Source organism: Nycticebus coucang, chromosome 9 (assembly GCF_027406575.1).
Source record: "Nycticebus coucang isolate mNycCou1 chromosome 9, mNycCou1.pri, whole genome shotgun sequence".
NCBI classification, from domain to species: Eukaryota; Metazoa; Chordata; class Mammalia; order Primates; family Lorisidae; genus Nycticebus; species Nycticebus coucang.
In genome coordinates, this window is record NC_069788.1 from 65,954,968 (window position 1) to 67,108,400 (window position 1,153,433).

Genomic DNA, 1,153,433 nt, shown 5'->3' on the forward strand with positions numbered 1-1,153,433 from the left:
TCACTTTTTGGTTAATTGGTTGGGAAGGACTTTCACCTGTGAGAGAGGTTTGGGCACATTCTCTGAGCCTGCATATCACTTGTTTTCCATTCAACTCTCGTAACAACTATGGTTGTCAAACATTGGAAAGAGATACTTCTAACGATTTGAAATTCAAACCACATCTATTTAGTGTTGAAGCAAATCAGCAGACATCAGTTAAGTTTTTTCTCTTTATTCCCAAGTAATAATGGTGACCTCTACTATCAGATTACTCAGGTATAAGATGACCCAGGAACAAAGATTACAGCACTGAAATTTTTGTTAGTTTGATTTTTCTTGGGAGAATGTTAAGGACTGAGGAATGCATATTGTTCTCAGAAAAAAAGAGAAAGATCTTAATTACATTGAGAGTTTACCTATCCGAGACCATCTGTTGATGTTAATATATTATGTTGTGATAATGGCAAATATTTTCACTACTAATGATGATAGAATATTGTTGAAATTGGCTAATCCTCAACCCAGTGTCAGCTTGTGAGCCAAATTAGTTACTGCCTATTCCTGGTGCTTCTGTACCTGAGAGCTCAGCTCTGCCCCCAGCCCTGTTTCCTCTGGCTGGCTGGCTACCATCTCAGCCTACGTGCATTCCAGGACAAAGCAATGCCTTACAGCCATCCACTCAACTTCTTTTGGGTGAGCTATACCTGGCAAGGGTGCTAAGGGTTCACGTCTGGGAAAGTCTAGGGCAGAGTGATAGGAGGACAGACTCTTCTCTGTTTTAGCTTGGAGACTGCGTTCCCGGCGTTAGGGAGAAATACCAGGGTGATCCAAGGGGTTTTAAAAAGGAAGAAAAGGTTGTTCACACACTTGGAGAAAGGCAGCCTGAGAATGGTTCTAATTTGAGATTTTTAAATATCAACTTAAATAGAAAATATATTTATTGAGAGCCCACCACATCCTGGGCAAATGTCGTACATGAAGAATCATTAATTGGAAGACAATGCCTAGCCGTTCTGTCTCTGCTAAGAATGGAACAAAGGCAAATGGATTCAGATGGCAGAATAAGAGTTTCAAATTAGCTGTAATGAAGAATTTTCTACATTGCATAATGAGAGCTGTTAAATGCTGGGATGAGGAGCCAGGAGGGTGCCCGGCGCTGGCTTGCACAAATCAGTTCCGGGTGGATTGAGACTGGCAGTTTACAGCAGTCACTTGCTCAAGTAAAGCTGGGATAGACATGGGATTGTGGGGGTTTTCTCTCTGTTATTTTGACCTATACCTTTTACAAATACTGCTGAGAAATCTCTCCGAAATGTTAAAAACAGCCTACTCAGAGAAAAGAGAAGTGAATATCTGAACTCTAAATGAAAAACACCCAGAGGTTTAAGTAAACATTTTCAAATGTTAGGAAAAGAGTTGTTACTACTGGGTGGTACCTGTGGCACAAGGAATAGGGCGCTGGCCCCATAAACCAGGGGTGGTGGGTTCAAGCCCAGCCCTGGCCAGAATAGCAAAAAAAAAAAAAAAAAAGAAAGAAAAAGAAAAAAGTGTTACAAGGAAAGGAATATGACAACAAAGTATTTCTATGGAATTCTTCAAATTGATTAGAAAAACATTAATGACCCGATAGAGATAGATAACTGGACAAAAGCAATCATAAAAGTAATTTTTTTTTTTTTTTTGAGACAGAGTCTCAAACTGTCACCCTGGGTAGAATGCTGTGGCATCATAGCTCACAGCAACCTCAAACTCTGGGCTCAAGTGATCCTCTTGCCTCAGTTTTTCATTTTTAGTAGAGATGGTGGGGGGAGGGTCTCACTCTTGCTCAGGCTGGTCTTGAACTCGTGAGCTCAAGTAATCCACCCACCTTGGCCTCCCAGAGTGCTAGGATTATAGGTGTGAGCCACTGAGCCTGGCCCATAAAAAGAGATTTATATCTGTCCAACAAATGAGTGAAAACAAAATTTGACCCAATTACTTATAAAACAAAACCAAATTCAGGCAACTTACTAATTTTGGGGTTAAGAAAGCAACTAAATTTTTTAAAAATAATTTTTATTGCTAGTGAGCATCACTGTGACTTTTTATATTGAGATGGGTGCCAGCTGCCTCATCACCCCCATCAGATGGGTGCCTGCGGCCTCACACCACCACCCCCAGGTAGGAGGAAGGGGAAACAGAGGTAAATGAAATGATGCCAAGTACCATCACTCTTAGATTGGGCCAGAACAGAACGCGATAAGAACTAATGAGCCAAGTACTGTGACGGTGAGGGTTAACAAGCTAAGTGCTGTGACAAATTGTTTTATATATTCACCAATTGCCAGATCTGCTTAATGTGTTGCCAGATCTACGTTATATGACCGTTACCTATCTGCTAATCCGCTAAATTGCAAGGTTTGCCTCTATGAAAAGGGTCATCGTGACCCCGTGCTCCCTTTTTGCTGCTTTTGCCAACTATTTTTTTTTTACTTCTAATTGCTAACTTTCAGCCCGCTTGTTTGGCCCTTTCCCAACTTTCAGACTAGAAAACCCCCAACTTCAGACCCCTCAATGCTCTCTCACTTAGTCTGCATCAGACTTTGCTGAGACAGCCCAATGTTAGTAAAAGACTCCTTTTTGAAATTCTAATTTGAGTCAGTGGTCCTTATCTTGTCGTCCCATAACAATATGTAAAGCTACTTAAAAACATTTGTAGGCCAGGTGCAATAGATAACAGTTACAATCCTAGCACTTTGGGAGGCCAAGGCAGAAGGATAAAGAGGCCAGGTGTTCAAGACCTGTCTAGACTTCTTAGTAAAGTATCTCAAGAATGGAAGAAAAAGTACCCAATGTACTCAGCCCTACTATGAAACTAATTTAGGGCTTTCACATGAAAGCTATAACCCAGTTACAGCCTAAGAATAGGGGGAAGGGGGAAAAGGAGGGGAGTGAGGGGGGAGGATGGGTAGAGGGAGGGGGATTGGTGGGATTACACCTGCCGTGTATCTTACAAGGGTATATGTGAAACTTAGTAAATGTGGAATGTAAATGTCTTAGCACAGTAACTAAGAAAATGCCAGGAAGGCTATGTTAACCAGTGTGATAAAAATGTGTCAAATGGTCTATGAAGCTAGAGTATGATGCCCCATGATCATATCAATGTACACAGGTATGATTTAACAATAATAATAAAAAAGACTTGTCTAGACAACACAGTGGGATCCCCAAATATACAATTTTTGTTTTAAATGGCTGGGCATGGTGGCATGCACTTGTAGTACCAGCTACTTGATTCAAAGGGCAGAGGCAAAAAGATTGACTAAGCCTAAGAGTTGGAAGCTTCAGTGAGCTATGATGGCACCACTGTATTCCAGCCTGGGCAACAGAGCAGGACTATCTCTACAAAAAGAGAGAGAGAGAGAGAGAGAGAGAAAAACAGTAACAAAAAACACATTTACAAAAATTATTTACTATTTTTAAATGTTTAAATAACAAATAATTCCATTTTTATTTTTGTAAATCCTTAAAAATTCTAAATCTCAAAATATAATAGTTTTGCTCAAAAATGTTCATTTTATTATCTACAATCACAAGTAAAAGAAGTTCAACATTATACACAACCACAACAAAATTGAAGTAAACCAAATGTCCTTTTATAAGTGAATTATTTCTTTTCTTTTTTTTTTTGAGACTGAGTCTCACTATGTCACCCTCAAGAGAGTTTCATGGTGTCACAGCTCACAGCAACCTCAAACTCTTGGGCTTAAGTGATTCTCTTGCCTCAGCCTCCCAACTAGCTGGGACTATAGGCAGCCGATACAACCCCTGGCTATTTTTTTGTTGCACTTGTCATTGTTGTTTTTTAGCAGGCCCTGGCAGGGTTCAAACCTGCCAACCTCGGTGTATGTGGTCGGCACCCTAACCACTGTGCTACAGGTGCTGAGCCTATAAGTGAATTATTTCATAAATGTGCTATAGGAACTCAAAATATTGGACAATAATTAAAATTATATTTAAGTTCTACAGCCTGGAAAAGGTTATATTCAATATTTAAGTGAAAAAAGTAGAACATGACTTATGCTATTGCCTGGCTCTGTGGTTAGTAAGAGACTCAGTTTCTCATCTGTAAAATGGGAAGTCTCTATCAAGTTACTTTGATCATTAAATGAGCTCCTCTCCTCTCCTCTCCCCTCACCTTCCTTCCTCCCTTTCCTAATCTCTTTTCCTCCCTCTCTCCCTCCATTATTTCCTTCCTCCCTCCCTTCCTTCCTGTTTCTTTTAGTTTTGTTTATAATACTTTCCAAAGGTGAAAGAACTAGACTGCCACTAAAGTTCAGATAAAAATTACAAACAAACGGCTGGGCTCCTATAGCTCAAGTGGCTAAGGCGCCAGCCACATACACCAGAGCTGGTGGGTTCCAATCCAGCCTGGGCCTGCCAAACAATGACAACTACAACCAAAACTTAGCCGGGTGTTGTGGCGGGCACCTGTAGTCCCAGCTACTTGGGAGGCTGAGGCAAGAGAATCGCTTCAGCCCTGGAGTTGGAGGTTGCTGTGAGCTGTGATGCTACAGCACTCTACCCAGGGGGACAGCTTGAGGCCCTGTCTCAAAAAAAAAAAAAAAATTACAAACAAACAAGGCTAAATAATAGCAGTGTAAACGGGAGGGAGGACAGCCACCCCTCACTCCCCATGCTGCGCCTCCTTATCTGGAACATGCCAGGACACAGCTGAGCCTAAAAGAGTCCAGTGTTTATAAAGCTGTCTGTTCTCTCTTACGCTCTTTACGTTGTTTTCTCTAGCAAGTAAAGAACTGCAAAGACAAATTTTCCACAAAAAGCTAACCTTTTATATAACCAAAAGCCTGATTCATTTTGCTTTACTTGAGGAACACCCAAATGTATTTTTTGGGGGGAGGGAGGTACAGAGTGTCACTATGTCACCCTCAGTAGAGAGCCCTGGTGTCATAACTTACAGCAAACCTCCAACTCCTGGGCATAAGCGATTCTCTTGCCTCAGCCTCGCAAGTAGCTGGGATTATAGGCGCCTGCCCAAACGCCCAGCTATTTTTGGTTGCACTTGTCATAGTTGTTTAGCTGGCCCGGGCCGGGGTTCGAACCCTCCGGCTTCGGTGTATGGCACCACTGAGCTACGGGCGCCAAGCCCCGAATGGATTTTTAATTTTTACATTCTCAAAATACTCCTGTCCCTCTCTATCCTCGAGTAAGTGGTAGTTTTAGTTGTTGTTTTCTAAGTACACATATTTCTCTTAAAGAAAAAAAAAGAAAAAGTACAGTAAAGGGGAAAACTTCTGCAAGTAATTCTTTCCCCAGGGACATCAATGTCTACAAGTAGGGAGGATAACGATGCATGTGCATTCTGTTTGCACATACCCCCATTAGAGGAGAGAAAATGGCAAGTCGTTATAGAAAAAAAAAAAAAAAAAGCAATTCTCGCTGAATTCTAATGGTCCGGTCGGTAATTCACGGACAACCGCAAATGGGGCTTGGGATAAATATCCTCAAATAACCTTCCATGACTTTATACACATCTCATAACCAGAAATTATTCAGAACCTTCCCCACCCCGTTGCTTCCTTCCTCTCGAGCTCTTTTGAAAGTTGTTTGATTAACAGCCATGACATACCAGCCCCACCGCCGGCCGCTGGCTCCCGGCGCCTACACAGAAAGCGGCTCTCGACCCGACGGCGGCGGTCCGCTCCCCTCCCCCAGGTGGGTTCGGAAGGTGGGACACGCGCCCGCAGGGGACGCCCGGCCGCGCGCAGCACAGCCCCACCTCTTCCCGCGGCCGGGGGAGGCTGGCTCCGAACTTGGACTTACCAGGAAACGGCTCAAGAAGCTTGGACAGGCTCACCTTTGTGTCCTTGAACTTAATCTAAATGCTGTCTTCTCTTGGCCAGCACTGTCTTGGAATGCTTATTAGATAATAGGAGAAAATGAAGAGGAAAGAGTATTTTAGTCTTTGCTGTGGCCATGGAAAACAGATCATGCTGAGATTCAAAAAATAGATGATGTGCCCCACCCAAGGCACAAAATGTCAGGCGGGAGACTGGAGCTTTAGTTTCTGGAGAAGCTGAAAGGAAAGAGCTTTTTTTGCCTTAGAGAAGAGTTTCTCAACCTGGGCATACTCTTGGGTAGTCTAATTCTCTGTTGTGAGCTGCTGTCCTGGGATATTGTAGCTGAATATACTTTTATTTACAAAATATTCATTACACAATTTTAGAGAATATTTGCAAAATATTTCGTACATGTTTGTCACCTCTTTGTAAAGTTTTGTAATGGCTATTTTATAAATAAAGGTACATTTACTTACAATTTCCTATTTTCCCTGTGTAGGTTGACTTTTGAGATACCCTTAATACAGAGGATGTCAAAAAAATGTGTACACATTTTAAGAAAGGAAAAAAACTATTAAAATTGTAATACTCGGGCGGCGCCTGTGGCTCAGCGGGTAGGGCGCCGGTCCCATATGCCGGAGGTGGCGGGTTCAAACCCAGCCCCGGCCAAATAAAAAAAAAAAAAAAAAAAATTGTAATACTCGGGCGGCTCCTGTGGCTCAGTGGGTAGGGTGCCGTCCCCACATACTGAGGATGGCCAGTTCGAACACAGCCCCAGCCAAACTGCAATGAAAAATAGCCGGGTGTTGTGGCAGACTCCCGTAGTCCCAGCTACTCAGGAGGCTGAGGCAAGAGAATTGCCTAAGCCCAGGAGTTGGAGGTTGCTGTGAGCTGTGAGGGCACTTTACAGAGGGCAATAAAGTGAGACTCTATCTCCAAAAAAAAAAATTGTAATACTCAATATATACCAGTAACATTTATTGTCTATTGTATCTTGTATCTCTTGTTATTGCAGAAGTAAAACGTAAGACTTGAATATTACAATTTTAGGCTTGGCGCCTGTGGCTCAAACAGCTAAGGCTCCAGCCACATACACCTGAGCTGGCAGGTTCGAATCCAGCCTGGGCCTGCCAAACAACAATGACGGCTGCAACCAAAAAATAGCCGGACGTTGTGGCGGGCACCTGTAGTCCCAGCTACTTGGGAAGTGGAGGCAGGAGACTCGCTTGAGCCCAGGAGTTGGAGGTTGCTGTGAGCTGTGATGCGACAGCACTCTACCCAGGGTGACAGCTTGAGGCTCTGTCTCAAAAAAAAAAAAAAGAAAGAAAGAATATTACAATTTTAATATAGTTTTTTTTAAAGATGTGTATACTTTTTGGGGGGAGGCACCCTGTGTATGTGCAAGTAAACTATGTGTTGTTTATCTGGAATTTAATTGGGCACTTTGTATTTTTATTTGTTAAATCAACAACCCTACCTGGGGGGCAAAATCACTCCCAGTTGAAAACCACCGCCTTGAAGATACCAGGAACTGGGAGGACTGTCTTGGAGCTTGGGGGATTGTAATCCCTGATTGATTGTGTGTTTTTTTTTTTTTGATTTTTTTTTTTGATTGTGTGTTTACTGTGATCACTCCAAAAGCCTAGGATTGGGGTGGTTGGGCCTCCAAGCTCCTCTCTCCTGCACTCTTCTCGCCACCCCTCCCCTAAGGCACATCTGCAGAGAAGGACTCCTTTCTGGGGAAACTGAATGGGGCAGCAGAAGCCACCTTAACACACTGATATTTGGGGTTCTGCAAAAGCAAAGGAAGGTGGGGCTCTCTGGTTGATCATCCCAACAGGAGGCCTGCCACCCCTCACTAAGGGGTCAGATGCAGGCCCACTTCCCACCAGCTTTTTTTGATACTTCTCTCTTAGATAAGAATGGATCTTGCCAATTTGCCCAGTTTTAGAGGATGAATCATCATTAGCCTGGGCCGCTTATAAGAATAATGTTCTCTTTGGGGCAGACAAACAGCTCAGCATAGGTTAGGGAAAGTTTGTTAGGGGGCTTCTGGAAAGGCGTTTGTTTTCCTGATAAAAGGTTCAGAAATAGCCAGCACTGTCTTTCCCACTCTTTGTTCTTTTTTTCTTGCTGTGAATACAAATGTGAATATAGATACTGGAAACTTGGCAAAGATCTTACAATCCTGAGAAAAAAGCCAGAAGAACTACAGAGCTACCAGCCCTAACCAGTACCCTGGTATCAAATCTGCCTGTCATCATCTTTCTTGTGATATGAGAAAAATAAATCCCTTTTTATTTATTTAAGTTTTTTTGTAACTTATATCTGAAAGCATTCCTAACTGATATAAAGACTAAAGTAAGTAAGTCAGGGCACAGAAAAACAAAAAACCTGCAACCCACTCAAATCTGTTTAAGTGTCCTCAGAAAAATTTAGCATTGATTAACCAATCCTCCCAAAGAAAATATTTTTATTCGTTTCTTATGTATTTGTCCAGTATTTCTTTTTTTTTTTTTGAGACAGAGCCTCAAGCTGTCGCCATGGCATCACAGCTCACAGCAGCCTCCAACTCCTGGGCTCAAGTGAGTCTCCTGCCTCCACCTCCCAAGTAGCTGAGACTACAGACGCCTGCCACAATGCCTGCCCATTTTTTTTTTTTTTGGTTGCAGCCATCATTGTTGTTTGGCGGGCTCAGCTGGATTGGAAACCCCTAGCTCAGGTGTATGTGGCTGGCGCCCTCACCGCTTGAGCCACGGGCACTGAGCCTCCAGTGTTTTTTAATACAAATGAAGTCAAATACAATATATATTCATATTCTCCCCTTTTTACACTAAAGGTAGCATACTATATACATTCAATTAAATATTACACTCTATATGTATGTCCAACATTCTGCATTTTGCTTTCATAACTAACCGATATAGCCTATAGATCACTCCACACCAGCATGGGGCTCTTGCCCATTCCTTTGTACAGCTGCCATGGTTGGGTGTGCCTTCATTTATTCAGCCAGCACTTCTCTGCTCAAGGCTGTTGATAATCTTTAAGTTTTAGAAATTACACCACATTGAATAAACTTGCACTTTGTTCGTTCACACTTGTGTCGGAGATTGTGTAGGATATACTCTCAGAAGAGGGATTGCTGGAGCAAAGGAAACATATGTCTATATTTTTGGCAGCTGATGCCAGATTACCCTCCATAAGCGGTTGAATAATTTTGCAACCAAAAAATATGGGAGTGCCTATTTCTCAGCCTTCCCAACAAAATGTGATGTCAAATGTTTAGAGGTTTGTGGTTCTTTTTGTTTTTTAACCGGTGCAATAGGTGAGAAATGGCATCTTGGTACAGTTTATACTTATATATTCTTTGTTATGAGTGAAGTTGTTCATATTCTCATATGCTAAAGGGTAGTTTATAGTTCTTTCTTCCATGAACTCTCCATCTAATTTGCTCTTTGTTTTTATCTTGATTTCTAGAACCACTTTAAAAGGAAATTAGCCCTTGGTGATATAATTTTCAAATATTTTCCTACTCTGTCTTTTGGTTGTGCTTTTGCTATGTTTGCCATGTAAAAGTTTTTATTTTACGTAGTTACCAATTTTTTTTGGTGACTTCTGAATTCTGAATCATAATTCAGAAGTCATCAAAGAAATACCTAATTAGAAGTGCCTTCTCTGTTCCTTAGTTGAAAGAGAATCACCCTGTTTTCTCCTAATAGATATTCATATATTATGCAGTTTAAGTACTTAAATTTAACTTCTTGACACATTTCGAATCTACCTAGATGCATGATATAGACATCCGACTCTATCTTATTCCAAATGGCTGCCCAGTTGCCTTAGTACCTTTTACTAGAAAGTTCATTTTTATTCCATTGACTGAAGTTCCTACCTTTGTCATAAATTAGATTTCTCTGTAAGGTAGAATCTATTTCTGAGATTTCTATTCTGCTCCATGGATTTGTCTGTCTTTTCATGCATAATACCATATTGTTTTTATTTTCAAGGCTTTATGTATGTATTAATACCTGATGGGACCTGTTCCCTCCCAATGTGTTTCCTCTTAGAATTTCTCTGGCTTTTCTTGCCAGTTTATTTTCCCATATAGGGGCGGTGCCTGTGGCTCAAAGGAGTAGGGCACTAGTCCATTATGCCGGAGGTGGCGGGTTCAAGCCCAGCCCCAGCCAAAACTGCAAAAAATAAACAAATAAAAATAAATTGTTAAAATATATATATATAATATTTTCCCGTATAAATATCAAAATCAGCTTGAATACTCCCCCCAAAAAATTGTTGTTTATTGAAATAGCATTAAAAATAAATTATGTTGGGGCTCAGCACCTGTAGCTCAAGTGGGTAAGATGCCAGCCACATATGCCAGAGCTGGCGCGTTCGAATCCAGCCTGGACCTGCCAAACAACAATGACAACTACAACCAAAAAGTAGCCAGGCGTTGTGGTGGGTGTCTGTAGTCCTACCCTGTTTCCCCGAAAATAAGACAGTGTCTTATTTTAAGGTGTGCTCCCAAAGATGCGCTAGGTCTTATTTTCAGGGGACGTCTTATCGTTCCTGTAAGTAGGTCTTATTTTCGGAGGATATCTTATTTTTGGGAAAACAGGGTAGCTACTTGGGAAACTGAGGCAAGAGAATCACTTGAGTCCAGGAGTTGGAGATTGCTGTGAGCTGTGATGCCATGGCACTCTACCCAGGGTGACAGCTTGAGGCTCTGTCTCAAAAAAAAAAAAAAGAAATTATGTTGGCTGAAATAAGAAATTCAGTGATGAGGTGGGAAAATCATCAAAGAAATATTTCAGAAAAAAATAGACAAAGAGAAAATTTAAGAGAGAAAAAAGATATCTAATTATCTAAACTCAGGAGGTCAAAAAAATCAATGAATTCCACAAAGTGAACATAATGGAGGAAAGGAAATTATTAAGTAAATCATTTTTAATTTACTTATTTATGTATTTATTTATTTATTTGAGACAGATTCTCACTTTATCACCCTCAATAGAGTGCTATGGCATCATAGCTCACAGCCACCTCAAACTCTTGGGCTCAAGTGATCTCTTGCTTCAGCCTCCCAAGTAGCTGGGACTACAGGTGCCCACCATACCGCCCAGCTATTTTTAGAGATGGGGCCTCACTCTGGCTCAGGCTGGTCTGAAAATCATGAGCTCAGGTTGATCCACCTCCCTCAGCCTCCCAGAGTGTTAGGATTACAGGTGTGAGCCACTGCACCCAGCCAGAAATCATTCTTTAAATGTTAGGCTTGAGCCTCCTGACTAAAAGAAGGGTCCAGTATATTCCCACACAATATATTACTATAAATGCATTTCTTTCTCTCCTACCCCAACTGTCTCCCCAGGAATAATTTCAAAAAACCAGAGATAAGGATCATAACACCTTCCAGAGAAAATAATAGGTCAAGATAAATGAATGAGAATTATAGTGGCATTAACCTTCTCAATAGCTCTACAGCATTTTCTAAGAATCTCTAAGAACAATACCAGATTCTTGAGCAATGTCTTACCATTCTGAGGGTAATTATTTTCAACATAATTATATGCACAGGCAAATTGCTATTCGAGGATGAGAACCAAATAAAGACATTTAAAGATGTTTCAAACATTTCAAGACTCAGAAAAGTGTGTATCCTAGGCACACACCTTTCTGAGGAGGATACTGTACTAAAGGAGGTATTATCAAAACTACCTCATCAAAATGAAGTAAACCAAGGCATAGCAAAGTTTAGGTTAGTCATGGGCTATAGCCAGCTTTAGCGGGCCATAGGGTTCTTAGGCCTAGCTGCCATTAAAATTTCCTGGGGAAACTTACTGACCACATGCCCATATCCTTTCACTTCTTCACCCTCCCTTTCCCCAGATGCTATCTTAATTTCTCTGGGGTAGGGCCCAGGTATTAGTATTTCTTCAGAGTTTCCCAGGTAATTCTGTTGTGCAGCAAAGATGAAAAATACTGAATTATGAAGAAAAGTCTCTATACAGACTTTTAGTCTGCATGGGTGGAGCAATCATTTGCTGCTTTTATTCTGTTTTTCAGCCAGATCTGCAGGTCAGAACTTTAACCTACAAGTGATTTCCATGTATGATACAGAGCCTTTGTGTATTAGTTTCAAGCTTTAAATGATTAAGACTCAAAGAGGAAGTAAGTTTTTAGACTTTTTCAATGTGTTCAAAGGGGAAAATAAAAAGATATAATGATAGGGGCTGTTGCAAATTTCTAAACTCTACAAGAAAGTATGGATGTCTTTAATGTTACTCCTTAAAAGAAACAGCATATATAAATAAACCACACCCTTCCATTGGTAAACAGGGTGCCACAATTAATTTCTTGGTAGAAAGAGTCTGCCCCCAATTAAACGTAAGTGTACAAGTCATAGATCTAGATAACTGGGATTAACTATTAATACTTTTTCCATGGTGAGGTGAACACTAAGACTTTCTCTGCCTTCCCTCACTCCACTCAGGTATCAATGTCTTTGGTACCAATAAGGTATTGGCTTTTGGAACATAATTTTTACTTGGATAACTGCTCCAAGGGCTAGAGTCTGGCTCAGTTTTTTGTTCATTTTGTTCTGCAAATCAGCAGGTGTTGGTCCAGGGCCACCACAGCCTTGCCTCTTGTGAACAGTTTAGACATTCTAAAAGTGATAGGATGAATGATGTTTTGGAGGTCCTGAAGGAACACAGTCATCCCAGGATGGGCTTCTAGAAGAGCCTCTCCATCTACCCAGGCACCAGCAACCCTCTGGTTGAAACCAAGTAGAAGAAATTAAAGAAGACTTTAATTTCTTTTTGAATTAACCTAAGGAATTTGGACATTAGACTTCAATTCACTGGGGTACAAATATTTGATTAATTCCTTTGAACTTTAACATAAAAATCCTGGACTTCAACTTCTTTGGGATTTTAACCTTTTTTCAAATATATGTATTTATTACATTTTTTACTTACAGTTCTAGAGACCATAGTGTACAGGAAGGGAGGAGAGGCCCCTAACTAGGTGGGAGGTGGGAGGACAATAAAGACAATATATGATTTATTAAAACACGAGTACCCATGGCTGTTCCCCCACTTGGAAATCACTGCTTACATCAATTTCAAATTTATCATGCTGTAATGTCAACTGATTACTTTTTCTGCTGTTCCCACTAGAAATTGAGAGAGTTTAGTCTCCTTTGCTGTAGTTTAAAAATATTTTTAAATTTCCTGTTGATCTTTCTTTTGGTTGACTAAGAGGCTCAGACTCCCCAGCATATTATCGTGTTTTATATATAACCTTTCAATCACCCTCTCGTTCTCTGGGAACATTCTCCAAGTTCTTCTTGTTTCTCATTATGGTTGTCTGTAGCTGCCTAAAAAGCCACTCCAAACATAGCAACAATCATTTATTAGTATTGTTTCTCACAGGCGAGGGGATTGACTGGACTCAGCAAGCTGGCTTCATCTTGAGGGTCTCCTAAGTGGTTGCAGTCAGACAGGGGCTGGGGTTGGAGTTGCCATGAAGATATTCTTATTTGTGTGTCTGCTGGTTGATGTTGGCCATCAATTAGGACCTCAGCTGGGGCTATAAGCCAGAACACCCATAAGTGACCTCTCCCTAGGATCTAGGTTGAGTTTTAAGAGTGAGCCTCTCAAGAAAGACAAAGAGTCAGGCCAAGGCTTGCACATCTTTATTTATTTATTTACTTATTTATTTATTTATTTATTTATTTTTGTAGAGACAGAGTGTCACTGTACTGCCCTCGGTAGAGTGCTGTGGCATCACACGGCTCACAGCAACCTCCAGCTCTTGGGCTTATGCGATTCTCTTGCCTCAGCCTCCCGAGCAGCTGGGACTACAGGCGCCCACCACAACGCCCGGCTAAGCTTAGACATCTTTTATGATGTAGCCCTGGTGATCATGAAGTATCATTTTATCTTTTGCATTTATTTGTTAGAAACAAATCACCAGGCCATATTCAAGGGAAGGGGAATTAGACTCCACCTCTTGATGAGAAGATTGACAAAAATATTGCGATCATGTGTTAAGCATGACATATCTCTTTAGTGGGGGAACCCAAAGTCCTTTCAGGGTATAGGAAGCAAGTGGGGCTGGTGAGAATGGGCTAACGTCACAACTCAAGGGATCTTTCAGAGATCTTAGGGTTCCTTGTGGCCATGGCCAGAGAAAAGGCAAGAAGAAAACCATAGATACTAGCAACAAGTCCAGATCAGGGAGGGTCAGTGCAAGTTGCTGTAGTAAAGAGGTGACCCCAAAGGGATCCCAGACCTTAGGGTAGAGGCTGCTTAATGTGAAGATGAGCTTTACATGGCAGAGAGAAGGAGCTTAGAAGAGTAGCAGTCAAAATCTAAGAGTACTCTGAGCCACCCCTGCTAATAGTTCTCTACATCTGCTATCACTTGTTATTATCTTTCTTTTTTTTTTTTTGCAGTTTTTGGCCAGGGCTGGGTTTGAACCCGCCACCTCCGGCATATGGTTACAGTTTGGCCGGGGCCAGGCTCAAACCTGCCACCCTTGGTATATGGGGCCAGCACCCTACTCACTGATCCACAGGCGCCGCCTCACCTCCGGCATATGGGACTGGCGCCCTACTCCTTGAGCCACAGACGCCACCCTTATCTGTCTTTCTTAAAAATTTTAATCATCTGGGTGGCACCTGTGGCTCAAAGGAGTAGGGCACTGGCCCCATATACCGGAGGTGGTGGGTTCAAACCCACCCCTGGCCAAAAACTGCAAAAAAATAAAAAAAATTATAATCATCCAAGTGGCTGTGAAGTATTATCTTACTATGCTTTTGATTTGCATTTCCTGAGGTTCTCAGCATCTTGTCATGAGCTTATTGGCCATTTATGTATCTTCTTTGGAAAAATGTCAGTTCACAGTTGTATATCTTCTTTGGGAAAATGACAGTTCATATCTTTTACCCATTTTTAGTTGGGTCATGTCTTTATTATAGAGTTCTTTAAGAATTCTTTATGAATTCATATATTATAGTGAGAAGTCCTTTATCCGATATATAATTTACAAATATTTTTTCCCATTCTATGAGTTGTCTTTTCACTTTACTGATAATATCCCTTGAAACATATAAGTTTTTAATTTTGGTGAAATTTAATTTATCTATTCTTTCTTTTGTTTTTCATGCTTTTGGTGTCATATCTGACAATCTGTTGCCAAATCCAAGATCATATGTTTTCTTCTAAGAATTTTACCATTTTGCTCTTACATTTGTATCTTTGACCCATTTTGAGTTAGTTGTTTGTATATGGTGTGAGATAGGGGTCCAACTTCATTCTTTTGCATGTGGCTAACTTGTTATCCCTGCCCCATTTGTTGAGAAGACAACTCTTTCTCCCATTGAATTATCTTGGCACCCTTCTCAAAAATGAATTGATCATAGCAATATACATTTATTTATGGACTTTCAATTCTGTTTATTGATTTATCTGCCTCTCCTCATACCAGAAGCACACTGTCTCGATTGCTGTTTCTGCTTAAATGTCATTAGAATATTTCAACAAATGCCTTTTGATTTTGGAGGTATTAAAATGTGAAAAAGGAGGATCAGTGTTTATTGTAACCTAATCCAGAGATGTTAAGGTTTTAGGATTGATTTAATGTGTTGTTTTGGGGGAAAGCTTTCTCCATCGCCATAGACTAGGTTAGATCCTTAGCTCTGGGCCCCATTTCACCCAGGAAAGCATAGCATTTGTGACTCTGCCTCTCAAGGTTCTCAAAGTGTGCCTCCCAGGCCAGCAGCATCACCATCACCTGGGAACTTAAAAATGCAAATTCTCTGACCCTACCAAAGACCTACTGCATAAGCCAGAGGGACCCACCTACTGTGTCTTGTCAAGCCCTCTGAGTGATTCTGATGCACACTGAGGTTTGAGAACCCCTTGACCGTCAAGAAATTTCGCCTGTGAGGGCAGGAAGCATATATGTCTGCCCACATTGTGTTGCTAGCACTGGGGATGGTGCCTGGCATGGAGTAACAATAAACCTGGACTAAGTAAATAAATGAGGTGATATGAATTGCCCAAGGACACAAAGGACAGTGAGTGACAGAGCAGGACTAAGTTACCTCTTTCTGTCTTGGTTGCCTGGTTTATGGTGTGATGTTAGTAGGAATATCCTAATTCGTTCAATAAACACTTGTCGAGGAATTACTGTGTGTAACTTTTTAAAAAATTGTCCAATTACTCTAGCTTTGGAAATAATATGTGAGGCATCAATAGATAGTTTTTTAGGATAATTAGAAGCACTTAGGGTCCAAAAAGAATTGGGGAAAGTTGGACATTATTAAACACCAGGGGGAGCCCTGTTAAGAAGAAAGCAGGCCATGTTGTAGAGCAGCCAACCCAGCATGAGAGCAGGAGAATAAATTTATTCTTGTTTGTTCAACAGTAGGTTTGTTCAGTGGGTCACTCCTATAATCCCAGCATTCTGGGAGGCTGAGGTGGGTGAATTGGTTGAGCTCAGGAGTTTAAGACCAGCCTGAGCAACAGCAGGACCCCGTCTCTACTAAAAATAGAAAAACCAGCCCGTTGTAATGCCAGGCGCCTGTAGTCCTAGCTACTTGGGAAGCTGAGGCAAGATCACTTGAGCCTGAGTGACCGAGGTTGCTGTGAGCTATGACGCCACAAAATTCTACCCTGGGCAACAGAGTGAGACTCTGTCTCAAAAAAAAAAAAAAAAAAAAAGCATTGAAAGAGTAAATTTAGGCTTGGCACCTGTGTACAGTGGTTTCGGTGCCGGCCACGTACACCCAGGCTGGCAGGTTTGAACCCAGCCCGGGCCTGCTAAACAACGACAAGTGCAACCAAAAAATAGCTGGGCATTGTGGCGGGCACCTCTAGTCCCAGATGCTCGGGAACTGAGGCAAAAGAATTGCTTAAGCCCAAGAGTTTGAAGTTGCTATGCGCTGTGATGCTACAGCACCCTACCGAGGGTGACATGGTGAGACTCTGTCTCAAATAAATGTAGTCAGACAAAGGTGCTTACGCACTGAGTTTCTATTGGATTTTATTGTCTGAGCATTCTCGCCGTGTAGGCATAATAAAATGACTTAAGACAGCAAACCCATGTATAGAAAAACACCAATATTCTAATTTAATGAAATAATAAAATTCAGTTAATCACAAAATGAATGCAGCTAGGTGGGGCTATTTATATGACTTGCCTCATATGGAGTTCTCATGAGAGTGAGATGCCGCTCATGCCTCTCGTCAAGTTCTGATGAGAAAAGGTGAAAGATTAACTAAACAAACATGTTGTCCTCCCAGAATTTTGACCCGTTAGGTGGATTTCAAGGATGTCTATTTTGATAATTATTAAAACATAGGTGCTTTTTTAAAGTAAATCTTTGAGAGTATTTAAAATGCATTCTAAGCAATGCTAAGCACAGCAGTAGGAAACCACTCCCGTAAATTTTATCAGGTTGCTTTGGGGAGTCAGAGGTTATCGGGGGAGGAAACTGTGGAATGTGGAAGGCAGAACAGAATGTTTATGGCCAACTTCTGCACCTCAGAGTCTCATTGCTAAGGATAACCTTGCCGAGTCACCCAACTTTAATTTTACAATACTTTTTTAGTAGAAATTCACACTGTATGCTGCTGTATCAAAAGTGCATCTAATTCTGGTAAAGTTTCAGCATTTCATGGATGTTCAACAAACAGCAAATGAATGAATGGAATCAACCACAAATTTCCCCTTGAAACCTCCCAAGACTTTTAACAGTGCTTAGAAGGAAGAACTTACAGGTGTTTTGTGTGAATTGGCTGCTGCTAAAACAAAACAGATAATAAAAAGAGAAGGCAAATACATATAAAATGGTAAAACAAAGACTTTCAAATCAGAGTCCCTATCCCAGTCAGTAATTCTGGAACTATTCAACCATTCAACAGGACAAACATTTTTTTTCTCTAGGATGAATTATTCCCCTGAAATTTACAGCTGTAAGCTTTCGACTTAAACTGAGACTGAACAAATGAAGGGATTTACTAGTCATGTGACTTTGGTCAAGTTACTTGGCCCGTCCCTGCCTCAGTTTCTGGATTTCAGAATGGGGATAGTAACTAATATCATTTACCTTGAAGGCCACACATGTGCAGAGCTCTGCAAAGCTCCAGCAAGCATTCCCTGTCCAGTAAGTATTTGCTACCATGTACAATTCTTTTCTTGGATGCTCATGTTCACAATCCCTTATCTGTAATTCCCAAATTTCCAAAAACTCTGAAAACTGCAAACTTGGGGGGAAGATTTGGTCTGAATTGACAAGAGGTTGAAGTGAATGTTTTCTGGGTCCCATTTTGTATAAATATATTTTTTCTGGAGAAATATTAAATGTATTATCCTTCCAAAATCCAAAAAATTCAGAATTCCAAGCCACTCTGGCCCCAGAGATTTCAAATAAGTAATTTGGAGCCTATTTTTACATGCTGCTAAAACAATTTAGAGAAAAACAAACAAACTTTGGGTTCACAGATAAACTGGTTATTTACTTGGTGGCTGTAGGCAAGCTTCTTAACTTCTCTAAAGACTCAAGAGATTGGTCCGTAATTCCTATTACTTCACAGGGTGTGCATTTCCTCCAATCCCTGCAACCCCATTTACAAAGGTATCTTTTTCTTTACCCCTTCATTCATCCTTACTAAAAACACCTTTTTTTTTTGAGATACGGTCTTTCCATTGTCAGAGCTAAAGTGCAATGGTATTTTCAAAACTCACTGAAACCTCAAATTCCTGGGCTCAAGCAATCCTCCTGCCATAGCCTCCTGAGTAGCTGGGACTATAGGTGCACACCATTATACCTGGCTAATTTTAAAAAAGGTTATTTTTAGAATTGGAGTCTCACTATGTTGCCCAGCTGCTGGGCTTGAACTTCTGGCCTCAAGCAATCCTGTTCATTGAAGACATTTGGTTTTTTTTTTTGTTTGGTTTTGTTTTTTTGAGACAGAGTCTCACTTTGTTGCCCTTGATAGAGTGCTGTGGAATCATTGTTCACAGCAACCTCGAACTCTTGGGCTCAAGAAATCTCTTGCCTCAGCCTCCTTGGTAGCTGGGACTACAGGTGCTCACCACAGCACCCGGCTATTTTTTAGAGATGGGAGTCTTGCTCTTGCTTAGGCTGGTCTCCAACTTCTGAGTTCAGGTGATCCACCTGCCTTGACTTCCCAGAGTGCTAGGATTACAAGGGTGACCCACTGCACCTGGCCCATTGAAGACATTTGGGAGCTCTAAAAAATAATGATGCCCAGGTTCCACCCCCAGAGATTCTGATCTACTTGGTCCAGAATACGATTTGTCTGGAGTGTGATGGGGCATCAGGATTTTGAAAAACTTCCTGAGTGATTTTTGGTGATCCAGTTTTTCTCTAAATGTGTAGTATCTTTTTCTCCTTATATCTAGATTTTCTGGAATTTTTATCAAGAATTGTATTATCTGAGCATTAATAATACATTGTATTGTATCTGAATAATGTATTATTCAGACAATATCATTTGAATGCTTATCTGACTTTTTACTGAAATTTTCAGGAAAAGATTTAATTTTTGAAGCTCCTTAAATAGATTGGGCGTATTTTAGTGACAACTGAAAATACAACTCACAGCCATTGAATTGATTACCTCCTGGGGTATTTTCCCTGTTACCAAGAATCATTATTATCAGATGAATTATTACCGTGGCACTGAATAGGAACGGAGAGAACTATGGAGTGCAGAAAATGTAGGTACTGGGCGGCGCCTGTGGCTCAGTGAGTAGGGCGCCAGCCCCATATGCCGAGGGTGGTGGGTTCAAACCCAGCCCCGGCCAAACTGCAACAAAAAATAGCCGGGCGTTATGGCGGGTGCCTGTAGTCCCAGCTGCTTGGGAGGCTGAGGCAAGAGAATCGCGTAAGCCCAAGAGTTAGAGGTTGCTGTGAGCCCTGTGACGCCACGGCACTCTACCGAGGGCGGTACAGTGAGACTCTGTCTCTACAAAAAAAAAAAAAAAAAGAAAAAAGAAAATGTAGGTACTAGTGACTTAAAAGATTTTAAATCTGTGAGGTTGGCACATATCCCATACATGAAATATTTTCACATACTACTATATATTTCATATTTGAGGACTGTTTTTGCTATTTTTCACTAGCAACCAAATAGTTTATCAATATCCATGCCTTTCTACCACTTGACTATAGAACCCACTTCTATACCCTAGAAGGGATGAGGCAAAGCTGCTTCTCACAGCTGAGCTGTGACTGAACGGTGGAGACAGAGCTTCCTGTGCACGTCTCATCCTGTGACTTTGCTTTGCATCCACTGTGGCACTCAGAAGGGCCCTGGGCCCTTGCATTGCCCCCACCTTGGAGGGCTCCCTATTTCCTGAGAGATTCCTCCAAGCTCTTTTTTTTTTTTTGGTTTGTTTGTTTTTTTTTGGCTGGGGCTGGGTTTGAACCCACCACCTCCAGTATATGGGTCCAGTGCCCTACTCCTTGAGCCACAGGCGCTGCCCTCCTCCAAACTCTTATCTGGACTTACCTTATCTTTACCAGTCCCTTCTCCTGCCCAGCCTGGCCATGCCGACCCCACCAGGCTGCTCGCTGCTCCTCAAGGCCTGTCCTGGCCCCTGCATCTTTACTGGTCTTCCTGGGCAATTGCAATACTTTTCAGGATTAAGTATTTTCTCCTCTGTAAGCTTTAGGAAGTAGAATCCCTCTTTGTTACCATGCTGTCAGGGTAGTTTAGCTTCTCTGGACTAGTCATGACAGCAGTGAAAGAGAATGTTCCCCTGAGTCTGGGGACAGGGAAGGAACAAGTCTGGGCTCCTTAGCACACAGCTGAAGGGAGCTCTGGTTTAGCAGACATCTCTGGGGCCTAATCATGATCCTCCAGAACTAGTTGGCTGGGCCACCCACACTTACTGCTCCCTAGATGAGATAAGAAAATGAGGGTAAGCTAACCCAGAGAGGCAACAAGATGCTTCCTTTACTCCAAAGCCTTGCTGGGGGCACTGACCAGGGCAGCACCCTCAATCTCAGCACCCAGCCACCTGGGGTCCCAAACCACGTGGATGCTCCTCCCCAAGTTAAACAACCTGCACTTGACTTAGATATGCAAAGGACAACAACAGGAGACTTTGCTTTTCCTCATCTACGTTTCACAGTGCTTTTAGTCGTTATCTCATTGCATCTTCAAAATGAAGGGCTCCATCAGGCTGTTGCATCCTCATCTTGCGGAGATTATGGAGTCCCAGTTCAGACTAGGAATTCAGCTCAGGCAGGTCTGTCAGAGTCTTGGTTCTGGCACTCCCTCAGGTGGGATAAATTCCTTTGTCTTTTGAACTTCAGTTTCCTTATCAGTAGTACCCCAGAGGTGATAATATCCACCTCACAGGTTCTTTGGGAAGATGAAATGTTGAGGACAGTGCCTGGCACACAGTAAGTGTCTGATTAATGTATTTATTGCCACCGGATGAAGAACCCAAGGCACAAAGTGACAAGTCACTCACTGTGCAGCCAGCCTGTGCCTGTGCTGGCTGGGGGTCTTTTCAAGCCTGCCTTTGTTGCTCCCGAGAAGACAAGCAGGGTACTGGGTTCACCTGCTACTCCTCTGACCTCCCAGGTGCACTGGCTTCTCTTCTCCTCTACATCAATAAGGACACTCAGTGATTGTAGTTTGGGGGCAACAGGCAGGGCCAATGTTAACTATCTTCATCTAAAACAACAAGCATCTTTAAAAAAATGGCCGAGTCAATGTTGCCAGTCCGTTTTCAGAAAGCATACATTCTCCCCCCAAACAGATGAATGGGTGTGTCAAAATGCTAAATCAGGGACCATTAGGAACCTCTGTGGCCATTTGTCAGGACCAAAAGTACTTTTTTTAATTTTCTTTTGAGACAGTCTCACTCTGTGGCCCTGAGTAGAGTGCCATGGTGTCATACTTCACAGCAAGCTCAAACTCGTGTTATTGTTGTGTGGAAACAAGCCATGACACGATTTTTCTGGTTGTGGAGCTTCGTACTGGTAGAAGCAGTCTAACTTTGGAAAATCACTGATGCTGCACATGCTAAGGTTGCTGACATAGAGACGCACTCATGGGTGGGGAAGTGGGGTTAAATTGTGTGGACACAGGTGACACATTCGCACACACCTAGTGGTTCATATTAATACCTTTTTGGGAGAAATAAACATCAAAGCCTAGTCCCTCTGTGATCCAAAAAGAATGTACCCAGGTTTGTTTAGGGGAGCCCTAGTTTATATTGATATATGTGTCAGCACGTTGAGCTTTCTCAGCACAGAAGCATTATTTATTTAGTTAGTTAGTTAGCTAGTCAGTTAGTTATTATTTTTTATGAGACAGAGTCTCAGTCACCCTTGGTAGAGTGCTCTGGCCTCATACCTCACAGCAACCTCTAACTTTTGGGCTCATACAATCTTCTTGCCCCAACTTCCTGAGTAGCTGGGACTATAGGCTCCCACCACAATGCCCTGGCTAGTTTTTTCTATTTTTAGTAGAGACAGGGTCTCACTCTTGCTCACTTGGTCTTGAACTCCTGAGCTCAAGCAATCCGCCTGCCTTGGCCTCCCAGAGTGCTGGGGTTACAGGCGTGAGCCAGTAACCTATTTGTTTATTTTTTATTAAAATAAATAAAATAAAAAATAAAAGCCTATTTGTTTATTTTTTATTAAAACATAATTCAGAGTATTAGATAGGGCCTTTTGGGAACTCCTGACTGATTCAGGACATTGGTGAATTACAGGGTTGAAATAAACATGGGTTTCTTGAGTGAGAATTCATCTTGCCTCTTGTTTACAGGACCTAATTATAAAAAATTATAGCAGAAAATTATTTTACATATAAGGTTCCTTTCTAAAAACCTGTCATAAAACTGGTAAAAAACCATAATATTCACAGAATGACCACTGCAGATTTTGACAAGGAAAGCCATTTAGATGACCAGACCTGACTTCTGCTGTTGAGACAGGTCCTTTGAAGTGAGTCCTCCCTCTTTCTTCTCTCTCTCTCTTTCCCTTGACTTTATTTCTATCTGTGACCTTTCTGCCCACTAGACCAGGAGGCCTCAAAGTCTCCAAATTGTTGCTTTCTTTTAAAAATGAAATGCAGGGCGGTGCCTGTGGCTCAAAAGAGTAGGGCGCCAGCCCCATATACCGGAGGTGGCAGATTCAAACCTGGACCTGGCCAAAAACTGCAAAAAAAAATAAAAATAAAATGCAATTTGTATTTGAGAGGCAGCATGGTGCAGTGGTAAGAACACAAAAACTGAACCCAGACATGTTGGTTCAAAGTCTGGTCCTGACACTTACTAGTTCTGTAACTGTGGCAATACATTTAATTGGTTTTTGTCTGTGTGTTTGTGTGTGTGCGCGTCTGCGAGATGCAGGCTTTAAATTCTAAGCTGTAATGAAGTGGAAGTCCCCAAAGTAAGAAGTGGCTAAAGGGTTGTCATTCTAGATTCTGAAATCTTTCTTCCTGTGTCTCATTCCTCAATCTGCTGTCCCCAGAAACACCACAACCACCTGCTCACTTCATTCTGGAACCTAACTCCTACCCTGAAAATCACCTTCTTTCCCACCTGGTGACAGAGCTGGAGGACAAGAGCAGCCGGAGATGGCCACTTACTGGCTCTTTCTCTGGGCCCCACCCTGATCCCTGTTGGTTCTTAAAAGCATGAGGTAATCTAAACCCTGAAATATACCCCCACTCCAGAACAGTTTTTAAAAGATGATTGAAAAAAACCCTTTCTGTAATATCTATTAGTTCTTGTAATTATTTCTCTCCTTTCAGACGTCATACTCTCAGCTGACTCATTCAACCAACCAACCAGCCAGCCAACCAACCAACCAGTGTTCTTGAACTCCAGGCATCCTGCCGGGAGTCCATTCCCATTTAGAGTTGCAAGTGATATATTAGTAGTAAGCGCTGGTGACCAGGGGTCCTGGAGGAGGGACAGCCAGTCCAGCTTGAGGGGAAAAGAGAGGAGTAGGGAAGAATGCTGTCATGAAAGGCTTTCTAAAAGAGGTCACTTTGAGCTGAGTCCTAAGGTCAAGCGAGACTTTGCCCTATGAGAAGCTGAGGTGTGCAAGAAAGGCCTTCCAGGTGGAAGACAAAGCAACTGGATTGGGAGAGCATGGATACCTAGAGCTGCAGAGCCTGAGTTCAAATCTTGGTTCTAGTCCTTCTTTGCAATATTAGTTTAGGAGTGGCAGACAGAATAAGGCTCTCCAAAGATGTTGCCATCCTAATCTCCATATTCCATGACTATGTTACCTGATTTGGTAAACAGATTTTGAAGATGTGATTAAGTTAAGGATCTTGAGAAGGGGAGACTATCCCAGATTATCTGAGTGAGCTTAATGTAATCACAGTGGTCCTTGCAAGAGAAGGCAGGAGGTCAGAAAAGAGAAGGAGACTCATGACGGAAATGTCCGTCCAGTGATCTGGCCATGAGCAAGAAATGCAGACAGCATCAAGAAGGTGGGAGAAGCGAGAAAATAGACTTGCCCCTAGAGCTTCCAGAAGCAACACAGCCCTGCAGATGTCTTGATTTTAGTCCTGTGAATCTGATAGCAGACTTCTAGTCTTCAGAACAGCAAGGTAACACATTTGTGTTGTTTTAAACCACCAGGTTGGTGGTAATGAGTCACAGCAATAGTAAACTCACGCATGGGTAAGTTATTTAATACCTAGTGCCTATTACCACATCTGTACAATGAGACTATAATAAATACCATTTCCATCCTAGTGCTGTTCAGAGAGGTAAGTTAACACAAAAGGAAGTGCTTAGAATAGTGCCCTACATGTGGGAAGTACCAAATTATCACATCATGCTAGAAATGTGTCTTTTTACTCCATATGGAGTAATGCTACAGGAGCATTTTAAGCAAGAATATGAAATGGCTACACATCTATAGTGAACTCAGTTTTGACAAAGGGGTCAAGGACATGGACAGTCCCTTCCCACATGGTGCTGGGAAAACTGGAGATCCATACGCAGAAGAATGAAAGGAGAACACTGTCTTTCACCATATTAAAAAATCAGATCAAGGCTTGGCACCTGTGGCTCAAGCAGCTAAGGTGCCAGCCACATACACCAGAGCTGGCAGGTTCCAATCCAGCCGGGCCCGCCAAACAACAATGACGGCTGCAACCAAAGCATAGCTGGGCGTTGTGGTGGGCACCTGTAGTCCCAGCTACTTGGGAGGCAGAGGCAGGAGAATCGCTTGAGCCCAAGAGTTGGAGGTTGCTGTGAGCTGTGATGCCATGGCACTCTACCCAGGGCGAGAGCTTGAGGCTCTGTCTCAAAAAAAAGGAAAAAAATCACATCAAAAAGGATTACAAACTTAAATCTAAGACTTGGCATTATAAAACTATTCGAAGAAAACTTTGGAAAAATGCTCTAGGACATTGGTCTAGGCAATGATTTCTTGAGTAATAACTCAAAAGCACAGGCAGCCAAAGCACAATTGAACCAATGGGATCACATCAAGATAAAAAGCTTCTGCATAGCAAAGGAAACAATAAACGAAGTGAAGAGATAGACCACAGAATAGGAGAAAATATTTGCAAACTATTCATCTGCAAGGGATTACTAACTAAAATGTATATGGAAGTCAGTAGCTCCATAGGGGGGAAAAATCAAGTAATCCAATTTAAAAATGGGCAGAAGATCTGAATAGATATTCCTCAAAAGAAGACACACAAATAGCCAAAAGGTAAATGAAAAAATGCTCAGCATCATTAGTCACCAGGGAAATGCAAATCAAAACTACAAGGAGATATTATTACATCCCAGTTAAAATGGTTTTTATCGAATAGACAGGCAACAAGGAACTTCTGCCATGACCCAAGGCAGTGGCAAAGCGGAGAGCTAAGGGAGCTCTCCTGACCGCTGTGCCCCATTACCCCAATTTTATCTGTAAATGCCCTTTTTGTCGTCAGTACTGTTAGCTGCCCCAACCCAGAATTTGTTCCCCTCTTCTTCCTCCCTAACAGAACCATCATTTTGGTCATGTATCACCCTCCTACATTCCTCCTTGGGGCAGAGACTCGATCCTATTTGATTGAAAGGTAATCCTATTCCCTCTGCCAGTTTATGGTTCCAGAATGGGCAGGAAACACAATCTAGCTAACGAAACATAATAAGTCTGGGAGGGCTCTTAGTGAAAGGTCCCTCTCTCATTGAGGAGCCACTGGAAGGTGGGCCTTTGTTATGTCTGAATGTGATGCCTGGAGCTGCTGCAGCCATCTTGCTTCTGGCCTTAGGACAGAACAAAACAAGATGGCAGAGCCCAGAGATGGAAGGAACCCCTATCCTGATGACATTTCTGAACCACTGGTCAAGTGGTTCGAGCCTTTTCCACAACTGGAATTAAGGCAGTTTTTTATAACTAACAGACAAAAGTAGCCTAACACACAATCTGAAATGGTTTTATTTGTTCATGTGTTTATTATTGTCTCTTCTGCTAAGATTGTAAACTTCTTGACTATAAAGATACTATGCCTGTAATTTCTCAGTACCTGGGCTGTGCTTGGCATATCATAGCTGCACAGTAATATTTTTTATTTGAGTTTTCTGACAGGCCTATTGGGATATGGAACGGTGGGAGAGAGGGGGGAGTCCAAGATGATCTGCCGGCTTGGGGCCCTAGTGACCAATCAGGTTGATGGAAAAAAAACGGAGGTAAAACAGCCAAAACTTATGACTCCACTGGTCATTTTTATGGTGACCCTTTTGACTTCTCTCTTCATTGAGTCCCTGGCTGTTACCATGAACCATTTGTGAAAACAGTGAATGAGGAAAAAAATGTGTGGATGCCCTAAACCAAGGCTAAGCAACAGGGATTTGGGCACTTAAAATTCATCAACCCATCTATTCCTTAGTTTTTAACCATGGGCCTCTTCTGTACCCAGCACTTTTTTTAAAGGATCGTGCTAATTACTCTTATTTTATTTGTTTGTTTATTTATTTATTTTTGGTTGTAGTTGTCATTGTTGTTTGGCAGGCCCAGGCTGGGTTCAGACCTGCCAGCCCTGGTATATGTGGCCGGCGCCCTAGCCACTGAGCTACAGGTGCAGAGCCTGTACCCAGCATTTTGTAAAATCACTCCCCACATAGGAGCAGTTCTTCTTGTCAAACAATAATAGGATTCTGCTGTTAAAGGTGCCTTGGGAGAGGAAGCTGAGTTACACCTCCAGGTATTACAAGAGGTCTGAAAGGCCCTTGCTTCACAATTTACATAAAATCCATTTGTATTGCTAAATACGTATAAACTCCTCCTTCAATTAGCCCCCTCCCCTACCAACCCAAACCTTCCAGAGCAGCTGTCACTTGAGTTTTGAGATTCTGGGGCTCCTAAAAGGCTGGCACAGGCCCAGAGGACCTCCCCAGGCTGTGAGGGCCCAGTGGTCTGGCCATAACCAGTCCCTCTATCGCAGGCATTGTTTTCAGGCCTTGGAGGTTGCTCTTTATTTTTAAGCTTATGTCTATTCTCTCTGCTCTCCTGATTTTCAGGAGAAAGTCTTCCTCTTCTCTTTCCTTGGTGACAGACTGAGCTGTGCATTAGACTCCCACCCACCCCTGCTTCTGTAGACTAAATGCTTGGCAGGCAGACACAGCTCACTTTCAGAGGTGTCACCTCTGCCTGCTTGACAACCTGACGTTCTCTGCCCCAGGACTACAAGAGCACAGCCAGTCTGGAAATCAATTTGCTCTTTGTTGTTCCTTTCCTCTTAAAGTTTTAAACAAAGAAAACAGAGAGATGCTAAGGGTTAAAAGACAGTGCAGAGTAAAAAGCCTGCTCTCGGATATTGTTTGACTCACCCTTTTATGGAAGGGAGGGATAGTTTCTCTGGCTTTATTGAGATATAATTGACAAGTAAAAACTGTATATGTTAGAGGCAGCCAGCGTGATGATTTGAGTGAGGCACTCTGATGTACATGCACATTGTGAAATGATGACCACCATCAAGTTAATTAACACATCTGTCACTTCACCCAGCTACCATTAGGGGTTTTTTGTGTGTAATGAAAATACTTAAGATCTATTCCCTCAGAAAATTCCAAATATACGACACAATGTTATTAACCCTAGTTCCCTGGCTATGCGCTAGATCAGCAAAACTTATCCCTCTTATAATTGAAAGTGCGAATCCTTGACCAACATCTCTCCTTTCTCCCACCCTCAGTCCTTGGCAGCCTGTCGCACTCTGTGTTGGTGTGAACTTGACTTCTCACACATGTGAGATCATGTAATGTTTGTCTTTCTGTGCCTGGCTTATGTCATTTAGCATAATGGCTTCCAGGTTCATCCATGTTGTTACAAATGACAGGATGATTGAATAATATTCCATCACATATGTCCCATTTTCTTTATTCATTCATACCTTGATGGACTCTCAGGTAGATCCCCTATCTTGGCTAATGTGAATAATGCTGTAATGAACAAGGGAATGGAGGTATCTCTTCAACATACTATTACATTTCCTCGGATGTATATCCATAAGTGGGATTTCTGGACCATACAGTAGTTCTACTTTTATTTTTGAGGCACCAACTTATACTTGATAAAGGTGGAGGAGCCAGGGGAAGGGCTCTCCGTTGTTATGAGAGGTAGGCTGGGAGGCCCTGCAGCCACTGATTGACAGGGTCCTCCAGAAGGGGACGGCTGCACAGTCCTGGGAAAGGAAGTGCGCGCGATTTGAAGCTCCCTTTGGTGCTCAGTGTACCCCAAACCATTGCATTTTTAGAGACAACACGAGGCCGAGGGCGTTGGCTTTGAAGCGGTTGGCGGGTGCTCGAATGCTGTGTATCTTTAGTTAAGGCCACTGCCGCGTGGGCTGGGTCGGTCACGTGCTTGTTATTTCCACTTGCTCCCCACCCGGTCCACGCTGCGCCTCTGTTTGCCCTGTGGCCCAGGAGACGCACCGCTAGGGACAGTTCATCAAGGCTCCTTTGCCGGGTGGCTCCTGGGTGCTTACTGCGGATGGAGACACCTGCAGGGGACAGAAGGGTAACACGTTCCGGGGACTGGCTGGGGAACAGTCCCTCCCCCGCGCCCTAGCGGTCAGGGGCTCCCGGAACACGCGCCCTCTTTCTGCCCCTGCGGTCCCAGCGTTAACAGCTCCCAGTGTTGCGTTTTCTGGTATCTCCCCGCCCCTGGTAGCTTCCTTTAATTCTGCCTGCGCTTCTGTAAATAGTCTCCTCATTACATTTTTTTCAGTTGAACACTTTGAAGCGTGCCATCTGTTTCCTGCCAGGCTCTGGCTGACACCCTCACTAACCCTTCTTTTCATTGAGGCTTAAAATAAGTTGGCGATGCCTGCGTACCCAGATTGAGTAGCCAACACCTGCAGCTTGCGGGCTGAGCTGGCAAATGAGACCATCTTTCCAAGGTCCTCACTGTTCATTACTATGAATATGGTCCTTATCTATTCATCACTTTGTTGATGAATTATTCACCTAACCTGAGTTTGTGCTTTGAAGTGAAGTAGGGATAGCGCAAATTTAGGAAGCTCTGGGATAGAGTGCTATAGCGATTGCTTAACATTCTTGTGCTTCATTTTTCCTCATCCTTAAAATGGACGTAATATGTGGATCATTACAAAAGTTTTGAGATACACAAAAATCAGGAAATGTAAAATCTACATGGCTGGAAACAGATGAAGCCCTCCAGCAACACCAATAAGCCAAGCATGATGAAATTTGTATGGGTGAATCAGAAAGGACGCTGTTGACTCTGTTTCTTGGGAGTGAAATAATGGACCATACCATCATTTCTGTCTCAAAACTTTTGTAGTGACCTATGTAATAGCACTACCTTATCTAATAGGGTTTTCATGAGTGTTAACTAAATTTAAGTGTGTAAGGCACATAGCATAGGGCATGGCACATAATAAATCCTCAATAAGTGGTAGACATTATTATTTTACGAGACAGACTCTCACTTTGTTGCCCTCAGTAGAGTGCCATGGTGTCATAGCTCACGTCAACCTCAGATTCTCTTGCCTCGGCCTCCCAAGTAGCTGGGACTACAGGCACCCACCACAACATTTGGCTACTTTTTTTTTTGTATTTTTTGGCTTGGGTGGGGTTTGAACCAACCACCTCCAGTATATGGGGCCGGCGCCCTACTCCTTTGAGCCACAGGCACCACCCACATCTGGCTACTTTTAGAGATGAAGTGTTGCTCTGGCTCAGGCTGGTCTCAAACCTGTGACCACAGGCAATCCACCTGCCTCAGCCTCCCAAATGCTGGAATTACAGGTGTGAGCCACTGTGTTTATTATTATTTTATTGGAGGAAGGATTTTACTTGGAAGTAAATGAAAAGGTTTGAAATCTAGCTCTACCATTAAATACCCAGATGACCTTGTAATGGACAGAGAGTATGGGGGTGGGGGACAGTGAGCGAGGCAACTACAGAGGTGCTGCTAATTACCTGAAGGGTCCAGCCCAGGAGCCAGGAGGTCCCTGGTAGCTCAGCTTGGTGGGACCAGAGACTCAATGAAAGCCCAAGTCTGTCTTGTGAGGTTTGCATTTACATTTCTTCTATAGTGGCCCTCTCTTTCTGGGAGCCAATGTGTCAGATGCTGCTTGGTGAGTAGATCCTGCTCCTCCCTCCCCAGAGTGGCCCTTTGTAGCTTGGTATTTCTGCACAAAGGCACAGAAAGAAGGTTGCTGCTACGGTGTCTTACTCTAGACACCAACCATCCATCTGTAATGTGCCTTGGCCTCCTTGTACTTCAGGGACAGCCTGCTGGATCAGCCCCTCTGTGTCTTTCTGACTTTTCACAGCACAGCTCAGGACCACAGGATGCCCTGAGCCCATCTGAGCCTGGCCTGATGCAAATGCTACTACTGACAATGGACCAAAGGCTATTTACCAGGCTGTCCAAGCATCTGTCTGCTCAGGGCCAGTGTGCAGGCATTAGAGGGACCCATACAATAGATATATACAAACAATAGAAAAGTTGAGCACTAGAGGGACTGTAACAAACTGGTCAACATATGGAGTTGGGTAACATAAGGAAGTAGGCCTTCTGTACTGATACGTACATGTGGTGCATGTCAGGTCTATGAAAATTATGTCAACTTAAGCAGGTGGTCAATGTAGGAAGATGGTCAACTATGGAGGTTCTGCTGTATTTTTCTTCATCTCTCGATTCTCTTCCCTTCTGCTTCTGCCTCCTTTTTTCTGGCCGACATACTGTTCTGTGACTTTCTCTTGATTGGCATGGAGCAATGGGATGTTTCTGCACGCCTATTTCGATATTTTTAGAAGCTGACTGACTGACCCCTTCCTCCTTCTAGAATGGTTTGTTTTTGTTTTTGTCAGTTGACAGAGACACCTGCAAGGCACTGTGTGTCCTCTGCCTGGCCTGCTCATCAAATGCCATTTCAGACAGGCAGCTGTGGGCTCTGGAGGGCCCCGAGCACAGGCAGCCTTATCCTGCAGCCCTGATTGGCTAACAGGGGACACCTACTCTTACTTTACCCAGCCCTCCCCTCTCAGAACAGAGAAGGACGTCAGAGGTGTAGAATAGTGGGCTGACTTATTGAATAAGGGCATGCAGAGATTCTCCACCTAAAACTCATCCACCCGATTTCCTCTTTCACTTAGAGACAATTCTGTCCAGTCCCATTGTTCAAGCCCACTTGGGTACCACCTGTGAATTATCCGGGTGCAGAGCAGACGGAAGCCTCTTCCATGTCTACGTGTTCTCTGAGTCACCTCTGCCTGAGATGACATTTTTAATGATTCTTTTGTTTGCAAATGTCAATACTGAGTTTGAAATGTTTACTCTTAAAATAATAAAAATAATTAATAAAAAAGAAAAACATGTCAGTCTTCAAGAGGGCACTTACTATTAACAGTCTCATGCTCTCCAGGCTGATCTCGCTACGTAGGTGATAGTGAATTCGTTTTACATGAAAAGGCTTCCATTATTCTCAAGGAAAAAAAAAAATCAAAGATCCCGAATAACAACTTCGGTTCAGGTTGTTTTTTTTTTTTCTAACGGATGACACCATTTTGTTATTGTTGTTACAGAGATTTATAGGATAATGTGGTACATCATCAAGATTTTTGGAAGGCAAGTCTCAAAATATCCTACTGTGGTTTCAGTTGCAGACTGACCGTGACCCACTCTTTGGAGACAGGGAATTTTTCTTGACGGTGTTCTTCCCCCTGTGTGCTATGAATGATCATTTTAATGAACTCTAAGTCCTGAGTCATATCTTAATGAGAACTCACTTGCTGAATAGGAAAAAGGAAGCTACAGATCAGAGCTGGGAAAAGGTACTTAAAAGTTTTTATTATTAAAACATTCATTTTCCAAGTGTACTTGGAAGAGGATTGTGAGTTCTTCCTCTCATTGTTGGGTTGTAACATTATAGTCTCATGAGTATTTCTTGAAAATGTTTTATGATAGAAAATCGTAGATAATAATATGAAACTCCACTTATCCACTGACCAATTTTAACAATTCTCAGTATTCTGCCAGTTATAGATAAAGCAAATCCCAAAATATATAAATGCTTTTAAATACATCAGTGTGTGCCTCTAACAGATAAGGACTTCAGTTAAAAGAAATACTACACACAATTGTACCTCCAACATTAACAATAACTTATAATCTCATCTAACACAGATCATAGTCAATTTACTCCAGTTATCTCCAGAATGCCTTTTTATCAGTTGGTGTGTTTGAACCAGGATTTAACAAGCTCTACACATTGTGCATGGTCAATATGCTTCTTGTGTCTCTCTCCCTCCCTCTCTCTCTTGTGGACTGAAAGTATCTTTTGTTATTATGAAAAATGTCAAACTTACACAAATATTGTAAGTGTGTGGTGGGCAAGTGCCCATCACTCAGTTTCAAGAATTATTGATATATAGTGTGTGTGGGCACCAAGTGCCCATCACTCAGTTTCAAGAATTATTGATATATAGATGATCTTGTTTCATCTGTACCTCCTTCCCCACCTCTAATCCTACCCCTAATAGGTTATTTTAAAACAAGATTCAGCCTTTCTGTAGTTTCAAGGTAAATACTCCTGTATATATTTTTAAGAGATAAGGAATTAGACGACCACACCATCTTTGTCATGACTCCTTAACAGCATCTAGCATCCAATAGGTGTTGTTATAATTTCTCTGATTTTTTATAATGTCTTTTTAAATTTTTAATTATTATTATTATTATTTTTGAGACAGAGTCTCACTTATTAACCTTCAGTAGAGTGCCGTGGCATCACAGCCCACAGCAACCTCCAGCTCTTGGGTTTAGGTGATTCTCTTGCCTCAGCCTTCCGAGTAGCTGGGACTACAGGCACCCGCCACAATGCCTGGCTATTTTTTTGTTGCAGTTTGGCTGGGGCTGGGTTTGAACCTGCCACCCTTGATATATGGGGCCAGCACCCTACCCACTGAGCCACAGGTGCCACCCTATAATGTCTTTTTATGGTTGGTTCCTTGCAATCAGGATTCAAACTGGGTCCAATGTGTCATTTGGTTGATGTGTAGTATGCGCTGAATTATGTCCCTGCCAAATTCATAGGATGAAGCTGTAACCCCCAATGTGACTATATTTGGAGATAGGGCTTTTTAGGGGGTAATTAAGATTAAAATGAGGTCGTAAGCATGTGGTCCTAATCCAACAGCATTGGTAGCTTTATATGAAGAGGACGAGAGGGAAAGACCTTACTCTTTCCAGGACCATATTCCAAGGCCATGTGAACACACAGTGAGCAGGTGGATACCTGCAAGCAGGAAGAGGCCTCACCCGAACTTGACGGCGCTGGCTCCCTGATCCCAGACTTCCAGCCTCCAGGCCTGTGAGAAATAAATTTCTGTGTGTTTAAGCCACCCTTTTTGTGGTATATTGTTACGGTAGCTGCGCTAATATGTAGGTCACTAAGAGTTTTGAGACAGACTGTGTTATGGTCCATTATTTTCCTTCCAAGAAGCACAGTCAGCAGTGTCCTTTCTGATTCACCTGTGCAAGTTTCAACTTGTTCAGTTTATTGGTGTTGCTGGTGTTTCCATGTGTGCAGATTCTGTTTCTTGATTTTTGTGTATCTCAAAACTTTCATAATGACCCAGTATGCTTCTTATGTCTCTTACATTTATTTTCCCTCTATCACGCCCTTTTTATGCCATTCGTTTGTCAAAGAAATTGGACCATTTGTCCTGTAGAAATGTCCACATCCAGGTTTGGCTGGTTGTGTTCCCCTGGTGTCATTTTATTTCCTGTGAATAGGTAGACAGACCTTGGATCTTGGGTAGATTAGGTTCATTTTGGCAAGACTTCTTTAAAGGCAGGTTGGTGTGCATTCCTGTTGTATCATACCAGGAAAATATAATGTCTGATTTAGTGATTTAAGTTGACATGTTGGTACTAGGTGTCAGCCTGATTTGTCTGTAATGAGAACTCCTGTCTAGCTATCACCTAATGGTTTTCACAGTCATTGATATTCATTGCCTAGCTCCATTAATTCAATAGGGATTTGAAAATGATGATTTCCTAATTCTGTCATTTCTTCTTTTATTAGCTACGATCCTTCTATAAAAAAGGAATTTCCCATACCAGCTACTCAGAGTTACTCTGAAACACAACTGATGAAGGAAAGGCAGAATAAGATTGTTTGCTGGGCAGTGCCTGTGGCTCAAGGAGCAGGGCGCTGGCCCCATATACAGGGGGTGGTGGGTTCAAGCCTGGCCCCAGCCAAAAACTGAAAAAAAAAAGATTGTTTCCTTTGTCTACTAGCCTGTCAGGAGTTGGTGACCTTGCAACTTGCATAAGTGAACACTGATTTGTTTATTAATTGTCATTATGAGAGCTACTGGATTTTTTTTTTTTTTTTTTTTTGTAGAGACAGAGTCTCACTTTATGGCCCTCGGTAGAGTGCCGTGGCCTCACACAGCTCACAGCAACCTCCAACTCCTGGGCTTAAGCGATTCTCTTGCCTCAGCCTCCCGAGTAGCTGGGACTACAGGCGCCCGCCACAACGCCCGGCTATTTTTATTTTTTGTTGCAGTTTGGCCGGGGCTGGGTTTGAACCCGCCACCCTCGGCATATGGGGCCGGCGCCTTACCGACTGAGCCACAGGCGCCGCCCTAGCTACTGGATTTTTTATATATGATATGTTCCAATCTATTATAAATCTAATACAAACATCTTTTTGATGTCATATTGACCAGACCATGGCCAGAGGGAGTGCTTTCAGGTTAGTCTCTCTGTCCTTCTGCATGACTCCAGGCGTTTTTGTCGTTACTGCTTACAGGTATAATAACATGTTCCAGCCTTATCTTAACAATTCATGCTCAAAATCATGAATCACTTGTTTCTCCAAGGTTCCCTGGTTTCTTTTAGTAAGAAATGGTATTTAAAAACCACATCTGGTGCTAGGGATGCTTGTTGCCACTGAATTGTCACTGCTTCTAGGTCTGATGAGTAGTGTTGAGGAATTGAAAATATCTTCAATAGTGAATGAGGATGTAAATAGCGCTTAGAAACTCAAGTGAATTGCTCAAAGAATTTTAAAGAGATCCTTTTTTTTTTTCTTTTTTTTGTAGAGACAGAGTCTCACTGTACCGCCCTCGGGTAGAGTGCCGTGGCCTCACACAGCTCACAGCAACCTCCAACTCTTGGGCTTACGCGATTCTCTTGCCTCAGCCTCCCAAGCAGCTGGGACTACAGGCGCCCGCCACAACGCCCGGCTATTTTTTGTTGTTGTTGCAGTTTGGCCGGGGCCGGGTTTGAACCCACCACCCTCGGTATATGGGGCCGGCGCCCTACTCACTGAGCCACAGGCGCCGCCCAAGATCCTTTTTTTGATTAAGAAAAAAACCAATAATTGAGAAAACAGTATTAGCAGAAAATAAGTGTTAGAAAAATCAAACATCAACTTGGACAGATAAATATTGTAAAAAATGATGACAAAGATATGGAATTAAGTATTTATTTTGCTAAACATTGAATTCCTTTTCATGTTATTGTATTCTTTCAAATAATGGTGGCTTATTCAATAAATAACAAAATATTATTTAAGTGTTTATACTTTTTTTTTTGTAGAGACAGAGTCTCACTGTACCGCCCTTGGTAGAGTGCCGTGGCGTCACACAGCTCACAGCAACCTCTAACTCTTGGGCTTACGTGATTCTCTTGCCTCAGCCTCCCGAGCAGCTGGGACTACAGGTGCCTGCCACAGCGCCCGGCTATTTTTTTGTTGCAGTTTGGCCGGGCCTGGGTTCAAACCCGCCACCCTCGGCATATGGGGCCGGCGCCCTACTCACTGAGCCACAGGCGCCGCCGTGTTTATACTTAATAGTAAAGGCTCAGTATAGACAGCTGACTGAATGAATAATACTCAAAGATCAGGTTAGAATTTTTTGTCAAGCCCTGTGTTCTGACTCAGGGTTCAGAAACGTGGTTAACTCTGGTGGAGCATGACATACCAAACCATCACAGCTGGTTTATTTGACCAGTAGCCCTTGTTCCAATTTTCTACTCACTCATTACCCTTCTGACCATCATTTGCATTCCCTTACAGATTGCTTTATAGGGATAAGAATGCATTGACCAACAGACCAAAATATTTCAATTTGTGAAGCAATTGCATTTCTTGTGGCAAAATGATACAGAGGCATTTTGATTTATACATCTGTTTTTGTGACGTGGGCCAATGTTAGTCAATACTCTGAATCTGATTGACTGGAAAAACTTAATTTCTGGAACTTCTCAGGTCAAACTCTGGTCTGACAACCCCAAAGATTTCTCCAGGATGGGACGCCCTGCCCACAAAGCCACGCTACCTCTATTTTTGAGGTAGTCCATTATTTTTGTCCTTTTGGGAGTGGTATGGCCATCATCTACAACATTGGATGGAGCGTTAGCCTCATTTTCTTTGTTTCTAATCTCTTTGACCTTAACTATGTGTGTTCAATGTCCCTGCATTCTCCAACTTCACTCGTCAATGTCTCTGCCTCAGTCTTCACACTGCTTTCCTCAGTCTGGAGTCATCTGCTGCCACCTGCAACATGCTCTCTAACATAATCATCTCCCAGTCACTTCCCTGACCGCAAATCGATCATCACCTTCCGGGGGGAACTTCCCCAACACTAAAACTAGCTGATACCCTTCTGTTTTATGTCCTCATGGTGTGCTGTACCTTTCTTTCCCACCACCTATTACTGTTGGTAATTAAACATTTATTTGTGTGATAGTTAGATTAGAGTTGAGTGATAGGGACTATCTCTGTGTGTGTACCTTCATATCTTCTGTGCTTGTTATAGGACCCGGCATGACAGTAGATACCAATCACCAATGTTGGTAACTAAATGAATGGCTGGCATCTGCTTTAGAGGGACCAGTGAATGCAGCACACTAGGAAACCAACCACAGAGGCCCTTACGATGGGTGAACTCTAGGTTACTCAGACTCTCCCTTCCTCTACCAGCAGCTCAGCACCCCTCAAAACTGGGCCAAGGCCAGAAGTTCATAAGTGTCCTTTGATCCACCAGTCAGCTTATCCATGGGGCATAGCATTTTGTCCTGGGTTACTCTTGTGCTGTAGGCTGGTATCAAGTATGTTCTTGAGGTACCTCTGCTCACACCATCCTCTCCTACTTCTGCCATATTGGCCCCGATTTCTGATAAAGTTCCCTCCCCAAATCCAGTTTTCTTCCTGACAAGTACCCTGCCCCAAATGCCAGCCAACTTAATGCTCTGCCCAGCATCCACTGTCTGCCCCTCTGGGGGACTGAGCCACTGCCACGTGATCCGGATTTTAGCCTGCAACTTACTTGCTGCATGATCTTGAACATACTGCATCAGCTCTCAGAGCCTTAGTTTCCCTGATTAAAACACAGTGTAGGGCTTACAGGATCTTTCTCTACTACCTTGCCAGGGGGTTTGAGGAACTAAATAGATAATCCAGACAGTAGCACTTCTTCTCTGATAAAAGAGGACTTGTCCGGTCTAGAGTTGGGGAAAGCATTCCCAAAGAGGTGACTTCTGAGGTGAGAGCTGAAGGACAAATAGGAGATACTTAGAAGATATAAGGTGGCCGTGATGATAAGGTAATTCATTTCAACAGGTACTTCATGGAACAGTTTCTGCTTCTAGTATTGGGTTATTGGGGAATTTGGAGAAAGCAAAAAGGCACAGTATGTTCCTGCTTCATGCTGCTGACATCTGCTCTCTGAGGCCCCGTATACACACACGTGGTTGAGTAGTTCTCAAGCGTGAGTGATTCTGCCTTGCAAAAGGAAGAAATCTGGAACATTTGAGGGTTGTCATATCCTGGGGGTGGGGTGGGGAGAATTCCATTGGCATCTAGTGGGTAGAGACCAAGGATGCTGTTACACATCCTATAATACACAGGACAGCCCTGATGACAAATGGTAAAGCAATTAGCTAAAAACACAACACTGAACATCAGAGGCCAAAATGAGGGCTATGGACATTTCCACTCCTTAAGAATCCTACTCAATTTCAAGATTCATCTCAAGGATTATCTCACCTTTGAAGCTGTCCCCCAGAGCTGAATATGGACCTCAAAGGCAGGCACACCTGGGTTCACATCCAGCTGCATGGTCAGTTGGCTGGGTGACCTTGGATAAGTCCCTTTGCCTCTCTGAACCTCTGATTTATCACCCATGAAAGAGAGTTAATAGCACACATACCACAGAGTGTCAGGTGGTGATCACACACGTAAACCACAGCATCTGGCATGCAGTACACATCTAAGAAAGGGGAATTCTTTCCTTTGTGTGTCCACAGGGGCTTTGCTTATAAGCTGTTGGGTAATTTGGCTAACTTCACTCTGTACCAGGGAGGTCTGTCTACTTTTACCATGTACAATCATTGCTGCAAGTGCTTAATGTATTTTCATCCATTTAGTTCTCATAACAGCTAAGGGCTGAACATTTGTGTCCTTCACCCCTAAAAATATTTATATGTTGAAACCTTAACCCCCAATGTGATAGTATTTGGAGATGGTACTTTTGAGAGGTAATTAGGTGTAGATGAAGTCATGACAGTGGAGCCCCCATAATATAGGATTAGTGTCCAGGTAAGAAAAGGAAGAGACACCGGAACTAGCCAGCATGCATGCGCACACACACAGTCTTTCTCTCTCTTTCTCTCCCCGAATGGAAGAAATCAGCAAGAAGGAGACCAACTGCAAACCAGGAAGCGAGCCCTCACCAGACACTAACCCTGCCAGCACCTTGATCTTGGATTTCTAGTCTCCAGAACTGTGAGAAATTAATGTTTGTCTTTTTATGGCACCCAGTCTATGGTATTTTATTATAGTAGCATGGACTAAGACAACCGCCTCATGAAATAGAAACAATTTTCACATCCTTTTTATAAATATGAAAACTGAAGGCAAGAGAGATCGCTGTTCCCTGATGTCTAGTTAAGAGGCAGGCAGGGTTATCGACATGACTCATCCTTTCTTTCAATAGCCTTTGGAGCATTTATTACTATTCCTCAAGGACTTTGTTAAGGACTGTCATTTCATTACAATCAAATGAAACTCTTCTTGCCTTGTCAGGGAAACATGTAAATAAACCAGTGATCACAGGATACAGTCACATAGAGGGCGGTGGGGTATCAGAGGAGGGAGATGGAGATAGGAGGAGGAGAGGGGCCAGAATCTCAGCTCTGTCACTTACTGACATTTCAGGCTTATGCAAACTGTTTAACCTCTCCAAGCTGTGGTTTCCTTATCTGAAAAAAGGAGCTAACACTGGCAATTATCTGAAAAAAGGAGATAACACCCCAACTTGTAAGGTTTGAATTGAATAGTGTATGTGGCAGGGACTCTGTAAATTGACAGAGTGAGAGCCCTGTGGCCTTGTGGAGCTGTCAGGGCTTCCTGGAAGAGTGGGTTTTGGTTGGAGAGGAGGAAGGGTTGCTCTAAGCTGTGATGAAGCACTTGGGTAGAGGGTTGTGGTTCTTCAAGATTCAATTGCTGAAGAGTAGTCCTGAGTAGAATTTGCCTGTTACCAATGGGCATAGTCTAGTATGGCCTCAGCTGGCCACATTTCTCTCTGTCCAGCAGCTGTGGTGACCAGGAGGCCTTCTTAAATGGTTGAATGATAGGGAAGAAGATAACGAATGATTGGCTATAGGAAAGACCAAAGGATTTCAGGTTTCTGTAGCACCTGTGGGGCTGGCAGCTTGGCCCCCACCCTCATTGGGGCACACGTTGCCCTTGATGCCTGGCTGTCTGAGTCTAGGCCCCTGTAGAGGGCCCTGAAGGAACCTGAGTGGATCCAGGTTTCCCACCAAGGAGGGATGAGGTAGGCTGGCTGCCCACAGTGGGATCTTCCCAGCTTATACTTCAGCAGGGTGTCTGGGCTTTTGCAGAGCTGTGAATTAGCTGTCTGACTCTGAGCCAGTGGTTAGACATCTCTTAACTTTCTTTTCTTATCTGTGAGCTGGGATGGCATTACCTATTTTGAATGTTTGTCTTGTGGCCTGGAGATAACCTACATACAGGACCTAACACAAAGCCTAATCCATGGTTGTTATTCCATAAAACTGTAGCAATTGCTGCTAAAGATTTGAGGAATCCTGAGTAAGGATTACTCCAAGCTATGAGACTGTTGAAAAAAAAAAGTCACACTTAAGTTTGGCCCACTTTTTCATTCAGCAGCAATTTTATTTAAAAAAATATTAAGGTATAATAAACATAATAGAAAAGTGCAATATTGTAAGTACACACCTTGTTGTACTTTTACAGAATTATCTGGGTTGGTGGCTTCCACCTGTAGTCCCATTTACTCAAGGATTCCATGAACTTAGGAGTTCAAGAGAAGCCTGGTAATACGTGGAGAAGCTATCTCCTAAAACAGAGAGAAAAAAACTTCTACAAAGTGAACACCCCGTGTATGACCAATACAAAGATCAAGAAATCAACCAGTACCCCAGAAGATGGCCTTGGAATCACCCCTCAGTCACTCACCACCCCCAGCACATTATTCTAATGTGTCACCATACATTAGTTTCTGATAAATGAATCATATAGTATGATATATTCCTTTTGTGTCTGACTTTCACTCCTCATTATGTTTGTGAGTCCTGTAGTTCATTCATTCTCATTGAGTATTCCGTTGAGTAAATAAACTGAAGTTTACTTATCCCTTTTAATTGCAAACTCTTAAAAACTATTTTTAATGCAAGGGTATATCTAGGAAATTTCCTTAACCAGCTATTCAGCCTTTATATACTTGTACACGCAAAAAAGTTAATTTCTTGCCATGGGACCTTGTTAATCTCAGCAAGAAATAGTTCCAAGAAACTAGGGAGCGCTGGTGAGCCCGTTCGCTCATTGTCTTGCCAAAGAGTGAATTCGAAGCCTCCTTGAGGTTAAGAAATACAGCTCTTCTTAAATAGACATACTCTTATCTGACAATGTGAATGTTCTTTTCTTTGCATTCTTATTATTATTGTTTAATATTTCAATGCAGCAATCGTCTGATTTCTTTTCTGAATGTATTTATTGTTCGTTCTTTACAAGGTTTTTGTTTCTAGTTCTTAGCCTAAACATTGTTATTGTTATTAAATTGTAAGCCTTTTTAATTCTGTGAAGGCAAAAGTGGAAACCTAATACACACGTTTATGTAAAAAAAAAATAATAAAACTTAAATGTCTTATCACAGCAAAAAAAAAAAAAAAAAAAAAGGAAAGAAAGAAATACAGGCGGCGCCTGTGGCTCAGTGAGTAGGGCGCCGGCCCCATATGCCGAGGGTGGCGGGTTCAAACCCAGCCCCGGCCAAACTGCAACAAAAAAATAGCCGGGTGTTGTGGCGGGCGCCTGTAGTCCCAGCTGCTCGGGAGGCTGAGGCAAGAGAATCGCGTAAGCCCAAGAGTTAGAGGTTGCTGTGAGCCGTGTGAGGCCACGGCACTCTACCGAGGGCGGTACAGTGAGACTCTGTCTCTACAAAAAAAAAAAAAAAAAAAAAGAAATACAGCTCTGGACTGAAAAATCAAGTTGCTCCGGAACAGATCCAAAGGGCATTTTAGTGTCCTTTGAAAAACTTTCCCCCTCTATTTCCATCTACAATCGCTTGTTTCCACCTGTGCACCACATCAGAGAGAAGGACATTTCCAACTGTAGATTCTTTTTTTTAAGGGCTTCAAATCTGCCCCACTTCTTGTGGAACTATGGTTATATTGAAAATGTTTGCTTATTTGCTTAAAACTCTGGTTATATTGAAAAAGTTTGCTTATCTGCTTACATTCTAGTGAATGACATTGCTTTGATATTAGCCATTCTAGCTTCTCTCAAGTATTTTGTTTATTTATTGAAATCCCTAGGATAATAGCAGGTCAGAGGTTGGGCAGCCAGCTGTGAATTATTTGAGCTGAGCATCTGGAACTACTTCTCAGATATTTTGGCAACAAGGAAATCCCCACTGTATTTTGCCCCAAGCACTTTTACACTTCTTTAAAAAAAAAAAAAAAGTCTGGAGTTAGAAAGGAATTTAATCTCTAAACCCTTAATTACAGTACTTTAAACTTTACTCATTCAAATGGTGTTTATAAAAAGATACTTTGTTCCAAGAAACCTGTAAGACATTAAAAATCCTACAGGCTCTCCTTTCCCTTGCCAGAAATAGAAAAAGAGAGGCTGCCAAGAATAAATGAAGCTTTACAACCACTTTGTAAAACTATTTGGCATTATTTCTCAAAATCAAACATTCTTGTAACCTATGACCCAGCATTCCAATCCTGGTATATACCCAATAGAAATCCACACACAGGTACAAAAAGATACATACGGGAATGTTCACACCAGCACAATTTGTAAGAACCCTAAATGGTAAACAAACTCAAATATCCATGAATAGTGGGACAAATGAATAAACTATGGCATAGTCATATAATGGAATATTACATAGCAATCCAATAATTAACTATAACTGTTAATGAAACCCTGAGTGGCCAGGCGCAGTGGCTCATGCCTGTATTCCCAGCACTTTGAGGCCACTGCAGGTAGATTGCTTGAGCTCAGGAGTTCAAGACCAGCCTGAGCCAGAGTGAGACCTGGTCTCTAAAAAGAGTGGGGCTCCTGCCATCTCAGTTACTTGGGAAGCTGAGACAAGAGAATCGATTAAGCCCAAGAGTTTGAGGTTGCTTTAAGATATGACACCAGGGCACTCTACTAAGGGCAACAAAGTGAAACTCTGTCTCCATAAATAAATAAATAAAACCCTGGGTGAATCTCCAAAACAATGCTGAATAGAGGAAGTCATATGAAACAATACAAATCATTCCATTTATATGAATTCAAAAAAACTAATCTTTGTTATTAGAAGCGAGAATGGTGGTTACCTTTGGGAGAAGGGAGGTGAGAGTAATAGAGGCTGTGGGTAGTGTTCCATTTCTTGACCTAGGAGGTGGTTATGTAGATCAGTGAACCTGATAATCAACTTTTGATTAGTGCACTTTTTTTTTTTTTTTTGAGACCGAGTCTCATTATGTCACCTTTGGTAGAGTGCCATAGCGTCACAGTTCACAGCAACCTCAAACTCTTGGGCTTAAGCAGTTCTTTTGCCTCAGCCTCCCAAGTAGCTGGGACTACAGGTACCTGTCACGATGCCCGGCTACTTTCTTTTTCTTTCTTTCTTTCTTTTTTTTTTTTTTTTGCAGTTTAGGCCAGGTCCAGGCTTGAACCTGCCACCCCTGGTATATGGGGCCAGCAGCGCCCTACTCCTTGAGCCACAGTTGCCGCCCCTGTTTATTTTCTCGTTGCAGTTGTAATTGTTGTTTAGCTGGCCTGGGCCAGGTTCAAACCTGCCACCCTCAGTGTATGTGGCTGGCACCCTCACCACTGTGCTACGGGTGCCGAGCCAATGAACAAGTTTTTAAAAGTAAAAAACAAATGCATTCTAAACCTCATGTGTTTTAATATTCTAGAAGAACCATCTAACTCTGAGAAAAATACTTATATATTCCGTTTCCCCAATCATACCCCGTTTAGTTCATCTAATTAGCAGGTAGCCTTCATTATAAAGTACACAACTGGGTGCTTTAATCATTTGGAAGATCCAAAAGGAACATCAGTGTAACAGTTTAGTTAGAACAAAAATAGTAAGTTATCAATTAGTCTCTTGATGATAGCGTGGATAAAGATTTTTATGTCTCTTTTTACAGATAAATTATGGTTTTCTTATAATTCATTACACGTACTTCTCTATTACTAGAAAAGAAAAAAATAAAAGTTGACTTTAATCTTCCAGATAATCAACAAAAAAAAAAAGAAAGAAAGAAAGAAAAGAAACAAAGAAAAAGAATTTACCTTTAGATAGCTCATTTCTTTTCTAGTTCTGTGTAGTTTTCTGAATCTTGACACAATCTTGACATGGGATTGGAACTAAAATATATGTATAGAAAATGTCCAAGTCTTCAGATGTTAAGATATATTATGTGCATTTCATCTGCATATGGATGAGTTACGTGCTCCTGCATGTAACTATTGGTGAGTTCTTAAAGGATGAAAAACAACCACTCAGGTTTTCCTTCAAAGCTGAGGAAAACTGGGGTTTTGGTCAGCTCATGAATATTAATGAAGTTGGCATAGTATGCAGGACAGTTATATTTGGATAGTTAGGTCTTCACTAAGTGGTTATGGTAATAAGTGCTTCTTTTACTCTTAGAGAAAAAACGTGGTTACTGGATTTTGGAGCCAGCATTCAAGAAGTGTTCTGCTTCACCAGAAAACCCATGCGCACATAGGTGTTATAAAGAAGGAGCAATAGTTAGAGGGTGTCAGAGGAAAGAAAAGTAAAGGCAGTTTTCTGTCTTCCAGATCAGCATCTGAACCAATCTGTACTTCCATCATAGACCACTTACTTGTGGGTGCATCTTAAAAATATCTACTGAGTTGGTGACTTTTTCAGTTTCTCTTTTGCCCTATGGCACAGGCTTGGATTTCTAGAATGGTCCAGCATAGTACCTGGCGGGTATTTACTGTACATGGCACGGATGGATACAAGACAATGCATAGTGGTTTATAAAACTAAATGGGATCTTGGACACCCACTAGCACAATCCTCCTTTTTCAGAGAAGGAGCCTGCAGGCCAGAGCAGTGGATAGTAACTGGCCAAAGAGATGGAGCAAGTCTGCAGGCTCTCCATCTTGCCTGGTTCTCTCTCCACACCTCTGCCTGGGACAGAACGGCTAATGTCTGCTACCCCACACAGTGGAACTTTGAATAGGGAAGATGATCCAAGAATCAGGTCTTCTCCCTGCTCCAGGCACAGTGCACAGCACACAGTAGGTTCTCAGTTAACACTTAGATGATGAATGTCTCTGGGCGTAAGCAGTACATTCCCCCTGGCTGAGGCTGCAGCCCAGGGTTTCTCAGTTCTTGTCATCCTCTGCCCACTCCTACATGGTGTCACTGCCTTTAACAGCCTCTCCCTTTGCTCTCACCCTTCCATTCCAGGGCTCTGTTTCCAAAGCTTGGCTTTCAAGTGGCTGTTTCAGATGTTGCCATAAATGGTCCTACACCCTGTTGAGAGTTCTAAATAGGTTCTTTGATTACCATGTGACTTTGTACCAGCTCCCTTCTAGTGAATTTTTTCCCCTCCCCTTAGGATTGGACAGATCCTGGGGTGCCTGAAAGGCTACTCAGGACAGGGTTCTAGTTAGACCTTCAACTAATTGAATGAGGCCCTTCTCCATCAGGGAAGGTAACATGCTGGATTCAACTTAGAGATTCAGATGTCAATCTCATGAAATACTAGTCTATTATTCAAACACCCAGACTAATGTTTGACCAAAGATCTGGGTACCGTGTGGCCCAGTCAAGATGACACATGAAATTAACCATCACATTCTCCCAGTTTGAAGTCATGTTCTGAGGTTTAATTTGTATGCAGTTTTAATGCACAGTCTTATGAGTTCTTCCAATTTATTTTAAACACACACAAATCACATATATATTCATAAAAATATGGAATTATTTGCATGTGGTTTTAAAATCAATGTAAAAGTAATCATATTTTTATTTTGGTTGACATTATCTTTCTGAAACTAATGCATATTGATAACTGTAGTTTATTTCTTAACTCTAGAATAGTATTGGTTTAAACATATCATCTTATTCATTCTATTAATGAACATTTAGGGTGTTTCCGATTTCTATCACAATTTAGCAGTAACCATCCTTGTATATGTCTTCTCATACTATTGTGCTAGAAATTCTCTGTGAAATCTCTGGATTTCTAAAAGTTTCATCTCAAAGACTACGTACACATTCAGTTTAAGTATATATCACCAAATTGCTTCCACAATGGCTGTGACAATTCATACTCCCACCAGTAATGTAAGAGAATTCCCATTTGATCACATCCTCATCAGTTCCTGATATTTTTAGATATGTTAATTTTTGTTAATGTGGTGGATAAGAAATAGAATCTTATCCTGGTTTAATTTGCATTGCTCTAGTTACTAGTGAGATAGGTTCACTGGTTTCCTATTCCATGGCTTATCTATTTATTTCTTGTACTTGCTTTTCTATTGGACTGTTTGTCTTTTTAAAATTTAATTTAATTTATTATTATTATTATTTTTTAAGACAGAGCCTCAAGCTGTTGCCCTGGGTAGAGTGCTGTGGCATCACAGCTCACAGCAACCTCCAACTCCTGAGCTCAAGTGATTCTCCTGCCTCCGCCTCCCAAGTAGCTGGGACTACAGGCACCCACTGCAACACCCAGCTACTTTTTGTTGCAGTCATCATTGTTGTTTGGCGGGCCTGGGCTGGATTCGAACCTGCAAGGTCAGGTGGCTGGCGCCTTAGCCACTTGAGCCACAGGTGCTGAGCCTAATTTAATTAGTTTATTTTTTGAGACAGGGTCTTGGTCTATCACCCAGGCTGGAGTACAATGACATCATTGCTCACTGTAGCCTTGAACTCCTGGGCTCAAGCAATCCTCCTGCCTCAGCCTCCTGAGTAGCTGGGATTACAGGTGCATGCCCCCAAGCTCAGGTAATTTTATGTACGTATGTATGCATTTAGAGACAGTGACTTGTTATATTGCCCAGGCTGGTTTTAAACTCCTGGCCTTAAGTGATGCTCTTGCCTCAGCCTCCTAAAGTACTGGGATTGCAGATGGCAAGCTACCATGCCTGTTTTTTCCTTTATTCTTTTTGTCTTAATTATAGTATCTTTTTCATGTGGTATGTTATTTCTTTCTGTGTGTCTGTGTATATGTGTCTAATTTAAGAAATCGTTTCTACAACCATAGGTATTCTCCTGTATTATTTTCTAAAAATTTCAAAAATTTTGTGCTTTAAGTATGAGGAGGGATCCAATCTTATTTCATTTACGTAACAAATTGCCCCAAAATGTAGTAGCTTAGAACCACAAACATTTATTATCTGACACTTTCTGCAGGTCAGGAATCTGGGAACCCCTTACCTGGGCAGCTCTGGCTTAGCACTCATGCTGTCAGGTAGACTGCAGTCATTCTGCTACAGACTGTATGTTCGTGCCCCTCCAAATTCATCTGCTGAATCCCTAATCACTCTGTGTGATGGTATTAGTAGGTGGTGTGTTGGGGAGGTAATTAGGTTTATTTTTTTTCCCTTTTATTAAGTCATGTATACATAGATCATGAATACATTTATGCCTTTGTGGGATTCAATGTGTTGAATTTTTGTACAAATTGGAGTGCTTATGTCTAACTAATTAACATAGCTTTCACTTCATTTACTTAATCAATGTGTTAAGACATTTGTGTTCTATGCTTGGTAGATTTGACTTGTAGGTAATTAGGTTTAGATGAGGTCACAAGAGTGGAGTGCTGATGATAGGATTAGTGTCCTTATGAGAAGAGGGAGAGATCTCTCTCTGCCAGGTGAGGACACAGCACTCAGAAAAACAGGCCCTCACCAGAGACAGATCCATCTTGGACTTTCCAGCCTCTAGAACTGTGAGAAATAAATGTCTATGGCTTAAAGCACCCAGTTTGTTGTATTTTGCTATAGCAGCCTGTGTACATCAGAAGGCCCTGCGGAAATATCTGCTTCCAAGATGGTGTACTTCTGTGGCTGTTGGAGGATCACTGCAGTTCCTTGCTGTGGGGGTTCCACAGGCTGCCTGAGAATCCTCACGACACTCTCCCAGAGTGAGTGATCCATGAGAGACAGAGGGAAAGTGTGAGCACACAGGAAGCTGCAATGCCTCTTCTGACAGTTTCTAAAGCCACTGGCTGTCTCTTCTGCTTCGTTTTGTTCATTAGTGAGTCACTAAGTTTAGCTCAAACTCAGTGGGAAGTGAATTATACTCTGTATCTTGAAGGGAGAAGCGTCAAAGAATATGGCAGTTAAAATCCACCGTAGGTGTAAAATGTCATTTGTCCCATGTCCACTTGCTTTTTTTTTTTTTTTTGGAGACAGAGTTTTACTGTGTTGCCCCTGCTAGAGTGCCGTAGTGTCACAGAGCACAGCAACCTCAAACTCTTGGGCTCAAGTGATCTTCTTGCCTCAGCCTCCGCAGTAGCTGGGGTTATAGGTGCGTGCCACAACGCTGGGCTAGTTTTTCTATTTTTAGTAGAGATGGGGTTTTGCTCTTGCTCAGGCTGGTCTTGAACTCCTGAGCTCAAGCAATCCACCCACTTCAGCTTCCCAGAGTGTTAGGATTACAGGTGTGAGCCACCATGCCCAGTCCCAGCATTTCTTTTTTCAACAACTTTTTCTATTTCCCCTAAAAACTCTGCACATCATTTGCCTCGCTCATTCTCAGGGTCAATATCATTTCTGTTGCTGTCATAAATGAGAATATTTTCTTGACTATATTTTCTAACTGATATAAAGAATACTATTGGTTTTTATATGTTGATTTAGTATACAGAAACCTTGCCAAACCTTCTAATAATTTGCCTGAAGATTCCCTTGAGTCTCTCAGATTTTAAGTAGTTAATTTGCAAATAATGACCACATTATCTTTGCCTGAGAATTCTCTTAGATTTCAAGTAGTTTACCTGCAAATAATGACTATATTATCTTTTCTCCCTGATTGTTTTGCCTCTGTTTTCCTTTTTTTCACTGTGAACAACATCTGATACAATGTTGGGTAGCAGGAATGATAATCAGCATCCTGACTTCAATAGGAATGTGTTTGGAGTTTTACCAGGTATTGTAACGTGATTATAGGACCAAAATATCTTTATTAAATAAAGTTCCTGCCTATTCTAAATTTTCTGAAAGTTTTATTTTTTTAAGTAAATGAATGTTGAATTTTATTGTCAACATTTTTCTACATTTGTTGAGATGATCACATGCTTTTCTTCCCTTTAATATTTTCTTTTTTTCTTTTTTTTGAGACAGAGTCTCAAGCTATCGCCCTGGGTAGAGTGCTGTGGCATCACAGCTCACAGCAACCTCCAACTTCTAGGCTCAAGCGATTCTCCTGCCTCCGCCTCCCAAGTAGCTGGGACTACAGGCACCCACCACAATGCCCGGTTATTTTTTGGTTGCAGCCATCATTGTTGTTTGGCGGGCCTGGGCTGGATTCGAACCTGCAAGGTCAGGTGTATGTGGCTGGCGCCTTAGCTGCTTGAGCCACAGGCACCGAGCCCCTTTTAATATTTTCATATTTTAAGATAACTTGGTACATTTTTCTAATATTGACCCATAGATATTTTTACAGACTAAACCATACTGAGTTATGATTATTTTTGTATACTGGTGAATTAGATTTTTTTGCTAGGCTTTTAAAGAATTCCTACATTTATATTCATAGATAATATCAAGTTATAATTTTATTTTGTTCCTTTAAAAAATATAGCCTTTTCTATCTACATTAACATAAAAAAATGAGTACCTTTTCCTTTTTTCTACTATTTGCAGGTACTTACCTAAGAGAGAATTATCTATTTCTTGAATATTTCATTAAATTTGCCTCTAAAGTTGTCTGGACCTATTTCCTTCCTTGAGGGGAGATATTTGATTAACCATTCAATTACTTGAATAGTTCTTTCAGTTTCTTTTGGGGTCAATTTTATAATTTCTATAAAGTTTTCCATTTCATGAAAAATTTTAAAATTATAGGCAAAGATTTGTTCATAATAATTTTCTTTGCTTTTTTAAATAATTTTCATCTCAGATATTGCTTTTTGCCTTTCTTCTCTTTCTAAAATAGACAAAGAGATGTGTCTATTTTATTAGTTTCAATTAATAGCCTTTTGCTTTTATTGATAACTTTCATATTCTTGGTTTTAGATTCTATTATTTATGCTTTTATATTTATTTCTCCTTTTGTCTAAATTTTTTTCCTAGATTCTATATCATTTTCTCTTTCTGAATCATTAAGTCAAATGCTTACTTCATTAAATTTCAAATTTCTTTGGTTATCTAAGAAATGCATTTAAGCTCTCTATTTCCCCTGGGTACAATTTTAGTTGTACTTCATATGTTTTTATATGCATGCTTTCATTGCATTTTATTTCTAAATATTTTTTCGTTTCATTATGGTTTCTTTTCTAATCCAGAAATGACTTAGAATGATATATTTTTAATTGTCAAAATGATGGGGTGGGAGAATACATTTCTATTGTTGGTTTCTATTTTCAGTTCATTGTGGTGAAAGAACATGACTTAATGACATCATTCCTTTGGAATTTGTCGTGATTTCTTTTGTGGCTTAAGAAATGGTCAAGTGTGTCCATGTTCTGGGTAGGTTTATCAAGAATTTTTATTCTTTGTTGGGTAAAGATTCTCTCTAAATATCTATTATTGTTTCTAAATAGAATGGATTGGTTTCATAATAAATAAATCCTTTTATTGTTTGAAAAAGAGTCTGCCTTTCAGGGATCTAGTCTTACCAGAAGGATTCCAGAAGCAGAACCCGTTTAAATAATATCCTGAGAAACCAAGGGAATTAGTAGTTTGGGGTGTGTGTGCATGTGTTTGTGAGTTTATGTGAGAGAGAGAAAGAGAGAGAGAGACAGAGAGCATGAGAGAGACTCCCATGAAGTGCTCTTACCTCGGTGACTATGCTTCTCACAGGCTGTGCTGCTATCATCTGTTTGGCTGATGCACAAGGCTGTGAGCTCCTTCAGGGACAGCTCAAGGATGGAGTCTTTAACTCTGTATTCTCAGTGAGTGTCTCAGGGACTGAAACAGCAGGCAGTGAAGGAACAGAAGTTGGGTGTAGGGCTGCTGGTCAGCTGGTACCCACCTACCAGGTCTGACTATGCTGCTCGTTGCAATGTGCAGCCAATCCAAGCCTTGCACCGATCCCCCAGGCCTGATCATGATCCAGCAACTAAAATATTTATGCTTGGTCTAGCAAGGAGCCTCTAGGACTCTGCTCCAGGGATATTAGTGTTTGTTCTGATTCCTAGATGCCCATGGCATACCAACAGTTAAATATTTTTACTGTCATCTCTGGTTGAATGAATGAAAGAATGGCCTTGGTTTCTTTCTGCACCCCTTGTAATGAATTGTATGGCATGTTCTTTCTGCCATTATTCTCCCAGCCCACACTTTGGCCTTGAGTTTTCTCTACCTGCAAATAAACCCTGAGTCTCTCAGCCCTTTGAGTGGCTCTCTTTAGGAGATTATAATTACAAAACCATGGCATACATGTGGTGACATTGCGTAGATACTTGTTCAACTGGTTGATTTTGGATTCTGTGTGTTGCTTCCATCAATAGATAGGTGAGACTTGTTTAGAATGGAGCATTCGTTGTTTTGTTTGTCTACTCTTTAAACCAGAAACTGAGGGAGTGGAATAGTGCTTTTAATTTGAATCACAGAGGCCATGTCATTCCCCTCTCTAAATTGCAAATTAAAATTTTAAATAGTATTTACTTTCTGCCAGACTGTTACAGAGGTTATTTTTCTGGTGTGCTAAATCTAGGTGCGTAAGCAGCAGGTTAATATTTGGGATGCTAAACAGTTTTCCTATGTACTTATTGATCTGCTTAGAAAGAATATACTTGCTCTCTATTTATAGAGCAATTATATGATCTGTCCCTACACACCTTACCAGCCTGACTGAGGCAGCAGAAAGTTACACTGAACTGTATTACTCTAGGGAAACTGGGTGCATGCAGAGGGCAAGCACCCTGAGACTGTCCCACACCAAGAAGAAATGTTTTTTGCGCACAAGCTTCTGTGATGCCCAAACTCCTACACATTGACTTCAAACCTGAGCATCTATGCTTCTTTTGGCCTGAGGAGTAACATAGATAAGAAACTTGTTTGACTACAACCTAGTTGAGTCAACTATTATTTTTGTTATTTCAGAGGACTAGTTTCTAGGTAGACACATTTAGGACCTTCCCTTGAAGAGTTCATCTAGGAAGAGTTATAACTGACATGGAGGAAATTCCTAAGCATGTGACCAGAACTGTCAGTTCATTTACATATTTAATTGGTTTTTTTCTTCATTGTGAATGTAAGAAAAAATGGAAAACACAATTGCTATGGAAATGTAGACAGTATTACTTTATCCTTCATGGGCTATTTCTTCTTAATATTATATACTATGCACATCAATGTGAATGGACTTGATGCCACTGAATCGTACATTCAAGAATGGTTAAAATAATAACTTTTATGTTTATGTATATGTTACCACTATAGGAATACAAAAAAATAGTTTTGTAATAATATTATATATACAATACTGTTTGGCCTTTTAAATCTAATATTGTGGGCTTGGCGCCTGTAGCACAGTGGTTAGGATGAGAACCACATACACGTAGGCTGGTGGGTTCGAACCCAGCTGGTGCCAGCTAAACAACAGAAAAACTGCAACAGAAAAAATAGCTGGGCATTGTGGTGGGCGCCTGTAGTCCCAGCTACTTGGGAGGCTGAGGCAAGAGAATCCCTTAAGCCCAAGAATTTGAGGTTGCTGTGAGCTGTGATGCCACAGTACTCTACTGAGGGTGAGATAGTGAAACTCTGTCTCAAAAGAAAAAAGTAAATAAATCTAACATTGTGCTGTAAGTATTTTGTCAAGAAAATGTTTTAAATGTGTAATCCTAGCACTCTGGGAGGATGAAGTGAGTAGATTGCTTGAGCTCAGGAGTTCAAGACCAGCCTGAGAAAGAGTAAGACCCAATCTCTACTAAAAATGGAAAAACTAGGCAGGCACTGGGGCAGGTACCTTTAGTCCCAGCTACTGGGGAGGCTGAGGCAAGAGGATTGCTCAAGCCCAAGACTTTGAGGTTGCTGTGAGCTATGACTCCATGGCACTCTACCCAGGGTGATAAAATGAGACTCTGTCCCCACCCCACCACCCCGCAAAGAAAGAAAATGTTTTAATGCCTATGTGGCTAATTTATTCATTCGGTATTTATTGTGTATCAATGAGGTATCAAGTACTGTTTTAGGCACTGGGATAGAGCAATAAATGAACCAATAGTATTCCTTGTCCCAGAGGGCTTATATTCCAGCCAGGGAAGAAAACTTAAAGAAGATTGTGGATGGAATTAAATAGGGTGGTGTGGGAGAGCAACCATGGGGGTTTTGGAAGGATTGCTACCTTCAATAGGGTGGGAAAGATGTGACGTGGGGCTTGAGTTCAAATGACCTCGAGTGAGCCAGCCAGGAGAATGAAGGGCTAAGGGAAGACCATTCTTAGAAAGGGGAGCAGAAAGTGCAAATGTCCTGAGGCAGGAAAAAACCAAGCAAGACTGAGGAACCAAGCTGGTGAGAGTGACTAATGCAGAAGGGCCGTCAGGTGGAGAGCGATTGGCATCAGATTTTTCCTGACCTGGAGGCAGCTCTAGAGACCTCCTCAGGGAGTTAGTCGACTTTTACTGGGAAAGATTTGTGTTATGTAATGTAAGTTCAAGGGCAGCATGCTCAGTGGCTACATACTATGATTTTGGAGTCAGGTAGTTTAGGCTAAATGCTTGCCTTCATGAACTCAGGTAGGTTACTTAACTTTTTTATCTATCCATTTCTTATTTGCAATAATGGGGATACTTTTACTTACCTGAAAGAGCTAGATGTAAGTGCTTAGCTTAGTGCCTCATGTATAAAGAGCACTCAGTAAGTGACAGCTGTTATTAACACAAAAAGCAAAGAGTTGAAAGTATAATGATGAATGGGCTCTTTTAAAAACTCCACTAATAGGTGGCTCCTGTGGCTCAGTGAGTAGGGCCCTGGCCCCATATACCGAGGGTGGCGGGTTCAAACCCAGCCCTGGCCAAATTGCAAAAATAAATAAATAAAAACTCCACTAATGAAAACAGGTTCAGGAATAAATCTTAGTGCTATGAATTTTGGGATGATTTGGCAGAACCGCTCCAGGTTCTTCATTAGTTGTAGCTATTCGGGTTTTTCAACTTGGCAAAGTTACAATTCTGCAAAGAGTCGAAATATTCCATCGAACAGGTATTAAGATTTATGAGGGTATTTCGTATTTATGGAGACGTCCCTAAAGATAACCAAAGCCTGTTTCTACTATATGCCAAAGTTATGAAAAACAAATCTAACAAGACAGTAAAACTTTCTCTTTTATATTTCATTAAAATATTAATGTATTTCCAATATTGTGGAAGCAAATAAACCAAATTATTTACAGCGGCTATGTAAGGATGGGGAGATTAAGGCTTATTTTCTGAAGTGTCTGTAAATTTGTACAAGTGACTTTTATAGTACAAAATATTTTAAATTATCAAACTTAATTCATAAGAGGAGAAATGCCCATTTTCTCATCATCTTAGGCATAAGAATAAAAAATAAATCTTTTCTGTTTTTATTTCTAAAACAAGGTTTAAAATGTTCTAAACATTGGAATTGCGAGACAATTATTTTAAATTACATTCAAATAGGCCAAAAATTTTCACCCAAAAGCAAATAGTAGAGGTTGGCAGCTACATTGTGGAACGGGGGGGAAAGAACATTTTACATTTATTTTCAGAACTGTTTAAAAATGTCACATTGTATTGGGTGGGACTCAGGGTCCAGAGTTTAAGAGAGTTTCGCATGAACGATGTGAAGAATTATCCACAGATGATTCAGAGGGTACCACGTGCACAAGCACTGTGTACGCAAACGTGTGTATCTCAGAAATTCAGAACACATCTGTGGTCAGAGGAACCCTCCCATGCCCAGGATGGATAAAACAAGAACTGCCACTCAGCTTTTACACTCACCCCAAGCTGGGAAGTCACCCCAACTTTTCTTTACTCTCCTCCCACATCTAGTTAGCTGCCAGGCCTAGGAGATTTCATCTCCTTGTTATCTGGTGTGGTGCCCTGCTTTATCTCCTGTATCTATGCCTGCCTCTTCTGCCCCATAGCCGCTGATTTTGCTCAGTCCTCCTTCCTTCCCTCTGGAACCACTGCAGTGGTTTCTCCATGAGGCGTGGGCTCAAGGCCCCTTACGGAGGCTGAATGATGGTTCTAACATGCCAACCTGATTATTCAGTCTCCCCATCACGTCCTGGCCTCCATGTAGACCCTTCCACCTTGAGTTAGCTTATTGGTAGCTTTCCTCTGTCTAGAATATTCTGCAGTCTTTCTTCTGGCAAGTCTTTCCAAACCTAGGTCCAGCTCGCTTCTCTCTCTCAGTGCGTGTGTTCACAAGCTTCCCTTCTAGATCCCAAGGTCCTCCTCTTCTGAATTAGCTCATGAAGATGCAGCATTGTGGGTACATCATACTGTATTGCCATAGCCAATACATGTCGTCAGCCAGCAGGCTACCCAGCATCAGCGACCTGAGGGCAGTAAGGCCCTGTCTTCCTTGGTCTCACACCTTCAGTCCCTACCAGGGGTCCTCAAACTGCGGCCCGCAGGCCTCATGCCATGGTGTGATTGTATTTGTTCTCGTTTTGTTTTTTTACTTCAAAATAAGATATGTGCAGTGTGCATAGGAATTTGTTCATAGTTTTTTTTTTAAAAACTATAGTCTGGCCCTCCAATGGTCTGAGGGACAGTGAACTGGCCCCCTGTTTAAAAAGTTTGAGGACCCCTGGAACCATACTGGTATATGGCACAGTTCTGACAACTAAGTAAATAGTAATTCATAACAATACATGGTTGTTAGAAGAATGTACAAGCATTCATTTAAGAAATGTGTGTTGAGTGTCTAGTAGGTGCCAGGTACAATTTCAGACACTGGGGATTCAGAACAGAATGAGGCATACAAGACTTCTGGTCTCAGTGAGTCTGTAGTCAGTTAAGCCAAATGGATAATAAATAAAGAGAAGGGCGGGCCCAGTGGCTCACACCTGTAATCCTAGCACTTGGGGAGGGTGGCTTGCTTGAGCTTAAGAGTTTGAGACCAGAGGGACTTTACCTAACAAATGCAATCAGTGTAACCTGGCTCATTGTACCCTCAATGAATCCCCAATAATTAAAAAAAAAAAAAAAAAGAGTTTGAGACCAGCCTGAGCAAGAGTGAGATCCCATCTCTACTAAAAATGAAAAACCAAGGCAAGAGGATCACTTGAATCCAAGAGTTTGAGGTTGCTGTGAGGTATGATGCCCTGGTACTCTACCAAGGGCAACAAAGTGAGACTCTGTCTCAATACATAAATAAATAATGACATAATATAATGTGAGATAGTGGCAGGAGTTATAAAGAAAAATAAAGCTGGATAAAGAGAAGAAACATGATAGAGGTGACATGATGTTTTGGATAGGATGTCCAGGACAGACAGTCTGAACAAAGGCCTAAGTGAGCAGTGGGCCCTGTGGACTTGTGTGTGTGTATGTGTGTGTGTGGTGGGCAGTGCCAGACAAATAGCAAGTGCAAAGGCCCTGGGGCAAGAACAAACTCAGTCTGTACAGTGCACAGCAAGGAGGCCAAGATGCCTGGAATGCAGCGCACCGGGCCATACCTGGTAGGGCATGAGATCCAAGGAACTGGGTGTTGGGTCAGGCAGAGCCTTGAGGAATCCTTAGGACTTTGGAGTTTATTCTAAGTGTGATGAGAAGTCAATAGTAGGTATTAAAACTCATGAGTCATGATCTGACTTATCTTTTCAAGGATCACTTTGGCTGCTGAGCAGATATCATAGATTATGAGGGACATGATCAGAAGCAGGTAGACTAGTAAGGACGATGGCCCAAAGAGTGATGCTACTGACTTGGACATCCCTATCTCAGCCGGGAGAAGTGGTCAGATTTTGGATGCATTTTGCATCATAGCAGAGAAAATTTGCTGATAGTTTGTCTGCTATGGAGCAGATGAAGAGGAGAGCAGTGTGGCCACCCAGTGTGCTGGTGATTTTCTTTGTCAACGAAGGAGGAATGGTTTAGGAGTAAAGTTGGAAAGGAAGCGTTCTGTTCTAAACCTGTGAGTCTGAGTTGCTGCCAGTACTTAGTTTTGTCTTCTATGAAATGGGGGTAATGTTTATTTTACAGATTCTGTAATGAGAATCCTTTTCGTATATGGATAGAAGGTCTATTTTTATTCACACTAAAGCTAGTAGTAGTTTTTTTTTTTTTCAAAGAACACAAACGGATGGCACCTGTGGCTCAACAGAGTAGGGTGCTGGCCCCATATGCGGGAGGTGGTGGGTTCAAACCCAGCCCCGGCCAAAAAACAACAACAAAAAAGAACACAAACAAAACTCCATCTTACTATCTATTGGCTGAACTTTTTCTTTTTTTTTTTTCTTTTTATTTTTTTTGTAGAGACAGAGTCTCACTGTACCGCCCTCGGGTAGAGGGCTGTGGCATCACACGGCTCACAGCAACCTCTAACTCTTGGGCTTACGCGATTCTCCTGCCTCAGCCTCCCGGGCAGCTGGGACTACAGGCACCTGCTGCAACGCCTGGCTATTTTTTTGTTGCAGTTTGGCCGGGGCTGGGTTTGAACCCGCCACCCTCAGCATATGGGGCCGGCGCCATACTCACTGAGCCACAGGGGCCGCCCCTGGCTGAACTTTTTCAATTGTCCTTTGCACCAAGAAATGATATTGGTAATAGATGCACTGTCCACACTTACATATTTTACATTTATATACAGCTATGTATCCAGCATTATTTTCAGGGCTTTGTAAATATTAGTACATTTACCCTTTGTGGTACATACTGCTATTATTCCCCCATTTTACAGATGAAACTGTGCCACAGAGAAGTGATTTGGGCAAGGGCCCATAGCTAGTAAGTGGCAGAGCCAGGGGTCAACCCTAGGGCTTCTGACTCTGCTCCCACCACTGAAGCTGGACCGCACAACCTCTGCTCCATGTGACATGCGATGGGCTCAGTGTGAGCATGCCTGGTGTCTGACACCAGTGCCTGAACTCTTGCCCCTGTGGGCGTTCCTGCTTGGGTTCCTACAAAACCTCTGCTCAAAAGAAGCCTGCCAGCTCTGATGGAAACGCCCCCCTTTGTCTCCCTGCCCTCTCGAGGCCACTGCTAGCCACCCAAGCACTCAACTCTTTTGTGCCTTTCTTCTAATGCCCTGAGGTCAGCCTCCTCCCAGCATTGCCACACACAAGCTTTTTTGGTATCCTGCTCTCTCCACTCCCTCCTCACTGCCAGTGTTAACAAGTTGTTTTAAGCTTGCAAGCATCGTTTTCCATTCATGTGTTGAAGAAGACCATGTGTCACAGTCACAGAGCTGAGTGCTGAATGACCGATGAATATGACCTGACTGACCCCAGACCTCACCAGAGATCTTAAGCTAGAGAACAGGTTCGATGCTTTTCAATTTAGGGTGTTCCCCCTTCTGTCACCAATTGGGTGCAAAGCGGGCATTCAACGAAGAGCCATTCTTTTATTTAGCAAATGTTTATTGAGCGCCTACTACATACATACAAGGCAGGCAGTGTGATAGGTGCCTAGAATATGGCCATTTACCAGACAGATGCATAGTCCCCACAACTCCGGAGGAAACAGGCCAGCTTCGGCCTGTCCCATTCCCCTACCCCAAGCTTCTCCGCGAGGACCTGGGAAGGGAGCAGTGGGGTAAAGGTGGGGGCAAGCTGGACAGAGTGAAGGTTTCGGGAAGCGGCGGCGACAGGCGCTGGAGCAAGAGGCGGGCGTGGCATCTGGCCAGGGAGACATATCCGTCTCCAACGCCAGACACGAGACGCACGTGCCACGGTCGCTTTGGAGACCCTTGCCCGCCGCTGCCATCTACGCAACAATGTCTAAGCAGGAGGGGGCCTACGGTGTCGGGGAGCAGAGCCTGCGGAGACTAGACTTGTCGCGAGGACGGCGGCTGAACTGTGCGTGCGCGGCCGGAGGGGTGGCACACGATCCGAGCAAGCTCGTTTAGGAGACCAGAGAACTCCACGGCCCAGAGCCCGGACTCTGAAGCCTGGGTTCCAATCCTGTGCATGTTGCTTACTTATGTCACCTTGCACAAGTCCCTTAGCCTCCCTGGGGCTTATTTACATCATCACTGACAAAATGGGTTTTCAATAACCTTAGGATTGGTGTGAGGACTAAAAGGGAGAATGCCTGGAAGGGTGTTAGTATGGTACTTATCACGTGGGGAACGCTCCCGGAGCGGAGGTTGCGAGTGCCCGCTAGTCACACCTTGCCGGGTTCCCCGGTCTCCCCTGGGCCCGGGCGTCCGCGGCTCTCTTCCAAGGGACAGGAGACGAACGCATTAGGGCGCGCCTAGCCTTGATAGATTTATTTGCTTGCTTGGGGCGGGGTTTGGAGCGAAGCGAGGAGGAGAAAGAGATAGTGAGGGCAAAGAAAGGGAAGAAACGGAGGGGCAGGAGGAGAGCGAGGCGGTGCTAGGGAGGAGTCCGCCGGGCTCCTGGGCCCCAGCGCAGCGCGCACCGGGAGCTGGCGGCGTGGGCGGGGGCGGCGCGCGGCGGCCAATGGCGCGCGGCGCTGCGGCGAGGGCGGTGCAGGAACACTGGCCGCTGACAGCCAAACTCACCAACTCCGCCCTGGTCCCCGCGGGATCACGGAGCCCGAGCCGGCCTGGGGCGGAGGCAGCCCGAGCCGCGCTGCTGGCGAACATGGCAGCAGAATGAGAGGGCTGGCGCCGGGTCGTGGCCGCCGCTACCGCGCTGCCGCTCGGGATCCGCATCCTTAGCCCGCCTCCTGCTGGCCGCGGGATTATTTCATTCCGAGCGGAGGGCGGGGGAGAAAGGGCACTCCGCAGCTCAGCGGGTCGGTGCTCTGGGAAGGGTGTAGAAGAGGTTCGTCTTAGCGACTCGCTGGCTGCGGAAACGACGCAGGAGAGAGTCTGTCCCGGGCTGTGGCCGTGTGGACGCGGGGATGAGCTGGCCATGGAGCGGCCTTGGCCGGGCGCACACAGCCGGCCGGCGATGCGGCGGGAGCGCCGCCTGAGCCGGGACTCGGCGGGACTTCCGGGCCTCCGGCGCCCAAGGGGGGTCCTTGCCGTCGCCTCCAGGAAGGACGGGAGCCCCGCGTGGCGGACACTGCAGCAGGCACCGTACTGAGGTGGCCCAAGCTTGCTCTGCCCGCAGCTCGGCGCACTCTCGGCACCCGGGCGCCTTGCCCGGTGCACCGCGGCTGGGGCACCGCGGCTAGGTAGGCTGCAGCGGCGGGGTGCAGGACTGGCTGGAGGGGTGTGTGTGCGGGTGTTGAACTGGAAATCGGAGAAGCAGCAGAATCGGGCGGACCTGAGCAGCCATGCTTCCCGGGGTGGGCGTGTTCGGCACCAGCCTCACGGCCCGTGTCATCATTCCCCTGCTGAAAGACGAGGGCTTCGCGGTGAAGGCGCTGTGGGGCCGCACGCCGGAAGAAGCGGAGGAGCTGGCCAAGGAGATGAGCGTCCCCTTTTACACTAGCCGCATTGACGAGGTGCTTTTGCATCAGGACGTGGATTTAGTGTGCATCAACCTGCCGCCGCCCCTAACCAGGCAGATCGCTGTCAAAACCCTGGGTGAGCGGCCCCTTCCACCTCTCCCCTTTCGCCTTCTCTCCATTCCTTTACCCGCTGCCCTTCTCTCTTCGCATCCCAGAATCTTACAGATTCCTTGCCTCGGGGATCTGAGATCCCTGTTCGCACTCAGAGCACCCCCCTCCCACGTCCCTGGCCTTCCCCACCTCTGCGAGTTCCCTCCCTGCTCCTCGCACCACCTGGATGCGCTTGCCCACGTGTGTGCTTGGAGGAGGCGTGCGTACCAGGGATGGGAACCGGGTGGATCAGATCCCCGATACTGAGACTAGGTTTCTCTTCAGGGAGAGGAAACTTGGTCCCCAGCTGTGTGTCTAGTGCCGAAGTGTGTGCTGGCGTCTGGTAGAGGCAAACGCGCGCCCAGAAACGCCGGAATAAAGGGCCGCACACGTGTCTCTAGTTTTCCTAGGGAAATAAATGTACCTGCAGTTCAGCAGCTGTGGCACCCTGCTCGGGCGGTTCGTTTCTTTCTGCTGTGTGTTAGTTTAGTGTGAGATTAGAGACGTGCGCATTTCGTCTGCGCTGGAGGCAGGGCTGACTGACGGCAGTGGATGGATAGGGGAGGCGCATTAGAACGTTTTCAGAGGCGTCACAAGGTAGTAAAGTCTGATTTAGTAAAACCAGAGGGATTTTAACTTTTGAGTGCAGCCTTCCTGGAACTGTCTTCTGCACCGATTTGGAGTCGTAGAACTTAAATATTTAGGGGATGGGCGCAGTAGTTCCAGAGGTATGGATGCTTTGTGTCAGCAAAGGCTTTGCTTAATTCCTTCAGGAATAGTTCGGGAAGGCATGGTGTTGACAAGCAGGCTGGGGATGTTCGCCCCTCACCATCCAGTACCTCCATCCACCCAAGGCCCAGGCAGTCTCAATCTCTGAGAACAGAGTATCAGCGTCTATGCCGTCACTTAGGGGAAACAGAAGTGCATGATTCCCCCATGCCTAAAACAGTCCCAGGAAGGTTGCTCACCCTTTACTATTGGAAGAGAATTAATAACTCACCCTTGAAGTTTCTATTGGTGAGGAAAGAGGCAAACCTTATGACAAGATGCCACCTTAGAACAGAGTTACTAGGGAAGAACTAGGAACAGGGTCAGCATCCAGGAAACAACTAATTTATGTAGTCTTGGAAAGAACGTTTATCTTTTTTATTTGTTTGGAAGAACATTTTATTTAAAAAATAGGTATAAATTTGGGGTAGGTGAAATGTCCATGCATTTTAATTCTGCCTTCAAAGACCTATGAACAGAATGTAGAATACTTTCTCTATAGCAAACCATTTTACTCAAGGCCATTTGGCTCCGGACTCAGATGGGACACCTGATAGACTTCTGATAGAATTCCTGAGGAGACTGCCCAGCTTTGTCAGTTTTAACATTACTATTATTAAGCCTTTGTAGCCTTGAATTATTTAGCCTCGAATTAAATGCTGTTGAGTCTGGCCAATTTTTCCTTTCTATTTGATGGAACATACATGCTGGGTAGTTAATTTTCTTGTTTACATTAGATCTATGCATATCAAATGGATTATAACCATCTTAGGTATAATTCTATTAGGGCAACTTGTATAAAACCAGTCTCTGTTGGGCTCCAGCTATACCAGAGGGCTTAGTACTGATCAGAAAGACTGTGTTGTGAGATTGCTTCTCCCCACTATGATGTCTTAGTTCTGCAGCTCAAACCCACAAAGCAAACCTAGAGCAAGAGAGTGGTGATTAGAGGAACAAGGATGGTCTTGTTTTCTCACCCTCTCTGGTACTTTGGCCATGAAAATATTTGAAGACTGTGCTTTCAAAGACGTGACACAAATTATACATATCTGCATGATGCTTCTGTTCTTATTTTTCATTAATGAGACTCATGTATCCTCCCCCAAACCAAGCATAAGAATATAGTAGACTTAGTTTAATAACCATAACCAAGGAATAGGGTTCTGTTTATATTTTCATGCAGGTCTTAGGCTTTTTTTTTTTTTTAACTCTATTTGCAGGTCACATAAGGTAGTCTGTGATTATGGAAAATCTGGAGGCACTGGGTTTAGATGCGGCTGGACTTTGGTCTCATTTTAGACTTCATCTTCCCTGGAAAATCCCTGGAGCAGACTCCCCTTGGTTGTGAATGCAAATACACAGTGGGTTGGTTGTATTGGTTTGTTTGGCACTCACAGTAGGAGGTTCAACACACACGACACAGGAAGTGAAAAACCCCAAACAGTTATCAGACTGGTCTGCCTGTCAGGGGGGGTTATAGATACTAGTGTTTGCCTGGAATTGAAACTAGCCACTCTGGCTAGTCCTGGTGAATGTCCTCTTTTTTTCTTTCTTTGTGAGATAAGAGTTTCACTCTGTCACCCTGGCTAGAGTGCAGTGACATCATCACAGCTTACCGCAACCTCAGACTCTTGGGCTCAAGTGATCTGCCTGCCTCAGCCTTGCAAGTAGCTGGGACTACGGGGGTCCATCATGATACCTGGCTAATTTTTCTATTTTTAGCAGAGATGAGGTCTCACTTTTACTCAGGCTAGTCTCGAACTCCTGAGTGTAAATGGTCTTTCCACCTCGACCTCCCAGAGTGCTTGGTAAATGTCCTTTTAACAAAGTCCTGGGTTCTGAAATGCTTAATCGGTGATAGCAATGGGTCTGTGGCCCTGGATCCATACCCTTAAACTTATCACAGGCTGTCAAGGTGAGGGGCTGTATTAGGGACCAAGAAAAAGGAAACTTTGAATCAACTGAATCACACACATTCTCCCTTAATTTTTAAAAAGTCCTACCTTAATTAACGAGGCATTCCTCTGTTGTAGAGACAATTCTTTTTTTTTTTTTAAGTCAAGAGTCTCATTCTGTTGCCCTGGGTAGAGTGCTGTGCGTCCTAACTCACAGCAACCTCAAACTCTTGGGCTTAAGTGATCCTCTTTTTATTTTTATTTTTTTTTTGAGACAGAGTTTCATTATGTCACCCTTGGTAGAGTGCCGTGACATCATAGCTCATAGCAACCTCAAACTCTTAGGCTTAAGTGATTCTCCTACCTCAGCCACAATAGGTAGGACCGCCACAATGCCCAAGTATTTTTTCTTGCAGTTGTCGTTGTTGTTTAGTTGGCCCAGGCCAGGTTCGAACCTGCCAGCCTTGGTGTATGTGGCTGGCACCATAACCACTGTGCTACGGTTGCTGAGCCTCAAGTGATCCTCTTGCCTCAGCCTCCCAAGTAGCTGGGACTACAGGCACCCACCACGACACCTGGCTAGTTTTTCTATTTTTTTTTTGCAGTTTTTGTCCACGGCTGGGTTTGAACTCGCCACCCCCTGCATATGGGGCCGGCACCCTACTCCTTTGAGCCACAGGTGCCGTCCAAGTTTTTCTATTTTAAATAGAGACTGGGTCTTGCTCTTGCTCAGACTGGTCTTAAATTCCTGAGTTCAAGCAATCCACCCACCTCAACCTCCCATAGTGGTAGATTACAGGCATGAGCCACCACGCCCGGCTGTTGTAGTGAAATTTCTACCATGTATAATTTCTGCACTGTCCAAATCTGCCTCTTATTAAGTACTTACTGTGTACCGGGTAGTGTGTAGGTGCTCTGTGTGAAACATTTCATTTCCTGACTAAAATAATCCTGCTAAGATATTAGTTTCATTTTACAAATGAGGCAATTGAGATTCAGAGACCTGAGTCAAATTGCTCTAGGATGTACTGCTAGAGATTTGAACCCACTGCTCTACCTCCTCCAGAGTCATTTCTTCCTCTTCTACCCCCTAACCTTCTCTGTCCCACTTCCTCCTCGCAGACGATGGCAGCCCAAGTGAGGTGGTTGAAGTTTCCTTTATTCTTCTTATCCCAGCCCTGGAATCAGTTCCCACAGCTGGTTGATGGCATCTCCTAAACTCCTCTGTTTCTGTTCTGCCTTCCGCATCATCACTTCCTCCAGAAGAGTCAGGGCCCCATCCAGTTTCTGAATCATGTTCCAGTTCCCTGCACCACCCCTCCCCTCCATCCGCCTTTCACACTGCTGCCATGTATGCTGGAGCACTGCAGACCTGGCTGTGTTTCTATTTCCTCTTTTAAAAAGCTTCCTAAATACTTCCATGGCCAAAGCTCCAACTTCCAGGTCTGACAAGCCAGAGGTGGCCTGGGATACACCAGCCCAGTGCATGTCCTGCTGGCCCTTCTAGAACCCCCACAAGCTTCAGCTGATCCGCACCACTGGTATTTCCTTCAGTGGACCCTTGGCTCATATGTAGCCCCCTGCCCTTCTTCCCTCTGATCATGATCCTTCAAGACTCAGCCCAGGTGTTACGGGCTCAAACCCCTCCCCCATACCCTTCTGTGTTCTTAGCACTGAGTGCTCCCATCTTTTCTAGCACCAATTTTAATGCATTTCTTTAAAATTTAAATTTTATTTTGATAGGTTGTATATTCACATAGTACAAATGTCAAATGCTGTAAAAGTTCACAGTGAAGGGCAAAAGTCCCCCAGTCCCTCTCCTCCAGCTGAGGTGCTCCCGTTCCAGATTTTTCTAGGTTGCTGGCCTAGCGTGGTGGCTCATGCCTGTAATCCAGCAATCTGGGTGGTTGAGACAGGTGGATTGCTTGCGCTTACCAGTTTGAGACCAGCCTGAGCAAGAGCAAGACCCCGTCTCTAATAATAGCTGGTTATTGTGGTGGGTGCCTGTAGTCCCAGCTACTTGGGAGGCTGAGGCAAGAGGATTGCCTGAGCACAAGAATGAGGTTGCCGTGAGCCCTGATGCCACCACACTCTACTGAGGGCAACAAAGTAAGACTCTGTCCCCCCCCCCACAAATTTTTTTTTCTAGGTATATACTGGCAAGTGTGCGTATGAGAATATTTATTTATTTATTTATTTCGAGACATATGTTGCCCTCGGTAGAGTGCTGTGGCATTACAGCTCACAGCAACCTTAAACTCTTGGGCTTAAGGGATTCTCTTGCCTTAGTCTCCCAAGTAGCTGGGACTACAGGCACCCACCACAATGCCCAGCTATTTTTTTGTTGTTGTCACTGTTGTTTATCAGGCCCAGTGCATGCGGCTGGTGCCCTAACGACAGAGCCACGGGCACCGAGCCGTGTATGAGAACTTTTAAAACTTTCTTATACAACAGGTAGTTTCTCATTCACATTGTGATGTACCTTACTTTTGTCATTCAACAATATTATCTTCAAAATTTACACATGTTAAAATTTTAATATCTTGAAAATGTATTATGTATTGAATTTATAAATATTTACATATACAGAATATACATATGCACATTTTTATATACACATATCTCATTTATAGCTAGACATACACATTTATATACCATAGGTATGATATGTAATATATGATATATATAGCGTACATATACAGAGGGTGCCAAAAAATGTATACACAATTTAAGAAAGAAAAAAACTATTAAAATTATAATCCTTAGTATTTACAGATAACAAAGGATGAATACAAGGCATGTTTGAGCACCTTGTAATCACAGAAGTCAAATGTGACTTGAGTATTACAATTTTAATCCAGGTTTTTTCTTTCTTAAAATGTGTGTACATTATTGGGGCACCCTCTGTATTTTATATATATATACACACATATGAAACTCTGAATATGAAATTATGAATTGTTCCTGTTTTTGGCTGCAGAGTATTTTATTGTATGAATAAATCAACATTTATTTTTTTTTTATTTTTTTTTTTTTTAATTTGGCCAGGGCTGGGTTTGAACCCGCCACCTCCGGCATGTGGGACCGGCGCCCTACCCGCTGAGCCACAGGCGCCGCCCTAAATCAACATTTATTTAACCAATTCCCTATTACTCAGCACGTAGGTTGTTTCCAGTCTTGTGCTTATATAAACATGTAGTGAGTAATCTTATGCCTATGTCATTTTGCACACATGCCAGTCTGACTGTAGGATAAATGTGTGACCTGCTGGTCAGAGACTGTGGATATAGGCCAGGCAAGAATGGTCTCCTTCACTGTGAACTTTTACAGCATTTGACATTTGTACCATGTGAATATATAACCTATCAAAATAAAATAAAAGACTCCTTTGGCTCCTTTGATTTAACAGAGGTATTACCAAATTAACTGGCACCCAAAATGACGCTGCATTTTGTTCATTTCCTTGTGTGGCTTTCTCAGCAAGTCCCTTGACTGTAGATATAGGCTAGGCAAGAATGGTCTTCACCTTTGTGTCCAGAGTAGTTTGGGGCTCAGGGCCAGCACAGCCCTCAAGCCAGCCTCGGGGGACGGTCAAAATGTGTTCAATTTGTCCTTTTGCAGCAGTCCCCTCTGCCTAGACTAATGCAGTAAGCTGCCCCACTGTCTGTCGGGGTGCAGTCTTGTTTCTTATTCAGTCTGCTCTCCTTTCACTAGGGAAAGTGACTGTGTGTATATCTCACTGTGTCAGGCCCAGCTTTTGGTGGCTCCATGGTACTTGAAATTACAACCAACCTCCTTACCATGACTTACTTGGCCTGAAGAGGCCCTGCCCTGTCCATGTCGCCCCCTCTCACATGGCTGCACACTCTCCTAGACCCACTACCCTCCAGCCATTTGGCCTCCTTTCTCTTCCTAGAACACACCAACCTCTTTCCTGACCCTGGGGCTTTGCACTGTTCTTCCCTTTGCCCAGAAATTTCTCCCCTTGCTTCTTGGAATGCTGAATTGCTAGCCTCATTCTCACTGTCAAGTTTTAGCTCAAATGTTATTTTGGGAGAGAGACCTGGAAACTCTCCTCCTTGTCTTCCTCCTGCTTCAATACTGTCTCTATCATCCTCTTTCTCTTCCGTAGCACTCTTCACTGTTTGTGTTGGTCTCTTTCATTTGCCTGTTTTTTTTTTCTTTTTTTTTTGAGACAGGGTCTCTGTTGTCTAGTATGGAGTGCAGTGGTGTCAGTCTAGCCCACAGCAACCTCAAACTCTTGGGCTCAAGTGATTATCCTGCCTCAGCCTCCTGAGCAGCTGGGACTACAGGTTCTTGCCAAGATGCCCAGCTAATTTTTCTGTTTTTGTAGAGATGGGATCTTGCTCTTGCTCAGGCTAATCTGAAACTTCTGAGCTCAAGTGATCCTTCCACCTTGGCCTCCCAGAGTGCTAGGATTACAGCTGTGAGCTACTGCGCCTGGCCTGTTAGGTGGTTTTCTTATGTGCAGTTTGCCTCCATGCCTAAAATGTGAGTTGAGGGTAGGGCCCTTGTCTGCTTTGCTCACCAGGATAGCCTTCCCCAGACAATGCCATGCACCTACTCAGTTAGTAGATACACTGTCTTTGTTGAATGCCAAATGAATGCATTCTCATGGAATGCATGTATAGCTTGGGGGAAGGCACAGGTTATAAAATGCATGTATAGCTTGGGGGAAGGCACAGGTTATAAAAAGGTATGTCGATTAACACCTATCATTTTTATCCTGTGTGCGGTAGAACAAAAAACTTTAACGTGCAGTTAAATCACCTGGACATTTCATAAAAAAAAAAAAAAAGAAAAAGAAAAAAACAGATTCCAGGGTGGGACCCGAAATTCAGAATTCTGTCCAGCTCTCGGACTGTCTGGATGCTGGAACAGCCAGATACTAAAAATGAGATGGCTCTCTGCCTTTGGGAACAGAAGATGGCTCCTGCTGGGAATAATTAACCTGGCAGGGGAACAGCGCTAAAATACCTGTTGCCCCATGTGGAATGTGATGACATCTGTTCTTGTGATCCTTGTCCTGGTATTTGGGAGATGGCAGTGGGTAGACTCTCTTGGTGAACCCTCTCTATTGGGAATGGAAAGCTCCTTTGGGGTGGTGAGTCAGGCTGTAGGGTTTCTTTGAGCTTTGATCTTGCTGCACATTGATCTTGTCCCAACTCGTTTGGCATCATTAGCTGAGGACCTGGAGCAATCTGCCCTTTTCTGTCCTACTTCACAGTGTGAATAGTTGCTTCATATCGAGAAGGGCCACTGGAGCAAAGGTGGGGGAGCAAGGAGGAAATGGGGTTGAGACAGAACTTTGCTGACCATCATTGCCACACCAGCAGAGATAACAGCTGAAAACAATGCAGATGGTGCACTTGGACTTGATATAGTAACCATTCTAAAATCCGAGCAAACCCAGCATTTCCAATTCTTCCTTGAGATCTTTGCTGGATCTGTTCTTATCTGCGTGCTGTGTGGAAAAGGTGATTGTGTTTTTCTCTCTGGGTTCTTACCCTTAGCACAGAGTTAAATGATTTTTGGTTTATGGATTTATTGTAGATTTGAGGAAGCCCTTGGGCATTATGTAAATGAAAGAAATTACTCTGTTTACTGTTAGGAAAAGTCAAGCATCACCAATCTCATTTCATCTAGCTGAAATTAGTTGCAACTGACTGATTATTTTCTTGACCTCTGGCCTTGAAAACGTACAATTCTGCAGAAGTTTAAATTGGAATGAAGAGACACTACATGAAGAAGTTGGACGTTTTGATACCTGAAATCAGAGGAAGAGCATAACAACCGTAAGTGGAAGTCAATAGCATGTTTCAAGGGTCTCTCTAGGAAAGAAACCCACAGGCCATTAGTATATATTTTGATTCAGGGCAAGCATGATGCTGGCAAATAGCATCATTATATAGGATAGTGTGTTTCATAAAATTCACCAGTAATAGGAAAGATCGACAGGTTACCATGGTGTGGCTTTGGGAGAAGCCCAAAGAAGAAAACCTTCCAGTTTTCTTACCACTAAGATGGAGCTAATGATATCATATAGGGTTGTTAACTCAGCTGAGTGGGAGTTTATAAACACTTATCCTGTTTTATCCTCAGTTATTTGCATTGGCTTAATAAACATCAGTTAATTGTTTTTACTTCTCCCTAACATGATCATTTCTTTAGCATAATCCAAATGGTGCTTTTCTTTTCTTTCTTTTTGAGACGGAGTCTCACCGTGTTTCAGACTGGTCTCAACCTCCTGAGCCCACCTGCCTCGGCTTCCTAGAGTGCTAGGATTATAGGCATGAGCCCCTGCACCCGGCCTCAAATGCTGCTTTTCAAGATTTTTTTTTTTTATATTTTCTGAAGAGATGATTCTTTCCTGCTAGAGTTAGAGAATACATTGAAAAACATTTTTTAAAGGGATTGCATGTAAGCCAAGCTTCAGATGTCATGTTTGCTGTGAATCGGGAACTTGCATCACAAATATGTACTCACTAGGAGGTATTGATACTGTTGCCAAAAACTCACCAACTCACCTATAAAAATTTAGTATCCCCTGGGTCAGATCAAGTCAGCACCTGAGTGTTTGGCTACTTACCTCTCCTGTAAAATGGAACAGATCAGAAATAAAGGTCAAAAACTTAAAAAAAAAAAAATTTAGTATCCCCTGTGATAAGGGTGTATAGCTGTAGCAGGGGCTCACTGAGTACTGGGGAACCATAAACTCCTATAACCTTTTATTCTGTTGCTCTCCATGTGTCTGCTCCCTTATCTGTCCTTCTTTGTGTTGGCTGCCTCTGAAAAATTATTGTCCACATGCAGTTCCCAGATAAAACATTACAGGTTTAGCCACTTGAGAGGTGTGCCCCTGTCCCCACCCCCACTTGTCCCAGCTTAAGCCAGATGCTTTCTCCTGGCTCAGTCTTTTCTGAGGTTACCCACAGTGTGGGGGACACATCCCAGAAGGCTGCCAGGACCACTGTCCTGGAAGGCGAGGGGGTGGAGAGATTGCTGAGAGTGGTCATTCCCAGCTTGGCTGTACTCCAAAAATGCACTGATTCTAGGAACACAGACTTGATTGAGGTTATTTTATTTATTTATTTTTTACAAATATAGACATTTATAGGTTCTTTATCCACTTAATGAAATACACATTTGGCATTTCATGGCTATGACCATAGCAGAACAGTGGAAAACAGCGCTGATCCAATCATCCCAACCTTGTTGTTATTAAATTTAGGATGTATATATTTTTAAAGCATATGCTGGGAAAGTAGATACACATGATTGGTTGCATGGAATTTTAGGGGTTCCCTGTAGGTTTGTAAACCTTTACTGAGAGCCTCCTGTGTACTCTTCTGTGGGCCCAGAGAACTGTGGTGAGGCACAGGCCCTTTGTGCTCAAGTGATAGCTCAGGGCCTTGAAGGAGTCAGGAGTCAGTAAAAAGCTTGAGGCTAGGAGGAAGATTTTTGCCTCTGGATTACCTTTATACCAGAAACTGCAGCCTCTCCTCTTCCCCTGGGTCTCCAGTCTTCTGGTCTGCCTTACACAGTCTGGACTTGCCAACCTCCACAATTGTGTGAGCCAATTTCTTAAAATAAATCTCTATATATACACGCCCATCCTATTGGCTCTATTTGTCTGGAGAACCCTGACTAATACAGATTTTGCCTGGATCAAGGCCACCTGCCCAAGCAAGCTGGGTGAGTTAGTTCAGCTGCTGGTTGGTGGTGGGGCACAGTCAGTCTCTGAACACTCATCCTCAGAGCAGGGAGATCTTGAAGGCAAATGTTGTTTTTGGTTCACATTCAGGCCAAGGAGAATGTTGGGGAGAAGACTCATCCCCGAGAACCACACCAGCTCTTCTCCCTAACCAGAGCGTACTTGGTTTTCAGCCTCTAGATCAGTGTTTTCCAACCTTTTTTTTTATCTCATGGCACCCTTGAACTTATAGTTAAACTTCTGTGGCACACTTAAATTATGTTGATCAAAAGAGTGGGAAAAAAAGAATGTACTTTGCTTTGAACTTCCTTCAAAAATAATTTAATTAAAGATCCTTCAGATTTTCAAGGCACACATGAGATCCTCTCACAGCACTGCAGTTGAAAATCACTGCTCTAGGGTTTAGGCAAGTCTGAGATGCATTGGGGTTAGAATTTCATAGAGACTTTCTGATGCCACACTGTAGAACATTAAAAAATACAGAAGAAATAACTTTACATTGCAATGATGTGAATTTTTTAAACTTTCCAGTTTCTTTTTTTTTTTAATTTTTTATTATTTTATTTTATTTTTTTTTTAGAGACAGTTTTATTTTGTTGCCCTCGGTAGAGTGCTGTGGCGTCATAGCTCACAGCAACCTCCAGCTCTCGGGCTTAGGCGATTCTCTTTGACTCAGCTTCCCGAGTAGCTGGGACTATAGGCACCCACCACAACGCCCGGCTATTTTTTTGCTGCAGTTTGGCCAGGGCCAGTGCCCTACTCAATGAGCCACAGGTGCCACCCCCAGTTTCTAATTATAATAGCCTTTTTTTTAGGGTATTCAATACTCTTTTAGTAACATAAAACCCTTACACTGAAACTATACATTTTTAAAGCCCTAAGTTAAGTTGGTTTACACCTTTAACGTTGCTTTTTTTTAAAAACAGCTTTATTGAATATCTTTATATACCATAAAATACACCCAATATAAGTGATTCAATGAATTTTAGTAAATTTATGTAGTTGTGCAAGTATCCACCACAAAACATTTTAGAACATTTCCAGCACCTTAAATATCTTTAAGCTCATTGTTCCTACTCTCAACCTTGTCCCTAGGCAACCATTGATCTACCTTCTGTCTATGTTGGCTTTTCTAGAACTTTTATATAAATGGGATCCTAAAGTCTGTAGTCCCTGGGATCTTTCACTTAGCATAATGTTTTTGATATTCATCCCATGTTGCATGTATCAAAAGCTCCTTTGTTTTGACTGTTGAGTAATACTCATTCTATTGTCCCATTTTGTTTATCCATTTACTTTCTGATGGACATGTGTATTGTTTCTAGTTTTATGAGCTATTAAGAATAATGCCACTATGAACATCCACTTACAAGTCTTTTGTAGATTTGTGTTTTCTGTTCTCTTAGATATCTAGGGCTGAAATTTCTAAGTTGTATGGCACACCCATATTTAACTTTTTAAGTTGCACCATTTTATATTTCAATCAGCAACGTAAGAGAGTTCTGATTTCTCCACATTATCACCAACACTTGGTATTGTCAGTCTTTTTGATAGTAGCCCTTATGGTTGGTATGCAGTGGTATCTCTTTATGACTTGGATTTGTACAGATATTTCCCTATCGATTAATGATATTGAGCATCTTTTCATGAGTTTATTATCTAGTCATCTCATATACCTTCTTTAGTGAAATATCTATTCAGATCTCTTGTCCATTTTTAAATTGAGTTGTTTGTCTTCTTATTATCTAGTTGTAAGAACTGGTTTTGTTTTCTTATTTTGTGGAAGGTAGCAGGCTTAGGCTTTAGTTGGGGAAGGGGTAGAGTTTTTTTTTTTTTTAAGTTTTTGTATATTTCCTTTTATTTTTGCTTTTGGAACTACTACAATTGAACTAATTCTCCAGCACAAGTAAAATTAGCTTTGCCAAATATTCATCAAAGTGGTTCATTATGTAGAACAGCAAGACTTCCAGATCGGAGACGCTGATGCCGGCGGCTTCGTGTTGCCTGGGCCGGTGATAAAGCACTGGACCTTCTGCCAGAGGCACTTCCAATGTGAAGATTGTCTGTGGTGTCCCGGCGTCTCTTCCAGCCACCTATTCTGCAAGTGTCTGGAGAGAGTTTTTCTCTTTTTCTATTTATTTTTACTTAGTAAATGCCTTTTGAATGCCTGTAGCACTGTGTTAGCTGCGGTGAGAAATATCCCATAGAGTAATGCAGTGAGGTATGTGATTAAGTGCAGAGTGAATGGTGCACTGCAGAGCCAGAAGGGTTTGCTCAAGGCGATTGAGAAACCCCCTCCAAAAGTCATTATTGGATTAAGAGTCAGCCACGTGGGCAGTTTCCCAGTGCCAGGCTACAAAGGGCACTACAACAAAGGGACAAAGTGGAGAAAATGTTTTAACAGAATCCCTCTCATAAAAACATGCCATGTGTGTGAGGGGGACACTTCCAGCATGGAGGGGACCTGGAAGGGGCTTCCTCTACTAGTTGGTGAATCATTGCTTTTAGTTTACCGCTGGGCATTTGCTTTGCCAAGTGAGGAGCTTGAACTCGAGGCCAGAGAGAACATGAGGGGGGCCAGTGAGGAAGGCCACACTTGTCCCTGGCACCCTTCACCTTGGGCAGCTGTGAGTCCCTGAGAAGGTGGCTCTGCAGGTAACAGGTGCTGCCTGAGAGCTGGGAGGGCCTGGGAAGAACTTCTGGAGGAGGTGGATGTTCAACTGGCCTAGAAGAGAGAGGGTGGGATTTAAGTGCTCAAAGAGAAAGATGTGAAAGGCTCTATGATATAGTGTCCTCCTCAAGAAAACACTGGTTCTGTAGCAGGACCCTGAGGTCAACTGTGTTGCCTGCAGTTGACTGCCTAGGGCACAGTTAGAGTGGTTTGAGAATGTCCAAAATGCTAAACATATTTTTCTTCATCCTCAGTGAGTGTCACTTGCATCTTTCTCTCCCTTGAGATCCGAAATGGTGACAGTGACAAATGACAGAGCTCTGGGATCTGTCAAGGGAAACAGCTTGCAGGCGTGTGGGGAAGAACTGCGCTGAGAGGAGCCCCAGTGGCTGCCTTCAAGGGTGTGGGAGAGCTGCAAACGCCGATTCAGTAAGAAACTCTGTCAAAACAAAAGCACTGTGTGCGATGCAGGCAGGGGCATTTTCCGGGGGAGAGCAGAGAGAGGGTGCTGTGTGCCATGTTCAGCCCTGGTCCTGTGCCTCTGTGGATGGTGGTGGTGGCTTGTGTCCCCTGTTAGAGCATCGGGACTCTTACAGTGCCAGGTCAGGGCCCTGCAGCTATGATTTATTGGACCAGCAGGGATGCAATCATCTCCTTGGAGAAGGACATTTGTGTATGACACGTGGACATGCCTCTCAACATTAAAAGGCAGGAGTTGGTAGTGATAATGACTGTGAGGCTCTCTCAGAGCCGTCTGTTATCATGGGAGTTAGTTTTAGGAAGAGGGCGCAGTGGTGGGAGGAATAGTGAATTCTTGACATCCAGAAGTCAGCCCATGGAGCCTATCAAGGTTACTGCTCTGGCTAGGCTTTCAAAAGATCCCCAGATATGACAACGTTGCGTATTTTCATTTTAAAAGGAAAAGTTCCTTGTTCAATTTGGTGTCATTCTGTTAAAAGTAATGCGCCTGAAGGCTTTTTTTCATCAGTGGAAAAACGCAACCAGTTAATAAAAGGCTTGTCTCATCCAACTTCAGGAAACCAAGGGATGACAGAGACAGGTGTGTGGGCGTCACACTGTCTGGGGATGAATCCTGGCCTGGCCATGCTGTGTGGCTGTGGGCCTTACATTTCTGGGCCTCAGTTTCTTCATCTGTAAAACAGGGACAACAAAAGTACCTAACTCAGAATGGCTTTGTTTAAAGTAAGTGCCCAATAAACATGAGAATCCTGCTTAAATCAGAGCTTATTATGGTGAGCTACTGTCCATTCACTTTTCCTTTAAACAAACGTCATTGATCACCAGATATTAATGCACACAGACATCATCTAGATATGTGCTATGCAGGACAGTAGCTATTACATCAGTTAAAACTAAATAAAATGAGAAATTCAGTTTCTCAGTTGTCCTAGCCACCTTTCAAGGGTTTGCAGGCCACACGTGGCCGGTAGGTGGGTGTCATAATGGACCATGCAGCAAAGAACGTTTCCATCATTGCAGAAAATTCTATTGTACGGCACTGACGGATACAGCTATGAGCAAAGCTGTCATTTATGTGTGATCTAAACATGGGTTTTGGGGAAACCCAAACTCTGGGGTACGTTTTATTTCCCTTTGGTAATAGGATGATCAAGAGTCTATTTTCATTGGGTTATTGGTGTCTCAGAACTAGTTTTGGGCACCACCTTGTTGATTTATTAGCATGGACTCTATTATTAATAAGGTGGAGATGTGCTGTGCAACGTTTCGTAAATTCTCCGTTACATGTAGGGAGTGAGCAACCAGAGCAAGGATAGTGGCCTTCCCTTCTCCACCCACCTTCCCTGGGGAAGAATTCTGGCTTCAGAGTAAGGCTGCTTTCTCCCCTGTTGTCAGCATGCTGTGTGGATCCTGGGGAGGGGTGGTTTCTGATTTATTCCTCCTCTCTCCACTGCCCCCGCCCCATCCTTCCCTTGTCTGAGGGGAAAGGCTGAATACTAAAGCCTGAAGGCTTGAAGAACAGATACTTCCTATTTTGCTAATTATTGTTGCTTTTTCCCCCTTCCAGTCTCATTAATGTTGTGAAAGCCACTTCCGTTTCTGTGGGCATTCCTGGGGGAGCGGGAACTGCTAACTTACAGCTTGCTGAGCTGGAGCTGGAGCTCCGAGGGAGTGGGAAGTGTGTGTGTGCGTGTGTGTGCGTGTGTGTGTGTGTGTGTGTGTGTGTGTGTGAGACACAGGCTGCTGCTCGCCTCCCACAGAGCGGCTCTTGACTGCAGTGGAGGGCACAGTCAGGATGGTAGAGTACTTGTTATTTAAATGTGTCCTGGAAGCTCTTCTCATCTCCCACATGAAGATGAATAATCAGAAGTGGGTGGTGGAAAAGGAGATTCATTCCCTGGCTCTGTCTCTTCCCTTTTGCCACAGAGCTGGGACATCAGAGGAAGAAAAAGCAGGAGGAAGAAATATCAGGGGGAATAAATGCCATGAGGTTCTGTTCGTCCCAGCTGGGCTCCCTCCAGCACCCCCATGAGGGACGTCTTTGCCCCCCACGATGCTGCTCTCAGAGTGGCAGGTTCCGAGCCCCTGGGGATGCAGGCTGTCTGACTTACTATGCACGGCAGTTCACAGCCAGCGCAGGAGGGCACAGAGGAGGCTGGCTTTCCCCAAGAGGCCCGCGGGTCCCACAATGCTGCGTTTGTCTGTGTGACTGAGCTTTAGCCACTCTTTCTTGCCTGACTGCAGCAGGCCTCGTCTGTACCCTGCCTGCATGGGGGATTCCAGGAGGGAGATGCTCTTCCCCTTCCCAGCCCCCAGCACCCAGCCCCAGTCAGGATTATACTGACAGATGTGCTCCGTCAGGTGCTGGGGAGGCAGAGGGAACACCTGTCTGTCTGTACATCTCACAGGAGTTCCCAGCTTGAGTATTTATCATCTTTCAAACTAATCCAGCATTTAGGTTCCCCACTCATTATTATTTTTTAACAATAATAATAATATTATTTTATATAATAATATAATATAATTTTATATAATAATATATTACATATAATATATTATATAAATAATATAATATAAAATATAATATATTATATAATATATTATATAAATAATATATTATAATATAAAATATAATATATAATATATAATTTTATATAATATAATATATATTATATTTTATATTATAATATACAATGTATAATATAATAATTATTATATATTATATAAAATTATATTATTATATATTACTATATATAATATATAATAATATAATATAATAATAATTTTTTTTTTTTTTTTTGGCCAGGGCCAACAGCATATGGGGCCGGCACCATACTCCTTTGAGCCACAGGTGCCACCCCTTTAGTAATTATTTTTTTATTTTTATTATTTAATATTAAAAAAATTGTTCCTTTTTTTAAAGAAAATTTTGATATGCTTTTTTTTGAGAAGGGGGGTCTTACTTTGTCACCAGGCTGGAGTGCAGTAGTGTGATCATAGCTCACTGCAACCTAGAACTCCTGGGCTCAAGTGATCCTGCCCTAACCTCCCGAGCAGCCAGGCCTATGGGAATGCACCCCCCACCTTCCACTTGTTTAAGGCAATATTCTGGGTTATAGGGGCTTAGAAGACGTCAAAGACATACGAGAGATGGCCTCCACTCTAATAATCTATCCAGACCCTCTCCATTGCTTTTGAGAAGATAAGAGAAACTAACATCCTATGGTGTGCTCACCACATCCCAGGACTGGAGTCAGGCGCAGTGCACGGGTTACGCATTTACCTCTCACTGCCAACCCCCAAGGTGGGCATTTAAGCATCACCATCTCTCAAGTGGGAAATGCAACTGTAGAGACATTAAATATTACATGTCCCTGATTCTATGACACATGCTCTTTTCACATTTGAATATCTCAAATATACATGGATTTGTCTAAAGGGATTTTCTTTCTTGGTAGTAAGTAAAATAAAGTAGATCTTTATAGTAGTGTCTTAGGGTCTGTGAAATATAGTTTTTTGTTGGATTCACCTACCTAAGAAGTAGAATGAGAATTTGAATTAGGTTTGCCTAACTCTAAACTTGCGTGTTCTCTAGTAAAGCATGCTGCAAAATCAGTGGTTTCTATGAACAAAGGCCATATAATTTTCATTGACCAAATATAAAAAGGGGTAAAGTTCCAACATGGATTCCGTAACTGAAGAGATAGTAGGCGGCAAGTGTTGGCCATCAGGCATTGTGACAATAATAAACATAAGCAGGCCTGCACATGGGGACTTCCCAGAATTGCATGTATCCAATAGGATGTTGAAACATTGAGAACATATTATTTAATGATCTTCGCTTCTCTGCTGATTAGAATTCATTTTTTTTTTTTTGAGACAGTTTTACTATGTTACCCTCGGTGGAGTGCTGTGGCATCACAGCTCACAGCAACCTCAAACTCTTGGGCTTAAGTGATTCTCCTGCCTCAGCCTCCTGAGTAGGTGGGACTACAGGTGCCCACCCCAATGCCCCAACTATTTTTTTTTTTGTTATTGTTGTTGTAGTTGTCATTGTTTTCTGCAGGCCCAGGCTGAGTTTGAACCTGCCAGCCTCGGTGTATGTGGCCAATGTCCTAACCACTGAGCTATGGGACCTGAGCCATAGAATTCATTTTTAAAGAGGCCAAAATAAATGGCAAACTGTTGTGTGGATAAATAGAAAAGGAGAGTGTGGTGTATTCCTCCATAGGTTCTGGTGTGCTCTGGGCTGAATGTGGTGTTTTTACCAGGAGAGATTTGTCAGGGATGTGACCAGTGGCCTCTTTACTGTCCTGGAGGCAGGATAGGAGACAGGAATTCTGGGAAGTCCCCATGTGCAGGCCCATGTATGTTTATTATTGTCACAATGCCTGATGGCTGACACTTGCAGATAAGAAGCGAGGTCTGTTGAATTGCACGGCTGACCTGGATTCAGAAAGCAGCAGCAAGGCTCCAGAGGAGCCGGAAGCCGATTCTGCCACCTCGTTTTGCACACCACAGACTTGATCTGCTTGGCTCCCACACGCTTAAACAAATTTGGTCCCGTGCTGGACTTGACAAATCATTTTCCTGAGTAGCTGATGTGAAAAGCAGAGAAGTGGAAGGAAGATTGGCTGGGGAATTTGGTATCTCAGGTGGGAAATCATGTGGAATATCAGAAAGAGAGCAGCCCTGGCAACTGGAACACCCCAAACAGGCCTTGAAGGACCTCGTCTCCTAACACTCGAGGGAAACGGCGTCTCAGAGGAGTTGAGCGGCTTGTCGGCATTCTCATAGCTGATTGTTGACGGCTGAGTCAGGACCAAACCCAGGTCTCTGGAGAGCATGCCTCTTACCTTAATCAGATCATTTAATCGCTAGGGATCTGTGTTTTTCCAACAGTGAGGAACATGAGAAGGTTGACTTCTAGGAAGCCCTCCTAGGGAAATAACCTAAAATAATAATGATGAAAACACCTACATGCCTGATGGGGTTCAGTGATGCCTTATTTATAATTACTAAAATGCTAGAAACAAACAAATGTTCCACCACAGGGGATCAGTTAAGTAAATATAGTAAATATCATTGAAGAAATATTAACTCGCCATTGAAGTTATGTATAGGAAAATAATAGCAATGTGGAAAATTTTCTTATGATATAGGTAAAGAAAAGGGACACAGAATTTGTTTATTTTGATGATAGCTTTAATTAACACTCCCCCCCCAAATTAAAGTCTGGTAGTTAATAAGTCCAAATCCTAAGGATGATCATTATAAAGTTGTGGGATTATGTCTTTTTTTTCTTTCTTTTCTCCATTTTCAGTATTTAAAAATATGGTCATGATGGAAAAAATAAATGTATTTTTCAGAAAGAGGAGACAGTATCATGGGAAACTGGTTTGGTTGGAGTGACTCTCTGGGCCTTACGTTCTGTGACCCTGTAGACCCGGCTGGCTATTCCCAGGAACATGCACGTTTATGGTGGCACAAAAGTTAGTCCAACTTCGGCTAAAGGGAAGAGGCAATCTTTCAGGAAGTGGTAGAATAAAGGGGTAGAGCAGTGTTTCTCAACCTTTTTTATCTCATGGCACACTTGAGCCTACAGTTAAACTTTCACGACACACTTAAATTATGTTGATGCTTACTATGCTTTGAATATTATTTCAGAAATAATTTGATTAATGATTTTTTTTTTTTTTTTTTGAGACAGAGTCTTTAGCTCTTGCCCTCGGCGGAGTGCTGTGGTGTTACAGCTCACAGCAACCTCCAGCTCTTGGGCTTAAGTGATTCTCTTGCCTCAGCTTTCCAAGTAGCTGGGACTACAGGCACCTGCCACAACGCCTGGCTATTATTTGGTTGTAGTTGTCGTTGTTTGGTAGGACCAGGCTGGATTTAAACCCGTCACCTCCAGTGTATGTGTCTGCACCTTAGCCACTGAGTTACAGGCACCAAGCCAATAAATGATTTTAAAATTTTTGTGGCACGCCAGTGTGCCTCAGTACATCACTTGCAAATCACTGGTCTGGAGGCGCTGCTGTTGTTTAAGAAAATAATTGGGGCTTGGTGCCTGTGGCTCAAGCGGCTAAGGCGCCAGCCACATACACCTGAGCTGGCAGGTTCGAATCCAATCTGTCCAAACAACAATGATGGCTGCAACCAAAAAATGGCCGGGCACTGTAGTGGGTGCCTGGAGTCCCAGCTACTTGGGAGGCGGAGGCAGGAGAATTGCTTGAGCCTAGGAGTTGGAGGTTGCTGTGAGCTGTGATGCCATATCACTCTACCCAGGGCAACAGCTTTAGGCTCTGTCTCAAAAAAAAAGAAGAAAAGAAAATAATTGGACATGATTCTGCATTTGGGGAGAAGCCATAGGCTCTTGGCTGTGGGGTAATTTATTTGTATTTCTAACTTTGTGTGGCCCAAACCCAAATATAGATGGAAATAGCTGGTATGGTCCCATCATTGTCTCTGCCTCCTGAATTTGCCTCTGGGTGGGAAGTAAAGCTCTTGTTTGCTTCAGTCTTCCAAAGAAATAGAGGAATGGTGCCATTGAAACATTGCCCATTTTTTATTTCCCCTTTTGTTTGCAGGAAGGTTTCTTTTTAGTCAACCTGTGTGGATAAATATAAATGCTTAGCAGTTTCAGAATCCTGGTTCTGGGAAAATTTATCCCATCTGCTTGAACCTGTCTATGGAATCTCCAAAAGGAGATTAGCTGGGGAGCCTGGACAGGCAGGGGTTTGTCACGACACCACACTAAGTAGATGTGTGACCTTGGACAAGTGACCTCACCTTGCTAGACTTTGGTTTCCACAGGCTCCAGAGTGGGTTTTTAAGAGTCCCTTCTCATTCCCACCTTGTAAGTCTAGTCTAATAACTCACTTTACAAAATGATTTAGTTTGGTAAATATTTTAAGTGCTGTTTTATTACCATTGCTGAAAGATGGTTGATTAGTGTGGTGGCCTCCGCTGCTGCTTTTTTTTCATCAGTTATACAAATGTACACACAGAGCTCTCCTCAATACCAGAAAGCATTCTTCCCTTTATCTGCGAGGGAGGAGAGGCCATCTGGGCAAAGTCACGTAGCTAGTGTGGGTTGGTGGGAAGGCTGCCTGACAGTATGTGTGTTAACGTGCGTGCACGTGCGTCTGTGTTGTGCCCTTGATTCCCCCCCCCCCTTTAATGGCACTGCTAAGAACACATTTGCCTAGTAGTTGCTACTGCTAACTGTCAAACTATCAGTTCGGTAGGGTTTGGTATTTCTGGGCACAAATTTATCAGCACAGTGGGGCTCACTGATCCCACAGGTGTCTCATTAGGCAGAACCTGGTTCTGGGAAATCAGAACCGAAGAAGTAGTTTTGGCAAAGAAATAGTGCAGTGGCAGCAGCAGGTCAAGGGGATATCCAGTCCAAGAAACTCCAGGGTAGAAGTTGTACTATGGATGGTTTAGAGGAGGCCACCCTGTCTCACTTGAATCCCAGGCGATGCAGCCACTTTTCACGGGTGGGCCGGCCACACACGGCCCCCTCAGCATGGAGTCTTCCTTCCTCAAAGGCAGAGGATGTGATGTTGATCATCTCTGTGGATGGAAGGGCTGTTTTTGCTAATGGTAACCCTGACAGAGGAATTAGTGGAGCTTACCAGCCCCATATAAAAATAAAACCCAGACAGGGTCCTGAAAGGAAAAGAGATTTGTTTATTTCCCTTATCTTTTCTCCTTGTTATCTCCTAATTCAGATTAAAACTCCATGCCATATGGCAACACAAAGACGGCACTATATCATCTTGTACCTTCCAGAGAAGTTACATAACCACAGAATCACAGGATCAGCAGACAACGAAGGAGCCAATGGAGGCCTGTCTGTGCCCATGTGGGACATTTTTGGGTCACCTTCAATTGGGAGGAGTGCACATCCTTCCCAGCACTAATTTTATACTTGATTTTGGTGTTTGACAGTCCTTATAAATGAGAAGGGTTCCTAAGATCCATCCCACACTGAGTAGTTCCTTTTATTTATAGACGATCCTGTCAGCTCTCTACACAGGAGATACTTGGTGTGATGACAGTGTCCTGTGCCAGCGGGTGTTGGATGACCCAGGTTTCCTTATAATTTGCTGATAGTGCACACGGATCTTTTCTCTCTTTCCTTAAACCATTTTTAGGGGGACAGAAAACTTTGATAGATTTCTTATTGCTGATGCTACCTCCCTTTGTGACCTTACACAGGTCCCTTCACTTCTCTGGCCTCAATTCCTCTTATAAAACAAGGGGCTCATTTCTGTGGGTTCTCAAGCTTTGGTGCCTATTAGGAATACCTGAGAAGGTTCCAAACACCCTGGTGTCCAGGCTGCCCCCAGACCAGTTACACCAGAGTCTGGGGGTAGGAACTAGGCCTTGGTAATTTTAAAGCTCCTGAGGCTAAAAACCACTTGTTTGTGACAGTGCTTCTTGAACTGTAATGTGCATATGAGCCACCTGAGCATATTGTTAAAATGCAAATTGTGATTTTGCAGGTCTGGGGTTGGGCCTGAGATCTGCATTTCTGACAAGCTTCCACGGGATGTGATTCTGCTAGTTGAAAGACCATGCTTTGAATGACAAGGCTTAGAAAATAAGCTTTAGATGATCGATTAATCATAGTATAAGAAAATTATGTCTGCAAAAATAAGGCACAAGCCATATACAGGAATGAGCACAGAAGAAGGAGCCATTTCTGGCAGAGGAAATCAGAGCTGGCTGCACAGAGGAGGTGGCATTTGAGAGAGAGCCTTGAATGATGAGTATGGTATTAGTTGAGGAAACGCCTTTTTCTTCAGAGAAACAGAGTCAAACAGACAAGAGAGAGAGAGGGTGAGGGGGAGAGAGAGAGACAGACAGCACATAAGCTCTGCAGGGCACAGCTGGCCAGCATGGCAGCCCATGAAAGGGCTGATGTTGTAGTTCAAGACCAAAGGCAGTCTGCTGGCAGAATTCTTCTTCTTCAGAGGAGATCAGTCTTTTCCTCTGAAGGCCGTCAACTGATTGGATGAGACCCACCACACTACGTGGAATAATCTGCTTTACACAGTTATCTACTGACTTAAACGTTAATCTTATCTAAAAAAATACTTTCACAGGAGCATTTAGAAAAACATTTGATCAAACATCTGGCACCCTGGCCTGCCAAGTTGACCCATAAAGTTGACCATCACAATGAGGAAAAGTATTCTTTTGACTTCTGTGAACTGAAGAACTCTAGGTAGAGAGGGAAGAACTTGGGGTCCAAGGGAACAAGAATGATTTCCGGATGCTTCATCATCTTGGGTGTTGATGTACTGACAGGTCCTCGTTGTGCTGTGAGGTAGGAGAGCTGAGGATCTGTCTGTCCACCACCCTTTTTCCCTTGCCCATGCTGTGGGCAGTGACTGGCTCTGTGCCCAGAGGAAGGGGATTCATAGGGAAACATGCACAGAATGGTCTGGAGGGAAACCCATGTTTGGTGCCGTGGAGCAGACACTATGGCTCATTTTCTCATGATTAGAGTCATCTGGAAAAGGGGGAAGAACTGAGTGGGGACAGAATTACCCGGATATCTGCAGATAAGCAGCATGTTGTGGGTCAGAGTCACTTTTGCTGATCCAGACCCACAGGAAGATCCAAGAGATATACGTGTGTAACTATATAACCAGGAAAACGTACATGTGAAGATCTGACAATTAAGTTTACAAACTTGCTTAGATGGCAGGACTGTCCAAACAGTACAGGTGAGGTTTCATAGCCATGGTGTATCAGTGACTCACAGCTGTGTTTGTGTGGACATGTGGCAGTGTCCTGCTCAGTGGTGTTCATTATCGTGTGTTTTAGTGTGCTGTCGTGAGAATGTCAGAGCTTGAATCAGAGCAATGACATTTGTAAATTTCTTGTTAAACTTGGCAAGAATGGAAGTGAAATCGGGGATATGTTAGCCCAAGTTTATGGGAAATAATGCCGTGAAGAAAACGGCAGTGTACAAATGGACTAAACATTTTTCTGAGGGCAAAGAGTATCCCTGATGAAAACATTGCAAAAATTAATCAGATTTTGTGTCAGAATTATTGGTGGGCTGTGAGATGCATAGTAGACCAAGTAAACATTGATAGAGAAACAGGAAACGCTTAACCGAAATCTTGGCCAACAACTTACAGCTCTTGCGTCATGGCAATGCACCAGCTCACCCAGCACTGGACGTGAGGATGTTTTTAGCCAGTAAATCAATAACTGTATTAGACTACCCTTCCTACTCACCTGATCTGGCCCCCTCAATGACTTTTTTCTTTACCAGAAGATAAAGAAAATACTGAAGGGAAGACATTTTGATGACATTCAGAACTCCAAGGGTAATGTGAGGACAGCTTTGATGGCCATTCCAGAAAAAAGAGTTCCAAAATTGCTTTGAAGGATGGACTAGGAATTGGCATTGGTGCATAGCTTCGGATGGGGAGCACTTTGAAGGTGACCATAGTGACATTTAGCAATGAGTATGTAGCACTTTTTCTAGGAGGGGTTTGAGAATGTAATTGCCCAATCCTCTATATAGGTAGCTAAACTGTGCATATATACATATACATGAATAAAGCTGAGCATACGATTTAGGACTCGGTGTTTACCCTTGCTTCATCAGCAAGGGTGGTATGCCATGGTACTTTCTGTTTTCCTCCATTTCGTTAAAAACAAGGAGAAAAGCTCTCTAGGACCTGCTGAACCAGTTTCACAGTGCTTCGTGGTGGCTACCTGCAGGTAAAATAGAGACCACTCCTTCACGGAGTGGGAAAAGCTGGCAGAGTTTTTGTGTTACAGGATTGCACCATCTGGCAGAAGTTGTGACAATGGAAATGGTCTGTTCTGGACTGTGCAGCTCGGAAGCTCAGGCCACACGTGACTACTGAGCTCATGAAATGTGGCTAGTGCCAGTGAGGTCCTGGATTTTAAATTTCGTTTCATTTTAATTGTGGCTCCTGTGTCCTGACAGTGGACACAGGCTCCTGTATCCCAGCACAGATCTGGGGGCTGTCCTGCCTCTGCCCCAACTAGCTAATGTGCAAGGATCCCCACCCTTTCCAAGTGCTGGGTCTGTAAGCTGGGGTGCCAGACTCAGTTACTATCTCACCTCCACAGGGGCTGTGGCCCCACCTTTCTGCACTGGGGTGCTGGGTCATCTGGACCTCCCAGGCTTCATGCTTACAGCAGGATGTGTAGTTAATTTAAGTGCCCTGGGCTGGTGTTACAGATAAGGATACTTTGCATTTTTAAACCCTCCTTAAGAAAACTTCTCCTTCTTCCTTCTCAGTTGCTTAATTGCTCACCTGTACGGCTTGACAGTTTGAAAGGAGAACTGCTGGCTGCCTAGTGAAACCTTAGCAGCTTATCTTCTTGGGCTTGCTGTGAGCTCTGAGATGGCTTTTGCAGCCTGACAGGAAAGACGCTTTGTTTTCACCAGTTGCTTTCTTCTTAAGGAGAGGAAACCTCTTGCCCAAGGTGTGGAATGGCCCAAATGACAATAACAGTGGGAATTTGGTTGCCTAGCTTAACCATCAGCCTGGGTTTTGTTTCTGTTATATGTTATTTATAAAGCCAGTGACTCAGTTTGAGGTTTGGCAGATGGGATTTGTTTAAATTCTAGCAGTTTGTCCATGCACAGTGTCCATGCCTATTTTCCTAGCACTCTGGAAGACCAGGGAGGAAGGATCCTTTGAGCTCAGGAGTTTGAGACCAGCCTGAGGAAGAGGGAAACTCTGTCTCTACTAAAAACAGAAAAAAAAATTGCCAGGTGTTGTGGCCAGCTCCTGTAGTCCCAGCTACTCAGGAGGTTGGGGCAGGTGCATTGCTTGAACCTAGAAGTTTGAGGTTGCTGTGAGCTGTGCTGCCACCATGGCACTCTAGCCTATGGGGGTGGGGTGAGGTGGTGGCTGCTTCTTTACGTTTAATAAAGTTCTAGTAATGACAGTCAACCTTGACTGAAGTGGAGCATATGGCAGAGAGCACCTCCTGGCTTATTTGACTTCTCAGAAAGCTGCTGCTTCTCCCAGCTGCTCAGAGTTGGCCAGACTGAAGGTGAACTGGGGGTGAGGCTCACACCTGTTGATTTGTGATGAGCCCAGAGGTGATCTCAGATGTTCTGACAATTCCTTTTGGCTCTTATGGGAGGGGTAAAAATAGGGACAGAAATTCTAGGCAGAACTGTAATTCATGACCTTCAGAGACTGGGAACAAAATTATCCAGCCCCCTGATTGGAATTAAGTGGTCCAAGATTGCTAGGAGCATTTATCTTGTTGACTTTATATTTTCTCTGTCTGTAGATAATGAGGGGAGTTATAAAATTTAGGGCAGTGATAACATGGGAGATGACCTGTGCCAGATCCCCATACATAAACAGAAACCCTTTTGTTTCCTTTTAAGGACAGGATTTGCCACGTACCTGGCATCTGACTTAATTCTTCCCACTATGGCCTGAGAAAGTGATTGGCTTTATTTAGAGATGGAGAAATTGAGAGTTTAAGCATCTTGCCCAATGTCACATAGCTAGGAACTGGCAGAGTGAGAACTTGAACCTGTTCTGGCTGTTAAACGGTTGTGCTGTCTTTCAACTTGAGGCCTGAGCAGCTGAAGGTCCCTGTTGTGCCAGGGTGTTGGTGACTCATCACGCCGTTCTTGGTACACTTTGCACATGTGGCGTCCTTGGTGCCCATCATCGCGAGATACAAAGGTGAGAATGTTGGCCCTCTGTATTTAGGCTGTCTTGGGGGAAAGCTGAGCCTGGCTGATGTGTTTTCTGGGAACAGCAGAGTCTGGGGTGAGGTGGAGTAATGCAGAAGGAACCTTCTTTTTTTCTGAAGTCACAGGGAGGGAGTGCATGGCGAGGGAGACTGTGAATCTCAGTTCACACCAGACTAAGAGGGAAAAACAGTAACACATGGCTCACAAATTCAGCTGGCAGGAAATACCCTCCAAAGGAGATGAGGGCAGTGTGGGGGCAGAGTGATACCGCCCTGCTCCAGAGGGTGGACAGTAGGAGGTGACAGTGGATATAAAAATAGGAGGAGGCTGGCTTTTCAGGCTCAGCAGATGGAGGCTGCGGTGACAGTGAAGAAGCTGCACTGGAGGAACCCCAGCTGTGGAAGCTGACTCGGGGCCCGTGGCACATTTCAGATGGCATCAGAGCAAGGGTCTGCACAGGGCTGGGCATGTGGAGGGCAGACACTTCCTGTCCCCTCTGAACCAGTGTCCATATTCTCCCCAGCTGCTCCAACTCAGTGACGTGACAGATAGCCTGGTGTGCCAAGGGCCACTCTTGATCAGGAAAGCCACCATGTACATCATTCTCTGCCAGCGGCTGTATGGGAAGGAGACTCAAGACATGGGGCGTTGCGCTTCCTGCTTCTAAGGAGTCATGGTGGGAGATTAAATGGCCAGTACACACACTCACAACCCAACCATCTGATGAAGGTGTGTGATAGACTGTCTTGTGCTGCTATGTAGTATAACAGAATGCCACAAACTGGGAGATTTACAAAGAATAGGGATTTGTTTCCTCATAGTTCTGGAGTCTGAGAAGTCCAGAATCAAGGCCTCAGCATCTGGTGTCTGGTGAGCGCCTGCTTGCTGCGTCCTCACATGTAGAAGAGAGTGGGCTCGCTCCCACGAGCCATTTTTATAGCAGCATTAATCCATCATGAAGGTGGAGCCCTCCTGACATAGACCCCTCCCATTACGCCTCACCTCCTGACATGGTTGCATTGGAGATTAAGTTTCCAGCACATGAATTTTGGAGGAGACACAAAACAATCCAACCATAGCAAGATAGGACCAAATCTCCGCATTCCTTCTCCAGATCCCTTTCTTCTTTCTGTCCACTTGCCTTTGAAAAGTGAACACTGGTTTAATCTGTTGATTACCATCATGGCTGTCCATCGGACTTTTCTCATGGTTCCATGGTTACTTCTTACGAGAAATCATGCCAAAAACACTCCATCTCCCTCACTTCTTTTGCCCCAGAGGAAATGGAGTCATTTAGCTGACTGCCTTAATGATGATGCTTATGACAATACTGCCCTTATAGAGCTCTTTCACATAATTTCATTTTTATCCTCACAACAACCCTAAAATGCAGGTGTTAGTACCGTTTTGTAGAAGGAGAAAATGGGGCTCATAGAGTCTAGTTCACTTGTGGAAAATCACACAGCTAATAAAGGAAGGGTCTGGGACTGAATTGAAGGTCAGTCTGACTCTTCTACCATGTGAAGTTGCCGGACGGGTTCAGTGGAGAGTGTTATTGATCACAGCTTTATTTCAAAGGTGTTTGGAAATGGTTTATAAGATGATGTATTAACACAAAGAGAGTTTTAAAAATATGGATGAGGAAAATAGGACCAAGGGAACTAGGAAACAATAAATTACTTTCAGATTTTAATTGTCCTGAGTTCAAACAGCCTGTTGGATGAGCTGGGACTTCTAGGCCTGTAGCCTGGGATAAGCTGATGGGAAGGAGTGAAATGATCCCTTCAAGCTACCGACTGCAGTCATTGCCCTGGAAACCTCTGCTGTTGCATGGATAGAAAATGCTTCTTGGTTTCAGCTGAAGCCCGTCACTGGAGTAGGCCAAGTGAATGATTAAGATGCTCATAACCAAGCCTGTGAAAGCCCCCAAGTTCATTTTTCTTGCAAGCACAGGCCTGTGGCTGCTTCCAAAGAACATTAGTCACAGAGTCCACTGTAGAACTACGTTGAAGGTATCCTTTTTTTTTTTTTGGAGACAGATTCTTGCTTTGTCACCCTGGGTAGAGTGCGTGGTGTCACAGCTCAACAGCTCACAGCGACCTCAAACTCTTGGGCTCAAGCAATTCTCTTGCCTCAGCCTTCTGAGTAGCTGGGACCACAGGTGCCCACCACAATGCCAGGCTATTTTTAGAGACAGGGTCTTGCTCTTGCTCAGGCTGGTCTTGAGTTTGTGAGCTCAAGCAATCTACCCACCTTGCCCTCCCAGAGTGCTGGGCTACAGTTGTGAGCTGCTTCAGAGTGCTGGGCTACAGGTGTGAGCCGCCTCAGAGCACTGGGCTGCAGGTGTGAGCCGCCTCAGAGTGCTGGGCTACAGGTGTGAGCCGCCTCAGAGCACGGGGCTGCAGGTGTGAGCCGCCTCAGAGTGCTGGGCTACAGGTGTGAGCCGCCTCAGAGCACTGGGCTGCAGGTGTGAGCCGCCTCAGAGTGCTGGGCTACAGGTGTGAGCCGCCTCAGAGCACGGGGCTGCAGGTGTGAGCCGCCTCAGAGTGCTGGGCTACAGGTGTGAGCCGCCTCAGAGTGCTGGGCTACAGGTGTGAGCCGCCTCAGAGTGCTGGGATACAGGTGTGAGCCGCCTCAGAGTGCTGGGATACAGGTGTGAGCCACCGGGCCTGGCCTGTTGAAGGTGTCTTGCTTAGTCTGGATCACTTGCAACTACAGGAATTTGTTACAGATGGTCACAAGATCTTGGAGGGAGATAACCTGACCTCTATCTATAATCAGTAATGCTTCTGGCATGGGAGAAGAAGTACCGAGTTGGGGGGGGCATTATCCATACTGGACTCCACTCCCATTCCATCATTCCCTAGGTGTGTGACTTTTTCCCTGGATCCATGTTTTTCAAAGTGTATCTGAGGACCACTTCGTGAGGACCCTGGGGTTGGGTAGGTGGGGTAGGATGGAGACTCATGGGCCCTGTCCCAGAATATCAGCTGCCACTGGTGGTTGGGGGAGCTGTTCCTCGATCTGTTCTCTACTCATGGGAGGCAGAATTTATCATCATCTCCCATGGTTACTGAGCACCTGCTATCTGTAGGGCACAGTTTTTTTTTTTTTTTTTTTTTAGGGCACAGTTTTGGATGTTGGACTTTTTAGACATTTCTCCATTATAGATTCTGGAAAAGTACAGAAACTCCAGGCCATACCTCCAATCCCTGGCAGGGGCCCACTTGCTTTTGGTAAGGTCTGACTCAGGATCCACAGGAGGGGGTAAACTCCCCTTGCCATCTTTTCCCACTGGCTGTGTTGGGTAGATGTGGATTTGCTCTCTGCGTCGTGGTGGGCTGTAGGCGGCATTGCCCATTTGCTTCCTGTTTGTGAGAGAAAAGACTCATCTTTGGTTTTCCCAGGTGGACCACTGAAGTCATTTGTTAGTCATGGGGACAGGCAGGAGTGGGGCCATCCCACCCACCCCATGTGTCATCAGATGGATCACTGTGCTACCTGGCTTCTCTGCTCAGGTGCTCCTGAGTGGGGGAGGAACGTAGCAAAAAGTCACCTGCAGGGACACAGTCTCTTTGAGGTCTCTTGTTCTTATTTGGAAATTCATGTGAACTCTCTAGTCTACTCAGTAATTTCTCTGTGATTGTCTGAATAGGAAAGCTTTCATTACCAGGAGGCTGCCAGACCTCCTACCCACTAAGACATATTTGCGCAGGGACAGGGGAGCAGGGTACAGGTAGCCCAGTCTATGAGGTGTGGTTCTGGGAGACTGTACAGCAGGATCTGGCGTCTGCTCAGGCTCAAGCATCTGTAGTAAGACAGCAGTTGAGGTCGGTCTGCGTGTTTATTCAGATTCCTGCTTTAATCTAGAAAGGATTAGAAGTGACTGCAATGAATTGTTTAAAAATTATATTTATGGGCCAAAGAAAGTGGATTAAACCTGCATCTGTAGTTTTCATAACATCATCCATGAAAAAATTATAAAACCTGAAGCATTCGATAAGAAGCATCACTTCTGTTTGAGATCTTGCTGTAAGGTAAGATGGTTGCATGTGGAGGCTCTCCTCTGAGAGCCCTGGCTTCTTTGGGCAGAATGAGGAGGGAGTCCCTGGTGTGCACCAAACTTGCCCAGCAATGTTGTCAGAGTAAGCAGTGGCCTGGAGGAGGGGATCTACTACCCTTCCACCCTGTCTATCTGAGAATACTCTCCAGGGCAGGTGGATGCTAAACTCTAACCGACTGGGAATTTAGCAGAGGGTGCTGTGGGTAATTAGCTGCCCTTCCTGATAGCTGATTTCCAGTGCGTAGGTGTTTGAACAACTAAGTGCAGGCAGGTTACCGGGCAATTTGACCTTCTCTGTGCTGTGGCTCTTTGTGTGGGTGTCTGTGTTTGATTTGGCTGAGACATTTCTTCCTCTTCTTAATGAGCTTCTTTGGTTCGCACAGAATGTCAGGTGAGTTGTACTTGCAGTTTCAGGGTCTCAAACGATCAATTTTCTTGAGGTATCCTGGCATTTTCTCTTTAGAATAACACGTGTTTATGTCCTAGGTATTGCTCCAACTCAGTTCAAGCCAGTGACAAGGTTCTGTGAGCCCTGGCTTGGCTTCCTTCTCAGGAAACAAAACCCCTGCTAGGCGTCTGGAATTACCAAGGTGATTTTGTGATAGGGACTCCTGAAAGAACTAAGCCTGAGTGTAAAACTCAGTTCGGATAGGGTCAGACAGAAACCTGACCCAGCCCGCACTGTCTGGGTATAGCACTCACTGCCAGGCTCTTGGGATCTTTCAGGAGGTGTGTCGTCCTGCAGGGACGGGAGCCAGGGCATGTGCCTGTATGTCTGTGAAGAGCCCTAGTGTGACAGGCACACGTGCAGAGAGATTTAGATTAAGGGACTTCGGATGACTAAACCCTAAAGCAGGGGTCCTCAAACTACGGGCCACATGAGGCGGTGTGATTGTATTTGTTCTTGTTTTGTTTTTTTACTTCAAAATAAGATATGTGCAGTGTGCATAGGAATTTGTTCATAGTTTTTTTTTTTTTAAACTATAGTCCGGCCCTCCAATGGTCTGAAGGACAGTGAACTGGCCCCCTGTTTAAAAAGTTTGAGGACCCCTGCAAAGCCTAGCAAGAGCCACAGTATCAGATGCCAGAGAATCTCATCCAAATGGCTCTGCAATCTATTTGGGGTTTTGATATCACAGCAAGCAGAACTTTGCTGTGAGTGACAGGCAGAGGGTGAAGCCAAGCCTCTACCCAGGTCTCCTGGTATTTGAAGACTCTGCCCCCCAAATTCTTGCTCTGGTGTCCCTTGTGGGGCCGTCTCTCTCAATCATGCAGCCTATAGGAGGACTGGGAAGTATTCACATCTGTCCCCGGCTGCCAGCTGTCATCCCTGAAGCCCAGGCGGTCTGTGGGAAGGTGGAAAAGGCAGCAGTGGGCTTGCAGAGTGGAGAGTGGGAAGTGTCAGCTCCGTGGGTGGTGGGTGAGCGTGGGAATGTGTGTGCTCGGTGGGAGCGGAGCTGTTGCTCATTCTGAGGAGTTGGTGGGTAGCGTGGAAATGTGTCTTCACTTGGTTTTTTGGTTTCCTGGTTTCTTTTTCGTTTTTTAAAATAGACGTATTCACTGAAGGGCCAGGAAGTAGGATTTGGGGGTGTGCCAGTGAGTAAGAAGTCCCATTAATGTCCCGTATCTTTTGCTCTTCAGTCTAACAAGGGTGCAATGATGGTGTCATACATGTGCCTTCCGCAGGATTGTTTATTGATGTTGCTGATTTTAGCCGATTTCTTTTAGCAGCTTGGTAGAGTTGTATTTCGTTTTCAGGAGTTGCTGTAATAGTACCATGGACTGGTACCATGGACTGGGGTGGCTTAAACAACAGAAATTCATTCTCTTCAAAAGGTTGGGGATTTCAAGGTGCGGGCTAGGCTGGCTCCTTTTGATGGAAAGGCTCCTCCGTGCCTCTCCCTGGCTCCTGGCAGTCTCGAGGCTCCTTGGCTTTAGAAGCATCACCTCATCTCTGCTTTCCTGTTCAATGGGGTTCTCCCGGTGTGTGTGTGTCCATATCTAAATTTCTTCTTTTTATAAGAACATCAGTCATATTAGATCAGGGTCCACGTTCATGACGTCATCTTAACAAATTACATGTGCAAAATCTCTGTTTCCAAATAAGGTCACATTCACAGGTTAGTACTGCATTAGGGGAGATGCATTTCAACCCATGACAGAGGCAAGAGGGGTTTTGTGCTGTCCTTATGGGAGAGAGCATGGGAGCATACATGATGGGGACTGACGGCCTTGACAGCTGCCACTTACTAGCTGGGTGTCCTTGGGCAAGTTGCCTGGCTTCGTTCCATATCAGTAAATGGGCACATTTTTAAAAATATGGTTGACAGGGTCAAGTAAGTTAGTATGTATAAAGTTCTTTAAAGAATATCTGGTGTATGGTAGGTCTCACCAAACCAAGTTGCTTCTGTTGTTACTGCTGCTACCTCTACTATTTCACTAGTGTGGTTGGAGTATTACTGAGGGCGCTTTAAAAAGGGTAAATTGAAAGGAGCAAAGATGTCACTGCCTGAATGTCTAGATTTCTGTATCTTCAAATGACTAAGGCATTATCCCCTCTAGGAGGTCTGCTAGTATCCGTTGTGTTTTCAATACTGAAAAATATTATCTTTGAAACTACATTTATTCATTTCGTAAACATTGATTCAAGCTTCACTGTGCACAAAACATTTTGCTAGGTGCTGAGGTGGACACAAAAATGGCTATGATAGTATCTCTGGGTTTTAAGGAGCTTGCAGCCTAGAGAGAGAGAGACACAGCAAGTGAGGCAAAGACAGGAGGTAACAGGAGTTCTGTAAGGTGCTGTGCCTGGGTCCACCTGGGGGCAGGATGTCATCTTCAAAATGGTAACCTGATGAGATGGCAACAGTCCCTTATGCTCAGTTCTGAATTCAAAAATTACAACAAAACAAACCTCTGAAGATTGAATTTTTCTTCACTAGATTTGCTGCAAACTCCATGGCTTACAAAACCCAGGCGGAAGCGATGTGAAGTGATTTATTGTTCTTATTTCCCCCCCACATCCTGTGGACATTCACAAAGTTCTCTGCAGAAAAAACACCAGGGATGATACATAACATCTAATAAGTGCACCACCAGGTTACCTTCAAAAATCTGGGAAATTCTGACCCACATCTGGCCCCAGAAGTTTTTGGAAAAGGAAGGGTGGGCCTGTACAAAGAGATGTTTTACAGCCGAGGAAGGCTGAGGTATAGAAGAGTTGGGTGGTGTGCCCCATGTTGCAAAGCTTTGAGGTGGTGGGATCTGCTCAGTGTGGGGGTCCAGGCCTGGGCCTCATTGTTGTGGGACCCTGAGGTGGAGCCTGTGGGCTGGGGAAGAGCTGAGGACAGACATCTTAGCCGCCACCCTGCCTGTAGGGGCCCTGCCATCCCCTGTCTTTGGACTCCTTTCCTCTGGAATGTTTCCTCAACTTTTGTTTGTCATAATGAAGGAAGAAGTTAGCTCTGTACATTTGAGGAAGCCAATCCTAATTGTTATTGTTAAGCCTGTTTTGCTTGCAAGTCACAGAAACCAGCTTGAGGAGTAGGTACGAAGAGGACAGGGAGGGTGAGATCTCATATGGGGTGCTCTGGTCTGAAAGCTTGTGGACCCCAACATTCATATGTCGAAGCCTAACTCCCAAGTGATGGTTTTAGGAGGTGGGGCGTTTGGAAAGTGACAAGGTCTTCAGAGTGGAGCCCTCATGAGTGGGATTAGGGCCTCAGGAGCTGCCTGGCCCTTCCCATCAAGCCAGGATGCGGCAGCAAGGCTGTAAGGAGTGGAGAGGGCAGGTGCCCTCATCAGATACCAAATCTGCCGTCTCCTTGGGCTCGGACTTCCTAGTTTCAGAACTATGAGAAAGAAATGTCTGCTGTTCATAAGCTACCGAGCTGATGGTATTGTGTCACAGCTGCCTGAATGGACTGAGACACAGGGGTGTCTCAGGGAGCCCCACACAGAGTTGTGGCTCTGCCTCAGGAAGCATCAGGATGAGGGACGCAGGGAAGTTTCCCCCTTTGCCTCCCTTCCGAGCTTCTCTCTTGGACCATTTGCTTTTTCTGCTTTGCTGTCCACATGTTAGAAAATTGCCACTACCCTCCAAACCTGACTGTATCTCCCCAACTTGAGGTAGTGCTGGGCTGAGCTGGGGTCTCTTAAATCTGACCCAGATTCCCCTGTGTCTACGTGTGTGATTGGGAAATTGTGGTGATGGATGGGGCCTTGTTCAAGAAAATTTGATATGGAGCAGGTATTAGCGTGGTGGGAGCCCTCACTTTAGCAGCGGGTGTGATTAGCTCAGTGTCCAGTGCGTCCGTGGGTGAATGCACCGCTGGCCTCGGTTCTCTTTGCTCAGTCTGACATTTCTGTTCCTGCTGCTGATTAGCATCTCTGCTCCCCTGAGATCACAGTGCAGCCTGTTTGCCTGGGGCCAGGGCGGGCTGTTTGGCCTTTGGCTGCCCTGGCACCCAGGCTGCTGGCTTTAGACAGATGGGCCCCTTACACTACCCCATGGCCACCTGCTTGACAGTTACTTGGAGGGCTTTGCTGATGATATCTCAAGGTGCCTCCAGGGAACCCTGTGTTCCCCACAACCTCTTCTCCATTGTGGCTGAACTGTTGGTCACTCCTCTCTGACCTCACCAGGCGCTGCCTGTCCAGCCAGGACACTCCCTGGGTTCAGGCCTCAGAGTTACTTGAATCGTCCCTCCTCCCACGAGGTTTGTGGGTCATGGCTGAAGGCCTTAGGTAAGAGCCTGGTGACTGTCAAAGCCCTTCCCAAGAAGACTTACTCTGGGAGAAGGGTTTTCAAGCCAGACTTACTCTGGGCAAGTCATTCAGCCTCCCCGTGGCTCCTTCTCCTCATCTGTATCTTGGGGGGATGAAGCAGATGTTCTTTCAAGCCCCTCCTGGTCACTGGGAGCTCTGGCAGGGGTTGCCAAGGATGTAGGAAGAATGAACATCTCAGCACCACCTCAAACTGGGCCAGCCTGTAGTGAGAGGCCCCACTAACGTCAAGGTGTAGTAGGAAACCTTACAAGGACAATCGCAAGGCAGCTGGACTCTGTCATTCACAAGCCTTGCCTGAGTCTGGGTTTATTCATCGTGCAGGCCTGAGATTGCTGTCCTTGGAAGGGCCCGCTTGCCAGGTTGACGCTTGCCTGGTGTCTAGGAACTTGTCTGGTAAACAGTTTTCTACGCCAATATACAACTTTCCCTAAATGATAAGAGGGGCTCACAATGCCGAAACTGTTTGTGCAGACAGTATGATTTATATTGAACACTTGCTTTCCATCTGGGAGTCTGGAATTTTGGTACAAGACAGGGAAAGGCTGCCTGTATCAATAGTTCTGTGATAAATACCCTGGGCTGTGGGTTTCTAATAAGCTTCCCTAGTAGACAGCACTCACATCTGTGGTCCTAGTTATTTGCTGGGAATGGGAATTAGGCCCAGCCTTTGTGACTCCAGTAGGGGAGGACTCTTGGTAGCCCATGCCAGGTTTCCTCGGGACTTCACCCCATATACCTTTTCACTTGGTTGATTGTGCTTAATCCTCTTTCACTATAATAAATCTTAGCTCAGGGTACAACTATATGCTGAGTCCTGTGAGTCCTTCTACCAAATTGCCTCTTAAAAACAAACCAGGGGGGTGATCTTGGAGATCCCTGACACATTTATGGACTTTGAAAGTGACTAAGAGCAAGTAAAGATATGCATGTAAAGATAACCCTCACCCCTGAGCAATTCCCCAGTGCTAATTCATGGTACAGAGGATTGAGGAGCTTCAGCTGCTTAGTTAATATTTGTGGTTGTTGGCCAGGGACAATGGCTTATACCTGTCATCCCAGGACTTCAGGAGGCTGAGGCAGGAAGATTACTTGAGGCCAGGAGCTTGAGACCAGCCTGGGCAACATAGTGAGTACCCTGTTTCAAAAAAAAAAATTAAAAAATCAGCTGAGTAGGATGGCATATGCTTATTGTCCCAGCTATACTGGAGGCCAAAGTGGGAGGATTGCTTGAGCCCTGGAGTTTGAGGTTACATTGTGCTATGATCGTATCACTATACTCCACCCTGGCTGGAAGAGCAAGAACCTATTGGATCCTATTACTAATGTTCCCACCAGCCCCACATAGAATCCAAATATTGTGTTCTCCATTGAGAGACCAGAACATTCATGGTCCAGATGTTAAAAAATTAGCAGTTATCCAGGCGTTGTGGCGGGTGCCTGTAGTCCCAGCTACTCGGGGAGGCTGAGGCAAGAGAATCGCCAAAGCCCAAGAGCTGGAGATTGCTGTGAGCTGTGATGCCACAAAGTGAGACTGTCTCTGGAAAAAAAAAAAAAAAAAATCAGAGAAATCTTGGCCCATTTTGACAGAATTTGGCTGGTGTGCCTTCTTACCTGGGCAATTCAGGCAGCATGCTTTGGGAAGAGTGGTAGCAGGATTCTTTAATTCAATGACGGTTATAGTGCCAAGTCAGGAAAGCCAGTTAGTCTTATGTCAGTTAGGAAAAATTACTGCAGAAGTAAAGATCATTTTAAAGGAAATGCAAGGTCTTAACCTTAGCGTCCTTAGACTATTTCTGTGAACTTTGACTAGAAACCCCATAACTTTTCCTGAATGCTTTAGGTATTCATAGAGTTCTGTTCTGGGAAAATAGGAGTTTTGCACCCTTAGTGCTAAGAACTGTGAGTCTGTAAGTAGAGGTGAGTGTGAACCGTCATGCTTGGATGTCACTGCCTTCAAGGACCATCAGAACCCAAATTACAGCGTTTTGCTCTCTAAACAACCCTTTCTTCTGCTTACCATTTGGCCTGGGTTACCTGGGTAGCTATGTGTTGGTTCTCTGAGGGCAGAAGGAGTTACCCCACCACCCTTGGTATTCTGGCATTTATAATAAAATTAGCCCCTGCTTGAGAACAATTTTTGATTCTGTCTCTGGAGCCAGAGCCAGAAGTTGGCGGTTTTAAGAGCAGAACATCCTAGGAGGTACAGCCAGATCTCTACTCACCAGGTTGCTATGCTACAAGCATAACCCTCAGAGGCTGTTTTGAGCATGTTTGTAAATTCTGTGAGTTTAGTGGTACGAGACCCTGGTTTGACCTGTATGCAACTTAAGCACGTTTTCCTTTATTCTTAGAACCGAGGCAGCGTGTTGACCTGCATGGGAGCCACTGCAAATAGCACTCAGGGAGTAGCAGATACCGTGCAGCTCTTGGCATTTATGAGGAAGGCTGAGTGTTGCTGTGATATTTGGAAGCTTCCATTTTCTTCTCAAATTGTTCACAAGATCCCTGTTTGGTGGAAGACCGATAAGAGCATGCATATTCGGGGTGGAGGTAGGGTGGGAGGAGGGGGTGGGTGAGGATGCTGAGGGTCACATTTTCCTTGAGGCTAAAACCAGAAGAGGAAACCTTTGCCAGGCACTTTTCTTGAGCACTTCCTTTGTGCAGAGAACTCTATGAGCCCGTGCCTTGTGGGGCTGGGGATAGGGAATTGGGAGAAGAGGTTCTGCTCTCCTTCCAGAGCTTCCCTCTGGGCTGTGCGAGGGGCAGCACCGCAGCCCCTACTGTCACCTGCAAGGAGGTATGGGTGCTTGCAAAGCAAAAGGGTAAATGAACGCGCATGTTAGCTCCCTGTATAGAATGGCGGTCACCAAAGTTGTGTATGGGAGAAGTTGCCAAGAATGAGGTTTTTGCAGGAGCTGTGGAAGCCCAGACGTTTACTCAGCATCATGCTGTTCCCTGCAGGGTCGGCTTGCTCCCCTCCTTTCTTCCTGCCTCCATCCAGGGGACCGTGACCCCGCCCACCCCCATCACCCAAGTACACACCAAAGACTTGGAAGCCCTTCTGGATGTCCTCCTCCTTCCAGATCCTCCCCATCGCCCCAGATTTTACTCCCTCCATTCCCTCCTGCTGCTGATGCTGATTCAGTCCAGGCCCCGGCATCATCTTTCTTGATTTTTTATTTGGGAAATAATTTCAAGCTTATAGAAAAGTTGTAAGAATAAACAGCACAAAGAACACCCACCTCCACTTTTATCCAGATTTATGTTTGTTGACACTTTATCCACTTTATCAACACTCACACACACACACATCACACTTACACGCATACACCTCCCCCACCGTTTTTTCTTGAACAATTTGACGGTAGGTTGCATATATCACAGCTCTGAAGAGCTGTCTTAAATACTTCAGTGTGAATGTCCTGATAACGGGATGTTCTCTTACATAACTGCAGCAGTCAGCCTTAGTGGTTTTAGTGCTGATACAATGCTTTTATCTCACCTACCATCCATAGTTCAATTTTGCTTGTTGACCCAAATGTCCTGTATAGTATTTTCCGCTCTAACCAAGATCTGGTCTAGGGCAGGCATTGAGTTTCTCTCGATCTCGCTTTTTAACATTAAAAAAAATCTATCTTTTTTGGGTGGCGCTTGTGGCTCAGTCGGTGGGGCGCCGGCCCCATATACCGAGGGTGACAGGTTCAAGCCGGCCCTGGCTGAACTGTAATCAAAAAAATAGCCAGGCATTGTGGCGGGCGCCTGTAGTCCCAGCTACTCGGGAGGCTGAGGCAGGAGAATCGCTGAAGCCCAGGAGTTGGAGGTTGCTGTGAGCCGTGTGACGCCACGGCACTCTACCGAGGGCCATAAAGTGAGACTCTGTCTCTACAAAAAAAAAAAAAAAAAAAAATCTTTTTAATTGATAAATAATATGTATTTATCATGTACAATGTGTTTTAAAATATGTATGCATTGGGCAGCGCCTGTGGCTCAGCGGGTAGGGCGCCAGCCCCATATATACTGAGGGTTGCGGGTTCAAACCCGGCCCCGGCCAAACTGCAGCAAAAAATAGCTGGGCGTTCTGGTGGGCACCTGTGGTCCCTGCTATTCGGGAGGCTGAGGCAGGAGAATCGCCTAAGCCCAAGAGCTGGAGGTTGCTGTGAGCTGTGACGCCATGGCACTCTACGGAGGGAAATAAAGTGAGACTCAAAAAAAAAAGTATGCATTGTGGAATGGCCAAATCAAACTAATTAACATATGCATTGCATCACACAGCTGTCACTTTTTTTGTGGTGAGGACTCTTAAAATCTACTCTTGAGCAGTTTTCAAGAATATAATACATGTTCATGAAATACTGTAGTCTCTTTAGCCTACTTTAATCTGGAATATTTTCAAGTCCTTTTTTTGGTCTTTTATGACATTGACATTTTGAAATAATGCAGTTCTATTTTTGAAAAATATTTTAATAGTATGTGCCTTATTTTGGGTTTACCCGTATTTCCTCATAGGTAAATTCTGGTTACGCATTCTCAGCAGGAATGCTCCCTGGGTCCTGATGGCAGGTTACACAGTGCCCTCCTGCCCAGCATTGGTGCTGTCCATTTTGATCACCTGTTCAAGGCACTGCCCAAGTTTTACTGTGTGTATTTCTATGTTTGTTGCTGCAGCTAGTAAGCAGTCTGTGGGGAGACTATTGGCTCAGACATTTCTCCCTAGACTTGGTGTCCAGGGATGGTGCTTGCCTCACCCAGGCTTTATTAGGATGGCTGCACAATGGGGGGTTTCTAACTCCAGCCTTACCATCATCTTTCAACTTTCAATTTGACTAGTTTAACAGCCTCCTAATGGGTTTCCCTGCCTGTGCTTTGCTCATTTACCCCAGGCCTGTTTAGATGTCCTGATTCTGTTATCTCCATCAGTAAATGCTCCTGGTGGTCACTCTCGAGTAAAGTTCATGCCTTTCTTAGCCCTCTTTGCTCCTCATCTTTTTCTCCTACCCTCAAACATGTGCTGTATTGTACCTCTGTTCCCTTTAGTTTCTTGATCAAGATGCCTTTTCCCTGAGGACGTTGATTGGAAAACTCCTGTGTGTGCTTTAAAACCCTGCTAGGTTTCACCTCAGGAAAGTACCCTTTAGTACCCTTCCTCTTCTCCTCCAAGACTCAGATATAAGAAGCTTCTGTCCTCTGAGCCCCTCCAATGACGTGTGGCTGCCTTTGTCACAGAACACTGACATTCCCTTCCCCCAACACCCCCCAAACCCAAAGAGGTAGTTCCTCAGCAGTGACTAGGTCTTATTTATTTTTGGAATCGTGGACTGGAGCTCAATGTCTGCCACAGAGTAAGCACATCTAGAGTTTGTGTTGTAACAGTGAATTTATTTATTTAATTATTTTATTTCGTTTTTTATTTTTGAGACAGAGTCTTACTGTGTCATCCTCCGTAGAGTGCTGTGGCATCACAGCTCACAGCAACCTCTAACTCTTGGGCTTAAGGGATTCTCTTGCCTCAGCCTCTGGAGTAGCTGGGACTACAGGTGTCAGCCACAGTGCCCGGCTATTTTTTGTTGCAGTTGCCACTGCTGTTTTAGCTGGCTGGGGCTGGGTTCGAACCTGCCACCCTTGGTATATGGGGCTGGTGCCCTACCCACTGACCCACAGGCGCCGCCTGCAATGGTGAATTGATGAGATAGAGTAAGAGCGTTTCTTAAAAATACTGGACCAGAGGATTTTCTTTCAAAGAGCATTTTATAAAGCCAGTGTTTCATAAAACACATTTTTGGAAATCCCTGGATCTCTGAGATATTTTCTGTTATGAATTAAATTATGAACCTCCTCAAAAGAAAGAAAAGATCTGCTGGAATCTTAACCTCTAGTATCTCTGAATATCTTATTTGGAAATAGGGTCATCAAGTTAAAATGAGTTCACTAGCATCATCCCTAATCTAGTATGACTAGTGTTCTTATAAAAAGGAGAAATTTGGCCACAGGTGCCTACAACGGGAGATGGTCACTTGAACATGAAGACGGAGACCTGGCTGATGCTTCTACAAACTGAGGAATACCAAAGTTTGCCAGGAAACTCCCAGGGGTTAGGAGAGAGGCATGGGACAGATTCTGTCTCCCAGCTCTCAGAAGGAACCAGCTCTCCTCACACGTTAATCCTGACTTCCAGCCTCCAGAGCTGGGAGACAATAAATCTGTTGTCTGAGCCACCAGTTTGAAGACCTTCGTCATTGGGCCCTGGCATGCTAATAGGCCTCCCAACTAGAATCTTTTGTGATCTTTTCTAATGATGGCAAAATTATGGATTTAATTTACTTTAACATCTGGTAGAGCACATAGCTTCCAAAAGCAACCCCTTAAGATTAGCCATTTGGTGTCAATGATCTTTGACACTTAAAGTCAGATGGGTCCAGAATTTAGGAGGACCCCTCTACTTTGGGCATCTAGAAAGTAGGCAAAGAAGTGTCTGGTGAAGATAGAGAATGGGTTGCTGCCCATTGATAAAAGGAGAAAAGGCTCAAATATGTGCTTCTTGCCTCTAAAATCCCTTTCGGCAGGACAGATTAGTGGGATCCCATCCATCTTTACTCTTTTGGGGGGCTTCCCTTGCTGTTGCTGGCTGCCACCCTCTTACACGTGTTTGCAACAGTAAATTCGGCCTGCACATGTGATTCACCACCAGTGACAGGGGTGTTTGCTGATACTGCTGGATAAAGTCACTCTGGGATTAATGGGTGGCCACAGCAGACCTGGTTTGACTCCTGGCTGTTGCTCAGACTCTTCTGGCTTTACCTTGTTCTGTGCCTGTCCCCACTGCCCCTCAGGCTTTTTCTGGGCTCAGTAGCTTTTTCCGAAGGCTCATCTTTTCCATGCTGTAGCTTAGAGACCAGATGGTATAATTAATCACCCCTCTGGTCCCCAGGGCTCTAACAAATACAGCCCTGTGTTTTAATGCTTTGCCCTCATTCTCCAGGGGCAGCCTGGGGAGTGCGGCTTCTTAGGATTCAATTTTAGGAGTTGCCAATGAATAGACCTGTGTTTGGAGATTTTAAAGATGACTTTAAATAAGTTCCATTTTATGATGTGGCTGTTTCAGAAGGCTGTTCCCTGTCATAACAGTCACCAGAGCCACAGCTTTGTTCATTTTCAGTTCTTGGCCTCCTCATTATGCTAAGAAGTGGAAAGAATGGTAGGTCCAGGCTGCAGCATGGCGGCTTTGAGATCTCCCCACCCTCTGCTAGTATTGTTTCATCCCTGCCACACCACTTTGCTCCTTTTGAGGTTGAACACATAGATATTCTCCAGCCCTTCCTCGCCACCAACATACTTCTTCTAATCAAGGCTGCCGCACTGAGCTGGCTCCATGGAGTGATGCTCTATTAAGAGTTCAGACCTGCACTGGGGTGCACAGCCTGTGAGGCTTAGGGCAGCCACGGGTTGGACATCTAGACCCTGCAATCTGCAGGACAGGCCTGTGTCACACATGGCCTGAGGCTGTTGCTCTCTTGAAGGTCAGACCTCGGTTTTATTGTTCGTGCATCCTCTAAGCTGCAGCATTGCAATTTCTCATTCTAGGGTAGACCTCCCTATTCTGTGGGAATAAGGGGAAATGTTGCCTTTCTTTTGAAAGCAAGCAGAGATGCCAGACCCAGCTGCCTTTCCCTCCTGGTTCTTTGGCCATAGGAATCTTCTCTCCACTTGAGAACCGTGGCTCTGAGAGGGAAGAAGCCAGGCGTTGCCAAAGTACAAGATCTGATTGACTTTGGCCCTGGAAAATGTGAAACAAAAGCTTGTTTCTCCAAATAGTTTTAACTCTATGGCTATTCTATGTGTTCTAATAGGGAAAAGGTAGGGTTGGATCTTGGTCTCTTTAGATTAAGGGCTCAGTAGAAGTACAGAGCCTTATTGCTGTGATCAACAGCAGAGGATGGCCATGGGGACTCTCTATAATTCGTTTAGATACATATTATTTCCTTGATATTCAAATGTGAATATGAGGAGGGGTGATCAGCGAACATCAGGAAATCTGGCCCCTTATGAAGATGGGAGTTGCTGAACACCTGCAAGCTTGGAAGGCTGCCAGCTGCCCCTGCCACCTTCTTCCTCACTGTTCACACTTGGTGTCTGCAGCCAGTGACTGCGCTCTCTCCCTTTGCCATGTTTAGTCCCCTCCAGTGTGTGCAGAAGCTGGCGTGTCACTGTGTTACTGATGATCAATGTGGTGTTATTAGCATAGACTGGTATTTGTATTATCAATCAAGTTCCTTTTAGAAGGGGACTCACTTAGTAATTAGAAGGGGTTGATTTTTACAGTGGAGCTGAAAAGATTAAAAGATACCTACTTTTTATTTCTATTCTTTTAATTGTTAAAGGTAGATATATTTATTCTGTACAACAGAAACATGTATAGGCCATACCTTGGAGATGTTGCGGGTTCAGTTCCAGACCCCTAATAAAGCAAATATTGCAATAAAGCAAATCACACAATTTTTTTAGTCTCCCAGTACATATAGAAGTTATGTTTAAACTGTACTATAATATAGTTTAGGAAGTGTGAAATGGCATTGTGTCTAAAAAAAGTACATACTTTCTTTTTTTTTTTTTTTCACTTTCAACTTGTTTCTCTGCCTTTTTTTTTTTTATTAAATCATAACTGTATACAATGATATGATTATGGGGCATCATACACTCACTTCATAAACCATTTGACACATTTTTATCACAGTGGTTAACATAGCCTTTCCGGCATTATCTCAGTTACTGTGCCAAAACATTTACATTCTACATTTACCAAGTTTCGCAAATACCCCTGTAATATGCACCACAGGTGTGATCCCTACATACTTTCATTAAAACATACTTTATTGCTAAAAAATGCTAATGGTCTGAGGCTTCAGCAAGTCTTAATTGTTCTTTTTTTTGCTGGTGGAAGTCTTGTTATGATGTTGATGGTAGCTGACTGATCAGGATGGTGGTTGCTGAAGGCTGAGGTAGCTGTGGCGATTTCTTAAAATAAGACATAAATGAAGTTTGCCCCATTGCTTGATTCTTCATTTCATGAAAGATTTCTCTGTAGCATGTGATGCTGTTTGATAGCATTTTACCCACAGTAAAGTTGGAGTAAATCCTTTCAAACATGGCCACTGTTTTATCAACTAAATTTGTGTAATATTCTAAATCCTTTGTTGCCATTTCAGCAGGGTTCACAGCATCTTTACCAGGAGTAGATTCTATCTCAAGAAACCAAGTTCTTTGCTCATCCTTAGGAAGCAACTTCTCATTTTTATTTAAGTTTTATCATGAGATTTCAGCTGTGTGGTCACATCTTCAGGTCACATTTGAATTCTTGTTCTCTTGCTATTTCTACTTCTTCAGTTACTTCCTTCCCTGAAGTCTTGAAATCCTCAAAGCTACTCGTGAGGGTTGGAGTCAACTCCCCAAACTCCTGTAAATGTTGATATTTTGACCTTCTCCCAGGAATCCTGAATGTTCTATGGCATCCAAAGAGGCGAATCCTTTCCAGAAGGTTTTCAATTTACTTTGCCAAGATCCATTAAAGGTACCACTATCCGTGGCAGCTATCACCTTCTGAAATGTATTTCTTAAATAGTTAAGACTGGAAAGTTGAAATGACTCCTTGGTGTATGTGCTGCAGAATGGATGTTGCATTAATTGGCATGAAAACAACATTAATTTTGTACATCTCCATTAGAGTTCTTGGGTGACCAGGTACATTGTCAGTGAGCAGTAATATTTTCAAAGGAATTTTCTTGTCTGAGTAGTAGGTCTCAATAGTGGGCTTAAAATATTCAGTAAACCACAGATGTGCTGTCATGCAGGCTTTTTTTATTTATAGAGCACAGACAGAGTAGATTAGGCATAATTATTAAGGGCCCTGAGACTTTTGGAATGGTAAATGAGCATTGGCTTCAACTTAAATCATTGGCCAGCTGTAATTGGCCCCTAACAAGGAAGTCAACCTAATCCTTTGAAGCTTTGAAGCCAGGCATTGATTTCTCCTTTCTAGCTATGAAAGTCCTAGGTGGCATCTTCTATCTCTTTCAATAGAAGGCTATTTTGTCTACTCTGAAAATCCGTTGTTTAGTGTAGCCAGTTTCAGCGATGATCTTAGGTAGAGCTTGTGGATAACTGGCTGTAGCGTCTATGTCAGCACTTGCTCTTTCACCTTGCTCTTTATTGTTCCAGAAAGAGCTTTCTTATCATGCATGTGTTTATTGAAGAAGCACTTTTAATTTCCTTCAAGAGCTTTTCCTTTGCATTTACAACTTGGCTAACTGTTTGGCACAAGAGGCCTAACTCTCAACCTATCTCAGCTTTCAACACGATTTCTTCTTCTTCTTCTTCTTCTTCCTCTTCCAGAGTTTCACTGTATCACCCTTGGTAGAGTGCTGTGGCATCATAGCTCACAGCAACCTCCAACTCTTAGGCTCAAGTGATTCTCTTGTTTTAGCCTCCTGAGTAGCTGGGGCTACAGGCGCCTGCTATGATGTCCAGCTATTATTAGAAATGGGGGTCTCGCTCTGGCTCAGGCTGGTCTTGAACTTGTGAGCTCAAGCAGTCCTCCTGCCTTGGCCTCCCAGTGTGCTAGGCGTGAGCCATCGTGCCCGGCCTCAACATGACATCTTCACTAAGCTTAATTATGTCTAGCTTTTGATTTTAAGTGAGAGAGATTTGACTCTTCTTTTCACTTGAATACTGAGATGCCATTGTGGGGTTATTAATTGGCCTAATTTCAATATTGTTTTGTCTCAGAGAGTGAGGACACCACGGGTCACATTTTCCTTGAGGCTAAAACCAGAAAAGGAAACCTTTGCCAGCCGCTTTTGTTGAGCACTTCCTTTGTGTGAGAACTCAATGAGCCCTGTGCCTTATGGGGCTGGGGATAGAGATTTGGGAAAAGAGGCTCTATTCTCCTTCCAGAGCTTCCCTCTGGGTGTGCGAGGGGCAGCACCACAGCCCCTACTGTCACCTGCAAGGAGGTATGGGTGTTGCAAAGCAAAAGGGTAAATGAACGCGCATGTACGGATGGCTGTCACCAAAGTCAGGTATGGCCAACTAGAGAAGTTGCAAGAATGAGGTTTTTGCAGGAACTATGGAAGCCTAGGCCCTTATTTGGCATCATATAAAGGACAGGGAGAGAGATGAGAGAATGGCTGGTGGGTGGAGCAGTCAGAACACACCGACATTTATCTATTAAGTTCCTTGTCTCTCATGCACATGGTTTATGGTACCCTGAACGATTACAATGGTAACATCAGAGATCGCTGATCATGGATCACCATAAGAGGTATCAAAATAGGCTTGGTGCCCGTAGCTCAGTGGTTAGGGTGCAGCCACATACACCGGAGCTGGTGGGTTCGAACCCGGTCCGGGCCTGCTAAACAACAATGACAACTACAACAAAAAAAATAGTCGGGCGTTGTGGCATGTTCTTATAGTCCCAGCTACTTGGGAGGCTGAGGCAAGAGAATCTCTTAAGCCCAAGAGTTTGTGGTTGCTGTGAGCTGTGATGCCATGCACTCTATGGAGGATGATAAATTGAGACTCTGTCTCTATAAAAAAAAAAAAAAAGGTATAAAAATAATAAAAGAGTCTGAAATATTGTGAGAATTATCAAAATATGATATGGAGACATGAAGCGAGCACGTGTTGTTGGAAAAATGGTCCAGATAGACTTGCTTGACACAGGGTTGCCATGAAACTTTAATTTGTAAAAAACGCAGTATCCGTCAAGACTAATAAAGGAAAGCAAAAATAAATCAGTGAAGGCCTGTATACATTGTAGCTTGGCTAAGTCAAGCTAATTCACATACACGTTAACTTCACACATAGTAATGCTCACTGTTGTCGTTTTCTTATAATGTTTATGAGAACAAAAATCAATTCCCTTCCAGGCTACTGGCTGTCTGGGGTTTGCTTGTTCTTCTTGTGCCTGTGTGGGTTTTCTCTGGGCTCCTCGGTTTGCTCCCATATCCCAAAGCTCTGCACGTTAGGTCAGTGGGCATGTCTCCATGGTCCCCGTGTTAGTGACACTGGGTAGTCTCAGAGTCCCCTGTGATGGGATGGCGTCCTGTTCAGGCCTAGTGCCTCCCTGGTGCCCTGACCTAACAGGACATGCTCCAGCCACCCATGACCCTGAACTGTAATAAGCAGGTAAATAATTATCTCACTTGTTGTTATTAATCTTTCTTAAATGTCTGTGGAGCTCACACTTACTTCAATCTTTAACATTCGAAGTGTTTTTGGGTCCTGATTTAAAAGTATGCTGATGTTTTTGTGGCCAGAGATTTGCCGTGGGAACTTCACTCTCACATCGATGACCCTGTGGGGAAACTGGTTGCCTTATAGGTTTTTCACTCAAAGTCATGGTTTCTGAGAACTTATCGATGAAGTGAGAACTTACTGTACTTATTTTTTTGTGATGAGAACACTTAAAATTGTATCAATTCTCAAGAACAAATACATTTTTTGCACAGAGTGTGAAATTGGATGGAACTTTGATTCTCTTTGCTCCTTTTCTGTTGGATAAGTGTTTATCTGCGTGAAGGATCAGTTATTTGGCCACATTTCATTTGGTAGGCATCTGTTGTTTGCAGTGATTTTTGGATTTGTTGTTTTGTAGGGGTCTTTACATACCAAATCCCACCCATTTGGAAACAAGAAAAGTCGAAGTCCATAGATCAGCGGTGAGTGGCAGTGTGGGTGTAGGAGGATGAAGAAGAGGGTCCATGCTGACCTGATGGGCCTTTGAAGCTGGAGAGGGCTCTCAGGATCCATAAAGAAACTTGGGCTCCACTGTGGTCCAAGTGCTACTCAGCCTCCGTAGGAGGGCTGGGGAAGTAGAACTTAGTGTTAAATGTGCATATACTGTGGAATTACATCAGTCGTAGCAGATACGGATTGTGGGATGAGTTCTTCACAATTACCTGACTACTTTTAGGTTAGCAGATGATGTAATCAATGTAACAGGCCAAACCCTATTCTTACCCTGTCCATCTGAATACGCAGATAACTGCAGCAGTTTCTGTCTGTCTATGGGAAGGAACAGTTGGGAAGAGAAGAGTCGCAGGTCATGAGAATGTGTTCAAAGCAGGACAGACACACACCGCAATGCTGGCAAAGCTGGAGGCTTACAAGATAACAACATAAGCATTTACTTTAAAGTAAAGCATTTAAAAGGCTCTGTATTTCTTGAAATGAACTAGGGATGTTTGGGTAATAACCAAAGTACTGTTTACATTGAAAGCTGTTCCCTGATTTAATAGGAAACATATCTGGTTTTAATTTCTGAAAACATTTGTTAGCAAAATTGCTTCCAGGAGATCAAGCCAGTCTTGGAATGAGAGGAAGTCTGAACTCTTAGTTTTCTAGAGATGAGGAGTGTGCCCAAGGGCACAGCTCTGGGGAGCTGTCTTATGGATTGGTTACAATCCGGGAGGTATGCACAGTCACAAAGAATTCATGTTAATCCTTAAACAGAAACACCTGGAAATGTACGGGCACCCTGGGCAGCCTGGAGTAATAGAACTGGCCTAGCTTATATTTCCCATAACAATTATTAGTGATTTTCAGTGCCTGGTGATCTTAATTGCAGCATGGGTGACTGTATAGGCTAATCAGTTAAGATCTCAGGTTCTGAGACTGGAGAGATCTGGATTCAAATTCTGCCTCCTCTGCTGACTTGCTGTTATGCGGTGGTTTTCAGTCTTGACTGCATGTCAGAATTACCCCAGGAGTTCTTCTGGATGCCCACGCTATATTCTAGAGCAAGGGCATAACAATTTCTGGGGGTGGAACACCAGCATTAATATTTTTAAAGTGCCCCCCCCATCATGGATAAATACACTAAAAACCACTGTTCAAGTAAGACTGTGGAGAAGTTTCATAGCTCGGTAGTTGTATTTTGTCATCTGGAAAGTGAGGATAATATTCTGTAACATATAAGTTTCCTATGAAGATTAAAAGAGATAATACAAGCATGGTGCTTAGTCCATGGACATTTTACTACCAGGGGTACTAGTTGCTCACGTAATGACAGCATGCACCAGGAGCTCAGACTGTCTACACACAAAGAAAACTTCTGAAATGCAAATGTGGTATTTCCCACATCTGGGAGGAAGGCACAGGAGGGAAGTCCTTGCATTTATTTGAGAAAGAGCAGACAGGTGGATTCTAAGCCTGCAGTGGGGCTGCAGAGAACGCAGATGGGAGACACTGAGTAGCAGAGCCCTTCAGGTCAGGCCTTCCCAGGGCGGCTCACAGGCACCTGCAGGTACACCCAGATCCGTCTGAAGTTATGGAAGACATGATCGTCTTTCAATTTTCAACTGTTTATTCTCAGATCCTCCCTTTTCTCGGCCTAAGCATTGTGATAAGTGCTTAAAAATGATCTTACTACAGTGTTTGACAAGGGGCATTCTTGAGAAAATCAAATATGAGGAAAGGTTGGGGAATGACTCTTTCTAATCTTCTACCTGACGTGTCTGGAACAGTTCATTCCCAAGTACACTGGGTGTAGGGATGAGTGTTTTTGGAAATGAAAAGCAAATTGGCTTTCATTTCTGTGATTCCAGTCTCATTTGCTGATATGAAACCATATCTACTAATAGGATGTTAATCTCTGTGTATATTACCTTTATACACATTGATTATAAAACGCATTGTGTTTGGGTAGCAATTCTGCTCTCAGAACATTACTAGCTGACAGCTTTATGTTAGTACCAGCTCCAACACAGAGTCACTTGTTCAGGGAGTTTTACTGACATCATGTAGGGCTTGGATATTTGCCACTGGACTTGGACATGGAGTTCAGACCTCAGAAGGTCTGGGTTAGAATCCTAGGTCCGTATGTGGCTACTAAGCCTCTGTTTCTTTACCTGTAAGATGGTAACAGTGGTGCTCATTTTTCAGGGTATTGGGTGAGGAAGATTAGAAAATAATATAAATAATATATATGTCAGGTCCATTATAAGTGTTCAGTAGCGTAGATTAATATATATTCATATATTACTAGTTGAGAGACTCGTCATCCATGTTTTTAAATTTAAATTTTTTTCCATTCATTTTTGAGAAGGTGTAATTTTACATTTATAGTTGGCAATGAATTTTCTCTGAACCTTGGGAACTGGTCTCCAGGGGTTATAAGCTAAAGCAGCTCTACGAGTGATTGCTAGTGCTTTTCTTTGTAAAGAGAGTAATTGCATCCTTCTCTCCTCCGTGTTTTTGTTGCCTCCCTGCCTTCCATGTTGACATGAACTTTTCTTCCTGCTCGTTCTTAGGTCAATATTATGTATACATTTTTTTAAAATTCTAAGTTTTAACGGGATAGTCACAACTATGGGTGAGGGTGAGTGTTCAGTGCTGGGTTCATCAATATTAAATCTACAAAATCACACTTGAAATGGAAGTGGAGGCTCAAATCAGTGCATGCCCTTTGCTACCCCTCCCTGGGTTCTCTGTGTGTAGCCTACTGGCCCTTTAATCATATCACATGGTCATTTGGCATTGACATGTCTCATCTGCTAAGTGAATAAATGAAATGCCATGTTGAGAAGTGCCCATCGAGCGCTCGGCCTATGATTTGATTTTCTCTGTCTCCATGTACTATTTATAATATGTGTATGTTTTTTCTTCCTTCTTCCCCTCCGCTCACCTGCTCCTTGAGGATCTTCTCTGTAACTGCAGCGCCCAGCACAGCACAGCTGTGATTGATGTTTGTTGAATGAAGGATGAGTAAGGACATCTTTTCTTATACAGCCCCAAGTGCACCAGCAGTGCGTTTCCATCTGGTGCACAGCAGCGTGCTGGCCGGACATAGCAGTGACTGCCAAAGGTCAGGGTTAGTATTTTGGCCCATGGCATTGCTGTTCATCCACACACACTCATCTGTTACGCGATCTTTGGAAGGTTGGTTTGTCTTTTTTTTTTTTTTTTTTGTGGTTTTTGGCCAGGGCTAGGTTTGAACCCGCCACCTTCGGCATATAGGACTGGCGCCCTACTCCTTGAGCCACAGGCACCGCCTGGTTTGTCTTTTTATTTTTATTTATTTTATTTATTTTTAAAATTTATTATTAAATCATAGATGTATACATTAATGCAATCATGGGGCACCACACACTGGTTTTATAGACCATTTGACATATTTCCATCACACTGGTTAACATAGCCTTCCTGGCATTTTCTTAGTTATTGTGTTACCGATTGAGAGATATTTGGATTAAAAAGGTACCTGTCCTTTCAAAACCATCACAGCTACTCTGCCATCATGGTAGCCCCCAGTCACAAGAAATATTAAGACTATTTACATTTAGCTTAAGCAAAAGAAAATAAGTTGAAAAATCCAGTTCTTCAGTCACAGTAGCCACATTTCGAGTTTCAGTGGTTACCTGTGTCTGGTGGCTTTTGTGTTAGAGCAGAGAGAGAACAATTCCCAGCTTGCAGAACGTCCTGTTGGATGAGGGTAGATGTGAAAAGACTTCAGAGTGACTTTTAAAGTGGAGCGGGCCCCTCTTTAGCCTGTCTCCTGCATTTGCTATAATTAGAGGAAGGAAATTTTCAAAGATAAAATCTTCCTTGAGGCTTGTCTTGTCATCCAGGGAACTTGCTGATGGAGTAGGGAGAAGGGAAAAGCAGCAGAAATTCAGCACCAATTCAGGGCTTTGAGGTTGGCTGGCTTCATCACTGCCTCGTCAAGACCCACTGAGTTTGGGATGCCTACTCTCTTCTCTCGTACCCTGCTCTTGACAACAACCATGTCCTCGGAATGTGATTTTGGAGGTAAAGTAAGTACAACTTGTCCACAGGGTGTCCAGGCCCTGTTCTTCTAGGGCCACTGAGGCTGATGCCATTGGAGCCCTGGCCCCTGACAAAGCTGTGAATTGGAGTTTTGCACAAATACAATTCCTTTGACTGCATGTCGTACAAAATGATTTTGCTTCGTATTTCTCAGACTATCCAAGCCTTTTGCAGGAGTAATCGGAGAGCCCACCAGTGTTTCCCTGATTTATAAATGGAGGAAAATAAAGCCACAGAATGATTAAGTATGTGCCCAGCAATTCAGTATCTGTCGAAGTTAAAACCACACCACCCTTCACTCTTGAAAATCTACTTCTGGGGACTTATTTAGCTAGATTAGCACAGCTGTTTATTACCGCATTAGTTATAATACTGAATAACTGGAAACACCCTATTTGTCTAGGGCAGGTGTCCTCAAACTTTTTAAACAGGGGGCCAATTCACTGTCCCTCAGACCGTTGGAGGGCCGGACTATAGTTTAAAAAAAAACAACTATGAACAAATTCCTATGCACACTGCACATATCTTATTTTGAAGTAGAAAACAAAACAGGAACAAATACAATTCACACCGCTTCATGTGGTCCACGGGCCGCAGTTTGAGGACGCCTGGTCTGGGGGTTGTGGACTAAGAGGTAAGATAAACTGTATTGTATTAATACATCGCAGCACTAGTCTATAAAACCATAATTTCAATTTGCCTGTGCTGTTATAGAAAGATCTCCAAGATAATTGAAAAATTAAGATTTCAAATTAAATGTATAGCATTCTCCATTTGGGTTAATTATTTTTAAAAGATAGCTCTTCCAAGAGAATACATGAGAAACTGCTCACAACTATTTTATTTGGGGGAATGGATAAGGACTGGCAATGGAAAGACTTTTCATTTTATTTTCTGCTGTAGTGTTAGATTTTTTTAAAAAAGAACATATACATGTTTTACTTCTGTTTTAAAATTAAATTTTATTTATGTACTGTCAAAATGTAATTTTTGAAAACTTGTTTTAGTTGTATATTTTTAGCACAGGTGGTTTCCATGTGCTAAAAATATACACGTGGTTTCCATGCCCTGGTCACTTGGACATACTTGTATGTCCTTCTAGGCATAGTCCACGCATGTACAAAAAAAGTTTCTTAAATTTAGTTTCTAATTATGTGTGTAAACATGAGTGCATGCTAAAATCCCCTCTGTGACTGCCATGCCTTGCCTACCCCCTCCATTCCTGTATTTATAATATTCAATTTTTAAAAAGAAAGCCAGCTGGGGAAGAAACCCAACTTTTTCAAGTCTATTAGTCATAGGCAGAGGCAAAGGTTCAGAGTGCCCGGCTAGTTCGTTACTTAGGACCTGCACTTTGTCCACAGGAGATGCAATGAGACTCTGTTACAAAAAGTCATTGTACAGTTTGGACGGAGTCTAGGTCCTGGGGAAGGCACGCAGTGGGCTTGCAGCAGTAGCTGTTTATCAGGCAGTATAGGATTAACTCAACAATTTAACAACCTGCTTGCTCTTACTGGAGTAGGCCCACCTAGAGAGGTGGTGTTCAAGACTGCTGTGAGCTTTGTTTCTTTGGAGCTTACGGTGTAGTAGAGGAAAACACATAACTGATTGTTTAGTTGCAATTATAATAAGAGAAAAAAACAAGAGCATATACCATGAGTCTGAAGAATTTGTTAGCAAAGGGGGTCTTGTTTGAGAGGAGAATATGAGTAGGAATGAGAGGAGAGTATGAATAGGAAATTACCTTGGAGAAGCAAACAATATTCCAGGCAGAGGGAACAGTAGGTGCCAAGGCTGCACAGGGTAAGTTTCTTATGATGCAAGCCGGGGGTTTATAACACCCATACCACAATTATCATTCTACAGATGGAAGACATATTCTTCAAGGGTTTTCTGTTCCTCAGTGTTTGAGTTCACTTGCTTTTTCTTTCTTTATTAGCACTCTGCTCCCAGGTAAGCAGAGATGGCAGTTACTACCCCCTTCTGTGAGGATGTGAAGGGTGGGGTGGTCATGAATGTAGCACAACATGTGTTTGGAGGTGCCCAGAAAGAGAAAGCTCTAGAAAGCTTTTAGGTTGCCCTTGGGGTGTTTGGTTTGAGATGTGTGCCCTTCAGTAGATGTGAATTTGTGTGTTGACCTTGCTGCTACAAGTGCCTGTTGAAGTGAGTCAGATGCCAGTTTAGCACGTAGCAAATTTCTTAGGTTTCTGGCTTTCAAGTCACATTTTTCCACAGTGTTTTTGTTTCTTCTGCTATGTTCTAGCCTCTGATGTACTGTTCTGAGATCCCCCTATGCATCTCTTTACCCCATCTGTAAGTAATTCCCTCCCTAATCCATCTGCCTGGCTGATTCCTACTGGTCTTTTAAGATTTGTCTTGAAAATCCACTTTTCTGGATGTCTACTCCTCTTCCTACTTCCACTCCAGAAATTGGATGCTTGACTCCTGTGTTCCCATGGTGCCCTGCCCTTGACTCCTGTGTTCCCATGGTGCCCTGCCCTTGACTCCTGTGTTCCCATGGTGCCCTGCCCTTGACTCCTGTGTTCCCATGGTGCCCTGCCCTTGACTCCTGTGTTCCCATGGTGCCCTGCACTTGACTCCTGTGTCCCATGGTAACCTGCACTTGACTCCTGTGTTCCCATGGTACCCTGCACTTGACTCTTGTGTCCCATGGTACCCTGCACTTGACAGCTGTGTTCCCATGGTGCTCTGCACTTGATTACTGTGTTCCCATTATGGCCTACCCTTGAGTTCTGTGTTCCCATGATGTTCTTCACTTGACTTTTGTATTCCCATGGTACCCTGCACTTGCCTTCTGTGTTCCCATGGTGCCCTACACTTGATTCCTGTGTTGCCATGGTGCTCTGCTCTTAACCCTGTGGCTGCTGTAACACTGTCTGTGACTCTGATGCTGTCACAGGTCTTGATGTTTCTCAGTATTATGGTTATTTCCTCTTGGTATTTAGGAGCTTGGTGCATGACATACAAGAAAACTCTAAAAAAGGTTTGGTGAGGCTGGGCACGGTGGCTCACGCCTTAATCCTACAACTCTGGGAGGATGAGGCTGGTGGATTGCCTGAGATCACAGGTTCGTAAGCCAGAGCGAGACTTTGTCTCTAAAAATAGCCGGACATTGTGGTGGGTGCCTATAGTCCCAGCTACTCAGGAGGCTGAGGCAAGAGAATCACTTGAGTCCAAGAGTTTGAGGTTGCTGTGAGCTATGACAACATGGCACTCTGCCAAGGGTGACAGAGTGAAACTCTGTCTCCAAAAAAAAAAAAGAAAAGGTTTATTGAATCAATAGTCTGCAAATAAGTGGAATAGGTGATATATGTGGGCTGGAGGAACTCATAAAGCCTTAATGGAGGAGTCTGTTCTCTAGATGATCTTTGTGGGTTGGGGAGAGTAGAGAAGAAACCAGAGGCATTCTGGGTGAAGGGGATGAAACTGCACTAAAGAGAGAGAGAAAGGGTGTGACGAGGAATGGTGGGATAAAAGGGCAGAAAATTGAAAATTCCCTGCAAGCCTTTCTCATATGGAAACTTTCCTTGACCTTAACCCTGTGGTCTTTAGCTGGGGAATATTTTGTCCTTCAAGGAGCACTGGTCAATGTCTAGAGACATGTTTGTTGTCCCAGTAGGGGAGCTGCCAGCATCTAGTGAGTAGAATCCAGGGATGCTACTAAACTTCCTACAATGAACAGGACAGTCAGCCCCCTACAACAAAAAGTGACTCAACACAAAATGTCATTCATGCTGCCACTGACACACCCTAAGTCAATGGTTCTCAACCCACAGGAACTGTATTAAAGGGTTGGGGCATTAGGAAGGCTGAGAACCATTGCCCTAAGTTAAGAGGACCGTGGGATAGCCATACATTGATTATTTAGCTGAGGGCTGCATGAGTAAATGTCAGATGTTTCTAATCAACTTGTATATCTAAACCAGTGACACTTTTTTATAAAAGTGGAGAGGAAGTGGGATTGTGGGCAAGTTACTGCTTTATTTATTGATGGTCCTGCCTTCTCTTGCTACATTGATGCAGGTTTGGTGGGACATGGGGTGTAGGAAGGGAAGACACCAAGGAGGCAGAGCACGCCGGGAGGAGGCTGCCATGTCCTCTGTGCTGCCCACTACTGCCAGATGTGTCCCGTGACAGGCCGGAAACCGTGTGCAGGGTGTTCTGATAAGAGGAGAGTGAGGGGAATGGATGGGTTGTTTTCTTTTTTGACCCTACCTTAAAGTTTAGCAGAAATGTCACCATTGGTTGACATGGCAATAGAATATCATTTAACCAGGGAGAAATCTAGTGACCAGTTATGTGGCAGTGGCTGTCTTCCGTTTCTCGACTTACTCATGCTGTTGCACCTGTATCTTATTGTTTTGATATTTGGCTGCTTGAGGGGAGGGGTTCAGAAGCCACCTGGTGTGCAAGGTGGGCCAGGCTGGGGCTGAGTCCGTTGAGGAGCATGAGGAGCCCTTCCTCCCTGAGCTACTTTAAGAGAACAGAGAGAGGATGCTGCTGGGGAAATAGCCTTAGTCTTGGTTATTTTGCCTATTGAGGGTGGAGAGAGTTGCTTTCTTTATGAAATATGCCACTAGAAGCACAGGCTCTGAACAATCAACTGTTCGTGCCAAGCTTTGGGTTTTGAAGGAAGGTGAAAGGAAGGAGGGACTTTGGAGAAAGGAATTTAATTATAGGTTCTTAACTGGTGATGTTTCACACTTGGTGGCAACCTGGGAGCTAAATGTAAATGGCCATTCAAGGTCCTGGGATCTTTCTCATCATGAATGAAAAGCTTAGTTCTTAAAACAAAATTTGCACAATGCTATTTAGAGCAGGGCCATACAGAGAAGAAAGCAGGTGCAGTTTTTTAGTTAGAAAAGTGCCACCAAGCTCTCTAGCTAATGGGCATTTGGCCCTATTGGCAAATAGCGTATGGGAATTATCTGGAGGGAAAGCTTTTTCAGTAGAGGGTTGGGATACAGGGAGTCTGAAGATGGGCTGGGGCAGGGCTACTCCCCACTGGGTTATGATTTAGAGGTGTGGCAGCCAGGAAGAAAGCAGGAGAGGGGATGGTACATGTGACCTTAAAAAAAGAGCCCAGAGAAAATCAAAGAATGAACATGCCGTGTGAAAGTGAGGCTAGTCAAGACAGGATAGGACCCTCATCTTCCTTTGGGGTGAGGCAAGAATACGAGTGGCAGAGTGGAAAGAATTAGAGGTCTGGCATTGAGTCTTGACTCTGACTAGGTGGCCTTGGAATAATTGCTCATTGTTTCTGAGCCTCAGATGCCTCAGATGCAAAATGGGAAATAATAATAATCCTTACTTGCCTAGAGTGGTGAAGGATGGAAACCATGACCTAGGCAGCCAGCAGACTGTGGCAGAGCAGGTGTTGCTGTCTTGATCACCACCGTCACTGCCCTGAGGCCCAGAGATTTCAGGGTCCCCTCTCCAACTCACTTGTCTGTGCAGGACATAGCATAGTGATTCCAAATTGCTCTGATTTTGTCCCAGCCCCAAACTTCTTAGCTGAGACAGATGTCTTTTCCTTTTTCTCTAGGCCTCAGTTTCCTGAAGTGCAAATAAGGCTGTGAATATTAAATGAAGTGAAGCACAGACAAGATTTTAGTGCAATGACTGGAAGATAGAAAGGGCAAAGTGAGGGTTACATGAAAAGCTTGAGATAGAGGGTCCTTAGGGATTTGAAGGAAGGTGAAAGGAAGGAGGGACGTTGGAGGAAGGAAATGGTGTCTTGACGGGAGGGAGTCCTGTTTGAAGAAGCAGAAGGGAGGAGCAGTGGGGTGTGGTATTGAGCCCAAAAAGAGGAGGAAGAAGAGATGGGGCAAACATTGTCCAGACTTATAAGCGCCCTTGGTTTCCATTCTGGGGGTTGTGCTGGGGGCTGTGAGGAACGCCTTCCCTGCCTGCTGCTCCTCTAACCCTGCAGTAGGAGGGCTCCAAGAGCTTCTTAAATTTCCTTTCATTACTGGGTCCTCCCTCTTGTACACAAGCTGCCCATCTCCCTTGGAGCCCTGTCCTAGGAGCAGTGGGAATATGGCTAAGCAGTGTGGCCAGTCCCTTCCCCGTGTTTATTATCGATGGTCAGTATCCCATGCTGTGTGTGGCTTTGGCTTCCTCAAGGTACGGTAGCTGGATTTCAAAAGCAAGCATTCTCAGGGCACAAGCTGTGGGGAAGCTGTAATCCCCTTTTATAACCAACCTTGGAAGCCACATTGTGCCACTTTCAGTGCATATTTTGTCATTAAGCCAATCACAGAGACCCACCCAAATTCAAGAGGAGGAACTTAGATTCCACCTTTTCATCAGGAAGAGGCAAGGTTCTAGAAGAATATGTGAGACGAGAAGTAGTACGATGATTTGTGGAGAATGTAATCTGCCGCCCCAATGTATATGTATAATACCATAATCATACGTGTTACATAGATATCTTTATATAGTGTTCAGTCATACAGGTATATAAAACCGTGATACACTCCTATCCCTTTAAGAAAGATGCCTTTTGCTAACCCACCCAGTTGATTTCCTAATGCGTTGTTGTGTTGTGCCCTGGTCTGGTTCATCCAGATAGTCCTGGGCAAAGAGCTGCTTCCCAGAGTCCCCATGTCTGGCCCCTGCCCAGAAGCCCAGGGCACCTGACTGTGTTTCTGGCCAAGCTTTATTACTTCAGCAGTTCCTTCTGCATGACTTCTGCATGATCAGAAAGTCCTAGTCCTTGGCCAGCAGGAAGCCCACACCTTGCTGCCTGAGGGGACCATGGAGCTCACCCCTCAGAGTCTCTGAAATCTTCCTACGGTCTTTGCATTAAATAGGCAGTTCATGAAACAGCAACAAGCTGGCTGAATGTCCTGGTTGATAACGTGTTGATAGAATATTGATGCAATTCACAAGTACAGCCACCATGTTGGGGCCACACGGCCCTTTGACAGAGCCAGTGCCTGCCACATACGGGACCTGCTCCAACCCACGGCCCTTCTTGTTTCCCTGCACAGGTGAGGCGGTGACTAGAAGGCGCCCTGAGATCAGCCGGGGCCTCTTGGCCCACAGGAGGGTACTCCCAGTTTCCACACTTTCATGGAACTGATGGGTGTCTCCCCCTGTTCATTTCTGCTGGGGTCTTTCCTCCTTGTGTTGTTTGCGAGCCCCCTGGGAAAACGCCTTTGTACACCTATGACCCGGGCTCACATTCTTAGGGTCTTTTGTGAGTTTCTAGCAAGCTAGTTCACGGGTTCAGGGACTTTGGTACCAATGAAGATACTTATTCCTGCTTTTCATGTGGTCAAGAAAATGTGTGTCCCACACGGTACTTTTTACCTGGGTCAGAGGAAAGGCAGGCAGAAGCTAGACCGACATCTTTCGATACTTAGTGGACCTTATTGTTGGAATTACTGCATGATCAGAAAGTCCTCTGCTCCTCGTGGGGGACCATGGAGAGGGACACTTAAATTTCCCTGGACTTTATGATTTAAAACCTTGAGCCGTTTTTTCCTGTTATCATTCTGAAGCCGTCTTTAATGTGCCAGGTGTAAAAGGTAGTGGAAATGAAAAGCCAGCACTGTCCCCACTGGGGGCCTGAGATCAGAAGGTGGTGGGAAAATGGAAATGTCAAGTGTGCGTTTCCACTGCTAGCCACGAAGGCCTCAGGAGGCTTCTCCTCCCCTCTTGGCTCACACGCCCTCCCCACTTCCTCCCTAGTCCCCCAGCTTTCACACTGCACAGTGACGAGTGTCACTCTGGGCTGACTAAGGCTCACATCTTGTCAAAAGCAGGGGAAGTTCAGTGTGGCACAGAAAGGACCCAGCCTTCTAAAGGCACTGCAGAGAGACTGCAAGCGAGTTGGCTTTCCTTTGCTAACACTAAGAAGAAAAGGAGCTCAGAATTCAAACATGGTTGATAGAAAAGGAAGCTTGTTTCCATCTGGACTTTTCTGTCTCTGGTGCCTGGGATGCTCAATCCCGTGCGGCTTTGAACATGGCTGGTGCTGATGTAGTTGGGTCACTGTCAGGCCTTTGTGCTCTGCCGGGCTAGAAGGTGTTTGAAAAGGAAGCAGTCAATACCTTTCCACCAGGGCTTGTCATTTTTTCTCTTTTGGTAGAGTTTCATAATTCCATACCATGCTTGGTGGCCTCAGTGTCATGAGTCTCAGTCTGGTATTTTGGGGCTTACTAAAGATCCCTTATAGACTGGAAAGGTCCCTATCAGGGCACCAGGAATTCTCTTGTGTGCAAGTCCAAGGAAGCCCCAGGCATAGCAGGTAGTGGGATAAACCTTTCTTTACTATCACATGGGGTAGTTATATTTGTGAAATGAAATCCGAAAGACATCAGAAATGTTTACTACAAACAGTCCTTTTTTTTGAGACAGAGTCTCATTATGTCACCCTGGGTAGAGTGCCGTGGCGTCACGATTCACAGCAACCTCAAACTCTTGGGCTTAAGCAATTCTCTTGCCTCAGCCTCCCAAGTAGCTGGGACTACAGGCGCCGGCTACAATGCCCGTTTATTTTTTGGTTGCAGTTGTCATTGTTGTTTGGCAGGCCCGGGCTGGGTTTGAACCCACTAGCTCTGGTTTATGTGGCTGGCACCCTAACCACTGAGCTACAGGCGCCGAGCCCAAACAGTCCTTTTTTATCATTGCGTTTTTTAACTCTTCACAGTTCTCTCACATTTACTGTCCTACTTGAAAGCCAACTGGATTTTTGTCAATTTGGATTTTTTTCACAGCTATTGCATTTTCTGAAGGTCAAGTCCTCTGCATGCTGAGGTGTACAAAATATACCTGGCTTTTGGTTTGGGCAATACTTTGTGTGACCTTGTAGAGTGTGATTTCAAAATGACTACATCAAACTGGAAAAACTCAGTGTATGGTGACCTTCTGCCTCTTCAGTTTTGTCCTAGGAGTTCATATAACTCACAAAAAAATGATTTGTTATGCTTTTGCTCATCAGAACCACCATGAGAAAATAATATTATATTCCTTTATAGAGGAGAAAACTGAGGCCCCAGTAAGTTAAGTAACCTGCTCTAAGACATAGATGGTAAGAGAAAGAGCTGAGACTCAAGTCCTACCTTTCTGGCACCAGGGCAATGTTCTTTCCCCAGTGGACACTGCCAGCCATTCCCAGAACAAGAGAAAGCTGGGGAGAACTTGAGACATTTGGCAAAGGGCTCCATGTCCCCTGCCCTCGCTTGGTTCCTAGGCCCCATTCTGCTTGCCCATGCTAGGTCTTCCCTGCTCAGAGATTGCCTTATCCATAGAGCAGACCTCTGCTCTGGGTCCTCGGGGATTGTTTCTGTTCCCCCCTCACCTGCCAAACACCAGTGGGGGAGTCATTCACCTTCTCAGGGGGGCACAGGCAACTCCCCAGGCATTTAAAGGGCAGGCAATGGATCTGGGATTCTCGACAGGGTTAGGGAGGGTGAAGGAGAGGTCACAGTCATTTTACCAGGAACAGGGCAGGTCTGTTTCTCACTCCTGATCAAACTTCCACTTCACTAATTCCAACCCCCTTGTGACCCAGATGACATAGTGAGGGCCAGAATAGGATAAATCCAGGACTATGTATGAAACACCGAGCTCCATCTATGGCAATTTCTGTTGCTTCCTGGCAGGCTGTGCCTGTGGCCTGTCTTAGAGCATGAGTGGCCATTTGGGCCCAGAACTCCCTCTTAGGAGGCTGAATCACGCCAGGTGGGAAGGGAGAGACTAGAGACCGAATCTTCACATCGTCAGCTGGCTCCCTTCTAAACTTTGTGATGTTTGCATCCCGTGTCCTGCAGACTTTGAGGTGGAGCCACTTAGTGGGCGGCAGAACCCACGTTGGGGGTGGGTTGTCTCTAACCTGAGCCTGCTGTTGTGTGAGCAGAACAATCTAGACTCAACCTCCTTCTGGAAAGAACTGGTGAAAGTGGCTATCATCTTAATTTTAATTTCCATCCCAGACACATGGAGACTATTTTTAGTTGGCTTTCTGATGAGATTTGAGAGGGTGCCAGAGGTCAGGCCTTGAGTATTTGTCAGGAAGAAGCATGGGGTGGAGACCTCGAAGCTTTCAGATCTAATGAAGACTACCAATTCTCTTTCATCTCTTTGAGCAACCTGCTAGGGACTTTAATGAGCTCACAATCTTCAGATGGGTTTTATGAGCCATTTCCTGCTCTTCTGAATCCTGTCTGTTTTAGCTCGGGCCTAGGTAGTGGCCAAGAGCATGGCCCCTGGAGCCAGACTGCCTGGATTTAAGTCCCAGCTCTCCTTCTTGCTAGTTCTGTGATCTTGGACAAATGTCTTGATCTTTCTGACCTTAGTTTTCTCATCTGTAAAATGGCGACAGTGATAGCCAGGGCAGTGGTTTGTGGTGAGAATTAAATATGTTTGTATGTATAAAGCCTAAAGAACGCTGCTTGGCATATGCTAAGTGCAATAAAAGTTTTAGAGCTGCTACAGTTATTACTGTTATTACTATTATAATCGCCATATGCTTGTACTCTCAGGGTGGTTCTCTAGATGGGATGTGTAATTGCAGAACATTTTTTCAAAAACCTTTGTAAAATTTCAAAACGATGGAAAAATATAAAAGGAAGACACGTTAAAGAACATTTCTGTCAAGAATGACCACTCTTAGTATTTTCTTGTATACATTTTTATAAGAATATATATTTTTAAGTGATTATACTGCTTTTCCAATTTTCTCATTAACAGTGTGTGCATATTCCACATGGTAGGGCTTGTTCTTTGACGCCTGATCTTAATACTTTCACGATAGACCATCATTTGGGTGATGTAAGTATTTAAATCTTTCTCTTGTTCAAATCCATATATAGCCAGTGTGTACTTGGTGGGGTGTTAGATTTGCATGGACGCCCCTTGACTATGGCTTCTCTGTGTAGAGAGGATTTGAGATGGCGTCAGTGTCATCATTGTCATCATCTGTGTCTTTCTTACGTTTTAAGAGAGCACACCCAAGATCAGTAGATCAAAGGCAGCTGGGGCAGCCTCCAACCCAGTGTAGAGGCAGAACTGGTCACTGAATCTTAGCTCATCACATTGTCACTATAATTATGTAAGGAAAGGGTGAATGACCACCTAACTGGGGATGTTCCTGCCTTGGGTTGGAGGTAGGTCTTAAAGAACCTCTAAAGAAGGACCCATCTCAGTTACTTTAAGAAGCTTCTTCAAGTGTGGCAGCGTAATTTGGTGGGAAGAGCATGCGTCCTGGACCGCAGGGGGCCCAGCCCCAGCTCTGCTACTTACTTGCTGAGTGACTTCAGCCCAGTGACCTGGACACCCTCTGGACCCTTCTCCTCCTCTGTATGGTAACGTGGGCCTGACCACATTCTCAGGACGACGTGTGGCACTTATGGAGTGCCGCTTGCTGGTGCTTTCTGCATAGCAGGTGTTCAATGACCAGGCCAACTGCATTTCTCAGGAGTGTCTGTGTCAGTTGAACTGTGTATGAGTTTCAGTTGTTGTTGGGAATCCGGTCTCCACAGAATGCTGGGCTGAGGGGTTCTGGTTTTCTGTGTTGCTCTCTGTGTGCCAGGTACGATGTCAGTCACCATTACAGATGCTCCTTGCATAGGATAGGGCTAGCATCCCAAAAAACCCATCCTAGAGTCAAAAACTCATGAAGTCAAGCCACTGTAAGTTTATATTCTCAAATATAAACTTGGCTGGGGTTTCATTCCATTATCTTCTTTTGGAAGTGAAATATTTTCTTTTTTTTTTTTTTTTTGAGACAGAGTCTATGTCGCCCTCAGTACAGTGCCGTGGCGTCACAGCTCATAGCAACTTCAAACTCTTGGGCTTAAGTGATTCTTTTGCCTACAGGTGCCCACCAATTTTTTTGTTGCAGTTGTTGTTGTTTAGCTGTCCTGGGCCGGGTTCAAACCCACCAGCCTCAGTGCATGTGGCCAGCGCCGTAACCACTAGGCTATAGGCGCCGAGCCTGAAACAGTTTCAAAGGCTTTCACTTGGTTGGTTTTCAAAAAAAATTTGTAAACTAGCTGCAAAGGGGGTTTCCCTGGCACCCTAAGACACTCAGCACTTTGTAAGGACCACATTTATTCCCAGGTGCACTCTTCTACCTGGTGAATGTGTATTTAAAACTAATTAGAGAAATAGCCAATTCAAGCTAGCTGGATTTAAAACTGTTCCTCAGGTGAACTCTCTAGTGACAACCCTTCACACAGAGCCTACCCTGCTATCCCCAAATCCCAGAATTCTCAAACCAGGCCAAGGCCTTCCCACCAGGGCACCTCCCAGTTCACTAAGAGAAAATTTCTTGCTGAGAATCCTGCCTTCTTGTTCCCTGCAGCGTTCAGGAAAGCTTTTGTTTAAACAAAGGAACCAGCTCACTGGTATCTGGGTGAACACAGGCTTCCTACCCAGATAGACATGATCTGAACCCAAAAGGGGCTTGAGTTTCCTTTTTTTCTTTCTTCCTATTCTTCCTCTCATTCACCTGAAATAGCTAGCGACTTGCTTGAAAAAGTGTAGACACACAGATATCTTCACTTTGGGGCAAGTGTCTGCTTCTATCCTGCCAAGGCATTATTTAAAATAACTAAGGAGTAAGTGGGGCAGTGGGAGGATACAGGAGGGGCTTATTGGGTGGGGGCTGGGATTGGAGCTGAGGAGGCGATGGAGACTGTCTGTAGCATCTTGGGGGCAACAGCAGCACTTGTACACCTCAGTGCAAGTGATTGGGCTCCAAGCCCCTCTGTCCCCCACCAGTCTGTGCATCTGCAGTCAGGTTCTGTCCTGAGAGTCCAGCCTAGGCAGCATGTTCCGTGCGCCTCTGGCTCTCCTGTCACAAATTGTCCAACCGAGCTTTTTGTAGTTTTCTTTTTTGTCTGTTTGTTTTGTTTTTTTATCACCAGAACCTAAGGATTGAAGGATTGAAGGATTGAATGACAGCCTTAATTGGAAAAGGGCATGATGAGAGGAAAGGAGAAACATCTGTGTTTGTTAACGTGTGTTAGTGCGTTCTATGTGCGTGTGTTTTTGTGCCTGTGTGTGTGTGAGTGTAAAAAGGTGAAAAAGGGGAAGAGACCCAAGCAGTCCCTTGTTGTGGGAAAGCACCTATTGATTTATTTTTCCCCTTCTCTGAATATTTATCAACAAAGGAATGACAGCTCATGATTTCCGATTGTGCCCATTGGTGTTTCCCAGAGGAAGAAACCAGCCAGTGCTTTATCCATCACAGGTGGCTGTATCTGTTTGATTGACAGCCAGGGGCTGGGGAAGGCTATGCTTACCCAGCAAACCCCTTCGACCCTCCCTGGTGACAGTCCTTAGACAGAATAAGCTTCCCTCTGATAGTCTGAGCAGTCTCTCCTGTGATGTGCTTCCTAGTCAGGCCTCAGAACATAATAGATGCTCAAAAATGCTGATTGAATTACAGAATTTTTTTTCACCTGCCTCTCAGAAGGCTAATAGAGCTGGCAGCAGTGGGGGTGGAGAGAACATCTGGTGGGTGGCATATGCCTTTGTGCAGTTGTCAAATACAGAGGTAGTGGAGAAAGATCGATTGGGGGGGGGGTCTGCAAATACAGGTAGATAGACAGCCTCCTACTGAAAGGATCATTTTTAAAGTTTTTCCTTTAATCAGGTTTTTATGTACCTGTGACAACACCAGTAGGGAAAAAAAGCTTCAAAAATGACTCATCAGAGGGATGTGCCACCCTTTCTTTAGTTATTCAAAATACAAATGTTTTATCTATCCATTATTGAATACTCACTGTGTGCTAGGCAGTGGGTTAAAAATTTCATATAATTTTCTTATTTTTAGACATTTTGGTCATTTCTAGTTTTTTTTATATTAAAAATAGTGCTGAGATGAGTATCTTTGCATATAATTTTTTTGTCTGATTTATGACATCCTGTTTAGAGTGGATTCCTCCAAGCACAATTAACTGGGCATGGAATTTTTTAAAACTCCTTTGAAACACATTGCAGACTTGCTTTCATGCCGTGTTACACTCCCACATGAAGGGGGAGTGTGCCTCCTTCCGCTCAAAGACTCAGAAAAATCAGGCCTTTGTTGAAGCAGAGGCGTCTGCCTGCTACGAAACAAGGAGTCCTGTTAATTTAAGATAAATACCTAGCAAAGTTTATTCCAGAGGCTTAGGAAAAAAGACAGCAGCAGCTCTTGACTAGATTTCCATCAAATGCAAATTCAAAGCATTGCATTAGAAGGGGAAAGCATGCGCCTTTTTTCCCAGGGACTTCAGATGTTTTCAGGTGGGCCCTGGGGTCCATCTTGGTTTGTGGCAGTTTTTATCTTTCTGCTTTGCTGTTCCACTCTTAATTCTCTTAGAGCTCACAAAGCCACAAAAGCCGCTTGAAGTTCTGTGTCAACTATATTCAAAGCCCTGGGAGGGTTGATAGCAGGAGGATGACAAGATCTAGTCCCCTGTTCCAGAGGCCAGCACTGGCTCTGGTCTGGCAGGTGGCTGGAGTAGAAGGCAGGGCTCAGGCAGCCACTGCCACAGGCCCAGAGAGAGAGGATGGCGGTCTCTGTGGAGCGTGAGAGGTGGCCCCTTTGGCAATATGTGTTATAGGGAGATCTGTGTCATTTGCTTTCACTTTGTCCCTTGGGAGGAGAGCTCTGACCTTCAGAGGCCTTCGGTATCCTTCCCTCCCCCAGGGAAGAGCAGGAATTTCTAAAGCAGTCTCTTCTCTTTTGGGCTTCTTGACTTTCAGGTCTCAATCATAGTTTTTAACAATCCTTGCATCCATATCCTTTTGGAAAGATGTTCACCTCTCAGATTGGCAGGAATCTTTCTTCCCAAGTTCTTTTGTCGACAGGAAATGCAGCAGAAGTACAGTACGGCAACCTGGGCTTGAACAAGGACCATCTGCTGATTTTCTTCCATGCCAAGCCTTCTGCTGGGTGGCGGCTTCAGAAAACACACAAAGCCAGGAACCACGTGCTGGGGCTCCCCTGGCGCGGTCCAACCAGGAAATGTGGAGGAACAATTGGCAGGCTGCATTTCAAATGTCTGTCAGCTCCAGCACCTGTTCAACTTCCTTCTAGGGCTTTGCATGATTAATGAAAAGGGAGGAGAAACATTTTCCAGTGGGACAGGAAGGCCAGTGCTCGGGAGACCTGAGCTTTCATTCCCGCTCTGCCATTGGCCGGCGGCATGTCTACAAGTGTTCATCCTTGCTGGGGCCTCTTCTCCATCTTTCGCATGAGTCCTAGGAGGTTGCATTTCTAAGGTGCCTGTCAGCTTGTACATCTTACAGTTCTAAGCTAAGAGCATAAATAAGAAATAAGGAGCAGAGGTGACAGATGAAATCAGTACTCTGGGCTGCAAGAGATTCCCTTAAGTGGTGACTCAGGTTCAAATTCAGAGCAAGCTTCTGGGGGCCGCTTTTTAGACCTCCACGTTGATTATTTTCACAGGCTGTATGACTTGATTCATTCGGTCAAATAAAAGTGAGCAAACTGAAGGTGGGGATAAGAAAATAAAACTTCTTTCATACAAGGAGAATTATCCCTGGTGGCTATATGTTCTACAAAAGGACTTCGTTTGACCAGTCATGTATTAATCAGATCATGTGTGGGTTGGATTTTGCATCTCAGGAGAGTAATTAATGAGAGTAAGGACAGTTTCCCACCCAAAAGATAGCTGTGTTCCCTCTAGTTCTGGCCTTCTTCTTCTTCTTTTTTTGTCCTTTCTCCATCCTGTTATGATTTATAGTGCTACCTGTCACCTGCAGTGGCTTTGGTGTAAGGTTTTACTGAGGAGGTGAATGGCTGGCTTCCAGAAATGACAAGCTTAGTCCAGGTCTGGGGCTGGAGCCAGGTCAGGTAAGCCTGATACCTTTTTCTCTTCTTCCCTGCTAGTGGACATGTTCTTCCCAAGTACAGGAAGAGAGACCCAAGGCGTTCACTTTTAGAAAGTCCCTTCCTGCCCTCAGTTTTTTGTTTTTGTTTTCTCACTAGGACTGTTGCACATTGTGAAGTTAGTCTGTGCATTGATGCAAGCGGCCCATGTTTTCCAGACTGCGTTCTGATTCAAACAGGAGTATGTGCGCTCTTACCCTAAGGGGGTGGGTTAGAAACTGTGAGCTTAATCTTTTCCCAGCAGGTCCTGGATCCAGACATGCATTATTATTGTTCTCGTGACGATGTGGCAACCGAAACTATTATCCATGCTGTGGTTGAAGGAACCAGTGTTCCAGCCATTCTTTTTCTGCTACACTGATGAGAAGCTGTCCCCAGGCTCAGGGTTTTGTTGCTGTTTGGAGCCTGACATTGCCCTTGCCTGACAGGCTGTGTGTTGCAGTAAGACGCCTCTGTGCTCAAGTATGTCGTCTGTACCAGCAGTACTGCTGGGTAAATGGCACAAGCACTTTTTAGGTTAATTCTCTGGTTTTGCCCTTGGAGGCAAATTAAACAGATTCAGCTATTGCCCATTTCTTTTGCAAAATAATTCTAGACTCAGCCATTGAAAGTAGGCAAAAAAAGAAGTATGCAAGCCTGGGGTATTGGAGTCCTCTGGAGTACGGAGTAACCAGTGTAGGCTGCTCCTGGTACACCTTAGCATGGGTGCTGTGTGGAGCAGCTGCCTGTCTGATTTCATCTGCTTCTGTGGCCGAGTGATAATTCTGACTGGGAGGTGAGGTGAGGATGATGGGATAGTATGAGAAGCTTCTGGAAGTGTCTGAGCCAGCATCTGCCTTGGGTGTCATTCACTCTCTCAGCAAAGCCTGACCACCCTTTTATCCTATATGTGCTTCTCAAGTCTGCCCACTTCCGTCTGTCACGTCTCCATCACCCCAGTGCCCAGGGCTGCCAAGTCATGCCCCGAGGAGGCACGTACAGTCTTCAGCCCAGAGCCTGCCACGTAGTGAGTGCTCGACAGGGATAAATAAACATTTTTACTGTGACTAATTAAAGAAAGTGTGGTGTATCTATATGTGTATGAGAGACCCTTTCCTCATGAAAACCTCTTAGAAACTTACCACCACCAGGGGCGGCGCCTGTGGCTCAAGGAGTAGGGCGCTGGTCCCATATGCCGGAGGTGGCAGGTTCAAACCTAGCCCTGGCCAAAAAAAAAAAAGAAACTTACCACTACCCTTAAGATAAAAGTTAAACTTTCCACCAAGGCCTACAGAGTGACCCCCTACCCACGTCTCCCTGCTCACCCAGTGACAATGTCCCTTTCTTGACAACACACCAGCCCTACTGACTTTCTTCCATTGCCTGGACCCACCAAGCCTTCCTCCCTGAGTGGCTAGCTTCTTCTCATAGTTTTAGGTTTAGCTTAAATATCACCTCTGAGAGGCCTTCCCTGACTGCTCTGTCTAACGTAAGTTCCCTCTTATTATTTATTCTCTGTTGCAAACTCCATCTGTTTCCTCATTTCCTTTCCATGACCTGAAGTGATGTCTTTCTCTTTATTTACTTGTTTACTGGGTGGCCTCCTCAACTAGACCATAAATCCCATGTGGGTTAGGACCCGCTCTGTCTGTTACCACTGTGTTCCAGGACATGCTCAATGTTTGTTGAATGGTTGACTAGAAAACCAGACGCTGACTGTCGTAACCATATAGATACTATTGGTGATGGTCAAGTAGATGGGTGGCTATCACGTGCCAAATACTAGGTGCTTTGTGTTGATGATCTCAGAGTACCATGTCCATAGCCAGGACAGAATTCCTCTGATGAGGAAGTGGACATCGAAGAGGTCAGTTTACCCAGCGAGTGAATCTAGACTTGTAGAATGTCTGCTCTTAGTGGTACTCTGTGGAAGTTAATCCAGATATCCCTCTGATCCAGGATGCAGACAGATACCTCACCTTGAGGAAAGATGAGAAGTGGGAAGGCTTCTAAAACCTGCAGCTTCCTCAGGGTTGGCTGGTGCCCAGCAGCATCCGTTTTTTGAGAACTTTGGTTTGTGTTCTGAGCTTGAGTGGTCCAGACAAGGTAGATGGGGGAGGTAGGTGACTTAAGGGCTCCTCATTCATTTCCATAAAGATAACGCCCTGCCCAGAGGGGACGTTGGGGTTGGAGGGTGCTCAGGGCATGGAAAAGCAGGTATACTGGATGGCAAAGGTCATGTGTTCCATAGTCAGGCGTGTTCTAGAACTGTCTTGTGAGGAGACCTATGTACTCAAGTTCTGGAAAGGGTGGAAGAGAAGAGGGAGTGGCTTTAAGAGGACGTGAGAAGATTGGGTGTTTGGGTCTTGTCTGTGAGGAATACTTTAAGTGTTCTCACCACAAAGGGCAATAGTTCCAGGAGGAATGTGAATACAGCAGTGAAAGGTGACGAGGGGATCCTGCCAGCAGAGAGCTGGGCTTGCGTCCTGCCATGGGCAGTTCTGGGACATCATGGTTGATGTGCTTTCTCTTTAGCACCTACATCTATTCCCCGCTTGGATGCTGAAGCTGCTGATCCCTGGCAGGAAGAGCAGGCCTTGGGCTTACAATGGCCTTCACCTTGAGTCACAGTCTCTTTTGACTAACACCATATTAATGGAAGCTGAGGCCTCCCCTGCCACCACCCAAGAAAATCTCATTTAGCATATAAGTTACACTATGCTGCATAACCTATCCTTTCACTTAGACTGAATATCCTGGTTCCTGCTATAGACTGAGGGTAACCCCTTTAAGTTCAGGCCTAGAACTGTATTTAGTAAGGATTTCCTACCTGCCAGGCACTGTGCTAATGTTCTTTCCATAGTAAGCTTATGATATTAAGTACTATTTATTGGTGTCCATTTCATAGAAGGGGCTGTGGAGGCACAGAGAGACTGTGTGAGGGGCTCAGGTGGCCATGCCAGGAATTGAGCCCAAGCAGAGTGGCTCTTGGACTTGCTCTCACCAACTATGTGCTATGCTCCGTGTTCTACCAGAGATAGCTGCATTCGCCTGGGCTACCAAATGCATCATGCTCCCTAACTGAGATAAGCAGCTTGGGCCCCCTGGCCTGTTAAGCCTCAGCTGGCTAGTTTAGTTGAGTTGGCTGGATATGTGGTGGGGCTGGCCAAGTCGTCTTACCTCTTATAGCACTCACAAAACTGCATCATGAGCCCGGCGTTCCATCCAGTGTGACTGTACTGCCATTTCGAGTCATTTCCAAATATGCACATCTTTCTTTTCTCCCCTCCCAGGTGGTAAGATGCAAGAAGCGGGGCCCCGGATTGTTTTTCTCATTTCCCTACGGCATCTAGCTTGTCCCTGGGTACTTAGGGAGTGGTTTAATGTCACTTAGCCTGACTTGGGGATAGGGTAGTCTCCACTGAAGTGGCAGCCTTCCAATGGTAGATAAAAACCTGCATCAGACTGGTATGAACAAGTCCTTATCTCTTCTTAGAACAAATGTGGTTTGCTTTGGCAACTGGAAAACAGAACACATCTTCTGCAGAATCCAGAAACTGCTTTTTGGGAGAGATTGAGGGGCTTGGCCGTCTTCCGCACTTCATACTGGCCTCTTTCTATCAGACGTCTTTGTGTTATAATTCCTGAGGTTACTGCTGTTCCCATTAATCTGTGCTAGGGACAGAACCAAACTCAGCTCTGAGATTGAACCTACTTTGCTTGGTAGAGCCTCGGATCTTACCTGCCAGGTTGTTTTGCCTTTCTGTGGGTGGCTTTGCACACAAGCTTATTTGAGGAAGCAGCACAGGCTGTCCAATGGTCTGAGGGATGGTACCTGCAGCCTTGGAGAGAAGGGTCAGTGTGTGCTTCAGAGCAGTGGTTCCCCATTTTGGTGAAGAGATGCTCATTGGTTTCAGCCCGACTCACCCTTGGCTCAACTGAGGTAAGAAGAGTACGGAGCTAAACTCCAACAAGGTGGGAGATCCCTGCCCTTCCAGAGCCCCGTGCCACTGTGGGGCCCATACATCAGACAGGATTTTGTTGGTTTTTGTGGATCAGACCCTTCTTTTGATTCTCCCTTGGATGAGGAATGCATGCTTATTACTTGTCACAATGTGCGCAGATTCTGGCTATGCTAATGTGCTGAACAGTGACAGGCTGAACAGCCCCTTTCAGGTGGGTGGCTTACCCTCCATGGGGCCTGTACCCAGGTAGATTTTTCAGATTGACTGCTTGCCTCCACTCTCTCCTCCTGCTACCCAGGAGAGTGTGGTAGGGTCAGGGCACTGTGGGCAAAAGCTCCTGCAAATTGTGTGTCTAGTAACACTGAATAAAAGAGGGTGAACATCAGGTACAAGTGGAACCTAAGTCTAGGGCGCGCACATTCTAGGGGCCATGTTGGTAAAGGCTAGCTCAATGGCAGTTCCCAGAGCACGGGCCATCAGCCTGGGCAAAACTTCATTCCCCATTCAGATTTCTTGAGGCTTCTCATGTATACAGCATGTGGTGCTGGAACCACTCGAAGGACTGTGAACGGTGCTGAGCAAACACAATCATGCTTATTGTCATAGCAACCCTGTCATGGTCCTCTGAAGCAGACAGAATCCTGAAGAGGTTCTCAGAGGAGCCCCCTCCACTCCTTCACTGAGGTTGGTCATCATGGCATTCATGCTTCACGTGATGGAGAAGGGCCCAGTGCTCAGGGATTCCTGAGTTGTGTATGCCCAGGAGGGAAGGCAAGTGAGGGGAGCAGAAGGCAGACGTGTTCTCACTGATTTCTGTAGCCCATGCCAACCCACTCACCTAAGGGGCCACACCTCTGGAGTGAGACTGACAAGGGGGGAAGGGGGATGGATGTTAAACGTATTTGGAATATTTTATAACTAATATCATCAATTAGAAGTGGCATTGGCTTTGCCACTGTACTGGCTGAGTGTCAGTTCTGCTAAAGTAACTGTGTCTGTATCAGCTGCTGGGGCTGCCATAGCAAAGTACCACCCGCGGGGCAGCTCAAACAGCAGGAATTTACCTTCTCATAGTTTTGGAGGCTGGAAGTTCAAGATCAAGGTGTCAGCAGAGTTGTTTGCCTCTGAGGCCTCTCCCTTTGACTTGTAGTTGGCCGTCTTCTCCCGTGTCCTCACGTGGTCATCCCTCTGTGTGTGGCTTTGGCCTCATCTCCTCTTGTCCTGAGGACACTGATCAGATTGGATTGGTGCCCACTGCAGTGACCTCATCTTTACCTAACTACCCCTGTAAAGAACCTGCCTCCAAATATCGTCTCATTCTGTGGTACCAGGGGTGGGGAAGCTTGGCCTTCAACATGTGAATTTGGGGGGACACAGTTCGGCCCATAATGCTCGCTACGTGTTTAGTGTAGTGTGATCATTGTGGCTGATCGTGAAGTTCTTTGGGTCTGGAACTGCTCTCAGCACTCTGTGGATTGTCTTCTTCAGTCCCTGCCACAGTCCTACACGGCCACTCTTACTTCCCTCATCTTACAGATGAGGAAGCTAAGGGACAAGAAGTGGAGTAATCTGACTCTGACAGCTGGAAAGCCGCAGAGCTGCAGGTTGAACTGGCCTGAGGCCCACGCTGTGAGCTTCTCTGTGCAGTTTGCACGGGGAAGGCTTTACCCGAGTTTCTCACTGGAAGTGCTGTCGGGGAGCAGGTTGCACGAGGGGATACCCCGCCTCATGGGAGTGAAGGAAATACCGAGGTGCTTTTTCACACTGTGCCATCACAGGCTGGTGTGATAAGCCTTCGTCTGTGGGGCCAGCTGTACTGGAAGGGGTCCTTCTGGTGATATTCTGAGGTTGCATCTGAACAAAAGAGGCTGCAAGTCACAACTGGATGGAAATGGACAGCTGGTGTGTTGTTGGCCCTCCCTGGACAGCGAAGGAGGCAGGCCAAGGAGCCACCTCTGGATTCAGCCAGTGCTTGGAAGCTGTTGTCTTCACAGCTGCTATCCCCCCTTGCCTGGAGCCTTCCTTCTGCCCCTCGTCCTTCCTTCTGGCAATTTCAGCAGTCCTACGAAACAATGACAGCATACTTCCGGGTCTGTACACATGCTGGCTCTTCCTAGGAAGAGAGCTGAGGCTCTACCACACTAATTGGGACTTCCTTGTTACTTTGAGAGCGTTCCTCCCACCGCCATGAGGTTAAACTCTCTTTTGCTGTGTAATTATGTGGCCCTCCCTTACTGAGGCAGAGGGCGAGGGGTGAGGTGTGGGGAGAGGTAAGGGTTTAGTTCTCAATGTCAATGTTGGGAGTCAGGTCCCTCTCTCCTACCTGCCTTTTTTCTCTTCTCTTTTTTCTTCTTCCATCTAAACTGATGACACCTACCTTGGTCATCCCCTGGAGTCCCATGACATTGATCCTGAGCTTTCAAACATTCTCCACTTTTCTCCTTCCAGCATTGATTAATGCCCCCTTTTTTTCAATTTTCATTGTTGTCAGGATTTACCAACTTCTAGGTAGAGTTCCTTCCTAAAAAGGTCAGATGAGCCCATCCGCACTCTGGAGCAAGGCAGTTACATGGCTAGAGCCAGGGCTCTGGGCCCCCAGCACCTGGATCCCAGAGTGCCTTGCTGCCTTTATCTGAAATCAAGGCATCTTTGCAGAGAGCCAAGGAAAACATTTTCAGATCCCTTGGGGGTTGGGGCTTTATTTCCCTATGTTAATTGCTTTTCTGATGACATTTACCTTAGTGCCTTGCAGGCTCATCCTGCCTTCAAAATCCTGCTAGTCTTAAGATAGCTAAAAATCTGTTTCATTTCAGAAATGCAGTGGATCCCATCTCATTTCAGTTTCTTCAAATACTGGAATCCTCTGTATTAAAGAAAATATGTGATATTTTCCATGTAAATTATTTCTACCTATAAATCTAGTCATTTTCTACTTATATATGTGCAGAAAGAGGTAACTGAAATTATAGTCACTGAACCTAATGAAGGTTACTTGATGGGTCATAGGATTTGGAGGCTAGCTTGATTTTCTTCTTCAGATTTGTCTACGTTACTTAATTAAAAAAAAAACAAAAAAAACATGTATCATTTCTCTAAAAACAACAGAGTCCAGGGCGGTGCCTGTGGCTCAAGGAGTAGGGTGCCGGTCCCATATGTGGGAGGTGGCGGGTTCAAACCCAGCCCCGGCCAAAAATTGCAAAAAAAAACAAAACAGAGTCCATCTAAGATAAATGAAAACGGAAGTAAACAAATATATCAGCCCAACTATTTCCTTGACAAAGCCATGTTAACCAGGTGAGCACCGAGTCATGAAATCTTGGAGGGTAGAGGGCCCAAGGACTGTGCCGGGCATCAGATTATCTCCTGTTTATTAAATCTTTTGTTTACTTGTGGCTAGATTTTATTTCGACCCACTGCCCTACTTTGCTTCAGGTCCTGAATTGTTTACTTGAGCTCCTTTAAATGGCTGCTTTTTTCTCCCTGCCAGGCAGGTCACATGGGGAGGTCCTCATGAGCAAATAGAAATTTTTACTAGAGTAGCAGTCACCAGTAGAAAAATTACTTTCTCCTCACAATTAATTTTTTCTTTAAAGCAAAATGTGCCCTTCATCAAACTTCCACTTGAAACCACAGGGAGGAACAAGGGGAAGCTTTTGCCTCCCTGCCCAAGATAAGGTGCTTGCTATATTGTGCAGAAAATTTAATTAGGCAAAGCAAGACAATTGGAACTGGGTCTTGCCCTAAGGAGAAAAGGAAGTTAACCTCTGCCTGCCATAGTCTAGTCCAAGGTCACATTCAATTTGTTTTGATCAAGCAGCTATTTCCTGAGCTGGAGAGTGAATGTGTCACAGTTCATAAACACTCCCCATGTGGAAGACTAATGCTGCTTTGACAGGGCTCTCGGCCACTCTTCTGCAGCGTTCAGTAAGGCAGACTGCATTTCTCACATACCTTTGCTAGATTATAGTTTTTCTGGGAGCAAAGCCAAGTGCTCCCACCTTTGGAGCACTGACCCAAGAAGAGATATTTTGTGAACTTCTGCTCTTTGGTTGGGCAATCTCTGAGAGCTTGTTGGGTAAGTATGAGGAGGAGGGTGGTTGAGATGGAGTCACCCTATTTATTTTATCACCATCTACATTAAACAAAGGGTTTGTGTTTGCAGTTCTCTTCTGATGAAACCCGGTGACTCAGGAAAATCTATCTGATGGAGTTTCTCAATAGCTGATCTGCTGAGTCCTGTTTCAGCTTAATTTTCCCCCAAGTTTGCTACATAGAACCTCAGAACTGGGCAGAAGGTGGTATAATGACACAAAAACTCCATCTCTGCTTTGAAGAAGGGTTTGATTCTATGACAAGCCCTTCGAACTTGGCCATCTTAGACAGTTTTTTTAGCCATTGAACAAGGTGTGTCAAAGTCATTCCAATGAGACATGACAGAGGGCTTTGTTGTTAATGATCCTTTATTCCAAGTGCCTGTACCAGTCTGATCAAGGAGTGCTGCCCTGTGTCCAGCCTGGGAATAGGCAGCTTATGGAGGGAAGTGGAGACAAAAGAAGATCAGGAAAATGTAGTCTCTGTGGCCCAGGAGCTAGTAGGGATGCAAGATTCTTTATCAGTAAGAGAGGCAGGAAGAGCCAGAGGCTGGTTCTCTAGCATGAGAGCCAAGTGGTACGGCCACCTATTTTTTTTTTTTTTTTGGTAGAGACAGAGTCTCACTGTACCGCCCTTGGTAGAGTGCCGTGGCGTCACACAGCTCACAGCAACCTCTAACTCCTGGGCTTACGCGATTCTCTTGCCTCAGCCTCCTGAGTAGCTGGGACTACAGGTGCCCACCACAACGCCCGGCTATTTTTTTTTTGTTGCAGTTTGGCCGGGGCTGGGTTTGAACCCGCCACCCTCAGCATATGGGGCCGGCGCCCTACTCACTGAGCCACAGGCGCCGCCCTACGGCCACCTATTTTAAAGGTGTCTTCCTTTCTTCTCTTCAACAAATAATATCCTAAGCACACAATTTCAGCGCCTGTAACTGAGATCCAAAATAACAATTTTATTTATTTATTTATTTTTTTTTTTGCGGTTTTTGGCCAGGGGTGGGTTTGAACCTACCACCTCCAGCATATGGGGCCGGCGCCCTACCCCTTTGAGCCACAGGCGCTGCCCCCAAAATAACAATTTTATTGATACATAGCAGCCCCTTAGTAATCAGTCTGATAGCTCCATGGTGTCTGGGATCCATGCCCCTCTCTTGTCCCACCATCCCTAGCATGTTATCTTTGCTGACATAGCCTAATATGGCCTCACCAAATTCATACAGGAAAAGGGGAAATTGAGTGTTGCCCCATGGGAAATTTACATGGGCACTTCCACTCATATCTCATTGGCCAGAACTTAGTCACATTGCCACACTTAATTGCAAGGGAGACTGGGAAATATAATTTGTTTGTTTGTTTTATTTTGAGACAGAGTCTCAAGCCATCGCCCTAGGTAGAGTGGCGTGGCGTCAGAGCTCACAGCAACCTCAAACTCTTGGGCTCAAGATATTCTCTTGCCTCAGCCTCCAAAGTAGCTGGGACTAGAGCCACCCACCACAACTCCTGGCTATTTTTTGGTTGTAGTTGTCATTGTTTGGTGGGCCCAAGCTGGATTGAAACCTTCCAGCTCCAGTGTATGTGGCTGGCATCCTAGCTGCTTGAGCTACAGGGGCCGAGTCGAAATATAGTTTTTATTCTTGGCAACTATGGCCCCAGCTGAAAGTTAGTGGTTTTGTTGCTGGAGAAGGAGGCAATGACAGAGGGGAGGGGAAGGACAGACAGGGGTCTTTGTAGTCACTACCACACTGTGTAATAAGTGCGACCATGAGGGTAAACACAGGCGGCCAACTAGAGCAGTCTCCTGCCGTCAGACATTTTAAAGGACCACCGTATTAGGCCCAGTGGGTTGAGAGTCCATTTTCTTTAACTTCAATTTCCCCTTCATCAGGGAAACTGAATTTGGAAGTTGAAATTCAGTGAGCTAGTCTACATGTTTGTGCTAAACGACAGGGAAGGAGATGAATTTAAAGTAAGTAGGATCCCTTCCTCCTTCCCTTCCTCGGTTCCACCCCCTTCTTTCCCTTCTCCTTTCCTCTCCTTCCCCCCCCCCCTTCCTTCTCTCACTCTTCTTCTCACTCATTTTTTTCTGTCTTCCCTTGCCATCCTTTTAGTCTAGGATTAAGGAGTTCTAGCACAAATGAAGGCACCCTTTCTGAAGCCTTGATGCCCTGTCCGTGGCTCTGGCTTTGTACGAGACGTCCTTCAGAGGGTTTCAGGGCAGGGGCTGGGGGAGGATCGGTGGTACAGAGAGCTCTTATGTAATGTGGTAAACAAATAGCAAACGGGCGTTTCATTTTCCATTAGCCAGAGAGGCATTTTATTTCCACTAGAAACGGGAGCAGACGTGAAAGCAATTAGTGTTAGTGGGTTTACAGTGACGTCCCTGGGGCCAGATGTCTGTACTTTACGGCTCCTTGTTCAGAGAACATTGGTGAGTTCTTTCCACCCCCTGCCCATCCCCACCTCCTGCCAAAAGGACCCAAAATATCACAGTTGGCAGAAGAACATAATATTCCCTGAATAGCAGAGGCAGGAGGCTTGTTCTTTGGAGATAGAGAATGTCGCCTTAGAAATTGTAGGAGGGGGGGCCAGGAACAACAGGAAGAAAAAAATCCTTGCCCATAGTTGCAGGTTCCTGGCTCTGGAACCCTTCAGGCCGCTGTGAGTTTGGGCTAGTTGAAGGTATATATTAGGAATGGTGAACTCAACTCCACTTTCTGTGCTGCTTCGTTCTCTGTGTATTCAACCCTCTCCTGTCCTATCCCAATACCCCACAGAGTAGGAAAGGCAGAAGGAGAAACAGAAGCCCTGAATATCCTTCCCTCCACCTCTAGGCTGGAATATGTGAACCTGAGTTTCACTCCATCTCAAGCTTCACCATAATTATTGTTACCACCATGACCACCAAAGCTCTGGCATTTGCCACTTAAATACTTTCTAATGGAGATATTCTTTTCCTGTGTAACCTCACCTTTTCTTTTAAAGTCTTGTATGGCATGGTTTTTTTTTTTTTTTTTTGCTGGTTGTCTTTCAGTCTGGGCTGTTTAGTTCAGGAGCCCCTAGCCATAAGTTGGCTGTGAACACAAGCCAGTCCAAATGGAGATGTGCTGTAAGAATAAAATATACAAAAAAGAATTTCAAAGACTTCATTTGAAAGACAACTGACTGTAAAATATCTCAAAATGTCTATACCGATTACACGTTAATAAAAATTTTCATAGATTGGGTTAAAGAAAATAAATTGTTAAAATTAATTCCACTGTTTTTTTTCCCTTTAACTAAGATATTAGAAGATTTAGAATTACACATGTGGCTTGTATTTGAATTACACATTGTAGCTTGCATTATAATTCTATCGGGACAGTACTGGTCTATGATACATTTTAAAATATTGTAGAGCCTGAGGCAAATTAAATTCCAGTAATTTTGAAGAATGTAATATTAGTGATTTTCCAATAAAAAGATAATGTAGCTTAGAAAAATAAAATATTGTAGAGCTTTACTTTTTAAAGTTATTGACAATATTAAAAAGCAGTTTTAAAAACCTTCTAAATTGAAAAGTCCTTGAAAGAAGAGGCTCTCCAAACATTGTAAGAGGAAAGTTGGATAACCAACAAAAGAGGTTTCCGAGCACTTAAGGTAGAATCTAGAAACTTAATTACTTTCAGAGACCAGGTAATAATGTAAAGTGATATAGGCTTGAGGATAGACAATAGGGAATGGTGGGGCTTGTGGTGCACTGGAGACAGGTGCCCTATGTAGATGCATTTAAATTCGAAATGTTTAAACATTGGGTGCTCCATAACTAATGGTGGAGTTTGGCCCAAAGGACTCTAGCATTCTACTGTTGGGACCTATAACACCTTAACAACAAACTGTTTTACACTGGTAGATCCCATGAAAATTACCCATTGCAGACAACTGAAACTAGGCTTTGTAAATTGGAATATCCTTTTTACATTTTGAAATGACATTATTTTAAATTTCATACCCAAGTCCTCATGCAAGCTACACTGCATTCTACATGTTATTTTACTAAGAATATGACTAATAGTTAACTCACACTGAGTTCCTATTCCTGGGAGACACTGGGATAATGTTGGTTCAGTTAGTTCCTGTAACAGTTCTTTGAGGTTGATGGTATCTTTGAGGCTCAGAGAATTTAAGCCTCTCATTTGGCTGTAGCAAGAAAGCGGCAGAACTGAGGATCAAACTTTCATATTTTGGATGCCACGGTAATAATCTAAAGGATTTATAAAGCTTCGTCATACTCATTGTCTCGTTTGAGCTTTACAAGAATCTTATGAAAGGCAGGAAGCTTGGGCAAGTCCCTCAGTCTTGCTGGCTGGCCGGCTGTAATTTCCCTCAATTCTAAAAAGGAGCTGGACTAGATGACCATGTGATGAAGCCATGACTTTGTGACTTCCTAGTACAAGAAAAGGTTGAGCTTGGATCAGACTTTACCCTAGGGACCCCTTAAATGGTTCCCCTTCTTAGAACATTTTGCAAAGTCTTTTCCAGTAATTTTGTCTGTGCATTAAAATGACAGTCAATATTTTAGACCTCACAGAAATTTATTCTGGGCTTCCATTAAGTTAGACTTTGATTGTAAACTATTGTTTGTCCTTTTTTAACTTTTAAAATATGGAAACATTCAAGCATTTTGCTGGTTATATTTCATCTTTATCTTCCCCCCTTTTTACCTGCAGAAAATGTTTTGTATTCACAGAGTTGTACAACCATTTGCCACAATCAATTTTAGAAAATTTCATCACCCCCCAAAGAAATGATACATCTATTATCGTTACTGTCTTAACATCCCTCTACTGTAACCCTAGACAACCACTCATTTTTCTCTTTTTATAGATTTCCCTATTCTGGAGATTTTACATAAATGAAATGATCCAATCATTGGTCTTTTGTGAGACTTTCCTCACATCATAATATTTTTTCCAAGATCCACGTTAGAGGATCTATCAGTTATTTATTCCTTTTTATGGCCAAATATATTCCATGGTATGAATATATTGTCATGCATTCCCTAACAGTCAACCACAGACCACATGACCTTGTGACAGTAGTCCTGTAAGATTAATGTAATTTTTCTGTGCCTTTTCTATGTTTACATATGCTTAGATACGTAAATACTTACCTTTGTGTCACAGTTGCCCACAGGATTCAGTATAATCACATACTGTACAAGTTTGTAGCCTGGGAGCAAGAGTCTGTATCATACTGCCTCAGTGTGAGGTAGGCTGTGTGACCAGGTTTGTGTAAGTACACTCCATGATGTTCGCACAATAACAAAATCCCTAATGACACATTTCTCAAAACACATCCCCATCAGTAGACCATGCCTGACTGTACCACATTTTTTTTCTCTATCAGTTGATTGACATTTGGGTTGTTTCCACCTTTTGGCTATGGTGAATAGTGATGCCATGAATAGTTATGTACAAGTATTGGTTTGAATATGTGTTTTTAATTCTTTTGGATAAATACCTAAGAGTGGAATTGCTGGGTAGTATGGTTATACTATGACTAACGTTTTAGGGAACTGCCGGAATGTTTTCCAAAGTTGCTATACCATTGTACATTTGCTTTTTTTTTGAGACAGAGTCTCACTTATTAACCCTTGGTAGAGTGCTGTGGCATCACAGCTTACAGCAACCTCCAAATCCTTGGGCTTAGGTGATTCTCTTGCCTCAGCCTCCCGAGTAGCTGGGACTACAGGCACCTGCCACAACGCCCAGCTATTTTTTTGTTGCAGTTTGGCCGGGGCTGGGTTTGAACCCACCAACTTCGGTATATGGGGCCGGTGCCCTACCCACTGAGCCACAGGCGCCGCCCACCACTGTACATTTCTACCAGCAGTGTTTGAGGTTTCCTGTTACTCTACATCTGTGCCAACATTTGTTATTTTCTTCTGTCTTTTTTATTATAGACATCTTAGTGGGTGTGAAGTGGTAACTCATTGTGGTTTTGACTTACTCTTCCCTAGTGACTAATGATGTTGAGCATCTTTTCATGTGCTTATTGGCCATTTATGTATCTTCTTTGAAGAAATGTCTGTCAGGTCCTTAGCCCATTTTTTTATTTGAGTTGTCTTCTTATTATTGAATTGTAAGTTATTTGTGTATTATAGCTTCCTTCTTAGATGTGTGACTTACAAATATTTCTTCCTATTCTGTGGGTTGTTTTGCACATGCTCGCTGCATGTTCTTTAAAGTACACATTTTTTATTTTGGTGGTTTGATTTACATATACCAGAGGGTGCCCAAAAAATGTGTGTACATTTTAAGGAAGGAAAAAATTGTATTAAAATTGTAGTACTCTGGCTGGCACTTGTGGCTCAGTGAGTAGGGTGCTGGCCCCATATACCGAGGGTGGCGGGTTCAAACCCAGCCCCGGCCAAACTGCAACAAATACAGCCGGGTGTTATGGTGGGCACCTGTAGTCCCAGCTATCTGGGAGCCTGAGGCAAGAGAATCACCTAAGCCCAAGAGTTGGAGGTTGCTGTGAGCTGTGATGCCATAGCACTCTACTGAGGGCAACAAAGTGAAACTCTGTCCCCCCAAAAAAAAACATCAAAATTGTAATACTCAATATATATTGATAACATTTGTTATCTTTTTTTTTTTTTCTTTTTGAGACAGAGTCTCACTATGTACCTTCGGTAGGTTGCTGTTGCATCATAGCTCACAGCAACCTCAAACTCCCAGGCTTAAGCGATTCTCTTGCCTCAGCCTCCCGGTAGCTGGGACTACAGGCGCCTGCTACAACACCTGGCTATCTTCTGTTGCAGTTTGGCCAGGGCTGGGTTTGAACCCGCCACCCTCAGTATATGGGGCCAGCACGCAACTCGCTGAGCCACAGACGCTGCTCAGAGTATTATCACAATTTTGTTGCAGTTGGCCCCGGCCAGGTTGAACCTGCCAGCCTTCGTGTATGTGGCTGGTGCTGTAACCACTGTGCTACGGGCGCTAAGCCAACATTTGCTATCTTGTGTACTGTACATTTGTCTCTTATAATTGCATATGACTTGTGTATTACAATTTTAATAACAGTTTTTGCCTTTCTTAAATTGTGTATGTATATTTTTGGTACCTTCCAAGATACCTTCACTTGTCTTTTAGTATCCTATCTAAGAAGGCTTTGCCTAATCCATGGTCATGAAGTTTTACTCCAGTGTTTTCTTCTAAGAATTTTATATTTTAATTTTTACACATTTAAGCCTTTGATCCATCTTGAGTTAATTTTTGCATATGGTATGAGGTAAGCCTCCAAATTCATTCTTTTGCATGTGAATATCCAATTGTCTCAGCACCACTTGTTGAAAAGATTATTCTTGGGCAGCGCCTGTGGCTCAATGGAGTAGGGCTTCATATGATGAAGGCAGCAGGTTCAAACCCAGCCCTGGCCAAAAACCGAAAAGACTATTCTTTTCTCATGGAATTGTCTTAGTATCCCTTTTTGTTTTGGTACCCTTATTGAAAATAAATTGGCTATAAGAGTGAGGGCTTATCTCTGGACTCTATTCTATTTGTTCATCCTTACACCATTACCACATTATCTTGACTCTTTGAGCTGTGTAGTACGTTTTGAGCTCATGAAATGAAGTCTTCCCATATTGTTCTCTTTCAAGGTTATTTTTGCTATTCTGGGTCCCTTACATTCCATATGAATTTCAGGACCAGCTTATCCATTTCTACGTAGAAAGCTCCTTGGATAGTGATAGACATTGCATTGAATCTGTAGATCAGTTTGGGGAGTATTACTGTGTGATCCTTGGACACCAGATATCATTCCAATCATCATCTTTAATTTTTTTCAAAAATATTTTTTTTCAGTTTTCATAGTGCAGATTTTATACTTCTTAAACTTATTTCTAAGCATTTTATTCTTTTTGATGCTCTTGTAAATGGGTTTGTTTTCCTAATTTAATTTTTAGATCGTTCATTTTTCTGTATAATTTTAAAGTAAATAGTGTCTTATTATCCATAAATACTTAAGATGATATTCTACCTTTAAATATCAGACCTAGCATCTCTAACTGATAAGGACTGGCTCCTTCCTTTTATTTTGTTTTCTTTTTTTTCTTTTTGGTAGCTACCTTGCCACTGTTGGATCAATAACAATTAACAAGAGTTTTCTGCGCTCACCAACTACACAGTACACATTCACATTTCTTTGATTGTCTCTAAAACACTTTCTCATAGTTGGCCATCTGGACTCAGGATCCAAACAAGCTCGCACCGTATACCTGGCAATTATATCTTTCAAGTCTCCTCCATTTTCTAACATCTACTCTTTTCTCTTTTTCATGCTTTGAGGGTTTAAATTTATATTATTCAACCACAGTGAATCTGTAACCTCATATAGGCTAACTTCTACAGTCAGACAATCCTCATTAACTGGACCTTGGCTTCTGTCTCCTGCAGTGAGGCCACCCTGGTCTATGCAAGTGCACGATGCTGTTGATGGGTCTCCAAGCGCCTGTCCTAGAGAGATAATCCTCACTGAGAATGTTGGACAGAATACCATTGTTTCCCATCCCCTCCCCCCTACATGAGCAGCAATGACTAATTGTTATGAAGAGTGATGGAGAGGGCTCTTGCTCAGCTCACTTTGTTCAATAGTATGGAGAACCAGACTCCCTGCATCCCGTAGAAGAGCTTCTCATTCAGGGCCTCCTGTGCGCCCACTTCTTATCCCTGCCTTCCAGTCACTAGATATGGTCTTCTTTAAGGTTTCCTCCTTCCCTACCTAGTGTTTATTTAGAAGTAAAATATGTGTACAAGTCTGCAGTTAGGGTTAAAGCAGGACTTAAAAGTGAAAAAAAATCTTAGGAGTTTTTTACATGGGGTATGCCTCCCACTTCTATGTTTTTTCCCTAGGCACCACTTTTTTTCTGACAAAATGTGTGCACTTTTGATCACTATCTGGTTTAGATTACTCCTGAATTATATTACTCCTGGGAGGAGGGGAACATCAAAAATCTCTCTTTATCCAGGATTGCCCGGCACCAACCAGCTCATCAGTACAGGAGCTGCCTTGGAACTGGAATCAGATTTTTCTTGGGGCTTCTGCCAACTCTTTAAGTTGCTGGACTTTGGGGAAAAGGGGAAGGTGATGGGGAGAATCTTAGGGCGTTGGCTATTTCCCAACTAATGAATACTTACTTTAATGTTTTTACCACTACCAATGTGACTGCTACATGTGCTGGCTGTGCATGTTTTAGTGTGTTAGCTTGTTCTGTGCCATTCTAGAGGTTTCACCACCCGTGAAGTGTCTCTGCAGACTCTCCCTTTAAAACATAAAATCAGTATCTCAGAGTTTCACAGGTTAAAACTCAGTTTCACAGTGAGTGTGTAAATAACCACGTGGGGATTCTTAGGGGAAAGACTGCACTGGCCTCCCCCAAATGGAGCACTCATAAAGACATCAGGCTATCCTCTCCTTTCTCTCTCCTTTATTGAGACAATTTATATTCAATGAAGTGCACCTGTTTTATGGCGTGATGAGTTTTGATAAATAGTGTCTATACAGGGTGGCCATAAAGTGTGTGTGCAATTTAAATAGACAACTATTTTAAATTGCACATGAACTTTATGGCCACCCTATATATCTGTGCAACATCACCCCAATTTTCAGAGATGAAGTATTTCCATCATGCCAGAATATTTCCTGAGTGACCCTGAAGTCCATTCTCCACCCTTCCAGTCCCAGCCGAAGTAACACTGATGTGCTTTGTGTTGGGATCACTCACCTCCGCCTATTTTACTATTTCACGTAGAGTCCTATAGTGTGTATCCTTTTGCAGCTGGCTTCTTTTCACTCAGCAGAGAGACTTCTCCACATTCTTGCATGTCTCAGTTTAATATTTTTTTTCTTGAGACAGAGCCTCAAGCTGTCACCCTGGGTAGAGTGCTGTGGCATCACAGCTGACAGCAACCTCCAACTCCTGGGCTTAAGCGATTCTCTTGCCTCCACCCCCCAAATAGCTGGAACTACAGGTGCCCACTACAATGCCTGGCTATTTTTTGGTTGCACCTGTCATTGTTTGGCAGGCCCGGGCTGGATTCAAACTCGCCAGCTCAGGTGTATGTGGCTGGCGCCTTAGCTGCTTGAGCCACAGGTGCCAAGCTGTCTCAGTTTAATTTTTTATGGCTGCGTACTATTCCATTTTATGGATGTACCGTGATTCGTTCATCCATTCAGCTGCTGTGGAATGCGTTGTTGCCCCTTTCTGGCTGTTGTAAGTACGAGTGCTATAAGCATTCGTGTTTGCGTCTGCTGTGTAAGCATGTGTCTGTTCTCTTTGGCCAATATCTAGGGGTGGAATTTGCTGGGCTTTAGGGCAGATCCATGTTTTACTTTATTAAGAATCTTCCTATTTTCCAGTCCTTCCCCTTTTTGATGCTCAGTGTTATTGGAACTAGCTCGTGATTTGTGCTAGAAGAAATAACAAGAATGAATAGAATCACTTGAGGTCTGCCGCATCGTCCTCAGTAAGAAGCCTTACAGAACAGCCCCAAGTCCCTGAATGTTCCTTCCTGGCTCCTGTCCTGGGGTACTGTTCCCACGGCAGCCACTGGCTAGCCTGAGCTCTGACCTTTAGGAAAGAGAAGTCACCATTTACTGAGGAGCCCAGGAGGCTGACCAGGCCTCAGTGAGGTGCTGATTGCTCAGCAGAGCTGTCTTCTGTTCCCAAGCTGCTGGGATCTGAAATTAATTCCTTTCTGAGTCTAGAGAAGCCCGTCAATCAAAACTGGACATCAAACATGAGCTCCCTGGACACTGCATTTGTGCACTGCCATGGACATTCTGGGTTAAATATGCAAAATGGGTGTTTCAGGGCAGAGGGGTAAATTTGGGGGGGAAATAATTTTTTACTGAGGCAAATTTATGTGAAAATGAGCAGACAGTAATGTGTAATGAGCAGACTGTAAGTGTGTAATTCAATGAGCTTTGATATATATATATCAAAATTGGGAACGTTTTGGGCTCAGCGCCAGTAGCACAGTGGTAACAGTGCCAGCCACATGCATCATAGCTGGTGGGTTCGAACCTGGCCCAGTCAGCTAAACAACAATGCCAACTGCAACCAAAAACTTGCTGGGCATTGTGGCAGGTGCCTGTAGTCCCAGCTATTTGGGAGGTTCAGGCAAGAGAATCGCTTAAGCCCAAGGGTTTGAGGTTGCTGTGAGCTGTGATGCCACGGCAGTCTACTGAGGACAACATAGGGAGACTTTGTCTCAAAAAAATTTGGAACATTTTAAAGGGCTAGACTTGGAAGGGAGGTTCCACCTGATGTTGTTTGTGTAAGGCCAGGCTTTTCTTTGATCCCCACCCCACCCAACCCAGGCTTTTTGCTAAGCAAGTCTCAGAACAGATCCAAATCAGGTGTCTGTTAAGGTCATTAACATGGCAATAATTGCCTAAGGTGAGCACGGCATGTACATACTGGATCTTATTTAATCCTCTGAATACCCCTGCAAGGTAAGTCTCATTTACATTTTGCAGATGAGTAAACTGAGGCCCAGGGCAGTAATCGACATAGTACAGAATGCAGCACAACTCATCACAGCTCGTCGCTGGCCGGGGCCCCAGCATTTGCACTTCCCAGAAGGCAGCTTTTCAGACTTGCTTCTGAAATATCTGTTAGGGACAGAGAAAAGGGAATACATACTTTGGGAGACACAGGGAGTATCTGGGGACATGGCCTGTGGTCAGAAAATTTTTTTTTAAGTTAATGCAAGATTTGTTTCAGTTCCAAATGTTCTTGTGTTTATATTCATATGAAGTATGTGTCATTTAAAAATGTTTGCCTCCCCTCCAATCATCAAGTAAAAGGACATTCCAGGGGGATGCCACGTGGGCCACATGTCAGTCTTGACAAACCCACTGCAGGACACCATCACCTTCTCATAATTCCTAACACTGAATTGGTATTTGGCCAAATTAGGTCCTGTTCCCTGCTCTGCTGTCCTGTTTTGTGTTGGCTTTTAATGTAGAACAGATGGAGGCAAATGTTTGCTCTGCCAGGTAGTAACAGGGCCCTCAGGCCTCTCCTGCGGTTCAGCCTCTGGGTTTTATGATGTGAGGCCAGGTTCCCTCCCTTTCAGGATATGGCAGTGGCTGCTGCAGAGATGATATAGGGCCTGGAAGTAAAGAGGAAGTGAGAAGAAAGATGCAGATAATTTCTCACAGCAGATGGCAGGCCAGGTGGAGAGGCCAGGCCTCACCGTGGGTCTGCTCCTGCTGTCTCAGTGAAGTTTCTGGGTGCCCCTGTCTTCTCCCTGCCCCTTCCCACTTTCTCCACCACTTGGGCTCAATGTGGTTGCAAAGGTGTTGTCTTCAAGAAAGTCACCGTGCACCAGTGATTACCACCACTCTAGAAGCCCTGCCTCCCTCCTGGGAGGTAAATATCCCTTCCTCTGACATGAAATGTCCCCAGATGTATGAATTTCCTCTTGCTGCTATGTCAGATTGTCATAGGTATAGTGGTTTAAAACAATATAGATTGTTCTTGGAATAGTTCTGGAGGTGAGATTCTAAACTCATTGTGCTGGCAGGGCTGCATTGCTTCTGAAAGCTTCAGAGGAGAATGCATACCAGTGCCTTTTGCAGCTTCTAGAAGTTGCCTCTATATCTTGGCTTATGACTCCTTTCTCAAATCACTCTAACCTCTTGCTTCCATGGCACATCTCCTGTTATCCATTCTGATCTTCCGCTTCTTTTTTATAAGGAGCATTGTGATTGCATTGGACCCACCAGAATCATCTCCCCATCCTTAGCTTAACTGCACCTGAGAAGTCCCTAATGCCATGATACAAGGGGACATTTGCAGATTCTGGGGATTAAGGTATTGACAATAGCCTGCCATACCAAGCGACTCAGAGACTTTGGCACCCACTTCTGGGAAAAGGCCACCTGTCCTGTGGGTGATGGTGCTGTGGGTACAGCTCTCCCTCTCAGTGTGCCGTTCACTTTGAGAGGTGCATTGGAAAACAAGTGAGACCTCAAACCTGAGTTCAAATCTTGACCCAGTTGCTAGCTCTCTGAGTGGGCACAGGAAAAGTGTACTGTTGGTGAGCCTCCATTTCTTCATCCATGAAATGGAAGTTGTAAACTGCGGGGAAGATCAAAGATAACGCCCCAAGCACTGTAGCCGGCAACAGTTAGGCACTGGATAAATGCTGGCTGTAATTGTCTGGAGGCTTTTTAGTGCACTGCACAGAAGCAGAACTGATATTACTACTCCTCAGCTCAGTTTTCATGTGTGCTGGTGGCTTTGTGGGTACTTACATGATTATTAAAGATGAACAAATGAAACATATCCATGCTGTTCCCCAGGGTCCCAAATTCTAAACCCCACTGCTGCAAGTTTGGAAAGGGCTGGTGATAATGATATATGAGGATAACCTTCCTGCATCCCCTTCTGCTTGCCTCCTCCTCAACCTGGCTCAGATGCCCCTGAGCTGGACTAGGAATTGCCCCTGTGACTCTGAACCGGGGCTGGCACAGCCTGGGTGCAACCCCCAGAGAAAGTCCTCCACTTCCCTTGCTCGTGGCTGGAAACTAACCATGGTAGGGGATGGAGGGGGCTGTGGCATTTATGCCAAGGAGGTTTCTTCAGGGAAACAAAGGCCAGGGAATGCATGAGGCCTCTGGGCTTCTCCCCTCCCATGGAAGGGGGGTGACCTTTAGGAGCGAGTACTGGCAGCCCAGCCCTTACGCAAGGTATCTGTATTGGCCATCAGGATACGACTGCCCACGTTTCACTGATGAGGAAGCTAGAGCCCCAAGAGATTAACTCCCTTATCTGCACTCACACAGCTAGGAAGGGGCAGGCTGGCTTCTGTCTTACCTCTAAGCCGACTAGCAGTGACTTTGCAATATCCGAATTTCTGGCTAGTTTGTGAATCTCTATTGTATTATAACAGAGGAAAAACAAGATTGCCCTATCAGAGGCAAGGCAATGATATATGAGTTTTATCGGGTGGTTTATAGGCTCTTTATCATAGACCCAGCGCCTCTTGGGAAGGGGCTGTGCCAAAGGCCACGGCTGTCACGCTGATGGATGTGCCACTCCTTGTTTAATTTGGCCTGAGTTTCCCTCCTGAAATTTAGGCTCCCACTTCCCATGAAAAGGACATTTATTTTCCTTTTTCAATACAAATTCTAATTTTATCTGCTTGTTTTTGAATCAGTAATGTAGTCACCTGGTTCAAAATTCAAAGCATACAAAAGCAGATGGGCTGAAGAGCCTGTCCCATCCCTTTCCCTGTGCCGTCCATTCTCCTGCCCGGAGGCAACCATGCTACCAGTTGTCAGTGTTCCCTTCCAGAAATATTTTATATAAATACAAGCAAATATTCTTTACTCTTTTCTTTCTATACAAGTGATCGTGCACGTTGTTCTACATCTTGCCCTTTTTGTTTAACTCTCCATATTATACAGAAAGAACTTATTTTTTCATGTGAAATACTAGTTTTATATAAAATCATGGAAAAGATAAAAAATTCATGACATGATCAGTCAGCTAGCTAGCCAAATAATCTATAAATTATTTCTTTAAGAAATTGGCCAAGGAAAATGATGTCCTGTTTTGCAGAATCCAAATCAATTGAATAGATAACAATAGCCCTACCAAAACAAAGTTGGTTTTTATCAATTACAAAAAAAAAAAAAATTTCTTTTTGAAAGTGCAAGCAGTGGTTGGTATTATTGCAAATGAATGCTTTGGTGTCACCAGACTCAAGACATGAGGGAAGGAGGAGACTTTGTTCCTGGGGGACCCCTCTGGGGGACCCCGCTGCGCCCTGTGGGAGCTCCAGCTCCCTGCTCCTGTTACCAGGCCTCTTTGGACTGGTCTGTGGGTGTCTGTACAAGCATGGAGAGCTGGGGGCATGACCACAGAAAGCCTCTGTCCTGTCTTCTCTTCTTTTTTCTTCTCTGGACATCTCCCTTACTTCTTTGCTTCTGTCCATAAATCTCATCTGCTTCCCTTCCTCTACCCCAATACGAAGTGACAAGAGTCAGTTGTCTGAGAAGAACCAGGTGCAAAACACACCAGAGGAAGCAAGGAGAAGTAGGCTGCACACGTGGTCAGCCATGTCATTGTGCCCATCAGAGTGGTCCCTGGTCTAACAGACTTCAGAACCTCAAATAGTTCTCCCATATGCCATGGTCGGGCCTGTTCACCAACTATCTACTAAAAGTTTATCAACCATTTGAAAGAATCTAACTCCACAAGAGCATCACAGCCCTCGTTAGAATTGATTGAACACTCAGTGTGTTCCAGACCCTGGGCTAAGCTTTCACGATGGTTCTCACCACTCCAGTGAAATCCATACTCTTTTTTATTACCATTTTACAGTTGAGGAAACTGAGGATTTGAGAGATTAAGTTACTTGTCCAAAGGCGTGGTAGAGCTTTGAGGTCAGACTAAGCCCTTGGCCTGGCTCCCCTACCTGTATCCTTTGTCAGATTTCTCTACTGAAGCCACGTGGGCACCACCAGGTTGTTCCAGCCAAAGTTACTGAAATTTAAGTCCATTTCTCATCTTTTGCCTTCAAAGAAACAAAAAGATCTGAAGTTCACCATCCTTGGTGAAATAACCCATTATAGCCTTGAAACCTTAATTAAAAGTATCCTATGAACTTTTCCTCCTCGGAGTTTCTTTCCTCCTTCCCTTCTTGGGTTAACTTTAAGCAATGAAGGTTTATTGAAGATGGTCATCATGCAGCTCACGTGCGCTGCCTCCTGTATTCTTTTTGAGGTAGATACCATTCTTCTTCCTGTTTTATACCAACCAAACAGAAATGGAAGCCCAGAACATTTGGGGGAACTTGCTTGATGTTAGAGAGTTCACAAGTGTTTGGAGATTTCAATATTATACAGAAGACTAGGACTAAGAATTTATGTTGTATGGTAAAGAATAAGAATTCATGCTATATGGTAAATGCTCAGAAAGTCATAACTGGCTTAGGCAGCTGGCGTTAGAAGAGAGATACCCGAAGCTTGGGGTCCTTGGGGAAGATGGACATGAGACTTAAGTTGGGCCTTGGAGCAGGGTGGCCCACAGGGATTGGAGAGCCACAGAGCAAATGAGGAAGGGTGGGAATGTACACAGGGAGGCTGAACCTTTGAACTTGAGGACAGAGCAGAGGAAACAGTGTCCTTTTGGAGAGGTAAATCACCGTCCATATGGGAAAGTCTCAAAGACTGAGATGGGCAGTGCCAAAGATAAAGTTTCTAAAACGTTGGGATGTGCGCATGTGTGTGAGAATATTTGGAATAGAGTAATAGTATGATAGATTGCAAAGGGTGTTACGGGTTTTTTAAAGGCACAGTATTGACGCAGTATGAACCTTTAGAAAATTGCCTGCATATTGGCAGCTGGCAAAAGCACCTCTGTTTGATTTTAGAATGACTATTTGCATGCCCAGGTGCTGAGACTCTTCCTGGGTAGTTAGACACCTCTTACCGCTGCTCACTTGACTTCTAGGAGTGTGTGATGTGGGGTGGGTAGCATGCACCCCCCCAACATGTTTTTGAGTCCTTTCACATCCTCACTTTCTTTGAACTGTAGCTTTCATATCTGCTGGCAGTTCTAGAAGACCTCGGAATTCTAGAAGGTAGGAGCGTGCCCTTTTCCCTTCAGGCTGTGTGTGTGCAGGGCCCGCTGATGGGATTGGAGGCAGCCCTGACATAGCAGCAGAGTCCCTCTGGCCCTCCCAGTCCTTCTCTGTTCCCACGTGCCCTAAATAAATGCAAATTGGCTGTTTAGTTCCAAGGTGTTTTACAGAGACTGTAAATCATGGGATATTGTATTTGGAGGGACCCTGGAACATCTAGTCTAAACACCATCTGCCCTCTTTTCTCCAATGTTCCTGTTACTATAAAAAGCAATGGTCACATAATTTGGGCATTCCTCCACGTTCTTGAGGGCTCACAGGATTCACATAAACATTAATGGCTCAGAGAAGTACTAGATGAAAGAAGGCTTTTCCTTATGGAGTTGGTCCTTGAACTTCAGTTCTTCGTGTGTGTGTCTGTATTACTGGGTGCTTAAAACTGCTTTGAAATCATCAAAACAGAAACACAGAAGTGTACCTAGGAGGTGAGCGTGTCATTGGCACGTCTAGTCTTCTATCCTGGGACTGTGAGAAATGAGATAGAGGCTGGTAATGAGGATGGAACATAGAATTGAAACTTTAAAAACATTTTTAATAAGCGTGTTCCAAACTTCTTGACCCTAGATTCCATTTTTTATGGGTGGCACAACAATAAACAGCCTGTAGGGCCAGTGTTCCTCAGCAACCCTTCAGGACAGCTGCCATAGTCCCATTTCCTTGCCCATCCTCTCACTTTGCAGGTGAGGAAGTGGAACCCAAGGCCACACAGATAGTGAGTTGGGACTGGGCTATGCCTTATGCCCACACATGCTGGTCACTCAATCTCTAAAATTAAAAGTGTAGGGGCGAGCCACCAGGCTGAGCTGCTGAACGAGGGGGAGGGGGAACAGAGCTTTGTGGGAAGCTGATGCTCACTGCGGCAGTAGATGGCAGCTGACATCTCTCTCCCCATCTGCCCCAGTGAGCGGCACTTCTGCTGACTCTGGCTGGCGGGGACAGCCCCATGGCGGAGTTGGGTGAGATTCTTCTGCAGTCAGGCCAGGTGGTGGCTTCAGCATGGCTGCTTCACAGTGGGGTGTGTTCTGAGGAGGGGGCCTGACAGATAGGGGGTTCCCTGGGAAATTCAACATCGTGATCCTAAGGGGCCAGGAATATAAGGGGAATAGAGGACTACGGATACTCAGGCGGTTGTTTGAAAAAATGAGGGTAATTGCCCAAACTCACTGGCCTGAGGCAACTGATAAATGGTTATTTGAGGGGAAAAGGAAAAGAAAGGAAATCTAAAAGAGAAGTGAGTGGCACCAACCTGAGTGCTTTTTCTGTGGAGTGGAGAGAGGACAGGGAGGGGGGCAGTAATTAGTGGGTTTACATAAATTGGCGTTTACTGTCATTCTATTGTATAAGTGCATTAACTTTCATGGAGTACGTTCTTTAGGCTTTAAGCCCTTGAAGAAGGGCTTTGTATTAATTACTGTGTATTTCTTATACCTTACTTACACTATATTTAATATTTCTATTTATTCTCCAAATAGAAATTTACTTGCATACAAAAGACACCCGTTGTTCAATGAGCTGATAGAACAATTGGGCCATTTCTACTCCCAAAACCCTTGATGACTGGCTCATCTTGATGCATCGAGAAAGCAGAAAAATGATTCTATGATTTCCTTCCCTTGCAAGTCACAAATGCAGGAGGAGAGCTCTCTTTAAACCCCACATTGCTCTTTTCCCATCACTGGCCCCAGCTGGAACAGCAACCATTCCTCGCGGTATATAGGCTGGTCTTTAAGGGACATTCCCACACCATCATTCCTTGGCAATTTTTTTTTTAATTAAATCATAGCTGTGTACATTGATATAATCATGGGGCATCATTCACTAGCTTCACAGACCGTTTACCAAGTTTCACATATACCCTTGTAAGATGCGCTGCTGGTGTAATCCCACCAATTCCCCCCCCTCTACCCACCTCCCCCCTCCCTCCCTTCCCTTTCCCCCTTCCCCCTATTCTTAGGTTGTAACTCGGTTATAACTTTCATGTGAAAACCCTAAATTAGTTTCATAGTAGAGCTGAGTACATTGGGTACTTTTTCTTCCATTCTTGAGATACTTTACTAAGAAGAATATGTTCCAGCTCCATCCATGGAAACACAAAAGAGGTAAAGTTAAACACAAAAGAGGTAAAGTCTCCATCTTTCTTTAAGGCTGCATAATATTCCATGGTGTACATATACCACAATTTATTAATCCATTCGTGAATCGATGGGCACTTGGGCTTCTTCCATGACTTAGCAATTATGAATTGGGCTGCAATAAACATTCTGGTACAAATATCTTTGTTATTATGTGATTTTTGGTCTTCTGGGTATATGCCCAGTAGAGGGATTACAGGATTGAATGGCAGATCTATTTTTAGATCTCTAAGTGTTCTCCATATCTCTCTCCAAAAGGAATGTATTAATTTGCATTCCCACCAGCAGTGCAAAAGTGTTCCCTTTTCTCCACATCCGCGCCAACATCTCTGGTCTTGGGATTTTGTGATATAGGCTAGTCTCACTGGAGTTAGATAGTTTTGATTTGCATTCAAAGTAGTTTTGATTTGCATTTCTCTGATGCTTAAAGACGATGAGCATTTTTTCATATGTCTGAAGGCCGCATGCCTGTCTTCTTCAGAGAAGTTTCTCTTCAAATCCCTTGCCCAGCCTGCGATGGGATCCCTTGTTCTATTCTTGCTAATGCATTTGAGTTCTCTATGGATTCTGGTTATTAAACCTTTGTTGGAGATGTAACCTGCAAATATATTCTCCCATTCTGAGGGCTGTTTGCTTGCTTTACTTACTGTGTTCTTGGCTGTGCAGAAGCTTTTAGTTTGATCAAGTCCCAGTAGTGTATTTTTGAAGCTGCTTCAATTGCCCGGGGGGGTCCTCCTCATAAAATACTCGCCCAGACCGATTTCTTCAAGGGTTTTCCCTGCACTCTCCTCTAGTATTTTTATAGTTTCAAGTCTTAAGTTTAAATCTTTGATCCAGTGAGAGTCTATCTTAGTTAATGGTGAAAGGTGTGGGTCGAGTTTCAGTCTTCTGCAGGTTGCCAGCCAGTTCACCCAGCACCATTTGTTAGATAGGGAATCTTTTCCCCACTGAATGTTTTTAATTGGCTTGTCAAAGATTAAATAACGGTAAGTAGCTGGATTCATCTCTTGGTTCTCTATTCTGTTCCAGACATCTACTTCTCTGTTTTTGTGCCAATACCATGCTGTTTTGATCACTATCGATTTGTAGTATAGTCTGAGGTCTGGTAGCGTAATTCCTCCTGCTTTGTTTCTATTTCTGAGTAATGTCTTGGCTATTCAAGGTTTTTGTGATTCCATATAAAATGAAGTATTGTTTTTTTCAAGATCTTTAAAGTATGACAGTGGAGCTTTAATAGGAATTGCATTGAAATTATATATTCCTCTGGGTAGTATGGACATTTTAACAATGTTGATTCTTCCCAGCCATGAGCATGTTATGTTTTTCCCTTTGTTAATATTTTCAGCTATTTCTTTTCTTAGAGTTTCATAGTTCTCTTTATAGATATCTTTCACATCCTTTGTTAGATAAATTCCCAAATATTTCATCTTCTTTGGCACTACTGTGAATGGGATAGAGTCCTTAACTGTTTTTTCAACTTGCCTATTGTTGGTATATATAAAGGCTACCGATTTATGAATGTTGATTTTGTAACCTGAGACACTGCTGTATTCCTTGATCACTTCTAAGAGTTTTGTAGTAGAGTCCCTAGTATTTTCCAGATATACAATCATATCATCCGCGAAGAGCGAAAGTTTGGTCTCTTCTGACCCTTTATGGATACCCTTGATCGCCTTTTCTTCCCTAATTGCGGTGGCTAAAACTTCCATTACAATGTTAAAAAGCAATGGAGACAATGGGCAGCCTTGTCTGGTTCCTGATCTGAGTGGAAATGATTCCAATTTAACTCCATTCAATATGATATTGGCTGTGCGTTTGCTGTAGATGGTCTCTATCAGTTTAGGAAATGTCCCTTCTGTACCGATTTTCTTAAGTGTTCTGATCATGAAGGGATGCTGGATATTATCAAAAGCTTTTTCTGCATTGATTGAGAGAATCATATGGTCTTTGTTTTTTAATTTGTTTATGTGCTGGATTACATTTATAGATTTACATATATTAAACCAGCCTTGAGACCCTGGGATAAAACCGACTTTGTCATGATGTATAATTTGTTTGATGTGTTGCTGGATTCTGTTTGTTAGGATCTTGTTGAATATTTTTGCATCTATATTCATTAGTGATATTGGTCTGTAATTTTCTTTTCTTGTTGGGTCTTTTCCTGGTTTGGGGATCAAGGTGATGTTTGTTTCATAGAACGTGTTAGGTAGTCTTCCTTCTTTTTCTACCTTTTGGAACAGGTTGAGTAATATAGGTACTAATTCCTCTTTAAAGGTTTGGTAGAATTCTGACGTGAAACCATCTGGTCCCGGGCTTTTCTTTTTAGGGAGGTATTGTATGGTTGATGCTATTTCCGAACTTGATATGGGTCTGTTCAACATTTCCACTTGATTCTGGCTAAGTCTTGGAAGGTGACATGCTTCCAAGTATCAGTCAATTTCTTTAAGATTTTCATATTTCTGAGAATAGAGTTTCTTGTAATATTCATTAAGGATTTTTTGGATTTCTGAGGAGTCTGTTGTTATTTCGTCTTTGTTGTTTCTGATTGATGAGATTAGAGATTTTACTCTTTTTTCCTGATTAGGTTGGCCAAAGGTTTATCTATTTTATTGACCTTTTTGAAAAACCAGCTTTTTGATTTATTGATCTGTTGTATTATTGTTTTGTTTTCAATTTCATTTAATTCTGCTGTAATTTTGGTTATTTCTTTTCTTCTACTGGGTTTGGGGTTGGAATGTTCTTCCTTTTCCAGTTGCTTGAGATGTCCCATTAAGTTAACTTCCTCTCTTTCCGTTCTCTTGAGGAAGGCTTGCAGTGCTATAAATTTCCCTCTTAGAACTGCCTTTGCGGTGTCCCAGAGGTTCTGATAGTTCGTGTCTTCATTGTTGTTTTGTTCCAAGAAATTGGCGATTTCTTTCGTTTTTTTTTTTTTTTTTTTGTAGAGACAGAGTTTCACTTTATGGCCCTTGGTGGAGTGCCGTGGCATCACACAGCTCACAGCAACCTCCAGCTCCTGGGCTTAAGCGATTCTCTTGCCTCAGCCTCCCGAGTAGCTGGGACTACAGGTGCCCGCCACAGCACCCGGCTATTTTTTTGTTGCAGTTTGGCCAGGGCTGGGTTTGAACCTGCCACCCTCGGCATATGGGGCCGGCGCCCTACTCACTGAGCCATAGGCGCCGCCCGGCGATTTCTTTCTTAATCTCATCTCTGACCCAGCTATCATTCAGCATTAAGGTTATTTAACTTCCATGTTTTTGTATGAGTATGCAGATTCCTGTTGTTACTCAGCTCAAGTTTTATTCCATGGTGGTCCGAGAAGATGCAAGGAATAATTTCTATTCCTTTAAATTTACTGAGGTTATACTTGTGACCTAAGATGTGATCGATTTTGGAGTAAGTTCCATGGGCTGATGAGAAGTATGTGTATTCAGTTTTGGGGGGATGAAATGTTCTGTAGATGTCTGCTAAATCCAAATGTTGGATGGTTAGGTTTAAATCTAAGATTTCTTTGCTCAGCTTCTTGTTGGAGGATCGATCCAACACTGCCAAAGGAGTGTTGAAATCTCCGACTATTATGGAGCTGGAGGAAATCAAGTTGCTCGTGTCTGTTAGAGTTTCTCTTATAAATTGAGGTGCATTCTGATTGGGTGCATAGATATTAATAATTGAGATCTTATCATATTGAGTATTACCCTTAACAAATATGAAGTGACCATTCTTATCCTTCCTTACTTTTGTTGGTTTAAAGCCTATTGTATCTGCAAATAAAATTGCAATACCTGCTTTTTTCTGATCACCATTTGCCTGAAATATGGATGACCATCCTTTCACCCTGAGTCTGTATTTGTCTTTTAAGTTAAGATGTGACTCTTGTATGCAACAAATATCTGGCCTGAGCTTTTGTATCCAGTCAGCTAACCTATGCCTCTTTAGAGGACAGTTTAAGCCGTTCACATTAATGGAGAATATTGATAAGTCTGGTGAAGTTTTGGGTATTGAGTTTTTCAAAAGTCCAGTGGGCATTTTTAATCCTTTTACCAGCGTGGAAATTGGAGTTTGATCTGAAGTTTCTGAGTGAGTTTACTTTTGTGGTGTAGGATTGGGTTGGTCATTATGGAGGATAGGTCTGAGAATATCCTGAAGAGCTGGTTTGGTTATGGCAAATTTCTTCAACATATGAATGTCATTAAGGTATTTAATTTCTCCATCATAAATCAAACTCAGTTTAGCTGGATACAAGATCTGGGGTTGAAAGTTATTTTGCTTTAGGAGGTTAAAAGTTGGTGACCACCCTCTTCTGGCTTGAAAAGTTTCAGCGGAGAGATCTGCAGTCATTCTAATATTCTTCCCTTTGAAGGTAATGGTTTTCTTTCTCCTGGCAGCTTTGAGGATTTTCTCCTTCATATTAACTTTAGTGAAGTTAATTATGATATGCCTGGGGGATGTCTTATTGGGGTTGAGTCGTGCTGGGGTTCTGAAGCTGTCCGCTATCTGAATTTCAGAATCTCTAGGCATGTCTGGAAAATTCTCTTTCATAATTTCATGCAGAAGGGCCTCTGTGCCCAGTGGCCACTTCATCTGTTTCTGGAACTCCAATGATTCGGATATTCGCCTTCTTCGAATTATCCCAGAGCTCTTGGAGAGAATGATCCATTTTTGCTCTCCATTTCTCTTCCTCTTTGAGAGTTTGGGAGCGTTCAAAGGCTTTATCTTCGATGTGAGAAATCCTTTCTTCTGCTTGCTCCATTCTGTTGCTGAGGGATTCTACTGTATTTTTCATATCTTTGAGGGTTGCAAATTCTTGCTTCAGTGTGTCTGAGTCTTTGGTGGTTTTGTCTTTAAATTCGTTAAATTCTTTAGACAACTTTAGAATTTCTCCTCGAATTCCTAATTCCACTTTGTTAATCTTGTCTGCAATCCAAATTCTGAATTCGATTTCTGACATCTCAGCCAGTTGTTTATAAATAGGATCTTCAATTACATCTGCCATATCTTTCCTTGTGGGGGGTTGATCTATTCTGGTTATTCATGTTACCAGAGTTTTTCCACTGATTCCGCCCCATGGTTGTTTTACTCCCTTTGATTTTTTTCCCCAGGCTTTGTTGAGGGCCTGTACAGTGTTGTGGCCTGAGAAACTGGGGCCCTGTCTGGTATGGTGGGGCTAAGTGGTTCTGTCTTGTTTTCAGTTGGTTTCTATTCCACCCTAGTGAAACAGATACTCTGGATTGAAGTCTCAGCTGTGGAGAAATATCAGCAATTAAGTCACCCCACCCCCACTGGCAAACAATTGGAAAAGAAAAATAAAACCTTCCTACCACCATGTACCCAGGGCACCACCTGATTTGTCCTCAGGTGATTGGTTCAGTTCAAAAAGTCCAAATCAATTGTCTCAGTCTGCACCTGTCTCGGGTGAGAGAGTTTAAGAGGTCTCTGGGAACTGGATCACAGGGGTCTGGTGACTACTCTGGTGTGGCTTGCTCCAGTGCTGTGTGAAGTCAGGAGAAGCCACCCAGCCAATAGATCAGTCTGGGAAGGTTGCTGCCTCCTTCCCCACATTGCACCCCTGTCACACCCAGTCACTGATAGCCCTGCAGTTGGCTGACCCAGTTGCCTGTAGTGAATCGGTACTCCAGGAGTTTGCACCTGCCTGAATCACAAGGAAGTCTGCCAGGCCGCTGCGCTCTGCCTCTCTCTAGCAGGAGGAGGTGAGGCCTAACAACCTCGGGTGCTTGATGAAGGTTGGGGGGTTTTCACTCAGGTCCCGTCTCGCCCCTGATTAATGTTACTGACAGAACAGAACAGAACAGCTCTGTGGTTCCCCTGCAGAAGAGAAGCTGAATTGAGTTCCAAATCAGCTTGTCTTTGCTCTTGTATTGTCTATAGACTGACGATCCCCTGAGGGCCAGGTGCGTCTTAGGTTTAGTAAAGCAGACCTCTGGGTCAGCCCCGCCCTGGGAGTTTCCCCAGTTTGCAAGTTGGAGTTGCCTCAGGCAAATCCTATACTCAGAGTCTCTGGTTGCCCAGGGAGACAGGGGGTGTGGCTTCAGAATATTCGGTAGTGAGCCATATTGCTAGCAAAAGAGGGCTGCTGTTTTATGGCTCAGGCAACCGCTGCTCCGGTGTAGCTCCCTTCTGGCCAACCGTTCTCTCTCTACTCCCGTACCCCAGAGTCTGCACCGACTGGCTGCAGCCCAGCACTGTCTACACCCCTCCAGCAATCGCCCAAGAGTCTGGACCCCTGGGGGACAGGCCTCCAGACCTTGGAGCGAGAGCAGAGGGGAGCGCTGGGAGCCTGGGGTCGCGGGCAGAGAACACACACAGCTTTACACAGTTTTATGCCTGGCCGTATTGTCACCAAAAGACGGCTGTCGCACTGTGCCTCAGGGAACTGCCACTCCCGTGAGGTCCCCTCTCCACCGACCTGGACTGGCCTCCAGACCTCAGGGTGAGTGAAGGGGAGCGCTGGGAGCTTAGAATTCCAGGTAGAGACTATATACAGTTTATACAGTTTTATGCCTGGCAGGAGGACGCCGTGGCACCTTAGTAGGGGAGGAAGGTCCAGTTTTTAGAGGGCCTCTCCCATGGAGTGTAGTGGGAGGACCTTTGAACTCTGCCCGGTTGTTTGTGGGGCACTCTGAGCCGTTCTCATGGGGGAGGGGACTCCCGTCCGCTTGGTGATGGATTTTGTACCTTTTGTTTGTATCCTTGTGGTCGCAGCTTGCCTCAGCGGGGTTGACGTGCGTTCTTCAACCTTTTCTCTTAGTGCAGCTCAAATCCACCAGGTTACTTGCTGAATTTTTGTCCTTTGACTCTCCTACTGGACGGGAGCCTCTGTAGAAAGCTGGCTTCAGTCAGCCATCTTGTCTCCTCCCTCCTTGGCAATTTTGAATGACAGTTCCGTGAACAGTTTCACATAGCTTCCAATGGCACTTTTAGGTTGCTGACATTGTCTTGCTGCTTATGAGAACTAGAGCCTTGCGGGAGCAGGTGGAATCTCTCCTGCTGTCCTATCTTGAGATATCCACAAAGACAGGCGCACGTTGGAGATTAGACTGTCCACCTCACAACTGAGACAGACACACACCTCCTCTGCCCTCCCTTGGCATCAGGTGGCAGTGGTTGCTAAGCAACCAGGTTATCTGCATTCTTCTGGCCACACAGCAGATATGGAAGACAGGTCTGTAACTCCTATTTGGAGGGTCCAACTGTGCGATACCCCAGAGGTATAGAACTTTAATTTTGTTGCTGCTACCAGCTCTGACCCTCCTCTGTGACCTGAGGGCCTCTTTATTTTGGAGATGTGGGTCTGCCATGTGAGACTGGAAAGGACAGTCTAAATTGATGAAATGATTTTAGATCTAAGGTTCAATAAAACTAAACCTTAACCTTTTAGGCAAAGAAGTCTCCTATCTTGATATTCATTTGTATGTAAAAACCCTTTAAGGGGCAGTTGATTATTTTGCTTTGCATTAGGGAGCTCAGAAAATTATATTTATTCTCAAGGTCAAGAAGGTTCTGTGCTCATCTCTGATTCTCAGTGGGAACCATGAGTTCAAAAGTCAGTGTTGTCCCTGTAATTACTCTAAAAGCGCCATTGTGGATCTATAAGGGCTAGGTTCTCGTGGCCAGGTTCAGTCTTTTATTGTAAATTGTTAATAAAAGTACTAAAATGTCTCCACCGCAGGCCACGTATCATGCTGCAGGGAAACCAAAGTATTGACTAGTGTAAGATGGCTCCTGCCTTTTAAAGAACTTATAATTATTGTTGGGAATGGGGGTGGGATAGACATTGTAGCACAGAGGTTCCCAGACATTCTCCATTCAGGGAACCCTTAGCATCCCAGAGATTTTTTTTCACAGTGCCCCTAGGTCAAAAGAAAGACTTAGCAAGTCCCTCTAAGAAGTTATTAGGTCCAAATAACTTAATAAATATTTGTGTCCTAACAGGTTAGCAAGTGCTTGAAAAAAAAAAAAACTCAGAAATTAAGAGTAAAAATATTTTTATTTCCTTCTTAAATATTATCACAATGACCCACAATGATGTTAAAAGATAATCTTTGGGATACTAATATTTTAAAGGGTTTGTTTGAATATTCAGCTAGTCATTCATTGGGCAGCTCCAGACCACATGGGATTCAGCACTCCATGCCCTAGGGATATGACGATGTTGACAGAAGCAAGTTAAAGAAAGTATTTGATTGGTTAAAGTGGAAGGTTACAGTTATAGGTTAGTTAGTGATTTCTGATTTCTGATAGGTTGGGTGTAAGTTTCATTTTACTGTTTACATTGAATGGGGTTTTGATTTGTGTACATAGGGACCCAAGGTCCTGTGGCTATGGTAGCTACCTTAGCCTAATAGCTTTCCAATTAATTATTTTAACAATAGGATATATGTGTCTGTTAGGCACTGCACAAATTCTCAAACTTGGTATCAAATGAAATGCTGCCTACTTTGATTTTTGGGGTATGTTTATTTTAATCGCAGCTGCTGCTAAAAACTCAGCTTCACAGAGACAGGCTGTCACTGAAAGGATGTAGTGGAACCCAGTCTTGAAACTGTGAACCTCCTCCAGTGAGCTACAGTGTCCAGTGGATGTAGAGTACCAGGATGTTTTCCCTCAAAGATTTAAAATACCCTGCAGTGAACGTGTGAGTTCCCTTGGGGACCCCTGGACACCTTGGGTGTTGAGCTGTTAGTCAGGGAACCATGGTTCCTAAGCGCAGAAACTAGTCGTGGGAAATACAAGATCAGGCAGAGACCTGGGGGGCTTGCTCTCCTTTCTTCTCCTGTAGTCCATCATAAGTGTTGGGATTAAATGAATGTTTACATGAAAATGCATCATCACAACCTGATTCCTTTGCAGTCACATCTGACCATCTACCAATTGCATTTAATATTGCAATGAATATTACCTAATTATGGTAACATGTTACCTGATTATGGCCTGATTATGTGGGGTTGGATTGTGGCTCAGCCTCATTCTAGGGTGTGAATTTGAGCCTTCACTCTTGAGGGTTCGACTTCATCGTATGCATCAGGAAGGACAATAACCTCCTCAGGTTATTGGGAGGATTCAGTAAAATCATTCACGCAGAGCACTTTGCAGGGTGGTAGTAAATGCCTCAGTCAGTAAGTGTGAGTTGTTTTATTATTCTTACTCCAAGGTGGATTTGGAGTGTCATTGTGATTGGGCATGACAAGCCTGTCTCAGAGGTGGTGCTGGGGAGAGGAGTGCAAGGACGAGGGAAGGGGACTCTGCAAACCACCCTGGGCCTCCATCCTTATTCTGTGTCTCTGGCACTTTCAGGGCATCTGCCATGTCTAAGACATTACCTACTAACCCTAGTTACAGGGTAGCTGGTGATTTCTAAGAGGTTGGGTGTAAGTTTCATTTACACCCAGTCTGACGTGTGACTGACTGTCTCAGAGTCACAAACCAGACTTGTCCCAGTGCTATACCCTGATAGATCCCTTTCCTGGGATCAGTGAGAATCCTTTCCATATGGAAGACTCCTCAGGATGTGCAAGGAAAGAATTTTAGCCCACTGAGACTCTTTTCCCAAAGCCAGGAGCCTTTATCACCTGCATCCTGGCCTGTATTGCCTGTATCCTTTTTAAGGGCCTTACGGTATTGAATGGAAGAGAAAGTGCTGGAACTTAACCCTTCGCCCATATCCTCATTTGGTAAAGTGGAGACTGCTGCCACCTGACATTGCCAAGCAGGCCATGGGCTTTCTGGCTTCTGAATGAGTGTTGCTGGGGCTGGCCCAGACCCAGGTATGCCCAGTTTTCTGGGAGCTCCTGTCAACTAGGTTTCTGCCTTTAAAAACAGTTAGCATTGTTTGCATCTTGTTGCAAAAGAAAACAAAGCACCAGGACTTCCCTAGTCAGCATCTGGGGCAGTATGACTGGTCTCCACCCCAGCGAGCAGTTTGTCAGCCTTAGCATTGGATGGCTGGGCTTGCTAAAATCCTCCTCTCATTTGGCTCAGGCTGTTGGCATCTGGTCCTGGGGTGAAACACTAAGCACCGTCCCTTGGAGAGAGGAGGTTGCAGGATGGAAGAAATCTGCTAGCTTCTGTGCTGCAGGAGGGAGGCTGGGTTTTCTGGAGTCAAGTGCTTTGTAGACACCTTTCCCACTCCCACCCCTTAATCTTACCTCCTTGGGCATTTCTGAGTTCTGAGCTCTGTTGACAGGATGCAGTTTCCCAGTGACCCTGGGCCCAGTGAGGATGGTAGCACAGACCTACCGAAATATCAGCTGCAACTCAGGCTTTGTAATTCAGAAAGAGGGGTTTTAACCTGCAGCCTCTCATAGCTCGCTGAGCTTTAATTATTTAGGTGCCCGGCTCAGTGCTCAGGCGACCTCTGCCCTGCATTTATCTCTCGTGCTGCCCCAGACAGCTCATAATGCCAACAGAAGTCTGCCAGGGTGCGTGTGGCCTAGAGAGCACTTGTCATCTGTGAAGGTGGTCCTGTCGGCACCACATCAGGATGCGCACCGAAGCAGAATTAGGGTCACAGCTCTGCATTTGGTTCTTCCTCGTGAGAGCATCTAGTTTTCAGCCCACTGCACCTGTGCTGCTGCAGCTCCGTTTCTCAGTTTTATTTGCTACTGCATCTTGGCAATGACTTTGTTCTTACAGTAGGCTGATTTCCTTTTCGGCATTACTCAGTTCATATTCTCAGCAGTCTTACAAAGCTGGCAGGCCAGATAGGCCCATTTCATAGATGGTGTTTCTGTACACGGAATCAAGGTAGACCTAGAATCCACATAGATTTGGGGTCGGTACGTTCCTTGCCCCGTGCTGTCATGCGTTGACCTCTCTGCCTCCGACTTGGTTTGAATTCTTGCCCCTGTCTGATCTATGTGGTTACTATTTGGTTCCGCTACTGATTGCAGCAGCCATGTCTGAGCACTTGTCATGGGTGAGGCCTGTGCCTCGATGTTCCTTCATCCTCAAAGCAGGGATCATTATTCCAATTTTATAGATAAGGGGACAGAGCTGCCTTGGCATAGAATGGCTAGCATCACACAGTTCGCAAATGTTGGAGTCACAACTTCAATCCATTTCCCCCGACCTCCAGTTCACTCCTCTTACTGATACATCATGCTGGATCTCAGGCTGCTTTATTAATCTGTGCTCTGTGGTTCCTCTATACCCAAATCGATTGTTTTCAGAAAGGAGTCCAGCAAACTTGGAAACCTGTTGGACTCAAGAGTCATCGTCACTGCTAACAACAGAAACTATCTGTCTGATTTTAGCACAGTGGAACATTTTGAAAGGACATTAGCTCCTCACAGAAGTGTCTGAGAGGCTGGGGAAGTAGGCTTGGAAAACAAGAAGAACAAAGAAAGTTTTGCTTGGAGCTAGAGCAACGGTCCAGATCACAACCGGGAACCCACCTGGCATGGACAGACTCGGTTGCTTGTGACGGTGCTGGCTCCCGTGATAGGCACTGTCATCTCCTCACTGCCACCACAGCCCTAGAAACGACATACTGCTACCCCACTGCCAGCATGGATCTTCCCTCCCCCATCCTGGTGTGCCAGGCCCTGGTGGTATTCCTGGTTGACAAACCTGGGTGAGTGCCCATGCCTTGCTGCAAAGTCTGCTGGTTTGGCTTCCACACTGGGAAGTAGCTTGCTTCCCACCGAGACTCTTGAGTGCAGAATTTCACAGCATGGCAAGGAGGTTCAAAAGCGGGCTGTCTCCTCCCCCCGCAATTACACATCTCATAAAACACCCAATTATTGCACAGTAGTTACTTGTCAATTTCTGGCATCACCAGCTCCCACCCATCCCCAGATGTTGGCCCAGACCAAGTGGAGATGCTATAGGTGAAAGTGCTCTCACCACTTGGAGCTGTTTGCCTCCTGGCTAGTGGTGGTGATGGTGGGGTGTTCATTGGCTGTGGTTTGGTCACAGCAGCAGCAGACAGGGTTCTCAGGGCTGATTGTTTCCTTCTGCTTCTGGCCGAAGTATAAGGATATGCAGTTTCTTCTGAGGAAACATGGAGCATTGGGCTATTTTCTTTTCTTGGGCAGGTTTTGGCCACACCAAGGTGTGCATTCCTGGACTACACAAAGTGGTATCGGCATGGCCCTGTGGTGGCTCCCCTGGCCCTGTGGTGGCTCTCCTGGCACCCTTCTTTCATTTATGGAGGGGAGCATGTGGCAAGTCCATTGCTGCCTGGTGCCTTTGGCCAAGGGAGTGGCCACCCATGCACTGGAGGCGGGGGGCGTTGCAGGGCTTCTTTTATGCAACTCTGGGGGCCCTGCCAGCAACCATCACAGAGATTGGTTTCCCTAGCCCCTCTCCTTCCCGATCATAATCTTTCAGTTGTCCTGGCTGGTTCACTGCTATGGGTGTGGAGCAGCCCAGGGGATGTCTAGAAGGACGGCCACAGTGCTGTCCTGTGCCGAGCCTCTGGCTCTTCTTGCTTTCCAGCTCTTCTCCTTTTGCCCTCACTCCATTGCCAACCCAAGTCACCTCTCTCTTTCTCTCTTTTTTTGTTGCAGTTGTTGTTTTAGCTGGCCCAGACCGGGTTCGAACCCGCCAGCCTCAGTACATATGGCCAGTGCCCTACCCACTGAGCTACAGGCGCTGCCCTATTCACTTCTCAACACAATTCTGGAGCCTAGGGGTGGGGCCCGAAGGGGTTGGTGTTTGCTTTTATTCATGCACCTGGTAGCTGTAAGGCCCAGTCATTTGGTCCTGCTCATTCCGCTCATAGCCATTCTCTTGATGGAGAGTGGAAAACATTGTGCTTTGGGATCACAGAACTGAAACTGCAGCCTGGACCCGCCACATATCTCTGATTTCGAGCAATTATAATCTCTAAGCCTCAGTTCCCCATTCTCTACGAATGGGATGATGGAGCCAGGGTGGTGCCTAGTGAGGCCATGGGACGCCCGGCTGCCAGGTGAAGACATCCCACTGGAGTGCCTCTGTCCTTCCTTGTGCTGTTTGCTGCCCCCAGAGACTGAGGCCCCCACCCTGCCCTGCACCTGTTCCTGTGACTCCTGCCTATAGAGAGCCCAGAGCTGGGGACAGTCTTCTTGGCAACAAGGAGACTAATCGTAGTTTTAAAAAGCTCTGGAGTACCTCACTGAGTCTATCTTTCTGATAGAGTAAAAGCTGAAAGAACACAGAAACAAAGGTTCCGAGGAATGTAGACACCTGTCTAAGGCACTTCATACTGGGCGAACATGTGGACACCTCTCTGTGGGGGTTTCTAGACTCCCAGGCAGGCAAAGCAAATGAGTAGGCAGCATTCAAAGAGGACCTTCCCCGCTAGTGTTATTCCTGTGATGAGTTCTACTGCAAAAAGAGGATCCTCGGGTGGATCTAATATAGTCACAGGAGCTCTTTAAAGGCAGAAAGTTCTCTGTCTCTAGCTGGTAATAAAAGAGGAACTCAGAGAAACTCCCAAGTGTGAGAAGGATTCACCTTCCACAGGCTATCGCTGGCTTGCTGATGGCAGGGCTCCTGGCAAGAATGTGGGCTTCTTTCGAAGCTAGGCAGCAAGGAGGTAGGGACCTCAGTCCTACAGCTGAGAGGAGACAAACTAGGCCTCTGCCCTGAATGAGCCTGGAAGCAGATTCTTCCCCAGAGCAGCGTCAGGAAACCCTCATCAGGAAACCCAACTGAGCCCACCTGGACTTGCGATCGAGCGAACTGAAAGATAGTAAATGGGTATTGTGTTCAGCTGACTTTGTGGTGGTTTGGTACAGAAGCAATACAGAACTAATATGGTGCAGCAGGGTAATGGGGACAGGCGAGGCCTGTGTATCCTGGAGACACATGTACATCTAACCATGGAAGCCACCAGATAGCTACCGCAGATTGTTGCTGAGCAGGAGGTGCTGGAGAACAAACCCAATATTTCTGGAACTTGCCATTTTTAAAGAAAGATGAGACCAAAAGCTTACACTGAAATATGCTGGTTTTCAAAAAAAAACCAGGTCCTTGTGATCCCCTCACTAAAGTGTAATGCCCCTTGAATGGGGAGCATCTGCCTTTATTTGTATTTTTTTACTGTTGCCTGGTTTAAAGTCTGTTGTCTTTCATAATGTCCTATGTACACACAGGGAAGAGAACATTTCTCTTGAAAGCACTGACTTCATCAACAAGGAGGAACTTAGGACTTCTGGGGACCCATATGGGGTTCTGGTTGACGATGGGAGACTCTGACCCTTTGGGATGGGTGATGGGGATTCACTAACGAAGAGAAAATGTAGAGTTCTTTACTTTTCAACAGCCAAACTGACCGCCACTCTACACCTGCATCCTGCTAGGTGGGGAAGGAATGGAGTCGGAGTCCAGTGATCTCACTCAGCCCTATCTTTTTGTTTTCTAATAGGTAGCTTAGTCTCTTGCACGACTCTGGTGGCCCAATGGCTCAGCGTTCTGGCTTTTGCCCTCCTTCACTCCAGAAGGTGGCTACTTCTAGGAGGAAAGTGTGGCTTAGCTGACTCTGGGGCTTTCCTTGGATCTGGTGGTGGCCTCAGAATCCTGGCTTGTCCATGTGTGGAATGGGGGTACCGACTCTTAGAGTGGCTGCTCACAGAATAGTAACCATTGAGGCACAGTGGATGTCACTTGGCTATTTAGTACCAACATAGCAGGACTCAACTGCTGGAGCTCATAGTCCTGGCTGTCCCTGACCACAGTCACCACTACATCCGACCCCAGGCCTCTGTTCTCCCAAGGACCCCTCACCACCTTCCCACCCCCTAACGCTCCCACTGTATGGCCACATGGGAAGCTGGTCCCAGTCTGGAATGCCTCTGGCTCCTGCATACCTGCCTGCTGTTTCTTAACCTCCACCCTCTCCCCTTTTGGCCTCTCCTGGGATGGAAGTAACAAGTTTTCTTTTCTCTCCTGGGGAATGCCAAGGCTGGAGGCACTCACTAAATGACTTCCTGACATCATACCTTCATGCTCAACTTCAGCCTCAAATACACGTATAAGCCATAGTGATGGAGCCATGTGGATTTACTAATAAAGAAGCTGATACTGGAAAGTGTTTCGGGAGCAAATCCCTGTTACAGATGTGACGGGCTCAATCACTAGGGATCCTAAAGCACATGAAGCAATCAGAGAAAATTCAAGTACTGATGGGCTCCTGTGCAAAGGGAAGGCTCGGACAACAGGACTCAGTTGTGGGGAAGGTCGACAAAAAGGCTGCTGGGATAGGGGCTGGCCTTATGGGTGGGTGATGCAGGAAAGCACTTGAACATCTAATTTAGTCAAGACCAAGTCTCATCACTATCAGCCACGCTGACTTTCTTTCTTTGGCTGTGACCTGCTTTCAGAGCCCACTGGTGGCACCAGGGGCCTTGACAAAGGAGCTGAATTTGGATCACCCTGACCCATTTCCACCTCAAGTTTGAAATTAGGATGGAAACTTAATCAAGGTGCTCTGGGACTTCAGATGTCACCCAGCAGAGCATTGGGCCCCCCTGACCTGGTTTCTGATGCTCAGTACAGTCAGATACATGATTCTCCTTGGAGCCCTCCTTTTGTTGTGTGCTGCACAGGTGTGTGCGTTGGCACAAGTCACCAGCAAGAATGGGTCTGTGTATCTCTGGGTTACATGGGTGCAAAGAATAACCTAGCCAGCTTTAAGACCCAAGGGGGGCCAGAAAGCAGGATGAGTGCACAAGTTAGGACTAGGCTGGCTCTGAAGCCAGATGTGAAGTTTCAGATGTGAACTCTACAACTCACTGAGTCATGGAACCATGGGCAAGTTGCTTACCCTCTCAGAGGCTCAGTTTCCAAATCTGTAAGATGAATATTAGTACCTGCCTCATAGAGATGTATGGACTCAAACATGCATGTAAATCACTCACCCTCTTCTGGCCGAAAGTCAGGGGTTAATAAATGTCTGTGGTTGCTAGTTTGAATTATGCCATTATTATTATGAACAGATCAGACTAGTCTTGAGTTGGGAAGTTGTATTTATGTCAAGCAGTCTCATGGAGATTGATGATCAGGGATGTAATCTCTCCAAAGGGGCTCACTTATTAATTTATATGCAGGTAGGCCAGAAGGCAGAGAGAAACTTAGATAAGTCACCCTGACAGTACTGCTACTTCTCTTGCACTTTCTGAACTGAAAAAAAAAAAAAAAAATGTGTGTGTGTGTGTTGAGGGAGTAGAGTGGAGATTAGCTGAAAGAAAAATAAGGAAAGAAATAGAGATGGACTAAATGGAATATTGCAGTAAGTGACAAGTGATTAAATGTCACATGTCCCAGGGTGCAGGAATGGAGCAATCATATGCAGCCCTGTCTGTTCATATATTTAGTTCTGTTGACACCAGAGATTTGTCTTTGATCTGCCTTTCCCCGACCCCTGCCATCCTTACTCTAAAGTCCAGTTCTGCCTAATCATTTTTGCAATGTAGATGCTTTTAAGAGTCTAATGAACCTCTTCCTCAGAAAATTGTACATCAGGATATATACACATAATTTTTTTGTCAATATTGCACTTTTAGCATTTTCTCAGATCCCAGATTAAAACACTCTTGTCTTAGATGATTTCTTAAACCCTGTGTAAATGTCTGAATGATGAATAGGCAAACTCCTATGCATATTTCAGAATTGGGCTCACATGTCCCCAGTCCAGCATAGCTTTCTTCTATGTCCAGACCCAGCTGGGTCTTCTTCATGCTTTTGTTGTTCTTCCCTCTTCCAGATGTGTACCCCAATGATTACTCATTCCTGATTGGTCTCCTCTGCTAGGCTGTGAGCTCTTGTTCATCTCTCCTTATTTATTTCTGGTCCCAGTGCCTAGCACAGAAGTGTTGAAGGAACAGAGTATAAGTAAAGGTAATGAGTTCCTGCTTGAAATGCAAAGAAAGCCTTCACTACCTTCTGCCAATAGACGAAAAAATAGGAAGCTGTATCCTGACAATCTGCTGGGACAGCTGCAGGCCAGCCTGTAGGACCAGAAGATAAGGGGCCGTCAACACAAGTGGAATGATTGGGTGGAACCAGTGGGAAAGTAGCACTGGCCTCAAAGATTTCTACGATGATTAGATAAGGGAGGTGTAATTGGAAATGTGCTGGCAGGGAGGGATGCTTTGAAGTTCCAGGCTGATTATGTTAGGGAATGGCCCTGTGGTCTTTTGGGTGGCTGGATGGCCATCATCCTCTAGGTACCCAGGATAACTTCCTTGACCAAGGAGGGCACCAGCTCTGTGAGACAGCAGAGAGCATCTGTCTTTGCCCAGAGGTGTGAATGGGAAGCACTTGCCCAGCCAGGCTTCTGGGAGGCATCATGTGGATTGAGTACTGGCCCCCCACAAGAGCCCTGTCTCTGCCAATGGTAAAGACATATGACTGCAGACTCAGCCACAGCTTGGAGACTCTGAGCTTGGCGGGTAGGGAGTGGCAGGGCAGGGAGTGGCCTCCTGAAGTTGGCTTGAGGAGGATTGGAAACCCCTTCCCTATAGAATGAAAGGCTTGTGAGGACCATATTTTGGCTTAGTTGCAGAGAACACATGCAGCAGGCTTTGGAGGAAGCCAATTTTCCATTTCCCCATGACGGATCTCAGGAGGGCAGTAAAGTTCCTTCTGAAATTAGTTAACTTAAAAGCTCTTGACAAAGAATAGGCACACTGCCTTGCATGTAGCACTTTCACTCTCCCCTTTCCAGCTGTTTCCCACAGATCTCATTTTGCCCCCAGCTTCAGTTTCTAGGCATAGATAGGAAGATCTACTATTCCAGGGACAGGTAGCTTAACTTTATTTGCTGCTAAGGGGTTCTTGTCTTAAAAAATTAAATTGGTTCAGGGGCAGCGCCTGTGGCTCAGAGAAGTAGGGCGCTGGCCCCATATGCTGGAGGTGGCGGGTTCAAGCCCAGCCCCGGCCAAAAACTGCAAAAAAAAAAAATTAAATTGGTTCAAGCGTGGAACAATCCAAGATGGCAGCCGAGTAACAGCTTCCCTGCAGCAGGGCACTGTGAGTCTGGGGAGATAAGACTCCAGGCATCTTTGGCTGGTTGGATCTGCCTATAATCATCCCTTTGAGGATACAGGGAGTCAGCAAGGGACTTTTGGACCCCAAGAGGAGGACAAAAACAGTGGAAAACTGGCAAGTGGTTGCGTGTGTTCAATTGACCTAATCCCACTGGCACCATAATGTACAAGCAGCAGTGAGACTGCAAACCGGAAAGGCCTTACCTGTGAACTGTTTCGGTGTTTTTGGACTTGACACTCAGTTGAACTGCCTTGGGGAGAGCTTGAGCAGGAGTGCGGAGAACTTTGGGCATTGTCTAGGGCCCCAGACTGAGCCGCTGAGCCAGATGGAGCTAATAGTATTCAGCTATGGGCCACAGGGAGCCATTGTGAGAGAACTGCCCAGGCGCCACCTGGATCTCCATAAGAGCTGCGCTTTGACCCCTGACTCGCAACCCATGCCCGCTGGGCCTCTGCATGCCCTGACCAGGAACTGCGGGAGCCGTGCAACCCTGCATCCTCCCTCCTGTACCCTCCCTGCCTGCACACCGGCCCACTCGTCTGGCCAGGGACTCTGGTAGCTGCGTGCCCTCCGGAGCCTTCCCTGCCTCTGCGCAGAGCCCTTCTCCTGGCCAGAGACTGCTGGAGCCTTGGGCTCTCTGTGCCAAAGTCACTGGGTGCCAGGCAATCCCAGAACCGTGCGCACCACCTCCCGCCCAGTTGCTGGATCCGGGTGTGTCACACTCCGGAGCTGCTTCCACAACCAGAACTCCCTGGCTGGGGCAGCCCCAGAGGAACTACACAGGGTCACTCCCTACAAAGATCCAGCAACAATAGAGTGATCCTGCTGGGGTCTAATCTTGGAGAGAAACCTCCCCAACTCTGAGGACAGCCAGAGGCAACAGTGAAAAACAGTCATGAGGCGAAATCAACAGAAAAACTCTGGCAATATGAATAATCAGAGTAGATCAACTCCCCCAAGAATCAATGGGGTAGACACAGCACAAGAGCCCATGTACAAACAAATAGCTCAGATGTAAGAAATCGAATTCAGAATCTGGATTGCAAATAAGATCGAATTAGAATTGCAAGCAGTAACCCAAAAGATATCTCAAGAATTCAACGACCAAATGACTAAAGATTTTGACACATTGAGACAAGAAGTTGCAGCCCTCAAAGATCTGAGAAACACATTAGAATCCCTTAGTAACAGAATGGAGCAAGCAGAAGAAAGGATTTCTGACATTGAAGACAAAGCTTTCGAACACTCCCAAACTCTCAAAGGGGAAGAGAAATGGAGAGCAAAAACAGATCACTGTCTCAGAGAGCTCTGGGATAATTCGAACAAAACCAATATTTGTTTTATAGGGTTCCCTGAAAGCAATGAAGTGGCTTCACAAGGCATAGAGTCTCTTCTCCATGAGATTATGAAGGAGAACTTTTCAGACATGCCAAGAGACTCCGAAATTCAGATAGCAGACAGTTTCAGAACTCCAGCACGACTCAACCCAAATAAGACATTCCCCCAGACACATCATAATCAATTTCACTAAAGTTAATATGAAGGAGAAAATTCTGAAAGCAGCCAGACGAAAGAAAACCATCACCTACAAGTGCAAGAATATTAGAATAACTGCAGATCTCTCTGCTGAAACCTTTCAAGCTAGAAGAGGATGGTCATCGACTTTTAATCTCCTAAAACAAAATAACTTTCAACCCAGGATCCTGTACCCAGCTAAACTGAGTTTCATTGATGATGGAGAAATTAAATACTTCAATGACATTCACATGTTGAAGAAATTTGCCATAACTAAACCAGCTGTCCAGGATATTCTCAGACCTATCCTCCATAAAGAACAGCGTAATCCTCCACCACAAAAGTAAACCCACCCAGAACATTTTGATCAAATTCCAACTTCCACAGTCACAAAAGGATTAAAAATGTCCACCAGACTCTTGAAAGGCTTATTAATATTCTCAATTAATGTGAATGGTTTAAATTGTCCTTAAAGAGGCACAGGTTGGCTGACTGGATACAAAACCTCAAGCCAGATATCTGCTGCATACAAGAATCGCATCTTACATTAAAAGACAAATATTGACTCCAGGTGAAGGGATGGACATCTATACTCCAGGCAAATGGAAAACAGAAAAAAGCAAGCATTGCATTCCTATTCGCAGATGCAATAGGCTTTAAACCAACCAAAATAAGGAAGGATAAGGATGGACACTTCATATTTGTTAAAGGTAATACTCAATATGATGAGATTTCAATTATTAATATTTATGCACCCAACCAGAATGCACCTCAATTGATAAGAGAAACTCTTAACAGACATGAGCAACTTGATTTCCTCCAGTTTCATAGTAGTTGGAGATTTTTTTTTTTTTTATTGTTGGGGATTCATTGAGGGTACAATAAGGTAGTTGGAGATTTTAACACCCCTTTAGCAGTGCTGGATAGATCCTCCAAAAAGACGCTAAGCAAAGAAATTTTAGATTTAAACTTAACCATTCAACATCTGAACTTAACACACATCTACAGAACATTTCATCCAAAAAAAAAAAAAAAAAACTGAATACACATTCTTCTCATCAGCCCACAGAACATACTCCAAAATTGACCACATCCTAGGCCACAAGTCTAACCTCAGCAAATTTAAAAAAATAGAAATTATTCTTTGCATCTTCTCAGATCATCATGGAATAAAAGTTGAACTCAATAACAACAGGAACCTACACACCCATACAAAAACATGCGAGCTAAACAACCTTATGATGAAGGATAGATGGGTTATAGATGAGATTAAGAAGGAAATCACCAAATTTTTGGAACAAAACAACAATCGAGCACGAATTACCAGAACCTCAGGGATACTGCAAAGTCAGTCCTAAGAGGGGAATTTATAGCACTGCAAGCCTTTCTCAAGAAAACTGAAAGAGAGGAAGTTAATAACTTAATGGGCCATCTCAAAGCAACTGGAGAAGGAAGAACACTCCAACCCCAAACCCAGAAGCAGAAGAAAAGAAATAACCAAAATTAGAGCAGAATTAAATGAAATTGAAAACAAAAGAATTATACAACAGAGCAATAAATTCAAAAGTTGTTGTTTTGAAAAGATCAATAAAATAGATAAACCTTTGGCCAACCTAACCAGGAAAAAAAGAGTAAAATCTCTAATTTCATCAATCAGAAATGGTAACGATGAAATAACAACAGATCCCTCAGAAATTCAAAAAATCCTTAACGAATACTACAAGAAACTCTACTCTCACAAATATGAAAATCTGAAAGAAATCAACCAATACCTGGAAGTACGCCTACCAAGACTTAGCCAGAAGGAAGTGGAAATGTTCAACAGGCCTATATCAAGTTCTGAAATAGCATCAACTATACAAAATCTCCCTAAAAAGAAAAGCCCAGGACCAGATGCTTTATGTCAGAATTCTACCAAACCTTTAAAGAAGAACTAGTACCTATATTACTAAACCTCTTCGAAAATATAGAAAAAGAAGGAATATTACCCAACACATTCTACAAAGCAAACATCACCTTGATCCCCAAACCAGGGAAAGACCCAACAAGAAAAGAAAATTATAGACCAATATCACTAATGAATATTGATGCTAAAATACTCAATAAGATCCTAACAAACAGAATCCAACAACACATCAAAAAAATTATACACCAGGACCAAGTGGGATTTATCCCAGGGTCTCAAGGCTGGTTCAATATACATAAATCTATAAATGTAATTCAGCACATAAACAAACTAAAAAATAAGGACCATATGATTCTTTCAATTGATGCAGAAAAAGCTTTTGATAACATCCAGCATCCCTTCATGATCAGAACACTTAAGAAAATTGGTATAGAAGGGACATTTCTTAATCCGATAGAGGCCATCTACAGCAAACCCACAGCCAATATCGTATTGAATGGAGTTAAACTGAAATCATTTCCACTCAGATCAGGAACCAGGCAAGGTTGCCCATTGTCTCCATTGCTCTTTAACATTGTAATGGAAGTTTTAGCCATTGTAATTAGGGAAGAAAAGGCGATCAAGGGTATTCACATAGGGTCAGAAGAGATCAAACTTTCACTGTTCGCAGATGATATGATCGTATATCTGGAAAACACTAGGGATTCTACTACAAAACTTTCAGAAGTGATCAAGGAATATAGCAATGTCTCAGGCTACAAAATCAACACCCATAAATCTGTAGCCTTTATATATACCAACAATAACCAAGCTGAAAAAACAGTCAAGGACTCTATTCCTTTCACAGTAGTGCCAAAGAAGATGAAATGCTTGGGAGTATACCTAACAAAGGATGTGAAAGATCTCTACCAAGAGAACTATGAAACTTTAAGAAAAGAAATAGCTGAAGATGCTAACAAATGGAAAAACATACCATGCTCATGGCTGGGAAGAATCAACATTGTTAAAATGTCTATACTACCCAAAGCAATATATAATTTTAATGCAATTCCTATTAAAGCTCCATTGTCATCTTTTAAAGATCTTGAAAAAATAATACTTCATTTTATATGGAATCAGAAAAAACCTCAAATAGCCAAAACATTACTGTGCAATAAAAAACAAAGCAGGAGGAATCACGCTACCAGACCTGAGACTATATTATAAATCAATAGTGATCAAAACAGTGTAGTACTGGCACAAAAACAGAGAAGTAGATGTCTGGAACAGAATAGAGAACCAAAAGATGAATCCAGCTACTTACCGTTATTTGATCTTTGACAAGCCAATTAAAAACATTCAGTGGGGAAAAGATTCCCTATTTAACAAATGGTGCTGGGTGAACTGGCTGGCAACCTGCAGAAGATTCAAGCAGGACCCACGCCTTTCACCATTAACTAAGATAGACTCTCACTGGATAAAAGAATTAAACTTAAGACATGAAACTATAAACATACTTGAAGAAAGTGCAGGGAAAACTCTTTAAGGAGTCAGCCTGGGTGAATATTTTATGAGGAGGACTCCCCAGGCAATTGAAGCAGTATCAAAAATACACTACTGGGACCTGATCAAACTAAAAAGCTTCTGCACAGCCAAGATCATAGTGAGTAAAGCAAGCAGACAGCCCTCAGAATGGGAGAAAGTATTTGCAGGTTATACCTCCGATAAAGGTCTAATAACCAGAATCCACAGAGAACTCAAACATGTTAGCAAGAAAAGAAATGTGATCCCATCTCAGGGTGGGCAAGGGACTTGAAGAGAAACTTCTCTAAAGAAGACAGATGCACGATCTACAAACACATGAAAAAAAGATCATCATCCTTAATCATCAGAGAAATTCAAATCAAAACTACTTTGAGATATCACCTAACCCCAGTAAGAGTAGCTCACATAACAAAATCCCCAAACCAGAGATGTTGGTGTGGATGTGGAGAAAAGGGTACACTCCTAAACTGTTGGTGGGAATGCACACTAATACGTTCCTTCCAGAAGGATGTTTGGAGAATACTTAGAGACCTAAAAATAGACCTGCCATTCAATCCTATAATTCCTTTACTAGGTTTATACCCAGAAGACCAAAAATCACAATATAACAAATACATCTATACCAGAATGTTTATTGCAGCCCAACTCACAATTGCTAAGTCATGGAAGAAGCCCAAGTGCCCATTGACCCACAAATGGACTAGTAAATTGTGGTACATGTATACCACGGAATATTATGCAGCCTTAAAGAAAGATGGAGATTTTACCTCTTTCATGTTTACATGGATGGAGCTGGAACATATTCTTCTTAGCTAAGTATCTCAGGAATGGAAGAAAAAGTATCCAATGTACTCAGCCCTACTATGAAGATAAATTATAGCTTTCACATGAAGGCTATAATCCAACCATAGCACAAGACTATGAGCAAAGGGCCAAGGAAGGGTAAGGGAGTAGGGAGGTTAGGGTGGAAGGAGGGCAATGGGTGGGGCCACACCTAAGGTGCATTTAGAATGGGTACAGGCAAAACTTACTAAAGGCAGAATACAAATGTCTACATACAATAACTAAGAAAATGCCATGAAGGCTACGTTGAACAGTTTGATGAGAATGTCTCAGATTGTATATTGAACCAGCACATTGTACCCCTTGATTACACTAATGTACACAGCTATGATTTAACAATTAAAAAAAAATTGGTTCAAGCCTAAAGGACCTTGAAAGCCCAAGATTTAGCTCTTTGTCCTCATGCAAAGGGGCGTGTGATCTATGCGAAGGTTGGTTCTGAAGACTTCCCCAGAAGACCAGGGCTAGTCCCCATGTGTTCTCTGCTAACTTCCACCCTCACTGTTATCACATTGACAAATGTGGCGACATTCCAACACATACCCTTCTGGGGGCAGGCAAAGAGCTGCTGGTAAGTGAGCTGAGTGTGGACGTGGAGACATGGCACAATGGCTCCCAGTCCCTGCCCACCACCCTGCATAGCCCCAAGTGCCCGGAAATCTCCTGCTCCCCCACCATCACTGCAAGCACCACAGGGCTCTGCCAAAACTCTCCCACCTCTTGGGGAACATTTGGGGCTTGGCAAAACACGTTTTCTCAGGCACTTCTTTTTTCCCTTCATTTTCCATTTTGCACTGCTTGTTTATCTGAGTGAAATGGAGGCCATATGTTTCAAGTTCCTTTGCTTAATTCTCTGCAGCATTATTTTCTCTCAGATTGTTTGACGTACCAATGGTTTTGATCTCTTGCCTGAAAAGGAGGGCACCACATTTTGCTCCAGCAGGACGTAAACCTGAAACCTAAAAAACACACATTTGGTGTGGTGCTGTGAAAGGTGTGTGGACTGAAGGTGGTATGGACAGCTCTCCTGTCCTCTCAGTAAAGTTCTCCAGCCGGGAGTGAGAAAGTACAGCCTGTCTCCTCTGTCTGTGCAGAGGAGACCAGGTGGGACTTTTCCTCTACTGGCTGAGGAAAGCCTCTGTAGGTTTCTCTGTTAGGACTTGGCCACGGCCTCTGCCTTTTCCTGGACCCCTCATTTTCCCTGGGAACATCCTTTCCTTCATATCAAAGAAACATTATCTGCACATGTTTGGGGAGGGGTGCAAGGATGCCCTACTTACTATTCCCTACACTAGATGAAGAGAGAGGACTTTTTTCTAAAGAGCTTGTTTCAGTGCTTTCTCTGGGGGTGGTGAGAAAGGCACCATACTGAGACAGCTGACCACGATGAAGACAGCAGAGGCCTTTGGAATTTGCTGGAAAGCCAGGCCCAAGGTCCAGGAAGGTTGGAGTAGCAGGTGTCTGCATACTTTATTTAGGAGGAATCCCAGCACATACAGAGTGGCATCTGACACACTCAGGCTGGTGACATGTGTCAGTCATACATTCAGACAATGCAAGTTCCCCTTACATTGCCTGTGGTCGGGGATGAGGGGGATGCTCTGTGCCACGACAATGCCCCACCCACCCACCCTCCGCCCACAAAGCCAGTGTCTGATAGTCATGGTTTGAAGTCTGCACTTAGAATTGTGTTCCTTTGGGCTAATACTTGTTGCAATACTTTTAAGAGGGCAGATTTGAGTGGGAGGAAATCTGAGAAAAGCAATCTGAGGAACTTGGGGGTTCCAGAGAGAGAGGGCAGCTTAGGGAAGATAGTCCAGAGCAGAGAGACAACAAACGCTTTCTCTTTTCACAAACATTGTTTGGGAAGGGTCTGCTGACTCTGCATTTTAGGTTCCTTTTAAAATTGGAAGCATCATCTTATTTTTAATGATATATCCTTATCTTACAATTTATAATAGAGGTGCTAAGACCTTAGAACCCGAGGGAGTCCATGCATGGGCTTCAGAATGTGGTGGGTTTTTGTGTGTCCATTTGAATTATGTGTTCTGGAGAGAGAGTCCACAGCTTTCACCATGAATCAAAGAGAGGTCTGGAGCAATTGGAGCAAGACCCAGCGATGCAGCCAGGTCTTTTGAGGTACATTATGTATTTGTTTTTTCAAAGAGAGAGTTGAGATCATAGTATGTTTATGAATGGAGGCCTTTTCATTTCACATTGCATCATAATTACTTTGCTTGCCATGGAAAAGTCTTTATAAACATCAATTTTCTATGGCTGCACAATATTCTATTATGTGGCTGTAATACAGTTTACATATCCAGTCTTCTGTTTGGCGTTTGCATTGTTCTCCACTTTTTGCTTTAATAAATAATGCAGTGAGAACCATCTTTGGGCAAGCAGCTGTGCTTGCATTTAAAATTATTTCTTTATGATAAATTCCTAGAAGTCTCTTTTGACTTCTAAAGATACTGTGTGTTAAGATGTTGCCAAGACCCATTTGTAAAGCATGGATGTTGCAGAAGACTGGGAAGAGAGGTGGGGGCAGGGAACAACACTGACCGGGGTCCTCCTGCACCCAGGGTATGCTGCCAGGTGCTGTGGGCATGAGGGATACTTAAGAAATTAGAAGACAACAGTCTTTATTCAGGAGGCCCCTACTGTATAATGTGGAACCACAACATACAGAAATAGCCTAAGGAAAGAGAGGCCTCTATCTCAGAACCCTAGGGAAACCATGCGCAAATTTCAGGCTGGAGTGGAATTGTGTGTCTGTTCATATTGCATTTTCTGGAGCTTTTATCAGAATCTTTTCTTCTGTAGTGCTGCAAAGAATTATCCATTCCATGATTGAGGTGTGTGTTGAGAGGGTGTGAATTGTTTTTTGCTACTTATATTTTTCCTTTTATTGTTTTATAGTTTTTGTGATAGCAAAAAATAAGGTAAACTTTTTTAAAGTGCCCTTAATATGACTGAGAAGGCTATACTAAGGAGATGGCAGTCAGAGGTCTTGGTTTGGGGGACTTTGACGTAGGATGTAACCGGAGCCTATACTCAACAGGTGTGAGGCAGATTTTGGCAGCATGTGTCACCTGTCCCTGCAGTGACCTACCAATCCGTTTACATATAAATCTGTTCCTGGCATCATGAACCCAATATCTATAAGATCATATTGTCAGAACATTGTGTTATGCAGGTGTGTGGCAGTTTTGGTGATACAAACCAATTGTTGCCTCATCCCTCTGCAAGAGGCCCAGTCCTCATCTAATTACTAAGAGTTAAAAGAGCTTCTTACTGCTATTTGCCGTCATGAGGGAGCCAGCCCAGCTTTGCCAATACGGAAAGGGCAGGGTGTGCTGTGGGCCTCCTATGAGGGCCCAGAAGTAGATGTGTACGTGGGAATCAACAGCCATTTTTCTTTTCTTCAATCTGCGCTAACCACTTCTGTCCTTTGGCTAGTAGTTCTTCCAGTGGAAAATGAGAGAGCCATGTCTGTGCACTCGTCCCCAGACTACATTTACAATTGTTAGACTTCCACAAAACCCTAGCTTAGCTCAGTGTGTTGTTACAGTTCCCAGATATTGTCATTGAGTGCCCATAGCCAAGACAAGTGGAACGCAGGGGTGTCTCATCACCCCGTTTCCCTTGGGGTCTCTCCCACGTCTATGGCTAGAGTGCCCAAGTGTCTTTTAGAGGGTCTGTGTGTTAGCATGACTCGACCACAGAGACTTGCCCCACTTGCCTTGACTAGGAGCTCCTCATGTTTTCCAGCCTAGCATCTGTTTTATCTGGCTTGCTAACAAATCTGTGTAATTCTTTTTTTTCCTTCCAGTTGGCTGTTTCTACGGATCCAGCTGAGTTGTTTTTCTTCCTCTCTGACTCTTGGCTCCTATGGATTAAATCCCTGTCTCATTCCCTGTCACTCTCCTTTCCTTTGATCCTTTGTTTTTTCCAGACCCAGAACCACTTAGTCTCCTAAAGGGCTCAGAGAGGCATCTTGGCCTCCCTGTAATTTATACAGCCATTATAGTCATCACATAAAACTAATTCTTCTGTGGCCTGAACTCCATTGGCCAAAAGCTACATACCCTCCTGAGGCAGATAGGGGTGGGAGGAAATAGGCATTGCCCGCCCCTCAGTTGAAGGCACTATCTGCTCTTTGTGGGAAGAAAAGAACATTAAACACATCTGTGATCACTGCCAGCTCTAATGCAGATTGCAAAATAAACAAGTAAGATACCACTCAAAGTACAATCCTGGAGGGGTGGGGAAGTGAGGGAGAAGACTGACAGCCAAGAGCTTAGACCTTCAAAGGGTATCATTAAGAAATTCTTCCGCACACTTAATCAGACTGGCCTTGGCTGGGGTTTCAGCTTAGGTATTCTGATTTTGTTTAGGTACAAGATACTACTTTCCTCTCTATATATGATATTTTTAATAATACATTTTTAATAAAAATAATACTTACAAAATGAAAGATATAAAATATTTTTTATATAAGGCAATTGTAACAAAATACATTTCACAGGTAAAAAGATATTGTATACTTTAATAGAACCATCTTCTATTTTATATTTAAGTAATATAAAAGCAAATCTATTTCTATACAAAGGTTATAGATTTATATAAAATAGGAAGTGAAACATCTTATACTTTCTTGACAAGTATTTTAAAATATTTGTAAAATATAGGTTAAATATCTTAAATCTTACTGTTTAAATCAATGCCAGTGGTTTAATATTAAACTAAGTATTCAACTTAAATATTTAAAGTAATTTTGAAATATACAGAATATAAATTAAAAGGTGTAGAAAATACTGTAACTTTAGCTTAAGAACAGATTAGAGGTATCCCCAGGCGTGGCTTCCGGGGGCCACAGCGCCCCCTGCCGCCCGCCCGCTGCGCGCCACCCGCTGACCGCTGTCCTTCCTCCCTCCCAGGCATCGGCAAGAACGTCATCTGCGACCGCACCGCCACGCCCCTGGACGCCTTCCGCATGATGTCGGCCGCCCACTACTACCCCAAGCTCATGAGCATCATGGGCAACGTGCTGCGCTTCCTGCCGGCCTTCGTGCGTATGAAGCAGCTGATCCAGGAGGGCTACGTGGGCGAGCTGCTGGTCTGCGAGGTGCAGGTGCACAGCGGCAGCCTGCTGGGCAAGAAGTACAACTGGAGCTGCGATGACCTGATGGGCGGCGGCGGCCTGCACTCCGTGGGCACCTACATCATCGATCTGCTCACCTTCCTCACCGGCCAGAAGGCCGTCAAGGTCCACGGGCTGCTCAAGACCTTCGTCAAGCAGACCGATCACATCAAGGGCATCCGCCAGATCACCAGCGACGACTTCTGCACCTTCCAGATGGTGCTGGAGGGCGGGGTGTGCTGCACCGTCACCCTCAACTTCAACGTGCCCGGTGAGTTCAAGCAGGACGTGACCGTGGTGGGCTCGGCCGGGCGCCTGCTGGCTGTGGGCACCGACCTGTACGGCCAGCGCAACAGTGCCCCGGAGCAGGAGCTGCTGGTGCAGGACTGCACGCCCGTGAGCAACTCCCTGCTGCCCGAGAAGGCCTTCAGCGACATCCCCTCGCCCTACCTGCGCGGCACCATCAAGATGATGCAGGCGGTGCGCCAGGCCTTCCAGGACCAGGACGACCGGCGCACGTGGGACGGGCGGCCGCTCACCATGGCCGCCACCTTCGACGACTGCCTGTACGCCCTGTGCGTGGTGGACACCATCAAGAGGTCCAGCCAGACGGGCGAGTGGCAGAACATCTCTGTCATGACCGAGGAGCCCGAGCTGAGCCCCGCCTACCTGATCAGCGAGGCCCTGCGCCGGAGCAGGATGTCCCTCTACTGTTAGCGTGGCCTGGGGACCTACAGGACTTAGGTCTTCCTTGGGGGGCAGGGGAGGGGGGGCATGAAAGCAAAAGACGTAGGGGAGAGGGTGGTCACGGGGGTGGGGAAGGTGGAGGAGCAGCGTGAATAAATGGCATCTGGGAAGGCAAATCAGACTGTTGGTGGGCTGAGCTCCTAGCCTGGGAGTGTTCAGGAGGGCCTGCCTGTTCCCCAGATCATCCCTGCTGGGTGTCTGCATAAAGAGGGAGGAGCTTTAGCTGCCTCTTGTGCCCTTTACTGTGAGAAGCAAGGAGGGGTTGCTTCCCTCCCTACCTCAGCCACCCCACGTACCTTGGCTTGCTTTGCAGGCCAAGTGGTCCTCAAGGTCAGGGGGCTATATTACATGGCAAGGTCAGTGGGAGCCAGGCTCCCTGGACGCCCACTACTGGCAGAAGAAGGCACATCTTCACAGGTCCACATAAGCCTGTTGGTCTGGGGAGGGGCTAGGGAGGGCAGGTAAGAAAGTTCAAATTCCAGGAAGCCACTTTTTATTCTGCTTAAAAGTGTCTGAAGGAAAAAGTACTTAGCAGCAAAGTGTAGGGCTTTTGATTGGTTGGTCTTCCTCATAGGAAGCGCTGAGGGTGTGCCTTCTTGGTCCAGTGCCCCCATAGTAGAGACAGGGAGGTAGGAATAGAGCAGAAAACAGGGCTGCCTGGTAGCCATGGGCAGAGAGCACCTGCAGCCTCGTAACAGATGAGGCGGAGAATAAAACATCCTTTTGAGCTTGTCAACAACTTAAAAAACTGCAAGGAATCACCTTAGAACACTGTTTGCGGTGAAAGTGGAGTTGAGTGTAAAGGGATTCTTTATTGATATGTTGGGATGGCCCTGTCACGTGGCTGTCCAGGCAGCACCAGAAAAACAGCACAAAGTATGAGTTTGACCATAAGTTCAATTGCTGCCCACGAGGACTGGGGACAGCTGTGTGCCTCAGTGTTGCAATGGGAGTTCCCAAACAGAAGAGAAAGTGAGCCTGGTCCAGGAGGTGTTTTGGGCCTCAGCACCCATTGCTCCTACCAAGTGGGGAGGGGCTTTTATCACCCAGCTTTGTGGATTTAAAAGGGAAACCTTTAGTTCCACTCAGATAGAATCCCCCTCCCTTTTTTTTTTTTTTTTGAGACAGACTCTCAGTATGTCACCCTCGGTAGACTGCCATGGCATCCCAGCTCACAGCAACCTCAACCTCTTGGGCTAAGCGATTCTCTTGCCTCAACCTCCCAAGTGGCTGGGACTGCAGGTGCCTGCCACAATGCCCAGCTATTTGTTGTTGTTGTTGTTGCAGGTGTCATTGTTGTTTAGCAGGCCTGGGCTGGGTTCAAACCCACCAGCCCTGGCATATGTGACCGACACCCTAACCACCGAGCTACAGGGGCCGAGCTAATCCTCTTTACTTAAAAAAAAAGTTAAGCTCCTTTTCCTTAGTGTTGGCCTTTGCTTTCGGGATTCTGACACCGAAACATTTTTACATAGGTATTAAAACAAAAGGATAAGACATGGAACATCATTTTTTCAGTGTTTTTTAAAATGGGGGTTGAGAGCCCTCTGAGGGCTCTGAGTTGAAAAGCCCATCCTTCTTCTCCTGGGGCTTGGGCTTGGTCTCCTGTCTTTCTTGTCTTTGCATGTTCTGCTTCATTAGAGGAGGTGAACTGCAGGAGGAAACAGCCACACACACACACACATTTGTGAGGGCTTGCTATCAACAAATGTCACTAAAATTCTTAAAAATTCAGATCTGGTCTTGAAAGAAAGACCAAGTGAAGTACATTTTGAAAAGCAGGAATCATCTTTTTGCTATCTTTTCTTAATCTTTCACCCCACATAAGACATTTGCTGAGACTGGATATGGAAACCATTCTGTAAGTCTTCATAGCTTTTGACACAGGCTTGCAGAAGTCAAACAGGTGTCCTTGGCATGCAACTGAGCTTTAGGCCCCTTTTCAGATAAGTGGCAGTACAACTAGAAGGGAACTTAAGAGGTCTGTAGTCTACCCTCAGCCTCTGAGCAGACAAAATCTGAGAACTTACAGTCCAATCAGTCGCATGCTCCATGTTCCACCCCAGGGTCAATATACTTCAAAGCCCAGTTACTCATAAGTGCAACTGTGGGTGTGTTCAGACACCAGAGAAATGTTGATCATTAGTACAGAGGAGTAAGGATTGCTTTTCCTAGAAAGAATCACCCTACTTCCCAGGCCTTATTGCAACACTGTGGGGTTGGTTAGCTGAAACTCTCAGCATTCCAGCTTTTGCATCTATCAGTTCAAAACTGGAAATTTGCTGGAATGGAAACTTCCCAATAATCTTTTAAGCAGAGACTCATGTGGTAAACTGTTTTGGTTCTTGTTCTCCTAAATTGCCCTCTGGGAAAGTAGTTTTTGTGGAAAGGGAGTTCTTACCTAGGATCCACAAATATCTGGGAGTGCCCTGGGCTTATTTGGAAAGTTTGTAATCTATCAGTGAAGGAGTCTATGACCACTGTCAGCCTAAGACTTCTCCCCTCAATGGGAGAATTTCGCTGTAGGTACCTTAGCTCCACTTTGGCTCCACCTTACCCTACCTGGTAGCAACACCACGGTGTCAGGTGTATCTGGATGCACTAGGGGCAGTCTTGGCCAACTCCAAGACTTGTCCACTATGTGCAGAACATTTGAACTACATTATCTCATTCAAATTCATTAAAAACCCTATAGTATTAGGTATTGTTACTCCCTTTTTACATATGAGAAAATGGAGGCTCTAAAAGGAAAAAAATAACTTGCCCATAGCCACAGAGCTGTTAGCTAGAAATGGCATCACTTGAATCCAAAACATTTCTTCTCTTGCAAACCTCTCTGCCTCCCAAGAAGAAATATTTGTGCACCTGCTGTTCTTACCAGGCAGGAGAGCTACCTTACTTATCCAATTCTGTAGGGGTCTGTTCTTCCACCGGGGAAGCAACTGTGACAATAGCTGACTGTGCCCTGCAGCTCCACTCAGCTGCTCTCAACACCCTCCTGTTGAGCAGAATGCAACATTTTGATGTTCTGCCAGGGGTTAGCTATAGAGCTGCAAATAGAAGTGGTGAAGTTCCCATTCCAAAATGGAAACATCAGTCAGCTTCTTTTAAAATTGACTTCCTAAGTTGATTTTGATTGTAGGTGGTGCGGCAAATCTCAGAGCTGGGAATTTTCAAAGCATTGCTAGCCAACTATTACAAATGGCCTTGGATTTTGCTCTCAGAGGTCTGAGCCCAACATAGGAAAATGTCTTTTCTCAGGGAGTAGGGCTTTTAAAATTCATTCGTTTGTGATTCAGATTTGAGCTGTGCATTTATACCTCGACACTCTCCTACTCTTTTCATCTTCTTTCTTGGCCACAGCTATTGAATTTGACCTGTGATCATAAGTTGGGTTTCTGCCCTGATCTCTTATACTTTGGAGGGTAAGGGGGGAAATCAGCTTTGCAATGGTATTCTGGAGAGCAAATAAATCCAGTTGCTTCTGAAGGGGCTTCAGAGCCCACTATACATAGGCCCTTCATTTTACATAACAGAGCGATGGCCAAGGTCACCTGTGTATTTAATGGTAGAGCCAGGATGAGAAGCCCAGTTTTCTGCCTCGTAAGTCTCATCCTGCCTCACACAGCTCCTTCAGAACTCTCAGATGGGGAAAGGAAGCTCAGAGTTGAGATGACTTGTCTGAGGTCCCATGGCTAGTTGGGGGAGAAGTTGGAATTGTAACTCAAACCTGCACTGGCCTGGGTTCCCTGAGCATTTGCAGATAAATTTGTTTTTTAATAAACTCAGTCGTGTCTTGAATGTACTCAGAAAACTAGCTGTTTTAAATTTCCCATTGTGGCTATAGTGTGAACAATTATCCCTAATTTGTGTTTTTGTGGCAAGGATGAGGGGCATACATTCAGATTTTAACCTTTAGGGTTTCCTGAGACCTGCCCTAATAATATTGCCCCCCACACCAGATACAAATTTAGCACTGACTAGCCTAGGGTGTCTGCTCCACCACCCCCTGCTTTCTTTGGCCATTAAAGCCTTGGAGTTTACAGGGCAGAGACCATGGCATTGAGAAGCTTGTTTTTAAAAAACAATCAACTATCAGAGCCACAATTTCAATTCCCTTTTGGGGAGAGGGTGGAGGACCTTGAAAGGAAAGTGGTGCACAACTGCAGTGTGGTTTCATGCCTCCCACCTCTGACTTCTTCCCCACCCTAGGCAGAGAGAGGGCAGGTGGAGTATGCTCTGAGTTTCAGGGGACAACACATGCTTCGGGGGGCTTCCGGGCCCTCTCAAAGGAGGAGTCAAGGTCTCCTGTGCTGCTTTAAATGGTTAGGTAGTCCCACTGGACTCTGGAGGTGAATCTGGCATTGCAGCTGAGTGGCCACATCAGAAGAGCAAGGCAGTGGCTCTCTGGCCTTCTCCTCTCCCATCCTACAGCCCCTATTTGCTCTAGCCCTTGAGGGAGGCCCCTGAAGCCTTTGGCTCTCATTCTGGCTCCTAACATGTTGCGCTTCTGAATACATTCGTGAATCTGTTGTGCTCCTTTCTGTTTACACCAGCAGTGAATAGAGTAATAACAAGAACATGTCATATGCAATGGCTTGATGCTTACTGCACCAATCAAAGCTTGCCTGGGCAGGTGTAAGGAGGGACTGCATAGCCATGGAGTCATGATGTCGCCATCATTCTCCTTCCCCCTCCCCTGTCTAGCTCTCTGCTGTCCTCTGCAGCTGCCACAAGGGCTAAGTGGTTGAATGAGCCTCTTGGTTTCTCTTTATAAACATGATAACTTATTTGTGATTCTGAGTCTAAACCCAAATGGAGAGAGAAAAATTCATGACCTGACCACCTCCTTTGCCCCTTTCCTCCTCTTTTCAGGCATCCAAACATGTTTAGTATTCTGCCCTGTGCCTTGCCCAGGGGAGGGAGAAGTTTCTAGCAATTAGGGCTTTTTGTTTGTTGCCTGGTGCTTTTTCATTTTTTTGTTGTTGTTGTAACCAAAATTGCATTTGTTTGGTTGTCATTGTCGAGTAGATATTTATTGTGTTTTATGAATATCAGTATATATGTACGTATATGTATAAAACCAAACTTATATATAAAAAGTCAAGGCATGTATACTAGATATTTTAAAGAGTTATTTATCAAGGGAAAAAGATGTGTGTTATAAAGTAAACAGAGTCTATATTTTATATATAATGTAGATAGTAAAACATAGCTTATAAATTATAGGTTTTGGTTTTCTTTTTTTATTATTAAAGCAAAAAAGGCAAAAAAAAAAAAATGAACGCAACTGTTCTTAGTGTTTTAAAGGCCAAACTACTGTGGGAGTTGGGAGGTGGCCCCCCAGCTGGGCCTCAGCGGTCAGTGTCTACTGTCCCAGGCTCTGGAGCTGGTGCCCACTGTCTCCTCTGCAATGCTCGGGGCTGGTGGTAAACGTCACCCAGCCAGCTGGCATGTGGCCCTCCAACATGGCTTCTGGCTGTTCTCTACAACTTGCATCAATGGGATAAAGGAATGGAAATGATAAATAAAAGTGTAAAAGAAAATAACAATTTTGACTCTGCCTGTTTTCCACACCCAGATGCTCACAATTATGGTCCCTAATGGATGCATTCAAGGTAGGGTTTGTGTATGTGTGCATGTGCAAGCATGCAGCCACTCAGTGAGGGGCAGCCGTTCCTGCGTCAGCATCCATGAAGCTGAATGTTTGAAAGGTCTGTAAACTATTGAAATGGAAGTATTGGGCAGTGCCTGTGGCTCAAAGGAGTAGGGCACCGGCCCCATATACCGGAGGTGGTGGGTTCAAACCCAGCCCCAGCCAAAAACTAAAAAAATAAAATAAAATACCTTGTTCATTCAAGTTCTGGCTTCCCTTTGAATCCTATCTCTGAGTCTGTGTCTGCTGGGTAAATTTCTAAGAGACAACTTGAACATTGCTGTGGCCCCACCACAGTTCTGCAAGACGAACTTTACCATATCTAACCTGGGTGTGGGACTTCTCCTAAAATGTCATCTTACTTATAGGAACACCTTTCTCTCCTAATTATATGACGATTCTGATCATTTTAGAGCAAGCCAAACTCTTTCCCTTTAGCCATGAGTGAAAAATGAAAGATTAAATAAGTTTTAGGAGCCCTCTTTGGGCAATTACAGATGAATTCATTCCCGGTCATAGATGGGGCCCAATCCTAGACTAACAGTCCAGAATATGTGTGTATGACCCATTGACACTGACCCTGTCATCGTTGGCCATTGTTGGCCCCCTGGGGAGGAGGCACCCTGAGAAGGCCTCAGTGGCTACAGCCGATGTGTACAAAACCCACAGGTCAGCCTCAGCGTTCAACTCCCCCAAGTCACTAACTCCCTCGTAGATAAAACTAATAGGTCAAAGTCAGACCAGGCTGTTTGAGGCTTCTTTGGGAACGGTGAATCACTCCAAATTCCTCAGAAGGTAAGGCCCAGCAGGCACAGGAGCTAGAGGAGACTCCAGGGAGGGAGCAAGACCAGGGTCCTTGTTGTCTTTCTTGGCCTCCTAAAGCCACCTGCCTATGACATGGGAGCTAACCAATGAGGCTGACTCTTCCATGTTCAAGGCCAAGGGATCTGGACTGGACAGGCAGGTGTCCATCATTAAGCAGAAGACAGAGCTCCCTTCTGCTAGGGAGAAGCAGCTGTGTATCGAACTGGCTTAAAAGCAGGGGTCCTCAAACTGCGGCCCACAGGCCACATGAGGCGGTGTGATTGTATTTGTTCCCGTTTTGTTTTATTACTTCAAAATAAGATATGTGCAGTGTGCATAGGAATTTGTTCATAGTTTTTTTTTTAAACTATAGTCCGGCCCTCCAACGGTCTGAGGGACAGTGAACTGGCCCCCTGTTTAAAAAGTTTGAGGATGCCTGCTTTAAAGTGATAAAACTATACATCTCACTGGGGAAGCAGGAGGGAGGAAAGGAGGGGGGAAAAAAGAGAAAAGAGCTGGTGGTGATAGAACAGCAAGGGGAGGAGAGGGCAGTGGCAAAAGTGGTAGTTTCTGCCAAGGATAAAACAGATAAAGGGAAAAGAATGGTCAGAAGGCTAGAGTGCTGGGCGTTAAAGGTACGGGAGGTCATGACAATAAGCAAATGTTGCATGAAATATCCTTTGATCACCTAGTATATCCTGTACCCACAGGTCTCTTTACCCTTGCATGGGGGAACCAAGTCAGCGGCATCTTTCCCTTCTGATGCTGATCTTGCCCCTTCCCGGCCTGCTGTAATGCCCACCATGCCTCTGTGTCCTCTCCTCTGCCTTTCGTCCTTCATCTAGGTCAGGGGACCCTGACCTGCAGTATGAATTTGGAGGGTGGGGGTCTCTGACTTTAGATGGGGAAAAAATGCATCCTGATTTTCACTAACTCTAAGTGAACTTTAGCTATTCTGCAATTATGAAAAATCACTACTGTATTAGTAATATCCATGACTTTATCACCAATAGAAATCACATATTTTCCGATCTCATAATTGAATTTTGCAGATATCTTGAAATGGCAATACTAAAATGAAACTAATATATACACAAATACATGCCCACATGAAAGAAAAACATAAGTATATTCTAGTGAGGGGGAGGGAGGAGGAGGGTAGAGGAGAAGGGGAGGAGGGACGGGGTGTTGGTGAGCTCTCACTAATGTGTACAAGGAAAGGGAACGCAGCACACCCCCTGGGTGAAGGGCTCAACTACAACTTGAACTTTACCTTGGAAACAAAAACAATGCAACCAAAACATTTGTACCCTCGTAATAATCTGAAATTTTTAAAAAAGGAGATAAGAAATATATATATATAAATAATAAAGGGCACACCCAGTATTCTCAACATACACACATACAAAAATTTTAATACATGAAATCTGGAAGGCACATTCAAGCCATAGCAGTAAAACATGCCACAAAAAAGAACTCTTGAGCATGGCAGAAATAGTTTTAGCTTGATCCTTCTTCCCAAATATAAAAATTTTCCCGTGTTCATTGAATATGATTTGAATAATGACACAATTAATTTAAAATAGATACCTTGGCATCCAAAGACCTCTCTGGGTATCCAAATCTTTGAAGGACATTCTTGCTCCAAAACTGTGTTTCCCAAACACAGCTAGCTATGTGTCAGACTCTAAAGGACCATCCTTATACAAGCAGGTTCTGGGGGCACTAATCACACCATCTGAAGACGTTTTCAGGCAGATACGGCGAGACAATTTTTAAATGCAAACACCATGGGTATCTATTAAAACCCCAAAACTGTACAAAAAAAGTATACAGTGAAAAGTTAACACCCCTTCCGTAAGAGATCCTTATTCCCATTTCCAGAGGTAACGGCCAGTGGCGTGTTCCCTTCCTGCAGCTGAGACTGTACCCGCTGCTCTCCAGATTGCTCTCTTTCTCCTAGAAAAGATTTAACATATTTTCACATCAACACATAAGAGCAACTTCATTCTTTTCAGTGCTTTTATTGAAAGAAATCTGTATTAAAAATTCTAATTAAAAGTTTTTGACGTTCTGGTGACAGTGGTGATGGTTGCATAATCATGTGAAATGTACTGAATGCCACTGAATGAGGTTAAAACTGTAAACTTTGCATTATGTATATTTTGCTACAGTTAAAAAACTTGTAAAAATTTTCCAGGTCATTGAGCTGCAGTGCCAGCTCCTGCCCCTGGCCTGCTTACCAGGTCATCTTAAGGCAACATTTATTCCATTTTGCCTTTTTTTAGCCATCATCTTGAGCCCTGGAGAACCTAATAGCAAAAAGACAAGCTGTGTTTCTTTAGGGACACAATTCTCTCCTTTCCCTGGTGGCTGTGAATGCAGAGTCGTAGTGGCACGAAAGGGCTCTTTGCTGAGCCTGTTAGAAGTCATCAGAGGGCAGCTGCTATTCTGTTATTACCACTGACAGCCCCAGTACTCCAGGAGGACAGAATCCCTTTCAGCTCTGGAATGCCTTTCATCCTCAGTGTTGAAAGCTTTGCAGAAATTAGGCCAGAGCTTGTGAAGCAATTCAAGCCTGGGCACAAACAGCCCCTAAAGTCTGCGGTGGCAGAAGTCTGCGTGGGAACCGACTCTCCTCATACCTGTTACAGCCTCCTTGTACTTTCTTTAACTGGCATTTGCACATCCTTGACCCAGATAAAGAACTTGGAAAAAGCCTTTCAGAAGCGATGTGTTCAGATAAGTTAAATCCCCTGAAATCCAGCACCATGTGGTGTATGTGTACCCACTGACTCAAGCGGTGCAGATCTGAGGGAACAAGAGCTGGCCCAGAGGACAGCACTGTAAAACCTTCAGTCCCCAGACAGGAGGCACTGAGCTACACGCTCACCAAGGGGGCTTTAGCGACCCGGACAAGTTACTGTGGTGCCCAAATTTTTGCCTCTGCCTGTTAAAATCCTGTCTCCACACTTCCCACATTCAAGTAGCGTGGCCCCTAGTGTAGAGTCCTGTGGGAGATCCAGGATTTTCCCAGTGTTTGGTATCTCACCGCCCACACCAACAATTCCGTATTTCATGACATTTTCGTAGTTTGGATGAATATGGCTCTGACCTTATGGCACAAGTTCCTTTGCGAGTCTTTTCCTCCCTCCTACCTGGTAGCCACTATCCTAAGAGCTTCTCGGGAACTTCCTATGGTGCACCCCCCACTCCAGCCCCTGCTTTGCCTGCACTGTGCGCTCAGGAGCCATACGCCATTGTCCCCCCTGTGTGCTGTCACACATCATTCCTTTGAGCCAGAGTGGCCTGGCCTGGTCCATGTCTGGTTCATCTTCAGGAAATGGAGTTGGAGGAGTGATGAGAACTGGCTATATTGACACCTGGGGGCTGCCACTCTCCATGTGTCTTTCTTTTCCAGCTGCGTTTCCTCTGAGATCGGACTGTGCCCAGACTTCATGCTGTGGCCTAAGTCCTGGCAAGTACCCTATAGGGTAAGGTCAAGGTGTCAGGGACAGGCCCTGGAGAGGTAGAAATAGACCCCAAGTCTAGCGAGCTGGTTTCCCTGCGATTAAAGGTCTTGCTTCCAGCTGCTGACTTGCCATGGCAGCCTCATAGGCCACTGACAGCCTCCTGGGGGTGGTTTTCCAAAAAAGTAACTACTGTAGTTCTAGAGAGAGTTTCCAGAGACTGCACTCAGGGGAGAAAATAAATATAACCAACTTTCAATTCTGGTTTTTATTTATGTTCTGGGTTGCTGGCTGGCAACTTTTCCCTATACCTAGACCCCTGAGAGTTGGCACACACTCTATAATCAGAGTTATATACCCTATAATCTTTTCTGTTTGTGTTCTTAATCAGAACTATGGTCTTCCCCACTTGTGCACCCCCAAGTCCACCGTTGGGGATACAACAGCCTTTAAGGCCGAGGACTGGACAAGTGTAATTTGAAAAGTTACCTCTAGGTCAGCGTTTCTCAAAGTGTGGTCCCAGCTCGGCAGTACCAGCGCACCTGAGGGAGCTTTTATAAATCTTCAGTTCCACCCCACACCTACGGAACCCAAAAGCTGGAGTTGGGCCCAGCAAGCCCTCCAGGTGAGTCTAATGTACCACACTGTGGGCGTGGCTCCAGGGGAGGTTTGTTTGTTCTGCACTTGACCCCAATAAGATTCACTATACTAGGACAGTGGCTGTCAGTCCTGGCTGCATCTTATAATCACTTGGGGAGCTTTTACTAGTTTTTGTGGATACCGCAGTGCCACATCTACAGGTGCTAATTAATTTATCCGCGGGGGGTGCGCTCACAGCCCTTCAGGTGATGCTAATTTTCAGCCAGGCAGTTAGGAGCCACTCACAATGTTCTCCTTAAAGATTCTGGCAGCCTTGCAAGGAACCACCTGTTTATTTCCCACCTCCTCTGCCCCAGCTGGTAAGTAATTTATTTTTTAATCATGGACATCAGGATCACTCATCAGCTAGCGAGACAAAAAGATGTAGGACAGAGCATAGTGAGGGAAGGGAGAATTGGATTTCTAACCCCTACCGCTTACTACTGGCTATAGGACTTTGGGGAAATTAAATCATCTCTAATCTTTCTAGGTTTCCGTGGCCTCTTGTGTAAAATAGGAAGTATATTAATAACTAGTAGATAGTCTCTTATGGTCTTTTCCAGCAGAAAAAGAAATCTTTGATTCTAAGAGCTTTTTAAAAGGTCTGAACTTGTCTTCAGCATAGAATTGCTAATATTGATTTTTCTACCTCCAGGATGGGCAAAAAATATTGTGAGCTGGTCAAGTTTGTGCTGCTTTTGTTATTTACAGATACGAGTTGGGCCTAAAAGAAGTTGGCGGTCAGGCAAACAGATAAACAGATACCAACAATTAAGCTATCACGTGGCTTGTATTCTTGGCCCATGCCCTAAAATGTTCCAGTGGGCACTCAGCAGTCGTTCCCAGGAGGGGGACTTCCAGGCTCTATCTGGCTCCCCCATGTTCATGGGTATCTTTGACATTTCACTCCCACCCTTTCTTCTCACTCTTTCGCTTCATTTTTTTTTTTCTGGCCCTGCAACACTGTATAGTCACAGCCTGTGATTAATCTATATGGAGCTTGTCCAACCAACTCTGCTAATGTGAAGACTTCTATGAAAAACAAGAGTGTTCCAGGAAGGAGAAGGTGAATAGGTGAAACATTTCCTGATTCAGCTGCTTAACTTTAGTTTTGTTTTGTATATTCACTTTCTTATTCCCTGAAAACAAAATAGTTCAGTATTCCTTTCCTTTCTACCCCCACCCCCAACATGCAGTAATGGAATTAGGAGGCCGAAAGAAGATGGTGAGTTGTTTAAATTGATATTGTATCCACAATACCATGTAAATAGCCAAATAAATTTGTAATGTCTAGGAATCCCTTCAGAGAGAAAACGAAACACTATACATGGAACCCAGGAATTTGAGAAGAGAACACAGCCCAGCTTTCCGAGCTGTGGTCCGGGTCACCGTGGAGGGAGCAGAATGTGTTTGTTCCACATGCTGGTGTCCCATTTTCATTTCTTCTGCCCAGTCCCGACTCCATTTCTATAATCAGAGAACATCTCTTCTCTGAAGGAGATGTGTGGGAAAGGGCTTCAACAGCCCTTGGGCCATACAAGTTCTAAGACTCTCTAGTTCCTTCCCTGCTTGAATTTGGGAAACTACAGTGCATCTGGCTTTTATCTAGAAGGGATGTGGTATGTCCTGATGAAGATGTGCACCTTTAATTTTTTTTTTTAACATATTTTCCCCTTGCAGCTAGTGAGACTTTTCCATATTGTGGATCTCAGGTCTGCTGTCTCATTGTGTCATGTGGAAGTTTTCCAGAATGTAGAGAAGGCCTAGACATACAGATGCCACACACTAATTCTTTAAGCTTCCACAGCTATCATGACTAAGGGGATTTTTGTGTACTGCTTAATTTTTTGGTTGGGCCTCGGTACCTGTGGCTCAAGCAGCTAAGGCGCCAGTCACATACCCCTGAGCTGGCGGGTTCGAATCCAGCCCAGGCCTGCCAAACAATAATGACGGCTGCAACCAAAAAATAGCCAGTAGTTGTGGCGGGTGCCTGTAGTCCCAGCTACTTGGGAGGTTGAGGCAAGAGAATTGCTTAAGCCCAGGAGTTGGAGGTTGCTGTGAGCTGTGACGCCACAGCACTCTACCTAGGATGACAGCTTGAGGCTCTGTCTCAAAAAAAAAGAAAAAATTTTTTTGGTTGAGTCTTTGCTTCTTCCCCCCCCCAAATTGAGTAGATACTTTAAATTGTAAATTGTTAAACCCTAATAAGACAAAGTAGCCTTTAAACAACTTCTCCATTCTATTGGCTTCATAATATGTGCATTTAGGCTGTTTCCACATTTTGGCAAATATAAACTGAGCTGCAATAAATAGTCTGGTACAAGTGTCCCTGTGGTAAAAGGATTTGTTTTCCTCTGGGAAGATGCCCAGCAATAGGACTGCAGGATCAAATGGGAGGTCTAGCTTGAGTGCTTTGAGGTTTCTCCATACTTCCTTCCAGAAAGGTTGTACTAGTTTGCAGTCCCACCAGCAGTGTAAAAGTGTTCCCTTCTCTCCACATCCACGCCAGCATCTGCAGTTTTGAGACTTTGTGATGTGGGCCATTCTCACTGGGGTTAGATGGTATCTCAGGGTGGTTTTGATTTGCATTTCTCTAATAATGAGGGATGCTGACATTTTTTCATATGTTTGTCAGCCATTCGTCTGTCTTCTTTAGAGAAGGTTCGATTCATCTCTTTTGCCTGGTAATCTAAGGGGTTGATGGCTCTTTTTATGTTTATTAATTTGAGTTCTCTGTAGATACTAGTTATCAAGCTTTTGTCTGAATCAAAATATGCAAATATCCTTTCCCAATGTGTAGGTTGTCTGTTTGCTTTGGTTGTGGTCACCTTAGCTGTATAGAAGCTTTGCAGTTTCATTAAGTCCCATTTGTTTATTTTTGCTGTTGTTGGAATTGCTACAGAAGTCTTCCTTATAAAGTCCTTCCCCAGGCCGATAGCTTACCGTGTTTTCCCCACACTTTCTGTGAGGATATTTATTATTTTTTGCCTTAGATTTGGATCTTTTATCCATCTTGAATCAATTTTTGTGAGTGGAGAAAGGTGTGGGTCCAGTTTCAGTCTTTTACATGTGGATATCCAGTTCTCCCAGCACCATTTATTGAATAGGGAGTCTTTTCCCCAGTGCAGGTTCTTGTTTGGTTTATCAAAGATTAGGTGGCTGTAAGATGTTTGTTTCATCTCCTGGTTTTCTATTCGGTTCCAAATGTTGATGTCCCTATTTTTGTACCAATACCAAGCTGCTTTCATCACTATGGCATTGTGGTACAGCCTAAAGTCTGGTAGGCTGATGCCCACAGCTTTGTTTTTATTACTAAGAATTGCCTTGGCTATATGGTGTTCTTTCTGGTTCCATACAAAATGAAGAATTATTTTTTCAAAGTCTTGAAAGTATGATGTTGGTATTTTAATAGGGATAGCATTGAATCTGTAGATTGCTTTGGGAAGTATAGACATTTTAACAGTGTTGATTCTTCCCAGCCATGAGTATGGTATGTTCTTCCACTTGTTAATATCTTCTGCTATTTCTTTTCTTAGGGGTTCGTAGTTTTCTTTATAAAGATTTTTCACCTCTTTTGTGAGGTGTATTCCCAGGTATTTCATTTTCTTTGAAGCTACTGAGAAGGATATTGTGCCCTTGATTAGCTTCTCATCTTGGCTGTTATTGGCATATACAAAGGCTTCTGATTTGTGGACATTGATTTTATATCCTGAGATGTTACTGTATTTTTTGATCACTTCCAGGAATCTTGTGGTTGAGTCTTTGGGGTTCTCTATAATTATAAGATCATTTCATTGGCAAAGAGGGAGAGTTTCACTTCCTTTGCCCCCATTTGGATGCCCTAAATAGTAACTTTTGATGCCAAAGCTGGAATGAGGCCAAGGGCTCATCTTTCAGTTGAAAATCAGGTATTGATTTTTATGATGAGTGAATAGGAATAAATGAATGTTGGAAGCCTGGTTTATTACATGAACCTTAGCATCCTTTGGTGTATCAAATGTACATGCAAAAGGTGAATCAGTGATAGGTAAGAGCAGGGTTTTTAAAAATGCATTGCTTATTGCACCTGTTGAGTTTCATGGTTTTTTCTTATACTCATTGCAATGATTGAACACAAGGCCAAGAAGCAAAGAGGATCCCGTTCCGTGAGAGCTGTCAAGATTGTCCCTCTTCAATTCCTCCCCTTCTCCCACCCCTCCCTCCTCTCTGCCACATTCTCTTCTTCATAGTATTTTAATCCTGACAACCAGGAGAGCTGTTGGAGGACTCAGAGGAGCAGCTCCTTCATGTTTTAATAATCATGCTGGGTTTCACTTCCCCTGTGAAAGGAAAATATCCAACATCCTACAGACTTTTGCATCTGTGTTAGAAATTCTACTGCAGTGTCTCAGCAATCCTGTGGCCAAGGACCAGCTACAAATTACTAGAAAAATGGAATTAGAAAGACAAACAAAATACAAGCCCCTCGTTTTTATTATTGGATTCAATAGACATAAAATTACTCTGTCAAATTGCTAGAAAAGTGTCTGAATTCTCAATTTCTGTACTTACCTTGCAAAACAGTAACTCAAAGCAGTTCATGGACCAGCACCAGTTAGTAGACCACACTTGAAACAGCACTGCTACAGAAGAGTATCCTGTTTCTGCCTTACAGTGTTGTGGTTTGAAAGAGAAGGTCAGGGGCGGTGCCTGTGGCTCAGTGAGTAGGGCCTATACCTAGGGTGGCGGGTTCAACAAAAAAAAAATAGCCGAGCCTTGTGGCGGGCGCCTGTAGTCCCAGCTACTCCGGAGGCTGAGGCAGGAGAATTGCCTAAGCCCAAGAGCAGGAGGTTGCTGTGAGCTGTGATGCCACAGCATTCTACCGAGGGCGACAAAACAAGATTATCTCTAAAAAGAAAGAAAGAAAAGAAAAACGAAAGAGAACATCAAAACATAAGTCCTCCACCTCACCCCAACATCTGAAGAAGCTAACAACTCTCTTTGCAACAGAAAGCAGGCTGCTCCTGTACACACACACTCGCGCACACAAAGCGTTGTCCAGTAACACCACCACTGTGTAGGCAGGTAACAAGGTTAGTGGTTAATTAAGTACGTGGACTCTGGATCTACCATTTAAAAGTTGTGAAGTGTGGATGGTAGTAATAATACCAAATTCTTAGGGTTGCTAAGCCAAGGAAATGGCGCAGTATGCGTACAGTTCTAAGACCAGGAGGCGCTCAGTACATTTAACTGTTAATTCTTTTGGCGTAGTGGAGTATACCCGGTCCTGTTGCTTTGCTCAGCATTTCCTTCTGCAAGATGAAGATGGATCTGCGGTTTACTCGGCAAGCCAGGGCCAGTCTTCTCTTTCCCAGCATTTGGAAATGGCTATTGTCTGTTGCAGAAGGCAGAATCCCAAGTCCCCTTAGGAATGAAGTTTCCCTTCGCTCTGGGTGTGATGAATATCCCAAGCATGGCTGCTGCTGCCCTCTGCTGCTGCCATTGAGAATTACACGGAGTGAGCTGCAGCCGCCAAGGTTAACCTCACAGGGAGGAAACTTACCCGTACAGGTGGAGTATCCCTTAGCCAAGTTGCTTGTGACCAGACGTGTTCCAGATTTTGGATATTTTTATGATTTTGGAATATTTTCATATACAAAATGAGATATCTCGGGGATGGAACCTAAGTTTAAACGTGGAATTCTTGTATGTTTCATATACACACTGTCATATACGTAGCCTGAAGGTAATTTTACACGTATTTTAAATAATTCTGTGCATGAAACAAAATTTTGACTGAAGTTTGACTGCAACCCATCCCATGAATTCAATTTTCCACTTGTGATGTCATGTTAGTGCTCAAAATTTTTTCAGATTTCAAATTTTCAGCTAGGGATGCTCATCCTGTATGTACTTTCTTCAGGATTTGATCGAACATTCTAGAATTTGTCTTCCACCGTGCCTTTAACATCATAGTGCTGCATTGTTACGACCTATAACTGCGTCTGGACATTGCCATCCAACGTTGTACTAGGTCGCCTCAAGCTTAGTTTGGAGGCCACGGGACATGGCCAGTTCTCAAACCTGCTCCTCACTGGTTCTCTCATTTTGCTTGTCTGTGCCTGTATAGCTTAGAGATTTCAGTCCCAAGTCATGGCTGTGGCCTCTCTTTTTTCATATTCCCTTAGCCCCTCAAACCAATTCCTCCCTCTTTCCCTCTGTAAGAGCTTTTAGCATCTCCAGAGAGGCTCTCCTGACTCCACATCTCCCCCTTTACAGGTCTTTGAGGCTGGTCGTTGTAAAGTTTCTCCCTGCTTTGAGTCACCTCTCCTCTGCTTGTACTTGGTCCAAGCTCCTTTGCCCTCCAGCAAATGGATCCTGCCTGCTCCCAACCTTGTCTCTCTCCACACCCACAGAGCTGCCAGGCAAACTCCCATTCTGCACACAGCCATTGTCAGATCCTGCCTCTGAGGCTTAGTGAGTGCTTTTTCTTTTGTTGAAAATACCCTATTTTCTATAAAAATACTTCATAGCTTAGCTCAAATGCTATTTCTAGTTATAGTGCTTTCTCTAACCAGTCCAGGAAGCAGGTTGCCCTTATCAAACTCATTGTTACTTGGGTAGCTTTCTTCTTACAGATTTTTCTACTACCATATGATCTGGCAATCCTCCTGCTGGTATATATTCAAAAGGAAATGCGATCAGTATTTCAATGAGATATCTGTACCCCCATGTTTATTGCAGGATTATTCACAATACCCAAGATATGGAATCAACTTAAGTGTCCATCATATATATATGTGTGTGTATATCTGTGCATATTATATGATACAGCTTTTAAAAAGAAGGAAACTCTGCCATTGTAGCCACATGTATAAACCCAGAGGCCATTATGTTAACTGAAATAAGCCCGGCAGCAGAAAGACAAATACTACAATGATCTCATTTATGTGTAAAATCTAAAAAGGTTAAGCTAATAAGAGAAGTGAAAAGTAGAACGGTGAGCCCAATTGCCCATCGATCCATGAATGGATTAATAAACTGTGGTATATGTACACCATGGAATATTATGCAGCCTTAAAGAAAGTTGGAGACTTTACCTCTTTCATGTTTACATGGACGGAGCTAGAACATATTCTTCTTAGTAAAGTATCTCCAGAATGGAAGAAAAAGTATCCAATGTACTCAGTCCTACTATGAAACTAATTTATGGCTTTCATATGAAAGCTATAACCCAGTTATAACCTAAGAATAGGGGAAGGGGGAAAGGAAGGGAGGAAGGGTGATTGGTGGGATTACACCTGCGGTGCATCTTACAAGGGTATATGTGAAACTTAGTAAATGTAGAATGTAAATTTCTTAACATAATAACTAAGAAAATCCCAGGAAGGCTATGTTAACCAGTGTGATGAAAATGTGTCAAACGGTCTATAAAACCAGTGTAAGGTGCCCCATGATTGCATTAATGTACACAGCTATGATTTAATAATAATAATATAAAAAGAGTAGAATGGTGGTTACCAGGGGCCAGTGGGGGTGAGGTGCTAGAAGTATTAGTCAAAGGGTACAAATTTTTATTTAGACAGGAGGAATACATTCAAGAGAGATATTGTACATGGTGGTGACTATAGTTAATAACGGTGCATTATACTCTAGGTTTTATGGCACAGATTTAAAAACTTAAATGAAATAGAAATACTCCTTGAAAGACCTAAACTACCCAAGATTTCAAGAAGAAACAGATATCCCGAATGGCCCTCTAGTACTGAAATTGCATATGTAATTTGAAACCATCTCACAAAGAATACTCTAGAGTCAGGTGGCTTCACTGGGGATATTGTACCAAACATTCAAAGAAGATTCAATACTAATTCTACACGAACTGTTCCACGAAATAGAAGAAGAGGGAACACCTGGCAGCAATCGACTTTCTACCGGTTCCATAGGCCTTCTCTCCTTTCCCGCAGCTCCTTGACTAGGAGTTCCCATGTGTATGTACATCCCAGAAGGCAAGTCCAAGCTTGGGCAAACAGCCACCCGCCTACCCACCCCTCAGGCAAAAGAGTGAGCTGACCAATAGCTTTGAAAATGGGAAACTCACCTGGTGCCAGTTCTATTCTCCCAAAGGTCAACCCCCCAGAAGAACCCACCTGCTTTTGGTTGCACTATAACACCTTCAAGTAGTTGCTTGCTTTTTGTAGTTTGTCCTGATTTTATAATCATTATCTTAGGGAGTTACCCCTCTTTTGCATCATGGAATCACGGACAGTGAGATGATCTTGTCATCACCTTGTTTATTCTGTTCCCAAGACTACACACAACAGATTTGAGTTCTGCCTCTCAAGGTAAACCCCTTGCTTGCGAGAGGCACATATTTTCCTGGCCCTTTCTGAGATCTGCAGCTCTGGCTCCTGCTCTCTCTCTGCTTTCTCCTGCATGTGCCCTGCTTGATCACCACTGCTTCTGGAGACTTCTTCACCTACTTGTTTTCTAGTCCCACTGAAAATAGAGTTTGCATTTTTACCTTGCTCACTTTACCTGCTATCTTGATACTAGAACTATCAAAAATTCATACAAAATATGAGATAAGGGCCAGGCCCAGTGGCTCACGCCTGTACTCCTAGCACTCCAGGAGGGCAAGGTTGGTGGATTGCCTGAGCTCAGGAGTTCAAAACTAGCCTGAGCAAGAGTGAGACCTTGTCTCTAAAAAAACAAACAAAAATAGCTGGGTATTATGGTATCTACTCCCTCTAACAGGAACAGGAAATTTCTAGGTATAGTTATCCATATTGAAAAAGGGCCATGAAAACACCAAATGTTACATATTCAAAATAGGGATTTTTTTTAGAGGAAAAACCTACAAGCAGAAAGCTGTGGCATGCATGCAACCCTGCTACCTCATTATCCCACAGCTTAGGCAAGACATAAAGGGTCCACATGCCTTGTGAATACTGCTCCAATGAAAAAAGCTGATCTCTGCGCCCTTCATAATTTATATATCCATAGTCATGAGGTGGTTCTGCCTATTTGATTGAGTTAACACAGATATCCTGAGAGAGTTCAAAGGACAAAATGAAGGAGGAAATGAACCTTTAGGATCATCTAGATTTATCTCTTTTCAGATGTTTTGGAGATGTGGTTTGATCCGTGAATTATCTATGTTTATACATTCACCAATCATGCTGTTATAGTTTTTAGTGGCTACTTAACATGAAGACAGTTGCTTCATAGCGGTCACCTTGCTGGGTCTCCATTTCCTTATCTCTAAAAGAAGAAGAGCAAGAGGTTGAGGGCAATATATTTGACAATTAGTATTTTGCCACAATAATTTGACAGAGGAAAGATGCGATGCCACGTCCAAAGGTGTGCTGCTGTTCTATGCCTTGAAGCTTAACTCTCTGCATCAATTTAATGGGATTGTCCGACCTTCAAGTCCTTTCCAACCTTGAGATTCGGTTCTACCACTAGAACAGTGCAATTATTTTCGTAATTTAGTGAAAAGTTTGACCACCAGAGGGCAGTAAGAGTCCAAAGCAAAAAGCAATGCCAGTTGCGAAGAAGTGTACCTGTGATTTCAATAAAATCCCACAAAAATTTGATTTCTTATCTACTCCACTCTATAATCTGTGTGGTGCTAGGAGTCCAGTGCTAATAATGTTCTCTAATATCTCACAGCTGTCAAATACATGACTAAGAAAGAAAGAATGGCCACCCAATCCTGTTTTGGAATATCCCTTTCATTTGTTCAGCAAGCTCTATCAAACACTTACTATGTGCCAGGCATAGCTCTATGAACTCAGGACACAACAGCTAACAAATGAAAGGTCACTATCCTCATGGAAGGGACGTTCTGCTGTGAGGATAGAGCCAATAAAAACTAAAATAAATGAGGCAATTATGTGGTGTGTTAGAAAGTGATATATCAATCTGTGTATGGGGGGTTGGGTTTAAGGTACAGGCTGGTAATTTTAGGTAGGAAGGTGAGAGTGGGCCTAAGGAAGGGACATTTGATCAAGAGTGCAGTGGGGGCATGGGCCATGAGGCTATTCAGAGAAAGCCATGTTGTAGGCAGAGGGAACAGCATGAGAAGATTCAAAGACAGGGCTGTCCCTCGCAGTAGATGAAGTGGAAGTAAGAGAAGGCAGATTCCAAAGGCCATTGTGAGGAATTCAGAAATGGGGAACCATTTTGTGTAGGATTTTGTGCAGAGAAGGGACAGTTATCTCCAAAGAGTTACTCTAACCGCAGAGTTGAGTAACCTCAAAAAGGCTTATCTTCTATGGAAATTTACAAATATTCTATTTATCAGCTCATCAAAAAGCAGAGTGAAGGGCAGTTAAAGGCAGCCATATTGTGGCCACCATTTAACCCAACAGCATTGTGAAAATTGCTTATATAAATTGGAGTCACTTTGTCATACTCAACTAAATTAGAATCTAGAGACAGGGATAAAGGAAAGCACTTAGGGGACAAAGTGCCTTCCCCAGGATTATAAATATATAGTAAGACAGCTGCCAAGACAACCTGTAAGACTGAGACCAATTTTACCAGGTAGCTGCTGAGATGAACTGCTATGAAGAGAAGTTTTACCTACCACTGTCACTCACCAGAGTTTGCCAGATCCCCAAAACTCTGACAGTGCCAATGAGTTTTCTTTCAAAACGGTATGTCACATTTATTTGCCTAATAAAACCTCCAACCTTCTCTTTCTTCTTTGGACAGAATGAAGACCACCCGGTCTGTATATATGCCTTCAGTTGCAAAAATTACATTTTCCCAAATAAAATACTTGGTTTAGGGATACACCTCTATGTTTTTATTTGACCCTGACATACTTGGTGTCTGAAGTGGAACCTGAAGCAGATTCACCTTGGAGAGATCAGTGGCCCCTGGAACTAACCAGGGGACCCATATTTGGCCCCCCCTTGAGGCTTGTACTTCCTCAGATTGCCTTTTTCCCTCCCCGGTGAGTCTCTCTTGGATCAAACTTCCATTTTTCTTTTGGTCAAGTTCTTCAGTTTTATTTGGGATTCGTGTAAGAGAGGGTTTTCTCTCTCCTGATTGAGTATAAGGGCTCCTGTTCAAGAGGAATTTTTCTCTTTCCATCTATGGGGGATTTTTTCCCCCTCTGGTTGAGGAAGACTTGTCATTTTTCCTGGTAAGTGTGTAATTTGTCTTTTGGTTCAATTGCATACTTGGATTTTTATTTCAGCTTTCATGTATTTGTCATTAAATGGAATCACCTAGATAAGTTTGCTTATGATACAGGCTCTTGAACTTCAAAGACATGCCAAGGTAGTTCCCCCTTCTGGGGCTCCGACTGGTGACATGTTCAAACATTATGGGGATCATTTGAACAGTTTTTTTTCTTTTTTTTTTTGAGACAGAGTCTCACTATGTTGCCCTTGGTAGAGTGCTGTAGCATCACAGCTCACAGCAACCTCAAACTTTTGGGCTTAAGCAATTCTCTTGCCTCAGCCTCCCAAGCTGAGACTACAGGTGCCCGCCACAAAGCTCAGCTATTTTTTTTTTGTTGTTGCAGTTGTCATTGTTGTTTTAGCTGGCCTGGGCTGGGTTCAAACCCGCCAGCCCTAGTGCATGTGGCGCCCTAACCACTGAGAAAAGGCATTGAACCCAATTGGTTTTTCTTTAACTAAAAGACCGTGGCTATAAAATCATACAGTCCAAACAGGATGCATATATCAATTGGCATCTGAAGGCTCCAAAATACATTTAGGGCTCAAAGATTGTGTTGCTGTGAAATACTGTCCCAAAGCCAGCTGAAACTCTACCCCCTCAAGAGCCTTGCCCTTCCTTTCTTGTATCTCCTCTTTACCCTTCTTTAAACTAAAAGCTTTTTTTCCCTCCAGACTCCTTGGCTATTCTGGGATATTGAGTAACTAAGTAAAGACAACTGAAAAACAGCACGCACAAAAAAAGAAAAAATCATTTTGACAGTTGTGCTGTTTCTTAAAAGCAAAAGATGAAATTCCCATGTATTAATAAAAGATACCTCCCTATACTAAAAGGGAAAGGAACAATCATATCTTCAAGGATGAGGATTGAGACAAATAGAATACTTTGGAGACATTGTTAGAATAATTTTTATCTCACATAATTTATTCACAGTTTCACAGTAAACTGTTTTTTGTCTAGTCTAGTAGTGTTATATTAAGGACAACAATTTAACTTTTAGGCTTTTCTTTGACAGGAAAATAACTAAAAATAATGATGAGTTCTGTTTAATACTAGCTCAGTTTTAATAAGAAATTCAGGTACAATTGTTAATAAATAAATTTGGTAAACATAAATAGAAGAAATGTTTACAAACTTTTCATATAGTTTACAATCTTCAAGTTATGTTACATTATATTCATAAAATATCTGAGTCATTTCCAAATAAAATACTAAAATAGTAATTGCCATTTAAGTATTTAAGAAGCCAAAGGTTTTATTTACCTTTGGCTTCTTAAATTTTACAAAAGACAAAAGATATTTGGGTCTATTAATAAAATGTCCTGTTTCATATTAAAAATGATTTTTAAATGTTTTTTGAGATTATAAAATAGGAAATGTGAATATATTAATAACAGTTCAAAATTAGTTTGTGGGTTTTTGCTAAAAATTTCAAGTTCTAATTAATACATATTATTCTGTATACAGAATACTTTTTGTATGAAAAAAATTTTGTGATCTCAATAAGAAGGAAACAAAGGTAAAAATTCATCTTAAGGTAAAACGATTGCTATTTCAATACAAAAAAGAGAAAATGTAAGACAAAGGTTGGGGGTTTAAGAAAATGATGGAAGGTCTAAGCAAGTAGTGGTAAGTTTACGAAGGATGTGTCTCAGAAGGGGAATTTTGTGTGTGATCAGCTTGTCTGGGATTGGAAGAGGATTGTTTATAAGCTTTTCTAAAAATTAAATGTTGCTGTCTCGGAAGTATCGATGTAGGACCAAGGTTTTGTTCTGTATGTTTGAAACAACAAGGTTTTCTTAGAATATTGATCTATTTTTTCAGTTTAAAAAAAAATGAAAAATTACAAGAGGGTTTAATTTTACTTCTGCAATTTTTTTTTTTTTTTTTGCAACCATCCTATGAACTACAGCTGTTTCCTGTGTTTTAGTTTCTACCTACTTTCAGGTTGGAAGTGCTATCTTCTACACTTTCAATGCTCACTTCATTCCTCTGGGTAGAATCTTCATCTTAAAGCTTTTTAGATTCATATTTATCTCAAGGGTGTAGCTTTTTATGCAACTCAGTCTGTGTGATTTACAGGTCATGGTCATGTATCACTGTCTTCTGTTCTTCCTCCGTTTCTCCTTTAAAAAGCTGTATATTTTGCCTAACTGTGAGGGTAACACTAGTTTTACCTTCTGCTGTCACTCATTAGTCAAATCTTGCCCACTCTCCAAAACTTTGCTAGTGCCAATGACTTTTCTTTCAAAGCAATACATAACATTTCTATTACTAATAAAACCTCCAACTTTTTCTTTGTATTTTGGACATACTGGAGACCACCCAGTATCTGTGTATGCTATGAATTGTAATTGTTTTTTCCCAGATAAAATGGTTTAGAGATTTGTCTCTGTATTTTTACTTAACTCTGATGCAACCAATCTACATGTTCTTACTGTGCCACATTCTTGGCACTGTGCCAAGGATATTATATACTTTCTCATTTAACTCTTCTAACACCTCTTTGGTATCACTGCTGCCGTTAGCTGTATAGTTTGTAAAAGTTAGTGTCTGGCCCAAGGTTTAGCTGAAGTATTACATATGGAATTCATGGAAGCTAACTTGAAGAACTTCGCTTGCTAATGTGAACACGGCCCAGGCAAGGTTTTGTATAAATGTACTGGGAAACTAAAGATAGTAGTTTGGAGGGGTTAGGAAAGGCATAAATGTTTGTGAGTTCAACTATCACACATTTCTTCATTTTAAAGTTCTGTCCAATCTTTACACCTCAAATTGTAACTGGACTGACTTCTGTATCATCAATTGTCCTAAGTTTCCTTTTTAGAGCTTGCTGTCTTTGTGGTCTGACTGGTAAAGATTTAGGCTTTTAAACAGACAGCACCCATCATTGAATCATCTTTTTTTCTAGGGGATTTCTCTGAGAAATCTTCTGGTGGTTGAAAAACCTACTAGAGTAGTGCTACTCAGCTGGGGTTGGGGACCAGTGAGGAAATGTTATAGGTTTTCACAGCCATTTAAAAATAACTTTGTGTCTATGAAACCTAATAATACCAAATTGCCCCTTGCATTTAGTGTATCCTTTATTTTTCACTTCCTTTTTCCTCTTAATTTTTATAGTATTTTACGTTGAGAGACTGCATATACAAAGATAATGGGTGGGCCATATATAAAAATAGAATTCCAACCTGCAAAGAACTGCCAAGAAAACCAGGCAGGTCTTCTCCATTATACCCAACCTGGGAAGCCAGCCTGCTGTAACACAGGCTTGCAGAAAGCTAGATTGCTGTCTCTATTAACAACCCAGGAAGCTGAACAGTAACTTCTGTAACAATCGGCCTCAAATGGCCAGGACTTGATTAATCACTGACAGCTTCCCAGACTTTGGCCTTTGATTTAGGACCATCCAGACAAAGGCAAATCAAATACACCCTCCTAACCACTCCTCTATGAAGAATGAACTCTTGACCTTTTTTCTTTTGCCCAAATTCTTTTCTGTGACACCTGGTAAGTCATGCCTACAAACAAAATCTCACTAAAAGGTTTTTATTAACCAGACCCGATTCTCGTATAGCTTCACATGAGCTATAGAAGACAGCTTTTTCTTAACTCAGACATTCCTTTTCAATGACTCCAGGTCTTCACATAAAGCTTCATTCTTTCAACCAATTGTCAACTAAAGAATCCCCAGAATCCACCTATGACTTACAAACTTCCGCTTCTAGATGTCCTGTCTTCAACCAAACCAACGGATACCTTCCATGAATTGATTTATGATTTTACTTGTAATTCGTGTCTCTATGAATGTATAAAACCAAACTCTTGGAGTGTATTTTCTCAAGACTTCTTGAGAACTTGTCCCCATGGTAGGTCACACACATCCTGCTTAAAATAAAATTCTTTAAGAGTTTGGCACCCAGCTCCGTGGCTCACACCTGGTAATCTTAGCACTCTGGAAGACAGAGAAAAGCGGACTGCTTGAGTTCAAGAGTTGGAGACCAGCCTGAGCAAGAGGAGACTCATCTCTACCAAACACAGAAAAACTAGCCAGGCGTTGAGGCGGGCGCCTGTAGTCCCAGCTACTGGGGAGGCTGAGGCAAGTGGACAGCGTGAGTCCAGGAGTTGGAGGACACCCCGGCACTCTACCTAGGGTGAACGTGTGAGACTCTGTTCTACAAAAAAAAAAAATTAGAGTTTGGATTTTTTCGTTGGCCCTGGACGCACAGCTGGAGCTCCCCCCCCCCCCCCGCTCCTCCGCCTGCCTCTGAGGGGCTGCTCCCCTGCTATAGCAATCTCCGAATGAAGAGCCTTTGCTTTTCCCTTTGGATGGCCTTCATTTATTTCCATATACCACAGGGGCTTGGGGGAAAGCAAAACCCGGCCGTCCACCAGAGGTAGCTGGAAAAGCACCGCCCCGGGCCTTGGAGGTCCCTCTAAGCAAGAATCTCAAGAGCCAAAGAAAGTAGAACACCCAGGCCCGCAGCGCCAGAACTGCGGGGATTCGTGATTGACGTGGTCTGGACCAGGAGCGGGTTGCGGTGGGGGGAACAAGTGGGCGGGAGGGGCATGGACGACTCCGCGTCGGACGCGGGGACCAGGCAACAGGCGCTGCGCTCCCTTACTTCCGGTTCGCTGCGCCCAGGGCTTTTGAGCTGCGGGTGGGGTGGGGGTGGGGTGGGGTGAGCGGAGTTTCTACGCACGCGCTCTGCGCACGGGCTCGTTCGCCTTACAGTGACGTCACGTCCGGCGGCTCCGGCAGCGGCGGCGGGGTCGTGTATCTGGGGCCGGCGGGCGAGCGCTGGTGTCCCGCGGCTTCTCTCCGGTCTGGAGGAGCCGCCCTTGCGCTCTGGGCCCCTGGCCCTGGCGGCCCCCACGGTCCCCGCCTGCCAGCCAGTCGGTCAGCGCACCGGGCCCGGTTTTCTCTGCCTCCCCCGGACCGCTTAGTCTCGACCCGGGTGTGTTTCCACTACTAGAGGTGAACAAACACAATAAAGAGAAGGGGACCTGGGGCCTTGGACCAGGATGTTTATACTTTTCCCAAGTGGACGTTCACGGGCAGCAGATAGTATTTACAATTATTTCCTGCAGGAAGACGCCTTTGTCATAATGGTGCAATCTAAGAATGAGTGTCTTTAGACAAAAAGGACCTTATCTCTGTGCAATTGTTTGGATGCTTTTGAAGAGATTCCCAAATTATTTTGCGTTTATTGCTTAAATTTTTTTTTAAACATCTGGTCCTGAAAGGTCAGCGCCATTAAATCTTTTTCTAAACAAATCCTAATCTTTCCTGTGAGTGTATCGGTTCAGAGAGTTATCTTTTCAGTAAGGAAGAGAAACCCTCCCCTGGTCATTGGGGAAATCTTGGGATTTTTTAATACCTGAGAATGTACTTTCTTTTGCACTAACGCTGAGCATTTGGATGAGGCAGTGCCATACTTCTGGAAAACGGATTACGTTTTTTCTGTTCTTGAAATGCCAACTAAATTCCATCTTTTCTTGATGATTTCCCATCGGTAGTATGAAGGTTATTGTGAGAGGATCCCAGACCACTGAGCTTTTAGAATTCTCATGTCAAATTTTAAATCGTTTTTCTGTCTTCAACTCTATGTTGTCCCTATCAACTGGCTATATTCCTTACCCTCTCCTGTTTATAATTGAATACCATTTTATCTGTTGTGGGTTTTGAATTTTGATAACTACATTTGACATAATTGGGTTTAAAAGTAAAAGAAAAAATTTAGGGACTTACGGCTTTTTACTTTTATATACCTTAAATTTTCATTTTACAGAATGCCACTTTTAGGAAACAAAGTTTTTGAAAAGCCTCTTCGGAAGAAAAAAGAAAAGTATCTGGAATCCTACCTAAAGACAATCATCGCTAACATTTTGGAATATAGTTTTAATTTTTTAATGGAAAATATTTGTAAAAACAAAAATGGAATCATAATGTGTACTGTTTAGTAACCCCTTTTGTATGATATCTTTTTGCATTGCTTCCCATTTCTCTATTTTTTCTTTGCACATTTATAATGACTACAGAATATTTCATTGTGCCAGGCACCCTCATGGAGAAAAGTAGAAACCCTAATTTATTAATCTTATGCCATCTATTTGAACCACTCAGAGGACTTAGGACTTATATGATGGCGTTTGACCAAGATGCATAAATGAAGGGGTTCTAGAATTGTATAAAAGGAGAGATTGAGTATTGAGTCTTATAAGGGCAGTTTAGCAGGCATATCAGATTTATTGGAAAAGTGAAGAAAATCATTGAAAATGTTTCTAATTCTTCATTCTTTGTTTCTAGGTTCACTTTCCACCCTCCCTCTTTCTCTCTCCCTCTTCCCTCCAAGAATGAAACATGACTGAGGACTCTCAGAGAAACTTTCGTTCAGTATATTATGAGAAAGTGGGATTTCGTGGAGTGGAAGAAAAGAAATCGTTAGAAATTCTCCTAAAAGATGATCGCCTGGGTGAGTTTTGTAAGTTTAATTAACATCATTGCTGCTTCCTCATCTTGGATGTTTGGAGTAAATATTACCTTAATAGACATCCAGAGTTATTTGTTACTTGCCATATTTTTTAGGGATATGATGACAGTAGAGTTGTATATATAGTATTTTGAGACAAGTTACAGATTTTCAAATTTATATTTCATTAAGAATCATAAGGTTTTTTTATTAAGTCATATACACATAGATCATGAATACATTTATGTATATGTGGGGTACAGTGTGTTGATTTTTTATACAATCTGATGTGCTTACATGAAACCAATCAACATAGCTTAAGAGTCATAAGTTTTTGAAAAGCCTCTTAAGAAGTCAGTAATATTTTTTCTTTTACTAAACCCATATATATTTTTCTCTGTTTCCAGATGTGTCATTATAGCTTCTGAGTAAACTTGCAATATCTCTGGTCGTGTTTTTCTTTATGGAAGTACTAAGACTGCATTGTACGTTGATATTTAGTTCATTTTAAGCTTATTTAAGTTTATTTTAAGTAATAGTAACATCTGTTGTTGACCAAAGTAAAATAAACCAAACCATAGTTTAAAATACTACTTTATTTGCATAGAGTTCTTTTAACGTTTCAAAAAATATTTCCCACCTGATCTTTGATCCTCACTATATAGTCTATACTTTAGTACGTCTGATATGCCTGGTATTCTCTTTTGATAAGCAGAAGAATTGAGGGCCAGGGAACTGAGTGTAATTTATTGGAAAATGTGGTGATTTCAGGGCTAACTGTGCTACTTCCTAGTTATTTTTACTTGATTAAGTCACTTAACTACTTTGAGGTTCAGTTTCTGCGTCTTTTGAACAATAAGTATCCAACAGGCTTGCAATGTGAATTAAATGAAATAAATTAGTAACTACTGCTAATGTTATAGGGAATGTAGTAACATGCGTAATCCATAGTCTATGCTGTAAAATGTTAACTGTTTTAAAATAACTTAGATGGTAATAGACCTGGGCTAGAAATCATATTAGTATTGTCTTTCCTAAGTTTGCTGATCATTAAGATAGACTTCTTCTGAAGAAATTCTTGTCTATATTTACAGTTTTAAAAAATGAAATGCACTGTTATGTACTATAATCAGCATGAAAAGCTTCTAACTGTTTTTTTCTTCCTCCAGATACTGAGAAACTTTGTACCTTTAGTCAAAGGTTCCCTCTCCCGTCCATGTACCGTGCATTGGTGTGGAAGGTGCTTTTAGGTAGGAGATCCAGGAGTTCAAAGATATATCTTCAAAAATATTGAATAAAGGGGATGGGCATGATGGCTCACGCCTGTAATCCCTAACACTCTGGGAGGCCAAGACAGAAGGATTGCCTGAGCTCAGAAGTTGGAGACCAGCCTGAGCCAGAGCAAGACCCTATCTCTAAAAATAGCCTGGCATTGTGGCAGGCACCTGTAGTCCCAGCTACTTGGGAGGCTGAGGCAAGAGGATTGCTTGAACCCAAGAGTTTGAGGTTGCTGTGAGCTATGACGCCTCGGCAAAATGAGACTCTGTCTTTAAAAAAAGAAAAAAAAAATTGAATAAGAGGATCATTTGTCGTCTTATTAGTCAGAAAAAAAGAGGATTTACTTAGGCCGTTTACTGAATATTGGGTCTTATTTACATTTTGAGCAGACTTAATTTCTGCTCATTATAAAATTCTTTAAGAAGGTGACTTCATTAGCAGTGTATTAAGCATTAACTCTAGGGGAGTTAGTATATTCATGATAGAGGAGAAAATAACATGTTACTCACTGAAGATGTGGGAAGAGCATTGGATTGGGACATGTGGGAAGAGGATTGGATTGGGAGATGTGGGAAAAACATTGGATTGGGAGAAAGCAGAACAGGTATAAGCTTTGCTGTCAGCTGCGTAACCTAGTGCCTCTCTAATGCTCATATTTCTTTTGCATCTATAAGATGAGACTATTGAGCTAAATTACTTCTTGGTTTTAGCTCTAAATTTGTAAGATTTTGTGATTCTCATCTGTAGAGGTATAACTTCTTAATGAGTGATGTTAGAGTATGAAGGGAATTGGAACAGTTTCACTCCCTGGAAGTGTGAATGAATAAATTCCAGTGGTGAAATTGTGGACCTCATTTTCTGAATGAGGAGGAAAACTGATCTTGCTTAGTTTCTGTAGAGGAAAAAGGGAATCAGATGCTGCATTTAACTGTCAGCATCTCTTTTGAGTCCAAGATTTCCCCCTCACCCCCATCATTGCTGAACCTAGTGAAGCACATAATGGCTATCTATTATCACCCTCTTTTACGTTCTTAAAATTTTTTTTAAGTTAGCTGTAGAATAGTGATGAGGATTGTGAACTAGCTATGGGCTGTGTGCCAAGCCTCTACGAGGAATTACTGCTATTTATTGGCCGTTCTTGTATGCCTCTCACTAGGCTGAGAAGTTTACATTAACTGTATAGAGTAATCCTAGAATTCTGTCCCTGCCGTGAGGTAGGTGTCTAATACGCTTATTTTATAAGTGGGGAAAAAGACTTTGTGAGGCTGAATAACTTGTGTAAGGCCCTATAGGCTGTACCAGGCAGAGCTAAGGATTTGAGCATAAGTTGTAGAGCTCATTTGAAGATAGGGTAGGTTGTGGACCTCATTTTCTTTCTGAAATGTGGTATGTTTTTAGGAATAGAGAATTACGCATTCCTGAACCTGGTTGTGTGGAATGGAGGCTGTATTAGAAAGCACTGCATGATGATCTTTTTGTTGTGTGTTGTGGCGTCCTTCATGCACTCATAATCTAGAGAAGTATTGACAATCATTTTGGTTTTTCCCAGGGAATTCTTAAATCTTTTTTTTTTTTTTTTTTTTTTTTATTGTTGGGGATTCATTGAGGGTACAATAAGCCAGGTTACACTGATTGCAATTGTTAGGTAAAGTCCCTCTTGCAATCATGTCTTGCCCCCATAAAGTGTGACACACACCAAGGGGAATTCTTAAATCTTAACTATTTTCAGTGGGCATCAAAGTAAGTGCCTTCCCGGGAATCGTCCACAGTGTCCATATCTGCTGGGAAGTACTGTGTCTTACCAACAACTACAGTGGATTAGCGGATGATGGACAGTTGTGCTTTGTGGCACTTCTGAGTGCTGAGGCCTATCTGACTTTATTTTTCTTGCCCTTCTTTTCACATAAGTGAGGTAGTTATAAGGCACTGGAAATTTATAGCTGACGATGGAGGTGACAGCCTGCCTCTTTTTCGCCCAGGCTTTTGGTTGCTCACGGATACCTGCTTCCTGATACCATTTAAGGTGAATATCAGGAAGGGACTTTTTAAGACCTGCTCTTATAATAGGTTTAATGTTTACCGCAGGAAGCTGAATGCTGCTTGTAGTAGTATGATGAAAGTTCGATCACAGCTGTTTAATTTGTATTAGCCCAGATGTAGAAGACACTTTAGTGTGTTCCCTTGGCTCTTCTGGAAGCTTGGCACACAGCCCATAGCTATGGTGAGTAAAGATTTATGTCTAGGAAAAGAACATATAAGCAAGATTGATTCTGGCATCATGTTAGCTAGAGACTTTTGATCTGCTCCCCAGGGTGTTCTTTAGAATATTGGATGGATTTACACCTAAGAGGGATTCATAGTCAAATATACTAGCTTAACGCTTCACCTCGTGTAGTGTGCGCCATGCACTCTTCTGAGTGTTCTGTGTGTCTTGATTTGTTCACTCATCACAACAGCTGTCCAAGGTTAGGGATCATTATTCCCATTTTTCAGATGGGCAGGCTAAGACATAGGGAGCTCAAGTAAGCAGCTGACGGTCACTTAGCCTGTTAATTGCAGAAGCTGGAATTAAAACCTAGGACCTTTGTTTCAGAGTCTATACATCTGTACAGCCTCATTAAACGTAATAAGGCTGGAATAAATAAAGTAAAATGTTTTTCTTTATTGCCTTGAAAATTCATTGTCACCATTTCCCAAGTCTCTTTTACCGTAGGATCCTTTTCTCATGAACACTTTTGGGGTAAGTGAAATGTTCATCTTTCCCATTTTCTGCCTCTGTTATATGAGGGAGTAAATTAGTTATATTAGTTATATTATTACCTGGAGGGACTAATACATTTGTGGGAATTCTGGTATTATCAGGTTTGAGACTAGAACCCAGGTTTACTGATGCCTGCCCAGTGGTCTTTCCACTATGTTTTCTGAAAGCTACTTGTTTATATAAAAGATGTGACACCATATTTAAATGGACTAATGAGCTTAAAATGTCATAGAAATGTCAGGTACAGGGAGTGATTTCATCCATGAAGATTTGGTACGTTTTTGGCCGTAAGGTTAGGATACTTTGTGAATATGTTGGGGAAGAGAAGCCTTTAGTGAACTTACGGTGCTTCTGAGATGTAGGGGCCAACTGCAGAGACCAGAGAGAAGCCTTTAGGAGCTAACCGTGGCCAGAGGCTGACAGCCATAAATTGACACAGTTACTATCTTGAATGTATGTGGCATTCAAGGATTTTTGTGATGCCACTTCATTTCTCTTTAATATCAATGATACGTCATTATTCAAATATAGACATTTAAGATCACTTTATAGGAAGAATTTGTAAAAGAAGCTCCATATGGTAATTCAGTATTTGTGTGAATTCTAATCTAATTGTGTGGGTGTTTCTCACAGGATTTCCTTTAGTAGAGGAGGGATCGATGTCTGAGTTGTTTCACCCTTATTCCCCTGATACTCTGTGTAGGGATCCTGCCTCCTCACCATGAATCCCATGCCAAGGTGATGATGTATCGCAAGGACCAGTACTCGGATGTGCTGCGTGCTCTGAAAGTCATTCGCTTTGTCAGCGATGCCACACCCCAGGTTGAAGTCTATCTCCGGATGTATCAGCTGGAGGCTGGAAAGTTACCTCGAAGTCCCTCTTTTCCGCTGGTTGGTGTTCGCCTTTGCTTGACACTTAGCTCAACTCTTGACTGTACCATCTCGGCAGCTTTTGATTGCATCATGTTTTACCGTAGAAACTCTCAGTGGCTTTCCATTTGTAATAGGGTAAAAGCAGTGCATCTTTACCTGGCGTCCATGGCTCTGCACATTCTTTTTCTCCCAACTTATTTGTAATTCATACATAAAAATTGGGTATATTTACGGGTTGTATTGTGATGTTTTGATCTATGTATACGTTATAGACTAAGTCAGTAATGAACATATGCATCACCTCACTAGCTTATGTTTTTATGGTAAGAACATCAAATATCCTTCACTTTACCAACTCTAAAATATACAATACAACCTTATTTTAAAAATGGAGTTACCTTACTTTTAGTTTGCCTTTGCTTGATCATTTCAGAGGGGAGTCACCTTTGCATCCCCTTAACCTTCACATGCAGTACCTTTAAGCAACGATACTGTTGGGATGTTGTGTTTTTCATGTTTATTTTGGATACTGCTTTGTTCTGAGAATTATTAAGGTAACAATATTCATTTGAAAAATCTAACTGCTACAACTTCGTTTTTACTCCTTGAAAATATTGTGACTTTATTTTGAATTTTATTTTCTCTTCTTTTTCTATCTCCAAAGGTGGAAACTTAGATGATTAGTTTTAGATCTCCCATCTTTTCATTCAGTGTGCATTCAGTGCTATACATTTCCTTGTGAGCTCTCCTTTCTAAAAGAAATTTTAAATGTCTTCTTTGACCCATAGGTTATTTAGAAGCGCGTTGCTTAATCCCTAGACATTCTGGATTTTCTCAGTTATCTTTTGATTTCTAGTTTAATGCCACTGTGGTCCAAGAGCACTCATTATATGATTTCCATTCCTTTAAACTTGATATTTAAAAAAAATCTATTATAGAGATGGGGTCTTGCTATGTTGTGAGAGCAGGCTGATCTCAAACTCAGGGTCTCAAGTGATCCTCCTGCCTTAGCCTCCGAAAGGGCCCTGCACATTCTGACCCAATCTATCTTATTTTTTGTTTATAAGAAGTACATTTTAAAAATTTTATTTATTTATTTTAGAGACAGATTCTTTCTTTGTTGCCCTGGATACAGTGCCCTGGTGTCATAGCTCATAGCAGCCTCAGGCTTAAGAAGTCCCCTTGGTCTCAGCCTCCCAAGTAGCTGGAACTACAGGTGTCCACCACAATGCCTGGATACTTTTTCTAGTTTTAGTAGATATGGGGTCACCTTACCCTCCCAAAGTGCTAAGATTATGGGCGTGAGCCACCATGCTCTGGTAGTACATTTTATTTTGAAGTAATTTTAAACTTCCAGAAAAGTTGTAAGAATACTACCAAGAATCCCCACATATCCTTTACCCACATTCCCCAGTTGTTAACATTTTATGACATCTGCTTTGTCACTTTTTCTACACATACTTTTTCTAAACCATTTGAGAATAAGATGCCCCATTATCTCTGATCCCTTCAGGGTATACTCCCTAAAAGAAGGACGCCCCTGTGGGTAACCAAAGAGCAGTCAGCAGAGCCAGGAAGTTACACTGATACAATATTAACATCTAACTTGTAGACTACATTCAAATTTGATCGGTTCAGTAATGCTCTTTATCACAAATAAGTAATCAAAGTTCCAGCTGAGGATTTGATCCTGGATTAGGTAGCATATTGAGTTGTCATATTAACTTTAGTTTCCCCTAGTCTGGGACCATTCATCAAGAAAAAGGTTTTTCTTATCTTTCATGCTGTTGACATTTTTGAGGGGTATTATTTTGTAGAAAGTCTCTCTTAATTTAGGTCTTTCTGGTGCTTCTGCATGATAGCATCCAAGTTATGGATAGTTAGCATCCAAGTTAGGGATACCACATAGGTGATGCTGTGTTCTTAACATATCACGTCAGGAGGCACATAGCGTGGGTTTGTCCCATAAGAGGTAATGTTCACTTTGATCACTTGGTGAGGGTGGTGCCGGGTGGGGTTTTCCACTGGAAAGTTATTATTTTTCTCTTTGTAATTATTTCCCTTTGTGGGAGCATACTTTAAAACTGCTGTGTAAATACTCTATTCCTTAGTAAGCTTTCATTAAAAATAGAAAAAGTAGTCAGGCATCGTGGTGGGCACCTTAAGTCCCAGCTACTTGGGAGGCTGAGGTGTTTTACCATTTGATGATTTCTAAAAAGTTTTGTTCTAAAATAATCTTGGATATGGAAAAATGTTGCAGGGCTGGGTGTGGTGGCTCATACCTATAATCCCAGCACTTTTAGAGTCTGTGGTGGGAGGATCACTTAAGGCCAGGAGTTTGAGACCAGACTGGGCAACATAGCAAGACCCTGTCTCTACAAAAAAATAGAAGAATTAGCCAGGTGCAGGTATGTGCCTGAAGTTCCAGAGAGTTTGAGGCAGGGAGATGCTTGAGGCAGCAGTAAGGTATGATTGTGCCACTGAACTTCAAGAAAAAAAAAATTTGTAAAAACAGTAAAGTGTTTCTATATACCTTCACCCATGATCCTCAAATGTTACATCTTACATAATCATAGTATAATGATTAAAACCAGAAAATTAGCATTGATACAATATTGGGAACTAATCTTTAGACCTCAGAGGAATTTCGCTGACATCTCACTGATGCCTTTCTTCTGATGGGGACCTAATCTCAGCTCACACATTACATTTAGTTGCCACGTCTGAGTCTTCTTTAATCTGGAACAGTTCCCCAGTCCTTCTTTGTCTTCATGACCTTTATACTTTGGAGGAGTGCCGGCCAGTAGAGTTTCTCAATTTGAGTTTATCTGATACTTCCTTATTGATTAAAATCTGGTCATACATTATTGGCCAGAGTAACACAGACGTATGATACTCTATTACTGTTGCTGCTAACTTTGATCACTTGGTTAAGATGGGGTCTGCTGGGTGTCTCCACTGTAACATTACTATTTTCCCTTTCGTGATTAATAAGTAACTTATTGGGAGGTACTTTGAGGTTTGTAAATATTCATGCACTAATGATTCTTACCTGAAATAATTTTTTACTGTGACGGTTGCCCAGCGGTGATTTTCTAACTTCTTCATTCCTTCTGAATTTGTTAGTTGGCATTCTTCTCTAAGGAAGAGTTTTCTCTCTCCTTCCTTTACTGATGTATATCAGTTTGAGTTTATGGATTCCTTTTTTATTCAGTGGACTATAATTCATTACTACCATTATTTCTTTTGATATCCAGATTGTCTCAGATTTGGCTAGTGGGAGCCCCTTCCAACAGATTCCTGTGTGTTTTTGACAAGTTCTATCATTTTGAATGTTTCCTAACTTTCTAGCACCACAGGATGGTCCAGGTTTTCCCTGCACTTTCTATACTGCAGCCCTGGAATCAGCCATTTCTTTTTGGATTGAAAGGTGGTATTCAGAACCCAGAACTGGGTACTGGATATGTTCATCGTTCATGGGCTGTCATTGCCTCTAGTTCCTCTTGATAGACAGAGCTAGGAAATATGTGTATGTATACATACACATCAGTCTTTTTTTTCTTTTTTTTTTTTGAGACAGTCTTGCGCTATGCCCTGGTAGAGTGCCGTGGCATCATCATAGCTCACAGCAACCTCAACCTCTTGGACTCAAATGATCCCCTTGCTTCAACCACCTGAGTAGCTGGGACTATAGGTACCTGCCATGACAAGCTGGCTAGTTTTTCTGTTTTTCAGTAGAGATAGGGTCTCAGTCTTGCTGAGGCTGGTCTTGAATTCCTGAGCTCAAGCAATCCATCCACCTTGGCCTCACAGAGTGCTAGGATTATAGGCATGAGCCCCGACTCCCAGCCCACACCTTTGAATTTTTATATCTCTGTTTATCTCTTGTTCTGCTACCTGAGTTCACACTAATACCTCCAGTTTCAATCCAATATCTGGAGTTCATTCTAGCCTATGCCCTTTCCACATTTATAATTCCTTTCTCTCACAGTTACACATTTGAAAAGGCTCCCATTATCCTGAGTACATTCAATTCTTTGCTTATTTATCTGAGTGTAACAAGCACTGCCAGCCAGTGCTGGCCCTGGCCTGCATGCCTACTTGAGCTCCTTGTGGTCTCAGGCCAGTGTTCAACCCTGACCACTCTTCATCCTCAACCTCCCTTGACCTTAACTTGCTCCTTGGTCTCAATCTGCTTTTTTTAGCAAACTCCTCACTCTAACTAGTAACTACTTGGCCTACTTACTGCTTATAATGGGAAGAAAGGAGAAAGGAGAGAAGGTTAGGCAAAGGAATGATTATGCCTCTTAGACTTTGGATATTTTATTGTAGTTCCCCCTAGACGTTTTTAAAAAGGTATTTGTTTGGCTAAAACAATGAATTGTTCAGACATGGATTCGCTTGCAAGCGTTGTTATTCTACAAGATTATTTCATTGCAGATTTAGCATTAACATATTCTTTTGAATTTTTTTGGAGTTAATGATGTGATACTCATGGATGGTAGAGAGATCTTAAAAATAGTAAAGGCCATCTACTTTTCTTAAGTTTATCGAGAGAGGACGTCCCTAAAAAATAATTGGAATAATTTAAACAATCTCCTTTAAATTTCACTTATTCATTCAGTGGGAATAATGTAGGAGTGTATGGCACACCTTTGGGTGCAGGACATAGCTACAAGAGGGACTGTACCTCTTGAGCCACAGGCACCGAGCCCCACACAAGTTTTGAAGGACATAAGTATTCACACCATAGCACCTACTCAGGCTCATTTTTTTTTTTTAATCTATTGATAAGTATGTGGCAGTGCTCAGCCCAGGGTCAGGTCCTTTCCCCTTGGTCTGTCAGTGGCCCAGAGCATCAGTAGTAGCCATGTCCAGGAGCAGTGAGTGCCGTGCCCAGTCTGTGCAGGAGTCCAGATAGACTTTCCTTCCCTCCCCCTTCCTGTGTTTCTACTTTCTGTCTTCCTCTGACACATTAATAAAATGCTTAGAGAAATCTACTTTCTATGATTCTAACTCTTTTGTTCTTAACATTTTATAAAATATATTAATAAGTTGAAAGAAGGCCTAAGAATGAAATACTTTTATTAAAATAGGAATTTGACTTAACTTGAGACTTTTTAGGGGAATCAAGAGTTCTTAAGTTTCTTTTTGACATTAATATCTTTCGGCTGACTGAATAAAATGGAGACTTTATATCCATTGTATTAACCTGGATGGATGTGGAACACATTATTCTTAGTAAAGCATCACAAGAATGGAGAAATAAGAATCCTATGTACCCAATTCTGATATGAGGACAATTAAGGTCCTAGTACACAGTGGGGGTAGGGGATGGAGAGAGCTGAGAAAGGGAAGGAGGGAGGAAGTGGGGGGGTCAAGGGATGAGGTGCACCTTTTGGGGGTGGGACACAAAGTATAAGAGGGTCCTTATCTAACAAAAGCAATCACTGTAACCTAGTTCTGTGTACCCTCAATGAATCCCTAACAATAAAAATAAATTAAATAAATAAATAAATAAATAAAAATCTTTTGGCTGTTAAATCCTAGATGAAAATGTAAAGTTTGTGTGTGTGATAATGGTGTTTGAAAACAAAGTAGATTGTCAAATAAGGTTCCAATTTTTCTTTCTTTTTTTTTTTTTTGTAGAGACAGAGTCTCACTGTACCACCCTTGGGTAGAGTGCCATGGTGTCACACAGCTCACAGCAACCTCTAACTCTTGGGCTTACGCAATTCTCTTGCCTCAGCCTCCCAAGCGGCTGGGACTACAGGCGCCCGCCACAACCCCCGGCTATTTTTTTTTGTTGTTGCAGTTTGGCCGGGGCTGGGTTTGAACCCGCCACCCTCAGCATATGGGGCCGGCGCCCTACTCACTGAGCCACAGGCGCTGCCCATAAGGTTCCAATTTTTATAAGATTTTTCTGTTGAAATTTATTTGAGGGTTTACTTTCACATTCTTAGTACTGACACAAGGCTTGAGAAATGCCATTCTTTTGATTCCTAAAATTCTGATTCTATGAGCGTTTTAACTTTTCAAGTGCTTAACAACAGAACAGCATTCTAAAGGTATGCATGAATGCTTTGAAATTTGGAGTCCTTTAGTATTTGCAAATTTTGGTACTGACAGATGTTTCCAATTACTGTTTATGCTGTTTATCACGCCCTTTTGAAAGAAATTCTCATCTAACACTGAGGATATTTTTGGTAGAGAGGGTCAGAGCCTTTACTTATGCTTTATGTCAGCTCTGTGATAGGCTGTGTGTTAGAAGTTGGAGAATTGCTGCGTGGTCAGCCTGAGACAAGGTCATTCCTAGGCAACACCAATTCTGGTTACTCATATCTCCCCCTTTAGTGATGGACTCTGCTTTTTGATCCCACTTTGATTTATTAATACAGGCTTTGAAAAATTTAGGGGCAAGTTTTCATTTTTTATTGAAGAAATTTATATTCTTCTTTTCTACTACGTTCCTCTTGAGATTTATTATTAATCTTCCAGGAGCCAGAAGATGAAGTATTTCTTGCCATTGCTAAAGCCATGGAAGAGATGGTGGAAGATTGTGTCGACTGTTACTGGATCACCCGATGCTTTGTGAACCAATTAAATACCAAGTACCGGGATTCTTTACCCCAACTGGTAAGGGATACGTTTTTTTTGTTGTTGTTGTTGGCTACAGGGCTGTGAGCAAAGGTATTGGGAACCTTCAGGGAATACTCTTTGCCTCCTGGTGCTGCTCTGATGAGGAGCTCTGCAAATGTTTTCTTTAAAAAACCAGATAATAAATATTTCCAGCTTGATGAGCCACTCAACTCAACTACTCAACTTTACTGTTATAGCACAAAAGCAACCATTAGTGACCAAGACAGTGTCACCCAGTCTGTAGTAGAGGATAGAGACATGTTTCTTTTTTTTTTAAAGCCTGGAACATTGATCTCTTATTAAAACAGGCATTCTGTAAGAAAAAAGGAGCACATGGGTTGAGGGAGGCAGCCACTGTCTCTGCCATACCCTGGCTTGGAAAACCAGAGAGCTGAATGGCACTTGCTTCATAGCATAATCCAGTCTTCCTTTCCCATTCTCTTTTCCGCCCATTTCCCCCCTTATCTCATTTATAAAAATGAATCTTTTTTCTTTTTTTTTTATTAATATTAAATCATAGCTGTGCACATTAATGCGATCATGGGGCACCATACACTGGTTTTATAAACAGTTTGACACATTTTCATCACACTGGTTAACATAGCCTTCCTGGCATTTTCTTAGTTACTGTGTTAAGACATTTATATTCTACATTTACTAAGTTTCACATGTACACTTGTAAGATGCACCACAGGTATAATGCCACCTATCACCCTCCCTCTGCCCATCCTTCCCCCTCCCACCCTCCCTCTCCCCATTCCCCATATTCTTAGGTTATAACTGGGTTATAGCTTTCATATGAAAGCCATAAATTAGTTTCATAGTAGGGCTGAGTACATTGGATACTTTTTCTTCTATTCTTGAGATATTTTACTAAGAAGAATATGTTCCAGCTCCATCCATGTAAACATGAAAGAGGTAAAGTCTCCATCTTTCTTTAAGGCTGCATAATATTCCATGGTGTACATATACCACAGTTTATTAAACCATTCGTGGATCGATGGGCACTTGGGCTTTTCCATGACTTAGCAATTATGAATTGGGCTGCAATAAATATTCTGGTGCAAATATCTTTGTTGTAAAGTGATTTTTTGTCTTCTGGGTATATACCTGGAAGAGGAATTATAGGATTGAATGGCAGGTCTCTTTGAATCTTTTTTCTTAAATTATTGAGTTGTTTCTTTTGGAAATTTTATTGAAGGTGGTAACTGTGGTGTGGTGTGTGGGTTAGAGGAGACAGCGATGGGCACTTAGCACTGAGGACCACTGCTCTGACTGGTCGTTGATTATTTACAGAGCAATGGGTGAGACCCTTCAGCTTCACAGGAGATTCCTGAGAATAGTTCTTATTTATTTAAAGTAAATGCAATTTGATTTTAGGATTTTGAAATTTAATACATTTAGTTTATTTCAATAAAAATGATTTAAGCATGGAAACATGAAGCATAATTTTAGTTGCCTGATTAAATCAGGAGGCCTCGATTTTACCATGATTTAATTAGTTTTCTTATTTAATATTGGAGTAAATCAGTAGCATTCTGATAGTTTATGCCATGTTTGAAAAATTTATTATTTTTGGAAATATAAGTAATAGTCATCTATTACTTATACATCTAATACATTCTCAAAAGAAATTAAGCAATCAAGGTAAATTTGTGTTTCCCTAGATTTGTACCAGTGCCCCCCAATCCTCCCAACCCCCTCTTCCTAAGAAGCAAACATTTTTATCAGCTTGGTGTGTATTCTTCTTGGCTGTACGTACATGTACATATAAAATGATTTTTTAAAAATACAAATGGTGTTATACTGTACACATGGCCATATAGTTCTGTTTTTTTTTTTGTAGAGACAGAGTCTCACTTTACTGCCCTCAGTAGAGTGCCGTGGCATCACATGGCTCACAGCAACCTCCAGCTCTTGGGCTTACATGATTCTCTTGCCTCAGCCTCCCGAGTAGCTGGGACTACAGGCGCTGCCATGACGCCCGGCTATTTTTTTGTTGCAGTTTGGCCGGGGCTGGGTTTGAACCCACCACCCTCGGCATGTGGGGCCGGCGCCCTACACCCTGAGCCACAGGCGCCGCCCCTGTGTTTTTGTTTTTAACGTAATGTCTTGGAGAACTGTCCAGGTCAGTACAGATGCATCATTAGTTTGCAGTCCAGACTGCCTATTCACACCACCTGGGAGCTTTTAAAAATTACCATAACATTTTCTTCTCCCAGACCAATTAAATCAGAATATCTGAGGGTGGGGCCCTGGAATTCTAATATTTGAAAAGCTACAGGCAATTCTGAAGCATAGGTTGAGAGTCACTCATTTAGAACCACTTTCTTTTTAACATTCAGAGTATTTCCTTGTTATGAATTTGCTATATGTAAATATAACAGGTCCATACGAACACTCACATGCCCTTGTACTTGTTCCTTGTATATATGTGTACTTTTTTAGGGTTGGTACTTTTAAACATGTGAAAGAGACATGTTTAAAATCTATTTACTTATTTTGACATTTAAAATTTAAACTGCCAGGTTGCTTATCCAAAGGCCATATCAATTTATGCTTCCACCAGATGATAGAAATTGCTGTTTCCCACCATCACCAATACTTGATACTATCAGTCTCTTAAATTTTTGTTCATCTGATAGTTGAAATAGTATCTCATTTTAGTTTACATATCCTCAATTTCTAGTGAAATGGAACAAATAATAGAGATGTGCATGTCTGTGTTGTTTTCTTGGCTTTTTTCTTTGTTAAAAGTTACTGATACACACTCACATGTTCATATCCATGGGGCATTGGTTCCAGGATCCCCAGTGATGTCAAAATTCAGTGATGCTTGGATCTTTTCTGTAAAATGGTATAGTATTTGCATATAACCTATGCACCTTTTCCCATATATTGTAAATGAGGGGAGTCCAACCTTTCTTCTTTTCTGCCACATGTTGGAAGAATAAGAGTTGTCTTGGGCCACACAGTAAATATATAAACCCTGATGAAAGCTGATACAGTGGGTACTTTTCATGATATCTGACACCACAGGGAAAAAAAACACAAAATGAGCATGTGGCCCACAGGCCACAGGTTGGACACCCTGCTTTAAATCCTCTCTGGATTACATATAATACCTGATATAGTATAAATGCTGTGTAAATAGCTGTCCTACTGTATTGCTTAGAGAATGACAAGAAAGAAAACTCTTGTTCATTACAGATGCAAACTTCCATTTTTTTTTTCCAGAATGTTTTTGATCCATAGTTGGTTGAATCCATGGATGTGGAACTCATGGATGTGAAGGGCTGACCGTACTCTGAAGATTTATCCTTATCTGTTATGTATGTTGAACATACTTTCTCCCTGTTGTAGATACAATGGAATTTGTCAACAGTTTTCTTCTGTCTTTTTCTGTATCTTAGCCCTTTCTAACCCCAAGTTTTTAAAAAACATTTTTTTTCTCTCCTAACTTTTAAAAATTTAGCTGTTTAAATTGTGAGGGATTTATCTCTGTGGGTGGTATCGGACACAGGTTGGATTCTATCTATTCCTTTACACATATCTGCGACACCACAGCTTTGCCAGCTCACCACCGTCCTTCCTCTTCCTCTTTCCTCCTCTGGTGAATGTGTCATTGAAAATTTACTTCATGTCAAGCAGGGCCGAGTTTCTTTTATTAGTGAGCTGCTTCATTTAAGCATGTTATCTTAGTTTTTATAGGTTAAACTGAAGCACAGAGAAGTAAAGTCCAAGGTCACTGAGTAAGCAGTAGAACTACCACTTACATTATGTTTTTAGTTCTTTTTTTTTTTTTTTTCCACAGATTCAATTGCACTTTTATCATATGCTGGATTTCCCACATATATTCAGAGCTATTGATCTGTCTTTTTTTCCATTGATCTATTTGTCTATCCCTGAGCCAATGTCATATAATTTGTTTAATAATAGCTGTCTAGTATACTTTGATGGCTGATGGGAAAAAATGTGCTTCCATTGTTATTTTTTTTCAAAAGTGCCTTGGCTATTCTTATACTTTCTTTTTAGAAATGAATTTTGGAACTTACAGAAATAAGTATCATTATGGTACTTAATGGCCCTTAAACCTTAATTTCTTCATCTTTAAAAAGGGGGGTTAGTTTAGTATGTACATTATAGAGCCTAGCACACAGTTTTACTGTATTTTGCTATATATAATGTGCTCTTATGTATAATATGCACCCATGTTTTGGCCCAAACTTTCAGGAAAATGCCCCTTGAGAAAGTGGCCAGCTCTTAGTTGGGAGAGACATGTCTGGCAAGGGCTAATGCTCCCTGGTAAATGTTCAGATCACACTGCCCACAGCTGCCCATTCTGTGAAGGCAGAGGCATCCTATTTTTTCCCTCAAAAATTTGGGCAAAGAAGTACACATTATACATGGCAAAATGTGGTAAATGGTTATTAAGTTTTCAAAAAGGTTTGTAGAATAAATAACTAAATTTTCTTTGTAGTGGTATTAAATTTAGATATCAAGTAATTTGCCTTTTGAACTTTTCTCTTTAGTTAAACTGTGTTTGGTCTATCTTAAATTTTTTTATTATTGTTGTGTAGTAGAGCTCTTCTTCCTCACTTCTTGTTAAAGTAGAATTTCTATAATCTTGTCTGTCATCTTTTGTATTTTGTGGTTTGACCAAATACAATACTTTGTTATCATAAAGTGTAAGTGGCTTTATAGTTCTAGGGAAATGTGCATATGATAGGCGGTGATAGGCTTCAGAGGAAGATAAGGATCCCTCTGAGTGATGATGTATTATATATACTGTGATATTCTGATTCCAGAACTGCATGATAGCTTCTTCACTTACTGGCTTTTCAAATTTCTCCTATTTGATAAGGCCTCTCATTGCCAGGGAGAATAGAGGCCAGCTTCAGTGTGTGGCATGTAAGACTTCTGTGGTCCCTGTGGCCTTCCAGATCCTTGAGTGTGGCCTTTTCTCTGAGTCCAGATTTTACAGAGCAAATCCATTTATTGAAAGGATTTGTCAACCCTTTTGAATTTGGTTGAGGGATGCAACTTGGAGATGTGGTGGGCCACATGTAGCCTTGAGGCCGCAGGTCCTCCACCCTGAGCTTTTATTGATATTGCCACAGTTTTTCAAAACTATTGTCAAGAGAGGTTTTTAAAGTAAGCACTATTAGCAGCATCTTCCTAAACTGAGCGTCAGTTCTCAAGGTGGTTAAGTCTCTTTTTTTTGGTCAGGTTTTGCCTTTCTCATCTGTTGATGAGCTGTGCTTTATTTTCTTCCCAAGTAAGAATTTGGGGTGATGGAAATACTGAAAATAACCTGTACATGTTTAGCAGTGAAATGGAATTGTGATTATAATAAATCACATCTACCATTTGCTGAGTATGAAAAATGTTAGGCAATGTAAATATTATCTCCTTCTGTTAAAAAACATGTATACTCATATATTTGAGTTCACTGCCTTTCTTAGATTAAGCAGTAACATACAATGCACGTTTTTTCCCACTTTGCTGCTTTTAGCTGGTATACACTGGAGATCATGTCACAGTCGTATATAGAGATGTCCCCCCCCTTTTTTTTTTTTTGAGACAGAGTCTTAAGCTATCGCCCTGGGTAATATAGAGATGTTCCCCCCCCCTTTTTTTTTTTTGAGACAGAGTCTTAAGCTATCGCCCTGGGTAGAGTGCTGTGGCGTCACTGCTCACAGCAACCTCAAACTCTTGGGCTTAAGCGATCCTCTTGCCTCAGCCTCCCAAGTATCTGGGACCACAGGCGTCCAACACAACGCCTGGCTGTTTTTGATTATAGTTGTCATTGTTGTCTGGCGGGCCCGGGCTGGATTCCAACCTGCAAGCTCTGGTGTATGTGGCTGGTGCTTTAGCGGCTTGAGCTACAGGCGCCGAGCCAAGATGTCCCTTAATTCGTTTTCAAGGCTTCACACTCCTCTAGTGTATATGTTCTTACAGTTTTCTTAGAGCAGTATCCATTGTACATATAGTTTGTTCGCCCTGTCCTCTATTGTTGGCTGTTGGGGTGTTTCCAATCTTCAGTTATTATATGTGGTGTTACAGATGAAAGCTTTGTGCATACATCTTTTCATATGTTTGTCAGAGTATTTGGGAGGGGATGGATTTCCTAGAAATCGATTGGCTGGGTTGAATAGTCAATGCATGTGTTATTTTGGTATAGATATTGCCAAAATTTCTTTCACACTTTTTTGCGTCCTTCTGCCCAACAGATGTCTCTATAGCCTCACCAATGCAGTATATTGTTAGTCTTTGGGATTTTTGCCATTCAGATAGATAGAAAATGGTACCTCAGTGTAGTTTTCATTTATTTATTTTACTATAAGCATATGACAAGGTTTAACATCTTTTCATACGGGTAAGATCCACGTGTTATTTTTTCTTCTATAGGATTCTTTGCTTTTTTCTTTGCTGTTTTTAGAACTGAATATTTAGGAATATTAGCCCTTTAAGGTTGTTTATTATCCAGGGGAAATGCCCACAATTTTTTGAGTACAAAAAGCAAAATACTGGCTGAGTACGGTGGCTCTTCTGGAGGCCAAGGTGGGTGGATTGTTTGAGCTCAGGAGTTTGAGACCAGCCTGAGCAAGAGTGTGACTCCATCTCTACTAAAAATAGAAAAACTAATTGGATGTGGCGCGCAGGCCTGTAGTCCCAGCTACTGGGGAGGCTGAGGGCAAGAGGATTGCTTAAACCTAAGAGTTTGAGGTTTCTGTGAGCTATGACACCATGGCACTCTACCCAGGGCGACAGAATGAGATTCTTTTTCAAAGAAAAGAAAAGAAAAAGAAAAATACCTAAATTGTGCATTCATTATGAGTCCAACTAATAGCAGACAGAAAAGTGTGTTTTTATGTATGAAGGAAAACAGATGGATGCTATACAAACTAAGTATTACTGGTAATTGTCATTGGGTAGTATGATTGTAAGTGACCTTTGTATCTTCTTTATTCTCTGTATTTTTAAGATTTTTTATAATAGCATATTATAAACTAGGAAAAGATATTTAGAAAAAATGAATAAGACACTGGCAAAAATATTTACATTGAGTGATAAGATGTTGATTAATATATTTCAGAACTTCCTATTAATTTGTGATGTGCACTTACTCAGCAGTTGCACATTGAATGCTTACTATGCCAAGTAATGTTTTAGCTACTGGAAAATTAGCAGGGAACAAAATAGATAATGATCCCTGCCCTCAAAGTATTTGTAGTCTGTAAAGGCAAAAGACAATAAATAGTTCTAAAATGTTCACTTATTTATATGTCGTCTATTATTTGTATTGACATGTGGATGAAATTTTCTTTGCTGTGACATGTTACATAAATGTATGTTTGTGTGTTTAGCCATGTCACTTTGTGGAAAAGTGCATATATTTTATTGATAGAACCAACCATAAGAATAGGGTTCAAGAGGTGAAAGGACAGGAACTTTTGGGGAGCTTGTACTTTGGAGAAACACTCTTGGTTCTTGAGACGCTCTAAGAGCTGTTGAGTAGTATAAGGAAGTTCCATAAACAGAAAAAATTTAGAGATCCCCTGAAAAAGACCGGGGAAAATTGGACCAGGATTAATATGTGGAGCCTTCTTTGCCTGGCTAACTCCTGCCCACTCTTCAAAGGCCGGTTCAAGTATTACCTCCACTGAGAAAGTATCTGTGGCTCCTGAAGCCCAGGTTTGGCACGCTGCATGTGGTGCTCAGTGCAGGGCGGTGTGTGTGTGGTCAGTGACTGGTCAGCCCTTCTTCATCTTTTGTCTCATTCCTCTTAATGCCCTCTCTTCACGCTAATCCCACTCTATTTCTTTGGTGTTAACCTTCCCCTTTCCCCTTTACATATAATCTATGCTTTACCAATCAGTAACATATGGGCCTTTCTTAGCTCCTTAGAACAATTGAATTTTGCTTTGGACTTTTGCCTTCGGCTGTTGAATCTGGTTAGTGAAGTTATTAGCATGACCAGCCATTCCATTTTTTTTTAATTAAATTATCGCTGTGCACATTAATGCGATGATGGGGTACCATACACTGGTTTTATAGACCATTTGACACATTTTCATCACACTGATTAACATAGCCTTCCTGGCATTTTCTTAGTTATTGTGTTAAGACATTTACATTCTACATTTACTAAGTTTCACAAGTACCCTTGTAAGATGCACCACAGGTGTAATCCTACCCATCACCCTTCCTCCGCCTACCTCCCCCCTCCCTTCCCTCCCTTTCCCCCTGCCCCCTATTCTTGGGTTATAACTGGGTTATAGCTTTCATGTGAAAGCCATAGATTAGTTTCATAGTAGGGCTGAGTACATTGGATACTTTTTCTTCCATTCTTGAGATACTTTACTAAGAAGAATATGTTCCAGCTCCATGCATGTGAACATGAAAGAGGTAAAGTCTCCATCTTTCTTTAAGGCTGCATAGTATTCCATGGTGTACATATACCACAGTTTATTAATCCATTCGTGGATCGATGGGCACTTGGGCTTTTTCCATGACTTAGCAATTGTGAATTGGGCTGCAATAAACATTCTGATACAAATACCTTTATTATAATGTTATTTTTGGTCTTCTGGGTACATACCTAGTAGAGGAATTATAGGATTGAATGGCAGATCTATTTTTAGATCTCTAAGTGTTCTACAAACATTTTTCCAAAAGGCAGCCATTCCATTTTGCCTGAAACTGTCCTGGGAAACCCCTCAGTCCAGGACAGTTTGCTACTGTAGTTAGTACTGACCTGGGAAACTGCTGTCTCACACGTGACCTGGATGATTCTGAAGTTTTGTTTTCCAGCACTTCCTTGCATTCAGCTTGTTAATATTTTTCATCATAGGCTGTGGTATCAGGTGATGTTATGTCATAGAAAATGAGTAATCTCTCTTCCTGTTTAATCTTTAGCCAAAAGCTTTTGAACAATACTTGAATCTGGAAGATAGCAGACTGCTGAGTCATCTGAAGACGTGTTCTGCAGTGTCTAAACTTCCTTATGATCTCTGGTTCAAGAGGTGCTTTGCAGGATGTTTACCTGAATCCAGTTTACAGAGGCAAGTATTTCTCTGGAAGACACTGAAGGTGTGGGATTAGGGAAGAATCCTGGCCTTTGATTTGAGCATACCTCAGAATGTAAATTTATTTATTTTTTTGTTTGTTTTGAGACAGAGTCTCATTATATCGCCCTCGGTAGAGTGCTGTGGTGTCACAGCTCACAGCAACCTCAAACTCTTAGGCTTAAGAGATTCTCTTGTCTTAGCCTCCCAAGTAACTGGGTCTATAGGTGCTTGCTGCAACTCCAGGCTAATTTTTTTTGTTGTCATTGTCTTTGTTGTTTAGCAGGCCCGGGCTGGGTTCGAACCCACCAGCCCCGTTGCATGTGGCCAGTGCCCTAACCACTGAGCTATAGGTGCCGAGTCTATAAATTGCTTTAGGAACAGTATAGTAATTTGAAGCTAAATTCTCCAGTATCTACCATAATAAGACATGATCCTGCTTATTATTGAATATACAATTAGAAAAATCAAAGGCCTTCAGAATGTTACCTGATGTACATAATTACATCTCAGACAATTACCAGGAGTCTATATAAGCATAATTTCTTCTTTCCCAGAATGTGGTGGATCCTAATCGGGTAGAAATCTTGGTATTTCTTAGTTTCACTGTGATATCTTTAAAGGATCCAAAGGTAGTCAAAGATTGGAGATTTAAACTTATCTCTTCCAGTCCCAGAGTCAGACAGTGTTGTGGGTACTTCTGAGTCCTGGCCTCACTGCTTAAAAATTTTACGATATAGTTGAAAATAAAAGGCAATACACAGAAAACATTATAAGATAATGCATAACTAACTGTATAGAGTATAATACCAACTTTTAAGAGTTATAGGAATTATCAGAATAATTAGTTTAGGATGGTTGCAAAACAATAACTGGCTCCTTAAGCCCTCAGATAATTTAAGGAATCTGTCTTCAGAATCACCTGCAGTGAAATTGAATTGATATCATTTCATATGCTGCTTTTGTTACTGTCCCTGAGTATGCCATGATTAAATTAGCATTATAGCATATTAGTAAATTACAAACTCTGGTTTAGCTCAGGACTTTCTTTTTCTTACCCCAGAATATCAGGTTTGCACCACAAAGGAATGTGCATTTGTAGATCACTAACAGAGCAGCAGTTTTTAGTGAACTTTCCTTTTTCTTTCTAAAGCTAATTGTGTTTAGATTTCAAAGGGCTTCTCTGTTTGGTTGTTTTTCATGATTATTTCACAGTGGTTGTTCTTTGAAGCTTATACATAAAATAGCAGCAATTTCATTTTCTTTTGTAATTTGAGATGTCTAGGTAAACATGTATTTCAAGCTCATGTAATTTGATTGTACCTCCTTATTTTTTAGGGTTTGGGATAAAGTTGTAAGTGGATCCTGTAAGATCCTAGTTTTTGTAGCTGTAGAAATTTTGTTAACCTTTAAAATAAAAGTAATGGCTTTGAACAGCGCAGAGAAGATAACAAAGTTTCTGGAAAATGTAAGTGTGCTTTGCTTTAATTTGATTTTAAACTAGATATGAAATAATTTTAGCAAGTTAGATTTTCCTATTGCATTAAATTATTTAGAGAAAGAATAGAGTGCATTTTGTACATTATAAGAAACATTTTTCTTTGGAAAAAATTGGCTTAAAGTTGGCTTGTAGATTATTGTTTGGGGGGTGATGGTCTGAGAGCTTTGCATTAGTATGCCCACTTAGGACCAGAGTCTCACCCTCCGTGTGACTCCCAGCAAGCATGTCAGGAAGAGGAAGAGGTGACATCTGTCACTTTAGGATGAGTAATTTTTGTTAATGCACAAGGAATCCTGATGTTTTGGGGGATTTTGTAAGTTCTTTTCTATCTTTGGTGTAATCCTAGTTGGATTTGTTAATGTGCTTAAGTGTTAACTTAGTGTGTGTTGAAAAAAATTAACTTTTCCCTCCCTATGTATCATAGAATACCTTCTACTGGGCAAGAAGTAGAATTAAAAAGACTTAGGCATGAATAATTTTCACAGAATCTCAAATCTATTCTTTTTTTTTTTTCAACAGTCAGTATTAACATTTGAACAGTAGCACAGTAAATTATAAATGCTAAATGAGTGTGTGTTGAATAAATGAATCATCATCATCATCATAATAATTAGTGGCTAACAGTGCTGGGTATTAAGTATTTTTCATGGATTATCTCCTGCTATCCTGTTTACAGCTCTATAAAGTTCGGCTGTCACTTCCTCCATTTTAGAGATGGGGACCTGAGACCCAGTAGCTGAAGTAACCTGCTCAGGGACACACAATTAGTGAGTGGCTAGTGGAGGATTTGAACCCGGGCATCCTGACATCAGAGAGCCCTTCTGAGTTCTCAAACTCCCATGGAAATAAGTTTTATGCCACAGTAAATGAGGGAACGTACTTCAGTTGTAAACACTGAAATTTCACCAAGACTGATTTGCTTGTCCACAGATTCCTCAGGACAGCTCGGATGCGATTGTGAGCAAGGCCATTGACTTGTGGCACAAACACTGTGGGACCCCAGTCCATTCATCCTGAATGCTCCCAGCAGCTGTGAACGACCACCTGCCAGGCCCACCCTGAGCATTTTGGTTTTGGGCATGTGATGTACTAAACCGATTGAAAACAGCCGTTTTGCTTTGGTGCTCAAAGTGTAATTTTTCTTCCAGTAAAGTTATTTAATTGAAATACTTGGTATTGCTGTGTTGTAGAGCATCTTTTGGCTACACAGAAGTAAAAAGTTGGCTCGGTGCCCATAGCTCAGTAGTTAGGGTGCTGGTCACATGCACCGAGTCTAGCGGGTTTGAACCCAGCCCAGGCCTCCTAACCAACAATGACAACAACAACAACAACAAAATAGCTGGGTGTTGTGGTGGGCACCTGTAGTCCCAGCTACTTGGGAGACAGAGGCAAGAGAATCGCTTAAGTCCAAGAGTGGGTTTGCTATGAGCTGTGACGCAATGGCACTTTACGAAGGGTGACATAATAACACTCTGTCTAAGAAAAAAAAAGAAACGCAGAGTTTATCTCTGAATGGCATCCTTTTTTTGGAGAAAAGGTCTTGCTCTGTTGGCTGGCATGGAGCACAGTGACATCCTCCTAGCTTGCTGCAGCCTCAAACTCCTGGGCTGAGCAGTCCTTCCACTCAGCGTTTCTAGTAGAGGGGACTAGAGGTGCGCACCACTGTGCCTGGCTAGATTTTTCTATTTTTTTATAGCGATCGTGTGTCCTATGTTGTTCAGACTGGTCTCAAACTCCTGGCCTCAAGGAATCTTCTTGACTCAGCCTCCCTAAGTGCTAGGTGTGAATCACTGTGCTCCGCCCTGAAAATTGCACTCAGTTTTTATAGCAGTTGAGTCAAGGTGGGTGGGTGAATTAACAAACAGTGCATAACTAATTCTGCCCTGCTTCTCTCTAATTGGCACCAAGCTAGTTACTTTAAGGTCTATTTCTGGAACACAAAGAGCAGCTTCTTTTGTTGACACCTCAGATCTGGCATTTGTTGGTGCCGTACTTGTTTAAATCTAAGCTGACTGCTTTCTGAGACTTTATCTTGCAAAATAGGCTTTTAAAAAGTCCTTATATATTTTTTTCTCTTTGTGCTAGTTGGAATGAAACCATTATTTCATAGAGTGTTCCTAAACTTGCCAACTAAGGGAGAGTACTTGTTTGATATTTTGCTGTATTCATACTTTTTCTGATGGGTCATTAAAATGTTGGGTGGACTTGAGGGAGCATTCCGCCACACACAGAAAGACTGGGGAGAATGGCGGATGAAGGTTAATAGCCAATGACCTCTGGGCCACATTGTGCCACATAATGGTCACTCTTTATTGGACAGTGGCCAGCCTTGAGAGTGCAAATGAAAAGGGGCCCTTTGTTTCGGACCGGTTTAGCCTATAGACCTATAAGAGCCTGAATGGTAACTTGGATTCTCCACCCTCTAAAAGAGGAGGGAGATGATGAAATTACAGAGTTATAATCCTGAGAATTCATTCCTTCCCAAATGTATAAAATACCTATTGAGAAAGAGTTCAGAGAAAATGGAGTTGTTGAAACCAACTGCTACTTCTGAACACTGTCATATCCAATAGTATTTAATGTCACCCTCAGAGTGCTGTAGCATCGCAGCTCACAGCAACCTCAAACTCTTGGTCTTAAGTGATTCTCTTGCCTCAGCCTCCCGAGTAGCTGGGACTACAGGCGCCCGCCACAGTACATTTTTTGGTTGCAGTTGTCATTGTTTAGCAGGCTGAGGTGAGGCTTGAACCTGCCACTTTTGGTGTATGTGGCTGGTGCTCTACTCACTGAGTTACAGGCACTGAGCCAGTATTTAATTTTTTAAAACAAAAATACGCTCTGAAGAAAAACCTCATAAAGCAAAGCTGCTACCTACAGTTAATACTTTAAAAAACGACATACTGCCAACCATCTTATTTAGTGATTGCCTCTGTCCCTGAGGAACTTTCATCTGGTTCTGGAGATACAAGAAAAAACACATGCCAAGGAATTCCTGCCCCAAGTGCCACCTATTTAGTGATCTGAGGGATATGTAGAATTGACAGAGAAGTCATAAAACATAAAATAATTTTACTTCTATTTAGTTTCTGAGCCACATACCATTTGTACAAAATTTTAGTAGAATAGAGATGATAAAATCAAGTGACATTAAGTAAACCCCAACTCCAGAGAAGGGGAAGAAAATGAATTAGCAGGTTGGCCGGAAGAGGATTGTTTCAAGGTCTGTGCTGCTGCTAATTCATGCCTCTATGCTGAGAGGAGACAGCTATGTGGGAGAGCAAGCGTGGAAGGCTGGAGCCAGGCAGGGAGCCCTGGGGCTTTGGGGGAGGAGGAAGGCTCAGGGGACAGAAGTTCCTCTTACTTATTCCTCCATTTTGGCTGCGGTCCAACGGATCTGAAATAGAAAACTACTGCTAAGGGATCTAAAAATAAGTATTCTGCAAGTATATTCTGTCAAACCCACTTTGGTAAAATCTTCCTGGCTTTAGGGTGTGGGGTGGGGATTTAAGGGAGTCTACAAAGAGTTTTCCTAGTTAGAAACCTAATCAGCAGAAGCATTCTTTTAAGGTCCACTGTGACGGTAGTGAGAGAGGGTGCAGTTTCATTTTTGCATCATGCCCATATTCTCTTTCTTCAAAACATTTTGTCAGGATATTGCAGAATTTTTCTTCTATGTTGAAACCTGGGGTTCTTATCATAAAACTGTTGAGGCTAAAATGTGGGATTCTCCCTCTCGGAAAACTGGAATTTAACATGATGACATTTAGTTTCTTCTTCCCTTCTGGAGAGTCTTCTTAAGCATGGATGGGAGAAGCTCTGAATCCTCTTGACTAGTAGATGCTACGTACTACAAGGAAGTTTGAGTGTGTGTGTCTGTGGTGTGTGTGTGGCAGGTGGGGGGACTTTTGCCTGATGATGTGGAAATCTGATGACAGATTTTAGGTACACAGGCTTGTGTGTGTCAAGGCCATTGCAGGAAATGAGGTCAGGATTCATAACAACAAAGCACTTTTTTTTGTTAATGGAACATTTGCCTGAAAATCGTGGGGGCAACAATTGTCACATGATGAAAGAGCTCTGAAGGGCTCCTTTTCTGTGGCTCTGGGTGTGAGATGTACCTGCCCTGTCTTGAATTAAGTCATCTGTCATCACCTCCCCACTGTGACTCTAGGGTTTGTTTGTTTTCTCTCTGAAGGGGAAGAAGCTGGGGGGAAGTCAGTTGGGATGAGGAGGGTAAACGTAGAGCTTAGATGCCCAGGACCAGATTCTAAGACCAGGCTCTTTACGGTGTCTGCCCAAGCTCTAAGGCTATAGGAGGCGGAGTGGTGGCCGAGTTCTCCAGCCAACGCAGCCTTTTAGGAGCCACATGGGGTTGGGGAGGAGGGGGTGTGGGCACATGTGGCATCTGGCTCTGAGTTTGGCATCTGAGTGCTCACAGAGGGCAAGTGGCTTCTGTCTTCAGCTGGGTGTTTTGGGTTTGGAAGGCCAGAGGGTGCTTTCCTCTGTCCTTGACTGAGAAAGAAGGGAGTGTGGGAAGTTTTATATCTGGAGTTAGTGGCATTCTCTCTGGTGGCTGAAACAAAGACCCATTTCTCCTGGAGACTCTGTCCCAGATGAAACTGCTTGTGCTGCTTGTGGCTCTTGGCGCAGCTGTAGCTCCTGAAGTGGGCCGTTGCTTATCCAGAGCTGGCGGCAGTTTGAGTGGGAGGGAGGGCTGGGTGAAGGAAGACGGGCACCAGGAACAGAGGGTGGCAGTTATTTTCCTGGAGGACCACGTGGGGGCTGACCTTTGACTACTTTCCTGACCGGCTCCCTTTTCATTTTGGTCCCTCTTTCAGCCTGGTCTTGCCTTGTGCAGCTTGAAAAGTAAGAGGGCAGTTGCTGGATGAGATGAGTTCCCCCTACTGCTGGTTTTATTCCATGGCAAGCACAGGGGAAGTTGCAGAATGTAATAGAAGGACATGGAAGAATCCTTCAAGAAGCTTGTCCTGACTGAACAGAACCCCAAATAGCATATCCTCACAAGCACTTGATGTTTAGACCTCAAAATCATAGCTAGTATTTAGTTTCGCAGTTTGCCAAGGACTTACCCCACACGTGTTGGGGACAGCCAGGGCTCACGCTAACCTCGGGCCCTCCTGGGTGGTCCTTTCTTAGTCTTCTTCATCATCCATCTTTCCATCACAACAAGCAGCGGCCTGGTACTTGCTGGTAATTTTAGCATCTGTCTCTTCCTGCCTGTATGAAAAGCTAAGAGGCTTTGTGAAAGAGGCAGCAAGGAGGGGGAGAAGCTTTGGATGATTCCACACCTCAGGAGGCTGTGCTCCGCACCCCAGCAAGCCTGTGTCCCACTGTCCTCTCATCAGCTTCTGTTCCTTTATTCTTTTGTTTTCATTCAATCGTGAAATACATATGAATACACTCTGAACCGTGAGCTAGATACTGAGCTTAATTGCTGCATGGGAAGTACATTATCTGCCCTCTTAGAACTTAAAATCATGCAGAGAAGACAAATATTAGACAAGGACGTGTTTTGTTATAGAAAGTCTTTAAGAAACTCTCTCAACTCCTGAGCTACCACACAAGGGTGAAGGTGACTTGAGCTCCAGGGGAAGGTCAGAATTACTCGTGTGTTTCCTTGTCCCCTTCCCTTATTAATAGAGGAGGTTACAGGGATGGCCTGGGATGGGTCAGGGGCACAAGCCGCACTAGTTCTGTGACCCAGTCTGATCAGCCTGTGTCTCAGTTTCCCCGTCGTCAGACAGCGATCCCATCAGCTGTGCTTGTGAGCATCAGGTGAGTCCTGTGAGAGTACTTTTAAAGAAGCATGAACTCTGGGATGTTGAATGTTTTTAATAGCATCATTTGCAGGAGTGTGGCTGGGCATTGCTTCTATAGGAGTCTGCGCTGTGCTTTTGAATGAAGTTTGTTAACTTCTGAGCGGAGTGCGTTTTCCTTCCCCTGAGCTTCTGTAACGTGTCAGGCACTACTCATTTAGCAATAATTGTTCCAAAGTCTCTTGTTTTGTTGTCTTGAACTTTTATTAAACTTTCCCTGTGGTTTCTCTCTAAGACCCATGCTTCTTGAGGCCAGGGACTATGTCCTGTTCCCTTTAGCCCAAGATACCTGGAGATTCAGTGTCTGGAGAGGGTCTGCTCTCTGGTTCAAAGGTGGTACCTTCTTGCTGTGTCTTGGTGGTGGCAGGGATACACTTTGGCCTCTTCAGCTCCTTAAAGGCCTGAATCCCACTCACGAGGGTCCCACCCCCATGATCTTCTCCCTTCCCAAAGACTCCACCTCCTAATACATCACCTAGGATTTCAACATACAAATGTTGAGGGAAGTTAGCAAAAGCTTTGGATTTGAATGATCTGTTTATGCCCCAGGTTTATGCGAGCTGCTTGAGGGGAGAGATCATGACTTGCTCTTCTTTTCTATCCATCACATCTTCCAGCCCACGTGGGCTCTCCCTGAATGTTTGCTGAGTATGTGAATGCCTGGCTTAGTGTTGGTTAAGGCTCCTCTCATGACGATACAGTTGTTCTGGGGCTAGCTTGCTTGCTTTATTATAGGATGAAGGAGGGGCCGAGAACCTGAAGAGGGAGAGGTTGGAGTCTGGGATGGGACTGAAGAAATCCTGGGCCCTCTCACCCTTTTATCCTTCATCTACTCTGGGTGTGGGCTGCGTTCTTCCCTTCCTCTGGCACAGTGGTTCTCAGCCTTCCTAATGCCGCGGCCCTTTAATACAGTTCCTGTGGGTTGCAACCCACAGGTTGAGAACTGCTGCTCTGGCAGAAGATGCCTTACCCTAAGAATCTACGTTATAGGTTCAGCCTCTGAAGAAAGAGTCTCTTGTCCCCAATTCCTAGATCTGTTGTCAAGAGGTCCAGTTGGGCCTGGTGCTGCCCAGGAACCAACCACTGAGGCCTAGGTGGTAGAGAGATCACACGATACACATGTGGCTACAGGGAGCTTCTCTGTGTCTGTGGCTGGGTAGGCTGTGTCCAGCGAGGGGCATTGTGAACTGGACAGCCACTCTCAGTGGCTCTCCACTCCCCTTAGCAGATCTGTTGAGCAGATATGTGCCCTGCAGAGGTGCTGGGGGGACAAGTAGCCTTCTGCCTCCACTATGTCTCAGGGGCTTTTCTTGCACCACATCTTTCTGGTTTCTGCCACCCAGTTGATACAGAAACAGCCAGCTTTATCAGATGGAGGTAGGCGGAGGGAATATCCCACTGACAATGTCGGAGAACGGCCTCACATGGCCAGGTGTTTCCTTTGTGAACATTCATACCAAGTCTAATTTATTCCAAAGATCTACGGGAAGTCAACTTTGCCCAGCTCTTTCTCCTCCAGCTGAGCCTAGTGGGAGGCTTGGCTGGCAGCATCTGTGGTTATTTGCCTTTGGTTGCTCAGGAGGGTGTGTGGTTCTACCAGGGCGTCCAGTATCTGGGTCTCTAGACCAGGCTAGGTGCTGGTCAAGCCAGGTGGTAGTGGTGCAAACTTGAATAAAGCCAATTAGGGAGGCAGCTGCTAGGGCTGACTGATTTCTAGATTATATGGAAGGCTTGACTAGATCTGAGGAATGTTGGAGCCGGAGGGGAGCGTGCTGATCATCCGGTGCACAGATACGGGAGATTCCAGGCGGTCAGGTGGGTTAGACAAGGTCAGAGGAGCTAAGTAGACTCTGGAGTCCAGACATCTAAGTTGCCCGGCTAGAGTATATTTCACCAAGTTGCTCCCTTGCCCTGAAACGCTGCGCCTGTCCTTCTCTGAGTCTTAGAATCCCTTCTTCTGGGCAAAAAATTTCAGAGAGGCGGTGTCTGCGTGGACTCAATGCTTTCTGGCTGGGCAACCTGTCCCACTGTCCAAGGGGTGGGGATGAGAGTGATAGTTCCCACCTTACAGCTGGGAGGATTGAGTCCAGGAAGACAACCACGTCCTCAGACCAGTACCTGCACAGAGCAAGATCACAGTAAAAGTTGGGTATTATTATTATTATTATTCCACAAGTGTTTCAACATGCTTTCTCTTCAGAGAGCGGCGCCGGGACGTTGTCTCACTGAAGAATGAAAGTCCTGGAGAAGATTGCTTCCTGGGGAGGTTTTCAGGGGATAGGAACCCATGGCAGGTTCTTTAACGTGCTACTCAGGCACTACTCATTTAGCAATAATTGAGGAGCAGGGCTTCTCAGACTTGCACCTGCACAGGGGTCCCCGGGGGACCTTGGGAAGCTGCAGATCTGTCTGCAGGGCTGGGTGGGGACTGGGATTCTGCACTGCTCACAAGCTCCCTGCTGCTGCTGCTGCTGGTCCTCAGGGACCACAGTTTGAGTATCAAGGCCCTAAGGTATGTAGATTTCACCTCACGGGTGGTTTAACCTTGATTGCAAAAGAAATAAGCCACAGAGAATGCCACCTGCCTGTGCATTTTCTCAATTTCTAAGATATTGCTAAAAGTTTATAAAATTCTTCATCAGACTTCAAATATCTTAGTACTGAGATGTAGATGTTCTGTACAAATTGTTCTCTCCTCCTGCAAGGAAGTGATTTCACTATAACCTTATCACAAATCAGTTCATTACCAAGGATGGCTTTGTGCAGCTCACCAACCACCTTATGGTCACCTACTCATTACCCCTCCTCTCCTTCTTCCTTACTAACCATACCTCAATTTTATTTAAGGTAGGTTTGTGTTAATATAACTTTATTCCCCAGGCTCTCTTGCTGAAAAGGATGGCCAAAATGATAGAAATCAAAGTCCCTAGGTGGGACTTCCAGAAAAGGCTTTTAAAGAGAATTTACTCAGTTGGTAGGTAATCTTTCTTCTTCTTGCCTGAAATACAAACATAATGGCTGGAACTTAAGCAACAATCTTGGAACATGAGGCAATGTCAAGGATGAAAGCCACATGATAAGGATTGTGGGGCAGAAAAACAGAGCTGCTACATAAACTCTTTCCTACTTAACTCCAGATTTCCTTTCCATAAAAAAAAAAAAGCCCAATTTGTTTTAGCCATTGTTGTATGAATTTCCGATTATGTGAAAGCTGCTGAACCTAACACTGATAGCACCAGTGCTGATGCAGTTTAGCAGGGCAGCCCCAGGTTTAAATCTGTATCTAAAACTGTCATCTTTCCAACCACCTTTTGTGGGGACTCACTAGCATCGTAGGGTTGAGGGAATTGGATGGGGAGTCAGAATCCCAGCGTTCTTGCCCCACCTCTGCTATTTCCTAGTTGCATTACTGTTCTTTTCAGGCCTCAGGAATGAGGGGTGAAAATGGCTAGCACAGTGCCAGAGTACAAAATGCATTCTGCTGGTGTTGGGGGGAGTCTCAGGATAATGGTGGCCAGTGCAGATGGGGCAGGAAGGGGACGTGCTCAGTGAAGCTCGGGCACTGACAGTGACACGCCTTGCATTGCCAACCTTGGGGTGCTGAGAGCAGGAGAGCACCGCCGCCCCCATTGTGGACAGGTGGGGTTGGACTTAGTGCCTCTTTTAGCATTATGAATGTGGTTTTGTTTGAAGGGAAGTGGGGAGGCACAAAAAACTTTGAATTGGGCCTTGAGAAACCTGCCTGTGTCACCCTCCCTGAGCCCTTGAGCTCAGCGCTGAGGCCTGGGAGGTAGCCCAGGTGACATCTCCATTCCCCTCAGGGCTTCGGTACTGAAATCCACTGTCTCTATCCCTCTGCTTGCTCTGAGTCAGCGGGATGTACCTAGTGATCGACAATGTTCTTTCATTGGCTGGAGCTTATAGCAAGCAGCTTGAAACCACAGCAGAACCAGCCACAGCTCTCCGGTACAAATCAGAGATCATTTTTTGCTTCTGATTTCTCTTAATCGACCTAATAATCCAAAGCCATCATCGGTTATACTTGGCACCTGAACAGTCTCCACTCATGCACAGTTAGCTGGCTCCTGGAGGGCAAAAACTGTCTTTACAGTGAACTGAAACTATCAAGACACCTGCTTAGCTCTTGGCACAGACCTTCCGAAAGTGCAGCTCAGTAGGAGTCTCCTGGGTCTGGCCCAGTGGGTCTCCATTTTCTTCCCTCCTGCTGAATGGTCTGAGACATGCCTTCCTTTCCTCACTGTGGCCCGTTTTTAAATGTTCAAATTGGGCATGCTTGAAATAAGGCCTGTCTAGGTCCACTGTACACAGAGGCAATTTTTGTTACCCGTGTATTGTCTTATAAAAGGCAACTGGCCATGTGTGTTCTTTCTGGTCTTCTTATTTTTAAAAAATAATTTTGGGGCTAGGTATAGTGGCTCATGCCCATAATTTCAGTACTTTGGGAGGCCTAGGCAGGAGGATTGCGTCAGGTCAGGAGTTTGAGATTAGTGTGGGAAAAGGCAAGACCCCCCCATCTCTACAAAAAAATAAAAAATTGGCAGGACATGGTAGTACACACTTGTAGTTCCAGCTATGGGCTGAGGCAGGAGGATTGCTTGAGCTCAGGAGTTCAAGGCTGAAGTGAACTATTAAATATGATTGGACCACAGCATTCTAGCCTAGGTGACAGAGCGAGACCCTGTCTCTAAAAAAATGTAAAAAAATTGTAACTCAGTTTTAAATGGAAAAGAAATATGTGCCTGGGGGGTGATGGGAGGAGGCAACCAGAATAAAAAGGTCTGCAAAACTGGTGACTCTTCTCCATGTCCCAGCCCCAAGTTCACTTCCTTAGCACCAAGTCATGAGCCTAAAAGTGAGTGTGTTCTTGAATGTAGTTTTCTTAGAAGAAAGAAGGGGTTTGTCCTGCCTGCTTTGGGGCTGTTATCACCAGGTCAGTGAGAAAGAATTGAGGAAAACCCAGGAAAGTTCACAGCACAAGGGGCCTCTTGTTTGAGCAATGGGCTGAGGGCATGGGCAGGCTGGCTGAGGTGACAGCTCCCATTGTAATGGTGGCTTGGGAGAGTGTCTCCACCACCCCAACAAGGCAGCATACAGTTGTACAAGGCCAGCCTCTTGCTCGATGGCATTCTTGCCTCTTTGGCCCCAGGGCCTTGTAGAGCCTGCACACTGAGGCTCTGTGAGGCCTCTGAGGTGTGTTGTCACGCCTGCTGCCCCAGTCAGCAGGGCTGGCAGTCCCTCCAGCATGTAGGGACTGGCCGAGGGGTGGCTGAGTGACACCAAAGCCTCTACCCTAATTTCATCCATGGGGGGGACTTCCTGAGATAAGTTCAACTGATGTGTGAATTACTTTGACCTGTATAGCCGAGGAGACTGGCTTGCCCTCTTCTGGATGGGGGCTGTAAAGTCACGGGCCTCATAAAGATGCAACCCCTCCTGGGGCCCAGAGACCCCACTGTCCAAGGTGTCAGTGACCACTCCAGGCTGGCGATTAAGGAACAGATCACACCGTGTCCTTCCCTTCCACCATTTCTGTCTCTTGTTATTTTATTAAAGGTACCATAGCAACAGTATTAAACACAGGAAATGCTGTGTCTCAGAGATCACATGAGATGCAAAGTCTTACCTGTCACGGATGGGAAGAGAAACGGGGTCTGGAATTCCACTTCAGGGGAGATATGTCTTGTTGGATGTATCTGGAAGAGGAACTAGGCCATTCTGCTTTCATGGTTTACTCTTCCTGTCTCCTGTAAACAAATTCACTAGTTCATTTAACAAGGACCCTTTGCCTTAATCTGGGGTCTTGCCCCATGGAAACATTAGGTGATGAGGGCTTCCTATTATGAACTATGGAGAAGATGATGAAGCACAACACTCCTTTTTCCCAGAAACAGCTTCTAGGAAAGGGTCTGGGCATTCACACATAGCAAAGCGAGTGAAGGGTTCTGTGCCATCAGGCAGCATGCTGCTCTCTTCCTGCCTTTGCAACAGCTCTGGGCAGGCCCCATGCTGCCTAGCTGCACTGTTCAACATTATTTCCCTTGCCGGAAGTCATAAATACTCTCTGTCCATGGTTGTGAGAGGTCCCCACTGGTGGGAGACTCAGCCCAACCATAGCCAGGTCATGTGCAGGGAGCAAGGAGCTGGAAGGCAATGGGCACTCTTTCTTGGTCCATGGTCCTTGAGGTTGGAAAATGACATCATCACCTAAGATGGGCAACTGGGATAACTGGATGGATGCTGAGAAAGTATGAGTTCGAGAAAGTAGAGCCAGAACAGTGTGTGTATCATGCTAGGAGGGAGGGTGAGAGGGTTGTGTCACACAGGTCTGGGTTTAAAAGCCGCTTCACTGCTCACCATCTTTATGTCTTTGCCCAAGTTGTTGTTTGGGGGCTTAAGTTTGCTCAGCAGTAACCAAGGTGGTGTAAGAGTAAGTAAAACAATGTGTGAAGACGGCGGAGCACAGTGTCTGGTATACAGGGAGTGTTAAAGGCATGGGAGCGGCTGGTGGTGCTATCCACAGAATCAAGTGCCCAAATGGCCTGAGATAGACCTCAAGGAGGGTGCCACTTTCAGGTGCCAGAAGAGACAAGCATTTGTTTAGACTTTGTTTTTTGTATGTGTGAGTTCTCTGGCTCATTAGAGTTCCAAGGTCACCCAAGGCCTCTCTTGGACTCCTTTCAGGAAAGGGTAGGTGCTCTCTGAGGGTGTCACCGCGGCGTGGCCACATCAACAGTGCCTCTTTCAGGGCTCTTGGACCACACCTACCAGAAGGGCCTGCTGTGGGACCCTTGAGTGGGAAGATGTAGCAAGGGATGGGGAGTGGAGCCAGGAAATGTCACCGTGGACACCACATTGCAGGGTGGGGGCTGCTGCAGACACCAAGCAGGAGATTGGGTGAACACATCTGGGAATGACTGTGGCAGCGGGCTGGGTGACTGAGGCTATGACTTTATCACCCAGGCAGGAGATGAGGCCTTAATTCAGGAGCAGCGACACTGCACAGGGTGGACTGGCTTCTAGAACTAACTGGTAAGTGTTCACAGTCAGCTGGAAGTGGAAAGAAGGTGACTTCTTCTGAATAATGAAGGTACCATTATTCACTGAAAAAGGAGTAAGAGAGGAGGGGTGGGATTGGGATGCTGGGGTAGAGGCTTAAAACTACAAAAACAACAGTCTTGGGGTGTGCTGAATTTGAGGTGTTGTGGGACAGGGATGTCAAGCAAAGGGGCTGCCACTGGTAAGGCCTAACTATACGTCAGACACTGTTCTAAGCACTTTACACGTATTGTTTTATTTAATCTGTGTAACAGCTTTAGAAAACAGGTGCCATTATTCTCATTTTAAGAAGAGAAAGATGAGTGTGGCCCAATGAGATTCAGTAACTTGCCCAACATTATACAGCTAGGAAGGGGTAGGGTCAGAATTTGCTCTTAATGTCCAGGCTACGCTGCTGCTCTGTGACATTAGGAAACTAGGGCAGATCTGAGCTGTAGCCGCAGACAGGGAGTCATGTGAAGCCACACCTATGACCTGTGGAGAATGGGCCAGTGTTTCTGGCATCAAACTTGTCCTTTGGGTTAATAATCAGGTTGTAGTAACTACAGGAGGAAAAGACTCTCAAACCTGTGCTGTAGGGGCAATATGCTGTGTTTTTGGAATCACTGACCAAGGCCAAGGCTCATAAGCCCCTCCAGGGTGCTTTGCCAAGGGTGCTTTGCCAAGGGGCAAGGGAGGGCAGAAGGATGTCAGATAATCTGATTGACAGCATCTTCAGGATGAGGCCCCACAAAAGCACATAGGAGGGCAGGTCCCAGTACCAACCAGCTCTCCAGGAGGCCACCCATGGCAGGGAGGGCTGGCAGGCTGGCACCGCAGACTTACAGGTGACCTGAAGGAGAGGAAGTGAAATAATGCACTTTCTTACTCTTTGCTAAGGACTAAGTTTAGTGCTTTAAAAATTCTGATATCCCTAAATCATGGACAGCTGATGTTCTGATCTCAAGGATGTTAGAGAACATCTAACTTAATGCCTTTCTTCTTATCAGATGAGAGCACCAAGGCCCAGAGAAACTAAGTGACATGGCTCAACTTGCCCGGTTAGGTATAGTGGCAGAGTTGCCACTTCTATGTCATAGGATGGTGCAAACAGATGTGAGGATGGACACCCCAGGCTGCTGCTTCCTACCGAGAATGTGTGGCCATAACCATTGTTTCCTTGGGAAAGGGCTGCCTCATAGCAGGAAGACAGCCAGTTTCCTCCCCTCATGCCAAGCAGAGCCTGGGGATCTATCAAAGCTCTTTTCTTCTCTTTTCACTGCCCTGAAACATCGCAGTCAAGGTCTGGATATAAGACTTCCCAAATGTCAGAGAGCTCTGGAAGGTGAGGAGAGGGAGACACTCTTGGACTAGAAACTAAAACCCTTTTTGTAAACCTTTTGCCCCTGTTGTGATAGCCACTGCTGCTCTGGGGACGGACACTCTGATGCAAAACGCTGCAGGATGCTGAAGGCCTCTGCCATTCCTCGGCAAAGAAAGGTGCAGCGCATGGGCACTCAAAGACTCCAGGGAAGGGAAAACGGCTCCATTTGTTTTCGCTGACCCTTCCCACGGCTCAGGCCTCATCCAGACCTACTGAGTCAGCACTTTAACAAGATCCCCAGGTGATTCCTATGCCAGGTGCAATTGGAGCAGCCCTGGGCTAGGTTCTGCTTTCCCAGAGCCTTCCTACATTACTGGACAAGGATATGTTATCCAGGAAACTCACCCATCTAAAATGTAGACAGAAAGCAATGAAGTCCCTCTGGTTCCCTCAGACCCCCAGAGAGACAAATCAGTAACCCAGAAGGGGATACAGTAAGCTCTTTTCTTTATAGGACACTCAGGCTTCTCAAGAAAGGAGATAAAGTATTTAAAAAGCAAAGTACCGGCTTGGCACCTGTAGTTCAGTGGCTAGGGCGCCAGCCACATACGCCAGAACTGGCGGGTGCCAACCCAGCCTGGGCCTGCCAAAAACAACAATGACAACTGCAACCAAAAGATGGCTGGGCATTGTGGCGGGCACCTGTAGTCCCAGCTACTTGGGAGGCAAGAGAATTCCTTAAGCCCAAGAGTTGGAGGTTGCTGTGAGCTGTGACGCCATGGCACTCTAGCCAGGGGGACATAGTAAGACTCTGTCTCAAAAAAAAAAAAAAGCAAAGTACCTTTTGCTTATAGACCCCCCAAGGCATTGATGCTATAAGACTGTCTGATATTTGGTATTACTGAGATGGCCCTGAGTGATTTGAAAAAATTTATATTCATTATTCCCAGATTCTTAAAGGGCAGTTGGGCAATACATTGTAGATATGCTTACAAAAGTGTTAAGAAAAAGAGTCCTGGCATAGAAAGGTCTTCTAGAAAGTTAATTTCTATGCCACCACACGTATTTCTTTCCCCCTATGTTAACCAGATACATGAGGCAATCCTCTGTCTCCACTGACTCACACTACCCATTTGCGGATGGGCTGACCTATCTCTTTTCTCCAGCCCCCCTTCTCCAGCCAAAGTATTTTCAGAGGTTCCTGCAGTTGATTGATAAAACACACAGGAGTCAAAGATTTTTTTAGACTTTTTTTTTTTTTTGGTTTGTTTTTAAAGAAACTGCATACATCATCAGAGACAAACAATAATTTAAATACCATGCAGTTTCTGTATGTACAAACCCTAGGCCACAGAGATCCAGTTTTGTCTGTATTCTCTATTTACAGTCTTCCTCATACAGCCGTCATCTGGGAGAGCAGGGGAGAGACAGGCACCACACTCACTCCTATACAGAGACAAACTATGTACAGACACCGGGAAGCGACTGGAAAATGCAACCGGTCTGGGGATTAACAGACAAATGGGGAGAAAAGTCATTTAAGGTGACCTTGACCCACTGGCTATGCACAGGGAGAGCCTGAAATTCCATTCATTGAAGGAACACACCACGATTTTCATTCGGCAAATATACATACATGTTCATAAGCAGGAGAAAAATAAACTCGGAGCTTTTCATCACATTTACCGTCACATTGTTTGGTTTCTCTAATCAGACATAAAGGCTAAAGTTTTAAAAGTTTTACAGGCCTTTGAGGGCCTTCAGAGATGAATATGTCAGCATTTTGAAAAAGCAAGTAGGCCTGGCCATCTCTTTCACCAGTGATAAGGACAGGGTACAGGGATGGGGAGGTGTCTAATTTTGAGAGGGAAACACTTGATTTGAGACATTTCACATTTTTCTTCTCACTGTAATGCAAAGGACAAAATGCTCAACTGAGAATTAATACACATGAAATAAACTGACTTAAAAACTGTGGCTTTTCCAGAAAAGGGATGCATTTTAAGCTCATTTTTTCCCCCCTAATTAATATCATTGTCATCTTGGCAAGTATCACAAATTACTTCGGCTGTCATAATGATGTGGCAGAAAAGAAAAATGTGGATAGATCTCTAGAAAGACCTAAAGGTTTTAAGAAAGGAGAAAGACAACAGAGGCCCCTCCAACAGGCCACTGAGGTTGCCGAGCTTGGGTAGAGCCACTGAAAATGGGCTTGAAGTAGCCCATCCCAAAGCCGGGAGACTCTCAGTGGCATGGGAGGTGCACCTCTTACTCTGAGCAAGTGACTTCTGGAAAAGGGTGCCCTGCAGGAAGAGCAATGGACATCGCGTTCAATTTCTTCCATGCACAAGTCGAGTGCGACAGTGGTGCATGCTGGGCAGAAACCCTGGGCTGCTGGCTGGCTGGGGTGGGATACCATTTGTGCCTCTATTCCTAGGGAATATGAGGGCTCAAGAACCCTCCTCAAGGCCAGCAGAGAAGCTGTGGGACTTCGTGGGAGGAGTCCAGTCAACAGAGTGAGTTCCCTTAGGACTCACTCCTGGCCAGGGGGATGCCAGGGCATCGACTGAGCCCGCAGCCCACCCCGTTGCAGTTAGAGGAAGCGCAGACTCCGAGTCTGGCTGGGCGGGCACATCTGCCAGAACACGTGCCTGCCCGTCTGCTGTAGAGAAATTCGACGAAAGAGCCTTCCATCTTTCGTCATACCTTTTGCACATTCAAACGTCAGTAAGCCTTTTGGGAAGACTGTGTTTACAGCCACACTAAAACCCCAACCATATTTTCCCTGAACAATTCCTCTCCCCTGGCAGCAACTATTCTGATTCCACAAAGAAAGAAAAGATCTAGGAAGGCGTCCTCCTTGCGCTGGGCAGAGGCGCGCTGGCTCCAGGTGGTGAGAGGGAGCTGCAGCTGGATGCGCTGCCCAAAGAGCTCCCCTTGGTCTCACCAGCAGCTGTCTGGCCCCTGGGTTAGTGCTGGCCATGGGTGCCATTAAGGCCTATGAAAAATCCCATGGCCTCATGGATGGACGTGCATCCTGAGAGTGACTTGCTCCCAAGTGGCTCATGGTGGGGGTGGGTTCACTCTTTTGGGGAAGGCCAGGATGGCATCTTTTTAAATTCTGGGTATGTGTGGTGGGGGAGAGAGCCATCCCCTAGATATTCCCTAGCCATCCTGGGCTGGCTGTGGAGCCTATCGGAGGCTCAGCAGGGCTCTGTGACGTTGAGCCTGCCAGCGCTGTTGTGGGAAACAGAAGCTGCAGTGGGCCTTGTGGGGATGCTTGGTAGTAGGGTTTAGGGTTTGCACACCCTGCCCTCGCTGTCCTTTTCAACAGGGAAGACAGTTGGAGACACATCTCCACTCACCCTCACCAGCATCGTGAGAAAGAGGAAGGATTCCCTATGGATGAACTGGAGTGGAGAGGTACACCCAGGGCAGGCACGTGCTGGGCCAATTCTGGCCCATGCTGAACTCTGGGCTCTTCCATAGAAACTCTTGGGTGCAAAGAAAAGAGAACAGAAGGCCATCGAGTGGTTCTGGAATTCTAGTCCCTTGGGGGCTGGGGAGCTAGACTTACAGGAATGGGTTCTGGCCTGCATGCACTGGTCTTATACTCAGAAGCCATCAACTCCCAAGCCATACAATCATTGGGCCTGGTGCACACAGAAAATGTGAAGAACATCAGCTAAGCAGTTACTGACCCCTGCCTTTATGCCCTCAACAGGGCCCTCCTGCTCAGACTTAGAAACACCATGGGAGTACCTGAGCAATGGCTCTTTGTGTGCACCAGTCACCCGTAACATTTGGCTCTCTGAGCAGAGATGGGTTTATGAATTTGAACTTGATAAGATGATATCCTTCCCCTTCTAAAGCAGAGCTTGCTTCCTGGAAAGCAGCTCAGCTCAGCCTGGGAGTACAATATGGGCACTCAGTGCCAGCCTTCCCCACCTACAGCACACATGCTCCAAGACCCAGACCCTCCACCCCATTAGAAAAGGGCTCTTCCCTTTGCCCACTGAGTGGATGCTGGCAGAAGAGAGGAAGGGTCAAGAGCAGCTGAGAGAGACCCCTTTCCTCACGGTACCACCCTCTGCTGGGGCCCCCAAACCAGATGCTACATCTGGAGTCAGTACGTTGGGCCAAGTCTAGAAAGCCAACCAGATCATTAGCTTTCTTTGCACAGTACCCCCTCTCCCAGGAAACCCACCCCCTCTGCTTTCTTTGGACTCAGGTGAGAGACACTTGTGAGGAAGAGGTTCTCGGTGCCTGCTGGGCCTGGCCGAAGAGGACGAGGACCACTCCACTGGCTGGGAGGTCTTCAGTCAGGGCCTCGCTGCAGGTGCCCTTGGCCCTGCCAGGAGTAGGACACATTTTGGTGTCAAAAGTGGGGCCAGCAGCTCTGATCGCTGAGCGGCCATCTTCGTGTTTTCACACACAGAATCTTGATTGTGTTTCCTTATATTTTTCTTCCTCTTCTTTTAAAAAAAGGCAGTTCAGAAGATTTACATCATAATGGGGAAGTGAATAAATACCAGCACTTATGGTCCTTATAAATTTATGTTTTGAAGACAGCATAGCACTCAAGAGGAATTCAACTGTTAAGGTCGGTGAAACCTAGGGAAACAAGTAATTAAATCATGACTGAGGGGCTGCCAAAGGTGTGGGATTGGGCAGTCCAATCCTGTCATCCCCAGAGTCCTTGTTCCTGACCCCCCACCAAAGGCACATCCCCACAGTAGCTCCCCCAAATCCACCTCTGCTTTTGGCACAGTTTCATCCAGAGATCCTAGGGGTCAAACCAGGTGGTCCTGGTGGCCTCCAGCATGTGCCATCAACCTGGATTCAGCAGCCAGGTGCAGAACCCAGTCTGATATCTCTGAATCCAGGCTCTGCATACCCGGTGAGCCCTGATTCTCTAACAGCTCACCAAAGGAGAAAGTCCTGCGAATGAAGTCAATGGCTCTGTTGCTAACTAGCCATGGGACCTTCTACCAGTCCTTTCATCTTTCTGTGCCTCTAGTTTCCCCAAATATCATTACACAAGACCGTGAGGGAGAATGGCACAGAATAATAGAAGTGTGCCCACTTGGGAAGTTCCATGTGGATTTGGTATTTTGCCCAGGTTTGGTCTCGCTGATAGTTGTAACTTGGTAACAATCTTCTCTCGTTGGGTTAAGTTTTCATAAAAACCCACATTGACATTGTTGGTAGTATGGCCCTTTTCAGACCTTTCGTTTCAATGAATTAGAAACCAGGCTTGCCTACGGCTGCTCTGAGTCTGGGCTTTCGTGCTCTTTGCCGTCATTTGTCACTTCAGTAACCTGAAGTGGGACGTCGTGGTGACCTGTCTTTTGTCTTCTCCCCCATGGTACCCACAGCACACAGAGCAGGTTTGTTTGGAGATAAATACTGTAATTTGAGGAGAGGGAAAGGAAAAAGAGAAAAACCTTTGATACCAACCTTGTTAAGTGTCTACTCAATTCATGAACTTCCATTTCAGTGCTTTTAAATTCATTGAGCTCTTTTCGGATGGCAGCCTGGATTAAAGAGCACCCCATAAAGATGCATAAGAGAAAGGCAGAAAGCAGCTCCCTTTTTGCTTCATTTCTAATAGGATTTTTTTTTTCTTCAACAAAACCAGACAAATTTAAAATGGATTCTTTCATTGGAGGAAGAAAAAAAAAAATCACCGTGCTGTGTGTGTGTGAACTAAGATTCCCTATTCCCTAAATCTAAATTCCAAATGATGAGAGGATCTTGCCCAAAGTGTCTTTTTCTTGCTCTTTCCAGAGCTGCGCCATGGGGCATCCACAGTGAGGGCACACCCCCCCCCCCCCCACACCAGGGGACTTGCCCAGCACACCTTCATTTTTCAGCCTCTCACCTTTCTGAGGGACATAGGCTAAGCTCAGCACAGGCACAGATACTTCTAGAAAGGGTGGATCAAATTGCACAACCAAATTAAAGGGACAACAGCCAGCTCCACCGCCTTCCTCTTTGCCTTTGTTTTTTTACAACCTCACTGACTTTGTCATGGGATAGTTCACCATCTGGGATATGTTTTGAATAACCTCACATATTCTGACATCCATCCTTACAAAAGGGCCTACAGATGTGTCTGTGCGGAGGGGAGGGGCAGGTCAGGGTAATTGGACAGCAAAAGGAGGGGGTGAGGACACGGGGAGGAGGAGGGCCCTGCAGAGAGGAAAGCCAGGGCTAGAGACAGCCTCACTCTTTCCTTCCTCGGGGGCAGAAACTGCAAGGACACGCCCTTTTGCAAGGCTCCATCTACATCGGAGATTTCCTTTGCTGGGAAAATAAAGACTCCAGGAAGTTAAGGATAGAAAAGTGTTCAGGTAGGATCAGAGTGGCTCTGCCCAGAAAAGGAAGTCCCCCTGGGGTTTAAGTGCCTGGTTATCTGCCATGGGGTTGCGGGGTACCACTTCCTGTTCTCCTGTCTCCAACAGCTACCAAGGAGATGGATATGTTTTCCACCTAAGAGCCACACAGAACTTTACCATGCAAGCAGAGAGACCCTGTACTTTCCTTGCACATCTGTTAACACCCTCATCCTTGCAAGCACACTGCAGTGAAAGTGTGAACAAAAGAGAATGCGAGCCCAGGCCTCTTGCTCCCTTTATGTTTTGAAACTTTTGAAGTGTTTGAAACACTTCCAGTGGGCTGGGTTTGTCCACCTGCTTTCTGTATGGCCGTGCCAGGTCCCAGAGTTGCTCCCCATGAATTCCTATACAGGAAAGCTATGAATTCTGTGTTGACAAAGGAGGGCACAGACTTCTACGTGTCGTGAGCTATAAAGTGACCCATCAGAGAAGGGGCCGTTTCTGGGGGCGTCTACCTGCCTCTGCTCATGTCAGCCCACCCAAGTGCAGCAGCGTCCCTACACCCTTGCTTCCTGCAATTCTTTGATCCAGGCTGGGTGATAATTCAGCCAGTCTGGGCTGGAGATGACCTCCTGCTACGTCATGTACAAAGATACCACTGGCTCCCAAATGGACTGGGTGAAGGCAGGAGCCTCTAGGAGGAGGTCCTGGTGCATCCGTGGTCCTGCTGTCATGTATGCATTAGACATGATCATTATTCTAGGCTGGACTTGCATAAAGGCCCTGAGCCCTCCAGTTTCTCCTGGTGACCAGACAGAGCTTCATTCTGAAACACGGTCTCATAGATAAGGATGACTTCTCCTTTGCATCATGGCATTTCTTAGAAAACAAACTCAAGGTCAGATTATTATTATTCTGCTTTCTCAATGGATGAGGGTCTAGTGCAGTGAGACAGCTATGTGATGTCTGTGGGATTTGTGCCCTTTTCTCTCACTAGGTTACAAGAAAGGCCAATACAGCTACATTGTCTTCTTTGGATTCCATGAATCCCCTGCTGGGTGCCAACGACAGTGTGCCCTACACAAAGGCACAAGTGATAAGCTTGGAGCCCTCCAACTGTGTGTGGCTATTCTGGTGCCGCTCTGTTCCCTGGGCACAACCTCCATGGCTGCTCATCTTCCTTCCAGTAACAGGATGACCCACCCTGTGCCTTCTCGGGTTCAGTGGCCTCTCTGTATAATGCTGGACTCCATCACGGGGACTAAGTTCTAAGGAGTTGCTGCTGGTCGCCTCGTGAGTGCCCCAGTGGCAGGCCACACGAGGAACCCCAGGGGGGCATGCTCCCCCCCAACACTTACTTTGTCAGCAGCGGTGAGGCGGGTCCAGGGCTTGTCGGCCCTGCGGTCATAGTCCTGAGCATCAGCCACCTCCACGTAGTCACTGAAGCGAATGAGGATCTTCCTTTCCCGAAGTTCTTCCACTGTGGGTCTCTGACTGAGCTACAGGGAGAGAAAGAGATAGATCCAGTCAGCCGGAGGGGTCTGGATCACTCAATTCTGTCAGTGAATTTGTGGGTGTGCATGATAAGGTCCAGAGGAGGGCCTGATGCATCACATAGCACCTGAGGGGCAGGGCTCGGGGGGACCCAGGGCTCCTGACTCCTGGAACTGGGACCTTTCCAGGACTCTAAGAGAGAGCGTGGTTACCTCTTGCGCTTCCCCAGGCCTATGCAGATGGATGGCCAGGCTCCTCCTTCACAGCATGGCTGTGTCTCAGTCTTTACCAGAAGCTTCTCCTTCTGTGTGGCTGGAGGTGCCTGCTGTGGATTTTTCCCTGTCTTGTTCCTACCAGGTGCTGGGAATGTTACAGGATGATTTTGTTCGATTCTGTCCACATCTGTGTACCACATTTCATGCTCTGCACGATGGGTTGGTAACAATTTTTTTTGTGTGTGTTTTAGACCCAAAAAAGTACATGTACAAACAGCAGGCAGATACTAGGGTATGCAGGGATGGGACTATATGATTTATGAGGTCAGGGTGAATGCTGCTGATGGCCTCCTTGAGAAGTTCAAGGAAAGGTCAGTCAACAAACACAGAGCTGAGTAAGGACAGACCAAGGCCATATGGGGTGGCAGCCAAGGAAGACTCAGAATTGGCCCTTTGGATGGCTCTGTGGTCAAGGACTGCAGGAATGAGGGGCTAAACAAGCTGAAGGAGGGGTTTGTATTTATTTTTCCGTCTCTGGATATTGCCTGGGAGCACCCTGCCTTGGTGTTTAATAACATAAGCCTGGCATTTCTATTATCTCTCCCTGTCACCAGGTTTATTTCTCCTGGAGCAACACAGTTGCTTTCTTTAGGGTGCTGTCAATTCATGTTCAACCAATGTTATGTAAAAGCAATTTCCCTCCAAGCCCTAGACTAGGTTTAATTTTATTACCAGAAGATATAGTCAGAATCTCACCATTCAGGCCTATAAGACAAACACACACAAGTGGGTCCAAACCACCCTGCCAGGTAGCTAGAATGTCTCAACTTGCTATCATACTGGCAGAGCATAATTAGAGGATTGTTGGGTAGTATCAGTGTGGTCACGGGTACCGTTAGGGCGGCCCTGGACAGGACCAAGGCAGGCCTGCAGCTCCCTCTTGGCCAAAGGTTGGAAGATCTGGGGATCAGAAGCTTGGAGGGCTGTAGTACCTAGACCACATGTAGCTCCCCCTTGACATGGTTCCAGTCTATCCTGAAGCAGCCTTGGTTTTCCCAGAGCAGGACACTGTGGCATTACTGCAAGCCTAGTGCAGGAAGCCACAGGGTTCCAAGGCTATGTAGCTGGGGTTGTTGCAAACAAAAATGGTGGTCGCCCTGACTCCAAAGCTTGTTCTCCAAAATGTGAGTGCAAGGAGATTTTGTACTATAATTAAAATACACACAACACTTAATGTTCACCATATTTGCACCAGAGGAACAGATTCCCACACTCCTCTCCAGCTTGTATTCCTCAGGACTAGCAGAGTTTACCTCTCGGTACTGAACAGACAGTATTATTTTCTGAGTGCACTATGGTGTCGAGGAAGGTTGTTATGCTCTGATTTTCAAATTTCTTTTCCTAGAAATCATGAACGGGATTTTACTAATCTACTAATTTACTAATTTTACTGTCTATGTCAGTGTCTGGAGTGAACAGACATAGTCAACTAAATGTAAGCTCTGCTGGTCAGGGACTGTTTTGCATGCCTGATCCCTGGTGGGGTCTCTAAATCAAGAAGGCACTGTGCCCGAGTGCTCAGAGGAATGAGTAAGGACAGAACAGGCTGCTGCCTCTGCTTTCTGAGGTGGTATGTGGACCCCAACACTGACAAATAGCCCCCAGAACCCTCCTCTGTGATCCTAAGCCTGTCCCCATGACCACATGGGGCTCAGATGCCCCTTTGGCCTGGGGCCGGCTATAGTCCTGAGGGTGCCCAGAACCTGAGGTCCCTCTTGGATGCTACAAAACTAATCTTTGTGGCCAAAGTCCATTTCTCAAGTTGATGAGGGCTAGAAGATGGGGTGGCAGCATTTGTATCAGTCTATGACAGCAATATCATGTGCAGACAAACACTCCAGAAAAAGAGTAAATTCATCAAGACCCAAATTCTATTAATATAACCTGAGCCCAAGTAGATTTCTTTCCTTTCTTCTTCCTTTCTTCCCATGCATGTATCCATCCATCCATCCAACCATTTAGCTTACTAGCATTTTTTTAGAGGGGGAGGCAGGCATGTTTTTCAAAGACAAAGCATATAATTTTTAGATTAGTCTCCATTTGGCTGAAGAAAATAACTGGTGTGTTGCTATCCGCCTCAGCTACTATGTTTTATTTTTCATTATTCTCACTTGTGCATTAAAATTAAATAGAACTTTATTGAGGAAATCCTTGGGTTTGAGTTGAGGGCAAGTAACTGAAAAGCAGCCACTGTCCCTGGCATCTGGTCTTGGTGTGATAAAGGCTCCAGAAGAAAATAAGTTGCGTGGGGCCAGGAAGTGATGTGGATTTCCTACTTGCCACAGGCGCAGCATCTCTGCCAACGAAACAGAGGCTTTTGTTTTGTTGCTCCCTTAGACGCAGTTATCCCTTTGCTCAAGCTCATTATTTTTAATTCCCCAAGCCAGTCCCAGGAGACAGCAAATGCCAAAATTCCCAGGCCATTTCCCTGGGAGAGGAAAGGAGAGGTGCCAAGGGAAAAGAGGCAATTATCTTATCTGTAGACCTGCAAAAATTAGGGGTAACTCTCTCTAGTGTTACCCACCTAGGAAGAATGGTGTGGGAACAGATTATGCAAATTATGCCATCGGTCAAGTATTTCTGCGCGAAATCATATGAACCTTTTTAAGAAATAAGAATTAAATAAATGTCTACTTATTTTTTATGACTATCTTTTAGCAAGCAATCTTAAATTAAAATTCTGGAGAATTTTGGGGTCCAAGAAAACAGTCTGAAGAACTTGATGAAAATCTGATTTAAATATTTTTCTGAATGTCTGGACCTCTCTGTATCAGAAAGTTGGGGTTATTACCAGAGTCTTCTTTTTTCCTAATTAAAAAAAATGGTTTTGTAGACAGAGTCTTAGCTATGTTACCCAGGCTGGGCAGTGCCATCATTACAGCTCAGAGCAACCTCAAACTCCTGGGCTCAAGTGATCCTCCTACCTTAGCCTGTTGAGTACCTGGGACTACTAGTGCGCACCCTTTGTCTTTTTCAAATCAGTCACTTCAAGGTCACAAGTAGAACAAACAAATGCACCTCCCTTGGCCCTCTCATTACTCAGTTTGGGCAAAAATATACTTTGCCTCCAAAAACTAAGTGGTCTTGAGGATGTCAAAGGTCAGACTCTGCCCGGGATGAGAGAAACTGGCTGGTGAGGTCACTCATCAATCCTGGTCCCCACCAGGGTGCAAGCCAGTCACCTGACCCATCCAGGTACTTGTTTATCTGACTCCTTTTAATTGGGTTGGCATTTGGCTTGTCACCAGGTGTTTGGGACACTCTTAGGGAGAGAAAGTTAAGAAATACAAATCATCACCTTAATAATTCATACAATATTTCAGAATCTCTAAATCTCTTCCTTTGTGTAATATTTCTAGGGAGCAAAATACATTAATAAACCTTTTTAAAATTAATTTTAATGGATCTCTTAACTGCCTCTAACATTTGAGTATCTTTGAAGACGGTCACTGTAGGAGGCTGATTAAAAACACTTTGACTTAGTCAGACAGGAGATAGTATTATATCTTGTGTGTCATCAATTAATTAAACTTTTCAACATCATCCAAGAATAGCCTCAATTATGACTTTATTATGACAGAGGCCACTCAAGTAGAACGAGATGCATGTGGGTCTACAGTACATTGCTGAACCATCCATTTTGGGGGTTAAAAATTATACAAAAATTCTAGTTTTATGACTTGATGTGCTTTTCAAACATTTTCATTACATTCATCAGTACTTTGGGCTCTTAGTGCAGCACTTCAAATTGGATTTAGCATAATCAAGTCAAACAGTTCTTAATTAATGAAGAAAGAACAGTATCAGGGAAGCAAGAAAAATCCACACTTGCTCAGGGGCACAGGAAAGAACTGTGTTACACTTGAACTACTGATTTTGACAATGAATTTCTTATTGCTTAACAGTAGTAGTGAAGTTTTTTTTTTTTTTTTTTTCGAGACAGAGTCTCACTATGTCCCCCTGGGTAGAGTGCCGTAGCATCACAGCTCACAGCAACCTCAAGCTCTTGGGCTTAAGTGATTCTCTTGCTTTAGCCTCCCAAGTAGCCTGAACTAGAGGTTCCAGCCACAATGCCTAGCTATTTTTTGGTTGGAGTTGTCATTGTTGTTTGGCAGGCCCGGGCTGGATTTGAACCTGTCAGCTCCCTGTGTGTGTGGCTGGTGCCCTAGCTGCTGAGCTACAGGCACCAAGATTTTTTCTTTCTTTCTTTTTTTTTTCTTTTAATGTTCAGTGTAATGGAAAATATAATGTAATGACCATCAAGTTCTTTGGGGTAGATGAGCATCATAAAGTCAAGCAACATTGACTATCACCAACCAGACTGAGAGTCATGAAGCTGGGCTGAGCACCAGCCCTTGGAGAGGTTCTGCAGAGCAAGATAGATGTGCCCTCTGACATATAAGATGTGGTACCCCAGGGCCAGATACCTGTGAGGCCACTGAGGCCAGCAGAGGGCAAGGGAGTGGTGGGGAGCCCACCCCTGCTGCTCAGCCCTTGTGTGGAGAACCATCTCACCTTTCGGGTTAGCCTTCTCTTGATCTCTCTTTTCTCCTCTTGTTCTTCTTGTTCGTTCCGGGCTGAAAGACATAATTAAGATGCTTTTGATTTCAGAAATTGGTTTTACACACAGGTGCATCCTCTGAACCCTAGCAAGTCCAGCACCTCAGTTTGAAAAAGGGAAGACAGAATTCCTGTCCCCTTCCCCAGACACCCTTCTGCATGTGGGGATTCTTTCTAAGCTCCCTGCAGTGTTTCAGGTTGCTGGTGAGCAGGCTGAATTTTTTATTTTGTTTTCTTTTTTTTTTTCTGTTAACAATTTTTTAATTAAATTATAACTGTGTACATTAATGCATTCATAGGGTACGATGTGCTGATTTTATATACAATTTGGAATGCTTATATCAAAGTGGTTAACATAGCCTTCACCTCACTTACTTGTGTTAAGACATTTATACTCTACTCTTAATAGATGTGACATGTACCCCTGCAATATGCACCATAGTGTCACGTGGGGTTTTGAGTCCCCAGGCAGAACTGCTGGGCTGAGAAAGGTGGCCACAAGGCAAGGAGGTGGGTTTTAAGAGAGAAAGGGGTCCAGGTTTTCTTTGGACAAGATTTGGGGCTCACTCACTCCCCATTGAGCCTCCCAGACACTGAAGGGGTCTCACTATGATGTGACCCTCATGTCTAGTGCGCCATGGGGTAGAACATAAGACTGGCTTCCACCTACTGCTGCAAGAACCAAGTGAGGCAGGGCCTCGACACTGGATGCCAACCTTGACGCTGGACACGCTAAGAGGAATTACAAAACGCTCACCTTTCACAAGCCCTGAATCCATTAATTCTTTGAATCTTCCAAGAAGTCCACAGAACATGTGTGAGTGGGGGGGTACAATTGTCTGCATTTTGTCTTTTAAGGAGTGTCTTAGGAGAGAAGACTTCAGAGCCTAAATGTTCTTGGCTTAGTATGTGGGTGATTTACTCATCAGATTGCTAAAGAGCCGTAGGGAAGAGGGTCTGGGGAAGGGAACAGAGATTTGAAGGGCAGAGAATTTGGGCTTATCTCTCCCTTTAATCTAACTGCATGACTCTGGGTAGATCATTTCCTTTCCAGGCCTTGGAAAGATTGTTTAATATCTATGGAAATCTAGATACCAGCATAGTATTGTTGGACTTGGAAAGAAACATAGTCAACTGGTATCAAAGAAGGCCTATGATTCTTACACGCTGAATTTCAAACGGCATTAATAAAAGGAAACTGCAAGCTGGCTTTTGGCATAGGGTGCATTTAGATTACCCAGGATGCTCATTCTCTCCTTTTGAAATCACAGTTGTTAAATTATATTTCTATAATTTATTTGCTGTATTGATGTACACCATAATTCAGTCATGGTTTCTGAGTATCTCAGTGCGGGACAGGTCTTTAAAAGAAGGAAATTCTTGTGTATAGCAACGGTGTGGGGACTTCCTGACAAACTGTCTCACCTTCCCCTCTGTGCTAGCCCTGAGGGCAGCAACCACAGCCACAGCCACTAAGACTTAAGGTGACAGCACTACCCCCAGCACCAACAGTGGGAAGTAAGGTATGATCTGACTATCCTGACCGGCTGTGGGGATCTAGACCTCGTACAGAAGCAGCACAAGAGATGCCCATATTCTGGGCAGGATGGAATCACCTGCTGCTGCCCCACAGTGCCCAACACCTCCACCATGACCTCCTTGGATTCAGAAATCCTAGTTCTTTCCCTGAGTTTTCTTTAAAAATGCAAATTTCTCTTAGATAAAAATCCATTGAACTAGTCAGCCATTAATAGTTCATATGAATTAATCTATCAGAGATGACTTGGGAGGCAGAAAGCAAGACCCAGACAGCAACCTCTGTAAAAATGCCAATTTCTCTGGGATAAAACCTGTTAAGCTAGTCAGCTATGAATATTTTAATACGTATTAATCTATTAGAGACTAAACTGGGAGGTAGACAGCAAGAACTGGAAGAAGGGAGCCCTCCGTCAGTGACATTTGCAGGTGGGAGAAAGGAGGGCAGGAGAGAGAGTGGGATGTCGTATGCCTGGGAGGCAGCTAGAGGGCATTTGGTTAAAATTTACAGAAGTATAAAAAATATCAGGGCCACGAGAAGCCTTAGAGACTTCCCATCTACCACTCTTGGTTATATGAAGATATGCAAACCCAGGGGAGTTAAGTGACTAGCCACACCCTACGGCTGCCCTTTCCTGCTGTCACACTTTACTTGGGGTGGGTGCTTCTTCTCTTGACCGTGACTGGCCTCGGACTCTTGACGCTACAGGCCCCTTCTGAACCGCGAAGGTAGGCATTCTGTGACACAGCTGATAAGCAGGAAGATGGAGCCTTCATCTCCTGTGTGCATTTCTTAGGTTGTTCTGAGGGGCGGGCCACGAGCTACCACCTATGGAATCTATAACGTTAGTTCGAAGCCATTTACAAACCCAGTGTTGTGAATTCTCAGGCAGAGGTTAGGTACCAAGACAACCCTATTTGGCAACTACCAAGAGCGGACAGGAAAGGCCCACGATGTCATCATTACAGCTGCCACCATCAGAGTGTGCTCATTATGTGCTCAGATGTGCATAGGGCCTCACTGGCCACTCACAGGGTAAGGCTGGAAGCCAAACCCGGACTCTCAAAGAGCCACTGCTGAGCGGTAACTCCCAGACCAAGTGGTTCCTCAAATAATGTAAAGCCCAGAAAACAGGTTTTAGAACAAATCGCTTAAAGGTATTTTCTTGTGGAACTAGCTAATTCTTTTAGACAATCAACATAGATTAAATTTTTAAAAAAGTAAAACGGAAACTTTTAGAAGAACAGTTCCAGAATGCAGGGAAAATAAAAACCTTTGGGAATAATAACATGTTCATTTCTGAAAGGTTTTGAAACTGTGGAATGACCATCCTGTTTGACTTCAGTCAAGCCGTTCTTGAATTTGCAACTATTTGACCAGGACAAAAAGGAAGAGGGAATAGAATAAAAGAGAACCATAGAAATAATCTTTTAAAGCCCCTTTTTGGTTTCCTGAATCTAAACCCTCTGGGCTTAAAAGGCAGGAAAAATCAAGCACATTGGACAAACCCCTGATCTCTAGGGGATCTGGGCAAACCAGGGGTAGGAGAGGAAGCCTTCAGGAGCCAGAGGTGAGCTGGGGAATTTTAAGCCTCTTTCTAGAAACCTTGCCCCTGCTGAGATACCCAGTATTTTCTGAAACATAAATCATCCCACAGAGGTTTTTTTAGCTTTTTTGAGTTTAGGCCTCAGATTCAAGCCCACAAGTATAGTACAATCCTGAGTGAATTGTACATACAGATTCCTTGGAGGGCCATAGGTGCACATCGGGTATGCATGTGGGGTGAGGCAGAAGGGAGAAAGAAGCATCTGTCTACCTGAGTCCTGAGTTTAGGAGAAAAGGTTCATATTTCTATTTTTCTTTCTCTCTAGCAGTGGAAAGTTTACAACGTCTTAGGTATTAAACTGGAGCAGAAAGGGAAGCCCCAGACAGCCTAAGGTCAGGATTTCCCTGACCTTGGAAATCCTCTGAAAAAGCTCTCATTTCATTGCATGGAATATTAACTTCGGAAACTTAAGTTTAAGCTTTTCTAACTTGGTTAAATAAATAAATAAATATATATATATATACACACACACATACAAAAATTCCTAGAGACCTGGGCAATGTGTGAGGTGTACTCAAAGACTGAGGAAGGCCAATCCTGAAAATACCTTCCTCTGAGAGTAGGGGAAGTGGTGGCTGGCGGGGAGGAGGGATGAGGAAGGAGGATGTTGGTTAAGGCACGCACAAGCAGCTGGGTACCCCCGAGGGGCTGTGGCTACAGGCTGCCCACTGCAGCAGGAATCTGGCACTCACCCTCCATATATTACACATTGTCGACCAAGTCCCAAGACCACAGTGAGCACAGTAGACAGGCTAAATCATTTTAGTTAGGGTTACGTGGAAATGTCCAGCCACCCAAACTGAGGTTTCACGTGATTGAATTAGGGGTGTGTGTTTGCAACATAGCATTTCTAGAAAGCTCTGCAGTGAATACTTCTCTTTTATAGAGAGAATTTAGAAGCATGTGTGTGGGTCATAAACTAAACTAAAAATACTATTTGTTGGCTACCTTGAAACAGGTGTTGGTGAGAATGGCAGCAATGATGTGAGCAAAGTGGTGTGGGTTTTAAATGATTTAATAGCTACCATCAGACTGAGGCACACTGCTGTCCCTGAAACTCTTGATTTTTTTTAGTATTTTGTGTGATTTTTTTCCCCCTAGCATCAAATGGCTTCTCTATACATTTTTAAATATCTCTGTGTCCTGAACCAAACAAGGGGCTTATTTATTTTTCCAATCCACAGCATCAGCGACCGCCAGTTGTTCCTGAATGAGAGCCTCAGGCAGGCGTGCCACTGGCCAGTGGTGGAAATTCCCAGAGATGGACATGGAGCACTTTCACTTGGAAATACTTCCTTAGACTTTCAATTTCACATTCAAAGGGATGAGGGCTTTTATCAACAGCAGCCAGCCGCAATGCAAAGTCACGCTTTCTAGTCCCAGTTTGCAAACGGCTATTTCCCTTATTTTAGCCATCCATTTCATATTTGCAGTTTCTAAGCCAATTATGGTTGAAAGGTGACCCTAACCTCAAAATCATGATCAGTTAAGTTCTCTGGCTCTAATTTTTCAGCTTCTCTCTGACTTCACAACACTAAAGGGAAGGTCCTACTTGCAATCTGTGAGCATCCAATGAACAGAGTAGAATACAATTGGCCTTTTCTATGGGGAGGTCGTCTTGGCTGCTCTAACACACAAAGACAAAGCCTCACCGGCTAGAGAGGTTCCCAGTTTTTTCCACACAGGCACAGGTAGAAAGCTTGTGCCCCACAATTAAATAATAACAAAAGCCGCCACAAAATGCCAGCGATTGCCATGCGTTTAGCTACTTACGTTTCAAAATGTTCCTCTGTTCCAGTTCCTCTGCAGTTGGCCTCTGGCTCAGCCGCCTACGGAAAAAATCCAGGAAAAGTTTTTGGACCATATCTTATCCTCCTTGGGTCATTAATCTCGTCAGCCCTTGGCGATACATGAGGCAGAGTCAGTGGCTGGAGTCCTTGTCCCATCCTGTGTTCTGAAGGACTGACTGTGGCCACCGCCGCCTCCGCAGTTCCTCAATTTCAAGCCCAGGAAAGGCACGTGCGTCATGTCACGCTGGGCTGCACCCCCCACCCCGCATGCCCTCCTCCCTCCTCCAGCCCCTCCCCAGCCCCACTCTGCCGGTGCCCCCAGGCAAGGGGACTGCAACTTAGGCAGCACTCTTCTCTCCACAGATGCCCCTTTGTTTCCTTGTGGCCTCCTAACTTGAGGACCATGGCCTCTCCCCTTTCTTTCTCCCCCTCCTCCAGGCGATGCTCCTTGCCACTTCTGTGCAGACCCAGTGAGAACATAGAGGTCCGTGACCCCAGGGGGACTCCAGACAGCGTGTCTGTCTGCAAAGAACAATAGCTGCTCTTCTTCTCATCCCCACCCCTCACCACCAGAGCCCTGGGAGTCATGGAATGACAACTGGACAGGCCTGAAATGAAGCTCCTGTTATTGGGTGTGTCGCTGAGCAAAACAAGCACAGTGAGGGTGTGAGCCTGAGGTGGTGCAATGTGGGGAGGCAGCATCAGACAATGGGTGGCACCTAAGGACAGAAGGCACCAGAGGGCAGGATGGCATCCCAGAAGAAAAGGTCCACATGAAGTTCCAGGAAGGACCCACATGACCCCGGTGGGCCTGAGCTTGGCCAGACATATCTGTACTTTTGAAGCTCTTGGTAATTACTTAACAATCCTGCATTTTGCCCACAGTGCTGAGGTGCTTGTGAAGTGAGAACGCTGTGGAAGGAATTTTGGGTTACTCAGCATGCTCCACTGAGACCCAGGGTAGAGAGGAGAGCCCCCTAGCTGTGGAAGCTGTGGTCTCCTCCCACAATTCAGAAACCGATGTCTGTAGTTGGCAAGTTAAATTTATTTCATGGAATCGGAAGAGACACCCTAGAGGGAAAATGAAGTCCACGATGTCTCCAAATATAACTACAGTTGCCCCCTGTACCTGTGGGTTCAACTGATTGTGGATGGAAAGTATTTTTTAAAAACCCAAAATAACAAATTAAAAAATGCAATCTAACAACTATTTACATAGCATTTATGTTGTATTAGGTACTAGAAGTCACCTAGAGATGATTTTAAAGTATTCTAGAATAGATTATATGCAAATATGACCCCATTTTATGTCAGGGACTTGCGCATCCTTGAATTTTGGTATCCCAGGAGTTGGTCCTGGAATCAATCTCCCAGGATACCCAAGGGACTAGATTTAAATCCAATGCTTGCTGTCATTTGTATTTCTCTTCATTGCTCTGGGCCAGAAACCAATTGCTTCTGTGACATTCCAACGTTACCCTCATGCATCCTGCGTACTACAGGGAATGGGCTTCAGTGCCAGAAAGATACCCGCCTATAAAATCTGCACCACCCTAAAAATGTCAGAAATTGTATTTCAAGGTGTTTTTAAGTCTCCACATTTATCATTCCTTTTCTCTTCCAAGCTTCCCTGCTGTATTAAAGAAACATGCTTGGACTTCGTAGTTGGTACCTATCACAGAGCACCCACAACCCTGGGAATTCCCAAGAGTGTCTTTCTTACCCAGAATGAGTGAGTCCCTTTGGATCACAACTGAGTTTATGCTAATCAGGTTACTTAGGACAGGCTGGTCACCAGGAAGACCAACTAGGTGGAGGGCCAGAGCTTTTAGCTTGGAAGGTGGTGCGTGAGGGACTAGAAGTGAAGTTCCATGAAAACTCTTGAACTTCAAGAGTGGAGGAGCTTCCAGGTTGTTGGATATAGGGGTGCTGGGAGGGTGGGCACCCAAAGGGCACTGATGACCCTTCCCCACTCCACAGCTTGCCCTGTCCATCTCTTCATCTGTAATATCCTTATAATAAACTGGTAAACGCATTTCCCAGAGTTCTTTGAGCTGCTCTAGCAAGTTAATCAAACTTGAGGAGGCTGCCATGGAAACTCCCATTGATAGCTGGTTGGTCAGAAGTACAGATGACAACCTACTACTTAGGGTTGGTCTCTGAAGGGGGGTGCAGTTTCATGGGGCTGAGCTCTTAATCCATGAGATCTGACATCACCCAGGCAGAGTGTCAGAATCCAATCGAATTACAGGGCAGGCACCCAATTCATGTCCACTGGAGAGCCGCCCTGCTCACCACATCTGGTCATAGAAGTGTGCTGTATTGAGTGTGCGAGTAGAGAGAAAAAACCAGCTTTCTCCTTTACAATCCCATGAAGATACTTTATCGCTATTGTTAAGTGTCAGCTGGGCATTTGAAAAGTTGTAGTATCAGAGCGTCTAAATTGGACTCCATAGTCTCTGAGTCCTAACAGCATTTTCACACTGCAGGAGGAAAGTGGTGCTTGTGCAACTGAGCGAGCTGGTGTCATGGGTCTGGAATGTGGCTCACCCACTCCATTTACAATGATCTTCATAGCAGCTTTTTCTCACCTGTCAGTTTATTTGTCCTAAGAATATTTGTTTTTGTCTAAGGGATGCACAGCCTCCTTTATGGGATGGTTCTAATTCCCAGGCTTTAAATCGAGCTAGAGTTTGGTGTTTTGAGAAAACTTGTAAATTCAAGTGTAGCTTACATCTCAGAGGCCAGGATGTTGTTTTGAACTGTTATGCCAAGTGTCTGCCGAGTGCTCATCACTGGGCAGTCCACGGATTCTGTCACTAGACACGTTGCCTGGCTCTGTGCTGGCCTTTTTTTGTTTTCTTATGGGTCACGTTTGGAGGGGGCGAAACTATGAGTGACTGAACTCTCCCCAGAGAAAATTATCTTATTAACTTGGCTGCCTTAGATAGCCAAACCACACGTAATTTCCAATAAGGTCTTCTATGTTTCATTTCTTTCAGGAGGGTGTGAGAACATCAGGACTACCCAAAGCTGAAAAATACAGCTAAGGCCACCAAAGGGGTTATAACTGTTTTGATTCTGAAAATGAGATTTCATAGGAACATGATATTGTGGCATTGCAAAGACAAAGCATCAAATAGGACGGTTAGGTTAGATTTGGGTTCCAGTCCTGGGTCTGTTCTGAATCTATTTGCCTCCATCAATGTATTAGACTCTGCTAGCCTATGTTCTTTTCTCTGCAAATAGTAAATGATAATAAGCTAATGCTGATTTAATGCCTATCATATTTAGGTACAGTTCTAAGCACTGTATGTATGCTAGTTAATTTAATTGTTATCTCAAGAACTGTAACTTAATCACTGCTGAAAAGTCCCTTTTGCCATGGGAGGTCACATATTCAGAGATTTGGGGATTAGGATGTGGACATCTTTCAGGGAGGTCCATATTTTGTCTGCCATATCCACAACACTTGTCAGAAGTCACAAACTAGTGCATGGTGCACTGGTGCCTGAGTCTGACTGTCGGTTCTCCTTAGCATGCTAAGAGGTCACACTTTTTTTGAGGCTGAATGCCTTCAAGACAGAGTATATGTGGTCCAGTCAGTCCAGTCCCCAGCACTCACTCAGATAACACATGGGAACACACTCTCATCTGTCCTGTTCCCCTCTTTTCTGATCATTCCTGGCCCTTTTCCCCAGACCTCTCTCCTCCCAAGTCCCTGGAGTTTTATTTCATTCTTGTCAAAATGTGTTCTTAGAAATGTGTGCTACAGACTCAGCCACTCATTCATTCATTTGAAAGATTATGTATTAAGTGCCAGCTCTGTGCTAGGTTCTGTGTTAGGCACCTGGGGACAGCAATGAGCAAAAGCAGATTTAGTCCCTGCCCTTCTGGAACTGAGATTGGGACTAGAGGATGGTCATTAATCAACTATCATAGAAATAAGTATAAAACGTAGCCATAGTAAGAGCTTCCACAGATAGGCACCTACTTGGTGAATAGTTAAGAGATGGGTGTGGCAGACAAAGAGCGCTAAGTGCCTCTGCAAGGTCAGAAGTACAGATGACAACCTACTACTTAGGGTTGGTCTCTGAAGTGGGGTGCAGACAAAGAGATGGGCGTGGCAGACAAAGAGCGCTAAGTGCCTCTGCAAGGTCAGACGAGGCCTCAAAAAGCGCCCACTGGGTTACTGTTCTCACCCAGAGTTCCCTTAGTGGACTGGGTGACAGAGGCCAAGGTGAAGAGAATTGAGAACAGAGGTGAGGAAAATAGACTTAACAGAGCTGGCTTTGAAGGGGCTGAGACAGTTGAAGGAGACTCTTTATTTTTCAGCGGGGGAAGATGGAGCATGTTTAATGGAAAGAATCAAGATTAAGTGGTGGTGGTGGTGGGGAGAAGCCAAATACATGAGGAGAGAAAGTCTCAAGTGATGGTGCAGGAGTCCCGAGAAGGCAGCAGTGCTTGGGCTCCAAGGGACAGAGACGGCTGGCCTTATCTTCCCAGCACTTTACTCTTTTTTTTTTGTTGTTGTTGCAGTTTTGGCCAGGGTTGGGTTCGAACCTGCCACCCTTGGTATATGGGACTGGTGCCCTACTCCCTGAGCCACAGGCACCACCCTCCCAGCTCTTTACTCTTTATTGGGACTGGAGGGAAGCAGGACAGAGAGGGTTACATGTAGATTTGTAAAGTTCAGTATTAGAATTATATGGGAATTCCATCTGATGGCTTTTGCTTACTCTTTCAAGTTGTACTATATGGAAGATGACTTCTATTAGTTTAAAATATTACCTATCCTTGGGGGATTGGTCTTTGAACAGAGACAAATCCATAAACCAAAGAGGTAAAGCTCTAGCTTCAGAAATCTAGTCATCAGAATCTTAGGGGTATGCACAGAGCATCCTGCCATCTTTCCCAAGTAGAGTATTTTGGTTCATTTTATGAGCAATTCTGTGCACCCATTAAATATTGATTAATAGAAAGCTGAAGAGCAGAGCATAATGAGTTGGTTAAGTGGATGAATAATCCCAAGAATCAAAGTTAAGATGCCGCCTAAATGTATTATATCTCCTTTGCCCCACCTTGCTAGTAGAGCTTACTAATTGTGTCTGATTAAGACTAACATTAAATTAAAAAAAATTCCTGACTTGTATATGATATCTAGATGTGACCATTTAGCTAGGTGGCAAGGTCAACATTTTTGGAGTTCAACTTTTGTATAAAGTGAATTATCCCAAATTAAATGTTTAATGTACTTTCAAGTAATTTTAAATAACTTTTCTATTATATATGTGACCCTGGTTTATGAAATCTCTCTGAGTAGCAAACTGTCTCCATGCCTCAAATGATTTCTTCTTTGCCACAGACCACAGTTAAATGATTTCCCATTTACCATGAACTGAAAAATCATCGGGTTTCTGCTATATGCCATCAATTGCCACATGTGAGCTTCTATCCTCTTTCAAAACTTAAGAATAAACCTTTTTCCAGTCTGCATGATGCTATCTATACTAGCGACAGTAAGAAACAGATAAACTGGAGCTTTCCTCTTTGCATGAAAAGACTGAAAAAAAAAACCACAAAAACCCAAAATACAGGCCACTGCAGTTTTGACCTTGCAAAAAGGTCTAGCAGAGAATGTAGTCATAAGATGCTTTAAAATACACAGAGAGCGGGAGCACTGTCTTTGCATACCACAGCATCTCCCCAGAGAAGTGACAGAACCTTGTAGGTTTTGCTGCTCAGACTCCTTGAGGCCGACGAGGATTAGTTCTGCAGCCCGGAGCTAATGAGCTTTCTGCTGGCTCCAGAACACCAAGGTCACAGATTTCATTAGCATTTACAACCGCTTATTGTTCTGAGGGCACTGATTTTTATATTTGGATTTCTGAAGCTGTATTTCAGGTGAAAGAGAAGCAGAATTAACTCTGGTTTTCTGCATTTCAGCACCAGAGGGAGGGAACTTGCATTTTCAGACAGATCAAGAGAGGAAATGTAAAGGTACCATGGAGAATGAGAGAAAACAAGGTTCCCCCCTCCAAAGAAGCAGGAGATGGGGTTTTCTGTTAGGGACCTGGGGAAGGAGACGGACTAGGCAGAGATGTGTGTGGTGGGGTCAGGGGAATTCTATCCCCTCCACCTCCTTTGGAAGCTTCCCCCGAGAGACAGGGGCTTCCACGTTGGTCCTTACTACATCTCCAGTTCCTAAGGGAGACTGAAGAATATAGTAGGTGCTTGCTTAGTAACTAGCACACTTAACTCAGATCCCACCAGTTCAATGCCACACACATTCCTGGGATGTGACCACTGCTGCACTGATGACTCCAAAATCTAAAACTCCAGTCTGATGGTTTAGTTCCTGACCACCTTCTAAATGCCTCCTTGGGCTCTTAAGGCTATTAACCTTAAAGGATCCCAAGTGAATTTCCTTCCATACCTACTCTTTTCCAAGTAATTTTGAACCAACCCCCCCCCCGCGCCATGAGATTCTGGAGCCACAAGATTAGAAATCATCCTCTCTGAACTTCAGCCTTGAAGGCCAATCAACCACCAAGTCCTATGTCCAAGCCATCTCCCATTCCCATCCTGGGAAAGCAGGCCACCAGCATCTCTCTGCCAGCCTGTCCCTTCTCTAGTCTAGACAGAGTGGTCTTTCTGAAGGGCAAATTGGATCATGCTTGAAACTAAGCATGCCCTTTCAGTGCCCACAGGTTAGATTCAAAACATGAAATGTGTTGCAAGAGTGTCCATGATCTTGCCATTTGCCAGGAATCTCCCTTGCCCTGGCCTTTATACACAACCATCTCCTCTCGGTTCCTGCCAGATCGGCATGCCCTTCCTTACAGCTATAATATTCTTCCCTATCTTCCTTGTCTGGGTAACCAATAATAACCCCTGACATTGCAGCTTAAATCTTAAATATTACTTCCTCTGCTCACTAACCTCGTGGTGAACGTGCGCTATGCATGACGACATTCCCTCATCTTCTGTACCCTTATACTTCCTGTTATTGCTCGTTTTATCTGCCCCACCCCAAGGCTTACGCTCTCTGAGGCCTGTGGCCACATCTGCCTCACTCATCAGGAGGCCAGCTTTCTTGGCAATGTATCTGAGCAGGTGCATGGACCATGCCTCCCCCACACCCAGCAGAGAAGAGCCCTGTGTTTGGGGTTTAATGCTCTGCTGCCATTTCAAAATTTTCAATAATTTTTGAACAAGGAACCTCTCATTTGTTCACAAGATCAGCAGGGCCTGGTGCAGAGTCTAGCAACTGGAGATACTTAGTGTTTGTGAATGCTGCATCTTGACTTTTCCTCATATTTAGCTTTCACTCTTTTCTGGTTCTTTCCCTGGGGCAAACAAATGTGTTTTCTATTAGAAACAGAACACACTAAAACCACTCCCACTACGCAAAACTGTCCTCTTCTTCCTACCTCCTCCTCCAGCTCTCACCCGTCACCGGTCTGCTCTTGGCTGCCAGACCCCCTGCAAGGGTGGTTCAGGCTCAGTAACTCATCACAATCTGGCTTTTGTTCACACAACTTTACTGCACTGGTTCTCAGTCAGGCCGATTTTACCTCCCAGGGGACCTTTGGTAAGTCTGAAGTCATTTTTGGTAGTCACAGTTGGGCAGGTGCTGTTGGCCTCTAGGGGTAGAGACCAGGGTTGCTGCTAAACGTCGTGTAATGCACAGGATGGCCACTACCACAAAGAATCGTGCAGTTCCCAGTGTGAACAGTGCTAAGGCTGAGAAACCCTGCTCTACTGAGCCAGTTCTTGAAGAGGTCACCAATGGTTTACTTGCCTAATCCAGGGGCTTTTTTGCAGAGCCCTCATTTGACTCAACCTTTCCCCAGCATATGACACCTCTGACTGCTAGCTACCTCTTACACTGTTTTCTTTCCCAGACTTTTAGAAGTCTCATACTTTCTTCTAACATCTCTGATTTCCTGTTTCTCGCAGGCCTCAGGTATGATAAAAGCTCAGGGTGGCTTCGAGGTGGAACCATGTGTATCAGTGACCATCTTAGGGTAGTCTACTGCTTAATAGGTGTGAGACCTCAAAGGAGCTGGCATTTCTTTCTTTTTTTTTAAGTTTTTGGCCAAGGCTGGTTTGAACCCACTACCTCTGGCATATGGGGCCGCCCAAAGGAGCTGGTATTTCTCTCCAAGCTCAGCCTCTTCTTCTCTGTGCAGTCGAGCAAAAGGCCTCTCCTAGCCAGTCTTGGTTGGACTTCCTGGAATTTTGGTGCTGAGAATGGACAGAGCAGGAGGAGAGAGAAGGGAAGGACATGGCTAGATTGTCTCCCTCCTCCGCTGACAGTGGCCATTGCACTAAGAATAACGCACACACTCGCTGCACACCGCACCCTGTGACTCAGTGCAGAGTGAGCCCAACACCTCCTTTACCTTTGCTGCCTCATCCACCATAGGATATCACGAGTTAGGGGTGCTGAGGGTGCCTCTGCTGATTCTACCAGGCAGAGACGGCAGCTCCCTCTGCACAGCGCCTCGTCTTGATGATGGCCTTACTCGTCACAATGATGATACCTGTTCACACAAAGCCCTGCTCGGTAGGACTATGGGTGCCACACCGGCACACGTGTTCTTTGTACTTAGTAGAGTGGCGGGCACATAGTAGGGGCTCAATGAATAATTTTTGATGATTAACAAAATTTGATGACTGACACTCTCTGAACCCTGGAGTTGTGCCCTCGAGGACAGATTGAGAACCCTAGGCTCACACAGGGGAGTTTCTGCCACAGAAGAGAGTGCACTGGGAAGGCTGAATAGCAGTTCTGCTTTTACACCTCAGAATGATGCCCTTTTGCCTTTTCTGTCTGCAAACTAAGCAGAACAACTCTTAATATCGTGGATCTGTGCCCTCAACTCTTCCCAGGAATTGTAGTCAATAATTTGTCATTCCCTTTAAGCTATGAACAACAGCCTGGCTACAGGACACAGAATAGAAGTAGAGGGTGGGGGGTGGCAGGGATGGGCTGGATCGATGTCCCGGCCTGCCTCTACCATGAACCAGAAGGTCATGTGGGTACATGAACCACTTTAACTCTCCATGCCTGAATTTTACTGTATGACAAACGGTCATCAGGACATCCAGCCCTCCTGCTGTGTAGCATGGCTGGAAGGGCTACATGAGAATGAGATGTGAAAGTCCCTTTTAAAAATCAGTATAAAGCATGAAATACTATTTTTGCTAACTTGACAAAGGTCCCTTAGCTCAAAATAGATAAACAGGTTACGCTTAAGAGAATATTTTTGGCTTTATTCTCCGGAGGTTGTGGCCCCACTGTGAGACTCTGGGGCTAAGGTAAGATACTGTGAGGTTATAAACAGAGAAAACACCACAGTGTTGCTGGTGTTTCAGTTTTAGAGTAACGTTGGGACAGTGTATATTAGTAGACATCAAACCTGTTAAGAAACAAAACAGAAAGCCAAGAGCCTGAATGCTGAACACTTACAGTGCTATTATCAGGATCATTGGCTGGAAAACCCATATCAGCAAACAGGGAGATTTCACTTTGAAAGAGTTGTCTGTTACAGCAGAAATTGAGACAGTTAATGAAGTTGACCAAGGAACATACTCATTTCAACAAGGCTATTTTTACACGTAGCATCAATCAACACGAATGACAAAACAACGGGATGCCAAAAGCTAGGGAGTCCTGGGATAAAAAGGAAATGTCCAATATTCTACCACTTTAGAATGACTGAAGCGATTTGGCCACCGTTAGCTTAACTCATCCATCCACCCCATCTATCATCCATCCATGTGCCACATGCCAGAAACTGGTCTAGGCCTTCGATTACTGGAGCTGTGCATAAAAAACACACCAGCAAGAATGGCTGTGCATGGGTATTTAATAACGTTCTGCCATCAGATAACATATATACCATATTTTCTCTTTTGCCGCCAGCTTCTCTCCAAACTTTAAAAACTAAAATTAGCCTTTGCTTTTCTCCCATCCTTTCCAACAGGCAGCTCTACTGGGTACCTGCTGTAAAAGTTAACAGCCTCCCTAGGAGCACAAAGTATTTATTAATAACTTTCTATCAGAGTCTTCAACATGTTTAACGTGATCTGGTGAGAAGTTAAGACAGAAAACTGAAATTGAGGCAAAATTAGCACATCAGCACCACCCTTAATCACCATATTTCATCATACTAATGGGAGCAAAAAACATCCTGAAGTTAAGACTTCAAGCTCATTCTTGGTCCTCTTCGTATAGCTCTGTGTCTATTTTCCTGATCTCAGCCATTTCCCATGGTTTCTCAGTGGTTCTCAATCCTTAGCACCTTAGAATAAGAATAACCCATGTTATGCATATATATATGTATGTATATGTATATACATAGTTAGTATACACACCAATGGGTTAACCCTGTTATGCCAAAAAAAAAAAAATACCAATAGCTTAACCAATTAAATCAGAACATATGAAGGTAGAGCTTAGGCACAGATGTACTTCTTATTTTAAGCTTCTCAGGTTTTGAAGTATCCTAAGTCAGCGCTTCACCTAGTTTGGTCCCTGGGCTGGCAGATCAGCATCACCATAAAGTTATTGGGCTCCAGACCTACTGACTCAGAAACTCTGGGAGGGGGGCCCAGCAATCTGTTGTCTTATGCTCTCCAGGAGATGCAACTTCATGCTGAAGTTTGGGAACAATGGCGGTAGATGATATTGAACAACCTTGGAGAAGGCTGTTTCAGCAGGTGGATGGGGAGGAGGCAGGCAGGTGGGTTTAGAGAGTATGCTGCAGCTTAAGAAACAGCTTGTAGATCGTAAAAGGGGGTTCAGTCATTATTAGTTCTGCTGAAATAAGGGAAGTCGCTGAGCAATTAGGAAAGAAATAGCACGAGCCCAGTGTCAGCCTCTGTCTACAGGGGAAAACGTATCTTTGTTCTCCATCTTATCACAGTAAGAAGATTCGGAAGGAGAAAGGAGTCATAATTTAGATCAATGGGTTTAAAATTTGTTAAGTATTTAGTATTCATTTTTATTTCAGTTTGGTTTCACATAATTGACTAGCATTCAAGAAGTACGTATTGAGCATTTTCTGAATAAGGTGCTGGGTGGGTGGCAACTAAAAAGATGAATATGATATGCAATAAAATTGTAGAGTTAGAGTTGTGTTCTCCTCCTGCCTTGGGGAGCTAAGAGGTGGCTCTTTCTCAGCTCAGAACTTACATGTGAGAATCTCCCACATATCTATAAATTCTTCACATAAAAACCAGGTAAGTAGTCTATTGCTTTCTTGTTTCTTATGGAAAATGCAACTAATAGTAATCTGCTTTTTTGTCTACTCTGGATGTTTGTTAGAGGCTGCCTGGACCTTGGTGTTGAGAAGGATTCTGAAACCTGTCCACACATTTTTTATAATTAGTCTTGTTGTAAATAAACTCTCCTCAAGTGGTCATAAGTGAACCATTTATTTCCTGCTGAGAACTTGAGTGATGGCAAGATCATGGAAGTGAACTTGAGTGATGGGAAGATCTTCCTTTTGGATGAAAGTACTAAGATTTGCGACACTGAGCAATATTGGAGGAGGAAGGAGATGCTTGCTTTGATAGATAACTACACTAGCCCTGGACGAATGATGGATAACAGCAATCAGATTGGATTACCTTTGTACCATTTCTCCTAAGGGCAGAGAGTTAAACCCATATTGGTTGGCTCAATATGCCAACCAAAAGCACTAAGTCAAAAAAATTCTCAGATGACTTACAAATAGTATTTCTTGTGTCACAAAAACATATAACCTCCAATCTTTGCAAATTGTCCCAAATATTTCTGGGAGTCCCCACTGGATTTTTAATGTGGTCCTCAACAACCCTGCTGTTATCAAATGGTATTGGCCATTTTCCTTCTTTCCTGTCTCAGCGCTATCAGTGGTCTTCTGACAGTGCCTAATCGCTGCTGTTGCACAGTGTGAAAGCACAGGTGTCTGCAGCAGCGGAGCTGACCTCCCTCGGGAATGGTGGGCCCATGGATACATCCTCCCAACATGCCACAACTGCTCTCAGCAAAACCCAGATGTAGGATCAGGCAGGAAGCTCTGCTGTGTGTGGGCATCCCGAAAGACACCTTTCTCTTTCTTTCTTTCTTTTTTTTCTGTGTCCATAGTATTTATTTATTTTCCCTTTATTAAGTCATATACACATAGATCATGAACACATTTGTGCATTGGTAGGGTACAATGTGTTGATTTTTTTATACAATTTGGAGTGCTTACATCAAACTAATTAATATAGCTTTCACCTCATTTACTTAATTATTGTGTTAAGAAATTTATGTTCTATACTTGATAGATTTGACTTGTACCCTTGCAATATGCTCCACAGGTGTGGTCCCACCGCTTACCCACCCTTTATCAAACCTCTCCCCTCCCCTCCCTTCCCTCTCCACTTCTCTCCTTCATCCTGGGCTATAGTTGTGATCTATATTTCATAACAGACACCCTTAAAGAATATCCTCTGATGAACGTGGAACTCTGGAGCAAGGACAAAGAGTGATCCCCATGAAAAGAGGAAACTATGGGGTTCACTGCTGAGAGTGACGTCATGGGCAACATCATGGTTAGGTAGATGTGCACAACTCAGACAATTAAACACATCTTCATTCATTCACAAAATACTAGGATTCCAGATTTCCACTGCCTCTGCTTTACTAGACCTCAATAGATAACACATGTCATCCCCAATCACTCTCCAAAGGCAGGCAAGGAATGAAGAGTTAAAAATAGGCCCCATGATGTCCCTTCCATGCCCTGCTCCGACTGTGCCACCTGGATTCCTCCTGGGAGCTGCAGAACATGCTCAGTTCATGTTTTTAAAATGTCACCCCGAAAGGCCAATCTCTCATCTTGGGGCCACTGTGCTTCCCAAGGAGAGGTCTGAGCATGGAAGGCAAGGCAGAAGCCAGGAGCTAGGGGCAGGAAGCCAGCTCTTCTCCCTCCTCATTCAATGGGGCTACAGCTATTTTCCTTACAGCTACTTTACACGGGCTATTTCTGGAAACAATAACAACTCAAGTTAAAAGGAGATCTCATGCTGTTTAGAAGCTTGGGAAATTAAAAAAAAAAAAAAAAAAGAACCCTAAAAACCAACCAAACACCAATCCACAGTCTCAAATATTCAAGTGGAGGGGATTCTGGCCACACGAATTTGCTAAGTTTTTTATGTTTCTCCTTTATTAAAAATCTCATTTCCCCTACTCTTTCCTGACCCATGGCTTCTACAAATTTAAACATAAAGCTTCATTTTTAAACCAATAACTCACATCCTGAAGTTCTCACATCTGCTCAGGCTAGTATCTAACTACCAGCCCAAAGGAATTGTATGAATAAAGATATTCTCATTAATCTCTAAGTGTTTTCCTGTGGTCTTTTTTTCACAAAATACATTTTCCTGTAGATGTGATGTAACAACAAAAAGACTCCTCCCCCAAACATTTTCCCCCAGCAACATGGTGCACTTTGAGAAAGCCTAACCACCCTAGAATTACATTTTCACATTCTTTGAAAATTTGTTAATCATAATGAGCTCAGGATAGATGAAATTTTAATAATGGAATATTTATGTATCTGGAAAAGGTCTGTTTACATGAAAAAGGAAAAGAAGAAAAAGAATGAAAACAGAGAGAGTGATGTAAGTTTCAAATAAACTTTACCCTCATTATATGAAATAAATGTAAATGATTTCTCACTAATTCTTCAGCTTATCTACTCAATGGCTTCAGAGATCCCTTGAGAGTAATTACTTCTCAAATAGGAGACCCCCAAAGAGACTGAATTCCCAGCACATATCTGTCATCAGACTGTAAGAGCTCAGCCTGGGATATATTAGTTTATATTCTTCCCCCTTCCTTAGGATTTTGTTTTTTTGATGGAGTCTTACTCGGTCACCCCAACTAGAATACAGTAGAATCATCATCGCTCACAGCAACCTGAAACTCCTGAGCTCAAGTGATCCTCCTGCTTCAGCCTCCCAAGGTGAGCACCACCATACCTGGCTAACTTTTCTATTTTTTTGTTGAGGTGGGGGGTCTCACTCTGCTCAGGCTAGTATCTAACTCCCAGCTCAAAACAATGCTCTCTCCTCGGCCCCCTAGAATGCTAGGATTACAGGCGAGAGCCACCATGCCTGGCCAGGTTTTTTGTTTTATATCTTTACGTTCTAACTACATCAAATACACATAACATACATATTCTGCACATAGCTGCCACACCAGCTATGCTGAGCCCCAGCACACAGGCAGGAGGCTTCTCAACACTGAAATGTCCCAGCTGGTCGCTAGGGAAAACTTGGGCAGATTCCATTAGCAGCCCTGTGCCTGTGACTGTAAGGTGCCTCTCAGGAAGCACCAGCAAAACCAGCTCTGACGTGTAAAATAAACACCCACCTTCACCCTAGGGAAACTGATGACTGTGTAACATTCTCCTCCATCAGAGAAGCCATCTCCTCCTTCTAGGAGAGTACCAACCCCTGGCCAGTGTCCTGACCCGAGGCATTTCTCACAAGAGGTCGCTGTGAGGCCGAACGTGTCTGGCAGGCAGAATCTTAACACACAGCTGGCAGGAACACTGGCCACTCACCCTTTGCCTTCCTTTCTTGAGGAAAGCACATGTCACCTGCTAAAACACATTCCTCTCAGTCTGCACAGCCTGGCCCTGCTTATTTGTTCACCAGCTGAACTCAGCTGCTTTCAGTGATACCTGGTTGTCCCTGAAGCTGCTTTCCTAACTGCTCAGGTAATACATCAGCTTTTTAAAACTGGACCATGTCCTTAGCACAATGTGCATGCTACATGGTGTTTCACAGGCAGATGTGGGCTAATAGGTAAAGGTAAACGGAATCATTTTGATGATTAGAGGAATGAACACAAACAAAAACCCTATGTGAGGATGAATGTAATTTCCTCTTCTAATGGTGATATTTTAAATGCATGCATGTTCTAAATGAATCTGATATCAACATTGAGAGCAAAGCCACTTTCTCTAAATGCCTTTAGTTTGAGCCCTTAAATGCATCATCTCTTTCTTCTTCAAAAGGCCAGACAGTAAATACTTCAGGTTCTCTGGGTCATATAGTCTCTGCTGCAGCTACCCTGCTGTGCCATTACAGTGTGAAAGTAGCTACAAATGTATGTAACTGAATGAGTGCAACTGTGTTCCAATAAAGCTTTATTGACAAAGCTAGGTGGCAGGCTAGATTTGGCCTGAGGGTACTAGTATGTGTGACCCCGCCATAGAGGGTCACCAATGCCTGAAAATTGTCTCCTTGCAGCATCAGCCAATGGAGTGGAAGCCAATAACCGTCACAACCTACCAGATGCAATTTTCTTTTGGTTTTTCAAAGCAAAATAAAACAAGTCATTCTTTAGTCACCCTGTTGTGTAATTCTTAACCTTGATTAGGCAGATGTAACCTGCTAGGGCCTTTAAACATCAGACTGAAAACCTGAGCATGGCTAAAAGGCTGCAAAGAATAATTACAGGTCAGCAATAGTTAGTCAAAGCTTTAATCATCGTACAGTGTGAGTTAGGGACCATGGGTGGCAAAACAGGATGGAAGGCCTAAATTTTCTCCTCCTCCTCCTCCCTCACCTCATCATCATGAATAATATAAGTGAACAAGCATTGGATTTGCTTAGTTGGCATGCTATTTTGATAAGTGAACAGTGTTTTTTATACCAACTCTTTCTTCACTGTGGCTCCCAGCCTTTTGACCCTTGCTTGGGATTTTGGTCCCTATGAAGAGTAGGATTTTGGTGGCTCTGCAGTTATATCAGAGCTGCAGGAGTATGGCTGCAGTGGTGAATTCCTCTACTTACAGCAGCTAAACACATGTTTCTCTTAATATGAATTATTGCCCCATCTACTAGCTGGTCTTACAATGATCATTTATTTCCTCCAACACAGTCCTTAGTGTTAGGGCTTTGCTAATCAACTCAACATGAGGATGACTGTGGCCACACAAAAGAGATCAGAATTTCCCCCCAAATCAAGTTTATTTGTCAAAAAGGCAGTTTGAAAGATTTTATACAAAGGAAGAGTTTTAACGTTCAAAAAAATGCTCCATATAGTTTTATGAATACTTCAGTGTTATATTAAGAAATTTGTATGTAGACATCCCGTAGTACATGATGTGGATATATGATAGAATTCTTAGGTATCCTAAAAGTGACATTACACAGTGTTTTTTTTTTTTGTTGTTGTTGTTGTTGATGTTGTCTTTTGAATAAAAGGGTGTATTTTATTTTTGCCTGGGCAGAGTTCTATGCGTTTACAGGGCCCGTATGGGAACTGCCTGAGCACATCTTGGCTTCTCTGTTTGGCAACTGTGTGAGGAGAATCAGTTTTCACAGGCTGTGGCCCCAAATGGCTCTGTTGATTAAAGACTATGGAGGGAGAGGGAAACTTGACAGAGAACCTAGACATCGTGAGGACCCAGGTCAGCAGAGATATGGCAGGCTTCAGGGAGAAGCTGCCTACTCACATTCCCATGAACACAAAAGTGGTGCCACCTAACTTGAGGAGGGCAAACTGGTGGCATCACCTGAAATGGGACACTGGCCAGGCTTCTTAGGGAACAACATGCAGGTGGAAGATTCATTGGTTGAACTGAATTTGTGGAAGGAACCCTCTTTACAATGTCATTTTTATTTATTTACTTTTAAAAGAGATAGGGTCTTTCTATGTTGCTCCGGCTAGAGTGCAGTGGCTATCTACACACAGGCACAACCACAGCACACTACAGCCTCCAACACGTGGCCTCAAGTGATCCTCCTACCTCAGCCTCCCAAGTCGCTGGGATTACTGGTGGGGCACCCAGATTCCATGTCATTTTAACATATAGGAAAAGTCATTACTTGTCTTGGCATCTTTTAAGAGGGAGCTTGGGAAGTTTCAATACGAAGATGAGCAAAACAAGAAAAATCATTGCAGTCAAAGAGAGGGTTGGATTGAAGGTAGCAAACCTCTTCTCAACACACTGATAACCTGTTGGCACCCACTATTTATCTCTCTACCTGCTTCTTTTCAAAGGCACTCACGAGGCTGCCTATTTTGAACAACTATTGTTTTAATGATTCCATGGGAAGAGAACATCAAATTTTCATGATCACAGTTCCTAAAATAGAAGTGTATTCACTTATATTTCAAAGGAATTGCTTTTAGAATCAGAGGGAAAAAGAGATCTGCCAGGGTTTGTAGCTTTGGATGCTTCTCCCTGTTTATAATCTTTCTCAAAATTACTATTTAGTTAGGCATGTATGCAGCTTTTGAGGCTATTATAAAAATCTTGGCATTCCAGGAGGAGTGAAATGAGCATAATAAAGATGAATAAAATGAATTACTCCTATTAGCATTTTACATGAGATTTGAGGTATTTTGCCAGTAAACAAAGATGCATGGGGACACATGAAAAACAACTGCACTGCACATTTCTGTTGTAATCCAATTCTGCTATTTAAATATTCAGAACTGTGTGCAAGGTTTAGGAGTCACAGAAAAATCACAGTCAATCAAATCTGAAGCCATATTTGGAAGGTGAGGGAGAAAGGGGCCCATACACAGTGGAAATTCCTCTAGAGCCTGGAAATGCCAACTTTACCACTGAAACAGAGAGCTGAGAATCCTTAACAAGTCCAAATGATTAGAGCTTCACTTATCACTTGAAAGACTCAATAGAATAGGGCAACTCCAAACTAAGGTACCAGCTAAAGAATTTCCCAAAGTACTGCTCAGCTTTCAAAATGATTAATGAGACTTTGCTCAGCCGTGATGAACCACGGGCAATCTACGTGTGGAAATATCTTTGACTTGCGCATTTAATTTAATTGTTCTTCTGGCTAAGTGGGATTGAGGAGGGTAACAGTGCTCATGAAGGAACATGTCTATGTTAGAATTCAAAGATTCCTTTTTCATGGGCCATTTGATTACGGAAAATGTTTAAAGCTTTCATTCAAAACCTCTACGCCATTTCTTTTGAGAAAAATCAGCTGAGAAAATCAGCACAGATATATGACGTGTTATGCTTGCTAACAAATAACTGGCCTGTTTCCTTCACTGAAAAGTGATGTATTTCTTCCTTTCTTGGGAGAGATTAATTTTAAACACTGGCTGGAATCTGTAGATGTGGTTTGAAATTCTAGTTCAGTTAAAAATTATTATAAGAGCTGGGCTAATAGTGTAACTTCTATCAGCCTGTTTATGTGTAAAATTAAGTGTGTTAGATGCAGTGATTGTAAATGCCCATTTAAGTTATAAAATGTTCTAATTCTACTATACTTTCTAATCCTGAAGATGCAGTTATGAAGTGGGTGAAGAATCTATAAATCATAGGCAGTGACAAAAATCTCTGAATAAGCTGATCTGAAACCCCTAGATCAGATATTTGAAATAACATATTATGCACCAAATTTGCCTTTCAACCAAAGTTTAGACCATTCTTCAGATGCGTCATAAGATGATTTAACTCACAATTCATTCATTGACTCCTGGCAAGTTCACAAATGATTAAGAGATCCTTCCATGGATAAAATTATGATAGCAATGACACATCTTTCTGTCTGTTTTAGTTTATAAATGGTCAAAAGATTGTAGGAAAGAAAAAGAATATATTACAAGAGAAGTAGTCTGACAACTCAAGTTGAAGTTGTTCATGTTAACATGTAAGTTTAAGAGAAAAGAAACTCTGAATTAGAAGTTTAGATTATTCAATTTTGAAACTATTCAGAGCCCTGACTTACTCCTGTTCTTTTGGAAACATTTTAAGAGAAAACGATGGAAATAGATAAAGTCTAAAACTAATTTACACCAATAAAAGAAAATGTTCCAAAAGGACCCACACCTTCCCCACAGAACTTACCACAAACATCTCTTTCCCAGACTAAACTGGAGAACAAGAAGCATATCTTCACTTGCTACTTTAAGCCATCTGAGAGGGATTATTATTATTATTATTTTGAGACAGAGTCTCATTATGTCACCCTCAGAGGAGTGCAGTGGTGTCACAGCTCACAGCAACCTCAGACTCCTGGGCTCAAGTGATTCTCCTGCCTCAGCCTCCCAAGTATTTGGGACCACAGGTGCCCGCAGGCGCCCACCACAGCGCCTGGCTATGTTTTGGGAAATAGTTGTCATTCTTGGTCAGCAGGCCCGGGCTGGGTTCGAACCTGCCAGCTCCAGTGTATGTGGCTGGCACCCTAGCCGCTGAGCTACAGGCACCAAGCCCTAAGAGGGATAATTATTTAGTGACTTTTTAAATGATATCTGGTACAGTGTTGTGCACATAGCAGGTGCTTAATCAGTACTCCCAAATAGAATCAACTGGTTAAAGCGAAGGTTTTTTGTTTTCCTTAGTAACTTGTTAGCCTGGACAGTTCACCTTAAAGGTACATAAAACAGAGCTCAAAGTCCACTGTTCCTTTTTGGAATTTCCTAGTCGTACTTAAGGTAGTTTTTCCTTTAAACAGAAGTGTATTTATTTTGGGTCTCAGTTTTCTCTAATTGCGATCATTTTCATTTCCATGTGTCACTTTCCTAAACTCAACCTCAGGGACAAATTCATTGATTTAGTGACACTCATATACTGGTCCCCTTTGGCAATCCATGTGATAGGTTCCACTTCATGTGCCCCTAGGTTCCAACTGCTAATTGTGAGAAGTCTTTAATCGAGTCTCTTCTGGCTGTTACAATGCCTTTAGATGACTGGATGAACTATTAAATAAAGTTGACTCATGGCAATTGTAGGCTCAATGGAATTGTGGAAAAGACATGCTATGCTCATCAAATATTTCATGTGGTTTGCTATGCTTTCTAGCCTCCCTTGAAATTAGAAGTGGTAAGACTAGTTCTGGTGAATGGGTTGTGGACAGAAGTGATGTGCATGCTTCCTCTATTTGGTCTTCCCTTGCTATTGAGATTGGAGCCACGTGTTCTGAAAGTACATAATGGCTGCATGATGGGTATAGGCCACAAGATCCACACGAAGTTTAACACGAGTGACAAATAAACCTTTATTGTCTGAGGCGACTAGGATTTAGGATTTTCCTATAGAACAGTTAACATTACTTATTCTGACTAATCATGCAAGTTAAGTCTGACGTTTCTTTGTTGATTTTCTGTCTAGATGATCTGTCAAATGCTGAAAGAGTGTCGAAGGCATCAGTTGTTATGGCATTGGTGTGTCTCTCTCTTTAGCTCTAATATACTTGCTTTATACATGTAGGTGCTCCACCACTAGCTGCATCTCTATTTATAATTGTTATATTCTCTTGTTAAATGGATCTTTTATCATTATATAATGACCTTCTTTGTATCTTTTTACTGTTGTTTTTTTTTTGAAATAGATTTTATCTGATGTAAGTAGAGCTACTCGTGTTCTTTTTGGGGTTTCCATTTGGATGGAATATTTTTTCCTATCCTTTTATTTTCAGCCTATATGTGTCTTTATAGGTGAAATGAGTTTCTTGTAGGCAACATATAGTTGGGTCTCTCTCTTTTTAAATCAATTCAGCCACTCTGCTTTTTAATCAGAGAATTTAGTCCATTTGCACATTTTCAGTAATTTTCCAATGTTATTGTTAATAGGTAAAGACTTAACACTGCCATTTTGCTATTTATTTTCTGGTTGTTTCTATGGTCTTATCTTTCTTTCTTCCTTCCTGTCTTCCTTTGTAGAAAAGTAATTTTCTCTGATCATATGTTTTAATTTCTTGCTTTTAATTTTCTATTATAGGTTTTGTTTTACAGTTACTATGAGGTTTGCAAATAACATCTGATAAACAGTTATTTAAAACTGATGACAACTTAACTCTAGCATAATACAGCATTTGAATTCACAATGAGAGGCAAGGAACAAGCATTTATGATCTACTACTATTAGGAGACTTATTTTGTCTTCTAGATGACCCTGGATGGAAGGTCTATCTTATGATGTGGAAACTAAGGCTTGATAGAAGCCCAGCTAATAAACTGTAGAGAGGACTTGCAAGCTCAGGTCCAGCTCCAAAGTCCGTGACTGCATTTCCTACTAGACTATGGCTTCTTAAACTTCAGTGTACATTAAACTGTGCTTGTTAAAATGTAGATTTCTGGGCCCCTTCCTCAGATTTCTGGTTCTGGGTCCGGGGTAGGGCCTGAGAATACGCACTTCTAACAAGTTTCCAGGGGATGCTGATGCCCCAAGGAGCACACTGTGAGAATACCTGCACTGGCCATCTCTGCTCCCCACATTGTAACAGGCATGAATGTCTTCGGACACAAGCTTGAGTATCAGGGTTTTAGATCTTCCTATTTACTATGGGAAGTGTTACTGAAATGCAATACAAAGCCCAGTTAAAGCCATGATAAAAGAAAGTCTCTTTTCTTCATTCCATGCTTTATCTCTCCCTTGAGGACATTTGCACACCCAAGCTTGACCCACTGCTCTAGAACTCCACTGTCCCCAAGCTACTTACCTGACCACAGAAACCTGGGAGGGAAATTCTGTTCAATACAAAAACTAAACCAAGCTGTTTTTTTTTTTTTCTCAGCATTTGCCAGAAATAGCACAGCTCTGTATTTGGAAGGTGTGTTTTTCTTTGCCACTTATCTTCTCTAAGATCATTAGCTCAGTTTCCTCATCTACAAAATGGATTCCCAATAGCAGTCACCTTGCAGGGTTGTGTGAAGATTATTAGAGGAGGCATCCCTGGAAAAGTGCTTTATCAACAGCAAACGGCTTCAAAATCATACATATGTCAGGGACCTTCATCCTGAGAGGTTATCTTTAAGTATAGATGATTAATCCTTTTTTCATTTAGCCAAATAATCTAAGAAGCAGAGCCTTTTTTTCTGCCACCTGCATAGATTGCCAACAAACAAGAACAATCATTGCCATCATCGCTTATTAAGAGAAAAATCACTTGAGAGCAAAAAGGGGTCGGCAAGGAATAAATAGCTCAGTCTTTGAAGACTTTCCTTCATCCGCCTTTAGAGAAGTCCCTTAAATTACTACGATACCAGCCTAGAGGATTCATCTATTCCCTGTTTAGTCTGCAATTCAATATAGCTGTGCCCTTCCCACCTCCTGTACCCTAAATTTGAAATGCTGCTAGAATAATTAGTCATTTACAAAAAGCTGTGAAGTGTAAAACAAAAAAGACTTACAATCCCCAAGATCGGCCACTTCTTTTTTTTTTAAAAAAAACCTTTGCGAGTTTTAACACTGAGACGGATTCTGTTAGCACTGGGTAAAATGCAGTTCTTTGCCCACACACTTACTCCATCACTGAGAAATGCACAGGCTGCCAGGGCAGCTGCAAGTCAGCAACACAGATTGCTCAGCAGTGCTCAGCAAGTCTGCAGACTGTGTCTTGTCTCCTCCTTGCACATAAACATGCGTGCGCGCACACAGAGTCAGGGCGCAGAAGCTGCGTCCTGGCAACAGGATGTCAAGAGTTCAGTCTTTACTGCAGTTCTTAACAGCCAGAGGCTGGGGTGAGAGGGCAAGAGTTTCATGGGAGATCTTAAGATGCACAGAAAATGCTCCCCGACCTGAGCTGTTGCCATGTAGGCTTTGTGGTTCTCCAGATGAGCCGACACAGACACCCTCTTTCCATTTCTCTCCGTATCCTACTCTGTGCTACTTCCACCTTCCAAATGACGAGGATGTGGAGCAAACCTCAAGGACCAGGCCTGTGAGGAAGCGCCCCCCAAACTTCACTTGAGTCTATTTTCCTTCCTTCTTTCTTTCAAGTGGCAATTCACAGTGACATGTACCCATGGACACTAAGTAAGTCCACGTTGAATTGAATTCATAGAGCCTTTGATTGTTCTCCCTATTTTTAGAAAGTGTTTCTGCAGCAGTAGCAATTACTTAGCCTGGGGAGATAGGAGCTCATACTCAGCATTAGTCCTCAGATTCCTGGGGAGATGGCATTTGCCACTTTGGAGCTAGGTGTTGGTGTGTCACACTCATAGCCCCAATTTTCCCAAACCATAAACACTATGTAAGCTACATTTAGATGTGAGGATTACTGTATTTTATTGCCTGTGCTACAAGCATGAAAGATGGATTTCAGTTTTTTCTCTTGAGCATTGTATTATGATTTAAAGGCGTACATAATCTTCTCTACATTGTTTATAGTGATGATGGTGTAGACTACTCAGGAGCCTCAAATACAAACTTAGGATATTTTTTCTTTCTAGCATATTATTAAATTTTAAATAAGAGTGAATGGGATGATCAGACTATTATTCGACCATCTTTCCTAGTTCATTCACCACCCCCTTTGCCACCACAAAAGCAACAGCATTTTAAAAGTGATGGCAATGACAAGTAGGGAGGAGGAGTGAAAGGAGGGGGGAATTTTGGTCTAGTCTTTTTCAAAGAAGGGAACTACATCTGATCCACCCCATGGTGCTTGTTGCTGGCTGCCAGGCCTTCAAGCCTTCAGCATCACCAGGTGCTTTAACCTCAAATACTTCTGATTTGAGACTCACTGAAAGGAGTGAAGCTGTTTCAACCAACTTCTTCATCCAAATTAACGTATTCTTCAGTCATCACCTGTAGACACTCTGAAAACCCTCAGCCATGATAAAAGAAAGTCTCTTTTCTTCATTCCATGCTTTATCTCTCCCTTGAGGACATTTGCACACCCAGGCTTGACCCACTGCTCTAGAACTCCACTGTCCCCAAGCTACTTACCTGACCACAGAAACCTGGGAGGGAAATTCTGTTCAACACAAAAACTAAACCAAGCTATTTTTTTTTTTTCAAATTCCTGAACCACAGAGAGCTGGAACAAATGTTCTTTTTAAGGAATATGGCATATTGTTTTCATGATCAATCCACCCAAACGAATGTGCTTCATAACAAGATGGCAGTCGACAATGGACAGATACTATGAGGGTGGTCTCACAGATTATAATGCCGTATTTTTATTGTGCTTTTACTATGTTTACATATACAGAACCTCTGTAAGTTGACCACCCAAGGGACTGTAACAAACTGGTCAACATACAGAGGTGGCCAACATAAGAAACTATGCCTACCATACTGATATGCACATGTGGTGAACGTCCAGTCTATGAAAATTAGGTCAACTTAAGGAGGTGGTCAATGTAGGGAGGTGGTCAACTATGGAGGGTCTACTGTATTCAGATATGTGCATACTTGCCACAGTGTTACAACTGCCTGTAGTATTCAGCGCAGTCACATGCTGTATAGGTTGGTAGCCCAGGAGCAGCAGGCCATATCACACAGCCCAGGTGTGTGGTAGACTATGGTACCCAGGTTTGTGTAAGGACACTCCATGATGTTCGCACAATGACTACATGGCCTGATGATGTATTTCTCGGAACATCATTAAGCGACACATAATTGCACATTCAAAATGAATTTGGATCCTACAGACCCTAATTTTAAATTGCTACAGATACACACATGCAACTGCTCCCATGTATAACACACGGAATATTCTAGCCTCATCACCTCATCAACACACAAGCTGCACTCACACAGACTTCACAGAACACCACAAATAAGATAAACTACAGCTTCCAGGTCAAAATGGAAAACCAGGTGGCCCAGGGCTGACAGGGGAGTCCTTGGGTTAAATTCAGTTTACAGATACATTGTTTTGCCTATATGATGGTTTACAAAACTAGAATTCTCATTTTCTAAAAATCCAGTTGTTTTTTTCCAGAAGAGTAGGAAAACTGGTCCTTCGTTTTCACAAAACAACAGGAGGTTGAACTGAACAGTGATGGCCTCTTTACACGAGGAATCATCTTTTTATCTTGTCCCAGTTCCCAGCACTCCCAGTGAACAATCTCATAACTGCCCACTTCGCTTCTGTACAACATCTATTTGTCCCCACGTGCACTGGGGTCATGGTTCCTTTATGCTTCCTCAAATACTATAGGTTAAATTCGGTCTTCCCAAAATTTATATGTTGAGATCCTAACCCCTCGACATCCCAGAAGTAACCTTAGTGACCTTATTTTGGAATAATCCAGTTAAAATGATGTCATTAGGTAAGGGTCTAATTCAATATAATTGGTGTCCTTATAAAAAGGGGAGATTTGAACACAGACATCCACACACAGGGAGAACACCACGTGGAGGTGAAAGCAGAGATTGGGGTAATGCATCTACAAGCCAAGGAGTGCCAAAGATTTCCAGCAAACCACGAGAAGTTAGGGGAGAGACCTGAAACAGATTCCCCCTCCGACCCCTCAGAAGGAGCCAACCCTGCTGACATCTTGATCTCAGACTTCCAGCCTCCAGAACTGACAGATATTCAATTTCTGTGGTGTGTGCTACTCAGTTGGTGGTACTTTGTTATTATAGCCCCAGCAAAGGAATATACCAAATAGCTTAACTTAAGTCAGTATCTTCCTTTTATCATGGGGAAGAATCATGGGTGAGCAGCCTGAATCACTATGTCTAGTGTTGGGAAGGGATGTCACAAGGAGAAGTCCCCTTTGCAAACCAAGCAGCCAGGTTTCCAGGAGCATCCACAGAGAGATGCATCTGATTAGAAGTGGAGGCTCTACCTGCTCAGCTCAGGTGAATGCTTACAAAATTCTGGTGGACCATGACTATAGGGAGAAAAATGCTGATAGTTCGCCCAGGAGTGGAAGAGTGCTATTTTAAAGGTAAAGGGATATTTTAGGGCAAGGTCTGTGTTTCAGAAGGCAGATTGCCCAAATCCTTATTTACCCCCTGAGTTCTGTTTAGATTATAAACTTCTGCACATACAGTGAGACATCTTCCATTTGTTTTTTCCCCCAGGCTTTTTTCCCCATCGGATCCAAACGTTACAGAGGGTGCTGGGGAAGAGAACAGGCAGAGGATCTCACGGAAGAGGCCTGGGACAGATGATCCCCTCTTAAGCTGGCTCTGAAGAGCTGGCTGTACCTCAGGAGAGGCCCAAAGTGCTCTGGCTGTTAAACAGGTCATGTTTCAGAGCCTTGGTGCCTCCCTTTAAAAATGAGTAGCATTTACATTCACTGTTAAATAGGTCATATTTCAGAGTTTGGGTGACTTCCTTTAAAAATGACAAGCCCTGGTGACTTCCAGAACAGACTCACTTTCTATAGGATGTTTCTGAAACAGAAACATTCCTTGTTTAGGCATCAGATTTCTCATTAGTCCCCCAAAACTCCATTCCTAGTGGTCCTAAGCTCCATCCTCCAGGATGTTTCACTCCATCAATCAATCAGTGCCCCAAGCCAGAACATGGAGAAGGGCCAGGATGCACCGCCTCTTGACACAGCACCCTGACTATGAACTTTAAGTAGCGGCTCCACATCTAATGTTTTTAATGCTGATTTTATGTGGGAGTGTGTTCAATTAGATTTTGAATATATAAAATGGACCCATGTGGACTGAACATCACCCTTGGGGGATAAGGAAGTTCTCCTATTTATTTATTTATTTATATTTCAGGTTAATGTGAGGGTACAAACAACTAGGTTACAATATTTGCATTTGTTAAGTACAATGCCTCTTAACACTAGAGGGACTATGCCATATGCCCTTACAGGAAGCTCAACTATTTCACCTCACACCCCTTAGATGGTCTTGTGTACCCTTTGGTGTCCTGTGCCATCCTGGAGTCTGTATACATAAGGAGCAGAAACAATGTGCATGCTATTGACCATATTCACATCTCTAGGGCAGTGTACATTTCTCCAATGGCAGTTTCCCAGAATACTTATTTATTATAAAAAAAAACCTAGGTGATATAGTGGCAGAGATTTAGGAAAGTCTGTCAAACAGCATCTATGAGCAAAGATTTTTAGAACGATAATTTTTGCATTTTTCTGTAGAAATTCTGCTTTAATGCTGGGAGGTTCTGCAGAAATTGACATCATTTTACTTCTCCACCCCCAACTTGAGATTGTTCTTAGAGTACTGTACATTGTGGGTTTTCTTTTTCCCTTATGTTATTAAAACTGTCACATTAAAATTATGTTTTCTCTCTTCCTTACTCCATCAGGACGATAGACTCAGCTACATGCTCTTCAAAGAGCTTAAGATTTCTGTTATATTACCACTGCTTCAAATAGCCAAAGAATGCCACAGCCTCTTAGCTTCAGAAATGCAAACTCTACAACACACTTCTACATTCTTTTAGTTACTTTTTGGGATAAGCCTGTGGCTCAGTGAGTTGGGCGCCCGCCCCATATGCCGAGGGTGGTGGGTTCAGACCCAGCCCCGGACAAACTGCAACAACAACAACAAAAAAAATAGCTGGGTGTTGTGGCGGGCGCCTGTAGTCCCAGCTTCTCGGGAGGCTGAGGCAGGAGAATCGCGTAAGCCCAAGAGTTAGAGGTTGCTATGAGCTGTGATGCCACAGCACTTTACCCGAGGACGGTACAGTGAGACTCTGTCTCTACAAAAAAAAAAAAAAAAAGAAGCACACGTTTTGCACACAGTGATCAGATGACCTAGTCTAATCCCTTTGGATTATAAAATTAAGCACCAGGGCTCGGCACCTGTAGCACAGTGGTTACTGTGCCAGCCACATACACCAAGGCTGGCAGGTTTGAACCCAGCCCAGGCCAGCTAAACAATATTGACAACTGCAACAAAAAATAGGTGGGTGTTTTGGCGGGCACCTGTAGTCCCAACTACTTGGGAGGCTGAGGCAAGAAAATCGCTTAAGCCCAAGAGATTGAGGTTGCTGTGAGCTGTGATGCCACAGCACTCTACTGAGGGTGACTCAGTGAGACTCTGTCTCAAAAAGAAAAAAAATTCATATTTAAAAGATGGCAGAACCAGAGCTAGAACCCAAACTCTCTCTACTATGGACACTTTTTGGTTGTGAGATATTCTCTTTACTCTGTTCTGTCTTTGTGGTAAATGAGTGTCTGGGAGTATAAAGCTGGGCTCTCATATGGAAACTAAAGGGCATAGTCCCTAAAACTCTCTGGGCGTACACCAGTGGCTGTGTTACCTCAGAGACAACACAGAGGTGTAGATTTGGCCTATCCGCCTGATTTGCTGAACTCTGTACAACCTTTTATCAGGCTGCTAAACACTCCTGACATCCTTTCCTTTAGCACAGCCCCTGTAATCTGGCTAGAGCTGCCAAGGGTCTTACCACAAAGAAGAAAGAGTGAACAAAGACGAGGTGGATTCAGAGCAGGACTCGGGCTAGCTCAGTGCCTTGACTACGTTCAACACCGCTTTCTCTACTTGGGTCTCTTTCTCCTGAGTCTCTGTGTCTTCCCTGCCATCAGTCATAAGGAACGAGGGCTGGGAATGGACGCACACGGTGGTAAATCTTCAGTGGATTTTACAAATTCCAAGCAGTATTTAAATGTCCTCACAAAAGGAAGGGTTAAGAAAGGGTTGATTTTTCCAGGACAAGACTTCAGATTCAGAGAACTTCTTCTGGTACACGGTCTAGGTCTCTTCCCACCTCTGGGTTCTGACACAGCCGTTGCCAGTGTTCATTGTGGCAGTATGCGGATATGTATTCAGGCATGAGAGGCTGGCGGCTGTCTCTATTTTTAGGACTATGCTTTGGGACAATGATGTTCTTTTTTCACTACGTCAGTCAACACCAGGTATGAGGGCCGTACAGTTGACAAGTGGGGGTTCAGCCTCTTACATTGCTTTCTATGTCTCTCTCTCTTTTTCTCGCTTTCCTCAGAAGAGAATACCCCAGGCAGCTAGATGCATTGGCACCTCACATCTGTAGACAAGTCTTCATGTGGCCCTCACATATCTGGGGCTTGGTTTGCACTATAGTGGGAAATGGGAAGTGAAGGTGTAAAGTATGACATAGGATACCCATGCTTGGGGTTGGAGTTGAACGAAGGAAGGCTGAGTTAAGGACCTGTTCCTCCTCTTTTTCCTAATCCCCCAAAGGATAACATGCAAATGTGAACAAGCTGGGACAGGAAGCCAGAATCATACCCACCCAGCCCAGAGATAAGATCTGGTATATGTGGCCGAGGACAGAAGAATGGAGAAGATCAGGATTATTGCCTCCAAGACTCTAACGCATGCCTTCTTAAGAGGAATGAGTTTGCAGAAAAAATAGAATAAGAACAATGGGTGGAAGTTGCATGGACAGAAATTTCAGTTCAATAGAATAATGTTTAACAATCAGGTTCTCTGGGAAGGGGATGGGTACTCTAGAGAGTTGTAGCTATCACTGAGGTATCAAAAGAGATCTGGGCAACCACACTGTGGCCATGTTACTTCATTCAATGAAAGAAAGTGTGTTTGTGTAGCAGGTGGTTAGATACTTTCATACTCTGACTCTGAAGACTGCATAACACTAGGTCAAATCATCTATCAGTGTTGATTTTTTTTACACAGCTCAGACCATTACTACATCATCCTTAAGAAAGGAACAAAGTATGAGAAAGAAGCTGCCCTTAGGTAATAAATCAGGTGGGAGGGAAGACATCAGCATACTACTGGATGACGCTGCCTATGCCTATATAACTTCTTTAGATACCACTTTCTTCAGCTGTGCAAGTGAGGGAGGGTGATAATGACAACAGATAATTGAATGCTTGCTGTGGGCCACTTATATTAACACTTATATTAAGCACTTATATTAACTTAATATAAGTTAATACTTACATTAACTTAATTTCAGTTTAAAAATGCAGAAAGATAGGCAAAGAGAGCTAGTGCCTTACGGAAGGCTATTCAGCTAGTAAGCGAGAGAGTCAGGATGAGACCCCAGTAGACTTCCACGTTACATCCAAACCTTCAGCACCGTGCCTGGTAAAAAGTTAGGGCTCAAGAGGGAGTGCTCCAGAGCTGTACTGTGTGACGTGGTGCAAGGTAACTAAAGTCCTCTATGCCTGGTGTTCTCACCTGTATCTCATAGAGAGGCTCAAGGATTAAATGATTTAATGCATGTAAAATGTTCAAACAATGCTGGCCAATAGTAACTGCTCAAAGAAATGTCACCTGATAGCAAATGAACATGCCTTGGAATACACACACATGCACAGTTGTTGGATATATTAATGTAACATGAAGCTATGCCTATGTTTGTAGTATCCATAAAGGGCAACCACTCAAGAAGAGTGTGGTCATGAGGCATCACTACCAACCCCTTAACAGGATAGCAGAGTGTTCATCTGATCATTTTGTGCTTGTGATTTGTGCCCAAATCACAATTCATCTAAACATAGGTTCTCAGTTCTATTGGGTGATGACTTTTTTACAGATGGTTAATCTCCCTGGAAACCTGTCAGTTCCTCCCTGAAACTTGAGTCAAGTAAAGTTTCTAAGACTTGAATGAGTGAAGGAGAGGGAACTACAGAAGCAACCTGGGAGACAAAACGGGATGTTTTCTGTTGGCTCTTTTCACAGTAAGTGACTCCAAGAGACACCAAGGACAGAATTGTGGGTAGAGACTGAATTTTTCTACTGCAGTCTGGAGAGCCAGTGGCTTGCTGCCAAGAGGACACAGGGTGCTGCCATCCTACCTGGTGAGCTTGGTGCCGATCTGTTGCCTCAGCTCCAGCCGCTCCTCATCTGTTTGCCTGGGAAGGATGTTCTTTTCTTCTAGTTCTCGCTTGGAGGGCCTGTTGCTGAGTTTGATGGCTAAGGAGTCCTTCCTACACACCTTCATGGCCAGGGAGCCTGCAGGAGGGAAAAATGACTTAATTAAGGCTGACACATATTTGCGTGGGCTCTCCCACGGCCATTCCTGGGCCATAAGGTACAAGGCAGGAAGAAAGGCATCAAGGGCTTAACACCTCAGAGTGGTAAAGGCCACAATCTGCAGAGTCCTTGCCATTACTACATATATTCCTAGTGCTGTGGGGCAGGTGGGGAGTGCAAGCGAGTGAAGCTCTGCTCTCCAGAACATCCAGCACGCAGGCAACATCACAAAGGAGGGCAGGACCAGCTGAGGGGTGCAGGACACTGCACGGGGAGGGGGGCAGGACAGAGGCTTTAGGAACTGAGGAAGGCTTCATGAAGAGGAGGGGCTGACACCTGAAGAAGAGATGAGGTTCAGCAGGCAGCAGGCTGGTAGGGATCTGCACCTGCCAAAGCCCAGTGGTGACAGATAAGCCAGGAAATCTCAGGAGACAGAAGAGATCAACTCTGCTGGAGCTGGGGGACAGGAAGGGGAGTGAATCTGGACAGACACAGTGGGGTCTGTTTTGGGTGGGAGTGGAGGTGAGGGCTTTAAACAGGCAATATCTTGGGATTGCTTTTTCTTTTTAATATGCAGGTTTCTAAGCAGCCAGGGTAGGACTTCCTTACTTTGGGCTAAATTCATGGTTCTTAACCAGGGATGATTTTGCTCCCCAGGGGACACTTGGCAAGGCCTAAAGCATTTTTAGTTATCACAACTGAGGTGGCAGGGGGACACTGCTACTGGCATCAAGTGGGCCGGGTTAGGCATACAGCTAAATAAACATCCTCCAGGGGACAGGACAGTGACCAGCAGTGATCTGGTCTGAAATGCCAAGAGTGCCAAGGTCAAAGAAGTCTTGATATAAAACATTCAATTCTCTGGGTACAAAATGGTGAACAGAGGCTGAGTAGCTGCTCTGTTCATGCAAGGATCGCCTGCCCTATGTGGTTCCTGCCTCAAAATCACTTTGGTCATCTCAGAGCTTGCCAGAGCTCTCCCTGGGCCTCAACTTTACCTTGCTAGGTGAAGCCTGGTGAGCACAGAGCAGGCAGCAGGTCTGGGGATTCCTTGGGGATTTATTCAGTAGTGCTGGTTTTAATGAACATGGACTTTGGAATTTGACATAGCTGCAATTAAATCCTGGACGCCCCCTGCCCCCCTGTGCCCCCACCCCAGCAGTGAGGCTCTGGGCCAGCTCCTTATTTCTCCATTTTCTGCCCTTGTTTGTACAGTGGGGGTAACAGTCTCACTGGGTTGCTGTGGGATGTAGGTAAGAGATTAAAATCTCAGCCTATTGTTGGGCATACAGTATACATTTAATGCATGGTGATTATTATAGATTCACTTATTAAAAACTTGACCAATTATCAGGCTGTGCTCACATAACTAAAATTTATTTATTTTTCATGGCCAGAGTGAGAGATTTGGAACTTTGCTTTCTTTATTTCTTCTCTTGTCTCTTAGCACATTTAAAGGTCTTAAATGGGGAATTTAAATTCAGACCTTCTTAAGTTGCCAAGATATGTTTAAAAATGAATTTGTGGCATACACAATGGTTAGTATTTCTGAGTGTTTTTTAGGTGGGAGCAGATTTTTAAGCTTTTTGATCCTCTCCCCTTCCCCCCTCTTTTTGGAGTATACCTCAAGGGAAGCAAAGAAAGAGTCACCTGAAGAGGTAGGAGATGTAGCATGGTATTGCAATGTTTAGAGTTACAAGGGCATTTTGACAGCATTTACCCTCTCATATTGCTGGTATATGAAGTGAGAACCTTGGAGGCTAAGTGAGCAGCCCTATGACCCAGAGCCAGTTAATACTATACACTCAAGGTCAGTATGACCCAGGGCCAGTTAAAACTATACACTCAGGGTCAGTATGACCCAGGACCGGTTAACACCACACTCACGATCAGTATGACCCAGGGCCAGTTAACACTATACACTCAGGGTCAGTATGACCCAGGGCCAGTTAACACTATACACTCAGGGTCAGTATGACCCAGGGCCGGTTAACACCACACTCAGGGTCAGTATGACTCAGGGCTGGTTAACACCATACTCAGGGTCAGTATGACCCAGGGCCAGTTAACACTATACACTCAGGGTCAGTATGACCCAGGGCCAGTTAACACTATACACTCAGGGTCAGTATGACCCAGGGCCAGTTAACACCACACTCAGGGTCAGTATGACCCAGGACCAGTTAACACCACACTCAGGGTCACAACCCAGACAGTTGGGCCCTGGGTGCTCTCTTTTCACAATACCAAGCTGTCCTCTGCCCACAGTGAAGAGGTTGGATGAACATACTGGTATACAATGAGCTATCATCATCTTCGTCCTCTTCTTCTTCCTCCTCTTCTCTTGTGTACAGGCAAGAAGAGTCTTCGTAATCTGATTCATGAGGCACATTTTCTTTATTGTCATCACATTCAATCACAACAGTTGGCACTTGTCTTATTTCTGGAAGGCCCATGGGTCCTGCTTTTGTGACACCATCACTCGAGTGCAAACCAGAGCTGTGGTAAGAAGTGGAACAGGGGACTCGCTGCTCAGAGCTGTTTAAAGAGAAGAAGGAAAGAGGAGATTCATTTTGACTAATGTGTTATATAAATGAATAGGAACCCTTTTAAAACTCAGTTGGCCAGCCCAAAAAGACAAAGGGTATACCAGGAAATTAAAATACCATTTTTCCTCTTACAGTGAATCCTTATAGGATGGTAGAGTTTCCTGATGGTGGTAGTGGCACGGAATAGGAACTAATTCTAATTCCTTGTGAAAGGGTGGTGATGATTGCACAATGTGAATGTACTTCATGCCTCTGAACCGTAGGTTATAAAGTGGTTATGATGGTAAATTTTATGTTATGTGTGGTTACTACAGTATTTTTTTTTTTTTTTGAGACAGAGCCTCAAGCTGGTGCCGTGGCATCATAGTTTACAGCAACCTCCAACTCCTGGGCTCAAGCAATTCTCCTGTCTCCGCCTCTCAAGTAGCTGGGACCACAGGTGCTCACCACAACGCCCAGTTATTTTTTGGTTGCAGCCATCATTGTTGTTTAGCAGGCCTGGGCTGGATTTGAACCCGCCAGCTCAGGTATATGTGGCTGGCGCCTTAGCCGCTTGAGCCACAGGCGCTGAGCTACTACTACACTATTAAGAAATAAAAAATTTTAAAGCAGGGGTAAAGGATTAATTCAAAGGTGAAGCTAGAGATCCAGGAGGGAAAGATAAAAACTGAGGTTCTGGTTTTTAAAAGCTGTAAGGGTGACTGATAGGAATTGAGTGTAGGACAGAATGCTTGAAATGTCACAGGTAGAGGTGCAGAGCAAGGAAAGAGGGGGATGAATAGAAGGCTGGAGATCCATGCATGATATTGGCAGGGATGACCTAGAGAAAGTTCCCTCCCGTCGACAGTCAGATCCTCAGCAAGGACCCCCAGGTAATGCCAGTCTGGTTTTTCTTTGAGGCTGTTTTTCTAAGAAGCCACAATGATAATATTTTAATTCTATCTCTTAAGTTGAGCCAACTTCATTGAATATATTTAATTTTAAAAAAAGCTATATAAGCTCATTGCCAGAAAATTAGGAAATGCATGTCTTAAATAATAAAGAAAAGTTGTGTAAAAGATTAAAAATGGCAGTCATGGATGAATTCTTTTCTATTGAATTAAATGCAATTGTATTGTTGATAAAAAAATAAAGAAAATAGTTTTATTTATTTATTTATGAAAATAGTTACATTCCTTATAGAGTTCTCTGATGATCATATACCAATTTAGAAACCTTGTTGTGGCAGGCTATGCACAAGCTCAGAAAGAATGAGAATATGAAGCCAGAAACACACAGTTACATTTTGTAATTCTTTTTCAGATTACCTGGAATTCATATCATTTAGGTAAGGAATTTCTAAACACAGGAAACTCAGTGCATTTTACATCCCAAAGAGTCTGACGCTCACAAGGAAATGCGGCAGGAGGTTACATGATAGATCAATGAGAGTTACACTTGAACTTTTTGTCCAAGACAAATCTTACTTCTGACCATATGAATGCACGTGTCTCCTTTGAAGCTTCCAATCATGCTTTAAATTATTGCTATGTATAATTTAAATTCAGTTAACTTTCTTCCTCTCATTGTTTCCCAAGAGCTGTTTTTCTCTTTGTATTTTTCACGTAACTCTCCAGTGACACACGTGGAGAATCCACTTAACACATGAGCTATAATGATGGAGGCAATGAACTAAACTGGCTTAAAAAAAAAATCAAAAACCCTTCAATTACTGGATAAAGATTAAATCACATATTTGCAAAATGTAGCATCCATTAGCAGTGTGGGTGGGCCCATTTCCCACCTAATTTAATACAAATGTCAATGGGAACGGAACAGTGAAATACATGACAGATGGTCTCTAGGGTGACAATTATAATATCTGCCTGGAGACAGACGGATAGGGAATTTCCTGCCACCTTGAGAGGTGGCCCTTCTATCAAGCACGAGCAGGGACCACATTCCAGCAGTGAGCACATTTCCTCTTTGGGTACTGCAGGAAGTAGAAACAGAAGAGGCAAAAACAATGTAACCCCATGGCATGTGTTTTGCCCCAATTCTGCCTTTTCCTTTATAGTTTAATTAGCAATGGTTCTTATAAAGCTTGGGATATAGCAGCTAGGAGCTAGGGATAGAAAGCAACCCACAGATATTCTTATTTGGTGAGAAGACTCTTTTCAGGAAACAAAAAAAAAAGTGGGAACCCAGGAAGCATGAGTTCCTTAAGCTAGAAGGCTCCAAATTGATTCAAGAGGATTGAAAAAAAAAGAAATACTATGCAAAGGAAGATCAGCAACTTGGCCCCACTGGTAGTCTGTGATAAATAAGAGGCAGCAGTCTCTTCTTCAAAGATACATGGGGTTATACAGAGGACCACCTGCTGCTTTGGCAGGTACTAGGGACCAGTCACCGTAGTCAGCGACTGCCTGCTGGGGGTGCTATGGAAACAGCTGGAGACCTCTGGGCCCATCGGGTCATCTTCCTGAGGCGTGACTCCAAGTATCTGCTAGAATGTGCAGTTGCCTTAAGAATGAAGGTATTTTGGTGTCCTTTTGGTAAATCGACCAAAAGGGTTTGCAAACATTCTATTAATAAATATCCACTGAATGCCAACTGAATGTCAGGAAAGGTCCTGAGAAGAAGACAAATACCCACATAAACCTACCTATTTTGTAATAATGGAGAACCAGACGAGAGCAAGAAAAGAGCTGAGAAGGAGGCTGGAAAGGTTACCACGGGACCTCAGCTGGAGGAGGAGTCCAGATACAGATTTGAGGCCACAATTTGCCACTTGCTCTCCTCTTGACATTGGGCAAATCGTTTAACCTCCAAGCCTCAGCCTTCTCAACTGCCAAAGCAGATAAATCTTGTCTTTTTTCTGTTGGGCTGGAACATGTGAAATAGCCCACTGGCCTGGCCTTAAATGAAACTCTCATTTGTTCTTTATAGAAATGGCCTTCCACCTGGTTTCACAACAGGCCCACTTCCATTTTTTTCTTTTTGTATTTGAAACCCAGCTTTATTTCTTGTGCATATTGATTTTTTTATTAAATCATAACTATACATTGAAGCATTTATGGGGTACAATGTGCTGATTTTATATACATTTTGGAATGCTTACATCAAACTGGTTAACATACCCTTTACCTCACTTACTTAATTACTGTGTTAAGACATTTATACTCCAACTTAATAGATTTGACATGTACTCTTGCAATGTGCACCATAGGTGTGGTTTCATCGTTTACCCTCCCTCCATCCACCCTCCCCCTCCTCTTTTCTCTTTCATCCTGGGCTATAGTTATGTTTTATCTTACATATGAAAGTGTGGGTGATTATAAATTGGTTTTATAATAGTACTGAGTACACTGGATACTTTTTCTTCCATTCTTGAGATACTTCACTAAGAAGAATATGTTGCAGCTCCATCCATATAAAAATAGAAGAGGTAAAGTCTCCATCTTTTTTAAGGCTGCATAATATTCCGTGGTGTACATATACCACAATTTATTAATCCATTCATGGGTCAATGGGTACTTGGGATTCTTCCATGACTTGGCAATTATGAATTGAACTACAATAAAAAATCTGGTGCAAATATCTTTAATATAAAGTGATTTTTGGTCTTTTGGATATACACCTAGTAGAGGAATTGCAGGATCAAATGGCAGGTCTACTTTTAGATCCCTAAGTGTTCTCCAAACTTCTTTCCAAAAGGAGCGTATTAACTTGCATTCCCACCAGCAGTGCAGAAGTGTTCCCTTTTCTCCACATCCACACCAACATCTGTAGTTTTGGGATTTTGGCTACTCTTACAGGAGTTAGATGATATCTCAAAGTGGTGTTGATTTGCATTTCTCTGATGATTAAACATGATGAGCATTTTTTCATGTGTCTGTAGGCCATGTGCCTGTCTTCTTAAGAGAAGCTTCTGTTCAAGTCTCTTGCCCACAATGAAACCAGCCCACTTTCATTGCATTCTCCACATTACTCTCTGAGTAACTCTTTTCTTTTTTGGTTTTAATTGTTTGGGACTCATTCAGGATACAACGAATTAGGTTACACTGATTGCCTTTGTTAGGTAAAGATCCTCTTATAATTGTGTCCCGCCCCCAACAGGTGTCATATACTGTGAACCCCTATCCCCCACTCACCTCCTCTCTACCTACTCCCTTCTTCCCCTACCGTCCACTTGCATTAGATCATCTACTGCCTTGACATTAGAATTGAGTACATTGGATTCTTGCTTCTCCATTCTTGTGACAGAGTAACTCTCTAAAACTCAGATCTGGGAGCCTTATTCCTTAGAATGATAAACGCCTCTCCAACCTACAAAAGGAGTGCTCTGAGAATGACACAAATGGAAGAACAGTTCACATGTTATGAGCTATATTATTCAAGGTGAGGAAGCAAATCAACTGAAATGCAGCATCTCATTATGTGTTGCCTCTGCCCATGGAAGTGGTGGGCAGAAAAGGGAACACCCAGCAGGACACCAGTCTCAGTAATGCTGCGTCTATATACTAGAGTTGCCATGTAGAAGATTTGCTTGAAATGAAGGCCTTTATTGCAAAAGAAAGGTAAAAATCATTAGCCCCACAAGCAATAGTTAAAATATAGCATGATGTGCTTACCATGCTCTACACAATATGGTCCATATTATTACCCAGCCTCATTTCCCCTTCCTCACCTCTGTCTCCAAACAACTTACCTCTCAATCACCTGCTACTATGTATTTGATGCTCTTGGCCTGGAACATGCACCCATCCCATCCTCACCTCATTCATTCCTAGATATCTTTTAAGACTTGACCAAGGCAATGCCTTCCCTGTGTTCATGGGAGAGTCCTCAACTGTGAAAATTGTGACCATTTGTTTGCTTACTATTTTCCTCTTCCTGCTCAAGCTGTAGGCTCCTTAGAAGGCAAGAGCCATGTCTGTGTTTATATCTGGTGCAAAGTGGACACAGTAATTGTTTTTTCTTTTAGCCAAATGAAAGAAATATAAGTTGGAATGATTGCTATTTTAAATGTATTTATAAGTGGTTGCAAACCACATTCAAAGGTATTAAAGGATTGCTTTTAATTTTCAGGAAGGCACCTAGTGGTATGTGGCAGGGATGTGGTGCCCTAGACTCACCCAACACCTTTATCAACAGCTTAGATGATGACAGAGAGGCATCCTCATTGAGTATGTGGAAGAACCAAGGTAGAGAAGGAAAGGTAGGAGAGTAAAAGAGGGAACATTCACTTTACTGAAAGTGTCACCCACTATTTTAGCAACTTTCACATATAGTATCTCATTTCGCCTTCATAACAACCCTATGGGACAGGTGCTTTTATTCCCATTTTATGAAACAGGATACTGAGGCTCTGCAAGGGTAATTAGCAGGTTCATGAGGACCCATGAAAGAAAAGAATTGGGATTTGGACCTACTCTGTTATTCTGTATCTAAAAGTTGGACCATGATACTTAGTGAGATTGTATACTTTGATTAAATACAAACCCTACTAACCATACCCAGGCAAGATGGAGAAAAGAGTATGCCTTGTCAACAACATGTGTGAGAAATGGGCGTCATCACTTTATAGCTGTTTTAAATCTTCCTAACCAAGGGTAAGGAATGGTGCTCTGCTCTGCTATGAGCAGGCCACTCCTGAGCTCTGAGTGTAAAGGATTCATTGTAGACACCAGATTCAGAGCTGTCAGGGTGGTGAGGGGATCCATCTGTTTACCCATCATTGTGGCTGCTTTCCTGAGAGGCAGACCAGGGTAGTTACAACAGAGCTTAAAATATTTACTGTCTAGTTCTTTATAGAAAAGATTTTCTGAGTCTCTATCTAAGCCAAAGTTTCCTAAATCTCCATTATCCTCACACTGCCTTAATTTTTTGAGTATGCCATCTTTGAAATTCACTCACACTATTATTTGCTTTGTATTTTAAAATCAATACAGTACTTAAAAAAAACACTATTGTAACCTCATATTAAGCAAATATCTTTGCAACCACAGATTATATGGTAATTATGTTTATAACATGTTAGGATAAATACATATTTTTATAATATACATGTTAATATTGCTATACATATAATATTTAATAAAATAATAAAACTTACAATAGGTTGTTCTAAAGTTAATTTATGCACCCCCAATTATGTAGATAACATGTTTTGCTTAAATGCTGGCCTAGAGTAGGCTTTTTTCCCCGCCTCCAACATGGGCATGACCAACATTTTGGGCCATACAATTCTCTGCTTTGGGGACTGTCCTGTGCATTGTACACGTGGTGTGTTTAGCAGCACTCCTGGCCAATACCCACTAGATGCCAGTAGGACTTTTTCCAAATCTCCTTATATTGCCAGATACCCTCTGGGGTCAAAATTGCCTCAGGTTGGGGAAACACTGGCATCCACAATGGCTTTGCTATTTGCTATATTCTCAAAATTGTACCATGTGAATCCCCTTAAAAAGCACTTAGGTATTGATTATCAGGAACTTGCAGTTTTCACTGAAGGCTGGAGAATTATCCATATGCAATCATTCAAGTTCCTGACTTGCTGTTGGTGTTGGGGGCTGTACCAACATCCTGACGCTCTTGTGGCTCCACTCAATTATTTGCACCCCTGCTTTAGTTCCTGAGCCATCACCCACTTAATGCAAGAACTTCAAAGTCGCTGTTGAGAGAATCAGCTCTTCTCATTAGGTCACCCAGATCAGTGATTTATTCAGTGATACTCTAATGGCCTGAAAGTCACCACAGCTTCCCTAGTACCTGTCCAACTCTTTGAAGCAAAGCTGACTCGTGTAATACAATGTATTCCAGACCACTCACATCCAAACTCTTAGCATTAAGCAGTTAGTTTGCTTTGAATTCAAATGGACTTCATTCTACACGGTTGTGTTTATCATCCCTCTTCCCATTGGCTGACTAGCTTCTAAAACCACAGGTAAACAAAAAACATCTCATCATAACCTAGTCGGAAGCTTTGTTAATTCTTACCAGATTAATGTAGATAATGATGATGAATGTAAACATTTTTAAACACTCGCACTCTACCACATACTGGTTCACTTACGCCTCACAGCAACTCTGGAAGACAGGTACATTTTGATCCCTTCCTCCTCCAGGCCCCATTTTAGAGAGGAAAACACAAAGGCACGTAACCAAGGTCACGCAGCCAGAACGGTGCAGGGCAGTGCAGGCATTACCGAACCCAGCTAGTCAGACTACAGGACCCACTCTCTTACTGATGTCACTAGACTGCTGCCTGCACAGAAGCAGGGGCCCTGCACTGTCTCTGAAACTTACTCTTCTTCCAGAGCCTTGCTCTCCCCACCACCACCTTGCCCACCCTCTATACCGCTGTCAAACAGGTCTGATCATGTAATTCTCCCAGCTGAAAGAGCATGGAAAGGCCTCACTGTACTGGATAAACTCTCCCTCTCTGGCATGGATGACAAGGTACCTTGTGATCTGACTCCCAAACGCCTTTGCATTTTACGTCACTATTCTTCACCACATCCCCAAAGTTCCAGCCACACCAGGCCACTTGCCACAACCCAAGTACATTGTGGACTCTCACTGTTGCTCCATCTCAGAAGTCCCCTGTTTGTGTGGCCTGTGGCCATCCCTCAGGCTTTGGGGATGGCCCAAATCCCATTTCATTTCAGCAGCTTTTTCAATTTTTCCAGAAGGAATCAATCCTTTCGTCTCACCCCACAGCTCCTGTTCCCAACTCTGCTGTAGCATCTCTCACGTTACTACGTTACAATTGCGCGCATGGCTAAGCACCTGCCCCACCCCCACTGGCTGGGAGCCTCTCAAAAGCAGAGGCTGATCATTCATTATCTTCCTGCCCCAGCCTCGTCACTGTGCATGTCTTAGAACTGATGGAAAAGCCAATCAAATATCTGAAGTCTCTCAGAATCTAAATTACTTAATTCACTAAATAATAATCCCTGGCCCTTAGAGAGAGAGTCTTGCTATTGTACAAAAAGTATCCTTGTGAAAGGAGAATTAAGGTTTTTGGAAATGGTGATCTAGAGTTTTCTTTTCTAAGAAGAAAATCCAAAGAGCAAAGGTACAGAGATCTGTACAAGGAAGGCTGCAAGGGTGCCGAGTGCTGTGGACCCCGAGACTGTGTGCACACAAATGCCGTCGCACACAGAGCTTGTGGTTTTTCCACTTTTCCCATTCTGTACTCACAGGCTGTCACTCTACTTCAGTAAAGACCACCTGGCATTAGGCTGCTTTGTGAGGTGAGGCCAGTGGGCTAGATGAGCTCCACAGGGTGGCATTAAGGTTCCTGTGCAGTTTAAAATAGACAACAAAATATCGCACACGAACTTTATGACTATCCTGTATGAGGTTTATTTTTATACTAACATTCTATAATGAATTCAAACAAACACTAAAGGCCTTAAATTATTCTCCATGGGAATAAAAATGGAGCTCTGCTTCCTGTCCTCTAGGTAGTCCCAAGGAATGTAATTTTCCTGACAAACAGGGATAAACGTGTAGAAACTGCAGAGCGTTCCATGGCGTTCATGGAATGTTGGACATTCATACCATTTGGGAACATTTCCCTTCCACTACTCAAACATACCAGTGGTTTCTACAGCTCAGGGTGAAGGAACAGGTGCATCTTTTAAAACAACTGTGACAACAGACCAGTAGTGTCCTATGCAAGTGTGTTGTGAACGTTCATCATCTCATTTAATCTTCATAAGCACTTGTAGAGTTAAGAGTTATTCTGACCTTGGCTTTTATGTACAACGTCCTTATGTCTCTGAGAATATAAATGATCGCGTAGCCGTGGTCACAGCAGGGATGTGAACTAGGGTCTTCTCACTCCAAGGCCGGTGCCCTTTCCGTGAACCAACCTGCCTTTTCCCAGAGAACCAGCCTGCTACTTTCCCATGCATGTACATGCTAACTATAAATGCCATTTATACTCCAAAATTTAAAAAGCCATGGAACATGGCAATTGTCTTTATAAGAAAAAGCAAGGATAACAGACGTTCACAAAATCCAATGACTCTTTTGCTATGAAACTGGCTGAAGAGCCCCTGAGGAGGACCACTGTAGAACCCACAGGGAGGAAGTTGCATTCTAGACTTGGGCAGACAACAGTTTTTGTGTGAGTAGCAAACATCTGGGGGTGAGACGATGTGCAGAGAAAATAGGCTGGAAGTGGAAGGAGAGAATAATCACCAACTGGGCAATCCAGCCTTGGCTAATGGAGTATTACCACTAGAAAGGGGGCAGGTTGCAGGGTTGGTGGGTAGTGTAGCCACGTCAATGCCGCCTTTCCTTGAGCACAGAAAGACGTCCCCATCACTCTCCTCCTGCTACCCTGCCTCATCTTTCCTCAGTGCCCCACCCCCGGGTCACCGCATATTCCACACTTTCTGGTTTATCATCTGCTCTTCTCACTGAAAAGTAAGCTCAAGGGGACGAGGACTTGGTCATGTCCTTGCTGTCTCCCCACAGCAGAGAACAGCCTGTCTGAACAGGGACGAATGAACAGACATTTACCTAAGACAGGAGGCCTGGTATTTACAAAAGAAACACCAAAAAAGCAAGGGATTTGGAAAGCTTGGGAGTAAAAGGTTGAGTCGGGGAAAGACACACATTGAAAATGCTCTTCCTTCACCCCGTCCCCAGGACACCCTAGACACGTAAAAAGCTTTGTTCACTCCCATCGGTTCTGTCTCCATCAAGAATGATTATTTGTTTATTTTTTAAGAATGACCTAACAATCTTCTTTTAGGAAAACTCAGCCCTCTTCTTTGATGCTGCTAGATGAAGGAAGAAACATGTGGGCTGAGAACACAGTGGGACCCATCAGGTAAATGCCTCCCCCCTCCCCATTTTTCGACCATTTAAATGGCCACATGTTTGTAAGAAACCTTTAGATATTGAAAATTAAGAGACTGGCTGACCTTGCACTTTCGTTACTGGGTGAGGCTAAGGCTCAGACCTTACTTTAAATAAGTTGTAAAGAAATGAAGTCCAAGACTTCCATAAATCAGGGTCATGATAACAGTTGCTCCTTTTTTAAAGCAGCTTTACGATCTCCACTTTATTTGCATCCCATGCTATAGGCTAATGAGCAGGAAAGGACTGTGGCCCACCACGACTGGGGAATTTCTCAAACACCTTTGAAATTTTCATAGGGAATCAAGAATAGGCTATGAAATTAAAAATCACTGTCTCTTTTAAATCCTTCATCTTCCCTCAAAAATGCTTGAGAACCATTTTACCATTTCTTTTCACTTCTAAAGAAAAATGTGTAATCAAGGGATATTGCTTTCTGGTATCTGATTTTAAATGCATCAATTGTTAAAATTAAAAAAAAAAAGACATCAATCTCCTCAAAGGACAGAGAACATCTATTATCTACAAATATGACACTGAAAACGAAATTAAACTCCAATAGAAACAGCTTTTGTGGTTTAGTCCACAGAGTTATGAAGAGAGTTTTCAGAGGGGAGAGAGGCCTTTTCCTCTAGGAGACCAAAAACTGTGAGAAATTACGCTGCAAATTGCAGTGCCTGAGGCTGAAAAATAACAGAAATAACCACTGTAGCCCAAGAAAATAGTTAATCAGCTTCATTTTAAGAAAGCAGGCACACATTGTGTGGTTTATCGTGACCTCGGATTAGCCTTCTAAGATAAGAAATGCAACATTAGAGTTTTTGTTTTTCTGTTGGATTTTAGTCAGCAGGAAACTATGCTATTCTATATATAGATGAGGGTACTGAGACTTCCTGAGTAGAGGGTGGATTTTGAGTTTCTTTTTTTCCAGCAGGGGGTAATGGATTTAAATTAATTCATTCACAACCTCTGTCCTTTCAGGGACCAGTGACCTACATTTCTGAAATACTGAGATTGGGATGTGATGAACAAACCTGTAAGACCAAGAGAGCCTGACCATCAGTCCCCTGCCCCCAGCACTCTCCATTTTGGATGCAGAAACCAAACAGTGGTGGCTTTTCTCCTTGACTTTGTCCCTAGACATCAACAAATCTTCCAAGTCATGCTTGGCTGGGCGGGTAGTTCCAGAAGGGCAGGTCATGGGGTAAGCAGGACTGGTGAGTCCCAGCTGGGCCACTCACTGGCTGTGCCTCTGAGTCTCTGGGTCCTCATCAATTACGTGGAGAAACCTACTTGCTCCCCAGACAGGCAGCTGTAAGGTCAGAGGGCAACACTAGCGCTCCATGCTCCATGAACATCAACCTTGGTAGTTGCGATTTTAACTACTGATGCATTTAAATGCCAGAAATTTGTCATAAACCAATCATTATGGATATTAACCATTAATTTATTAAAATGCTTCCTTTGGCATTATTCTATTTATGAGCTAAAAAACCTTTCTGGACAATGCTTTCCAAGAAGATTAAAGAATCCATATTCACACAATAGAAAATGGCAGGGTTTTTCCTGAAGGAAACACAGGAACCCAAGAGCAGATTCCTTCTCTTTTGAAAATGCACTTTCTTTTTTATCCTCTTGAGACTTCAGAAGATATTAACAGTTTGTATGGTCTCATTTTAACTTTCCGCTAACCAATTTGCTTGCCAACCTTGCAGACGATGGGTCTTGCTCACAGTGACATTACCTTGCACTGAAACCAGATCATGCTCCATGGAATAGCACTTAAAATTGAAAACCAATATGTATGTGCAGCCACTTACAGATGATAAACATAGGCTTTAAAAATCAAAGAACTGACCTAAAAAGTCAGGGGTTGGTAATTCTGCGCTCCCAGGGGCAAGGACAAATGTCTAATCAGAATTGCATGAGATTTTGAAGAGATGATCTTAAATATAAAGATACTATTTCCCCAGAAACACATTTCATTAAAAAACACAGGCCATTTGCTATATGATAATAAAAAGCTTCATGTCATTGTCACTTCACAAGCAAGTCACACTCAGGTATTCAGACTTTCATTCTTGCTATAGCACCCATTCATGTGTTTATCATCGGGAACATCCTCATTTGTAGGTAAAACACTATAATTAAAACATGATATTAAGTAATGCAATAATTATGTTAGATTGTTAAAGCTAAAAGAAACCCTGGGGATTATCTACCCTGTTTCCCCGAAAATAAGACATCCTTCGAAAATAAGACCTACTTTCAGGAAAGATAAGACGTCCCCTGAAAATAAGACCTAGCGCATCTTTGGGAGCATACCTTAAAATAAGACACTATCTTATTTTCAGGGAAACAGGGTAGTTCAGAACCAAGAATTATTCTTTAGAATTTCCCGTGACCCCCCCTTGCTAGACTATATTTGTGTTTAAAGAAAAGTAACTGTCATCATGAAACATATTTTTTATTTCAAATTAATATGAGGGAATACATTGTTAGGCTACATTGTTTCTCACTTCCAAGGTAAAGTTCAGATTGTAGGACAGCCCCTCTCCCAGGGAAGCATGCTGAATACCCTCACATTGTACACATTAGTTGAGATCCCACCAAATGCCTTCCTTCCTCCAACCAATTGTCCCTCCGCTTCCCCTCTCCTATTCCTCCTTACCACTTCCCCTTGCTAGACTATATTTGTGTTTTATCATTCATATGAATGTGTGTTTACATACTCAAAAATTGAAAAAAATTATCTAACATACTCAAAACTAATATGAAATGTATTTTTATCCAAAGATTATAAATTGTATCATGCTCTTTGAAAGGACTAAAAATAATCACGAGATAATAGAATTTTAGAGATGAGGGGAATTTGGGGGACTACTGATTTCAATTTCTTCTGTAAAATATAAAAATTCATTTTTCAATATTCTTGGCTGGGTGTAGTGGCTCACTCCTGTAATCTAGCACTTAGGGAGGCTGAGGCAGGAGGATTACTCAAGCCCAGGAGTTAGAGGTTACAGTGAGCTATGATCTCAACACTGCAGTCCAACCTTGGCAACGTAGGGAGACCCTGTCTCTAAAAAACAAAAAAGGGACATGACAAGCAAATAAACTATTTATGTACTTAAACTTAACAATATGATTACTTTAAAAGAACGACTGAATTGTGTTACTATGTGTCTATTACAATGCCTGGCACACAGTATTTAGTAAGTGTTAAGAATTCAAGAAGATTCTGGAACCATTTGAGTCTGGTTGATCATCTGTCTGGCCTTTGTTAACACAGACATACATCTAGTATTCCATCAAAGGTAAGCTTATTCCATTTTCTATGACTTTCACATCAGCGTTAACCTCGTTTAATATATCTAACCTGGAGTTACAGGCTTGGACATGTCCTTAGCAGATGATTGGAACTGTATGTTTTTCCTTTATGGAAGTACATGAATAAAACATTTGGGACTGCTGACCTGATATCTCCAATGTCCTCTGTAATGGTTTTTAGGTTCCTCCTTATATCCTGATCACAAACTTCCATAGTTACTTTCATTTTCTATGATCTGACTTCTAAAAACCTGGAGACTACATGCCCGCTTTATTCCCTTTCTTATTAAAAATCTCATTCACTCATCTGGAGACAGTATATCACTCCTTCCTTTAAAGCTCTTAAAATGTTCTTTCATTCCCTTTGTCCTTCTTCATCTGGTTATTCTTCTCTTTTATCTTTCAATTTACATGCAGCTCTTTAGAGAAGACTACCCTGAAATCCACAAACCAGCTGACGCCACTGTTGTACACTGATCTCCTTCCCTGAACCCTCATGGGTACTGATTTTTGAAGTCCATACTCCCAGCAGATTCTAAGTGCCACTGAGGGCACCTGCCTTCTATATTTTGTTTACAGCTATATCCTTGGCACCAAGCACAGAGCCTGGTCTAGAAAAGGCACCCAGGAAAAAACTACGATGGATCTTCTGGTTGCTGAGCAAATACAGGTACCTTCCTTTCTCTTTTTAGGGCCTGTTTTCCCTCAAGGTCTACTAATTAGTGATGGTCTGCAATTTTCTCCTAGCAAATGTCAGAGCTTTCCTGATCCATCTGCTGAGGGCTTTGGGGATAGGAAAAGGTAGATAAAGAATGAATTGATTAGAAATGTATTTATTTGTTCATTTTCAAAGCCAATGGGCAGCAAATTTGTCTCAGCAGAACTAAATGGGTGGTACTTAAAATTTCCTAAACCAATATCCACTGAGTGAAAACAAAGCATCATTAAAACTATCAATTGATTATTGATATGCATGGATGATAAGAGTAACAAAATATATTAATATTTGCCTTTTTAGTTCAAACTCATATTTTAATTTTTCTTCTCACGTGAATATGCCATGGTCTACTAACACACTCCTTCCGGTCTGCCTAGGGTGTAAGCAGCACCTCATTCCCCTTCTCTCCTTTTACCTAGTTGTTCCTACTTTTCAGGTCTCAGTATAAAATTCTGACAGTTAACTTTCAGATTTAGTCCAAGGGTACTGCATATGAACCCCTGCACCTCAGCAATCTGCTATAAGACCTAAAGCTGATTATTTCCCCACCCCATTTTATCATTTGTGATGAATTTGCTTCAAGACACTTAAAAGAAGGAACGATATACTTCGACGGCTGAAGTTCATAATCAAAATTATTATACCTTGAGCTCTAGTTTCATATTACCAGACATAACAAGCAAAGACCTAATTCCGAAGGAGGAATTCTATACCTCGCTTCTAATGTCAAACAAAACAGGAACAGCCCAACAGGGGCTGCAAAAGTGTATTCACAGCTAAGGCCTGTTTCTATAATTAAGGGAGCTTATAACAAAACATCGATTGCAATAATAAAATACCCCTCAATTTTAAAGATCAGAATAACTTTTTATGAAACCCAACAAATGTTTTCAGTGTACCTCCTACATGACAGGTGCAATGACAGATTGAGGGAAGAATGGTGTCTTCATCCATTGGTGCTTCTATATCAAAATAGCTGAAACTGTATAAGGTACGAAGAACAGCAATGTATTTTCTCACAGTTCTGGAGGCTGGAAAGTTCAAGATCAAGGCACTCACAGGTTTGCCTACCTGATGAGGGCTGTATCCTTCAGAGGAGGGAAGTGTGGTTTCCTCACATGGCAGAAAGTGGATGGACAAAAGAACTTAACCCTTCTGGGTGAAACCTCTCCCATAAGGGCCATAATTGCACTTGTGAGGGAGGAAGCCTTATGGCCTAATCACCTTTCAAAGGCCCCACCTATAGATATGATCACATTGGCTATGAACTTAATGTGACACATTGGCCATTAACTTAATGTGTTCCATTAAGGGAACACATTCAAACCATAGGAAATAGGGAGACAAGGATGGTTCCTGTCCACATTTAAGAGAGAATACATACAGAGAAACCAACACTACGCAAGGGTGCAACAGCGGTATGCACGGCAGCCCCAAAGGACTGCAGAGCTCTGTGAGAATCCAAGACATGGCATTTTAATAAAGTCTTGAAGAATAAATAGAACTTTTCTCTACAAAAGAAGTTGGAGTGGGTGGTAGAGGAGAAGATGGAAGAAATCTCATTCCAAACCAAGGGAACAGTTCAAATGATCAGAATAAGGAAAATATAAAAGGACAAAGACATTGCTATAAAAGGGTAAAGGTCAACAATACTGCTTAATATATACATCATGTCTTGTAAGAATCCAACCCATGGAGAGGAAGTGGGTTAATAAGCAGTTACCATAACAGTCACTAAGAGCTCTCCACTCAGTCATTCATTCATTTTCCATTCATTCATTCACTCATTCCTACAAGCCAGGCCCTGTCCCAAGCACCTGAGAGACAACTGTAAAAAAACAGTTCTTGCCTTTATGGACTGTATGTTTTATTAAGTGAAAAGAATAATAAGCCACATGAAAGGCAAAAGACTTAAATGGTCCGATGGTAAAAAGTGCTATGAAAAGAAAGAACAAAAGGGGGATGAATATAAATAAAAGGGAAAAGCTGTCTTGGTAGGAAGGTCCCAGGGAGGGCCCGCCGAAGAGGTCATGTTTCAGTAGAAACCTGAGGCAGGGGAAGGTGGGACCCCTGAGGACATCTGAGGGAAGGGCAGTGCAGACAGAGGGAACAGCCAGTGCAAAGGCTCTCCATCAGGTGTCTAGCAAGGCCCAGGGATGCGAGAGTGGAGAGAAGGCTGCTCTGGGGCAGATGAGCAGGCAAAGCAGACAGCAGCAGGTAAAATGAGGGAGGTGGCAAGGGCCAGGCATGGCGTGTTTCTGGACCACACGAGGAGTTCGCTTTTTACTCTTGGTGAGCTGGTCAGCACAGGAGTTTTGGGGCACAGTGACTGTTAAGAGCTAAACTGTGTCCACCCCCAAACAAATGCATATGTTGAAGTCCTCACCTCCAGGACATTAGAATGTGAGTGTATTTGAAGACAGGGTCTTTAAAGGGGTGATTAAGTTACAGTGAGGTCATAAGGGTGGGCCTTACCACCACAACCAGGGCCCTCATCAGAAGAGGGGATGAGGACACGTAGGCACACGGAGAGAAGACCACGCGAGGACACGGGGAAGATGGCAGCCTACAAGCTGAGGAGAGGCCTCCGGAGAAACCAACCCTGCCCACACCTGGATCTTGGACTCTCAGCTTCTAGAACTGAGAGATAATAAATTCCTGTTGTGTCAATCACCCAGTGTGTTAGACTTTGTTGTAGCAGCCCTAGCAAATGATCTGATTTCATTAAACCCTATCTCTTTGAGCGTTTCGTTGGGGGTGGCCTGAAGGGGCAGGAGCAGATTCAGGAGACCAGGTTGGAGGCACTGCAGCAAGCTGGTGAGGACCCTGGAGGCTTAGACCAGGGGTGGCAGAAGCAGGTGGGAAGTGGGGAGTCCCAGCCACATGTGCTCTCCATGTAGATGAGACAGGGTTCGCTGACAGTCAGATGTAGGGTATGAGAGAAAAAAGGGATCAAGGGTAACCCCAGATTGTTGATGTGCGCAACCAGAAGCATGAGCTTGCCTTTAATTGAGAAGGCAAAGACTTCTTTAAAGACTGCAGTTCCTTAGGAATCTCCCTCAAATTCCTTCAGGGTCAAAACAAGGAAGGGACCACATCCCACCGTCACTTTACCAACAGGAGCCTGGAGCACAGAACTGAATTAAGATCCAAAAGGAAATTAGTGGCTGATGAGGATTTTATGCCTGGATTCCGGGACCGATGCCCACTAAATCACAGACTTACTGCTGATATTAAAAACGAACAGTGGCATAATATTTGAAATGATAAAACATCACCTTCACAAAAGGTATGACTCACCAGTGGAAAGAAATGAAGACAATCTAATTTGAGGAAAATGACCCAAACAAATAAAATTTCCTCCAAGACTAGATCAAAACCATTTGCAATATGCCTTTTAGGGGCACAGGAGAGAAATTTCGTGTGCTCACTCATTTTGCTTGGCACTTGCTACCATTTCTTGGACACCTACTGTGTCCTACTTCACAAATGACCCTAATGAGGTTGTTGGTACTATTACCATTATTATCCTCTTTCTGCAGACGAGGAATGAAAGGTTAAGTGATGTGCTCAGGGTCATGCAGCTAATGCATGGTAGGTACGCGATTCAAACTTCAGCAGTTAATCCTGGAACCCACAGTCATGGTGAGGCGGGGGCTGCCTTTAACTCAGCCACACTACCTAGGGTAGCCCTGTGACTCTACAGGGAAAGGAAGACGACCCCCTTTAACTTTGCTTCACTGGTCTCTACTTCCCCCATTGTGAAGCTCTCCCCTCAGATCTGGTGAGCCAAAGCTGTAAATGACTACCTGTTGCTGGTTAGTGCCATCAAGCAGCCTTATTCGGGGTAATGATTAAGAACTTCTCCCGGGCGGCGCCTGTGGCTCAGTCGGTAAGGCACCGGCCCCATATGCTGAGGGTGGCAGGTTCAAACCCGCCCTGGCTGAACTGCAACCAAAAAATAGCCGGGCGTTGTGGCCGGCGCCTGTAGTCCCAGCTACTTGGGAGGCTGAGGCAAGAGAATTGCTTAAGCCCAGGAGTTGGAGGTTGCTGTGAGCTGTGTGAGGCCACGGCACTCTACCGAGGGCCATAAAGTGAGACTCTGTCTCTACAAGAAAAAAAAAAGAACTTCTCCTGACATATCAGAACAGATTCAGCAGAGGGGAACAGGCACAAGATGGTGAAAGGTCCAGAAGCACTTAGGTAAAGGGCATGGCAGCTATCTTTAAGGATTTAAAAGCCTTTTACAAAAAAGGAAGGTTAGAAATAAGATTGGGAGGATGGACATACATTGTAAGAAGTAGAAATTTTAATTTGAGAAGGAACTCTGTGGCAGTCAGACCTTCTCAACAATGGAGCAGGCTATCTTGGGACGCAGTGAGGGCTTGTTCAAGTAGAGTCTGAGGGACAGATGGTCAGGAACGCTCCTGGGGTCTGGGGGCTAGATGGTCTCCCAGGCCTCTTTCAATTATTAGATGACCAGTTGTGCAAATGTATGGTCCAATGTTGGATGCTGATGCTGTGTAGTTCATTATTCAATTTTCACATCACTTACAGCGTCTTCATCAGGATGGACCATTGGTCTGGACTGATTGATGCCCCATGTTGACACTCTATAAGACAGATCTTTGGGGACAATAATGGCACAAACAGTGGGGGGTCCAAGGTCTTTGCAGGCAGAATGTCTAAGTGTTTGGCAATGTCACTCCCTTCTTGCAGGTTTTTTTTGAAATTGCCTGGAGGATAAAGAAATAACTCTTTTGTGTGAAACTTGGTTAAAACACGAATGAGATCGTGTTAACAGGCAACTGGGAGACTTTTGGGGCAGCAAAAAGCAGGGCAATATCACCTGAGAGCCAGGAGTTCCCTCCCTGCACTGACAATGGCCTGTGACTTTGTCCTGCCCTCAGAGTCTTCCAGGACTCCTGGGAGATGACAGGATGTGAAGAGAAAAATATCTCCAATATTTATTTGTTTGGGAAGAAGGCCTCTTCTGGGGGTGTGTGTGGGGGGGTGATCTTGTCAAAGTGATGCATGCATTAATTCCCTACGTCCTGGCTGGCTCATTCAGACAGCCCTTTCGTCATCTCAAGGGGGAGGTGAGGAAATGGAAGGAGGTAATGAGAATCTGGGGTGGCACAAAGCATAGGGACTGCCTTGGTTCAGCTGCCAAGACCATGCTGTGCACCCCACATCCCCTGTACTTCAACGGACCTATCTGGCATTCTAAACTCAACTGAAATATTCCACAGATACCTACAGAGATTATGAAACTTGTCTGTTAGCACCGTCAATTGAACCTTTTAATATGGCATGTTTTAAGTGGAAGCACGTTTGGCAATATCCTATTACTATAATGTCATGAATATCTTTTTCAGATTAAAGCTCACAAAAGATAGAAAAACTTACTGGGTACACATTAGGTAGGAGGGTAGGCAGAGATGTTGACTGCTACTTATCGTTGGGAAGCAGCTATGCTCTAGTAGAAAGAGCCATGGGCTTGTAGCAGAAAAACCCTGGCTTGAAGGCCAGCCCATCAACTCACTGCCCAGGGCAGTGCTTTTCAAATGTCTATGGGGAAGGAATAGTTCTTACTGTTTAGTTCTTTTAATTTTCAATCCATCACAAATTGATGCATTTGTAAAATATGATAAAAATGCATGAACAATAAAACACTTTTTAATTACAAGATTCAGTAGACATGAAGTTATTTTGTCAAAGTGCTCTAAATGTATTCTAAAGCTTGTTCTCAATTTCTGCATTTACATGGTTGCAGAGGAGAGACAAGGAGTTTGTCGGTCATCTTTGCGTAGGTGGCCTTGGAGAACTTACTCAGCCTCCCTAAGTTCCTCCATTTACTCAGTCTCCCTAGATGGTGTGAGGATTTAGATAAGATGATCACGATCACCTCGATGATGATGTGTACGAATGTGTAACAGATTAAAAGGAACTGTTCATACTTCAAATTATTGTTGCTCTAATTAATAAAAAGAGTACTTGAAAATGATGGCAAGGGGCCAAATACAATTTTGGTTGTTGGGGGATTATTTGCAGCAAGGGTAGGTGTTAGCACAAAGCAATCAAGTCAGAATCCCTAGTCACTACAACTTCTCTGTGAGTCACTAATTTCTCAAACACAGAATTCTTCACTAAAAGGCAGGGGCAGAGAAAGACACGGAGGGTCAGGAAACCACAGCCTGGAGGTCCTGCTTTTGTCTGCTTTGACTTTGGCTCCAGGGATCTGCTGGGCCCTCCAGACTGTAATTTTCCCATACACAGGACCCAGTGACCAGCAGTCACTCTGGGACAAGCATTATGGTCCCAGTCAGACACACCCCCTCTTCAGATCAAAACAAACACTTTCTCCTTACAATGCCAGGAAATTCAGTCAAGCAAAGTGCCTTGGAGCTGTATTGGGAAATCCCAGTCTCTCTGTGGGTAGGAGGCAGAGCCACGGGTTTGAGAGATTCTCCCCTGCCTGGGGGAATCAAGGCCCCTGCAGCAGGCCTGACCATGGGGGTCTTCTTTGCAGGTCTCCCAGCAGAGCTGTGGGAGGCAGATTCTGGTAAAAGAGGAGCCAGAGATGAGAGGTTCACACCATGTGGTCGGCTAACCTCCGCCAGCAAGGGCAGATGCATCTGTCCACTATTCCCAGCCCCTCTGTCTCCCTCCACCAGGCCTCATCTTTTCTTATTTTACATTTAAATTGACTTCCGACTATCATAAAGGTAATCTACACAAAATTAAAAAGTAAGCAGTGCAGAAAGACATGAAATAAAAGTATTTTCTCTCCATTTCTCCACCCCAGGGGTGAACCCTATTAATGATTACACAGACATCCTTTTACAAAATGCTCATGTTTATAGAAACACAATATGCACTAGTGTGCGTGCGTGTACATACACATATATGGACGTGCAATAGGTCTCAGAATAAGGCCATTTTGTTCAATGTCATTTTGTTATAACATTGGTAAGAAAAACAACCTCATTCCCGGCAGAAACTACTGTCTGCCTGGAGTGTGCACATTTTCCCATCTGTGTGGGTCTCCTTCAGGGACCCCAGTTTCTTCCCATAACCCAATACTGTGCATGGCGGGTGAACCAGCCCGTCTACACAGTCCCCATCTGAGTGAGTGTGGGAGGCTGGGTGTGAGATGGGAAGGTGTCCTGTCCAGGACTGAGCTGCCAGGAGAGGTTCCAGCCACCCACAAACCTGAACTATAGTAACTGCGGTAAATAAGGATCTTCTTTGTTGCTATTAATCTTTCTTAAATGAACGTAGAGTTTACGTTGATTCGAATTTTTAACATTAGAAGTGTTTTGGTCTTTGTTTATATATTTGGTGATGTTTTGGTGATGAGAAATATGCTGTGGGAACTTCACTCTTGCATGTATCCATTAGCCTATGGTCAAACTGGTTTCATTATATACATTTCATCGTACACATTGTTTTGTTAAAGTTGCAGTTTCCACTAACCCACTACTTTAAGTGAGGGCAGTTTATATATATGTATATACGTCTAGGCTACTTTTCCTGCTGATAAGTGAGATTATGCTATAGTGTGTCAATCGGCAACATTACTTTGCTCTTCCATGCTTTCTTTGACATTCAGTTTTTGGTGTGAGTTTTATTTTCCAAACTTTTTTTCCTCCAATGGAGACAGGCCCTGGTCCACATTCCACAGTCATGGTCTAAACCCCCAGCACCCTCTGCCCAGCCAGCTCTGCCCCTCCTGGCCTCCCCGAGCCCAGCATTACCTTTCCAGCCGCTGCATGGTCATGGCCAGCGTCTTGTTCAGCTCGTCTATCATCCTGCAGCCCGAGGGGTGCATGGGGAGGGAGCCGGTGGCGGAGGGGAGGTGCTGGCCGTGGCTGCCATACTGCAGCTGGTGCTGGATCTGGGAGGGCAGGACGGTGTGGTGGTGCTGGGCCACGCTCTGCTGGCCACTCTTCTGGGCTGCGTAGGACACCAGCGAGAGGTCTGGCCCCCCTACAGGCATACAGATCATGACTTTCTTTGGAGGTAGCGGAGGCGACAGTTTCACTGGCAGACAAGGCAATTTCACAGGGGCGCCAGGATCTGCGGCAGAAGGAAGGTAAAAAGGCAGATGTGAGTGGGGGTTGGGGGGAAGCATCAGAAGAAGCCCGGAATACCACGAGGCCACCTGGGGATTGTGGCCACTCAGACCCAAAGCATCAACTGAGAGACACCAGTGTGGCAAGAGCTTCTCAGAAAGCACCACCAGCCCTTGTTTTATGCTCAAAGGGCTCTCAGGAGCCCAGGGGTTCATGTTGTCTGTCTCGCGAGTGGCCCAGAGGGTGAGGCCGCAGGAAGGGTGTGTGTGATGAGCTTCTCTGCGCATAGAAACCCACAGGCCATCAAAAACACCTCTGCTGGGTTTTTGCTAGGTTTGAATGTGGTTTGTCCCCACCAATCTTCATGCTGAAATTTACCTGCCACTGTAAGGATTTTGGGAGGTGGAACTTTTGCGAGGTGGGGCCTAGAGGGAGGATCCCTCATGAACAGATGAGTGGTGGGGGAGCGAGTGATTGTCACTCTCCCAGGGATGGATCAGCTCCCAAGCCAGCAGCGTATTAAATAGAGTCTGGTGTCCTCAGTTTCTCTCTCTGCTCCCTCTCTCACATGCGATCTCTGCACAGGTCAGCTCCCCTTCCACTTGCCTCTATGAGGGTCAGCAGCCTGACCCTCACCAGAAGCCTACTGGATGCTGGAGCCATGCTTCTTGTACAGCCTGCAGAACCGTGAGCCAAATAAACCTCTCTCCTTTATAAATTACCAGCCTCGGGTGTCCTGTTATATGCCACCACGTCTACATTTTTGCCACTAACAGTGTGAACAGATCCTTTCAGCAAGCACTTCCCTCTGAGCTAGCCCCCGGTTCAAGTCCACTAACAGTGTGCCTGGTAAGTACCTCTGACACTGCCACCCTTAATTCCCTCCCCTGTCACCTGGTGGAGACCATTCCACTCTGGGAGGCTATGAGGATTAGTTGTCAGCAGCGTCTGGCTCAGGTTACAGCAATGTGCGTGCTATTCCCACGCTAAGGAGGCTCCTCCTGGGTGCTCTGGGCTGTTGGAACCTACACAGAGCTAACCCCTCGGTTCCATGACAGTGTTGTGAAAGCTCTGAGGAGATACTCCATGTTTGGGGGGTGTGGACTCAGGATTAGACCAGCTCCCAGGGCATTTCGGGTAGGGCTTTGCAGTTGCCTGTACTCCACATTCCTGGAAATCATCTAGCAGTGGAGTGGAGCTCAATTCAGCCCCAAGGGTTGCAGGCTCATTGGGAGAAACAGTCTGGAAGGGACAGCAGGAGAGGACTTGGGAGTCTCAGTGCCTCACATGGCACCCCATGACAGGGGGCACCACGTGGTTCTGACTCTTAATCTCTGAGGTCTTAGATTTTTCTCCAGTGATCTGTCTCCCCAGAATGTGGCCTTCCTCCAGTCTGCCTGCACAGCCCTGCCAAAAGTACACTCCTAGAGCACGAATCTGATCATGCTACTCCTCAGGTGAAGCTCTCCAATGGACTGACCCTCCCTGACACGTCACTCAAGGCCTTCCACAAGCTGTCTGCTGGCTGGTTCATCTCTTTCTGTCCACACTATACCTCTGTGAGGTCTGCTTTGGTTCCCCTGGTTAGAAATAACATTTCCTATGTGCCAAAGAGCCCCATAGCAGTGTCTCTCCTAAGGCACAGGTCATTTTTCTCCTGTGGGTTTTACTTACTTGGTGGCCCACAGGTTCAGGGGCTCCATCTTCAGCTAAGTCTCCTGGGAGGCCTTGGCCATTTCTCACGAATGCTGCTGTGGTCTTCCCTGGCCTCTTCCTGCTCCTCCCCTCTACAGATGACCACTGAGGACCCGGAAGGCAGCACTCCAGGCTTCCCCTTCTGCCCTCTAGACCCTGCTCTCTTCTCTCACCGTCACCCGCACACATCAGCCCTCCTGCCTGGACTGCTAAGTTATCTGAGCTGCCTGGTGTTTCCATACCCCCCAGCCTTGGCACGTTATTAATACTTTCCCTTACTTTGGAATATTCTTTTCTGTTTTGTCTTCTTGGTCAATTCCTCCTCTTCTTCAATGTCCAGCTCACAAAGACCTTCCCAGAAAGGCTTCCTTGATCACTATCATCACTCTTCCCACCCTGCACCATGGATGTGCATTATGCCAGTGTTAACAATGAGGGCAGTAATGACGATGAGTCATCACAGCAGTCAAGACTTACTAGGAGCCAAATATTATTCAATTGCTTCTCGTATTCCAACTAATTTACCCTGTCAGCAAGCCTAAGGTAGGTGCCATTATTATCTCACTTCTACGGATGATGAGGCAGAGACTATGAAGCCATGGTACTGCACTTCCTGTTTACATAACTGTCTCCTTTCCCAGAGAACAGTGACTGTGTGTAATTTGTCATCGTATCCTCAGCATCTTGTTCGGTGCCAAGCTCACATTGTAGGAGGCGCAAACCATGTTTAGAAGACGAGCCAAAGCTATAATGATCTGCTGCGGGTTGACCTCACACCTTCCCCAGAAATAGACAGCCTCTGAGGGAGATGCGAGCATAGAAAGGCTTACAACTTTAGGATCCTGCAGCTGTGGGTGTGTGGACTCTAAACTGCTGATCCTACAGCTAAGACACAGAAAAGTCTAATAATTTCAGAGGCCCTGATAAGATTGCTCCCCTAACACCAAAATGCAAATCTGTCATAACCACAAGGCTCCTGCATGCTCACCCCAAAGGCTTGTCCTGTTCCTTGTGATCCTCCATGGACATGACACAAGGTAACCACATTCAGGAACTTAACAGGCAGTGCTAGCTAATCCCAAAGTGCTGAGAGGCAGAAACTCAACACCTTCGCCAACTTCCTGTTATTGACGGGTCCACTCCTGCGGCTCTGGGAAGCTTTACCACAAACCTAGCAAAAATACAATGTGTCTAGAAGTATTAAGGGTGTTCCTTTAAACTCCCAGTCCTTCATTTGCAGGTTCTGGCTCTCTGTACAAGGCAGGGAGATGCTCATTGGCTTGGTCAGGAGAAAGGAGAACCAGGAAGGCAGAGTGGAATTCTCTGCCCATGGAGGGGCAGAGATTACATTGAATTCTGCCCGTCTTGTTAAGCGATAGCTTCCTGTGCTCAATCATTGTAGTATATGTTACTGCTTCAAAAGCAAAATCTACTTGGTTTCATTACTGGAAAATCAGTCAAGTGGGGCCCAGGAATTCTATGAAAAGCGGTGAGGAAAAAACCACCAGCTGGACCAAACTGGTGGAGATGGTCACTCACTGTTCCAGGAGAGGCAGGCTGGGGCCTCGGGGACCACCTCTCTCTGCCTGCATCTCCCTTCTGGCTGCTTCACTACACCTGGCTAAAATTAAATAATGGCAGAGAACAAAAGCAAATCATTTAAAATCACATTTGGCTCAGTGGATTTGGTGAAAAGGCTAAAATCAGGTGGAATTATCTTCTTTCTGTGAATTAGTTATCCATCCCCATCCTTCCTCAACACTGTGGATAACTGAGGACTGGCTGGGAAGCTCAGGTCTTTGTTAAGGTGGTGGTGCCTATTTTTATATTTGCATAACATCTTGATACCAGGTCATTCCAGATCTGGAGGCATGACTTGGAGCCAGCTGTGTACCATCTGTCTTTCTGAATCTCTGTCCATCCTGGTGTTTTCTTATCCCTCTCAAACTTCTGTGTTCTCTGGCCCTTTGTATGCTACACCAGCCTGGAACTTCATCTCCTCTTCAGGTGTGGAAAATGGGGTCCCAGCTCTCTAATCCATCTGCACTCTATACCAGCCATCTTCCTAAAGCACCCACTGGTCATGTTTGAGATCTACAATGGCTCCACACTGCAAGTCCAAGAGAAACTCTCAATCTCAGCTCCACCTGGCACCTGCTACCCTAACTCTGCCTGGTTCACTAGTCTGGCCTCTGGGTTTCCAACAATCACACCCATTCCCTTGTCAGGGCTTCTGTTGTACACGTGTCTCAAAATGCCTTTCCTATTCCTGATGATCAACACTCCACTTGCCCTTCACAGTACAAGTGAAGTCTCACTTTCCCCATGTAGCCATTCCTGTCTGAGCCCCTATGACCTTGCTGGTCAGTAGCCCCTTGACTTCTGCTGGCTCTCTTGGCATTAGCCTTCCCTTCCCAACTGGCCCCTGGATGGCTCCCCTATGCATGCTCAGCTGTGCCCATGGGGTGCTCACTGTAGCAAGGGGCGGGGCTCAGGACTCTGGGGCTGAGGGGTGATGATGTGGGTTCACAGCCTCGTGGTTCTCAAGCCTGGGATAGGAGTGCATCAGAATTACACTGATGCATACGCCAAATGCCCCCTCTCAGGGATTCTGGGGGAGGGGGTGTCCCAGCATTACATTCTAAAAAGCCAGGGTTAGAAACCACTCTAGGCCTCTTACTGTCTTTTTCTGCAAGGACACTGTTTTTTAGAGTCCTTTGACCATCTGCAATTTTGCCTGATGCTTGCTCAAAGTTCATATTCCTGGGCTTCACCTCTGACCTACTAAATAGGAATCTCTGCACCAAGTATTTGATTTTAAAAGGCTTCCTAGGTGCTTATCATACACAAGGAGCTGAGAATAACTGACTCAGGGGTGCTAAAATGCTTGGAGTATGACACTGCCCAAGGCTGGGATATTGCTGTACCATATCCCAGCATGCATCAGTTCCATTCAGTGTCTGGCAATGTTCATGCTGAGAGGTCATTGGATAATCTCCAGGTTCTATTTCTATGCCCCAAATGTGTAACATCAATTTGCCCTAAACCAATTTACTAAAGCCTAATTTGCCTAAAGCCTAGTCACCTAATGACTATCTTGTCTAAATTTAAAATGTGCAATTAAAGGGTATCTCTTAAACCAATTTGTCTAATGGCACTTTCAATTGAATTTTATAAAAATCATTTATCATTAAGCATTTTGCAAATGATAAGATGTCTTATATCCTTGTGGGTGGGTTTTTCTATTTTATTTGCTTTAGAGCAAGGATGTGTTAGGCAAGTTTGCTTAAACTTTTTATCAAGCCATTAGTATTTAAGCAAATGATCAGCACTTCTACAGAGTTGGTTCTGTGCGTCTAGATTCTTCTTGTTCCCTTCTTGCTGTTTTTTGATTCGCCCTATGTGTACTCTGTGTATTTATTAAACAAAGTCACATATGCCCACTACTCACTTGTATTTAGTGAGGCTACTAAATTTTTGTAGTTTGGATGACAAAGTGGGATGAGTAGATCAGGATTGTACAAAATGGCACCATTGTAAAGTAGTGTTTCATATACCTCATGGGTGCTTGGAGAGACAAATTCCTGAGCCTCACCTTCCAAATTCAGATTCAGGAGGTCTGTAGTGGGTCTGCCCATGGCCTGCTTTTGTAGATATGCTCCCAGATCACTCTGGTCTACCGGGATGGAAACTACACTAGGTGCTACAAGGTACCATAAGGCCAAGAAGCACAAAATCACTTCTAAAATTTGCCAGAGTAAAAATAGAAGAAAAATTATAAAATCACGCACTCATTCAGCTCTGTTAGCTTCAGGCCATTTCTGATGTTCAGTTTTTTAATCTGTGAAATGGGGATGACATTGCATGACATAGACAATTAAATAAGATAAAGTAATAAACTGTGTAGCACAGTGCCCAATATTCACTTACTCAGTAGACAGTATCTATAATTCTTTTTTTTTTGAGATAGAGGCTTACTCCGTTATCCTGGGGTTGAGTGATCCACTCATCTCAGCCTCCCAGCTTATTGCCGCCTCCATCCTCATTATTGAATTGTCCCTTTCAGGAAGTCCCCTGCCCGCTCAGGGCGGGTTTAAGTACCTATCCCAACTACTCTCAGAGGCCCCATGCTTCCTTTTGTCAAAGCATTTCCTATAGAGTAGGTTCAATCATTTCATTTTTCTTAACTTGTTGCTGATTTCTGCTTGATTATTTCCTCACCTGTTTTACCCACTGGCAGGTGCATAATAAGTGCTCAACACTTTTGTTTTTCCTTCAGAGCAGTGGGAAAAGTTAAAACGTAGTGACCAATTTCTGCTACACTAAGGATCTGCTAATCAAAGTGTGATCTGTGGACCAGCAGGAGTTATGTGACCTGGGAGGTGGGCAGAAACAGATTCTCAGGGCTGTGCCCAGAACTTCTGACAAGATCCCCGGAGACACTGCACAGTCAGGTCTGAGAAGAGCCCCTGAAGGAGACACCCCTCTCTGAAGAGGCTGTTCCCTCCACAGGCAAAATGACAAATGCCTAGGGCCTTCCAGGAGTAGATTCAGTCCAGTGATGCTCTTAGGGGGTTGGGCAGGAGCTGTAGGGGCTTCTGCACCAGGCTGATGGTAGAATGTCCTGGTGAAATCATCAGAACTCAGAAGACCTGGGGTTTAAGCACAGCTCCAGGACCGAGAAGCCCTGTTGTTCTGCCTAACACTCCCAGCCTTCCTGAACCTCAGTCTTCTCATCTGTAGAAAGGAAGTACTACCAACCATATGGGTCTGTCATAGGGAGTAAATATGCTACTATCTCTGCAGGCTCCATGTAAGGTGATGAGGGGCGAGAGGGCTGAATCGCCTGCCCTGGTATAAAGCTGAGTCACCTTAGAGGAAGGAACATCCTTTACAAGGTATTTTTTTCTTATTTTACCAAGTCCCCATATAGGTCAGTAGAGGGTCTGAGTATAAAATGTCCCCAAGTACAGTCCTTGACTCATCACAGGAGTTCAACAAATGTAGTTTTAATTAATTCTGAAGTGAACATCATAATACTTCACACATGGGTTGTTTTGCGGCTCTGGCAGGATCATGTGAACATGCTTTATAAATTGCAAAGCATCATTTATATCTGCAGTGTTGTTAATAGGACTCTTGCCACATTTCCAAAAACAACAACAACAAAAAAAACAACTATCTATCCTGATGCTGATGTGGGAATGTGGAAGCAAAAAAAGCAACAGAGAGTGTGTTTAATACGAAGTAAGCAGGTGAGAAAAGCGGTGTGACTGGAAAGTGAACAGGACAGCAAGGAGGCTTGCAAAGGACCATCTTGGTGGGTCTCCATGCAAGGAGGTGGGGCGGGGAAAGACAGAGGAGGAGGAGGAGGAGGAGGAGGAGGAGGACAGGCTTCTGGTTCCAATGTGTGGTCTTGCCGTTCCCTGCTCTGCATCAGTACTGAGAGCTGGCTCACGAGAACACGGAACTGGCAGTCACAAAGCCTAGATTCCACTAACTAAACTTCTTGGGACTCAGTTTCTCTGCCTCTAAAGAGCCCAGGATAAAAATGCCTCCTTTACCTTCCTAGCCCCTCTCCGAATAAAATGCTTTGCATCTATCTGATGTGTGGTATCAATCCATTATTGGAGGATTCACCACCTTTTGCATTTCTTTCTTTTTTTTTTTTTGTAGAGACAGAGTCTCACTTTACTGCCTTCAGTAGAGTGCCATGATGTCACACGGCTCGCAGCAACCTCTAGCTCTTGGGCTTCCACGATTCTCCTGCCTCAGCCTCCCGAGCAGCTGGGACTACAGGCGCCCGCCACAACGCCCGGCTATTTTTTGGTTGCAGTTCAGCCGGGGCTGGGTTTGAACCCGCCACCCTCAGTATATGAGGCCGGCGCCCTACTCACTGAGCCACAGGCGCCATCCTGTCTTGCATTTCTAATGAGGATGGTGGCTGGTCCTGCTGGGGCACACACAAAGCTCTCCGCATGCTGACTTATTTCTGCAGCCAGACTGATTGAGATGCACTATATTTATAAAGCTGTTTCTGTTGATGGAGTGAAGAAGCAAAAACAACCAGTTCCAGAGAACAAGGAAAATAAACCCAAACTGTGAATGTCACAGAGTCATAAAACCCAAGAGGGCTGTATTTCCAAACATGTCACAGTGCTGGCTTATGACTTCAGACAAGCAAATGAAAAGCCAAGATTACTTCTGAAGTTGATGCTTGCATGATAGGGCTATAGTCTACACAAAGTTAAGTGTGGGCTACATGAATACACCTCTGGCCTCTTTGCTACCACCCTAAGTGAACTTTTAAAGTAGCACCTGCTGCAGAAGCCCACTTATAACTGCGGCTGCATTTGTAGAGTTTGTCAATGAGAGCAGCACTTAGTGTCTAATGAACAAGGGCGCTGTAAGAATTTCTCACTCATTTGACACCTGGTTGCAGTACACTAGAATCTCTGATCGTTCATAGATACAGGTATTCACCTGAACACACAAAGGGGCCTGCAGAAGTATGTTTGGGACTTAAGTGGTAGTCCAGCATCACTAACCTACTAAATCAGATTCCCAGGCTCACAAGAGCTCCACCAACTCCTTCAGAACACCAGACCACCTGGGAGATGATAAGGTAGCCTGGCATTTTGCCTAGGTCAAGGGCAAAATGTACCAACTGACTCCTTGTGGTGATAGGGATGGTAGAGGGAATCAGTAGTTAACAAAAAAGGGAATTTGTGTTAAATGTCCAAGCCTAGCTGTCTCTCCCAAGCCAGGCCAACAAGTGATAATGACAGCTAACAGTGAGGAATAGGTCCTGACACCTTCCGGAATCCTAAAATTGAGGGCCATGATAGCATTCCCATCACCAGCAGCTGTTTCAGAGCTACTTTCCACAAAAAAATTTGTAAAATATCTTTAAATCTTATTTTTAACCTACAGATGATAACTTATACTATATTTATGGGGTACTATGTGACATTTTAATATATGTTATCAATGTAGAATGATTAAATCAGGCTAATTGACAAATCCATCATCTCCTGTGTATCGTTTTTGGGTGGCAAAAACATCTAACATCTACTCTTTTAGCAACTTTGAAATATGCAATGCGTTCTTAAATGTACCCCTCCCAGGACCATCTGGGAAGATGACAGGGACTTGGGAAGAACATGCCTCACTGAGACAGAGGTGCTGGGCAGTGGATGTGAGGTCATTCTCCAGCTGAGTCGCATGGCGTGTCACTTTTGCAGGACACACAATTCTGTTAGACTTGTTATATATATTTTTTTACATGTAACAACACTGTATTCATTGCCAGGAAACTGCTCTCAAAGAGTCAAAACAGTAGATGTTCCTATAAAAATGGCAATAGATCCCTGTTGAGATCAGTAACTCTTCTGTTAGAAACTATAAATCACTAGCTGGCTGTGGTGGTTCACACCTGTAATACTAACAGTCTGGGAGGCCAAGGTGGAAGGATCACTTGAAGTTCAAGACCACCCTGAGCAAGAGCCAGACCCCTTCTCTACTAATAATAGAAAAATTAGCTGGGCATTGTGCTTGGCACCTGTAGTCCTGGATACTTGGGAGTCTGAGGCAGGAGGATCACTTGAACCCAGGAGTTTAAGGTTGCTATAAGCTAGGCTGCCACCATGGCACTCTAGCGTGGGCATCAGAGTGAGACTCTGTCTCAAAAAAAAAGAAAAAGTATATATTATCTACATAAAAAGTCAGATTGTTTATTATTGCAGTAATGGCCTAGTGCTGCCACACTGTCAAGGAGACTGAGAGAGGAGAATGCCCTGCAGTTGATAACCAAAGTGTTGGACCCGAGCCTTCTGCAGAAGAGACATAAAGGAAGGTAAGAAGTCCGGAGAAGAACAGATAAAAGTACTGACCCCCGGTGCCCACGGAGGGCGGGCCATGCATGACTCCTGTGTCTTGGACAGAAGTGAGAAGGAACTGAATCAATATCAGAAAGTCACAACTGTGACTGCTCTTAGACTACTCTAGCCAGGGATAACTATGAAGTTTGAAGCAAGTAACTTTGGATCATAGAAAAGGAAATGCTACAGAGAATATATATGGAGCTATTATGAGGTAGACTATTGACGGCAAAGTTGTCAATAAGTTCAAGCTAGATCAGTAAATATTTTAAGGGAAAAACAAGGATGGCTGCGGCTCATCTCTAATCTTGCATCTTGTGGATGCATGCTATCTATTCGTCCCTGGACATCCTTCTTATATTTCTTGCATTTATCGTGGTGACAGTGTCTGGTCTAACCCTCTGTAGTTGGCGTCTATAAGAACATGCCTATTTCCCCTTGAAATCCCTAGTGCAGCCCCTGAGACCCAGGGCTGACCATGAGTTTGACCAACATGTAGCCTGTCGCATTCTAACTGCTACTCTTGTAAGGGGTTGCTTTTCCATTGAGGTTATCAGTATTCCTTTGAACACTATAGAATGCAGGAGAATCAGATTTAATCTACGGCTGAACTGAGAATTGGAGAAGCAAGCACACTGCTTTGAACTCACAGGCACAAGACCACCCAACTCCTCCTAAAGGCCTCCAGCAATGGGCTTCCCTCCCTCACAAGGCCTCCCGCTCTGCTGCTGTAGAGCAGAGCACTTGCCCAGGACTCAGCAGGGGACAAGGCAGACCAAACACCTGCCCTCATGAAACTCACCTCTGTGACATTATAAAAATAAGGATATCAATTTCATGTTGATGTTAGACATCCCCCAGTCACATTATACATCGAGCTGTGAGCCCATCGAGCTGTAAGCATTACTGTCCATCTTATCCCCCAAGAAAATCTAGGAGACATGCTTGGCTAAAATCACTGGTCACGGCTAATAGTCACCTACTTCTTCCTTCCAAGTTAAAACAGTCATGGTGGCATTTGAGGCTCTCCCCATTTTCACTGTAAACCACTTTTTGGCCCCACCTTTCTATTTTGTGTGTATGTGTGTTGAACCTCAGAGTTTCAGCCCCATCTTTCATAACTATGCTACAAAAATCCTCCACTCCTGTCCAGTGGGACTGTTTGCTATTTTCTGAATATAATAAGCCTTGTACTCATGCGCCTTTGTGTACTTGGCTTCTTGTTTAAGAACCACCACCTTCTCCAACCCTACCTGTCAAAATCTTACTCATCTTTAAGGCTTATCTTACATACACCCTCCTTAATGATGCTTTTTTTGATTCCTTCAAAAGGATTTGATCTCTTAGTATTTGAATTTCTTCAAAGCCATGTTTATACTTCTTCTTAGTAAACATTTTCTGTAGCTTATTACAGCTTGCAGTTCCTACAGTTGATGGCCTTAACAATTTTTATATATTCTGTGAGGCTGGCAGAGTACCTTGCACATAGCTGGCACTCAAAACGTAAGTGCTGAGTGAATTAAATCTCCAACCTAACAGTGCCTCGGAAAAGACAGGTGTTTTGCTATGATGATCTTTGCCCTGGCCACAGACATCAGACCAGAGAGCATCCTTTAAGAAATGTTTTAAATAAGATAGTACTTATATATATCATGAAAAGGACTGCGGATTTTGAGAAAAGAAAATCAAGAGTGGAAAAACATGGTAAAATGGGCATAAAAATGGGCATAGAAAGTAAATTGAAGTGACCCCTTTACTTACATTCTGCATTGTTTATATTTTCTATTTTATATTATTTCATGTAACTTTTGACATCTTAAAAACCTTTCTGGGACTGAGGAGAGACTTAGCCTCCTGGGGTCAGCCAACTCTTAAGGGCTCAGCCAGGAACGTGACTTTGAGATACACACTAAACCAGTCCAGATCTGGTGTGGTGGCTCACACCTGTAATCCGACCACTCTAAGAGTCTGAGGCAGGAGGATCCCTTGAGCTTAGGAGTTCAAGACAAGCCTGAGCAAGAGTGAAACCCTGTTTCTACTAAAAATAGAAAAATTAGCCAGGTATGGTTGTAGGTGTCTGTAGTCAGGAGGCTGAGGCAGAAGGATCACTTGAATGCAGAAGTTAGAGGTTGCAGTGAACTATGATGACCCCCATTGCACTCTACTCAGGGTGACAGAGTAAAACTCTGTCTCAAAACAAAACAAAACAAAACAAAACAAAACAAAAACAAAAACTAACCAGTTCCAAGTCTGAGCCAGACCTCTTCTATCTGGCCCCTACACCCCAGGATACATTATTTTTCTGCCTCAATCATCACAAGGACAGATACCAGGCACCTAGAGCCCACCCCTGTAGCTTAGGGCCTGTTGAAATTATTCCGACTAGCCAGCCCTAAAGTGTTCACTTGCTCTGTCCTGCCTTTCTGTGAAAACCCCAATAAAAGCTCTGACCTTGGCTTTCCCCTTGCTCCTGCTTTCTGCCCTCAACCCTTCTGATGTTTCCTTATGTACCCTGTGTGGTGAGCCAAGCCTCTCATCTCTAGGGCCTGCAAGTATAAAAAACCCTGGGGCAGCACTTAACTGACCATAGCATAACAAATACAGAACACCTTCTAAGTATCAGTCACCAAGAGCATGTAAACCTTAAACCTCATTAGGAGATTTCCATGTTACAACCCATTTTCCCCATTTAAAGACACACATAAAGTCCAAGTTCACAGCAGCCTAATCCTCAGTTTCTTGCACTGTCAGGAATGCTGGGAGGGAAAGCAGGGACAGAGGTAGAAGGAGCCAAATGATTCAGAGGGTTGGAAAGAAGGATACAGAGGAGGGGAAAGGGGTGGCTGGGGTACAACAGGGGAGACAGAGAATCAGAGAGCAATAAGCAATGTAATGAAATTACGTATCAGAATGTGACTGCAGAACAGGGACAGTGTCCGTGACACTAGAGAGACAGCTATAACTAGGAATGTTGGTCTTGGCTTGACAAGCACTGGATAGAGGATTCTCAATAGACACCTATATGTGTCAGGGCTGAGAAACACCACAGGGCACAGATGCCATCTGTAGGTAAAACTGACTCGTAAACACTTTGGTAATGTTGGAATTAGCAGTCAACTGGGTTCTAAGAATATAATAACTTTCATTTCAGGTTCTAAAGACAGCAGAAATAAATCCTAGGCAGGTGCGTATTATCAGAAGAATTTGTTTCTGACAAGAAGCAGTTTCCTTTCTTTGCTGAATTGCCAAATAGTGTCCAGCGGCCTACCATGTGATTTGTTCCTGCTCCTGACTCTTCCATAGACTGTCTCCTGCTAGTCTGTTTCTTGAAAGCCAACCCAACTGAACTCAGGTCCTCCTCTTCATAATCAAGTGCCTTGAGTATATCACTTATTTTTGAAAGACCAGATAATTTTTTTTGTCCTTGAGTAATGCTGTGGACTAATTGTATCTCTCCCACATTCATATGTTGAAGTCCCAGCACTTCATGTGACCATATCTGGAGTAAGAAAGTAAATAAGGTTAAATCAGATCCTGGGGGTAGGACCCTAATCTTAGGGGATTAGTGTCCTAAGAGGGAACTTCAGAGATCTCTTTCTCCCTGTTATGTGAGAACTTAGTAAGAAGGCAGCTGTTTATTAGCCAGGAAGAGAGCTCTTAACAGAAATAGAACCCTGTCAGATCCTGAGCTTGGACTTTCCAGCCTCTGTAACCATGAGAATATAAATTTCTGTTGTATAAACCTCCTAGGCAATGTTATTTTGTTACAGCAGCCTACACTGACTAATACGAGCTATAAACACACCAAAGCAGATTTTCTAACTGCTTAAATGGATTAAAACATACAAAATTAAAAAACAAAGAAAGCTGATGATTTAAAAAAAATTGGGAATAGGCATCTTGGTGGTAATGGTATGTAATTTTGGTTGTGGGAACTCTGGAGTCAAACAAAATGGGTTCATTCCTATCTCTGCCACTTACTAGCTATGTAACCATAGCCAAGTCCTTTAACTCCTCAAATTTCATGTTCAACTTCTATGAAAAGGAGGTATGAAAAGGAGGTAGATAATGGTATCTACGTCATAGTACTAAATGGTACATACTGAAAAATACTAGCTGCCATTATTATTACACAAGTGTGAACATCACACTTTTGAGTCCGGCTACCATGTAAGATGATTATCCTTCATTCAATGGGCACACATGGTGTACTTGTATGCAGAAAGCATGGCTTATTCATGCAGAGTTTAACATTTGATTTCTGGAGCCGGATGCTTGGAGATGTGATTGATGAAGACTTACAATGGGAGGAGATGGTGTCTTTTGCCTCCATCACCCTTCTCTTTCAGGGTCATCCGTCATTCTAAGAAGGATGCATTTTGAGAATCAGTTCACCTCAGATCATATTCGTTATACAACCATCTCTGACACTGCACTTGCAGAAGGGAAGAAATCTCATGTACAATAGCTCCTGACCCCGTACTTCATGCCCCTGCACAGGCTGATGTTGGAGAAGATGAAATGGAAGAGGATGATAACAGGAAAAGAAGATAGTTTGGGGGAGAAAGAGAGCTTCTCTCCAACTGGCTGACAAATAGAGGGAAATGGTAAGACAAATCGCTTCCAAGTTAATTATGATTTTCCTGATAAAATGGAAGCAAATGCCAAAGTAGAGATATTTCTGCATGTCTTTCCCTGATTGTGAACTTGGAAAAAGCTCCAGTGCAGGCTCATGTTTCCTCTAGCATTCTACCACGCCACCAACCACTGTCACTCTCCGTTAATCATGCTTGATGTCTTTCCATTGTCCCATGTTTCTTTTCAAACATGTCAACAGAACAACAGACACTGAGAACGTACTGAAACTCATAGGTCTCTGTTTAGAGTTTCGGAATTCTTAGTTTATTAATTCCTTCTGACATGGCCCAGATGTCTCTGGAGTAATTAGTAACGGAACAGGGTTAATGTAGCTGCCTCATGGTGACGCAGATTCATTATGACTGATTGCTCACTTATAAAAATTAAGCAAGTCTAATTGAATTTAAACCCAAAAGGGTAGCACTAGACTCACAGTGCGCAGACTTCTTTGTCTCTATCGTATTTAAGAGGTTCCCAGGTACAGGAATCGTAAAGATATTAGCTTTTGCATATTTTTATTCATTTGATCCAAGCTATACAGAGGTAAGGCATATAGATAACATAATTACTCTCTTGGGAAAGAATGAGGGAAGCCAGAGAGAGTAGGCAAATTTAGATAACACCTTCAGTCTTTCAGATGTAAAGAATCCTGTGGCTACCAGGCCCCCCAAGCTCTGGGGCTCATGGACAAAGCCTACGTGGCCTCCATGAATTAGAGATGCTTGTAAAGATGAATGCAGGCTCTCGTGGAGGTTCACTGTTGTCCTTTTACAATAGAGATGATGGAAAAACCTCAAGGAGTCAGTTAAGTAAACCCTGATCTACACTCAGCAGCTAATAACATCACGTCGTGGAATATTTACTAACCTGAGAATCAGTTAACAACATATTACCAACTGCAAAAAGCAGGTGATAAAACAGTATGCACAGCAATATTTGATTTTTATTAGATAAACAGATGGTTGTTATATCTTAGAAGGAGGCTGGCTTCCAGGGTTTTTTCAACTATGAATTTGAATTTGGGACACTGAACTAACATGTTATTAATGTGTTGAATGTTCCTTTTGCATAGAAATGTGCTCTTTCAAACCACAAACACCTAACTTGGATGGACATACACATTCGTGGGGCAGTTTGGCACAAACTCACACCTAAGCTGGACTCAGCACTGTGTGAAAGACAGTCTGACAGCATGGATACAACATTCACTGAACTATGAGTTTGGAAACTTAGGGTCTACCCAGGCCTCTATTCCTGAATCCCTATCAGCCCTGGAAATGCCACTTATTTTTCTTAGACCTCAGTGTTTCTATTATAATATAGGTGAATATTCTTCCCTGTGCCTACCCCTGTTAATGCTACAAAATGCTATAGAGATGGATTAGGCATTATTTATAAAAATACCAAATCATTCATCGTAAAAAGATGATATCGGGTAAGGACTATAATCAAAATTGGAGAAATAACCTGAAATCCTTTAACTTCTGATTATACCACAACCTTAAACCACAAAATGGCATCCAATTCATGTGCCAGTGTGCAGTGAAGTACCATTTCACTGAACGTCCAATTGAATAACTGTGGATACATTCCTTAAGTAACATTTCAAAATGAAAATAGAAAATCGTTTTAGGACAACACTGCTAAGCTTATTCTTCTTCTGAAAGTATTTTATCATGTGTTTGGCAGATTAATTTTGCTTTTCATTTGCTTTTGTTCTTTTTAAAAAGAACAGACAGTACTGAAATGAATTTTAATAGAAGAAAGATACTGGGCTTCAGATCAATAACTTAAAGACAAAACATTTCAAGCCTTGACAAACTTCTCAGGAAGGGACGAAGGCAGTACCTCTGCAAAACTGTCAAAGCTGAAGCTATAGGCGTCCCCAGAGTTGCCATACATAGGCGAAATGGGAAATAGTAGCTGATGTGCCTTCATTTAAAAATCATTCACTATAACATTTTATGAAAAGGTGGACAATACATAAAGAATATTCATAAATGTTTTGTAATGCATATTTTATAAATTAATATGTACCTTTCATAAATTAAGGTACCTACAATTTCCCATTTTCCCCATGTACGGTAACTTCAGGAACTAGATGGGCAAATGATCCTGAATTAGTCACGTAAACACAATGTACATATTTACACATACACACAACTGAAGGGTCCAGGCAAATGGCTGGCAGGTGTCTATCAAATGCTTCTTGACACAAAAACACAAATCCTGGTTATGACTGTCGGTACCAAGACATCCACAGAAAGACCAAGCACCCCACAGGGTGCCCTCCCCAGAGAGGTGCATTAAGGCCTGTGATAGAAAGTATAAGAAAGAAAGAAACAGTCCCTTGAAGGGAAGGTGGGGCTGCATGCCCCCGAAGACATCTCCACTCACCTGTTAAGTGGTTGGCAATCCTGGCAGTGGGTTTGGGAGGCAGGGCCGGGGGTTGCTTGAGAAGGGACAGCTGCTTCACTGGGGTCTCCTCATGGTCTCCAGAGAAAGCAGCAGGTTTTTTGGGGGGTAGTAGCAGGACTGGTTTGGCTGAAGGATCTTGGGACAGGAGGACTCCACACTCACTGGCAGAGGGACTCTCTTCAGACACTGAGGGGACAACCACATGATACACAGGAGACATTACACAAACGCAGTGCAGGTGGGGCCAGCAGGGGACACAGGACAGGGACGTGGGTTAGTGACATAGCAGAGTGCCCATGGCTTCGGGCCACCACGGACGTGTAGAGGATTACGATGAGGATGCCAGAAATCTGAGAAGCAGGTTGGATGTAGAAAGCAGGCAGAGGGAGAACGGGGGAGCCATGGGAAGAGCGAGGGAGAAAGGGAAGGACGTTATCTCAAAACCGTCAGAAACGCTACCACTTCCGACTCGGCGTTTATCATGAGACTCCTGTGGATGCTGCAAAATGAGATTCGTGGGGCACAGCAGCGAGCAATGAGAGGGCAGGTCCAGGAGATCAAGGTGAACCGGGCCTGAGTGCCTGCACCCTGGCGTGGGCCTGTTTGCCTTTTGCTATGGGGGGAGAAAGAGTGGACTCGAACAAGCAGCGCGTCTCGGTTTCATCCACTGGGTCCTCCTGTGTCCTGCCCTCGGGTCTGGGACACCAGGGACTGATAACAGCCTGAAAGGTCGACGCTGCACAGGCTGCACCCACAGGCTTGGGTGGCTGCTCCTCAGGGTGCCCAGGGCTCAGGAGTGGCCCCCAAGTCAGTACTTTGCAGTATCACGGACACCACACTGCCTCCGCCAGCTCTTAAACTCTGACAAGGCAAAGGGTGCTTTCAGTCAGCACCTTCTATTCCCTCTCTTTCCTCTTGCTCACCAGAACTACAGGTTTCTTGTTTCAATTCCCCCATTTCTCTTTGCTCTGCCTTGGGCCCAACCCTTTCTTCCCTTGCAGGGGAACCTCTGGCGGCCTCCCACGAAGAGCTGCCACACGCACCTCCTTCCCACGTGTACAGCTTTGCCCACGACAGAGTAAAACTCCATGACTTCCCTGGGATGATAGATTTCATTGTAACCATCAAATCCATCTGATTCCAATGTCAGAAGGAAGAGTTAGATTAAAAAAAAAAAAAAACTTCACTGCTTTCCTTGGAAAGCTCTGCCTGGGCCAGGAGCAGGGAGCGACAGGGACTGTGACTCAGTTGCATGCCCTCTCACCCCTCAGCACTGCTGCAGCAGGAATGCCCAGAAATGACTCCCTCCTCTCTGCCCCCGGGCTTCCCCCTTGATCTGGGAGGCAGCACTCTGTGTAGCAGGAAAGCCCTACCAAGAATTCTTATGAGCACTAACTTCCCCCTTCTCAAGGGACACTGTTATTATCAGTGTGGGAGCCACCGATAGGACAATGACTGTCGGTTAGCCAAGGTGAAGCAGGGGAATTAACTCTGAGAAACGCCATCCTTCTAGCCTTCTAGGGGACCTCCTAGGTGTATGGGTTTTGTCTATGGTGTGGCAAAAGGACGTGGCTTATGTACCGGTACTCCAGATATTCCATGAGGTTCCTTCCCCACCCTAGATTCATCTCCTGACAAACACCCCTCCTCTCCAGCTGCTGGGAGGGATGTCTTTGGCGGCCAATATGCAAACTTGAGAGAAAGAACATTGGCCTCTCAGATGACTTTGGGCCAAAGAAGGAGGTGACAGTCAGACAGCATCAAACGTCATCCATCAGCAGGATATCATTCACCCAATAAACCGTATACATTTTAAATGACAATTAAATTAATTGACCATATCCAGTAAATTGATACGATCTACTAAATTGATATAACCATTAACTGTTATATTAAAGGGTATGCCCAGGCATTTCTAACAGGCAAATTAGATAGGTACCCCATGGAAACCTAGGATTCTTCCGCTTTATCTTATTAGAGATAAGTATTAAAAACAAAACAATGACATTTTAAGTGATCAGTATTGTAAAAGCAAGCTAATCTCTTCTTGAAAGAAACTAAGGTTATACAGGAAGTTTTTAAAAACCATGGTACAGGAGGTACAAATATTCCCCGCTTTATAAACATTCAGTATGTACGAAAAACTACTATGAGATCAGTTTTGCTCAAAGTTCCAGATCCGTATGCTTAGAATAGCCCCTAAGTTCAGCCAGGTTTTGACCTAGCGCCACATTCTGTGCCCTGCTCTACAATCCTGCCGAGGGTATTACCTGGCCCGTCCATAATGTCTGAAGGCTGGAGCACCTCATACGAGCAGGGGTCCCTGGGCATTGGGACTGGCTCCATTTCGGACAAAGCAGGCAGAGACAGCTGACTGGAGCTCAGGGACTGGCCATTTTCCAAGGAGTCGTCCTCATTCGATATGGAGAGCTCCCCATCTGTCAGAAAAAGAGATTGCAGAGTTAGACAACATCTGCCTTCCAGAAAAGAGTGAGATTTACTGCCTGCTGCATCGACATGCTTCAGAACAGTCTTTATCAAGGTCAGTATCAAAAGCTGTTCTTTAGCATTTAAGACATTTTATCTTGTCTTTAGAGAGCTGTCTGTCTAACCACCAGGGCAGTATCTTCCAATGTTCTTCAGCCATTTGCCTGTTTTCTTCATCTTTCTAATCAGCATCCATCACATCTTTCATGTATTGATCTTTTTTTAAAGATAAAGGTGAATCAAAATTAAGTTTTCTTCATAATTTTTTAAAAACTTGGAAAAATTCAGCAGACCTCAGAGACTGGAAATCCAGGATTGGAAATTCCTACTTCAGGAGCAAAGGGCTTCATGTCACTCAATAAGCAGCAGTATCCTAGGAAAAGCCTCACCCCTTCTTCTTTACCTCCACCCTTGTCCAATTTCTCTAGGTGCTAAGGGTTGGGCGGGGTGAGGGGGGGGAACCTCTCATTTCCCAAGGATGTGGAAAGCACCAGAATTCTGGCTCCCAATCATGCCGTGTGCTGCAGACTTTGATCCCGTTTAAAGCTCAGCAAAACAAGGGGTAGCTAGTTAACACCACAGTGGTGGATCAAAGGCTCCTGTACAACGGCCATTTGTCACATCAAAATTCCCCCGGTGTGATTTCATCTTAGCCCACGGGAGTCTTAGGTAACTACACATTAAAGTCAAATTAATTTTTAAAGAGGACTGAAAGCTGTTCCGGTAAGATGAATAAACACCCAGATGAAAGACTAAGTTATGCCCAGTCAGAAACACAGAAACCAGCAATGTTCCACCCACAGATTTGATTTTCTATATCAATGATATTGGTATCTATCTACACACACAAACACACACACACACACACAGAGGATTTCTCTCCCCGCACGTCAATTAGAACTGGCTCAGTGAATGTATGCTCAATAGAGTAAGTTACACACCATCGGGCTTTAAAGAGCATATGATTCAAGGACATATGCTATTTGACCTGAATCTTCTGTAAATGGTAAAAATATAATGCAAACCAAAACAATCATTTGAAGCAGACAGCACTGGCATTTGAAGACTGTGTTGGCTTTTCTTTTTTTTTTTTTTGGAACTGAATAGAAGACCACGAGATGAAACTAATTCAGACTTTTTAATGCTCCAAATGGTAGCAGAAGTCATAACTAGGATCAGCAAGACGATTACTACTCATTAATAGGAAAAGTAGGCAAAGCAGACTGTAAGCCAATGCTATAAACAGCCTACACAGCTGAATGGGGAGTCATTGGGAAGGGCTAAGTGATAACGCACCACCATCCCATAATACATGGCCCTCAGTCCTCTTACCAAGCTATTGTTTAACATGTTCAAAGTGATGCTGTGGGAAGGAGTTCTGCTTAAAGTTACCAGTTGGAGGAAATAATGATGCAGCTGCCTTTCACTTTAATATGTCTCTAGGAAACCACTTTGATTCTTGATGTTCCCAGCATAATGAAAGTCCTGATTAAGATGACTAGAAGGGAAGGAGGTCTCAGTGCTATTGCCAAGTTCTGCTTTTCTGGGATGAGATGCAATCAAATGATCGCCATACACTTCAACAGTCAAAAATGCCATAGAAGCAATATTGGGGTGGGGAACAGATGCAACTGCAGTGGGATTACTCAAAACTCTCTACAAATCTTGGTTTCATGAAGGCAGCTGGCTCAGGCTGGAGGCTTTGCTAGAGACAGAGAAAAAGTGTTGCTCACTCCTCTTGGGACATATTAACACTCGAAAAATTGAGTTCCCTACTGGTCGAGTTCCCTTTGCTAAGTCACAAAGGCCCAAATCACTTAGGGGAAGAAAAAGTCTTGGGAATTCCACTGTCCTAATTGCTAACTATACATTTCCTTTGAAAAAATAAAAATGAGGGCGGCACCTGTGGCTCAGTCGGTAAGGCGCCGGCCCCATATACCGAGGGTGGCGGGTTCAAACCCGGCCCCGGCCAAACTGCAACCAAAAAGTAGCCGGGCGTTGTGGCGTGCGCCTGTAGTCCCAGCTACTCGGGAGGCTGAGGCAAGAGAATCGCTTAAGCCCAGGAGTTGGAGGTTGCTGTGAGCTGTGTGAGGCCACGGCACTCTACCGAGGGCTATAAAGTGAAACTCTGTCTCTACAAAAAAAAATAAATAAATAAAAAGAAAAAATAAAAATGAGAGAAGATATAAGACACCAGTCCTATCGCCACTCTAGCCAACAGAAACATATTTTCTCATGATCGTAATCCTATCAGGTACCAAATTTTGTGTCTTGCTTTTTTCCCTAGTATTGTAAGCAATATTGCTTTATGCTTATAGTTTTTTGTATAAAGTTGCAAAAAACTACATATAGTTTTATGCTATGATGAAAAAAATGCAGCAAGGACCATCTTCTCACATACAATTTTTTTCTGAAATTAGAATTTCTTCCCTTTAGAATAAATTCTCATACATTAAATATATATGTATTAATATTCTAATGTCTAATGGATCTTGTAAAATTGTTTTTTTAAAGGGTTTTCCAATTTACAGTTAGTAGCAATGTATACACCATATACATAGCTTTTGGTAATTTCTTCAATATTAACATTGGTAACCATTTTGTCTATATTTATCCACTATCTATACATACTTACACATATATACACACACTCATATATACATACATATATATACACCCACACATATACATATCTAGTAGAAATACAAGAAAACTATTCATAGATATAATAAATTCATTACTATCATTTATGACTAAGATGGGTAGTGACAAAAGTGAACACCATTTGGTTTGGAGTCATATAATATGGAGATAGAATGATACTGCCGCTTTTAAGTACTATTTGATAATGTTTTTAATGACATTGCTAAACACACACAAGTGCGCACACACAGTAGAAACATTATTGTAATGGTCCCTGCAGATCCATCATCAAGCTCAGGAATTAGCTGGGACTTTCTAACGCTTCATAACTGTAGGTGTGAATAATGTGAAGACTACTTAGGCTCTCCACATTCTTTCACTGTTCACTAGTACTGTGTATCAGCAACTTTGCCAGTATTTCAGAATTCACATTATTTTAAAAAGCTGTCCCCATCTCCTTACAGGAAGAATTTAACCCTCTTGATTAAAATGGATTATTTGCACTTTCATCAATTTAGCTTATCACCATCACTTGCTGTCATGAATGAGATAGCACTCACTGAGTATTGGAAATTAGTTTGATGTTCTACCTCCTAAAGTTCTCTATGATAGTAGCTTTCAAAAATGGCGCACAATGACCTCCAATCATAAGATGCTTCCCATAAGAATTAGTAAAATACCAACAGGAAGAAGGGAGAAGACAGAAGAGATGAGATGGGTTGAGGCCACAGTCCTCAAGCTTTAGCAAGCATCGCAGTCCCCCCCACAGATCACTGGCTCCTCCTGCATTTCTGACCCAGTAAGTGCAGGATGAGACCCAAGAATCTGCATGTCTAACAAGTTCTTGGGTGCTGCTGGTGCTGCCTTTTCTGCTCAGGTTCCATACCAGAAGACCTACTGGGTTGAGGATAAGGGGTGAGGGAGGCAAGAGAGTCTGCAGTGGCGACTGTGCCTTTGCCACGATGAGGTCTAGGGCAGGAGGCATCTACTGTGTGGCCAACATGCAGCAGACATGGTTGGTTTCAGTCTCTGAGAGGACGAGAAAGCAGGAGGTCACAGCATCTAACTGTGGATCATGGATATGAACTTGTTACAAAGGACAAGAACCTGGAGAGAGCAGGATGGTGAAGTGAGCCAGACAAACCTATGGAGGGAGAATCAGATAACAAAAACAGCAGCCTACTGAAGTCAGAGTAGGTGGGTACTTTGAGTTTATTTAAATAAGGAGACATAGAAAGCAATGGACCTAATAAGGAGAGCTGGACATGGAAATTGTGCCAGTCTTATTCTCCTCTTCTTGTGAGTCATAAGAAACAACGATGCAACGAGAGCCAAGTTCACCCCAGACCAGTGAGAGTGAATGAATTCATCCCACTGACAAACACCTGCTGAGAGCTTGTAACAACAACATCCATCAGGTACCAGAAACCGCCAACCCTCACAACGACCTCACCAGGCAGGTAGAGGTTTGCTAATAGCTTGTTATGATGCACGTGGAAACTACTGTCCACTTGGCTGCCTGCAGAGCGCTGGTGCTTACCCACGCCCCAGCCTTCTCCTCCTCCTGTAAGTTAGGTTCGATGCCAGATGCTAAGGAGAAAACAGACATGCTGTGGGGAAGAGAGTGACTGGGCTGCAGAAACAGACCCAGGGTGGAGTTACTGCAAGCTAGACGCTATGAGAGATGGGAAAAGTCAGGGTGAGACATTAAGCCCTGAGAAGGAGATGAAGAAAGAAGACATGTGCTCAGAATTAGCAAGAGAATATGTATTAGAGCACAACCTTGTCTTCTTGTCCTGCATACAACTGTTTTTTTTTTTTTTGCAGTTTTTGGCCGGGGCTGGGTTTGAACCTGCCACCTCCGGTACATGGGGCCGGCACCCTACTCCTTTGAGCCACAGGCACTGCCCCATAGAACTGTTTTTGATGTTTTAAAAGTATGATTCATACAAAAGTTTTCAGAGGACCGATTCAAAAGATATATTTAAGAAAAATTTTATTTAGGAATAGCATCCATCTCTATTGATGTCACCTTTGTGACTGTATTCCAAGTTTTTTTTTTAAATCATTTACTGTTTCATTATCGTTCTTTGTTTTAGGGATACTTTCTGGTTTGTCAGTGATCACATTAACTTCTGCTCAATTCAATTTTCTCAAGGTTCAAGGTTCAAGGTTAATTGAAGTTGGTTTTCATAGTTGAATGTCACCATGGAGAATGGGTGGCAGGAATTCTTTCAAGTTCTCACGGATACCTATGTTACAGCAGATTCTACTTTGAAGCAACTGTACAAAAGATGGACCTCAGGGTTCACGGCCCTTTGGATTTTAAGATTTAAGAAAATGTCAATTCTAATTCTAAAGAACAAAAAGACTGTAATATATTTAAGCTCACCACCGAATCTGATTTACTATGATATGAGTTATGGTTTATATAAAATATGTTTAAAAATGTATTTCTAGTGGGATAAGAAATTCTTATTTAATAAATAATAGTTGAATATGAGTATGAAGAATTGCTTTATATCTATATATTAAATCAAGATGGAAATAGATTTCATACAGATCAAAAAGTAAAATTAAAACTTCAAAACCAGAATAAACAAAAATAGAAAAAAATAGAAGAGTAGAAATATATTTATTCAGGTTGTGCAAGAGGGAAGCAGATGGATCGTTTTTGACTTACAAAAACTTTCTGATTTTTAACTTGCAAAATGAAATGCTGTACACCAAATAGGAGAAAAAAGCAGCACAATGCAAATGTGTGTGCTAAACATAACTAACAAAAGAACAAACTATTCCAAGTAGGAAGAGTATTTGTTAGGGTAGATAAAAATCAAGGTCCACATGCCACTTATAAAATGCACAACCTTTGTAGGGATGAGAGAAATGCAAATAAAATGACCGTGTGGGTGATGTTGATGTGTGAAAATGTGTTTGAAATAATGTCAAGTACAAAGGCCAGAATGGAGAACGATAAGCCATGTCAATTGCCATGACACACTGTGAAATATGTATGCAGGGTGGGCAAAGTTCTCAAGTGCACTCATAGAATGTAATGACCATTAACTTTTCTCGTAAAGATGCTTACCTTTATAAAAGCTGATACAAAAACAATTGCATGCTGCCATGTTAAATTAAATGGAAAAAAAAAGTGTTTTTGTGAGAAGGGATAACCCGTTCCTCATTCCTCTGGTTTCTGGGGAGAGGCCCCCTGCTAGGATATGAGCACTGGTCCCTGTGCCTCCACTGGTAAAGGCAGTCTATCCTCTCTCTTTCTCACTCTGGACCGGGGTAGATTCAGGACTCAGATTTCCCCATTTGGTGGGTTGATGTGAGGTTGAGGCTTGAGGGGAGATGAATTATCAGGGCCATCTGTGATTTTCTCTAGACCAGCTTTTACCAGGAATAAAGGTGATAGCCTATTTGGATCTCCCATTTGTTTTATAGCTCACATCATTCAGAAACTCAGAAACCAAAAGTGCTGAGAGTGGGTCCCTCAAATCTGTAATGATCAGGAGACTCAAGGGAAGAGAATGCTTTTTCCATCGTGGGTAAAAAGGAACCAAATGAGCCGTTGATAGGTGCTAGAAAGGACGGTGTTATGAACCAGGCCTTCCTGGGAAGCTTGCATGTCAGCAGCACACTTGTACTGGTGTGCGCCTCCAACTTAATCTCTGTGGCAGCTGCAATGGAAAGGAACCCCAGCCTGGAGCACAGGGAGAGAGCCATGCAGCCGTCTTGCCATCCCTGGCTTATGACAAACTGCCAAACCTCCCTTTCTGGCCCTTAAAAACAAAACTACTGTATTAGATGATGCCCTGCTTCCTTCCAGATCAAAGTACTCCAATGCATGAGTGCTGGAAGAGATTTAAAAAAAAGAAAAAAAACCCAAAGAACTTGCAAATCAGTGTGAAATAACAGATGAGCTAACACAGCAAAGCGCTTTTATATTCAGATTCTCCTTCTCTTGTCTGACTTACTCTGGGCTTATTACAGCAAGAACTAGAAAGTAAACTAATGGGTTTCTGCTTTATTGTTAACTAAATAAAGTTTTATGTTGTTACTGTAAAAAACTAGTAAGTAAAATTTCCATGTTGAGCTAGAGTCTAGATTCTGAGGTTTATCCTCTATACAAAGCCCCTGTACACGGTAGAGAGGGAGGAAGAAAAGAAACATTTGTAGAGCATCTTCAGTGCCAAGCACTTTATTGGGCATTTTATAATGACAGTAATAAATAATAACCCCTGAAACAATATAACAATATTTCAGGAACTTACTATGTGCTAGGCTGTATTAATTTTATCTATCTATCTAATCTATCCATCCAGGCTAATGAATTAGTACCTAAATTATCCTAGTTTTATAGAGAAAAGGAAACACTAGAGGTAACTCGTGTGAAGTCACATGACTAACAGGTGCTGAGCTAGCACTATGTGTGTGAGAGAGATCTCATTTAAAATGATTTATTTTCAGACTCCAGAAAGATGGCAGCCGAGTAACAGCTTCCCTGCAACTGGGAACAGCGAGTCTGGGGAGACAAGATTCCAGACATCTCTGGCTGGTGGGATCTGCCTATAATCATCCCTTTGAGGATACAGGGAGCCAGCAAGGGACTTCTGGACCCCAAGAGGAGGACAAACACGGTGGAAAACTGGTAAGTGGTTGCGTGTGTTTGATCGACCTAATCACGCAGGCAACCGTACAAGCAACAGTGAGACTGCTTACCTGTGAACTGTTTCGGTATTCTTGGACTTGGCACTCAGTTGAACTGCTTTGGGGAGAGCTTGAGAAGGAGTGTGGAGAACTTTGGGCATTGTCTGGGGCCCCAGACCGAGCCACTGAGTTAGGCGCAGGAAGCCATTGTGAAAGAACTGCCCTGGCAAGCTCCGCCCTCAGGGTCTCAGAGCAAGGATTGGGCGGGTCAAAGTAACCTACTGACCGAGCAGCCTAAAGGCGGGGACTGAACTGCCTTACAGCCTTAATCCTTAGGGGCAGAGTGAGACGGTTTTGGCACACTGGAGCCTTGGGCTGTTGCTCTGGGTAGAGTGCCGTGATGTCACAGCTCATAGCAACCTCAAACTCCTGGGCTTGGCACCGCCCAGACCTCCATAAGAGCTGTGCAGCGACCCCCAACCGGTGACCTGCACCCACCGGGCCTCCACATTCCCTGACCAGGAACTGTGGGAGCCATGCTACCCTGCGTCCTCCCTCCTGTGTCCTCACAGCTTCCACACTAGCCTGTTCATCTGGACAGGGACTCTGGTAGCTGCATGCCCTTTGAAGCCCTCCCTGCCCCTGCGCAGAGCTCTTCTCCTGGCCAGAGACTGCTGGAGCCTTGGGCTCTCTGTGCCAAAGTCACTGGGCGCCTGGCACTCCCAGAACCTCGTGCACCACCCCCAGCCCTGTTGCTGGATCCGGGTGTGTCACAAACCGGAGCTGCCTCCACAACCAGAACTCCCTAGGTAGAGCAGCCCCAGAGGAGCTACACAGGTCACTCCCTACAAAGATCCAGCAACAATAGAGTGATCTCGCTGGGGTCTAATCTTGGAGAGACACCTCCCCAACTTTGAGGACAGCCAGAGGCAACGGTGAAAAACAACCATGAGGCAAAATCAACAGAAAAACTCTGGCAATATATTCATATTATTATTATAATTATATAATTAATTCATATTATTATTATTAATATCAATTGAATATTATATTCAATATATTCATATTCATATTCATCAGAGTAGATCAACTCCCCCAAGGATCAATGAGGCAGAAACAGCACAAGACCCAATGCACAAACAAATAGCTGAGATGTCAGAAATTGAATTCAGGATCTGGATAGCAAATAAGATCGGATTAGAATTCCAAAAGTTATCTCAAGAATTCAACGGATTCAAAGACCAAATGACCAAAGATTTCGACACATTGAGACAAGAAGTTGCATCCCTCAAAGATCTGAGAAACACAGTAGAATCCCTCAGTAACAGAATGGAGCAAGCAGAAGAAAGGATTTCTGACATTGAAGACAAAGCTTTCGAATGCTCCCAAACCCTCAAAGAAGAAGAGAAATGGAGAGCAAAAACAGACCACTCTCTCAGAGAGCTCTCGGATAATTTGAAGAAAACCAATATTCGTCTTATAGGGATCCCCGAAAGTGACAAAGTGGCTTCACAAGGCACAGAGTCTCTTCTCCATGAGATATGAAGGAGAACTTTCCAGACATGCCAAGAGATTCTGAAATTCAGATAGCAGACAGTTTCAGAACTCCAGCATGACTCAACCCAAATAAGACATCCCCCAGACACATCATAATCAATTTCACTAAAGTTAATATGAAGGAGAAAATTCTGAAAGCTGCCAGACGAAAGAAAACCATTACCTACAAGGGGAAGAATATCAGAATAACTGCAGATCTCTCTGCTGAAATCTTTCAAGCTAGAAGAGGATGGTAATCGACTTTTAATCTCCTAAAACAAAGTAACTTTCAACCCAGGATCCTGTACCCAGCTAAACTGAGCTTCATTTATGACGGAGAAATTAAATACTTCAACGACATTCACATGTTGAAGAAATTTGCCACAACTAAACCATCTCTCCAGGACATTCTTAGACCTATCCTCCATAAAGACCAGCGTAATTCTCCACCACAAAAGTAAACCCACCCAAACAATTTTTGATCAAATTCCAACTTCCACAGTCACAAAAGGATTAAAAATGTCCATCTGTCTCTCGAAAGGCTTATCAATACTCTCAATTAATGTGATTGGTTTAAATTGTCCTCTAAAGAGGCATAGGTTGGCGGACTGGATACAAAAACTCAAGCCAGATATCTGCTGCATCCAAGAATCACATCTTACATTAAAAGACAGATATAGACTCAAGGTGAAAGGATGGTCATCTATATTCCAGGCAAATGGAAAGCAGAAAAAAACAGGCGTTGCAATCCTGTTCACAGACGCAATAGGCTTTAAACCAACCAAAATAATTAAGGATAAGGATGGACACTTCATATTTGTTAAAGGTAATACTCAATATGATGAGATCTCAATTATTAATATTTACACACCCAACCACAACGCACCTCAATTTATAAGAGAAACACTAACAGACATGAGCAACTTGATTTCCTCCACTTCCATAGTAGTTGGAGATTTTAACACCCCTTCAGCAGTCCTGGATAGATCTTCCAAAAAGAAGCTAAGCAAAGAAATTTTAGATTTAAACTCAACCATTCAACATCTGGACTTAACAGACATCTACAGAACATTTCATCCCAAAAAAACTGAATAGACATTCTTCTCATCAGCCCACAGAACATACTCCAAAACCAACCACATCCTAGGCCACAAATCTAACCTCAGCAAATTTAAAACAATAGAAATTATTCCTTGCATCTTCTCAGACCATCATGGAATAAAAGTTGAACTACATAACAACAGGAACCTGCATACCCATACAAAAACATGGAAGCTAAACAACCTTATGCTGAAGGATACATGGGTTACAGACGAGATTAGGAAGGAAATCACCATATTTTTGGAACAAAACAACAATCAAGACATGAATTACCAGAACCTCTGGGATACTGCAAAGGCAGTCCTAAGAGGGAAATTTATAGCACTGCAAGCCTTCCTCAAGAAAACGGAAAGAGAGGAAATCAATAACTTACTGGAACATCTCAAGCAACTGGAGAAAGAACAACACTTCAACCCCAAACGCAGCAGAAGAAAAGAAATAACCAAAATCAGAGCAGAATTAAATGAAATTGAAAACAAAAGAATCATACAACAGATCAATAAATGCAAAAGCTGGTTTTTTGAAAAGATCAATAAAACAGATAAAACTTTGGCCAACCTAACCAGGAAAAAAAGAGTAAAATCTCTAATTTCATCAATCAGAAATGGTAACGATGAAATAACAACAGACCCCTTAGAAATTCAAAAAATCCTTAACGAATACTACAAGAAACTCTACTCTCAAAAATATGAAAATCTGAAAGAAATCGACCAATACCTGGAAGCACCTACCAAGACTTAGCCAGAATGAAGTGGAAATGTTGAACAGGCCTATATCAAGTTCTGAAATAGCATGAACTATACAAATCTCCCTAAAAAGAAAAGCCCAGGACCAGATGGCTTTACGTCAGAATTCTACCAAACATTTAAAGAAGAACTATTACCTATATTACTAAACCTCTTCCAAAATATAGAAAAAGAAGGAATATTACCCAGCACATTCTACGAAGCAAACATCACCTTGATCCCCAAACCAGGGAAAGACCCAACAAGAAAAGAAAATTATAGACCAATATAACTAATGAATATAGATGCTAAAATATTCAATAAGATCCTAACAAACAGAATCCAACAACACATCAAAAAAATTATACACCATGACCAAGTGGGATTTATCCCAGGGTCTCAAGGCTGGTTCAATATACGTAAATCTATAAATGTAATTCAACACATAAACAAACTTAAAAATAAAGACCATATGATTCTTTCAATTGATGCAGAAAAAGCTTTTGATAATATCCAGCATCCCTTCATGATCAGAGCACTTAAGAAAATTGGTATAGAAGGGACATTTCTTAAACTAATAGAGGCCATCTACAGCAAACCCACAGCCAATATCGTATTGAATGGAGTTAAATTGAAATCATTTCCACTTAGATCAGGAACCAGGCAAGGTTGCCCATTGTCTCCATTGCTCTTTAACATTGTCATGGAAGTTTTAGCCATTGCAATTAGGGAAGAAAAGGCGATCAAGGGTATCCACATAGGGTCAGAAGAGATCAAACTTTCACTCTTCGCAGATGATATGATCGTCCATCTGGAAAACACTAGGGATTCTATTACAAAACTTTTAGAAGTGATCAAGGAATATAGCAATGTCTCAGGCTACAAAATCAACACCCATAAATCTGTAGCCTTTATATATACCAACAATAACCAAGCCAAACAAATAGTCAAGGACTCTATTCCTTTCACAGTAGTGCCAAAGAAGATGAAATATTTGGGAGTATACCTAACAAAGGACGTGAAAGATCTCTACAAAGAGAACTATGAAACTCTAAGAAAAGAAATAGCTGAAGATGTTAACAGATGGAAAAACATACCATGCTCATGGCTGGGAAGAATCAACATTGTTAAAATGTCCATACTGCCCAAAGCAATATATAATTTTAATGCAATTCCTATTAAAGCTCCATTGTCATACTTTAAAGATCTTGAAAAAATAATACTTCGTTTTATATGGAATCAGAAAAAACCTCAAATAGCCAAAACATTATTGAGCAATAAAAACAAAGCAGGAGGAATCACGCTACCAGACCTGAGACTGTACTATAAATCCATAGTGATCAAAACAGCATGGTACTGGCACAAAAGCAGAGAAGTAGATGTCTGGAACAGAATAGAGAACCAAGAGATGGATCCAGCTACTTACCATTATTTGATCTTTGACAAGCCAATTAAAAACATTCAGTGGGGAAAAGATTCCCTATTTAACAAATGGTGCTGGGTAAACTGGCTGGCAACCTGTAGAAGATTGAAACTGGACCCACACCTTTCACCATTAACTAAGATAGACTCTCACTGGATAAAAGATTTAAACTTAAGACATGAAACTATAAAAATACTTGAAGAAAGTGCAGGGAAAACTCTTGAAGGAATCGGCCTGGGTGAATATTTTATGAGGAGGACTCCCCAGGCAACTGAAGCAGTATCAAAAATACACTACTGGGACCTGATCAAACTAAAAAGCTTCTGCACAGCCAAGAACATAGTGAGTAAAGCAAGCAGACATCCCTCAGAACGGGAGAAAATATTTGCAGGTTATACCTCCAATAAAGGTCTAATAACCAGAATCCACAGAGAACTCAAATTTATTAGCAAGAAAAGAACACATGACCCCATTTCAGGGTGGGCAAGGAACTTATAGAGATAATTCTCTAAAGAAGACCGACGCAAAATGTACAAACACATGAAAAAAAGCTCATCATCCTTAATCATCAGAGAAATGCAAATCAAAACTACTCTGAGATATCACCTAACCCCAGTAAGAGTAGCCCACATAACAAAATTCCAAAACCAGAAATGTTGGCGTGGATGTGGAGGAAAGGGCAGACTTCTACACTGCTGGTGGGAATGCCCACTAATACGTTCCTTCTGGAAGGATGTTTGGAGAATACTTAGAGACCTAAAAATAGACCTGCCATTCGATCCTATAATTCCTTTACTAGGTTTATACCCAGAAGACCAAAAGTCACAATATAACAAAGACATCTGTACCAGAATGTTTACTGCAGCCCAATTCATAATAGCTAAGTCATGGAAGAAGCCCAAGTGCCCATCGACCCATGAATGGACCAGCAAATTGTGGTACATGTATACCATGGAATATTATGCAGCCTTAAAGAAAGATGGAGACTTTACCTCTTTCATGTTTACATGGATGGAGCTGGAACATATTCTTCTTAGCAAAGTATCTCAGGAATGGAAGAAAAATTATCCAATGTACTCAGCCCTACTATGAATCTAAACTATAACTTTCACATGAAGACTATAACCCAACTATGGCACAAGATGATGGGGAAAGGGCCAAGGAAGGGGAAGGGAGGGGGGAGGTTTTGGTGGAGGGAGGGTAAAGGGTGGGGCCACATCTATGGTGCATCTTAGAATGGGTACAGGCGTTGCACTAATGTACACAGCTATGATTTAACAATAAAAAAAAAATTTAATTCCCTAAGGATGGCAAGAAGAATACAGCAATCCTTTATAAGTAAGGCACGTAGCTGTCATAGTCAAACCTCGACTTCTGTTAACTCTTAGTCCTGGTAGCAGAGAATAATAAGCAACATCAGAAATCATGGTTACATTTATACTTCTGTTATAAAAAACACATTATTACATAAGTGAAATGTCATATGACAATTCTAGATTGAAAACATGAGGAAGCCTTAGCTACACTGAATCATTGTTGGTAAAGCAAACGGGTGGAATTTACACATGCATGCGTATAAAAATTCAAACACATTTTAATTCGCTGATGATCACCAATGGCTATAATTAAAGTGAAATAAAAAAAGTCAAGCCACTCTGTGCTGAAGCAAATAATTATCCTTGTGAAGACACGGAAGAGGAGCTTAATGCAAGCTTTTGCTAATTGTGCTTTTCCTCTGAGATGAGAGCTGCTGTTCAGCTTGCTTTGCTCCCATTTTAGCTTCCCAGATGTATCCTTTGACCAAAAAGTGCATCTCAAACTCTGCATTGAAGGTTCTTCCCAGCAAAGCATCACTCAGGCTGTAGTGGTCCTAATATTAGTGAGCCCCCCCACTTTAATGTATTAGTATATATTTTCTACCAGAATAGCAAAAAATTCACTCATTAAAGGGACATTACCATTGTTTTGTAACTCACAGAGCTTTGAACAAATTTCTGTTAATCCCAATAATCTTTTAAATCATTGCAATTGAAGCTGCTATCTGCTCCCATAGTCAGTCATATGACACACTGAGCAACAGTTAACTAAGAAATAATTTAGCTAAGGATTTCATTGATGGATTAAAAGCTTTAAGCCTAAGAAGTTGGATATAGCTTCCTGGGATTTGCCAACTTCCATTGGAGATATTTTCTTTAATTTGTCTGATTTTAGGGAGTTGATGAGACCACCATGGGACTATACTTACACTAATAATTTTACAGAATTTTAAACATACAATGAGCATAAGAAGCATTACATTTCTATTAAACATTGCCTATTTAAACAGGCATGGTGGCTCAAGCCTATAATCCTAGCACTCTGGGACGCTGAGGTAGGTGGATCACTTGAGCTCAGAAGTTCAAGACCAGCCTGAGCAAAGCAAGACCCTGTCTCTATTAAAAATAGAAAACAATACTAGCCAGGCATTATGACAGGTGCCTATAGACCCAGCTACTTGGGAGGCTGAGACAAGAAGATCGCTTGAGCCCAAGAGTTTGAGGTAAGCTATGAGGATACCATGGCACTTTATCCAGGTCACTGAGTGAGACTCCGTCTCAAAAAACAAACAAATAAACAAACATTGCCTATTTACTAAGGAGTATTACTATCCTTTGATTCTCAGGCATTTAAAAAGACTTGAAAGTCTTATTTAAAACAAACAAAAGACTGCCATAGCTCTTTGGGACATTTTCTTTTCTAGTAATAAAAAGTCATTTGGGGGGGGGGTCTGTATGCGTGTGTGCATGTTTTATGTGTGTGTGTTTAAAAGTGTCTGTGCACCACCAGGATTTATGGCCGACACTGCAGGACCAGGGAATCTATCTGTTCAGAACCCACAAATCAGAGAATCTTCCCTTTTATCTTGTGTCTCTGTCTGCAGCCAAATGTCTTTGCATTATTCTGAGCAGCAGATATGCAAGAATGATTTTGCAAGAGCCCCGAGGTTCTTTACTTTCCAATGCAGGCATCTTTGTGACTCTCAGAATGCTTTTGAATCAACTACCTTGAAAATCTGCAAAATGTATTTCATCCTCAGAATTTAACTGATTCTATGATACTCTGATTGGATGATTTCATACACGGAATGGAATGGTATGTGTTTTTGTGCTTGAAGAATCACCTTGCTTTTTTTTTTTTTTTATTGTTGCTGTTGTTCTGGATTTAATATAATTTTAATAGACTTTTGTTTCTCGTTTAGAGGTCTATACCTAAAATACTAAACAGGCCAACTGCAATGACTTTCTATCACCAAAGTGGCAAAGATATTGACCTTGAATAGCTTGTTTCAGTTGCACTTCCCTGCAGTTACTTTCTGCTGAATTTATTAGCATTTACTCCTTTGACTGCACCTGATAGCCAAGAAAGCACTGCTGGTGTGGAATCCGGGCTGCTTCCTGGACCTCGAGCCTACTGGTGACCTGACACTTCATCACATCAAATTGTACCTGTCCTCAGATGTGTTTCTTTAGTCTGTGCTAGGTATGGTTATGTCTCTCCTCACGCCAAATGCATTGGCTCTTACATTATCTATCCTGATGAACTATGATGGTTCTGACCACTATTTCCAGATAATGACTCGAGCTTCAAGATTTGCAGGTGAAAGAGGATTTACCATCTTGCTATCCCTGTGCATTTTGATATCAGAAATGTAATGAGGATAGGGGCCTTAATATAAAATGGACAGAATGTCAGTTTCTCTTCAGTGCAAGAGGATAGTCTGAATCTCACAGAATTACTTAACATTGTGCCAGGGCCTTTCATTGTTAATAGGGTAGCCCCGCTCAGGCTGAAATCCAAGATTTTAAAAAAGCCTTAATGTATAGAGCTGGGGAGAGAAGAGATAGGGGCTGGCCATTTCAACCGTTAAGCAGCTCTGCTTCTCTAGCTGGGCTGCCCAGGAAGACACCCACTAGCTAGCTACATGAGGTGTTATTCAAATTCACTAAAATTAAATAAAATTTACACTGCAGTTCTGCAGTGAGACTAAACACCTTTTACGTGCTCCACAACCATACATTGCTAGTGTACTGGGCAGCATGCCCAAAGTTCTACTGGGCAGCACTGCTCAGGGTAGTCCTAAAAATCACAACAGTAGGCCTAATATACATGCAAAATACACATCCATTTCTGGAACTGAGAGGTTAAAAGGATGCTGCTAAACTGATTTCCATCACAATGAGCAGTCAGCTCAGTGGGCTGCATTCGCTTTAGGGCTATGGTCCCCAGTCCTCAGGACACAGAGTGGCACTGGCCACAGCGGGAGGTAAGCTGAAGCTAAGTGGAGTTTCATCTATATTTACAGACACTTCCCACTGCTTACAGCCCACCTGGGCTCCGCCTCCTGTCACATCCTCCGTGGCTTTAGATTCTCAATGGAGCGTGAACCCTACTGTAAGCTGCAGCAGGGAGAGAGCTGGGTTTCACGTTTCTTATGAGAATCTAATGCCTGGTGATCTGAGGTAGAGCTGAGGTGGGGGGCCTAGTGCTGGGACCGTCTAGTTGCGGAAAACAAAGTCAGAGCTCCCCCGGATTCTGCATTATGATGAGTTGTGTAATTACTTCATTAGATATTACAATGTAATAATAATAGAAATAAAGTGCACAATACATGTAATGTGCTTGAATCATCCTGAAACTATCTTCCCCCTCCCTGCCAACTGGGTCTGTGGAAAAATTGTCTTCCATGAAACTGGTCCCTGGTGTCAAAATGGTTGGGGACTGCTGGTTTAGAGAAATTGTATGAGTGGGAAGCCTGGAGTCTTGGGACAGGGGATAAGCTTGGGAGCCCATGTGGTCGGTAGGAGCCCTGAGAGCAGCAACACAGCACTACAGAGGTGGATGGAGCCTTTGGAGAAGCCTGGGGGACTTACGGTGGAATCTCAGCTCGGCCTAGGTGAAATCAGGGGGATAAAGAGTATGTGGGAAAAGCCTGAGAGGAAATCAGAAGAGCAGCACAGGGCAGGTAGCTGGTGGAGACCAGCGCTACCGTCCACTGAACACTGAGCCTAGATAGCAATGGCCTGGGACCCCAAATTGGATTATGTCCTTTGCTCCTCCAACAACTCTATGAGAGGACGGCAAGAACGAGAATGGAGTTGAAGAGTTCATCATTTCATGGGTATTCCCAGAGACTCAAGGAGGACTGCCTGGTTGGTGAAGGACTACCTTCAATCCAGCAGGCTGGAACCAGGATAGTGACAGAGGATTAAAGGAAGGTGTGGCCTTGCTCACTGGAGCAGTCTGGACTCCTGGGGTAATGTTCAATCAGAACACAGAGTTCAGAGAGATGAAAAGATGTTCTGTGCTTTTTGCTGATAGAAAATGAGAGCACCAGGACCTTAACCTCAGGCTTGGGACTCCCCTGAGGACTGCTGTCTTACAGATATTTATGGGGGTGGGGAAGGCCGCATTCCCCATTGACTTGCCTAACTTCACAGAAGTTCTAGGCAAAATGATGGATTCAGAAAAGTTTTTCTAAGCAATGGCCAGCTTTCCTTTCTCTACTTACTAGCTTCCCAAACTTTGGCTGCCTTCTGAGGTCCGTGCAGGTCAGTGAGGGTGGAGTGACAGAGCATCAGAAGGCTGGGGCATGAGGACGAGGCTGAGATGTCCACCACACTCAAGGCACCCTTTCCCACTCTGAGTTCACGGGAGGTGTCCAGATAGACAGTTAGAAAGTTTGGAAAGTATGATTCCATGGCAGTGATTCCAACATGGATTCACACCAGGCAGCAGCACTCAGGGAGCTGGCTGTCCTTGCAATACTTATGTTTATGAAAACATTTGTCAGAATCAGGAGGGAAATACCTAGTGGTTATCTCCAAAAATTATCATCAGTGAGACATGAGGATAATTCTGAAGAGGCTTTGAGGCCTCTTTGCTCTTAGAAAAAGACACCAAGAAGATATAGGCCTCTCTCATCCTTCTGGGTACTGTGGTGTGTATATGGGATAGTGGAACTACTGCAGCCATCTAAATCCTATGAGGAGTTGTAACCTGAGGACGGCGTCCCTTAGCCACATTATATAGCTAATGAATGAGCCAATTCTGAAGCTGCCCTACCACTCGACTTTATTATGCGAGATTCATTCCTTCATTCATACAATAAATATTATGTGAGTGTTAACAAACTCTCTAAGCATTGCTAAAGGGATTTGGGATACTTTAGAGGAGAAACACACAAAGGTTGTTGGTCTTGTGGATTTTCTAAATTTGCTTATTGCTTCAGGCTTTTCAGTTAAGGTTTTTATTATCTGCAATCAGAGCATCCTTTCTTACACCCTGCTGACTGCACACTGGCTTCATAAGTAGCTGAAGAACCCATAAGTAAAAAGCATAGAAATAACAAAAAGGATACTTCTTTCATTCATTATCTCTTTCTCGTTCCTTATCTTACTTGGTGTGTCCACATCTGACACTGTGGACCTAACCTTGGCTTCTGTAATACAATGAAAGGCATGTCTAGTTTACTTCCTATTATTTCTTTAACTGCTTCTCAGTTTGGGGGGTTCTTCTTATTCCAACATCACTTTTTAAATTCTCTGTACTGTAAGTGTTGGGGTTCCTTAGGGTTTTCTACCAGGGCCACTTATTTTCATACACCATATTCAGAGATATATCATCCATCTATAAAACTTCACAGCGAGGTATCCACTGGGAATTTCAAACTATCTCCAGCCCTGATCCGTCTCTGCTTCATGTCTACATATTTAGTATTCTACTTCAGACATTTAGCTATCTCAAACTGAGTGGGGCCAAATCATCACAATCTTTTGTGCCCTAACCTCACTGCTCCAGCATTCCCAGCTCAGCGAGTGGCCCTGTGCTGACCCTGTTGCCCAAGCCGGAATCCTAAGTATCAGCCTTACCTACTTCCTTTTCTTCACTGCCCCCAAATCGGTCACAGGGCCCTCTTGCCCTCACCTCCTATAACCCTCCAATCTGTCCTGTCCTTCTCTCCACACCTACTCCCCTTATTCCCACTAACCACCATCACATCATCTGAATCTGGCAGCGGCTGGCTGGCTCATCTCTCTGACTCATGTCTCGGACTCCCCTGCAGGCAGAGTGACAGGGCTTCAGATCCTATCATGTAGGAAGCTCTCCCAGAGCTCTACGCTGCTCATGAACAGGGAAGACAGTTTTCCAGCCTGCACGATAAGCCCTGACTCCCTTTACCTTACAAACATGTTGGACACTCACTCTTTGCCTTGAGTTTATTCTTGACTTGGTACTTCTGACTGGTGCTATGCCTTTTGATTGTAACATCTCCCCCACTTACACCCTGCTGTATGCAGTCAGCAGGGTGTCAGCTGCCAACCATTCCACCTTCTTTAGGATAATTCTTATACATCCTGCAAGTTTTTTTTCAGACACCACTCCTTCCATGCTACCATCCCTAAGTCCCCAAGTGGGGGTGATTGATGCTTCCATGTGCCACCAGGAAATCCTATACTTTCTCCATCATCATTACCAGGCTGCCTAAACCCATCAGTAGAACTGTAAGTTCTATTAGCCAGGGGTACCTGGCTGTTTTTCTTAGTAATCTTGATGGCCAGAGTGATGCCTGTAACACTGCACAAATATGCAATGAATGAACAAATTTACTGGGAATGGTTACTCATTACAATAATATTAATAATAATTATTATTATTTAATTAAATCTTTTGGTTTGGGATAATGGTTTTCTGAAAGAACAGTTTAAGAGAATTTTTATCACAATTTCTCTTTATTGTTTCCATCTGTCTCAATTTGACACCTTTATATTTTTCAAAGTAGATTTTGTTCAAAAAACAAGTCTAGGTAAATCCATTCTATTAAGTACTTAGGTGCCACACAAATGATTATATGGTGCTGATGCTGAAAGCAAACACCCTTTTCACAAAGATACTCCAAGTCACACCTTGCAGAAGATGTCATTTCTATGTGAGACATCAGAAACAGCTGAAAATGTGACTAGCAACAGTGCCTGGTAACGGTTGTGAAAGGCATTTCCTGTAAACTTCAAAATTTTAAGAGGCTATGCACCTGGAATACCAGATAAACTAAGGGATTAAAGCAGGCTCGTGGGTGTATGTGAAACTTGGTAAACGGTCTGTGAAGCTAGTGAATGATGCCCCATGAATATATCAATGTACACAGCTATGATTTAATAAAAATAAATAAATAAATAAATAAAGCAGGCTTGAGCCTACATTTGTCTCCTCTAATGTAGAAGAGAGTTTTTATTTTTAAAAGATGATGACCTTTTAATTTAAATATCAGGCTTTTTCCTCTTCAATGCCAGAGAAGGAAAAATGCAACGTCTGTGTGAAGAGCTGTCCATTGCAGAAAGCTTCTGTTTGTGTTTATAATTAAAAATAACAATCTTCACAAGGTTGCACTAACCTGATTAAAGAAAAAAAAACACACTTCAATGGACTTTAGTGTTTGCTATGAAATGTTATCTTTAATTCCCAGCACACAATGAAAAAGTGAAGCTGCTCTCGACAACCCCATCAAGACACATGCCCTCCTGATCTCTTTTCCCTCCGCCCCTGGGATTATCTCCTTCCCCGGGTCTGGGTAGGGCTGCAGTGATGAGCCGCATAGACCCAGCTGTATCACTGCAGGCTGACACGTTTGGTATGAAATTGCCTAACGTGCTGGGATGCTGTCATTTCATCTGATGGTGGAGAGCGGGTCTCCCTCCCCACCCACCCCTACACACAAGGGACACATTCATGTAAATGAAATAAATCCATACGATACGGAGCAAGTGACACTGTGAGAGAATTGAGGTTTCACAGAGGAGTTCAGAGGGTGAAAATAACAGCATAACCACCGTTATCCCCAGTAGTCTATAAATACAGCAGTGTGGTTATTTGTAGAGATTATCTAATACCCCCTAATATTAACAGTAATATTTATTAAGATCCTCCAACAACCAGTGTGCAAAGCTTTTCTGTTTTCCTATAAACTTCCAACGAAGGACACATGGTCTTAGCACAGGTTTTAAGAGTTCACCCTCAGGCGGCACCTGTGGCTCAATGGAGTAGGGCGCTGGCCCCATATGCTGGAGGTGGCAGGTTCAAACCCAGCCCCAGTCAAAAACTGCAAAAAAAAAAAAAAAAAAGAGTTCACCCTCACACTCACTGCACTAGGACTAGGTGAAGCCAATCCCCCTTTTTGAGCTTTAGTTGCATCTCTATATTGGAACAATAACAGCCAGGCCAGTTGACTTTCTTGAGAAATATCATCACTATTTTACTAATGGTCAAATAGTATACAGTTGACCCTTGAACAACAAAACTTTAAACTGCATGGGTCATCTTACATATATATATATTTTTACAACCAAACACAGATCTAAAATATAGTATTCTTTGGATGCAAAACCCACACCCAGAGGGCTGACTTTTCCTATACTGAGTGACAGCTATACTACCTTTGATATATGTTTCCCCATAACACTTAACGACACTATCTGAGAGTAGGGTATCTGGCATCCATCTACATAAAAAATACACATAATGTAATACTATCTATTTAGGTCACTGGCAAAAAGTGTTGTGGATGATAAAACTGAATAAATAAGGGGAACCACTGTTCCTAGCGTTCTGGATGGTGCCAGCGCAGGTGAATAAGCCAAGTGACGTGAACATGCAGAAATAACTTCATGCTCGAATTTGTTTTTTCAATGAGCATTTGCAGGATGCCCACCTAGTCCCTGGCACTGTTGTTGACACCTGGGCTACCTCACTGAACAAACCAGACAAAGACTCTGCCCTGCTTGGCAGAGCTGACTGTCACTGAGGAGAGACAGGCGAGAAAAAACAAATGCAATGAACTTACACAGTAATTTATAAAGCACATTCGAAGGTGATAAGAGATAGAAAGGAAAGAAGAAGAAAGGAAACATGCAGGGAGGATAAAGGGCCTAGAAACTTAGAGAAGGAGGTGGCAGTTTTAAACTTGGTGGTCCTAGAGACGCCCTGACAAAGCAACACCTGAGCCAAGACTGGAAAAAAAGAGCTCATCACGTGGCTACCTGGGGGACGAGGTTTTCTAGAAGACAGTTGTGGAGTGGTATGAGGGAGAGGGAATTCCTAGGGGGTATGTAGGGAGTTAAAGCACTCATTAGGGGCTGGAGAGAAGATCATGTCTGAACTTGGAACTCCCTGAGTGAAACGGGGAGCCTCCACAGCCTCTGGGCAGGGCGTCCTGCTCTGATTTACAGAGAAGTGAGGCAGAGGCAAATGCAATACACATTTAAAAGAAACATACGGGTCGACTTAACCAACTTAGGGGCTTGTGTATTAAGTTTCGAGTGGCTTAAAGTAGCAGTAGGACCAAGTTTTAGAATTTGGGTGCCCAGGCCCCAGTTTCAGCCACTTCATAAGGGTCTCCGTGAAAATATCACCTCCCCTGAGAGGTCCTCCAGGATTGTGTTTATTGAAAATCAGACTCGCTTCCCCTTTACTTCCTTACCCTGCTAATTGGTTTTTCTCTGATGTGCCCATCACTTCTTGAAAATAATATAGCATTACTTCCTATTTGCTTGAGAAGAATGTGAACTCTAAGAGGGTGACATTTTGCCCTTTTGGTCATCACTGTAGTTCAACACCTATGTAAGTACCTGGCAAAGAGGGAGAGCCCTTGGTACCAGTTTATTGAATGAATAAATCTTCTCATATTCCAGAAGAATAGGAGAATTTTGTTTAGTTTGTTCAAATTAAGGTCTAATTTAAGCAAAAATGTAACAAGATCGAGGAATAAATAAAAGTAAGCTATCGGTCAAATTATAGATGATTTTCCACCTTAGTAAGTTTAACATGTTTACTATTTAGAGTGTTCATGGTTCATCTGAATGCTTACATTGTGTTCTTCTTAAAACTATTATAGTTGTATGGTAGAAAATTTGGAAAGTGGGAGAAAAAGAACTTCCAATTATATCTGCCTACTATCACTGCAACTAACATAATTAAAAATTTCCTCTTTGCCTATGTAGTTTTGAAAGTATGCTGCATTCTTACTCGGTCTCGATATATCTAGAGATCAAATGTTTACCTCTGATTTAAAACTTTATATAAAGTTCCTCTGGACTCTAATTATGTGATTCTCTATGTGATTCTATCTAGAAGCTAATAAAAAATATACAAGCTACTGAATGTGCTCTTCACTTGTAATACATTTTGTTAAATGAGGCATTCCTATGCTAGTTCTTATACACATTTGGGGTCATTTTTCTTAGACCCAAACTCTCATTTTACCTGACTAGAATTCACTGGCCAGTTTGAAATTTTAACCTAAGAAAAATATAAATAATTTTGAGAATTGTCAGAGTAATAAAACCTCATTAATTCTGGGCACACTCTGCTCGAACAGTTATGAATCTCAAATTCCTATAGTTTATTTTTATACTTTCTATGAACAAATGGGGCATTATTAGGCAAAATCAATAATGTAAAGAAGAATAGGAGAGAAAAATCTTACCTACCAAAGAGAACAAATTGTTTTCCACCGCATTAGCAGTATCACGCACAGACAGTGTGACCACAGCATAAACAGAAGTGTGACCTCCAGAGCTGTGGGCAGGTGGATGGGCTGACATAGTAATTACCAATCAATGCGGCAGCTGTCAGAGGCCGTACATCACTGGGGGAAATTATTTTGCTGCCGGTAACTAGCCAGAGTCATGTCTGCTAACACAAGGAGGTGGGAACGATGCAGAATTACAAGCCAGGCAATCTGGAATGATTGCTCTAAGTCTATAAAATTTATCTTTAAAATGAACAACTTAAAAAAAAAAAAGGTTAAAGTCTCTTCACTACTTTTGCTGTTTATCAGGTTGTGGCAATAACATTTTATCTGGTTGGCCCACCAGAATCTCAGAGACAGTAAGAAGAATGAAATTATAGAAAGGAGAAAAATGAATGCTGGGAAAACGATGCATTGAGAGGCTAAGAGGAAAGCGCGGTGGAGGCTAAAAAGGAAATTGAATTACACAGTGGGGGGCTGGGTTCTCAGTGGGCACTGACATCAGTGAGATCGTTCTGAAGGGGTTGGAGAACTTTGTACCTTTATCACCCTCAGACAAAAGGTGAGAGTTATGTCTACCCTTCCTAATACTCGGGCCTGTTGACAGGGTCATCTAGGGAGAGGTACATAAAGGGTTTGAAAAGCATAAAGGAAACCGAGATAAAACTGAGATTCATCACCGCATGTCAATGATTCTTGAGAATCTATAGATCCCAGCCACTGTTCTATCTTACATGTGTTATCACAGGTAATCCTCATCACAACATTATCCACATTTTAATTTTATTTTATTATTATTATTTTTCTGAGACACAGTCTCACTATGTTACCCTTGGTAGAGTGCTGTGGCGTCACAGCTCACAGCAATCTCAAACTCTTAGGCTTAAGCGATTCTCTTGCCTCAGCCTCCCAAGTAGCTGGGACTACAGGCACCTGCCACAACGTCTGGCTATTTTTTTGTTGTAGTTGTCATTGTTGTTTAGCAGGCCCTGGCTGGGTTCGAACTGGCTAGCCCCGGTGTACGTGGCCGGCACCCTAACCACTGAGCTATGGGCACCAAGCCAGTATCCACACTTTTAGATAAAGAAACAGCAGCACAGAGAAGTTAAGCAACTTGACTAAAGTTATACAGTTGGTGAGCAGAGGAACTGGGAATTGAATCCAAGTAATCTGATTCCAGGGCCCACACTCCAAACTACTGATACAATGTAATGTTACCTTGATGAGGTTAACGACTGCAGTGAGGAGGTTAACGTCCACAAAGATACACATTGCTTGTTTCTATTAGAAAATCCCACCACAAACACAAAACTATAAACCTACCATGTGCCATAGAGTTTTAATTTTAGTCCCTCTTTTCTTCGTTTCCCACCATCCAATCAGTAAACATTTTTGAGAGTCTAATCAGCATTAGACATTATCTGAGGCTTGGGGGATCTTGAAATAAGCCTCCGAGGGCCCTAGTCTCCTGTAGTTTACATGCTAATAAGGAAAGTTAGGCAACAAGCGAACAAAAAAGAGCATGAAAATAAAACGAGAGGTTGTGACAAGTGACAGGTGAGGAGCAGTCTGGTCCTTCCGCCTATGCCCATGGGTCAGCTCCGTGCCTGCCAGTAGAGAAAGAAGTGCCTGGGAACAAAGGCACATCCGTGCTCTCGGGCAGCTCCACAGGCCCTGGCCTCAGCGGGCTTCTGTGACCTTCCCTATAAAATGAATCTTTTATTCCAAAAATCTGTGACTTCTTTCATTAAGTTAAGGAGCCACTTATGTAATACTTACCTTAACCCAGGTATTAGCTGCAATGGAAATAATAATAAATGCTATGGTAAAACTGCTTTTTCTCCTTTATAAAGTATTCCTGAATTTTTACAGTGAGAGATAGAAAAGCTGCAGGAACAGAGGAGGGAGGAGAGGGACTGTTTAACCGGATCTGATCAGGCTTTCGCTGTGACGATAACATTTATTTAAGTACTTGGGTGCTTATTATAGAATATAATATCTGTAGTCAGACATTTTCCATCTCTCCTGAGGAGGGACTATGAAGAAAGGGGCTTATTACCGTGAAGCATGGAGATTTAAGGTCGAAACAAGGGAGGGTTGGAGGATTGATCAGAAGGAAAGACACCAGAGAAAAGTGACAGAATTATGGATTCTTTTCCCCTGGAAAGCTTCATCAATCAAAGAAGTTGTATTCTGCTCTGGCCTTACCAGAAGCAGACGGGTGAAGTGACTCCCCACAGGGCTGCCTTGGCCCCAGGAGGCTCTGATGATGACGGAATGTAATCTGAACAGTAAAACCTCACACCCAGTCTCCGTTATTCCTTGCCACCAAGGCAGGGCTAGAGCTATGCCACTTTCTACTTGCATGTCAGGCTAGTAATCTGTGTTTAGAGAAAAGACTTCAAAAGCACCACTGGGAAGCCCCGTGACAGGGATGGCTGAGGTGAGATGTACCGAAGGCGTAAAGGCCAACTCACTGAACAGTGGAATCTGAAAGGCGCCAGGACCCAGAAACACACCTGCCCTTTAGGGCACGAACGAGGCTTAATTCCCACAAAAACACGGTCAACTGACTGCCTGGCAGAAGGACGGGAGCACTTGGACTATCAGGATTAATCGTCAAGGTAGAGTATTATGTGATTTAATTATCTGGCCCAACAAATAACACCAGCCTTAAACAAAAGAAGGGCTGACACAGATGATTACTACTGATGACCGTAACACGATCGGAAACAACACTCCGTTATTCCACTTAAAGCCCTAACAGGGAGCGTGTGGTCCTCAGAGTGGGAGAGAGAAAAGAAAGAAAATGACAGAAGGGAGAGGAGAGAAAGCGTACTTGCAAGTTCAAAGGAAGGCAGCCAAGCTCTTAGAAAAGGAGAGAGAAGAACTGCGTAAGTTCCTACTTAGTGACAGCACTCACTGTCAAACACTTGTGGACACATTTACAGATCACCTGTATATGTGATCATGCAAATATCCTATGTGTATAGTTATATATTCTAATTTTCTCTCCTTTAATTTCTTCTGTTATGCAGAGATGTTTCCTCCCCCCACCCCTGCCTCCCTCCCAAAGAAAAGAAAACCAAAAAAAACAACCAAACCTGTTAGGGAGCTCCTACCTAGATGCTTGTGGATTTTTAACATTTGTCTTGGGAACCCTCCTGAAGGAGCCTGAGCAATTAAATCCCCTCCAGCTGTGTGTATCTCTGCACCCACAGGCCCCCAGCCAGCACCTGCGTCATTCCCAGGACTACATCATTTTTCTTAGCATCCTGTGGTCTTAATCCAGTGCTGAGAAAGAAAGAGATTTGCTTCCCTCCTTCCCTACTCTACTGATAGCTTTCGCACTGTCAGACACATTTCTCTTTTCTCTCCAGAATTGTCTGGAGTTTTAAGAGTTCAGTTTCTGATGAAGGGATGCAGAAAACTACATGCAACTCCAAGAAACACGCACAGAAGCCGCGCGGCTCTCTGACCCCCGGCGGCCAGCCCTTCTTACCCTTGTCGTAGATTTCCTTCAGGACTCCTCGCTTTATCAGCTCTTCCCGGCTTTGCCTCATTGATATTTTCCTTTCCAGGGCTACATGCAAAAGGCAAACAGAGAAGCAGATGTGAGTAGTGAACAAACCTGTTCATTAAAGAATCCTGCGTTAATACGCGCAGCCATGTCGGTGTGGGAAGCTTCTGTAAAGTATGCTTTGCTAATGTAAGTGAATGAGATGTATCAGTTAATGCCTCTTGATACTATCAAAAGTCTTTTAGTCAGATGTCATTTAATCTCCAAAATAATATGCAAATTATCTATGAGGCAGGCATTTTTATTTAATTTTATTTAGCCCTCATTTATAGTTGGGCCAACTGCGGTACAGAAAAGCTGGACGACCTGGCAGAGTCACACTGCTACTGAGTTAAAGCCTCCAGTCCTGGACCACTGCCTCTCATCTAGCCTGGACTCCACGTCATGCTAAATGTTCCTAAGCACAGTATTTCCTCACAGCTGGGACTGGGATTTCAACAATCAAGTTCATAGAGATCATGCCTCACTCAGGATTTTGTCGCTTTCCAACTATTTTGTTTTTTAACGGTATGAAAATATCTTCTGAGCACCTCTGTGGGCTGGCCTCCCAGGGTGCCAAAGTGAGACTACGTCAGAGGTGGTGGGTGACCTCCATGGGATGTCCCCAATGTCTTCCTACCTTAGGCTTCAAGCTGGAGTGGCCCAGTAAGGAAGGAACTGTTCAGTTACTGAATATGCCTGGACCGCGCCTAGCCGCTGTGCACCTGAGAGGGGCAGGCGGGGCTGGAGGAGGAAAGATGAAGCACTGGGCAGGCTGTGGACAAGTCACAGGAAGCAGAGCCCAGGAGGGGAGAGATGAGGGGCTGCTAGACCCATGGCTCAAAGGACACAGGTAAACCCCACCACAACCTTGCTATGTTGCCCAGGCTGGCCTCTAATTCTTGGCCTCATGCAATCCTCCTGTCTTGGCCTTCCAAAGTGCTGGGATTACAGGTATAAACCACCACGCATCCAGTTTAAAAATGATCCCTGAGTTGAGATTTGAAAGATGAATATATCTATCTCAGCAACGGGCAGTCAGGTAGGGGCCAAGGGAAATGTTCCAGACAGAGCAGGCTTGGCAATCAATGGCTCCTGACAGAGGAATCCTGGTGCCGTGGAAGAGGAGAAAGAAAGTTGGTGTGGCTACAGCCACCAGCACCAGTTGGAGAATGTCTGTGATGAGGCTGGAGGGGCAGGAGGCTGGGCAATGGGAAGACATGATCAGATTTGAGCATTTGAGGGATGCATGTTCACTTTAGTATACAGAGTGGATTAGAAAGAGGTCGGTTACTAGGTGATTACAGATATCTAGGCAGCAGATGATGGCAGCTAAGACTCAGATGCTGGTGGCAGAGACAAAGAATGCACCAAGACACGTGGAGGTGGCAATAGGAATGAGACCAGAAGTTAAAGGCCAGACAAGGGATACGCAGGAAAGAGAGGGGCCTGGCTTCCTGGTTTACATAACTGAACGGATGGTGCTGTCAATGACTAGGGCAGGGCGTCCAGGCTGAGAGCCAGCGTGGAGGGCAGATACCTCCAAAAGGAGGTATCAAGTGTGTGCTAGGAGATGTAGCTGGATGCTTCATAAAGCAGGAACGGGAAGTTAAATGGCACTGTGCTGTGCGGCACAGGCTGTGTTAGACACATTCACATACAAGTGCTTCTCAAACTTTTCCACGGAAACACTTGTTATAGCAAAGGAGGAATGCCCAGGGCTGCAAGTGTGTGCCTTGAAGTTGCTTGACCTAAGCACGCCATTTCTTTCTTTCTTTTTTTTTTTCTGAAATTTGAAATATATATATATTTTAAAGCTTTTTTTTTTTTTTAGGTTTCCACTTTTTGCCTTCATAAAATTTAAAAGGCTTAAAATTTAATAATAATAACAATGTTTAAGATAAGGACTAGAAACAAAAACCTCGTAAAGAACGAACGAAGACAAATACATTCAGAAAAGAAATCAGATGATAGCTGCATTGAAATATTAAGCAATAACAATAACAATAATGCAAAGAAAGTAACATTCACATTTTCAAATAAGAGGATGTCTATTATAGAATGCTTTGACTCTGAGGTTCAGTATAAAGTCATCAGTTAACTTCTTCTTCTTCTTTTCATTTCCTTAATGTATTGAGTTTTTCTTTAAATTTAAGGAGGATCTCACACAATGTATCTGCTCTAATTTAAATAAGAAACCCCATCTCAACTCCACCCCTGTCACCAGGGTCCAAGTTAAATTAACATTCTGGAAAGAGATTTTTATAGCATTGCCTATTCCTAGTACAGAACCCAGAGCCCACAGGGAGTGTGCAGCACAGATAATTTTGAGAAAGGTGAAAAGTTATGTTATTTAACTTAATCCTCACCACAGTGAAGTATTCACATTTCCTTTATATAGATGAGGTAGCTGAGGCCCAGCAAAATGAACTTCTCAGTATGGAGAACCCTCAAAGAACTCAAGCTACACCTCCCATCTGATCCTGTAATCCCATTACCTGGCATCTACGCGGAAGAAAAAAAATCTTTTTACCACAGGGACACTTGCATTAGACTGTTTATTGCAGCTCAATTTACAATTGCCAAAATGTAGAAACAGCCTAAATGCCCACCAAACCAAGAATGGATTAACAAGCTGTGGTATATGTATATCACGGAATACTATTTAGCCACTAAAAAAGATGGAGACTTTACAGTTTTTGTATTAATCTGGATGGATGTGGAACACATTATTCTTAGTAAAGCATTACAAGAATGGAGAAAGAAGAATCCTATGTATTCAATTCTGATATGAGGACAATTAAGGTCCTATACACAGTGGGGAATGGGGAGAGCTGAGAAAGGGGAGGAGGGGAGGATGGGGACAAGGGGTGTGGTGCACCTTTGGGCATGGGACACAATTATAAGAGGGCCCTTATCTAATAAAAGCAATCAATGTAACCTGGTTCTGTGTGCCCTCAATGAATCCCCAACAATAAAAACAAATAAAAAATGAACTTGCTCAAAGTCCCACAACAGTAAGTTGAGGAACAGAAAGAGATTTTAATGTCCCTCCTTTTTTTCTCCAGGACACCACACTGTGGTGAAGATTGTTATAATGTATACAAAAACTGTAAGGCTCTGAAAGTAGAGAGCAATCTGACCATTATTATAAATTACTAGGGGTCGAAAGTCATGGCAAAGTGACATAATTGCACATCACTTTCAGGAATGTTCTCCTTGTACGGTACTCTTCGCTGACCCCCTCTCATACGTAACAAGATAGGCAGGATGCCTCCCTTCCGACCTTAACTTACTTACACCAGTCCTTCCAAAGACAGAGCTAAGTTTCACGGGGGCCACAGACAAGCTCACCACTGCTCCGGGAAGTGAGATGAAGTGGCCTGGCTGGTGCAGAAGGACAATTCAACCATGCGACTTGGTTTGTGCCTGAACCACAAAACCATAAAACAAGTGGGATGAATGTGGGGAGAGAAAGAAAATATAACGGTTTCTTTGTCACCAACCAAGGAAATGGTCCAACCCTCCCTCCCTGGGTTTGGGGTACAACGGAAAAGAAATAGGAAGAAAAGAGAAGAAATTACGAAAAGTGAAAGAAGTCAGAAGAGGAGTCAGGGAAGATGAGGGAAGGTGTGAGGCAGGGGTGTCAAACCCTTGGCCTGAGAGCAAAATGCTAAGGTCGTGAGGACTCTGTTGCTTATCTGTAGTGTCACATATCATGCAAGTTTGTGTAGGCCTTTTTGTTTTTTGCTAATCAGTTTTTCTTAGCGTGCATGTGTGTGAGTTTACCGTGTGGCCCAAGACAAGTCTCGCTCATCCAATGTATGAAAGAAAAGGAAAAAGTCTGCACACACCTGATGGACCTTCCTGTAAGGTGGCTTGTGTGCTGCACCTGGCCGCAGGACGGCAGGACTAAGACAGGTCAGCTCAAGGAGAACTGAGGCAGAAGGTCAGCTGATGACTTGGCAGTGGTTGGTCTTTGGGAGGTAGGAAATGAAAGTGAAAAGAAGAGAAACATCCATCCTTTACACACACACACACAGAATGAAAATTGGTATAGGAAGACATGAGGCAAAAGCATGCAAGCAGGTATTATTTTTATATAAAAGAAAAATAAAGTTAGTAAGGATTTATGCTAAAATAAGACTATCTATTCTAAAATGCAAGGATCTCTCTAGTATTATTGTTTTTTGTTTTTTTTTTTTTTTTTGAGACAGAGTCTCACTTTGTTGCCCTTGGCAGAATGCCATGGTGTCACAGCTTACAGCAACCTCAAACTCTTAGCCTCAAGTGATCCTCTTGCCTCAGCCTCCTGAGTAGCTGGGATTACAGGTGCCTACCATAACGCCCAGTCATTTTTAGAGATGGGATCTTGCTATTGCTCAGGCTAGTCTCGAACTCATGAGCTCAGGCAATCCACCCGTACTGGCCTCAGGCAATCCCCCCAGAGTGCTGGGATTACAGGCATGAGCCACGCGCCTGGACAAGTAATATTAAATTGTTAAAGCACAGGGCAGTATAAAATCTAAGTGACCACACATGGGGCTGTTTTTCTGTAAACTTCGTGGTTATAAAACTGTGATGATAGTTGTCCAACTCTATAAATTTGCTAAAACTATTGTGTTATTTACTTACAATGGATTAATTTGATGGTGTATGAATTATATTGCAAAAAAGCTTTAAAAAAGGGGGATTAGGGTAGAAAAGGGTAACCACTGTAAACTAAAATAAAATCTTAAGCCCCCCTAGCCAACTGAATGGATCCTCTCTCAGACAAGTAGACCCACCTCCAAAGACAAAAACAACAAAAAATCTTAAAGCTGTGTTGCCAGTTGTGAGAAGAGAGGTCAGATGTGACTACTAATGCCCTGTTCCTTTTGAAGTTATTCTTTGTTAACGGTAAGATACAAAATCATTAACAAGCCTAAGGCTATGTAAAGCAAAGATTAAACCACACACACACACACACACACACACACACACACACACACACACACACACACACACACAGAGACACACACACACGCACGCACGCACACTGGTCGTTAATTTACTTTACAGACCACTGAGTCTTGGTATATGTCCAGTTAACTATCCTGTGCCTTGTCTCCGATTAACAGACTTCCTCGTCTTAAAACATTCCAAACTTTTAGACAAAGCTCATTTCTTTAACCGATTACCAGTCAAAGAATCTTTAAACCCACCTATAACCTTGCTTTGAGATGTCCTCCTTTTTTTTTTTTTTTTTTTTTTTGTAGAGACAGAGTCTCACTTTATGGCCCTCGGTAGAGTGCCGTGGCGTCACGCAGCTCACAGCAACCTCCAACTCCTGGGCTTAAGTGATTCTCCTGCCTCAGCCTCCAGAGTAGCTGGGACTACAGGCGCCCGCCACAATGCCCAGCTATTTTTTGGCCGGGTTTGAACCCGCCACCCTCGGTATATGGGGCCAGCGCCTTACGGATTGAGCCACAGGCGCTGCCCGAGATGTTGTCCTTTTTATCCAACCAATGTACACCATGCAAGTACTGATTATGACTTTACGTGTAATTCTTGTCACCCTGAAAGGCACAAAGCTGAACTGTAACCCACCATGATGAGACTACTTGCTGAAGCCTTCCTGGGCATGGTTCTCCAGGGCCCTGGTCATATATACTCAGCTCAGAATAAACCTTTTCAAGTTATTTTACAGAGTTTGGGTTTTTTTCCATTGATATTACAAAGGAAAATAACCATAATGGTAAAAGCACTGGTTAAACACATAAAAATAGTAAGTCTAAGTAGATAATAAGAAATTAAACTTTAGACCACGGGAAGCTAAGAGGACAATATTAAATAAAAAAAATGGAAATAAAGCACATAAAGGCAAATTTCTAAAAAATAAAAAAGCAATTTTTAAACCTCTAACACCTAATCAGTAAAACCAAAATTAAAAATAAATTTGGATCCTGATTTCCCCCACAGTGAGCAAGTAGCTCAGAGAGTGGCTGATGCAACTCCCTAATCTTTAGAAAATAATCAAATTTCTGGGCTGCTGTAAATGCAAAACACCTGCACTTATAATGGTACCGTGGTAACAAGACAAAAACGTACACCAGCAAACGTGCACAGATTAAGTAGATACAAAGACATAAAAAGATTTCTCTTTTGCCTGAAATATGAGTGGTAGAATGATTTCTCAACCACCATCCCAAAAGTAGACAGAAATGGCCTCCCCAAACCACATTCAAAGGTTGGCCAAGGAAGACTCTCTAAGCTTGCCATCAAACTTGTGGCTCAGTCGGTAAGGCGCCGGCCCTATATACCGAGGGTGGCGGGTTCAAACCCGGCCCCGGCTGAACTGCAACCAAAAAATTGCCGGGCGTTGTGGTGGGCGCCTGTAGTCCCAGCTACTCGGGAGGCTGAGGCAAGAGAATCGCTTAAGCCCAGGAGTTGGAGGTTGCTGTGAGCTGTATGATGCCATGGCACTCTACCAAGGGCCATAAAGTGAAACTCTGTCTCTACAAAAAAAAAAAAAAAAAAAAATAACTAGGCAGGACACCTTGAAAGGCATGGTTATGCTGCATCTTTCCACTTGTGTACTAAGCATGAACTTTCACTCCGTATTCACTGCTTTCACTTCTTGGGGCCGTGCTGGCTCTGGATGAACCATCTTTCCAAAGGCTGGCCAATTCCTAGACATGGCAAATGCTGTGCTTTTGGGAACGCCTTTCACAGGCAAACCACCAACCCAGAGCTTGTAATCCTAACCACCTCCTTCCCTGGGCTATGTGAGGCACTCTCCACCTGTCCTTAAGCACCCCAGAGCCAGGTACCAGACACTAGAAACAGCCCCTGTGTCTCAGAGCCCTGGACGTATGTCCACTAGCCAATCCTCCCCTGCCTCCCCGTTCCTCCCATTCCCTCTGCCACCTCCTGGTGCCTCCCAGGGTGGCTCTGCTTGGGTGGTGTGGCCTCTCCTTTTAAGATCTGAGAAGACAACCAGCTATCTTTTCAATGACAGTCATCCCCTGATCTGTTGGCCTCACCATACATGAATAATAATAAAAATCTACATTTTAAAGCACAATGATCCTTGCTTTGTAAAGAAAGAAAAATCAGGGAAACTAGGAGCTATTCCTCCCGCTTAATGTTCTATCCCGTTGTTCTACAATCAGTCAGCCTGTGAGCTAGTGCTCTGGGAATGTAGAGTTTGGAGCAAAAAGCCCAAAGACCAACTGACTAATAGAGAGCCAGGAGTCCCACTGTCATCGTTTTTATAAACTCCTCTTCTGAGCCACTTCTGCACGGACCACAGAGTATTTGCTAAAAGCCAGTTCCCCATCACCTCTCCAGAATTTATCTCCCCATTCTCCCAATCCACATGGGTTTGTGATAAGCCAGGGGCTGCTCTGCCTCTTTGATGATGATAAGTATCTTGAATGGGCTCTTTCTTCTTGGGGAATACCTGGGTTGAATAAATTTGTTGAAAATAACGAGGGCATTTTCTTTTTATTTTTGCACACACACGTATATATATACTTTTATTTTTATTTATAAAAATACTTTTTTATTATTTATAAAAAAATTTTATTTTTATTTATAAAAATAATGCAAGAAAACATTTTACTATACAAAATTCAAGCAACCAACAAAACAAAGTCCTTTTCACTGTCTCTCTCTCTGTGGACCAAAGTCACCAAATCTCACTGCTACCTTTCCTTGAGATTCTCATTTTCTCCTTCTCCCTCTGCCTACAATATCATAGACAAATACTGCTTTTAAAAACATCAGTGGAATCATTCTACACATACTGTTCTACAGGTCTTTTCCTTCCTCTAACTTATCGATAGGTCTCAGGGCTCTTCCCATCAGTGTATACAGGGCCGCCTCTTTCTTTTGAAGTGCTGCATACCATTTTATGGGATACGTGAACCATGATTTATTTAACCAGCCTGCAACTGAAAGCAATTTAAGTTGTTTCCACAATTTTGGCATACAAACATCTCTAGGAACACACTTGTTCAGGCACCCATGTGAACATGTGTAAGGATTTTTTTTTTTTTTTGCAGTTTTTGGCTGGGGCTGGGTTTGAACCCGCCACCTCTGGCATATGGGGCCAGCGCCCTACTCCTTTGAGCCACAGGCACTGCCCGTGTAAGGATATTTTTATTTGTTATTTATTTATTTATTCATTGAGACAGAGTCTCACTATGTGGCCCTGGATAGACTGCTGTGGCGTCACAGCTCACAGAACCTCTAACTCCTGGATGTAAGCAATTTTCTTGCCTCAGCCTCCCAAATAGCTGGGACTATAGGTGCCCACCACAACACCTGGCTATTTTTGTTGTTGTTGTTGCAGTTTGGCTGGGGCCAGGTTCGAATCTGCCACCCTCGGTATATGGGGCCAGCACCCTACCCACTGAGCCACAGGCGCCGCCTGATATTTTTAGTCTATATAGTTAGAGGTGAAATTTCTAGGCAGGGCATTTTTATGTGCTCCAATGCATGTAAAAAAAAGAAAAAAAGAAAGTCCTATTTATGTTGTATAACTTTTAAGTACTATTTTCTTTTTTACTAACAAAAGAATAACAAGGAAGTAGAAGAAAAAGCAATATTGATGCTGGAACAAGTCATTTGGTCCTTTGCTGGGTACCACAGCAGAGACTTGTTTAGATTTTTCTCTAGGATAATCTATCTCTGTTGAATTCTCTGCTCAACTGCCTTTAAATTACATTCTGAAAGGAATAGAAGGTTGACGGGGGAAAGCAATTGAGAAATGATGGAATTTTTAGTAGCTTACTGCAGACTCTTACACCTTCTTCCATCCTTAAAATAGTCAACTTGCAAGTAAAATCTGTAGCTTTTATCCTTTGTAGATTTTACAACTTCAGTGAAAGGGAATTTTAAGCTAGAAATCTATAAGTGACAAATGGAATGAGCCTCCAGAACCTAGAACATGCCTCCACTTCCCATCTGGTTTCATGAATAATAAGAATTATTAACATGATGCAACAACTATAGCCCAGAGGATTCCAAATGAAACAATCAACCCACATTTACACTATCTCTGAAGAAAATGCTTTTATTTTTTAAGATAAAGAGACTAATTCAAAATTAAATTTATACACACAAGATATAAAAGAGGAGAAAGGAGGGCAAGGGTTTGGAGGAACGGGAAAAACTTGGTCTGCCATTTTGTAAAACCAGACGGCAGATGCCAGTTGATCTTTTATTTCATAAGGAAATTAATGAGAAAAGGAACAAGGTTGTCAATCTAAATTGAGAAAGGAAAGTAAAAAAGAAAAAAAGAATGCAATTTACTTGGTGTGGTATGGTAAACACACTCAGGACAATTTGTATGAGCACCAAGCATTATGTCCTTCACTAACTCAGGTGTTTGAGAGTGCTATAAGTATCTACATGTTTTCCCAGTAGCCCGATCATTACTAGGTAAGTAGGTTTTCAATTATGTACTAATCTGATTAGCCAAGGAAAACTTCTTGAACCACTTAACTGGAAAAAAAAAATCTTTTTATATTTAGCAGTTAAGGCAAGTGATCCTTAAAATCAGAGAGGCTGACCAGGTGAGAAGTCTTTTCCCCTCCAAAAAGCGAAACCATTTGGAAATTCCATCTGAAAGAATCCATCGAGGTCTAAGTGTCCCTGTTGTAAGATAATAAGTACAGGTCCTAATTGTGTCAGCTCTTGTTACAGTAGACATGATAGTAGAGGGTGGCGCCTATGGCTCAAAGGAGTAGGGTGCTGGCCCCATATACTGGAGGTGGTGGGTTCAAACCCGGCCCTGGTCAAAAAAAAAAAAAAAAAGAAAGAAATGACAGCAGAATCCAAGCAGAGGGGGCACATGAACAAAATCCCTCATCTCCTGCGTGGCACTCCAACCATTGTACTGATGCAATGTTACGGAGCTGGCCTGGATAAACTGCTTGGCCCACAAGGTAGGTGATGAGATCATTTGCATACTGTTGCTTGTGTTTATACACAAAGTCATCTAGAGCCCAACTTCCAAGTCTAGTTTGCAGAATAGTAACCTTCAGAGATGCTCTGAGAAAAGGGTTCAGAGGACACAGAGTTTGGGTAGGTGCCGAATACTCAGAGCGTCTGTTAACACAATGAAAACCCTAAGAAGACCCAAGGTATAGGAAGCAGTTTAACTTGACTGGATCCAGTGTTCCTTCCTGATTCACTGGACAATATGACCATTTTATGGAGTACCATGGAGTGTGCTCTGAGGAAAAGCTTCCGGGAGACGCTGATCTAAACTCCATGTTGCAGGAAGCGCAAGTGGCAGTCTGTTGTGAATAGGTGGCGGGAAGTCAGCGCACTCAGCAGGGTTGTAGTTAGATGGAGAGAGGCCAGGCTCTTTCGTCAAGAGCTTCCCTGTAAATGTTTAACTCAAACAAGACCATAACCCTTAAATCCTACAATATCAAGCAAGGAAGACCTGACTTATTCGGAAGATCCTGCTGAAGAAAAACCATCAAACATCTGTCTGTGCCTGGTAAACCCTCCATTCAGCAGAGACCTGCATTCCAGTGAGCTCCCTTGGATGGGGCAGCCCTCATACACTTTCCCCAAATTAAGTAAAGGCTTTACCACAGGGTATCTGCCTAACATTAACATCTTTGGTTTTAATATGATTGAGGGGAGATGTGTCTTTGGACACACGTTCAGACAGCATACTTCCCTCTGGGGTGACAGAATATAAGATAGACCATGTCATTAACTTAGGGGAGGATACTTGTTTTCCGCTTTAGTATAGAAGAAATGACTGCAGCCAGGTCCTACAGGAGCTCTGTTAACTAATTAGGTACAGGTGAAAAAGAAAGGGACTGCCTCCTTTTACGCTGTAATTTATACAGTTCAAGGTGCATTCTTTAGAGATCTTGATTGGATTTTGGTTTGAAAAACCAGCTGTTAAAGCACTTTGGGGTCAACTAGATAAACATGAATAAGGACTGCATACTAGACCACATTAGAACATTGTTATTAGCTTTGCTACATATGATAATGACCTTGTGGTTGTCTAGACCATTTTCCTTATTTTTCAGAGATGTATGATTAGAGAGTTCTATAATATACATTAAAACATTTCAGAAAATAAAAGCAACAGATTTGGCAAAATATTAGTAACTGTTAGGTGATGGCTGAACAATGATATAATATATAGTTATATCCTTATACAATTCTCTCAACTTCTCTCATGTTTGAAAAATTTCAAACTAAAAAGTAAACAGATAACTGAATCTTACAAGCAACAATGAGTGAAATAAAGCAAGACAAAAGAACACAAACACTATTATTCTATTTATATAAAGTTCAAAAACTGACAACACTAAATATATGGTTTAGAAATATATTTCAAGATGGTGATGGCCAGGTGGTTGACCAAAAGGCTGACTTGAAGGCCCTACAAAGTAAGAGGCTGGGACTCATCCCTTCCCCACTTGGTGCAACCCTGGGAGCCCAGCAGATGTGTTTTCTTCTTTTTCTTAATGAACAAGTGAACCATACAGATTGTCAACATGGGGCAGAGGTCTAAATCATCCAGCTAGAGTGAAAAATTCGCAAACTCTACAGACAAAGCTCAAAAGGAAGCCTGGAAGAGAGAATTAAAGAACAGAAACAGTGTACGATGGTATGAGCTGCAGTTTTGAAGACGATAGATCCCAAACAGATTATCTGAAATATGGAGATATCAAATGAAAAGGAATTTAACCCAGTACAACAGCCACAGTTAAATGAGAAAGTACTAAAAGACAAGTGTAAAAAGCTGCATGAAACCTATGAACATATTCTACGACTCTAGGAAAGAAAGAATCCAGCTATTTACAGAGAACTGAGAAAGCTAAAAGGAGAATATGAACAGAAGAGGGCTCAACTTAGATACTATTTTGTTGCTGTCAAGAACGTGCAAGTGGAGAGCATTCCTTTGCTAGATATGCCACATGTTTCCTTCAACATTTTGGTCCAGGATATTCCACTACCTGGTGCCTGGCCATCCTCCATCCTTAAGAAAACCTCAGCCTATGGACCTCCAACTCAGGCAGTTTTCATCCTTCTCTTCTTGTACATTTGCCCCCCAAAACCTCCCAACCCTCCTCCTCTCCATCCTCCCCCCTTGTCCTCTGCCCACTCCCTGTCCTCCTCCTCAAGTCTTGCAGGCGTATGGCCGTAAGTGGCTTTGCCCTAGATCTTCCTTCTTATAGGCGAGACAAAGACATGTTACATGGTCCTGAACTTGCTCAGAGGGGTCATGAGGATGATGTTTCCAGCATCAGTGAAAATGATGGCTATTCTGAGGACATGGATCAAGGTAAGTATGATGACAGTACTGATGACAGTGATACTGACGGATCAGATGGGGAAAGTGAGGGGGATGAGTTTGTGCACCGTGGTGATAATGAAAGAGACAACAATGAAGGAAAAAAAGCAGGTCTAAGTGTACGGTTTGCAGATACAACTGGAAAATCAAGGAATAAAAACAATACAAAGGAGCTGGCTCTTCTTCCAGCCACACTGTTTCATGTGGCAGGTCAGGAAATCGTTGAGGAGGGATGGGAAGCAGAGGAATTTTCAGAGGACAATGACTCTGAAGCAGAAAAGCCATCACAGAAACAGCGTAACGAGGAAGCTCATTCTGATGGCACATCCAATGCTTCTTCCCGGCAGCAGGCTCCCCCACAGTCTGTTCCTCCTTTTCAGATACAAGTACCTCCCATGCCAGGCCCACCTCCTGCTCCCCCTTTACAGCCTCCTGGCCCACCTCCAGGAGCTCCTCTACTCCTGAGACCTTCAGGAATGCCAGGACTCTGATGGCCTTTACCCTGACTTTCACCTCCAGGACCACCACCAGGCCTCCCCTCCAGCTGTCCCCCAGGTTCACCTCCAGGTTTGCCTCCTGGCCCCCCTCCTTGGAGATCTCCACCAAGGCTACCTCCCCCTGCACCTGCAGGTCCCTCTCCACCATGTCCAGCATGATGCACCCGCCTTTGGAGCCTCTACTTGGACCTTCCCTCCCTGAGCTTTCCCACCAGCTCTCTTGTTGAACCCTGGGGTTTTAAGTGCCCTGCCCCATTTGATTCAGCCACCCAAGGCACATGACATGAGAGCAGTGACCACTGAGAAGAAAGCCACAGCAGCCCCAGTGCTAAGCCACAGATCACTAGCCCCTGGCAGAGGTTACTCAACTTGCAGCCGCTGCACTCAGAATACATCACGAGTAAAAAGGGGCTACTTCTGCTCCCCAAAGAAAGTCAGAGGGGGATTCTACTGTGCCTCTTGCCAAAGCAGCCCCCAAATCTGGTCCTTCTGCTCCTGTCTCAGGACAAACTAAGGATGATACCACACTAGGCTTCTGTTCATGACAGTGGCCCACGAAGAAAGAGGCTCTTGTTAAATTTAGGTGAAAGAGCTCCTTGTCCTGTCAGGGCGTTTTCTAATTTCAGGTCAAGGGATATCCTAAAGCTCTCAGCCTTGTTCAGAATTGGCTGCTTGGAAGAGAGAGTATTTCTCCCAGAATAGATTGGTTAATGAAGCCATGCTGTTGACATCCATTCCCTTTTACACCACCATTTCCATCTCATTTCTTTCCCTTCTCCAGTTCTTTGGAAATTTGTGATCAAGGGGATCTTAGTTCCTTATTCGTTTTCACGCTGTTCTGTGTGCTGTGGGCACTCAAGGAGATATTTCCAAAAAAAAAAAAAAAAAAAAAAGTTTTATTTCAGCTTGCCTTTTGTGTTTATTTTTAATATTTTCCTGTAAATATTTTGTAATATTTTACTTACAGTGAAATAGACCACAATGTTATTTCTTAATACAAAGGAGGTTATGTGAGAAGATGGTCAATTCTTTGATTAAAATTACCCACTGATCTAAACTATGAGTGTTTCATGGAAAAACAAATGTTCTACACCAAAAAAGAAAAAAAGGAAAAAGAAAGAAATGCGTATCTTTAAGCTTTAGAATGCCAAAGAAAAGCAAGGGTATGATTACAATAAAAATTAAGACAGTGGCTACCTCTGGTGTGGACAGGAACTGTCTTCAAACAAGTACATTAAGGGGCTTCCAGGTGTTGGTAATATTTTATTTTTTGATAAAATAAAAATATTTTTTTATTTTTATAAATATTGGGCAGTGGTTACCTGGCATTCACTTTATAACCATCTATTAAGTTGTGTGTTGATGTTTACTCATTTTCTCAATCTATGTTTTATTTCCCAACATAAAAAAATCCAAAGGACAGACATTCTTCCTAACTGTGCTTCTCTTTGTATTATTGCAATGGTCTCTAAAGGGGAATAAAACACTCATCTACCATAGAATGAAATCATGCAGTGCCAGGAAGCTAGCTCCCGTTAATAAAAGGAAGGGTGGTTAGAAGGCAATAAATGCCATAGTAAGTCTTTTCCTGGTCATTTATTCAAGTAGGTCAGATAAGAGTATAGAATGGGCACTGTTAATATTTGTTAGTGTCTTTCTGTGTCTCCAAAAAGCAGGACTGGGGGAAAACTGCCCTTACAAACTGATAAAGGGGAACAAGGCAAGAATTAAAGTAAGGCCCCCAAACCCTGTAAAGGACTGGGCCTCACTAAAATAGGGATAATAATGAAACTCTGTGAAGGAACGGACCTAGTTAAAACAAAGATAATGATCAGCCACGTCCCCTTGTTTGCGTCATAGTCTATAATTGCTACTCTAGAAGGCACGGGTGGTGGCTGCAAAGATTTTTAACTTTTCTCTGTAAATAATATCACTTGTTCGGAACCTAGGGGTGGTCTTTGAGGAGTCTTCCAGTCCACTGCATTCCAGTGGATTGACAGACCCACCCAGACCAAGAAACTGTCACAACTGGTCTTGGAGCCGCCTCCCAAGGTCCTGCCTTCCAACTGACCCATCTGGACAGTGGCCCATACCAAAGGACAGATTGTTCTGCCCTGAAACCAGCCAATCAGCACACTCTGACTGTCTAACCCTCTGCCCAGCAAACTGTCTTCAAAAACCCCATCCGCCAACTCTTGAGGAGGCAGATTTGAGAAATGCCTCCCATCTCCCCACTTGGAGTAAACTCTCTGTTGTGACCCCTGCTGTCTCTGGACATTGGCTTCCTCTTGGAATAATTTTACAAAAGTTAGGACTCTGAATTTGGAAAATGGGATCAACTATTTTCAGGGTCCATCCTTACAGTCAGAAGCAACTCAGAGGAGATGGTTCTGCAAGGCTGCGGCTGCCACTCTCAGGAGTGCACCAAGGAAAATTTATGTTACAATTTGCAGATTCCATTTCCTATCTTTCTACTCCAATCTGCACAAAAAACTTCAAATCAAATTCTAACAGAACGAATATCAGTCATCTTTTCTGAGATCCATGAGCAAAAGGAATAATTCCTTTTCCTTTTATTGGCCCCTTGTTATAGGAACATGGTAGATAGAACATGATTTAATAAAACTCAGATCTGAAAAATAATGTATGTTAAGCCCCATTTACAACCTTTATTTTGTCCTTTCACCTATATATCACCTATTATGACAGACATTTTCCTTTTTCATTAAATGTGAAACAAGTGACTTTGCAGTGATAATGTCATGTAATGAAAGAGTTGATGTTAGAAGCAAAGGCTCAGTGATTTGGCACCTGTTTCTAACTTGTAAGAGAGTCTGTCATAACATCTAAGTTCTTTGTGATTGTACTCAGATCCACAATTCACATTTCCATCATGTTCGCTGTTGCTTTTAACACTCCCCCCAGGAATAAAAAAAAAAAAAATTCATTGATTTAGAGTTAGTTAAGCAAGTTTATCCTTCCAGATGTAGAAAGCATAATGGTGTACTGTATTTCATTCTAGACACCTAATTATTATTGATCCCTTTATGATAGAAGTATATCACTTAAAGCACCGAAGAATGGAAATCTGAAATCCTGCCCAAAACAGCTTAATACCCCAGCTACCACCTGTTACCTAAAAGATAATACTGCCCTTGTTCAAAGTGTTTTGTGGTGCTAAGTTAATGGAAATAAACTTGCATGCTTTTATACTCATGGCCAGATCAACCATGTTCAAAGAAGTCTTCAGAAGACAGTGTTAAGATACCATCGAATAGTTAGATGATAAAGTCTTATTTCTCTGACTCTAAGATAGCAGCATTAGACTGAAGGTTTTTTTTTGTTCTTATCTGTAGGCAGAACTAAAGTCAGCTGATAATTTTGAACTAAGGTTTTAGAAATTATATCTATGTAGTATGTCAGATGTCTAACCCAACTATATTGCCTGAAAGGGACATTTGTGTAAAGACTTGATTTTTCCCCATCATTGCCATGGTAACAGGTACTATGTATTAGGAACTGCACACTAGGTACTTTTCATGTAGTACTTAATATAAGTCTCACAACGCCACTAGGTGAGTGGTACTATTACCCCCATTTGGCAGATAAGAAGATTGTATGTGACCTGCTGAATGTGCGGAGTTGTACTTGAACACAGGCCATGTGATTTCAGTGTGTGAATGCTTCAGTATGACATTATACTTCCCTCCTCAGCCTTAACAAGCTATGAATATGGCCCACAGTGTGTCAAGCCCAGCTGTAAAGGAACATACTTGTACAGAAAGGCTATAGTGTCCATGTGTATATATATGTGTATACATACATATGTATATGTGCTACATATATGTAGGTGTATGTGTATACATGTGTGTGTATATTTAAATATATAAAAGAACTAAAGATATCATTTTTTTCTCTCTCCTAGACAAAGTTTTGGCTTGATTTTTTAGGTCTGCTAGGGCTGGCATAACAAAACACCACAGACTACTTGGCTTAACCAATAGCAATTTATTTTTTCACAGCTCTAGAGGCCAGAAGTTCAAGATTAAAGTATTGGACCTTTTGGTTTCTGGTGAGAGCTCTCTTTCTGGCTTGCAAATGGTCCGCCTTCTTGCTGCGTGTGTACAAAGCCTTTACTTAGTGCATGTACTCAGAGAAAGAGAGCTCTCTGGAGTCTCTTCTTTAAGGACACTAATCCTATTGGATCAGGGCCCCACCTTTATGACCTCATCTAATTTTAATTATTCCTTATACTGAACACAGCCACACTGTGGGTTAGGGCTTTAACATATGAATTTCGGTGGGGACACAAACATTCGGTCCATAACTCTCTTAAACTGATCACTTCTTAAATCATTTTATTAAGTTAGGCAGTTAAAAATTACTGAATGAGATTTCACATATGAAGACCAAGCTCATTGCCTTGCACATAAAACTCAATCAGCTGTGATTGTTGTTATTAGAACTCTTTCACTTGAGAAAATAATTAAACTGTCCAGAGGAAATGAAGAGTCACAAATGTATCACTTCATTCTCTTCTTTTACATGTATTTGGTAATGTAATATCATACGTTCATGAAGGCAGTTACTTCTCAAGAGTCATTTCCCGTGGCGGGAACTACACAAGAAAGTAGTATGCAGATTTGTGGTTGATTCTGCTATCCTTGAAATACTGAGATACATCAAGACTTTCACACCAAAGCAGAATTGAAATGCTCATCAGAATAAAATGCTCCATAAAAATAGATAACCAATTGATTAAGCATCATTTACTTTGCAGACTCTATTTCAGTGCAATAGTAATTTTGACTTGACTTAGGTGATTACATATGTGTGAAGCTAACTCTAGACGTTTGCTTCTTTTTTACTGGTGTCTCCGCCTTTCCTGCACCTGTACCACACATTGTAGCCTCATTATCAGACTTGACATTTAGTAGTATATATCCTTTAACTTGGTTCTTCAGTTGTCCTTGCTATTCTTGGTCCTTTGAATTTCTATACATATTTTAGAATCAGCTTATCTATATGCATAAAAAATCTACTGGGTTTTTATTAGAATTACATTGAATCTAAACATCAATTGACACATTTACAATACTGAGTCTTCCATTCCATGAATATGGTACATCTCCTCCCTTATTTTTTCTCTGATGTTGTTACAAATGGTATTTCAAACTTATTTTTCAATACTTGGCATATGGAAATATAATTTATTTTTATATATTGACCTTATATCAAAGGATCTTGCTAAATTCACTTAGTTTTAATAGTTTACCAATTATTACTTTGTAGATACATAATTATGTCATTCATAAATAATGGTTTTACTTACTGCTTTTCAATCTTTAAAACTTTACTACTTTCTTTTCCTTTATGGCCCTAGCTAGGTCCTTTATTGTCATATTAAACAGAAGTAGTGAAAACAGCCTTTTCTCATTCTCTTCTTAGGGGAAAATCTTTCACTATTTCAAAATTAAGTTTGAATCTGCTGTGACATTTTTTATTTTTATTTTTTGTTGGTGCTTTACAACAGAGTTCATAAGTTCCCTTGTTTCTACCTTGCCTAAAATTTTAAAGATAAATGTTGAATTTCACTAAATTTATATCTGCATCTATGAGTTGATCATAACATTTTCCCTTTATTCTGCTAATAGTATGAATAACATTGACTAATTTTGAATATTATACTATTTGCATTCACAGGATAAATCCAACTTAATTTTGATATCTCCTTTTAAATACATTACTGGGTTAAATTTTCTAATATTTTATATAAATTTTTTATGTTTATATAATGAGAGATATTAACCTATAGTTTTCCTGTCTTAAAGTATCTTTATCATGTTGTGGTATCAAATTTATGCCAGTCTTCTAAAACAAGGTGAGAAGACTTTTCTCTTTTTCTATTATCTAGAGTAGCTTATATAAGACTAATATTTCTTTACTAAATATTTGAAATAATTTGCTTTAAGCAATTTGGACTTAAAGTTATCTTTTGGCAAAGTTGTCACTTACCAATATTATTTGTTCAACAAAGATAGCAGTTGTCATGTTTTCTATTTCATTTTTCTCCTTCTCAATTTTTTTCTTTCTTTTTTTGTGGTTTTTGGCAGGGGCTGGCTTTGAATCCGCCACCTCCGGCATATGGGACTGGCGCCCTACTCCTTGAGCCACAGGCGCCACCCTTCTCAATTTTTTTCAAACTGATTTTAATTAAAAGAAATTTTCTAAATATGAGAAAAAAATCCAAGTAATTTTGAAATATCCCTTCCTATTTTGCACAGCAAGCATATTTTGTTTTGTTTTTCTGTCTCAGCCTTCTTCTCTTGCATGACAAGATGCTTCAACCAGAAACAGAGGCTGGGTTTGGCTCTTCTGCACCCAAACATTTGTCAGCTAATGATAAAAACACTCTGGCCAAACATCCATTATTTTCAAGTAGGAGAAAGGAATTATTCATCTGTAGTAGAAAAATATTAATTTTTAGTAGCTGCATACCATCCCTGAAAAAAAAAAATCCCAGAATATTTAAGTAACAGGTTTGTGAATCCAACATTAACCCTAAATGCAATTGAAAAAACTGAAAAACAGGCACCATAAAAGAAGAATGAAGCAGTGTCTTCATGTGTGCAACAGAGAAGAAAAGTCTAAACGCACAGTGCTCCTCAAAGCTTTCCTTGAGGCGTTCTTAGAGAATGCCATCAGTCCTCAGAGTAATGATGTTGCTCCCCTATGTGCAGACTCAGACTTCTCCACTCATCTTTTATCACTGCAACTTCTGAGTTTTGTTTCTGACTGGTATTTTTACACTTCTTTTGAAGTCAACATAACGTGCATAGTGAAAGCTGACAAACATGCATAAAAATAGCAAAAATCATGTCTTTCATTTGCTTGAACCTGATTCTTTATGACATCACAAACAGAACTCTGTTCCATACTTCCTTGCAGTTTCTCAAGGCCAGAGATTGACTTACAGTTGTCTTGAGTTGGGTTGATCTGAGTATAGTCTTGGGCCAAAACAGCAATTTAGAATTCAAATTCTGATTTCTAGCATGATCTTGGCTGTGAGAAGATAAAGGATTTGGCCAGCTGATCTCAATGGTATTCATAGGCAAATGCAAACCATCAACCCATTTCTTTTTTTCTTTCTGACAGACTCACTGAAGGAACTGATCCACATCATCAGCTTAATAGAAAAATCTTGCCCCCAGTTGTAATCTACACACCATTATAGGAGCAAGTGATAAAAATAGATCAATTCACTTGATTTGATCCCCCCATCATAAAACATCCTGTCACTTGACAAAGCTACACTAGATAAATTAATTGTTATAAAACCATGAAGATAGAGGCTAAACAGAAAATGTGTCTGAACTTTGTCATGTATTATACCAAAACCATTAGCTCAGTGATGGTCATCTGCTTAATTTTTTAAACATTGTGATAAAATACACATAACATAAAATTGTGTTATAATTAACCATTTATAAATGCATCGTTCAGTAGTGTTACATATATTCACATTGTTGTACAATCACCTCCAGAACCTTTTCCTCTTACAAAACTGAAATTCTGTACCCACCAAACAATAACTCTCCTTCCCTGACAACCACTCTTCTACCTCCTGTCTCTATGAATTTGACTATACTGTGTACTTCATTAAGTAGAATCATATAGCATTTGTGCTTTTTTTGTGATGGGCTTATTTTTTCACTTAACATAATGCTGTAAATTGTGCCAGAATTTCCTTTCTTTTTATTCTTTTTAATTTTTTATTTTTTTGAGACAGAGTCTCACTATGTCACCCTTGGTAGAGTGCCGTGGTGTCACAGCTCACAGGAACCTCCAACTCTCAGGCTCAAGTGATTCTCTTGCCTCAGCCTTCCCAGTAGCTGGGACTATAGGCGCCTACCACAACGCCCAGCTATTTTTTTTGTTGCAGTTGTTTTGCTGGCCTGGGCCAGGTTTGAACCTGCCACCCTTGGTGTATGTGGCTGGCACTGTAACCACTGTGCTACGGGCACCGAGCCAAGAATTTCCTTTCTTTTTAACGGTGAATAATATTCCACTGTACGCTTATTTATTCATTCATCTGTTGATGGACACTTGGGTTGCTTCCACCTTTTGGCTTTTGTGAATAATGCTGCTATGAACATGGGCATGCAAATATTTGAGATCTTGCTTTTGATTCTTTTGAGTATATACCCAATAGTGGAATTTCTGGATCATATGGTAGCTTTCTTTTAAATTTTTTTTTTTTTGCAGTTTTTGGCTGGGGCTGGGTTTGAACCTACCACCTCCGGCATATGGGGCCGGCGCCCTACTCCTTTGAGCCACAGGCACCTCCCTCTTTTTAATTATTTTAGGAACTGTCATGCTGCTTTCTACAGCAGTTGTGCCATTTTATGTCCCGCCAACAGCACACAAGTATTCCAATTTCTCCACATCCTCACCTACACTTGTTATTTCCTGTTTCTTAAAATAATCCTGGTGGCTATGAGGTCATCAGCTTAGTTTTAATATGTCAAAACTCAGGGAGAAGGAAATTACGAAAATCTAGACTTGTAATATTTGGCTGTGAGGTTAAATGCTTCTAAGAGTTGCCATTTCTTCACCTCAGGTCATAGAAATAATATCACAAACTAAAGGCCTCCTGTGACCCTTGGAAATTACAAGACTTTTCATTTCTTTGCAATGGAAAAGCAGGGATGGATTTTGTGGCAAGGAAGAATAAGTTAGGAAGAAAGGTTAACTTTTTTTTTTTCAGAGAAAGAAATGAAGTTTTTTATTATTGTTTTATTTTGATTTCTGAAATACTTGTCCACAAATTTCTCTATAATTAATGAAGGAAATATCCTGCTTCATTGTGTGTGACCTTTCATTATGTGAGCCAAAGTTTGTTGTTTATAAGGAAATCTGCTTAGCTGCTACATGATCTCTTTCTGAAGCTTCACTAGGGCTTGAAACAATACTGTTCTTTCAAGTACAATTGCTCAAATGAAACTTTTTGTGAAATACAAAGGTAGTAATACGGATTCTATGAGCCTTCTAACTTCATGATTCAAATAGATAGAAAATATAATGGAAAAAAAGAACTATTCTGTGTAGCAGTTGTTGGCACACATGTTGGGCAGACAACTGGAAAGCCGATCCTTTAGGTTTTGCAGGTCATACTCTCTCTGCAGAAACTATTCATTTCAGCTATAGCAACCACAGGCAGTATGCAAATGAATGTAGCTGTGTTCAAATAGAACCCTTATTAACAAAGCAGCCAGTGGGACACATTTAGGCCATGGGTCATACTTTGCTAACCCCTGTTGTATAAGATCCAAGGAAAAGAATTTTAAAAATTAGAGTTTTCTCATCAGTAGAAGGAAGAGGAACAAGCTTTCATGATTTGTGGCAAAAAAAAAAGGCAAATGGCAAAATAAACCCTCTTGATGTGTGTGATTTTATTAACAACTAAGTATAAAACTGTAGCTTTCATGTAAAAATGCATTTCATAGCTCCATGTTTGACTCCTGATTTCAAGAAGCTTAAGATAGAAGAAAATCAACATAACCTTGGATGTGGAATCTTAATTCTTTCTCAAAAAATAATGGCTGATTTTACATAGAAGAAAATCTCAGGGGACAGACAGAACTTAAACACAAGTCATTAAACAAATCTATATTTCTGGTGTAAGGAAATGATATTTTCCTCATCAACATAAAATTAGAGGCTCTAAGGTCACCTCTGGAAGTATGCTCCTCCTCAGAGGGTGGCCAGGTGAAGGTCTTCTGACATCCATCTCATTTTCCCTTTGGAGGTGTCTATCCTTGACCACACTCTAGTTGGAGTACTCTAAGACCTCTCCTCTCAAGTCAGCCTTGGGCTTGGCCAATAAGAAATGCCATTTTCAATACAAATAATTTCATCCTCCTTCCATACTAAGAGACCTGAACAGTAGTAGTATGGTTCCTAGTGGGTGACAGTCATGTCCCTAGAAATATAATCCCAGTTCCCATAAATGCCTCCCAGAAAAAGCTCAACACTGCCGAAAAAATTTGCTATTTGTTTTTAATAATATGCCTCTAGACTCCCATATTCTAGAGCATTTCCTTTAAAACTTACAGCTATAAAAAACTTACAGCTATAAATCCTTTCTTTGTCCCTTTGAGGTGGGTATGTACCTTCTACAACCCAGCAATGTCTTTCAGGAAGACAGGGGAGCTATCTCTTTGAAATGTAATCATCAAGAAGAATAGAACTCTTCACACCCTTAGGTCTCTGGGGGGAGGGCAGGAGCCCAACTTCCATAAGCACAGGCCATGTCTTAATCGCAACCCAGTAAGGCCCCTCAGTACTCTTCCTTTAACACACTCCAGTGTTTAAAGGGCTTTTGCCTTTTGTTTCCATGGAGTTGAGCTCAAGTTACACGAGGGTCTCTCCCCTGTTGCAGTAGTACTGAATTAAATCCACCTTACTTACTTTAATTAGTGGCTGGCTTTGTTTCTCTTTGACATGTTGCCTTCAGGGGAAACTGCTCCATCTTTAATGCTCAGGCCCCAAGAGGGTTAGAACTCCTTCCCTTTTTTTTTTTTTTTTTTTTTTACTTAGTATGTTTTTGAGAAACATCATTATTCCCATTCAGGGAGGCCCAAACAGACTTTCTGACTGATGTGTCACAGCCAAGTCCAACAGACATTTTTCTCTCTCACTTGGAGCCTGCCCGTACAGATCTCAATTTCTAGAGAGATAGGATTCTCTTCCTAGGTCAGTGGTTCTCAATCTTCCTAATGTTGTGACCCTTTAATAGAGGTCCTCGTGAGGAACTGCCCTGGGTGAATAATGATAGAAACGGCCTCACCTACTCCTGTTCCTAGTGCACAACTACAAGGTTCACTCCTGCAGAACAGCCACACCTCAGTACAATATAATAGCATGGGATTCAAACAACAGGCATTACCAAACACATAAACTTGAATGTTATTTTATTTTTATTTTAGACAAAAGAAGATGGAAAAAGGTGTATTGGTGAATTAATCCAAATAGTTTGACTTTCAAAAATGCCATTTTTTTTTTTTTTTTTTGTAGAGACAAGAGTCTCACTGTACCGCCCTCAGGTAGAGTGACGTGGCATCACATGGCTCACAGCAACCTCTAACTCTTGGGCTTACGCGATTCTCTTGCCTCAGCCTCCAGAGCAGCTGGGACTACAGGTGCCCGTCACAACGCCTGGCTATTTTTCTGTTGCAGTTTGGCCGGGGCTGGGTCCGAACCCGCCACCCTTGGCATATGGGCCACAGGCGCCGCCCCAAAAATGCCATTTTTAAATGTAGAATCTTTGAATTAAAATGATTTATGTCCAGAACCAGTTCACTTATTCAGCCATTCACTTATTCTGTCATCAAACACCAAGTTTCTTTACAGTTAAGATATTGGACTTGGCTGGGTATGGTGGCTCACGCCTGTAATCCCAGCACTCTGAGAGGCCGAGGCAGGCGGATCACCTGAAGTCATGAGTTCAAGACCAGCCTGTGATAATGTGAAACCTCATTTCTAAAAATAGCCCGGCATTGTGGTGGGCACCTATAGTCCCAGCTACTAGGAAGTTGAGGCAAGAGAATCGCTTGAGCCCAAGAGTTTGAGGTTGCTGTGAGCTATGACGCCACAGCACTCTACTAAGGGTGACAAAGCAAGATTCTGTCTCAAAAAAAAAAAAAAAAAAAAAAGAAAAAAGACATTGGACTAGTTCTAGCTAGAAGTCACATTCCATTAACTCAATTCCTAGTACATCTCAGAAAATTACTTTTTATCTTCTGTAAAAAGAAAAACAGAACAGAACCAAACTAAACCCAATTCAAATGCCTCATGTTTTCAGGCTTTGAAAAGCCCCTTGCACATCCTGGGTCTACTGCCTTAGTGGCTAATTTCCCTATTACGCTCTTCAGACAGTTTCTCCTTAATGAAATGCAAGCATATCTCATTTGATTGCACCTCACTTTATTGTGCTTTATAGCTATTATATTTTTCACAAATTGAAGGTTTGAGGTAATTCTCTGTCCAGCAAGTCTATAGGCACCATTTTTCCATCAAACTTTTTCATTAGTATCATATCTCTTAGTGTTCTGCTATCAGTTACCTTTGATGTTACTACTATAATTGTTTTAGGATACCACAAACCATGTCTGTATAAGATGGCAAACTCAATCAATGAATGTTATGTGTGTTTTGACTGTTCCACCAACCAGCCATTTCCCCCATCTCACTCCTTCTTTTCAGCCCTCCCTATTCCCTGAGACATAACCATATTGAAATTGGGCCAGTTTCAATAATTAATAACCCTAAAAGTGAAAGGAAGAGTTACACATCTCTTACTTTAAATTAAAAGCTAAACATAGCGCGGAAGGCGTGTCGAAAGCTGAGATAGGCCAAAAGTTAGGCCTCTTATGCCAAGGAGTTAGGCAAGTCACGAATGCAAAGGAAAGGCTCTTAAATTAGAAATGCTACCCCAGTGAACACATGAATGATATGAAAGTGAAGCAGCCTTATTGCTGATATGGAGAAAGTCTGAGTGGCCACGACAGAAGACCAAACCAAACACAACATTCCCTTAAGCCACAGCCTGATCCAGAGCAAGACTGCAACTCCCTTTAATTCTGTAAAGGCTCAGAGAGGTGAGGAAGCTGCAGAAGAAAGGCTAGGAGCTGGAAGAGTTAGTTCCCTCCATATAAGAAAGAAGCCATCTCCATGACTTAAAAACGCAAGGTGAAGCACCAAGTGCTGACGTAGAAGCTGCAGCCAGTTCTCCAGAAGACACAGCTAAGGCCACTGGTGAAGGGGGCTACACTAAACAACAGATTTTCAATGTAGATGAAACAGCCTTATAATGGAACAGGATGCCACTGGGGAGTTCTTATGGATGAGCAAAGAAAGTGGTTTCTTGAGATGGAATCTATTAGTGAAGGTGCTGCAAACATTGTTAAAAGGACAACAAAGGATTTAGAATATTACATGAACTTAGTTGATAAAGCAGCAGCAGGGTTTGAGAGGACTGACTTCAGTTTTCAAAGAAGTTTGTCAGTAAAATGCTATCAAAGAGTATCACATGTTACAGAGAAATCTTTTAATTTTTTTTTTGCATTTTTTTGGCCAGGGCTGGGTTTGAACTCCCCACCTCTGGCATATGGGGCCAGTGCCCTACTCCTTTGAGCCACAGGCACCGCCCTACAGAGAAATCTTTTATAATTAAAAGGAAAAGTCAATAGATGCGGTATATTTCATTGTCTTCCTTTGAGCAATTGCCACACAGCCACTGCTACCTTTAGCAACTACTACCACCCTGATCGGTCAGCAGCCATCAAGATAGAGGCAAGATCCTCCACCAGCAAAAAGATTATGACTCGGCGGCGCCTGTGGCTCAAGGAGTAGGGCGCCGGTCCCATATGCCGGAGGTGGTGGGTTCAAACCCAGCCCCGGCCAAAAAAAAAAAAAAAAAAGATTATGACTCACTAAAGGCTCAGGTGATGGTCAGCATTTTCAGCACTAAAGTATTTAAATGAAGGTTTATATATCGTCTTCATAGACATAATGCTATCATACACTTAATAACTACTGTATAGGGTAAACCCTGGGAAACCAGAATGTTCTTATGATTGCTGTATTGAAATATTCACTTCATTTTGGTGGTCTGGAACTGAACCTGCAATATCTTTGAGGTATGCCTGTAAGTCATCCTCTCCATCACTGTCACTGATCATGATGTCATGTATACTTGCTGTGTGTTTGCTCCAGCCAGGATATGGAGCATTATAGGAGGCCTTGAGCGTGTGCAGGATGTATAGTCTAAATGAGGGCGCAAGTCTTGAGAGGGCTGATAAGCTGAGGGCCACGTGATGAGGAGAGAGCATCGGAGTTGCTATGCATTCAGGGGAGGGAGAAGTCCTCAGGGGCAGTGACAGCCGCTGGGGCTTGAGGCCAGGACTAGAAGGGAAGGCAGACTTGGCTTAAAGAACCAGGAAGTTCTACTAGTTACTTTAAACTAAAACAAAGACCTCAAGCAGTTCTCCCACCAAGTTATTGTAAGCTGTCTGAGATGCTAATTTTGAAAGGGTCTTTTGAGTGGATTAGTACCCAAAGCTCTACTGTAACAGATAACTCTGATACCTGGGATGGGTGAGTCAATCTTTAAAGTATCATGACTGTTTCAGACACATGGTAAGAAGCTATTTGAATTTCTTTTTTTGGAGGAGAGTCTAGTGCACTATTTTACTTGCAATGGTTCTTAGAAAGGGTAATGGAAGAAAAAAGATTAGGAAGTAACATGAAGGTCAGATGTTGAGTGACAGCTGAGTTTAAGCTTCTTTTCCTAAACTTCTAGCTTTGTGAAATCCTTTTACTACGTTAATAAAACAACAAGAAAGGATTAAGGAAAGATTATGCTTGTGTTTGGGGTCAAATCATTGAAATGCATCCTTCAAAATATTTAACAGGTCTATCCAATCATTTTGAGCAAGCTTATAAAGCATTTTAATTTTTTTTTCAAAGCAGAATGCCACATGTTGTCAAATTAAATGAAGGTAAATCTCTGAAAATTTTAAAAGGAATTTTGAAACAGGGAAATATATTAACTGAAGGATTTTCAAAATAAGTGCTGCTCTTGACTTACTGAGAGTCACAGGAAGTAAATACAGCACCCACATCTCTTCTCTTGCGACTACAGTTCATTTCCCAGGAATCCTGGGGCAGGTTTCACTAGCTGAGCATCAGCTCTGCGAGATTCAGCCCAAACCGGAGCCTGATTCCACCCAGGCCCCAGTGCCCTGACTTTCAGTGTAGGATTTCATATCACCAGGAAAGGCAACCAGACCTCAGCTACCCATTCAAATTCTGAGTAAGTTAGCTGAGAATTTCATTTATTCTTTGACAAGATTCATTTTTGTCTGTAGCACATCTTCGGTCCTAGGCTTTGGAGAGAGAGTGGTTAATAAAACGTCTAATCTGGTTTTAAAAATGCAAGGCATATAGGGCTCACTTTGCTCTGCCCAAGTATTCTGATCATGGCACCCCCGTTTTTACTGAAACTCAGTCCTTTTCTTAGTTTCATCCCTGAACTCCCTATCCTCAGGGTGGAAGATCCCCTGGTTTTTTCATATGTTGGTTAGGGCTTTCTTTCCTTCAGGATTTTGCTAGTGAATGTGATCACATACTCGGATCTTTAGGCCTGTGGCTGAGTCTTCATTTGGTATCTCACCAGTCCTGATTTCCCACCCACCTACGCTACTCTAATTGCTTGTATTTAGGCAGATTTGCATAACTTTTCCATTTCCCTAATCATGTAAGTACATAATTTTCTATATCAAATTCCTTTTTACACTGAACTTGAGTGAAAGCCCAACTACGATGGAAAGGTTGGGAAGGGGTCTGCTTTGGATGAAGGAGGTGATATTAACTTTCAAACAAACTGGGATACTCAAATGAAAGTGTCTTTGTCAACTGAATATACTTGGAGAAATGATAAGAAACCAGAAGACAATGAGACAACCAAGTAGAAAAATATAAATATAAAATCAGGGCAGGAGTGGGCTTCCTGGAGAAAGAAATTAGATGAGAAACAGCATCCACAACAGTGACTGAGCCTTAGAGACAACCATGGTGATGAGGCTGAAAGCAAAACATTCAGCAGAAGGTACAGGGAGAAAAAGCTGTCTGCAACTGGGATTTAACATATTCTAGGTTGGAATATTCTATGTAAAGAACACTACTAACCCATTTCATTCGTGGGTTATGTAACTATTTTGAACACCACCTTTAGTGGGATTTACTATATCATCGGTAAAAACATATTTCTTACATTTTTAAGTGTTCATTTTAAAGTTACTCTCATTTCCTAATTTGTATAGCTGAGGAAGGCATTTTAATTTTCCAAATAAGGATATTACACATTCAAAACCATGCATGGAGACTCCACTTAGGAAAACTGCCTGCGACTGGCTTATTCAGATGTAGGGAAAATGCAGAGTTGTCTTCTGCCACCAAAACTCCAAAGATAAATAGATTTTTAGAGGAAAAAAGGGTTAAAAGAAAATCTATGTTGGGCGGCGCCTGTGGCTCAGTCGGTAAGGTGCCGGCCCCATATACCGAGGGTGGTGGGTTCAAACCCGCCCCGGTCAAACTGCAACCAAAAATAGCCGGGAGTTGTGGCGGGTGCCTGTAGTCCCAGCTACTCGGGAGGCTGAGGCAAGAGAATCGCTTAAGCCCAGGAGTTGGAGGTTGCTGTGAGCTGTGTGATGCCATGGCACTCTACCGACAGCCATAAAGTGAGACTCTGTCTCTACAAAAAAAAAAAAAAAAAGAAAATCTATGTCTCAGCTTACGAATTTGAAATAGGGATTTGACAGAACTGGCTTCCCTTTAAAACCTACAAGGCTTTGTTAATTTAGAATGCACCCAACAGGTGATTTTAAAATGCACCTGTGCAAAACCACAGGTTGAAGGAGTGTTCTAACAAGGTCCTTCAACTATCTTCAAGCCTTATATTGCTGATTATGTGAAAGATTAGTTAAAATTTTAATTCACCTCAATAGAATTGTAAAATTTATATTGGGCTCATGGTTGCTTAGCAAAAATATGCAAGGAGAAAAAAAAGTCCTCCAGATTGTGAACTAAAGCTAATGGAAGAAAAAGTCTTCCACATTGCGTCAATTTTCTCCCCATTCAGAGAAACCCCTGGAATAGTCAATGATCCGATTAAATTAGAGGTTGATTTTGAAACTCGGTTTATATTTTCCTTTATAACACTGTATTTAAAATTAGAGGCATTTCACCATTATTTATGATCGGAAATAGATTTAACACACACTTCTTTCCTCTGTGAGAATCTAAAATTATTTCAAAATGCTTTCTGAAGTTTAAAGACACATAGCATTCACTTGTCTAATCACACCAGTTGAATTTCTAGCTAGCAGGAAGCCCAAAAAGCAGTGGAGCCACCAGCACGCAAGACACAAATCCATGCCTTAAAACTCGCCCAGTTAAATCGCTTTGAGAGTTTCCCAAACTTCCACTCTTAGATGGTTTACTTTAATTTTAGTTACAATTTTTATAGGCTCTGTAGTCTGATTTCTTAGCCTGTACCCACTCAGAAACATAAATTAGAAACCAAGAGGCTGGCTGACAGGAGAAGCCACCCACAGAAATGGACATGGAAGAGGGGATTTTAAAATAAAAAACCCTAAATCCCCCTACTCCCTTTATTAGCCCTTATGAACATCATTGTTCAGGGCATGGAGTAGTAAAGGAATGTTTTAATAAGGATGCTGAAGCATCGAGAAAATATAAAACTAGGTTCACTTTAAGAAGAAATAGGAAAAGTATATTTTAGAGAGACAGCTGTTGAGGATTGACTTTAAAATTCTTCAAGGCATTTAAAAGAGATCATCTTTTGGGAAAAACACACGGAACACTTAATTTCCTAATGCTTAATGAAGCATTACATTTCTATAATAATGTAAATTGTCATAAATCATTTGGAGATATGATTATTCATAAAGCTATAACCCTGTGTGTCTGATTAAAGTATCAAAGAAATTAGCAATTTAATAAAAGATACCTTGATGCTACCATTTTCTAAGTTCTTCAACGAGTTTCACACATCCCCTGAGTTCAGAATGATAACTTTTTCAAAGTGATGAAGCCAGAACACAACATTATGCCCTTCAAGCCTTTTAACTGTCACTGGTCTTTAGGAATCCAGACTCTCAGAGGCACCGGCAGTTAAAATTTCTGGCAGCTGTCACTAAAGCCACTGACCACTTCAATAAAAAGTAGGAGGATATTTGGGGGGGTCCCCAAATATATTTTAATTCTTAATAATATTTTCTTTGGTCAAAGATGAGAGAATGTAAATATGGCTCCGATTAAGCCAGGATTTGTATAAAACACTCAACCCCCAAACAGGGGAAAGTCTAGTACAGGAAAAAAAAAAATTCCATGGCTTTGAAGCATAATATATAATCTATCTGCAGTACAGCACTGGATACGTAATGTACACACACACACATATATTCTGATACGTAAAAGTCACTTTAAATTCTTCAAGCTGTAAGTATAGTGCACATGTCTTCATATTATGTGACTATGGTAAATATTAAAGATATATGAAATGAAATATTTTATGAATGAATGAGAAGCAAGGATTTTCAATTCCAACCGTCTAAGAAGCTGAGAAAGTTTCTTGATGTGTGTGCTAAAGGTTAACACTTAGCAAAGTGTGCAACTAAGACCAAAAGCTAAATTGTAGCAACCACACCGTGGATCAATCCCATCAATGTCAGGTACCTACTACCATGTTGGACACAAAATTCTCTTTGCACTTTCATTCTTTGAAATAATCTGTCAGGCATTTCATATAGTCCTTTCAACAAGGAGTCAGGTAGAAGAAAAGGGAAAGGGAAAAGGGAGTTTCCAAAGGTTACTTAGGTAAAAATCTCTCCACGTGGTCAATATCGGCTCCAACCTAAAAAGGTTCCAGTCAAATGATTTCTTCCTATAGCCAATTTCCATAGGATTCTTTAGAAATGGTGTCTCTTGGGGGCATATGTAGAGAACATTTTAAAAATACTTTATGCCCCCAACTACAGCTTCTATATAGATAGAAAGGGCAGGAATGCTGGAGCATATGTCCCATAGATCAAATGGGCATCCAGCAAAATGTGTTGCTGGAGAAGGATATAAAAACATGGCACCCCCAAAATATGTCACTCTAGCATATTGATTACTACAAGTTAAAGGCACTTGAAAAACAGCAGATACATGAAGATCATGCTGACCTTCCTTCTGTTTCTTAAAAGGAGGAGATAATTTCTATGTGCAAGATGTCTTCCTTATACCAGAAGGAAAATATTCTTACCATGCAGGACAGGAAGCTGAGGCCAAGGGAAATCTACACAAACCAACCTTGTCACACTAACCCTCGTGCTCCTTGTCATTTCTCCACCCAGTTATAACTACCCTAACCCAAGCCCATTTGCCTTGTCCCATTTTTATAATCTACTACTCTTTGTCCAATTCAGTATATAAGCATTCATCAAATTGTGTCCTAGGGTTTTCATTTCTTTAATGAAGACTCTTACACCATGTAAAACTTGTATTGAATAAATCTGTATGCTTTTCTCCTGTTGATCTATCTTATGCCAATCTAATTCTCAAGCCCAGTCAAAAAATCTCTAAAAGGTAGAGGTAAAGCTGGGTACAGTGTCTCATGCCTATAATCCTAGCACTCTGGGAGACTGAGATGGGATGATCACTTAATGTCAGGAGTTTGAGATCAGCCTGAGCAAAGCAAGACCCCATCTCTACTAAAAATAGAAATATTGGCTGGGGATGGTGGTACATGCCCGTAGTTCCAGCTACTCAGGAAGCTGAGACAGGAGGACTGCTCCAGCCCAGGAATTGGAGGTTGCTGTGAGTTAGGTTGAGGCCATTGCACTCTAGCCCAAGAGACAGAGTGAGATTCTGTCTCCAAAAAAAAAAAAAAAAAAAGGGAGATAAAATTTTGCCTCCCCTAAAATGCATATGGTAAAATTTTGACATTTGGTTAGGAGTATAGACTTGTAGTTCAACAGATCAAAACTCAAATTCCGTATCTATTATTACTAGTTTTGTAGTTTTGTGGCCCAGGGAAAGTTATGAAACCTTTCTGAGGTTCAGTTCCCTTGCCGCAGGTTAGAGATAATGATATTTACCATGCAAGATGGTCGTGATGTTTAAATGAGCCCAGTTATGCACTTAACAACATAATGGACATTCAGCTTGGATACCATGGTGGCTCACACTTTCTGGTTCTATTGCTAAGAAGTTTGTTCAAGACCATTCTGATCTTTTGTAGGAAGGACTCAAGCTTGGTGCAAACTAGTTGCCCATTCACAGGTTTATCCAGTATTTAGCATGCTTCCACTAGCAATTAATATTTTAGGGGAGTATGTAGTTTAGTTCTTTCTTGCATATTTTAAGAATTAAATAGCTAAATTCTTTCCTCCTTCATTTCCTCTCTTTCTCTTTTTCCCTATACTTCCAAGCCATTTATTTGGCTCTTAGTAGGTTCCAGATACACCAATATTTATTTCCACTTAAATGTAAATGCAGTATATTTTTGTGAATTAGTGATTGACTTAGCTAAATTCTAATTTACACACACAACCAATTGAGTCATATAATTTAAACCAATTTTTTTCTTCTTGCATGATTATTTGGTCTGAGTTCCAAAAAGGTAATCTTACTTGAATAAGATAAATATTTAAAAATATTATTAAATTCTTAATACCAAATGTTAACCAGGCACAGATGTGTAATCTGGACATCTTCCATGTGGAACCATCTTCATACAAAAGGCATTTATTTAATAAAACAATATTTTTCAAAGCACAGAAATATACCAGTAAATAGTGGGGATTTCTAGTTTAAATCCTTTACTAAAGAGTGAAATTTTTATGGATTTTTAGAAATAGCATATTTATTCCTTTGCTGGAGGGAGACGGAAGATGAAGTTACAGGAGTAGCAATGATAAATTACCTTTCAAAGGTGGATAAGAACAACCTCAAAAATCAGCTGGTCTTAAAAACTGATAAAACCAAGTTTAAAAAACAGGTATAATAAAAGGCTGCTACTTGTTTACAAATTAAAATCCCAGAATAAGCATACAAATTAGAGGAAAGCAAGTACATAGAATTTTCGAGAAAATTCCCTCTTAAACCATCTAAAACTACCACCATAGAAGGATTAATTAGTTGATTCTTATGGCTGTCAGTCTGGCCCTTGGCTTCTCCACTGCTAGTAGCTGATTTTCAACTTTCTCTGGTTTGCTGGGTTCATTCGTCTACTTCCCAATTTTGAAAGTTTGTTGGATTTTCTCTCTGCTTTGTCTCTTCTCTTGGTCCTAGTAGGTTCATGTGTCTATATTCTTTTAATATCATTTTACCGGTGCCATCAAGAGAGGGTGGAGATGAACTCTTGTGTTCAGCTTATTACCTGGATGTGAATCAAGATTTGGGTCTTGTTAAGGACTAAATGCTGTGTCCTTGCAAAATTCCTGAGTGGAAGATCTACCCCTTCAGTGTGATGGTATTTGGAGATGGGAGGTAGTAAGGTTAAATGAGGTCATGAGGGTGGGGCCCTAATCATGGGATTGTAGGGAGGGACACCATAGCGTCATGGAGATAGTGATAGAAAGAGACACCAGACAGCTTGCTGGTGCTCTCTGCCATGTGAGCACACAGTGCAAAGTCAACTGTCTGGGAGCCAGGGACAGAGCCATTATCTGGCCCCTTGATCTCAGACTTCCTGCTCCCAGAACTGTGAGCAATAAATTTCTGTTGTTTAAGACCCCAGCCAGCCCTAGTCTGTGGTATTTTGTTATAGCAGCCCAAACTAATACAGGTTTGTGTCTTTAACCATATCTTTACAGAAATGAAGATTTGACTAAGGATAAAAAAAGTTTTTAACTGTATTCATTGCCAAGGTGCCCACAAGTGGGATACTATGGAATAACACACCCACCAAATGACTGAGTCATGTGAGCCTGTTCATTGGGCACTAATGATTACACACATGTGTTTCAGTCTTCAAATAGTTTTGTGTCATAGGAAAGTAATTATTTAATTTTTTTTTTTTTTTTTTTTTTTTTTGCAGTTTTTGGCCAGGGCTGGGTTTGAACCCACCACCTCTGGTATATGGGGCTGGTGCCCTATTCCTTTGAGCCACAGGCACTGCCCTATTTAATGATTTTTTTTTAAAGAAAATAAACAGAAACAGATGTTATTACTGCCTTTAGTGACCTGGACCCTTGGAAAGGCCTTTTTTTGGGGAATGTTCTTGGAAGCTGTGCTCTGCAGTTCCAAGAAGACTGCTACAGCCTGGTCCAGCATCAGTAAGAGGTCCCAGTAGGATGCTTCTGGTTCAAGTGTTGAGGGGAAGGAGACTTGTATAGATTTTGGAGCACTGCTCGTCAACCAGCTCTCAATGGTTCAATACTTCCAAACCCCATGGATCCTTTTGACAAGAATCTTAACTTAGCTTTTTGGACACTTGGAACATTCTGTCTCCTTGGATCATTTGTATATGGTAGGACCTGTCCTCTTCCTGGTTACAACGACTCCCTGACTCCTCCGAGACTTGGGCCGTCTAACCTCAGAGGCAAGGTCTTCATCTTCAAACTAGCAACCTGAAGCAGTGCCCCTCAGAACTGCCTGTGTCTCCAGTCCCTGCCTCACACCACACACCATGTGAGGCCCTGAATGCGAGTGACTCCTTCCCAGCATGGGCCCCAGGTAATGACGATGTGATGGGAACCTCCAGTGCTAGCAGCAACATGTACAAACAATTCATAATCATTTTCTAGATTTTAACTTGCTATTCTTTTATCTATTTTAGAGGAATAGCTATGAACATTTGCATTCTTGTCAAAATTTCAGGGATTCAATACACCTATTATCGCTCCCCCACCTCAAATCAGCAAGAATGAAAAATATTTGCTAATTGGGTGGAGGATATGAACGACTTCCATTTTCCCTCATCGGAGCTGGCTGTAGGATCTGAATTGAAGTGGCCTTCCTGTTCTCATTTTGAGATACACACATCCATTATAAGGCTTTAAATGTTTAATGCTTTGCCCCAGCGTGAGAACGGACACGCCGTTAAGCTTCTTACTCTTCTTCTTACGCTTCATTGGTAGCCCTGTGACAGCCCCATTCAGCCCTAACTATTCTTCCGACTGTAAGAATATACAGATTGCATTCCCTTTAACCTTTAACATGTTCCCCCTACTAAATCTGATCCTGGGGAACTGTAATCTCCCCACACAGAGATGAGAAAGGCAATGAGATGCTTTCCTAAAACATTACCCTAACCTAAGAGCTGGATACAGGCTGAACTGGATTTAGCTGAAACTAAATAAAAAATGTTTGTCTTCAGCATCCAAACTACTCATTCTTTCACTTTTTTTTTTTTTTTTGACCTTTTTTTCCTCCCTAGTTCTGGGAGACATGTTCCTTGGCAAGTTTGCTACATTCCTGATCTTTCTTTATGTCACTTCCAAATTTATCTTGTGAACACTTCCTGAAACACTTACTCCCTGGTTTCTGTGAAGTCTAATTAAACAAAATGAAATAAATTTAAAAAAACACCCAATATATGCTGTCGTCTGATGAATTTTTGAGGCACTATGCAAACTCACAGATAGTAACCCTTGTGAATTTTTAAATGGACTAAAGACAATGACTAAGGCAGTCAGTCTAATGCCAAAAGTATGAGGCTAGAAGGGATAAGTGGTCTTTCCAATGGCCCTAAAATCACATCTTATACCTTCTGGGGAATGGTTCTTAACAGTATCTTCCAATTTCCAAGAGTTGAATTCTTCTTTAAGATTAAGGAGAGAGATTAATTGCTTCTCAGCCTTTGGGCTAAGATCAAGTATAGTATCTGTTCTTATCAGCTATGTAAGTAGAGAGATTAGCACAATGAACCCCCATGTATGCATTCCTCTATTTCCAACAACTGTCACTAAAATTCTTCAAAGTTAGATAAACAAGTTCGCATAGCTCTCTAGCAGTAAAGTCCTGTATTGGGTGTGACAACAGATCAATAGCTTGCCATTATCAGGATTGATAACCTGCCAGTACCTCCTGAGACCAGGTGTGGAGGAAACTCACCACATCCCTTCCTTCCTTTGGGAAGAGTTCAAGTTCACTTAATTACAGACAAAAACTGAAAAGGGCACACTTCTACACTGCTGGTGGGAATGCACACTAATACGTTCCTTCTGGAAGGATGTTTGGAGAATACTTAGAGACCTAAAAATAGACCTGCCATTCGATCCTATAATTCCTTTAGTAGATTTATACTCAGAAGACCAAAAATCACAATATAACAAAGACATCTGTACCAGAATATTTTATTGCAGCCCAATTCATAATTGCTAAGTCATGGAAGAAGCCCAAGTGCCCATCGACCCACGAATGGACTGGCAAACTGTGGTACATGTATACCATGGAATATTATGCAGCCTTAAAGAAAGATGGAGACTTTACCTCTTTCATATTTACACGGATGGAGCTGGAACATATTCTTCTTAGCAAAGTATCTCAGGAATGGAAGAAAAAGTATCCAATGTACTCAGCCCTACTATGAAGCTAAATTATAGCTTTCACATGAAGGCTATAACCCACTATAGCACAAGACTATGAGGAAGGTCCAAGGAAGGGTAAGGAAGGGAGGTGGTTAGGGTGGAGGGAGGGGTGGTTATGGTGCATCTTAGAATGGGTACAGGCGAAACTTACTAAAGGCAGAATACAAATGTCTACATACAATAACTAAGAAAATGCCATGAAGGCTACGCTGAACAGTTTGATGAGAATATTTCAGATTGTATATGAAACCAGCACATTGTACCCCTTAATTGCACTAATGTACACAGCTATGATTTAACAATAAAAAAAAAAAGAAAGGTTTGGCAAAAAAACAAACAAACAAAAACAACTGAAAATGGATTTGGGCTTTAATCAGCAGGTTATGCAATCCTAATTCAAAATAACTTTTGAAAACACAGGATACTTGAGATGTAACACATCAAGTCCTTACATACTATAACTCTAAAAAGTGGTTTTTGTAAAACCTGATTTTAATGCTCATGGGATTGTCTATCATTTGGAAAGTGCTGGTAAGTATTCTATCTCCGAGGATGAGTCCTTACTGGAGAGCGGTGGCTGTCAGGCTCAGGAATAGTGGCCTCGCTGTCTCACACTAGCAAATGCATAGTCACATCATAAATACGGGTATGTCACAATCATACCTATAATATTTCATACAAGACTGTGTGGTCACATGCACACACCCATACTTATACAGGCTTGTTTGTATCTATAAAGCCCAGAGTTGTCCCGAATGCCATGTCGCATGATGTACATTCTGAATCCAACAATCTCTCTCTCTGGGCTTCCTCACAGATTCACTGTGAAATATCGTTCATGTGATCACCATCATTTCACATACAGCCCTGCTGGCCACGCATACTGCTGCAGCCCTGGGGGAGCCCTATCTGGATTGGAAGAGGTTACTGACGTGTCTTCCTGTGGCCAGCCTCACCTGTTCCCACCTGGCTTTCTTACCACTGCCGCAGCTACATGTTAGAAACTGTGTTAGATGGAATTTAGTACAAAACCATCCTGTGAAGGAGACACTATCATTCCCATTTTGCAGATGGGGAAACTGAGGAACAAAGAAATTAAATGACTTTCTCAAGGTCATCCAGCTATTTAAGTGGCAAAAGTGGGAGCTGAACAAGGTAGGTTCTAGAGTCTCTAACCACTCTGCAATACTGTCCTCCCATTAGACCTCCCTCTCAGTGCCCACGCCCCCAATTCACGCAGCTTTTAGGGATTCTTTCTGGGTACACTGTGGTTCTTTGCTGGCACTACTTTCCCTACCGAGAAAACACATTGCTCTTGAGCTACTGAGAATTCTTTCTGCAGACTGCTCACAGCCTAAGTTAACATCATTCTCTCAGGCGGCACGTGTGGCTCAGTGGGTAGGGCACCTGCCTTGTATATAGAGTGTGGTGGGTTCAAACCCAGCCCTGGCTAAACTGCAACAAAAAAATAGCCTGGATGATGGCGGGCGCCTGTAGTCCCAGCTACTTGGGAGGCTGAGGCAAGAGAATCGCCTAAGCCCAGGAGTTAGAGGTTGCTGTGAGCTGTGTGATGCCATGGCACTCGACCAAGGGTGGTAAAGTGAGACTCTGTCTCTACAAAACAACAACAACAACAACAACAAAAACACCACTGTCTCCCCAGGCTGGGTGCCGATGCCTCCTTCATAACCTTCTCTGGTTCAGCCTTGTGTGGCTGTCGGTTGCACACCTGTCTACATACCCTGCGGCAGTATGTTTTTTAGGCGGAGTCAGGCTTGTTCTTTATCACCTGCAGCACTAGCAGAGAGCTCTCAATCACCTGTCACTGAACTGAATCATAAAAATGTGAAGAAACACGGTGGCATCACATGCCACACTGCTGGGTGAAAGATTTCCCCCAAAGAGGCGAAGATACACTCTAAAATGATGACAAGACAGACAACGCCTTGATTTTCTGCACACCCCCTGCTTTGCCCACAAATGGGCTAGGGCAGAAAGGAGAGGAAGGACGATGTGCCCTTTGCAGCCAGCGCCATCCTCGCTCTGCAGAATGACATACAAGAAATGAACAGAGCAATCTGTGGAAGAAGCAAGAAGGTCCCTCCCTCAACGGCTAAGAAGGACCAGAGAGAAAACCAGCCTTATAGCAGCCGGCAATGGACTTCAACAGTCAGATGTCTTGTACTCTGCACTTGACTCATTTTCCTACTAACTCTCCATGCCAAGTTTTATCTCAACAGTGTGGGTTTGGATGTCACAGCAGGGCACCTCACGCAACCCACCTAATATTGCTGCGTCTTCTGATTTCATAGTTTGTTGAAATGGGATGTCTTTTTCAGGAAGGAAGGCCGGGAAGGATAGAATGAGGGGTTGAGGAGGGAAAGGAGAGAGGGAAAGGAGGAAGTTAGCGGAACTAAACTGTAGACCAGGAGGGAAGCTCTTTATTACAATACATTTCTGCATTTATCTTTTATACATGGTAATAATGAATAAAGGATTTGGAAACTGTTGAGATGCTAGCCAAGGCAAGCTCTTTCTCCATGGGGAAGAGGAGGTACCAGGAGTGGCCATTTCAGAACGCAGACTAAATAGGAGGTAAGGCAAGAGATGAGCCAGGTGCCCATGGGCCCCTCTGCCAACTATGTCACCAGCAGGTTGATCTCATGCTATGGGTAGGGTGCATCTCTAGGAAGCAATTCCATAATCAAATAAAGGTGGGTTTGACTTGGGTGTTTCTATGCAAAGAAAAGCCTTTGGCACACTTCCCACTCAGACTTTTTCTCTACAAGTTTGGATTCCTTAGAGATGGCATAGGGAATAGTAAGTAGGAAAAAGAAAAATATGCGTCAGCTTTTTATGGCGACATCTGTTCTGCTGGAAGTGTTCCCAGAGCCGAAGAGAGGTGTTTGAAGTCCAAGGGGCTAAAGCCTCAGCAGAAACATTTAATGCCGAGACCTTCTCAGGCCTTCCACTTCGGGAAGGACCTGCTGGAGCACACAGCTGCTACCAGACAGCCAGCACGTGCAAAGGTCTGAATCCGCTCTTCTGTAGGAAGCAGAGATGAACCCAAGTCTGAGCTGTGAGTTATGGTTGCAGGGCCGGGAGACTCAGCGGCCTCTTCCCCAGTGCCTGTGCTGGGCTATAGGGGTTCCAAGAGACCTCCACGAGGTGATATGTTCTCAACATTGCCCCCATATCACACAGTGTGGCCTTTCTCTAATTGGGGAAAATTCACTTTCCCATGAAAAAATTTAATACAGGGTGGCGCCTGTGGCTCAAGGAGTAGGGTGCCGGTCCCATATGCCGGAGGTGGCGGGTTCAAACCCAGCCCCGGCCAAAAAAAAAAAAAAGAAAAAATTCAATACATGTAGGATGATATGGTAGCCCTCCAATTAAATGACAAAAGGAACCAAATTATCAAGAAATTGCAAAAAAAAAAAAAAAAAAAAAAGAAGAAAAATTGCTAACCTTGCCAAGTGCAGTGGCTCATGCCTGTAATCCCAGCACTTTGGGAGGCTGAACAAGGAGGGTCTCTTGGGATCGGGAGTTCAAGACCAACCAGGATAATACAGTGAGACCTTATCTTTATAAAAAGTTAAAAAAAAAAATTAACTAGGCATGGTGGCGTGAATCTATAGTCCCAGCTACTGGGAGGCTAAGGCAGGAGGATTGCTTGAGCCCAGGAGTTCAAGGCTGCAGTGAACTATGATCACAACACTGCACTCCAGCCTGGGTAACATGGTGGGGGGGAGGGGAGGGGGGGAGGGAAGACATTGGTAAGCATTATAAATGAAAAATCTCAAGTTAATTCTGAAGCAAAATGATGTTTTCCAACAAGTGTTAGATAAGTTTAAATTAATGGATTTTCATAAATATATTACATGATGCTGGTCTCTGGGTATTTCTCTGGAAGGGAAGCATTTCTTATCATGCACAAGGATTAATTTTCTATCTTATAGTATATGAAAAATATGCTTGGAGGCGGGGCATGATGGCTCACGCATGTAATCCTAGCATTCTGGGAGGCTGAGGCAGGTGGATTGCTTGAGCACAGGAGTTTGAGACCAGCCTGAACAAAAGCAAGACCCCGTCTCTACTAAAAAATGGAAAAGACTCTGTCTCAAAAAAAAAAAAAAGAAAGAAAGAAAGAAAGAAAGAAAGAAAAATATGCTCGGAGTGAAAAAGAAGTTAAAATTTTTTGTTACTTTGATCCTTTTGAGTTAGAAAAAAAAGACTGAAAAGGGAAGACAGACAGAGGTTTTCTGAAAACCCTCCCATGAGGGGAGAATAAATATTATTCAGGGTTTATTATGTGCTCAGTGCTTTTGACTCTTAAGTACTCGCCTTCCTATTTAGGATTGTAAACACTGTGGTTCCCATTTTACAGATGAGGCAACCAAGACTCAGAGCATTGCAGGAATAGTCCCCAAAGCAAATGCATGGCTGGACAGACTTGCAAACCCATATGGGCCTACCACCAGCATCTGGGCTCTGTCCCCAGCCATGTCATCCTCATAGGACAAGCATCAGAGCAATGAACTCAGGGAGTTGAAAAAAGATATTGTTTAATAAGCTACAATGACTGGGATAACACTGCTTCTCTGAGGCCAAGGCAGCTCTGGCCTGTCGAAGGAGGTGCAGGGAGCTGCAGCACCCCATCATGACTGGGGAGCATGCGTTCTTCCTCACACACACCTTCCAAGCAGGAACAATGGAGGAAGCAGAAAACCTATGAATACATTCAGTCCACTTTCCTTTTCCTTTTTAGAAAAGTTTAAAATATTTCTCTGAGGTTTTAATCCATTGGTAGAAACAGTCTGAATGTTGAATTTCTTGTTCGGTTCTATTGGTACAGCACTGAGGACCATAGATTGGTTTTAGGAGGAGAGTAATATGAGATTCTATAATACATGCAACATGAACATTTAAAATTATCCTCCTGCTTGTAAAAATCAAGAGTTGAGTGGAGAGGCTATGCTTGATTTATTTGAGACATCTGTTGAGTGCTTAGCACATGCACAGCTCTGTGTTAGGTGGGATAAAAATGTAGAAGAGGAGGTGGCTAAGAAAGGAGATTACAATTGCTGGGGGATGACAGATGGATTATAGTGCTACTATCTCTGATGAATATAATGGAGAAAGAAAGGGATATGATCTGTGCAGGCTAAAATTACAAGGTGAATTACTGCAAATTATGTTACATGCCATTTTAGAAGCCTCAGTCAGTGGGATTTAAAAATATGCACACATTCACATATATCCCATCTTCTCCACCAAAGACCACATTTTTGTGAAACTTACAAGGTATACTAACTAGTTACAAAACAGGTGCCACATAAAAATTTGTTTGATGGAATCGAGCAGGTCAGATGGTGACTGGAATTTAAATTTAGCCCTTTAAGAGCTAAGGATATATTTTAATTTGATATTTACTGCCTTTTAATAATAGTCCTCCGAGATTATTCACAGACATCCATTTTCCAAACAAATCCACATGATATCAGAAAAGACTGAGTTTCAGCTAATTTTTTTTCTATTTTTTTTTAGTAGAGATGAGGTCTTGTTCTTGCTGAAGCTGCTCTTGAACTCCTGAGCTCAAGCAATCCACCCACCTCAGCCTTTCAGAGTGCTAGGATTACAGGCATGAGCCACCGACTCTGGCCAACAACCAGTGACCTTTAATTTAAAGGGAAATCCAAGAGACTGGGGACAAGTGGCAGATTTCTACAGAAAAATGTTAGTGGCTCCAAATCAACATGGTGGCTGACTTCCTCCCATGGTACACCTTGTCCTTGGCACTTCCAGGCTTCAAAGTTCTGCAGATCTAAGGCTCAGTCTGAGCAACTGAGCTAGGATAGACCTTGCTCAGGTTTTAAATAAACCAAGAAGCTACTGAGCACCTCACTTTAATGGGCCAGCCTTGATACTTTAAAAAGTATCATGTTTAGGCCAGGCGCAGTGGCTCACGCCTATAATCCTAGCACTCTGGGAAGCCAAGGTGGATGGATTGCTTGAGCTCAGGAGAGCAAGACCAGCCTGGGCAAGAAGGAGACCATGTCTCTGCTAAAAAAGAAAAAAAAAAAAAAAAAGCTAGAAATTGTGGTGGGTACCTGCAGTACCACCTTGGGAGCCTTGGGAGGCTGAGGCAAGAAGATCACTTGAGCCGGGGAATTTGAGGTAGCTGTGAGCTATGATGTCATGGCACTCTACGCAGGGAGACAGAGTAAGACTGTCTCAAAAAAACAAGGTCTATCCAAAAAAGTATCATGTTCAGAGATAAAAAATTACCACCTACCAGCAGTATCACTAGGGACAAGCAATTTGATCTTTACCTCAATTTCCTCATCTGGCAATGGGGAAAATAATGTTATCATTTATTTCATGGGGGGCATTGTGAAGATGAAATGAGATAATCCAAACAGAAGGCTTAAAAGTTGCTCATTATCATTATTCTCTCCTCAGAAGTTATAGTTTTTCCATTTAGTCCTTAAACTTTTACTATTTTAACTTCTTTAAATAATAAAACATCATTCACTTACAAAAAATGTATACAGTGCATAAATGTATTCCTTATTAAAAAGAGCACACCTCTGTAGCCACCACCTGGAAACAGGAAACAAAACCTTGCCAAAAAAGAAGAAAAAAAAAGAACTTTGCCAGCTCCTCAAAGACCCTTCTGTGGCCCTTCTCCATGTCCATTTCCTCTATTTTCCCTAAAAGCAAATACTGTTCTATCTTCTAAAATACTTTAGTCTTCTTCCAAGGAGGCCTTGAATGACTTAATGCATGCTAAGTGCGCAGTAATTGTTGGCTATTTTTTTTTTTAAGACAATAAAAGGAACACTGAAAGCAGTTTTCCACTTTGCCACATGACATTGCTCTCATTTTATAATTGCACTGTTAGCCTGTCTCAGGCCAGAAGCAGCTGGCATTTACCACCCTGCATACAACAGTGGGACTTCAAAGCAGGCTGGATTTATAAAGCTGGTTTCTATTAATCAAGTGCACATTCCCCCAATTTCAGTCCAGTCAACTGCTCACCGTTAGTCTCTTTAATAGTATCCATCAGGGGCCAGGGGCCAGGGGCAGTGGCTCATGTCTGTAATCCTAGCACTCTGGGATGTCCAGGCAGGTGGATCGCTTGAGCTCAGGAGTTCGAGATCTGCTTGAGCCAGAGTGAGATCCTGAGCTCTACTAAAAATAGAAAAACTAGCCAGGCGTGTGTCAAGTGCCTGTAGTCCCAGCTACTTGGTAGGCTGAGGGGCTGAGGCAAGAGGACCTACTTACGCCCAAGAGTTTGAGGTTGCTGTGAGCTGTGATGCCATGGCATTCTACTAAGGGTGACAGAGTGAGACTGTCTTAAAAAAAAAAATAGTATCCATGAGGATCTGGAGCCTTAAGGATTGCATTTTTGCTGATTAGCTTCATCCAGAACTTTTACAGAAAAACCAGGTAATTCCAGCACCATATTGGAAGAAGAAAAGTGGAGAACTAGTGCATGAAGAAGAAAATGTGCAGCACATAAACCATCCAGGGCCCCCTGAACACACAGTGGTGTACCAGCACATCATTATTCATCCAAAGCAGAAGAAGATCCATAACTGGGTTGAGAAATTATTGTGCACCTGCTGTTTTGTCAGAAGAAATGGGTTCTTATCCTTTAGGCCTAGCTCTGAATTCAGTGGGAGGTGTGGCGTACTGTTCTCTGTGAGTGTTCCTTCTCAAGCATGGGGTGCTCATCCACATGTTTCCATTATCTTCCATTTATTTTTAGCCCAAGTCCCAGTGCAACTGGAAAATGTGAGGATTTAAAGCAGTGGAGACAGGAGCCCCACTATCCACAGCGGCAAGCTCAGTAACTTAATATACCTTGTCGGTAGCTTTTCTCCCTCTCTGACTTTGCCTCACTCCTGTTGTCTGAGATTACCTCTCAAGTAAACTACTTGCACACAAACCCTTGTCTCAGGCTCTGCATTCAGCATAGTGCAAACTAAGACATGGATATAAGGGAGAAGAAGGTATAACATCAAAAGATATCCCTTTGGGAGGTAGAATCAAGCGTGGCTAGATTGATGCCTGATGGGGGGAAGGGAGGGGTGAGAGAGGGAGAGAGAAGGGAAGAGAGGAGGAGAGAGGAGAGAGAGAAAAGGAGAGAGAGAGAGAGAGAGGGAGAAAAAGAAGAGAGAGAGAAGGAGGGAGAAAAGTAGAGGGGAGAAAGAGAGGGGGCGAGAGAGGGGGAGAGAGGGGAGAGAGAGGAGGAGGGAGAGAGAGGAAAAAGGGAGAGAGAGAGGGGCAAAGAGAGGGAGAGAAAGGTGGAGAGAGGGGCAGAGATAGATATATGGGGTTGGGAAGTGGTTCTCCCCTTTTAACCATTATGTGTGGCCTTAGGGAGGTCACTTTATGTTGAGTTGGACTACAGTCAAATAAGGAAAAGGTATACAAGTCTTCAACCAACTAATTCTCTAGCAATATAAAAACAATTCTGGGCTAAGCCTGTCCTGAGTCATTATAGCGTTTAACTCTAAGGATTGAAAGACAAACAAGCATTAAGATTCCATACAGTTCTGTTACCCATAAAATGAGGGCATTGGCCCTAACTTGGAAGGAAGTTTAAGCTATTTTAAGGTTCTGGTCCTGGAATCAGACAGCGTAGTTTGAATTCCAGCTTTATCCTTTCACCACTAGGTGATCTTACATAATTTTTTAAAAATCTCTTTAAGACTCAATTTTCTTATTTGCAAAATAGGTTTATGACTAGCTCCTTCCTCTTAAGAGTAGCTTTAACGTTTCCATGAGCATATGTATGCAGTTCATTTAGCACTGTGTCTGGGATACAGGGAGAGTATAATAATGTCCATGTTACTTGCTATTATTGTGATGATGGTTTATAGCTTTTAGAGCCAGATAATTCTCTGTTGTAGATGGGGATCTCCCATGTGTTAGAGGCTGTTTAGTAGCATCCTTAGCTTCTATCAAATAACCCTTACCCCTAAATCTGTGACAATCAGTAGTATCTCTAGACATTGCCAAATGTCCCCCCCAGACCAATAATGAGCAGCAAGATTGAATCAATAATGAAAAGTCTCCTACTCCCTCCAAAAAAATCCCAGGACTAGACAGATTTACAGCCAAATTCTACCAGACATACAAAGAAGAACTAGTGCCAATCCTATTGAAACCTTTCCAAAAGATTGTGAAGGAGGAGGAAATTCTCTATAACTCATTCTACAAAGTCAATATCACCCTGCTACCAAAGCCAGGAAAGGATGCAACAAAAAAGAAAACTATAGCACAATATATCTGAAGAACACAAATATAAAAATCCTTAATAAAATACTAACAAATCGAATCCAATGGCACATCACAAGGACAATTCAGTATGTTCAAGAAGGTTTCATCCTAGGGATGCAAAGATGGTTCAACATATACAAATCAATCAATGTGATTCACCACATAAACAGAATTTAAAACAAAAACTATATGATCATATTAATAGATGCAGAAAAAGCATTTGATAAAATCCAGTATCCTTTCATGATAAAAACTGTGAACAAACTAGGCATGGAAGAAACATACCACATAATAAGAAAAGTCACATATAACAAACTCACAACCAACATTATACCAGATTGGTAAAAGTTGAAAGCATTTCCCTCAGAACTCGACAAAGGATACCCACTTTCACCACTTCTATTCAACATGGTACTGGAAGTCTTAGCCAGAGCAATCAGGCAAGAGAAAGAAATAAAGAGAATTCAAATTGCAAAAGAGGAACTCAGATTATCTGTGTTTGCTGATGATATGATCTTATACCTAGAAAACCCTAAGGCTTCTTCCAAGAGATTCCTAGTCTGAATATAAATTTAGCAAACTTTTGGTTTATAAAATCAATGTACAAAAATCAATAGAATTTCTATGTACCAGCAAGGACCAAGCTGAGAACCAAAGCAGGAACTCAATCCACTTTACAATCGCTGCAATTAAAAAAAAAAAAAGCTAGGAATAAATTAAACAAGGAGGTGAAAGATCTCTAGAAAGAGAACAACTACAAATCACTGATGAAAGAAACCATAGATTACACAAACAAATGGAAAAACATCCATCCTCAAAGATTAGAAGACCCAATAATGCTAAAATGACTATATTTTCAAAGAAATCTACAAATTCAATGAAACTCCTCTCAAAACACTAACATCATTTTTCAAAGAAATAGAAAAAAGTCTACGGAATCAAAAAAGAGCCCCAATAACCAAAGAAATCCTTAGTAAAAACAATAAAACTGAAGTGATCACATTACCCGACTTCAAATTATACTACAAGGTTACAGTAACTAAAACAGCATGATATAAGCATAAAAGTAGATACACAAATCAAAAGAACAAAAGGAAGAAATCAGAAATAAAAGCATATACCTCCAACCAACTGATCTCCAAGAAAGCAGAGAAAAACATACGTTGGGGAAAGCATGCACTATTCAATAAATGTTTCTGAGAATATTGGATAGCCTTTTGTAGAAGAATGAAACCTGATCCCAGTCTCTCACCCTGTATAAAAATGAACTCAAGATGAATTATTAAAGACTTAAATCCAAGACCTAAAACAATAAAAATCCTAGAAGAAAAATTAGGAAAAAATCATCTGGATATTGGCCCAGGATAACGAATTTATGATTAAGATCCCCAAATACAAAACAAAAATAGACAAATGTGACTTAAACTAAAAAGCTTCTGCACAGAAAAATAATCAAAAGAGTAAAATAGACAACATACATGATGAGAGAAAATATTCCCAAACTACATGTCTGACAAAGGACTAATACTCATATCTAGAATCTATAGGGAACTCAACTCAGCAAGAAAAAAGCAAATATCCCCATTAAACAGTGAGTAAATGACATGAATAAGCATTTTTCTAAAGAAGACGTATAAATAGTAAACAAATATGAAAAAATGCTCACTATTACTAATCACTGGGGAAATGCAAATTGCAACCAGAATGAGACACCATCTTACCCCAATTAGAATGGCCATTACTGTGAAGTCAAACAACAATAGATACTGGCACAGATGCAGTGGAAATGGAACACCTGCACTTTGTTGATGAGAATGTAAGTAAGTACAGTGTCTATGGAGATTTCTCAAAGAACTAATAGCAGTGCTACCATGTGATCCTTCAATCCCACACTGGATATCTACCCAGAGGAAAATGAATTATACAAAAAAGATACTTGCACTCATATGCTTATCACAGCACAATTCACAGTCCTTAAGATATGGAAGCAACCTAAGTGCCCATGAACTGAGGCGTGTATAGAGAAAACGTGATAAATATACATACAGACACATATAGACACCCCTGGAGTACTACTCAACAATAAGAAAGAATGACTGTCTTCTGCAGCAACTTGAATGGAACTGGAAATGGTTATCCCAAGTGAAGTAACTCAGGAACAGAAAAATAAATGCTGCATATTCTCACTTATAGGTGGGAGCTAAACTATGGTCCCACAAGGACACACAGAGTGGTAAAATGAACACTGGAGATGCACAAGGGGGGAGGGTGGGTGCAAGAAAGGGATAAAATATTGCCCATGGTTACAACGCGCATTACTGGGTGACAGTTACACCAAAAGCCTAGATTTAAGCACTATATAATATATACATGTAAAAGAATTCAACTTGTACCCCTTACATTATTAAAAATTAAAAAATATGAGAATTCCATTATATATTGGATAAAGCTTAAAACGTAAAGAGAAAGAATTACCGCTCCCCCCCGCCCCCAAAAAAAACTCTGTAGGAACAGCAGAATTTCAGCTTCCAGCCATGATACAGTAGCCAGAGTTGATCTTTGACTGCTAAAAACTGGGAATTTGGACAATACTTAAAAAACAACTCTTTCCAGATAGTTCAGACACACAACAGGACTGTGATCTATGAGAAAAGGAAAATCAAGGAAGCAGGCAGTGTGATCTCCCTGGTTGTCTGCCTGGAGACACTTTCCAGTCTGTGGTAAAGGGACAGGAATATCAAAGAGCTTAGCAGTGCTACTGAGTTGAAGAGATGGAGACTGCGGTTCACAGGAAGATCGAGACAACCAGATATGAGAAGCAGAGTACTAGAGAGAAGAGAGTTGCACAGAGCAAGGGCTTCAGAAGCCCTCTTGAGTTTTTGGCTGAGACTCAAAACTGTTGAGCACATCACAACCTCTCTATCAGAATGCCGGAGAGATTCGAATTCTGACCATTAAGAATGAAGAAAAGCCGTTTAATCTCTGTGGCATTCCCAGAGGCCTTAGAAGGGCTAAAGTAACCCTAGAGGAAAAAACTACCCCAGACCCATTCACACAAACATAAAAAACAAGCTTTGGATGATCACACAAATAACCTCTAACCAAAACAAACCAAATACTCTATAAAGGCAGAAAATAAAATCCAAAGAGTCAAGGGTGGGGCACCACAATGTTCAGTATTTAATTAGAAATTACTAGGCACTTAGCAAAGCAAGAAAATATGAACTATGGCCAGGAGAAGAATCAGCCAATAGAAATAGATCTCAAAATAATAGAAGCAATGGGATTTGCAAATAAGAACTTAAAAACAGCTATTTAATTTATACCCAAGGATTTAAAAGTAAATATAAGATAAATTGAAAAGAATTTAAGATGAACAAAAAAGGAATCATCAAAGACTTGTAGAACTAAAAAATGCCGTATCTCAACTGAAAGTTTCACTTGTGAGTTAACAGCTAGACAATACAAAAAAGAAAATCAGTAAGCTTGAAGAGATAGGAATAGAAATTACTCAAAATGAAACACAAAAGAAAAATGGCTGATAAAAATTAAACACAGCCTCGGAGACCTATGGGAAAGTAAGAAAGGTCATAACACATGCCTTTGTACACATCATTTGAGATCCAAAAAAAAGGAGAAAGAAGGAGCTGAATAGTTTTTTAAAAATAATGGTTACCTTTTCTTTTTCCAAATTTGGTAAAAACTACAGAAGTATAAACTCACAGATGCAAAAAGCTCAAGAAATATCAAGCAGGATAAATAGAAAGAAAGTCACACCAAGGCATATCATAATCGAATTATTCAAAATTAGTGATAAGGAGCAAATCTTAAGAGCAGCTGGAGAAAGATGTGTGTGTGTGTGCGTGAACAAAGAATCATCTCTGACTTTTTATTGAAATGATGTAATTTAGGAGATAATAAAATAATACCTTTAAAGTGTACAAATTTAAAAAACCAGCTACAATTCTATGCCCAGAGAAAATATCCCACAAAATTAGGGTGAAATTAATAAATTTCCGGATAAGCAAAAACTATAACAATTCATCATTAGGAGGTGTGCCAAAGGAAATTCTTTTTTTTTTGTTTTTTTGGCAGTTTTTGGCCAGGACTGGGTTTAAACTCGCCACCACTGGCATAGGGGGCAGGTGCCCCACCCCTTTGAGCCACAGGCACCACTCACAAAAGGAAATTCTTTAAGCTGAGGAAAATGACATTGGATATAACCCAGATTTATACGAAAGAACATACAGTAGAAAAATTGAAAACATTTTTATAATTTTTAGTTAATTTAAAAGATAATTAACATATAAAAAGTAATAATACGAGGTTTATAATATATATTGAAATAAAATGTATTTCTACTAGCACAAGTACCGAAGAAAGAAATAGACTTTCACTATTTTAAGGTGCTTATGTTGTGCATAAAGTGGTATAATATTGTCTGATAATAGACTGTGATAAAATAAAGATAAATATAGTAAATCTAGAGCAACCTCCAAAATAAAGCAATAGAGCTAATAATCAAATAGAGTGCATAAAATGTTAAAAAAAAATTCAACCCCCAGAATGGCATGACAAGAGGGAAAAAGTAGGACAGTTGGGACAAATGGAAAATAAGTAGCAAAAATGGTAGATTATATCCAACCACATTGATAAGTCGTGAAAATAAAATCCCATGTAAAATACAGTGACTCTGGGCATCTACCCAGAAGGAAAAAAATCCTTTTATCGTAAGTATACTTGCACTATACTGTTTATCGCAGCTCAATTTACAATCGCCAAAATGTGGAAACAGCCTAAATGTCCACCAACCCAGGAATGGATTAACAAGCTATGGTATATGTATACCATGGAATACTATTCAGCCATTAAAAAATATGAAGACCTTAGCTGGGCATTGTGGCAGGTGATTATACTTGTCAGCCTGATAAAGAACGCCATTACTGGCAGGGCGCGGTGGCTCATGCCTGTAACCCTAGCACTCTGGGAGGCTGAGGCAGGGTTGTCCTGAGCTCAGGAGTTTGAGACTAGCTTTAGCCAGAGCAAGACTTCAGCTCTACAAAAAAAAAGTCAGGTGTTGTGACAGGCACCTGTAGTCCCAGCTACCTGGGAGCCTGAGGCAAGAGAATGGCTTGAGCCCAAGAGTTTGAGGTTTCTGTGAGGTATGATGCCACGGCACTCTACCGAGGGCAACAAAGTGAGACTCTGTCTCCATTTAAAAAAAAAAATGCCATTACAGAATAAATCAATTTTTGAACAAGACATATATAACACTCCTGAACAGAGTTTCCAAATACATTCATCAAAAACAAACAACACTGAAAGGAGAAAAAGAGATGCCCATAATTATACAGGAAATTTGTAGTACTTGCTAGAAAAATAGACAAAAACACAGTAAGGATATAGAAAACTTGAATAACACCAACCAGCTTGACCTGTCATTTATAGGATATTTTATCCCAAAGTGCAAAATACACATTATTTTCAAGGAAAGACAAAACATTCACCAAGTTATTCTCCTATCATGAGCCATAAAATAGTCTCATTAAATTTAAAATGGGTGAAATCATTCTGTAACTACGCTTAAATTACATTGAGAATTGAAGTAAAAAATGTTTGAAAAATAGTTACATATTACAAAATTGAATAATACCAGGATACATAAGCAATAGGTTCAAGAAGAAATCACAAGGAAAATTAGAAAATATTCAGAAGTGGATAATAATGAAAATGTCAAAAATATCAAAAAACAATTTTTTTGAGACAGTCTCACTCTGTTGTGTCAGGGTAGAGTGCCACGGTATCAGTGTAGCTCACAGCCACTTCAAACTCCCAGGTTTAAGTGGTCCTTCTGCCTCAGGCTCTCGAATAGCTGAGACTACATGTGCTGCCACAAGACCAGGCTAATTTTTCTGTTTTTAGTAGAGACGGAGTCTTATTCTTGATCTTGAACTGGCTGATCTGGAACTGCTGACCACAAGTGATCCTCCCACCTTGGCCTCCTAGTCCTTTGAAGGGCAAGAAAGAATTGTTAGGGGGGTGGCGCCTGTGGCTCAAAGGAGTAGGGGGTCGGCCCCATATGGGAGGTGGCGGGTTCAAACCCAGCCTGGGGCCAAAAAAAAGAATTGTTAGGGAGAATGAATGGATGTGGAACAAAGATTAACTGGTAAATAGTTCTTTGGAATTTAAATGAGTCTGAGAGATGGGATTTAGAGTCTGTTCAGATGCGGTCACATTCCTGGCCTTACTGGGAGGGAATAAAAAGAAAAACTATTGTCTTAGGTGGGTTTGGATCTCAGGCAGATGAAGAAATTTAAAGAATTTAGGGAGAGCTCCAGAAGGTGGTGGTGGTTGATGTAAGGATCATCTTTATAGTGAAATAACAGAGCAATTATTAACTTACAGTTTTTTCAGTAAAGACTAAAACCAATCTGTCTCTGTCTGCTTTTTTCTCTTTCTCTTGCTAATAGCTGCCCCCCTCCCCCCCACTGCCATTTCTGTTTTCACAAACCACAAGAAGCCCAGTGGACATAAGGAAACATAAATCCTTTCTTTTAAAATTTCATCAGCTCCTTGTCATTCACAATTTTCTCTTTAGCCTCAAATGGTTCCTGAGTGTCCCAGATAAACAGTGGGGTGGACATCGGGCCTCAGGATCAGAAACACCTGGAAAAAGGTCTGTCTTCAGCCCTGGTGGAGAAGTGGATGGACCAGTTTCACAAAACTTCATCAATTTGGGTGAAATTATCATTTTCTTTGTCCCCTCTTAAATTCAGCTACCCACTTAACCTCAACTGCAGGCCTTCTTATCTTTGTGGGATGCCACACCATCTCCCTGCTCTCTTCTCGCTCCTTTTCCCCACTGTCTTCTCTTTCACTCACTCTTCTCCTTCTAAAAGATAAAGTAAACTCAGCCTTTTATAGCCTAATCTTGGTCTAGGGACATTCTTTTCTCATCCAGCACACAGCACCTACTGAGCTTTCCAGGCTATCAGTAGGAAAGGTCAGAGACCTTGAATCTTCTTCATCAGTCTAACATGTCAAAATTACACATTTTGGGGTAAATTATTTCTAATTTCCTTCCGATGAAAAGGTATAGGGCATAAGGATGCTATGTGCTATTTCACAACTTTTACTTTAAAATCAGTTCAAAATTAAAATAGAGAAACATTTCCATCTCATAGTAACATTTACATATTTTTTGTTTTGGAAAGAGAAAAGATCATCTGGAGAAGTTACCTCAGATCCTGGGGTATCAGTGAAACAACAGTAATCTTGCGAATTTATTTATTTATTTATTTATTTTTGAGACAGAGTCTAACTTTATCGCCCTTGGTAGAGTGCTGTGGCGTCACAGCTCACAGTAACCTCCAACTCCTAGGCTTAGGCGAGTCTCTTGCCTCAGCCTCCCGAGTAGCTGGGACTACAGGTGCCCACCACAACGCCTGGCTATTTTTTTGTGGCAGTTTGGCTGGGGCCGGGTTTGGACCCGCCATCCTTGGTTTATGGGGCTAGTGCCCTACCTATTGAGCCACAGGCGCCACCTGTAATCTTGCAAATTTTAACACTGTTATTTTAAGAACAATATCTTATCATAAAAGTAACATAATCACCAATGACTGTGGAAAGTATTTGCAAATTCTTACAATAATAGCAAATTCAAGTAAGCATTCTGTTAGCATATTTCTTATTCCTCCATGGAAAGGAATTCAGATACTATCTTTTAGCTGTCAACAGAAAAGAAGCCCTACTCTGTAAAATAATTTAAAGAGGTTTATTCTGAGCCAAATTTGTGGACTGTGGCCCAGAGCCACACCTAAGAAACCTTGAGAAATTGCTCATCACGGTGGGGTTGCAGTTTGGTTTTATACACTTCAGGGAGACAGGAACTACCGGTAACGTCACACTGGGAAGACATACACTGGTTTGGCCTAGAAAGGTGGGACATCTCAAAATTGGGGCCCACAGGTGACAGGTGGGTTTAAAGATTCCTTAGCGGACAATTGGCTGAAAGAGTTAGGTTCTGTCTAATAGACCAGGAGTCTGCAAAAAGGAATGCTAAATTAAGATAAGGGTCTGTTAATCACAAACTACAGGTCTCCAGTGGTTTGTTGTGCATATGGAGGATCTGTGGGTATGTCCTGCATATCCTTAGACCTGTTAATGAGTCACAAAGGTCATCTCTAAGGAGGGAGGGGGACGTGATGAGGGGTCCCCTTGGCCCAGAGAGGGTCTAGTCAGTCAGTCAGTGGGGGGAGAAGCCCTAAGATTTTATTGTATTTCACATATCTGTTAGAGATCTCATGCTTAGCACTGGTCATGTCTAATTTATAATATGCCTCCAATTATATCTATTGCTGAGCACTAATATGCCTGCCAAAAAGCAATAAAATGAACAACATGGCATTTTTTCCAACAGGCCAAAGTAATTTATTTAGAATGTTTCTAAGCCATATTTGTGCCAAACCATAATAGGTGGAAATAAGTAGAAATTTGTCCCTTTGTTTTGATGGCATCATAAAATGAATTCTAATCACTTTTGAGCTGAAGCAGGCTGAGCCTCTTAAGTTCTGTACAGAAACAAAACAGCACAGCTTGGACTGCTTTACATTGCAGAGAGGAAAGTAAAGGTCATGGGATTCTTTTAAAAACTACCTTCTTGGAACAAGATATATTGACCATAAAGGGAGTGATGGGGGTCTGTCTGTCACTCCAGAGATTTTTAAAACCATGATTTGCATACGAATAACACATAAGCAACATCAACTACATTTTCAAAATAGCATACACTGCTATCACACCAAGACATATTATGAGCTTTTCAAAATAAGAACAGTTTTCCCTGCTCAATGCAGATATTTAGAAAATGGCAAGATTGGAAACAATTTTTTTTTTTTTTTATGCAAGGCTACTCTGTTCATCCTTGAGGTACCACATCGTCTACCTAGGCACCTACAACCAATGTGGCAACAGCCCTGGTTGCTCTGTAATATTACCAAGCCGCCAAAAAAAAATTTTTTTTTTTTACTCAAAAAGTATGCATAATTCATAGCGGTACTGCTGTGAATGAGCAGGCTATGATATTAAATGCTAGAATTCTATCAGCCTTTCATTTCTAATCACATTTCTAATCTAATCTCCTACTGTGGAGATTTACAGGTTGGGTTTTTTTTTTCCATTGTATTCTCAGTCCCTTGACAATAAGAAAATAGTCCAAATGTTGGAACCGTGATTTTTTCACAATACCGATGACCCTCTCAAAAGACCCAGAAACGTCCTTGTTCTGGGCCAAGGAGAGGTGTTTTAATGAATCTCTAGGACAACAACATGGTCAGTGGTAAAGTCTGATGATTAGTCTGAAACTTAATTGTACTTGTTTTTCCTCCAGCCCAATCAATAGCTCCTTCCCTGGGGCTTGTTAGAAGCCGATTGCTAAATACTTGGCAACTTCTTTGCTCTTAGGGAAAACAAAGAAAAGTGCTATTTTAATTGCTGAGGTGAAACCCTGGGTCAGTAGGCAACACAAGCACTTTCCTAGTTAGTCAAACTTGTGACAAGCATTCTCCAGCTGGTGGGAAAGATTTTTCTGAGAATTTTTGGGGTATCTGGAAAGGGAATGTCCAGCAAGTTCTCTTTAGAACCTAGCAGCATTAATCCTTGAGAAGCAAAAATGCTCCCCCCTCCCCCCCAGCATTCTGAGTGTCTGACTTTACCCATGGAGGGTCCTCCACGGACAGGGTGGGTCTCCACTGAGTTAAGAGTTCATCAGTTGTAAGCAGTATCATTGAATCATACCAGTGAGGTTTTGCTTGACCCTCACTGCAAAAATTAAGCTCTGCTATAGTTTGGATGTTTGTTCCCTCCAAAGTGCACATTGAAATTTGATCCCCAATGTTGGAGTTAGGGGTGGCTAATGGTAGAAGTTTTGATCGTGGGGGCAGATCCCTCATGAATGGTGTGGTGCTGTTCTTGTAGTAGTGAGAGAGTTCTCACTCTATTCAGTCCCAGGAGAACTGGCTATTAAAAAGAGGCTGGTCTGGCCCCCACGCTCTTTTGTTTCTGCTCTCACTCTGCCATCTCTGCACACACTGGCTCCCTTTCACCATGGAAGGAAATAGCCTGAGGCCCTCCCAAGAAGCAGATGTTGGCAACCTGGAGAGCTGTGAGCCAAAGAAACCCTTTTTCTTTATAAATTACCCAGCTTCAGGTGTTCTTTTACAGCAACACAAATGGACTAAGACAAGATCCTTTTTTATTTATTGGGAAATGCCTTGTTCTTTCCTATCCTATTCAGATTCTGACAATATACTTTCTGTATCTGGTCAGCCCATGTGCATCATGGACCCATGGTGAAATACTGTCATGGGTCAATATACCATTTTGAGTACCATGTCCCCTGTGCATACCACCCTGCGAGACATAACTAGAGGTCCTCCTATATTTTCTCAGCTATTCCTTCTTCTCTTCTAACACAAGTTTATTGTAAAAGTGGCAAAAGAGTAGAGAGAGAAAAATTATTTGAGTTGGCTCTTCCTGTAATTGGATAGACTAAACCAGTTCTACTGGTAGTGGTAGTAAGGTCAGGAATAGTGGTATCACTTGGAAGCACATTGCTATGATTTGAATGTATCCCCCAAAGTTCATGTGTTAGAAACTTAATCCCCAAGGCAACTGTGTTGAAAAGTGGGGCCTAAGAAGAAGTGATTAGATCACAAGGACTCTGCCTTCATGAGTGGATTAAGTGGTTATCATAAGAATGGATGGTTATAAAAGTGAGTTCAGCCTTCTTTTGTTCCCTGGACCTGTTACTTGCCCTTCAACCTTCCGCTGTGGGGCAACACAGCACATGGGTCTTTACCAGACACCAGCACCGTGCCTCCAGAACCATGAGCCAAATAAATTTCTATTATAAGTTACCCAGTCCATAGTATTGTTATGGCAACATACAATGGACTAGGACACTTATAAAAATGAAAGTTTGAGTCTAATTCAAGATTTACTAAATCAGGATCACTGGGGGGTTGAAAGGTTGAGCCCAGACACATGAGTTTTAACCAGACCTTCAAGAAATTCTAATGTATGCATACTAATATTTGAGAAGAAATAGGCTAAACAAGAGTGTCACTGTGATTGCAATCTGGAACATCTTCTCACCTCTTCTCTTGACCCTTTTTCTTATCAGCATCACCTCAGCCTGGTTAAGTGACTAGGGAGGAATAAACAGGGTTCAGGCATCAGTCTTCTTGTCTTCTGCAGAATCTTTCCTTCTAATTCACAGTTGCACAATAAATGCTTATCAATTGAGTAGTTCAACACCATAGAAACTAATAATCACACAGTCTGGTGAGGATAATCGTACCAAAACACCAACCACTTAGCCAACTCACAATTTGGGAATTTAAAAATCTGAGAGAGAAATACCAAGATTGCTGCTGTAGGGTAGGAAAGGAATAACCAAACAAATATGTGTGCATCAATGTGGTACTAGGGTAAGGAGGTAGAGAATTTTGGAGGTGAGAGGTTGATGAGCCGAGAAATGAATTTTTTCCTCTAATCCTTTACTGAATGGTGTGACTCCACAGTTCTGAGACACATATGTATGTCTGGTATAGACAATAATTCAAGCTTGAGTGTTGGGAATTATATACCTGTGTAAGTAGTTTTCCTTTGCAAACACTAGAAAATACTTACTACCATTCAGAATCTTTTGTCCTGCACTCATAATTCTCTCGTGGCTATCCCTTTCATCATCAAATCTGAGCTTAAAAACGTACAAATTTACCTGTTTCTTTGGGCCTTCATCTCCAAAAGTGCTCATGTCAATTTTTTTTCATGGGCATGTTTTTTTTTCTCTCGTTAACCTGTCTTTTGTCATAGGAAGCCTTAGCCATGGGTGAATCTTAGTGATGAATGAAGAAAAGATATTCCTCCCCTTCCATATAGATTCCTTTTCTAGTCTACCTACTATTATTCCTTCTCTTATCACCAGGGTTTCATAACATACTCAATGTGGGCTTATCTCAATATTATTGATTGTTATGCAGTTGAGCAGACTAAATAGCCCTGTCCTGACATTAAATCACTGAACTTCTTGATTTATCATCATCCATAAGGTTTAGAAATGATAGGAAATTGTCTCTGAGGTGGGTGTGAATTTTTACATGTATATTTTATATTTTTTCCCCAGGTAACAAACAAGCAAACAATAAACTAAAGTGGTAAAGAGAGAACACTGAAAAGTGGGTTTTGCATTAATAGTTCTTTTTGAAACATTCCAGGTTCACGTCATTTTATTGGATCAATGTAACTACATTTAAATTTTAGCAGACAAGTTACTTCTCATGATCATTTAGAAATTCTTAAAGGTTAAGCACTCTTCCGAGGCAAAGTGTAAAAGGCTACATACACACACACACACACAGTATCTCTTTCGGGAGTGATTTTTGATACAAAACAGAAAAGCTCATAGCTGTACCTCCAAGCAAGCTGTACCCCATGAGAATGGGAGCCTGTCCCATCAGCAGTGAGCTGAGTCACCAGAGGACTCTGTTATTTCCAGAGGAAGTTCCTAGTCATCACTCACTACTGATCCATTCATTCACCGAGTATCTACCATGTTCCAGGAATACCTAGGACTGGACAGAGATCCCACAGCATGCAGTCAATTGGGGGTGACAAATGTTCAACTATCATTTGTAAATTGAGAAAATTTCTGGGGAAACTAAAAGATATGATCAACTGTGGCAACAGTGCCTGATTTAAACTGGAGGCTTTCTGAGCAAATGACATTTAGACAGAAACAAAAGGGATAAGTGAGACTTCATGCTGGTGAAGACTGGGTCATGTGCAAAGCCCATGTTGTGGGAAAGACAGAGGACTGAGAGGGCTGTGTGGCTGGAGGGACAGACCCAGGGAGGACTGAAGGCGGGTAGGCAGGGATAGTTCACGCAGGGCCCCATGGGGCACGTCGAGGACTCTGAACTTCATAAGTGTGTTGCAAGTTACTAAAACTTCTCAAAGAGGAAATAATACGACAATGTTTTTGCTTTCACATTGTCATCATTGCTGCAGGGCAAAAACTTGATTATGGATTGCCCAAGTGAATACAGTAAATGATCGGAGGCTATTTGTGATGGTCCAGGCAAGACATCTTAGCGGAGAGCCTAGAAAGGAGTCCTTGGGACTGGAGAAAAGCAAAAATATCTTAGAAATAAGGAAAAGCTAAAAATCAACAGGGTTTAGAGGTTGGCTGAATGTGAGAGGTGGCAGGCAGGAAGGTGTTTAGAAACATTCTCTGCTTCTATCCTGAGTGCGAGAATGGATGTAAGGCCAGTTATGGAGGAAGGAAGCCCAGGGGGAGGACCAGGTTTGGAGAGGTGGGGTGTTCAGTTTAGTGTGGGTCATGCTGAATCTGAGGTCCTCACGACACAGTAGAGATATCAACTAGGATTCTAGTACTTAGAAGAAAATCAGGTTGGAAATATAAACTTGGGGTGTGTCAGCAGGCAGATGTGATGAGAAACCTCTAGAGCAGTGGTTCTCAACCTTCCTAATGCCTCGGCCCTTTAATACAGTTCCTATGGGTAGCGACCCACAGGTTGAGAACCACTGCTCTAGAGAGAAAGTCTAGACAGAAGAAAAGCCACCTGAGACTTTGGTGTCCTGAACCCACATGGACACCAACAGTGGACTAGTGAGAGGAGCAGTTGCCAGGGAGAAGAAGCCAAAGCAGGAAGGCCCAGAAGCAAGAGAAGAGGGCTGTAAATAGGAGGCTCTGGGCAGCTGGACAGAGATCCTCCGGCTGTAAGACAAAGGCTTTGAAGTAGCAACCTGGGAGATGTGGGGTTTTAAAAGAAAAGTTTCAGTCAAGTAAGGAGCAACCTCAGAAGTTCAGCTAGGGGAGATGAAGTTCAGTGAGGGAGCATTTGCTGAAATAGGAGGTGCTATAGGATGTTTGACTATGTAGGGGAAAGATCCAGTAATAGATGAAAACTGAGATCCAGGAGTGAAAGGAGATGGTGTGGGATTCTGAGTAGGTAGGTAGAATAGGGCCCAGACTGTTCTTTAAAAGGTAGAAGGACACTCCTTCCATTGCACCAGGAGTAGTGACTCAGAGAACAGGTACATTAAATGTGGGCATCGCAGACGCTCCCGCCTGAGGGCTGCTGTTTTCTTAGGCTTTAAGGCAGAATCATAGAGTGAGGATGGGAGTAGGGAATGGGGGCAGGTAGGGAGGAGGCAGTGAGGTACTGGAGGATGAATTAGTTGCTGGGCACAATGGGAAACACAGTCAGATGGCTGGAGTGGTGCTGGAGAGGCCCCGCGGAGGCTTCTGTGTTTACAGTAGGGCAAAGTACTGTTGTTACTGACTAATCAGTGTCATTCCAGACCGTCAGCCAGAGCAAGTGAGGGTGTTCTTCAGTTTAAATCAGTTTCCTTGCATTAAGTTAAATAATTTTATAAGGCTCAAAGGTAAAATCACTTTTCCTCTGCTCTTACAACCAAGAAAATAAAATCTTAGACAATATTACTACAAATAACAATCGAGTATAAAAACCAATAGTTATTACCCCATTGTATTTTAGAGTACAATCATTTCTTTATGCCAATGTTTTTCACCTTTTTTTTTTTTTAATCTTACAGCACACTTGAACCTGTAGTTAAACTTCCACAGCATACTTAAATTATGTCGGTCAAAAAAAAAAAGAATGAAAAAAAGAATATACCTATGGTGCTTTGAATTTCTTTCAAAAATAATTCAATTAATAATCTTTTAAAAATTTTCATGGCATACCTAAGATCCTCTCATGGCACACCACTTGAAAATCACTGACTTATACTATTGCTGGTAGGACTGGAGGAGGAGGTCAAGGCAGAGGCTAATTTGCAACAACATGGTTAAGATTTTTTTGGAAATAAATCCATCCTAATAAGTACATTGCTCTCCAATTTCCATAGAAAACATACAAAGGAAACCAGGAAACTATTTGGAGATCTAGAAACAGTATTCCTTAGCTAGAATATCAGCAGAGCCTTAAGGAAATTCAAATAAAATGAACCCTGAGTGCAACAACATGGGTTGCAAGGAGTTAACTTTGTTCTGGAATAGAAGCATAAGCCTGACTTTTCAAAATTTGCATTTATGAGAAATGCAGTTTCCATTTATTTCCCCAATACCTTATTAATGTGTACAGTAATGGAGAGCTTGAGTCTTTTTCTTTCTTTAGTGCCGGATTAGTTCTTCTGGATGCACTCAAAGTGTATGCTCGCCTGCCTCTCTTTATCATCTTTGTTTTTGCCTCTTGCTTACAGATGCGATTAAAGACTCTTTCAATATTCCAGAGGTTGTGCATGATGGGAGGGAGAAGCTACGTCCCTCTTGAAACCATTTATAGAATAGATCCAATCTTGTTATTTTTTTTTCCTGGCATCTCTACACAGAGGGACTTTTCCTGAAAGCAACATTTGCAAAAGCTATCTTTAATAAACAAATTTGTCACCAAACTGACAGATCCAAAATCAGAATGCTTTAAAAGCAAGTAGAGAATGAAAATCTCTGGAGTTTCTCTGTGAGCTTCAGTTCCCTGAGTTTCATCACCTCTTTGTACTTGTTCTTGTCCCTGAAGGGCACAATGACATCTTTGTCGAATGTCCACAGCCTTCCGAGACTAATTGCTAATATTAATCTGCACTCACAGTGTCACCAAGATTTGAACTGCTTTCCTGGAAAGTTTCCCAAGGATGATTTCCCCAAGTTTAAAGAGAAAAGATGACACTATGTAAGAAGCCTGGCCTTCTAAGTTTTGTCCTCTACAGCTGTCCAACTATTTCTAGTTAGCCTATCTATTTGAAGTATCTGAAGCATTAATTTAATCTCCAATCCTAGGAGGAATTTCTCTTATACCTTGAGAGGGTCTGGTGAATGAGCCAATTACTTCTTTGGCCCGGAGTGTACCAGAATTAAAACCAGGGGTGAGAAAAAGTGATCAAATTTATTTCCTTTAAATTTTCTTTCTGTCCAGGAAAGTCTGTTGGTATAAAGAGGAAAAAGAAAACAAAGAAAAAGGCACAGGTTGGAAAGACTCATTTTAACCTTCATAGGCTGTCTGAACCCACTGGCTGTAGAATGGCATAAAAAGTCAAAAGTGATAGTCATTTGTTGAGATGAGGTTTTAAAAAACAATAGAGTACACAAAGAAGGAGAATGTCATTCCCAGTTGTGACTATTTTGGACTCTAGCTATTGGAAAGCATGCAGTTAAAAGAAATGACACACAGATCAAAACAGACCTCCCCCTACTTTTTGGATTTCAAAAACTGCAATTGTTCCTATCCACTTGTCTGCTTATACTCACCTAACACGTAGAACAGGAAATGTGACAAGCTGATGGATCAAAACCCAATTCTTCTTTTTGATAAGTTACTCAGTTAGCTTTATAAGTCTGATCTTACAAAAAACTTCACAACCATCTACTTTTGTTAAAGTTTAGTAACAATTATATTTCCAAACTAAGGTCAAGGTCAAGGTCCACCCTTCCCTTTCCTCCTCCATTCACTCAAATCTTTGAATGACCTTCCCACTGTGGTAAGTTTGTTTTTTCAATCTGCCTATTCCTATATAGGAATACCAGCATAAAGTCAGGATACTGTGGGGATCCCACCCCACACATTTTTTTTCAGCTTCTAAAACAGAAACTATCAAAGCTAGAAAGCTATTGGCAAAGAACCCTACAAGGTAAAGACTATGGTGAGTTCTCTTGCATCCTACAGACCTAGCACAACATCCCTTCAAAGTGAGCCAAAGTGAGTGCTGAGGATGGTGATGAAGACTGCCACTGACACACAATTTAAATCACTCATGCTGGGAAATAGTACTCTGTTTTTTATCTGCTTATGTTATAAATGAACAGGCCATACCCAGTGCCACAGCCTCAACTGCCTCTGCTCTTAGATGTGATGGGAGATTCTGCTCTGGCTGCTGTTACAGAGCAACAGCTGGGAGGCTTCAACACCAAACATTTATCTCTCATGGTTCTGGAGGCTGGGAAGTCCAAAATCAGGTAGCAGGCAAGGTTAAGTTTTTGAGATGCCTCTTGGTGGGGCCTGTAGGTGGCCGCCACTTTGCTGTGTGTTTACATGACCTCTTTGTGTCAGGGGAGAGAGAGAAAACAGGCCAGCAAGCTCTCTGGTGTCTCTTCTTATCTGATCCTATCAGCTCAGCCTCCTCCTTCCTTTAAAGATGCCATCGCCCAATACAGCCACACAGGAGGTTAGAGCAGTGGTTCTCAACCCACGGGAACTATATTAAAGGGTCGTGGCATTCGGAAGGTTGAGAACCACTGGGTTAGAGCTTCCAAACATAAATTTGCAGTTGAATAACAAACATTTAACAGGGAGAAAGAAGGGGTAAAAATACTGTCTATTTTTTTCTTCAGAACTTTGTATTATATCAGTGGAATCAAATGTACATAATTTTATATTCCCATCTGTGCAAAACTCTGTTGTATATCTGTGTTATTACACATACCTATTAATTTTACGCTTCCATTCCTGTCATACTCAGCCTTTCTTTGGCTCCTTAGCTATCTTTTATTCCCTTCTTTAAATGATAAAGATAACCTACCATTTTTTCTTTGAAAATGGAACCATGGAAAAAGTAAAATGCTGGCAACATGTTTGGGTTTTAAACTGGAAAGTTTATTTAGCTAACTTTAACCTAAAATAAAAAATAACTGACCCTGTACAAAGAATGGTTCTTCAAAATAAGATTCGGGTGTCCAGCACCCAAGCCTATCTACTTCCTGGACTATTTTAACTTCTATTCCTGGTTCTTAGTCCCTGCTTAATTTTTATTTGTCTTTGCTGAACATAAGTGCTATTCATAATTAAAATATTAATAGAACTGGATTAAAACCCAATGTAGATGCTCGAGACTAGAACATGTTTTAGTCACAACCTACAAGGAATTCATCTGAAGCACGGAGACCCTGGCTGTAAGTCTCCTGAAAGACTTATTTGCACATAAGTTGGCTGTGTCACTACAGGGATGTAGATACTAACTAAATTGTCCTGAGATGTGTAACATGACTGCTATTTTCCTGTCACAGTGCTTAGTTGGTGTCCTGGACGGAATAGCAATAACCGTGATAAGGGAAATGATAGTGACAATGGGATGCTGATTGTTTCTAATCTTCAGAATGACAATTCTTACAGAACATTGGCTTAACTCTCAATTTATGAACTTGGATGCATTTGCTATTCTTCTGGCTAAACATAGCTGAATGGTAACATATTTTTAAGTCATTGCAAAAAATATACATGGAACTACACGGCTGGCTTGGGAGATGCCTCTTTATAATTCATATTAATGCACTAAAAAGTCAGCTCAATAAAATTTAACTAACTTAGATCTCATCTATAGTTCATGAAACCTAATATCAGTTTTAAGCATTGTGATGCCAGTTCCAAGTTTTCCAGTAACACTATATTGCCAATTTCACTAAGCCTCTGTCAACCACATCAATGCAAATCAAGCTTGGACTGACCCTGAGGAGTTCCTCCATTCATCACTTACAGACACAAACAAGATCACAGCTAGATCACCCTAGGCCAGTGGGTCTGTTTTAAAGATCATCAGACAAAATTATTCCATAATCTCCTCTAGATGCCTATTTCCTATTCTAAAAACTTTAAAATGTAAAAATGCTACTTCCCTGCCTGAGTCCCTCAGGCTGTAGTTCACTTTGTTCTCAGTGAAGGTGAAAACATCAGTCTTCGTCCAGGTTAAGCAGAAAGCATCTCTGCTAACCTCTGCCACAGGCCACTGATGGGAAAGTTCCCTCTGGTGCTTTGCTCTATCAAGGGGCTTCTTACATTCTTGGTTCAGCTCTTTTAACATGTTCCCATTCCCTCTTAACAGACCTTATACCATTCTCATCCATGAGAGCGGAAGCCACTTAAACATTAACTGTCATGTGAGTTATATTAAACTTACGCTAGTTTTGAGCCAGGGGTCTCATATGAGGTCAGACAATTAAGTTCACAAGCTGATCTTAGAAAAGTGCTACAAAGGTCTGTTCAAGTTCTTACATGTTAAGATACTACCTAAAAAATGAAAGGGTGTGTTGAGTCAGAATTCTTCAGGAAACAAACTGATGTATTCCTGGTTGCACATTTAGACCCAGGCAGCCTGCCTCGTGCCTGAGAGGACCTCCCCTCAACCCCACCCCTGCATACAAAGTGATAAGTCTAGGCCAAGGGTATGTGACCACCTGGAGCCTGCACCCGCTCTGGAACCACACTCTGGGTAGTGGGTGGTCAGGATCCCTGGACTTCTCACCCAGATGGCCAAGGGCTTCTAAGGTATGAATCTTCAACATGTGTACTTGGTAGGTGTCCACTTCTATACATCAGAGGCTCCCTGTGGTGGGGAGACAGGCTCAGGGCTGGAAGATGAGGAGGCAAGCCAAGAGCTGGAGGAGGACAACTGTATTTGTCCTCTTGCTAGTGGAGGACCTGGGGGAGGTCCCTTTATGATTTCACAGGGACAAAGAAGGAAAAAGAGAGAGGTGAGGAAGCAGCTCCCGCCCCACCTCTTGGATAATCTAAAATAAACTCCTCTTTAGCTGTATTTGCCACATGCTTAACATGTAACTTTGATCTTCAGTAAGTTCTAAATATTAAATATGGAGTATAATTTACTCTTTAGTCCATAAAACATTGAGATGCTCATTTAAAAATATTTAAACGTGATGGGTTTGGCTATATTCGAGGTTGTTAATCATATAGTTTTGTTTTCTATATTCTTCTTTTTGTCTGCTTGATCAGTTCTTGAGAGGTATACTTAACAGATTTGTTCATTTATCCTTATATTCTACAAATTTTGCTCTCTATATTTTGAGACTATGAGGTTAGATATGTATGTGTTTTAAATTGCTATAGCTTCCTTTATTTTATTTTATTTATTTATTTTTTATCGTTGGGGATTCATTGAGAGTACAATAAGCCAGGTTACACTGATTGCAATTGTTAGGTAAAGTCCCTCTTGCAATCATGTCTTGCCCCCATAAAGTGTGACACACACCAAGGCCCCACCCCCCTCCCTCCGTCCCTCTTTCTGCTTTCCCCCCCATAACCTTAATTGTCATTAATTGTCCTCATATCAAAATTGAGTACATAGGATTCATGCTTCTCCATTCTTGTGATGCTTTACTAAGAATAATGTCTTCCACTTCCACCCAGGTTAATAGGAAGGATGTAAAGTCTCCATTTTTTTAAATAGCTGAATAGTATTCCATGGTATACATATACCACAGCTTGTTAATCCATTCCTGGGTTGGTGGGCATTTAGGCTGTTTCCACATTTTGGCAACTGTAAATTGAGCTGCAATAAACAGTCTAGTACAAGTGTCCTTATGATAAAAGGATTTTTTTCCTTCTGGGTAGATGCCCAGTAATGGGATTGCAGGATCAAATGGGAGGTCTAGCTTGAGTGCTTTGAGGTTTCTCCATACTTCCTTCCAGAAAGGTTGTAGTAGTTTGCAGTCCCGCCAGCAGTGTAAAAGTGTTCCCTTCTCTCCACATCCACGCCAGCATCTGCAGTTTTGAGATTTTGTGATGTGGGCCATTCTCACTGGGGTTAGATGATATATCAGGGTTGTTTTGATTTGCATTTCTCTAATATATAGAGATGATGAACATTTTTTCATGTGTTTGTTAGCCATTCGTCTGTCATCTTTAGAGAAAGTTCTATTCATGTCTCTTGCCCATTGATATATGGGATTGTTGGCTTTTTTCATATGGATTAATTTGAGTTCTCTATAGATCCTAGTTATCAAGCTTTTGTCTGATTGAAAATATGCAAATATCCTTTCCCATTGTGTAGGTTGTCTCTTTGCTTTGGTTATTGTCTCCTTAGCTGTACAGAAGCTTTTCAGTTTAATGAAGTCCCATTTGTTTATTTTTGTTGTTGTTGCAAATGCCATGGCAGTCTTCTTCATGAAGTCTTTCCCCAGGCCAATATCTTCCAGTGTTTTTCCTATGCTTTCTTGGAGGACTTTTATTGTTTCATGCCTTAAATTTAAGTCCTTTATCCATCTTGAATCAATTTTTTGTTTTTTTGGCCAGGGCTGGGTTTGAACCCACCACCTCCGGCATATGGGGCCGGTGCCCTACTCCTTGAGCCACAGGCGCCGCCCCATCTTGAATCAATTTTTGTGAGTGGCAAAAGGTGTGGGTCCAGTTTCAGTCTTTTACATGTAGACATCCAGTTCTCCCAACACCATTTATTGAATAGGGAGTTTTTCCCCCAAGGTATGTTCTTGTTTGGTTTATCGAAGATTAGGTGGTTGTAAGATGTTAGTTTCATTTCTTGGTTTTCAATTCGATTCCAAGTGTCTATGTCTCTGTTTTTGTGCCAGTACCATGCTGTCTTGACCACTATGACTTTGTAGTACAGACTAAAATCTGGTATGCTGATGCCCCCAGCTTTATTTTTATTACTAAGAACTGCCTTAGCTATATGGAGTTTTTTCCAGTTCCATACAAAACGCAGAATCATTTTTTCCAAATCTTGAAAGTATGATGTTGGTATTTTGATAGGAATGGCATTGAATAGGTAGATTGCTTTGGGAAGTATAGACATTTTAACAATGTTGATTCTTCCCGTCCATGAGCATGGTATGTTCTTCCATTTGTTAATATCCTCTGCTATTTCCTTTCTGAGGATGTCATAGTTTTCTTTATAGAGGTCCTTCACCTCCTTCCTTAGGTATTTCATTTTCTTTCAAACTATGGTGAAGGGAGTTGTGTCCTTAATTAGCTTCTCATCTTGACTGTTATTGGCATATACAAAGGCTACTGACTAGTGGACATTGATTTTATATCCTGAAACATTACTGTATTTTTTGATGACTTCTAGGAGTCTTGTGGTTGAGTCTTTGGGGTTCTCTAAGTATAAGATCATGTCGTCAGCAAAGAGGGAGAGTTTGACCTCCTCTGCTCCCATTTGGATTCCCTTTATTTCCTTGTCTTGCCTAATTGTATTGGCTAGAACTTCCAGCACTATGTTGAATAGTAAAGGTGACAGAGGACAACCTTGTCTGGTTCCAGTTCTAAGAGGAAAAGCTTTCAGTTTTACTCCATTCAGTAAAATATTAGCTGTGGGTTTGTCATAGATAGCTTCAATCAGTTTTAGAAATGTGCCACCTATGCCTATACTCTTTAGTGTTCTAATTAGAAAAGGATGCTGGATTTTATCAAATGCTTTTTCTGCATCTATTGAGAGGATCATGTGATCTTTATTTTTGCCTCTGTTAATATGGTGGATAATGTTTATGGACTTGCGTATGTTAAACCAGCCTTGCATCCCTGGGATGAAGCCTACTTGATCATGATGAATGACTTTTTTGATGATAAGCTGTAATCTATTGGCTAGGATTTTGTTGAGAATTTTTGCATCTATATTCATGAGTGAGATTGGTCTGAAATTCTCCTTTTTGTTTGGGTCTTTTCCTGGTTTTGGTATCAGGGTGATGTTTGCTTCATAGAATGTGTTGGGGAAGATTCCTTCTTCCTCAATTTTTTGGAATAATTTCTGCAGTATAGGAATAAGCTCTTCCTTGAAGGTTTGATAGAATTCTGGAGTGAAGCCATCTGGACCAGGGCATTTTTTGGTTGGAAAATTTTTTATTGTTTCTTTGATCTCAGTGCTTGAAATTGGTCTGTTCAGGAGCTCTATTTCTTCCTGGCTGAGTCTAGGGAGAGGGTGTGATTCCAAATATTGATCCATTTCCTTCACATTGTCAAATTTCTGGGCATAGAGTTTCTGGTAGTATTCAGAGATGATCTCTTGTATCTCTGTGGGATCAGTTGTTATTTCCCCTTTATCATTTCTGATTGAGGTTACTAGAGATTTTACTTTTCTGTTGCTCGTTATTCTGGCCAATGGTTTATCTATTTTATTTATTTTTTCAAAAAACCAACTCCTTGTTTCATTAATTTTCTGAATGATTCTTTTGTTTTCAATTTCATTGATCTCTGATTTGATTTTGGAGATTTCTTTTCTTCTACTAAGTTTAGGCTTAGATTGTTCTTCTTTTTCCAATTCCGTAAGATCTCTTGTGAGATTGTTGATGCGCGCTTTCTGTTTTTCGAATATAGGCATCTAAAGCGATGAATTTTCCTCTCAAAACTGCTTTTGCAGTATCCCACAGGTTTTGGTAGCTTGTGTCTTCATTGTTGCTATGCTCAAGGAAGTTAATGATTTCCTGTTTTATTTCTTCCTGCACCCATCTGTTATTCAACAGAAGATTGTTTAATTTCCATGCCTTTGGGTGGGGTTGAGCGTTTTTGTTAGAGTTGAGTTCCATCTTTAGTGCCTTATGGTCTGAGAAGATACAAGGTAAAATTTCAATTCTTTTGATTCTGTTGATATTTGTTTTGCATCCCAGGATATGATCAATTTTGGAGAATGTTCCATGGGGTGATGAGAAGAATGTATATTCTTTATCTTTCGGGTGGAGTGTTCTATATGTGTCTATCAAGCACAGTTGTTCTAGGGTCTCATTTAAATCTCTTATATCTTTGTTTAATTTCTGTTTAGAGGATCTGTCCAGCTCTGTAAGAGGAGTGTTAATGTCCCCTGTTATGGTATTATCAGATATCATATTGCTCAGACTGAGTAAGGTCTGTTTCAAGAATCTGGGAGCATTTAAATTGGGTGCATAAACATTTAGAATTGAAATGTCTTCTTGTTGTAGTTTTCCCTTGACCAATATAAAGTGACTATCTTTGTCTTTTTTGACTTTAGTTGCTTTAAATTCACATGTATCTGAAAATAAGATCGCAACTCTTCTTTTCTTCTGAATTCTATTTGCCTGAAAAGTTGTCTTCCCACCGTTGACTTGGAGCTTTAATTTGTCTTTTGAAGCCAGGTGTGTTTCTTGCAGACAGCAAATGGATGGCTTGTGGTTTTTTTTTTTTTTTTTTTGTACGAAAGGTTTTTATTGGCGAGGGAGGGATGCTGCAGAGCAGCATCAAGGAGGAGAGAAAAGGAGAGAGAGAGACGGGAGAAAAGGGAGAGAGGAAAGGGGGGCAGAGATGGGGGAGAGAGAGAGAGGAGAGACCAAGAGAGACAGAGAGAGAGAGGAAAGAGAGGAGGCGAGAGAGCGGCTTGTGTTTTTTTAATCCAGTCAGCCAATCTACGTCTCTTCAGTGGGGAATTCAAGCCATTAACATTTATTGAGATAATTGATAAGTGTGGTAGTATTCTATTCATCTTATTTTGTGAGAGTCCATTGCTTAGTTTTATCTTTTGCATCAGTGTGGAGGTTAGGTTCTGTCCTTTCATTTCTGAGTTCTTACTTTGCTGCTGATCCATTGTGGTGGTCAGTGTGCAGAACAGGTTGAAGTATTTCCTGTAGAGCTGGTCTTGTTGTGGCAAATTTCCTTAATGTTTGTATATCCATAAATCATTTGATTTCTCCGTCAATTTTGAAGCTTAGCTTAGCAGGGTACAGAATTCTGGGCTGGAAATTGTTCTGTTTAAGTAGATTAAAGGTAGATGACCATTGTCTTCTTGCTTGGAAAGTTTCATTAGAGAAGTCTGCGGTCACTCTGATGGATTTGCCCCTGTAGGTCAACTGGCGCTTACTCCTGGCAGCTTGCAGAATCTTTTCTTTTGTCTTGACTTTGGACAGGTTCATCACAATGTGTCTTGGAGAAGCTCAGTTAGAGTTGAGGCGCCCTGGGGTCCAATATCCCTCTGAAAGCAGTGTGTCAGAATCTTTGGTGATATTTGGGAAATTTTCTTTTATAATATTCTCTAGTATGGCTTCCATTCCTCTGGGGCATTCTTCTTCCCCTTCTGGAATTCCTATAACTCGTATGTTGGAACGCTTCATAAAGTCCCATAATTCTGACAGTGAACGTTCTGCTTTCTCTCTCTTCTTTTCTGCCTCTTTTACTATCTGAGTTATCTCAAGAACTTTGTCTTCTACCTCTGAAATTCTTTCTTCTGCATGGTCTAACCTGTTGCTGATACTTTCCATTGCATCTTTAAGTTCCCTAATTGACTGTTTCAGTTCCTTCAGCTCTGCTATATCCTTTTTATATTCTTCATATCGTTCATCTCTTATTTGATTCTGTTTTTGGATTTCCTTTTGGTTATTTTCCACTTTATTAGCAGTTTCCTTCATTGTTTCCATCATTTCTTTCATTGTTTTCAACATGTGTATTCTAAATTTCCTTTCTGTCATTCCTAACATTTCTTTATATTTGGAATCCTCTGCAGTAGCTACCTCATGGTCCCTTGGCGGGGTTGTTCTGGACTGGTTCTTCATGTTGCCTGGAGTTTTCTGCTGATTCTTCCTCCTGAGTGATTTCTTTTATCTGTTTCCTTGCCCCAATTTTCCTTTCACTTCCTCTTGCTCTTTAAGTTTTCATGCCTGTGGACTAAGGGTTACAGGACCAGAAGGGTGAGAAGGTTGAAGAGCAAAAAAGGGATGAAAGAAAGGAGGACCGAGTGATAAGAAAAAAAAAGAAAAATAGAGAAAGGAGAGGGGGTGGGTAAAAGGAATATTGACGAGAAGAAGAGAGGCACAGAAAGAGGGAGACAGAGCAATATAGGTGTACAGTAGGGTACTTTGACACAACCTTAAAAAAATCCCACCTTCTGGGGGTGCCCAGTTGGGTGGTTCCCTTGAGGTCAGCAGCTCTTTGCTAACCTGATCAGACATAGTACCCCACCTCCACCAAGTAGAGGGGAAAGACAAACATTCTATAAATCAAACCAAAACAAGCAAACAGAAAACTTTACGGGATAAAATTGGGTGAAAAACCAAATAGCGGTAAAACACTAGCAAAAATGAATTTCTAGTTATTGAAAAAGGCAGCAATGGGAAATTATAATTAAACTAGAAAAATTGAGAAAGAAAAAGGATCTGTATGGAAAAGGTTGAAATTAAAAAACAAAACAACATCAACAACATCAAAATAAACAAAAAAACCCAACGAAACCCCAAAAAAAAAAACAAAAACAAAAACACAACCAAAAACAAACAGTATGTATCTGTTATTGAATATTGTCTGGGCAACATGTGGTCTTCTGGTGTATGAGATGTTAATCACAGTTCTGATATAACTGGAGGCTGCTGATTTCTCAACCCCCAGCAGGTAGACACCCTAAATCTCTCTTCAGCCCACTTAAAAGGCACTTTGAACTTGTAAACTTGCTGAGCAGAAGCTTTCCCAGGAAAGTGCTTGTTGCTGGAATCACTGCTGAAGTGGCTATCCACTTACCCAGTGTGCCAAAACTGGTCTCACTCTGCCCCTGAGGGTTAGGGCTGCAAGGCAGATCAGACCCCACTCTTAGGCTACTCGGTGGCTGAGTTACCAGCTCCCACCTGATTCTAGCTCTGCGACCCTGAGGGCGGAGCTTGCCGGGGCATATCGCTCACAATAGCTCCCTGTGACCCACAGCCAAACACTATTAGCTCCATCTGGCTCAGCAGCTCAGACTGGGGCCCCAGACAACGGCCAAAGTTCTCCGCACTCCCGCTCAGGCTCTCCCCAAGGCAGTTCAACTGAGTGCCAAGTCCAAAGACACCAAAACAGATCACAGGTAAGGCCTTTCCGGTTTGCAGTCTCGCTGCTACTGAACTCACAGTTGCGGGCGGGTTTAGACGGATTGAACACACGCGAGCACTTGCTGTTTTTCCATTGTTTTAGTCCTTCTCTTGGGTTCCAGAAGTCTCTTGCTGACTCCCTGTATCCTCACAGGGGTGATGATAGGCAGATCCCACCAGCCAGAGATGCCTGGACTCCTATCTCCCCAGACTCAAGGTGCCCAGATGCAAGGAAGCTGTTACTCGGCCGCCATCTTGCTCCGCCTCTTCAGCTTCCTAATGAATTATTCCTTTCAGCAATACATAATGACACAAATTTATAAATGCTTCTTACCTCAAAATATATTTTGGCTAATAATAAAGGAGGTGAATTAGCAGTTTTTAAAAAATATTACTTGGCACATCTTTTTTATCCCCTTTCATAAATAGGATATACCTAGATTTTGTTGCATATTTTTAAATATCAATCTTTTAACTGGCATATATAGAACATTTTATGTGTATTGTAATTACTGATATATTTGGTTTATTTCTATGCTAACTACGATTTCCTACCTTTTTTACTACCTTCTGTTAGAGTAAGAAAGTTTTCTTCATTCTCCCTTTCCCCCTCTTCGCTAATTTAAGTTATACATTCTACTGCTTTCAGTGGCTAACCTTGAATGTTTAATTAACATGCATACTTGACTTAGAAAGTTCTAAAGGAATCTATCTTCCTTCAGAATAATACAGGGAGCTCAAAATTTAAAATGTCTTTACTTAGATCATGCCCCCTCCTGCTACATGGTGTTATCTAGGGCACTGGTTCTCCCTTTATAAAGTGCTCATAGTAATTGTGAACAATTATTTACATTTATAAAATTGACCAATTTTGTTGCTTATTATTGCTTCCTACAGTCTACTATTTTATTATGAGTTTTAGTTTCTTCTTCTTTTTTTTTTTTTTCCATTTTTATTTTTTTATTGTTGGGGATTATTTGAAGGTACAATAAGCCAGGTTACACTGATTGCATTTGTTAGGTAAAGTCCCTCTTGCAATCATGTCTTGCCCCCAGAGGGTGTGGCACACACCAAGGCCTTTTGGGGGAATATCTCTTGGTGGTAAATGATGGCTACCTGAATGATGGCTTAGCTGGGCAGAAAATTTTTGGCTACTATGTGTAAGTATTTCCCCTCAGCACACCAAAGATATAATTTTCATGGTCTGACATCCCCAATATGGCAACTTTGAGTAAAGTAATGCCCATAAAAGCCATTATTGGCTCCCTAGAGGAGAAGAAAAGCACAGAGAGAAGAGTTCACTCCAAAGGGTAGGAGAAATAGGATGAAGGTGTTATGAGAAATGCCAGTAAGCCACAGAACCATCTGGAGCAGATGAAAGAAAAAAGGCCCTCAGTGGTGACCCCAAAAGTCAGCACTTAGACCTATTATCCCATCTTGGCTCACAATTAATCTTTCCTTTAAGTACTAACATCAAAAGAAAGTGTGGCAAGAATTATCTTACTAGGCCAGGTGTGGTGGCTCACACCTATAATCCTAGCACTCAGGGAGTACTGATGAATTTCTTGAGCTCAAGAGTTTGAGACCAGCCTGGGCTAGAGTGAGATCCCATCTCTAAACATAGCCAGGTGTTGTGGCGGGTGCCTGTAGTCCCAGCTACTTGGGAGGCTGAGGCAAGAGAATCATTTGAGCCCAAGAGTTTGAGGTTGCTGTGAGCTATGATGCTACAGCACTCTACATAGAGCAACAAAGTGAGACTCTGTCTCAAACAAGAAAAAAGAAAGAATCATCTTACTGGTAATTCTTTATGAGCTGTTACTTAAACTAGGAAGGAAAGCAGCAGTGATGAGGGGCATCACCTGTTATTTTGTCCTAAGTTCCTCTAAGGGAAGGCCACCTCTGTGACATTCAAACAGGGCAAACCACACTTCCCTTTGGCTTCCTCTTTAAATAAGTTTTTAGATAACATCACACAGTGCTTTCAAATAGTGTAACCAGGAGCAGTGGTTGTGGAGAGTGTTGTGCAAAAAGGGACATTTTGCTAACAGAACATGTAAATATTATGTCTATCATTTCTACTGCTACTATATTTGAATGCAACTGGAGATGTACTTAATAAAATTTGACATGTTTTATACAAATGTGTTGATTTAAAAACCAGAGAGTATTAAGGTTGGCAGAGGCCTTGGAGACCGTCTGTTCTAAACCCTTCACTTCATGCATAAGGAAACTGAGCTCTAAGGCAGTTCATTTACAAGTAGAACCCAATTTGGGAAGTAAAATGGGGATATGCCAAGAACTTCAAATCCTGGCAGAGTGTGACTCAGTAACCATTGCTATAACCCACTGTTTTATTTTTCAACTTTGGGGGTACGTGAAAAGAATGGCAGCCTTAAAGGTCTTTATACTTGGTGTCTTAAATACTGCACTCTGTAATACTCTCTAGCATGTGAAGAAAATAATCCATTGGTTATTCAACATGTTCCGATTTAATGTTGATGTAACAAACAGTCTGTACTCCAAGTGCTTGCTGTATTTTTCCAAAAATATGCTCATTTTTAGCTCAGACTGAAAATTCCTTTGGTTTTCTATTAGTCATGGAAGTGAGCCATTAAAAACTTTTTCTCTTTTATGGAAAGTTCTTTCCTAGCATGACATAAAACATAGGTGGGGAAAGTTCTACCATTACTTTGGTACTTAATTCCTAACACATATTTATTTTCTTTTCCACCAGGTTTTCTTTTTATATTTTCCTTCTTGTGACATTGTTTATTGTCCTCAAGGACAAGGCAAGGGAATTTATTTGTCACAGACGGCCTTTGTGGCTCCTGATCAAAAGAGTTCATTCCCAAGATAATTGCTTCTAGATGCCAGCCACGCAAGGTGACAAAAACCAGCCTTTATCCTGTTTTGTTCACTAAGTATTTGACTTATTAGTTCTTAGAGGACCATTATTTAATCAGAAGTTTCTCTGATTTTATAAGACATTGCAGAAGGAAATCACATGCACCACCAATTTAGTTAGTTAATGAACTAAATCAATGAAGATCTTATCCATTTTGACCCTGTACAGTTCCAATTAAACCAGCTGGGTAAAAATTGCAATAGGGTCAATTTTGCCAGCCGAGCAAGTTCATGCTCACAGAGACTGTAGGCTCATTACAGAGGTAAATTCTTGTCCTTACAAAACCCTAAACTCTAGCACTTGAAATAACTTTATAAATGCCTCAAAAGAAATGTATTTAAATCTTCTAAATCAGGATGGTTTTATGGGCTGGGTAATTCAGGTGGCTAGGAGGGGCCCTGAAGGTCAGGTACAGCAGCTAATGTCATCACAGAGAGCTGGAAATGGGCCTGTTCTTAACAGAAGATTTCTATGTGCCACATTTCTTATACAAAGCTGGGTGCAGATGAATTTTTGAGCCTTTCCACACAAAAATCCTGTTCATGGCTAGAGAAACAGTGACATTGCTAAATGACCTTTCTTCATACATGTAAATAGAATGCTCAGCCACTGTCAAAACAAAAGGGAAAGTTAAGGTACAATAGAGTTTTGGAGATGGTCTAGTCTAAAATGCACATTTTGACAATGAAGTGATAGGGTTCAGAGAAGTGAACTCACTTGTGCAAGGTCATTTATGTAGCTAGTGATAGCTAGGCCAGTGATTGTGCTAATGCTACTCTGAACAGCCAATTAAAAAAGAATGAGTGTATCAGTGCAACATCCTGAGATTGGGACGTAATGCAACTTTCTCAAGGTCTCGTGGGAACCCCATAATTAGAGTGTGAGCAGGTTCTGGGCATTTTACTTGTCAAAATCCCTTGAGGTATGTTTCTGAAGCTCATTGCCGGATGTGAAGCTGGTTTGCCAAGCATTCTCTGGCCTACGATCATAGAGCAATCTATCTGTGAGTCTCCTGCAGTGAGAGGAGTGAAAAATGAATGAGGATCTCAGAAAAGCTCATTTTCAAGGCTATCAAGATTGGGAAGGCAATGAGAACTGGAGGTGAAGGGAAAGTTTTTAAGCGATCAGCCTCAAGCTCTGGTAAACTTTGTTAGTGGGGTGTAAATGTAAATATACCCACACGGACATGGGAACACCACCAATGAGTTAGTTAGGGAAGGACTGGACCTGAATTACAAACACCCAGGGCAGAGATCCTTGTGATTCATTTGTGGGCACCTGCCCATCTCTGAAAGAGCCCTGGCATCTCATGTACCCAGTAAATCCTGGGTCTCCTTGAATTGGTACTTTCTTTCCATGAGGAAGGATCCCTGTATCTTAATGTAAATGTGTTTTTCTCTGATCCTGCCTGAACACAACAGCCAAAAAGCCTTAGAAGGAAGAAGGTGAATCTGGAAAAATCAGGTACTTTTAAAAACATTTTTTTAAGAGGATTTTTTATTTCTTTGCTTTTCAACAACGTGATGTAATTCAGTTTCTAAGAATAAAAAATCAGTTTGTTTTAAAGACTGTAAGCAATTTTATTGACTAGATACTCAAACTAGAGCAAAATTGGCAAACACCACTTCCTAATAAAGACCAGGTCAGGCTCTGGTCTTTATTTTCTCTTTCTCTGTCACAGGGGGAAAAAAAGAAAGAAAGAAAGAAAGAAAAAGTCTCCTTGTCACCTGGGTAGAGTGCGGTAGAGTGCTAAGCTTCATAGCTCACAGCAACCTCAAACTCTTAGGTTTAAGCAATCTTCTTGTCTCAGCCTCCAGAGTAGCAGGGACTACAATTGCCCATCACAATACCCTACTACTTTTTCTATTTTTAGTAGAGACCGGGTTTTACTCTTGCTCAGGCTGGTATTGAACTCCTGAACTCAGACAATCCACCCACCTTGGCCTCCCCGAGTGTTAGGATTACAGGTGTGAGCCTGGCCCTACTTGCTCTTTCTCTTAAACAGCCTCTCCCCAAAGAAGAGTTCCCTAGCTACTAGGCATGTGTTCCAGGGCACTGAACTTTTTCTATAGGGTAATATTCAGGGGAAGGGTTACTTTTGCTCAGAAGGGCTCTAGAGCTAGGAAACCAGGCAGATGCTGATCACAGGAATAATTCTTTTGCTGACTAAAAATATTTGCAAGTCCAGTAATACATATCAACAGACCACAGCTCTTTCTGACATAATATTTTTTAAACCAATAATGAATTGCTCACAAACCTCCAGAGTATGTCTGAGGAAAACAGAAACTTGTAGAAGTGTTCCCTTTTCTCCATGTCCACGCCAACTTGTCTGGTCTTGGGATTTTGTGATATGGGCTAATCTTTCTGGAGTTAGATGATATCTCAAAGTAGTTTTGATTTGCATTTCTCTGATGATTAAGGATGATGAGCACATGAAAGCTATAACCCAGTTATAACCTAAGAATATGGGGAAGAGGGAGAGGGAGGGGAGGGAGGGGAGGGAGGGGGGAGGATGAGCAGAGGGAGGGTGATTGGTGGGATTACACCCACGGTGCATCTTACAAGAGTGCATGTGAAACTTAGTAAATGTAGAATATAAATGTCTTTTTTTTTTTTTTATTGTTGGGGGTTCATTGAGGGTACAATAAGCCAGTTACACCGATTGCAATTGTTAGGTAAAGTCCCTCTTGCAATCATGTCTTGCCCCCATACAGTGTGACACACACTAAGGCCCCAGCCCCCTCCCTCCAACCCTGTTTCTGCTCCCCCCCCATAACCTTAATTGTCATTAATTGTCCTCATATCAAGATTGAGTACATAGGATTCATGCTTCTCCATTCTTGTGATGCTTTACTAAGAATAATGTCTTCCACTTCCATCCAGGTTAATACGAAGGATGTAAAGTCTCCATTTTTTTTTTAATGGAGAATATAAATGTCTTAACATAATAACTAAGAAAATGCCAGGAAGGCTATGTTAACCAGTGTGATGAAAATGTGTCAAATGGTCTATAAAACCATTGTATGGTGCCATGATCGCATTAACGTACACAGCTATGATTTAATAATACTAAAAAAAAAAAGAAAACAGAAACTTGGTTATCTTTTGAGAATAGGCCTGAATCTCCATTCACTGCTCTTCTGGGTTGAACCATGTTCCTCCAAGATGCCATGTTCATGCCCTAAGGCCCCGTATTTTAGAACGTGACCTTACTTGGAAAAAAGACTGTTGAAGATGTCAGTAGTCAGATTCACGTAAGTATAAGCCCCAATCTCATATGACTGAGGTCTTTACAAGAGGTGGAAACTTAATGACAGACACAGAGAGAACGTCACATGAATGGGAAGGCAGAGATCAGGACGATGCTGCTCCAAGCTAAGAAATGACTAAGGTTGTCAGCACCCACCAGGGCTGGGGGACAGGTACGGAACAGACCTTCCCTCACAGCCCTCAGAAGGAATCAGTGGCAGGAAAGTGATACAACTGCCCCACGGGGTTAAGACTGCTCCCGCCAGCCGTGGTGCCCTGCACTCCCCACAGGCGGTTTCTCCTTCACTGAGTGTGTGTGGTAGGGAGCGAGGCAGGGGTGTTCCTGGATCCTCTCTGGCCATGAGGGAGGGGTCTTGGCAGAAAGGGAATATCCCTTCTTTTCACCTCTCTTAAATTCAACTTTTACTTATTTCTGCCAAAGGGGTGGTGGTGCACTACCAGTTATGAGTCACCCAGGATCTGAACCTCTGAGCTCTCTGTGATTTCTCCTTCCCTCCTACCCCACATTTCATCTCACAGGTCCCGCCATTTCTTTCTCCCCCATGTCTGTCCTATCTCTCCTCTTCTTTTCATTCCTCATGCTACCACCTCTTGCGCCTCCAATTATCTCTTGCCTAGACTGTTACAATAGTCTTCTAACTGGCCTCCCCTGCCAGCTCCCTGCAGTTCCTGTTGGTTACATCTCTAACAGCCAGTGAGTCACCCTCAGGCCAGCTGCGATCATGTCACCTCCTTGCTCAAAAGCCTCCAAGGGAACAAAAGCCCAAGTCTACAGTCTTGACTGCTTTCCATGATCTAATCCCAACTTAACATTTCCCAGCACTTGCCTGTGTTCCTGCTGAGTCAATCTTCTAAAACTACTTCTGATTTCCCACTGCTGTGCCTTTGTTTATACCATTGGCTGTGTTTGGAATATCATCTCTCCTAAGGCTGTTGGTCAAAATCCTAGCCATTCTGCAAGGACGGCAGCTGTGGTGCCGTGGTTAGGTTTGCAGGCTCTGGAGTGCAAGGAACCAGATCAACCTTGCCTTCCCACTCTCTGAGACAGGACATTGGCAGGTTATTTAATCTCCCTACCTACGTTTTAGTTTTCACAAAGGCAAAATGGGGGTGAAAAGACCTCCTGGGGCTATAGTGAGACTTCAACAAGTGAATGCACCAACTGTACTTAGCACCTGCACATTAAGTATTTTATAACTTTCAACTTGTATTACCATGAAGCTATGACCCTCTGCCCTGACCTTTCAAAGCATCCCAACTAATCTGCTCGTATGCAGCTTAAGTTCTTTTTATCATTCCTTTTGAACATGCCCCTCCTTAAGCCCATGATTTTGCAGCATTTCATCCTGTGTCTGGAATGTCCCTTTTCTTGTCCTGACCTTGACCACTAGTTCCAGAGTTCCCCGGAAGCTCTGTCTTCTCTGCTTCCCAGTGCTCTATACACACACTCTCATGATTCACTTACCTTGTAGCCTTGTAATTCTTGTTGGCTAGTTCTGTTTCTTCAACTAGTGTCTGTTCAGTGTGGGCAACTCTGTCTTATTTAGCTCTCAATTCTCTGTGCCTGGCATTTGGGTGTTTGTTGAACAAAGGACTTTGCTGGAGAAATCTTAGCCAAATGATGGGGCACTGTGAACCATTAAGTAGTATCAGCCAGTCAGGGGGAAAAAGTTCCCTTGCATAGTTTTCTCAAACCATTCATTGCTGAAAAGGTGTTTCTGATCAAATACTACTGTTATTTCCATGACATAATTCTGAAAATAGTAAAATTCTTGTCTGTATTCATTTAATCACCTTGGCCTTGGATCTAGCTTGATATGTAGTATTTTGTTTTCCAAACTTGCTGCAGGGATTCAGAGGGCAGGAAAATCTCTTGGCATATGACCTTAAGCAATACAGTGCTCTGCTGTGGGGTATTCAGACAGCTCAGGCTGGGAGCCTAGGAGACTTGAATATGTCCTGGCCAACTGCTGGGCTCACAGCAGGCCTGGAAGGCATAACTACACGGATTTTCCTTTCAGAAAGCAAAACTAGGATTGCTAAAGGAGGAGGGACTGCAAGGGGCCCTTGTGGCCTTTCTGGAATGGCCTCATTGTCTTCAGATGAGGCTGAGCAAATTCTGCATCTGAAAAGGAGACACCTGTTGGAGCAGATGCCAGAAACAACTTTAGCCTCTTACTAAATAGAACATTCACTGACTGAACAAAAAGAATCCCAAACAATCACAAATACAGGTCCCTACCATGATCCTACTCTAGGAATCAGTGTCCTGCTTTGACGCTAGCAAATCAAAATAGTCCAGTGAAAGTCCAGTGGGCTAGGGTGTCAGGCTACTAGAGTTCAAATCATGGCTCTTTAGGAGTTGTGTGACCCCAGTGCAAGTTGTTTAACCTCTCTGTACCTAAATCCCCTTCATCCACAAAACGGGAATAAAAATAGTTCCTTTCTTACAGGAATTAATACATGTAAAGAGCTTGGAAGAGTGAATAACATGTAAATAATATATGTGTTGCTGAACTAAGATTAAATTAGGCAAAGATGCTAGATGGCTGACAGTTGATGAGAATGTAATTAGGTGATATTAAAGCAACCCATGCATATGGCGATAATTCAAATAATTCTAACCTCAATACTGAGAGTTGTATTCTCCAATCACCACCATACTCTAAAATATTTCTTTCATATTTTTGCAGAAAAAGCAATACGTAGAAACGAAGATGTATATATACAATCTATCCTTTAAAATTTTGCTTTTTCCATCTAACTGTGTATCTTGAAGTTCTCTCCATATGTGAACATATAAATCTCCCTTGTACTTTTTGTGACTGGTACCCACCACATAGAAAAGACCATGATTTACATAACCTGTCCCCCACTGATGGCATTTATCTTATTTCTAGTTGTTGTAATTATGAACAATCTGTAATAAACAACCTCATATATACATATTATTATATTTCTACAATATACATATAGGTTGAATTCCTGGCAATTTACAATAACTACTGGGCATTCCATTTCTCAAATCTGGAACTCTGCAGCCTCTTTTTTTCCTGAGTCTGTAACATTCTTCCTTGCCTTACCATTCTTTAGTAGGTTGATGAACTACAAGGTCAAGGGTAAGTGCATTTCAAATTTTGATTACTCTTGACACACAGTGCTCTAAAAAGCTTGCACTGATTCTTCTTTCTACTGAGACTTTTTGAGAGTAGCTAGTTAACAGAGTTTAGTTATCGATTTATCTTTGTTAAAGTCATAAGTGATAAACGGAACCTCACAATTTGTGTTTCTTTACTTATAAGTGAGGGTGAGTTTTTTTATATTTATGAAATATCTGCATTTTTCTTTGATTTGCTAGTTCATATCCTCTGCCCAATTTGTTCTGAACTGAAAATACAAACTTGCTATCTCTTTGCTTAAAAACCTTTCATAATGACTTACTGCCTAGACTCTAGGCCCTAGAGGATAAAGTCAGCAATCCCTAATTCGATGAAAAAGGGCCTTTCTGTGCTCCCCTTGGCTCAAACTTGATGATGCAGAAATGCCTTGCTACTCGTGGTCCCAGCCCCTATCATCCTCTGTTCTATGAAGATTCATGGAATGATTGGGGTGGGAGCATTCCAATTTTCATATAATTTGCCTTAAGGAACCACTATAAAACATTTGACTATTTCTCTGACTATTTTCTTCTTGTTGTTAATCTTATTATAAGAGGCCATTTGTAAATAGTATGTGTTTTATGTTTTCTGCTAGTTTATACCAGCATCCAGATATTTTCCAGGTGTCTCTTACAAAAGTTCATTTATTCTGATGGGGGAAATGTTAGACTACAGAGGATCGGTCCTATGCAACCATCATACTAGGAGTTTATAATAAGCTACAAAATAAGAAACGAACCAGTCTAAATAAAGGTGAGTGATCACAGCTTCCCTGAGGTCCTCCCTGAACAGACAGTCCAATGTTGAGATACTCTAGGAAAGAGCCTAATCTTCCCTACTTGATTTCTCACTAACCACTTTAGCTTCACACCATTAAACATCTCTATATTCCAATCCTGCTGAGTGTGAACTCATTACTGTCCACATCATAGGAGGTGTAAATTGTTACAACCTTTCTGGAAAGCAAGGGCCTGTAGTCTATTCACACCCAGTGTACCTCAGAACTAAGTCTGTATCCCAAAGAAAATAAGTAGGGGGCAGGGAGAAAAAAAAGAAATGCTAAAAACAGAGGTGTTTGTGGCAGGGTTATCAATAACACACAGCCGAGGTAGTGTTTTATATTATAATTAGGAAGGTGACTGTTGACTAGGAGCTAGTGTTTCTACTATGACATAAGGTCATTAGAAAGCTAAAATAAGACAGAGTTAAAATTGTATTTTGATTTCAACTATATGGAATTATTATAAAAGAACGAAAGCAAGCTATATATAAATGATCATAATTTGTAAGAGTGTCAAGATTAAGGGTATATTTTCTCTGTATTTTCAAACTTTAATGGGATTTATTATTTTTATTATTAAAAAAAATCTCTTACATTCTCTATTTAGAATCTAAATACAAAATTATAACAGTAATTAGCTTATGTGAGCATGCTGTTGGTAATGAACAAATTAAATGGCTAGTTTAGAGACAGTTACTTGACATATCCACGACGAGAATTCAATATACAAGAGCCCACAAGTGTATGTGACCCAGTTCTATCAAGCGATGTTTCAGCCATGAGTTTGGCAGGTGCAGCTCATCCTTGTTGCAAGGGCAAATTTTCTCATAATGAATCTTTCCAGTTGTCCATGCATGAAATAGAGTTTTGTGCTACAATGGATAAACTGTATATCCTTTTTTTCTTAACACAGGAACAAATTATTGCAAAATGATGCTACAGAATTAAAGTTCATAGTTGCTTCATGTAATCTTCATAGAAACATCTGGAAATGTCATTACCATGATGTTCAAACTCTGGCGTTAAACAACCCTTCTTGTATGCTGGGAAGCATTTATAGGCCCTTTTCCTGACAACAACATACAGTCGTAGCAGGCAGCTCCCCACATTTTAACAGAGCTTTTCATGTCCCCTCAGAAGCCAGAGAATATAAACCCAGCAATATGTAAAGAAACAGCTATTTAGAGGACCCACAAATGTAGCTATGCCATAGGAAGACATTCGTTCTCTTAGAAACTCACACTTGGTTAACGTGAGGACAAAAATAGAATGAACGTTACAATAGTCTGGTATGCCCAAATTACATCTGCATCTGAACATCATTAGTGCTCCTCTGACTTCTGCTCCACAAAGATCTCTCACAGCTTCGTGCTAATTATTACTCATCGCTCATTGTGATTAGACAGGAAAAGCACTGGAGTTTTTTACCACCCCGTTCCTGTTCCTCCTACTCAAGGTCAGACTACCACTCAAGGTAGGTTCTTGGTTCACAATGCTTTCTTTCATTCATGTGACTCATTAACACATTTCATTAACATCTGACACATTTTATATTCACACATTGCCTGGTATAACTTTCTTGGCCTACCAAAAAGAAGGAGAAAGACCTTTAAAATGGACCCTTAAGAACTACTAGATTCATGAGAACTATTTGATTCAGAATCTATTTTTTCCTCCCTTAAGAATGCTCAATGTTTGTTTAGTTAAACAAGTCCCCACTCATAATTGATTCATTTCCTAACATTATTTCTCACACCTCTAACGAGGAAACCACCAATAACAAAATCAACCAACCAACAAAAACTTTTCTTTTTAACTGACAATTTAATATATCTTACATTGGTATGTTTCTCTGCTTCAAGAATCCCAGCACTAGTCACCGAAATCCCCAAGTCCTATTTCCACAGTTATTTTCTGTTTTCTTAATGAGATTGGCCTTCTGAATTCAAGCATGTTTACAACTTACCTACCTAGATATACATACATCTTAACTTTTTCACTCTTTATTTTTCAGGTCATGAAATAACTGGGTTATTTCCCAGTAAGGGCCAGAAGACTTTGGGATGAGATAGGGTTGCATTCTAATCCTGTAGACCTTTAGCCTTAACCAGGATGCCATCTTGGGCAGGTTACTGAGGCTCATTATCCACATCTGTAGACTAGGTATTAGTGGTTATGGTGTCATGGGGCTGTTGTGGCACTGTGAGCTACACTGTAGTGACTTCAGTATTCATTATACTGAGTGTAGTGGGCACTCAAAGATTAGCTGCTACCATTCTTACTAGTAGAGCAAATGTATACTAATAATGTTATTATTAAGTTATATTGAAAAATGTCAAAAGGAAAAGATCAAAGAATTCTGGGAAACGCAAGAGACCCAAGTGAAGTTGAGAGAGGAAAATGCATGTCTGTAACTGGACTGGGTATGGAGATAAAATTGAGACTTGATTCAGAGCTGTCCCCAAAGTGAATGATGACCATTTTGTAGTGTCAGGCTGCTTTGGAAAGAGAAGCCTACGAAGGTGAAAATGAGGCATTCGGTGTACACATACTGATTTTGGGGTTCTGCAGAGTGCTGGTCTTTGGGTAGAAGTTGCTCCTGCAAAAGGAGATCAAAGCCCAGTGCAGCCGTATAGACGGAAACCAGCACATACCTAAGAACTGAATGCATTTATGAGACGTCCAAGTTTCAGATGGGATAAATGAGTGCTCCAAGAGGGAAAGGAGAGGGAAAGAATGGGAAGAGAACTAGCGTGGAGGAAGCGGAAAGAAGAAAAATAATGTGCTGAACGCAGGAGAGACGAGTTCCAGGAGAGTCACATGTGACTCCCAGGCCTGGGCCAAGTAGAGGGCACTAAGAGGGATGGGTCCTGCACGTCTGGAGGGCCTGGAGGTGGGGACAGGCATCCAAGCCGGCGGGGTCAGAGCTGATGATAAGAGCAAGCAAGAAAGTGTTAGAAGAAGACAGAATATATTATTGCTGGAAGAACCTGGCACCAAGACAGAATTTCCAGTCAAGACATTCAGCAAAAGAGGCAGAAACACAGTGTGAAGGCTGGGAACAAAGAAATGTCATTCTCCATAGAAGCAAAGAGACTCAACCACCATCAATTAATTGAACTGAAATGGCAGGCGGTGCCGGGCTATTCTAATGCTCTTCCTTCCACTCTCTCTTGAAAGTTAACTGGCACTTCTTTTCTCTTTGTACAAACTTCCATTTTGTGGTTTTGCACGGGGTGACTACACTCCCCACGCTGCTGACACAGGCTGTATTACAATTGATTGCCTGGCCTCAGTAGTACGGGCACCCCATTTATCCTCAAAGATGTCCAGGTTTGGAACATAAAGTATATGGTCACTCTGATTATGTTCGCTTCTATTTCTGAGTCTTCTGATGTACCACAGATCTTTGATTTTTGAAAGGGGACTATCCCTATGTCCCCCTCTAAGCACACATCTTCCCCTATCATGCATATTTCTGCCTATGACGTAGCAAAGCAGAAACAGGATGAAGCACTTCCTCGTGGCCCATTGTGTTTGTTCACTTAATTGTAAATTCATAAAGAGGAGGAAATACTTTAGTGAACTAATCTGTTGGTGGCTAAGAAAACAGACAGCAACTCCAGCTTTATGGAACTGCACAACGTGTCTGAAAGCAGGCTTCTGCACCTGCACCTAAATAAACACTGCCTAAATCTAAGAAAACCTTATCAGAATCATCTTATCCACACACCCTCCACCGACTGAGAATATGAAAGAAATCCTTCCTTACTCTTACATGTTTGAGTTTTTAAAATGCATGTCTAGAAAAAAAAATAATGGTAGATAAAACTTATTAGATACAAGGTACTATTCTAAGAGCTCTCCATAAATTACTTTCTTTTTTAATCCTCAAAATAACTTTATGAGGTGGCAATTTTACCCCTAAAGACCAGGCAACTGAGGCACAGAAAACACAAACAACTTGCCTGAGGCCACTCAGCAGTGGGGGTCCAAAGTCACCACCGCTAGTCACCACCTCCCCCACGGAACTTCTTATGTCAGAAGAAGCCACACACAGATCTTATGTTAAAAGGTTTGTGTCTTTTTATAGTATTAGCTCTGTGCCTACCTAGTGCCCAAATCTAACACCCACCCCCGAGGCCTGTGGGATTTGTCTGATTACCCAGTCTATGCATATTTTGTTCCTAAATAACATATAACAGAAAGAGAATTCCATTGAAAACAAAAATGCAATGATTCTGAATGATATTTGTTTCAAGCCCATATCACATATTCTTTCTTGGTCATTCAACAAATAGAGAGCAATGAACAAGACACTGTGGGGTTCACACAAAGATGAGTAAGACATTCATTTCTGCTTTTACAGGCCATTGAGAAAGACTCCCATCATGACTTCCAGTGTCAGTTTTTATTGATCACGTTTTCTTCCTTCACATCTGGGTTTTACTGAGAAATGTCAAAAAAGGAAAGCATCTTATAATATCACTTTAAGTGCAGATGAATTATATGTCCTAAATTTCAAGCATCTGAATTATGAGTTTCTATGCTCATGGATCTGAAGTGCAATGTAGTTGATAAGATTACAAAATTCTAGTTGAGCTGTTTCTTACTGGCAATTATTTTGTCTATTAAGCCTTGGTTTCTTTGCCTGTCAAATGGGGTTATTAACACCATGTCGATCTGTTGCAAATTTCGTCTATCGGGCAGGGAAAAAGTCATGCATATTTCTAGTAAGCACAATAGCATGTAGCTTCTACTGCTGTTGTCATTATAAAATGGTTGAGTCACATTCCACCTGGGAGAAAGGAAACAGGCAGCAGCAGTTGTCTTGCTACACTTTGAACAATGGTAGTAACTGGCTTCCAAAGATGGCCCTAGGGAACCATCCTCTGGAATTCATGCCCCTGTGTAGTCTACTATGACAATGATTCTAGGACTTGCTTCAACCATTAGAATACTGTGATTGTGATCTTACGCTGGACCAAAGTCTCAAAAAGGCCTGGAAGTCTCTTTTGTGCTCTCAGGGTCCCTGAGCAGCCTGCTTGAGAGACCGTGGGAAGAGGCCACATGGAAATGCCCTGGCACTACATAGCCTGGGAGAGAGGCCCAGCTCATCCTGTGCCCCAGTGAGCCTTTGAGCCTTCAGATGACTCTAAGCACATCTGCCTGTAAATGCATGAGCAACTCCAAGAGAGTCCAGCAGAAGAACCACCTAGCTAAGCTTAGTCAATCCCCAGACCCTAAGAGATAATACAATGGTTGTTTTAAGCCACTATGGTTTTGGGTGGGGGAGGGGAGACAAATTCCACCATCCCAGCAATGGTGGACCCAAACAATAATGCTGAGCAAACAATCTGAACTTTATCAGGTGCCACCATTCAGCCTAACCTGTGTACAACTCTGATACACTGAAAAACAATCATGAATAATGGCAAATTCTTCAAAGGCTGAGACTTTCCATTTTATAGATCAGGGGTCCTGAAACTATGGCCCACGGGCCACATGAGGTGGTTGATTGTATTTGTTCCTGTTTTGTTTTTTTACTTCAAAATAAGATATGTGCAGTGTGCATAGGAATTTGTTCATAGTTTTTTTTTTTTAAACTATAGTCCAGCCCTCCAACGGTCTGAGGGACAGTGAACTGGCTCCCTGTTTAAAAAGTTTGAGGACCCCTGTTATAGATTGATAAGTAACTCTTCTTTCAGATCTTGGTCAACAGTATAGCTGGCTGGCTACTTTACTGACTTTCAGTTCAGAATGTACTTATTGGCACCAGCTCTGTACCAGGTACTCTGCTTAACACCAGGTTCTCTGCTCAGTGCTGGAGACAAAGGGAAACAGGCAGAGTTGCCACTGTTAAGGAATTTTTAGTCTTGACTTAACAAGAAAGCATGCTAGATACAGTTCACTTTGAGAAGAAACAATTACACAGTTTACAACCCAGTCCTAGAAGATACCTATTTCCATCAGATTTAGTCTGTACCTATTATAGACTTTAGAAAATAAAACAAAAAACAAAAACAGAAATATTACACCTCTAATCCTTCAATATTCCCTTTGTGGGCCATGATGAATACATAAGTAAGAGTATTCTTTGCATGTGGCCTTTTTTTTTTTAAGAAATGAAATGCTCTGATCAGTCTCCCATAGAGAATATGTGACCCAGCTAGATGCTAAAGGGTATTGAGTTTGCTTTGATAATTTCTTATTAAAATCAGATGCTAAAATAGTGCTCTGATTATTTGAATGTTTGTTTTTTCCTAGTCACGAGAATTGTCATTGCTGAAAAATGTGTGGAAATATATTTCTCTGGTTTAATGGTCACTTTGCTGATGTTTCAATCTCCCTGGGAATGCCACAGCTGTATTAAGGCAAATTTTGCAGCTTGACATAATCTGACCAATTTTAAATAGAAAAACACCTCCCTTAAGCTCACATTCCCTTTTGGTGATTACTACAAATTTCTCCTTTTCCCTTATAGGCAAATTTCTTAAGAAGTCTTCTTCCGGGTGGTCCCTGTGGCTCAGTGAGTAGGGCGCTGGCCCCATATACTGAGGGTGGCAGGTTCGAACCCAGCCCCATCTAAACTGCAACAAAAAACAGCTGGGTGTTGTGGTGGGCAGCCAGCTACTTGGGAGGCTGAGGCAAGAGAATCGTCTAAGCCCAAGAGCTGGAGGTTGCTGTGAGCTGTAACTCTACCCAGGGTGACAAAGTGAAACTGTCTCAAACACAAAAAAAGTCTTCTTCCTCTCCTCTAATTTACTCCTCAACCATATGTTGTCTAAATCCCAGCCATACAACTTCCTCAAAACCATAGTCCCCTAGGATACCAAGGCTGAGTTGTCTGTCACTAAACCCACTGGACTCATCTCAGTCCTTATCATCTTGTCAGGACCTACTGGAGTAGACTCTCCCCCCTTCTGGAACATTCTCCAGAGAACACAGGTTTGGTGAAAACACCATCACCTGCTGGTTTTCCTCTACACCCTCTAGTAAGCTGGCTCCATTCAGAGCCCGGTGGTCCTGGGATGCTGCTACAGCCCCTCAGTGTTTTCTACTCTGCTTTCCCTCTGAGTTTTCATATTGGGCTTCCATGATTGTCCAGGTGCCCATGACCTCCAGTCTGAATTTCCAGCCAGATCTCTCCCAAGTCCAGTTCTCTATCTCCAATGTTCCTTCCATCTGACTGTCTCAGAAGCACATGAAAGCTAGCATGCTCCAGAATAAATTGGTCATTTCCCTCCAAATCTGTTCTTCATGGATGCCCTTGAGATAGTGAATGGTACCTCCATCCAGCTAATTGCTAATTAGAAACTCAAGCATTTTTAATTCTTCTCCCATCTTCCACATCCAATCTGTAACCAAGTCTTGCTCATTCTGTCTCCTAAATATCACGTGGATCTGTTCATAGTCTCCAGTTTCTAATGTCAACATTTTGGTCTAGGCTATCTTCACCTCTCTCCAACATTATAATCAACCACCTGCTAACCTGTTTCCTTGTTACCAGAATCAATAGGGACATTTAATATTTCATTTGATGTGAAGGAATGAGGACACTTCTTAATCATATCACAAGTAAATTTCCTCTCATTACAGACACAAATGTATAGATATAATTATCTTATAAATTTGAAAACAATATTTGGTGCCACTCCAAGCTTTTCTCACACTATACAAAAAGATCTTTCTAAAATGCAATTAGAATAATTCATTGCATTAGAATAATGTCCAGACTCCTTAGCATACCTCATGAGATCCTTCATGAGCAGACCCCTGTCCATTGCTTCCACCTCATCTCTCCCCATCTCTGTTCCTCCCAACAATCCTTTTCAAGCCACAACCTCTTGTGAAGCTGTAAGACTGCCCACCTCTTCTTTCTTCACCTTTCTTATGTTCATTTCTGTCCAACATGAGAGAAGAGTTCCTTACATTCATTGGTAACTCCTTGGCTAAATGTCCATTTCTCCGGGAAACCTTTCCTGGTAACTTGTCCCTCATCTGGGTTTGTCTCCCTAAGTTCTCAGAGCCTCTGCACTGCAACAGCAGTGTCTGGAACATAAATAAATTCAACATACTAAGCCAGTATCCTTGATGAACTTCCTAGGGTTTATACATAGAAGTCTAAAAACGTAGGCTCTGAATACTTAGGTAACATAACTCTGTTAGCTTAAAAAATGGGAACATCAAGGAGACACTAAGGTATGAAGGCCTGTGCCAAGCTCCCTTCCAAGCACACAAATGACTATTCAAATTATCAATTTTTTCAGCCTATCCCTTTTATCATTTTGCCTGGGTGGAAAGAATATAAACTTCCAGCTCCAAAGCTGTGCCAGTGATGGTCCATAGACATGGCTAGTCTTATGTTAGACCATGTTTGCATTTATTAACACTGATCTTCAATCCTACACACTAGTGCATGTCATTACACAAGGATGACAAGATAAGCCTTGATGTAACTTTAGGATTTCTTTGCTCCAAAAATTGCAGATGTACTCTCCTAATCACATGGCATGCTAGGAATTCCTAGGAGAGGACTAAGCAATATAGGGCTGGCAGGGGGGCCAACCACCCAGGATATCAGGGGCAAACTCTTCCTAAAGAGTCCAGAACCTAAAGACAGAATCCAATTTAAATGGTCTTTAGTACCCAAAAAGTTTTATTTAAAAGGAATATTTTTAGATACAGGGGCTTCCATTGAAGGGATTCCTGAGGCCTAGTGGTTGGTAAAGTCATCAGCAACTCTGTATGAATTGACAGAAGAAATAAAGAAAGCAGGATCTACCCCTATGGGAAAGGATGAGCTAGAAAACTAGATAAAGTCACTGGCTAACAGGTCGAGGTTGCTAGTTGGCTCTTGCTTCATTAGGGAATTTCAGGATAAAAAGAACCTATAGCAGAATAAAAGGCTGGAGCTCTATCTATGCTTTTGTGAGTACCTAAGACTCTCCTGTCCACAAACACCCTTATATCAGTCTTGTGTTGCACAGAAATAGGGGGAATAAACAAATAGGTTGTCTCTGGACCCCATCATGAGTGCCAACGAAGCTGCCAATATATTTCAGGCCCAGCCCTTCACTATTGCCATCAGTTGGGTTTGGCTGGCACAAGCAAAGACTAAGGCTATAATTATCAGGTGCCCAACTATGTGGCAGGGGAATAGCCAATTATTCCTACCTGAAAGCTGGTGCCTCATTGTAACACTACTTTACCTATATTAGGGGGGTCTGCTAATAGCTGAAGTGAAACATTTAAAAGGAACCTTTGCTTTTGTATGAAATCATTTAAACTGTAGTACTTTATTGGCTTGAAAATATCACAGACTAAAACATCTCAGAAAAAGAAAACACAGGAAATCTTTCCGAAGAAACATCATCACAACAATTAGTTGAATGCTACAATCAGAGTGGAAATCTTTTTCTTCCTTGATTCAAAATGGCAAATTAAGTCATCGCCATATTTTGCAAATAAGTTGCTTGTCTATTAGTAGATGAGTTCATTTACCATATTTTCAGGAAGACAATCCCCACTTTCCTGACTCGTTCCTCCACCTCGGCTGCCTACTCCCATGTTTTAGTCTGTGTTTTGTTTCTATAACTCTACCATCTTGAAAATCACGAATTCAAGAATACAGCTCTTTACCTCGGAGCTCCTGCCCTTCTGGATTGCTACCGCAACTTTTCATTCTGACTTAATGTGAGTATAAAACTTTAGAACTTAATATCTATTGATTTTTCTAATTCCTCTCAACCCTCTAGACCTCTCCTTTTCCATCTAATTTAAAGCTCAACACCACAGTGGGTTGAATTGTATCTTCCCCAAAAGATACGACCAAGTCCTAACTCCTGGTGCCTGTGAATGTGACCTTATTTGGAGATAAGGTCGATGCAGATATAAGAAATGTAAGGATTTCTGAATGAGATTATCCTGGATATAGGGTGGACCCTAAATCCAATGTCTGGTGTCCTTATTGAGAAAAGGAGAGAGATTTGAGATGTAGAGAGACAAGGAGGAAAGCAATGTGACGATGGAGGTGGAGAGTTACGCAGCCACAAGTCAACGAATGCCAAGGAGTATCAGCAGCCCTCGGCAGGTGGGAGAGGCACCTGCAACAGATTTCCTCTCTGAGCCTCCAGGAGAAACCAGCCCTGACACCACCTTGACTTTGGACTTCTGGCCTCTGGAACTATGAGAGAATCATTTCTGTTTTTTAAGCTGCTGAGTGTATAATGATTTGTCATAGGAGCCTTAGGAAACTAATGCAAATACCCTTGGTCCCTCCTCCTTTTCTTTCATTCACCTGGCAAAACGCCAGTCTGGATGGATTTGATTATCTGCTTTACCTATAGCTGTATCTGGACAGCCAAAGCCAAGAAAGAGAGTCACCAGCATCATGTGGAGTCAAAACTACCCAGGCTTGACTCTGTACACCACCCCTCTTCCTCTTCCTATTAGGAGATGACCAGACTTGTTACCCAAAATACTCGTCCATCACTGGATAGGAGCCCCAAAAGTATCATCCACCCACCCACCCTGCAGGCAGCCTCTCTGTGCCCCTCCTATTTTGGTGGAGTTCATTCCTCTTCTGATCCTAGCCCTTCCTTCTGTGCTTTGGGTCGCAGCTACTCCTCACTGCTCGGCACCCATACCTTATCGCTTTTGTCTTATATATTTCCTCTTTCCCTGGATCTTTCACATTGGCTTTTCGTGTGTATGTGTATCTTCCAGCATAAAACCTGACAATACATCAGAAGGCGTACATACAATCCCTCTGCAAACACACCTCCCCCCAGTCACCCAATCTGGTTGTCTCTTTCTTACCTATTTCACCAAACTTCTCAAAAACTTATCCCCATCTCCCCCCGCTTCCCACCCATTTCTCACTCTCCACTAATCTGTCCCAAAGAATCTACCCAGACAGCTCTTGCTAACTCACCAGGGATCTCCAGTGGAGTGGAGCCATGAACATCAATGGACACTTTTCAGTACTTCTTCCACCGGACTTCACGGCCCTGAACACGGTTAACCACAGCCTCCCCGCCGGCCACCACATCTCAGCCTTCAGGTCTTCCTCCTGCCTCTCTGGCCACTGACTCTCTATCTCCTTTATAGGTTTAGCCTCCTCCATCTAGTTGTCAGTGACAACATTCTCCCTTTGCCTGTAAGACAGGCAATGGCCCCCTCTTCTTTCCATTCTACACTTATTTCCTAGTCAATCTCAAATATGGCCATCACTCTAATTATGCATATGCAAATGACCCATAGTTTACATAGCAGCCCAGACCTCTCCTTCCTGGTCCATCTCTCCAGCTGCCAACTCTGGATATCACAAAGTTGACTCAAACATACATGTGCCTATCTAAGATTGCAATCATATCCCTCTCCTCCTCTACCCCTGCCAATCTTTCAAAGTACTCATCTCAGGAAAGGCCACTACCATATACCCTAAACCAGGAGTCCTCAAACTTTTTAAACAGGGGGCCAATTCACTGTCCCTCAGACCACTGGAGGGCCAGACTATAGTTTAAACAAAAAAACTATGAACAAATTCCTATGCACACTGCACATATCTTATTTTGAAGTAAAAAACAAAACGGGAACAAATACAATCCACACCTCTTCATGTGGCCCGCGGGCCGCAGTTTGAGGACGCCTGCCCTAAACCATCACAAGGGTCTCCAACTCTAGAACTCTTTTTTAAAAGTGTTCTTACTTTTTAAAAAAATGATCAACTTTGTTAAGGTATAATTATAGATAACAAATTGCACATGTTAAAATATACACTTGATGAACCCCATAAATGCATCAATGTACAAAGTTATGAGTTAATAAAAAATAATTAAAAAAATAAATATACACTTGAGTTTAGACATAAGCATACACCTGTGATATCATCCCTGCAATCAAGATAATAAATGCACCCACCATCTTCAAAAGTTTCCTTCTACCCCTTTTGTGGGGGGTTGGGGGTGGGAATACTCAACATGAGGTCTACCCTCTTAACACATTTTTAAGTGCACAATACAGTATTGTCAACTAAAGCACTGTTGTACATCAGATCTCTAGAATCTATTCATCTTACATAACTGAGCTTTTATAACCATTGAGAAACAACTCCCCATTCCCTCCTCCCCTGGGAACCACCATTCTATTCTCTGCTTCCATGAGTCTGCCTATTTTTAGATACTTCATGTAAGTGGACTCATGCAGTATTTGTCCTACGGTGACTGGCTTATTTATTTTACTCAGCATAATGTCCTCCAGGTTCACCCACATTGTCACAAATGGTAGGATTTCCTTCTGTTTTTAAAGACCAAATAATATTGTGACCAAATGTAAAAATGGATAATATTCCATTCCAAACATGATACTGCTTCCATCTCTCCTTCCTATATACATACCATTACTAAGTCCTATCATCTGCTCCACATACAATCTCCCACGTGTATCACTTTCTACTACCAGATATTAGTTCAAGCTACTATCATGTGCATAGTGGCCTCCTAACTGGTCTGTCTGCGGTCCCTCACACTCCTGTGTAATTAGTTCTACATAATGCAGAACCAGTGAGGGGCCAGGTCTATTGTCACCTCTGCAGCCTCAGCCTGCACCAGTCTCAGCTCCCCATTTTTCCAGGTACTGATCTTTCTAGCTTTCCTAGAATGCTCACCCCTGCTTCTTCTACCACAGGGCCTTTGCACAAGCTCTTTCTGCTGCCTGGAGTGTTCATTTTCTAAATTCCTACTCTTTCTTCAAATTTCTGCCCAAATCTCTCTTCCTTAGGAAAGTATCCCTGTACCCTCAGACTAAGTCCAGCCCCTCTCTCCTTCTCCCAAGTACCTTTCCTTCACTGCCTTTGTCACAAGTGTGATCTTGCTTTTATTTTTTCGATTTGACCATCTGCCTCTCCCCCTATAATGCGCATGGCAAGAGGTTACTGCCTTGGTCTGGTTTTACTCAGATAAATTCCCAGAGCCAGATGACATTCTAGCACCTGATAAGCACTCAGTAAAAGTTTTCTATGTTTTTCTTCTTTTTCCCCTCCAAGGCCTTAGATATGCAGAAAATCTTAGAAGCACAAAGGGAATTTTGACACATTGTAGATTTCCAGGGCCAACCCCTGCAGCTTATGATTGTCTGTCAAGAGGAAATAAAAGCATAACTCAGTGGTGTCTTCACAGTTTATGCCTGCCAGTTCTACTTTTCTATAAATACAGTCCTCATTTTCAAGGAATTTGGATAAGATCGCGGCAGTTGACTATTTTGAGGAGGCATTGTCTGTTCTATTTTGGAGGGTATGTGATCATCTGTCTTCATTCCTGGGGCAGGTGTGGAGATGCTCTGTGGACACCCATTGCCGACTCACATACAAAGTGGACGTGTCAAGTTCATTGCCCCTGGGCAGGGTTTCAGAGGGCAGGCTGTGAGGCATGCAAGGATCACCTCCCGGAGGACCCATTATTTGAGTTTCTCTCCATTGCTATTTTCCACATACTGTCCTGTGATGCAGAGATGCTGCTGAGAGCAATTCTTTGTCTTATAGTGCTTTCACTACCTGCTGGAGCCTGGCCTCTGGATCTCAATGCTCATGGCCTTTTAAGGACAGCAGCAGCCTTCAGCTCAGAATTGGAATGATATGTGTATAAGAGTAGCGTGAGATGTGGATATCTTTGAAAATTTCTTGTAATTGATCATTGATGATGAAATTGAGGAAGCTGTTGAGATCATAATTTTGCAATGTGGTTTTCTTATTTGCTATACAACTTGCAAATAATACTTCTAGATGTAGAAAGGTGTTATATAAACAAACACACATGCCCCTGTAACTTGAGTTACAATAAAACTACAGTATAGCTAATTGTGGCAAATTATAGATGCAATCTGATACAGAAATGATAATAGAGCAAGTAGCCATCCTGTTGATGTTCTTCTATATGTTCAAAAAGGCTATATTATGGACTTATTCTTTGTATTTAAAATCACAGACATTCTTGTACCTATGAACTCTATCTCAAAAAATAAAAATAAAAAAGAAAGGACATTATATACATACACTGACAGATTTTCTCATTAACCCAACTCTAATCAGCATCATCTAAACTATTTTTTCTTCTTTTTAATTGGTGTAGAATAATTATATATTTGGGGGGTACATATGATATTTTGATACATGTATCTAATGTATGATGATCAAACAAGAATAATTGGGAAATCAGCCACCTCAAACATTTTTTCTTTGTGCTGGGAACACTCCAATTCTTTTCCTCTATCTATTGTTAAATATATAGTATAAATATATTATTAGCTATATATATCATACTATTGAAAATCAGAACTTATTCCTGCTATCTAACTGTATTTTTGTACCCATTAACCAACTTCTCTTCATTCCCCCTTAACTTTTCAAATTAGATCTGATTGGATTTCTCTGTCCCTTCTGCATTGTCCAATTTCAGCAAGAAACCTGATAAGTCAGTTTAACCAGAATCCCATGGTAAGTCATTTTAGCCAGAATCCCATGTCATCAATATCTGATCATCCTTCATATCTAATCGGATTCTTCATCCCCCATGTGATATCTAATCGCTCTGGTCTGTCTTCAACCAGAGTCCTGTTAGGATGGTTTAGCCAGAATTCTCCTTACTGATAAAGTTCCTCTTGGTAATTTTCCATCCACATATCCCCACTTTCCTCCTTGGCTGTAAATCCTACCTACCCACTCTGTATCATAATTAAGCCCAATCTCTCTACTCACACTGCAAGCCCCCATTGCAGTGGTCCTTATACCCATCATGATGGTCTTCGATAAAGTCTGCTTATCATCTTTAACAAGTGGCATCGAGTAATTTTTTTCTTCAACAACACAGATGTACAAGACAAATACATGCATATCGGCCAAAATTAACCAACTAATTAACATTCCCACCATCAATACTCTTAGATATTCATTTAATATATGACTCTTATCCATGCACAGAAAAGTTTGTGAAGTATTATTCATTTAAACATGTATGTAATTTATCATGTTGAAAATCTTTGTTGATGAATCTTTTCTTTCCGCTAAGAACTAGCACAGAAAGTTTCTCCTTTCCAAAAGTAAGAAATAATATTTCTGAATCCAGTTAAGAAAGAATGCTATAAGGTAAAACATTGATTTCTTTTTAAAAAGCTAGAATGGGGTCAGACAATCCAAGATGGTGGCCGAGCAACAGCCTCCCTGCAACAGGGCACGGTGAGTCTGAGGAGATAAGACTCCAGGCATCTCTGGCTGGTGGGATCTGCCTATAATCATCCCTTTGAGGATACAGGGAGTCAGCAAGGGACTTCTGGACCCCAAGAAGAGGACAAAAACAGTGGAAAACTGGCAAGTGGTTGCATGTGTCCAATCGACCTAATCCCGCCGGCAGCCATAAGTACAAGCAGCAGTGAGACTACAAACTGGAAAGGCCTTACCTGTGAACCGTTTCGGTGTTTTTGGACTTGGCACTCAGTTGAACTGCCTTTGGGGAGAGCTTGATCAGGAGTGCGGAGAACTTTGGGAATTGTCTACGGCCCCAGACTGAGCCGCTGAGCTGGATGGAGCTAATAGTGTTTGGCTGTGGGCCGCAGGGAGCCATTGTGAGAGAACTGCCCTGGCAAGCTCTGCCCTCAGGGTCGTAGAGCAAGGATCAGGCAGGAGCTAATAACCGAGTGACTGAGCAGCCTAAAGGTGGGGACTGAGCTGCCTTACAGCCTTAACCTTCAGGGGCAGAGTGAGACTGGTTTGGGCACACTAGAGCCTCGGGCTATTGCCCTGAGTAGAGTGCCGTGGCATCACAGCTCATAGCAATGTCAAACTCCTGTGCTTGGCGCTGCCTGGACCTCCATAAGAGCTGTGCCACAACATCCAAGCCGCGACCTGTGCACGCGGGTCCTCCGCATGCCTTGACCAGGAACTGTGGGAGCTGCACAACCCTGCATCCTATCTCCGGTAGCCTCCCTGCCTCCACACCGGCCCGCTCATCTGCCCAGGGACTCTGGTAGCCGTGTGCCCTCTGTAGCCCTCCCTGCCTCTGCAAAGCCTTTCTCCTGGCCAGAGACTGCTGGAGCCTTGGGCTCTCTGTGCCAAAGTCACTGGGCACCAGGCACTCCCAGAACTGTGCGCACCACCTCTCGCCCTGTTGCTGGATCCAGAGCTGCTTCCACAACCAGAACTCCCTGGCTGGGGCAGCCCCAGAGAAAGCACACAGGGCCGCTCCATACAAAGATCCAGCAACAATAGAGTGATCCCGCTGGGGTCTAATCTTAGAGAAACACCTCCCCAAATCTGAGGACGGCCTGAGGCAATGGTGAAAAACAATCATGAGGTGCAATCAACAGAAAAACTCTGGCAATAAAAATAGTCAGAGTAGATCAACTCCCCCAAGGATCAATGGGACAGACACAGCACAAGATCCCATGCATAAACAAATAGCTGAGATGTTAGAAATCCGAATTCAGAATCTGGATAGCAAATAAGATAGAATTAGAATTCTAAGGAGTAACCCAAAAGATATCTCAAGAATTCAACAAATTCAAAGACCAAATGACCAAAGATTTTGACACATTGAGACAAGAAGTTGCAGCCCTCAAAGATCTGAGAAACACAGTAGAATCCCTCAGTAACAGAATGGAGCAAGTGGAAAAAAGGATTTCTGACCTTGAAGACAAACCTTTCGAGTGCTCCCAAACTCTCAAAGAGGAAGAGAAATGGAGGGCAAAAACAGATCACTCTCTCAGAGAGCTCTGGGATAATTCAAATATTCATCTTGTAGAGATCCCCAAAAGTGACAAAGTGGCTTCACAAGGCATAGAGTCTCTTCTCCATGAGATTATGAAGGAGAACTTTCCAGACATGACAAGAGATTCTGAAATTCAGATAGCAGACAGTTTCAGAACTCCAGCACGACTCAACCCAAATAAGACATCCCCCAGACACATCATAATCAACTTCATTAAAGTTAATATGAAGAAGAAAATTCTAAAAGCAGCCAGACGAAAGAAAACCATTACCTACAAGGGCAAGAATATTAGAATAACTGCAGATCTCTCTGCTGAAACCTTTCAAGCTAGAAGAGGATGGTCATCGACTTTTAATCTAAAACAAAATAACTTTCAACCCAGATCCTGTACCCAGCTAAAATGAGTTTCATTTATGACGGAGAAATTAAATACTTCAATGACATTCACATGTTGAAGAAATCTGCCATATCTAAAACCAGCTCTCCAGGATATTCTCAGACCTATCCTCCATAAAGACCAGCGTAATCCTCCACCACAAAAGTAAACCCACCCAGAAAATTTTGATCAAATTCCAACTTCCACAGTCACGAAAGGATTAAAAATGTCTACCGGACTCTTAAAAGGCTTATCAATATTCTCAATGAATGTGAATGGTTTAAATTGTCCTCTAAAGAGGTACAGGTTGGCTGACTGGATACAAAAACTCAACCCAGATATCTGCTGCATACAAGAATTGCATCTTACATTAAAAGACAAATTTAGAGTCAAGGTGAAGGGATGGTCATCTATACTCCAGGCAAATGGAAAGCAGAAAAAAGCAGGCGTTGCAATCCTATTCACAGACGCAATAGGCTTTAAACCAACTGAAATAAGGAGGATAATGATGGACACTTCATATTTGTTAAAGGTAATACTCAATATGATAAGATTTCAGTTATTAATATTTATGCACCCAACCAGTACTTGATTTCCTCCAGTTCCACAGTAGCTGGAGATTTTAACACCTCTTAGCAGTGCTAGATATCCTCCAAAAAGAAGCTAAGCAAAGAAATTTTAGATTTAAACTTAACCATTCAACATCTGGACTTAACAAACATCTACAGAACATTTCATCCCAACAAACTTGAATACACATTCTTCTTATAGCCCACGGAACATACTCCAAAATTGACCACATCCTAAGCCACAAATCTAACCTCAGCAAATTTTAAAAAATAGAAATTATTCCTTGCATCTTCTCAGACCATCATGGAATAAAAGTTGAACTCAACAACAACAGGAACCTGCATACCCATACAAAAACATGGAAGCTAAATAACCTTATACTGAAGGATAGATGGGTTATAGATGAGATTAAGAAGGAAATCACCAAATTTTTGGAACAAAACAACAATCAAGACACAAATTACCAGAACCTCTAGGATACTGTAAAGGCAGTCCTAAGAGGGAAATTTATAGCACTGCAACCTTCCTCAAGAAAACGGAAAGAGAGGAAGTTAATAACTTAATGGGACATCTCAAGCAACTGGGGAAGGAAGAACACTCCAACCCCAAACCCAGCAGAAGAAAAGAAATAACCAAAATCAGAGCAGAATTAAATGAAATTGAAAACAATAAATCCAAAAGTTGGTTTTTTGAAAAGATCAATAAAACAGATAAACCTTTGGCCAACCTAACCAGGAAAAAAAGGGTAAAATCTCTAATTTCATCAATCAGAAAGGTAACGATGAAATAACAACAAACCCCTCAGAAATTCAAAAAATCCTTAACGAATACTACAAGAAACTCTACTTTCAGAAATATGAAAATCTGAAAGAAATCGACCAATACCTGGAAGCACGCCACCTACCAAGACTTAGCCAGAATGAAGTGGAAATGTTTAACAGGCCTATATCAAGTTCTGAAATAGCATCAACTATACAAAATCTCCCTAAAAAGAAAAGCCCAGGACCAGATGGCTTCACATCAGAATTCTACCAAACCTTTAAAGAAGAATTAGTACCTATACTACTAAACTTCTTCCAAAATATAGAAAAAGAAGGAATATTACCCAACACATTCTACGAAGCAAACATCACCTTGATCCCCAAACCAGGGAAAGACCCAACAAGAAAAGAAAATTATAGACCAATATCACTAATGAATATTGTTGCTAAAATACTCAATAAGATCCTAACAAACAGAATCCAACAACACATCAAAAAAATTATACACCATGACCAAGTGGGATTTATCCCAGGGTCTCAAGGCTGGTTCAATATACGTAAATCTATAAATGTAATTCAGCACATAAAGAAACCAAAAACTAAGGACCATATGATTCTTTCAATTGATGCAGAAAAAGCTTTTGATAATATCCAGCACCTTCATGATCAGAACACTTAAGAAAATTGGTATAGAAGGGACATTTCTTAAACTAATAGAGGCCATCTACAGCAAACCCACAGCCAATATCGTATTGAATGGAGTTAAATTGAAATCATTTCCACGGAGATCAGGAACCAGGCAAGGTTGCCCATTGTCTCCATTGCTCTTTAACATTGTCATGGAAGTTTTAGCCATTGCAATTAGGGAAGAAAAGGCAATCAAGGGTATCCACATAGGGTCAGAAGAGATCAAACTTTCACTCTTTGCAGATGATATGATTGTATATCTGCAAAACACTAGGGATTCTACTACAAAACTTTTAGAAGTGATCAAGGAATACAGCAATGTCTCAGGCTACAAAATCAACACCCATAAGTCTGTAGCCTTTATATATACCAACAATAACCAAGCCAAAAAACAGTGAAGGACTCTATTCCTTTCACAGTAGTGCCAAAGAAGATGAAATATTTGGGAGTATACCTAACAAAGAATGTGAAAGATCTCTGCAAAGATAACTATGAAACTTTAAGAAAAGAAATAGCTGAAGATGTTAACAAATGGAAAAACATACCATGCTCATGGCTGAGAAGAATCAACATTGTTAAAATGTCTATACTACTCAAAGCAATATATAATTTTGATGCAATTCCTATTAAAGCTCCATTGCCTTATTTTAAAGATCTTGAAAAAATAATACTTCATTTTATATGGAATCAGAAAAAAACCTCGAATAGCCAAAACATTACTCAGCAATAAAAACAAAGCAGGAGGAATCACACTACCAGACCTGAGACTGTACTATAAATCGACAGTGATCAAAACAGCATGGTATTGGCAGAAAAACAGAGAAGTAGCTGTCTGGAACAGAATAGAGAACCAAAAGATGAATCCAGCTATTTACCATTATTTGATCTTTGACAAGCCAATTAAAAACATTCAGTGGAGAAAAGATCCCCTATTTAACAAATGGTGCTGAGTGAACTGGCTGGCAACTTGTAGAAGATTGAAACTGGACCCACACCTTTCACCATTAACTAAGATACGCTCTCACTGGATAAAAGATTTAAACTTAAGACGTGAAACTATAAAAATACTTGAAGAAAGTGCAGGGAAAACTCTTGAAGGAATCGGCCTGGGTGAATATTTTATGAGGAGGATTCCCAGGCAATTGAAGCAGTATCAAAAATATACTACTGGGACCTGATCTAACTAAAAAGCTTCTGCACAGCCAAGAACATAGTGAGTAAAGCAAGCAGATAGCCCTCAGAATGGGAGAAAATATTTGCAGGTTATACCTCTGATAAAGGTCTAATAAGCAGAATCCACAGAGAACTTAAACTTATTAGCAAGAAAAGAACACGTGATCCTATCTCAGGGTGGGCAAGGGACTTAAAAGAGAAACTTCTCTGAAGAAGACAGACCCATGATCTACAAACACATGAGAAAAAGCTCATCATCCCTAATCATCAGAGAAATGCAAATCAAATTACTTTGAGATATTACCTAACCCAAGTAAGAATAGCCCACATAACAAAATCCCAAACCCGGAGATGTTGGCGTAGATGTGGAGAAAAGGGCACACTACCACACTACTGGTGGGAATGCACACTAATACGTTCCTTCTGGAAGGATGTTTGGAGAATACTTAGAGACCTAAAAATAGACCTGCCATTTGATCCTATAATTCCTTTACTAGGTTTATACCCAGAAGACCAAAAATCACAATACAACAAAGACATCTGTACCAGAATGTTTATTGCAGCCCAATTCATAATTGCTAAGTCATGGAAGAAGCCCAAGTGCCCACTGACCCATGAATGGACTGGCAAATTGTGGTACAGGTATACCATGGAATATTATGCAGCCTTAAAGAAAGATGGAGACTTTACCTCTTTCATGTTTACACGGATGGAGCTGGAACATATTCTTCTTAGCAAAGTATCTCAAGAATGGAAGAAAAAGTATCCAATGTACTCAGCCCTACTATGAAGCTAAATTATAGATTTCACGTGAAGGCTATAACCCAACTATAGCACAAGACTATGAGGAAAGCTCCAAGGAAGGGGAAGGGAGGGGGGAGGTTAGGGTGGAGAGAGGGTAATGGGTGGGGCCACACCTATGGTGCATCTTAGAATGGGTACAGGTGAAACTTACTAAAGGCAGAATACAAATGCCTACATACAATAACTAAGAAAATGCCATGAAGGCTATGTTGAACAGTTTGATGAGAGTATTTCAGATTGTATATGAAACCAGCACATTGTACCCCTTGATTGCACTAATGTACACAGCTACGATTTAACAATAAAAAATAAATAAATAACTAGAATGGTTTCAGTCATGTCATGTACCCATCCATTCATCATGTTATAAAGATACTCTAGTGTATTCTCTGCCTTCTCTAATTCAGGGATTGAATGCTTTTTTAAAAAAACAAATTATATGCAAATATTACATTTCACTGCCAAAATGATGAGTCTTTTCAGATGACAAGAACTTGCTAAGAACAGTTAATGAGAATGATGTAAAGTTAGCAACTTTGCTTGTCATGTTTTAATTCTTTCTCCCCCCAAATTTTTCAGATTTTTAATGATTCATTAGTAATTTGATGCCATTATATTTGCATCTATCAGAGTACAAGTTTTCCGATTTCTCTGGCATAATTGGTCATGTGACATGCTTTGCCTTGTGACCTTGTCAAACACAAGGAGGAAGGGCCTCTAGTATTCCATAATTCAGGGATTCATGCTGACAAGTGGCAATTATTTAAATGTGTTTATATTATTACAAACCATTTTCTACAGGAAAGTCAGGAAGAGATCTTGCATTCTTACATTATCTTTGTTACTTTTTTCACAGTGCTTACAGAAGACTCCTTTTTTTTTTTGAAACAGAATCTTACTCTGTCACACTAAGTAGATAGCAGTGGCATCATCATAGCTCCCTGCAACCTCAAACTCCTGGGCTCGAGTGATGCTCCTGCCTCAGCCTCCTGAGTAGTGAGGATTATAGGTGCACACCACCATGCTTGGCTAAGTTTTCTATCTTCTTTTAGTAGCTCAGGCTGGTTTTGAACTACTGAGCTCAAGTGGTCTTCCTACCTCAGCCTTCAAGAGTGCTAGGGTTACAGGCTGAGTCACCACATCTGGCCAGAACACTCCCATTTTCCTTCTTGTTCATGGGTCTTATACCTGACTTTCCTTAAAGAGTATATTTCTTTTAGATTTCTTCTCCCCAAAACAAAGACTATGTATCTTTTCTATCTTACTCAGTGGTGGATACCCATTAGGAATTTTGCTCACTAATAAATTACTAGATAGTCTTTCAGTCTTTCAGAACATGTGATTGAACAGCTTTCACACAAAATGTAGGTATCACAGCTTAAGGGATCTGCACAATGATAAAAAGTGGAGAAGGCAAGAGTCAGGGTGGAGGGACTATAGTCAGAGGGCGATGATTTAGAGATTAAAAAATTCAGAGGTCCATTCTTATCTCAGGATGTTGGGGCTTCCATTTAAGAAACAGAGTTATGTGCCAGGTGCGGTGGCTCACGCCTGTAATCCTAGCATTCTGGGAGGCCGAGGTGGGTGGATTGCTTGAGCTCATGAGTTCAAGACCAGCCTGAGCAAAAGCGAAATTCTGCCTCTACTAAAAATAGAAAAACTGAGGCAAGAGGATTGCTTCAGCCCAACAGCTGGAGGTTGTTGTGAGCTATGATGCCACAGCACTCTAAATGAGGTGACAAACTGAGACTCTGTCTCAAAAAAAGAAAAAAAAAAGAAACAGTTGCAGAACATGAACAGTGATGTCTATCATGAGAACTGTTTAAGATTTCAAGACTTTTTCCATTAAGATTCTCAGATCTACAGATAAGTAGATTAATATTCAGGTACAAGAAGCAGATCATGTCCTATTTCAAAGGTATTTTGGAGATGAGAAAAAGAGACAGAAAACCCAAGAAATAGAGGAGGTGATAATTCTGAATAGGAGAATTATCAAGTTGAGTTTTTAAGGATGTGGAAGAAGAAGGAAATAAAAGCCTTGGGGTAGGCCTGGGAATGAGTGGGTACATAATTAGAAAAATCAAAACGAAGTACTACAGGCTGACCTGTATCCCTCCCAGATTCATATGCTGAAGTCCTAAATCCCTTAGGGTGAAGATATTTGGAGATGGGGATCTTTGAGAGGTAGTTAGGGTTAGACAGGGTCATGAAGGTGAGGCACTTGTAAATGGGATTAGTGCCCTTATAAGAAAGGACTCTAGAGAGTTATGCGTTCTGTGCAAACCAAGTCAAGAGGCCATGTGCATGACCACAAAGATGGCGGCCACCTGTAAGGCAAGAGAAGAGGCCTTGGAATAAAAACCTTCATCAAAACCTTAACTATGGATGTTCAGCATCTAGAAATAAATTTCTATCATTTAAGCTACCCCAGTATACTAAGACAAAAAAAAAAAAAAGAATCTGTATAGCTTTTCTACCATCTCATCTGAAACTCAACAGGGTGAAAACAAAACTCTTTGTGTCTCTCCTTACTTATTTAAAAAATATCCATCTATGGTACTACCTAAACTCTCCACAAACACTAACCAAGGGATGTACTCTTCTTACCCCTGTTTTACAGACAAGAGGTACAAGGTCCTATAACTGGCAAGTCTGAGGGCCAGGGTATGAACTGGCATCCTAAGCCCGGGATCTGTGCCCTTACTCCCTTAGCAGTGCTGACTTTCTCCACATTTCTTTGCTGTTCACTGAGCTATGAACTGTAAAGTTATCTCTGCCACTATAATGATGATTTGCTTCCATTTCTTTGTTTTCCTGACATGTCCAAGAGTCATTTACTCAAGATTTTTCCTCCATGAAATAACCTATTGTTATCTGCCAACAACCATATGTGACTTATTTTCTGCTGTGTGTTCACTTTTACTGGAGCAGTGAAAATAGGATGAATAAGAAGAAATGGATTGTCAATGCTAGAATGAAATCATTCAATTATAGAAAAGGTAGGCTTTAAAATTAAGATTATTTATAGATCACATAAAAGTGGTGATTCTTTAATTAAAAAAGCAAGCTAACAAACAAAAAGACTCCTGAGATACCAGAAAACATATAAAAGTCATTCTTCATCATATTAAAGAATTTTATTAAAGACAAGAGCAATTCCAAGGCTTGATTTTTTTCCTTTGGTTCAGACAGCCTGTAGTAACTAAATTCTACTACTAAAAGATATAAAGTGGAAGTCAAATGCCCAGTGAGAAATGTAAAACAAAATCATCTTACCTGCTGATGTGTGTTTGAACTTTTCGCTTTTCTTCTTCCTCCATTTCCAAGGCTTGAAAATCCTCCCCAGGTTGGCAAGCTTACTTCTCCTCCGGATAGGGGGAGTGTGGGTACCTGGGACCAGGGAGTCGGAACGCATCGCAGCCAGCCTCTCCACTTCCTCAGCTTGTTTTCCCCAAGAAAAAGATGAAAATAAAGAGAGAAAAAAAGTGTTAAAATGGAAACCTCACAGATGGCCAACGTTTTCCATGGTTACAGATAACAGAAACCACATGACCAGAGTTCCGTTTCTCTTTTTGCCTTTTGGAAGGGGAGTCATACCAATGTGTTCCAAAGGCTGGGGACAGTCGGCCAAGTGCCAGGGTTTCATAACACCCCAACCTTCACTTAGACTTGAGGAGGAGGCTGGGGAGGGGTGCTCCTGATACATCAGAAACTCCCCCGCAAGGCAGGGAGAGGCCATCAGAAGATTCAAATGGGAGTCCGTGTAACCACTGGTCCAGCAATTCCTAAATATGACTTGGCAGATGCAATCACTATAGCTCTATCTGCTGAGGTGGGGGGGGGGGAGAAAACAATTACTAACTGTCTACTCAAAGCCAATGCCTCCACCCCCATTGCTCTCTACTTTCGATTCCCTTGCTTTCCCCAGACCCTCTGAAGCCGTGAGAGCTCCTGAGCAAGTGGCTCTTCCTTAGGGTTCCTGACCGATTCTTAGAATTACTCACACTTCCATTAGATTTTATAATTGCCTTAGTATTCTGGTTCTTTGTCTCCCGACGTCTTGTTTAAAAAAAAAAAAATTCCTAGAAATTGAGAGCTGGGAGTATCTTTAGGGAGCTAATCACAATAAGTGAACATTTGAGGATATTAAGACTTTTGATGTCATAATGCCTCATAGATCCTCCTCAGAGGGCCACAGTAATCCCAACCTTTTTTTTTTTTTTTTTTTGCCACATGGAATAAATATTACCAACTCTTTTCCAAGTTACATGAGGATTTATGTATTCCAGTGAGGTAAATATATCCCAACTTGAATTTTTAAGACAGAAATGATCACAGAAAATAAGCTCATTGGCAAAAAAAATCCAGGAGGTGGAAGGAACTCAATTTTCCAGAAAAGAAAATTACATCTAAAGCAGTGGCAAAGCCCAAACCACCTCATTTCGCCTCACTATCCCTCAGAGAATCATCTGGAGCTTTGCATCTTAGGCAATCCTTGCAAGCTCAAGCTGTGGCCTAATGGTCTACCTGTGGTCATCAGAAAATGTGAAGATCCATTCATTCAACAAATATATATGGAGCCTTGACTGTGTGCCAGGCAGTGTACAGTGTACACCAATGACAGATGTGATGGGTTGGTACAGGATCCTGGCAGGAGGACTGAGAGGAAGATTGTTCAAAGAGAAATCAAGAGAGCTTAAAGACTGGGTGAGTGACCCGTAGGACAGGAGGCCGATTGTTCCCAGCTCCCAGCTCTATGTTAGCAGAGTGGGCCCTTCATTCACTCAGACATGAAACACAGGAGTCACTACAGGTTTGAGGTGAGGAGAGCAAAGATTTGAACTTGTTGCAATGAAAAACACACTTAAATTTTTGACTACATGGTTCAACCCACTGGGAGCTCCTCTTTCCAATCATTTAGTCATGTGGCCACTTAATTCTCTGCCAAATGGTATGATCATTTCTGGGCAGGACACGCTAAGAGCTGGACATGGTCTGGAGCCTGGAGTCCTGAGGAAGAGATGGCAGCAGGAGTGTCAGTGTGTAAAAATATGCCACAGCAAGGCAGTGATGGAAAACTCAACAGAGGCACGGAGGCGAGACTGACTAATTCTGCTTCACAGTGTTGGAGAAGACCCCCAGGGAGGTCATCTTTGGGTCAGTTCTAGAAGAAGAAGGACTGTTTTCCATGCAAGATGAAGAGGGGAAAGTGGATCCCTGGGGGTTGAGAAGCAGACCCAAAGGGAACAGGGAGGACTCACTGAGCCTGGCATGTCTAGCCACTCCAAGAACCTCAGAGAAGTTGGAGCATCAGCTCCTGAGATGAAGGGCCCATGGTCAGAGAGGGGGGCGGGTGAGGCTGGAGCAAGATCGTGCAAGCCTTTGAAAGGTTTTCTCCTCTGAGCAGAGGGATAAGGATGAGAATTTGAAAATGGGAAATTGACATTATTACATTCTACCAATATATATTGTCTGCTGATGCTGTACCAGACTCTCAGGCTGTATTAGTGCACAAAACAGATAAAAATGCCAACTTGGGGATGTCTGTTGGGGAGGTGGGGCAGGGGGCAGACAATAAACATTGAAACCAAGTAAATTATAGAATATGCTAGAAGCTCATACTTTGGGGAAAAAAGAATAAAAGAACAAGTGGAACCCAGTAAAGCAGATCAAGAGTACCTGGGGGAGGGTTGGACTGATCAGGAAGTTCCATAGTCAGGATAGGAATACAACATGAGCCAAGGGGAAACTGACTTTTGGCAGAGAAGACAATAAGGAGGCCACTGCAATCTTTGTAACCATCTGAGCAGAGATGTGACAGAGGAACGGAGAGAAAGATGAGACTCAGCTGGATGGGAGAATCAGCAGATCTGGTAACCTCCTGCGTAAATGTGAGGCAGCACATAGCAGCAAGATGGCTAAAGTTTTTGGTTTTTATGACTAGGTCAGTGTGACAATTTTGTGTATTTTAAAGAACTTTGATAAAGTAAAAAGGGGGATAGGATGGTAGCTCCCTGACAAGGACTCCGGAGCCAGATAATGCAGCCATTTCGCAAAGGCTGTTTAAGGGTTTAGATTTTATTTCCTAGGGTAAATTACTGAGAAGAAATTTTCAGGGCGAGAAAGGGAAGACTCCATCTGGACAGTAGCTGAGCTGCAAGAGCCAGTGGAGACTGAGAGATGGAAGATGTAGGGAAGAGATTGAGAAATTCAGAAACAGGGTTCTTAGGAAGGAGAAGAGGAGGTGGGATCAAAAGGACCCTGGGAAATATTAGTCAGCGGAAGACTTCATGCTCAGTGATTGAAAGTTTGAACTGAGGTCTCTGAACACAAATGGCACAGATCCGATGAGGGCCTCAGGGACATCAATCTAGCAGCAGTGGGTCAAATGGATTATCATAGGCTGAAGGAACAAGATGAAAGACTCAGAAGGCTTTAAGTAAGTTTGGATTGCAGAATGGCTAAGGAAAGGGGTTTAAAAACAAAACAAAACACAGACAGCTACAACAGAGAATAAGAAAGGAAGTAAAGGAATAAGAAAGAAAGTAAACTGGGCCTCCCTTGCAATGCTGAAGTCGGATGTTACCTTTTTTAGACGTTATCAGATGTTTGAGATGGTGCTTCTTCAGCAATGTCAGAAGCTGGGTGGAGCCACATTGGGAGGAGCCACAGCAAAGAGGTTTTCAGTCCAGGCAGGAAGCAAAATCCACACCGTCTAGTGGTCTGATTCCCACACAATCACTTTCTCTTTCCCATCCATCACTTTTTCCCCACTTCTCACCTGTGCTTATAGTCTGACTGCTGCTTGTCCGGATTTTACAGTCTCCAAGCTGATTTTCCCCACCTCCTGCCTGCAAATCTCTCCTTTATACTCCTACTAGATCACTCTTCCAGAAGCCTGCTCTCTGCAGACCCTGTCAGTGGCTTCCCCGAGTGTGTAGTAGAAAGTTCTAATTTCCTGCCTTGGCCTTCAGGAGCCTCAGAATTACCTTCTTGTACTTCTCCAAACATATGCTGCAGCCAAAATGAAATATTCCCTGTAGCAGCAGGCTCATCCTGGGATCGCTGGATCCCAGGGAGCTTCAGGTAGGCTCCACTGAGCCACTGATATGCAAAGTTTCATATATAGTAGAACCTCCATAGTGGACCACCTCCCTACCTTGCCCACTTCAAGTTGACCTAATTTCCATAGACCAGACATGTACCACATGTATGTATCAATACAGCAGGCCTAGTTCCTTACGCTGACCACCTCCTCATGTTGACCCGCAGTCCCGTTGGGTAGTCAACTTATAGAGGTCCTACTGTATTGGGATACCTGCATTTGGTTGGAAAATTTCCTATCTTTCTTTGATTCTCAAAACAGACTAAGACAAAAGGATAAACTTTTAAATATATTCAGTTTGAGGATTTTCTGAGGTCGGTCAACTTAAAACATCTGCTAAAGGTTAAAGAGGGCTTATATACAGAAAGAATCCTTCCCAAAAAATCAAGATAGGAATTATTCAGGGTTGCTGCTGAGTGTGCTTCCTCATTGGCACTTAAATAGATAAACGAGTGACTGCATTTTGATTTGGTTCACATGCATCTCAAGAAGTGTGAAAATACGTATCACTATTTGTCTTAAGAAAAATGTACCCCTGGAACCAAAAGGCTGTTTCACAATCACGTCTTTAAGAAATAGATACAAATTATTTTGCAACTGCTACATTAAAATAATTATAAGAAATTAGGAGTGCCTTTGAAAAACCCAAAGTGGCAAGGAACAGACAGAACATTATAAAGGCATAATTATAACTCAACAGTTAAATGAATCCTTAATAGCTATATTATTAAATTCAAGATGTTTAGCTCTTAAGTACAGTAGACTATTGAGCAGGCTGGATTACATTACGTTTAGTTGATTTATATTTTAATCACCCATATTACATTTTACCCCAATTTACTTGAGGATAGGGCTACCTCTCAGCCTGACTGCCTCGCCATCAGATAATGAAATTGGAACGCTTTAGACTGAGGAGAGAGCCAACTCATGAATACAATCTAAAAAGGAAAGAAAGCAAAAGAAAACAAAATAGGGTACAGAATAAAGTGGTCTCCTAGCACAGGGATCAGAGAGGGAATAGAATAAAGACAAATGGGAGGGAAGGGGTGCAGGCCAGATGTGTTTAGGAATCATAAACAGCTTCTCCTGGAAACAGATCATGGAAAGGCTGCTTGGCTAAGACCCACTCAAAGGTGCTGCTAAGGAGGGCGGGAGTGATTGTTTGAAGACAATGCTCACTTACACAAGTATTGGCTCCAATGTCAACTGTCAGGGCTGAGCATGCTGCAGCCAAATGTAGGAAGCTGGGCAGCTGTGCTCACTCTGCGGGCTGAGCAGGAGATCTAGTCTCCTGCCCTGAGAGCTCCAGAAGTCCTTCTAGCTCTCTCATCCAAGGGAACACTTTTTGAAAGACTAGACAATTGGGGCTGTTTTTTATGACATGACTGGATCTTGTTTTATCCATGGGGGTGGGAAATGGGTAGGAGATTATTTTTCTTTCTCTTTAGAAAAGCCAGAAAGAAAACATTTGACATAGGCATGATTTTAATTACCAAGAAACAAAGCACCTGAGCTTGCTGGGACCCTGAACCCTAGCCCCTGTGGCACCCTGGGGTTGCTTCTGGTGGGTCCTTAGGGCCCTCAATGACACGAGCAGGTGGGCCAGAGGTGCTTCAGCAGACAGACTTCCCATTCTATTTCTTATAGTTGTGTGGTTTTCAAAAGGCTCATCCATGCAAAGTACTTTGGCTTCCTGCTGGCCTACAAAGGGTTAGTTGTACAGTATCCCACAAGGCAATCTGTAGTAAAGGAAGCCACAGGCCCGTGCTGATGTCTGGCTGAATGAGCACCAGAGACAGAGGGTAGGCCACTTGGGGGTCCACTGGAGCTCTCTCCCTGCGCCAAGTGCGCCTGGGGGGTTTGGAGGACCTGATTTTCATATAGTAGATTCTTTTTTTTCTTTTTTTATTGTTGGGGAATCATTGAGGGTACCAAGAACCAGTCTTTTTTCTTAACCCCAAGTAAACTCAATAATACAATGCTTATGTCACTGGACCTGATAACATTCACTTTTCTTTTCAATTAGAAGGGGTTACATATTCTTATTTCACCACCCTAGGAACGGGAGCCACAGATGAGGATGGCGGTAAGGGTGACTGCGGCTCACTACACTGGCGTGTGCAGGCCCTGGGCTGGCACCTTTCTCCCACTGGTAAGGGTGACTGTCACCTCACTAGGCTGGTGTGTACAGGCCTGGGCTGGCACCTTTCTCCCACTGGATAGGGTGATTGTCACCTCACTAGGCTGGCGTGTGCAGCCCTGGGCTGGCACCTTCTCCCACAGGCAGCACTTCCTCTTCTAGCGTCTTTAAAATGATGGCGCTCGGCTATTCAGGAAGTCCTCAACAACTGTGGCTTTCTCCTTTTATAAATATATTTTGATATTTACAGAGCTACTTTATCGTGAGGAAATGAAGGGTTGATATGAGTTACCAGGCACATGAGGACAGTATTTTCCTATTTCACTCTATAATAAATCGTACCATAGTCTCTTATGAAGACCAGATCTCTTTGAAGAGTTTCCGATAACATAAGATTGACTGGTATTAACTAGATGCATTAAAAAAATGAAAAGAGGGAAACACGTTTATTCTAAAAATGTGGAGCTTCTGCCTTTTCTCACCAGTTGAGGTGTGGATAGGGGTGGGGGATAGACATAGGGGAGTGGACAGAAGAAGGATTGGGCACTAGAGGGGAAAGGCATGGGGCAAACAGAAGCTCTTTTGGCCCAGAAAGGGCACCTGACTTAGAGAACAAGTACAGGTCTCTAAGGAGCTGGAAGATAAACCGGCACTGCCATGTTGCCCTAGAGCTACTAAACACAGACGCCATGGCTGAAAGCACACTCACGTTAGCATGGGTCAGGAGGAGGGTCACTGACCTTCAGTGACCTCATCCTGTTCTTTCAGCCTCCTCTGCCCAATCCTTTACCAACCAAAGAGGGATCTGATCAATGTCTGTATTAGAACTAGGCTGTGAACACTGGTACTGGCTTAGCATATGGAATGAGATAGCAGCAGCACTTAACAAAGGGTTTATCTGTCTGAATCCAAAGACTGGATGACTGGAGGATTGCAAGCCCTTGTGGGGATGAGGCGGGAACTCTGGTGTTCCAGAGTCCCTGGGCACACAGGCAGCTACCTTTCCTACCTAGGACCACCAGGGGAAATGCCGTGTGCACTCCCCACAAACAATACACAACCACACCACATCGTGACATCGGACAGTCTTCCCTACTGTCCTTAGGAGGGACGGTTATCCTGAGAGAGTTGCTAATCAACCTTATTGCTATGAGAAGAGTATTTCTCCTGGGGAAGGAACCAGTAATGTGCGTGCCTGTACAAGACAGGTCTGTGGGCTAGGTGATGGTGGGAGAGAGGCAGGCTGCACACACCTGACTCCTATTTCCCAGTGGATTTTCTCAGGCACTTGGCCAAATTCTTCCTTTGCTTCTGGCTCTAGAGAGTTCTGCCCGGTATAAGGCAGCTGCCCCAGCCTTGCTGGGAGCAGGTTCCTGGGGATGCTTTCAGAGGAAAGCTGCTGCCTCCTGCACTGTCTTGTATTGGTGCTGTGCAGGATACTGTGATGATAACAGAAGAAGAAAGGAAGGCAGGGGAATCCATGGAACCCCAGGTCCAAAGACAGCCCTAGTCATGTTTCTGTCAATCTAGTCTATAAGCATCCCCAAACAATAAGAGTATGTCCGCACATCCCAGTGCTGTAAGATGTACAGATTTTAAAGAGAGTAAAGTAGACAAGTCTGCTGGTTCTGGAATCTTAGGCCACTGTATGAGAAAGGGCTATGCGCAGTCTGACTGTGACCTGTGCCCTCTGTGACCTCTGGCCGTCTGTGACCTGTGGCACTCTGCATATGGTGAATAGGGTTTTCAGTTTCTTCTAACAGAAGGGGAGATTCTGAACAGGACAGTGTTTCCTTAGGCATCAATGCTGATGACAATAATGACGGCAGTGGTGATGCTAATGACGACAGTAGTAATAGTGCTAAGTCACGGAGTCTGTGCCAGGCACTGCAGCACCCTGGTTTACCCTGAGAGGATCTTCCTTGTGCTATGAAAAAATTTAAAGACCATTAATTAAATTACTTTCAAAAGAAGTTCAAAGCACAGTAAGTATATTCTTTTTTCACTCTTTTTTTTTGATCGACATAATTTAAGTGTGCCATGGAAGTTTGACTCTAAAAAAGGTCAAAAAATACCGCTGTACATCATCCTCACATTCCTCTTACCAGCCAGCTTTATATTCTGTCCCCATTTAGAGAAGGGAAATTGAGAGGGGACTAATAAACAGGAAGAAGGGATTCTCAGGAGAAGCAAGTGCTTTTAATTACGACACGTCTATTTTCAAGACTATCAGTGAAGAAAATCAGTGAACGTCTGGCCTTTTGAATCCCCACGTTATTGACTAAGGTAAAAGGAGGGCTTTACAGATGAGAGAAGAAATGAGCTTCTTTTTTGAAAAGGCTACAAAATAGATCCCAATAATAAATTGATCCTACTCTAGCAGGAGAAAAGAGGTGCTGTCTTACCTTAAAATGTCACAATATAGATATATACCTTATATGTGGGTGCCCTGGAGAATAGCCACCCTGGGTCACCAGGACATTAGTAGCCAGTGAGCTCCACCTTTACTAAGCACCTACGTCACAGGTGCCAGTTAGGCCCAGAATAGGCCCAGATCTGTTTCACTTAGAAAATGCTATATATTATGCACAGTGGAAAGAATACTATAAAATCAGGAAGGTGTAGGTTCAGATCCAGAATCTACCACCTAATAGCTGCTGGTAGATGTGAGTTCCTTTTGGCTTTCCAACAGGTGGCATAGGATTGATTCTTCTCTAGACTAAATTAGAATCACCCCTCTGCCCTGCCCATGCCGGGTGGTCCAGGGAGAGTTCATCTCAGTATTGACGCCAGAGGTGGACATGTCCCTTCAGTGCTGGCTAATAGGAGACCTTCATCTCCACTCCCCGCCCCAGTAATCCATTCAGGGGTGAGCAACTGAGCTTGGCCAGGCAATGAGATGCAATTGGGGGCTTTGTTGGGACTATTGATAAACATGCTCTTTCAACTGGATTTCAGATCAGAGCAGGCTTTAAGCCTAGTCAAAGTAGGGGTGCTAAACTTAAAAGTAGGGGCTCTAAACTTCACTCAGCCTTGGTTAATAGTAGAAGAATTTCCAGGTCACAATGGCAAGAGAAGAAACAATCCTATTATGTCAAATACTTCATATTTTCTAAGTACTGTGCTGGGAGAATGAGGATATTTATATTCCATGAAAACAGGCAGTCAATGAACAAAAAGCATCGCTAACAGACCAGATAGGGCAAAAGTTCTTATTTAAATTTAAAATTATGCAGCTCTGTGCTGTCAGACTTATTGAGATAATAGATGTTATTAGCAAAGTTCTTCCTGAGCTATTCAATACAAAATTCCTGTTTTATCTCCCAGGAATCTAACCTTCAACCATGAACACATGTAATGACTACAAAAACTTATAAAACATTCTATTGTTCATTTAATCTATAGAATATGTTTTTATGTTGGGAATGGAGGAACTTATTTAAATTGTAAATGACTCTCAAGTCTTGTGTTAACCCCAAGCAACATCTTTAAATAATGTAGGCTGTTTGTTCATCTTAAAACCTCAGACCCCAGGGTCTGATAGGCTTCTTGCAGTTAAATAAATAGGGCCTTTTACAGATTCAAATAAGAGCGCAACAAAGCCCGGTTTCTCCTGCAGGGGTCAGTAAACTCTTTCTGTTAGGCCAAATAGGAACTACTTTAGGCTTTATGGGCTATACAGTCTCTGCCTCAAGTGTGCAACTCTGCTGCTGCACCATGAAAGCTGCTATAGACAAATGTACACAAGTGGGCACAACTGTGTTGCAATAAAACTTTATTTACAAAAACAGACAGCTGGCTCTTAGGGCCGTAGTTCCCCAACCCTCGTCTTATAGCAGGGATTTTCAACTGGTATGCTGTGAAAAATTTTAAAGGTCATTAATTAAATTATTTTCAACAAAAGTTCAAAGCACCGTAAGTATATTCTTTTTTTTTTTTTTACCCTTTTTTTTTAATCAACATAATTTAAGTGTGCCACAGAAGCTTAACTGTAGGTTCACGTGTACTGTGAGATAAAAAAGATTGGAAAACACTGTCCTATAGCATGAAGCTGCTGGTAATCTCTCTGGCACTTTGAGAGGACAGACTACCTAAGAATTGAGCTGAGACAGAGAAAAACAGAGCAGAGGATAACTCTGGTGGGATAGAAAACTCATTACATTATTTGGGTCCCTGGATCCATTATAACCCAGGATATTTTCCTTGCATGAACCAGTAAAAATGAATTTTTACTTAAGCTACTTTGGATTCTCTTTCATGTGCAACCAAAAGAGCTCTAATGAATTATTGTGTGACCTTAGGGAAGTCCCATCAGCTTCCTCTCTGTAAAATGGAGATAATAATGATTTGTAAAGATTGATAGGTATATATTAAAGCACCATTTCTGGGCATAGAACATAGGCTCAACAAAAGTTATCTAAAAATGAAAGCTCTCCTCTGATACCAGACAGGCCACCTCACCAACAAGGATTCCTTTTGGGGTAAAGTTCCTTACCACTTCACCCCTCGGATGGCCCTTAAGGAATTACATGAATCTAAGAAGTTTTGGAGGGTTTGAGCTGGGCTGAGACTCTCCAGACTGTGGATTTCAAACTTCAGCGTGTATAAGTATCAATTGAAGTACTGTTAAAAATTTTGGTGCCTGGTCTCCATCTTACACCTGCTGAACCAGGAATGTGAATAAATAATAAGCAGCCCAGATGGCCACATCCTGAGAATCACGCCTGAAGACACACACTTGGAACATTTCCTACAGAAGCCTAGAGTCCTACTCCCTTCTCTCTTACTAGATCCATGGCGTTTAGGTACACAGTGAAGGAGGAATTTCTCCCTACTGCAGAAAATTAAGTCATAATTCAGTGGTGTCTGCCAAACCCCCAAACCCTCAAATCTTTGAGAATTCATTTAAAATTCCTCCTATTCACCTAGTGCTTTGTTCTGTCTATTACCTCATTAGATCGCAATACAGTTTTAATGTATATATCATCTTTTCAGTTTTCCTTTAGGCTACACCCTGAAACTTGCCTAGTTCTACTTGGGCTAGCTAGTCTCTTTTTCCCTTTCCAAAGTTTCTAAGCATTCAATGATGAGGCATCAGGTCAAGAAAAGGAAAAAAAGGTGGTAACAAAGCATATGTAGGTAGGGTGGGTTCCTAACTTTGTTTCCCACAATTATAATCAACATGCTATTTTCTCTTCCAGGAAGAACTGAAATATAATTTAGCCCCTTTAAGGCTCTGAGAAGGTCTGCAATAAATCTTTTAAACTCGGTTTAACTCTTTGTTCCCCAAACTGAATTTAGCACAAGTATGGTTGGTTGGCATGTCCCTGCAGGATACCATGGAACACAACTTGCCAACTGCTGAGTTGGTATCTTTCTTGTTCCATTCTATGGTTACAAGAAATGAGACAGAGGAGTCAAGGGACTTTCCCAGAATGTGCCAACTCACACAGGGAGTTAAGGTGATCCAGGATTCCTGAGTCTTGACCAGTTGTCATTCACGCCTCGTGTCTCATTGAATCTCTTGAGAATAAGCAAGACCAGACTGTGCAGGTTTTAGACTCAACTCTCTGTAGTCTTTGTCTCCATTAATACTGCCAGGGTTAATACACTCCTAGGCCTTTTTTCACCCTGGAAATCATTCCAAAATCTCATGATAATAGCCACTCAGTTACCTATTAAGTATGGGATGATAGAGAACCTTCTGAAAACTTGCATTCCATTTAAGAATCATTTCTGGAGTCTATTTCCTTTTAAGCTCAGATTTCTCATTTTCTCTGTCTGATGACATTACACAATTTCCTTATGTAGCTATCACCACCCAGACCAATTTTTCAGTGTCATTTGTCATTTGCCGAGTCACTAGGTGAAATCCAAACAGTATTTCTGGGAAGAATATTTTTGCAAGGGCGCTGATCCCTGCTGAAACACCCTTGTTTTCTTACCCTTTGTGTGTATGTGTGTGTGTGTGTATGTGTAATAATTACTACCAACTGCTCCGTAACACAGGCTGGGCTACTATTCAGAAAATAAGGAACACTGCTTATATATTTATGGAGGCTTTCACAAGGAATTCTTAATTTCCCTTGTCTCGGGACACATAAATTGAGTTTTATTAGACTTTTTACAGAGCCAAAGGTCCTGTTAATTCCTTTGGTGCCATTTATTATTCCTTTGCATGAAAAATGGGAAAATTTTAAAGAGTTCTCAACAGGTAAAGTCAGTGGTTAATTTTGCCCATAAGAAGTTCTGAATTCACATATAGATTTGGTGTCCACTTTTAAATTCTTATTTTTAAATTCTTTTGTCCTAATGACTGAATATATCAACCTCAGAGCCTAGAATTTGGATTCTGGACATCAAGGTTTAATTGCCAATCTTCACTTAGCTCTGTGACCAGGAGCAAGTTAATTAAACTGTCAGGACTGCATTTCCTGGACTACAAATGAAGATAATACCTACCTGAGTGTAGATAGAATCATTATATTAACAGGTGAAAACTCTACCATAGTAAGTGGCATTTAGTGGGTACTCATTAAAGATTCCCTCACTGCAAATGTAGGGTGTTGATTACTTATGTTAGTCTGTATTCACTCTTGATTCTCTTTGAATCTCATCTGAAGGTGTGTGAGTGTGTTGGGGTGGGGGAGTGCTGCTATGTCTTTGCTGGAGGGCATCAGAAAGTGCAGGTAGGGCTCATCCTCCAGAGCATCAATGAAACTAACTGAGCTGCACCAGTTCCTAGTGGGAATTTTCCTCAAGGTGCTCAAGTTGAATGATTAGCTTGAATTTGGGCTCACGATCTGTCCACCACTTGTTCCTGCTTTACTTGCAATACAGTTTTTTTTTTTTTTTTTTTGCAGTTTTTGGCCGGGGCTGGGTTTGAACCTGCCACCTCCGGCATATGGGGCTGGCGCCCTATTCCATTGAGCCACAGGCGCCATCCACAATACAATTTTAATTTATATATCATCTTTTCAGTTTTCCTTTAGGCTACACCATGAAACTTGCCTAGCTCTACCTGGGCTAGCTAGTCTCTTTCTCTTTTTAAAATTTCTAAGCAGTCAACGATGAGGCATCAGGTTAAGAAAAGTAAAAAGGGTGGTAACAAGGCACAGGTCAATGTCAGGATTGCTGGCCTCATTTCTGTCCTTTCAGGCACTTTGGGGTCATACCATGGACCATGGGTGCCTGAAGTTACAATACAGGGACAAGGCAAATAGCTGTTAAGCGTTTTTGTACAACTTGAACAATGGGATAGGGGTTTCGAAGAAGGAAGAGAAAGTTTCTCTCTCTTTAAAATCCTAAAATGAAAAGTACCACATGAAAACAAACACTATTTCATTTTTAGAGGAATCTGAAATTGATGTTGGGCATCAATTTCATACTAAAAAAAAAATAGCAACTCTTTGTTGTGTGTGACAGAATAATCTCAAATTATTTAATGCAAAAAGTGTCATCTGTTTCTGGAGCCAAACTCCAAATTTAAAAAGAATATCAATGTTCACAGACAAAATAAATCCAAAGTAGTCAGAAATTAACAGGAAAAGAAACTAAATTTACTTTTACCCATGACTGGGCATCTCCAAACACAATAAGTAGCTGCAGTTTCTAACATGATCTGTTATTTTTTGCATTTTGTTTCTTAATGATCCTTGCAACAAGTTTTTGAATTAAAGAGATACTCCCTTAAAAGCAGTCCCCATGAGCCACCTTAGACCGGAACCTTGGCTTTGTTGCCAGTAAGTCAGAATGGCAAGGACCAGGTGGGTTAGCGACATGAGGTGCCGTCCCTACACGTGATCGTTCCAGTTCAGCTACCAGAAAACACTCCCTGGACAGTGCCAGAGCTCAGCAGAGGGTAGCCAATATGTAGAAGTTTTACTACAGAGATAATCAAATATCAATCTTGACTATTCTGAAATTTACTTTAAACGCGAAAAGAAGTCTTTGTCATTGAAATACAAGACTTGTCAAAAAATATTCTTTATCTCTCACCAATTCACGTCTCTTGCTTTGACCCTGGAAATTAATGAAAATTAATTTTTCAAGACTGTCTCATGCAAAGCGTATTTACGTGCTTCCTGTGTATAAGAGTTGTTAATGGCCACCCTCACAGCAACCATCTGACTAGTGTTTTGCCACATACCAAACACTTGCCTAGTTATATTATTTGATCCCTACAATGAACCAATAAAAGAGGTAAAGTGACTATTTTAAACCCTATTTTACAAAAAAAGCAAGCTGACAGTGGCAGAGACAGGTGGTTGCCTGGCAAATCCATTCCTCCCTTCCTTTTTAGTGAATGGCTCTTGATTTTTTTTCCCTGATAAGACTGTTTCCCAGTCGCCTGTGGTGATATGTGTGACCATGTTATCAAGTTTGACCAATGAGGCGTAAGCCAAAGCCTTAACTGAGTGACTTCTGAGAAGTCCACCTCAGGAGAAGAGCCATGACATTTCTTTGGTTTGCTTTCCCCTTCATACAGTTTTCTAGATCAGAGATATGATGGCTGGAAGGTGGCAGCCACTTTGGAAGATAAAGGCCACCTCATAGCAATGTTGGACTAGTAAGCTGGGGTCAGCTTGGGTCTCGAAGAACTTTGTGAGCCACCATACATAGTACCCTAGAAGTGACCACCTCTGTCCTTTTATACGAGAGAGAAATAAATCCCTGTCTTGGGTAAATTATTACTATTTCGAGTTCATTTTATGCAGCTGAACCTAATCCTAATGCAAAGAAGTGACTTGCCTGGGTTTATACAAACTATATAATTTGTAAGTGGCAGAACATCAAGTGCTAACATACATGTCCATATTTCACTTTCTCTGGCAGAATTTAAGAACCTTTTATAAGCTGTTTCTTAGTTTGTAGAGAAGCCAAAGGCTTTAATGACTTTTAAAAACATTTTAACACTTGAATGTTCATTTCAAAGAAGCCAGTCTGCAGGCAGATTTACAGACCTACAGACACACTCCCCTTCCTGTACAGTATTCTTTTATCTCTTGGGCTTTCATTTAAATCATGGAATTTCCCAGGGTTCAGCTCTCCCTGGACACTTTCATTTACCCCCATGCCTTAATTAGCATGGCTAATCTGAATATTTCCAAGTTTGTACTTTCAGCCTAGAAAGACTCTTTAATTGCCAGCATTGCTGTGTCATGCTGGCTGTGTTACCTAACTTCTCTGGGTCTCAGTTACTACCTCTGTACAATGAGGATCATAACAGGATCTGCCTCATGAAGTGACTGTGAAAATTAGATTATTTCACACAAATAAAAGGGTTTGGAACACTGTCTGAATCCCTGTCGGTATCACTACTGCTCTTCATTTCCAGATAGTATCTCAGGGGCTCTTCAGATTCACTCTGCCTGAAGCAAATTATTCTTCCCTGGTCATTCTTCAATAATGGCAATGCCAGTGACTTAACTGCTCTGAGAGAAACCCCCAAGGTGACCTTGACGTCACCTTTTCCCTTACCTTTTGACCCTCTGAACCGTTCCCTATTCGCCCACGCTTCTCTCCTCAGTAGACCAGTCACCCACACCATCAGCTTCTGTGTTCCTGCTCTTGCTATTCCTAAGTCCCACACTGCATCCAATAGTATCTCATGTCCATGAGTCAAAGAATGTCTCTTCTTCTAAAAGCCCAGTGGGTCCCTCCTGCTCTTAAGGCCCTAGAGAGTCTTCACCTTAGCCCAGAGGTATATGATCCACCCCATCTCCGGCCATTCACTGACTCCAATTCTGGTTCTATTCTGCACATACAAGAAACCCATCGTGTCTGCCTCATGGCCTTGATCCTTGCTGCTGTACCTGCCTGGGTAATTACTTGTGTCACTGCTGCATGCCTGTTTCCTCAGTAACAGACGAGGCTGCACCCTTTTCTTCCCAACTCCCTTCTGAGTAGATCAGGATTGTGCTCTGTTATCTCTCTCTTCTGCCCCAGACCATGAGCTTCCCAGAGGATGACCTCACCCAGCTCTCGTGGGTGGATCTCTGGTCAGTGATTAAAGGGTGGGTAGGACGACAGACCTGCCCAGTGACCTGGCCAGTGGGATCTGGGACGGCTTCAGGTGGCAATGCTTCTAAGAATGGTTTCTTCACTTTTAGAGAGAGACATCACAAGACAGAGTTATTTCTGCCTCTGATCACTGTGGTGTCAGGATGTGTGGCCTCAACTGCTACATCCATCTTGCAGCTGGCCTAGGGGCAGAGTCCTGCCAAGGAGGGCTGAGCAGAGAATTACTGGGGGGATGGAATCAGGCCTGCAGTCTGCCCCACTGGTGAATTTGTTATGTAAGACAATAAGTGACCTTCCTTTTTGGGGTAAGATGCTTGGGAACTTCAGTTACTGCAGCCAACAGCATCCTGACACTGACATCCTGTTTGCTCCGGAGGGCAAAGACCATTTATGACACATAGGAAGCAATCAGCGAATATTTTTAGAATGGATAAATGATGAATGTTTCTGAGAAAAAGATAGGCTCTGGCTTAGGTATATATAACATTTCTCATCTCCCGGAATATTCTCAGGTAAGACAAACAGCAGAAGTTCAGATGCATCCTTCATTTACTGCTGGCACAGACAAAGCTGGAGGTGGGGCTATGGGATCGGAGGCAGCGTCGACCTCCAAACCACAGGTAAGAAATGACACATGGAGAATTTTCTTGCACACAAGGGAAAGACTAGAGGCTGCCATGTTTCTTTAGAAATCTATCTTGGTTGTAAGCATCATCTCAAGTTTGACTGACCTGAGGCTTTTGCTTTAACTTGATTTATTTGCTTTTCATAGACCTTTTTCCCATTTGCCACAAGAGGATTTGCTGATTCGGGTCAAGTTTGATAGCTTTTTGAAGGGTGGCACCCCAAACTACACTCCATTTGTTTCTAATAACATAAAAAAACAATAACCCCGATGTCCAACCATGAGGGATTAACTAAATCATTAGGGAATAACCATCTCATGCATGTCTGTGTGGCCATGAAAAAGCAAAGGACAACTCTCATTATTGATAGGAAAAGTTATCCTCATTTGTTGTTCAGTGGAAAACGACTTGCCAGGCATTACGTATAGTATAATGCTATTTTTCTACATGAGTAGTTTCCTTACCTATCTGCATATTTATCCACGCACAGGCACAGGATTTGGAAGCAGAAATGCAGCTAATAGGGGTCCTACTCGGGTGAAAAAATTTACAGACCATCTTAAGCTTCTCTACAATTTTCATTTTTCTGCTTTTTGGTGGGGGGTTGGATGTAATCCCATCTGCCATCTACTATGTGCCAAGCCCCAGTGGCTACTTTTTGAATAAGAGGGAAAATAAGAGAACCTTTCTCTTAAATTATCATGTGGAATGAATGAGCATGTGTCAAGTGTACATTAATGATACTCAGGATACAGCATGACATGAAACATACACCATCCTCGTAAAAGGAAGATTATATTCGTGCTTAAGTCTAGAAAATCTACATGTGTACTAAGTGGAGCTTGTGGTTGAGTGTGTAGATCCTAAAGGATCTTACTGCTAACTTGAAACGTGACCTCTCCTACCAAAGGCTGTCACTGAAGTGTGCGTGATGTGGCCCTTTAAAGCATGGATTTGGAGTGGACAGACCTGAGCCTCATGACCTCAGGCAAATTTTGTCACTTTCAAAAGGGAAGAATAATATTTTCTTCATAGGGTTGTCGGATTATAAAAGATAATGCACTTGTGATACCTAACACAGTTCCTGGAGTTAGGAGAAGAGCCATTAATCTTAGTATTAATTAGAGCCAAAAATATTAGTATTATTATAAATTACTATTTATAATATTATAAAATATTCGTATTATTACAAATTCATGATTAAAGTTATACGTTAAATATAATAGAGGCTGCCTTGGCATTTCACTACTTATAATTTTTACCTAGACAATTTCTTGCATTTTAAAATAGGGCTGTAGAATTATTTAAAAGGAAACTAGAATAATGTGCTACGATGGTTTATTAGGTTTAAAAAATAAATCACATAACTTTTCTGGAATATTTATGCTTCAAAAGACTATAAACCCTTGTCTAAAAAGTGTGGAAGGGGATGGAGGAGATTCTGAGAGAAGAGTCTATAATAAACTAAGTTCCAGCTTAATTGGATGCCAAACTCTTCTTTCTTCTTTGGATTTAATTTATAAGAAAATGGCACTCTAATGAAAAATGGAAGTATAGTATTTATAGACTAATAAAAACAGCAGCCTATTAACTGGCATAATAAGACATATTTACAATTAATTTTTGTCTTGGGAAAAGAAAATAATTTAGTTTTTAATCTTATAGCTGACTGGAAAAGCAAAGCGTAATTCGAAGACATTCACAATGTTATTATGCGGTGCACAAAGCGCACTCTCTGTGAGTACTGTGGAGGCTTCAGTGGTATTTATTTAAATGGAAATTGCCTCAGATCTGGTGTAGATCCACTAAACAGAAAGAAATTAGACACCACGAAGTCAATATTTTCATAGGTTTTCTGATGGCATTTGGTATTTGTTGAGCTATCCTTCAAGAAACATTGAAAGTAATTTCTTTATCTATTTCCTGGCTTTTCACTACCCAGAAAAGAAAATTTTTTTGCTATTCATGTTCGCTCAAATGCAAATAATTGTTCCCTTTTATGCTTATAAAAAATTAGGTGCACTGACAGAATTGAGCTGGTTCAAGAAAGATTAAATTCGAAAGGACAAGTCAGACTAAGGAAACCCTTTTTGACCAATAGAGAAGTCACAGTGAGCCTGGCAAACAAGTCCTGTCCATGACACTCAGAGACAGCCCCAGCTCCAACTGTAAACCAATAATGGGAAATTTAAAAAAATTATCTGTAGAACTCAGCCACCCATCCATTGGGGGAGAAACAGCAGCTGCTCATTTCGAACTCTTTCTCTGCTCACCAAGAAAGCAATAACTGAACTTCTAAGATAAAATATGAGAGGAAGTGGTTTGGAGAGGAAAGGAATCTATATTAAGTATTTTAACAAAAATGGGTTTCTCCATCAAACTGCCTTTTATGAATTTAAATTCAAACATTTATTGAGCACCTGCTGTGTACCTGTGTGTACCGCTTTATGGACTAGAAAATGATGAGTCCCTGCCCTTCAGGAGTACTCACAATATTATGGAACACACACACATTCTCTCTCTCTCTCATCTATTGGCTTAGACAAGATATGGAGAAAACAATTTTCAGATTTTCCCAAAGATAAGATCATATAGAAATTTTAGAAGAAGTATTTCCCGGGACCATTTTGCTTTATTCTATTTGGTATAAAGTATGAACAACCTTATTAAAAGCCATAAACAAGCTCATATTTTAGGGCACTCCAGGGGACAGGAAGAAGGCAAGTCAGCTCTATCTTTATAGCACTAAGAAAGCTCTTTTCTAGAATAATCCATACTGTAAAAGTTGGAGCAACTTTTATGCCAGTAGCCCTGTTTGCATGAATTAGGTTTCAAAACGCTAACAGATCAAATCGCTACTATGCATTTTCCTTTCTGGTTCTGAGACTGACCACTATGATAAACAGCATTATGGTTGCCTTAAAATTTTTCCTTATCTAATTCTCCACAACTGCTGTTTGTTGAAGGAACTGATGACATACTGGTGCCCATGTAAACCAACAAGAATACTTTTATGTATAATAGCATCACAATAGCAGTAGCTAGGATTTGTCAAGCACACACCGTCACTACATAGCAAAATGAAAAGTCACTACAAATAGTTATATGTCTATAGTTTACTTAAAGCTTAAAGAGGAGAAAGGGGGAAAATGTTCTCATCTCATTCTTCCAAATCACTTCCCTGCCGTAAAGCAAGAAGGAGAATTTTGTTGACATTAAAAATCTAAAGTTGAAGAGTTTGAAGGCTATTTTGTGTTATTCCTAATTTTTTGGAGTCTGGCTTGGGTATTCTCCAGAGTTTCCTCTTATTATACAGTTGGGCAAGTGAAGATTAGTGCCTTAGCACTCTAGAGAAAAAGGAAAGCCCATAGGAGGAAAAGTGAAGTCAGGCTCACTTTCTTGACATCTGGGAATAAAAGTATAACATTTTTTTAAAGTTTCACAATATTAAGACATTCTCTAACCGGATATTTTGACCCAAACTCAAAATAAGCTATAATAATAATAACAAAAATTTATTCCTATCATCTTCCATCTTCTCAAATAAAAATTTCACGACGAAGTTAGTAAATATCACATAAACATACACGGCACAAAGGATGTTTTATATGCATAAATAAGACCTGCCTAGAAAACACTGCGGTACACACAGCAACAATGGAGTCTGCTCTGCTTTATACCTTGAGCTCACAGCGCCAAGGGCTCAAACGTAAGAGAAACTGTCATATATTTATACATAGGTTCTCTTCTACAGTCAAATACTACAAAATAAAATGAGGGAGGGGAATGAAAACAAATTATTGCATATACACAGATTCAGAATAACACAGATAGGCTGAACTTGTGAAAATAATCATGTTTTAGGAAAGCCAATACTTAAAATACTGTGAGCCATAATTATTTTTCAAGGTACTGTGTTCCATGAAAAATGTCTCTTTAATAAACAGTAAACATAGAATAGACTTAGGAATAATTTGGCAAACTTATTCTTAGGCTATATAATACCAGAAAAATATCCCCTTGGGTAATTATCCTATAGCATTTGGTAAAATACTATATTCCTGATCTGTCTCCCTGAAGCTGAAAATTTGGTGTTTCATTAGACTAATAAATTATACAAGTCTTAGAATGGTAATATGAAAAACTATATATTTCCTATCATAATTTTTTAAGACAACTTAAATACTTATATCTTTTATAATTGACTCTATTATTACAGGTTAAACAGACATATTTCCATAGAGCATTTGGCATAAGATATAGTAAGAAGTGCAAATTTGATTTCATCTCTCTTACTGCTATTATGTTTCTTAGGCAAAGATGAATCAAAAAGAAAAGTTGTTATTTTTGATACTTATTTTTAAAGACATGTACTATCAAACTTATTTTACAAATGAAATGCACACTAAAAATAAAGGAACATGCTTCAGGTAATAAAGCCAAAATACTAGCACTTAACCCGGAAGGTATCCTGGTAGACAGAATAATACTGCTTAGGCACTACACAAGGCCTTCTCAGCCACATGTGATATCACATGTTACTACAACAATCAGTGGTCATGATGGAGCTGGAACATATTCATCTCAGCAAAGTATCTCAAGAATGGAAGAAAAAGTATCCAATGTACTCAGCCCTACTATGAAACTAATTTATAGCTTTCATATGAAAGCTATAACCCAATTATAACCTAAGAATATGGGGAAAGGGAGGGAAGGGGAGGGGAGAGGATAGGTGGAGAGAGGGTAATTGCTGGGACCACACCTACGGTGCATCTTACAAGGGTACATGCGAAACTTACTAAATGTAGAACATAAATGTCTTAACACAATAACTAAGAAAATGCCAGGAAGGCTATGTTAACCAGTGTGATGAAAATATTTCAAATTGTATATAAAACCAGTGTATGGTATCCCATGATTCCATTAATGTACACAGCTATGATTTAATAATAAATAAATAAAATAAAATAAAATAAAAATAAACAATCAGTGGTCATGCTACATGTGAAAACCACCAAAAAGGTTTACCTTAGTAGCAATATGAGAAAAATTAGACCAAAAAATTGTGTTGCTCTGTTTATTAAAGTCTTATTTATTTATTTATTTTATTATTAAAACCCTACACTGGTTTTATAGACTGTTTGACACATTTTCATCATACTGGTTAACATAGCCTTCCTGGCATTTTCTTAGTTATTGTGTTAAGACATTTATAGTCTGGGCGGCGCTTGTGGCTCAGTGAGTAGGGCACCGGTCCCATATGCCGGAGGTGGCGGGTTCAAACCCAGCCCCGGCCAAAAAAAAACCACAAAAAAAAAAAAAAAAAGAAAGAAAGAAAGAAGACATTTATAGTCTACATTTACTAAGTTTCACATGTACCCTTGTAAGATGCACCGTAGGTGTGATCCCACCAATCACCCTCCCTTGGCCCATCCTCCCCCCTCCCTCCCCTCCCTCTCCCTCTTGTTTATTAAAGTTTTAAATGAAATATGCTTCAATTAAATTAATGGCAGACTTATACCACTCTTAGGATATAATTACACTCAATGTCATTAACCAGTATAAAGTACATCAATGACTTGCTCAAGGAACATTCATGAAGACTAAAACTGAATGGCAGCACAATGACTACTTCAACTCTAAGCCCTGAACCAGGCACACAGTGCACGGAGATGGTCCCTGTATTTTCAAATTGGAAAAAGTCAGGCTCAGTGGGCTTCCAAGGTAGAGCTGGTAAGTTAGTAAGACAGAATACCTGAAATTAAGATAATCCAGAGCAATCTTGCAGGTATTACAATAGGAATGTTATTATTGCTTGGATATGTTGGAACATAATATCGCCAGCCACCATTAAATCATCAGTCTATATCAGTAGTTCTCAACTGGGGGCAATTTAAGACATTTTTGATTGTCACAACCCGGGTGAGAGGTTGTTAGTGAGTAGAGGTCAGGATGCTGCTAAACCTCCTGCAATGTCTAGTCTTCCATAATAAATGGCTCCAAATGCCATTGTGTCAAGAGGTCAGTCCATCTTGCTCTCTACACCTCAGACACGGAACTCCAGTGAGTGAGTAGACGCGACGCAAATAGTTGAGTACATTCTGCTTTCATGTCTATATATTATTGAATAATCATTGCCTCAGCACATAAATGACTGTCTATAATGAGTATTCTTAGTATGTAGAACAGAGACTATTCTTCATTACCAACAGACAGCTGTTTTGCATGTGTGATTTATCTTGTTTCAGCTATAATATAAACAGATCATTTTGCAAAGCAAATGTCTTGACTGGTTTTAACATTCCTGGTTTATGGCAATGGATTCCACTTCAAAGAATCCGTAATTATCAGACTCAAGCAATTAATTGATTTCAAATGTAAAAAACTAAGCTATTTATGTATACTGAATGCTAAAATCCCTCCATCAGAATACCTGTTTAATTGAAATTCCACAAGATTTCTCAGTAATTATTTTTACATTATTTATTTAAAAAAATTTATGTTTCCAATTTTTCTTCCTCCTCCTGTTAGCTATAATATATCACATACTGTGTGCCAGGCACTGTGTGAGTTTCTTCACATAAATTTTATACTTAATAACAATCCTACTTGGTAGGAACTATATCTACTTTTATATTTTACACTCAGGAGTTTTGGAGATAGGAAAAGAGGACTGCAAATAAAACATTTGACTGTAGTATTCACAGGCATAAATTCAAGGTGAATTCATTTAATATAATGAAGCAAGAACGGAAAAAACAGGAGGAATATTAATAACAATCACATGTAGAGTGCTAAGGTCAATGCCAAGTGCCTCATAATATATTTTCTCATTTAATCCTACCACCAACTCTAAAGATGGATGCTGTCACATGCACCATTTCACAGATGCAGAAAATGAGGCTTAGTCTGAACAAGGTCACACAACTAGCAAATGGCACATCTGGGGTCTGTGCCCTGTTCTATCTGTCACACTTGAGAGTGCACCTGGTGGGCAAGCTATGATCCTCAGTTCAAATCTGACCCTTTGCCTCTCTTTGTAAATAAAGTTTTATTAGAACACAGCCATTCCCATTCATTTATGTATTGCTTATTGCTGCATTTGTACTACAGTGGCACAGTTGAGTAGTTGCAACAAAGACCATATGGTGAAAGCGTAGAGAGCCCAAAATATTTACTCGCTGGCCCTTTACAGAAAAAGTTTGCCAACACCTGTCTTAGCTCTTTAGCTGTATGTAATGCAACTAAACACTGTACTCCTAGCTAAGCAGTTTCATTTTGTTTGAGTATGACCCTCTACTTCCATAGTTGTAGCCATTCTAAGGATTAATAATATGCTTTCCTTTAGAAAAGATTTTACCCGAATGATGGCAATGTTATACAAGTGAAACATACTAAATCTGATTTCTTCATCATCTGAAATCATTAAAAAGCAAAAACAAAACAGGCAGGGGGGTGTCGGAAGCCATATAAGGTACAGCTCGGCCTTACTTCCTCTTCAAGTAAAAAACAGTTTTACCTTTTCCGGGTAACTTTACCCGGCAACTAGCCAACCAATCACCTTATGCCCCATCTTACTTACTCTAGCCAATCCCCAGTTAACAACTCCTCTGAACCTCCCAACAAGACACACCCACCTTCCCCGTAATGCTTATAAGGGACAAGTTTTTTCAATAAAGTTTGAGACTTGATCAGAAAACTGTCTTGTCTCCCTTTCTCGCGCCCCTTGTTTGTTTTTCTCCTTTAGGTTGTTCCTGCGTCCCCCATTTCTGTCCCACGGGTCGGGACAGGGGGGAAGAAAATTATTGATCTATTATTGACAACAAATTATGTGCAAGAAATATAAAAATGAATAAAACACAGTCTTGCCCTCAAGGAGTTGACAGATGAGCAGAGTGAGGTACGCACACAAAGAAGAGCTTTCTGTGGACTGTGCTCGGGGCTCTGCAGGTCCTCAGGGAAGGCGTGTCTTTCCCCCAAAAGAGACACTTGGAAATTCCATTTCTCTTTTTAAAAAAAAAGTCTCTATCATATTGCATTAAATAACAAAATTATGTCTAATTCGTTCAACAAATAGAAGTTATTCATAGCATAGAGTGGTGGAGCTACTCAAATAAAAGGGAATTACAAATTCAGCCTTTTCTATTCATAGATGAGACAACTAAGATTCCCGGCAACAACAGGGGACCACGAGCAGGTGAGCGTCAGTAAGACGCTTGTGGCCAGCAGGGTACTGAAGGGCACGGCTCTGGAGATGGGGGCAAGTGATCGGACCTCTCTGGTTTCCTCATCTGCAAAATGGGAATCATAGTCAGAAGTCAGCGGGAGTAATAAGCGAGCTAACATGCAAAATGCAAAGAAAGTGCCTGGCTCACAATAAGAGTAATATGAGTTTGCAGTCATGAAATTAAAGGCGACTCATGGAAATGAACTATTTATCTACACTGATCTCTTGCTTTGGTGAATGTGCTTGTGGTTGGCAATACCTCCCTTAACACTTAATCAGTGGTTCTTAACTCAGGGGCATTCTTGCCTGTCAGATGACATTTTGGCACTTCTGATTGTCACAACCAGGAGGTGGGTGCTATGGGCATCTAGGGGGTATTGGCCAGGAATGCTGCTAAACATCCTATAAAGCACAGGGTGCCCCTGCCCCCAACTCTACCCCCCAGGAACAAAGATTATCCAGCATGAGGTATCAACAGCCTTGAGGCTGGGAAAGCCTGACTCATAATAATCCACACACTGAGATCATGAGGTCTCTGGAAGCCCCAACCCTGCCATATGCTTCTCTTATACCATCTGACTATGGAAAGGAAATTCCTGATCGCTGGCCTGACTGAAGCAAATGGATAATTGATACAACATTTTAATTTGCTTTCATATCTGTTAACCAAAAATTGCTGAATAGATATGTTTAGCAGAAGTGGGAGCCTTTCTTCTCAGTTACTATGTTATAGTTTGGGGCTAATAGGTTCTGGTGGGATAGAAAAATTCCACAGAAACCGCACTCTTCTGTGTGTTTCTGAACCTCTTACAAGTGGGAACATAATGAACCAATATAGTACTTCTACGGAAGGATTCTGATGCAGCACGTGAGTTTTCCTGTAGGATGTTAGTCACCTATGACACTTTGCCAAAAAACAAACAAAACAAACAAAAACCCCCAAAACAAAATGAAACAAGAATTATCTGAGATCAAACACATTTGGATAAAAGAACATACTACCTTCTTGGAGATTTACAACACACACAGGCATATCAAGGGCCCTGAGATTAAAATGTCTGCTTGACTTTTTTCAGCTAAGTTTTCTATACTAGTGTGACCCTGAATTTCCCCCACATACCATCTATTACCATCCTATAGAGCGTGTGTTATATGGAACATATTTTGGAAAACATCTCATGGAAACTGACAAAAATCTCAACATTGAACTTTAGAACTTGAATTATAAAGTTTCTCACACTAATCTGAGCTGCCTAGGGCATTAAACAGCTAAAAGCACACCTAATACTGCTTCCCCCAATTCCAGATGCCCTGGGCAGGAAGAGCACTGGTTCTTTTGGCCTCTGTTGTAGCAACACAGACCCCAGAACAGGGACTAACCGTATTTCCCATTGGTACGAAAGACAAATGAAAGAACTTGTCCTTTCTGCCTTACTAACTGAGAACTGGACACAGCAGTACTGACCTCGACATATTTAAATGCAAAGAAAAAGTTAGTATCTTCCTATAATTGATAAGGCTAATTTAAACTTTTGTGGGGGGAAAAACCCCACCTGAGAGCTGGTAGTCACCCAACAAATAGTGACTCTGAATATCCATAAGGAAGCAAAATAAAAGAGTATTTGGAAAAAAACAGAGAAGGTGCACAGGACCCTGTTTTCCCACCCACTTCCTCCCTAGGCCCTCATTCTCTCCAATCTTTTACCCTTAAGTCAGAGATCCAGTTGTTTGTTTTCAAAATTCTGTGATATCTGTGAATATAGCTGAAGAGCAGAGGACTGAATTCTGAAGAGGATCTGCACTTCCTAGAAACCCTCAGCCCAGTCACCCTTAAGACTGTGCAGCCTTTGTCTTTTTGGCAGAAACAGCCATCAGTGAGGTATTCCTGTGTCTCCAACAGCCTTTAGGAGACTGCTCGTCGGAGCTGGTTATGGCTTTGTGACCTGCACAGTCTGAAAGGGCTGAGCCAGCTGTGGGGCGAGGACACGGACAGCCAGGAGGAGTGCAGCAGCAATGATGTTGCCATCTGTCCCTCTAGCTCCGGGGCTCCCTCTGCGCTTTCACCTTGAGATGAAAGGGCCATCACCCTCCAGCCTTGTGAGACACACACACAGAGTTCATCCCTCCATTCTCCTGCCAACCATCACTACGAATGGAGAGCAGAAGAGGAGAAGCAAAGAGAAACCCCTCTCTCTCCTCCCTCCGGAATCTACAGACCAGCACCATGGATTTAAAAGCAAAAATACCCTTGTGTTTTTTTATTTTTGAAAAATCTCCTGATATCTCCTGCATATTCTCAGCACCCTCTGGAAATAAGCCCCTTCTCCTATCCTTGGGCCACATACACAAAAACGACCACAGGAGCAGGAATCACCGAGAAGTGTGACCTGGTGGTGGCCATTGGTGTGAAGGCTACTGGAGCTGAAACTTAGCACCCTGGAATCCCAGGGGCGCTATTTTCCCAAGCCTCCCTGGAGGCTGCCAATCCCTTCTCTCTGGTAAACATTGCCAGGAATTGGACTCTTAGGATTTTGCAATAAAAATAAGCTCTGCTTGCTTTCTAAATCATGGTGGAAATCCTCCCAGCAAAATCTGACTGAGATTCTAGGCTATGATATTTCCAAAGCAAATTTGTACCATTTCATTCATAGCTAATTATGTACTTGGAGCTAGTAACATACACTGACGCCTCCGTCATATTTATGGCTAAAATGCTAAATGTCATCCCTGTCTGGGCCTCAACACTTGCTTCTGAAGCCAATGGCCAGTTTCAGAGCCAAAAACAGTGTCAAGAAGGGAGCAAAAGGGACTGTACACCTGATCTAACTTCACTTTAAGTAGTTGTGTTTAGAGAGAGATTATTAATGTTGGCATGAGATTAAACATTCCTCTTGAAATAATTTGAATCTAAAAATGTTATATTCCTACCCATTTATATATGATATAGCGTAATTTTTTAGCCAATATCTATACCTATTTCTGAAACTAACTCTACCCTAGGGTATATCATAATACAGACAGACAGACAGACACACACACAGAAATAACATATGACTTCTTTGCTCACACCTTTCTTATATTGCATGCTAACCATTTAGAGGTTATCTTCATGGAATTAAAATTGGGGGTGTTATGTCTTCTGTTAAGAGGAGACATTTGTAGTCCAGAGATAGAACCATTACCCTATTTTACATCATGTCTCTTTAGTATGTAGGAGAGCCAGAAGAACTTTTAAACTGTGATCCTGGAAAGTTTTAGCGATGCCTGGCACTATGTCCCCATCTCCAGCTCTAAACCAGAGGGATCTGCTTTATATCTGGGGTCTTCTACGACGCTGTAAGTTTTCTTCTTCCAAAGAATTGCTCTTCTCTGTTGTTACATGCTTGCCTTTACTTTTATTTCTTGAATATAGATATTCCCTTTTTTTAAATACGCTTCTCCCATTTTTGCCTTTTAGAAAACCTTTAGAAGTTAACATAGGCATGCAGTCTGATGACTACTACACTCACCAGGCACTCCAAGCCACTTCTATTATTTTACAAAATAATAGATTTACAAAATTTACAAAAATTCTGCATCTATCTGAGATTCAGAGAGCCAATCTCAAAGACCTGTGATAAGGAGAGGAGGGTTTCAGTAGCCCATCACTTCTCCTCCCACTACAAAGGGCATTTGCGGCTGCAGATATTACAATCTCTTCTTTTGTATTCAGCTTTACTTTGGGTAGTGGTGTTCTGGCCACAGGCTGCTTAATAGTGCATGAATAACTCATATCATGGCTCGTAGAAAACTGCCGCATACTATTCGTTCAGGATATGAAAACGTGAAGGCTTTGGGCAGGCAAAAGGCTCACCGTGTGTTCCTTCTGGGGATGACGAGCTCCTGTCTGGTGGCATGACTAACTTTTCAGGGGGCTTGGTGAAGGGACTCGTCAATCAGTGAGTGACTGACATTGGCAGAGGGAGATTCTTAAACGTGTGGCAGATCGGTGATGCTCCTGTTACTACGATCTGCGTCTCTTTGCATCCTCTCATCACGTGCATTAACTCGGTTTACCAAATGTAAATAAGCATTCCCCAGCATGGTGTCTCCTGGATATGGCAGACGAACGCTTGCCCATAGACAGACTTAAGTTTCTCAAAAAAGAACCGAATTCTGGTAGCTGCCCAGGCTGTCCGAGAGGGATGGCCACTAACTGTGCAGCAGATCTCATTATTTAACTTGTGCCAGGACATACTGGTGCCAACTCTCACTGAGAAGGCCTTTGGAATCTGGAACACCTTTGCTACCGTGCATCTCTCCATAATTCACCCTAACCAGGAAGCCGTCTGGTAAGCTAGTATTCCCTCTTTTATTTCCCATTCCCAGAAGAGTTCAATTCAGTTTTGCTTTCCCCTTTGTTCGCCTGTTTCTCTCCTTCTGCTCATGAACTTGGAGCAGTGCTACTGTTTTGAGGAGAGTACATCCAAAGAAGCTGGTGCTTCATTACAGATCACTCTTGTACGGGAAATTACATTAAAACTGAGGGTAGGAGGGGCGAGGGAAGCAAAATGTCACAGCCCTAAGAATGAGAATTAAAGAACAGGAACCCTCCCCTCCTCCAAGAGCCACTGTTGAGGTTACAGCTTGTTTAGAAGATAATTATTTGATTTTATAATTACTTTTGTGGGTTGCAAAATAATTACTATGGAGGCAAATCTCCATGTGCCAAAATAGCAGAGGTGATTGTTTTAAAGTTCACGCTGAAACAATAACAGAGTCAAGATGGTTAACTGTTAGGTGGGGGTTAGAGAAGCCAAGCTTCTGTAAAATGCGCCAGGCTGAAGCCCATGTAAAGGTCAGCGTGGGAGTGGGAATACTAAAGATACTCCACAAACTGAATTCAGATGAGTTCTTTCTTTTTAGATTGATCTTCATTTTAAGCCTGTTCCTCTGAGTGCACTAGGATATCAAATTGGCTTTTAGAAAGACTGAAGCTGCATTTCAGATGAATGACAACAGAGAGAGAGTGGACACTGGATAATCTAAACGGTCTAAAATTAGACATGGTGCTAAAATGATGAGAAGTAGTACTTTCTAAGTACAAGGACTGTGAGGTAGTTAGGGGGTCAGCAAACTTTTTTTTTAAACAGCCAAAGGGTAAAATATTTTAGGCTTTGTGGGTCTCCATTGCAACAACTCGGCTTTGGTTGCAGCTTGAAAGGTTCCACAGAAAGTATGTAAACCACTGTGCATGGGTATGCTCCAACAAAAATACATTTGTGGACACTGAAAGTTGAATTTAAGTGTCAGCTGTCATAAAATTATTCCTTTGTGTTTCAGCCATTTGCAATTATAAACATTCTCAACCTAACAACACAGGCAGAGGGCCCATGGGCCATAGTTACCAGCCCCTAATCTGGACGGGTTTTAGGCACCTTGGTGAAACAGCAGTAAATCCATTTAATAGGTGGAAGGACCTCAGGACAGAGGTGATGGAAGGGCAGTAGAGAGCATCTCTGATCCCCAAGGCCTCCTAATTCTAAACAAACACCCTTTTCTTTAGTTTCCTCTTTTGCTTTTTAATAACTTGACAGTTTGCTTTGGTGTTCATTTTTGCCCAATTTTCCTGAATGATTGTTTTCACATTTAATCACTTTCAAGAAGTTAAACTTCATCGCCCAAAATATCTGGTCTCTCCTTTTAAGTTCAGTGCAGTCAATTCTGAGGCAGCTGAACATGACTGTGAAGGCAGAGGGTGGAGCCAGAGACAGCCCGGCTGAGGTGGCATCAGCAGGTGACATAAAAAAGCTTCCTACGGCCTCTCTGGTTCTCTGACCCTCTTCTCTAAAATGGTTACATTAGTAATTCCAGCCTTAAAAGGTTGTCCTGATGATTGCAAGGAAATAAGATACGCAAACTATAGAGTGTTGTAAGATGTCTAGGTTTTTTAAATTTACTAAATTAACAGTTTTCTTGGTCATCACCTCCATTAGAACCTTCTTATTTTCGTTCTTAGAAGTCCTCCAGGATGGCTGTAATCCAAAATCAAATAACATGTGTTGGAAAGGACATAGAGAAACTGGACTTTCATATATTCATTGCTGTCGGGAATATAAAATGATGCAACTACTTTGGAAAAGAGTCTGACAGTTCCTCAAAAGAGTCTGACAGTGCCTCAAAGTGGCATATTCAGAGTAGAGAAAACGTGGAAATAGTCTATGCGCTGAGGAATGCACAAGTAAAATGGGGTTTATCCAGACAATTGGCCATTTTTCAGCCATAACAAGAAATGAAGTCCTGATGCATGATAAAGTACGCATAAACCTTGAAAACATTATGCCAAGTGGAAGAAGCCAGGCACAAGGACCATATTCTCCATGATTCCGTCTTACACAAAATTTCCAGAACAGGAAAATCTATAGACACCAAAAGCAGATTGGTGATTTCCTGGGACTTGGGGCAGAGTGAACAGGAGGACTAAATAGACAAGCTAAGGGCAACAGGGTTTCTCTTTGGGGGTCATGAAAATGTTCTAAAATTGGTTGTAGTGATAGATACACAATTCTGTGAATATCTTAAAGCCACTGAATTATATGCTTTAAATGAGTGAATTGTATGGAGTGAATCACGTCTCACTAAAGCAGCCAAAAAACATCCTTCAGGGAATCTCACATGCTGTCACAGGGTATCCAGGCCCTTGGCGTTGGGCCTCTACCCACATCCCGAGGTTCCTTTCTCACCACTCCCCAACTTCTTTGCCTACCCCAGCCACATCTATCCACTGTCCTTGCAGTTCCTATAATGAATAGATACAGGTTCACTGATAGGATGAATAATGAATAAATGAACACATATTCATGCATTGAACACGTTTTGTTAGGTGCCTCACATCTGTGCACTGTTCAGCAAAGAGAAGAGAGATGGCTGCTGGGAAGAGGCTACACCTGGTCCTCCTCGGGCCTTCTAACCCTTCTCTGCCCTTGGTTCTCCTTCTCCCTCAAGAGACGCTTTCCCTCAGGCATCTCTGCCAGCCTAATCCTACTCACCCAAAACAGGTTAGCTCAAGTGCCATCTCCTTCCACATGACCCCCCGGGCCTTTTCCCCAGAGGAGGAGGTGGGTTTCCTGTCTTTATGCTCTTGCCTTCTGAGCCTACCATTATCACAGCAGTGTCCTTCACTGAGTTCCTCTAAGGGCAGGAACTCGTCTTTCATCTCCCTGTTCACACATCAAGTTCATGGTAGGCATCAACGCTTCATAGATGAATAAACAAACGACCATGCTCTATCCTTCCTCTGGCCTTGAGCACAGAAACAGTACAAAACCCCAAACAAGCATCATGTGATTTCTCCTGCATGGTCTACTGCTCATCTTCTGGCTGATGATTTTTCCCTGGGCTAAAAATCTCTACAATTCATTTCTTCTTCTCCAAACTGACATTTAGATCCTTGTTTAGTTCCTGGTTCTTTTGCCCAGAGCTCCGCAACTTTTGTCTCTGTGGGCTTGCCTTTCCTAACTTATAACCTGTGGGTTGAAGGAGGCCACATCTGCCTCAGCTCCTGGCTATCTGGCTTTCAACAGGCTCACGTTTATCACGTGGCTTTCAGCACCTGGCTGGACACCTGGCACAGCCAGCTTGCACACTGCCAGGATGGCTCCTGTCTGGCTCCCATGTGCTCCCATCCTTCAGGCTTTCGGATAGTTCTTGAAAACCCACACACCTAGTCAAGTCCTAAAAGTTCTCACCATTTGGATATTAGTTAGCAAACTATAGATATACAAGTTTGGGGCTACCAAACAAGTACTGATCCTTTCCACCCACCCTCAATAAAGTTTTATGTGCATAATTTTATCAATTAAGCTTTTTGGGGTGATGATATTAATCTCCTTTAGATTTTACAAATATTTTAAGTGTATCTTACTCTAAGCCAAGTGAATATTTACAGATGTCTAAAAAGCATCAGAAATATGTTAGGACAGAAGGAATTATTAGTCAAATTATATGAGTTCCAAGTTATACTAAAAGAACCCTGATTTTTAATTGCTGTTGATTCACAGTGTATTATTGGACACATTTTGAGCCTATAACAGAGATTGTAGAATCTCAGTTTTGTCATTGCTCAAGGTCTTGGAACATCCTCTAGCTATGAACATCCCTGGCGCTGAGTCCTTTTTCTCATCCATTCCCTAGCAAGGCACTACCAGCAATACCATCATAAAAACTCACTCAGATTTGCTTCCAAATAACACAGGAGTGGGGGCATCTAAGTGATATGTCTATGTGTCATTATCCTGTTCTATCTACTTCTGCATACATGTATACTTTTTTGTGATAAATTTCAGAAAAAGGTAACTTGATTATGTTACTTCTGCTTAAAAAACCCCGTGCCATCTCTAGCGCTTAGTGGATGCAATCTGAACTCCTGGATAAACTGTATGAGGCTCTTCCTGACCTCTCTTTCCTGGCCAAGGTGGAATCTACCACTCAGTCTCCAAAAAATAACAATTTGCTCTCTCAGACACTTGGAAAACTTCTGTGCATGTGTGTCTAAGTTTTTATCTCTCTCTCTGCTGTCTTTTTGATCTTACTGATGTTTACATTCCCTAGGATGGTACATTAAAATGCTTCATAAATATACTAATTAGGAAAAAAATGAATCGTTCCATCATGTGTTTGCAGACTAACTCAGGTCATTTTCCACACATTCCATACATGCTCCTTGAACTTCTCCCCTTTCTCCAAAATGCAGGCTCCTTTACAGTTTAGATCAGTTACATATGGTTTTTCCATTACCAAAAGGCTCCTCTCTGCCTTTACTTGGAAAACTCCTTCTTTAGGTGCTGATGGTCCAAATGTCACCTCCTCTAAGAAGACCTCCTGCCTTCCTCATACAGTGAAAGCTTCCTCTAATCATTTATCAGTTATGTTCCTGCTCTCCCTAAAGTCCAAACTCTTCAAAGACCTCCCTGGTGGTTGTACTTCGTGGCACCTATCCCTAATCTAAGAAGCCTCTACACATACAAGCTGCTATTTTACAAACACATGTAAGAGAATCAGACAATAAGCTCAGCTGTTTAAGAACATGATAATAGAATTGTAAGAGTCCATCTCGATTAGAATTTCTCCATTCTGTATTCTTCCTAACATCCTGTTAAATCATTTTTTCATCTCTCCCACTGTTTCTTCCACCCCATATATATGGTAGAGCTAAGAAACTGCTGGATCAACTTGACTAATTTTTTTATTATTCAGTAAACCAAAAAATGCTTTGTCATTATAAATGTAGATACATATCTGATTCCTTTTACCCAGAATGTACTAGTCATGATTGTTTAAACTTTCAAGCCAAAAACAAACAAACAAACTGTACTTTTGACAACATGTACCATGTTTAAGAGGATTTTCCTCCTCAGCCTGACCCTTATCTCACTTGCCCTATTAGAAATAGATATTTTAACTGTTAAATACAGAGAAAAATTGGGTGCTTTTCATCCTGGACCCAATCCAAGGAAGTTTAATTATAGAAGCAGCAAAGCAGCAGCGTAGGAGGGGGAAAAATTCAAGGCAAAATTGAACTTGGTAGTAACAATACAAATGATAGTAATCACAGCTAATATTTCTCTAGCACTTTCTCTTGCCAGATACCATGTTAAGTGCTTTGTACCAATTATCTCATTTAATCCTTACAACTCCACACAATAAATAATATTCTAAAATCACCCAGCTAGCCAAGAGGAGATGTCGTTTAAGAATAGGCATTGAGACTCCAGGATCCAACTTGGGACCACTATTGAACTTGCTTCCCTCTTCAAGGACAGGTTCTGTGAGCAGCCCTGACACAAAATAGTGTTTTGACCTTGGAGGACTGCTCACCTATTCTTTATGCACCTTAACTTTTTCATCTGCAAAATGAGGAATGTGACCCAGGGAAACTCACAAGGCATTATGTCCTAAAAGGCCATCTTGATGAATGAAACCTACAATCCTACAATCGGTGTGTAACAGAAGTATTATGACCAATTGTTGTCATTTCAAAAGTTAATACCGGAATCCATTAGAAAACATATTTCTAAACCCTAAAATAAAATCTGGAGATGCATTTAGCCTAGACTAGGGAACTTGTATAAAAAAGGTTAAAAAGAAACTGTGTATAGAGAAATCAAGACAATCCTGATATACTGATGTATCTCCCGTAAAAGGCATTGACTAGCAGTTGCAATCAAGATGTCTTGTTTCCAAGTCTGTCACTTTATTACTTTTTAAATGACACCATAAAATAAGACTAAGGTTTTTCAAAATGTTTCCAAAAATTGTTATAAACTGTTAAAATGTTTATTGTGGCTAAAATTATACCTTAATGCATAATTATCAATGATGGGATAATTCCTAAAATTCCTCACTATTAACAACTCAAAAGGAATTCAAATGAAAAGAGAAAATGTGTATGACATTCATAGTAAATTCAATCATATTCTCCTAATAACTTCCAATGTTAAGTTCAGTGATGATTAAGCTATGTTCCTTGTAGCTTGTCCATAACTTCCAATCTACTTACTTAGCTGCAAATGTTTCTCCCTCTGTTCCTAACAAAGTCAGCCTCTCTATCAAGTCAGTAAGATGGGGAAAAAACAATTTAAGTGTACCAGAAAATTCTGCAATTCCTTCTCATTCTTTACCATAATAAACCTAGCTTAGCTAGGCTGCACATCAGTATATCACTCATATACACTACAATATCTAATTTTCTACATTCGATGTAGGGGGCAGAGATAAATTCCATTTTAAAAAATCAACGTGATAGAATAGTGGAAAGTGCCTTGGTTTTGATGTTAAACAGATGAAGGTTCGAGTCTTTGCTGCACCCTGTATTTGCTTTGTGGCCTTTCTATACAAGCTCGTTTCCTTACCTGAAAAGAGTTTCAGTATTAAACAAAAACAGCAAAGACAGAAGGAAACACAAACCATTTTTGGCCATTAATGGTGAACTGTATTCTACATTTTGTTTTGTTTTTTGAATACAGAATTACTTAAAATAGCATAATATCTTTAATGTCAGTTAGTAGAGGCCAAGAACTGTTTTAACATTCTTAAGTAAAAGCATGATTAGTAAAATGTATTTTCATTTTTTTATATATACTATATAATACTCAGACATATTTTATCTTTTAGTGTTGATTGCAGATTGTCTTTGAACTGGAAGTTATTAAAATATAATTTAAATATGTTTAAAATAACTGCTATTTTACACATAAAGAGATTAAGTATGGAAGAAATGTAGTGACCAATACGTTTGTAAAAGTTTACCTGTGTAAAATTTCTAGTAAGTGTTTTCCAGCTGGACAAGAATTTTCTGTGATTGCCACTAAGTGGCCTTTTCATTGTTCAATGAAGAACTAGACGTATTATAGGACTGGACACAATAGAGGTGTGCCGCACCTTAAAAGCATTTCCTACATGGAGCCTTACCAAGTAGGACATTGGGGGAATCCGATCCCTACAATCTAGACCATACGTTTTTCTTAAAATAGCCTGTGCTCCTGGCATACAGAAAACATGGCTCAAATTGCAAATAGCTTCAAGAGAACTTATGGAAAAGAATACCCACTCATTGTAAATTATCAGGGAAAGTCAATCCTTGCAAAAAGTGAAATATATTTGAATTCTTTCCTCCTTTACAGTGGGCATTGCTGTTTTGGGTTCTGACAGTAAAGGAAGAAGGGTTAAATTCCTGACCTCATTCCATGTCAGTGATTAGACAGATGAGAGTGCACCACACATTGGGTTGGCAGGATGAAGCGCTGTCGAATTAGGCAAAAATTAGTCACTCCAACATACAGTCTCCTCTATTTAAGAATCTTGAGGTTAAATACTGTAATCACATGGGGTGACATCGCCCCTTAGGTCATTCTGAAGTGTTTGAGGCTGTTGATGCATGTGACAGCATGTGGTGAAGGTTAAAATACATACTTGCCGGCAAAGACAGCATGTACCACGTGTTTACCAGTGACAGTGCATAACTACACAGGGAAACATACATCCTGGAGTATACCTTTTCTTTACTGTAGCAGCATTCAGAGATCTGAGTTTAAATAAACTCCTAAGGTTGTGGAAACAACCCATTTGGGGAGTGATTCGGTCAACCCAGCAGTTGACACTTAGTATTTTAGCCCCCATCCTATGCTTTATTACATTACATAGGAAAGGTCTGGCTTTGCACCGTCTGATGAATCTATTTGTATTCCATAGGTCTCCTAGCGTATGCAGTAACCACAGGAATCCAACACGTCAACGTGTGCTTCTCGGAAACCGATGCCCTCCCCTACACACCTGCCACGAATGTAGCGCGTTTCATGCGGGCGCCTCTCTGGTTTTCCTCTCGGCTGCCTGGTGCCAGCCTCTACGGCCTGTCTTGCCGTTTAATCAAAGAAAACTATAATTACGCTAGCAGGACTCTAATTTCGAAAAGATATTAGCTGAGCCACATCACTTCATTACTCTGCACTTCAGTGGCCGACGAAGAATAGGACGGATCCTAAGTAATATTTGTTCTTCCAAAGGGAGCCAGGGAAATCTGCCTGCCGAGCAGCTGTGCGTGTTAAGCAAGATGAGCTTCAGGCTGGCCAGTAGCTCATGCTTTCCCTGTGAAATGTGCTGCCTAAAACTTTTCCACTACCTTCCTGGCCCTCCGGAGGCTGCTCTGGGAGCTGCTTCGGAACCGCCTGGAGACTCCGGGAATGCCGCCGCCACACGGGCGCGTCCACATCTGCAGAGCCTGCTGCCTGGTCCGCGCTGGCTGGCCCCCATTCTGGCTCCTCCCGCACAGAGTCGCTGACAGCCTGACAGTCGCTTCACAGCTCCATTGGAGACCAGATTTAGAGGAGCTCTCTGGCTGGCACACGCTCGGGCTCACTCGGAAGACTCCTTCGCACACCCCCTCCCCCACCACCTCACATTTTGGCTATTAAGCATCACTCCCAGGGGGACCCTCAGCTGCACTCCAAAAACCACAGCCATGTTTTACTTAAGCAGATATCAGTCAACAACTCCACAAATCTCTAGGGCGCTGGGTGCCGTCGCCAAGACCAAACCACCTCTCCAAACTGAACCCACCTGAAGGAACCCACGGCTGTCACGCCGCCCAGCGAACCCTGTGCTCTTTACCCTTATGAGAGGGAGGGGGGGCAGTTAAGCCAATGGGGAGGGGGGAGCAGGTGTAACATTTTTTAAATGCTGCCGAAAAATACCCTAAAACCCCACCTTCCCAAATAAAAATCTCCGAGTTGCTCCTTTAACTATTTCAAACCCCTCATTTTGGGCAAGCAGACGCATCAACGGGAGGTACACGGCTGCGAGCCGTATTTGGTTCTGGGCGGCACTCTGCAAAGTGCCGGGCCGGCGGGTGTCATGCCTGGGCAGAGGGCGGATGTCCCTGCAGTTCTCCAGGCAGCAGACGCCGGCAGTGTCCCCAAACTGGGCACAAGGCAGAGCCGCCTTCCAGCCTCCCGCGCGCGCCGCCACCGCCCCGACGGGCCCCGGCACTCACCGTCTCGGGCGTCCTCCCCCCGGCTGCAGTTGCTGCAGATGTGTTTGATCTCCTTGCCTAGTTGACAGTGGATCACAAAGGACACGTTGTTGTTGTTGTTGGGGGCGGGCTCTTTCAGGGGCTTCATCCTCAGCAAATAAAAAGCTTTCTTTGGAGGCTTCTCGGAGCTCGCGCCTGGCACCGCGCCCTCCCTGCAGCGCAGCGAGCGGAGCGCAAACCTCCCCGGCTTCGCGGCGCGCGTGGGCTCCGCCATCCGGCCCCCCGGGCGCCCGGGGCCGGGCGCTGCTCCGGCCCCCTCGCGCTGCCCCTCGCGCCCCTCCGACTGGCCAGCATGCCCTCGCCACGCGCCGCGCCCGCCGCTCTACCTGAACGCCACCGCGGCGGGGCGGGTCAGCGGCAGGCGCCGACAGGGTCTGGACTTGGCCGACCTCTCCGCCGGAGCCAATCCGAATCCGGAGGCCGGAGCAGGGCGCGCGGGAGGCGCTACCCGGTCCCACCTGGCACGCTCCGCTCACACCTCTCTCCCAGTCTCACGTACCCATCCTCCTCTGGCAGCCCCACCCCTCTGTAAATCGCACCAGCAATTTAGAGCCTGCTGGTTTTGCAGCTATCTTCACTCTCAAGAGCTCCGGGGCAGAACGCCAGCAAGCCCCCCCCTCCCCTTTTCTTCCAGCCTCCAGCTGCCAGATGAAAGCAGGCGATGTGCCACCCAGAAGGCACCGCGCTGGGGGCCCGGGGAGGAAGCGCTTCTCTGGGGCTACAACAGATTGCCATCTCCGGTGGGCCAAACCTATGCCCTTGACTTTCACTGGAGCAGACAACCTGTTACAACAGAATTGATATTTTCACCTCCAATATAAATTCCCTGACCCGACGGGGACCTTAGACCAGGGTCCTGTGAAAAAGGAAAGAAAGGTTGCTTTTATCAATACTCAGAAACAACAACTTGGAATTTTGGGATTTCCGCTAACTTGGCCAAAATTCTCCAGCTGTTTTCTTTTTTGCACAATGAGTTCATTAAATAAGCAAATCCATGGCAAAATAGTAATAATAATAATGATAATCATTAATTATTGATCCTTGATTTATTCTGGATGGCTTTTTAAAACCACACTATGTACACCAGCAATTCACACAACAATCCTACGATTCAGATATTGCCAGCTCTGTATCATCTTTAAGAGAGCTAAAGCCCGTATCTTGGTTGCCTTGAGTGCTTATTTTAAAGATAGAGATATTAGGGCCTTGAATCCAGGTATTCTGGTTTAGTAAGTCCATGTAGGGCCCAGGTATCTGTAGCTTTCACAAGCTCCAAAGCATAAATGGAGATCAGGTGTTTACAGCCAGGTGTGTCTGTCCCCAAGCCTGTGTTCTTTTCACCACACCCCATTCCCTCCAAGTCACACCCTTGTCCTCTTTTCCATCCTAACAAAACAGTATGAGTTAAAGAATCCACTGCCACTACTAGCTATTTCCAGAAACTTTTCCCCAAATAATTTCACAATTCTCTGTAACTGCCACTTTCACAAAAGGCAAGTCATTGCTAGTCTCCCTCCAACTGGGCAAATTCTCCATATACAGTTCACCTCTCAGGTAAAAGGGTGGACAGTCCAATGGGGATAGTAAATTACTGTATTATAATGCAATGTACTTCCAATGACTCTAATTCTACCACTCTATCATCCGTACTACTTCTCATCTGCAAAATGTTCTGCCCAAGTCAGCATGGTAAGTGTTTCATTTTTACTCTGTAGTTACAAAAGTCAGGTGTCCGGCTGCCATCGCCTTCCCGAGTTGGGAACAGAAGTGGAACACAAGTCTCTTTAATTAGATCCTAGTCCCTTCTGGTGCCCGTCCCAGCCCTTTAGTAACCACGCTCCATCTCCTCCCTTAGATTACCAGCCAGACCAAGACTAACCACACACACACACACACACGCACACACACACACAAAACAAACCCAGGTGAATCTCACTACATCTGTTGATCTCAGATTCATGTCACTGGGTGCCTGGCTTATTATAAGCCTTATCTTAGATACAGGACAAAGGACCTGTCTGTTATACTGTTGCTTGCATAAGGAGATTTTATTCCATTGTTATGGGCAAACACTGTTATTTTCTTTTGCTAATCCTCAGGCCCTTCCCCTAAACTGTATCACCTCTAATTGTCCTCTGAAAAGAGAAGTTCTATGTATTTATCAACAAATTGCATCTTTTCTTAAATGTGTTTTTTAAATTGCTTGCATTTTCCACCTTCCTATCTGCCCCACAGGTCAGAACACTAGACTTGCAGAAACCCCATCTGGCCTCATTAAAACAACTGAGCCTGAAGCAATCTTTTATTCACTTGCCAAATACCAAACCAGACCTAAAAGTTCTGTGTTCTCTATCTTAATTGGCCAAGTGGCATTGTGATTGTAATATACAGACCACTGACACAGCTGCCAGCTTTCACTCAAATGTTAAAGGATGTGCCCTGAAGTGTGAGGGCTTTTTATTCAAGTTACGTCTATGGAAGTCCTACCAAAGGTTTACCTTCCAGAGCCATTTCCCGTGTCTGGTGATTCATCTTCCTAAACTGCCCTCCCTGAGTGTGTAGCCTCTAACAGTTCTGTCCGATACATGGTATCCACATACCACATGTGGCTATTTACATTTAAATGAAAATTTAAAAAAAGTCTAATTTGGTTCCTCAGTTGCATTCGCCACAGTTCTAGTGCTTCATGGCCACATGGGGCCAGTGGCTACTGCACAGGGCAGGGCAGATTCCCACTGTCATGGAAAGCTATATGAGACCATGCTGTTCTTAGAAGATGTTGGCGTTTTCGTGTCTCAGGCTGAATTCGGGACAATTAATTGAAGTTCTGGAAGCTAAGAAATTCTATCTCCTGTTGTTACCACAGAGGGTTGGTGAAGAAAAGTCCAGGATGGAATATACCTTAGTTGTGGCAGCAGTTTGAAAGGTGGTAGCCATATATGGTAGTTTCCAGCACTTCCTCCTTTCAGCGGGCAGCGGGGACTGATGGGGACAGGTGTCCCAGCATTTTCTATGACCCTGCTGTGAATGCTGCCACCTAGGTGAAGCCTTCTTCTGTGCCCCATTATTATAATGACCTTTTAGCTCTCAATGATAAGAGATGTCTTTTACAGGGTCAGTCTCATCCCGTAAGACATGCTTATGTTGAATTATGATCCTTATAATTATTGCACTGTTGGTTATCAACTCCCTGCATTCATGTCAGAAAATGTTTGTCCTATAGCATTTTAGGAAAAAGTAAATTGGAATTTTTTTTTTTAACTTTTAAAAGGAAGGGGAGAAAATATCTAAGGGAAGAACAATCCTGCATAATCCTCTATAACAGAGGTCCCAACACAGGTCTAAGTAGTTTGCACAGAATTTTTACCCAAATGATCTAAGTGGGAAAGGGTCCTTGGATAATTCTTTGTGTCCCTTAGCTGCATGACAGGCTCCTTCACATTGCCTTTTTAGATACATTTGCAAGTCTCCTCCTTGAAACTTGTTTGGTGTCCTAAGACCTTCCTTCTCAAAATGTGATTCCTAGAAGCTTGTTGGAAACGCAGTATTTCAAGCTGTACCTCCAAATCTGTGCTTTAACAAGACGTACAGGTGATTCAGATGTACCTGAGGTTTGAGAAGCACCCCTAGGAATCGATCGAACAGAGAGACACATATTTTAGTTCCAAAGTACAGTCGTCCCTTGGTATACAGAGGGTACTAGTTCCTGGACAGCCTACATATTACAAAGTCCAGGCATACTGCATGTTACGTCTGCTCTGCATGTTAGGGGGTCTAGACATGGAAAACTATGCATTTAATACCTGAGTGGGGGCCATGTGGAAAGGGAGTTCTGTTGTGATAATGTGGAAAACATGCAGAAGGAGTTCCCTGGGAAGTGATCTGAAGCTGTTGAGGGTGGGGAGGGTGGCAGCACAAGGAGATTGCAAGCTCCTAGGCTAGAAGTTCCTAGGGATGGAGGTGGTTGAGTGTGGGCAGCCAATGGCCAGCAGGATCTGTTACAATTGCAAGGGTGACTGCAAATTGGGCTTTCCAGATGACACCCTTAGGGTGATTTAAAGGCAAGTGCGGACTTTGAAGTCCCCTAAGTCCCCCAAGCAGGGTGTGACCCACTTTGAACTGTGGTTTTATTCTGTGTTCAGCTTGTCTATGCTCATCCCCTCTTCTTAATGCCTGACAGTTATTAGACCTTAAAGAGAAACTTACAATCAAAGTTAAGGGTAGAAATTTGGAGACACTCATGAAGTGCCTTAATCAGATGAAAAAAAAAACACTGTAGATATACAAAACATTAAGGTCACCACAAGGTAAAGCAATGGAGCCACTCAAAGAAGTATATTTAGAGAGAAATCACTGCATGTATTTGTGGTAAGAAAAAAAATTTAGGGTGGCACCTGTGGCTCAAGGAGTAGGGTGCCAGTCCCATATGCCAGAGGTGACGGGTTCAAACCCAGCCATGGCCAAAAAACCACACACAAAAAAACAAAACAAAACATTTGTACCCTCATATTAACTTGAAATAAAAAAAAATTAAATTAAAAAAAATTTAAATATTTTTTCCCCTTCCCCAGTATTTTTTTCTTGGATTTAGACTCAAGCTAGCCCATTTTCCTCCTGTCTCTGGGTCTCCTTCCGTGTTCCTATCTTCTCTGCAGTAAGTGGAAAGATTCTCCCAACCCCCAAGATGTATCAAATCCTTGGAACATGTGAATATGACTTTATCTGGAAAAAGGGGTTTTTGCAGATGTAATTAAGTTAAGGATCTTGAGATGACAAGGTCATCCTAGATCATCCGGGCAGGTCCTACATCTAATTACAAGTGTTCTTATAAAAGACACACAGAGGAGAGAGTCACTGACAGCAGAGAAGACAATGTGAGAACAGACTTAGACGTTGGCAAGGAATCTGGTCACCTAAAGTTGGAGGAAGGCAAGGAACAGAAACTCCCCCAAGAGCTCTGGAGGGATCTTGGCTCACCTTGAACTTCTGGTTTTCAGAAGGATGGGAGAATAAATATCTATTGTTTTAAGTCATCAACTTTGTAGTAATTTGTTATAGCAGCCCTAGAAAACTTATAATTCATCCCCTCTACATTAACCACATGTTATATTCCTACTATGAGAATAGCATCTACTTTTTTCCAGGTTTGATCTACACGTGCAATATGTTAAAACTAGAACTGCAAGCTAATCTACAAAGTGCAAATTAAGAACAAGGCTAAAAATTACTTCCAAGTGGTTCATGAGCCCAGAGTAGCACTCTCTGTTGCTACTTACATATACATGCACGCATACATGTCATTTGGGGGGCTTTTTTTTTTGCATTAGGTAGACTAGAAGTATAGAATGGAATGGAAGTAGACTGTCATTAAGGGGTGGGGAATACAGCTTCCAGGCTTTCTTATATTTAACAAAATGCATTTACATTTGAGCAAAGAGATGTGATCAGCACTTGGCATGGAAGGCTTGTGAAACATTTTTAGGTAATTCATTGATGTATAAGCAGAGCTTATGTTCACCCCTTGTGCATAGGTTCAATAGTATGGCCTGTTTATGGCTGGCATCTGTTCTAATAGGCTGAATATCCTTTTGGTCTCTTGTCAGTCTATTATTAAAGATTTTGAGCATTGCTCCTGCAGATCAAGGTTAGAAAGCAGCCATGCCATTGGGTACTTTTTCTTCCCCTAGAAGGGCGCTATGGCCCTTCTACCATAGCGCCTTTCTTCAGACTATGTTTTAGAGCCTATAGCAAGCCTTTTGGCCTTCGCTTTCCCCTTTTATCTCTTAATCCTACCTGGCAGGCTTTTGGTATAAGATCCAGGGAGAGGCCAGTAGATAGGATGTTTGTAGAAATAATTTTATATCTTGGCTTTTAGAAGACAAATTCTTAAAAATATAGTTGAGACATCTGAATGGTATGAGCAGCTTTTTGTGTTTTTTGTAGGTTTTTAAAAAAATTTTGTTTGTTTTAGCTAAGGGTTTCTTTTTTCTTAAAACTTTGAATAGAAAGCAATTTTATTTCTGCACTTGGGATAATCATGCTTACTAAGGGATTGCTCTGTGAAAATTATTCCGCAAACACTTAGCAGATAGCAACATGATGAGAAGGGGAGATTGGAATCATTTAGATAAAACAGGTGGAGAAAGAGGTGATTGAGGGAGAACCATCAGGAGTACAGTTCGTGTAGTTTCTTGATTGCAGCATTATTTTGGAAGATGGCTTTTTCTTTCTGCGTTACCATTGATAGGGTGGAGAGTCCTCCCTCCACCCCCAAAAGTATTTTCTCTATAGCAGGCAAAGTTATCAGAGTAAATATCATTGCTGTGATCATGATAGAAATGAGGTCTGGTGAAAATTTTTCTGCCAGGTCTTGTATCATCAAGCATCTTTGAAGTCCACATCGCTAATATCCAAGGAAGACTCTCATTCTAAGTTTAAAAATTTGGGAGCAGATACTGCTGCTCATGTCTGGGTAAAAAAAAAACGGGGACTAGATTAGGTAGAGGTTGAGAAATACCAAAGATTAGTGAGAATTCTAGCTGTTCCCAAGTATTTAGTTTCTTTACATTTTGCTCCAAATTATACATTTCATTTTAAATGAGATCTATAGCCTTACAAACATAGCCTTATGTTTTCTTTTTTAGAATCAGAATTCTTTTTCGCAGATTTAGACACTTCAAGATATTTATCTCATAGAAGTAAAAGCACCAGGACACGAAGGTATATTAAATGTTTTTATGTTGCAATAAAATAAAATATCTAGGAAGTATACCAATAAAGAAATTACTGTGTAAATTGTGGTATGTTTACAGCATGATGCCAATACTAATTACGAGTTACATCTAAATGAGTAGACCTGGAAGGATTTCCACAGTACATTGTTATATGCAAAAATTGTAAAGTTCAGAGTATTGACTAAGATGTGATCTCATTTTTGTGAAACAAGTACTGTACAGTTAATGTTGTTCCCCAAATATTTCTTATTTACTATCTTAGAGTACTTGAAAAGATTGCAATTTGCATAGCCAGATTTCCTTGTGGGTGGCCAGACCAGGTTATCAGTTTTGACCTATGAATGATGAGCTGAAGTTCAAGTTACTAGCTGCTGCATCCCTCTGGGTCCTGTGGTAAGGCAATGACAAGTCAAAACTACCTGCTGACCCATAATGGTCATGTAGAAATAAGAAACTAATGCATTGTTTCAAGCTACTGCAACTTGGTAAAGTTGCTTTTACTGCAGCAGAATCTAGCCTACCAAGATTAATACAACAATGACAAATGTGTGTGTATATTAAGTACTACGTTATTTCATCATCCTACCAACACCATACGATAGAAGTATTATTTCCATTTTACACTTCAGGAAAACAGAAGCTCAATGATATTAAGTAAATTTCCCAGGTTACACAACTAGCATTTTGCCAAGCAGAAATCTGAGCCAAAGTATGTTTAACAGCAAAGTACGCCCTTCCTCTTCCAAACATCCCACTGACATTCAGAGAGCTGAGAGCTAGTTTTTCTTCAGAGGACCCTCAGCACTATTTTAGGACAGAAGCATATGGCATCATAAAACACCACCAGGAAAGGTTATCAGACTACAGGCACAGGACACAGAAACCTTGGCTGCCATGCAGAGCCTCGCTGCTGGTGGTAAAGAGAACAGGGATAAAAATAGGATGCATAGGTTCTTATCTATCATCTATATTGGCAGATTCCTGCCCTTTCAATCTTTCAAACAGACTGCAACTACATAGTGGCTGATGTGATTCTTTCAGGGCCAGGGCTGTATCTACAGGGTGGTGAGCCCCTCCAGGATGTTTCACAAAAACTCATCATCAGTTCGTGATAATTGGTCCTTAGGACAGGATCACAATTGTTTGCACAGAGCAGGTGCAGGAACAAGGTAATAGGATAATGTAACATTGGCAAGAAATGGAGATTGGCCCTTTTCCCAAATGTGGGACCTTTCGTTACACGGGGGCTGTCAGGAAGGTATATAGCCCTGGATGTCTCTATTTTTCACATGACATGGCTTGTACGTGAGACGTAATTGTAGTGGGGGTAATGGTGGGTAGCCACTCTGGGGAGATTTTAAGTGGATATCACAGAGGTATTAAAGCACGACATGCAAATTATTTCCTCCATGGAAAAGATGATGGTCTAATTCACTGAGGAACACAGCATAATATGCTCTAAGACTTATAAAGTAAACGATCAAAGGAGCACCTCTGCTTCTAACAAGCCATCTTGTGTCTTCCCAGCATTCTAGGATCCTGTGATCTGGGAGCTCCTAAAACAATTTTGTTACAGCAGCCACACTAAGGAGGAATGATGATTATTTTTATACATTATATTTCAGTAGAGCATTTCCTCTCTGATACGTATCATATCCACACACATACGTGTAAAACCGAGAGAGTCTAAAGAAAGATCATAGAATTAAAGGTGAGAGAACAATATACGTATGTTGTACAGAAACACAAACATATAAAGAGAGAGAGAGAGAGAGACTCTTAAAAACCCATTCAGGAGGCTGAGGCAGGAGAATCGCGGAAGCCCAAGAGCTAGAGGTTGCTGTGAGTTCTGTGACATCATGCACTCTACCGAAGGTGGTAAAGTGAGACTCTGTCTCTACAAAAAAAAAATAATAATAAAATAAAATAAAATAAAAAGAAAGAAAGAAAAGGAAAAAAAAAAACCCATTCAGGTCGACAGTGATGAGGGAAAGAAAGACCACTGAGGTGGGAAAAAGGGAAGCATCATTTGGTGAAACTTTCCTGGGCTTTTTGATACTAAGGATTTTCATGAATAAAATCCAGAGTGTCCCAAAAGTCACCCATGAAGTCACCACACATAGGAAAAGTGGGAAGTTGCAGCTAAGTGGCCTTCTATTTACAAATTATTCATTACAAAATTTTACAAAATGTTTAAAAAATAGTCTCTACATGTTGGCCCCCTCTTTATAAAATTTTGCCAAGCCTATTTTATAAATAAAGGTGCATTCACCTACAGTTACCCATTTTTCCCTATGGATGGCAGCTTTGGGGACACCCTGTATCTTAAATACATATGAAAACGAAATGCTGTAAAACATTATATGTTTCACATAGATTTTATAACTTTAACTAAAAATTTTTATCATTTAATCCTCACAGTTTTAAGGTTTGAGGTGTTCTGACCCCCATCTTACAAAGAAGCTGCAGAGATGAAATTGCAATTGTATTGTGTGGGGACGGCAGAGCCCAGGTCTGGAATGAATGCAGGTCACACATACCCGCTGTCCACCAGATCGTGCTGTCATCCAGAAGTTTACACAGAAAAAAGAGGCTACAGTGAAGGCAAAAAAACCTGTCCACCCCAACCTAGGAAGAAGTTCCCAAAAGACTTCCTAAAGATAAAGAGCAAACTTATAATATTTGTTAAAAGGTAACTATTTACATTTGGAACTAAATCTACCTTTTCATTTTACAGAAATTTTTTAAAGTACTAAAAAGAACATCCCTTCTATTTTAAATCATGTAATTTATTTTTAAAAACATTTTAAAGCATGCTATTTTCTTGGCAGGCATCCGATAAAAAACCCCAGAATTATTACACTTGGACAAAAAGGATCAATTTTTAGAGAAGTTCTGAGTTATGGTAAAAATGAAGCATTCAGAATCTCTAGGCAAAACAGCAACACAGCTTTATATTTTATCAAATGTATACACAGAAACTGTTGGAAATATTGTAAAATTTTTAACTATGTGAAGTCCTTTAATGGTTTCTCTTTTATTACTTCCCTTTCTCCTCTTTTCCCCCACACTTTCCAAATATTTCGGGGAGATCTGAAGTATGCAAGTTAAGATCCCCTGATTTCAAGAAGACAAACCAGGCCCTCTAAGGGTAGAAATCTTTAAATCTGCCAATTCCTTTTTTTTTTTTGGCCCGGGGCTGGGTTTGAACCCACCACCTCTGGCATATGGGACCTGCGCCCTACTCCTTGAGCCACAGGCGCTGCCCTAAATCTGCCAATTCCTTAAAAGCAAAAAATGCCCTCTCATTAACCTTCCATTTATCTGAATCCTAATCTCAACCTTTACCTTAAAAATAAAACATGTCTTTTTTGCTTGCAAGAAAAAGGTGTAAACATTGTTCCATAATCTGACAAAAGTTCTCGGATATGCTTCAGGGCATAAAGCATCTGATACGTAGGCGTTGCTCCACTAGCTTCCTGCTAATCCCTCCACAAGCCTATAGAGGATGTATTAGCGTGTTTGTACATTAGGACTTGCTAATTTTTCTTAAATGGTGCATATTAGGACAGCTGTGAATTGTTTAGCACATTTTATACACAGTTTGGGAACTATTACCGATCATTAAATTCATTTAGAGAGAACTCTCAAGGCAGGCATTGACAAAACGAAGTTTGCTTTCTGACAATTGCGGTATCGACCGATAGCTGACACTGTTCCATCTTAAGTATATTTTCCAACAGAGACAGGCTTTGTCACCTGCATCACTGTGGTTTGAAGCACGAGGGTAATACAGGAGACATATTAATCGTGTGAAATGCCTTCTGCTTAGATTTTTCCTTAGGTTTTGTTAACATGTAAGTAATGAGAGATACAGATATTTCTGCATGGAGTTTTGGAATAAAAAGGAAGCTGAACTATTTTCCTGTGAATAAATATTTGTAACGGCTAACAAAAAAAAATAATAAAAAATAAAAAAAAAGAAAGAAAGAAAGAAAAGAAAATAAAAAAACCCAGAAATATATATCTTGCGCATAAAGTTTGGTAGTAGATGGTAGCATTTTTCCAGGTCGTGAAAGAAGTGGGAGAGCTGAGCTGACATTTTTTGCCTTTCTCTGAGCCACTGTATTGTGATGAACAATGTGCCGCTGTGTTCTCCACAATGATATTAGCTCAAAACTGTTTAAAAGAGGGAAAAAATGGGTAACAAGAAAGAAAGGGCCCATTACCTGTAACTGCGTAGTTTAGTGTGAATTATAAATACCATATATTTGATAACATGAAGAGACTTCCCACAACTGTCCAGACCACTTAATGATTGTGGAATGAATGAATAAATCAATAAAATCTTCATCTTTAAACCCAGATTGTTTTGAATCCAGACTGATACTATTATCCATATTGCTATCAGAGCTGCCCAAATTGACACCTCCAGTAATGGCAGTCTTACAAATGAAGGGAATTCCTCATGAGTATTTTAATCTATTTATGGCTCAACCATGATCAGGAAAATCAAGAAACACAAAGGTTTCAAACCAAAGGCAGAAGGAGGAGGAACGTACGTCCCTCAAGTTGGGAGCACACTATTTTTTGGATTAAACTTTCTAAGATGCCAGGGTTCTGGTGAGAGGTGGAGTTGTATCAAAACAGGGACGAGACTGTCATTTTAAGGGAGAAACTGCATTTCAGAATGTTCCAGAGAAGCCGTGAGGAAGACCTGATTACTTTTATCAGCTATTTCATGTGGTGTTGAGGGAAGGGCAATGGATAAAATTGATTTGGAATGTGTAGTCAGATTCTGAACCTGAGCTCCAGCCCCAAACTGTTCCCATAGTCCCCTTGTGCAAACATCCCTCCTTACAAGTTCACACTTTCCTCTCTGTCATGTGGACTTGAACCCTCTGCACTATTGATGATCACTCCTTGTGTGTATAGTGGTAAGCCTTATTAATTCTTCTTCCTAATTGTTCCCACCATTACGATGGAAAAAAAAAAAACCCAAACGTGAGAATAGGATGAGATGACACCCTTGTTTCATTCTTTAGAAAATGAATTAAAGTGACAACTTCTTTTATTATTGATTTTCATAATTAAAAATCCATCAACATCATGTGTAATTTATTAAGTGCCTGTCTATTTATCACGTTATAACCTTCATGAAATTTTCTACCAATGAAACAATTTCTCCAAACACAATCTGTCCCCTGATTGCTCTGTAAACCTTTCCTAGCAATCATTTATCCAGAAAGCCAACTCAAGTTAACTTGAACTACAAAGATAAAAACTATCAGAGAGGCTCGGTGCCCATAGCACAGTGATTATGGCGCCAGCCACATACACCGAGGCTGGCAGGTTCGAATCCAGCCTGGGCCAGCTAAAACAATGACAACTGCAACCAAAAACAAACAAACAAACAAAAAATAGCTGGGTGTTGTGGCGGGCGCCTGTAGGGAGGCTGAAGCAAGACAATAGCTTAAACCCAAGAGTTTGAGGTTGCTGTGAGCTGTTACACCATGGCACTCAACCATGACAATAGTGAGACTGTCTCAAACAAAAAACAAACAAACAAACAAAAAAAATTTTCAGAGGGAGGCACCATCAAAGTGATCAATACATTCTTTGGTTGGTAAAATGAGAGCATTGCACTGGTAAAAGATGGCTAAGGCTTTTTCAAAAATGCAATTCTTTAATTCTAATAGATGTTAATTGCATCTCTTGGCAGAGTGTCTTAAGGAAGAAAGAAACATAAATAACAAACTCTGTTGGAAAAGGCAAATGACACTGTAGGTTGAAGTGAGAGCCTGCAGTGAGTGTTTAACTTAAGATACCAAATACGGACCTACAGGTGGAACGAGCTTGATCTTTCTTGGTAGGAAGACTCTGCCACCATGTGCACGTCCTGCTCCTTCATGGGTAGATACTACAGGTGAGTGACGGTTTCCCAAGACACTAGGCCTTGCCATGGCTTTCCACATGCCCCTTCCTCAGCTCTCCCTGGAGCCTCATTCTTCTTCCCATCATGGCATTAACAGGGCCATGTTGGTAGACTCCTTCAGCACACTCTAGCCAGCAGGGTGGCCTGCTCATTTGTCACTGCCACCTGCACCTCTCGCCAATCACAAAAATCAATTCGTGCTGGATAGAGACTTAAACCTAAGGCATGAAGCTATAAGAATTCCAGAAGAAAGTGTTGGAAAAACTCTTTGGCTAGATATTGGCCTAGGCAAAGAACTTATAAAGAAGACCCCAACAGCCATAGCACCAAAAAAAAAAAAAAAAAAAAGAGGGATTTAATCAAATTTAATCACGTTTCTGCATAGCCAAGGACACAATCAACAGCATAAACAGACAACCTAAAGAATCAGAAAAAAATATTTGCATGCTATTTATTTGATACAGGGGTGATAACCAGCATCTAGAAAGAACTTAAGCAAATCAGCAAGAAAAAAAAAAATCAAACAATTCCATTAAAAAGTGGGCAAAAGACATAAGCAGAAACATTTCTGATGAGATTTAATGACCAAAAAAACACATGAAAAAATGCTCAATATATCTAATCATCAAGGAAATGCAAATCAAAACCTCCATAAGACATCAACTAACACCAGTGAGAATGGCTTATATCGAAAAGTCCCAAAGCAACAGATACTGGTATGAAGGCAGAGAAAAAGGAACACTCAGGCACTGTTGTTGGGACTGCAAACTGGTATAACCTCTGTGGAAAGTAGTATGGAGGTCCTTCAAAGAACTAAAAATAAACTTACTTTTGATCCAGCAATCCCAGTACTAGGTTTTTACCCAGTAGGTAAAAAAAGGCATTTTGCCAAAAAGACATTTAACACTGAATGCACATGGCAGCACAATTCACGATTGCAAAGATGTGGAAACAACCCAAGTTTCCATCAGTGAATGAATGGATTAATAAAATGTGTATGTATCCCATGGACTACTATTCAGCAGTGAAAAATAATGGCAATCTAGTATCTTTTGTAACAACCTGGATGGAACTGGAGACCATTCTTCTAAGTGAAGTATGATATGACTGAAAAGCAAACTCCACATGTACTCAAGACTAAATTGGAACTAGTCGATTCAACACCTATGTGCACATGTGAGGTGCCGGCCCCATATACTGAGGGTGACAGGTTCAAACCCGGCCCCGGCCAAACTGCAACCATAAAATAGCCGGGCGTTGTGGCGGGCGCCTGTAGTCCCAGCTACTTGGGAGGCTAAGGCAAGAGAATTGCTTAAGCCCAGGAGTTGGAGGTTGCTGTGAGCTGTGTGAGGCCACGGCACTCTACCGAGGGCCATAAAGTGAAACTCTGTCTCTACAAAAAAAAAAAAAAAAAAAAGAAAGTAAAACTCCATGGGAATCAAGTAGGTGGGAGGGTAGGGTAAATGGGCATCTAACTGGTGGAATGCACATGTTCTGGGTAAAGAGCACACTTATATAAGGCTGACTCAAAATGTATAAAAAGCACATAATGTAACCACAATGTGTATATCTCTAGAATATTTCTAAAATTTCTAAAATGTGAAAAAAATAAAATACTCTTAATTTAGAAAAACACATTAACATTGTGTCCTGGGTGTTTTAGCACTATCATCCCCAACTCTGGGGCCTGTTAGGAACAAGGCTGCACAGCAGGAGGCTGGCCAGAGAAGCTTCGTCTGTATTTACAGCCACTCTCCATTGCTCACATCACTGCCTGAGCCCTGTTTCCCTTCAGATCAGCAGCAGCGTTAGGTATTCATAGGAGAGTGAACGCTACTATCGACCACATATTGTATAAAATATTGCTTTCAGATGTACGTTGTGGCACCGCATTTTAAGAATCATTTTGTAACAGTCTACATTTAGCAATATGTTTTAAGATTATTGCATGTTGATTCGTATAATGAATGGTCTCCAGTTCCATCCAGGTTGTTACAAAAGATATTAGATTGCCATTATTTTTCACAGCTGAATAGTAGTCCATGGGATATGTACACATTTTATTAATCCATTCATTTTATTCGGTTTATTCATATTGCCTGCTGTATTAGTATTCCAATATATGATTATGCCACTAGTTTTTTTTACAACCCTCACAGAGAGTTATTTAGTTGTTATGTAAATTTTGGGCAATTACCAATAATCTTCCAGCAAGCATCCTGATAAATTTGCTTTTATACTCTTGTGCAGTGGCTTCTGTAAAGAATATAGCTACACTTTATGGGGGCAAGACATGATTGCAAGAGGGACTTTACCTAACAATTGCAATCAGTGTAACTGGCTTATTGTACCCTCAATGAATCCCCAACAATAAAAAAAAAAAAGAATATAGCTACAATTGGAATAACTTAACTAGATACCGACAGATAGTTTGCAAAGTAATTTTAACAATTACCATCTCATCAGCAGTATATGAAAGTTTTCTTTTCCATCATCACTTGAGATTTCCAATATTTTAATTTTTTTTTTCAGTATGTTGGGTGATTTAATTGCTGTATCTTGATTATCTGTTAGGTACTAAGATTTCTCTGCCTGCAAATTCCTAGCTTATATTTTTGTCCATTTGTTTATTGGGCTTTCCTTTTTCTCATTGAGTAGTATGGAAACGTTTTTTCTTCTGGTGTAACAATTGTTTATGAGCCTTATGTGTAGTATGAGTCTTTCAGTCATAATTTTATGAGTTCCTTGCCATATAAAAGGTCTTCCTTATTATAGTTGGAGATCACTTGTTTATGTTTCGTGCTATTTTTGGTCTTTTAAAGAAATTCTGTTCTGTGATGAAGTCATACAGTCTTTACCTTTATTCTCTTTCAAAAGTTTCGAAGCTTTGCCTTACATATTTAGGTTGTTAAATCCATCTGGAATTTGTTTTTACACATGACATAAGCTAGAAAGCCAATTTTATTTTTTAAAATATGGAGAGTCTGTGGCTCAGTGAGTAGGGTGCTGGCCCCATATGCTGAGGGTGGCGGGTTCAAACCCAGCCCCGGCCAAACTGCAACAAAAAAATAGCCGGGTGTTGTGGCGGGCACCTGTAGTTCCAGCTGCTTGGGGGGCTGAGGCAAGAGAATCGCTTAAGCCCAAGAGTTAGAGGTTGCTGTGAGCCGTGTGACGCCACAGCACTCTACCCGAGGGCGATACAATGAGACTCTGTCTCTACAAAAAAAAAAAATAATAATAATGGAGAGTCATATTTTTCTTAAGTACTGTTTATTGAATAGTTCATTCTTTTCTCTTGAAAGTAAAAAAATAACACAAAACTTGAAAAAACAGCAGGTAGGAGACACTGAATAAAGGACTCTTCTTCCTCTAGTCCCCAAATTAAATAAATGACTAGTTTTCTGGCTTTGGTTTAAATGATTATATTTAGTATTTTTAAAATTTAATTTATGTTCATAAATTCGATTGGTCTACAAATTTCTCTCTGACATGGCCCTTGTCTAGTTTTCATATCATGGGTTGTATTACCCACGTGGAAATATTTGTGCAACACTTCTTCTGTTTCTATTTCCTTGAAAAGTCTGTATGAGGTAGAAGTAACATTTAGTCTCTGTGATATATATAACATATATATCTTATTATAACTTATAACATTATCACTTAAAGGGAACCCTTTTTTAAAAGTTTTTTAAAACTCATCAGCAAAATCTTCTGGGCCTAATTGATTTGGATTGGATTTTTTTTTTTTTTTAGCAGATTCCATTTCTTTAATGATTGTAGTGATTTCTGTTTTCTATTCCTTCGTCAGTCAATTTTGGTAACTTACAGTTTATTTAAAAGAAAATTCTCCCTTTTATCTAAGTCTTCAAATTGACTTCTATAAAGTTGATCATAACATTTCCTTAAGATGTTTTAAAATTACCTGTTAACGATGCCCTCTAATATTTTTTATATGTGCCTTCTTTGATTTTGTTCATGATAAAGTTTGCCAAAGATTGGGCTATTCTATTAATATTTTCAAAAGACTAGCTTGGGTTCTATTTGTTTTCAGCATTTTCTATTGTATCCTGGATTTCCTTTCTATTAAGTTCATCTTTTACTTCTATATTTTCTTTCTTCAGTTTTCGGGTTAACTCTGTGTGTCTTTTCTATTAATTATTTCCTAATGTGTGCATGTAAGGCTTCAGCTCTCCCTCCAAGCACTACTTGCAAATCTCAAGTATTTTGTAAGTAGTTTTAAGTTATGGTTAGTCCTGAATATTTCATGATTTCATTATGATTTATTTTTGATGTATGAATTTCTTAGGTACTTATTTAATTCCAAACATGCTTTGAGCAGTATCTTAGTATTGACAAACAGCTTTATTGTATTTTAGAGAACATGCCTTGTATATTAATGATATTTGGAATTTCTTGACTTTTTAATGATATGGTTTATAACTAATTTTTAAGTAATCCATATATTTTTCCAAAGATATGTTTAATTGTTTTATGTATACATCAAAGAAAACATGTTGTTTAGGTTAAGACCTCCACTATACTTACTAACTTGACTGATCTATCAAGTTACTGAGAAAAATGTGTTTAAAAATCTTTATTTATAATTTTGGATTAATCAGTTCTTCCTTATAATTATGATCATTAATGCATCTTATATTTGGAGGCTATTTTGCTAGATTTTTATATCTTTCTATGAAAAATTCCCTTTATCATTAAGTATTAATAATACTCATTAAGTATTAATCCTTTATCATTAAGTATTAATGATTATCATTAAGTAATAATTTTCCTCATCCTTAATAATGCCGTTAGCTTTAAAGTCTATTGTATTTGATAGTAGCATTGGCATGCTGGTTATCTTCTGAATAATATTTGCCTCTTGTATCACTGGTGCACATTATTTCCTCTGACTTTAACAGAGAGGTTTAATCTATTTATAGCATTGTGACTCATTTGTATCGTATTATTTGGGTTTTCTATTTGTCTTTGCTCCTCTTGGACTGTAACTGATGGAGTTTTCTTTATTCTCTCTTTTCCCTTCCTCTAATTTGGAGGTTACATGTTTTGTTTCTTTTTTCTTTACATTAGTCATTGATACTTTAACATATTCTGGTCTTATGCCTATGGCCGCTATATCCCGAATAATTCTAGAATGCTCTATTCTGATCACCCTTTTCTGTTAATTGTGTAATTATAGCTTTCTTTTTAGTTCTACCTGGTTTTTAACCTCTCTCCCTTTTAAAAAGCATTCCATCATTGTTTTATTGTTACAAACGTTATTTATCAACTTCGCATCTGCCTCTTGAACCTCATTCTTTCCTTCTTGGTTAATTCCTTTTTTCTGAATAATAGGTGATTAGTTCATTTGGTGAGAGTCTATGATTAGTAATTTCAGAGCCTGAGCTTACTAGCATGAATCTTTATATACTTAATTATTATCTAAGAAATGCATATAAATAACTTAAAATTTCAAATAGTGCTAAAAATAGTGGTCTGCTGTCCCTCATTTTTCCAAAGATAACAATTTCTAACCTTTTTTGAGTTTTTCTTTATAGTATTTGCTTCTGTGTTTCCTAATGTATGCTTATATTTTAATTCATTAATTTATAATATTATTTATTACTATAATGTTATGGTAGAAGACTAAGCTCTTATACCTTCTCATCCCACTTTCCCTGATCCATTTTTGTTTTGCATTTTGTTAAACATTCCACTTTTACACATTTTGATTTTGTTAAAATGGTCCATTAGAATTCTATGATTATACTTTCTATTTTAAACAACTTTCCATTTCTCCCAGAGTTAATAATCGCTTAATATTTTTTTTCTGAGTCTTCTTTGAACTTATCTCTACTCCTTTCCATACCCTCCAATATCTTCTCAGGGCAACAGCCTAGACAGACAAGCCTTTCAGACAAGGTGCCTCATTTCCAGGCTGCCCCTATGCGCCTAAATCCAGGTGTTTTTGGATTTTACTTCTTTAAAGGAAAAAAACACTTCCATGTCCTAAAGAAGAAATAGAGAAGTTCCTCTTCTCATTTCCTGTTATTATATTTCATGACCCCTAATATATCATATTTCTCATCTCCTTCATTCAAAGTGATTTCCTTTGATCTTTCATAGTTTATTAATTCTCTTTGGCTGTGTCTACTCTGCTACTTAATCTAAACACTTAGTGTTTAAATTGGATCAAATACATTTTTTATTTCTAGATGTTATATTTATTTTCTTTCTTTTTCTAGTCTCTCCTTTTTTTGCTGTTGTTGTTTTTCATAGTAGCCTCTTTTTCACTATGGTGTTTATTTATCATTTCTTTTCTTATTGTAAGCGCATGTGCATACAATAGTAACTTTTAGAGTTTTCTCTTGTTTCTTGTTCGTCATTTGTTGCCTCTGCTGACTGTCCTTATTATGGTCTATTCCTTCATGTGATTTGGAGTTTTTTCATTGTGAGTTTATTCTTGACAAGATGCTTCTTATTTACTTCTATCACATCCCAATGACCCCAGTGGCCTGGTTGGGAGGGAGGTTAGGAAGGATATGTTCACTTTCAGCCCCGGGATCCCTGAATCCTCTGACTTCTGTAAATTTGGATGCCCAAGCTTTCACTTTCAATTTTCCCAGGGACCTTCCTGCCCAGCGCTCAAGGCCCCTTGCTACTTTCTGACATTAGATGCAAAGTTTTTGTCTTCTTTTCTTTTTCTATTTCTAGGTTTAACTGTGGGCAATCCTTGGGGAGGCTTCCCTTAAGTGGGATCCTAGCTCATTGTCTTAAGCAAATCCAAAACTGCATCTCTTGTCCCCTGGGGATTGAAAGTCCAGCCCTCCTGCCTCAGATGTATATCCAGGTCAGTCCCCCATGCTGCTGAGAGTTCTTCTGATTATTTCCTTGCCTGTCTCCTTCACTAATCAATGAACACCTCAAAGGCAAGAGCTAATTTCTTTCCTTCCATTTTTCTCTGCTCTCCTCTTCCAGCTTCTAGCACTGTGCATGGCCCCTAGTAAGCAGGAGTCTGGCTTCTATGTGGTAAGTGAGTGCTCTTAATTTAGGTGACTTTGGACTCTACTAAAAGGCTTCTCACAACTTGTCCCTTGCAGCATAATGCAGAATATGTCCAAGACACAGATAAGAGATGTGCCGGAGAATCAAGAGGACTGAAGAGAGACGTTGGGAGACATCTTTGGGTCCGGATTGTTGTGACCCCGTCTTCAACTAGCTTTCTTTATCACTGTTTGAAACATTGTTTAAATTAAATAATTAAAACTACATTAAGACCCAAGAATAGTACTCAGATACCATATTTAGCTTCTGGCTACCTAGTTAGTCTGTGGACTGAAATGAGGCACGAAGCTTTTTGACAATTTAATTAACATCTTTCTAGATCTTCGATTTCTCAAAAATACTGGGGCCTTCACTTCCAATTTGTTTACAGTGTGAGAGGGAGGCACTCTTAATTTTTCCTTCAACATCTCTCAATAGGGAATTCGAGTGGGGGTTTGGAGAAAGATGGAAGAAAGACTGAGTGTTTTTATTAACCTAGGACTCATTTTAACTCATTTATTTACCTTTTGGACATGATAAAATAACAATGCATGTGTTGTCAGTAGGTTAAGGGTGTAAGAAAATAAGAAATACTAAACAGAATTTTGAAAGACCTTTCAAAATAGTAAAAATAAAAAATCCACAAAACAGTTATGTCAGTGCCATAATTAAAGCTGTGTGTTCTGATCTTGAATTTGCAAGGATTGTCACACTGAATGCTTTTTATTTTCATTATTTGAGACCTTGACAAGTTTTTAATGAAGTGCACTTAGAAAATATTGTGCATGGGATCCCCCCCTCCAGCCCCTCACAGCAAAACTCATTATAGTTTAATCTAATTAAACTCCGTCCATTTCCTTCTCTGGGCTCGCAGTAAGGGTGCTTGGTAATGTGCTGCGTCACCCCAGTCTCAGCTTATTCCTCAGAGACCAGCCATCTCCATATGGCAACTAAATGCTGAGGAGGGAGTTCGAGTTCTTCATTTGTAGTTTTAAAAGAAAGGAAGGAAAGAAGAAGATGTAGGACAGGATTTTGTCAGAGAAGAATAAAGCAAAGAGCAGAAGAGAATATTTTGAATGAACTGCGGCAGACTACTTTGCTATATCTCCAGCCTCTACTGAAAGTGTTCTGTTGGGCAGGTGTTTCTGTCATAATGGGATGAACTATTGCCATTACTAGGTGCTGACTTATTGGTCAGCTCTAGAAATAGAAAGTCTTGTAGCATGGGGCAGTTCTGTGGAGAGATGAGCTAAACTTACCCACCTATTGCCCTGCAGAGCAGAGCCAGCCCTAGGGTGTCAGGGTCCTTGTCTATAGAAATAGTTTGTGTCACCCTGGATCAGTGTGCTAGCACATCTCCTAATTTACAAAAAGAACAGCAACCTGCAACCTGGCCAGTGGGAATGATCTGCTCTGCAGGGCCCTCCTCCTGGAATGAAGTCACAAGGCCCAAGAACAACCCTCACGTGGGAGCTCTGAACTCCTTGGGACATCTGATGGATCCTGATTGTTGAGGTTGGGGTGGAACAGAGTTAGAAGGTTGACAAATATTCCAAAAAGGAAACACAGAGGTCCAAAGCCTGCATGGATTCTAGTCTGGGTCCAGGGATCCCGATTCACATAACTGATGCCCTTCCAGGGAACTGGTGAGGCCTTAGGCATGTCAAGACTCTCTAAAGTGGAATTGGAGGGGTGAGGGGCTGAAAGTGGTATAGGGCCCATCAGGAGCCCCGATGTCACATTGGTATAAGTAGCCCACGAACCCAATGAACCCAACATCTTACCTAGTTGGCCTGCAAGATGTTGGTATAACCTGCAATGCAAATGTCATCTCTTGGATGAAACTTTCTTCACTACCCAGGCAGATTTATTCACTCTTTTCTCTGTGGCCCTGCAGCTTTGTGAATATGTGTTTATATCCCAGCCTCCCCTATACACTTTAGATTCTTAGAAAGCAATTATAAATTGTGTACCTTTGTGTGTCCAATGCCTAGACACACGGAACAGCAGTGGTGTTTGGAAAATGAATGAATAAATGGCTTGCCCACCTGAAAACCTTATGTACTAGTATTTCATATGCATATTACTAATTTTCATGTGTAGGATGCAGAGTTCTGGGATAGGCATTATAATGTAGTGGTAAATATTCACCCTGAGTGGTTAAAGACAGTAGTTTCCTTTTTGAATCTTTGTTGCAGCAGCAGGCTAAGCAGGATGCACATTGTTCTAGGGGAGCCCTATCTCTTAGAGGACTCTGCCAAGTTCAAACTTGAACGGGAGCTTTACATGCTAGCCACACTGAAGGTACCCTCTACTTAAATCCTGCTGTCACATCCATTATCTTTTGATCCTGTCAACATCCCTGGGAGACGAGTGGGCTCTTGTTGTGATCACCAGCAGAAGACAACAAGATGGACTGGGTGAGTGATATATTTTGGTTCCACATCTCAGTGTGGTGCTGAAATTCGAACTCACCTCTCTTGACCAAACATGGCTTTTCCTACTACTGGCCACCATGACACTGGCCACAGTGCTTAACCTCTCAGCTTCAGGTTTGTTATCAGAAAAGAGGAATAATATACCTTACCCATGGGGAACTAGGATCAAGGCATTAAAAAAGGATGTGAAGTACTTTGTAAACATTCTCATTGTGTGTCTTGGTCGTTTTCCACCATCGCCTGATGGGCATATCTTCATTCATAAGGCATCACCTCTATTAGCGTCGATGATCACTTTGTAGTTAAGGATCAAAGAGAAGCCTCTGCTTCAATACTTCATTATGAATATTTAACATGGCATACGGGCAGTTTTCATGCCCTTTTGCTTCCCACCCGTGGTAATTGGTGGTCAACGTGATGTGGCTTCATATCACATAACACCGTGAGATGATTTCTAGGTCATCTCCAGCTATCAGTCTGAATGAAGACTACTTAATTTGTAATTGTTTATGACACTTCCTCCATCTTTTAGAAAGCTCTTAAGGAAATGGTACGTCTATTCCTCTATGTCTTTTGGCTATCAATATGTACTACAAATGGACCCAAGGCATTTAATTTTCAATATGAATTCACATTGATTACCTTAGTTGGCTGCTACATGGTATGTATAAAATTAGAGTTAACCCTTGTTATCAGCTAAATTTACTTGTTCCCATGGCCACAAGCTAACCCTTTTACAAATGTGTACTAGGGGCCACTGAGGGGGCTCTGCAGTTGCTAGTGTGAATGGCTGGTGCCATCTAGCAAAATTGCTAGAAAATTTACAGCATTCATGTAGGGAGTCATGTTGCCATTTTTCTATAAATGGAATTCTATAGCAATTTATGGTTATCTTCAGGACTTTAGAGTTCTATCCTAATGGTGTTTCTATTAACTCTTTTCCTTTCCTTGGCTAGTTCAGTGTCTAGCCAATCATCACCCTTCTATTGATTATTTTTTATACAGCATAATTTATTTAAATGTATTCATATATTACTGGACATTTTAGTTGTTAGTTCTATGCAAATAAAACTAATGTGGACATTCATATACAAATCTTTCCATGAACGTATGTTTTTATTTCTTTTAGGTAAATACTTAGGACAGATTGGCATGGTCATAGGATGGGCTTTTGTTTTATGATTTTAAGACACTGTCACGCCAATTTCCAAAAAAGCTGTGCTATTTTATAAACTTAAGATATTCTAATAGGTATGTCATGATATCTCATTGCAGTTTTTTTTTTTTATTAAATCATAACTGTTTACATTTATGGGGCACAACATGATGATTTGATATACAAGGTGGAATGCTTAAATCAGCAGATTAATATAACCACCACCTCACTTACTGATTTTTTGTGATAAGACATTTATATTTCACTCTTCTCATGATTTTTAAAGTTTAAAACGGATTACCTCTGCCGCTGTATCCCTCCATGTCCGCGTCTCACATAGAGATGATTAGTGCCTCTCCCAGCGTCTCCCTCAGCACTGCTGCCAAATGAGCTTTACGTGCTCAAGGACTATCTTTATCCTGTCATTCTGCTTAAAAATCTCCACCGGCTTACACAATCAGGTCCAAAACCATCCTTCAGGAACTAGAAGTTGTCTTAATTTGCCATAGTTTCACCTGTGCATCCCCAGATCTCATTATTTCCAAGCAGAAACGTTTCTCCTCTGCACTTGGCTTTTGCTCACACATTGCTTCAGCCCAAATGCCTTCTCCCTGGCTGATCCCTCCATCTAAATGAGCTCCCATCCCAGGTCTCCCCGCAAAGCCTTTCATTAATGCTGTGGTCCACAATGCTGTTTTCTTCCCTGACTTGTTGCATATGTTGGTGGAACATATTTTGTAGTGGAATCAAATACTATTCTGGATTATTCTCTAAGTGTTTCAATTCATAATGCCACTCTGCTATAAAAAGGCTTTTCCCATTCACTCATAGGATAACATCAAAACCTGTAGGATTCTGGATCTTTCTTAACCACCATAGATTGATCATAGCGATGATCATAATATCCCATATTGCATTCATTTTAAAATCACACATACACATGTATGTTTAGGACTGTGGATACAGTAATTCTTACTGTGGAAAATGCATAAGTGATCATCTTATATAAAGTAAGAGAAATCATCTACAAATCTATCAACATGGGGCAGCCCCTCAGATGTGTCTTTCAGATGTTTCCTGCCAACCCATAAGCTTTCACTTCTCTCTGCCTTTGTTCACATGGTTCTCTCTGAACTACATTGTCCTTCTGAGTTCTTCTGATGGATTAAGAACTGCACAAATACCACCTCTTAGGAAAAACTCTCCTTATACCCCCTCCTCACAGGTAAGACTGATCCCCCTCCCCCACCAGTCTTCCGCAGGTTTCCTTTATTCTGGCATGGTGGCATCTGTCATGCATGTACCCATCCCAGGTTACTATGCACATGCACCCATCACCCCAAGGAGACAGGGGGATCTCTGATGGCAAGGAGTGTTTCACCCATCCCTTCACTTTACCATCCTGTCTAGCACAGAGCTGGCATTAAAACAAGCTAGATGAATAATGAATACATTACAACTTAGGTCTTCTCTACATATCATTTTTCAGTCACACAGTAGCAGGCACATCGCACTAATTGAATACTTGTCCATTTTACCTATGTTTCCAGCACAACAGATGTTTATGATAGAAATGTTCCCCAATTGGGAATAAAACATCTGGAATATACTCTAGCCAGTGCTTTATCCAGCTCTACTACTATACAACTATGTTCTTCCCCATTGCAAGATCCTTCCCCCATGTTGTCATGTAGACAACACTCAGAGCAAAAAATCAAACTTTGCCAGCACCTTGGAAGCCTCCATTAATACCCATCCCAATCACTACCCTAACCTCCTAGCAAAAGTTCAGAGTAAGTTGTTTCTAATAATAAAGTTTCATTGAGCATGTCTTTGAACTTTATATAAATCGAATCACACAGTATGTATTCTCAATTCCTTCATCCAATCCTGTGTTTGTGGGAATCATCTACATAATTGTCGTTTTGTTACTTCAATTGCTAGGCAGTGTATCATTGTATGATTACACCATAAATTATTATTCATTCTATTCTTGATGACAGTGCATTTTTTCCAGCTTCTAGCCTTTACGAAAAGTTCTATTAACTTTCATATATGTGTGTATACCTCCATGTATATAATCTTTTCATACATATATAAGACTGTTAAATTTGATTTGTAGCATGTCACAAGCTTCTGATGAAGTAGTATGATCAATATAAACAGAAGCCACATTTAAATACAAATGAACTTGTTTTTCATTAGAAAGAAAATTACAGGAGGTATTTACTAAAATACAGGAGATCCAATTGCTTCTACCCTGAATCAATTTTAAACTTCTATCTGCTGCTTTGAATGTCTGCAAAATCAGATATCTAGTCTCTGCAGGTTAATTTCTCAGTTGGAGGTAGCTTTAGATTTTTTTTTTTTTTTTTTTTGCTCATAAAGGAAATATGAACCACAGGAAAATTTGGATTATAGAGACAATTTTGGGGGATGAAGTGTGAAGTAGAAAATTTATAAATAGTATTTCAAAGTGCTTCTGAAAATATCAACCTAGAATGAAGATAATGCTGATGAATTTCATATTCTATTAATAAATATTGAATTTTAGTTGGTTTCAGTTGGATGAAATCTTAACTGTATACACCAGTGGAATATTGTGGTTTAGATGACGTTAACTTAAGAAACAACCTGGCTTTTGCCAAGTACAGAACCTTCTAAAACTTGAAAGTCAAAAGTTTTAAACCCAAATGACTGTTTTAGTCATTGGGTCTTGGTCAAGTTTTGCTCTTACATTTCCATGAATGTGCTACAAAAGTCTTTATGGTTTCCTGTTTATTAGAGGCAGGTTCTGAAATTATGATTGATGTTTCAACCCAGTATTATAGATCCAGAATTGGAAGGTTTGTTTTTTCTTTTGAAACAAGTGCTTAGTTGGGGAATATGTAGACAACATTGCCCATCCTCCCCCCAGTAACGATGCCAAAAGTATTTAGAAGCTAGAGTTAACTAATATCCTATAAATGAAAGGTATAACCTGGTTAGGGTCTATGGAATGACAGAATCAAAAATAGGGATCATATTAAAAAATATTTTTTTTAGAACATCAGAGGAGATAGCTTAAAAATGAACAGCTGCTAAGGTTAGAATTGTTGATTTAAATGCAGTCCTGACATGTCTTGTTTCTAGTCGCAGCCTCTCTCTCGGTTTCCACGTAGCGTCTACGCCCTTCTGGATCTTCTAATCCACCCCAGACATCCTTTCTAGAAGGAGCTACTTTACTAAAAGATTATATCGTCTCACAGCCCCTACCTCCTCAAATACCTGCAATGACTATCCTTTTTTTTTTTTTAAAGGCCAAAACTCTTGACTACATGGTCCCAGACTCCAGACTAATTCTGTTTTTAATTTAAATTCTAAATACATCTTCTTAATAACCCAGCACTCTGCTTAACACAAGCCTCATCTATAGGCAAGTCCCTACCAAGTGTTTTCAAGAACCTGGTCTTATTTTGTAATTTCTTCTGTCTGGAGTGCTCTTCTTATCTTCTACTTCTCCCCATTTCCAAATTTTTCACAACTATCAGGGCCCACATTCACTGTCACCTCCTCTTTGAATCAGAGAAATTGCAAACAGATTTTGCCTTTATTTGTCATTTGCTTTATTTTGCTCCATGTTGGTTAATTGGTGACATGCTTTTTCTTCTCTACTCGTTCATAATCTTTCTGAGAACAGAAACTAAGCTTGCTTTCTGTACTTCCAGGGCTACACGCAGTTTCTTACAGCAAGCATTAAATTAATTTATATTTATTTGAGTCTGCAAATTCAGAATGTTATATAGGAAAAACAAAACAAAACCTTGTGGACTTGAAATCTTGGGCAGGGGTTTTGTGCTTAATTTTGCTACTATCTATCTGGTGGTGGGATCTCGGAACACTACTTTTCTCGTATGTAAAATCAAGGGTCTTAACCTTAATGATCAAAGAAGAAAATTAAATACCCTCTCATTGACACTGGTGTAACATCTCTATTGCATAGCTTTTGTGAATATACATCCCATTAATTGTGGACAGGAAAGAACATTTTTGAGGATTAGGAACTGATCCCCTGGACAGATGAGAACACAGATGCTCTAAAAATGATAGAAAGTGGAATTTAGACTCCAGGTGGCTGATTTTTTTTCCAGATTACTATGAGGGTACATACAATTAGGTTACGTTGTTTGCATTTGTAAGGTAAAATCTGAGTTGTCCTTGAGTCCTTGAGTTGTCACCCAGGAGGTGTGCCATGTACCCCTACACTGTACCTGTTAGGTGGGAGCTTACCGAACCAATTTAATTGTGTTTTTCTCTCCCAGTTGGCTGATTTTAAGTCTAAGGATTTTATGTCAGTAAACAGACTGTGGAGAGCAAACCTAGAATATAGGAGCTCTAGGTAGGTTAATTTTCATAAAGTAGCAAACAGCAGAAAAGGCATCTTTCATGTCTCAGAGGAAAGGACTACAGATGGATTGAAGCAGTAGCTGGAAACAGTTGTTTTGGGGACTAGAACCCTGGGCAGTTCTAGGTGGAAGAGTCTTAGGGGTTGTCCCCAGTTGCAGAAGGAGAAGCGTGCAGCAAGGAAAAGCCAGCTGACCTGGGAAGTCATGTGACAGCCGCCTAAGGAGAGGAATTCCGGAGCCTGCCAATTAGGTGAAAGGCAACTTCAGTTCTGGAGTTTCAAGTCAATATGCAAACGTTTAGTCTCTTCTCAAAGATTAGTAGGAAAAGAGGCTTAGTGGGATGTGGGAACAGAGAAGTGAAGCAAAGTAGGTGCAGGACATTCTAACAAGAAATCAAGCTGGGGGAAGCGGAGGCTTTAGAGAAAGAAAACCCAAGTGGATTTCGGGGAAATAAACAATTTGTATCTCTGGAAAACACACACACGGTGCAAAAAATGTATACACATTTTAAGGAAGGAAAAAAATGTATTAAAATTGTAATACTTGATGTGTACCCTAACATTTTTTATCTTGTATACTGTAGTTTGTATCTCTTGTAATTGCAGAAGTCAAATGAGATTATTAGAAATTTAATATTTTTTTCCTTTCTTAAAATGTATATACGTTTTAAGGCACCCTCTGTGTATATATTTTGTGTATATATGTATAATCCATACATATTTTATATATATATAAAAATATAAAGTATCCATATAAAGTATGTAAGCCAAGACAAGTCGAGGCACATGATTAAGCTACTTACTACAAACTGTCCACTTCTTTATGGTTTGGACCCTAAAGTTTTCTTCCTCTGTAGTTCAAGGACAATCAATTCACTGGCCTTGTGATATCCGAGTGAGGGTGGGAAGTGAATATGGGTCATGACAGTGATTTCACTATAAGATTCTGAACTGAAAGCATCCTAACACCTTCCTTAACCAGGGCAAACGATCTAAAAGTTCAAATAACAGGTGAAGGAAAGGATCTACATTTGAGGATGCTCTGTGGAATTTTTCTTACATCAGGATGCTAGAAACCTTCCCAATGTGAGGTTTTCTCAGGCTACTCACATTCTAAAAGGAGAAAGAAGGGAAATAACAATCTATTTCATTTAGCTTAAAGATTTTCTTCCTTTTTAAGGTAGGAACCAGAAAGTGCCAAGGTGCATAATAAAAATAAGACATTTGGCTGAACAATTCCACTGTTTGCTTTACAAAGGAGGCAGGGATGGGGAAGAGTTTTGATGCTATTTTCTTTAGCATCCTTTATCAGGTGATCTTTATTTTACTAATATTTTATACTATTATATTTGTGAAATCTGCTCTGAGAAAAATGATAAAGTTCTTGGCAATTCCAAAATGAGTCATATTAGCCTATTGAAAAGACCAATGTGAGCACCGTTTCCCAAAATACAGCACTCACGGAGGAAGACAGACTAACTGCAGCGTTGCTGGTGTGAGCTGACCGCAGCAGGCTGCCGGCTGAGGGCTTCTGATCGTAATCTCGTGTGGTGCCTTTCCGCCAGTTATCTGGAGGGAGGCTGGCCAGGCTTATGCCAGGCAGAGTGGAAGCGCATCCCCAGACATCTGTATAACCTGTACCCAGCTCAAACATGGGAGGAAGAGTAGGCGGAGCTATGAATACCGATGCACAAGTTTAAAGAAATTGTGTAGGCAGATTAAGTCCTACTTGGGAACTTCTGAAAAATGAGAATATGACTAAGGAAAGATTTTATACAAATATATATAAATAATAGCAAGGCTATCTCCCTTCCGGCCTTCTTTGTCTTTCTTTAGTACCAGCATCTGTAGGATAGAGGAAAAAGAATTCATACACAACTCAGGAGAAGTGAGTCTCAACTAGACTGTCTTTACAGATTCTTTTAAAAGAAATTGACAGTTGTAGACAGTTTTCATGGACATAATTAAAAAAAATACTGCCCACTTTGTCCTACCTTCCTTGCCGTAATCACACATGGATGTCATCCTGTTTGTGACTCAAAAATGGTAAATCGAAACTCACTGCCATGTCTAGCCCTAACTCTCTGTGCGTTTAGTCTGGTGTTTCTTGGGCACTGCTGCGTAAGTGCAAGTCACTGGGAGCTTCTGGCAAAGCGCATTTGGTCCATCAGAGCACGTAATCATACTTGCGCGGTTTATGCCGGCCACTGCAGACCCTGCTGCCCAGAGGTCTGGGCTCGGAGGGTGGCGAGGGAAATGATGAATCCCTCTCTCATCCTGGTTACATTAAGGCCACCGGGAGGATGGAAGTGCAAGGGAAAAAAAGGTGACAGAGGGCAAACAACGAACCTTTTAGCATTTGTCATTTGCCACACACGTGTACACACGCACAATTTATGATTTTTTGGTCTGTATTCTTTTAGAGCAATCAGCATTTTTATACTGTTAGATAAAAAACTCTGTTACCTTGAAAACTTATAACATTTCCTTTTTCCATGACACAAAACAGATCTCCATAATTTTACCAGGATATCGTAATTGCGTTATCAGCTTTACCATCAATAGATTGAACATTTCTATAGGTTGTGAAGAGAACTGGCTCTACTAGTGGCTAATAAATCATGCTAACTGTGAAAGCGATTTCAGCCTTATGCAAACAGAAAGGAACAATCCAGAGAGCTGTCTTCTGAATGAGAAGCAGGTCTTTTCAAAGCAGCCATTCCAAATGAGCCATGTTATATTGCATGTATTTGACAAATAAAGATGACAGAATTTTTGTTGTTAGATTTTGTTCTATTAACAAAAAGAATTGTAGTGGCTTCCAGAAGTCCCAGGAAACACTGCAACATTTTGTTCTGTGGATGTGTGTTTTGGGGAGGGGGGTATCATTTGCTTCAAAGGAAAAGTTGCTGCACTGGATCCCTTCCATGTGCAAAGATAGAAAGAGGATGTTTCTCTCAACAATAATGCCCATGTGCAAGGCTCACAATGCTAGCAAGTTACTCCAAACAACACAATGCAAGCAACACAAGCAAGCAGGTGCATTCAGATTAGATACGCGGCCACTCTGTAGGTCAGGGGAGGATCTCCCTGGGACGTCTGACCACTGGCCACCCACTACCAAGGGGGAAGTGGAGCTCACGAGGGTTCTCTGGACTCTGACGACTATTCCCTCTCAGTGGCATTCACACTACAAACCCCTGAAGGAAGGGAACATCTGCTGGCTGACTTGTGTACTTCGTTCAGTGCTTGGCATGGTACTGTCACATTTCAGGAGGCACTGGAGGACTTAGAGTCATGCTTAATGATTATGATAGCGATTAGGGAGAGACTAGGGGACAGGGGGACTTTTCAAGTAGCACTTTTCAGTGGCTGGGTTGGAAGTGGGAGGGTGGAGATCTGTGGACTACTCTCTCCTTCAGCTTTTTCTAGGCTTCCCTAGAAAAGGGAAGTGTTTAAATCAACACTCCTGTTAAGTGCAGTAAGGACAAAACAGTTCTGGGAGCACCCCCTCCTCTTTTGGTCTCTGGCCTTCTTACTCACACATGGATGTCATCCTGTTTGTGAATCAAAAACGGTAAATCGACCTACAAAATGAGGCGACCAGACCTACGGATAAACACTAGGACCCTTCCAGCTAAACTCTGTGACAATGAACTGGGGGTCACATAACTCCAAGGCAGGCACTTTGAGGTTGACACTTTGTTAGTGCTTTATTTCATGCTGAGAAGTTGGCAAACACATCTTTCCCTTGAGACTTGACGCTGCCACTGTGAGTAGGGAATTAATACGAAGTCGGCCACATTCCACATTTGCTCCACATCCGCTGTGGACCCGCGCTGCTCCAGCAGGCACTGGGAGCGCAGAGGCATATGTGTTGATTGCCAAGCTTTGCAGGTGGGAGAAGGTCATCAGAGGAAAGAGGTGTCGCAGGTGTTGACACACAGGTATGTAAAGGTATGCTCATTCAACGCCTATCCTTCCATTATACTAAATCATGTTGCGCTCAGTGTTAAATGCAATGCTCACAGACCTTGTTTGACTGGATGATTTAATGCTTTCCTTCTACCATTATAAAGCCAAGGGGGCCGTCATAACTTTTTGGAGCATGCGCGTGTGTGGAAGCTGTTACCTGTAGGGATAAGGCAAAAGAAATGAATCCCAGGTAGTTGTCCTTTCAAGTCGAGTGTCTTGTTTAGAGCTTCAAGTGTGTGTGTGAGAGAGAGAGAGTGAAAGAGAGAGAGGAAAAGGAGGAAGAGCAGCAGCAGTGTGCAGTAGTCCCTCTTACTAGGGAGTTTATGTTCCAAGACCCCCAGGGGATGCCTGAAACCACAGACAGAACCAAACCCTGTGTGTGTGTGTATATGTGTTTTCATACACACACGCTATGTTTTTTCTTGTACATATAAATTTATGATCGGGTTTAATTTATAACTTCAGCACAGTTAAGAGATTAACAACAATAACTACTAGTCAAATGGAACAATTAAGTGCAAGCACTGTGATACCATCATCAATCTGATAACCAAGATGGCTCTTAAGTCTATGGTCTGCAGTCCCCGGGCCACAGACCAGTACCAGTTCTGCGAGGAACCAGGCCACACAGCTTCACTGCCTGAGCTTTGCCTGCTGTCCCAACCACCTTGCCCCTGGTCCATGGACAAACTGTCTTCCACGAAACTGGACCTTGATTCTGAAAAGGTTGGGGCCTGCTGTCCTAAAGTGACCCCTGTGTGCAGGGAGCATCCTCATGGGGAGATGCTGGGCAATGGGATGATTCACCTTCCAAGCAGGATGGAGCAGGAGGGCCTGAGATTTCATCATGATGTTCAGAACAGGATGCAATTTAAATTGTTTACTTCTGGAGTTTTCCATTTAATATTTTTCAGACTTCAGTTGACTGTGGGTAACTGAAAGTGAGGAAAGCAAAACCACAGACAAGGGGAACTACTGTGCCCTCTTTCTGCAATGTGGTGGGCAGAGAGAGGTCTGGATGGGGTGTCTGGATCCTTGAATAACAAGTTCTATGGTGCTGGTGGACAAACCCTGAAACTTTCAAGGTCTTGGCTTCTTCTTGACTCAAATGAAAGGTTTGGATTAGAAGCTCCAGAAGGTCACTTCTTATTCTAAAATTCTAAGTCACATCTAAGTCAAATCTTATTTAAAATTCTCCCAGGAAGTTTCACTTTTTACCAGACTGTTTCCTGAGGGAATTACACCTATGCTTGACTTTATTAGAATATTCCATATGCCATTCACACATCACCTCTCAAAGGAAATCTAAAAGTCAGCAATCCTGTGTTCTTGTTCTGAAATACAAAGTGATTGAAGCTTAGCATTCCCTGGCCGGCTGTCTCCTTCCCTTTCCTTCACCCCACCTCCAGGGATGGATTGATAATCTGCTTCTGCATTTCGTAGATGTTGGCAAATTAAGCTCTGGAAATAAAGTTCAGAAGTGGGGAAAGGAAAAGGAATTACATTATCCCACCCCTCCCACCCCACATATTTCTAAAATCATATCTAAATGCCAAGTCTTTCCAATGGATGATCGTAGGACCAATTTGCCCATTTTAAACACAGCACTGGCTGTGCTTTAAAAGAAAGACCCAAAATACATAAGGGAAGGAAGGCTCTTAGCCAAAGTGAGTCTTCTGTACCAGGCAATTGAAAATGAGCTTAACGAATGGAGAAGCATGAATCCTATGTCCTCAATTTTGATATGAGGACAATTAATGACAATTAAGGTTATGGGGGGGAAGCAGAAAGAGGGAAGGAGGGAGGGGGGTGGGGCCTTGGTGTGTGTCACACTTTATGGGGGCAAGACATGATTACAAGAGGGACTTTACCTAACAATTGCAATCAGTGTAACCTGGCTTATTGTACCCTCAATGAATCCCCAACAATAAAAAAAAAAAAAAGAAAGAAAACAAGCTTAACCTTATAACAAGTTATAACATTGTAACATTTTAATGTCATTCTTGGAGAATGGATAGAAAGCAAATGTCATTGCTGACTTTCTCAGGGTTAAGTTTTAAGAGTATTTTTATGTAAATAATGTAGAGCACCAGTAATTTAACAACATATAAGCTTTTCACTCTGGTCAGGGTTTTTGTGAGTTCTTCTAAATGTTAAAACATTTGGTTGCAAATTAATTTTCTTGTCCATGTCCACCACGGAGGTAATGTGTATTTGGTGCTAAACATTGCCTCGTAGTCTTTAGAATCTGTACAGCAAGCTTAAAAAGAACCTAAGAAAACTGACCATGGCTTTCTTGTTTCCTAATTGACCATACAATCCCAGACTTCCCCCACACCTCACATCATTGCAGCAGTTGTAGTCAGCATCCCTTTCACAGCCCAGTGGCACTTAGTTCCATAATTAGAAAGCTTTCTGCAACACCTGTGACTCTATAGCAGGCTTTCCCCTCTGGCTGTAGGAGTCCAGGAAAACAATGTTGGAGAGACTGTGCCCACTGCAGCTGTGCTCACCCAATAACAGACAGGGAGTAAGTAAATAAACACCCCAGTTTCCACACCCCTAATTTAATAGCTGGAGAGCTTGGAGAGGCGTGTTGCACTCAGCTGTACTATACTATGCTACCCTCTTTACTGCCTTCCTTCTCTTTTCTATCTTACTATCCAAAATACCTGCTGGTATTTCCTTAGTCCCCCTAAAACTACTTGCACTCAAAATCTTATCTCTGGGTCAGCCTCCTGGAAATCCCAAATCAAGATCCAAACCCATCCTTCCTATATCCATCAAATGCTCTGAGATTGCAAGAGGTTAGGATGGAAAGGCAGCTGATAGTCATATTAGCAAACCTGTTGAGTTTGATTTTCATTCGCAAAGACAGAGATCCAGAGAGAATGACCCCAAAGTCACATTAGTAGTTAATGGCAGAGAACAGATATATCTTGAGTGTTCCTTAGTTTCTACTCTGAGGGTGAGACAAACTAGGACAGGACATTTTTGAACCAAAATACTATGTTTAGTAGAAGTCTATCATGGGATTTGAATTGAAGAATAGAAAACTCCATGGTGATATGCCGAGTGTAAGAGAACAAAAAATTAAGAGGATGATACATTATGTGATGGAGACAGGAGTTACAGAGAAAGATACTATTATCACTGGTCAAGGATAGATGATGATATAAAGAAAAACTGGAAAAAAGCTAAAAAATAAAATACCTAGATGGAGGTGGAACACATTATTCTTAGTGAAGCATCACAGGAATGGAGAAGCATGAATCCTATGTATTCAACTTTGATATGAGGACAATTAATGACAATTAATGACACGGTGGGGCATAGGGGAAGGGGGAGAGCAGACAGAGAGAGAAGGAGGGAAGGGGTGAGGGAAAGGAAAGAAAAAAAAGAAAATAGTGACTAACTCTCACATAAATTGGATTTAATTTTGACCAAAGTACATTACTTGAACATTAATTTTTAATTCAACTTGTTCATATGTTGTTTAGGATATTGTATCCTCATTTATTAGTGAAATGTGTTTGTAATTTCTCTTTGTAATATATTTTTTCCAATTTTAATTTTGAAGTATTTCTTCTTTTTCTATTGTCTATAGGATTTGGCATGATCTGTTTTTTGAAATTATCTTTTATTTTTATTCATAAATATTAGTTGTCTATTTTTTTGTGACTTTGGAAAAATATAAGAAGACGTTAACTGATGACTCTATACTGAACCTCAGAGCCAAAGCATTCTACAATAGACATACTCTTATCTGACAATGTTACTTTTTTGCATTATTATTATTATTATTGCTCAATATTTCATTGCAGCAATCGTCAGATTTCTTTTCTGAATGTGTTTATCTTCGTTTGTTCTTTACGAGGTTTTTGTTTATAGTTCTTATCTTAAACATTGTTATTGTTATTAAATTTTAAGCCTTTTTAATTTTGTGAAGGCAAAAAGTGGAAACTAAATAAACACATGTATATTTATAGAGAAAAAAAAAAGCTAAAAAAAATTCCAGCCTCTTCAACCTCCAAAGTCTTATCAGTCAATATTTTGAATATTAAAAAAATATATATATGTTTAGGTCTCTCACCTTTGGAACAATAACCTGTCAGAACCCAGGACCCTCAAATAATAGATAAGCCCTTTTCTGTACATTCTGCTTTGGGGCAGAAGATTCAGGCTGTCTCCTGGCCTTTGGCTTTGCACAGAGTGTGCTGTAACCGGTGCTTGTGTGCTTGACAGTGACGATTTACAGCTATGGCAAAAGTAGGAAAATCTAGAGCAAAGTAGATACCACAGAACCTTTAAAAAAACAAGATACCAGCCTACTTAAAAAGTGCTTTATGGGGCAGCACCTGTGGCTTAAGGAGTAGGGCGCCGGCCCATATGCCAGGGGTGGCGGGTTCGAGCTCAGCCCTGGCCAAAACTGCAAAAAAAAAAACTTTATGAAACTCATATTTGTCTTAAATGAAATAGTAGAAGAGAAAGCATGCTTCTAAACAATTTGTGATGCAATATAAATATTATTCTACGTGTGTGTTTGTTCTCTTTTGTCTAGACTTTCACATTCCTTTGACATGGGATCTCTCTGAGGCCTTGACATACTCAAATTATTCTGTAATTTATCAACTAATCATAATACAGCCAAAGGAAAATAACATTCTTGATGGCACACAATCAAGATCTTTATTTATTTTATTCCTCTAACATTCCCAGTAGAGAGCATTTAAAATTGGAGGCTGAAACTGGACCCACACCTTTCACCATTAACTAAGATAGACTCTCACTGGATAAAAGATTTAAACTTAAGACATGAAACTATAAAAATACTTGAAGAAAGTGCAGGGAAAACTCTTGAAGGAATTGGCCTTGGTGAATATTATAGAGGAGGATTCCCCAGGCAATTGAAGCAGTATCAAAAATACACTACTGGGACCTGATCAAACTAAAAATCTTCTGCACAGCCAAGAACATAGTAAGTAAAGCAAGCAGACAGCCCTCAGAATGGGAGAACATATTTGCAGGTTATACCTCCGATAAAGGTCTAATAACCAGAATCCATGGAGAACTCAAATGTATTAGCAAGAAAAGAACATGTGATCCCATCTCAGGGTGGGCAAGGGACTTGAAGAGAAACTTCTCTAAAGAAGACAGATGCACGATCTACAAACACATGGAAAAAAGCTCATCATCCTTAATCATCAGAGAAATGCAAATCAAAACTACTTTGAGATACCACCTAAGCCCAGTAAGAGTAGCCCACATAACAAAATCCCAAAGCCAGAGATGTTGGCGTGGATGTGTAGAAAAGGGCACAACTCTACACTGCTGTTGGGAATGCACACTAATACGTTCCTTCTGGAAGGATGTTTGGAGAATACTTAGAGACCTAAAGATAGACCTGCCATTTGATCCTATAATTCCTTTACTGGGTTTATACCCAGAAGACCAAAAATCACCAGCAAAAAAAAAAACTTATGAAACTCGTATTTGTCTTAAATGAAATAGTAGAAGAGAAAGCATGCCTCTAAACAATTTGTGATGCAATATAAATATTATTCCACCCTTAATAGAAAGACATCTGTACCAGAATTTTTGTTGCAGCCCAATTCATAATTGCTAAGTCATGGAAGAAGCTCAAGTACCCATCGACCCACGAATGGACTAGCAAATTGTGGTACATGTATACCATGGAATATTATGCAGCCTTAAAGAAAGATGGAGACTTCACCTCTTTCATGTTTACATGGATGGAGCTAGAACATATTCTTCTTAGCAAAGTATCTCAGGAATGGAAGAAAAAGTATCCAATGTACTCAGCCCTACTATGAAGCTAAATTATAGCTTTCACATGAAGGTTATAACCCAACTTAGCACAAGACTATGAGGAAAGGACCAAGGAAGGGGAAGGGAGGGGGGAGGTTACGGTGGAGGGAGGGTAATGGGTGGGGCCACACCTATGGTGCATCTTAGAATGGGTACAGGTGAAACTTACTAAAGGCAGAATACAAATGTCTACATACAATAACTAAGAAAATGCCATGAAGGCTACGTTGAACAGTTTGATGAGAATATTTCATATTGTATATGAAACCAGCACATTGTACCCCTTGATTGCACTAATGTACACAGCTATGATTTAACAATAAAAAATAAAAATAAAAATAAAATTATTATTATACATCCAGGTGTGTGTACATACCTGTGTATGATAGCTCTCCTCCTTCATACCCCACTGTACCCTTTCTCCCCACTCTTAATTTTAGGATGAAGAAACCAGTTCTACTAACATCTAAATGGTGAGGTGAAATGCAGTAGAAAAAGAGATATCCACACTCTGATGGTCGGTTGCAGCATCATTCACAATATCCAAGACATGAAAATCACCTAAAGTCCCTCAATGAATGGATGAACAGAGAAAAATCTGAGATAAATGAAGTATATATTCAGCCTTTAAAAAGAAGGACATCTCGCCACTTGCAACAACATAATTTCACTGGAGAACATTATACTCAATGAAATAATCCAGACACAGAAGGACAAATACCACATGAAATATGTACAGCTTTGTGTATGTCAATTTCATCTCAATAAAATAGAATAAAAATACTACAGTACCAGTATGATCTAGCAGGCAGGTCATCTAATCTCTCTAGGCCTGGATAAAATATTAATTGATAGCTCTTTGCACCAAATCAGCAAAATTCTGAGGCTTGGCTCCCACCTAAATTATGGTCTACAGCAATTAAGGGCTTCAGCAACTATTTAAGAGCCTAAAAACCTAGTGCAAATTCAAGAAAATGAGTTATAAAAACATCTCTCTTATTAAAAGCTCAATTGTAATAAAATAAAATAAAATTGGAGGCAAATAAAGAATAGTCTTATTTGCTTCCAGTCTTGATTTTGTTGTTATGAATAAAGAAAGGGTTTTGAGCTCATGTTCAAGGTCAAAATAATAGAAGACTACATTTATTCCTAGACCCCCTTCCATGTTTCTAGAGCTGGGTTGTGGCAGGTAGAATAAAGGCATAATCCCCCAATTTGTAATTATGTCATCGTATATGGCAGAGGAGACTTTGCATATGTGATTAAATTAAGGGTCTCAAGAAGGAGAGATTATCCTGGATTGTCCAAATGGGCCCAGAGTAATCACAAGGGTTTTTATAAGGGGACGCAAGAGTGTCAAAATCAGAGACACTGTGAGCTGGAAGCAGAAGCCAGAGTGATGCCCTTGCAAGGAAAGGGCCATAAGCCAAGAAAGGCAGACCACCTAGGAAGTGGAAAAAAAAAACAAATCAATTTTCCCCTATGGCCTTTATCCCAGCGAGCTTGATTTTGGGAAATGAACTTTAAAGGGTACATTTTCAAATCATGATTAAAAAATATATACATATTTAAAAGTTCCCTTCTTATCCCTCCTTTCCAACCTCTAACTTCAAAACTCCACTGCCAGTGATAAGAGGGGCAGGTGTTCTAGTGAAGAATATAGATAGGTCCAAGTTCAAGGGGTGACCATCAGCCCCCTTGGGACTGCTAGGGTGGTTCTGTCTCTCTTGCCTCTCTTGTCTCTTCCCTTCTTCTTGCCCCACATGGGAGTTTATAGTAACCTGGAGGCCAGATCCATTTAGTTTTGCTTACTCCAGGCTTCTAGATGGTCTGGGGTAATTGTCACTGGCTCAGCCTGGCTAAAATTGCCATATTGGCAATGGGTTTTGGAGACTGGGTGGGGTAAGGAGTTCAAACTGCAGAGGCAGTAGGGGATATTTTAAACCTTTTTTAAAGGTGGTCAAATCTATGAGAAAAATATGAATTCTAACTAATGAATTTTACTAAGTTTGTAAAATGTTCAGCAACATGCCCAAGGAAGAAAGTCCAGGCGTTGGGGCTAGTGTTGGGTGGACATGGAATCAGAGTAGAAACAAGCATGAGGGATCCTAAATTATGTCATCAGCCCTGGCTGCTATGAACTGCTCAGCACTGCTACATGAGTGGGTTAAATTAACACAAAGAGCCGGGGCAGAGCACGCATGCTCTCAAAAATAGTGTCTTGCAATGAAGAAGAGACATCTCTTTCTGTTCCATGAACGATTAAGCAGGACTGCACACTTTTCAGTTCACAGAGAAACTGGTTAATCCTTTTGCAATGATTATTATTTTTATCGGCCTTTAATTCATGCTCATGAACTACCCACAGCACAAAATGGGAAATACTTTTATGGCATCAATATTTTTCATTCTAATTTTTAATTAAAATCTGTCCTCATAATACTACTGGCAAAAATAATGAGATGGATAAGAATGGCTTTTTGGATTTTTTCGAATTAAATTTAAGTTCTAGAGTAACGTGATATGCTTAAGCCCCCCTTTTGGGGGACTTAATATTTAAAGAAGTTGATGTGTGTATGAGATAAATTGAGTCTGCATCCATCTGCCAGAATAAACAGAGATACATCCTTTTCTATACTGCCATAGTTTTATTATCAGAAATTAGGAGTGGTCTTAAGGAACTGCTACTATTGGCTAATTATTGTGAGAAAGAGAAGTTTAATCTCAATTAAGATAAAACTGAAATAATTGTACTTGGCAGGCATATTGTAATGTTTAAGTCTACAGTATTTAATTACGCTATCCATAGATAGCTCATTCAGCTTCTTAGAGGTGCAGGTAATTCATCTAAGAAGGTCCATCAGGGTGCACTTAAAAGCAGAATCAGATGTTCCACAGAAGTAACATTACATTTATTTTATATTGGAGACAAGTGGATTGTAATATCTGTTCTTGAAGTTTTTAAGACAAAATTTTCTCTTGGCATCCACGCCAACATCTCTGGTCTTGGGATTTTGTGATATAGGCTAGTCTCACTGGAGCTATATCCCAGTTATAACCTAAGAATAGGGAGAAAGGGGAAAGGGAGGGGAGGGGGGAGGGGGAAGGAGGGGGAATAATGGGATTACACCTGTGGTGCATCTTACAAGGGTATATGTGAATCCTAGTAAATGTGGAATGTAAAGGTCTTAGCAAAATAACTAAGAAAATGCTACAAAAGCTATGTTAACTAATGTGATGAAAATGTGTCAAACAATCTATGAACCAAGTGTATGGTGCCCCACGATCATACTAATGTACACAGCTATGGTTTAATAAAAATAAATAAAAAAAAATTGTCTCTTGGTTTTCTTTCTTTCTTTCTTTCTTTCTTTCTTTCTTTCTTTCTTTCTTTCTTTCTTTCTTTCTTTCTTTCTTTCTTTCTTTCTTTCTTTCTTTCTTTCTTTCTTTCTTTCGTTCGCGCAGGATTCTGAGTTCTCAAATATATGTCTAAGTATTTAAGGATACAGAATACTTTTTGAGTGTCAATGTTGACTCTATCCATAGTTATCCCTGTAGCTCACCTGTATAAGTCTACAGAAATGTCCTCTGTCGGGATGAAGATACAAGACAGGTCGCTAGGTTTGTATAGCTGAATGTTAACTCTGTAGTCAGCATACCTGGCATCTAAAGCATTTGCTCTCTTTTATCAGGGACATAGAAATAATCACTTAAGGCTCCTATTAGAGAAGTAAATATGAATTCACTGTAGTCTAATACTCACCAAAGACTCAGATGAGACATCTGATGTTGAGAGAGGCAGACTAAAAATATTAACTCTATTTCTGCAGGTCAGAGGTTCTCAATGCTAGCTGTACATTAGGATTACTCCAGATACTTTAAAAACACCTAAGCCCAGACATTTGATTTGGAATTTTTTAACGACTTCCAAGGGTCATGAGCCTTTGGAACTCCCCTAAAACCTTGTTTCTTCAAATGTGGTCTTAATAGACCACAGGTTATTAAGAAATTCAACATTCACCATGAGGTCCTCCTGCTGCCTCAGAACCTGCATAATAACAAGATCCCCAGGAGATTCTAAAAGTGTTTGTTAAGTCTGACAACCGGTCTTTATCTACACACTTTTATTTGTATTATCAGATTGTCAAAAAGCAGCACACCAGCAGAACTCCCTGGTGAAACACCTTCATTGAACTCTAGTTTCATAATTTGCCTGGCGATCAGTATAAATAATCCTTTTGTGTCAATTATACAATTCTCATCAAAGACATTTTCCTATTACACACCTAATATTCTTCATGCAAGAGTTCATGCAGTGAAAGTTTTTTTTGCATTTTAGTGACAGAAAAAGCTCATGTCACCAGATGAATTTAGTTACTCCTTAATCCGTGCAGAAAGTGGTTGCCAGGGGCTGGGGTGGTGGTGGTGGGAATGGGAGCTGTTTAATGGGTGTAGACTTTTAGTTCTGTGAGATGAAAGGAATTCTGGAGATGGATGGATGGTAGTGATGGTTGCCCAACAGTGTGAATGTACTTTAGGACACTGACTTGCAGACTTAAATATGGTTAAGAAGCTATATTTTATGTGCACTTTACCCCCCGCCACACACACACACACAAATCTTAAAGAAATTCAAAAAGAAAGTGACTTCCTCCCCCCCCCCCCCCCCCCCCCCCCCCGGAGTCAGGAGTTCCTTTGAAGCTGCTATTTCCTAAGCCCATTTAAGAAATTTTACCCTTAGGATTTTAGGAGCTATGATGCCAACATTCTGATTTTAGTAGAGAAGTTATCTCCTGAACTATCATTTAGCAAATGGAATGTGGTGAAGAGGTATGAAATTCCACGAAAGGGGATGAGTTTGACTGCAAATCATAGAAGCCAGTAGTCATCTTTCCCTTGGGTTATTTTCTCTGAACGATTTCTGTAATTCTGGTGAGTGGAGACAGATACACAGCACAGATTCCCCCAAGGGATTTCAAAGTCGGCTCTGCCATGCTTGGAAACCTCAGTATCCAGGGTTTCTGCCCCCACAACCAAATCCAGAACCTCTGCTCAGATGTCTGTCAGCTATTGGCAAAACAGGACTTCCTGTTTTCAAGATCATATTTTAAAATGGCTCATAAAAGCTTTCTTGGATATAACTAGTCCTAGCAAAACAATATTTTGATGATTAATGTATAAATGAATCAGAAACATATGGAGCAAATTTCCGTTGGGTTTGGCAAAGCACACTTTGGACTTGATTCCGTCCAGGATATTTGAAAGATGGTTTCCAGTGTTTGTTGAATCAGATGTGGCTTCCTTTTTCCCAGTTTCCTTTTAAGCTATGGCAATTTAAGAAGCAGACAAAGATTTCCTAAGGTTTCTTTGTCCTAGCTTTTGTTTCTATACTATCAGATTTCTCTGCAAACACTGAATTTATTCACGGAAGAGCTGCGGTTGATGGAGTATATGGTACAGTGGCCAGGGACACTGCTACTCTCTTGTGGTTTCAGTACAGTTCAAGAGTTTCCTTTTTTAATTTATAAATGAAGAGTTTCAGATGGGTTATTTCAAAGACTAGAGACTCCCTTGTAGGGGAACTCTTTTTCACTCACCTACAAAGATTCAATCTTTCTGATTTTCTTGCAACCCTCAGCATCTGAACTCTGTGGGCACAGGAATTTTAATGGCGTGCCACAGCACCTTCCATGGGGCCATAAAGAATGCTTACTTTCTTGGACATTGGAGGGACATTTTAGAGAGAGAGAGAAGGAGTCCAAGATTCTGATAGGAGTTTCTTCCCTATTAAGTATTGTTCACGTTTTTGAATATAATAAAGATAAAACAACTTCTGTATTTGGAAGCTATTTTATCCACAGGCACAGTACTATTAAGAGGTACTACTAATAACCCATAACACCTAGACATTAGGGAATATTTAATTTCTTACTATATCAGGAATATAGGCAAGTAAGTCTCTGCAATATAGATTTAGGAAAGTTAAAGACAGACTTCCTATCTTTAAACATGTTCAGAGATCATTTATATCTGAGGTGAAATGTAAAACAGGGACCATGTCTTTTTATTCCAGGTTATCCCAATCTAATAGACAAATAGCATAACCCTCTGTCTTGTCCCTTAATGAGCTCATCTGTAGATTACTAACGGTAGCTCCGTTCATGTGAAATGCAACAGTGATTGAGGGAAATAGTTCTTTTTATTAAATATGCATCATATTCTAGGAAACATCGAAATGTCCAGACTTTCTTTTTAACTAAGCATCACAATGTACTATAACACAATTAACATGTTCAATTCCTTCAGTTATCAAATAATTTTAACTGCTCCTCTGCAATACTTAAAGAAAAAAAAGGACAAAACAAAACACAAAAAACAAACTCCCCAAACCTTTCTGTGGAAGAGAAGAATCTGAACAAAAACAAGAAAGTAGGAAAATGTGGTATAAGGAGAATATTGAAAAAGGTAAGATTACAAACAAGAAACTAGAGAACAAGATCAGGTGTTGTTGGCTCAGCGCCCATAGCTCAGTGAGTAGGGCGCCGGCCACACACACTGAAGCAGGCGGGTTTGAGCCTGGCCTGGGCCTGCTAAACAACAATGACAGTTGCAACAAAAAAATAGCCAAGAGTTGTGGCAGGCACCTGTAGTTCCAGCTACTTGGGAGGCTGAGGGAAGAGAATTGCTTAAGCCCAAGAGTTTGAGGTTGCCGTGAGCTGTGATGCCATAGCACTCTACCTAAGGCAACAGCTTGAGACTGTGTCTCAAAAAAAAACTGCAACAAAAAAATAGCCGGGCGTTGTGGCGGGCGCCTGTAGTCCCAGCTACTCGGGAGGCTGAGGCGGGAGAATCGCTTAAGCCCAGGAGTTGGAGGTTGCTGTGAGCTGTGTGATACCACAGCACTCTACCGAGGGCAATAAAGTGAAACTCTGTCTCTAAAAAAAAAAAAAAAAAAAAAAAAAATTCAATCAGGTGTCATCAGCACTAATACTTCTTTTCCTTCAAGATCTGAAACTCCAAAACTTCTCACTGTGACTACAACCTCCAGGGTCCCTCTGCCTGGGTGTGCACCCTGGTTCTGTGGTTTCTCAGCAGTGTGACCAGGGGGCAAGTTATCTCTTTGAGCCTCATCCGCCTTGTCTGTAAAACTCTCTAAGGGTTATTGTGAGAATTAAATGAGATCATTTAGCAAGAGCCTTCCGCAATACCTGGGATATAGTGAGGGCTCAGAAAGCAACCTGTGGTATCTCTGCTCCCACACTGCAGGCCCTACATCCTGCTGTGGCTGCTGCTCACCTTCAGAGCAACCTTGACCCTCAGGCCCTCCAGACACCACCTCCACCTGACTCCAGGTCCTCTTCAACCTCTTCTTCCTCTTGGCCCTCCAAGTGCAATCAGTAGCCAGGTCCTGTTGATTCTACCTGTAAACCATTTCTGGTCTGCCGCCTCCCCTCCATTCAGTGCCTCACCAGTCTAGCTGGTTCCCAGATTATCATGTCTTTACAAATGTACACCATTTACATTCTTCCAGGAGGCAGACTGGGTTCATGCTAGCTGTGTGGCCTTGGGAAAGTTCCTTTTCTCTCCCATCCTTTACTTCCCTGTGGAAGGGAGGTAGCTAATGGAATCTCGCTATTCACGGGAGTTCTCTTCCATAAAGTTGCTGTGAGCATCAAGTTAGTGAATACAGAACCATTGCCACCAGGGAAATGCAGGGTTAAGTCGCCGAGAGCTCATTTTCTTCAACTCGCCAGCACATACTGAATTTATAAACATGAAACCAAGTTTGTTTCTTTCTGTTGAAACACCCCTTGTTTAACATATACTGATGATTTGCTAACACTGAACCCGGGCCAGCAGCGCCATCGCTCGTGCTTGAGCCAAGCTTAGGGGACACAGCAAGTTCTGTGCTGGCTGCAGAAGGCATGTCGCAGCCTTCCTGCCATAGGAGCATGGAGCTTCAGCGCTGCGCTTGGGGCTGTTCTAAACAGAAAAGTCACCAACAGAAAAGCACCAAAACGTGAAAAACACGGCACCAAACAGACAGTGCAAAGGACACTGTTTACAGAACAAGAGCTGAAACGGAGGCAAAGAGCTCTGCCTGTTCCTCCTCCGCTCAAATCCATGCTGCTCTGCGCGTGTCTGCGAATGACTTCAGAAGCAGCCGAGGACTGGTTTGGGGGCTATAAAAAAATGCTATTCTAGTGAGGATGTGAATTTTGTGAAAACAGAGCCCGTGAAAAATGAGGATAACTGCACAGTACGCCCTCCGTATCTGCGGGTTCTGCACCTGTGGACTCAACCAATGAGGGATGGAAAAAATTAGGAATAAATAAATGATCAATGACAAATAATACGACAAGAAGAAATACAAATAAAAACACAGTATAACAACTCTACCTAGCATTACATTGCTCCAGGAATGATATGTAACCTAGAGATGATTTGAAGTACACAGGAGGACGCCCACATGTCGTATGCAAATACTACGCCACTTATGGGACTTGAGCATCTTCAGATTTTGGTGCCTTGTGGGGCCGTAAAACCAAATTCCTACAGATACTGAGGATTGGCTGCATTGGTACCTAAACAGAACCTGTGACAAATGAGAATTGACCATATATGTACTTACTTTGCAGGTTTGCCCCGCAGATTTAAGGACATAATTTAAGCAACTGCTAGGCACTCAATAAAAGGGAAAGCGATTACTATTATCATTATTGTTTGCTACCATTACCATGCTCCCCCCACTGCAATAGAGCATGGTAAGTGATGGTGCACCTGCCATCTCTCCCCATTCCCTCCACCTCACACACAGTCTGATCAGGTCCCCTCTGGGGTTGGATTCAAGTTCTCTCCAATTCCATGTATCTAATACTGGTCCCTTTCTTTCTATCCTCTCCTTGAATGGAACTAGCTTGGTTGTCTTGTCCCATGCACGCTCTAGACATGCCTTCCTCTATGAATTGGCTTCAGACTTACCCACTCCTTTGTTGGAAATGTCTCCTGCCTCTCTCCTTCCCTCCCCACACTTCCCCTACATTGAAATAGACCTATTCACCCCTCAAGACTCTCAGGTCAACAACATCTCTAAAGCCTTTTCTGGCTGGAATTAATATCTCCCTCTTATCAAGCTCAATGACCACTTTTTTCTTCTTCTCGTGGAAGTTGTCATTTTCTACATTTTGTTAAAAATCTTATGTACGTGTTTTATTTCTCTGGATAGGCCTGGGTGGATCTGATTCATTTTTTCATATACTGTAAAACTCCTTGTGCAGTACTGTATCCTTAGAATAGTAGATAACTAATGCTTACTGATTAAATACAATAACAAAAATAAAACCCACAAGGTCATTTTTGCTTTATTGAAAAAGCATCATGTTTATAATGACAGATTCCTTTATTTGAGCAATTTTACATATGAACAAACCAACTTAAAAGTAAAAAAGATTTCCTAATTTATATGAAAGCCAAAAGGAGCCCATACTAGTTTTCTTAAGAGTCTGGTGACTTGGGCGGCGGCGCCTGTGGCTCAAGGAGTAGGGCGCCAGTCCCATATGCCGGAGGTGGTGGGTTCAAACCCAGCCCTGGCCAAAAAAAAAAAAAAAAAAAAAGAGTCTGGTGACTTATTTCCAAGTGTTTGTCCGTTATCAGTTTCAGCCACCAGGCCCTTTTATGGGTAAGTCACAAACCTTGAAATCAAGGCTAAGTAATCCAGACACAAACATATTCTGAATTACATCATAGTTTCTTTCAACACCTTCATTCTAATAACTCAAACAAGAGCACTCGACACTTGGAGAGAACATTGCATCCAAATAGCTGGAAGCTTGAGCAAACTAATTTGGTACACTCACGCATACCTTCTCCTGCCTCTGACATGAAGTCTAGTTTAAGGGTAAGACTGTGTGCTAGTGTTCCTGTTGGTGAGAATCAGAAGGTATGATCATGACACCTAGGGAACTAATACTTCCTTCTTGGGCTTCAGAGGCATACTTTAATTTTAATGAAAAAGGACTTGACAGGGTCTTTTATTATAGAAGTTGCAAGTTACTAAATATGTGCTGTGCCACCAGTTTTATTTAAAAAATCAAGGTACATGTCATGCCTGTGTGATTTTTCCTGTTATGTTACATTCAACCATTTGGATATAGCACCTAGAATGCTACCAGGGAACCAAGATATGCCCTGCCAGAGTGTGCAAAAAGGCCCACTCAAGGCATAGTGCTCCCCATCACTAGTGGGGAGGCCAAGAGGAAGCAGTAGGCACTCTCACCTTCATCTGGGTGCAGCTGCAAATCACCTGCTCCAAGCCTGTTACCACTTTATTGTTCATGCCTTCTCACGTCTGTGAATTCAGAATAGTTGTCAATCCCCCTCCACAGAATAGTTGTCAATCCCCCTCCATTGCCCACATTTGTGAGGACAACTCAGCTGTGAGCTGGGGCTTCTATCCATGTCTCTGAAATCACAGATCTAAAAATTTACAAATCACTTGCAAAATGGCTTCCTTAGTACTTACAGATTCTGTTTCAAGAATAAACAAATGTGTGTGTGCACGTGTGTACCCACATGCATGTATTTAAGTAAAAATGTCGCTGCATGCACTGTGAACACTGGGGGGACAGACAGGGATGGGGCTGACTAAGAAATGGTGAAGAGTGGGCCTGATCATTCAGAACATGGCAGGACCCCAGATGGCAGGCTCAATCTTCCTATAAGAAACAGAATATTAAAAGGGGGTGGAAAATTATCCAGAGACCTGTCATAATCCATCTGACCTCAAAGGAGACACTAATTCAAAACTATGTTAAATCCATCCTCCAAGAACAGCTGTCACTACAGAGATGCAACTTTCCTAGGGACGATCTACTTGTTCTTTGGCAGAACACCTATGTAAAAGTCAATAAAGAAGGTCCTCACTTTCCCTCTTAGTTTAAATCAGTGGTTCTAAACCTTCCTAATGCCGCAATGTATTTTCATTGTTAAAAAGGGGTCGTGACCCACAGGTTGAGAACCACTAGTTTAAATACTCTAGGAAACCAAGCTTCTCTTGAAGCATGGGCTGGTCAACGAGGCTGCCTTCCTAATAGCAGACTGGGGACGCTATTTTCCTTTATGGAAATACCATGTTGGATCTGATCAATCCCTAAAACAAAAATACATCTTTTAATGAGTTTTCTTAATTAAGTTAGTAGCTATTCTGGGCTGAATTGTGTTTTCCTCAAATTCCTACATTGAAACCGTAATCCAGTTTTTTCAACCTTTTTTTTTTAAATCTCACAGCACACTTGAACCTTTAGTTAAACTTCCATAGCATAGTTAAAATATGTTCATTTAAAAAAATATATACTTATAGTACTTTGAACTTCTTTCAAAATAATTTAATTAATGGTTTTTAAAAATTTTCTTGGCACGCCTAAGATCCTCTCACAGTACACCAGTGAGCTGGGGCACACGGGTTGAAAATCACTGCCCTAATCCCTGGTACTTTAAAATGTGACTGTACTTGGCAGTAGGACCTTAAAGAGGTAATTACGTTTAAATGAGGTGATAAAGTTGAGGCCTAATCTGATCTGACTGGCATCTTTACAAGAAGAGAATAGGATAAAATGCTCCCAGACCAAGGGGCAGCCATGCAAGGACACAGAAAGAAGGCTGCCCTCTACAAGCCAAGGAGAGAGAGACCCCAGGAGCAAACAACCTTCCCAGCACTTCCATTTTGGACTTTAGCCTCCAGAATTGCGAGAATGTGATTTTCTGTTGTTGAAGCTATCGGGTAGTGTTCTGTTATGGCAGCCTTAGCAAACTAATTCATTAGCTATGGATTATCCAAACTGAATTTCTTCCTTACTAACAATAAGAAAAGTCTGGTTTTCAGTAACACTCACATTCCTTCCATTTAGGTCTATTTTCCTTATTCCTAAATAGTTATTAACACCTGTTTGCTAGGCCCAGCTGGAGTTCAAGTCCTCAACTTTGTTGAGGGGTGTGGGGTTGGAGGTGGGATGTCACTTGTTTCTCTTAAGTACCCCAAGAGCAGGGAAGGAATTCTTTTCACCATTTTATAAGTGAGAAAATGGACTCAACTGCATGATTTACCCAGGACAAATGACTGAATTTATGACTAAGTCTTTCTACATCACTTTCTCTGCTGTTTTTTCCTTAACATTCTAATATTTTCGATTTGGAGGGTTTTTCCATCTCAAAATTGGCTTCCTTGTTTTTGAAACTTATGTCTTCCCTTTCTGTAATTCTGCTGGATTATTTTTCATGTTTCTCTTAATTTTAGACATCGCTGTTATCTCTGTGGTGGCTTTCATTGAGGAAGACATCTTATACGAGGCTTTACTCTGCCTTCTTCATGACAAATTCCAAGGGAGAATTTTTTTTTTTAATCCAGCTAATTTCCTAGAGAAGCTCAGGCTGTTCCTAGAGAACCTTTTAGGAAATCCCTTTCCTGCAACTGTGAATTTTGAGCTTTATAGGAAATGGACTGAATACCCATGGAATGCAAAAGCAAAGGTCTTTTGGTAGCTGTACCCTGCAGAGTAATTATACCACCGTGTTTGGACTTTACGGTATATGATCAGGAGTTTGATTTATTGGAGGCATTAAATTCCATGTTAGGCAACTACAAAGAGGAAATAAAAACACAGTCTTTAAGAATAAGAATAGCAGATTAGTTATCCTTGATGGACGTGGAGCCTTGGAACTCTGCAGTCATGTATCACTACGGCCCAGCACATTAGTTGCCAGGTGGGGTAAAATCCTCCAGGAGCCTTGAGTCCAGCAGATTCAGGATGAGAATGGCTGGCACTTTGTAAGGTGCTAACTGTGCCAGACACAGTACAACATGTTCTCATCAAGCATTATTTTGTTCCTGCCCATACAACATGTGAGGTAAGTACTGTTACTATCCAATTTTACCGATGAGTAAACTGAGCCTTACAAAGGTCAAGAAACTTGCCCAAGTCATCCCATGAATAGGTGACAGAATTAGAATGGAAACCCCAATCAATGCGACTCAGAAACCCAATTTTCATCAACGCACCTTTATTTCCATAAGGACTAGATTTTCAAAATCTGTCCTATTTCACATGTTCTGACCGTTTGTCCCATAAACTATCGAACTAACTCAGAAATGAGCAAAACTTGGCATCCAAACCGCATTTCCCAGATGGTCCCTCACACTGAAAGTAACACAAAAATTCTCTGTAAGACCACAAGTCCTGGTCCTTAGAGTGGAAAATGTGGGCATCAAGATCTAAGCAGATTACCAAATTTTAGAGAATTACAATGCAAGGCAGTGAACTTAAAACTAAAACTATTTGGAATATCATGTCATCTTCTGTGATTTGGAAGGTATCAATGGCTCTTGCAGCACCAGAGGTCATTCTTACAAATCTCAGTCCTTATGATATTACTGAAGTACAGAAATGCAAGTTTTCGGCAAGTTTTCACACATAGAAATCTGGATAAAAGGAACTCTCAATGCTTACATTAATTATTTAAGCAGTGCTTTCTTGAGGAACCACCCTGGCCTTAAAAGAGGGGTCCACAGGCTGTTCTTTTATGTTAAGAATATTTATTATATTATAATCTCTACATTATAAATGAGAACTTTAATGAAAAACCTCATTATGCCTTTTGGCTTTCTTGTTCAGTTTTATTTGTTGAGCTTCACAATAGATGGAATGATAAGGCCACTACAGAAAAGATGGTAGAAATTCATGATCCATGAAGTGTTGTTGAGTTCCAAAGGTAGTCTGTGGTCTTAAAGATGTAAGACCCACAGATTCACGATCAGCTTTATTCTGATATTCAAATGTTTTCTCACAGAGATAACCACTTTAAAGAACTGTTTATATTAGATACATTCACCCAAATAATTCTCCCTAAGCTGGGGTAAACCAGGGAAAGAGAGAGAGAAAACGCAAAACTTGAACATATCTTTATAGATGTTATTGTAAGGACATTTTCCTTTTGGTTCCAACACCATCATCTTTTCTTTAGAGCAAGTCATGTGATCAAGCAAAGCCTAGCGATTAGAAATAAACTCCTCCAAAGTAATGCCTTGGCTATTGCTCAGGTTCTCTAGCAGTCAGTACAGAAGACAGTCCACTGTAGCATCTTTTTATTCATGCGGGGTGAGCTGTGCTCATTCCCATATTGATTTTTACCCCCATGCAGTAAACCCCCAAATGCCATGCGTGAGATGAAATCCTATCAAACTTATTCCTTATTTATCTTTTCATTTTCCAAGTTTTCTTTCTCTCTCTTTTCTTTTTATCATCAACTTCTCCTTGAACCCACTCTCCCTAAAATAACAGCTGTGGATTCGATTTTTTCCTTTCCTGTCTCTTTAAGTCAGAAACTTCCTGAGGTTGCAGAGAGCTGCCAGTCTCAGCAGGCACGCAGGACTCCCGGCAAGTCTCCGCTGCAGTCAGATTTACAAGTGAATCTCCTCCTTTGAGAAAATCATCACCAATTTTCTATCCATCTCCTCTGACTTTGAGGCACCTACACTGACACCCGTGTGCTCCAAGACACCCTATGAGCTGGTCTGAGGACTTCAAAACCGAATCAATTTACACTGGCTTCTCCAAAAAAAAAAACAAAAATTCTCTAAACCGAACAAAGCATACAACCAACACAAAATCCACCTAATAAACAAAAAGCAATCAAATTCTTTCAGACTCCAATCCTACCTTAAAGACAGCCCAAAGCTCTTTGCTTCTGCAGGTATCCACCTCTCTAGGTCGCTTTCTGGCTTTACAATAGCTGAGCTTTCTGAAATTGAGCAACAGTCTCCTCAAGTGTTGGGCTCTGAAAATACACCCGCTACACACGCCCCACAGCCTCTTGGTGCCAGGCAGCCCCTTCGCCTTCCTTCCAGCCCTGCCAAGTCCCTGGCTGCTGACCAGCTCTCACGTGGGGTGGAATGAGGAAGGGGAGGGAGCCACCCGAGGTTAGGGCATGGATTCAACTCACCATGGACTAGGTGGCCGTCCATCTGGCAGGGAAGGTCCATTTTATCTCTTTTCTAACCTTACCCCCCTGGGAGCTTCTTTCAGATCCCAGAAGAGTTGGCAGGCATACCAACTCCTCCTGGGCATGCCCTGTGGCACTCAGATCTTTCTGAGGTGGCATCCCCCAGCCGGAGGGACACGGATAGCCCCTTACCTTCACAAACCTCGGCTTCTTAAAAGTCTGGCTGGAGTCTCTAAGGCGTCCTGCGTTTTACTTGACATGGGAAGGCAACCAGTTTCAGAAGTGGGAAACATTTCAGAATGAAACAGAAAGTAACCCGGAGATCCAAAGCAGAACCCCCAACCCACATCTGCTGGCCGGCCCCAGCCTCTGAGAATCTCCAAACTCAGCCCGCCCAGCTGTTTCAGCCTGCAGAGGAGTCAGAGGAAACTGCAGCTTGGAAGTCTGGAATTTATGGCCTGGGCTTTTTTTTTTTTCCCCAGTAAGAGTATTTGTTGAGCTTTTTAACATGCAGTTTGTCTCCTTCTGCGGGGAATTACTCAGTGATCCCATCACCTGACTCAGGGCAGCTCCATTATATAATTCAAACTGTGCTATTTGAGTTCTGACCAGAAAGCCTTACTTGCCTCTCCTTGGGCGGCCAGCATCCACCCCCATCCCCAGGAGGGGAAGAGCAGAGAGGAGAAGCTCAAAACCCCGAACAATGACAATTAACCTTCTCTGAACCTTGCCTAGAGGGACTGCATTTTTGCAGCGTACTTGGATTTCCCTTCGGCTTCATTTTTCTTGAGTAGACGATCTCCTAAATGCCAGTGCTGACTTAGCAGCCAGTTCTCAAGACGTCACTAGAGCAGCTTCCTTGATTTTTTTAGGGTGGCTCTCTGTAGATTGGATAAGTCACTGAATGGATTTTCAAATGATAGAGTGGATCCTCAGTGGAAAAGCTGCATGTATTTTTGTAATACGTACAAACCTAGAAGCTTCATTATTTTTGTCACATATTTAAGTTCTGTGAAATGCCAAAGGGATACCTCACTTTGAGGTTCTTTAGCCCTTGATCATCATAAACCTTCTCCCAGTCACCTCAAAAGAGCATAATATCCAAGTGACAACTGTTTTCTTGCTTGGCAAACATCTTTTCTTTTGCAAGAGATGGAGTCTGAGTCTCAGTCTGTCACCCAGACCCGAGAACAGTGACACAATCCTAACTCACTGAACCTCTAACTCCTGGGCTCAAGCCATTCTCCTGCCTCAGCCTCCCTAGGAGTTGGGACCGTAGGCACATGCCCCACCATATCTGGCTAATTTTAAAATTTTTTGTAGAGATAGGTCTCACTATGTTGATGAGGCTGGTCTAGAAACTCCTGGGTTTTATGGTTCCTTCCACCTCCACCTCTCAGGGTGCTGGGATTACAGGTGAGTCTGCCGAGGTCAGGCCTTAGTACCTCTTAAAAGGACAAGTCCCAGCCTCTGCTTCCAACCACACCATAACTCTAAGGGCAGTCTACATACATGTTTTGAAGCCACCACCATTTTAGGTGAAGTAATATAGGAAGTATTTCAGTCTGTCTCACTTTTCCTATCTTGACAGATGATGTCATCTCGGTCCAGATGATACACATGGACAAGCAGGAATGTTCAAACATAGAAACGACCCATCAGTGAGAGGCTATTCGGGAAAACTATACAACCATAAATGAGCCTAACACTTAAAGCATCACAAACCTAACAATCAAATTAAAAAATACTCCAACTTGTTCACTGTTTACATGTCAGAATCAAGATGAACTGTACACTTGGGGCACTCTGGGCTCTTCATCTTCTCTCAGCCAAGGGAGCCTTGTTGCTGAACGTGGCAGCACTTAGAAAGGACTATTAATGTTTATGAGGAAAAAAATGCTAACACTGGTCAGCCTTCTAAGTGATTTTTCCTTTTCTCTCTTCTGAATCTCCCACCATAACACCAAAGGAAAATTGCTTTCTCCATCCCGCTTGCTTCCACCATTCTAGATAGTATTAGATAACATTATCACGTTAAAATATGTGACAGGAGACGCATACCCCACCCTAAGAATCACTTCCAAAATATTTTATAACTACCTCCCTGGATATCCTTCTGAGGTGGGCATGGGGTAATTACTAGTCTCCTGATAGAGACCCAGAGAAGCCAGTGGCACTGGCAGGATTAGAAGTCAGGTCTCCCACTCTTGGTGTTCTGTTTTGCAAAGGAAGACTCAGATGTGCATGAGAAAAATATAAATGTGTAAGCCTGGAAGGCAGATTGATGTCTGTTTATCTCTCTCTCTTCAGGTGTAGTAAGTACAAGGTGTTGAGGCAGTTGCTATGGTAACTACTTCCTTCTTACTAAGAATAAGGACATATCAGAAGATGTTAGAAAACATTAGGCAGTGAGATCTTCCCCAGTCACGGGAAGAGGAGCAGTGATAGAAAATACACCCTTGGTCTCTATATAGTCATTCGATGCTGGCACTCCAAAACCTCAAATTACCTAGACCAGCGCTGTCCAATAGAAATAAAATGTGGGCCACATATGTAATTAAAAGTTTTCTAGTAATTGCATTAAAAAAAGTGGTGAAATTATTTTCATAATATAGTTTATTTAATTCAATATAGCTCAAATATTGTTATTTCAACATGTAATTAATATCAACTTAAGGAAATACTGTGTATCCTGTTGTTGATATTAAATCTCTGAATTCTGATGTGTACTTTACACTCGTATCACATCTTAACCAGGACTACCCACATTTCAAGTGCTCAGTAGCCACATGTGATCCATCAGTAGCTATCACAACAGATACCCCAGTCCTGGATTGCATTTGGCCATTTTGGGGCTAGAATTCGTTCTTGGAGAACAAATTTGTCTAACCCTACTTGGAAATTTTAGAAAAATCAATCGCATAATTGAGTTCTAGCCGCCTGGCATAATTCAAGTGCTGTTCTCTTGGGGTGAACAAGAAAATATGAAATAAGCTTGGAATTGAAGTAGTATTAAAGATTCAGCTTCTTCCATGCCACCAGCGGGTCAAGAAAATTAAAAAGCAAATCTTAGGTTTGTAAAAAATTCTTTCCTTGGGTTGTCCCAGATGCCCAGGTTAGGGCCCCCCAAAGTCATTTCTGGATTCAATTCTACTTTCTACATACCCTCTCTCTCTGTCCATTCCCCCTGGTCCTTCTAATAGACCACGCAATCTTACCAAGCCTACTTGTCACTTTTTCTCAAATCACAGGCCTTGGCTATAGCCCAAACCATCACAAGAACTTCTGCCTGGTCTTCCTGCTTCCATTTCTCAAGTTCATTTTTTATCTAGCCTTCAGTTTGAGGCTGTGTCAAAGCAGGCATTTAATCATATAGCTTCTCAGTTTAAAACATTTAGTAGCAACCTTCAGACTTTCAAATAAAATCCATACTCCTTGCCATGATATGCTATGCAATCACAAACTGGCCCCAGGGAACTTTCTAGCTCATCTCTTTGCTATGCATTTTTTGAATTTATCCTGGTCTACATGCTTAACTGTGGCACGAGAATGTCCTTTTTCAAAAAATGCCTGTCCCTCACCAAGTAGCAAAATCTTTCAAGCCTCATTCAATTACTCATGATAGCTTTCCCTAATGTTCCTCATCTATGTTGTGATACCACGTCTATAAATGGACATAACATTTATCATGGTCTCTTCTAATCATGTAATATGATAGACACAGACCTCTCCTAGAATAGGAACCAAGTGCCATTTACCATTGAATTCACCTTAGGACATAGGAGTATCTCAATAAATGCCCAAGGAATTCCAACACTCTTTCCTCTTCCTTTCTCCCCCTTCTGGTTCTCTTACCATCTGGTACATCATCATCACCACCATCATCCTTTAAATCACCACATAGGAGCCGATATTTATTAGCACTTTCTAGGCATCAGATACTGTACTTAGCATCTTTGGCACATTTTATTTAATTTCAACAAATCTATAAAGTAGAGATTTAGCCTCAATTCTTAATGATTTTTCATTCTTTCAACAGGTATTTTAAGGTTATTCTTATAAATAACAGGTATTTTAAGGTCATTCTTATAAACACCAATGACAAGTTGATGTACAGTTATATCTCCAAAGTATGTTAAATACGTAAGTATAAATACATACGTATGTATAAATACATACTTATTTAACTTATAAACAGGCTAATATGTGTTTTCTTTACATTATATTTTTTACTGTCTCTGCTTCTTTAAAGCTTCCAATAATTAGTGGGCTGGAAAAACAGAAAACTTAGCTCAATAGTGTTTTGTGTAGCATAAGAATATGGCAGCTTTGAATAAGGCCTCGCTATTGGAATGTCACAGGATGTGACACTTAGATTTGTTGCTCAGAGTCATCTTTGGCTTTATTTCTGGCTCTCCAGTAGTTTCTACCATAAAATTCAATTTGTCAGTGGCTTAAAAAAATAGAAAGACCAACATGAACTGCTAGCAAGAATCTGAAGCAGCAGGGTCTCTTATTCATTGTTGGTGGGACTCAAAATGGTGCACCCACTTTGTAAGACAACTTGGCAATTTATTATAAAACTAATCACACTTTTACATACTCTTACCATGTGGTCCAGAAATCCTGCTCCTAAGTATTTACCCAAAGGAGTTGAAAACTTCCAGTCCACACAAAAACCTAAAGCATGGCTGGTATCTTTATTCATGATTGCCAAAACTTGGAAGCAATCAAGATGTCCTTCAGTAGGTAAGGGATGAATCAGTCATTGTACATCTAGACAATGGAATGTTATTTAGCATGATAAACAACTGCTGGGCGCAGCGGCTCACACCTGTAATCCCACCTAACTGGGGAGTTGAGGTAGGAGAATTGTTTGAGGTCAAGTGTTCAAAACCAGTCTGGGCAGCAAACTAAGAACCTGGCTCACACTTTATGGGGGCAAGACATGATTGCAAGAGGGACTTTACCTAACAATTGCAATCAGTGTAACCTGGCTTATTGTACCCTCAATGAATCCCCAACAATAAAAATAAATAAATAAATAAATAAATAAAAAGAAAAAAAGGAAAAAAAAGAAAAAAAGGAAAAAATACAAAACATTAGCTGGGCATCGTAGCACACAACTGTAATCCCAGCTATTCAAGAAGTTAAGGTGGGCATTGCTTGAGCCCAAGAGTTTGAGCCTGCAGAGAGCTATATGATCATGCCACTCCACTCCTGCCTAGGTGACAGAGCAAGACCTCATCTCTACAAAAATAAATATATAAATAAAAAAATAAGCTATCAAGCCATAAAAATACATTGAAGAATCTCTATGCCTATTATTAAGTGAATAAGCCAAACTGAAAGGTCTACAAATGGGGTCTGACTACGTGAATCTCTGGAAAAGGCAAATGCTATGGAGACAGTAAAACATCAGAGGTTGTGGGTAGGAGAGGGGTTGGAACATGGGAAGCACAGATTGTTAGGGCAGTGAAGCTACTCTATATGATATTACAATGTTGGATATATGTCACTATACATTTGTTCAACCCATAGATTGTATGTGGGTCATTATGAAAGTTTTGAGATACACAAAAGTCAAAAAACATAAAATCTGTGTGAACAGAAACAGACGAAGTCCTCCCAGCAACATCAACTAGCCAAGCAAGTCAAAACTTGCATAGCGGAATCAGAAAGGACACTGTCTACTGTGTTACCTGCAAGTAAAATAATGCACCATAACACAGTCTGCCTCCAAACTTTCATAGTCACCTATGAAATTTGTAATACCAAGAATGAACCCTAATGTAGATGCTAGACTTTTGGTGATAATGATGTGCCAATGCGAGTTCATCTCTTACAACAGATGTACCACTCTGGTGGGGGTACATTTGTTAATACATTGATAATCGGGGTACGTTGATAATGGGGGAGCCTGTACATGTGTAGGGCAGGGGAATACATAGGGAATTTCTGTATCTTCCTCTTAATTTTGCTATGAACCTAAAATTGAAATATACAGTCTATGAAAACAAAAATCCAAACCAAAGGGACCAGAGAATGTCTTGCTCACAGGTGCCTAGGGTTGTGTCTACTGGGCTCTAGTACAAGGCACAAATTGTTTTCCCACTAGGTTGTCAGTTATCGAGAATATTGTTTTTTCCACTTTGTTTCCACAACACCACAAGATAAAAGGCACCGTGTGTATTAGAACTCAACAAATTCTCCTTGAAATGAAATGAAGAAAAAATATACTTGATGCTTCACATAAGAAATATCTACATATTTTCACCCAAATAAACAGCATAATAGCATTTATAGCAACAGAAAACTGTTAGCAATAGGGTTTCTGGAGACACTAGAGCCTGGGACAGCCTGAGACTTGCGGAGTGGTAGTGGGGCTATCCTAGGAGGCTTGGTTGGGGGCTAGAGGAGGAGCTGAGTCCTGGTAAACTCTGACTGCCTTATGGACTTGATCCAGGAAGAGGCTTTGTGCTCTGTGTGCTGGGGGGTGGAGTGGGTCAGCCCTTGGTCACCACCTCCTGGTGTCACAATACATTGCACAGAGCAGGGCTGTCTCTGCTGGGCAAAATACTTAATGTCTGTGAGCTTTAGCTTCCTCATCTATAAAAAGGGGATGGGGAGACTGAGGGTGATTGGGGGCATCACACGAGATCATGTCTATAAAGGGCTTGATAGAGTGACTATTGTTGAGTGTCAATGAATGGAAAATATTTATTCTTAAGTATTATCAGGTAGATCAAGTAGAATGATTTTGATGTATTTCTTCTTTTTCTATTGTCTATAAGATTTAACATGATATGTTTTTTGAAATAATCTTTTACTTTTATTTATTAATATTAGTTGTCTATTTTTGTTACTTAAAAAATAATAAGAAGTTAACTGATGACTCTATACTGAATCTCAGAGTCAAAGCATTCTATCATAGACATACTCTTAATTGACAATGTGAATGTTACTTTCTTTGCATTATTATTATCGCTTAATATTTCAATGTAGCAATTGTCTGATTCCTTTTCTGAATGTATTTATGTTCATTCGTTCTTTACGAGGTTTTTGTTTCTAGTCCTTATCTTGAACATTGTTATTGTTATTAAATTTCAAGTCTTTTCAATTTTGTGAAGGCAAAAATAATGGAAACCTAATGAACACATGCATATATAAAAAAGAAAAAGTATTATCGGGTATTCCATGATCACAGTAAAGTGTTGGAGATGAAATTCGAGAGCTCAAGAGATGGCAATCCTGGGTATGCTCCTTTCCTGTCCCTCTCACTTTCTTTCTGCCCCTGCTGTTGGCACATATTAAGATGGTGGAGTTATTGACTTCCACACCTGTCTTCCTTCCTGCTTTTTTCCTTTCTCTTTTCTACCCTTTCTTTCTCCCTTCTTTATTTTCCTTTTTCTTCTTCCCTCTTTTTGTTTTAACTCTCCCTTTCCATTAATTATTTTTAAAATGAGAGTATTTTGTCCCTTGCTATTTTTAGCCAACTAACCGAGGCTCTTTGTATTGAGATCTTCTTGCCAAAGCCACACTGAGCTCACCAGACTGCTAAATTTAGACAAGTGTGTTTCTGCTCTCCCTTGGAAGGCCTATCATATCATAAACAAGAAAGGTATGAGGTCAAAGGAGTCTTGTTTGGAGCGAAGGGGGCTGCTTCACACAGAGCTTCCCAGAACGAAGGCAGAGCCTGACAGGAAGAGGATCAGAGGCCTTGGGCATCATCTGTTACACAGGAGCTATTACCTCACTCCCTGCCAGGTCGATGCCACTGCCAATCTTAGGAGCCATTTTTCAAACTGCTTTTTGGCCAGCTCAGCATGAAATCTAAATGACAGCTTTACTTTGGGAAAGCAACAGAAAAAGGCAGTTTCCTGCAGGGTCAGGCAGTTTGATTGCTCTTTCCAATTCTCTCCAAAGTACCACGTGGAATTTATGTCATGATTTGGGTCCAAATGGAACTAAGACACAAGAAGGGAGAAGAGATACTCAGTGGCCCTGATAATGGGGCCAGTGCACGAGGTTTTAAGAGGCAGCCGATGTAGTAGCAACATATTACCAAATTATAAAATACTCAAACATTTCAGAACGTGAGAGCAGCTTCGATTAAATGCGTGTCAATAAAATGTAGATGATGAACACAAAACAAAACCTAGTTGGAAGAGAAATGTGCCTCCATGTCACCTTCCTAGAGGAAAATAACACAGAGTTCAAAGCTCAGGCCTGGAATCAGACAGGATTAAGGTTTGAATCTTGACCATCATTACTTGAACTTGTATGACCTTTGACAAGTCCATAAGTCTAAAATGGGGTTTAAAAATAACGCCTGGGTCATAGGATTATTGTCAGGATAAATTAGGTGGTTTGTGTTAGGAACTTGGCGAGTACTTAATGGGCACAGAGAAGGCGTGCATCCTGGATATTGTTTGTCATTGCCACCACCACTGTCGTGACCAACAGCAACCCTATCCCAATCACCACCCTGGATTTGCTCCTAAGACCTTAGAGCTGGCTGGAATATGCCCTATTCTTTCTTTCATCACATTTTCTTCCTTTTAGACACTTTCCCTTCAACCCATACTCTGTACAACTACATCTCTCAACCTTTATGCTAATGTCACAATCATGAGGAATTGTTTCAAACAATCCAATTAATCTTAGCTGCTTTGTCCATAGCTCAAAAACAGTCGGCCTTCATCTGACCTCTGATATTCTCAATTGTGTCAGTCCTTATCACCTACTGGCTAGATTGCTCTAGAGCAGGAAGTCTGTTTTGACTAGGGATGCAGAGCCTCTGGTTCCTAAATCTGTTGGGCAGTCAGCTCAGCCTTTTCTTTAGGGATGAAAAAGGCTCACTCAATTCTTATGATGAACCATTGGGGGAGAATATTGAGGTTGAGAAAGATAAAATATAGAAAATGCTAGAAATAGCATTAAAGTGTACTTGTTCTTTTCATTCATATATTTATTTGTCTATCCAACAAATAGTTATTAACAGCTTTACTGTGTTGGCAGGCCCTGGACCTACAAACCTGAACAAGAGATAATATTTCTTCCCTCAATAGTTTTCAAATGGGTGGAAAGTAACAACTTTGTCATCAAATAACTCTTGGTTTGAATCTAACTCTGTCACTTACTATATATTGAAATTGTTTATCTTTTTGAGCCACTTTTCTTAGAGTTATTGTGAGAATTAAATGAATTAAGTGCACTGCTCCCGACAGCTCCTGGTGACATATGCACTTCTTTCCTCAAAGGTCATCTAACTGACAGCCAGTAGAGTTAGGACACAAATCCAGGAGGGTCTGGCTCCCACATTTGTGCTTTTGAAGGATTTTTATAATTATTATTATTTTTTAAAGTCTCACCACTTTGGATTTAGATTTTTTCCCTAAGTCATTAGTTCAATTTATCACCCACTGAAAAAATCAAATTTTGTTCTTCTGTGTATTTGTCCTATGTCTTTTTACCCCTCGTTGAGCCTCCAGCATGTTATGAAAATCAGGAGGCAACTAGTGTCATCACAGAAAAAAGCCATAACAGGAATAGTTATGGTTCTAGAGATTATACTTGGGCAGCCGGATGACGTGTAGGGTGATGTAGATGGTCCTATCTCAATAGCACAGTGGAGAGAACCACAGTCAGCAGCCAGGCAGGAAGCCTTCAGCTGGCCACATGGTAATTTACAAGCGTGACTTCCTTTACCAAGAAGTTAGAGTGTTACAAAATTATGCTAATTTATATATCAATGATCTAGGGGTCTCCATTAAAAATCCATGACCATTACACTGGAAACATCATGTTTTTCTAGACTTCTGAGTTCTCTACCATCCTGGACACCACGTTGCAATTCTTCTCTTGCCTTCCACAATACCTCTTATTCAAAGCGACTTTTTGTTTGTTTTAACTGGACTTCTTAGGTCTTTGTCTTTTCTCTGTTTCCTTCTTAACTGTTGGGTTCTCTCTCCTGGTCTTACTCCTCCCTGAATGATATCCCTTCTGATATTTTAATCCACTTTTCCAGAGGCTTCCTTTCTATACCAGCTGCAGTTCCTCTTACTCACATCCTTACCCCCTTTCACTAGAACGGTATCAGTAACCTCACTGGTTTCCCACTTGCAAATTGCTCATCGCTCTGAGCTTCATTTTTCACACTGCCACCAGAAATGTCTTCCTAAAAACAGGCTAACGTACAACAGCCTTTCTCAAAGGTTAATCCTACTTCCCTGGAGCGTAACGTTCCAGTTGTTTAGCATGGCTGGCACTCAAGGGCCTTCCTGACCTCGCAGTGCATCCCTGTCCATTTCTCACTGCAGCCCTCCCTGATGCTATAATAGTCTACTTAGTACCCCACACACTTTTATGTTTCCCTCCCTACCGTATCATGACAGTGCGTTTTCCTCATGCTTTATCTTTTGTGGCATTTCCCCAAATTTGCTCCCCAGAAACGTTTCATTGGTCTTATGAAACGTTTTACTGGAGGAATGGGATCTGTGGCCAGTGGTTCTGGGTAACACTGTATACTCGGTCCCATACTCCCCTTGGAGCTTTCATGTACTTTATCATTTTAAATGCTCTGAGAAGTCCTGCAACAAGTAAACCAGGTTAGCTTTGTTTAACCCAATGTCTGGGTTCCTTTTTTTCCTGGAAGCTCTTAGGAACTAGAATTTAATAGCTATACTTTGGGGAATGCTGGTCTATTCATTCATACTTCATTTGTCCATTATTCATTGACCTGGCAGATATTTATTTAGCACCATGCCAGATACTGGGGAATATACTGAGGAAATATTCTCTTGAAAGCAAGATGACCATGTCCTTGTTCTCATGGAACTTATAGCTTTGCCTGAACAGCAGATGAATAAATACACAATGACCACGAGGTTTGTTCAGACGTATCAAAGGGGAATTAGAATTGTGGCAGGGAGTAGCAGGAAGACTTTTCCAGTCTGAGGGAGTGGTTAGGGAGGGCTTCTTGGAGGAAGTGGTTTTATACATGGAGGGTGTAGTAGGAGTTAGTTAGATGGACATTGGGGCTGGGGGAGAAAGGGAAAGAGCGAGGTAGGCAGGGTCACCTGCTTATGTGAAGGTGCTGTGACCAGAGAGAGCATGGCATACCTAGGGACCAAAAGAAATCTCAGCCCAGAGTGTCCTCAACATCCCTTTCATTCCCCACTCCCAGGATCTTCTTTCTCCTACACTACCTGGCTTGCAAAGTGGATGTTCCGTAAATGTTCAAACATTATAGTCATCTGAGTAGACAATTATTTTAGGGAAACAGATACGATATTTTAAAGCACAAAACACACATAACCCATCCCCAAAATTCTTTAAAAAGTCAAAATAAGAAGGTCTATTTTTTAAAGAAAGTTTATTTTTAAAAAAGTTCATTGTCAAAAATTTTACAGATGTTACTGTATGAAATTTATTTCTAATTTGTCTTTACAAGAAATATTTAAATCGTGAATGCTTATTTTCTTAATAAATTCTATTGTTATTTAATCCTCCTTAGCATAGTTTTCCTGTTTAGGCAGCTTGCTTTTGACAACGAGCAAATAGAGAGGCCGACGTGTAATTGGGCAGATGAGGAGCTTAGAAAAGAGCATAGCTAAGAGCCCAGAAGCCGGACTCAGCGTCTCCCTCACTGTGCCACCAGGCTGGGGTTCCTGGCCCTGTCACCGCCTCAACTCTCAGAGATGCTGTGATTCCTGTCTCCCTTCCATGGCTGCTGTCTGGTAATAAGAGAAGAGCTGTCCCTTTTTGTCATCAGTAGAACAGAGGGTAATGTCTCTTAATTAACAAAAAGAAGTGGTGCAATGTAGTGAGACTATTGCAATTGTTTCCAATTAATCCCCCACACAGTTTGGCAAAGTTAATAATCCATAAAATGACCCGGGACCTAAATATGCAGAAGAGTCATCTTTTATTAGTCATTTTCCCATTGTTCCAGCAAAAGTAAGAAAATTCAAAGGCTAGATGCACAGGAAGTATATAGATTTACAGTGTCATAAATATTTGAATATAATCTCAAGTATAAAACAACTTTACTGGTGACATTCAGATCTTATGAATTCCCAAATGTTTTACAACCTCTATAAATCATCATATGTTGATGGGTGTCAATTCAACCACAGTGGAGCAATTATTTTCTTGTATACTCAATTTATTACCAAAGCAAAAACACCTTCATGTTCGTATAAAAGAAAGAAGGACACGTTTCTTTGCTTTTTGTTTTGTTTTTAAGAGACAGGGTCTCACTCTGTTGCCCAGGCTGAAGGGCGGTGGCATGATCATAGCTCACTGCAGCTTTGAACTCCTAGGCTCAAATGATCCTCTACCATCATGGATATTTCACATAAATGGAACCAGATATTTATGTCTAGCCTCTTTCTCTTATCACTGTGTGTTCAAGCTCATCGATATGCTTCATTTATCAGCCCTTTATTTCTTTTTTAACAGCTGAATCATACTCCATTATATGGATATATCACATATCCACACTTGTTTATCCACACTTGTTTTTTGATGAATATTTGGGACATTGCTACCTTTTGATTATTGTGAATAGTGCTACTATGAGCATGTCTGTACAAATTTTTGTTTGAATATCTGATTTCAATTATTTGGATATCTACCTGGGGTGGAATTGCTGGGTCACATGGTATTATAATTTTATGTTTAACTTTTTGAGGGATGAAGAATACTTTTTAATTGACTATTACCAGGATCTTGCAAAGACTGAATGTGGTTGATAGGAAAAATGTACATCTGCTGAAATGCCTCAGTGAAAGTGCTACAGAGCTTTGGTGGGGGGTGGTGTTCTTCTGTCTCCCTGGGTCAGGAAGATAGATTTGGATGACTCCTTTCTCACCTACCTCATAAGCTATTTTCTTCAGTTGAGATTTACTGCCAAACACTCAGGCACTGGGGTTGGGCTATGTGAATCCTAACCCCAAGCCTGTCATGAATCAGTGTGTGTCCTTAAAGAAGTTGTTAAACCTCTAAGACTTAGTTTCATCACTTGTAAATCAAGCAGCTAGCTCTAACTACAACATAAGATTAAGGTTACTTTAAATAGAGCAGTGTATTTAAAGGACTTATTACATCAGTTGAATAATAAATACTTAAAACATGCTGGCTTGGATTGTATTTTTACTTTTTGATATCCCTCTGGAGTCTAGCAGACACACAATAACACTTAATCAAATTGGAATAAGAAACATGTTTAATGGGAAGTAACTTGGGTCACTGGAGGATCATGAGTTTTTTCTTTGTTCCTTTCTATCTTTTGTTGTAGTTGTTGTTGGTTGTATGTTGGAATATTTTGTTTCCTGGGTTTGGAAAGTCTATGTCCGTGAACATAGGCAGAGATTCCCTCATGAGTGCCTTTCATTTAATCATTTAATCGCTTTTTGGGTCAGGTCAGTTGCTGGTAGGATGCGGGACTTCATGAGTCCTGTGTTTCTGGCCCAAAGTTGTTTATAAGTTGGGGAGCAGCTTCTCCACAATGAAATATCTAAGAACTCACTCTATGTGTATTAGAACATTTATTTTACTTAATTCAGATCCACTCATATTTTGATTGTAAGCCACCTATACTGACCTTTCAGTCCACTTTACATAATTTTCCATGCCCGTGCAAGCCTTCAGCTCTGCAGACTTTAGGCTGCAAACACTTTGCTCTCTCCTTGTCTCTGGCTTAGAACCTGTCCTGCATTCTGACAGTGCTGTATCCCTGCCTACCGCTGCTAGAGGCTCACCTGTCCTGACATAGACCCATAATTCACCACTCCATACCTTCTCAGAATCCCAGTGCTACACTTGAAGGACTTTTGAATCCCACCTGCTTGAGGTGAAAGTGGATTCAAGCAGAAAGGTAAGAAGTGGCACATGAGTGGTGATGACATCCATGAGCTCTAAGGAAAGTCTTAGATGTGATGGGTGATGAGACCTCCCCCCTACCTCTTCTTTTCCTGCAGTCAGCCTGACACTGCTTTGGTTTTCTGCTCGTTTCTCTTCACAGTTGTGATTTGCAAGACAGACTCCTCATCTACTTTAGAGAAGTGATTTATGCCATAACAAAGGTTCGTAAATAGCGTCACAACTGCAGTTGGCCAAGCACCAAATGTGATATTAGATATATAACGTAGGTTAAATATCAGGCACCTGCCACTAATTTGTTACTACTCTGAGAGTACTTTTTAAAGGGGACTTTATTGCTGGTCTGGTTTAGCACTTTACCCAAGTGTTCTAGAGCCCAAATATTTTCCATAGGTAAACTGCAAGGGCAAGTGGCCTTGGCTGTGAACCTCACCAGTAGCAAAGGATTGTTCACATGGAATTGGTGCTACGGGGAGCCCAACAAACACAGCATTCAAGTGAAAATGGTACGCTTACAATGCATACTCTTTTTTTTTTGAGGCAGTTTCCCTGTGTTGCCCTCAGTAGAGTGCTGTAGCACCATAGCTCACAGCAACCTCAAACTTTAGGCTTACGCAATTCTCTTGCCTCAGCCTCCCAAAGTAGCTGAGACTACAGATGCCTACCACAATGCCCGGCTATTTTTTTGTTGCAGTTGTCATTGTTGTTTAGCAGACCTGGGCTAAGTTCAAACCTGCCAGCACCAGGGGATGTGGCTGGCACCCTAACCACTGAGCTACAGGTGCTAAGCCTGATATAGACATTTTGATGCCACTGTTATTTTGGGTGACGGTGGTAAGAGTAATTTCTGTCTGTTCCAATTTTTCTGTCTTGGCATTTGTCATCTCTGTCCAAATGACACGTATTGAGGGGCAAGTATATAAAACATTGGAATTGTCCCATTAGTGAGAGTCTGGGAAACGAATAAGGATAGCACTTAGAGTATCATTAACAACAAAGATCCCTATAAAAATCTGAAAGCTGCTCGCTCTGCACAGCGATGTCCAGACTGGATGAGATGTATGCAGGACAGGACTGAGCGAGGTGAGAAGGTGCATTTCTACCACTTCTTGGTAGCTCATTGTTCCAAGCAGCAAAGCTCTGTGAGGACTCTACTTTCATTTGAGAGTTTACGTGTATGATGAATTCTAAACTGATCTCTGGTCAAACATCATAAAGCAATTTTATCACCCTTGAATGTTTCACCACCCTAAATAGAAATTCTTCCGGCCTTTTTCCCTATTATTGAAATTGTTCCAAAGGCGAGTCACTCTACCAGGGTGCCCAACTTTTTTTCTTTTCGGCTGCCCATTGGAAACTTAGGATTTGTCTTGAGCTACACATTAAATATATGCACATTAACAAAAGCTAAGGAGCAAATAAAAGGTTCATGCGTAGTTTTCACAATATCCAACACCACAGATAAACAAAACAGACCTCAAATAATCTGCATGTGGCCTGCCGGCCACATGTTGGACACCCCTCTGAACCAATACGTGAGGACACAAACCCCTTACAACTATGTTATGTGTTAAAAAAAATCCATCTTTTAACACTGGGAGATGAAAAGCAATTTTAAGAAATCTTCACAATGCCATTCTACACTGTGAGTTATTTAATTGCGATAGAAATACATGTACCAAGAACCATTCCTAATTAGTCTAAATCTAAAACAGTAGTTGTTAAATGTGTGATTTGAGCTGATGCAAAGGGGTCTGCTTTTGCCGTTGTGTGGCAGAGACAGGGATGCTGTTCAGGTTTTATTTTTAAGTTTGGGTAATTTTAACTTAAACTCACAGCAGGGAGGGGGGAATGAATCATTTATTTGCCTTTCTTATTACAGCTTCTCTCTGCCCAAAGTGTTTCCTTTCTTACAGCATTTACCTAGCTCGCAAGGTGTTACTCTGGGTCCTGAGGACTTAAGCATCTGGGATTTGATCACAAATTGTATAGTAAACATTCTGAGACAGATGATTGCCACCCTGATTCATTATAAAGTGGAAGAATATACACTCGTTTAATTCAGTCCATTTACTTGATATGCAACTTGAGCAATCAGGAGGCAGTGTGGTGTAGGAAGAGAAGTTATGAACGAGATGTTAGGAAACCGAGATTTCAGCCCACTTCTGCTAGTGAATAGTGGAGATAGCTCCAGCACTCCTGTTTCCATGGGCCTTGATTTTCTTAAATGTTCTCTTAGGTTGCTTGCAGCTCTGAGATGCTACAATTCTCATGATCAGCACCGGGCAATAAATAAGAGCAGAATGGCATGAACATTGTGAATATACAACTGCTTGTACAACCTACTGCTTTCCTCTAATTAGGAGGAACATGAGTCAGCCTGAACCTTGGATGGGCCTTTGGCTGATGACTTTGCTAACAGTCTCTCTGTTGGTAAACGTGGGAGGGAGAATAGAAATCAGGGATTTCTATGCTAGGTTACCTAAGGCAATCTCTCCTTAGGTTACAGAGAAGCCAGGTGACATCTAAACTAGAAACTTTACAGCTGTATTTTCTAATAGCTACTCACTATCCTTAAACTAGGGAAAGATCACGGCTTTTGGAATCCAGTAGACTTAGTCCTGGTTCAGAATGATTCTGCCGCTCTGAAAAATAAAGGTATTTTTATTTTTGTTTAGAAAAGAATTTTTCTTTAGAATTTTTCATTATCTTTCTTTAGATAATGATTAAGAGCATGGGTCTGATACAAAGATTCATAATGAATGTTCATAGCAGCTTTATTTGCAATAGTCACAGACTGTAAACAGTCCCAGTGTTCATCAGCAGGTGAATGGACAAACTGTGGTATATCCATGCAATGGAACACTATTTGGCAATAAAAAAGGGATGAACTATTGATATCTGCAACAACACAAATGAGTCAGAAAATTATTATGGTGAGCAAAATGGCCCAAACAAAAAGGGCTTATCCTGTAGTGCTCCGTTTACTAAAATTATAGAAAATTCAGGCCAATCTATAGAGAGAGAATGCAGATCCATATTTGGCTAGAGGTGGGAGTGTGGAGGCAGAAGGGTGGCAGGGATTGAAAAGAGGCATGAGGAAACTTTAGAGAGGGAGGGATATGTTCAATATCTGAATTATTTTGGTGATGTCATGGGTATATATAGTGTATATGTCCAAAGTTCTCAAATCACATACCTTAAATATCTGTGGTTAATATACATCAATTTACCTTGATAGAGATGCCCCCTAAATAAAAACAAAACAGACAAAAAAATAAACAGGTCTTGAGGTTGAAACTCAGTCTTACCACCTGCTAGTTTTGTGACCTCTGTAAAAGGAGGGAGTGGGAGAAATAATAATTCTTACCTCACAAGGTTGCCATGAGGATTAAATAAGTTACTACTTGTTAGGTGCTTAGTAAAAATGGACTTATTATTTTCCCCAACACTGAGAAAGGATTCCGTTTTTTCCTTTGTGCTGTATCTTGTTCCCTGGAAATTGACATTTACTAGTGTATTTAAGGAATATTAAAGTCAGACAATTCATTCAGGTTTTCAGAATTCTGGTTACCTCCCTGTCTGGGAGCTTTTTCACGGCCACAGTAACTCTCTAGTGCTTGCCCCTGTTTTATTTTCCTTCATAATGTTTATCACCAGCTGACATTACATTACACATTTCCCGATTTATTTGCTTACTGTCTCTCTCCCCCCGTAATGTAGGTTCCCTGAGAGTAGGGACTTTGTCTGTTCTGCTCACTATAATAGAAAAGTCACTCAATTACTTTGTGTTAGGTGTTGAATAAATGAACAAATGCATTTAACTCCAGGGCCTTCTTTTGGGATGGTGGCAGTGTGGCAGCAGCCATGCGGTGTGATCCTTGCTGTCATTGTCGTCGTCCTGTGTTGTTACTGTGAATGTGGGTGTGTGGGTTTAAGCTCGCTTGACACAGAGAGGGGCTGGGCAGAAGGAAGACCTGAAATTGGTTAGATCGCTGAAGCCCTAATCGCATTTTATTCCTGGCTCTGCAGGAGTAACAGACTGCATAGGCTGTATTGCATATTTGAAAAAACAAGTTCAGGGCCTGAGACTGTTACTAAAATGATAAAGAACAGAAATCTTAAGTTTTAGCAACAGGCAAACATGATGGCTCTAATGTGATACATCCTCAGAGCCTTTGAAAAAATAGACAATAAGATAAAGAATTGAAAAAAAATTGAGTCCAAGGCCAAAAATCGTCCCAGCCCTTCAGTGGGCCTTGAAACTGAAGCTAATTTGTTCTGTTTTGGGTAACTCAAGACTTAAGGGGGTGCTATCTTTTTTTTTTTGAGACAGAGTCTCACTCTGTCACCCTGGGTAGAGTGCCCTGGTGTCATGATATCATCATAGCTCCATCATAGCTCACAGCAACCTCAAACTCCCTGGCTCAAGCAATCCTCCTGTCTCAGTCTCCTAAGTAGCTGGGACTACAAGCGCTTGTCAGAACACCCAGTTAATTTTTATTTTTTTATTTTAGTAAAGAAGGGGTCTTTCTCTGGTTGAGCTAGTCTCAAACTCTTGAGCACAAGCAATCCTCCTGCCTCAGCCTCCCAGAATGCTAGGATTACAGGCAGGAGCCATAGCACCCAGCTTTTTGCTTCTTTTTAATTCTGTGAATGCAGATTACTTATTTAAACTTCTTGACCTGCTTCTAGTTGCCTGTCTCACCCTCCCCCTGCCATGTTTCTTACAAATGTTCTTTCTTCAAGTTTATTGCTTTAGGAGAAATGTGAGAAGTACCTTAATGCCAGTTCGACATATCTTCTATAAAGGTACATCAAAATAATATCTTATGGAGTATATTATGCTTGGATCTGCAAATGTGCTGCAATCAATCCTCGGTGAGTGTAACACTCTGTGTGTAAACAGATCACTTAAATTATTCTGCCTTGAACTTTCTCCTTAGGAATCTGCAAACAATGCCTTATAAATAAGTAGCAAGTATTCAGGGCATACAAAAGACTTCTTGAGCTAGCATTTGTCATCTTTTATGTTTTAATTATCTCATTTGATCTCTTTATTGTTGCAATTACATTCTAATTTTGTGTGCAGACACTTGAATACCTCAGGCTAGATTAATCAATTAATAGTACAATTATTATTATAGCAGTATGGATATCAGTGGATAGGTAGTTAGTACAGTTCCAGATCCATTACTTTCATTCTAAAAAAGGAGAGCTTCCCTGTGAAAAAAAATATTTAGACTGTTTTAAAGTGAAAGATAAGAATCTTCCTAAAATCCTGAAGGCACATAGGGCTTCGGATGGGTATTGTTTGTTTTAGAGCTTTATCAACATCTCTTTTTTTTGTTGTAAGTATGCATATTTCTTCAAGATGCAACAAACAGTTTGTTTAATGATACTCAATCTGAACCCACAAGGCAGTGGCCTTGATCAAATGCTGACAGTGAGCAGGGAGTCTGAGTAGGAAGTTTTCAAAGACATTAGGTTTTAGGCAAAATGAGAAAACATATCTCACAGCCATGAGGTGACCTGCCAGCTAATGCACAAGCCTGACAGAGTTTTCAGGAGGATGTGTACACGGCTACCCTGTTTCCCCCAAAATAAGACATCCTCCAAAAATAAGACCTACTTACAGGAAAGATAAGACATCCCCTGAAAATAAGACCTAGCGCATCTTTGGGAGCACACCTTAAAATAAGACACTGTCTTATTTTCGGGGAAACAGGGTAACAGCAGCGAGGGGGCAGACACAGCACTGAACGAGTCCTGGGGGCTTTGCAAGAACCATGGGGTTAGGTGGAAAGGAAGGAAGAGTCCTAGGTTCTTCATCAGTCTCTGGAAAGAGTCCCAATCTCCAGGTTACTGCTCCCCTGCCATACTACCCCCAAACCCAAACACTTACCATTGATGTACTCACATACGGACACATGCCAGAAATCACACAGTGCATCAGTATCTGAGATTCTTGCTTTCCTTTGTCCAAACTTCTAAGTTACAGCATTGGTATATACATCACACTTTTGATTCTTACTTATTCTGCAAACTGTGGGTGTGCTTTGCTGTCAGGCTGGGTTATAGGCTTTTTGAATACAATACTAGCAATTGCTAACATTTGTTGAGCTTTTGTTGAGGCCCACACAGTGTCTATTATCTCATTTAATCCTCATAGCAACCATGATAAGAAGGCCCCCCAGGTATCCCTAATTCACAGAGAGTGAAACTGAGGTACTGAGACTTGTTGGTATATAACCTGGTGAGAGACACAGCTGGGACTGAAGGTAGAGACAGGGGCTTGTGTATCTTGAGTGTCCCTCATGGGGCAGTACAAACACATACAAGGCGACCAGTCAGTATTAATTGGAGTTTTAAAACATTTAGTTAGTAAATGCCTATTTTTCTTAGGGTCCTGGAGGAATGGCTGCAGATCTGAAAGCCTCCTCACAACCACTGTTCACCACGGCCATGGAGTAAATCTTACACACTGACATGGCTTGAACTGCGATCCCATAAAAGGTATAATGAAGTTCTAACCTTTGATACCTGTGAATTTGACCTTATTTGGAAATAGGGTCTTTGCAGATATGATGAGGTCATTAGGGTGGGCCCTAATCCGATTTGACTGAAGTCATCGGAAGAGGAGAATAGACCCAGAGACAGGCCTGTGCCCAGGGAAGGTGACAAGTGGACACCGAGAGAAGGCCATGTGTTGACAGAACTGGAGATGGGGGAGATACACTGATGGGCCAAATGATGCCAAGGTTTGCTGACAGTTACCCGAGCTGGAAGAGGCAGGGAAGGATTCTTTCCTATAGTCAAGACTTCAGAGGGAGCACAGCCCTGCCAACACCTCGATTTTGAACTGCAAACCTTCATAACAGCCAGAGAATGAATTTCTATTCTTTTAAGTCAGGTAGTTTGTGATACTTTGTTATAGCAACTCTAGGAAAGTAACACACTCAGCAACCCACATTTTCCCCCTATATGGATCAAAGAGTGAATGTCCTCTCAGCCAAATTCTTCCCCTTCTAAAGGCAGTCAAACCCTGCCCTGCTCTTAGCTCCTTGACATAAACACATGCCCTGAGTACAGAATTGCCCACCTGCAGCTGGGGCCCAGCAGATGTGGACTGATGGGGTTACATAGGGACTCTCTCCAGGAGGCTGTCGGTTTCTAGAGAACTCAGCTGCAGCTCAGGAGGCCACCCAAGTCTTGACACTGCTGTTTCCATTCTTGCTTCATCCATATCCCCAAAGAGGAAAATGTCTGGACATTGCAGGAACATAAAGGTATTAATGTCTGAGTCCAGGTCAGATGGAGCACAGGTGTCTAATAACCCAGCCCTGGGCTGCTTTTACTGGCTCTTTCCTCCCTGGTCTGTCCCTAAGTCCCTAAGTCCCAGATGCTGGCCTATGCTGGTCCATTCAGAGTCATTACAGGCCTATGACAAAAATTGTCCTGTCTTGGAAAATATTGTCTTTATTCTGAGATTACACCCTTTCTACTTTTAAAATGTGAACATGACCTGTGTTTTATGAAATGAGGGCAATTCTAAAGAGTAAGGATTTTTTTCTTTCAACTTTCCAACCTGACAAAATAAAGTTAGCATCCTGATGTTCATCTTTGATTGTTTATTGAAATTTTATTATTTAAGGTCAAGTCTGATCTCATAAGATAGGCCATTTGTAGCTCAGAACTGTATCAGCTACCTTTTTCCTGATTCATCCATTAGCAGGGAAGTATAATAGCAGAGAAAGAATGGAAAAAAAAATTGAGAAAACTAAAATCTTAAAAAATATATAATTTTGTAGAATAAAATGCACAAGTCTTAATTGTCATTTTGACGAGTTTTGACAAGTGCATAACTTGTGTAGGAAAATTAAGTTTCTGAGTTTTTTTGAAGATAATAATGTTTATTGGGTGCTTATAGGATTCTAGCAGAACAGTAAACAAATCATATTCGTTAGCTCTAATTCTTCTCAACAAGCCCAATATTATCATCCTGTTATGACCCCAATCTAATACTATCATCTTAACTTTACAGATGAAAAAATTGAGCCACAGAAAAGTTAAGAAACTTGGCTTACTACTATTACATGGTATAAGATTCAATCCTGCAGTTTGCCTCCCTAAACCTTGCTCTTGCCTTTAGTTCCAACATTACCATTAACCACCTGTAGGTCCTTGAGTGTGTCATGTGGCTTAACAGAATGAACTAGCTGCTCTCTAAGGATAATTTTCAACATAATAGGCAGTTGTTAAGAGTACTCGACTCTGAGTCCTTCCTTAGAAGACCTCTTTGGAGGTGAAGACTCAACTCCATGTTCATTCATTCCACAAATACACGGTGAACACGTTCCATGTGAAAGCATTCTTCTAGTGGTGAGACATAGAAGGAAACTGTTCATGAAGTAGTTGGGAAAAAACAAAAAGCTCTATGGTATTTTGGGTGCTCAGACTCATGAAGATAAGAAAAAGAATCATCTCCAAGAGATCCACTGTAGTTACCAGTGCTAACAGAGCTATTTGCTAACTTTGTCTCCCTTGTCTATTTTCCCTTCCTTTTCATGTCATTTAGATCCTCATTATGATTCCCTGGCCATTATTTTTTAAATTATCCCTTTTAATAAATATATTTATTAAATGTCATTTTCCACAAACATTTTGATTTATATAATCTTTCCTGCATACATGGATATTTATAGCACATTTAAAGCTTATGATTCACAATTGAATTTCCAACCCAAAGAAAAACATGAAACTATTACTTCACTAAGATTTGGAATAAACTCAGTGTTAGACATATAGATAGATACTAAGAGCAAAGGTAATAACTCTTTCTAAATGTGGATTTTAGCTCAGTCATTTCCAAGCTCTGTAACCCTAGGCAAGTTGTTTAACTTACTGAACCTTAGTGTAAAATGCAGAAAAGTAACAGCATCTCCTTGTTAGGGTTAGTCTATGGATTAAAAAGGTAATGCAGATAGAGGCTTAGGAAATTACTTGAATCATCCAGAATTAAAAGAAAGATGTTACTGTTTGAGGAATTGTTACATTTAAAATGGAGAAGAGTAAATAATGATTTAATAAATATCTTTGAGTATACAAATAATAATTAGAGTGACCTAAGATTAAGGATGCTTTGGAAATACAGGTATTACTCAAGAATAAATGGGCTTACCTTTTAATGAGGAGTTTGATGGCTGTGTATGTATGTGTGTGTGTGTGTGTGTCTGTGTGTATTCTATAGCCTATAGGCTGATTAAGCACAGGAACTAGATAACAAGGAATACTTATGATTTCCATCCTTGGAGATACTTGGGAATAGTGTTGGCTACACTTGCTATCTTGGATGGCTTATATATTCACTGGTATAAAGACGGGCAGATGAAAAAGAGAGTTTTGAAATTCCTTCCTAGACTAGGATATTGGAACAGAATCTATCAATCTCTTCCTGTGAGCTACAATCCAACCCAAGTTACATCCATGAGCTTCATCTCACTGAAGATAAGAAGTGGTAATGGCTTTAGTAATAGGCAGGAGAAAACAGGTTATTATTAATGGAAAGTCATTGCCTGGAGTTGAGCTCTTCAGACTCGAGTGTGCATCAAAGTCATCTGGAGGATGACTTCATGCAACACAGATTTCTGAGTCCTGCCCCCAGATTTTTTGATACAGTGGATCTAGGGTGATTCTTGGAATTTGCTTTTCTAATGCATTCCCACATGATTCCATACTCTGAGAACAGCTGGCCTACAGAGAAAGGGATGCTGAGAGTGGAAGAGTCTTATTACCTGAGTGAAGTTGAATGCCAGGGTAGTAGTCTGGGTCTCAGCTGGCTGAATCCCCCAGCTGTGAGATGCTGAGACTACCACTGATATGAGTCTTAAGCCCTGCCAACCTCTGCTTGGCTGTACTTAACAGAAAGTGTACAAGGGTAAGCCAGGGACACACACCCCTTCTTTTGTGATTATGTGAATCCGTTTGTGTGGCATTCTGCCTTGTAACTCTCCCCCTATTTAACTGGAGTCTCTGATGCTGACATGAACATTCTCATCCCATTCATCATTTGCTCACTCACCCATCAATCCAGACTTATATACGTACTCAGTGTTTACAATGTGCAAAGCCCCATGGTATGACTCCACTTCCAAATTTATTTTGGGTCCCTGGACATTTATATTAACTTGTCATTAACAGATGACCTCTTTCTTTCAGTAAGAGAACCCCCTGAGTTTATTTTTATTGTGCTCAAAACAACAGTTGTCCATGTAGCTAGGTATGACCATGAGACTAAATGCAGGCTAAAAGGAGATGAACCAAAACAATGTATGTAAATTTTGGCACATCTTCTTTAAAGAGAAAGATACTTTCTCAAACTTCCTTTTCCCTCTTTCAACTCTCTGAGCCTTGACAATAACTGGAAAAATCCTGGAAGCCACGTGTTGGCCCTGGACCATGCTGTTCTAAGCTATTATGTGAGATAAAAGAAAATGTGTATCTTAAGCCACTGTACTTCTGGGCCTCTTTCTTATAGAAGCTTAGCCTTGACCCAGACTGATACAAGTGCCTACATGGCTGCCCTGTGTATTTGTTACCTTTCCGGACTCACTATTCTGCTTAAACTTCACATAAACATTACACATACATCCTTTCTCATACTGAAATACTTGCCAAATGGCCTTGAATTGATACCTGTTTCCACCCCTTCCAACCAGTTAAAAGTCACAGCTCCAGCCTCCCGTTCCCTCCTTCCCAGAGATTCACCACCAGGGGTAGAGGAAAAATTACTTTCTGGCATACAAGTAAATGCTGGGGACAGATGTGCTGGCAATGCTGATACACAGAGGCTCTCACGACAACAAAATGGCAACAATTACCAACTTGAGTAATTGTTGGAGGACCTATCCTCAACTCTTAGGCACTTCTCTTTCTTTTCATACAGTCCCAAAGAGGTTCTCCAGACATATAAAAAACAAAACAAAACAAATAAAACCAACCACACAAAAAAACCCCTCTGTTCCAAAAGGAGTGCTTGGAGGTTTAACCAACAGATGAAAACATCTTTTACTTGCAGTATTTTAGGGATAAAGTATTTCATTTTTTAAAACTCAGTGCAAAAAAAAAAAAAAAAGAAAGAAATAAGAGGAATCAATATCAATAGCCATGTTGGTGATTCAAAGGACACAGTCATTTGCATCAATATCTTAAAACAATGATTACTTAAGCAAGAAGGGCCACAAAGACATTTATAGAACATTAAAATGATTATTTCTGATAAGGTTGAATGGAGCTGCACTCTTAATCGAAGCGGATCAGTTAGAATCTATTCTAGGATATCGTCTGGGGATCCTGGAGGTATTTTTCTAAACCAAGACAACACAGTGAAATGCCAGGCTTTGCCTGTAAATAAATAGCTCTTGAAAGAGGTGATATTGGCAGCTACTTCAGCAGCGTGACGGGAACACTGAGTCCTTTGCTCTTCAGATTTGTCTGTTTTGAGTCTCAGAGTCACTGTTGTCTCGACTTCCTTGTATTAAACCACGGTCCCTTCAAGCTCTCCCAATAAAGGCTTAATGCATCATTTGAGGATAACATTTGAGAGTCCACTGTTCTCTTTGTGGGAAATTTTATCACCCTCAATACCAATAAATCTACACTGAGTTTCTGTAGTGAATAGTTTGAAGGACTGGCTTTGCCTGAATCCCCTAACTTCTCTCTCTTCTCCTTCAAGACTCACATATGCATGACCTCAGTGTAGCCTCTCTTTAGTCCTGCCTTGGAGGATTAACACATCAACTCTGCTAGCTTCAAGCACCTTTGCCTGTCTTTACTGTAGAATTGATCATTCTTTATTGGGATTCCCTGTCTGCCCATCTTCCTTACCTATTGGATAGGACCCTCCCTTGAGGATATGGGTGGAGCTTTAAATGGTCTCTCTATCTTGGCCCCTGCCATGGATGGGTTGGTGGGAGGATGGATGGAATTGAAATTTTCAAATATGTTATATAGATATACATGCTCCATGAGCTCAGAGGGGGAAAAATCCTTCAGGGCTAGAGCAGGCTTAGAAGGAAAGGTAGAAATTAAACCAGGATTCTGAAGAGAAAAGAAATACAAAGCCCCGTCATACTCTAGTTTCTAGGACTATTTAGAATCTTGGGGGTTAACTTCAAGACAGTTTTGTTAGTAGATAGAGGGATGAGTTCTGGACGACCTAGGCATTTTAAGGGGCTCCTTTCAACAGCCTGCCATAAGGACTAACCGTGGTTTTTAATACATGTAGTGAAAGCTGATTTGGAAAGAGATCTTGCCCTTCTTCTGTGGTAGTTTGAAGATGACTGCTCACCTGTCAGCAGGCCCTCCTCTCTGGGGTTGTCTGTGCTGTGTCTCCTGTTCTATGTGTTAATGAGCCCTGGGTGGAATGAGCGGCCTGCCGGGCTGGCAGTAGCATCCTGCGATGATGGATGGCAGTCCTGCCCCTTGTCATCTGAGCCTAACAGAGGGGCTCCACGGCTTACGCAGAGCCGGCTGCAACTGGGATTGAATGTGAGCCAACACCTGGCTGAGGTTCAAAGCCGGTAGGAGAAAGATGATGCTAGTGGCAAGAGGCAGAGCAAGAGGCATCGTGGACAGCAGTCAGAGGCTCAGCCCTCTCAACTCTGCGAGGTGCTAACCTGCCAGGAGGATAATTCCTCTTAAACTCCCACGAGACAGCAGGGGCTGAGCTTGCTCTGTTCCTGTGCAGAAAGGTTATGTCTCTCTTCTTACAGGTGGACATTGGAATGCCTTTGGGTTTGCTCTTCATCAGACTCTGCTTTCTATAAAGACACTTCAGCTTTTCCAATGGTGCTGAGCCTCAGGCTTTATCATCATGGGCCTGTGAGCTCTTTTCTGTTGTGTGATAAACTATTCTGTTTATCATCATGTTTGAGGGCCAGGCTCTGGAGTTAGATGAGCTTGTTTATATCCTGACTGTGTGACTTTAAGCAAGCAATCAAGCTTCTCAGAGATATAGATCTAGTTTTATAATCTATAAAGTGGAAATAATCATAACACTTCTCCTTTAGTTTATTGTAATAACTGGGATTATTCACGCAAAGCACCCAGAACTGTGTCTACAACACAAGAGATTTTAAAATGTTGACACAGTATTGCTATTGTTGCTGTTTTTAGTATTCCAAAATTGATAACCTTTGCAAGCCTGTGTAAGAGACTGCACTAGGCCTGGAAGATATGCAGACAAGGGAGACCTAGCTTCAAAGAGTTCATAGTCTAGAGAGGCAGGTGTCCTCAGCAAGCACTAAACTGAAGTGCTGTTTGATACTGTGCCATCACTAACCTACGCTGCAACTGTATGTGAATTAGAAGAGATGCTCTCTTCTGCTGTGGATAGAAATTTTAAATATTTGCCCTCTTGGGTAGGTGTCCTTGTTCAGCGAACAGTCTGAACAACCATGCATAACCAGGTATGATACACGCTCTGCCAACATCATTAACAAAATTGTGATTACAGCATTTATGTTTGTAGAAAAGTAAAATAAATCTTTACAGGGAAGGTGACATCTGAGATGGAACCTAAGAGATCGGCTAGACTGAACAAGACTTGCACAATTTGCCAGAAATGAGAGCTAAACAAAGGCACAGAGGTATACATAAAGAGAGTTGGTGACACCAAAGGCTAGAAAGCCAGGTGGGACCATTGTGTGAAGGGCCTCAGACATTGAACAAAAGAGGTTGGTCTTTTGCTTGTGAGTGCTGAGAGCTCATGATCATCTGTTAGAGCAGAGTGTCCGATGGAGATTTGTAATGTGGATCTGTAAAGAGAGTGTGGGAACAAAGGCCATTCTATAAATCCTGATAATATGGCCCAAATTAGGGTGTCAGGGAGAAGCTACCAAATCCAGAAATGCTACAAAGGAAGAATTTGGGGGGCAAAGATATAATTTTCGGGTCAAAGGTGAGTCTCAGGTATCTATCAGGGGCTTGGTGAATATTAATGTTTTAAGACAGGGTAGGGCAGGTGGAGCCTGGACTGGGGACAAGTAAGGGCCTGGATTTGGGGAAACATAAAGTTGGAGGTACTTGTAGATGATCCAAACAGATATAGATCTGGAATTCAGATGGCAGATGGAAGTATAGATTTGGAAGTCATTAGTTTACAGGGTAGAATTGCAGCAATGAGAATTGGTGAGATTCCCGAGGCAGAGTATGTAAAAATTAGAGAAAAGGATCTAAGAAAAAATCTTGGGAAACCTTAATAATGGGCTGGGAGGGAAGATAAAGAGTCAAAGGGATAAAGAAGGGGACTCAAATGGTGCAGCAGGTCCAGGAGAGGGAGAGAGGAAGGGGGGGAAAGACTCCAAGGGCAGCCATAATTCTAGAAGAGGAAGAAGTTAGGACATACTGTGGAGAGTTCTTCAGTGTGAGGTATGAGAGGAAGCATTTAGGAGTTCAGGGGAACATGATCACAGATGCTTCAGTAGTGAGATAAAGGCACACTGCAGAGGGAAATTTAAGGGAAGAATGTGAAAGAAGGAATAGAGACTATTTTTAAAGAGGTTAGTGAATATAAGAAAAGAAATACGTAATAATGGCATGAGGTTCCAGGTGGAGTTTATATTAGGACAGAGAAAGGAACCAGTGGAGTGGCAGAGTTTGAAGACTAAGGAGAGGCAGGCTCCTGGAAAAGGGCTTTATATTTCTGCCATGGATGGAAGAGAAATGGGAAACCGTTTTGGGGGGGGAGTAGAGAAATGAAAGCTCCCAGGCCATTTTTGTTTTCCCAAACTCCCAATTTTATATACCTTTGTAGTTGAATGCTGGGCTTTCTACAATATCAATACAAACTTCAAGATGCTATTTTTATGTGTTTTGCTAGTGGATTTAGTCACCAGCAAATCTAAGACTTTTGAAATGAAATATGCATTTCAAATATTAAGAGGAATGGGGAGAATGTACCAATATTTACTGTACATCTTCTAAATTCTGCTCCATGTGGTAGAATTTTGTAGGTACACCATCTAGTATAATCTTCAGAATATCCATATGCAATAGACATTATTCTCTTAGAACAGAGCTTCTTATCTAGGGCTACATGAAGTTATTAATACTTTATGCAACTTTGTGCGTATAGGTATACATGTGGCATTTGGAAGAGTGTTCATAGCTTTAATGAGATGATTGATAGGTCTCTCCAAATTAAGATGCGTTGACCTAGATAACCTTTTTAACCTGATAAGCTTAAAAAGAGTAAAACACAATAGTATTTATTTTCTTTTCGTTTCCATTTATACTCATTTTGGGCAGTCACTACCTCTGGTGCCCCTTCTGTGTGCTCTATAGTCTTGAGCAACTAACAGGTTCTCTTTACTTATTGATTAATACATAAGCTATTGTATTTACTGCAATATATTTATAACCTAGACGAAACAGATGACAAAGAAATTTTCACTTTGAAACGATAACTGACATCACAACATAACCATGTAAATCAACAGGTCGGGTGAACCTCAACAAAAAGGTGATAAAGTTGTTGGGAGATAATTGTGCTTGAAATATTTGATTGAAGGGCAGCGCCTGTGGCTCAAGGAGTAGGGCGCCGGTCCCATATGCCAGAGGTGGCAGGTTCAAACCCAGCCCCGGCCAAAAAAAAAAAAAAGAACTATTTGATTGAATATAAAATACAAATGACATCTGCCGTGTGTGTGTGCATCAGTCCCTACTGCCAGAAAGCATATGCCAGGGTAAATAAGAAACTGAGGTGATGGAGCTGAAAGCGAATCAGAACAAACAAACGAAAAAGACCTAACAATTCACACTGGCATGATGAGCTTCTCAGCGATGATTTCTATCATAAATGGTATGTATTGAAGGATAATACAAATGAAATATCTTGAAAATATGTCTATTTTCTCTATAATCATCAACTTGCAATACAAATACAGAAGAAAAACCACTTACACGTTAATGATGGGTCCAAAGGAGTGTAAACAACTGTAAAAAATGATTACTTAGTATAGTTTAATAATTTTTATCTCATTTCATTTCTCAGTAAGAATCCATGGAAAGTAGCCCATTGCCAAAAGATCGGCAAATCAGTATTAATAGAAATTTAATAAGTTCAATGTGGTTGCTTATAGAAACACACAATAAAACAAAAAATAAAGCTTATATTGCTGTTTTTACATAGGTTAAATCACCTAAATATAATTATAAATCAACATATGTTGGTATATATGTGTATATGCTCACACATTTATCTATATGTTTATATGTATTTACACAAATACACACGTATTATCCAGAAACACATAGTCTTAGCAATTTATAAGGTAGGATTCTTTAGCCTTACAGGTAAACATTGTAAATAATCTAAAATACTATACTCCTAAAATTAAAAAAAAACCCTACAGTTTGTATTTGTTGATCAACTGTTTCAAGATTGAATTATTAAATTAAAGTGTTTGATGTTCAGAGTTTGGTTTAGAATGTTGCTTTTTACCACAAATGGAAGCTCTTCAAAACCTCCACGTTTAGGATGCTATGTAGAGAAGCAAAAAGTTGTCATATCAACATGTCACACATGAATCTACAGCTTATAAAATCAGTTATTATCTATCTCACTTCTTTACATGAATGCCTCTAATAGGTCCATCCTGTCTTTGAAGATCAAGTTCTTGCTGGTGTCTGATGTTACCTGACTACACAACTGCAATGGTAAAGAGAAAGAGAAAGTCTTATGAAGAACATAAAGTTTCCCCAAGTTAGTGAAAATGGTGGCAAATTGCAAAACTAGTGACCCATAAGCTTCTGAAAGAATTAGATCCATTAACAACTGAAATGGAAAAAAGAATTAGAAAGAATGATGATAAGATAGATGCTTCAGTGGAAATAATTTCAATATCAAAGCACTGGCATTAGGAAAACGGAGGGGGATCTCATCTAATTTTGCAAATGTGACTGTCTTTTGGATCATGCTGTGGAAAGCATATATGATGGCCAAGAGGCTGCATTGTGCTATCATAATATCTGCTGCAAAATTATTTTAAATGAATACTATTTTTTATGATCATTCCATGAATTACAGCATAGTAGTATCTTAAATTTCGCTAAATCTCGGATGAGATAAACTTATATAGATTCATTTTTCAAGGCAAATTCTCAGTCATATCTTTTCTACTATTTATTATTCAAGTGTGGTTCTTTTTGGAGTAAACTCTTTTCCATGGCCTATGGTAAAGACCTGTCTATCATATTTAGATCCCTGTCACCTCCAATTCCCTTCTAGTCTGGGCACCTCCCTAGCCTGCTTTACATCAGGCTACTGGAGATCTCTTTAACTATTCCTAGCTGCAGAGGCAATACATCTTCAAAGGGAGGCTCAGTTGCTGACTCCATCTCTGTACTCAGAATTACACAGGAGGTTTTGTAATCAGAGTTATGTAGTCAGAATTTTTATAATCAAAATTATGGGGATTACATATCTCCTGACAGTGTCTATTTTCTAAATGAATATTGTTCTTTCAATTTACCTGCATGTCCATTGCAGAGTCCTGGGAATGGGGTGGGTTGTGGGAAAAGGTTCTATTCCTTCTAATTCCTGTGGGCCTGACTCTCAAGGCAGCATGAGTCTTAATAGTGTTTTGGCTTCAGTGGATAGGGTATATCTCATCTGAGCTGGAGATAATTTCTTCATAGAATGAGTGAACTTAGTAAGCACCTCGTAAGTGGATTGGATCTACTTAGATGTACAGGGTGTCTCAAAAGTCTCCCTCTCAACTCACCATACATATGGAAAATGGGAAATACTCACTACAAAATTTTACACAGAGAAGGCCAACAGGTAGAGAATATTTTGTAAATATTTTGTAAAATTTTGTAATGAGCATTTTGTATGTAAGTAAAGGTGCATTTACCTACAATTTCCCATTTTCCCAATGTATGGTGACTTTAGGGGGCAACTTTGGGGACATCCCTTATTTGTTTTCATACTCCCTTTTACCACTAGTGACCAGGACTGCTTTGGCCACAGCACATGCATCAGTAAAAATAAATGGGTAGAGGATGTAAAAGGTGAGGTCAAGGCGTGGAGAATCAGATAGGAGACAGATGCATGCTCCTGTTTCCATCTCCATGTTCATGGATGTGACTTCTCAACAGCATCTGGCTATTTTTTGCACGTTCAAACTGTCCCTCTAGGCTCCTGATGTTCGGCTGTGAGCTTTGCTTTATACCACTGTGAGTGCCGGCAGCTCTGCACAGGCTGACTCACACGCTCCCTGGGCTCTGAGTTCTGCAGCAGGCTTCTATGTTTGTACAATGCCACAGTCTTAGAAGTGTTTTAAAAGCAGTTTCTAACTCAGTACTTGAAACTTTGCAAAGTAAGTGGAAGAGATATCATTATTCCCATCTTACAGATTAAAAAAAAAACAAAAGTTCGAAGAGATTATATGACTCAGTTCTCAGTTTGGGTGTTCCAAATATAAAAACTTTTCCCACCACATTGTCCTGAACTGCCTGGCTGGGTTGCAGAGGGCAAATTACAAAGTTCAACAAGACAGGGTGACAATGACACAGCAGGAGATGCACCCAGGTGTGTGTTTGGTGATGTGTGTACTTGAGAAGGTGAGAGTTTTGTACTTGAGAGATAGGCACCTCTCCTTTTACAGGGGACTGTTTTGATCTGAGGCTTGTTCTGCTCAGATGGGGCCCTTCAAGAGGGTATAGTTGAGATGGAGGAAAACAGAACCCACAGATCCCCCATGCAGCACCCCAGTTCTCCAGCATGTGGCTGCTGGCTCTTACCATGAATGCTAGTTCCCACACTTTCTCTAACAGATCCTAGCTAGTTACTTACCAGCTTAGTAAGCACCCACTATGTGTAAGTATCTCTATAAGCACCAAATAATTGAATCCTCATGAAACCCTCTGAAGAGGCTTTAGATCCATTTGCACGCTGGGCTACAGACACTCAGAGCAGTTACATACTCAGCAGCGGCCACAGGGTTAGGGAGGAAATCAGGAGGTGAACCTGTCTCCAGATCCTCCTGGCTTCTGCCCTATGCTGGCCTGCCACTTAATACCTCAGGAGACAATGCAGCAAAGTAGAAAAAACAAAGAAGCTTAGGCTTTTTCCAACTCTTATCATATTACGCTGTTCCATAAATATTTCTTGAATAAATGAATCGGTATAATATTATTCCTTTAGTCTCAGCCACCATTTATCTTTTAATATTTTCATTTATTCTCCTAGATAGCATATTAATATAAATTTGGAACTCTTTACAGTCAATATTATGAATGCGTATTGATGTGTGTGCAATGAGATAGAACTACAAATAATTTTACAAACTTTTACTGAACATTTCCCTCAATGTGTCACACACTTATAGTGTCTTAGAGTCATTTTGGAATCCTATTTCTCCTTTACTGAATGAGGAAGCAAGATCTGGCATAAGAAGAATCCTCTGTGAGGTCATGTTGTCGACAAGAGGCAAAGCCAGAAATTAGAATTCAAGGACACCAACTCCAAATTCTGTGTTCTGCACATTACACTTGGTATTTTTTTTTTTTAAGTAGTTCTCTGCTTTATAGTCCCATAATGTATACGATCTCCTTTTGATACTTGTTGTTACTGTGACTTAGAGTTGCAGATAGCACAGGTGTCATCATTTCCATTTAAAGATGGGGAGAATTAGTCTGAGAGAGAGCAAGATCCCTTTCACAATGTCTGCTGGCACCTGAGATGCAGGCTCCTCCCTTCCTTTCTTTATTCTTTCCTCCCTTCTTCTCTCTTAGCTTGGGCGGATGCTCCTGATTCATAATGCACCAGCATTGCAGCCTTGAAGACAGGGAATAGCCTTTTCATGTCTGTGCACCCTGCAAATTTAGACTTGTGCCTTGCACTTCTCTTTACTTATTGAATTTATTCTCCTGAAGGCTGAGAATGTTTGCTTGTGCTGGTACCTAACAAAACGGTCAAGAACATAAACTTAGTCCTGGCCCTGAACTTGGATAAGTGTGTGCCTTGATTTCTCCAAGCCTCATCTGTTAAAACAGGAATAGTAGTACCAAACTCAAAATTAAAATTAAAAAACTGTTTGTGTGTGTGTTTTTAAAACAAGGTCTTACTCTGTCACCCAAGCTGGAGTGCAGTGGAGTGGTCGCAGTTCACTGTAACCTCAAACACTTGGTCTTAAGCACTCACCCTACCTCATCCTCCTGAGTACCTAGGACTATAGGCACATGCCAGCACAATGGCTAATTTTTTTTTTTTTTTTTTTGGTTTAGTAGCAATGGGGTCTCACTATGTTATCCAGGCTAGTCTAAAACCAATGGCCTCAAGTGATCCTCTCACCTTGACCTCCCAAAGTGCTGGGATGACAGATGTGAGCCACCCCACCTGGATTAGAAGACTGTTTTAAGAATAAATGAGATGTTTTGCACTGTGTCTGAAATACGATTAATTTCTCAAAAAGGATAACAATTATTACTACGGTTTTATTTTCTGGTGCTTTGGAAATTACAGCACAATCTCCCCTCACCTTGCAAAGTTGATTGACATAGAAATGAACATCTTCTTATAACTATTTCCATTTTTCCATTTATTTGGTTCCTACTTCATCTTGCCCTGGCCTTGGCACTGTTCTAACGCCAAGATACTGACAATCCTTTTACTTTCAGCATAATTCTGCAACTTCTTAATTATAATGTAGATAAAGTTTTACTCCAATATTGCATTCTGCTTCACTCGTAGAGAAGCATCGAGCAGGGAAAGTAGAAACAGGAAGAGCTGCCAGTGCTTGATAATGAATGGATTACCATTAATGAAAAGATAATGAAAAATGTTCATTAACGTCAGTGAAATTCAGATTCCTTCACAGTTTACTTCAGATGACAAGTTTTACAAAGTTTTTAACATGCTCTATTAACCTGACATGTGACTCAAACTGGGGAAGTGGGGAGCAGCTGAAGTTTCACAAATGCAAATGCCATGAAACCTTCCCTCTTATAATGTGGGTTTTGAGCCTCCTACAATTTCTTGAGAATTTTTGCTTTACTAGGCTCATTGTCAGGTAAATTGGAGGTAGGACAGAAATAAGTTTAGTTATTATCTCTCTTCATTTGCTCATTACCCATTAAAACTATTTGGAAACTTTCAGCAAACATTTGAGCACACATTTGTCTGTTAAAAATAGTAATAGTGGCTAAGTGCTGGGGCTCATGCCTTTAATTGCAATACTTTTAGGCTTGAGGTGGGATGATCATTTGAAGACAGGAATTCAAGACCAGCCTAGATAGTATAGTGAGACCCTGTCTCTACGAAACATAAAACAAAGAGCTGAGTGTGGTGGTGTGTGCTACCCAGAAGGTTGAGGTAGGAGGATGGCTTAAGTTCAGGTGTTCGAGGTTACTGTGAACTCTGATCCTCCACTGCACTGTAGCCTTCGTGACCACGCAAGACACCGTCTCTAATAATAATTTAAAAGTTTTGAAAAATGGCAATAATAACACCAACATTTCTTAAGTGAACACAACGTATATCACACAAAACGTTAGCATCTCTGTCTCTTTTTGGCAATTACCCATCAAGGTAGACATTACTCATGACAATGTTTAGAAGACGGAAAACCAAGTGTGACCGAGGCCAGAAGTTGATTTTGTCAATGTCAAACAGATGTATGTATGGCTGTGAATGGAATTTGACCTTATGACGACGAAACTCTTGCTTTTCCCATCATTCTCAGGGCTTCTATAGTCCTAGGCAGAGTGCTAGACTCCAGGAATAAAAACAAAAGAGGTAAAGGATGGGTGGGTCTCTCCTTAAGATCAGAGTCTGGCAGGGACACTGACTTTAGGCACGGGACGTGTGTAAGGCATTATTGCTGCATTATTGCACGTAAAATGATGGCTCAACTTGACTTTAGAATCTCTCAATGATTACAGTGAGGTATGCCAAGGGCAACGGAGGTCAGGGTCATGGGAAGCATCAAAATGGAAACATGCCTCAGAATTTTTGTGTGAGAAAGGTAATTCTAAGTTGTATGAGGCACTTGAGTAAACTTTTGCTCGTATTTCCTGGATTCTAAAGATTACCTTAGCATCAACGTGCACATCCAGTGTGCTTGGTCCTTTTTTTCCTTAAAAGTCTTTACAAAGTCAGTCGTGAGCCCTATAAAATGACATTTTAGAATCAAAGTGATTTTAAATTTTTTTCTTGTTCCTGGACCACTACTAAACGGTAAAAGGTAAAGCTCGAGTGACCTAAAAGATGGTTGTTTCCACACTGAATGCAAATTATATCCGAATGGTCTCTCTCACCAATGGACACCTGGCCCACTCTAGAACTCTGGCTAGAATTCTGCTTTTTGCTTCTATCTTTAGATTTATAACATGCACCATGGTTTTAGGCATCGGTCAGTGATTTTATGCAATGAGGCAAGATGTAGGGTGCTTAATCACTTATGACTACAACACACTATTTTACGCTGAGAATGACATCACATCAAATTAATGAATATTTTAAAATACAACCAGACAACCTCTATATGCTAATGAAATAATGACAGCTATGGCAGCTTTCACAACACAGGGCTAATTTTATGTATAACAACAGAAGTCATGTCAACAAAAGACAATTAAAAATTCACTGCCAAAATTTGAGCTCAAGTCCTCTCATTAAGTAGAGATGTAATTATGTATAAAACAAATAATGTTTGCCATTTGAAGTATGGTTATGCGTGCTTGATTACAATAGCTATAGCATGAAAAGTAATGCAGGCTATTCAGGAGTAAAGGGAATTTTTAAATGTCAGCCCAGCATTTCCCCAGAGCTGTCTGGCAGTCCCTAGGATGAGGAGGAAAGTGTCAAGGAGATTTGCAGATGGGCCAAATGGCCAGCCTCGATCTAAGACAAGTCTTGTCTGGTGGAAATCAATTTGTGGTTTCTTATAAGGGTGGTTTTCCTGGACTGATTTATAAAGGTGATCAATCCAGTGTGTGATGCTTTTGTTTGGCTGGGAGTAACATGGCATGGGCGAGCACAGGGTGGAGGCTAAGAGTGATATGCTGTTTTGTGTCACTGTGTCTGGGTTGTGTCACTACGAGTGGTGCCAAAGTTCTACTCCTAGAAGGTGGGGTATGTTTTTGTGGTTCTTTTTGCTTGCCATCAAACACAAATCAAATTCTATCTTTAGGGGCATCCTTAGAACAGGGATGCCTGCCTGAATTCCTGAGTTCTGAGTTCCTGAGTGCATCTCAGCCAGCGAGGGTCAGTGTTGAAATGAGGGGCAAAATCCACCTCTCAGTTTGAGCTGCTTCTCAATTGGAGCTGATCAAAGGCAGTAAGATCAATGTGAACATGAATAATGCTGGGGTGGCACAGTCCCTCCTCAGGTCAACCTGAAAAGCTGGGGGTCTGGAGCCAGGTTCCAAACTGTCCTAGGCAAGGGATCCTGTGATGGTGACTGGCTAGTAAAAAACCCAGGCTATGCTCCTGGTCTTCTTGTGACAAAATCTTTCAACAGCTCTTATTAGCACCCTCACTAATGAGATAATTTGCAAGGAATAAATTAGTGTGCCACTTGAAGAACTGTCCCCAGTCATGGAAAAAAGAATTGATTTAGCTTATGTGAGGATTAAGTAAAGATTCCAAGTGCAGCACTGAACTTGGAGCCTGGAACTTATTAACTTATTATTAATGGAGGCCAGAATTATGATGACAGATGTACACTCTCCTACTCATTTTCCAACCAGCCTTCAAAAGGTAATAGTACTGCCAGGCATGGTGGCTCACACCTGTAATCCCAGTACTCTGGGAGGCTGAGGCAGGTGGATGGCCTGAGCTCAGGAGTTGGAGACCAGCCTGAGCAACAGTGAGACCTCATCTCTACTAAAAATAGAAAAACTAGCTCAGGTGTTGTAGTGGGCACCTATAGTCTCAGCTACTCAGAAGGATGAGGCAAGAGGATCGCTTGAGCCTAAGAGTTTGAGGTTGCTGTGAGCTATGATACCACAGCACTCTACCTGGGGTGACAGAGTGAGACAATATTTAAAAAGGGGGGGGGGAATGATAGTACCACTCAATAGAAGTCATTTGGATTTCTGAATTGGTATTGGTGAAATGGCACAGCATCATTGAATGCTGAAATATTGAAAGTAAAATAATGTTAGTCATTCATCATTTTGACAATTTATTCTATTCAAGAGCCCAGGCCCAGGAGTATCCAATTCTCCTATATTTATTAATCATTTTGAGTCTGCGACTGAAAATTTACTGAGTGTCAACATTATGCTTTATATTAAGGGTGGGCATGTGGGAAGGTCTAGCTTTTTAAATTTTCTTTCTCTATCTAAATGACATTGCTCCCCACCTGCAGAGACATGGCAATACATTTTTCTGTGGGCTGTTGGTGTTCTTTTCATCGTTCATTTATCATTCACTAACATGTCTTGAGAGCCTACTCTGTACCAGGTGTTGGGGATAAGTGGTCAAAATCGAGATAGTTCTGGCCCTCTAGTTTATAAATATATGACAAAGCCTAACAGGTAAATAGACAATTTACTATACTATTGAATGTTAAACAAAATGGGAGCAGAAAGTTTTCCATGTCTGGGGAGATTTCAGGGACAATTGTCATCTGAGCTGGAACTTGAAGGATGAGTAGAAGTTTTCTAGCGGGGGAAGCAAGAAAGAGTGTTCCTGATGAGGCGTGACGTGGTTTGCAGTTGGAGCTATAGAAAGGCAGGGGTTGGTGAGTGACATCCGGACTGCCGGGAACTGAAAGATGAAGCTGCAAAGACGCGGAGTTCAGAAATAACCTGATGCCGGGATAAGGAGTTTGGCAAAAGAAGCCAAAGAGGGTCGTTTTGTTTTGTTTTAAGTTAATAGAATGTATTTTGTAGATCAGTTCTAGGCTTGCGGAAAGCTGAGCAGACAGTACAGAGTGTCCTGTGTAACCCTTTCCTCCACACTCACATTTTTTCTTGGTGTAGGTATCTTACATTAGCTAATTAGCCACCAGAGCTTTTAAAGCAAGGGCAGAATAAGGATGATTTTGTTATTTTAGTGAGTTACCTTGTGGTTGTGTGGGATGGGGCTGGGGTCAAATGTGATGGTGTCAGGAAGACCTGCCATAAGGCTGTGGCTGAAGCCCACATGGTGGCCGAGAAGAGGAGACACTAAAGCAGAGGGCAGGGATTGGAGAGAGGATGGAGTTAACACTAGACACATGGGTCTGCTGAGTCATTAGCATGACTTGGTGACTACATGTGAGGAAGTGAGGGAAGGAGTTTAGTGGGAGGAACAATGCTGGTCGCTGATTGACTGTTACTCAGCTCCAGATTCACCCTTCACTACTTGCTCAGTGATAATGAGCTGGACTCATAAAGAAGCATTTCTCCTTTACTATGGCCATAGAGGGTGTTGGAGGGATACTGCAGGAAGAAGAGAGTTCTCTCTTTCTGGTTTTGGTGTGTTGATGTATGGCGGTGCAGGTGTGTGCAGGGGGACATCCATGGGCTCCCTGCCCCAGCTGCATGCCCAGAATGTGCAGTCCCTTGCTCATCCTGCTGCTCTGACTTGGCCTGACCTAGTGTTCCTGCTGCTGTCTCTATGCATGACATACTCTGTGGCTGGGGCTCACAGTGGCTGGGGCTCAAACTCCTCTATGAGCAGCCCACCAGCCTGGGCTCATGTGTACCCCAGAGTCAGTCCCTGCTACCCAGTAATTGTCAATCATCTCTGTCCTCAATAACCCAGCCAACTTCTCCATCACATGGTAGGCTACAACCCCACTTTCTCCAGTGGGATCTGAACCCAAGTGCCCACTAGAGGGACCTATTTCCAAATTTGTCCTTACTCCGATTCTTTCCCTTATCCCCAGGCTCTCTTTGAGAGTCTTAATCTTTATAGCTACTCCCCTATTATAGTTTAATAATTCTTTACGCACATTAAGCTCCCCCCTTTCAACTGACTGTGTGGTTTCCATGTCCTGATTGGACCCACCTAATAGAGCAACTGAGTGGATAGTGGTCCTTACTAAGACAGGGGAGGAGGAAAACCTTTGGTGGCAAAAACAATTTATTCATATTTGCAATTGCTACATTTAAAGTATTTGTGGGACCTCCAGGTGGAGAAATCAAGTCAATGATCAGGACAAGTATTTTAAACTCAGACTGGTGACACTGACGTCTGGAAGAAACATGTAGCGGAAATGAAGCAGGCCAGGGAGGACAAGTAGAGCCTTGGGGGAGAAGGATGGAAACGTTAGGATCACCCAAGTTGAAAACTAGGCAGAGAGAAGGAATGAGCAGAAGAGGTGAGGAGGAGCAGTCCCAGAGATAGGAGGAGAACTGGCAGAAGCTGAGGAAGGAGTCGCAGACCATTCAGTAAAATAAAGTCATCTTCAGAGTTTCCCTGGACATCTAAGATGTTCCCAGAAAAAAACATCCTCAAAAGTGTCACAATGATTGGAATATAAACATGTCACCTCCGTGAACATCTCCTGTTTTGTGAACAGTGAAATGTTATTCAGGGACATCTGGGATCTGACCACGTTTCCTCCACTGTGAAACATGCCCACAGGTTCACAGCTCAATGGCTATTGTTTCTGGGCCTTAAAAATCATTTGGACCCCCAGAATTTGAGGCCCTGAGGTAGTCTGACTTTGAGAAGGGCTGGGATATGTGTGCGATTCATTTCGCCACTCCAGGGCTGGAGTTTGGTAAGGATATCAGAAAAATAACCCCACCACTTAGAAGTTCCCTTATGACTGAAGGCCATGTGGGGTGGGTCTCTGGAGTCAAGTGGGAGCCCCTGGGATGATTAGAGAATTGTTTTACCCATTCAGACACTTTCCGGGGAGACATGGTTTCAGATGGAAGCTGTTAGTGTTCAATCACTTCTAAGCTGCCCTGTGCCTAAGAGCCATGGCTCCTTGGATTTGGGGCAAGAGGGTCTTGGGACTTTGAGTACTAAAATTCTAGCGAATATCTTGTCATTTTAAGTGCTCTTGGGATGCAGCAAGTGCTCATGGCCAATCTGCCCTACATCCTGGCTTCATAGGCTAGCTACCTAAGGGGCCTCTGGACCCACTGTTGTGTCCTGCACCATTCCTTCCCATGGAGACCTAGGAAGTCATCCTGTGTGCTCTTATCGGTTGGGGACATAGAATTTCCATGTTTTGATCTTATGTCTACCTGGGGTTTTCTGTAGGAACCTTAGTATCTGCTCTGATATGCTAAACTATGCTTGGTTAGGCTTGGAAGGCCAGGTCTGAGCCCTTTCAGTATGATGGATACCTCCTAGAGAATGTATTTAGGATGACTCTAAATGCCAGTTGATTTATAACTGTCATTTCTTAGATACATGAGGATAAAACAAACCTATTTATTACAGAAGGCTTGCTGTTGAGGTGGAGAGGTGGAAGGTGTGGTTGAGCTCACCATGAATAACATCTGCACCGCTTGCATATTTCCTTGCATGGAGTATATCCTAGCTTCCTATGGGTAGATATGCACAAGAATTGCCAGCTTAAAAAACAGTCCTTTTCAAAATCAAACAATGGGGTCTTTCTCTGAATAACACAATCTGTGCATCACAGATAAGGAAATAAAACCACCAACACTGACTATCTGATTAATTTTTTTTCAAGTTGGCATTCCCTGGAAGCCTCCCACCCTTGCCCACCCTTGAGACTGAATGCTGTTGGGAAGTGTAACGTGCATCTGGGTCTCTCCGTTCTTGGTCATGTTTTCCGTTTCACCTTCCTCTCGCATCTACTTGTTTTCAGGTAGTTATTAATAAGAGTTAATAGTGGGGAAGGTCAGCTGCCTTACATCATGTTGGGGTTACTCTGTGAAGCTATTGGGCCAGGGGACAAAAAGTAATATAGTTGTCCATTAGAAACTCCTTGCAAAGGCTTCTGGCTTCCAGCTGAGAAGCCTATAGGTCTTGCAGATTATGTTTTTTTTTGTTTGTTTGTTTGTCGTTTTTGGCCAGGGCCAGGTTTGAACCCACCACCTCTGGTATATGGGGCCAGCGCCCTACTCCTTTGAGCCACAGGCAGTATCTTTTTTTTTTTTTTTTTTGGTGTTGCAGATTTTTTGTGTTTGTATTTAACAAAGAATCATTTGGGGGACGGGATTAGTGACTTATGCCTATAATCCTAGCATACCTGGAGGCCAAGGCAGGAGGATCACTTGAGGTCAGGAGTTTGAGGCCAGCCTGAGCAAGAGTGAGACCCTCACCTTTACTAAACATAGAAAAATTAGCTAAGCATTGTTGCAGGTGCTTGTAGACTCAGCTACTCAGGAGTCTGAGGCAAGAGGATCACTTGATGTTTGATGTTGCTGTGAGCGAGGCTGACATCACTGCACTCTAGCCTGAGCAACAGAGTGAGACTCTGTTTCAAAAAAAAAAAAAAAAAACAGAAAAGAAAATCATTTGGGTACCAGTAGGCTCTGGATTTTGCTTTTGAAGTAAATGAAATGCGTGCCATCCCACAGGAAGAACAGCCACATTATTGTTTAACATATGTTGCCCTCTAGCAGAGACGTCAGTATTGCAAGCATTTTCCTCAAAAACAGTTTTTCCTTCTAGCTCACTGGCAAGTTCACTGAACTAGGCTTTTTCAAAGAATAAGGATAGGCAATACCACAATGATGGCTTACTTTCCTCTGAGGAGTCTTTCCTAAAGAGAGACACAATATGATATATGTTTTAATTCTTCTGATATTTTTTTTTTTGGAAGACACAAAGCCTTTGACATTGATTTCTGCAGACCAGAAAAGACATAGAAAATTAAAGTGAACCTACAAAGAGCTTGGAAATTACCATGTGGTCCTGATAGCCACGAGGAGGCAGAGTCCACACCACATGGGAATCAGGTAGCGTAAGCCATTGGCTGCTTCTCCTGCACCTGCTACCCTCAGCTCTGTGTTAGGTGCCATGGAGAGTTTGCTTACAAACCAGTTAGGCTGTGATTGGATGCCTTGAGGACTGTTTTTCACCATTCCCAAGTCCTCCACTCTGGTCTCCATGCATGTCCTCTGCCAGCCAAAATGAACTTTCATGCCAGTCAGAAATGATGTTTCTCTCCTTTACCACTTTGCCAGCTTGCACTGCCTGGCATGTGTTATCGTGTGCCACAGTTATGTGCGTACATCTCTCAGCTTCCCATCTCAGAGGTCTGCAGAGATGCCTCGCTGGCAGAACTGCCAGAGTTTCAAAGAACCAAATAGACCTGCTCTACATCTGGGCTCTGCCACTTTGCTTGTCTTTACATCTTAGTTTTCTCATCTGCAAAATCGTGAAATGCCCATCTTCATGACTATAGGGAAGATCAGAGAAAGACTTGCTGAGAGTGGGAATTCAGGAGTTTGTGATTATTATTATTGGTATAATGGGGCTTCCATATATCCTCTGAGAGAGTGTGTGTGTGTATGACGGTTTTACATCAAAAGTATGATGCTGAGGAATAAAGCTGAACCTGGATTCTTGATTATTGTTTCCTAATTTACTAAAAGAGGAATAAGTTGAAGGTGTTCATTTTTACATGGTAAAGACTGAATGTTTGTTTTTTTCTATCAAAACCTAAGGCAAGACATTAACTCCGGGAAAAATTAATTTAACCAAGCAAATTTTCCCCCTATTCTTCAAAACAAGTACCTTGTTCATTCCATTAGTATAAGAGTTAGTTGGTGCACATCAGCCTGGTGTCCTCCCACAATTATGCTTAGACAACTATCACTAGATGCAGAAGGCTTAATAAGGCACAGACTGGCAGGCAAGCAAGAGCAAACGTGTCCTGGGGGCCAGCTTTAGCATTTCAAGGGATATGCTGCACTGATACGCTCAGGGCCTGCTATAGTCCAAGGTCTGGCTGTGTATGCTGCAGAGTTCCTCTAGGAAGGCATACACCAGAAAGCCTGCCTGCTCCCCCTTCTTGGCCAGCATGGCCCCCTAAGTGCTCTATACAAAGGCTGGCCTTGGCTCTAACCTATGCAGAACTGAAGAGCAGATGGACCCATATAATGGAGCTGGGCCAAAGGAGATTAAACAGCTCTGGTTCCCAGAATTTACTGCCGTGACCAGGAGAAGGGCTGCAGGGCTTACCATGGTAGGGCTGGACAGACACTGAGGGCAGCTGGAATTTGATGATGAGGGCTCTGGGGAAATCAAAATGGTCATTTGCTAGAAGTTGGGGAATACTGGGAAACCTAGGGCTGTGCCTGTAAGAGTGATGAAGTTAGATGATACTGAGTGTGTATCTAGGAAAAGTTCAAGTATAGGTGAGGTCTGAGGGAATGCTGTGGACCCCAGGCTAAAGCAGGACAGCCAAGATGCTCTCCCCTTGATTTGGGCATGGGGCCATTTTCAAATGGACTCTCATGAAGACCCCACCTGGCAAAGGGACCACAGTCATTGAAGTTGGAAGGGATGCATGGGTCATTGTGTTTACATGGCACTCCTACCCATGAGCAAGGCTTGTTTTCACCTACTGGTAATAATCATTTCTTTAATACAATTATTATGAAGATGCTGCACCAGGTTTGGTGCCATGCCCTTCAGATTTCTTTAATTCACTTGTATGTTCAATTAATATAATTATAAAAATAAATCTAAAACTAATTACTCCTGCATATAATTACGTATCTCACAACTCAGCATTTGCAGATAAAGGAACTATTAAGACAATAGTGTTCCCAAAAGCCTGGAACTGTGACTTAATTGCAGTTTAAGTTGGCACCATGATGTGAATAGTGACATTGTTATTATTTCAGGATCATTGCACCGTAAGGAAGAGTAGGCTGCAATTCAATTGTGGTACAAGGGTCACTAGGTTCCATCAATATCAAAAAAGTAATCAAAATGGTGAAGACATGGGGGACAGTGGGGCATGGCATGACTGAAGAAGGTGGAGTTTTTAAAGGAAAAATTTCAAAAGAAAATCTTCCCGACTGTGTGTTTCACTGATATTCATTTGAGTACTAAGGAGGCCTAACAAATTTCCTTGCCTGACAGTCTGGGCCCTCCCCTGACCTCTCAAGGTCTATGGCCTAAGCACTGCTACACAGGGTCATTTTTGCCTTTCTCCCCTCACGCCCTCATCTTATCTTTTCTTCATACAGTCACCTGACACATTATACTAAAATGCGAATTTGATAGTAGCTTCTCTCTGTTTAAAATCATCTAGTGGCTCTTTATGACTGCTAAGATAGCAGTTCTCATGTTGTCAAGCAAAGCTATGGGACCTGACAAGGACATGTACTGCCTCCTACCTGCCCCGTACCTCTCCATCCTCCTGTTGCTGCCACTTGGGCATCCATGGAACTGGCTGACTTGCAGCTCTACGCACACCGAATTCTTAAGACTCACATGTTCCTGTGCTCCCCCCTTGGGGAGAGGCAGCAAGCCCCTCTTCCCTGTCAACCACCATGCCAAAGTCACTTGCCCAATTCTCTGCTTTTCAAGACCCAGCTCACAAGTCATTTCTTTGGTGAGGCACTCTTTGACTCCTGCACACATAACTGTCTCCTCCATCATATTTGCCACACAGATTCGTGTTTATAATCTCTGCAACTGCGCTTAGCAGATTTTATTATGCTATGGATAATAAAATTATTCTGTTGGCTTCTTCATAGACTGTGAACATGTAAAGACAGTCACCAAGCTTTATGTCCTATTTATCCCTAGAACTTGGCTCACTCCTTGATCTATAATAGGCGGTCCTGTATGATTGCCCAGTTCTATTTTTGAGACAGAAAAGCTTTGGTCTAGAGAAGAAAAGATGGAAGGAAACTCAATAAGTTTCCTGGAGTCTTTGAAAGGTTGTCATATGGGAAAGGGTTGGGGTTTGCTCTGTCTGACCATGGACGTGATACTTGGTCACTGGATGGAAGATACAGTGAGACTGATACTGATTCAACACAAAGAAGAAGATCCTAAATTTCAGCTATTCAAATACTGAATCAGCTGCCTCTAGAGATAGGTGGTGAGTTTCTGATATCTGAGTTATTTAGGCTAAAGCTGAGTATTTTGTGGGAATTATTCAAGTATCACATGCTTGAGCGCACAGATCGTCTTTCTATCTTCTGATATAATAATTAAAACATGACATTGATGCTCCATTACCTGAGCTCTATGTATCTCAAAGAAAATAAACCCATGAATGAAATTGTCAAAACCCAGATTTGCCTATGTAATTACCCTTGGATGCTTGATATTAATTATTGAATATTAAAGATACAATTTGTTTTACCAGGATAATTACTGAATACACGACATAGTTCCAGAAAGGTTTATAACACATGTTTTAAGATCTTGATTTTCTGCAAATTATGCTTCATGTTCTTTGGAATGTGTGTCTTCATGATTCTCAGAGATGGAACTTAAAAGAGAGCTCCCACTTTCCTAACAAAAGCCCAAGGCGGTATTGAGATTTCTGTCACTGTTTTTATTCTCAATTAATAGTTTAGAGCCATTCAGATATTTAATTGAGCCTTTTTGTTTTTGTTAAGAGTTAGGTGTACCTTGTGAGAAATAATAAGAATTCATCACCTGAGGTTTCCAAATGCTTCCCTACAGTTATAAAAGATTTATCACTATTCAAGACTTCATACATTACATCATTTTATGCTGTCTCCCCCAAACCCTTACTGCTGCACTGGGGGATAAAGTGATGACGGCGAGTCTGCGATCCTGGCCCATTATGGTATGACAAAACTAATCAACCATTTTTTCTCTCTTTATAAACTCCAGTTTTATCGCAGCAGCCAAACCTTGTACAGCCACAAATTAGACTTCTTCATATTATACAACTTCATAAGTACATTTTTCTATTATCTAAATAAAATCCCAGAGGAAATTTGACTCACATTAGTTTCAAAATATCCTCTCAAAGATGACTATGGCTATTTGAAATGCAATGTACCCGAAAATCATTTTGGCTGCAAATTAGGTGAAGTCCTTCAAATCAGGCTCAGGACAGAAACTGACTTTCCAAATGAAGTTTTTTTTGCATTATTGAACAGAACAATAAGAGTGCTTTCTCATTGTTCTAGTCAGTCTAAAAATACGCTCCAATTGTTCCAGAGAAACATCTCCTAAGATAGTGTTTGCCATGCGGTCATCAGCCAGTGGCATTTCACATTCACTTCAGACCTGTTGTCACCTAGGAACACATGGTCCCTTGCGTCAACCTGCTGTCAGTCTAGCCACGGTCTGACCAGCCAGAGAGGCCCACCTGGTACTCAGGGAAATCACTCAACAGAAACTTCCAAGGAAGTAACAGCATACAAAGGTTTATCTCCGGGAACTACTAGCAAGGCAGTTTAAGATAGCTCTTACTTTGGTAGGTATTTAAAATGGTAGGTCTTTCCCCTCAGTGCCCTATTTCTTTGTGGTTCTATAGGTTACTGGTAAATATATTTTCTCACGTAGTGATTTGTAATTCTTCATGTTTCCTTCATTATGTCATCAGTAATAAATATTTATTCAGTGCTCACACAAAAGAGTCCAGATAGGCAGTAAAATATAGGTGTCTCAGGCATCTCCTGGTTTAATTAGTCCAACTAGTTAAAATCCATTCATGAAGAATGGAACCAGATAAATATTTAAGGTTATCTACTATCTAGCAGTCCTCTATCTGTCCATCCATCTCTCTAATCTATCATCTAATCTTAAAAATGATCTTTTAGATCTAAAGCTGCAAGATTAGTGCCAAGTAGAGCTTACATGGACAAGGAGGAAGGATTAAGTCAGGATATCAGAAGAGTAAAACCATAGTCTAACGTTAGAGACTCTGAGGGCCTCAGTATAGCAGAAGGGGAAGGGCTAAAAAGAGAGTGGAGAATGGAGGGTGTTAAGAAGGTAGAATTAGGAGAGGCTTGGTCATTGTGTGAGAGAAATTTCAAGAAAGATTTCTAGGTTTCTTTACTATTTCTAAAAAAAAAAAAGAATGCAGCAGCAGAAGGCATGTGTTAAACAGGAAACTGAAACACTGGAATTCAGAGCTGTGTGTTTGTTACAATTGCTGAACTGACACTGACGCATATTATTACCCTAAGTCCATAGTTCACTTCAGGGTTTACGCTTGGTATACTCTTGAGGTTGCACATTCTATGCTTTGGACAGATGTCTGACGCGTTTTCACCATCACAGTATCAGAGTTGGTTTCACTGCCCTATTCATCTCTCCCTCCCCTCTAATTCCTGGTAACCACTGATCTGTTCACTCCCTGCGTAGTTTCACCTTTTCCAGAATGTCACATAGCTGGAATCACACAGTATGTAGTCTTTCTTGATCTTTTTTCCACTTAGTCATTGTATTTAAGTTTCCTCTCTGTCTTTCCATATATCAAGTATAACAAATGTCCTGCTCTGGTGGGGGATGTTAACGGGGAGGCTCTGCATGTGTGAGTTGGGGATATACGAGTTATCTCTGTGCTTTGCTCTCAACTTTGCTGTGAACTTCAAAATGCCCTAAAAATAAGTCTTTTTAAAAATCAAATTCATGAAAAGAAAAATTGAGAATCTTCTTTACTGAAACTCTGAGAAGAGGACGCTCTAACCAGCTGGTCAAATGACCCATCTAAGCATAAATAGAATATGAATGCATCAAATCAGCAAAGCTTGAGGCCACTAGCCATTAACATTATCCCAGTAATAAACTTAGCTAACATTTCATGTTCTCCAAGCCACTCTGAGATTAAAATTTGGCTTCTCCTAGAAATTTTTCTCAGGGAGAGATATTTCTGATTATCTTCTCTCTTTGAAATCCTATTGAACAATAGTTCAATCCTCAATATTTGAAATAATATTATTTATTATTTAATAAATATTTCTGATATCTATGATTATCTTCTCTTTGAAATCATGCTTTCATGATAGCTGATCATATCATGATTTTTGGCTTTGAAGATCTAGAAATTAGATCATTTTTTCCCTAATACATTCAATTATGATCAGTATCTCCAAGTCTGGCTAGTACCAAACTCAAAGACAAAACCTAGAAATCTTTCTTAAAACTTCCCTCACACATATTTCAGTAGTCATGAACCCCCTCCTAATTCTACCTACTTAACACGCTCCATTCTCACACTCGTTCTTTTAGCCCTTCTGCCTCTGCCATCCAGAGGCCCTCAGAGTCTCTAATGTAGACTGTGGCTCCACCCTTCTGACATCCTGACTTAATTCTTCCTCCTTATCCAATCCATTCTTCACACTGAGATCAATATTCACATTTTAAATGCAAATATGATACGAGCCTTCTAGCCTGGGGTACTGGGACACAACAGTTCAATCCTCAACGTTTGAAATCAGGTACCTCTGATTATCTTCTCTTTGAATCAGAGATATCAGAAATATTTATTAAATATCAGAAATATAATAAATATTTATTCTCTTTTGAAAGATTTCAAAAAGAAGATAATCAGAGATATCAGAAATATTTATTAAATAATAAATAATGTTATTTCAAATATTGAGGATTGAACTATTGTGTCCCAGTACTCCAGGCTAGAAAGCTCGTATCAGATTTGCATTTTGGACATGAATATTGACCTCAGTGTAAAGAATGGATTGGACAAGGAGGAAGAATTAAGTCAGGATGTCAGAAGAGTGGAACCACAGTCTACATTAGAGACTCTGAGGGCCTCTGGATGGCAGAGGCAGAAGGGCTAAAAGAAAGAGTGTGAGAATGGAGGGTGTTAAGTAGATAGAATTAGGAGGGGTTTGTGACTACTGACATACGTGTGAGGGAAGTTTCAAGAAAGATTTCTAGATTTTGTCTTGAGTTTGGTATTAGCTAGACTTGGAGATACTGATCATAATTGAATGTATTAGGGGAAGAATAATCTAATTTCTAGATTTTGAAAGCTAAGAACCAATCTTAGATCAAGATGACCTATGACAGGCAGTTGTAATGAACGTCTTTGAGACTGCAGGACGCTAGCAACTCCTCATAGAAGCCTTACACGATGAAGAGCACAGAAATAAACTCACTTAAAATCTGTAACCTTTTCTTCTTCTTCCCCAACCTCCCATCTGCTTCTTTAGAGAAATAACAAACTCAAGTTGATTAAGTTTGGTTAATTTATTTTTATTTTATAAAATCACAGATTTTATTTGGGTGCACTAGTTGTATGAACTAGTAAGACTTCTTTCAGAAAACTGAATACCCAAAGAGAATTTTGTGATGTAATAGAAAAAGCCTATTGTTCACTGAAGGGAAATGCGTTAATAGCTAAACAGACTTTGAAGAAATGCTAGCTATAGAATCTAAATAATTTTTCTATTAAATTTTCATTTTTATTTAGTTGAAATAGTAAAATTTCAAGGGAGGAAATAGAGTAATACCGTAATAACGTGTTACCAGTAGCAGCCAGCTCTTAATTCGTCAGTCTTGATTCCTTCTTTTTTTATCATAGAGCTTCTTTGTCTCCCTCCATGAGGTTCTGGTGAGTCTGTCCTTTAAGGGTGCTACTCCACAGTGGTGGAGCCAAGGGTCAATCAGAAAAATCTAAATATAGTGATTGGTCCAGGGTGGGTACATGACCCAACCAGGGCCAGTCAGATTTCTTTTATGGACTGGAAAGTTTCACTGAGAGATTTCTCTGTCAGAGACCATGAACTGTATTGATGTTGGGGCCTTGAACTTGCCAGGGCCCAGTTTACCCTCTAAGACAACAGAACTGAGAGCTAGAGATGGCCCACCAGAGTCGTGATGATGTCATTTGAGGCTCTGCATTCATCCTGGCCTGAGCTCGTACTAGTCCCTGAGGGGAATAAATTCTCTCGTGTTCATTTTTTAAAGTCTGTATTTCAAAGGAAAGAATACTAAGTCTACACCCTGCGTTGAATAGTGCTTTTTATCTAAGCTAAAAACATACAGATTATTTAAGGGAAGAAAAAAGTTTATTATCAACAGCACATTTCATTGAAAGAGAAAGCCTCCTTAAACATGAGATTCCTGGAAGGGGAAAAAAGTTGACCCTTGAGCAGTCCAGCTGTCCGATATAGGAAGTGAGAAAATGGAATCACAGAATTGATGTGTGTTTTAAATCAAGTATCAGCGCTGCGGTGTTCTGACGTCCCGCTCCAATTCCTACACTGTAGTAATTCTGTACTTTAATGCCAGTGATTATAAGTAATTACTTATATTATAAGTAATATATTTTTAAGTTCTTCTGACCAAATGGTTAAAAACAGAGCTATCAACAGGCAAACTATCAGGGAATTAATTTTATACTCAGAACACAACTGATGTTTCCACTACTCTGTCTCACGTGGATATAGACAATGATACACAAAATCTGCCTGAATTGGTCAATTAGATAAATAGAGGAACAGGAGAGAAAGGCAGCTTGTAAAACCACTCCACTTCTGTTCTAGAATTTAAAAAAAAAAAAAGGTAGAAATAATACTAAGAGTTATTTATTCAACTCTTAACATATTATGCTGGAATATTGTCAGACATATTTCCCAGGGAATTTAATAGGAAGTTGCCATGTAGGAATATTCTGAGCTCCTCATATTCTAATACTATGTTAAATGTATGAAAGGCACCTACAGACTTAAACTGACAACTTGAAGGTAAAGCATTATCAATTCATAGTTGTTATGGAAAATTGACCAAGGCTCCTCCCCACTCATGCCGCCAAACTCCTGTCTTTGGACCCTTCTTGTCATCGCTTTCTCCGGGTGCACTGTCAGCTCCTCTCTGTCCTGACATTGCTTAAAGACCCTTCTCCTACCTGTGGCACAGGCCTGTCACTGTCCTCTGTCTCCTCTGTGACACTGGGAGTGACTTGAGGCAATGATCGAGCGAGCTTCAGGGCTGGGCCCAGAAGCATAGCAGAGCTCCTGGCACACAGGTGGGGTTAGATTTTTTGTTTAAATGAATACAAGGCTGCAGATTAGATGCATGGTATGGGAGGCCATAGAATCAGCACTGGAGATCTTACTTAAAAGATACCCAGCGCTTTAAGTGAAATGGAGTTTAAGGACAGGAACCTACCAGGTCTGCCAATTAAGTTCATGAACTCATCCTACAAAAAGCACTTTGAGGGGAGACTTGGCATTGGTGTGGATGCACAGCTTCCTGAGGAGACTATTTCAGAAGTGACCGTATTTAGCAATGGGGTATGTAGCACTTTTTCTAGGATGAGTTTGTGAACTTAATTATCTGACCTTGCATACGTAGTTCATTTGTTAAATCACATGTATATTTTGGTCATTTAATAAACATCAATGAAATGTCTTCTCTGATCCAAATGCTGTGTTAGATGCTTGGGAATATGAAAAAGAATAGCTTGATAGTGCCCTAAATCTTAGGATAGTTGTAGGTATTCGGTTAAAATAACAAGCACATTCTCCATTTAAAAACATATATTTGAAAATTATAAGCAGATTTTATTTTAGAAGTTTTAAGGCCATTACCTTTTCAAAAAGATGTTAAATAAGAAGAAAGTAAAAATCCATAGAATTCTATATTCTTGACCCATTTAGAAGTGTTTAGAAATGTTAAGAGGCTGAAATCTCTCTGAATGTACCTCAGACTTTACATATATTTACAAACTCAGCTCATGGAAAAATACAACTATAGACACTGTTTTACAAACTATTTTGTTTCACATGACCTTAAGAGTATAGCCATATTTCATATCATTTTTGTTTACATTTTGAGACAGGTCTTGCTCTGTTGCCCAGGCTAGAGTGCAAGGGCATCATCGGAGCTCACAGCAACCTTGAACTCTGGTGCTCAAGTGATCCTCCTGCCGCAGTGTCCGGGTAGCTGGGACTATAGGCAATCATGCCACCACACCTGGCTAATCCTATCCTTGCCTTGCCTTCCCTTCCCTTCCCTTTCTTTCTTTTTGTAGAGGTGGGGTCTCCCTATGGCGCTCAGGCTCCTGGGCTCAGGTGATCTTCCCACCTCAGGCTTCCAAAATGCTGAGATTACAGGTATAAGTCATCTCACCCATTCTGTATTTCTTATCTTTAATAAAATAATTAAAATCCCGTTTGCTTGTGCTTCATAAGATTCATACACCAAGTTGTTAGGGGGAAGGCTACAAACCCCTCTGGGGCAAAGGAGAAAGGACAGAGAAACCAGTGGACAAACTTTAGGGAAGCCTCCACAGTGTGCCTGTTCTTAAATAGGAAAGAGGAAACGGAATCAGTGTAGAGTCAGGGGGAGCCCGTCCCATTACCCTTGCAAGGAAGGGAAATTTGTTTAGCTTTTTATTTAACCTTGCAGAGAGGTGACCTTTGGGCATGCTGACCATCTGTGCAATACATTTGTAATACCGACATATAAACAAGGTGGGACGGGTGATGAGAACTCCCATGTCTTGGCTACCACTTCAGGCTCTGTCCCCCGTTAATAATATTTACCGTTGACTGGAAAGTGCCTTGTGCCTTACATGGTCCTAAGTGCTCCCCTTATCCTTACTCATTTAATCCTCACAAGAGCCCTTGACAGTATCCCCACTTTATAAATGAGGAAACTCAGCGCAGCTGGTAAGGAAGATGCTGCGTCTCATAGGTGGTGTGTGGTAGAACTGGGGTGGTCTGACAGCAGGACCCTCATTCCTCATCACCACACCTGTCACCTCCCATGCAGGCGGTCTGCTTCCCTTCTCCCTTCACCTTAAACATATAAGTTAAGAGAGCCCCTCAGGATATTCAGAGCTCCCTGAGGAAGGCAGGCACAGGGAGCCTCCTGGCTCTAGGCACATGGCGTCCCTGCCCTGAGGAGGCTGAGTATTCTTTGGGGACTTGGCTGCTTGTTAAATGACTTGTTGACATGAGCAGTGCAGGTTTATCCAGCTCTAGTGAGAACATGAATAGTTCATCCTGCTTTGAGAGACTAGGGAGAGAATCCACAGTTTCCTCAGGCTGATAGAAGGATTCTTCAAGAGAAAGACTGGGAATGCAGAAAGGGGGAAATGGAGGTCTCCACCCCTCAGGTTGGGAAAGATGTGGAGAAAAATGAACTGGGACACAGTCGGTTGACAGAGCTGATGGGGGGTACTGTGGAAGAGTACCTTCACCAGAAGTGATGGAGAGTGTCAGGCGAGAAGGTGCGGGCTGGGACACTCAGCCAGTAGGGTTTCTCAGCCACAGCTCTGCTGGCAGCCTGGGCTGGATGGTTTTTTGCTATGTGGGGCTCTCCTGTGCATTCCAGGATGCTGGGCAGCACCCTGGCTGTATCTATTAGGTGACAGTAGTAGATGACAGTATCATCCTCCTCCACCTCCCAAGTTATGACAACCAAACCGTCTCCAGACATTGCCATACGTCCTGGAGAGCAAAATGCTACCCCTCCCCCTGTGTTGCGAGCCAGTGCGTTCAAGCGTAGACACTGGAGTCAGGGATCCGAGCCTGTCTAAGGCGGCTGGCTCTCTTTTCTCTCTTAGGCCATACATTCAGAAGGTTGATAGAAAAAACTCTTGAAATTTCCTTTTCTTTTTTCCCCTTCTTTCTTTCCCTTTCATTGCATTAGCTTTTTAAAAACACATTACCATCCTTGGGGGAGGATTATGGGGAGCTTCTTGTTCTTAGGTCTCTTCAACTTTCTTCACTTACAACGAAAGCCAGGAAACAGTTGTCTATGCAGAAATTGCCTATGTTAATGTTTTTGGTACGGATGTATAGATACTACTGCAAAATAACTCTTTTAAGCAGAAAACAGAATCCTCATTAGCCTCCAAGATCCCACAACTTGCCTTACTTCCTCACTGGACATTCTTGCTTTCTTTACTCAAAAAGAAACCAGGTGAAGGAGAACAGCTAGACCAGGCCTGGCCCCTAACTCTCTCCCCAGGGAGTGCTTCAGGCGAGGAAAACACACTGTGTTCTCCCCTGCCACGTAAGTGCAGGTCAGCTTTCTGATTGTCCCCTTTGTCAGCATGCTTCCTGAGTTCTCCTTTGTAAAATAAGAAAAAACAGAAGACACTGTTTGTCTGAATAAGAAAAAGAAAAAACGAAGCCGAAGAGGCTTAAAGGGCAAGTAAAACATCAAGTTAAAATGAAAACTGCACACACACAAGAATCAGGAAGAATCAGTGGAAAGTAGATAAAGTAAGAATGAGGCAAAGAATAATTCATACCTAAGAGTCAATCATTGAAACTGGGCTTTAATAGAAAACTTGGTACAACATTATTATAAGCAAAGATAATGCAAAATAACAAGTAATCTAAGAGACCAGGAAATTTGAAGCCCCAAGAAGGCAAGGACTAAAGTAAGATGAAAGTAATAATAAATCATAAGATTAAAATGATCAGCTTAGAAAAATGAGCTAAAAGGGCTCAGCGCCCATAGCACAGTGGTTACGGCACTAGCCATATACACTGAAGCTGGCAGGTTCAAAGCTGGCCTGGGCCAGCTAAACAACAATGGTAATTGCAAGAAAAAATAGCCGGGCGTTGTGGCAGGCACTTGTAGTCCCAGCTACTTGGGAGGCTGAGGCAAGAGAATCGCTTTAGCCCAAGAGTTTGAGGTTGCTGTGAGCTGTGATGACAGTACACACAGGTGCTCTGGGGGTATGCAAGGCGGCCACGGCCACTGGGGACCAAGGGAAGTTACTAGGGAGACTGTACATGAGGACGTGTAGGCCAGCAGTGGGGGGAGCTACTCCTGAGGGGGCATATGTTAGGCCCAGGGAACAGTATATGCCAAGGGCATGGGGTGAGACCAAGCAAGGCAACTCGGTGGAACTACAAGTACGGAGGACGGTGGTGGCTGTGGTCAAGTGCAAGGGGCCTGGGTGATGAAACGCTGCAAAGGCCAGCAGGTTGGACATTATAGAGAAGCTCCCAGAGCATAAGCTGAGGAATCTGCATACTGAAAGCAATGAGACGGTCTTTATAACAAGGACTGCTTGCTCTTGCTGGAGAGAGAGGGGGAAGAGAGGAGGAGGAGGGGGAGGAAGAGAGAGAGGAATTATTCTGAACACTGAATCAGAAAGAGTAGAGGCAGTATGCTCTACCAGGAGGTGGCCAAGGTGGTCCCGATGTGAGACGATTCCAGGGGCCTGGATCAAAGGCAGCAGTGGTGAAGGGGGAAGAAGTGGCTGTGTCCATTTAGGACTTGGCAGATGATGGTTGATCATGAAGGATGTTTGCCAGGTTTCTGGCTTGGCCAGTGGGCTCTCGGGGTTACCTGCTGTGGAGACAGAGACTAGTGGGGAGAAGTAGGCTGAGAGTGAGTCAAAGCTGAGGGGGGACTGTGTGGTCTGTTGAGTATATAGGTTTAGGAGTCAGGAGTGAGATCACGGATGCTGTGTTTGGGAGTCATCAGCTCACTGCTGGTATTTGGAGATGTGGAAGTGGAGAGACCCCATTGGCACAGACCCTTCAGGGAAAAGAGAAAAAGGTAGTGGGCAGGTTAGTGCGTCACCAGAAGATTTAGGGGAGTAGAAAGAGGTAAAGGTAGCAAAAAGGGGCAGAGAGGTCGAAGAAAAAAACAGCCCAAGAGAATGCAGTGGCCTGAAGTAAGAAAAAAACAGTGTCTCAAGAAAAGAGTGGTCCACAGTGCTAAGTGCAGTCCTCGAGGTCCAGCAGAGTAAAAATTACAGAGTGATCACGACATGCTGAAACAAAGCCACAGTGGATTACTTAGGTTGGAGAGGTTTAAGTGGAACGGTAGAGGCTGAAGCCAGGCTGAAGATATAAATTATTAATTCCCTAAAAGAGGTTTGAAGGGTTCTAATCAGGTTCTAATCAGCACAAGGGCAGGCCTTGCAGCACTGTATGTGAGAAGCTACAACACACACAGCATTGTGTTTTTATCTCGAGCCACACACATTCAAAGAAGGATTTCTTATCAGGAAAGAAGTACTCTCATGAGGTCTCTCGATATGAACTCTGTGTATAACTCCATTTGTAGCAGAGTTTCTCTGTCTTGGCTACACATTAGAATTACCCAGAAGTTCTGGAAAATACCTGCAGGTGAGAGCCACCCAGACCAATTAAAGTAAGACTCTCTGAGGCACGAGACCAAGGCATTCCCAGTTCTATAACCTCTCTGGGTAATTCTAATTTGCAGATAGGCTTGAGAACTATGGATTTAGAGTTCTGATCAAGATGACATCAGTTTGATATTGCTTTGATTGCTAAAATTTGTAGGAGCCTGCAATCCTCTGTAGTAGAACTTGGATTTTATTTAAGAAGTGGTTGGCACCATTACTGTGGCTGGTCTTAAAATCTCAAGCTTGACCAAGGGACTTTTCACCATGCTACTACCTAGTGAAACTTACCCATCACATTTGCCCATAGTTTTGTTCACAGTAAAAATAGGAAAAAAAATCATAATATCAGACAAGAGTAGATTAGTTAAATGTATATAAACTATCCTAAGAATGGACTATTATTGGCAATTAAGCATACTGGTTTATTTGCATTCAATCATTCTTTTAACACATGTTTTCAGAGAACACCTTGTGTGCCAGACTGTGTTCTAGGCTTTAGAGATTCAGAGGTGAATAGAAAGAGGCATTAATATTTTTTGAAGAGGCAGTTTGAAAATAGCACGCATATTATACTATTGTGTGACATATGGATAGAAATATGGATGGATATATATTAAAATGTTATGCAGGATAGTTATCTCTGTGTGATGGAATTAAAGATGATTTTAATTTTTTCCCTTTTTTGAATTTTGTTCTATGCCAGGTATTTATTACTCGTGTAATTCTAGGTCTATAAGATACACTCTCCATTTCATTTCTTAGATGTCTCACAACTATAGTGGAAACATGTTATGTGACTTGTCATATAACAGGACCTCTCCAGCTTTGTGCGTGCTTAGCAGTGACAACATGCTGGGCAGAAGGGATAATGAGTGAGGAAGAAGCTGAAGACACCTCTCGAAACATGGCAATGACCAGCTGGGCTACTGAGTTTTAAAGTGCAACACATAATAATTACAACAATACTTCTAGGACTTTATTATTCTTTACCTTTATCACTTTATTTTTTTCTATGCAAGTGCCCAAGATATCAGGGGTTCAAAAAGTCCTTCTTGAATTAATGAGTAAATGATTTGCAAGGCAATTTAACCTATGATGAATCCTTCAAATGCAATATTGAAAGTAGCCACTAGATGGCGGGAATGTTCAAAAAGTGAAAGTACAGGCCCAGCAATAACAATCCGCAGTCAGCCAGTGGGAGGTGTTCCTTTGCAAATTGCTGTTAATGTGAGCTCACTGACAGACATGTTACTGTCAGCCTGGGCGTCTTCCCTCCTTTGCGTCTGCTTGTCAGAGGGGGCAGCCAGGGCCACAAAGGAGAGGGGAAAGGAGTCCTCAAAATCCAAATTTTTAAAAGCCATATTATGTAAATTTGCATATGTTTGAACCCTGTCCAGGGACTGGAATTAGCTATCATTGCATGATTTATCTCGCTGCTTATTAACTTCTAAGCCATCCTGCTGTTAATTATTATCCCTGTGGCAATACTGGTGGAAACTCTGTGCGGAGGTAGGAAAAGCAGGTGAGCCTTAAGGCAGCGCTTTTTTTTTTTTTTTATTGTTGATAGGTAAAAGTGTATTTAAGATAATAGCAAAGTTTTGCTCCTGTTGACTTTTTTTTATTTCATATTTCCAGCTTAGGTAGATTTGTGTGTCTGATGCAAAGCGCTTAGCTCTGGAGTCACACAGCACATAGTAGAAGCTGAAATAATAGTAATTTCCTTCCTTTTTTTTTTTTTTTTAAGATATGCTCTCTGACAGCAATCACGTTTTTTTTTTTTGCAGTTTTGGCTGAGCCTGGGTTCAAACCCACCACCCCCAGTATATGGGGCCAGCACCCTACTCCTTGAGCCACAGCTGCCGCCCAATTTCATTTCTTTCTAATCTCATCTTTAGCCACATAACTGGCTGTAGAATGTTGCCTGGACACTCTATTCTGTCAAGAGTGTACTTTTTATCTCCCTCTTCCTTCTCTGGAGGTCTCTATCTTCCTTCCTTCTTTACCCTGAGAAATTCCAGCATTACTTCAAGGCCTGGTTCAAGTAAATCTGGCTCTTCCTCAAACCCCACCACCCCAATGCCAAAGAGTATTCTAATAAAGCCTATTCTCCTTAAGTAGTATTATTGATAACTTGTCCTGTGCAATCAGAGACGGCAGTTTCCATGTTTGCCATCCTCCCTTCCCCATGTTGTGTATTCTTCCTCGTACATGGAGAGTGGACTATCTTCCATGTCTTCATATATCTTTGAATAAATGGAAGGATGAACTTGAGTTACTCATACTGTTCTATATTCATGAGGAAACAAAAAGAGTGTAGATAAATGTGTCTGAAACAGTAACTGACATTACTTCTGCTCTGCTTGACCATTAACTCAAGACATAGTCAAAGAAAAGGAAACATTTTTAATAAACCACATTATTTTAACAACCAAACTGGGTCCTATACTTTAGGACTTTTGCAACTGAGTCTAAAAAACTCCAAGTAAGTATAAATCCCTCCATGTGTGTATGTTTCACCTTTTCCCTCTGACAGATCCAGATGCAGCTCTGTCCTAATTAGATCCAGGTCTGAAGAGCTACTATCCAAGCAGAAGAAGTTATGCATATGTAGTCTATTATAACATTTACATACAGTGAAGCCTTTCCTCATTAAATGCATTACACTATAAATGAGCTGGACACTGACCCAGGACTTTCAGTTTCTATGAAGAAGACAATTTTCTCTAATGTGCTCAGTTTAGGCAAGAAAACTCAAACTGGGTGAAGCTGTTTGCCCTCTCTCATGATTGGGTCTCACAACACAAGAGGAGCTCAATGTTTTTAGTACTTTATTTGGAAAGGTTGTGGGTTCATGAGAAACATAATATTGCTTGTCTAGAATGTAGATTTTTAGCATACTCATTTAATGATAAGCTAGTAGTTTCCTGGAGAAAATTGTCTCTCTCATATTGTCTTAACACTCTACTTGGGAGTAACTGATAGAATTGCTAAAAGCAGCTCTAGAAGTATTACCATCCCCACAACCTTCTAAGTTAGGCTCTATTAACCCTATTTATACATAAGGAAATTGATGGTGGAGAGGTTAGATGCCTATTGAGGGTTACTCAGTTATCAGGTAAATAGAATTCAAGGCTAGTTTGATATCACTATGAACCATAATTATGTACAAAGCCTTTTGGCACTCTTAGTAAAGCTAAGTTCTTATGGTGTGTTGCCCCTAATCCAAACAAGGGTAGGTTGTAAGTTAATAAAATTCAGACTCTACAAAATGCTGTCACAGGGTACAAATCCATTATGGAACTTTGCTGGAGAAGGAAAGAAATCATAAGACTTTGTAAAAGGATCAAAAATGAAGTCATGAAAAACAGGAGTCATTTGGAGTAGCCAGCGATAAGGTTTATCCTTGAGGCTCTGATTAGGTAGCATCTTCAGCCTTTAATTCTTTGTTTCTTCATGAAAAGTGAATATATTTTTCAACCTATGTGATGACAGCATCATTTTTGCAGTAAAATCAAAGCAATGGGGAAGTCTCTTTTGTCCATTTGAAAGTCATAACCCAGTGGAAGGGAGGTGGTTAAAAATATTAGGAATACCTAGCCTGAGAAACACGGAGAGACCCTGTCTCTACAAATATTTTTTTAAAAAATCATCCAGGGACAGCATGTTCCAGTTTCCCCAGCTGCTTGGGAGGTTGAGCTAGGAGGATACTTTTGAGTACAGGAGTTTGAACTATGACTGTGCCACTGTATTCCAGTCTGGGTGACATAGTGTGACTTTGTCTCTTAAAAAAAGAGGGATAAAATATGGATTAAACTACAAGGGAATATCATAGTTACCCACTTTAGTTCAATGGCATAATTTATAAGATGGGTGGAGTACTGCATAACTTTTCATGTTGATTGTCCAAATGTTACATGAGGATGTTGAAAATGATGATTTCTCCCCCTACCAGGAAATACTGATACTATTTTAGAAATTGCTACCTACTCAAGCATGATGAGTGAAGGCTTATATTAGAATATTTGGTATGCAAAATAATTTTTTCACAACTCTTGGTTGGGAAGCAAATAAAGTGATGATGAAAGTAGCCTTTAGAATTTATTTATCTAAAATAAATTCTTTTTAGAATAATGCAAGTGAAGTGATGAAGGAAGTAGCTAGTAGAATTTGAGAAGTAAAATGAGAAGCAGATAAAGTGATGAAGGAAGTAGCTAGTAGAATTTATCTAAAATAAATTCTTTAAAAGTTTGTATTTCAAGGAATGAAGATCAGAGCTCAACTGGTCATTTAAAAATAATTATTGAGCATTGACTTTGTCCCAGGCATCACTGTTGGCATTTGAGATACATCAGTAGATGCAACAGACAAAGACATCTGGTCTCTCCAAGCTTGTGTCAGCGAGGGGATGAGAGATGCTAAACAGATACATACTATACAGTAAATATAATAGGCACATTATTAAGAAGGTTAAATAGTAATAAAGGGCTATTGAAAAAAAGAACAAGGCAGAGTTGGGAAGACCACGGTGTGGTAGGGCAGTTTCATTTTTAAAAATAGTGATCAACATATATCTCACTGAAAAGGAGAGAGTTCAGTAAATACTTAAATGGAGTGAAGGAATTAACTAAGCAGACACTATCCACAGCAAACTCATTCCAAGCAAAGGAAAAAGGAATGCCTAGCAGGGCCATCCAACCGCAGCCCCTGACCAGCTAGGAATGCTTATCTGTGGTGGTGGATATCACGAAAAATGTGCATTGACCTTTTTTTTTTTTGACCATCAGGTTTCATTAGTGTTTGTGTGTTTAATGCATGGCCCAAGACAACTCTTAGATAAGCATTCAAGGCCAGCCTGAGGCCCTGGACACCCCCAGTAGAGCAAAAGCCTGGGAAGCCTGGGAGGCTGGACAGGTAAGTTGGGAGGGCAGAGGGACAGAAATATGGGGAATCAGGACCCAGATAAGGTATGACCTACAAATGGTACTAGCAGTTGGCTTTCCTCTGAATAAAATGGAAGCCACCTCAGAGGTTTAGAACAGAAGAGGAACATCATCTGCCTGGCAGTTGAAAAGCCTCCTTCTAGCTGTGGTGCTAGGAATTGTAGGGTTAAGAGCATAGCAGGGGGCTTGTTCTGGAACCAAGGCAAGAACCCAGGAGATATGAGCTGTCTTAGACCAGGCAGTAGGAACTGGCAGGAGTTGTTTTTGTAGAAAAATTGACTAATATGAATTTATTGTGGATAGGTGCATTTTCAAGATAGTTGAATCATTTATTTCCTAAGAGTATAAAACTAATTAAAAATACATATTTGATTGAGAAAAAACAAAAATGTGTTATTCAATCTATGGCCTTTTGAAAGAGTTAAATAAAGGTCCTTTTTGATAACATGAGGTTTTAAAAACTTATTATTAATTATAAATACAAACCTAGTTGTCATTTATTAAAATTTGGATTTCCATTCAAAACATTTGTGCTGCTATAACATAATACCCGAAACTGGTAATTTATGAAGAAGGTAAATGCATTTCTCACAGTTCTGAAGGCTGGGAAGTCCCAGATCAATGGACCAGCAGGTTTGGTGTTTGTGTCTAGTGAGGGCCCACCCCTCAGAGATGGCACCATCAAGGTGGCTTACATGACAGAAGGGACGAAAGGGCAAAAGAGGACAAATTCTTTGTCCTTACATGGCGGAAAAACAGAAGAGCAAAATGGGCATAACCAGTTCCCTCCAGCCCCTTTATAAGGCACTGATCAATTCCTGAGGGAGGAACCCTCATGAGTTAATCCACTTCCCCAAATCCCCACCTCTTTCTTAATACCACCATGATAGAGGTTAAGTGTCAACCCATGAATTTGGGGGTACACTCAGACCATAGCAATATAATTTTAAGATTAGAAGTAGTGTTGTACCCATCTTCATCTCCCTGGCACCTAGAGTAATGGCTGACACATAATGGGCTCTATAAATGTTTGTTGAAAGCATTTGGCAAATGAAGGCATGGGTAAGAAAACAACAAAATGCTGATATCACGTTGTTGGTGTTGGAGAATTCCTGCTTTTGTGACTGAGAAGGTGATCGCTGCTACTACATGACTAGGATCAATGCTAGAGTGGAGGGAGGAGGCTATGAGAGCTTAGCTTAGCCAGCGAGTTTTCAGCTAGTCAGGAAGCTCTGGGGGAAATGAAAGCACGGGTATGTGAGCTGCTTTCCTTATTCGTAAGGGCTCAGTACACTGGAAGACGTTAAGCGTGTTACAGCATTAGGCCTCCTTTACCATCATCAAGCAATGGGAATTCTAGCAGGAAAGGCCTCCCTTCTTCCTTTTGGTGCAAGTTCAATGGAGCAGAGAATTCCCAGAGGAGAGGGATAGTTGGAGTTGAGCTTGGGGAGCTCAGGAAAAGGTCTTGACTCTCCCATACTTCGGACACACCAAAGTAAGGGAAGAGGAGGCCCCCGGTGTGGGCCAACTGAGTGGAGCATCAGATGCCCACATGGAAATATCTCCAGCTCATTAAAAAGTAAAGGAGGAGAGTGGGGAGGAGGCAGAAGTCAGGACTGAGAAGGGACACTAAGAAAGGGGATTACTTTAAAGGGCCTGGGAGGAAAACCTGGCCTGTTGAACTGGGAAGTCTGGAGGGCCCATAATGAGGTGGGTATGAAGTAACCTATGTAACCAATGACCAATAGAAAGAGACCATCAATGACCAACAGGAAAGGGCAATACCTCCTGGAGGCACAGAGAGGCCAATGAAAGACTTGCAACCAATTTCAAAACGAGAGGGTATCTATACCCCTGCAGACCTTTGCTCTTTGTCTCTCTCTTACCTCTGCTCCTTCATGAGAGGGACTCACCTCCAACTCTCTTTGGAAGTGCTCTAAGCTTTCTTGTTCTTCCTAAATAAAATTTTTCTTCATTACACTGCAACTAACTTGTGCAAGTTCCTTTGCTCTCTATACACTCTACCTGTGCTGCTCTTGTTTCATTTTCAGTTTCCATTCATTTATTTTTCATTGTTGGGGATTCATTGAGGGTACAAAGAACCAGGTTGCATTGATTGCATTTGTTAGGTAAAGTCCCTCTTATAATTGTGTCCTGCCCTCAAAAGGTGTGTCACATACCCTGACCCTGACCCCTCCCTCCTTCCCTCTCTCTGCTCTCTCCTTCCCCCACCTGCTACCATTTTTGTTTTTAATTACCTCCAGGCCAGTGCTTCAAATGAACTTTCTAGCTTGGAGTAATCAAAGCAGGTCAGCTGGGTTCCAGGAACTGGGACCCCCAACCCCCAACAAGCACCATGGAGGTGAAAGAGAGGGGAGGAGCCATTTTTCCTCCCAGAGCTGCACACTGGTCTGAACCCACCTTCTGTTGGAATCCTGGGCTTGGAACCAAACTTTTTTGCTTCATGCTCCACATCCTCCATCACTCCTAATACTGTTTTTTGAAGTGGCAGTTAAAGAATTTTCTGGATTAGTGTTCCCTAAGATTCCTCCTGCCTCAGAATTTTGAGAGTCTCTGCAGAAATGAAGCTCCAGACACAAGTGAAAAAATATTAGGCCTAGGCTAAGGTAGAAAAATACCAGTTAACTCCTGGCAAATTTCTGAGCCACAAGCCCTCAACAAAATGGAGTAAGTCTGGTTCACTCCCAAGATAGATGGGAAAGTACTCACTGACTTCTTGCTTGACTAACTCTCTGAGAAATGGACTGGGAGGTACTGACTGTCCCCGGACTGACCTTTCAGAAATACCAGCTGGGAAAGTACTGAAACAAAGATGTGAGACTAACTGCAAAATTCTGCTTCTGTACAATGCTTGCTAACCTACCGGGATGCACCTGGGCAGCTGGAGTGCCAACCAGGATGCAGACCAAGTCTTACAAATCTGACCCCTTAAGCCCTCGGGCTGCTCTCAGAAACCCAGTGTTGGGACACTGAGGCAGTCAGTGGCAGGCTCTTCAAATTTTACTCCTCTTTAAATTTGACTTGTCTGGGGGCGGCACCTGTGGCTCAGTGAGCTGGCCCCATATACCAAGGGTGGCAGGTTCCTACCTGGTCCCGGTCAAATTGCAACACCAAAAAAAAGCTGGGCATGATGGTTGGCGCCAGTGGTCTCAGCCACCTGGGAGGCTGAGGCGAAAGGATCACCTAAGCCCAAGAGCTGGAGGTTGCTGTGAGCTGTGACACCACAGCACTCCACTGAGGGTGACAGAGTGAAGACTCTGTCTCAAAAAAAAAAATTGACTTGTCTGGCAGTACGGTCTTTGAGAGACTCCTGGAGACAACAAAAAACATGATTCCTTCCAGTCTTTTCTCCTTTCCGTCTGACACTGCCCTGAGCTCTAGCAGGTTTCCCTCAGAGGGTCCTCTGTCTGGGCCTGTGTGGGGTTTTGTCTCCTTTTCTCCCCCAGCCACGTGGCGATGCGGGAATAGCAGATGTAACATCTGAGAGTCAGTCCTGCTGCGCCTTTGGTTGCATGGCCTTGGGGAAGTCACCTAATCCTCTGCTTGTCTCAAGTTACTCATCTGTAAAGCGGACACAATAATACCACTCTGAAGAGCTGTTTTGAACATTTAATATTAAAAAAGTATTCATTGGGAATGACCTTTTAACTTTCAAAAGTTTTCCTTCATTTCCAGGAATGTGTAAGTGTAAGTGTAAGATTTAAATTACTTTTTTAAGTTGGTTTTTTTTGTGTTTCTTTTTTTTTTTTCCATCAGACAAAACTTTAACATGAGGATATATGCACTTGGGGTTTGCTTCATCACAAGGCAATAAGGAGCTACCTTGATCTAATGTCAAGGTAGAATCAGTTATGAAGCTTCCTTGGACAGCATGTTAAACGGGCAATTGCATCCCCAGACCCTATTCCCTGTGCCTGCCACCCCTCCCATCAGACCAGAATGTCCCTCATGCTTTCCATGTGGAAGGGTGGAGATAAAGAACAGTATCTTTCCCAGTAATAAAGCCACATAGAAATGGCTGGATCATTGTGAGAGAACTTTCAAACTGTAATCCTTCTGGTGAAATGACTCATTAAGCAAACCCTTATGAGAGACAGAAAGAAAATGCATCTTTGCTATTTCTAAAACCAGACTATAATTTCAAACTTCAAAGTGAAAAAAAAAGGCAAAGCCTCAGACATCCTCTATCCCAGCTTACTAGAAAACCAATTTTCCAGATAATAGGAGTTTTCTGATCAAAGGCATGCAGGCATTTCCCTTTAAATGGGTCAAATGATGATTGTCTGCATGAACACCCAAGTTAATAAATTCATCTGCATTCTGAAAGCCTGCGAGGGATTTGGACAGATGCTTGAGGGCAACCCTCCAAAACAAGTTTTCTCAAACAGTCCCAGATGAACATGGAAAGGCCAGCCTGGAGCCAGATGAAAGCATTTCTTTACCATGGGACTGTCTGGGCCCGATGCAAGGACATTCCAGGGAACCTTCTCCGCATTCCTCGGGGTGTGCACCACCTCATTCTAGTCTGTAGGTAGAAGAAAACATCAGTGGTGCTCCCAGGTTCACACGGTCTCTGGGTGGGTTGAAGCTACAATTACCCAGTGCAGAGAGGGCTTTGTACAAGGTGGGATAGTCCTATTCATCCTTCAGGACCCGAGTCCACTGATACCATCAAGGTAACTCCGGTGGCTCCTTCATCTGGCACTCCTATTAGAATATGTTAGGCCATCCTGTCTTTATCTAAGGTTAGTCTTCATTTTTCAAAATTGAGCTACTAGAGAGCAGGGATATGTGTATGTATGTGTGGTGTGAACAATACCTGGAGATAACAGGCATTCAGTGGTGTTCAGTGAATAACGTGTCGGTACCAAAGATGGTTCCAAATATTTTAAGGTAAAAGAAATTCTAAGAATTTAATAATCCAATTCTGTAATTTTCTGGAATGAACCACAGTGCTCATGTCTCCGGCTATATTGATCTGTTTAATGAAAGTTTGCGATCATTTACAAACATACAGAAAGAAAAGTAAAATAAAATCCACAAATATTTACTGAGCATAGCAGTGAGGCAGGGACTGGGAAATGAAATCGGGTGGAGTGGATCCCTGTGCTTCCTGTTCACCATCTGTTGGGAGAACACGTGGATAGTGCTTGTGTGCATGTGCCTGTGTGTGTGTGCGTGAGTGGGTCAGTGAAGATATACTATCTACGTCAGTGGTTCTCAACCTTCCTAATGCTGCGACCCTTTAATACAGTTCCTGTGGGTCGCGACCCACAGGTTGAGAACCGCTGATCTACATACTGTAAACTTACAAGACAATGCCTGATGACACCAAAGGATCAGTGCCCGTGGAAAGAGAATTTCGATATGCAGGAAGAAAGAAAAAAGACCAGAGAAGCTATAAAACACGAAAGAATGAGACATGAATACTATCAAGAAGCCACCTCCAGGTCTCATGGACCTGTCCCAGCTCTGAGGCCTGCCAGGTGGAGGGGACCTGGACAATCCCCAGAGAGCAGGGAACTCTCAGAACTCTTGGGGCCTGGAGTTGGGGACATTTCTTTTTCTTTGCTGTGTGATTATTTTTTTTCTAAGATCTTCTATTCTTGAAAAGCCAGGCATTCTTGCTTTGATATATCTGAGAATGGGTGCAATCCAGTGGCTTTGCCTTGGCAGCAGCTGGTGGTGGAGGTGGAGATCCTATTGTCAAGCTCCCACTCCATAAGTCCCACTTGTTACTTGGGTAACCTGCAGGGACCCCGCTGTTGGTAGTGTCTCCCCGCAAGGCAGCAGCTTCCCATTAGGGTTGTTAAGCCTCCTGCTTGGCCAACATCATGTCCAAACAGGGGCTTTTAAAGATCTTTGCATGAAGTGCTGGGGCCCCGTTAATCACCTCTCCATTGGTGCACACAAAGCGGTCTTGTTACATCTGGGATAATGAAATCACTTTCAAGCAGTACTAGATCAGCTCACATTCGGTTATAACTTACCTCTAAGTGCTTTACAGACCATTGTTTTCTCTATTGAATGCACACAAGAACCTCAGAAGGAGGGTCACAGGCCAGGAAACCATCCCATCTTCCAGAGTACACAGCCGCCTTTCCAGAAGGGTGATGGTGCTTGTGCCAACCTGGGAGCTAGTCTCCATGGTGACGGGAGTCCTCATCCTGTGCTTTCCTTTTTAAAAAAATTTAACCATTTTCATCTTTCTCTGATGATTTTTGCATTCTGCTTCAGAAGCTTGTATTTTGCCCCAAATTGATTTTAAACAGACAAGCATTCCTTTCCACACTGCAAAAGCATTAGCTCGCGTTTTCTTTTAAGTAGCTTTGTATTTCTTTTCATAGGTTTGAGGGTTATGGCTACATGGTAAGGAGATATTTCCACAAGTTATAAAACAGTTATTACAGGGATCTGGAGAGTGAATCTCGCAGATCTACTCGGTCCTGTCCTGCCTCCCCCTGGGGGCAGGCGCTTTCCTCTTGTTATCATTCTTCCTATTTCTTTTTTCTTTTCTTTTTTTTTTTTTTTGAGACAGAGTCTCACCATGTCACCCTCAGTAGAGTGCCATGGTGGTGGTGTCATAGCTCACAGCAACCTCAAACTCTTGGGCTTAAGTGATTCTCTTGCCTCAACCTCCCAAGCAGCTGGGACTACAGGCACCCACCACAATGCCCGGCTATTTTTGTTGTTGTTGTTTAGCTGGCCTGGGCTGGGTTGGAATCCACCAGCCTCACTGCACGTGGCTGGCGCTGTAACCTCTGTACTATGGACGCTGAGCCATTCTTCCTATTTCTTAATCATCTTAAACCTCTCCCCTTTCACGCCTCATTCTCTCCTATTTCTCCTTCTCCCCCTAAGCTTCATTCCTCTTTCTCAGAGCTCTTTCCTCTTCAAAGACATCTAGCCATAGATGATGAGCACCTGCCAAAGCATCATGCATCCCTAGTCACCTGCAGCCTTATCCTCATAGTCAACAATGGCTCCTGCCCCCAAGGAAATGCCTGTTCTTATATTTCCTTCTCCTTGGTGTCCCTGCAACCTTTGACCAGACTGAAGGACTGAATTATTTTTAACATACCTTCTGTCCTTGGCCTTCAGAATGTGTCTGTTTTTCTTTTTTCCTACCTCTCTAATCTCATTTTTACTCTTCCCTTATCCCATTCTTGCCTCCTGCACAGCAGAGATTTCCAAGCTGTTCCAAAGTCATAGCTTCCTTTATTCAAGCATTCAAATGTATTTGTATTTACTGAGTTTGAAAGTACCTACTACCGTGTACTAGGATATCCTGAGTTCTCTTGTGTCCTAGACACTTTTCTGGGTCCTGGAGATACAGTGGGGAACAGGACCATACCCCTGCATGCTTGGCACTCTCACACTCTTTTAGGGGAGGCAAAAAGTAGAGTGTTATGAAATAAACAAATCGAGGTAATGGTGTGGAGAGGGAATTGCTGTCCTGCGTGAGGGTGGTAAAGGAAGGCTCCTCTTAGGAAGTGGCATTAGAACCGAGCCCTGAATGATAAGGAAGAGCTAGCCATGGGCAATGCAGGGGGAAGAATATTGTAGTGACTGGAGCAAGAACTACGTGACATCTGTATAGGCGACTTCAAACTCCCAACCACACATCATGATGCGTAAAGGAGCTCTCATCTTGCCTTCTAGTAGCACCATGGTCCCTTTCTAACACTCCCACAAAAATGGCTTCTCTCTCTCCTGACTCCTCCTTCTCTTCCATTCCTCACAAGTCCCTCAGCACATGGCAGCACCCTCTTACCTGACATTTAGTGAGTCTCTTCTATCTTCCTGTTCCTACATCCTCTGCCCTTTCATGCGGCTCCCTATCATGAAGTCCTTCTCTACACAAGTCACCTCTTGATCTACGGTCAGATGAATAAACACATTTATGCACATGTACACTATCCCAGGCACTACCAGTGGCACTTCACACACCTTGGCTCATAATACCCGTAAGATACTCTCAACAGCTCCATGTTACAGATGAAAAAAACGAGGCTTGTTATCCCCCTCAGCACATGAACTTCATGATATCATTTATTTCCTTTTTAAAAATCTACCTGCATATAACCACCTTTTCCAGTCTGATAATCAAAGGCCCCAAATTTCCTTTTGAGTCATAATTCTTACCTGCTCTCCTAACATAAATCCTCTGGCCTTGCTCCTCAACATCTATTTTGCTTTTACTCCTTGTGTTTTCTCACATTAACCTTTATATCTGAAATGCCCTTTCCATTTTCTTTTCCTTCGTTCAAGTCTTGATTAACCTTTACTCTCATCCTCATTTGCAGTATTTGGTGATCATTTTTTTTTTTTTTTGGCTCCTGTTCAGCATAAATTTCTTCAATACCACTGTGAGCTCTTTGAGGGTATGGCCTGTATGGCAGAGCATGGTGGTTATGAGTACGAATTCTAGACACAATCTCAAAGGTTGAATCCCCAAATATGTCCCCAGATTGCCATGTGAGTCCCATAGAGTTCCATTTCCTCAATTATAAAGTAGAATTGGTGATAACAGTAGCTTCCTCAAAACGTTGCTATGAAGTTTTAATGAGTTTATTCACATAAGCCTATAGCAAATCTGGAACATAATAAATGTTTGATAAATATTAGCTCCTTACATCTCAGCCTGGCAGATATTTTGGGAATAATGTGCCATCAATGAACACCCGTTCAATATTGATCTATTCCAAACATTAGATATGTGCATAATAGTCTTCTAGATACTAAGAGGGTAGAGGGAAACACCCATATGAGAGTACAGGAATGGCCATTGTGTGGCCCAATTCTTTACCTGTTGTTGTGGAACAGGTGTGATAGGGGTTGTGGAGGTCAAACTGCCTGGGTTCAAATCCTGACACTTTACCTTGGTGTTATTTGGTTATACCACCCCCAAATAGGGATAATAATATTTACCTATTTCAGAGAACTCTTGTGAGGACCAAATAAAACAATAGACGGAAGATACTTAGTATTCAATAAATGTTGGCTATGATATCATTATGTGGTATTGTCAATCTAGCCCAGTATTAAGGCTTCACGGAGGTGCAGGGTCCCGAGGGAAAAGTCACAGATTAGGTTCTAGGAAGCCAGGAAGAAGAAAAGAATAAGACTGTAAAGCTTAAGACTTCTGGAGGCTTCTGGAAGATTCTGGGCCTTAGGGGTAACTGGGTATAGGATGCAGAGGAAGCCAGAGAGGCTTCCAGGGTCCCCCACTTGCCCGATTCCTGCTTGATGTTACATTTAAATTGGCTGAGTGTCAATTTTTTTCTCAACATTTGCCTGGAAGAAACAGAGCCATGCTGTTTTCTCCCAGAGCTTAACCTCCACTCAGGACTATCCTCTCCCTACCTGCCTCACTGTCTCAACTTTGGTTCAAACTTGAGGTTCAAATTTCTTGCCTACATTTGTGGTAGCCTCCTAAAATTTTCATTGCCCCCAGAAATAGCCTCTGTAATCCACTTTCCACTTCAGGGAAGTTAACTTGCTTGAGAAACATGACTGCAAGCAAGAACTGTGCTAAGATACTACATCTCCCGACTATTAACAACCCCCTGCTGCTACGTGGGTCATTTCGATGCTGTTGATATAAGTAGAGGCAGAGGGAAAATTTTAAATGGATGAAAGATTGACTGCATGGAGCCATAAATTCCAAATGAGTCCATTGAAAGCACTGTACCTAAATCTGTCTCACATCTCTTCACCTACTCCTCCTATTTTTAGATGACAGTTCTAAAGTGTAATATAACACTCTTAGGGGCTAGGGAAGTTAAGAGAGAGACAAGTCAACATAATGACGCTGAGCGACTCACAAGTGATTTAAATGTTTCAAAAGTTCTCAGAAGACTGCTCTAAAATCCCAGAGCAGGCACTATATTAGCAGGCCAAAGTCTAACTGCTCTTGCAGACTTTGGTGCTCTACTCAGCTCTTGATAATTTACAGCTTTATGTTTCTTTCAAAGTATTCATGTGTAAGTTAGGTATGTTTCCCTTTTCAGATGGTAAGTTCCCTGAGGGCAAGAGACCTACTTTCTTGTTCTGGCTCTAATGCCATTTGTCTCTACGAGTTTAGAAATACTTCATTTCAATTCCAACTTTTTCCATCTTTAAAATACAGTAGAACCTCCATAGTTGACTTTGTCCCTACGTTAACCCCCTCCTTAGTTGACCTAGTTTTCCTAGACTGGATATGTCTAGGATACATAATAGGTATGTACATGTATCAGTCCAGTAGGCCCAGTTCCTTATGTCGACCACTTCTATATGTTGACCAGTTTGTTATAGACCCTTGAGTGGTCGGTTTACAGTGGTTCTCCTGCATTAGAGTGATAGCCCTTTAAGGGGGATTTGTAAGCCCCTGGTGGGCAACAGAGTTTTTCCAACAGCTTATCAAATCCATAGCAGCTTATCATTTTCTCAATCTGCAGACTTTCCAAATATCTATGATTTTGAAGGACAATCACATTTTGATTTTAAAGAGGAATCATACTCATGGCAAGATCTTAGATAAAAATGCTAAGATTCTTAGCTTCTCTAATGTTTATTTATGCCTTTATATAATACATATTCCTTGAAGGCCTTCTCCTAATAATAAGTGCTCCAGAATCTGAGGTGAAAATATATGATTTGGGGTTCAAAGAACAATTAACATTAAGCAGACAATTACAATGATATGAGTAGGAAAAGTAAACTTGGAGACTTTCTAGTCATTTGCTCTTCCCCACTGTAAGGTAGATACTCTGCTCACTTCCCATGTGACAAAGAATTAGCTAAGGTTGGATAGTGAATGATTCCTAGGAGAGAGAAAATTCCATTTGACTCCAAAGCCTAAATTTTTGACACTAAACCCAAAGTGCTCTGATGAAGGAGAGCATGTAGTCTGGTGGGAGCTTAGGTTGGAAGGAAGGTCTTGGGGAGTTACAGCAATTTTCACAAGGTAGAATGTGAGTCATCTGCTGAATAAGGAGTAGTTGCCAGGTGGGCACTCAAGATCATTCCCGGGAGGAGTAGGGGCAAACACAAAGCCACACAAGTGGGAGACCCAAGGACATCCAGGAACATCCAGAGTTCTGCATGTTGGAGATGGAACAGGTTGAGTAAGTAAGGGGCCAGATGCTGTGATTCAGTCCATTCCAGTTTTTCTGTATACTGGATGCTCTGGTAAACAGTAGGCAGTCTCTCTTCTCAGTTGATTAGGACTGGATATGGTGCACTGTTTAGCTACATAATGTTTACCAGTATTTTCTTCCAGGCAATATGTCCTCTGAAAACTACTTCCACCTTAATTCATCATTGAAGCCTTTGCTCATTATATATTGAACTTCAGAAGGAAACAGCGCCATATATCCCACACAGTCTCATTATTGGTATGACAGTCATTAATGATCATCACACAAGTCATTCTACTACAACCCTTCAGTGGTCACAATGGTGGCTTGGCTTTGCTGCGAACTTCACCATGGGCTAATTCCATGTGCCAACTTGACTGGGCTACATAGTGCCCAGATTAAATATTGCTTCTGGGCCATGTGCGGTCGTTCATGCCTATAATCCTAGCACTTGGAGGGCCAGGCAGGAAGACTGCTTGAGCTCAGGAGTTCAAGATGAGCCTGAGCAAGAATGAGAGCCTGTCTCTACTAAAAGTAGAAAAAATTTATAGGAAGCCATGGTGCACATCTGTAGTCCCAGTAACTGAGGAGGCTGAGGCAGGAAGATCACTTGAGCCCATGAGTTTGAGGTTGCTGTGAGATATGATGACACCACTGCATTTTACCTGGAGTGACACAGCAAGACTTTGTCTCAAATAAATAGATTGATTAATTAATTAATTAAAATTGCTTCTGGGTATATCTGGGACGGTTGTCAGGATGAGGTTAGCATTTGAGCCAGTGGACTCAGTCAATTTCCTTCCCCGGTGTGGGTGGGCATTATCCAATCTGTTCAGGGCCCAAAGAGAACAAAAGAGGAGGAAGCAGAAATTTGCTCTCCCCTGGCTCTGCCACCTTTTTCCTGCCCAAGTGTTTGAGCTGGGACATCTAATCCTCATCTTCTCCTGCCTCAGGACTGGGATGTATACAATTATATCCCCTGATTCTCAGGTGTTGGCACTCAGATTGAATTATACTACCGGCTTTCCTGGATCTCCACCTAACAGATTGTGGGACTTCTGAGTCCCCATAATCCCATGTGCAAAGTCCTCATAATAAATATATCTATATCTAGATCTTTCTCTGTTTATCTATATCCATGTCTATAACATGGTTCTGTTTCTTTGGAGAACCTTGACTACTATACTTGCCTAAGAATGGTGCAGGTTTAGGGGATTTTTTTTTTCTTTTTGAAAAAGAGCTTCACTCTGTGCCCTGGGTGGAGTGCTGCAGCATCATATGCTGCAACAACCTCAAACTCTTGGGCTCAAGCTATCACCCTTACTTCAGCTGGGATTGGAGGCATGCACCACAGTGTCCGACCAGGTTTTTTATTTTTAGTAGACGTGGGGTCTCACTCTTGCTCATGGTGGACTCAAACTTTTGAGCTCAGGTGATCTACCACCTCTGCCTCCCAGAATGCTAGGATTACAGGTGAGCCACCCACCCAGCCAGAGGCATGTTTTTTCTTGATGTGAATTTTGGAATCAATGCTTCTTATTCTGTTAAATAATCAAATTATACAGGTTAAATATTTGCATGTTTGGCCTTGCAGGGAAGTCCTTTCTAAGAAGATAGCAATGTGTTTTTATGCCACAAAGGTAGGAATAAGCTGAAGTTTACAAGATGGATTTCTCACTAGAGCAGATTTCCAACTCAGCTATTTACCAACTCTGTGACCTTGGATAAATCTGTTAACATTTTTTTTTTTGTCTCAGTCTCCTCATTTGTAAAATGGGAATAATAATATTAGTCTGAGTATTGTTACTATTGTAATGATAATCATGTTAGTGTATTACTATGACAATTAGATAATTAATATATGCTTGCAGTTAAAATACTGGTAGGTGCATTGTAACCACCATTTAAATATTTGTGATTCATATCAAGAGGCTCTGCAGACAGAGTGACTGAAATTCAACCTATTCTTTGCTCACTAAACCCGGCGCCCTGAAGAGGGATACTTTTCCCTCCATGGGCTGGCAGCAGCCCAACTTGTAGAGGAGATGGATTTACCCTTATTTGCTCATACCACTTTTTTCTATTTCTTGTGCATTCATTGTGAAATATTTGTAAAACAGACACATTGAAAAGCTTCATGAGATTGATTATAAAGTGTCCCAACCTCCCTATTCATGTTCCCACCCTCCCTAACATTATTATAACTTTGGGCCAAGAAGTATTTGGTAGAACAGACTGTGCAGCCTCCCTGATCCTCCTCTTTCCACTTGTAAACAGGATGATGGAGTTTTGTAAGCAATGAGGCATGTGTTCACATTTGATTTCCTTCGTCCCTCTCAGAAAAGCTAGAAACATATTGACAAAGTAAGCCAAGCCAATCTTGCAAATTCTTCATTAACTTGAATGCACTAAAAATCTCCATTGCTGTGTGGGACTGCTTATAAATCTCCACGGTAGTGGTTTCTAGTCTCAGCCCACAAAACAGAGCAGCAATTGAACCATGGAGTTACACATCTAGATCAAATCGGACTGGGCAGCTTTTGTTATTGGTCTTTCAAGAACAAGGAAATAAAGACATGATTTTTATTCATAGGAGCAACGCAGAACATTGAAGAAAGCTCTTGATTTGAGAATGGAATGCTAAGGTTGACTCCTGCGTGTTTGGCTCCAGGTGACAAAATTCTGCTGTTGGAGCCAGACTGGGCCTTAGCAATCATGTTGCAGATACTGAGGTGGTTGACTTTAAGTGACTTGCCAAACATCACCAAGTCAGTATCAAAGCAGGAATGATTCCTGATTCTGGGCCCAGGGCTCTCAGAGAACCAAGAACTCTCTGGAGTCATGATGAGGAATAAACTATTTTTCCCAATAATTGCAACATTCACTCTGTTAAATATACTAAGTATAAAGTCCATGTGTAAAAGCTCCTGTGGGAATTCAATCCTTATGTTTCTGAGTCACTTGGTGTTAATTCATCAAAATGTTACCTGATGTCCAAAGTGCTCTGTAAACTTTTTACATAAGCCTTATTTATTTGTTCATTTTGGTGCAGAATCAGGAAGTTCTTTTTTGCCGACAGCAAACCCATTTGAATGCTAGAGGATTTAAAATTTTCTCTCAAACTCAATATCTGCCAAATCTGAGTCAGTTCTTACCTTCTGCTCAGAATAAAGGGGGAGAGATGGGGCCTTTCCAACTCCAGCCTTCGTAATGAACAGCGGAAATAAGCAAAGTAACCTGATGTCATTCAAGTAAGTGGTCTTATTTTACTATGATGTTATAAGGACTTTGGAAGGGGTAGGTGGAAATCGGCATTATTATTATAGTTGTTAGAGTTCAAGGTAGAGACCTACGGGATTTGCTCTTTTTATGTTTTACAAGAGGGCCTTTCAGTTTGATAGCACATTTGGATGCATGTTTGGTCACCAAATAATTACAAATAAGAGAGGGATGTAGATGGAGGTGGCTCAGCAGAGATTTGGTGTGTGTGGGAGACTTAGGTAGCTTACCAATTAAGAGGTCTTTAGCTAAGAGAAATAGAAATGGAGACAAAAAAAAATGGATGCAGATCCTAGGGTGACTATGGTATAAGCCTTATTTTGAGGAAGAAGACAGGCATGATTAATAGCCATCTGGTATTTATGAAGTTGCTCTCAATGTTTTAACTGAGACAGAAATAAGGCTTTTCATTTCAGTGAACTTCTGTAAGGCAGGTTGTGTCTACAAAAGAGCTCAGCCCTTTTCCATACTTTCAACTTGCAGATGCTCCCTGATGGATTGCCATTCCGAAAGAACAAGCCCCAAGGATTCAGAGTTTCTTGAGATCCTTGCATAACTCAACTTACGTCCAGCCATCTAGCAACACTGGTACCACCTAGGAGCTTCTTAGAGATTCAGAATTTTAGGCCCACTGAGTCCTTCTAAATCAGAATACGCATTTAAGCAGATTCCTAAGTGATTTAGATGCACATTAAAGTTAGAGAAATGTTGTTGTGGAGTGGGAGTCAGCAAGGTTTTTCTGTAAAGGGCCAGATAGTAAACACAGTAGAACCTCTATAAGTTGACCACCCAAGGGACTGTAACAAACTGGTCAACATATGGTGCATGTCTGGTCTATGAAAATCAGGTCAACCTAAGGAGGTGATCAATGTTGGGGGGTGGTCAGCTAGGGAGGTTCTACTCTATATCTGGCTTTTCAGACTAGAAGGTCTCTGCCACAACTACTCAACTCTGCCTTTTAGTGCAAAAGCTGTCAGGGACAAATAAACCGCAAGACAGTGTTCCAACAGATGTTCTTTACAAAGAATAGGTGGGGCTATGTTTAGCCTATAGGGCCAAGAGTTACAGACATATATTGTCACTGTGCAAAGCAGAAAACCAAGTCCCTTACCTTGCATCCACTTCTGCCTTTGAACATTTACTTCTCTCTCCCAAAATATCTCCCCCTCCCTTCCCTTGACTATAATCTCCTTCATTACATGGGAAATTTACATGCTACCTCTTCCCTTTAGACTTCCTCTTCTGGGTATCTTCAGAATTGATTGGTCTTTCTCTGAGCTTCCAAGTCCCTAGTGAATATCCGATGTAAATCTTGTCTTTAGTTGCATTGAAACTCTCTTTTTTCTTCCACTAGCTTCTGAGAGACTTAAAGAGAGTCTGTACTGCAGTTACTTGTTTATATTTTTCTTTCCTACCCAAAGAGAATCTCCTTGAGATCAGTCACTCAGTTTTATCTCTGCATATCTGGGGCTTGGCACAGTGACATTGAACCAACATTTCTTATGCTTTTCATATCTAATCCAAACTCGTTTTACCTTAAGAAATACACTTAGAATTAAAGAGAAAAATGAACCTAGAAAAGCTGCACAACTGTAGAAGTGGCAAACATTGATGGTACAAAGGTTTGGTCCCACCCCCTGAAGGATGACGTACCTGGAAGCAGCAAAGCCTCGAAGACTACAGTGAAGGCCACCAATGACCAAGAACTTCAGGGAGCATTTTGATGGCATGGGGGTTAGAGGTTGAACTACAAAAGTTAGAAGATTGGAAGAAACCAAGCTCACAACTCATTCATGTATAATAGGAGATTCTTCTTTTTAGGGACAAAAACACACATTATATACATCTTGTATTCCTGCATTCTCCTCTGTGTTGATGAGCATGGAGAGGGGAGTGATTAAATAACTCTCTACGTATACAAAATCAGAGAGCAGAGAAGTGAGAAAACAGGTCTCTGTGTATGTGTGTGTGAGAGAGAGAGAAAAGGAGAGAGAAGGAAGGAGAGAGAGACAGAGAGGGAGGGATTTTCCTTGTCTTAAGGTTTTTATCATGGAGATTTTCAAACCTCCAGTAAGATGTTGCAGTATAATAAACCCCGCTGCATCCATCATCCACCTTTAATAACATTTTTCAACCTTCTTTTCTCCATCCTTCTACTTTTTGTTGTTGGGGATTCAGTGAGGGTACAATAAACCAGGTTACACTGATTGCATTTGTTAGGTAAAGTCCCTCTTGCAATCGTGTCTTGCTCCCAAAAGGTGTGGCACACAGCAAGCCCTCACCCACCTCCCTACTACCCTCTCTCTGCTCTTCCCATCCTTCTACTTTTACTTTTCAGTTTGGGTATTTTAAAACAAATTCAACCTCTCATGTCATATATGACTAATCACTAATAGATACTACAGTATTTACCATTAACAGATTAAATGTTTTCTTTTAATGTAGCCACAATACCCTTACCTATTTCCTAGCTCTGAGCAATGGTGAAGTGTGGAAGTGATGAAAATCCAGGTTCATGGATTTAAACGAGAACCCTCAGGTGATGGCTTCTCAACTGCACTTTCCACTTATCGGAAAGGCGGCTCCTTGGGGAGATGGCTGATTCAAGATCTAGGCTGAGAAATGTACAGAGTGAGCAGTGAACATCTTCTTGTGCCAGAAAGCAAGGAAGCTGCTATAACCCCTTCAAACAGTGTAGGAGCTAGGGAGAAGGGGCTTCTGTCAACAATGGCACAATCTGAGTATTAAAAGGAATAATGACCACAAGGACTGCAATGGATTAAAACACATTCAACATTTTAAAGCTCATGTATTCACAATGGTATAAAACTTATTGATAACTCTCACATTATTCTGAAAATTGGTAAATAAAAAACAAATTCACATATCCATCCTCTGTTCACATGTTCTCATACAAACTATCTCAGGGTAGCCAAATGTTTGATGAGAGAATGTGTTTTACAGAATTCCATCAATTAAATGCAAAAGAAATGAAAAAATTGTAAGACAACCATTTTCAACTTCTAATAAAATAGTGAAACCAGGGAATACTCATTAATGGTTATTAAAATATTTAGGTCACAGATATTCGTAGAACTTCAGAATGGATCACCTAGGCCCACAATTGCTAAGCCCATTAATCAATTTTCACATCACTAAATGTGAGACACTAAATGTTCAATGATACCACAGGGATGAAATGAGCTACAGGTAGCTATAATGTGGGAAATCTGGCAAGTTAAACGAGCCGATTATTTACATAATAAGTCACATGATAAAAAGGGCAACTTATAAATTAAAAAAGACGTAAAAGACTTAGAAGCCAAATGTAATGTGAGACCCTCTTCAGGATACTAGTGGAACGGACCAACTGTAAAAAGCCACTTTTGAGATTATTAGGGCCCTTGGACATAGTGAAGAGCTTTGAGGCATTGGTGAGAGTGATCTGGGGCCGACAGATGTCGGATGGATCAGGTGTGTGATCCACAGACTCACATCCTCAAGTCCAGAGGCTCATAGTACTGAACAAATACCGACAAATTCTTTTCACCTGTCCCCTCTTCCTGGGATCTAGCAGCCCATTCTCTGTTAGGAAGCGTTTCTTCTTTATTAGTTTTCAACTTTCTTAGTTACCAGCATCTGCCTTTAATTCCTCCTTGGAGTGACTGGACTTGAGTCTTCCTGTCACGTTCCATCTGCACATCTGTTGAGAGTCTAGACTATTTCTGCATGAACTCCAGACACTTAGTACAGTCTAGTTACAAGACTAGTTATGTTTCCTGTGTATGATTAGTGGACTGCTTTCTCCATGCACTGAAATGAGCAATTGCTCGTTACAGTGACCTGATAAAAGACAAAACAAAACAAAAACAAAACCACTTTGGTAAAGGCATTTGGGTAACTGATAAGAGTCAGCTTCCCGTCTCTTCCCAGTTCCAGGTCTTCTATCATGGAATGAGTGTATACAGCTGTTTACTCCTAGATAGAAATAAAAGCTTGAGGGTGGGCTTATGAGTCTTTGATGTCCCCAAAAGGGGAGACTTAGTGTAATTTAGCATGCAAAGGTAGAGGAAAAGAAGAATTCACATGGGTGTGTGTGCACGTGCACACCTGTATCCCTACGAGTGTAATTATGGTTGTGTCCGAGGTAGAGAGGTATTCCCTTCAAATAAAATCCTCACAGAATCAGGCATCAGTGTTTTTTCTGCATGACTGTAATTGTAAACTTTTAAAAGTCTAACATTTTCTAATAAAAACCATCCTACTGACTCTCTTTCCAAAGGGGGAGTTGGTAAAATCTCCTTGATGAAACATGTAATCATACATTAATGAGTCTTCCTTTTAGAAGAATTGAATTAGATTGTATAGCAACAGTCTGAAAAAAGAGGAAAAAGAAAAGCATTCCAAACAAGATATGCATTTCATAGTGAATAATCTTTACCTAAAATGGGAGCGTCAAAGAATCTCTTTGAATTGATGGAGCAATGTGTTATTACACCTACACGTCCTGCCGCATTCTCTGACATCTTATTGAAGAAAATATTCATGTTTTCCTTGAGCCAATTAGGCATATTGTCAATGTAGGGAAAGTGTTGGAGATTTTTTTTACCATGCCCTGTTCAGCTGTAGTGATCATTCAGCCAGCTAATTTGCTTCTCCCCTTTCATTTGATCCGACAAGATGTACCGCAGACCCGTTACAGGCACTTTGCCAGGCACTACAGGGGCATATGAATAATCAGACTATAAAATGAGGTCATCTGAGGTCATGGCTGAATCACCTTCTAATCCTCACACCCAGGACAATGCCTGACACAGGGATAGCTGGAGACTGTTTGTTGAAAGGATCTGAGGCATTGCACCCAAGTTCATTGACTTTACAGTCTTGTGTGTATGTGGGAAAGATATATGAGAATGTATGTAACTGTGAAATAGATTGGCTGACCCAAAGGGATTTCATGTCGGTGGGAGGATTTCAAGAATAAAGGTTATGAAGGACGTTTAGGCAGAGGAAACATTATTAACAAAAGCACTGTGTTTGGCAGGAGAAGGGGAGTTTGCTATGCAGTGAAGGTGCAATTCAGTTGGGATGTAGAGCAGAGAGCTGGCAGGTGGAGCTGGAGAACGACCACCCCTGGGGTACAGAGGTCAGGGAAGGGCCAGACAAGTGGTGCAGAGAGTGTGAGATAAGGCTGGATGAGGAGGAGAGGTGGAGGAAAAAGCTGGATCACCTAGAAAGAGGTGCCAGGGGTTGAGAAGGCTGGACTCTTGGGTAGAGGTGTGGGGAATGGGACTAGACCTAGATTATTGGCGAGGCAGTATGGGGGGTGGGACATAGGGCTGGTCTGTTAGGTGAAGGTGTATCGTGGAGGAACCTAAATACTATACTAAGTTTATTCCTCATTCTGAACACCTTGGGGAAGCACTGTCAGCCACAGGCCTGGAACGATCAAGGCCCTGTAAGTCCGTCTTGGCCGGGGGTTGATATACCTGAGGCACAGTCACAGCTCTGGGGCAGCTGCAGATTAGAAGGAGGCTGTGGGTGGCAGGAAGGGGCTTGGATGAAGAGAAGAGTATGCTAGAACCTTGCTGCTGATTGATTGTAAAGTAGAAGTCCTAAGGACAAGTTCCCAAGACCCGGAGCTTAATATTGGGCAACCTTTGGGCCGTTCTCTCTTACAAGGGTTTTCTAAAGTGAGTCTATGGACAGAATCTAGGTTCCTCTACCTTCCTGGCTTTTGGTGAAGACACCACTAGAGAATATTGATTTCTTGTTGTCCTAAATGAATAGAATGCCTGGCTGTGCAGGTCTTTGGTAAACTGTTGGTATACTGGTTCTCTGATCTACCCAGGAAAGAGCAGGGTATATGCCTTTTGCTATTTTCAGAGATTTAAGGAAAGATTTGATGGTTTCCTTCTCTTTCCCCACCCCTCACACTTTCCCACTGTCCCTTTCTTTCTCTGTCTTTATTCCATGTCTCTCCTTGGCGTCTCCCTCATCTGCCCCCAGGGCCACATGGTGAAGATTGCCGAGAGCATCTCGGTGGCTCGTCCTGAGAGCCTGCAGATGTCTCCCACCCATTCCTTGCTTTGCTTGTGGGTTTTCCATCTCCAGAGATATCTCTTCACATCAAGAGCATCTTTAGAGGTCCAGCTATCATCATGAGAACAATTTTTTTTAAAGGGTGGTTATCATTGCTTAAGGATTTTAGAGAGGTGTTATGTGGGTTGTCTTATGCCCTGGTTAGCATCTGAACTTCTTATTTCCAGAAAATATATCAGTTGAGATGAGAAGATGAATTGGTGTGGAAGTATAGCAACGTGGCAATGTTGGTCTCAGCATACAGATGGTGCCACACTTCTTCCCACACACAAAGCACTGGCCATTTCTTCCTTCCCTTGCCTGCTTTCCTCAAATAGTCTGCTTAAATTAAGCAAGAAACAAAAGGAGGGAAAAACAACAACAAATAACCTCTTGATTTTTTTTTCCTCATAAATGCAGTCTGGTCATCATGACTTCAAAATTTCTAGGATTGATAATGACCATGAATTTTTATTTTGCTACAATATATCAAGCCTTGGGCTATATCAAGCTGTAATAATGGGCTGGGCTTCTCCAGTGAGAATTTTGGGTTAAAATTTTTATGCCTCCACTCACTAGCCACTTGTTACACATGGAATCAATTAACCCCTGGGGCAAGTCAGTTGCCCTCTGTGTACCTTAATCTCCTCATTGGTAAAGCAGTAATAATAACGGAGCAGAAATCACTACAATTACTAATAAAGGAATTGGTGCATGGTAAGAATTTAGAAGAGAGCATAACAAATACCAATTCATTTTCATATATGACTCCATTCAATCCTTGGAAGAACCTGACCCTCCAGAGCAGTGGTTTTCAGCCTTTTGTTTGTTTGTTTGTTTTACCTCATAACACACTTGAACCTATAGTTAAACTTCCATGGTATACTTCAATTATGTTGATCCCAAAAAAGTAAAAAAAGAATATACTTACTGTGCTTTGAAAGTCTTTCAAAACTAATTTTATTAATAATCTTTAAAATTTTTTGTGGCACATCTAAGATGCTTGCATGACACACCAGTTGAAAATCATGGGTCTCGAAGTATTGCAAGTATTAACCTAGTGAGGTTAAACTCCCTCTGCCCACTAGAAGCAGCAGCACAGAAGACAGACAAGGTCGAGCCTCCTCAGAAGGCTACAGCAATAGAACGGGGAGGTCACTGACCTGGATTTTGGTCTTGACTTTTGAACTGAAGAGATGTGGGTGGGGGCACAAGAACAAATGACCAGGCTGGAAGTCTGAAATGAAGCCTTGGCCTAAATATGTTGTAAAGCTCCCCACCCCGCTCCATCCTCCCAGCCCTGCCATTCTTGGAGACTTGAACATTTTCTTTCGCCAATGCCTGAAGCAACGTGTAGCTTGCAAATTGCACTACAGTAATTAACTATAGGAGCCTAGACCAACAGCGAGATCTCTCCAGGATTCTCCTCTCATTTCTTCTGTGAGGGCTGGTGTGGTTAAACGCGATTACTCGTCTTTACCTTCTTGGTGCTCTCATCTAGCATGATATTCACCTAAGCTGTGAGTGCCTCTTCTCTGGTTTATCTCCCCCCTACTCTACGCAGACAGGGAGACGATCCCACAGAGGTCAGCCCTCCTCCCCAGCACAGGGACGCTGTGTCCAGCCTGCTCCAGCCCCTGTCTCTCTCCCTCTTCTCTCTCCCTGGGTCTCTAGGTCTCTAGCTTCCTCTGTCTTCTCTAGCTCTGTATCTATGTCTGTCTCTCTGCAGCTCTTTCCTCTGTTCCTTTTCCTCCTCTTTCCTTCAGCATCTCTTTCTCTCTCTTCCCCAACCAACCCTCTGTCTTAGCTAAGCTTAAACTTCACAAACACAACAGGCAACTGGGGGGAGGCAGAGCAGAGGAAAATGAAAAACATTCTGCAAAATGCTACTAAAGCCCAGTAACCCCAAAGGGCCCCGGTATTCATATTTCCTTTGAAAGCTTTGTTTCAGCTCAGCAGCAGAGAGAAGCAAAGCCTGGCTCAGCACCTCCTGGCCACTTGATTCCCCACCTAACATCCTGCTGGAAACACCTCCCATCTATTGGTATTTCTTGTCTGTCACCAAAGCACAGAGTTTCTTCTCAGCAAGGAAACTTGCATAACATTTTATTTGCAGAGGGAAGTTAGGTGCCCTGCAGAGGCTTCTTAACCTTTGTGCGCATAAATGGTACTTTTTGAAAATGCCTTCTCATTTACCCCATCTCAGCCTACAAAGACATTGCATATGTGTGGGAGGAAAGGAGACAGAGCGTTTAGGTACCAGTTCTTTCTGACATAAAGAATAGCAGTGCCTGGGCTGCAGGGAGAAAATTCTTGAAACTTTTCCATTCTCCTTTGGGGACAGGGAAACGGATGAGAAAATCTCAAGAGTTGCAAGCAATTCCACCAGAAATGTGGAAGGAAGTGTGAGGAGAGAGGAAGAGGTTAAAACAGCCTGTAAGGGAAGTTTAAAATGGAAGCCCAATATTTTTCTAACTTCTTTCCTTTACTGGGAAAAGCTCAGGTCCTATAATATAAGCAATCTGCTCGCTTGATATGTTATTTGTTCTGGGTGAGAGGCAGTGAAAAGCGTTAAGTCTGCAATCACAAACTTCACGGTGGGCTGGAATTACTTAGGCACAGCCACAGAATGAACTCTTTGGCATTATGTGTCATAGTGGTTCTTTCCCCAACTGTTGCCTGGGCCAAAATTCGCTGAGTGCCATGCCTATTCAAAGGTGATCCGAAACATAATTGAAAGAGTTGTAATTCTCCTTCCAGTATCATTGGGTCAGACAAAAAGAAAGTGACTTGGAGGCTCCTTCAGCTGCTCCTGTGGGAGGCAGGTGTCTTTCTTAGGGTAAAGTACAGAGAAAGGGCAAAAAGTAAAGGATAGACAAATGGCCACAGCAAATCTCTCCCACTGAGCTTCATTACTGGGCAATTTGCATTCCCTGGGGAACATAACTATAAGGTTTTGTAACTACAAGAAAACCTATCAAACTTTCCACGCCAAAAATGAATCCCCCATATTCAATGAGATCCAGGATATTTGGGGGAACAATGTAACAGTCTTTCCAGAAGTGGGACTGTCCTGCAACATCAAGAAGTTCCACCCTAGGATGTTACAGCTTTGCAAACTATAATGCAGTATTTGAGCGGTACTAATAAGCCGAGGGGGAGAGAACTTTCACAATGGCATTCTGTTACAGCTTTAGACTACTGAGCAACTAGCACACTGCTGCCAATAGGAACGGCGTACAAAAATGCCCATTAAAGAGTATGAAAAGACCAGAGAAATGAAGATAAAAGGGCTTGGGGAGGAAGGATCGTCCGCGCGCACACACACCCATTAGACCATAGCCTGGTATCTCAGCAATGACCTCGCGCTGGAATCTAGACAGAATACAGCAGGGATGACCTTGCTGGTATTTGTCAAATTAGTTCATCAGTATTAAAGGATATTTTTTTCTCCCATGAGACCATCATTGTCAAGGATTTCGACAGTCTGAAGCAGCAACGTGAGTATATACAACATTACCAGCAGCCTTTTCCCTCCCTCCACCCCCATCCCTAGGTCACTGGCAAGCTGCCTTCCTGCCAGGGTCGCTATCCATCTAGTCTGCCTGGAACTGAGGGGTTTCCTGGGTTGGGGAGCTTCCAAGTTTTAAAAGCTGAGATAGTCCTGGGCAAATTGGGACGAGTTAATTACCCTACTCATGGCTTATTCTCTCCCTAACCTTCTCTTCTCGCCCTTGGCTAGCAGTAAACACTGCTAACACGGCAGCACTAATGCATCAAACTTAATTGAGCAGACAGAGATGAAGAACAGTCCATCAAGGGCAAAACGATGAAAATGAAGAACAGAGAATGTAGTAGGTAGTTGATTATAAATTCTGGGCTGTGCAAAACAGTCATGAAATCTTTTAAGCCACGGAGGAAATCTGCAATGGAAACTAAGTCCTATGTGCTGGTCTGCAGAGATAGCCATATTCATCTCACCATTTTATATCTTATCTATTCAAAAGAACGAATCAGCTGAAGAAGCTATTTCTTAAAATTTAAGAGGCACTGTTGTAGTGTGATTTCTCTCTTAATTACAAGGAGTTTGCAAAGAGCACAACTCTTTCGAATCAGTGGCAATATTATTTGGGAACATGTTAAAAATGAAAATTTAAAAGCCCTACTCCAGACCAACTGAATCAGATACTCTGAGGATGGGGTCCAGCAATCTGTGGTTGTATGACCCCTTTAGGTGATTCCGAGGCACACAGCAAAAGTTTGAAAACCACTGAATTAGTGCACACACAGCCTTTCTTCTGTATTGTGATACAGACCCAAGAATTTAGTTGTCGAGTCTAGCTTTTACATTATCACTCTATGTCAGGTCAGACTACTGAGGATCTTGGACACTGCCATCAACGGTAAGTATTTTACATGATCTAGATTCATGACACCACAGCATTAACATATGAAATACCAACAATGGTGTCCTTTCTGTCTGCTTATAAATTAATCTCGTGAATCAGGAATTGCTATAGAATACATCTTCACTGAACTGACGCTCAGTGCTTGGCTGTTCCTGCAATTCTGCAAAAAGTTTCCTGGGCTTTTCTTTTTTTTTTTTGTAGAGACAGAGTCTCACTTTATGGCCCTTGGTAGAGTGCCGGGGCCTCACACGGCTCACAGCAACCTCCAACTACTGGGCTTAAGCGATTCTCTTGCCTCAGCCTCCCGAGTAGCTGGGACTACAGGCGCCCGCCACAAAGCCCGGCTATTAAAAAAATTGGGCTTTTCATTTATTTTGTTTTCAAAGATATTATATTACCATAAGAATTAGGAAAGCATAAGTAGACTTTATAAAGAAGGTAAGCACTGAATAAATTATCATTTTATATTGGGGCATGAAATTGATATTAACTAAATCTGATTTTCTTTTTTTTTTTTTATTGTTGGGGATTCATTGAGGGTACAATAAGCCAGGTTGATTTTCTTAATAACATTTAAAAAACATATATATTTCCTAAGAATGCCAAGGACAGCACTTCTGTGATCAGATCCTGCTTGGAGCTCTTGGCCTTCAAATGGAAGAACTTATTTAAGACATTTCATAATCTGAAGTCCTTATCTGTTTTCTGATGGGTTAAAAAAAAAAACAAGGGTCATCTCAATATTATAGTGTTATGAACTGACAATCTGTGTCACCCCAAAATACAAGTGAAAGCCCTAACCCCCAATGCAATAGTATTTGGAGGTGGGGCCTTTGGGAGGTAATTATGTTTTAATGAGGTCATGAAGGTGGGACCCCCATTAAAGGATTAGTGCCCTTATGAGAAGAGGGAGAGAGAACAGAGCTCACTCTATCCACCACAAGAAGGTGGAGTGAGAAGGCAGCTGTGTATAAACTGGGAAGAGGGCTCTCAAAAGGCACGGCACCTTGATCTTGCACTTCCAGCCTCCAGAACTGTAATATATAAACATCTTTTCTTTGAGCCATCTAGTCTGTGGTAATTTGTTAAAGCAGCCTGAGCTAATACATACTGTAAAGATTTCAACTTTATAACTTCTCTACCTATGGTATATGCCAGTAAACAATGCTGACATTACAAAACTTTGGAGTTCACAGATTATTGTGATGCATCTATCAGAGTCCTCATTTAAAGGTGGAATACTGGGGTTCTGAGGGTTTAACTGACGTCCTCAAGGACACAGCTGGTAAGCAGTAGCTCTGGGGTGGGACCATGTCTTCTGAAGCAGAGGTCACTGTTCTGTACAGTGCAACACAGTTGTTTCAATTGCATAGGGGTCTCCCTGGTCAGTTCTACTTTTTTCTGTATAGAATCTGCTACAAAGTTATTTACATATCTTAGGTTGCTCTAATTAGTTGGTAATAGAAGGTGCACAGAGATATTCTTGGTCTCTAGAAGCCCTTCACTTGTCCCAACCCATCAGACAAGATGTGACCTTCTCAATCTCCTTCCTTCCTTGTCCTGGAGCCTGTTAACTGAGAAAGACACAGCGTACCATGATCCCTGTGGTGTCTGGTAACAAAGCAGAAGTGCTGGTTGAAACCCAGCTGGACCTCTCCATAGTTGAGAGAGTGATAATTTACCACCAACTGCTCTCCTCCTGTCTCTCACTGGAGGGGGAGAAGACGTGGCCCTGAACAGTAAGCACCTGTGGGATGAGAACCATCTTTCAGTGTGTGCTGGTGCCCTGGGATGGAGGCAGACATGCACATCCTCCTTCCTCCTCCTCAGACCTAGTCTTTCCAGCTGACCCGGGCTGTGCCTCCGGGCCCTGTGCTCATGAGGCTTTGCCATTCTGGCCTCAGATCTGCACAGGACTCACTAGCGTTGGCCAGTCATGCAACTTGAACTTAGAAGCGCCCTCCCCGCTTGTACCTCATGCAACTTGAACTTAGAAGCGCCCTCCCCGCTTGTACCCCAGGAGTGTGTCTCCATCTGGAATACTGAGCTGGGCTGCTTTATGCTCCGTCCACACAAGTCTTTCCCCTTCCATCCATTTTCTCCTATTCTTCATTCACAAACTTACATGACACAGTAGAGCTCATGTGGATCTCTTGTTATTAATAAAAATATAAGCTTCTTTACTAGCACAGACTATCTCCTGTACATCTGCAGATCCTCCTTACTTTGACTTCTACCAACACACAAATTCTTGGCATAGTACCTTACACATAGTAGTGACAGTTACTATAGATTATTTTTTGAGATACATATACACACATACATACTTTGTGCACACACACACATATATAGTATTTTACACATACTGTTAATAATATGTATACGCACGCCCATTCATATATATTTACAAACATGTGTTTATGTATTTATTGCAAATGTTATTTGCCTAAAAACTGACTAAAGGTAGCTATGCTAGTGCGGGGCCAGCTTTTGGCTTTGGTCAGAATGTGCATTTCTTGCCAGTATCAAGTGAGATATCCTACTTATTATTTATATATTGGAGAGTTTTATATAATTATATTTATATATTGGTCAAAAGAAAAGAACTGAAACGAAAAACTTTCATAAATTGCATTTGCATAATGACGTAAGTGAAATAAAGAGCATGGCTGCTCCTCCTCCAGCGCGGAACCCCCGTCCTGTTCCAACGCGCTCGTTCCTGTAAAGCAGAACAGTGCGACGGAGGAGGGTGCTGGGAGATGAGTTAGCGCTCGGCTTCTCTTTTGCTTCTTCTCAGTTCAGTATATGTTTCACTACAACACGTGGCTAAATATCTTGTTTCAACTGGAGGTTCTTGAATAGGTTGTCCTCCTCTGAGGAAGATTATGGAGTTAGTGCTGTTATTATTTTAGTTTTTTGTTTAACAGGTAACTATATCGTGAGAGGAGTTGCCTCTCAGCAGACCATGATGCACTATCTCTTTTAAAAGTTTTCTGAACAAGAGCGGTGGGTGACTTTCTGAGCCTTTTCAGGAGGCTTTTCTGTCAAAAAATCAGAGCCATGACAATTGCCTCACAGGCAGGTCCCTGAAGCTCAAGAGAAAGTTCCAGAACTTTACTTTTGAATGCCTACACAACCCCCAAATATTTACATGTTGAAAATGTATCACTGATTTATTGAGGAAACAGCATTCAGTCAACAGCATATCAAAAGCTATGTGGACAGTGACTTGGGAGGAAAGGTGGGGCCACTGGGTTGGCATTGTCTGAGGACCAGGTATCCAGGGCAGTCACATTTGAGAGTGGTCTGAAACTGTAAATCCGCTTTACAGCGCTGCCTTCCCTGCCCTCCAATACTAGCAGAGCTTGGCATACACCAGCAATTAATTTTGTAATTGTCAAGTAATTCTCACCTTCTAACCTCAGAAAAATGGTGCACTGAAGATGTCCTTCTGAACTCACCATTAAGAATTTTGATTAAAAACTCAGTGGTGTCTTAACGGTACTGTTACCTCTCTGTGTAATAATACCAGCAACTTTTCAAAGATTTTCTCTGGAGAATTTCTTGTGTATTTGGAATTAACACCTGTTGTTCTCATGTATTACTGTCTATGTTGGTTAACAATGGTGAACACACTGGTTCTGGGCAATGGTTAAGAGGCACCATCCATAACCACAAAGAGAGCTCAGTCAGTGTTGTGGGATGGACTGGCTACTTGGGGAATGGCCTAATTCACAGTCCTGCTCCCCAAGACTGAACTTCATACATGTAGTTCTAAAGGTATGTTTGCCACCTCTGCTGTGAAAAAACCCAAAAGGCCCTTGATTGCTGTCTTCTATCATTGCCTCTGGACTTTCACCTTCATTAAACCCATCACAAGTATCAAGTTTAGATACCACCTTACCATAGCATCACTGGTACAAAACTAACTTCATGAAATATACTTCAAATATACAAGCCATGGCAAAGACTCACCAGTATGTATAAGAAGACCTTAAGTTACTACAAATATATGGTAAAAAATATACTACACAAGTTACATATGGTACATGTATTAGCTGTAAGTATCTGTCATTGAAGTGGAGCAAGGTTGGGCAGGTCTTTTATTTGCAGGTCTCAAATGCTGCGTATTCCTTTAGGCAGGATAGTTTGTGCAGGGGAAAAAAACACCTAGTAACTTGTAATTCTAGTGTCTAGAACCAGCTATTATTTTCATTAGCTTACCCTTGTTTCTTGCCATATTCTATTAAGTCATGCTTAGGAAGGTCTTTGCAGTTAGTGAAGTTCTCTCCGATGTATCTTTATTATCTCATGGGAAGTTACATATTTAGTGTCTAACATCACATGTTTTGGAATTAGACAGCTGGGTTCAAATTTTGATCATGAACCTTATTAGTTGTGTGGTCTTGAATAACCTGTTTAAATTCTCTAAGCCTCAGTTTCTCCCTTTATGAAACTGACATAGTATTATTTACATTTTAAGATTAAGGAGGGTCGATACAAAAGAATGCAAATAAAGCCCTTAGTACAGTGCCTGGTTTAAATAGTTAATGAATAGTAGATATTGTGATAGCTAGATTTTCATCTCTAAACTTAGCCACATCCATGTGAAGTATTTAGCAAATATATTACCATTATCATTTTTACACTGTTGTCAGACAAGAAATGAAGGCTGAAAATGTGAGTATCCAATGCCCTGGACAGTCATAAATTTATCTCTGAATTACCAAATTGGTTTTCTGGTTTCTGTATTTTAGCCATTTCAAAAGTACAACTGGCAAGTGTTGGCCTTCCCCAGGCTGGAAGGTCACTGAGACCGTGACCAAAGAGAATTTCTGGGCCATTAACGATAAGGGTCACAGGCAGACTGTTCGAGAACTTGCCAATGTATGTGTCTCTTTCTGCGGTCACATTAGAAGGCTTTCCCAGCTTCCTGACAAACTCACCATGTGTTTTCCACTCCAATTTCTACAATTTAGGTTTCTTAGCTTTTCCACTGCAGGATGATTGCATACCTACTTCCCCACCACACTGTAAACTTACTGAGAACAGGCTATATCTTTTAATTTTTGCCTCCCAAATGCTAGAACAGCATCTGGCATAAATGAAAGATTCAATACACATCTGCTGAATGATCAAAATGACCTCATGTATTTACGATTACATAAATGCATAAATGGTGAATTCAGGACTTCAAGTCAGATCTTGTGAATACAAATCCCTCACTTTGTTTCCACAGACTTTGGTGGAGGCAAGGTGACTGAATCTCATCTCTTTAATTACAGGTGGGAGAACTATGGCTAATATAAGCGTCATTAATCCTGTTGAAGTGCTGACAAATATAATTTTGGCAAGATAGAAAAATAAGAACAACAACAAAAACCCAAACTCATATTGTTAGTTCATTCAGCAAGACGATTTTTGTCACCAGTTGAATACTATTTCCGCCTAGAAGAATGTTGGTTTTCTAAAATGAGTATGCAACTATATTAAACTTGGTTTTTGATCTTTTTCTTAGAATAACATTTGACCTGATTTTGTTTCTGTTTTTTTTTGCCGGGGCTGAGTTTGAGCCCGCCACCTCTGGCCTATGGGGCTGGCACCCTATTCCTTTGAGCCACAGGTGCCGCCCCCATTTGACCTGAATAAGCAATTAATTTGCTTTGAACTATAGTTCCTAGCTAGAACACAGCGAATAGGAAGAATTCAGACAAACAAGGCTGTCAAGAAAATGAACCTTCACACACACACACACAAACACACACACAGCTACTTAAAGAAAAGCAGGAGACTGTTTTCCAGATTCTGTGTTCAGGAATCATACTTTTCTCAGATGGTTACTTGGATCTATTGGCAACACCGTATTGCTCAAACAGAATAATCCCCAGTTTCAAAAGAGAATGAAAATGACTGAAATCTCAGTTTTATCTGAGATTTCTTTGTTGCTTCAGGGTCCATTTCTGGGGACACACTGGGCAGGGAAACGAGATGTCTGTCTTGATTAGTGAAGGTGACATTCTCCTGGCTTATTTCTCAAGTAAATCCCAGCATTTTTTTTGAGAGATTGTCTGAGGGCCGGTGCGCCCGTGTTCTTTACTCAGGGCTTCTGAGAACTGGTTGAGGCAAACCGAGTAGTAGAAATTGAGGAGCGTGACAGCTATTAGTCCAGGTGATCCTTATAATAAAAACCCCGCGGGAAATGGGATTCTCTGTACTCACAGGATTCCTGTATATTTGGTTGATTATAAAAGATTTGCATCTGGGGCTGTTACTTTATAGACAATTCAAGGAAGAATGAGCTCTCGGAATTAAACTTATGGAGACAGTAACTTAACGAATTGAAGAGACTAAACAGTTATAGTCCCCTGGGGACCCAAAAAGCTAGGGCTGTAGTTGAATTCCAATTCACCGAGCTTTTCCACTGATCCATCTCTTAAAACCACCATCGTTAAGAACACATTCTACATGATAGTCACAGTCTTCCTCCAGGTTAGCAGTGTTGAATTGTGATTGTTAACTTTGAGGTTTACACATCCTAGAGTCTAGACCAGGCGTCCTCAAACTGTGGCCCGCGGGCCACATGAAGCGGTGTGATTGTATTTGTTCCCGTTTTGTTTTTTTACTTCAAAATAAGATATGTGCAGTGTGCATAGGAATTTGTTCATACTTTTTTTTTTAACTATACTCCGGCCCTCCAGCGGTCTGAGGGACAGTGAACTGGTCCCCTGTTTAAAAAGTTTGAGGACGCCTGGTCTAGACTGTGAGGCTCTGGAATTAAGAGACCCAGGAATTCCTTGAAAGCTACTTTGCCAGCTATTAACCAAAGTGAACAGATCCTTAATTTGTGTTTCTGTTCTGATGTTGCATTGTTATTCTGCCATTTTCAGATTCTGAGCCTAATTTAAATAAAACTAGGTATTCAGGAAGTCCCTGGACAGAAACTCATCCATCACACAGAGATGCTTTCATGGGTGTACAATAAAGCATTCTGCCGGGATTCGACAGGAGCAAGAAAAATGCTAACAAGGTACAAACATCCTTTGAAACAAGCTGTTCAACCAAAAATACATCCTATTAGCCTGGCCTACTACCCTACATCTGAGGGAATGAAATAAAAAAATATATACACACATTTCCATGAAAAAGCTTTAAGCGGATTTTGGAGGAACCTTGTACTTGGTAGTGCTTGGCAATTCTTTGGAGAAATGGGTACTTCTGATACATATTGTTCCACTTTCAATGAATTGATTTAAGGAGTATGTTGTTATTTTGCTCTTAAAAACATTTCCATTATCTCAGAAATAAAAAGTTAAACTTTCTAAGACACTGAAGGTTTTCTGTACTTTCTGGTTTCTATGTCCCTAAATACGTGCTATGGAGTCCCGGGGTGCTGTCGGTACACACAGCTCCACCTGCACTTCGCATATACCTTTGTTCCTCGGGTTGTTCCTCAGGAATGTTCGTGCCTCAAACATCTACCACTTGATGTAATATTCATTATATAAACTCATTTAAGTATCTTCTCCCCATGAAGCCCTCTCTGCTCATTCCATTCAGAATACATTGTCCTTTATTTTCACACTCCCAGCACATCATTTGAGTCCCTAGTAGCATTAAAAAAATATCATCTTGATTCATGACTGGTGATGCCAACCAGAGTTAACAAACAGATTTTATCTTCTGTGTCAAATCTGATCAACTTATTTTGTTTGCTGAGAGGTTTTGATGAAAATTCTGAAGCTGTGTCCACAGAAGGAAAAAAAAAATGTCTGCAAGAGACACTGGAGTGGGACAGTGGTGCCCCATGTGCCATTTCTCTAAATAGTTTGAGCCTGGGATTGTTTCTTACTCAATTTGATCCATTTTGGAGTGCCTCGTTTCTTGACAGTAGGCACTTAGTATATGTCCTTGGAATAAATAGAATTGAAATAGGCAGTGATGGAGACTTAGGTTAGAAGCGAGGCTGGATTATTGATGCTTCAGGTTGTGATAAAATAAAAAGGTTCTGACAGGCACAAAGGATTTCCTGTCTAGCAATGTTAGCACAGAGGTTACAACCGCTTCCTGCAGGATGTGTTATGCCCAGTGTTGACAAAGGCAGGTGATGAATTGAGTCAGGTCTTGAGAACTCTTCAGGTCTAAGAGTCAATGATTTCTAGAGGTTGCCACTATTTTATGTTTGGATAAGGAATTTGTATCCTAAAAGCAAGTTCTATAAGCTTTGCTATTATAAACTGTCAGAGAGAGGAATTTTTTTTTCTTTGCAACATCCCTGTCCCTTTTGAATACTTCTTCAAGAATATTTACCTTTTTCATCTCCTAAAAGAGATGATTGTATTCCTTTGTCAGAGAAGTGTCTATCACAGAAATGTCTATTCTGTCCAGGATATTTGAAGGTTGTAGGACACAAATTTCAATGGTTTTTTTTGGGGGGGGGAGGGTTTGTATGCTTCCTAGAAATATATCAGTGAATAGAAATTTAATAAGATTTCAGAAACAATCTGGTCTGACCCCGATGTTTGACAGACAAAGGAAGCTGAGGCCCAGGGAGAGGCATTGCCTGGTTTAGTCTTACCATCCAGGGATGTCCAATTCAGAAGCTGGCTCCTGACCTCCGTTCCAGTGTTCCGCTCTGCCCCTCCCACATCTCACTTCTGGTGTCATTATTTCCTAAGTCCCATTCTTCCCATCTAGCACATGATTTTCTTTGTAAGATTTGTGTTGCTTTTCTTTTGTTTGTCGTGTTTGTTTTGTTCAGTTGGGAGGAAGGAAAGAAGTTTATGAATCATTCCTGGGATGATTACTTGGGTCTTGTCAGGTTAGTGGTACATTAAATTGGCTCCCCAAGAATTTCTCTTAGGGCCTCAATACTTTTTACCATGTACTAGGACACAATAAAAAAAATGGTGTTTTCTGCAGTAGTGCCAAAGCCCATAAAACACATGACAAAAGAGGATAATACTCAACACAGCCAGCATCATTGTTTAAAATGTTCATTTTTTAAAAGAAAATTCAGAGTTAAAACTTTAAACTGCTTAAGGATAAGTCCAGTGAATTTATCAGATTATTTAGGATTTTGGAAATCAAAATAGAGGCATACAAAATATGTGTTATGATATGTCTGCTGGGCTTATGACATGGATTCCAGCCTAGCTTTACTATTGCTGTGTTTCATGAGTTATCGGGTATACCTAATGATAAAACCATACCTTTGATTGCATTAGACTGTTATTACTTACATCTGTTTCCCTTAGGAAACTTGTGGGCTGTTGCCCGACTGAAAGGCAAAATTGATGTATTCTTGGATTTCCTTGCAGTAATGTCTTCTAATGCCATCAAAACCACTGCTGCCCTCAACAGTACTGCAGTGCCGTGCATTACCTCATTAATATCCTACGCTGACATTTAAATATTAACCTACATATTGTTTCCCAAGTATCCCTTGAAGTAGGCTATTTAAAATCTACTGCCTCATCTTATATTCTTTGCATCTCTTCCTTAGCACCCACTTCTTTGGTATACTATAAGTATTCTTGTTGTTCCATCTACTCAAGGCATGTTTGATTTACTAAAGCTATTGCCTAATCATGTCCACTTTGTGGAATCTGAGTGAGGTAGATTTTTTCAAAAGCAAAGACACATGAATGCTCTCGCATTTGGTAAAAATAAGATATACTGCATGGGCATATGAAAACAGGAAGTTGAAATACTGTTTGAATTTATTTATATCCCCTAAAAGAAGACATGTTGCAGTCCTAAGTTCCAGTACCTCGGAACGTGAGCTTATTTGGAGGTAGAGTCTTGGCAGATTTAAAGGTGAGGCCCTTAGCATAGACCTTAATCCAAGGTGACTGATGGTTTTACAAGAAGAGGAGCAGGCCCGCAGAGACACATGCACAGAGGGAAGAGGATGCGAAGGTCCACGAAGAGAAGATGGCCCTGTGACTGGGGTGACACCTCTGCAAGCTAAGAAATGCCAAGGATTGCTGAGCAATGCCAGCAAACACCAGAGGCTGAAAGAGGCCAGGAAGGCTCCTCCCCTAGAGCCACCCAGGAGAGCTCGGCCCTGCACACACCTTGAGTTTGGACTTGTACTCTCTGGAACTGTAGGACAGCTCTCTTCTACTATTTTAAACTACTCGGTGTTTGGTATTTTGTTACAGCAGCGTGGGAAACAAACACAAATGCTGAATGAGGCTGAAGGCTACTAGGTGATCCACTTGAGAAAGCAGAAAATGATATTCTGCTAAAACGAGGACAAATGATGAAGAAATGAGGCTCCCCTTCCCCAGACAGTGCCATACAGGAAGGATGGCAAATTTATTTCACCTTGTGTGCAAAGTTGACTAGCTGGTAGCAGCGGCTAGGAGTACATGTTGGGGAGGACTCTGCATCAGCATGTGGGCTTGGTGGGAAGTGTGCAGGCATCCATCCGCCAAGTCTGCAGTGAGCACAGACCGGGAGGAGTAACGAGTAGGCTAGGGCAGCAGGAACTATCGTTATTCCTATACCTTCTTGGAAGCTGTGAAGTCAAATCCCATGACATGCTGGGACCAGGGACATAGACAACAAGGAACTCCGTGGAGCTCAAAGCCAGTCCCAGAAAAAGCAGCAGACACTGATTTTCATAAAATGAAATCACTCAGGAAACCTCTGTGCCTCTAAGCCATCTATCTACTCATCTCATTGGGAATAAATATATTTTTATTTTCTGTACATTTAGACCTCTTGACCTAATTTTGTGGGCCAGAATTGTGTTTTTTTATTTTTATTTCAAATAATGCAAAGGTTTCTGGAGGAAAAATGAAGAAAGACTTATTCACCATTTTTGTCTGCTTATCTGGAGCATGGGGAAACCATTAAACATTGCAAAAAAATACGCATGATGGTTGGTGACACCTGAATCATACCAGACCTCACCAGTTCTGCACAGCAATGGAATCATAACATCAGCAAAATCTTCAAAATCTTGAAATTTCCTGGCTCTTGCTTTTCCGGCTCACATGGGCTCTGCCCCCTCCTAAGTTTCCCCAGGCTATTTGACCTACATGCTCGAAGTCCAGACTATCAGCTGTCATCGCTGTTTGCTGTCTATTCCATTCTTCCTTTTCAAACCTGACCCATGTCTCGAAGGGTTCTGTCTGCAGCTCCTCTCCTCAGCGGGTTGCAGACCACTCAGCATTCTTGCAGCCCCCCCATATCTCAGGGCACCTTTTCTTCCTGGTGGGTGTATGTGTTCATACAAGGAGGTGCCTGCAGGTCCAGCTGACCGCGTCACCTATAGGAGACCTCACCAAAGCTAAGTGCTTTGTGGTTAATTGCAAGGGCTCTGTTGTTAAGTCTTCCAGAACTATGCGAGACGTGGGGAGGCCTTCCTAATTGGCTCATTCTCTCTCACACTCCTAGGGAGCTTCTGTTATTGCTCAGACGCTGGAAAAAACGGCAGCATCTAACTCAGAGCAGTCTCCCTGCTGGGGTGGAGGGCATGCACCTCACCTTTAGAGGAGCTGCATTGTGAGATGGTGAATCAGGCGCCATCTGCAAAGTCATTTGACTTCTAAGTAGGAAGAACATCGCCTGTCTTTGAAATCCTAGATAGAGCAATCACTGATAATTAGAGGCGATCAGATTAAATGTGCTTTGAGCAATGCAAAAAGTCCCATTTCCTTGGCATTTTAGTAGTTCTAATGAATGTCCTTTGGTTTTCAGCCAGGAATCCAGAAATTTATAACCCTTTCTCAAAAAATAAAAAAGAAATTTGCTTCCTCTATCAGGCGTCCTCAAACTCCGGCCCCGCAGGCCACATGAAGCAGTGTGAATTGTATTTTTTTTTAATTCATTAATGTATTTTTTTATTAAATCACAGCTGTGTACATTAATGCGATCTGTGAATTGTATTTGTTCCCATTTTGTTTTTTACTTCAAAATAAGATATGTGCAGTGTGCATAGGAATTTGTTCATAGTTTTTTTTTTAAACTATTGTCCGGCCCTCCAACGGTCTGAGGGACAGTGACTTGGCCCCCTGTTTAAAAAGTTTGAGGACTGCATTGAGGTGGTTTTCTTCCTCAGGGGAATTCACTTAGTGTTCTCTGACAGCAGAAAGCCATTTGAAAATACATTCACAACCAGGAACCTGGCTATTTTCCCCTTCCTGCTCAAGTTCCCATGTCTTATTTTCAGAGTGATCAGTTACATTGAAATGTTTATCATGATGTGGAAGGGAAAGCTATTAAATGTCATTTAAAGGGAGATAACCTTCAGGCCTGTTGCAAAATAATTGTCTCCAGAAACCTTTTATCAAACACCCCTCCTCCCTTTCTAAATGAACTGCTATTAAATTTCCAAACAAAAGTTTCTACCAGTTGCATTAGATTTTTAATAGAAATGAGATTGGCGCCTTGATTCAGTCTAATGGAGCCTCAGGAAGCTTAGGAAGAGATAGCAGGAGAAAAGAAAAGTGAGCAACCAGCTTCATGTATATTTGTGTTTGTATAAAAACTTGCATATCTAATATACATATGTATGTGTATGTGTATTCTAAGAGCATAAATAGAGAAAATGGATGGATCTTGATCGTCTATCAGTGAGTGATCATTTCTGATGGTTAAGGGGAAAGGCCTTTTTTTGTGTGGGTTTGTTAAGCTCTTCTCTGTTTAAAACCAATACATGCTATTGGTCTTAAAGCCTAAAGTTATAAATGGACTTATGAAAATCCAGGTGCATTGAGGCAAAGGTAAGATTTAATTATTATGGATGATTTATTTTACTTTTCTTCCATAGAATATAAAGTTTAATTCTAATGTTTTCCACTGATCAGCTGTGGTCCCGGGAAATTCTGTTCTTAAAACACATCATGATGGAGGGATATAGCAAAATTCAAATGAAAGGTAATATAAGGAACTGTTGAATATGTTTTAAATCCTCAATTAAATAATATCATTGAGGAATAAATTGTTTTAAAAAGGTAAACTTTGAGGAGTGTTCTTTTGTTTCTTCAAACCTTCACTTTAATTTTTTAAAAATTAATTTTGGATGGAAATAGCTCAAAAAATTTTAGCTATTTTCCTGCATTTGGAAACAGAGAATCCTGAATATAAAGTAGTACTTTTGAAATGGTTTATTAACCATGAATCCTAAGCAGGATTTTGTACTACTGAAACACTTTGAATGCATTCAGTAATTTTTCTCTGATGCTCGATGGCCTCCAGCATCTGTTCTTACTGAGATGTGATGCCTCTTTTCATGGTCACACTGTTGTTCTTTGGGCTAATAGTTCCTAGCCATTATCAATATCAATGTTAATACTAACATCAATCTAATAACCAAATGTGTCAGAATTGCACATAAAATAACATTCATAGATTCCCCTGAGTACTGAAAAGTACTTAATATAATTACAATTAATGAGCCTTGTGTCATTAATTTGACTACTGAAAGATGTTTTTTGTTGTTTTTCTTGGTTTTTGACTCAATTGTCAAAGATAAGGTTGCTGAATATTTGGTTTACAAATAGGCGAGTGGTTACCATTTCATATCTATCTATCTACCTATACATCTATATCTGTGTATATACGAGGTATAGTGCTGACATTCAAAAATGATCTCTCTGAATGTGATTCTACCAGGTGTGGTGGAATTACCTACAACTATGAAGACCATGCAGCAACATAAGATGCTTACATCAGCTAAAAAAAAGAAAAAGCCAGATTGCCAAGTGGTGTGTAAACTGTGGTTGCAATTATCATAAACTCCCTAAGGTATGGAAAAACGGCTGAAAGAGGCATTACTTATTGCATTAAAGTGATGATATTATAAATTTCCACATTTCCATAAATTTCTTTATTTCCATAAATTCTGTAAGGTTAATATCATTTCAAAAGTTAAGATGCACAGCTCGGCGCCTTGTAGCACAGTGGTTACCGTGCCGGACATGTACACCGAGGCTGGCAGGTCCGAACCCAGCCCAGGCCAGCTACACAACTATGACAACTGAAACAAAACATAGCCTGTGTTGTGACAGGCACCTGTAGTCCTAACTACTTGGGAGGCTGAGGCAAGAGAATTGCTTAAGCCCAAGAGTATGAGGTTGCTGTGAGCTATGATGCCACTGCAGTCTACTGAGGGCAACATAGTAAGACTCTGTTCCCCCCCGCCCTCCAAAAAAAAGTTAAGATGCAAATGTGTGACTAAAAAGTCCAATAAAGAGCCTAAAGGTCCTACCACACCTTACACAGAAGAAATCTAAATTGGCTTAGAAACAACATCAGTGTACACTTTACAGCTCTGAATCTTAGACTCCAGGTCCACCCAGAGTTTTGTTCAGAAACATCCACCCATCAAGTTCATTACTTAGCAGTAGGGATCCTTAAAATGTTGAAAGGAAATTAGATTTATTACAACTCACAGTTCTTAGTACTGCTACTGTTGTGAAGGCAATTTGCAATATAACCCCAAGATAAGTATCCTACACGTAGTATCAAATTAAACTTTTCCATTTTCATAACAGTTAAGATTACATGCTCTATCTCATGAACATTTGTCAATTCATTCATTCAGCAGACATTTTATTAAAGCTCGCAATGTGTGAGTGTACCAGGCACAGTGAACAGCCGTTAAATATCAACATGGGACTGAAATCTTCCTTCCAAGTGGAGAGTGGAAATCTTCACTTTACAGTGCTTAAGGCTTAAAATTTTCTTTTTTTAAGACATGCCTTTAAAATAGTTCTCAGTTCCCTCCTCTTCACAGTCCTCACTTTTGCTATCTGCAGACAAATTACATTTAAACGATTCACCTTGGTGCCTTGATTTAGGAATCCTGGAGGAGAGACAGGTGCATGCCTTCAGCAGGTGCATGAAGTCTGCTCACCATTAATTGCGTACTTTGTCAGATGAAAGGTTAAGGACAATTAAAGAGCTCTCTTACATAAAGAAGTCAAAAGTACTCTTGCCGAGCCTGAAAGAATGCTGCACTCTGGTGAGACAAATCATCTTTTTAAAAGGAAGAAGACAATGTACCTTGCAGGGGTGCTTGTGCAAGATTCCAAATCAGAGCCCACAAAAGGAAGTTAATAAAGCACAGAGATCAAGGACTCGGATATTTGGGGAGCACACTACAGAGATGCATTAACCTCAGTAGTTATCTTCTGTTCAAGGGTATTTTTTTTGGTAAAAAATACACAAAAGCCATATATATGATAATAATCTCAGTACATTAGACTGTCTCCCATGCTGAACAGAGATAGTAATCCCTGAGGGAAAATACCTGTTGTGCTGTGGATGATAGCGCTGTCATCTGATGCTGCAAAGCAGCAGAGAGGATGCTCAGCACGAAGGGGGACTTTCCACAGTGACATGTTGGCACTATGCTACTTTCTAGAACCCTGCAGAAGAAGGAGCCAGCACCTGGCAGGAGAGACTGAAATGCAAACAAGAGAGTGAGAGAGAAGGATTTACAAAAGATCTGCTGGTCCGAGTGATGGGTAACACCTACACATCACAAGATCTGTGCAGAAGAAAAGAGACCAAAATAACTGAGAGCAAGGGCATTTCTTCACTTTCCCTCTTATAAACCATGGAAAGATTTATGAGCATCCAAGCACAGGATCACACTGTAAATAAAAAAACCCACGGTTTTGAAAAATATAGATCCAACACTCAAATGCAGATGTATATAAATCTACACACAAAAGCACACCCACATCATAGATACACCTGTATGATTTTATTTGATGTTTTCCTTTAAATTTAATGCCAGGAGAAAATTGAGATGAAATAGGTAGCTCTTTCTGAAACCGGTTAATTTGAGGTTCCTGTTGTTGCTTGTTTTATTTGTTCCCACCACTAGAGGGCTAAATATAGGTGAGAGGTTTTTTGTTTTTTTTCTTATAGGCCCTTAGATTGCTTTTACTATGGCAAGATTTCCTCTTCAAGACACTTAACTTGTTTTTTGTTTGTTTGTTTGTTTGTTTGTTTTAAGAGCCTCACTCTGTTGCCCAGGCTAGAGTGCCATGGCCTCAGCCTATCTCACAGCAACTTCAAACTCCTGGGTTCAAGTGATCCTCCTACCTCACTCAGGCTCCCAAGTAGACGGACTACAGGCTTCCACAATCACACCTGTTCATTTTTCTATTTTTGGTAGAGAGGGGGGTCTTGCTCTTGCTCAGGCTGGTCTCCAACTCTTGAGTTCAAGTGATCCTCCCACCTTGGCCTCCCGCAGTGCTAGGATTATATGCTTGAACCAACATGCCCAGCCTCAACCTATTTCTTTAGTGGTACCTTCTGCTACTGGCCTTACCTTTAATTCCTTCTTTCCCTCCTAAAAACATTTCTTTACACTGCTGGCTCTAGAAGGTGGATACTCAATCTAGTATGCCTTTGTGCTCTACATCAGAAAAGGTACAAGGACTTGTGTGCCTTACCTATATTATTACTGAGCCTCACGATGGGATAGCTGATCTTTATAGTTAAATTTTAAATCTCATTTCCCAGAAGAGGAACATAGCATTCAGGGATGCCAGCTAATTTGCACAAGGACACTTAGTGAGAGAGGAAAGAACTGAAAATCAGACACATGTCTATTTGACTTTAAAACTTACTTTGTTTCTACCACTCTGCACTGATGTAAAGGAAAAGACTTTTGTGACTGTATAACACATTTTAGACAAAAATAAATATCAACTTGATCCGTTTTTTAATGAAGAACAAAGGAGACTTTACCAATTGATTACCTACCAAGGATCATATCCACTGTGGAGTCTGTTACCCAATTTACATGTATCTCCCTCACTTAATGTCAGTTTATTAACCAGCTTTGAATGGTTGCCCATAGAGGTCTAAAATCCTTGATCTTATTCTCACTGGCCTTGAGAGAAAGTCATCAATTTATGATGCTGGTCTAGGAACAATCAATGGTTTCTGAGCAACTGGCTTGCTTATCAACTTGAAAAGAAAAAGACATCTCTAGGTAAATCAATCTATTTGTGTGTGTGTGTGTGTGTGTATGACTGCTATTTTCTACTTTCCCAGGTCTGGTCTCCCCACCTGCCACCTCTTAGCCTCTCCACCACATTATATGGCTCCTCATTCGTGTTTCCTTTTTCTTTCCAGGCTGTCATAAAATTGCCAATGAAATGAGGAGCAACAAAAAGAAGGAGAATCAAAAGACTAGATCTTTCAGGCACCTGCTGTACAAACTTCTAGAGCTAAAGTCCTTTCTGTAGCCACAGAAATGACTTTTATTTTAATGCCTCCAAAGATCTACCAAAACCAAAACTCATGTTTGGTCTTCACTAGTAATGGAAAAGTTTTGAGTATTCTCCTGGCTATAAGTAATTTTAACAGGAGAAAAGAGTCCTTGTTCCAATGTCAAGGTACTTAACATCAAAACATCAACGTAAAGTCCTTCTACATTCCAGGGGCAAAAAGAAACTTGGTTAAGAAAATGTTTAATTTAGCTAGCATATAAAGGGGAGATAGGTCAAATTGTGACCCCATGTGATTTTTGGTCTTCTGGGTATATGCCTAGTAGAGGAATTATAGGATTGAATGGCAGGTCTATTTTTAGATGTCTAAGTGTTCTCTAAACATCTTTCCAAAAGGAATGTATTAATTTGCATTCCCACCAGCAGTGTAGAAGTGTTCCCTTTTCTCCACATCCACATCAACATCTCTGGTCTTGGGATTTTGTGATATAGGCTAATCTTACTGGAGTTAGATGATATCTCAAAGTAGTTTTGATTTGCATTTCTCTGATGATTAAAGATGATGAGCATCACATGATAACAAAGATATTTGTACCAGAATGCTTATTGCAGCCCAATTCATAATTGCTAAGTCATGGAAAAAGCCCAAGTGCCCATCGATCCACGAATGGATTAATAAATTGTGGTATATGTACACCAAGGAATATTATGCAGCCTTAAAGAAAGATGGAGACTTTACCTCTTTCATGTTTACATGGATGGAGCTGGAACATAGTCTTCTTAGTAAAGTATCTCAAGAATGGAAGACAAAGTATCCAATGTACTCAGCCCTACTATGAAACTAATTTATGGCTTTCACATGAAAGCTCTAACCCGGTTATAACCCAAGAATAGGGGGAAGGGAGAAAGGGAGGGGAGGGTGCGGAGAGGTGGGTGGAGGGAGGGTGATTGGTGGGATTACACCTGTGGTGCATCTTACAAGGGTATATGTGAAACTTAGTAAATGTAGAATGTAAATGTCTTAACACAAGTTAACCAGTGTGATGAAAATGTGTCAAACGGTCCATAAAACCAGTGTATGGTGCCCCATGATCACATTAATGTACACAGCTATGATTTAATAAAAAATAAAAATTAAAAAAAAATTGTGACCCCAAAGACATTTATAATTTTATGCTGGATGCCCACCTAATGGTATACTGAAATTCCTTAAATAATATAGTACATTAATGTTGATTTTGCAATAGTTAAGAAAAAACACTTTTACTGTTTAAATGGATTTATTAAAATGTGTTTAATTTAAAAATGATTTCAACAATTTTGGGGAAGGTTGATAGATGTATTCCCATTTAATAATAAGAGTTGGTTTTCCACTCTTGCAAAACTTCACGTAGAAGAATGGCCTTCGGCTCCATAAAGGTTGTTACAATGGTATTAGTTCACCATATTTCTTACGGCCAAGTAACACTCCATAATATGCCTATTCCACATTTTATTAATCTACTCATATATTGATGGGCACTAGGGTTGGTTCCACATTTTTGTGACTGTGGATTAATATGTGTTAATATCTTAAAGTTTTCATTTTTAAAAATTATATCCTTTTAAAAGATCATTAGTAATTTATGAGATTGAGCCATTCTACATAAAACACTGTTCTTATAGGAAAGTATGACACACTTACTATAACATTGGCAGAAGTTGAAGGTTGTCTATGTAGTGTATAATACTGATGGAAGTGATATTCATGTCATGAAATTAAATAATTGAGTTAACTATACTTGAATAATGCAAATTAATCACCTGGTATTTTCAGAAATTTTTCAATTGAAAATTTTAAGGGTAGATCGGGCGGCGCCTGTGGCTCAGTCGGTAGGGCGCCGGCCCCATATACCGAGGGTGGCGGGTTCAAACCCAGCCCCGGCCAAACTGCAAAAAACCAAAAAATAGCCGGGCGTTGTGGCAGGCGCCTGTAGTCCCAGCTACTCGGGAGGCTGAGGCAAGAGAATCGCTTAAGCCCATGAGTTGGAGGTTGCTGTGAGCTGTGTGAGGCCACGGCACTCTACCGAGGGCAATAAAGTGAGACTCTGTCTCTACAAAAAAAAAAAAAAGAAAATTTTAAGGGTAGATCAAAGAACAAGCAGTATTTTCTTTGATATAATTTTTTCCCCCAATTTTATTTTATAGGTAAATTTTTATTTATTTTATTGTATGTATCTCACATTAGGAAGTAGAAAACTAAAGTTGTATGGTTATCTTAGGATGAAAGTCCTTAATTCTAATGGTATAAAAACTGTACATGATGGCTTTGCATGACAGCAGAAACTTGAATAGATTCAAGATGATACCAAAATATCCTAGACAATATTCTTTAATTTTTAAAATAAAGGCGTAAGGAGCCCACAGGCAACAGAAATAAGATGCTTAATTAAATGATAATATCAAAAGAACATTGCCAGGGATTAAGATTCCCACAAGAGATTCGCAAGATAAAGCAGGATAATTATCAAAAGGAATTTTGTTATAAAACTGAAATCTTTACAACACTCTTTCTTAGCTAGCTTTTTCAGTTCTTTAAATAGAATACTTATTTTAAAAAAAATTATATCTAGTCTCCCTTTTTGATAGCTGTATAGCTACAGTAAACATTGAAATAACCAAACTATTCTGTTAGACTAACATTTCTTCCTGAACATGATGGAAATGTAATTTTAGTCTAATCACCAGAATTTCAAAATTCTTATTTTCATAGTGGTATAACAACAGAGACGTTCTTGATATCGTATGCTCAACTCACATATAGAAATGCTCTTTTCGAAACTACAAGTGTATGGAACTGAGACATTGTGAGGTCCCACCCATTTTAATCTTAGGGGATCGTCTCCTAGAACTTACCAGGTTCAAAGTCACAGCCTCTGAAATCACCTAGTGCAAACATTTTAGGGCTACATTCTTTAAGTAGAATGATGTGGCTCTGCAGCAAATGACAAGAAGGAAGCAACACATAGGTTCTAATGGAAGGAGCAGGTCCTCAGGACCCAGCCCCATCTGACAACTTATTAAGAGTGTGTAACCTTGAACAAGTCCTTTAACTTCTACAAATCTCAGTTTCCTTATCTCATACTTCTTATTTGTGAGGATTAAATGAAGTATTAATAATGATATAAAAGAGCTTAATGCAGTGCCTACTATGTAATAGACAGTAAAAACAAAGTTAGTTCTTGTATTTCTCATTGTAATTCATTAGAATGCAGCCAGGGTCCCTCTCCTACAGAGAGACACTTTCATGAGTTCTGGGTTCCCACCCAGTCCCCTGTTTAAGATCTTGTCTGAGCCTGGCTGAGAGGGTGACTGTGATACCCACAAAGTCAACTCAACTGCTGGGTCAACAGCATTATTTCCTTATCAGATCAATACCACATGAATTCAGTAAATGATTTCTTTATGCATAGCACTCTTCTTTAAAGCAGTGGTAACACCTCCAGAAATTTTTTTTTTTTTTTTTTGTAGAGACAGAGTCTCACTGTACCGCTCTCGGGTAGAGTGCCGTGGCCTCACACAGCTCACAGCAACCTCTTAACTCTTGCGCTTACGCGATTCTCTTGCCTCAGCCTCCCGAGCAGCTGGGACTACAGGCGCCCGCCACAACGCCCGGCTATTTTTTGGTTGCAGTTTGGCCGGGGCTGGGTTTGAACCCGCCACTCTCGGCATATGGGGCTGGCACCATACTCACTGAGCCACAGGCGCCGCCCACCTCCAGGAATTTTTTAAAAAGCTAAATAATATGGCCACTACCTTTGAATAGGCATAAATTTTGGGGTGGAGATGTAGACCTATGTACTTTCTTTTTGATAATGATAGCAAAAAGTGTGCTGATGTGTGGGTGCAGAGAATCCATGTCTAAGTTACCGATTCACACCTACGATTTCATGCAGAGCTGCATCACAGGCAACCCAGAAAGTTCACTGCTGTGATGCATTGTGGCTTCTCTAAATGGATGAGGAGGTAGGACCGGATAACAGTGTGTCTCCTTGCACGTTCTCCGGTCTGGGGTCTTGTTCTTCTACAAATCAATCCTGGGACAGAGGCTCCACTAGCTCCTTTCTCATAGAAAAAACCTTCTCTGTTATGTTTTGGTTGTGAATGTGATGGAGCAAGTTAATAGAACAAATGGGCAGTGTTTAAAGAAAACTGTGGCTTCCTCAAATCATTGGTTTGACTAAAACCAGTTGCTTTACATTTTCAGATAAATTTTCAGAAGGATCCACACCATGCATTCTTTGAATGTACTAGAATCAGAAAAGAACAAAATACCAATAATTTATGTTTTTGAAAATAATTTTTAAAGTCAGTGATACATAACTGAGTCTCCTTAAAGTCTGCCATATGACATCCATGTAAAAACTTCGCTTGTGACTTCTCATCAATATCGAATCCTCTACAGGGCTGGGGGTAATCTTAGATTTTAAAAAGAAGTTTAAGTTGATTGCTCTTGCTTTGGAGTTCCATGTCACCTGTATTCTTGACTTCCTATCACAAGCACTAATTTCTCCCTCTCTGTAGCCTACTGTCAGCACATGGGATTAGGTGTACCACAGATGGCTGATCTTACCATTCATTCACATCAGTGAGGTTGTGGTCAGTGCAGAGCAAGGGCTCACACCATTCCTTGGCCACAGGTACGACCCTCACCCATCTTCAAAATATGGTCTATGACATTTTGGCTAGAGTATTTAGACCCACTTTTAATCTTCTCATTGGCATTTTAAAGTTCCCTGTTCCTCAAAGCAAGTCCCAAGGCTCTGAGGTTGAACCTTTCTATGCTTGGCTGGAATCCAGGCCCTGACACTTGCCAGCCATGTGAACTAAATCTCTCTAAAGCTCAGTTTCTGCATTTGAGAAATAGGAACAATGACAGTTTCTTTCTTACATGGCTGTATTAGATTGTATATACGAACCATTTATAATAGAATAACTGGCATATAATAAGTACGCAGGAAATATTAGATAACATCATTGTTACTGTCATCATGGTTATCAGCAGCAGCAACAGCGGTGTCCTTGTAATCATCAAAGACACTCACATCTTCAAAAAAACACCAGTTCTCAGAGACTACAGAGATCTGAGATTCAGACAGGACACACCCAACAAGGCCAAGCTGTCCAGGCTGACTCATCCCTGCATTGACGCCTTTCTGCCTCATGTAGGGGCTTGTGGCTATTTTAAACCAAACTCAGAGGAACTATATCCATAACCATTTTGAGGCTACTGAGTGAAGTTATTTTGTAGTGCCTGTGTTTCATGAATGTTTTTGTCCTCATTGATTTAGATTTGCAATCATTTTTTGAATACACCCTAAGAAGATGATATCTCAAAGCACTAAGAAACAGGAAAACACAAAAGCTCCCTATTTTATGAAATTTTACTTAACTGTTCATTTTACAGAAGACAATGTAACTTGTTATAAATCATTAATTTTAGTGTTTTCCATTGTGGATTGTCTTTTTCTATTTTATTTCTATGCCATTCTAAAGGATTGCTTTCAACTGGATAGACAAAGAAGATTTTGCTGGGCAGCAGGGGTTATGAACTTCCATGTTAGGAATCAGAAAAATGGATGCTGGTGAGATAGGAAAGTAGCCACGAGGTTTCGGACACAGTAGTGGGCAGGCTCCAAGGAGACCCCTGAACTCTGCTGCTTGATTTTCACACTGCATCTGATCCGTTTCTCTTGAGTGTAGGCAGGAACTAGGGCTTGATTTTACTCAACACAACATAGGCAGGGTGAAGGACTGTCATTTCTGTAATTATGTAATATGGGGGGAGACTCCACTTGCTGGTTTAAGTGGCCACGTTGGGGTGGCCCACCTCATAAGGAACCGATGGTCCTCCAGTGAAAAACCAAGTCCCTCAAATCTATGACTGCAAGGAACTAAATTCTGCTGATAACCATGTGAGCTTAGGAGTGGATCCTTCCCCAGTTGAGCCTTCAGATAAGAATGTGAGTCTGGGCAACACCTTTATAGCTTTAGTGAGACGCTGAAGCAGAAGGCCCAGCAAAGCCTCGGAATTAATTAATGTGCACTGTGTTAAGCCATGAAGTTTGAGCCTGTGAATTAATTAACGTGCACTGTGTTAAGCCATGAAGTTTGAGGCCACGCTGCTATGCAGCACTAGAAAACCAAGAGCGCCACCTGTCACTGCCAGCCCCTGGCCTGCTGCTTTCATGTGCATAGCTCTACAGTACTTCCAATAATTCTGTGAAGAAGGTTTTAGCCACTTTTTAGAGAGAGAAAGCTGATGCTCAGAATGTTAAGTAACTTGCACAGAGCCACAGTTCCTCTTGTGTTTCATATAGAGAAAGAGATTTCTGTGGTTTGTCTCTGTTTTTGCTAAATTGTATTAAGTTGGACAAATGTTACTTCGTGCTTGTCTTTTTTTATTTTTTCAGACGTAGAATGAGAAAGATGCTAAACATCTTATTCATTTTCTCACTACATTAAAATTAATGGAACTGATGAGATACAGAATGCCTTTAAGAAAATCCTTACTCCCTGGAGAAAGACTTGTTAATGCAGTTAATATTTGCAATAATTTTAAATATTTAAAATTATCAAGTGAATTACTGAGGAAGTGCTTGCTTTCTTAGAATAATTCTTTCTTCTTTGTAGCTAAAAGATAGCAATTTAAAAAGTATAATTTATCTCTCTAGCAATGTTACACAGACAGTATTTTAACAATCATTTCTCTAGAAATGGACCCCAAGTCCCTCTCTGGGATTCATGATGTCTCTTTAAATCATTCTTTATTATATTTGTCCTGGAAAATTTGCAAAGATGATAGCTCAATTAGTACTTGAAGATGCCTCTTCACCTCCCAGTAAAATATTACTGGAGACTTTCCATTCTTATACCTGTATTCACCACTCTATCCACCAGGCTATTGGCTTCTAACTGCAAGGAAGTAAATTCTGCTGATAACCATGCGAGCTTAGGAGTGAATCCTTCCCAAGTTGAGCCTTCAGATGAGAATGTGACTCTGGGCAACACCTTTACAGCTTTGCGAGACCCTGAATCAATCAAGGAATAACCTTGATAATTAATCAAGAGAAACCAAGGTTCGGACTTGACGTTTGTCAGATTCACCAAACTGTGTCACTAGAAGAATTCAGATAAATTGCTTGGCGCCTGTGGCTCTAAGGAGTAGGGCGCCGGCCCCATATGCCGGAGGTGGTGGGTTCAAGCCCAGCCCGAGCCAAAAACTGCAAAAAAAAAAATAAAAAAAAAAGATTCTGAGCCAGCCTCACACTTCATAATCGAAGTCGCTGAGTGTGCACTTTCCAATGCCTTTAGAAATCAGGTGAGACCAACAGCTTCCTGATGGATTTCAGGAAGTAATTCGAGCTGAAACAAAGGCCCCAGTACTTAATTCATAACCATCACAACCATTATTATTGTTGCTTTTGTTATATTAAGTAAAAGGCTATTATGTTTTATATGATTTTATAAAGAAACAATGTGGGCATACTGATAATTTAACTTTTTTTTACTTCAAATGGAACCTAAAACTTTCTGCTTTGTAGCTATTTAAAAACTGAGAATGAAATTAGCATATGTGAAATTTCATTTGCAGTTATCTTTAACTATCATTTTTCTTTTCTGTGTCCCCAAAACCTGAGAATCTTAATCTAGATATTTCTACTAAAGAGTTACTAAGTCTTGATTATGTTACTTAACTTTTTTGAGCCCATTTCCTTGTCAGTAGAATATAAATAATAATATCAGCCCTATTTCTCTTACAGGCTATTGGTAGGATCAGATGATACCATGGTAAAGAATAAACTACTGTTTAAAACATAGTACATTATTAATTTTTTTTTTGTAGAGACAGAGTCTCACTGTACCGCCCTCGGGTAGAGTGCCGTGGCATCACACGGCTCACAGCAACCTCTAACTCTTGGGCTTACGTGATTCTCTTGCCTCAGCCTCCCGAGCAGCTGGGAGTATAGGAGCCCGCCACAACGCCCGGCTATTTTTTCTTTTTGTTGCAGTTTGGCCGGGGCTGGACTTGAACCCGCCACCCTCGGCATATGGGGCTGGTACCCTACTCACTGAGCCATGGGGGCACCACCCCATTATTAATTTTTAATCTGTCTTCATCCACACTTTAAAATACCTCTTAGAGTAGGCATATAAGACATGTATAACATTAGTTACATTATAGCCTTTTAAAACTTTTGAATTTTGATAATGTGTGGTCTGTTAAAAATAAGTAAATAAAATGAAAGGCAATAAATAAGTGTATTAAAGTGTTTCCTTAATTTGATCTTTCTTATCAAGGCCTTTATGGCTGGAACACTGCAGAGTGACCTCCCAAATGAAGGGTCAGAAGTGGAGCTGTCCTCCCTTTCTCTGTCCCACATACACCTGCTCCCAGAGCCTCACACCCAAACACAGATGACCCAGAAATACCTCTGATTCCTCTGAGGGAGGGAAGAAATGTCTTTATAATTTGGGGCCACTCAAGGTACCCTATCTGACTTCTCTACTCTCACTCCAGGGTCATCCTCACTCCCAGGTTCGCATCCCAGGAAAGTTCTGTATTCTCCACAGGTTCTCCCCCTCTGAGAGCACCTAACTTCTGCCCTTCCAGCTCTGCACATCCCACCCAGGCCAACTGTGCCCTTTTTGCAAGCTCTTCATGTGACCCTGATCACTCCTCTTTTCTGGATTCTTTCATCGCTGACCAGTCATGAGGCAAATCATTTCACCTTCCTGGGGATTAAGTGTGCATCTTTAGCAAGGGGATTTTTGCAAATGTTTCCACTGTTGACAGTTGATAATTCTGTTCTGAGAGGTTCTAGAATGTTCTAAGTTCTAGCAAACTTAACAGGTTAGGAGTTTGAATCAATCTATGGTGAGTCAAGTGGAACACACGGTATGGTACCCTGAAAACAATATTTGGAGAGTCATCTATTTAGATGCACGCTTTCTAGCTTTTATTTTTATAATTGCATTACCTTATGGCTCTGGCTATCACATGTTAAAATAAAGGTCAACTGTTTGGGTGTTATATTTTACTGGTACTACTGGTGTTGTTGTTTTCACCTACTGAGATAGTTCTCTGAACTTGTGTGTGCACCTGGATGTACCTACGTCTCTGTGAATTTTATTCATGCGTGCTCATTTTGCATATAGCTGTGTGTAATTTAAAGATGTAAGTTATAGGATGATACTGTGAACCCTCTTGGTTAACACAGTTATTTAACTTATTTATTTATTTATTTAGAGATAGAGTGTCACTTTGTGGCTCCAGTAGAGTGCTCTGTTGTCATAGCTCACAGCAACCTCAAACTGTTGGACTCAAGCAATCCTCTTATCTCAGCTTCCTGAGTAGACTACAGGGGACTACAGATGTCCCCTACAATGCTGGGCTATTTTTTAGAGATGGGATCTTGCTCTTGTTTAGGCTTCTTTTGAACTCCTGAGCCTAAGGGATCCACTTGCCTTAGCCTTGCAGAGTATTGGGATTACAGGCATGAGCCACCATACCAGCTTCACTTATCAATTTAAACCCACCTAACTCTACATAATCTACAGAGACTTCAACCTATAAAACCAGACTTCATAAGCTCAAACTTCCCAGGGAAAAAGGTTAAGACATATCTATTCCTATCTATGGACATATTAAGTCAATTAGGCCATGGAGTTGACAAAACTAAATTCTTTTAGCCAAATAGAACATACTCTTATTCTCTTCTAGAGTATTTTGAAAAATAATCATTGAGCAGCTATGTGCTAGGCACTGTTCTAATGACTTATGAATGGAAAGATTAAGCAAAGTCTCCTTAAACATTTTAGGGATATAGATAGGAATAAAAGTAGTGGGAAATATAGAAGCATGACTTCAGAGAATGGTTAAGTGCTACTGAAGGAATACAGTGAGTTGATCAGATCAGAGAGTGATGGCAGCCCACTGTCAGGATGGGGATCAGGAAGATCTCTCTAAGGCACAGCAGTGCCACCCTGAGATCTTGAATGACAAAAAGGTCTGTGATGATCAGGTAAGGCCATTCCAGCTGGAGGAATACATTCCTGCAAAAGTCAAGAGTGCCAGAGTGTGGCGAATGAGGGCAGCTGTGGAAGAGGGACGCAGGGCCAGTGTGGGCAGCTGTCCAAAGCAGGCCAGGGGTTGGGAGTTTAGCCCATGTTGGTAGGAGGCCATTCAAGGCGTTATACTTAAAAGTGTTCACTTTAGCTGCCACAGGGAGAATAGATTTTGTGCAAAGTGGTGTGTACATGTGCCTGTATGTGTCTGTGTGTATGTGCGTGTGTGTGTGCAAGATGGAAGCAGAAGACCAGTAAATAATTGACATGGGAGAGACAATGTTTCCAAACATTATGAATGTAGTGATGAGCACAGAGAGAAGTGGACATTTGGATTATGTCATTCAATTAACGGAAGTTTGTAGAAAACAGTGATTACCTAGTCAATCAAGGATCCTTTCAATGTGCTAGTTTTAACACAGAAAAGGAAGCCAAAAACCAAATAGCAGGTGGAGAGTTACTTTACATCATGGCATTCCAAATGCAGAGGGGGCCTCAGAGTCAACTTTACAGTGACTTCGGCATGGACAATTAGCTGGTTTCAAAACCAAGATTGTGTCCTCATACTCTGTCTTCCTCACCATGTTCAGGCTCATGGCTAATTTGGTATTTGCCATTTGGATCTCATTCCAGTTGACCGTCTAAAGGTGCAGTGTAAAGAAAACCTCAGAAACACTACTTTTACATAAGCACCTCATTGTGACGGAAAGGAAGTCAAATGTCCTGGCTCAGAGAGAGAAGGCCCCTTAGCATTTAGCACATCACTGTATCATTCCCCATCCCAGTGTCTGTTACGTATTTCTGGGTTTGTGCCTGACAACAGAAGAGGAACCAGAGATGAGGGATTTTGCTCTTCTGTATAACAGTTTAAAGATCTGAAACCAAATTATTTCTTGAGGCATAGAACTTTGAAACAAGCAATAAGACAAGTGAAATCTTAGGCAGGGCACCACACTTAATAAAAGCATTTCGATTTTACTTGTTTTGAGAACTCATTGGTTTTCACAGAAGGAGTTTGTGACTTCCTAAAGAGTTTGTAATTTGCATCTCAATTCCCAAGGCCTGACTGAGAAAGCCCAGAAGCGCTTCCTACTAACAAGAGATGAATTATCTGACTACTTGAGATGTGCTACAGCCACAAATTATTATTATTTTGTTGTTTACAGTTCTAGATCAACTTTAAAAAATTTTATGCTAGAGCATGGTCAATGTATTGGATGCCATGGAGATCATCAGTCTAAAACTCTGTACATACTAAGCTCAGTTATGGGTTATACAATGTGACTACCATCTCAGACTCTTTGTCAATATTAGATGAATTTTCCAATTGTTCTTTTCTTAGCAAATGTTGTAACCTGGAATTTTGGACTGCTTTCTTCAGGAATGTGGGAGAGAACCGCTAGGTTTCACTGGGGTTCTGACAGAGAAAGGGATCACCCTACCATGCTTATTCCTTAACCTTTTCAAGGTTTCCCCCTTGTAACATTTCCATTTTTTTGTTTCTTCCACTATAAAATGAGGCAAGTGTTTGGATTAGATGGTCTAAGATCTCCTCCTTCCTTTTGCCAAATTAAAAGACACAGCAGCTATTTTAAGAATTCATTGAAATTTGCATATGCCGTGAAAAGACCAAGACCATGTTGATGAGAAACATATTTTCCAACCCATAAAATAACCTTGTCTTTCCTCATTTCTCCTAGAAAAAAAAGCTAGCCAAGAGAAATTAACATTATTACTGTGTGTGAGTGTTAACGACCACAGATGGCTTCAAATCATAGCGTGGCTGCCATTCTTGTTGTGTCTGTCAAAAAATGTGAAAGAATATAGAACAATTCCAGACTGGCCAAAGACTCCTAAGAGGAAAAAAGCCATTCAAAGACAGCTACACCTGGAGCCTGCCCTAGTGCAATTTGAGTTTCAGCATGGGGGCAGACTTCTGATCCATGCCGTATGCTGTATCCAGAACATCAGCTGCTGAGTTATGACATGACAGGTGATATTTTCTTTGATTTTAAGGACTCATTCCTTGCTCTTGGGTCACTGCAGTGCAAACTATAATACATAAAAAAGTTCAAACCATAGTACTTGAGGTCTTGAGTAAAGGGTTCTTCTGTGAATGACTGCCCACATTTGAGTAACATGATATATGATACTTGCTTTTTTTGACAGGGTTCCATTCTGTCACTCAGGCTGGAGTGCAGGGGCATGATCATAGCTCACTGCACCCTCAAACTCCTGGGCCCAAGCCATCCTCCTGCCTTAGCCTCTGAAGTAGCTGAGACTACAGACATGAACCACTGCCCCCCACTAATTAAAAAAGGTTTTTTGTTTTTTTTTTGTAGCGAGAGGGTCTCATTATATTACCCAGGCTGCTCATGAATTTCTGGGCTCAAGTGATCCTGCCTCGAGCCATCCAAAGTGCTAGGATTACAGGTGTGAGCCACTACGCCTAGCCACTATTTTCTAACAAACCTAATATCTACAAACTACAAAAACTATAACCCCTCCCCACTATATACAAGATTTTAATAATTCACTATAACTTCAATGTTTATCATTTATTTGTTCATTTTTCTAATTACTCAATGGATATGTCTTGAGCATATACTATATAAATCCAATGGATTTTCATTTTCTTTTTCTGCGAGATAAAAATATAACAGTTATTTAATAACTTTATATGTTTAGGTTTGTGCAATCCAACTTTTTAAAATGGTTATTTATGAGTGAGAAAAAAAATGAGTCTGCAGTGAGTAGTCTGCCATGGGGTGATAACTGATGGTGGTGTAAACTTAGATGGGTGGCATAAGCTTACAGGCTCTTCAGTTTCCCTCTATTATATTCATTAACACATTCAATAGAGGAAGTATAAAGTGAGTTTTACATATGTCAATTCCATAAGGCAGAGATTTAAAGACACAAATACTTTATTATCAATGCCTTTTTTATAAATTCATTTTTTCTAAAATCCTTGACTATTACCTTAAGGACACTTGACTAAGACAGTAGAGTAAGATTTTGGGAAATCAAGTCAGTTGGAATTTTTGGTTCATTTTCAGCTTTCAGGCTTCAATCAATTCAGAATTAAATAAATGGAATGTCTCAGATAAAGTGACGATGTTCATATTTTCTTTTACTATCTTTTATCATCTTACTTGTCCTACTCAATAGAACTACAGCGCCATTATCAAGATCTCATCTGGGGTATTTTGAAGAATCTCAACAACTTAAATTCATTCTACTATTACTCCACACCCCAAACCATTTAACCCATTTCGTAAATTAATTTTTCTAAAGCATAGCACTGATCTTATCACTCGCCTACTGAAACTCTTTCAAATGAATTCCCATCACCTCCTAAATTAGGCACAAAACTTGGCTTGTACTTGAGGCAGTGATTTGATCCCAAATACCTCTTCTATAAACCTCTTAAGAGTCCCTCCAGGCTACATTAACCTGAGATTCAACTTCGCGTAAACAGTTCTTTCTGCAACTAGAAAGAGCTTTTTCTCTAGCCTTTACATGTTAGTTTTTCACTCTTTTTCTTTTTGAGAAATTTGAGGGTACATGAGTACTCATGTACCCTCAATTCAGGCAGGGCCTTGCCTTTGAAATGACTCCCTCTGGGCCAAGAACCAAGTGTGCCTTACCTCTATTACAAATTGCTTTTTTTAATTTTTTTTATTTATTTTTTATTTTTAGTTGACACATAGTAATTATACATGTGAATGGGATATAGATAATATTTCAATCTATGTATATTATGTATAATGATGAAATCAGAGTAATTAAGATATCACCTCAAACACTTGCCGTTTCTTTTAAAATCTTTATTTTATCTTTTTGAACATGTACAATAAATTATTATTAATTATATTCATCCTACAGTGGGAAAGAACTAGAACTTACAGAGGTCTGACAATTAAGTAGTTGCAAACTTGCCACTGTGAACATTGGCAGCACTGTACAACCAACTCGGTAAGGTTTCATAAACTTGGTATATCAGTGTCTTACAGTCGTGTTCCTGTCAACATGTAACAATGTCTTGCTGAGTGGTGTTCACTATTGTTGTGTTTTTGTGTGCCATCATGAGAATGTCAGAGCTTGAATTAGAGCAACAAACAAACATTCATAAATTGCTTGTTAAATTTAGCAAGACGGGAAGTAAAATCAGGGATGTCCAAGTTTGTGGGGATAATACCACGAAGAAAATGGCAATGTTCAGATGGCTTAAACATTTTCCTAAGGGGAAAGAAACCATCACTGATGAGCTGTGAGGGTAGCCAGTAAATAGCAGAACTGACCAAAACATTGCAAAACCTTGTCAAATTATGTGCCAAAATCCTCAGCTGACTGTGAGAAAGAAGCATAGCAGACAAAGTCCATAGTGATACGTAGCCATGAGGTATGTGGCACATTTTCTAGGAAGAGTTCACGAACTTACCTGCCAGACAGGGTAGTCTTCCTACCGAGCTGGGATTTTGCATGTTAACCAACTTCTTCCCATTCCCCCTTCCTAGCCTCTGAGAACCATACAAATTTCTTTTTAGAAAAGCCCGCATCTTTTACAACAGAGAATTATTATTTTTTCTCAAAATAAAGTTTATTTGCTTGATTTTTGCTCACTACAAAGGCAATACATTTTACACAAAAATTAGAAAACAAAGATAAAGAAACAGAGGGAATGAGAAATCGTCTAAAACCCCCTCCATGCAAAGGCAACTACAGTTGAATTCTCATGTCTCTCCTTCTCTTTTTGCAAGAATATTACACTGGAAAAAGTTCTCAGATGTGGATTTAAAGTAAGAGGGACGGAGGGAGGAGGGTGGGGCCTTGGTGTGTGTCACACTTTATGGGGGCAAGACATGATTGCAAGAGGGACTTTGCCTAACAATTGCAATCAGTGTAACCTGGCTTATTGTACCCTCAATGAATCCCCAACAATAAAAAAAAAATAAAGTAGTACTTAGACATTAAATATTATAATATAAAAAACAAGCAAATAAAAAAGAATAGAAACTTCACCATAGAACATACTTACTTACTTCTGAGAGTTATGGTCTTATAAAGAGAATGCACCCACATAATTTTACATCCTCTTATCCAATCTAAATTTACTTTCATCTCGGAGTTTTCATGTGTAATGTGTTGTATATGAAACACACAGACACATATGCTATAGGAAATGTACAGTATAGGAACCAATACTATTTAAGTAGGTAACTGCAAAAATCAGTGACAATTCTTAATTAGTAGGAGAGTAGAGAAGCAAAATGTTCCACTTTAAGCTGAGAATTTCATGATCTTCTATAAATAAACCCTTTTGACGCATTGGGCATCATATGCAGCAGAAATCACAGAATGACAATTCTATTGCCTACCCACTCAGCCAACCGCGATTGGTTAAGGTTAGGTAGGTAATCAAAGCCCACAGCTACTTCTTTGTATAGATAATTCTAGCTCTGATTAACCTGACAATCACATTCCAAAATTAAGTTTTCCACTAGAAAAGAGGGACATTAAACAATTGTTGAAAACCAAAGTGACTAATGAGTTTCAAAAAAGCCCCTAAAATCATATAGCTCCAGATATTCTATTTATTGCAGGCTCCCCTCCCTCACGTGAGACAGAAAATAAAGCTCTTCTTTCACATGATCACATAATGTGGTTGGAAGGTTACATCAGAAACAGCTTGCTTTATGTCATCAGTCTGCTTGCTCAGTGCCAGGCTTCTTAGGAACAGCGGACAATTTTAAGCAAGCTTTTGCTGCCATAAAAATATTAAATTTTGTCACCTCCAAGAATATCTCAGTTACAAACGTCAGATTCTGCCAATCCTTGTACATTGGATCTGCGTCTGTGTAAGGAATTATGTTGCCCCTTACATAAATGAAAATACCTCTCTTGATAGTGTCTGTTGATACTGATGTGGCCACTTCAAATTAAGTCCTAGAGCTAGATTTTTCCATCTATGTACTGGCTTTCGTTTACATGGACGTATCTTAATCAGACCTAAGCTACAGAAGTTCAAATTAATGGCATCTTTGGGTTAAATGGTTTTTGTGTAAGTGCTAAGAGATCTTAAAACTCCTCAGACAGTATATATGGTATTTAATGTTATGAATCTTTGTGTATTTTTCCAAGGAAGGGAAAAATTTCATCATTTCTCAAAGGATTTGTGATCCCAAAATGTCTAAGAACCCATGCCCCACATTGAATACAATTGAGTAAATTTCTTTTCATATCTATGCTGTGAAGTTATAGCAGCTATTTGGATTTTTTTTTTTTTTTTTTTTTGAGACAGAGCCTCAAGCTGTCGCCCTGGGTAAAGTGCTGTGGCATCACAGCTCACAGCAACCTCCAACTCCTGGGCTTAAGCGATTCTCTTGCCTCAGCCTCCCAAGTAGCTGGGACCACTGGTGCCCGCCACAACACCCAGCTATTTTTTTGGTTGCAGCCATCATTGTTGTTTGGCAGGCCCAGGCTGGATTCGAATCCGCCAGCTCAGGTGTATATGGCTGGTGCCTTAGCCGCTTGAGCCACAGGCGCCGAGCCAGGATTTTTTTTTTCTTTTTTTACTGAAAGGATTAGGCAAAAGACGGGACAAATCCTCTTAAGAAAACTCTAAGAATTTGGTCAATAACATTATTCAAAATGAGTTGCTTTCCTTAATAGTCAGCTTTGTGCACAGAAACAATCCAGACAGATGACAAAAAGTGATGGAACGTTAAGTATCCCATAGGATTGCTTTTATTTAGGTGATTATTAGGATGTTACTAGCAGCCCATTTTTAAGGCTGTTGAAATAATTAGTGCAACAGAACCTCTTGAGATGTCTACTGTCTGGGTGGTATAGGAAAAGCTATTCATTGCACAAAGTGTGCACCTGAAATGTCCCAGGAGAAGTCCCTGCTTGATCTTCATTTCAAGATTAATTGTCCTTAGCCTGAGCTACTATTTTCTTTATATTGGTTTATGGACGTTAAGTTAAGAACTGTACAAACCTAGAAATTCTCTAGATGTATTGCAAGTGATTTTTATTATTAATATAAAAGTAATGAAGTTTAAAAATTATATACTTAATAAATAAGTGAGAGGATATTCAACACACTCCATAACAATGTCATAGTAATTGGAATGCCCCCATTCCTTCTTGAGTGGCAGAAAGATGCCATATTAAGCAGCAAACTGGCTACTTTGGTCCTCACGAGAGGAGTACATCCCACAGCTAAAGTCATTTGCCCTGTAAGTTGAAGTGGGGGAAATAATGAAAATTATTACTAAATTTGATCAAGTTTTCCATTTTTCTAGTCAACTATGTGACCTCATCCAAAAAAGACATTTGTGTCATCACGGTATACATGTTTAGTCTCCCTGGGTCTACTTTGCTCACAAATTCACAATTATTTACTTTTTTCTTGTTTTCTTTTTTTATGGGGGGGTGGGTGGGTGAGTGGGCACAACTTTAAATTCATGTTATCCCATGGAAGAGCATATACCCTTATAAACTAGGCAATTCCTTTCCAGAAAAATGGTAAACACATTCTAGTGAATGGAAATATCGAAACAAACACACAATTGACTTTTTAAACTCTATTTCTCGTTTCTAAGTCAATCAGTGAAATGTTTGCATTGTTGGAGTTAGACATAGAGAAAAATTACTTTCACTCTACCTTGCAGAGTAGAATAGCTTTTCTGTGGATGCACAGAATTATGCTGAGAAACACTCACAATGAATTAAAATTATTAACTAAAATTCAAACAAAAATTTAATCTAGAAAAAACACATCCAGCTATAAAAAGTTGCTTCCTAATTTTTTTTCTTTTCCTTTCCATGTGTTACTTTGATGTTTACCTCCTCGTGAAAGGATAAGTTACCAAGAGTAAAGGCGAATTTAGGAAATTTTAATTTCATAGCAAGATGAAGATAGGAAAGGCAGTGCTCTAGCAGGTGAGAATGGTACAGCTAAACACGCAAAAGAACTGCCACTGAGAAGGAACAAAGATGGAGACAGAAGGAAGCGCCAGAAAGACATTGTGAAGGAGAACAAGGTAGAGGGAAGTGAGTGGGGAAAGAAGAAGGGAGGATACAGGCCTTAGAGCAGGGGTCCTCAAACTTTTTAAACAGGGGGCCAATTCACTGTCCCTCAGACCGTTGGAGGGCTGGACTATAGTTAAAAAAAAAAACTATGAACAAATTCCTATGCACACTGCACGTATCTTATTTTGAAGTAAAAAAACAAAACGGGAACAAATACAATCTGCGGGCCATAGTTTGAGGACCCCTGCAGAGATTCATTACCCCTTTGGATACAAGTTCTACAATGCAAATGTCATTTAAAAACAAGAATAATGGGATTTATCACTACCAGCACATGACCTTAAAAATACAAATAGGCTGTATCAATACAAACTTAGATTTTTATCTACTTCTTCTGTTCCATTTGCAATATGCCAGCATGTTTCTAAACAACAAGGAGAAACAACACTAAATAAGTAGTTATTCTTTCATTCAGAAATAAGAGCAGAGAAATGAAAGAAAAAAGAGCTAAGACTGATTAGGTGCCTCTCGATCTTGTAAAGAACTTAATTCTTTTTCCATTGCCTTTACAGATGTGAAACCCAAGCACGGAGAACACATGTCTCTTGCTCGAAGGTCCTGTGTTGGCAAGGGAGGATGGAGCTCTCATGCGAGCCCAAGTCCTTTGGTGGCAGAACCCTGCTCTTCACCACTACTCTATGGGCTAAACTGAAACATACACTATAAGAACTACGACTTTTGATGTTAATATTCTGAAACTTCAGGCCTATGTACGTTAACAGATCCCATTATTACATGGTTGAGAAGGGAGTGAGTGTGAAAAGAAAAGATAACTTGGAAATAGAATAGACACTATTTCTTCTCCAGCCTCTATGCCTTTTTTCTGCTACCCTTTCCAAACTTTCTAAAAGCCATCCTTAAGGCTTTTTTCAGAGAGCTAGATTGAGAAAGAGAAGTATTCATATTCCCTCTTTAATAGTACGCAGATAATCCCAGCAGAAGCATCAAATGGGTGATAGAATTTTCCTTTCCTTGGAAGAAAAATCTTGTAATTCAGGAATGCATCAAATCAATCTGTGATCACACTCCAGAGATGTAGCAAATGACCCCAATAGCCAAGGAATTTTAGATTATATTTGTTTGCAAAATAAAGAAAGAAAATAGATATAAGGAATGAACACTAGATAGAAGCTGCTAGAACGGCAGGAAATGACTACTGCTCTGTTTAAAAACAACAACAAAAACAACAAATAATCGGGCAGCGCCTGTGGCTCAGTGAGTAGGGCGCCAGCCCCATATGCCGAGGGTGGCGGGTTCAAACCCAGCCCCGGCCAAACTGCAACCAAAAAATAAGCCGGGCGTTGTGGCGGGCGCCTGTAGTCCCAGCTGCTCGGGAGGCTGAGGCAAGAGAATCGCTTAAGCCCAAGAGTTAGAGGTTGCTGTGAGCCGTGTGATGCCATGGCACTCTACCCGAGGGCGGTACAGTGAGACTCTGTCTCTACAAAAAAAAAAAAAAAAAAAAAAACAACAAATAATCAAGCTATGCTCTGAATCAAAATAGAGAATAAACCTGAAGCTCCTACTGACAAAGGCATTTTATAAAAATTAATTAGCGTAATCCAACCCAACACTGTGTTCTGAACATGGAAGAGGGTCACTTGCTTCCAGGACTTTCCAGGTCCGTACTGATCTCCAGTGGACACAGAAAGCCACAGGACAGATCTGTCCACGTCTAGAGATGGGCTCGCTATACACTTAGCAACCCAGAGAGTTCAGATTAAAAAAAGAACTCAAGTTTTTAATTTATCACTTCACTCCAAAAATTCCATGACTCTCATTGTTTTTGGACTATTAGAATATTTCTTATATTTTTTTGTTTTTAAACTCACTATTCAATTATTGCCTAGATGCTTTCAAATTAACTGCTTGGATTCATGTGTTGATTTAATAAAGTTCCCTTTAAATAGCAAATGAAATGCTCCCCATGTGTCATTTATTCTTCTAGACACTTTAAATACGTTAACTTATTGACTCTCCTTTCAAAAATCTTATGAAAAAGTGACATTATTCTCCCATTTAGCAGATGTAGAAATTCTACTACAGAGACACAGTGAATTCCTCAAGGTTATGTGTGTGGTAGGTGAAGACGAAGGCTCCGTGGTGAGGTGATGTCTGCCATAGCTGTGTTTTGCCTTGGTTTATAACTCTTCTCTGGTGAGAAGGCAAGGTTCTCCTCAGGACAACATTGTTCAGGAATCCACTAACAAGGCAACATGATGTTTATTTGTAGTTACTGCTAAGCCACTCTTATCCCTGATCCAAATGTTATTGCTAAAAGAAGATTTAAAGAGTAAAAGAAAAAGGCTTTTTTTTTTGGCTCCTAGAACCTCTCTTGCAAACCTTGTCCATGGCTTTTGGCTCGCCTACCTTCTCAGAGACAGCAAAACAAAAATCGTTTTCTCACTTTTGACCTGGATGCAGTCTCAATTCAGTAACTGATGTGTCCATTCTGGTTTGTTACTCAGTGTCGAGGGTGGTCTGAAGTGAGAGCAGGGGTCTCGGCCTGCCGCAGTGAGAAACCCACCTGGGCAGGGAGCCACTTCTGTTTCCTCCTGATGGGGCCCGGGTCCTCCCTCTTGCTTTGCACTCCAGTCAGCCACACACTGCTGGATAACCTCGGCTCCAAGCCTTGAGAAATTAGGGGAGGAGAAGGGAGATGGGGAGCAGGAAATGTCTTCGTTGCTTGGACTGTCATGAGCTGGCCGGCAGACAGAGAGTCCACTCTGGAGGCCTCTACCCGGGGCTGGCCCCATCCCCACTCACTTGGCTTCTTGCCCGTGTGGCTTTCTAACCAGAGTGCCTGGCTGGTTCCTGGCACCTTTCCTTTGGGCTTCTGGTTCTCAGAAGTCTGTCATCACACTGGTTCTCACTGCCGCTGTTTTGATGCCCCTCTGACAAGCTCAGCTACAGACCATTTTCTCTTTCTGCCCATGTCCTCACACTGGGAAAACATTCCTTTGCCTGCTAGTCCATAGAAGTCCACTGACTTCCCAAAGCACAGACCTCTGTTCTGTTTCCATAGCCAGATTCCTGTCCCTTGTATTCTGGGGCCACACAGCAGCCCAGGGCATTCTCCAAGAGTCACGAGACACACACCAGACTGCCCCTGCGGTTGTTCTTAAGGCATCCTTATTTGAAATGAGGCTCGGGGGATGTACTTAACTACGGTCTCCTCATGGAACTTACAATTAAAATGATTTTCTCCAAAGTTTCCGTTCAAAGAATTTTCAGAACACCAGCAATAGTTACAAAGACACAGTCAAACCTGCCACCTAACGTCATTTGCTCACCAATTTGGGTTTGAATGTGAACCTGCTTGTGTGACTTGGCAACACATTTAACTTCACTTCCTTATCTGCAAAGCCAACATGATAATAATGTCTAGAGATGTTCTAAAAGTTAACAAAACTTTTATAAAGCATTTAACCCAATATCTTGGCACCAAGGAGGCAGTCAACAAATGATAGGTGTTATTATTTTTAAGAAAATCCTATTTTTTTCACAAAATTCCCATGATTCACCTCTATTTACAGATAGTCATTGAAAGACTGAATGATTGTGTATAGGCTGGAGTTAGGCACAGGCAGAGAGAAGAAATGCCCTGGAGTTTTCGGCCTGCGGTTTAGGGTCTAAGCCACATCCACTGATGCACACCTTCTCAGACACTTGCCTATATGCAACCACATTGAATAACCACATTGGTAGACCGCAGAAGGATTGAGTGTCCAGTCTGCCCAAGTGCCTATGAGTTAAAAGTCCTTCCTGAAAATCTTAGATCGCTGTACCAGATTTTCATGTAAAAAAATATTTGAAAGGCGAAAGTGACAAGAAAAATAAGGCATTATTATCATTCCTCAACAACAGCAAGGGCAGATTTCTTTTCGTGTAGTTATTCCATTTGCGGAGGGCTTGGGTTTTGGTAAAGATAATGATAATTTTTTTAAAGAGAGGGTTTGTACACATGGTTCTCCCATCTTAGCATCTCAGTTTCTATTCTTAATCAGAAGAGGTGCACAGGAATATATTTTTTAAGTTTGAAAATATAAAAAAGTCACATTGAAATGAAATGTTTAGCTCTTTGATTTCCTATTAATTACTCTCACCAAAGTGCAAGCTGTGCCTTTGTAATTTCTCTGCTGAGTGACACTTCCATAAAGACAAGATACTCAAAGATGGGAGGGGTGAGAGGAGAAACAGAGAAAGGAGGGGGGGCAGGAAAAACACACATGTGGGGAGAAGAAGGATATTACATAGAACACCTCTTTGTTCTTAAACAAATTTTCATTGTTCCTAGACGCACAAAAAATAACCTGTTTGCTGACAGTGTGCAACAGACTGAACACTCACTACCAAAGAGGTTAGGGAGATAATAGCTAACTTACACTGGTATGATGTACTCACCCTCACTCCATTTCCCCAGATAGTTAAGTTCTCAGCTTTTACTTTCTCTCCTGTGCCTGAAGCAAGAACTGCTAAATGTTACCTAGGAAATGAATTGCAATAAATTTAGGCAGAAACAGAAAGGAAATAATCCATGCCTTAGATAATTAGTCTCTAAATAAATGAAAGTTCTGGCACCCTGCAACTCTCCAAGAATAAGCTAGCATGAGGATGATTATGGGGCTGGAATTGGGGATACATGACCTGTATGAATAGCCTTCCTCCTTTCCACTTGATGTTGGATTAATTATTTATCCTGATCTCAAAGTAGTGAAACAGACCTAAGTAACTTCTGGTTTGAGTGATGACAGACATGTTCCTTTTGGTGGCTAGCAATAGCAAAGAACAATACTGTCGTCTCTCTATAGATTTTGCAAATTTGCCAATTACTTTCTCATACATGATTTAATTTGATGGACAGACAAGAAAGAATTTATATTTCCAATTCATAGAAGGAGAAATTTAGATGCAGAGATGTTGTTTATACTGCCCAAATTCATAACTTATAAAAGGTAAATGGAGAATTAAATTCCAAGTTTTTTCTTGTCTCCTACCTTACTTATTGCGTGAAGTTATCACTGACATCAGACACACAGCCCTGTGTGGCTGAAACATGTGCGAGACTCAGGCCAGCTGTCTGACCTATTCTAGTGTCTCCTTAAGAGCCACTGCCCAGCCAGAGAGCAAAAAAAGGACTCTGCAGAATATTCCGTTCGCAGAAAATATAGTATTAGGTTGTAACTGCAGAGAAAATTACATACATCCATTCATACGATACACACACGATGTCCCTTCTTTTATTGCCACTGGATATAAATGATGAGCCAAAAGAGACCTGTACAAATCCATACAATTCAAGAACAGAACAGCATCATGCTATGGAAATAGAGTGGTAGGGAAGATACACCAATCAGTTTGAAGATGCAGCAGTTTGTTTTTCTAATATATATTTTTCTAGTATATTATATTTGTTTGAGACAGAGTGCTCTGGGTAGAGTGCCATGGCATCGTCATAGCTCACAGCAACCTCAAACTCTTGGGCTCAAGGGATCCTCTTGCCTCAGCCTCCCATGTAGCCATGAGGACTACAGGCATGAGCCACAGTTCCCACCCACATTGAGTTTTTGAGTGGCATGCCCACAGCCTTCATGTCACCAGGATTCAGTGCTTGGCTGAGAAGTTGCAAAAGGTGCAGCTGTAGTGTTGTTTTGTTTACTTCAAATGTTTTCCAAACTCTGTGGTTTTTTTCCAGCTAGTGTCTTTTGCAAAGGCATTTCTGGCATTTTATCTGCCTGCCTTTTCTTGAATTAGCATGGAATGCAGAACTGCTCCACAGATTTCTAAATAGTAAAAAAGAGACTGACTTGTACAGAGAATTCTGGACCAATTTTTTTTGGCTACAGTCATCTTGGAAATTGTATACCTGTGTTGAGGGGTAGTGGTTGAGGGCCAAGAATTAGATGCAGATAATGACTCTGTATTCTAAGAAGTTTTACACATTTTCATAAAGATTTTGCATCTTTTATTGGGACAAAGAGTGTCCAGTGTACTGGAGTGGCACTCTTTTTATAGCTGTATATGAAGATTTGGAAAACTGGATAGTCTAAAATCCTCATATTATAGATTTTGAGCAGCCAGGGGGTTCTTTGCAGCAATTCCCATCAGGCTGCAGAGCCCACTCCATGAATCTGGGTTGGTCATGTGACTTACTTTGGCTAGTTAGCAAACAGAGGCTTGAAACATGCTTGCTTGGTGGAGTTTTCCCTCCATAGCTGCTGGGAACCCTTTTGCCACTATTTGAACAAGCCCAAGCTAGCCTCCTGGAGGATGAAAGACTACTTGTACACTTGTACAAGCCTACCCCACCTAGCCCAGCCACCTCAGCCTTCCCAGCTGAGACCCCAGACCTGTGAGGGAGGCTATTTTTGGCTATTCAGCCCCAGCAAAGCTGACTCCGATTAGAAGACGCCCCCAGCCAAGTCATAGAATCTTGAGAAATAATGAATGTTCTTTTAGGGTAACTTTGGGTGTTACATAGCAAACACCCCCCAAAAGACAATAAGTTAAAAGTAAATATTTACTTGTCTTTAATTGGTGGTGATCTTACATAATATACAGAGTCTATCTTACTAACGGAAAGTGGGAGATTTCAGTACTTGTTTTTCCTGAAAAATAAAACAAACCTCTTCGAACTTACTGGTAGATTTGAGATTCCTTCTCTGACTTCAGGGAGGTAAAAATATCATAACAAAAACTATCATGTAAGATGCAGTTGCTACATCCCAGCCCCTGTGCTCAGTGTTTTAGATGCTCACTCAGATGCTAAACGGTTTTATTCTTCCCATTTTCCAGTTTAAGAAACTTGAGGTTTGGAAAGATAAACCTGTCCAAGGTCTTATCGTAGATGGCAGAGCCAGGACTCAATCTCAGATCTGTCTGACTCTTAACGACTTCACTTTATGGCCTCCTAAGCCATTTATTGCTGCTACGACTAAGTTTATAACCACTTCCCTGGGATTTTGGTAAGTGGTAAAGTCTAGAAGGAATACAGAAAGGAGTAAAAGTTTCCAGAAAAGGGAGACATAGGGTGTGATGATAAATTTCACCTGCTTCATAATGTTGCCTCCTGTCATTGTTTCCTTGGTTAAAGTCACCTGTGTAAGAGTCTGTTCTTCCACCACCTGCTAAAAATACCAAAATGAGTAAATGTTTATGAATAATCATCATCTTGAGGCCACTACACAAGTATTACCCTAATCCTACTTCCCTGCCAATGAAAGACGCCATATTGCTACCATAAACATGCTGTCATCACACACGCACACAGACAAACACGGATGCATGCGCACACACATGCACATGTATGAACCTTTTTTAAGAATATGTAAGAATAGGTTTATTTTATATTAGAGAAAAGGAAGAGGGGAAAGGGATGAGGAAGAGAGAGAGCAAAGAGCCAGGAGTGAGAGAAGGAAAGGGGGGGCGGAGAAAAAGAAAACAGCACGAGGATTGCGCAGCATCCCACAGAAAGAAAGGAAGACGCCAGCCCATTTCCTATTTCTCTCCTTTCTGCAATATAAATTATCAGGGTCCTTCTGGGTTTGCAAAATGGTTTCTCCTTTCTCTGTGGCTAAACCCAGTGGGGACACTCACAGTTAATACAAGCCATAATATCATGGCACATCCAGCCCCAATCTAAATATTGTCCTGATAATTTGGACTTCTTTTTCAAAATGGGACTCCTGGAGGCACTTGTCAATACACCCTTCTAACCACCCTAGCTTTAAAGATACTAGATAGGAAAGATGTTTAAAAACAAAAGAAAAAAAAAACCACAGCCTGTCTTCTAGGTTGTGGCTATTGCAATTTTTATACACAATACCACGTTTACTGCTTCTAAAAAAACTGCATGATACTCGAATGTTGTGTGGATAGAAGAAAGGGCTAAGCTATTATTCCACTGTACAATGGCACACTGACAACCGTCTCCACGAGATGATGTAACATAACGCAAGGCTCTCAGGAACAAAAAGCACCATGTATCAGAGTAATGATCTTTCCCCCCTGGGAGGAACCTAATCAGGGTTTATCTCTCCCTGACATGAAACCCAAGATACACACCCACAGAGTTTAATTACATATGTCTAAAAGACTAAAGGGAATAACTGAATTTACCTTAGAGAAAACTTCAGATGGAGAGCGATAAAATGTTTAAGAGATGACATCCATTCTTCGAATCTCAAAAAGTACGGGTCTCATAAAAGATCTCCCAGAAGAGGCTAAGTGGTTCAAATCTCTTTTGAATATATCAAGTATCATTAAGTATGTTAAGGTGATAAGTTGACAGCTTCTTGATGCTAATACCTTTGTTCACAAATCTTTAAATTAAGAACCTTTTACATAGTTTCAATTCTGACTTGACCATTTAAGGTGGCATTCACGGCAAGTTCCGGAATCTAAAAATATTAATGTATACCTGTTATTCACATGTCTAACATGGCCCTCCCACAGGGAGTCCAGGCCCAGGAGATACTGATTCTTTCCCTCAGAAACTGGGCACAGACCTGCAATAACCTGCCTTACTACCCTAGACAAACACCAGGAAAAAGACACTGACTTCACTCCATCAAAACCTTTATTTCTTGGGGTGGTGCCTGTGGCTCAAAGGAGTAGGGCACCGGCCCCATATACTGGAGGTGGTGAGTTCAAACTTGGCCCTGGCTGAAAACTGCAAAAAAATCCTTTATTTCTTATGGAAAGGCTCTGCATACTGTTCTGTGTTCAGCCAAGTAGTGGAAGTAAGCAGGACAGGGAACTTAAAGACAAAGGGTTTGTATAGAAGAAAAAAATAACCAAAGGGCAAGTGAATGGTCCCTCTTTTACTGCTTTCCCTGTATTGTTTTACATGTGAGCTGAGATTGTACCAGTTTGACTTGAGAGAAAATGAAGGTGTAGCTGTTTCTGCGCCACTCCCTCCCTCACCCCTCCAACACCAACCCACACTCAATAAAAAGGGAGGATGATTTTTTTTTTCCTTTTCCACTTCTACATCACAAACAGGTTAGAGTAGCTTCATTAACAACTGATGAATACTTGGCAACAGATTAACTTATCACATTTGCTGTTTAGTAGCAGTGATGTGACTTCAGAGGGAATGATTAAAAAACAAACAAACAAAAAAAAAACCCAGGTCAGTTTGGTGTAGGGAGAAGCAAGAAGAGAAAATTGCAGAGTGTGAGGGAGGGGCAAGCCTGGGGTCTAGAAATAGAGGGAATAAAAATACCAGCATTAGAGAAAGCTTTCTTTGTATTTCTTCTCTTTTGAGATTTCATCTCCTTGAGATGTTTTGGAGAGAAAAAGCAGTATCCACAGGTAGTTAAAAATTTTCTGAGACTACAGACAAAGCATGGTGACCTTCCTCATTGTATAGGGGTTGTTTCTACCAATTGAATTGTAATTCGTAGCAAAGCAATTAGAATAGCTTCTTTGAGCATGATTTTTAATTGTCTGCATGGGAGCCTATATCATTACAATGACAGTTGTAATTGTGATGGATAAACACAAAGTACTGAAGCTCCAAATCAATCTTTTCATTTTGTGAGAATGAAGTATGTCGGATTTTGAGGCAAGCTCAGTGGAGCGTTTCTCACAAAGGACTGTGGGTTTGGTCTCTGGGTCATGGCAACTCACAATCACTATGGATGGAGATTAATGCTCATGGAGGCAGAGCAATTAAAATATGTTTGTCTCAAGAGATCCCCTTCAAATGTTAGACTTTTTTTGAGATGGAGTCTCACTCTGTTGCCCTAGGTAGAGTGCCCTGGCATCAGACTAGCTCACAGCAACCTCCAACTTCTGGGCTCAAGATATCCACTTGCTTCATCCTCCCAAGTAGTTGGGACTACAGGCACCTGCCACCATGCTTAGCTAGTTTTTTTGTTTTGTTTTGTTTTGTTTTTCCTACTTTTAGTAGAGATGGGATCTCACTCTTGCTCAGGCTGGTCTCAAACTTAAGCAATCCACTTGTCTCAGCTTCCCAGAGAGCTAGAATTATAGTCATGAACCACTTCACCTGGCCCGAATGTTAGATTACTTCTATAGATACAGCTTTTTTCACCATTTGTAAAACATCTGGTGGGCAATGGCTTTCTCTGGGAGGCTGCACATGCCTTGACAAAGTCATAAAGGATCTCAGACAGCCCTGTGGTCAAAGCTTCACTTCATAGGTTGGGAAACTGAGAGGGAAGTGACTGAGGTTTACACAAAACTGGGCAATCTCTGACCAGGCATGAGAAGAGCAGAGATTTTCTACATCCCAAGTCAGTGTCCTCTCTGGAGAGCACCTGGGGCCTTTACGGAATAACTGTAGCAGCAGAGACACTTTCAGAACCTCTGTTCTGTGCTGGGCACAGAGAACTTTCCATGAATATCTTTGTTCAGTCTTTGCCATAATCTTATGAAGATGGGGAAACTGAGGCTCAGGAGGCAGTGACTTGCTCATGACTGTAGGGGGAACCCTGGTCTTCTGGTTGCTTCCTCTCCCTTCCAGATAATACCGTCAAGACAGTGCACTGAGAGGAGTTTGTGCTCCGGAAAATGGGCTGGCGCTCAGCTCGCAGAGGCGTACAGGAAACATGTGCTAGAGACTGCTGGTTCCTTGGGGAACGCGAGAGAACTACAGAATTGCACCTGACACCAAGGAGCAAGAATCAGGATGGAGATAGAGGAGGGACATGGCTTCCCTTGGGAGACCGATGAGAGTTGGTTGCGGGGCTCAGAATGGGGCACCCGCTGCACCAATGCTGCTCAGGCCCCCATGCATTTATGAATTCCCCGGGTACTTGTTAAAATGCTGATTCTGATTCACTAGGTGCAGCGTGGGGGCCGGGGACTCTGGGTTTCTAACAAGCTCCCAGGGGTGCTGACGCCGCACGTGGTGTGGCCAGGCTCTGATAATCCCCTTCTTCTCCACCTCCAGAGCACTCGCCCGGGAGCTACCTTGCTCCCAGCATTGCCTTCATCTTGTTACTCCCAGGTTTTGCTGTAGTCTCTGACTTGGTGGTGCAATTTGGTCTACTAAGAAGAGACGGACAGGTCAACAGTGAAGCACCACCTTTCCAAGATGGGGTTGAGCCCCTGCTAAGGGGCCAGTGGGCCACCAAGGACATTGGGATGGTAGAAGCCTCCTCATACACTGTAGAAGTCCCTTGTCTAGGTGCAAAAGGAGTTAGTGTCCTTAGACTGTTAGACTGGCATCTGTTGATGACACAGACAATTGGAGAGAATGCTGTGGAGTAATGGTTCCTAAACCACAAAAATGTGGTAAAAGCTTTGCATACTCATCGTAGAAAAAGGCACACACCTGTAACATTTTCCAGCCCATTTCAAGGCATTAGTAGATCGCCTAAAGCTGGTTCGTGAACTCAGGGTTAAGAATGAGATCCTTGAACTCCAAACTGGCTCTTAGAACTTGTATGTGGAATCACAATCTTAGCATAAGTAGAGACAACACACATCTATAAAAATAAAAATGAGTTTCGCTAAACTGTGATTTGTAAATATTTAAACACTTGCTGAAGAAATAATTAGGGCCTCCTGTCTGTTTTCCATTTCTCTATGCATCCTTAATACCCAAACTCCACCAAGTTTTTTACAATTTTAATTGTTTTTACTATCTCCTAGTTGACAAACTTCACAACCAATTAGAGAAAGAAATCGGTCTCCTGAATTAATTATGCAAATCCACCTCTGCTGTGGCTGGCTCAGTGGTGCTCATGCATATTCCCCTCAACAGTTTAAAGAAAGCTTTAAGAAGAGGCCTCCTTCTCTGAGGATCACCAGTCGATGGAAGAAAATAACTTGTAGGCTTCAATTTGACAAAACTCCAATTATATCCCCACTGAAGTGCAATAGAAATCTCTGTAATGTTTTCAGTGTTTTGAGACTTAACTCATGTAATTTCAAACACAGGAAACCATGAGCAGGGGGCTGTTTGGCCCACTCTGAAATGTGGTGCCTGAATCTCTGATATGTCGCCAAGGATTGGGGAGACAGATGCAGACATGAAGTCAGGGCCTATAGGTCCCGGGTGGGGAGAGCTGTGGACATGGAGGATTTACAAGAACACAACTCAATGTAGCGCAGGAATTTCTATTCTAGGCCTTGTTGGGTGCTTTGTCTGCTTTATAAACTTGGACTAGACACTTTACTTCTTTTAACCTTAGTTTTCAAGATATATAAAACAGGAATAATAATTCCTATGTCTTATAGGGCTGTTATTATATAGGAGCTTCATGCAATCACACATGTAAAATATCACTCTACCTGGTGCTTTGTTAGTGCTGAAAAATGTTAGCACTTTAGCCATAAAAAAAAAAAAAATGAAGCAGGGATATATGCTACACCATGGAGGAACCTAGAAAACGTGATGCCAAGTGATAGAAACCAGACACAGAGGTCACAGGCTGTGTGAATCTGTCCGTATAAAATACTCAGCAGAGGCAAATCCACGGAGACAGAAAGCAGATGGGCAGCTGTCAGGGGCTGGAGGAGGGGGAGAACAGGAAGACAGGATTTCTTTGGGGGTGATGAAATATTCTGGAGCTAGAAAGAGGTGATAGTTGCATAGTAGTGTGAACAGACCAAGTGCTATTAAATTGCAGTTTTAAATGGTTAATTTTATGTTATGTGCATTTTGCCTCTACGGAAAAACTAGCATGTGGTTGTCTCTTCCCTAGGCACCCTGTGGGTCAGCTCCCTCTTTCAGAAAAAACAAAGGGTGCCAGGCCCACAGCTCATGCCTGTAATCCTGGCACTCTGGGAGGCTGAGGTGGGTGGATTGCCTGAGCTCAGGAGTTAAAGACCAGCCTGAGCAAGAGTGAGACACTGTATCTACTGAAAATAGAAAAAAAAAAAAAAAGAAAAAGAAAGAAAAAAGAAAATGAAAACAAACAAACCAAAAAAACTAGCTAGGCATGGTAGCCCATGCCTGTAATCCCAGCTACCCAGGAGGCTGAGGCAAGAGGTTCCCTTGAGTCTGGGAGTTTGAGGTTGCTACCATGACACCACGGCACTCTAGCCCAGGGCACCAGAGTGAGACTCCATCTCGATAAAATAAAATAAAATGGCTAAGGATCTGTAGGAGCCCCTTAGTTCTGACAATCTCTGACAGTTACGTCCATAATGAAATCCTACTAAGAATTGAGTCCTGTGCTAACTTCCACGGAAACATAAAGGACTCGAGTAGGGTGCTTGTGTTCAGAAAGGACATGGCTAAGAGCAGGCAGCAAGAGCCAGAACACATGTGTTATCAGACAAGGGCAGCTGAGGAAGGCAGACCAGACCAGAGCTGCTTCAGAGGAGGTGCCGTGCGGGGCAGAATCACAGGGAAGAGAAAGCAATGTCGTGTGAAATGTATTTAGGCTAGAAGCCTTAAACTGAGTCGGTCAAGAAAGAAATAGAAAGAAAAAAGGACTCGTGCCATTGGCTTCAAAATTGAAGGACAGTGAAAATGAAATACATCGAGCACGCCAATCTTAAGTGTAGCACTCAACGATTTGATTTTGCATTTGTAAATACCCTGTACCACCACCCATGTTAAGGGACCACATATAGAGCATTTCCACTAAGAGAACAGGTATACTCTCAACAAGTTACATTATTAAAACCTCCCAGTTATTTTCAGCTATGAAGCTATCTTCTCTAGTGCAGCTTTGTATAATCAGCTTTATATAATGTAATAGTTTCAAATAAACCCAGTGCTACCTTTTGTCCAATCTCAACTGCATTTTTTGGAAGGTAAATTGTAATCAAATTTTTCAACATTTTCTTCAAACTATTATATATCCTCCTTCTTACCATTTCTGAAATTCCTTTATGTGATCTATGACAATAAAATGAGCCATCAACGCATCTTCCTCTATCATGCTAAATCCCGTGTTATCTTAAAGCACAGAATAATCTAGGACATCAATCTTACACTGGGTATGCTGGGGAAGAAGTCCTCGGAGCACCTGCTGAATCCACAGCCACAGCTGAGACAAAGAAAGAGCCAAGAGAACCGAAGATGGACAAATGACACAGACTGGCCGTCCTCACCTGGGAGGCAGCCTGAGAAACTGACTACATTCCTGGGGTTGCTCTGCCCCATGCGCGTGGGTGACGGATGGCCAAACATGCTCTTTCTTGAAGAGTGTGAATGTGAGGCACACACAGAGAGACCAGAAGAACCAGGAAGCCAGGAAAGGAAGGAAGCGGCAAGGAGGTAGTTGATGGTGGAGGAGGAGGAAGATGCCTTTGGTGACAGAAGCAGAGTTGACAGCCCTGTGCCCTAAGCAGGGCACTCCATGGTCACCCACCGAGGAGAAGTTGCTGATGCATCAGCTGTTGTCACCTCCTGGCAGGGGGAATAGCCTTCTTCTCCTGCAGCTTGCTGAGATCGTTACCAGCTATCCCAGCCATGCAGAACCAGAGTGGATCTCTGCCTCTTGACACCTGAAGGAGATTCCCACAAATTCTCCCACCTATGCAATTCAGAGAGTGCATTTTTATAGATGCCAGGAGATGTGGAGGGAGTGGATCTGGTCCTCAGGAAGAGCAATGTGAATTATTTTAGGGGAAAACCCCCCCCACAAACTACAATGCAGGAACAAGAAGTTGGCATGGAGCAGGAAACAATTTTGGCCATTATCAATGAGAAAAGATGATTTTAAAAATACCTAATTTTGAAATTCGTATACTTTATGAGGAGAGAAATGATCTGAAGGGGACATTCCATTTTAAACCCTTACAGGTTTCATTTGATTAATTCTGTTCCATACCCACCACAATGGAATGTGTGTAAGACTTAAAAGACTCCTTGTGAGGAAAATGTGACTAGCCGGGCAGTGGAAGAAGGCTGCTTCAACACAGATTTTAAGTATATTCAGATCATTTATTCCATATTTTCTTCTTCTATTATTAGAGAGCTAGATACTTTCCTTCTAAATGTGAGGCTTTGCCCTTTATCATCAAGATGATAAGAATTATTTTAAAATCTATTTGTTGTTTTAACCATTAGTCAGATGAGTAAAAAAATCATGTGTTGCTATCCAAAAAGACAAATTTTGATACAATTTATTTATTTATTGAATAGACGGAAAGTTCTAAAACACAGGCCTTTCTATCTGTATCAGATCTTTTAGGAACAATTGAACTATAAAACCTACTTAAAGCATCGTTTTTTCCTCCAAGAAAGATGTCTCTGCTCACATCTACCATTGATTAGTGAATGTATTGTCCGTGGGAGTGAGGAGAAGTTTGTATAAATGGAGAAACTAAAACACTATCTCATGGAAAGCTGCATGCAAGAAGATACTTAAATCTAAATTCCTGGAAAAGGAGTTTTGTTTTGTTTTGTTTTTTTGATAGCACAGAGCTGGAAAATAGGTTTCATTTGTCATGCCAACTTAGATGAATGGATAATGGCTGCCAAGACATTGTGCTGAGAATAGGTGAGGTTTCTGCAAGGCCTCTCATGGCAGTGTGCTAGGATTGATGAATGATGTCTGCCCTGGGCACACGCGTGGGCTAGGTGTGAAGTATGTAATACTCTTGCTCTAGGGCAGTTGGCTGCTTTTAATGTCATAGTGAAAACACGTTGGTAAACATCAACAATAGCTTTTATTTTTCTATTATTTCTATTGCCAAAGCAATCTGTGTTCACTGTAGAAAGTTAGAAAATATAGATGGCTAAAAATAAGACTAGAAATTACTAACATTCTATCATCTAAAATGTGGCAACAACACTGATAAATATTTTCCCTTTTTCCTGTCAAGATATTATTTGCTAAAATTGAGATATTCAGCTAGTTTTATAACCTGATTTTTTGCCCTTGTCTATCTCGTGAAAATCTTCCTATATCATTTCCAATATCTTCCTCATATTCCCTGCACCAGTTTTATGTACTTTCTCGCACATTATGATGGTTTCTAATTTTTACTCTGTGTTACCCAATTCCATATAATTTTTGTCATCAAATCCTTCAGCATTTATGTAATTATTTTCTTTGAATAAAGTTGTATGAATGGAATTGCTATAACAAAGTGAATGTAAATTACCTTTGTTATGTATTGATGAACATATCCTGAAATGTTATAAACATTTATTCTCCATTAACTTTTTAAAAGTTAAAAATATACTTTTAAATGTGCCAAAAGGCTGAATAATAGTGACCAAAAACTGAACAAAATTTAAGAATTTTGAATTCTGTTTTAAAGATTACTAATTAGCTTTCCAAAAACTGGTTTCTGCACACGTGATTACAATGAATCATATTAATGTCATATTTAGAATTATGTGGGTGAAAAAATACTTTTTTAAACATGAAGTCCCTGCTTGTCATGAATATCTTGACTCATTAGGTGGGTCGGGACTTGAGAGTGAACTCTACTGTCAGACCAGAAAAAATTTCTTGTACTCAGGCAGGGCAAAGTTCTGCATTGTTATCCCTTTTCCAACATAGCCTCATGTATAAATTAGAACCAAACCAACTAAAATTATGAAAATACTCCTGCAGCCTAAATGGAAAAGTCAACCTTTGAATTTATTCTTATAGACTAAAAATATGCTTAAAATAACCAAGGCTGAAGGGTGAGTATCTAAGACCTTTACCCTCCCCAAATAGAATTCAACAGATGTCATTGGGCAATGACCTTATGCAAGACACCACAGACACAAAGATCATTAAAACATGTTTTCAGCCCTTGGAGCTATCACAGACTACTGGGTGATCAGGGTAACAAGAACTAGAATAGATGTAAGAAAGTTCAAGACCTACGGATGAAAGGAAGCAGAAAGCTATGCCAGTGATCATTAGTGAAAGTTCATAAAGAAAGAACATTTTAGGATGGACTTACAGGGCGGAGTGAGTAGTATGAGTTTTTTGACCAGAGTTCCTCTCTACTTTTTGTAAGGACTTCTCATGCCTCTCTTCTAACCAAAACAGTCTCCAGACAAACTAAAATATCTGAAATCAGCACTGATCCCTGGAATCTTCCTAGTCACTTTCATCTCATCCTTTTTAGGTCCTTATATTTCCTGGGGTTGACACAATAATTAACAGGGAGAATCAAACTCACTAATACACACTAGCATCCCTCTTGGTTTGGAATTCTCCAAAGAAATACTATCTACCTCTTCAAGGCCATCAGCCTGCTGGCAATAGAAAGAAAATGGGAGCAATAAATATTTATTTTCTTTTCCAGTTGCTATCACATACACAAAAAAGTCCTTTTTAGAAAGATATGATTAAATAATCCAAATAATGTTCATTTACCATTCGTTTATGAACGACTCATTGGGTACCCGCTCTGTATTAAGTACTGTGTGAGATTTAAAAAAACAACCACCCGTGTCTACAAGATAATTAAGTACTGAGGAATCTATGGAAGTACAACATCGTCTTTCAGAATCAGACTCTGTATGTTTTGGGAAACAGAGATTTGTTTGCCAAAATACTGTAGCATGGAAAGAAAAAATAAGAATCTTTGTGTTTTTAACCACAACAGCTGCTTTGAAGAAAAAAGTCATAATAAAAATAGTTAAGCATGGAATGGTAGTTGCTCAGCTCATCATCTGATTGCTAGATTAAAAACTCCAGATTTTTAATTGCAGCTATCATGCAAACAAATTCACAATACTGAAAATATATGTCCTTCTGGCAGTGTTTTTTAGGGACAGTCATTTTGCTCAGGGATTTTCATGTAAAATATTTTAATCATCCTAAAGATTGAATTTATAGCTATTACCAGTGAAAATGTATAATGCAGATTTGTTTTATAAAAAAAATCCATTGTTTCACTCAATAATATTGTATAGAGGATAATTTTCTAGTATTAACACACACACTAGGAATGGCAGAAGTTATATTTTCTTAATGACTTTAAAAATGTAATTATAGACAGTTGCAGTGGCACACAACTATGACCCTGGCTGCTCATAGACTAAGATGGGAGGATCACTTGAGCCTACGAGTTTGAAGCCAGCCTGGGCAACACAACAAGAGCCGGCCTCTTAAAAATTCCAATTAGCATTGTTTTAAATTCTTCACTAGCCACATTTCTGTTATAAACAACCCAAATCTCTATATTCCATCACATAATCATTCAAGAGATATGAGATGATGTCTCCCGAGGGTCCTCATCGTAAAACAATTTTATCACATAGATAGCGCCAAAATGTTTGTAAAGCTCATTTTCATTTTACTTTTTTAGAGACAGACTCTGTGTCATCCAGGCTGCAGTGCAATGGCACAGTCATGGCTCACTGCAGCCTTAATATCCTGGGATTTATGCGATCCTTCTTTCTCAGACTCCCAAGTAGCTGAAACTGCAGGTGTACATCACCACACCCAGTCGTCTTTTTAAAATGTGTTGTAGAGAGGGGGTCCTGCTATGTTGCACAGGCTGGTCTTGAACGCCCCTCCTCAAGTGATCCTCCTTCCTTAGCCTCCCAAAGTGCTGGAATTACAGACATGAGCCACCACACCTAGCCTAAAGCTTCCTTTTTGTTACGAGTGAATACACCCCAACAAAATACTCCACACACTGTAAGATCTCAGAGGGTAGAGTTGAGAGAACCCACAGCTTCGTGTACAGTGGCCTGTTGAGCTAACTTCAAGCTGCATCAAAGAAAAGTCTTCTCAATGGAATGATGAGAAATTAACCTCCTGAATCTCTAAGTGCAGTGGGAATCATATACAGCTCTACACATTATCCCCATGACACAAGGGGGATAACTCATGAATAAAGGCAGGAAAGCTGAGGATGCTTGCACAGACACCAAGCTGCTGGTTACTGCAGAAGGGTGCTATTGTGGTCAGTGTTTTGAGTTCCTAACACTAGAATTCCTTCAAATGTACTGCCAACAATTCAAAAGGACTACAAACATAAAAATGTTGAGCACCACTGAAATTAATCATTAAAGGGGACCACAGTAATCTCTGGGCTCAGGTCTGGGTGAGTTTTATTGGGACAGCCTGTACACCCTTGGACACGTATCTTAGCCTCTCACCTGGGTTGAGCATCTCCCTTGCCAGATCAGGATATTGCATCACTTTTCTGGGAGGTTTTAAGAATTAAACTGCCATTAAAAAAAAAAATGCTTGATAATAGACACTCTATGCCTTTCCTAGTTTAGAAATCATTGTCTTAAATTCTGTTTGGTCAGTCACTGCAAGAGTGAATTAGCCACTACATTAATTGCTCATTCAATCCCAAATAAATAAATTAAAGTTTTTGGAAGTTTATGGCTACATTTGAAATTGTGGGTTGATTACCACTGCCCAGGTGATACAATCAGACCTACTCTCTTCTGCCTTCTTCTGCTCTTTTCCCCCTAATTTCGCTCCCTATCTGAGAAAACTTGGCTTATGAATGTTATTTTATACTACATGTACATACATGGCCACTAGGTGTTATAACTGAATAGCATCTTAAATAAATCAATAAAAAATTAATAAAGCAACATGGAATGGGAGTTCAAGCCACAGACACAGAATGACTGAGTGAATCGAGCTATGTGATTTCAACAGTTAAACTTCAGACCTCTCTGAACTTTCTTCTTTCCCTCTGGACACCTTATGCATAAACACAATTGTACAAAAAGCAACAGTAGCCATGATTTCACATGAAATAAGCACATTCTGAAAACACAACTTCATATGTGTGTGATATTACTGTATGGTAGAATTTATTTTCAGAGATTAGATCGTCAAAATGTTCTAGAGCAGTGGTTCTTAGCCTTCCTAATGCCTCCCAATGCCGCAACCCTTTAATACAGTTCCTCATGTTGTGGTGACCCCTAACTATAAAATTATTTTCGTTGCTACTTCATAATTGTAATTTTGCTACTATTATGAATTGTAATGTAAATATCTGATATGCAGGATGTATTTTCATTGTTGCTAAGGGGTCGCGACCCACAGGTTGAGAACCGCTGTTTTAGATCAAATACTACAATATAGACAGGCTTCTCATAATTAAATAAGCATTTGAAGGCCCGGGCGCAGTGGGTCATGCCTGTAATCCTAGCATGCTGGGAGGCTGAGGTAGGTAGATTGCCTAAGCTCAGGAGTTTAAGACCAGCAGGAGCAAGAGTGAGACCTCATCTCTAAAAATAGCTGGGCATTGTGGTGGGTGCCTGTAGGTCCAGCTACTTGGGAGGCTGAGGCAAGAAGATCGCTTTAACCCAAGAGTTTGAGGTTGCTGTGAGCTATGACACCATTGCCACAGCACCCTACCAAGACTGAGTGAGACTCTGTCTCAAAAATAAACAAATAAATAAGCATTTGAGAAGAAAGTGTAGACTTATATTATTTACCCTTCTATGTATTATTAGAAGAATAAAGCCACTCTGCCAAATTTTAAGTGCTATTTCATTTCTCCTGATAACCTTCCAAATTCTGAAGAATTATATTTCTCACAAATTAGGAAAGTTATGTTCATTTCATTCAATTTTTTTTTAAAAATAGAAAATAAATGACATAAAACCAGGGCAAAACACAAAGCAAGGTCTTCTCTCTCTCTCTCACACACACACACCTGCACACACTCCCTATTCTTGAACTTACAATCTACCAGGAGAGATCTAACTGGAAACCAAGGCCACACACTGAAAATTACATGATAAAGACACAAAAGAGGACTATGGGAGCCGAGGAGAGAATCAGCAACAAACTCAGAAGAGGTATTTTTTGAAAGATGGAGAAAATAGCTCTTGGGTGGCGCTGCCTGTGTGCCCAGAGGTGCTGGTTGCAAACGCAGTCTGGCAACGGCTGGCCAGGTACTCCCCAGGTCCGCAGGCAGCCTCCCTCTGGCGGGACACTGCCTCGGCACCCCCCACCCCCACCTCTCTCAACCCAAAGTTTTGGCGGAGGGGGAAAGTGCCAGAGAGCCAGCCGGCTCCGGAAGGACGGGGTTACCCCAGTCTTCCTCAAGTCCACCCTACCGGCTGCTGCCGCCAAAGCCGCTCCTGCCTCAGAGCCACTCGTGCCTTGGAGCTGCAGCCTGGCAACTCGCAAGAGGTAGAGCAAGATGGCGGCCGAGTAACAGCTTCCTTGTACCTGGGCACCGTGAGTCTGGGAAGATAGGACTCCAGGCATCTCTGGCTGGTGGGATCTGCCTATCATCACCCCTGTGAGGATACAGGAAGTCAGCGAGAGACTTCTGGACCCCAAGAGGAGGACTAAAACAGTGGAAAAACGGCAAGTGGTTGCGTGTGTTCAATCCGTCTAAACCCGCCCGCAACTATAAGTTCAGTAGCAGCGAGACTGCAAACTGGAAAGGCCTTATCTGTGATCTGTTTTGGTGTCTTTGGACTTGGCACTCAGTTGAACTGCCTTGGGGAGAGCCTGACTGGGAGTGTGGAGAACTTTGGCCATTGTCTAGGGCCCCAGTCTGAGCCGTTGAGCCAGACGGAGCTAATAGTGTTTGGCTGTGGGTCACAGGGAGCCATTGTGAGCGATCTGCCCCGGCAAGCTCCGCTCTCAGGGTCGCAGAGCTAGAATGGGGTGGGAGCTGGTAACCCAGCGACCAAGTAGCCTAAGGGTGGGGTCTGAGCCACCTTGCAGTCCTAATCCTCAGGGGCAGAGTGAGACCAGTTTTGGCACACTGGGTAAGTGGATAGCCACTTCAGCAGTTTTTCCAGCGACAAGCATTTCCTGGGAAAGCTTCTGCTCAGCAAGTGAACAAGTTCAAAGTGCCTTTTAAGTGGGCTGAAGAGAGATTTAGGGGGTCTACCTGCTGGGGTTTGAGAAATCAGCAGCCTCCAGTCGTATCAGAACTGTGATTAACATCTCATACCCCAGAAGACCCCGTGTTGCCCAGACAATATTCAATAACATATACATACTGCTTTGTTTTGGGTTGTGTTTTTTTTTTTTTTTTTTGGTGTGGTTGGGTTTTTTTTGTTTATTTTGATGTTGTTGATGTTGTTTTGTTTTTTAATTTCAACCTTTTCCATACAGATCCTTTTTCTTTCTCAATTTTTCTAGTTTAATTATAATTTCCCATTGCTGCCTTTTTCAATAACTAGAACTTCATTTTTGCTAGTGTTTCTACCCCTATTATTTGGTTTTTCACCCAATTTTATCCCGTAAAGTTTTCTGTTTGCTTGTTTTGGTTTGATTTATAGCATTTTTGTCTTTCCTCTCTACTTGGTGGAGGTGGGGTACTGTGTCTGATCAGGTTAGCAAAGAGCTGCTGACCTCAAGGGAACCACCCAAATGGGCACCCCCAGAAAGTGGGGTTTTTTTAAGATTGTGTCAAAGTACCCTACTGTACACCTATATTGCTCTGTCTCCCTCTTTCTGTGCCTCTCTTCTATTTGTCAATATTCCTTTTACTCACCCCCTTTCCTTTCTCTATTTTTCTTTTTTTTTCTTATCACTCGGTCCTCCTTCCTTTCATCCCTTTTTTGCTCTTCAACCTTCTCACCCTTCTGGTCCTGTAACCCTTAGTCCACAGGCACGAGACCTTAAAGAGCAAGAGGAAGTGAAAGGAAAATTAGGGCAAGGAAACAGATAAAAGAAATCACCCACGAGGAAGAATCAGCAGAAAACTCCAGGCAACATGAAGAACCAGTCCAGAACAACCCCGCCAAGGGACCATGAGGTAGCTACTGCAGAGAATTCCACCTATAAAGAAATGTTAGGAATGACAGAAAGGGAATTTAGAATACACATGTTGAAAACAATGAAAGAAATGATGGAAACAATGAAGGAAATTGCTAATAAAGTGGAAAATAACCAAAAGGAAATCCAAAAACAGAATCAAATAAGAGATGAATGATGTGAAGAATATAAAAAGGATATAGCAGAGCTGAAGGAACTGAAACAGTCAATTAGGGAACTTAAAGATGCAATGGAAAGTATCAGCAACAGGTTAGACCATGCAGAAGAAAGAATTTCAGAGGTAGAAGACAAAGTTCTTGAGATAACTCAAATAGTAAAAGGGGCAGAAAAGAAGAGAGAGAAAGCAGAACATTCACTGTCAGAATAATGGGACTTTATGAAGCGTTCCAACACATGAGTTACAGGAATCCCAGAAGGGGAAGAAGAATGCCCCAGAGGAATGGAAGCCATACTAGAGAATATTATAAAAGAAAATTTCCCAATGGACTAGCAAATTGTGGTACATGTATACCATGGAATACTATGCAGCCTTAAAGAAACATGGAGACTTTACCTCTTTCATGTTTACATGGATGGAGCTGGAACGTATTCTTCTTAGCAAAATCTCAGGAATGGAAGAAGAAGTATCCAATGTACACAGCCCTACTATGAAGCTAAAATATAGCTTTCACATGAAGACCATAACCCAACTATAGCACAAAACTATGGGGAAAGGGCCAAGGAAGGGAAAGGGAGGGGGGAGGTTTTGGTGGAAGGAGGGTAATGGGTGGGGCCACATCTATGGTGCATCTTAGAATGGGTACAGGCGATTGCACTAATGTACACAGCTATGACTTAACAATAAAAAAAAAAGGAAAAAAAATTAAAAAAAAAATAGAACATTTCCCAAATATCACCAAAGATTCTGACACACTGCTTTCAGAGGGATATTGGACCCCAGGTCCCCTCAACTCTAACCGAGCTTCTCCAAGACACATTGTGATGAACCTGTCCAAAGTCAAGACAAAAGAGAAGATTCTGCAAGCTGCCAGGAGTAAGCGCCAGTTGACCTACAGGGGCAAATCCATCAGAGTGACCGCAGACTTCTCTAATGAAACTTTCCAAGCAAGAAGACGATGGTCATCTACCTTTAATCTACTTAAACAGAACAATTTTCAGCCCAGAATTCTGTACCCTGCTAAGCTAAGCTTTAAAATTGATGGAGAAATCAAATCATTTACGGATATACAAACATTGAGGAAATTCGCCACAACAAGACCAGCTCTACAGGAAATACTTCAACCTGTTCTGCTCACTGACCACCACAATGGATCAGCAGCAAAGTAAGAACTCAGAAATTAAAGGACAGAGCCTAACCTCCACACTGATGCAAAAGATAAAACTAAGCAATGGACTCTCACAAAATAAGACAAATAGAATACTACCACACGTATCAATTATCTCAATAAATGTTAATGGCTTCAATTCCCCACTGAAGAGACATAGATTGGCTGACTGCATTAACAAACACAAGCCATCCATTTGCTGTCTGCAAGAAACACACCTGGCTTCAAAAGACAAATTCAAGCTCCGAGTCAAGGGTTGGAAGACAATTTTTCAGGCAAACGGAATTCAGAAGAAAAGAGGAGTTGCAATCTTATTTTCAGATACATGTGGATTTAAAGCAACTAAAGTCAAAAAAGACAAAGATGGTCACTTTATATTGGTCAAGGGAAAACTACAACAAGAAGACATTTCAATTCTAAATATTTATGCACCCAATTTAAATGCTCCCAGATTCTTGAAGCAGACCTTACTCAGTCTGAGCAATATGATATCTGATAATACCATCATAACAGGGGACTTTAACACACCTCTTACAGAACTGGACAGATCCTCTAAACAGAAATTAAACAAAGATATAAGAGATTTAAATGAGACTCTAGAACAACTATGCTTGATAGACACATATAGAACACTTCACCCCAAAGATAAAGAATATACATTCTTCTCATCACCCCATGGAACATTCTCCAAAATTGATCATATCCTGGGACACAAAAAAAATATCAACAGAATCAAAAGAATTGAAATTTTACCTTGTATCTTTTCAGACCATAAGGCACTAAAGGTGGAACTCAACTCTAACAAAAATGCTCGACCCCACCCAAAGGCATGGAAATTAAACCATCTTCTGTTGAATAACAGATGGGCGCAGGAAGAAATAAAACAGGAAATCATTAACTTCCTTGAGCATAACAATGAGGACACAAGCTACCAAAACCTGTGGGATACTGCAAAAGCAGTTTTGAGAGGAAAATTCATCGCTTTAGATGCCTACATTCGAAAAACAGAAAGAGAGCACATCAACAATCTCACAAGAGATCTTATGGAATTGAAAAAAGAAGAACAATCTAAGCCTAAACTCAGTAGAAGAAAAGACATCTCCAAAATTAAATCAGAGATCAATGAAATTGAAAACAAAAGTATCATTCAGAAAATCCATGAAACAAGGAGTTGGTTTTTTGAAAAAATAAATAAAATAGATAAACCATTGGCCAGAATAACGAGCAACAGAAAAGTAAAATCTCTAGTAACCTCTATCAGAAATGATAAAGGGGAAATAACAACTGATCCCACAGAGATACAAGGGATCATCTCTGAATACTACCAGAAACTCTATGCCCAGAAATTTGACAATGTGAAGGAAATGGATAAATATTTGGAATCAAACCCTCTCCCTAGACTCAGCTAGGAAGAAATAGAGCTCCTGAACAGACCAATTTCAAGCACTGAGATCAAAGAGACAATAAAAAATCTTCCAACCAAAAAATGCCCTGGTCCAGATGGCTTCACTCCAGAATTCTATCAAACCTTCAAGGAAGAGCTTATTCCTGTACTGCAGAAATTATTCCAAAAAATTGAGGAAGAAGGAATCTTCCCCAACACATTCTATGAAGCAAACATCAACCGGATACCAAAACCAGGAAAAGACCCAAACAAAAAGGAGAATTTCAGACCAATCTCACTCATGAATATAGATGCAAAAATTCTCAACAAAATCCTAGCCAATAGATTACAGCTTATCATCAAAAAAGTCATTCATCATGATCAAGTAGGCTTCATCCCAGGGATGGAAGGCTGGTTTAACATACGCAAGTCCATAAACGTTATCCACCATATTACAGAGGCAAAAATAAAGATCACATGATCCTCTCAATAGATGCAGAAAAAGCATTTGATAAAATCCAGCATCCTTTTCTAATTAGAACACTGAAGAGTATAGGCATAGGTGGCACATTTCTAAAAATGATTGAAGCTATCTATGACAAACCCACAGCCAATATTTTACTGAATGGAGTAAAACTGAAAGCTTTTCCTCTTAGAACTGGAACCAGACATGGTTGTCCTCTGTCACCTTTACTATTCAACATGGTGCTGGAAGTTCTGGCCAATACAATTAGGCAAGACACGGAAATAAAGGGAATCCAAATGGGAGCAGAGGAGGTTAAACTCTCCCTCTTTGATGATGACATGATCTTATACTTAGAGGACCTGAAAGACTCAACCACAAGACTCCTAGAAGTCATCAAAATATACAGTAATGTTTCAGGATATAAAATCAATGTCCACAAGTCAGTAGCCTTTGTATACACCAGTAACAGTCAAGATGAGAAGCTAATTAAGTACACAACTCCCTTCACCATGGTTTCAAAGAAAATGAAATACCTAGGAATATACCTAACGAAGGACGTGAAGGACCTCTATAAAGAAAACTATGAAATCCTCAGAAAAGAAATAGCAGAGGATATTAACAAATGGAAGAACATACCACGCTCATGGATGGGAAGAATCAACATTGTTAAAATGTCTATACTCCCCAAAGCAATGTACCTATTCAATGCCATTCCTATCAAAATACCAACATCATACTTTCAAGATTTGGAAAAAATGATTCTTAATTTTGTATGGAACCAGAAAAAACCCCGTATAGCTAAGGCAGTTCTTAGTAATAAAAATAAAGCTGGGGGCATCAGCATACCAGATTTTAGTCTGTACTACAAAGCCATAGTGGTCAAGACAGCATGGTCCTGGCACAAAAACAGAGACATAGACACTTGGAATCAAATTGAAAACCAAGAAATGAAACTAACATCTTACAACCACCTAATCTTCGATAAACCAAACAAGAACATACCTTGAGGGAAAGACTCCCTATTCAATAAATGGTGTTGGGAGAACTGGATGTCCACATGTAAAAGACTGAAAGTGGACCCACACCTTTCCCCACTCACAAAAATTGATTCAAGATGGATAAAGGACTTAAATTTAAGACATGAAACAATAAAAATCCTCCAAGAAAGCATAGGAAAAACACTGGAAGATATTGGCCTGGGGAAAGACTTCATGAAGAAGACTGCCATGGCAATTGCAACAACAACAAAAATAAACAAATGGGACTTCATTAAACTGAAAAGCTTCTGTACAGCTAAGGAGACAATAACCAAAGCAAAGAGACAACCTACACAGTGGGAAAGGATATTTGCATATTTTCAATCAGACAAAAGCTTGATAACTAGGATCTATAGAGAACTCAAATTAATCCACATGAAAAAAGCCAACAATCCCTTATATCAATGGGCAAGAGACATGAATGGAACTTTCTCTAAAGATGACAGACGAATGGCTAACAAACACATGAAAAAATGTTCATCATCTCTATATATTAGAGAAATGCAAATCAAAACAACCCTGAGATATCATCTAACCCCAGTGAGAATGGCCCACATCACAAAATCTCAAAACTGCAGATGCTGGCGTGGATGTGGAGAGAAGGGAACACTTTTACACTGCTGGTGGGACTGCAAACTAGTACAACCTTTGTGGAAGGAAGTATGGAGAAACCTCAAAGCACTCAAGCTAGACCTCCCATTTGATCCTGCAATCCCATTACTGGGCATCTACCCAGAAGGAAAGAAATCCTTTTATCATAAGGACACTTGTACTAGACTGTTTATTGCAGCTCAATTTACAATCGTCAAAATGTGGAAACAGCGTAAATGCCCACCAACCCAGGAATGGATTAACAAGCTGTGGTATATGTATACCATGGAATACTATTCAGCCATTAAAAAAAATGGAGACTTTACATCCTTCGTATTAACCTGGATGGAAGTGGAAGACATTATTCTTAGTAAAGCATCACAAGAATGGAGAAGCATGAATCCTATGTACTCAATTTTGATATGAGGACAATTAATGACAATTAAGGTTATGGGGGGGGAGCAGAAAGAGGGATAGAGGGAGGGGAGTGGGGCCTTGGTGTGTGTCACACTTTATGGGGGCAAGACATGATTGCAAGAGGGACTTTACCTAACAGTTGCAATCAGTGTAACCTGGCTTATTGTACCCTCAATGAATCCCCAACAATAAAAATAAATAAATAAATAAAATAAAATAATTCTATAATTAAAAAAGAGATGGAGAAAATAATAGCAGGCAGAATAGGAAAGGGCATTCTGAGACTGCAAATGTCAGCGTCCCTCAGAATCTCCTGGCTTGCTCTAACACAGGTCGCTGGGCCCCACCTTCGGAATTTCTCATTCAGAAAGTCTGAGCCTGGCCGAAGTATTTACATTTCTAGCAAGTTCTCAGGCACTACTGATGCTGCTGGTCCTAGGACAGTACTGGGAGAACCAGGTATGAGCAAAAACACTGGGGAGTGGGGTTTGGGGTGGCAGGAATAAATATTCAGGGCGTGGTAAGTAGTCTGGGTGAGCTTTGGTGTGGGCCATAGCAGACCTAGGTAGGTTGGGGTCAGAACGTAGAAGGCATCGAACACTTGGTGGAATCACAAAAGGCTTCTGAGCTTGGGAAAGGCACAGCCATTTCTTTGGCAAGAGCTGTCCTTTATAAAGAGATAAACTCCCATCAACAACTTGTAGGATAGATTAGAAAGAAGAAAATCAAAGGTGTGCTTAGACCATAAGAGAGGGCACAGGGGCTGGAACTAGGATTCTGTGACAGAACAGGAAGGGAAGAAATAATATCAGAGATGTCACAAAAGCTCCTTCCCTGTGATTCAAAACTGATTCAATGTGTAGTAGGAAAGAAAAAGAGAAATGAAGGCTTTCTTCCAAATTTAAAGTCTGTGTGATGACAAAGATGGCGCTGATGTCATGAAACTAGAACAGAAGAAAAGGGAACATATTTCAGTGACAGGCTGGTGGACTGACACTGTTCTTGAAAAAAGAGCCTCACTTGGGTTATGAAATGCAGAGGGGGAGCTCACAAGGTGTGTATTTTGGAGGCAGGTATTGGAGTTTTGAGACTGAAAAGGATTTCTAATAAAGACAGTGTAGAGGAAGAATTAGAACAAATACTAAACATGGTGATGTATTTGGTAGGAAGGGATAGGAGAGTGGGAAACGGTGATTTGCAAGGTGGGAGAATGAGAAGAATGCAGCATTATGACGCCAGTGAATGAAAATTTCATGATGGAAGTTATAGTCAACAGTGGTAAATGCTACTAAAGATTTTGAGGATAAGCAAATAAGAGGCTATTCATGTTGACCATTAGTAAATTAGTGGTGCATTGGTGTCTTTCAGACAACGTCATTCCAGGATTATTGAGCAGCAGATGTCAGGGATGGAGGTACAAGAGGGAGGTGACTAGGTGGAAATTACTGAATGCTGATGAGGGTTGTTGGCAACGAGGAGAACGTGACAGAATTGAAAGCCAGACAAATGTTTTGTGCTTCTAGAAGTGAGTAATAGGTGACTGTCAATTATTTGAGGCACTATGACCTCAAGTTAACCACATTATGTAAGAAAAGATTGCTTTTAAAGAGATGTTGGAGTTTAGCACCTCAAAATGTATTGTTAAATTCCATGCAATGTGTTAATTGCTGAAATTCCAAGTGTGACATCTTCATGAGCACAGATGAGTCATTTCCTTCATGATAAGACTCTCTAACTTAATTAACAAGATAACTTGGTAGATTTTTGCCCCACACTTTACCAAAAAATGTTCAAAAGCCAAATCCCAAACAACTGTCATATAGCCAAAAAGGAAAATTCCTTTGCAACACATCTATTAAGGATAAAAGAAAGGTGAGGTTCTGAACAGCACATGAAGTGTAACTGCTGGTCTTGTACAATTTTGTAGTGGTGACCATCAAGATAAAAGTTTTGAATACATTTAGATATACATAAGAATATATATTGATTCTTGTCCATTTTCATTTGTTTTTTAAAAATTATTTATTTATATTTCAGATTAACATGAGTTACATTAGGTTACATTGTTTGCGTTCGTTAGGTAGAGTCAAGCTGTAGTTGTGCCCCTCTCCCAGGAGGTGTGCCATATACCCGTACATTGTGCCTGTTAGGTGAGAGCACAGCCATCCCCTTCCTCCCACCCTCTCCCTCTTCACTCTTCCCTCCTCCCCCTCCACTTGAGTTTGGGTGTGTATTTCTTCATCTACTGGTTTCATATTAGTATTGAGTATATCGGGTATTTGTTTTCACACATGTAAGGTACTATTACGTTCCATTGATGTCTACTAAAGGTTTGACAAAATTATTTGATAAAACAGCACTTAATAAAATTTGTATAAGGAATTACTTTCTGCATCAAAGAATCATTCTGTAATGGGACCAACCATCTTATTTCAACTAAATCTGATTTCAGTGAACTGTTCCCTTAGGTAGTTAAACCCAAGCATGACACTTCAACATTGCTCTTAGGCTCTCACCCTCTGGGCCATTACAAATGAGATAGAACATGTTGGGCAAACTCAGAAAAGTGTGTGTGACAAAAGAGTTTTCAAAGCTAAGTTAACCTTTCAAGGAACCTCCTACAAGTTACTGTGCAAGATGAAGAGCTGCTGTCTTCTATGTACACATGAAGCTCTTCAGATAATTCAATGAGCAGATAATTTGATGGGCATTTGGTTTTAAATTAAATAGGCAAACTTAGTCTAATAGCCGTAAGATGATCCAGATAATGTTGTGCAGGTGGTGTTGGTCCTCTCTTTGTGATAGAGTGAAATCACAACATAGTGGTTAGCCACACTATGGTCAAATGAATAGTATCTAATCCAGTCTTTCCTCACTCTGCCAACACTACAAAAAGGAACACTTTTCAGACTTTTATGGAGGAGCAATTTATGATTTGCCTGTATTTGAATGCTGTTCCATTCCCTGTAGATTTTCTCTCTGAAGACATGAGAAGAGAGATTCTCAAATGGGGTGGAGTTATGAGGTAGATTTTGCATCCCAGGGAGGCTCATCAATGTCTAGAGAGATTTTTGGTTATCACAACTGGGGAAAGGCTGCTATGGTATCTAGTGTGTAGGGCTAGTGATATGGTATCTAGTGTGTAGGGCTAGTGATGCTGTTACATACCTGCTGTGCATAGGACAGTACCTCTCCACCAACTAATTATCCTACCCAAATGAGGAGAGTGCCAAGTTGAGAAACCCTGGATTATAGCACAGTTCAGAGGAATTTAGAAGAGAATATAGGTCGCATTCCTTATGCTTCTAGAATTCTTTAGTATAAATGGACAGTAAAATTCTTCTCTTCCCCATTTATTAAAGCATTTTTTACACTTTTGAATACAAGGTAAAACCTACTTTACACTCTTGAGTGTAAGATGGAGATGTTTGAGGATGCCATGGTTTTAGCACATTTTTTGTGATCTTTAATCTCATCTGACATCTTTCAGTGGGCCCCATCTGCTGTACAGCATTTTCCAGTGTCTCTTATGTTTTCTAATGTATCTCCTTCTCCATCCCTGTGAAAGGTGCTAGACCCAGTCAGAGATAGTGATACAGGTGCAAGGTTGGGAGAGGAAGAAGTAGAAAGACAGACCACCAATCTAAACCCCAACACAGCCTCTTCCCAGCCCATACGTCCTGATTAGCTCCCAAGCTTGGTTCAAAGGTTCCAGAAGGATTGACATACAGAACCTTCAAACAGGAGGATATATAGAGAAGTGACATAATAATGAGACTGAATAGTAACAAGCTTCAGCATTGCACAGGTAAGACAGTGCAGCTTATCAGCAGACCACAGTTTAATACACAGGCTTTGAGAGGGGAAAAGGGAGCTGGTATTTGAACATGACCATTCGCCTTCACTGCGCCCTGGAATAAGTCTCCTCCCTCCAAGGGTGCACAGGGAAGCCATCTTCTTCTAGGGCTTTTATTGTGCTATTCTTGTCATGCAAGAGTGGGGAATGAAACCAACTGACTTTCTTTTAGAATAGAAAAACAAAACTCAAAATTCATGGTCACTTTTAAACTTCCTCCTCTCAGACTAAAATGATAGAGTTGAGGATCTTTCCCCCAGGAAGACTGTAAACAGTGAGTTTAGAGAGGAAATCGTTGCCTATGTGGTGAAGCTTAAAATAGTATATTTCCAAGGTTCTAAGATGCACAGTTGTAAAAAACCTTTTAATGGTTAAGAAATCAGAATGCATTTTATAATTGATATGGTAAAAAAGCATTGTGTTAAAGTTTAATTGGTTTTCTCATTTTCAGTGGCAGGTAAAATAAGAGTACGTCCTAACATTTGATGGCATTTTAGATTCAGTGAAATAAAGTAAGTACTTTCCAGATTCCTTACAATCGCTCTGATCAGGCAGGTCATCTCTAATAGCTCCTCTTTTGATGCTTGAATTTACATCAGTTTTCTAGTTTTAATTCATTCCCTTCCAGCTGCTATTTTAGCCTAATTACGTATTCCATTTGCCCGTACACAAAAGTGATGAATTTGTGTGTCACCTTTTGTTCCCAAGATTGTTCCTTTTGCTTTTACATTGTGATGAATTGCTAATGAAGACTAAACATATTTGTTTGTTTGTTTTTTTCAATAAGTAAGTTTCTTGGCTAGAAAAAGTAGAGTATAGGTGAAGCTAGAGCTACTTACTATCTTTAGCATTAAGTAGCTATACTTTAATTATATAAAATAATCTACAGCTCAATTTTCCTTTGGCTTAAATGATTTATAAATTCAAAGAGTTCTGGGAGGCTGAATTATCATACCAGAACCTAGAAATTATACTTTCTCTACGTAATTCTATAAATTTGAATCAGAGGAGGCTACCATGGTGGTGTACGTAATGGTAAACGAGGCTATCCAAAGACTGGACCTGACAATTTATTTAGTCATTTCTCAGGACCTTAATTTCTAAGTCATATCCGTTAAAAGTTTTGGTTAAAGTGTTGCAAAGGGACCTCAAATTCTAGAATAGGATTCCAGGATGTCGGGGAAGAACAGAGGTAGTATTTTTACTTTGCTCAATAAAGGCTTATTAAATGGTTCTCACTTGCATACAGTATTTCTTGCTTTTTCTATCATATTTCCTCAGCTTAATTTAGCCTCATTAATTCCAACCAAATCTCCAGATGATCTCTAAGATGCCTTACAGCTTTCAGATCCTAAGGTTCTGCTAAATGCTTCCTTCCTAAACTTCAGAACTTCTTAGCTTCTTCTTTGCAATTAATTCCTCCTCCGTCTGCCACCCAGTATCCCAGCACAGCTATCAGCCAAGCTGTGAAAATATTCCGTTCTTTTTTATTTTTGTTCTTACACGTGAACCCTTATAATGATTTTCACGGCCCCTTCTGAACTTGTCCTAGTTTGCCTACATTCTTTTGATGACCAGATGGCCAAACCAGAGATGGTGGGGTAAGTGAAGTACTGTCCACATCTGGTCCGCCTGACACATGGCAGCAACACTATCAACCAGACTGTGAGGGACATGGCCCTGTGGATCATGTCACTAATTTGTTCAACATGTATGATCAAGCTTTATCACCAGTTTAGGTTGTGTTTGTCCACCATTCATTTGTACCTATGTTTTCAGTCTTTTGTACATTCCCTGCTCTAGATTATTATCAAAATACATTATCATGCTCTTGGCCAGGCACAGTGACTCACACCTGTGATCCTAGCACTCTGGGACGCTAAGGAGGATGGATTGCTTGAACTCAGGAGTTCGAGACCAGCCTGAGCAAGAGTGAGACCCTATCTCTACTACAAAATAGAAAAAAACTAGCTGGACATCATGGCAGTTGCCTGTAGTCCCAGCTACTTGGGAGGCTGAGGCAGAAGGATTGCTATTGCTCGAGCCCAGAAGTTGGAGGTTACTGTGAGCTACGATGATGCCAGCCCAGCATACTTTGCCTAGGGTGACAGAGTGACACCCTGTCTCAAAAAAAAGATTAACATGCTCTAAATCTTTGTCCAAAATACTTTACTGACACAAATTATTAATTTAAGCCATGCTGTTACATCGAATTTTAGCTTTAACATCTTGAATACAAAGCACCAAAGGCCCTAAAGAATTCCAGCACATAATTAACTGTATGCTCTACTATTTTCCCAATTACTTGACCTTATTTAAAAAAAGAATTATACTAAAAGTTTTACTGGTGCAATTCATATCTTTAGTTGACACAGCCAGTTACTGTAGAAGGGCAATTCACCAAAAGGCTATAACCCAAAGGTGCAAAGGGAAACTGAGAGATCCAAGGCTTCCCTGGGGAAATGAACAAATCCAATTGATTTTTAACCTTTTCTAACATAATATTTTCTGGATCAAACCCTCTTCCTTATGACTTTCTTCTAATGAACTACACATACTAAAATTAAGAATCACTTTGCGGACTTTAAGAGAAAACACAGGAGCATACACTCATTGAGACATAAAATCAATTTGTTTCACTCGGGGCTGGGAAAAAGTTTGTAGTAGAGAGAATTGACAGAAAGGAAGGTTAGTCACCTTTCATAAGTGTCCTACTCACTTTTTGTCTTCTTGGGTTATAGCCTTTTGGTGAAATGCCCAGAGTTTGAGATTTTTCTCTTGTACATATGGAATAATAAACTCTCTATTTTAAAAATTAACTCCAGGGATTTATATCCTCTGAAATTCCTTCTAACCAAAGGAAAGAACAAACATCTGGCCAGGAAGATGGTAAAGTGGAGTTTGAAAATTTTCTTTGCCATTGCTTCTTGCACATAGGACTGTTCTTCCTTCCTTCCCGATGTGAAGTTTGAGATAAGAAGATCTGGGCTTGTTGTGTCTGTCATTTATTTATTTTGGCACCAATATTTTTTAGCAAGAAAAATGGGAATAATAAGAAAAATTGAAAACTATCACACAGTGATGATAGAAAGATGACACACGTCAGAATTTCTTATAATTGCCCAGCAGTACAACATTCTATCTCCTTAGAGCAACATGAGCTCTGAGTTCTGAATTACTGTTACTGTCACCACCAGGATCATCTTTAGTTACCTTTTCTCTCTGTCTGTCCACTTAGATAAATGTTTGCCTGTGAAAAGAATCTATACAAATCCACCTTTCCTTTATTATTTTCAAGGTCATATTAAATGAAGACTAACTCATGATAAAAACATTATTGACACGAGCTTATTGTGAAGTCTAACTACACGATTACACAGCTTGGCCAGGATTACCCGAGATGGTTGACACATCAAAAATTCGTAACATATCAGTTTCTAGCAATGATGTCTGAGTTAGAAGAGGCAGGTATTAGCCGGGCGTTGTGGCGGGCACCTATAGTCCCAGCTACTCGGGAGGCTGAGGCAAGAGAATTGCTTAAGCCCAGGAGTTGGAGGTTGCTGTGAGCCGTGTGAGGCCACGGCACTCTACCGAAGGCCATAAAGTGAGACTCTGTCTCTACAAAAAAATAATAATAATAAAAAAAAAATTAAAAAAAAAAAAAAAGAAGAGGCAGGTGTCCTCCTCCTGGGTTTCCTGTGCAATGCAAAAGAACAACAACAGAGTTTTCTCCATTCCTGTAAAATCATTTTGAATGTTGGTAAGTGTCAGAGTGACTGATATTGGGAGAATTTTTTTCTTTATTTTAGCAGGAAGACAGCAGAGTTCTTTATCATCAAGAGTAGTAATTATGAGGATAATCTACAATTTTGAAGACCTACTAACTGACCGTAGCTTTCAAAGATGGCAATGCCTCCCTGATGTATACTTTTTGATTTTGGTGGCACCACAAAGGTATTAAATATAAAAAAAGGATGCAATGGGGAATTCTCTTCAAATGAGTGATGGCCTCGTGTGAGCCAGCTTGACACGGGCCCTCACCTTTCCTTCATCCTAGCCATAGATCATGATGAAATGTCGCATGGATGAAGAGCCTTACATAAATCTTGTGACCTGGGGGTAACTGGAGTGAATCACATGTACCAAACATGCACCACAGAAAGGTCGAATTAAAAAATAGATACTGCTTTTCCCAAAAGTGACTATGGGAGAATGTGACATTTAGAAGTTGTCGCTCAGCCTTTTCACAATTTGACATAATCTTAAGTGAGTGAAATGCCTCCCTTTGCTACCTGGAGATCTTACGAAGGTAAAAACTTACTGAGTGCAATTGATGGAATTTGTTTTTTGGGGAAGAACAACCAACTAGAATAAAAGAACAGAGAGAATGTTCCTTGCTGCTATATAGATTCAGGAAAGGGCTGCAAACTGTTTTGAAAACATGTGAATCTTTTGTTAGCACTGTGCCATGGTATGCATGCTGATTCTGCATCAAAAGTAAAAGCCATTAGAAATGTATGCTCTAAAAGATAATCCAGCATGGAAATTAGCCTCCTTTGCAATACCCAGGCCTCTGAGGTGACCGTTCAAAGCACACGGGACAAGGCACCACACCCTCACTTAGAAAGCAGAAAAGGAGCTCTTTATAACAAACCTCTAGGAGTGAGCAGTTGGTGGTGTCACCTGAGCACTGACTTTAAATTGGTCATTTGTTACTCAAAGTCAGTTGTTTCACAATGCTTTATTTACGTAAGAAATTTTCTTAGAATTAAGTTGTGATATCCAGGCTCTTCCCTGAGTCTGGAATGCCTTTCTACTGTCTGCTACCTTTTTGAATCTTAGTGATCCTCGAACTCTTAAGTCACTCCCTACCTCTCTCCCTGGGTTTTTTCTGCCATCCCAGGTAGTGGTTGTCTCCACCCCACCCACCCCCCAACTTCACCTTCGCCTACACCATTCTGTTACTGCCATACATTGTGTGTGACAGGTCGGCCCCCTTTGCTCATCTAAATCAACGAACACCTGCTTAAACTCCTAGCTTTCTCCCATGAAACCTTCATTCCTTTCTCCTTCTACCTTCCACCTTTCCCTCTTTCCTCTCTTTCTTCTTTTCTCATTGATTCAATGACTGTTTATTGACTGGTGCACAATGTTGACTGCTAAGCACAGTCCCAGGCACTGAGGATACAGCAATTTACCAAAGTCTCTCTCCCTTTATGGACCTTATATAGGTGTGTGTGTTTGGGAAAAGGTAAGGGATGGGCAGTCCAAGAAAATAACAATGGAAACAAACAGAATTGGTATTATGTTAAATACTGGTTAAGTATCATGAAGATGTAATATAGTCTTGAGGATAAAGGGAGGTAACTCTAAATATGGTGGTTTGGAATGACCTCTAATGTGAAGCAGCATTTGAGATGTTGAACTAAATTAGCAAACGGAGCCACTCCCAGGACCGTGTAAGAAGGAGGGCTCCAGGTAGAAGGGACAGATGGTGCAGTGCCCCCAAGGTAGGAATGAGCTTGATGTATTAACAGGCCAAAAGGCTGGTGCTGCTGGAATGTGAAGAGTGAGGAAGAGCCGGGTCCCATAGAGGTCAGTGAGACAGGGGGGAGATGATGCTGGGTCTCCACCAGCCAAGGGAAGGTAGGGCTGGCTTGTACCTCTCCCTGCACTCCCCTGCACCTGCTATCTCCTTCATCAAAGCAAATATTTTGTTGCATTATCATTGTTATCTCCTTTCTGTATTAATCTGTAAGCCCCAAAATATATATATATATTTTTTTGTAGAGACAGAGTCTCACTTTATGGCCCTCAGTGGAGTGCCGTGGCCTCACACAGCTCACAGCAACCTCCAACTCCTGGGCTTAAGCGATTCTCTTGCCTCAGCCTCCCGAGTAGCTGGGACTACAGGCGCCTGCCACAACACCCAGCTATTTTTTGGTTGCAGTTCAGCCGGGGCCGGGTTTGAACCCGCCACCCTCGGTATATGGGGCCGGCGCCTTACCGACTGAGCCACAGGTGCCGCCCAAGCCCCAAAATATTATGGAGAAGAGGCTCAAGAATTATTTGCTCAGAAAAGTAATAAATGAGTTACCTCTTCATTTACATGTCCTGTAGGTAGAGAGCCACTGCAGTTATCAAACTGCTCAGGGCCCAGCGGGTGACAAATGTACTGATTACCAGATTGAAAACTCAATGAAAGTACTTGCCCTTGAATCACTGCACGATGCGCAGCCCATGAATGTTCTTTGCTTGTTGATCTTTGTTATACAGTCTTTTCCCTGAAGTCACTCAAAATGCTTGGATGCCTTTAGCTGCTTGCAAGCTGGCTGCTACAGAATTTGCAGTGTGTTTCTCGTGCTACCAATCTGTCCTGCTACATCTGTTGTGTGCACCCTGGACTAGTCACCTCCATTACTCCTGGAAGGCCTCAGGTTTCTTCTCTCCAAGTGGAGTCCTACATTAATCTCTCTCTCTCTCTTTCTCTTTCTCTCAGACTTTGTGGTTTGACACCCGGGGCATAAAGTCTGGTCTTCTACCAACAAACTTTGTACCCTTGAGAACATTTGTCAGTATTTTTGAATCTTAATGGGAAGTGATAATAGTCAGTGCTAGTGCACAGCGTACTTGGGCATTTTTCAGAAGTGCCTAGTGCAGCCTCTGGAACGTAACACAATGGCAGAGGTGAGTTTCTTCTTTCTCATTGCCTTACACCTTGCCATGGACTCTAGCTCTGGAGTGCCCCACTATTCATCTGCCACACGGCCCAAGGAAACCTCTTTTCTAAAGGATGCTCCCTTCATTGACCCCAAGCCATACCACCCACCTCACTTCTCTGCTTAGGTGTTTCTGCAGACTCTGGGCACCAATACCTAGCAGTATGTTGGGACTCTGGCCAGGAAATCAAAGATCAAAAGTCAAATTGATTATTGGTTAAAAAACACATGTCAAAAATCAAGGCATCCAAACTCAAGGATTCATCTTTCAGAGGCATCTTAAAGATCCACCTTGCTGTCCATGGCAGTACTATTGGAGAACCATGCTACTATATTACTCAGTCAGCAGACAGTGTAGATACTGCTTCTAATTCCTAGTCTGTGCTGGGAATTACGTCTCATGAAATATGTAGCAACTAACAGTATGAGGCATCAAGCAATCTTCGAAGTAGCATGCCCTGGGAAAAATATCATGTTTTATTGCTCAAATTGTTTTGATTCAAATTAGGCATTATACATAATTGCTATAAAACAAACAGTATGCACATACTTACTTAAGTCAGAGGATACTCAAATATTGTAAAAAAAATGCATATTTGGAACTGACAGCAATTCCATATCCATACCCCATACTCCCCCCAGTGCTATTCTTCTCCCTCTATTTCCCAAGTCCTGTCAACTTAATTAAGAAAAAAAAAATCAGCTTTGTGGGCCTTGGCAAAATTTCAGTATACTTACACAGTTTAAATCTTCAGATTCTGAAGGAACACAGATGTATATGTTGGAATCTTTCTAATTTAAAAAATTACTTGTGTATTTACTTACTTTGCCAAATGGCCAAGAATCAGCATTGGGGAGTCTTTAATACATTTGAATAAAAGTAATTAATTCATGTTTTAAAAATGTAAATTCTGGTTAAGGAAATTATTTCCAGAATTCCTCCTGAAGACAATTTTCACACTATTCCAAAAAACAAAACAAAAAGAGGTCAACGTAATTAAAAAGTGGATGAATAAAAATAAAAAATAAAATAAAACTCAAAAATCATGGCAGTACTTATATAAACCAACTGACCTTTCACTGGTTTCTCCCAAATTGTTTAATAATCTGTACAGGGACAATGAAAAATTTGCCGATTCTCTTGTCACTCCTGTCACTCTTCTGCTTCCGCGTGACTTAGATGCACGTTATGGAGTCAAACACTGGGACCTATTCGTCACACATCCAATCTTTCAATGGGCAATTCTGTTACAGTCCTGTGGTTCCTAACTCACTTGTGAATCAAAATATTCCTCCCCAGGAGCATTAAATCACAGATATTTGGTGCTCAGAATGTCTTTATCTTTTTAATATAAGCTAACGAGTTTCCTAAAAGGTCTCAAAACAATTGAAGTGCAAGACAATGTTTGTCATTCCCATCTTTAGTTGACACAGCCAGTTACCAGAGAAGGGCAACCTCTACTTGGCCCGGGTCCGAGAGTAGTTTGGTTCCAGGCCACAAAGTACAGTGTCACTTGTTTCCAATGGGATTGTTAGCTGGAGTTTCTTCCTTCTCTCTAGGTGTTATATAAACAACTTTTAAATGATTTCTTAGATTTTATTCTAGATCCCTGCTACTTAGTCTGATCCATGGACTGGTGGCTCTGCACCATCTGGGAGTGTGTTACAAACACAGAATGTCGGGCCCCACCCAGACCTGGGAAATCAGAATCTGTTTGAATGAGATCCTCAGATTAGCTCTATGCACAGTAAAGCGTGAGAAGCAAGAGTCTATCTCAGTGGTGACAGCCTCCAGAGTGATGCCCCTTCCCTCCCTCCAGAATCCCAGAGTAATCTTTGTCAAATACTGATCTGGCCATACAATTCTACTTAAAAATGGAGACTCTGGCCAGGTAGACTCTGGCCAGGTAGAGTAGCTCACACCTGTAAACTCAGGGAGGCTGAAGGGGTGGATGGCTTGAGCTCACCAGTTCGAGATTAGCCTGAGCAAAAGCAAGACCTCATCTTGGCTTAAAATACAAAAACTGGCTGGCGTTATGGCAGGCACCTGTAGTCCCAACTATATGGGAGGCTGAAGCAGAAGGATCCCTTGAACCCTGAAGTTTAAGGTTGCTGTGAGCTAGGCTGATGATACAATACTCTAGCCTGGGTGACAGTGTGACTCTGTCTCCAAATAAAATAAAATATAAGAAAATAAGTAGAGAATGCATTTCCTTAACCTGGCATCTGGTACGTGCCTCCTCCTAAGTTCCCCTCGCTCTAATCGGCCATCTCCTCCTATTCACACGCCATTTACTCCTTACCTGCACTGTCCCAGTATGGCATCTACCAGGTAAAATGTAGCACCATGTGTGTCTACTGAGCACTTGAAATGGGGCTCATATGAATAGGAACGTGCTGTAAGTGGAAAATATGCATTGGATTTCAAAGACTTAGTATGGTGGAATTAATGTAAAATACCTCATTACGTGTTTATGTTGATGACACATTGAGATGATATTATTTAGATATATATCTAGCTAAGTAAGATAACAGTATCAAAATTAATTTCAACCTTCCCTGTTTACTTTTTCAAATGTGGCTACTAGAAAATTTAAAGTTTCATAGGTACCTACTGGGTAGGGCTGTTCTATGCCCAGCACAGTCAGGCTTGTGATCTGCGTGGGCAGCTCCCTGGGTTTGGAATTATCCTCCTTCCTCTGTCTGCCTGGCAAGCTTCTTCCCCATCCAAATGCCTCTTTTGCTTTTCCTGGCACCTCCTTCCAGAAGGAGCCCTTAGTTAGCTCTTAGCAGTAACTCCACTGTATTGTTCATCCGTGATACCAAGTCATCTGTTCACAGTTTGGTGTCTCTTACTTACAGATTGATTAACCTTTGACTATAAGGGAAGGAGGGTCTCACACGTGAGGGTCTACTATGTGAAACTGCTAGGCATTTTAAAAAGTGCTTTGTTCCATTTTATCCCCACAAGTGGGCCAAGTGGGTCTATTTTTCTAAGGTCACGTATTTGCTAAGTGGCTACACCAGGATTTGAACCCAAGGGTCTCTGACCTCAGACCTTGCACCTGTTCCACCTTATGTCTGTTAATGCTCCAGGACTGAGTCCAGTCCCTGGAGTGCTGTTGGTGCACAATAAATGTTGTTTGGGTTAAATTTCTTTCTAGTTCACATAAATTCACACTTTCTAATCTCATTCAGATTACTAGCTCTCATAGGGTAGTTTGGGAGGAAGCTTTGGGACAGTGATACTGATTACATTGGAAATTTGATTAAAGAAATTTAATTATTAAATTTATTATAGAAATAATAAAAGAAAACAGAAATATGAATATACCTTAGAAAGCTGATTCACACCATACATTTTCCCACATCCTTTGGAAAATAGAGTGTTATGGGTGAAAAACCATGAATCCTGGATTCTGATGGGGGGTCTACCACTACAAAATTAACTTCAAAATGTCACTCTGCCTTTCTGTTTTTTTTTTGTTTTTTTTTTTTATTATATCATAGCTGTGTACATTAGTATGATCATGGGGCACCATACACTTGGTTCATAGACCGTTTGACACATTTTCATCACACTAGTTAGCAAAATAACTAAGAAAATGCCACTCTGCCTTTCTGAATTTGAATTTGGTTTCTTAATCAACACAATCAGAACTAACTAGATTCTTTCAGTTCAGACCTTCGTAAACATTTTATTTCCTCTGTGATTTTGCATTTCCTTTCAAATCTGGAAGCATAAAGGAGGGCATTGTTCAGTAAAATTTTCCTTTTGTTCATGTGATATACATACAAGACGGAGGGAAAGACACCAGGACCAAAACCTTGCGATATCTCTTTGAGCTAAGTCCTATTCTTTGCCAAATAGTGTTTTTCCAAAAATGCCAATTAGGGGAAAAAATAACAAACTTAAATAAATAAAATGTTATACACAATGTTTTGCAGTTACAAAATTTTATAACCCAATAAAACTCAAGAGTTGCTACTAGTGGGAAGGTTGCCAACTCTTGACATTTGCTCAATGCTGATTCTGAAACACTCATAAAATGCTGATTTAATAATCTCCTATCAGAGCACTTGAGAAATACTGAAGCAAAGACTAAAATCATTAGTGTGAGCGCTACAATAATCGTCTTCCTTTTTTTCTTAAACATGGGGCAAACGTTGGTCAAAACCTTAAGGGGGAAATGCAGTGTGGAAGATAATATTAAAATGATAAATCTCACAAACTCGACTGGGGTGAGCCAAATCCAAAATCTAAGCAATGACTTTGACTAGGAGGGAGCATGATAAAAATAGCAAGCACGTAGGTGTAATCAAGATAGAAACTCTCCAGAATTCCTTTGGTAACTGTTCCTTAAAAAAAGCTCTTATTTAAAGCACAAACATAGTGGGAATATCAAGCTTCACGAATCTACAGCTCTATTTAATATCACCAAGTCTTGAGTTCCATTTTGATGTCAAAAAAATCCTAAGCCCAGTTAAATTTTTAGGATTTTGAATAAAAATCAGAAGATTGTGGCCATAATAAACTAATTTCTGTGACAAAAACAGCATTGAAATTTTCACAACCATTGGCAGCTTGAGCTGCATGGCACTGTCTGGAGCGCTGTACTTGGGCTTTCTCAGTAATTAAACGATTCTGTATAGTTTTATTTTTTCAGTATGGTGTCAGAACTCTTCATTTTCTTATTTCTAACCACTGCCTATGGTGCAATTTCATTGATCTAGAACTATTTACATATGAAAACATTCACACACATACCTATGTCTAATTTCATATGAAGATCTTCGGGTCTCTGTTCAAATGCCACATTATCTAACTGGCCTTTCTCGGCCATTGTTTATTAAATATTACCCATTTTTGTCTGATTACTTTCTGTCCCTCTTGCTTTGCTTTATTTTTCTTTATGACTCTTATCACTACCTACATATTACGAAACATATTATGTGTTTAATACCTGCTTTTCCCACTATGGTGCAACTCCAGTCAAGGAGGGTTTTTTATCTGCCTGTTCACGGCTACGCAAAGAACAGAATCTGGACATAGAGGTGGTTGCCAAGCATTCATTGAAAGAAGGAGCAGTAAACAGCTGCTTGTTTGGGCAGAGAGGCAATACACAGCAATTCACAGTCTCATTTAATCTTGTGAATAAAGCTTATGACCTTGGTGCATCATTTTCCCCTTTTTAGAGGTGAGGCTTAGAGCATTGAAGAAACACCCTTGGGCTGGAGGCTTCAAGCCCAGCCCCCCAGAACATTTGCTCACTCTGCTCTGCGGCCTCCTTTCTCCATCCCTTTGCTAAGGTTACTGAGTATGTCTCTCCTTTTGCCCAATGTCTGGTTTCTTCACCACTCCCTGAGGAAACATGTTTACACTTCACTGTAAAGCTTTGGTTGGGTCACTTCATATGTAGAGTGAGATCGGTGACAAGTTCCCGTGGTCTTGCTCATCTCTGGATGTTGACGACCTAGTTTCTCAAATATACTCCTTCATTCCAGAAAGGGAATAGGAGCAAGGACCTCAGACTGCCATAAAAGGGACTCTGCTTATGCATCTCTTTAGCAACTATAGGTGAGAAGGCCGAAGGGACAAGATTGCTGAGATCCTCTCTCTAAACACCTTGACCTGGTTCCTTCTCTCTGTGCAGACAGAAGCTGTCACTCACTTTTCTATGTCCCCATAGGACTTTGTACAAACCTCTCAGATGTCAGCTTATTTTATTCTATGTAACTGCCTACATGACTGTTCCTAACCTGCAACATCCTGTGTGCATCCCAATACATGACACACAATTAGTGCCCAATAAATGTGGGTGGAATGATTATTGAATAGGATGTCTACTGTGTTTGCCTGCCCCCTATTCATTCTCCCTTCTCTTAAAAACAGCACATTGATGGATTAATAAATTGTGGTATATGTACACCATGGAATTCTATGCAGCCTTAAAGAAAGATGGAGACTTTACCTCTTTCATGTTTACATGGATAGAGCTGGAACATATTCTTCTTAGTAAAGTATCTCAAGAATGGAAGAAAAAGTACCCAATGTACTCAGCCCTACTATGAAACTAATTTGGGGCTCTCACATGAAAGCTATAACCCAGTTACAACCTAACAATAGGGGGAAGTGGGAAAGGGGGGGGGGCTGGGTAGAGGGAGGGGGAACGGTGGAATCACACCTGTGGTGCATCTTACAGGGGTATTTGCGAAACTTGGTAAATGTAGAATGTAAATGTTTTGGCACAGTAACTGAGATAACGCTGGAAAGGCTATGTTAACCATTGTGATAAAAATGTGTCAAATGGTCTATGAAGCGAGTGTATGATGCCCCATGATCATATCAATGTATACAGTTATGATTTAATAAAAAAAAAACAAAAAACAGCACATTGATTTTAAAGGAGCAAATTAGTTTTTATTTGAGCTAATCTTAAGAGAACTGTCAATCAAGTGGCCTGATCCTTCCCTGGCCAAGGGTCAGACAAGTGACCAAGCTAGGCCAATCAGAAGCTTTCTTCTTGGAATTTCAACATTGAGCGGATGGAGTTCATGATTGTTTCACCTGATGGTGGGGAACTAAGGAGATGAATTCTAGTCTAGTTCTGCACTTCCCTTTAGATTCTCCGATTCATCCAACGTACTTTCAATAATGCCCTCTTGGGTGGCACCTGTGGCTCAAAGGAGTAGGAGGCCAGCCCCATGTGCCAGAGGTGGTGGGTTCAAATGCAGCCCCAGCCAAAAACTGAAAAAAAAAAAAAAAATGCCATCATTTCCACAAATGGGCCATGGTCAGTCTCTGTTCACTCATTCAGTGAATATTTACTGAGCACATACTATGCCATTGTTACCACTGAACAAAACAGCCAAGGATCACTGGTCTTATGGAGGGTGGGTGCATTTTACTGGGGAGATAGACAAGGAATAAAGTAGAAGTAGGAAGGCTGGGAGAGAGTGGGTAGTTTGCAATTCTAAATAAAGAATCTGAGGGAACAGAGGGAGTAAGCCACGTGAGAAGAGCATTCCAGGCACAGACAACAACTAGGAGAAAAGGTTCAAAGGCATACAGAACCTTGATGTGCTCCAGAAAAGCAAGGACCTCACTGTGGTCATATCAGGGTGACTGAGCAGGGAAGTTTTAGGGTATGCCATCAGAGAGGTTAAAAGCATCCTCGATTATTATGAAGGGTCTTGAAAGTCATTGTCAGGGTTTTGGCTAAGTGAAAATGGGAACCTATAGAGGGGTTTTGTGCAGAGAAGTGACATTGCCTGCAATTCAATCAAAAAGGATCACTCTGTTTTCCATTTTGAGAATAGATTTTTAGTGGGAAATAGGAGAAACAGGGACTTATTCAGAGGCTATTGGAATAAACTAGTTAAAATGTGATGGTGGTATGGGCAGGAGGTTGGTGGTAGAGGTGGCAATGTGTGGTCAGACATGGGAATATTTTTAAGGAACAGCCACCAGAATTTCTAGATGTAGGTGGTGAGAGAAAGAGAAGAGTCAGGAAAGACTCCAAGGATTTAGATCCAGTAACAAGGAAGATGGAGTAGCCATCAGCAAGGGTGGGGCAGGAAGGATAAGGAGTCCAGTTTTGGATACATGCTGGGCATTTAAGTAGGATTATCAGAAAATAATTAAGTGAGTGAGTACAGAGTCTGGGAGAGTGGTCTGGGCTTGGAATATAAGTTTAAATGCTATATCTGCATATATGGTATTTAAAATCTGATGGCAGATGGGAGTTGGGGTGAATGGAGGGACTAGCCTTGAGATGCTCCAATTTTAAAAGATCAAGGTCAGGATGAAGCCCATGAAAGGAGGCTGGGAATAAGTAACTGGTGGCTTTGCAGGGAAACCTAGACGAGGGGCAGTTCTGGAAGCCAGGCACAAGGAAAGTTTACCCCTAGAGTAGAAGAGAGCATCTACAATGCCAAATGTTACTGACAGGTCAAGCAAGACAAGGCGTGCAAATTCATCTTTAGATTTAATAGCATGGAAGCCATTAGCGGGGTCAGTAAAAACAATGTCGGGGAAGTGTGAACACACAAACCTGAACCCAAGTGAGTCAAGAGGAAATGGCAACAAAAGTGTTGGGAACCATGAGCATTAGCAGAGAAGAAATAAATGGCAGTCTGTATCATCCAAAGGACCTCAGATTGATACGAATGCTATACAACTATAAATCTCTCCATGAATGAGGTCTTCCTTTCCTTCCCAATACTCATGCTTCTTTAGTTCCTATCTTCTTTGCAAAGTCCAACTTCTATTAAACCTCCTGCCTCTTGATGTTTGCTTTAGCTTGTATGTCCTCTGCCCCTCATTTAGCATTTAATTAAATTCTCCTTCCTACTGTTACTCTACTCTTCTGTGTCTTTATCGCCCCCCCAGAATAATTAGCTCCTGGAAGGCAGAGACAGTGCTTTAGATTTCTATGCTCTTATAATATAAATGACCACTAGAATACTTTATACACAATTAGAATCTAACAAGATCTTGACCCTAATTCTCTATCAGATTAATTTATATTATTGAATAAATGAACTAATTTCTCATTTTATTAATATTTTGATAGGTTAAGAATTATAACAACTATTGTGAAATTAACATCGGCATCTTATTCCATCTAAAAATCAAAACTAAGAAAATGCCAGGAAGGCTATGTTAACCAGTGTGATGAAAATGTGTCAAACGGTCTATGAAACTAGTGTATGGTGCCCCATGATCACATTAATGTACACAGCTATGATTTAATAACAAAAATAAATAAATAAATAATAAAAATCAAAACATTTTATCAAAGGGAAATACAATTTCATAGAAAATTAGAGCCCAATATACTCTCAGTGTCGTGATGAATTCAGTCTCACTTATTATGGATCCTTCCTCTCTGTCAACAATGAGGTCCTCATTAAAAATAAGCGATTTTGGTATGTCCTCACTGTGTCACTCAAAAATCCTCGGAAATAACTTTGTCAACATAATATTCCCCTCTTGTGTATCACCTCTGGATTTTCTTTCCACAAAGCAAAGCCCTCTTCTCGCTAAGTAGTTCAAATTGGAAATATCCCTACCAGTTCTATGGGCCAATGTCATGGGAACTTGGGGAGCAGAGGGCTCTGTAGCATTCAGTGTCATTTGCTGAGTTTTGTCTGAGTCTGCTGTGCATGGCCCCAAGTGCCCTCTTGAATTCCAGGGCACAACCCAGAGGTTGCTGCCATGGTCTCTAAAGCTTGCTCCCTCACTCATCCTGAGATGCTAGTTCCAGTCTGGCTGGGTCACTCTGGGCAGGGCAGCACAATGAAGAAAGGCCATGAGAACCCAAAGGGTCAGCACTCCAGCCTGGCCCTCCAGGATCCCTCTAGGAGCAGCACTGGGATGTAATGTTTGACCACACCCTAACAACACTGATTCTGAGCAGCAGGTGCCAGACTCTTAGGGGAGCTAGACTGTAAATTAGAGCTATGCTGAGCTTTTATATACAGCAGTCCTAACCTTTGTAGAAAGGTAAATTGGAATAAACTCCCAGGAATATATCTCTGACTGTTCTTTTGATCAGTATCTTGGGAAAACATTTCTCAGGATACATCAGAACTTATCTTAACTTGAATACCTAAGATTTGCCACACGAAAGACCCTTTGGGAAGATATGTGTCTTTTTCAAAGGAAATATTTCTCTACAGAGAAAGTTTAACAGTGCAGCATTGAAGTCCAGTTTTGAGGCTAGCCTCATAATTTCATCAGCTGTAAAAACAAGGGGCAAGGGGTGCTCTCTAAGCTGCTTCTGTTCTAATATTCTCAAAGAACTGTCTATTCAAATTATCTCTTTTTCAGTCAATTGTAAAATAGTCCTGACATCCAATTGCTTTTCTAATTGAAACACTTTCCTTAGTATACTTTGTTCAAGCCTTTACAGTGTATTTTCTAGACTCTCTGAATTTACACAAAACATATAATTTTCCCTCAGTAAGAGGGTAGGGTATGGTGTCCTTGCCACTCCCTGCTCCCCAAACCTCACTACCATCAGTGATTTAACTTGGGAGCTATGAAACGTAATTTTATAGATGGCATGCTTTTACATATGACCACACTTTCTAGCATGTCCGGTTCTGTCACCAGGGCTCCAGCTAAGTGGTTTTAAAGTAAGAGAAGAAACGAATGAAATGACTAAGTTGATCATAGCTGATGACAGTGGGCATGGACGATGAACCAGATGCCAATTTGAACTCAACTTCAGAAGAGCAATCTCCTAATCTCTGACTTCTGCGAAATTTAAATTCTCCAAATAGTGTGGTAAACAGAAGCAGTCAGTTAATTTTGATTCTAAGCCCACCTGATGTACATACACATACAACCACTAACAATTCACACTTTGCAGAAATGGGGAGTTCAAATTTTTCCCTTCTAATTCCCCGTATATGACTGCTGATATTTGAATCTGAGGCAAATATTATTCTCTGGATTGTATTAACCTGCATATTTGATGTTTTAAAATGGATTATTAACAAGCCTTTAAAAAAGATGGAGACTTTACTTCTTTCATGATTACATGGATGGAGCTGGAACATATTCTTCTTAGCAAAGTATCTCAAGAATGGAAGAAAAAGTATCCAATGTACCCAGCCCTACTACGCAACCAATTTACAACTTTCATATGAAAGCTATAACCCAATTACAGTCCAAGAAGAAGGGGAAAGAGGAGAGGGAGGGAAAGGGAGTGGGACGATGGGTGGAGGGAGGATAATTGGTGGGATCACAACTACGGTGCATTTTACAAGGGTACATGTTAAATTTACTTACTAAGTGTAGAGTATAAATGTCTGAACACAATAACTAAGAAAATGCGGTGAAGGCTATGTTAACCAGTGTGATGAAAATATTTCAAATGGTATATAAAACCAGCACATGGTACCCCATGATTGCGTTAATGCACACAGTTATGATTTAATAAAAAAATAAATTAAAAAAATGGATTGTTAACAAAATATCAGAATTTATACTAATAAGTATTTTCATATTCAAGAATCAACCTTAGAAAACTATTATCTATAATGTTATATAACATGCACACATACAGAAACAGGCACAAAATGAGAAGATCCTGGTTTGGAATTGCCATCACTTTGTAAGTACTGTGACAAACCCAGGCACATTTCTTTATAATTGAACACTGTATTATATTAAAGACACAAAAGACTTTGTAGCCAGACTCTTGTTACAAAGGTCCCATTTCCTGGGGAAGAATATGCTGTCTCTCTAATCACCGTGTTGATATTTTGAGTACCCAAGGGAACAGGAAGAAATTTCATTAAGAAGGAAAGTTTTCATTTTCCCTGTGGCTAGTGGTAAAACTCAAAATGACTAGGCTGCTATGAATGTAATAGGAGCCCTGACATTCAACACGTTGTCTTGTCAAGAAAGAATTCCCTTTAGGACTGTTGCAATAGACAACAGTGTGAGTACAGCCAGTGAACATACTCTGCTGCTTTACATAAAGTGGACACTCAATAAATATTTGTCAAATTAGATAAAGAAATAATGAGGACATAATATAATGAATATAATCTATGTATATAATAGATAAAACATAAACAACTGAATGAAATTATATGGACAAAGAAAACAGTTTATTCTAGTAAAATGTGTTAGGGGCAAGCTGGTACCTGGGGGATCAGCCCTGCTTTAAAGATCTATTCTCTATGACATACGGTTCCTAAGAAACTTCTAACCAGTTGCACACTTCCGGAGAGTCTTGATTCAACACATTGCAAAAATACTTCTGTTTTAGCACAGGGGAGAAATCTGAATTTTCCTTCTGTTTTCTTCTCCCTCAGTGACTAGCCTAACAGGTCTACAGTGATCAGTTAACCCTTATCCTTCTTCCATATGCTGCTTTGAGAATCCAGGCCTCCCAACCTGTTGTCTGAGGTTTTCTTCCTGAGCAAAACAGAAGAAAATCCCTGCCGATCCTTATGTGTCAATCTACTTCCCAGACTGCCATTTATTACCCTTTTACAGCTCACTCCACTAGAGAATGGAAATGGAGATGGGGGTGGGGTGATGGCAATAGAGAGTGAGGCTTATAGCGACCATCATAGTTGACGTGTAGTATTTGTCTATGTGTCAGCTCTGACCAAGTATATTTTCTTTTCTACAAGTATATTCTACATTTCTTCTTAACCTATAAACTCCTAGGGGAGTTTAATTTTTCTTTTTTCCTCTCTCTAATGTTTATGTGTACAAATGTATGTATAAATATGTATGGATGTGTGCATACATGTTCATGTCATCATGTGCATGTATGAGTACGTGCAAACCATGTCACTGTGGTCACCAGGTGGCCAAGGGGAGTACTTTGAAGGTGACCATTGTGATGTAGTACTTTTCCTGGGATGAGTTTGCAAACTTAATTGTCAGACCTCATCTGATGACAGCTCTGATAGCCATTCCAGAAAAAGAATTCCAAAATTGCCTTGAAGGGTAGACTATGCACTAGCACAGCTTCCCAAGGGGAGTATTTTGAAGGTGACCATAGGGATGTTCAGCAATGAGGTACATAGTACTTTTTCTAAGATGAGTTCAAAATATTAATTGTCCAGCCTTATACTTGTACATGTATATGTATCTATCATCACATATGTGGGGTATGTGTATAGATACAGAAGCATGAATACGTACGTATGTGTATATATGTACATATGATATGTGTATGAGTGCGTGCGTCTATCAAGCAAGCACAAAACGAATTGACCTCTAGTGTTGATTTTCCCCTTCTCTGAATTTCTAGAGCAATTACTTACTTACCAATATTTATTTCACTGCTTTATTTATTTTCCATGACATAGTATAAACATTGAATTCAGATGACCTGAATTTGAACCCTCTATCTAGTTACCTGGGCTAATTTATTCCTTGGTGAGAAGGAGACAATAATTTCTAAGATTTTTATGTGACAGAGACATACGTAAGGCATCTAAAATTCAATAAATGTTAATTGTTATGGTGCTTGTTGTGATTTTTACTATTCCTTTTCTTCACACTTTGAAAGCTCCACAGGGTGAAAAATGCTATCTTGGAATTCACCATGGATTTACTTATGACAGCAGCAAGCATGGGGCGGCACTCTAGAAATAAGTGTTTATTTGCATTGAAGAATGTGTGTGGTTCAGACTGTAGACTAAACAAGTTTAAGGACCAGGTCAAAAGTTATCTCACAGCCATGAGGACATAGGTGAAGTCTGTTCATGGTTCCTGTGCCCTTGCTGCTGAATCCTAACACCCCAGCTATCATCATGCCCCATATATATTGCCATGAACAAAGGGAGCTAAGAAATATTTTTTTTAAAGAACAAATTAATAAATGAGTATTACTATGTAACTTCTATACTTTGAACCAACAGTAATCCAAGGTGGATTTGATTTTTTACGGGAGGCATTTGAGCCTAGGCCAATTCTGACCAGTATGTTCCCAGACATCTGCCAGCAGGGACAACCAAAAATGAGTCTATTCATTTGGTGCCACCCATCTGAGCCATTGACGCAGGGACATGGCAATGCAACACGATAACTCGATAACTTGTGACTTGAACCTGGGTTCTGACATTAAACAAGTAACACGCAAGCAAAGCAACGGGCTGCTGGCAGCCTTTCATTTTTAGCCGACAGCTTGGACCTTCTCACGTCAACTGAAAGTATGTTATTTGTCTTGCCTAAATCATGGCCTCGCTAAACATGCAGGGACACAGTTCACAAGAAAGATTCACAACTTAGCAAAGACCATTGCAAATATCTGACTCCAGCTATGATACAGGTTGATCACAAATACTTATCTTTCTTTTCCTCTTCATCTCCCAACTGAGTTTCCAGCTGGCTGTATATTTCCTAGAAGCATAGGCACTAAGATAATTGCTGCGTCTACGTGGCCCCTCATTTCCTGTCTTCAGGGTGCCATCAGAACCTTTATTTTCTGTTTCTCTGTTACTCCGCCTGTCTAATTAATAGCAGTCCTCTTTTTTAATTCTTCGCTGGCCACTATCCAGTCTCATCAAACATGTCTCCTTTTAGTTCTTGTAAGTTGTTATGACTACTTTTCCTATAATTATCCCACGTGCCAGCACCATCTAAGCTCATGAAAGGTAAAATAATAGATTTAAAGACTTCGGTGGAAAAGTGTGCATTTCTTAGTCAATATTTTTATGAACAACCTTAGTAACATCCTCAGTGTTATAAATCTATATGTAAACATGAGAAAGTTTTAGAAACACAAGCTGATTACAGCTTGTCCCTGTGAATATCGTCTTTGTTTGGCCTAATACTGGAAGGGTGAGTAAAGGTAAGACCACCGCCAATGTGGTCCTTCCAGACTCTGGCCCTGTCCGTGCCCTGTCTCCCTGCTGAGAGAAACAGCCATCAGCAGTGCTCTGTGCAGTGGGCACGTTCTGTGCCGTCTTTTAAACCCACAGATCCAATAAACTGGACCCAGAAGGAGTCCTTGACTACCAACTCTTGGATGGACAAGAAACCTATGACTTGGTACAAAATTTTAGCTCCAATAGACTCAATGTTAGGACAAGTGTATTCTTCTGCTTAGGATATTGAAAGGAAAATTTTGAACTAAACAGTCTGTGGGCAGTTGGAAGAAGAATATGAATTTCACACCCTACATTCTCCCAGGAAGAAGCAGAGATGGCCAGAGGTAGAGCATCACAGAAGAGATTCATGAACATGCCTGTGGCTGATGTGGCAATGCCATGGGTTAGACGTGCCCAGGTTGGGGAGATAGATCTCAGATTGGCTTTTCATTATAATAAGCCACCATGGATTAAGACGTCTACACTGAGCATCTCTGCTCCTCCCTAGTGAAAAACCCGCCACAGTGGACATGCTTGATGAAAATGTTCTTTTGAAGTGAAAACTCTAGAACCCACATAGGTCCGTTTGGAATATAACTTGCCAAGCATGTGAGGACAGCAAAAGCTTCCTTAAAACACTGGGCATTAATTTGGAAATGGCTTCCGCACTAAAGACTCGCGTGATGGCTGCAACATATATTTAGCAGTGAAGGAGCAATCACAGGCCTTATCAATGACAGCCGGTACATAGTGGTCTGGATTCTCTTCCCTAAGGTTATTGCAGAACAGGGGACGCCCAATGAAGCCAGAATCATCCCAGATCCAGCAGGTGTAAGAAGGGGGAATGCTCAGCATTGGTAGCCTCTAAGTCTGCATGCAGAACACAGTAGGGAGTTAAAACTATTTGAAGAATTTATTCATTTCCATTCTTCAAGTTCCCCAGTAACAGCGTATAACAGGGGTCCTCAAACTTTTTAAACAGGGGGCCAGTTCACTGTCCCTCAGACGGTTGGAGGGCCGGACTATAGTTAAAAAAAACAAACAAAAAAACTATAAACAAATTCCTATGCACATTGCACCTATCTTATTTTGAATTTTAAAAAAGGGGAACAAATACAATATTTAAAATGAAGAACAACTAAAGTTAAATCAACAAACTTACCAGTATTTCAACAGGAACTATGGGCCTGCTTTTGGCTAATGAGATGGTCAAATCTGGTTCCATATTTGTCACTGCTAGTCGTAACAAGTGATGCAAGTGTGCATGAGTTAGTTCCGAGACTGACAGGAGGAGTCAAGAGACAGAGAGGAGGAGAGTCGGAGAGTGCCGCGCACATTCCACACATGTGCACTGGAGCAGGACAGGCCGCGGTGGCAAAAACACCGGGGGGCCGGATCAATGTCCTCGGCAGGCCGCATGTGGCCCACAGGCCATAGTTTGAGGACCCCTGGTGTAAAGCATGACAAGGAACGGGCAGTCTTTGCATCCTGAGTTGGGAAGAAGTTTGCTTTGACACAAACGACCACCAGCGATTTGCCTGAGAATAGTGTGAGTGCCAAATTATGCAAAGAGTCCTTTAGCAGACTGCCCCTGCAGCTGAGGGGGAGGAAAGCAGAGTGGTAATACGCTACATTTCTCCTCAGTCTTCCTCCTATGTCATTTGTCCTCCAAAGCCATTTGTCACAGAGGGGAAGGACCAGTTACAGTACATCAATACTCAGTGCGCTCTATAGTATTTTAAAAATGGTCTGGTTTAAGATTTGTGTGTTTTTGGAGACTGAGGATCACTTTCTATTAATACAACAGTGCCTGGGTGTTTTTCCGGCTGACCATCAGGCAGCATGAATGAATGCAGACAGCAGGTGGGCAGCTCATGAAAGTGCCTGCAGAGGAGATCACTGCACATACAGATAGCAAGAGGTGTCAGGGCTGTGCACAGGCTTTGATTCTCTAGGTCAGAGGGAGCTCTCCTAGAGCTCTGTTCCTTTTGCAGTGTTCTGGCAAAGATTTACTCTGTGATAAATGACTGTAATCTAGTAATAAATTATTGCCTCTGCATAATTCTGCTGGGTATGAAGTTAAGAGGAGAGAGGATTTACAATTTAAGCTCACAATCACATACCAGCAATTCTCTCTTTCTGTAGGTCAGGCCCCGATGCTCATACATGAAAATGCCTCTGCATAATTCTTAGGTATGTACACGTGTGTGTGCACAGACCCAATGAAAAGATTTCTCCCCACCACTCCCCACCAATAGTTCCATCTGCCAGAGACTGGGCTTTTATTAAGCACTTACTTGTGAAAGAGTTTAAATATCTAAACAACAATAACAATGATACTAAAATAAAAGTCAGGTTCTCCAGACCTTACATTCTTCTAAACTTCCTAGTTTCTACCTCCAGATATCATCCAGAGTTTCCTGACACAGGTTCTTGCTAAATATCTCCCCTCCGTCTGTTCCTCTGGGCTAGAGCAGGGTACAAACACAAGTGGACCTCATCAAAGACTTACACCTTTAGAAATAACTCGTAAATAGCATTTAAAACTCAGTCAGTAATATTCATGATAACATCATTACATAATTCTTCAGGATGTATTCCTACTTGAGATGCGCTCTCTAGATGGAAAGGACTTTATTTAAATTAAACTACATACATATAAATATAGTAAGCAAATGAGAATGTGTGTGTGTATATATATATATATATAACTGCATATCTATCTAAACGTCTGTATTGCTGCTGAGCAACACTGCCATACAAGATACTACAAATATTTATTTGTATTCTCTAGCACATAACAAAAAGATGGTCTTTTCAATAAATAGAAACTGCTCAAGAAGGGGTCTGAAAACTTGAAATTAGGGTTTTACTACTTGGCCACTTACATTAAATGGGTTAAAACGAGAAGAATAAAATGACATTAGGGAAATAAGTGGAAATGGGAATGAGTAGAAGGTGTCTTCTTTTTAAGAAGAGGTCACTGGGAATAATTTCCCAAGGGAAACATCTCCCATTGCTTCTGCTTTAATTAACAGAAGTAAATATGACACTGCAAAGAGGTTTAATTTAGCTAATGAGTCAATTGAAGAGTCAGGATTGCTTACTTTGAAAAATTAAATGGAGAGGAAACTTATTTCTTTAACTTTTTAATACTGTGGGTCTGTCATGTACAGTTGTGCAGGTTGTTACAGCACGAGGCCACCGAGCCGGAGGGCAAACAGGGCTGAAATCCTGACTGACCTGCTGTGGCTTAAGCCCTGAGCCCTGGCTTGGGGCTGTGTTTGAAGGCAAGGGCATCCTTTTCTAATTTGCACAAAGGCACAATATATGTTAGTAGTGACCTTGCGATATACTATGTAGAAAATCAAACTGTGCATTTGAATGTTTTATAAGACGACTTTGAATTTCAAAACTGTGTGCCATTATGTAGCGGCTACCCTTTCACCCTTTACATAGATTTAGAAAAAGTTTTACCATCTTCTAAGGCACCGCTTTCAAATTGGTGTCATCATTGGGAATAGAGGTGAAGGGTGCCTGGACATGTTTATAAGACTCTGCAGTTTTTCTATGGGAGTTGATTTAATTTTATGCATTTATTTAGATCAGAAATTAAGAAATTAATAGAAGCTTTTTTGGTGTGTAATAACAAGTAGTACAGACAAGGACTAAAAGGTGAACTTAATAAATAAGTGATTTATTTGTACTAAATAAAGCTGAAGAATAAATGAAGGGTTTACTGGGCTCTTCCAAAAAACATTCACCCAGAACTTGGAACTTGAAATACATAGGCAGGCTGAGGCCAAAAGTACTGTTGCCATAGCAGTCAATACCATATTCACATTTTAAGTGGTAACTTCAGCCAAACATCTTTTGCCACATTAAATTAGTACTAACTTGATTTTAAGTGATTCTGGAGCCTGTATCTGATTGCTAATTTGTTTTGATTCTATGGTTGCACTAGAGCTCTGGGACTAAGGAGTTTTTAAGCAGCTTTGCATATGGACATGTTTAACCTGTTCGTTATGTTGCATATGTGTAACCAAAATAAGCTAAGGCAATTCCATGTCTCCAATAATACACTGTTTTCTTTAAAAGGATCCACATATTATTCAACCCTGAGTATCTCCCATATTCCTCCTACAGCACACCTGTGCCCTGTGAGCTGCTGCAGGACTACGAACTGCTAAGAGAAGTCACACCACCCATGTGCACACACCTGTCATTAGCTGTAGTCTCAATAAATCTCAGACATGTCCACACTATCTGCAGATATATGCAAATACTGTCATACTGAATGAACTACGCAAAGTTTGAATGTTATCCAGTTCTTCATCATTTGCAGCAATCAATGGGCATTAAACACAAATGCTATCTGCATACCACGTGCATCTTTATGGCAGCACTTGAAAATTTCCAATCTTAAAAATGAGGAGTTTTACTGAAAACTGAATGGAAATTGCTGCTGTTACAGCCTCCTGTGGGCCATTATTTTTACTTTCTGTGGAAAAGGGGTAGAACCTAACTTCTTATTGTTTGTGTATTAAAGATAATATTTTATAACAGGCTGTATATCATATAAGGGATCCTAACTAGTTTTCTACCTTTTCTAAAGAATTTAGGAATCTTCAACATTATTCGACTTTTTATTTCCTCAATCTATTTGATTATATTACTACTACTTTAGGTTTCTTAAATCTTTAAATTAGGTAAGATAAATACAAATGATTAATGAAAATAAGAACACTTTTTAAAATAAATACATTCTTTTTGTTTAAACAACTCTATTTAATAGTTTGGCAGAATTTTTACTTGAACATGTGAAACTCTGAATGTTAAAATGAAGCAATAGAACCAATCTTTTTTTTTTGAGACAGAGCCTCAAGCTGTCGCCCTGGGTAGAGTCCGTGGCATCACAGCTCACAGCAACCTCCAACTCCTGGGCTCAAGCAATTCTCATGCCTCCGCCTCCCAAGCAGCTGGGACTACAGGCGCCTGCCACAACACCTGGCTATTTTTTGGTTGCAGCCATTATTGAGGTTGGCAGACCGGGGCTGGATTCCAACCCACCAGCTCAAGTGTATGCGGCTGGCACCTTAGCCACTTGAGCCACAGGCGCCAAACCAATTCTAATAGACAGAAGGCGTTTCTGATTTCCACCTAGAACCTGAGCCCATATCTGCCAGGGACAATGGTTGTGCAGCACTTTGCAAAGCCAAGTGGAAACCTTTGCAGGATGGTGGCACATGAGATTGCCAGGAACTGCAGTGTCAGCTGGTGAATGTCATCAAGCGCCGGTTTACCACAGGCTCTAAAAGCACTGGTTCCAACTTCACGGAGGAAGCTTTTTCAGAAGTACAAAGAATGTTTTCTTATTTGGGGCTATCTTAAATTTGTAAATGGTAATGAAAAGTGTGTTAAGACAACAGAAGATGTTCTCATGTTTTTTCTTTGATCTATAAGTAAAATAAAGGAAAAGAAAATAAAGGCAGTATTGGCTACATGACCAATACTTTACTATGTTGATGTGGATATATAAAATGTTTTTAATTTCATGCATAGCCCAAAGATAGAGAAATAAACTCATGTTATAACAATATTGAATATGAATTTTATAAACAAAAGATCTTTAGATAGTAGTTTTTTTTTTTTTTTAAAGGTTTCAAGCATCATTTAAGCATTCTGACTACGGTGCTCCTTAAGGCTTTAAGAACATGAGATCTATTAGAAGAGAGAACATGGCTTATTCTGTTCACCCTTTCCATTTCCTAAGCACCATGCCTCATCTATAGTAAGTATTTAATGAATAACAATGAAATGGGGTACTTCTTTTTAATTAATTGGGTTTAATTTGATTTTACATATATAATGGATGGCTTCTCACCTGTAGAATTTATGAAAGTAGTTGGTATGCTGTCCTCTATGAGCTCTGAAAGTAGGTAAATCTGGTAGCACATATATTCCAATCAAAGCTTTTGGCAAGAGAAAATTTTGGAATCTGAGATCCTCAAACACCAAGCTTCTAAAAAATTTACTAGAGTTAGTGCAAAAGAAAACCACCTGCTCCTAGATTCCCCATATGTACAAACTGCACTTCATTCCGCTTTGCATACTTTCTTGATTAGAATGGATTTAAAAAATACAACATTAAATTTTACTTTAATTTGTCATTTAGCAATCAAACATAAATGAAATATCCCAATATTAACCCCATGCCACCATACTACAGATTTAAAATGTGGGTCATGCTGCACAGTCACATTAGGCCATGTGATTACCAAGTTCAATGAATGGAAACAGATTTATGTTCTCATACTGTATTTACTACATTCCTAGTTAACTTTGCAGCCACAGATGGCCAGATCCAACTTTCTCTAAATAAATGTTTTTAAAAACACAATTAAGATATTTATTTTAACTTTTTTTTTAATAGGCAGTGGTGTTATTTCATTAATTACTGGTGCTTTTTGAGAACACAACATTGATTTATCACAGGGTTACAAATATTAGGAACCTCCTTATTTGCAAACGTGAATAAAATGTATACAGTGTTATGCCCCTGGACAATAAATTAATGAGTCATAAAGATTAAGGGAGAGTAGGTTGGTTTGTAAAGGCAGGTGGGGTGGGCACTGGAAACCGTCCTTGCTCACCCTTTTAACAGGCTACTCTAGGTAAGGCCGAGAGAGGCTCCTGTGGGCACCCTCAGCCCCTGGGCACTTCATAGGCACAAGTTTCCTTGGAAGAACAATAGAAAGTCTTGGATCCCTGAAGTTTACACATACTCTAAAAATGACTCAGCAACTTCTTAGAAATATCTTCCTTTACTTTATTTGGACATGGCTTTGCCTTTCAGGAACTAAACTGGGTCTGACATCAAGGCCTGCCCCTCTTGCTTGTACCCCCAGCTAAAAACTGTTGGGAATACTATGTTTGCGTCTGTAGATGTGACATTGCATTTAAAGATCCCACAGATATTTGAAGCCTCAAAGAATCCTGGTTTGGGTATATTCAAACGTGTTCGAATTATTAGTTGGCATATATTCAAATAGTGGAAATTATTGGTTTGGATAGCCTTCCTTTGAAGTGCTAAGGAATACAATGCATGCCCCAGGTCTCTAGGAGTTTACTCTGATGTTGAGAAGATAAGATCAAACAGCACTTTACAAACAGTAGGGGGTTGTGCAAACATTAATCAAGGACATGATATACAAAGGTGGCTAATAATACCAAAAATATATGTGAGGATAAAATAAAGAGTATTTCCAACACACACAGACACACAGGCAATGACTCTGTTTCATCTGGACCAAACACACTTTTTGACCTTCCAGTTGAAGACTTTTCTTTCTACTCACCATTATTTCTTCTTGTCCTTTACTTGCAGCTATACTCTCTGGCTTCCCAGAGTAAAAGTTCTAAGTACAAATTCTAAGAAGAAATTTGGTGTGTGTGTTTGCAATACATTTTCTTGGCAATAAATGTAATTAACTAATCAATGAACCTATTAATACAAAGTGAATGACAAGTCTTTTCTGGCCTAGAAACAGGGAAAAGAAAAGATGAACTCACCAAACAAGAAGAGATTTCTGGCTCTTACCATGGGGAAAAATTGGGTATTCTTGTTGAAGTTGATTTTTAAGCATTATATGAGAAGTCGATATTCTGGCAAAGTGAAATGTCCATGTGGTTTTAGGGATTTTTCTTTTTAGATGCCAAATGGATGCCTGACGCAAATATTCAGAGCTCAGACATTATGAGATCTGTGAAATCTGAGGGTCTATATAAGAATTGAGAAATGACTTTAGCTGATGACCTTCTCGTCCTATTACACATGCTTCTTAGGGCTAATTTTTAATGAAATGGTTTTCAACTATCTGATTTAAAACAAAGCAACAGAATAAGTACAACTACATTCCTTATCTCTTCTGGAAAGTGATAAAATACACTAGTGAATCAGGTGAGGCTAGGCAGTACAAGTTCTAGTACTAGAAGTTAATTGGGGAAAATACACCCATTGTCACATCACTCTTAAAATATTGAGCTGATGTACATGCACAGGTTCACACAAGGACAACTCCCAAATGTGAAAAGTCAGTGGTTGCACATCCCTTAAGAAACCCTGGCATGAAGTGGAATTTAGCGGATATCGCCACTAATTTATATGGGAATCTAAATATCTTTTATTAAGTCTGTACCCAATTTTACTTCAGAAAAAAATGCAAACAGAAATCACCGGGCACTGAGGACTGTTTCTAAACTTCTATGAAAGAAAGACTTCTGTGTACTTAGTTCACCGGAATTATTTTATTCTTTTCATTATTTTAAAAGGCATATTTCTTTATTTAAAGTCCTTGTTAGTATCACATCCATATTGTATCTTTATATAAATGTCTGGAAATCCTTCTGGATTTGGTAGAAGTTTAAATTAAAAAACGGGAGTTGAAAATAGAACCCATTTGCTATGATCTGTAACCATTTCTCACACTTTGCTGAGATTCAGTGGCATATCCTGGTGCAAACAGAAACTTTAAACATCGACCCTCATGCTTTGTTTGGCAAGCTTTACCCAGCATAAATTAACATAGACCTTTCCGTGTAAGCGCAATGGGAAGGGTGTATTTTTGATCAATAAATAGTTAGAACTGATCTTATGCTTAAACCCAATCAGTGTATTTGGTCAGTATTTGAGAACGACAAGACCCACCTCCAGGGCGGCGCCTGTAGCTCAAGGAGTAGGGCACTGGTCCCATATGCCAGAGGTGGTGGGTTCAAACCCAGCCCTGGCCAAAAAAAAAAAAACAAAAAAGACCCACCTCCAAGTACAATTTTCTCCACAAAGAAAGTGAGAAACACTACAGAAGGGGAACATATGGTCTGAGCCCTGTGGTAGAGAAAATGTTACTTAACAGATGAACTAGGAGAAAGGCCATTGGGCAGAGAAAAGCGGGCATAAACTATCTTGTTACATTTTAAAATAACTCTGGATAAAAGAAACTCTCCAGGGAAAGAGGCTAGATGTCCATTGAATCCCAGTTTATTTTTATAGATTTATTACTGCTGGCTAATGTCACAAAATCTGTTTTCTCCCCTGATGAAAGAAAATGCGTACATGCACGTTCTTATAAGTTTATCAAAAATTGTGTTTTGAATGGGTGCACATATAATGAGAGTTGTTTGAATAATCCTGTGACCGTAATCCCCGTGTGAGCCTGTATGTCCTGAGTTAGCGTTGGAAATATGCCCGGCACTGGAAGAAACAGGGTCTCTACTCGGGGAGCTTCTAACCTCACTGGGGACAGCACAGAAGCCACCCCCCGTGTGTAACTGAAAAACAAAGCAAGACACCGACTCTCGGTGTCTGCCCCACGCTAGCCGGGGCACTTGTTCTCACCTTTCATTCCCAGCCAATACTCTGGAAGGAGAAATCAGCCTTCCCTGTAGCTACTTTCCTACCTGTCTTCATCTTCTCCCCTCTGTGACGGGGCATCTACCACTTCCCTAGAGAACATTTGATCAAGTCACTAACCCTTTCTGTCTGTCAAATAAAAGGAATGTGGTTGAGTCCTCCCTCGGTCTCCCTGATGCATCTGAACCACGGGGTCTTCCATTTCCCTGAAAACGCCCGCCCTGGCTGCCTTGCCTGGTGCCCCTCCTCCTCCGTCCCTCCCTGGGAGTTACCCTGATTCCTTTTCTCCTCTGCCCTTTAAAAGTGATATTTCTTAGGGGTGGCACCTGTGGCTCAAAGGAGTAGGGCACCAGCCCCATAGGCCAGAGGTGGCAGTTCAAACCCAGCCCCGGACAAAAACTGCAAAGAAAAAAAAAGTAAAAGTGATATTCCTTAAGGGACTGATCCCAATTTCCTTTTGTTTCTCCCCACGCTTTCCCTAGCATAGAGCTTCCTAATGTTTTCGTCATGTTGTGGCAAATTAAAGCATTGATGAGAATGCCCCTCATACCTGAAACTCTTCCTCTACGGCCCCCACACGTGGCTTCATCCCCAGTCTTCCTTTGAGGACTGGCCCGATTGTCCTTCTCTCTAAAGATTCCCCTACTCTCCCAGGCAAGCCTAGACTCTTTATTTTCTATACCTGGCAATGCTTTGTCTGTGCCTTGACTGTGCTCCATCTGTTGACAATCCCTCTACCCAGCCAGACGTGGGCTAAGAAAAGAGTAGAATGCGTATCTGTCTCTGTGTCCCTGGAGCCCAGGGATAGTGCCTGTGTCCCAGGATCTGGGCATAGGAGATACTAGATATATGTTGTAAACAGATGTATGAATATCTAGAGCTCTGCTCTGCTCCCACCACTCTGCAGAACTGTAAAACCAGTTTAAGAGTCCCCAGGGAGGGAGGGCACAGCAAGGAGACTTTCAAATGAAAGGGTGAAGAGACCTGAAGTCTTCCCTGACTCACACCCTGCTCCCACGTCCTGTAACATTTCAAATGGCATAATCATCCCAAGCATTAAGTGACATCCCAAATTATAAGTGACTAAAAACTGGTATATCACATCGTTTAACTGCCTCCTGAGTTAAATTCTTTACCCCATAAGCTGAGTTACCTAAAGGAGACTTGAATCTGTCCAGTCACAGCCTGAACGATGGCATGCAGCAGGTTGCCACAGCCAAGGCTCAATGTGGGGGTTAAAGAGATTTTTCTCTGAGCCTCTAAGCAGATCTGCACAGAAGGAGGAGCGAGGCAAAAACATGGACTCACAGAGGATTCTCACAGCTGAGCCAGCTGGCTCTGCTCATCCCGAGTCTGTCTGTGGTTCTTTTCCTGGCAGGTGCTGAGTCGCTAAAGCTTATTAGCATGTTGGGCTGACTGGGTCAGAAGTCCCCTCTAATAACACCTGCAGACACTTCCTGAGTGCTCACCAGGTACCCAAGACTCTTCCAAGAACCCCATTCATATTGCCTTATCTAATCCTCACAACTGTGTAGTAGAGGCTAGTACTATTTCCAGTTTATCCAAGGAGAAGACAGAGGCTCATGAGCAAACTCAAGGTTCCATATATAGGGAGGACTCAGGTAGGATGCAAACCCAGTGGTTGGATTCCACAGCTCATGGTAAAACCCTCGGACTCCAATCCAAACCAAGATCAGAATACATTCCTTTGTCAAAAAGAGAAAGAAGGTAAAAATATTTTATGTTTGTAATTGACACATAATTGTACATATTTGTGGAGTTCAATAGATGTTTCAATGTGTGTATACATTGTAGAATCATCAGATCAGGGTAAGTGCCATATCCATCACTTTAAATAGTTATTATTTTTTTTATGGCGAAAAGTTCAAAATCTTTTCTAGGTTATTTTAAAATATGCACGGTACTGTTGTCTGCTACAGTCTCTCTGTGTGTCACACAACGCCAGGGCTGGTTCTCCCTGGCTATCTGTGACTTGCACCCACTGGCCCACCTCTCCCAGATCCTCCCCCGCCTCTGGTAACTGCCATTCTACTTTCCACTTCTATGAAATGCACTTGTTGAGGTTCCACACATGAGTGAGGTTGTGTAGCATTCGCCTTTCTGTGCCTGGCTTATTTCACTCAACATAATGTCCCCCAGGTTCATCCAAGCTCCTCAAAATAACAGGGTTGCATTCTGTTTTACAGCTGAGTAGCGTCCCATCATGTTTACACATATATACCCCATTTTCTTGATGGGACATCATGGAAACAGTATGGAAGAGCCCCCCCAAAAAATTAAACAGAGAACTATCATTGTGAATGATCCAACCATCTTATACTGGATATACATCCAAAGGAAATGAAGTCAGGAAACGTATGTCAAGGAAACACCTGCAATCCCGTGTTTATTGTAGCACTATTCATAATTGCCAAGACGTGGAATCAACCTAAATGCCCATCAAGAAATGAAAAAAAAGTTTACCCTTTCCTACTAATTCATCCTGCCAAGCACCTAAGGGAGGTAAAATCTAATCTCTTTCCTGATGGACTCTCATCCCACAATCTGCTGCCCCAGAGGTGTTTGATGGTAATAACTGTTTCTTCCGAGATCTGCTTCCTACAAGGGCTTGTTAGTATTCTAAGAAATTGCTCCTGTAGAAAGAGATGCTGTTGTAACCACTCCCATCAAACTTGCCAATATTGAGTTAATTCCGGTTCCCAGCTGGCAAATATAATGGTCTAAGGTACCAGGTCTCACTTTCCACATCAAAGAACATTGCCAAGACTATTATGCAATAATATTTCGGCCAAATACCACTAAACCTTTATGTTTGATTCATGTATTCACATAGAAAGGACTAAAGTAATTCCAACAAGATTTATCAATGTCTTTAAAGATTGTCTTGTCTTGCCGTTATTCCTGGAATTCTCCATCCTTGAGCTATTTTCTTAATTCATGGTCTCTCCCCCTGAATCTCTATGCATTTTCTTCTATATGTCAGAAGGCTGGAAATGACCTGGAGAGTTTTAAAACACACCAAGAGAGCAAATACCCTCATTTATTTTCCTCTACCACCTTTGTGCATAAATATAAAATTCTAATTTGGTTTCTGACTCTATGCACTTGTACTCCTTTGCAATTATTATATCTTTGAATCGTATTTTACAAACAAAGAGGAGTGTAAAGGAGTTGTTCGAATCCTCCGCAGCAAGCAAGTCAGGTGTTCACCTGGAACCCTCATTTCATCTGCTGCTGCATTTAATATAAGTTGGCAAGTATTCAGAAAACAAACAAATGAACAAAACCTTTCTGTACATTCCTTTAAAATCACAAGTCCCACAGAAACTGAAATATAATTTTTTAGAGGCTTTCTTTGAGAGACTTAAAATATCTGATGTAGTTTAGCAATTCCGCTGAGGAGAAATAGGCTAGGAGGATTCTAAACAGTTGTTGACTTCTTGCTTCCAGAAGCACTTTTCTAGTGAAAAGGCCGGTATGATGACACTGCAAGTGACTCACCATTTATTTGATTGAAGCTAGATTCCAAATAGAGTTAATACATTACAATGACACTAGCTGGGAAACATGAAAATGCTATGTAACGTATTGGAAGCCGACCAACCTGATTTATTATAAGATGAACTACCAACAGCGATTGACTTTCATTCTCACAAATATCTAAAATGCAATGTAATGGGACAAAATATCTTATACGAAAAATTATTTAAATATGTCTATATCATATATATTTATATCCACTTTAAAGACAGAAGCATATTTTCAATAAGATAGGCTTACAGTCTTTTACAGTAGCCATACTGATTTTTCCATATTAAAATAATAGTAAAGCCATCATAAAGTTGCCCACCAACATGTCCCTAGAGATTCTTTGAAGTAAATAAACATTTGAGTGTTAAGTTGTCAAGCTGGTCAAGCAAAATGACTCTGATACTTTTCCTTCAATATTTTTAGTAGCAAATAAAATGTGCCTGAACTATTTGTATGCCTACTTAGATAGGGCTTATGGTATGCCTTTCAAATATTAGGTTCAACTCCGTGAACTGAGCAGTGGTGTGCTAGTAAATGTTTAACAATCCACTCTCTAATTTATAGTAGTGCTTGCCGATTTCCATGGTGTAAATACTCCACAGGTGATTTCAGGCTATCAACACGGTGCCACTGATTGTGGGAATGGTATGAAATGTGTACAGTTGGTTCTTGTGAACACGTATGTGTTGGCTCCAGCACATCCCTGGAACTACTGTTAAAGCTCTAGATTCTGGGTAATTTTCCTTTTTACTGTTTTTTTTTTTTTCTCTCTCTCTCTCTTTTTAGAGACCACAGAGCACTGTAGGCTACAACTTCATCATTTCTAAGATGTATTAGCTGGAAAAGGCAATTTCCAAGCTTTCTTTCTGTTCAATTCTTTAACTATCTTAATAGTTTTCCTTCTCTGAATTTTAAGGCAGCCTTCCTATGACAATTGAATGAAAGTAACATTCTACCTCATCCAGCTTTACATCCTAAGAACTTGGACATGAAGGATGACTTCTGATATAGTGTGCATTAATCTCACTTCAGAAAAATTTATCTTATAAAGTTCAGGTATAGTTTTCAGAAATATATCAAATAGGAAGCACCCATAATTTTGTCACAATGATGACAGTTCCTACAGTTCAGTTCAAAAAGAAAAACTTTCAGGTCGATGAGGAGAAACACACCATGGTTGGGTTGCACCTGCATCATTTCTACTTTCGCAGTTTCAAAATGGGCAAACTCAGAGGCATCCCTGTTTTTGAAGTACAGGGGAAGTAACATCAAATATTGTTTGCAAGAACTGCTTTCTATACATCTCAAGAATTACCTGGAAGGTCACCATTAGGTTAATATTGATGAGCAAAAGCAAATGATTTCATTGCAAGTGATATTGCAACTAGAAAGGAATACAAGTAAAGATCAACATAATCCTTTCTTTCCAATTTTTTAGGACCTGAACACAAATTCTACAGAGACCATCAGGGCTTTGGACTCTTCCTAAAAAGACAGGGGTTTAAGAAGTGGGTGTAGTAATGCTGAGAAGGCTAAAGGGCTATTATACAGCACTTAGGGGATAGGTTTGATCCCTGCCCTAACACTTCTACATACAGAGATTGCCAGAAGAAGTAAGGACCAATATGAGGAGATGCCTGTAAATGTTACTAGATAATGAAGAAGAAATTCAACAGGTTTGAATGGCTAGTCTGAGCACCCACCCAGTGGGTGGGTCTGAGCACCCAGTGTATGGACCACTGAGGATTTAGGGATGAATAAGGAATATATGGTCTCTTGCATTAGAAAGGGAATCCCTCGGGTCCCTCTGGTAGATGTTGATGTTTCTACTAATAATTTTAGTTAACAAAACTGTCTGCTTGTTTTGTACTGTACTAAGTCAATGGCAGGCCTTGATGAATGTGTGTTAAATTAATATTTTTTTCTTAAAATTTGATCCAGGTTTTCACGACAGGGCCTTGGTAATATGATTAAGAAATTGTTACTGTGATGCAATATCAAAGTTTTACATGAAATCGAGCCTGAGATGTTTGGAAGATACTTATGAAGCACCTAATCTGCCAAATACTTTGCTTTATATCCTCTGCCATTGCAATCTCATGACAACTCTGAGATATGAGTAGTTCTACTTCATAGGTGAGCAAACTAAAGTTCAAAAACATCATACACTTACACTAAAATTGCCCAACAGAGTCAGAATTCAAACCCAGGTCTGTGGCATAAACCCAAGCTTATATGTTTCCTTGCACTATCACAGGCAGCCAGACCATCGCTTCACTGATCAGAGCATCTCCCATGTGCATCAACGGTCCCCAGACAGCTTCCTCCTTCTATGCACAATGACAGATTGTGAATCAGTGGGGGTGTTACTTTTAGAGGAAGACTAGAGCTCTACCTCCTACTTACCACCCTACTAATTTCATCTGCCTCTGACTGTACAACCTCTAAACCTTCACCACCACTGTAAGGAATTTTATTCTCACTAGGCTGAATGAGAATTTATTCTCATTCAGGAATCTAATGAGAGAAATTATGAGACCCTAAGCCTTGAAACTGTGTTCTTCCTGCCAGGGTAGAAAAATAATTGAACCTCAGCAACCAGACTTACAGAAGCTAAGGAAAAAAATAAATATTTTTGTGAACTCACATAAATAACAAAATTATTTTTTCTTAAGTCACCAAGGAGGTGGCATAAGAGGAATGAAACCAGTTATAATTTAGAAAAGACACTAGATTGTAGTTCAATAATCAAGATGCATCGTGATTATTGAACCATATTTGAAGTTTTCAGAGATTGACAGAGAATAAAGATCTCTAGGAACTAGCAACTGGAAAGAAAATTGCATTAGCTTTAATATCCATCAGTGTTGTAGGGTATGTTTGCCCAGTTGCCACAAATAACCCTGAATATTTCAATTATTGTACTAATAGCCATAACATGCCCCTCATTTTCTTCTAGTTCTGAATGATGAATCCTGGCTGCAGAGAAGCTTTCATTTGAACATAAATATCTTTTTCTCCACTTGGTCTCCTCTTACACCTTTTCATTATAACATGCGATTTCATTTCAAAACTATTATCACCATTTCTACTCTATATGGGATAACCAATTTAGTATGGATACCTTCCAGTCTGAGTTTTGGTATAAAGGTAAAAGGAATTCCATCATTTACAATTGGCCTTTTTCCCTTCAAATAATATCTTTTCGTTAATTAATTAACCACGTGTTTTATTAATTACTATTCTTATTTTCCTCTCTGCCACTTGCCAACAAAGATCTTAGTTAATGAAATACTGTGATAATTGAATTTAAATTCAATAACCAACTAATTTTTTTTAACAAATCATGTGTGCAAATAAATGAGTGAGGTATTGACTTTATACTCATATTTGTGAACGAAGGGCTTGCTTATAGTTTTTCTTGGGAACGGCTGTCTAGAATAAATGAAGCTGGCACGGAGCAGTAAGAGAGGCCTGAAATTGTGCTTGATTAAGTGTTCATGTTAGCCTCTTTCATGCTGGCTAAATCCAATCATTGTTTCTTTCCCACCTCAATATTTCCACTTGACTGTCTTTAATAAGCACAACCAAGGAAGAGATAGAACTCAGACCCTAGTAGCAATAACTCTGCTGAATTGTTCCTATAATCAGGTTTACCAAAGTGCTCTGTGGATGATATATTTCTTTATGAGGTAGGTTTACAACAGAAATTGTTGACACAGATCATATTATATGAGCTGTAACCCAGAGGCCAATGAAGTGAGTTTAAGGCTGATTTAAGCTTGCTTTGGGTTGACCTGGTATTATTTTTATGGATGGTTGCAGCTGGTCTTAGACTTAACACACACCTCCATTTATCTGGCTGCTCTTATGAGCCATGTGGTGACAAGGTTTGAATCAGATTTTGGCAAACAAGAAAAATAAGAGCAAATGATTTCTTTCCAGAAACATCAATGTTAAGATACCCGAAAGGATATTACCTGACCTATAGATGTGATTTATAAATTAACTTCGAAAAACAAAGAGAAATTTTCAAATCTGCTAAACAGCAAAAACCAAGAGTCATTTACAGGGATTGTAAATTGCTTCTAAGGAGGATTTCCGTGGTGAGAATTGAGGGTTACATGAAGTATAAGGACCACCTTTGGCTAAAATTTCAGAAACCACACTAATGATTTGTTCTTACATATTTCAAACGAACTTCCTATATGAGAGGGTAAAGGAGAACCACCTTAGACCACTGACAACTTGAAAAAGGATTTAGTCATTGTGAAATTTTATATAATTATAATAACCCATCAAACATCTCATTTGCTTAAAACCTATTAATAAAATGCCATTTTATGTCAAATACAGTAAAAACACACGTGACAGTCATGTGGAATCATATGTTGTGTATAGTAGGGAAGCAGTGATTAACCAAACATTGGTATGGTCACACTATCCATCACAGTCCTGGCTCAGACAACTGGCTGAACCATTTTGCTTTTCTTTTCTTTTAATGAATAAAATCCATGGTTTAGACGGAGCTTCTGAGCTGTCAAACCCAAACACAAAATATATCAATGAATAAATAAGTAAAAACCCATTCCCTCATAAATTTGTTGCTGCTTGTTCTGTTTCAGTTGAATAACTTTAACATGGAGAAGTTGTTTCTAGAGCTAAGTTTCCTTGCATGGAAGACAGCTATGCCAAAACTGCTGGAAGAAGTCACTTCTCTAATTGAAAGAGTTGCTTCTGAGCTCCTACAGCAGGGATGTTGCTGGAAGGCAGTGTGGTGCAAGGTCTGGAGGGAACGCAGGGCAGCTGCCTCCACAGCTGTGCACACTGTGTAATTCTATGGTGTGAGTGGGAGGTATGGAACAGCCCCAGGCTTCCGCAGATCCACAGGGGACATTTAAGCCTCTCAGAAATGAAGGTGTTTTTTTGCCTTGAAACTTCTGGCTCTGTTTTTGTACAATCAAAACAAATAATTAGGGCATTCAACTGGGGGAAGAGAGAGAGGGTGAAGAAGAGGGGAGAGGAGAGGGTAAAAGAAGGCAACAGCAGGCTATCTGGCAGAATGCCTGCCCTGGGTCAAGTTGGACTAACACCCCACATTCCATTCCAATTGATTCTAGTGTGCAGTACAGTTGCTTTTAGCTTTAAAATGACAGGTACCTTCTTGAAGATTATTGTCAAGTGGAAAGTTAAAGAGAGGCCTAAACCATACTAAGAAGTTAAAATTTTTCTGAACTCAAAAATACCTGTAAGATTCAAACATCCTATCTCTTACTGATGGATCATACATAATACAGGCTGTCCCTGGGTTCCAGAGCGACAAACTGGTGGGGTTCAATGGGCTCCCAAGGTTCCTCGAATGATAATTTATAATTAAAGAATTAAATAAATAATCCAGAAACTAGTTTCTTCTGCGCATGTAAACAAAGCCGCATGGCCTAAGTGGTTTGTTGACACAGCTTCTTTATGCTAGAGGCTGGTGACATAGATGGGTTTTGAGGCAGTTGATAAAAACACACCACCACCAAGAATCAGAAGATCCAGACCCAAGGAAGTTTATGATAGAAGAATCAGCTGAAGGCTTTTGTTTCACAGGACCAGGATTTGCTAAATTTGAGGAGCAAGGTCTTAACAATGAGCAGTTCGCTAATGTTTGCTGTGCCGTTAGTGAGAACGTCAGCAGTGACAAGGCCATTTACGATGAAAAAAGAAATCTGTGCCAGCAACTCTTGATAACTTTTTCAAGAAACTGACGTCAATGGTAAGCGCCCCTCCCCCAGCTCCAGAATCAAAGCCTGATTCCAGCACCCATTCCGTCCTCTCTAGCACTTTCTCCATCATGACCTTCCAATTCCTGTCAGTCTACCTTCGTGCCTCAAAAGCACCCCTTCCAGTAGGCTAAGCAAGATATTAATGCAACGTGAGGTGAAGGTCGACCTAATATTTCTTCTTGAAATTTTTCCTCTCTACAATCCAACCTTTTCATATGAATTTATTTTTCTGTCCTGTTCACTTGAATTAAAAGAAAGAGCACAATAGTTCTGTAACTTATTATTATAGTCCAGGGGTATTAGTAGTACAGTATTACACTGTATTATTATCATTACCATATGCCAGCCATTATAGTATTTTTATTTTTTTTTATTATTACTGTATATGTGTTGTTCATCTGGGATCTGAGATACATACAAATCCAACTTAAAGACATTCTCAGGAATGGGTCTTGTCCATAACCTGGGCACTGCGTGTACTGTAAGAAGACCACATTTTGTACAACAATGGGAGTTGATAGTGGAGGTGTGAATATGGTCTAAACATACAAATTGGTAATGTTGTGTTTCTAGTTCATTAGGCTATATTGAGTTTTTGGCTGTGGCAAAGGAAACGCTTTAGTGAGAATTAGTCTTTTCTCATATTCTCATTCCTGTGCCTCATTTTTGACTGAGCTGGACATCAAAAGCTGTCCCATTCCCCCAGACCACATCTTATTTCTTGCCTTTGAATAGCACTTAGCTGTTGGCAAAATATTTTCCCATTTGGCTCTCAAAGTAGCAAGGAAAATTAGGCAAAGTGTTACCCACATGTTAAGTAGTTTCTAAAGTTCAGAGAGATGAATCAGCTTTCAAGTGGCAGACTTGGGTTTTGGAACCAGCAAATCTCCAAACCCATCAGGGAAGACTTGTGTCCATTACTCAGAGAAAACAAGGTGTTCCTTTCCATTTTCATAAGCTAAAACGGTGTGATTGTTTTTACGTACTCACATACTGACCTGTATGGATGGTCTCTGATGCTGAAAAGCTACCTCCTCCCTCCCTCTTTTCTTCTCTCTGTATCTCTTTCTCTACTCCTCTTTCCTTCCCCCCTTCCTCGAGGTTCAGAGTATTGTTGGTACTACTGGAATTTCTCGTAGGTTCTTTTCATTTCTATGTAGCCATTTGCAAAAGGTATTTCAAGGTCGATCCATTCAACTTTAGTCAGAGGACGGATGATTGATAATATAAATTTTTCTAACTTTTGGGGGCTGAAGGTGACTTTCTTTCTTATTTTGGGCTACTCATAACTCATTCTGCAGTCTAAGCAGAGAGGATGGAATAGGGGCAAATTTAGCCCCAGGAAAATGTGCCCATTATGTGAATCTTCCTGCATTTGTAACCTGTTTGGTCTGCTCCTAGTAGCAAAATGTGGTCACCAGAAGTGCCATATTTGGGTTTTTGGTAGTATCTTGGAAGGATATAATAAAGATGAAGCAGAACAGAGAAACACAGTAGACCCCATTCTCCACTTCACACTAACAAATTGTCACTAGGTTCCAGGTCTTATTCTAAGTGGTTTTACATTTGTTAAATTATTTGCTCTTTGAAACTAATGTTCAAGACAGTCTCAATCATTAGTCCTATTTTATAGTAAGAAAACTGAGGCCGGGAGAGGTTAAATGTCTTGCCCCGGCTTATGCATCATGTAAGCTGCAGAGTGGGAATCAGAACCCAGAGAGTCTGCCTCCCAAGTTTATCCTCATAACCACTGTATGACCTTGGAAAAGAGAGGCCTTCTCACTGCTCCTCTTCCACTCTCTGCAGGGCCCATTCTGGTTTCCATGGGTCCTACACACCTTTGCCTTTGTGGGTCCCTTTCATCACAAAAAAATATTAAAAACTGTATTTTATTACTATGTTGGTATAAATACAAGTATAATCCACAGTCTGGATTTTTGTGTCTTAAAAAAAAATTAAAACATTTCTGTGGCCTCTAAAAATACTAGTGTGGCTCTGTGCCTACCCTGGCATGCGGCTAAGTTGGTACTTAGGGGTTGGGATTTTTCTTTTTCACCTTGACTCATATTCAGGTAAGAGAATAAATTTGCCACTCTGTTACCCATACAGAAGTAACTAACTGGGGCTTTTCTGCAAATACTTTTTCAGCTTTTAGAGCTAGCCCCTAGAAAACCACCAATTAAGTAATCTTTTTCAAGCTGTAGGTTATAAAATCATTTAGGTGGCTCATAACTAGCATTTTTATAATGAAAATATGGATGGAATTGGAGTGAATAGGATAATATAGAAAATACCAGAGTAAATTTTCACCTTATAAGGGTATTTTGGGGGATATTTTATTCTAATTATAATAAATAGTGTATGTATGTGTGTTATAGGGAGTGATATAAAGTGCATTTCTTATAGTGAGTCTCAGTAAAATATTGTTTTTTAAATAGTGAAGTAGGATACATTCCTAGTTCCATCTCCTTCTTTCCATTAGCCATGTTCAGCTTTAAATGTGACCTTATAACTCAGCAGGTAATATAAGTTTTTTCCCTTGTGGTAAAATCATGACCATTAAGGATACAAGCTTTGAAGTCATAGAAAACATGATTCCAATTCCAGTCCTTCCTCTTATTAGCTCTACTGCCTTCATTAAGTTATTTAACTTCTCTGTGGCTTAATTTCTATGCAGATAACATCAGGATGGGAAGAATAATGCTAATCTTATAGAGTAATTGGGAGAAATCAATTCTTGAAACAGAGAAAAAAAAGTCCTAGACACAGTAAAGGTTAGTGAGCGCTCTCTATAGGATAACAACTCAAATATTTATTTCTTAGCCAGATCTCTTTTTTTTTTTTTTTTTTTTAATTTTCCGAGACAGGCTAGAGTACAGTGGTGCTATCATAGTTCACCACAACCTCAAACTCCTGGGCTCAAGGGATCCTCCTGCCTTAGCCTCCTTAGTGGCTGGGACTACAGGTACCCACCACCATGCCTGACTAGTTTTTCTGTTTTGGTAGAAATGGGATCTTGCTGTGTTGCCCAGGCTGGTCTCAAAATAGTAAGCTATCCTCCTTCAGCCTCCCAAAGTGCTGTCATTACAGACCTCAGCCTGGAGATGGCTGGTAGATTTCTCACACTTAATATCTATCTTTGAACTCCTGAACACTGCCCCATCTCTCCAAATGGCTCTTTCACTCTTCCTGTTGCTCAGTTGAAACATCTGCAGTGCTCCTCTCTCCTCTCCTCTCACGCCACCCACATTCAATCCACCATGAAAGCCCCTGGGCTGTGCCTTTAAATACAAGTGCAATCTGATTACTTCTCACTGCACCTGCTGTACCACAGTGATGACATACCATTGTTTTTCCAGATTGCTGTAATAGTTTCTAAACCAGCTTCTCTGCTTCCACATTGCCCCACTCTAGGCTGTTGTTAACGTATCAGCCCTGTGATCCTTTGAAAACCTGTCAGAAGGTCAAATGACATGACCTGTGCTCAAATCCCTGCAGTGCTCCACATTTTACTGACAGTAAAGTCAAAGTCTTTGCAATGGCCCAGCAGGCTGTATCTGACCTGGTCCCTGTTCCTTTTCAAATCTTCTCTCATACCCTTCTCCCCTTCCTCACCCCTCTCCAGTCACACTAGGCTCCTTGCCATGCCAGGGACCCTCAGGTTGAGAGAGCTTTTCCACTTGCATTCCCTCAGCACTTTTTCATTCTGTCCCCCACCTATTATTGGCATTGTTCATTCTTTCATCTGCATTGATGAACTCTGTACAAATTCCTTCTTCTCCACCTTGTCTATCCTGCAATCCACTCCTCTTAATGCTCCCACCTGCCTTACCCTCTTAGCCTGCTTTGTTCATTTTTGCCTTAACAGTTATGAACGTCATTGACACATTATAATGTTCATTGTCCACGATCTATTTTGCAAAGTAAAAATTCATGAGGGTAAGATGCTATTTATTCTACCACTAAGGTATCCCATGTCTAAAAATGGTTTGCTCCGTAGTTAACTGTTTGATTTTTTTTTGGTGAATATTATTACATTAGAATTTCTTCTCTTTTTTTTTTTTGGTTTTTGGCCGGGGCTCGGTTTGAACCCGCCACCTCCGGCATATGGGACCGGCACCCTACTCCTTGAGCCACAGGCGCCACCCAAACTTTTTTTTTTGGCCGGGGCTGGGTTTGAACCCGCCACCTCTGGCATTTGGGACCGGCACCCTACTCCTTGAGCCACAAGCGCCGCCCCAAGAATTTCTTCTCACCTATTGCACACCTAAATATACCCAAAACACACACCAAAAAATCAGATGGAATAAAGGAGAAACTCAAGAAAAACACAGCCCTTTCTGTACATTTGAACAACACACGATTTACTATTGAACCAACTTTTTGGGATCAGGTTGGTAAGGATCCAGTCATAATGGGTTTCCCATATCTAAAAATGGCAAATTGAGGATACTGATAAACTACTTGTAGAGCTTTATTTCAGAATAAAGCTAAATTTCAGAATAGTTTCAAAATCAATGTATATATTAAACCCTCATATCTACAATTTACAGTTCAAGTATTCACAATCAAAGATTCTGCTGCTGAATTGTTAGTTTGATGTTCACATCTGCAGCAGAAGAGATCAATAGAAAACCCGCAGGCCTTTCCTCACCACTTACATTCATAAATGTTCATCGGCTCCCAGTGTGGGGTCATTCCTGTTGTCCTTCTCTAACTTGGGTAAAAAGTTACATAAATACGTCATCATTCAGTAAGGCCATAAAATTGATTTTGTCTTTTATTTAACTATTCATCATTATGTTGAAGACTTATAAATTAAAGCAATTAAAACGTCTGCAGGGCTCACTTTTCCCCCGTGAAATCACATCCACTCAGCACCTTCCAAAGTAGGTGGGAAGAGTGGTGAAACAAAATATGAAAATGCTGAAGTTTCTTTCTTACTATAGAATGAAGAAATTGTTATAGCAATTGTTCTTTCAGGCCCTCGTTTGTTCACATTAAGACCCTGGCTATAATGTATGTCCCCCTTTCACTTCATTAACTCGAGGAGAAATAAAGCTCTACAAATTATCTTCTGTTTCCGCTTCAATTTTAAGTCCTTTATTTGTACACTAAATAATAGCTATGAATGGAAATTGCATACATCAAAGAGTGACTTTAAAAAATGTTTGCTCACTGGGGTTAGGTGATATCTCATGTAAAACATTGTAACCGAGTGGTTTGTATCCTCGCATGAACCTGAAATTTAAAAAAATAAAATAAAAATGTTTCCTTTAGTATGACTACATATGTATAAAATGTATTAAAGTGGATCTGCTGCATTTATTCTGAGTGGCAGTTTATGACTCCTATCAATTTATAATGCCTGTGAGAAAAAGGAAAAGGGCTCTTTGTAATTCATGGCCAGGTCAGTGCTTACGGATTAGGATAATTCTACCTGTGAACACCAAAGGGATACTTCGCAGCTCTGTTGAATCCTGCCATTTAGCTGGTCTGCCTACATGTTTACCTTCTCTGATAATCTGAAAGGATAAAGGGAAATTACAGATTTTACATGATAATTTTATTATAAGCAAGAATAAGTTAAAAGACTTTCGATGCCTATTAGCAACTGGACTAGTATTTATTTTCCTTACTCTATTCTTACTGCTAAGATTTCTCTCATGTGTTATTCAATCATACAACAAATATATAAATAGCGTCAACTCTGCTTAGACTCTAATCCCTTAATATTCAGACCAGAAATATTTTAATTATTTAAAAATATTTTAATTTAATATATAAATGTACCTATATATTATACATACATTCATTTTCTTCTAACAAAATATTTCTGTAACTTTGCTATGATCAAATACCTTAATTCTTATTGTAATTATGCTATTTTATGTTTTATATCATAAATAAGACTATGTGTAGAATCAATAGTATAGTATGTATCAAACCACACAGCTAGAATTAGAACTGATTACTATTAGATTGCATGGGAATTTGGAGATTTTAAATCTAAATTCCTCATCTGAGAGCTGAGTCAATCAGGCCCCAAAAGGTTAAATGACTTGCCCATGGTTTTAGGAGAATGATGCATTAGAATCAAATTCTGGTGCCTCTTGCCTCACATTTTTCACATAGAACTCCCCTTGGAGCTTTCATGTGATTAAATTATATGGACATATATGAACAAATCAAAGAAGTAATTTACCATTTACCCACAAGATTATCATAAATACATACTTAGGTGTTTAAAAAATTAATAATATTCTGCCAAAAAAAATTCTAAGAAAATTTAAGCAACTAACATAACTTTTGCGTTCCGGTTGTCTCATAAATGTCTAAATTCTTATTGAGACAATGACGTGGCAAGCAGCCAAGTTAAATATTTATGGAAAAAGGCTTCCCATTTACTCATAATGTTAATTGTAGTGGTGCCTTGGTATCCCTGGGGGATTGATTCCAAGATGCCCTTTAGATACCCAAATCCATGGATGTGTAAGTCCCCTTACATAAAATGGTGTACTGTTTGCACATAACCTATGCACATCCTTCTGGGTATTTTAACCCTTCTCTAGAGTACTTACAATACCTAACACACACAGTGTAAATGCTATTAAATGGTTGTTATATTGTATTGCTTAGGGAATAGTAGCATGAAAAAAGTCTGTACGTGTTCAATACAGATGCAACTATTAAATTTTTCCTATGAATATTTTAAATCCACAGATGCAGAACCCATGAATACAAAGGCCAACTGTACTTACTTCCTGTACCCTTTTCATATACTTTATTATTAGCTGGGATGGTCTTTAGCAATACCACCTTAATGTATGACATAATGAGATGATCAGGTTAGCTAGCTTTAACTATGACACAGTAAGAAGGAAAGACCCCTGAAATAGTGTCCTAGTCAGCCATTAGCCGAGCTGCTTGAATTCTGGGAAATAACACCTAAAAGGAGAATTTGACCCCCCCAAATAAAAGTCAAAACCATATGAGTTGCCTTCAATTTGAGATCAGTGACAAAAAATATTGTGAGAGATATATTGGCATTCTTCAATGAAAGAGTGAAGGAGGATTCTTACCAAGTCCTTTAGTTAGTGAGACCACCTCAGTGCAGAATGACAATAAAATTCATAATTTGCTCAGGGACAGTTCTCATTGCTAAGTGATAATAGCACATTCTGAGCTGCCATTTGTCAATATCACAGGCTTTTGTAATTTAGCTAAGCAATAAAGGGTTTCCTTGTCAAGAAAGGTAGAAGTCTCCAGAGACCTAGATTATAACTTCATCTGGTTGACTCATTCATTCTTATAGACACCACAGCAAGCCAATTCCAAAGGCCCTTATCCTCTGGGCCTAAAAAAGTGGAAGAGACCAGTAGAAACCAGAACCAGCTATCTTTAGTTGATGGCTATAACTAAAACAGATCTCAGCTTTCCAAAGAGGCTAAGTATTCTAAGGTTGACCATGTTATTTTGTTTTATTTATTTATTTATTTATTTATTTATTTATTTATTTATTTAAAACAGAGTCTCAGTATGTTGCCCTCGGTAGAGTACCATGGTGTCACAGCTCACAGCAACCTCCAACTGTTGGGCATAAGCTATTCTCTTGCCTCAGCCTCCCAAGTAGCTGAGACTTCAGGCCCCTGCTACAAGGCCCGGCTATTTTTTGTTGCAGTTGTCATTATTGTTTGGCAGGCCGGGGCTGGGTTCAAACCTGCTAGCTTCAGAGTGTGTGGCTGATGCCATAACCACTGTGCTATGGGCGCCAAGCCCACGTTATCATTTTAAAATCTCCCCTGTATAGAGCAAATCTGAAATATCAAAAGAGGTTAAACCCTTTGTGATTAGAAAAGTACTCATTCTTCTCAATAGCGCCCAATTTTAGTTTTGTATATTAAACACCCGTAAATGAAAAAGATGGCTTGCCTTTCACCTCCACTTAAGAAATGTCACATCTGCTTAATTCTTCTACTTACTCTAACACTTCCATTCCCTTTAGTTTGTAATCTGGAGAACCTTTCAATGTCAGCATCTTGTATGCATCAGATACTCTTCTAGATACTGTCCATATAAAGGTGAGTAGAATATATTAGCCCATCGGAAAGTACTGGCTAGAGGAGGTGCAGCTCTTCATTGCCCTGACTTTAGTGCAGGGAATGAATGACTTCAGCAGACAAGGTAAGTTCTTTCTAGCTAAATGTCAAGTGATGTTCATTACTAAGTGAGAATACAATTAGAAACACTTGCCACTTATAGTGTGAACATGTTCTTCTGTTGTACAATGTCCTTTTAGCATCTTTGAATTTCCCAAGGGGGAGAAAAGCCTCTTCAAATGCTTTCAATCTTTGATGTCTGGATAACCTTCAGCAAATACACTGACTTTATTTTCTTTAGCATGTATACCATCTTCAAACAAAATCTATCAATATTTGCATGCATGAAATACTGAAAAGTTAAAAACCCAGAAAGGGGGCTCTTTCAGAAAAATAAAAGTCATAGTTCAGAAAATCTATGTTCCCCTCTCTCTCAGTTTAGGCTGAACCTTGACGTGAGCATCTTAAATAGATGAATGAAAGATTTACATTTTGGTGCTATTCTGTGACTGATGGGGGACTATAAGTGAAGGAGTAATGTCCTTTATTCAAGTTGTGGAGTTCTTTCTGAAATGATAATACTATGAGATATAGGATATAGAACAAATGCTTAAGCCTTTAATTAGGATTCAGAATGCCCAGTACACTTTGTTTGGCAACTGGATAGATTAGTTTAAGTGTGTTGGTACCCAAAATGATTTCCTGATAGCCAAGAAAAAGGAATACCTGTGTATTTCTTTTTCTGGACCACTACTAAACCTCTAAAATATCATACAAAGATTTATATATAATAAGCAATTGTGGAAAAGCAAATATTAAACATAATTAAACCAATACAAATTCCTCTGTAAAGAATAAGCAATAAGTGACTGGAGCAGGAGAGGAAAGATAGGCAGATGAATGCTTTCTGACTTAATTGTGTATAAATTGTTAAGACATACACAAAATTTCCTCTGTGCCCAGATGATGTAATTTATTGGGAGTGTGCATGCTTCTCTGTTCAGCAACACTGATAATGACACTAATAGTTTAATTACAACTTGCTGCTCAAGGAGATAAACAAGGCTGTTTGCTTTTTAAACTAGGGGTTACGATTACTTTTAAACACAAGGGAAAGGCCCATCTGCGAGTAGATCTTACTTTGTTAGGAAAGCAACCAGAAACCAGCTGGAAAACAAAGCTCCAGGAGTGAGCAGTCGGTGCAAAATTAGAGCAAAACTGCCTGATTTGAGCAGTGGAGCAGGAGGTGTGAGGCACAGTAAACAGGCAGCACATGTAGGGAGGAAGGAATAGAAAAGTTTCTGGTGGCCACATCTTCTACATTTTCCCTTGGGTTCCGTCACAGAGAAGGGATGAGCACCAATCCCTCCACCGTTCCCCTTACAGTCACTCTCTTTCTCCCTGTCCTTCACTTCAGCACCACAGGAGGAGGACAGCTCCCTGGCTTCCGTACAGAGCCACTGCCCCTGCCCTTCCTCCTTTAACATCCTCTCCCAGAACTTCTCTTTCTTTTTGGTGTCTTTCTTTCCACGGTGCATTTAAAGGTATTTAAAGGGACATATAGAAAGGATGGCTGGTTGTCTGCCTTGTTTGTTTCCAGAGGAAAGGGAGACAAGTCCTGCCTGAGCCAATCTTTTAATTGGACTCCAGAGCAATTTCACTAGAATAAAAGATTGCAAGTCACTGGGTCTAATCTGGTGGCAAAGTGACTGTATGTAATTGAGTAGGAGCTGAAACTTGAAACTCCTTTCCAGGGCTTTACTTTGCTGTATTGTTATAAATGCACTTGTTTGAGGTAAACTACCTTCACTAACAGCTATCCTTTTCCTTCCATGCTAAGTGGGATACTAAGGGAATATAGTCAAATTTGTTAGCAAAGGGGTCAATAGTATAATTCCTAACATCACTGAGTTGGGAAGACAATCTTGTTCCTAAAAGAAATCTTCTCATTCCTTTACAAAACCTCCAACAACCACATGTCAAAGCTGGAACATACAGGTAGGGGATTAACAATTCCAAAGTGAGCACCACTGACTATTCCAGCAAGCTGCAAAAACTGCCAAAACTTTCTCAGTAAAGATTTTTGTCCTCAACCAAAAACCAAAGGCAAACACTCAAGAAGTGACAGGATACCTATTATTAAAAAAAAAAAAAAAGTCACAATGGCAGGAACATTACACTCCAAGACATCTGGCTGCTCTGTTCCATTCAATCACCCTTCCTCCAACCATAAAGATATGGTCACTTAGCCACCAGGTCTTGTTTCTCTGTGCTGAGTTTTCTCTCTTGCTCAAACTTCTCAACAGGGCATAAAATATCCATCAAATACCCATCACTTGAAGATTCTCTTTGCTTCAACACACGCACACACACATACAGTACACAACACTTCATTTGTTTCAGTCTTGTTTTCAAGGGATTAAGTTCCTAAAGGAAAAGGTATTGTCTGCTTTTTAAACTTTATTTTGAGAGTTTTCAGGCTAATGCACTCACTCTTCATGCTTGGGAGTTGCTAGACTAGAAAGAGACCCTGGGGAGGAAGAGACACAGCTAAGCTTGAGACTCAGGCATCATTCAGAAAAGGCAGCACTATGAAGTCGGTGAACTTCCTCTCAGGGGTAGTGAGGAGCATCGGCTAGTGAGATACTGGGAGGGGAGTGGGAGTCAGTCAGGAGACTCTGGGATTTTTTGGTCTGAAGAAGTTTTGGCTGAACCCCTCAGTCCTCTTTCTGCTCCTCACTTCCTTCATTCTTCCTTCCTTCTTCCCTCATTCCCTCTCTCCTTCCTTCCCTCCCTCCTCTACCTCGATTGCCCTTTTTCCTCACTTCTCTCTGGGCCACTTGGGGCTCCAGTTCCAGCCACAGCATCCAATCCCCTGCCGTGCGTCCTGGAGACCACGTTATTCTGACTACTACCACCGGCGCTTTCCAGCCGCTCGGTTCTGCTCCCAGCGCTCGGCCCCGCCCCTCTCCTCGCTCCGACACTGCAGCGGACGCCGAATCCAGCCGTCCCCGTCCCCAGAGTCTGAATGTCACCAACAAGTTCCACCCTGTCGTAGCCTGGCCGGCCACCCTCACCGCGGAGCCTCGCCCGCCCGCAGCCCGCAGCCCGCTCCCCAGCGCGCCACCCCGGCTGTCCCCGGATCACTGTTGTCACCGGGGGCACTTTCACGGGGGGAGCCCGAGGGTGACCCCCGGGCGGCCGCAGGCTCCACGCACTGCCCTCCCCCACCCTGCAGCTCTCTCTCCCTCCCTCCCTCCCTCTCGCGCGCACACACACGCGCCCTCCTCGCACGCACGGGCGACACAAAGAGCGAGCGAGCCGGGCGGTGGGCAGCGGGCGGGGGACAGCGGGCGGGGCCGGGCGCAGGGCGGAGGGGCCGGGCGCGGGGCGGGCGGCGGGGGGCGGCCGAGGGGCGTCCTTACCTGCCCCGAGGTTGAAGGAGATTCTGGCCTCCGCCAGGTACGGCGTGTCGCTCTTGGAGCGGACTCTTCTGATGGGCCGCCGGTCTATATCGTCCTCCGAAGATGCCGCCATTAATGTGGGAGGCAGGAGCAGGGTCGCCCGGCGAGCTGAGAGCGAGAAGGAGACGCGGAGAGAGGGAGAGAGGCGGAAAAGGGGAGGAGGGGAGAGGAAGAGGCTCGCACACAGGGAGGGGGGAGGGGAAGGGGGATGGGAAGGAAGGGAAAGGGTGGGGAGGGAGGGGGAAATGAGAGGGAAAAAGGAAAAAGGAGGGAGAGAGAGAAAGAAAGAGAGCAAAGGGGAGAAAAGGGTGAAGGGAGAGAAAGAAAATCCGTTAAGGATTTGTGGACTGGAGCAGAGACCAGGCCCTCCCTGGCTTGTTCCCCGGGCTCCCCCTAACTCCTCTGGCAGCCCTAGGGTCAGGAGGGTCAGTGCTCCTGGCTGACACCCGCCTCCCACCTGCAGCCCCAGTTTCCAGCGTTGGCACAGATAGGCTCCTGCGAAAGGGAAGCTTTCCAAGCAAAGATGCCCAGTCAGCACTGTGCCCTCTCCCGCCAAACGCACTTACTCTGCTCTTCCAAGTGCACACCACTATCTCCCTCACCCGCAGGAGACTCTAGTCTGAGCATTCGGGTCTGCCATCCCAGCTCTGGCAAGCCCTGGTCTACTGGTCATCCCTGAGGGCATCGTGCCCAGCATAGCCCTCTGCTGCCTTGATCCCAACCAGGAGCTCAAATAAAGATAAAAACAGACCTGAAATCTTCAGAAGCTCTATTAGCTGCCCCTTAGGACTGAGAGGCGGGATTGAGGAAAAGTGTATACAAGTTGTATACAAGCAGGGTGACAGCAAGGTTTCTGAAGTTGATCTTTTGAATGCAGACCAGGCATAGTCACACAGAGTTGAGTGGCCCTCTTTTAAAAGCACTAACTTGTAAGATGTGCTTCTCTCTACATAAATGCCCATTCATTTGAACCTTCAGCTTTCTCTGTATTTGGTCACTCATAGCACAAAGAATAGTGTTGGGCTTCTACAACCCAGCACCGCTGTTTGCAGAAGGAGAGTGATCAAGAAGATTTTACATTCCTTTGAGCCTCTGCACTGCCACCTGCAACCCTCCCTGTAACACAGCAGAAGAACCTGGAAAGGTTTCTAGGATGTGAATCAGCTAGTTTAATGCTCCTCCTGAACCTACTGATGGGCTAAACTCTTTCATGTTTGTCTTTCTGCAGCTGTAGTCACTTAATCTTTTTGTGGCCTAATGTTGCCACTCTTCTATCTAATAAGTGCCCACCTGGAGGATACAGATACATCTTACCTTCTTTCCCTCCCTGCTACAAAGGATATCTCGGCGTGGAGCTAAGCCCTTCAGTCTTAGGGAAGTACTCTGGACAAGGCTTTCCCTACTCTTCAGCTGTCGGTGCTAACTCTCAACTCACAGCTTGCATTCTCTCACCCTGGAATCTTCTCTCTACTTTGGTCTCTTACCTTCACACATCCATGGTAATGCTTCATGTTAGAAAAAATATACCTGCCATTGGCCTTGCTGCTTCCTCTTTCCTACTCCATACTGTTTCCTTTCCATTCTGTTTATCATTCTCTGGGAACTTTTGGCCCATCAGGCTCAAATTTTTCACCCCCAATCCTTTTTTTTATCCCTGTCTGGTATCCAGCCTCACCACTCTGTTATTGTAAAGGTCATCAACGTTCTTCTAACAATCAAATCCAATTCTTTCCTGGCTTCTCTGGAATACTTAGTAATCTATCCTTCTTGAAATATTCCCATCCTTCGACCTGCCTAGGTTAAACTATCTCCCTAGTCCTTTGCTTCTAATTGCTAGCCAGTCCTCTGTGTGTTGAGACTGCTTATCTTGGCATTCAGGGCCCTCCACAACCTGACTTCAACTGTCTTTCCATCTTTACAACCCACTATTTACCTCTCATCACCCTATTGAGTCTGACCCATTTCTGCATCTGCACTTTTGCTTATGTGGCACACCACACATTTCTTTGCTATAAGCATTTCATGTTCCCTCTCAGAAAACGTGAAGTAATTAGTTCACCAGCTTATGGCATAGATCCAGCATATAGTAAATACTGAATAGATGTTTTTGAATAAAGAAAGAAGAGGAGGAAGGAGAGAGGGAGGAAGAAGAGAAGAGAGAAAAGGGATGAACAAGGGTTCATGACCAAATCCATGTCCACCTGATTTCAAATTCTATGCTCTTAGCTAGTATACGGATTTGCTAATATACATATTTGGTTCATTAGCTACCTTAAAAATTCACTTTCCTATTAACATATGCCTAATTATGACCCATTTATGCCCCTTAAACATTGTTTAAAGAGGGATACCTTCTGTTCCAAGAGGCACAACAAGGTCCTTTTGTTCATCAAATGAAACTTAATATGTTTAGATGACTAAGGCTATAAACCAACATTATAATTACAATATTTAGATTGAGGTTCTTAAGGAAGTGCAAAAAGTAAGGAAGTACACAATTCTAAATATCATATAAACTCTACCTTCTTTGAATTAATATAGCCTATTTGATTGTTTAGAATGGTTAGGATTCTCTGACCCTTTGTGTTTTCATTCATCAGCCATGTCTCTAGAAAAATGGTAAAGTCACTTGGAGGAATACTTTGCCTTAGCTTTCCCTGTGTTTCTTTGATTTTACCTAATAATGGTTCTTGAGATAGAGAAGTACATCTTTGAATTTGTGTTTCTCATTCATTTAACATTTTAGAGGATTAGGAACTTAATGTTGCTACCACTTTAGGTTTATCCCTCTTCAAAGAGGCTTAAATGCACTTTTATATTATTCCATTACAGACCACTTTATAACAAAAATAATTCTAGATCTATACACTTTTGATAAATGATAACCATAAAAGTACTATATCTATCTTCAGGTTCTTGAATTCTTTAATCACATGTTCATTTCCAATTATTATCTTCATTTCTTGGCTTTTCTAACTTACTTTCATCTTCTTTAACTTTCATCTCGTTTTTCCTATTCTCTTTTCACTTTGCCTCTCATTTCTCATGCCTTTCTTTAGTTCTTTCTAACAATTCCTTTACAGAGTAGATCCTTTTCCCATGTATTCCCTCCCCACCTTATTCTTCATAGTATATGAAAGACTTACTTTTGTGGACTTATTCCAATATTTCCACATTCTTTATTCTCTGGAATTCCTTTCATATTCATGACCTCTTATCATAAAATATCTGATTGTGTGGCATTAGTGGAAGAGCCCTACAGGTGGGAATCAGGGATGATGGGTGTTGTTCCCAATGGTCCCACTATCCCACCAAGTGAAACTGGGCAAGGCACTCTACCAGTGTGAGTCTTTGTCACTTCAGCTATAAAAGTGCAGGAGCTGAATAAAATGACTTTAAGGCTCTGCCTACCTCCAAAACTCTATAAGTTTCTACAGCTATTTTTGTATTTCTACTCCTTTCCTTAAATATCCATGCCATATTTATCTCTTATTTTAATAAACTACATTGTTTCTTTGATTTGTACCTAATCATGATTAGGAAGCCACATGGTATCCAGATTTCTATGGTGATGTCAGATTTTTCCAGTCTATTTTATGTAACTTTGTATCCTTTGGAATCTACTTTTTCTTCTCATACTGTTTCCATCACGTGGTAACATACACATTATCGATTGTATGTATGCTTGTGGAGGTGTGTGTACACACAAGGTGTGAATTCGATTGTTATCTCAGCAACTTCCAATGGTAGTTATTTTTTCTTTTCTTTTTTTTCCCTTCCATGATTGCTTTTTTCTAAAAATGACTGCTGGTTTAGGAAATGATTTTATTTTCTATATCCAGTCAATATTTTAATACCATGGACCCTTTTACACATATTATATCCAGAGCTAGAGCCAGAGTAGGAGAATTGGCCTCATAAGGAGCTCAAAGCAAAACTTTATACACCCATCGTTGCTATGGAAGAAGATGGAGGTGGGAAAAGGAGGAAGAAAGAAAGATAATATTCCATCCTCAGTAGGAAAATTCTTTGGTGAGTAAAGTTTATCCTTTAAAATTATTGCTCATAGCGTCTTTTTAGGACACCCCTACATCAAAATCATGTGAAATACTTGTTATAATAAAATGTCCATTTTTGAGGCCCCCAATTTGAAACTGTTGTGTCAGAATTTGAGAGCATGAGAGTTATATGCCACGATTTTCAAAATAATCTAATTATGTTCACTCTTCCTCTTCTATTTAACATTATACTTGAGATCTTGGCCAGGGCAATAAAACAAGTAAAAGAAATTTAAAAAGATATGACTAGAGAGCAAGAATAAAATTATTATTATTCATCTATGTTTTGATTGTTTATGTATAGGATCCATATGGATCCACAGACTATTAGAAATAATAAGTGATTTTCACAATATTGCTGGGTATAATATCAGTATAGAATACCAATTTTGTTCCTGTGTACTGGCAAAATTAGAAAATGAAATTTCAGAACTGCCATTTACAATAGCATCAAAACTATCAGACATCTATGAATAAATTTAATAAAATAATAGTAAGATCTCTACATAAAACTAAAAACATTGCTTAAAGAAATTAAAAATACACAAATAAATGGAAAGTGGGGTAAATACACCATGGTCATGCTCATGGATGGAAAGACATGCTATTGTTATGGCATCAGTTTCTTCAAATTGACCTGCAGATTCAATGCAATTGCAATCAAAATCTCAGTTTGCTTTCTTTTCTTTCTTTCCTGTTCTTTTCTTTATTTTTTGGAATTTGACAAGCTGATTCTAAAATGTATATGAAAATGCAAAGGGATAAGACTAGCCAGAACAATCTTTAAAAAGAATAGTCAGAGGATTTATAGAAGAAGATATCAGGACATATTATAAAGGTATAGAATATAAGAAAAAAGCAAGATATATAATGAAAGAGAATGTAGAACTTAAAAATAGCCCTGTATGTGAATAGTAGTAACTTGACCATAAGAGTAGTCCCACTGCAATACAGTGGGGGAGAGAATGCAGTTCCGAGTAAAGCTCTTAGTCATATGGATATCTATATGGTGGAAGAAAATCAACCTCAATCCCTGTGTTACACAAAATTCAATTCCAAATGGACCATGGACTTAATTACAAAAGGTAAGCAAAGTTTCTAAGAGAAAAAGTTTTTCATGGTAGAATATTTTTATAACCTTGGCAAAGATTTTTAAGCAGGATGTAAAAAGCACTAACCATAAAAGATGCTATTAAAATTAAGAACTTCTGTTTATCACAATATAACCATTCACAATGTAATATATCAAAATACGTGGGATGCAGCTAAAACAGTAATGTTAGTAACATTTATAGCACTAGATGCTTATCATCTATATATATGAAAAGAAAGATTTCAAATAAATAATCTAAGTTCCTATCTCAGCAAATTAGAAAAAGAAGAGAAAGATAAATCAAAAGCAAAAAAAAAAAGAAAGAAAAGAAAAGAAATTGAGAAAGGAAGTCATTGAAATTAAAAAAAAAAAAACAGAAAAATAAATGAAACAAAGAGACCATTCTTCAAAAAAAAAAAAAATCAATAGATCTATTAAGCACTAGTAAGACTAATAAAGATAAAAGAAAGATTAATATTAGGAATCAAATAGGAGTCATCACTGTAGATTTTAAAATCACTGAAAAGGTAAGAAAGTACTACAAACATCTTTCAGCTCGTACATTCAATGACTCGCACTCTTTTTAATAAAGAGTCACCACTAGAAAAGTGGAAAGGCAAGTTGAAGACTGGAAGAAGATAATTTCAACACAATTTGACAAATGGCTGTAATCAGAATATATAAAGAACTCATTAAACAATAATGAAAAGACAGAACACTCAACTAAATTTTATAAAATAATAGACCAAAGACTTGAACAGAAGTTATCCAGACATCCAAATAATCAAATGAAAACATGCTCAGCTTCATTACTTATAGGTAAACAAATTAATTAAAAAATCTGTGAGATATCATTACACATCCACCAATCTGGCTAAAATCTGAAAGCCTTTCAATGCCAGGTCTTGGTGAAAATATGGAGGAATGGGAGCATCATCACCTTGCTGGTGTGAGCATAAACTTGTAAAATCACTTTGGAAAACATTGTGTATGTTTACATAAACACAGGTAAACTTACACATATCCTGTGATATGGGCAAGCATATCTATAGTAGATTTATTCATAATGGTCCCAAACACAGAACAATTCAGATGGTTATCTATAAGAAAATGTGTGAAAATAATTATAATATCTTCATACAGTAGCACTACATAAAATACATGGATGAATCTCACAGATATAATATTGATAAAGGAGTCAGATCTAGAACAGTATATATGTATGGTTCCATTTCTATGATGTTTAGGAATAAACAAGGCTAGTATATTATGATAGAAGGTTGATGGGAAGGATATTTTCTTGGCAAGGGAACTCAAAGAAACCTTTTGGGATGTGGAAAACGTTCTCTCTCAATCTGGGTGGTGTCTGTACTTTTTAGACAAAATGATCATTTTTGTAAAAGTTCATCAAGTTACATATTTTATATTTGTGTATGTCACTCCACATATGTTATATACCACTAAAAATTAATGTATACAAATATAAAAACCTTCCAGCTTATTAAAATGCACACAACAGTTTGAGAATTACTGCATTTAAGTACTGAATATTTATAAAACCACACTATTCATAAAAATTAAATTAATTAAAATAATGTATTAATTAATGATGTGGGCTATCTTTATAAATATCAACATTCCACTATTCCAAAATTCTGTAGTTTTTTTTTTTTAAGCATTGATGGTTCAGTGGTAGAATTCTCGCCTGCCAAAATTCTGTACTTTTTATGATGTGTCTCACCATTATTTTTAGGCTGTCATCATATCTATTTCTGATAACCATGATCTTTTAAACATTCTGCTGACAGCGTTCTGAGCTGCATCAAAAACAACAGAACAACAGAGAACTGGATTGGAAGTGTATGTAAAGAATAAGGAAAGAATGATGACAGTGGGCTTCTTGTTCTGTCCCGTTAAGCCTTGTTATGCCTTGTTAGAGCAGCATTCACCAAAGAGAAGGGACAGGTTATAAGGACACAGCAGTCAGCTCGAAGGGGCTTACATTGGCCACAACAGGACAATTTGAACACAAAAAAGAATGAAGTTCACTAGTGAATAATCAACCATTAAAAATAGGTATTCATGAATCCTGAAAATAAGTGGACAAATAGATTAAAAACTGGTTTAAAAATAGATAAATTCGGGGGGAGGGCTCTTGCTTACAGTAGAACAGCAAGAGCTGAGTCATAAAAGGGAAGAAAGTGCTGGAAGTTGGAAAATTCCTTGTTTTATAACCATCCTAGTAAAGGTTAAGCAAGGAGTAATAATGTATACTAAATCCAGGGGAAATGTTGATAATGAGCAGGACATTTTCATGGTCTTAAAGTCCCCCTCTGACCCTCTTACTAGTTTCAAAATAAGAACTGGACAGCCCCTTGATTTGGTGATAAAAGTTATTATCAAAGTCATAAATGAGGGACAGATAGACATTGGGTGACTCCAGATGTGATAGCCAGAGAAACACCTAACATCACCTTTGGGTGTTCCAGCCAAGAAGGCATTAAGCTGAGTCTAATCATAAAAAAAAAAAAAAAAATTGTCAGACAACCTCCAAATTAGGAGTGGTCTATTAAAAGGGAGAAAGGAACTGTATTTTTCACAAATGCCAATTTGACAAATGTCAAAGAAAAATTAAAGGTGTTGAAATTTTCTAGATTAAAGAAGGCAAAAGAAACCTGACCCTAGACTAGACTGTGTACTGGACTCTAATGTTAGTTAGAGAACTAGCCCTAGATTGCTTCCCGTCCTGTAGGGGAAAAGTGCTCTAAAGAACATTGTTGAGTCAACTGGCAAAATTGAAATACAGATAGCAGATTATATTAAAATAGCAAATGTTAAATTTACTGCAGTTGATAGATGTGCTGTGCTTGTGGAAGAGACGATAACTATTCTTAAGAGATGCACTCCGAAGTTTTAGGAATAAAGGGTCTTGATGGTTCAGAAAAAAATTATATATGTTCATTTATAAAATCATATACAAAAATCACATATATATAAATATACAAACACACATAGTTAGATATATATTCTCTCTTTCCTCTCTTTATGTATGTTTATATAAATACGTAGTATCTCCTCCCTCTCTATGTGCACACACACTGTAAGTCATGTGGTACATAATGACATTTTAGTCAACCAAGGACAGTAGATAGTGGTCCCGTAAAATTACAATACCATATTTTTACTGCACCTGTATTTATGTTTAAATACATTTATATACAAAAATACAGTAGGACTTCTATAAGTAGACCACCTAAGAAACTGTGACAAACTGGTCAACATATGGAGGTGGTCACCATAAGGAACTAGGCCTACTGTACTGATACGTACATGTGGTGCAAGTCCGGTCTGTGAAAATTAGGTCAATTTAAGGAGGTGGTGAATGTGGGGAGGTTGGCCAACTATGGAGGTTTTATTGCACTTATCATTGTGTTATAACTGCTTACAGTATCAGTACAGTAACATGCTGTACTGGTTTGTAACCCAGGAGGCTGCATCCCACACCCTAGGTGTGGAATAGGCTATACCATCTATTGTGTAGTAAGTACCTTATGTGATGTTCACACAAGAATGAAATCACCTAACGACACATTCCTCAGAATGCAGCCCTGTCAATAAGTGATATGACTGTGTATACATATATACACACTTTTTAATACTCCTGTCTAGACAGACATTGATAGGATAGGATAGCTAGATGTGATAGATGACATGAAACACAGATAATTAGAGATGAGAGCACAAATGGATTAAAATGTGAATCTGAGGAAAGTGTACATAAATTTTCTTTGTACTACAGTAGAATCTCCAGAGTTGACTACCTCCCTACCTTGACCTCCTCTTTAAGTTGACCTAATTTCATAGACTAGTTATGAACCACATGTACCTATCAGTACAGTAGGCCTAGTGCCTTCTGCTGACCACCTCCCTATGTTATCCAGTTTGTTACAGTTCCTTGGGTGACCAACTTACAGAAGGTCTACTGTATTTTATTTCTGCAACATTTTTTTAAGTTTTAAATTATTTTAAATAAAAATTTTATACTACTAGTAAAAATGTATGTATTATTTTTTTCTATTTAGGAGAGGTTCCAAAGGTTAGAAAGGATGTTCCCCCCCCCCCACCTTACTTTAATTTTAGAAAAATTAGAATTGTCAGGTATTCCTGCAGGCTATAGCAAAGTGCAGGATTGACATCAAGAGTAGTCTTTCCTGGATTTATTGGAAGTCTTTTAATTTTTGTTGAAAGTTGATTCTGGTGTATTAGAGTCAAGTGATTAAGAGCCTGGATTGTATAGACAAAATATATTTCACCATTTTAATATTTAATATGAGTCAGAAATATAAAAACCTTTATACTTCACAATTAAACCCAGTACAAAGTCACCAATTATGGTGACAATACTGAAAATCAGTCAGGTAGAAAAAACAAAATGTAAATTATGAAGATGAACATCATTAACTATAAGAACTCAACTTACAGTAATAACTTACATATCCTAAATATGTTTAGCAAAAATATATGACTTGGGACTTTTTATAGCAACTAAATTTAGTAAATAGATTCTGGAACACTTTTTTGATTTCTGTACATATGTATGCTTTTGCTAGAAAACCAAAAATCTGAGGAATCGAAATTGGTGCATTACAGTTGTCTCTGCTTAAACTTGTCATTAAAGGAGCTGTCCACTATACAAAGTTCTGACATTAATTCCCTTTTATATGTGGCTGATTTTGTGTGGTCCCATAAGGGAGAGGAAGTAGCTGGCTTGCTTTCACCATTGTAGCCAGGATTCCAGGTCTGTGGTATTCCTCTTGTCCCCAATTCAGGTTTTTCGTTTTACACAACTTTAGGGGTATGCCATTCACTTTGTAGTCTGTATGTATAGTATTGTGCAAATAGTGAAGGCCACAATTTGTGCAACCTTCCCTCAAAAGAGTGACCTTCCTTGCCATTCAAGCCAGCCCATTTTCCTGTAACAATATGGGTCTGACATTGACTTTATTCTGACTCTTCTTAAAGGCTCGAATACCTAGATTTTTTGAATTGATGCCTGGATGTAGATAGATATAAGGTATTCAATAGCTACCTGAACACTGACATAGTAACTTCTCTCCCAGAGCGCATACATTTCAGTATGCAATATTGTGCCTGATTTTTTACAAACCACTTGATGATATAAGACATATTAAGAAACCTCATGTAAGTACATAAGCTATATTCTCTTTCTTCTGAAAATTTTCCATTCCTGTAAAGACTTGCAGGTTGTGACAACCAGCTTCTAAAATGGCATTTGATGACCCATAACTCTTGGTTGTCATGCCCTTATGTAGTCCATTCCCACACTGAATCAGAGTTGGTCTCTGTGATCTCCAGAATACTGTAAAAGTGATGGTATATCACTTCTGAAGTTGGGTCATAAAATATATTAGGTTAGCTTTATTTTACAGATAACAAGAGTGTAGAAATAAAAGACATTTGTGGCTTCTGTTTTGCTTTCTCTTTGGGTCCCCTGCTTTGGGAAACTCAGTTGCAATGTCATGGGATATCCCCGTGGCCTATGGAAAGGCTTACACACATAGTAAGGAATCAAGGCCTTCTGCCAAGTGCCACACGGTTAGCGGCCTTGGAAGCCCTAGTTTTCGGATGACTAATGCCCCAGCCAATAGCCTGGCTGTCACTTCAGACCCTCAACCAGAACAACCCAGCTAGACACTCCCTAATCCCTGACCCACAGACACCATGAAATAATGTGTTTATTATTTTACATTGCTAAGTGTTGGGGCAATTTGATATGCAGCAGTAGAGAAGTTATAACCATGGGTGTTCAACGGACTCAGAGCATCAGTCTTGGACACTTACATGCTATCCCTTTCTGTCAGAAATCCAAAATCTTAACCTGTTGGATTGATCAATTAAGACAGAGAAGATATAAACAAAAATCAACAGCACGGCTCTTTCTAGTGGAAAACCTTTCTTTTTCTTGCCCTGCCCAACTTTACATGCCTAAACGCAACCCATCCTCTATGGCAGAGATGTTTCTATTCCCATCTCCACTCTAGCACCACGAAGAGAATGTAGTATCTTCCTATTTCTTTATTTCTGCTTACCTCGAGGCATTTTATCATTTTTACTTTGTATGAATATATAAGCAAAATAACGTGGATATTACTTTGCTTCTAGACAATAGGAAGTAATAGTTAACCACACCACCTTTGAGGTTAGCCTTCCCAATTCCATATTTAACAGTTGTATGACTTCATATGCTCTTGAATCCTTTCTACACTCTTATACATCCCTAAAATGAGGCTAACCCAATACCTATGACTTAAGGTCATTATGAGGGTTCAAACATAAAATCCATGTAGTCTTTGGCAAAGAAAATTCCCGATGAACATTTGTTATGTTGAAACTATTATTATTAGCCAGCTCCAAGTAAGGCTGTGGCTGAGAAATTAAACCTTAGCATAATTCCAGAGCTTAGTACTTATCTGACCTTGTAGAAAAGTTAGTGAGCTTTCCAAGCTTTGGTTTCCTTATATGTAAACCAGAAATAAAATAAACTCTCTCACTGGGCCTTGGGAGGATAAAACATTATATAATAAATGTAAAACACCTAACATAGAGCCTGACAAATGGTAGGCGGGCAGCAAATGTTCCTTGCTTCCTTTCCTCCCAGTTTCTTAAAGTAGACTCTGCGCAGAGGGGTTGGGGGCTGGCTGCTAACTCATGCTAGATACAGAAAAGGAAAATGTGCTCAGCCTTTGGATAGTGAACTAAGTTGGACAGAAACTCAAGCAGCTTTCTATTATTTAAATGTTGAGCATGCCTGGTTAAGATATACAAGTCACCTTTCCAATCTTAATTGGTAGGACAAGAAATCTTAAGCCATATTTATTTTGATTTTCCATGTACAAACAAGTTATATGGACTTGACTTATTTTTGCATGGCAAACTTCTGAGCATGGTTAATTGCCAAATAACCTTAGAGGCAAAAAGCTGTGGGCTTGAATCCCAGTTGAATCCCATGTACAAGACTACGGGGTGTAGACGTGTGAACATCAGACTCCACAGCAAGACACTGACTCCTGCTCTGCCACCACCTAGCTGTCTGGTTTAGATAAGTCACTGCCCTCCAGAAACGGAGAGTGTTATAGGGGAAAGGCTCATGTGTGAATCCTGGTATCACTCTTTCATAGTTGTGTGATAATAGGTCAGTTTTTTAATCCTTCTGAACTTTAATGTTCTATGAGGGCAATAGTATCTAACTCCTAAGTTCGTGGTTTGGAATAAAATAAATTTGCATAGCTCTGGTATGTGTTAGGTATTTAATAAACAATATTTGCTTTTCCTTTCTTCTCTGAGCTTCAGTTTTACAACCCATAAAATGATCCAGTTGAATTAAATCCCTTCCAGGTCTGATGCTCTGTTATTGTAGTAATTTTACTGTTAAATGAATCATTAGAAATATCTGGCACTTGCTTGTGATACATAGCAAAGTGCTGCATCTATCTACAAGAAGAGTAAAAGCATACTGCGGTTGTGGATGAGGGAAATACCAAAATTCCTAAATGTCTGAGTCTAAGAAGGAAGATTTACCCTATATACATTGCATAGATAGTTCTTTTGAATTCTGTTGTGTCTACAAATGGGCTGATGACCATGATTAGATCACAGGGTATTAGTCAGAGCCTCTGTCTAGTAAATAATAGCAGAACAGATCCTGGGACATCAACCCAGCTGACAAAGTCGCCCTTTGGGCAAAAACAAAGCATGATTGATCACTTTTAGCTCAAACAGTGCCCAGTTATTTTGGACATCAGTTAGAATCAACTGATGGTAAGAATAATTCTTCTACCTTTAAAATGAAGTCAGAAAGGGGTGGAGAGAAAAAAAATTAAGATATAAAAAAGAATAAAGGTAATAAATCTGAGAAGCTTGATTTAGGTTAAAATATATATATGTGTGTGTGTGTGGTGAAGTGTATAAAAAGAATGTAAGAATATTCACCAGACTGTACAGAAAAGAGTACCTATTTTTAGATGGTGGGTCTAGCTAAATTTCATTTTGTTTTGTTGTTTATCTCTATTTTCTGAATTTTCTATAATAATTATTAGCTACATTGGTAGTGGGAGGGAAAAGCAAGTTTGTGAATACCATAGGCTATTCCTGGCCAATACAGGCAATGCTTTCTTGCCCCAGCTCCTGGAAATTGTAAACACATCAGCCTAAGAGACAAAGGCCCTACCACCCTATTTTGATGGTTTCCCGAGTAAAAAAAAAAAAAAAGAAAAAGAAAGAAAGATTTTTAAAAATCCCCTTGAGAATCTGAACCAAAGCATACAATGACATGAAATGACTTCTATTGCCACTCTGATATCTCACAACATTGAGATTCTACCTTTGGGTGTGTGGAGATACAAGAACATCTGTATATGCCCACATATCTGTTCATGGATATCTTTGCTAGTATTGCCAAGACCACCAATATAGTAGAGGGCTATAGGACGTAGTGGGAAGAATCAAAAGTTTAAGGATTATAATACTGGTTCCATTGCTAATAGCTGTGTGACCTTGAGAAGTAGTTACTTGTTTATTAGAAATCTGGATGACTTTATCTTTAAGATGGAGATAATAATATGAACTTCATAAATTTTCTTTTGGTGGATCAAATCAGATGATAAATACGAAGTCCCTGGCCCATGGTGTGAGTTGTCTTCTCACTCTTATTTCCTTTTGCAACTTCAGTGTACATACCCAGATGATTAGGCTAGCATCAGACATGGGGCTGTTGTAAAATTCATTCTTGCAATCTGATGTTTGGAGCGTGGTCTTGCTTTCCAAAGACAAGAGTTAAGTTGGGCTAAGACAAGTAGTTTCTTCTCTGCCTGTCACTTATCCAATTTAGTCACCAAACAATGCATGATCACTAAATGGAACAGAAGATCTTACTGCACAGGTTAAAAAAAAGTAAGGTCTATTTTTAACCAGCTATAACTAAATTCCTTCCCCCCCCCTTTGCAACATTCTGTGACAAGTTATAGTTCTATAAAGTTATTGAACTGCACTGAGATTTTCTTTTTAAATTTTATTTTCTCTAAAGTGTTAGTGCAGAGATCTTAGAAAACCATCAAAAATATTCTGTGTTAACTGATCTCATAAGTGTTAACTGAGAATTTTACTTATTATAAAAACATGAGCCAGAATTTAAAATAATCTTGGTAACTTCAAATATTTGGTTCATGTAAATACTTCAAATGGACTATTAATTTTAAATACTGCTGCTAGGGAGAAAACATCATATTTATAGCAAAAAGCTTTTAATTTAGAAAATGTTTTCTTTAAATAGCCTCTGATCTTCTAAATAATGTAAAGGGAAAATTAGAAGCCCGGGAGAGCTACATCTTCAGAGGCAGACGTCAAACATGTTAGTGAATTTGTTTTAGGAATTACCTAGGAACACAGAATATTTTTGATGGTTTTCTAAGATCTCTGCACTAAGCTTTAGACCCACGGAATTTATTCCACACTGGTAATCTACACTTGGTTCTTCCAAAAGTTCTTCAAATTCAGTATGCTCTCAATTGAATTTTTCTTATTTCTCCCATCCATCTTGATCTTGTTTTAAATTTCCCTCTCTCGGTGAATGCCATCGTAACATCTGGAGCCTCCTCTCTCATTTTCTGTCTACTCACTTAGTCATCATATAATCTGGAAAGAATCTTCTTAACATTTCTAGGGTCCTCTCCCCTTCTGAATTCAACCTGTTCCTTTTCAGGCTGTCTTTACTCTGGCTTGGATCCCTGCAGTGGCCTCCTAATGGTTCTTGTCTCTTGCCTTCCACCCCAGTCTGCCCTTCACAGTTCTGATCTTTATGAAAACAGATCTGATAAGAAATCTCCTCTGCATTAGATTCTTCATGGGTTCAGTATCAGCTCTGGTATCCCTTGTGCTTGGGCTCCTGCCTGCAGTCCAGCCTCTTCTCTTGCCATCCCCCTTGTCTAGCATATAACCTCTCAGTCTAGGCGTAGTATAACACGTTGAGCCCCCTGATTTACCACACTCTTCATACATATGTCTGTGCCTTATCACATGTCTTCTCCCACTGCCCAGAAGATTCTTTTTTCTTCTAAGTCTAACTCAGATGCAAGTAATAGTCATCTCACCTTTGATGCCAACTTGGAAACAGAGCTATATCTTTGATAAACCAGAGTTTGCAGTAAATTCAGAGGAAATCAGTATCAGTTTAGCTAATGTTTTCTAGTGGTAGAATGGTGAGGAAAATTCTTTTGGAATCTAATAGTAATTTTATGTTAAAAATCAAAATTGCATTGCTTTTCCTTGTTCTTGTATTTTAAGACTATTGCACATTTCCCAAAGGCTTAGAAATTTGAATTAGGAAGGAAAGGTGTCAGAGAGAAAAGGAGACGAGGCAGAGAAGGGTCACTCTTGGGGAAGCTGAAGTCCTGCCACTTTCCTCTAAGGCCGGGCAAAATTAACATAAGACCCAGCATGTATTAAACATGTACATGTATTAGGTGCTTGATATTTTGCTTGTTGGTATGTTTACTTGTTTAATGTTTCCAAACTTTAGTCATTTCACTCTCACTTTTATGCATTTTGCTATAACTAGGTGCTACCTCCAGTATTATTTACTTAATATGACTCCTTACATAGACTTTCATTCGCCTACTTTTTCTTGCAGTGCTTGTTCTAAGCAGTAGTCTATAAATATGCTGGGCTAACTACATATTTTTATTTTTTCAATTACATTTGTTTCTCTTTATGTTTTTTCAAAGCACAAAAGTAAATATATTATTATTATGAAAAAGTTCGGATATTACCTGAAAAAGTCACATACATACACGTTTGTGAAGCTCCATTTTGTTTCAATTGCATTGAAGAGGGGAAAGTGAGGCAAAGAGAGATTAAATAACTGGCCTAACTTTACGAGCTAGGAGAGGGAAATTGTAGCTTGAACTCAGAGCTGTGTAACTCTAAAATCCAGGTCCTAAAAGACTATGACATTCTCTAGCCAATGCAGGAAACAATTTCATTTAACCTCCCCAATTTTGTATGTGTCACAATTGTAACCTTGTAAAATTCCAGATGTATATGAAAGGGACAGAAAGTAAACATAAAAATTTAAATAGTTGTGTAGAATTGATGTTATTTTCCTTTTTAATTTTTGCCAAAGGCTTTAGTATTACCCTTGACTCTTTTAATTGAAAAAGGATACATAGATATAGAAGATAACTCCCTATTTAGTCTGAGTATTTCAGAGGTCCAATTAAACACCAACGTTCATTCAGTGGTTTTATATAAATGTGCATGTCTACTTGCTTACTGAGAAATGCTTGAAAATAATAACAATGTTATTGACCATGCACTGATTATGATGTGTCAGGCTCTCCATCTCTGCCTCTGCTAGCATAGGCACAGAGGGTGGTACTGAAATTTTTGAAAAAAAAAAAAAAAAAAAGATTTATTTGGGCAAATGAGGAGGGAGAATTCTTTCCCAAGCACCTGTGAATTGTTTACGCTAATTGGGTCATGGTTGATGCTGGCTGCCTCTTTACTCTCTCACTCACGCACCTTATGTGAAGAGTGGGAGTGATTAATTAGAATTATTTCATTCTATTTTCATGTCCTTTTCTTCCTCTCATTTTCTCATTCTCTCATTTTCTCTCTGTCCCTCTCACTCTCATGCCCTACTTTATGTATGAATCCCGGATCACAATACCTAGCAAAGCAGACCCTTGCTTGGGGCAAAAAGCAGAGAGAGCACTGGGTGTGTCAGTAGATTGCAGGCACCAATCTTTCTTTGTGTACAGAGAGTTGTCCTGTACTCAAGGCACGCTCCAGAAACAGAGCTCGGTTTCATGGTCATCCACATATCTGCAGAACTGACAGGCTGGCCAGCTCTGTGAGGGCTTTCTCAATCTGCCTTCATTCTCATTTTTCACATAATGTTCCCTGTATTAAACAGGGTTTGGAGAGCCTGGGTGTGAGCAATTAGAGGTCTAAAATGGAACGTGTGGGAGGTTAGGAGGGTAGGCTGGCTGGTTAGTTTGTCATCCGTGAGTGAAGCACAGCGTGCTGCTTCCTGGCTGTAGTTTATAGAGAAAAAAATACCAAAACCCAAAAAACAATGTTTGTAAAGGGTGTTGGCTTGGGGAATCACAAAAATATGACTGGAAACTATTTTTTAATGTCATCTGAAGCATTTCTCAGAGACAAAGTTCTGGAAAATAGTATGATGACACATCAACTACTTGGGTAACGAACCAAAAAAAAAAAAAAAATTCAGGCCATTGCTACGGGGAGGTAGGAGAAGTGGCTCCTGGTATTTGAGGTACTGGGCCCAGTAGGACTCTGGGAGCACAGGGGAAGAAGTCTGATTGGTAAATGGAAAAGGTTACAATCAGTTGGTAGTCATGCCTCACGTGGGGACGGGCTTGCCTTGTAAACACTTTTCCTGCCTTGGTCTTTCAGGAGAAAATCAGACCTGCAGGTTCAGGTATGAACCATACATAACCCATAATATTAAAGTCTCAGGGACAGGCACAGGGTGGAAGACCACCAGGTGCCCAGTAAGCAAGACTCGCCAGGCTTCCAGCGAGTGGCTGTCAGAGTATGTGTGTGTCCCTGTGTGTGGCTTAGGTGGGTGCCTATAGATACCTTCCGTGGAGTCTGGCTAGAAGCAGGAGCATGAAGGTAGCTGGTTTGAAGATCAATCAGCCAAAAAATATGAGGGCTGGACTAGGCACTAAAGGTCTAAAGGAGGAAAGGAAAAGGGGATTCTCAATTAAGACATGGCTCAGAGCTGGTTTTCCTGAACACGTGCAGAGCAGCTTCTGAAGCAAACTCCAATTCATTTCAGGAAAGGTGAATAGTCACCTATTCCAGAACTCTACTTTTAGGCAGAATAAAAACTCAGTCATCATGGACTATTTATATCAAAAATCCCTTCCCAAAAGAATAATATTTAGGAACCTCTGGAAATCTATTTTAAAAGGTTATTTTCATTTTCAATAACATACCTAAATTCCCCCTACTGTATTTCTTTTTGCTTTTGCTTTTGTTGTTGTTGTTGTTCCTTATGTCTAAAGAGGAAATAGTAGTTCTCAACCTTCCTACTGCTGCGGCCCTATAATACAGTTCCCATGGGTCGCGACCCACAGGTTGAGAACTGCTGTCTTAGAGGAAATGTAACTGAGTTGACGACTTTCTTCCATTTCCTGCATCTCTTTGTATTCCAATATTATTGTTACATGTCCTTCCATTTTCAACGAAAGATTTTAATTCTTTAGCGGTCTTAGAAGGTTCTGCATTTCAAATTGTGAATCATCAAGCTCTTTCCTTGAATCCACGCTTTCCCTTTATAGTGAAGATTTAAGAATTTTTATCCCATATCAGTTCAATAGAGATACTTGATCAATCCTAACACTTCTACTGTATACTGAAGATAATAGCAGAGACAAGGAAATGGTGTTTTAGGAGATCACCACTGTTGCGGTTGGTCACAGACACTTAAGCAATCAGAAAAACCAGGATGGATAGTTAATCAATAATAACAGACAATGTACTAAACACTTTATGGGCTTAACTCATGTAGTTCTCAAAAAGCCCTGTGGACTCCAGCTGGCATTGTCTCTATTTGGGCGAGGAACTTGAGGCTTACAGATGTGAAGCTATTTAAGTGAGGTCACGCTTCTGGTATGTGTTGGAGGCAGAATCATAGACTATGGCAATGGCTATAATGTAGAGTGAACAGATTGCTTTGGAAGAAAGGCCTAGGAAAGTCAGGCAAAGCTTCCCAGGTCCAGGAGGCTGGGTCTCACATTAGGCACAGCAAAGTGTGTAGCATGAGCACATTATGTGTTGGTGACTCTTGTTAATTGGATGCTACCAAATGTCTTTGTCTCTTTGGGCTGGGCTAAGAAGTCCCAGGGGTTCAGAGTTTTGGTTTAAAATACATTTAACTCAAAGCTAAACATTCAAAAGCCAGCTGTTCTGACAGATTTCACAGGGTGGGAGAAGAGTGGAGGTGGGAGGGCGTTTGGAGGGAAGCAGTTAAGAGAGGGGGGTTTCAATGAATTCCTCTCTATTTCCAAAAACAACTTGAAGAGACTCTTAGCTGCTCACTGTGGCATCCGTCAGTTGTCAAAACTGGCATTTCCTTTTGTTGAACAAGACAATGTAGATGACAGGAAAGGTGCATTATGACAAGTAATAGTGAGTACCATGCCTGGTTCTAATGCCAAGAGTTATTTAAAATGATAAAAGAGGGGAAATTGTTAGCCGGAGTCATAAATGTGATTGCCTAATGACTTCAGTCAATTGGCTGTCTTTTAATGTACTTCCCCTTTAGAAGGTAATTTAAATGTCTAAAGATATTGACGGTCTTTGAGAAAATAAATCTGGCACAGTGGAAAGGGCATGGTCATGGTAAGCTGAGATCTCCATCCTTCCTACATAGGCTGTGTGATTTGACTTGGGCATATGCTACTCTGGCCATTAGCGTTCCCATCTCTGGAAACATGGTTTAGTCAAGAGTTACCTTCCCTGACCTGCAGAGTTGATATTATCAAGCTGACTAGATACCGCTGCAAGGTGCCACTGTCAATGGCATGAAATACTTAAACAAAATAGGTTAGGCTTTGGAGTCAGATACACTTGAACTTCAAATCCTGGCTCTACTGCCATCTAAATACAGAGCCCTATTCAAGATACTTCACCCTGTCCATCTTCAATTTTCTAGTTTTCAATAGAAGCATAAGAATTCCTTTTTCCCAAAGTTTCTTTGAGGATCCACACGTACAAAGAACAGGCAAAGTGCAGCCCATGAGACATAGTCCTGTACTGAAGTCCATTTGCATACTTCCAATGGTTTGGTAGTTCAACTGTTTTTCAATTGTTCACTACAAAATTATATAGTTGGGTGTGAAGGATATCATTGCCAGGAACCTGAAAGATGGGTGACCTCAAACTATGTGATGTCAAGACATGGAAGATATTTGAAGCCTTGTGTATCTCCAACATCATGAATTCTCCTTTCAGTTAAAGGAGACTTTCACACGACTCCCTCTAGGTCAGGATTTACTGTTGACAAATTGCCCAGTAAGAGAAAATCAGGAAATCCTCCTTTACTGATGGGAGTAAACAAGATGATTCTTGACATTTTTCTGTTCTCTGTAATACATCATGTTGCTGGGAGCAGAATCCCTGGATAGGAAGGTGATCTTCCCCACTTTGGGGTCAAACCATGGAAAAGTAGGGATGGCAGAATATAACAGGTTACTTTGTTCAGCAGAACAGATCCCTGACCTTTGAAAATCTCAGGGACTTTCAAAAGACTATGTCTCATAACAGATTGTTTTTTTTTCTCTTTTCCTTCTTCTTATCTTCCTGGATTCCTCTTACCTTAACTGGCTAAAACCGCTTCTACTCAAGGGTAGGCTTTTACCATTTTCCAAGAACACTTTTTCTTTTCTTTTTTCTTTCTTTTTTTTTTTTTTTTTGCAGTTTTTGGCTGGGGCTGGTTTGAACCTGCCACCTCCGGCATATGGGGCCGGCGACCTACTCCTTTGAACCACAGGCACCGCCCCCAAGAACAATTAAAAAAAACAAGTGATACCATTAAGAACATTATAATTCTGGTAATGTTGTTTTGGATAAACACTTTGGACATAATTAATACAGAAAGTGCTGTTTTCCCAGAACTTCGTAGATTTGTATATAAATTGATCTAAAGGCTATCATTTGGGAAATGAGAGAAAGAAACTCAGATTTTCTTGCCTTGCCTTATAAAAATATTTACATTTATAAGAACACTTGAGGTTGGCGCCTGTGGCTCAGTCGGTAAGGCGCAGGCCCCATATACTGAAGGTGGCGGGTTCAAACCCAGCCCCGGCCAAACTGCAACCAAAAAATAGCTGGGCGTTGTGGCAGGTGCCTGTAGTCCCAGCTACTCGGGAGACTGAGGCAAGAGAATCACTTAAGCCCAGGAGTTGGAGGTTGCTGTGAGCTGTGTGAGGCCACGGCACTCTACCAAGGGCCATAAAGTGAGACTCTGTCTCTACAAAAAAAAAAAAAAAAAAAAAAAGAACACTTAATCAGTCTATAGAAATAAATGCATAATAAATGAGAATGGACAACTCAATAATCACACAAATTAGCCAACCGAGTCTTGGGTCACCCAAGTCCAAGGTATGTAACTCCATACTACACTTCCACTTGGACCTTATTTTTAGAAGAGGTGCTCAAATTGGGGCTACTTGACCTTACTAATGTCCTCTGCACCTGACTGGTCTGGCTGAGTGGAGAACTGTCACATGGTGTGATTCAGCAACAGTACATGAACCTAATTACCCCAAATGCTACCACACTGCCCTCCTGCCACGGCCATGGTTAGATACAGACTTGAGTCCTACTCTCTCACCTGTGTGTATTGGTTTAGAATGGGAGGGGTGCAGGCCAGGGGCCTCAGCTTTCCCCCAGAGCCCTGTATCCAGCTTAAGGGTTGGCTGTCCAGGAAAGATGAGGAATCTGTGCAAAATGGAAGGAAGCTACAGTGGAGGACCCCATGAATTCAGTGACAAGCCCCATGTAATAATAGAAACGGAGTGCCAGAAAGAAGAAGGCTCCTAAGGTGACAGGTCCTAGGTAGTGGGACTTAGGGAAGGTGATGGAAGGAGTAGGGCTCCCATTTTTAAAATAAAATGAAGGACAAAATGGAAGGCGAGCACCAAGAGAAACTTTTACTATTTCTCAAATTTTCCCTGTGTTGGTTTTTAATAGGACAAGAAATGGATCACTGTGTTTTAAATTTTATTTTAAATTTCTGAATTTTTGTTTCTGCCAAAAATAGGTTGGACTTTTAGCAGGCTTCATTATGAAGTCTCAAATACAGGAGGATGGCCTTTTGCCAGGGAAATGTATTTAATGGATTTGCTTGTGTGTTGTTTTTCTTATGTGGCAGATGCTGTTTTAAGCACTTAGCCATACCTCATCAATGCTCTTACCAACTTATGAATTAGGCACTATTCTTGTTTCCATTTTACAGAAGCGTCTGTGACTACTATATTATTCTGCCTTTAACACTAAGGACAGTATTCTGCTCTGGGGTGAAAGAATAGAAAACTGGACTAGGGGACAGGTTCTTGAAGGTGGTTCCTAGGCCAATGTGCAAACTCCGAGGCCTTACAACTGGATTTCAGGATGTCTAGGGGTTTTGAAATACTGACCTAGAGGATATATCAGGAACCTCCACCCTCCTGTAAGTCCAGGGTTCCTTGATTGGAACATCATCCTGAGTACCCCGAGAGTAGCGGGAGCTTGTGCTGCCACCTCCCATGTATTTTCCAGTCCTTCCAGCTCTGGTGTCTAAACCACAGTCACTGATGGTGACAATTCTGACCACTCCGCCCCCAGCCCCATCTGCTGACAAGCAGCAGGCTGCCTTGATTGAGTCCCCTGAGCCTCCCACAGCCTTCCTGCTTCCCTTCCGTATAAACCTGGCACCCACAGTCTTCTTAAAGGCTTAAACTGTCTCTACTGAAAGACCAAGTGGCCATATTTATTCTCTGTCACGAACTGGTGCTCCCCTTGTCTGCTCTGCCCACAGCTATGCAGCTCAGGTGGACCACCCCACTGCAGAACATTATTGTGTCATTCAAGTTGAATGGACCAATGATGTAGCCACATTTAACCTTGGCAATGGTGGTGGACCCGGCCTGACCTCATACCCTGCTCCCTTCCAGTCCCTGTTCTACATCTACTTCCAGCATCTTCTTACTTGCAGGCTCAGAGTAGGCTGGAGGTTCTGGCTAGTCTCCCAACCTTCTCCTTTCTTAGTTACACTTTTATGCCTCTAAGTGTGACTTCCTACACCCAGAGTCTCCCAGAGGTGAATCAGCTATTGTATCATTTTTGCTAATTTAACTCTTCTGATGAGCACACTGACCCCATCAAATCAACCAGATCCCATTTCCAGCCCCTCTTGGCTTTACAACAGTAGCAAACCAGTGGTTGCCGCTGGTCAGGGACATGGGAAAACAAATTGTCCCTGAACCCCTCCCCCTGGTATGCAGCTAAGAAGATGGGGTCATGGCCTAGAAAATGGAATCAGAGAAGCAGGCTTGCAAGCCCTGGAGGTCACCATGAGAAATTTGCTGGAAAGGAAGAAAAATCAATTCAGAAGATCACTGGGGAAAGCCCAGGCAGGATATTATCAGTGGCCTGTGTGAAGTGCCTGTCACCATCTGACAGAGAAAGACACCAGGTGAAAAGCTGACTGCATTTTCTTCTCAGCTCTGCTTTGTAATTTCTAAGAATTAGATTGCTTTTTTATTTAAAAATAAAATGGATGTCCCCCTTCTTAGTGTACTGTGTAACCTGCATCACCTGGGATGTGCCTGTCATCGGGAAACAAGCTGGAGCCTCACTGACCACATGGGAATATGTAATAAAAATGTGCACATCAGCCACACTTCCCCACAGGCGCTCTCCTCACTGCTCCCCAATGTGCACTGCTAATTCTCTGAGGCGGTCACTGAATTCATCTAAAATAGATAAGGCAGCTACAGAAGCTTGGAGCTTATCTCAGGAGCCCCTAAGCCGGCTGGATTCCACTGGGCTAGGTCACGATGCCCTAAGATCTCTCAAGTGCAGTGGCTGCAAACTTAAAATTTGGGGGAGGGAAAAGCATTTCTGATTTCTTTCAGACGTAGTCCCTGGACACCAGGAGATGGGAAATCATTTTTTAACATAACTTTCTGAGGGGTATTTGTACCAAAAGTTGGGTATTTTTTTTTTTCACTATATCCAAGACGTGTGGATTTATTATTCTATTATATGCCTGCCTTCATTCTGGCAGCTATTTGATAAAGGTTATCAATTTAGAACTTACAGAATAAAGCTTAAAAACTGCTACATCTGATAGGGCACTCATTAATACAAAATCAGCATGCAAAGGAGAGGAGTTTCCTCTTTCTCCATGGTATTACCTTGAGCTCCTTGACTGTAGAAAAATCTTTGAGCCGACTCAACGTCCAAGAGCCTGTGAGCAGACTCAACATCCAGAAAATAATCCATTTTGGGATAATCCATCCTTGATGTTCCAAACACAGAGTTTTGAAAGAAAATGTTCACTTGGAACCTAGAAAAAGGGAGGAAATCTATAATATTTTAGACTGTCGTGTGTGTGTGTGTGCACTCTATATATTTATATATTCTTAAAAATGTTGGGGTAAGAATATTTCATCATAATAGTCCACTGTTTGACTGTCACTTCCGATTCTAAAGCCTCCCCCCAACATAGCATTCCTATTGCCTAAGAAAAACAACATTTAGACAAAGTAATAAATCCTACTCATAAAAACACAATGATCCAGGCTAAAGAGAGATAACATACCACACTTCCCTTGCTCTATATTAACTGGAAAATATGCTGTTAAATTCACACGCTCTCAGTTTTCAAAAGGTCTGTCTGATGAATGGCATCATTAAACATCAGCTGTCGTCGTTGAGTGTTGATCCTCAATTGATTCGGGGACATTCGGAATCCCCTGGAGCAGGGAAATTCGCCTGGGAATCTGAGCCTCCACTTATAGATCCTTTGCGTTTATGACACACACTGACATATTTGCTGTGGAAATGCTTTGAATTCCTTCCTTTTTAGCAATTCTCTTCAGACATTTATAAAGTGCTACAGGATCGTCACCTGCCTGCACCCAGCACAGGCTGCTTTTGAGGAAGAATTGGAGTTTGTAGAGCTGCAACAATTACTGCAGCCTTGTGATCCCTATAACATTATCATACCCTAGCCTGTCACGAAGCTAATACACTTCATCAGGAAACACTCAGCCTGTTGGGTTCTTTTCCCAAGCCTAGGTAGCCTTTCCCTGATACTTGCGCAAATAAAGTATCTCTATTTCTGCAGGATATTTTTTTGGAAAGAATTAACAAGACAAAGTCATTAAAATCAAGCTCATATGGCTAATCCATTTGGTTTCTCTTTCTAACAGTACACATTTTAATTTAAGAAACCAAGTCTGGTAAGAGGAAAGTTTTAAAAATACCCAAAGGTACCCCATTAGCAAATTATACTTACTGCAAAAAGAATCAAGGGCTACCTGTCGACAGTAAAGCAAGAGCAGTTTCAGCCAGAATGTCTTTGATCTCGCTAAACACTCCCGGTGAAAGTAAACAATTTTGATTGTTTGATTAGAACAGCGATGAATAATGCATACCGTCCACTCGACTTCCTTTTTCAGATAAAATGGCCAGAGCACGTTACCTTAGCAACAGAAGGTGACGCCAGCCTCTGCCTCTCTTTGCACCCTCCCCTGTGAAGGAAGAAAATTACCAGTTTCCCGTGTAAAACTTTGGCAGAAAACCATCAAAATCTACATGTAACCACCATGTAGGGGCATTCTCTGCATTCCCCTCTTTTCAGCAGGAAAGTATTATAGCCATTAAAAAATGGATGTATGACTTCATAAATGTATTTCCTAACCTCAAATCTCAGTTTGATTTGCAATTACAACAGAATATAATATTAAATGACAAGATTAATGCAATGGGAAAGTTGTCTGGAAATTATTGGAGGGCAGCAGTTCTTACCTTTATGCTGGCTGAAGGGTGGCAGGGGATGGGGGGAGCTCAGGGAAGGGCCATTTTAGCTAGCATATGTAAGACATTCCATATTATAATTAATACGCAGAACAGTCACCCGCATCTAGGCTGAAAATAACTCTTCCCTTCTGCGAGTCAGTCACTGGAAGAAGCTTAAAAAGCTGTCTGAAATTTCCCAGATTTTGAAAGATGCATTATAGCATAGATTTTTTTTTTTTGAGACTCCCCCCCACCTCTGTAAAAGGAAAACTAGCCAAAAAGATATATGAAAGAAAGAGTCTTGAAGTTAGCAGATACTCACCGGCACGTGTTGACCCCTTTCAACAGGACACCGTAGACCCTGGAACAAAGCTGTGCAATGCTGCCGAGCCTGCAAGCCCAAATGAACAGCTTCTAATTTTCTCTTCAATCTTGATTCAAAAGCACTGAGCAGAGGGAAGTGATGGATTTGCCCATTTTATACTGTGATGAAATGCAACCCCTCAGAAGAGATCTGAGTGGAACTGCTCTTTAGAACACATTAGGCTGCTAATTTAAGAAAATCGAAAGGTTTTGTTTTACTGTCTTTTGTGTGTTCTTCTCTCCTACCCCCTCAATTTAATTTGCATTTAAAATTATTCTCATGTCTCCTCTTGGCTCTCCAAGGCGTGGAGTTACTTTCTAATCATGAAGGCTGCTCCAGTAGGATTTGGTGCAACACCACTTTTATTCTAAGCTGCAAAACAAGGTGGGTAATTTTAAGTGTGAGCTATCTTCTGGAGTGAACTACAGAGGGCGTGTTTGATTTCACTTCTCTGCTCTCCCCTGGCTGTTCTTTGTCTCTTTGCCTCTGGTTGCTTGGTCAAATCTCCATCACAAATCACGGCAGTGTGCCTCAATGTATCCCTCTCCACCCGAATATAACAAAATAATACCAACAACCAAAAGAAACTTCGGTTAGGGAGCCTCAGGTTATTCTGATTCGATATCCTCTCTACCAAACCTCAGTAATGACGTTCGGTCACAATACTTGGAGATCTGTTCATGAAGGACACCGTGACGGCCAAATGCAAACCCTTTTGTGGGTTTTCTACAACGTTCTTTTACCCTTCGCTGAATTGGCTATTCGTACGGTGTCTGGTATAATATGCAGCCGGTCAGGTTGTTAAGATAAGACAGGCTACCTTTCAGAAGCCCTCCCCCACCACATACCGCTCTGAAGACAAGCCTGAACAGTCCCTGCTGTTTGTCTTCTGAGCTCTTCCACCCAATCAGGACAAATCAGACCCCAGCTGGTGCTGCAGATAGTTAACCCTCATGAGAGAGGAAGCTAAAATCCAAACATATACCATTGTCGGAAAGTCAACTTTGGCCTCCAAACGTTCAAAGCTTTGCTCAGACCCAAGGACTTACTTTGGTAAGGTCACATTTCTATTCAGCCCCCAGTGGGGACATGCTGAACACTTGGCATTTCCAAGAGGGGAAGGCTGTCTTCTGGTTCCTTTCACTTACTGTAAGGTGTGGGCGACAGGTTCTGAACTCTGTATTGTGAGTCTACCGAAATTGTACTGACTCATAGGTGAGAGAGAAAGAGAAGGGGGAGACAGAGAGAGGGCAAAGAGAACCCACAGGTCTCTGGCTGCTGAGCAAACAGCAGTGCAAATGCACATGTGACTGAAGAAAGAGATGGAAATGGGAAAAACAGAGTCGATTCCTGGACGTGGGCCGTGGGTTTGGAAGTCAGTCATTTCTGGAGAGTTGGTCAAGAAAGAGAAATGTAAAATACTTTACAAAGCGAAGTACTTTAAAAATAACATGAAAGGGCCATGATTTAAGAAAGCTCAGATTGGAAAATTTCAGCCCAAAGAAAGGTATTTGGAAAGGGGATGGTTATTCCCTGGCAGAAAGGGAATTCCTCTTACTATATCATTAATCACTGGGCTCTTGAACATCATTTTATCGGCTTCTGAAATAGATTTTCAAGAAATGATTTCACTCTCTTGTGAACCTAAATGTAGATTTCGTATAAGGATATGTGTGAGAGAAAATTATTTTTAAAGATGAAGAAGTATAGTAATGTTCAAAAGCCAATGTAGAAACCGATGAGCTCAGTTCTGTTTTATAACTTTAAGCTGCTCAAAAGCAACACTTGTGATGGTGCATTGTTCCGAGGAATAATAGAATCAGAGAGGTTGAATCAAGTCTTTAGACTAACATCTGTGCAGCACCAAACTATTCAAGCCAAAACATCCTCAAGGCACTAGCTCTGTAAAAATTAACTCCAACAGTGTTAACATGTCTCTGGGACCTATAAATATAGAATTATTTTGAAAAATTCCAAAGTAGGCCAGGCATGGTGGCTCACGTCTATAATCCTAGCACTCAGAGGCAGAGGCAGGTGAATTGCTTGAGTTCAGAAGTTGGATACCAGCCTGAGCAAGAGCGAGACCCTATCTCCACTAAAAATAGAAAAACTAGCTGAGCCTTGTGGTAGGTGCCTTAGTCCCAGCCTCTTGGGAGGCTGAGGCAAGAGGATCACTTGAACCTAAGAGTTTGAGGTTGCTGTCAGCCATGATGCCTTGGCACTTAACCCAGGGTGACAGTGAGACTCTGTCTCAAAAAGAAAAAAAAAATTGCAAAATAAAATCATTCCTTTTTCATTGACTGTAGTATGAAAGTATAGAATTTTAAGGTTGAAATAAGTCATCTAGAATTATTAAAAATACATGAGATAGCATGTGTATACTTTTCTGTTTTCAGTAAAAGAATTGTTTGAATATTCTATATATACAAAGAGAAGAAGTATTCAATGAATTCAAAATAGAGGCATATTTCCTGATGAAATCTAGAGGCAAGTAAAGATATCAGCTTGCATTAATTCATCTCTGAGGTGTACTGATTTATTTTATTGGATGCCACAAGACCCAAACAAGACCAAGAGGTCACATGATTTCTAAGTAAATAACTTGGTAACTTGCTCTTTTTATACCATTGCAACCAGTCTAGGTTTATTATCTCTGCCAAGAGAAAAAGGAGTTTTTAGCTCGGCGCCGGTGGCTCAAGCAGCTAAGACGCCAGCCACATACAGCTGAGCTGGCAGGTTTGAATCCAGCCCCGGCCTGTCAAACAACAATGACGGCTGCAACCAAAAAATAGCCAGGTGTTGTGGTAGGTGCCTGTAATCCCAGCAACTTGGGAGGTGGAGGCAGGAGAATTGCTTGAGCCCAGGAGTTGGAGGTTGCTGTGAGCTGTGATGCCATAGCACTCTACCTAGGGTGACAGCTTGAGGCTCTGTCTCAAAAAAAGAAAAAGGAGTTTTTGTTATTTACAATTTTAAAATGGATTTTTCTTGTTTAATTGCTATATTATATTTCAGAACTCCCTGAAAGACCATGTTTTATATTTGTGTTGGATGACATGAAGTTTTACCTTTTATCTGCATGAAATCCTGGGGAAGGTTCTCTCTTTCTCTCTCTTTCTTTTTAAAATAAACTCAACTAACTTTAACTTTAAAATATTAGAAATGCTCCTTAAGTATGATGACATTTTGGATCTGTTGGTAGGGTACCTAGATTGCAGATCTTTGGTGAAATGCTAGCTTGCTAAACAACTAGAAAAAGAAATAGTAATTTGTGCAAACAGTGGACCCCAGAAGAGATATTTTTCAGTAGCAGTGGCTCCTCTCTGCTTCGCAGGTCACTTTCTTATCTGCCAACCCTTCCCTTAAAAGAAATCTCTCCTTCCTTTGCTTATTAAAGCTTGTCATTAGATGATGGAATACTGTAAACATTTTATCTAAGGCTTCATTTATAATGAATTCTCCCTGAGAGAGGAAACATGTTAAGCCAATATTAGTTATTTTTATTTTAGAAATGAATTTCCTGTTCTTTCTTGTAAGAGAGTTTTGGGGAGAGTTGGAAAGGCAAAAGGAACCAAAGTAGACTGAGAAAAAAAACTGCCTCATGGGAAAGAGGAGCTTTATTGTTTTCCATACAAACATATGCTAATATTTTGAGCACTTATGTATAAGGTACCAGGTATTCCACTGGCAGACAAAGGCATTAAATCTGCAAACATCTCAATTTGGACCAAGGCCTGAAGCTGCTGTATAGGTCCAGAGGCAGATTCCTAAATCCTGTTCAAGAACATTATGCCAAAGGAGTTTCCACATTGGGTCACCCTTAGCAGGAGAAGTCCCCAAACCCAAAGCACAAAGACCTCTACCCTTGAAACTGGACTGGAGAGAGCCACTCTGGAGAAGGGATGGCTCTAGCCAACATGGCAGGGCAAGGGCCACGTGGAAGAAATCCTTTAGCTCCATTTGCTGCCCTCTTCTGATAATACCCTTTCTCCTCTGTTAACGCACGAAAGAAGGGCCAGTTCAAAGAGTAAAGAACAAGAATCCAAATGTCATCTTATTCTTCACCAACTGGATCCCAGAAAACTGATCTGACTTATGATATGGAAATTTCTTTGCTTAGGAGAAAAATACAGTCAGAAATTCTATCTCCATGTCAGTGTCCAGATAATCTGGAAGTGGGAAAATGGGGAAATGTTGAGTAAGGAAATGAGGAATTCTCTAGCAAGTCTCTTCTTGCTAGATAGCTCACAAGTCCCTAAATATGAAGAGATTCAAATGACCACACAATGACAGAGACAAATATGTTGATTGCAGCAGTAGCTTTTAAACATAAATTTTAGAATACATAATAATGATGTTTGACATACTCACTCTGGCAAGAAAATCACACTGGTCGTGAACTCCTGGGCTCAAGCAATCCTCTTACCTTGGCCTCTCACAGTGCTGGGATTACAGGCATGGGCTGCTGTGCCCCACGACATTGCCCGCAATTCTTTATATGTGTTTGTTGTGTACATAATTTATTTTCAACTCTATCCTGGAGGGAGCTGACAAATTAATCAAGATTTCAATTGAATTTTCTTAGTCCAAAAAATCCAGATAGCAACCTGAAAATATCCAAAGACATATTGAAGAAAGAAAGAATAATGACCTTTAAGAGCTCGAAGTCTAACTAACCTACGTGGATGGCATGGCCCTTGACACTCCTAAGCACATTAGGAAAATGGTACTGATTATAACAGTGATATCCCACATGGAGGGACGGAGTGTGAATCATATCAAAATAGCATGGCAAAGGGACTTTTGTGACTGTTTCATTCCTTTTTTGTTTCTTAATATACTGGCAAATTCTACAGTAAGTTCTGTAGGCTTGAATATTAATACTTAATGGTTTACTTATGTGTATATGCCAGAGTATTTGATGAATGTCTTGGTAGAATAAATATTATTATTATTCATGACACAGTACCTATTTTGATTTGTTGTTCAGAGTTAAATGCCTTTGGGCTCTGTTACCTGAAGGCATTGAAGAGCATCATGTTACAGGTATCAGGTTCCCAAATCATAATTCTCTGCTCCTAGTGGATTGAAGATAACAGAAGACCTGTCCCTACTCTCATAAAGGGAATGACAGTAGGCAGGGACTTCTGAAACAAAGAGAACCTTGCTGGTATTCCTTGAATTTTAATTTCTCACAAACATTATAATTTAAAAATCTCTCATAGTTATCCTTGAAAACACTCATTGCTGTGTAGGAAAAGCACCAAAGAAATGTTATCCAGTCATTTGAGGGAGACTGCAATGAAGTGGCTAAAAGTATCAGCTCCGCAGTTCTGGCTCTGCTTCCAAGGAGCTCAGCAAGCTGGTCCAGGTAGGTCTTGGCTCATCTCTATAAGCATAGGAATAAAAATCAGGCTCAAATGACAACACGGAACCTGACACATGGGAAGCATAGAAGTTAGGTATTATTTTAAAGTGTTTTGGAACAGCCTACAGAAATGCATGGAGCTGTGGAAGCAGGACATTCTCTCCAACCACATTTGGGGAAATACGTTGAAACATTGACTCCATCACTCTGATCAGAAATAAACTCCTGGTCCTCTGAAATATAGTATCTCCAACTTACGTGATAGTTAATTATGTATACATGAAGATTAAATGAGTTAATATGTGGAAAGCATTAAGAGTTGTGCCTGGCTTATGTGCACACAGATATTATTTTTATTATCTTATTAGATAATATCTTTATTTTCTTTGACAGAGAGCTCTTCAATGTACGTTCTTTTTCTAGAGGGCCATGCATGGTGGGGAGCACTGAGGACCCACACCATGATATGGAAATTTCACAGATATCCTGACCAAAAAGGCATCTGTCATTAATTTTACTGCTGTACTTTTTTGAGACAAATTTGCATGGTGAGTTACAAACTCTACCAGAATTTTCGTAGGTTCATCTTCTCTTTCCTTAGCCAAAGTGAAATGACATGACATATGTAGATGCGTGGCCCAGAGCGAGCATTTGGGTAATTGCTTAACAACTGCTATTATTCCAGGGATTGGTCTATAGATGTTGCCCAATTTAAGTGTTTGGTCATTATTAATTTGCTCATCCCATTATTTAAGTGTGAAATGATTGTTTATTGCTCACTATGTGCCAGGCCCTGTAATAGTTGGTGGGCATACAACGATAAACAAGACCAATTCCTTTTTCAGGAGATTACAAGTAGTGGGACTTAGATTCTCCCACTTTCCTTCATGGTAAGGCAGACATTGAAAACAGTCACATCTGTGAATGAGGAGATGTGTCTGGAGGCAGTCAGTGCCAGGGGCTTGGCTCCCAAGGGCTGAGGGGGCGACATTTTGGCAGGCTGCTTGGGAAGCTTTGTGTCCCAGGGCATTTAGGGGCGTTGCTTGTGGCTCAAAGGTGCCGGCCCCATATGCTGGAGGTGGTGGGTTCAAACCCAGCCCCAGCCAAAAACAACAACAACAACAACAAAAACCACGGCATTTAGTTGGTAGTGAAAGAGGAAGGAATAAACAGATTTATTCAATAGTGTGTCGCTATTAAATTTGGTGCTGTGTGTCACGCTGAACTTGCAGGTTGGTACTCTCATATTGCTCAAATTAGCAACAGATAGATTAGAGGGTTGACTGATGGGAAAAATCATGTGCTGCCATATTTTAAATAAGTGATCTTTAAGATGGGTTTGAACCAACTGTTTGATTTCTAAATATGCTTCCACAACACTATACTGATAATGACCTGAGTGAGTTACAATCCTACCGTCCTTTACAGGTTCTTCTGTGTATTTCAGGGATCCCTCCCAGGGAGAAAAATAGCAGAACTGCATTGCATTTCCCTAGCAAGGTAATTGGGAGAAGTCCATGTTCTTCAGCTCTTAGGACCTTGGGAGTGACATTTCTGAGGTCACTGTAACCTCCCTTGGCAGAACAAACATTTGGACTACATGCTTTTAAAAGCTTCTTATTAAAAAGCTGGTAGCAGCAGTAAATAGCAAGAATCCATCGTCACATTTTTAACATAGCTCCAGAGGAACCACAATTCAAAATCAAAAGTCTTCTCATTCCTATGGCAACCAAAAGAAATATTCAACTAATGCTACATGCTATGTACATTAAGAGTGCTTTTCCTCCCCCAGCTTCTGCTGCCTCCTTCCCTACAGATTCAGCTTAATCCTCGCTCAACTGTATACCTTGAAAAAGGCTTTTATCAGGATGCTGAATTAGTTTCCAATATGTAAGCAATCAAACCCATGAATGCAAAAGGGAGGAGTCCTCCCAGAGGAAACCTTTACAAACCCAGAGGGAAAATGCACCCCGAAATAGAGACACCGTCTGCTTCCCTGATTTGACATGTTTGAGAGCTCCTTGTTTTAAAGCCAGACACAAATCTGCGAAGAGATTCCCTTGAGTTACAACCAGTTTGGGGAGCAGATACCATGAAGATAACATATGTGGTGAGACAGAGCCAAGAAGCCCCCACCGGGCTGCAGGGCAGCGATGGGAACATTTATAACGCATTCCCAGGAAGCTGGAGTGGTTAGTGATGGCTAGAGAGAAATGCCCTCGGGGAGCCACTATCTCGGATGGATGGTGGAGGCTGGCTGTCCCCATCACTGCCTGCTCTTCCAGGAGGACGCCAGTGGCTCTTATGCTTTCTCAGAGGGCTCCTTTTTAAAGTGAGAAACTGAAGCCTGAGATTCAAAGACCCAAAGGCCAAGGAAAGACAGCCTAAACTCTGCCTGAGTATTTTTTAAATTTCCAAAGAAAGAAAGAATTTTCTGGGTGGAGATGACCCGGGATGCTTTACATAAAATCTTTCTTAGATTCCAAGATATTGACAAAATGTGGATTAGTTATTCTCTGCTAATCTTGGGGAAATTTCAGGGGAACATTCTGTATCTGAGAGAACCATGATACCCCCTTGGCTTTCTCTGGAGTTCAAACACTGTCCCTCTGTCCCTGAGTATGCATGTTTAGGGGGAGGACTAAGACCCTGTCCTCCGTCATTGTATTTGTAATAAGTGAAAGGATTGAAGGATCTGTTGCTCTCTGACCTCAGGCATGTGCTTCCCAGCTCTGTGCCCGCCCTTTCCTCATTTGTAAGACAGTGATGGTAACCTATTTAGGTTTAAGGTTAAGTCTACAACTAAGGTATCTATTGCCCAGCAAGTCTGGAAATTTTAGAGCTGAAGTCAACAGTACTGGGGCCTGATGAAAACTTTCTGCATTTTCTATTTTTAAAAAATGAGACCAGGCTATTGAGACGTAGACTGCACTGTGGGATCCCTGCCTGGTATGGTGTCTTGCTGTTCAAAATCTGTCCATGGATGAGCAACTTCAGAATTACCTGGGAGGATGGGAACTGCACAGTCCTGGGCCTTACTCCAGACCTACCTTTTCATAATATGCATTTTAATAAGATCTTCAGGAAATTCATAGACACACAAAAATGTGAGAACCACTGCCATAGAATGCTTCCAAAGGCTGGGTTTTTATTACTAAATTTGTTGGCAACAAGGTCAACTGTCTCAAGCACCATGACCTACTTTCCTCCCCATTCCTGTGAGGTTATTAATGGTCATTTTTCCATTTAATAGATGAGAAACCCTAAACTCATATAGATTAAGTTATTTTGCCTATAGTCACACAAGAAATAGGTGATTAAGTGGAGGCGTCCAGGTAGATTTCAGGTAGACTTCTCTATAAAGCCTGTCAGCGAAAGGGGAAGAAACCAAGTCTTATTCACATTGTCCACGTTAAATCTCCCTTTATCAGACCCTGCCACCTCCCTTCCAACTTGAAATAACACTTTTCAGTTTAAAAATCATTATTTCAGTCTCATGAAAACCTCACATAAAAATCAAGTGTCTTGGCTCAGCTCTCATAGCACAATGGTTATGCCGCTAGCCACTTACACCGAGGGTGACGGGTTCAAATCCGGCCCAAGCCTGCTGGACAGCAATGACAACTGCAACAAAAAATAGCCAGGCATTGTGGCAGGTGCCTGTAGTCCCTCCAAGGTAGGTCTGGAGTAAGGTCCAACACTCAGGCAGGAGAATTGCTTAAGCGCAAGAGTTTGAGGTTGCTGTGAGCTGTGACACCACAGCACTCTACCAAGGGCAACATAGGGAGACTATCTAAAAAAAAAAAAATTAAGACTCCTCCAAAGACCCCTAGGATGGCTAAATAGCAGAATGGAGAGCTTTGTTGGTGATAACAGTTTGCGAACCAGAAAGAGAGAGTCTCTGGTGTGAACTGAAGGTGCTGTCTCTTCAAAGAGAGAAGGGGCAGGTTGGGTTTTACGCCTCACGGCGTCTGTATTATACAATAGTCATATCTATTCAGGAGGCTTGGAGAAAAACTGAGCTGAGCACAGGGGCAGGCACCATGGCTAAACATATATATAACATACATCCCTGCTCACTTTGGGGCTAGGTTTTAGCATTAAACTGAGGTGGAATTTGACTCTAAACCAAAAGTGGAAATTTAGGACACAAAAATGGTTTGTGTGCAGCCTCTATAAACTTAGTGAAACTGATATAAAATCTGCAACTGCTTTTCAGAAAAGAATGTAGGGCTGGTCCTCAGTCCAATCAGATTTGTAGCGGTCTGGGCTGTGAGTCAGAGGTAGGAGAGGTCTGACAATTTTCCTGTTAGCCCCTAACATTAGGAAGTTTAACAAGAGTGTAATTTTTCTTCTAACCTTAGGAATTTAGAAATTTGCTATGCCAGCCTCCCTGAATACCTCACCAACTTTGTTTCTTTAAACTTACAGTTTGTCTTGGTTGATAAGAGGCATCTATTTTGGTCTCTTAGATCACCCAGGGGAACATTTCTTCATTTTACACTACTCCACTCCATTCTAAAGAAAAAGGCAGACACAAAGCCTAGAGAACTTAATTGACTAGCTCAGTGGTTTGGGTTTCAAACCCAGTATTGTGTCTGATTCAGAATATTCATCATGCTGGCAGGGCCCCTTGCTGATCATTCTCACAATGGGATACTACTCATTGAGGTTACTCAGGTAACCTCACAGACCAGAACAATAGGTAGGGCCTTCTTGGTTATTCTTTTTTTTTTAATTAAAAAAAATTAATTAAGGTAAAGCATACCATAAAATTTACTTTCTTAATAATTTTTAAGTGTACGGTTCAATGGTATTAATATGGAACATGGGTGTACAAATATCTGAACCCTACTTTTCATTCTTTTGGCTACATAAACCTGAAGTAGAATTGCTGAATCATGTGATAATTGTGTTTTTAATTTATTCACTGTTCTGTTTTCCACAGCAGCTGTACCATTTTACATTCCCACCAACAGTGCACAAAGGTTTCAATTTTTCTACATCTTTGCCAACATTTGATATTTTCTCCTTTTTTTGGACAATAACCATCCTGATAGATGAGAAAATGTTTGTGATGCTTGAAGGAGCATTGCTCTTTGAATGATCCAACTCAAGGACTGGCTAGCCCAATCAGTGCATGACACAAAGGGCAATTAAACCACTTTGCTTTGAACTTTTTATATATATAGTCAAGATCACAGTCAAACTGAAAAGACAAGCCACATACTAGGAGAAAATATTTGAAAATCATCTATTTGATAAGTGGTGTATATTTAGTAAGAAAAACTCTCAAAGATCAATAATAACAAAACTAAAGCAAAATTAAAAAAAAAATGGGCAAGAGATTTGGTATCCAACATCACTGATCATTAGAGAAAAGCAAATTAAAACTTATTAGAAGGTCTAAACTGAAAATAGGTGATCATGCTAGTGTTGGCAAGGATGTGGAACAACTGGAATTCTTACATTTCCTACCTTGCTGGTGGCGAGGTAAAATTCATACAAGCATTTTGGAAAACACTTTGACGGGTTCTTAGATAAGATTTAATATACGATATTAGAATCCAGCCATTCAAATCCTAGAAATACTCAAAAGAAATGAGGGCATATGTATATAAAAATGCTTATAAATGATTGCTCATAACAGCTTTACCTTTCACAGCCCCAGACTGGAAACAAGCCAAGTGTCCCTCAACAGGTAAATGGATAAAATATTTGTGGTACAGTCATACAATGAGATACTACTCACCAATACAGGGGTATGCACTATTTGTATGTGTAACAAATGTGATTAGCAGGTGCTCCACATGGGTTAAGAAAATAATTTCTCTACGCTAAAATTAGAATAAAAAGTATAGACTTTATTTTAGTAAGACAGAAGAGAGGGAGTGAGAGAGGGAAAGAGAAGAGTGATAATGAAGGTGTGAGCTGTGGCGCCTAGACACGAGACTGCAGCAGAGATGTTCAGGCCAGTCTACTGAAAGGGGAGGGTGATCCAACTGGGCAGTGTGAAGGTGGCATCTGCCCCCAGGGGCAGTTAGAGAGCCCTTTTATATGCCCTGTAGGGAGTGGGCAAATTCCACAGCTTGCCCCCAAAGTTAGCATCTTTGGTCATGAACTTCTGGGGATGGGGCTAACTAGGTTCTTTGTGTTTTTGTCTTAAGAGGAAAGGAGGAAGAGGAGAAGAAAGTGTTCACATGTGGCTATATTATCCCCTTCCCCCAATGTTCACAACTCTTGTTAAAAAGGGTGATGGGGACAATGGTCTCTCTTCCAAAACTGCTTCTGTCTGGATAGGGTTGTAGCTGTCCTCAATGGGATGAGTCAGGATTTGTTGTTTGGGATTTGGGGTACATTGGGAGAGGGTAAGGGAGTAGTAGAAATTGGGTGGCAGCTGTGGCTGACATCTCTTACCCTGTCTGGCATAAATGATGACAGGTCCTGGATGACACTAGAGGCCATGGTTAATAAGAGGAGGATTGCAGTGTGGGGGCTCAAGAGGCATAAGATCCAGTGTCTGCATAGGCTATTGAACCAGGATCCCTCATATGGAGAATGTAAGTGGGTAGCTTGTTCCCAGAGCCCAGAGATACCCTCTCAGACCAGACCAGATTTCGTGTAGAAACAGCAGGTGTCTTGTAAAAAGTGTAAAGGCCCCTTTCCCCACCATGATTAGATCTAAGCCTCTAAAATGGCTGGAGGTGGGTAACTTGGAAGTAATAGAGAGATGAGCAAGATAACTTTATCTTCCAGAGACCTGAGAAACCATGGTAAAGGGAGTGGACTGTATTTAGTTTTTTATTTTAATGATGGAGATAGGAGAGAGGAATAGAGGTCTTTAAAATTTAGGAAGACTAGAGGACATGGCTCAAGTATTTATTAGAATTAATTTACTTACCTGTGTTGAAGAGTAAGTTACTTAAGGCCATCTTGGTGTGACAGAGTTGAGCCCATTTTCAAATCAGACCTGTCAGTCAGTTAAAAGCCGTTCCTCTGGGTCCATGGGTATGGAGGATGTCAATTCAAGAAGGTTCCAGAAGGTGAATGTAATCTCCTGTTTTAAAGAGATTATATTGTCCCTTCTAGTGCCCTTCTCTTTTGTTGAGAAGACCTGGTTCTGGGGTTCTAGTGAGAGATGCCTCTTGGGAAGTTTTGCTGTAGGGACCCACAGTCATAGTGGTGGGCAGGGTTCCATTCTGTAGAAGGCCAGCGTCTTCTTCCTCGGGCCTTTTGAGTAACCATCTCTGGAGAAATTTTAATGTAGCCACCATTGAAAAATTTTCTTTTGGGTGCTGCTGTCAGTCCCACTTTCTCTCTTTCTCTACCCTTTCTCAGGGCAAAGAGAAGTCCTTGGGGTGAAGTCTGCCAGGTGCGGGGTGGGGGGTGAAATGGCTGCAGGGCCTGCGAGCTGCCGGCCCTCCTCTGGCCCGGGTACCCATGCTGTTGTCAGCTGCAGCCAAGGGAGCGCTCAGTGCTTCCCAGGCCACTGCCAGGGGAGCCTCAGGGTCTGCAGCCCTGAGGTTCTGCATCTCACGCCCTCAGCCCCGCCTGCGCAGGCAAGGGGCGCACAGATGCAGGGCAGGGAGAGGGAGCACAAGAAGTCCCGTCCCGCATGGTGTGGAGGGGATCACAGAGGGCCTTGAGGCTCCTGGTGGGCTTAGGAAGTGGGGCTGAGGCAGGATCTGAAGGAAGAAAGGAAGGAAGGCCTGGGAAGATAGAGGGGAGTTTTCCCGCAGTGATTTATACAAGGAGAGATGGGAGCTGAGGAAGAGAGAGGCCTGAAGAGGGGATTTTATTCCATCCGCCATTTTTTTTTTTTTTTTAGGAAATGATGTAAGTTCTCTGAGATACTGATATTAAAGTTCCTGTTTTCCAATTTGTATTGAGGTTGGAGGAGATACCCCTGGGCTGCCTCTATGGAGGGAGTTGGAAGGACCAGCTCCATGTCTCAGATGTCCTTCCCCTACTTGGGGGGAAAAGAAAAGAAGGTGCCCCTTGTTTCCCAAGAACCAGCAGTGACAAAGAAGAAAGACTGAGAAAGTTCAGGCGTCCCTATTTTTTCTCAGAAAACTTGAGGTCCCCGGTAAAAGCCTAAATGAGGGCATAGCACTGGGCTTGAAGTGAAAAACAAAACGATTTGAGGTCCTTGGGATCCCAGAAGCAAGCATGGCGCTGGATTAAACCCTCTAGTTAGGCATGAATGAACTGAAGGAAGAAACAGCGAGGGGAGCGTGAGGACACAGAGGCAGGGAGCAGCCAAAGAGCGATCCTGGGAGGTTCCCTTTGTAGCTATTTAGAGACCTTACCCTTAAACAGCTGGGGTTGGGGCAAAATCCTCTAGGACTCTCAGACAGGTGGGTCAGTGGAGTCGGGACTAACTAGGTTCTGAGAAGACTGGGGGGACTAGGGAGGCTGGCCGCCAGGCCCCAGTTTGTCAGTCCTGGGTTTGTGGCACCGTGGGAAAGATGTTAAGTGATGGTGCCCAGAGCCAAGACTGGAGCTGAGATGTGCCCCACAAGCTTATTGACAGGGGAGGGTGACCCAACTGGGAAGTGCAAAGGTGGCATCTGCCTAGGGGCAGTTAGAGACCCCTTTTTATGAGGCCATAGAGAATAGGCCAATTCCACAGCTTGCCCAGAAAGTTAGGGCCCTTGGGTGTGAACTTCTGGGGGTGGGGCTAACTAGGTCCTTTGTGTTTTTGTCTTAGGAGGAGAAGGGGAAAGGTTTGTGTGTGGCTGTGTTAGGCTCCCAACAGATAAGAGATGACATGGCATCCCAGATGAGGAAGAATGCCCATGCTGGGGTCCAGGGGGGAGCTGAATTTAAGGGGAATGAAGGGACAAAGGCAATTGCAGCCAAATTCACAAGGCATTGTGTATCTGAATGTTGTATCTGTTTTTTTTTTATCCAGCAGGTTGAAGACAGACTTTTTCCCCAGGGGTTTGTAATCCTGAGTCCTAATGTTCACTATTCCCCCAGGATGTCCAGGAAGAAAAAATTCTAAAGATAAAGGAGCTGGTGAATGTAAAGAGAAGAATTCACATTTCCTTTGGTCTGCTGGGCTCCCCAATGGCTCATAGAACAAAAATGGGGGGCATGCTGCTAGCAAGAGAAACAGAAAGAGTGTAGGCAAAGAAAGAGATGGATTTTAGTCCTTCCTGAAAACTATGGGTTAATAATTTTTCTTTTATTTCACTATGAAGACTGATCATCCTTACAAAATGGATAAATCTCAAAATCATTTAGCTGATTGAAGGAAGCCAGACCAAAAAAGAGTATATACTGTATGATTTAATTTGCACAAAATTCTAGAAAATGCAAAGTAATATATACTGATAGAAAGCACATTAGGGGCTGCCTGAGAATGGGGTTGGTGAGGGCAGGGAGATGAGATTATTAAGGACATAAAAAATTTTCTGGAGGGTGATAGATATATTCCTTGTCTTGATTGTGGTGATGGTTTCAAGACTGTGGCTAGAATAAGAGAGAACCAGTCAAATTATATACACATCAAATAGGTGGAATTTGTTATATGTCTATTGTGTTTCCATAAATTCTTTTTGAGAATTGAAGAAAATTTTAATAATAAGGGATTTTTGTGCCCATTTTCCTATCTTACACCTTTTCATGTTCTGAGAGATGAGAAGGGTGACTTCTAAAGACTTAACCCAGCAGTATTTTTTTCACTTGGAAAAGTAAACATACCGTATGTTTCTTATTTTTAATCAGTTACAACCTACTGTGAAGTTCCTGCATTAGATAAGGAGCAATTCTTACTGTAATTATTTTTTTCATAACAGCAAGTAAATGGGTCTTAGTATAGCAGTTGAGGCCAAATAATACATCTAGGGGTGGCCTAAACCTAGCCAAAGCAAATTGAAATAAATTATTGCTCAGAGAAGAGGCAACTATACCAATGAAAGTACATTTTTGCAATTTTAGGCTAAATTATAGTGATTTCAAAGTCAATATGTGATTGAAATGGGATAGAAACATACATCAAAAAGTGAAAATGTTTCTTTAGAATGGTTAGGTGGCTATCTTGTGTCACAAATCGAGCTATTATGGAAACAGATTGTTGAATGGTACTAAGGATTTCTCATCTCATCACTTGAATGATATAATTAAAAATACGGCTCTATCTGATTTGTTTTTACTCTGATATTCCTTAGCTTACTGGTTGGTTTTCACTTCTCTAAAATTATCTGCAGAAGGAGACATCTTCCCCCAAAGCTCACTTAAACATAGAAGAAAAGAATGACATTTTTTCCAGGTTAGATTCTTGTTTACCTTATGAAATATTGAGATAAGCTAATAGTTACATATGTGTGTCTGACAAACAAACATGAACATACAATGAAAATCTGTTCTTATGAACAAACAAAAGACCCATAGAATCCTAATTTGTCTATTAGAAGAAATGAGGCACAGAATTCTTATTTGGTCTTCATAAGAAAGAGCTGACTTGTATAAACCATAAACATTGGGCCAACCCCTAGGGTATCAAGCTAATAATTGACTAATTGACATTTTCTATCATTTCATAAACATCATTAAACATAAAAGCCATATTATAAATGCTGTTTCCTCTTGAAAAGTTCAACCCTGGCAAATGGAATGAAGTAATTGATTGAATATTCACTCGTTAAATATTGAACAATTGTTAGGTTAAGCAGTATGAAATTGCTGGTATTGAACTACTTTTGGCCTACTGTTTCAAGAACACCCCAGGATAGTATAGAACAACTGTTCTCCAAACTGAGATGGGTAGGTGAGACCAAAGAAATGACCTCGGCCAATCTGGTTTGATGAGTTAGATGACTTTAAATGTTACTTATTCAGGGCTCTTATTCCTAGTCAAGATAGGAATCTTCCGGGCATTACAAATTCTTTGGATATGAGATCAGTACTGCCTGCTGGTCTTTGGAGCCTTAAATTCCTTTCTGGCATATATGACGCAGCTCTCTCTTTCTGTACCACAGTATGTTTACATACAATGCAGGTAAGCACATCCAGCACTTCCCATTACTCTGAGGTTTCAGTATTCCAATGTACTAAAGGCAACTAAAGCAGCTTAGAACAGTTCAAAGTGCTCTTAAGATCATCTGTGGGAAAGGAGCTACTTGAGAATACTTTTTTTTTCTTTTTCTTATTGTTGGGGATTCATTGAGGGTATAATAAGCCAGGTTACACTGATTGCAATTGTTAGGCAAAGTCCCTCTTGCAATCATGCCTTGCCCCCATAAAGTGTGACACACACCAAGGCCCCACCCCACTCCCTCCGTCCCTCTTTCTGCTTTTCCTCCCCCCATAACCTTAATTGTCATTAATTGTCTTCATATCAGAATTGAGTACATAGGATTCATGCTTCTCCATTCTTGTGATGCTTTACTAAGAATAATGTCTTCCACTTCCATGCAGGTTAATACGAAGGATGTAAAGTCTCCATTTTTTTTAATAGCTGAATAGTATTCCATGGTATACATATACCACAGCTTGTTAATCAATTCTTGGGTTGGTGGGCATTTAGGCTGTTTCCACATTTTGGCGATTGTAAATGGAGCTTCAATAAACAATCTAGTACAAGTGTCCTTATGATACAAGGATTTTTTTCCTTCTGGGTAGATGCCCAGTAATGGGATTGCAGGATCAAATGGGAGGTCTAGCTTGAGTGCTTTGAGGTTTCTCCATACTTCCTTCCAGAAAGGTTGTACTAGTTTGCAGTCCTACCAGCAGTGTAAAAGTGTTCCCTTCTCTCCACATCCATGCCAGCATCTGCAGTTTTGAGATTTTGTGATGTGGGCCATTCTCACTGGGGTCAGATGATATCTCAGGGTTGTTTTGATTTGCATTTCTCTAATATATAGAGATGATGAACATTTTTTCATATGTTTGTTAGCCATTCGTCTGTCATCTTTTTTTTTTTTTTGTAGAGACAGAGTCTCACTTTATGGCCCTCGGTAGAGTGCCGTGGCCTCACACAGCTCACAGCAACCTCCAACTCATGGGCTTAAGCGATTCTCTTGCCTCAGCCTCCCAAGTAGCTGGGACTACAGGTGCCCGCCACAACGCCTGGCTATTTTTTGGTTGCAGTTTGGCCGGGGCTGGGCTTGAACCCGCCACCCACGGTATATGGGGCCGGCGCCCTACCGACTGAGCCACAGGCGCTGCCCCCATTCGTCTGTCATCTTTAGAGAAGGTTCTATTCATGTCTCTTGCCCATTGATATATGGGATTGTTGGCTTTTTTTCTTTTTTTTTTTTTTGTAGAGACAGAGTCTCACTTTATGGCCCTTGGTAGAGTGCCATGGCCTCACACAGCTCACAGCAACCTCCAACTCATGGGCTTAAGTGATTCTCTTGCCTCAGCCTCCCAAGTAGCTGGGACTACAGGCGCCTGCCACAACGCCCAGCTATTTTTTGGTTGCAGTTTGGCTGGGGTATGAACCCGCCACTCTTGGCATATGGGGCCGGTGCCTTACTGACTGAGCCACAGGTGCCGCCCCGGATTGTTGGCTTTTTTCATGTGGATTAATTTGAGTTCTCTATAGATCCTAGTTATCAAGCTTTTGTCTGATTGAAAATATGCAAATATCCTTTCCCATTGTGTAGGTTGTCTCTTTGCTTTGGTTGTTGTCTCCTTAGCTGTACAGAAGCTTTTCAGTTTAATGAAGTCCCATTTGTTTATTTTTGTTGTTGTTGCAATTGCCATGGCAGTCTTCTTCATGAAGTCTTTCCCCAGGCCAATATCTTCCAGTGTTTTTCCTATGCTTTCTTTGAGGATTTTTATTGTTTCATGCCTTAAATTTAAGTCCTTTATTCATCTTGAATCAATTTTTGTGAGTGGGGAAAGGTGTGGGTCCAGTTTCAGTCTTTTACATGTAGATATCCAGTTCTCCCAACACCATTTATTAAATAGGGAGTCTTTCCCCCAAGGTATGTTTTTGTTTGGTTTATCGAAGATTAGGTGGTTGTAAGATGTTAGTTTCATTTTTTGGTTTTCAATTCGATTCCAAGTGTCTATGTCTCTGTTTTTGTGCCAGTACCATGCTGTCTTGACCACTATGGCTTTGTAGTACAGACTAAAATCTGGTATGCTGATGTCCCCAGCTTTATTTTTATTACTGAGAACTGCTTTAGCTACACGGGGTTTTTTCTGGTTCCATACAAAATGCAGAATCATTTTTTCCAAATCTTGAAAGTATGATGTTGGTATTTTGATAGAAATGGCATTGAATAGGTAGATTGCTTTGGGAAGTATAGACATTTTAACAATGTTGATTCTTCCCATCCATGAGCATGGTATGTTCTTCCATTTGTTAATGTCCTCTGCTATTTCCTTTCTGAGGATTTCATACTTTTCTTTATAGAGGTCCTTCACCTCCTTCGTTAGGTATACTCCTAGGTATTTCATTTTCTTTGAAACTATGGTGAAGGGACTTGTGTCCTTAATTAGCTTCTCATCTTGACTGTTATTGGTGTATACAAAGGCTACTGACTTGTGGACATTGATTTTATATCCTGAAACATTACTGTATTTTTTGATGACTTCTAGGAGTCTTGTGGTTGAGTCTTTGGGATTCTCTAAGTATAAGATCATGTCGTCAGCAAAGAGGGAGAGTTTGACCTCCTCTGCTCCCATTTGGATTCCCTTTATTTCCTTGTCTTGCCTAATTGTATTGGCTAGAACTTCCAGCACTATGTTGAATAGTAAAGGTGACAGAGGACAACCTTGTCTGGTTCCAGTTCTAAGAGGAAAAGCTTTCAGTTTTACTCCATTCAGTAAAATATTAGCTGTGGGTTTGTCATAGATAGCTTCAATCAGTTTTAGAAATGTGCACCTATGCCTATACTCTTCAGTGTTCTAATTAGAAAAGGATGCTGGATTTTATCAAATGCTTTTTCTGCATCTATTGAGAGGATCATATGATCTTTATTTTTGCCTCTGTTAATATGGTGGATAACATTTATGGACTTGCGTATGTTAAACCAGCCTCGCATCACTGGGATGAAGCCTACTTGATCATGATGAATGACTTTTTTGATGATAAGCTGTAATGTATTGGCTAGGATTTTGTTGAGAATTTTTGCATCTATATTCATGAGTGAGATTGGTCTGAAATTCTCCTTTTTGTTTGGGTCTTTTCCTGGTTTTGGTATCAGGGTGATGTTTGCTTCATAGAATGTGTTAGGGAAGATTCCTTCCTCCTCATTTTTTTGGAATAATTTCTGCAGTACAGGAATAAGCTCTTCCTTGAAGGTTTGATAGAATTCTGGTGTGAAGCCATCTGGACCAGGGCATTTTTTGGTTGGAAGATTTTTTATCATTTCTTTAATCTCAGTGCTTGAAATTGGTTTGTTCAGGAGCTCTATTTCTTCCTGGCTAAGTCTAGGGAGAGGGTGTGATTCCGAGAATACTTTTTATGCTTTGTATTTCTTCCAGCTTTCTTGTTTTGATCTATATCTCTAAATTCAAAAGAAATTGGTTAAACATTAAAAGCCAGTGGTGGGGAACTTGTATTTTCCCTTACCTATCAATGCACTCTGGGAGGCCAAGGTGGGTGATTGCCTGAGTTCAGAAGTTCAAGACCAACCCCAGCAAGAGCAAGACCCCCTCTCTAAAAAATAATAGTCAGGCATTGTGGTGGGCACCTGTAGTCCCAGCTAGTTGGGGGTCTGAGTCAGGAGGATCATTTGAGCCCAGTGTTTGAGGTTGCTGTGAGGTTGCTATACCAACGCACTCTACTGAGGGTGACAAAATGAGACACTGTCTCAAAACAAAAAACAAAGCATCAGGCATTATTGGTGAGGTACTAAACATTAAAAAAAATGTTAAAAATAAAATTACTGTATTTAGGAGCAGGGAAAGCAGAAGGGCTAAAGTTGCTTCAAAAGAAATTTTACTGTCTGCCATCACCAGTAAAGGTAAAAATATTTCAATAGAATCATCTTCATATTCTTTTCATTTTGAAGGTAATATCATCAACAATCTTTTGCAACAATAATAGAATTTACTGAGAAAGTTTTCATCTTTTGGTATTTGACAACTTTAAACTGATCTGTTCTGCTGTTCTCTTAATAAATCCATTTGGAGGTTTTTTTGGATACCAGTAAGCAGACTGTCATCAAGTGGTTCACACAGAACCAGGCAGTGGTGTAGATCCATGACAGTCCAATTTATTGACTGATCAGATTTACACTCCAGGGGCCTTTTCTAAACACTCAGGATTATTATAATAATCTCCAAATTATAATATCTCTTGGGAGACAGCCACCATCTTTCTTGACATCCCTGTTTGTAGCCATGAACATGATCTTAAATCTGTTGGCAGCAACAATGTCTTTTAATTCTAATAAAGAACTTTTTTTATGTTAAAAAATTATATATTAAAAAAAGCCACACTGAACCACTTTCTAAACATTGAAAAGTTTTAAAACACCTACTCACCTTAAAAAAAAAAAAGTAAGAGCACACCAAAGCTTCTGATGTCACTTTGCATGGATGTTGACGCATTTAGGCTGTCAGTTCTATTTCTGTTCATTTAACCATAGCCTTCTATTTCCACTTATAGAATTTAGCTTGGAAATTTGGCATTGTTCAGACTTCAATGGCTTCAAAGCCATGTAAAGCATGATACCATAAAAATACCCTTGAAACTACCTCACCTTTTTTGAATGGATGTTGAGTTGCTTTTATAATGGTGACCATGAGACTCTTTTTCCAGGGCTAAGCTGTGGAATGAAGGATACAGACACAAGCTACCACATTACCTGATACAAGTGACCATTTATACATTTTCCTAATACACGAGTATTTATTTTTTTCTATTTGCTAAATCGACACCTCTTAATTCCCTTGCTCTCTAGGGAAGCTAAGCAATCAATTTGAGCTTAAACAAATAAGTGTTTACTGAACAAACCCATAAACCTGAATTCTTTTAGAGAGTCAAAGAAGGCAAGGGGAGTGACCATTTAAGGCAACCCACTCATTTCATAATTCTTTTAGTTGTGCTAAAAAAACAAACAAAACCATAGAATTTCTCTCCAAAGGGAAGAGTGGAGGGGTGGCTGTAGGTATTTTGAAGGGGGATTTGTAAAACAAAGATTTGCAATTCAAAGTTTAAAAGTGCTTTATTTAAAAGAGATGTGGAGGAGGTAATTTGATTAACTCTTTGGGGGCTTTACAGAGTGAAAAGCAGGTAGCAGTTTGGCCTCCATTTTGAAGTGCAGAGTAGCAGTTTAGCAGGAAGATAAAGTCAGGGAATAGTTTAGGCAGAGGGTGTGGACATTAGTCCCCTCCCAATTTCATGCTGAATGTGATGCTCAGCATTGGAGGGAGGGCCTGGTGGGAGTTGCTTAGGTCAGAGGGCAGAACCCTCATAAATGGCTTAGGGCCCTCCCTGCCAACATGAGTGAGCTCTCACTTTATTAGTTCATGGGAGAGCCAGTTGTTTAAAGGGGGCCTTGTACCTTCTCCTCCCTCTCTTGCTCTGATCACATGCTCCTTTTCTTGCCATATGACACACCCGCTCCCCTTCACCTTGCATCTTGAGTCAAAGCTCCCTGAAGCCCTTACCAGAAGCAGATGCTGGCATAATGCTCCCTGTACTGTCTGCAGAACCATGAGCTGAATTAACCTATTTTCCTTATAAATTACCCAGACTTACACATGTAAGTCCATCTGTGTTGTTATAAGGGAAGTACCTGAGGGAAATGGAAAGAGTCTAGCTTATCTCAGGAAGAATAAGAAATTGGAAGGGCTTCTATTCAAGGTAGGTTCAGCCTTTCACACAAGAGGATGGAACCTACTGTGGAGGATGTATTCTGGCTTCATTCTCTAGGGCCATGACTGAAGGGAAGGGATCTTGTTCAGAGGCAACTGTATGATGAGGATTTGGCTGAAGACAGTGAGCTCCAATTTGAGTGACCTGGAATTTTAAGTGTCTCAGAAACATGTAAAAGTCTACATTTTAAAGCCAGTAGGAAATCAGGGTATGAAGGCAGAAGTCACACCCAGAGATGACAGATTCCCAATCAGCTTATGTGGAAGGTGAAGCAATGAGAATCAGTGTGATCCCTTGATTCCTCATGGGGTAATCAAACACTCACAGAGGAAAGAGGTGGCCTACAAAGAGCTTCAGAAAAAGTAGGAGAAAGAACTTGCCTGCTCCAGAAACTAAGGAAGTGTCAAGGAGGACAGTGGACAGTGGCACTAAGAATGTTCTTAGGATTGGGCAGTTAAGAGTTCACAGATGGTCAGAACTAATCAATTCATCAGTCTCTGCCTACCAAATTCAAAATCTCTTGGTCGTGTTCTAGTTTTGAGATGACTACACTAGGAATTAGAGTCATGCCACCATGTAAAAATACTTCAGTGATGATAATTTTTTTAGATGGCAGTTGATCTCTTCAGCAGCCAGGGAAGCTTTCATCTACTGCCTGAATTTCTCTGAGCTTTTAGTCTGAAATGAAATCCTAGGGGAACTTACCCAATTGGCTTCAATGCCACAATATGAGTCCCTAAATTCTGGCAATTGTTTATTGTAGTGGAAGCAATTGGTTTAGACAAAGTAGGTTACATAGAGCAGTCTAGAACATTCTGGTTTCAGTTCCTTATTGTACATCAGATTCGCCCAAGGAGCTTTTTGGAAAATACAGATGCCTCTATGCCTCGCCCTAGAGATTTTGATTCTGAGTAGTCAGTCCACCTCAGATGATTGTTAAAATTATTTTTTGACATTTCATTGTACAGATAAAGAGCCACTAAGTGGAATAGTCAGATGTTTTATATCCTGGGTATTCAAAGTGGTCCATATAGCAGCATTTGCATCACCTGTCTATGAGACATGCACAGTCTCAGGCACCACCCCACATCGACTAGATCAGAATCTGAATTTTAATGAGATTTAAACATTAAAATGAAAAAAAAAAAACAACTGCTTTATATATTATAAGTGACTATAGTCTTGCGGTGGTACTGGCCATTGGTTCATCCTCTGAAGATAATTGAGCAGACCTGGCCAGACCAAATTTAGGTACCCTCTAAATTGCTAAATAATAGTTTAAACCCTGGCTACATATGAAAAGAATCTTCATAACTTTAACAATATATTGAAGCTCATACTTTAGCCCTAGAGATTCAGATGTATTTGTTCTGAGGCCCTTGGCATTAGTATTTTAAAAGCTCCCTGGGTAATTCTAATATATAGCTAGGGAAAAGAGTCATTGTGCTAAGAAGTCATAAGGGGGAGCAGAAATTGCAATTCAGTTCAAATATAATAGAGATTTTTTTTTAATATAATGAGAGCATAATATTAGAATGTGTTAATAATCGAAGTCCCAGTCACTGTGCAGGGAGATGGTGTAAAGGCAATTTCTGGAGGTATCACTGATGACATAAACCATGGCATATTCTTTAAGAAACCTTTGAGTTCTGATTAAGCTATTGTAAGAGTTCCAATTAACTCAGAACACTTATAACAACAAATTTTAAAAGTTAGCAGAGACAGCACCAGAATAAAAACTAGTCTTATGTTAAAGTAGTTTGAGGAGGGAGCAAGAAGTAGGAAGGAGAAGTATTTTTCTCTTAACGGTAAAGATCTGTGTGCCTAAATTTGCTAAGCCCTGAAATGATGGCATTTTGTAAGACTGAAAGATTCTGCGTAGGTGTAAGTAGAATGTCAAGGATGAGTCAAAGATTAATAGCAAAATTATAAGTATGAAATGGGGATTTTTATGCCTCTGTCTTGGAAGTTTGGGAAGAAGGAAATATTGACTAATTCTAAAGTACAAGTTGACCCTTGAACAATTGGGGGATTAGGGGAACCACCCCTCCCACAATTGAAAATATGTGTATAACTCTTGACTCTTCTAAAATATAACTACTAATAGCCTACTGCTGACTGGAAACCTCACCTATACCACAAACAATTGGTTAACAAATGTATTGTATGTTATATGTATTATATACTGTGTTCTTACAATAAAGTATGCTAGAGAAAAGAATATATCTTTAAAAATCATAAGGAAGAGAAAATATACTTCCTATTCCTTAAGTGGAAGTGGATCCTCCTAAGTCTTCATCCTCATCATCTTCGTGCTAAGTAGGCTGAGGAGGAGGGAGAGCATAGAGATTGGTCTTGCTGTCTCAGGGTGGTGGAAGCAGAAGAAAATTCTTGTGTAAGTGGATTCATGCAGTTCAAACTCACGTTGTTCAAGGGTCTTTGTACTCCTTACATTGGCTTCTAGTTTAATCAAACGGATTGTGTCTAATTTCAGAAATGGAGAAACTTAAGGCATGCATTTTTAAATAATTCTGCAGCATACAGCTTACTCAGTGGCAAGTTATTCCAAAGGCCCCAATCAAGCTACAGTTAAAGCATTGCAGTGATCTCAAAGAAGACCTACTAGCAGAATGATTTTCTTTTTTTTATAAAACACAGAATGACTGTATTTTTGTATTCAATAGCTACTTGTTAAGTCCTCCAAATTGTCCTGGGTACTTAAAGATGGTGTGAAAGAATTATGAGACACTCTCTGTCCTTGAGTGATTTAAACATTTGTTCAATAACAACAACTAGAGTTGAGTATCAAGGGAAATATTTTATTTTCAAAGTACAACAAAATTGCACTTAAAATTGAGAAAATCTGTAAAGTCATGAAGCTCAAGGTTTGAAAAGTCGAATGACAGCTATAATACTCTCAATGATATGAGAATGTAAAATAGTTATAGATGTTTTAATATTTGGTACAACATTTTTAAAAAATTACAGTCAGTCCTCTTTATCCACAGACCTTACATCTGTACATTCAGCCAATATTTTTTGAGGCTCAAAAATACTTGGGAGAAAAATAGTAAAAAATGTAATAATAAAAATGATATAAAGAAAAAATATAGTATAACAACTATTTACATAGCATTTACGTTGTACTAAGAGAAATCTAGAAAGGATTTAAAGTTTATGGGAGGATATGCATAGATTATATGAAAATTATGCATTATTGTATATCAGGGACTTGATATCGATAGATTTTTGTATCCCTGGGGAGTCCTGGAACCAATCTCAGTGGATACTGAGGGTCAGCTTTAGTACACATAGTTTTGGCCTAAGAATTCAGAATACCTTATAATCCTCTTTCCTCTAAAACATAGGTATCATTACTTGCTCGCTTTAATTCTTGAAATAGGGTAGATAAGAACATTCTTTCCTTGCCTTTTAAACTTGAACATGTTAATTAAAAAAAAAAAAAAGACATGAAGAAAGACTATTTTGTGGCTCTATCTTTCTCCTCTTTCTGTTTTTTCCAGTGTTTTGTGATAGGGGTTACTTTTAGATGTGAGTAGTCTATTGCAGACTGAAGAGAGTTGAATGTATGATGGACTTTTACTGGTAGACTATGATGATGGACTATGTGCTGCACTTTCAAACAAATTCATTCCATTTCAGTCTTGAAAAGTCTTTTAGGTGATATTATGCAACTTTGACAAATGATGAAAAAAAAAAAAAGCTCACAGAGATAAAGTTACTTGCCTAAAACTGCACAAAGGAAAACTTTAAAACCCAATTTTTTAAACTAAATTTCCTATAAGACGTGACATTTGCTCCTTGGTTTGTAGAGCATCACTACACAATTGAGCGTACAATTGAGTAAATCTACTCTCCAGGGAACCCCAGTGGGGTCCAGGATCCACACTTCGGCTACTTTCTTTAGGTCCTCAGTCTCAAGATTGAGGAATTAAGAAGGTGGTCCCTGATTCAGATTCCAACTCAGGTGGGTACTAGCTCTGTGACTTTGGCAAGTCACCTAACATTTATTATTGGACCTCTCTTTCCTATTTTATGAAAAGAATTGATAATAGTTCCGATATATATACGGATGTTGTAAGAAGGGGTAAATTACACCATGTGCTTAGAACAGTGCCGGGCATGTGGTAAACCCTCGATACATGTTAGCTATTATTATCCTCCTGCCTCTCAAATTTTGACACCCTCCTCCCCCGGCTCTTCTAAACTGCAGACTCATATGTCCCTCTAGTTCTTATGGTGAGGATGTTGACCTGGATAATGCCAGGCCTTCCAAAGTCATCATGTCCCAAATCAAACTCACTTTGGACACCATTTCCACAAACATCATCACTGTCTGTGGGCAGACCAGTCTTGCTGTTCTCTAATGGCATTTTGCTTTCTGGGGCTTCCTTGCTGTTATACCTGTCCTTCCTTCTGCCCAGTCTACTCTTCCATTCCTACAGCAATCTCCTTTACCCTTTAATAGTCTTACATCACCTTCTAAAGACTTGAGTTAACAGCCTTCTTATATTTCTCTGCCTAACACTGTAATAGTTGTCCCAGCTAATGGAGAGGCTGCGGCAGGAAGATTGCCTGAGACCCTTGGGGCTGCAGTGAGCACTGTACACACTAGTGCACACATAACTTCCCCAACATAGTCTGGGACTTGCACCATCCTTGGACAGTTCAAGAGCCAGCTGTTTGAGGCCACTTTTCCTTTTAGGAATAGATGTCATTTTCCCAATTTTCTAAATAATGTTGCCAGAGGATTGGAATGGACTGCCACCCAAGCCAAGATTCTAGATCCCTCTGTCCTAATATGACTCAATCATAAAAAAATTGAAAAATACCAAGGCACATGTTATTATAACTATATGAAAAGCATATTTGCTTGAAGAAGAATATATAAAAAAGAAAATAGTTGTGTTGCAATGGTGGAATTATAAGTTACTTATAGATTATTATAATTAAGTAATTTTTTAGGTGAGGAGGAGAGAAGAGCAGATGAGTAAATTCACTCCTATTGGGTACAGTGCACACTATCTGGGTGAAGGGCACACTTATAACTTTGACTCAATCTGTACAAAAACAAACTATGTAAACAAAACCTGTGTGGCCCCTAATATTCAGAAATAAAAAGAAGACCAATTTTTTAAAAGCTGGCATTTTTAATTTTTAATAGAAAGCAAGCAACATTCACAGTTGTAGCATCACATGATAAACTAGAATTTCCAGGGAGGTACATGTAGCCTGCCTCTTTCTGGCATTCTCTAAGCACTCTTTCTTATTCACCCTCTCACCCTGAACCTAGAAAATCTATGTAGAAATTAAAAAAAAAATCAAACAGTGAAAATTCTCTTTGAAGGGTAAGGTAACGAAAGAGTTACCATGCTGGTCTAATCAATTTTAAGATATTTTAAGTCATAGAGTCAAGTTATGGATACACCTAAGACTTTAAAAAGTACTGAGACATCACAAGAAAACTGAAAAATTATCAGTGAGGGGCTTGTGTATTTTGTGCTTATATGTCAGGTAAATAGTAAAAATTTTTGGTAACTTGTGAATTTTTTTTTTTTTTTTTTTTGTCTTAGAGACAGAGTCTCACTTTGTCACCATGGGTAGAGTGCCGTGGTGTCACAGCTCATAGCAACCTCCAGCTCTTGGGCTTAGGCGATTATCTTGCCTCAGCCTCCTAGATAGGACTACAGGCACCTGCCACAATGCCTGGCTATTTTTTGTTGCAATTTGGCCGGGGTCGGGCTTGAACCTGCCACCCTCAGTATATAGGACCGGCACCCTACTCACTGAGCCACAGGCGCCATCCATGAATAAATGAGTTTTTGTCTGAAAGTTTAACTTGTTACTTCCATGACTAACCTTATTCAATTGAGCTTCAGAGATTGATGGTTTCTCTACATTTTCTCATTGTTCAGTTAATGCCTGAGAGTGGACACACAAGAATTCTCCTCCACCCATTTATTTCTCCCCAAAGGTTTTATTGTATAGATATACATCATAGTGATTCTTTGAACAATAAGTCAATTATTGTGTTCATAAGAGAGGTCACTTTAATTGTCCCCTCAGATCCATAAAATAAGCAATTTTGAGAAGGTTAGTATTTTTCAACCTTTTTTATCTCATACCCTTGAACCTATAGTTAAACTTCCATGGCATACTTAAACTATGTTGACAAAAAAAACCAAAAAGTAGAAAAAGAATATACTTACTGTGCTCTGAACTTTTTTTGAAAATAATTTATATAATGATATTTAAAAATTATCATGGCATACCTAAGATCCTCTCACCCAGTGCTTTTTTTTGTTTTTATTGTTTGGGATTCATTGAGGCTACAAAGAATTCGGTTACACTGATTGCATTTGTTAGGTAAAGTCCCTCTGTAATTGTGTCCTGCCTCCAAGAGGTGTGCCATACACTGTAGAAGCAATGATGACCATGGCCATTCTTAACAAAAAAGAGGGGGGAGGAGGCGGAGCAAGATGGCGGCCAAGTAACAGCTTCCTTGCATCTGGGCACCGTGAGTCTGGGGAGATAGGACTCCAGGCATCTCTGGCTGGCGGGATCTGCCTATCATCACTCCTATGAGGATACAGGGAGTCAGCGAGAGACTTCTGGACCCCAAGAGGAGGACTAAAACAGTGGAAAACCGGCAAGTGGTTGCGGGTGTTCAATCCGTCTAAACCCGCCCACAACTGTAAGTTCAGTAGCAGCGAGACTGCAAACCAGAAAGGCCTTACCTGTGAACTGTTTTGGTGTCCTTGGACTTGGCACTGAGTTGAACTGCCTTGGGGAGGGCCTGAGCGGGAGTGTGGAGAACTTTGGCCTTTGTCTAGGGACCCAGTCTGAGCCGCTGAGCCAGACGGAGCTAATAGTGTTTGGCTCTGGGTCACACGGAACCATTGTCAGTGATCTGCCCCGGCAAGCTCCGCCCTCAGGGTTGCAGAGCTAGAAACAGTGGGAGCTGGTAACCCAGCAACCAAGTAGCCTAAGGGTGGGGTCTGATCTGCCTTGCAGCCCTAACCCTCAGGGGCAGAGTGAGACCGGTTTTAGCACACTGGGTAAGTGGATAGCCACTTCAGCAGTGATTCCAGCAAGAAAGCTGGGAAAGCTTCTGCTCAGCAAGTTTACAAGTTCAAAGTGCCTTTTAAGTGGGCTGAAGAGAGATTTAGGGTGTCTACCTGCTGGGGTTTGAGAAATCAGCAGCCTCCAGTCGTATCAGAACTGTGATTAACATCTCATACCCCAGAAGACCACGTGTTGCCCAGACAATATTCAATAACATATACAAACTGCTTTGTTTTTGGTTGTGTATTTTTTTCTTTTTTTTTTGTTTGGTTGTTTTTTTTGTTTATTTTGACGTTGTTGATGTTGTTTTGTTTTTTAATTTCAACCTTTTCCATACAGATCCCTTTTTCTTTCTCAATTTTTCTAGTTTAATTATAATTTCCCATTGCTGCCTTTTTTAATAACTAGAACTTCATTTTTGCTAGTGTTTCAACCACTAACATTTGGTTTTTCACCCAATTTTATCCTGTAAAGTTTTCTGTTTGCTTGTTTTGGTTTGATTTGTAGCATTTTTGTCTTTCCTCTCTACTTGGTGGAGGTGGGGTACTGTGTCTGATCAGGTTAGCAAAGAGCTGCTGACCTCAAGGGAACCACCCAACTGGGCAACCCCAGAAGGTGGGGTTTTTTTAAGGTTGTGTCAAAGTACCCTACTGTACACGTATATTGCCCTGTCTCCCTCTTTCTGTGCCTCTCTTCTTTTTGTCAATATCCCTTATACCCACCCCCTCTCCCTTCTCTATCTTTATTTTTTTTCTTATCACTCGGTCCTCCTTTCTTTCATCCTTTTTTGCTCTTCAACCTTCTCACCCTTCTGGTCCTGTAACCTTTAGTCCACAGGCACGAGAACTTAAAGAGCAAGAGGAAGTGAAAGGAAAATTAGGGCAAGGAAACAGATAAAAGAAATCACTCATGAGGAAGAATCAGCAGAAAACTCCAGGCAACATGAAGAACCAGTCTAGAACAACCCCACCAAGGGACCATGAGGTAGCTACTGCAGATGATTCCACCTGTAAAGAAATGTTAGGAATGACAGAAAGGGAATTTAGAATACACATGTTGAAAACAATGAAAGAAATGATGGAAACAATGAAGGAAATTGCTAATAAAGTGGAAAATAATCAAAATGAAATCCAAAAACAGAATCAAATAAGAGATGAATGATATGAAGAATATAAAAAGGATATAGCAGAGCTGAAGGAACTGAAACAGTCAATTAGGGAACTTAAAGATGCAATGGAAAGTATCAGCAACAGGTTAGACCATGCAGAAGAAAGAATTTCAGAGGTAGAAGACAAAGTTCTTGAGATAACTCAGACAGTAAAAGAGGCAGAAAAGAAGAGAGAGAAAGCAGAACGTTCACTGTCAGAATTATGGGACTTTATGAAGCATTCCAACATATGAGTTCTAGGAATTCCAGAAGAGGAAGAAGAATGCCCCAGAGGAATGGAAGCCATAATAGAGAATATTATAAAAGAAAATTTCCCAAATATCACCAAAGATTCTGACACACTGCTTTCAGAGGGATATCGGACCTCAGGTCACCTCAACTCTAACCGAGCTTCTCCAAGACACATTGTGATGAACCTGTCCAAAGTCAAGACAAAAGAAAAGATTCTACAAGCTGCCAGGAGTAAGCGCCAGTTGACCTACAGGGGCAAATCCATCAGGGTGACCGCAGACTTCTCTAATGAAACTTTCCAAGCAAGAAGACAATGGTCATCTACCTTTAATCTACTTAAACAGAACAATTTCCAGCCCAGAATTCTGTACCCTGCTAAGCTAAGCTTCAAAATTGATGGAGAAATCAAATCATTTATGGATATACAAACATTGAGGAAATTCGCCACAAGACCAGTTCTACAGGAAATACTTCAACCTGTTCTGCACACTGACTACCACAAAGGATCAGCAGCAAAGTAAGAACTCAGAAATCAAAGAACAGAACCTAACCTCCACACTGATGCAAAAGATAAAACTGAGCAATGGACTCTCACCAAATAAGACGAATAGAATACTACCACACTTATCAATTATCTCAATAAATGTTAATGGCTTGAATTCCCCACTGAAGAGACATAGATTGGCTGACTGGATTAGAAAACACAAGCCATCCATTTGCTGTCTGCAAGAAACACACCTGGCTTCAAAGGACAAATGAAAGCTCCGAGTCAAGGGTTGGAAGACAATTTTTCAGGCAAATGGAATTCAGAAGAAAAGAGGAGTTGCAATCTTATTTTCAGATACAAGTGGATTTAAAGCAACTAAAGTCAAAAAAGACAAAGATGGTCACTTTATATTGGTCAAGGGAAAACTACAACAAGAAGACATTTCAATTCTAAATATTTATGCACCCAATTTAAATGCTCCCAGATTCTTGAAGCAGACCTTACTCAGTCTGAGCAATATGATATCTGATAATACCATCATAACAGGGGACTTTAACACTCCTCTTACAGAGCTGGACAGATCCTCTAAACAGAAATTAAACAAAGATATAAGAGATTTAAATGAGACCCTAGAACAACTATGCTTGATAGACGCATATAGAACACTCCACCCCAAAGATAAAGAATATACATTCTTCTCATCACCCCATGGAACATTCCCCAAAATTGATCATATCCTGGGACACAAAACAAATATCAACAGAATCAAAAGAATTGAAATTTTACCTTGTATCTTTTCAGACCATAAGGCACTAAAGGTGGAACTCAACTCCAACAAAAATGCTCAACCTCACCCAAAGGCATGGAAATTAAACAATCTTCTGTTGAATAACAGATGGGTGCAGGAAGAAATAAAACAGGACATCATTAACTTCCTTGAACCTAACAACAATGAAGACACAAGCTACCAAAACCTGTGGGATACTGCAAAAGCAGTTTTGAGAGGAAAATTCATCGCTTTAGATGCCTGCATTCGAAAACAGAAAGAGAGTGCATCAACAATCTCACAAGTGATCTTACGGAATTGGAAAAAGAAGAACAATCTAAGCCTAAACTCAGTAGAAGAAAAGAAATATCCAAAATCAAATCAGAGATCAATGAAATTGAAAACAAAAGAATCATTCAGAAAATTAATGAAACAAGGAGTTGGTTTTTTGAAAAAATAAATAAAATAGATAAACCATTGGCCAGACTAACTAGAAATAGAAAAGTAAAATCTCTAGTAACCTCAATCAGAAACGATAAAGGGGAAATAACAATTGATCCCACAGAGATACAAGAGATCATCTCTGAATACTACCAAAAACTCTATGCCCAGAAATTTGACAATGTGAAGGAAATGGATCAATATTTGGAATCACACCCTCTCCCTAGACTTAGCCAGGAAGAAATAGACCTCCTGAACAGACCAATTTCAAGCACTGAGATCAAAGAAACAATAAAAAATCTTCCAACCAAAAAATGCCCTGGTCCAGATGGCTTCACTCCAGAATTCTATCAAACCTTCAAGGAAGAGCTTATTCCTGTACTGCAGAAATTATTCCAAAAAACTGAAGAAGAAGGAATCTTCACCAACACATTCTATGAAGCAAACATCACCCTGATACCAAAACCAGGAAAAGACCCAAACAAAAAGGAGAATTTCAGACCAATCTCACTCATGAATATAGATGCAAAAATTCTCAACAAAATCCTAGCCAATACATTACAGCTTATCATCAAAAAAGTCATTCATCATGATCAAGTAGGCTTCATGGTTTAACATACGCAAGTCCATAAACGTTATCCACCATATTAACAGAGGCAAAAATAAAGATCACATGATCCTCTCAATAGATGCAGAAAAAGCATTTGATAAAATCCAGCATCCTTTTCTAATTAGAACGCTGAAGAGTATAGGCATAGGTGGCACATTTCTAAAACTGATTGAAGCTATCTATGACAAACCCACAGCTAATATTTTACTGAATGGAGTAAAACTGAAAGCTTTTCCTCTTAGAACTGGAACCAGACAAGGTTGTCCTCTGTCACCTTTACTATTCAACATAGTGCTGGAAGTTCTAGCCAATACAATTAGGCAAGACAAGGAAATAAAGGGAATCCAAATGGGAGCAGAGGAGGTCAAACTCTCCCTCTTTGCTGACGACATGATCTTATACTTAGAGAACCCCAAAGACTCAACCACAAGACTCCTAGAAGTCATCAAAAAATACAGTAATGTTTCAGGATATAAAATCAATGTCCACAAGTCAGTAGCCTTTGTATACACCAATAACAGTCAAGATGAGAAGCTAATTAAGGACACAAGTCCCTTCACCATAGTCTCAGAGAAAATGAAACACCTAGGAGTATACCTAACGAAGGAGGTGAAGGACCTCTATAAAGAAAAGTATGAAATCCTCAGAAAGGAAATAGCAGAGGACATTAACAAATGGAAGAACATACCATGCTCATGGATGGGAAGAATCAACATTGTTAAAATGTCTATACTTCCCAAAGCAATCTACCTATTCAATGCCATTCCTATCAAAGTGCCTACATCGTACTTTCAAGATTTGGAAAAAATGATTCTGCGTTTTGTATGGAACTGGAAAAAACCCCGTACAGCTAAGGCAGTTCTTAGTAATAAAAATAAAGCTGGGGGCATCAGCATACCAGATTTTAGTCTGTACTACAGAGCCATAGTGGTCAAGACAGCATGGTACTGGCACAAAAACAGAGACATAGACACTTGGAATCGAATTGAAAATCAAGAAATGAAACTAACATCTTACAACCACCTAATCTTCGATAAACCAAACAAGAACTTACCTTGGGGGAAAGACTCCCTATTCAATAAATGGTGTTGGGAGAACTGGATGTCTACATGTAAAAGACTGAAACTGGACCCACACTTTCCCCACTCACAAAAATTGACTCAAGATGAATAAAGGACTTAAATTTAAGGCATGAAACAATAAAAATCCTCAAAGAAAGCATAGGAAAAACACTGGAAGATATTGGCCTGGGGGAAGACTTCATGAAGAAGACTGCCATGGCAATTGCAACAACAACAAAAATAAACAAATGGGACTTCATTAAACTGAAAAGCTTCTGTACAGCTAAGGAGACAATAACCAAAGCAAAGAGACAACCTACACAATGGGAAAGGATATTTGCATATTTTCAATCAGACAAAAGCTTGATAACTAGGATCTATAGAGAACTCAAGTTAATCCACATGAAAAAAGCCAACAATCCCATAGATTAATGGGCAAGAGACATGAATAGAACTTTCTCTAAAGACGACAGACGAATGGCTAACAAACACATGAAAAAATGTTCATCATCTCTATATATTAGAGAAATGCAAATCAAAACAACCCTGAGATATCATCTGACCCCAGTGAGAATGGCCCACATCACAAAATCTCAAAACTGCAGATGCTGGCGTGGATGTGGAGAGAAGGGAACACTTTTACACTGCTGGTGGGACTGCAAACTAGTACAACCTTTGTGGAAGGAAGTATGGAGAAACCTCAAAGCACTCAAGCTAGACCTCCCATTTGATCCTGCAATCCCATTACTGGGTATCTACCCAGAAGGAAAAAAATCCTCTTATCATAAGGACACTTGTACTAGACTGTTTATTGCAGCTCCATTTACAATTGCCAAAATGTGGAAACAGCCTAAATGCCCACCAACCCAGGAATGGATTAACAAGCTGTGGTATATGTATACCATGGAATACTATTCAGCCATTTAAAAAAATGGAGACTTTACATCCTTCGTATTAACCTGGATGGAAGTGGAAGACATTATTCTTAGTAAAGCATCACAAGAATGGAGAAGCATGAATCCTATGTACTCAATCTTGATATGAGGACAATTAATGACAATTAAGGTTATGGGGGGGGAGCAGAAAGAGGGATGGAGGGAGGGGGGTGGGGCCTTAGTGTGTGTCACACTTTATGGGGGCAAGACATGATTGCAAGAGGGACTTTACCTAACAATTGCAATGAGTGTAACTGGCTTATTGTACCCTCAATGAATCCCCAACAATAAAAAAAAAAAAAAAGAGGAGGGAATTGAGGGTGGAAAATCCTGATGTGCTTACACTGACTGAAATATTGATTTAATAAGTTTAAAACCAATGTTCAGTTGTTTATTATAAGTAGGTTAGAAAACTGAATCAAGAAAATGATTGCAGATCTGCAAAAGGAACAGAGACAGGAGAGAAGTGAATCAGAAAAGCAGGTACACATTCATACCACAGGACCTATGCTGAGAAATTCAAAGTCTGTTGCAAGAGCAACAGCTTGAGGTCTGGCCCTTTAAGACAAGCAGACTGTCTTGCTAGAACTTCACCAGACCCCCAGCAAGACTGAGAGACCAGGCTCTCACAGGTGGGACTGCTTTCTCAGAGGGAGTGAGTGCAGGGGGTGGGGAAGATTTATGAGAGAAAGCATGAGACACTGAAATCAGCACAAACTGCTTTGATCTCATAGGAGAGAAAAAGTCTTGTAGGGAGGTCAAGGGACCTCCCATTTCTCAGCATGGCACAGCACCTGACTGCCTATAAGGCTTCCCTGAGGGTTAATTGCTGATCTTGGGGGTTGTGTACTTGGTCTAATTGGGGTCTGCCTTGACGTCCTGCACCTGAACTGTGTTCCTATTCCAGATTTTATTTGCGTTAGGATAAAAAATAATGTAGACTGATAAAAGAAAGAAGTAAGTGAATGCAATTAAGGTAGTTAGTGAAAGAGATAGTTTGGTTAGAAAATGCAAGTCCAGCAAGAACCATGACATAAGGGTTTAGCCCCTTCCCCTTCCTCTCCTCCCCCCCCCCCATTTAATGTATGTAATAAAAATGCAGCTAGCTCAGAGCTAGGGGCTGTTCCAGGGTCCTTATGCTTGCTTGGATGTGGTCAATCCCTCAACCCAGCTCTTTAAAAAACTTTTTGTTTGTCTTGACTATTTATTTCCCCCTCATCCTCTTGTCTCCGCCAACCACTGGGAGGGAACTCATGGCACAGTTTGGGGCTGGTCCCCAACACACTGTGACCCCATCTCTCTCCCCCCCAACCTGCACCCTCATTCCCCTACCTAGCACCTTGTATTAGCTCATCTACTGCCTTCATATTAGAATTGAGTACACCAGATTCTTGCTTCTCCATTCTTGTGATGCTTTACTAAGAACGTGTTCCAACTCAATTCATTTTAATTCAAAAGATGTAAAGTCTCCATCTTTTTTCATGGCTGACTAGTATTCCATGGTATACATATATCAGAGCTTGTTAATCTAGTCCTGTCACCCAGTGATTTTCAACTGGTGTGCTGTGAACAATTTTAAAGATCATTAATTAAATTATTTTCAAAGGAAGTTCAAAGTACAGTAAGTATATTCTTTTTTGTTTTACTCTTTTTAAAAATCAACATAAGTGTGCTGTGGAAATTTAAGTATAGGTTCAAGTGTTTCATGAGAAAAAAAGGTTGAAAATCACTGCTCATGCACACCAGTGTGCCACCACAGCGCACCGGTAGAGAATCACTGGTAATTCTCGCCTGGGAAGAGCCTATATGAACCACTGGTTCTCTTCCAGATTTCAAGGTGAACCTATACATATGTTTCAGTAAATTCTTTTAAGAGGAACAGGATCTAGAAACATCCATTTAATACATTTTGAAATGTCTAAAGTTATAGAAATAGGTTTTTACTTTATTTGAATGAGTAAACACTCTCATCTATTTAAAAATTCTTTTTCTAACAGCATTACATTTTCCCATGAGTAAAGAATTGTATGTTTAAACTTTGTATTTGAACAGGCTTACCATTATAAGGCTAAAGATGTCTTTGAAGGCCATTATTTTTATTTATTTTTTAGTCCCTATGGTACATCTTGCAATTGATCAAATCATTGCTATAACAAGCTGAGAAGACGTAACAGTGAAAATGTGAAGCTATAAGAAGGAAGAAAAGCCCACTTTTCAATGAAAGCACACTGCATCAATCCTGGCTATTGGTCTCTTTGGGGCATTTTAATAGAAAACTATGAAAATAATGGTACTCTCTACTTAGAGACTGAGTTTGTAACTTGAAAATTTCACCATTTGTTGTAGGATTTCATCTTTCCACAAATAGGTTTTAAATTTGAGCGATGACTAAGGCAAACAGTTTTATGAACAATTTGTAGGTAAAACACATTTTGTGCCTTAGTTTAAAAATAGCCCAAAGTCTCATTCTGTGAAAACTTAAGGGAAAAATCAAAAGCAGGACCAGGATTGGACATCCTCACTTGGGGATTAATGGACATTCACTGCCTTACTCTCCTCTTAATAACAATGAGGGGAGACCCTGCTGCATTATTGATTTTCTCCCTGTCTTTTTCTCGGTCTCTCTCCTCCATATACATAGGAGGAGGCTTGTGGGCTCCCACAGCCCACTTAGAACCTTCCTTTGCATACCCAACAACTCATTAACACACTCGGCTAAGAGGGGTTCCATCTGCTCCAGACTCATGCTTACTCCTTCCTTCATTGATTTTCAGAAGTGTAAGATACCAATATAAAGATTAATTTCCCTGCAGATAAAACGACAAAAACTAACCCTTTCCTCTCTCAGCTCAACCAATATGGGAAATGGACATCAGAACCCATCTTTTCCTCTTTCCCTCCTTTTACAGAGGAGGATGTGTCTCTCCTCTAATCTAAGGTCCTTCCCACTGCATGTTCTTGAAATCCTTCTATCTTTCGTCTTCTCAGTGACCTCAATCCCTCAGTCATCCCACATCTCTCCTCTTTCTCCTTTGACATCATTTCAAACTTACAAAAATTGTTCAGGCATAGTACAAGAAAATCCCATTTACTCAGATCCTCCAATTGTTTACATTTTACCCCATCTGCCTTTGCATTCTTTCTCTCTCTGAGAAGTTATTTCAGATACATTGGAGACAACAGAGGGAAACAGCAGACTTCTTAATTTCTAAAAAGTTAAGGTGTATTTCTGAAGAATAATAGCATGCTCTTCTATAACTACAGTGCAATGATCAAAATCACAAAGTTTAATATTGACGCGATATTATTTAATCCATGTTCTATATTTAAATTCCACCATTTTTTCCATCATTGTCTTTTATAGTTAAGTTCTTTTCCTGCTCCAGGAGCCCATCAGGGATGACTTGCATTTAGTTGTCTCCCTAATCTGGAGTAGTTCCTCCATAGTTTCTCATACTTTCTTTTGTCTTTCTTGACCTAAGCAATGTTATAGGCCAGGCTATGTTGGCTTACGCCTGTAATCCTAGTGCTTTGGGAGGCTAACTGGGATTTGCTTGAGCCCAAGAGTTTAAGACCAACATGGGCACTATAGACAGACCCTTTTTCTACTTCAAAAAGTTAGCCAGGCATGGCAGTGAATGCTTGTAATCATAGCTACTCAGGAAGCTAAGGCAGTAGGATCATTTGAGCTCAGGAGTTCAAGGCTACAGTGGGCTATGATTCTGCCACTGCACTCTAGTCTTGGTGACAGAGTAAAACTTGTTTCTTAATATTAACAAAAAAGTTTATTGAATAAATACCCCAGTTAATTTTTCAAAATATCCTTTATTCTGGATTTGTCTGTTCTTTCCTTAAAATTAAAATTCAAGTTATTCAATTTTGGTAGAAATATCACAGATATATTTTCAGTATATTTTTCAAAGAGTTCTTCATATCATTTTGTCCCGATCCAATATTGGTAATATTCACTTGGATAAGGTGGTGTCTGCTATATTTCTCCACTATAAAGTTATTGTTTTTCCCTTTTTAAGTAATAAGGTATTTGTGGGGAGACAACTTGAGACTATGTTGATATCCTGTTCTTCATTAGTCTTTCTCCTACTAATTTTAGCCTTCCTTGACTATATTCCATGATTTCTTCTACTTTGTGTTTTTTGCGTTTTTTTTTTTGGCGGGGCTGGGTTTGAACCTACCACCTCTGGCATATGGGGCCACCGCCCTCATCTACATTTTTTAATTGTCATTCTGCTGAAGAGGTTTCCCTTCTTTTCCTCTGTTTAATGAATGAATGAATACATGAAATTACCATGAATTTGTGGCTTCACCTTTAAAAAAAAATGGGTTATTTAGTTCTATGAAGACCTAGTAATATTTTAGTGGTCACACTATTCAAAATTTGGCCATGAGAGTCTCTCACCTACATAGTCTGCCTTTCTCTGCTATGAACAAACATCTCTCCTTCTTAAACATAACACTCTATCTATTGCTATGTTTCTTATTTCCCTGCACAGCTACATTTTTTTTAATTTTTATAAAGATAGGGTCTTGCTATTTATTGCCGAGGTTGGTCTTGAAATTCTATCCTCAGGCCATCTTCCTATCTCAGCTTCCAGAGTAGCCGGGACCACAAGCTACAGTCATGAGCCATTGCATCCAGCTGTTTCCTTCCGATTCTTACATTTTCTCCAGGCCTGCCCTTTCATGGCTGCCTTTCTCATCATCCACTCCCTCATTCTGTCCTTGTTTTCGTCCTATGTGGCTGCCCCTTTTTTTCTTGTTATCTTCCAATCTCTCCCCAACCCTAGTTCTTATTCTACCCCCTCTGCTTTTCATTCCATTAAAGCCATCCTTACTAAATCTGCATAGAAGTTGTCTTTATTGCTTGACCCATTTTTGGTTGGTTTTCACTCTCTCATGTTTCCATTCCACTTCTGGGAGCATTTTCTATGCCCCCTGCATTATAATGATTACTTCCTCTAATGGGATGCTCACATGAGGGCCTTGATCACACCTGACCCCCACCCTTCACTCCACTGCCCTTTCGTGTTTGTGTGACAGAGAAGAAGGATGGTCTTCAAAATAGGGCTGCATTTCCAGTGTTGCATGGAAGGAAAATTTGCACTTATTCCCTTAATTCTTTGTGGAGAATTGTATTCCATTGTATTTGCCTGATTGGTCTTTCTTCTGGACTTTGTCTTTCTAATCTTTCTTCAACCAGTTCTGGTCCCCTGAACCTGTACAAAAATTTGTCGTTGAACGGGAGACGCATCCCCCTTTCCTAAAGTGGATACTGGGTGCCAGGATCTCATTACTGTGGGTATTGTAGGTTGAAACTGACTCCTTGCACTTGGCAGTCGGATCTGGGCTGCCCATAGTCAAAAGACACTGGGATTTGTGGTGGAAGCAGGGAATAATCTTGATTTAATCTCTGTCTGGAATCATCTGTTGGTAGCAGGATGGGCTCTGTCGTTGATTGCTTGGCGAGGAATCTCTGCACAGCTTGAGCTTGCTGTGCCAGGAGCTCCTGCCGAGCACCTTGTTGCTCTTTGCTGTTCCAGCAAAACAAGCCAGAGGGATTGACATTCCTTCTCCTTAAACATGCAAGGATCTGGGAGCCAAGGGAAGAAGAAAGAAATCAACAAATTCCAAAGTGTCCTGTCTCGGGGGACAATGTCCATTCCTTTTACATATAAGCTTTTCTGTATTTCTAAGTCAGACAATACATTATGACCATCCAGAGTTGCTCTTTATCCAATCTGAGGTCCCTACAGTGGAAGGAAGTTGGCTACTGAGAAATCAATTGCTCCCCCAACCCCCGACAGTTCCTAGCAGGTGAGAAAGGTAAGTGTACAAACCAAATGGAAGTATGGAGACTGCATTCCTGAAGTAAGAGAATGTGCTGAGCATGAAGAACATAGAAAGTAAATTTAGATACGAAAGCAAAAGGCTCTGGGACACTCTCTGTGGTTCCAGTAGAGGCACAGCCGTCCTCTTCTCTTTGAGCCTCATGTGAGTCTGTTCCAGCCCACGAGGAGCACCCAAGCAGGACCCAGGCTGCACGGCCACATGCAGCCCTCAGAATTCACAGCCAGGCTGCCCAGTCTTCACAGCAGTGAGAGAAAAGAGACTGTTCTTGCCAAAGTCAGAGTGGATTTTTAATCCCACCTAGTTCTTCACATAGAATCTCAGGCTTCTTTCCACAGCTTTCAAGTCCTGGATTTCAAGGTTGATAATAAAGAGTAGTCCCAGAGAGCCCTAATGTGTTTCAAATCTGACAATTAAAAAATATTCATCTCCTATGACTATTTTCTTCAGGCTAAATTTAAAATTTCTATCTGCCTTCCTCAAGACTAAAAAAGATCTGAATGTTTATCATGAGCACTTGTCCAAGAAAGCTGGACAGAAGCCGAGAAAACAATTTTTTTGCATTGAACATCGGTTGATATGAGGGTACCTATAAATCTGCCTCAAAATGGGACAGTGGAGAAAATGAACAGTCATGTGAGAAGTCCAGGAGAGGGAAGTTGTTCCAAGGGTATGAGAAGGCAGTAAAGATGGCAGAGACTAGGAAATGAACTAAAAAGCCTTTTCCTATCACCTGTCTTCTTTTAATTGCTTCCTTGCATGGTTTTCATGGCCAAGTGTGTCTTTGGGAAATACTTAGCAGAGAACCAAGGCTTAATGATTCAGCTTTGTAGCAATGCTGACTTAAGAAAATGCAAAGTGCACACACAGCTTGCCTCTCTATTTTAATTAACTTTGCTGGACAGTTGCTTAACCATCCACATCTTTTTTCTAGCTTGATCCAACCTAAGAGCACCTGCTCCTGGCTGGATCTCCTTATCTGAGTGATGACCAGAGGTTTAGGCTCCAAGGATGGCTATGATCACTATGGCCAGGGCATGCTGCCAGCAATCTGCAGACAGGATAGTTTAATTAAGGCAGGGCTGATTTTGTATAAACTCCTGGTTGTCTTTTAATTTTCACCTGCCCTCCTTCCCTCACCAACTAAAGTTTTTGAAAAAATTGACTTCATTTGTCTTCTTACGTTCTCACCCATGTGCCCTGCTCGCCTCCCTGGGGTTTGGTGTCCATCCCCACTACGTGGACATGTGGCCATGTTCAGTCGATGGCCTTTCATTATCAGATTGGACGTGATAGTTGACTCACGTTAAATCTCTACTTTCTTGGTTCTCCCCATCCATCCCTGAACGTTTCATCTCTATGTCCTGTGTGGGGCCCCTGTGTGTGTATGTACATGGGTGTCCATGGGTGATGATCATCCCTGGAAGCATCGGTGGGTTCTGTTTTTGATTGTCTGGTGGGGAGTCTCTACACAGCTTGAGTTTGTTGTGCCAGGACCTCCTGCTGGGCACCTTGCTGGTCTTCCATGCTCTGGCCAAAAACAAACAAACAAAAAAACCCAGAGGGGCTGACATTTCCCATTTCCTCTCTCTGACCACACAAGGACCTGAGCCAAGTCCCATTACTGTTGATATTTCCAGGTTTTAGCCCAGTGGTTTCCTCTCATCTCATTACCTTTGTTCCATATGCCCATTCTCATGTACTCACCCACATCCTAGAATGGTAATGAACCTCACATCTGTCTAGCACAGAATTTCCTACTGAAATTCAGATTATTTACCTAACTTCTGATGGGTCCAGTGATCCGAGCTCCCTCTAGGCATTAACTCCTTTCAATTAAACGTGGCTGGTCCATGCCAATGTTGTCACCTTTTGTGGGAGTCTGTATCACTCTAGGTCTATACTATCACACCATAAACAAAACATAAAAGTATCCAGGGCTCCTCAGTCCTTAAACTCCAACTGAAAGCAAATCACCATAATCACTCAGTTTTTGTCTTCACATTATTTCTTCAAGCCATCCTCTCCTCTCTAACCTTATAGTCTCTATCCTACAACAGATACTCTCCGGTGGAGAAGACTATACCAGCCCCTAGTTATTTTACCATCCTTTGATCTTTTTCCTCTCAAATTCTTCTTTCACAAAGCAAATGAAATGACCTACCTGAAACATTAAACCACCTGTGTCATTCCATGCCTTAAAATCTTCATGGGCTTTTGAATCCCAAGTTCCTTAGCCCAGCACATACGTACCATCCTGGCCTGGCCTCTGCCTTCTATCAAGCTTCATCTTCTGTATTTTATACTATAACAAAACTGAAATCCTGTGGTGTCTGCACACATGGATTGATCCTTTCTTACTTCTCTGCCTTGGCTCTAGCCTTTTCATTACCAGAAGGCCTCTTCCACCATCCATCCCATTCTGATGTGTTTTCATACTCATCCTTTAAGAATGACTTTGGGCACGGCCTCCTCAGGACATCTCTGTGGTTCCAGCCTTCCTGCTCCCTGAACCCACCGTAGAGGGTTATGATATTTCCTTCCATGCTCATTCCCCAAATGTGCACATTCCTCCTTGCCTGAACTTAATACAATACATTGCCATGTTTATGTCTCTCTATACTACCAGGCTTTGAGTTCCTTGAAGTCAAAATGTGAGGCCTTCAATTTTATGTGTCTGAAGCCAAGCACAGTGCTTGAATAAGTGAGCGCTCAGCTAGAGATCATTGAATGAATATCCGAGTCTAGGAACATCTCTGGTTCTTGGTTTCCTTTAGCAAATTAAAGTCTAAGAGCTGGAAAGAATGAGAAGCATATAAAAGGAGAACACATCATTGGTAACTATTACACTTAATTGTAAATGTAGTTACTTTAACAGTTGCACTAACTGATTGGAATAGAAAAGGAAGGAAGAGATTGCATGTGGAAGGGGAGATGGGCAGGAGAGGGCTCGGGAAGTACACTGAGGGGAGCTTGCATTTCAGCAGGAGCTGAGGAGCACAGCAGGTCTGGCTAGGAAGTAGCGACAAACATACTGACAAGGCAGGACTCAGCCCTGTAATCCCAGCACTCTGGGAGGTGGAGGTGGATGGATTGCGTGAGCTCAGGAGTTCGAGATCAGCCTGAGCAAGAGCAAGACCTTGTCTCTACTAAAAATAGAAAAACCAGTTCAGCCTTGTGGTGAGCACCTGTAATCCCAGCAACTCAGGAGGCTGAGGCAAGCGGATTGAGTTTAAGAGGTGGAGGTAAAGAAGAAAAGGAAACTCCCTTTCCCATACCATCATGGGCAGTACATCAGCTAATGAAGTGCAAGGTTCTTTTCTAGGGGTGACACTTTAGAGAGACAATCACTGTGAGGAGAAAGAGAAAGTAGTAGCAAGCATGGCGGGGGGGAATTCATACACTTGGGTGGCAGGACGCCCTCTCCCTTTCATCACTAGGTAGGCAACAAGTGCACTCTTTGCTCTCTGGGGAGATGGTCAGTCTCTACTACCCAGGAGCCAGGAGGGAGCCACCTTATCAAAAGCACAAAAGGAGTTTCTCACCAGACCTACCTGTAGAGTCCTCTATATTTGGTGGGTCTTGGGGTAACCAGTATCTTTGGCTTATTTGTCAAGGAGGGTAAGTTCTCTAAAAACAGAAGTTCTTGGAGAAAAAGGGACATTTCATCCCAGACAAGAGGAACAGGAATATTTGGGGCTGGAAAGTGGAAAAGTGCACTAAACAATTGATGCCACAGGTTGGGCCACCATGGTTCCAGTGCTGTCTATGGCTTCTGCCTCTGTACTTTTGTCACTGTAGTCCCTGGGAACTCAATGTACCTGCTGCCATTAAGGTCACCCACCACCACCAAATTGTCCCTGTGGATACAACTTTCCATCATGAGCTCCTTGCTCAAAGTCTTAACCTGGTACATGTGAAGGGCCATGCCTCAGTTAGGTGTGCAGGCTGGTTTTCCAAGGGGGCCTGGCAAAACAAACATTTGGGAGGTGACTCTGCCTCTCACCAAAACTCATAAGGTGGGGATTTCCCCAAACACAGAAGGGACTAGGCAGCTAAAACAAACAACTAAAACCCTGTAAAAATAAGAAGACAAATTCCTACATATCATCACACATTCTAAGTCAAACTTTTAAAGTTGTGATCATATGTGCCCTTGGTAAGAGTAATGTTAGAAATTGAAGTAGTGTACTGTACCAATTACATAATAACTCAGTAATATTATAAGTTTTTGGTTTTACATAAGAGTAGTCTCCAACTTTGGAATACATTTGTGAAACAATTTTTATGTAAATATTGATTTGGAGCTGGGCACAGTGGTGTGTGCCTGTAGTCCCAGCTACTTAAGAGGTAGGGTGGGAGGATCACTAGAACTCAGGAGTTCAAGGCTAGCCTGGGCAACACAGGGAGGCTTCATTGTTAAAAAAAATTCATTTGGAACTCATTTTTTTTTTTCAAATAAATTAATTCTTCACATGTGGTTAGTTCTCTGGACTAGGCCAAGATACTTCCAAACCTTATCTGAAGTACAGCAGAAAAAGGAAAGGGTGTTTACTTGTGTGTTATTACTTTTCAAACATATTTTTTGCTTTCTTCTCTTCTGTGATATCATGTTAATTTTTATGCAGCATCTCTGGGACTTTAGTCTCCAAGTTCCTTGCAGTTCTGAAATATTTGTCTGCTGACATTGTACATGAAAGATTGCTTGAATAAACTTTTGGTCATTCTTTTTTTCTTTGAGGACTTTGAGGTAGAAACCACATGGTTCTAACATTGTGCCAGAGTCTGAGACCAATCTGTTTCTTTTTCTCTTGATATCTTTACTTGCAAGTTAGAAAGTGCAGTAATATTACTAGTAAGTTATCCAAGGTTTGCTGCTTCAACTTTCTTTCTCCATCCTCAAATTATCTTCTCTGTTTTCTCCTTGTCTTCATGAAGATGAGTGCCATTCATCTGGCCCATGACTGCACCTGCTCTTGGGGTATGCTCATCCATTGTCTTTTCTCTCACCTTGCCCTCCTGTGCTCTTTCTCTGAGTAACTATGCCTGCACCCTCATCATTAAACACAGCAGATTTGATAAACCTTAAAGCCACCACCCTCTTCTCCCTTTGCTATCACCAAGAAGCTCATTAAAAGAAAAATGTCCAATTATTATCTAAATAATGAAGCCTTGCTGCTCATTCTTCCACTGCAAACCCCAACCCTGCTTTTATCCTTTCTCTTCTCCAGGGTTTAACGTTCCTTCACTAACCTGGAGGTTCCTTCAAGTTCAGGTTCCCTCTATATCCATATGTATGTGTGTGTTGCCTGTCTGTCTGAATCTTCAAAGATATTTATTCAAAATTTAGACATACTGCAGAATTTCCTGTGGTCATCTATTTCAACAAGCTGAACTAGTAAACAAATGATAAAAATTCAAAAAAAAATACATATATGGGGGAGAGGGGGAAGGAGGAAAGGAAGGTGCTGTTGTGCTACAAAAGCATCCTTCAGCAATTAAATTTGTAAAGTCTGTTGGAGGATATGGAGGATAACTTAAAGAATAAGTACTTAAGACTCAACTCCATCTCACCCCATTTCTGCTTTATTTCCTATCTTCTTCCTTGAGGGCAGATAAACTCCCAGACCTTCGGTTGTCACCTCTTTCTGGAAGATCACTCCCAGCCCAGGAGTCACAGCTGCAGTCCCCACTTTCTCCTGTGCTTGTGTGTCTGAGATCCTCACCTGGTGTTCCTAAATTTCAGTATGTCAAAATGCCGACCTCAAACTCCCTTCAAAACTCTTTGTTTCTCTCAAAGCCTTTATTTCCATGGATTATTTCATTAGCCCCTTGATGACCCAGGCCTAAGACCTTGGACTTCCAACTTGTCCCTCAAAGTAATCACTTGCTAGGTTATTTTATTTTACTTTTTTAATAACCCTAGATTCAATTTCCTCCTTTCTATTCTCATTCTCATTCTATTGCTGTAGGTCTTTATTTTTCCTTGGCTTACATATTAAAACAGGTTCCCACTGTACCGCCTATCTATTCACCTGCTCAACTGTTGTATACACACTGCTGCTATAATGATATTCTGCTCAAAATCATCCCAAGACTCCTTACTGCTACTATTGCCAAAGGAAAAAAGAAAAAGAAGAAATAGAGGAAGAGGGGGAGAAGGAGGGAGGATGAGCAAGAAGAGAAGGAAAACTGGTGGGGGTGGTGGAGGAGGAGGAAGATGCAAAGAAGGGAAGAAGGGAGGAAAGGAAAGGGATAGGAGAGGAGAGGAGAGGAAAGGAAAAAAGGAAAGAAAGAAAAGGAAGAGGATGAAGAACAAGAGGAAGAGGGAAAAAAGCAAAAGCAATAACAAAGAATTGCTTCTTTGTGATTTCAAAGGATTCTGCAATATGGTCTCATTTTATTTTTCTATCCATAACTCTACTGAACTAAACTGTCTTCAGTACTCCTGTCCTTCCCCTGGGCACAGTATCTGCGCAGGCAATGCATTTTACAATGGTTTGCTTTCTCCGATGAAACACATTTAGTGTTCAATACAAATGTCATCCCCTTAACAAAGCCTTACATGATCTCCTCACCTGGATATGGCCCTTTAAGCTTCCTTAAAACATTGCTGAGACTTTTCTTGTGATATTTATTTCTTCAAAGTATGTAATAGTAATTAATGAACCTGGTATATCTCTCTCACAGGCTGCTAGCATGCTAAAGCCAGGAGCCATGTGTAATGTGTGCCCCAGTCTGGCAGGGTACTTATCCCAGAAATTCACGCCAGTGGTTATAGTTCTTTGGGATTGTATGCTTATTTTTAAAAAATTGAGTATATATATCACTGTCATAGGTTAAATATGTTGAAGTCCTAAACCTTGATACTTGTGAATGTGACCTTATTTGAAAATAGAGTCTTTGCAGATGCAATAACATATCCTTTGGATATATCAATCATAACAGTTGGTGATAGGCACTCAGGAGGGACAAATACCTCAGCCCTGGTTTGTATTCCTCAGGTTGGTTAGAAAAGGTGCATTAGTCCGAGTTAAACCACCTAACATGAAGTGACCCTGCTTCTTGGAACCCCTCCCCTGTGTCTCTGCTCTTTTTGAAACAGCCTTCAGTTTCTCATTGAGTTATAATTATCCAGCCAAAAGTGGAAGTGGGGTGGGGGGAAGAGGGAAGGTATAGAGGGCTGGCCAGTTTCCCTTACCTATTTTTACTTCCTTTCTTCCCAAAGCAGGTTCCAGACCTTCTCTGATATAACTAGTCTTCTACCTGCATTGGACTGGAACTGTACTTTTTCTATTTTGCAGTGGCAGAAGATAAAATAAAGGAGGAGAGAAAAGCACAGCTAACACATGCTCCCCACCCCCTCCCCATCCTCCTTTCACTCCTGACTTTTCCCTGCTGTTTCTACCACAGGAACCCAAACAAAGACTCAGCAACTTCTCTGCACAGGAATCCCCTGGGACTCTGTGTTAGGTTCTGGATCCATCAACCTCCTTCTGTCCTGTGGCGTCCATCCCCTTGGGTTCAAGGGAAGGAGCCAGCAGCCTTTACTAGTTCTTGTCCTTCATATTTTTATGCCAATAACCTGGACATCTCTCCTAGGAAAAATCAACTATCACAATTCATCCTTCATGACTGTTCAATAATTTAGTAAAGGACTTTCACAGATAAACTTGGGTTTCTGAACATTGTCAAAAGCTAGTAAAACTGATATAGGGTTCCCTCCTCTGGGCTGGACAGAGACCCCAATTTTTCTAGGCCTAAACAAGCCCTTTTAGGGGGAATTCTCTGGGCACAGGTGAGGTAAAAAAATAAGCAGCCTGATTAGTATCTCTTTGGGGCTGTTCCTCCTGGAGTAGGGAGCACACACCCTACTGCCTTGCCTGGGGCAAGGACTACCAGGACCACATTCCTCTCTACTGTGCCAGTTTAAAAATTCTTTTCAGCCCACAGGCCTCTGGCCAATTGTGACATGTCCTCCCCTTTCTGATCCCCTGCTGGCCAGATCAGAAAACCAGTATATAAAACTCTAGAGAAAAGGTCCAGTGGAGGTTCCCCCTGCTCCACTGCTGGAGGTTCTGTTACCCCTCTTTTGCATATCAATTTCCCTATCAATATACTCTGTCCTTTCACTTACTCACATGGTCCATGGATTCATTCTTGAACCTGGAGACTTCGGACTTAGCAGAGAGAAATTCCAGCTACAAAATCCTGAAGAGAGTCAGTATATAGATTGGTCATTAAAACAGAGTGATTAGATCCCACCACTAAGTGACATGAAGGTAGGTAGGCTGGTGACGGATTTGAAATTCAGACAAAGTCTCAAATGGCACATGAATATTAACAAAGTCTTGCTAGCGGGCTTTAATATCTTCAACAGATGAGCAAGCAGAACTCACCTACTCACGTGCAGCAGGAAAAACACAAGGTGAACTTGTTGACAGCAGAGATTGGAGCAAGAATAATGTACAGAGTCTGCTTGCTTTTCTGAAGCTTGTACATGTATGTACAGGATAGAACCAAAGAGAGAAAACGTGTCTCTTTCATCAACCCATCATTGTTAGAAAAGTGAAGCTACCAGATAAGCAAGGTCATTTAAAAAAGATTGCGACCTATTCTTTTAAGAAGGTTGTCCCAGACAGTTTGTTTGGAGAGTTACTCATGGCTTATTTAGGGAGTTTTATTTGTTTCCACTTTCTCTCCTTGAGCTGTAAAATCTAAAGACAAGTGAAACAGAGGAAAGGAATGAAAGGGAAGTCAGTCAAGGCTGGCAGCTGTCTCTCACTGGAGCTGTTACCTTCAAAGAGAAAGTGTTTTTTCTCTTTTCTTTTTTCCACTGCACACACATACAAAAAACAAAACAAAAACAAACAAAAAAAAAACCAACAAAAAACAAAAAAAGCAACCTTGATGGCAAGTTTACACTAAATTACTAAAAAAAAAAAGAAATATTTTCCTTTGTTGTCTTTCAAGATTGATGTAAGAATAGTGAGATCATTTGAAAAGAAAATGAAAAGTGAAAATTTAATTCCTGTAATTATTTGAAAATAAAATAATTTAGAAATGTTTACTTAGTCACTGAGATTAGGGATAGTAAAGAAGTTCGTTAACAATGAGTTATCATGAACATAAAATATACTTTTCTTTTCTTTATTGTTGGGGATTCATTGAGGGTACAATAAGCCAGGTTACACTGATTGCAATTGTTAGGTAAAGTCCCTCTTGCAATCATGTCTTGCCCCCAGAAAGTATGACACACACCAAGGCCCCACCCCCCATCCCTCTTTCTGCTTCCCCCCCATAACCTTAACTGTCATTAATTATCCTCATATCAAAATTGAGTACGTAGGATTCATGCTTCTCCATTCTTGTGATGCTTTACTAAGAATAATGTCTTCCACTTCCATCCAGGTTAATACGAAGGATGTAAAGTCTCCATTTTTTAATACCTGAAGAGTATTCCATGGTATACATATACCACAGCTTGTTAATCCATTACTGGGTTGATGGGCATTTAGGCTGTTTCCACATTTTGGCGATTGTAAATTGAGCTGCAATAAACAGTTTAGTACAAGTGTCCTTATGATATAAGGATTTTTTTCCTTCTGGGTAGATGCCCAGTAATGGGATTGCAGGATCAAATGGGAGGTCTAGCTTGAGTGCTTTGAGGTTTCTCCATACTTCCTTCCACAAAGGTTGTACTAGTTTGCAGTCCCACCAGCAGTGTAAAAGTGTTCCCTTCTCTCCACATCCACGCCAGCATCTGCAGTTTTGAGATTTTGTGATGTGGGCCATTCTCACTGAGGTTAGATGGTATCTCAGGGTTGTTTTGATTTGCATTTCTCTAATATATAGAGATGATGAACATTTTTTCATATGTTTGTTAGCCATTTGTCTGTCATCTTTAGAGAAGGTTCTATTCATGTCTCTTGCCCATTGATAAATGGGATTGTTGGCTTTTTTCATGTGGATTAATTTGAGTTCTCTATAGACCCTAGCTATCAAGCTTTTGTCTGATTGAAAATATGCAAATATCCTTTCCCATTGTGTAGGTTGTCTCTTTGCTTTGGTTGTTGTCTCCTTAGCTGTACAGAAGCTTTTCAGTTTAATGAAGTCCCATTTGTTTATTTTTGTTGTTGCAATTGCCATGGCAGTCTTCTTCATAAAGTCTTCCCCCAGGCCAATATCCTCCAGTGTTTTTCCTATGCTTTCTTGGAGGATTTTTATTGTATCATGCCTTAAATTTAAGTCCTTTATCCATCTTGAAACAATTTTTGTGAGTGGGGAAAGGTGTGGGTCCAGTTTCAGTCTTTTACATGTAGACATCCAGTTCTCCCAACACCATTTATTGAATAGGGAGTCTTTCCCCAAGGTATGTTCTTGTTTGGTTTATCGAAGATTAGGTGGTTGTAAGATGTTAGTTTCATTTCTTGGTTTTCAATTCGATTCCAAGTGTCTATGTCTCTATTTTTGTGCCAGTGCCATGCTGTCTTGACCACTATGGCTTTGTAGTACAGACTAAAATCTGGTATGCTCATGCCCCCAGCTTTATTTTTATTACTAAGAACTGCCTTAGCGGGTTTTTTTCTTGTTCCATACAAAATGCAGAATCATTTTTTCCAAATCTTGAAAGTACGATGTTGGTATTTTGATAGGAATGGCATTGAATAGGTAGATTGCTTTGGGGAGTATAGACATTTTAACAATGTTGATTCTTCCCATCCATGAGCATGGTATGTTCTTCCATTTGTTAATATCCTCTGCTATTTCCTTTCTGAGGATTTCATAATTTTCTTTATAGAGGTCCTTCACCTCCTTTGTTAGGTATATTCCTAGGTATTTCATTTTCTTTGAAACTATGTTGAAGGGAGTTGTGTCCTTAATCAGCTTCTCATCTTGACTGTTATTGGCGTATACAAAGGCTACTGACTTGTGGACATTGATTTTATATCCTGAAACATTACTGTATTTTTTGATGACTTCTAGGAGTCTTGTGGTTGAGTCTTTGGGATTCTCTAAGTATAAAATCATGTCATCAGCAAAGAGGGAGAGTTTGACCTCCTCTGCTCCCATTTTGATTCCCTTTATTTCCTTGTCTTGCCTAATTGTATTGGCTAGAACTTCCAGCACTATGTTGAATAGTAAAGGTGACAGAGGACAACCTTGTCTGGTTCCAGTTCTAAGAGGAAAAGCTTTCAGTTTTACTCCATTCAGTAAAATATTAGCTGTGGGTTTGTCATAGATAGCTTCAATCAGTTTTAGAAATGTGCCATCTATGCCTATACTCTTCAGTGTTCTAATTAGAAAAGGATGCTGGATTTTATCAAATGCTTTTTCTGCATCTATTGAGAGGATCATGTGATCTTTATTTTTGCCTCTGTTAATGTGGTGGATACTGTTTATGGACTTGCGTATGTTAAACCAGTCTTGTATCCCTGGGATGAAGCCTACTTGATCATGATGAATGACTTTTTTGATGATAAGCTGTAATCTATTGGCTAGGATTTTGTTGAGAATTTTTGCATCTATATTCATGAGTGAGATTGGTCTGAAATTCTCCTTTTTGTTTGGGTCTTTTCCTGGTTTTGGTATCAGGGTGATGTTTGCTTCATAGAATGTGTTGGGGAAGATTCCTTCTTCCTCAATTTTTTGGAATAATTTCTGCAGAACAGGAATAAGCTCTTCCTTGAAGGTTTGATAGAATTCTTGAGTGAAGCCATCTGGACCAGGGCATTTTTTGGTTGGAAGATTTTTTATTGTTTCTTTGATCTCAGTGCTTGAAATTGGTCTGTTCAGGAGCTGTATTTCTTCCTGGCTCAGTTTAGGGAGAGGGTGTGATTCCAAATATTGATCCATTTCCTTCACATTGTCAAATTTCTGGGCATAGAGTTTCTGGTAGTATTCAGAGATGATCTCTTGTATCTCTGTGGGATCAGTTGTTATTTCCCCTTTATCATTTCTGATTGAGGTTACTAGAGATTTTACTTTTCTATTCCTCATTAGTCTGGCCAAAGGTTTATCTATTTTATAATTTTTTCAAAAAAACAACTCCTTGTTTCATTAATTTTCTGAATGATTCTTTTGTTTTCAATTTCATTGATCTCTGATTTGATTTTGGAGATTTCTTTTCTTCTACTGAGTTAGGCTTAGATTGTTCTTCTTTTTCCAATTCCATAAGATGGCTTGTGAGATTGTTGATGCGCTCTTTCTGTTTTTCGAATGTAGGCATCTAAAGCGATAAATTTTCCTCTCAAAACTGCTTTTGCAGTATCCCACAGGTTTTGGTAGCTTGTGTCTTCATTGTTGTTAGGTTCAAGGAAATTAATGATTTCCTGTTTTATTTCTTCCTGCACCCATCTGTTATTCAACAGAAGATTGTTTAATTTCCATGTCTTTATGTGGGGTCGAGCGTTTTTGTTAGAGTAGAGTTCTACCTTTAGTGCCTTATGGTCTGAGAAGATACAAGGTAAAATTTCAATTCTTTTGATTCTGTTGATGTTTGTTTTGTGTCCCAGGATATGATCAATTTTGGAGAATGTTCCATGGGGTGATGAGAAGAATGTATATTCTTTATCTTTGGGATGGAGTGTTCTATATGCATCTATCAAGCACAGGGTCTCATTTTAATCTCTTATATCTTTGTTTAATTTCTGTTTAGAGGATCTGTCCAGCTCTGTAAGAGGAGTGTTAAAGTCCCCTGTTATGATGGTATTATCAGGTATCATATTGCTCAGACTGAGTAGGGTCTGTTTCAAGAATCTGGGAGCATTTAAATTGGGTGCATAAATATTTAGAATTGAAATGTCTTCTTGTTGTAGTTTTCCCTTGACCAATATAAAGTGACCATCTTTGTCTTTTTTGACTTTAGTTGCTTTAAATCCACATGTATCTGAAAATAAGATTGCAACTCCTCTTTTCTTCTGAATTCCATTTGCCTGAAAAATTGTCTTCCAACCCTTGACTCGGACCTTTCATTTGTCTTTTGAAGCCAGGTGTATTTCTTGCAGACAGCAAATGGATGGCTTGTGTTTTTTAATCCAGTCAGCCAATCTATGTCTCTTCAGTGGGGAATTCAAGCCATTAACATTTATTGAGATAATTGATAAGTGTGGTAGTATTCTATTCGTCTTATTTTGTGAGAGTCCATTGCTCAGTTTTATCTTTTGCATCAGTGTGGAGGTTAGGTTCTGACCTTTAATTTCTGAGTTCTTACTTTGCTGCTGATCCATTGTGATGGTCAGTGTGTAGAACAGGTTGAAGTATTTCCCATAGACCTTGTCTTGTTGTGGCGAATTTCCTCAATGTTTGTATATCCATAAATGATTTGATTTCTCCGTCAATTTTAAAGCTTAGCTTAGCAGGGTACAGAATTCTGGGCTGAAAATTGTTCTGTTTAAGTAGATTAAAGGTAGATGACCATTGTCTTCTTGCTTGGAAAGTTTCATTAGAGAAGTCTGCGGTCACTCTGATGGATTTGCCCCTGTAGGTCAACTGGCGCTTACTCCTGGCAGCTTGCAGAATCTTTTCTTTTGTCTTGACTTTGGACAGGTTCATCACAATGTGTCTTGGAGAAGCTCGGTTAGAGTTGAGGCGACCTGGGTTTCGGTATCCCTCTGAAAGCAGTGTGTCAGAATCTTTGGTGATGTTTGGGAAATTTTCTTTTATAATATTCTCTAGTATGGCTTCCATTCCTCTGGGGCATTCTTCTTCCCCTTCTGGGATTCCTATGACTCGTATGTTGGAACGCTTCATAAAGTCCCATAATTCTGACAGTGAATGTTCTGCTTTCTCTCTCTTCTTTTCTGCCTCTTTTACTATCTGAGTTATCTCAAGAACTTTGCCTTCTACCTCTGAAATTCTTTCTTCTGCATGGTCTAACCTGTTGCTGATACTTTCCATTGCATCTTTAAGTTCCCTAATTGACTGTTTCAGTTCCTTCAGCTCTGCTATATCCTTTTTATATTCTTCATATCATTCATCTCTGATTTGATTCTGTTTTTGGATTTCATTTTGGTTATTTTCCACTTTATTAGCAATTTCCTTCATTGTTTCCATCATTTCTTTCATTGTTTTCATCATGTGTATTCTAAATTCCCTTTCTATAATTCCTAACATTTCTTTATAGGTGGAATCCTCTGCAGTAGCTACCTCATGGTCCCTTGGTGGGGTTGTTCTGGACTGGTTCTTCATGTTACCTGGAGTTTTCTGCTGATTCTTCCTCATGAATGATTTCTTTTATCTGTTTCCTTGCCCTAATTTTCCTTTCACTTCCTCTTGCTCTTTAAGTTCTTGTGCCTGTGGACTAAGGTTTCGATGAGTCCTTTTGGTACAAGACCAGAAGGATGAGAAGGTTGAAGAGGAAGAAAGGGATGAAAGAAAGGAGGAATGAGCAAAAAGAAAATAGAGAAAGGAGACAGGGTGGGTAAAAGGAATATTGACAAAAAGACGAGAGGCACAGAAAGAGGGAGACAGAGCAATATAGGTGTACAGTAGGGTACTTTGACACAACCTTAAAAAAACCCCACCTTCTGGGGGTGCCCAGTTGGGTGGTTCCCTTGAGGTCAGCAGCTCTTTGCTAACCTGATCAGACACAGTACCCCACCTCCACCAAGTAGAGAGGAAAGACAAAAATGCTATAAATCAAACCAAAACAAGCAAACAGAAAACTTTACAGGATAAAATTGGGTAAAAAACCAAATAATAGGGGTAGAAACACTAGCAAAAATGAAGTTCTAGTTATTGAAAAAGGCAGCAATGGGAAATTATAATTAAACTAGAAAAATTGAGAAAGAAAAAAGATCTGTACGGAAAACGTTGAAATTAAAAAACAAAACATCAACATCAAAATAAACAAAAAAAAAACAACCAAACCAACAAACAAAAAACACAGCACAACCAAAAACAAAGCAGTATATATATGTTGTTGAATATTGTCTGGGCAACACGTGGTCTTCTGGGGTATGAGATGTAATCACAGTGCTGATACAACTGGAGGCTGCTTATTTCTCAACCCTAATGGGTAGACACCCTAAATCTCTCTTCAGCCCACTTAAAAGGCACTTTGAACTTGTAAACTTGCTGAGCAGAAGCTTTCCCAGGAAAGTGCTTGTCGCTGGAATCACTGCTGAAGTGGCTATCCACTTACCCAGTGTGTCAAAACCGGTCTCACTCTGCCCCTGAGGGGTAGGGCTGTAAGGCGGCTCAGTCCCCGCTCTTAGGCTACTCAGTCACTAGGTTACCAGCCCCCGCCTGATTCTTGCTCTGTGACCCTGAGGGTGGAGCTTGCCGGGGCAGATCACTCACAATGGCTCCCTGTGGCCCACAGTCAAACACCACTAGCTCCGTCTGGCTCAGCGGCTCAGACTGGGGCCCCAGACAACGGCCAAAGTTCTCTGCACTCCACTCAGGCTCTCACCAAGGCAGTTCAAATGAGTGCCAAGTCCAGAGACAGCAAAACAGTTCACAGGTAAGGCCTTTCTGGTTTGCAGTCTCGCTGCTACTATACTTACAGTTGCCAGCGGGTTTAGCCCGATTGAACACACGTTACCACTTGCCGGTTTTCCACTATTTTAGTCCTCCTCTTGGGGTCCAGAAGTCTCTTGCTGACTCCCTGTATCCACACAGGGATGATTACAGGCAGATCCCACCAGCCAGAGATACCTGGAGTCCTATCTCCCCAGACTCATGGTGCCCAGATGCAAGGAAGCTGTTACTTGGCTGCCATCTTGCTCTGAACTCTGATAAAATATACTTTTCAAATATCCCAGAAAGAGTAAATAATCTCAGCTTTTATCTTAGGATGGTTAGGGTACCATTTGGAAAAATCAAAATTTTTCTAAGAAAAATATAGTTTAAGGTTCCAAATGGCTCTCCTGATAATTTTTATGTGCACCCTTTCAAATTGTTTTTCACGGAGATATAGGTGGTTTGTGTGCCTACATAGGGGTTTTCTAACACATATTAAGTTAAAATTCCATTTAAAAGAATTGTCTTTTTTTAACCAACATTTTATATTTTCATATTATGCCAAATAGTATATTTGCTATTGTAACAGAGGAAAGAGAAAAACTTTTATCTGAGAAATGTGAGCCCTTTCAAATTATCAGGCCCAGAGGCATTAAAATGGGACAGCAATCATGCCCTTCTCCCTGTTTGAGCCAGGGATTCCTCTCTTGACACTGCTTGCTATTGCCACATTTAGCTATAAATTAACCCAATTATGCCACAGCAGACACTATAACCCACCCCCTATAGCTTAACAATGTATAGACAATCACTAATCAATGTTATTTCTGTAAACCAATGGGAATTCCTGGTTTGTATTAGCCCACTCCCTACCCCCTTTCTTTGCCTTTAAAAATCCACTTGTAACTGCTGCGGATCAGAGGATACACTCAGGGTAACTTGAATCCATGTTCCCAGCTTGCCATCCCCAACTTTGGCCTAACTATACTCTCTACTTTTGTTAATTTTACCTCAAGATCTTCCTTTTAGGTTGACAACATACAGAAAATTTTAAACATACAGAAAGGTGGAAAGAATTTTACAGCAAACACTGAGTACACTCCAAGCTTCTACCGTTAATGTTCTACTCTCCTCACTTGATCACGCATCTTTCCATCCCCCTAACCACCCCTCCCTGTAGGAGGCCTCTTAATGTCTCTCCCAGCCAATCCCCAACCCCTCTTCCTAAAGGCAAAGACTTCAGATTTTCATCCACCTTAGATTTAAATACTCAAATTTAAATGTCACTTAATGACTTCCTGAATGCTTACATCATTTTGAAGTGGTCGGCAATTTGCATAGTCTTTAATTTTTAAAGTAATCTATCTAATGAGTATCTTCTTTCTAGTCAAATAAATCAGAGCCCACATTCCATAAAGAACCATCAATCTTCAAATAGAACACCACTTTGGGTGAGAAAGTTAATATTTGGGACTCACTTCTTAATTTGTAAAATGGAGGAACCTTAGGACTGTTGTCAAGATGCAGTTAAAGCTTCTACAGATGTGTAAAGTATCCTTTTCATCTGCAGGAATTATTAAATTGAATTATTAATGACACATTGCAGGTGCAGCCTTGGCTATCCATGCCTTCCTAGAAAAACATTATAAGCTCTCTTTTCTGGAAAATTTGTTGGAATTACATAATTGGCTCCATATGCTATTGTTCCACTTTTCTCATTAAAGACATTTAAATTCTTGTTCTAACGAGGCATGTGAAAACTGTTTTTGGTGGTGGTCTTCACTAATAAAATGCTTGTTTTCAGTCTGCTCTTAATAATGTAAATATATTTATCTTATCTTTATTATTTATTAAGTGTGCATTTAAAAATAAAATAAAAGCACACCAAGGCCTTTCCCCACTCATGGTCATAAGTCATTTTTTAATTCTTGCCTCAAAACACTAACAAAAAAGTTATGAGCCAAAGCGAATTTTCTTTGCATTTTTGGCCGGGGCCGGGTTTGAACCCACCACCTCAGGTATGTAGGGCGGTGCCCTACTCCTTTGAGCCACAGGCACTGCCCCTTTAGATTTTTAGGTTTTTTTTTTTGCCCAGGGTTGGGTTTGAACCCGTCACCCCTGGTATATGGGGCTGGTGCCCTATTCCTTGAGCCACAGGCACTGCCCCAAGCCAAAGCAATTTCAACTCAGCTTAAATTATTCTGAGTTCCAGCAGGTGAAACATTTTCATTTTAGATGAAAGTCAGTTCAGAAAAGAGCTTGGAAAACAGCAGCCGTCAGAAGCAATGAAGAACATTGAAGTCAGTTTCTAAATTCCCTCCTAAAAGTTACTGTCTTTGATGTGAGTTTATAGCTGTGGAGGCCACATCTCTGAGTTGTGGTTTTATAGGTTCTGGAGCATTTATTTGTGGTGAGAAGCTGGATCAGTTCTTCCTCTGAGTGAGCATACTTCCATGTGCAGGGTGCTCCTCTAGGGAAGGTGAAGTCTTTCCCACCAAAAGCTTGTGATTCTCTAAACTCTGATTCATGTTCACAATTTACCAACCATCAGAGAAAGGCAGGAACGTGATGCTCTCAGGTCAGTGATTCTCATGCTTTAATGCACCTAAGAATCACCTGGGATCTTGATGAAAGTAAGCCTGACATTGGACCCAAGAGCTGCATTTCTAATAAGCTTCACCGGGAGACCTAAGCTGCTGTTCCACAAACCCACTAAAGCAAAGGCTTAGAAAAGGAGCAAGAACGAAATGTTCCCAAGCCAACAGGCTAGAAGGGCAGTCTTGCCACAGCTGGTCAAATTCATGTAATTGAGCAGCAACAGGTCAAAATATAAAATCAATTCCTCTCTTGTTACTCCACTTGCCCTGGAGCATTTTTTTCTCCCTTTCAGGCAAAATGACTCAATACTGAAAGCTTCCTGCTGTTTTAAACCTCAGAGTGAGTAATCAGGAGCCAGGTTTTAGGCAATCATCAGCAAAGGAAAAAAATAGTGGAAAAAACCCAACACCCACACATTTGTCTAACAGTAATCAGAGTATCTCTCTGAAAGACAAATAAAAATGTATATTTTACTATTCCCACAATGAATAAAACAATTCTAATTAAGTTAATCATGTGATTATGGTTAATACCTGCACCAGCATTGAAAACAATAAAGAACAGAGTAAAAATTTTCTAAAATACCAATCTTCAGATATAACCACTACTAATATGTCAGAGAACATACTTCTATATCTGTTTATCTATCTCTAAACATACATGCACACACACACATTTTATTGCATATAATTAAAACCTACTTTTTTTCAAAAATTGACTCTTTTATGAAAATAAGTTTATCCATCCAACAATAGTACTTTAAATAGCTGTTTAAAATTTTAGGGCATTGGTGTAAGACAATCATATATTTTTCAAAAATTTGAAGACATGCTTCTAATATTTTATTAATTATATGTATTATACAATTATACAAGTTTATATTGTGTATACAATATACACAATTATAGAGCAGAGAGAATAATGTCACCCTTATTTATCTGTTTTGTTTTTTTGTCAAGATGGGGTCTCACTATGTTGCCCCGGCTGGTTTCAAACTCCTGGCCTCAAGTGATTGATTCTCCTACCCCAGCTTCCGGAAGACCAAAGTGCAGTGATTACAGGCATGAGCTACCCGTGCCCAACCACCACTCCCAATTTTAACAATCAGAAGTACATTTTGTTAGTTGAGCAGAATTCCTGACATTTTCCTATGGATATTCATGGTTAGAAGGGTAGCTAGATAAAATAAATTATTTTTATATAAGAAAATTATGCCATACATATTATTTTAAGTAAAATCTTTCAAATTTAATTATAATCGAACATAATGGGAGGAAGTAAAGCTTTCTAGACTTGTTTTTGGACATGAAAAAATATTATTTCTAAGACTCATCACTGACATTTTCTGTGGAAACTTAAGCAAATTACTTCATATTTCTGTGCCTGGGGATTCCCATCTGTAAAATGGGATGAAAAGTACCTAAATCATAAGCTGCTGTGAGGGTTACAAAGAGATAACATAGAACAGTTAGGACAATGCCTGGATTGTAGTGATTAATAAATACTAAGTTATTTTTACACTAGTTCAATTACATAGACTCCGTTTAAAGAAAACTGATTATGAAGGCAACAGAAGTACAAGTCATGTGTTTCGGGTTAAGTCCCTTCTTCAAGGTCCCGTTTTCTAATTCACATTGAGGTTGATGGAGACTCCCCCAGAGTGTCTCTGTTGAGGGAGGCGGAAGGGCCAGCTTCCGGGTCCCAGAAGTCCTTCCCCTAACTACGTGGAAAAGAAGGCATCTCATGTTCCCCAAGGATCAGGAGCGAAAAACAAAGACAGAGAAAGGCACCCCTATTTTTTTCTGAGAAAACTTGAGGTCCCCGAGACCTTAAAAGCCTAAAAGAGGGTCTAGCACTGGTCGTGAAGTGAAAAATAAAATAATTCGAGGTCCCCCGAAAAGAGCACAGCACTAGGATAAAACCCTCTAATTAGACACGACGGAACAAACGCAGCCGCAGCCAGGAGGCGGCGAGAAGAGGCGCAGAGCAAGCCCAGCCGCCAGCTGACGGAGGTCTGTGTGAAGCTGTTCAGGAACTAACTTACCCCTAAATGGCAGCGGGACAAAATACTCTAGGATTCGCCAGCAGGCAGGTCAGTGGAGTAGGTCCGAGCACAAGTGGATCCAGTCTAAGAAAACGTGTGACAAGGGAGGCCAGCACCTAGCCGTCTGTGGGCTACCACTCCCGGGTTTCCAGCACAGGTGGGAGCAGTGGTGCCCGGAGCTGAGGCCGCGCAGATGTTCAGGTCGAGTTCACTGAGAACTGAGGGTGACCCACCTGGGCAGTGCAAAGGTAGCATCTGCGCCCACGGGCAGTTAGAGACCCCTTTTATATGGAGCCATAGGAGATGAGCACATTCCACAGATTGCCCGGAAATTTAGGGTCTTTGGTGTGAACCTCTTGGGGGTGGGACTAGCCAGATAGTTTGTGTGTGTGTTTTAAGAAGAGAGAAGCAGGGGGTGGCGCCTGTGGCTCAGTGAGTAGGGCACTGGCCCCATATACTGAGGGTGGCGGGTTCAAACCTGGCCCCCACCAAACTGGGAAGCTGAGGCAAGAGAATCATCTGGGGTCCTCAAACTTTTTAAACAGGGGGCCAGTTCACTGTCCCTCAGGCCATTGGAGGGCCGGACTATACTTAAAAAAAAAAAAAGAAAAAAAAAAAAACAATGAACAAATTCCTATGCACACTGCACATATCTTATTTTGAAGTAAAAAAACAAAATGGGAACAAATACAATCACACCGCCTCATGTAGCCTGCGGCCCATAGTTTGAGGACCCCTGTAAGCCCAAGAGCTGGAGGTTGCTGTGAGCTGTGATGCCACAGCACACTACCAAGGGTGACATAGTGAGACTCTGTCTTCAAAAAAAAAAAAAAAGGAGAGAAACAGGAGGAAGAGAAGGGGACACGGTTCACGTGAGGCCGCTTAGGCCCTCCAATACCCACAATTCCAACAGTTGTCTATTCCCGATCCTACATTTAAGTGAATTCAGTGCTCACTACCTATTGCTTTAGTTCAGGGTCTCTATTCTAAGATCTTTATTTTGAATTCATCTTTATTTCACTTTGGAGTAACTTCTCTCAGCAAAGGCTGTGGGTGTTCTAATCCCTGATTGTTTCCTGATTAAGAACATCTGTGGGCCTAACACTTGAACAATAGTTTAACCTGTGTGTTATATTCTTCAGTAATACTTTTCCTTAGATTTTTGTAAATTTTTTATAATTATCCCCTAGAATTTAATAGCAGTTATTTTTTTGTCTTTGTAAGTGAATTGCATTTCCTGCGGATAACTAAAGATTTCTATTCTCTCATTATATTTAATGTTCAGTAACCTCTTTATGACATGTCTTCATGTAGATCTTTTATTAAAATAAATCTCCCACAGAATACAAAATGTCCCTGTGTTCTACAGATATAATGCTACTTGTCCTATAATCCTAGCACTCTGGGAGGCTGAGGTGGGTGGATTCCTTGAGCTCAGGAATTTGAGACCAACCTGAGCAAGATAGAGATCACATGTCTAGTAAAAATAGAAAAACTAGGTGGGCACTATGGTGGGGTCCAGCTACTTAGGAGGCTGAGGCAAGACAATCGCTTGATCCCAAGAGTTTGAGGTTGCTGTGAGCTGTGATGATGTCATGACACTACACAGGGCGACAGAGTAAGACTTTATCTCAAAAAAAAAAAAATGCTACTTGTATTAGGCAATTTTTCTTCTGTTGTATCTTAACAAATTGTAAAGAATATATAAAGCTGCCAGACCACCTTAAGGTTCAATAATTCACTAGAAGAATTCAACAAAGCTGTTATGCTCATAGTTACAGTTGATTATGGCAAAGGGATACAGATGAATGTAAGTGAAGGCATTTTGGGCAGTGTTATCAAAACTGCAAGGAGTTTCAGCCTAGGTCCATTTGCTCATTATATAAAGATCCAATGATTAAGACAATGAGGATTGCCAAGAAAGAAAGGAATATTAAAATATGAAAGACATGTTTTGAGGGAATGGAAGAAGCTACCTCTCTCTCACTAATGGAGATCATGGGCTTTAAGAAGGTGCCACATGCCCCATGGCAGGTCAAGGGAGATGGTGAATGCCCAGGGGCCTTCAGTATCTTACCTTCTTTGGCGGAAAATACAGCATTTCTGGGCAACAACTCAAAAGGTAAATGATTAGTTAAAGGAGAGGACTATAAAAACATGCAGTGGTCCCTGACATTTGTTCATGGAGTCAGTTACAGCAGCATCCCAAACTTCAGGCCTGAGCCTGCAGGTGTCCCCTCCTAGTGCAGTTGTGCAGACACTGCTCACCTGTCCCAGCATGGATGTCTGTAAACATGCACGGAGGAAGCATGCTGACCAGGAAAGCTCAGGCACGCCCTGGTGTCCAGGGTTTTACCAGGGTCAGGCCCACACCTAGGCAAGACTGACCACCCACTATAAGTCGTCTGGTTAGCATAGACCATCTGGTGTGACCCTAGGCCCTGGATAAATAAGGACACTTTCACCAAGAGAGGCATTTTAAGAGCTAAGAAGTTATCTTATAGGAGCTGGTCCAAGGCCAAACCTTTCCTTGGGCAAGGTTATTCCTTTATTGCACAACAGGAATCTGCTTAAAAACACTCTCTCCTGGGCGGCGCCTGTGGCTCAGTGAGTAGGGCGCCGGCCCCATATGCCGAGGGTGGCGGGTTCAAACCCAGCCCCGGCCAAAATGCAACCAAAAAATAGCCGGGCGTTGTGGCGGGCGCCTGTAGTCCCAGCTGCTCGGGAGGCTGAGGCAAGAGAATTACGTAAGCCCAAGAGTTAAGAGGTTGCTGTGAGCCGTGTGACGCCACGGCACTCTACCCGAGGGCGGTACAGTGAGACTCTGTCTCTACAAAAAAAACAAACAAAACACTCTCTCCCATACAGAGATTAGCTAGACAGATAGATGGATGCTAAACAGTTGATAGATTTCAATACATTAATAAGATAAGCACCCATCAGCACAGTACCTACAATTCAAATAGGAAGTAGAATATATTACCAGGACTTTTCCCAGTTGTATCACGTGCTTTCTCCACTAGAGGTAACCCCTGTTTTGACTTTTTTGTTAACCTTTCCTTACTTCTAAAAATAATATTTACTCCTGTATTAATTCCCAGCATCTCTGTCGATCTGTCTGTCCCTATCTACCTGCCTGTAGTTTTAAAGATCCCAGGAGCAAGCACAAACCTAGCTGTGTTAGACAAGGCTACGTTGGATGAAGGAAACGCAAATTAACCATTCTCAGGGTCAGCGTCTTCCCTCAGTACAAAAAGCAGCCTCCTCTGAGGAAAGACGTGGGTGAGGCTGTGACTGAACCCTGGAAGCCCAGAGCTTACTGAGGTGGAGAGTCTGGCAGAGATAAACTGTGCGCCCGGCTCTGAGTATCTGACAAAGATGTGAGGAATTGGGCTGCTTCGTGTTTTCTGAGTCTCAGCGTATGTGCCAGAGGGGTCCTCAAACTAAGGCCCGCGGGCCACATGAGGCGGCGTGATTGTATTTGTTTCCATTTTGTTTTTTTTTTTTACTTCAAAATAAGATATGTGCAGTGTGCATAGGAATTTGTTCATGGTTTTTTTTTTTAAACTATAGTCTGGTCCTTCAACCGTCTGAGGGACAGTGAATTGGCCCCCTATTTCAAAAGTTTGAGGACCTCTGCTAGAGATGCGTCATCTATTCAGGTGCTCTGCCATCTTTCCTAGAACCCCTGCAGCTAGTGGGGACCATGTTTCTAGTTCTTGCCAGTGTTCTGGGCGTGCAGATACATATGTGAACTTCTGGGTGGGATATTCAAGAGCTAGTGCTAGGCACTTCTCTTTTAACCTGCCCCCGTAACCTGTGGGAACGCATTGAGGATTAGAGTGCCTGTTATCTGAGGGTCTTAGAGACTGTGTGTAGCAGTTTGTAGCAGTCTCCACTGGACTGGGAAAGTGATAGGTCAGTGGGGTCTGGAAATTAATCCATTACGTAGCATAATCATGGGTACTGATTCCTACATTTCATCCTGGCCTGCTTTCAGCTCCTGGGTGAAGGTGAATGAAGCCCACTTCTGCGGTTTGACATGAGCATCTTTAGATGATCAGCACTCAGCGTGGATGGGAGAGCAAGGATTTCTATAGCACATGGTCTATAGAAACCTATAAACCAAGGCACAGAGTCTGGAGCAGGCTCATCCAGGCACTCTCGGTGGGATGGCCACAGAGACCTTGGTGAAGATAGCCCTCTTCTTACTTGTTTGGTACAAACTACTTCAGACAAGACTGTTGTTTTCCAGTCTGGAGCTTAACTATCACTCTGAGATTTCCCTTTTCCCTGGGAATTCCCCAAGAGTTCTTTTTGTTGATCTCCTGCAATGGATGATCTATTTCCCACATCCCTATTCTTCCCCTGTCTTGGTTTATAGCTCAGTTCAGAGGAGCACAACCTCCAGTAGTTTCTTTATTTTCTCCTCCCCTCTCCTCCCCTTCCCTTCCCTCCCCTTCCCTTCCCTCCACTTCCCTTCCCTTCCCCATACTTTCTCCAATCTCCAGTACCTTCTTGTCAAAAGGTGCGCAAAGTTAATTTTTTGAGAACTTACATGTCTAAAATGTCTTAGTATAGAATTCTAGGTTAGAGATATTTTTCCTCAGAATATTGAAAGCACTGATGCATTTTCTTCATGCATATGATTGCTATTGGGAAGTCTGATGCCATTCAGATAGCCAATTCTTAGTACTGAACCTTTTTTCTCCCTTTGGAAGTCTACAGAATCTTCTCTTTGCCTTTGGTACTTTGAAGTGTGGCACCAATGAGCCTTGGTTGCACCTGCTTTCATCCATTATGTTGGAAACACAGAAAATCATTTTTTATAAAATTAAAAACTTTTGTGAGATGTAATTTACATACCGTATAATCCACCCATTGAAGTACAGAAAATGATTTTTAATATGTTCAAACAGTAACACAACTGTCACCACAATCAAATCTGAATCATTTTCATCACACACACAAAAACATCCCTATTGGCACTAACTCCCCATTTTCCTACCCCACCCACCCCCAGCCCTAGAACTTCACTAATCTACTTTCTATTTCTATGAACTTGTTTGTTCTGGACATTTCATATACATGGAATCATGTGATATATAACATGTTGTGACTGGCTTCTTTCCTTAATACAACAATTTCAAGGTTCATTCATGTTGTAGCATGTATTAGTACTTTATACCTTCTTATTGCCAAATGATATCCATCGTGTGGATATACCACATTTTGTTTTTTTATTCATTGGCTGATGGACATTTGGGTTGTTTCCACATCTTGGCTACTGTGAATAATGTACAATTTGCGTACAAGTTTTTCAGGGACGTGGGCTTTCAATTTTCTTGGTGCACACTTGGGAGTGGAATTGCCGGGTCATAAGGTAACCCTACCTGTAAAATTCTGATGAACTATGGTTTCAATTTCTTTACACCCTCTTCCACGCCTGTTTTTGTCTTTTTGAGTATACAAATTTAAGTGTGAAGTGGTGTTTCATTGTAGTTTTGGTTTGGATTTTCCTGATGGCCAGTAATGTAGAGCCCTTGACTGTCGATCTTTTATGTATCATCTTTGCAAACAACTACATCCATCATCCTCTTGATCTTGGCATCTCTTCCATTTTGCCTTCAATTCTAGAGGGATATGAAGATACTAGTTGAAGTACCTTTTGAGAATTTTGTGCAATAAATTGTGTTGAGCCTCAACTGTCTCCACTTGTTAACTTGAGGTCTGACTTTCTTGTATTTGCCTAGCTGTTTATTAATTTTCCATTTGCTTTTCGGCTTCCCAAATTTTGTGACAGTTTTCTCCTTCTCTCTGACAGATTATTATTAGTATTCTATTATAATTATGTGTTTATAGTGAGATATTGAGATGGAAAGAAATTATTTGCATGTGTTCAGATCACTCCCCTAACCTGTTATATCTTTAAACATATTTTTTGCTGTATTTTACTTGCTGTTTTCTCCCACAAGGACAGGAACTACCTTTATTGATTGTGTCTGTCTTTTATATCTTCTTTCTAAGCGCCTTATCTGTTTGCCTGTCCTTGGCATTCATTTCGCTTAAAGTCTTTCCCCTTTGACAGTAATTTAATTTTTAGTTTTGCTAATCTATTCCTTAAGAATTTGTTTATTTATTAACTAGGTAATGGTGAGGTTTTATTATTTTTTTTTACAGAGTCTCACTATGTTGCCCTCACTCTAGGAGGCTGAAGTAATGCTTGCCTATTGTTTAAAAATTATGAAAATATTGAAATGTAGAATCTCTTTTCTAATTATATTCTTCAGATTTATTTTCCACTGATTTTTGAAAGAAAAAATAAGATGATTTGACACACACTACCGAGAAACTTACATTATTTTCTAAACACTATATCTCGTTTATATTCTAATGTCAGCAAATACAAACCTAGATTGTTACTTTTGATTGCTGCAAGTATTCATATATATATATATATATATATATATTTGCAATGAATTGGACAAATCTTCTGTTGATGGAGATAAAATAAATGAGAAAAAAATCCACCAAAATGGCACTAAATAATAATTTAACACTTATTGTACTTGGCACTGTACTGTTTAGCCTTCATCAATAGTCAAGTTGTAAGCCATTTTTAATTTTTTATTAATGATGCATATGAATATAGATATTTTCGGGAGTAGAGTTCAAAGATGTACACATAGACATCATATACATACCTAGAAATGTGTTCAAAAGTTCATACACAGATAGTATATATTTGCACAGTATTTATACAAGTTTGTTTTGTTTTGTTGAGACAGACTCTTGTTCTGTTTCCCTGGCTAGACTGCAGTGGTGTCATCATAGCTCACTGCAACTCTAACTCCTGGGCTCATGTGATCCTCCCGCCTTAGCCTCCCTGAGTAGATGGAACTTTCTTCCTGGTTGGTATTCTGATGCAGCAGTCTGGAGCTCTAGCAACCATCTTTTCATCACAGGACAATAAACATGGAAATAAACAGCTGAAATGATGGAACTATAAGATTGAAAGAGAACAGCTCAGTCAAGGTCAATAGCTTATCCTCCCAGATTCTTTTTAATGTGTTTTTCAAAAATTTTAAATAAACGCTCTTTCTCTAATTCATTATTAGTTGGGTATTCTTATTTCATGCAACAAAATGATCTTCTATGAGGTTGTGTCACTTAATCTACCTACCAGCATTTTCTGAGAACCTCATTTCTCCACATTGCTGCTTATACTGAATGTTATCAACCTTTTTAATTTTTTCAAATCTGTTGAACAAATATATCTTGTTTTAATTTTTATTTTTCATCAAGAGGTTGACTACATTCCATATACTTACACCATTTTTGTTCGTGATTTAATGATTGATATGGGTTACTCATTTTCTGTGCCTTTATGGCCTCTAGCAAACACTTGAATTTGCGGGAACAGGCTATAATGGTTTTTGTTTTTTGCATTTCTAGCTGTACTAGGCATATGGTCATTTCACTGTTCATTAACACCTCTCCCAGACAGGAGGTTGAAAGAGGAAGAGAAAATGAACTACTAGCCATCCATCTGTGGTCTTGATGCACGAATCTTACCTCCCTCGCATGCATTGCTCAAGTCTTTTTGGATTCACAGTAGAATTGTTGCCACTGAGAAGTTATTCTTATATATCCTAAGTATAAAACTCATGTGAAGAGAGTTGAGATTAGAAGTAAAGTAAGATATCCTTCCACAAAGTAAACAGAAAGATTGTGCATGAGTATGTTTGTCATACCTACAGGCGTGTTTAAAAACAGTTCTGCTTTGCTAATTATTGTGGTGCTTTCCAGTACCACTGACTATTTGGAATAATTATACATGATTTTTGCGAGCACAGAGTCAAAATGGCTTTGCAGTAGAAATTGTGACATTGATAACCATCATGTTATTTACAGCTCTCATTTTTTTGTTTCTTATCAAGGAATTGATGGGACACTTGATGTAATATGCACAGGAATAAATTACAATTAAAAAATGCCAGTTTTTACTTGTAGTATTTGTCCTATGCCCTGACTATATACTCTACTGGTCTTTCTAGCCCTAACCAACTTTAAGCCTAACCCTCAATCAAATCTTAATTTTTTTCTAAGGTTTTTGTCATGGCCATTTTTCAATATTCTCTCCACAGTGTTAGACTAGTATAAAAATTAATTCTATTTATAAAAATTAATTCAAATTATATTTATAAAATAATTTATATTTCTATATCCAGCTATCTATTATGAACAAATGATTATTTTTTTCCTGTCACAAATTTAAGTATGTGATTATTTGAAGTTACATAGCTGTCTTATATGCTAGTAAATATATGGGGGATATCTGGAAAGTATCCACCCATGGAGTATTAAAAAAAAAACTGGTATTTAAAGTGGTTGGATACTTTCTGGACAGCCTTCTTTTATATAATAAAAATTTTTATCATGGGTATTATGTAAAAATTTATGTTTATATCTCCAAAAATGAAGTATTATATTAATATCTCCAAATATGAAGTAATAATTCTCTCAAATTATCTTCCGATAAAAATGATATTGCCATATATTCAAATCCTTACAAATTCTCCTATTAAATGACATTTCTTAATATTTTAAATAGCAAAATACTATTTGGGGATAGGTATATTTTTTCCAGATAATTTCAATCTATTTGTAATGATAGGAATTGAAACGTTGCACTGAGTTATCTAATGTCAACTGTTTCTTGCCTGTGTTTTAACCAGCTACATTTTATGACTAATTTTATTGCTATTCTTGAATACACTATGTTGAAAATTTTATTACTTTCAAATAATGATAAATGTATTTTTCTGATAATATTGTTTTTATTTTATTTTAATATATGATTTCTCACTTCTAGAATATTGATAAATAATAGTGGTATGATTATACATTTTTAAAATTTGTCTCTGATCCTCATGTAACTATGATGTGGCTTCTAGTTTTTGACTAAGAACTCAAATTTAGGAAATATATTATTATTCCCATTTAAATAATAGTTCATAAGAATTATTTGCTGTTTACATAAAAATATTTTAGGAGAGTTTTTAAAGTATTTTAATGCTTTTGGTTCAACTTTTTTAAAATAAAATTCTGGTGTTAATGTATGAGGAAGAAAAAAATAGCCTGTATAATTTTATTTCTTAAAATTCATTGACGTTTTCTTTGCAGACTAGTGTATCAACCTTTTAAAAAGTATTTCAAGGGCATTAAACACAAGTATGAATGTATAATATAAGCATACACATATCTACCTATACCCACACATATTTATATTGATGAATCCACACTTACTGGATGAATAGATTTCACTTAGAACTTAATTTTGGAGACTCTAAAAATAAGCATGAGAACATCTGAAGGCAGCCATTTCTGCTTTGTGTTTTATGGACTCCTGCCTGGCAGATATCACTGTCTATTTGTAACAATGGTTGCGATCACACATGCGGAAGAAGTCTGTTTGCAAGCTGCGGTGCTCAAGGTTCTAATGATATGCAAGGAAACAAGCAGTTTGGGGCCTATATTTGATGTGTTTGAAAGTGTAATGGGTAAGTTACATCATCAGCAAGACAGCTCCCAAGTCAAGTGTATCAGTTACTTATTGCCAAACAGCCACATCATGACAAATAACCTAGAGCTCTATTATCACATAGACACGTATCGCATGGGATCAGCTTTAGGTGAACCAGGAATCTCTGCTGATCTCAGATGAGCTCACTCTTGCGTTGGGAGTTGGCTGAGGTAGGCCGGCTATGGCTGAGATGAAGGACAGCTCAGATCTCTTCCGGAAGCCTCTCATCTTCTGGTGGACAAGTTGGACATGTTCTCTTGGTGATGGCAGGGTCACAGGAGAGCACAAGCAGACACTTAAGAGCCCTCAGGCATGAGCTCAGAACTAGCCCAGTGCCCCTTCCCTTTATTTTAAAGTTCAAGGCAAGGTACATGGGGTAGAAAAATATTTCATCCTCGTAGAAGGAGCTCTAAAGTTACTTGATAAAATGTGTGGGTACAAGGAGTAAAGATTAGGGTAATAATGCAATTTATGTACCACAATGTATAACTAAGCATTCTTAGTGACTAATTAAGAAATGAATTGGGAAGAATTCCATCAATTTAATCCTCATGCTAATCAGAAGCACTGCCATTACTTCTAAAGGTCCCTGATGCATACAGCGTTATAATAAACTATTATTGTTTAATATATGGAGTTGTACTAATAAAATATTTCAAAATATGATGAAAAGACATAATAAAAGTGGATCTTCGCCATGAAAAGTTTGTGTGTGATTGATATATTTGATGATGATCAATATACATCAGGCTAAAAGGTAATCAATACAGTGGTGCTATGTTTCTTTATATTTTAACATATCCATTTGCCGTCTGATTTCCTATAATCATGGCCTAATTTCCTTTCAGCCTTGGAATTGTGGCACTTATTTAATTCTGTTTTGGGGGCAAAATATACACCTATTATCTTCAAACTATTTTATATTTTGACTTTTATTTTTCTGGATCAGGGAGACTGGTGAAAGGTACTCAAGTACTACTGGAGTTAGGACACTCTTTTCACTGGCAGAGATGACCAAAACAAGTAAACTTTGATTCTTCTTTTACTTGGATATTTAAATTCATGCTGAAGGAAGGCTATTCATGGGCTACTGTGGCTTTAGAAGATGTACAAATTTTTTATGATATAAATTTTCAAGTATTCTACTGAGTTCCTGCAAAGTTCCACAGAATCATGAAATTATAAAACTAGAAGGGATTTTATAGTCCCTTATAATAAACAAATTAATTGCACACTGTAGGAATTTTTTGTAGCACATCATTGCTAAATAATGATCTGACCCTGGCTTGAACGCGTCCGGTGATGGGGAGCTCACTGCTGTAAAAAGCAGACTGTTGCATAAATATAGGGTATAGCTGAAGTATATAATAGCAATCCTCTCCTCCTCCAATAATATTCCTTGCTTGATCCTAACATTATCCTCTGGAGCAGGTAAGCTGTTCACTCTTCTAACATGACAGGTGTTCAAATTTTAGAAGCTAATTAGAGTTGATGATATGTAGTATGAGGACAGACACACACATATATATGTGTATATGTGAGTATGTATATGTGTGTGTGTATATATATACAGACATGGTGGACATAAAATTCATGCGCAATTTACTACCTTAAACTATTTCAAGTTGCACATGAAGTTTATGTCCACCGTGTGTGTGTGTGTGTGTGTGTGTGTGTGTGTATGTTAATGCAACGGAAGCAAATCAAGAAATAGACTTTTGAATTTAAAGTTGACTGTTTTCTTTTTTTGTTTTTGTTTTTGTTTTTTTATTGTTGGGGATTCATTGAGGGTACAATAAGCCAGGTTACACTGATTGCAATTGTTAGGTAAAGTCCTTCTTGCAATCATGTCTTGCCCCCAGAAGGTGTGGCACACACCAAGGCCCCACCCCTCTCCCTCCTTCCCTCTCTCTGCTTTTCCTTCCCCCCCATGACCTTAATTGTCATTAATTGTCCTCATATCAAAATTGAGTACATAGGATTCATGCTTCTCCATTCTTGTGATGCTTTACTAAGAATAATGTCTTCCACTTCCATCCAGGTTAATACGAAGGACAAACATTTCAGGATAATTCACCGCTGAAAACTCAGTCTTTTCAACAAATGATACCAGAACAATTAGATATCTACATAAAAAGTAAAATTTCTAAATTACTTCATAACGTATACAGTGAACTAGAAATAGATGTTAACATAAACATAAAAGCTAAAGTGTGCTACTTTTAAAAGAAAGCCTAGTAGTACTTTTTCCCCCATGGAAGGAAAATGTCTTCAATGTGACACCAAAAACATAAACCACGAAGGAAAAAATATTGATAAATTACATTATCCTAAAATCCAAAGTGCTCTTCAAAAGAGACTGGTAAGAAAATGAGTAGTCAGGTGAGAGACTGGGAAAAACTTCATGTTACACATATCCAACAGAGGACTCTTGTTTAGAACATGCAATGAATGCTTATAACTCAACAGTAAGTTTTTTGAATATAACAGGTACAAAGGAGGAAAAGATTTGAGTAGATTGTTTGCAAAAAATTTATATACAGATGGTCAATCAGCATAGGAAACGCTGCCTAACATCATCCATCACTGGGAAAATAAAAAAATTACGAGGCCCCATCCCTCACCACCAGGACAGCTAAAATGAAAAAGTCTGGCAACATCAGATGTTGGTGAGAATGTGGAACACACATTGCTGTTCAGAAAGTAAAGTGGTATAAATGCATGGGAATATAGATTGGAGTTTTTTTATAAAGCTCAGTATTCACGTATAATGCTACCCAGACATTTTACCCCAGGGTACATACCTTAAAAAAACAAACAAACCCTAAAGCATATGTTCACAGAAAGACTTTTACACTAAGGTAATTAGAAGCTTTATTCCTAATAACCACAAGCCAGAAACAACCCAAATGCCTATCACCAATTGATTACATAAACAAATCGTTATGTATGTTAAAATCAATACTTCTCAGCTACTGACATGGGCATCATCATGTTTAAATATCAAAAACATCCTGGAGAGGGAAAGAAGATAAACAAAAGACTACGTATTGCATAATTTCATTTACTCAGAATTTTAGAAAAGTTTAAACTGGTCTGTGTGGTGACAAAATGCTACCCTTTGGTTGCTGAGGGGTGGTGATGAAGAGATTTAACCACACATATTCTTGCTAGGATGTCATTTGTCAGAACTCACTAAGTTCTACACTTGAATTGTGTAGAGTTAATTGCTTGGTAACTATTCCTCAATCAAGTTGAAGTTTTAAATCTGTGGGTTTATTATTATTATTATTCTTTGCTTTTAGAGTAATACAATCTCTTATACAAGGCATGAGAAACAAAAACTATGACACATTACCTGGGGAAAATAGACACAGAAATAGACATATTTTCTTTCTTTATTTTTCTTGCACGTGTATTAAAAATATATGCATATTAAAATTGTGTTGTATTATTGGGTATTTGACAACATTGTAGTAGACAGTGCCAGAATAAAATTTTCATATATATTCTTTGACTAAGTTTCAATAATTTCCAGAGGCATATTACCAGTCAGAAAGTAGAAAAAAATTTAGTATGTTTGCTATCCATTACAAAATTTCTTTCTAGAATGGTTAGACATTTTTATTAATTATAGATTAGGTATGACTTTGACCTTTGCCATATTCTAACCATCACTGCTTATTATTGAAATATTCTTTGCTAATTTGAGCAAGAGTCAATTGAATTTGTATTTCTTTCATAACTAATTAGAGTCAGTACCTTTGAAAAATATGTTCACAGCAGCTTGTGCTTCTGTAAATTCTGTTCAGGCACCTTGTCTATTTTTTCTTGTTGAAATTTTATTATTTTTAGTAGATATACATGAGCTTTTTTATCTCTTAAGGAAATCATTTTTCTATGGATACTCTTGGTTGTAAATGTTTTTTTCCTCATGTTTCGGTTGGTCAGACACTTTTATTTTTGTGTAGTCATTTTTTTCCAATTTGAATTCTACTTTTCAAGGTATTAGCAATCAAACTACAGAAGAATCAAATTTTTCTGTATTTCTATTCTACATGACAGTATGACAATTCCATTATAAAAGCATAGTGGAAAAATAGACAGGAATCTATAGGAAAGTTAAACAGAGAGAAAATTTTACCTGCCTCAGGCTTGCAATGAATGAGGCAATGGATGGCATAAATTTAGCTACCTTTTAAATAAGAAATATATGATAGTTGAAGAAAGTGAAATGTAGAAAAGAAAATTAGGTGGTATTTTCTCTTACGCCACTTGTTATAAACAAGGAGTGTCGATGTGGAGGTGGTATAATAATGTTGGCTGATGCATGTTTTTATTCAGGAAAGAATGCACCAAACACATTTGCATTTTTTAAAGCAAATGACAAAGACCCAGTTTACCAGCTTTACTTTTTAAATCTAAGCTTAACATCGCATATTTAAATAATTGTCAAAACTTCCTAAGATGTTAGCATTCTTGCACAACTAGAAAACATCCTTAATTTATAGTAAATCAGAACTGTATTACCATTAATGCATGAACATCTTTCACTACTAAATACTGAAAAAATTAGAAGATTTGTCCTGGCAATGTTAACTTCACAGCAGGCTGACACTACTTGGCTCATGTTCAGACACAATGCGAAAGCAGGCCCCTGTCAGTGTTAGTGTACAAACTCGTTCTACCAACTATTAGAGAGTCAAGGCTCAATTTGAGTACATTTAATAAAAAAAGCAAAGTGTATCCAGAGATTTGCAACAATTTTAAAGACAAATAAATGGTCCTATTGTGTGGCCCCAACAATAAATTCAAAAGCCTATGACGAATATGGCTCCAATGAGCCGTTCATAAATACTTAGATTAGGTACACTGATACTGAAAGTAGAGTTTGTTGGAAATCTTCAAAAACCTTCCTGTGAATCCTCAAATGGTGCTTGTTATAGTTAACATTCCTGTTATGGGCATGAGTTGAATTACTTGTTATCCAAGTGCAGCTGCCACTGTTTATTACCACTTGTTATTAAGGACTTTAACTGGCTGTCTTCTTCAATTTCCACTCTTTCTTGACCATTCTCGACAATTCTCTTTGTAGTGATCTTGCTGCCATTAACTATTTTTGTAGAAGGTGATACAGATTTAAAGTCGTCCATCCCACTACCGTCAAATGATGTAAAAGAGAACAAAGTGAGGCCTCCATGATCTAGTGACCTTAAATCTAGTGAATTCTATATCAAAAGGAGAAAATCCACTTCAAAAGATGGAAATCCACTGAAGGTGGAGAAAAGCGATCCTTGTCCTGGGCTTCTGCTTCCCTGGGGAGCCCTCTGATTCCCAATAAAGTCCTCAAATGGATCTTTAAAGAAGTCGAATGAAAATAGGTTCCTTTGGCCGGCGCCTGTGGCTCAGAGAGCAGGGCGCTGGCCCCATATGCCAAGGGTGGTGGGTTTGAACCTGATGCCGGCCAAACTGCAACAAAAAAAATAGTTGGCATTGTGGTGGGAGCCTGTAGTCCCAGCTACTTGGGACTAGAGTAGCTAGTCCCCTAAGCCCAAGAGCTGAAGTTTGCTGTGAGCTGTGATGCCACAGCACTCTACCCAGGGCGACAAATGAGACTCCATCTCTTAAAAAAAAGAAAAAAAAAAAAGGTTCCTTCCACCAAAAAATTCCCTGAAGGCATCATCTGTGGCTTATGGAACGTGCAGCCAAAGTCAAATGGATTGTCAAAATGACTTAGACCTCCTTGGCCATTTAATCCTTCTTTGCTATATTTGACACAGATGTCCTGTTTTGTAGAATCTGATAACACCTCATATGCCTTAGCTGCTTGTTTAAATTTTTCTCTCTGCCTCTTCTTTATTCTCAGGATTTTTCTCTAGGTGCTACTTCACTGCCAGTTTTCAATATGCTTTTTAAATATTCTCCACTGAGGCATGTTGCTGGGTTCTTAGAACTCCATAGTAACCTACCATGTTTTAACTGATTCTTGGAACTGGTCTGAGGATGCTGAAGGAGGAGGCAATGGTGAGAAGGAGGGAGGGGTGTGCTTCAGGCTCCTCTTGGCTGGGACATGCCACAGCTGCACTGGGGGAGGTTCCTGTGCTTTTCTTTTCAAGGCTATTTCTGTACAAAAACAAAACAAAACAAAACAAAACAAAACTTCTTATTGCAGAAATAGTAGGATGTTATTCTCAACATACTTTGAGAACTGAAATGAATTGAATTCAAAATTTTATGTTGTATATAGAAACTCATAGTAGGTTTGACCAGTTGGCTTTAGTATTTACTGAAACTTACCAATGGATACATGAATTCCATATACCTAGACCAAGATCTGCTTTCTTTCTTTCTTTTCTTTTTGTAGAGACAGAGTCTCACCCTATTGCCCTCTGTAGAGTGCCGTGGTGTCACACAGCTCACAGCAACCTCCAATTCCTGAGCTCAGGTGATTCTCTTGCCTCAGCCTCCCGAGTAGCTGTTACTACAGGTGCCCGCCACAACGCCTGGCTATTTTTTTTGTTGCAGTTTGGCTGAGGCTGGGTTTGAACCTGCCACCCTCAGTATATGGGGCCAGCACCCCACCCACTGAGCCACAGGTGCTGTCCCGAGATCTGCTTTTTCTTGCATGAAATATTCATGAAAGCTAGGTAACAAACTGAATCCCCCAAAGGAATGTTTTCCTCATAAAGTCCATGATTTAAGCAAGAACAAACCATGTATCATTGGTGTGCATATCATCATGATAATGACCATGAAATCTGATTTCATGCTATGGAATGATGCTCTTTCATCATAAATCATCCTTGGAAGGGAAGAGATAAAGGAAGAGAAGGAAAGAGGACATGATCATTCTTGAGATGCTGCCTAAATTATCTGCTTTTTATTCTTAATGGATTCTCATCTGAAGTTCGGTATCTGTGTTGAAATAAGTAATTATCTTAATGTAAAATTTATAAAGTTTAATTTGTATTACTCTAAAGAGTTTTATTTCATGATAGAAAAATCTCTATATTGTTACAACCAGAACAATCCATTCATAAAAATATTGACCAAACTATGAATTAGTGTCACAGTGGGACTTAGATCATTATTAACATTCACGGTGGAATATGACCATTTTGTTTCAGAGGAAGAAAATTGTCTTGACTATTTAGATTAGAAGACCAGATGACTGTATCACAATTATCTAATATTCTTCCCCAATTCCTTTGGAATAAATAAGCAATAAAAAAGATATAAGATGATGAGTACTCGAGGAAGGACGGTGACCCAGGGTGGGTTTGGGGGAACCAGAGAGGGCTGCCCGGAAAATGAAAACGGTACTCTTCTGTTTTTGCTTTTCTATGCAGTGTTTTTCAAACAAAAGCGTTCTTCCTGAGCTTTTACTCAGGCATATGTTTTTTTTTTTCTTCAGTCTTTGGTTGGAATGAATCTTACTATCTTTTAACCACTGCAAGCCTTTGAGTCAGAGTTCCTATGGGTATGATCTGACCAAGTACCTAGATGAGCCTCCGCGCTTATTTCATCTTCCTGCTCCAAGGATACGCTGAAATATTTGCTTAAAACCTGCAGCTCATCGTGCTGCATTCACCCCAAGCCTCGCAGATGTATTCTCTTAGGTAGTGAAAAGTCCAGGCCTGCCCTGTGCAGAATGAGCACGTAAGCCGTAAACTAAAATAAAATCTTAAGGCTCCCCCCTCAAAAAAAAAAAAAAAAAAAAAAGATATATGATCACTGAAAACTAGGGAAGAGCTCTGTTGACTTTCTATAACACTTGGAGAATTTATTGGCCAAGTGGTAAGATGAACCCAGATTGGCAAGAGTTATGGAAGGTGGTCCCCACTGCTCCTCTTGTATAAGAGCAATGCTTCTGGGTATGAGAGGAGGACATCCTGCCAGACCTTGGCTAATCTTCAAAACCTCAGGGAGCAGCATTAGAGACAAAGAAGGTGTATTTTGTAGGATTTGTACCCAACCACGTAAGCTCCATTATAGTATGTAAAATGGACATCAATACCAATTGATCTATACTGACTGCCTGGTTGTGTTGAGAAGAATTCAGTGCTGTGATTGGGCTGAACAGTCGGATTGCCATATAAAATATAAGATGCCCAGGTAAGTATGAATTTCAGATACTCAGGAAATCCTTTTTTACTATAAGTATGACCTACCTATTACACAGGACATGCTACTACTAACAGACTATGTGGTATTAGTTTATTCAAATTTAACTGGGCATTGTTTGTTTTTATTTGTCAAATCTGGCAACCACATGTAGCAGTGAAGATCACAATGACTATTGGTTTTATTTGCCTTAATTATTGAAAAGAGGAATAGCAACTAAGCAGTACCAAGGAGATCTGGAGTGTTCTACCGTCCAGCACCCATTATCACATGTAAAATGGCATGGACAAAATTCACTGCTGGGGCTTTTTGTAGCTCTGACTTCTTCCCCAAGAGTGCTCAGCTGACAGGGTATATTTATCTCAAGAAAAACACTCCCTTGCCCCCATGTATCTGGACTTGAAGAATTAGTAACAAGGGCACAAACAAATCTCACAAACTCACCTTAAGTTTGACTTTGCTACAGAGTTCCTCCATTCAGGGATGGACAGGGATCCCCATTTTCTAGGCCTGGGTGAGCTCAGAAGTCAGTCTCATCACAGACCCCATCTCTAGGCACAAACAGGCCCTTTTTAGGCTTCATTTTCTGGGTCCAAGCAAGATCATGAAAAAATCAGCCTGACAGATATCTCATCTGGGGTGTTCCTCCTGGAGCAGGGAGCACACACCCTACTTCTCTTGGGGCAAGGACAGCAAGGACCACATTCTTTTACTAATTTTAGGATTATTTTCTGCCTATGGGGTCCTCACCAATTGTGATATGTTTTGGTCATTCTCCAAACCCCTCTGCCCACAGAAGGTATAAACAAAAAAAGCAGTATATAACCCCCTAGACAGAAAGCCCACATGGTCTTCTCTCTTGGGTTCCCCCCTTTGCCACTGCAGAGGTTTCCTCATTTCTTTCTTTATCTTTCTATCAAGAGACTCTGTCCTTTTGCTTACTCATGTGGTCCATGGTTTCCTTCTTTGAACCCTGAGATCAAGGACCCTATACAGAGAAATTCTGGCTGTAACTTGCCTGGAAACCAATCTGGGCACTAAAGACTTGCTTCTGAAATGATAAATCACATTTCTTGGAAAAGATAAAGCATTTCTTTTAAGGGTCTTATAAAATTGCCATTTTTGTAAGTACAAAAAAAAAAGGTTAGAATACTGGCAGTTTTACAAATTTAGCCTAATATAAGAAATTGCTCTGAAGAATTACAGTAAGTACTTCCCTCTGAAACTGATTTACCTCAAGAAACAGTTCCTGATATGACTGAAAAGAATTTATATACATGAACCAATCCAAAATAAGCAGTCATGAGTTCTTTTTTTAATTTATTTTTATTAAATCATAGCTGTGTACATTAGTATGATCATGGGGCACTATACACTTGGTTCATAGATCGTTTGACACATTTTCATCACACTAGTTAACATAGCTTTCGTAGCATTTTCTTAGTTATTTTGCCAAGACCTTTACATTCCACATTTACTAGGATTCACATATACCCTTGTGAGATGCACCGCAGGTGTAATCCCACCAATCACCCTCCCTCCACCTACCTCCCCCCCCCCTTTCCCCCTTCTCCCTATTCTTAGGTTGTAACTGGGTTATAGCTTTCATGTGAAGGTCCTACATTAGTTTCATAATAAGGGTGAGTACATTGGGTACTTTTTCTTCCATTCTTGAGACACTTTACTAAGAAGAATATGTTCCAGCTCCATCCATGTAAACATGAAAGAGGTAAAGTCTCCATCTGTTTTTAAGGCTGCATAATATTCCATGGTGTACATATACCACAATTTATTAATCCATTCGTGGATCAATGGGCACTTGGGCTTTTTCCATAACTTAGCAATTATGAATAGGGCTGCAATAAATATTCTGATACAAATATCTTTGTTATGGTGTGATTTTTGGTCTTCTGGGTATATGCCCAGTAGAGGGATTACAGGATTGAATGGCAGATCTATTTTTAGATCTCTAAGTGTTCTCCATATCTCTTTCCAAAAGGAATGTATTAATTTGCATTCCCACCAGCAGTGCAAAAGTGTTCCCTTTTCTCCACATCCGCGCCAACATCTCTGGTCTTGGGACTTTGTGATATAGGCTAGTCTCACTGGACTTAGATGGTATCTCAAAGTAGTTTTGATTTGCATTTCTCTGATGATTAAAGATGATGAGCATTTTTTGATTTTATGTTTGAAGGCCGCGCGCCTGTCTTCTTCAGAGAAGTTTCTCTTCAAGTCCCTTGCCCAGCCTGCGATGGGATCCCTTGTTCTTTTCTTGCTAATGCGTTTGAGTTCTCTGTGGATTCTGGTTATTAAACCTTTGTCGGAGACATAACCTGCAAATATCTTCTCCCATTCTGAGGGCTGTTTCCTGCTTTACTTACTGTGTTCTTGGCTGTGCAGAAGCTTTTTAGTTTGATCAGGTCCCAGTAGTGTATTTTTGAAGCAGCTTCAATTGCCCGGGGGGTCCTTCTCATAAAAAACTTGCTCAACCCAATTTCTTCAAGGATTTTCCCTGCATTCTCTTCTAGTATTTTTATAGTTTCATGTCTTAGGTTTAAATCTTTAATCCAGTGAGAGTCTATCTTAGTTAATGGTGAGAGGAGTGGGTCCAGTTTCAGTCTTCTACAGGTTGCCAGCCAGTTCACCCAGCACCATTTGTTAAGTAGGGAATCTTTTCCCCACTGAATGTTTTTAATTGGCTTTCAAAGATTAAATAACGGTAATTAGCTGGATTCATCTCTTGGTTCTCTCTTCTGTTCCAGACATCTACTTCTCTGTTTTTGTGCCAGTACCATGCTGTTTTGATCACTTATGATTTGTAGTATAGTCTGAGGTCTGGTAGCATGATTCCTCCTGCTTTGTTTTTATTTTTGAGTAATGTCTTGGCTATTTGAGTTTTTTTCTGATTCCATATAAAACGAAGTATTGTTTTCTCAAGATCTTTAAAGTATGACAGTGGAGCTTTAATGGGGATTGCGTTGAAATTATATATTGCTTTGGGTAGTATGGACATTTTAACAATGTTGATTCTTCCCAACCATGAGCATGGTATATTTTTCCATTTGTTAACATTCTCAGCTATCTCTTTTCTTAGAGTTTCATAGTTCTCTTTATAGAGATCTTTCACGTCCTTTGTTAGATAAACTCCCAAGTATTTCATCTTCTTTGGCACTACTGTGAATGGGATAGAGTCCTTAATTGTTTTTTCAACTTGACTATTTTTGGTATATATAAAGGCTACCGATTTGTGAATGTTGATTCTGTAACCTGAGACACTGCTGTATTCCTTGATCACTTCTAAGAGTTTTGTAGTAGAGTCCCTAGTATTTTCCAGATATACAATCATATCATCTGTGAAGAGCGAAAGTTTGATCTCTTCTGACCCTATGTGGATACCCTTGATCGCCTTTTCTTCCCTAATTGCGGTGGCTAAAACTTCCATTACAATGTTAAAGAGCAATGGAGACAATGGGCAGCCTTGTCTGGTTCCTGATCTGAGTGGAAATGATTTCAATTTAACTCCATTCAATATGATATTGGCTGTGGGTTTGCTGTAGATGGTCTCTATCAGTTTAAGAAATGTCCCTTCTATACCAATTTTCTTAAGTGTTCTGATCATGAAGGGATGTTGGATGTTATCAAAAGCTTTTTCTGCATCAATTGAGAGAATCATATGGTCTTTGTTTTTTAATTTGTTTATGTGCTGAATTACATTTATAGATTTACGTATATTGAACCAGCCTTGAGACCCTGGGATAAAATCGACTTGGTCATGATGTATGATTTGTTTGATATGTTGCTGGATTCTGTTTGTTAGAATCTTGTTGAATATTTTTGCATCTATATTCATTAGTGATATTGGTCTATAATTTTCTTTTCTTGTTGGGTCTTTTCCTGGTTTGGGGATCAGGGTGATGTTTGCTTCATAGAACGTGTTGGGTAGTCTTCCTTCTTTTTATACATTTTGGAACGGGTTGAGTAATATAGGTACTAATTCCTCTTTAAAGGTTTGGTAGAATTCTGACGTAAAACCATCTGGTCCCGGACTTTTCTTTTTGGGGAGATTTTGTATGGTTGATGTTATTTCCAAACTTGATATGGGCCTGTTCAACATTTCCACTTGATTTTGGTTAAGTCTTGGAAAGTGACATGCTTCCAAGTAACGGTCAATTTCCTTCAGATTTTCATATTTCTGAGAGTAAAGTTTCTTGTAATATTCATTAAGGATTTTTTGGATTTCTGAGGAGTCTGTTGTTATTTCATCTTTGTTATTTCTGATTGATGAGATTAGAGATTTTACTCTTTTTTTCCTGATTAGGTTGGCCAAAGGTTTATCTATTTTGTTGACCTTTTGGAAAAACCAGCTTTTTGATTTATTGATCTGTTGTATTATTCTTTTGTTTTCAATTTCATTTAGTTCTGCTCTGATTTTGGTTATTTCTTTTCTTCTACTGGATTTGGGGTTGGAGTGTTCTTCCATTTCCAGTCTCTTGAGATGTCCCATTAAGTTGCTTACTTCCTCTCTTTCTGTTCTCCTGAGGAAGGCTTGCAGTGCTATAAATTTCCTTCTTAGAACTGCCTTTGCAGTGTCCCAGAGGTTCTGATAGTTTGTGTCTTCATTGTCGTTTTGTTCCAGAAATTTGGCAATTTCCTTCTTGATCTCATCTCTGACCCAGCTATCATTCAACATAAGGTTATTTAAGTTCCATGTTTTTGTATGTGTATGCAGATTCCTGTTGTTACTCATCTCAAGTTTTATTCCATGATGGTCCGAGAAGATGCATGGAATAATTTCTATTCCTTTAAATTTACTGAGGTTAGACTTGTGACCTAAGATGTGATCGATTCTGGAGTAAGTTCCGTGGGCTGATGAGAAGTATGTGTATTCAGTTTTGTTGGGATGAAATGTTCTGTAGATGTCTGCTAAATCTAAATGCTGGATGGTTATATTTAAATCTAGAATTTCTTTACTCAGCTTTTTGTTGGAGGATCGATCCATCACTGCCAAAGGAGTGTTAAAATCTCTGACTATTATAGAGTTGGAGAAAATCAAGTTGCTCATGTCTGTTAGTGTTTCTCTTATAAATTGAGGTGCATTCTGGTTGGGTGCATAGATATTAATAATTGAAATCTCATCATATTGAGTCTTACCCTTAGCAAATATGAAGTGACCATTTTTGTCCTTCCTTACTTTTGTTGGTTTAAAGCCTATTGTATCCGCAAATAAAATTGCAACTCCTGCTTTTTTCTGGTTACCATTTGCCTGAAATATGGATGACCATCCTTTCACCCTGAGTCTGTATTTGTCTTTTAAGTTAAGATGTGACTCTTGTATGCAGCAAATGTCTGGCCTGAGTTTTTGTATCCAGTCAGCTAACCTATGTCTCTTTAGAGGGCAGTTTAAGCCATTCACATTAATGGAGAGTATTGATAAGTTTGGTGAAATTTGGGGTATTGAGTTTTTCGAAAGTCCAGTGGGCATTTTTAATTCTGTTGCCATTGTGGAAGTTGGAGTTTGATCCGAAGTTTCTGAGTGAGTTTACTTTTGTAGTAGAGGATCGGGTTGGTTGTTATGGAGGATAGGTCTGAGAATATCCTGAAGAGCTGGTTTGGTTATGGCAAATTTCTTTAGCACATGTATGTCATTAAAGTATTTAATTTCTCCGTCACAAATGAAACTCAGTTTAGCTGGGTACAAGATCCGGGGTTGAAAGTTATTTTGCTTAAGGAGATTAAACGTTGATGACCACCCTCTTCTGGCTTGAAAAGTTTCAGCAGAGAGATCTGCAGTCATTCTAATGTTCTTCCCTTTGAGGGTAATAGATTTCTTTTGCCTGGCCGCTTTGAGAATTTTCTCCTTCATATTAACTTTGGTGAAGTTAATTATGATATGCCTGGGGGATGTCTTATTGGCGTTGAGTCGTGCTGGGGTTCTGAAGCTATCTGCTATCTGAATTTCAGGTTCTCTAGGCATGTCTGGAAAATTCTCTTTCATAATTTCATGCAGAAGGGCCTCTGCGCCCAGTGAGGCCACTTAATCTGTTTCAGGAATTCCTATGAGTTGGATATTTATTTGCCTTCTTCGAGTTATCCCAGAGCTTTCTGAGTGAGTGATCCATTTTTGCTCTCCATTTTTCTTCCTCTTTGAGAGTTTGGGAGCGTTCAAAGGCTTTATTTTCGATGTCGGAGATCCTTTCTTCTGCTTGGTCCATTCTGTTGCTAAGGGATTCTATTGTATTTTTCATATCTTTGAGGGCTGCAAATTCTTGTTTCAGTGTGTCTAAGTCTTTCGTGCTTTTGTCTTTAAATTCGTTAAATTCTTGAGACAGCTTTTGAATTTCTCCACGAATTCCTAATTCCATTTTGTTAATCTTGTTTGCCATCCAAATTCTGAATTCGATTTCTGATATCTCAGCCAGTTGTTTGTGAATGGGATCTTCAATTAAATCTGCCGTATCTTCCCGGGGGGGGGGGGGGTTTGATCTATTCTGGTTATTCATGTTACCAGAGTTTTTCCGCTAATTCTGCCCCATGATTGTTTTACTCCCTTTGATTTTCCTCTGGTGTTTTGTCGAGGACCCGTACAGTGCTGTGGCCTGAGAAACATTGGCCCTGTTTGGTGTAGAGGGGCTAAGTGGTTCTGTCTTATTTTCAGCTGGTTTCTATGTGACCCTAGTGAAACAGTTACTCTGGGTTGAAGTCTCAGCTGTGGAGAAATACCAGCAATTAAGTCACCCCACCCAGCACAGGCAACAAATGGAAAAGGAAAATCAAACCTTCCTACAACCACACACCCAGGGCACCACCTGGATAGTCCCCAGGTGAGTGACTCAGTTCAAAAGGTCCAAGTCAATTGTCTCAGTCAGCAGCTGCCTTGGGTGGGAGAGTTCAAGAGGTCCCTGGGAACTAGATCACAGGGTTCTGGTGACTGCTCTAAAATGGCTTGCTCCAGTGCTGCGTGGAGTCAGGAAGAGCCACCAGTAAATAGATCAGTCTGGAAGATTGATGCCTCCTTCCCCACCTTGCAGCTCTGTCACACCCAGTCCTTGCTAGCCCCACAGGGCAGTGACCCAGTCAGTTGTCTGCAGTAAGCAGATACTCCAGGGGTTTGCACCTGCCTAAGTCACAGGGTAGTCTGTGTCTGCTCGACTAGGCCGCTATTCTCTGTCTTTATCCAGCAGGGGGTGGTGTGGCCTGTCAACCTCGGGCACTTGATGGAGGCTGGAGGTGTTCACTCAGTTCCAGCCCCACCCTTAGTTTATGTTACTGGGTGAAGGGAACAACCCTGTGGGAGTTTGTTTCTGACCTTGCCAGATTCCTCTGCAGAGGAGAGGCTGATTTGAGTTCCCAGAACCTGTGCCTCAGGCCCTGTCTTTAGTCCTGCGGGTTTGTATTCACAGCACAATCAGTTGTTGGCTGTAGCCTCTTGGCCTCCTTTGTCTATAGGCTGGTGATCCCCTAAGGGCCAGGTGCGTCTTAGGCTCAGTAGAGCGGTACTCTGGATCAGCCCCACCCTGGGAGTTTCCCGGCTCTGCGGGTGTGTTTTCTAGTCCCCGTGTTCCACCCAGGTCGGTACCATCTCAGGAAAACCCTTTACTCACAGGGCCTGTGTTTCAGTCCCAGGTCTGTTCCATGGTGGTTGCCATCTGAGAAGATGCTCGGCCTCATCTGGTTGCCCAGGAAGACAGGAGGAGAGGCTATGGGATATCTGGGGGTGGGCCTTGTTATTGCTGAAGATGGCTGTTGCTCTCGGGGCACCACCGCTCCAGTGTAATTCCCTCTCAGCCGACCATCATCTTCTCGCTCCTTTGCTACAGAGTCAGCACTGGCCAGCTGAAGTCCAGGTCCTGTCTACACCTCTCAAGAGTTCACCCAAGAATCTGGACTCCTGGGGGGGCAGGTCTCCAGATCACGGAGTGAGAGTGGAGGGGAGTGTTAGGAGCTCAGAGTTGCAGGTCATAACACAAAGCTCATTGAGACCAAATGAACAAATAAACAGATACAAAGGTTACCAGACACATGGGCCCATAGATACAGAGATAGACGGAAACACATAGACATACAGGCAACAGCCACGACAACAGCAATATAAGAACAACTGCAATAAAAATAGTGATAATTGTAAAATAGTTGAAAGAAAGGAAAAAAAAGAGAGAAAAAAGTGGTGTTAGAAGGAATGTTAAATGGGAAGAAAGAAGAAATTAAAATTAGAAGACATAGAAATAAAAAATATATCTATATAAAAAGTAATAATAAAAAATTATCGAAATCTCCTCTGAGCAAATGGTGAGGAAAAAACAGACAAAAACAAAACAAAACAAACAAAAAAACCCCCACGAAAACCAAACCAAACCAAACCAAACCAAAACAAAACAAAACAAAAGGCACCAACTACAAAAATATTCTTGTGTGTAGAAATATACCTATAAATATCTATATGTCTGCTGTAGGGATCAACTTTCATAGGAATATATTCATACTGCAATATACTTTCTGGACACCAGGTGGCGCTGTGAGTGGTTCCTAGACTTATACCTGATTGACAGTTTATACAGTTACCATGGTAACCACCTTCCATGGCCCATCGCCATTTTGGAGTTTCCGTAAAAGTTTGTCGCCTAAGAATTGTGCAACCTTGGCTGTTCTTTTCCAGACAGCACTTGCGACCTGCCTTCCCACTCAGTGCAGGTGTCCACGCTTCCTAAGTCCCTCCACTCTGTTCCCAGGTTCCCCCGCAAACTGGCGACTGCAATCGGTCATAAGGGGAGCGGTGCTGAGTTCGCACGGTCGTTGGCGGGCTCGTGGCTCTATCTCCTGTAGCTGGTTCCCATGGCTTCAGCAGCCAAAGCCCGTCCGCAGCTTCAGTAGCTTCGCGGCTCCAGAAGCCAAAGCCGGGTCCTAGGCTTCAAGCTGGTTCCCATGGTTGGAGCGCTCCAACTTATTGGGGGACTTATTTTGAGTTTTATGGTTCAGAGTTTCCCTTTTGGATGGGTGCCCGCCAGTTCACTGCGCAGCCTGAGCCGCCAGCCCCCTCCAACACCTGGGGGAAAGGTGCCCACCCTTTTGGGTAGTTCAAAATGTCTGTTTCCTGGGCACGATCTCTTCCCTTCAATTGTCCAACAGTTTGCCCAGCTCCCCGTGGTTTTGAGTGGCTCTCCTTTTGGATGCCTCCCTCAGTTCAGGATTAATTATTTGTCAATTGGATTTTGTCAGCATTTACAAGCTGCTGACCTCCGTGGGGGAGGGGCCTGATGGCCAGCACGGCTCTGAGCAGGGAAGAATCTCTACAACAAAGTCTGTGATTTTAAATTACCCCTCATATATAGCAAACCGCCAGTTTGCTGGGCGTCTCCAGCTGTCTGTCCACTCCAATAATTCACACACAATAATTCTCACCTGGCGGCTTGGGAGAGGTGGGCTACACGTCCGTCCTGTCCGCCATCATGCTCCGCCTCCGCAGTCATGAGTTCTAAGCTCAAAAGTCACATACAGAGAGATTAAAAATACAAGTATTCAAATAAATGCCATGATGTGCACAATGAATTATAGATTTTTTGCTGAAAATATGATTTTTGTAACGTATAAAAGAAGCTCAAGAATTTTCCTAAAATTAAAAAGTTAAGGAAAAAAATAGCTGAGCAATGCAGGACACAACGAGGAGCTCACATTTATGTATAATTGAATTCCAGAAGGAGAGTTGCTGATATACCTACGGAAGCGATTAAGGAAAGAAGATAGTTTTCCTGAACACAAAGAAAACCAGATGGAAAGGGCTCACCAGGTGCTGATGAAAAGAGAGCAACTACACACACTGGTATCTCATGCATAGTGGTGACGGAAGGTGACTTGGGTCTCCATCAGCTGGTCCATCTAACTGAGAACTAGAAAATGTATGGGTTATGGTAAAAATGAAACAGTGATGTGCATGAGCATTGAAACTAGTTTCATATTGAAGATATATCTGACTTACATAAAATTTCACTTACAACAGGATAAAGATATCAGGAGCTTTGACAGAGAAGCTTTCTATATATTAAAACACAATGCTTAATTAAATAATAATTTCATAATCATAATTGAGGTCTAAAATTCCACATTATATCAAACTGAACAAAGGATAGAAAGAAGTAATGTTATATTTTTTCATCTTGCACAAGAAGAATGAAAAAATTCTTCATTTCCTTTTTGACTTTCAGGAGTAGAGGGGAAAGAGTTTAAGTAACAAGAAAATGTGATCATTAACGAAACACAAACGTTTTCTATCAAAATAAAATATGTATGTATGTATACAGAGAGAGAGAGAAACTTCCTCTTTGATAAAAGACTGAAACGGAAATAACAAAGGGGAAAACATGTTTTCTAACAGGAGAAAAAAATATCCAGAATCCACTTATGTGATGCTTTTCATTCATAGGCCTTAATGTAAAAGGACATGGCTATGTGAAAAATAAAATTATTGAGCAATGATTTCCAGGTAGATATAGTTAAGAGAATTGCATGCACATGTAAATGCGTGTATACGAAAGATCATGCTGGTATTAATAGTGGTTATCTCAATGTGTAGATTAATGTGAGCTTTCCTTTTGCAACAAGCTCTTCTTTTTTCTTACTGATACTCACTATTTCTTTTTCTGCAGTGATATGTTTTGCTTTTGCCATTCAAAAAATTATGAGTGCTTTTACTTTAAAAGAATGTAAATTTATGAAAGCCTGACAAGTTCATGAACTTGCCACCGTGCACTTACATTGGCAGCACTGTACAAACAGCTGGGTAAGGTTTCATAACCTTGGTATGTCAGTGTCTCACAGCTGCGTTCTTGTTGATGTGTGGCAGGATCTTGCTGAGTAGAGTTCATTATTGTTGTTGCATATTTTTGTGTGCAATAGTGAGAATGTTGGAGCCTGGATTAGAACAATGAACAAACATTAGATTTCTTATTAATCTTGGCAAGATTGGAAGTGAAATCAGGGACATGTTAGTCCAGGTTTGGGAGGATAATGCCCTGAAGAAAATGGCACCGTACAAAATGGATTAAATGTTTTTTAAGGGGAGAGAAAGTGTCACTGATGAAGAGAGGTCAGGGTGGCCAGCAACAAGCAGAACTGATGAAAACATTGAAAAAATTCATTGAATTGTGGGTCAAAGTCACTGGCTGACTGTGAGAAGCATAGCAAACAAAGTAAATATAGAGAAACAGGAAAATCTTAATTGAAAATCTTGGTCAGCAACTCATGGCTCTTGCATCATGACAATGCACCAGGCACTGTCTATGAGGGAGTTTTTAGCCAGTAAACAAATAACTATATTGGAGCACTCTCCCTACTCACCTGATCTGGTCCCCAGTGACTTTTTTCTTTACCTGAAGATAAAGGGAATGCTGAAAGGAAGACATTTTGTTGACATTCAGGTCATCAAGGGTAATAAGAGGACAACTCTGATGGCTAGTCCAGAAAAAGAGTTCTAAAATTGCTTTGAAGGCTGGACTAGGCACTGGCATCAGTCCACAGCTTCCCAACGGGGGGTACCCTGAAGGTGACCATAGTGATATTCACCAAAGAGGTATGTAGCACCTTTTCTAGAATAAGTTAGTGAACTTAACTGTCAGGCCCTCATGTTAAAAGATTAAGAATAAACCAGACACAAAATTACTAAGAAATGAATGCCTGCTTTAATATTTAGGCAAAGGGCATGAACAATTTAGAAAAGAACTGCAAAGATTCAATGACTCTATGTGTTAGGATTCCATTTTTTTTTTTTTAAGAATCCTTTTTTTAAGGATTCTGATTTTTAAACACACACACATGCATAGCTAAAAACAGTAAAAGGAATTTTCACATGTTCACAAAGATGATTTTTATTATCCTCTTTATGTAGCTCTCTGTGTTCTCTGGCAATGAGCATGTATTATCCATGTAATTGTAAAATAGTGTGAAAGAAAATGATCTTCTCTGAAAAGAAAAGGAAGTCGAGGTGCAGTGACACACGATCTCTAGTCTCAGCTACTCGGAGCCTGAGGTGGGCAGATCACTTGAGGCCAAGAGTTTGAGGCTGTTATGAGTCATGTTTGTGTCTGTGAATAGCCACTGCACTCTGGCTTAGGCAACATGGCAAGACCTCATTCAATAAAAGAAGGAAAAAGAAAGAAAGGGAGGAGGGAAGGAAAGGAAGAAGCTAAGGTTTACGTAAGGGAAACAGTAAGGATCGTATTTTTAATTGAAAGGGAGTTAAGTTTGTGGAATTGAGCAAATTTGCTCAAAGCTAAAGGAAAGATTAAAGCTATGATCACCTCATCCTTTCAGAATGTTTGTCTACCCTTCCCATCTCTGCTCAAACCTACTTAAATGTCAGCTGGGCAGGAGCCTGGCTCCATCCACCAATTGTACAATTAAAGGTAGAACTGGTATTAGAAGCCAGATATGCTAACTCTCAAATATGAGTAAAATAAATTAGATCACATTATCTAGAAGAGTCTCTAGGAAACCACAAATTTCTGGTTGCCGATATACCTTCTGCTGAGAGGTCCTATTCTTGAAGCTTTAAAGAGACCTTGTATTTTGTGTTTCTAATGTGACAGTTCCTAATAAGCCCCAGGGCTGACTCAAGTTTCCCAGTTGTCCACACCCCAAGGAGAATGCATAACGATTTAAAGGAAAACTGTGCCTATCAAGCAGTTGCAAGAAAAATCAAAACAAAAGATGCCTGGGCTGCTTTCTAGGAGGGAAGACTGTGTGATTTATCTGGGTGTATATGACCAGCTTGCCTTTTTCCATTGGAAGTGGCATTTACTGTATGTAGACCCAGTGCAGGAGTTTCAAGTCCAGATGACGGCATTTTTCTGTTTTTGTAAAGAGCCAATTGAAGGCCTCAAATCTAAAGCTACATATCCGTTTCTCCTCAAAAGATTTACCAGCACAGATGGCAAATAAGCCAAAGATAGAGGTAATCTTCACCCCAAAGAAAGGGATACGATTACTCAAGCTTCTTCTAGCTCTCACGAAGGCATTATCAGATCTGACCCTGGATTCCTCACAAGTTCCTGCTGATCCTCCAAGCGGAGGAGGGATATGAACAAGAACTATGTACAGATTCTTTAAACATAGACATGTTTTTCTATTTCTGTGTAAAATTGTAACATACAATATGGAAAATTATTAATGATTAAATTATGACACCCTTGTAGGAGTGTCACAGGCAGTGGACAATGTGCGCCCAAAGTTCAGAAGTAGGCTGGGCACAGTGGCTCATGCCTGTACTCCTAGCACTTTGGGAAGCTGAGGCATGAGGATCACTTGAGGCCAGCAGTTTGAGAACAGCCTGAGCAACATAAGGAGACCCTGTCTCTACAAAAAAATAAAAACATTGCCAGGCATGGTGGCACTTGCCTGTAGTTCTAGCTACTCAGGAGGTTGACATGGGAGGATCACTCTAGCCTGAGTGACAGAGTAAGACCCCGTCTTTAAAAAAAAAAAGAAAAAAACGTCCTGGCTTGGTGCCCATAACTCAGTGGTTAGGGAGCTGGCCACAGACACCGAGGCAGGAGGGTTCGAACCCGGCCTGGGCCTGCTAAACAACAGTGACAACTATAACAAAAAAATAGCCAGGTGTTGTGGCAGGCGCCTATAGTCCCAGCTACTTGGGAGGCTGAGGCAAGAGAATTGCCTAAGCCCAAGAGCTGGAGGTTGCTGTGAGCTGTGACGCCACAGCACTCTACTGAGGGCGACATAGTAAGACTCTGTCTCAAATAGAAAGTCCAGAAGTACAACTGCACAAAAGGAGAGAAGCATTTAGTAGGTAAGGTGGGCCTTAGCTGTGCAGAAATGGTTTCAAGGGTTTGGAGAAGGCCTTTGAACATTTCCGCAAAACAAATGATGGAGCAAAAACAGAAACAAGAGTTAAGTTACCTTCACGTAGCACTTTATAAAATCTGTTCACAGTCATTCTTCTTCAGTTTCACCAATGCTTGGGAAGAACACTGAACTGGGAGCCTTCATTTCCGATTCACAGACGTGGAAACTTACTCAGAGAGGTTAAGTGGTTTGCCCAAGATCACACAGATAGCAAATGTTGGAGCTTCAACTTCTTTCTATTAAGAGTCATCATCCTTTTGCTAATTTATGGTATTTTATCATCATCCCATCACTAGCATAAATTAACATCATCTTCTTGCTAATTTATGCTGATTTATGGCATCTTATGGAAATTGCACACTAGGATTTCATCTCTGTGACTGAAGATGGTGTTACTTAAATTTTTTCTGCAGATCCCTGTATGATGACAGAGGCTTGAAGGGCTTTGGCTCAGATAGCTGATCACAAATATAAGATTTCCTTACAGTTTTGTGTTTTATCTTTAAAATTCTTGAGTACCGTGCCATTCCATTTATAATGTAGCCATGCTTGTTTTATTATAGAAATGCTAAAAATGATTACTATTAATAATTATTCAAGAAGATATCTCATTTCTACCCTGTGACTTTGCATACTCTGGCAGCTACACATGTCCCTGGATCAAAGTTACTCTGATATCATTACAGAAGCTCAGGCATTGCGTCTTGTTAAAATTCAGTTATTACTTTGTGGGGGAAATATATTAACATAAATGGAGGTAATGGTGCTTTAGTTTTAGTTGTTTCTCCTAAGATGGGCTTTATCAAAACGAATCACAAGTTTGCTCTGGAGGACAGGGAAGGAAGGTGGGAGCTCGGGAAGGTCAGGAAAACAGATTGGGTGAACTAGGAGCATAAAACCAAAAGTTGTCTTTATACAATTGTCTCCAAAGCCAACTCTGAGTTTGTGTCCCTGGTAAACATGACTCAGCAAAAAGCTATTTAAACAGCTTGATTAAGGGAAAAATAATTTTACTTGTAGGTTTTTAAAAAATGAAAAAAAAAATATATCCTCAAGCATTTATAAAATGCTCTTTCAAGAGATACAGGAACAGTGTTATCTTCTTCTGATGGAGATTAAATTTAAATTAAAAAGAAAGAAAAAGAAACTGTGTGTTCTGCTGTCTGTAGTAACATTTATACAAGGCTCAGCTTACATGCATTTCATTATTTATACTGTTATTATTTATACTGCTTAGACTAGTCATTGGAACATATTTGATATAGTCTTGATAGTAAAAACAAAATAAAAAAATCAGACTATAAGTCTGCCATGTAAATCCTATTTCAAAAATTACAATCTCGGTATCACCTTGAAGACAACAGAAAAGTTTATTACAGTGATTTTGGGGTTTTGTTTTACTCATCAGGAATATAGGGTTAGGATAATACGATATTATTTTTTCTTTTGTTCATCTTTCCTCAGGTATAATTGACTATAGAAGCATGTCACAATGAATATGGATATCAAAGCATCATGTTGTAGAGAAGCAGAGAGTAGAACAGTAGTTACCAGACTGGGGAGGGTGGGGACGGCAGGATGGGGAGAGATTGGTCAGTGAGTATAAAATTAAAGGATGGGCTGGGCGCATGGCTCATATCTGTAATCCCAGCACTTTGGGAGGCTGAGGTGGGTGGATTGCTTGAGTTCAGGAGTTTGAGACCAGCCTGAGCAAGAGTGACACCCCATTGCTATTAAAAAGAGAAAAACTAGCCAGACATAGTGGTGGGCACCTGTAGTCCCAGCTGCTAGGAGGCTGAGGCAAGAGGATCACTTCAACCCAAGAGTTTGGGGTTGCTATGAGCTGTGATGACGCCAGGGCACTCTACTGAGGGTGACCACATGGGACTCTCAGTCTCAAAAAATAAAAGATAAAATAAAATTTAAAAAAGATACATAGTTATCTTTTCCTGTGTAAAAATACTTAAAATTTACTCTTAGCAAATTCAAGTACACATTCTGATTAACTACAGTTACTATGCTATACACCAACTCTCCAGGACTTACTCATCTTAGAGCTGCAAGCTCGTCTCCTTCGACCAGCATCTCTGTTCGCCCCATCCCCAGCAACTGCCCTTTTACTCTCTGTTTTTGAGTTTGACTTTTTCAGGTTTCACATACTAGTGAAACTAGCATTTTTCTTCTGTGTCTGGCTTATTTTGCTTAGCATAGTGTCCTCTGGGTTTGTCCACATTGTCACAAGTGACAGGATTTCCCTCTTTGTAGTGTACACGTGCCACATTTTGTCATCCATTCATCTGGTGATAGACATCTAGCAACAGCAGAGGTCACCAGTGCTATCCCGGGCACTGTTCTGTGTGCTTTGTTATGAAATCTCTTAATTCTTACATGACCCAACAAGGCAAAAACTATCATCATCCTCATTTTGCAGATGATGAAACTGAGGCATGGAGAGAGTCAGTAACTTGTGGAAGTTCACAGTCAGTAAGGGGGACAGCAGGATCCTCCCACCTATCAACTGAAACGTCAGTTCTTCAGTTGAAACCTTAACTTTCCTAGTGCAAAACCATCTTATTTACCAGTTTTTTATCATTCCAATGTATGATCTAGTAAAAGTGTCCACACACGATTGATTGATAAATAATTGTTTTAATTCCAACTCTTAACTTTTTATACTTTTCATTCATTATTAATTAACTGAAATATATGGATATAGTGGATTGGTGTATATACACAGGGTATATGTATATAAGTACTAGTTTATATATACTCTGTATGTACATACAAACACACACAGACACTTATTTGCAACTTAAATAACATAAGTATTTTAATTTTCAAACTCTGCTATGGACAGATGCAATCCAAATCCATCACAATTGAGCTCATGCTGTCTACATCTCTCTATTAGGGTCACTAGGGCAGTTATTGCGGACACCATCTTATGTATGGTGCTGTGAATTAAAATATCAAGCCCTCAGCTGACTGAGCAAACCCCCTCTTGGCCAAGAATACCTCAGAAATAACCTAAAACTGAGGGGTGGTGCCTGTAGCTCAGTGAATAGGCTGGCCCCATATACCAAGAGTGGCGGGTTTGAGCCCGGCCCCGGCCAAACTGCAATAAAAAAATAGCCGGGCGTTGTGGCGGGTGCCTGTAGTCCCAGCTACTTGGGAGGCCGAGGCAGGAGAATCATCTAAGCCCAAGAGCTAGAGGTTGCTGTGAGCTATGATGCCATGGCACTCTACCAACGGCAAAAAAGTGAGACTCTGTCTCTAAAAATAAATAAATAAATAAATAAATAAATAAAATAACCTAAAACTGATTTACTGGCCATCAGAAGGGAGGGCAAACATGCCTCCTCATGCCCCTCCTTTTTTTGGAGATATCTTTTATAACTCATTAACAGGCCTAAGGCTACATTCGACAAAGCTGAAAACAAACCTTCAGGTCATCCATTTACTCAACAGATCGCTGGAGTCTGGGTACATGGACAATATACGTCAGGGTGCTTGTGTCTGATCAACAGACTTCGTTAACTTAAAACCTTCTCAGTGGTTGCCAACCTTCCTAATGCCGGCACATATTTTCATTGTTACAAAGGGGTCGCAACCCACAGGTTGAGAACCACTGTCACCTTAAACAAAGCTTCACTTGGTTAACTAATTACAAAGCAATGAATCTTTAAAAGCACCTAAGACGTGTAAGGCCCCGCTTTGAGATGCTCTGCCTTTTGGGGCTACACCAAGGTACACCTTCCACGTATTGGTTTGTGTCTTTATGTGTAATTCCTCTCTCTCTGAAATGTGTAAAACCAAACTATAACCCAATCACAGGGAGACCATTTGCTTAAGGCTTCTTGGGTCTGGCTCTCCACACAATGGTCACACATACTCAGCTTAAAATAAACCTCTTTAAAGTATTTTACAGAGTTTGGGTTCTTGTTCATTAACAGTGCTTATGACAATTGTTATGCTGAGAATCACTGTCACATTTTCCAAATCAATTTAACCATCATTTGTCAAGAGCCCACTAAGCTCAGAGCACTGTCAGAGAATGTGCTTGAACAAGGGACTCTTTGCAATGCCTGAATCTGTGCAGTCTGGATGGCTCCCTTTTAAGCAAAATACACCCAAGCACTGTGAGCTGTTTTCGCTCTTATTCATATGCAGGAGGCAAACTCATCTTTCAAATTATTTCTTGGACCATTTGCCTCTAGTAGTTAAGAGGTTAAAATTTCTTCATATCTCAGTTGGTTAGTCTCTTTTCCTTTGATTCCTTCAGGTGTGAAATAGTTTGCTACCGGTCTCTATCTCCTGGCCTCTCTGCTGGGGTTCTGAGCTCAGTCAGATAATATTTGTAAAGCACTTTGTTCTCCAAAGAGAGGTCATACTTAGAAGAGCTAGTATTAACCACCCGACTGCACCAGTGGCAAATGTTGTCTCTGAGCTTCCGCCTTCAGATGCCACATACCAAAAGCGTGTATACCAAAGAGAAACTCACTTTTCAAGCTCCAGTACAAAAGAATAAAGCAACTCCTATACTCGAGGGATCCTTGAAAGCCATGTGAAATAAAGCAGAAAGCAGTGGTCAGTGTTGCAGATTGTTTGAAAAAAATCATCAGACCACAGTATTCATGATAGCCCAGAAACTTGGACTGGCCTTACTGTGGCTTGTAAGCTATGCTCAGAATTCTTCATATGCTGTCTTTGAAAATATTTTTCCTTTCACTGCTGTCTCTGAACTAGAGACACAAAGAATCAGTAAGACAACTCTTTAGATTTTAATAAACTATAGTTGCAAGGCAATCGTATTGCTAAATCACTAATTGGCTTTGAGAGTTCAACAAATTTTTGTTAAGTCTACTATATTTGGTCATTATGAGTAGAGTAGGTTTTGAGATACAGTGATGAATAAGACACTGAATGACCTTATTTATGAAATATATAGAAGTCAACTGAACAATTTAATGATTTAAATTTTCTTTTCAGTTAACTGATATTACCTGCAGTGTGATAAAAGATTTTTCAGTTGGCCATTATTACAACTTCAAACCAGTGCACAATAATGTGTCTGCACAGAGTGTGTTTAACACATGCTACGTCTTTCACGTTCTTCTAGAAAACTAGAAGTGTCCCTACCATTGACTCCTTGAATGGATTTTATGTTTTTATTTATCATTCTGCCTCTAAAGGCCAGCACAGTTTCTGTCATTACATAGGAGGTCCATAATATTTGCAGACTGAATGAGCCTATCACAATGTAGTTATCTGACATTCAAATGATCTCCTAGCAAAGATGCAGGTATGATCTAATAAATAAGGGAAAGAAAAGGAAAGAAAACTTGGGTTGCAAGCTTATCTTTCTCTTTTTTAATCTAAAAGCTTTTTTTAATTATCAGAAAAATTTTATGAATACATCTGAAGGTGTAGTAACTATCTCTAAGATGGAACTCTGTTCAAGAAATATCTTACACTTTTATAAATAAATGTCAAAAATTTAAAAACATCCACGTGCAATGTATCCCTTGCATTTGTGAACATACACACACACCTACCTCCACCCACACAAATACAGAATTTAAAGGCTGTTGTAACTACTGAAGGAAAAGCTGGAAATAATAATGAAAATTTGATAGCATTTTTTTTACATGTTAGGGAGTAAAAATCAATATAACCAACATATAAAAAATCATGGAATGAAATAGAGTAATAAAAAATGCTTTTTTTAAACTCTGAAGTCTAATTAATGTGATCAACACCAAACGTTTCCTTTAGCAATCAAAATTCAGTCTATTAAGATTTGTTTGAATAATTTCTAGTTTCTAGGTAATGATGTTTAGAAGAAAAATTCTGCTCTACATTTTTGGTTTGGTATTAATATATATTTTCTCATGATTTTATTAGCTGATGCTTAAAGGAAAGTTGCACACTTAATCATCATTTTCTGAACATAACTATTGAAAGAGGTGATAATTTCATCTTGATCAGTTTTTAAAACTTATTTAATATTTATTGTATTAAGTAACATATGCTAAAGTAGTGCCAAGTAATAAAGAAGAGAAGCTCCCTACCCCATCCTTCCTCCAGAGGTAATTACTGTCAACTTTTTTGAAATTTCTCTTGATATTCCTGTATGCTCTGTTTTTATTCTATTTTTTGTCTAATCTCTCTTAGACATTGTTTATTGATTTCCTATATGGTAGATGAGAATTTTTTTTAGAGACAGAGTCTCACTTTATTGCCCTTGGTAGAGTGCTGTGGCATCATAGCTCACAGCAACCTCCAAATCCTGGGCTTAGGTGATTCTCTTGCCTCAGCCTCCTAAAGTAGCTGGGACTATAGGCACCTGCCACAAGGCCCAGATATTTTGTTGTTGCAGTTTGGCTGAGGCCAGGTTCAAACCCTCCACCCTTGGTATATGAGGCTGGCGCCCTATCCACTGAGCCACAGGTGCCACCTGGTAGATGAGAAATTTTAATTCTCCTGTTTCCTTTCCTCTTTATCTATCCTCTCAATAGAATCCTATCTGATTTTTAGTTTTATCCATAACACCGAATTCAATCTATAAAAATTGAAAAATTATTTTCACTATGTATGTTAGGTGGCCTCTAAGATGGCCTTTAATTATGTTTACCTCCTGGTATTTGTGGGCTTGTATAATCCCATACCCTTGAGTACCTTGCTGATAACCAGTAGAATATATCTATTATAGTTATAATACTTGAGATTATAATTTTTGACTTTCTAGCAGACTCTTTCTATTGCTTTCTTGGCTTTGATGAAACAAAGCTATATTGGAGAGGCCCATGTGGCAAGGATTTGAAGGTGGCATCAGTCAACACCAGTGAGGGACAGGAGGTCTTTATAATAGCCTATGAGAAACCACATGGTGCCAATAACTATTGAATGAGTGTTTAAGAAGATTTTCCCCCAGTTGAGCCTTCAGATGAGAACACAGTCCCTGGGCTGACACCTTGACTGCAGCCTTGAGAGAAACTGAAGGATAAGACTCAGCTAAATCATGCCCAAATTCCTGAAGCACAGATTGTGAGATAATAAACATGGGGTGTTTTAAGCTCTAAGTTTGTGGTAATTTGTTATATATCAACATATAACTAGCAGACTATTGAATATTACTCTGTATTGTTGTATACTATGATTATATTTCTTTTAAAGCTTTTTATTCTGTCTGTAATTAATAGTCTTATTTTTCCAGTTGCTTAATTTTCTTTGACCCTGTAGTTAAGTTTTGCCACATGATCCACTAACTATATTAAACACTTCTCAATAAAATTTTTCCATATGGCAAAATCTATTTTGATGATCAGTTCTATTTTCTTTTTTCTTAAGACAGCCCCTCCTGTTGATTTCTGTCCAATTTTTCAATCTGTACTTGTTTTTCTCTAGGCCTGCTACACGACTCTCATACTGAGACATCTCTTTTGTCATCATTCTAAGACTTTTCTTCACCTCTTTGTTCCTGTTTTGGATGCCCTATTTCTTGGATCTTGTGTTTTCTTACTTCTTGGTTTCTTATTTTGATTGAACATACTCCTTGTTGGATTCCTAAATAAGGATTCATGGAAGATAATTTTTTGGCAGCTTTGCATATCCAAAATTTTCTGTATTTTATTCTCACACTTGGTTAATCATTTGGCTGGGCATACATTTTTATTCAATGTTTTGAAGATATTGATCTCTTGCTGCTAACTTACAATGTTGCTGTAGAAATGTCTTTATATCTTCACACATAATGTTTCCTTTCCTTTCTTTTTTAGACTTCCCCTTCCCTGTTTATTCCTCTTTCTGGAAGATTTATTCAGTTTTATGTTTTTCCATTTTAATTGCCTACTTTATTTTAACTTTAATACTTTTTAATTTCCAATATTTCTTTCTAGTTTTCTTATGGTTCCATTTGTGCCCTAATCTTGTTTCAAGGATGTTTGTTTATACTTAACCAGGCATGAGTGCCAAAAGGCTCTCTGCAGAGACAAGTTTACTGATTGGAAGGCTTCTGTGTCAAATCATCAGTTGTGGATCTTGCCATTTGATTGAATATGGCAAAAATTTCCTGTAGTTCACTAAAATCCAGTCCCAGCCTCCTTGCCTTTAGGAAAGACTTTATGACTTACTCTCATACAGTGGAATGTTAGCAGAAGTGATTTTTGCTACTTACAAGCCTGGCCCATTAGGATATTCTAATCTAATCCTCCATGGCTAGAGTGAAAATGAGCTTCAGAAAATGACCTTGAACTTCATATGTTGAAGATGGTGGAGAATCCATCAGCCACATGTCTAAATGATGGCATGACTTGGACATGAGCAAGAATTAGACATGAATGTTACACCATTAGTTGTGTTGTTGTTGTTGTTTTTTAGTTTATTTATTAAGGTATTTAACCTTCCCTGATACAGTGGGGAATTCCAAAGTGTCAGTATCTGGTGGATTTGTTGTTGTTGTTATTGTTTGTTTGTTTTCTGGCTTGATTCTCCATGCTCTTGTCTGTAAGGATATATAAAACCTGACTATAAACATTCTGTCAAGTGGCAATTGATAGAGGGTAGGTATTAGTATACAGGCTTTTACCTGATTGCAGTTTAGTACATTACTACTACCTTCCTCTGTGCTGTTGTTTGTGAATATTGAGTCTCTTTGCTTTTCTTTTGCTGAAGAAATTACTCTTATATTTAGTAGCGGAAGGCAAGGAAAGTGGCCTGATAGTCTGGAAGGGGTAAAGCAGCAGAAGGGGTAAAGGGGTAAAGGGGTATCTAACTGCTTGACACAGATTTCAAATAAAACCAGTGCATTTGTTTTCCTCCCCTGAACTTTATCTTTCAAAATATTTGGTGAACCTTTCCCTGGGTTTCCAAAGCAAATTGGTTTATTGCTTGTTGGTATCACCTTCTGCAAAATTTAGATATGACTTTCCACCATCCTCACTGTCCTGGTTAAGTTGTTCTATTATAGTATTTCTCCACCTATTTACTCTGGTCTCATTTGGGGATTGAGGGTTGCAAATCTCATCCAAATAGGAGTTTGTGCTTCTTGTTCTTGTTAATATGGAGTGTTTGTCAAGAATAAAGAGGTGAAGAAACATATGCATGGCTATCCTGAGGCCAACAATCTATAATTTTTGTAATTTTTAAATTAACTACCCCAAAGACTGTTTCAAAAAGACCAAAGAAATCCAAGATGAGTTATTTCCAAATAAATTGACAAGATCTTTAAATTTGTTTTGTTCACTTAACTGCCTAGTAGATGTCTTAGAGAAGGCTTCAGTGCATTCCATCATGAACTTGTGACCTCACAATCTCACATGGACATTTAGCAGTCTTGAGACTCACTGTCTGGCAGTCTGTGGTCTCAACATCTCCCCACTGCACTGTTCCACTTTCTTATGGTCTTTAATCTCACAGGCTCATGTATGTGGATGTGCTTATGACTGCATTCTGTCTCCTGGTTTCACAGTATTGTGGTCGTGTAGACTTGAGGGCTTATTGTTTAAACAAATTTGATTATGTTTTAGATTTATTCCAGAAGTAACATTTTGGATTTAAAGCACCCTGAATTAGGTAATAAACCTTCTGAAGTTACTTATGCATTTTGATTAATAATTGAACATATATTTCTTTTTATCAGCAGCCAGGTCTTTGCCTTTATTTCTATAATACTGCTTGATATAATCTCTTTGTTTGCAAAAAGAAATTAGTTAAAAATCAGTGTAATATTTCTAATTTCCTAATTTTTCTATGAATATTTGTAATGTTTTTGTATTAATAAAAAACATTTTTTTGTGTGATTAATAGAAAGCACCTCTCTTCTGGGCACACTGACAACAGTAATCATATCAAATGCCCAAGAAAGAAATTACCAAGCACAATTTAATTGCCTCTAACACCTCAGCTGAATTTTGGTGCCAATTGTCTCTTTTAGAACTGTAGCTCTTTTTATGATTTTTAAAAAAAGTACTTCAGCAATAACAAGCTTCAACAGAAGCAGTAGATGCGTGGGAGGAAATTGAAAACAGGGACAGGCATAACATTTTATTGTAGGTGGTTTTTTCCCTTTCCCCCTACATGATGTCAGTTCTGTATGAACTTATTCGTACCACATTACCTTTCCTTCGGGGGTTTTTGTATCTTTTAAACCCACCTGGTTGTTAATGTCAGTTCCCCTTTTTAAAAAAGAACATTTGTTAAGAGTTTCTGATGCTTATTTGAAAATATTCAAACTTGCTGTGTTCAAATGGGACCAAGTGAAACTTTGTCTTTCACTTTGGACAGAGGTTGTCTCAGGCTAACCTGGTTCACACTGTGTCACAGAACATTTCTCAGAATTACAGAATTATTATTACCCTTTTCCACCAACCCCAGTGATGTCAACACATTTAGACATACAAGGGGCTGCAGGGAGCAATTCTTTCCTTGCTTATATACATTGCAGAGAGGAAATTCAGATCTGCATAAATTTAGGGATTTACTTACAGTCACACTAGTTTATGACAGGTAAGACACAAAACTCTGGAATAGTATTCTTCATCATATATCTAATGTTGAAAGAGTGGGCCTTCTGATTTTTCTTTTTCATAGGTACACAGGTCACCAATGGGTGAGTGGGGAGGAAGTTATGCAAGGCACCGTGTTGCCACTCACCTTTCCTTTATTTGCCTTTTTTCTTACCTTTTCATTGGATGTGTATATCTACCTATGAGAAAAAAATGAAGCAGTTTGACTGAACAACTTAAGGATTAATGAGGGGATAGATAATCTGGGAGCAGACCTATGAGAGATAATGCCAATTGTCTACACCCTCTCTCATGGGCCACACTTTACCTGACACTAAGCAGGAATTACAAAGGTGTTGAATATTTTACCTTCCAGCTATTGCCTGAAGCTTGAATATCCACCTGATGTACTCTAGAATTAATTAATTAAAAATTGAGGTGTAATTAGCAAACAATAAAATATATAGATCCTAAATGTTTGTAATGATGATTTTTTTATTTTTCAAAATTTTATTGTGAAAAATTTCAGAGAGAATAATTGAAAGACTTGTACAGTGATTGTGCATAGCCTATCACTTTAGACTCAGTTGGCTGAGATTCTTGAATTTACTCTTTCTCTCTCTGTCTCTCTTTCTTTCCTTCCTTCTTTCTTTCGTTCCTTCCTTCTTTCTTTCTTTTCTTTCATCAGAATCTCACTCTGTTGCCCTAGATAAAGTGCCATGGTATACATCATAGCTCACAGCAGCCTCAAACTCTTGGGCTCAAGAGACCTTCTTGCCTCAGCCTTCTGGCTGGTACTCCAGGTATCTGTCACCACACCTAGTTTTCTCTTTCTTTCTTTTTCTTTTTTATTTTTTTAGTATAGATGGGGGTTGGGGATGGGGTAGGGTCTCACTTTTGCTTGGGCTAGTCTCGAACTCCTGAGCTCAAGAGATCCTCCTGCCTTAGCCTCCCTGAGTGCTGGGATTACAAGTGTGAGCCACCATACCTGGCAATGTACAAATTTTGGTTTTCACCAAAAAGGGAAAAAATTCAGGCATTATTCCTTCAAATATTTTTGGAGGGGAACTCATTCTCTTTTTCCTCTTACTCTTTGACTCCAAAAATTCTGTGTATGTTAGAATTTTTAATATTACCCCATAAGTCCCTGGGGTCCTATTCATTATTTTCAATCTTTTTCTCTCTTTTCTTCTGATCGCATAATTTGTTTCTCTGTCTTGAAAGTCAATAACTCTTTTTGTAATTTCTGATCTGCTATTAAGCCAATCCATTGAATTTTAAGTATTTAATTTTTCAGTTATAGAATTTCCAGTTTGGTCTCTTTTTCTAGTTTGGATTTCTCTTTTTGATCATTATGAACACTTTCCTTTACATCCTGTAGCATAATTGTAATAGCTGCTTTCTATTGCCTGCTAACTGCAATATCTGGATCATCTTGGAGGCAGTCTCTGTTGATTGCATTTTCTCTGAGTGTAGGTAATATTTCCCTCTTTCTTTATTGAATAATTTTGAATTAAACTCTGTACAAATGATATGTTGTAGAGACATTGGACTCTATAATGTTGCTAAAATAATATTTCACGCTGGCAAGCAGGTAACTTGACTCAAACCACAAACTGTCTACCCTGCTGTCAGAGGCAGCTAAAATTTCAGTTCAAGTCTTCTAGTTTCAGCTGGATTGCTGGAAGTACACACGTGTAGTTTAAGCCTAAGAGAAGGTTTAGGCAGTATGCATATGTAATATTTGGGGCTCCCTGTTTCTGTCCCTCTCATTTCAGAGATGCTTTCCTCACTTTCTAGCTGCAGTGGTCATCTCAACATTTCAACCTGTGCATAGTACAGACTGTGACTTGCCCTTAGGGCAGTGGCCATACAAATATGAAATTCTCTCAGCTTTGTTTTCTCTATCCAAGTGTTATTCACTTTCCAATATCTATCTGATTTTATCAATCTCTAGGAGACTCAGGTAGTTGTTTTTTTAAATTTTCTCCAGAGTTCATGGTTATTATCTGTGAGTGGAATGATCTGGTAGGAGCTACGTGGCTATGACTGAACATGGAACTCTCTCAGTCATAGAATCTCGACATTCATGTACAGTTTTGTAACCTCTCTCCAAAACAAGAGTAGAACATTTCCATCGCCACCAAAAAATGTCTTTCTGTATCTTTCCATTTGCTCTCTCTCCTCAGCCACTACCTGACTTCTATAACCATAGATTGGTTTTGCCTAAATTCAGATGTTGTATAAGTCATATCTTATACAGTCTTTTGTGTCCTGCAAAAGAGATTCACCTGGGATGTAGTGGGTGCCAGTGGTCCTTTTATTTTTATTACTGAATAGTTTTCCATGATATGAAAATATCCTAATGTGTATATCCATTTTCCTCTTAAGGGACACTAGAGCTATTTTCAGCTTTTGGCTATTATAAATAAAAATGATGCAATTATGCTTACATAAGTCAGTGTTTTGTGGACACATGTTATCATTTCTCTTTTGTAAACAAGGAGGAGTGGAAGTGCTGGAAGTCAAACAGTTCCCCAAAGTGGTTTACAAATGTAGTTTGTACAATGACTTTCATGAAAAGATGCTTAATAGATGTTTGCAACACTACCACTGGCAATGTGTGAGAGTTCCAGATGTTCCAGGGCTTTGCTAACACTTGGTGGTGTTTTTAGTTTTAGCCATGCTAGGAAATATAAAGTGGTATTTTATTGGTTTTAAATTGCATTTTGCTGATGACTAATGAGGTTCAAAACTCTTTCATGTGCTTACTGGCTACTTGTATATCTTCTTTGGTATGTATCTATTTAAAACTTTTGCAGAGTTTATTGCATTTTTATATTAGTGACTTGTAATAATTTTAAATATATTCTAGAAATGTGTAGTTTATTAAATATGTGTTACAAACATATATCCTAGTATGTGGTATGCATGTTTATTTTCTCAATGGAATCTTATGATAAACAAACATTTTTAGTTTTGATGAAGTCTAAATTACCAATTTTTTTCTTTTATGGGAGTGCTTTTCCTGTGCTGTCTGAGAAATCTTTGCTTATACAAGATTTACTTCCATTCACACAATAGTGTGATATTATAGGTTTCTAAAATATTTTACTTTTCTTTAAAGCTTTGAAACTTATATGTGGCCTTTTTTTTTAATCCAGTGTAAATTTTTTTTGAGGTAAAGTAAGATAATTTCTGCAGATTTGGGGGGTTCTAGGCAAGATAGCTGAAAAGTTAAATAATGTTTGTACAATGACTTTCATGAAAAGATGCTTAATAGATGTTTGCAAAAGTAAATCAATTTACACATCCAGTAGCAAACTGTATTCAGTGGATTTAAAATTTGTGATTTATTGCTGCTAATCTAGGTGGTAATGTACTTGGGACAAGCCCAGAAGCACTGATCCACGTGGCTGTTATGCCAAGGCATAGAGGGTTTAGTGCTGCGTCTTCAGATGCACTAATTCTGCCAAAGCCTATGGGGAAGAACCTTACTTCAGCTCTTGCTCAAAAGATAACAACACTTTTAAATCAAGGGCAGTGATGCCAAGTCCAATAAAAGTCCCTAACTCTATATTTCTGATGAATTATTAGTCTTATAATTCAACAAAGTAGTGGAATTAATCACCACATAAACATACTGTATTTTACTTAGATTGAATAATCAAAGAAATTCTGGATATGCCAAATTGGCATGTACCAAATGGGCGATGAAAATTAGTATTTTCCAAGACTGCATTGCAGTTTACAAAGTTGATTTTAAGTACAAGTATTGCTACTTTTCCCATGAGCACTGCTTTTGATAGTGCCTCTTATAAAACGGCCATTAAGAAACATGTTGGCGATACGACCAGTTGTAATAGGGTGGCTACTGTTTATGACAGCTCTGCCTTCACAAAGATCCATCGTCTGGCCTCCTGGCCTCATTCTGAACTTAAGTACCTTTTTGCTGGAGAGATATTTGATTTATCCTAATCCCCAATCTTTTTATATGTATGTCCTCAAAAAAATCTCATTTCTGGAGGAGGGAGGGCATTGGTGTGCTCCCACTTAATGGGCCCAATGTAAGGATTTATGATATACCTCTTGAGTGAGGGACACAACTCTATCTAACAAATGCAAACATTGTGACCTAATTGTTTGTACTCTCACATTAACTTAAAATTTTAAGAAAACCAAAAAACAAACAAACAAACAGAAATTGAAATCTCATTTTTTCCATTCTATCCTCTTTAGCTCAAGTCCTATGGTACTCTCTACAGATGAGTTCTAGGTACTTTTTGTATATTATCTGTATTTCCTCACATGGTATATTAAGAAGTTTAGACTTATTAAAAAATTGTCCAAGCCATCCACCTGGTAAATGGCCTTTTGAAAATTCAAACCTAGGTTTTCCTACCAGCACAGCCTGTTGTCAAAGTAAGTATAATATATGTAGTCTTCCATTAGTCAGGTAGATGGGTTATGAACAGCTTCATAGATATTTTCCTGTTGTTTATGGTAAACCTTGATTGACAGGTTTATAAGTTGTCTTTCTGGCCAATCCTATTTCTCTTCTCCAGGGGAAGATTTACATAAGTCACTAAGTCTCTTCTTGTCAAAACAAGTACTAACGTCACTTCTGGTTTGGCTTATGCAGCTCAATTTGAAAGATTTGGCAAACAACTGGGTTTTATTTAGGCTATCTTTGGTCGAGCGAGTATAAAGAGAAGGTTCAGAAAGCCACAAATTGATAGAAGGAACAAGAAAGCCATCTAGTTTGTTTTAAATTGTCAAGTTGATTATTTGTGGCTAGTTGTCCACAGATGAATTTTAATGATCAAAACCTAGAAATGTGCATTGTGCCATTGTAAGCCTGTTTCATTAAAATGTAAAACTACCGGAGTTATGAAGAGAAAGTTTCTGTTGCTTAGAATAGCATGCAATATTGACAATTTTTTCAAAAGTGCTCATAATTATCATTTAACTAAGTGAATTTCACGTCTGGATACCAGAATATATGATGATGCTTTTGCTTCTTTTTTTTTTTTTATACCCACCCCTTTTCTCACAAAGCACAACAATACAGACTGTCCACATGCACTTTTGTTATGCTCTTTTGAGGGAAATCAGCTAACATTCTTGGAAGGTGTAACTTTTCACTGCCCAAGGTTTTTGTTTTTTGTCTTTTTTAAGGAAGGACTGTGCTTAATATCTTACCAAGAGTACATCAATAGAGCCCCCTTCACAAACAATGGGTATTTTCTGTTATATTGATAACACAGTGTACAAAAGAATTCATGGCCTTCTCTATGTAACACAGGAAGTGTCAGTAGGTAGGATTTTTTTTTTTTTTTGAGACAGAGTCTCACTTTGTTGTCCTGGGTAGAGTGCTATGGTGTCATAGCTCACAGCAACCTCAAACTCTTGGGCTCAAGTGATCCTCTTACCTCAGCCTTCCTAGTAGCTAGGACTACAGGTACCCACCACAGCACCTGCCTACTTTTTCTATTTTAAGTAGAGATGGGTCTCGCTCTTGCTCAGGCTGGTGGTGAACTCCTGAACTCAAGCAATCCATCCGCCTCGGGTTCCCAGAGTGCTAAGATTACAGCATTGAGCTATCATGTCTAGCTGGATTTTTTTCAACGAAGAGCACACATTCTATTATAGTCAGGCTTGCTGTGAATACTAACAACTACTAACTCAAGATCTGCACTGGAAAGTTATATTTCAAGATGTCTTTCTCACAAAAGGAGATTTTCCTTGTCCAGACATTAAGTCAATTTTTTTTCCTGGTTATAGTATCTCTGTGGTGTACATGAACATATTGTGTGTGTGTGTATACACATACATACATAAATACTGCATGCGTGCAATTTGCATTGTGGTTTACCATTTAGGTATTTTTCCTTTTTTCTTTTCTTTCTATTTATTTATTTATTTTAACACAGAGTCTCACTCTATTGTCCAGGTTAGACTGTCATGGTATTGTCATAGCTGACAGCATCCTCAGACTCCTAGACTCAAGCTATCTTCCTGCCTCAGCCTCCCGAGTAGCTGAGTCTACAGGTGCCTGCCACAGCACTTGGCTAAATTTTTTGTTTTTATTAGAGATAGGGTCTCACTCTGGCTCAGGCTGGTCTCGAACTCCTGAGCTCAAACCATCCTCCTGCCTCGGCCTCTCAGAGTGCTAGGATTACAGGCATGAGCTACCTCACAAGGCCTAGGTATTTTTTCTTATCAGTGACAGGTTTACTGAGCCATCTTCATTAAGAATGTCATGGGACATATAGAGACACAATGAAGCCAACACCATCAGAAAAAAATTTGTCATCCCAAATCCAGTCTTCCTTCTGGTAGCCAAGTACTTAATGGTCAGAACAGAAAAAAGAGTCTTTGCTAGAGCTACACCTGATAAATGAGACTGTTTAAATGAAAACATTTAGAATTATGAAAGTAAAAATAAATGCTATGTTTGCTTTATTTGCAGAGCCTGTGTGATATGCTCTGGCATTTTCAACCCATGACCATGTAGGATAATAGATGAGGAAGACTGGCAATCACATGGGAAATTTAATGAGTACATGTATCCTTTGCAGCGGTGGGTTTTAACCTAACACAATGGTTGTGTTTCTACCAGGAGAGTGGTTCTCTGGCATAGATTTCTTGCAGAAAAGAAAAGAGGGAGTTAAATGCATAAGTACCTGTGTCTGCTCTGTATGACATAGACAGAGAATGAGTACCAATAAAAATGTGAGATAATCTGTAGGGAGGGAATGGAAGAGATGAGAAGGGAGAGAGATATTAGAGTTGATATATGTGACAGGGAGGCTCATTGTTGGCTTGGGGTTGCTGAGGCCACTCCTTCCTGAGTTCTAACATTTTAGTCTAGTGAGACATGTAGGAGATAAGCAAATAAAACTTTCCTTGACTGCTTTAGGAGACCTCTTTTGACAATGGCATTCCTGAATTCTGAGGTCAGTAGTTTTCAAGGACGCCAGACTGCCTCAGTTCTTGGATTTATCATGGAGGCTGGTGCTTGTAGCTAATCATAGGTTAGTACAGGCAATTCATTACTCCTACCCCTTTAATGATAATATATTCTTTCCCTTTCAAACACTTGGATTTCAGATTTTGATAACCTCCACCCTACCATAACTCCTATGAATCAGTCTTTATGTAACAGCACTGTGTTTGGTTCCCGAAACAAAATCTAGACTTCAGAACAGCTATAAGTGGAACAGTCTCAGAAGAAGAAGTGGATGTCAAACACTGTCATATCCTAGTAACAAGCAGACTTTCATAAGCTACACATGATTCAATTGTAGCTGAATATAAATGGTAAGTGGAAGATTTAAGTGGAGGAGGTCTACAGTTTTGTAGACAAACTAAGGAGAAATTTCCCTTATTCTAAGATCAAGTATGTAAAAGTATCCCTAAAAATTATAGACTTAATCCAATGTAAATCCCTCTGAAATTCTACCAAAGCTTTCATTGTAGTGTTAACTAAACCTATCTGGTAGGGCCGGAGCTATGTGAATTCTCAGTATTAGCTTAATGGGGCTTGAAAAACAGGTGTTTGAAAATGTGTAAGGTGATTTTCTACTTTAACTTGAATCTGGAACTGTTTCCACCACCTCCTCTTACCCCCACACTGTCTTTCCACTCCTACTGTAAGACACATATTTATAACAACTGGATATACATGATGCTCTTAAATAGGTTTGAGAGCCATTATCATACCACCCATGTGCAGTTGCTTTTGTCTTAGGTGTTTTCTGGTTGAGTGTTCCAGGTCTTCCTTCAGTCACTCTATTCTGGACACTAGGTGGCAGCAAATGCTGAGATAAACAATTAGCCAAGGCCAGAGAAGTTCAAACCTGTCACCTAGTACTCAACATGGACATCGTGCAAATGGCAAGTGGATTAAATTGAATGGTGTAAAAGAACACATGCATTGCAAAGTTTCAAAGGCATAAAAACTACTGTCTCTCTCCAACATTTTGAAGCTCCTTGAAGTTAACTTGACTTTCTTTGAAACCCCATAGAGCAGAGTTACATACCCAATGGTCCCTAACAACTTTTCTGATGAAGACCATATCCAGTTCTAGATGTCCTATCTTTTCTCATTTATCATGAAAGGTTACCTTTAAATCTGTGTTGTTGTCCATTGATCTCTTTTTTGTTTTGGATATGTTTATAGCTGTTTGAAGTGGTAATATTTAAGTTCAAATGCTTAAAAACATTCCACAGTAGAACTTCCATAGTCAACCATCTCCCTACATTGAACACTTCCTTAAATTGACCTAATTTTCATACACTAGATTTACACCACATGTATGTATCAGTAAAGTAGGTCTAGGTCCTTATGGTGACCACCTCTGCAAGTGGTCAGTCCTTTGGGTGGTAACTTCCAACTTACAGAGGTTCTACTGTATTTACTATTAGCTTAATACTTGAGTAAGAATGCTGTAAAAAAGATAAGCTGTTCAACTATGTACAAAGCACCACTCAATATTTGCTGAGAATATTAATTTCATATGAAAGACTAATGGATTGTCAATATAGCTTTAAATATGAAACAAAAATTGAATCAATAATGTTTGATAATGAGAAATCAAAGACTGTTGTATTTTACAGACATAGATGATATTCTAATTTCATTTTTCTACTATAAATATTTCCTGTAATATTTATTTATAAGTTGTTTGCTCTACCAAGTGCCAACTCCTAATGAGATTCAGCCCCACCTTGGAGAAGTCAACATCTTTAACATGTGGAACATGTTGGAGTTTATTTAAACTGATGGGCAGCTGAGAATAAATAAGATAAATAATAAAGAGAACAAACAATAAAAAAGAATGAGAAAGAAAATAAAGAATCAAGAAAGAATAAATAAGAATAAGCAAAAAAAAAAGTTTTAAAACAAAAATATCTTATACGCTCCCAATTGGCTATTTCTGTACTTCTAGGGCATAAACGAACATAAATAACACTAGGTAGAAACCTTAAGAATAAATGGAATAGAATTCTGAGGGATGAAACCAAGTGCTTCAAGAAAATTTCAGTGTTCTTAGAAATCATTGTGTTTGGAATGAATCCCCCTACACACTGTTACCAAATAAAGTTATTATAAGGCAGAATTTTAAGTTTTGTGGATTCATTTTGAGACCTTTAGATGGATTTAGGCTCGAGGAATTTCTAAATTGCTGCCAAGTCTAAATAGTTTTTTTGTGGCAAGGCCATTAGCCTGTCAACTGGATATCACTAAAGGTCTTCATGAAGTCCAAATGGAAAAATGTGAGACAATTGTACTTTGCATGGACAGCTAAAAATACGCCTTGGCTTCATGTAGCCTTTAAACAAAAAACGATCATACCGTCCTTCTATCAGGACACCAATATTGTCTTTGGGACTCTTACTTCCTTCTACACAGACTATATGTACATTGCCAGCGGTCTACATGGTACAACAGAGTTTAAAAAAAAGTTTTTACTTGTGGACTTACTTATATGAAAAATTACATAGAGGCCTAAAAACGTTATTGTTCATTGGCATATTTGATGTATTGGTTTCACAGAAAGGAGTACATTCATTTAAAGGTAGAATTACCCCTGATGTAAGTGATGTATGGTTGCTGAATCATCAAAATAAAGTTGAAATGACTGCTTTACATTATTTTCAATATTGAATTTTGCTTTATTTCATATTGAATTCTTTTTAAACCATAGTGGAATGTGTGTCTCTTTTACTCCTTGGCTCTACTCTTGGCCAAACCTCTCAGCCCATGGGAGAGAATTCTCTTGCATCTCAGTGGATATGCATGCTTTATCCTGCCTCATTCTCAGAGGGTAGGTGTCTTCTTATATCGGAGAAAGAAAAGTTGCTGACAAAGCCATAAAGCAAAAAAGGGTGATTATTGTTCTTACCATCAGCTATTTTAGCACATTTGTTAAAGTTGGCACTTTTCCTAGTACTTTCCCAGGGCCTGGCTGTTCTTCATTTTTGTGTGTCCTCTTCTGTCTAGCACAGCGCCTGGCATAGGGGAGAGACATCCTATACATTTTAACTGAATGCAACAGAATGACTCACACAGTTCAGTAGTGATGATAAGAACCCAAATGCAAGTGTGGGCGTAGGAATATTCAAAAGGGATTATTGAAATTACCCCATAGGAGTAAAGTTTCCATTACCTAATCAGTTGATTCAGGGAAACGCTACATTATTTGCCATTTGGTCAACTTCTAAATTTTGGTTTACAAGCAAAATAGTAAAAGATGATACTAGTAGTGGCTGAGTGGGTGAGTCTTGTTTTTGTTTTTCACTATGAAAAAATTGGTCCACTAGAGGTCACTCGAGGTATTAGCAACAGACTATTTAGACTATTGTACAGGACAAGATAGCTCTTGAAACCTGTCACAATTTACCATCAGCAGGAGAATAAAAATGAACTCAAACACTCATAACTGATTGGTATAAATACATGGTTTGCTCTGGGCTATTTCATCATCATAATTTACCTTCTTCTCCACCATTTCTTTCAACTCTAGCTGGAGATAGGCTAGCCGATCATAGCCATGGCAGCTGCGTTTATTGTATGTTTGTTATGTAGCGGGCAGTATTTTAAGGATTTTGCATCATTATTATCTTTACTTTGCGCAGCAACCCTATGAGGGCCCTACTGTTACTGTTTACCATTTTATAGGAGGTAGAATTGAGGCTCACAGAGCTGAGTGGCAGAGCTCACATTCAAAGCGAGAGTCTGCAATTTTGATATGAATAGATGCCATTTACAACAATGGAATATGTTTGACTCTTCTACTGCTCATTTTAATAACAGGGCTAGATGCTGTAACAGGAAGAAAGTTGAGAGGTGTAGGGATGCAGCAGTAGGAAGCATTTTGGCATCCCTCAGATTATACTCTACAGGTCAGAGTGTGTGTGTGTATGTGTGTGTGTGTGTGTGTGTGTATCTGGGAAGGGAGAGAGAAAAGAGAGAATATAGAAAATGCACCTAGCATATGAAAGTTGGGATTTTATGTTGAATATAGTCAAAATGGTCAGGCCAGCTGATCCGGAAGTCCATCACTTCTGAGTAATTTATCAAAAAGAAAAAAAAATAGGTGTTCCCACCCTTGCTGTTAAAGAGATACCACTGAGTGTGAGCAGCAGTTGTGCAATGTACTGAAAGCCCAGAGAGCACCCTTTCTAGACCATCTCACAATAGCTTCTCCAATTTGGGGTGAGACACAGGCTCTGTGAATCATACCCTGCTCTGAGCAGCAGAGAGACCTGCTAGCTAAACAAAGCATTTTTTCTCTTTAAGGAATGATGGTATCTGTATATTTACATAATACCTGTGCCTATGGCATGCCTGACTTAATAGATGAAGACATGGAGGCTGAGGAAATTTAAAGACACTTGCCCCAGGTTACAAAGCAAGTCAACACAGATGAAGTTTAGAATCTGCAGCCCTTGAGTTTCTACTCGCTTCTTGAGCTACCAGGACCCTACAATATGTTTGTTTACATTGAACCTGGAATTCTGCCTTGCAGAATATCCTCACAAGACCCCCTTCCCCAAAAAGGTGACAGAGGATTACAATTTACCCTGACAAGGCAAACATCTTAATCTTATAATGAAACCTCCCTCATGGGAAGCCCTCTGCTTTCACTTTGAGCCCTCACCACATTTAGGATGCATGCCCCTCATTAAACAGTCACAACAATTGGCACCTGTCTTTGCTTGTGCCTTTGGAATGGAAAGTCAGGATGGTTTCAAAGTTTCATATACAATAACAGGAAAAAAATGAAACAAAGGAACATTTTAAGCAGCAGTCCCCACCTCTGAGCGGTTCCTTTCTAATCTCAGCCAAAACGCTGCATACCTCAAATCTCTTGAGAGTAGAGAAGACTATAAAACCAACATTTAAGATTTTTTTGTGCTATAACAGAGGAAATACAAATTGGTATAAACTTTCTCTTCTGTGCAGCTAGCTGCTTTCAGAAACTTCTAAAATGGCAAGCAGAGAGCTAGGAAGGAGGAAGAACTGAAGTACAATCTATTTATCTCACAGTCCTTAGCATTAGTGCAAGAAGTGGTATTTGGTGGAAAGATGTTCAAATAGCACTTGTATTTCAGGTTAATCTGTTTGGTGTTAATACTAAAGGAACAACAAAAGTAGCAGATAAAAGACTCTAACTTGAAGGGTGGGGAAAAAATAAGACTTACAGCAGTGATTTTCAGCTGGTGTGCCGTGAAAAATTTTAAAGACCATTAATTAAATTATTTTCAAAAGAAGTACAAAGCACAGTAAGTATATTCTTTTTTTCTCTCTCTCTCCCTTTTCTTTCGATCAGCATAATTTAAGTGTGCACAGAAGATTGATTCAAGTGTGCTGTGAGATAAAAAAGGTGGAAAAACACTGACTTTAAGGAAAAGAGAAGGAAAACCTGGTAATGGATTGTGTCTTGTATAGCAATCAATAATCTTTAGCTGAGGAGTTCATTAGTTGTTACAACAAGAGCCTTTCCATACAGAAATCATTACTCATTAGAGAAGTACCATGGATGGGGCTTACTGTGGTCGGAGAGGCAGTATTTGTGCTGGAAAGTTCTCTCAAGGGGAAATCAGTAGAATAGGATCTTAGTGCCTGTTGATTTCTTAGAACCTCCATTTCTTCCTTTATAAAAGCCAGATAATAATACCCAATCATTTTTTTCTCATTAATCCTTTTTGTAAACACTGTTTATCTCATAGATATTTTGTTAAGATCAAATGAGCCTTTTAATATATGCAAAACATTTTTGGATTATATGTAGTAGTACAGCATCTGTACTACTTTACAATTTCACTAGTACTCCCTCCCATCTTGCCAGTTAGAAAAATATGTACAAATGCAAATGAAGCCATCATGTTGCATTACTTGCTTTAAGTTCTCCCAAATTGAACTGGTATCACTAATGAATTATAATGGCCCATGGATTCTTCTTTTTACCAGGACAGATATCTTACTGTTGATCTTGAGCGCTTTCTTTCTCTTACTCCCAGGTACATTCCAATCCCTGTGTGGTCTCTATCTATAAGATATATCCAGAGTCTGACCACCTCTCACTGCCTCCATTGCTACTTCCCTGGTCCACACACTAACTAGATTAGTGCAGCAGCCTCCTAACATGGCTTCCACCTGGGCTCTGCCCCACAAATCCATTCTCAAGATGGCAGCCAGAGGGACACCTTCCAGATACCATTTAGACCATGCTCCTCTTCTGCTCTAAACCCTCCAGTGGCTCCTTTCTCCCTCAGAGAGCAAATCCTTCCAATGGACCACACAATTCTATGCATCAGCCCCCTGATAACCCTCTGAACTTCCTCCCACCATCCAGCCACCTTGGTCCTCTCCCTATTCCCTGAACGAGCAGTCACACTTGCATCTCAAAAGTCTTCTGTGCCTAGGTAGCCTCTGCCTGGGCTGCTCTTCCTCCATGAACATGAGGATTCCTCATGTTCTCACCTCATCTCAAGTGCTTTTGGAATGTCACTCTATCAGGTGGTCCTTCCTGAGCATCATGTTTAACACTGAAATCCACCCAACCCCCAGGCTTGCCTGTCCTTCCTCCCTATTTTACTGTTCTCTTCCCATCTTCCAACATACAATTTACTTATTAGATTGTTGTTTACTTTCCTCCTCCTCCACTGAATGATAACTTTTAAAGGGAAGGAATTTTGTCTCTTGCTCTTTGCTCATCCTCAGTGCTTAGAATAGTGCTTAACACATTGTCGACTACTGATGGTTATTTGGTGGATGAATAAACAATCTAATAAAGACCCAAATACCTCGGTCTTATGGTGCAAGGCTTCTCCTAAGAGCCAAGGCAACTACTATTTCACTTATCATACTTAATTAATACTCTCTTTGTGGGTAATTTTATCCACTTTTTATGGGGGAAAATACGGTATCAGGCTGTCTTCCTCTAAGACATAGAAGTGGTTAGAGAAGAACTGTCAAAAAAGACCTAAGCTCCTTCCAATTTGGGGGCCCCAAATTTTCTCATCCTTCACCTTCCCACCTCCCCAAAAGAAGATGGTAAATTTTCAAAGTCAAACTGCTGCATTTTGTATGAACCATGTATTTTCACTCAAGACCTACCATTCCATACTATGAAATTATTACTTAAAAGAATGATTTATCCGAAGAACTTAAATTTATCAAAAAACAGTATTATTTGCATGGCAAATGTGTCTTTTTATTGTTAAATTAACTGGCACACAGTTGCAGCTCAACTGGGTTTTCCAGTACCTACAATTTGATTAACATGTATAAGCTCACTGGGTTTGTAGCCACATCTCCATCTCAATTCCCATTTAAGAAAAGAAAAGGTTATTTGGACTTGAGAAACACTTTCATATTGGATTGATTTTCAAGAAGATCTTTTGAACTAAGTGGTCAATTATGCACAATTAATTCATTTCAACTACTCCACAAGCCACAGTAAATTACTTGTCAGAAAGCTCAACCGGTGGGTCACTGTAGTGCTTTTCAAAATGATTCATTCAGTTTATGAATGAATAAACTGAAAAAATACCGTTTTGTTTTTGTAGGCATCTGGGAATGATAGCAAGTCGAACCACTATCAAGATGTCACCTTCACTAATGATGCTGGTGATGTGGTAAGAGGGAGGCTGTTTTTCCTGCTGCTGTTCCCAGGGTAGTCTTTAGAAAACAAAGTCCCCAGCTATGTAGAGTCTATGGTGAAGCAATGTTTAGATAGGTTATTCATAGAATCAGGGCACTAACAGACAGAGACTTTCAGAGGTTATCAGATCTACTCCTCTCCCTTCTGGCAGGATGATATCAACCTTACAGCATGGCATCATGGACAGACAACTGGCTTAAGTGATCCAGATTATTGTTGTTCTGGTTGTGACATGAACTGCCCATGCTGTGTTGGTTTAAGTCCTTAATTTTCCAGGAGGAACACAGTTATTATAGACCCATAATGCAATCTGGAATGAGGGATAAGTAATGAATAAATATGGAATAAATTAAATATGAGAGGACCATAGAGGAAATAACAACTCAGTTTGCCTGGGAGATGTGTGTTTGCAGAGTAGAAAGAAGGAATAATATCAAGAAATGTTTCAGAGAGAAAGTAATTTTATTTTGATTTTGAAGAATAAATGTAATTTCTCCAAGTATAAAAAATTAAGATATTCCTGGCTCAAGTTTAAGTAGAAGCAAAAGCAAGAGCTATGAAAATCATGGTATGATTAAGGGATGATGAAATAGTTCCCTAAGTGTACGCATGGAGGATAAAGTGGGGAAGAGACATTAGAGAAGTACATTGGGACAGATCTTCAATGATTTGCTGTCACAATGAGAATGTTGATAAGGACTTGGACTTTATTCTGAAGGCAATAAGGAGCCGCTAAAGTGTTCTAAGAAGGGTAGCAGAGAGGTAAGATTTATCACTTAGAACACTCTGGCAAAAATCGAAAGAACTGGAGAGTAGCCAGAACAAAGGCAGAGATGCATTAAGAGGCTTTTATTCCTAACCAGGTATGAGCTTGAAGATGGCCAAGCCTGAGTAATAATAATAGGTTGGATATGGAGAGAATGTTAGAATTGATAAATAAAGGAAGGGAGATTAACTGAAACCACTATTGGTTGAGTGTGAGGAGTCAGAGAAAGCAAGCGCCAAAGTGAATACGATTACATGGGAAAGGTCATAAGAAGTGGGTCAGTGTCTGAACTCTAAGGACTACAAACATTTAAAGGAAAGATATCTAGAGGGAAGAGACTGGTAAGGGGTTGATATTTTAGAAAGGAGAGCATTCCAAGAAAGAAGACAAGAACATCAGTGTCTAATAGTGCTGAAAGGCCAACTAGGATTAGAACTGAGATGAGCTCACTGATTTTTCAATCAGGAGATTAATAAAACAATCTAAGTCAAGTAGAGGAAAAACAGTTTGAAATTGGTTTGATTGTTTCTGTGTGTGTTTGGAAAACAACAGCTTTTTCTCATGCTGAACCTAAAGGAAAAGGATAAAGATACAAAGAGAAGGAAGATAATGGCCCCACAGGTTTCAGATGAGATATGAATGGTCCTGGTTGCAGTGACTTGAAGAAAGTCTTCATTTTGTCATGGAGGAGAAGTGAGTATATTTTCCTATGAGACAAAGTGACACGGTAAGGCGGTATGGATGGGCAGGTGATTGCACGAAGAAATTAAAGACTTTCATGAATGGGAGTTCCTCTTTCCTTTGAGACGCAGGAAACTAGTTCATCTCCTGAGAGTAAATATGTAGATACAGGGCAGTGTTGAAGGTACAAGGAGACAAAGTCTAGAGTTAGTCACTGTAAGGAAGAGGAAAAGACCTGCGAGCAATGACTGAGTGTCCATTTGAGCTGGAAATGTCCACAAATGGCCATGTTCTACTCTGTGCCACTGCCTCCTTTGTACATTCTTATTCTTTAAAACTCAATTTGGATGTCATTTCCTCCAGCATGTCATCGTTCATGAAAGCCTTTCCTGAAATTTTTTCATTTTTGAATCCCTAGATTTGACGTGAGTGCCTGGAAAATAGGCAGGTGTTAAAAAAATGTTTGCCAGAGGAATGGGCTATGCATGGATTAGCAGGAATTAACTCCTAGAAGAATGACCAGAATTAACTTACATAGATCTGTGAAGTTCATCTTCATCTTCTTCCCACTTCTCTTCTTTTCCTTCATTCTCTGCCTCCTGATGTCTTTACCATCTTTCTTAAGCCTCCATCTCCCACACTCATCAGTAGTTAATTTCCCTTTCTGAAAGAGTCATCTTTGCTCCCTGCTGACTATGTTCTGATTTCTCCCAAGACACCACTTCAACAATTAATCCAGAAGTCAACAACACTTCAAAAGAGACTCCTCCCAAGTGTATTTGTTTTAAAAAGTAGAGGCACTGCAAGTTGTCTAGAGAAGCAAATGAACTTGAATACTACGTCTCAACACCCTCTGGGTGGCTTCCTTTTGGCATCTCTGCTAATAGACTCAGCTAACTTCTCCAGGAGAAAGCCACCATCACCTCTCTTTCCATTCTGGGAAAGAGCTGACATCACCCATTACTTGGAAAAAGAGTGGGAAATAAAAATAAACACTTGGCACACTACCTTAATAAGATTGAACAGGTATGTATATGGTGGACATCCATGATTTAAAACACAATTTGTATTCCTCTCTTCCCTGCTCCATGCTAAATTCTTTCAATAACTTTTACCTTATTGTATCAGTTCCACTTCCTGAGTCTTAACTGCTATGACTTTCTGTGCTAACAGGGAGAGATTCTTGTAGGTTTCCCCACCATTCTTCTTCATGTGTATTAGTGTCAATACTGGGTCAATAGTTCTTTTGCCATGAAAAGTCTAGCAAAAGTCTAACATATTAATTGATGACTCATACCTCTTTGTAAGAAGAGAATAAATGGAAGAATTGAGGTACCTATATAGAAAAAAAGCAGCCTTATAAAACCAAGAAAAATTAAAACAACAACAAGCTATCAATGTTGGTATTCATCTGTTTAAACTCGTGTTGTGTGAGTCTTTTTGCCACCAAGTATATTCTCAGGTATGATACAACATTTAGAATAAGTCTAGGTGATCCTCTTTACCCAGGAAATTGTTATCCAGAGCTTTTCATACCTAGGATCAGTCAATAAAATCATCTCCTTGTAATTAAACCATGATTTGATTTCTGTTGTTTATCTTAGCTATCATGAATAAATTACCAAAAGGCAGATTTTTTTTTTTTTTTTCACCTAGGAGTATGTGATTTTATAACTAGGAATTTGGGCCTTTCTTTCAACCTACTCTCTTAAGCCAAATTAAATTGCTCATCTCTTAGTGATTCTACCATTCATTTTTTCCTGGGATCTCTGAAGGTTGGGAAATACTCAAGGCTGGGTTTTCCCAAAAGATATTGACTTTGAAATTTGTTCATTTGAATTCCCTTTCCCCAAGAATTTCTTACCTGGTCCCATCTACAAACTCACAAAGACATCTGGGATCCCAGTGCGATTTTACCCATCCCAATTCATCCACTGTTTAGAACGAACATGTGAGGAAGAGAGTGAAACCACCATCATAAAATAATTTGTAGTCTTCTGGTTTCTGTGCGATCTGCTTCCTCTTCTGCTTACTCCAGCTTCCTCTGTTTAACTCTCTATCCCTTCCCCCTTTTCCCATAAGCTATTATCCAACATATGGTTATATGCAAATTGAGGTTCTGAAATAAACTAAAAAAACCCAGAAGCTTTGTACCTTGTACCTTCTTTTAAGTTTGCAAAAATAATGACTTCTGAGCTGAGATCTCGTGTAGGGGAAAATGCCTCAGAGAACCACTTTGCAGAATTGCAACATGTGTGGGATGGTCTGAGTTTAGCCTTATGTGATCATCGCCCCTAAAAATAGTTTCTTTTTCTTTTGGAGAATGCTGATAAAATTCACTGAAAGGGTCAAAAGAGGAAAGCTCATAAATTATCGCATTTCATTAACTGACAAAGCCACAAGAATGTGTATTGAGAAATAGCAAAATTTATAGGTCACAGCTCTGTGATGTGAAAGGGTAGGAAGCTTCCATTTCCCCCACAGGCAAAATGAAGGGCTTGAAATGAACCCTCTCTAATCTTGGAGGCAACTAGAATCATTCCATTGCCCATGTATCTTTTACTCATCTCAGATGAAAAGGGAATTGAAGTGAATGAAAGCCCAGGCATGCTCTTGAGAAGCTCAAAGCAGGAGGAAACTCAGGCAAGGAAATAATAGTTACTCCCATTACATTTCTTTTTTGCATAGATCTAAACAAATACACAATTTTTTTTCCTCTTTCTCCTTCTTGCCTTTTCCTCCTCCTCCTCCTTCTTTCTCTCTGATGATTTTTTTTTTTCAAAGTTTTCTACACTCTTCTTTGCCAATCAGAGCCCTAGCATCTAAGTGCCAGATTGTCCCTTTTTACAAAGTATTCCTGGATAAGCCCTTCACTTCCTATGGCACTGTTCTATCTTTTCCTTACGTACTCGATGATCACATCATGTATTGTCAAATTGTGCCGCTTTTGAGAGTGAAAGGAGGTCTGTTAATAATTATCCTGGCATGGAAGACAGAGTGGGGGCTACTGAATGCAAACTGGTACATCTAGTCCCCCTGTCGCCAGGTATCTAGTCGGCTGCCTCCATGTTGATTTCCACTTGCGGACATGCTGCTTTTGAAAGTCGCTTCTTGTGGTCAAGGGGGCTGAAACTCAGAGGCCTCTCATTTAGTATCTCCTCCCCTTTCCCTCAACACGTACATCTCAGCAAATGCTTTTCTCTCTCCAGGTCAGGGGGAAAACATTGAAAAAACTTTTTTGAATGTTACATATTTTAAAAGGTTGAAACTTGCAAAGTGTACAAAGATACAGGAGAAATCTTTCACATGCTGGCTTATTTGCTTCTGAACCCTGCTCTATATCCTTTGTTTAGCTCTACTTTTCTTTTGTGTGTGTGTGCACCTAGCTAGAACTTCAGGTGAAATAGGTAAAATAAAGCAAGTAAAAATGTATTGCAAAGTACCTAAGATATACAACAGAGGCTGTAAAACATTTATGTACAGTTTAAAAATAACACTTAAGACACAGACTATTGCCAGCATTTTAGAACCACCGTCCTCCCCTAGTAAACCTCAGCAATCATGTCCTGTTTCTTCTCTGTGTTACAGATGACAGCTCTCTTTAATTTTCTGTTCTTTATTCCCAGCTCTGCTTTACATAAGTTTTACTTACTGGTGTGTATCCTTAAATAAGATCTTGCTGGTTTGGGGGAGTTAGATGGTTCTTTCTTGTAATAAGGGAAGAAAGGCTGTCATTTTTCTTAGTACTAAAACAAACTGATCTTTGTAGAGGAACAAAATTAGTAAAATACGATGTGCTTTCTACATACTTAACTGAGGAGAAGACTGACACATGTGAGAGGGAGGAAATTTATGGAAAAGCCCCAGCTAGCATGCTACCTCAAGGGCTCTGTCTTTGTTTTTCATTTCCTTATATTTTTCAATTAGGATTCAGCCTTCCATTATTCAGAATTTACATGAATAATGAATGTTACTGAGGAAATGATGACTGTCGTGGGGTTTCCAACTTGTGGCAATTCTGTAGGCACAAACCATGTGAAGCAAAACTACCAACTTGTGGGTGGTAAATTGACAGTGGTGCTCACTGCATTCCCGTCTGCTGACCCTCCATACTCGCCCCAGGCAGCCAGCAGTGCCCTTCCACCTTCTGTCACCTGGCACATCTAAACCTTAAAACTAACTATGTTGATTAAGGCAAAGCTTGTTAAACATTCCCCACCAAAACGGTTCAGTGGCAAAGAATGAAGGGGTGTTGAAGGGTCTCTGGACATGGGCAGGCCATGATAAATATAGATTTCTTTCTTTTTATTGTCGAATATACATACACAAAAGTGGCTAAAACATTTTGGAACTCTAAAGAATTACAATGAAATTAAATAGCTACATACCTCCCATCCGGCTTTAGAAATGGAACATAGTCTATAGCTTATATCTTCCCTTGTAAACTGCAAAGACTGCTTTCCTCTTCCCTCATCAGAGGTAACTGCTATCCTGAAATTTGTGTTAATAATTCCCTGCTTTTCTTTAGACATATGGGTATATAGCACTAAACAAAATATCGTTTTCTTTTGATTGGGGGAGAATTTATGTACATGGAATTTTGTGCCTATATTTTCTTGGGACTTGTTCTCTTGCTCAAAATTATGTTTTAAGAAATCATCATGTTGATGATATGTGTGTCTGTAGCTCACTAAATTTTCACGCTTGCATAGAATTCTGTGACATGAATTCATTCATTCTGCTTTTGGTAGATATTTGAATTTATCCATTCTGCTTTAGAGAGACTCTAATTTAAGCTTTTTTTCTACTTTGGGGTTACTGAAAACACCTTGGTATGAATTGTGAGGCAGTATTCTTCTGATGGGCATATTCAAGATTCTCAGAGTATACAACTCTAAGCAAAATTGCTGGGGTATGAGCTCTGAGTGATCAAATTTCTAGGTAATGCCAAACTGTTTTCCAAAGTCGTAGTATATATTTTAATTCCCACCAGATGTGGATGAGAATTCCCATTGCTCAGTATTTTCTTAACATATGCTATTATTGTTCTTTCTTCACCCCAAACGGTTAGATGAATTGAAGTCTCCTTATGACACTGCATTTGCAGGCCTCTGATTAATGGTGAAGCTGAGCTTTTTTTCACGTGTTTATGGGCCGTACGTGTTTCCTTTTCTTTGGAATTCCTTTTCTGCATCTTTTGTCCCTTTTTCTATTGGGTTGTTCCTCCTTTACTTAATAATTGACTGTAGCTTTTTAAATAGTCAAAGCAGGAATGGGGATAGGCAAAAATTTTAACTACAAAAATATTACTTTTATAAATACGTAATTTAGTTATATTTGTTGCTCAACAGTAGATTATTTTATAGTCTTTTGGTGGGTTTATTTGACAAAGAAGAGTTTTTGATTTTAAAGTTGTTGAATTCTTCAATCTTTTTATACAGAGTTTGTGCAACTTAAGTTTTGTTTATAGATACATCCTACCTTCTTTTCTTGGGAATATATGGTTTTGACTCTTACATGTATGTCTTAATCTTTTTTGAACCTGATGTTTGTGTAGAGTGCATTTACTGAATATTTCCTTTTTCCCATTGATCTCAGATGCCATCTCTATCACTAATCAAATTTCTATACATCTGTCAATTGATCTTTAAATTCTCCATTCTATTGCTTTGGTCTATTTGTTTATTAATGTGCAACATCACTCTATTAATAAGTTAGTTACTATAGTTGTACAATAAGTTTTGATATCCAATGGGACAAATCTCTTCTTGTCTTTCCTCCTTAGGCACATACGGGCTATCCATTTCCCTTGACTCATTCATATAAATGAGCTTGCTATGTTCCATGAAAAACTTTGAAAAAAGTTGTGATTGTAATTACATTTACCATTATGTCAAAGAGACATAAACGGAAAATGAAATTATTAACTTTATAATACTAATCTTTCACCCAAGAATATGATATATTCTTCTATTAATTGAGTTCTTTAATGAACTTCAAAAAGTTCTCTAATTTCTCTCTACAGGTGCCCTGTACACCTTTTGTTAGATTTATTCCTATGTGTTTATTACTTTATGTAATTCTTTACTTTTGCAAAAGATATTTTAAATCACATTTTCTGTCAGAATTTTTTTGATAAATAGAAAGACTTTTGTTTTTTGATTAATTTGATCTACATTTTTCTTAAAAAGAAAAACATTTAAATAATTTATCTGTCAAAACTTTGGGTTTTCTGTTTAAACAATATTGTCCGTTAATAATGAGGAGTTAGCTGCTTGGGAGGCTGAGGCAAGAGAATCGCGTAAGCCCAAGAGTTAGAGGTTGCTGTGAGCTGTGTGACGCCATGGCACTCTACCCGAGGGCGGTGTTGAGACTCTGTCTCTACAAAAAAAAAAATAAATAAATAATGAGGAGTTAGTCTCTTTCTTTGCAATTTTTGAAATTTCTCTTTCTTTTTCTTGTTTTACCTTGGTAGATGGGACTTCCACTGCTTTGTGGAAAACAAGTTGTAATATTGTGTGTGATGTTTACTTTAGTTTTGTAGGTCTTTTTTATTAAGTTAAAGACTTTTTTTCTGTCTTTTAATTTATTCTTTTTCTATTTTCTGAGATTTTAACATGGATCACTACTGAATGTATTGGACATCTTGTTTTGCAAATATGGGCATAATTACATAATTAAATAAGGGCTCAGTCTCCCTTAACTTGTTAGTGAATCACAATAATTCTGATCTGTAGTTTTCCAATTGTATTCTGTTCTTTGCTAGCTTTTATGTCAAGGTTATGCAAGTCTCATAAAATATGTTTGGAAGTGTTCCATCTTTTTCTGTTCTTGAAAGAGTGTTTGTGTAAAGAATGTTTGATGGAATTTGTGAGTAAATTCTTCTGGTATGATCTTTCCTTTGTGAAAAGATTTTTATGATTCAATTATGATTTTAATATATAGGAGATTTATATTTCCTCATAAGTCATTTTTATATTTTCTTCAAATTCATATTTTTCATCTGTGTACAAACTTGTTGGCCAAAAGTTGTTCATGATATTCTCTTATTTCTTTTCAGTACTGGTGGGAACAGTATATATCTTCTCTCTTTTATGCCCAATGTTATTTATTTTCATACACAGTATTTTATTTTCTTGGTAAAGCTCACTAGAGATTTTTCTCTTCCAGCAAAAACTTTTAGATTTTTGCAATCTTCCTTTTTATTTTATTTGTTTTTGTACTTATTTCTAGTATCTTTTTCTTCTTTCTTTGGGTTTCTTCTGTTGTTCTTTATCGATTTTTTTAGGTTGGGTATTTAGCTCACTTAATTTCAAGCCTTTCCTCTTTTCTAGCATAAAAATTATAAGTTATATATTTCTTTCTAAGAACTGCTTTTGCTTCATCTTACGATTTTGAATTTTTATAAAGAGACAAGATCTTGCTATGTTGCCCAGGCTGGATGTGAACAGCTGGGTTCAAGCAATCCTCCTGCCTCAGCCTCCCAACAGCTTACATATAGCATATTTCTTAACACTAACTGCATGGATATTGAATAAATCAAGCAATTACCCGGACATTTTAATTGCATAATTGAATGACAATATGTTGAGAGCACTAGATCACTGAATCTGATTTGCATAATTTCCAATGTATATATTTCCTTTAACAAAGATATATCTCAATTAAATAGCTCTGTAATTTCCCTTCCCTCTTATGTATACCTTCCTTAACTGGGTTTAGACATAAAATTAACTCAGTTAAAATGGGGTATTATTCTTACAAAAGGCTCATGTCCTTTTGTGTGTATGCTACCTAAAGCACAGAGAAGACTGATGATGGTATATAGCTAGAAAAACAAAGAATTGACGGGCTCTCCATTCATCCTCTTCCCAAGTAGGCACTTTCGGCCTTGCAGGTTCATCCTTTAAGGGGCCCAAGTTTGGTGCTCAGAGCTTGATTTGTTTCTGGACTTAACCCTTTCATCCCCATGTAGCTTTGGCAAGTCATTTAAGCTTTACAAGTCTCAGTTTCCATATTTGTGATTTGAAAATCATGTCAACCTTCTAGAGTTTTTCTGAGAATTCAATAAATATGGAGGCACTTTTAAACAGTGAAAGTGTTTTGAAAATATAAAGTATTATTTGTCTTTCTATGGTAGTATTTCTCTTCAAATTTTCATACCTTGGTTCTTTTTTTTCATGTTTCTTGACTCTTCCCACTTCCCCTAGGAAGGTTTCATTATCCCTCTCTGAAGAGTCTTCCGACTTAGAGGCCAAATGTTAGAGATTCCATCTTCATTAATGGGAAGGCTTTTAGAGACTGTATATTCAAAGCTTCTCTTTTTACAGATGAAAAACAAAGATCCTTATGGGAAAGGGGAAAGGGAGGGGAGGGAAGGGGGGAGGATAGGCAGAGAAATGATAATTGGTGGGACCACACCTACTGCATCTTTCGAGAGTACATGTGAAACTTACTAAATGTAGAATATACATATCTTAACATAATAACTAAGAAAATGCCAGGAAGGCTATGTTAACCAGGATGATAAAAATATGTCAAATGGTATATAAAACCAATGTATGGTGCTCCATGATTGCATTAATGTACACAGCTATGATTTAATAATAAATAAATTAAAAAAAAAGAAAGAAAAAGAAAAACAAAGGTCCAGGGAACAATTATCTCAATGTCTATAAATGATGGAGATAAAATTTCCTAGGAATTAATGACAGAATCAAGACCAGAAGAGAAGACTCACAACTTCTGGTGTTTTCTGCAACATTCTTACCTGAAGAGTGGTACTTTTTATTTTGTATTTGGTTTTAAGTGTTTGGGCCAGTAATTAACCATTTATGAGGTAGTTATGTTTACCACTAAATCCAACCACGGTCCTCTATGGCCTACCTGAAAGAAATAACGTTTTACTGAAAGGCTTAAAAGTAATTGTGTAACATTCCCACAGAATGCCTATTATTAATTATTATTATTATTAGACAGAGTCTCACTGTGTCACCCTGGGTAGAGTGCCATGACATCATAGCTCAGAGCAAGTCTTGGGCTTAAGTGATCCTTTTGCCTCAGCCTCCCCAGTAGCTGAAATTACAGGCACCTGCCACAAAGCTCATCTAGTTTTTTCTATTTTTAGTAGAGACAGGGGTCTCAAGCAATCCACCTGTCCAGCCCACAGAATACCTATTAAGCAAAGAACCTCAAGAGACCTATGAATTTACTAATAAAATCAAATTCAATCCATAAAATGCAACCTTCCATTTGCAAAACCAGATCTCTTAAAGCCAGTATGGGAGCACACAATGTAAGAATGAGATGAAAAGTATTTCACAGTTGTCATTAATTTTGTTATATTTGTGGAAACAGCCCCCAGTGGCAAGATACTTACAAAGTAATAGACTTTATTAAATTTATATGGATTGGGCATCAACAATCACCCTCTGAGGTCCATTGAATCCAATCATCTGAACGCACTGGGGCTGTCATGTTTGCCCCTTTGGGGCCAGGCTATGAGGCATAGCACCTATGCATCTCCAGAAAGACCATTCTTATAGGTCTGGGTAGCAGCTGATACTCTCAGCTGGAAGGGTGCATGCCCAGATGGTCTACTCCCTGAAGCATCCTTAACAATAGCTATGGACCCTTGCTTGTTTAATCCAGCTTCAGGGATCAACATCATTCGTGGAGAGGGAAGAAGAGGGGATCTGGCCAGTCACATCTAGTCTAGCACTTACCAAGAGATCAGCTAGGGTACGCACCCTGGGTGACATGAGCCATTTAGGTGTCTACTGTCCACCTCCAGCATCTCTGAGCCCAGAGGCACCAGGAGTCTCTAGTCATGCACTGTAGAGAAATCAAAGAATTCAAGCGCTAGGCCCTGGAATGTCTGGCTGCCTCCCAGCTCTGTTACGAAGAAATAAATTCCATTGTTGTCTCACTCTCCCTTCCGTACTCTCAGAATCAGCAGCTACTGTACACCAGCACACTTCTCTCTCCATGGAGACTGCTCAGCCACAGCAGGAAGCGTGGAAATCTTTTAACATAAACTCCGAGTGCTGTCCACATTTGTCTTCTACGCTAATCTGTCTCTCCTGTTGGGTGCTGTGGGCTTTGTGACTTTCTCCAAGCACTAGATTGCCTTATGGCCACTGTTGCCAGAGACCTTTTGAACTAATCCCAAGCCTGTGTCAGAAAGGCCGGTGATCGATTCCCAATGCCATCCTGAACAGCAGATCAGAATATCACACCTTTAAGCCACTTGGGCTGGTAAACAATACAGCATGTACTCAGCTTCGTAAACACTCTGCGTTGTTACAAAGGGCATTGCAAACGCAGTGTGATAGGACTTGACCTTAAAAGCTATAGACAATCTCGCGGAGCACAGACGATTTCATAAAGTACAATCACTTCCTGGAATTCTTGGGCCAGTGCAGTCGGAGCCGTGCAAATCCTGTTTTCCTTGCATTGTTTCCTGCATGTGAATATCATCAGTCTAGCAGGTCTGTAACCATGGAACTCATAAATAGCTGAGGGGCGACTTCTGATAAAAGCATTCAGTTTTAAGAAGCTTTTTCTTTTTTTTTTTAAATGCAAGCCCGAATCAAACCCTGCAAATGCCATATATCAACCACAAAGCTGACAAATTGCAGTTTCAAAAGCACACGTTATCCAGATTCAGATATGTTTTCAAATCACCAAAAGAAACAAGATAGATGCCCATAGCATCGAGGCTACAGTGAGTTGTTTTTCACTTGCTGTAACGTAAATTTCCACACCAAATCCACAGAGAGCAAACAGATGGACACTGACCACAATCACAAGCAATTCTTTCCACAGTATGTTTCACTCTCCACTGAATGAGGTTGAAAAACCTTAATTGCTTGGTCCTTCAGTTTCTCCAGTCAGGAAGAGGAAAAAAAAATATTAATGTTACTCCTTGGAATACTCAGTTTAGAACAGTTATTCAATTCTACCCCAACTTTATTAGGTACTTGACAGGTTCTTATGTAAGCTTTGAGATGGTGTAAAGAGGGAGACATGTCCAAATAGATTACTTTAAGCCTCCACAGAAAATCCAAATATAAACAGAGGGTGCCAAAAAAATGTATACACATTTTAAGAAAGGAAAAACCGATATTATGCTTCTAATACTCAAGTCATGTTTGATTTCTGCAATTACAAGAGGTGCTCAGTGTGACTTATGTTCATCATTTGTTATCAGTAAATATTGAGTATTACAATTGTAATATAGTTTTTCCTTTCTTAAATTGGGTGTACAGTTTTTTGGCACCCTTTGTATTTTCTAGATTTGCTATAAATGCCTTGGTATATAAAATTTGGACCTGCTGAATCAATCTTGATTCTTTAGTCTTGTAGGTTGAAATGTTGGTGGAATTAACAACATAATTTAAGAATTTCAGCAGATTTAAAATATAAAGGATATTGGACAAAGTGTCTACAAAGCATTTTAAGCTGAGAAAAAGGCCCTTGGGAGAGAAACGAAGAAATGAAGAATTTACAAGACTTCCACTTATATTTTCACAGATACTTCTGTTTGATTTTTTTTTTTTGAAGATCCGGAAATCTTTCTGAAACTTTAAATTATTTCTATGTTTAAATTTTAAGTGGGAAGGGGGGGGTGGGTAGAGGGAGGGGGATCGGTGGGATCACACCTGTGGTGCATCTTACAGGGGTATTTGCGAAACTTGGTAAATGTAGAATGTAAATGTTTTGGCACAGTAACTGAGATAACGCCAGAAAGGCTATGTTAACCACTGTGATAAAAATGTGTCAAATGGTTTATGAAGCGAGTGTATGATGCCCCATGATCATATCAATGTATACAGTTATGATTTAATAAAAAAAATAAATAAATAAATTTTAAGGTCAAGAATATCTGAACACTTGAGTATCAAGAATCAGTCAGATGTTCTGTGCAAAATTAAGTCTCTTATAATGCTGATATATTATACATGGTAAGGGCTAAAATTCTTAGGATAGTAAGAAAATGTACCCTGGTCACTCCTTTATCTTAGAGAAAATTAGCACAAGTATTTTCAATGAGTTATTTTTCTCAAGACATGTCTTAGAATGATGATCTGCTATCAAATCTTTACTTTCCAAAAAACTACTCTGTTTCAGGTATAACTTTTAAATATAGATTTTATAAAATTTATAATGCTTTTATAATTCAAGCAAGGTTGAGAAAGCTGCTTAGCCAGCAAGCAGCAGAGTCAGCACTCGAATCCAGACATGTCTGGCTTCAAGGCAATTTTATTTAACTATTTGGTTGCATTGACCACGAGCATCAGACACAAATATTCTGAAGAACATCAAGACAGAAAGGAATTGGACAAAACTGATGCATGTGGGTGGAAGACCCTATGATTCAGGAACGGGAAATAAATGGCCTGGTTTGGCTGTGAAGCGAAATCATTTCAACTTGACTCTCCTTTTCCATTGTCCTTACTCATTGTCTAGCTTGCAATGTGGTCACAGTTATGTCAAGTGGCTAAATTCCTGCATATTTAGGTGTCTCATGGGAGATGAATAATTCCTAATAGGTTTAGAGCAATAAAATAAAAGAAATTTCCAGTTCTCCAAACTTCAGTGCCAAAGAGGTGAAAATGTATTTTTATACCAATGTATTTAACTACTTCCCCTACATGAATCCGTAATTGGATGCTAATTCTAAAAGGATCTAACTTCTTACATTTGTAGAAATTTCCCCACTGCAGGGGTAAAGTGAGGAACACTTATTTTCCCGGCAGCCAGCTGGCTCAAAGGTATGTGTTGCCCCACCCAGATGGTTAAAACCACTTATCAGTATGCCATGAGCATACTGCCTGCACCCTCATAATGGTACACTAACTTTGGCCCTCTGATAAGCCTGAGTAACTTCCTCTACAGCCAAAGGGAGGCACATAGCATGACTTGGGAGCCGTGCTTGGCTTTATATATTGTATTTATTTTACAGAATTCATTTATGGGCATAGACAGGGAGATAAAATATCTCCTTTTCATGAGAGTCCCAGAGGGACAGGAGGCATACAATGTCGCTTCATACCACACAAACAATACAGCACAGAAGACTCCTTCTAGCATAATAAACAACCCACAGCCACGTGTTTTTTGACATTGACAATGCTTTTTAAAGTTAGATCAAAAAGGTGTTTGGGATTTTAAAAGAAATAAATTCTTTTTTAAAGTTGGTGTCTATCTGGACAAGGCAAAAAGTCCTAACTGTTCAATGCAATAGACCTGGCGGTCTGATGATAAAAATGAATTGTGCTTGCCACATTTGGAAAGCATTTGACCTTGACAGGTGCAGGGTAGAAAGACATTGTTTCTTCCCTGAATATTATAGTTCCATCCACAATATTATATCACTTATAGTTTATGTTACTATTCTTTTTGTAATTAGACTAAACCTGGGAGGATAGAGAATATCCAATAAAGAAATGACATTTATGTTTAAATTTTCAGAGTATCACAAATATATTAATGATTTAAAGTCTTAATTATTAACTATAATTAGCTATTAACCCATAATAAAGCATATACTATTCTGATAGACATTTTAGGAGTTATTTTTTTTTAAGAGAACCAGTGATTGATTTCTCTTTTAAGAGAAAACAAATTTAAATACCAATTAAAAGTTAAGACCAGATATTAAACTGTTTGCAAGGGTCAACTAGTTTGTTTCACTCTTTTGGTCCCTCTTTTTGAAATTTTTGAAAACCAATAATGAATTTTTTCCCTAAAATAATTTAAATATCATTTACCCAGGAAGAGGAACAAAGACTTTCTCAGTCCTAAGGATAGAGTCACCAACATGTTTCTCCTGGTATAAATGTGTGCCTATCATGAAAGCAAGTATTTTAAAAATAGTATCTACATATACACATTAACAATTCATTTACCTGGAATGTGTTCTACTTTACTCATTAGAGTAATATTGAGTAAGGAAAAGTAATGCAGACCTGTATCCAGTCAACATGGATATTACTGCCTGCTAAAGGAGTTGGGGCAGGAACACTATAGACTCCAACATAACTGAAAGAGATGGGTGAGGATAAATTGCCCAGGGAGGTCTCATTTGCGTATCAGTAGGCTTGAATGGAACTCAAGCCACCATGAGTGGTAACAGCACACAGTATGCTAAAGTAATTAATTCAATAGTAGCTCTGTCGATCCCTGTTGTATAGGGGATCTCCAAGATGATCACTTTAGTAAGTTATCTGCTGATAAAAACAGCCAAAATTCAGTTTAAGTATGGCTTATCTACTTATTCATTATTGGCACTGGAGTGTCTCATAGACTTTTGAGAAAACATTGACCCAAAGTGAAGTAAATTGAATTGCAAGTCACAAGTCAGGTGTGTTTGGACAAACTCTGTGCAAATTTTCATGACCAACAAATATATCATCCCACAAAAGCTCATAAGAGGAAATATCCTACTTTAGCACTCAGATACACTTAACTGATGTCATGGTTTCAAAGAACTCTAATGCACAAGTCAATTTTATTCAAATCCCTTACAAGAATTGTTTCCAACTATCTCTATAAATAGCCAGAGCATCATTCATTTTTCCTGAGATAGTTGGTTTAAGCTCAGAGGCAGAACCAACCCTCTTGAAAGACGGTCTTGAAAGGGTATTTCTCCTAAGATAGGGAGGGATGAATAATTATCTGGCTTTGCCATAGCATTGACCAAGTCCTACCGAACCCAAGCAAAAGCAGAAACTTTCCACTGTGTACAGCCTGTGTCACTTTCTAAAAGACTTTCTTGCCTCTCTTTTAATTCTTTCCAAGAGGTTGGAAACAAGTCTCTCTCTCCTTCTCTCTCTTTTAGAGTTATCTTTAAAGCCAAGGTAGGGCACCCTTTGAAAATCATAAGTTGATCATATTTTTATTGTTGGGTTGTGCTAAAGTCAGATGCAGGTAAGGTTCCTGCTAACTGGGGATGAGGCTGTGTTCTTCCCTGTGCCCCACCTCCCCACCTTGTCTCCCATTCATAGGGATTCTACTCCACTGTGGTGGGAAGAATTATCTTTACAAAGTCAAGGAGTAAAAAAGCATTCTTAAGGGATGTTAGAATTTGGAAAGAGTTATTCATGAGACTCCAAAAACCAAGTGTTAATGATTATTCTGAGGCTTTGAAGAAGAGAAGGACAACTTCCAGATTTTCAGGACTTACTGTTCCCAAAATGGGAATGTAGTTAAATAACAGAATAACTGGTGATTTATGAATTATATGATTAGGATGATTCAAACCAAACTCGAAAAAATTAGATGAAGATTTATATATGAGACAGATGTTCCCTGAGATAATTTCTGCCAAAGACGCAGATTTGGGCTTAATCCAAAGGGTACCCACAAACAGACTAGGAATTAGATAACTAAAACTGGGAACAATGGAAGGATTATGAATATTCTGGTGTATTATGTTTTTTTCTGAATGGGTTTTTACTTATTTTCTTTTTTTTTTGAGAACAATAAGTGATTCATTCCTGAATTTGTTGGTCATTTTAAATAAAAGAAGGCAAAAGAGTCTTTGTAATGGCACGGTGACCAGGTCTGTTCTATATCATTTCATTAAACTAATTGCTATTTGTAGGCTGTCAAATTGGATCCAGCTTCCTTGGGTTTTGTTTTTCTTTGAATTGCATTTGGAACAAGAATAAACAAATATCATCACAAAGTGAGGAATTGGATTTAGTTCTGGCTGATTCAGGCCTGGGCGATGGCTCTGAAATTCTTGCCTATGAGTCTGAACCTGTTGTGTCATTGAAAATCAGCACTGCTAAGGTGTATATGCCAGTGTAGTGCAAACCCAGAGCCTTTAAAGGACCTAAAGCAAGAAAATATTATGCTTTGGGTTGCCTGGGGGATGAACACATTTCAAAATGCCTAGACATGTACCTACAAAATAGGAGGGGTCTTCATACTCCTTAGTAATGACAACTCTCCTTGTTGGTGAGACTTGAGAGTTAGTGAATATTTCTGAGAGGGTTTTCTGAAGCTCATGAGTGATTCTCTGGCTCTTAGTTGTAATAAAGGGAGAAAGAAAGAATTTCCTTAAAGATAAAGAATTGGGGTCATGGGCTCAAAAGCCAAAGTAGAGTTATGATTAGTTTAAATTCTCTCTTTTTTTGAGACATCAAGTCTCACTATGTTGCCTTTGGTAGAGTGCCCCGGCATCACAGCTCACAGCAACCTCAAATTCATGGGCTTAAATGATTCTCTTGCCTCAGCCTCCCAAGTAGCTGGGACTACAGGCACCCTCCACAATGCCCAGCTATGTTTTTGTTGTAGTTTTCATTCTTGTTTAGCAGGCCTGGGCCAGGTTTGAACTGCCGGCCCCAGTTTATGTGGCCAGTGCCCTAACCACTGAGCTATGGGCACTGAGCTAGTTTAAATTCTCTTGACTTCATTTCTTTATTTGTGATAATTTTATCATCTTTATTGAATGGAAGTTTGTGGTATATGGCTTCAGTTGCACTTGAATAACTTTATCTACACCTTCCAAATCTTGCACATGCTTGTTTTAGACTTTTAATGAGTCAAATGTCAATTATTTTTTTTAGCAGCCAGTCCTTAACCAGGAACCCATAAAACATGAGATTTACTTTTTAAAACTTCAATTCCATACTTAGAGATTTACGATTAAGTTGCTTGTAGGAGGCAAGTGAACTCAGAGAAGGATTCACTCTATAGATGTCCTGGAAGAAGAAGCCTAAGACATGTTTACTTTGGAGAAATGGTACATGTAAGTTTATTAGCCTGAAATGCTGAACAAATTTTATGCTAACATAGGAATGGGTAGGACTTAATTCTTTCTCTAATGCATCTCTTTTCCCCCAACAGAAACAATAAAAATCAGCCCCAAATATTTGGGGAAGACCAAACAGTCTCTGTTACTCAGGGCCTCTTCTCACTATGGAATATGCAATATTTTGTTACTTTACGGAGATTCTAGTGGTATCGTCTTTTTCTCCCCCTCTCTCTCCTCCTCCTTCTTTTTCTTGGGAAGGCGTGTGGAGTATGGGGGAAGGTTCACAGAATGGGGTCTGGCAATGAGCAGTTTTCAGAAATTTGATACTCTGTGTCTCAGGCAAAGAAACAGCCTTATTTCCGTGTAAAAAGTGTAGGTCAGGGTCTCCAGCCTCCCCCTTGGCAAGGAGTGAAGGACAGAGACTGGTAGTTTCAAAGAGAGCTCAGACTCACCTAAGAGGGGCACAATGCTTCTTGTGAGTTCTTTCCCTGAAGCTGTCTGTCAGATGAAATCTGGGTGTCCCAAACCCATCACTGAGAGCCATAGGCCACCGCCTGCTGAGACAGTCCTGGGTCATTTTCTGCAGCGGTTCCAGGGAGGCAGGCTCGCTCTGACTTTGAGAAGTGTCCTCATTGGCCTTTCCCCGACCCTCCTAAAAAACCACATGTGCTCTGTGTGGAAGGCAGCCCTGCGAGCTAAGACTCTGGGAGCTACTGGACATAGATGAAGATGTAGATAGGAAGGAGAGAGAAGAGAAAGGACGAATAGAAGGAAATGAGCAGAAGGAGATCAAGAAATAACAGAACATTTTGTTGTCGGGAATAAAACCCATTTTATTCCAAATCCCCTGAGTTTTGTTCATCCAGGTTATCTTGGCCGTCTCTGGCAGCAAGGGCCAGCTCGAGTTTGCATAATGTATGTCCTGATTTGAGGATCTACAGGTGTTGAAAAGAGAGGGTGTATATAGGCCAGAGGAAGTTTTCCTTGGAATTCACAGGGGTTTGTTTTGATGAGAAGAGCTGCCTGCGAAAGTTCTTTCTCTGTAGAGTTGCATCTTGAACAAGTGCAGATGACTCATGAGGATTGGATGACCATTCCTAAGGGAAACGGAGAGCAGCGTGTTTGCACTTGTTTTTCAACTCAACTTAATAAAAGCAAAGTGGGTGAGATCTCAGCCAAGGTCAGCCATTCAGATAGCAGGACCCCGAAGCAGAGACTAACCCGCTGTTGTCAGTAATGATTCACCTGCAGAAGGGCCCTTGTGAGGGATGGCTGAAGTATGGGGCGGTGCGGGGGAAGAACTCTCAGTCTGGGTCTCCCTCTATGCAAAACCAGTCAATAAAGGTGGGTCTCTTTATATTCAGCCAAATGCTGCTGGGAATATTTGCCCCAGCTATAGTTCAGCTGGTTACATATAAAGAAGTCCATATTTTTGCATTGTTTTCCAGATGGGAAATAAATTGATGAAGCAAGTTTAGATACTTTTACTACATTGTCACTTTTGATAACCATCCTCCTATTCCCTTTCTCTTCCTTATCCTCTTGTTCTTTGAAATAAATGTGATGCATTTATTTATTTTTTTCCCCTCTATTTCTTAATTATACAAGAAACGTGAATACACTTTCATGGTGAAAGAGCCTGTGGGGCTGAGGGCAAACTTCCCTTTTCCCTTTGTTGAAAGATCAACTCACAGTTAAGGCAGATTAATAAGAAGAGAGAGGTTTATTTACCAGGCACAGGGCAAGATTCATGCAGATATCTTTACACCTGACTTTGAGAGAGGAGGAGGGATGAGAAGTATAGATGAATAGATTGGGGGTGGGAACCAGATTGACTTATAAATTAACCTGAGAGACAGGTATTATGTTTGAAGTGATTTGGGCTGGGACTGGTTACATTCTTTATTTTCTTTTGCACTATATAGCGCTATAACAGGGAAGGGAAGGGAAGTCAATTGTTCTTTTGATGGGCCCACTGTCAGTCTGTCTGTTTATGCAGATATAGAGAAAGCCCCTTCCAAGGGTCTGTTGATCTGTACAGGCCTGTATATAATTCAGAAATGCTCTTTATACCAAGAAGCATATTTTTGGGTGAAATTTCCCCAAGCTTCTTTGGTCAACTATATAGACATACAGAGAATAAATGTGAAAGTTCCCTTCATGTATCTCTGTGTTCCCTGCTCCTCTTTCCAGGGGAAATCACTAGCAATAGTTTGGTATCTTTCCTTCAGTTTTGCACAGACACATACACACAGCTCTACTCGTACCAATACACACACACTCATCTGTACACATATCCATAGCCATACCCATGTGCATACACATACACATCAATGCCCATGTTTAAACTCATACACATACATAGCTACATACATATACATGCTTTTATTTAAGTAGAATTCATGATTTTATTAATCTTGTGAAAAATCTTCAGGATATAGATGAAAAGCTTTGTAATTTAACTCTGGAAACTATAAGATATGTAGCTAGGCATTTCTTTCTCAGAAGAGCACACTTGCCTTCTACCCCCATTTACTTGTAAAAGCAGATCAGGGCTAAGTGCCTGTTAGCAAATCATGGTAATTTCTTTTTATTTATGTGTTGCACGTACTGATTGGAGAGGTAATAAACTTGTGGGAGAGATTTAGTTGCTTATTCTCCAAAATTCTTGAAATTGCTAATTCAATTAGAGAATTCCACAGGCATGAGTTCTTACATGAACTTAAAAGTGCAAAGATTAATGACCTAAGCATTTCAGTTTTAACTTCACGTCTAAAAGTGGAAAAACGGATCCACCTATAATTAACAAAATAATGGTAACTTAGATAGGCTGGTAGGTAAGAGAATAACCATATCAGCTTTAAAAATAAAATTCAGGTCTTCCCTATTCCAGAAAACTTGATACACCAAACCCAAAGTTAGGAAAGAAAATATGTTTTTCACCAATTGGATTCTTGGCTTTATAAACACTTGCCCTACAGAGCTAATATAAATAATAACTGGCTTCACTCAAACACTTGAAAAATAATTAAATTTTTTTCATAAATAATCTACCCTCAAACCCTTAGGAATACAATCACTCTTTAGTACAAGTCCTATCCTAAAAACCTGAAAATTCAATCTTTTAAAAGTTACACCATAGTCAATCACTAAAGTTGCTCAAGGACAGGAGATTTGCCAAATTTAAAGTTGGGAGCCAATTTTCAACCACTTTTTATGTTATACATATATGCCAAGTGTGTGTCTAGGTAGAAATGGATCATATCAGATTTTACAAGTGGAAGAATTAGAAAAAGGAAATATTTTAAACCTAATTTTACGTTTATGTTATCTTTGTGTTGATAGCTGCCATGTTAACACTTTGGCCAGTCATTTCTTCTGAGTTTAGCCTTATACATACAAGGGCCAACTGCAGCTGTCTCCATTGGAATATCTCATGGACTGCACATATACTATACAAAATTATTAAATCTTGATTTTTGTTGCACTCTCCTCACCTTATAAATCTACTTTTTTCCCCCAAACTCCATCTCAATAAAAGGCCTCACTATCTGCCCAATTGCTCAACTAAAGCATAGAATAATTCTTGACTCCTATTTTTTCTTCAGCCCCTACTCTCAGTTCATGAGCTAACCTTGTTTATTTTACTTACAAATAGATCTCAGGTCTTTCCATTTTCACACTGGTCTAAGCCACTATTACCTTTTGTCTAAAATGCTACAAGAGCTTCTGTTTATCTATTTGATTTTACTCACTTTTCGTTCTCCAGATAGCAACCAGAGTGATCTTAAAACCCTTCAGTTGCTTACCATTTTACTTAAAATAAAGCTATAGCACCTAGACCAGCTTATAGGCAGGATGAACCTCTGTCCTGGTTTGCCAGAGAGAGCTCTGTTTTCTATCAATTGCTGTATATTCTTATTATGACCACTCTCCTTCGTTCTCAGAGTGTCCCAGTGTGGATAAGTTATAATGACTTTACCTGCAAAGCTCTGGGTACTTTGGCATTTCCCCTCTCCTCAGCCTTGCCAGGCTACTCTGCCCTTCGAGCACTTCAGGACAGCCAGGTGCGTCATCTTCCAGCTTCTCAGTACAACAGGGCCTTTCCTACCTCAAGGCCTTCACACCTGCTGTCCTTTCCACTCTTCTGTTTCTCGCTGTTTTGACCTTTTCACTTTCAGCTTAAATATCACCCTGAGAATACTCTGGTCACATGAACTATCAAAAGAAAACTTGCCCCAGAAGCCTCTGTTGCAGCACTGTGTTCCTTTTTCTAGGGAGGTATAGGAAATACACATTTGTTTGTATATTTATTAATCCAATGTATAGTTTTTCTTATAGACAATTAGCTGCAAATGGGAAGAGAATATGTTTCTTTTTATTTTTCACCTTTGTAAATTCTATGCCTCACCCAGTGCCTGAAACATAGCAGGCCCTGGATAGGTAATTGATGAATAGGTGGATGACTAAATATGTGAAGTGGCTGATCTATGATCATGAATTAAGAGGATGTGGGAAGGATCCAATTTTGAGGGCTGTAGGAGGAAAACCAGTCACGAAAACTCACAGCTTCTTGACAATCAACCATACACCTGTCCTTGACATAGAAATAGTCACTTATTGGCTGTCTTGAAGCTAGGGGTGAAGAATACAAAAGTAAATAAAAAGAGTATTGGCAATTCTTTAGAAGACATATATAAAAATAAGTTGTTTCATTACAACTGGAGCACAGAAAAGGAATAAACTAATCCAGACTGGGGTTTAAGGAATCCTTTCTTTTTTTTTTTTTTTTGTTTTTGGCCGGGGCTAGGTTTGAACCCACCACCTCCGGCATATGGGACCAGCGCCCTACTCCTTGAGCCACAGGCGCTGCCCGAGGAATCCTTTCTTAAGGAGATGACTCCAGAATTGATTGGGTCAAGTGTAAATGCAATATTATGACTTATTTAATGAATCATGAGTGAATAAATGCATTAAATAGGTGAATGAATACTGGAATGTTAAGGGGCTTCCATTGTACCCCTTAGATCAAAAATATTTAGTTTTTGGTCTCAGGACTATTTTACCCTGTTAAAAATTATTGAGGATCCCAACGAACTTTGGATTACACAATTTCTATCAGTCTACATTGACTGCGTTATATATAATATAATCAATTTACTATATGTTAACATAAATCACATATTTTATGAAAACCAAATATATTTTCCAAAACAAGAAATAAAATTAGGGGGAAGAAAGGCCTTACTTTACATTTTTGCAAGTTTCTTTAGTGTCTGGCTTAACAGAGACAGCTGGGTTCTTCTATCTGTTTCTGCATTCAATCTGTTGTGTTATGTTGATTTTGTTGAAATGTATGAAAAAAAATTCCAGTCTCATAGAGATAAGTAATTGGAAAAGTGAAGAATTTGTAGCTTCCCTACAAGACCACTGCTGCTCTTGACAATAGCCTCCATAGATTTTAGGCGTTAGAGAGAGCAATGATCTGACCAGATTTGAGTTTTTAGGTAGATTATTCCAGAAGATCAATGAACTTGAGTGAGGGTGATCACAAGTTCAGAGGTTATTCTGTGTGGCTTGGTGTCAAGTCAGCCATTAATGCTGAAAGTAAGGGAAAGACAAGAGGCTGACTGCATGGAGCTGGAACACAGGTTTCTGTTGGGGTCGTGAAGAGTGTGATGTCGCCACCAACTGCACTAGGAATTACATTTGCAAGAGTAAATCTTTGAGCAATAAAAGGAAGGAATGAAAAGTTCTATTTTGCATATGCTGAGTGTGAGTTCATGGAGACCAGTCAGATAAAGGTGTCAGACAGACATTTAGTTGTGTAAGTCTGTGGTGTAAAGGGGAGCCTCAGCCTGGAGACTGACAGTCGCAAGTCATCAGCGAACAAGTGGAGGCTAAATATTCGAGAGTGGAATAAATTTTCCAGAAAGAACAACTGGAGTGAGAAGAGGGAACAAGAACAGACACCAGGGAACACCAAAGTTAGGGCTGGATGGACACAGAAATTCACACAAAGTGAGAATGAGAATAATAAGAAGGTCTGGTATAAGTAAAATCATGAAAATATAAAGTTCATGAGGACTCTGAAGAATGGGTCAACTGCAGCAGAAAGATCAAGAAAGATACCAACAGAGACCTAGTTATTGGTAGAACGAAATCAGTAGAGTGGATTGTGGAAGAATGTTGTATCAAGTGGATTATAGAAGGCTGAAGAGTAAATTGGAGGTCCAAACAGAAAGAGTAAAAATAACTTTTTCCTAAAAATGTGCCCAAGAACAGAATGAGAGGAATAATGCTACAACCACACAGTTAAGAGAGTTTGTCCAAGTTAGCATAGGGGAGGCTTGAAAATGTTTACGGATTGAGGCCATGAAGCCAGTTGAGGAAAAAAATGGAAGACATGGGTTATTAATCGTCACAGAATATTCTGGAGGATAAAGGAAAAAATAATATCAAGAGAGCAGGTAGTATGTGTTTCTCGCTCTCTCCCAAACACCATAGATGATTGGCTTGCAGAGAGAATACAGAGAAGTTGCAAAGATTAAGAAATTCAACCTGTGGTTACTAAAATAAATATTAGTAATTTCTCTACATTTAGTAGTATGGAATGAGAATCAGGAAATACATACTTCCCTATAAAAAAGGATAGGCAAGACCAGTAAGTGGGAGAGAGAGGGAAAAAGAAAAGGATTAGATAGGATGCAAATGAAACCCTTACCCCACTGGTTACAGATTATTATCTAAATCTTAGAAGGAAAAGGCTATCAGAGGTACCAATACACACGGCAGAGTAAGCTGCATATAGTTCCCCTTACAGAAAGCAGATGCAGTTCCCCTCAGCAAACCCCTTTGTTTACATCAGAAAAGAATTGATTTAATGAATAAATTCCTCAGGGAACTTTCTCTAAACTGTGCTCCTTGGAGCCAGTGCCCTTTGAAATGGTAATAAGTCATTAAAAATTAAAAGGGGGTGCTCTGTAGGTAAATTAATTTGAAAACATTAAGTCAAACAAACAAAGGTTTCTTAAACAGAAACAGAAAGACTCAGAATCATTACCGTAATTACATGTATTGAGAAGTATTCTAATAAGGGATACTACAGACATCATTTGCCAAACCTAAGCCCAGAACCAGTGTTGTCATTGAACATTTACTGATTTCCTGCTAGAAACCAGTATATCAGTGGTTCTCAACCTGTGGGTTGTGACCCACCGGCACTGTATTAAAGGGCGGTGGCATTAGGAAGGTTGAGAACCACTGCAGTATGTAAAAGAGGACAGTGTGGGAAACACTTCTCAAGAGTGTGGTCAAACTCAATAATGTCTACCTGATTATTGAGGTTGTGATTCTTCCATTTAGAATAAATAATTCAGTCTTGAGGCTTATTTCCAAAGAATTACACTACAAATCATACTCACACACTATAGTGATGTCTAATTCTGGTGTTACGACATTCTTTTCTTAATTTTATAATAACTACCACTTCTGAAAAGGAGTCCATGGATATAGTGGACTCTTATATAACAATGTTTCTATTGATTGCTTTATATTTTAGACACATTTTAAAATAAATTTGCTTTTGGGTTCAGAGGTGACATCCAATGGGAAGGCAAAACCAGAGGGAGGCATCAGACATGTTTATGCCCCAAGAAGAAGCACAAAGTCCCAGTCACATCTGTGATGACGCCACACGGGCCCACAATCACCTGCCCGTCCAGTGTGTTTTTGCCAGCAGTTCCAACAACAATAACATGAGCTTGTGGGAAATGCATCATCTCCATTTGATGAGATGTCTTTGTAAGCAGCAAGCTCATGAAATGTCTTTGTAAGCAGCATATCACATGGATTGTAAAAAATCATTTGAAAGTCAGAATGTGTCTGAATTCAAACTCCAGCTAGACGCTGTGGGGGAATCACAAAAGAGGGAAAAACACGATCCCTGCTCTTAATGAGCTTACGGTTGGATTCGGTAGATAAGAGAATTAAATGAAAAATCAAATGATATAAAACTTCCACTATTTTACACAGTAAGTGTGAAGCCCTATTGGGCAATACACGGTTAACTGAAAGAAAAAGGGTGAAATGTTAGCAGACAAAGGGGTCTGGCCACCTGTCGCTGTCCAGCTAATACGTGAAGGTTGGGGTGGAGTTACGAGATGGGGGGATAGGTCCAAGCAAGTGTTTTTTTTTTTAAGAAAAATCCTGATGCTGATTTTATTTATTTATTTATTTATTTTTATTAATTTTATTTATTTATTTATTTATTTATTTATTTTTGCAGTTTTTGGCCGGGGCTGGGTTTGAACCTGCCACCTCCGGCATATGGTGCCAGTGCCCCACTCCTTTGAGCCACAGGTGCCACCCCCAAGCAAGCTTTAATAACAGAAAAGCCAGCAAATCTGGACAACAGCCAGAGTAGTCTCTCAAAACTGTTTGGCATGAGTGACAATTCTAAGAGTTTTTATAATGGGATACCTGGAAACAAACCTAGAAAATGTTAACTTTATCTAAAAGAATCATCAAAAGAAAACAACATAAAGGTAACCTTGACTCTGACATATAACAACACTGTTACCTCCTTCAAAGTCTTTTGAGATAAACAATCTCAATCACAATCATGGGGAAACCTTAACTAGATAGTCACAGAAGTATGTGGGGAAAGAATGTGTGCTGAGCAAACTAGGTCAGCTGTACTGCTTCAGGTTACCTTCTCAGACGCCATCTTATAAACTGTTTTTCTGGCTTCAAATAGCCAAGGTGGTGTGCGTCATATCTAAGTGCATATATTTATATGAATTGAAGCTGCACCCACACTCTGAGAAATGCACTCCAAGGAATATGCACTCCCAGAAATGTGCTCCAACAGCTTGCTGTCCCACCAAGACAGGCAGGGCTGCAGAGAAGAGTGATGAGATGAACCCGCTCCTTCCAAAGGCAACTAAGGGTACAACACCCTCCAAGTCCCCCTGGAACACCACAATACCCAGATGGGCTTGGATCTCAACAAAGTTAAGGTAAGGTCTGATCTTAAGGAGAGACTCCATCCCTCAACCTGGATCTGAAGAATCCAGCCTGACGCCCCCACCAGCCATCTGGTAACAGCCAGGCATTCCTGAGATGATTACTTCATGAGTCATTTTAGAACTCTCAAATTTGTGAAGTGTACTGCCTTATTTTCATGCTCCTTTTTTTTTCCTTTCTCCTTTAGAAAAGCTTCCTGGTGTCATTCTTCCTGTAAAAACATGATTAACAGCCCTAGATAGATTCAAATTTCTATAGGGAGCTATAAACTGGTTGTTTTGCTCTCTCTCCGATGGATAACTCAGGGAAAGAATGCCATTTATTGTCTTTTCTACCTTCAGGAGAAACTTAGTCACTTTGTCCCCTGTGCCACGATGTAGTAGTCACGGGGATGTGCCCTGTGCTTTTAACAGAAATTTGCAAACGAAATTCCCTTTGAAATGGGTCAGTAAGAATTTACACCAAAGAGATGGTGGGTTAGCTAGGGAGGGCTGAAAGTTTGTACGCGTTGACTAGCAGCTCCATTTTGAGAGCTCTTTATTCTCTGCATGTATCAAAATGTCTAAAAACACAAACCGGGGCTTGGCGCTTGTAGCGCAGTGGTTACAGCGCCAGCCACATACACCCAGGCTGGCGGGTTCGAACCCAGCCCGGGCCCGCTAAACAACAATGACAACTGCAACAACAACAAAAAAAGATGGGCATTGTGGCGGGCGCCTGTAGTCTCAGCTACTTAGGAGGCTGAGGCAAGAGAATTGCTTAAGCCCAGGAGTTTGAGGTTGCTGTGAGCTGTGATGCCACAGTACTCTACCCAGCATGACAAAGTTAGACTCTATTTCAAAACACAACACAACAAAACAAAAAAATAACACGAACTGGGAGAGGTTTCTTATTGGGCTAGAAATGCCAGATATCCTAGAACTTCCATGATATCAACACGTACTTAAGACACAATAGAAGTGATTAAACTCAAAGGAACCAGCGTGTGCAAGAATACTGTTCACTGATGTATCATCCAAGCATCCAATTTCAACAACATGCTATCAAAGGTTGTTTTGTAGCCTGCATCATCTCCAGAATGTCGTAAAGCCCTCTAATTATATTCCACAAATGTTTTTCCACACTATTTTATATTCATGCTTTATTTCTTGGTTTTCTTTATTTCTTATTCTTTCTAAGATGCAGTTGTTGTTACTGCAAATGGCACTTTAGTAGCGCAACAAGGAACTGATAAGCAAATCAATAAATGCATATAATTATAAGCAGCAGACTGGCATGACACCCTCAAATGGAATTAACAGCTGTGGGAAAACAGAGTAACATAAATACATAGACATTTTATGTATTTTTATAGTGAGATATAAATGTATTATGATAATATGTATTTGAAACATGTATGTTGAAACACACATATCTACATAGATATATGGATATAGCTTTATGATCTGTTGTAAACATCTGTATAAACATGTTTAAATAATAAACACACATGCACAGAGGAAGAAAGAGAAGGAAATAGAAACTATTTCTTAGAACTATAGGAAAATAATAATCAATAGTTTGCTTTAGTTCATGTCAAACACAGTTGCACAGAAAGCTGATAAGAGTTTGGATGGCAGGCCTGGTGCAGTGGCTCATGCCCGTAATCCTAGCAGTCTAGGAGGCCGAGTTGGGCTGAATGCCAGAGCTCAGGAGTTCGAGACCAGCCTGGGCAAGAGCGAGACTCCATCTCTTAAAATAGCCGGTCTTGTGGTGGGCACCTGTAGTCCCAGCTACTCAGAGGCTGAGTCAAGAGAATCGCTTGAGCCCAAGAGTTTGAGGTTGCTGTGAGCTGTGACGCCATGACACTACCCAGGGGGACAAAGTGAGACTCTGTCTCAAAAAAAAAAAAAAATTAAATTAAATAAATAAAACCAACTTAAAAAAAAGTATGAAGGGCATCTAATTTCCCTAATTAACTTCTTTTGAGGATGGAAAATAAAGGCTCTTAATTTTAAAGAGCATGAAATAAAGCAAATAGCAATGACCAATAAATGCAGAACTATTTCCTTACACTGTTCCCAGGTCTCAATAATTATGGGTGATTTTAGCAAATCTGAGACCTTTTAGAAGATGTTGACAAGGCTGGGTCCCGAGTGAACAGAAAGCCAAAGATTTCTGAGTTGCCATTACCCTTCATCTATATACCAGGTTTTTGAGTTTTGAAAAGAGTCATTACCAGGAAGAGCAGATGAGAGCCCAGCACTGTGCACGTCCTCAGGAACACGTCACTCCTATTGAGTGATATAGGAACATATGTCTCTTACGGGAGACATTCGGGATATCTGGATACAGTATTATGAGAGTAATGGCATTCTCATAAAGTTAAAAATGCACATTTCCAAGAATATAAATTGTTTCCAAGAATATAAATATAAGAATATAAACGTCATGTAAATAACTATTATATCTCTTATGGACTCAGAATGAATTATTGACTCCTCAGAAACCAACTCCATTTTGCTATTTCTAAGATGCAGGTGATCCAGGACTGGCAGGCAGAACCATTCATTCACAGAATGTTAGCTGTCTTCTGATAGTACCATGTTTTAAATAATGTGATTATACAATACTTTCTCAATGTTTAAACTTTATTATTTGTTGACATTTTGCCCTGAAAATGAGGGGTTTAACATTCTAACATACTTTACCATTCCTGCCCTAATTAATAATAACTGAACCATGTAGGGTACTCTGACTTCATTATTTTTATAGCTGATCTTTTTTCCTAGAGTTAATTAGTACTCTGCTTTTTAATTTGCTTGATTTTCTATGCAGTTAGCATAAACTCATCCTCAAACTCATCAATATCTAGTAAATCAGTCAAACACCTTTTCAAATTCATCAGTTGAGCGTATCAGTTCCACTTTTCTCCTGGAGTCAATTCTTCTGGAAACTTCCTCTTTCTGTTCTAATCTGGTGGGTGGCCTTCCAGGCCTGCAGTACAACTGTCCTCTTGGAACATTTCTTCTTTCCCAGGATAGGAATTTCTTTCATTCCTTGCACATGTCAGATTGCCTGTTACCTGGATTCCACATCTTCTTCTTTCTGGTGTACTTACTCCTTTAGAGACTCCTTTAATGAATTTCTGGGAATCCTTCCAGAATGCTCACCCTAGAGCATGGCTTGGCACATTACAACCTGCAGGGACAAGTTTATGGCATGTTTTTTGTTAATAGAACTGATGAACTAAAAATGCTTTTAAAAGATTGTTAAAAATCAAAGCCAAAAATGAACAGAAACAGAGTAACATGTGACAGATCATAATATATGACCCATAAAGCCTAAAATATTTACTATCTTGTTCTATACAGAAAATGTTTGTCAACTCCTGGCCTCAAGTCTGCTCTTCAGGCCCTGTGGTGATTTTGTAATTTAATATCTGACACTAAATCCTTCTTTTTTGTAAATTAACGAGATTTATATTAGACACAGTGATGTGTCTAATAGATTTTGTTTGCTTGTTTGTTTTGTGATTTTAAATTACTTATTTAATATCTCAAAGTGGCTAGTTTTCTATTTCAAGTCTTTCGAGTCAATTTGGATACCATATATACATTTTAAATGTATTTGTGCCCTAATGAGTTCTATCAGGATACACAGAATTTTATCAGCATTTGCACAGAATAAATTTTTGGCTTTGTTAATTTTTCTATTTTATCTCCATTTTCTATTTGACCAATTTCAAATTTAGAGGAATCATTTCATTCTTCTACATTTTTTCTGCCATTATTTTTTAATTTCCTGAGATACTTGCTTATTACTTTAAATTTTAGCTTGTAAAATTTTCTAAGAAAAAGATTTAGGCTCTATCCTTCTAAGCATTTCATTCTCAGTGCCATTCATGTTTTGATAGGTAGTGTTTTTTTGTATTGAATGATTTTTTCAAGTACTCGCATTCTAGTTTTTATAGAAATGACCATTTTCTTAAATGCTATTATTACTCTGTTTAGTTTATGTCTTTCCTTCCTAAAATGTAAGCTCCTTAAAAGCAATTTTGTTTGTTCACCTATGTGTATGCAGAGGCCCTAGAACATACTAGGCCTTCTAAGATATCAGGAATGAGCAAACAATTGCTCTCCTTTCTCCTCAGAGCCAATCTCAAGTGTTTTCAGATGCTTTATTCACCTTGAGACATTAATATTTGTATGGAGATAAATCATTACATAAAACTTTCTTTTATTGGGGATAGGATTAAATACATTAAAATGTCTTTACTATAACATGTATTATAATATATAAAGAAGGGTATTAAGACAGAAAACAAGTTCTCTTTTTTCATTTCTATCATAACCAGAGAATATGAGTCCTGGAAAAGACCCTCGTGGGGCAGTGAGCACAGGGGAGTGTAAAGTATTTGTGGCTCATTCTTATTGATTCCTACCTTGCAACCTACCACCATTTACTTATTCTGACTTTAGTTGCTTCAGTTTCCTCATTTATAAATTGCCAATAAGAATGACAATGATAATATGAACATTATAGAATTTGATGGAGTGAAATATGAAATCCTTTCAATAAAGTAGACCCTAAATATTGCCTTCTGTGTTTTGTTCTGGGAAGTTTCCTTTTTTTTAAATTTCAGATGAATGTGAAGGTACAAACAATTCAGTTATAATGTTTGCATTTGTTAGGTAGAGTCCCTACTGTAGCTGCGTCTCACACCCAGGAGGGGTGCCATATACCCTCAAATTGTGCCTTCCATTCCTTAACTTGCATCATCTGTCTAAAATTGATGAGTTCTAGAAGGCTTATTTCCCAAGACCTTAGACAGGATTCAGCTTGGATCAAACTGAAAGTGCCAAACTGGGTAGCCAACTCACATACACACCAGAATGCAGATATGGATTCTTCAGGGAGATTTCCCCACCTCCAAAGCCAAGTTCAGGAAAGACATGTTGCCTCAGTATCTCTATACAGGGTATATTTCCAGTTGTCTTGATCTGTCTGGTGCTAGTATTTACTTTTAGCTGATCAATAGTTATTTCATTATTTTATAGTTAGCAGCAAGCTTCTTGACAAGTTAGAGCACAAAAACCTTTGAAAGCTGATCCCAGGCCTGTGTAGATAAGGAAAGCATTAGTTCTGCTGGACAACATTCAGTCATATCCTTCCCCATGGCAATGACCTTCCTTTTCTTCATGGGCTGCCTGACCAAGGAGACGTAAAACAACTGAATGGTACAGACAGTGCTGGAGAGCACTGTCATCAGTTTGAGCTATCATTATTGAAACAGCTTCCAGCTACTAACATCCTTGAGATGAGACGTGTGAAGGAGAGTGGGTCAGGCTTTCCTTTTTTCCTGCTGGTATTTGTTTTTGCTTCTGATGGTATTCCCTGCTTGGTAATATATGCCTTGACTTTGTGACCTGTCTTCCTGCAATAATTCTTTGGTGGAAAAACCCAGCAATGCAGCCAAGAGTTAGTCCTTCCTCTGGCTCCACACGCCTGGCCCAGAGATCACAGCATGTAGGGTTAGCAAACACACGTAGCAGGGTTCCTGTGCTAGAAACTCAGGACTCTTTTTCCAGTGCTGGGCCAATGGAACATCATTATGTTTTCAAGTTTAAGACTTTGGCTAATTTATGAATTAACCAAAGGGTGACTATAACTTGGCATGTGTAGCAACCAATCAGTTGCTAAGCCAATCTTCTATATTTTTCAGATATAAGGCTGGTTGGTGGTGTTGGGGGCAAGCAGTAACAGAATTAAAAAACAAGATAGAGATTTACATTCTCAAAGGGTAGAATAAATCCATTCACTGAAATTATCACAGAGACACTGACAGAGAAAATCACACTAGTTGTGACAGAAAATAATATTTGCATCATTTACTTCACTGAGAAATTTGATGCAGTAAATAGAATAATTTAGGGTGCTAGATTATCTCAAGGAGACTGGGGAATATTTCAAGTTGGCCCTGTATTATCTGCAAGATTGCAGTATACATCTTGGTTTCTATATGCAAATCCATCCATCCTTCCTTCCTTCATTTTTTCCTCCCTCCCTCCCTCCTTCCCTCCCTCCCTTCCTTCCTTCCTTTCTGATTTAGGAATCAAGTTTGACCTATGTGCAATCCCAGTGGGACAATAAAATGATGCAGCTGCTATGGAAAATAGTAATGTGGGCCTTCAAAACATTAAAAATAGAATTAACATATGATTGATTAGCAATATCACTTCTGGGCATACTGCATATGTAAAAGAACTGAAATCATGGTATCCAAGAGATATTTGTGCATCTATGTTCATAGCAGCACTAATCACAATAACCCAGCAGAAGTGGAAGCAAGCCAAACATTCACTGATGGGTGAAGGAATAAAAAAAACATGGTCTAGATGTACAGCAGACGACCATGTAGCCTAAAAGGAAGGAAATGTTGTCACATGCTACACTGGATGAATCTTGAGGACATTACGCCAAGTGAAATAAGCCAGCCATAGAAGGACAAACTCCGTCTGATTCTAATTACATAAGGTATCTGAAGTAGTCAAATTCATAGAAACAGAAAATCAAAAGGTGGATACTGGGGATTGGGGGGAGGGAGATGTATATGAAGTTTCAATTCTGCTACATGAAGTTCTGAAGATCCGTTTCACAACAATGTAAATATGCTTAAAACTACTGAACTGTATGCTTAAAAATGGCTAATATCATATGTATGTGTTTCTTTGCCACATAAAAACAAAAATGAAGTTTGTAAAAGAGAGAATGGTCTTTCTCTTGTCTATCCCATAGGATTAACATGAGGATCAAATAAAGGTAGTGAGTACATGGCCAAGGATAATTGTAGCATTGCTTATGATAGGAAGCAATCCAAGGGTTCACCAGTAGGGCGCTATGTAAATAATGATAGCATATCCATGTAATGGAAGACAGAGTAGCTATAAAAACAAAAGATGAGACTGTTCTCTGTGTGGAATATCTCCTAGGGGTTAAGTGGCAAATGGGTGGCAAACTGCAGAAGAGAATCTATAACATACATAATATCTTTTGTCTAAGAATAGGAAAATATGAATATATATTTGTATATGTTTATATCTTCATAAGGGAATTCCGAAGGGTATCAAAAAAACTCAGAAGATATTTACCTATAGGCGTGACCAAAGGAGAGGTGGGGGCGAGGAAGGGTGAGAATGAGACTTTCATGGCTTTCCTTCAGGGATTGTTTTCATTTTGAAACATGAGAATGTATTGCCCATTTTTTGAAAAGGTACTATGTGAAGAGGATTTTAAAACCTGTAAATATTGTATGTGTGTAAAGGACATTGTCTTTTCATGATTATTAATACACATCAAAATAATTGTGGGCTTTATAGATATTTGGTCAATCAATAAATCATTAAGAACCTTCCTACTGTATAATATACTTAAAATGAAAGGTTTCAGGTTTGCCACATTTTCCCAAGTTCATGTAAAAGTGGGAATTATTGATTTGGAATATTTTTGTTCACTTGCTTGTTCACTCCTTTCAAAGGTGTCTCCTGGACTTGAATAGTTTAATTCCTAAATTTCAACTGGAGGTGATGGTCATCTGTCTATGACACCTGTCATCCCACAGACTTGATATAGCTGATAAAGTTGGCTGGATCATGGCTGGAAAGAATCCATGTTATTAAAATGTCTATACTGGGGCGGCGCCTGTGGCTCAGTCGGTAGGGCGCCGGCCCCATATACCGAGGGTGGCGGGTTCAAACCCGGCCCCGGCCAAACTGCAACCAAAAAAATAGCCGGGCGTTGTGGTGGGCGCCTGTAGTCCCAGCTACTCGGGAGGCTGAGGCAAGAGAATCGCTTAAGCCCAGGAGTTGGAGGTTGCTGTGAGCCGTGTGACGCCACGGCACTCTACCAAGGGCCATAAAAAGTGAGACTCTGTCTCTACAAAAAGAAAAAAAAAATAAAAATAAAAAAAAAAAATAAAATGTCTATACTTTCCAGAATTCTACAGATTCAATGCCATCCCTATTAAAATACCAACATTGTACTTTCAAGACTTGGAAAAAATAGTTCTTCGTTTTGTATGGAACCAGAAAAAAACCCAAATAGCCAAGGCTATTCTTAGTAATAAAAACAAAGCTGGGGGCATCAGCCTACTAGAGTGTAGGCAGTACTACAAGGCCATAGTGAGCAGCATGGTATTGGCACAAAAATAGAGACATGGATATCTGGAACTGAATAGAAAACAGGAGATGAAACTAACATCTTACAGCCACCTAATCTTAGATAAACCAAACAAAAACATACACTGGGAGAAAGAACCTCTATTCACTAAACAGTGCTGGGTGAACTGGATATCCACATGTAAAAGACTGAAAATGGAGACCCACACCTTTCTCCACTCACAAAAATTGATTCAAGATGGATAAAAGACCTAAACTTAAGGCACAAAATGACAAAAATTCTCAAAAAAAGTATGGGAAAAATACTTGAAGATATTGGCCTGGGAAAAAACTTTAAGAAGAAGACTTTCATGGCAATTGCAACAACAAAAATAAACAAATAAAACAAATAAACAAATAATTAAACTAAAAAGCTTCTGTACAGCTAAGGAGACAACCAAAGCAACCTACACAATGGGAAATAATATTTCCATATTTTGAATCAGACAAAAGCTTGATAACTAGGATCTACAGAGAACTCAAATTAATCAATGTAAAAAGAGCCAACAATCCCTTAAATCACTGGGCAAGAGAGAATAGAACCTTCTCTTCTTTCTCTAAAGAAGACAGATGAATGGCTAACAAACACATGAAAAGATGCTTGTCATCCCTAATTATTAGAGAAATGTAAATCAAAACCACCCTGAGATACCATCTAACCCCAGTGAGAATGGCCCACATCATAAAGTCTCAAAGCTACAGATGCTGGCATGGATGTGAAGAAAAGAGAACATTTTTATACTACTGGTGGGACTGCAAACTAATACAACCTTTTTGGAAGGAGGTATAGAGAACCCTCAAAGAACTCAAACTAGACCTCTCATTTGATCCTGCAATCCCATTACTGGGCATCTACCCAGAAGAAAAAAAAAAATCCTTTTACCATAAGGACACTTGCACTAGATGATTTATCACAGTTCAATTTACAATAGCCAAAATGTGGAAACGGCCTAAATGCCCACCAACCCAGGAATGGATTAACAAGCTGTGGTATGTGTGTACCATGGAATACTATTCAGCCATCAAAAAGATGGAGACTTTACATCTTTTGCATTAACCTGGGTGGAAGTGGAAGACATTATTCTTAGTAAAGCATCACAAGAATGGAGAAGCAAGAATCCTATGTACTCAATTCTGATATGAGGACAATTAATGACCTAGTACACAGTGGCGGGTGGGGGAAGGGGAGAGCAGAAAGAGGAAGGGAGGGAGGGGGTGGCGGGGTCACAGTGTGTAGCACACCTTTTGAGGCAGGACACAATTACAAGAGGGACTTTACCTAACAAACACAATCAATGTAACCTGGTTCTTTGTACCCTCAATGAATCCCCAACAATTAAAAAAAAAACAACTTGCCTGGACAATTGTCATCCTGATTCCTTTCTGCTCTGTCACTGCTCCCTCCATGGAGGGTAAGGGAGGCAAGGAGAGAGGAGAGCTATGTTCTGATCACACAAAAGACAATACCAGTCTACCGTGTAATATGCTCTAGAAAACTGGTTCCCAGTGGGGGGCAATTTTCTCTCCCAAAAACCATTTGGCAATGTTTGGAGATGTTTTTTGGGTGTCATTATTTGGGGCAGGCTGCTACTGGCATTTGGTGGGTAGTGGGCAGGGATGCTACTAGATATCCTATGATGCCCCAGACAGCCCCCCTAGCAAAGAATTACCCAGTCCCAAATGTCAACAGTGCTACCAAGGTTGAAAGACTCTATCTCAGGAGAAAGGAGTTTTATCTGAGGTATTTTGAGTACCAGAGAGCCTTATGATGTACAGGAATGACTTCTCAATGGTGAAATCTCTAGATCATGGCAATTGATGGCAGAATCTCTGGCCAGAGATCCTTTCTGGCTCTTTTCAAAACATGTGATTGTGTGTGTCAGCTTAGTCCTCTAATTCTTCATGCTTCCCTTGCTCACAGTAGACTGTTTGTTAATGGATTAGTTTGCTTCTTTCCACTGTTACGGTGCACGGCATGCCAGGATGAGTCCTGTTTTTCAAACAATAGCACCCTCAATGTGTGTTCTGCCACCTGGAGTACAACAAGCTTTAAGTCTATTCCATGTCCCCTCTAAACCAGAGCTCCTCAATTGTGATTGCTGCCTTGTCATCGGCTTTTATGAAAGGATGCTTTCAGAAGAGGGCTGAGGGATTTGGGCTGTGTCAACAGCTATGGCTGTCAGGGTACAGTCCCTGGAACAGCAGAGTCAGCATCACCTGGGTCCCAGCCCAGATGTACTGCACCAACAAGTTAGGGGGTAGCACTGGCAGATTGTTAAATGAGATTTCCATTGATTCTGATGCATTTTGAAATTTGAGAAGCACTGGTTTGAAGTAAGGATACTGTCAGGAATATTATTTATTACTTACTTTGAGAAACACTGGTTTGAAGTAAGGATACTGTCAGGTATGTTATTTATTACTTACCCAGTGCCACTTTTATGAGGACTTAGGAGACACATTTCTTTCTGGTACACTTTCTTGAATGTTAAAAAAACTAAACAAACCAAAAACCTTAGGAATACAGGGTATGATGTAATTGGTCACTTTCCCTTTTCTCACTTACTGCTAAAAGTTAGGAGTCATAGCTATGTCTCCTGTAAGAGTATAAATGATGGTCTATGTTGCTGTATTAGCTTCTTTGTTTTTCTATCCTTTTTCTCACATGCATTCAATTTATCTATCTTGTTTTCATGTGTCTTGTGTGGTTCAATTTTTAAAAATATGTAGACTACAAATATCTCAGTGTCAACGTTAGTATTTGTTGTCTCAGAAAAGCTAGGTAGGATGGACTTTCCAGTAGGAGTTAAAATGTTCTTTTCATATCCCTTCTTCGTGAATTCCGCATTCATCCCCTAAGTCTGGGTTTAACTTGCAGTCAAGGGATTGTAAGCTCGCAGAATTTTTAGGTTTTCTCTAGCCTTCTGAGCTTGAATGAGTCCATGTGATTTCAGGCACTTGGGACCTCTGACCCGTGAGTCACTCTTAGAACATGCCATACCAGTTGAGTTTTTGTTCTTCTCCATGGTTGTCTCAGAAATGTTACCTTCCTATGCAATAGATGTGTTCCTAAAAAGTTACATACAATCTGAACCATGTAGATAGAGCACAGGTACTCTAGGGACCAATGTTTAAAGAAATCTTACGGCCAGGCTTACTGGGAGGCTGAGACAAGTGGATTGCCTGAGCTCACAGAGACCAGCCTAAGCAAGAGTGAGATCCTGTGTGTAAAAAATAGCCAGGCATTGTGGTGGGCACCTATAGTCCCAGCTACTTGGGAGGCTGAGGAAGAGGATCACTTGAGCCCAAGAGTTTGAAGTTGCTGTGAGCTATGACGCCATAGCACTCTACCAAGGGAGACAAAGTGAGACTCTGTCTCAGAAAAGAAAAAAAAAAGGGAAAAGAAAGCAATATTATGGTGAATCCTTTAGTAACACAAAATATTGTACTTATCTGCAATTTATGTTTTAAAATCAGATTTCCTGATGTTAGGATTTATACATATTGAGATTTATCTGCATATAACTTCATGTCTAAACCTACTTTTTCTATAAACCAAGTAAAAGAGTTCCCTCAATGTGATAAAGGAAAATTTTCAGAAAGATGAAGGGGGAATCCTGAGAATCAAAACCCCCAAATTAGAAATACAAGGTGGTGCTTTTTTACTGACAAAAAGTTGAGTCTGGGGATAACAATGGAACTTTTGTGAAGGACTTATGTAGCTAATTTTCTTTTTTTTTTTTTTAAATGAAAACAGAATCAAATCAAACCACACCATTGCATATTAGGAATTTTTGGAAACACAGTGGAACATTCCAAGATAAAATATTAGGTCATTTCAGGCTTTGAGGTGGGGTGAAGTGAGCTAAATTGATCCTTGGTTTGTTTTGCTGTTGGTTTTGGAGAGGAGCTAAAACATGTATTTGAGCAGGAAGAACACTGGAAAGCATGTCAGGAATCATGAATCATTCATTCACTCTTTAAATATTTACTGAGTACCTACTATGTGCCTGGCACCGTGCTAAAGTCTGGGGATGTAGCAAGGGGACAAATGGACAAGGTCTTGCCCACACAGACCCTGCATTCTTGAAGGTCAACTTTGCTCTATTGCATTGGAACAGAGTAGCTTTTGTCTAGTCATTTATCCAACCTGGCCCTCAGTTGTCCAACTGTAAAATAAAATGGTTAGACTAGTAATCTATCTCCAGGTCTCTTCCAGGATGTCTCTAGGATGTCTTGATTCTATAATCAGGGAGTGTGTATTTCTTTGATACTGTGAGAGAACTGGCAGGTCAGAGTTTCTGGAGAGTTTTAACAACTTGATTAAAAGAAGAGGGATGGGCAGAGCCTGTGGCTCAATGGAATAGGGAGCTGGCCCCATATGCTGGAGGTGGCAGGTTCAAACCCAGCCCCGGCCAAAAACTGCAAAAAAAAAAAAAAAAAAAAAAAAGGGAGAGGGATCTGGGGAATTTGTCTTGAAGCTACATTTCCACAGCCAAGAGCACATCCTAGCTGAGGTTGAGTGCCATGTGAGATGATGTGCTAATGGAGGGCAGACTGATGCTCACATTTCCAGCCCCGCTCCTGGCACTGCCTCGGCTTTCTCTTCTGTCTTTCTTCTCTTTGCCTCTTCGTCTTCATCTGGCCAGTCAGGATTATTTCAGGGAAGGAGAAAAATGAAGTCATCCATTTCCACTTTGGGAGATAGAGAGGTGAAAACTGGGAGCCTGCCCCAACTTCAGAGTCAGCGCAGAGAGATGAAAAGCCTGTGTTCCCTAAAAGTCTGTTATGCCTATCTCTGCCAGGCTCCAAGGGGAGAGAAGAGGGTCCAGGGAGCCTTGAAACAGGGCATGAAGTCTGCTGTCCTTGGAGTCCACAGAAATGTTAGGCTAAGGGGGTCTTCCAGAATCATCTAACCCTAGAGCCACAATGGCATCCAAGCTACCCAAACTGGGCAACGACATCTTGGATTTTCAAAGACCTTCAGGAATAACAATTACATCCCTAACCATGAATTTTTGATGTTCAGTGATTCTAACTATTGCAAATATCATCCTTTTTATTGACCCAAATCTTCAATTCTATAATTCCCTTCTACTAATATTTTCTCTTTCTTTCTTTACTGCTAAAAGAAAATGGAGCCCACCAGGCACTTCCTCTCCAGTTAAACACTGTATACCGTGTGTTGCTCTTTGGATATAATACTTCAGCTCTGCACTGGTAAGGTAGAGGAAGAATGAAGTTGATTGTGCATTCTAAATGATTTTCTCCTGCCATATTATATTCTGTATTGTGCATTGCCTGGAACACATCCTTATAATCTTCACTAAGTGCCTTCCCACACTGAATAAAGTCATTTTTAATTTTAATTTTTTCTGGGTCATCCTGGGGTCATCCATTAACATAATGAACACAAATATGTTCTTGGTGCCATCACTGACTTGTTGCTGAAAAAATGAAACCCCACAGACCAAGGACTTACCCAATAGCTATCACTCCCCTATGTTATCACGTTTCTTTCCTGGACTCATTTGCACTTCATAGCTTACATACTCAGGAATTGCATTGCTTGCCCCTAAAGTTCTGGACATCTGTTTTCTTAACATTAATTTCATGTTCTTTTTCATATTCCCCAGGTCCCTCTTGCAAAGGATACGCCTGGACACCAGGGAGTACAGTTGAATATGCTTATTTTTAATTCTTTCAAAGATTTGTATAAACCTTTCAAAATCTGTACAGATGCCACTGATCTGCAGAGATTCACTGGGGACTTATTACATAGCATGCAAACAGCTCCTGCATAGAAAAAGCACATTGTGTTATGTTGGTGTCTCTTAAAGTCCAATAGGATCAATCAGCTCCGCAAAATATTTAATACAAACAGCAAGCAGTTACTTCTAGGCAAGACTGTCTGGGAGACACTTTTGTCAATTGGAACAAATGCTTTATTTTAGATGGTAGGTCCATTCTGCTTCTTTTGTCAATGCTTAGCAAGTCGACAAGCATAAGACAGAGTCAAAAGGTAGTAGAAATTTATCAAACAATTCCCAGTTAGGCAGATGATGTTTTGGACTATTTGAATGGGCTCCTAACCTGTGATGAATTGCTGCCATTTTGACAGCAACTAAAAGATTTCTGAAATGTTCCTCTTCTTTTTATATCAGATTTGGATCACAAATAGAAGGTCTGTAGTTACTTTGACTGGTGCTATATTTGGGGTTGTTCAAAACCAATTAATAGGCAGACTGCCTGCAGACTGGAAGGTATGCAATTCAAGGCACAAAAGACCCACAACACTGATAGAGCTCTACACCAGGAGTCATCAGGCAACCTTGGAAGTGAGCTCCTCACCTCACATCCCACTGCTGACCATCTCAATGACATGGAGTGTACTAGAAAGAGACCCATCTTGGTTCAAATCTTAGCTCTCAGCTGTAGAGAAGGCAATCTTAGATAAACCACTTCTCTGTGCTTCTGTGTTCTTATCAATATAATAATAAAGCCTATCTCAGAGCACTGTGAACATCACTAAAGGGGTAATGTAACCTGGGGGTAATGTGGCACATAGCCAGGTGGTCAGTAAACAGTAACTATTAGAGCCACATGTTTCCTCCTCCTACTTATTTGTCTTAATGATTTCCACTTTAAAATAAATACATAAAAAAGAAACCCCAGCATTGCTAATTTGCTTCCAGATGTCTAATCCTACATTCATAAAAGAGACAGGGATTATTGAGCAGAGCACGGTAATGAGAACAGGGGACCTCAATGTTGGGCAAAAGTCCAAGACTAATTCAGAATAGATACAAGAACATAAGCATTTTGGGATCTCTTTCTCTCTCTCCCCTCACATATCCTAAGGTTTTAGTCACTACTCATTGGTGATATTATATTATCATACTTATTAGCCTTTACCTTTACTTTTTTTTTTTTTTGAGTCAGAATTATCGCAAGTTAGAGTGCAGTGTCATGATCATAGTTCATTGAAACCTCAAACTCCTGGGTTCAAGTGGTCCTCCTTCCTCAGCTTCTTGAGTAGCTGGGACTACACATGCCCACTAACATACTCAGCTAATTTTTATATATTTGTAGCAACAGAAGTCTTACTCTTGCTCAGGCTGGTCTCCATTTCCTGACCTCAAGTGATCCTCCCACTTTGGCTTCCCAGAGTGCTAGGATTATAGGTGTGAGCCACTGCGTTGCCTGATACCAATTGGATGCCATGGTGGCCTCTAGAGTTAGATGATTCCGGAATACCCTCTTAGCCTAACATTTATGTGGACTCCAAGGAAAGGAGAGTTCATGCCACATATTATTCTTTATGCATGCTTTTAACATCTTAGCTTTTTCTCCAATTTCTCTTGCTCCCTTCCTGTAAACACATAAAGCCATAAGCAGGTATGTCTTCATTTGACGTCACGATTTGTAGTTCTATATCCCAGAGAAGTAGTACACAATTTTCTGATATAATCATCCTATTAATAATCCATCTTCCTGGGTTCCAACTTATATCTAATGAATCAATCTCATTGGTGAGGTGATAGGGAATTATATTTTTAACCAATGCCTCCAGTAATCCTTCTAATCCAATAATGTTAAGAAGCACTCTCTCTTGTAGCCAGGCCACTTTACATGATTTCCTGGTCCCAGGCAACCATGCTGAAATCGTACGTCCAAGAGAGCAGGGTGAGAGAATGCTGATGAATCTACCCTAATTAATACCTTTTCCCAAAAAATGTTTTCTCTAATACATCCTATGGGTCTTGGTTTGGAGGAATCATCTTTCTATTTATTGGATAGCATGTTATAGAAGCTGTAGAATTTATATACAATGATATTACAAAGCATTTTATCTTTTACATTTGAGAAAACTGAACAACAAAAATGAACAAAGTACTTTCCTTAAAATTCAAATTGGTGCATCATTTGTTGCTGCTATTTTCAATTTTTCTAATTTCTCCTTCTTGGATGCAACCTCTTCTAGTTAAAATATGGATACAAATAGAACTTAATACTGCCTTGTTTTGCAAGGTTGGGTTCCTAAAAAATCCACTGATGGTGGATTTGTGATAGTAATTTGTGGTCTGTCTTACGCACACACAGCCTTACAGGGGATGATATCTTCTTATGGGTAGAGTCAAATATCTTTTTGGAAGTTGTTTGCCCCAGGTTTTTTAGGCACATAGAAGATCACATTTCATAAAGTTAGCCTTCTTGCTTTGTATCTAATCCGAACATTGTAACACCCAATTCTGAGTTGTTAGGTCAAAGTGGACTCAGAGAGATGTCCTATGCTGTATGAAAAGAAAATATGCTTTCACTCTGAATAAGCTCACCTCCAGAGTTCACTAAAGCTCATCTGACCAATGAGGGATATCGGACCTCAAGTCATAAACTCACTACCAAGCTGCCTTTGATGATTGATAATTAAAAGCTACTGTCAATAAATTGATAAAGGTCCATGCCAAGAAGCAGCAACACAAGGAATCAGGCTGGTCTAATCAGCTAACATGAGCTATCTCAACTCAATCTGTGTTCTTCTGGGAGAGCTGAAACAACAAAGGAACTCTCCCTGTGGAGCAGACCTCATTTGCCTGGTACACTGCGTGCTCCTTCAGCATTCCATTTGCACCTATCACCAAAATGGGAGCTGTTATTTGCGAACATTTCTAGAAATCAGCAGGTGCCATTTACTCCGGCAGGAATGGTGGTTGGCCACGCTGGAGAATATTAACAGTTCATCCAGGCTCAACAGTGACTTATTGTCTCTGCATAAAAACATTTGTTTAAATATTAAACAGTGGAATCTTGCCTGCTCATTAAAGCCCATAAAGAAAGAACAGGACGGAAATTGGTTAATAATCTTAGACCTTGGCCAACTGAGCAGCCTGAATGCCATTTGTCTTGGTGGCATGTCACCCACCCAGAGGAAGCCTCATGCATCACAAGCCCCACTTGGTTCTCACACAGTGTTTACAGTCCTCTTGTGATACGTGCTGCTCCACTCATGAAACGTGCAGATGGTGTGTAAACCACTTTCAGATTTCCCCAGGATCATTCTGAATAACCTTGCAAGACTGGACTCTTAATTTCTGTTTGTTACATGTAGTGTTGAAGGAGCTCAGAAAATTTCACTCCAAAATATGACCCCTTGGTATAAAGCATATTTTGAATTAAAGGCCATTCAAGATCAAAAAAGCATTGGAGGGGACTTTTCTTCTATCTGCATAAACTGGGGGACTAAGGGCAGTGGCTTCCCTTCCTTTTCCTATTACCTGAATATGTTGCAGGAAGAAGGATGAAGGATGCAACCAAACCTGGCCCAAATCATTTAACTATAATACCTGTCTCTCAGGTTAATTTAATTTGCAAAGAGACTCATTTACAAGTCAGTCTGTTTCCCCCCATCTATTTGTTCTCCCTAAACAGCCTTACCTGTACTCCTCATCTCTCCTCTTCAAAACGATGTGGATAAAAATATCTATCGGAACTTCATTGGGGTATTAGGTAATCATTCTATGATTCTCCCTGTGTGCACAGTAGATCAACCTTTCTCTTATTAGTCTGCCTTAATTGTGAGTTGATCTTTCGGCGAACTTTCAGAGGGAAAGGAAACATTTCCCCTCACCTCTGCAGTACCTTGATTTAAGAAAAATATACTGAATAAAAAATGCTTTTTAAATCAAATGCAAGTCATTGAAAATTCACCGGGCTCTTTGTTTGTTTTCAATTCAATTCAATTCTATTCAATTCCAGAGTATTATTGGAGACCCAAGATAAGCTTATCCACCATTTAGTTGGCAGTGAGAAGGTGGTCCTGATGGTTCACCTAACTCATATGTCATATACTATCTGACTGGCAGCGTAATTAACTAGGGTGGACCTAATTAAGATGCCATCCTAATCCTTGACTTTCTTCTGAGAGGACTTTACTGACATGGCTACCTATCATCACAGCAATGGCTGGTATATTCTCCTTTTACAACTTCTATCAAATATAATATTAACTAAAGAATCATAATGTCAGGCTATGCTTTTAAGTCAGTGACCTACCCAAATTTGGAAGTTGTTCTCAAAAGGAGATGGGATTTTCAGTAGAATACTGAGAAAGAGGATGAAATACTGTCACCATTTTATCACTAAAGTCTATGGCTTCTTTAAACATTTCAAGTGACGATGGAACTGAGAAGATGTTTGTGAGAAATGGTTATTGTGCTAAAAGTACTTGAGGTTTTTGCTCTGAAATGTGATCTTTGGATTCAGTGTAGGCACACTTTTCTAAGAAACCTTCAAATATCTTTTAATAGTAGCCTATTAGCTGTAGTGTGAATTTATTTTGTGATGAGTTTAATTGTCCTAGGTTCCTTTATTTAACAGTTATTTGTGGCACACTTACCATGTGCCCTGGACAGGCCAAAGTATGAACTGTGCCAAAATAAAGACTCCCAAGAGTGTAGTATCAGGAGGAGGGGGGTGGTGGGGGGAGGGGGGACTCACAAAGGAAAGTTAATCAGGAAGAGCAGAGCAAACAAATACCTCTGGTGCTACTGGTGGTGGGTCACATGGTGTGAAAATCAAGAACTGAATATGAATTTGGCAATAAGGTCAATGGTAACCCTGTTGAGAGCAGTTTCAGTGGAATGGGTGGAGTGGGGAGGTGATGGTCTGATTGGAAAAGGTTGAAAGGGAATGAGAGAAGATAATTTAAGAAAGTTCTGAAGGAGTTTTGTTTCATGGAGATGCTAAGAATTGGGGCAATACAAAGAAAATTTGCTAAAGACTGGCAGCACCCATAGCTCAGTGGGTAGGGCGCCGGCCACATACACCCAGGCTGGTGGGTTTGAACATGGCCTGGGCCAGCTGAACTACAACAACTGCAAAACAAAAAATAGCTGGTTAACATTGCCTTCACCAATGAAAGTATTTCAAATTGTATTCCCAGCTACTTGGGAGGCTGAGGCAAGAGAACAACTTAAGCCCAAGAGTTTGAGGTTGCCATGAGCTATGACAGCGCTCTACCCAGGAGGACATACTGAGATTCTGTTTCAAAAAAAAAAGAAAAAAATTAGTAAAGAGAAAAATAATCTGTTTTCTTTCTTTCTTTTTTTTTTTTTTGATGGGAGAAATAAAAGCATGTTTGTAAACTAATGGAAATAAATCAGTGGAGACAGAAAAATAGATGATATTGGAAAGAGAGAGAAAAGGCCTTTAACTCACCATATGGTTGATTGAAGTTTCACATATAGAAGAATGTGAGCGCTGTCTTAGAAGCTCAGGAGAGATACAGGGCTTATTGTAAATCCAGACCAAGACACAGAAATCAAACTGTGTAAGTGGGAATTGGAAAACAACACGAAAACCTAAATCATGTTTAAATAAGAATAAATATAACCAGAAGATAACATTTATATAGTAGAGATTGTAAAGTATTGATACTTCAAGACTTTCTTCACCCAGGATATTTGGGGAATAGGATGTTTTGGCTAAGGAATTGTACTAAGTTTACCTAAAGTGTATTCGAATAATATAAAACGAACTTCTCCCCACAACCGCATGAAATAGACTTGAGTCTTTTGTGATTTAGGAACACTGTAAGAAGTTGTAAAGAGTCTCAGGGTTAACATTATGAGCACCGCAAAATAGAGTGAGCATGATACATGGCAGATATACGTTCATTTTATGCTAACTTTTTTATACTATTTTGTAAAGGGCCGGATAATAGAAAATTTTAGCTTTGCAAGACAGGTAGTCTCTGTTGCTGCTACTCAATCATGCCATTGTAGTTTGAAAGTAATCAAAAACAACATATGAATGAAATGTGTTCCAATAAAATTTTACTTATAAAGGCCGGCAGAGGACTTGACTTGGACCATGGTTATTTATTTAAAGAACTCCCTTAATATTAGGTAATATTGCATTATGGTAAGGCTTGAAAGCCTTATGTAGCCTTAGGTATCACTCACTTTTGGAATCTGCATCTGACATAAACAAACTCCTGACATGAAAGATATTGCAACGTTAAGTTGTCAAGTGTTAAAGCCAATGAAAGTTGACTTGAGATGATCTTGTTCAAGAAGCTTAATCTCTTTAAGCCTAAATTTCCTTCACTGTAAAATGGGGGATAATGCCTGTTTCATAAGGTAGTTGTCACAGAGCTATGAGTTATTGTTTACTCAGTATTTATTTTACATCATCTGGTTTCTCTGGATTTTTTTGTCTCTTTGTCATAAATATTAAGTGGGGAATTTTTCATTCAGAGTTTTCTAGCTTCTGTTATTTGGAAGCCAATAAGTAGGGATTTGTTGTGAATGACCTAGATAAGTGACATCACCACTACCTTTCACGTCCCCAAACCCCTTCACTCACCTGTCAGCCCTATAGAGGATACCCTCTCTATTCAGCATTGGAAATTAGAGCAACTTAGGGAATGAACAGGTAATCTCCCTTAACTTGCTGAGCAAATAATGAGTTAAAAATAGAAGATGCAGTTTCTTTTAACCAGAATGCAATTCATAAAATGCCTCCATGGGAAACTTTATTTTTGTCTCCATGTTACAAATGAGTAAACTGAAGTACGAAGAGGTTGAGGATCATACTAGGTTAAGGGTCTTTCCTGGTTACCAGTTGCTCAAGGTCATCCCTTTGAGACTCTGGACTGGACTGTCCCTAAGGATAGGTTGGGGTCTTCCTCCTGACTTCTAGCACTTACAGATTGTACTGTAATTGCCTGTCTCTTGTCTCAAGGCCTAGCACAGGGCCCATGCAAAGCAGGGATTCCATCAACTTTCGATGAATGCCAATAAGAATGAATATCACCAATGATACCAGCAATCCCTGATCTCTTCTTTTTTTTTTTTTTTTTTTGAGACAGAGCTTCAAGCTATTGCCCTGGGTAGAGTGCTGTGGTGTCACAGCTCACAGCAACCTCCAACTCCTGGGCTTAAGTGATTCTCTTGCTTCAGCCTCCCAGGTAACTGCGACTACAGGCGCCCACCACAATGCCCAGCTATATTTTGGTTGTAGTTGTCATTGTTGTTTGGCAGGCCCAGGCTGGATTCAAACCCGCCAGCTCTGGTATATGTGGCTGATGCCTTAGCTGCTTGAGCTACAGGTGCCAAGCCACCCTGATCTCTTCCATAGCATAACTCCCTTACAAAAATCAAATAAAATCAGCAAGATGGCAAAGAAATGCTAAAAACGGGAACTCTTAGGGAGAGAGGGAAGAAACTGCCCCAAACCCTTTTGTCCTATTCATTCCTCCTCCTTCCCACCCTTTCTGAAGTTGCTTCCCCAGCTAAGGAAGTGAGTGAAGATGCTCAATATCTCCCTTTCATTGCATTTGTCTACATGGGTGGTAAGTTTATTGGGCAGAGGTCATGTCTACACTCCATAAACTTTTCAAAAATATTTACTTTATAGGTGGGGGCCAATCCTTGGCCACAAACCTGACCCACTAGAGAAAGAATGCAGTCTCCAGAAACAGGCCAGCATCTCTCGGTGCTCAGGTTAAGCTTTCTACCCCATGCCAGACCACATGAACAGGAGCTTCCTGGAAATGGGGAAGCACTGAAGTGACCTTCAGTAAGTGTCACCTTGGAGACTGTTGCAGTGTGTTGGAAACAGCAGACCGCGCCAAAGGAAGGTCCAGGTCATGAGGCCTCCAAGAACCAAATCTGTGTGGTATGTGGTTTTGGGCAAATATGTTTACATGTTAAGCCTCTTTTTTTTTTTTTTCCATTTTCCAGTCAAATATTCCCCTCTTCTAAACCACAGCATAGTCACTCCTATTCTCAGGAAAGGCTTGTCTAATGCCAAATGGGAGAGGTCGAAGTGATAAAGGTTGTGGGTGGGGTCAGACCTAACTCTCCCTATCAGTGAGCTCGGCCTTAGATGGATAATTGGATGCCAACAATAGAAGATGGTTACCTTTCTTTCACACAGTGACAAGGCTCATGTCCTCAAGCCTTCCCCTCTCCCCCCCATACCATTCAAAGAAGACTGGATCTCAGGACGAAGATACTACCCTTGGAGCTAAAATTCCACTTCCACTGCCTCTTTCTTGAGTGAGATCTTGGGATTCTCAGCCTAGCTGGCTGGAACATGGACTCTTAGGTGCTCATGATTTATTCTTAAGGAACAGAAAACTTTCTATTTCCCAGATAGTAAAGAATGGGTAATGCCCTTACACATGATTTTTACTGTAAGAGAAGCAAGCACTTGTCAGCCCTCCCATCCCCAGTCATTTCAGATATGATTCCTGAAAGGGGGCATTCTTTCATTCTTCTCTTCCTACAGGCATAAACATTCTGCATTTTAAACTGGAAGCATACAATGTTATCTTCTTCTGGTGTCTTATGTAACCTTTCAGGAATGCTGAAAGACTTTCCGGGCTCTGTGAGGTTGGGAATGGGGAAAAGCAGAAGGGGGCTGGAATGGGGGAAGAGGGAAAAAAAAAATCCAGTTTTTCCATACATCACTGCCTTGGCTGTTTGTGACAAGAAGTTATTGCAATTAAGATATAAGCCGGATGTGTGGGCTAAAAAATCTCAGCTGATATCATAAGCATTTATTGATAATGAAAACTTGGAGGAAGAGATCTGGAAAATTGTTGTCTTTAGTGGTTTCCTATGCAAGAGAACAAACCATATGGATTAATTAAAAAAAAAAAAGTGCTCCACTCTATCTCAGTGAAGAGAAAAGTGTTTATTTTGCTGCCAAAGGAATGTTTCTGTCAAGTCTTAAGTGTCAATCTTCTGGGTTAGGGCTTTACATTGAACTCCACAACACATGCACATTGTCTTGCTCTAAACAATCGTTTTGGACAAGTAGCCCCAGGCTTTAAGAATAAGGGATAAACATTCAGAGGAGACCAGCATCCAGAAATCCCTGATTACATGACTCACTACAACCCAAATAAACCTGAATTAGCAGAGCAGAATAGGCAAATGTCCCTTCTAGACTTGACAAAGGAAAATGGATGTCATTTGAGAGTATGCTATTTTCAAGCAAGACCTCATCATGGAAAAAGCCTAAAGAATGTTCTGGAATATATAATGCTTTGCAAATGTAATGGTAAGCTATTATGGGAATAATTAGTGGTCATTTGTTAAGAGACAGTTTAGAAGTAATATAGGAGGCATAAAATATATCTTAGATAAATGCTAAGCAGAGAGTAAAAAATCTGGAAATAGTAATATCGTGCACAGAGAAGGCCCATGACACAGTGAGGACATGAAGCTTTCTGGAGAGTTAATATTACAGATTTTCCATCAGAAATTTAAATGGTGCATTATGAGCTTTCAAAAGTAGATGCTCACCACAACTTCCTCACCTTCCTAAAGAAACACTTTGGAAATTACCATGTTTCAGATTTTTCTTGCATGAGAACATCACCATGTTTTCTGTGTCATCTTCTACAGTATGAATAAAAGTGCCAGTTTGCTTATCACCAGTGACATGAAAACTGAATGAGAATGGTTCTTTGATGGGCTCCCATCAACAAGAAAAATGGGCCTACTGAGTTGCTGAATCAGTATACACATGTACTCAGCTTTATACAAATGGAGTAATATCTCATCGGGATTTTTGTCAAATGTGAAACAGCCCAAATCTAGTCTGCACCAATTCACCTACTCTCTAGAAATCACACAGGTAACCTGTTTGGGTTAAAAGAAACCTGAAATTACAATAATTTAGAAGACCTTCTGATAAAAGCTGAAGGCCAGAAAATTCAGATGAGTGTTTGTAGCTTGTGCCAATCCTAACTGCAAAGCTGGCCACGGTGAGTTTACCTAAGACACAGAAAAGGATAATCCCCTCCCAGAAGATGAACTATATACCTACCTGAAACAAATGGTAAAGCTTCTTGGTCTCTAGAGAATTCCTCCTTATAGGAAGGCATATAGTAGAGAGTATCAGTTCACGCCATCTGCTTTTGGCAAAGGGTGGAATAGCCTGTCCTCTCTACCCGCTACCTTTGTTTTCTCTCTTGCCATCCACAAGTCCTTATCAGGTGACTGAATAGAGTTTTCTGTCTGGACCTAGCGGACAAAGCTGTTTGTGCAAAAGAGGCATAGGAAAAAATAACCTTCTTCCACAATGATTCACATGCATTGTGGACCAACAAAAGACCCTGCAACTGGCACATTGGGAGGTAATTCAGTTGCATTGTGATGAGGACCCCTGTTTCCCTGGCAACAACATCTCTGCAGGCACAAACCCCTGAATCCCCTCCAACCTTATAGAGAAGAGCTCCTTGAATGACTAGAGGGGCTTCTATGCAGATATGCTCACGAAACCTTCCTGTTGCTTTCCTCTTACTGGGGGTGAACAAGGACATTTATAATGTTTTCCAGATATAGGACAAATAGTTATACACTTTAAAGGCTGTTACCCCAACTGTTTCTGTTCTATTATTTCTAGAGTATCTTTTGAAGGATTCTTAAAGAAGTTTCTAGAAACGAATTAACCATTAACTGAGCCAACTTACTTGTGTGACTCATGGCACTAGTCACTTTAAGTGTACGTGTGCACACATATATTTATGGGTAGATCATACTCTGGAAAATTGATGAGAGGGAAGATTCTTCAGCTGCTTCATTTCTTTCTTTCTTTGATCCACTTAATACAATTTTCAGAGAAGGAACAAATGTCAATAAAACACCACTCCTTAATTCTTCCTACTCACCCTGCTCCTTATTTGGCAAGAAATACTTCTTGAAATTATACTTGCTTCATATGCTTTGCTTGCCTTTTCTAAACCCTAGTATGGGGAGATTTATTATATGGTTTTTAATTTATTCTATTCAGAGTTCATTACTTTTTTATAGCATCACAGGATGCCCAAATTGGAAGTGACCTTGATACTGTCTTCTCTAATACTCTAATCTAACCGGAGTATGCGTGTCCTCTATCGTCTTTTATTCTGGGTAACCAAGTAATTGCAGTATGATGCCTCCAGTCCTAGGGAATCCACTCTAGTTTTTAGAAACTTTACTTAATAGAATTTCTTGCACTGAGGTTTGGTGACACAGCATAAGTTCTCTCTCTTTCAGAGAAATATTTTATAAAGATAGATATTGTGAATCATATTCCCTCTCCTGCTTTATGTTGTGCATTTTCTTGATTGTAGTTTCGGACAAAGCCTGGATGGTGTTAATTCTAGGGGGAGCTGGCATAAAAATATACTTGCTTCCATTTTATAAATGAGAGCTAGTATTACTGAAGCAAATGCTGTCTCTGGTTTACGACAATGGGACAAGCTAAACCATTCTTCATTTCCTATTATAGAGAGACAAACATTAACCCAGCTTTCAAAAGTCTGCATGCTACATCTTGCAGTTTGGGAGGACTACCCTGGTGTGAAGGCTGCTCAGTCCCTTCAGGAACTGGGCTGAGTAATCTCAAAGAGCTGTAGACTCCTAAACCGAGATTCCACACCACAGTTGATGGTGTAGAACATCAGTAATGGTATTAGTTAAGTCTACATATAATAGCAACATCTGTAACAAAAATGCATCTTTTCTATTTCCTGCAGGGGCAACTCAATCACAGGTAAACCTTGTGAGAAGGGGCCAGGGAGATAGGCAGATACGCAGGCTCCAGACAGAAGCCCACCATGGCACTGCGGCACAGCTGGGAAGCTTCCATCACCCTCAGGAAGGCTGCAGGAAAAAAGTTTCCCACTGGGCATAAAGGCTGACGTGGAAAACAATCAAAACAGGGATGGCTGAAATCTATAAAACAATGTTGCATGAGATTTTCTTTATTTAAGTCATAGAGTATTTTTCACCTTGTCAAAGGAAATCTTTCTTGTTATCATTCACTAGGGATGTATAATTGGAGAGATGCATTCTTGCTTCTTGGGAATTTATTAATATATCTAGTACCAATTGCACTTATCCAAGATAGTAAGATACAGATGTCTGAGGACAAAAATGTCACATTCATACCATCTAATTTGGGCCAAAGAGAATCATTTTCTTCTCCGTGAGTATGTTGACCTAATTTTGGAAGTGATGATGGTTATCACTTTTGTACCAGAGAACATGAGGAATGCATCTTTCTCCTCCACTAGCCTCTGTTAGCATCATTAGGGTAGAAATTCTGTGTTAATTTCCCATTCTCCCTCACACAGAGACACAATTGTCTTCCCTTTCAAAGACAAACACCTTTCTCTAGAAAAAGTGGTTGTGGGTGCCAGGGACCTCCAGGGTAGTGAGAGTACACCCACCCAGCCCTGAAGCCCAGGATGGCCCTGAGAAATTCCAGTCTTTCTGGAAGGAAGGTGGTACAGAATGTCCTTGAGTATTTAAAGAGATGCTTACTGAAATAAATGTACCAGAAATAGGCAACTAATCAGGGTAAAACAGTATTTTCATGATTTTTAACATATCACTGAAAATTTTCCTTTATTAACAAAAAATTAAATTGTAACACACCCAGTAGTATTTTAATATTTTTACTCATGGATTTGTAATCCATATCAGTAATTTGATATGTCTAAAAAGAAGAGGTGATAAGCCAACATTTTGTTTTCTCTCCATAGGAAACAAGTCAGGAGGAAAAAATGTAAGGTTGAGATTTACATAACAGGACACCCTTAACAGAAAATATTTTATATTAAAGAAATCTGGATTTCTAATAGGTAGGTACCATTATGAACTAAAAGGTTAAGTATAAGAAAGAGTACACTCCCTATTGTTTTTAGATAAACAGAAAACTTAGACAAATATCCAGGATTGAAATCAGAGGATTCTCCTCCATTTCTAGGTAGTCTGGGCCTAACTCCAAACAAAAACAATTGTAATCTCAGGAAGTCCCTCCCTGAGAGACACAGGTTAAATTTCCCTCTGGAGAATTACCAAATCTGAAGGCATGTGAGGATTAGCAGTCACTTTAATAATGAATCTCATTGGTTTGGTCTCCACACATCTGTAGACATCAATTGTGTCCACAATTCTACATAGCAGCCAAACAGAAAATACATTGTCCACTAAAACTTCCAGAAATGAACTCTGAGTGTGCAGGTTCTCCAACATCTCATAGGGAAGTTTAACCAAAGATGAATTCAGATCTTTTCCTGAGCCATTGACATAAGGAGAGAGACCCCAAAGTGGAGAACATGGGCACACACGGAATAACACACATTTCTTTTTATGTTAAAAACAGAAAATAGCCCAAAAGGGGCAGGGGGACATTTGGAAAAATAATCTACATTTTGGTTTTGGAGATGCCTGTTTCCGGTTATCTATTTATTTTTATTTATATTGAATATTGTTTTCATCTCTGGCTATCATCTATGAAAAAAAGAGTTTGTTTGCATTTAAGCACTTGATACGCAGAATTTATTTTTACCAAAGACAGAAGTAAGAAATAATACGGGATGCATTCATCTTAGCAAATCTTTATAACGATGTGGAGAGTGTAACTTACTTTCTAAGTGTAGAGTATAAATGTCATAACACAATAATTAATTAAGAAAGTGTGGTGAAGGCTATGCTAACAAGTTTGTTATATATATTTCAAATTGTATATAAAACCAGCACATTGTACTCCCTAAATGCATTAATGTACACAGCTATTATTTAATTAAAAAAATAAAAATAAACAGTTTGTGGTTATTTATTTATTTGGTAGTTAACATCTGTTCTAAAGTTTTGCCTGCAAATTATTGTGAATATAAAATTAGATAATATATGAAAAGCACCTTTGCAAATTAAAAGTTCTATAAAAATGACTATACTATTCTAGAAACTTCCATGTAACTATCAATTTGACAATTTATGTGTGTATAAAACCTAAGCTGACTACTATCAGAAATCTGAGTAGCAATCTTGGAAATCTATTTCCAGAAGTATCTAGAGACCATATTTTCAAAACCATTTATTAAAGGAAATAAACAATTCTATTAAGTTCTTTCCTCCCATCTTTATCCCACCAAAGAAATAGAACATTTCTCAAGATGTCCATTCAAAAGCCCCTAATGACTACCTGCCAAGATTGGATTTATATAGAAAAAATTCTCTAGGAATGATATTATGAAGTGTGAATTTCCAACACATTCTCCTCTAAGTTTGTAATAAACTCATTCAGAAATATTTTTATTTCATAGAATTGACTTCCTCATAAGTCTCCGTGGAATCAGCATTAAATATCTGAAGTAGACTCTGCTGGGAGATAGCTACACAATAAAAAGGCAGCTTTAAAGATAAAAGCAAGGCATTGGGAACTGGGAACAAATATGGTGGATGTCTTCATAATGGAATGGCATAACATGATGGTAATTTTTTTCCTGGGATATATTTTATATATATGTATGTTTTTAGAATCGTTTAAGTTTTAAAGAAAAATTGAACAGAAAGTACAGAAAGTTCCCATACACTTTCTCTTCTATTAACATTGCATTATTATGGTATATTGTTACAACTGATGAGCCAATATTAGCCTATTAATATTAACTGAGGTCCACAGTTTACATTAGGATTCACCCTTTGTGTTTTCATTCCCTGAATTTAGACAACTGTGTAGTGACAGGTATCCACCACTACAGTATTACACAGAATAGATTCACTGTTCTAAAATTCACTCTTCGTTCCCTTCCCTTCCCTAGCCCTGCTCTTTTTACTGTCTCCATAGTTTTCTTTCTTTTTTTTTTTTATTAAATCATAGCTGTGTACATTAATGTGATCATGGGGCACCATACACTAGTTTCATAGACCGTTTGACACATTTTCATCACACTGGTTAACATAGCCTTCCTGGCATTTTCTTAGTTATTGTGCTAAGACATTTACATTCCACATTTACTAAGTTTCACATATACCCTTGGAAGATGCACCACAGGTGTAATCCCACCAATCACCCTTTTTCCAGAATATCATGTAGTTGGACTCATACAGTATGTACCTTTTTCAGACCAGCTTCTATCACTTAGCAATATTCATTTAAGATTCTTTCGTAGCTTTTTGTTGCTTGATAGCTCATTTCTTTCTAATGGTGAGTAACATTCCATTGTCTAGGATATACCACAGTTTGTTTCTTCATTTACCTACTGATGGACATCTTGAGTGCTTCTAATTTTTAGCAATTATGAATAAAGCTTCTATAAACATTTATGTGCAGGTTTCATATGGATATAAATTTTCAGCTTATTTTGGTAAATACCCAGGAGTGGGATTGTGGGATTGTTGTATGGTAAGACTAAGTTTAGAGTTGTAATAACTGCCAAACTGTCTTTTGAAGTGACTGTATTAGGAAAAATCTTAAGAAGCAGGAAAAAAGGCAAATTTTGCATGTTTTGAATTCATTTATCATTCATACCCTGTTTCCCCAAAAATAAGACAGTGTCTTATTTTAAGATGTGCTCCCAAAGATGCGCTAGGTCTTATTTTCAGGGGACGTCTTAGCTTTCCTGTAAGTAGGTCTTATTTTTGGAGGATGTCTTATTTTTGGGGAAACAGGGTACATGATATTGAAGATATTAGATGATATTCTACCCAAGTCTATAAGGTTAAAAAGGTTTAGATGATAAATGTCTACGACTTCTCTTCCACTTACATTAAGGGAAGGCCTAATACTATTTGCGCATGATGAAGAAACGAATAGAAATTATTTTAATTTATTACATAACTCTCAATATATCCAACCAGTACTGCTGCATGTATAGACCAGGAACATTGCCTGGTACATAGTGAGCCAAAGACAAGTGACTCTACTTGCAAATATTTTCACTTTGCTTTTATCTTACCCAATGTTTTTCCTGAGTCTCAGTTTTTTACCCTCAAATAAAAATCCCCCAAAGAACTTCTTGGCACTGTCATGGCCTAGCACTGTCTCTGCCAAAGAGCTACAGAAGCCCAAGGACTCACGCTATGTTCTTTCTCTATCCCTGGGCTGGGTCCATGGCCTTGACCTGAGGTGAAGCTGTCTACACAGCTGATTGCATTGTTGTCACTCCAATGGTCACCCAACGACCATATTATTCCCTCCTTAATAAATTTATACACATTTCTGGGACGCAGAATTTTCTCTCTTCTTCCTCTTGCCTTCCACCCTTACTTTTTTCCTTGAGTGTAACTTCGCAGAGTGATACACACAAACAAGGCGCTGCTCTGTTTAGAAGAGCCTGAATTTCAAAGACAGACATAAACATTTAGCCATAAAAGTACAAGACCAGGTGTTAAGAGAGAAACGTGACCTAAATTCTCTCAGCCCATAGAAAAGTGCTGAATATTCTTGGGTGTAAATGGAGGAGGAGCAAGATTTGAACCAAGTCTTGAGGTGTGTGCAGGAGTCTGCTTAACAGATGAGGCCATGACCAGTGAGCTAAGGTGAGAATTCATCCTCCTGATTAACATACTCTTGCAACATAAGTTAAAAAACGTAACCAGCTGGGAAGAGGTTGTGATGTGGAGGAAACAAAAACAGGATGGGAACATTATCCTCAGTCCTTCCCAAAGAAGGGCAGGCCTAGAGTCACTGGGAGCTACTGAGATTAGGCAGGCTGCCCACTGGTAGCCCTGGTCGCTTGGGGTACATGTTTATTCACGTGGGAGGATCAATTAGTCTCTAGAGTTGCCTAAGGGGGCACATCCTGCCTTCCGGCTAGACAGAATCTCAGTATTCTGCATTGCTCATAATTCAGAAATAAGTTGACCTCTTGCTGGAAGTCCAAAGTAAAAAGTAAATACGCTCAGTTCTTTGGAGGGAAGAACCAAATCGATGCTTTAGGTTCCTGGACCAAACAACATCAACCTCAGCAGGGATGCTGTTTGAAATGCACATTTCTGATGCCATCTCAAACCTTAGGACTCAGAACTCTGGAGGTAAGGTGCAGCCATCTGTTTAACAAGTTCTCAAGGGAATTCTGAGGTCTGCTCAAGTTTTGGAGCCCTGTCTTTGACAACTGCAGTGAGAGGAAGATGGAAATTTCAGTTCTATTACAGTGATAATTCAGATTCTAACTAAAGAAAAACACATCACTAGAGTAATGGGGCAATCTCAGGACTTTAGCACAACTTGCCCCGAGGAGCATATTCAAAGTCATCTAGCACTCCAGTTTCTTGAGCTAAAACCATTCTTTTGGATCTATGCAAGAGTATAAAAAGCATAATAAAGGGCACTGAACTGTAAAAATGTACAGTTCTTTATTTATCTATGTAGACAGTTCACTTGTAAATGTTTATAGCCCCCTCATAGACCAGATGAAAAAACACAAGGACCCATGTGAAAGACATAACAGTTACCAAGCCTTGAGAAATGTTGGCAGGGCCGGGGGCTCACTGCAATAAAGTCGGACAGAGGCGGCCAAGGGCCAAGCTGCATTGATAAATATTTACAAGCAAATCATTGAAGAATGAGAGAGGTTCTATTACAGTCAAAAGGCAACAGGTCACTTTTGAATAGTGGCATCTGAAACTGGAAACAAATTTGTTGCTGAAATACAAATTGGAGGAAATTGCTTTTGTGGGAAAACATTTCCTCTCCTCAGTGGGTTTCTCTTTTGTGTTCTGCCTGTTCTGATCCTGGAATTTCAGAGGCAACTGGCATCTCCTGATAGGGGACTGGCTTCTGTGTCAGGCTCCCCACAGTGGCCTGAGGCAAGGTGCCTTTGCCCTGTTTCTGCTTTTTCTCATGGAAGATAATGACCTCAGTGGCTAACCCTGTTAAATGTTATAAGTAAGATCTGCAGAGGATTTCTTCTAAGTGCAGACCATTAAAAGCAAGCAAACAAACAAACAAAAAACAAACTAAACACACACACACAAAAGGAGCTCACTATGATCATCACAACAATTCCCTTGTCCTTCCACAGTAATTTCATTAATTATGCAGATTTTAGATCATGGCCTCGAGCTTGGTAATGTTGGCATTTTTAAACATAGAAGGGAGTGTGTATCTCTGAAGAATATGAGCAACAGGAAACAAAGATAGCGCTGTTCTTTAACATAATAATTACCACATGCTGGCATCACACACAAGGGTATTTTCTTTAAAAGATGCCTAATGAGCTCACTTTTTTGGAAGTTGGCTTTCAGGGAGCATGGAGGTGAGTGATGTTGCAGAGTGAGGAGGAATGGAAATGTGAGAGGTCCCCTGACACTTCTGGTTTCACAAGGATGATTCAGCTAGAGAAGAAGAGAGACAGAGTAGTGTTCTCAAAAACTAGTGCGCCAGGTGCAATAGCTCATGCCTGTAACCCTACCACTCCAGGAGACAGAGGTGGGAAGATTGTTGGAGGTCCAGAGTTCAAGACCAGCCTGAGCAAAAAGAGTTCCCATCTCTACAAAAAAATAGAAAAATTAGGTGGGCATGGTGGCACATGCCTGTAGTCCCAGCTACTTAGGAGGCTGAGGCAGGAGGATTACTTGAAGCCAGGAGATAGAGGATGCTGTGAGTTAGGGTGAGGCATGGTACTCTAGCCTGGGTGATCAAGCAAGACTCTGTCTCAAAAAATAAAAAAAAATTAATATGAGAGGAAACACTAATACATAAAAGAAATGTTAAATTGAACTTAATAAAAATTAAAAAATTCTCCTCTTCAAAAGACACTATTAAGAAATGAAAAGCTAGGAATACTACTCAAACATTCTATGAAGCAAACATCACCTTGATCACCAAACCAGGAAAAGACCTAACAAGAAAAGAAAATTATAGACCAATATCACTAATGAATATTGATGCAAAAATATTCAACGAGATTCTAGTAAACAGAATCCAGCAACACATCAAACAAATTATACATCATGACCAAGTGGGTTTTATCCTAGGGTCTCAAGGCTGGTTCAATATATATAAATCTATAAATATAATTCAGCACATAAACAAATTAAAAAAACAAAGACCATACAATTCTCTTAATTGATGCAGAAAAAGCTTTCGATAATATCCAGCATCCATTCATGATCAGAACACTTAAGATGGGTATAGAAGGGACTTTTTTATATTTTTTTTGTGGATTTTGGCCAGGGCTGGGTTTGAACCCGCCACCTCCGGCCTATGGGACGGGCGCCCTACTCCTTGAGCCACAGGCGCTGCCCAGAAGGGACATTTCTTAAACTGATAGAGGCCATTTGCAGCAAACCCACAGCTAATATCATATTAAATGGAGTTAAATTGAAATCATTTCCATTTAGATCAGCAACCAGGCAAGGTTGCCCATTGTCTCCATTGCTCTTTAACATTGTAATGGAAGTTTTAGCCATTGCAATTAGGGAAGAAAAGGCGATCAAGGGTATCCACATAGGGTCAGAAGAGATCAAACTTTCACTCTTCGGAGATGATATGATTGTATATCTGGAAAACACCAGGCAGGGACTCTACTACAAAACTTTTAGAAGTGATCAAGGAATACAGCAGTGTCTCAGATTACAAAATCAACACTCAAATCTGTAGCCTTTATATATATCAACAATAGTCAAGCTCAAAAAACAGTCAAGGACTCTATTCCATTCACAGTAGTGCCAAAGAAGATGAAATATTTGGGAGTTTATCTAACAAAGGACATAAAATATCTCTATAAAGAGAACTATGAAACTCTAAGAAAAGAAATAGCTGAAGATTTTAACAAATGGAAAAACATACCATGCTCATGTCTGGGAAGAATCAACATTGTCAAAATGTCTATACTACCCAAAGCAATACACAATTTTAATGCAATCCATATTAAAGCTCCATTGTCATACTTTAAAGATCTTGAAAAAATAATAGATTGTTTTATACGGAATCAGAAAAAACCTTGAATAGCCAAGACATTACTCAGAAATAAAAACAAAGCAGGAGGAATTAAGCTACCAGACCTCAGACTATACTATAAATTGATAATGATCAAAACAATATGGTACTGGCTCAAAAACAGAGAGGTAGATGTATGCAACAGAATAGAGAACCACAGCTACTTATTGTTATTTGATCTTACTAATAGAGATAAACCCAGCTACTTACTGTTATTTGATCTTTGACAAGACAATTAAAAACATTCAGTGGGGAAAAGATTCCCTATTTAACAAATGGTGCTGGGTGAACTGGCTAGCTACCTGTAGAAGACTGAAACTGGACCCATACCTTTAACCTTTAACTAAGATAGACTCTCCCTGGATCTCTCCCTTAAATCTAAACTTAAGACATGAAACTATAAAAATACTAGAAAAAAGGGCAGGGTGAATATTTTATGAGGAGGAACCCCCGGGCAATTGAAGCAGCAATAAAAATACACTACTGGGACCTGATCAAACTAAAAAGCTTCTGCACAGCCAAGAACATAGTAAGTAAAGCAAGCAGATAGCCCTCAGAATGGGATAATATATTTGCAGGTTATGTCTCCAACAAAGGTTTAATAACCAGAATCCACAGAGAACTCAAACATAATAGCAAGAAAAGAACAAGTGATCCCATCTCAGACTGGGCAAGGGACTTGAAGAGAAACTTCTCTGAATAAGACAGGCGCACAGCCTACAGACATATGAAAAAATGCTCATCATTCTTAATCATTAGAGAAATGCAAATCAAAACTACTTTGAGATATCATCTAACTCCAGTAAGATTAGCCCATATCACCAAATCCCAAGACCAGAGATGTTGGCATGGATGTGGAGAAAGGGGAACACTACACTGCTGGTGGGAGTGCAAACTAATACGTTCCTTTTGGAAAGATGTTTGGAAAACTTAGAGATCTAAAAATAGACCTTCCATTTGATCCCACAATTCCTCTACTAGGTATATATCCAGAAGACCAAAAATTACATTATAACAAAGATATTTGTACCAGAATGTTTGTTGCAGCCCAATTCATAATTGCTAAGTCATGGAAGAAGCCCAAGTGCCCATCCATCCACGAATGGATCAATAAATTGTGGTATAGGTACACCATGAAATATTATGCAGCCTTAAAGAAAGATGGAGACTTTACCTTTTTCATGTTTACATGGATGGAGCTGGAACATATTCTTCTTTGCAAAGTATCTCAAGAATGGAAGAAAAAGTATCCAATGTACTCAGCCCTACTATGAAACTAATTTATAGCTTTCTTACGAAAGCTATAACCCTATTACAGCACAAAAATATGGGGAAAGAGGCAAGGGAGGGGAAGGGAGCCAGGAGGCTGGGTGGAGGGAGGGTAATTGGTGGGACCACACCTATGATGCATCTTAGAAGGGTACAGGTGAAACTTACTAAATGCAGAATATAAATGTCTAAACACAATAACTGAGAAAATGCCATGAAGGCTATGTTAACCAGTTTGATGAAAATATTTCAAATCGTACATAAAACCAGCACATTGTACCTCATGATTGCATTAACGTACACAGCTATGATTTAATAAAAAAAAAAGAAAGAAAGAAATGAAAAACGTAGATTGGGAGAATCTTTCTTCACAACACGTACCTAGGGAAAGTTATCTAGCATGCTGGATATATAAAAAACTCCCACAACTCAATTCAAATGGCTAAAAATTTGAATAGACACCTCATATAAAAAGACATTGAAATAATCAATACACATTCAAAAAGTATTCAAAATCAATAGTCATCAGGGGAATACAAGTTAAAAACACACTGAGTTATCATGAAATATCTACCAGGCACAATGGATAAAATTAAATTAAAAAGACTGACAATAGGGGACTGAGCAAGATGGCGGCCAAGTAGCAGCTTCTGTGTAACCAGGTGCGGTGAGAGTGGGGAGAGAAGACTCCAGGCATCTCCAGCCGATGGGTTCTGTCCAGAAGCCTCCCTTTGGTGACATAGAAAGTCAGTAAGAGACATCTGAAACCCATGAGGAGGACAGAAGTGGTGAAAAACTGGCAAGTAGTAGGTGTGTTTGTTTGGTCGGAGGCTCCCCACAGCTGTAACCATAGCAACAGCCATACTGCAAGCATACTGTGGGCTGTTTTTGGTTTTTCTGGACTTGGGCACTGGATTGAACTGCCTTGGGAGATCTTGGGTGGGTGTGTGGACAACTTTGGGCGTTGTCTGTGGCCCCAGACCGAGCTGTTGAGCTGGAGAGGAGCTAATACTGTTTAGCTGTGGGCTGCCCACACAGCTGCTGTGGGAAAGCTGCCCTGTGTGTTGCAGCATGGGGATCAGTAGGAGACCTTGGGCGAGTAATCTAGTGACTGAGCTGCCCAAAGTCGAAGTCTGAAACATGGGAGATCCAAGTGTTTGGCAGATTAACAGCCTTGGCCCTCAGGGGCATGGAGGGAGACCAGATTTGGCGCATTGGATAGGCGGGCAGCCATGCCGGCAGAGATCTCAGCAATAAGTGCTTTCCTTGGAAAGCTTCTGCTTAGCCAAGGTTCACAGTTTGGAGTGTCTTTCGGGTGGGCTGAGGAGACATTTGGGCTCCCAGGCCTACGGGGTCTGAGAGGTCAGTGGAGGCCTCCAGTCTCCATCTCATACGGCTGTATCAACGTTGTGATTAACATCTTATACCTCAGAAGATCAACTGTTGCCTGGACAATATTCAGCAAGATATAGATACTGTTTTTTTCCCTTAATTTCAACATTTTTCCTTGATATTTTTTCTTTTTTTTCCTTTTTTGTTCTCTCTCTCTCTTTTTTTCACTATTCTAGTTTAAATACAATCTTCCATGTTTGCCTTCTTTAACAATTAGAATTTCATTTGCTGGTGTTTCTGCCCCTATTATTTTTTCTCCCCCCCCCCAATTTTATCCCGTAAAGGTTTTTGCTTCTTTGTTTCAGTTTGATTTATAGTATTTTTGTCTTTCCTCTCTACCTGGTGGAGGTTGGGTACTGTGTCTGATCAGGCTGGCAAGGAGCTGTTGACCTCAAGGGAACCACCCAACCCCAGCACCCCCAGAGGATGGGGGTTTTTTAAGGTTGGGTCATAGTACCCTATTATACACCTATATTACTCCTATCTCCTTCTTTCAGTGCCTTTCTTCTTTTTGTCAATATTTCCCTTTACTCACCCCTCTTCTTTCTCTCTTTTCTTTCTTTTTTAAATCTTTTTTCCCTCCTTGCTCTTCAATCTTCTCATTCTTCTGGTCCCATACCAAAAGGACTCATTAAAACTTTAGGCCAGTGGCACAGTAACTTAAAGAGTGAGAAGAAGTGAAAGTAAAATTAGGCTAAGGAAACAGATACAAGAAAGCACTCATGAAGAAGAATTAGCAGAAAAATCCTGGCAACATGAAATACCAGTCCAGAGCAACCCCTTCAAGGGACCATGAAGTAGTTACAGTAGAGGACTCCACCTATAAAGAAATGTTGGAATTGACAGAAGGGGAATTTAAAATACAGATGATGAAAACAATGAAGGAAATCACTGAGAAAGTAGAAAATAACCAAACGGAAATCCAAAAACAGAATCAATTAAGAGATGAATGATACGAAGAATTTAGAAAGGATATAGCAGAACTGAAGGAACTGAAGCAGTCAATTAGGGAACTTAAGAATGCAATAGAAAAGATCAACAACAGATTAGATTATGCAGAAGAATCTCAGAGGTAGAGGATAAAGCTCTTGAGATAAGTCAGATAGTTTAAGAGACAGAAAAGAAGAGAGAGAAAGCAGAATGCTCACTGGCAGAATTATGGGACTCCACCAAGAGTTCAAACATACGAGTTATAGGTATCCCATAAGGGGAAGAAGAATGCCCCAGAGGAATGGAAGCCATTCTAGAAAATATTATAAATGAAAATTTCCCAAATATAACCAAAGATTCTGACATACTCCTTTCAGAGGGAAATTGGTCTCTTGGTCACCTTAACTCAAATAGAGCTTCTCCAAGGCACATTGTGATGAAACTATCTAAAGTCAAGACAAAAGAAAAGATTTTGCAAGCTGCCAGGAGTAAGCGCCAACTAACTGACAGGGACAAATCTATCAGAGTGACTGTGGACTTCTCTAATGAAACTTTTCAAGCCAGAAGACAATGGTCATCTATCTTTAATCTACTTAAATAGAACAATCTCCAGCCAAGAATTCTATATCCCACTAAGCTAAGCTTTAAAATGAACAGAGAAATCAAATCTTTTATTGATATGCAAACATTGAGGAAATTTGCCACAACAAGACCAGCTTTACAGTAAATATTTCAACCTATTCTACACACTGACCATCACGAAGGTCAGCAAAGTAAACACCCAGAAGTTAAAGGACAGAACCTAGTTTCCATAATGATGCAAAAGACAAAACTAAGCAATGGACTTTCACAAAATAAGATGAATAGAATGCTACCACACTTATCAATTATCTCAATAATGTCAATGCCTTGAATTCCCCACAGAAGAGGCATAGATTGGTTGATTGGATTAAAAAACACAAGCCATCTATTTGCTATCTGTAGAAAACACACCTTATGTCAAAAGACAAATTAAAACTCAAAGTTAAAAGTTGGAAGTCAATTTTTCAGGCAAACGGAATTCAGAAGAAAAGAGGGGTTGCAATCTTATTTTCAGATATATGTGGATTTAAAGCAACTAAAGTCAAAAAAGACAAAGATGGTCATTTCATATTGGTCAAGGGAAAAATACAACAAGAAAACATTTCAATTCTAAATATTTATATATACAATTTAAATGCTCCCATATTCTTATAACAGACTTTGCTTAGTTTGAGCAATATGATATCCTATAACACCATGATAACAGGGGACATCAACGCCCCTCTCTCAGAGCTGGACAGATCCTCTAAACAAAAATTAAACAAAGATCTTAAAGATATAAATGATACCCTAGAACAACTTTGCTTGATAGACGTATATAGAACATTCCATCCCAAAGATAAAGAATATACATTCTTCTCATCATCCCATGGAACATTCTCAAAAATTGATCATATGCTAGGACACAAAACAAACCTCAACAGAATCAAAAGAATTGAAATTTTACCTTGCATCTTCTCACACCACAAGGCACTAAAACTGGAACTCAACTCCAACAAAAATGTTCAACCTCACACAAAGGAAAGGAAGTTAAACAACCTTATGCTGAATAACAGTTGGGTGCAGGAAAAAATAAAAAAGAAAATCATTAACTTCTTTGAGTATAACAACAATGAAGACACAGCTACCAAAACCTATGGGATACAGAAAAAGTAGTCCTGAGAGGAAAATTTGTCTCTTTAGAAGCCTACATTTGAAAAAGAGAAAGAGAGTGCGTCAAAAAACTCACAAGCCATCTTATGGAATTGGAAAAAGAAGAACAATCGAAGCCTAAACCCAGCAGAAGAAAAGAAATCTCCAAAATTAAATCAGAGATCAATGAAATTGAAAACAAAAGAATAATTCAGAAAATTAATGAAACAAGGAGTTGGTTTTTTGAAAATATAAATAAAATAAATAAACCTTTGGCCAGACTAATTAGAAATAAAAAAGTAAAATTACTAGTAACCTCAATCAGAAATGATAAAGGGGAAATAACAACTGATGCCACAGAGATACAAGAGATTATCTCTGAATACTACCAAAAACTCTATGCCCAGAAATTTGACAATGTGAAGGAAATAAATCAATATTTGGAATCACACCCTCTCCCTAGACATAACCCAGATGAAATAGATCTCCTGAACAGATTGATTTCAAGCACTGAGATCAAAGAAACAATAAAAAATCTCCCAACAAAAAAATGCCCTGGCCCAGATGGCTTCACACCAGAATTCTATCAAACCTTCAAAGAAGAGCTTATTCCTATAAGAAATTATCACAAAAAATTGAGGAGGAAGGAATCTTCCTTAACATGTTCTATGAAGCAAACATCACTCTGATACCAAAACCAGGAAAAGACCCAACTAAAAAGGAGAATTTCAGACCAATCTCACTCATGAATATAGATGGAAAAATTCTCAACAAAATCCTAGCCAATAGATTACAGCTTATCATCAAAAAAGTCATACATCGGGTGGCACCTGTGGCTCAAGGAGTAGGGCGCCGGTCCCATATGCCAGAGGTGGCGGGTTCAAACACAGCCCTGGCCAAAAAAAAAAAAAAAAGTCATACATCATGACCAAGTAGGGTTCATCCCAGGGATGCAAGTCTGGTTTAATATATGCAAGTCCATAAATGTTATTCACCGTATCATAAGAAGCAAGGACGATATGATCCTCTCAATAGATGCAGAAAAAGCATTCGATAAAATCCAGCATCCTTTTCTAATTAGAACCTGAGGAATATAGGCATAGGTGGCACATTGCTTAAACTGATTGAAGCTATCTATGACAAACCCACAGCCAATATTTTACTGAATGGAGTAAAACTGAAAGATTTTCCTCTCAGAACTGAAACCAGACAAGGCCGTCCTCTGTCACCATTGCTATTCAACGTAGTGCTGGAAGTTCTAGCCAATACAATTAGATAAGACAAGAAATAAAGGGCATTCAAATGGGAGCAGAGGAGGTCAAACTCTCCCTCTTTGCTGATGAAATGATCTTATACTTAGAGAATCCCAAAGACTCAACCACAAGACTCCTAGAAGTCATGAAAAAATACAGTAATGTCTCAGGATATAAAATCAAAGCCCACAAGTCAGTTGCTTTTGTATATGTCAACGACAGCCAAGATGAAAGTTTAATTAAGGACACAACTCCTTTCACCATAGTCCCAAAGAAAATGAAATACTTAGGAATATACCTAACAAAAAAGGTGAAAGACCTCTATAAAGAAAATTATAAAACCTAAGAAAGGAAATAGCAGAGGAATTTAACAAATGGAAGAACATACCATGCTCACGGCTGAGAAGAATCAACATTATTAAAATGCCTATACTTCCCAGAGCAATCTACCAATTCAACACCATCCCTATTAAAATAACAACATCCTATTTTCAAGACTTGGAAAAAATGATTCTGCATTTTATATGGAACCAGAAAAAAGCCTGTATAGCTAAGGAAGTTCTTAGTAATAAAAACAAAGCTGGGGGCATCACCATACCAGATTTTAGGGTATACTACAAGACCATAGTGGTCAAGACAGCATGGTACTGGCACAAAAATAGAGACATAGACATTTGGAATTGAATAGAAAAACCAGGAAATTAAACCAACAACTTACAACCACCTAATCTTCAATAAACCAAACAAGAACATACACTGGGGGAAAGACTCCCTATTCAATAAATGGTGCTGAGAGAACTGGATATCCACATGTAAAAGACTGAAACTGGACCCTCACCTTTCTCCTCTCACAAAAATTGATTCAAGATAGATAAAGGACTTAAATTTAAGGCATGAAAGGATAAAAATCCTCAAAGAAAGAATAGGAAAAACACTGGAAGATACTGGCTTGGGGAAAGACTTTATGAAGAAGACTGCCATGGCAATAGCAACAACAGCAATAATAAACAAATGGGATTTAATTAAACCAAAAAGCTTCTGTACAGCCAAAGAGACAACAACCAAAGGAAATAGACCATCTACCCAATGGGAAAGGATATTTGCATATTTTGAATCAAACAAAAGCTTACTAACTAGGGTCTATACAGAACTTAAATTAATCCACAAGAAAAAAAAACCAACAATCCCATACATCAATGGGGAAGAGTGATGAACAGAACCTTCTCTAAAGAAGACAGATGAATGGCTAGCAAACATATGAAAACATGCTCACCATCCTTAATTATTAGAGAAATGCAGATTAAAACCACCCTGAGGTATCATTTAACCCCAGCAAGAATGGCCTATATCACAAAATTTCAAAACTGCACGTGCTGGTGTGGATGTGGAGAAAGGAACACTTTTACACTGCTGGTGGGATTGCAAACTAATACAACTAATACAACCTTTTTGGAAAGAAGTATGGATAAACCTCAAAGAACTCAACCTAGACCTCCTGTTTGATCCTGCAATCCCATTACAGGGCAGCTATCCAGAAGGAAAAAAAAAACAACCAAAAAACCTTTTCAATAAAAGACACTTGTACTAAACTATTTATCACAGCCCAATTTGTAATTGCTAAAATGTGGAAACAGCCTAAATGCCCCTCAACCCAGGAATGGATTGGCAAGCTGTGGTATATGTATACCATGTAATACTATTCAGCCATTAAAAAAATGGAGATTTTGAAGCATTTGTACTAACCTGGATGGAGGTGGAACACATTATTCTTAGTGAAGCATCACAGGAATGGAGAAGTATGAATCCTATGCATTCAACTCTGATATGAGGACAATTAATGACTCGGTATGGCATGGAGGAAGGGGAGAGCAGACAGAGAAGGAGGGAGGGGGTGAGGGAAAGGAAAAGAAAAAAAGAAAAGAAAAGAAAATAGTGACTAATTCTTACATAAATTGGATTTAATTTTGACCAAAACATTACTTAAACATCAATTTTTAATTCAACTTGTTAATATGTTAATATGCATCCTCATTTATAAGTGAAATATATTTGTAATTTCCCTTTATAATAATATATTTTTTCCAATTTTAATGTCAGGTGTATCCAGATGAAGTAGAATGATTCTGAAGTATTCCTTCTTTTTCTGTCATTTGTAAGATTTCTTTTTAAAAAAATTATCTTTTATTTTTATTTATAAATATTAGTTGTCTATTTTTTGAGACTTTAGAAAAAAATAATAAGAAGAAGTTAACTGATGACTCCATACTGAACCTCAGAGTCAAAGCATTCTATAGTAGACATACTCTTATTTGATAATGTGAATGTTACTTTTTTTGCATTATTATTATTATTATTATTGCTCAATATTTCATTGCAGCAATCGTCTGATTTCTTTTCTGAATGTATTTATCTTCATTCATTATTTACAGGTTTTGGTTTCTAGTTCTTATCTTAAACGTTGTTATAGTTATTAAATTTTAAGCCTTTTTGATTTTGTGAAGGCAAAAAGTGGAAACCAAATAAATACATGTATATGTAAAATAAATAAATAAATAAAAGGACTGATAATAACAAGTTTTGAGGAGGAGGAGGAAAAACTTGTACTCTTAAATATTGTTGGTGAGGGTATAAAATAACCCAATCACTTTGGAAAAAGAACTCCATTTTCTTATAAAATTAAATATATACCTACTTTGTGACTCAACAATTCCACTCCATAGAATGACTATAATATCACAGAATCACCTAAAATTTCTGCATGCTTACTGCATTAATAATGATAAGGTAAAGTTTTCTTTTTAAAGGCAGTGACTCTTCAGTCTTTGTTGTGAATCCTTTAGGGTCACTAAACAGTATAAATTAAAAAATTAAATATCCATATAAATTTTAAAACCCTAACTTATTAGATCTCTACTTATCTCTACCACAGTGCAAGATTTTTTTTAAGTGTTTTGCAATGTATCTTGAAGGCAAATTGAAAAAGTAATTATTGTTAGGCTTATGGAAAAATAGATTGCAAAGCAGAAGCCTGTTACCTCATCTTAGTCAACATAGTTAATTTAATTCCATGGATTTTAAAACCAAGAATGGGACATCTTACAGGGAGCATCCACTTCCTTTGACTTTCTACTCATACACAAAATTTCACCACAACTAAAGAGCATGTATCTCTTTTTAATACACTTATCATGAAATCTTTTCTCAATTAAAATGATATATTTAGTGAAAAGGCCAATTTGTGCTGGCAGAGAAGAGGTCTGATTAAAAAGCAGCTTTGCAAGCTAAAGAATGGAAACATTGGGGTGGAAATTCTGATTTTGATAAAGCTCTGAAAACACACAGTTGGAAAGATGGTGGTAATATTTTCTTTTATTTATTTATTTATTTATTTTATTGTTGGGGATTCATTGAGGGTACAATAAGCCAGGTTACACTGATTGCAATTGTTAGGTAAAGTCTCTCTTGCAATCATGTCTTGCCCCCATAAAGTGTGACACACACCAAGGCCCCACCCCCCTCCCTCCGTCCCTCTTTCTGCTCCCCCCCATAACCTTAATTGTCATTAATTGTCCTCATATCAAAATTGAGTACATAGGATTCATGCTTCTCCATTCTTGTGATGCTTTCCTAAGAATAATGTCTTCCACTTCCATCCAGGTTAATACGAAGGATGTAAAGTCTCGATTTTTTTTTAATGGCTGAATAGTATTCCATGGTATACATATACCACAGCTTGTTAATCCATTCCTGAATTGGTGGGCATATTTTCAACGCAACATTATCTCACACGTTCAGTAAAGTCAAAATTGGAGTATTAATTGATGGTGGCCAGCCATTATTACACACAAATGTCCAAGTTAAATTAGTTTACTTAGGATGAATAGTCAAAGGGTAAAGAATCACTAAGTAGATGCAGTTCAACCTGCTAGTGTGTTTAGCTTTCAATTATCTTTCAAGATCATATATTTGTGTGTGTCCTTCACCCCTGGCAACCTCATTCATACATGGTGTACTATTGATCTGTTGGGGTCTGTGGAACTTGTCAATTAAAAGCATTTTGAGCCCATGTCTTTTTGTTTGTATCTCTGTCTAAAGAGCTGTGTGTGTGTATGAGAATGTTACAGAAGATCAGTAGAAGAGGTATGGAAAAACAATGTAAAGTATGGTAGGGCAGGAATACTTTTTAATATAGTTGTACAGAGAAAACTTTTATGACTGTAATAACAATGGAACAACCAAGAGGTAAAATCAAAGGTCTGGCTATCAGCACAATGGAATTTCTAAGAAGAAAGTATTGACCATTTTCTTACCCTGAAAATTGATAAAGTCTCCAACCTGGACTTTGCCTTTAATCTCATCTTCTTTTATCCTCCATGCTATTTTCAAAAATTTTATTTTTAACGTGCATCTTCTTACTTGCTCTCATTGTTTGAAAATCTTTGAGAGCTTCTTACTCCTTTGAGGATAATGCCCAACCTTGTAGAATGAGCAGAAGTCCATAGGATTCGGCATCTCTTACCTTTTCCCAGATTATCTCTTTCCTCACTCCTTTTGACTAAGTTGAATTAATCATTTGGGCTCCCTTATTTGGTGATATTTTATTATGTTTACTTTTCTATATTCCTGACTTTTTAAATTAGGTTTGTTAAAAACTCACTCATCTCCTTCTTTGTCTCCATTTCATGGGGCCCTGCAGCCAGTAGTCTTGTCATTTGCTGAATAAGACAACAGCCAAAGAATTGACAAAGGAAATGGTACTTAATCTAGGTGGTGGGCCACTGGGCCAGGTTCTGGGCAACGGAAGAAGTATGGGCAAAAATAAATAGATATATGTGGGGAATTTAGGTGGATGTGTATGAGAGAGGGGGGAAAAGAGGAAGCCAGAAGAGTGAAACTTAAGTTTGAATGTGTAGTATGATGTCAAATTCTGAAACCCTGAGAAATCACAGCCTGATGATGCCACGGTGAAATGGGCGAGTTAAGAAACTAAGCTTAGACTTGCTATGCAAAGAGGCGAAGAATAAAATTATGTTGATTTTGAGGAGAGAAACCTTATGAGTTATGGCTCAGAGTCCTTACTAATCCTTATATGTCTTTTTTAAAAGAAAATCTTCCTTAGGACGTAATTACTGTGTATGTTAAATTTTAAAATTTTGTTGTAGATTAGAAAATTATAATTTTATACATATATGGGGTAAAAAGTGATGTTATGATTTATTAATACAATGTGTAGCAATTGCATCAAGCAGATCAATACATCTATTACCTCAAATATTTGTCTTTTGTTGTAGTGAGAACATTTGACATTTACTCTCTTTGAAATTTTGAAATGTACAATACACTATTATTAGTCACATTCATTATGATATACAAGAGATCTAAAAATGTATTCCTTCTATCTAACTGAGACTTCGTACCCTTTTGGTCAAATCATCTCCCCTTTCCCCTCAGCCCTTAGCCTCTGGTACCCACTTTTCTACTATGATTCTATGAGTTCAGTTGTTGTAGACTTTATGTACAAGTGAGGACTTTTGTATGCCTGGCTTATTTCACTTAGCATAATATTCTCCAATTCCGTCTATGCTGTTAAAAATGACAGAATTTCCTTCTTTTTTTAGGCTGAATAGTATTCTATTGTGCGTATACGCCATATTTTCTTTATCTCCTTATCTGTTGATAAATACTTAGGATGTTTCATAACTTGACTATTGTGAATAGTGCTGCAATAAACATGGGACTGTAGACATCTCTTTCTACAAACTGATTTCAATTTTGGGGGGTAAATACAAAGAAATGAGATTGTTGGATTATATAATAATTCTATTTTTAGATCTTTGAGGAACCTCCATACGATTTTCCACACTGGCTGTACTAATTTACATTTCCACCAACAGTGTACAGGAGTTCTCTTTTCTCCACATTCTCAGTAACACTTGTTATCTTTAATTTTTTTTTTTAATATCCATTCTGTCATATGTGAGATGCTATTTCACAGTGATTTTATTTTGAATTTCCATAATGATTAGTGATATTGAGGATTTTTAAAAATAAATATGTTAACCATTTATATGTCTTCTTTTCAGAAATGTCTATTCAGGTGACTTGCCCATTTTTTTAATTGAAATTTTTTTTTCTTTTCCTCTTGGGTTGTTGAGTTTTATGTATTCTGGATATTAATTCTTTATCAGATATATGGTTTGCAAATATTTTTCCCTATTTGTAGGTTATTTCTTCACTCTGTTGTTTCTTTTGTTGCTGAGAAACTTTTTAATTTAATATGATTCCATTTGCTATTTTTGCTTTTGTTGCCTGTGCTTTCAGAGTTAAATTAAAAAAACAAATTATTGCCCAGCCCAGTGTAGTGTAGTTTTCCCCCTGTGTTTTCTTCGAGTAGTTTTACAGTTTCAAGTTTTACATTTAAATCTTTAATTCCTTTTGAGTTGATTTTTGTGTCTGGTGTGAAATAAGCACCCAGTTTTTTTCTTCTGCATGTGCATATCAGTTTTCTTAACACCATTCATTGAAGAGACTGTCTTTTTCCCATCTGTATTTTTGGCAACTTTTTCAAAAGGCTATACCTGTATAGGTTCGGTTCTGAGTTCTCTGTTCTATTCCACTGGTTGATGTGTCTATTTTTATGCCAGTATCATGTTGTTTTATATATGTTCAAAAAGATTATTTTCAAGATAGGGTCTCACTATGTCACCAGGTTAAAATCAAGTGGGGTCATCAAAGCTCACTGTGACCTCAAACACCTGAGGTCAAGTGATCCTCATGCCTCAGCCTCCTGAGTAGCTAGGCCTACTGATACACAGCATGTCATCAGCTAATTATTCTATTTTTTGTAGAGATAGAGTCTTCCTGTGTTGCTCAGTCTGGTCTTGCTGATCTCAAGTGATCCTCCCACCTCTGGCCTCCCAAAGTGCTAGGATTATAGGCATGAGCCACTATGCCTGCCCATGTATATTAGAACTTGATGAAGGGTTAATTGTGATATGGCTGGAGAAATAATATTAAAGCCTATTTAACCTATTGCCTTTGATAATGGTTATAACAAATATATTCTACCATGAGCAATTTGTATATCATCCTTTGATGATTAAATCCACTAATAATGGGGACAAAGTAAGTTGCCACAGTAGCAAGGAAGCCTTATCTAAAGCTGGGGTTAAACAGCTTTTAGGGAGAACTAATACCGAGCACCTACTATATTCTAGACACCAAATAATTTGTATTGTTTATCCAGTTTAATCTTCATGACAACCCTGGATGGTAGGAACCAACAATCTCATTTGTATATGTGAATAAACTAAAACCCAGAGAATTGAAATAACATCTCCAAGATCACCTGGCTATAAGTAGAAGAGTTTTCATTCAGCCTTAGGTCCATGGCACTTGAAAATGGACTCAAAAGTCAGCTTTTTCGGCATCCTAGCAAAATTGTTAGCAATATATATCTTATACCATACTTAGTTACCAGGAAAACATTTCCTAAAGAAACTTCTAATTATAACAAAGCACATTCTAATTTACACACAAAAACCACCATGTCCTTTTTGTGAATAGTGTGGGAATAAAGACTTGGGGGAGGAAGAGAGGTAGTCTTTTGTCTAGAAATGTTTATTGGGTCATTATCTTAGAGCCCCTCAAAAAAACAGTGAAAATTATCTACCTCAATTAATTTAGTTAATTTATGTCTTCATAATTTTCCCAGAAAGCTTCATCTTAGCATATTTAAGAAACTAAATATGAGACTCCCCTAGTGGTCTTTTAAAGTTAAAGTGTAGAATTCTTCCACAAACTTTAGAGGAAGATGGGGTGTGTGACATTCTTTAGCACGATGTCCTCTTGCCTAATCCTTCTACCCCACCCCTTGGTAATATGTACAATGACTGACACTATCTAGGCTCTCAATACCATAAATCTTCACATAAACAGCCACAGCTTAGCATAGAAAAATAGCAGGATTTTGGGGTGTTCCTTTAGGTCAGTGGTTCTCAACCTTCCTAATGCCGCGACCCTTTAATACAGATCCTGTGGGTTGCGACCCACAGGTTGAGAACCGCTGCTTTAGGTAATGCTGTTTCTACCTCTCAACCATTTGGTTTTTATTTTCTTTGTTCAAAAACATAATTTAATTGAAATACAGGGTAGTTTAGTGAACTCGGTGGATAAAGCTTAACTGGAATAATTGGTTCTACAACCAGTTTTTTAAACTTCACAGCCTCTTATAATTCATCGTGTTCTTGATGAGACTGTTTTCCTCGGGTATAAGAATCAAAGGTTTGCAGGCAGCAATAACTTCTTATTTGAATAGCACAATGAAAGGAATTTGCACATCCATATGATTAAATGTAAATGTTTGGTTAGACTGTAAGACATTCAGACAGATTTGCCCCCAAGGAAGCAGCTTCTCACTGTATTTCCAATTTATCATTTATGATCTTTCATATTAATTTTTTCTTAGGTGTCTCAATCTATATTTCAAAAATTATGTTGTAAATTATTGGCATTAAAATATAATTAAACTCTTTGATGCTTACTACTATGTGTAATTATAAATGTCCATTGAAGTCTTCCGAGCTACTAGTTCACGGCAGAATGAAGGGAAGAACTTGGATTTTAGAAATTTTTCTCCCTTTTTCCTTTCCAAATTTGTGAGTCTTGTCTACTATTTCATTATTCTGGCAGAACAGAATGTATAATGTTTGTGGCATCCCTGAGTGAACTCATTTAACACAGATAAATTCCACAAGTTGCTAGGAAGTAGCAGCCCCATTGATAAGCTTCCCCAGTCCATAGAAACTGAATCATAACATTCTCATTAACTTTGTTTGGAGCAGTGAATAATGATAAAGGGTGCAGACAAATCCAAGTTAATATAGATAGGGAAGTGTTATTTTCCTCATCCTTCAAAATTTGGCTATCATTGGATAAACATTTCCTTCTGTGGCTGCCTTCCTTCTTCCCTGACATTGGTATGCCAGCAATGTGGGCACTCCACAGGGGGACAGAGGACCCATCCTGGCCTGAGCTAATGCTCCCATCCTTCCAAGCAGGTGTTCGTTCCTTCTACACTATTATTGCCTTCTTTTTCCAAACATCCACCTCTAACTGCACAGCTGCTAATCTTCCCTATAACAATAATAACAAACACAATCTTCCCTGTAACAATAGCAACAAATGTAAAGAGAGTTGTAGTAATTTTGAATAGATTGTCTTTACATGATGGTGTCTGAGAATTGTCCCCAGTGGAGAAGACCAGGAGTCTGACCATCTAGGGCGCCCTTGGAGAAATTACCTACTTACTCTGAAACCAGCTCATGTTAATGCAAAGAGAACAGGCAGCCTCCAACCAACCAGCAGAGAACAGCATTCATACATATCTCAAGTGCTGTGCTGCAAAAAGTAACAGAACTGTCACAAAATGGGAATACTCGGCTGGCATCATTAGTGAATTTTCCCTGTCATCAGACCTACTTGGGGAGACAAATCACAATCAGACTTTGCTTAGACTCAGACTATGAAGAATTGGATGAGCTGAATGGTAAAATATATCAAGCTCTCAATAGGGAGTGTCTGAGCTTTGCAAGGATTTCAGCATTTAATGACATGCTATACTTTTTTGTAAGCCTCCCTAGAAGACTTGCTGAGGCATAAGACTTGAATTATATATACTGAGCAATTATTTTCTGGTTAGTATAACACAGAGAATGCCAAGACACAGTCTCAACTAAAGGATGATTGTTGTGCAACTAAAGATTTTTAAAATGTTCATGATCAGATGAAAAGAATTTGTAAATATAACCAATTCTGAGAGGCAGGGACAAACCAGAAGTTGACCCCAGAAGCAAGGTCCTGCCAGTTGACTGAGAGTTGTCCTAGTAAGAGCAGAGTAACATCCTTCTTCCTGGTCGCATGACTTCCATGATGGAGAGATAATACCATCCACTGCTGTTCCTGTGTCAGCCAAAGTTTTAGAAATACCACCTGCAAGTACCAAGTAAATATACTAATAAATAATATTCAAGAGTTTCAAGCTCTGTGGCTTTTCTCCCCACCTGTCCCTAACATTATAGGATTTTATAATTATTCTCAAATAGGCATTTCTATTTGTCCAAAGAATATAAAGAAAGAGCAGAAAATGTGTAACCCAAAGGGTACTTTCCCCAGGAGGTTAACTACCTGAAAAAAATGAACTTAGAAATATACCTCCTTGGGGTAAACCGTATCATTGTTTTTGCAGTTTATATCATGTGTAATTACTTCACACGTCAAAAAAGGAAAAAAAAATTGGCTTTAAGTCCATACAAGTCACTGCATGCAGTGCAGCTCAATCTTGTTACTTCTTTCTAAGGTGAGATCAGTTACAAGAAGTGGCAGAAGTTGAAATGAGTTTTTAAGCCCATTATCTCCATGGGTATTCATATACATGGAAAATTCTCTTTAGCCACTGCCAGAAGTCTTTTATAAAATGTTTTATAGTGCATGGTTGCTTAGAGATGTTAGGATTTCAAAATAAATAGCTCTGCCTTATTCAAAATGTATACAAATTTTACTAAGCATAGATACTTGGAATCCTCCAAATCTCTGAGGTTGACTTTGTGAGACCTGTCTCAAATGCATTTGCACAAAAGCAAAATCCTTAATAATTTAAAAAAGAGTAACATGGTAGAAATAAGAATGCTATTATACTTTCAAATGTCATAAGAATATTAAAAAAGCCTTTCTCCTACAATATTCCAGACTACTCATTTGCGTATTGTAATGTCTAGGAATTTGCCACCATAGACGACAATAAATCCTTCTCCACAAACTTGGGTCCCATTCCCTCGGTCCATTGTAAGATTCAGTGAACAATGAGTACAGAACAAAATTTCATGTTCTTTCTAGGAGTCAGTACTGCCACTGCTAATTACCTGAATAATAGTTTTGCCACTGTGTCACTGCACAAAAGCATGCCCAGGAGGCCCTGCTTGGCTCTGACAAATCTGCTGTCTTAACAACCATGAACAAATTATCAAGTAAACACAAAATGTCTCAATAGAAGTCAATGAGGGCTGGGACAAGTACCTGGGTATGCTTATCATCATTCAGACAAAAGAAAATGACAATTTGAGCACTTCTGCTAGTTGCTATTTTAGTACAGTTATTAAGGGACACTGTGAGACATGAAATTGACATAGTATTAGCTACAGGGATATATGGTCAGTCTTTAAGACACCTCTTCCTGTTGTATTTATCTCCACATAGTATGCTGTTTCCAGCATATCTAAATTGAGATTATTGGTCTTGGTACCAAACACACTTTAGAAATGGGATGTTTCTCTGACACCTCATCTCATCTGGGTTGTCTTGTAACTTCTGCCTGTTCCTACTTGGAAATCCTTACTGGGGATTGAGAATAAAGAATTCACTAACTTCAAAAATAATTTCTCCATCTCTTCTTCACTTCCACTCAAATATAAATTTCAAGGACATCAAAATACTGAGTTTATCTTTGTTTATTGGTGAACCCCATGACTTCAGACTTTAAAAATAAATGACACAGGCTATCACTCTCTCTCTCTTTTCTCTCCTCCTTGGTGCTGCTGTGCACCATCCCTCACCAATAAAGACCTTTTGAACAAGCCTTGGTGGTCTGTGAGACATCTGCCTGTCGAGTGCTGCCCTTTCATCTGGTGTCAGAAGCGGGATTTAATTAGGGAATGTTCCCAAGGGTAGCTGCCAACTCTTCCATGGGGGTTTAGCTCCTGGGGGCTATCTGTCATCTTTGCGCACTCCTGGCACTCACCACCACATAAGCTTGTGTCCATCCGCCAAGGTGCTCTAACCAGGATTCAACACCGGCCACATCTAGACTTGGAAATCAGAGACAAATGTAGAAAAATAATAAACCAGTGTCTGCTCCACTACCTGCCATCGTGCCTGCTGCCCAAAAGGCCACTGCTGCAGTGATTTTCCTTCATGGATTGGGGGATACTGGAATACGGAAGAGCTGCTCCACAACCCATGACCAGCGCCTGCCCGAACCTCCATCAGAGCTGTGCCGTGACCCGCAACCCGTGCCTGCCCGGACTTCCATACAAGTGGCGCCACGACCTGAGACACATGACCTGCGCCCACTGGGCCTCCAAACGCCCTGACCAGGAACTGTGGGAGCCATACAACCCCACCTCCTCCCTCCTGTACCCTCCGTGCCTCCACACTGGCCCACTCATCCAGTAGGGACTCTGGTAGCCGCGTGCACTCCAGAGCCCTGCCTACCTCTGTGCAGAGCGCTTCTCCTGGCCAGAGACTGCTGGAGCCTTGGGCCTTCTGTGCCAAAGTCACTGGGCGCCAGGCACTTCCAGAACAGTGTGCACCACCCCCCACCCTGTTGCCAGATCGGGATGTGTCATACTTCAGAGCTGCTCCCACAACCAGAACTCCCTGGCTGGGACAGCCCCAGGGGAGCTACACAGGGTCACTCCATACAAAGATCCAGAAACAATAGAGTGATCCTGCTGGGGTCTAATCTTGGAGAGACACCTCCCCAACTCTGAGGACAGCCAGAGGCAATGGTGGAATAATAATCATGGGGCAAAATCAACAGAAAATCTCTGTCAATATGAATAATCAGAGTAGATCAACTCCCCCAAGAAACAATGGGGCAGACACAGCACAAGATCCCATGCACAAACAAATAGCTGAGATGTCACAAATCGAATTCAGAATCTGGATAGCAAATAAGATAGAATTAGAATTCCAAGCAGTAACCCAAAAGATGTCTCAAGAACTCAACGAATTCAAAGACCAAATGAACAAAGATTTTGACATATTGAGACAAAAAGTTGCACCCCTCAAAGATCTGAGAAACACAGTAGAATCCCTCAGTAACAGAATGGAGCAAGCAGAAGAAAGGATTTCTGACATTGAAGACAAAGCTTTCGATTGTTCCCAAACTCTCAAAGAGGAAGAGAAATGGAGGGCAAAACAGATCACTCTCTCAGAGAGCTCTGAGATAATCTGAAGAAAACCAATATTCATCTTATAGGGATGCCCAAAAGTGATGAAGTGGCTTCACAAGGCACAGAGTCTCTTCCTCATGAGATTATGAAAGAGAACTTTCCAGACATGTCAAGAGATTCTGAAATTCAAATAGCAGACAGTTTCAGAACTCCAGCACGACTCAACCCGAATAAGACATCACCCAGACACATCATAATCAATTTCACTAAAGTTAATATGAAGGAAAAAATTCTGAAAGCAGCCAGATGAAAGAAAACCATTACCTACAAGGGGAAGAATACCAGAATAAGTGTAGATCTATCTGCTGAAGCCTTTCAAGCTAGAAGAGCATGGTCATCAACTTTTAATCTCCTAAAACAAAATAACTTTCAACCCAGGATTCTGTAGCCAGCTAAACTGAGTTTCATTTATCATGGAGAAATTAAATACTTTAATGACATTCACATGCTGAAGAAATTTGCCATAACTAAACCAGCTCTCTAGGATATCCTCAGACCTATCCTCCATAAAGACCAGCATAATCCTCCACCACAAATGTAAACCCACTTGAAAATTTTGATCAAATTCCAACTTCCACAGCTGCAAAAGGATTAAAAATGCTCACCAGACTCTCAAAAGGCTTATCAATATTCTAAATTAATGTGAATGGTTTAAATTGTCCTCTAAAGAGGCACAGGTTGGCTGACTGGATACAAAAACTCAAGCCAGATATCTGTTGCATACAAGAATCGCATCTTACATTAAAAGACAAATTTAGACTCAAGGTAAAGGGATGGTCATCTATACTCCAGGCAAATGGAAAGCAGGAAAAAGCAGGCGTTGCAATTCTATTCAAAGATGCAATAGGCTTTAAACCAACTAAAATAAGAAAGGATAAGGATGTATACTTCATATTTGTTAAAGGTAATAATCAAAATGATGAGATCTCAATTATTAATATTTATGCACCCAACCAGAATGCGCCTCAATTTATAAGAGAAACTCTAACAGACATGAGCAACTTGATTTCCTCCAGTTTCATAGTAGTTGGAGATTTTAACACCCCTTTAGCAGTGCTGGATAGATCCTCCAAAAGAAGCTAAGCAAAGAAATTTTAGATTTAAACTTAACCATTCAACATCTGGACCTAACAGACATCTACAGAACATTTCATCCCACCAAACTGAATACACATTCTTCTCATCAGCCCATGGAACATACTCCAAAATCGACTACATCCTAGGCCACAAATCTAACATCAGCAAATTAAAAAAAAAAAATAGAAATTATTCCTTGCATCTTTTGAGACCATCATGGAATAAAAGTTGAACTCAATAACAACAGGAATCTGCATACCCATACAAAAACATGGAAGCTAAATAACCTTATGCTGAAGGATAGATGGGTTATAGATGAGATTGAGAAGGAAATCACCAAATTTTTGGAACAAAACAACAATGAAGACACGAATTATCAGAACCTCTGGGATACTGCAACGGCAGTCCTAAGAGGGAAATTTATAGCACTGCAAGCCTTCCTCAAGAAAATGGAAAGAGAGGAAGTTAATAACTTAATGGGACATCTCAAGCAACTGGACAAGGAAGAACATTCCAACCCCAAACCCAGCAGAAGAAAAGAAATAACCAAAATCAGAGCAGAATTAAATGAAATTGAAAACAAAAGAATTATACAACAGATCAATAAATCCAAAAGTTGGTTTTTTGAAAAGATCAATAAAATAGATAAACCTTTGGCCATCCTAACCAGGAAAAAAAGAGTAAAATCTCTGATTTCATCAATCAGAAATGGTAAAGATGAAATAACAACAGACCCCTCAGAAATTCAAAAAATCCTTAATGAATATTACAAGAAACTTTACTCTCAGAAATATGAAAATCTGGAAGAAATCGACCAATACTTGGAAGCACGCCACCTACCAAGACTTAGCCAGAAAGAAGTGGAAATGTTGAACAGGCCTATATAAAGTTCTGAAATAGCATCAACTATACAAAATCTCCCTAAAAAGAAAAGCCCAGGACCAGATAGCTTTACATCAGAATTCTACCAAACCTTTAAAGAAGAACTAGTACCCATATTACTAAACCTCTTCCAAAATTTACAAAAAGAAGGAATACTACCCAACACATTCTATGAAGCAAACATCACCTTGATCCCTAAACCAGGGAAAGACCCAACAAGAAAAGAAAATGATAGACCAATATCACTAATGAATATTGATGCAAAAATACTCAATAAGATCCTAACAAATAGAATCCAACAACACATCAAAAAAACTATACATCATAACCAAGTGGGATTTATCCCAGGCTCTCAAGGCTGGTTCAATATACTTAACTCTATAAATGTAATTCAGCACATAAACAAACTAAAAAATAAAGACGATATGATTCTCTCAATTGATGCAGAAAAAGATTTGATAATATCCAGCATCCCTTCATGATCAGAACACTTAACACTTAATAGAAGGGACATTTCTTTTTCTTTCTTTCTTTTTTTTTTTTTTGCAGTTCTTTTATTTTTATTTTTTTGGCCGGGGCTGGATTTGAACCTGCCACCTCTGGCATATGTGACCAGCACCCTACCCCTTTGAGCCACAGGCACCACTCAGAAGGGATATTTCTTAAACTAATAGAGTCCAAGTATAGCAAAGCCACAGCCAATATCATATTGAATGGAGTTAAATTGAAATCATTTCCACTTAGATCAGGAACCAGGCAAGGTTGCCCATTGTCTCCATTGCTCTTTAACATTGTAATGGAAGTTTTAGCCATTGCAATTAGGGAAGAAAAGGCAATCAAGGATATCCACATAGGGTCAGAACAGATCAAACTTTCACTCTTCGGAGATGACATGATCGTATATCTGGAAAACACTAGAGATTCTACTACAAAACTTTTAGAAGTGATCAAGGAATACAGCAATGTCTCAGGCTACAAAATCAACACCCATAAATCTGTAGCCTTTATATATACCAACAATAACCAAGCTGAAAAAACAGTCAAGGACTCAATTCCTTTCACAGTAGTGCCAAAGAAGATGAAATATTTGGGACTTTATCTAACAAAGGATGTGAAAGATCTATACAAAGAGAACTATGAAACTTTAAGAAAAGAAATAGCTGAAGATGTTAACAAATGGAAAAACATACCATGCTCATGGCTGGGAAGAATCAACATTGTTAAAATGTCTATACTACCCGAAGCAATATACAATTTTAATGCAATTCCTATTAAAGTTCCATTGTCATATTTTAAAGATCTTGAAAAAATTATACTTCAGTTTATATGGAATCAGAAAAAACCTCAAATAGCCAAGACATTACTCAGAAATAAAAACAAAGCAGGAGGAATTAAGCTACCAGATCTGAGACTGTACTATAAATCAATAGTGATCAAAACAGCATGGTACTGGCACAAAAACGGAGAAGTAGATGTCTGGAACAGAATAGAGAACCAAGAGATGAATCCAGCTACTTACCATTATTTGATCTTTGACAAGACAATTAAAAACATTCAGTGGAAAAGGGAAAAGATTCCCTATTTAACAAACGGTGCTGGGTGAACTAGCTGGCGATCTGTAAAAGACTGAAACTGGACCCACACCTTTCACCATTAACTAAGATAGACTCTCACTGGATAAAAGATTTAAACTTAAGACATGAAACTATAAAAATACTTGAAGAAAGTACAATGAAAACTCTTGAAGGAATCGGCCTGGGTGAATATTTTATGAGAAGGAATCCCCAGGCAATTGAAGCAGTATCAAAAATACACTACTGGGACCTGATCAAACTAAAAAGCTTCTGCATAGCCAAGAACATGGTAAGTAAAGCAAGCAGACAGCCCTCAAAATGGGAGAAAATATTTGCAGGTTATACCTCCGATAAAGGTCTAATAACCAGAATCCACAGAGAACTCAAACGTATTAGCAAGAAAACAACACGTGATCCCATCTCAGGGTGGGCAAGGGACTTGAAGAGAGACTTCTCTAAAGAAGACAGACGCACGATCTACAAACACATGAAAAAAAGCTCATCATCCTTAACCATTAGAGAAATGCAAAGCAAAACTACTTTGAAATATCACCTAAGCCCAGTAAGAGTAAAGCCCACATAACAAAATCCCAAAACCAGAGATGTTAACATGGATGTGGAGAAAAGGGCACACTACTATACTGTTGGTGGGAATGCACACTAATACGTTCCTTTTGTTAAGGATGTTTGGAGAATACTTAGAGATCTAAAAATAGACTTGCCATTTGATCCTACAATTCCTTTACTAGGTATATACCCAGAAGACCAAAAATCACAATAGAACAAAGACATCTGTACCAGAATGTTTATTGCAGCCCAACTCATAATTGCTAAGTCATGGAAGAAGCCCAAGTGCCCATCAACCCACAAATGGACTAGCAAATTGTGGTACATGTACACCATGGAATATTATGCAGCCTAAAGAAAGATGGAGACTTTACCTTTTTCATGCTTACATGCATGGAGCTGGAACATATTCTTCTTAGCAAAGTATCTCAAGAATGGAAGCAAAAGTATCCAATGTACTCAACCCTACTATGAAGATAGCTTTCATATGAAGGCTATAACCCAACTATAGCACAAGAATATGGGGAAAGGGCCAAGGGAGGGGATGGGAGGGGGGTGGTTAGGGTGGAGGGAGGGTAATGGGTGGGGCCACACCTACGGTGCATCTTAGAATGGGTACAGGTGAAACCTACTAAATGCAGAATACAAATGTCTACATACAATAACTAAGAAAATGCTATGAAGGCTACGTTGAACAGTTTGATGAGAATATTTCAGATTGTATATGAAACAAGCATATTGTACCCCTTGATTGCACTAATGTACACAGCTATGATTTAACAATAAAAAAAATAAGAATTAAATGACACAGTTACATAATTTGAATTTAAGACTGATTCAGAAACCAAATAGGGATAGCTCCGAAAAGGAAGCCCCTGTCTCTTTACAAACAAGGTTGCTGTCTGCGTAGCTGGGATTTCTGTCTATGAAAATCATCCGTGGGTAATTAACAACAGAGATTATAATTTGAGGAAGTCTCATTTGTCTTTTCTTACTCCATGTTCTGAGATTTCCAGATTTTCTCTTTGATAAGAATAAAATAGCTTCAGAGTTCAGGGTTGTCTCAGTCTGTTTATTATTGATTAATTCTAATTTGATTCTCTCTTTTTTAATCCTTATAAATTAATTCTGCAGTTTCATGTTTTAGATAATGGCCTTTTTTTCATTTGCCTTCTTACAAGGTAAGTATCACAAGGAAGAAGGTCATGTTTGGCACTGAACTACTGCTAAAAAGGAGAGGTCACTTGGCCTGTCCAATCCACAGCCTGCAGGCTGCCTTTGGATATGTGAGGACATTTTTCCTTATCTGTGATGGCAGATATCATAAAAATAGTTAATAGATATTTTTCTTTTATTTATTTATTTATTTTTTCTCATCAACTTTTGTTAATGTTGTGTTTAATATGTGGCCCAAAACGACTCTTCTTTTTCCAGTGTGGCACAGAGAAGCCAAACGTTTATACACCCTGAAAGATGTTATTTTAGGTTCACGAAATACAATCTCATCTCAAATCCTTGTTTCAGGTGGGTTTGAATTTTCAACAATTCTGGAAGTGCAGCCATGTTCTATTTCATCGTTATATGCAATAATCATAACCAATTTAAGCACGAGGGGGCTCTGTGGAGTGAAATGGTGATAAGATCAGTTTCATGAATCAAATTGATCTGGGTTAGGATATCTGCACTTATATTTGCTCTTTCTGGACCTTTTATAAGTCACTCATCATGTCTGAGCCTCCGTTTTCTCCTCTATTAAATGAAGAAAGTCATATATCCTGTTATCTATTAAAGGGCATTTTTTTCTGAATCACCATCTTTACATGATGACAGTACGTATTTTGTAAAAAGAGAAAAGTATCTTTTGGGTAATGCTTGATTAAGTCTAATTGAAATTGAATAGGGCTCCTTACTGAAGATATTCTTGATACGTTAATACATGATGTAAGTCTCCAACAGAGGTACAAATTACATGGCATTTTCCAAACTTGGAGACCCACAGAAAGCCTGTTGAGAAGAGTTCATCTGCTTCATAATGTTGCTGTGATAATTAAGCATCATAATGCATGATAAATGCTTAACTCAGTATCTCCCCCATAATATTGGCTAATGAGCTCTTCTTGTGTGTGACCTGCCAGCTCACTGAATGGTCAGCATAAGCCTGTGAGGTAGGTACTCTTGCCCTATAGGTGAACCAATCGAAACTTAGAAATGTTGACCAACTGCCCAGAGTGATATGTCAAGAAAGTGGCAAACTAGGGACGTTATGGGTCCACAGAGTGTCTGACACAAATGCTATTCCCCAGCTCCTCCTTTTCCTTAGCAAGCTCTTGGATACTTTTATGCAAGTTATTAGCAGAGTGGGCATCAAAGTCAAAGGTTCCTCTCAAGTGTACTATCCTCCATTATTATCTTTTCCAGAAGTGTTGTTAGAACTGTGGTCCTCAACCTTGGCCTGTAGACTAGTATCTGTTAGGAACTGGGCCATCAGCATCACTGCCTGAGCTTTGTCTCCTGTCATCACCCCCCATCTGCCAACACCTGACCCCCAATGTCTGGAAAACATGTCTTCCATGAAACTGGTCCCTGGGGTCAAGAAGGCTGGGGATCACTGGGCTAGACAACTTCAGGCCCCACATTCATGCAATCGTTCCTTCCATCAGCAAAGACATAGTAAGCGCTCACTGTGTTTCATACACTATTCTAGGTACTGGGGATACAGCAGTGAACAAAGCAGACAGGAGTCCCTGCTCTCATTGAGCTTGTGCTCTGATGTGAGAAGACAAAGACAAGGAAACTCAGTAAAACAAACTAACAGACAAGCCATGGTAATAAGTGCTATGTAGAAAAATGAAGCGGGAAAGAGGAACAGAGTGACTTTGTGTATGGGGAATGCTGGTGGAGGTTGGTGGTTGCAATTCTCAGTAGGGTTATGCAGGGAGGCCTGGCTGAGGTGATATCCTCTGAGCAACGATCTGGTGGAAGGGGAGGAGGGAATGATCCAAGATGCCATCTGGGGGCAGAATCCTCCACACAGAAGAAACAGAGTGGAAAGATCTCAGGATAGGTATGTGTCTGGGGTGTTTAGGAAACTGAAACAGGTTCTCTTTGCCTAGCTTTGATATCAGGGTGATGCAAAGATGTGGACATGTGGAGACTGTACAGCCCACCTCCTAGGCTTGCCTTGGAAGCAAAAGAATTGTGCTGCAGAATTTACTCTTTACCCAGAAGAGAAATCTTTTGTGTGACTATAAACTTTAAAACTAATGAGAAAAACTAAATTTACAGTGCAAGACATTAATATATTTCTGAAAGTGATTTTCCATTGGAAGGTTTTTGGTAGGCCCTACGTTGTCTCAGGAGAATTTGCTAAAGTTCATGGTGATTAATAAAAAATGGTTTATGAGAGTATTTGGCAGTCTGTTAAGCAGACTGCAAATATAAGAGATCATGGTTATTATTAAAAAAGTGGACTTTAAAAAGTTGCCTGCAATGTTTTCCCAGTCATAAATTGTGAATGTATTTTTAAATTCTCAGAATGCACTAATAATTTAACCACATCTTCTTCCTTTGTTCTGTCTTTAACAAAAAACGTTTCAATCATTTTTTTTTAACAAACACCCTATTTAATATTAGCATAAATTCATATAGGAACATGAGAAAATTAATGAAAACTATAAGCTTTTTCACCTTTATAAACTTCTGTTGGGGTACAAATTGGCACAACCTTTCTATTTAGCAATGTGGCAGATGGTATCCAAAGTTCTAAAGAAAATTATAACTTTCACCTTATAATTTCACTTTTATGAATCCAAGTGAAATTGTAAACAATAAGGAAAGCGATTTGTTGGCAAGCATGTTTTATGCAAAATTATTTATAATAAGAAACACTGCAAACAACATTAATGGGTCAATTAGAGTTTATCCGTACAATGAGAGTGTATTCCCTTTATAAAGATAATCTTTACACACAATTTTAATAACATAGGAACCCGTTTATACCTTTTTAGTATAAAGTTGAGTGGAATAAAAAAAGCAGATGAAAAACTGTGGACAAAGGTAGTTGAGAATAGGTAAAAAGTAAAATATATAGTAAAACATAGCAAAATGTTAGCACTGACTGAATCTGGGTTTAGAAATTGTATTACAATGTGTGATTTTGCATCTTCACAGTTCTTCAATGCTTGTAGCAATAAGACATTTAGCAAAGGTACTAATCCCTACTGGTCTCAGTATAGTTTCACCATTGTTGACATAACTACATATTAAAAATTCTTTTCTCTGTGCTTTGTCAACAAAGGATGGCATCAATGACGTCTTAGCAAACACGGAAGCTGATAATCAGTTGTCATGATTAAAAAGCTGAAAATCATGCCCATAAAAGAGCCTTTGTATTATAACCTAAAGAATCCTTCAAGATGCCTATTTCAGTATCAAATATGTGTAGAAGGTATGTTTTGAGGTTTTGTGTCTTAAATGACCTGCTGCCTTTCTGACCTCACTTTCCTGTTCTTTTCAAAGCTGAAGAGGACAACCTTTAAAATGAAACACACATACCTCCCTAATTATGTTTGCTCTTACAACATGACTTGTGAAAACTTGGGGGAAGGACATTGTAACAGACTAGCTAACTATTGTACTGGAATTATAAGATTAGCAAATAGGTTCTGGACTCAACCAAGTCAGCCACTTCCTTGCATGGTCAAAGAAAGCTTCCATGGACAGCCACTAGGTGTTAGTTTCCTTGGAAGATCTCTGAGACGAGGGCAAATGTCACTAGAGAGAGAGTCTCCAGAATGTGAACAGTGGCTGGCCACTCTTCAGTTGATTTTGCTTCAGCCTCCAAGCATCTAATCTTTATCATAAGCATCTGATGAAAGCATTACCTTAAGATCTGAATGCTCCATTATTTGCTGGATCTTAGCTTCTGTCGTGTGTTGCCAGAGAATAGAAAATGCAAGACAGAGTAAGGTTTCCTGACTCCCTGCATGCTCTAGCACCTTTTGGCCATGGTTGCCTTAGCTCTCAGAGAGCATCAGAACTGTAGCAATCTTATGGGACTACTAGAAATTGCCTCCACCTGCTTAATAAGTTGAGCTTTTGTTTGGACTCAAATTCACAGTTCTAGAATGTTCTTGAAGCAAAGCAGTGCCTCAAAATCACCCAGCCGGAGCTGGCCCCATTGTTAGCCACAATGTCTCCTTGGCCAATTCATCACTTTTTTGCCATTTTCTGGAGTAAGGGCAAATGGATGTGAGTCTCTCCCACCAGAAATAGAAGCTGCAATGTCAGCCACCCAGCCAAGATCAGGCAATAGACAGTAATTTATATGTCTTTAACAGTATTTGCCACATGCCTTCAAAAAAATCCGCTATTCAGTTCTTATCTGGCCAACTACAGAAATAGGAGTTTTGCTTCCTGTTATTGCAGTGCTTGTGGAGTTGGAGAAATGCTCTTGATTTCCTTTCATAAAGTTTTCTTTCTGAAACAATTAGGACTGTAGTAAACACTGACCCAAAAAAGAGGGTTCATTTTGTGAGTTTCCAGTAATGCCCGTGCTCTGGGCATTGTTTTTGTCACAGAAGATATGAAAGTTTAATCATGTCACAGGTATTTCATTTGTTTCGACTGCTGGTATTTGCACCAACCATTTCCCAAACCCTGGGGGCTGCTACGTTTCAGGAGAAGTAGGTGGGCAGAACTGTGGTTTCTGATGCTACTCTCCCCAAGCCAAAATTATACAGTTTAGAAATGACATAAACTAAATGCAACTGTATTGGGAGGCTAATCCTGAGGTACAACTTCTGACGATCTTAAAGAACTTTCCCTACTGGTTTTATTCTTGGTGAGATTACGCTCCCTGGATCATCGTATGATTTCTTCTGAGCACAGTTAGAGGTCTTTTGGTCCCCCAAGTCTCTAAAAAAGCCCTATTATTCTTAATCCAAGGCTTAGGCCACTTCTTTTGGTTTTAGGCCTAATTTATCCTTGGTGTTGCTTAGAATTGGCAGGGTTCCGTGGTTCTAGTAGGTTTCAAATCTGTTGATAAGCTGAAGGCTGAACCTCCACCTTGATTTACGTAGTTAAGATTTTAAGATACATCAGTGTCAATTGCTCTTCTTCTTCTGCCTAAGATTAATTGTTGAGCTTTTGTTTTTTTAAGAGTGCTTTGACAAAGCCCTGCCACTCTGTATTTAGCTAATTTCCAAGAACAAATTTCCAACTAATTTCCAAGAACTAATTTTCAACTCCTAAGGACTAGTATTTGTCTTTCTCTAAGGTTCCAATAAATTTTTTCTTTTTAAAAAAATTCTTTCCATTGTCATTCTAATACATATGTGACCTTTTATTTCTTTCTTTTTTTTTTTTTTTTTTGTAGAGACAGAGTCTCACTTTACCGGCCTCGGTAGAGTGCCATGATGTCACAGGACTCACAGCAACCTCCAGCTCTTGGGCTTCCGCGATTGTCCTGCCTCAGCCTCCCAAGCAGCTGGGACTATATGTGCCCGCCACAACGCCCGGCTATTTTTTTGTTGCATTTTGGCCGGGGCTGGGTTTGAACCCGCCACCCTCAGTATATGGGGCCAGTGCCCTACTCACTGAGCCACAGGCGCCACCCAAATGTGACCTTTTCTAACTCTGTGGTTAATAGGTGTCAGCTCAAGGGCTGGGAAAACATAAAGATACCAGCCATTTTACTGGGGAAAAAATCCTACACATTCCTTCCCTTCAATTTTCACATTTACTGTGCAGAACATTCCTTCCACTGCTAACATTGTAATTTTCGTAACATAGTTAGTTTGACCCTTCTGCTGCTGTGATATGCTGGACCCAGTCAAGTTTGTTCTGCTCCTCCTTCTGTTACATCTCATTTCCAGAAACTTGGGCCTTGACCTTTTTTTCCAGGGGCCTAAGCCCCTGTCTTGGTAACTGGCTTAGTAATCCAGTGTTTCTGGGAGTAAGAATTTGCTTCGACCTTATGAATCCTGTCTGGACACTGCTACACTCAAGATATAGATCTTGGCCCTTCTCCATGCTGTGCCCCTCAGACATGATCTCCTGAAGGACAGCCTGGGGTCCCCTCCTGGCATTATGCTCTTTCGGGGAGGTGCTGCACCTGCTGGCCAGGCCTCCTTCCCATAGCCTGTGGCTTCTGTCACACGCCACCTGAGTTCATTCAGCGACACGTTTCGTTTTCAGAGTCTGACACTTTGCCTTGCGTCTGTCTGAATACCAGTTTAGTCCTGATTTGTAAAAGTTCTACCTTGCCTATAGGAATTACCTGCAGAGTATGACATTGCTCAAATCTCTGTACTCATTGATCCTCAGTTTTCCTCTCCTTCAAGACGAAGTTGAAAGGTCTCTATCAGGATGATTCTATTTGTGTAAATTGTATTAGAAACTGTGGCCTAGAGTCTTTACAGATAGAGGAATTATTTATCTCTAGGTTAGGAGGGCAGAGTGACATAAAATTCTTCTAATGAGCATGGCCAGAAAACTTCCATCATTAAACTTTTTGGGGTAAGGTTGTGGTTCCCAAACACTAATCAGACTTTCAGAAAGGTCTATTTTGGGATAAAACATTAAATGATTTCTGGGTAATTTAGGACATTTCGGTGACTTTTCCAAAACAGTTGTAATTTTTTAAATTTATGGGAGCTTCTTTCAATACAAAACTAAACCCTTTCTGATTTTTTTGGTATTAAAATATCCTTTCTTTTATAAAATATTGGTGGTATTAAATAGTAGTTTTCTTATGGGTATTTTTAAGGTCCTTAACTGGGCAAAATAAAATGGTTAAAAACTCTAAACCAGTTCTTAACATTTTCTCTTTTTTTTCCTTCTCTACCTTCCCCACTCCTCATTGCCCACCCCCCTCAGTTTTCTCCCCTCCTGTTCTGTTCCCCAACCCCTCCGAAGCCACTGATGCTTCTCTCTGTCTCATCTGTAAAAATCTCAAAGTCTGGAAAACACAAGATTAAGGCTGGTTCTTCTTAAAATATAATATCAATGGTATCTTGTCTGGTTACAAATAATACTTTAATTTATATTAGTTTTCAATCTTCCTGAAGTTCTTTAGGGTTTAAAGCACAGGGTTGGTCATTTGGGGAGGCTTAGATAACTTGGGAAATATAAGTGCTTTGGTGGACAGTGGTAGAAAGAGAAAAATAACAAAGTCACAGAAACAACAGATAAAGATACCAAACCCAAATATAACTGAGTCCACAGTCTTACCCAGGACTAGACCAACCAGTAAAGTACAATGAAATTGCTTGACATAGAGTGTGTTCATAATCCAATCCACAGAACTACTTTCCAGTTCACATCAAGATGTATGCAGGCTTCATGCAGGACCCTTTACTTCTACAAGCACCAGGAAGCTTTGGGTGCCCTTTAGTGAATGCTCCATAAGGTCTTCCTACATTCACAGTGGACAAGTATTAATATTTTCCTATATTTCTAATACCTCCTTGGGGAACCAACTCTCTCAATCTTCAACAATACCCTTCACCCAAGAATTCAGGTGATGCCCAAGTTCCCATCTTTGTTCAACATGCCATCTGCTTTAGGAATGGACATTTGATTCATTACTGGACACTCATCTTTCTGGCTACAAAGATGATATAGGTATGGGTATCTTGAGCCATGGCACAGCTTTTGAAAATGATAGTATCTCTTTTTCTGAGATCATAAGTTTAAAATAATCTATGCAGACTCAGGGCTGCTGGGGACCTGAGCCTGCATAGACTATTTAATTAGGGACATACGCTGCCTAGGATAGACAGCCTCCAAATTCAGGGTCCCATCATCTTTGCTCTCTTTTCTTTTGCTATTTTGGCTTAAGTTAAATTGAGTTTAAAGTCTGTCTCGTGTAACCAAAAGTGTCAAGGAATGTACAGCATTTGATCTAAGAGCCTTTTCTCTGAGAGTACTCTTGCCTTCAGAAGGTCTGTCTGAGATCCCTGGGGTCTCTGGAAACATTGTCAATCAAGTTGCTGCCATCTGCACTTTTAGCATAGTTGCTCTCTGAAGTCTCATCAGTGAAGAGACTAGGGAACAAAGTGCAAAGAAACCGATCTCTTTCTAGGGGCCTCTTTCATCTCTATCAGTGTCTGGTTTAACCATGAAGGAAAGTCTTTTAGGCCAGTGTCTTAGAGTACATGTTAGAAAGTTGACCTTGTGTAAAATTATGACAAAGATTAAAAGAAGACTGTTCGTTTTTTCTTTTGCTCCTCTCTGGAATCGTTTATGGTTTACCAAGAATTGACAGCAGAGCTATTCTCTTCTAAGTGCCAAATCCTCTACTGAAATGTGCCAAGCCAGCTCCTTGGACATTTCCCTCAGAAGGCCAAGGAACCATCATGTGAGAAAAGGCACCATCCTAATAGAACTGGAAACTGGAACAGTTCTTTACCCACTGACAGCTGTCTTTCAGTAAACACAGAAGAGGGCTTCAGGACACAGATAATTTGTTTGCTTGGGAGTTGGAAGACATCATTTCTGCCTGTCTAAAAGCATTCTGGTGAATATTTATTGACTGTTTCATTGTTGGAGAGAATAAGACTTAACCACAAAAAAAAAAAAAAAAGAAAAAGAAAAAAAAAAAAGATTTGTTTCCGCATTAAAGATTGTGTGATTGCTCTCTGGAAAATAAAAACGAAAACAAATGAACAAAAAATACCTTCAAGGAAAAGGTGAACACAGGGCCTACCAACTAGAATATTTTGTCAACCCTCATCCAACATATGATAATTTTCAGTGACTGACAGATAAAATGACTAACATGGAGGGAGAAGGAAAGTTGTTTATACATGTTAGCAATGGGTGGAAATTTGTTTACTGAGATTTTTTTTTAAGGGTATTGGCTGTTCTAGCAATGAGAAAAACTTCACTTGGACAGGAAAGCAAGTACAATCCTGAAATCTAAAGCACAAACACAAATGCATATTAAAACTAAACTTTAGAATTAAATGAGTAAATATACCTCCAAAGAGAACCTAGCATTCTACTCATTCATACAAGAAAACATTTGCTTGTATCTAAAATTATTTAGAAACTGACCAACAATGTGATGATGAGAAGGTGTTAGAGAGGAAGATAACAAGGAAAAACTGCAGAACTCTTAGTGAGTTCAATACTCTCAGTGAGTATCAAAAAGAGAGTATTTTTAAATTAAGACACGTATTAGGAAGTGGGGACCAGCTCAAGTCCATTAGCCAATGCTTATGTTGTTACAGATGGCACAGAGCCAAAATTGCAAGTCCTGGATCCTAGGGATGCACAGTGGAAAAATCTTTAATCTCCTAATTGTTAACACCATCACCCTGGCAGACTAGCTGCACTGGCATCACTTGGGATGAGTTAGAAATGCCATAAAAGGTTGGCCCCTCCCTTGGATCAGGCAGGCAGATTTGAGTGTTGTCTCCTATCTCCTTGCTAGTTGACTTGCAATAGAGCTATTTCTTTTCTCAAAAGCCAACGCCACAATATTGGTGTCTATGTATGTTATTAAGCAGGCCTATTGCTCAGTTAACAAATGTATTGCCTAAAACCTGAAAGCATGGATGCCTAATTCATTTTTTTTTTTTATTGTTGGGGATTCATTGAGGGTACAATAAGCCAGTTACACTGATTGCAATTGTTAGGTAAAGTCCCTCTTGCAGTCATGTCTTGCCCCCATAAAGTGTGACACACACTAAGGCCCCACCCCCCTCCCTCCATCCCTCTTTCTGCTTCCGCCCCCATAACCTTAATTGTCACTAATTGTCCTCATATCAAGATTGAGTACATAGGATTCATGCTTCTCCATTCTTGTGATGCTTTACTAAGAATAATGTCTTCCACTTCCATCCAGGTTAATACGAAGGATGTAAAGTCTCCATTTTTTTTAATGGCTGAATAGTATTCCATGGTATACATATACCACAACTTGTTAATCCATTCCTGGGTTGGTGGGCATTTAGGCTCTTTCCACATTTTGGCGATTGTAAATTGAGCTTCAATAAACAGTCTAGTACAAGTGTCCTTATGATAAAAGGATTTTTTTCCTTCTGGGTAGATGCCCAGTAATGGGATTGCAGGATCGAATAGGAGGTCTAGGTTGAGTGCTTTGAGGTTTCTCCATACTTCCTTCCAGAAAGGTTGTACTAGTTTGCAGTCCCACCAGCAGTGTAAAAGTGTTCCCTTCTCTCCACATCCACGCCAGCATCTGCAGTTTTGAGATTTTGTGATGTGGGCCATTCTCACTGGGGTTAGATGATATCTCAGGGATGTTTTGATTTGCATTTCTCTAATATATAGAGATGATGAACATTTTTTCATGTGTTTGTTAGCCATTCGTCTGTCATCTTTAGAGAAAGTTCTATTCATGTCTCTTGCCCATTGATATACGGGATTGTTGGCTTTTTTCATGTGGATTAATTTGAGTTCTCTATAGATCCTGGTTATCAAGCTTTTGTCTGATTGAAAATATGCAAATATCCTTTCCCATTGTGTGGGTTGTCTCTTTGCTTTGGTTATTGTCTCCTTAGCTGTACAGAAGCTTTTCAGTTTAATGAAGTCCCATTTGTTTACTTTTGTTGTTGTTGCAATTGCCATGGCAGTCTTCTTCATGAAGTCTTCCCCCAGGCCAATATTTTCCAGTGTTTTTCCTATGCTTTCTTTGAGGATTTTTATTGTTTCATGCCTTAAATTTAAGTCCTTTATCCATCTTGAGTCAATTTTTGTGAGTGGAGAAAGGTGTGGGTCCAGTTTCAGTCTTTTACATGTAGACATCGAGTTCTCCCAACACCATTTATTGAATAGGGAGTCTTTCCCCCAAGGTAAGTTCTTGTTTGGTTTATCGAAGATTAGGTGGTTGTAAGATGTTAGTTTCATTTCTTGGTGTTCAATTCGATTCCAAGTGTCTATGTCTCTGTTTTTGTGCCAGTACCATGCTGTCTTGAGCACTATGGCTTTGTAGTACAGACTAAAATCTGGTATGCTGATGCCCCCAGCTTTATTTTTATTACTAAGAACTGCCTTAGCTATACGGGTTTTTTTCTGGTTCCATACAAAACGCAGAATCATTTTTTCCAAATCTTAAAAGTACGATGTAGGTACTTTGATAGGAATGGCATTGAATAGGTAGATTGCTTTGGGAAGTATAGACATTTTAACAATGTTGATTCTTCCAATCCATGAGCATGGTATGTTCTTCCATTTGTTAATATCCTCTGCTATTTCCTTTCTGAGGAGTTCATAGTTTTCTTTATAGAGGTCCTTCACCTCCTTCGTTAGGTATATTCCTAGGTATTTCATTTTCTTTGAGACTATGGTGAAGGGAGTTGTGTCCTTAATTAGCTTCTCATCTTGACTGTTATTGGTGTATACAAAGGCTACTGACTTGTGGACATTGATTTTATATTCTGAAACATTACTGTATTTTTTGATGACTTCTAGGAGTCTTGTGGTTGAGTCTTTGGGGTTCTCTAAGTATAAGATCATGTCGTCAGCAAAGAGGGAGAGTTTGACCTCCTCTGCTCCCATTTGGATTCCCTTTATTTCCTTGTCTTGCCTAATTGTATTGGCTAGTCTTCCAGCACTATGTTGAATAGTAAAGGTGACAGAGGACAACCTTGTCTGGTTCCAGTTCTAAGAGGAAAAGCTTTCAGTTTTACTCCATTCAGTAAAATATTGGCTGTGGGTTTGTCATAGATAGCTTCAATCAGTTTTAGAAATGTGCCACCTATGCCTATACTCTTCAGTGTTCTAATTAGAAAAGGATGCTGGATTTTATCAAATGCTTTTTCTGCATCTATTGAGAGGATCATGTGATCTTTATTTTTGCCTCTGTTAATATGGTGGATAACGTTTATGGACTTGCGTATGTTAAACCAGCCTTGCATCCCTGGATGCCTAATTCTTAAAATGTCATCTTGATTCTTCTGTGCTAATAATGCCTAACATACATGCCCACAATAATACCAGGTTGAAATCTGTAATAGATCTGGATTAATTTAGACTGTGCTGTGTTTTCCATTAGCTCTCCCAGGACTACCTTTACCCTAGATTGCATCCTAAATCAATAGACCAAGATTGAAATATCACACCAAAGCCTTCAAAATCCAAAATTTCACAGTGAAAGTCTGGCTTTTGTATGCACATATTTTTGTTTTACAAAAATAAACTTCAGTACTGCTAATAATGTTTTGCGGTTATCTCCTTTATTAATCTTCTTTCCTCTAAACTAGTTTTCATGAAGCTTAACATCAATTACTAGATTGCTTTCTGCTGCAACGTTTTCTGTTTGCTTGTTTGAAACAGACAGTCACCTTTAGTTGAGTGTTGTGGTGTCATAGCTCATAACAACCTCAAACTCTTAGACTTGAGTAATTCTCTTGCTTCAGCCTCCCTAGCATCTGGGACTTCAGGTACCACCACATTCCTGGCTATTTTTAGAGATGAGATCTCACGCTTGCTCAGGCTGGTCTTGAATTCCTGAGCTCAAGTAGTCCACCTGCCTCAGTCTCCCAGAGGGCTAGGATTGCAGGTGTGAGCCACCTTGGCCCAGCCAGCTTGCTGCAACTTCAAAAAGGGACAGTGATGATGATTGGATTGCAACTTCTCACCATCACACCTGCACCGAGAGAGGGGGCCATAGTGAATCCAGTCATTGTGGTTCCCTTGTCAAAATTCTCTCTTCATTGCATTTAAGAAAAAAAATCTGAGGATCAATTACCATTCGTCTTCCCATCTCCCCCCTGCCCCCTTTAACAAGCAACAACTATCATTCAGGCTAAGAATCTACAGAGATGAAAATTAGAGAATATTATAGAACGTTAATATAAAGAAATATCTGTATTTTTTTCTTTAAGTTCTCACAGGAGAGCTGCATATGTCTCCCTGCTTGTCTATTTTTTCCCTTTGCCACAGAATTTGCAATGTCCGTATGAGGTCTAAAAATACTTTTCTTCAACTCTACCTACGTGTCATGCTTCTGAATCTTCAAATGTTACTATCTTGACCACTCAGCATACACCAGTATTCTGCCTCTGGCTAAAACATCTACTTAAACCAAAGCCAAGACTCCAAGTAGAGAAATATCCAAGAAGAATTGGAAAGGCTTACGCTTCTCCCAGGACTGTTGACAGATTTTTTTTCTTTGGTATGTATATGCAGATGTAGTTGTCTTTATCATGCGTTTCCATGGTTATTACACTGTTAGGTAAGAAATCCTGTTTATGTTGCCTGTGACCTTATGACGCACGGAGATATAGGAAAATAAACTTATTTGGCTCAGTTTCACGAAGCAGATTTACCATGGCATGCCCCTTGGCTAAGCCTGTTTTCAGACTCTTTCATTCTTCTACCTGCATCCAGAAGAGACTCATGTGCCCCTTTAGGCCTGGGATATATTACAGATTTCAGTGAGGGAAAAAAGCTGATGTAATTCTGCATGGTTATTAAACTTAGAGTAAATGAAACCTTGCAAGGCTACGGGCAGTTAATTCAGATCTAAAAAGGATTTGGGTTTTCTGATTACACTGGCCAACTTGCAGTCACTTGAGTTCATGGAGAACTGCTTGCTTTATGGAATATTTTCATAGTTGTGAAAATTGATAATGTATCACTGTCAGGTCTGATTTTGTTTCCTGTCCTAGGAGGAAAGGTCATCCCCCTCCTTCTTATTAAATTTTGAAAAATAAATAACCACAGCAATATCTCAACAGACTCAATGTGTTTATTTTACACTTCAAGAATGTGAAGTAATTGGGCAGTAAGTCATAGGGCAAAAGACTAGGAGAACAGCTTGTTGTGTTTAATGAATGAACTTTGGCCTCTATTTGCTGAAAAGATGATTATTGACAGTTGTACATCTTGTTCATGACCACAAGCCTTAAACTTGATCAAGGGGACATAAAAAAAAAGTTGTAGCTGTTGAAACAGCTTTGACCAGCTTAGGGCGATCGCTTCAAAGAAAAAGTACAAAGGTTTGAACTTCCCACCCATGTGATACTGGACGGGGGAAAAGGAAACATTTCATAGAGATAAGGTGCCCTTTTGAATATTGAAGGAATTTAAAAGCAAAAATATCAGTATTGACACAATTAGAGATATCAGTCTACTTCAGAAAACATGAACCCCTTTTTTTCTCTATGGCTTAAGGAAAAACTTACTTTGCCAATACCAATCATCCACATGTAAGAGGAAAAGTTCTCTCTGTCTCTTCAAAAGTTAAGAATATTTTCTTTAAAGTGCAACTTACCTTTTAAGAGGAGTGAGACTGAGTAAGAAAATGTGAAGAGGTAACTTCAAAAAAAAATTATCCCTGAATCTTTGATATATAGGTGACTCACCTGTGATGGAAGTTAATTACTATTATTAATTATAATTATTATTTTAAGTCTATGTTTTGAGGAGTTTCTAGAGCTGTCCAATTCTGACAGCACCTGTCAGAGGGAGATAACAAGGAGGGTTGGGGGAAGAACATGTTTCCAAGGTACCAAGAGCTTCTGTTGCTTGTCTAAGTCACAAAGTCACTGAGGGAACAGGAAGTGCACCCACTGCTCTCCCCAAGAAGCATGTTCTTTAGTAGCAAATGTAGACTTAGTCACAGAAGAGAGGTGAGGTCAGCAAAAGAGAGCAAAAATAGGAATCTTAGAGATGCCAGAGCTATTATTCAGACCATGGTTTTCCGCCAAAAATATCAGCTTGTAGACCGCTTATCTGAAACTAGAGGGGCTGCCCATGGGTGACATATGGCTTGGTGACCAAACTGGATAGTTGAACTACTGCTTTAGAAAAAGAGCTCAAGAACCCACATGGGACTCTGTAATCAGAGGAAGAAGTCCGTAATTTCAGTCCAAATGCATAAAACCATGCATTTTGTTTTTATCCCAGTTTGTCATTATTGATCATCGACTGTCCTCCTAACTGCCATGTAAACACCATCCATACCTTTTATGTCCGACGTCTGCACATCCAACAGAAATTTCCTATCAAAAAACTGCTGTAATTTGAAGCATTTTACAGTTTCTGAAGCACATTCACCTAAATCAGTGGTTCTCAATCTTCCTAATGCCACAATGTATTTTTTATCATTTAATGGGGGTTGCGACCCACAGGTTGAGAACCACCGACCTAAATAAATCTGCTCCTTTCTCAACCTACCATAAAAATAAAGGGATGCAAAGTTAGACTAGGGAGCAGCTCAGATCTAAGACAAGCCTGAGACTTTGGCTCCTCTACCCCAGTGCAGGAAATAGCTTAAAAAATGTCACACAGCCTGGGTTTACTGTAGGGTAATGACATAATAAGAATAACAACAAAAACTATAGCAGAAATAATAGCTGCCACTTGTACTTAGCACAGAGAAAGAAAGTTTTTATAAGCCTCACAATTAGAATCTCATTTTACAGAAATGGAAAGTGTTATTCAGACATCTACATAGCTTTCCGAAGGCCTGAGACCTAAAAAATGACAAAGCTCAGGTCTTCAGAGATACAACCAGGGCTTCTGTATTAATTTTTCCCTCTTTTCATTACGTAGACTGTCCAAATGTGGAACATAACTCTTTGAGAGAAGAGTTTAAATTCCTATCTGACTATGAAGGGTTGAAGGAATATACTCTCAAGTTGATAAATTCCTTTTTGAGCATGCATTTATTTATTATTATTCTTATCATTATTGTTATTACTTCTAACAACAGCTCTTCACTTAGTTCCACAATCTGGGTTGGGAACTCAAACAGTTTACTCTAGTGGTATAAACTCTCATAAATACAAAGGAAGTGCACAATTTTACTCAAAATCAGAATTGATTAAGAAATTCAGAGTTGGGGGTGGCACCTGTGGCTCAAGGAGTAAGGCGCCGGCCCCATATACCAGTGGTGGTGGGTTCAAACCCAGCCACAGCCAAAAAAAAAAAAGAAATTCAGAGTTGGAAGAGAGCAGAGAGTCCGTCATAGCTATTCAAGATGATATTTCATAGAAAGTTCTGTTGCTCATTAGCAACTTTTGTTAATAGGTGGGCAAGAAATTAGGAATGTGAGGTTCTGATTAATTTATATATGTATGAAAGGTCAACATAAACTTCTGCACCACTGTAAGACCCAACTGTGAGACTCTGGCTGAATGAGTTTCCTATCCCTCTCCTTGGAAATTATTTTCAGTGACCTTTAAAACAGCTTCTATGCTACATGTCTACCAGCCTAAGGTGTCTAGAGTCTCTTGGCCTCCTTGTTTTACTCTTCTCTACATTTTGTTTTCCCATTTTGACTTCTTGCCGGAACTTCAGGATTCACACTTCTTCCCCATCATCACTATCATTACAAACAACAGCATACAATCAGCTCTCACTTGGATGATCAAAATCTACATTAGCATGCCTTTCTACTTCTCTCTTTGAAATGCATTTTGAAGACTCATGCTAAAATAATTTTTGCCAAATGCAATTCACATCTTTTTAGAAACTGACTCCAAAGAGCCCAATGGCTCCCCATTACTCTTAAGATTAAAGCCAAGCTCTGTTAGGGAGTATAACTGCAGCTTGTGGCTGACTATGAATTCTTATCTAAGAGCTGTCTTGGGCCACACATGAAATACACAAACACTAATGAAAGCTGATGAGCAAAGGAAAGGTTTGTGCATAATTCTCATTATATGTGCCATCACAGATAAGCATTCATAACCAGTTGTAAGCTGTTGTTAGACTACCCTGCATGAGCTGGTCTCTTCCAGCCTTCCTTTCAAACTTTACTTCCCTTGATGTCTACTTTTCCAAACAAAGCTCCTTTCAGCAGCCTCACTAGTGAAATTATGGGCCAAGTTGCTAATAAGAAGTCAAATGTAACTGATTAGAGTCTTGTTTGCCTCACTTTCCCTTCTCACCCCTCATTGGTAAAGCTGCTGGCTTTCCCCCCTATAACATAATCCTGAACAAATCTGACTTGCTCTCTTCCATCAGCTATAAAATCCCACTCTCTCCACCCTTTTCTACCTTAATTTGAGCAAAACTGTTTTTTTTTTAGCTTCCAGGATTTTGTACACCCCCCCCCATGACTTTAATAGTAAATATGTACATCATCATCAATTATATTATGGTCATATCTTCCCTACAGCTAATTCTGTGGATGCTACAAGTTTGATACCTATCTATTGGCATGAATTTTAGAAAACTGCAAGTATCATGAAAGCTCATCATTTGGGTTACTATAGTAAAGGTCAATCTGAAGTAAAAGCTTAAATTGCAAAATACAGCCATTGCTTTTAAAGATGTATAGAATGGATTAAATAGGCCCACAGGGCCGTGCTAAATGGCAATCCTTAGGATTCCATTGTGCCAAAACAATGAAAGGGATTCATAGTTGGAATACTAGTTGAAATGGGCCAGCCATTTTAAAGCTCTGGAAGTGTTTGTTTTCAAGTCCTGTTTAATTTTGTCCGCTTCGTTGGCAAATTTTTCTTCTGTGGTCAAATGAAGGCAATTACGTAGCAGTCCCTGTGTGAGTAATCACAAGTGTCAGTGAGGTGGAACAGAATAGCGAGGTTTCATTATCCAGGTCAGAAAGAGTACCAAAAATTCGTTTTCTTTTGGATAAAAACATCCACCTCTATTAACAGAATTATGATAGCCCTAATCGATGTTAGTGATTGGACAAGTTTCTTCTTTTTCCATAAACCAGGCAGCTCCCGTAGCTCAGTGGATAGGGGCGCCGGCCACATAGACCTAGACTGAGGCAGGTGGGTTCCAACCCAGCTCAGGCCTGCTAAACAATAATGACAATTGCAACAACAACAACAAACTGGTCAAATTATCCTGTTAATTTTTATGGCCTTGGCTCATAAAGAGTTAAGCTACCTAACATTTGAAGGTGTTCTCTGCTATGTGCAAAGTGCTTCAGATAGGTAAGCTGTTCCTCTGACTATCCTTATAACAACACTGCATTTTCCATCCCTTTCCCTTTGCTGGGACACATCTGCCTCCATATTTTTTTGTTTTTCTTTCTTTCTTTTTTTTTTTTGAGACAGAGTCTATGTTGCTGTTGGTAGAGTGCTGTGGCATCACAGCTCACAGCAACCTCAAACTCTTGGGTTTCAGCAATTCTCTTGCCTCAGCCTCCCAATTAGCTGGGACTACAGGTGTCTACCACAACCCCCAGCTATTTTATCATTGTTGTTGTTGTTGTTGTCGTCATCATTGTTGTTCAGCAGGCCTGGGCCGGGTTCAAACCTGCCAGCCAAGTGTATGTGGCCATCACCCTAACCACTGAGCTACAGGCTCCGAGCCATCCATCTTTTTTTCATATCCAGTCTCTCTGTGCAACTCTCAAAAAGTATATCAACTACGCTTGCTCCTTGAAGCTTTCCATGATCATCCCAGCCTCAACTGTGAGTTTGAGCTCTCCTTCTGGGTGCTTTATAGTCCTAACTCTTGAGCACTCAGTACTTACTTCCTCATTATATTTTCTTGTGTATACAGCAAAACTGTTCCAAACAGTTGTACACACCTCGAGAAAGGAAGACTCCTTTGTTTTCTTTTTCTGGAGTTACTGATTTATTCATTAGAAAAATGCTCCCCCCACCCCCGCTCTGGGGACTAGATTCGTACTAAACAAAACTGAAAATGTCTCTGGTGGCTTCAAGGTTCTCACAGCCTACTTTAGAGATGAGTGAACAAAGTTGACTAGGATTGTGTAAAACTAAATGGGAGAGACTTGAGCATGAAAATGTGGCACTACTCATTTTTCTCAAACTTTCTGCTTTCCTTATGAGCTTTATGACAATTTTAACCATGGAAGTTTGAGTCACTGCTTTTCTGCGTCTAAATGTCTTCATTCCTCTGTCTCTGTGTTAGTTGTCAGTTGTGGTAACCAAGGTCTACACACGGGGCGGGTGGGGGTGGGGGTGGAGCTTAAGCCCAGAAATTTACTTCCTCAAGTTCTGGAGGCTGGAAGTCTAAGCCCCAGTGGTCAGCAGGGCTGTTTTCCTCCAAGGGCTCTCTCCTGGTGTGGAGATGGCCATCCTCTCCCTGGGTCCTCACGTGGCCTTCCCTCTGCATACATCCAGGTTCTAATTTCACCTTCTTATAAGGACATCAGTCATATGGAATTCGGGTTCATGCTTATGACCTCATCTTAATTTAATTCCGTAAAGTAATTATTACTTCCAGATATGGTCACATTAGAGCCTCAACATATGAATTTTGTGTGTGGGGGGGGAGCATATTTCAACTCAGAACATTCTCCTTTAAATTTGTTTTTCTTCCATTTACTCTGTTGTGGAGCCTTTCTGGAACTACCAAAATAAATGTAAACTAAACATATTATACCCCAAGTCAATTCAGTATCAGGAGCTAACTTTTCCTACTAGGTTAATTTTTCTTAAGATGGAAATAATTTCTTCAATTTCTAATAGAAATAGCAGAGCTGTTACCATTTCAGAAAGTTCTCTGATGTGTTAATGAACATTGAGGTTCCACCCACTCTCTTTTTTTATATAATCCTTGATGCCTAGGAGCTGCATCAGTACAATTCCCAGCACAGAGTAGACTCCAAATGGCATCAAGTTGCACGTGGCTTTGGTTCAGAGTTAAGCCTTTGGTGGGATGTCGGGCAGTTGCCAAGACATGTCAGAAAATGTCTGCCGGGTTACCTCAGTCTCCACTCAATCAGACAGTGAAATAGAACATCTTGAGCAATTATGTGGAATAAAAATAAAACACAGAGACTGTTCTTTCTACTCAAGAGCTTTCCAACCAAATGACATTACAAATAGGCTTCACCCAAAGGTGATGGAGGATGAAGTCTGCACCAAACCTGAGATGGAATGCCCTGGCAACCTGGGTTTGAATAACAGACTTTATAGAAGTTGAGTTGCATATGCTTTTATTTTTCATTCATTTATTCTGAAAGGACAATATAATATGTAACTGGTACATTTTCCTTTTTACCTTAATTATTCATTCTAGTTTAGAACATAGATACTGGTTGGCCTCTGTGACAGTTAAACACAATAAGAGAGAAAAAGAGGCAGACATACATTGACACATTAGCAACTATCTAAGGTTAAAGACTATTATTATCTCCACTCAGGGGATCTGAGACACAGACAGGTCAAGTAAGCTGCATGGAATTATGAAGAAATGATTTGGACCAAGACAGTCTGGCTTCAGAATCAAAACTTTTATCCTTTGTAAGGGGGAAAAAAAAAATAAAAACCATCTTACTAACAAATCCTCATCTACTCTGATGCCAGAATATTATTTTATTGTCTATTTGTTTATTCACTTATTTGTGATCACCAGGTTAAAAGAAAACTTAATATATAAGAACATTTATATGGGTCAATAATTAACATCATCATGGATTATAAAGACATATTGCCTAAGCATCTAAACATGACAAAAAAACAAAGGTATGCATAGCTATCTCAACGAAATTTAAATTTACGTCCAACAAGCTGGGTTCTAAAGTTATATCAAATTTTAGGGGTTAGATGCATAAACCACTGAAGTCTTTGGTGTCTGAATAAATTCTATGTATCTGGGGATTATAAGATTACTATCTTCTCTGGCTTGGGACATGGAAATGATGAATGAGAAAAATGAAAGACAAGATAAAAACATGCATTTTGACAATCAAGTACTTCTAACCATAAACAAAACAAAACAAAACAACCCCCCCCCAACAAAACAAACACTAATCAATTGGTATTCATCTATCACTGGAAAAATATTCCTTAGACTAATTGCTTTCCTTTCCATCCCACATTCCTGGGGTATCCTTTGCCATCATGTGCACTTTAGATAATCTCCCACTATCCAGTTGTGTCTCAACAATCGCCCAATGCTCAGCTCAAGAGATTTTTTTTCCCAACAAAGGAGAACAAACAACCTTCAAAAAAAAATTATTCACTTATATTGGTATCTCTCCATTTAAATCAATACTTTAAAAAGACAACTTTACCTATTTCTCTTCCAAATCTTGTAATTGAATGCATTTTGCTAAAGCCATTTTAACCAGATTTCTACTTGATCACTAACTCTAATAATAACCTTAATCCAAACACAGATTTTTCACTTTAGAAAAGAGTGACATTTCTTGGGTGACACCTGTGGCTCAGTGAGTAGGGCTCCAGCCCCATATACAGAAGGTGACGAGTTCAAACCCATCCCTAACCAAACTGCAACAAAAAATAGCTGGGCATTGTGGTAGGTGCCTATAGTCCTAGCTACTTGGGAGGCGGAGGCAAGAGAATCTCCTAAGCTCAAGAGCTGAAGGTTGCTGTGAGCTGTGATGGCACAGCACTCTACTGAGGGTGACAAAGTGTCTCTAAAGAAAAGGAAAGAATGGCATTTCTTTACATTATTGTCTTCCTCGTTATGTGTTTGTATTTAAAAAAATATTGGCTTCAATCTTACCATCATGTGAATTAAGATTATGTATTTTAAAGTCAAATTCATATTACAATGTTACTTTGGGGGACCTATTTCATTCAATTAATGTAATTTGACTTGATACGAGTATTCACCTTTAAAAATATGTGTATGGTTGGGAGACAACTTTTAATGGAGATTTCACATTCTGAACATTTTGTGAGTGGAAGTATTGACTGCCTTAGTTTGGGACAATCTTTCCAAGGACATTTTATTGCAAATGGTCTTTGGAGAGTGAGATGGTATGTCCCTCTAGAGCAAGGAGTAACATGCTTATTGCGCATTATAGAAAATTCTGTAGCTTAATCTCAGTGTTCCTCTATTGGAATGCAATCCACTGTGTGTACCTGGGAATTGGGACTTATGGACTTGGCACAAGAGAACGCTGATACTCTGCTTACTGCTATTGCTGCCAATCAGAATGCTTTTTGCCTCTGGCCCAGGAATCTTGTGTTATCTGCAAGTGTTGTGGTTTAAATGTTTGTCCCCTCAAAATGTAAAGTCAAAATTTAATCCCCCATATTGGAGATGTAGCCTAATGGGGGATATCTGGACCATCCCTTGTAAATAGACTAGTATTCTTCCTCAGGAATAAGTGAATTCTTCTTGTTTTAGTTCCTACAAGATCTGGTTGTTAAAAGGACCCTGGCATCTTCTGCCTCACTTTCTCTTGCTTCCTCTCTTACCATGTGATCTCTGCACACAGCAGCTCCCCTCTGTCTTCTGCTATGAATGAACACATCCTGTGGCCTTTGCCAGACATAGATGTCCAATCTTGAACTTCCCAGTCATCAGAATCATGAGCCAAATAAACCTTTTAGCTTATTTGTTTATAAATGACCCAACCTCAGATATTCCTTTATAGCTACACAAAAGAGAGTGAGACAGCTGGTATCAATTAAACTGTATCAGGCTCACTTATTAGCTTTCAAAGTAAAACGTTGGACCCTTCTTCGCAGTGTTTTTGACACATGTAATATGTAAAATAATTTCATTGTAAATAGGTGCTCTTAATAACAGAAAATATTTTCTCCAAGATCTTATCTATAGAGATAGTCTATTATTTTACTTCAAATCATATTTCAAAGAAGAATGAATATATTAATTTAGTAACTGACATTTCATTCCCAATGCTCAGTAGTAAACTATCCCTAAAAACAAATTTATTTTGAGATAGTGGAGGGAAGCTGGGGATGACATGACTTATAAAGGTTCCTTCTTGCATACTAGCTTTAATCTTCTTATAATAAATTTTCCAAAAGCAAGTGACATGTCAGCCAAAGACAATTCTAGACATTTTCAACCTTGTGGAAGTCACAGTAACTAGGAGAAGACTGGCTGCCCCCAGATGTTTGATCACCATAATGTAAGTATTATTTGGATTGAGTGTCAGATGGTTAAAAGAGAAATATAAAGGTGGAGCTTGCAGGACTTATTTCAACAAGTGAAATCATTCTTCACTCCATGATTTCTTGATTAGAAGAAGCATACACTATACGCAGCTGTTACTAGCTAAGAAGGACCTGTATTAACTAGTCTCTACTTTATAATCTGCCTTGTTTACACAGGAATCAACCAGTTTACCTTTGCCTTACTTGGCCAGCAGGAGAAGATGTTCATAATCAGCAGAGCATGTGAGGTCACTTGGAAAAATTTCCCTCAAAAAAGAGAGTATAGTACTTCATGTGAGAGCAATATTCCATTTAATTAATGTTACCTAACCTCCTCTAGAATGTTTCCTTTTGCTCTTATCCTCTTTCTATCCAGAAGTTTATAATCCTCTTAAGTCATATTAGTAAACAAAAGCTTCCAATGAGGGCAAAAAGAAGAGAAATGGAAAATGATGTTCACGTTATTCCCTTCACTTATTCCAGACTGACCCAGACTCCAAGCCTCTCCTCTTTCTTCACCCTGCATGCTCCTTCTCTGACTAGCCATCTCCAGCAAAGAACTGCTTCATCACTATTTATTTTCTACACAGATGCTGGAGAGTTTCCAAAAATCAGATCAGAAAAATCAGCTCCAACATGTGGGTACAAATAGGGTAACACTGAGTAATAAGGTGAAATTTATTTGTTCACTGCACCTACTCACACAATAAGGACCTCGCCTGCCACCCCAAATCTTTCCCAGTTATTTGTAGGATTCCCCTGGTGACTCTCACATGTGTTCAGCAAGCGCCCTCCCAGCTTGTCCACACTGGCCCATGGGATGCCCACAACTGCCCACCTAGACCCACTGCCAGGACAGTGATTACAAATGCTCCCCTGGCTCAGACCTGGACCACCCAGATTGTGCCCCACTTGTACCGAGGAAACATTCCTCTCTGCTATCTCTACTGGTCCACATTATGTGTTGTTCTTTGTTACTGAGGCTTCAAAGCAGCTCTGTACCAGACCCTCTTCCTATTTTTTGGTCTTCAAGTTCTCTTTTGAGAATGCTGTATACCAGGGTTATACCAGCCTGGGAGACAGGCATAGGCTCTCCAAGCCCAGATTCCACCCACCCTCCAACTCCAAGCCTTTTTGTGCAAACCCTTTCCTCAAAGCCTTTTCTCTGCTGTGCAAACTGATGTGCAAATAGGCCTTGGAGCTATTTCCCCACTGCCTGTGCATAACTCTGAGGTTACTTTGAGTTCAGCCTCTAAAATTCTAGAGGATGTCTTATAATCCTTTTGTATCTTTCACAGCAACAATCACAGAACCAGAACAAAACTCAAACAACATATGAGACCTAGTTAAGTAGGTGCCTATTGTCAGCTTACCTATACTACACAATGCCTCTCCTGCTGAGAATAATCAGGAATTGAAGGTGGATGCTAGATCTAACTTATAGAAACCTATGTGCCCCTCTGAACAGTGAGTGAAAAGAACTTTTGTAGGTCATTTTACTGTTTCTATAGAACAGAAAAAACTTGCATTAATTAGTATGACACAGAGAACCTCTTAGCCAGAGAAATAGGGACCACGCTGCCAACTGGTTTATAATATCTTAACAAGTTTCTGTCCCCAAGTCCAACTCGTCTGACTCATCTGTGCTTGTGTTGGGCAAGGCCTCCTGGTTTTGAGACACCTGCCTCTTCATGTGTGGGCAGGCTACCACTGGTTGTCTCACCTTCATCAAAAATGCATTTCAATTGGGTGCACTGCAAAAAATATGGGCCAAAGCAGGCATTATGGTGGAGGTTACCTGGCTTCAGCAACTTAAGGACTTCCAGGCATGGTTAGTAGTCACTGAATCAGGAGGTTGTCAAGGCAATAGCAAATGCTCTTTCTGGCCATCTGCTCTGCATCAAGTCCAGAGAGGGTTGTAAAAGACATGTGGCTTAGAGAGTGAAGCCATCTCCCTCCTTTTTTTTTTTTTTTTTTAATGTTAAAGCTTTCTAGTCATCAAAGAAGATAGAAGTCTGAGAAAGTTAAGGAGTTCTCTCTGAATCATTTGGAAATAGGAGACATGAAAAGGAGACATATCAAACAGGGCTAAATAGCATTGGAAGAAGGTAGGACAAAGATAAAGAGATGTGCTCCCTGAGCACTGAGCCTTCAAGAATCCGTGCCCATGAGTTGATAGGAGAGACAAGAGTTAATTTGGAAAGTTTTTGTTAATACAGCTTATACAATAGAGCCCTCCAATTTCATTAGGCAAGAGCAATGAAATGAAGAGAGGAACATTGAAATAGAACATGAAGAAATCTCTCGAGCTCCCATCCGACTGTGTAGACAAAGATGGAAGAAGAAATCTAACTTTCCTATAGTCATACAGAGAATGCCATAGAATGGAGATGATGTCGAAAGTGCAACTTGCAGTTTCCAAACGCTTTGATGTACCACAGTGCGCAGAAAGATAAGTTATGCCTAAAAATTCGGTTTGTTTTCAAAAATCTTTAAGAATCATGCTACATTAGATCGCTGAATGTTAAGCTACAGACTTTTTTGTCTTGTGGCATTTGACAAACTAGGACGGATGCTTTTTTTGCTAAGATCCACAACTCATCATGCCAACATGCATGTTACTTAACAGCTCTAATAGACAACACTCACCCTCAGACACAGTGTCCACTCACAGAAGGCCCATTGCTTCTCCTTTTCTGCTTCTCCATCAACCCATGTTTGACTAGCTGGTTCTCACCAGTCTCCTTCCCTACAAGCTAGGCACCTGAGCAAGTCTTCAGGGACAGCTGCAAGGGGTGAGTGGCACTTTCCATAGCCAGGGCTTTAGAAAAGGTGCTTCCCAGGAAACCATCCCTTAAGAAGGGACTGCCTGCCCCTCCTTCTGTCATACCTCTTACTTCACTTCCTCTGTTCTCTGGTTTGATATTATCTGCCTTAGTGATTTTCAACTAGTGTGCCATGAGAGGATCTTAGAGGTACCACAGAACTTTTAAAAGATCATTAATTATTTCTGGAAGCAGTTCAAACCACAGTAAATATATATATATATATATTTTTTTTTTTTTACTCTTTTTCTTATCAACATAATTTAAGTGTGCTATGAAAGTTTAGCTATAGGTTCAAGTGTGCTATGAGATAAAAAAGGTTGAAAAACATGGGCTTAGCCAACTGAAGCAAACACTGTAACTTAAAAAGTTCAATAACTCAGCCAGCAGTAAAGCATGGAGCATGTGCTGGTACCAGGAACTGTGACGGGCCCTGAGGGCACAGCAGTGAAAAGACAGGCGAATAGTCCTGACCCTGGGGAGATTTTTATTATGAGGAAAGACAGATAATATGCAAATAAGCAAAACTGATTGAAGTGGGAAGTGCTGTGAAGAGAAATAAACAAGGAGGTATGAGAGAGAGAGAAAGAGAAAGAGAGAAAAGAGAGAAAAGAGAGAGAGAATGAGAATGAATACTGGGGGTGGGGGGCAACTTTAAAGGGGCTGCTCAGGAAAGGCCGCAGTCCGAAGGTAGCAGTTGAGCAGTTTTCTAGAGGTGAGGGAGCAAGCCAGGTGTGAATCAGGGAAGGCATCCTTGGAGAGGGAAGAGAAAGCGGGGGCCTGACTGGTGAAGACAGAACCAGGAAGCTAGACAGGAGGGTCTAGGGCAGGCTAAGGGCAGCAGATGAGGCCAGACAGGAACCAAGTGGGGAGAAGCAAGAGGAACACAGCAAGGGGGTATGGACTGCAGACCCGCGGCAGGGCTTTGACTACTAGCCCTTGCTGTGAGGGACTGCTTACTGCCACCACTGCCAAAGGCACTCACGATGGACCAGGAACATTGTTCTGTACCTTGCCTGTGCTGTCCACCTCACTCTCACAGTGACCTCGGAAGTTTGATATCTTGACCTCCACTTCAGAGATGTGCAGGCTGAGGTCCTGCAGGTAATGAAACTTGCTCAGGATTATTCAGTAATTAAGCAGCTGAGAGCAGGACTCAGGCTTGTGAAGCTCTCAGCGGCAAGTACTTTGTCCTGTGAAATTCACCTTGTTAAGGGTCATAAGTGAATGGGGAAAGGAAAGGACATTTAATAAATACTGAGACAATTCATTTGCTATTTTAAAAATCAGGTTTAGATTTTAACTCACACAATGAATTAGAATAAATTCCAGATGTATTAAGAAATTAAATCTAAGCTGAAGTCTCAGAAAACCAGGAAAAAATAAGAATGTATGTGTAATAGATTTGTAAGGCAACAACAACAAAAATACAAACTTCAAAATAACACAGTATAATAACTATGTACATAACACTTACATTGCATTAGATATTATAAGTAAGCTAGAGATGATTTAAAGAGTATGGAAAGGTATATGTTAAATTATATACAAATACTTACTATGCCATTTTATACAAAGGATTTTGCATCTGCAGATTTTGGTATCTAAGGTTGTCTTAGAATCAATCCCTTGTGTCTTAGAATCAATCCCAGTAAGTTTCAGTCATTCCTGAAACTTACTATACAGTTTCAGGAATGACTGTATAATAAAAATTAAAATGCTTCTTTGCTCAAATTCAGATATTCAATAAATAAAGCATCAGTTTATTTTATAAAGAACATGCATACATTGATAAGTTATATAGATGATGCCAGGTACAATGGCTCATGCCTGTAATCCTAACACTCTGGGAGACCAAGGCAGGTGGATTGCTTGGGCTCAGGAGTTCAAGACCAGCCTGAACAAGAGTGAGACCCTATCTCTACTAAAAATAGAAAAATCAGCTGGGCATAGTGGTAGGTGCCTGTAGTTCCAGCTACTTGGGAAGCTGAGGCAAGAGGATCACTTGAGCCTGAGAGTTTGAGGTTGCTGTGAGCTATGGTGCCACAGCATTCAACCCCAGGGCAATGAAATTAGACTCAAAAAAACAAAAATATAGAGAGATGAAAATAAAAAAACGGTGAATGTCACTAATAATCAGAAAATGCAAATTAAAACCACAATGAGGTATCACCTCACACCACTTAGAATGGCTATTATCAAAAAGGCAAAAGACAACAATGCTGTTGATGATGAAGAAAAGGGAACCATTATACACTGTTGGTGGGGATATGAATTAACACAAATTATGGGGAAAAAGTAGGATGGTTCCTCCAAAATAAAAAATAGAACTACCATATGATCCAACAATTTCACTTCCGGATGTGTATGCAAAGGATATGAAATCAAGATGTTGAAGAGCTACCTGCCTTTTCCCAGTCATTGTAGCACTATTCACAATAGCTATGAGAGGGAATCAACCTAAGTGTCTTTCAATGTAGGAATAAATAGAAAAAGTGATATATATACACAATGGAGTATTATTCATCCATACAATGAGAAAACCCTATTATTTGTGACAACATGGATGAGCTATTAGGTTAAGTGAAATAAGCCAGACACAGAAAGATAAATGTCACATGGTATCTCTTGCATGAGGGTCGATGTGAAGTTTGGAGACAGACTGTGTTATGGTCCATTATTTCACTTCTAAGAAACACAGTCAACAGCAGTGTCCTTTCTGATTCACCCACGCAGGTTTCTACTTGCTCCCCTTGGTGGTGTTGCTGGGAGGGTTTCATTTGTTTCTGTCTGCACTGCACTCAGTTGGTAACAGCTATGGAGCTGGGAAGAGGGCATGGCTTTAAAAGTGGGTTAAAAGAGTCTCAAAGCCTTGAGCATGTGCAGTGGGGTTTCTGGAACCTTACTCCTTCCCATGTGACAATTGTTCAGTTGTTTCAAGAATTTAGAAGAGGCTGAACTTCACTGAAAGGCAGGGAGAAGAGTGGACACCCAGAGACCACGGTGACAGACAAAAACATCACCGCTGTAGAAAAATTGGTTCTCAAAAATATTGAATGACGTTTAAGGACACTGAAGTGGCACTATGGATTGGATCACCAGCAGTGTCCAAAATCCTGCACAATCACCTTTGAGTCAGGAAAGTTTCATCGCAGTAGGTGCCTCTCAATTTGTCTGTCAGATGAGCAAAAGTACATCAAGTGAATGGTGTGATGAAATGCTGGTCAGCTCTGATGGGGCACGTCTAAACATGTCTCTGACATCATTGCTGGTGATGAAATCTGGATTTACTGGTTTGATCAGGAGAATAAGTGTCAATTGACAGTGTGGATTTTTCCTAAAGAAAATCTATCAACAAAAGTGAAGCAGCCCCGAAGTGTTAGAAAGAAAATGGTGGTCACTTTCTTCTCCGAAAGCATTCATGTTGCAATTGTTTCTCTGGAGGAACAAAGGCTGGTTACTGCCCAGTGGTACTGAGTAGTATAAGCCTACCCAACAGGTTTTGGAAAGCTTTAAGAATGGCAGTCAAAGACAGTACTACAAGGACCATCTTGCATCATGACAATGAGTTTGCCCGCAAACCTAATATCATCATTCAGTTCCTGGAGTCCACAGAGGTTGAATTTGGACTCACCCACACTGCAGTCCTGACCTGACTCCATGTGATTTCTTGTTCCCTATAGTGAAAAGCCATATGTATGGAAGAAGATTCTCCAGCCCTGAAGAAGCTATTCACTCCTGCGCAAGGGAGCTTACAGCACTTGGGGCAAGATAGAGTCCTTGGGCTTTCTGGCCCATGATTCCACTTCAAGGCACTATGTTGTCCTTAGATAGCCATAACTGTGTGCAATGATGTCATGCTTATATGACTACTGATCAGCACTCTGCCCCTACTGTTCTTTGGATATATGAACGTGCAGGACTTTCCACATGTGCCGTTTTCCAGGCCTGCTCCCTGGCTACTATGAGCTGAATAAAGTCACATCATAACTACCCTTGGCCCTGCAGTTCTTCTTTGGTCCGAATGCATCTGGGGCGAACCTATTGGGCATCAACCTGTTGCATAACATAGCACTTGAAGAAAATCAGTAGAAAGAATATTTTCATAAATGCTTTACAAGAATGCAAAAGTGCGGAGAATGTCGTGGCAATTAATTTGAGATAATATAGTAATCAAAATGATTTTATATGCCTTAATTTCTGTGTATGTCTCAAAACTTTGGCAGTGTCCATGGTATATGGAATCTAAAAAAGTTTATAGAAACAGAGAGTAAAGTGGTGGTTTTGGAGGCTAGAGGTGAAAAGCTTGGCCAAAGAACACAGAATTTCAGTTAGGAGGAAGAAGTTCAAGTGATCTACTGTATATCCTGGTGACTATTATCAATAACAATATATTGTATACTTGAAAATTTTTAAGAGAATAGATTTTAAATGTTCTCACCATAAAACGTAAGTATGTGAGATGGCATATATGTTAAGTACCACTCCACAGCGTATACAAATATCAAAACATCATATTGCACACCGTACTATATACCATATTTACAAGGCAGTTTAAAACTTGTATTTTTTTTTTTTAATTCTCTTCTTTGGTTGTTAGTGAAATGATATTTATATATCATTTTTTTTTCTTTTTAACAGTTTTTTGGCTGGGTCTGGGTTTGAACCCACCACCTCCAGCATATGGGGCTGGCACCCTACTCCTTTGAGCCACAGGTGCCACCCTAAATATATTTTTTTCTCCTATAAAATAAGCAGATTTTAGTGGTGATACAAATACTAGCAAGAATGCAAGGAAGAAAGACCAGTTGAATTATTGTTGTTGTTGTTGTTGTTCCTAGCTATGTAGCTTATTAATGTCTGTGTTCCAGTTATAATCTCTCCTTGGCAAAGGCTTTTGCTTTTAGATTAAATGGAATTCAAAGTGACTGTTTCAGTCCACAAGAATGCTGGCTGTGGCAAAGTCAGTGCAGCGTAATAAAGTACACCTGGGGCTCCAGAAAGGCCTTTTGCTGATGGCTCCTCTTGAATGCGCTTATTTTCTCTTCACAGAAATGTGCACACACATTAAAGAGACCCTAAAGATAACAAATCCCTGAAGATGACAGGAAAAAGAAATCTTTTCGACCCACATAATGGCTAGAGCGGACCACTTCCCGTTTCTGAAGATTACGATTTCATATTTCATTGGCAGAGACCAAAGGAAGGTTATTTAGATTGTTGGGGCTGGTTAGGACTTTCTGCACATCTCTCCTTCCATCTCAGGTCTGTAAAGGCTCTGCTAATATTGCCAAGGGGCTCTTCCATGTAGAATCAAACGTATGACTTCCCTGCTCATGTACCCTCCCCTGGGTCTGGAGAGGTGCTGGTAGAAAATCACAGGGCATGTCCTCAACAAGATTGTCCTAACTAAGACTCCCCCAGGAAATACCATTTCAGAAAAAAAGACTTTTTTTTTTTCTTTGCAAGATCTGCTATGCCTCCAATTAACACATGAAAAGGATTTTTTATAGTGGTTTTGAAACATCTTTTGGAATATCTTTATTATTCTGATGAAAGATGTTTGATCAATAGTATTTACCACAAGGCAAGTTCAACTTCTTGAATTGGGAGTGGGGTTGTTTGGGAAGCAAAATTTCCTAAAAACTTCTACAATTAACTATTTGATCTTTATAATAAATAAATAATGTATAAAAGAGAACAACTTATTTTATCTGATTATTTTATAGTACTTTATGAAATACACACTCAGTGTATGAAGAACAATTTGTTTACCAGGAAAAGATATCTACCAGACTTAAAGACAAATTACACATAATAGCAGCTTCTTGGACCCAAAGCCCTAATTTATAATTTAGAATACACTAAACTGTTTCAAAGAAATAAAATTCAAAGATGTTTCCTGATCCTTGAGTGTAATAAAGTAATAAAGAAAATTGTTGAGACTAGACAAAATGCAAAGAAAGGAAACAAAACAAAACAAAACTCTGAAATTTTATGGCAAGATTTTTTTTTAATTATCTTTCAAACTATTCTATAACAAATCAAAATTTAAATCAAAATGTAGAATAAGTATTATCTTTAAAGGTTTTGTGACAAATAAATTGTGTATCTGACTATGAGATGAGAAATAAGATTTTGGATGATAATTTCCACTCTGGCAATCAGAAAAATCTCTGCTATCATTTTCCATTTTCCAAACGCCAGGCTAGGGAGATAGGAATGGGGGGAAAAAATTGCCATTTATGTAGTATTAAGTGACCAATTTGTGACAGGAGCTGTCATATACTTTGTTTCATTTTAAGACTTTCAAAAATTTTGCAAGTTAGATACTTTTTCCTCACTTCACATGAAGGGATATTTTCTCCAAGATTGAACATTTGATAACCTAGGTTTTCTAAACTTAAAAATTCTATGCAATTTCCACCATCATAGCATTTTACAAAGTAGTGGATTCTATTAGGTTATTAATGTGTTCCACTGTTCTATTAGGCCATGAACGTGTTCCACTGTATGTATTTTTTATATAAAAAAATTCCACCATTATGCATTAACAAAGCCAGAAAAACAAAGTTAAATTGATTTTTACCCCATAGTCATTTCTAAGATTTCAATAAACAAATGTAGCTTCCGTGTGCTAGTATTTTAACAACTGATTCTCTTATTTAAAAAAAAAAAAAAAAAAAAAAATCTTATTTAAATCTAATCAGATATAACAAATCTTGATTCATAGCATGTGCTAATTGCCAACAGCCTTTTTCCATGGTGCAAATAGTCCAGCAGAACAGATTTCCAGCAATGTGGAGCTGGGAAGAGATATGCACATTTGGTGCTTGTGAGATGGTATGAGGCAGCTCTCACAGCCCACAGAGTCATTTTATTAGTTTATTTGACTTAAGAGCTCTTAGTTCATTAAATGTGTGTTAGGCTTTGGAGTTCCACAGAATATACTTGGGAAACAAGGGTTCAAATGTTGATTCATTTTATAAGTAAACATTGTGCACATGCAGTTGTTTAACTTTTTAAAAAAGTCTCTTTCCAAGGAAAGGTATGCACTGACCCCTTTTGATTTCTAGAACACATTTTCATTACACATGATAAGTTAATTTTCTTTGAAAAACTTACACTTCTTCTTTGAGCTAGAGAGAGGGGCTTGTTGGCAGTAGAGTCTCAGCTTAGCATCTGTAATATTTTCACAGTCTGATGTGGAAAAAATCTGACTCTAACCTGTCCTTGAATCAGATTCACTTAATTTCCAGTTCATTCATTTGTTCATTTATTCCAAAAAGAGCTATTAAATGCCTGTTATGTATAGGTACCATTCTAGGCACTTTGAGTCCATTTCCTGCCCTTGAGAAGCCTATGCTCTAGTGGGTGGGGCAAACAACACACAATGAACCTAACTAATAATACCTGGGACGTTTAAAAGGTGGTAAGTGCTAAGGAAAGAAAGAGCCCTTTAAGAAGAAATGGAGGGTAGTCTGTCAAAGGCATCCTCCTGGAAAAGGTGACAGCTGTATGAAGACTTGAAAGTGGTAAGAAAGTTGACTAAAAGGATATTGGGGGACAGTGCCCCACGCAAAGGAGCAGATAGAGAAAAGTACCTGAGGCGCAGAGTGTCTGCTTTCCAGAAATAGAAAGGAGGACAGGAAGAAGGGGCAAAGGGAGAAGGACATGCAGACAAAGAAGGTAGAAACTTTGGCTTTTATTCTTTGTGCCAAAAAAAAAAAAAAGACATCTTAAGTGATTGGGAAAAAAGAGTGCAGGCAGTCCCCAAATTACAAATATCCAACTTACATGCAACTCACCCTTAGGAACAGAGGCTGTTTCAGTAAGTCCCAGAGTTACAAACATCCAACTTATGGACAACTCACACAAAGAGAGGCTATTACTGGTAATGGGTAAATGTACCTGTTCCAATTTATATACAAACTCAACTTAAGAACCAGCCTTTAAAACCTATCTCATTCGTAACCCAAGGGCTGCCTATAATGTGATCGTCTTGTATTAATAAACAATCATTCTGGCTTCCACACGGGTGATTCCTACATGGAAGGCTATTGTAATCATCTAGGTGAGAGATGATGGAGTCCAAATGTCAGTGGGAGCAGCCGAGGTGGTGCGAGATAGATCCCGATGTATCTTGAAGACAGAATTTCCTAAGGGATTGAATATGAGGTGTTTGAGCACAAGAAGTAAAGGCGACTCCAAGGTTTTGGCTTTGAGCAACTTGAAGAACAAATGGCCATGGGAAAGGCTATAGGAAAAACAGACATATGGGGACTGGCTGGGGTTGAGTGGGGGGAGTGGGAACCAGAATTTTAGTTTCAGACATAGTTGAACTTGAGATGCTATCCAGACATCCGGGGGAGATGGTTAGTAGATGGGTAGCTCTGTGAGGCTGGAACTTAGAAGAAGGTCTGGTCTGGACCTAATGCTTAAAGCTGTCAGCATATAGATGGCATTTAAGTTCACGGCTTTTAATGAGATCATCATGGAACTGAGTAGGTGGAGAAAGGAGAAAAGATGACTGAAGTCCTGGGCTGCTGCAGCACTGAGGGAATAAAGAGGCATCAGGAAAAATATTTAAAAAACAAGTAACCATCCAGCTATTTTTTTTGTTGCAGTTTGGCTAGGGCTGGGTTTGAACCTGCCACCCTCGGCATATAGGGCCGGCACCCTACTCACTGAGCCACAGGCTGCTTAGGAGGCTGAGGCAAGAGAATCACATAAGCCCAAGAGTTAGAGGTTGCTGTGAGCCGTGTGAGGTCATGGCACTCTACCCAAGGGTGGTACAGTGAGACTCTGTCTCTACAAAAAAACAAACAAAAAAAACAAGTGACCAGTTGGATAGGAGAAAAGCCAAGAGAATGGAGTGTTTTGTAAACTAAGGAAGGAAATCAATGAAGGGGCAGGGAGTGATCAGTTGTGTCACTGATCGGTCAAGTAGGATGGTGATGGGGAACTGACCATTGGATTTAGCAACTTGGAAGTCAACTTGCAGTTTTAGTGAAGTTACGTGGTGAAAGCCTGCATGGAATTGGTTGAAGAAGAGTGGGAGAAGCCGAATTGGAGACAGTAAAAACAGACTTCTTTGGGAAGTTTTCCTGGCTAAGAGGAGCCAAGAAAAGTCTCAGTAGCTATGGGGAAATTAGGGTTTGTCTTAGCCTGTTTGGGCTGCTGTAACAGCCTTAGACTTGATGGCTTATAAACGGTAGAAATTTATTTCTCACAGTTCTAGAGGCTGGGAAGTCTAAGATCAAGGTTCTGGCAGATTCAATGTCTGTCTGGGGACTGCTTCATCACAGAGGGATCCCTCTGGGTCCTATTTAATATGGGCACTAAGCCCCTTTATCAGGGCTTTATCCCTTTCTAAAGGTTCCATCTCCTAACACTATTACCTTCAGGGTCAGAATCTCAACATATGAATTTTAGGGGAACATAAACATCCAGACAATTGCAGCACCCAAGAGAAGGTTTTAAATGTTTTGTTTTGTTTTCTTAGAGACAGAGTCTGGTTTTGTTGCCCAGCCTAGAGCACAGTGGTATGATCACAGCTCAGTACAGCAAACAACCTTCTCTCCTTAAAATAGAAATGAAGTCTTACTATGTTGCCCACGCTGGTCTCAAACACCTGGTCTCAAGCCATCCTCCCACCTCAGCCTCCCAAAGTGAGCCCTCCGGCCTGGCTTGTTTTGCTTTGTTTTCATAGCAAAGATTCAGTAGAGAGCGAAAAATAGATTCTTTTCAGCTCGAGGGCTGGCCACGGGCAAGGTTTTGAGAGAGCTGCAGTTTACGTTTATACACTACGACTTTCTTTTTCAGTTTCCTTCTTCACAACTACCCTAGCATGTAGGGATTGATATTTCCATACATGAGGAAAATATGATGTTGAACAGGTTGCATAACTTGCCTGGGGCCCACACTATGCTTACACCCCTCAGCAATGCCACCAACGCCCTCTCCAAAATGTACACAACACACCCCGAAGCTATATCATTTTGACAGTTAATTTAGATGCATTGCTTCTACTTCTGAAATTCTCTTTCCATCTGCCATCAAACTTTTATGGCCAATTATCTTTGCATTTTCAGCCAGCTAAACAATTTCTGTCAAAACTGTGAATGTGTTTCTCCTTGAGGGGGAATTTATATTTTAAACAGTTATTCCTAGGGAGATAAGTGAAAGTTGCTCTCAGAGTCCTGGGTTCGAGTACCAAGTACACTTTTTCTAGCTTTGGGACCTCAGGTAGTTTATTTTTAAGTGCTCCAAACCACATGTTGCCAACTATAGATTGGAAAAAAGAATCTTTATCTTACAGAGTTTTTGTAAAAGTTAGAGATGGCACATAAAAAAATATAATTGTTGGCATTCCATAAATTCTTGATGTCTTCTCTTATTATTAAAAAGATATCTACAAAATAATATCTCATGTAGTAGAACGGTACAGTACCATGACCTGTACATCAGGGATCATCTTCAGACAGGAAGAATCCTGTCCAGAGGATTCAATTCTGCCACATAGCAAGGATTTGTAGAAGTAATCTGAGACCTAGATTCCAATTGCCCAACTTTTCAGGGGTAGGACCCTGAATAAGTCATATACCCTCTTTGAGCCTCAGCTTCCCTACCTATGATGTTAGAAACCAATGTTTCCTAATTGTTTAGAAAACAAAATAGAATGAAGGCACTGAATGAAGATTACGGGAAGCTCATTCAGAATTGGCTTCTGGCTTTAGGGAGCATCTATGCTTCTGGGTTCTCCAAGGACCCAGAAATTGTCTTTGTGTAAAGTGGCTTCTGTGGACAGGAAATGAAATCAGCTCTGAAGGTGCTTTCTGTAGGAATCTACCTGATCACTGAGGGAAAGCTCTATTTGTTTTCAGAACATTGGATCAGTCAACCTAATGTCCCTGAGAAGGGAATTCTCACTTTTATTATTTTTGCTAACAATGTATAATTTTGTTAGGTAAAGGGAATACTATACATATTTCACATTCAGATACTCTCACTGTTGTAGCTGCAAGGCCTCAGGCTAATGTTTCACAGCACTTGTTATGACATATAATAAACTTGAATTTATTTTTTCTTTTGAGCTTCCATGACAAATACCAGGTATGAGTTAAAATTCTGCATTTTTCTCATCAAAACTTTTACTGCCAACATTTCATACCTGGCTATTTCAGTTAATAGAAGTTTCTGGGTCTGTGGAGCTCAAAACTAATTCGTCTAGCATGGACATTAGAAAAGCAAACACTTAGTGCCTTTTCCACTAATTAGACTTTTGTATTATCAGTGACCATTGTGTCACTGTAATTGAAGATTGGTGGCCTACTCTACAATGAAATGCTAACAGAGCACACTCCTTTGAAAAACAGCACTTAGCCTTTGAGTTCTGGTTTCTTATATACCACATGTGTCGCAGAGGCCTATGGCTCCTAGGAAAGAAGTGGGAGGTTAATTCAAGTAGGAGAAAAATTGAAAACAGAAAAGATAAAGTGGGTGAGAAGGTCCTGTGAAGAGCTTGGCATGTTTTGTCAAGACAAACATAGTAAATTTTTGAAGGTTGTTTATTTCTTCCTAGTAAGAAGCAGCCAAGTTTTTTGACTCTTTTTTCTTATTAATAGCAATTTCCAAGAATCTCTAATGTTTTGTGCTTTTCTCCAATTATGCATCTGTGATATCTCTTGCCCTCCGTCCAGAGAAAATTGCCACTTTCTAAAAATATCCAGAAATATGCAATTTTGAAGATGTTCTGAATAGTGTCACATATTGTAGCAAGACTAACCTAATAGAAAATAAATCGATATGTAATGATATTTGGTAAGATAAATGTTTCCAACGAACCAATGATTACATCAGAAAATGCTTAAAATTGACTAAGTGAATATGGATATAAAATGATTAATTTTATATCCAAATTATTTGAGTTTTGTATATATATATATGTGGCCCTCTACATATGTACATATCATAAACATATATTGATGTAAATGTGTACATGTAATAGGAACACACATATAAAAAAGTTTGGAAACAAATTGAAATGAAATAACATTATAGCAGGGGTTTTTTTTGGGGGGGGTTGTGATATTAAGGGGACCTGTTTTCATCTACATATACTTGTAGACGGTTACATGTACTGTAAAGGTTATTAATATGTCATTTCAAGTCACTTATGTGTGGGTGCATTTACAAGGTCTGACAATTAAATTCACAAACTCATCCTAGAAAAAGGATGACATAACTCATTGCAGAATATTCTATGGTACCTTTGAAGTACTCCCCATGGGGAGCTATACACTGATACCAGTGGCTAGTCCATCCTTCAAGGCAATTTTGGAACTCTTTTTCTGGAATAGCCATCGGAGCTGCTATCATATTATCCTTGATGTCCTAAATGTCATCAAAATATCTTCCTTTCAGTATTTTTTTAATCTTCAGGTAAAGAAAAAGTCACTGGGTGGGGGGGGGGAGATCAGGTAAGTAGGGAGGGTGTTCCAATACAGTTATTTGTTGACTGGCTAAAAACTCCCTCACACATAGTGCTGTGTGAGCTGGTGCATTGTTGTGATGCAAGAGCTACAAGTCACTGGCCAAGATTTTCAGTTAAGATTTTCCTGTTTCTCTGTTTATGTTTACTTGGCCTGCTGTGCTTTTCATAGTCACCCAATGATTTTAACCCAAAATTCACTGAATTTTTGAATGCTTTCATCAGTTCTGCTTGTTACTGGCCATCCTGACCTTTCTACATCAGTGATGCTTTCTCTACCCTCAGAAAAATGCTTAATTCATTTGAACACTACTGTTTTCTTCATGGCATTATCTCAACAGATTTGAACTAATAATGTCCCTGATTTCACTTCCACTCTTGCCAAGTTTAACTAGAAATTCAATGTTTGTTCATTGCTCTGATTCAAGCTCTTTCTTGCCACAGAACACAAAACCATGAAACCATGTGACATTTATGAATACCACTCAGCAAGCTATCACCATACATCTATATGATCCAGTTATGAGACACTGACATACCAAGGTTATAAAACCTTACTGAACTATTTGTAAAGTGCTGCCAACACAAGTGCCTGGTGGTTAACTTCATGAACTTAACTGTCAGAACTTGTATACCCTGCTTTGTTTAAAAAGTATCTAAAGTAGCTATTTTTAGGTCACTATTGAGATCTAAACTGAATGCCCAAAAAACTAGAATGTTTCATAAACTAAAAAAATGGTCGAGGGTCACCATTTATATTTATTTATATCCTCCACGGACACACACACTCACAACACACACAATTACATGTGCTCTCAAGGAAAAAGCAATTTTTTTATGCCAAGGGTACTCAAGCTCTAATCCATGGACAAGAATGTAGCTCACAGTTTGTTTTCGTGTGATTTCATGAGCTAAGAGCAAATTTTACATTATGAAAGTGTCATTGGTAGAGCATATAGTGGGGACATATTGGGAAGCAAAGAAAAGAATATATGACAAAAACTGTGGATGGCCCTTAAAGTATAAATATTTACTACATGTCCTTTTGTAGAAAATGTTTGCCAGCCTTTCCCTATTCCCCAGTAGACTTCAGGAACTCTGTTGTAAATCCTGGAAAGGTCCTTGCCTTAGGCTCTGTTGAGGGAAAAGAAAATCATGGGTATGTTGAGAGTTTGTAGTATAATGTGGGGCAGTTCTTTACCCATTCTTATATTCTGACCTTTCCATTCAATTCTAAGGAGTCTAGAAGGTCTCACTCACTTAGATTAATAGGAGGAGAAAAAGCAATATAAATTAAAGTAGAAGTTATTAAAGTATTTTAAAAAGATTTTTATTATTTTCACATATACAGTAGAATATATTGACAACCCAAAGAACAAACTGATCCGCATATGGAGCTGATCAACATAAGGAACTAGGCCTGCTATACTGATATGTATATGCGGTACATGTCCGGTCTATGAAAATTAGGTCAACTTAAAGAGGTGGCCAATGTTGGTAGGTGGTTAACTATGAAAGTTCAACTGTCTAAAGTAACAGAGACAACTTTAGAAGAATGTTTTCAGATAGAAGTATTGGTCATAACCAAAGAAAGCTATGCCTGGTCAGCAGGATTCATTTGCTTTCAAGCAATAACTATCTCTTTAAAAAATCCTTCCTTGAAGCAGATTAACTGTATCTTTAAATTATTCTTCTCTCAAAGTTTATTTAGGAGACCTTGTCTTCATAAAGAGCACAAATTTAAACTGCAGCCAACCCTGAATTTTCACAATTGCCCATGAAATGGAGTTCAGTGTAGAGGTCCACACAGTACATGTTCCACAAAGAAAGAGACAAGCTAATCCCAGCAACGACTGGGGAGAAAGAATACGTGCATGTGCAGAGGTGACAAATGGAGTTACAAAATAATGCTAGAGATCAAAATGGAGTTGATCTATTAGCAAAATAGCAAAACAAACAAGCGGACATCATTCTTTTTGGTGTGAGCAACATCTGGCTCCAAGCTAGAGGCAGAAAAACACGCACTCAGAGAAAGATTATCTGTAACTTATTAGGAAGACTGAAGATGTCTTCATCGACTCCTACACTGAAATGACAGAAGAGAACATAGTTTATATACCAATGACTAAATGTTCTTAATCCCTGCCTTGCAAAACAATCACCTACCCAGAGCTGCCACACTGACAGATGAGGCCTTCAATTTCCCTATTCAAAGAAAAATCACTTTACAAACTGCTGGAGGAAAGAAAACTGGTCTGCTAAGCACACACACAACTTATGGGAAATTTAAGCAAGAATAGAGGTAATTAATCAATCAAATCTAAAGTATCCTGAAAAACGTCAGTATAATTAAGCAACAGTATTGGGAGGAGCAAAATTATACACTGGGAAATGTAACTGATCTTTGTGGTAGGATTTTACCGTGAAAATCCTTCAGCTAGGTTTACATTACACCACTGCACATAACTTTTCATTTTGAACGACACAATTGTTCAATGTGTGAATACATGACCCAAGTGACAAATCAATTGAAGATCAATTGTTCCACGGTCATTTGATGGAAGTGGAGTAAGGAAGGGTCTACCACCTTCCAGCACTGTGCTGCTGGGCTGGACCACAGAGATGCCTGAGAAGAGTCCAGAAGGAACTCCCAGCACAACGTGGTGACAGTTATATGTACAAATAGCTTCCACCCTATATCCAAGTATCACAGAAGAGTAATGCACCAAGTGTTGAATGGGTGTGGAAGAAGACAAGCAGAACCCCAAGTTTTGGGTGGGAACTTCAACCACCTCTAGTAGCCCAGGGGGTCTGGAGTTGTAAGTGAGCTTGCTTAGGTGGACAAGTGTGCACTGAAATTGCCCAGCAAGTGAAGGGCATCGATACATATCTATGTAAATCATTAGGAATCATGTGTGCCTTAGAAAGACATACTGGACTGTGCAGAGGGTTTGGAGAAAGCGTGACAAGGCAGTATTGAAAACTTAAAGTTCAGTTTTTGATAAAGAAACGTGGCTGATTTCCAAATGGTTATTTTGAGAATAATGCTAATATTCTACTCCTGCAGTCACACTGGCTGTAGGGGTGAGCGTGTGTGGTGGAGTGTGTTCAGTCTTTACAGTAATCTGGACTACGTGTGTGTGCATGGGTTGTACGGTATATGTTCCTAAAAATGTTTATGGTCCTAAAAGTAAGGATCACATCTTCCTGTCCTAGGATCTGGCACAATGTTTCACCCTATGAAAATGCTATTTGTTCCCATTATAATGGTTTTCCAAATTAGACTGAATTAAAACTTTTCAAAATGAGCACCTGTGTGTGAGTGTTGCCCATATAGCCAGCAAGAGAGAGTGATATTTTCCACCCCAGATTCAGCCAGTAGCCTGGGCTCCCCCGGGGAGATTGCGTGCCTGGCATGGAAGGAATGCTTGAAACTGGGAGCAGGAAAGGCCTGTGGAATGAGAACCTGTGCTTTTCTGGAGAGCTAGTCTCCAGGCTGCCTGGTTACTAAAAAGCTATTTGGTTCTGCTTGACACCACATGACAAGACAAATGGCCCTTCCAGCCTGCTGAGAGGAGTCAGCAAGGCTGCAGGACTGCAGAGATCTGACAGTTGGCATGAGGTCACCAGTGTCCTGAGGTCAAACTGCTCAGAATGGACTCTTGCCATGAAAGTTGGGGAGCTAGAGTCTGCTCAGTGGGACTAGAGGCCAAAAAATCCCTAAAAAGCAATCAGGATGCTCCTGAAGAGAATTAGGAATGTAATCAATGAGTGCTTTGGCACTTTGGTCCAGGCCTGAGTCCCTCAGAGGCTGTAAGATCAAAGCTCTTTCCTTCCAGTCCGCAAATGAAAGTCCAGTCTTCAGTCTGAGAGTAGAGGAGCTCTGTGCATGGAGGGGTGAGGAATCAGGACTGGTGCAGGGCAGCACAGCGCCTGCAATAGCCACCGCCCAGTACAGGTGATGGTAGGCAATAGCACAGAACTTTCCATGCTGGGGAGCACATGACTATATTTCTAGAAAATGCAAAAGGCATAAAGAGCTCAACATCAATGCAGTAAGAACTAAAGAAGTACCTAAGAAGGTGGACAGGCAAAATCAAGGTAATGGCAGGAAAGATGCAGGCCAGAGAACTATCTTGGCATGGCTAGAATAACCCAGTTCCTCAGGGAGGCGATGGGTTGAGAAGGGGGAGGGAACTGTGGAGGTGTGACGGGAAGACCATATGAATACGAGTCTTCTGTGAGTAGCTGATGTTACCTCCACCAATCAGTGAACATAAACACCACACTGAGAGAATAAAAAAGGCCAAAACTAAGGACCCATCAGCACCGGACAGTGAAAGCACGAAGCCCACCGAGAGATCACTGTAGCAATGGCACCACTGAGATGATGCTACCATTAAAGCCTGAGCTATTTTTGCTGTTTTTGCTCTGGAATTGTCAGTTGTCCAGATCAGAGGCTCTCCAATCAAATCCCAGTACTCACTCAATCACAAAATTACACTAAATGCTTACCCTCTGAGGATCTCAATTTCTTCTTTATGAAAAAGAGCAATGGAATGAAAGTCTGGGGAACTGATAAGGCTCACACAGCAGTAGGATTTAATCAAGGGGAAAATAAAAATGTATGACCTTTATAACTAGGTTTGTACTTACCTAGAACCACTTAACATGGATCACATATACACTGATCAATTATAATTCAGGGAGTACCAAGTCATTTAATTGCCTGTAACTCTGTCTGACTTCCTTCCAATGTTTCAGGTGCAGAGATTCTGATGTAACGATCTCCTTCCTTTTAAACTAATTTACTCTGAAGATAGGGCCCCATTTTTTTCATTCCTAATCTGCAATTCACTTTGGCTGCTCATTACTTCTAGTCATGCAACTAAATTGAGCAGGGAAAAGAGTCTTCTGGCATGGACAGCAAGTGATGGGAGGAATAATAGAATAAGAGACCAGAAAGACAGCCTTGGTTAGGGTAGGAGTTGCAGTATTTTCAAAATCTGTCAGCCTCACAATGTGGTGTTTCAGTAAGGATTGAGTCATGACTCTATTTCAATTACTCCATAAAAGGAAGAAAATTGTACGTGACAGTAGACCATGAACATTCTATGGCAGCTTGATCTGCAAAAAGGAAGGGCCAGAGCTGCATGTGCCCTATGGGTAATGTGGTAAAGGGCACTCAGAGGGTGAAATCCAGAAATCCGTGTATGCTATTTTTTTTGTGTATGCGTGTGCATGTGTGTGTGTGTGTGAGAGAGAGAATAAAGAAGAAAAAGAAATAGGGAAGGGGGGCAGGAATAGAGAGGGGAGAGTGATGAGGCAAGTGGTGGGGAGAGAGAGACAGAGAAGGTACAATCAAAAGACAGACACAGAACAGACAAAGAAGTAGAAAAAATTCTGGTGAATTGTCACAAATGATCTCTACATGGCTCAGCTAACTCTGGAGTAAATTATAGTAACAATAATAACAACATAGCAATTATTAATATGTAGGAACAGAAACCAATGTCTGGACACTGACTACATGTAATTATGAGACACTTACTCTGACTGTATCTGACACGTGAATAAAGTGCTGAAGGAATTAGGGCATCCCCAGTCTGTAAACTATGGGGCAGTCAGTGTTTCTTTTGAAAGAAGGAGAATCTAACTCAAGCAAACTCAATTACATGAGCAAGATTTTCCCATTCCTGAAACAATGGCTGGTAATAAGCGGGTGTTCAATAAGTGTATGTTGTTTCATGCATTCTTACACAGGAGGGAGGCATTAGCCGGATTCTCTTGGATGGGGTAGGGATGCACAGGCCCAGGTGACATGATTCTTGCTTAATCACCTCTGTACTCTGTCTCTAGAAGTAAAATTAAATTCAGCCCAAGGGCAGACTTGCTTTTCCCAAGCCAAATGACAGAGTTCATGTTAGTTAGATGAAGTGACATGTGACAAAAGTCTCATACCCAGAAGAGACTCCCTCAAATCTGGATGTCCTGGGATGTACACTGGCTCCACGGGGACAGACCTTTTAGAGGCAGCTCTGCTTCTCCAAGGGTTTTCCTCTCCGGGCTCCAGTCATCTGACGCAGCTCCCATGGTGAAAACTGAAGAAACTCCACTCATTCACTAGACACCTCCTCTTTACACTTTCTGTTTTCTTTTTTTTTTTTTTTGCCAATTTCTTTTATTATTGTTATTAAATCATAGCTGTGTACATTAATGAAATCATAGAGTACAATGTGCTGGTTTTATATGCCATTTGAAATATTTTCATCAAACTGGTTAACATAGCCTCCACTGCATTTTCTTAGTTATTATGTTAAGACATTTATATTCTACACTTAGTAAATTTAATATGTACCCTTGTAAAATGCACCATATTTCCAACTCAGTTAACTCTTAACTGAGAAATTGATGAATCCATATGAGAACACTGAATACTCAGTTATAGGAAAAATAAAGTGTATGAAATACTTGGTTACTGCTTTGGATCTGGCACTACATCTTTTCCATGCTTTTCAGGGCACAAGCCAATGTCATACAGGTATCAGCTGTCCAGCACTCAGCTGTAAGATGCAGACCATAGTGAGCATAACAGCATAATAATAGACAGGGGATCAGGAGTGAGGGGGCTTAGGAATGGTGGAAGGTGAACCTGTAATGCTATTCTAAGGAGAAATTTTTTATGCATAGAAATAATGAAAAAAGTCACAAAGAAGTGTGAAATTTGACTACATTGGAAAGAAAAATCAAAAAACATCATAACAAAATTAATAAGCAAGGAGTAAGTTCTTAAAAGTGTAGCAACATCACCATGATAATTAGCCAGTATCAATACTCTTAATACATAAAGCATGCTCACAAATTGGTTTTAATAAGGAACTCTGTGAAGGACAGAAGTAGATAGATGGAAATGAGAAAGAGAGAGATAGAAAGAGAGAGAGAGATCTTGGATCTATCTATCCTAGTCCATTCAGGCTGCTGTAACAAAATACCAAAAACTGAGAACTGGGAAATCCAGAATCCAGTAGATTTGGTGTGTGATGAGGACCCCTTCCTCACAGATGGTGTCTTCTCATTGTGCCCTGGAAGGGCCAGACATGCAATCTGGGGCCTCTTTTACAAAGGCACCAATCCCATTCACCAGGATTCCACCATCATGACCTAATCATCTCGCAGAGGCCTTACCTCCTACTACTATTACTTTGTAGGCTAAGATTTCAACATATGAATTGGGGGCGGAGTGCGCAAACACACAGGCCTTAGCACTATTTATCTGAACCTGTCCTTGGGTTGAAACATGGAATCCAAACTGGAAGCAATCTCAGAGACCAATCCTAGAATATGTCCTCAGGATTTTCACCTTCTCACTCTCCAAAATTCCTTTCACACCTTCACCTCTCTGTTAGATTCACCCACACTCCCTCTTCCTGTCTCATGCAGGACTTCGTCTCACACATTTCGAAGGGCACTGAAAGGTTCAGAAGAGAGCTGTGACTCGTTTTCATTCTCTTGTCTTAAACTCACAACCTGTGTATCCAGCAAATCCACCTTCTCCCCTATTCCATGTGTCAAAAGATGTTCCATGGAGGACACATACTCCTGCTCCAGTCAACAGAGAGCTTGTCTCAAGTCCAGCCCTTCTTTGCTTCTCAAAAGTGTGTCTTCAGCACTTGACTCCTCTCTGCCATAAAATCAAGTTCCCAGGGCACAGAAATCCATGATCTAGTTTTCTGATTTTTAAAAAATTATTTTTACCACTATTTCCTTAAAATAGTTATTTCTCATCTCTTAGGAGAACGAACTCCCCTGGTTTTCTTTCTCCTTCTCATACTTCCTCCTCTGCTTAGCCTCCAAATGTTGGACCACTCCTGCACCAGGTCTCCAGATCTTCTGTTTTGTATAACCTTCTATCAGGGGACCTTAACCAATTTCATGGCTTTAAATATCATCTCTGAAGGGTTGAACTGGGTTCCCCCAAAAGATGTTGAAGTTATTACTAATATCTGTGAATATGATCTTATTTGGAAATAGGATCTTTGTTGATAAAATCAAGTTAAGATGAGGTATTTAGGTTGAGCCCTCATTCAATAGCTGGTGTCCTTCTAAGCAAGAGGCAATTTGGACACAGATACAGGCAGAGAGACAATGGAGACAGAGATTGTAGCAATAGGTCTATAGATCAAGGAACACCAAGGAAGCTAAGACAAAGGCAGGGAACAAAGTGTCCTCAAGAGCCTTGAGAGAACACAGCCCTGCAAAGACCTTGATTTCAGACTTCAAGGCATCCAAACTGTGACATAATAAATTTCTGCAGTTTTAAGCCACCCAGTTTGGGGTGCTTTGTTATTGTAGCTTTAAGCAACTAATATACTATACACTATTGACCTTTAAACTACAAACAATGCCTATAGGTGCTCAAACAAAATGTTCATTTGGCAAACGACACCTTTAGGCATTCAGTACAAGATGATTGTTCAATATGAATGATGCTTGTAGCCGTTGTTCATTTTGCAAAACTTGACAACAGATGTTACTGTTATGTTCCCTGACTTGAGTCTGTAAGCATCAGATACTTTGTTCTCAATATTCTTACAGTTGTGCTGGAAATAATTTGTACAAATAGTGGATTCTTGAGGGAGTATATATAAATAGGGAGTATGATAAATTTCAAGATTCATCAAATTCAGAAGACTTGATCATTGTTAGAGGTATCTTTAAAAAATACTTCTCACCCAAAATAAACTCTCCAATACCTCAGAATCTGATTTGGAAAGTCAAAGTGTAGAACCTATTTCAAATTTAAAAGAAGTCAATCCTCAGCAACTTCAGTGGAGAGACGACCCTTTGAATACACAAATACATGATTCCGATGCCAACATATCAGGAATAAAAGCCAATATTAATAACAAGTCATCAATTTTAGAAGTCTTCCAGCTTGAGTCCAAAACCCATGACATCTAATTGCCTTCCTTAATCTGGTTCTAGAATTTTGATTCTCAAGTCTTTTAACTTTTCCTTTAAAAGAAAAAAAAAATTTCCTCCTGCCTTACACTGAACACAAACTTTTATGCTACAAGGTAGGACAGTATTTGACCACCCAATGATAAGAACTTCGTAAGAAGTTCTTAATGAGAACTTTGTCAGAGATACTGTTGTCTATAAAATACCTACAAAAATCCATTTCTCACCTTGAGATTCCACCAGCTCCTGGAGCTGTAAGCGCATACCTGAAGATCGTGATGCAAATCCATGTTAATCCTTGACTTTCATTCTCAAAAGTTAGCCCTTTTGATATTTATTTTTGGAAACTGTAAAACTAAACAATCTTCATAATAGAATTGTAATAATTTTAAAAATCTCCTTTTTTAAAGGGCCATAGATTTTGCTCATGAAATTAGCCAGCCCAGCTATTGCAGAATGAGGACTGGTGTTGGATGAGAAACAAAAACCACTAGCTGTTTTTGTCTCTATGGGCTAGGTCTTTCAGTATCAGGAGTGCGTAAAATTCATTTGCCATGCTGCTGCTGTCTTCAAGCAGGAAATGCCAATTGAGGGGCTGGGTGTTGATGGGAAAGAGAAGAAGTGTGTGTAATATTTTCAAAAACTCAATAATGGTGTATTCCTCATAAAGCAAAATCTTGGGATTTGTAGCTACTAATGCAGTGTATAGCTCTTTTGTTCTCTCCTTTCTATAATGGAAGGATACCACTTTATGATATTTTTAAAATTAAAAAAAAACACTGAAATAAAATTTTTTCACATGCTTAGTTATATAAAATATATTCATATCTAAACCACAATAATAAAAAAATGAAGTCCTTAGCAAACCTTAATTTGAAGTCTAACTAGACAAAGTTATTTCCCTTAGAAAAATAACTTGCCAATAAAGACCCCAGCAAGAATTTGAAAGAGCATCTAGAAAATACCAAAAATATCACACAGACCAGAAATCAGCAGCTTTCATATGCACCAACAACATTCAAGCTGAGAATCAACTCAGAGACACAATTCCATTCATGATAACTTCAAAGAAAGTGAAATACCTTGAAATATACCTAACAAAGGCTATGAAATATCTCTAAAAGAAGAACTGTACAAGCCTGAAAACTAGCAGAAGACGTTAACAAATAGAAGAACATAGCCATGCTGGTTTCTGGGAAGAATCAACATTGTTAAGATCTCCATGCTACTCAAAGTGATCTAAAGATTTAATGCTATCATCATCAAAGCACCATCATCATACTTTGAAGAACTTGAAAACATAATTCTTCATTTCATATGGAACCTAAAAAATACTGAAAACCAATGCAATTCTAAGAAATAAAAACAAATATGGTGATATCACATTACCAGACTTCAGGTTATACTACAATTCTCTAGTAATCAAAACAGTATGGCACTGGCACAAATATAGAGACAGAGATCTATGGAACAGAATAGAAAACCTAGGCATGAAACTAGCCACATATTGCCATCTGATCTTTGATAAACCAAACAATAGCATATATTAGGGAAAACAATCTCCATTTAATAAATGATGTGGGGAGAACTGGTTAGTCACATATAAAAGATTGAAACTGGATCTCTCACCACCGACAAAAATTGACTCATGCAGGATAATATTTAAATCTAAGACATGAAGTGATAAAAACTCTAGAAGAAAGTGTGGGAAAAACTCTTGACAATACCAGCCTGGAAAAAGATTTTAAGAAGAAGACCCCATTGGCAATTGCAGCGACCCCATTAGCAATTGCAGCAACACCAAAAGTAAATAAATGGGACCTGATCAAGCTAAAACGCTTCTGCACAGCTAAGGGCACAACAACTAAAGCAAATAGACAACCTACAGAATGGGAGAAAATAGTCACATTTTATAAATCTGACAAAGGCTCGATAACCAAAATCTACAGAGAACTCAAACTAATCAGCAAGAGCCAACAACCCCATTTATCACTGGGCAAGAAACATGAACAGAACCTTCTCCCAAAGAGACAAATGGCTCAGAAACATTTGAAAAGATGCTCATCATTCCTAATCATCAGAGAAATGCAAACCAAAACCACATTGAGGTATCGCTCAACCCAGTAAGAATAATCCATATCACAAAATCCCAAAGCTGCAGATGCTGGTATGGCACAGAGAGAAGGGAACACTTATACACTGTTGGTGGAACTGCAAACTAATAGAGCCTTTTTGGAAAGAAGTGTATACAGAATCCTCAAAGAACTCAAATTAGGTCTTCCATATGATCCCTTCATCCCATTACTAGGTATCTACCCAGAAGAAAAGAAATCATTTCACCATAAGGACATTTGCACTCAAATGTTTACAGCAGCTCAAATCACAATCACAAAGATGTGGAAACAACCCAAGTACCTATCAACTCATGAATGGATAAATAAACTATGGCATATGTATATCATGGAATACTATTCAACTATAAAGAAAGATGAAGACTTCACATCATTTACCTGGATAGATTTGAAGAACATCCTCTTAAGTGTTACAAGAATGGAAAAGCAAGCATCCAATGTACTCAGTGTAAAACTAGAACAATGATTTTTCAACCCGTGTGCCATGACAAGATCTTCAGTGTGCCTCAAACATTTTTAAAGATCATTAATTAAATTATTTCCAAAAAAGTTCAAAGCACAGTAAGTATATTCTTTTCTTAATCTTTTAAAAAATCAACATGATTTAAGTGTGCCATGCAAGTTTAACTATAGGTTGAAGTGTGCCCTGAGATAAAAAAAAAAGGTTGAAAAAAAACTGAACTAGTAGATGAACAACTACATGCCCACATGAGAGAAAAATACATTTAAATTCAAGAAGTGGGGAGGGTATAAGCTCTCACCTATCAAATACAACATAGGGGCATACGGCACACCTCCTAGGTGAAGGGCTCAACTGCAACTTGGACTTCACTTAACAAACACAAACAATGTAACTTAATTATATGTACCCTTACATTAATTTGAAATTTAAAAAATAATAATTGTAAAACTTACTTCAGATATTTTTAAAAAGAAGAAAAAGCACTAGGATGAAGAAAAAATCTTAGATTATTTTTTCCTTCGTAAAACTGAAGACAGTTATAAATCTTTCAAAGCAAGAGAGATAAATTCTTGAGAGAAATTAAAGATTAATTCTTACATGGAAATAGAAAGTAGAAACCCTTTACATCTTTTGTATGATGAGATAACTTCAGCTCATCTCTTTTGATTCATCAGTCATTTTCCATCTCACTAGGAGATGGGGAGAAGTGGATGGACCCAAGGTGTCTTTAGGAAATACTCCAAGAGAATTTAGTAGTGGTGGGCTGAGTGTGCAAACACAGACGAAGCAGTGATAGGTTCTTGGCTCATATCTTGAACATTATGTGGGTGATGGTGCCATTCACTGAGATGGAAAAATTGGGGATGGTGCATTTTAGTTTGTGGAGAAATAAATCCTATGAAATTACAAATTTTTGAAAATTGAGTGTGTAAATCCAGAACTCAAGAAGAGATACCTGAGCAAGAGATGAAAATTGAGACTTGTTAACATTCAGGTGGTATTTATGCCTGCAGGCTGAGGTTGTCCAGGTAAAGATCATTTCATGGGAAGAAAGCCCAGTGCAGATCCAAAAAGGAGCTCAATATTTAGAAGTGAAACAGAGGGAATGCAGACAGCAAAGGGGCTGGGAAAGATTCCAGAGAAAAGGGTGTGCTGTCCTGAGAAAGAGTGTTCCTGGACAATCTCACTTGGATTTGAACTCCTGCTCTACCACTTACCACCTTTGTATGCTTGGGAAAAGTATTTTTCTTCTCTAACTTAAGATTACCTTTGAATTTGGAAAAGTATTACACATATATGCATAAGCCTCAAAATGAGCCACTCCTGGTTTCCTGAGGCATCTATGAAGTGAGAGTAAATTCCTTTTCTGATTTGATTAAAATAACATTTCCTAAAATGTAAGGAATTTGATCAAATAATACATGTACCATTTGTGTTATGTAATGCTCACAGAATTTTATCCCTCCTTTCAAATGTTTGCTTTTTAAGGGAATGATTGACACATTTGCAGAAAAAGTAGAGCAGATTAATGCACAAATTGATTTATCTGTTCATACCTAGGAATGATTCTCTCCTCACCTGAGGCACTTAAAAAATGTGGCTCACCTAATCTTGAAGAATTTTGAAAATTTCTTTGAAAAGACCAACCTGTCAGCAAGGCAATATCTCAAATGATTTTTTTAATCAATTCTTATTTGAAGAAAAAAACATGATAAATTTTTCTGTTACAGGGAAAATTCTCCTAACAATACTAATTTCATATTATTTAGAATAAAGAACGCTGATGACCTTACCTTGATTTCTAGATAAGTTTTGCAAAGCTTCAAAAATGCATCTGACATTTGGAAAATAAATTTATTGTCCAGAAAGAAATCTAAAGTTTTTATTGCTTTGGGGTTGAATGATTCCTAAGTTCAGCCATGTTTCAGAATCTCCTTTTTATTGCATTTAATAAAATTCATAAAGAACCCTTTAAAAAAAACCCTACCATGTTGCCTCTCTAGTCTATTAGTTTTAAATATATTTATGTATATGTACTGCTTTAATTAATTAACATATTTTTCCTTGAACAATAATATGAGCAGCCAACAGTGGATGATATATGCACATTAATTTTTATACATAGAATCTCAATTCTCACAACAGTTCTCATTATAGGCTCAGAATAGTTTTCAAAAGTCACTAAAGAAAGATACTTTATCTTCACAAAGATAGCAACAATTTACTTTTTAATATTAATGAAATTTATATGTGTCATTAGTCGCATGTAAATTACACTTGCATGCCTTCGTGGTGCCATAACTTAGATTCAGTGTCTACTGGGACTCCCTGTACTTTCAGAGGATAATTCATACATTTCCTAAAAGGTAATATAAAGTTGATTTTTCATCTTGTCTCTGAAAATAAAAAATGATGCATTCTTACATTTCAGTTGTATTTTCTTAGTAGACAATAACTCCCAATTGACAAAACAGTGCACATTTAGTTTGGAGCAATTAAATTGATCTCTGAGTTCTATGTTTTGGAGAATGATCCACTCCTCAGCCCACAGTCATGTGACTGAGAGAAAGTAAACTAATGTTGTATTAAAAGAAATACATTTCCGGGAAGGCGGAGCAAGATGGCAGCTGAGTAACAGCTTCCTTGCATCTGGGCACCGTGAGTCTGGGGATATAGGACTCCAGGCATCTCTGGCTGGTGGGATCTGCCTATCATCACCCCTGAGAGGATACAGGGAGTCAGCGAGAGACTTCTGGACCCCAAGAAGAGGACTAAAACAGTGGAAAACCGGCTAGTGGTCGCGTGTGTTCAATCTGTCTAAACCCGCCCGCAACTGTAAGTTCAGTAGCAGCGAGACTGCAAACCAGAAAGGCCTTACCTGTGAACTGTTTTGGTGTCTTTGGACTTGGCACTCAGCTGAACTGCCTTGGGGAGAGCGTGAGCGGGAGTGCGGAGAACTTTGGCCTTTGTCTAGGGCCCCAGTCTGAGCCGCTGAGCCAGACGGAGCTAAAAGTGTTTGGCTCTGGGTCACAGGCAGACATTGTGAGCGATCTGCCCTGGCAAGCTCCGCCCTCAGGGTCGCAGAGCTGGAATTGGGTGGGAGCTGGTAACCCAGCGACCAAGTAGCCTAAGGGCGGGGTCTGAGCTGCCTTGCAGCCCTAACCCTCAGGGGCAGAGTGAGACCGGTTTTGGCACACAGGGTAAGTGGATAGCCACTTCAGCAGTGATTCCAGCGACAAGCACTTCCCTGAGAAAGCTTCTGCTCAGTAAGTGAACAAGTTCAAAGTGCCTTTTAAGTGGGCTGAAGAGAGATTTAGGGTGTCTACCTGCTGGGGTTTGAGAAACTAGCAGCCTCCAGTCGTATCAGAACTGTGATTAACATCTCATACCCCAGAAGACCACGTGTTGCCCAGACAATATTCAATAACATATACATACTGCTTTGTTTTTGGTTGTGTGTTTTTTTTTTTTTTTTTTTTTTTGGTTTGGTTGTTTTTTTTTTTGTTTATTTTGATGTTGTGGATTGTTGTTTTGTTTTTTAAGTTCAACCTTTTCCATACAGATCCTTTTTCTTTCTCAATTTTTCTAGTTTAATTATAATTTCCCATTGCTGCCTATTTCAATAATTAGAACTTCATTTTTGTTAGTGTTTCTACCGCTATTATTTGGTTTTTCCAGCCAATTTTAGCCCGTAAAGTTTTCTGTTTGCTTGTTTTGGTTTGATTTATAGCATTTTTGTCTTTCCTCTCTCCTTGGTGGAGGTGGGGTACTGTGTCTGATCAGGTTAGCAAAGAGCTGCTGACCTCAAGGGAACCACCCAACTGGGCACCCCCAGAAGGTGGTTTTTTTTTTAAGGTTGTATCAAAGTACCCTACTGTACACCTATATTGCTCTGTCTTCCTCTTTCTGTGCCTCTCTTCTTTTTGTCAATATTCCTTTTACCCACCCCCTCTCCTTTCTCTATTTTTCTTTTTTTTTCCTTATCACTCAGTCCTCCTTTCTTTCATCCCTTTTTTGCTCTTAAACCTTCTCACCCTTCTGGTCCTGTAACCCTTAGTCCACAGGCACGAGAACTTAAAGAGCAAGAGGAAGTGAAAGGAAAATTAGGGCAAGGAAACAGATAAAAGAAATCACTCATGAGGAAGAATCAGCAGAAAACTCCAGGCAACATGAAGAACCAGCCCAGAACAACCCCAACAAGGGACCATGAGGTAGCTACTGCAGAGGATTCCACCTATACAGAAATGTTAGGAACGACAGAAAGGGAATTTAGAATACACATGTTGAAAACAATGAAAGAAATGATGGAAACAATGAAGGAAACTGCTAATAAAGTGGAAAATAACCAAAAGGAAATCCAAAAACAGAATCAAATCAGAGATGAATGATATGAAGAATATAAAAAGGATATAGCAGAGCTGAAGGAAATGAAACAGTCAATCAGGGAACTTAAAGATGCAATGGAAAGTATCAGCAACAGGTTAGACCATGCAGAAGAAAGAATTTCAGAGGTAGAAGACAAAGTTCTTGAGATAACTCAGATAGTAAAAGAGGCAGAAAAGAAGAGAGAAAAGCAGAACGTTCACTGTCAGAATTATGGGACTTTATGAAGCGTTCCAACATACGAGTTATAGGAATTCCACAAGGGGAAGAAGAATGCCCCAGAGGAATGCAAGCCATACTAGAGAATATTATAAAAGAAAATTTCCCAAATATCACCAAAGATTCTGACACACTGCTTTCAGAGGGATATCGGATCCCAGGTCGCCTCAACTCTAACCGAGCTTCTCCAAGACACATTGTGATGAACCTGTCCAAAGTCAAGACAAAAGAAAAGATTCTGCAAGCTGCCAGGAGTAAGCGCCAGTTGACCTACAGGGGCAAATCCATCAGAGTGACCGCAGACTTCTCTAATGAAACTTTCCAAGCAAGAAGACAATGGTCATCTACCTTTAATCTACTTAAACAGAACAATTTCCAGCCCAGAATTCTGTACCCTGCTAAGCTAAGCTTCAAAATTGACGGAGAAATCAAATCATTTACGGATATACAAACATTGAGGAAATTCGCCATAACAAGACCAGCTCTACAGGAAATACTTCAACCTGTTCTGCACACTGACCACCACAATGGATCAGCAGCAAAGTAAGAACTCAGAAATTAAAGGACAGAACCTAACCTCCACACTGATGCAAAAGATAAAACTAAGCAATGGACTCTCACAAAATAAGATGAATAGGATAGTACCACACTTATCAATTATCTCAATAAATGTTAATGGCTTGAATTCCCCAATGAAGAGACATAGATTGGTTGACTGGATTAAAAAACACAAGCCATCCATTTGCTGTCTGCAAGAAACACACCTGGCTTCAAAAGACAAATTAAAGCTCCGAGTCAAGGGTTGGAAGACAATTTTTCAGGCAAATGGCATTCAGAAGAAAAGAGGAGTTGCAATCTTATTTTCAGATACATGTGGATTTAAAGCAACTAAAGTCAAAAAAGACAAAGATGGTCACTTTATATTGGTCAAGGGAAAAATACAACAAGAAGACATTTCAATTCTAAATATCTATGCACCCAATTTAAATGCTCCCAGATTCTTGAAACAGACCTTACTCAGTCTGAACAATATGATATCTGATAATACCATCATAACAGGGGACCTTAACACTCCTCTTACAGAGCTGGACAGATCCTCTAAACAGAAATTAAACAAGGATATAAGAGAATTAAATGAGACCCTAGAACAACTGTGCTTGATAGACGCATATAGAACACTCCATCCCAAAGATAAAGAATATACATTCTTCTCATCACCGCATGGAACATTCTCCAAAATTGATCATATGCTGGGACACCAAACAAATATCAACAGAATCAAAAGAATTGAAATTTTACCTTGTATCTTCTCAGACCATAAGGCACTAAAGGTGGAACTCAACTCTAACAAAAAAGCTCGACCCCACCCAAAGGCATGGAAACTAAACAATCTTCTGTTGAATAACAGATGGGTGAAGGACGAAATAAAACAGGAAATCATTGACTTCCTTGAGCATAACAACAATGAAGACACAAGCTACCAAAACCTGTGGGATACTGCAAAAGCAGTTTTGAGAGGAAAATTCATCGCTTTAGATGCCTACATTCGAAAAACAGAAAGAGAGCACATCAGCAATCTCACAAGAGATCTTATGGAATTGGAAAAAGAAGAACAATCTAAGCCTAAACTCAGTAGAAGAAAAGAAATATCCAAAATCAAATCAGAGATCAATGAAATTGAAAACAAAAGAATCATTCAGAAAATTAATGAAACAAGGAGTTGGTTTTTTGAAAAAATAAATAAAATAGATAAACCATTGGCCAGACTAACTAGAAATAGAAAAGTAAAATCTCTAATAACCTCAATCAGAAACGATAAAGGGGAAATAACAACTGATCCCACAGAGATACAAGAGATCATCTCGGAATACTACCAGAAACTCTATGCCCAGAAATTTGACAATGTGAAAGAAATGGATCAATATTTGGAGTCACACCCTCTCCCTAGACTCAACCAGGAAGAAATAGAGCTCCTGAACAGACCAATTTCAAGCACTGAGATCAAAGAAACAATAAAAAATCTTCCAACCAAAAAATGCCCTGGTCCAGATGGCTTCACTCCAGAATTCTATCAAACCTTCAAGGAAGAGCTTATTCCTGTACTGCAGAAATTATTCCAAAAAATTGAGGAAGAAGGAATCTTCCCCAACACATTCTATGAAGCAAACATCACCCTGATACCAAAACCAGGAAAAGACCCAAACAAAAAGGAGAATTTCAGACCAATCTCACTCATGAACATAGACGCAAAAATTCTCAACAAAATCCTAGCCAATAGATTACAGCTTATCATCAAAAAAGTCATTCATCATGATCAAGTAGGCTTCATCCCAGGGATGCAAGGCTGGTTTAACATATGCAAGTCTATAAACGTTATCCACCATATTAACAGAGGCAAAAATAAAGATCACATGATCCTCTCAATAGATGCAGAAAAAGCATTTGATAAAATCCAGCATCCTTTTCTAATTAGAACACTGAAGAGTATAGGCATAGGTGGCACATTTCTAAACCTGATTGAAGCTATCTATGACAAACCCACAGCTAATATTTTACTGAATGGAGTAAAACTCAAAGCTTTTCCTCTTAGAACTGGAACCAGACAAGGTTGTCCTCTGTCACCTTTACTATTCAACGTAGTGCTGGAAGTTCTAGCCAATACAATTAGGCAAGACAAGGAAATAAAGGGAATCCAAATGGGAGCAGAGGAGGTCAAACTCTCCCTCTTTGCTGACGACATGATCTTATACTTAGAGAACCCCAAAGACTCAACCACAAGACTCCTAGAAGTCATCAAAAAATACAGTAATGTTTCAGAATATAAAATCAATGTCCACAAGTCAGTAGCCTTTGTATACACCAATAACAGTCAAGATGAGAAGCTAATTAAGGACACAACTCCCTTCACCATAGTCTCAAAGAAAATGAAATACCTAGGAATATACCTAACGAAGGAGGTGAAGGACCTCTATAAAGAAAACTATGAAATCCTCAGAAAGGAAATAGCAGAGGATATTAACAAATGGAAGAACATACCATGCTCATGGATGGGAAGAATCAACATTGTTAAAATGACTATACTTCCCAAAGCAATCTACCTATTCAATGCCATTCCTATCAAAATACCAACATCGTACTTTCAAGATTTGGAAAAAATGATTCTGCGTTTTGTATGGAACTGGAAAAAACCCCGTATAGCTAAGGCAGTTCTCTGTAACAAAAATAAAGCTGGGGGCATCAGCATACCAGATTTTAGTCTGTACTACAAAGCCATAGTGCTCAAGACAGCATGGTACTGGCACAAAAACAGAGACATAGACACTTGGAATCAAATTGAAAACCAAGAAATGAAACTAACATTTTACAACCACCTAATCTTTGATAAACCAAACAAGAACATACCTTGGGGGAAAGACTCCCTATTCAATAAATGGTGTTGGGAGAACTGGATGTCTACATGTAAAAGACTGAAACTGGACCCACACCTTTCCCCACTCACAAAAATTGATTCAAGATGGATAAAGGACTTAAACTTAAGGCATGAAACAATAAAAATTCTCCAAGAAAGCATAGGAAAAACACTGGAAGATATTGGCCTGGGGAAAGACTTCATGAAGAAGACTGCCATGGCAATTGCAACAACAACAAAAATAAACAAATGGGACTTCATTAAACTGAAAAGCTTCTGTACAGCTAAGGAGACAATAACCAAAGCAAAGAGACAACCTACACAATGGGAAAGGATATTTGCATATTTTCAATCAGACAAAAGCTTGATAACTAGGATCTATAGAGAACTCAAATTAATCCACATGAAAAAAGCCAACAATCCCTTATATCAATGGGCAAGAGACATGAATAGAACTTTCTCTAAAGACGACAGACGAATGGCTAACAAACACATGAAAAAATGTTCATCATCTCTATATATTAGAGAAATGCAAATCAAAACAACCCTGAGATATCATCTAACCCCAGTGAGAATGGCCCACATCACATAATCTCAAAACTGCAGATGCTGGCATGGATGTGGAGAGAAGGGAACACTTTTACACTGCTGGTGGGACTGCAAACTAGTACAACCTTTCTGGAAGGAAGTATGGAGAAACCTCAAAGCACTCAAGCTAGACCTCCCATTTGATCCTGCAATCCCATTACTGGGCATCTACCCAGAAGGAAAAAAAATCCTTTTATCATAAGGACACTTGTACTAGACGGTTTATTGCAGCTCAATTTACAATTGCCAAAATGTGGAAACAGCCTAAATGCCCACCAACCCAGGAATGGATTAACAAGTTGTGGTATATGTATACCATGGAATACTATTCAGCCATTAAAAAAAATGGAGACTTTACATCCTTCGTATTAACCTGGATGGACGTGGAAGACATTATTCTTAGTAAAGCATCACAAGAATGGAGAAGCATGAATCCTATGTACTCAATTTTGATATGAGGACAATTAATGACAATTATGGTTATGGGGGGGGAAACAGAAAGAGGGAAGGAGGGAGGTGGGCGGGGCCTTGGTGTGTGTCACACTTTATGGGGGCAAGACATAATTGCAAGAGGGACTTTACCTAACAATTGCAATCAGTATAACCTAGCTTATTGTACCCTCAATGAATCCCCAACAATAAAAAAAAAAAGAAATACATTTCCAGGTATAACTGGCTAAAATAAACAAGTACAAATTAATGAATTAATGAGCAAAATCTTTCCAAAATCTAATCCATTCCAACATGATTGGATTACACACCAGTAAGGTAGGTCGGAATAGGGATACTCTTCTTTAAATTAAATGCTTGTCACACGCTTGGATCTTGATTCTTTAGAAGCCAGCAAAGGTGGGACTATTACAGGAAGGTAGGCAGACAGGTTATGCAGAGCAGCCACGTTACTGTCCAGACTCCAAATACATCAGCAGGGAGGAATTCACTCTTATTCTATTGCTGGAATTCCTTAAATATAAGAAAGCTTTTTTTTCTTTTTTTATAATAGAACAAAACTACCTTCCAGGACCTTCTAGGTATTAGTTTTAATTCTATGACATAGTAGTATCTACCACATGTCAGGAAGCCTTAATAGTTGCTTTTGAAGTCTTTCAAAGTAGACACAATTATTCTCCACTTACAGATCATGAAATTAAAATTCGGGTAGGTTAAAAAGTGTGTCCATCCTCACACAGTTAGAAAGTTGTATGACAATAAACCCAGTTTTAATTTCTAAGCTCTTACTGTTTCTTTCTGTCCTCACTGCCTTTCTACATCAAAAAGCCACACAGAATAAGCCTTTCTTCAACATATAGGCCCACCACATTGTTTGTTCGGCATTTCATGTTCTTCCCATAGCTTCTTTCATCCAAGATAAATATTCTAAATTTGACTCAGCCTTTTAAAAACTGACTTGAGTTTGAATTTTCTCACCATTCTTGTGTCTCTTCTCTGGACACACTTCAAGTCCTTCAGGTCTTCTTAAAGCATGACACCACCACCAACCCCAAGAGGGTTCTGACTGAGGCAGATCTGGGAGAAACCACTATGTACTTCATTATGAGAACGGGAGTTATACTTCTTTCAACACAGCCTAAGTGTAAATTACTTTTTATGATGGTTGCTGTGCATCTGTCCCATGAACATATTGTAAGAGTTTGTCAAATTGAAACTCAATATCTGAATCATATCAGAATCTTCTAGATATCTACCCCATACTAAATTTATTAGCTCAATCATTATTAAATGAAATATAAGTCTTCTCTGAATGTATGCCTGAGAGAGAGAGAGAAAACAGCCTGTTATCACTGAAGGAATGGTTCACAGAAGGAACCAAGCTATAAGAAATCTTGACAATTTGCAAAGAATAATATGTCCACTATACCACCCTCTCTCTCTGGCTACTTTACTTTCTCTCCTCTAGCGCAAAGGAGACTTGAGAGACAATTGAGAGGTCATTTCTATTCTTCCTTTACTTAACAATATCATAAAACAGTAACAGACATATTAATCACTGCTAATGATCAGAGAAACACTTAAGCAGTGAAGATCTCAAAAAGTAGAAAAGCAAATCTATGCAAATAACCCACAAATCACCACTAATTTTAATTTTAAACTATAGAGAGCTGTCTATTTTATTCCTTTAAATGAAAGCTATATCTGCCCTCTGCCTCAATGGAAACAGAAAGAAGTACCATAGAAGGCAAATCTAAAGCCTGACTTATGTCCTTCAGCTGCCGGCATTATCATATCTCAGTTCTGAGGAGTGGTATCCTTTATATGTAACAATGAATACACTAAAACCAGGAGTCTGATGAAAGATACTTAGCTAAGATTTGGTGACACCAAAATAAAAGATCAGAAGGGGTAGCTATAGTGTATTTGCATTAGTTTCCTAGGCTGCCGTAACAAACTACCATCAACTGGGTGGCTTAAAACAGCAGAAATCAATTCTCCCACAGTTGCAGAGGACAGAAGTCTGAAATCGAGTGTTGGTGTAGCAATGCATTCTCTGATAGTTCTATGGAAGCCGCCTCCTCTAGTTTCTGGTGTTGCCAGCAATCCTCAGTTCTCCCTGCACTGTAGTTGCACTAATCTCTGCTTCAGTTTCACATGCCCTTCTCCCCTGTGCATCTGTATCCAAATTTCACTCTTCTTATAACAATGTCAGTCATCGGATCAGTGCTCGGTTAATCCGGTTTGGCCTCATCTTAACTTTGATTACATCTGCAAAGACTAATTCCATGCAAGGTCACGTCCACAGGTTGTAGGGGTCAAGACTTCAATATATCTTTGGGGGAGATACAATTTAGTCCATAACAGAACTTATTTAAACCACCAACTCAGTCAACAAACCACTGCCTGCAGTATTGACATAACTCTTGGTGCTAAAGAATGACAGAAATGGGGAAGAAGGCACAGAGAACAGCATCAGGACCACGGACAGTAGCTCATGTCCCTTCCACCACCTCCCCTATCCCACCCCAATAATGGTATGCTTATGCCTATGAACAGAAGTATATTGCACTAAATAAAGCTTATCAAAAGCTATTACACTGTTCACCTACTATTTCTAAGCTCCTACTCGGTATACCAATTTATCTTGCTCACTATAACTTTGCCTGATATGGTGAAAAGAGTATAGTAATAGCTTCTCACTGCAGTCTCAAACTCTTAGTTTCAAGCAATCCTTCCACCTCGGCCTTCCAAGTGGCTGGGACTAAAGGCACATTCCATCATGCCTGACTAATTTTTTTAAATACTTTTTTAGAGATGGGGGTCTTGCTATATTGCCCATATTGGTCTTAAACTCTTGGCCTCAAGTTATCCTACCTCAGCTTCCAAAGCCGGATTATAGGTGTGTTTTGTGTTGTTACCTTTCTTTAATCTAGGGCTCTAGGTTCATTTAAAATCCTAAAACCTAAATACTCAATTTAGTGAATGATGATCCAGTGAAAGGAATGGCTTTGCCATTTAAACTCATTCAAAATTTGTGTTTCTCAGAAGATCAATGAAATTATTATAAGACACTTACACCGTAAAATTTAGGTTGCTTTTCTGAGATGAAGCATGTTAAAAGCCAATGTGTAAGAAAATACAATTGCATTGGTATCAATATGTTTTAAATCTGGAATGGGAATATGGAAATGGGAAGTTAGTGAGTGAAGTGGCCCTATCTAGTGGGGCTTATATGCCCTTCTGGGGAACTTACAGAAAATGGGAAGCTATTCAGGGGGAGGGGAGATATGGTTAAATTTGCATTTTATTTAGATAATCTGATTGTGTAAAGAATGATACAGAGGTTAATAAGACTAGAGACAGACCCAGATTTTTTTTTTCTTTCTGTTTTTTTTTTTTTTTTTTTATTGTTGGGGATTCATTGAGGGTACAATAAGCCAGGTTACACTGATTGCAATTGTTAGGTAAAGGCCCTCTTGCAATCATGTCTTGCCCCCATAAAGTGTGACACACACCAAGGCCCCACCCACCTCCCTCCTTCCCTCTTTCTGTTCCCCCCCATAACCATAATTGTCATTAATTGTCCTCATATCAAAATTGAGTACATAGGATTCATGCTTCTCCATTCTTGTGATGCTTTACTAAGAATAATGTCTTCCACGTGCATCCAGGTTAATACGAAGGATGTAAAGTCTCCATTTTTTTTAATGGCTGAATAGTATTCCATGGTATACATATGCCACAGCTTGTTAATCCATTCTTGGGTTGGTGGGCATTTAGGCTGTTTCCACATTTTGGCGATTGTAAATTGAGCTGCAATAAAGAGTCTAGTACAAGTGTCCTTATGATAAAAGGATTTCTTTCCTTCTGGGTAGATGCCCAGTAATGGGATTGCAGGATCAAATGGGAGGTCTAGCTTGAGTGCTTTGAGGTTTCTCCATACTTCCTTCCAGAAAGGTTGTACTAGTTTGCAGTCCCACCAGCAGTGTAAAAGTGTTCCCTTCTCTCCACATCCTCACCAGCATCTTCAGTTTTGAGATTTTGTGATGTGGGCCATTCTCACTGGGGTTAGATGATATCTCAGGGTTGTTTTGATTTGCATTTCTCTAATATATAGAGATGATGAACATTTTTTCATGTGTTTGTTAGCCATTCGTCTGTCGTAGACCCAGATTTTTAACTAGGGGAATGATAAGGAAACAAGGGATGGAATGGATTTGAGAATGATTTAGGAGATGAAATCAGTAGGCCCTAGTTACTAACTGCAGAGAAGAGGTCACATTATGGCTTAGGTCAGAGGAAGAGGAACTGGTCTGGGAAGATGCCAAATAATGATTTTGGTCACTGACACGTTAAATTTAAATTATATTTGAAAGTTCAAAATCTGTACTCTTGAAGTTACAATTAGATGAGGAGAATAATTTCTCATGTTTTATTACAGTAAAGTATTGCATATTACAAAACAGCTGAAAGAGAGGCATTTGAATGTTTTCACCACAGACAAATGAGAAATGTATGCAGTGATTGTAGAGGGTCAGGGTCCTGGGTGTCCAAACCTAGCTGACCTGGTTTGATTACTCAGCTGAGCTAGAAAGCTCGACCGAGGCATGGTGGTAATTGAAAGCACAAACGAATGGAAGCGGAGAATGAAACTCAGCACAGGCAGCATGAATAGAGAACAAAGTAATCTGCACAAGTTTTGTGTAACAAAGAGAAATTGCGTTTAGAAAGAACAGAGAAAGCTTAGAGCACTTCCAAAGAGAGATGGCAGACGGTCCCTCTCATGAAGGACAGAGGTGAGAGAGATGGAGGCACAAAGGCCTGTAGGGTATAAATACTTTCTCCTTTTAAAATCGGTTATAAGTCTTTCATTGGCCTCTCTGTGCCTCCAGGCAGTAGTGGTCATTGATTGTCTCTTTCTTTTGGTCATTGGTTACCCAGCTTACCTCACACCCACGTTCTTATAGGCCCGCCAGACTTCCTGGTTCAGCAGGCCAGGTTTTCCTCTCCCACCCCCCAAACCCCTTTCTTGGTGTCCCTTCTCATTAATAGATATGCTAAATATCTAATTTGATAAGTTATAATCTATATGTACAAAACATAGAATTGTACTACATAAATATGTGTAATTATAATGCATCAATTTAGAAACAGTTTTTAAAATTTAAAAATTGGTGCTCCCACGGCTTCTGCTGCAGAAGCTCCGTTTCTTAAATTCCTGCATCGGTACTTCCCAGTGTGCTTTCAGCCTTAGATTGTAAGCTCTGCGGAAGTTGAGATCTTTTCGTATCCGCCCTCGTATTGCTTAGAGCCTGAGAAAATACTTACTTGCTATTTCTGCTGCCACCCTCAAATCCTTATCTACATTAGGTAAAGGGATGGAACAATTAATTTTCTAACACCTGGTACCTTATTATCTTCAAACAAAGAGGGACTCATAGGTGTGCCTCCATGAAGAACAAACTTCCTAGAACTTTAGACAAAGAGAAAGGCTGAGGGTGCTGGACCTCCTATAGTTACTAAATTTTATTGACGGCATTTAAAGCACATTTTTCTTGACACAGTCTATGTGCATGCTGTGACTTGCCAGATTATTTGGTTGTTTCTGAATGTCAGAGATTAACACACTCTTGACAGAGTAGGGAAGGATCTGGTGCCTTGCTGAGGACTTAACCGCTTCAGATGGAAACCTACCCATTATGGGATTTAGATATGACAACCATGTGTTCCCTGGGTTGTTCCCTACCCAGGGAACAGATACCTAAGATGCAATTTAATGAGTCAAGTTGCCTTGACACGATAGGTGTCTATGTAGGTGGAGATAAGGCTTCCTGGTATTTCATATTCTCACCCTTCTTATCTCCACACACTGGTGGAGGATAATGGGAATTAATAAGTAAGTAGAGGCTATGTCTGTTTTACATCTTCCCCAGTTCTATGAAGTGAGAACAAAGAAGATAGAAATGACTTCTTGTAAAGTTTTATGAAAACCATTGTTCCTATGCCTTTACTTAAAAGATATGGAAACAGAGATAGAAAAAATTAAAGTAGTTGTAATGTTGGAATCAGAATCTAATTCCTTTGATTTACAAAACTCTTCCCTCTTTCTCATACTCCCTGCATCTTCTATTGCTTAGATTTGGAGGATAGGGCATTATAGTCAGAGGATCCATTTGATTTTTTCAACAAGGAATTATGCTCTGCCTTAAGAAAATTCTATGCACTGAATCCTTAGTTTAGGAAGACCTTAGATATGGACTCAGGTTTTTTTTTACTTTTAAAGATCAATTTTCCAGATAACTCAGGATACGCCTCATTAAAAATTTAACATTTTTCTTTCTTGATCATTTGATATGTCAATCTAACCCTATCTAATTGTAATACTTATTTTTATCCTTTCTTGTTAAATCTAATACCTTTTCATTGTAGAATGCTTATCTACTTATGAACCACCCATACATGGCTTCTTTATCTCTGGCATTTGCACAAATACTTATACTCTCAAGATACCAATGAGAAAACAGCATTTTAAGTGACTTGTCCAAGTGACAAGTGTTAGGACTTAAAACTCTCATCATTTGTTCTATAAAAACTTGTTTCTTTTATATGGTGAACACTTCAGTACATTTTTTTTTTTTTGATGTCTCAGTTTTAATTCTGCAATTATATCAAGATGATCTTAGGTCCTACTGCAAAGATATTTACACCAGTTTTGTGCACTTTTCAATACACTTACATGAGCTTTTAAAATAAATTTGCTATCTCTTACTTTAGTCACTGTTTCTCGATTTTGATGCCACTTTCAAGCCACTATGAGTGATTTTATAGGCTGAATTGTGTCCATCTACCTACATTTATATTTTGAAATCCAAAGCCCCAGTTCTTCAGCATGTTACCATATTTGGAGATAAATTTTGTAAAGAGGTAAGTTAAAATAAAATAGGATGGGCCCTAATCTAATATGATTGAAATCCTCATAAAAACAGGAAATCTGGACAGGAACACACACATGCATGGAAGACAAACCATGTGAAGACAAAGAAGGCAGGCTTCTACAAGCCAAGGATAACGGCCTCCGAAGAAAGCCAGCCCTGCCAACACCCTGATCTCTGGCCTCTAGCCTACACAACTGTGAAGGGACATTAATCTCTGTTTAATTCATCCAGTCTGTGGCACTGGTTATGACATTCTGAGCAAACTAATACAAACAACAAATGAAGATAGCTAGATTTTAGAATTGTGTATGAACTACGAATAAATAGATCCTAAAGTGGGCTTCCCTCTAAGTCAGATTCCTAAGCATTCACGCACAAACATTGTGATATTGCTTTAGGCTTGCAGCAACACCTTTTGCTTATTTTATGATTCTGGGTTATGTTCTGAATAGGAAGAGTTACATAATCGGTGACTTTCAGATGGCTAACATCATAGGTACAAAAACAATGAATTATAAAATATACCAGAGGTCCTATAAATAAAGGAGTTTTTAATTTAACTATAATGTTGCTACAATATTCCTTCTGGTTTCATTTAAAATATAATTTGATTTCCTAGACTTTATACACACCCTCTGAAGAACATGCCAGCTGTTCATATCACAGCATATGCATATATTTCATTTCAAAATTTTCCTTTTCTATGACCACATAGGTAGTTACAAGTGTCATACTACTACTACTAATATATGCCTGAGGTTCCACACAAAGGCTGAAATGAAATCTGCAGAAGTTCAGAAATTATAACTAAAGTTTACCTGCAAATGAGTTAGTGTTCCCTTTCCTCTCCCAAACTGCTTCAGTATTTTGGATGGAAATCAGAGCCCTTCAGGCAGCAAGAAAAGAAAGAAGTACATTTCTGCAGTAGTAGCATAGACCATTAAATGGACCCTAGCAAACAGGAAAGACTGTATGGAATTCAAACATAGCACAAAATCTGAGAACTGCTTGAAAAATGAATTTTTGCCCTTGGAACATAGCTGTGGAAGCAAAATCTGACTTAGGTTCTTGAAAAGCTATAGGGGAGCTCCTCACAGAATTACAAAAAACATGTACCTTTTTGCATTCCAAGAATAATAACCAGCCACAGGAGGAGACACAGCGCCAAGTTTCAGATTTAAATCAAGCAGCACACACAGAGTTTAGAGTCGAACTTTGGCCCTTTCCATGTCAAACGCTGATAAAACATAACACCTAGGTTCAAAGGTCAGCACTTACAAAGGCATCTTGAAAAGACACTTTGGGCACCTGGAAATCCAGCACAGACACATCTATTCAACACATATATACCTTAGTTATAAATAAATAAAGAATCTAGTGTATGTATATAAATACATACGTATACACACATACAAATTTGAATTTCAAAATCAAGAAAAAAACTCTAAGGATAACTATTGGCTGGGTTTAACTAAGTTGAAAGTATGGTGGGAGGGATTGTGTGGAGGAATTAGATATCCCTGTAATGTTTTGTCAGAAATGAAATGCCATCATATTCCTATTCCTGGCAATTAAAAAAATAAAAGATTACCTTTTGTGTCTGTTTTGAAAAGGACACGTGGTGAAAATAGGATTCAGGATGTGGTTGTGGTTCCAAGTCATTTGCAAATCCAAACTTCCTTCAGTTTTGTTATCTCTCACCTTCATATACAGAAATGGGAAGCACTATATCTTTTATAAAGTGTTAAGGTCACTGGTGTTAAAATACCAGAATTTGCATGTTATGCCTAATGATTCAAAACTTTGTGGTGTGGCAAACATCCAGATAAAAATTTGACTGTTTTACCATGCTATGGAAAATTAGAATGAACTATCATTTTCATAGTAGACACATTTAAAGGCAAATTCACACATGCATACATACATAAACACATGCACACACAGATTCCCATATCTCCTATGTAACAATAACATTTATAAGAAGTTATAGGAAAGCACCAAGAAAAAAGACGTTGGAGAATTCAGTTCTTGTTTTTAAAAACTTCATAGTTAACGATTAAAATTCCTAAAGACATTCATAATAGAAAAATAATTATAGTAAGGTGAGTGATATAAGTGTAAACAGCATTTGTGTATTGTCATCTGAATATCTAAACTCCTCCATCACTGGAAGTTTAGTCTATTGAGACTATGTGTGTGTGTTGATCAAACCCTGAAAAACCTTGAATAATCCTACTCATCAATTGAGAGAAAGAGGGGCCATATCTGCTTAGTTCACTATAGATCTCCAATACCTGGCACATCTGCTTGAATAAATGGAAACTGTTCTGGGACACAAAAAACTGAATTCATTTGCCAATATACATAAATCCACATGTAATATAAAATGAGCTAGCCTATGAGATGCTGTCTCTATTGGGAGACATTTCTCTGTGGAACTTTCACATTTTGTCTGTCTTAGGAGCAGAAGCAATGAATACCTTTGTTCTCGATTATCTCTTTAAATATGTTTGTACAAAAAACATTCTTGGAAGATAGAAATAGTGTCTGCCTCCACAACAAGGATTTGACACACTGTCTGTTATAAAATATTTGGTTTCCCTACATACAGGGTTCCCCTATAATATAACACGCTGTACATGCAGGTGTCACATGGTCCTTTTCTCGTTGTTCTATGGGAATTGATGTTTAGAAAGTGAGTACAAAAATGATAGTACTCTGAATATTCTTTTTACTATGAGTAACAAAGTAAACTTTGTCTAGTCTGAGAATCTTGTGTTTTTCACCAGCATCCTTGAAACAATGGCAGGGTAACTTGTTAACTTGCAGGTAGGGTAAAATCTCAGATTCTTCACAATTTTAGCTGCTTTATGTACCGGATACAGATTTGAAGCTTCTGATTTAAATAATGGAAATTTTACTTTAACAAGAAAAATCACACTAATCTGAAAATCATAATTTCTCTTGAGACCTTCAGGGAGTTGAGGGTGAAAGGCAACCCATATGTTCAAAATCCAAAGAAAAATGAGCCTGTTCAAAAACACAGAATGTGGACATTGGTTAAGATATTAATAGCTTAAAAATTTTTCAAAGATAAGAAAAGATAAAAAAACCTAATAATCCTAGAGAACTCCAAAAAGAAGAAATGCAAAACATTATTCATGTACACATATATCTAAACACACTATATTCAAACTACTGAAAATCAAAAATTTAGAGAAAATTTGAAGACAATCAGAGAAAAAGGATACACTATAAGGAGAGAAACAAAGGTTATAATCACCAGAGACTTCTCTTTGTCAGAAAATATACTAAGAAATCAGTGGCGTTACATCTTTAAAAGGTTAAAATAAAAAAACAAAACTGTCAGTCTATAATTCTTTACTCTGCAAAGATATGTCTGAAAAATGAAGACAAAATAAAGATTTTTATTTTTTTTAAGCAAACAAAAACTGAGGGAATTTACTTCCATTATACCTGGACTACGAGATACGTTAAGAAAGTTACTCAGCAACATGAATATGACAACATACAGAAATTTAGATTAAAATATAAATTAAGATTTCTAGAAATGATTAAATGAAGGTCAATAAAAAAACTTTAAAAAAATTTCTATCACTCTGGGCGGCGCCTGTGGCTCAGTGAGCAGGGCGCCAGCCCCATATGCCGAGGGTGGTGGGTTCAAACCCGGCCCCGGCTGAACTGCAACAAAAAAATAGCCGGGCGTTGTGGCGGGCGCCTGTAGTTCCAGCTACTTGGGAGGCTGAGGCAAGAGAATTGCCTAAGCCCAGGAGTTGGAGGTTGCTGTGAGCTGTGTGAGGCCACGGCACTCTACCGAGGGCCATAAAGTGAAACTCTGTCTCTACAAAAAAAAAAATTTCTATCACTCTAAAAGATGTTATTGCCTAACCCCCCAATAATAGCAATATACTATGCATTTATAACATATGTAATAGAAACTATGTGGTAACAATGGCACAAAGATGAGAGGTAGGAATTGGCAATCTATTGCTATAAAATTTTATGCCTTATCTGAAACTGTACAACCAGATTTGAGGGTAAACTATAGTTGATTAAACATGCAGATAGTAAACACTTGAGAAGCCTCTATTTTTCTAAAGGCCTACAAACCATTAGTGGTGATAAGAATGAATTATAAAATTTCCCAACTTGAAGCAGGCTAAAAGAAAGGAGAAAAGGAAAGAACAGATGAGACAAATAGAAAACAAAATCAAAGTGGTATATTTGAATCTAATCATATCAGTGAGCACATTAAATGTAAATGGTCTAAATATAACAATTTAAAGACAGAGACCATCAGATTAGATTAAAAAGTGAGATCCTGACAGTGCACTGGCCACATACACCAAAGCTGGTGGGTTTGAACCCAGCCCAGGCCAGCTAAAAAAAAAAATAAAAAGAGACAACTACAACAACAAAAAAAAATAGCCGGGCATTGAGGCAGGCACCTGTAGTCCCAGCTACTTGGAAGGCTAAGGCAAGAGAATCACTTAAGCCCAGGAGTTTGTGTTTGCTATGAGCAGTGATGCCATGCCACTCTACCAAGGGTGACATAGTGAGACTCTGTCTCAAAAAAAAAAAAAGAAAGAAAGAAAGAAAGAAAAAGTGAGACCCAACTATACGTGGCACACAAGAAACTTATTTAAATAGAAAGACATAAATAGGTTAAAAGTGAGATTAAAAAGGATATTCCATAATAATACCAACCAAAAGAAAACTGAAGTGGCTATACTAATTTCAGACAAAGTATTTCTGAGTAAAGAATATTACAAGAAATATAGAAGGTCATTTCTTAATAATCAAGGGTAAAGTAATTAAGAAAATACAGCAATCCTACATACCTTTTACCAGATCTTTAAAATATGTGAAGAAAAATTAATAGAATTTCAAGGATAGACAAATACACAATTTAATACACAATTAAACTCCAAAAGTTTTCCCTGAGTAACTGATAAAATAAGTAGGAAGAAATTCAGTAGGATACATAAAACCTAAACAGCACTATTAATCATCCTTACCTAGTTAGCAACTGTATAATGCTGCACTCAACAACAGCAGAATACACATTCTTTTCAAGCCATAAAATATAAACCACAGATCATATTCTGCCCAGAAAACACATTTAAAGAAATCGAAAGCATGCAAAGCATGTTTTTTTGACCACAATGAAATTAAACTAGAAATTAATAATAGAAAAATATCTGGGAAAAATTTCAATTACTTGGAAGATAAATAGCACTACTAAGTAGTTAAGGAAGAATTCACAAGGGAAATGGAAAATATTTTGAATGAAATGAGTATGACAACACAATATACCAAATGTGGGAAATTCAAGTAAAACAATGCTTAAAGGGGAAATTTGTAGCATAAAATGTATACTCATATAAGAAAAGAAGAAAGATCTTAAATCAGGGATCAAACCTTCCACCAATGAAGCTAAGATCAAGAGATCAAACATTTCATCTTCCTGTGTTCTTTTTTTAGCCAATACTCCTCCCCTCAACACACAGAAAAATAATCAATACCAAGTCAGACATTTTAAAATCAGTTTTAAAAAGACTTATATACTCACTCAATATATGGTTAAATTATTTATTGTTACTGGGTTTTACTGAAATTCTATCTCAAAATAAAAAAGTAAAAATGGGGCGGTGCATGTGGCTCAGTGAGTAGGGCGCCGGCCCCATATGGCGAGGGTGGTGGGTTCAAACCCAGCCCCGGCCAAACTGCAACAACAACAACAACAACAACAACAACAACAAAATAGCCGGGCGTTGTGGTGGGCGCCTATAGTCCCAGCTGCTCTGGAGGCTGAGGCAAGAGAATCACATAAGCCCAAGAGCTGGAGGTTGCTGTGAGCCGTGTGACGCCACGGTACTCTACCGAGGGCAGTAAAGTGAGACTCTGTCTGTACAAAAAAAAAAGTAAAAATGAAAATGTTTGAAATAATATGAATTCATTTGTCCTCAAAAAGTCAAAAATTCAGCCAGCAAAACAATTATCATTGCAGGAAACATTCTCATTAGGCAATATTATATTTGCCCTAAGAATCTCATGCAGTTGAATCTAAGGCAATGTAATATTTGTCCTAAGAATGATGTTCAGTAGAGTGCTCTATTAATGAAGCTGTTACTAGTATTAGTATGAGCCCCATTTTCATGGAGTTATTGATCTGCCAGTGCTAGTCTCATCACATCCCCAGCTAGTAAGTAGAATTCTAAGCCATTAACTCACCGATTAGTGAGTAAAACCATGTAAGGTCAAAGCATCAGTATTAGGGATCTATTAATAGTACTTAATCAGGCTAAGTAGTAAAGCCTAGAATGCAAAAGTTAGATCCTTTCTGTTCAAATTTCTTAGTCATATCAAAATTCTCTTACACGGCTCTTTGAAATAACAGTAGAATCTCATTATAGATCAGTGGTTCTCAACCTTCCTAATGCCGCGGTCCTTTAATACAGTTCCTGTGGGTCATGACCCACAGGTTGAGAACTGCTGCTATAGATTAAATCTCCAAAGCATGTGAAAAAAAAAATGGCCTCTTTTACTCCCCAACAGGTTAGTACTTCAGCATTTGTTGAGGAAGGGGCTGTTGAATGTGCTTAGATGGAAATCCCAGGTTAGCTCAGGCCACCTAAACATTCTATCAATAATAGACTTATTTGTAATACATTAAAATCTATGTGCACTGTACTTTGAAATAGATAACAAGGCTAGTTAGGGCTCTATGTATACATCTCATTTTAAACTAACAAAATCCATATAAATCCAAATCAAAGTTATCAGATGAGGACAGATAGGGCAGTTTCTGGGGATTATGTTTTAAATGTTTTATGGATTATTCACAGTGAGACTTACTCTTGGTGGATCTCATTTTCTTCTAAGCCCTTTTAAATGGTCCCACTGAAGAGGAAGCAGTTGTAATTTGTGCACAGGACAACCGGACTTCAAACACTTCTCAATCCACAGCAGACTTGCTCAGAGGAGCACAGTGCTAGGAAAGTTTGGGGTGATGTATTTGCAATATGGCTTCACGAGGTGCAGCAGTTCAGAGTTGCATGATGCTTCTTCTACAGAGGAAGAGAGATGCCCATGAGTTTGGGTCTTTATATAACATAACACGTCAGTATGGCAAAGGTTCCTTTTATCCACAACACATTTAATTTAAAAAATTTTTGCTATTTACAAAAGTTCTCTTCTGCATGCTGGCAGAATATGAAGACACAGTTTTTGTGCTCAAGAATTACACATAGTTTAGCTGCATACACTAAATACGTAACCACAAAAATTTAACAAACAATGCAGGAGAATTCATAATAAGCCCCAAATTATTAATAGCAAGCCAAACCATATGTGTTACAGTTATTACTGGGAAGAATGAGAACTCGGGAGTTAAAAATAAGCAGCCCCCAAATGTCCAGATCATAGCTGGAGTTTTAAGATAGGAGGACAGAGAGGGCTCACATGAGTATTCAGAAGATAGCAGAAATTTTAACTAAAGCAAAGAGATGAGAAGGAGCTAACCTAATTCATGTCAACTCTTCACCTACACTTGATAAACTTGCGGATCTTCCGGGTACTTTGCATACATTCCATTTGTTTGAAGGCACTTTACTTTTTTTACATTCCATTCTTAACACTTCATGTAAGGAATGTATTGTATTTATATTCAGACTTAATTCCAATAAGGACTAGAAGTAATTTTATACTCATAACAAAACTGTGCAGCATTATTACTCTCAGATTTTTACAGGTGAAGAAACTCGAGGCTCAAAGATATTTAGTCACTTGCTCCAGGTCCCACAGAGCTGGGATTGGAATCCAGATCTATCTGGAGCTAAACTGGATCTGCTACAACTAACACATGCTTCCTTTTTATTTGTGTTCCTACAACTCTTTCCGCCCACCTGTGATTGGAACAGAAAATGAAGTGCAGATGATATTTGGGAATGGTGACCCAAATAAGAGTGACCAGCCAGTACCAAGTTGTGGATAGCAAGGCAGGTAGACCAGTTTTGCTGTCAACAAAAGGAAATAACAACCATCATAGATTTTTCAGCAAGAAAGTGACACTATACTAGTAACTTAGAAAGAAGGTGGAGATGTAGGGAGGCCATGAGGAACAGTTGGGAAGTAGGTAGGAGAATTAGAAAGTTATGCAAAGACTAATAATATTACGACTCAGGGCTGAAAACAGTGCTTACTATGTGGAAGGATATTCTAAATGTTTTTCATATAGCAACTCATTTAATCCTCCAACAACAATACAGGATAGATACCATAATTATCTCCATTTGACAGATTAGGAAACTGAGGCTCAGAGAGATTTTTATGACTTGTCCATGAATCACGTAGTAAAGAGTAGAGCTTGGATACAAACATAGGTGGCCCATCTTGAGAACCTAAGTTCTTGACCTTGATGCCACACTGACTAGGCATGGAGTATTAGAGGCCTGGGCCAAAGTGATAGGAGTGGGAAAAGAAACATGAACATAGATGCAAGCAGCATTTAAAAAGAACGATCTATGGAGTTTAGTGGCTTATTAGATAAGCAACTGACAGAAAGGAAAAAAATCAAAGGTAATTCTTTGTTTTATACCATAATATCCCCTAGATTAAAATAGGCAAGTCCAAGAAAATGAATCAGTTTTGGAGGTAAAGATGGGGAGTTGGTTTTCAGACCATGTTGACGCTATAGTGAAGAAGTATAACACAAGTGCCACTGTTCAAAGGACTGCTGGAAACAAGTGCTTAAGCCTACAATGGGAGTCACAGGAAAGGAAGCATAGTTAGAGATGGAGCAACCAGTTTGGAGATGGTGAATCTATGTGATATTTGATTTCAGACAGAAAGCATAAAACACAGCAACAAAAAAACAAGGTCTAAAATTTGGAAAGAGGGAGGCCAAGGTGGGTGGATTGCTTGAGCTCAAGGGTTCGAGACCAGCCTAAACCACAGCAGCACATTCATCTCTAAAAATAGCTGGGTGTTGTGTTGCGCACCTGCAGCCCCAGCTACTCAGGAGGCTGAGGCAAGAGAACCGCTTGAGCCCAAGAGTTTGAGGTTGCTGTGAACTGTGATGCCACAGTACTCTACTGAGGATGACAAAGAGAGACTCTGTCTCAAAAAAATAAAAAATAAAATTTGGAAAGAGCCCACAGGAAAGGACATGGACATAGGTGAGGAGAAAGAATAATCATAATTAATATTCTGGAGGTAAGAGAGAGCTTCTGATGAAGGATGCAGTCAACAGTGTCAAATGTCAGAAATGTCAAAGGGAGTGGGACTGTGAAAAGCGCATTTAATGTCTCTGTTGCTAAAGGCCTTCAAAAAATAGCTTTTATAAAGTTATTGAATCTCAGGCCACATACTGAGATAAAGAATAATAACTATATAGGGATATTTTCCTAATGTTTTCAAGTGATTGTTGTATAGTGCCCTATAATGTAAAAGACAGGCCACCAGGCCAGGCAGGTAGAAGTATAAATATGAATATTTTCCCATATACAAAAAGGGTATGAAATGCAAGTGGTCCCAGGATTACAGATGAGATATATTCCTGAGAAGGTCTTTAGATTGGGTTTGTATGTAACTTGGGTCTCTTATGAACAGTTCATATGTAGTAATAGCAATAATACTATAATGGCTCATATATAGTTCTAATAATACAGTTTGATACTGTAATGATAATAATAATTCCACTGTATTGCAATAATAAATTACAGAAATTATTATGCTCTTTCTTTTAATTCAAACAAACAATATAAAAAAGACTCATCCAAAAAGTTTAGCTAGGTGACAGGAGAAATTTTCAAAAAGAATATTCAAGGTTAACTCTCACCTAATGTTGCAACAACACTAGGTTGATCAGAACGTTACACTTATTTTGATCTTCTAACCAAATCAATAATAACCTTCCCATTTCAATAACCAATCCACTATGCTGGTCAGTAATAATTGATGCTTTCGCTGAGTCCTTTGTTTCAAAAGTCCTCACTTTACAATTGTACCAATAGCTGAAAGACTGAAGCCAAACGCTTTCCCATTAAATGATGGTGTCTGGCCTTTTTCTGAAAGCTTAATCGCTTTTACTTCTGTTTCTCTTGTAATCATCTCTCTCTATGCTGCAGGCTCACCTGGACTAACAGTGGCATTTCACTTTGGAGGCATAGCCATGAGGGGAAACAAAGACTCCAGAAATGGGAATAAAATAGTTAAAATGAAAGCGATACAGAGTGTTAAATGTCAAGGAGACAGGTGCTAACCTAAAGATGCTGGGCCACGAACTGCTCATGCTATGGGGATTTGTTTACATGTGTGGAAGAAACTAGTCCCCGAATAATTTATTTAAGTATTTAATTATTCAGTTCTGATTTTTCTTTCTTTTTTTTTTATTAAATCATAGCTGTGTACATTAATGCGATCATGGGGCACCATACACTGGTTTTATATACCATTTGACATATTTTCATCACACTGGTTAACATAGCCTTCCTGGCATTTTCTTAGTTACTGTGTTAATTATTCAGTTCTAAATCATCCTGATGGGGAGCCTTGGGAGCCCATTCATAAGTATGGAATGCTGCAAGTTGGGTCATCCTAACCCAGGGACTGTCTGTAATTCTAAAGTCTCGGTAACCTGCTATGACCATTAACTAACTCAAGCCTCATCCACATTGACTTCCCTTAAATCGGGCAGGTAATGAGATTCATGCTACCCCAAGTTGCTACACACAGCAGCAGGGATGGGTGAGGCCTGAAGAGAAGAGTAGCTCATCACATTTTCTTTTCTTACTGTTCAGGTGTGTGCTGAAGGAACTCCTTTTCTCCCATGGCTGCCTAATCCTGTTACTATTACCTGTAATCATTCAGCTCTCCAACTTCTCATTCTTCGTTCCAGCCACTTATTCCCATATGCCTACCAGACTCTCCACTGGCACCTTTCAAAGTGTCCAGAACTGAACTGATCATTCCACCCTGGAGCCTGTTCCTGCCCCGGCCCGTGTGTTATTCCTCCCATCAAATGTAACTACGGTCCCTCAGGGACCTGGAGAACGAGACTTCATCTCCCTCATCCCCACATGAGAACCAGCCCCAGTCCTGTGGCCTCTGCCCTTTTGACAATCTGTTCCTGCTAGTCGTCTGTTCATCTTCACAACCTCTGCTGTGGTCCAGGCGTTCCCCAGCTTTGCCCACATCTACTCAGTCAGTCAGTCGTGATGCGTGTGTTTATTCAGCACCTGCAATGTAGACGGCCTGCTACAAGCCGGAGTTACAGGGAAAGATAAAGCAAGGGTCTTAACTTCATGGAACTTACATGCTAGTGAGGAGATGGATATTTAACACTTTTTTTAAATTTAAGATTAGTAACAAATTAATATAAAATGTCAAGGACTCGTTAGTACTGCAAAGAAAAAGTAAGCAGAGAAAGAGAAGGAGTAAAGGAAGTCTGAGAAGTTGTCTCTGAGGCCAGAACAAAATCAGAAAAAAAAGACATATCCCCAACAGCTGGCCAAGCATTGCAACCAGAGGGAAGACGATGTGAAGGGACTGAGGCAGGACATGCTGGGCAAGTTGGGGAACCCCTGAGAAGGCCAGTGTGAACAGGAGGAGTGAGCAAGGGGACAGAGAGGGAGGAAAGGAAATTGGAAGGTAACCAGGGTCTGCATGGTGTGCGGCCTTAGGCCTTGGCAAGGAACTTGAATTTTATTCTAAGCATAAATGCAGCCATTGGAATATTTTGAGGAAATGAATTACACAATCAAATTTAGATTTTAAAGGGACCACTCTGATTGCTGAGTATAAAACAGCCTCTAGAAAGGCAAGGTCAGGAGAGGGAAATCAGTTAGGAGGTTGTCCTTATAGTCAAGGCAGATGACAGAGAGTGGAGGGAGTAAGGCTTGTGAGAGGTGGTCAGATCTGGACACACAGGAACGTGGGACTAAGAGGATCTATAGATGGAGGGATGGGAGGGGAGCGAAAGAAAGAGCATCTGGAATAATTCCTAGCTTCACAGTCTGAGCAATGAAGTGAAGTGGGTGCTATTTATTGAGAGGGGAGTTCAGTGGGTGAATGCAATGAAGACTAAGAATCAACCATTAGGTTTGGCAGTGGTGAGATCACCAAGAACTTGCCAAGGAATTCCTCTTGGGAGGAATACCAGTTAGGAACAGAATAAATAGAGAACTCAGGCATTATTACTTCCTGAAGCTTTGCCTAAAGACAATCCTTCCACTTCCACTTCTCTCTTTAGCCCACACTAAAGATAGCCCACCTATTACACATGTGCATATACCATACCATGGCCACATACTTCATACACACACACGCTCTCTTCTCTACACAGACACACACTCACACTCCACTCAGTAGGAATTAGTTACCCCTCCACTGTGCCACCAGAGCTCTTAGGTACTATTTGTCTTTATTCCCTAGGTACTCTGGGTTGGCCACCTCCTTGAAGATTGTGGGGCTCAGCTCCAGAAAGCACCACTCACATTCCTGGAGTGTGTCAGGTCTCCTGGGAGTCCAGCTGCACACAGCTCTGCTGCCGTATGACTGTCCATGGCTTCGGGACAGAGACTGAATTTCATTCATCTGTTATGTTCTCATCCCCTAGCCCGTGTGGGAACCAAGAAGATAATCTGTACTTCATTGTCAAAGGAAAGAATTATTAGACAAATCTGCCACAGTCCTCCTTTCTCCCTCCATCCTATATCTCTTGAATGTGAACCCCCCAATGCAAATAATATTATAAAATTCAACAAAAAATCATACTTGAATACTGCCTTGTTGTAGGCATTGTACTGCATACTTTCACATGATTTACTCAGTTGCCGCCATTAGCCGGAGTGGTGCTTTAGGGTCAGGACTCTCAGAAATCGTGTTGTTAATTTCAATCCAAATCAAACCAGGCAATATAAATAATACAAGGAAATATCTACCAGGGTTCAAAGTGGATGTATTTAAACCGATGGATTATAAAGCAGGTATTAGTAGCCCAATTTACTCTGGTGAATAATTTTTTTTAAAGTGGAGATAGAGGGGTATATTCATAGTTACAGAAATTTCTTAGGTGGCACGAGCAAGGTACAATATGCTACATATCCTTGGGACTCCTGTTAAAATTCATATTTTCCTTCTGTAGGTCTGGTGTAGAGCCTGAGATTCTACATTCCTAATGAACTCTCAGGTAAGGTCAATGCTGCTGATCCAGGGACCACACTTGGAGTAGCAAGACTTCATAGGATAGATTCTAAGTAAAGTCACTTCTTAGCTCCATATAGAAACTGTTTAACAAGTTTAATTACACACAGAATCTATTTCTAACAAACCAATGCTAGTTTTTACGTATAGTATCACTGTACGGTTACCAACTTTGGTTAATGTGCACACATGCACAAGGAGGAGATTTTATTGAATTAGCTCAATTAAGGCAAAGAGGTTTACTATAAATAAGCATGTTTGGTAGAGAACAAAATGGGCTGCAGTTCCTCCAAAATCTGAGGCAATGCCTTTTTAAAAGTAGCTCCTAGCCAGAACTGCTCTAATCACATTTCATGCTTGCGACTGTCAACATTTTTTCTTTAATAAGTGAACTAGGCAATGCAGATGCCTTCTGAGTGAGATTTCCAGAACTTCTTGGCTTCAGCTAGCTACAGTCTTCTCTGAGGTTGTGGTTATGTGCCCCACTGAATTAAAATAGAGTTTTGTAAGGGATAAGTAGAGATAGGCTAAGGCAAAAACATGAAGCAACGAAAGAGCTTGAGTCCATCAAAAAAAAAAAAAAGTTATTCAATAATATTGTCCAGGGTTTATTCAGCTATACTTGTCATCCCATGGTCACAACATGGTCGTCACATTTTAGTATTACAGTGACATTCAAGGAAGAGAGATGCATTCACTAAGTTTCACATGTACCCTCCCCATGATCGCATTAATGTACACAGCTATGATCTAATACTAATAAAAAAAAAAAAGGAAGAGAGATGGAGAAACTGGGGGTGACAGGCAGCACAAACTGTGTGTGTCTCTTTTTATCAGGAAAGTAAATATTTTCCAGAATTTTCCATCCCCTAGGCAGACACCTACTTGCATCTCTCCATCTACTTACTATGTGACATGGCCATCTCCAGCTGCAAGGCTGGCTGGGGAATGTATAGTTAGCTTTTAAAGACTAATGGAAATAGGCAAGGAGAAAAAAAGAGTGGGAGTGAGTGATAAATCAGCACTATTGTCTGTTGGTGATGGGCAGAAATTGTTAGCAGTCTACTGTCAATGAAGGCTCAACGTTAAGTGACTCACTTAAATTCACTGACTACAGATAAAAATAGGACATGACAGCTTGGCACCTGTGGCTCAAGTGGCTAAGGCCAGCCACATACACCTGAGCTGGCGGGTTTGAATCCAGCCCAGGCCCGCCAAACAACAATGATGGCTGTAACCAAAAAATAGCCGGGGTATTGTGGTGGGTGCCTGTGGTCCCAGCCACTTGGGAGGTGGAGGCAGGAGACTCACTTGAGCTCAGGAATTGGAGGTTGCTGTGAGCTGTGATACCATAGCACTCTACCCAGGGGGACAGCTTGAGGGTCTGTCTCAAAAAAAAAAAGAAAGAAAGAAAGAAAGAAATAGGACATGGCTTTTGGACTATATTAAGTTGATACTACATGGGCTGGTTCAAAATATAGCTTTACTTTTAATTTGTAATTTATGAAAAGACTTCGCAACATGTCTATTGTTTTATGATGATTTCATATTTAATTCTTCAAGGAAATAGAGCAATGCATAGATATTAGACTTCACTACAATTATTTTTAGGACTTTAACATGGTTCAATAGTCTTCTAATACGTATATGATTAAATAAAGTCTAAGAAAGACTGAACAAATCATTTTGTTGTACTGTATCTGAAACTTTGCCCATCAATGTTCCCACTCCACTTAGGATGAAGCTTGACATCTCATGAGTGTTGAGTAAGAATTTGTTGAGCACTTGAATGGATGCAAATGATGGATGAACCCCAAATTTAATATGCAACTTTCTTTTCTTTTCTTTTTTTAAGACATAATAATTTATTGAGAACTGAAACAAGTTAAAATACATACAAAAATGTAAACTTTAAATTTATTACAAAACAAAGAAAATACTAAAAATTATTCTCAAAATGAGATTAAATAATTTTAAAAGTCATTTAAGAATTACCTGAATTAATTTCAGATTATATTAAGACAAGAAAAGAAGGGACAAGGAGGGAGGGAAGATTAAACATGTTTGGTCAAACCATTTTTCAAAAATGGGAGGAATTAAAAACATGTTGTCTCACTTTGGATGCTGACCATTACAGAAATACATATTAAAGATTGCTTTTGAAAGAACTTAATGGTCAACACCAGCAAATTTCAAAGTAATACAGTAATATTTTCCAGTAATAACTGCTAAGAAATTAATCATCAACTATTTTTCATGTGTTGTACAAAGTTTATCACATGCATTATCTATTTTTAGTTCTCATAAATGTTTTGTGAAATAGCAATTATTATTATTCCATTTTTACAGATGAGGAAACTTTAACTTAAAGAGTACATGACACATATATAAGTTGATACAGCAAATCATTTGTAGAACAGGGATCAAAAGCCAGATCTGATGCAGGGGTCCTCAAACTGTGGCCTGTGGGTCACATGAGGTGGTGTGATTGTATTTGTTCTCATTTTGTTTTTTTACTTCAAAATAAGATATGTGCAGTGTGCATAGGAATTTGTTCATACTTTTTTTTTTTGTTTGTTTTTTTAACTATAGTCTGGCCCTCCAATAGTCTGAGAGATAGTGAATTGGCCCCCTGTTTAAAAAGTTTGAGGACCCCTGTAAGGGCATGAGCTCTTAATAGTTATATACTATTCCCTCCCAAAATATTGGAGAAGATACAGCAAAGAAAATGTAATTCATATGCAAAATTATGGAGAACAGGACAAAAATACAAAGGGAGAGATAACATATCATGTCTGTTAATGAAGACATTTGGGTAAAATTGCCATGAGAAAAAATTGACATTCCAAAACAGTCTGTATGCAACTTGTTGATAAACACAAAAAAATCAGATGGCACCAACGATTAAGAGTCAAAGGATAGGGCGGTGCCTGTGGCTCAAGGGTAGGGCGCCGGTCCCATATGCCGGAGGTGGTGGGTTCAAACCCAGCCCTGGCCAAAAACCAAAAAAAAAAAAAAAAGAGTCAAAGGATAAGTGAAAATATTAATCATGTAAAAAGATAAATTTATATTAATATAAGATAACCTCTCAAAGCAACAGCATCTAAAACTAAGAATTATTTTCTAAATTGACATATTATTAAATATTATCTATTTAACAAATGATATCATGAAATGTAGTCTTTAGGAAAAAAAGAACAAGAAATTTTATACCAACGAAGGTGTATTTCATGATGCAACTTTCTTTTCTTCATGAACATTTTTTTTTTTGGAGATGTATATTGTAAACCCTCTGTATCCAAGGTAATAGGTAAGAACTTGGTGCCCCATCTTCGCAGGCAAATCCTGGCTGTCCTGTGATTATGAGTAATATTGTGGCTCTCAGTTAAGATGCGGTTGACACCCTAAGGGACCATAGTAAATAATACATGCAAAGGCCAAAGGAAGCCAAATAAGTCCCATAAGACATTGTTTACCACTTGTTTTTTTTTTTTTTCAGTTTTTGGCTGGGTTTGAACCCACCACTTCCAGCATGTGAGGCTGGTGCCCTACTCCTTGAGCCACAGGCACCACCCACCACTTGTTGTTTTAAGCCAGACACATCTGCTTCCCTGGTCTTGCCAGGCACTGAAGAATTCAAATGACAACCAAATCCTTAGGAATAATGATTCTTATAGCTATGGAGTTCAAGTCTTTTTCAGGTATTCACTCTTCCTACATTTCTATGAAGTGATAGCCCTACTTTATGGAAAAAGAACCTAAAAGCCAAATTGAATTCATGTTAGCCACCCAGAGAAAACACTAAAAATCTTCCTTTAAAACTACAGAAGAATGTCTGTAGTTGACCCCCTCCCTACTTTGACCACCTCCTTAAGTTGCCCTTATTTTCATAGACTGGACATGCAGTACACATACATAGCAGTACAGTAGGCCTAGTTCCTTATGTTGACCACCTCATTTGTTACAGTCCTTTCTTCGGGTGATCAACTTAAATTAATCACCAACTCTTTAAAGGCCCATCCCTGAGACAAATTATCCACAAAAACAAAACAGGAAATGTGCTTATACATTGTATCAAATATAAAATTATTATAACAAATGATATTTATAACATTTACTTAAAAAATTAATCCATATGACACTAATGCTTTTTATTCAATTTAAGTATATACAGTGGAAGTTGAAATTTATTATGAAAAATAAATTGAAGCCACCAGTAGTCATTGCTATAATGTGACCTTCTTCGCTGCAATATTCAACTTGGTTGTCTCTCTACCTGTCAAATTCGGGACTAGTTGTATAAAACTGAAGGATTTAGAGTGTATGATTTTTTTTCTTCAAAGATGAGTATTTTGTGAAAAATTGTATGTACTATTGATGTGGGTGTCTTAATCTAGCCACGTGATCACTCTGCCGATGGTCTTTCTTTTCACCTTCCCAAGTACTGACTCACTTGAACATCTGCCATCATTAAGGATTAATCTTTTGTTTTGTGTTTTATATTTGGTAGTGAAATTTTATGAATTCTCCCAATGTTCTTCAAGGACAAGAACTATGACTTCTACCTTCTACACAAATGTGCCCCCATCATCAAATAATAATCAACAGTAAAAGATGGGTTGATCTGGGGAGCAACCTCTATATTTGTTTATGGTATCTGCGTAAATCACATTTATTTCAACTCTGTGAAGATAGCTGATTTTAACTTCTTGAGCTTTAGTTCTTCCCTCTTCACAGTAATCTGAACCAAGTATCTAAAATTAAACATTTAATAGAGAGAAGGAAAGACATTCCAAATAATTCCAGGGAATGTACATGGATAAATATATCTAACATTTCTTTAGTTTTTATTAGGTGATTTTGCATTATTTCAACACAACCTTGACTTACCTGCTTAACATCGTTGGCTCCCTTTTCTTCTTGTTCTAAGATACAGAGGTTGAGAAACAGACACCTAACTAGTTTTCATAATGAAGTAAGAAGAAACAATTATTGGGGCCCTTAAAGGCCCATTTGGCCTACTTTCTGTTCAGACATTCTCCTTTTACATTCTTACTTCTCCCTTTCTTATTCCTCCAGATCAAGCTCTGAATTCATTGTGGAGTATCTAAAGACTAATGTCCTAGCTTTCTGCTCCTGTTTGCAAGCCAACTTCTAGATCCTTGATAAAAGGTGCTATCAGAAGCTCAAAATATTTTTCTTTTATTACTAGGCAACACAAACAAGAATTATTCCAAGGAGCCAGAAAGACTAACATAAATGCATTAACAAGCTCTATAGTGGGGGGGGGGGGAAGAATCAAAACTGTGGATGGACAAATTAGCTAAATTCAGGGTTCATTGAGAGTCCCAAATTCAACTTTTAAAAAGGGATTAGGTATTAAAAACAAACAGGAAATCACATTTTTGGCAAGGGTGAAAAATTCAAATCCAGCACAGTGGTCAAATTCTGCATTCTCAAAAGCTGAGTGGGCTCTATGCTCAGCAAACATGTTTTAAGCCCCTTTCCAAAGAGGGAAAAATCCTTTAAAAGGCTAAAAAGCAAAGGCATCTTAAATGTTAAATGGATTTTTTCCATAATACTTTGATAAATTATGTTTAAAAGAATCAGAAACACATGGATTAAGCTTTACTTAAAACAAACATAGGTTCAAATGTGGAGAGAGAGCTATGTCTTGGCAAAGTAACTAGGAAAATGCCAGGAGGGCTATGTCAACTAATGAGATGAAAATGTGTCAAATATTCCATGAAACAAGTGTATGGTGCCCCATGATCATATTGATGTACACAGCTATGATTTAATTAAAAAAAATAATAAAAAAAAAGAAAGGTGACAAGAAAAAAAAAAAAAGAGTTTCCCTCAATTCCAAATACTTGCAAAAAGGGTTGAGATTTTCCCAATACACCACAAGTTTTCTATGTCTACCTTGATGGTATAACTCACTAGAAATTTTCATCCACCTATTATTTTTCTGGCCCCAATACAGCTGTCATTCTTGCTCTCTTTTGCTTATCTTCCTAATATTGTAATTGATTATTCTCTACAACAGACTAAGGATTGTTTGCAAAAGCAGACTTTCAGAGCAGCAGATACTATAGCCCCACGTGCCTAAATTTAGGCATGTTCTGTGCCTGCACGGCATCTGTAAACATCATCAGGTGCATCCATTGGCCATTATTTCCAGAACAGCCATTTCATGTGGACTCTGATGCATCTCTAGCCACTCTGGCTAAATTATTTTCATGTGCCATTCGCTCTAGATGCCTGGAAAGCTGGTTTTACTCTGGCAATGGGTGACATTTTTCTGGCCCAGCAATGACATGCCTAGAAGGTTTCCACTCTTGCATGAAGGCACATGCTGGCCAAAGTAGCCTGGCTGACTTTCTAGAGTCTCAAGTCCTCCAGACACACAGCACAGACAGAGAGACTGGCGCCATGCTGTGCATTCCTACCCATCCTCAGCCTTCCCAGTGCATCAGGCTGAGTCAAAAGTCTTCCCTTTGTTTTCAACAAGCGACTGTTTACCAGATCTAAAAGCTGAGTCAGAGCTCAGCTCACTGAAGAAATGGGGAGATTTTAACACAATCATCTAAGTTAAGTAACAAGAGCAATGGGTCTCAAACTTGACTGTGCAGTGGAATTGTCTAGAAGCTTAAAAAATACTAATGCCCCATGCTTCCGTGCCTCAGAGATTCTGATCTAACTGGTCTGGGATGGAGCCTGGACATCTGGACTTTTGAAATCTTTCTAGATGATTCTACCATGCAGCCAAGGATGGGAATGTCTCAGCTAGGGTTCTAGGGCTGACTGCTATCATGAAGCTAAGTGTTGGGATGGAAGTTTGGCACTCAAACTGGCTGCATGTTAGAATCACTGGAGGCAATTTTTAAAATACTAAGCAATATACAGAGCACACTTTCAGAATTTAGTTATAAAATCACTTACTAAGACCTAAGCTCTGTTCAGAGTATAATATGTGTAGGTTACACATAGTTATACCTATATTTATACATATATACTTATATACACATATACAATATATAGTTATATATAATACATGCACGTATACATATACACATATTATACATAGTTACATATAATATATATACCTATATAATACATGTACATACATGAACACACCATATGCAGTCATCTGTTTCAGCTCTTTGGTTTTTTTTACCAATACTTTAAAACATGAATTATGGAGTCTATGCAGCATGTGGATCAGCAGATAGATTCTTGTACCCAAAATAAATCTCTTCTGCTTTAAGTTAAGCCTGCATTTAGGGTTTTACAACCATTGCAAACTAAGTAGATGTTTATAGTCTCAAAGAAAATTTCCACATGTTGTAGGAAAAGGCCAGGTGTTTAAGAGGCAGAAAGGCCTCTGCTCAGCCTCTGCAGTTAGCAGCTGCATGACTTGAAGCAAAACATTGGATGCTCAAGTGCTGTTCCCAGAAACCTCTACTTAAACTGTGCTGGGATGTGACCTTTTACAGCTCTCTGTGATACACTGTGCAACCAGAGTAATAAATTGCTAACAACACCTCTACAGCATGTTTCTTCATCTGCCAAGTGGGGTCAATATGACTGAGGGCATGGTGGTTTTCCTTGTAAGGATTAAGGATCAGTAATTGTGTTTGGCACAGAATTGGTACACTGTGAATGTAATCCATCAGTATTTGTGATTTGTTTTTTAAATATGCTATATAGAAGTATAATACTTACTCAGATACATCCCTTGGTTCCTTTTCCCTAGATACATCCCTTGGTTTCCTTTTCTTTTATATTTAGAAGTTCCTTCATATCCAGAGAACAAGTTAAGCATACATCTAATTTCTTTGGGCTTCTTATAATTTTATGTTTATGCTTATCACATGTATCTGCATTTTATCTTACTAAGGATAGAGCTAGGGATGATTTGTTTTTTTCCAAAGGGCAATTTTCCCCTGACATGGAAATTGAATCCATTTCTTTACTTATTGATTAGTGATGGTTTTGTAGCTATATATTAGATTTTTTGGTATATGCCATCATTTATTTCTGGTGTAACTACTCATAAATGAATTGCTTCTTTATTTTTGTCTTAACTTTTATTTTTTCTAGACAGGCTGTTGTGCTATTGTGTTAGCTTAATTCACAGCAACATCGAACACCTGGATTCAAGTGATTGCATCAGCCTCCCACATAGCTGGGACTACAGGCACCTGACACCATGCCCAGCTAATTTTTCTAGTTTTAGTAGAGTTTAGTAGAGTCCTGATCTTGCTCAGTTGGGTTTTGAACTCCTGAGCTTAAGGGATCCTCAAGTCTTAGACCCCCAGAGTGCTAGGATTGTAGGCATGAACCATCATGCACAGCCTCTTGTCTTAATTCTTTTTAATGCTTAATTACTAGAGATTTGCACTGCCTTTAATATCTGTTAGGTAAATTCAAATATTTATCATTCTTTTATCAGAATTTTCTTCAATATTCTTGACTGAGTTATCTTTGAAAGCTATCAAGTTTTAACCATCTTATAACCTTCAGTACATCTCATCAACTGAGTCACTTAATTTGTCCACTAATGTACCCAAATGGAGAGGAAAGTGAAATGTTTACCCAACATCAGGAGATACAGTCCAAAGCAGGCCATCAAAAGACTAAGAGTCTATTTAGGTTTAATTTTTCATGTTTAAAATCCAAGCAACTTTACAATCTATTTTCCAAGGCATCTACTTCCTCCTTTATTTCACATCAAGTTTTTCAAATAAAATAGCATTTTAATGGAGATGATGTGTGTTTATCCTGCTGCTTTGAGTAGCACTTATTCCCTGTGTCTACATGCCCTGGGAGTAACCCAGTTGAAAAGCAAAAGATTTCTGGAAAAACATGTGACCACTGTGTTATGACATGCTAGGCCCTTTTTGATTTGACTCCTGTTTATTATACAACTTCATTTTTTACCATACCTCACAGGCACCCAACGGCCACCACTACAGCAATCCCTTAGTGATAATGCTATGGGTAATGATGATAAGTATGATGACATCATGGCTAGCATCTTTTGACTTCACCTACAGGCTTTCCCTGCTAAATGTGTCACCTGAACTGGTCATGTGATTGTTTGAAAATAAGCCCACAAATTCATTGATATTCCTTTCTTCAAAAGGTTGGGTCTAATTCTTTTCCTCTTGAGTGTAGGTCATAATTAGTAACATGTTCCTAATGTTTAGAATATGATAGCAGTGATGGTGTGAGACTTTTGAGGATTGGTCAAAAAGGCCTTGCAACTTTCTCCTTGCTTTCTTTCTTTCTTGGGTAATACAGAGGCCTGCTGCCATGTTGGTAGGATGCTCAAGCAGCCCCAGAAAAAGTTTGACATGGCAAGGAAATTAGACCTCCTGCCAGAAGCTAGACTTGCCAACTTCATGAGCCTTCATTTTGGAAATAGATCCCGCAACCCTAGTCAAGCCTTTAATGACTACAATAGCAGTTAAGTTCCTGATTACATCCTCATGGAACCTCAGACTACAACTACCCAGCTAAACCTATCTAGAATTCCTGACCCATAGATACTATATGAGATAATAAATGCTCATTATTGTTTTAAGCAGCTAGATTTGGGGTAATGTGGTATGCAGCAACAGATAATTGATAAAGTTTATTCAATCTTCACAATAATCTATGAGATAGTTAACTTTATTAATTCACCATTTTACAAAAGGGGGAAACTGAGGCATAAAATGACTTATCTAAAAACACCCACTTAAGAACACATGGAATTTATATTTGAACCTTTATCTCACAACACATGCATTTCCATGCCTTTTGGATTTTCACACACTGAGTCTCCAGCTCAGCTAACTCCTCTACGTTGGTTCAACCTGAACAAAGCATACAGACAGGGTGAAAGAAAGAGATCAAGATGACTAACACATGAGAATAAGATTTATTTGAAAAGTATTCAAAGCAGTTGTGCTGCCAAATCCGAGAGCAAGCAAGTTTGAGTACATGAAGGCCATTTGATTTTAGCCTCATACGAAATTACAATGAATTGTTCCAATTGCCAGGAAACTTTGAGGTGCCTGGTACCTGGTACATTCAGCATATCTAGTTCTTACTGCAACTCTCGAGAATACTTACTCTTACCTTCATGTTATGGATGGGAATTCTGAAAAATGTCAATATACTCCATATGTAAAGAAGAAATAGGTTTCATGCAAAGACTCTAAGAAAAAATAATGAAGAACAATATCCCACATGTTAGAGAAGAAATACTTAGCATTAGTAAATATTCGATGAAGAAAAATTTCTACTTTAGTATTCTAGATAATGAAAATTAAAGCAATAAACCCTTAATAGCCAAATTATCAAAGAATACATTTCCCTTCAGCTTTATTAAAATATAAATGGCAATAAAAATTACATGCATTTGGAGAGGAAGGGCAAGATGGCTGACTGAACGCAGCTTCTGAAAGAGGCTCCTGTCCAAAAGGAATGATAATGTCCAGGAACAGCCGAAGTAAGCAGAAGACTGGGAGCCCAGCCAAAAGAGAAATGATAACTGCAGGTGACCTCTGTTAAGGCAAGCTGCAACTCCAAGAAACCAAGCTTCAGGTACAAAATTCATCTGAAAGGAAAAGTGTCCATCCCCTCCCCCAAGAAAGCTGTAGGGTTTTTTTTTTTTTGCTTTTTTGTCTCCTTTCTTTTTTCTCTTAGTTTGCTCCTGCGGGTTTTCTACAGGCAAGCGGTGAACTGTGGACCTCTTGTCTCACCCCATGGGTGAGTGCTGTGGGAATTGGGGACTACTTCCTCAGAGGGACCCTGCTGTGACTCTGAACACTTTCTTGCTAAGCAGAAAAATTGAACTAAAGTCTCCCCTGCCATTCTGAACTTCCAGCACACCCTTCCCCCCTTACCTGATGAACCAGAAGCCTAGCCCCTGCTGAGACTGAGGGAGAAAGTTCTTGAGCAGTGCCCCCACTTCCCTGTCTACCAGACCAACCACCCCCACAGCAAGAGACTCTGCCCCCCCCCACCAGGGACTCCACTGGCAACCATGCACCCCATGCCCACCTGGGCCAGGGAGTCTACCAGCAATCTGTGGCCAGTTGCCCCACACCCGCTGGACCTCCATACACCCACCCCGGCTAGGGACTCCCCGGCCCCACCCCCCACCCTGTTGCTGGATCCGAGTGTGCCACACTCCAGAGCTGCTCCCACAGCCAGAACTCCCTGGCTGGGGCAGCCCCAGAGGAGCTACACAGAGTCACTCCCTACAAAGATCCAGCAACAATAGAGTGATCCTTCCAGGGTCTAATCTTGGAAAGACACCTCCCCAATTCTGAAGACAGCCAGGGGCAACAGTGAAAAACAATAATGGGGCAGAATCAATGGAAAAACTCCAGCAATGTGAATAATCAGAGTAGATCAACTCCCCCAAGGAACAACAAGGCAGATACAGCACAAGATTCCATACATAAACAAATGGCTGAGATGTCAGAAATTAAATTCATAATCTGGATAGCAAATAAGATCGAATTAGAATTCCAAGCAGTAACCCAAAAGATGTCTCAAGAATTCAACGAATTCAAAGACCAAATGACCAAAGATTTTAACACATTGAGATAAGACATTGCAGCCTTCAAAGATCTGAGAAACACAGTAGAATCCCTCAGTAACAGAATGGAGCAAGTGGAAGAAAGGATTTCTGACATTGAAGAAAAAGCTTTCCAATGCTCCCAAACTTTCAAAGAGAAAGATAAATGGAGGGCAAAAACAGATCACTCTCTCAGAGAGCAATGGGATAATTTGAAGAAAACCAATATTTGCCTTTTAGGGATCCCCGAAAGCGATGGAGTGGCTTCACATGGCACAGAGTCTTTTCTTCATGAGATTATGAAAGAGAACTTTCTAGACATGCCAAGAGATTTTGAAATTCAGATAGCAGACAGTTTCAGAATTCCAGCATGACTCAACCTGAATAAGACATCACCCAGACACATCATAATCAATTTCACTAAAGTTAATATGAAGGAAAAAATTCTGAAAGCAGCCAGACGAAAGAAAACCATAACCCACAAGGGGAAGAATATTAGAATAACTGCAGCTCTCTCTGCTGAAATCTTTCAAACTAGAAGAGGATGGTCATCAACGTTTAATCTCCTAAAACAAAATAACTTTCAACCCAGGATCCTGAACCCAGCTAAACTGAGTTTCATTGATGATGGAGAAATTAAATACTTTAATGACATTCACACGCTGAAGAAATTTGCCATAACTAAACCAGCTCTCCAGGATATTCTCAGACCTATCCTCCATAAAAACCAGCATAATCCTCCACCACAAACCCACTCAGAAACTTTTGGTCAAATTCTAACTTCCAAAGTCGCAAAAGAATTAAAAATGTCCACTGGACTTTCGAAAGGCTTATCAATTTTCTCAGTTAATGTGAATGGTTTAAATTGTCCTCTAAAGAGGCACAGGTTGGCTGATTGGATACAAAAACACAGGCCGGATATCTATTCCATACAAGAATCTCATCTTACCTTAAAAGATAAACATAGACTCAAGGTGAAGGGATGGTCATCTATATTCCAGGCAAATGGAAAGCAGAAAAAAGCAGGCGTTGAAATCCTATTCACAGATACAATAGGCTTTAAACCAACCAAATAAGGAAGGATAAGGATGGACACTTCATATTTGTTAAAGGTAATACTCAATATGATGAGATTTTAATTATTTATATTTATGCACCCAACAAGAATGAGCCTCAATTTATAAAAGAAACTCTAACAGATATGAGCAATTTGATTTCCTCCAGTTCCATAGTAGTTGAAGATTTTAACACCCATTTAGCAGTGTTGGATAGATCCTCCAAAAAGAAGCTGAGCAAAGAAATTTTAGATTTAAACTTAACCATTCAACATCTGGATTTAAGAGACATCTACAGACTATTTCATACCAACAAAACTGAATACATATTCTTCTCATCAGCCCATGGAACATACTCCAAAATCGATCATATCCTAAGTCACAAGTCTAACCTCAGCAAATTTAAAAAAATAGAAATTATTCCTTGCATCTTCTCAGACAAATCATGGAATAAAAGTTGAACTCAATACGAACAGGAATCTGCATACTCATACAAAAACATGGAAGCTAAATAACCTTATGCTGAAGGATAGATGGGTCATAGACAAGATTAAGAAGGAAATTACCAATTTTTTGGAACAAAAACGACAATGAAGACATGAATTATCAGAACCTCTGGCATACTGCCAAGGCAGTCCTAAGAGGGAAATTTATAGCACTGCAAGCCTTCCTCAAGAAAACGGAAAGAGACGGGCAGCTACTGTGGCTCAAGAAAATGGAAAGAGAGGAAGTTATCAACTTAATGGGACATCTCAAGCAACTGGAGAAGGAAGAACTTTCCAACCTCAAATCCAGCAAATAAAAGAAATAACCAAAATTAGAGCAGAATTAAATGAAATTGAAAACAAAAGAATTATACGACAGATCAATAAATTAAAAACTTGGATTTTTGAAAAGATTCATAAAATAGATAAACTTTTGGCTAACCTAACCAGGAAAAAAAGAGTAAAATCTCTAATTTCATCAATCAGAAATGGTAAAGATGAAATAACAACAGACCCTTCAGAAATTCAAAAAATCCTTAAATGAATATTACTAGAAACTTTACTCTCAGAAATATGAAAATCTGAAGGAAAATGACCAATACATGAAAGCACGCCACCTACGAAGACTTAGCCAGAGCAAAGTGGAAATGTTGAACAGGCCAATATCAAATTCTGAAATAGCATCAACCATCTCCCTAAAAAGAAAAGCCTGGGACCAGATGGCTTCACGTCAGAATTCTACCAAACCTTTAAAGAGGAACTAGTACCTATATCACTCAACCTGCTCCAAAATATAGAAAAAGAAGGAAGATTACCCAACACGTTCTACGAAGCAAACAGCACCCTGATCCCCAAACCAGGAAAAGACCCAACAAGAAAAGAAAATTATAGACCAATATCACTAATAAATATAGATGCAAACATATTCAACAAGATCCTAACAAACAGAATCCAACAACACATCCAACAAATTATACATCATGACCAAGTCGGTTTTATCCAAGGGTCTAAAGGGTGTTTCAATATACGTAAATCTATAAATATAATTCAACACATAAAGAAATTAAAAAACAAAGACCATATGATTCTCTCAAATGATGCAGAAAAAGCTTTTGATAATATCCAGCATCCCTTCATGATCAGAACACTTAAGAAAAGTGGTATGGAAGGGACATTTCTTAAACTGATAGAGGCCACCTACAGCAAACCCACAGCCAATATCGTATTAAGTGGAGTTAAATCGAAATCATTTCCATTTAGATCAGGAGCCAGGCAAGGTTGCCCATTGTCTCCATTGCTCTTTAACATTGTCATGGAAGTTTTAGCCATTGCAATTAGGGAAGAAAAGGCAATCAAGGGTATCCACATAGGGTTAGAAGATATCAATCTTTCACTCTTCACAGATGATATGATTGTATATCTGGAAAACACCAGGAATGCTACTACAAAACTTTTGGAAGTGATCAAGAAATACAGCAATGCCTCAGGCTACAAAATCAACACCCATAAATCTGTAGCCTTTATATATACCAACAATAACCAAGCCAAAAAAAACAGTGAAGGACTCTATTCCTTTCACAGTAGTACAAAGAAGATGAAATATTTGGGACTTTATCTAACAAAGGATGTGAAAGATCTCTATAAAGAGAACTATGAAACTTTAAGAAAAGAAAAAGCTGAAGATGTTAACAAATGGAAAAACATACTATGCTCATGGCTGAGAAGAATCAGCATTTTTTAAATGTCTATACTACCCAAAACAATATATAATTTTAATGCAATTCCTATTATAGCTCCATTGTCATATTTTAACAATCTTGAAAAAACAATACTTCATTTTATATGGAATCAGAAAAAAACTCTAATAGCCAAGACATTACTCAGAAATAAAAACAAAGCAGGAGGAATCACGCTACCAGACCTCAGACTATACTACAAATCGATAGTGATCAAAACAGCATGGTACTGGCACAAAAACAGAAAGGTAGATGTCTGGAACAGAATAGAGAACCATGAGATGAATCCAGCTACTTATCATCTGATCTTTGACAAGCCTATTAAAAACATTTCAGTGGGGAAAAGATTCCCTATTTAACAAATTTTGCTGGGTGAATTGGCTGGCGACCTGTAGAAGACTGAAACTGGACTCATACCTTTCACCATTAACTAAGATAGACTCTCACTAGATAAAATATTTAAGCTTAAGACATGAAACTATAAAAATACTAGAAGAAAGTGCATGGAAAACTTTTGAAGGAATCGTTCTGGGTGAATATTTTAAGAGGAGGACTCCGCAGGCAGTTGAAGCAGTATCAAAAATACACTACTGGGACCTAATCAAACTAAAAAGCTTCTTCACAGCCAAGAACATAGTAAGTAAAGCAAGCAGATAGCCCTCAGAATGGGAAAAAATATTTGCAGGTTATACCTCTGACAAAGGTTTAATAACCAGAATCCACAGAGAACTCAAATGTATTAGTAAGAAAAGAACAAGTGATCGCAATTCAGGGTGGGCAAAAGACTTGAAAAGAAACTTCTCTAAAGAAGACAGGAGCATGGTGTACAGACACATGAAAAACTTGCTCATCATCCTTAATCATGAGAGAAATGCAAATCAAAACTACTTTGAGATATCACCTAACTCCAGTATGATTAGCCCACGTGACAAAATCCTAAGACGTTGGCAGGGATGTGGAGAAAAGGGCACACTTCTACACTGCTGGTGGGAATGCACATTAATACGTTCTTTTTGGAAGAATGTTTGGAGAATACTTAGAGATCTAAAAATGGACATGCCATTCGATCCTATAATTCCTTTACTAGGTATATACCCAGAAGAACAAAAACCACAATATAACAAAGACATCTGTACCAGAATGTTTATTGCAGCCCAATTCATAATTGCTAAGTCATGGAAGAAGCCCAAGTGCCCATTGACCCATGAATGGATTAACAAATTGTGGTACGTGTATACCATGAAATATTATGCAGCCTTAAAGAAAGATGGAGACTTTACCTCTTTCATGTTTACATGGATGGAGCTGGAACATATTCTTCTTAGCAAAGTATCTCAAGAATGGAAGAAAATGTATCCAATGTACTCAGCCCTACTATGAAGATAATTTATAGCTTTCATATTAAGGCTATAACCCAACTACAGCACAAGAATATGGGGAAAGGGCCACGAGAGGGGAGGGGATGGGGGAGGTTGGGGTGGAGGGAGAGTAATTGGTGGGGTCACACCTATGGTGCATCTTAGAATGGGTATAGGTGAAACTTACTAAATGCAGAATACAAATGTCTACATACAATAACTAAGAAAATGTCATGAAGGCTATACTAAACAGTTTGATGAAAATATTTCAGATTGTATATGAAACCAGCACATTGTACCCTTGATTGCACTAATGTACACAGCTATGATTTAATAAAAAAATAAATTAATTCAAAAAAATTCCATGCATTTAAGGTATACAATCTGTTGTTTTTATTTATATATAAATGTGTATATATACATATATGCCTCATAAAGTTACTAACACAATCAAGCTAATTAACATATCTGTCAGCCAAAACAGTTACGTGTGTATGTGTGCGTGTGCATCTGCATGTGTGTGTGTTAAAAGCAATTAAGATCTCTCTCACTGGGATACAGCTCTATAAAAGTCTCTTTTTAAAATGTCAGGTGCAACTAATAAATTTCTATAACATTTATGGGGAGCAATTTGGTAACATAATAGGAATATTAAGAAATGTCATGTCCTTTAAGCCAGTAACTCTATTTTTACATACTACAATTCTAAAATACTAGTGAAAGAAACAGACAAATATTTACATACCAATATGTTCAGTGTAACTGTATTTAGAGACAAGAAAACAAAGTAAAAAAGGATGAAATACAAGCAAGAATTATCTACCAGGAAAATTATCAAGTAAATTATTGTGTCCACAATTCAAGAGTTTGGTAACCCTTAGGAAGACAAGTGCAGAAAAAAATTAATGATAAAAATGTATAACCGACAATAGGACCAAAATATTGAGAGTTACTATAATGATATTGCTGAATTTAACTCAGAGGTTAATATTATGTTTCAATTTATATATATCTAGAGATCAGAAGAAGCATATTAGTTTCCTAGGGCTTGTGACAAAGTACCACCAACTGAGTGGCTTAAAACAACAGAAATCTATTCTTTCATTGATCTGGAGGCTGGAAGTCTGAAGTCAAGATGTGGATCCAGTCGTGCTCTCTGAAGCCTCTAGGGGAGGATGCTCTTTTTCCTCTTCCAGCTGCTGGTAGCCGCAGACATTCTTTGGCTTGTGGCCACATCCCTTTAGTCTCTGCCTCTGTCTTTATATGACCTTCTCCCAGGATCTCTGTGCCTTCACATAGTCATCTTCTCATTAGAACATTAGTCCAGTCATATTGAACGAGGAGCCCACCCTTCTCCAGGATGACTTCATCTTACAGCTAATTATATCAGCAATGACCCTATTTCCATAGAAGGACACCTTTTGAGGTACTGTGTGTTTGAAGAGGCATATAATTCAATCCTCAACAAGAGTAAAGATATGCAATTCAAAATTTGATGACAGATCTTGATTCACTAAAGAGATAAGATGATAGAGAACTATGTAGAGACACCCTCACATATCTCTTATCCTGTATGAATCTAGGTGCCAATTAGCATAGCCACCAAAAAGCATTCAAATGCCTTTTATAAGAGTGGCTATCAATAGTATAGTTGGAGCATAACTAAGCTAGCATTTGTATTCTTGCTTTCCCTAACTTTGGATTCTTAGCATCTTTGTTAGCCCTCATTAACCCATAATTATGTAGATGAGAACATGGGACCACATACATACATTAATGACAAATGGAGAAAGCAATCCACACCTCTGCTTCTCACCCTTTTAAGACATGAGAAATTAACACACACTGCTAGTACTTCTATTACATTGTGAACTTGCCTTTCACACTACAGAACTTTTAGCAAACCTAAAAATCTTTATAGAAGAAAACATTTTTGTAACTAATATCCTATTTAAAGGGAAAAGGCTTTCAAATACAGAAGCCCTCTCCTAGTTCCCCTTCCAAAGAAGAGAGAAGAATCTGAAGTTGTTCATAATTGAAGACCCCAACAGACTGGCACAGAATTTACAATGATAAAAATAGCTATTATTTTTGGCTACTGTGATACCTATCACCTGCAAAGTTTAAAAATGACCTGTGTACACATTTCTGAATGCCAAGAGTGATAGTCTGGGCTGAATGAGAATGAGGGCAATGTTTCACAAAACACATTGAGACCTGATAATCTGTAAAAGCTCTTTTCTTTAGAAAGCATAGTACAAGAACAGCTTTTCAGATAAATTGTCTTGTTGAATCTTTACAAGCTACTACTCATGTACCAAAGTAATCAACAAATATTTATTGAGTTCCTCTAGCACATATAAAAGTCATATATTCAATCTGCTATATACAACAGGCAAAGATCTTCTTTATCCACTTTATAGACCCTTCTTGCTAAGTATGTAAAGAATTATTATACTTTTTCATTGTGTTCTCTTGAGATGGCTTTACCTCCAGTATCCCCTGTAATACAGACCCACCTCTCAGGGTCTTAAATTGAATATCTTGGACAAAATCTTCAAGCTTAAAAAGCCTTTATGCTCAGGCCCCTACTTCCCTCATGGTTCTCACTTCCTACCATTCCACCCCTCACATGGATGCTACAACCTACAGGTTTTGCCATTTCTAAAACACATCATGTCATATACCCCAGTTTTTTCTCAAATCATTTCCTCTGCTTACAATGACCCCCCATTTTTAATGCCCATGGGGAGAAAAGCTTAACCATCCACTAAAATGCACCTTAAGTACTACATCTCTGTAAAAATGTTCATGACTTATTCAGGACTAATTATAAGTAAAAAATAAGTCAAACAATTTGTCTTCCATCAGTTTTGATCCTGTCCACTCCCACAGAGATAACTATTTTTAGCCTGTTTGTGTTTAGACCTGGTGTTTATAGTCACATTTCTAAGTAAAGTTGATTTACAAGCATTCAGCATTTTTTTGACCACGGCTATGAAAGAGGAAGATTTTATTTCTACATATTCTATATCTCCCCACTTCCTACTACCCCTGAAGTTTTTAGATACATGGTTGCTATTGTTAATAGGTTTCTCTACTATTTTGCAATTTTAACTGACATGCTCAGCACCCCTAGTTTCAGTCCCACCAATGTCAGGCATGATGTCTTAAATCCCAGGATGTAAAGTGAGGAAATATTAATAGGAACTCCTTGCCACTCTCCACTGTCTTACTTCTTTCACAGAAATAATTCCCAGCATCCATCTAAAAAGCTGTAATCCAAAATGGTACAAAATCCAAAACTTTTTGAGCACTAACACCATACTGAAAGCAAATGCTCATTGGAGCAGGGTATATTTTGGATTTTCAGATTTGGAATGTTCAACCGGTAAAAACGATATAAATATTCCACCATCCAAGAACATCTGAAATTCAAAACACTTCTGTTTCTAGAATTTCAGGTAAGGGATAATTAACCAGTTCCTCCATAATATCAAGTTTTATAATATTTATGCTGAAAATATGTTTAGGTTTCTACACTTTGTATATAATAGTCTGTCTTAATTAGAAACCAATAAAAGGATTCCTGCTTCCAATAATGGCATCCAAGGTATTCAGACCCAAGAAGGTAAATTTTCAGGCTCAGTGGTAGATTTTAATTCTGATATATGTTACTGAGAAGATGAGTTTTATTTTTAATAGTCTTACCAAACCTTCCCAGCCTTATCAAGACTTACATGTGGGTGGAACTCTAGCAAACCAAGGAGATTTTGATGTGGGACTCTAAAGGGCCATACTCTAGGAAAAACAGAGATCTTGAAATAAGATGAAACTGAAGCCCAGTATTGAAAACATCTAATTCCTCAGAAACAGACATAAATTCCCTCTAGAGAAATCTAACATTATTAGAAGCCTCAAATTAATTCTGCAAGCTTTCATAAACAATGTCCAGCACCCATACAAAAATAACTAAGAATCCAAAAGACAATAATTGATTAAAGAAGAAGAGAAAGGAGGAAAAAGAAGAGGAGGAAGAAGAGAAAGGAGGATAAAAAGAGAGACAACAGGCGGCGCCTGTGGCTCAGTGAGTAGGGCGCCGGCCCCATATGCCGAGGGTGGCGGGTTCAAGCCCAGCCCCGGCCAAACTGCAGCGGAAAAATGGCGGGGCGTTGTGGCGGGCGCCTGTGGTCCCAGCTACTCGGGAGGCTGAGGCAGGAGAATCGCGTGGGCCCAGGAGTTGGAGGTTGCTGTGAGCTGTGTGACACCACGGCACTCTACCTGAGGGTGGTACAGTGAGACTCGGTCTCTACAAAAAAAAAAAAGAGAGACAACATATAATAGATACAGACCCACAGGAATCCATAAATCATCATTAAATACAAATATTAAAATATTCATGCTTAATATGTTCAGTAAATTAAAAGACTGAGAATTTCAGCAGAGAATAAAACCATAAAAATAAAATCAGTAAACATCACTTAAAATGTTAAGATTGCAGAAATCTTATTCACTATAAAACCGACTAGTACAATTAGAGGGAAAATAAATTGTCTCTAAATCTGTGCCATTCAAATCAGAAATGTTACAAAAATAGAAATAAATGAAACCTCTTATCTTTCACCCCTAAGTTTTGTCCATCACATATGAATTCCTCCAAATCATGCCAAATTTTTGTTCGACTTACATTTATATTACAATAACTTATAAAAATTTAAGTTTATCCTAAAGTTTCTGACTGCCATTCTTTTTGCTTTGTTTTTCTTAAGAAATGTAAGTCACCTTTACTACCTGGATGAGATACTCAAATTTCTTTCCTTCTTTTTTTTTTTTTTTTTTAAGAAAGAGTCTCAGTTGCCCTGGCTATGGTATCTTAGATCACAGCAACCTCAAACTCTTTGGCTCAATTGAGCCTCTTGTCTCAGCCTCCTGAGTAGCTGGAACTACAGACACTCTCCACAATGCCTGGCTATTTTTATTTTTATTTTTATTTTTTAGTAGAGAGTGGGTATCACTTTTCTCAGGCTGGTTTCAAATTCCTGAGCTCAGGTGATCCACTCGCCTCTGCCTCCCAGAGTGCTAGGATTGCAGACATGAGCCACTGCGTCTGACAGAGATATTCAAATTTCTTAATCACATCACTTAGTCAAGTATATCATATTTTCTTTTTAAAATAATTTTTTTTCTCACACAACAGATTTTCATGTTCAAATTTGGTAATTTTTCTTTATCTTCCAGTATAGTGATAGTGATCACTATCTTCCAGTAATCCTGCGTAATGATCTTCCAGTAATTCTTTTGTACACCTGGTTAGCTTCCCTCTTTTCAACATTAAGTTTTTCTTCCTTTAGTTTTCTCTTGTTTTGCTGGATTTTATTCCAATATAATTTTTACAACACTAGTACATGGGAGGTAATATTTTAAAGTCTTCACACTTATGAAAATGTAGAATGTGAACTCCTGGAATCATATTCTTATTTTACATATACTGTTCTGAAATGTTATTATAATGGGTCTAGTTCTGCTTTTCTTTTTTTATTTATCCAACTCAGCCCTTACTCTGAAGACTTGATAATAACACAACTTTTACTTCTTAGATTATTTCTTCTTCTCTTCATGTTCTCTCTTCTTCTTTTGAAATTTTTATGAGGTGGTGAGATTACTAAACTAATTTTTCAAATATCATCATTTTCCTTAATTTTGTATCTCTTTATCTTCCTATTTCTTCTAGTCTTTCTTTTTTTTTTTATTAAATCATAGCTGTGTACATTGATATAATCATGGGGCATCATTCACTATCTTCTAGTCTTTCTCTTGACTTTTTAAAAATTTAATAACAATATTTTATTCTTCAAGAATTATTTTCTTTTCTGACTGCTCTTTTTTGTCATAGCACTGTATTCATATTTTAAGAATGCATTGTTATCCCCACTGAGAGTAAAATACAAAAACCAAAACCCTTTTCTTTTTCTTTTTTTCTATTATTTGTACTATGTCTTATTTCTACCATTTATTTTTGTCAATATTGACATTCTTGCTGTTAATTTTCAGGAAATGTCTGGTGATCCTTACTTAGATGATTATATTTTTTAAAGAAGATTTTGTTTGCCATTGTTTAAATGTCTATTTGAATCTGTTATGAAGTTTGTCATTGATTTCCATAATACTTTCTACCATAACAATTGGAATATACCCTTATAATAACCATTTTTATGTTGTACTTCTCACTTTATTCTCTTATTTTCCCACTAGATGGGGATTTTCTTAAAAGCTGGGAAAGTATCTTATTTATTTTTTATAGCCAGTACACAACAAATTACATAGGTCATAATTAAAACTTAGTAAGTTAATAACTAAATAAAGAAGGAAAAATAAAATGAAATTACTAGCTATCTAATTTTCCTACAAGCTCTCTAAATGTACTAGGATAAATACTTTTAGAACACTAATTCCATTAAATTCTAGGTTGACTTGAAATTTACCTTTGATTGTTCTTCTTTCCTCTGATTATTATAAAATAAAGTGTATTTTGACTTAAATTTTAATTATCCATATACTGTTTTCCTGAAAGATATTTCATCTGCCCTAACTAAATCTTGAATTAAAGAAAAAGATGTTTTTAAGTTCTTCTATTTCTGTTACAAAGAGAAAATCATTTAGCAGATGGCTTGCTATGATTGACATCTGAAAGACTCAATAGTAAGAATACAAGATCTTTCAGAATGTCTGTGATATATATTTTTTTAATTAGAAATACAAAAAATAAAGGGACATACTGGGAGAGATTTGTTAAAGGATACAAAATTATAGCTAGATAGGAGGAATAAGTTCTAGTGTTCCATAGCACTGTAGAATGACTGTAGTTAGCAATAGTTTCAACCAGCCAGAAGGGGGATAGTGAATGTTTCTAACACAAAGAAATGATAAATGTTTGAGATGATGAATATGCTAATTACTCTGATCCAATCACTATACATCATATGTATTTCAATGCATAAATATGTACAATTATTGTTTGTCAATTAAAAAGAAAAAAATAAGAAATATAAAATATTTTCAAAACCTAATTTCCCCTTATCATCTAATTCTTACATTGATGTTGAGGTAAAATTATTTCCAGATACATTAATATCTATTTGTTGGAGAAATTCCAAGGATACAGTTTTCTTCATTGTATAAACAATCTTCCCATCTGCCCCATCCAGCCAATTTTTACAGGTTGAAGGTTGTTTTTAATAAATCCAGAGTCATGATTCAGAAAATCTAGGTAAATCATTTTAACTTTGGTTACTGAGCCAGCCTTCTGAACCTTTCAAAAGGATTTATTATCATAACTATATAATTAGAATTTTTGAATATTTTACTAAAAACACTGAAGCTTATTAAGAGTACACACAGAGAGGGAGCTAATAGCAATGTACTTAAAAGAACAGAACTTGGTACAGTCTTGCTTTAGTCATAAAACATCCCACTGTCTTGGTCCATATGAAGCCTTCATCTGTGTCTTCTGTGATATAATTGAAAAGCCAAACACATTCTTTTATACTAGTGGCACAATGCCTTGTCCAGGCCGATGTTCTTCAGGGTTCCTTGGAAGAACCATATGGGAATTCATAAGGCCCTTCCCACTGATGATCTTCTTAGCTCATCAGAGGAATCTTTCTTACTTGAAAAACTGAGCTCTTCATGTGAGGGGTGAAGAAGTCACAAAACAGCTGGAAAACAAAGTATAAACCTTAGTTTTAGACCAGTAGTTTTGACACTCTAGCATACATCAGAATCACCTGTAGGGCTTTTTACACCTTTCAGGGGTCTTCAAATTACCGCCCGCGGGCCACATGCAGCGGTGTGATTGTATTTGTTCCCATTTTGTCTTTTTACTTCAAAATAAGATATGTGCAGTGTGCATAGGAATTTGTTCATAGTTTTTTTTTTTTTTATTAAACTATAGTCTGGCCCTCCAACGATCTGAGGGACAGTGAACTGGCCCCCTGTTTAAAAAGTTTGAAGACCCCTGCAATAGGTCGGGGGTAAAAATCCAAGACTTTGCTTTTGCAACATCTTGTCAGATGATACTCATGCTGTTGGTAGAGGTTCTGAAACCCAGTGCAGAAGAATTATCAGTGTGGCAGATTTGGATAAGAGCTAAGTGTGACTGAAACATTGTACCTGAATTCCTTAAAGCAGTAATAGATTTCTGTTAGGCCATTGGATATACAGGTTAGGGGGCTAGAGAAAAAGGTCCGCTTTGGAGGTAAGTAGGATTTCAGCATATAAAAATACTATGAGTGAAGCTATGGGATTGATAAGATTTCTCTTCTGCAGGGAAAAGAAATAGAAAAGAGAAGAAAGTGAAATAATCTTCCTGAAAAATTATTTTCACCCTGTCACTTTCTGAACAAAAAACTACAAAAAATATTACATAATTACTTCCTATTTTTGGCCCAGAGACTCTCAAACCTTTTTAATCCAATACTTAGAATTTATAGTGTTCATTGTAGATACAATGAAGTCTTAAATACTTTATTATGAGATAATAATAGTATAATTTTGTAATTATAAGGTAATCAGAATTAATACCAATTGGTTACATCTTCTGTGTTAAGCACTGTTCCAATAACTATATGCAAACATAAGTGTAATATATATGTACATTCTTCATCCTGTGGGGTAGGTTTTATTATTATTTTTATCATTATCATCCTATTTTGTATAAGAGGAAACAGAGGCCCAGGTAAATAAGATGATTTCCTCAAGGTGACACATGATTAGGGTGTAGAGTGGGGATTCAATTTGATCTGCCTCTGACTATAAGGTTTTGTGTTCTTAATCATGACCCTGAACAGTTGCCATATCTGCCTGTAATAAATGTAAGATATATGTATCCAAAAATTAGATCCTCAAGTACAAGCCTTCCTTAAAAACAAAGCAAAAAGCACAAGCTGTCACATTCCAAAGGATTCATTGGCTCTTTCAGTCCTAATGTCTTTTAGAATTAAACCAGAAAACAACCACAGCAATCACCAGAAATTCAAGAAAAGGTATGGGTGAAAAACAAAAAATTCAACACCTCTTAGAATGAGATACTTATTCCTAACTTACTTCTGTGATATAATTGAAAAGCCAAACGCATTCTTTTATACTAGTGGCACAATGCTTTGTCCAGGCCAATGTTCTTCAGGGTTCCTTGGAAGAACCGTATGGGAATCCAGGGGCCACCATACCATAGATACTGTTCTGCCTAAATTTTGGAACCCACCATCATCTGGCCACTCCTTAGCTACTAACCTACCTCTGTGCACTATGCCCCCAGGGTGTCACTGCTCCAGTTAGGGAGGACTTGTTTTGGTTGTTTGCTTTTAATATTGCTTTCTGTTTCTTTGTTTAAGTAATTTTTTTTACCCACCCATGAAGATAATGGCTTCTTTCCTATGTTTGTTGATTTCATGTTTGTACAGAATGAAAATCATCTCAAAGATAAGTTCAGATACTACTTTCTCCTGAGCATTTCCCTGATGGCTTTGATTCCCCCATTATGTAGACACAGTAGAACCTCCATAGTTGACCACCTCCCTACATTGACCCAGACATTCATCACATGTACTTACCAGTACAGGAGGCCTAGTTCCTTATGTTGACCATCTCAGTATGTTGGCCAGTTTGTTACAGTCAACTTATAGAGGTTCTACTGTAGTCTGACTCTGACCCACTCAAGTTAGAACTTATTGATTAATTAGGTCACTTGTAAAAGAGTCTTCTTTCCCTAGCATGAAGGAAAGCTTTTGAGGGTCTGGACCAATGCTCACTTCTTTATGTACAAAGGAGTCATTAGAGGCTGAATACATGTCCTGCAAATAACTGTAAACTGTTTAATTTTCCTCAAGTGGTTTAAATTGGGAGCGTATTGTGCATTGATTTTGTTTCCTTCTGCCTTGCCAAAACTTCAGAACCAAGAAAGCTATTGAAAACCAGTTATTTATAAAAACACATGAAGGTGGGAACTGCCTTCATTTGATTGATAGAATCTTATCAATTCTAATAAAATGTTTAAACTAATCAACAGGTCGAATGAAAACTATTATTCTACCATGAAAACTATTTATAACAGATATTTGCTTTGTAAAAAATATTTTATATTATTAGAAATATTTTCAAGAAAGAGAAATCTTCTGGCAAAAATGCATATGAGTGGACCAGAAAAATTGTTTTACTTTCAAAGTAAAGGACTAAATAAAATTTTTGTTTTTCTATTTAGTTTTAACAGAATCCTAGCATGTCAACTGAATCTGATTATTTAAGGGTCACTGGAATTTTATGCTAATAGAAAATGTGGTGAAAGAAAATGCAGGAACTTCGGATTTATCAAATGTTACAAAATGCAGAAATTCAGTTTCATCCCCCAAATTCTTCCTTATTATTCACAATGTATTAGAAGAAACCATACTAGCTATTCTCAACAATTTAAAATTTTGCAATCATTGTCCCTTTGATGAGTCTGACCTAGAGTTTCTGAGGTCTCAATTGCTTCCTGCTGTTTCCTTTTATTTTGGTGACAATTATGCTGAAAACACACTTAAACGGAATGAATGAAATCAATATGCTAAATGATTACCGAGATTCTTACAGATTAGATTGTCATCAGATAAAACAACCTTCCTCATCATGATTACTGTTCAAAATTCTAACTGCCCTGAAAATCTGCTTCTCAGCCTCTGTGTTTCTGCATACTTTTGTGATATTCTGACAGACATAGAAAGCAACAACAGGAACTATTAATCTAGACTGATTTCTGATTAGGAGGAATGTGATTAAACAAAGCAGGAGAGAGACATAGGCAAAAAAATAAATTTCTTCGTAAAGGACAGTTTAAACTTTATTTCTTTAATAAAACCTTTCTGGTACTACAGACTGTTCTCTCCTCAATCTAAACCCACAAATCACCTGCAAAGAATTCTAAGAAACCATTTGGTATTTAAAAATTAATTTTCTATCTACCTGTAACTTGTCTCTTCAATAGAGATTTCAGAATGGGGTGGGAAGTTGTGGGCTTCTTCTATGCAAAGTATTAGTGTAATACCTGACACATACTTGTACATTGCACACATATAATAAATATAGTTGATTGAAGGGTTGTGAATTAGGGTTTTATTTCAGTCCACAGACATTCCTACAGATTGGCATGCATTTTAAAATTTCTTTAACTGAAATTTCTGCAATTATATTTTAAATATATATGGATGCTTTTATTTAAAGGAGTCAGAGGATAATTGAATCTTAGAATTGGCATTAAAAGGCCAATTAGTGTAGTTTCCAACCTATATGAACATATCCTTCTAGAATGTCCTTGAAAATGCATTGAGCCTCTGTTGAAAACTTCCAATATATGAGAAATAACACCTCAGAGGCTGAAAATTTTCTATCCTCCTTTTGTGACTCTTCCATAAAGCAAAGCATCACTTCCAATCTACCCTTGGAGAATTCTCAAAGAATTAAAAGAACTTTAATTTGATCCCATAATCCCATTAGTAGGTATCTATCCAGAAGAAAAATAAAATCATTTTACCACAAGGACATTTGTGTTAGAATACTTATTGCAGCTCAGTTCATAATTGCCAAGATGTGGAAACAGCCCAAGTGCAGATCAACCCATGAATGGATTAACAAACTGTGGCATATGTACACCATGGATACATACTATTAAACCATATAAAAAGGTGGAGACTTTACATCTTTTGTGTTTACTTGGATGGAGTTGAAACGCATTCTTCTTAGTGAAGTATCACAAGAATGGGGGGAAAGTATCCAATATACTCAACACTAATAAGAAACCAATATATAAACAACTAATAGCCCACAGAAAAGAAAAAGACAAGTATAGTCTAGCAAGGCAGAGGGGAGAGGGAGAGCAGAGGTGGGAGAAAGGATGGTGATTGGTGGGATCTCACCTAATGTGCTCAGCGAGGGTATTCAGGATGCCCCCTGGGTGAAGGGCTCAACTACAACTTGAACTTTACCTCAGAAATGATAACAATGTAACCTAAACATTTGTACCTTCATATCAATCTGAAACTGAAAAATAAAATAAAAAAAGAAACCAGATTTTTTACATGTTTCTTTACATCTACCCCTTCTTGAAAATGGACTACATTGTGAGCAGGACTACCTGCTCCTGTGCTTCTCAGTCAAATAGGTTTTTCCGAAACGCTGAGACAGTTCAGAAGTCTTTTGAACAGCTAGAGATTTATAGCTGCCAGTTAGTTGTGTGAGAATTGGCCAGCTCTAAGACAATATCTGCAGCAATCTGGTAAGTGCTTGCAGCCTCTAGAAATGAAGGAACAATGTCCTCTCTTGGCAAGGAGTCTTGGTTAGTTCCGTGGAGCCACAGGTAGAATGCAAATTTGGAAAATTATGCCGCCAATATGCTTCAGCGGTAGAAAAATCTGTTGTAAGATGCTTATCAGACATCCTTTTATTGTCTCCCAAACAATGGAGAGCGGTTCCACAAGCAGTCCTTTCACATGCCATTCTGAGCAGAACAGAGCCCCGTCAAATGCTAACAAGAATACAGGAATGCACAATGGGAGGGTACCCAAGATGAGGCAGAGACTCGGGGTCAGCATGAAATGGTAGAGACAGTGACACAGATGTCATCCAGTGTGTGCCCATCTTATTTTCTCTATTCATTTGAAACCGTTTGAGACAAGATCTACTTTCTCTGTGGTGTAAAGGACAATGCACCCCCAAGAGGTTGGTTGGTGGTGTTATGGTTAACAGCTTATACGAACAGTTGTGCCAGCTGTAACTATTTTATGTCAACTTGTCATGAAATCTGAAAAAGAAGAATGGAACCAGGCAAAGATAAAGAACTCTAACATTTTGAGATCCATTCTGGTTTTGTTATCTCTGTGGTGCTAAAGCATCAGAGAACACATCTTTCCATTTTGTTCTGGTACTGTTAAGGATGGGGCTCCCTAGCTGCTCTTTTGTGACAGAGGCTTTCAATGCTGAGTGCATCTTGCAGAGGCTTTTTGGGTAGTCCTGATCAGCCAGTCAACTTCAAACCTCATACTAGCAAGGGAGAAACTCACCAAGCCATAATAATAATGCTCTTCAGTGTTGTATCACATTGCCCCCACAGGTCCTGGCACGAATGTCAGTCTTTCTTGGTCTATCTGTATTAAGGATTGTCACTTACCCTTAGTAGTCACAAAATTAGGAGGAAAGAAAGTTATACATGGCTTCCAATTTAAAGATTTATAAGCAGCTGGGCAAATGGGAACTATTTTTTACTGTGTTTTATCAGAGGAAATTATACAACTCTTTTCAAACAATTATTTCTTCAAAATGCCTGGGGCTGGGCTTTGAAAGTATGAAGAAGAACATGTTGGTCCCATGTTTGAAAGACCTGATGTGTCTCCATGAGAAAGAGCCAACTTCACTATGACATTGTATCTGCTGCCATAACAGACTTCCAATGGGAGTTGGGGGACAGAGATGCGTAGCCAAGGTGCAGGGAGGGTGTCCTCCACTGAGGGATGACTTCCCATGCTGATGGATCCTCTCTTTCTCCAGAAGTAGACTCAAGGACAAAGAGGACAAAGATTCTCATAGGACATTTAGCAAAATTTACTTATTAAAATACATTTCAGCTCTTAGTCCTCATCCTCCTTAGAATCAATTTCTTTACAATTTTCTCTTCTTTTGGATCACTTTCCTTATGGATTGCTTGTTGCTTTCTTCTCTCCCCATCTTGTAGAGCAGAAGCAACTCTGAACCAAAAAGGCTGAGATAAAATAAAACAACAACAACAAAAATATGACGTTCTCGGCTCAGCACCTGTAGCACAGTGGTTACGGTGCCAGCCACATACACTGAGGGTGGTGGGTCTGAACCCTCCTGGGCCAACTAAACAATTGCAACAACAACAAAAAAATAGTCAGGTGTTGTGGTGGGTGCTGGTAGTCCCAGCTAATTGGGAGGCTGAAGCAAGAGAATCGCTTAAGCCCAAGAGTTGGAGGTTGCTGTGACCTGTGACACCATGGCACTCTACCCAGGGTGATATAGTAAGACTCTGTCTCAAAAAAGAAAAGAAAATACGGTGTTCTGTCCAGGCACCTCAAGCCAGCCCTGATTAGTGCCTTAGAAGATTTTCTCTCTTTTGAGGTATACCTTTCTGTCCTTTTCTCACTAATAATAGTATGCAGTTGCTTAGAGATGTACTGGGGATAAGAGTGATGGCTATATCAAACAAATGGAGGGAGGAAAGGCCCTTAGAATTTGGAATATCGGGTTACTTCTTTAAGATCTGACTTTCCATGTCCCAGGCATTGCTTCCAGCCGTTGTCATACCTGTTGATGGTTTGTCCAAAATTCTGCTTCTTGTGCTTTTTAATCCCATGACAGAAGCAAGGTGGAAAGGCCCTGCTGGGACCACAGTGGTGAGTGGAACTGTTTGCTTGCTCCCATACATTGTGACAGTGGGAGAGTGATGGAAAAATGCTGGGGCTGCTGAAACTGGGTAGAACAGATACATCAGTCCTTTCCCACCCACGTTCTTGCCACCAAGCCACCATTCGTGTCTGGCTTGGTTACAGGAAGTGAAGGTGGAGGGTGTAGAGAGGTGTTGGCAGCATTAGATGTTCTTGTCTCTGAAAGAGATGGACATTAGAGAAACAAGGTATATCAATGACAAATCAGAGTGAAGACTCATGCAAGCTGGTGTCAACGCCTTTCTGGGCTCCAGAAGGCACATACATTCCTGGCCTCCCTTCTTAGATGCCACATGATCCTGTCTTGCTTATTAGAATGTATATCCCCGGAACAAACCTTCACCTCAGCCACCTCTGACTATTCTCAGTAATGGAAGGTTAAGTAATTAGCTAAGAAGGTCATCTATAATTGTTAAACCTCCTGTGTTGGCCTCTAAAGATACAAACAGGGTCCTGGAGACTTTAGGGGTCCTGAATCTTAGTAGAACGTACAGACAGATGAGTACATAATTGCATTGTTAAGGTGTGAACTGTACTGGGAAACTGCTATGGTTTGGATGTCTGTCTCTTCCAAACCTCCTTTTGAAATTTGACCTAACGGGAAGTGTTTGGGTCATGAAGGCAGATTTCCCTCTAGACTAGGTTAATGCTTACCCTTGGAGTTGAGTGAGTTCTCACTTTATTAATTCACATAAGAGCTGGTTGTTAAAAAAAAACCTGGCAGCTCCCCTCTGTCTCTTGTTTCCCCATTTGCTGTGTGATCTCTGCACATGTGGAGTCCCTGTACGCATCTACTCAGAGTGCAAGTAGCCTTAGGCCCTCCCCAGAAACAGATGCTCAATCTTGAGCCAAATACACTGTTTTCTTTATAATTTATCCAGCCTCAGGTATTCCCTTATAACAACACTAAACATTTTAAGACAAACACCATTTAGCCAAAGCAATTGTGGCTAAAATATGTGTTGATTTATTAGGATTGTGTGGATTAATGCGATTAATAGCAGATTGACATGTCTTCAAGTTTTTCTCCTTTCTTCCTTCCTTCCAGTATTATGTTCAGGGAGAGAATGTGGTTCTTGGTTTGGAACAGTGTTGACATAGCAGAAATCAAAGTTAATATATAGATGTACATGGTGAACCAAGGCAGAAAATTGCAATTGTGTCCACACATGCTCTCCTGGATTAGGATAACCACTTCAAGGCCAAAGGGATTCTTAGTGATAAGACCTATCATGTGGGTGACAAATTGCCCTAAGTGAGAAAAGATGGCCTGTTGCTAATTTTAATACTTTAAAACAAACAAACAAACAAAAACCCTCACCCATTAGCACCATTTCAAAGTTAGATCTCAATTTCCTTCAAGTCTCAGAGGTGAGCTACAACCCTCCTATAAGATGGTCCCACTGTCACTGTACCCGTTCTACATATGAGGAAAACTTAGGCACAGCAAATTTAGTCAACTTGCCCAGGTACTTCCCTATAGTCAGGAGAGTGTATATAAGGACATGAAAGAATTACTTCCGGATTGGCCCAGTTTCTTCCCTGAAAAAAATCAGACTTCTTTGTTTGAAGTCCTTTGACAGACAGCTGGAGGCAGTCAGTGATGGTTTTTAGTTTGAATTCACATCTTTCAACAACTCCCTCCATAGCAGATCTCATCCAAAGAAGGAGCAATCCTATGATTTCAAGGAATCTGGGAAATTTCCCTAAACTGCAATGTATTCATCCAACTTTTCCAGCAGACATGACCCTCTCTGCACTGTTGAGGAAAACATGAGGATGAAAATTCCATTCAGAAAGGTAATGGTTGACCTAAGGCTGTAGGCAAATGTCAGGTAAAGTCCAGCATCTCCTCTGACAGTAAGTTTACATAGGAAGAGATACAAAAAACCTGGAGAAGCTTAAAGAGGTGCACAGAGCAGTGAAGACAGGAAGGAGGGGGCCAGAAGACAAACCTCCCAGATGTCCAAGAGTGCCAAGGCCTGACTCATTCTGACCACACTCAACAACAGTGGGGCCTGCAGAGGGCAGGAGCAGCCAAGGGCACCCTCAAGTCTGATAGTGCTAATTAGCCTCAGAGCCCGGCCCTGCAGCCACATAGCTGGTGCCTTAGTCTCTTGTCCCTTTGGTGCCCATAGAATCATGAGGCCTTTAGATCACTGCTGTTGTTGTCATTATCCCCTGTCTCTGGAGGGGGACATATGAATTGTCAGGACCAGAAGACATCTGACTACCAAACCTCTTTTAAAGGGAAAGGGTTGTGAAAAGCCCTTTCAAATGTTGGAATTCATATCCTACACCCCGTTACAAAAATCCCAGCTGGTCCTTAAACACTACAAAATGCAGGCATCATTGTGCCTATCAAGTGGATAGGATTCTTAAGTTTTCTCTTAGGTCTAGTTAGGAATTTTCTCATCATCAGTAATTCTCCAAAGATGGAGGCTATTCAAGAGATTTCAACATCTTCTTATTGTTTTAAAAATCCTAAAGCTTCCCCTTTATTTCTGTGAAATATGGATGTGTAGGGATGAAAAAGAAAAGTTACTCCTTGAAAATGAGGGGTGGCTGGTTAAAGAATTGAGAAAATGAGAAATCTCCAGCAAAAACCTGAAAGCACTGGGCTGGAATCACCCCTGCAGCCAATCTTCTCCTTTTGCCTCCACTTACACTTGGAATAGGGAGGGAGATATAGAAAAGGAGGAAAGAGCAAGCAGAGAACAGAGAAAATCATCCTGGAGTGTTGCAGACTTCTTCAGAAGAAGCCTTCTTAGCCTCCCCTCTGTGGCCAACATTCAAAGGCACTGGGTGAACCAATGCGTAAGTCTCTTACTCACATCCTCTGGCCATCAATCAAGAATCCTCTAAACTCTCAGTGATATAAAGGGTTAACCTGGCACACTGATGGTCCTCAGGCACAATTCTGATTCTACAATGAGAATCCTTTCCTAAATTCTTACCAGCAGGTGATGTTGTAAGGTCATAGATTTTATGCAGAGCCATTTACAACTAACCTGCCAAGTAAAGCATTACAAGTTACATGAACTCCCTATTCATAAACCAAGAAAAGTCTTGTATTAAATTATACTGAAGACTCTAATCCCATATTGGATAAAAATTTGAGCTTCCTGGCAGTTGTGCCCGGTTCCTATGGCACAGGCATAGACATTGATAATTGGGAATGTGTAATTTTTGAGAAGGAGCCATTTAGATGAGTGCTTTAGCACTTTTATTTTGTCAGGCTGGAGTTTTTGAGGCCTGTCATTCTTTCTTTTTAATGATCAGTTATTCTTGGTATACTTTCTTTTGTTACCAATTTGATTTGATGCAGTGTATGGGATTGGCCCCATGGTGTGTAGTGATGCATTTTGCATGAAGTTTGTTCTGGGCCGATAATTTCTCAATCATTAAACTAAGATAGGTGTATGCTATGGTTCAAACATGAGTAACCCAGACTCTTGCTAGAGCAGAGATAATCCCCCAACATGTACTTGATTGTAACCTCTCCAGGTGACATGTTTCATCTATATAAATTTGTTCTTTTTAAGTAATTAGCAGCACGCTAGAAAGATAAATGTAAATACATTACTAGGTTAGTTTTAGGTTAGCCTGACAGGGCATCCTAGTTTGACATTCTGTGTATAAGCGCATATGCTCTTCACATAAATTAGGGATTTTTATACATTGCCGATACATTAACTGCAACGTGTTTTATTTTGTTTCTCTCCAATTGTGTATCACCAAGGTGTTCATTTTCCTAGTGGAAAGTGCAAATAGACAGTCTGCCTAGGTCATGGGTTTTCTTCTTGCAAAACCTGGCTTTGATCTAAAAAACCTTGAGACCTGTAATCTTGAAGTACTATAGAAGAAATTGCTGGGGTGGAGGTGGGGGTGGGGAAGCATTTCCTTGATGAGGTTTATGGTAGATAGAGTCAAAGGTTTGGAAATACTACATGTAACAAATCTTTGTCCCGCCAACATCCCTACTTTTGTCCACTACTAACCACCTGAAGTGCTACCCCACATTCCCAGGGTCACATTGAGGGAAGAAATAAGACTTAAATGTTAATATTTTTAGTCTCATTATAAAAATAAAGTCCATCTATATTCAAAATTTTGGAAAATGCAGCAAAACCCAAAGGCAGAAATAATAATGTCCAGTCATTTCGCCACTCAGTCTTGACATATCAAAACATTTCATCCAAGTCTTTCTTTTAAACAAATATAGATATAAATATGAGTTTTGTTACAAAATTAGAATCATTCTGTACATGCTGTTTTATAAAGTACTTTCCTGAGCAATGTATCAAGAACATTTCCCCAGGTTATTGGATGTTATTTTCTTACAACATCATTTTTATGAACGTAAAATAAAATAAACCATGATATAAATATATCAGAGCTTATTTAAACAATTCTCCTGGGTACAGGAATTTTCATTGTAAAAACATGCCATCCTTGCAGCTAAATCTTTCCCCTCATCCAGATTCTTTTTATTCTTTTTTATGATTAATTTTTAAGAAAGGAATCATTGGGTTGAAGGTCACGAATATTTATTGAACTTTTGAAATATATAGTCTGAGTGTCCTTCAGAAGGGGAATCAGCCCTTTTTACATTTTCAAGAGAAAAATGGGATGTTGAGTGGCAGAAAGCCCAGTTTCCTGCCTCTCCTGGAAAGTCTGTCCTAGGTCCAGGCTGAGTGAGAATTGGCTGGCTTGCTTTGTGAAGGCGACTGCAAATAGTCCCCCCATGACCTTGAACTATAAAGACTGCCTTTACTTCATACCCATTGTTGGGACTTTAGAATATAGTGGGAAGAGTACTGGGCTTGGAGACAGGATGTCTGAGTTCAAGTCCTTAGCCTCACACTTTCCATGTGACAAAATTGGGCAGATAATCTAATATCTCTAGACTTTGTTTTCTTACCTATAAAGTAAAATATTTGTTCTAATTGATCTCTATAATGTCTTACAACTCAAAATTACCTGATCTGTTACATGCTTTAGACAAACCATCAATCTACTGACCAGCACATGTAAATTTGTAGGCTGTGGACTCAGCCTCTGCAAAGTTCCAAGTGTAGGTCCCTTGAGATTTATTGACTATATAAGATGTTCAAAATGGCCTTCAGATAAATAGATTTTATATTTTATAAATGTCACATGAATTTCATCACTTCTAATTGGCAATATCCCCAGATAAGAAAAGACTTTGAATGCTCCTTTTAAAAACAGTTGCAAAACCTATATGGTGTTCCTCTGTCAGGAGACACTCTAAAAGCTCCTGCATGTAAACATGATGTTTTATGCTAATATTCAGATCATGACCTGAAACAGGTGAGAAGCAGGATCCCATTCAGTGCAGTGAATTGCCTCAAGTCAACAGCTCACTTACTCACCCAGAACAGAGACATCGTGTTCTTTAGTTTGGCAACTGGAAAACAGCCCAGAAATGATACAGTTTCTGAACCAGATTGTAGTGGCAGTTTGAAAGTTGACTATGAGATGAGATCAACTTTTATGGTTCGCTATCTGTGCTAATTTATTATTTTCACTTAATGTGCCATTGTTAGGTGAGGAGAAAGATGCGGCCTGCTCCAAGGTGATCTCTGCCTTGGTTTCTCAGCCATCGCATGGCTTGTTCAGCACTTGGGCTTCCTCAGGTAGGAAGAGTGGAAATTTTTTTAAATTTTCTTTTGACCATGAAAACTATCGTTTATTGAGCACTTACTATGCGTCCCAGAGACTGGGCTAAACATTTTACATATATTAGTTTATTTAATTATTAAGACAACTCTCTGTGTGTGCACAATTATTCTGTGCCAATTATAAATAATCTAAAAACCTTATTTTTTAAATTTTGTTTTTAATTCACACATGTTAATTGTACACATTTATGGGACAATGCGTGATATTTCCATACATGTGCACATTGTATAGTGGTCAAATCAGGGTAATTAGCATATTCATCACCTCAAATATTTGCCATTTCTTTATGGTGAGAACAATTCAAAATTTTCTCTTCTAATTATTTTGAAATATATAATACATTATTGTTAACTATGGTTGTCCTACTGTGCAATAGGATACCAGAACTTATTCCTTCTATCTAGTTGTAACTTTGTACCCACTGCCCAACCTCTATTTACTCTCCCCTCTCCTCACCCTTCCCCAGCCCTTGGGAACCATTATTCTACTATCTACTTCTATGAGATCAACTTTTTTATTTTTTATTTTTATTTTTATTTTTTGGCCAGAGTTTATTTTTAGTTTTAGTTTTTGGCCGGAGCCAGGTTTGAACAGACCACCCCCAGTATATGGGCCTGGATCCCTCCTCCTTGAGCCACAGGTGCCACCCAAGATGAACTTTTTTAGATTCCACATGTAAGTGAGTTCATGAAGTGTTTGTTCTGCTCTTAGCTCCTTTTACTTAATATAATGTCTTCCAGAGTACCCATGTTGTTGCAAATGACAGGATTTAATTGTAAATATAGCTGAATAATATTCCATTGTGTATATGTAGCACATATTTTTATCCTTTCATCTGTTGAAGGACACTTAAGTTGAATCTATATCTTGGCTGTTATGAATAATGTTGCAATGAACGCAAAAGAGCAGATGTCTCTTCAGTATAGTGATTTTATTTGGGGGTTATATATGCAGAAGTGGGATTGCTGGATCATAGATGGTAGATCTATTTTAATTTTTTTGAGGAACCTCCACTGTTATCCATGGTGACTCTACTAATTTACATTTCCAGCAACAGTGTAGAAAAGTCACCCTTTCTCTACATCCTCTCCAACACTCATTACTCTGTCTTTTTGATAATAGCACTAACAGCTGTTCTAACAGGGTTGCCATAACATCTCATTGTGGTTTTGACTTGCAGTGCTCTGATTATTAGTCATGTTGAACATTTTTTTTGGTATACCTTTTGGCCATTAGTATGTCTTCATTTGAAAAAAATGCCTATTCAGATATTTTGCCCGTTTTCAAATTGTATTATTTGATATATATATATATATTTATTTATTTATTTTTTGCTCTTGAGGTGAGTTCCTTATATAGTCTGGATATTAACCTTTTGTCACATGCATAGCTTGAAAATATTTTTTCGCTTTTTGTAGGTTATCTCTTCAACCTATTGATTGTTGTTTTCTTTGCTACAAAAAAGCTTTTTAGTTTCATGTAATGTTATTTGTCTATTTTTGCTTTTGTTGCCTGAACTTTTATTTTACCCTAAAACAAATCCTTGCTCAGACCAATGTCATGAAGCATTTCCCCTTAAAAAAAAAAAAAGAAAAGAAAGAAAGAAAAGCAAAATCTAAAGAACAAAACAAAACAAACCTCTGTGTGTAAAGTACAATTATCCTGATTTTAAAGATAAGGCAACTGATAAGGGCAGAGAGAGGCTAAGTAATTTTTCTAAATTCAAATATAAAGAAACTGATGAAATTAGTATCTGAATGCAAGTCTGTCTGACTTCAAAGCCAATATATTTAGTTTACTAAGACTGAAACACACAAAACAAGAAAAAGGACTTTTCAGAGATGAAAAGTACTAGGAGTTCCCAGGTGAAAGCTATTGATATCTGTAATGAAATTAGAATGAATTCTATTTTCTTACAATTGTTAGGTCTTTGATACTTATTACTCAGCTCTATCTATATGTGAGTCTTGCTTTGCTTTAATGAGAGCTAAAACTCCCATTTTCATATTAGTTATAAATACCGTAAACATTTAACCCTAAAAGTAACATTTGATTTTTTAGCCCAATTTTTTTCAAAATGTTAGACCTTTACATACAGTTAAAGATAAGTATTATACCTGTGATTCAGTACACACACATACTGTTGAAGAAACAGCATTTCTTTTTACTATACAGAATGTATCCTATTTTCTATTCTGCTTATTTTATTTCATTTTGTAATGCTATTTACAATTAAATTCGCTGATTTCATAACCATCTGATAGGACTTAGAGTTCAGGCACTAGTAGTCAACACATCTGCCGTAGACTAGGAATCTGACTAATAGAGGACATTTGCTCCAAGGTTAGTGGGTAAACACCTTCATCATCTTTACTCCCTCCTCTCTTCCTCCCTTCTCGCATGCTTGCTTACCAAGAGAGGAATCCAATGCTTCACATCAAATATTTTAATTTCTTAAAACTCTCCTTCATTTCCTACTCCAATGGAAGTCTGCCCTCTAATGATGCAAAAGCACCATTGATTTCAAAGACTCATCTCCTAACAAACAAACAAAAAGGGAAATTGGATGTGAAAGGGTTGAAAAGGATGTTAGAGTGCACTTAGTCTGAACATCTTTTCTAAAAGTACCAGGAACTGGCTCAGCACCTGTGGCTCAAGCAGCTAAGGCGCCAGCCACATACACCTGAGCTGGTGGGTTCGAATCTAGCCCGGGCCTCCCAAACAACAATGTTGGCTGCAACCAAAAATAGTTGGGTGTTGTGGTGGATGCCTGTAGTCCCAGCTACTTGGGAGGCTGAGGCAAGAGAATTGCTTAAGCCCAGGAGTTGGAGGTTGCTGTGAGCTGTGATGTCACAGGACTCTATCCAGGGCGACAGCTTGAGGCTCTGTCTCAAAAAAATAAAAATAAATAAATAAATAAAAAAGTAAGAGGAACTGAGGCCCAGAGAGGCACCTGCCATCACAGCCTGTGTGGAGTGCCTGTTGGTGAGAGGGGAACACTAGCAGGACACTCTCTCAAACTCTGTGACCTGTCTTTGAACAAACAGCTGAGAACCGTAACAAACCTTCATTTGACAAGCCCAGGCCTGGATTTGGCGAAAGAAACAAAATCTGATACATATTTTAAGAAAGACCCATTAGTCTGGACTCCAGGTAGCAAAGTAGGAAAATTAATATACCCTTGATTCTGAATATTTTGACCCAAATTACATTAGACAATTCTATTCTCCTAAGAGACTTCCAAGAAATAAGTTGCTAAACTGCTATGAAAGCAGTGACACAAAGACACTCAATCTCAGCCCCCTTCAAGGGAGGAAGAGCCGAAAGAGTGATGTGGAAGTGAGACCCTGGTTTTCCTTGTCCTTCTACCACAAGCTGCCTAAACATCTGCCCCGTTTTTCTAGTCCTCTTGAGATTGATCAGACGATAGTTAACAGTTTTCTTCTCTTCCGCCCTCAAACAACTATATTTTATATGATGAAAACAACCAAGTCCATCATATTTACAATGACAGTAGAACCTCCATAACTGGCCACCTCTCTACATTCAGCACTTTCTCAAATTGACCTAATTTTCACAGACCGGACAAACACCCCAAGTATGTACTCAATGGAAATTCCTGATGTTGACCACCTCCATATGTTGACCAGTTTGCTGCCGTCCTTTGGGTGGTCAACTCTCAGAGGTTCTACTGTACATCCTGTGCTCATGTAGGTTCTCCTTGCTGTAGATGACTGAGTGAATGAGTTGGGGGTTGAGCATGCCTCTACTAGATGTATGTTGAAAATAACTGTCGCTTGTCTATTTCATACTCACCTTTCAAGATTCAGGTTAGAAATCCTCTGCTGTACAAACTTTCAAATTATATGATTTTCAAATTGCCCCAAAAGAATTAACTGTCACTCACCTCTGCATATGCCCTGCATATAGCCCTTAGATTACTCAGGTATTTTTTGAGTTTTTTATGTTTTACTTTTTAACCAACATAGCAAAATGCTGACGGAAGTGAGTGAGTGCTGAGTCTAGATGCAAAATTCAGAAGGAGTTATTTCATACCCTAGAGAGCTACCACTAGAATCTAGTCCCAGTCTAGTTTATTTGTCCTTTTTCTTTGGAGTCACTAATTTCTAAGGATGGTTACAAGGAAAATAACTTTTATTGTGTATATATGTTTGTGTATATAATGAGAAATACTATTTAAGAGGAACAACACCAGAGCTACCTCCTCCAAAATACATTAAAACTCTCCTGAGCTGCTCTTAACTTGCTATAGAAACAATGGATACTTTTGAAATAGATTTTAACAGCAGGTACGATGACGTGAAGGCAGGTCTTAATTATTTGAGAGGAAGGGACAATTGTTAGTACAATCCTTGAAAAAGTGATTAAACCAAAAAATATTTCATTGTGTGGCATCTACGGTAAATCGTACCTCCCTTAGCCCTTGCACAGCAAGAACTAATCTATCCCCCCCACCCGCCCCCCGACAGTGTTAGAAAGGCAAAAGGAATTTGGTATTATCCATGTACCAGTTTATCAGATATGAATTCATTTGTTTTTCTCAAAATGACTTATCAGCCTGAACAGAGCTGGCTGGCCCAAATGTGAATTGTGCTCCAAATACCCTTTCTGAGTTCCCTGGGACTGAAGAATTTTTTATCTCCCAGTTTGTTTCCCCTGTTTGTTTGTGTTTTCTTAACCTCTTACCTATTGAGGTAGCTTTCTGGGTCAGGATTCCTGTAAAGACACTAGGAATTAGAGTTGCTGAAGAAATTCCCAGCTCAGGCTGTCTGGTGGCCAGTCTGTCGGGTAGGGTTTCAGCTCTGACGGGAAAACACTGGACACTTCGGAGTGAGATGAATTGCTACCTGGAGACATGTCCCCCCCCCCCGCCCCAGGCGAACAAGTAGGGGGACATTGTTTTCTTTCTCTATCCGGACTCATTGGAAATTAGCCAACATGAAAGGCTGCGTGTTAAGTCAGCATGCCAGGAGGCAGAGAAGGGCTCCCTTCATCCTAATCCCACCGCCTGCCTCAGCTCACCCGGGAGCACTTCTCTAACTTCCCACCATGGAGAGCTGTGGACTAGCCAAGCAAAGACCTCATCCTCCGAGACTCTTTGATGTCTGATGTTAATTAATCTTTTTCTGCGTTTTCAAGGCACACTTCCCTTTATAACTTTCCGGCCTCAGAGTTGCCTACAGAAGGTTTGACACTACCCCCTTCACACAATGTGTGTGGGAAGGCTTAATTCAGAAAGGCATGAATGTGTTTTCTATCCCTTGAACAAAAAGCAAATCAAAGCAATTTAAATAAAAGTGTCTTTCTCAGAAATCTCTTACCAGGTAGAATAAATGATAAGGGAAGTCAATTGGGATTTCTACATAGTCAGAAGAGAAATAAACGTCTTATGTGTTTTGTGGGGTTTTGCTTTAATTTACATCATCATAATTCCAGGTTTCTTTTAGTATTTGTGAGACCTGCATTTACACATACATGACACATAACATGTGACACGGACCTGAAATTGAAACTCAGAAAAGATTGCCAGAAATTTTTTTCCCCATTTTGAACATTTATTGATAATTGGCATCTCTTATCATAATTGATAGCAATATAATTTTTTCATTACGTGTTAGAATTTTTATAACATAACTATTCTGCACTTAAACTTTTTTTTTAAAAAAAGAAATTTTTGTAAATCACAGAGACGATGAGGTTCAGGGTGGCACTATGTGGTTTGCAGTGACAGTGCTGCTAAGGATCGTAAAATTATAAGGCTACTGCTGAGTCCAAGACTAAACTCAAACTATTTGAACAAGTTTGTTCAGCCTTTCTTATGAAAACTTCCCAAGGAAGTGACTCCACAACCCTCCTGAATAAGGTCTTACAACTGCATGGTGTCTGCGGATGGCAGCTCAGTAAGGAAATCTAAGTCTAGGTCAAGGTCAGCAAATCTGACCACCATGTGGGAGTGTTTTGTACTGGGACTTGGCATAGGCAGGAGCCAGCTGCCAGGAGCGGAGCCAGGTGGTCACAATAAAAGACCTCAAGTGGGATAGGCACAGTGGCTCTAACACTCTAGGAGGTCAAGACAGGAGAATCCCTTGAGCTCAGGAGTTCAAGACCAGCCTGAGCAAAAGCCAGATCCTATCTCTATCAAAAACACAAAAATTAGCTGGGTGTTATGGTGTCCCTATAGTCCCATCTACTTGGGAGGCTGAGGCAGGAGAATTGGTGGAACCCAGGAGTTTGAGGTTGCTGGGCACAATGATGATGCCACTGTATTCTACCTGGGTAACATAGTGAGACCCTATCAAAAAAAGAGAGAGAGAGACAAAGAAAGAAAATAGAGGGAGAGAGAGAGAGGGAGGGAAAGAGGGAAGGAGGAAGAAAGGAAGGAAGGAAGGAAAAAGAAGACCCATAGTGTATGAATCTATCAGAGATTATAGCAAAGCAGAAATCAGGGATCCAAGGAGATCAGGCATAAATTATTGACAAGGCAGGTATCTGAGGCCCAGGCAGTAGAAATGCTGGAAAGCTAAGAACAAAGTTAGGTGACACAAGCTATGTGTGAAAATGTTGACGTACACCTGACTGTTAGACAAGAGTCCATCATAAACGGGTTGCTTTTGTGGTACATGATATGGGTCTTTGCCTAGGACAGGAAGGGGAAGATTTCAGAATGGTTAGCCTTGAATCAATGAATCAGGGCAAGGAAGCTAACGTTAAGTAGAACTACAAACATCAAACTTCACTGGAAATTTGAGAGCTACCTCACCTCCACAGGCCTCACGTGAGGACAGGCTCTTCCGTTTTCATTTCCTCAGCTGCCAAAGTCATTCACACCAAGTCATGTCTTGCTCAGATTTTTCTGCGATGGCTTTTTTCCAAGTGCGTGACATCCTCTAGCTCCACCGAGCCTGTGAGGCTGCAGAACTCACCAGGGAAAGATTATCAAGCTCTCTCAGCAGAAGCAAAGCTCCCTGCCCCACTCTCACATTAACATTATGAACAGATTTGCTTTTTTGAAGTTCACTTTTAAGACAAGTTAAATTTCTGGGGAAGGCCAAGGTGTCTTCTCTGCAAACACAGCAGAACTTAAATAATTTCTTCTTACTTGAAAGTTGAAAGTCTATAGTGATACACTTAGGAAGAAGCATGTCAGCTGGGCGTGGTGGTTCACGCCTGTAATCCCAGCACTCAGGTGGATTGCCTGACCTCACCGGTTGCAGGCCAGCCTGAGCCAGAGTGAGACCTCGTCTAGAAAAAATAGCCAGATGTTGTGGAGGGCACCCATAGTCCCCTCTACTTAGGAGGCTGAGTCAAGAGAATCACTTGAACTCAAGAGTCTGAGGTTGCTGTGGGTTATGATGTCACAGTACTCTAGTGAGGGGGACAATGTGAGACTCTGTCTCAAAAAAAAAAAGCATGTCTGTTACATCTGTTAAATACGTAAACACACATTTAAATGTATTCAAATATTCAGATACATATTTAAAACTCTGTGACAATTCTCCATGTTGCCCGAAATTAAACTAGTTACTTTTTGGCTCTTGCTACTCCATCAATATAATGAAAAAATTCTGCATGTGGCCTTCATTTTTATTTTGTCACTAAAATATAAAGAAATCTTAGTTATTATTGTCTATCACATCTTTTGATGAAAGGAGAGAAAATGTTAATGTCTTATATATTAAGGAGTATGGTGACTTTTCTCCATGATTTTTAAAGAACTTGAAAATTACTTAGAAAGTTCTGATGTGGCTCATGATAGATTTGGAGCTCTTCAAAAACGCTGCTAATAAGCGCTGCTGGGGATTACTGGTGGTCATTTTGTCGGGTAGGATTTCAGTTTTGATGGTGCAAATGCTGGACAATTGGAAGTGAGATGAATTTCCTGGAAATGTTCCCTAGAGCATCTGGGGCCCTTCTTCATGCTACGATTGTTTTCTTTCTCTCTCTGGACACCATGGCAAATGTCCAACATGAGAGCAGGGCTCAGGCCCAGAAGCTCTCAGTGCTAAGTAAACATAGATAGAATCAACTGCCACACCCTCACTCACACATTCACTGGAGTACCTTTCACTTCCATGTCATATAAGTGTGTCAATGTATGTCCTCAACTTGCATCTCTGGAACCCGAGTAGCTGGTGACTGAAGGAGCTGTACAATTGTACACAGTTCAGCATTGCCTGTAGTATAAACTCCAAGCCCCTTTGGCACTGTAGATCTCACAGTCTAACTCCAGTCTACTCTTTGACTCTATTTCCAAGCCCAACCTTTATTTTCCTTACTCTGATAAACTAATCTCTTCATGATTCTGAGACTACATCTAATATCCCTTTATTTCTACGTCTTCACAGCTATTACTAGGAGTATGTGCTGGAAATACCCTAGCATCTTCTCCAGTGATTGAATTCCTACTTACTTTTCAAAATACAGTTCAAATTCAACAGCCACCACCAGGTTTTTCCACTGCTGAATTCCATTAAAATGTACCATCTGTACCACTTGTTCGACGTTGACTGTTGCATGTACCTGTTTCTACTAAATGATTTTGTGTCTCCCTACTTACATTCAGAAATTCTGAAGGACAGAAACCATGCCTTTCATACTATTTTTATTTATTTATTTATTTATTTATTTATTTTCTTTATTGTTAAATCATAGCTGTGTACATTTGTGCAATCAAGGGGTACAATGTGCTGGTTTCATATACAATCTGAAATATTCTCATCAAACTGTTCGACATAGCCTTCATGGCATTTTCTTAGTTATTGTATGTAGACATTTTTATTCTGCATTTAGTAGGTTTCGCCTGTACCCAGTCTAGGATGAACCGTAGGTGTGGCCCCACCCATTACCCTCCCTCCACCTTGACTTCCCCCCTTCCTTCCCCTCCCTCGGCCCTTTCCCCATATTCTTGTACTATAGTTGGGTTATAGCCTTCATATGAAAGCTATAAATTAGCTTCATAGTAGGGCTGAGTACATTGGATACTTTTTCTTCCATTCTTGAGATACTTTGCTAATATGTTATTTTCCAGCTCCATCCATGTAAGCATGAAAGAGGTAAAGTCTCCATCTTTCTTTAAGGCTGCATAATGTTCCATTTTTAATTCAATCTTTCATTTATTGATTGATTCAATCATTTAACTAAGAAACACTGAGCATCTGTCATGTGCAAACTCAATGTTGTAAAAGAAGAAAGATAAATTAAACAAAGCCTTTACCTTCAAGGACCTTAAAACTGGCAAGAAATCTCCTTCCATTTATCACATTTCAATAAAAACAACTGGTTGAAAAGAGTCACATTTCTACATTAACACCAGACTTAAGGGGTGTGTTGCATCAGAATCACAAAGGCATCATTACATTTTTGAAATTTAACACATCTTGGGGTGGCGCCTGTGGCTCAGAGGAGTAGGGTGCCGGCCCCATATGCTGGAGGTGGTGGGTTCAAACCCAGCCCCGGACAAAAACTGCAGAAAATAAAATAAAATAGAAATTTAAAACATGTATATCATAAGAAGTTGAATTTTTGCCAATTCAACAAGCGTATCTATAACTAGTGTCTCTTCTTTAAAAAATCAAAAAATCAAAAACAATAAAAGGTGATGACCATTATTCAGTAGTCTGCAGATAACACAATTATTCTATAAGAGCTGCTGAAGAGTAAGTGCCGTGCAGGCGTCTTCTTACCATGGAGGGAAAGTGACTGTTTGGTTTATTTTTTGCAGTATCTCAGTTGTGTCCTGGAAACTTGGAACTTCAGGAATGTCCTGAGAGTTGTGTGTGCAACTCATGATAATTGGTGCATGACCTCATTCCTGAAGGCCTTCCTTGCTGATAATAGAGTGTTGCTAACAGAGCAGAGGAAATAACTTAGAGGCACCATCATCCTCATGAGTTCTTAATTTCTCTGTTACCTTTAGGCCAGGATTCGATTGATCCGTCAGAGAAGAAAATACCTATGCCATCAATTCCCTTTAATGTGAGAATTTTCTGTGATGTTTGCTGATAACTCTGATTATATTTCTGCAAAAGTTCTTTATTTTCTACTAATTAAACCCTGCTCTTGGATCATCCCCTTGGTTAGCCTTCCTGGGAAGAGATGGACAGACTGTTTTGTAATAAAGAAATTACTCCTGATGATCACTGATTTCCAAAGTTGATGTTACTATAAGGCTGTTTCTCTTCTCACTGTTATCAGTAAATGGCTGCTTTCCTCTGTGGATTCGCCCAATCATATTGCTTTCTAGATTATTCCATAGCACCTCCGGAATTTATTTTTCCAAAGATCTACTGCCTCAGTGACTTCAAGTGTGAGTTTCCTTCTAGCTACTTTTCTATGCAATAGAGTCAATAAAATCATTTTCCTAAGTGCACATTATTTTTAATTCTGTATCCTTGTAGTACTCTCTCTATGCAGTTTCTATATAGAGTCCTTTTAATAATCTAAGAATTCTTCCAAATACATTTCCTAGAAATTTAAGGTTGCATAGGTCTTCAAAATTGAACATTTTATATGTTAAAAGCCCAAAATATTTCTCCCGAAACTGTTTGCTTTCTTCTCAAATAGGACGCAGATGCATCAGGATGAAGGTATTAAGACCTTCCAAAAAGGGCCAGGAGCAGTGGCTCATGCCTGTAATCCTAGCACTCTGGGAGGCCAAGGTGGATAGATTACCTGAGCTCACAGGTTCGAGACCAGACTGAGCCAGAGCGAGACTTTAAAAATAAGCAAGCATTGTGATGGGCACCTGTAGTCCCAGCTACTTGGGAGGCTGAGGCAAGAGAATCACTTGAGCCCAAGAGTTTGAGGTTGCTGTGAGCTGTGATGCCACAGCACTCTACCCAGGGTGACAAAGTGAGACTCCGTCTCAAAAAAAAAAAAAAAAAAACCTTCCAAAAAGTCCTAGTCTTACGGCAAACCAAACTTCCCTTTCCATATGTTATAAAACTATAATACCAGAATTGTGTTAGTTTAACAATTAACAATAGTTTAGATAGTTTAACAATTTATTTGTTCATTTAGTTATTTATTCAACAAATATTTCTTAAGCCTGAGTAATGTTCCATATGGTGTTCAGGCATTAGAGATGAAAATGGACGATACTATCTACTCTCAAGGAACTTACATGCCTACTGGAGGATGACAGGCATAGGGACACATAAATGAAATAAGTAGAATTTTGGATGGTAATAAGTGCCTACTAGAGAAATAAAGCAAGAGAAAAGGATAGAAGTGGCCTCACTAAGAAGGCAATTGTTGAAAAAACATTCAAGTAGGTCAGGATGTAGGTCTGAGGGAAGAATGGCCTGATGTATTGGCAAGGCCGGTGGGGGAGGCTTGAGGGGAACAAGCAGGGTTCACGCAGGTAGGGAGAACCAGAGCGGAGGAGGCAGCGGGTGAGAACAGGCCCTGAAGGGCTTTGAAGACCACTGTGGCGATGCTGAGAAACCGCAGACTTGGAGAGGAGACACGACAGCCTCAGACTTCATTTCACAGAATTAGTGTTAGGATGAAGTTGGCTTGGCTCGTGTGTGGATTTCAAAGGGGAAAACTAGAATAGAGATATCACTGAAAGTAGAAGAACTCCTATAGGGAGATTCTGGAGAAGGATTACAAAGAAAAGTTATGCCCGTTGCCTCACGTTCAGTGATTTTTAAATGTTCTGAATGCAAGTTTATCTCAGAAGGTGCTGCGCTTTCTTGTTCCTTTCAAAGACACTAACACTACCATCTTTTTGGTCACATGATCCTATAAACACAAAGGTATTCGATAAATACCCACATATAAATATATATACAGTTCATTATTTATAAATCATATATTTATTTGTATGTCATATATATGATAAAACATCTATGAAATACAAAAAAGTTTAAAGCACTGAGAGAAAAATAAAATATATTTTAAAGTAATTTTTATTTATTGGTGTTATTTTGTCATGTGTTTTGTTTTGTGTTTATTAATGGTCCCCAAATAGTTTTCAGCTCCCACTTACAGGGTTATTAAGGATGCTTTAGATTCTTAGTTTTTAAATGTCTTGCCAATTATAATGGCCGATAGCTCTAAGCACAGACAGATATCTTTAAGTGAAATTCCTTCTTAACCATAATGTCTTTAAATGGATTAAATGGTCTTGTTGATTATTTTGACTTCTTGTCTCTTCTTGGATTAAATATTTATTGTTTTTACCTCATTTGGTTGATGAGAGTTTCTAGGGGGCACAAAAGAGTCGGCCCCCTCCCCATGGTTTTCCTTTGATCAGCTGTATTAGCATTATCTTAATCAGCAGTCTCCTTGCAGCCATTTTTGTCTGCCACTTAAACATTATGTGTGAGATTCAATTTAGAAATCCTGGATAATATAATCTGTGAACTACCTGAGTGGGAAATAAGGATGACGGTGTGTGATGCTACACTAACAACCTACAGTGACTGTGCAACTGCGAAGCTTTCAGCAGATCTTGTCCTGGGGGTCCCTCAGGGACTATGTGTGATTTGGCACCTTTTGTCATTCAGGCCGAGGACAACGATGTCAAGACATAGAATAAAGATCTACAACATGTACTGTTTCCTTCTGTTTAGATGAAAATCAATATGAATAGGGACGCAATAGTTTCCTAATAGGTTTCCACCTAAGGATCGCCTTGCTCACCCACAAGGGTATGACTATCCCGATTTGGAGCTCTCAAAGTAAGTGCAAAGAGCTTCCAGAGGCAGAAGTTGGGCTCACCTTTGTCACAGGAATGTAGATAACACAATGATGGGATATTGTGTCCCAGAAAGGATTATAGAGTAGAAACCAATTGTAAAAAAAAGAAAAATAGGGGTACCATATTGGGTGAGAGTTGGGTGGGTGAAGGGAGGAGCTTTCAAAGTTTTAAGAATATCTGACAGGTGATCACTGAAGTGAAAACACAGGGCACAAAGGCATGAAAAGTGGGAGGCAAAGGTCTCGCAGCCTAAATCATGTGAACACCAAGAATTCAGGCATGTCTGGGCTTGTCTGAAGGACCAAATAGCCCTGAGAAACACACAGGGATGAGACACGTTGAGGCACAGAGCAACACTCCTGATAACAGGACACCCCTTAACACCCCAGGCCTGGCACCTAATGGGGACAAAGAGACAAGCTAAGCTTGTTTTCGGTTCTAAGTACAGTGTTGGGTGTGGCATGGTTCCAGAATGCCCTCAGAAGTGGGAGATAAGGTGCTTAGAAACCAAGAACTCAGCACAGCTCAGGGGCCTAGGAGCAAGAGCATGAGGGTATTGTGCCCCCCGCTTGAGTGAGCAGAGCAGGAAGTCAGCTAGGACCACAGCAGCATCACCACTAGTGTGGAGAGTAAGAGGGAACGCCGGCTCAGGGGCTGCTGCCGGTGGGGAGTTCCAGGGAAAGCAGAAAAGCCTCCACCATGCGGAGGGAAGGATGAAAACACCATCTTGAGAGGGAGAAGGATGTGGAAACTCCTCGCAGGCAAGGTTTTCTAAGGAGCCTAGGAATCTAGTGATTTCTGCTGGTGAGTTCTAAGCCATAAACACCTGTTTCATTCTTGTTATGATGGCAATTCCACTGCACCTCAAGCTGTTGTGGCTTAGGGAACTTCCAGAGTAATGGTATTCTGTCAGGGAAGTTACTATGCTTATTCTGGAATAGAGACTGTCAGAAAACTTATTTATAAATAGATAAGCATCTTTCTTAAAATTTATGGGGACAGATAGCACTTCTAGTCTATACCAGATTTCAGAACCCTGGAGACAGGTAAGCACAGTGGTTAGAAGCATGTGTCTTAAGTCCAGCAGTCTTGAGATTAAACCTATTCATTAGTCCTGAGACTGCAATCAAGATGATCCTTCTAAGTCTCAATTTCCTCAACAGTAAAATACGTCTTAGAATAATTGGGAATAATAAACGATATATTCCTCCAGTATACCTATAATATTAGCCATACAAAGAGCTGGTAATTAAAAGGAGACAGCCCAGATAAGGAGTAAATTTCCTAATATCCGAAGTCAGATACTATTCAGTGCTGAGTAAGGGCAGCCCTAGAGAGCGAATAAGCAGACAGAGGGAGCTAGGATCCTGGGAGTCTAATTTTGTGTGTCTGCTGTACATGGTAAAAGACCTTCTGCCCAGTAAACAGTCTACCGTAATCATCCACAGGACAGACTCTTAAAATCCTCCTCCTACTTCATTGCTTTCAACAGAACCATTAGTAGGTGGCTCTAGTACAAGGAGTATGCATAGAGCATATATCTTGGGGAGAACTGAATTATCCTAATGCCCATCCCTGAAATAGTGCATGTTTGCACATGCACACATCTGCACCTAAGTATCCTGGTGCTCCTAAGTATATTGTGGGGGGTGGGGGGGTGGGGGGGTTGTTTCAGAGAGCAGAATCTTCAAAAGTTTAGTTTTATAACTTGGAATAATATAGGTTATCTTAATCCCTGATGAAGGTAAAATAAGAGAGGATGAGATTTTATAATCTTCAAAGGACAATCTTAAAGTATCCCAAATAGATAATCAGTCAATGATTAAATAGGAAACTGTATGAGAACCATAGCTGCAAACTTCCAAGCACTGGATAATACCAGCAAATAGATAAATTCCTTTTGGTGCAGAAATTAAAGACTGAAATCTAAAATATTTCCCATTGGAATTCAACTTTCTACAGTTCAAGAAGTGACAATGCTGGTTCCAAAATGTTTCACATCTCTGTTATTATGATTAATTTTTGTTTGCGTTCTGAGGATATTTATATTCTCTCTCTCTCTCTCTCTCTCTCTCTTTCTCTCTCCCCCCTAATTGGAGTGGAAATGGCAGTAACATTCTGCCGGAGTCCTCTCCTGGAGTGGCACGCATGGAAGAACAAGAAAGCAATGACCATTCACAACACTGCAGGCTGACCCAAAGACTCTGGCCTTTCATGTGGGTTGTAATAAATATACAAATTTCTATGTTCTTTGCTAAAACAAATTTAAAGGGATCTCATTGAAAAATGCTCCTAGTCACACTGAATTCTTAAAAATATGTACTGGCTCCTGTTGTTCCAGAAACCCAGGCTTCTTGCTGTCTCCCTTTCTTGCGAATTCTCACACCCAGTGAAATCAGAAGCTTGTGTTTCTCAAATTTCCCCCATAAACATCTTCTGCCTGTAGCAAATGCAAGAGACATAATGTCCCTGTGTTGCTGTAATTTACAACAGATGCTTACTTCTTTATAATTCCCAAAGAATTATATTGACCAAAGTGAGAGGTAGGTAGCTTCATAAAATGTACGGTGAGGATTACAATCAGATAATTGAAAATTTAGATATGTAAAATTTTTATATTTTGTAAAAACTAAAACAAAAGTAATAATCAACATAATAGAATCTCTGTAAGATACTGGTGCAGAAGATGAACAAGATAATGCCCAGTAAACTTTTATCGTGGTTTTCTCAGTCTTTCAGCCTTAGTTAGGACCATAAATAACATCTAAGTCAACATTGTTAATTGCATATTTTTTGTATATTCATTTTGTTATCACCATTGCACTACAAACTTTCAGAGTGAGGTGCTATGTTGATTCTTTGCTGGAAAATTCCACACTTGGCGGTGTAGAATAATTCTGAATCATTGCCAATGTTAAACAAATAGATGAGTGAATAGATGGCATCATTACTCTGCTTCCAAGAATATGTTAGGAAAATCAGATTTTTGTTGTAATGATTGATATTTTTAATCCACCTGCTAACATACAATTCCATAGTTTTTTAAGCCCGAACTGATGTTTAACATAAATGTGTTCTGTTTCCAGTTAATTGAATGAACCAAAGTAACTTATGCTAATCAGTGTGGCATCATGAAAGAACACTGGACTTCTAACCAGCAGTCTGGAATTCAAGTTAAGGCTTCACAAGCTATCCTGCCAATCTCATCCTTGATGGTCCCCAGTGTACTCTTAGAATATGAATAATATGACTACACAAAGTTGCAATGAGAAATAAGTAAATAAGCATATATGAAAGTACTTGTGTTAGTTTCTTTTTTTATTAAATCATAGCTGTGTACATTGATATGATCATGGGGCATCATACACTAGTTTCATACACCGTTTGACACATTTTTATCACCATGGTTAACATAGCCTTCCTGGCATTTTCTTAATTATTGTGCTAAGACATTTACATTCGCCATTTACTAAGTTTCACATATACCCTTGTAAGATGCACCACAGGTGTAATCACACCAATCCCCCTCCCTCTACCCATCTGCCCCCTCCCTTCCCCCCTTCCCCCTATTCTTAGGTTGTAACTAGGTTATAGCTTTCATGTGAAAACCCTAAATTAGTTTCATAGTAGGGCTGAGTACATTGGGTACTTTTTCTTCTATTCTTGAGATACTTTACTAAGAAGAATATGTTCCAGCTCCATCCATGTAAACATGAAAGAGATAAAGTCCCCATCTTTCTTTAAGGCTGCATAATATTCCATGGTGTACATATACCACAATTTATTAATCCATTCGTGGATCGATGGGCACTTGGGCTTCTTCCATGACTTAGCAATTATGAATTGGGCTGCAATAAACATTCTGGTACAAATATCTTTCTTATGATGTGATTTTTGGTCTTCTGGGTATATGCCCAGTAGAGGGATTACAGGATTGAATGGCAGATCTATTTTTAGATCTCTAAGTGTTCTCCATATCTCTTTCCAAAAGGAATGTATTTTTTTCATAGTAGGGCTGAGTACATTGGGTATTTTTTCTTCCATTCTTGAGATACTTGTGTTAGTTTCTTATAGCTGCTGTAACTAATCACCACAAATTTAAAGTCTTAAATACCATGAATTGATTATATTACAGCTCTGGAGATCAGAAGTTCAAAATAGATCATATGAAGCTAAAAACAAGGCATTGGCAGAGCTGAATTCCTTCTGGAACTCTAGGGAATAACACTTCCTTTGCCTTCCTTTTCCACCTGCTAGAGGCTGCCCATATTCCCTGGCCCCTGGCTGCATCCCTCCAACCCCTGCTTCCATCATCTGACTATCCTACCTCTGTCTTATAAAGACCCTTCTGATTACATTGAGCCCACTTGGGTAATCCAGGATAATCTTCCCATTTCCTGGGAAGATCCTAATTTAAGGATTAGGATCCTAATTTAGTCACATATACAAAGACCTTTTTGATATATAAGGTAACATATTTATAAATTAAGATCCTAATTTAGTCACATATACAAAGACCTTTTTGATATATAAGGTAACATATTCATAAATTTCAGAGATATGCACATCTTTAGGAAACTTATTTTACCTATCACAGTGCTAGACAAATGTTAGCTCTTATAAATATGAAAAATATTCTAATATTATCCTATAGAAAATCTAAGATAAATATCTAATAATTAGAATTAAGTATTTCAAGGAATAGAAAACTGCATAATCTGGCCTACATGGGTGCTATGCTGAGTATTGGAGGCACCACCCCAGAGAGGAAAGAAAAGATCAACCAGAAAGAGAGAAAAAACCTAGAATATTTTATAAGTTTGGATAACTAGATTCTACCCATGAAAAACAATAAAAACAACTATGTCCAACAGGAAAATGGGCAGTTAGGAAGGTAATTTTTTTTGTTAAAATAGAAAATTTATTCACCAAAGAAAAATTTAAGAAATATCATTGATAATTTTGTAATCCCACATCATTTGTTTTTCTGACATTCCATAAAATAATGTACAGTGAAATTTCTACATAGCTCTCTCTTTTAAAAGAATTCTTAATATCCATATTAAAAAATTTAAAGCCAATGAAAAATAGTTTAGAAGTCTCTTAGAATCAATAATTAATAACCATACCAACTCTGTTAATAATATTATTGGCTTTTAGCTCTATTACCAATAGTAGTGACTGATGTTTTGGCAGAATAAAGGAATGATTCAGAGTTCTAGTAAAAAATAAACATGGGCTAGGAAAATGAATCCCACAGTTGTCAGAAATGAAAACTCCAGGCATAGGAAAAAAAAGGGGGTGGGGTGGGGAATGTTCATTCAGTGTAGATGTTGATATCATCTCCTGATAAAAATAAAAAGTACAAGATTGGCAGATATTTCCTTGAGAAATTGTAACATTTAAACAAAAAATACTGATAAAAATTTTAGATGGAATTAAGTATAAACATGACTTGTGAGTTTTGCTAAGAATAGAGAGACCTACGTAATGCTCAAACACTGTAAGCAGGGGTAAACGGGTAGGTAGTGCTTCAGATACAGTCTATCTCCCAGAAGTAATGTGCTTACACCCGGGGGGTGATCATACAAATATGAGATTAATCTCCACCATGATCAGATACCTATCTGTGAAGGCAGAGACTTTTCATTTATACAACCCCAAGACTTTTCATTTATACAACTTTTTTTGTTTGTTTGTTTTGAGTCTCAAGATGTCACCCTGGGAAGAGTGCTATGACATCATAGCTCAGCAACCTCTTGGGCTCAAGCCATCCTCCTGCCTCAGTTTTTCTATTTTTAGCAGAGACAGGGTCTCATTTTTGCTCAGGGTGGTCTCAAACTTGTGAGCTCAAGCAAATCTACCCGCCTCAGCCTCCCAGAGTGCTAGGATTACAGGTGTGAGCCACCATGCCTGGCCTGTAAGCAGCAAGTTTTAATGTAATCACCAGATTATTCTGTGGGAATTGGAGACAATACACCTCCATTGGGTTAGTTTGTTTTTTGAGGTTCATTTAATCTTATTAGATTAACAAGTCTGCTGCACACATGTATAAGGTGACCATATAAGGAATAAACCAGCGAGGAAAATTAAAAATACTCAACCTCAACCCTCTGAGAATTTGAACTCATAGCAACAATGGAAGTGACCACATAATGCCATATGCTCTCTGGCTTATATGTAAAGAGTAGCTTGTAAGGATACAGATTGCACTTAGTGACATCTAGGGGACAAATAGCCCAGGCCATCCTGCCAAAACAGCTTGTGTGTCTACTGAAGATACCATATAATGAATACATTACACCTTGGTGGACTTTGACCATCCAGCCTCCAGCAGAAGGTGTGACTGGAATGGAGGCCTTTTGTGAACATGTAAGGACTTCCTAATTATGCTAGTTATGTAAGCTCAACACCCAAGTAATGACTTTGACCTGAATAAACAGACAAAAGGAGCCAGCAAGTCAATTGTCAGACAGGAGTGTGACATTGACAACAAAAAGATGACATAATTCTGACTTGCAGTTTGGTTACCAAATTTGGACACACAAGGAAAGTGGGGATGGAAAAGGAGATGGAGGCTGGATGCTTGTGCCACTGCTCTGATGAGAGTCCTTGCTTCCAGGATGGCCCAGGTGTGCCCTGCCCAGTTTTCAGCCTGGTGAGCAGCATGAAGAAAAGAAAGCCTCAGACCTGGACACATTGCCATCAACTGATTGCATCAGAGGCACAGCCCCCGGGGTGGGCATCTTAGCATTTCTCTTGGGGAAGGCTGTGCTGCCAATGTGGCGTGAAGCAGGGAACACAGAGGGGTGCTTCAGTCCTCCTCCAGCAGCTCGTGCAGACTGCAGAAGCGACCCACATGTGTGGAAGGCTGTGTTGACTTAAATGTAGACCCCTCTGCATCTTCTCCCTGGAGGGAGTAAAACACTCACGCAGACCCCCCCCTCAGAGAGGAGAAAGGCCTAGATGTTTCAACACTTGATTCTCCATGTCCTATGCAGACACTTGCTGTCTGCATCTTGTAAATGATCCAAACAGCCCCTTTGAAGTCTGCTTTTAGCCATTACAGCCAATTTAAGAGAAACTAAAAATACTCTGAATTATAGTTCTAGAAAAGGCAAATGTCCTAGACAAGAATGGAGGCTGTGGAGCCAAACCAGCTTCTTCTAGGGATTCTACACTAAAGACACAGGGTAGATATTGATGGAAGAAATGCCAAGTAGCTTTGGGGGAAGGAGAAGGAGGAGAAAGGACAGCAAGACTTGCTGGTCTGGAAAGAGCATCCTGACAAGCGCAGGAACCAGCTCCACATTTTACCTTTCCCCTATGTGACTTTAAAGAGTGATCATGACACTTCTTAGAGCTCCGTCATACATTATGATAGTTATCAGTAGAAAATAACACTTGAAAACCCAACATTTTGCACTAAAAATACAGACACCATGGAATGGAGAAAGGAGTCTGGGAATTAGAGTCACTGAGACCAGGGTTAAGGCCGAGCCCTGCCTTTAGTAATAGCACACTCTTTGGCAAGGCACATCCTCTTTGGTTCTCTGTCACAGACTGGTGATAAGAAATAAAAGAGGGAATATGTAAAAAAGGTCTCAGGAAACTACAAAACACTAGAAAATGGATAAATATCTCTAAATAATAGATAATATTTCAGCATATTAAAGTCACTTGTGTGTAGCTTTGGAATAAATTCCTCCATTTTGTTTCCATTTATGTTCCATTTGCCTGAGAATAGAGATGTGGTTTGCAGGAAAACCTATCTCAGAAAAATAATTTTGCTTATTAATCTAAAAATTATGTCCTAAATATACATGTAAATTGAGTTGAATAGAGTATGGGATGATCAACTCACTTTAACGAATATAGAGGACCTGCTAAGTAAACTGGGTGGTAAAAATAATTAGATTTTCCCAAAATATCTCCTTCCTCAGAAAGATAGGAATGAAAGGGGAGTCAGGCATACAAAAGAGAAGGGGAAGAGACGGGGAAGCGAAAGCCAGACACACGTTCATTTTGTTCTGTAAAAGTTCATTAAACATTAGTCTAGAGACAACGTGAACATGAAACAGAATCAGGGGTAGTTGCTGACCTTAAGGAGCTCACAGCTTACTTACAGGTATAAATATGCAAGCAAACCCAATAGACTATTGTAGGGATTATTACAGAGAACTGTAGACTTTTATCCCTTTATCTCTCACCTGAACTCCAGACTTAGACATCCAACTGTCTCCTTGAGCTCTCCACTGAGTCATTCAGCATGCATCTCAAATTTATTACGCCCAAAACTGAAGTCTTCATTTCCCACCAAAAGCTCCTCCTCCTGCAGGAGTCCACATGACAGGAAAGAGCAACCCCAGTTTCCCAGCTGCTCAGACTAAAACCTTGTCATTCTAACCTCCTCTATTTGTGTCTGTGCATGTGTGCACGTGTCTCTCCCTCTCTCACATCAGATTCTTTAATATATCTCTACTTCCAGAATGTATTCAGAATGTAAGCCCTCCTCCTCCTCTGCCCCTGGGCCATCCTGATCTAAATCATCACCATCTTTTCCCTAGATTGTTACACTGGCCTCCTTTCTGGCCTCCTCATCTCAGCCACTCGCCAAGGTACAGCCTACTCTCAAGGCAGAGCCAGATCGATCTGATGAAGACCTAAGTCAAACACATAGGCATTCTGCTCTAAACTCCCCAATGTCTCTTCATGGTTCCCTGAGTGAAATCCACATTTTTTACAACCCTCCTCTATCCCTGATCTCATTTCCTATGATTTTCCATATCAGTCATGTCTTTCTCCCACACTGGTCTCCTTGCTGTTCCTTTGCAGTATCAGGCACACACTTCCCACTGGGTTCCTGAAATTGTTGGGCTCTCTGCCTCATATGCCACCCTCTCATGGCTTGCTCCCTCACTTCCTTCAGGTCCTGCTAAAAAGACACCTCATCAATGAGGCTTTCCTGGACCATCCAACATAAACTAGCAATGCACCTCCAAGCACTCCCTCCCGGGCCTCCTCAACCTGCTTCATTTCATTCCTGGACCATCCAACATAAACTAGCAGCTCTTCCAAGCACTCCCAGGCCTCCTTAACCTGCTTCATTTCATTCCTTTATAGCTTTAATCACAGACTGACATAGCATACATTTAACTGTTTTTATGTGTTGTCTTCAACTCTATACTAGACTTCAAGCTTCCAGAGAGCCAGGAGTATGTCTGCTTCATTCAGGGCTCTATCTTTAGTGAGAGATCATGTGTGATATATATTAATAGTAAGTGTTTACAAATTTTTGTTGTGGGAATGAATGTAAGAAGTGACATAATTTTGGTTTTGAAGTAAGTTGGGAAGGGATACATAAAGAAGTTGGTATTTGAATGGTGTCTTGAAAAATGATTATGTGTTTAGCAGGTGGACAAGGTCCAGAAGAGCCTGCCAGGCAGAAGAATAGCATGTGCCAACACATTATGATATGAACCAGCCTGGCCAGTTCTTGGATGTTAACCAATTCAGCATGTCTGCAGAATAAGGTGTGAAGGGAAGAAGAGAGAAGCAGGCAGATCTAGATCTTGAAGGATCTTCCATGTCATTCTAAAGACTCTGGACTTAGAACTGTATTTGAGGAAGGCATTTCTGTTTTAAGTGATACAGAAATGGTTCAGTTTTGCATTTTTGAAATGCAGCAGTGTGTAGGATAGATTGGTGAGCATAAGACTGAGGAAGAGAAAGGGAGTTATGTTAGAAACTTATATCAAGTTATAAGACCGTGGAAATAGGCCTAGGAGTATAAAAGAGATATTAAAGAGAGCATTAATTTGAAATAGGATGTAAAGGCTGAAAGGAAAAGAGTAAACCAGGATTTTACCTAGTCATCTGGCTTGGGTAATGAGGTAAGAGATAGTGACACAGGTCAAGACTAAGAACTTGATCTTAACTCATTGCCAAAAGAGTTTTGAGAGGAGACATAAAATTTTGGTATAATCTGCAGGGTCCTTGAAGAAAATCTGGCATGCTCAAATGTAATAAAGGTAGATTTAGCAGAGAGACTAATTACAAAGATGTGTGAAGAGTTTAGGGGGAAAATAACAATGGATAATGTATTAACCCAAGGCAACAGCAGGGGCTGTTACCACTATGAGGCCTGCAGAAGAGGGAGGAGAGTAGTTACTAGAAGCCGGAGTGTCTCCTATTAGGAACTAGCTCCTTAAGTACAGTGATGCCGCCAACCTCTATGGTGGTCTGTAGGGAAGAAAGACCCTAACTTCACTCTCTTCTTGCCCTCCCAACTCCTGCCAGGGACTCCTATTAGTCAAACCCAACAAGAAGGCAGAATAATGGTAGCATATTATTACAGGGCATCAAAGTAAGCTTCTCCAGGCATAGAGTACAATAGGGAAAGATGAGAATGGATCCAATGGGGGGAAAGAAAATATTCAGTTTTCTTCTTTTGCTCTTCAGCATCTACTCTTGTCTTTTGAATGAAAAAAAGAATTGTGATCCCAACACTGATGGAACACAAAATCTCACAGCTGCTGCTTCCTCTCAGGACAAATGCAGACAGACTCCCATCAGAAACTTAAAACATTAGTCACTGTCAATATTCTTCAAATAAGGTATAAGGTAGTTGGGGGGAAAGAAACAGTTAAACATAGCTCCACTTTCATGCTAGTCATGAGAGCAAGTTCATAATCATACCTGCCTTCATTTGCTACCCAACCCATGTTCTCTATGAGGGTGTAACTAAACTTTCATTTTTGTGGGATCTGAGTGCTTAGTCATCCTATGATGATTGGTTGCCATGGTTTTCCTCTCAGCAGAACTGTGGGGCAAGAGAGCAGTATTCAGAGGCCCCAGTCAATCTGCTGAGTTCCATGCATAGCCCTTCACACCCTCACCTGTTATGTTGTAACACAGGGTGAGGTGAGAAGGAGACTGACTGATATTCACAGGGTGACTTATTACTACCTGATCATTGAGAGGATTCTCTGACATGGACAGAGTCTGGGCACTTATGGGGAATACAAATATCTACATGCCCTGTGCCTATTCCAAAAGTTTATCCATCTATTCTTTCTTCCAGAACCTTTTGCACAAATATTTACATTTTCCAAGTTCTTATGCAGAAGGTCAACTCACCAATTAACTCCCATGGATTAATATAGATCTATAGTTTAGTTCATCTCTTTCTCCACAAAGTAGACAACTATGTATAGTGTATGAAGTTAGACCTTCAGAAGGCCTTCTCTTCACCTAAAAGGCAAATTCTGTGCAGATAACAAGCAGCTCTATCTGTAATCCTAGCCCATATGATTTCTTTGTGCCCTGGCTGGTTTTAAGGAACTCTCACAAGGTCATGGGTATGTGTCAAGACGGAAGTCACAAAGCACTAGGAGCAGGTGTCCTGGGAGTCTGAGTTGCCTCCATGTACAGTATACTACTAGTGGCTTTTGGACCTGCTCAGATTTAGCTTTATGTGTACCATTTTTATTTTACAATGAAATGCTATGATTCAGATGATCAGATAGTACCTGGTTTATTAAGATACTTTGGGGTTGCTCAGCCATTTAGCATCTCACTTGCAGGCATAAACTGGAGACGCTTTTCAAATGGAGAATTGTTGGCTGAAGAGGACATATCCTTACTCTAAAACCTAGAATTGTCTGTGACTCTTCACTTGGGATTTTCCAGAGACTTCTAAGAACCACAGATACTTCCAATACTATTGTATCCAGTGGAACATAAGACCCCACTGTCAGGACAGCTTGTAATACAGCGTGAACCTGCTTCAGAGGCTCCTTGCTCCTGCTACTTCCTAGCCAGATCTCAGCATATGGCAACAAATGTCGTGTACCAGCATGATGTTTTCAAGGATATCAGGCATCAGGTTCTCTTTGGACTATATTAGGAAAGACAGCAGGAGAGCTGATTGCCCCAAAGCAAAACAGTACAAGAATATAATATTGTCTCTGCCATGTGAATGCAAACAAATTCCAATTATCTTTTCTAATGGAGACCAAGAAAAATAAAAGCATTTTCCAGGTTAAAAACTTTATACTAACTTTCATGTGTTGATTTTCTCTAGGAAAAAAAAATCAAGATAATTAAAATTACCAGTTGATTAACTTTGCTATAAATTATAGCCATTTTTAAAAATACATCTGGCTTTTGCACTGGCCAAGTAGGTATGTTAAATGGTGATGAGATAGAAGTCACATCCCATGGATCTTTTAAGACTTTTAATGATGGCACTGAGCTCTGCAATTCTTTTAGGTCTGTTATATTGTTTTTGATTTATTATCTTGGATAGTGTTAGTGAGCCTACTCTGAGGGCTTCCATTTGGCCTTCCTACCACAGTAGACCTCACTACAGGGATTGGGAAACCAATGGGAATTTTGCCAGTTAATACACATTCTGTGACCCAGGGGATGACTACACAATAGGCTGGAGAGCCTTTTTGACTCTGTTAGACAAATTCAGGCTAAAACATGATCCATCATCTGATCTCCATGAGCTTTGACTGAAATCATGGTAATATTTTCAATTTGCAAGTATTAGCATCAGTTCTGAGTCAGAATCCAAAAATCTAAGGTGATTTGGGTATTTGTCTTTCTCAAATGCATAGCTATAGTAATAAATGGTTACTGAGGAAAGAGCATAGGATATATTTGTAACCTCATTGAAGAATTTTTTGTCAAAGGAACTTGGTCCTCCCTTTAATGGAAGAGTTCTAAATCTATTCACTTAAGTATAAGAACTGAGGAAGAAATTGTAAGGTCACAGTATAGCGTTAGGTATAGGTTATAGAATTTTTCTGCCAGTCTCTATCGAGGAGGACTTTACTGTGCTGCCCACTAACATCACTCCCAGGGATCAATCATATTGATCAATCAGCCATCATCACAGATAACTGGGATCAAAACACTATGAATATTACTCTATCCTTTTAGATTATTGTGTTAATGAAACCCACACCATCTCTGACAGTAGAGCACAGCCACTTAATCTCCCTCACTTGAGTATCTCACTATTCCCATTGGGATTAAAAAACTCAGTTCCATTGTAAAATTCCCCACCATTGTCATCAGCCTTTAAAGAAAAACTTCAGCATAGTTTTTTGGGGTTTTTTGTTAGTTTGTTTGTTTGTTTTTAGAGACTGAGTCTTACTTTGTCACCCTTGGTAGAGTTCTGTGGCATCACAGCTCACAGCAGCCTCCAGCTCTTGGGCTTAGGTGATTCTCTTGCCTCAGCCTCCTGAGTAGCTGGGACTACAAGCACCCACCACAATGCCTGGCTATTTTTCTTGTTGCAGTTTGGCTGGGGCCAGGCTCGAAACTGCCACCCTCGGTATACGGTGCCTGCACCCTACTCACTGAGCCACAGGCACCACCCTTCAGCATAGTTTTTTGAGAATGCTGGTTCCCCCTCTTCCCATGCATTTCTTAATGCCTTGGTGAAGGATGTGTCCTCTAGGCCCTCCCAGGGATTATAAAGAGAGAACCGCGGCGTGGGTTGCAATAATGGATCTATGCCAACTTTTCCATCTTCCTGAACCTCCACACTCCTTTCTCTACAGGAATGGCTTTCAATGAGGGATAGTTTGTCCCTTCTGTGTGTCCGGTATAATTTTATATATATATATACATTGTTGTTGTTATTGTTCCATACAAAATGCTTTATTTAACCTTCATGCCTTCATTGAGATAATTATACAAATGCATACCGCGTGGTACAATTTTATAACACATGCAGGATGTAAGCCCCAAGTTTAGTCACTAATTTGGGCATTCACATATGACACTAAAGGTGTACACAACCCGAGGACTGTCAAACACAAAGAGAAAAACTAAGTGCAAGTGATTCTTAAACAAAAATTAGGAAGCATGCCAAAAAAGGAAAGCACCATAACAAATCAACTAAACGAAAAACACTGTATCTGAAAAGGAGTTTACAATAAGTGTATTTGAAATTCTCATTGAAATAAAACTAGAACAACATTTCAAAGCAAAAAAAGAAAGCGAGAGAGAGAGAAAAAGGTTATAAAATGAGAATTATTTAATTATAAATCTTAAAAAAGAATGCATAGTCATGGAAATAAAAGTAAATGGATCAGCTACACAGTAGGATGAACAAAACTAAAAAAGAGATAGATAGTTGATGAGTTGGAAGGTAAAGATAAGAAAATATCACAGTAAAAAATGTCAAGACATAATGGATTAGATGAGTTTTAACAGATATCCATGGGGGGTGGCGCCTGTAGCTCAAGGAGTAGGGCGCCGGTCCCATATGCCGGAGGTGGCGGGTTCAAACCCAGCCCTGGCCAAAAACCACAAAAAAAAAAAAAAAATAAAAGATACCCATGGGAAGGGCCTTGGGAAGAAAACGGGAGGGAGACAATTAATTCAAGAGGAAATGGCTACAAGTTTTCCTTGTAGTGAAAAAAAACATAAATCTTCTGTTCAAAAAGAAATTCTAGTATATTCTAAGATGGACAAATAAAAGTAAATTCACAACCAAAATAATCACAGTGGAGCTACTGGACATAAAATAGCTGGTATCTGGGAACAAGAAAGAGAGAGAGATTATACCTACCTTCTTGTTAGCAGAAACATGTCCAATACCAGTAGAAAATCATCCATGTGTTGAAAAAAAGTGGCCCTAGATTTTTCAGACTGCATTAATCTATTATTTAAGAGCGTGTGAAAAATAAGGACATTTTCAAGTACAAAAGTAGGTATAATGACAAAGGGAGATTTAATCTTCACTCATTAAAAGAAACATTAAAATATGCACTTTAGGTAGTGCCTGTAGCTTAGCCAGCAGGTTGCTGGCTACATACACCTAGGGTGGCAGGTTCGAACCAGGCCCAGGCCTGCTAAGCAATAATGACAACTGCAACCAAAATATAGCCGGACATTGTGGCCGGTACCTGTAGTCCTAGTTACTTGAGAGGCTGAGGCAAGAGAATCACTTAAGCCCAAGTGTTTGAGGTTGCTGTGATCTGTAACACCACAGCACTCTACAGAGGGCGACATAGTGAAAGTCTGTTTCAAAAAAAAAAAGAATGCACTTTGAAGCAAAAAACAAATGAACACAAAAGGAAGTAGAATAGTAAGTTCCAAAAGCAACAAAGAAAGTGATATAAAAACATGGGAAGTGTAGGGAAATGTTGAATATAAACATAAATAATATATACATTGCTTATGTGTGTGTGTGTGTGTGTGTGTTTGAAAACACAATTAACCTAAAATTCTATACACCATTAGTACGGAAAGAAAAGAGATTGGAAGGAAGTTAAAGCATGCTCCCTACTGTGGTAAAGATATTAATTACTCTTTGACTTTGTTAGAATATAAAACTAAGTACATAGGTAAAATTTAAGAACAATGAGTAAAAGGACAAGGTTCCTTAAAATTGTAAACAGCGTATATATAGCCAGAAAGATTTTTTTAAAAATTTAAAAATTGAAGGGAGAAAATAAGGTAGAAAAGGTTTTTAAAAAGTAATGAAATTTTATAAGTAAGGATTAAAAACAAAACCCATTAAACACAAATCAAATAGATAAAAAGAAAAGTCAGACGTAACTAAAAATAGAAATAAAGGATAAAGTAGAATAAGCTGAAGCTCAATAGGGAATTTTTTAAATGTCTAAATGTCTAATATTTATTGATTGTTGATTTTTGTCCCAGGCACTAAGCTATACACTTTATGTGTGCTTACAAGGACATTGTTCTTTTATTTCTCATTTCAGAGGGTAAGATTTTAATATTCAGTATAATTTTTGCTACAGGTTTCTCTGTAGGCATTTTTTATCAGATTATAAAAGCTTTCTTAAATCATAAATTGATGTGGAAGTTAATTGTTTATCTTGCACCTATCATGAAAAGTATTGATTTTCTCCTATGTTAACATGGTAAATAAACCCAACTTTGTGTGGTATATTATCCTTCTTTACACCACTGAATTTAATTTGTTAATAATTTGGGAAGTGTTGCCATCTGCTCATGACAGAAATTGAGACATAATACAATAAGTAGCCACCTATGCACAGTTTTGGTTTCTGCAATTTCAGTTGCCCTCAGTCAACCATGATCCAAAATATTAAATAGAAAATTCCAGAAACAACTTGCATTGTAAATTGTGTACTGTTCAGAGCAGCATGATGAAATCTCAAGTCTGCCCACTGTGTCTTCTCCAGGACTTGAATTGTCTCTTTGTCCAGCATCTCTACACTGTACTCCCTACCAGCAAGTCCCTCAGGAGCCATCTAGGTTTTCAGATGGACCACAGTGAGAAACCACCTCACTTCTGTCAGTGTGGCCATTACTAAAAAGTCAAAAAAATAACAGATGCTGACCCAGAAGGCTTATTCTTGGTGGGACTACAAACTAATACAATACCTATGGAAAACAGCATGGAAATTCTTCAGGGCCAAGTAGACATACCATTCGATTCAGTGCCTATGGTATCACAGTGCCTGTGTCAAGTCACCCTTATTTACTTCATAATGGCCCCAAGGTTTAAGAGCAGTGAGGCTAATTGGGCAGGCGAAGGCTCATAGGTGCAATAATCCTAGCACTCTGGAAGGCTGAAACAGGAGAATCCCTTGAGCTCAGGAGTTCAAGACCAGCCTGAGCAAGAGTAAGACTCCTGTCTCTACCACAAATAGAATAATTACCAGCGTGTGGTGGTGGGCACCTATAGTCCCAGCTACTTAGAATGCTGAGGCAGGAGGATAGCTTGAACCCAGGAGTTTGAGGTTGCTGTGAGCTAGGCAAATCTCAAGGCACTCTAGGCTGAGCAAGAGAGTGAGACTGTCTAAAAGAACAACAACAACAAAAAAAAATAGTGACTAGCAATGCTAGCAATTTGGACATGCCAAAGAGAAGCTGTAAAGTTCTTCTTTTTGTTGTTTCTTTACTTCAAATGTGTCTTTATTTATTCTTATTTCAAAATATTAAGCAGATTTCACACCTGTGAAATCTAACAATGGTATTTTGTTACCACTTTTTTTGACCATCTAAATCATTTTGGGCAGTCTGAACATTTTCACAATATTGATTCTGCTAGTCCATGAGCATGGGTTGTTTTTCCATTTCTTTGTGTGTTATCTATAGTTTATTTCTTCAGTGTTTTGTAGTTCTTCTTATAGAGATCTTTCATTTCCTTGGTTAAGTTTATTCCCAGGTATTTTATTTTCTTTGTAGCTATGATCAATGGTATTGAGTCCCTAATTCGCTCTCAGCTTAACTGTTATTAGTAAATATAAATGCTACTAATTTGCGCACATAGATTTTGCAGCTTGAGACTTTGCTAACTTTATTAGTTCCAGGAGTCTTTTATTGGAATCTTCTGGTTTCCTAGACACAGGATCACTCAATGTTATGGAATAATTTCTGCAGGGTAGGTGCCAGTTCTTTGCAGATCTGGTAGAATTTGATTGTTAATGCCGCTGGTCCATGGCCTGTTTTGTTTTTGTTTTTTGTTTTTTCACTTGGGAGAACTGCATTACTGCCTCTGTCCTATTGCTTGTTGTTGGTCTGAACAGGAGTTCTTTGTCTTCCTAATTCAGACTTGGGAGATTGTGTGTTTCCAAGAATTTATCCATTTCCTCCATGTTTTCTGTTATGTGTAGAGGCTTCTCTAGTATTTGTGGATGATATCTTGTATTTCTATGATATCAATTATAATGTCTCCTTTTTAATTTATTCCTTTAAGTGAAAGGTGGAAGTTCTAAACTTAATAAACAGAGAAAAAAATATATAGTGAGGCTTTGAAGCTCTAGAGAAAACAAACATACCTGGGGTATACATATACCACAATATATTAATCCATTCCTGTGTAGAAGGGCAGTTGGGTTGTTTCCACGTCTTTGCAATTGTGAATTGTGCTGCTATAAACATTCAAGTGCAAGTGTCTTTATGATACAATGACTTTTTTGTTTTCCTGTTTGTGATTTACTAAGATTTTCAGTTTTGAAATACTTACCTAGTTTCTTTTTATAGATTTGACTTATGTATTAAATTTATCTATCCTTTCATCTACATTGCCCATATTGCTCTACTTTCTTGAGCATAGTAATCATAGTTGTACTAAACCTTTTATGTGCTGACCCCAACATAATAGTGAGTCTGTGTCTAAGGCATGATTCTTCTGTTGGTGGTTAGTCATTATTGCTAGCTTGCATGATTGACTATTTTAAAATTATTTTTTTCCTGATACAATAGTCACTCTGAAAAATGTTACCTTCCAGCAGAGAGTGTTTCTCCTTTCCTCTGTTAGGAAGGCAAAGTGAGGTTCTGATCAACTCAGTTTGGTGAGAAACTGAGCTGGGTCACTGCTAAGTTTCAGCTCAGTAAAAACCATTTCCTCTCTAGTTTCCCTCTGCTCCCAGGGCATTGATTTCTGGCCTTTTGACCAAAAGCCTGAAGAGTCTCCATGTTCTCAGTACTTAAAGATTTAGGGAATCAAACTCTGCCCTTCACAGGTTCTATCCTTGATCTCCAGCTTCCCACTGCATGTGTCTTCAAAATCTGCCTGAGATCTTGAAGGAAAAAGGGGCTTTGTAGTGAGGGCAATTGCTCACTTTGTCTCCCAAGCCAAAGACTATGAGACATTTTATGCTGCCTATTAGAATACACACATTTCATCTTAGTTCATCAGTCTTCCACATGTACCAGAAAACAGAAAAATTCACTGTGGGGAAGTCCAGTCGTGTATTTATGTCCCTGTGATTTTCCATTCTGTCACATCAACGTTGCAGGACTGTTAACAGCTTGCTGGGTTTTGCCCCCCTTCGCAGTCTCTCTGCCTATATAAGCTCAATCCTCAAGTTATGCCCAGAATAGACAAATGCCTCTGGAGTAAAAAATAAAAATGGCTGGACATCAGTGGTGGACCCCAGAAAAAATATTTTCCCCTCACTGGAAATTAGTACACTCAATCCTCTTGCTTATGCATTTCTCTGATAGATTTAAAAATATGGTTTTAATAATTTCTATTGATTTTTGTTTCATGAAAACATTGACCTTCTCTCTTCATGATTTAGTTTGGAATCACTAATATAATACTTGGTTATAATTTTATTATTTATTACCTGGTGTCTACTTTCAATAGGAATTAAACTAGAACATCTAAATACTACAATCAAAATTCCTCACTATAAAGATTAAAGCATTAAGAGATTGCCACATCAAAAGGCAAGACAGTGGAACACAATAGAATGTACAGAAATAAACACACATTTAATAAGTAATAACATTAGCATTTTGTGAAAAATATGGATTAGTAAACAAATGATGCAGAGAGAGTTAAAGAGATATGGGGGGGAAGTAAAGTTTTAGCCGTGCATTTTTTATCATATCAAAATAAATCCTAGATACAGATCTAAGCATACAAATTTAAAAAGCAATAAAATACTGAAAGAAAACAAAAGTTTTTAGTATACATAATCCTTAGGGTGAGGAATGCCTAATCATAAATCAAAGTCCATACTGAATCAGAAACCATTAAAGAAAATATTGACAAATCTTTTTTATTTTTTTACAAATCTTGATAATATTGTCTGGTAAAACATGGTAATCTAAGTTTCAAAATGAACAAAAAATTGAGAAAAAATATTTGCAACTCATATCAGGCAAAGAGCTAATTTCCTTAATATATAAAGAATTCCTATAAATAAATCTGACCAAGATCAACCGCCAAATGGAAAAATGTACAAAAGATATAATCAGTCACTGTAGATTCTTAAACATACAAAATGATATTTATCCTCACACACAATAAAAAGAATACAAATAAAAAATGTAACTGAGGTAGAATTTACAACTATCAGATTCTCAAGCCTCAAGACGTTTACTTAGACACAATCTGGCAAGGATAATGAGAAATAAGCACTTTTATTGCTTCAGCAAGTGTAAATTGATGCAACTTCCAGGGGGGCAATTACCAAATCAGTTCCCATCCAACAAATATTTATTAGTATATCACTATGTGATTGAAGAATCTTATAGATTAGCTGAGAAAATAATTATTAAATAATAATCTAAAATAAAAGGTAATAAATTTGAGGTAAAGGCCACTGCTGGCTACTAGAGCAGTATCTCCTGAAGAAGTAATATTTAAGTTGAATCCAAAAAGAGGGAATTAATATTATATGCAGATCACTTTCCAATCTTTCTCTATCTTTCTTGTTTATTAGAGGGAAACACACTTCCCAGGCTTCTTATTCTCTATTTTCAATGTAAATTCAGCCAGTGGGAAGCACTGTGGAAGACAAGATGGTAACGGCTAAAATATTTCACTTCATCTTTCCTTTTTCTTTCTATATGGTCTCAAGCGATAGCTGAATATCCACCATGGATCCAGGTCTCACAAGACATCCCTTCTCTCCTTGGCCTCAGCTCCTGCTCTGATTTTAGGATCTATGTGGTTCTTCTGATCAGATAATACCATCTCCTCCCTATATCCTCCAGGCCTAAGACTGGTAATTATTTCTTGTTCTTGACAATCTCTGAGTTGGATCACTTCCTTACTTGCCTTCTCAGTTTTTCTGTCACCTATGTGACCAATTCCCTGTATTAAATTTCTTTTCTGTCTAAAACTACAGTAGTTTTCATTTTTATGGACGGACTCGAATAAACTAATAATTCCTCAGAAAAGAAGGGCTAGTGCTCCAAAAGGAAGCAATAGAATATTCTAAAAGTTAGTCTAAATAAGAAAAGAAAGAAAGAAATATGATGGAGGGAGGTGAGAGAAAGGGGAAATGGAATGATTCAAGGTCATGTGGTTTTAGGTGATGATATCCATTGATGAGATTTATTTTCAGGAGGATCACCCTACCAGTGATGTGTTGAATGGAATAGAAAAGGAACAACTGGAGATAGAGAGAGCCCAGTTGGGTGAGTGCAGTGGCGATTTAGCCATGTTATAATAGAGCCTAAGTGGAGACAATACAGTGGAGATAGAGAGTGAATGGACTGGAGGATATCTAGGAATACAGATGAATAGAATTTGGTCATTTATTGGATGGATATATAGAGACCAAAAGGTTGTATGTGTTTATGTGTGTGTGTGTAAATTTGATCAGTAATTGGATGGATGGAGAGAGAGAACAATTGATTTTTCCCCCCATTATTCTTTACTGGTTGCATAGAGGGTGTTATGGTACAAACATTTTTCCAGTTTGGGGTTTCTGCATGGAGTTCTTATAACCCTTTCCTAATAAAACAAGTGAAACATTTGAGTATTTCCATGCCCTTTTTCAAACATTTGAAAACTGGGCTCATGAGAAAGATTATTAAATTAATGTCTGACTCCTAAAGCAGATTATTACTACTGTGTTAGAGATAAACAAAGCCTCTGGTTCATCGGTTTATTGAGGTTGGTTATACAAAGGGATCCTTGTATAGTGCAGACAAACACATAATAAGGAAAATGCCAAAGTCGCTACTACAAAGCGAAGTTAAAAAAAAATTATTGCTGTGTCTCCAAACCAGTTTCCAATTATTTATTGAAATTATTCTATGAAATTGAAGTAAAATGTGAAAAAAATAACAAAAGTAGATAAGAGCCATTCATAGTCCAGCTAAGAAAGGAAGGAAAAGGGGCTCTCTAAAGAAAATGGGCTATAAATCTTTGCCAAGGTTCTAAAGTTGTGAGAGCTGAAGGTCAGTTGTTTACAGTTTGTCTCCCTTTTATGAACTGTTGGAAAGAGATAGTTTGAAAAAGTGAAAAAAGGACAGGGAAGAGTAAGCAAAAATCATAATATTTTGATTTTCCACCATAAATCAGCTAAAATTCTTCATCATCCTGAAGGCCTATAAAAATCTACTTCTCATAGTAACACCACAGTGGGGTACTCAAGAACACAACTCTGGAATCATGCAGTTGAGTTCAAATTTAGCTTCATAGTCTAATGGTGACATCACTACCACTACTAATGAGACAAGTTACTTAATGTCTCTGTGCCCAAGTATGCTGATCTGTGCTTGTAAAATAGAAAATTAATAACAATTCCATTAACAGTAGCATTAAAAAGAAATCGACTTAACAAAGGAGGTAAAAGACTACAACATCAGACTCTACATCAAACATTGTGGAAAGAAATTAAAGACACAAATAAAGGAAAAGCCATCCATGTACATGGATTGAAAGAGTTCATATTGTTAAGGTATTAATATTACCCAAAGTAATGTACAGATTCAGCACAAACCCTATCAAAATCCAATAGCATTTTTTTCAGAATTGTTAAAACTCTATTTTAAAATTTGTATGGAAGCTCAAGGGATTTTGAGTAGACTGAAAAAGAACAAAATGGGAGATTCATTTTGAAATCACTTCCCGATTTCAAAATTTATCACAAAGTACAGTAATGAAACAGTATGGTACTGATATAAACACAGATGTATATAACACATAAACACAATGAAATTGAATAGAGGGACCAAAACCTCCACATATAGGATCAAATAATTTTTGACAAGGGTGTAAAAACTGACTATTAAGTAGGGAAAGAATGGTTTCTCCAGCAATTGATGTCAGAAAAACTGGATATCCACATGCAAAAGAGTAAAGCAGGACTCTTATTTTATATCATATGCAAAACTTAACTTGAAATGGGTCAAAGATCTAAACATAAGAGCTAAAACTATAAAATTGTTAGAATAACAGCAAGACTAAAATCGTGTGACGCTCTTTGAGCCATGACTGAAACCAAGTAAATGACAAAAGCCCTACTGCTCTCATACATGGGTGGCTCCCATGGATTTGTTCATGGATTGGAAGATTTAATATAGATACAGGGCAAAGAAGGTACTTCAATGTAGCAGAGAGAAGGGTTTATTCCCTATACTTTGTAAAAACACCACCAAATAATATGGGGGAGGAAAAAAGCTAAAGAAATCTAAAGACACAGGGGCCATTAAAATCACAATCTTGTAATAACTGAATCAAATCTTATAGTTCATGCTGCCAGCAGTCAAAAGACACCCAACACCATCTAAAATATTTAGTGAATACCAAAACTTGCTACCCCACAAGACAGTCCACTACCTCTTTCAAGCTAGAGTTTGAAACATAAACTTGTCTATGTTTCCTTAGGGTTAATCTGGTACTTTGCAGTGTCTACTATTGGGTATATTTCTACTCTTTTTCAAGATGCTTTTAAATTGTATTTGAAGATAGCAATATGAACTTTTTGACAGATATCTTCCCATTCACAGCCAGCAGAAGATGGACTCAAAGCTAGAAGCAGACCAGGACTATGTGATGAAGCTGTTGATAAAGAAGCAGGTACACAATAAGCCTGCTTTGTTGATCACACAGTGGAGGTAACAGTCATCCCATGTTCTGTGTATTTGGAAAATACAAAGATTTGTATGAATAAGTAAGTGCCTGCTGAATAAATGAATGAATAACAGGCAACTAGCATAAAGGGTCTAGAATCATACCATACAAGAAACAATAATTTATGTTCCAGATGCAGGAGAAAACACTAAATAAATCAAGTCTTAATATTTCTGTGCAGGTGTCCAAAGTACTGCTGTTGAAAGAAATAGTAGTCTTTTG

At 40.7% G+C, this 1,153,433-nt stretch overlaps 3 protein-coding genes, 1 long non-coding RNA gene and 3 pseudogenes across 24 annotated transcripts; 5 read left to right on the plus strand and 2 right to left on the minus strand.

Annotated features, from left to right (window-relative positions):
- Positions 1-59,708: 59,708 nt before the first annotated feature.
- GFOD1 (glucose-fructose oxidoreductase domain containing 1) lies at positions 59,709-190,587 on the plus strand. Of its 2 annotated transcripts, none has more exons than XM_053603058.1 (2): positions 59,709-60,670; positions 184,105-190,587. In XM_053603058.1, the coding sequence occupies exons 1-2, from the start codon at positions 60,418-60,420 to the stop codon at positions 185,022-185,024; spliced, it is 1,173 nt and encodes a 390-aa protein (XP_053459033.1). In that variant the 5' UTR covers positions 59,709-60,417; the 3' UTR covers positions 185,025-190,587. The 2 variants fall into 2 exon arrangements, with proteins under 2 accessions (XP_053459033.1, XP_053459034.1); XM_053603059.1 differs by lacking the exon at positions 59,709-60,670 and adding an exon at positions 138,860-138,978.
- A 20,961-nt stretch (positions 190,588-211,548) lies between these two features.
- On the plus strand, positions 211,549-236,558 carry TBC1D7 (TBC1 domain family member 7). Of its 7 annotated transcripts, none has more exons than XM_053602152.1 (8): positions 211,549-211,773; positions 213,106-213,271; positions 214,438-214,518; positions 218,011-218,198; positions 224,679-224,816; positions 233,742-233,887; positions 235,229-235,358; positions 236,322-236,558. In XM_053602152.1, exons 2-8 carry the CDS (start codon positions 213,160-213,162, stop codon positions 236,406-236,408), a joined length of 882 nt encoding a protein of 293 aa, XP_053458127.1. In that variant the 5' UTR covers positions 211,549-211,773; positions 213,106-213,159; the 3' UTR covers positions 236,409-236,558. The 7 variants fall into 7 exon arrangements, with proteins under 7 accessions (XP_053458127.1, XP_053458128.1, XP_053458132.1 ...); XM_053602153.1 differs by having other exon boundaries at positions 211,549-211,753; XM_053602154.1 differs by lacking the exon at positions 211,549-211,773 and adding an exon at positions 211,821-212,042.
- A 17,496-nt stretch (positions 236,559-254,054) lies between these two features.
- Positions 254,055-798,685, minus strand: PHACTR1 (phosphatase and actin regulator 1). Of its 13 annotated transcripts, XM_053602162.1 has the most exons (16): positions 798,307-798,685; positions 797,668-797,716; positions 796,376-796,527; positions 772,176-772,322; positions 476,140-476,304; positions 368,662-368,742; positions 341,302-341,469; positions 339,011-339,217; positions 322,083-322,404; positions 300,158-300,405; positions 297,690-297,846; positions 267,195-267,250; positions 262,234-262,295; positions 257,308-257,448; positions 255,069-255,145; positions 254,055-254,222 (listed from the first exon to the last, which is right to left on the minus strand). In XM_053602162.1, exons 3-16 carry the CDS (start codon positions 796,476-796,478, stop codon positions 254,207-254,209), a joined length of 1,950 nt encoding a protein of 649 aa, XP_053458137.1. In that variant the 5' UTR covers positions 796,479-796,527; positions 797,668-797,716; positions 798,307-798,685; the 3' UTR covers positions 254,055-254,206. The 13 variants fall into 13 exon arrangements, with proteins under 13 accessions (XP_053458137.1, XP_053458136.1, XP_053458139.1 ...); XM_053602161.1 differs by lacking the exon at positions 797,668-797,716; XM_053602164.1 differs by lacking the exons at positions 797,668-797,716; positions 798,307-798,685 and adding an exon at positions 797,994-798,012.
- Positions 380,241-382,082, plus strand: LOC128593793 (WW domain-binding protein 11-like; annotated as a pseudogene).
- LOC128594956 (uncharacterized) lies at positions 404,957-405,044 on the plus strand (annotated as a pseudogene).
- Positions 798,686-870,750: 72,065 nt separating the features above from the next.
- LOC128594179 (dnaJ homolog subfamily B member 6-like) lies at positions 870,751-874,865 on the minus strand (annotated as a pseudogene).
- A 38,413-nt stretch (positions 874,866-913,278) lies between these two features.
- LOC128594113 (uncharacterized) lies at positions 913,279-970,961 on the plus strand. Of its 2 annotated transcripts, none has more exons than XR_008382493.1 (4): positions 913,279-913,613; positions 915,903-915,971; positions 917,316-917,456; positions 968,971-970,961. It is a non-coding gene; the product is annotated as an uncharacterized LOC128594113 (long non-coding RNA). The 2 variants fall into 2 exon arrangements; XR_008382492.1 differs by lacking the exon at positions 968,971-970,961 and adding an exon at positions 950,756-950,883.
- Positions 970,962-1,153,433: the final 182,472 nt, after the last annotated feature.

Bases quoted from the DNA above. Each gene is read 5' to 3' on its own strand.
- GFOD1 (XM_053603058.1), top strand. From the start codon at position 60,418: ATGCTTCCCGGGGTGGGCGTGTTCGGCACCAGCCTCACGGCCCGTGTC. The intron at 60,671-184,104 runs GTGAGCGGCCCC...CCTCCCTCCCAG, and splicing joins GATCGCTGTCAAAACCCTGG to GCATCGGCAAGAACGTCATC.
- TBC1D7 (XM_053602152.1), top strand. From the start codon at position 213,160: ATGACTGAGGACTCTCAGAGAAACTTTCGTTCAGTATATTATGAGAAA. The intron at 214,519-218,010 runs GTAGGAGATCCA...TACTCTGTGTAG, and splicing joins GGTGTGGAAGGTGCTTTTAG to GGATCCTGCCTCCTCACCAT. The intron at 218,199-224,678 runs GTTGGTGTTCGC...TTAATCTTCCAG, and splicing joins GAAGTCCCTCTTTTCCGCTG to GAGCCAGAAGATGAAGTATT.
- PHACTR1 (XM_053602159.1), bottom strand. From the start codon at position 514,762: ATGGCGGAGCCCACGCGCGCCGCGAAGCCGGGGAGGTTTGCGCTCCGC. The intron at 339,218-341,301 runs GTAATACCCTCG...TTGTCCCCTCAG, and splicing joins AGACATTATGGACGGGCCAG to TGTCTGAAGAGAGTCCCTCT. The intron at 257,449-262,233 runs GTGAGATGGTTC...CTCTCCCTGTAG, and splicing joins AGAGAAGGCTAACCCGAAAG to CTCAGTCAGAGACCCACAGT.